General features: G+C 40.6%; 4 protein-coding genes and 1 pseudogene across 37 annotated transcripts; 3 read left to right on the forward strand and 2 right to left on the reverse strand.

Annotated features, from left to right (window-relative positions):
- Positions 1-266462: 266462 nt before the first annotated feature.
- Positions 266463-395280, reverse strand: CEP170 (centrosomal protein 170). 12 transcript variants are annotated; one of them, XM_054508084.2, is made up of 21 exons: positions 395014-395280; positions 359289-359434; positions 344770-344859; positions 337917-337998; positions 327487-327542; positions 327228-327390; positions 326235-326369; positions 319654-320130; positions 315175-315338; positions 314695-314988; positions 303709-303858; positions 301074-301197; positions 295560-297392; positions 288005-288239; positions 283009-283186; positions 280834-281004; positions 277243-277331; positions 271297-271390; positions 270506-270557; positions 268660-268785; positions 266463-268177 (listed from the first exon to the last, which is right to left on the reverse strand). In XM_054508084.2, exons 2-21 carry the CDS (start codon positions 359391-359393, stop codon positions 268167-268169), a joined length of 4629 nt encoding a protein of 1542 aa, XP_054364059.1. In that variant the 5' UTR covers positions 359394-359434; positions 395014-395280; the 3' UTR covers positions 266463-268166. The 12 variants fall into 12 exon arrangements, 11 of the variants coding, with proteins under 11 accessions (XP_054364059.1, XP_064450476.1, XP_054364058.1 ...); XM_064594406.1 differs by having other exon boundaries at positions 266463-268785; positions 288005-288131; XM_054508083.2 differs by having other exon boundaries at positions 266463-268785; positions 283090-283186.
- Positions 395281-396058: 778 nt separating this feature from the next.
- On the forward strand, positions 396059-628869 carry SDCCAG8 (SHH signaling and ciliogenesis regulator SDCCAG8). 18 transcript variants are annotated; one of them, XR_010412363.1, is made up of 20 exons: positions 396065-396201; positions 408899-409051; positions 409769-409854; positions 413365-413478; positions 429005-429130; positions 437063-437203; positions 443497-443561; positions 446809-446997; positions 455672-455810; positions 466608-466760; positions 474670-474804; positions 477662-477778; positions 512442-512584; positions 544665-544792; positions 546872-546980; positions 556321-556452; positions 619485-619611; positions 621431-622203; positions 627405-627761; positions 628527-628869. XR_010412363.1 is itself a non-coding variant. In XM_045877577.3 (18 exons), exons 1-18 carry the CDS (start codon positions 396135-396137, stop codon positions 628554-628556), a joined length of 2154 nt encoding a protein of 717 aa, XP_045733533.1. In that variant the 5' UTR covers positions 396065-396134; the 3' UTR covers positions 628557-628869. The 18 variants fall into 18 exon arrangements, 6 of the variants coding, with proteins under 6 accessions (XP_045733533.1, XP_064450480.1, XP_064450481.1 ...); XR_010412366.1 differs by lacking the exon at positions 621431-622203 and adding an exon at positions 625445-625559; XR_010412369.1 differs by lacking the exon at positions 628527-628869 and having other exon boundaries at positions 396059-396201; positions 409801-409854; positions 621431-625559; positions 627405-627429.
- Positions 628870-633033: 4164 nt separating this feature from the next.
- Positions 633034-942046, reverse strand: AKT3 (AKT serine/threonine kinase 3). 4 transcript variants are annotated; one of them, XM_045877574.3, is made up of 14 exons: positions 941531-941822; positions 930937-931094; positions 807175-807300; positions 779609-779720; positions 764112-764256; positions 756366-756497; positions 729220-729285; positions 727829-727897; positions 699910-700032; positions 691663-691791; positions 680273-680487; positions 674144-674231; positions 639280-639382; positions 633034-634115 (listed from the first exon to the last, which is right to left on the reverse strand). In XM_045877574.3, the coding sequence occupies exons 2-14, from the start codon at positions 930980-930982 to the stop codon at positions 634030-634032; spliced, it is 1440 nt and encodes a 479-aa protein (XP_045733530.1). In that variant the 5' UTR covers positions 930983-931094; positions 941531-941822; the 3' UTR covers positions 633034-634029. The 4 variants fall into 4 exon arrangements, with proteins under 4 accessions (XP_045733530.1, XP_064450484.1, XP_064450486.1 ...); XM_064594414.1 differs by lacking the exons at positions 930937-931094; positions 941531-941822 and adding exons at positions 879198-879259; positions 885262-885302; XM_064594416.1 differs by lacking the exon at positions 807175-807300 and having other exon boundaries at positions 941531-942046.
- Positions 641609-667099, forward strand: LOC123845589 (zinc finger CCCH domain-containing protein 15-like; annotated as a pseudogene).
- A 179041-nt stretch (positions 942047-1121087) lies between the features above and the next one.
- Positions 1121088-1129982, forward strand: ZBTB18 (zinc finger and BTB domain containing 18). 3 transcript variants are annotated; one of them, XM_064594418.1, is made up of 3 exons: positions 1121811-1123741; positions 1126168-1126855; positions 1126968-1127105. In XM_064594418.1, the coding sequence occupies exons 1-3, from the start codon at positions 1123729-1123731 to the stop codon at positions 1126975-1126977; spliced, it is 711 nt and encodes a 236-aa protein (XP_064450488.1). In that variant the 5' UTR covers positions 1121811-1123728; the 3' UTR covers positions 1126978-1127105. The 3 variants fall into 3 exon arrangements, with proteins under 3 accessions (XP_045733534.1, XP_064450488.1, XP_064450487.1); XM_045877578.3 differs by lacking the exon at positions 1121811-1123741 and adding an exon at positions 1121088-1121245 and having other exon boundaries at positions 1126168-1129982; XM_064594417.1 differs by having other exon boundaries at positions 1121823-1123741; positions 1126168-1129982.
- Positions 1129983-1153433: the final 23451 nt, after the last annotated feature.

Here is a 1153433-nt window from a genome sequence, read left to right on the forward strand (position 1 = left end):
TGGGATGCTGGGCAGTTCAGTAGCAAGATGAAAGATTGCCCATGCGAGTGCTTCTATTTTGAGACTTGAGGAAGAGGCTTAGAGACGTACAGTGAGGACAAAATGTGTGAAATAGTAGAGTGGGGGAGGGATGCTAGAATTTTCTAAGAGCATTGAATATCCATCTGAAATTTATCATAACTTAAAATTAGACCAGCCAGCTTAGTTTTGTGGTTTTCTTCTGAAATATTTAGCTGGTTCAGGTACAGGCACAGGACAGGAAGATGGTTAGACAAAGCCAGAAGTAGCAGTCGGAGAGCTGGATGCTTGATTTAAAAATAACTCACCCAGAGGTCCATTAAAAATACAAATTCTTGGGCCCTTCAGTCTGTATCTGTAGAATCTGATTCTGTAGATCTCAGACGTGATCTGATGATCTGCAGTTTTCATAAGTGAACAGGTGGTTCTGATATAGTCTTCCCAAAGAAAAACATTTGGGGGGTATCTGGGTGGCTCAGTCGGTTGAGCCTCTGACTCTTGATTTCAGCTCAGGTCATGATCTCAGGGTGGTGAGATCAAGCCCCACGTTGGGCTCTGTTCTTAATAATGCAGAGTCTGCTTATTCCTCTCCCCCTCACCTCCACCCCTCTCTCTCTCAAATAAATAAATAAAATCTTAAAAAATAAAAACATTTGGGAACCATTGGGAGGAAGTGAATATGAGGGTGCCCATAGAAGAACATGAGCACTTAGGGCTCAGGTTGTGAAAAATGCATTCCAAGAACAGGGGGGCTGGAAGACACTGACAAACTTGTTGGCCAGCTCATTTATTTCACAGCAAACTCCCATTAGCCAGTTTTTCTGGAAATAAGATCTTTGATTATTGAGGCATACAAATTTCTCCAGGGCTAGAGGGAGAATACTGAGAACAATACCTAGAAAAGCTAAGAAAGGTGACCAAATTTCTATAGATGAGGAAATATTAAATCATTCACCCAGACACCCTGACAGAGAGGACAATCACCACTGTGAAATTACTTCAAATATTAAACAGGAGCCCAAATGTCCCAGGTGGGCCCTGGAATTTTGTCCAGCCTGAGATTTTGCTGAGAGTTAAAGACAAATGCTTTCCTCTTCAGAAAGCAATTTCTTCCCTCCGTATTCAGATGTCATGAAATCGTAACCAGGCCAGTAGCTCTTCTGCCTTACACTGGGCTTATTGTTGGCAGTGAATGCCATTGAGAAAACAGAAGATAAGCAGCTTTTCACTCTCTGCCAGTTGAAATTGGGAACTATTTTTTTTTCTGACTCTAAGTATGCACTTAAAAAGAACTGCCAGGTTTATCAGAAGGGCCAGGTCAATTTGAGAAAATTGTTTGGTGCCGAGTGCTGACTTACTAGTTTCTAAAAGAGGAAAGCAGCGTGCCAGCAAGATTGGAAAGAAATAAACAGGTGTTGTCACCACAGAAACGCATTAACCCTGGAGTTATCAATATTGGCCACTTTGGGCTATTATGAATGAGTGTACAAAATTCTAGAGAGGTCAGATCATAGACAAGACACACTAAAGAGTGAATGCGTCATTTAGAGATGGGTCTACACCTAAATTTTCGGTAACTGTACTTAGTACACAAATTTCTCCAATGATGATAATAAGGGCAGATTATAACAAGGGAGGTGGTAGAAGCTGCTGAAGAACTCGGACTTTCAGAGTTCAATTCAGACTCTGTCACCTATTAGTTTTCCAGCTTTGGTCAAATTATCTAACCACTGTATGCCTCATTCTCCTTGTCTAAAGAAGGTTGATAGTAACAGTTTCTAGTTCACAGGATTTTTTAAAAATGAAATGATGTGAGAAAAGTAAAGAAGGGCAGACAAATATTTCATCTAAGGCTCTTGAAGAAAAACATTCAGGGACACTTGGGTGGAGTAGTAGGTTACCATCCAACTCTTGATTTCCGTTCAGGTCATGATCTCAGGGTTGTGAGACTGAGCCCTGCATCAGGTTCACGTTCAGTGCAGAGTCTGCTTGAGATTCTTTCTCTCCCTCTCCCTCTCTCCCAGATACATAAATAAATCTTAAAAAAAAAAAAAGAAAGAAAAGAAAAACGTCTGGGCTGAGATGGGAAGGTAAACAATGTGCAATAAAGGAAAGAGAAGGATTTTTTGATAAGGTGAAGTGAGAACAAAATATCCTTCAGATGTTTTGATCCAGCAAATGTCCACATCGTTAGCTGTATCTTAAAGACTCAGTTCTCACAAGACAGGTGCTCATCTTACCCTCTAATTCAATTCAGGACGGGTGTTGTTGAGCTACTGTTTAAGCTATTGCATCAGAAATTGCAGAGAACACCCCAACAAAGAGGGGTATGTGGGTATGAACAGAAGAATGCAACAGAATGTAGTGGTCAAGAGTATGTGCAGTAAGTTCTAGATCATACTAGAACCAGACAACTGCTCCTCTCTAAGTCTCTGTTTCTTCATCTACAAATTGGGATAATAATACTTAGCTCTGTATAATTGATTAAATAAGATGATAAACATAAATGCACTTGCTACAGTGGTGGTTATAATTGTTAATAATAATCAATGCCCACTCTCTGCCCACCGGTTAGGGTGAGTGTACTTGGAGGATTAATGATACAGCTGGCTACATCATTAAGTCATTCAACAAACATTATTGTGCCAGGAGCCGATGATGTGGTGGTAAATAAAAAAGACTAGGGAGGAAGATAAATAGGAAAATGTGACAAGCACTATGATAGGAGCTGGAATGGGGTGCTTTGGGAATATTTGGGAGGAGTCCCTAACTAGATATCAGGTAAGTCTAAATAAGGATCAAATTAAAGCTGGGAGGCAGGAGAGAGGGAGAGAAGACACCCACTGGAGTCTGAAAGACTACAATTAAAGCTTTAAAACAAGAAAAAGCTTTTACATAACCATAAGAAGTTAATGGACAGTCAATAATCCCTACTAATGAAACATTTTAATAGATTGGCCATATGATGGTATTATCTACTGATTAAAAAAAAATCTATTTCCAAACATGAGATAACACCACAATTAACAGTGTGAGACCAAAGGAGTTCCTATTAAAATGAGGAAGGAAGCAAAGAAGTTTACCATCATCTTCCTCTAGAAGGTTCTGTCTGGGCTCACCAGGCAGGAACAGAAAAGAGAAAATGGTCAACTGGTTATTTGTGGAGATGATAATGTTATGCATTTGGGAAATCCAGAAGGAGCATAGAACAATTACTGAATCTGATAAGATCAATAAAGACAGGCCTGTTACCCCACACATAGAAATTTACTTTCTCCATGATGACCAGTTTATATACTTGCCCTCCTCCTCAGACTTGTCTGAGAGCACAGGGACAACTTCATGTTCTCAACAAACCCAGCAGGCCACCCTCTGTGGCCCATACTCTGTCTCTGCTCTCGTCCCAAGGACCAGACACCTGGCCCTGCCCAGGTCAAGTCCCCTACGTGTGCCACACATGCACCTCCATCTGCCCAGGACTCTGCTCTTACAAACTTCCCTCTCTTCCCCTGCACCCTCGGTGCCTTCTTGCCCACTGTGTCGATCCCACTAGATGTGAACTACTTGCATATCATCCATCTTTAAAGAAAAAGCTCTCTGTGGACCCCATGGTCCCCCCGAGCTACCACTCCATTTGTCTGCACCCTTTCAGAGGAAAACCCCTAGAAATCATTGTCTATGCTTGTGCTCCTCATCTCCCATTGTCTCCACAACCCACTCCAATTCTCTGACCTTTCACAACCCCCTTTTGTCCCACCTCTCCCCAGACTGAAACAGCATTCCTGAGTCACCCCAATCTCCATCTGAACAAAGTCCCTGGTCAGTCAGGCTCCTAGGGGCAACTCACTGCACTCTATCCATGTAGGCATGGCCGATGACTCCCTCCTCATTGAACACTGTCTTCTCCAACCTCCAGGACCTCATTCTCCCTGTTTTCTTTCCAGCTCATGGCTGCCCCTTCACCTTCTCCTTTGCTGGGTATTTTCTTCCTGGGTTCTCTGTCCCCTTTCCTCTCTCGATGACTCATTCAGACCCATGCATTGGAGTCCCAAAGGGGCCAAGACTGGGATGAGACAAGTGAGCTTGCCTTTCAAGCCTCAAGCTTAAATGTAAGGGCATCAAAAACTCATCACTAGTATATCATATTTTATTGCAAAATTTATAAAAACAAAATTAATGCCCCCAAATGCATCATGAATGAAATATCAACATTTTATAGAAAGATCAGTATTATTCATTTTTCCTTTTGCCTCGGGCCCCAGTATGGCTCAGCACAGTGCTGTGCTCTGACCTCAGCTCTGAGCTACGGAATTGCATAGCAACGGTCTTAGACCATCCAGGCTGCTAGAACAATGACTGTAGACCAGGAGGCTTATGAACAATAGAAATTTATTCTCACAGCTCTGGAGGCTGGGAATCCAAGGTCAAAGTGCCAGCGTGGTCCTATTCCTTAGGGAGTCCTCCTCCTGGTTCATAACCCACACTGTCACCACTCCTCCCCCACCCCCATACACATAACTTCTAGTCTTCTAGTCATTTCCTATCTCAGAAAAGGGCACCATCATTCATGCTCAGGCAAGCAACTTCACCCAGAATTTCTCTTGATTGCCCCTCTCCTTCACATCCCACATCAATCTATCAGTAAGTTATGTCAACAGCAATTCCAAAATTTATTTTGAATCGACTGCTCACAGATCCATTCAACACCAGCCACTGTCATTTCCATGCTCAGCCTTCTCTGATGTCATCCTAACTGAATCCCCACTCCCACTCCCACCCCTCATGCAGAAGCCAGAATGAAGTGCTCAGAGGGTCATCCCACATGTGGAGCACAGATGGCTTCTCACCGTAATGAGACATAAAACCCAACCCTGGCTGTGTCTTCCACCACTCTCCCCCTGATCACCACAGTCCAGCAAAACTGGTCTTTCTTCTGTGCCTTGACCAGGAAGGAGCACTGAGCAGACTTACTGTCCCATGGCAGGTGTACCCGCTGTTCCCTCCTACCTGGAATGCTCATCCCCACATGTCCCCACAGCTCACTCCCCACTCATCAATATCTCTGCCTGGAATGTCACATCCCAGGAGAGGCCTCTCTTTCTCCTTCTTTTAAAATAGCACCCTCTTCTCTCTCCATCACTTTGTTCACTCATTTTCTTTCACAGCACTTGTCACTTTCTGATATATTATATATTTACTTGTATTTTTGGTAATTTTCTATATCCCCTATTAACTGTCTGAGGGTAGAGACATTGCTGTTTTCACTGCTGTTGCTCCAGGGCATCAAATAGTGACTGTCACATACATGAATACCAAAAATGAAATTAAAATGACATTTTTATGAAAGCTGTTTGTAACAATATAAAATTGGAAACAAGTTAAACAAAAGCTGGTTCAATCTCAGGCTTTGTCTAAGTGGGATAAATATCAAAGAATATAAACTGGTATATATCTACGTACTATTTAAGTATTTTTAAAGACTTGAAATAGATTAAAAACCAGTGTCAACTGTGGCTATCCATGAAGAAGAGAATTGAAGGCCACCATTTTCTCTTCATTTCCATGGGGTTTTTTTCCCATTTTTCTTTATTACTTTTAGATTTTCTTTAGTAAATAATTAATCACTTTAAGGCTTCAGAATAGAAAAAATATTTCTGATAATAAATAATGTTAGTAAGGCTTTGAGAGCAGTCACTTATGCATCCCTGAGTAGAAGTAGCTAGGTAATTATGAAACAGATATATAATTTATAGTCCCTCATGGTATGTGGTTTTAATCAATCAAAACAGGAGAGCAAATTAGGCTAGTGACTGAAAAGAGTGACAGTGTAAGAACATGCACAAACTCTGCTCAATGTCAACATTTTCAGACTCTCAGAGAAAAAAGGGGCAGGGACTAACCTGGAGCAATGGCTCAGTATCAGGAGCATTAGGTGTCTCCCAAGCAATCCCCATATCGAGTTGCCAGACAATATACAGACTGAGCAGATCAATTTAAATTTAAAATAAATAACAAGTAATTCTTTATTAGATACGTGTCCCAAATATGTCATGGAATGTACTTTAAAAGTCTTCTGTGGTTTATCTGAAATTCAAATTTAATGGGCATTCTGTATTTTTATTTGCTAATTCTGGCAACTCTATCACCAAGCTGATTTTGGAAGGAAAAGTATGTGCCATCAGAAGAGTAGTGGCAGAGGGAGAACATAACTCCAGAATCCAGGACTTCCCCTTTCCCCAAATCCTTCATATTGGGGTCAGGGAGAGATATAGCAAAGATTTATTTATCAAAAAAAAATTGAGGACCTGCTCTGACTCTGAGTACAGCATGTGTGGAGAACACGAAGAATATGAAGAACATGGCCCTGCCCTTAAGGAGCTAATATTCTAAGCAAGAAACAAAGGCTCTGGAGTTCAACTGTGAACTCAGATTTGAACTGCACCCTTTCCTGTCCATGGGATCATAGGTAAATTATGTAACTGCTCTGTACTCAGTTCCCTCATATGTGAATGAATAATAATAAGTAGAACATAGCTCATTTGTGTAATAAAACCATGATTCACATCAAGCATTTGGAATAGTACTCAATAAGTGTTTACCATTATTTTGTGATAAATAAAATGTTGTGAGAAATGCTAAATTAGAAATGATAGGTTTCTGAGACAAACATCTGTGGGGGAGGGAGGTGTTACATATAACATAAATCCACAGACATTTTTAAATGAAAGGAGTTTTAAAAAAAATCACTATCAATTCAAATGAGAGCAAAAAAGACTAAATAGAAAAAGCTGAATTAATAGAGAACAAAAAATAAGATGATAAACATAAGGCTATCAAAATGACATCATCAAAATAATTGTAAATGGATGACAAAACCCAGAAATATCATATTTAAAAGTGTGAACCCTAAAACATAATAATATACAACAGTTCAAAATAAAATGGCAGGAAAATACATATCAGAACAAAGGATACAAAGGCATGAGCTGAAATCTTTCACAAGGATGCAATTATCAAAATCCATTATGTGGGAAAGTCTACTGGACAAACAAGGTAATTTTCAATAAGTTAACTGCATAAAAAGAAGATATAGGTTGGGAGCAGACATGTATAGATTAAAAGAGATTTGAGAAGCATATTAACCTATTGCAATGTGAAGATCTTATCTGGATTTAAGTTCAAAATAAGCATTTAATAAATGAGACAATCAGGAATATTTGAGCAATGACTGGATATTTGATGACATTAAGGAAATAAAGTTAAATTTTTAAGTGTAGTAATGATAATGTTATTATGTCTTTAAAAGTGTCCATATTTTTAAAGAATTTACATTGAATATTTACAAAAGATATGACAAGATGCCTGAGATTTACTTCAAAATAATCTGGGGGCAGGGAGGCAGGGAAGGAATGGTTGGGGTTTCAGATGAAACAATACTGTTAATGACTGAAGAGCAGTTGAGGCTGGCTAATGGAGAGCTAGGATATATATTCGAACTGATACATGTAATATACATTAAAAGTAAAAGAAAGGAATACTAAGCCAAAGAAGAGAAGTAGCTATATTAATATCAAATAAGATAAATTTTAAGGCAAAAGCCATTAGTATAGATAGAAGTTCATCTGCCAGAAGGATTAATTCCTCAGGAAAATATAACTATCCTGTAATAGTATATAATTAATAATATGGTTCCAAAACATATAAAACAAAAATTGACAAAATAAGAGAAACTGACAAATCCACCATCAAAGTGGATAATTTTAACATGGCTCCAGTTATTTGATAGGTTAAGGAAAGAAAAACATCGATAAATAAATGAAAATAATTACTGGCTTAATAAATATATATAGGTTCCTGCCTCAAAGACATGAATAATACACACTCTTCAAGTGTACATGTAACATTCATGAACATTAGCTAGAGACCAAGCTATAAAAGGAGTCTCAAGGCATTTTTAAACTGGCATAATAGAAACTAATTTGCAAAGAAATAGAAAAACTGAATAGTCCTATAATGCAAAAATACTCCTATCGAGAATTTAAAATCTTCCCATAATGAAAATACTAGGTTTACAATGATTTTATGGGAGAATTCTATCAAATAGTTGGTAAAGAAAGTATTATAATATTTCAAAAACTCTATCTGATGATAGAAAAAAGAGTAAGCCCCAACTCATTTTATGAGACTAGCAAAACTTTCACCTAAACACACATGCGCACGCGTGCGTGAACGTGCGCACACACACACTATGTACACACAAAGCACACAGCTCTGCACATGTCCAAGGAATGCTAAGGAGTAGTCCTCTCTGACCACAGGGAGTCTAATTCCTTTACCCTAGTGTGACATAGAAATATTCCATTTTCTCTAAGTGCTGGGATGACAGCTATAAAAATCAAAATGAATCAATCTCACAAACACAGTGTTGAATGGAAAAAGTGAGTTGCTGAAGAGGAGAAACAGTTCAATGTCATTTACATGAAGTTCAAAATCCGGCAAAAGTAAATGATGCCATTTGGTATAATTACATGCATAGTAACATACAAAGAAATTAAAGTGAGAATAAACATAAAATTCAAGAGACGGGTACCTGTGGAAAGGCAGAGAAAGGGGCACATTTATGCAGAAGAAGGAGGAGCCTTCCACAGTAGTGATAAGGTTCTATATCAAGTTGGGTGATTGAAATAGAATTTTTTGATTGATTATCATGATTTACAATCAGAATATTCTATTCGATGCTTTTAACTTTCTAGATGTGATTTATATATAGCGCAGTATATAAATCTCAAATCCAAAGTGTACAGACTGGTAAATTGTCACGTGTGTTCATATCCACGTCACATTTCCTTTGTCTCAGATAACAGATGTCATAACACAAATGAAAAGAAAATGGATTCTGAAGTTTATCTGTGATTTGGGCTTTTTTTTTTTTAAACTATGTTCATTAACAGTAAACCATTGCCACTTTCATATTTGCCACCCAGGCATCCCTCACATGCACTCTTAATCAAATAACTGGTTTTTAAAAATTACCTACCCATTTAAAATATGCTGAATTTAACATTGGCTTATTTTTTAATATTGTAATCGGTGTGTTTCCTGAAAAGTTTACTAAACTTTGCCTCAAATCCTCCATCCATATTAAAGTCAGATTACATAATTACCACAATTTTACTAGCTTGCTAGAAAAACAGGCCATAACTTAAGCAATGTGGCTGCCAGCCAGACTTGAAGGAAGGCCTGGAATGCTCTCTGCAAAGTTCGTGACAGCTCCTAGAGGCCACACGATGTACAGACTCAGGAGGAAGAATGACTGTGTGATTCATTTTTCCAGTGAAATCGTCCTATGTGCCAATTGATTCTGCATACATGAGCCATCCAACCTTGGAAATTTTTATCATGGAGGATATTTTTGTGTAAATGCAGAAGAATGAAGCATGTCTCCTCTACCTTGCTACCATGGGATGAGGGCAGACCTCCTGGAGCTTTAAGATCTTGTGCTGTTCGTCCCTTTAGAGAATTTTTATATATAGTGCCTTGCCACCGAACAGTTTCAAATGCATACAGTGTAATGTGCAAATACCTTGAGTTCAAGCTCACGCTTCTTGTATCCTCCATATCATGCAGAAAACAGCTGTTTCTATCATGTGTGCTCAATGAATATTTTGTTAATCTGCCAGAAGGCAGCAGTTGTAAAAGGTGCGTGCTGGGGTGCCTGGGTGGCTCAGTCTGCCTTTGGCTCGGGTCATGATCTCAGGGTCCTGGGATCAAGCCCCGCATTGGGCTTCCTGCTCCCTGCCGCTCTCCCTGCTCATGCTCAATCTCTCTCTCTTTGTCAAATAAATAAATAAAATCTTAAAAAAAAAAAAAGGTGCATGCTGAGGAATAAAACTCTGATTCCACTTTGTCTCAAGGGAAAAGGACAGGACAAAAGTGTTAGGGGGAAGGAAAGAGTGGATGAGCTCTGTCAGAAACAGGCACTGTATCAGACCGTCTTATAGTCCCCACAATTAATTCACACAAATTCAATATGGAGTGGGAATTACCCCATTTGCTGTCATCATTCTGATGCTTGTTCTTGCTTTTGATGAGGACACAGACGTTCAGGGAGGTTAAGTTAATTATCCGCAGTCACATAGCCACTAAACTGACAGAATTTAAATCATGGGTTTCTGGCTCCAAACCTCATGGCTTTGTTTTGTTTTGTTTTTCCCATTGAAATGTTGACTATTTGTTGTCTAACTACATCCAAGATCCTGCACCAGACAATTAAAATCAAATTCTGTTCTATGGTTTTACCTAGTTAGGTTAAGGGCGGAAGATGGTATAATGCTATTGCTGGGCTTTAGGATTTCTATTTTATAATAAGACCCTCCACAACCATGAATAAGGACTCAACCAGGGCTCAAAGACTTGATCCCAAGGCCTGATCTGTCTGGGAGGACACCTAGCTTTTGGATGGGGTTCAGGTCCTGGACAATGGATTTTTGCTTCTGGATGGGTTTCAACTCCTGGATGATGGATTTTGCAAAGATAATGAGAACAGCTATTAAGACAGAGGACTCATTTTATCTGCCTCTTTGCCAGGGTTGAAGATGATTGTTGATCATTAAAACATGCGTCAAAGCAGGGGAAAGACATTGACCCAGGATCACAAAATCTTATCCATTACAGTTGATCTGCTTAGGAATACATCTGGCTTACATGAACTCTTCAGAAATGTCAGAAAGTCCTTGGTAGCAGGGGGTGGTCTAATAAATTTGCTCAAAGACTAAGCTACATGTGATTAGATCCAAAGAGCAGAGCCAGCCTGAGGCAGGTCAAATAGTCTCCTTACTTAGAAAGACAGGATTCTAGGAGCCCTACCCTGCCCTTCCTACACCGTGTATGAAATTACAGCATTAGAGGCTCATTTGTTTGTATTGGAGTCTATCTTTTCTATTAGGTCTATTTTAAAATATGATTATCTTTGGAGAGACTGAACAGTAAGTTCCTTATAACATAATAAGGATGAGTTTGTCAAGACCTTTTCCCTGATTGAAGGGACAGTCCTCAATCCTCAATTGTCTAGTGGAGAAAGTAACTGGAGAAGCAGTGCCTACCAGTAGAATAACTGATTTCCCTGACTTTCCAATTTCATTTAGGGCAGGACCAAATAATAGGTCCTGGGTGGTTGTTTTTGTTGCCAGTGAAGGGAATAGCCCTCCCTGATGTCATGCACAATAGCTGTGGAGTATGGACGCCTCCTGGGGTAGGGTGGGAAGACATGCTTCTAGTCAAGAAGGCCTTTCAGCAGGGTCCCCATCCCCCCGGGAGCTAGATCTCATGGACCTCAAAGGTATCTCTGCTGCCAAGTGGCAGATTTATATCCAGGTCCCATTAGTGAAGATAAAGATGGCCACACTAGGCTCCTTTCTCCCAGCCCCTCATGACTGCTGCTCTTCTCCAGAGGGTGATATAGTCTATTACATCATTAGGAAAATCTAAAGATTGTAAAGGTCATCCCAAATTAAATTAACCTTGGATACATTTTATCAAAATTGCATTTTTTCAATAGCAGAATCACATAATTTTAGAGCAGAAAAGAACCTCTGGGATGACTTGGTCCAACTGTTCCTCACTTTGCAAATAAGATAACCAGCAATGTATTTTAGACCTGTAATGGGTTCCTGATTTTTCAACAAACACACACAAGTTTTGTCATCCCATTTTAAATCTCTTACAGAGAAAAAAGACAGGAAAGGTAAAAGTTCTGCATATTCTAAGAAAAACTTAATTAGAAAAAGTCATTGTGCCTCTCACCAGCATTTTATTTTATTTATTTATTTTTAAAGATTTTATTTATTTATTTGAGAGAGAGAATGAGAGAGAGCACATGAGAGGGGGGAGGGTCAGAGGGAGAAGCAGACTCCCCGCCGAGCAGGGAGCCCGATGCAGGACTCGATCCAGGGACTCCAGGATCATGACCTGAGCTGAAGGCAGTCGCTTAACCAACTGAGCCACCCAGGCGCCCCAGCATTTTATTTTTTATAGAGAAAATCTGAATAAAAAGGACTACAATGCTAAGTACTTGCTGTTATCTTTAGGCATTTTAGAGGGACACTGACATGTGGACCAAATGCATCTCGGTCTTTGCATGCATTCTTTGATTTGGTCTCTTGAATCAAGCTTATTCAAAGTAGGGGATAGCATGACTTGATTTTGCTTAAGAAACCAAGGGCCTCATTGATAACAGTGTAGCCATCAATGCTGCAGTCTGAGTCATGATAGAATAGGTTATATATGATAAGAAATAACTTCAAAATCCCAGTGATTTAACACAATAAAGATCTATTTCTTACTCACAAAAGTAATATGCAGAATGCCCAGGCTGCTGTTGTGGCTACACCACCTTAGACACACCACCTCCAAGATTTCAGTAGTGGAGGAATAAAACACAGAAGGTGACACATAGCTCTAAACTATGGGGGCCCAAAACCTGTGTCACTCTCACACCTTAATCATGAGATAGAATGAGTCATTCAGGACAGACTCAGGTGCGAGAAGATTTGGAAATGAGGGGAAAATGTGGATATATGGTGAGCTTTACTATATCTGCCACTAACCTCTTAACCACAGACCTGGAAGCCCAGAGATTATGATTCACCCCATTGACTATTCCTAATTCTGTATTCATGAGCCCCACTAACCAACAAAACATGTAGTTATTTTGTGATTCATCTTGTGATTTGTTGCTTATAAACCCAATTATAAAGTAAATCATCACACCATAACCTATGTTTAAACTATGGGGGAAAGATACAGGAAAGAATAATAGTTAGAAGTCTAGAAAACATGTATGACACAGCAAGAGATAAGTATAGATAAATGTTATATTCCTATTTCTGCAGCTGTTCACAAGGCTGTAGTTGGTTTAATGATTTTCCTTCTCTAAGTTCCCATTGCCCTCGGCCAGCACCAAAGAGAACTAGGGTTCTACACCTGGTAGGGAGACCCAACATTTCATTCCTAGAATTTCTGAGACTCTTGATAGTCCTGTCTGTATGTTGTCATAGACTTAATTTAACTTTTCCTCTGGACATGACAACACCAAGAATTGCTTCAGAGGATCCCTCCTTCTCCTGACATGTTCTCCCTGTTGCCATTATATAGGGACAACCCTATTTTCCCTTGATAACTGAGATGAATCAATGCAATCAATATGATTACCCTCTCTGTTCCATATTCACAGTATGGCCTAAGGAGCTCTGAAAAGATAGGCAGCAGTTTGCAACACTGAACTTAATGGAGTATTTGTGATAACCCATAGTGATAGTATTTATCCATTATAAACTAACATCTAAGCCAGCAGGACTCCAGGTTGCAGAGGAAAAGGGTATCAATTTTTCAGGAATACTATGAGGTGCCTTATAATTTTCACCCTTTGGTTGGATAACCCTTCTATTCTGACTATAGAAGAAATCAGACAATATACTGACCACTGAAACTGAGCATACTACAACCTGCAGGATGGTTCCCTACCCTTAAAAAGAGTCTCTTGTCCATCATTGTTTACTGATGCTCCAATAATATTTTCACTAAGAACAGTTGTTTCTAAGAAACAGGTGCATGGTAAGATTCACAAAAACTGTGCATTAGCTCACTACATTACTTATTTATCTGCAAAATTAGTTCCATAAATTAGGGGATTTATGAGTTCTGCTTGAGGTGTAGAGAACTGGAAAGAATGCTGCTTCTATACTAACAACAAAAACAAAACAAAAAGCCTGACAAAGTATAATTTCATGACTTTTCTTAAATCCATCAGGCACCTGAGATTGCAAGGCAATTGACTAGGCTGAACTATAGAGACAGGTGCCCCCACAGAGATGGATGAAACAAAGAGAATTGTCTGAAACCATGAAAACCATGAGACAATGGAGTAGTGCTAAAAGGAAAAAGAAAACTATCAACCCAGAATTCTATATGTAGAATACAGAAATATAGAAAATATCTTTCAAAAAAATAAAGGAGAAATAAGGATTTTTTTCCCCCAGGCTAATAATGGAGAAAATCCACTGCTGTCAGACCTACACTACAAAAGCTCTTTAAAAGATGTTCTTTTTTTTAAAAGACTTTTTATTTATTTATTTATTTATTTGACACAGAGAGAGAGATAGTGAGAGAGAGAGCTCAAGCAGGGGTAACGGCAGGCAGGCAGAGGAAGAGGGAGAAGCAGACTCCCCACTCAGCAGGGAGCCCAATGCGGGGCTTGATCCCAGGATGCTGGGATCATGACCTGAGCCAAAGGCAGCCGCTTAACTGACTGAGCCACCCAGGAGTCCCTAAAAGAAGCTCTTTTAGGTAGATGATACCAGATAGAAATCTATTTTATGCAAAGAAATAAAGAGTGTCAGAAATGAAATAAAGATAAAATTTATTTTTCATACTTTTAATTGCTCCAAAAGATAACTGACTATCTAAAGCAATAATAGTAACAATAGATTGCATTTTTACAAATATAGTACTACTACTACTACTACTAAAGGTAGTTTTAGATTAAAGATGTAGATTGCAAACACTAAAAATATTTTAAAGGGAAATATAAACAAATTTAAAGAGCAAGTAAACACGTATTTTAAAGAGCAAGTATAAATACTCGCTCTTATTTTAAATGTAATCATAAAGAACGCTTAATTAACTGAAGAAAAGGCAGAAAAGGATAAAGCATAAGAGAAGAGCTGGAACAAATATAAAAAATCTAGTTAGATGGTAGATTTTAATTCAGCCATATAAATAATTACATTAAATGTAAACAGTCTAAACACAGCAGATTTAAAAACACCAATTAAAAGATTGTTGAATTGGATTTAAAAAAGGGTGCCTCAACTGATGGCTGTCTACAAGAAACTCACTAGAAATACCTGCATCAATAGGTTAAAAGGAAAAGGAGAGAAAAATATACTATAAAAATCATAATCAAATAAAATTGGAGTAGCTATATGAATATTTTATAATATATTTATATTAATAAAAAGTAAACTTCAGAGCAAGAACTATTACCAGGGATAAAGAACTTCATTACATAATAATAAAGAGGTCAATCCTCTAAGAACATGCATCAATCCTCAATGGATATACACCTAACAAGAGAACATCAAAATACATAGAGCGAATTGATAGGACTGAAAGTGGAAATAGACAAATTCACAGTTATACTTGGAGAGTTCATACTCCTCTCTCAGTAACTGACAGAATAAACAGACACAAAATCAGGAAGGATAAAGAAGACTTGAATAGTATTATCAACTAGCTTGATCTAATTGACATTTATAGAACCATCTACCCAAGAAGAGCAGAATACATATTTTAAACCTTAGCAAAATTAAAGGTATTGAAATTATTCAAAGTATGATCTCAGACCAAAACAGAATTAAACTAGAAATTAATAGCAGAAAGATATCTGGAAAATACCCTAAATATTTGCAGTGGAAAAGAGAACATTGCTACAGACCCCATACACATTTAAAAGAAAATGCTACTAACAAATCTATGCTCATATATTCAACAATTTAAATGATACAGATCAATTCCTTGAAGGACAAAAACTATTGAAATTCACTCAGAAAGAAGTAAATAACCTTAAGAGTTCTAAAACTATTTTTTTTAATTCTACAAACATTTAAGGGAAAAAAAATACCCATTCTAAATAATCTCTTCCAGAAATTAATCACAGGAATACCCCAACTCATTTTATGAGGTTAGCATTACCCTAATACTAAAACCAGACAAAGATATTTTGTCTTTGATGACTACAGAACAATATTTCTAATAAACATAGATATAAAAATTCCCAACAAAATTTTAGGAAATCAAATTCAGTAACGTATAAAAAAATAACACATCACAACTGATTGGGTTTACCCCAGAAACACAAGATTGATTTTACACTTAAAATTAATCAATGTAATCCACTATATTAACAGATGAAAGGAAAAACATAGGGCAATTGCAAAAGAAACAGAAACATTTGACAAAATTCAACTTCCATTAATAATAAAAACTATCCACAATCCAGAAATAGAAAGGCATGCTTTTAACCTGATAAAAGACATTAAAAAAAAAAAAAAAAAAACCTACAGCTAACATCATTCTTAATGGTAAAAGACCGAATGCTTTCACTGCTAGATCAGGAACAAGGCAAAAATATCCTTTCTCGGCACTCTTATTCATCATCATAGTGGAAATGCAGTAAGGCAAGACAAATAAAAAAAAAACCACACACACAGATTGGAAAGGAAGAAAGAAAAATGTCGAATTCATAGACAAATTGGCTATGTAGAACATCCTACGTCATGTACAAAATGATCCCAGAGTCAGTACTGAGCTCAATAAGTGAATTCAGCAATGTCACAGCATGCAAGAACAACACAAAAAGTCAACAGTATACCTATTTACCAGAAATGAATGATAAGAATCTGAAAAAAAAATTAGTACCATTTTCAATAGCACCAAAAAGAAGGAAAAGGAGGAGTTGAGGAGGAGGAGAGAGGGAGGAGGAGGAAGAGAGGAAGAAGAAAAGAGGAGGAGGAGAACCACCACCACCACCCATACCACCACTACCTCCAACTTAGGAAACAATGAAGACACATAAATAAATGGGCACATATATTATGTAAATAATTGGAAGACTCACTTTCTCACCACATTGGTCTACAGATATTATGCAAATTCAATCAAAATCCCAGAAGGATTTATCATAGACATCAACAAGCTGATTCTAAAATTTGTGTGGAAGGGCAAAGGACCTATAATCCCTAGGAATTTTGTATTTAATATACGTAACCAAATTCCAAAAGCATCTCATTATCCTACAAGAATAGGAATGAGACTGAACTTCTAAAAAAGATGGAAGCAATTTACATCTCAGAACAGCAGTTCTCAAAATGTGGTACATGCCCACCTGGTGATCCCCACCATCCTTCAGGAGGTCCCTGGAGTTGAAACTATTTTCATAGTAATACTAAAACATTATTTGCTTTTTGCACTGTGCTGAGATTTGCATGCTGGTGTCTCTGCAGGAATCTAGGAGGGGCACCAGACTCTACTAGTAATCATTGTGTTATGCTTCACTACAGTGCACTCATAGAAAGAGGAAGGTCAGTTTCCCTTAAGAAGATCCACAAAGAAGCAATAAGAACTGTTAATCGCATGAACTCATGAAAACATGTCTTTTTAGTACCCTTTGTAGCAAAATGGGAAGTACACATTAGGGACTTCTGCAAAACATCAAAGTGCCTCACATCAAAGCACTAGTGCAAATGCTCAGGTTGTGAGCTGATCTACCCACTCTTTACACTGAACACTATGTTTACTTGAATGAAAAACTGACAGCAACTGGGAAACTGTGGTTGTTCAGACTTGGGTATTTGACAGATATTTCTTGAAAATAAAGTAAGCCTGGGACTTCTAAGAAAACAACTGATGGTATTTATTACCAATGATCAAATTCAAGTTCTCAAGCTAAAGCCCTGTCATTGGTCATTCTCTATTTTGCCATGGATACAGATCTCTATGTTGAAGAGCTAAAAGGGAACATCAAGAAGATAGTATCTTTACCTCCGAAAAAGAAAAATCCAATATATAATTGTTGTTGTTGTTGTTAGATCTTGAAGACCTTGGAAAAGTCACTTGAAGGAATTTAATGCTAAGTGTCTTAAAGATCTTGAAGGTCACTTCCAGGGCCTGAGCATGCCCTAGAGAAGGTTTTAAGCAGAAAAAGACCAAGGTAAGTTATTCTCTCTCAAGTCTGGCAATAAAACCATCAGCAAATGACGAATGTAGGTATTTTGGTTGGCTTCCCACTTAATTTCAATTCTTTTTTACTGCCTTTTCTTGGCTGAGACAATGATTTTGTGCATGCAGACCACAGAGGTTTGCTGATAATGAAAAGTATCAACTGGCAGCTCCAGCATATTTCCTGACAGAGGCGTTTCCTTGGCCGTGGCCTCATGAGTAAGAGAGAATTGCGGAGAACCCTGGTTCTGGGTACCATCCAAAATCACAAAGTGGCAGCAAGCATCACAGCCCTCCAACTGTGCAAGGAAATGGTACAGGTGTTATTTCTTAGATCTTCTATTAGTTCAACCTCAGTGGTATTTTGGCAGGGCAGGATTGGCTAGGATGGAAGACATTCTGGCTTGTCAAAAGTAATTACAGTTGATCTCTGAAAATGCAGGGCTTAGGGGTGCCGACCCCACATAATCGAAAATTGCATCCACATTCGACTCCTCAAAACTTAACTACTAATAGCCTACCGTTGACCAGAAGCCTTACCAATAACATAAACAGTGGATTAACACATATTTTCTTTTCTATGTATTAAATACTGCAATCTCACAATATATTAAGCTAGAAAAATGAAAGTGTTATTAGGAAAATCATATGGTAGGGAAAATACATTTACAGTACTATACTATAAAAACTGCATATAGGCAATGTGCCCAACCGCCCAGGTCTACCTCTTGCTTCACCAATGTTTAGCTGGAACAGACCCATTGATGCCCCTTCTTCCAGCCTCCAACCACACTCCAATCCCTTTTGGAGTCAAGACCTCTGAACCACCATCCAGCCACCCTCTCTGCCTTTCAGAACCAGCCCACACACTTTTTTGAGCTTGCTCCTTTTTGCGCATCAACCATGAGCTCCCAGATTCGTCAGAATTATTCCACCGAGGTGGAGGCTGCCATCAACCACCTCGCAAACCTGTATCTGCCCACCTCCTGCACGTACCTCTCTCTGGGCTTCTATTTCCAACAGCGCCATGTGGCCCTTCTTCCCTGATTTGAATGAGAAGCAGGAGCGCGCCCTGTGTCTCCTGAAGATCCAAACCAGTGGGAGCCCTCGCCCTCTTCTCCCATGTGCAGAAGCCTCCCAAGATGCCTGGGTAAAACCCTGGAGGCCTGGAGGCCTGGAGAAGAACCCAACCAGGCCCTTTTGAATCTGCATGCCTGGGATTCAGCCCAAGAAGATGCCCATCTCTGGAACTTCCCGGAAAGCCACTTCCGGGATGAGCAGGTGAAACTCAAAAAAAAAACAAGGTCGACCCTGTGACACACTTGTGCAGGCTGGCCGGCTCCCACCTGTCCAGGCTGGGCTGCACAAGTCTCTTCCAAAGGCTCACCCCCAAGCCCGACTGGGAATCTTGGGATCCCAGCAAGCCCCTGGTGCCTAGGCCTCTCCCTACAGCCAGGAGGCACCTTTTTAACCACCCTGGAGCCTGCTCCTAAGTCTTGGACCAAATGGAAACAGTAAAGCATTTTGCAGGAAAAAAAAGTCTGTGTATAAGTGGACCCAGGAAGTTCAAGAGTCAACTGTATAATTAAAGGCTATACAAATCTTAGCTCAATTTTCTTTTTAATGTGAAGAAGGATGTGTGAATGTACACACTTGGGGAAACAGAAGAAATGAGCAATTCGGAACAGCTCTGTTTCTTCTTTCAAAGTCAAAGCTTTACAATCCATCCTTTGAATGACCACAACTTTTATTCCTAACATTTGTGATTTATTTCACATTTTCTCTCTCACCTGTGGAAACCTTTCACCAATTTGCTAAATTCCTAATCCTCCTCCAGGATCAGCTCCAGTCTCCTTCCCAGGAAGCCTTCCATGACCCCCCCAGAGCAAGTTACATCCCCTTCTTCAGCCCTCCCAGGATCCTGTACTTTGCCTTTGGAGCAAATAGAATATTTCTCATGAAGCAATTAATTCTGTAAATGTGTCACTTAATGTCTGACTCTCTGATGGAATGTGATCACAGGAAGGCAAGGACACTCTTATTTACTACTGAATCCAAATATCTTACACAAAACAGACACTTCATAAATATTTAGTAGAATCTTGAATGTGAATCCAACCTCTCAGTGAAATTAAGTACTGTACATAAAACATTTAGCCCACAGACTGGAATATAGTGAATCCTTACTAAATGTTTACTTATTGCATCTTTGAGCCTTGGGAAGGTAGGGCATATATCACATAAAATTCTCAATTTTCAAGTAAGGAAATATACTCAGAGGGCATGTGACTTGCCCAAGATATATCACTCATAACAACTGAGGCAAAATGGAGATTGATCCCTGCTCTATGTTCTTTCCAATGAACTAAGCTCTAAAGAAAGTACACCTGGGATGCGGGAGGAGCCCATGCTTCTGCAACATCTACTAAATGGAGAAAATCCATCCCAAGTGTCTTCAGTATCTGGTCCAAAAACGATGTATCAATGCAACCTCATTTCTTCATCATTATAACAGAGGCTGCTATTTCTCCCCCAACATCCATTCTCCCTCTCTTCAAGATAGGTCTACAATTTTTATTCAGACATCAATGCACTCCTATAGGAAATATAGATCTCAGTCCCCTTGCACCAAGGTGAAGGTATTTCAATAAGTGAAAGTGATGTGTGTGATTTCCAGGAAGGCTACTTAAAGGGAGCTTCTTACTGAGGAAGTCTGCCCTTTTGTCCCAAGGTGCAAGAGTGGTGACCAGTGCCCCCACAACCCCTTTGAACAATGAGGTGACCTTGAGGTTGGAGGTGATGTGCTGAAGGTGATGACTGTTGACGAGTCATCCCTGACTCTGGAGCCACAATACCAGGCTGAACTGGAACTACCTATAGCAGGATTTCTTTTGCAGGTGAAACAAATACACTTCTAGCTCATTTAAACTGCTGTTATTATTTTTTATGCAGTCAAATGTAATCTTAACTGATATGATCATTTCCAAAGCTCGGAGGAAAAGTGGAAGTTGTGCTTATTGTTATATTTGGATCCTCCAAGCAAGAACCTGAGAAAATGTATGTTTTATGAAATGTATTTCTCTCAGCTTTACTGATGTATAAATGACAAGTGGTAAGATATTTAGATGTACATCATGATGATTTGAGATATATATATGCATATATATATATATATCTCAATATATATGTGTGTGTGTATATATACATTGCAAAAGGATCCCCCATGTAGTTAACTATTACACACACCACCTTATATGTGTTTGTCTTTCTCTTTCTTTCTTTCTTTCTTTCTTTCTTTCTTTCTTTCTTTCTTTCTTTCTTTCTTTCTTCTTTCTTTCTTTTCTTCTTTCTTTCTTTCTTTCTTTCTTTCTTTCTTTCTTTCTTTCTTTCTTTCTTTCTTTCTTTGGTGAGAACATTTAAATTCTACTCTCTTAGCAAATTTCAATTATACAATATAGTGTTATCAACTATAGTCGCCATATTATACATTAGATCCTCAGACTTCATTCTTCTTATAGCTCAAAGTTTGTACCCTTTTGCCAACCTCACTGTGTTTACTCAACCCCCAACCCTGGGCAACCACTTTGCTATTCTTTGTTTCTATGAGTTTGGTGTATATATCTTTTTAGATTCCACATGTAAGGGATACCATGCATGATTTGTCTTTCTCTGTCTGGTTTGTTTCAGTTAGCATAATGCCCTTAAAATGCATGCATGTTGTCACACATGGAAGGATTTTCTTCTTTCTCATGGCTGAAAAATACTCAATTGTGTCTGCACTTGTATGTGTGTGTGTGTGTGTGTAAAACATCTTCTTTAACCATACATACACTGATGGACACTAAGCTTGCTTCCATATCTTGCTTGTGAATAATGGTGCAGTGAACATGGGAAAGCAGATAGCTCTTCAATATCCTGTTTTCATTTCTTTGGGATATATATCGAGAAATGAGATTGCTGGATCATATGGTAGCTCTATTTTTAATGTTCTGAGAAACTTCCCTACTGTTTTCCAAAGTGGCTGCACCAATTTACATGCCCACCAACAGTGCATAAGGGCACCCTTTGCTCTACATCCTTGCTAATACTTGATGACAACATTTGATGACAGCCATTCTAACATATGTGAGGTGATATCTCACTGTGGTTTTGATTTTCATTTCCTTGATGATTAGTGATGCTGAACACGTTTTCATATACTTGTTGGCCATCTGTATGTCTTCTTTGGAGAAATGGCTATTCATCTGAGTCAGATTGTTTGGGTTTGGTTTTTTGTCCTGTTTTGTTTTGTTTTGCTATTGAGTTCTATGAGTTCTTTATATAATTTGGATATTAATCCTTTATCAGATCTATGATTTATAAATATTTCATCCCACTTGAAAGGTTGCCTTTTCATTTTGTTAGTAGTTTTATTTGTTGTGCAGAAGTATTTTAGTTTGATGCAGCCCTACTTGTTCATTTTGGCTTTTGTTGCTTTTGCTTTTAGTATCAAATCCAAAGAATCACCACCAAGATGGATGTCAAGGAGCTTACCACCTATGTTTCCTTCTAAGAGCTTTATAGTTCCAGGCTCTAGATTCAAGTTGTTACTCCATTTTGAGTTAGTTTTTGTGTGTGGTATATGAGATATGAGAGTGGTCCAGTTTCATTCTCTTGAATATGTAGCTTCTGGTTTTCTCATTTTATATTCTTGACTCCTTTGTCACAAATTGACCCTATTGGCATGGATTTACTTCTGGGCTCTCTGTTTTGTTCCATTGGTCTATGTGTCTCTTTTAATGCAAATACCACTGATTACCATAGCTTTGTAATATAGTTTGAAATCAGGAAGTGTGATGCCTCCAGCTTTGTTCTTTCTCAAGATTGCTTTGGCCATTCAGGGTCTTTTTGGGCTCCATACAAATATTAGAATTACCTTTTCTATTTCTGCCAAAAACGTCATTGGAATTTTGATAGGGATTAATTGTTTGAGTCTTCTCTCTTTTTGTTTTGGTAAGTCTAGCTACAATTTTGTCTATTTTACTTATCATTTCAAAGACCCACTCTTTGTTTCATTGATCTTTTCTATTGTCTCTTTAGTCTCTATTTCATTTATTTCTGCTCTGAGCTTTGTTATTTCATTTCTTTGGTAACTTTGGCCTTAGTTTGTCCTTGTTTTTCTGGTTCCTTGCAGTGTAAATTTAGGTTGTCTATTTGATATCTTTCATTTTTCTTACTGTAGGTGCTTGCACTATAAACTGATCCTTTTCTCCACTTGATCTAGCCTGCTGTTAAACCCCTGTATTGAATTTTTCAGTGCAGTTATTGTATTTTTCAGCTCTGTGGTTTCTGTTTGGTACTTTCTCATATATTCTCTTTGTTGAAATTTCCACTTTGTTCATGCTTTGTTCTTCTCACCTTGGTGAGCATCTTTACGATCATTATTTTGAACTCTTTATCAGATATATCACTTATCTCTGTTTCATTGAGATCTGTTTCTGAAGCTCTATCTTGTTCTTTTTTTTTTTAAAGATTTATTTAGAGAGAGAGAGAGCACAAGCATGAGTGGCAGAGGGAGTAGGAGAGAGAATGTCAGGCAGACTCTGCACCGAGCACAGAGCCCAATGTGGGGCTCAATCCCACAACCCTGAGATCATGACCTGAGCCGAAACCAAGAGTTAGATGCCCAACCAAATGTGCCACCCAAGTGCCCCTCTATCTTGTTCTTTTGTTTGAAACTTATTCTTCTGCTTTCATCTTCCTTGCCTCTCTGTGTTGATTTCTGTGCACTAGATAAAATAACCACCTCTCCCAGTATTAACTGAGTGGTAGTCTCATGTAGGGGATGAGCCTTACTCACCAACCTGGCCCAAGCTTTTGGTTGACTCTTAAACCTTTGTGATTGTCTAAGATGCCTTGTTTGTTATTAGTGGTTCCCAATTGTTAAGGGTATGCCAAGACCTGTCAGTGTCCCAAAGGGGAGGATCACAGTCAGAACCAAGATGCAGGATGACTAAAAGCCAGACCCTCAGGAAGAAGCTCGGAGAGTTTCGGGCCTTCCAGGGAGAAACTGGAGATGGGCATTTTTGCCTGCTTCCTCCATACTGGACCCAGGTGTATAGCCACAGGGAGGGTGTTCCTGTGCCTGCTTATAACTGATTCTGAGTTTGCTAAAGTCCTGTGGAATTTGTGAATGTAAGTGTCATTTGCTATCAGAGCCAGGTGATCCAGGGACCCATCCCTTAGTGGTAGCTACTGTGCATACAAGCTCCTTCTGGAGAGATACTGGCAATTTGCAGTGGGCTAGAGGAATAAGGCTGAGGTGGTGTCTGCTGGCTTTCCCTTCATCTGGGGAAGATTACAGTCAACCCCTAGATGTGTGCTAAATCAGAAGTTTGACTCAGGTAGTACCTTTCAAAGTTTGCTAATTGGTACCTTTCAAGAAAAGACTGGGAGATTGGTGGTTTTTGCCTGCTCCCTCTATGTTGAGTCCTGGAGCATAGACATAGCAAGATCTCATGAGCCAGTTAAAAACTGGTTTTATTTGTTTGTTTGTTATAGTTTTGTGGGTCTTGTGAATGCAAGCTCTGTTGGCTTTCAGAGCTAGGTGTTTTGGGAGCCCATCCCTTAGGTGGGAGTCTTAAAGTTAGGATGCTAGATGTGCAGTCTAAATCTTTGCTCCTAAGGAAGAAGTTGTTAGCGGGAGTACCCGCATGATTGTATGGCACTCTGCATGGGATGGGGTTTATGACAAAGGTGTGTCTCAATCTTTCCTACCTTTTTCTATGTGGATATTTTCTCATTTGTCTTATTTGTAGAAGTCAATGTGTAGTTTCTGAATTTCTTTCACAGGAAATTGCTCTGTGTATAGCTGTAGATACAGTGTGTCCATGGGAGCAGGGGAGTTAAAGAGCCTCTAATGTCACCATCTTGGACTGGAACCATGAGATGTATTTAAATCAATATCTTGATATTTTGAATTGCAAATATTTCAACATGTCAGCATCACTAAGTCTGTGTGAAGTAGGCTATTCCGGAACTCATTAGAGTAAGATTTATGAGATAATCTGGGGTCATATTTGTCTGTTTCAAGCTTTTAATCAGCTGCGTTTTTAGAAAAGATTCTTCAGCAGAACAGTAAGAATTTTGAAGCAGTTTCCTCATTTGTAAAAGTTATGAATATAGAATTTGAAAACAAATTAGAAATCATTTAGTTTATCTTTATTTTACAGATTAAAAAAACTGAGGAATAATTATTAAAAAGGACTTCCTACTACTTTCTCCCTGCTTTACTTTGCCCTCCTCCCAACCCACAAATTCACATAGAAGGAAAAGCTGCTAATTTAACTGATCAAGAATCCAAGTCATTGATATTGATACCAGCCCTTCACTAGTGGCTGGTATCACTGGCATTAATGGCCACTGTGGACTCTGACCCAGTGGGGCAGGTCAAGAGGCCATATCTTCCATTCTCTTCTTTGAACTTCTTTTTCCAGTGAAGCTTTGTGTTAATAAACTTGGAACCTGCTCTTAACTTTTGGGTGGTATGGTCTGCATGCATGCCTATTGGTTGTGTGATGACTGTCTCTTCCATGGGAGCCTGAACGTAGTAGGATCCCAAAATTCAGGCTTAGGGCAATCAGATAGTGCCCACATAGGCCACAGTTTAAACTTTATCCTCTCACCCAGCTTTTACCAGTCAGCGTCAGAAGTTTTGGACACTGGTTTAGCACCTTGACTCTCATTTGGCTGCTATTCCTGAGCTGTAATACCTAAGGCAGAGAGTTACAGCGGGGGTGGATCTGATGGTGCAGGGAGAGGGTCGTGGAGTAACAATTACTAGCTGGCCAAGGTCTGGGCCTTTCAGGGTCTCTAATCTCAATATCATGAATATTTTCAACACTCTAGTGTCAACTCCAGATTTATGGTCAACTCATCTGATTGCATGATATTGATCATTTGAACAGGTCAGTCTAAACCAATATGACTGAAATAGAGTCATCTTTTTTTTTTTAAAGATTTTATTTATTTATTTGAGAGAGAGAATGAGATAGAGAGAGAACATGAGAGGGGGGAGGGTCAGAAGGAGAAGCAGACTCCCCGCTGAGCAGGGAGCCTGATGCGGGACTCGATCCCAGGACTCCAGGATCAAGACCTGAGCCAAAGGCAGTCACCCAACCAACTGAGCCACCCAGGTGCCCTAGAGTCATCTTTTTAAACATTGCATATTTTCTTCTTCCTACTCTACCCCTTTCACCAATAATGCAGAGATGAGTTAGAAAACTTAGCCAGACTCAGTGACTTCCTTCAAAATTCACTTCTTTTCTTCCTCATCTCACACACATTAGGGTTTCCTTCTCCTTCTCTTTGTTCTCCTTATTCATGCTCTAAGCCTTCCAAAGCACTCCAGCTAAAGTCCTCAGAGCAAAAATCTCATTGCTGGGCCTCAACACTCATGAAGCTTCAGAACCGACTACCTATGGTCCCCACCTCGCCATCTTCCTGGTCCCTCCTCAAATCAAGCACTTGAGCCCTGACTGCCATGTTGCTGCCATCCCCATCACAATGACTCAGAACACAGTTAAGCTGTTACAGAGACAGGCAGGGATCAAATGGTCATCCAGGGCACCATTCCTCTTAGCCTTCACATGCAGGAGGTATTTCTAAATGATCTACATCAGGGTTCAGCAAACTTTCATTTATAAAGAACCAGACAGTAAATATTTCAGGCTCTGCATGCCATTCGGTCTCTCACATACTCCACTCTAGCATTTTAGCAAGAGAGCAGCTGTAGACAATATGTAAATGGTTGAACATGGCTGTGTTCCAATAAAAGCTTTGTTTATGGACACTGAAATTTGACTTTCATATAATTTACATAAATGTCACAAAATGTTCTTTTTTTGTTTGTTTGGGTTTCTTCTTCATTTAAAACCATTAAAAAATATCAAAGCCTTTCTTACCTTGCTGCTATACATAAACAGGGCCGGATGCGGCCCATGGGCCATAGTTTGCCAACCTGATATACATGACATCCTGTAGTAGTCTCTTTGAATGCATTTTTCCTTTTTGCTTATAAGCATACTTTTAGAAAGTCACCGATATTGTTGCTATCTTTACTCATAACTGTATTATCAAATCATTAAATACCCTTATAATCCAGTTCAAATCAATTCTAAGAGACAATGGAGTATAAATAAAATAATATATAGATTGATTTTGTAAAAAAAAAAAAAAGACTTACTAAATGTAAAGTTTCCATCATATAAATTTTGTGCACAAATATTTATCTTGAGGATTTCCATCAACAGAACTGAGGCATACATTGGTCATAACACACTACAGACTTGCTCCCTACTAATGCTAATCCAGGTGTTATTCTTTTAGTTTCCTTTTAAAATGCTATTTGATTTTTGACATGTCAAAATCTTTATGGGCTTCAATAAATATCTCCTTCTTCACCTTCTTCCTAGTAATAAAGAAATGCTAAAGCAATGTTCAGAGCTCTTTGAAAAAAAAATGCCCTTGAAAACAGATTATATTGTAGACCATTGGCATTAGCTGGGAATATTTCTCAAGTCCTTCAAATATCCCAAGTACATAAATACCACTAGAGCATATATTTTCCCATAAAATTTAATAATAAATAGCTTAAAAATCTGCTTTCAATCCTTTATAAATAATAAATATAAGACCAAAGTCATTTATAAGACAATTTACTCCTTTCGTGAGAATTACTGTGAACATAAAAAAGGAGAAAAAAAATCAAAAGTGAATGCTGACTTTCTGGATGGGTCCACTTGCCAGATAAGTGACTCAACTCTACAGACCAGCCTAGCAGAAAACATCACTCAAGTTAATGTTCTAACAAAATTATGAGTTAGGTCATTTCATGAAACTTTGAGGACCATGGTGAAATTGCTGATGTTAAATCTGTGAATGCTAAGGTTCTGCTCTATTTGAGTAACCAGAAAGAAGCAGTTTCTGTAATTGGTTAAGTTATAGACCTGTAGATATGTTGTCAAATCCATGTAAAGTGATTGTCAGAGTCATACAAATATGAAATGGGCTGCCTAGGGGAGCATGTGAACTCCTCCTCAAGGCACTGACCACCAGATGGAAGGATGAAGGGAGGGAACCAGAGGGATTGGGTTAAGCCAAGAGCTTCTCAAATATTCTTAGGACAGCAAAAGCCTTCACCTAAAACCTTCTCAGTGAAATCCTGGGGACAGACCAGGATTTATAAAACAACAGACTAGGTGGCCTATAAAAGCCCTTCCAAATCTAAGATTTTATGACTGATATTATTTGACTGTAAATAGAAGAATTATGATAAAAGAATTCAAATAGCCCTGGAGAGGCTTGGGCTGCTCCTAATTTTCCCACTTATTTCCAGACTTTGATGTAGGATATAGACATTAAAAATGGTCAAAGCATGGCTGGTCCTTGGCAAAACTATGAAATAGGCTAAGTCTGTAAAGCTCAAAAGTCAGCTCCTGGGGATATTGTCCTTTATTTCTAAGAAAAATGTGACTTAAAGCCAGCATCCCTCCCAGTATCTATAAGATTTGGGGAGGTGGAAGACTAAGTGGGTGATGTTGGTCACATATACCTCTATATACCACAGGACATCAAGGAAAAGAGTAAACATCACCAAGAATTTTACATCTTCTGGGGAAAGGGATAGTGCATTTTCAGTTGAATGCAGAATAGTTATATCATGTTAAGAGGAAGTATGACCTTGTTATTGTCTTTATTTAGAGATTAAGTATGGTGTAAGGAGATACATGTGGGTGCCAAGTTGACAAGGGGCAGACTGGTGATGGTTAATTTTATGACAGCTTGGCTAGGCCATGGTACTCAATGGTTGGCCAGACCCTAATCTAGATGTCTCTATGAAGGTAGGTTTAAAATGAGATTAACATTTAAATCAGACTTTGAGTAAAACAGATTATCCTCCATAGTGTGGGTGGGTCTCATTCAACCAACTGAAGGTCTTAAAGGGAAAAAATTCTGAGGTCCCCTGAAGAAAAGGGAATTCTGCCTCCAGATGGCCCTTGGACGTGAGCTACAATATTCACTCTTCCCTGAGTCTCCAGCCTGCCAACATGCCCTACAGATTTCAGACTTACCAGCCCTCACAGCCATGGGAGTCAATTCCTTAAAACAAATCTCTTCATACATGTCCACATCATATTGGTTCTGTTTCTCTGGAAGACCCTGGCTGATATACCACCCTCCCAGCTCTCTCAACCTGCTTCATGCCAGCCCCACAGAATGCCTCCTGCACGTGCGGTCTCTTCTGAACCACATGGACATACCAAACACCACCATAGACTACTGCCCCCATCACTTCCTGTCTTCAATTCAAATCTCTGTGTGTGTGTGCAGTTCGCTGTACAGAAGTCTTGAGTTAATGGGCTGGGGTGGGGGTGAGCAAAATGGCACAACCCAGCAAATACATAAATAATAAAAACAAACAACAAAAACTTAATATTAGACTTGCCTTTCATCAAAGTCCCTCAGCCAATAGTGACTGGGGACTATGATTTGGTTGCCCCTGTTGTATTATTTGGCTACTCTTTTTACCCCAATATTCACATCTCAATAAATTTCAAAAAGTAGAAAGCACACAGGCCAGATTCTCCAACTGCTGTACAATAACACTAAAATTCAATAATAAAAAAGCTCAAGGGAAAAAAACCTGTCCACTTGCAAGTTTTAAAATGCTGCCTAAATAAATAAGGAATAAAAGTACAAATTACGGACTATTTAGAAAAATCCAATGAAAAGCAGCCAAAGAAGTATTCATAGAAATAATTATGACCATAAAATGATTTTTTTCAAAAAATGAATTTTTTAGGAAATGTGATAAAAATGAATAAATTTGTATTCAACTAAAGAAGCTGTAAAATGAACAACAAAATAATGAGTGAGAAAGTATGAGGGGGATCAGTGAAGATAATAGAAGAGATAAATGAACTCATTTAATTTAAAAAAATGATAAAAACAAGAGCAGGGTCTTTTTTAAGTCCAATAAATTAAAAAGCTTGTGACAGATCTGTTTAGAAAGAAAGGGAAGAAACCAGTAAGTGGGATTAAGAATAGTTTAAATACCTGAACATTTAAGTATGATAAAATATTAGATACAAATTTATAACAATATATATTTTGACAATCTACATGAAATGAACAATTTTCTATGAAAGTATAATTAGTCAGAACTCAAGAGGCAAGAAAACCTAAAAATACCATTATTAATGGAATAAATTGTAAATTAACCAATGATAATCATATACCAGATCCAGAAAAATTCTAGCAATCTAGAAAAAAAAAGTTTTTCTATTAATTAAACTTTTTCAAAATATACCCCCAAAAAGGATAGGAAACTTCAAAATACAATGGACTCAACCCCAGAGATGCAAATACATATACACAATATAGATTATTTTTTAAAATGGGAATTTAGGGGCACCTGGTTGGTTCAGTCAGTTAAGCATCTGCCTTCACCTCAGGTCATGATCTCAGGGTCCTGGGATCGATCTCCGCATAGGGCTTCCTGCTCGGCAGGGAGTCTGCTTTTCCTTCTCCCTTTGCCCCTTGCTCATGCTCTATCTTTCTCTCTCACTCGCTCACTCTTTCTCACTATCTCAAATAAATAAATAAAATCTTTTTTAAAAAATAAAATAAAATTGGGAACCCACTCTAGCATGTATTATGGTAATTAGTATTTTTCCTGCCTAACACATCTCTTTCTCACCATGAACCACTCATCTTTTGATAACGGTGCCACTTTCTCTGAGGAGTTATTCTGTCCCCATTCCAAAGGATCACACACTCACTATTCCTGCTCAACAATGGAGTGGACATGTGCCTTAAGCCTGGGCAATCAGATTCTCTCTGCTTAAAATCTGTTTCTTGAAAAGAGTCACAAAGTAACAAAAGCAGTCAGGGTCAATTATACAATGGTGCCATAGTAGCTAAATGGTCCACTGATTTCTGCTACTCTGCTCCTTGGAGCAGCCCCGATTCCTGTCTTTCTTGAGCTGTAATCATTCAGCTTTTACTTTGCTTCTGCAAAATACCTCCACTATATTTCCAATGCACTTTTTCTTGTTATTCAAGCATGATTTTTCATTGTTTGCCACCAGAGAAAATTCAACCAGACAGTTAGAATATCTAGAAATACTGTTTAATTACATAAAACTATCAATAGGAGCACCCCCAAAAGCACTTACTAAAATAACAATGCTTATCCAAAAACACAAAAACACTCATTCAAAGGGATACATTCACCCCTATGTTTATAGCAGCATTATTTACAATAGTCAAACTATGGAAGCAACCCAAGTGTCCATCAACAGATGAATGGATAAAGATGTAGTAATATATATATGATGGAATATTATTCAGACATAAAAAAGAATGAAATCTTCCCATTTGCAACAACATAGATGAACTAGAGAGTATAATGCTAAAGCAAAGTAAGTTAGTCAGAGAAAGACAAACACCATATGATTTCACTCATATGTGGAATTTAAGAAGCAAGACAAATGAACAAAAGAAAAGAGAGAGAGAGACAAACCAAGAAACAGACTTTTTTTTTACTAAAGTATAATGTACTATTTGTTTCAGGGGTACAGGTCTGTAATTCATCAGTCTTACATAATTCACAGCACTCACCATAGCACATACCCTCCCCAGCCACCCCATTCCCTCCCACCACCACCCCACCATTCCAGCAACCCTCAGTTTGTTTCCTGAGATTAACAGTCTCTTATGGTTTGTCTTCCTGTCTGGTTTCGTCTTGTTTTCATTTTTCCCTCCTTTCCCCTATGATCCTCTGCCTTGTTTCTCAAATTCCACATATCAGTGAGATCATATAATAATTGTTTTTCTCTAATTGACTTATTTCACATAGCATAATACCCTCTAGTTCCATCCATGTCATTGCAAATGGCAAGATTTCATTTTTTTGATGGCTGCATAATATTCCATCTTCTTTATCCATTCATCTGTTGATGGACATCTAGGCTTTTTCCATAGTTTGGCTACTGTGGATATTGCTGCTATAAACATTGGGGAGCACATGCCCTTTCAGATACTACATTTGTATCTTTGGGTTAAATACCCAGTAGTCATAGGGTAGGTCTATTTTCAGCTTTTTGAGGAACCTCATATTGTTTTCCAGAGTGGTTGCACCAGCTTGCATTCCCACCAACAGTGTAGGAGGGTTTCCCTTTCTCCGCATTCTTGCCAACATCTGTCATTTCCTGACTTGTTAATTTTGGTCATTTTGACTGGTGTGAGGTGATATCTCACTGAGGTTTTGATTTGTATTTCCCTGATGCTGAGGATGTTGAACATTTTTCATATGTCTGTTGGCCATTTGGATGTCTTCTTTGGAGAAATGTCTGTTCACATCTTCTGCCCATTTCTCGATTGGATTATTTCTTCTTCAGGTGTTGAGTTTGATAAGTTCTTTATGGATTTTGGATACTAGCCCTTTATCTGATATGTCATTTGCAAATATCTTCTCCCATTCTGTCGGCTGTCTTTTGGTTTTGTTAACTGTTTCCTTTGCTGTGCAAAAGCTTTTTATCTTGATGAAGTCCCAATAGTTCATTTTTGCCCTTGCTTCCCTTGCCTTTCACAATGTTTTCTAGGAAGAAGTTGTGGCTGAGGTCGAAGAGGTTGCTGCCTGTGTTCTTCTCAAGGATATTGATGAATTCCTGTCTCACATTGAGGTCTTTCATCCATTTTGAGTCTATTTTTGTGTGTGGTATAAGGAAATAGTGCAGTTTCACTCTTCTACATGTGCTGTCCAAATTTCCCAACACCATTTGTTGAAGACTGTCTTTTTTCCACTGGACATTCTTTCTTGCTTTGTCGAAGATTAGTTGACCATAGAGTTGAGGGTCCATTTCTGGGCTCTCTATTCTGTTCCTTGATCTATGTGTCTGTTTTTGTGCCAGTACCATACTGTCTTGATGATTACAGCTTTGTAATAGAGCTTGAAGTCTGGAATTGTGATGTCACCAGCTTTGCTTTTCTTTTTTAATGTTCCTCTGGCTATTCAAGGTCTTTTCTGGTTCTATACAAATTCTAGGATTATTTGTTCCATTTCTTTGAAAACAATTGATGGTATTTTGATAGGGATTGCATTAAATGTGTAGATTGCTCTAGGTAGCATAGACATTTTCACAATATTTGTTCTTCCAATCCATGAGCATGGGATGTTTCTCCATTTCTTTGTGTCTTCCTCAATTTCTTTCATGCATATTTTATACTTTTCTGAGCACAGATTCTTTGCTTCTTTGGTTAGATTTATTCCTAGGTATCTTATGGCTTTGGGTGTACTTGTAAATGGGATCGACTCCTTAATTTCTCTTTCTTCTCTCTTGTTGTCAGTGTACAGAAATGCAACTGATTTCTGTGCATTGATTTTATATCCTGCCACTTTACTGAATTCCTGTATGAGTTCTAGCCGTTTTGGGGTGGAGTCTTTGGGGTTTTCCACATAAAGTATCACATCATCTGCAAAGAGTGACAGTTTGACTTCTTTGTCAATTCGGATGCCTTTTATTTCCTTTTGTTGTCTGATTGCTGAGGCTAGGACTTCTAATACTATGTTGAATAGCAGTGGTGATAGTGGACATCCCTGCCGTGTTCCTGACCTTAGGGGGAAGCTCTCAGTTTTTCCCCATTGAGAATGATATTCGCTGTGGGTTTTTCATAGATGGCTTTTAGGATATTGAGGTATGTACCTTCTATCCCTACACTGTGAAGAGTTTTAATCAAGAAAGGATGCTGTACATTGTCAAATGCTTTTTCTGCATCTATTGAGAGGATCATATGGTTCTTGTTCTTTCTTTTATTAACGTATTGTATCACATTGATTGATTTGCAGATGTTGAACCAAACTTGCAGCCCAAGAATAAATCCCACTTGGTCGTGGTGAATAATCCTTTTAACGTACTGTTGGATCCTATTGGCTAGTATTTTCATGAGAATTTTTGCATCCATGTTCATCAAGGATATTGGTCTGAAATTCTCCTTTTTGATGGGGTCTTTGTCTGGTTTGGCGATCAAGGTAATGCTGGCCTCATAAAATGAGTTTGGACGTTTTCCTTCCATTTCTATTTTTTGGAACAGTTTCAGAAGAATAGGTATTAATTCTTCTCTAAATGTTTGGTAGAACTCCCCTGGGAAGTCTTCTGGCCCTGGGCTTTTGTTTATTGGGAGATTTTTGATGACCGCTTCAATTTCCTTACTGATTATGGGTCTGTTCAGGTTTTCTATTTCATCCTGGTTCAGTTTTGGTAGTTGATACATCTCTAGGAATGCATCCATTTCTTCCAGATTATCTAATTTGCTGGCATAGAGTTGCTCATAATATGTTCTTATAATTGTTTGTATTTCTTTGGTGTTGGTTGTGATCTCTCCTCTTTCATTCATGATTTTATTTATTTGGGTCCTTTCTCTTTTCTTTTTGATAAGCCTGGCCAGGGGTTTATCAATCTTATTAATTCTTTCAAAGAATAAGCTCCTAGTTTCATTGATCTGTTCTATACTGTTCTTTTGGTTTCTATTCCATTGATTTCTGCTCTGATCTTTATTATATCTCTTCTCCTGCTGGGTTTAGGCTTTATTTGCTGTTCTTTCTCCAGCTCCTTTAGGTGTAGGGTTAGGTTGTGTATTTGAGACCTTTCTTGTTTCTTGAGAAAGGTTTGGATTGCTATATACTTTCCTCTTAGGACTGCCTTTGCTGTATCCCAAAGATTTTGAACAGTTGTGTTTTCATTTTCATTTGTTTCCATGAATTTTTTTAATTCTTCTTTAATTTCCTGGTTGACCAATTCATTCTTTAGTAGGATGCTCTTCAGCCTCCATATATTTGAGTTTTTTCCAACTTTCCTCTTGTGATTGAGTTCTAGTTTCAAAGCATTGTGGTCTGAAAATATGCAGGGAATGATCCCAACCTTTTGGTACCAGTTGAGACCTGATTTGTGACCTAGGATGTGATCTATTCTGGAGAATGTTCCATGGGGACTAGAGAAAAATGTCTATTCTGTTGCTTTGGGATGGAATGTTCTGAATATATCTGTGATGTCCATTTGGTCCAGCGTGTCATTTAAAGTCTTTATTTCCTTGTTGATCTTTTGCTTAGATGGTCTGTCCGTTTCAGTGAGGGGGGTGTTAAAGTCCCCCACTATTATTGTATTGTTGTGGATGTGTTTCTTTGCTTTAGTTATTAATTGGCTTATATAATTGGCTGCTCCCATGTTAGGGCCATAGATATCTACAATTGTTAGATCTTGTTGGATAGACCCTTTAAGTATGATATAGTGTCCTTCCTCATCTCTTATTATAGTCTTTGGTTTAAAATCTACTTTGTCTGATATAAGGATTCCCACCCCAGCTTTCTTCTGGTGACCATTAGCATGGTAAATGGTTTTCCACCCCTTCACTTTCAATCTGGGGGTGTCTTTGGTCTAAAATGAGTCTCTTGCAGACAGCATATCGATGGGTCTTGTTTTTCTATCCAATCTGATACCCTGTGTCTTTTGATTGGGGCATTTAGGCCATTACATTCAGGGTAATTATTGAAAGATATGAATTTAGTGCCATTGTATTGCCTGAAAGGTGACTGTTACTGTATTATTGTCTGTGTTCCTTTCTGGTCTATGTTACTTTTAGGCTCTCTCTTTGCTTAGAGGACCCCTTTCAATATTTCTTGTAGGGCTGGTTTTGTGTTTGCAAATTCCTTTAGTTTTTGTTTGTCCTAGAAGCTTTTCATCTCTCCTTCTATTTTCAATGACAGCCTAGCTGGATAAAGTATTCTTGGCTGCATATTTTTCTCACTTAGTGCTCTGAATATATCATGCCAGTCCTTTCTGGCCTGCCAAGTCTCTGTGGATAGGTCTGTTGCCAATCTAATGTTTCTACCATTGTAGGTTACAGATCTCTTCTCCCGAGCTGCTTTCAGGATTTTCTCTTTGTCTCTGAGACTTCTAAGTTTTACTATTAGATGTTGGGGTGTTGACCTATTTTTATTGATTTTGAGGGGGGTTCTCTGTGCCTCCTGGATTTTGATGCCTGTTTCCTTCACCAAATTAAGGAAGTTTTCTGCTATAATTTGCTCCAATATACCTTCTGCCCCCCTCTCTCTTTCTTCTTCTGGGATCCCAATTATTCTAATATTGTTTCATCTTATGGTATCACTTATCTCTTGAATTCTGCCCTCGTGATCCAGTAGTTGTTTATCTCTCTTTTTCTCAGCTTCTTTATTTTCCATCATTTGGTCTTCTATATATCACTAATTCTCTCTCTGCCTAATTTATCCTAGCAGTTAGAGCCTCCATTTTTGATTGCACCTCATTAATAGCCTTTTTGATTTCGACTCAGTAGATTGTAATTCTTTTATTTCTCCAGAAAGGGTTTCTCTAATATCTTCCATGCTTTTTCAAGCCCAGATAGTATCTTTAAAATCATGATTCTGAACTCTAGTTCCGACATCTTACTAATGTCCATATTGATTAGGTCCCTGGCAGTCGGTACTGCCTCTTGTTCCTTTTTTAGAGGTGATTTTTTCCATCTTGTCATTTTGTCCAGAGGAGAATAGATGAATGAGATAACAAAATGCTAACAGGGTAACAATGACCCCAGAAAAATATACACTAAACAAATCAGAAGAAACCTGAAACTGGGGGAAAAGAAAGGGAAAGAAAGAAAAAAGAAAAAGATAAAGATTTAAAAAAAACAGAATATGATCAAATATGATCAGGCTGGTGCATAGATCAGTGCCACACACTAGATTTTGGATGTATTTTGGTTAGAAGAAAGTACCTCCCCAAATTTTAAAGACAGAAACACTTATATATGTACAAAAATAAGGGTAAATATGATGAAGGGATAGAATATGACTGTAAAGATGAAAATTATAAAATATTTTATAAAAGGAATTGATAAGATAAGAAGCTGGTTGAAAAAAGAAAGAGGATTTAAAGAAAAATAGGGGAGAGAATGTGATCAGGCAGGAGACTAGAACAAAGCCATACACTAGAGATTTAGGGTATATTTTGGTCTGTTAGAAGAAACTGCTTCCCAAAATTTTAATGAGAGAACTATATATATATATACACACACCAAAAATAAGGTTAACTACTATGAAGGGATAGAATAGGACTCTAAAAATGAAAAATAAAAAAGATTTTTTAAAAAAGAGATTGATAAGACGTTGGTTGAAAAAGGGGAAAAGAAAAATAAAAAAAAAAGAAAATTAAAAAAATTAACTTTGAAAGACTAAAGAATCATGGGGAAAATGCCACGAACTCTCTGTGCTGTATTCCCCTAGTGCTGGAGTTCTGTCGTTCTCATTGATCAGTAAACTTGGTCTTGGCTGGCTGTTCCGCTGATCTTCTGGAGGAGGGGCCTGTTGCTGAGGTTTCCAAATGTCTTTGCCGGAGGCGGAATTGCCCCACCCTTGCCATCAGGCTAAGTCATCTGCTCGGGTTTGCTCTTGGGAGCTTTTGTTCCCTGCAAGCTTTCCGTACAGCTTTGGAGGCGGAGAGTAAAAATGGCGGCTTCCCAATCTCCACCCTGGAGGAGCCGAGAACTCGGGGCCTGCTCCTCAGTGAGCCCCCAGAGAAAAGCAGTCAGTCACTACTGTCTCCCAGGTCTCTGGCCACACTCCATACTCACCTGGCCTGTGACCGAGTGTTTCTATCTCTGGCGCACGACTCTGTGTGGAGTCTCCAAACCCAGCAGATCCCTGCGGTGCGCTCCCATGCCACTCCTCCCGGGGGAGGAAGGGGAGTCTCCCCGGATCTGCCGCTTGTTGGGTCCCTGCTGGAGGAGCAGGGGCCCGACTGTGCTGTGGATCACGGTTTATGGCAACCACGAGCTGAGAGCCCGCGCCTGGGCTCTGCCTCTGCAGCCAGCTTCCCTGCTCCGTTACCTGGGAGCTTGGCCACACTCAGGCACCCCCGGTCTTTCTGTGACCCCGAGGGTCCTGAGACCACACTGTCCCGGAGGGTTCCACCCTCGCTTAGCCACCAGAGTGACGTCCCTTGGCAGAGCAGACTTTTAAAAGTTCCGATTTTGTGCTCCGTGGCTCTATCACTTGCCAGAAGCGGCTGACGGAGTCCCCCTCTCCCGCCGTCTATCCTCCCGAATATCGCCTCGGATTCACTTCTCCGCACGTCCTACCTTCCAGAAAGTGCCCACTTTTCTGTTCAGAGAGTTGCTGCTATTCTTTTCTTCGATCTCCTGTTGAGTTTGTAGGTGTTCAGAATGGTTTGATCCCCACCTAGCTGAATTCCTGGAACCAGACAAAATTTAGTTCTCCTATTCCTCCACCATCTTGCTCCTCCTCTCTAGAGCCTCCATTTTTTATTGCACCTCATTAATAGCCTTTTTGATTTTGACTTGGTTACATTTTAATTCTTTTATTCTCCAGAAAGGGATTCTCTAGTATCTTCTGTGCTTTTTCAAGCCCAGCTAGTATCTTTATAATCATCATTCTGAACTCTAGTTCTGACATCTTGCTAATGTCCATATTGATTAGGTCCCTGGCAGTCAGTAATGTCTGTTGAAGAAACAGACTCTTAACTATAGAGAACACACTGCTGGTTATGGGGCAGGGGCAGGGTGTGTGTGTTGATGAATGAAATAGGTGATTGAGATTAAAAAGTGAGTACATTTACTATGATGAAAAAAATGTAATTTAATTTTTAAAAAAATAAGTTAAAATTTAACCCAAGTTCCCATTGATAGATGAATTGATCAAGAAGATATGGTCTCTCTCTCTCTCTCTGAGGGATATATATATAAAATCCTTGATCTGTCTTCTCCATCACCATATGTATATACACCATATCAAGAATATATGGTGTCTCCCTCTCTATATATATATACATACACACACATATACACACATATATATACATACACACACAATGGAATATTAATCAGCCATAAAAATGAATGAAACCTTGCCATTTGCAATAACGTGAACAACATGGATGGATCTAGAGAGTATAATGCTAAGTGAAATAAGTCAGTCAGAAAAAGACAAATACTACATGATTTCACTCATATGTGGAATTTAAGAAACAAAATAAATGATCAAAGAAAAAAATAGACCAAAAAAATAGACTCTTAACTCTAAAGAACACACTGCTGGTAACCAGAGGGGAGGTGGGTGGGGACTGGGGGAAACAGGTGAAGGATTAAGAGTCCACCTACCATGATGAGCACAGAGTAACATATGGAACTGCTGAATCATTATATTGCACACCTGAAACTAATATAACACTGTATGTTAATTATACTGGAATTTAAAAAAAATAAAATGCAATGCTTATTCTTAATTTAAAAAATTCCTAGTAAACGAAAAATAGAAGGGAATTTTCTCAACTTAAGCATACCTGCCAGAAAACATCGTTATGTGATGGCAAAATATTAGCGTAACACCATGAAAGTCAGGATAAGGCAAGTCGTCTATCAATCCTATTATTCCACATTGTCCTAGGGCCCCTGCTTAGTGCACTAAGAAAAATACAGACAAAATTATTTGCCATTATTATGATGACTTTGTAAATAGGGCAATATTTGAAAATCATTTAGTACATGATATTTACCCTAATTGATGAGGGGCAGGTAGGGATAGAGATTATAATTTCATCTTACAGAATGAAAGAATCCAGTAATATTTGGCTTCTAACATGAGAGTAGGATTAGTGTTCTCTTGGGCAGAAAGGATACCATGTCGTCCTATGGTTGCAAAGCATGACCAAAAAAAAGGAGCGGAGGGCAAATTTCAAAGAAATGTTTTGGGCAGAAAAGATACCATGGACAAGGAAAGAGAGATATGAAAGGCAGATGAGGTGAAACTGAGGGCAGAGGGATTCATTTGTGTCCTGCTCCCCATCTAGGTCTTAGGGAGTCTACCTCATAAGTTGTCCCTGTACCACGAAGGGACTCAAACACACCAAAGGGAGAGATCCATGCAGAGGGAGCCTTGAAGGGCAGCTTTCACAAGCCAACCTCAGTATCCAGCTCTGTGGAGATCCTGGGGGCTTGTGCCCTGAGAGCAGAGACTGGGCGGGACCCTCAAGCCAGGGGGCAGGGAGAGGAAGAGGCAGAGACTCAGGGCTGGAGCTCTGCAGCGGGAAGTACATATAATAGAGTGGGGGCCCCAGGGAGGAGGGCTGGGGAGGATATAATCACTGCATCCAGGAGCATCAATAAAGTAAAACAGAGTGAACTGCAAATCCCAGCCACAAATTACAGTACTGAGCCCAGCAGAGCAGACAGAGAGGTGATGGAGAAGACAGATCAAGGATTTTACATGCAGTGGAATCCTCCCTCCCAGCACCACCCTGAAGACAGAGACCCTTTCCTCCTATATCCAGACCCCATCTTGGGGAAATTAAGGGCAGAGGGGCAGATTGCCAAACAACTGTGCTTTTGCTGTTTTTCCTGGAGAGACTGAGAATACAGAGTGCACTTAAATTACTAGATTGGACTAAATTAGAACCTTTAATTAAACGCTCTTGTTGATAATGAGCAAGTAGGAAGACCAAGTCAACTACGGGCAAAAGAAAGAAACTACATTTTCTCTTAAACGTAAGTTGTAGGATGATGTAACTCCACGCCAGTCTGCCAAGAAACTGTAAGATAATCAACTGCAAAATTATTAGGACAAAGAAGAAAGTCAAGTAAGGTGGTCAGATATAGGATCTACATATAAAAATCAAAAGGCGTGCTACATACTAATAATAACCAGTTACAGCATAATTTTTAAAAAGATCTCATTCATAATACAACAAAAACTCTCCTTAGGAGATGAACTAGAGTAGCATAAAGAAACTATAAAATTTTACTTTAAAGCATGAAATAAATAAATGAAGAGACAGAGCATGATCTTATATATGAAGAGTCAATTTTTAATGTCAAACAAATTTCCACAGGGATCTTTTTGTTGAAATTGACAAAATCTAGGTTGCTGAGCTAAAGAGAATTCAGTATAATCACATAAATTCAATATCTAGTGAGATCTCTGGTAAACAGTATATACTAAATAAACAGATACAGCAGCTGTGTTACTAATACTGCTACTCTTGTAGCTACCACTCTTAGTTGGTCAATTTTGTTACAATCTTGCGATAGAGAAGAACTTACTAAGAGTGAGGCCAAAAGTAGAACCCATAAAAGTCTAGATTTGTAGATTTAATTATAAAAAATTAAAACTTTCTCTGCAACAGAGAGCACCATAAACTAGATTAATATTCAAGCAGAAAATCATCCATAACATATGTGAAACATAAAGTTTGCTATCTTTAATATAGATTTTTAAAGTCTTGCAAATCAATAGGAAAAAAGAAAAAAAAAGAGAAATTAGTTAACTGGACATTCACAATAAAACAATGAAAAAAGCCAAAAAAAAAAAAAAGAAAGAAAGAAAGTTTAGCCTCACAAGGATTCTGAATACAAATAAAAATGATAATCATTTTTCACATCAGTTTGGCAAACATTATAAAAATGTTGAATTGGGGATCTATCAATTTGCTTTATTTTATTAGTTTCAGAGGTAGAATTTTGTGATTCATCAGTTGCATACAACACCCTGTGCTCATTACATCATGTGCCCACCTTAATGCCCATCACCCTGTTACCCCATCCCCCCCACCAACCTCCCCTCCAGGAATCCTGTTTGTTTCCTAGAGTGTAGCATCTCTTACAGTTTATCTCCCTCTCAATTTTCATCTTATTTTATTTTTCCTTCCCTTCCCCATGTTCATCTGTTTTGTTTCTTAAATTCCATATATAAGTGAAATCATATGGTATTTGACTTTCTCGGACTGACTTATTTCGATTAGCATTATACCCTCTAGTTCCATCCACATTGTTGCAAATGGCAAGATTTCATTCTTTTTGAGGGCTGAGTAATATTCCATTGTCTATATATACCACATCTTCTTTATCCATTCATCTGTCAATGGACATCTGGGATCTTTCCATATTTGGGCTGTTGTGGACATTGCTGCTATAAACATTGGGATATAGGTGTCCCTTTGGATCACTTGGCAAGGATGCGGAGAAAGGGGAACCCTCTCACACTGTTGGTGGGAATGCAAACTGGTGCAGCCACTCTGCACCAAATAGTATGGAGGTTCTTCAAAAAGTTAAAAATAGAGCTACCCTTTGACCCAGCAATTGCACTAGTCGGTATTTATCCAAAGGATACAACACAGTGATTCAATTTGCTTTTAGTAGAATATATTGGTGTACTTTGCAGTTCACTTCCATGTATAGGTAGGTTTTCTTGCTAGACCTTATTTGATGTAGTTGGTTCCCAGGATACTCCTAAAGCACTCAGGACAACTCACGCACATCTTGCTGAGAATCACTGGATACCTGGTCACTGAGTGTCATCAATTTAGAGCACGTAAGGGCAGTTATCAAAAAGAGAACTGAAAGTCCCTGAAATTTCACTGCTCGTATATGAAAGTAATTTTATGTGATTTTTCCAAATTTGATGATAACTCTAAAAAATTAGCAAGACATTGCCAACAGTGAGTTGCAAAGTTGAAAGAAAATTTTCTAAACTTCAAATTTTTTTACTTAGACATCCAAGAGGAAAGACTGGCCTATCTATTCTCTGGTAAAAAACCAATACTATAAAATTGTCCTATAAAGAGGTGATCATAGACAATGCAGATTTAAAATATGGGAAAGTATCATAGGTAATTCAGTCATTCATTGATCATGTTTATTGAATACTTGAAGCATCTCTGAATCCTAGAACAGGAAAATGTGGAGTGGGGTGTTCAAGAAATGTTGCTTTGGACAAGGACTTCTAGTCTTCTTTTCCCTAGCCTTACTCATTTTCCCACTCACATCTGAGTGCTAACATTTGGATCACCACAACTAGTATATGGTTCCATGAAAAAGGAGCCAAGAACTTAGATTTCTTGTGTTGGATTTAAATCATAGGAGTAAAGGGGAGCCCCAGACCTCCTCCACCTAGGAGCCCACCCAGGATGCAGAGCCAAATTCCTAACGAGGTGGACAATGTATGTTTCCTTGGACTGTCACCTTGACGTTGGTCCCTTAGAATTCAGGAATCTGATCATACCAATCCTCCATGCATCCCAACATAGTTAGTAGTCTTAAAGGCAATTCCTCGAGGATAAGAAATAGAAATTCAGATCCTAGTTTCTGTTTAGCCAAGTTACTTTGGTAGCCATAACAGTTTGTCGATGGGGATATGGGAAATCAAAGAGAGCCCACCTCCACATATCAGAGTGAAAATGTTATCTGCTGCCCAGCTGCCAGTGGGTGAGGGGCGTTCAGGACTTTAACAGAACAGGATGAGAAGCTTGCCACATGCAATTTGTCTTTGCCAATTGTCTTTACCGCTTCGCCCCGCAGTTGAGGGAATTGTACCTCGCCTCTTCAAACCCCTGTAGCTCAATGAGTCACATATATACCACAAAGGCAGTGAATCCATTTCATTCCTAGATTAATTGCCAGATAAAATACAGGTTATTCTGTTAAATTTGAATTGCAAATAAAGACAAATAATTTTTTTGTATAAGTATGTCCCTGTATAATTTGTTATTTGGTTTTTACCATTTTTATGTGCATTCGTTTGTATATATATCTATAGTTTGCTTTTTATTTTTAATTTCCAAAACAAGAGCCAGAATAATGTGACGACTGAGCAGAACCATCCTATGACAGGTGCAGAGCCAACCCCAGCCACCCATAATCCCTACCTGGTATGTTGGGGAGCTGGTGATTCGCCCAGGCGCCTGGCTGAATTCACAGGCTGTGGGCATCAGGTCCGGTGGAAAGCAGCAGGTTTGGTGTTCCTCTCATCTAGAAGATTCAATTAGCTTTCTACCTGTCCCAGGAAGGTCTTTCACTTGAATTTCCAATTTCCTGAGTGAATAACCACTCTCATGCTTTATAACAAGAGGAAAAGCCAAATTCCTTCTCTTGGGCTATAATTTATATTCTGCAACCAGCAATTCAATATTCAATCTTCTGGGTGTTTTTTTTTTATTTTCTTTGTGAACAGTGATGCTAAAAATAAGAAAGGCAAGTAAGGTGGAGAAAACAAATCCAACGTCACCCTGCCTAAGCCTGCAGATCAGGCGGCTCTCATTGAGGACTGCGGGTCACAGACACTGGGCATCGGCACCCAAAACCACCTGCTTCATTTAGAGACACCTCTTGAAGGATTTCTCCTGGTTATTTCTGAACACCCTCACCTCTCAGAAACAGCATACTTTAAATGCAAGGGGTGTTGCTTGCCTTTTGAAGAGTTAAAGGAAGAGATTTTTTATAATGAAAAGAGATGAAGAAGAGATTTTTATAATGAAAATCATTATAGCAAATGGTACCCTGAGCTATACAGGAAGAGAAATATGAGGAACTTTGACTCATACATAGCTGGGGAGACCAGGAAACCTTCTGAGGGACCCCCGACTAGATCCTTCTCTCTGTGTAAAGCCTCCTTATAGTTATTCTCTGGACTGCTACAAGCCAATGACAAAATTTTCACAGGTCCGATTAAAAAAAAATGAGGCAAATGAAAAGACTTTAATGCGTTCTTCATAGAGTTAAATATTTCAGTTTGAAGGAAAATCCTTTATTCTAAATTGTGTTGTTTCTGTTTTTTACTAATAAGATGTTCTGTCTCATATGAAATGATGGTAATAATAAATAATGAGTACTTTTGTCCTTTGCTGTTCTTGTTTGGCAAATAAAATAAAATGTTGAGTGGATCCATTAGTTATAGCCACAACAATTCTGTGTAACACATACCCAGAGCTCAATGGCATATAAGAATAAGCACTCATTTCTTGGTCATGCTTATGGGTTGGGGACGCAGCTCCATTCCCTGGGCCTCTCACTCTGGGCCACTGGGCTAGCTGCGACATGTTCTTCCCATGACAATGGCAGAGAAGTCAGAGCACAAACCCAAACATTCCTTTGACTAAAGTGAATCACATAGCGGAGCCCAAAGTCAAGAGTGAGGCACTTTCCACCCTCTGTGGGGTCAAGGTCCTAAAGGTAGAACCACACTACAGGGGAGGGGGAAATGTGACCAATAATTCAGTCTACCACATGGTGGCAATTACATCAGCTCCCATTTTGTCCTGATATTTGAAAACTTTAGGAATACAAAAGATTGAGAACCACAGCTTCAAAGGGCACCTTTGACCAGGGGGAGAAAAAAAAAACAAAAACACCTAACACATAATGAAGAGTAGTTCAGAGAAACCAGAAGTGGGAGTTCTGTGATTAGAAGCAGGACCGTGGGTCCCCGCTAGGCCTTGACTGTCCCAGCTGCCACTGCTCTTTCCCATTTTATGAACTATGATCCTAGATCTAATAATCTAGAGCAATTTACAATGACTGTACCATGCCTGGCACGTTTGTGAGGATCTTTGATAGGGCACTTAGGTGTTTTGTTTTGTAATGACTATCGGAAAGAAATGTACTAATCAGAATTCTGTGTGAGATCATAAGTAATTGATTAATTCACCTCGGCCAGTTTTCCCTGTGCACATGCAATAGATCCATTTTCCATCCTAGGAACTTAATAACATCAAAGCACTATTAATTCATCATCCAAATCCTCCCTTCATGAAAGATTATACTCTAACTTTTGAGCCTATTCAGGCTCAGCTTCGCCAATGAAATGTTCAGTGCCTTTTTTTTTTTTTTTAACTTTTTCTTGTTTTAATTTAAAAAATATTCTGGAAATCCATCACTATGACCTCAGGTCAGAAAGTTTAATAAGCAAACATTGAAAATTCTAAGAAACGGTTAGAGCATTTGGAAAATTATCTGCACTCTTCCACAACCTTCCTAGAAAAATTAGGGTCTCTGGGGGAGTCAGCCAAGGCGAATGCCCTGAACTGCGTACCAGCACGCATCTCTGATGCGGAGTTACAGTGAGCACGTCGGACGTCTCTGTTTCTCTGGTTACGTAGCTACAAACTGGGGCTGGGGTAGGATTGAAATGTGTTTTTGTGTTACAAAGCTGTTTGGAAGAAAAATGAGACAAATCTGGAAATCGCGTTACAGTGCAAGGCAGGAGCTGGCTAGAACCTTGGCACAAGGTCAAGGAGAAGAGCCTTGCTCTTAGCTGGGACCTAAATCTGGAGCTTCTGCTCTCTCAGAAGGAAGCACAGAACACATGGCCACCTGGTTCTAGCTAGAATGCCAGGTGCAATCATTCATGCAGGAGACAAAGTCCTCTGTCTTCTGACCAGCTGCATCTGCTGGAGAGTTCTGCAAAGCGGTGTGTGTCTTGTAGCTTCTTGCTGCACAGCTGGGCTCTCAATTTTAGAGTCCATGAGCTTTGAGCAAAGCTCACAGACATAATCCCATTCCCCACCTCTACCCAGGCTCCATTCAGGGAGGTGTTTGCTCGGTTTGCATTGGGGGAGAGCTCTTCCATGGGGCAGGAAGGAGATGGGGGTAGGGAAGGTGTCGGGAAGGGAGTGGGGACCCACCTCTGGGACATGAGCTGTTTTGTTCTGTTTGTCATCATAGACGGGTGAGTTGCATTCCTCTAAATTTGGTGGCATTTCCCATAAGTGCCAGCTAGCTCGGGGGCCAGGTGGGAAGGCTAGTGAAGCCTCATCTTTGAGGGAAGCAGAAATGGCTTTTCCCCAAGATGGCAGGGACTGAAAGTCTCTAGCCCCACAAAAAGATGTAGAAAAGAAGAAATGTGTGCCCCCAAACTTCAGAAGTGAGGAAATAAATAGATAAATGGTGACTTAGAAGTCACAAGAAAGCTGAATTCTAGCTGGAAGAGCAGCAAGGCAGGAAGCCACAGATTTACTCCCCTGACTCTCCGGAGTCCCTGCGGACATCTGGAGTGTGGGGATTATGGGGCTACAACAAGGGGACTGAGCCCAGGTTTCTAAAAATCTAGAACCACATACATTCCCCCCAACTCTGGTTAGCCAGCCCAGTGCCCCTACCTGAACCCAGAAAGAAGACTTGGACGTTTATTCTCTGATAGTGTAAACTGAGAGTCTCTGGGCTTACGGACATGCAGGCATGGTGTAAGTCGGGGGGGTGCCTCCAAAACCAGAGGGCTTGTGTAAAAAATTTGCATATTCTAGTCTAAAAACCTCTCTCAATACTACCCCTTGCCCCCGGGACTTCCCTCACCCTTTCTAAAAGCCAACAGCTCAGTGATCTCCTCTAGGCAGGATATGAGAAGACCCTTCTTGGGGGAGTCTGAACCCTGAGGTGAAGAGACCGTGAGACACCAACCACAAGACCACCCCACAAGGCGCCTATGAGCAGGCGGTCCTCCCGCACATGCAGAGCTTCTAGTCATCTCGTTCGTGTGACCATCTTAAAGCAGATGGGCAAACGGTAGGAACTCACCAGATATTTGAGTAAGGAGGGCACGTGATGTGATGAGCACTGAGTGTTATACGCAACTGATGAATCAGTGAACACTACATCTGAAATGAATGATGTCCTATATTTTGGCTAATTGAATTTAAATCATCAAAAATAGGAATTTCTGTTCAACGAAGAATGCTAAGGACAGCTGACAGGCCAGGAGAAGTCATCTTCAATATCTAAAACCAATAATGGATTTATATCTAGAATATAAAAGGAACTCCATCAATGGAGAGGTGGTGGGCAGCACCCTGCCTGTCATCTCTCCTGCTCAAGGACAAGTCTGCAGCAACCTGCCCCTCTGAACCACCAAGGGCCCCCCCAACTGGAATATTCCCAGCAGCACACAGCCCTTTATTATTATTATTCAACTCTGAAAACACCCCCTCTTTACTCTACTTAACCCAGTTTCTCTGCCCCTCTTCACAAAAGCACTCCTCAAAATAATTGTCTGGAATCCCTACTTCCAATTCCTCTCATTCTGTTTGAATGTTTTTTATCGTGTAATATCTGACTGATACAACAAAATATATGTAAGTTATGAAACATTAATGAAATCAACAGCAGTGAACATTCTCATCCATTTAAAAACGTGCAACATTACCAGTTTCATGGCATTAACCTGTGATTCCTTCCCGATGCCAACACTCTGCCCTTTCTTCCCCAAATGGAGAAGCCAACGCCTTAAATTTTGTGGTTCTCATTCTCTTCTATTTTACAAACTTTTATCACGCACATCTGTTTTCCTGGACAATACATATTAAAATCTGAGGAAGTGCGTGCTTCGTTTTTCCCTCCACACTTTGAAACATTCCAAATCTAACAGGTTCAAACAGAAATTCCTAACCTGTCCCCTGTACTGTCTTCAGGCTCCCAATCTCTAGTGTCACCCTGCTAGGTGCTCAGATGGTCATTTTTGTCATTAATGACACTTCTTTCTCTTTTCTTTTTAAGATTTTTAAAATTTATTCATTTGAGACAGAGAGATACAGAGAGAGAGAGAGAGCATGGGGGTGGGGGTTGCAGAGGGAGAGAGAGAAGCAGGCTCTCCACTGAGCAGGGAGCCAGATGTGGGACTCGATCCCAGGACCCTGGGGTCATGACCTGAGCCGAAGGCAGAGGCTTAACCACCTGAGCCACCCAGGTGCCCCTACACATCTTTCTCTTGAACCGCATATCCAATCTATCAGTAAGTCCCATTGGTTCTACCTTCAGAATCTCCTCTGAATCCAACAGCTGCTTATTTTTGCTCCTTTGTCCCAGGCTCAAGCAATTCCATTCTGCATCTTGATGACTGCAAGAGCCTCATCTCTGGCTCCTTGCTTTCACCCTTTCCCCCACCCCCGCCCCGTCTGTTCTCCACATAGCACCCAGAGCGATTATTTAAAATCCACGTTAGATTACATTACCCTTCAGCTTAATGCTCTGCAGTGGCTTCTATCTCTGGCAGAGTGAGAACCCACAAGGCACTACATGCTCTGGATAGCCCCATCTCGTGTGCCATATTAGAGACTTCTCTCCTGGGCCCGCTCCCCTCCAACCATCTGCTTCCAAGAATGAGCCAGAATCCTCCTGCCCCAGGGCCTTTGCTCATGCTATTTCAGGTCCTCTACCTGAAAGGCTCTTGCCATTGAGTATCCAGTCTTCCCAGCTGATTGGGTCTCCACCCTCTCCTTCACTCCTTAAATGTCACCTTATCAGCAAGACCTTCCCCTGCAATCTATTTAAAATAGCCTCTGGATCCACATCAGCCCACCTTCCTTTATTGCTTTATATTTCTCCATAATACTTATTACATCCCCACATGCTAGATCTTTTGCTTGCTTGTTTATTATCTGGCATCCTTCGCTACAACGTAAGCTCCTTGAAGGCGAGAGTTTCTGTCTGTCTTGTTCACTGCTCTCTTCCCAGCAGTGCCCAGAACATACTACGTGTCAACAAATATTTATTGAATGAATGGCTGACTGGCTGAAGACGTGAATGAATGAATATAAATAATCTTCTCATTTCCCTCACTTTCTACCAACCACCAAAATCCCACTTCCAGCTCTACAAACTACCACCACCTTTTATCCACCCCAACTGAACTCCAGGCCAAATCAAAATGGCAGTTAGCCCCTAGCCCAGTGACCTCTCTGATGATAACAAGCGGTTCTCTCCCTGCCTCCTCCCAGAGCCATGGGAAACACGCCCCACAATTTTTACCTCCTCCATTTACATCCTTTCAGGCGGTGGTATAGCGCCACAGATTTAAATTGTCTTCTTCCACAACAGAAGGTAAGTCAAATGCTATTTCTCCGGAAGTCATTACCCGTTTGTCTTCCATCAGGGATATAAGCCCATTGTCAGTTTTAAGGATATTAAAGCATAAGCCTAGATGACTCTGAGGGAGACATCCCATTTTTCAGTTCTAAGAGTCTGTGTGGCATCTTTTTGTTTACCATGACACTCAGAAAAATAAAAAGGATTCTTATTTACTCTACATCCTTCCTCTTTCTTGGAAAATTTTACATCAGATCAGAAAAACCTCAGTTACATGAAGTTTACAAAATTAGTTTCCTCATGAATAAATGGATTTATTATTTAGGATGCTGGGAAGCACATTTTATTATTTCATATCCTTGGAACAAAGTATTTAAAATGTGGGATGAAATATTTTCAAGCTGCTTCACTAAAGTCAGGCAGACCAAAAAGAACATTTGCACATTAACATAAAACATTCATCAGGAGGTCTGCTGACAATGCAGAGGGAAATGGTTGCATTTTTTATTGCTAATCATTCCCATTAAATGTGTGGTTTGTGACCATTTTTACTGTACTGTATTCTGGAACGTACCTCAGATAATGGAGATTCTATCCACAGATCTTCCAAATGATCCACTACAAAGAACTAAAATCTTCCAGAAGTGTTCTTAATGATTAAAAAGATATGAATGACCCAACAGCCTAAAAATTGATCAGTTTCATTACATTTTGCTCAAAAATTAAAGCTCAATATTTCTATAACCCACAAGCTTGTAACAAATACAGCAAGTGAGGAAAACTGTTCTCAATTTTGAATTATCTTGCTCAATTCAAATTTCCTGCTTTATCTCTGAGCTCCCCTCACTACCTCCTCCCTCTGGGTCTCTTTATGATGCACTGTTTCAAGGTCAAACTCCAAAGCCGAGTCATCTGCCTTAGCACGTGGCTCATCCCATTCTCAATAAATGTTGGACCCAAGGCCATGCATGATATATTTTTCTAAGTTTACTTTAGAGAAAAATTTCAGCCATTTCATGTATCACTGGCTTTAGAACCCAGTATTACGAAGGGGGGAGGAAAAAGCTTAGAATAATGGAAACTTCAAGCAGGAAGAAACTTTAGATTTTCCTGTTAACCCCTTCCTTTTAGTGGTAAACTCAGGGGGGGGCGGGGTTGTCCTGGTGTCCATCAGCCAGTTCACAGCAGTGCTGCTAGAGCTGAGGTCCCCTCGGCCAGCCAGTGTTTATCACCAGGGTTTGAAGTGCTGGTCTGCGTGACTCACCTGTCCTCCTTACCCCTGCAATCCCAGCCTTCAGCCCTGCCTGGCAGTGGCTTTATTTTCTGGCCTCTCTCCTCTACATCCCTGTTGTCACTGCCTTGATCCAGCCTCTCATGGTGTCCTGCTGGGACCGCAGCAGTCTCCTTCTGTCCACCTGTCCTGCCACGGGACTCACGTGACACCAGTTCATACTCTCTGAGTTGCAGCATTACCCTGTCCAGAGTAACCACGCAGGTCATAGGGTGTCCTCTTTCCAACTTCACTGGCATCCTGTTGTCTCTGATATCAAATGCAAGTTTTCCACACACGGGTGCGAAGTTCTGCGCAATGGTCCGGAGACCCTGCTCCCCCATTCTTGGTGCGAGGGAACATTCCATCTCACTTCCCTTTGCCCAAAATGACTGTTGACATCCCAAAATGACTGAATCCTGCGTGCTTGATTATTGGGAGCCCTGGACATCCTTCGGCAGCAATTCAAATGTGACTTCCTCTCAGTGAAAGTGCAGAGCCCACCTAGGTCTGTGGGTTTCCGGTCCTCCGAAGAGCAGAGCCACGCCGTCTATCTTGAAGATTCTAGACGGGCCCCTCCTTCTCTCATCCTGCTTCTGCCCCCCTCCAACACTCAGACCTATTGATTTCTAGGTTCTCACAGCTGCCTTTTCTTTCTGACAGGTTCTCCACAGACTAATGAATCCTGTTATGACCTGTCCCTTGTTTTCCACCTAAGACCCCAGCCACCTGTACCTTGCCACTAGTGACTTCTCACCCCAGGATTATGTCCCCAAAGGCAGTTCACAGCAGGGTGACCCAGCCTCCTTGGGGCACCAGACAACAGGAAGATTCGTGTAGAAATTCTCACACTGCCATGACGGAAGGAGCTTACCTCCTTGAATACCTCTTTAGACTGTGAATACTGTCATGTGAGGAACTGTGTCTTTTTTATCTCTCATCATCAACCCCTGCCATTCAGTAACTGTACGAATGAGTGTGGGCGGTACCAGCAGCAGCTGAGCCCAAAGCATTGAGCAGAAAGTTGGATGGGGAGTCGTTACACTCATAGATCCCTTTCAGCCTGAAGAATGAAGGATTTGTGGAACATTAGAGATTACATTCAAGTGTTTATTTCTTTTATTTTATTATAATGCAATGTAATAGCTTCAAGAATAGACCACTGAGTTTTCTGGTTGGTCTGTCAGGATCAGAGAGATTAGGCTGTGATGACAATCGGGGATCTCCGTGGCTTAAAGCAGCAGGATTTACCTGCATTTCCAATGTGGGGATAAAAGAGCTCTGATCATCAATCAGCCCAGTGGAGGCTTCATCTCAGGAAATGTTTTCCCCATGGCTGGAAAGTCTTGGGTCGATAACTAAAAGCCCCTCACTTCCATCCAAACCTGTTCCCTTGAGCTGGTTACATACATGGCTGTGCCTGACCTCAAAGAGACATGGAGGGACAATCCTAACCTGCAGCTGGGAGGACAGGGCACAGGTGGTGACATCATCCACATTCCACTCCTCTGGGCACATACTCAGGTCCTCTTTGTCCCTCACGCAAACACACGCACCTGCCATGGTCCTGTCCCAGCCCTGTAAATCAGGTGTATGTGGTGTGTTGGAGGAAAGGGGGAGGAAAAGTATCTTTTTAGATCATAGGTTTTCAATTCAGGAGGAATTACACTGGACCTGATGTAGAGACAAAGGTTTAGGATGCATCTGTGTTAGTTTCCTGGGGCTACCGTAACAGAATACCACACAGTGAGTGGCTCAGAACAACTGAAATGGACTATCTCCCAGTTGGATACTAGATGTCTGAAATCCAGGTGGCAGCAAACTCATGCTCCCTCTGAAACCCATCAGAGGAGGGACTCCTTCCTTGTCTCTCTCTAGCTTCTGGTGGTTTGCTGGTATTCCAGAACATTCTTTGGCTGGCAGCACCTAAACACTTTAACCTCCATTTTTGTCGTCATGAGACGTTCTCCTCTCTCATCTCTCCTTTTGTTACAAGGACACCAGTCACACTGGATTAGAGCCCCCCCCCCCCATCCAGTACGACCTCACCTTAAATTGATTACATCTGCAAAGACCCCACTTCCAAACAAGTTCACATTTACAGGCACCAGTGGTGAGGACTTCAACTTGTCTTTTTAGGGTGACAATTCAATCATAAAACCACCCACCCCACCCCAGAAACCTCTCATTTAAATACTGTTGCCCCTCACGTGGAGGTCATGAACTTCGAGCTCATTGCCATGACTAGATAGGACTTTTGTACTGACTTTCTTGAGAAGGGCATTTCTGTGCTCTGCATGGGTGAAGGAGAATGAACCAAATAGTTGGCATCCCAAACGGTAGACTATGGCAGACATTAGAGCTCCTGACCAATATTTCCAGTTGTCAGGGAGGATTATACCTCCCTGCTCCCATGAAACCGGGTGTGACCATGTAACTTGCTTTAAGCCAATGAAATAAATGTGAGCGGAAGTGATAGGTATTATTTTTAGATACTAAACTTTAAGAGGCAAAGCACAATTTTCCACCTTTCTTCTACATTCCAGGTTGTCAGTAACGTTCCACTGGGTGAAAATTTTGGAATAAAGGCAACATGAAAACCCTACCACACTGAACGGTACTTGACATGTAACTTCGGTAAGACATAGAGACACAGAGGTGAATGTGTGCATATCCTAGGACACAGCAATTTCACTTATATCAGAAAAATTCAAAAAGAAAAAAGAGAGAAAGAAAAATTCTTGCACATATTTATCAGGAAAACAGGTACAAGTGTTTTTAGGACAATTACTTGCAGCAAAAAAATGGGAATCAGTCCAAATGTTCATCAATTGTAGATTGAAATAAATAACTTCTACTACCTCTGTAAACTGAATAATATATAGCAATGAAAATGAATGATTTTCAGAAATCAACAGGGATAAAATTTTTAAAAATAATTTTAAGCAGCCAAAGAAGAATGCATAGGTATGATTCCAATTCTGTAATACAGTCAGAATTAATCAGTATATTATGTAAGGATATAAAAAATATGAAGGGCATGGGTTATAAAAATAATTCTATGGTTATTTTTTTCTATAAAAAGAAGAACATTTTTCTTGTATAAATAATGATTCTCTCACTTGTAACTCTACATCTCTTAGCTTTTTTTTTAAGTGAGCGAGAGAGAGAACACACATGGGTGTGAGTGGTAGGGAGGGGCAGAGAGGGACAGAGGGAGATGAGAAAGAGAATCTTAGCAGGCTCCATGCTCAGTGAAGAGCCTGACATTTGCAAGGCTCTATCTCATGGCCCTGAGATCATGACCTGAGCCTCAATCAAGAGTCAGATGCTATACGGACTGAGCCACTCTGGTGCTTCTCTCTTGGCTTTATTAAAGAAGGGCTGGCCCTTCATTTTTAAAATTTTGTCCCTTTCTCTTTGTGGTATTAAAGAGGAAAAAATTGGAAATCACATATATATAAAGGTTTCTTTTTGGGAAGGGGAATGTTCTTCCCATGCTAAAGAAACAGCAACTCTATCATTATGTTTCCATTTTTCCCATTTACTTTTGCTATTTTAATGGTTTTCTTTAAAAATTTTTTTACCATACTTTCCTTAATAAAACAAAAAATATCTTATGCCTTCAGAACAATGACTTTAAAACCTTTTAATTGTCATACCCTCCCTGCTCTCTTTAAGAAGTATTTTGGTTTGGGTAAACTCAATACACATTCCTTTTTTTTTGAAAATGTCCTTATTTCACCCCCAAAGAGATTCTTCTGGGCACACAATTCTAGGTTGATAGCTCTCTTAGCGTGGACAAGATGGGAATCTGATCACCTCAGGACCCCATGTTGCTGCACACGACTCTGAGGTCATCCACTCGCTCTTGTGTTTAGGTCATATCTGTCCTTTCTCCCCATCTGCTGCTATGCTCTTCTCTTTGTCTTTGCTCTTTCACTAGAAATTATGGTTTCTTTTATTTGTTCTTCTGAGAAAACATTGTTCTGGAAAGTGGTCAGCAATTACCCCCTCAGACATGGTCTCCATTATCCCCACCATTTCCTCATCTGGGATATTAACTAGCCCTTTCTTAGATACTCCCCCTCTGTCTTCTGTAGCTCTTGCCCCTATTTTATATTTTTTATTTCTTTTTCACTCCCTTCTGCTTTCTGGGCCAGTTCTTCAGAGCTACCTTCTGTTCCACAATTTCTTTCAGCTGTATCTAATCTAATAATTGAAATTTTTATTTCAATAACTATATTTTCATTTTGTTATTTTTTCCAGTCTGCCTGGTCATTTTGTAAAGGCATTTGTTTTTTATTTTTATAATCCTATCTTTTATTTCTTGAAACATTTTATCCATAATTATTTTGTATTCTCCATTTGTTAGTTCTAGTATCCCCCCAAATCTTTGGGATCTAAATGTTTTGTGTTCTGCTTACTCTGTTCCTTTGTGTATTTGTCGATGAATGATTGCAAGCTAACAGTTGATTGCTCTTTACCCACAGGCATCTTGGAAGTCTTTTCTCCAGAAGGATATTTGTTTTTTTCTGCACAGGCTCCAGGGGGACACCACTGACCTATGACCATTTCAAGACCCTGTGGGGTCCCAGGATTATGTGGGACTCTGGCCAAGCTCTCCCATTTTGCTACTGGCCCAAAGATTAGGGCTACTACTGAACCAATCACAGGGCTAATACTGAAATTTGCCCTTTTCAAAAACTCCATCATTTATGTTGTACACCTGAAACTAATGGAACATTGCATGTCAACTACACTTCAATAAAAAACAAAACAAACAAAAACTCCATCATTTGAGTTTCTTTACTGTTTATTTCCCTCTTTTCTGGCTAATTTTTTGGTGGGAGAAATAGAGAATTTCAGAGATTTCTTTAATTTTTCATAAGCCCAGCAATGCATTAAAAATTATGTTTTGGGGCACCTGGGTGGTGCAGTTGGTTAAGTGTCAGAATCTTGGTTGTGAGATGAAGCCCTCTGTCAGGTTCCATGCTCAGCAGGGAGTCTGCTTAAGACTCTCTCTTTCTCTGCCCCCTCCCTCCCCTCTCTCAAATACATAAATCTTTTAAAAAGTTATCATGTTTTGGGGCACCTGGAGGCCTCAGTTAAGCATCTGCTTTCGGCTCAGGTCATGATCCTGGGGTCCTGGGATCAAGCCCCATATCAGGCTCCTTGCTCAGCGGGGAGTCTGCTTCTCCCTCTCCCTCTGCCTCTCCTTTTGCTCATACTTGCTCTCTCTCTCAAATAAATAAATAAAATCTTTTAAAAAAATTTATCGTATATTTGTGTTTTGTTGATTTTTAGTTCAGCAGCTCTCCACAGCATAGTTGACTCCACCATATGGGTCTCTAAATGTGTTCAACTCCACTTACTTTTCATCTTAGAAAAAAAAAAGACAGGCCAGGTTTTGTTGTTGTTGTATAATTTGCAAGTATGAGAAGAGCTCATAAACTTCTTGGATGTTACACCTAAGTCGGCTGAGTCCAGCAGAGTTGGATTTTTTTACCTATTTAATACCTGTCCCTTGACCTCAGGGTTATCGGTCTGCTGCACATTTTTCTTAGGGATACAACATTGACAGCAACCTGAGATCCATTAATATCAGATAAACATAATAATGTGGTTTAAAATAGTAGCTATTTTTAACATCATGACTACCTATTTTTCTGTCACAACCTATGGATATTCAAGCCTAAATAATAAAATCGTATCAAACTTTTCTTGCCTGGGATGCCTGGGTGGCTCAGTTGGTTAAGCGTCTGTCTTTGGCTCCGGTCACGATCCCAGGGTCCTGGGATCAAGTCCCTGCATCAGGCTCCCTGCTCAGTGGGGAGCCTGCTTCTCCCTCTGCCTGCTGCTCTCCCTCCTTGTGCTCTCTCTGTCTCTCTGACAAATAAATAAATAAAATCTTTAAGAAATTTTTTTCTTGTCTGCCCTTCCTGCTGTAATTCTTTTTTCCAATATCATCTTGACAAATCTAAGTTGTCACTAGAAAGCAAGATCTTTAAATATTCAAATAACAAAGAAACTGAAATCTATAGATCAGATGATGGTTTATGCAGAAAACCCAAAAATCAACAAAGAAATCAATAGTTAATGACAGAATTTAGTAAGGGGCCGAGATAGAAGATGAATATAAAAAATGTATTGCATTTCTATATCACATTAATAATCAGTTAGAAAATGTAATTTTTAGGGTACTAATTATAATAGCAACATAAAGGTAATTTGGAATAAACCTTACCAAATATGGGTAAGACATTATTGAAAAAATTTTAAACTTTGTTACATTATTAGTTTATTCTTTACACACACATTTTAAAAATTCTTTAATTAAATATCTTGTAATACAAAAAAATTCTAAACTATGTTTTGAAGTTATTATAAAACTACCATGACTAAAAATTTTTCTATGTAAACTCACCAAAACATACAGGTGAGAAAATCTTACTTGGAAATAAGCCTATTCATTTAAAAATGTGTTTGTGTAAATTGTGTCTGTGTGTACATAGAAAAGCCTGGAATTTTTAAGCAAAAAAAAAATTGTAACTGTTATTTTTCTGAGTATCCATTTATTTAACAAAACATGTCATTCACTATGTGGCAGACACTATTTGATAAATACTTTTTAAATACTAACTCCTATAATCTTCCTAACAACCCTCTGAAAGATGCAGCATGATCCTCACTTTACAGATGATGTCAATGAGGCACAGGTGGATGAAGTGATTTGCATAAGGTCACACAGTCAGTGATGGTAGAATCCAGATTTGAACCCAGGCAGTTTGATACCAGTCTGGGCATTTAGTGATACACTAGGCTAAGAGTTTCTGTGCTCATTTTAATTTTTTCTTTATATTTTTTTAACTGTATGAGCACATTTTACAATTAAAACCAAATATTAACTCAGTCCATTTTGGAAAGCAAAGTAACATATCTTTAGTTTTGATGTGGGATATGAAATTCACGTAAATATAACATAAGGGGAAAAATAGTCTTTGAGAAGTGACATACACTTGCTCTGCTTCATATAATTTACACTTTAGGATTCGGTTCTGAGTATTTAAATGCCTCAAATAATGCTGCCTCCTCAGGGGAGAAACATATGCTGATGCTAGCTCTTAATTCCCCCCCCCCCGCCCTTTTTTTTTGTAATGCCTCCCTGGTTCTTCCTGAGGAAACAGCTGGAACAAGGACCCTGTTTTAACTTCTTACTCTGCGTGATATCTTTTCTTCCATACTCATGTGGGCAGCTTTGCAGCAGCACTGTCAGATTTCTTTCCAAGGTACGAGTAAATTGACTACGACACCAAAACCTTTGCTCTGTTCAATTCTTCTAAGGTTCTCTTAATGCCAAGAAGGGGCATTGGTAATTTCAGGTCCCAACCGAACAGCTCCACAGAGGAGTCTGACAGCCTCAAGAGTCTGACCTTCAGCCAATGCTTGTGAGAGACCGAGTTGCCTCCTGTTGTCCGTTTTAGCTCCCTGCATGGATTTACTATGTTGTTGTTGTTGTTGTTTTAAGATTTTATTTATTTATTTGACAGAGAGAGAGACAGTGAGAGAGGGAACACAAGCAGGGGGGAGTGGGGGAGGGAGAAGCAGGCTTCCTGCCGAGCAGGGAGCCCAATGCGGACTCAATCCCAGAACCCTGGGATCATGACCTGAGCCGAAGGCAGACGCTCAACGACTGAGCCACCCAGGTGCCCCAGATTTACTAGGTTTTAATGAGTATCTACCCCGCACCAAAGACTGTGTCAGACACCAAGAGCACGGCAGCGAACGGCCATGGTCCCTGTCCCCAACACAAGGAGATTCCATCCTCCAATTCTGCTATCCTAAGTTCAAGTGCCTGAAGGCATGCAGATGGCATGAGAAGGGCACTGGGGGAGGAGGAGAGGCTGGGGAGAGAAAGTCAGCAGGTGGTTGTCATTGTTCATCTCCAGCAAACTCTTTCTTTTAGAGGGTGATATTCGTGTTTGCATAGCTCTACTTTTTGAAAGGAAGCCAAATACTCATATTTTATAAGAAATATCCCCATTCTTAAATGATGGCAAGCTAGTCAAAGCTAATTTTTTAACAATGTTTTATAACTCAGTAAAATACATCTTAGATGTAGCTGGGCCCTGTATGTAGGTCATGAATCTGTAACCTTTGTTCTACTTGGTTTTGTGGGGTTTGACCAAAGAACTTTCTATGTCTCCCTATGTTCAAATGTGAGTGACCTCTCCAAAATTAGTTGGGTTAAACACCCAGGATTCTGGGCTACAAGGTAGAGATTCTGGAGGTGACAGCTTCATGCTGCTACTTCTTCCTCATATCAAAGCGCAAAGTACACACACATGCACACACACACACGCATGCCTGCACGCACATGGAATCCCTCACCTGTGGATAAGATCCTGTGTGATCCAGCCATCCCACTGGCCTTGACTTCTGACACTTTCCCTATTCATGTTTTGCCTTGCAGCCAAAGAAGTCATGCCCCTTCTCCACTCAGAGCCTTTGCAGAAAACAATTTTCTGTCTGGACTCTTTCCTTTCCCTTGACCCTGGTAATTCATCCCCATCACTCAGACCTCAGCTTAAATGTCCATTCTCTTGCTCCCCAGCTCCCTCAGCAGGACAGCAGGGAGTCTCTGGGTCAGGGGACAGTAGCAGCTTGGGGCTCTATCTTACTAATGGCCAGCAGACGCTGGATGAGGTTTCACGGGGTATGCAAAGCAGGCAGTCTCTAAATGGCTAAACATCTACTCCTTTGGGTTATTTTTAAACAACTGGATGTGTAAAAATTTGAGTTTGGCACCAGCAAGCTTTTGAACGAACAGGTCTTCACCTGCCATGAAGAGATAATCACCTAGGGACCAATACACAGAAGCATCACTGGCTCATTTCTTTCATGCATGGCCTCTGCCCATGGATGGGCCTAGTAATGCTAGTTGTGGCTAAAGAGTTTGAACGCCTTTCTTTGTATGTGATACATGAAGAGTTCAGATCCTGAAAATCTCTCTGTGGAGTCATTTGCCCAAAGGCGGTTACATGGGTATGGTCCCAAAACACCATGAGACTCCAAAGCCAAAGGCCACTCAGGAATTCAGCCACGTGACCACTTCACAAAACAGTTTCACCTCATCTAGTCCCAACTCATCATTTTACAGATCTTCCAGACAGATATTTAGAGAAGATTTTACTAAAAGCAGAAAGTTGCTGCAGAGACAAGGGGCACACTTCTGGCTGTTACAGATGGTTGTTCCAAGTAGACCAGGGAGGAGACAGGTGTTCTCTTACATCTGAAAATGAAACAAACTAGAAAAGTTCTAGCCCTAAGACTAGAGAGTGAAAGTGAAGAGAATCCTAGGACACTTGAGCCTTCGGCTGCCTGAAAACCAAAATTAACCTGAACAGTTGAGTTTTCAGACTAATAAGGAAAATAATTTCGGTAGAGATACGTGATAGATCAATCAATAGATGATGGATGGATAGACAGATAGACATACACTCATACATACCAAGGATTTCTATTTTCCTTTTGCTTTGGCCCACTTTTCATTTACCGTCTCCTCCAGCTCAGGCTATAGAGTGGGGAGCTGGCACAACAGAAATGTATTTCTCACAGTTCTGGAGGCTGAGACATCTGAGATCAGGGTGCCAGCATGGCTGGCTTCTGGGAGAGCTCTCTTCCTGTCTGCAGACGACTGCCTTCCCACTGTGTCCTCACATGGTGGAGAGAGAGATCATTTCTCTCCTGTTGCTTCCTATAAAAGCACTTATCTCATCATGAGGACTCCATCCTCGTGACCTGATGACCTCCAAAGGCCCTACCTCCAAATACCATCACATTGAGGATTAGGGCTTCCAGATGTGAGTTTTAGCAGAATACAAATATTCAGTTTATAGCATTTACCAAATCTTAGCTTCAGGCACACACCTGGGGCAATCTCTGAAAGAACAGCATGGACTCACCAGGAGGCAGTGACTAGAACTCAGGGCCCATAGGAGGAGTAGCTAATACCCACAGGTTTCAAACATGCTCGGGGAAGGTGGCCATCTCTCCCGGACCATTTATCATCTCTGACTACTGGCTTTTCCTCTGAATCTGCAGTTCTCAAAATGTAATGTACACCAGTATCATGCAGGGAGCTTGTTAGATTTGTCACTCCCAAGGCTCATGGACTCTGAGGAAGGAGGTTTGAGAAACCAGCTTGAGGACCACTGTCAAATCATAACTTGGTCAACCTTTGTCCTTCATGGTTGACACGATCAGACTCAGGAGCTGCTGTGGGGTCATCTCTAAAGGAAAAGCCTATTGGATGAGAAACCAAGGTAGGTCACAACCTTAAGTGCAGCTGTGAGAGTAAAATGTTGCACCAAATGTAAAAGCTTGTGTGATAGCAGGTGCAAATATCTGGTCTTTTACTCTATGTCAGCAGAGTGCCACTGGCTGAGCTCCACTCAGTAATAATGTGGGCTGCCAGGGGATGCTCATGAATCACTGATGATCTCGAAGAGTCTAAACTATCTCTTCCATGATGTGATCATAAAGGTTAGAAGGGTAAATTTACTTGTTTCCTCTTAAAACTTCCTTTCAAATTCTTCAAAATGAAGAGTTGGGGGTGCCTGGGTCGTACAGTCAGTTAAGCATCTAACTCGGTTTTGGCTCAGGTTGAGATCTCAGGGTCCTGAGATTGAGCCCCGCATCAGGCTCCATGCTCAGCTTGGAGTCTGCTTGAGAGTCTCTCTCCCTCTCCTTCTCGTTCATGCTCTCTCTCTCTGTCTCTCAAATAAATAAATCTTTAAAAAATGAAGAGTGAAGAATAATCTAGTAAAAGATAAGTCGAAGGCCATGGCCACACTTTGCCCATATAGCTTTCACGTTATGCAAATATTGATCATTTCCTATCCTGTTACACCCTCTATGAGGGGATATGGAATAAGATCATTTTGATGGCAATAAAAAATAATAATACATTATTAATTGTCACATGATGTATTTCAGTCTTCAAACTAAGTCATGCACCCACTCACTTCATTTCCTAGAGACTACTATATAAACAATGAGGAAGAAGCTACTTTTTACGCAGGCCAGGCATGGATCAATTCATAGCAATATTTCTGGACTCTTTTTGTATTCCTCTGCCCTGAGCTAGGTCTTTAGGCACCTATACTCAAAATGCTGAACCTTTCATTTTAAACCTATAAATCTGACATTCCTCTACTTCATCAAAAGAAGTGAGGAGACACAAACATGAAAAATGGTAATACCAAATGCTTTTTTTTTTTGCCTAATTTATTACAACTTTTCATTCAAACTGGGAGGAAAAATTAAATGGTGGCAGGGCACAAGAGAAACTAGGCGGACACAGAGTAAATGTGTTAAGGAACACATCAGGTATGGGAAAAACAAGCCTGTATTTGGAGTTGGTTAGCAAAACACTATGAGGAAGAATAAGCTTATAAAACACTTCTCTAATCACCTAATGTTCGTTTTTCAGTTTCACTACAAGTTTTCATTCACTGTCTCTCTTCTAAGATGCAATCACCAACTAATGTGATAAGAATTTGGCACAAATGACAGCCCATAGAGTACATTTCCATTTCCTCTTTATCAAACAAGTGCTAGCTCCTGTGGGCAGTAAGTCATCAACTACAACATATCATTAGCTTTATCATCTTAGTGAATCAGTTCTGGCTGATAGCTGAAAATTGGTTAAATGGGATGTTCTTTGACACACAGCCCTGGAAGTGATGAGAAGACAATGGGTCTCTTTTTAGGCAAAAGAATAATTAGCAATAAGGAGTTGGCCAAGTCCAATTATTGAATGATTTGCCAATGCAGTGAGTGACACATTAGGACAGAGAGAGTCTAGTTCAAGATTGATCTGAATCAAAATGAATAAGCAAACCCAAACAAAAGGACACCCACTAGCTGTCTCTTCTTCCTTTTTAGTCCAACCTCAAGGCATTTGTTAATCAAAAAACTGACATTCTTGAGAGAGCAGTCATGAAACATTTCTTCTGTTTAAAGAGATGGGTCTTTAGGCAACACCTCAGGACTTGAGAGAGCTTGCAGATTTTGTAGATTTATTACTAATCCCCAAAATAGTGTATCAATAAAGTCTACCCCATAAATACTGGATCAAGAGGCATTCTAACTAATCTGGAACAGTTAAAGAATTTTAGGTGTGGGTTAACTGGTAAATAAGCTGATTTCCCTATACATATCCCAGTTAGCGGTATTCGTTCCACCAAGACCATGAGAGCTAACCTGCAATATAAGACCACAGACACCAGATCACAAGCCAAATGAGCATCCAACTTTGTGGGCATGTACATATGGCAGCTCTATTTTCTACAGGAGAGAGAAGTTGGCAAAAGAAACCACTTTGAAGATAAAACTTGACAGAATGTATGTCAACTATTTGGGGTTTTTAAATTTTTTTAAATTTGAGTATAGTTGACACACAATGTTACATTAGTTTCAGATACACAACATAGTGATTCAACAAGTCTGCATGTTATGTTGTGCTCACCACAAAGTGTAGCTGCCATCTGTCACCATACGCTATCACAATATCATTGACTACATTCCCAATGCTGTGCCTTCTCTTCCCATGACTGATTCATTCCATAACTGGAAGACTGTACCTCCCACTCCCTTTCATCCATTTTGCCCATCTTCCCACCCCCACCCCTCTGGCAACCAATAGTTCGTTCTCCGTATTTATAGGTCTGATTCTTATGCCAACTATTTGAACTTCCTAGAAGAAAACACTGTAGTGCCTTTTCCTCTAAGTTTGGTCCATTGTTAGAAGCACCTGGGGGTGGGCGCCTGGGTGGCTCAGTTGGTTAAGCGACTGCCTTCGGCTCAGGTCATGATCCTGGAGTCCCGGGATCGAGTCCCACACCGGGCTCCCTGCTCAGCAGGGAGTCTGCTTCTCCCTCTGACCCTCCTCTGTCTCATGCTCTCTCTCATTCTCTCTCTCGCAAATAAAAAAAAAAGAAGAAGCACCTGGGGAGCCTCTTAAAAATAAATTCCCTAGGGGCACCTGGGTGGCTCAGTCGGTTAAGCCCTGACTCTTGATTTCAGCTCAGGTCATGATCTCAGGGTCATGAGATCGAGCCCTGCATTGGGCTCTGTGCTGGGTGTGGAGCCTGCTTAAGATTCGCTCTCTCCCTCTGCCCCTCCCCTGACCCCCCGCCACATGCTATTTCAATAAATAAATAAATAAGTCCCCCAGCCCACTGCTTCTCAAACTTCAATATGCATAATAATTCCCAGGGTTTGGGTTGAAGCCTCAGATCCTGCACTTCTGACAACCTCCCACCTGACAATGATGATGCTGGTCCATGGTTTGGGATTCACTATTGTGAGCACAGTTTTTAAATACAGTCATTTTCTTGTGAACATTGCTTTATAAATGATGAAGCATCACTACACTGAAGTATTATGATTAACAGGGATTGTGTTATTAAGATAACAACGTCACAGTCCATTTTAGATTGAATATGGGCCTCAAAATGTTTCCTTTTATTTCATAATTGCTTAGTACTTCTAAGTCCAATCTATTAGTTAATTCTGTCACGATTGCTGGGACCTGTTCCTTTCGCTCAACATCAGCTTGGTAAGATTCATTCGTGTCGTGCGAAGCTACAGTTCCTTAGGGGGGGATTGTATTTCAATATAAAAACATGAACTCAGGTCTCCAAATATTACACTCTACTTAAAAATAAACCCTAGATTGATTTTTAAAAACTAAATGTGGGAAAACAACTATCAGTAGAAAACACAGCAGAATGTACTTTTTTACTCCAGAGTAGGGAAGGGTTTCTTAAACAAGAAGAACCACAAATCACAAAGATAAATACTTGATTGAACTGATCATATAACAATTTAAATTGTCAATTATAATTTAAAAAATAGGGGCACCTCACTGGCTCAGTTGGTGGAGTGTGTGATTCTTGATCTCCGGGTTGTGAGTTCAAGCCCCACATTGAGCATGGAGCCTACTTTAAAAAAAAAAAATGTGTTTAAAAAAAAAGTAGACAATAGATACAGCATATACAGTAAAAGATTAATATCTGGAATTCATAAAGCACTCACAAAATTCATAAGAAAATGACAAATGATAAAAGAGAAAAATGGTTTAAGAATAGGCAATTCACACAGAAAAAACCTAAATGGCTAATAAACAGCCAAAGGTGTCCAAGCACACTTGAGTAATCAAGGAACATAAACTGATACATTAAGCTACCATTTCAGAGTCATCAGATGGCAAAAGTTGAAAGTCTGATGACACAAAGTGTTGGTGAGAACACTATTAATGGTGTGGCTCTAAATTATTAATACCATTTTGGAGAACAACTGGTAATTTCTAGTAAAGCTATGTTCCCTCTGTCTTGCATCTAGATAAGAAGACATGGAAATGATTGTTCATTGAAGTACTGTTTGTATAAAGAATAATGACCACTGTAGTGACTAATACAGAGTTTGTTTACTTGCCTGGAAAGAGAAGACATGCAATTCAAGTAATTCACCGAGTAGTTCTATAGTAGGGAGAGAAGTGGGGAGGGGGCCCATGGAAACCATGCTAATTATAGATTGGAGGTTGCGCTCTGGATAGAGTTAAATATTTTATATACTCTATAGCCATGCACAGTTGATTAAAACATGTCAACAGTAAACACTGGAAAAGAAAAATATGACCCAATGTCTGAAACCAAGAAGCTGAACTTACCACTTAGAGAGGGGAAGTTATGTTGGTCAGGTATCCAGTCGTTAAGCAAAGCAAACCTCTCTCATCTGGTGCATAGGGTTGTGGAGGAAGCTTACTTTGGGCAGTGGTGATTACAGATGCAGAAGTAGGTTGGAGTTAGTCTCAGAAGCATGGACTGTGTTGCCTACAGAGCATGTTTTGGGTTAGTTATAGAGGTGGGAGTGGCTTGACATCAGTCTTAGAAGCTTATCAACAGGAGTGAGTCTGATGCTGATTGGCTGCCTTTTCAAAGCAGGAGGCTCCCACTGACTGATTAGCTTTCAGAGGTGTTTTCGCTGAAGTGAGTTGCCTTTGATTTAACAGAGGGATTTAAAAAGACAATTCTGATGTTTACTTGTTATCGTGGCTATAGGTAGGCCTATCACTGATGAAATAAATACATTTAAAACTGGTTCTGATATTCACTTATTACTTCTAAGAATAAGGGTACTTTTGTTTTTCTTATTAACAGGAAAGAGACTTTAATTAGGTCACTGAGGGTCTGATATACCAAGGTTGCTCCAAACATCTAGTTGCCAATCAGTTTCAGTTAGAACCAGTTATAGTGAAACACAATACTTGGTTTGATTAGCTCTTAAGCAAGCACTGCTGCAAGTGTCAAGTTCTTGGTTTACATTTGCATTAGGAAAAAACTGGAGATCAAATATATACCATCAATAGAAGAACAGATAAGTTACAGTATATCCATATTGTAAAATACTCTACAATTGTTAAAATGAACTAGATGCACATATATCACAGAATCAACATCTAAAACAGAATGTTTGGTACAGGGAAAAACTGCAGAATATTACATGTAGTAAACTACATGTACAATTTTAAAAATAATCGTATATGTTGTGTAGGTGTGTATGTTAAAATTTAAAAATACATGGACTGCATGAACACTAAATTCATAATTATACCTAACTCTGGGAAGCGTGAGGAATATATGGAATTGGGAAGGAAACGCAAAGAACTTTGAAGCAAATGTTGATATTTGTTTATTTGGGGTAATTCATTTTGTATGTTTCTGTATATTGCATATGTTTTTAAAATAAAATAAAACAAAACATGAGGTTAGCGTAATCATTCTACTTCTTTTCTTGAACAACTGCACAAACAATAATCTAAAGAAAAGTTTTCTAAAACAGCAGTTTGTTCTGCTTGTATCATAAACATAACACTGGGGTTAAATTTGCACCACCGATCTAAAACCACAGATACAGGAAGATCTACATAAAAGGATAACCTCCTTTTCTAGTACTACATTCTAGCTTAAATTCTGACTAGTGCCATTCTCCTCAGTTTCTGTGAATTTTAATTTAAGGGAGAGAATCAATCTTCTTGGCAAGTTTCTCTAAGAATAGAAGTTGCTAGAGGGAAAACATAAGGGGTAGAAATAAGCCCTCTCTCTTTTTGTTGAAATTTTTATTGAAATAATTAGACTATAGAATAGATTGTCATGCAGTTATACAAAATAATACATAGAGATCCCATAGACATTTTTACTGGTTTCCCGCACTGGTAATATTTTGCAAAACTGTAAGGTAACATCACAACTATGATACTGACATTGACAATCCACTGACCTTATTCAGATTTCCCTAGTTTTACTTGTGCTCATGAATCTGTGTGTGTGTGTGTGTGTGTGTATTAGGTACTATCCACTTTTATCATGTGTGTAGATTCATGTGTCCATCACCATAGTCAAGATACTGAACAGTTCCCACCCCACAAGCATCCCTCGTGTTGACACTTTGTAAGCAAACCCAACTCCCTCTGAGCACTCCTCCCATACCTAACTCCTGGAAACCGCTAATCTGTTCTCCATTTCTAATGTTGTCACTTTTTAAATGTTATGTAAATGGAATCATATAGTATGTAACCTTGCAGAATTGGCTTTTTTTCAGTCAGCATAACTGTAGATTCATTCAAGTTGGTGGCGCACGTCAGCAGTGTGTTCCTGTCTGTCGCTAAGTTATTCCATGGCTCTACCACAGCTTGTCTAACCATTTTTCCCATTGAAGGATCTCCAGGCTATTTCTGGTTTGGGCTTATTATACATAAAGCTGCTATGAGCATTTGTGTAAAGGTTTTTGTGTGAACAGAAATGTTTATTTCTCTGGGATAGAGGCCCACGTGTTCTATCATTGAGTCATAGGGCAATTGCACCTTTAATTGAACAAGAAGCTGCCAAACTGTTTTCCAGAGTGGTGATATCATTTGGTAGTCCCACCAGAAATGGAAGAGTTCATTTCTCTGCATCCTTGTCAGGTTTGGTGTTGTCACTATTCTTACGTTAGCTATTCTGATAGGTGTAGCTAAACATGGTTTATTGTGGTTTTAATTTGCATTTCCTCTATAGCTAATGATGTTAAACTTTTCCTGTGCTAATTTTGTTTAAGTAAGCTCTACACCCAACGTGGGCTCAAACTCATGATCCCAAGATCAAGAGTCCCATGCTGTACTGACTAAGCCAACCAGGAGCTCCTTCATATGCTATTTTCTATCTGGATATCCTCTTTGGTCAGTTTATATTTTTTGCCCATTTTCTAACTGGATTCTTTGGTTTTCTAATTTTGAGTTTTGATGGTTCTTTATGTATTTATATACTAGTCCTTTAATGAATATATGGTTCGGACCACTGCAGTAAAGAGAATATTGCAATAAAGCAAGTCAAATGGGGGAGCCTGGGTGGCTCAGTCGGTTAAGTGTTGGACTCTAGATTTCAGCTCAGGTCATAATCTCAGGGCTGTGAGATAGAGCCCCACGCCAAGCTCTGCAGTCTGCTTGGGATTCTCTCTCCTCTAACTCTGCCCCCCACCCCCACTCACACACACTCTATCAAATAAATAAATAAATAAAAATCTTAAAAAAAGAAAAAAGCAAGTCAAATGGGTTTTTTTTGGTTTCCAGTTCAAATAAAAGTTATGTTTATACTATACTGTATTCTATTAAGTGTGCAATAGCATTATGTCTAAAACAATATACATACCTTAATTTAAAAGACTGTTGCTGAGGCACCTGGGTGTCTCAGTCGGTTAAGTGTCCAACTCTTGGTTTCAGCTCAGGTCATGATCTCAAGGTTGTGGGATGGAGCCCTGCATCAGGCTCTGCACTCAGCATGGAGTCTGCTCAATATTCTCTTTCCCTCTTGCCTGCCCCTCCCCCCTGCACACACACACACATGCACACACACACTTTCTCAAATAAATAAATCTTTAAAAAAAAAATACTTTATTGCCAAAAATGCTAACCATCATCTGAGCTTTCAATGGCTCATAATCACTGATCACAGATCATCATCAGAAATATAATAATAATGAAAAAGTTTGAAATGTGAGAATTGCCAAAATGTGACAAAGACCCACAAAATGGGCAAATGCTGTTGGACAAATGGCACAGACAGACTTGCTCCAGATAGGTTGGCCACAAACCTTCAATTTATAAAAAAAATCATATCTGTGAAATGCAATAAGGTGGAGAGCAATAAAATGAGGTGTACTTGTATTGTCCCCTAGTCTGCAGCTTATCCTTGCATCTTCCTCACGTGGGCTTTAACAGATAACAAGTTTTAGTTTTAATGAGGCCAATTTTGTCTATTTTTTCCTTTTAGGAAGGCTGTTTTTGGCTATAACTCGATCAAAGGAGCAAAAAGTCCAACAGTTGTTTTTCATTATTTACACAAAATTACCAAATGATGACTGGCATTTTTCACTTTTCCTGTAGTTTTGACATCTTGTAAACACTGCATGGGGGAAATGGGAAACCTAATAGCAGCATCCTCGCCTTCGATTTTCATTACACAGGGTTTCCAGTGGTCATTTATTCCTTCCAGAGGCATGTCCTGATCAGTCCCTCTCCCTGGTGCGAGGCTGTTGGTTGGGACTGTGGAGGGGAGGGTTCAACTCTGGTGACCAGTGGCTTGCAGGGCAGGGGAGAAGACAGACAGGGTGCCCACGTGATTAGAATACAGTGGGCTGTCTGACAGGAGTGAGGATAAATGCTGAGACATCTCCAAGAAGGATGTGCCCAGCTCTGCAGTGGGGAGCAGGAGAAGTTTTCCAAGAGAGTGACCTTTCAGCTAAGACTTGAAAGACAGCATGAATATATATGCAAGGCCGAGAAAAAAAAACAACAAAAATCATGAAAAATAGATGGTATGGTTGTTAGAAGGACTGAAAGATGGTGAGCCAATGGCATTTTAGAGGATGTGGGTGGGAAGGGATATCCACAGAGGTAGACTGGGACAGATGTTTCTGGGTCTCTTCCTGCCTCTCTGTCTCTGTCTCTCCCTCATTAATTAATAAAAAGCTACAGTCTCACTTTTTAAAAGTTACCTTTTTTATCCTAGTTATATCAAAGAACTTGTTTGGGTTAAGAAAGAAACACACAGAGGAGGAAGGCTAATTCTAGGCTGTAATTGTATTTGCCAGGAGCGCCATATTGGAAGGTGGGACACCAGAGCTGTACTCCCAGCCTCACGACAAACCTGAGGAAAATACCATGAGCTCACAGCTTCAGAACAGACAAGTAGTTGTTGCTTTTTACAGCTGGGGTTAAAATGCCTCTAAGGTATGAGCCTTCACTCATCATTAACAAGGGAATGAATGAGTGGAAGCTTCTGGTTGCTCAGTTACCAAAAATAAATATAAAGCCGATATCAACAATATGATAATTAAATGACTATTGATTTTACCCTGAAGTGGATATACTGAACATCCCAAAGTAGTATTTCATTAATTTTTTTAAAGATTTATTTATTTATTTTAGAGATAGATGGGGGGGGCGGGCAGGGGGAGAGCCAGAGGGAGAGAGAATCCATAAGCAGACTCCCTGCTGAGCGCAGAGCCGGATGCAGGGCTCTATCCCAGGACTCTGAGATCATGACCTGAGCCAAAATCAAGAGCTGGTGCTTAACCGACTGAGCCACCCAGATGTCCCTATTTCATTTATTTTTTAATCTAATGAACACATGTGATTTGGGATGTGTAGCTCAGCCCATGAAACAGTGGACCCCAAGCTTTTGTTGGTGATCACTCCAGGGTACATCTCCTCTGATGACTGGTTTTTTTCAATTGTCACTAAATAATACAAAAGTTTGTTTACCTTGAACCTATTATATTGGTGCCCTTTTTGAGCGGATTAGTTGATTCTATATGAAGCAAACGAAGTTGCTTCCAACTCTACAGAAGTGATGTAGAAATGTGCTTTGAGGCTTTCTGGAAGGTTTTGTCACTCACAGATCTGTCCCCAGACCTTCCTTTTATCCAATACAACTGCTACCTTCAATGTGCCCCAGCATGAGAACACTGGATTCCAGGGCAATGTGCTTCCAAAGGCCCCCTAAATCAGTATACAAATGATTTAAGCCAGAAAGTGTGAGCATATTAAAATACACTGGTGCTCATTAAATCTGAAGAAATTAATCTCATATGCATTGAGAGGGTTGAGACATTGTAGGAAAATTGGAACCCTAAAAGGGAGGCTAAAGAACCTCAAAACATATTTTCTTGCTTCAGATTGCATCTATGACCAAGTCTCAGGGTCAATTCAACTTACAAATATTTATTAAGCAATAACACCTTCCAGATTTAGGTAACTACTACACTTTACAGGTAGTTCAGACAAAGGCTCTGCCCTCCACAGAGATGTGGATTCAAACCTCCAACCTGTCACTGAATTTTATACGCAAATAGCTTTACCTCTTGGTATACTTTCCTTATCAGTACAATAAGAACAGTAGTAGGACCTGCCGCATGGGGCTTTGATGAAGATTAAATATGATATTTTAAATAAAGTTTCTGACACAAAAGAGGGAATCAATATGTGCTTAGACACCAAATAGAAGATTCTAGGAAGACGCCCAGAGAAAGTGATGCCCGGGTTGAGCCTTGGGCTCTGCCACAGATCAGGCTCATGCATGGCACAGAGGATGGAGTCAGACACAGGGACTAGCATAAGCGAAGCCTCAGAAGAGAGGGAACCATGGAGAAAATGCAGGAAGGAAACAGGGAGGGGAAACTGCCCAGGGTGGAGACGCGGAGGGACAAGTGTTGGGAGATGATGCAACATGAGTAGCTCATCTCTGGTGGGACCGAGGGGACCAAGACATTTGAACTTGGTCCTTAAGGCTTTGTGGGGAGTCCCCCAAGGATTTTAAGTAAGGGAGGAAAATAAGCTTTCTTTTAGAATTATTACCTAGGCAGCAGTATATGGAATGAATGAGAAAGAGGTGTTAATTAGGGGACTGATGGAGTGCTCCAGGGGACAATCCTGTCCCCAGCAAAGGCACTGAATCAATAACACAGGGACCCACTGAACATGGTTAGTGAGGCAGGTGAAGGCATTTAGGAAGAATCTGGAATGTTGGTTTGGGTAATTGAGGGGGTGGTAGTATGATCAACTAAAACTAGAAACACAAGACAAGCTTGGGGGTGGGAAGGTGAAAAACAGGTCAAATTCAGCTCTCTGCCCCAACCCTGGTCTGGACAAGGGCACTTGGTGTCTGACATCTCAATACCTCAAGGTTTCAGATTTATAGATATCCATGTTCCTGTCCCAAGAACACCTTGCTTTATCCATCAAAATCTGGCAGCAGATTAACACAGGGTGAATGATCTATAGCAAACAGAATCTGAGCTATGAACTAGAAGCAAAAGCAGGGAATAATTTGCTAAGTTGAGAAAAGCATTCAGATGATCTAAGATGCTATTCAGTGCAGCACTGTTGAGAAAAATGTCTCATTGTTGACTCATCTCTCTTCTTGTTTTTGAGACACAATACTGTGCCCATTGTATATATATATGCCTATCACAGGTCAATATATTCAAGCAGAAATTTTAGAGAAAGCAACAATTGTACACATTTCATCCTGACTTCTAAAGTGGTTTTGATCTACTTCCCTGTACATGAACATACCAGGGTCCATCATTTCCCACCATAAAGCTACATATATTTTTTCACTCAATTTCAGATGACCTCTCCCAAGTGATCGTGAGAATTAGAATTAACTCAACTCAACTCAGCAAGTGATTAAAAGTCTGCTACGTGACAACAATGTGCCAGATATTCCTGAGACAGAGAAAAAGAAGAACACTGCAGATCACCAGTGTCCCCCTTTCTGAACCATGATGTAAAGACTAGAAGTCCCAATGCTGAGGAAAACAATTCCCACCAGTGCACCCTGAGTGTGCACTGACCCTAGTCACATGTGCTGCTGTCTGACCCAGAAAATTCCATTTCTCCGGGTAAAGGGAAGGCAACTCTGTGCCTGAAAAGCTTGGATTCTGAGACTAAATGTGACCCGTTTATAGACACCCCCATAAACCTTGTCTGTGGCCTTGTATGGAGTTGAGCCTGAGAGGCCCTTAGACGTTGTGAACCCATATTCGTATCCCATCTACAATGTTTAGTGAATCATGGTATATGTCCCATGAACCGTGATTTTAGATGCTTGATTTGCAGGACAATAACTCAAGAAAACTAATCGCTGGAAGACGATAATAAAATCAGTTTTGAACTTGGCACACATGGGCAGGTAACTGTGGGACACCAGGTGGAGACATCCATTAAGCAGCAGGGAAGTCTGTGTCAAGGGCAAGGTCTTAACTAGAAGTACTTATTGGGGAATTACCAACTTAGTTGAAGACACGGACATGGATGAGAAGTGGAATCCTGGGGGGGGGTCACCCACATTCTGAGGGTTGAGGAAATAAGAGGAGTCCCATGGATGAGGGAGCAGAAGGCAAGCTGAGGGCCAAGCACAAGCTGACACCCCACAAACTCCACCCCCACCCCAGGTGGCATGTATGTGACATTCCTCAGGTACTCTTGGCTGCCCTAGAACAAAGGAAACGGAAAAACATAAAGTATTGATAAAGATCATAGTCATGCAGGACATGTATCAGTTTGCAACTGTCTTAATGATTGACAAGAAAAAAGCAATCTCCAGAAACCCATAGACTCAATTCCTGGAGCTCTAACATCACCCTCTCCTCATAGGATAGAAAATCTTAATCAGTCACTCCTCACAATCTCAGTGCAGCTCTTTCTGCCCACGGGTCCTGCCCCCCGTGCTTTAATAAAAACACCCTTTTTGCACCAAAGACATCTCAAGAATTCTTTTTTGGCCATTGGCTCCAGACCCCACCGCTCCAAACCACATCACCATGAAAAAGAGTAGAAAGTAGGAAGCAGTAATTCAAATGTGGGAAAATCATGAGAAATTCTATTCTGGAAATATGGTGGAGTAGATCATCCGAAATGCTTTCTTCTTCAAGACACTTGGATAGGTTGTATAATACATAACAAAAATATTTTTCCTTTTTTTTTTTTTTTTTTTTTGAGAGAGAGAGAGCACAAGCAGGGTTTGGGGGGAGGGACAAAGGAAGAGAGAATCTTAAGCAGACTCGCCGCTGAGCATCGAGCCTCCCAAGAGGCTCAAACTCATGATCCTGAGATCATGACCTGAGCCAAAACCAAGAGTTGGATGCTTAACCGACTGTGCCACCCAGGCATCCCCCAAAATATTTCTAATGAGTAGCTGATTTTCTAATAAATTAAGAAAACTCCAAATATGTAAATAAATAGGACAATGAAACCCAGAGAGATGAAATATTTTGTTGATATTTTGTTGATCTCAGGGGCAAGAAGCTTGGATAGCAGCTGCCTCATGGAGACTGGGTGAAAGGCTTTGGGCCTCTACAAGGCATAGAATTGAAACTGAGACTCTTGCATGAAGCATTAATATTTTATATTCTTTCTGCATGTTTGAAATTTTCCACATAAAAACAGTTTTAAAAAAATGGTCACTGAGAGTGATCCTTAATGTGAGTTATGGACTTGGAGTGATAATGTGTCCTATGTACAGCTCTGGTGGGGGTGTTGATAGTGGAGGAGGGGGTAGGAGGGAAGGGGTAAATGGGAATTCTGTACTTTCTGCCCCATTTTTCTGTGAACCTAAAACCACTCTAAAAAATAAGGTCTGTTAACAGAAGAGACATGGGGTCTGGGTTTCCTGGCAAAAGGAGATTTAAGATCTCTCTGGAGGACAAATACAGGCAGTACAGAATTCCCACAGTTACATGTTCACAATCTCATAGTTACAGATATGAAAAGACAAGCCTGCATGAGAATCGCCAGACGCAACAACGAGTGAGATCAGAGCCTCAGAACTTCAAAAAATACAATGACTTACTGTAGTATAGGAAATAGATAAGCTTCATATTATTAAAAAGTAAAATAAGAAATCAGAGCCTAAGAAAGAAACTATTTGCTTTTTAAGGGGAAAAGTATACTTTAAAAGGAATGAAACTTCCAGAAATAAAACCTCAGCAACATAAAACTCAGCAACATAAAACATAAAAACTCCCAATAACTTAAAAAGCAGATTAGACACAGCCAAAGAAAGATAATTTTTATACCTGAGGAAAGATCTGTAGAAATCATCCAGAAAATGGCACAGGGAAAGAAAGATACAGAAAATGTGAAAAGGGAGAATACTGATAAAAATTCTTATATGTTGTTGAAGGGAGCAGACCTTGGTACAACCAATTTGAAATACAATTTGGCAAAATCTAGTTAAATTGAAGATGCACACATTCTACTATCTAAAGTTTTCCTCTTAAAATACACCTGTGGGGGCCAGGGCACACCGCTCTGATCTAAGGGGTGACCTGCCCCTTACAACTTGGGCACCAATTTCCTCTCAGGAAATTGCTCTTACCACACCCAACAATGAATAGATGCCCTGCTGGGGAAAGCCTATATCCAGCCCAATTTGGGACAGCTTGAAAGACCACATCAGCTGCAGAGCTGAGACTTCTTTTGTAAATACATCCCAGTTTAATTTTTTTCTCTACCCAGTCCCGTTTCATTCAATTCCTTGTAGGTGTTGTTCCAAAGAGCACTGCACGTCAGCATCCTGTACAAGTAAATGTCAGAGTCGTCTTCCTAAAGAACCAATTCTCGACAATGCCATAGACTAAAACCCATCCAAACTGCACCAAGATTCATGTACATGTTCTTTGCAGCAACAGGAATAGGGGCACCTGGGTGGCGCAGTCCGTTGAGTTTCAGCTTAGGTCCTAATCTCGGGGTTGTAGGATTGAGCCCCACATCTGGCTCCATGCTCAGCGCATAGTCTGCTTGGGTTTCTCTCTCCCTCTCCCTCTGCCCCTCCCCCCATACTCACTCTCTCTCTCAAATAAATAACTCTTAAAAAAAAAAGAACCATGAGAACAACCAAAAAGGTCATCCACAAGAAAAACAGACAAATGAACTTGATATATTTATGCAATGTTACAGCGTAAAATGTCATAGAACACCTGCTAGGTGTTAACTTGTAGGTATGCATCAGTGAACAAAACAAAAATCCCTGCTTTAATAGAACTTAGTTTTAGTTGAGGAGAGGAAAAACTATAGATAGATGGTAGATAGATATATAGATAGACAGAATGTTAAAAGGTTCTAAGTGCTTGTGAGGAAAAAAAAAGGTAGAGCTGGGGTTTTATTTTTATTTTTTAAAGTTTATTTATTGATTTATTTATTATTGTTTTAATTGTTTTTATTTTTTAAGGGGGTGGTAGGGGCAAATGGGAGGGAGAGAGAATCTCAAGCAGACTTCCCACTGAGCACAGAGGCCAGTGCATGGCTCCGTCTCACAACCCTGAGATCATGACCTCATCCAAAATAAAGAGTTGGATGGTTAACAGCCTGAGCCACCCAGGTGCCCCTACTTATTTATTTTTTAACTAATCTCTACATGCAAGGAGAGGAGCAGCTTGAACTCATGACCCAGAGATCAAGAGTCACATGCTCTTTGAACTGAGCCAGCCAGGTGCTCCATTTTTAAAATTTCGGAGGGGGCAGTTATATTTTTTAAAAGTGTGATCAGAGTAGGCCTCACTAAGAAGGTGTCATTTGAGCAAAACTTGACAAAAGTAAGACATTGGTTATAAGGCTATCCAGGGGAAGAGCATTCCAGGCAGAGGGATTATCACATGCAAAGGTCCTGAGGAAGGACCCTTGCTGGTATGATAGAGGAACAGTAAGGAAGCCAGAGTGGCTGGAGAGGAGTAAGGGGGAGGCCTGGAAGACAGGGGAGGATTAGATCATGTGAGGATTTCTTTGACTCTTAGTGAGCTGGAAGCAGTGCAAGGGCTTTGAGCAGATGAGAGGGATGATGCATTTTAGGTTTTGAGAAGGATGGTGCTGCCATTGGGCTGAAAATGGACTGCAGGGGACAGTGGGAATTGGGCGTAATAATCCGGAAGCTATTACAACCATCTAGGCAGCAGACGGTGGTGGCTTGGACAAGGCCAGCAGCAGTGAAAATGCTGAGAAGTGGCTGGCTTCTGTACATACGCTGAAGGGAACCATGGGATTCACTGGTTGCCTGGTGTGAGACGTGAGGAAAGAGTTCAGGAATGACACCGAGGTGGTCATCCTGATCAACGAGAAGTATGGGCTGCCATGAACCGAAGTGGCAACAGTTGTGGGAGGCACAGGCTTACAAGAAAAAAAAATCAGAAGTTTGACTTTGAACACAGTAAATTTGAGATACCTATTGAGGCAGGATCATTGAGCCCAATGGTCAAGAAAGAAGTCTTGACCACTTTGGTGCAAAATGGTGATGGGGACAGGACCCATGGGCAGAAAGAGCTGCATCATAAGCATAAGTGTGAGAAGTGACTGATTATATAGGGTTTTTTATCCTATGGAAGGGGAAGGTAATGTTAGGAGTCCAGGAAATTGGGTCTATAGGTTTCTGGAGCTCTGACTATTCTCAAGATTGTGCTTTTCTTGTAAATCATTAAGACAGTTACAAACTTATGGTGACTCATGTCCTTCATGAGTGTGATCTTTAGCAGTTGACCATTTGCTTTTTCCTTCCTCTGTTCTTGGGCAGTCATGAGCACCTGAGAAATGTCATATATATCCTACTCCCACTGTGGGGGGTGTGGGGGGTAGTATATGGAGCATCAGTCTGCCTTTTGCCCTCAGCTTGCCTTTTGCCATCCCTCACCTGTTACACATCCCAGGAGATGTGTCTAACATGCGAGTGGATATATGAGTCTGGAGTTCAGGGAGGAGTCTGGGAGAGCGATACAAAGAAATCATCAGTATGTGGATGGCATTTAATGTCATGAGACTGGATGAGCTCATGCAGGTAATCAGTTTAGATAGAGAACAGCAAGCAAGTACAAGGGCTGAACCTAGACGCAAATATATATATTTGTAACTGTCTTTCCATAATTACACTCTCATTGCCGAGAATATTGAGGGCCTTTTAAGTAGGTCCTCAATAAATATTTAGCTATGAATAAATGGAATGAACGAATGAATATATATTGGGTGTCTGCATAAATCTATATTTGAAGGAAATGCTTTAATTTCTTTCTTTTAGAGTTTAAAAACCACTGGACTTAAGAATTATATGTCAAGGGAAACAATTTTTCTTAGGCATCTATTAGAACTAATTAGAACTGAAAATATGTTGAAAAGAAAAGTAATGACCATGAGACTAGAGAACCAGATCAAAATAAGGAATGAGTAACATTGCCAAATATCACGGAGTTCAAAAGGACTGAAAAATGTTCCTGTGATTAGATAACTGAAAGGTCATTGATAATGTCAGCAAGAAATGTTTCCAATTAAATAAATGGGAACCCCTGGGAGTAACTAAAATTGGGAGAATGGTGTCTGTGAGGGCAAAGAGAAAGATCAGTTGATGGCTAGATTTGGAAGATAAGATCACAGTCTCAGTGCTGGTGGGAATGAATTAGGAGAGAGGAAGAGGCTAATCCCAGGGGAGAGGGAGTCATTGATACAATTACCAGTTGTGGATGAGGGAGGGCTAGAGCCCATGGAAATTTGCTTTAGCTCAGAAAAGGAAAGAATAACTTACGTGGGCAGGTTCTTTAACGAGCTGTGGGGGAACTTACAGCATATTTTCTCTATGAAGAAGGAGGTATGTGACCCAAGTCAGAAGGAGGGAGTAGAAGAGATTTGAAAAGAGTGGTGAATATTTTGAACAGATTGCCTAAGGAATTGTCTAGAAACTCCCCTGAGGGTTGCAAGGCATTGCCAAGGGCATACCTGTGATCAGAGACAATGACATCACAATGGTAGCAATTTGCATAATTTTTGATGTTCCTCAGAAATCCTTATCAACGTGGACAGAGGAGCAGTGACGACAGGTGGTTGGATTGGTCCTCAGGATTGGAGCTTGAACAGAGGGTAGTGGAAGCTCAAAGGGTTAACAAAGTGCTTCAGCTGACAAACTCCTGGTCTAGGAAAAGGTGAAGACTTACAAGTGTTTACTACCTGGGAGAAAAAATGAGGCATTGAGGAACTAAAATTTGTATGAGACTGAAGAGCAGATAGGATGGGAAATGAGATTGGGAGAATCGGAAATGTGAGAGATTATCTTCTTAAATGTGATATTGCAAAGCAGATCTTCGACAATGGAGAAGTTCTGTGCAATGACAGAATGTGGGAGTCCTCAGGAGGGCTGGTGTGGATTCAAGGTGGAGGGTAAGGATGTCAAAGAGGTCACGTATCTGCAAGCATATTTGATGAGGCATTTAGTTCCAACACCCACATCCACATGGGGAGTGGCAGGACATTTTTGCTGGGGAGGACAATGGTCTCAGAAGAATGAGTCAGGGATCAGGAATCTTCAAGCTCTTTGGGAACGCCTACACAGAAAGAGAAGCTTGTATCATCGAATGGAGTTGGGAACGTGAGACTAGCAGATTAATTGGCCTCAAAGATCAGAATGGAATCCAATGTCAAGTTGTTCAGTACTGGCATGTGCTGAGGTCCGTGTTTCTGTCAGACGCTTCCCGATATCTTCCCAAGGAAGTTTGCCAAAAGATCTCTTGTGGCCTTGGCAAAAGTCCAACAGCTGGTAGGGACACATAAGGGAAAGGAAGTCAGAGCACTTGCTGTATGCCAAACATTGCACAGAGCGCTTTTTATAGACAATCTCATTTAATCCAGGCTTTCTGTAAGATAACTGATTCTTATCCCCAAGAAACCAAAAAGGTAGCTGAAGTTAATAGACTTCAAACAATTCACAAAGATCACACAGCTATTAAGTGATGGGACTGAACTTTGAACCAAAGTCTTTATACTCCAAAGCCTAATACTTTTTCCATTGTACACTTAAGAGTCATGTGATTTAGGGGCACCTGGGGTGGTTAACTCTTGGTTTCAGCTCAGGTCGTGATCTCAGGGCTGTGGGATCAAGCCCTGCGTCTTCCTGTGCCTCTTCCCACCCCCATGAGTGTGCATGCTCTCTCTCTCTCAAATAAATATATAAAATCTTTAAAAAAAAAAAAGTGCAAGTGGCACTAAGAAATGGAGGGAGGGAAAGGAGGTCTCAACCCATATTTTTTGAGTCATAAATTAAGTTTTGGTTTTGAAATCTACATCTTTTCAGTTACACAAGCCAATAAATTCCTTTTTGCCTAAGCCAGTTTTGATAAGCGTTCTTAACTGATTCCGTACCAAAATATAAAATATAAACATTTGCAAGCAAACCAAGATCTTAAGAAAATATGTGAAGAGCAAACTTCGCTTTGAGGACAGACCCACTTTGCTATTAATAACTCTTGGTTTCCCACCCCTCTATTCTGAGAATATCTAAGATTCTATAGACGGCACTCTTCTTTCTTTCAGGAATAAGGAAATCCAAAACCTAGCAGCCCCCTTGTCTTCCTCTTCATCCAGGCCCTCCTCCCCAGACACTCTTGAAGTTCTCCGAGTCAAACATAACGTGATTTCACAAGGAGTTTCTCCTTGGCCCTTTGCTGACTTCTGGCACCAGACTCATAGCTATCTTAAAATATGAATTTATCACACAGACTTGGAGAGGGCCTATTTAGAATAGGATGAAGCAATAATAAAGCTAATATGTGGGATGGAGTGGGGGGCAAAAGTTAGCTTCATCTGGTGCAACGTGTCCTTAATTGGACTTCGTTAGTCTTACATTTAAAAGGGAGAGGGGGAGCAGGAAAAGGGAATCTCTCCAGAAGAAAAATGTTCTTAATCTTGGATGATATCTCTCTTTTCAGTAGATAAAGTGTTTAGATAATCTAAATATATTATCACTTTTGAAAATGTCTATATAGAAATATACAAAATTTGGATTTTCTGGGGGAAAAGATCACAAAGCCGGGTCAGTATTTGTTAATGATTCTTATATCACTTGTCAGGCGATCCAAACCTGTGAGTTGTGCCCTGGTTGTTCAGTTCACAGGTTAAGAGAGAGCCTGTCTCCTAAACGTGCTTGTGTTACAGTGGAGTCATTACCCTAAATTGCACAGAACCTCTAGCAATGTAAGAACTATGAAAACAATTTACATTGGGTCAGCAGTGGCTTGGCAGATGGGAGGCAGAGATCATTTAATTTCAAGGAAGTAAAACTTGAGTTAACACTTGAAGGGGGAGACGCAGTAGGACAAAAAAGGCAGACGAGCCATCTGTCACCTTAAGGGGTCCATCCAGTGGGTCTTGGAGCTGGAGGCAGAACTAGGGCTCGGTACCCTGCCTTTGGAATGTCTCTCATACTTGGTGCTCCTGTCGCTTCCTGTCCCCACCGCTCTAGAGCATCATTGTCTAAGGCTGTGGCGAGCACCCTGAACTCCGCCTGGGCATCCTGGCCTTGGAATCCATTCCAGGTTCCAGCCTGCTCACAGGCAGCTCCCAGCAGCATCACAAAGGGTACAAATTGTCAAGAGCGCTGAGGCTCTGACACTGAGTGATATAAATATTTATGCAGCTAATAAGGGGAGAGATGTACTGATTTGGATAACGAGGTGCCAGGAGGGAATGTGAGGACCAGCGTTCAAAAATGGGTCCCTCAAAGCCAGAGATGCGCTCAGGCACCCGACAGGTCAACGACAGCCTGCAGGACGCGGCCGCTGGGTCCAGAGAGCCTGCTGTTGATTTCGCCCCGCGTCGTCTCCAGCGGGCGATGGCTGGATATCGGTGAGTGTCCTCACTGAGTCAGGTCAACCGTTACCCCCACTCACAGCTCTAAAACTGACCCTCTGCTGCAAGTCATGCTGGACACATTTCATTGGGGCTCTGTCCTTGGGGGTGAGCTCTGGCTCTTCCTTTCTTACTGGCTCAGATCTGGAGTGAGAAGGCTGGTTCTGGTTCCAGCCACTCCTCTCCTCTAAAAGCTGATAAAAGAGCTGCACCCGGGCCACCTGGGTGGCTCAGTCGGTTAAGTGTCTGCCTACAGCTCAGGCCGTGATACCAGGGTCCTGGGATCAAGGCCTGCATCGGGCTCCCTGCTCAGCGAGGAGCCTGCTTCTCCCTCTCCCTCTGCCACTCCCAATGCTTGTGCTCGCTCTCTCAAATAAATAAATAAATAAAATCTTAAAAAAAAAAAAAAAGAGCTGCATCTGGTTTCATCTCTCCTTCAGCACCAACATTGTGTGTCTTACTCAAAAGAATATCCACAGATCTACAGAAGAAGAGCACATTTCTCTTTTATTACCTTTTTTTTCACTAACTTAAATATTTATACATATTTATAAATACACATTATAAATAGACTTAAGTCCAGTAAAACATTATTCAAACTCTGGCTGTATGCCCTTCCATGTTCTTGCCCAAAATACATGCTATATGTTTTGAATTCTAATGGAAATTTGGTTAAATTCACAATTAAAGTATTTTTTTTTAAGATTTTATTTATTTATTTGAGAGAGAGAGCATGAGCAGGTGGGAGAGGGAGAAGCAGACTCCCCGCTGAGCAGGGAGCCCAACATGGGCCTTGATCCCAAGCCCTAGGATCATGACCTGAACCGAAGGCAGATGCCTAGCCAACTGAGCCAGGCAGGCATCCCCAAAATTAAAGTGTTTTTTAAGCATCCTGATATTTCTTTGTTTTAAGGCTGATTGCATGTTTATTGAGATGCTCATAACCCCAAGAAGTTTAGGGAAAATACATCAAATTGCTTCTTTTATTTAAATATTTCTTGAACACTTACTATATTCATAAAATGCATTCAAACCATCCTAAAAGCATTTTGAATTCAAGGATTTTATCCTCTTTTTACAGAGAGGATGCCTGTACACAGAGTAGTTGAGATAGGCTGGCTCAGCTCCTATGCCAATTTCTTGACCAAAATCTTTGGGAAAAACAAAACAAAACAAAACAAAAAGATGGAGTTCCAGACTTTGTTTATAAAAAATAGTCCTAGCGTCATAGGTAAAGTCTCAGCCTTTAAAAATACCAAGATATCTCTTTAAATTTTCTCTTTAAAAATGCCAAGATATCACTTTTGCTTTCTGTGTTCAGGTACAACTAATATAAGTAACATTCAGAAAAGCACAAGATATGGGGTGCCTGGGTGGCTCAGTCGTTAAGCGTCTGCCTTAGGCTCAGGTCATGATCACAGGGTCCTGGGATCGAGCCCCGCATCGGGCTCCCTGCTCCGCGGGAAGCCTGCTTCTCCCTCTCCCACTCCCCCTGCTTGTGTTCCCTCTCTCGCTGTGTCTCTCTCTGTCAAATAAATAAAATCTTTTTAAAAAAAAGAAAAAGAAAAGAAAAGCACAAGATGGATACAGATAGATAGAGATGGGAATATAAATTAGTTTTAGATATCAATACATATGCACAGAAAAAGGAGAGAAAGAATATACAGCAAAATACCCATCTCTGCATTTTCACCAGGGTATCTCTGGGATGTTATGATCAATTTTTGTGTTCTATCTTTGCTTTTTCTGGCTTTCCATATTTTCAGTGACTACTTTTACAATCAACTTTTTAAACGTGCTTCCTCTTTTCCTTCCCTTCCCTTTCCGTCCTGACCAACCCAGTCCTCGAGTTGTTCATGAAGGCAGTGCAGGCTAGGCTGACAGGGGGGATGGGCAGAGGAGAGCATCACTTGGGGGCATGCCTGGTGTGGGGTGCTGGAGCCCAAGCCAGGAGACGAGGTTGTCCATGATGTGGGTGGAATGATATGAGGAATCGAGTCCTAGCAAGGACAGAAGGGTACCTCTGTAGAGGGCAGCCTCATACTGGGCATCAGAGCCTGAGTGGGGCGAGGGGGTGTCCACACAGCGAAGCCAGACCTGTGCGGGTCAGGAGACCAAGCAGCATCAGGGGCATTCTCAGAGAGCGTCAGCCTGGTGGGCAGTGTTGGAGTCCAGGCAGAGTGGGAAGGGCATTCATGCATGGGTGCAGCCTGGCACCATAGATGAAGACCAAGGAGGTGAGGAGGGTGTCTGTGTGTGTGAGAACGAGGGCTTAGGAGTTGGCAGCACAGACTTGGGTGTCTAAAACCAAGTGGGATGAAGAGGGTTCGACGGAAGTTGTTCTATTGGTCCCTAAACCATATAATGTCTTGACAATGCTAACACCTCAGCATCTAGATTTTATCTCCCCCCAAAAGAGGGAAAGGACTTCTGGGTTAACATCAGTATGACACTGATGCCACTAAAAAAGGAAATCTGCCACAGAAGTCATATTATGTCAGACAATTCTTTTAAGTTGTTTTGAAAAAAAGGCTGCTTTTCATCCGGTTTTATTGGTCACAGGATCTCGCTCATCCCCCTGGGCTTGGAGCACAGACTTCTCAGCCGTGTCTGCAGGAGGAGGGCTGTGAGCTCAGTCGTATTACTCCTGGCATTCACACTCAGGCAGAACAAAGGCAATTTTGACGCCTGATTTGCCCCCACGGCGCTCTGCTGTGGGAGTCGGCAAATATAAAATTCAGCAGACACAAGACAAGTGCCCTTGATTCTTGCGTCCACCACAGTACTAGTAATTGGGCAAATACTCTTCCCCACCAGGAGCCAACGCCACAGAATCATTTTCAACACAGGGCTCCAGTTTCCCATTACCAATCAATAGAAGTTGCTACAAGAGATGAAATTTATTTGCTAACCTTGGTATAAAAATAATTGAAGTTCTTGCTTAACATGAGATGTGTCACATATTTAGGAAAATAAGGTGCAGCAAGATACCAAAATTCACTTGAGATCTGCAGGGAAGAGCAACATGGGGAATAACCAGCATGAAAACATTTAAAAACCCCAGAATTTTGGTGTATGGCTCTCCCCAAAGTAAGCGTTAACCCTACCCAGCCCAGTGAAATTTTTAAATGACAACATAGCTTACACTGGAATACAGTGATCAGGGGAATCAGAACCATCTGAAAGTTTCACATCAGGTCAAGGGCAAAGCCCACACAATTTCCCAGGAGTACATTGGCCTTGTCTAAGACCAATGATCTGATAGCCACACAATCCCTAAGGAGCAGGTTCCTTCTAGCACAACCATTTGTTTCAAAGTCCTAGGGAGGGACGTCTGGGTGGCTCAGTCCATTGGGCATCTGCCTTCTGCTCAGGTCATGATCTCAGGGTCCTGGGATTGAGCCCCACATGGCACTCCCTGCTCAGCAAGGAGTTTGCTTCTCCCTCTCCCTCTGCCTCTCCCCCTTGCTGATGCTCACTCTCACTATCTCTCTCTCTCTCAAATAAATAAAATTAAACAAAGTCCTAGGGAGGCACAGCTGTATGCAAGGGGTTCGGAGAAAGAAAACATGTAAATTACACGATGATTCTCTATGTGAAATGCAAGAGTGTGCATGTAAATAACATGAAAGGTTTGAGTACTGATGGTAACTGCTAACATTTATGGAGATTTTCCAATGGTCTGGGCACTCTGTGAAGTACTTTCTGAGCATTATTTCATTTAATATACAAACAACCCTTTGAGGTTGGTAGCTTTTATGTTGGAAATCTGGGTCCTTAACCTTCTTAAAATTGCCCCTCCACCACCTGCAAAATGCAGTGAAGATAAGGGATACTTCAGAGAAACAAATGCAGAGGACATTCAGCATATTAAAACGCCACTGTTCGTAAAACTGGGTATTTCTCTGGCATGCTTTTGTCATTGAAAATTAAATATTAATTCATGTGAGCCTCTCAGTTGGCAAAAGAAAATGATAAACAGTGTCTTCAAGGAGGAAAATATTCTCATGGGGGAAGTGGGAACCGTTTGTAGCAAACCCGACCATCATCTGAAAGGTAGGGAGATGAAGTGAGCTTCTGGATTCACAGCAACGTTCTGTTGCTTCTGCGTCAGCTGGAGACAGCACGGTGTAAGCAGAACTTCCCAGAGCCAGCACTCATCCTTCCGCTGGCTTCTCAGTAGTCCTGGGAAACAGACCGGGTAGTATGGGGATAAAACTGCAAGTTGAGCAGAACAAAGGAACAAATAGCACAACAAGCCCAACTCAAGTTATAAAGGATGCAAACCCCAGGCATGCTCAGTCATGCTGTGTGACCCAAGATTCCAGTAGAAGTGGGGCTTGAGCCAGATTATGTCCCGGGACAGACTGAAAGGAGGATGGGAGTGGAATAGGCAAGTATCAGGAGAGGAGGGAGCAAGGCCATGGAGGAGGGAACTGGGCCACTGGGGGAAGACGTGGGTGGTCCAAGAAAAGGCACTCTAGAGGGAACCTTGAGAGGTAACACTGCAGAATGACAAGGAGGAGATGGAAGACAGAAGGGATGCAGTTGCCCTGGCTTTGATGCAGCCACAGATTAAAGAGAAGCTGGGCAGACTGGAGGTGGCAGAGCCCCTTTGTGGCAGCACAGCTTTAAGAATCCCAAGGTATGGGGCACCTGGGCGGCTCAGCTGCTTAAGTGACCAGCTCCTGAATTGGGCTCAGATCATGATCTAGGGGGTGGGATCAAGCCCCACATCTGGCTCTGCGCTCAGTGGGGTGTCTGATTCCTCCTTCTCCCTCTGCCCCTCCCTGCCCCCTGTCTCTCCAATAAATACATAAATCTTAAAAAAAAAAAAAAAAAAGAATTCCAGGACACTATAAATTCTACACTTCTTTCAAGAAGTGTTGGAAGTACTTCGCAAATATTAACTTATCTAATCCCCACAATAATTCAACGTCATTAACTAGGAAGTATCATCCATACCATTTAACACAAGGAAATCGAAACACGGGGTTGAACGAACTTGATGTTGGAGGCGGTAGAGCTCAGAGCCCATCTGGGCACAGGGAGCCAGAACGCGGCCCTCTTCACCAGCTCCCTGGTCACCGCTCTGCTGTGTTACACATCACAAACAGACAGGACGGAATCATTTTGTCCCAGGGGGTTACATTTCCATGTATTACATCGCAGGAAGTTTTTTGTTATTATTTAAAGCCATCCATCAAAATCAAAGAGAATCTGTTATGGGCTGAATGGTGTCTCCCCACGCCCAAATTCTTTTTTTTTTTTTTTTAAGATTTTATTTGTTTGAGAGAGAGAGAGAGCAGCAGAAGGAGAAGCAGACTCCCCGCTGAGCCGGGAGCCCAATGCAGGACTCCATCCCAGGGATCAGGACCTGAGCCAAAGGCAAGATGCTTAACCAACTGAGCCACCCAGGCGACTCCCCCCCGCCCCAATTACTAGGTTTAAATTTTAACCCCAGTATCTCAGAATGTAACTGTATGTTGACATAAGGTCTTTAAAAACCTAATCCCTGGAACTTGAAAATGTTACCATATTTGGAGAAAGGTCTTTGCCGATGTAATTAAGTTAAGGATCCTGAGATGATGAGATCGTCCTGGATTATCCTGGTGGGCCCTATGTTCCATTACAAGTTACACCATCATAAGACAGAAACAGAGAGAGAGAACACAGACACACAGAAGGAGGTAGAGACTGGAGGAATGTGGCCACAAGCCAAGGAATGCCAACAGCCACCAGAAAATTGAAGAGATGAGGAATAGATTCTCCCCAAGAACTTCCAGAGAAGGTGAGAACCTGTCCCTTGATTTCAGCTTCAAGCCTCCAGAGCTGTGAGTGAATAAATTTCTATTGTTTTAAGCCACACAGTTTGTGGCAATTTGTTATAATAGCTACAGGAAATTATGAAAGTAAGAAATAAATTGTTTTTGCTTGCAAATGACATGATTTTATATGGAAAAGTCTAAAAGAATCTAGAGTAAAACCTACTAGAATGAGTAAGTGAACTTAGCAAAGTTGCTGGAAGCAAAGTTAATAGATAGAAATCATTTGGATTTTTAGGGGCGCCTGGGTGGCTCACTTGGTTGAGCGTCTGACTCCTGATTTCAGCTCAGGTCATGATCTCAGGGTTGTGAGATAGAGCCCTGCATCAGGCTCTGTGCTTGGCAGGGAGTCTGCTTGGGATTCTCATTCTCCCTCTCCTTCTGCCCCTCCCCCCACTCTCTTTCTTTCTCTCTCTCTAAAATAAATAAGTCTCTTAAAAAAAGAAATCATTTGGGTTTTTATATATTTTATACACTAGCAAAAAGTAATTAGAAAAATTGAATTTTAAAACAATACTATTTATAATAGAATAGAAATTTATTAAAGTTCCAGAAATAAATCTAAGAAAATATGTGCAAGACCTCTACACTGAAAACTAAAAATTATGGCTAAGAGAAATTGAAGAAATCTAAAGAGATATACCATCTCTTTATCAATTGGAAGGCTCACTATGTTAAGATACTAATCTCCTCACAACTGAGCTATACATTCAATGAAGTTTCAATCAAACTTCCAACAGTTTTATTTTTCATTTAAATTGACAAGCTGATTATAAAATCCACATGGAAATGCAAAAAAAAAAAAAAAAAAGAAAGAAAGAAAAAAGAAAAGAAAAAGAAATCCAGAAAAGCTAAGACCATATAGAAAGGGATGATCAAATTTGGAAGATTTAAACTGCCAGACTTTAGAACTGACTATAGAGCTTTAGTAAATAAAGCAATAGAATATCGGTTCAAGATATAAAAATAGAATAATGGAACAGAATAAGAAAGACCAACAATAGATCCATACTTATAAGGTAATTTGATTTACAACAAAGGCTCCACTTCAATTCAGTGAGAAAGGATAGTCAATAAAAAAATCAATGATGCTGGAGCAATTGGATATCTACCTGGAAAAATAATTTCTGACTCCATCTCACCCTGTACAAAAGAAAATTAAATTGGGAAGGATCATAGACATAAATGTGAAAGCTAAATTAATAAACCTTCTAGAAGAAAACAAAGGAGCATATTTTCATGACCTTGGGGTTAAGCAAAGGTTTCTTAAGACACAAAAGACTGGGCGCCTGGGTGGCTCAGTCGTTAAGCGTCTGCCTTCGGCTCAGGTCATGATCCCAGGGTCCTGGGATTGAGTCCCACATCAGGCTCCTTGCTCAACAAGGAGCCTGCTTCTCCTTCTGCCTGCCTCTGTCTCTCTCTCTCTGATAAATAAATAAAATCTTAAAAAAATATAGATATATATTTAAAAAAAAAAAAAGATTATCTTGGTTAACATTCCAAGGTCCAGGGTATCTCAGCTAATGTATTTTCATGTCAGTGGCATGTAATCTTTTCCATTGTTTAATTTATACTTTTTCTCATTATTATTTTGATGCATTGTATCCACAAAGTGACAAAAAGGGATGGCTGGCTCCAAAATGATGCATTGATGCATGAAAGTAGTGATGAAAATAGAACTTAAACATAACAACTCAGAATAACACAATAAACATGAAGAGGAATAAGAATTCCAGCACCATGCACTCTCTGAGACAGGTGAGGATTTTGCAGCAGCTGATAAGGAAACAGGTGAACAGGAAGCATAATAATGAAAACACAAAGACTGGCTTTTATTGAATATTTGCTTCTAGGGCTTCTACTGTGCTCTGTTATGATACTTTGTCAAATGTTGGTAGGGAGCCACTGAGGAATGTTTCACCATTTGCAAAGACAGTACCCTAACTTGTAAGCCCATTAAATTGTCCAGGAACAACTGCAAAAGAATGCTTTTTAGTACAAAATTAATGATTTTAGTCACACAAAAAAGGAAGAAACCAAAACCACAAAGTCATCATTCAAAATTGCATTCTTTATAGCAAAACTGGGGCAAGCTACAGGATTGCCAAAAATCTTATAAAACAGGAGGAAGGTTTATGAAATGATGTTCCAAGAGAATGCAGAACGTGCTGTTGACACAGATCCTTCCTGAGATGGAACTCTGAGCAAAGTACTGGCATTCAATATGGAGGAATAGCCACCGCCATGTATGTGTGTGTGAAAACAGTTTGCGTTGGGGATGAATAATGCCACTGTTGTACAAAGCCTAAGTCAGCACTTGGAAAGTGTATAGTATATATAACAGAGGGACTTTTATCTGTTTAGCATTGAAAATCAATGCCATTAAAAGCAGGAACAATCATTTATTGGTCCGATTTTTGGTTTTTTGAAGATTTTATTTATTGGAGAGAGAGAGAGACATGTCCATGTGTGAGCCAGGGAAGGGGAAGAGGGAATCCCAAGCAGACTCCGTGCTGAGCATGGAGCCCAATGTGGGGCTCAATCTCACGATCCTTATATCATAACCTGAACCTGAAATCAAGAGTCAGACGCTTAATGAACTGAGCCACCCATGCACCCCTTGGTCTGATTTTTATATTGAAAATATGTGTGTTGGCATCTTTCCTAACAGAACACTAGTCCTTACCTTCCTGAATAGAAGTTGTCTCTAAATCCTAATCTGTAAACTTACTGCTTTATTAACATACAGTGGTTGGTGGTCAGTAATGTGCCTCTTGATTCAGTGTTGAAGAAAATAGTGAAAACCATTGAAACAGTTTTTTCCTTAGTGTACATCTTCACACATGCTGCACAAAGAAATGAGCAATAAGGACAAGACCTTGCTGAGGACAAAATGCCCATGTCCATTTCTGAAATGAGGGGAGAAATAAGAAAACATTTTTTCATGACACGGCAATTGTGGTAAAGATCGTTTCTGCCATCTCAAATGCCTCAGCTGAAGAAATTAACTGAACAATGTATGTGGGGTCATAAATAACATGCACATATTACATAGGGTTTTTAATCAGGATTTATAAGAAGTCTAACTAATGAACTGAGTAAGTCAGTTGCTAAAAATTTAACTCTTTCCAAATATTTTGATATTTTATGTCACTCATTAGAGGACAAAATTAATCATGGACCATGAAAAAGATGTAAAATCACATCTAATATCTGAACAAAATATCATTTTAATTTCCAGAACAGCATGCAATCAGTGAGTTAATTAGTAATCTATTTTCTCCTATCTCCCTAATTATACTTTTGAATTTTCTAGTGTTTCATTGTGACCAGTTCTCAGCACTGACAGCCACCAAATATTTGCAACCTCTCTAGAGGACTTATAATTGTGAATTTGGCATTTCTAATGTAGTAGAAATAAAAGGTATGAATAAGAAATGGGAATCTGATCTATGGCTCAAGTTACTTGCCCTCAAGCTCAATAGAATTATTTTGGTGAAAGTTGAAGATATCATCTCACTCACTACTGTGATCATAGTTATCATTATTTTAAGTCATATAATTTACATATTTTTTTAAAGTATATGTTTACCTAAATTGGTGGTCTGTGTTTGTTTTAAATTGGTATATGGACACCAAATACTTGAGAGGGTAACTCTGAAATTATGGCACAAGGACCAGCTCTGGCCAAGAATAAAAGCCAAAACTATGAGTTCCTTCCCTCCTATGTGAGTTCAGCTCTGTAAATCTTTAGGATAGTGCCTGGTACATAGTAGGTGCTAAGAAGAAAATCTGTGTCTGCTTCCTCTCATCCCTGGCACCAACTATTTATCTGATTTCATTAGAAGTGAAATAGAGAACACTTTATTCCTTATTCTAAGGAGATACTTTGCATGGAACCAGAAGTACACAGATCTATCAAAGTCAGGAAACATGTCACCTCAATAAGGAGATTAGAGACTCTGTAGTTGATGAAATATCCAATTTTCATTTCCTTTCCAGTTACACAGAGACTGTCTCCCAGTCCTGATGAAGTTACACGGAGCCCAGTACTGAGATGTGAGCAGAAGGGTTGTGTATCAAAGGCCCTGCCTACGTCCATCTCTCATCTTTTTTTGTTTTCTTGTGTTTTCTCTTCTCCTGGTTATAAAGGTTGTTTTCGAGGTTTCAGTGTATCCGTCAGCCTGGGTCCCTTAGTCACAAACAAGAAATTATCTTTTGCTCTGTTAAGAAACTGATATTTCTACAACAACATGGAGGGTATTATGCCAAGTAAAGTAAGTCAGACAGAGAAAGACAAAGGTGACAGGCGCCAACCCCACACAATCAAAAATCCACCATATAACTTTGACTCTCCAGAAACTTAACTACTAATAGCCTACTGTTGACTGGAAGCCTTACCACATATATTGTATACTGTATGTTCTATGCATTATATAATGCATTCTTACAATTAGGTAAATTAGAGAAAAGAAAATGTTATTAAAAAAATCATGGGGCACCTGGGTGGCTCCATCATTTAAGTGTGGGACTCTTGATTTCGGCTCCAGTCATGATCTCAGGGTCTTGGATAGAGCCCCTTGTCGGGCTCTGCACTCTGCAAGGAGTCTGCTTGTCCCCCCCTCCCTCTGCCCCTCCCCCTGCTCACACTCTAAATAAATAAATAAATAAATAAATAAATAAATAAATAAATAAATAAATAAAATCTTCAAAAAAATATCCGCATATAGGTGGACCTGTGCCATTCAAACTGGTGTCGTTCAAGGGTCATCGGTATTGTATGATCTCATTTGTATGTGGAGTCTTAAAAAAATGAACTCAGATACAGAGAACAGATGGGTAGTTGTCAGAGGTGGGGGGTTGGCAAATAGGTGAGGTACAGACTCCCAGTGATAAGATAAGTAAGTCCTGGGGGGTAATGTAGGCATGGTGACACTATTTCACAGTATTTGAAATATTCAACTTTCAAATATTTGAAAGTTGTGAAGAGTGTAGATCTTCAAAGTCCTCATTACAAGAAAAAAATGTGTGGTGGTAAGACATTAACTAAATTTACTGCGGTAATCATTTTCCAGTATATATATATACATGCACCAATCATTATGTTGTACACCCAAAAATAATACAGTGTTATATATCAATTACATCTCAATCTTTTTACAAAAGAAAATAAATAAATAAATAAATAAATAAATAAATAAATAAATAAATAAAGGTTTTTTTTTTTTTTTTAAAGAAACCAAAATTTGGAGTTTATTTTGTTACTAAGAACACAATCTTGCCTACTCTTTTTTAAGATTTTATTTATTTATTTATTTGAGAGAGAGAGCAGGAAGCCAGGGAGGGGGTGTGGAGAGGAAGACAGAAGCAGAAAGAGAATCTCAAGCAGACTGAGCACTGAGCATGGAGCCTGACACAGGGCTCAATCCCAGGACTCTGAGATCATGACCTGAGCTAAAATCAAGAGTTGGACATTTAACTTACTGAGCCACCCAGGCACCCCAATCTTGCCTATTTTGACTTATATATGACTGGTTGCTATCACTTAGGGAGATTTATAAGCATACTGGACAAAAATAAAACAAAAAACAAAATTTCTAATAACAATCCTCAACCTCCTCTTGACCCCAACATTAAAATCAGACCTTAGGTCTCTGATATACATAAACTTAGAGACAAATTTTGATTCTTCTGGAAAAAAATATTGATTTATACTAACTTATGACTTTATAAATCTACAGGTCTAACAAAAGCCTGTCTTTCCCAAATCATTTCTGTTTTAATCTGCTATGAAGTCAGTCTTTTCTCCTGCTTATGCTTGAAATTCTATTTTAGTTTCCTCATCTATAATAAAGAGATAGAAATATTTTTTGAATACTACTGAAGCATCCTGACAGAGAGAAAAGAGTTTGATTCCTGACATCAGACAGACTGCCTTTAATACCCATTCCTAAGTTCACTCATGTTAATTCAACCACTATTCCCTTTCAGAATATGCCAGGTTCAAGGTTATATACTGGATAGGAGGACACGAGGCAAAAAGACATGGTCCCTGCTGCTCTCTAGATGTTCACAGACTGGTATCTGACACTTTTTACCTCCTATCCTCTTACCCTACTCCTGTGTCCTTTTGAAGACCCCTCCCTATTTGTGTCTCGGGTCTCAGCCCAGACTTATTTCTGAAAGAACCTTTACGTGATCTCATAAGACAGAACAGATGGCCATCCTATGTGCTTCCTCAGAAGAGCAGTGGGAAGTCCCACTAATTTAGCCATGAAGTCTGGCCACTTGCCCTACTTCCATTACCAGCGCTCTGGTCCACAACTGTCATCTCTGACCTGGCCTTCTACAGTAGTCTCCTACCTCTTCTCCTCAAGTCTACTTACTACCCTACAGCCAGAGAGATCTTTCCAAAAATCAAATCTGATCAAATTCTTGTTGTTCAGTAGACCACAATATACACTCACCCATACAACCTATTACTGTGTTCCCACTGCTCTTAGGATAGAGATCCAAAGCCTTCACATTGCCCTTCTGGGTCTGCACCAGCCTCTCTGACTTTTCTTTCCTCAACAAGCCTTGGTCCCTCATGCAAGGGGCTCCCCCACCTTCTAGCCCTCTACCTGGTTAATCCACACCTTTCAATCATCACTTTCTGGAGGAAGGCTTCCCCGAGAGGATCAGCTCCCCTGATAAGAGTTTTTATAGCCCATTCACCTCTCCTTAGCATGTATCACCATTATGATTTTACCTTTATAAAAAGTTATATAATATTTTTGATTAATGGTTTTCCTCCCCCACCCCACACCCCTTCCAGGTTAAGCTAGATGAGGGCAAGAACTATGTCTTTGTCTATGTTTATGTCAGAACAAGAAAAAATGAAAGGAGGCCCGTCAGGAGGTTATTACCATCCTGCAAATGAGAAGTCATGACATGTTGGGGGCTGGCAGTCAGGAGAGGGGTGTGGATTTATAGATACTTAGGAGTCAAAAATGACAGCACTTGGTAATGGCTTGGCTGCGAATGAGCAAGGGAGGGAGCATCAAGGATGATTCTTAGGACTCGGAGCAATTCAGTGGATGAGGTGTCGATCGTTAAGGCAGAAAAGCTTGGAAGAGGTCCAGGGTGGAAATATTTGTTTTTTAGGAAGAGAGCCTAGAGGAGGTTGCTTGAGTCTGTTTGTGCTGGAGGACTCTGAGAGCTGGGCTTAACATTGTGCCAGCCATGGTTTTTGAGCCCCAGTATGAGGAAGCTACAGATTCTCTGTGAGGTAACTACCTATTGGTTTTAAACTCCTGATGACTTGCAAAACTGCTAAGGGTCTTAGAAAACAATGCAAATAAGTCTCCAGCTTATTATAAGGCAGCAGCTATTGCCTTAACTACATTTGCATGGAAATTGGCAATTAGAAACCTATTAATCTTGCATCAACTTATTTGAACTGCTTGCTATCAGGGTCTGTTTTGCCAACTCATTCCCCAATTTAAGACTAGGTATACTAGATAATTAAGAAGTCCCTGACCCTCCCATTCCCTTGACTTTTTGGCAATAATAATAATAATCATCATAATAATAACAACAATAAATCTACTTCTGAAAAGAATAAGCTAAGATGACCTTATTTATAGTAGGAACCCACTGTGAGCCAGCTGTTTTTTTTCTAAGTCTTGATTGCTTTTCACTTGATTTTCTCATCGGTCTTCTCACTTCTGCATTTTAGAGACCAAAAAGAAGCCCCAGTATATGAGGTCTTATTGGTACAAGGAAGAATTTATGAGACATGTGTCCTGTACCCCTACAAGAATTTGGAAATAAGGTTTCCAGCTTAAAGTGAAGCTCATGAACTATCACCCCCGGTGAATGAGATTATCTAGAGGTGAAAATAGTCCCAGAGATGAGCTGTCAGTATGCAACTGACAAGGTCTGGGAACACTGAAACCTCCAATCTCAGTGGCTTGGAAGCTTAGAGCTGGAATGTGGACTTCCATAGCTTTCTATGACTGCCATTACCAAGGACCACCAACTGGGTTGTTTAACAGCAGAAACTTACCATCTCACTGTTCTGGAGGCTAGAAGTCTGAGATCAGATCAGTTTTGGCAGGAGATCTGTTCCAGGCTTCTCTGGTGGTTTGCCGGAGATATCTGATATCCCTTGGCTTGCAGATGCCTCTTCTTCACATAATGTTCTCTCTGTGTGCATGTCTGTCCCTGGGTCCAAATGTCCTCTTTTATAAGGACACAGTCATACTGAACTGAGAGGATCATCTTACCTCCAATCTGCCAAGACCCTATTTCTAAGTCAGGTCACATTCAGGGGCACCAGGAGTTAGGACTTTTGTGGTAGTACAATTCAATCCATCATAGAGATTACAGTTTAATAAACCAAAACATAACTGGTTGTATCCTCAGTGGCCTGTCTGGAGAAGAGCTCTGTAAACACAATAAGATTCAGCCTAGAGCATCTGTGAAAGACCGGCCAGAGACGAAAAATGTCAGAATGTCAGGGAGGAACGGTGGGTCAGTGGACAACACAGAGGATTTTCTAACATTGTAAGTAGTAGAACCATTTTTTTCCCTAATGAAATTTTAAACAAAACCCCAATGAATAAAGCAAATATAAATAGAGCTCTTCTAGTGGCACCTTGGGTGGAGGATCAGAGTTCCATCCAGTGAACCTTCCCCTCACCCATCAAGAGTGGGACCCATCTTGTCCCTAAGAGGTATTCCATGAAAATGGTACCAAATTAAATAGTAGTGGATATACTTAAGTCAACAACTGCCTCTAGAGAAAAAGAGTCATTATATAATGATGAGAGAGCCAATTCAACAGGAAGATATAAAAATTATAAATGTATACACACCCAACATCAAAATACCTAAATATATAAAGCAAATATTGGCAGGTCTGAAGGGAGAAATTCACAGCAATATAATAAGAGTATGAAACTTTAATACTCCACTTTCAATAATGAAAAGAACATCCAGACAGGAAATCAATAAGGAAAGAGCGATCTTGAACAACACTACAGACCAAATGAACCAAATAGACATATTTAGAACTTTCCATGCAACAGTGGCAGAATACACATTCTTCTCAAGCACACACAGAATATTCTCCAAGATATGTCACATGTTAGGTCACAAGATAAGTCTTCAATTTTTAATAAGATAGATATTATTACAGGCATCTTTTCAGACCACAATGGAATGAAACTAGAAATCAATACTGAAAAATAGGAAAATTCACAAATACATGGAAGCCAAAAACACAATCTTGAATAACCATTGACTCAAACAAGGAATCCAAAGACAATTTTCAAAATATTTTGAGACAAAAAAAATTAAAATACAGTGTAAGAAGAGTCCCCTTTCTCCACATCCTCGCCAACATTTGTTGTTCCCTGTCTTGTTAATTTTAGCCATTCTAACTGGTGTAAGGTGGTATCTCAATGTGGTTTTGATTTGAATTTCCCTGACAGCTAATGATGATGAACATTTTTTCATGTGTCTGTTAGCCATTTGTATGTCTTTGGAGAAGTATCTGTTCATGTCTTCTGCCCATTTCTTGACTGGATTATTTGTTTTTTGGGTGTTGAGTTTGAGAAGTTCTTTATAGATCTTGGATACCAGCCCTTTATCTGTAATGTCATTTGCAAATATTTTCACCCATTCTATAGGTTGACTTTTAGTTTTGTTGACTGTTTCCTTTGCTGTGCAGAAGCTTTTTATCTTGATGAAGTCCCAATAGTTCATTTTTTCTTTTGTTTCCCTTGCCTTTAGAGACCGTTAGTGGTAATGCAAGCTGGTACAGCAACTCTGGATAATAGTATGGAGGTTCCTCAGGTTGTGAAAAATAGAGCTACCCTATGACCCAGTGATTACACTACTGGGTATTTACCCCAAAGATACAAATGCAGTGATCTGAAGGGGCACTTGCACCCCAATGTTCATAGCAGCAATGTCCACAATAGCCAAACTGTGGAAGGGGCCAAGATGTCCTTCAACAGATGAATGAATAAAGAAGATGTGGTTCATATAAACAAAGGAATATAACTCAGCCATCAGAAAGGATGAATATTTACCATTTGCATTGACATGGTTGGAACTGGAAGGTATTATGCTCAGTGAAATAAGTCAGTCAGAGAAACACAATTATCATATGGTTTCACTCATACGTGGAACATAAGGAATAGTGCAGAGGATAATAGGGGTGGGGTGGTGGGAAACTGAATGAGAAGAAATCAGAGAGGGAGACAAACCATATGAGACTTTTGACTCTGGGAAACAAACAGGGTTGTGGAAAGGGAGGTGGGTGGGGGGATGGGGTAACTGGATGATGGGCATTAAAGAAGGCACGTGATATGATGAGCACTGGGTGCTTTACTAAACTAAAGAATCATTGAACATTATATCAAAAACCAATGGTGTACTATACCTTAGCTAATTGAATTTAAATTAAAAAAGAACAAAATTCAAATGCAACATACCAAAACTCACGAGATACAGCAAAAGCAGTATTAGGAAGTTTCTAAATAAATGCTTACACTGAAAAAAAAGGGGGGGTGCCTGGGTGGCTCAAGGAGTTAAGCAACCGACTCTTAGTTTCAGCTCAGGTCATGATCTCAGGGTCATGGGATGAAGCCACATGTCGGGCTCCGCACTCAGCGTGGAGTTTGCTTGAGAGTTTCTCTCTGCCTCTGCCCCTCTCCCCACTTGTGCTCTATCTCTCTCTAAAGTAAATAAATAAAATCTTAAAAAAAAAAGATTTCAAATAAACAAACTAACTTTACACCTCAAGGAACTAGAAAAAGAAGAAATAAAGCCTGCAGTTAGCAGAAGGAAAGAAATAATAAATAGTAGAGCAGAAATAAATCAGAAAATAAAAACCGAAACCCATAGCCAGACTAATAAAAAAAGGAGAGAAGACTCAAATAAATAAAATCAGAAATGAAAGGGAAATATTACAAGAAATGCCTCGGAAATAAAAAGAATAATAAGGAACTTTTATGAACAATTATACACCAACAAATTGGATAACCTAGAAGACATGGATGAATTCCTAGAAGCATACAATGTAACCAAAATGAAATCAAGGAGGATTAGAAAGTCTGAACAGACCAATAAAAAATAAAGAGATTGAAGTAGTAATTAAAAACCTCCCAAGGGGAAAAAAAAAAACACAAAAAAACAAAAAACCTCCCAAGAAATAAAAGCCCCAGACCAGATGTCTTTACAGGGGAATTTTAACAAATATTCAAAGAAGAATTGATGCCAATCCTTATTAAACTCTTCTGGAAACAGAAGAAAAGGGAATGCTTCAGAATTCATTATACAAGGCCAGTATAACCCTGATAACAAAGCTAGAGACACTGCAAGAAAAGAAAGCTATAGACCAGTATCTCTGATGAACCTAGATGCAAAAATCCTCAATAAAATACTAGCAAACTGAATTCAACAACACATTAAAAAGATTATTCACCATGACCAAATGGGATTCATCCCTGGGATACAATATTGATTCAATTTACCCCAATCAATCAATGTGATATAGCATACTAACAAAATGAAAAATAAAAATCACATGGTCATCTCAATAAATGCAGAAAAAGTATTTGACAAATTTCAGTATTCATTTATGATAAAAATTCTCAACAAAACCAATATAAAGGAACTTACCATAATCAGGGCCATTTATGAAAATCCCACAACTAACATCATAATTTTGGGGGGAAAACAGAGCTTTTCCTCTAAAGTCCAGTACAAGGCAAGGGATGCCCACTCTTGCCACCTGTATTCAATGTAGTATTGGAAGTCCTAACCAGAGGAATTAGATAAGAGAAAGAGACAAATGAAAGGCATCAAAATCAGAAAGAAAGAAGTAGAATTATTTCTGTTTGCAGATGACATGATCCTATATGTAGAAAGCCCTAAAAAGACTCCATGAAAAAAAAACTGTTAGAACTAATAAATGAATTCAGTTAAGTTGCAGGTTATGAAATCAACATACAAAAACCAGCAGTATTTCTTTACACCAACAAGGAACTCCCCAAAAAGGAAATCAATAAAACAGTCCCACTTACAATAATATCACAAAGAATGAAATACCTGGGGATAAATTTAACCAAGGAGGTAAAAGTTCTGTATGCTGAAAACTATAAAACATTGAGGAAAGAAATTGAAGATGACACAGCTATTCTTCAACAGGGTGCCAAGAACACACAACAGGAAAGGACAGTCTCCTCAATGATGATGTTGGGAAAGCTGGATAACCACATACAAAAAAATTAAATTGGACTCTTACACAATACACAAAATCAGCTCCAAATGGGTTAAAGACTTAAACAGAAGACCAGAGACCATAAAACTCCTAGAATACATTATAGGGAGAATTATACACATTATACAAATTATACATAAAAATTATGCATATATGAAAAGGTGCTCAACATCACTAATTGTCAAGGACAGGCAAATCAAACCACAATGCAGGGGGTGTGGTTTAGTGGATTCAGCATTGGGGTTTTGGTTTCAGCTCAGGTCGTGATCTCTGGATCCTAGGTTCAAGCCCCATGTCAGGCTCCATGCTCAGTGGGGACTCTGCTTGAAATTCTCTCCCTCTGCCTCTCCCCCACTTGCACTCTCTCTCTCTCTCTCTCTCATAAATAAATCTTTAAAAAACAAATCAAAACCACAATGCAATGTCATGTCACACCTGTTAGAATGGCTACTATCAAGAGGGTGAGAGCAAGATAAGTGCTGGCAAGGATGCAGAGAAAAAGGAACAATGGAATATTATTCAGCCTTTAAAAAGAAGAAGGAAAGAAAAGGGCTCCTGGCTGGCTCAGTTGGTGGAGCACGTGACTCTTGATTTGGAGGTTGTGATTTCTTTTTTCTTTTTTTTTTTTTTTAACATCCCAGTCTCCCTTGCTACTTTTTATTTCAGTGTGATTTTTTTTTTTAATTTTTTATTCTTATGTTAATCCCCATACATTACATCATTAGTTTTAGATGAAGTATTCCATGATTCATTGTTTGTGCATAACACCCAGTGCTCCATGCAGAATGTGCCCTCCTCAATACCCACCACCAGGCTAACCCATCCTCCCACCCCCCTCCCCTCTAGAACCCTCAGTTTGTTTTTCAGAGTCCATCGTCTCTCATGGTTCGTCTACCCCTCCGATTTCCCCCGCTTCATTCTTCCCCTCCCGCTACCTTCTTCTTCTTCTTCTTTTTTCTTAACATATATTGCATTATTTGTTTCAGAGGTACAGATCTGAGATTCAACAGTCTTGCACAATTCACAGCGCTTACCAGAGCACATACCCTCCCCAGTGTCTATCACCCAGTCACCCCATCCCTCCCACCCCACCCCCCACTCCAGCAACCCTCAGTTTGTTTCCTGCAATTAAGAATTCCTCATATCAGTGAGATCATATGATACATGTCTTTCTCAGTTTGACTTATTTCACTCAACATAATACCCTCAAGTTCCATCCACATCGTTGCTAATAGCAAGATTTCATTCCTTTTGATGGCTGCATAATATTCCTTTGTATATATATACCTCTTCTTCTTTATCCATTCATCTGTCGATGGACATCTTGGCTCTTTCCACAATTTGGCTATTGTGGACATTGCTGCTATAAACATCGGGGTGCACGTACCCCTTCGGATCCCTACTTTTGTATCTTTGGGGTAAATACCCAGTAGTGCAATTGCTGGATCATATGGTAGCTCTATTTTCAACTTTTTGAAGAACCTCCATAAGTTTTCCAGAGTGGCTGCACCAGCTTGCATTCCCACCAACAGTGTAGGAGGGTTCCCCTTTCTCTGCATCCCCGCCAACATCTGTCGTTTCCTGACTTGTTAATTTTAGCCATTCTGACTGGTGTGAGGTGGTATCTCATTGAGGTTTTGATTTGGATTTCCCTGATGCTGAGTGATATTGAGCACTTTTTCATGTGTCTGTTGGCCATTTGGATGTCTTCTTTGGAAAAATGTCTGTTCATGTCTTCTGCCCATTTCTTGATTGGATTCTTTGTTCTTTGGGTGTTGAGTTTGATGAGTTCTTTATAGATTTGGGATACTAGCCCTTTATCTGATATGTCATTTGCAAATATCTTCTCCCATTCTGTCGGTTGTCTTTTGGTTTTGTTGACTGTTTCCTTTGCTTTGCAAAAGCTTTTTATCTTGATGAAGTCCCAATAGTTCATTTTTGCCCTTGCTTCCCTTGCCTTTGGCGATGTTTCTAGGAAGAAGTTGCTTCAGCTGAGGTCGAAGAGGTTGCTGCCTGTGTTCTCCTTTAGGATTTTGATGGACTCCTGTCTCACATTGAGGTCTTTCAACCATTTTGAGTCTATTTTTGTGTGTGGTGTAAGGAAATGGTCCAGTTTCATTCTTCTGCATGTGGCTATCCAATTTTCCCAACACCATTTGTTGAAGAGACTGTCTTTGTTCCATTGGACATTCTTTCCTGTTTTGTCGAAGATTAGTTGACCATAGAGTTGAGGGTCCATTTCTGGGCTCTCTATTCTGTTCCATTGACCTATGTGTCTGTTTTTGTGCCAGTACCATGCTGTCTTGATGATGACAGCTTTGTAATAGAGCTGGAAGTCCGGAATTGTGATGCCGCCGGCTTTGCTTTTCTTTTTCAACATTCCTCTGGCTATGCGGGATCTTTTCTGGTTCCATACAAATTTTAGGATTATTTGTTCCATTTCTTTGAAAAAAGTGGATGGTATTTTGATGGGGATTGCATTGAATGTGTAGATTGCTCTAGGTAGCATTGACATCTTCACAATATTTGTTCTTCCAATCCATGAGCATGGAACGTTTTTCCATTTCTTTGTGTCTTCCTCAATTTCTTTCATGAGTATTTTATAGTTTTCTGAGTAAAGATCCTTTGTCTCTTTGGTTAGATTTATTCCTAGGTATCTTATGGCTTTGGGTGCAATTGCAAATGGGATCGACTCCTTAATTTCTCTTTCTTCTGTCTTGTTGTTGGTGTATAGGAATGCCACTGACTTCTGTGCATTGATTTTATATCCTGCCACTTGACTGAATTCCTGTATGAGTTCTAGCAGTTTTGGGGTGGAGTCTTTTGGGTTTTCCACATAAAGTATCATATCATCCGCAAACAGTGAGAGTTTGACTTCTTCTTTGCCAATTTGGATGCCTTTGATTTCTTTTTGTTGTCTGATTGCTGTGGCTAGGACTTCCAATACTATGTTGGATAACAGTGGTGATAGTGGACATCCCTTCCACGTTCCTGACCTTAGGGGGAAAGCTCTAAGTTTTTCCCCATTGAAAATGATATTCACTATAGGTTTTTCATAGATGGCTTTTATGATATTGAGGTATGTACCCTCGATCCCTATACTCTGAAGAGTTTTGATCAAGAAAGGATGCTGTACTTTGTCAAAAGCTTTTTCTGCATCTATTGAGAGGATCATATGATTCTTGTTCTTTCTTTTGTTAATGTATTGTATCACATTGATTGATTTGCGGATGTTGAACCAACCTTGCAGCCCAGGGATAAATCCCACTTGGTCATGGTGAATAATCCTTTTAATGTATTGTTGGATCCTATTAGCTAGTATTTTGGTGAGAATTTTTGCATCCATGTTCATCAGGGATATTGGTCTGTAATTCTCCTTTTTGATGGGGTCTTTGTCTGGTTTTGGGATCAAGGTAATGGTGGCCTCATAAAATGAGTTTGGAAGTTTTCCTTCCATTTCTATTTTTTGGAACAGTTTCAGAAGAATAGGTATTCATTCTTCTTGAAATGTTTGGTAGAATTCCCCTGGGAAGCCATCTGGCCCTGGGCTTTTGTTTTTTGGGAGATTTTTGATGACTGCTTCAATTTCCTTAGTGGTTATAGGTCTGTTCAGGTTTTCTATTTCATCCTGGTTCAGTTTTGGTAGTTGATACATCTCTAGGAATGCCTCCATTTCTTCCAGGTTCTAATTTGCTGGCATAGAGTTGCTCATAATATGTTCTTATAATTGTTTGTATTTCTTTGGTGTTGGTTGTGATCTCTCCTCTTTCATTCATGATTTTGTTGATTTGGGTCATTTCTCTTCTCTTTGATAAGTCTGGCCAGGGGTTTATCAATCTTGTTAATTCTTTCAAAGAACCAGCTCCTAGTTTCGTTGATCTGTTCTACGGTTCTTTTAGTTTCTATTTCATTGATTTCTGCTCAGATCTTTATTATATCTCTTCTCCTGCTGGGTTTAGGCTTTATTTGCTGTTCTTTCTCCAGCTCCTTTAGGTGTAGGGTTAGGTTGTGTACTTGAGACCTTTCTTGTTTCTTGAGAAAGGCTTGTATTACTATATACTTTCCTCTCAGGACTGCCTTTGCTGCATCCCAAAGATTTTGAATAGTTGTGTTTTCATTTTCATTGGTTTCCATGTATTTTTTTAATTCTTCTTTAATTTCCTGGTTGACCCATTCATTCTTCAGTAGGATGCTCTTTAGCCTCCATGTATTTGAGTTCTTTCCGACTTTCCTCTTGTGATTGAGTTCTAGTTTCAAAGCATTGTGGTCTGAAAATAGGCAGGGAATGATCCCAATCTTTTGGTACTGGTGGAGACCTGATTTATGACCTAGGATGTGATCTATTCTGGAGAATGTTCCATGGGCACTAGAGAAGAATGTGTATTCCGTTGCTTTGGGGTGGAATATTCTGAATATGTCTGTGAAGTCCATTTGGTCCAGTGTGTCATTTAAAGTCTTTATTTCCTTGTTGATCTTTTGCTTAGACGATCTGTCCATTTCAGTGAGGGGGGTGTTAAAACCCCCCACTATTATTGTATTGTTGTCGATGTGTTTCTTTGCTTTTGTTATTAATTGCCTTATATAATTGGCTGCTCCCATGTTAGGGGCATAGATATTTACAATTATTAGATCTTCTTGTTGGATAGATCCTTTACGTAGGATATAATGTCCTTCCTCATCTCTTATTACAGTCTTTGGTTGAAAATCTAATTTGTCTGATATAAGGATTGCCACCCCAGCTTTCTTTTGGTGTCCATTAGCATGGTAAATGTTTTTCCACCCCCTCACTTTCAATCTGGGGGTGTCTTTGGTTCTAAAATGAGTCTCTTGCAGACAGCATATCGATGGGTCTTGTTTTTTAATCCAGTCTGATAGCCTGTGTCTTTTGACTGGGGCATTTAGCCCATTTACATTCAGGGTAACAATTGAAAGATAGGAATTTAGTGCCATTGTATTGCCTGTAAGGTGACTGTTACTGTATATTGTCTGTGTTCCTTTCTGGTCTATGTTGCTTTTAGGTTCTCTCTTTGCTTAGAGGACCCCTTTCAAGATTTCCTGTAGGGCTGGTTTTGTGTTTGCAAATTCCTTTAGTTTTTGTTTGTCCTGGAAGCTTTTTATCTCTCCTTCAATTTTCAATGACAGCCTAGCTGGATAAAGTATTCTTGGCTGCATATTTTTCTCATTTAGTGCTCTGAATATATCCTGCCAGTCCTTTCTGGCCTGCCAGGTCTCTGTGGATAGGTCTGTTGCCAATCTAATGTTTCTACCCTTGTAGGTTACATATCTCTTCTCCCGAGCTGCTTTCAGGATTTTCTCTTTGTCTATGAGACTCTTAAGTTTTACTATTAGATGTCGGGGTGTTGACCTATTTTTATTGATTTTGAGAGGGGTTCTCTGTGCTTCCTGGATTTTCATGCCTGTTTCCTTCCCCAAATTAGGTAAGTTCTCTGCTATAATTTGCTCCATTATACCTTCTGCCCCTCTCTCTCTTTCTTCTTCTTCTGGGGTCCCAATTATTCTAATGTTGTTTCATCTTATGGTATCTGGAGGTTGTGATTTCAAGTCCCATATTGGTGTAGAGATTACTTAAAAATAAAGCCTTTAAAAAACAAAAGAAAAGAAGGAAATCCTGCCATTTGTGACAACATGGATGAACCTAGAGGACATAATATCAAGTGAAATAAGCCAGACACAGAAAGAAAAATAAGGCATGATGTCATTTATATGTAGAATCTAAAAAACTCAAATCTACAGAAGCAGAGAGTAGAAGAATGGGGCTACCAAGGGCAGGGGAGGTGCTGGTTGAAGGGTATGAAGCTTCAGTTACGTATGATAAGTAAGTTCAGGGGATCTAAAGCACCACATGGTGACTCTAGTTAATCTTGTACTGTGGACTTGAAATCTGCTAAGAGAGTAGATCTTAAGTTCTCTCTCTCTCTCTCTCTCTCTCTCACACACACACACACAAGTGGTAACCATGTGAGATGTTGGATATGTTAATTAGCTTGACTGTGGTGATCTAATCCATTCACAATATGTATGTATGACAAAACATCACATTGTACACCTGACACATATGATTTTTATTTTTAAATTGTTTTTAATTAAAATTATGAATAAAAAAGCATTTTGTCCCTTTTTTTTTGTTTAATGTGATCTTTTTTTTATTATGTTATGTTAATCACCATACATTACATCATTAGTTTTTGATGTAGTGTTCCATGACTCATTGTTTGCGTATAACATCCAGTGCTCCATTCAGTACGTGCCCTCTTTAATACCCATCACCAGGCTAACTCATTCCCCCACCCCCTCCCCTCTAGAACCCTCAGTTTGTTTCTCAGAGTCCATAGTCTCTCATGGTTCGTCTCCCCCTCCGATTTCCCCCCCTTCATTTTTCCCTTCCTGTTATCTTCTTCTTTTTTTTTTTAAACATATAATGTATTATTTGTTTCAGAAGTACAGGTCTGTGATTCAACAGTCTTACACAGTTCACAGTGCTCACCATAGCACATATCCTCCCCAATGTCTGTCACCCAGCCACCCATCCCTCCCACCCCCGACCACTCCAGCATTTTGTCTCTTTGACAGGTGTATGAACAGTGGCTTCAGAGACAGAAAGTTCTCATAGGATATGCCACTGGTCCAGCCAACTCCCCTTTCTCTGAGTGTATTTTTACCAAGAAATCTTGGTAGATTTCTTCTGATTATATGTTCATCCCTGTCAGTTCCCTGCAGGGAGAGATTATCCTGATAAGATGATTCAAGTGTCAATTCACAAATTATATTTCTAGTTATAAGGTACTATATTGACCTGGTTTATACATCAATTTCACATGAGTTTGTCTGTGGTGGAGAAAATGCCCCACAGCATTTCACCTCATGGTGCCTGGCCACATAGGGAATCAGGCCCTGCAAACAGAGAAACAGACTGAAGCCTTCATAAGAAGAATCCTTGACATGCCCTCTCTTCATTGCTCCCCACCAGCTTACTCCCGTTGTATGATTGAGGCCACCCAATATCTGCTCCTGAATGCTTTTGTTTGAAACCCTCACTATTGTTCTAAATCAGGTTTCTCAACCTCAGTACTACTGACATTTTAAATCAGATAATTCTTTGGGGAGAGACTATCTATGCATTGTAGGGTGTCTAGCAACATCCTTGGCTTCTCCACCCTAGGTACCAATAGCGCCTCCTAAACTGTGACAACCAAAAATGTCTCCAGACGTTGAAAACCACTATTCTAGGCAAGGACTCTAGAACCAAAGAAATTCTTGTACACTATCCAAGGGAGGTGGTAAGCTAGAAGGAGAATTGACTGCTTCTGCCACAGATTGCTGCATAGGTGGACATTTCTCCCACATAGCTTTAATCCTATGAGAAGTTTCATCACATTTACTAAAGGGTAAATAATCCCTGAGAAGTGTTGTAACATTTATGAGAGCTAATCTTTACTGGAATAAGAAAGACTATTCTGGGGTTGCAGGGTTTTTTTGTTGTTGTTCTTGTTTGTGTTCTTTTTTTTTTTTTTTTTTGGAGGTTTAATTTATATAGAACATTATATTAATACCTCAGGTGTACAACATGATTTGATATTTGTATACATTGCAAATTGTTCACCACAAAAAGTCTAGTTACCATCTGTCATTAAACACAGTTATTTAACAGCTGCAGAAATTTTTTTTCTTCTTTTTCTTGCAATGACAACTTTTAAGATTTACTCTCTCTGCAACTTTCAAAAAGGTAGTACAGTATTATTAACTATAGTCACCATGTTGTACATTATCTCCCCTTGACTTTTTTTATAACTAGGAGTTTGTACCTTTTGATCCGTTTGAGCCATTTTACCCTCACCTCTACCCCCATCCCTCTAGCAACCACCAATATGTTCTCTATATCTATGAGTTTGATTTTTTTGTTTTGTTTGTTTCATTTTTTAGATTCCACATATAAGTGAGATCATATGGCATTTGTCTTTCTCTGTCTGTCTTATTTCACTTTGTATAATGCCCTCAAGTTCTATCCACGTTGTCACAAATGGCAAGATTCCATTTCTCTTTGCTGAATACTAGTCTCCTGTATGTATGTCTATACATATACCACATCTTTATCCATCCATCAGTGGACACTTAGGTTGTTTCCATATCTTGGCTACTGTGTATAATGCCGCACTGAACATCAGGGTGAAGATATCTTTCTGAATTTGTGTTTTTGTTTTCTTCAGATAAATACCCAGAAGTGAAATTGCTAGATCATATGATAGTAATATTTTCAATCTTTTGAGGAACCTCCACACTGTTTTCCATAGTAGCTGCCCCAACTTACATTCCCTCCAGCAGTTCCCAAGAGTTCCCTTTTCTCCACAGCCTCCCCAACATTTGTTATATCTTGTCTTTTTGATAATAGCCATTCTAACAGGTGTGAGGTGATGTCTTGTTGTAGTTTTTTAAAATTCCAGTTTAGTTAATATACAATGTTACATTAGTTTCAGGTGTACAATATAGTGATACAACACTTCCATACATCACCAAGTGCTCATCATGACAGTTGAATTCCTTAATCCCCCTCACCTATTTCCCCCATCTCCCCACCCACCTCCCCTCTAGTAACCAGCAGTTTGTTCTCTAGAGTTCAGAGTCTGTTTCTTGGTTTGCCTCTCTCTCTTTCTTTCCCTTTGCTCATTTGTTTTATTTCTTAAATTCCACATATGAGTGAAATTACATGGTATTTGTCTTTCCCTGACTGACTTACTTCACTTAGCATTATACTCTCTAGCTCCATCCATGTCATTGCAAATGGCAAGATTTCATTTTTTATGGCTGAATAATATCCCATAATATAATATATATAATATTTTGTATATTCCATATATATATAATTTCATATATATAATATATATATCTCACTTCTTCTTTATTTATTCATCTATTGATGAACACTTGGGCTGCTTCCATAGTTTGGCTATTGTTAATAAAGCTGCTATAAACATAAGGGTGCATATATCCCTTTGAATTAGTGATTTTGTATTTTTTGGGTAAATACCCAATAATGTGATTACTGGCTTGTAGGGTAGTTCTATTTTTAACTCTTTGAGGAACCTCCACTCAGTTTTCCAGAGTGGCTATATCAGCTTGCATTCCCACCAACAGTGCATGAGGATTCCTTTTTCTTTTCTTTTTTTTTTTTTTTTAAGGATTTTATTTATTTATTTGACAGAGACAGCAAGAGCAGGAACACAAGCAGGGGGAGTGGAAGAGGGAGAAGCAGGCTTCCCGCTGAGCAGGGAGCCTGATGTGGGACTCGATCCCAGGACTCTGGGATCATGACCTGAGCCGAAGGCAGCCGCTTAACGACTGAGCCACCAGGCGCCCGAGGATTCCTTTTTCTTAGCATCCTCACCAACACCTGTTGTTTCTTGTGTTTTTTATTTTAGCCATGGTGACAGGTATAAAGTGATATCTCATTGTGGTTTGGATTTGCATTTCCTTGATGATGAGTGTTGTTGAGCATCTTTTCATGTGTCTGTTGGCCATCTGGATATCTTCTTTGGAGAAATATCTGTTCAGGGACACCTGGGTGGCTTAGTTGGTTAAGTGTCCAACTCGATTTTGGCTCAGGTCATGATCTCAGGGTTGTGAGATTGAGCCCCTGTGTCAGGCTCCACACTGGGCATGGAGTCTTCTTAAGATTCTCTCTCTCCCTCTCCCTCTCCCCCTACCCCTTGCCCTCCCTCCTTCTCGCTCTCCCTCTTAAAAAAAAGTCTGTTCATGTCTTCTACTCATTTTTCAATCAGATTTTTTGAGTTTTTTGCTATTGAGTTGTATACATACTTTATATATTTTAGATAGTAAACCCTTATCTGACATATGACTTGCAAACATTTTTTCCCATTCACTAGGTTGTCTTCTCATTTGGGGTTTTTTGTTTGTTTGCTGTGCAGAAACATTTTTTGATATAGTCCCACTTGTTTATTTTTTATTTTCTGGGCTTTGCTTTTGGAGTCAGATCCAAAAAATCATTGCCAAACAAATGTCAAGGTGTCTACCGCTTGTGTTTTCTGCTAGGATTTTCATGGTTTCAGGTTGTACATTCAAGACTTTGATCCCTTTTTAGTAAATGTTTGTGTACGGTGTGAGATAGCAGTCTAGTCTCATTCTTTTGCATGTGGCTATCCAGTTTTCCTGATACCATTTATTTACTGTCTTTTCCCCATTGTATATTCTTGCCCCTTTGTCATAGATTAATTGACTATATGGGTGTAGGTTTACTTCTAACCCCATGTCATTTCTACATAAAATGGAAGAGAAAAAGGTGTTACAAATGAGAAGCTGTTACTCAGGCCATGACTGTAAACACCAACACATCTCCACAGATGAGATTTGCCCCACCATTATTATTGCTGCTATTCCTTGGTACTTGGAGGGAAGCATTTTTAATAGCTTTATTAATGCTAAGTTTTCTTCCCTAATCCAACTGGCCTTACTGTTTATTAAAAGTATTCAAGAGTATTTATTGTGATCCTAGTATGGTGTAAAGGAAACTCATTACCTTTTTGCAATAAAAATCTTGGGGAAAATTAGTTTTCCCCTGCAGTTCTAATAAGATAGGAAAAAAAATAGCTGGTTTCTGCAATAAAGTTTGCTCAGGAAGCTGGCAATAAAAACAGGACTTCAGATACTGGCTATCATAGGGACTGTGCTCCAGAGATCCTGCACATGCACTGTCTTGTCATAAACTCCCTACTCGGAGCTGGAAAGAACTGGGGCTCTTCCCCTGAAATGTATCTCCAGAGCACACATCCAAGAAACAATAAGGTAATAATCCCAGAAGCTGATGTGGTGACCCAGTGCTCGTTTTTCCCTCCATGTTGGTGGCCCTGGGCTGCTCAGTGCTCACAGAGCAGGATTTGACTCCATAGGCTTGGTGCCAGTCCACAAAGCTGAGCCCCAATGCCATCCTTGAGGCTATCCACTGTGAGTCTACAGGAGAAGGACCCACCTTAACTTTCAGGATGGAGAAGCAAAGGCAGGGCCAATGTCTGGGAACCAAAACAGTTGTGAAATTTATCTTTTGTTGCCCTACTGCAGATCAGAAGGAAGGGTGAGAGATTGAAGGACAAATTTATTCAGGCAACCAGGGCTTTTGAGCACATCACGACTGGTGAACGGTGTACGCATACTCTTAATTTTTCTGGCTCAGCACTTTTCCAGGAGCAGAAAGAGCCCAAATGCTCAAAAGCAATTACTCTCTTTAACTTCATATCCAAGCTTAATAACAAACTTTATGGACTCTGTATCTTTCATAAAATAACTAATGTTTAATTTAGTCAAATTTTAAAAAATAAAACATAAAACTCAAGGTTTGGTATTATCTAATGAAAACCCTTGACAAGGGGCACCTGGGTGGCTCAGTCCGTTAAGCGTCTGCCTTCAGCTCAGGTCATGATCCTGGGGTCCTGGGATCGAGTCCCACATTGGGCTCCTCGCTCAGCGGGGAGCCTGCTTCTCCCTCTGCCTGCCGCTCCCCCCTGCTTGTGCTCTCTCTCTCTCTCTCGCTCACTGTCAAATAAATAAATAAAATCTTAAAAAAAGAAAACCTTTAAAGAAAAATTATGTTGGCCCAAGATCTTTTGATAATGCAGCAATGAAGCAGTCATGACTCTTTCTCTACAGGCTAAGGGATAAGGTTAGAGAGTTCTTCCTCAGAGAATTTAAGTACACAGAAGCTCTGCATGAGCAGCAGAGAGAAGCCCAATCACAACTGTGAGATATGAGCTCTGTTGTACATAAAGCTATATTGTACATACCCAACACCAACACACTGATTAATTTAAACCAAACGGAAAATATCCTGTAGATTGTTTCATTCCTTGCTGACAAAGGAATTAGTTAACCGAATTTTTCATATTAGCTAGTGGCACATAAAATGTGCTATGCTTGGCTCCTCAGTGGATTTGCTAATGATCATGATGTCACCTAGTTTACCTTCTTTTATGCCCTTTAGAATCTTCCTCAATGATAAAGACTTTTCTGACATTCAGCACCTGACCGATGGTTTTCCAGTTCTAAATTCAGGACACAACCCATCTTGCTTTGAATCCCACTGTGCATCCAAATGCAATCCAAATGCAAATCCAGTTCAGTGTAAATCCAATTCAGCACCCCTGTTCTACTAAAAATTTAACTCATGCAGATGCTCAGAGTATTTTGGCTAATTAAATGTTCTGATTCACTCTGGATTAAGCAGAGAATTCCTTTTGTTTCAATCTGCGCTGTTAAAAACATTGCTAAACTGTGTTAGTTCACATTCTTGCTTAAATACCAAGACTTGTAAGAGCTCTGCACTGGAAAGAATCCTTCTTTTCCATATAGAGAAAGTTCCAATTCAGGTTTCACAAAGGGTCATTCCTTTTCTGAAGTCCTATGTTTGAGTAGGAGTGCTGTCCGGTGATGAAATTTTGAAAGCTGTCACCCAAGACTATATCCAGTTTTATTTTTTATTTTATTTTTTAAGATTTTATTTATTTGCGAGAGAGAGAATGAGAGACAGAGAGCATGAGAGGGAGGAGGGTCAGAGGGAGAAGCAGACTCCCTGCCAAACAGGGAGCCCGATGCGGGACTCGATCCCGGGACTCCAGGATCATGACCTGAGCCGAAGGCAGTCGCTTAACCAACTGAGCCACCCAGGCGCCCTATATCCAGTTTTAAATATAAACCTAAAGTTTATTCATTCAATCTCCCCACCCCTATGCTAGAATTACACTCTGTCACCTTTTTGTTCTTGTCTTTTCTGGATGCATTTTTGCAGTGAACTTGCCTGAAACGAGGATAGATCAAATGAGAAAATTTTGGCCTCTTGAGTTTTTGCTTTTGCATCCTGTCCATAAACCCAGGCTTAGATTGATCAGGCATGTGTAAATGAGGGAGTGGATTTTGCTGAAGTTCATGTGGAGACAGATTATCCCATTTTAATTAGTCTGGCAGGTAGGAGAGTTAATTTCTTGTCCCAGCTATTTCTTACTTTTGAGATCAAAACAAGTTATTTAATCTTGATCTGTAAGTTTCCTGATTTATAAAAAGGAAAAGGTTTATGATTATTTCAAGGTCCTTTCTTGCTCTACTCTTTTATAGGTCCATGAATTTCTTCAGCAGTGATCAGTAGAATGATTGCTGATTAAGACAATTTTCCAGGAATGATTTCCATCATTTCAAACCAGCGTCTTATCTGACATACAGAACACATTGTGATTTTTATTCTTCTCTTCTAATCTTACATCAGCCAGTGGCATCTTGTCAACAAACTTTTTTGGGGAGCCATTCCACAAATCCAAGTGATCAGAGATAATTTTTCTATAAAGTAAAAGTTGGATCATTCCATCATTCATGTATGAAACATCCTATAAATTTGTCAAAAGCATAATTGCATTTGAAAGGAGCCTATTTGGCAGATTCCACTGAGTGCTGAACTGAGAATCTGAAATCATTTATACCCCTATCTGCCATCAGAATTTGGAAGAATCCATAGACAAATGGAAGTTCCATTTTTAAGCTCCTGATAAGCAAAGATTATTAGAAATTGCCCTGGAGCAAAGATATGAAGTTGTTATAATTTAGTTCATCCCACAAGTCTAGAAAAATCATAAATCAGAAGAAAATAAGAAATAACATTATTGTACATTCTGTGCCCATAATGATTCACTTCCATTATCATTTCATTGCTTGGAAGCATAATTTTTAGGTACTTTCATCTCCTATATTCTTGGATCTAAATCTAAGTTGATGATCATAAAGACACCAAGAGAATATCTATATTATACAGAGCAAAATGACTAAATGTTAGAAAGCCCACATCTTTGTGATCACCATGATTGTCTGATTAGTATCTTGGGTTTTTTTGGTTTCAATCCCACAACTTAAAAATGCTTTGGGGTGTGGTTATGTTCACAATGGCACACAACAATTTGTTGGCCAGAATTCAACATCATACTTTTCTGAAGGTTATTAACATTTTTTTCAAAGAAGATTCCTGAAAATAAAATCTCACTCCAATCCTCAGTCACACACACACATGCACACACACATGCACACACACACTTAATCACTCTTGTATCCACCCTTCAACATCTGAGTAAAGACAACTTTTACCTCAATGAAAATACTACTGGACCATGATTTCAAGTCACTCTACCAAGAAGAAAAAACAAGGACGAGAAAAGCATGAAATGTCTTTCAGATGACTTTCATTTATATTCAGCTTTCTTCTTTATAACACTATACGTCCTCTCATTGTGTTTTGCAATTCCCTTAATATATTTTGGAAAGAAGAAGCTCAAATCTCCTTTTTCCATTAATAGATATTTCTTCATTAGATATCTGTCTGTTTCTTTCTTCACCCTCAAACATGATCTTTTATATAAAAGTGGGTCACAGAAAATTGTTAATGTCAAGCCATTCAAGATCTATTAATCCACCTTCCGGGGCTTAAGAAGCAATAGCTGACATTACCAGGAAGCAATTTCAGGTGAGCTCCACTAGCACTCCTAGTATTCTTCCCTAAGGAAATGTCTTGAGCAGAAGAAAATGGGTAATTTTAAATATTGCACTTGGTTTCAATGGCTTAAAAACCCTAAAGCTTTAGGCTCCGAAGATTAAACAGAAATCAAACTGTATTATATTACATGTTATCTGATTAACAATTTTGCAAACTACTTTTAAGAAATTCTTCAGTCCCAGGGCCATGTGAGGAAACACAATGAGCCCTGAGCTTGGGGTCAGAAAATCTAGGTATGATACTCGATCTGCCACCAACAAGCTGTGGCAGATTGCACACTCTCTACTGGCTGCACTTTTTTCTCTGAAAACTGTGGATTTAAACTAGAAGACCTTTGAGGTCCCATATGACTCTGTGACATTTCTACAACTCTCCCCAGTTTGTGTAGCCCATACACATTTGTTGATTCTGAGCTTGTGCCAGTTTCTCGGAGGGGGTAGACTTGGGACTGGGTGAGGCTGAGAGAGAGCCAGAGATGGACTCTGGAGGCAGAGTCACAGCAAGACCCCGTAATACAGCCCTCGTGAAACATTAATCCAGAAGGACTGGTCAGGGGAACAGAGATAATGTGACCAGGAGGAGGGCCAGTAACAGGGAATCTTAATCCAGAGTGAACACTTGCAGAATGCAGTGGAATGTGGCACTCAAGATATTTCTGGTGGCACCTGGGTGGCTCGGTTGGTGGAGCACCCAACTCTTGATTTCAGCTCAGGTCATGAGCCCACATCGGGCTCTGTGCTCAGTGGGGCATCTGCTTGAGATTCTCTCTTTCCCTCTCCCTCTGCCCTTCCCCCCTGCTCATGTACTCTCTCTCTCTCTCTAAAATAATTGATGAATAAATCTTTTTTTTAAAAAAAGGGATTTCTGAAGACACTAGAATGTAAAGTCACAGGAAATTTTTATAGAAAGCTATAAAGAGGGTCAGGTCCAGAAAGAAAGGCAGCAAGGAGAGGTAAAATCATGGAGGGAGGACAGATTGCCCCCAAACTTATGAGAACACCTTGAAGATGAGTTAGAAAAAAATTTAACAGCCTTGAGCTCTTTTGAAGGAGATGAATAATATCAGAAGTCTTGCTTTTAGCCATCAGTTGGTTTAGTGCCCAAACCATATTACCTTCCAATGAAAAGTTCAAGAGAAACATTTGCTTTGGGTTACTAATGCTAGATCTTCACCTTCCACACGTGTCCCCAGAGGACATAACCAGACTGGTGACATAGAATTTAGAGATTAACAGAACAACTAAATTAGTAAAATGGCATTTTCTTATCACTAATTTACCCCTCAACATCTAAGATCTCAGCAGCTGAGTCCAAACTTCCCCAGGGCTAGACCCTTGCTCTTCTCTCCCAGATTGCCCCCTTAGACACTGACACCACACTCATTGGCTCTCATTACCAGTGCTGTTTCATCTGAATTCACGCCTAGAAAATGTTCCCTGAGGACAGAAATCTTTCTATCTGATCTAACGAGTCCCTATGTCTTCTAGAATTGGGGACATCATAGGTTCCTTAATACATATTTGTTGAATAAATTAATGAAAGGATCAATTAATCAATTCAGCTCATTTTATAGATCAACCAACTCAATTTGAAAATATTCCTTTTTTTAAATCTATAATAAATAACCACCCAAATCTCTCCAAAAGCAGGTATTGTCCTGAAGTTGCTTTGCCTAGATTAAGTACAAGTCTGGGACAAGGGCCATTTGCTTATTAAAAGCTCTTTGGAGGGACCCCTGGGGGGCTCAGTCAGTTAAGTGTCCAACTTTTGGTTTCAGCTCAGGTCATGATCTCAGAGTCATGGCACTGAGCCCCATGTCGGGCTCTGCCCTCAGCATGGAGTCTCCTTGAGATTCTCTCTCCCTCTGCCCCTCCCACTCATGCTCTCTCCCTCTTTCTTAAATAAATAAATAAATAAATAAATAAATAAATAAATAAATAAATAGAATCTTTAAAAAAAAAAAAAAAGCTCTTTGGGGCTAGAAACACACATCCAGTTTGGGCGCCTTTCAGTATGAACCAGATGCTTTCTTTGCTAGACAATAATTTCTTTTTTTTTCCTGCCCTTCATAAGCATTCTGCTTCTCAAATCACTTTCTGTCCACAGCCCTTTATATCTTAGAATGCAGATTTATAAAGGTGGAAAAGATAACGAAACAGAGGTCTAGAAAGATTAGGTTTCAGCAGGTCTGCCTGGATTTTAACTGCTCAGATAGAAATAGACACTTCGGGTTAAGCTCTGCTTGGAAATTTCAGCTCATTAGTGTCTCTTAAAGCCAAAGAGACCCTAAAGGAAGTGATATAAAACAGGGCTGGTAAAATGGGTTATAGAGGAAACAAGCCCTTTGTTTTCTCTGAACAATGTCCCTTGGAGATAGAATTGGGTATTTTCTAATGTAATTTAGAAAGGTTCTAATAAAAATGTTTTTAAATTATTTTATGGTTTGGTAATGCACAGTCTCAAATTCTCAGCCATCCTGGAAAACCCAACAACCTAATCCCCAGGGGTTGCAGACAGTGAGCACTCCACCTAATTCCATTGGTTCCTCCTCTTCCTTTCACAAGCCACACCAAGGGGAGAATTGCAGAAGGGAAGAAACATAGCCCTCATTACACAGAAATTATGTAGACTCATCCAGTAAGTGAGTTCGAAGCAGAATTCCCAGCACTTAGTGCAGTGCTCACAGGGGTAGAGGAGCCAAGGTATGTTCCGGGCATGTGGGGGGAGGAACAGGTGTAGAAGGCAGGGAAACCAGCAATGCCAAGGACGATGCAGTAGTCATTCCTCAATTTTCCCCAACAGGACCTGTTCTGTTGGATATAGCATCTTCCCTGACCCTCACTGAGGAATCCAAAGTTATCAAGGTCCCATGTGAGAGTGGAGGTCTGTAGAGAGCAGATGATGAGTGGGGTCCTGGCTCTGGGCCATCCACAGTGGTCATTTCCCCAGTTCCCAAATGCACAGCAAAGTGAAGGATGGACACATTTTGCATACAGCAGAATCCTCACATTAGCTCCTTGACCTGTGAAGTTAGAGCCATCATTAGGAAAAGCCAAGAAGAAGCCCTTGAAACTGGTCCTCCCGCTCTCCCGCCAAGATTGTAAGTAAAAAGCAACACTATCTCTTGGTAGAATGGCAGAGATTAGTGCCACTCTCAAAGACTTCAAGCTTGCAGTAGTGGGGAACCTTATCATACCTCCCCCCAATTAATTCTACAGTATGGTCACTGAAGTAAAGAGATGGGTCATAGTGGTTGATGGTAGACTACTGCAAACCACATCAAGAAGTGACCTAATTGTACTTGCTAGGCAATTTTATCCTTTCTAGAGCAGATCAACACAGCATCTTATACAGAATGTGGATATGGATCTGATCATTTCATTCTTGTCAATAACCCATCAGGGAAGAGGGCCGGAAGCAGTTCACATTCAATGGGGATGGACAACAACATAAATTCAATTTTGTCCCAGGGCTGTTAACACTCTTGTTCTCTTTATAATATTCTCTAAAGAGAACTTTATTGTTTAGACATTCCACAGAGTAGAACACTGGCCCACGATGTTGATGACATCGTGTTAATTGGACTGACAGGCAGGAAGTGGCAGGTCCCCTGGATGTCCTGATGAGACACATGCAGTCCAGAGAGTGGTAGAAAAACCCTACAAAGATTCAGAGACCTACCACATTGGTGAAGTTTTGGGAGTCCAGTGGTCTAGGACACACCAGGATCTCTCTCTTCCAAGTTAAAGAATAAGTATCACATCTTGCAGCTTCTGCCACTAAGAAACACAACTCTGAGTAGACCTCTTCAGATTACAAGGTAGCATGCACCAAACTTAAGAATACTGCTCAACTCATTGATCAGTAGATTCAGAAATCTAACAGTTTTGAATGGAGCCTGCAGATCTCATGGTGCTAGTGTTATTTGTAGTAGGTAGACACTGAATTAGATATCTGGCAAGTTTCAACAGGAGAGTTTCAGTGCAAGCTCCTAAGATTCTGGAGTAAGACCATTTGAAAGCATCTCCTGGTAGAGTACTGGGTCCTCCTAGAGACTGAGCTCCAACCAGAGACCAAGTGACCACGTGACTAGAGCTTCCCATCATGAGCTGGGTGCTATCAGACCAACCCAGTCATAAAGTCATCTGAGGACAGCAACAATCCATTGTACAGTGGAAGAGGTACATCGTGGAGGGCACAACTAAGCCACATGAGCCGGTGGCCAGGCTCCAGCATTACCTACCCTGTTGCATCAAGACCTCCCTCTCCACTCACATCTATGGCCTATTACTGCAATTCTCTACAACCAGTTGTGAGAGGTGGAAAAATCCTGGGGCTGGTTTACAGAAGGATCTTGATACACTGGCATGAGCTGAAACAAAGATCGCTGCTGGACTATGGTTTCATTCAAGCGTGAGCCTGAAACACAGCAATGAGAACAAGCCCTCCCAGTGGACTGGGCTTCAGGAGAGGCATCTCGTCATCCATTTTGTTGAGAGAAAGAAGGGATACGCACACATTCCTGCCTTTAGGAGAAGTGCTTAGCTGGTTTGTCATAGGGTTGTAGTGAGCAAAACAGCAACATTAGAGACAAAGGGGTCTGGAGAAGAGGCACATGGAAGAAGCACGTGGGAGTGGGCACAAAGTGAGCTCTACATTGATGCTCACTAGACAGTATCCACTGCAGGAGGGCCACTAAACAACCAGGTGGACAAAAGGACTCATCCAGTAAATGTTAGCAAGCTTGTCTTTGGCAATCCCAGTGCTTGCAAAATGGGCCAGTGCAGAGTACAGCCACAGTGTGACAGATAGAAGCCATGCATGGGCCCCAAACCAAAAGCTCCCTCTCATCAAAGCCTATCTAGCCACTGCCACTGTTGCATATCCAACCTGTGGCGGCACAAGTCAACATTAATAGGGTACTACAATGTCCAATTACCAGAATGGGATCTCATGTAATATTGCCCTGGGCCAAGAGATGTTCTTGTCAGCAAAGGGCATGCAAATGATCATTGCCTATGGTATTCAGTGGTCCTACACTATACTGTATTGCACCATACAGAAGCTGCTGGCCTGGAAGATGATGAAACAGTTATTTGAAGGTGCAGCTGGGGCACGAGCCTGGAGATGACATCCTGTGATGTTGATGCACTGTCCAGAATGCAGGACATACCCTGATCCAGTGGTCCTTACATGGTTCAGTGTTCTATGTATATAGAATACGAGAGTCTACCAAGGGGTGGAAATAGAAGTGGCTCCACTCACCATCACTGCTAATGTCCCACTGGAGACTAACAGGTTCTGAAGGTCTAGGGTACCTTCTTCCCAGAAAAGGAACACCTCTACCTGGTGACACTATAAGGTTCCTCTATACCTAAAGTCATGTCTGCTGTCTGGTGATTTTAGGTTATGTTGGTAAACCAGCAGGCCAAGAAATTTTATCAGCAGGGGTAATCAACCAGTGGTAGAGTTGTTGCTATGTAATGGGGGCAAAGAGGAATATATTTAAAACACAGGTATTCACTAGGAAATCTCTTGGTGTTTTCATGCCCAGTTTTAACTGTGAAGAGATAATTAAAGCAACCATGACTTGACAAGGGTATGATAACCAAGGACTCTGATCCTTCAGGAATGAAAATCTGGACCATGTAACCAGGCAAGCTGTCTTGACCGGCACAAGTGTTAGCCATGGTGAGGGGAATCTGGAATGTGTGGTAGATCATAGCACCGTGAGCAAACCACCAGGAGATGAACTGCAATAGCCCATCCCCAACTGTGTCTTTATGCACTCCCTCCCCTCCTGCTCTGTTTCCATGACTCACACCTTCAGCGGTCTTCGGAGGACTGCCCACATCACTCTGCTCACACTTGTAGAGAACTGGGAACTTTCTCCCCCAGCCCTACACCTTGTGGTTTACAGGATGGTTACTCGGGGCTACAGGTGAACTCTGGAACGAACAGGGAGACCCTGGGACAGGAGCTTCCGTCCACACATCAAAACCACCAGAACTAACGACCCCCTTCACACTGGTTATCCACCCAAATATGTCAACAGTCCAAGGAAGGGAAGTGCAAGTTATATCCTTTGAAAATTATATGTCTAAAAAACAGAAACTTTCACCACAGAAAAGTTATATATCAATATGACTCAAATTTCTGCCAAAAGGGATAATTAGCCCCAAAATATGCCTTCTTCAGAGACCTTTTCAGAGACAATTAAATAAATGCAAAGTATACACAGACAGATCTTTTGCTCAACTGCTTCAAAAAAACAGAGGGCAGGACATGGATACCCTTTGTGTCAGATGGACCTGGCACTCTTTGTCACAGTGGCCAACTCTGGCAGAGGCTGTATGTTCTGAAATTTCCTTCTGTGTGCTCTCTGTAAATGTGGGTCTCATTCTGTGGAAGGCCCAGCAGTTATCTACAACTTGGTCACATCAAAACCTTTCCATTTCCTTATCTCTAAATTAAACCACTATGGCTATTTTCTATTTTGGAGGTAGGAAGAGAAAAGATGGCTGATCTTTATTTATTTAAAGATATATATACTGTATGCTTCCAGAAGGACCTGGGGCCAGCTCATGGTTTTGACATGTAGCTCAAAGGCACAATAGGACACTGAAACATAGAGCAAAAAGGAGCCCATGGAAAGGGAAAGAACTCAGGCTAGTAGATGTCACAGCTGAACACACTTCTACTCTTGGAAAATTGTTATGGACCTCACCTTGCTAGCCCCTGAAGGCAAAAAGAGAAACAGTGTCATGGTTACCTGGCTTTGGTTTCATAAATTTATCTTCAGAAATGCAATTACTCTTGAAACAACAGAATGGAAAGAACCTCTGGAAACAAGTTACCAGGATAGAGAGGGCCCAAGATTTTTAGAATCATTTCTTCAGAACTAAGGAGGGGAAGACAGTGGTGGTAGCTACCCTCTGTTTATTGACCTGGAGGAGAATGGTCACCCAGGGACAGAGGAAGAAAAACCCAGCACTCCCGAATGTGTGGCCACTGGGACATGGGGAAGACACTGCCCCCAGGCATCAAAAGAGCCACAAGACTATGGCCCAGCTCCCCAAAGACCAAGAAAGGAAAAGAGAGACTGGCAGAGCTATGATAGAGAAGAAACACCAAAACACAATCTTAGCCTTCCTATGTTTTTTAAACTCCGCTAACAACATTTCTGCAACCAAGTATGTCTTTGAAACTCCCTTCACTCATTGATTTATCACCAAAAGCAATAAGTGCTTCTTGGAAGAGCTGTCACAATCTCTTCCCCTTCTGTGGGAGCAGACCCTTCTCAGCTCTGGGACTCCCAACAGCTCCTTCTGTATTCCCTAATGAAGCTGACACAGGCTGGTCGATCACATGAGAAGCTTGGAATGGAACGTTGTAATGGTGGAAGCTGATAGCAGTACTCTGCTGGGAAGGAGACCTCTGAACTCTTGCTCCTAGATACTTTAGAGCTCCCATGGGATTGCTCCTTGATCCAGATGAATCATCTTTTTCTTGGATTCTGTGTGCTCTACCACTTTCTTTCAAATTTTCCTCTCCCTTTTTTTCCCTTTAGTGGCCCAGAATTGATTTCTATTTCTTAACATATAACACAAATGAATCCTTGCATGAGTCTTGCAAATGACACTAAGAGATGTATGAGAGAAATAGCCAATGGTTATTATGAGTAAGAAATACAATCATACATGATAAAATTAGAAAGGACAGAACAAAAATGGTGGGCAGGTAGATATATGGAATGAGCCAGTGTCATGGCTCCAAATGGAAGGAAACAGGTGCTGTCACTGGTTGATTTATCTAGAAGCAAATGCTGAGAAAGTTTGGGTGCAAGATGTTTATAAGGGATGAACACCTATGAATGAAGGGACAGGAACCTGGACTGTGCAGAGAGTGAAGTCAAATTATGATGCCCATCCAGAAAATCCTCTCGGCCAGGAGCCCTGGAGCACCAATGCTGAGGCAGACCCTGAAGCAGGTGGACAACTGGAGGCTGCCTTCTGGTCACCCCACAGTTGGGTGACAAGTCCTCCCTAGAAGTGAGACATAGGCAGTGCATCTCTGTGTCTATGAGAGTCCATCCTTGGTGCCATTTGGATTCACTTCTCCATATACATTCAGGGAGCATCTCTTCCAAGTGTCCAGTGGGCCTCTCTTCCTCAGGAAAAAATTGGAAGAGGGCAGCTAGTTAGGGGGAAGAATCGCTCCCCCTCTACTGTAGTTGACCTCAGGGCTGCAACAGACACTCCTCCTCTCCCTCCTCCACTATCCATTCTTGATTATCGTCATCATTCGCTCGCATTCCTGCTGGTCTCATCGGCTTACTTGGGCCATGAACCAGACTGTCACCTCTGAAACATGTCCTTCTCAGGCTGAGGTTGCCGTCTCTGTCCATTTGCAATTACAGTTGTGAAAGACAATCCCAAGAAGCGCCCAAGGGGGTCCTCTTGGATCCCTGAATATCCCTCCCTACCCCACAGCACAACAGCAGCCCTGCCTCCTCCGGAAGCTCAGGGCCAATGACCCATGCTGAGACAAGGACACCTCTTCTTGTCTGTCCTCGACACGAGTTGCCTAAACTGCCCAGACTGCAGCCATACCTCAGAATTCACTGGGAACCTTGCTGTGGGCCTTGGCAATAGTAATCCCCTCTGGGGACCAGTGTCTCCCATCCTTAGAATCCAGAGTTGCAGAGACGGAGAGCAGAGTCATTCTGTGGCTTTCTGGGAGTCATGTAGATGTCATTCCAAATAGCGGCCGAAACCCCGGTACTGAGCAGAAAAGCAGCAGCCCCAGGCCTGGAGCCCCTGTTAGGAACCAGGCACTGTCCCCGAATTATCCCATTGGATGCTCAAGACACCTGCTGTCACGGGTCCCCTCATTATCTCCATGCTGCTCGTGAGGGCAGTGAGGCTTACAAACGGGAAATTACTTGCTCAGGGTTGCACAGCTAAGACAGGGGGAGCTGAAACACCTTTGCTCTTGTGATTTTGTGGCATCATCTAAAATAATTAAGATGTAGCTACAAAGCCAAAAATAAATGAGCAAATGCATGTTGATGTAAGAATAACTTTATAGTGCTTAGTACATGCTTGCTGCTTGATAAGTGAAGAACAAGTTTGGCTTTATCCTTTCCATTATCAGTTAATTATTCTTCCTACTTTCATGTCTCAGAATGGCCCTGCATCTCTTCTTGTTATCATTATTCAATTAGAACTATGCCCCAGTTTCTATCCTGCAGAAAATCCTGGAGTGGTGTCTGTTGAGTGTAAGTGTAAGAGAATGATAAGACAGTCTCTTATTCTAAAAATACAGTGAAGCTGGAGAAATAGGCTGTACATTAATTTTTTTCCTAAAGAAGCTCAAAATGGTATCTCTCTCAGCTTATTAATTCTAGAAGCATCCCTGTGAAGATGGCTGCCGAAGGAGGATTCTTATGTTTCAGAATGAAGGGCAGGTAGTAAGTGGATGAAAAAAGGAAAACTCAAAACTCCAGAAAGAGCCATCTTATTAGAAACTAAGTGTCTGTGGGTGAAGGAGCTAAAATCAGATCTAATTCAAAGCCATAGTCAGAAGACAATTTCTCTCTTTGGGGAGCAGGTAGGAAAGGGCACGGGTAAAGTATTTTTAGAGATAACTTGTTTTTAATCTAGGAAGGAGAATTTGTGGATAATGAGTATACATTACATTATTATTCCTATGTTCCTGTATTTTTTTTTCAAACTTTTTAATACAAAAAACTTTTTAGAGAAATCTGAAAAGAAAGAGAGAAAGGTAAAGAAGACAAGATTTATTTTTCCACACACAGATATCTCTTCTTCCTAAAGGAAAAATACCTTTTCCTTTAGGAAGGGTACAACACATTTCTTCTACTCTTGGAAAATTGTTACGGACCTCACCTTTCTAGCCACTGAAGGCAAAAAGAGAAACAATGTCATGGTTACCTGGCTTTGGTTTCATAAATTTATCTTCAGAAATGCAATTACTCTTGAAACAACAGAATGGAAAGAGCCTCTGGAAACAAGTTACCAGGATAGAGAGGGCCCAAGATTTTTAGAATCATTTCTTCAGAGCTAAGGAGATAAGGAAAAAATACCTTTCAGAATCAATTCATGAAAATAACCACCTCAACTTTTTTTCATCTCCTACCTTCCACTTCCAAATTTAAAAACGAACATGAAAGGGGCGCCTGGGTGGCTCAGTCAGTAGGCGTCTGCTTTCAGCTCAGGTCATGGGGATCGAGCCCCGCATCAGGCTCCCTGCTCAGCGGGGAGTCAGCTTCTCCCTCTGCAGCTTCCTCCCGCTCCTGCTCTCTGTCTCTCAAATAAACAAATAAAATCTTTAAAAAATAATTGTTTCAAGTTTAATTTCTAATATGGTAAGAATCAGTAGCTATAATCCATATAAATAAAAACTCTTCAAGATCCACAATTCTTTCTGAAGGTGTAAGGAGACCCTGACACGAGAAAAATTTCCTTAGCCCTAAAAATCCAGAAACTCCAAGTTTTTTCTGCTGAGACCGGCTCCCCCTCTAGGCGGGCATGACCGCCTCTGGCCCTTTAATACAACTTTTCCTCAAGCAATCAATCATGCGGGTCACACTTACTCAGTTTCTCCTCTGCAGCCACGGAGCAGCCAGCCTGCCTCCGTTTGGACCCATTTCAACTCCTCAGGGTGAGTCAGGTGGAAGTTCACGGTCCCTCAGACTGCTTGGGACACACAGCAGGCTCAGGGCTTGAAAGGAGAGAGCACCTGCAACCTTCCCCACAGGTGAGTGGCGGTGCCTCAGTCCAACAGCGCTCTCTGCAGAGGTGAGGGGTTTCAGAATCCTGCAAATTCTGAACCCTAAAATCTCCCTCTTTTGAACCCCTGTAGTATGTTGCTTATATTCCTCTTGAGGTTTTGAAAGGTGCTTACGATTGTTGACAGTTTTGTACACACCTGGACCAACTAGAATGTAAGCTACTTGACTGTCTCATTTATTCATCCTTTAATCCTCAGCACCTACAAGAGTAACTCTGATCACGTGTCGGTGGAATTCACCGAGGCTAACTCGAAGCTCCTGAGAGATTGTCAGAAGAGAGGGTCGCTCTTAGATGGAATTTGTGCCCATCTTTCTAGCCCCTGTTCTTCTAGATCCCTTCCATACTATTGGTAAGAAAACCCACATCAGGGACTGCCTGGGATGGAAGCCCAATCTTTGTGGCCTGCATGAGGCTCTTGAGCGAAGCTGTATGGAGTTGGGACCATCCTGAGCCTGTTCCCGGGCAGGGACCGCAAGCTCAAGGCACATTATTGACTGCAGCCATGCATGCCCTCCTTCAAGGCACCCCAGAAACAGTGACACCTTTTTCTCCCACTTCGCCTGCAGATGTGGGCAGTTCACGGAATCATGAACATCAGGGCAAAGAGGAACTTCAGACACGTTCTGGTCCAGCCACTCATGGGCAAATGAGTAATGCACGTTGCTCGGGTCCGCTGGGCTGACCAACAGTGGGGCTCTCACCAGGTCCCACCCTATCAGCTCCACTGATGCTAAGTGTATGTGGTTGTACCACAGTCGCTTAGCACAACAGAAACAGGGATCAGTGTGACTAGGAAGAGACACTTCAAAGGAAGATTTGTGGAGGGAGGGACAGAAACAGGAAGAAAGGAGGGAAGTAAGGAAGAAAAGCACGACGCAAAACACTAAAACGATGAATACTGCTTTAAAAGAAACAAAACAAAGCCAAACAAACCCCACCCCAGCACTTCCCCTTTGTTCTTCTGCTCAAATGCTGTGGATTTCATTCTCTATTTCTGCACCGCAAATTACCACAAGCAGCAGCTTAGAACAATTCTCATTGATTCTCTCTCTATTCCGTAGGTTGGGAGTCCCAGCAGGGCTCAGCCAGCCTCTCAGCTCAGGTGTCAGGGCCATAACCTTGTGTCTATCTATCATTTGGATTGTGTTCTTAATTGGAACTAGGGGTCCTTTTCCAGGCTCACTCAGACAGTTGGGAGAATTCAGTTCACCGTGTTGTGGAACCTAGCCGTTTGTCTCTTCAAGGTCTGCAAGAAAATGTCTGTTCTGTTTTCACTTTCTCTGGCTTCAGGAAATTCCCAGTCCCACCCTGTTTAAGGATTCACCTGATTAGGTCAGGCCCACCCAGAATAATATTTTGAAATTAATCCAGTCAACTGGCCAGTAACCCAATCATGTGAATCATATGCCATCATATTCACTAGATCCACTACACTCAAGGGGAGAGGACTATACAGTCTGTACACACCAGGAGGCAGGAGTTTGAGGGACCCCAGGAAAATTCTGCCTACCACAGTCCACCCTCTGGCCCAATTATTTTTCTTTCTACCAAGTACAAAATACATTCACCTGCTCCCAGGGTTCCCAAGACTCTCATCCCACTATAGCATCCGTTCAAAGCCTAACAAGTTTTTCCACTTACTGATTTTCAAAAAATGAAAGTGACATTTCTAACCACCTGTAAGTTAAACAAAAGTAGATTTGTTACTTTTTTAAAAAAAGATTTTATTTATTTATTCCAGAAAGAGAGAGAGAGAGCAGGGGGAGGAGCAAAGAGAAAGGGACAAGCAGACTCCACACTGAGCACATAGCCCAATTCGGGGCTCCATCTCAGGATCCTGAGATCATGACCTGAGTCGAATGCTTAATTGTGCCACCCATGTGCCCTGATTCATTACTTTTAATAAGAAGGTATTTGTTTCACAGGAATACTACACCTGTCTTCAAAGATTCCTTCTGGTTTACACACCAGAAGTGCTTTATTAATTCTTCCCAGTCATTAGAGACTTGGGTTCCCCAGAATCCCAGAACAACAGGGACTTCAAAGGCTGCTCTCTGAGGGACACACACATCCAGTCTCTGGCCACACGACACCACCAGCTGCTTTAGTAATCTGTGGAACTAAAAGGATGTCGCTGCCCCTTATTCACTGTCAAAAACAAGTTCCTCCAAATCCTATGATGCAGGGAGGTGAGTTGGCCAATGGACCACACCTGAGGCAGCAGGGAAAGCCTGGACAAGCGGCTGCCATTTGCAACCAGTGTTTAGATTCAAAGCACGCACGGGAGGGAATGCGGAGTCAGTGATAAAACACCTCCTGGTCTCTATCTTTTCCGGACACCTTTCCCTTATATCTGTCTAGGCTTCACCAGCACTCTTTTCTTTTTTAACATCTTCAATAGCATACCTGACATATAACATTATATTAGTTCCAGGTGTGTAACAGAATGTTTCAGGATTTGTACACGTTGCCAAACGATCGTCACAATAAATCTAGTTATCACCTGCCACCATACACAGTTACAAAATTCTTTTCTTTAATGAGAATTTTTAAGATTTCCTCTCTTAGCAACTTTCAAATATGCCACAGAGTATAATTACCTCTAATCACCAGGCCATACATTACATCCCCATGACTTACTTATTTTATGATTGGAAGTTTGTACCTTTTGACTCCCTTCACCCATTTGCCCCCCATCCCCCACCTCTGGCAACCACCATTCTGTTCCTCTGTGTTCTCGGTATGTTCTGTTCTCTATGAGCACGGCGTTTTTTCATTTGCTTGTTTTCTTTAGCCACATATAAGGGAAATCATGTGATATGTCTTTCTCTGACTTATTTCACTTAGCATAATACCCTCTAGGTCCATCCATGCTGTTGCAAATGGCAAGATTCCATTATTTTAATGGTTGCATAAAGTTCCATTATCTATCTGTCTATCACCTCACATTTTCTTTATCTAGTTACCCATGATGGGCACTTCAGTTGTTCCATTATCTTGACGATCATCAATTTACATTCCCACCAACAGTGCGCAAGAGTTCCTTTTCTCCACATCTTTGCCAACACTTGTTATTTCTTGTCTTTTTCTTTTTCTTTTTTTTTTTTTTAGATTTTATTTATTTATTTGAGAGAGAGAGAGCATGAGTGGGGGGAAGGGTAGAGGGAGAGAAAGAGAATCTCAAGCAGTCTCCCCGCTGAGCACAGAGCTGGATGCATGGCTCTATCCCAGGACCCCGAGATCATAATGTGAGCAGAAGTCAGACACTTAACCGACTGAGCCACCCAGGTGCCCCTCTTGTCTTTTTGATAATAGCCATTCTAATATCTTCATGACCATTACCCTGAACTCTTTGTTAGGTAAATTACTTAAGTCTGTCTCATTAAAGGTTTTTCTCTGAGGTTTTATCTTGTTTGTTTGTTTGTTTGGAACATACTCCTCTTTTTATTCATTTTGCTTGCCTCTGTGTGTATGTTTCTACGTACTAACTGAAAGAGCTACCTCTCCCAATCTTGACAGAGTGGCCTCACACAGATGAACCTTATTGTTCAACCTTGCCCTAGCTCTTGGTTGTCTCTAGAACTTCTGTGATTATCTAAGTGACCTGATTTCTTTTTATTAGCTTCAGTTTTTGAGGATTTGCCAAAACACACCGGTGTTCCCAAGGGAGGGATCTCAGCCAGCACCTAGATTCAGGCTGATTGGAAGCCAGACCCGCAGGCAGCTTTTAATTTTTTTAATTATTTTATTTATTTATTTATTTGAGAGAGAGAGCATGAGCAGGGGAAGAGGCAGAGTGAGAGGGAGAAGCAGACTCCCCACTGAGCAGGGAGCCCAACATGGAATTTGATCCCAGGACCCCAGGATCATGACCTGAGCCGAAGACAGATGCTTAACCGACTGAGCCACCCAGGCGCCCCTCAGGCAGCAGCTTTTAAAGTATGCGAATATATACAGTGGGCTGAGATTGTAAAGCCTGCTGGCCCCCAGACCAGGAGATATGGAGGTGTCCCCTGTGCAACTGTTGCAAAGATCCGGACTCAAGACGTGTAGAATCTCTGTTCTGAGAGGTACTGGTGAGCTATAGTGAGGCAGAGGGATGGCACAAAGAGGCATCCCCTAGCTTACATTCCCTGAGAGCACCGCTGTAGCTCCTAAATGTGGGGCAAACCTGAAGCCTGCCCCTTAGCCTGAAGGTCCAGGACAAGAAGGTAGGACTTCTTCCCAGAAAGGCTGGGAATATGTTTCAGTCTGCTTTCTGTGCAATGTCCTGGGGATGGGAGCCTGCCAAAAACTGTCTCTCCAACTAACCATCACAGTTTCACTGGACCCAGGAACATGAGCCTCCCTACCCCCCTGGTCACCAGAGCCAGAGGTTCAACAGGTGTCCTCTGGGCTGCTGTTGTAAAAACCGGGGCACCAGACATGAAGAAAAACTCCCCGCCATCGCATACAAGCACTGTGGGGCATGGCAGAGAAAGAGAACAAGGACAGCACCCCCAGGCCTTCAAGAGAGAGAATCTCCAGATGCTGAGTCCTTCCCAACTGTGTGTCACGCAGCTGGAATGGGGTTTTGGGTGAGACTGTGTCTCAGCCTCTTGGCATCTGGATGTGGGCCTCTTCTCGTTTGAGGTGAAGCAGCTGTTCAGCTAGTTTTCAGGTCTTTTTCAGACGGGATTGTTCCATATGTAGACTGGGTGTGTCCATGGAGGGCGTGAATCAGGATCTCCTTATGCCACATCTCCCAGTGCTCCTTCCCAGTGCTTCCTTCTTAAATATTATAGCACCCAGGGAGTTATGCTAGTCTCTACCTAATTTCTTTTCAACCAGTAACATTCTGATATTTTGGTTGTTTAAATATTCATGGCTGCTATTATATATTTATTCTTTAAGATGAATGTTACAACCATTTTTTTAAGAGTGGCAAAAAAGACACCATTAGAGTTGACATCAGGATTGAATGAGATTATCAAGATTTATTAGATTCATTTGTGAAAACTAGGCACCATGAAAACGTTGAGTCTTTCTCTTCAAATAAAGATATGTCTATTTATTCAAATCTTTGTTTATATTCCTGGGAGGAGTTTGTTTTCTTCATATAGATCTCTTTTCTTATTTAAGTTTATTAACAGATATTTTTTTATTTAGTTATTATTTCAAATGGAGTCATTTCTTAAATTTCTAACTAGTTATTGTTGCTGGAAACCAGAAACACTGACTTTTTTGTATCCATTTTTAGCCAATTACATTATTGACCTCTCTTATAGTTGGTAAAAGTCTAGTGGGCTCCCTTAGTTCTGCCTCGCATATAATCATACCATCTGCCAAATAACAATGTTAAAATTCTTGTTTCTTTCTTCTAATTATACTAGCCAGTACTTCCAAAATCAGTGAAAGAGTAGCTAAATGAAAGTCAGGTGGTGATTGGTCTTGTCTCATTAATAATCTGAGATGCACAGTTTTAACTGAGTTGAGAAAATACTTTCTTACTTTATTTTGAAATCATAAGTAAATAATGAAACTTATCAAATATTATTTGCCATTGGGATAATACATTTTTTCCTTCCATTGAACTATTAATAGAGTGATATACAGTGATTCATTTCTTTTTTTTTAAGATTTATTTATTTATTTTAATGAGAAAGAGAGGGGCAGAGAAAGAGGGAGAGAGAATCTCAAGCAAACTCTGTGCTAAGCGCAGAGTATGACTCAGGGCTCAATCTCATGACCCCAAGATCATGACCTGAGCCAAAACCAAGAGTCAGACACTTAACCAACCGTGCCACCCAGGTGCCCCATGATTCATTTCTAAATATTGAACCGTTCTTGCATTCCTGGAATGAATTCCATGTGTCACACTGTATTAATCTTTTAATGTACCACTAGATTCTACTGACCAACATTTTGTTTAGAGGTTTTACATCAATATCCAAAAGTATGATTCATTTATAGCTATCTGCACTATCCTTTGTTTTTGGTAGTAGGTTTCTATGCTGGAATTATACAAATAATAGGGAGAATTTTTTTCCCTATAAACTCTGGAAAGGACTGAATCACTGCAATGATCTGTTCTTTTAAAGTTTGAAGGAATTTAGGGGTAACTGGGTGGCTCAGTGGGTTAAGCATCTGACTCTTGATTTTGGCTCAGGTCATGATCTCAGGGTCGTGGGACTGAGCCCATGTCAGGATCTGTACTCAGCACGGAGTCTGCTTGTCCCTCTCCCTACCCATCCCTTGCTCTCTCTCTCTCCCTCTGACTCTCTCTCTAAAATAAATAAACAAAATCTTTTTAAAAAATAAAGTAAGTTTGAAGGAATTTACTTATGAAGTTATAGAAGCCTCGTGCTTTCTGGAATGGTAGATCTTTTTTTTTTGTTTAAAGATTTTATTTATTTGAGAGAGAGAGAGCAAGGTGGGGGGGCAGAGGGAGAGAGACAAGCAGACTCCATGCTGAGCACAGAGCCCGACTCAGGGCTCGATCCCAGGATGCTGCGATCATGACCTGAGCTAAAACCAAGAGTAGGATGCTCAACTGACTGAGCCACGCAGGTGCCCCCATGGCATGGTAGATCTTGACAATTTCAAAATGTTTTTCACAATATCTGGTTTATTTGTGTGCAGTAAAGAATGTACTCAGCAGGCATAAGTTATCTAAACCCTGCACATTCCAAAGGTCTTCAGGACTAACGCTTGACCAGCTCCTGGGACATAACCTCTCAGCCCTTTGGATATCCTGCCGAAAAAGAATGTGTCTGGACATCTGAGCTCTCAGGCCATGCTACAGAGTTTATGTTAGCAATGCGATTTAAGGTGAATGCCTATTTTGTCCTGCACCATGCTGTGTCAGTTTGACCTCCGAAGGGTCTGAAAACTAAGTATGAAGGTCAGTCCCAGGGGCACTCCAGGCCGGCATGACTGAGTCTCGATGAAAACTCTCGACACCAAGGTTCAGGTGAACATCCCTAGTTGGCAACACTCTGCCTGCCTGTGCCATCCCACACAGCTGTTGTCCACAGGAGTCCCTGGGAGAGGACAAGCTGACAAGTGGTTTCTCTTAGACTCCATCCCATTCACCTTCTTCCTGTGCTGATTTTAATCTGTGTCTTTTCATTGCAATAAACAGTGTTTCTGAGTTCTGTGAGTTCTTTCAGCAAAATCATCAATCTGAAGCTGGTCTTAGAGACACCTGACACATTTGGTTTTGAATTTCTTCTTGAGCCAATTTTGCTTATTTCTAATTTCCTCAAAAATCTTCCTTCTCATTCAGTTACAAACTTAAGAGCAGAACATTTCTTATAATTATTGTAATTTCTTTTGTGATGACTACAATATTTCTTCCCTTAATCCTACTTGTGTATATTTGTGGTTTTTTCTCTATTTTTAAGATTAAGGTTGGTAGTGTTTTAACTACTTTTACGGTTGCTTTATATTGTTCTTGAGATTGCTTCTTAAATCTGGGCTGGTTTATTTTATAATTCATTAATTTCTGCATTTATCTACATTATTTTCTTACTTCTACTCTACTAATGTTTATTAGTCTTTTTCTTAATTGGTGAATTCAATGCTTAATAAACTGACTTCTACTCCTTTTTTTCAAACAAGTGTTCAAGGCTCTGCATCTATAGGTTTTGATATTCAGCATTCCCATTCTCATTATTTTCTAGTTCTCTGGGAATTGCAACTTTTATGTCTTCTTTGATCCAAGAGTTATTTAGGAAAGGGTGTTCAAATTTGTGACAGGAGTTGTGAACTCTACTTTCACTGTTTCTTTCTAATTCTAATTAATTCAGTTCAGGGTGTATAGCCTGTACATTTTTACTCTGAAGAACTTATTAACTTATTTTATGTCGTATATGGTAAGTGTTTGTAAACATTTCATCAGTGTAGAAAAGAATTTGTATTTTCTGTTTGCAACACATGAGGTTTGACATATGGCTTTAAAGTCGGCATCGAGACTCATACCACTCATATGTCATACTTCCCTTTATGTGATCCACCAAGTCCAGCATGGGGGGGGAGGGGCGGAGTGGGGTGTTAAGAACAACCACAACTATTGTGCTGCTACCAGTTTTCACTTCTATTTCCAAAGACATTTGCTTTTTGTATTTCAAAACCTTATTTGTCTTTTAGATTTGTGTTATTTTAATAGCCTCATTGAGGACTGAACCCTCATTGTCAATGACCCTCCAACTATTTAATATCCTCATATTTTTCTGGCAAACTTTTGTTCACTGTTTCCTTCCAAAGTTTCTGAGTCACTTCATTTTAGCTATGTCTCTTTTAGACAACAGATTGCTGAATGACTGTTTTTAAATCCATTCTCAGAGCCTTTTCCTTTCAACAGCTAAATTCTGCCAATCTAAATAAATAAATAAGATTTATTTATTCATTTGAGAGAGAGAGATGGAGCACGCGAGTGGGAGGAGGGGCAGAGGGAGAGAAAGAGAATCTCAAGTAGATATCCCGCTGAGCACAGAGCCCTTCGTGGAGCTCAACCCCACGACCCTGAGATCATGACCTGAGGTGAAATCAAGAGTTGGAACCTTAACTGACTGAGCCACCCAGGTGCCCCCTGAGTACCTCAACTTTTAACACAGGAGTAAAAGCAATGGAATAATTAACACAGAATCCAGGAGAATAATTAACACAGAATCCAGGAGAATAATTGTTTTGGGGGGCTAGGCAGTTGGATGGGATAGAGTAGAACACACAGGTAGAGGCAAATGATGGCTACTTGTTTAAGATTCTGTGTTGGGTGGTGGGCTCCCGGCACTCATTGTACTCTTACACTTTATAGCTTACATATATAGTATATTTATAGTTCTGCACATACCAAGTGTTATTTAAAACCTAAAAGTAGGGGTGCCTGGATGGCTCAGTTGGTTAGGTGTCTGCCTTGGGCTCAGGTCATGGTCCCAGAGTCAGGCTCCCTGCTCAGCGGGGAGCATGCTTCTCCTTCTGCCTCTGCCCTTCCCTCCTGCTCATGCTCTGTCTCTGTCTCTGTCTCTCAGATAAAGAAATAAAATCTTAAAAAAAAAAAACTAAGTCTAATTATCAAAAAAATTCATAAGTATTGACCTCCTCCACTCTCTTGTTTTTTCTGTCAGCCCTACCCTGCCCCCAATTCTCAGCATACCATTTTCTATTGTCATCCTCTTGACTTCATATCCTGTTTGTTTTAGGTGAACTACTACTTTGAAACTATGTAACTTGTGGCACCCATACCGTGATTTCAACATTACTAAAAGATACTTAGAAATCATATAAACCAATTCCAAAGGATAAAATACAAAAATGAGACAATTTTATGTTAGTGTTGTGGGATTATGTAAGACCATTTTTCCCTGAAATTGTTCTTTGCTACCTTGTCATTTGACTTAAAATGTCAGAAAGAAACCATAAGTGTAAGTATAGGCTTCTTACAAAAGCAGTGATGAAAATATCATACTACCATTTTTTTTTTTTACATTTTGTATATTGTATTATACTCGGAGATGTTTTAAATTTTCAGAAGAAAATAGTCAACAGGTTCTTTAGATGAATGGCTCTAGCAGATTACAAAAGCCTAAAGTTGTTGGCAAACTTGCACCTACAAAGGTACTTTGATGCTAATTAGCTACTTAAATATGCAAAAACAGGTGAAGTGAGAGAAAGGTACAGAAGAGAAAGTCAGACCTGTACAAATAGTAACAACATACAGGAATGCAGATATTGCAGAGCTGCAGGGTTAAAATATCTCCTAATAGAACAAAGGGAAGAAACACTTTGAAGTCTTTGTTCTTGTAAGTATGGAAAACCCATAAATTTGAAAGAGCCTATCTAGCAAAACATTGCATTTTTATTTTTATTTTTATTTTTTTTTAAGATTTATTTATTTATTTTGAGAGAGCGAGAATGGGAGAGAGAGAGAGTACATGAGTGGGGGAGGGTCAGAGGGAGAAGCAGGCTCCCCGCTGAGCAGGGAGCCTGATGCGGGACTCGATCCCGGGACTCCAGGATCATGACCTGAGCCGAAGGCAGTCGCTTAACCAACTGAGCCACCCAGGCGCCCAAAACATTGCATTTTTAAAAACTAGTTTACGTTTTACCAATCAATTTCAAATTAGCATACAAGTGTTCCTACCCAGAGTGGAAATAATTCCAGTCGAAAGCAAAAACACTTGACATTTTAGTTGGCCAGAGGAGCCCGTCATGGGTAAACATGTAGGTTCCTTTGGGATATTTGAGGTTATGAAAAACAGCCCCAGACCCTCCAGTCCAAGGCTGGAAACAGAGATGACAGCAGACTTTGCAAATCACACTTCTATCAGCAACAGCAAATGTTACACAGACTCAGACCACTGGGAGAGCTGAGTGCAGGTGGCTGGCATTATTTTTACCTGAACCCACTGTTCAAATACCGGTGGCTCTCTGAGGGTTGCCAAAATAACCTAAAGCCTCCTTATAGAGAAAGCTTAGGTCATTTTGTCAATGTGTTCAATGTAAGAAACCTAAAACTGTCTGCTGGGCTTCTTCACCTTCCTTGAGACTCAGTCACATTCTTTTTCTTCCCAAAATAACTCTGTTCCAGAACAGGGCAGAAGAGAGCAGGACATCAGGACTTCAGTTGGGCTCTTTCTCACATCTTTCTTCCCCTCCCAAAGGGCAGGAATGCAACAAAGCTCTGAAGTTTCTAATGCAGCTTTTGACTATGCTACTGCATACCTCAGTTCTTCCATGCCTCGGTTCTTCCATGCCTCGGTTGTGGAAACGCTGCCCCATTTCTGACATCCCTCACACCTCTGTGCACCCCCTTGGTTCCCAGCTGTCTGTCTCCATGGCATCTGCACAGCACTGACTCTCGGAGTACCTATCAGACACAAGGCAGGTGCTGGGAACAGACAGGGGGTTGTAAGGTGCATAATATACAAAATTAAATCACCTCAACATAAAGTAGATAACAAGGAGGGGATTGAAGACAGTGCTTTTGGGCTCAGAGAAGGAGGAAGAGATTGTTTTGTGGGAATCTAGCAAAGCTCCATGTAGCAAGCTGTATTCTAGAATGGGAAGGACTGGAAGGACTCAGAGAAATAGGACACTAATGGATGTTTTCCAAGGAGAGGATTTAAAAGCATAGAGATGCTCAGGAGATGACTAGGAAGGAATGTGTAGCCCAACTTAGCTAACATGTAGTGAGCTCAATGGCAAAAACTGAGGAGGGTTGTAGCATAGAGTTTGTAGCGGCCTATATTTTCTGTATCTTCCAAGGAACACATGTAGGCAGTTGGTCCCATGGAAATCCAAAACTACTTTTCCCCTTTATCTAAACAGTGCCACTTCTTTAGGGTCCAATTTTGGTTGTCCTCTCCAAAAAAAACAATTATAGAAATGACTAGTCAGCTTGTAGGGGTACTGCATGCCTCTCTCTCTCAAAGGACTTGACTTAATCTGACTTAGCACTCTTTCCTCTGGTTTTTCTCCAGCTCTGATGGCTTACATCTACCTCTTTAATGCAATAGCCAGGGCTGTCCTCCAGAATGATTATATTATGAACTGCCATCAAAACCGAAATCGGAAGACAGCCCAGTCATAAGGAAGAGCAATGGCGCAAGTTGACCTGTAGAAACATTCAACAAACACAAAACAGAATGTCATTCAATGTGATGGAAAGTTGTGTCCTGGAAGATCCACCAGTTTGGCATAGAAGTCAAGCTTCCCTCAGTAAAGGGAAAAATAACTTCTACTCTGGGGTCTACATTTGATGGCAGAGGGCTGGGAAGGGGATATGAATGGATAACAATAAAAGTAGATGCTTGAGCCATGACAGGAAGGAAGGGATAATTTAATGAGAAGCACGTGAATGGACACAAGTGTACAAGCATCTGATTGGCTGAGAGAAAAATATGATTTGTGTTTATTGTCCTATAAACAGTTGGTTAAGCATCTGACTCTTGATTTTGGCTAGGGTCAGGATCTCAGGGTCATGAGATCAAACCCTACATCAGGCTCTGTGCTCAGCGAGGAGTCTGCTTGAGATTCTCTCTGCCTCTCCCTCTACCTCTCCCCTTCTCATGGGCTCATGCTCTCTTTTTCTCTCAAAAAAAAGAAATCAAAAAATAAATTTTTTACATCACAAAAAGTCTCGAAAGAATCTACTTGTAGAACATTAATTCCATTTCTTTCTCTTGAAAGACACAGAAACTAGCCAGACTCTTCCCATGTATTCATCTATTGGAAAAAGTATTAATAATAGGGCAACTTTTTTTTTTAAATTTTCTCTAAAGAACGATACAAAGGGGCGCCTGGGTGGCTCAGTTGGTTAAGCGACTGCCTTCGGCTCAGGTCATGATCCTGGAGTCCCGGGATCGAGTCCCGCATCGGGCTCCCTGCTCGGCAGGGAGTCTGCTTCTCCCTCTGACCCTCTTCCCTCTCATGCTCTCTGTCTCTCATTCTCTCTCTCTCAAATAAATAAATAAAATCTTTAAAAAAAAAAAAAAAAAAAAAAAAAAAAAAAAAGAACGATACAAGGGATGCTGACAGCTTTCTAAAAACGCTTTCCTACAGTAAGAATGGTGGTGACTCATTCATTTATCCATTCCACAAGGATGTATAGAGCCTACATTTTGCTAGGCATTAAATATGTAAAATTAAATAAAAAACATCTCTTCTCAACTGTAGAGTGGGAAAGTGCTTCCACAGTCAGAAGGCTGTGTGAGCCAGAGAGCTCAGCAGTGTGAGGAAAACATGTATAAGATGCTCTGGGAGCATGAAAAATATTTCATCTGTGCTGGAGAGAAAATGGTGTGCTGAGGTTTCCAGATGTGGTACATCCTAGGCCAAGGGTTAAATGGTGAGTGGAAATGATCCAAGCAAAGAGCAAAAGAAAGTACTTTCTGGGCAAATGCTTACAAAAGATGCCCACAACACCATCATGAAACTGCCAGTGGTTGAGTGAGAAAATGGGGCAAAGACAGAGGGAACTGGTGGACTGGAGGCCCCTGCACCAACAGGCCTTACACATGACCACCAGGAGTCCAGACTTGGCTAAAGGCAACAAGGAACCAACAAACAACTTCAAAAAGGTGAACCTCACATTCATAATTGCCTCTCATCCATCAAATTTGTGAAACATGGAGACAATGATCAGGGAAAGGCAAAAGCATATTTGGAAAAACATGGTAGGAAGCAAATTATAATCCTAACAAGAGCTGAACCAAAGTCTTGGTAGTGAAGATAGAGAGGAGAATACATTTGAGAACTGGGGGAGCACAGCTGGAGGACTTGGTCTGAATATGGAGAGTAGAGGAAAGGGTTTGGGATTGGGGAAATTGGGATGGTGGTGTGACTTGTCACACACAAGGGTCCTCCATACAATTACTGGTGGACTTCTCAGCAGAAGTTTTTCAGGCCAAGGGCAGTGGGGATGATCAACTTAAAGTGCCAAAAGAAGAGAACTGTCCAGCAAGAACTCCATATCTGCAAAACTGTCAAAATGAAGACAGAATTAAAACATTCCCAGTCAAACAAAAGTCAAGGGAGTCTGTTATCACGAAACCCGCCCTACAAGAAAGTCCTTCAGGTTGGGGTGAATGGCAAATTATTATTTAATGGGTACAGTTTCTACTTCAGATGATGAACAAGTTCTGGAAATGGACAACAGTGATGGTTGCACAACACTGTGACTATATTTAACACCACTGACTTGTACACCTAGAGACAGCTACAACAGCAAATTTTAATGTATGTGTATTTTACCACAATAAAACAAAGAAAAGGAAAAAAACACAGAATGGTGCTTATTTATTAAAAGATTTATTTATTTAGGGGCACCTGGGTGGCTCAGTCGTTAAGCCTCTGCCTTCAGCTCAGGTCATGATCCCAGGGTCCTGGGATCGAGCCCCGCATTGGGCTCCCTGCTCCGTGGGAAGCCTGCTTCTCCCTCTCACACTCCCCCTGCTTGTGTTCCCTCTCTCGCTGTCTCTCTCTCTCTGTCAAATAAATAAATAAAATCTTTTAAAAAAAGATTTTATTTATTTATCTTAGAGGGGGAGGGACAAAGAGAGAGGGAGAGAATCTCCATGCAGACTCCCCACTGAGCAAGGAGCCCATCATGGGGCTCAATCCCAGGACCCCAAAATCATGACCTGAGCTGACATCAAGAGTCAGATGCTTAACCAACTGAGCAACCCAGGTGCCCCGAAATTGGGACTTATTACCTTCACTTAAACCATGACTGGCATACAAGTCAACCAGTGGACTTTCTTAATTCAATCAAATTAGCCATCATTCTTTTTTTTTTAAATCTATAAATGGGCTGAATCATCAGCTAAGTCAAAATACCCCACCCAGTATTTCTGTGTGCACAAAGTCTGCAGGTGGCAATAAGGTGCCACCAATATCAAGGAACAAAAGTCTTCCAATAACATTACTCTCAAGAATCCATGGCGCTGTAAGATTTACATCTCCAAATCAGCCACATCTTACTTTTAATCACTTTCTACAGCACTACTGACAAATTGCAGCCCACTGTGAGAGCTACAAATGTCAGTTCTTTGTCACTTGGCTTTAGGAGTCTCCCCTAGGGCTGTTCCCTCCTGTTCGCCTCACTGTCAATACTTTAGAGGTAATCTGAGGTCATGGGTATCTTTAGTTCTTTAGGGCCTCGTGCTCCCTCAGTGGATATAGCTTGCTTTATGAAGGGATGGTTATCAACTATCACACGGCACCAAGAAGGCAGCTAAGGATTCAAGCAAGTGAAATGTGTTTCCCAGGGGAAGGAGCATGAACCCCACTGGAGGGCCCACTGGGAAAGACATTGGTGAGGAAGTACCTGAGATATCAAATACCTAACCAGGACTCAAATGCTGGTTCTACGACCTACTGCTGTGAACATGAGAATATGTTCAACTTTAGGGACAAAAATAACCCTAGAGGTCACACTCGGTTCAAACTCAGCTTCACTGCAGATGTCCCCTCCCAGCATTCCCAACAGGAATGAACCCGTTCTCAAACATTGGGTGCCTACTGGAACCACACACTGGTCCAGGGGCTGAGGATTCAATGATGATCAAAAGAAAGTCCCTGCTCGCATGGAGCTTATATTCTAGGGGGGACAATGGAAACTAGCAAATAAATACATACCACGTCAGGTAGTGATGAGCACAGGGAGGTAAAGAAGGATAAATTGACAGAGGATGATAGGAACTGGTAAGCAGAGCAGACAGAGGAAAATGCACTGAGCCACACAGACACATTGGAACGGTTACTGAGGAGTCTAGCTAAAGCAGGTACACTTCTAAATTCTCTACACAGATTAACTCTTTTAATCCTCATCAAAATCATATTCTGTGGGATGCTGTGGTTAGCGTCATTTTGCAGATGGGGAAGCTGCAAGCACATAAGAGCTAAATGACTTGCCTAGCAAGTGGCAGGGGTGAGACTTGAACCCAGGCACGCTGGCCTGAGACAGTGTGTTTACCCCTCACACCACACCAACCACAGGATGGAGCGTCTCAGCTGGAGGGAAAGTCTGGGGCCCTGCAGTGAGGAGAGGGCTTACCATGTCTCAGGAGCAGCCACAAAGTGAGACAGGAAAGAGTTATCCAGGAGGCAGCAGGGTCCAATCCTGTAGGATCTTGAGGACCATCGTTGGACTTGGGAGTACTAACAGCAAGTCCAACACCACTGAAGATCTTCAGCAGAAAAGAACATGATCTGTCCAAGGTTCTTAAAAGTTCCCTCTGGTTGTTGGGTGGAGAGTAATCCTTAAGGTGAGTGTATTAGTTTTGCATTGCTGCTATAACAAAGTACCAAAAATTTAGTGGCTTAAGACAACACAAATTTGTTATCTTACAATTCTGTAGGTTAAAAGTTTGACACTGGTCTCACTAGGCTAAAATCAGAGTGTGGGCAGTGCTGCATTCCTTTATGGAAAGCTCTAGGGGGCAATCAATTTTCTTGCCTCTTCTGGCTTCTAGAGGCCACCCAAATTTCTGAGTTCCTGGTGCCCTTCTTCCATCTTCAGAGACAACAATAGTGGTTGTAGTCCCCACATCTCATCATTCCTGCCCTTCTGCATCCCTCTTTCACTTTTTTTTTTTTTTAAGAGAGAGAGTGTGCATACATATGTGAGCACGTAGGAAGGGGCAGAGGGAGACAGAGAATCTCCAAGTGGCTTGATCTCACGACCCTGGGATCATGACCTGAGCCAAAATCAAGAGTCAGATGCTCAACTGACTGAACCACCCAGGTGCCCTCCTTCCTCGACTTTTAAGGACCCATGTGATTACATTGGATCCATCCAAAAAGTCCAGGATGATCTTCTCATCTCAAGGTCCTCAACTTAATCACATCTGCAAGATCCATTTTGCCATGTAGGGTAACATAGCCACAACTTTCAGAGATTGCAAGCTATTGCAATAGTGCAAGTAACTAATGTCTGAACAATTATCTTGGACATTTATCCTTAAACAAAGCACATTCTGCATTTTACATATACTATTTCACTGAAATCTTTTAACAATAGTCCAAATAGATATCATCATCATCCTTGCTTTACAGCTGAAGAAATTAAGAGTTGTGCCTTGTCCAGAAATGCACAGCATTGGAGAACGCTAGACTTCACACACAGGCCTGCTTGATGCTACAGCCCTGCGCCTTTCCTACCACATTATTCCACTGCAGTGACAGAAGCAAGGACAAAATAACACTATAAACAATCATTTTAAAAGGTCTTTGAAACCTGTTACGGGATGGGAAGTAGGAGAGCATACATGGTGAGAAGCAGGAGAGCCAACAGTCTTCACCAAGCAGTCATTTTCTGAGCAAGGATTTGAAGGGCAATATAAGGATCCACACAAGGAAATCAACCTGGTTCCCAGCACAGTACACTTCCAGACGATTCTTCTGCTGCCATGTTGAAAACATTACTTACAGGTATCGTTATTGGTGTTAACACTCTAATGGTAATAGACCACAGAGCCGTGTCCTCCCTCGTGCTCTCTTAGGAGGACTACCTGTGCAGTCTCTGGTCACAGCCAGAGAGGGAACTAAGTGCTCCCAGGGCCAGCACCCAGCTAGCACCCTGGGCAGCCTCTTTCTTGGGTGGGAAGCTCAGGGTGGGTGGGAATGTGGAAATTCACCACCTTCTCCCCAGGGTAACCTCAATGTTGGGAGCCAGTTCCTTCTTCCAAGCTTGACTCAAACCCAAGTATAAACAAACCTTCCAGAAGACGTCTGCTCTCAACTCTAAGAATACCGAACTAACTAACAGAAAGCTGGGAGCCACGCAGCTCAGTTGTGTGTCTTCAGAGAAGCTGAAGCTCACGCTCATTGGGAATACAACGGACTGGTCTGGTGGTGTCTTGTTGGCTGGCCTGGAAGAGCGAAAGGACAGGTGATCGCTTCATGGAAGGCTGTGCTGGAGAGGACAGAGCCCTGTCACCTTAGGAGGGCAGGAGCCAGCAGCCCGGGGCATCAATTCACACAATTCAGTTTCGGGAGATTCCTTCCTTGAGGGAGAGCTGCAGAAAGGTGTTTTAACTCTTCATTGTTACTACTTTCCCAGTTTCCATGGAGATCAAGATAAAGCTGTGGCAGTCACAGATTTTCCTTGTGAAAGGCAGAGTGATGTCATGGCGCCTGAGGAGACCCTCAGGCCTCGGTCCCCCTCCTCAGTGCACTGCCCATCCCGCCCCTCCCGGGGAACCCGGTGCCGGAAGCTGCATCTAGAAAGTTCTGTCCTTCCTTCCACGGCCCCTCTCACCTTGCAAGTGAATGTTGCTCTAAGTAAAGCAAAATTAAAATTACATTAACTGGATCAATTTTACTGCTCCCCTTTATGTTGTTCGTTTTTCGAACGCCCCTCTGAAATGCAAACATAAAGAACACCAGGAAGAAAGGAAATGATAGGGTTCCCTCGGTACTCGGGGTTTCTTAAATGCCGTTTCCTTTCTGTGCTGGAAGCAAATTGTGGTTCGAGTGGGAAGCACGGCCTTTGGGGCTCTTGGTGCCCTGTTCACTCAGCCTTGGGCCTCACACTCACGAACCCCCGTGCACCTGCGACACGGGACCCCCTCGGCTCTGCAGATCAGCGCACGGCAGGGAGCGCGGGGCACAGAACCGCAGGCCACCAATCGTGCATTTCCGCTCCGCCCGTGCGCATGCTCCCTGGCCCAGCAGCCTTCACTCACGAAACACACGTTCACGGATGAAATTACTCCGCCTTTCGAAATGAGGGCAGCAGAGCATTAAACCCCGCGTGTAGAGCCCTTTAGCGCCCAGGGGTGCGCGGGAGGGCGCCAGCCCGTGAAAGTGGCCCTGAGTTGGCGATCTGGGCTCTCCCTCCGATGCTTCACGTGGGCGAGGCAAGTTCCCATGGAAGCTTCTGTCTCCTCCTCCATAAATTGAGCGCAGAGTATAGCTTCTAGGCGGCTGCTTCCGGCCTTAGGACCAACCCCGGCCCGGAACGCTGGTTTAGAGGGCCCGGCGCAGAGGATTTGAGGCTGCCACTGCCCCGAAATAGCCTTGAGCAGCTTTACCAGCTAGACGCGGAAGCACCTCGTAATATCTGGGCCTCCCTCCCCCTCCATAGATGACCCTCCCCGCCATCCACCTCCCACCGCAGCTCGGCGGGACAGACTTGCCTGCCTTAAGGCCCCTGTGGGACGTGTGTTGAAAATGGGATCCCGGGCCCCCCCACCCCCCCCACCCCCGGAACAGGACGCGGCTCTGAGTAGGCAAAGGCTCAGTGACAGAGATGAGGCTAGCCTGTCAGCGGGACAGTAAGGGGACTGCCTGCCTAAGGAGGAGGTCCAAGTGACCTCACTGTGGGTCACAAAGAAAACAACAAACCACACCGTTCCCCACACAAGCCTGAAGCAGCGTCAGAGTCTGAAGTTTCTTCCAGATGAGCCTGCTACACGATCTAATTGCTGGATTTCTTTCCCCCCTGGTTGATCTGTAATGTAGGCGAAAGCTGCTCTGGCTTAAACGGACTAGTGGATGCGGGCAAAACCTTACCTTCTTCGGTGGAGCAGAGTCAATAAAGTGGGTCCTTTGGTTTCTTCGTCTAAAGACAAAGGCTGATGGACCGAGTGTTTCACTTGGAAACCAGTTGGAGAGACCTCATGTAGACACAGCTTAAGACTGTTCTTTGCTCATGTCCCTTCGAAGTCGACTGGTAATGCCTCTAGAGGACTGACTGAAACCCCTTTCCAAGAAATCAATACCAAAAAATGAAAGAACGGGGACAGAGTAGAATGCACCCCCGCCCCCATCCCCGCACAGCTCCGGATCAAGGACAGATGGACGTGATACCTGCCCAGAGCCTTCCCCAGGATCGGCAGCACCCCACCTTCCCCAGATAATGACTCTTTCTAAACTCATGTAGCAGAAACCCGGTCAGAATACTTCATACCAATTTGGCAATACTGTGTTTGTTCCTTAAACTGAAAAAGAGCTCTGCCCAAGTGTGTTATATGAGTTAAGGAAGGGGTAGGTAAGTTATAGAAATTTTGTAGGTAGGGGGAAAAAACCAAACCCCCAGGGAGTCTTCTTTGTAAGCATTTTGATGACAAAACTCTTAGAGGAGACTGAAGGTAAAGCTCATCCATGAAAACTTATTTATGCTATTACTAGCACAAATTTACCTTTTGCATGGAATGGTAACTCCCCGTTGCACCCCTGCACTTTCTCTTGGAGAAGAGAAAATCAGTAGTTAGCTGTCACAGTTACAGCCATAATTTTGCTCATTCACACTACCAGGTTTGACCTTCATTCACCTAGTTACTGACTTAGAGCAGAAATTTATTGGAAGCAGAAATTCACAATAAAAAGAGAAACTTGTTTTTATAGCCCAATTTTATCATATTCCCCAAAGAATGAAAGTTATTATCTCAGTAAATTTCTGCACTTTGCTTTCAGTATTAAATATTAAATAAATATTATAAATTTACAAATACTGACTTTGGCAGAAACCTCCACAGCCTCATACTGAGCATATATTCAAATCTGCTAATTTTGCTATGAATTTGTTCTTTTGGAGAGTTATGTTACATAACCGCATTTTCTCTGTTTCTGGGTTTATAGTAGCAGCTTATGTCCTTAAAATAATTCAGGTTTAAGATACTGTGCCAACAGCTGTTGGATTACTTCACCCCAAATCTTACCCCAGTTTCCTATTCTTGCATTGCTTTCTAAGTGATAAAGAGGGCCCATTCTTCCAACAAGTAAGTATTGAGCACTTACTATGTGGCAGGTGCAATTTTAAACATTGTAGGATACACAGGGATGAACAAAACAGATTAAAGTCTGTTACATTCTAGTGAGGAAGGGTGAAATAAACAAGTAAATGGAGCTGTTAATTTCAGATAGTCATAAACGTTTTGAAGAAAATAATACAGGGTGATCCCAGCTTTGATTCTCAAATGTGTTATGTGATGATATGCATAAAACTGGGTACCATCCCAGGAGAAGAGCTCCTATGGGCAAAGGAAACAGCCCGTACCAGAGCCCTGAGGCAGAAAAGCCATTGGCAAGTTTGGGAAACAAAGACTCATGAGCTGGGGGATGGTGAGTAAGAGAAAGAATGGAAGAGAAAGAGGGGAAAAGTAGCCAGAGGCCAGCTCACCCAGGAGCCTGTAAATCACTGCAAGGACTTTAGATTGAAGGGTTGCAATGGGGAGCCGCTGGAGGGTTTTCAGCAAGAGAGTGACATGATCTGACTCACACTTTCAAAGGTCATTCTTGCTGCTGTGTGAAGACTAGGCTGTAGAAGGACAAAAGGGAACTGGGAGACCAACTAGTGAAAAAGAATACTCCAGTCAGAGTATGATAATTTTAATCCCAGTCTCCTCTACAAAATTTGCCCAAGACTACTAGGGGTATGTTTTACAACCTATAAAATGGAGATACAACAATAAACTTATGTATCTGCAAGAGGTATTGTTAGAACCAAATGAGGTCTTGTGAGAGGATTTTGAAAAGTACAAGCATTTCATGCATCTAAGGATTAAACCACCCATTTCCAGTCTCCATAAACTCCCTGAAACACCACATTGGATGCTACTTTTTATAGTATAAAGTATTGTGCTAGAAATGCATAATCATGGAATGCGGTCTTCATTTGCATTGCTTGAAAAATATGTCTTTATCAGGAAGGTTAGTGTGTTTGGCTCGCCACACAGAAACTGGATGACACCAAAACACTATTCTCTACCATAAGATATGGGAAACATACACACACACACACATACATCATACATTCACCCACTATATATGCAGAAATTTCTTAGAGATCCATAAAAGTAAGCATTTCAATTAAGAACTCAGATGACTGGTGTCCTAATATCCAAAATTCAAGTGTGTAAAGAAACAATCCAGCAATCAGAAAAAAATCCACAATGACTTGTCTTAATTCTGTCCTTAAGCCAAGCTCAAGGCTCACTCATCCACAAATTTATGTATGCCACCAACACTTCCTTTGGTGCCGTTTCCTGCACTGTCTTCTCTCTTTTAACTTGCAAATAACACTGCTTTGTGTGACATGATGGCCATTTTCCCCATTTTACAGATGACAACACACTAAGGCTTTGAAGAGACAGACGACTTGCCAAAAGTACCCTTCTAGTTATTATACCACTAGTTCATGGTAGCGTGAGATTCAATCTCAGGTACTCACAACACCCAGCTCCTGTGTTTGATCCTCTGTGTGGTCTAGACCATTACACCTGCAGCTTCTAACTGCTGCTGGTCCAGGGAAGGAGCCAGTGGAAAGAAACTCAAAAATCAATTGCAACAGGAAAGAATGTCCAATGGAAAAAAGACAGTCTCTTCAACAAATGGTGTTGGGAAAATTGGACAGCCACGTGCAGAAGAATGAAACTGGACCATTTCCTTACACCACACATAAAAATAAACTCAAAATGGATGAAAGACCTCAATGTGAGACAGGAATCCATCAAAATCCTAGAGGAGAACACGGGCAGCAACCTCTTCGACCTTAGCCACAGCAACTTCTTCCTGGAAACATCGCCAAAGGCAAGGGAAGCAAGGGCAAAAATGAACTCTTGGGACTTCATCAAGATAAAAAGCTTTTGCACAGCAAAGGAAACAGTCAACAAAACCAAAAGACAACCGACAGAATGGGAGAAGATATTTGCAAATGACATATCAGATAAAGGGCTAGTATCCAAAATCTATAAAGAACTCATCAAACTCAACACCCAAAGAACAAAGAATCCAATCAAGAAATGGGCAGAAGACATGAACAGACATTTTTCCAAAGAAGACATCCAAATGGCCAACAGACACATGAAAAAGTGCTCAACATCGCTCGGCATCAGGGAAATCCAAATCAAAACCTCAATGAGATACCACCTCACACCAGTCAGAATGGCTAAAATTAACAAGTCAGGAAACGACAGATGTTGGCGAGGATGCGGAGAAAGGGGAACCCTCCTACACTGTTGGTGGGAATGCAAGCTGGTACAGCCACTCTGGAAAACAGTATGGAGATTCCTCAAAAAGTTGAAAATAGAGCTACTGTACAACCCAGCAATTGCACTACTGGGTATTTACCCTAAAGATACAAATGTGCACCCCAATGTTTATAGCAGCAATGTCCACAATAGCCAAATTGTGGAAAGAGCCAAGATGTCCATCAACAGACAAATGGATAAAGAAGAAGTGGTATATATATACAATGGAATATTATGCAGCCGTCAAAAAAAAAATCTTGCCATTTGCAACGATGTGGCTGAAACTAGAGGGTATTATGTGAGCGAAATAAGTGAATCAGAGAAAGACATGTATCATATGATCTCACTGATATGAGGAATTCTTAATCTCAGGAAACAAACTGAGGGTTGCTGGAGTGGTGGGGGGTGGGAGGGATGAGGTGGCTGGGTAATAGACACTGGGGAGGGTATGGGCTATCGTGAGTGCTGTGAATTGTGTAAGACTGTTGAATCACAGATCTGTACCTCTGAAACAAATAATACATTATGTGTTAAAAAAAAAAGTAGGAAGGGAAAATGAAGGGGGGAAATCGGAGGGGGAGACGAACCATGAGAGATAATGGAGTCTGAGAAACAAACTGAAGGTTCTAGAGGGGAGAGGGGTGGGGGGATGAGTTAGCCTGGTGATGGGTATTAAAGAGGGTATGTATTGAATGGAGCACGGGGTGTTATATGCAAACAATGAATCATGGAACACTACATCAAAAGCTAATGATGTAATGTATGGTGATTAACATAATAAAATTAAATTTAAAAAAAAATCAACTGCAACAAAGGAAGACTGCAGACCAGAGGAAAGCTAAGAGAAAAGAGATACTCTCCGAAAAACTTTGGCGTCTGTTTCTCTTGCAAGGTGCAGAGGTAACTGTAAGAATCTGAAAATGAGTCCAACGTACTTGATTATGAAGGAAATGTAATTTGCTTCATATTTCCTGCTTTCTCCTTTCTGAGTGAGTGGACACCGAGGGAGCAAACCAATCCATATGCTTCTGGTTGAGATTGTGGGTGGATATTGACACAGCCTCGGAGGACAGAGGACACTCTGCCAACACAACCCGCACCTCCCAGCCCGGCCACTGCTCACACGGGCACTGCTTCCTCTTCTTCGAACACCCGGGGTGAGAAGCCCCCAGGCACAGAGCCAAATCAGGAAGTACCGTTCAACTGACACATCCCTGCTGTCTTTGCAGTCCCCTGCGCATTGCTCCCTGGAGCCCAGTGGGACAGCAGGAGAGGACTGGAAATTCATTCAAATGAAACTTCAGGGACGCATTAATGCTTAAAACATGAGACCTTGGCAAAGCTCCTTTCTTAATGTGTTCTGCTATCTCAGGAATCAGAATCTCAAGGAAATGTCCTGCTTGGCAGGTGAAAAGGAGAGAGATTGCTCTGCAAGGCTGAACGCTGAGAAGAGCCTGGAAGGGTGTGTTAAGCAGCTGCTCTGGACAGTATGGTGGCTCCTCCTTTCTCCGTGGGGGATGCGCTCCAAGACCCCCACTGGATGCTGGAAGCCGGGGATAAGGGAGGGACTGCCGTACTCCATAACCCCACCTGCTGGAGATACCCGTCTGGGGAGGCAGCACCAGGACCACCCAACTCCTAGCACCTGCCTCCATCTGCCTGCAGAGTTCCCTCCCTGGTCCTGTGGGGAAACCCAGAAATGCAGCTCCCTTCCCTTTGCTTCTCTGTCCTCGCCTCGCTTTCTGGCATTCTCTCTCTCCACCGCCCCCCCCCCCCCACAAAACCAGAGATACCAGATGTGTTTCAAGACCCTCAGTCTGTCTGTCTCCAAATCTGAGACAACTAACTGAAAATCTCCAAAGAAGGGGACAAACAGCCATCCTCACTTGGTTTCTTACCCCAGATCACACACGGATTCCTCCCTCCCGTGAACCCTGGCGGACATCGGTCATCACTCTGGGCCTGCCAGTGGGTGATTTTGGTCTTTTAGGAGGCTAGGTCAAAGCTCTCTTCCAAAATTCGCTGCTCTAAGTTCTCGTTTCTGACCCACCCTTTCACACTAGCACTTAAAAAAGGCAATAAAAAGTAAAAATAACTCCAAAGACCCGAGAGATTGATAGCTTGGCTATTTTGTGGCAAACGCGTTGGCCGGGACTAGATTTCCGTGTCTCCTGTCTGGGGTGTTTAGAAAGGCACATCTTTCAGTGAGATAATTTGGTGTCTGGATAATGGATTTGATGCCTGGTATCCCTCCCCACCCTCTCGCATTCTTCTATTCAAGCATAAAACAGGGTCACATCCAACACATCCACCGAAGAGTTCTTCGTTCAAGGTGTTTTTAAGTTGCTTCTAGTCACTTCCATTGGCATATAAGAGCTCATTTTGGCTGTAGATGCTTTCCCCTCTCCTCTCAATTCAAACACATCATTTTTCAAGATGAAGTTTTAACCAGAATGATACACCCCTAGTTTGTTGGACCCTGTTCCTTCAAGGCCTCCTACTGCCTACACCTTCCACCCTGCCTGGCTGACCCTTCCTCTCATTAACCCGTTGGTCCGAGAAGCATCTCCTGGGCACCCCCTGTGTGGTAGACACTGGATAGTCCCTGGGTCATGAAGATGAATCCTCTTCCTTGCTGAAAGCAAAAGCACCCAAATATCAAAGATTTGTCAGAAGCAATAGAATGTGTGCAAGCCACTGCTAACTCCGTAGCTAAAATCACACAGGCACAGGCAGAAGTAAGTTGAAGTTAAATGTAATAAATATGATGCTTTGGGTGGTTCAGAATCACAAGGGCATCTTTCGTAGCTAACTAATTATCATTTAGAAGACCACACATAGAAACCTGATAGTTTACAAAATTGTTGTCTGCATCATGGGAGGTAGCGTGGGGAGAAATGCTTTATAAACCATCAAGAATCCTTTACAGAAAAGGGAACAGGTAAATTAGTAACAACCCCTTTAGTCTGTTTGGGGTTTGGAGGATGTGAATGGGCAGGTTGCTGTTTCTAGCAGTTGCTTACTTCAAACATCTCAGAGGGAAATGGTTCGCTAATGAAGTGATGGGCGCAGAGGAGCATGTTTGTGGCGGAGAGTCACTGACTTCGGTGTTCACCTGTTAATGCGGAGGTGCAGGTAGGGAAGCTAAGCCAGGAAGCTGGACAGACCGACTGCAGCTTGAAAAAGATTAGGGCCAGTTGTAGATTGGGGCAATATCTGTGTGCAGCTTGGATAGACTGCTGCTTGTAACCCACAGTCTGCCCCCCAAATGTCTTCGAAGGCTGCTCATGGTAGTTAGGAAAGGTGCTTCGAGTTTCCATCTCATGTGCTGTGGGAAACCCGGGGAGCGCACTGCTTCAGTAGATTCCCAAGGCAGGGGATGTATATGCCATATAGGCATATGCCATCTTGACTACAACTTTTCCTTTCATTGAATTTTCTAAGATCCTCACAATTGGTTCGTTTTGACTCCCCAAAGCACCCCTAACATGATGTTCCACACTTCTGTGTGTGGCAGTAGGGAGGAAAATAAAGCCTAGCCCAGAACTAGCTTCACCTTGAAAGATGGACGTCCTACCCTCCCCCATCACAGAGCATTTCTCCCTGAGTGCTTGCTCTCAAGTGCTTGGCTGGTTCCTGGCTGGCTGCACCTGCACCTGCACCCCGCTACCCCCGCAACCCCACTGGCCACACCTCCGCCCCATCCCTACCCCCACCCCCACCCCGTTGGCCACACCCCACCCCACTCCCACCCCGCAGGGTTCTTCCAATCCTGCTGGCTCTTCACTCCTCCTTTCTAGATTGCCATCAAATCGAAAAATTACTCTCCCTTTACTGTGCAGGTGAATTCAGTTCATGTAGCCCAACAGGCTGTGTCAAGGGGTCTTCGCTTGTCCAGCCACACAAGGCCTCTCAGGTTCCACCGAGGTGTGTCCTTAACCTCTGGGAAAACCCACCCCTGAGACAAGCAGTCGCTCCTTCTGTAGATGACAAAAGCGGTAGTACACAGCAGGTATTTCTGGAAAGACATGTTGTCTTCCTACTAGCAGAGAAGCCTGGAATTGTTTAAGGATTATATTATTGCCAGCATTTTTAGAGCCCATTGCACAGGCTAAGAATCGTGATGTGTCTTATATGCGCTGCACTGATTGAACCTCACAACAATCCCATTCTACAGAGGAGGAGACTGACGCTCAGAGAGATTAGGCATCCCGACCAAGGTGACACAGCCCTTGACGAGACTCAGAATGAGCTACGTCATTCTCCGGGGGCTATACCCTCACGCTGTACTCAGTGGTATGCTGGTAACTGTTAACAACCCGCTCCATGGAAGAAAAATCCCTCCTTTGTTCAGTTTGCCAATTTCCGTGGTGAAAATGCTCCCACTAAAGCCTATTTCAGGCTACCAACATGACATCACAGAACACAGATTGGGGAAGGAATGAACAGTAAATACCGTGATATCCTAATTCCACCAATGGACCAATAACCCCAAGAGCATACAGAATAGCAAAATGTAGTAAAATAATTAGAAAGTAATACATTTTACGTATTTATTACCTGTTTTTTGATGTTACTTAATTGTAAGCTTAAGTAACTTTTAAAAAATGTTTATTTGAGAGAGATTGAGCATGAGCTGGGGGGAGGGGCAGAGGGAGAGGGGGAGGGGCAGAGGGAGAGGGAAAGGGAGACTCCCCGCTGAGCAGGGAGCTGGCCCGTGGTCTGGATCCCAGGACCCTGAGATCATGACCTGAGCCAAAGGCAGCTGCTTAACCATCTGAGCCACCCAGGTGCCCCTGAGCTTAAGTAACTTTAAGTTTTAATAATAGCTGTGGTGAATGATCAGCTTGCAAAATTCCTGAAAATTTACCAGTTAGGTCTAGCAAGCCAATATGAGCGGCCTCTAGAGCACACAACTACATCTTCAGTGTACCCTAAATATAATCCAGACTTGGAGGAACTAGAGAAGCAAATAACATCAGGATGGAAGGAAAATCAGAAATGTGTTCTATAATGAAAGTAGAAAATTTCAGAAAGCTAGACTAGAATTGGGGAGGGCAAACATTTGCTGTTAAATAATACGACAACGCTTGGAGTTCGGACACATTTGCTGGAGTTTCAGAATTGGGTTCAGTAGACAAAATGATTGGGGGAACCATGTGGTTGCTTGTTTATTGATCACAGCGAAGTTACAAACAAATTAGGAGCCTGTTGACTTCTCATAAAGGAAAGAAAACAGAAAAGATAATAAATGTCATCACTGTGGATTTAGGAAATGTTTGGCTTGGTTTGGGGAAATAAAATATCTAATCAACTCCAAATCTCTATTAGCTGATCATCAATTTTGAAACATTTTCATATGGGAACATTCATACAAGGATTTTATAACAGCTAAAGACAGTAATTCTCCAAAACTTCACATGCATTCCCTTAGGTGTGGAGATTAGGAACAGTGCCATATATGCAACTCCCACTGTCCTAGCTGGGGACAGAAACAGACCTCAGGCTCATGCGGACAGGCTCACACAGGAGCCCAGGACCAGCCTCGGCTTTAACTTTGGGACAGGTAACTTGACATTGTCCTGCCTCAGTTTACATGCCCCCAAGATATTGATAATCCCATCTGCTCTATCTGGCTACTCCTTTGTACGTAGTGATTATAATGGTAATAGAAGCCAAAGTTCTTGGAATCCAGCTCCCCTTGGGAAAGATGGATTGGGTGCACAACTTTCTGCCAGGCACTGGGACCACAGTAATGGGCAAGCCAGACAAGGTCCCAGCCCATGAGGAACATTCAGTCCACTGGTAAAGGCTGCCTAGAGAAGGAAAATCTACATGCAGTGTTAGGCATTCCTGTTGTCATTTCTTGTTTGAGAACATACATTGGCAAAGTTGAGATGTTTAAAAAGAATCCACGAACCCCCAGAACTTGCAGAATGTTCTACATAGCCTCCTGAAATCCATTCAATGTTACACCACCAGGCTGGATGGGCTGTCTTGGTGTAATTAAAAGAAAGGGACAGGGTTTCACTGAGCTAATGATTTTTGTAATAAGAAGGCACACCATCAGTACGAGCTCCAAAACCAAGGTAAGTTCTATCTCTTTCTTGACAATGGTTTTCTTTGTCATTTTAAGAAAGTCCTTTCATTGCAAATAGAAAGCATTTAGAAGATAAGTATGTGGTGAAAAACAAGTCAAGATAAAAAGCCTTTTCCCTACTCTCTTACAAAGCCAGTGTTGGTGACAAGGTTAGTTTTAAGCTGGAATCAAGGTATTTAACCTTGAAAGCCTGGTTTTTCATTTGCATCACAATAAGTTCTGGCTGTTGTGCACTCTGTCCAAATATCTAAAAATCTATTATTACTTGGCTTAATGGCCTGTGTAACCTAATTTAAAATGGAAGGGTGAACTTCAGGTTCTCTCTCGTCAGTTTGCTGTGAAGTCGGTATTAGCATATTATTGTGCTCATCACATGAAGATGGTTCCTTCAGTGGGAAGAACCTGCCCCATCATGGTGTTTGGTTCAAAGGTAGGTGGTTCCACCTGCCCAGAGGGGCACAGGGGTGGGGGTGGAGGTGGGTAAGGTGACATAGTAGACAGTACATGGAGAGATTGTAGGCTTTAAAAGGCATAGAAATTTACATTTTATTTTATTTGAGAGCAAGAGAGCATGAGTGGGAGGGGCAGAGGGAGCGAGAATCTTAAGCAGGCTCCACGCTCAGTGCGGAGACCAATGGGGGGCTCCATGCGGGGCTCGATCTCATGACTCTGACATCACGACCTGAGCTGAAATCAAGAGTTGGACACTTAACCGACTGACTACACAGGTGCCCAGAAATTTACATTTCAATCTAAGTTCTACGTCTCACCGATGACAATGTGCCCTTGAGCATGTAACGTGACCTATCTGAATTTAGGTTGCCTCCTCTGTACAATGGGAACAGTGACTCAGTAAACAGCTCCGGGGAGAGCTGCCTTCCCTGCATACACAGTGCTATGAGTCCCTGAGAGCCACATCTGTAGCAAGCCATATTTCCACCTGTGCCTCAACTGACTCATCCCAAGGTGACACCTGGCTCCATAGAAAGCAACTCCGTTCTCTTTTCTGGAAGTTTATGTTTACATAAAGACACAGACACATGGAGTCTCTGGTGCCAACAAAAACACCACCAATAATAATAATAAAAAACAATAAAGCAAACACAGAGAGGGTTTACTGGGTGCCAGACACCATTCTAAGCTCTATTACTGTTTGCATCTTCAGAACCAATCCATGTAGATGTACTATTACCACTGTCATCTCCATTTAACAGATAAGGAAACAGACCCAGCGATGGGTCTGTGGGTAGAAGATGCAAGAAGTGCTGCTTCTCAGACCCCTGGGGATGCCCAGCTCAGACCTCTTCCAAGTCTTCATGGTCCAACAGTTTGGAATCCATGGGGAATAGTCCATGCACCTTCCTCTTTTTACTATAATTGCCCATTAAGTGGTTGGTTGCAAATAAAAAAACTAAAATCTTGATGAATGCAATATTTACCATCAGGATTGCTAGAAATAACATAACTAGAGCAGCTAACAAGGAGCCTAGCACAGTTATGAGAGAGATTCTAGAAGAATTTATCACTGAAGGATCTCAACTCACCAAGGCCCTCTGGCCCTCAGGAGATAGCTGCCACACTACTACTACTAACGGTTGCTGAAAGATGGTTTCTGCGACTGGCACCGTGCTGTGGGCTTTGCTTGCATTATCGCCATTTGAATTTGGGGAGTTGCCTGTGAGGCAAGTACCTTACTTCTCTTTGGCCCATGGAAGAATGAGGTTCTGGTCCCTTTCATTCCCCGCCCCGCCCCCCCCCCCCCCCCGCCCTTCCTCCACTGGATGGAAAGAAGGTTTGACTTAGTATAAAGAGCCAGAGAGTTTGTGCTTGTTAATGTCTCTGAGGATCTGACCAACATCAGCAAGATAAAAGTTGGCTTGTTTTACAGATACTATGATTTACAGCATGTGAAAGCCCTAAGGCCGCCCATATCTAGAGTAATCTGAGCCAAAAACATGCTCTCGGAGACTGGAGGCTCCCACCAGAGGGAGCTGGGACCTTGAAGTGGATAAGAGTAGAGTGAACAGGAGAGGAGAGGAGAGGCAGAACTGGGGAGAGAAGAGGCTCCCAGCACTGCCCACAGCCAGCCCTGAGACTTGATGGGGAAAGAAGGGCCATCATCTGGGTGCTAGAGTACCCACCATCAAAGCCAAGATGGTTCTAGCTGGTGAAGAACGGCAGAACCCACAAGACGCTGGGGGCAGGGCTGAGTTTCCATATACATGAGGGTACTGCAGCTAAGATAGGTGAAGTAGTTTGCTTGAAGTCACAGAGCCAGAGTAGCAGAGGCAGACGTGCAACCAGCTGGCTGATTCTGGAGTCTGTGCCCTTAACCCACCCCGGCAAAAGGCTATTGTTCTAGGTTTTACACCTTGGAGCTTTTCTTAGCTTATGCTCACATAGATCCCCCAAACTTCTTCCACATCTTCTTCAGCCTTCAAAGCCAAACTCAGATGCCACCTCCTTCCATGCCAAGCCTTTTCCAGTCCCTCGGGCCTCAGCATCCCCTCTTCTTAACCCCCCAGGGCACTTGACCTCTAACCATACGATATGGATTCTGCTTGGCATGGAGCTGGGTGGGCATGTCCAGTCTCCCCTGCTAACTGAGGTTCTCAAGTGCAGAGGTATTTTATACATCTTGGGCTTTCCCCTACCCAACCCCAATGCCCAAGGACACTGCCTTGCAGCTAGTGTGCAAGAAATACATATTATAAATAAGTCCTGGGGATCTAATGTACGGCATGGTGACTGTAGGTGAAAATACCATAGTGTGCACTTGAAATTTGCTAAACGTCGATGCTAAGTGTGCTCACCACAAAAAAAAACAGGCGGTGATAACTGTGTGGGTGATGGACGTGTGAATTAACTTGACTGTGGTGGTCATTTCACAACGTAGATGCAGATCAGATCATCATGCTGTATGCCTGAAATGCACACAATTTTTATTTGTTAATTATACCTCAATAAAGCTGGGGAAGAAAGAAATGCACATTGAAGGAGGCAGGCATTCAGAGGCTTCAAACAACATGCACATCACAGCCTCAGAGAAAATGTCAGAAGCGAGTCTCTGCTCCACCTCCATCAGTCAGGCTGGAAGGGCAGCGTGAGTCCCCCGAATCAACCAGTTGCAGGAAACTTCTTCCAAAGACAGGGATACGGCATCTTATGAATAAGTCATCTGCTGACTCACTACATAGGAATAGTTAATTTGTTATCTCATTTAAATGCACCAAAGAGAAACCTGGGGGCACCTGGGTGGCTCAGTCAGTTAAGCATCTGCCTTTGGCTCAGGTTATGATCTCAAGATCCTGGGATCAAGCCCCACATCATTGACCCTTGACGTTGGGCTCCCCTGCTCAGTGGGGAGTCTGCTTCTCCCCCTCCCTCTGCCCCCCCTCATACGTACTCTCTCTCTCTCAAATAAATAAATAATATTAAAAAAAAATAAAAGGAAAGAAAATAAACCTGAAGAAAGACAGGATCTGTGTTCCCCTAGTGGAATCGACGGGATTTATCACATTACTCTGGTAATTTCCCCTGGTACCAATTTGGTCCAGGAATCGCTTTCCCAGCCCAATTGGCCTCCAGCTCCCCAGCTTCAGGAAACGTCCCTGGGCTCCAGGTTCTTCAGATGGATTGCATGATTTCACTCTCCTTGTCACACCTACCTTCCGTCTGGTAGAGACGCAGGCTGACTGCAGATGCACCTGTCCTGTCCTTCCACATGCCTGCAGATTTCAGGACGCAAGCTGTCCTCCTCACTCACACGGGTGTTCCTCGATGGCTAACCCACAGGTTCCCAAAACCCAGCTCTCCATTTCCTATCTCTTTTGAGCTCTGTCAAAAAAAAAAATCACCCCAAACCCCAAATGGAGCTGGACCTCCATTTCTGTGAAAGAGCATTTTTTTATAGCCCATGTCCAGAAACACCCAGCAACCAACCCCCAAAGCCAGGATTGGCTGCTCACCACAGTCCTGGGTAATCACTCTAAAATACAAGTATAACAAGCATAACACGTACCTACCTCGCGTCTAGTCCTCTGGGAAGGAGAAAGAAGGCAAACCAGATGCAATGATGGTGGGCGGTTAAGCCAGCCACAGGCCGCGGGGGCTGCAGCATTCAGACAAGAAAGGGAAGCGAGTGAAGCTGGGAGTCAGGGACGTGTGAACAGCAGGCTGGACTTGAGCTAGAACTAGAATAACGGAGAGGCTGCACAGCTGGGGGAAGAGCATTCTAGAAGAGAGGGAAGCATGAAGACGGGAGCAAGCCCGGTGAGCGCATGAGGCTGTGAGGAACAGCTCCGAGAGCTGAGACGGACGGAATGTCACCCCTGCCTGGGAAAAGGTTCTAGAAAAGGAGCAAGAACTCAGAGGGGCTTGACAAGTGTGCTTGGTGATTTAAAGGTGCCAGACAGGCTTTTCCAAGATTCCTTGCCTCTCTGCCTAAGGGGGCCAGCTCCTTTTTACATTTTTAGATGTATTTTTCACTTAAATACGTGACACCTCACTAAAGCATCAATAAACACCTGTCAAGTGTTGGCTGTGCCAGGCGCCCTGCCTGGGACTGGAGAGTTGTGGATGAAAGTCCTGGTCATGTGGAGCGGACACCATGGGGTGGTTATCCGCGTGGAAGAATGACCGGTGGCTTTTCTTTTCTTACTTGTAATTAAAATGTTTTTTCCAATTTCCTGCAAAGAGAAAAGATTACATTATGATTAAAATAGCAATAATGTATCTAAAATATCTGATGTGATAGGTGATACAATGGGGGTAAGAAACAACGTTTGGGGGAAAAGGGATGAAATTTCCTTCGTGCCAAAAAAATTAAAATAAATGAATAAAAGCTGAAGAGCCTGAGCCAAGTACTTTGGGAGCAAGATTATGCTCAGATGTGTTCTTGCAGAGACACTGCCGGGAAAGGTTGTGAAGTTAGCCGGGAGAAAATGACTAGGGCAGGTATTCTAGATGTACAAGCCCTCCCGGGTTGAGACAGAGCCCAGGGTCCGCTGTCTGAGATGAGCCAGGCTCTGGGCCGCCAAGCTCTGAGAAGGCAGCCGTGGAAGCCAGCGATCCAGTCCCACCTTCTCTTAGTAGCTCTGTGAGCGGCTCCTGCCTTCCGCCCTCTGCCAGCACCTGCGAGGGGTAGAGAGCCTCTTAATCTTAACTCACACCGCCAGTGTCCCCAGGGATGCTGTGACTTGCAGCCACTTCCCCAGAGGACAGCTCATCCCCCCATGTCCGTTCCACTCCCTTCTCACTTGCTCTTCTAGAAGCAGCAGAAGAGGCTGTTGGGGGTTTAGAGCTGGGCTTTTAGAACTGGACTGCTTTCCGGCTCCTCCACCTGCTGCTTCTGTGGCCTTGAGCTACTTATTAATCACTCTAAGCCTCTGGAGCTCATTTTTACCATCTGTAAAATGGGTATGTGGGTGGATGGCAAGACAGATGACAGAGATATTCCAAACTTATTCCTTTTTTTTTTTTTTTTAGATTTTATTTATTTATTTCAGAGAGAGAGGAGAGAGAGAGCACACAAGCATAAGCAGGGGGAGGAGGTGGGGCAGAGGGAGAGGCAGACTTGCCGCTGAGCAGAGAGCCTGACATGGGGCTTGATCCCAGGACCTTGAGATCATGACCTGAGCCGAAGGCAGATGCTTAATGACTGAGCCACCCAAGCATTCCTCCAGACTTATTCCTAACCAGTCTCCATGCTTCCCCCACTACCCCCAATGTCATTTTCTATTTAATCACAGTTACACTTGCACATACTTAAAAACAACAACAGACAAATCTGTAAGTCTTCTTACCAAAAAATGGCATTCCCCAAGCATCTCTTTACCTTCCATTTCCTCCTCTCTGGAAGAAGCCACCTGCAACTCTTTGAATCTGTGGTATTTACTTGCATATCTCTAAACAGATTGGTGAGCTTTAGGCATTCACTTGATCTTCCAAGGCAGAGAATAAGGTTGTGGCTCTTGTATGTTCCCCTGCCCTCGTCCATGAACGCTTAGTCACGCTGTCTTCCCAACCTGCTAATTCTGTGATTAATAATTAGGATTTCCATTATGATGACTCGGTAAAGGAGTAACTTTCAACATGGCTCAGTCACAGCTCTTACAAGGGAATTTGAAATGTGGGGCAGCGTTTAGTTTATCAAGTGTTGGGGGGCAAGGGGCTGGCTCAGTGGCAGGGAGTGGGTGAGGGCCAGGGATGCTATAAGTCCTGTGACATGAGCACTTTGCTGCACAACAGTGTCCAGATGTCAGCAAGTCCCTCCTGAGAAGCGGTATGTTCTAAGATGCCCAGCGGTTGAACTGTGGACAGTACTGAACACTATATGTACTATGTTTTTTACCCTGTATGTACATAACATAATTTATAAATGAGGCACAGTAAGAGATTGACAACAAGCAATAATAAAATAGAACAATTATCACAATATACAGTAATAAAAGTTATGTGACTGTGGTCTCTCTCTCTCTCAAATGTCTTACTGTGTTGAACTCACCCTTCTTGTGACGATGCAAGATGATCAAATACCTATGTAATGAGATGAAGAGGTGAAAGACTCAGGTGCTAGCACATAGCCTTGGGCTACTATTGTCCTTCTGATGAGGTGTCAGCAGAAGGATCATCACTTCCAGACTGTGGTTGACCCCTGGTCACAGGAACCAGGAAAAGTGAAACCACAGATAAGGGGGGCTACTGTATAGAATCAAACTCTTTTCTGGCTTACCACTTACAAAATCCTTTATTACCTGAGCTCTGATAAATCTTTGGCCTCATCTTCTACTCCCTTAGCTCTTATCCACTAGGTCCCAGTCATGTTGGCCTTCTGGTTATACATCATGCTTGCTTCCACCTCAGGGCCTTTGCACTTACTATTCTCTCTGTTGGGAAGACTGTTCTCCCAGGTCTTCTGTCACTTCCTGAGAAAGACCTTCCCTGACCACCAATCTAGAAGAGCCATCCAGCCACTTACCATCACACCACCTTGTTTGAATTCTTCCATGGGGATCACAGCCTTGATCATTTTGCTATCTTTCTTGTGCACTTGATTGTTTGCTTTGTGTTTTATCTGTCTTACTCAACAAGAATGTAAGATCTGTGAGATCTTACAATCGGGGCCTTATTTTCTTGTTTACCACTTTATCTTGACACCTAAAACAAGGTTGTATTAGTCGGGGTTCTCCAGAGAAACGGAACCAATAGGAAGTGTTTATTATAAGGAATCAGCTCACACCATTACAGAGGCTGAGAAGTCCTGACCCAGGAGAGACAATGGTATAGTTCTAGTCCAAACCCAAAGACCCAAAAAGCAGGAGAGCTGATGGTGTAAATTCTATTCCACACCTGAGTCCAAAAGTAAGAGAAGACCAACGTCCCAACTTGAAGACAATCAGGCAAAAAGAATTCTCTCTGCCTTTTATTCTATTCAGGACTTCAGGGGACAAGACCACATTGGGGAGGGCAATCTGCTTTACTCAGTCTACCTATGCAAATGTTAATCTCATCCAGAAGCACCCTTACAGACACTCTCAGAAACAAAGTTCAACCCACCCACGGCCTGGTCAAGCCGACACATAAAATTAACCATCACAATGCCTGACATTGTCCAAGAAGTATTTGTTAAAGGAACAGATAAATCAATTCTCTGATCTTAACAGGGTCAGACCCTGTTCAGATGTACTTGAAAGTAAGTGGAGACTGTCCCTTTGTGCTCCCCCAACCCTACCCACTGACAGGATGCTTCTACCCGGTGGGGAAGCCACTGCTTACAAAATTCGTTCCAGGCCTCTGCTTGGAATCAGTCTGAGGCTGCTCTTCTTCTGGGCTCCTAGTCTCTGCTTTGGCACTCCACCATGGTAAGCTCTTGAGAACCTGCCCTAGAGCCTGACGTCGAGCCTGCAGTTTCAATTCAGTGATTCCCCTGCCCATACCCATGCCCCTGCCCACAGCACTAGAGAGGAACACACAGTAAGAGAGTTTGGTACCTCTGAGTTTCAGATGGAGCCTTCTGCAGGGATGGAAGGAAAGTTTTGGAGCATGGCAGATTTAAAATGGCTGAAAATACTCTGGACCAGAGTGTGACCTTGGACCGCACACCCCCACTGCCCTTCCCAAAACTACCACCAAATGGTCTCCCCTCCATAATCGACGGGTAAGAGTACTTCAAGAGAAGCCTCTGACTGACAGGGCAACTCTCCACCATCATGCCTTCCAACCAATGTGCCACACATCGGTTCCCTTCTTCCGGCTGTTTATGGAACTCTGACTCCTCAGGCTGCCTGACCACTGAACAAAGTGGTGCCGTTTAGTTACAGTGCTACTGGGGAAGAAATAAAACATCCCCTCCAGTTGCAAGATCAAAACTCCTCTGTTTGCAGGATACATTCCATCACTAAGGCTGTGGTAGATTATGCTTCTAGTATTTAACTTAGCTCACTTTTACTGGGCTGGGGAGGATGGAAGATCCTGGAGTAGGGCAAGAACTTCTTGCATGTGACTAATATATCTAAGAGACAGGTATCTACATAATTAGTGACTTCAGTAATCCTCCAGGGCCTGAAATCTGAGCCTTTCAGGTAGCCCTTTGTTTTTTTTTGTTTTGTTTTGTTTTGTTTTGTTTTGTTTTATTCAAATTCAATTAGTCAACTTACAGTACCTCATTAGGTTCAGATGTAGTGTTCAATAAATCATCAGTTGCTTGTAACACCCAGTGTAACCCTTTGTGACGAAGCTAGTGTTCTAGCACTACTTTACATGCTATGGAAATGTTCTTCCTAATGACCCAGGCTTTCCCGCATGGCTGTTTTCTGCAGAGGACACCAGTCCTTTAAGTCTAGAGAAAAAGGTCTCAAGGAAGCATCTCCTTTGGGCTTTTTACCTTTACTAGACCTTCATCCCCACCCCAGCACTGCATTTACTCCAGTGGTTTATGGTGGGTTGTCTATTTCTTTGCCTCCCCCACTAGACCTCGGGAGAGGACACAGGCTATGCTTATTCATTGTAATATCCCAAATCAATGTTTGTGATTTCATTAGTAATCAATTGTGACGGTGAATCCAGGCAATAACCTTAATAAAACTGCAGATAATAAAATTTTGGGCAGTCTATAAATAAAATAATATACCAACTTAACTATTTTTTTTCATTCTTTTCAATAATAAGTGGCTATTAAGCAGCCTTAGCGGTCATGTACTAGGCACAGAATGGAAAATTGAAATAGCATCTGTAGAAACAGTACATTTTGTTAAAATTTGCTTAAGAACAGGAAGGAAGTGCTGGTGGTTGTAGGAATGGAAATGTTCTGGGGGCGGGGGGGGTGGTGGTGTTATGATGATGGTGAGGTTTTGGTCAGTGGTTTCAGCCTCCCCAGTGGCAACTCCACACACATTTGAACCAAAATAAACAGCCACACATTTGGAAGCCACCAATCATTTCATTAATCCTCCTCCCTCCCCCATCTCCCAAGGCACACATTAACTGGAAGGGATACCCCTCGCCTGCCCAACGCCAGTGACACCAGTCACTTCGCAATTACTCTGTTGCTGACATTGCATCGATGCAGAAGGGATCCGAGTGCAACCTCTCCCAGACAACCCTAATTCACAGCATCCCGAGTTCAGTGGCCAGAAGTCAAAGTGCCTTTTCTTTTTAAAATTTAAGAACCCTCTTCTTTCTGACTCTGCACATTTCACAGGAAAATTGCAGGTAGCCATTCAAAAAGAATGACCCGGCAGCTTATTTCCTAGGCCATCTACTTGTTCAGACCGGAAGACTCCACGCCCTTCATTCATTAGCTGCATATCTGATTAAGCTCCCCATTGAAGTCGGTCTTGCTGTTTGTTACTGCTCTTCATTATCCACACACATAAAGGGTAGAAATCATGGATACTTTTGCAAAACCCTGGCACCTGTTTCAAATCACACCTCCCAGCACTGTTTCACCTGAGTATGACTAAGGGAGATTTGCTCGTCTTTCCCTCTCCCTTAACCTGTGTCTAACTAGTGGTTATTTATTGAAAAATAACCAAAAGGCAGGCTGGTAGAAGAAAATGAAGGAAGAAAGAGCTCAAATGAAAGAAGCTGGTTCCTTGCCCCTCTAAAGAGTTACTCCCTCTATGCGTGTAAATACCAATGGTCTTTTGACTCATTCGCTGACTGCACCTTACCTGGCATCTCCTGTCAGAGAACTCGCGCTTTAAACAGTGATACCCACAGATCTGTGCAAGATTCCTGTTGTTGCCCCTTCTCAGAGAAAGATGCCAAGATGGACAGATTTCAGCCTAAGTCGAGAGATAGCAGCTCAGAAAATCATCTTCTATAGAGTGCACCTTCTAAAGTCAGCCAAGGCTGTGCGGGCATGGATTTCAACTCTGAAATGTTCTTATGCTTTGCAGGAGAACACGCAGGGGAGCCTGGGAGAAGTCAGCCTCCTCTATTTCTGTGAAATTAGAGCACAGACCTCAAACTCCCGGGCAGAGCCATCAGAATGCCAGGGAACTCCCAGCAGGAGTTCATTTGCAGAGAAAGATACACTTCCCTTGGCTGAGGGGTGAGGTTCTCTTTGCAGAACTTGCAATTTAAAGGCTAAGGTGGTGCTGGATACACAGAGGACAATCACCCAGGGAGTGCTATTGACTAGCAAATAACTTGGAAAAGCGGTCCAAATGCTCCTGGAATTGATTTCTTAACCCCTGTCTTCAGATTGGCATTTGAAATGTCCCCCTTGGGACCTCTGTTTTAAAGGATTGGATCATTGTGGATTCTTTTAGATCCTTAAGATGAGAATGTGGATGTCTTGCTTTTCAAATACTGTTGCTGGCTATCCACTGGGCGCTCCTGTGAATGCCACACTGTGCTGACCCTGGGTCACTAGGGAGCTCAACTTATCAGTTAGGGGTTGTCACACTTTTGTCCAAGTCTACGGTGCCCATTGGAAATGTCTTCAAATGCATCATGTTGTTTTATTTATCTCAACGTTGGTGAATAAGAGGCTCCTCCTCAAAATTTATTTCTATTGTCTGAATGTTGAGCAGGAAGCCTAATCCAACCCTCAAAGATTGATTTTTTTAAAGATTTTATTTATTTATTTGAGAGAGAGGGAACATAAGCGGGGTGAGGGGCAGAGGGAGAAGCAGACTCCCCGCTAAGCAGGGAGCCCGATGTGGGCTTGATCCCAGGACGCTGGGATCATGACCTGAGCTGAAGGCAGACGCTCAACCAACTGAGCCAACCAGGCACCCCAAAGACTGATTTTTTTTTTAATTTAGGAGAAAACTTCTGTGATTTCCAAAGGTTTTGCTGATTAATTTTAGAACCTGGGTATGTACTTCATATATTTATTTCTTTATATAATAGGCTATAATCAAATATCAAAACTCTCAACTCATTAACTCATTTTCTTTTTTTGATAACAGCTTTATAGAGATACAATTCACTTACCATATAATTCACCCATTAGAAGGGTACAGTGAAATGATGTTTAGTGTATTCACAGAGCTGTGCAAACATGACCACAATCAACTTTAGAATATTTTTATCACAGGCAACGACTATCCACTTTCCGTGTCTTATAGATTTACCTGTTCTAGACATTTCATATAAATAGAATCATCATTTGTGGTTCTTGTGACTGACATCTTTCACTTAGCGTAATGTTTCACGTTGTAGCATCAGTAATTGTGAAACTTTCTTGGCCAAATAATATTCCATTGTATGAACATACCACATTTTGTCTATTCATTTGTCAACTGATGGACATTCAGGTTGTTCTCACTTTTGGTTATTTCAGCTACTGTCGATAATGATGCTATGAACATCCATGTATGTGTTTTTATGTAGATATATGTCTCCTTCCTCATGGGTATATACCTAGAACTAGAATTGCAGGGTCATATGGTAGCTCTAGGTTTAACTCTTTGAGGACTGGTCATAATGTTTTCCAAAGTGTCTGCAGCATTTCACCTTCCTACCAGCAGGGTATGAGAGTTCAACTTCTCCACATCCTCACCAACACTTTTTACCTGACTTTTTTATTATAACCACCCTTGTTAGTATGAAGTGCTATCTCATTGTGACTTTGATTTGTATCTCCAGGATAACAAATGGTATCAAGCATCTTTTCATGTGCTATTGGATATTTGTATGTCTTCTTTGGAGAAATGTCTATACAAATTCTTTGCCCATCTTTTAATTGGGATATTTGTTCTCTTATTCTTAAGTTATGAGTTTTTTTTTACATATTCTAGATATATATTACATATGTAGATATTTAGATATTTTATTTATAGATACTTAGACATTTAGATTATGATTTACAAAATCTTTTTCCCATTTTATAGATTTTCTTTTCAGTTTCTTGATAGCATTCTTCAGAGCACCAAAGTTTTTAATTTTGATGAAGTTCAATTTGTCTATTTTTTCCTTGGTTGCTTGTGCTTTTGATCTATCTAAGAAATTCTGCCAAATCCAAGATTGTGAAGATTTACCTCTGTTTTTTTCTAAGAGTTTCAGAGGATTAGCTCTTATATTTAGGTTGACTCATTTTGAATTATTGTTATATGTGGTGTGAGGCAGGGGTTCAACTTCAGTTTTTGGCATGTGGATATCCAATTGTCCCAGCACTGAAGACTATTCTTTCCTCATTTAATGGTCTTGACATTCTTGTTGACAACTGATTGACCATAGATGCATGGGTTCATTTCTGGATACTCAGTTCTATTTCATCGATCCATATGCCCTTATTTATGCCACATACCCTTGGTTACCATTAGTTTGGAGTACGCTTTGAAATTAAAAAGTGTGAATTCCCCTACTTTGTTCTTTTCAAGACTATTTTGGCTATTCTGGGTCTCTTGCAACTCCATATGAAGGCTAGAATCAGCTTGTCTGTTTCTACCAAGAAACCAGCTGGGATACTGATAAGGATTGCATTGAATCTGTAGATCAATTTGCCATCTTAATAATATTCCAATCAATGAAAATGGACTATCTTTCAATTTATGATCATCTTTCATTTCTTTCAACGTTTTGCAGTTTCCAGAACATAAGCTTTGCACTTTTTTGTTTAATTTATTCCTAAGTGTTTTATTCTATTGTAAATATAATTGTTTTCATTTTATTTCAGTTTCAGATTGTTCATTGCAAATATATAAGAATACAATTGATACTTACATGTTGATCTTATATTCTGAAATATTGCTGAACTCATTTGTTAGTTCTAATAAGTTTTTAGTGGATTCCTTCAAATTTTCTACATACAAGGTCAGATTGTTTGTGAATAGAGATAGTTTTACTTCTTTTCCAATCGGAATGCCTTTTTTTTTCATTTTCTTGCCAAATTGTCATGTCCAGAGCCTCCAGTACAATATTAAATAGAAATGGTGAGAACAAATACCCTTGACATTTTTTCGTAGGGGAAACTCATCCAGTCTTTCATCATTAAATATGATGTAGGTTTTTATAGATGCCTTTTATTAGGTTGAGGAAGTTCCTTTTATTCCTTGTTTGTTGAGAGATTTTACCATGAAAGAGTAATGCTTTCTCTATCGAGATGATCATGTGCATTTTGTTTTTTATTTTATTGATATAGTATATTACATTAATTAATTTCAAATTTTAAACCAACCTTATATTCCCAAGACAAATATCACTTCTTCATGGTATATCATCCTTGTATGTGTTGCTGGATTTGGTTCACTAGTATTTTGTTGAAGATTCTTGCATCTATATTCATAAGAGATATTGGTCTATAGTTTTCTTTGGATGTCTGTGGTTTGGCATCAAGATGATACCAGCCTCACCAAATGAGTTGGGAAATGTACCCCCCATTCAATTTAATGGAAGAGTTTGTAAGGACTTGGTTTTTAATTCTTCTGGAAATGTTGGATAGTGTTCAATTCATTTTTTTACTCACAAATATTTGTTTGGGGACTACTAGGTTCAAGGCACTGTCCTAGGTATTGCTGATACAATGATAAATAAATTCCTTTCAATTTTTTGTTTAGCTAACTAAAACGTGAATATTTGGTTTAGTTGTGCCCTTCTTCATATTAACAAGATTTTTTTTAATGTTTTTTGAAGATTTTATTTATTTATTTGAGAGAGAGAGCACAAATGGGGGAGCTGCAGAGGGAAAGAGAGAAGCAGGCTCCCCCCTGAGCAGGGAGCCCAATGCAGGGCTCGATCCCAGGACCCTGGGATCATGACCTGAGCCAAAGGCAGACACTTAACAGACTGAGCCACCCAGGCACCCCTCATATTAACAAGATTTAACAACAAAAAAGTATGAAGTAAGGACATAATTAAATTTTGTATTCCAATTCCTGTGGCCTCCATTTACTCTCTCTCTCTCTCTCTCTCACACACACACACACACACACACACACACACTCCTTTTCTTCTTGCCTCTCTTTCTTTCTCTCTTCCTTTCCCTCTCTTTCTTTTTTTTTTTTTTAAAGATTTTATTTATTTATTTGAGACAGAGAGAATGAGAGAGAGAGAGCACATGAGAGGGGGGAGGGTCAGAGGGAGAAGCAGACTCCCTGCAGAGCAGGGAGCCCGATGCGGGACTCGATCCAGGGACTCCAGGATCATGACCTGAGCCGAAAGCAGTCGCTTAACCAACTGAGCCACCCAGGCGCCCCACCCCTCTCTTTCTTATTACTATGCTCTGCCCTGATCCCTACCCTACCTCTCTGTTGACACCTACCCTCTCAGTCTAATATAGGATTCTAACAAATATGAGTACATTACCTAAAATAATTTCTGCTACTCTGAAAATCAGCAAATGTGTCATCTTAGACTTCTCAGTCTTTGAGAAGTGTGCTCTGTGGCATAGGGAAGGTAGACTTGGGTGTGTGGGGAGTGTCAACGGCTTTCTTTATCACTCTATTCACAGCATTTTGACAATTTCTACTATAAATATGACTTGTTCTCACCTTGCCTATAAAGATTTCCCCCAGGGCTTGCAGGAACTTATTTGTATTCAAAGCCAGTTGGCTGGGTCCCTGCTAAGATTCTGGGGATGGCCAAGGCTACCCGAAATCACTGAGGGAGGGACATTTCAGACTGCATCCCCCATGAAAGAACATTATTTGTCCCCATCCAAGAAAGAGAAGGTAGTTCAACAGCCCCAAGGAGACACATGACCTCCTACAACAGATTGATTTATTTAATGCTCTAAGTCAATACTCTTCCGGATAATATCATCAGTGGCCAACAATAGTACTGGTAAGTGAATCTTTAGTAGTTGACCCCAGAGTGGGAAGCAAATCTCTACAGAGTTGACCATTCACTGCTCTAGTGATCACAGCCATGGAGCCAGTAATGTATTCCTTTTCTGCCATCTACAAACATGTTGATCACTTACTATGTGCCAGGGACTGCGCTTAGTAATTATGAAGCTAACTAAGAAGAGACTCTGTGCTCCAAGTGTCCAGACTTAGTAAGGAACTCCAGCCCAGTGGAAAGCACAGGACAGAGTTCTCCTCATGCCAGCAGAGATCTAGACAAGACCTTATGATGGCCTGAAGTAATGAGATGCATTTAAAGCTTCAATACAATGTAGCCAGCATAAAGATATAAACAGAAATATGTCCAGGAAGCAGTTACATGCCCTAGAGTCCCATAATAATGTAAATAAATATCTGTGAGTGTCTCTATGTTCCAGGCACTGTGCCGAGTGTTGGAACACAACGTTGAATAAGACAATCCTGTTCCTTAGAATGGACCAAATGTAATTCAGTAACTCAAAAAAGACAACAACTCTGTCAAAAGTGATGAATTTCTAAAAAAACCAAAGAAAACTATAACCCAAAGCATTTACTGTTACAAAACATGCTAAACCCCATGCCAGGTACAACTTACTAATTAACAACGTTCTATAAAGACTAATGGTCTCTGTCATTCCCCAACCAAGTATCACATTACTCCCTTAATTGATCTGTTTCTTTTTAAACCCAAAGCATGACTGGAAAGACATCTTCCCCAGATCCCTGTAGCACAAGCCATTCAATATCTTATAATGCAGAAGATAATGTAAAAAAAAAGCCCCTCATGGCCAAAATATGTGGTAAACACAGTTGAGGTGTGTTTTTTGGGGGGGCGGGGGGTTAACTTAGACCACTTGTCCCAACTAGTCACCTTATGCCCAGTCCAGAAATTGTACAAAAGCACAGAGTGTTTGGAAAGAGCAAGAGAAACAGGTAAGTGATGAGGTCCCAATTTTTGGGGGGTGTCTGTGCTGGGGGTACAGAATGATTCAGCCCTGGATCCTGCCCCGAGGAGGTTCCAATCTGGGATGAGCATGAAGGTATAGCCATGAATATTATTTTGGGTAGAAAGCAAGTCCTGCTTAAACTCTGTTAGGGCAAGGAACTAATAAAGGAAGATAAACGTTGTAGTCAAAACCATAAAATTGATTTTCGCATGGTTGTAAGTGTACTCTTATTAGTTGAGAATTCCAGCTCATATGTGAGAAGGCTACACACACACACACAGAAGATATTAAAACACACACAATTAGCTATGCAGGGATATATATACACTATTTCATAGGGTGGCTGGAAGATTGCCCCATTTGAGCCCAAGCCAGGCACAAGCTTGACAGGAGGGGGGGGGTCAGAGAAGTCTCCTGGACCAGAAACCACAACCTCTCACAAGGAATAACTAAAATTAGAGGAATTAACCCAACGGGAGAAAAAAAAATCTGCAATGCTAGTGATCATTTCAAATGTATAAACCCCCATGGCTCATCACCAGCCTTGACCAGTCCCACACACTCCCCTCCCCCAGCCACATGGGCCAGGAACCAGAAGTTCCTGGATGTGACCAGCTTCCTCCCCAAGGGCTGCTCCCTTTGATGGAATTTCTTTTCCCTTCTCTCCCTCTGGCTAATGGCTTCTCAGTTTAAATGTCACCTTTTCTAAATTCCTTTCTCAGAGTCTTCATTTTAAACAGAATGGCCTTTCTTGCAAGAAGGAATATAGATTTGCTTCCTGACATTTATCACAGTCTTTGGTTACATATTTATAAAAATATGTCATATATGTATTTGTATATCATCTATCCTCACTTCCAGATTACCTAAGTGAGGGCAGGAAGGATATCTGTTCACCACTATGTACCACCACCCAAAGATGAGTGAGAACCAAATAATAAGTGAATATAAAAGAGATTAAGTCACTTTTAGGGGTCAGGGCACCTGGGTGGCTCAGTCCATTAAGTGTCTGCTTTTGGCTTAGGCCGTGATCCTGGGGTCTTAGGATCCAGCCCTGTGTCGGGGTCCCCACTCAGTGGGGAGTGTGTTTCTCCCTCTCCTTCTGCCCCTCCCCTCTGTTCATGCTCGTGTGCTCGCTCTCTCTCTCTTTCACAGAAATAAATAAAATCTTTTTTTTTTTTTTTTAAGATTTTATTTATTTATTTGAGACAGAGAGAATGAGAGAGAGAGAGCACATGAGAGGGGGGAGGGTCAGAGGCAGAAGCAGACTCCCTGCCAAGCAGGGAGCCCAATGCGGGACTTGATCCCGGGACTCCAGGATCATGACCTGAGCCGAAGGCAGTCGCTTAACCAACTAAGCCACCCAGGTGCCCAAAATCTTTTTTTAAAAAAGCGATTTTTTATAGGTCAGAACGAAGACCAATAGAAAGGAGATGGTCCAAGACTATAAATAAAGGCTTTTTATTTCTTTCTCATAGTTATAACCTATATTGTACTCATAAGTTAATTAAAATGTTTATGCCCTAAATTATATGGCCTAGTCATTATGCTAGTAAGGAAATTGCCATGTCAATCAGCAATGAGCTGTCAGTCACCAGAAGTGTCTGGGTGAAAACACAGTTGGCTGTGCATCTCCTATGTGCCAGGCACTTTGCTAAATGTTGAGGACACAGAATAAAGAAGATTCCTGATTTCAAGGAGTGCCTAGTTGAAGAGAGCTCTCAGAGAAGGCCTTTAGACCAGAAAGGCCATAATAATTCAGATGGGAATTGGTTGATCAGTTCCTGGTTGTCACCTAGCAGACTCCAGGGGGACGGGCCAAAAGAGAGGGCAGCCAAGAGTGGGCTGTGGGAAACTTGAAACAGCATCTGTCCCACGTCCCCAGGCTGGTGACAGCCTCTGTTACCCAGGTGGGAGTCAACAGATGACCTCTGCATTGAATCAAAGACGTGCATCTAGACCTTGGAGTCCTGCCGGGTAGAGATGCCCTCAGAGGAGGCAGTTCTGCTGGGAGGCCTGGAGGCCAGAGAGAGTCAGATGCCCCTGGTTGGGGAAGGTGAGGAATGTGCATTAGTTTGCTAGGGCTGCTGTAACAAAGTATTGCACACTGGGTGGCTTAAATGACAGAAATTTATTTTCTCATGATTCTGGAGGTTAAAATTCCAAGATCAAGGTGTTGGCTGGTTGGTCTCTCCCAAAGCCTTGGCTTGTGGATGGCCACCTTCTCTCTGTGTCCTCAACTGGCCTTCTCTTTGAGTGTGTCTTAATATCCTCTTCTTATTATGTCACCAGTGAGATTGAGTTAAGACCCAGCCTAATGACCTCATGTTACCTCTTTAAAGACCCTATTCCCCCCTACAGTTATGTGCTGAGAGACTGGGTATTAGGACTTCAGCATATGAATTGGGGGCAGGGAGGATGGGGGGAGAAACACCATTCAGCTCATAACACAGAGAATGTAGAATATTGGATCCAAACCTCACTTATTTCCCAATTTTCACTTTAAAGTCAATGTCCGTCCCTTATCCTTAGTCCTATCCATACCAAAATGGTGCCACTGCCCAGAACAAGCACAGAAATCAGAAGCAGTGCTGAGCCCACACCCACATCATTAAGAAGGTAGAACATAGTGGCCCCGTACTTCCCAACACCTAGCTCATCAACAGAATATATTAGATTTTTTTTAATCCAGATAATTAGGACCCATCCTAAACCAATGAATTAGGAATATCTACAAGTTGGGTTTTTTTTTTTTTTAAGATTTTATTTATTTATTTGAGAGAGAGAGCAGGGGGAGGAGTAGAGGGAAAAGGAGAAGCAGACTCCCCTCTGAACACAGAGCCCGATGCGGGGCTCGATCCCAGGACCCTGAGATCATGACCTGAGCCGAAATCAAGAGTCAGATGCTTAACCAACCAAGCCACCCAGATGCCCCAGGAATGTCTCTAAGTTTTAAGGAATCTATTCTTTTAAATCTCCCTAGCTGTTTCTAGTGATTAGTTAAGTCTGACAACCACTGCTTTTGACCTTCTGACAAAACTATGGCCTGTTTTCATAGAAAAAGGGTGTCATGTCCTTCCCATCTTAGGCCTCATTTTTGTCTTTACTCTCAAGGAAACCCTACAGATAGGTATAAATCATATAATGATGTGGATTGAACTTTATCATTAAGCTTACAAATTAGCTTTAGGCTAAAGCTCAAAGAATTTACATGCATTCATCCAATCATTTCTTATAGTCATGTTATATTTATATCTATATTACATATATATACACATATATATATATATTTCAATTTATTGATAAATAAATTGTTGTGGAGTGCTGACTACATGCCGGGCTTGGAGCTAGATGCTGGGGGTGGAGTGGTGAACATATCATGGTCCTTGCTTTCCATCCTGCCCCCTGTATATTTCTGTGAATAGAGTCTCACAGGCTGAGAGAAGGCACTGGAACTTTTTAGCTTCTGGGTGCTACCTTATGATGAAGCTGGTTTTAGAATCCTTAAGGCAAAGAATGTATTTGTTGCCAGGGTAGGTGGGGACTTCTACTCAATGTTACAGCCCAGCTCGAAAGCCAGCCACAAATCATGCTCAGGTTGATAGCACCCTTAAGAAATAAATTCTATCCCAGTCTTATTGGCTGGATGGTATTGTCAAAAGGACATTAATTCTATCCTCCCTTTAATCACATACCGGGACCAAATACAAGCCAACTGGAACAATAAAGCTAGCTCTGCAGCAGGACATACCAAATTGTCTAAATGACAGCTTTTCTGGGGTTTTTCCAATGCTCACTGGCATCTATGAATCCATTTCCAAGTCAGGTCTCAGGGGAGCCACCAGGCCAGACCTGCTGGCCACAGATCGGAAACAGTGGTGTGGCATCTCACCAAGCTCTGTTCCCCTGCTGACTGCTGCCTCTGGTGTCCACACTGCGACTCTCCTGCTCCTTCCCTAGTGATGGGAAGTTAAGGTTAAGTACACTCCTGCCAACAACCAAGGACTCTAAGATACTCCAGATCTTTAGAGACACCAAGCAAGGGGGCGCCTGAGTTGTACAGTAGGTTAAATATCCAACTCTTGATTTCAGCTCAGGTCATGATCTCAGGGTTGTGGGATCAAACCTGCATCAGGCTCAGCGAGGAGTCTGCTAGAGATCCTCTCTCTCTCTCTCCCCTCCCCCTGCTTGCATATGTGCTCTCCCTAAGTAAATAAATAAAATCTTTAAAAAAATAATAATGAAGACACCCAGCAAGTACTGAAAGAATGATGAAAGCAAAGTAGCCTCATCTGGGATATTGCTTTGTAGACAAGCCTTCATGAGGCAGATTGCCTCATGGTTTGAGAATTTTTATCCCAGTCTCACTAGTGCCCACAAATGAGGAAATTTTTCAGCACTAAACAAACAGGACCCCCTCTTATCTGGGCCCCATGTTTATCACACAGCTCTCCCCTTGCCTTGTGAAGTAGATGCTATTTCTCTAGGACTGTATTCCAACCTGCCTCTGCTTTGGAACTTGCTAAGAGTCTACTCTCTCCCCCTCCACTCTTTGAAACATTGGCTCTCTCTCTCACTCTCTCTCTTTCTCTCTCTTATGTAGATATCCCTTCCATTATATGACAGATTAAAAAACAAAACAAAACAAACAAAAACAAAACTAAACAAACCTATTTAACTTAAAGCCAATGACTCTAGAGGAAGCTAACTAAGCTCTGTCCTTGCCTTGGCCAAGAACTCTTTATTTTGGGACCCTCAATGGGCCAGAGAAAAATGGATTTCCAGTAGAGCCTGGAAGAATATGAGTATGACTGTATCATCAACGATACAATCCCACTGTTTTATCAATGACAGGTTCAGTCTCTCTGACTCTAACTTGATGCAAATACTTTCATACTCTCATTCAGCTAGTCGAATGCATGCTAGTCCCTCACACCTAGGGAGAGCAATGTGTCCTTGAGAGAAGCTGGGACATTCACTCTCTACTTATCCCCGTGAGCTCTGACAATGGTAACCATCAGATGTAAACCCGTTTAAAGTCCCACTTACACTCTGCAGATCCTGACCCTCAACAGTGAATTATAAGAATAAAGAGCTGTCCTTTTAAGAGCACAATTACTAGTTAAATGTATTTATTTCTAATCTCAATGCTTCTCTCGTTATCAGTGTTTGAGCTGAGAATAATGAAGTCAAAGAGGTAAAAATACATGTAGATGAGATTATATAATACCATTCTAACAAAGTAATAAACCAGTGTAATAAACTCCCTGGCATTTAATATTCAGAAGGACAATTAGCAATCTCCAGGATTTAAACCTCAGACATTTCCTTTGGCGACGATGAGCACGTCTGTGGACTTGGGTACCTATTTGCATTTCACTGTGATGTGGGAGGGTTTGCTTATAAATTGAGAACATGAACTATATCCATGTGGGCCAGTTGCAGGATACAATGGGAAAACAAACCTACTTACATTTGCTTTTTTAAGTGGAATGGAAGCTTTCAGTAGAGTGGCTGATTCATTCTGGGTTTTGTTTTGTGCTTCTTTGTTTTAATCACAAAGAAAAGAGAAGGGGGAAGAAAGGGAGAGAAGTAAAGCCCACTGCTCTTGGACAGATCACAGAACCCTCAGGACCATCTTTTTCTTGGACATGTCCATTTTTATACAACTAAGCACCCAAACTGGGTTTGGGCTTTACTAGGAAATGTGTCCAACAACCTGCTCACTAACCAGAAAGCATAGACTGAACGAGTCAGAACCTGACCCATATATTTCACTTATTTTCTTATTTTTTTAAAGAATTTATTTTTTTGTTTGAGAGAGAGAGCGAGAGAGCACAAGCAGGGGGAGGGGCAGAGGGAGAGAGAGAAGCAGACTCCCTGAAGAGCAGGGAGCCCACGGTGGGGATCGATCCCAGGACTCCGGGATCATGACCTGAGCCAAAGGCAGATGCTTAACCAACTGAGCCACCCAGGCGCCCCTGACCCATATATTTTAAAGGTATCTTTCAAAGAATCTCATGGCGATTCAGCTCAGAGGACAATGGTCCAATTCAACTGTCTACTATCTTCTTCCATAAACCATGTCTCAGCAGTGGTAGGCGGGGTAGCATCACTGGTGTTAAAGGAGCCCCACGGGGACTTCCTCTCTGGCTTAGGATGTAAAAAGTCATGAGAGAATGTCACTCCCACCCCAACAAGCCACAGTCTACAAAAGAATAACGTTTCTCAGCCTCTCGGGGAGCAGACATTGTAAAGAAACCTAACGAATCCCGCTGTCCCAAGGAGAGAGGGCCATACAACTCGGTCACTCCCACTGGCGGGCCAACAGTGGACACAACCATCAAAGAACAAGGGAAAAAAAAAACATCGGTAGGTTTAGTCAACATTTCCAAACTTCCCATCAAGCTAATACCTTTTAAAAAGCCTATTGCTTATGTGACAGTTGTGCATTGATAATAATACTAGCTAGTGTTTAGCATGTGATGTCTCAAACTTTGCATAATGTGCACCTTTCAGGTCTTGAGTCAACCTACCGCAGTAGGTAAAACAGTTTTATAGCTAAGGAAGGCAAAGCTTGGCAAAGGGAAATGATTTCCTCCGTGGAATCCGGGTCTACTAGTCCACAAAGCCTTTAGTCTTTGGATCATATCATTCTTTCCTGCAGCGTGTAAGATGAGAGTAAAAATCAAGGGCTGTTTATATTGCTACAATTTTCTGAATATCTGGGGCAGATTTTCTTTTTTTTTTTTAAGAGAGAGGGTGTACGAGGTGAGGAGTGGGGAGGGGCAGAGACAGAGGGAGAAGCAGACTCCACGCTAAGCTGGGAGCCTGATACTGGGCTCAGTCCCAGGACCCTGAGATCCTGACCTGAGCCAAAATCAAGAGTCGGATACTCAACCAACTAAGCCACCCAGATGCCCTCCTCCCATTTTTTTTTTTTAGAGAGGATTTTCTTTTTTTTTTTTTTTAAGATTTTTTAATTTATTTATTTGAGAGAGAATGAGATAGAGAGCATGAGAGGGGGGAGGGTCAGAGGAAGAAGCAGACTCCCTGCTGAGCAGGGAGCCTGATGCAGGACTTGATCTCTGGACTCCAAGATCATGACCTGAGCCGAAGGCAGTTACTTAACCAACTGAGCCACCCAGGTGCCCCAAGAGGATTTTCTTTTAAATCCTAAGAAATTACTGTGTCTATTCCAGGGGAATGTAAAACACAACTCTTTTAAACATATGCCTGTGTTAATTGTCCAAAATCATCTTAACTGGTTATTTGAATTCTTGAAGAGGTTGTGCAGGGAATTAGAGACACAGGAAGACCACATATGCCTTGAGAGGAACACCAGGATGCCTAAGCCCCTGGTGACAACATCACTTTTGATTGCTTTTCCTGAGATGATATATTTCTAAAATCATGATGAAAGTTATTATTACAGGTAGTAGAATTCAAAATGTGAATATGTGTTTCACATAGGCCTTTGCCAGGACTGTTACAAACATTTAAGACAAGAATAATCTATATTAGCAATGATATAACATGCCACTGATCAACTTTTATATTTCAAATGTAACCCAATTTCTATGTCAATAAATTAGTTCAGGATGGTATTGTCTGCCCTCCTCACCTGGACAGTGAAGACTGCTCAAAAGGAGAAAACATATTTCCTAATGTAGGTACAAAAGTAAGCATTTTGTGCCTTTTAAAAAAGATCATGCTTGGGGCACCTGGGTGGCTCAGTCAGTTGGGCATCTGCCTTCGGCTCGGGTTGTGAACCTGGGGTCCTGGGATCAAGCCCCACATTAGGCTCCCTGCTCATCGGGGAGTCTGCTTCTCCCTCTCCCTCTGTCCCCACTCATGTGCTCTCTCTTGCTCACTTTCTCTCTCAAATAAAAATCTTTAAAAAAAAGTGATCATGCTTGTTTGGCAGGTACATGTTTCCATTGCTTTCATAACTGCTTCCCATTCTTTATCAGGGCACAGGCCTCAAGGCACCTTGCTGAGCTACCCGGCTGCTGACCAGCCAGCAGGATGATGTCCATGGGAATGATGATGATGATGGATCATTGCGAAACCTTTACCCAGTGCTTCATATCAGATCCTCTGATTTAATTGTCATAAGAAGATAGTATTGTTATTGCGGTTCAGAGCAGCGTCCGTATGCCACCGAGCCTTGAAGCCTCTGGTGAACACCATGATGAAGACAGTCTCTGGAACTTGTTAAGGGAGATCTTTGGCATCCTAGCTTGAGATTGTGGGATCCTAGCAAGTCCCACCCATGGAAATCAAGGGTGTGGAAAAGCGAAATGCATTGTTGTGGGGATGCTGGTTCCCCTGGCTCAGCCACTGAGTCAGTGCATTGATGAGCAGGTGCTTATTGCAGGATGCAGCTCCTAGGTCAGGTCTTTAGCATCTGCTCAGAAAAAATCATTTAGGGGCACATGGGTGGCTCATTTGGTGAAGCGTCTGCCTTGGGCTCAGGCCATGATCCCAGGGTCCTGGAATCGAGCCCCCATCAGGCTCTGCACAGCAGAGAGCCTGCTTCTCCCTCTCCTCTGCTGTTCCTCCTGCTTGTTCTCTTTCTTTCTCTCTCTCTGTTAAATAAATTAAAAAAAAAAAGAATCATTTTACAACTGGTCTGTAAGTTAGAAATTCCTTGGAGACATTTTCTGAAGCAAGCTCATTCCATCAAAACAACAACCGGTCACTCAGGTCTCCAATGTTAGACAAAAAAATTTTTTAAGATTTATTTATTCAATTTAGAGAGAGAGAGAGTGCGATAGCACAAGTGAGGGGAGGGGCAGAGGGCTAGAACCTTTGAGCAGACTCCCCAGAGGAGTATGGAAACCGAAGTGGGGCTCTATCCCATGACCCATGAGATCATGATCTGAGCTGAAAGCAAGAGCCGGATGCTTAACCAACTGAGCCACCCAGGCGCCCCTGGAAAAGAGTTTTTAAGAACATGATCGTGTCCTTTTTTTAAAGGACATTTAAAAAAATGCTTGAAGTGCTGTCGGTTCATGAAGCCCCTATTATAAGCTGCTCCAGTCTGGATCATTTTGAAGCAAACCTCAGATACCAAGTCATTCATCTGTAAATTTTTCAGCATGTGATAAAGGAGTCAAGAAAAAAAACAACAACCCAGAACTGAATCTCATTATTACACTTAAAAATTAATAATAGCTCATTAATATCAAGTATTCAATCAGCGTGCAAATTGCTCTGATTGTCTCCTAATTATTCTTATAGTTTGTCTGAATACTATGTTCTTCTTTATCTTCTTTATGGTTACAACGGTTCATCATTTTCCAAAGTATCTTCCCTGAGATGTTAACTGATGTTATGCAATTTAAAAATAAATCTCATAGGTCAATAAATCTAGCAAACACTGAATTAAACAAAGTGAAACAGATTTCTTTACTGTGGGGCTTTCCTAAACCTTCAATATGTTGGTGTGCATTGAAAGCCTCTAAAAAAGGGATCTGGAGTGCAGTTTTACCAAATCTGTGGGAACATGGGTTTCTTTCTCTGATATAAGCCCAAACCTTAGGAAATACAACTGGAGGCAAGTCACTTACTTTTTTAGTCCGTTTTCTTTCCCCTGTGTAACATGTAATGGATTGGTTTTGTCTGGAAGTCTTAATGATGATCAATATGGTCTCTCCAAAGCCTGCATTCTGTTACTAACTGAAATCCAGGACCGTAGTTACTAATAAAGGTAACGTGTGGGCAGACCAATGACCACCACGTGGCTGTAAACAGAATTTTAATATATGTGCAACCCATACAGGGTCTAAATACATGGCTACAGAGATGCAGAATATTGAAACCAGCACTGCCCTTGGAGCTCAGAGCATGAGGTCAGACTTTCTGAGCAAACGAAGCTGTCATCTATCAGGGAAACAGTCCCAGTGTTTCAACATCCGTGGTGACAACACTTCCCCAAAGCCAATAAGACCCAGTGTATTAAAAAGGAATTTTGTACCACAAGGGGTTGGAGATAAGCCACCTGAGAAATATAGATTCAATTTCGAAATAAAGGAATATCCAGGACATCTTATCAGTTTATAGGAATAACAGGGCGGAACAGAAATCTCCAAAAGATTTGCGATGTGCTATCTTTGAATGAGGAATGGCCACATGCAATTATCTAGTTCAAGCACTTACTTTTTCATTTCTCCTGAGGTACGTGCTAGCACTCACTCATAATCCTAAAAACAATACTGTAGGGAAAAAGTGATCCAACTTGTGTTTTGAAATGAAGAAAGATGCATTCTTTTCCATCGCCTGACAGTGGATGTTAGGGAAAGAATGGAAGGCTGACAAAGATATTAGCTTAGGATTACTCTTATTTGGTCCAGGTGACCCTGATGTTTTTGTAAAATCCCCCAGAAAATCAACCTCCACCAGGGCTAGTTATGAAAATGCCCCCTATATAACGGAATGGTGTGTATCTGCCAAGAACCTTTCCAAAAATCTCTAGCTTTTAGGACAAATAGAGTTCAGTACCCCAGGGGTTATATTTTATTTCAAGATCTTACTTTGCTGACTTGCTTCACCTTGGGCAGAAGCAGCAATCAACATGAGTGATGCTAATTGGGACGCTGGTTGATTTCTGTTTTCTTTTGCATTAACTGGGAGCAAAATTAGAAAAGTTTGTTTTTGCTGGGAGGCATTGGGAACAGGACTCCAATTACCACCCACTCATCTTCCAAGCTACGGCTATCAAGAGTGAAGGATGTCAGTGTCTCCTTTCATTCCAGTAACACTTGGAATTGCTAGTCTGTGCACGTTTCTCTTTTGGCTCCTGGTAAATGACTAGACATCTGTATTGAGGCATGATGGGCACTGGGCTTGTTACAGGTTGGGCAGGTTCAAAGTGGACCCCAGACCTCCAGGGTTTGCAGTCTAATTGAGAGATAAAGCTAAAAATTCATGGCATTTGTAATCTCCTTTCTTTCCTACTTTTTGTTATGAAAAATGTCAGCAGTCTCAAAAGCTGAAAGATAGTGTATACCAAGCACTCGTATTCATCACCTCTATTAAAAATCTAACATCTGCTGTTACTTGCTTTATCACTGTGTGTGTGTGCGTGTGTGTGTGAGAGAGAGAGAGAGAGAGAGGGAGATTGTTGAACAACTTGAAAGTAAGCTGCAGATATCATGACACTAGAAGCCTTTAAATAGTTCAGCTACCTTTCTTAGAAGAACATTCTCCTCCCATTTAACCACAATATTAATATCATATCTAAGATATTTTATAATAATTCCATAATACCATCTAAATTCCAGTGTATATTCAAATATCCCAACTTGTCCCAAAATATGTTTTTTCTGGAGCTGTTTTGTTTTGTTCTCACCAGGATCCAGTTGAAATTGACATGTTAGACTTGGAGGTTACATTTTTTTTTTTGAACTTCTAACCACCACCCCTTTTTTCTTCAGAACATTGACTTACTGACTTTTATTTATTTTTTTAATTATGTTATGTTAATCACCATACATTACATCATTAGTTTTTGATGTAGTGTTCCATGATTCATTGTTTGCATATAACACCCAGTGCTCCATGCAGAATGTGCCCTCTTTTTTTTTTTTAAAGATTTTATTTATTTATTTGACAGAGACACAGTGAAAGAGGGAACACAAGCAGAGGGAGTGGGAGAGGGAGAAGCAGGCTCCCCGCAGAGCAGGGAGCCCGATGCGGGGCTCGATCCCAGGACCCTGGGACCATGACCTGAGCCGAAGGCAGACGCTTAACGACTGAGCCACTCAGGTGCCCCAGAATGTGCCCTCTTTAATACCCATCACCAGGCTAACCCATCCTCCCACCCCCCTCCCCTCTAGAACCCTCAGTTTGTTTTTCAGAGTCCATTGTCTCTCATGGTTTGTCTCCCCCTCTGATGTCCCCCCCTTCGTTCTTCCCCGGGGGGTGGGAGGGATGGGGTGGCTGGGTGATAGACATTGGGTAGGTGAGTGCTGTGAAGTGTGCAAGACTGTTGCATCACAGATCTGTACCTCTGAAGCAAATAATACATTATATGTTAAAAAAAAGAAGAAGAAGAAGAAGACTTATTGACTTTTTTAAGAGGTCAGGCCAGTTATAGGTTATCTCACTTTCTGATTATCTGATTTTTCTGATTGCTTCCTCATGGTGTCCATTAACATTTTTCTCTGTCAATGTTTCCCGTAAACTGAAAGGTAGGCCTAAAGTCTTGATTAAACATGTTTGACAAGAAAACTTCACACTTTCATACATTGCTAGTGGGAATAGAGGATAGTACAGCCACTTTGGAAAACAGTCTGGCAGTTCCTCAAAATAGTAAACATATTGGGAATGAGGCAAGATGTTCCCTCTTACCACTCCTTTTCAACACCAGACTAGAAGTACTAGACATTGCAATAAGACAAGAAAAGGAAATAAAAAAGACTCAGATTGAAAAGAAATAAATAAAACTGTCTTTGTTTGCAGATGACATGAACATCTATGTAGAAAATGCAAAAGAATTGACAAAAACTGCTGGAACTAATCAGTAAGGTTGTGGGACACAAAGTTAATATACAGAAATCAATCTTTTTCCTACATACCATCAGTGAACAAGTGGAATTTGAAAATAAAAACACAATACCATTTACATTAGTACCCTCCCAAAATGAAATACTCAGGTATAAATTTAACAAAATATGTATAAGACCTATATGAGGAAAACTACAAAACTGATAAATGCAATCAGAGAAAAACTAAATAAAGAAAGAAATATTTTGCATTCATGGATAGGAAGATTCAATATTGTCAAGATGTCAATTCTTCCTAACTTGATCTATAGATTCAGTGCAATCCCAATTAAAATATCAGCAAGTTATTTTGTGGATATCAACAAACTGATCCTAGAATTTATATGGAGAGGCAAAAGACCCAGAATAGCCACCATAATATTGAGAAAGAAGAACAGATTTGGAGGACTGATGCTACTCGACTCAAGACCCACTATAAAGCTACAATAACCAAGGCAGTGTGGTATTGGTGGAAGAATAGACAAATAGATTAATGGAGCAGAAGAGAGGTCTCAGAAATAGACCTGTATAAATCCATCACAATGGAGAAAAGATCATTTTTTCAACAAGACGTCCTAGAACAACTGGACATCTCACCAAAAAAAAAAAAAAAAAAAAAGATTCTAGACACAGACTCTTCACAAAAATTAACTCAAAGTGGATCGCAGACCTGAATGTAAAATGCAAAACTATAAAACTCCTAGAAGATAACATAAGAGAACACATAGATGACCTTGGGTCTGGTGATAACACTAAAGGCATAAAATCCATGAAAGAAATAATTGATAAACTAAATTTCATTAAAATTTAAGACTTTTTCTCTACAAAAAAACAATTCAAAAGAATGAGAAGACAAGCCACAGACTGGGAGAAAATATTTGCAAAAGACACATTGGATAAAAGACTGTTATCCAAAATATATAAAGAACTCCTATGACTCAACAATAAGAAAAAAACAACCCAATTTAAAAATGGGCCAAAATCTTTAACAGACACCTCACCAAAGAAGAGATACAGAGGACAAATAAGCATACAAAAAGATGCTCCGTATCATATATCACCAGGGAAATGCTAATTAAAACACTGAGACACTACTGCACGCCTACTAGAATGACCACAATCCAGAACACTGACAACACCAAATGCTGGTGAGGATGTGGAAGAACGGGGACTCTCATTCATTGGTGCTGGAAATACAAAGTTGTATAGCTACTCTGGGAGACGGCATGGTGGTTTTTTACAAAGATAAACATATTCTTAATATATAATTGAGCAATTATGCTTTTTGGTAACTACGCAAAGGAATTGAAAACTTACGTCCACACAAAAACCTGCAAACAGATATTTGTGGGCAATTTATTCATAATTGCCAAAACTTGGACACAACCAAGATGTCCTTCAGTAAGTGAATGGATAACTGTGGTACATCCAGACAATGGAATATTATTCAGCACAAAAAGAAATGAGCTATGAAGTCATGAAAAGATGTAGAGAAACTTTAACACACATTACTAAGTGAAAGAAGCCAATCTGAAAGGGGCATATGCTATAGGACATTCTGGAAAAGGCAAAACCATGAAGATAGTAAAAAGATCAGTGGTTTAAGGGGTTGGAGTGGGAGGGAAGGATGAATAGGATGAACACAGAGGATTTTTAGGGCAGTGAAAATACTCTGTATGAGAGGTGCCTGGGTGGCTCAGTTGGTTAAGCATCCAACTCTTGATTTCATCTCAAGTCATGATCTCAGGGTCCTGAGACCAAGGCCTGCATCGGACCTCCGCACTCAGCAGGGAGTCTGCTTGAGATTCTCTCTCCCTCTGCCCCTCCCCCACCACACTTGTGCATTCGTGCACAGCACCTCCCATAAATAAATAAAAACCTTTAAAAACCACTAAATTGTACACCTTTTAAGTTGGTGAATTGTACAGGGTGTGACTTGTACCTCCATAAAACTGTCAGAGATGGTGTCATGCATTTTGTATCGCGTCACATCAAGAGACCCATAATTTCAGGTTGTCCCTCCACGAATGATGTTCATTTTGACCTCCCGGTTAGATTGGTGACCCCAGATGTCTTCAGAGTACAGGTATGGTTTCCCTTTGCAAATAGTGAGCAAACCGTGGCATGATGGATTAAGAACACACAAACACCCGCTCCTGGACACCTTCTCTCCTCATGTTCGAGTGTATACTGATGAGCCCTGCCTGCATCAACCATTTCACTGAGGACTACAGAATAACCAGCACCACTTTTGCAGATTCAAAATCTCGGATGCCTTGACGGAGTTTCCGGGGTCACTAGGTACGTCAGTGGCACAAAGGAGACTCATACCCCAGCCTTCTTGTTCTAGCCCCCTGCTCATGCCATTGTCTTATCTACAGCTGTCATTCACCTGCATGGAAAGACAGCTTCTGCCACAGTGCAGGCCAGAAAAGTGTTGCAAGGATCCAGGAGCAAAGTTACTGCCTTACCACCAGGAAGGAATTTAGGAGGGCTTCCTGAAAGAGGCCGAACTTGCTGTCGGTTGTAAAGGAGTGAATTAGGAGTACACAGGAGGATTCCAGGCTGGGGCACAGCACAAGCAAGACCACCCCCACCCAGGAACAGCATAAGCACTGAGAGGAAAGCATTGTTGGTGAGCAGAATTACCACTGGTACCAGGCTGGTGCCAACAGGCATGAGCTCTAGAGCCAGATTGCTGGGATTTGAACACCAGCTCCGCTACTTACGACCCATGCAAACTTGAGCAAGCTACATAACCTCTCTGTGTACCTCACTGGGGTTTTGTAAAAATTAAATTAATTTGGGAAGAGTTCCTGGCAGCAGAGTCCTCAAAAACAGAGGCTATCATCGCATCTCACAAAATTTTGGATAGCAATTTGCAAAGAGTAGGATTCGCAGAGGCAAACAACAGCCAAATGCCTTTCCCTCTGAAAATACGGCATTACCCCTGCTCCACGGGCATCCACTGGAGGTGGATGCTCCCGCAAGAGGCAAGAGGCAGAGTAGACTCTGGAGAGAGAAGTCAGCATCGGAACCAGGTAATCTGAGTTGTCATCTCACATCTGCCACCAACCACCACATGATCCAGAGTGAGTCCCTCTCTTCTCTAAGTCTCAGTTTCTACAACGGCAAATGAAGAAGTTGGACTAGTTCATGTCCCAGTGCACTTTCCACCTCTGACTGCATGATTCTGGGAGTCTCGAGTGGGGGCCATGGCCAGTCCATTCTGCACAGGGCTGTGAGGGTGTAAAGGGCCGGATGGAGAGCTGCCTCTTGGGGTGGTCAGGCATTGTTCCTCTGAATCCAGAGCTGGCACACATCAGAGCACCCAGGGTTACCCAAGGTCACCTCCATTTACTCATTTCTCAGAGGTGTAAAGGGAGCCATGCAAGTTCATTGATCTCACAGGTGAATATGTAATTATTTAGCACTTAATATTATTATGAGCCATTTATGGCTCACTGTCATGATGTCACAAAGTTTATGGTAATTTTCTTTGATTTGGTTTCTACTTCTTACTCTGTCTGCAACTTCTCAGCAAGAACGTTTGGCCAGAAAACAGAATTTGTGGGGAAGGACTGTCAATCTTTGGCTGCGTGAAGGTCTCTTTGATGTTCATCAGTACATAATATGAAGCATATCTAAATATGTATATTTATGATTGAGAAATACCAGGTAGAAACAATAAATTCGGTGTGTACTCAACTAGACATTCCATATATAAAATGTTCCTTCTTTGTGCTCTCCAAGACATGGTAGGCACTCAATCAACAAAGACCACTGAGATATTATAGCATATCATGGGAAAAGTGACTAGAAAACATGTCTCCAAGCTGATTCATTGACATTGATTGCTAAAGCTTATGAGCAATATGCCGTTTAAATATTCATCATTTCCGTTACTCCTGGATCTTCAGTGCCTTGACCAGTGCCTGGTACAAAGAAGGTAATATACCAATATCAGGGGCTGTAGTAGTTCTAAAATACACCCACAAATTCTCTGATGCCCTTCCTTGCAAGAGGTGGGATTTAATTCCTCTCCCTTTGAGTGCAGGCTGGATTTAGTGACTCACTTCTAATGAAAAGAACAAAGCAGACAGGATGATGTATGGTTTCGGGGACTAGATCATAAAAGGCACTGTGGCCTCCTCACTCATTCATTCTCTCTGAACTTGCTTGCTCTGGATGGAGTGAACTGACATGTCATGAGCAGCCCTGTGGTAAGGCCCACCTACTGAAGATCTGAATAATGAAAAAGCAAGGCCTCCAGCCAACAGCCATAACAGTGAACCATCTGGAATGGAGTTCTCCAGTCCCCGCAACCCCATGAGAGACCCCGAGCCAGAATCAGCTAGCTACGCTGTCCCCAGATTCCTGACCTTCAGAAACTTTGTGAGATAATAAATGACATATCGTAAGCCACCAAGTTCTGGAATACTTTTTTTCAGTTAGCAATAAGTAACTAATACAGATGCACAAACAAATAAATAGAAAGTGTGTTGCCTATGTAGGTACTAGAGGAATGTCAATAACTAGATATCCTTCTTTTTTCTTATAAGTTCTCTAATTTATTCCTTACTTGATTGTGTCCTTACTAGATTTATTCCTTATGTGATTGAAGCCCATGGATTATTCTGTGGCAGAACTGTCAAAAGTGATGATAAAACTATAATGAAATATGCTGTGATCTGACTGAGGTCAAGTTAAAGAGGTGGAAAGCCTGGCTAACTGAAGGAAAAGCCCAGAAAGATCCCACTGACAAGAAGCAAAATACTCTTCCTTCTTTGTCTTTTCCATGCTCATACAAGAGCTGCCAGGCCTCTTTCCCTTCCCTTTGTAGGGAGTAATGTTGCTTCCTGCTCCTTCCTTTTTGCTTAGAGGGGGAAAAAAAAAAGCAAGCTGTAGATTTTTCACGGCAGCAACCAGCTCTAGAGTAAGCCATGTTATCTATGAGAAACAGGAATGTTTCAATCAGGACTAAGATGATTTCTTTAGGGATAAGGGCCCAAATACATCTCAAATGGAATTTTCCAGGAGGAGAGCATGTTTTGAGTCCAGATCCCGTTGGCTAATCGTCTAGTAGACTCAGAAGCCAGGATTACTGCCGCCTCTCTTTTGGACTGGCTTAGCTAGTTTGGTTGGTCTCAACATGGTGTAAATAAATCCCAGCTTTGGGTTTACTAAGTGCAGTAAGTCAAGGTGACACTCACTGCTTCAACAACAACAAATTCACCCTGAAAGTGTAAGGATTCAAACAGAAGAGAAGTTTATTTCTCACAGCCACAAAGTCTGACAGACATGTTCTTGGTCAGCAGGAGGCTCTCTCTTCTAAGCCAGTCCTTTTTTTCCATCTTGTGGCTCCATCTTCTGCAGGATATGGCTCCCAGTTCACCGTCTTTGTCTGCATCCAGCCCATAGATGCAGAGAGCACACAAAGAATCACACGCTAGGTAACCTGTGGGCTCCGTGAAGAGGCAGCCCTCGTTGCTTCTGCTCACATTTTATTGGTTGCAACGCTGTCGTGTGGCCTCCTGACCACAAGGGGAGCTGTTATGCCCAGGAAGAAGGGGAGACTGAGTTCTGAACAACTAGTGGTGTCTGTCACATTAATAGAACCACTTATCTCCTTTTGGCTGCAGGTCACCTCCTCGCCTGGCATCTCCTTTCCCCGTGCTTCTAGAGAGTGCCACACACCTGTCCCCACTGTATTAACTCTTGCCCAGTTTATTGATCCATCCCTCCACTTCTCCATTAGCATCTGGGGAGCAGACAGCGTCTTTCTGTGTGTGTATCCACAGTATGTGGCAAAGAGTAGGGGCTCATGTTGAGCAACAAATGGGTAAACTGAAGGATGACTAATATTTACTCATAGTAGACCAGGGACGAGAGAATGGGTGGTCGTGTGTGGTGAGCACTCTTTGACAGAACGTGAACAGGGAATATAGGAGAGAGCTCAGTCACACCATGTCAGAAAGGGCAGTGTTTCTGGCTCTGTAACCTATCTGTGGAGTATTTACAAGTGCCAAGAAAGTCAAGAATTCAAGCACTTATTAAAGTCTGATCATGGCTAATGTGAAATCTCCCATTAAATTCACGTTTTAAAAGGATCCAGTATTGGGATGCCTGGGTGGCTCAGTCGGGTAAGTGTCTCCCTTCAGTTCAGGTCATGATCCCAGGGCTCTGTTTGGGGAGCCTGCTTATTCCCCCAGCTTGTGCTTGTATGCTCTCTCTCTCTCTCTCTCTCTTTCTTTGTCAAATAAATAAATAAAATCTTTAAAAATATATATATATTACAGGGAGACTGGCTTTGAACAACAGGAAAAGGACACTGGAGTCCATGTCAGGAGCTCCAAAGTTCTCATGTTGATTCTGCCCTTGACTGGTGGTATTTCCTTGGATAAAGCATTTGATCTTTCTGTGCCTTCGATTCAGTTGGTAGAGCATGTGACTCTTGATCTAGGGGTTGTGAGTTTGAGCCCCACGTTGGGTGTAGAGATTAGTTAAAAATAAAAAAGAATCTTAAAAAAAAAAAAAAAACAGTGAGAGGTAGTTACTAATATTATCCCTGCTTTACAGATGAAGAAAAAGATGCTTACAGGAACAAAATCACTACCTGAAAGTCATCCTGCTACCCAGTGGTGGTGTCAGGATTTGGGCCAGCTGTGCTCTCTTGCTCCTTGAACTGAATTAGAAATCTCGCTTGAGTCAGAAATCTGTGTGGATGGCTTTGTGGGGATGCTTCCTTCTTAAAGATTTTATACAGTAAGAATTCGAGTGCCTGACCTGGGAAGGAGAAAAGGGGAAACCCCTCACCAAACTCACCCCTCATGTTTTTTAGGACCTTATCATAACATTTCAGTTACCCAGAAGGGCTATGATGGGTCTAGGAAAGCTTTCTGAGCTGGGAGAAGTTGACCAAAGTAAACTGCAAGGGCCTTGGAAAGTCCTCTGCTTAGCGACAGTGTGTGGAGCAACCAAAGCTCCGTGTAACTGATGGGAAACAAGACTTGAAATGGCTCTATTTTGGTGGTTTACTTCTTCACTTTTTTGCTTCTTTTTTAATGAATGAAATTGCCTTTTGAGGCTGCCATTACCTCCAAAGGTCCCAGGCACAGATCAGCAACCACTCCAGAGGGGGGCATTGGCACCCTTCCTTGTGCAGAGCCCCAGTGCCGGGAGACTGCCTGCGCTCATCTTGACCATGCACATGGGGACAAGGGCCCCACCCCCTCAGCAGCCCATTCCCTCCCCCAAAGAGCAGGAAGAGCAATAGGCCCTGCCTTGCTAGGGTTGCCAGGAGGAGGGCATGAGGAAAAACATGCCAGGTGCCAACAATGTGCCTGGCACATAATGGATACTTAACACAACCATTCCCTTCAGGTTCAAGGTAGCAATGGGTATCTTATTTTTTCACCATTTGGGACCAAGGATTTGGGAAAAAGAGTCATTTCAAAGTCATAAAGTAAAAGCGTGGCAGAAGTGGATGGGCTAGACCTCACTCAGCAGCCAAGACCATTCCAGAGTCACCTGAGCTGGGTTTCCTAGGTGCCACCAGCCTGGCCAGTCCATCCCTGACCCGCCCTGATGCCTCCGAGGCCCTTCCAAACAGCCTCTACCTCGGGAAACAGTTTACGATTCAGCAGAGAGCATGCTGTGTTTTTTTTTGAGATATGTCCAAAAGGATTAGCATCACTGTTGAAACTGTTTTCATCACCTTATGGAACTTAAGAAAGCCTAGGGCTGGGCGCCTGGGTAGCTCAGTTGGTTAAGCGACTGCCTTCGGCTCAGGTCATGATCCCGGGGTCCTGGGATCGAGTCCGCATCGGGCTCCCTGCTCTGCAGGGAGCCTGCTTCTCCCTCTCCCACTCCCCCTGCTTGTGTTCCCTCTCTCGCTGTGTCTCTCTCTGTCAAATAAATAAATAAAATCTTTAATAAAAAAAAAAAAGAAAGCCTAGGGCTGTATTAATAAATTCAGTGTTGATAGGCACATATCTATAAAGTAATGCCAGTCATCATCCCTATATATTAATGGAAGCTGGATTCCAGGGACAGAGAACATTCCCAGAGGGAGTTGGCCCACTTCACTATTTTTATGTAGGTTCAGAAGTTATTTATTTCTCAGGTATGATAAGAAATGATGCTTTATGCCATCAACCATAATGCAGATATACACAGTCATCCCATTTCCCAAAGAAATACAAGCAAGTAAACCTGTAGGCAACAAATGGAAATATGTTCCCTCTTCTCTCGCAGCCTTCTTTCGTGGAGCAGAATTAGTGATTTTCCCAAGAGGAGGCTCTGCTGTCTCGGACCACATCCTCAGTCCCCAAGGGATCAAGTCCCCCAGATATTTCAAAGTCACAGGCTTTGAATTCATTAAGATTCAATAAGAGGACTCAGTAAAGGTTGTGCTGACATGACATCAAATGTGAAGACTCCGTGCAGATGACTATTTTGCATGATGGAAGCCAGACGTCTTAATGGCTGAGTTAATGACTTCAATGTCCATCTGTGTGCGTACTTTTGGTGCTGTTGGCCACTTACATTCCAGCCGAAGCACTCCTCATTTCTGAGCAACACTGTTGGAGCAAGCGAGGGTCCCCCGGGGTTGCCTGCATGTTTTGTACCTTAATTGAAGGGACACAGCAGCAATGACCTGACATTTATGAAAACTTCCTTGGGTTCTGGCCTCCCTGGAATTCTTTCAGTTTGTTTTATAAAATCCATTTGATCCTATTGATTAAAAACAAAGTCACATGATGGATTCAAGACAACAGACTCATTCCCAAGCAGGTGGTGTCGATCAGACCTGGGAGCAAACACGGAACGTCAATCCCTTGCTCATCTCATTGTCCACCCAAAAGTAAAAGCAAGCAGGCACAAACCCTGATGGCCACATCGCGCATGGTGCTCACACAAGGATGCAAAGGTTCGCCTATGCTCCCTACATGTGCTCTTTCCCCTGGATGTCTGAGTCTGATATGCATCCTCTGCTGATGCCCTTGCAGTGATTGAATCAATAATTTGATGTGCTGCTTTCTGTAAGATGCCAAGACACTCCTTGAAACACTATTTTTAAAAATCTTATTTCTGTACACTGGTTGTGGCCCCTTTGTTCACAACCAATATTGGTTCTCTGGCCAGAGGACCAAAGACAGCCCCGTAGGATACTGAGGATGTTCTTACATATTTCAGCAGCTTTAGACCTGAACCCAAGACCTGGGTGCTTTGAAAGGCCACTGCTGGTGGTCCCTTGGGCACCATGTGAGACCAGCCCTTCTGTGGGATCAAGGGGGGCTAGCCAGAACCATGGGCCTCTAGCCCTGTCCCTCCTCTCTCATCACCCATACTTCTTTCTCTGCTGAATTGGGCCTTCAAATGGGGCTGGGTGCTCCCACCCAGAGAAAACTGGGGAACTCCCAGAATCAAGAGCTGAAAGTCCCATTCTCCCACTGTTGCTCCTGCCATCTTTCCAGAAGTCCCTGGGCAAGGTCTGTGGGGCCTTGAGAGAGTCCCATCCAGCCCCAATCACCTCCCCACGTCCTTCATTCTGGAGCAAGGGTAGAACGCCAGTCAACCGTTGGTGATAGTCCCTTTAGATCTTAAAGTTTAGGGGAAGCATCCATATTTTGTCCTCTTCCTGTCATTCTGACACATGGGTTACTTGAAATAATCCCATTTCAAGCATCCACAGATGTTCCCCCTTGGACACATGGAAAGCAAATTCCAGAGTCCACAGCTGCTGAATGGAAGGAGATTCAGGGCCAACTGTGGGGTCTATAGGTGCAGCTCCCACTCCTGGTATGAGCTTTGCCCAGGCCCCTACAAGGGAGACTAGGCAGGACAACCTCAGCCCCAGCTCCTGGTTGTTCAAATGTATCCACCTGATCACCAATCAGGGCTTGGCATCTAATTAGGGTTTCAGAGCTTTCTGGGAGGTCCAGTCTCATTACATTTGCCCTGTTGGGAATATCCATCCTCATCCCGTGGCTATGTTCTCAGTGGAAATGTGTCTCAGCGCAAATAGAGGTGAAAGAAGGTAAGCAGCTCATCTCCCCTCACACGGTGAATGGCAGACAATAGGACTGCTGCCGAATCGCCTCCTGAACCCAAAGTAGCACTGGCTGCCCTGGGTCTGTTCCAGCTCTGGCGTGTGGCCCAGAGCACAAAGGCAGCCCCTGACCAAGACTCCTTCTTTGCTTGCCCCCTTTTCATTACATCTAACCAGCAGGGTGGGGAATGGACTCTCAACCTGGCTTCTCCCCAGGAGAACAAAGTGCAATCTCTTATCTTGCAATCAACTCAGGCCCACCAGCCATTCCCTTTGAGTGCAGCTTGGTGGGGGGTGAATTAACCTGAGCTTTTAAGAGTTTGAGTGAAATCACTTCTGATAGAAAGGAAAGGTTTTTAATAAAAGAGGTTTCTTCACCCTTCGTTGTATCTGAATTCAGCTGTTCATCAACCACTCTGGATCTCAAAAGAAATGTGTTGTGCTTCTGGGCTTGGATATGGGTAATAATGAAAGGTAGTCGGTGAAGGGTCCAGACAGCATGCACAAAAGGGATAAATGGATATTTGCTCCCTAGGATCACTTAGCGCTCATGTCCTCTACTTCTGGGAAAAGCCCACAACTTTCATCTGGGAATGTAACCACAAACACCTCGGTTATCACAACCACACTCTGGTCAATCAGAATTACTCATCTTTCTGAGCTCTGTGACAGGCTCAGGGATGCACAGGTAACCCCATCAAAGCCAGAGAGGGTCTATAAGACTTTGATGGGAATTCTGGACTTGAATTTTCTACCAGACATGAATCTGAGAAGGTATAATAAGATTGAGAGTCCTTGCAGCCATTCCGTTACCACAGGGTCCATCCTTTTGAAGAGTGGAGCCAACCTGAAAAGTGCAGACAAGTGAAGAGGCAGAGGAAGATGGCCTCCTGATAATAGAGTGTGTGCCTGGATCAAGCCATGCCTGAAAGCAGTATTTTCCTGAACTTTTACAATAAACTGTCTCTTTGCTTAAATCATTTTGGATTGCGTTTTGTTCACCTCTAAGTAAAAGTATACTAACAATACAAGGGAGGACATGGTAAGTATTTAAGACCTAGAAATGAGCAGTGTCCAACAACTGAGTGTAAGCCAGCTAGGGAATCAAAGAGGCAGGCAGCATCTGAGAGGCCTATGCTCAGTATCCAAGCTCCATATTGGTGGTGGTCAAAACTTAAGGTGCAGAAGAACCCATGGAGAACGTAATGACAGCATGGATTCCTAGCCAACCCCTGGCCAATGCTCAGCTTTCCAGTCTGGAGGTGGGGCAGTGGCAAAAGCCACACAGGAGAGAAGTCTAGGCCAGCACTTAGCACAGGACCACAGGGAGGCACACACAGCCCCAGCAGCTCAGCTGGTGATTTGTGCACATGGTGAGGAGCCTGCGGGTCACGAGCAATGATTCCAGAGCTGGAACATCACACATTAGTTCAGAGACGCAGAAAACATGGTCTAGTCAGAAGTGCGGTAGGAAGGGGTGCCTGGGTGGCTCAGTCCTCACTAAGCGTCGGCCTTTGGCTCAGGTCATGATCTCGGGGTCCTGGGATCAAGCCCCGCATCAGGCTCCCTGCTCGGTGGGAAGTGCTGCTTCTCCCTCTGCCTCTGCCTCTGCCCCTCCCCACTGCTTGTTCTCTCTCTCTCTCTCAAATAAATAAGTAAATAAATAAAATCTTTTTAAATAAATAAACGAAAAATATGTTTACAATTAATATAGATTCAACATAAGAAAAACTATTTTCAAAAATTTCATCACCTATAGTTAACTACCGTCACTATTTTGGTGCAAGTCCATCTAGGTGTCTTTAAAAATAAGTGCAGGGGTGTCTAGATGGCTCAGTCAATTAAGTGTCTGACTCTTGATTTTGGCTCAGGTCATGATCTCAGGGTTGTGAGATGGAGCCCCAGGTCAGGCTCTGCACTGGGCATGGAGCCTGCTTAAGATTCTAAAGATTTCCTCTCTCCCTCTCCCTCTGACTCTCCCCCGCACTCATGTACTCTGTCTCTCTCTAAAAAATAAATACATAAACAAAATAAAATAAAAATAAGTGTAAACATATTATACATACCATTTTTATAAACTGCCTTTTATACTATTTACTGTAAGTCTCTTTCCATGTCAAATATTTAAATGCAAAAGAAGGTTAATGTTTAAATGTCTCATTTATCATGAAACAATCCCTTAGTGTTACAAATTTAGATTGTTTCCATTTTGTACTATGATAATCTTAGTACATGTTCTTAAATTCTTTTTTTTAAGATTTTATTTATTTATTTGAGAGAGAATGAGAGTGAGAGAGAGAGCATGAGTGGGTGATGGGCAGAGAGAGAAGCAGGCTCCCCGCTGAGCAGGGAGCCCGATGTGGGACTGGATACCAGGACTCCAGGATCATGACCTGAACCAAAGGCAGGCCCTTAACCGACCGAGCCCCCCAGGTGCCCCTCTTAATTAAATCCTTATGAGAAATCCCTAGAAAAGTTATCTTGGGGTCAAACAGCCTGGCTATTTTTTATGCACCTCATATACATTGGGAAATTGCCTTTCAGAAAGATTACGACAATTTACTTGGTCCCAGCAGCAGCAGACCTGCAAAGTACACAGTACCTAATATTGAACCGTATAAATGTGAATTTCTACCTTCTTTTTCACTCAGAATATTTCTCCCACTCCCTTGTCAGTGTCTCTTCACACGGATAAGACAGTTGGCAAATGCCAACAGTTCACAGTTTGCAAAGCACTTTTACACACTTTTAATCCCTTAACAACCGTGAAAGGATTTACCACTATTATCCCCCTCAGCACTCAAGGCGTAGAGTGATTTCTCTAAGGTCCCATAGCCAAGAGGAGAAAAACCAAGGTCACGTACATTCCAAGTCCAGAGTTTTCTTCCACAAAGGTGGCTCTCCATCCAGGCTATCCAGGAGAATTTACCATCCCCAGGGGTTCTGATTTAATTCACCTGGTGTGAACGTCTGATTGGTGAAACCCCTTCTGAGAATCCAATGAAAATGACGGATCTTCTTCCCAGAAAAAAGGACACGCATGCACGCACAAAAATTGTATATATAATTTCAGGAAGGAATCAAAAAGACCAGCACCCATAAATAGACCCAGGATCCAATGACCCAAAGATAAGATTTAGTTAGCACATTATTGATTAACACTATGGTAGGCAGAATTCTAAGATGACGCCAATGACCTTCACCCTTATATAACCTCCTCCCTTTTGAGTGTGGGTAGACTTGTGCATCAATCCCACGATTATGTTATGGCCACAGAGAGATCATCTTGGGTGGGTCTGACCTAATCGTGAGTCCTTTAAATCCGGGCCTACAAGTCAGAGATGCAAAGCAGGAGAGAAATCCCATGCAAGAGAAATTCTCCTGCTGGCCTTGAAGGCAGGTCAGACCCTGTGGCAAGAACCTCAGAGTAAGTGGCCTTTAGAGCTCCAAGTCACCACTGATGGACTGCCAGTAAGAACACAGGCACCTCAGTCCTACAACCACAGATGACTTCTACTACCACCACTACAGGAAATGAGCTCAGAAGTCAGCCTGAATCCCCAGGTTAGAACGTAGCCCCAGTTAACCCCTGATTCTAGCCCTGTGAGATCCTGAGCAGAGCATCAAGCCACACCGGGCCCAAGCTTCTGACCTACAGAAACCGTGAGATAATAAGTAGATGTTGTTTATGCCACTACCTTTGTGGTAATTTGTTGCACAGCGATAGAAAACTCATTCACCCTAACACATCTGAGCACCTGCTAGCTTATTAAGATCCCTCTTGTAAGGGATAAAATAAATCTTTTTAATATTTCTGTCCTTTCATCTATGAGCATCTACCTATGAACACACACATACACACACACAGATGCACACTAGCCTAAAAAAGGAGGCTGCTATGCGGGGTGCCATAACAAGGCTCAAACTCTGATTTAGGAAGCCAAGAAGAGGGGCCCCACTGGAGACCACTGACCAGCAGCCAGATGACTGTGAACTGGGCTTGCGGGGGTGGGGACAGGGACCTGGGCAGCTGTGGGACAGGAGTGCTCTGGGATGGAGACCACATACACCATCTCCCCAGAGACAAAGGCCTGGCACAGGGACACCTCAGAGCATTTTCAGGAAACAGCAATTAGACTCAAACTTTGGAAGCCCCAGGTAGGTGGTGGGTAAGTGGAAATAATACTAGAAAGATTGAACTGGGGAGAAGTTTGGACCTTTGAGCGAGAGGTCTGAACATCACCTTGTTCAGTGGGAAGTCATGGAAGGTTCACTGATGGAGTGGTTTTTGCAGAGGTGGGATTTAGGAAGACTGCAGTGATGTGTGGGGTAGGAGAGGCCATTCCAGAATCAAGGCACATGGGAGATCAACACATGAATGGCCTTCTTGTTGGTTTGTCCTTGTGGTTTTCTTTGCCTGAGGAAGTGGGGACGTGCAGAGTAAGACAGCTATGTGGAGGTCTTCTCTTTCCCCACCTAACTCCCCACTGTCACATCCATGTTCGCTCATCCATAGTGGAGTCCCTAGAAGAAACCTGTCTGTCCCTAAGCCACTCCTCAGCGGGGCCGGTGCCTCCTCCCTCCGGCTGGTGGAGTCATGCCCTAGTCCAGCACTCTGGAATCACTGCGTTTCAGCATGAGGGGTCTCAGTGAAGAGCGCCACACTGTCCCACCCCCGCCAGCCCGAGACATATCCCACTCCCCCCACACAACCCATGTGACACCCCGTTTTCCCTTTCCTCTCAGTCCATCTTGGCTAAATGAGAAGAGCACTTTCTCAAGGCTCAGCAGATGATTTAATCTTCACAACTGCTCAAGGAGAGCTGGGCTCAGCTGAAGCCCAGGTGGAAACTTTGTAAAGCGTTACTGTTGCTTGGCCCATTGCATCTGTCTCGTGCCAGACCATCGAAAACAATAATAGCACATCAGAGTCGACAGGTAAAGGGAAGTTTCTGCCCATCAGCACCGAGGACTTCTAACTAACAGGGGTGGGTTCCAAAGCTGTAGGAACCAATGTAACTGGACTTAGGGTTGGGAGTTGGCTCTTTGAAATGGAAATTGGATGCAAAAGCTCTAATTTGTTCACTCTAAGGGCTAGCTTTGGCCAGCTGCCCACTTACAAAGCCAGAGTCAAATTTGTACTGATCCCCCTTCTGCTCTAAGGATGGAGTAGACTCGTCAGTACTCCTACACACCATCAATGCCCCTTCCAGTCGGGTGCCCTGGGGGATTTTGCCCATCCTCTGTGCCTCAGTTTCCTTCTCTGTGAAATGGGAATGAGAGCATGGTTCAGAACATGGCTGCCTCATGCTATGCCACAAAGGCAGGTAGTCTCTCCCCCGACAACACCATGCTGTTGTCTGTAGAGAAAGAGGCGAGCGCGTACTGTATGCCTGCGACCCTTCGTGTTTTTGTCTGTGTTCGTGGATTTGGGAGACCAGCTCACTCTTTGGACACCGTGGTTCTCTAAATTTGACTGACCACTGGAATCATGCGGAGAGACTTAAAATTCTCTCAGGACAGTGGTTCTCCAAATTTGTCTGAGCATTGGAATCATGCGGAGAGACTTAAAATTACTGATGCCTGGCCCCCTGAGATTCTCAGTTCCCTGGTCTGGGATGCAGCCTGGTCATCCAGGTCTTTTAGACCTCTCCGGATGATTCCGACGAGCAGGCAAGCTTGAGGATCCACAGAGTCAGGGTTAGCAGTGCTGCTCTGGGCTGTGAGCCCGGTGGTAACTGGCCTCACTGAATCCGTGACCGTGGTCTCATCAGCACCGGCTGGACCCCGCCGCACACAAGGAGGAGGAGCTGGGTCAGGTGATGTCCCTGGGGAACCTGAGGCAATGGGGAAACAGTACGCCCACCTGGAGGCTGTCTGCGCACAGCCTTCCACCTAAAGGCACCAGGCCTTGGGTTAACGGTCCCTGGCCTCTCCTCCTTCACACTCAAAATCAGGGGGGAGGGGAGCCTGGGTGGCTCAGATGGTTAAGCGTCTGCCTTCGGCTCAGGGCATGATCCCAGGGTCCTGGGATCGAGTCCCGGATCGGGCTTCCCGCTCCTTGGGAGCCTGCTTCTCCCTCTGTTTCTCTCTGTCTCTCATGAATAAATAAATAAAATCTTTAAAAAAAAAAATCAGGGGGGATTCCTCCCACCGATTAAAATACAGAGTTGCTATTTAGAGGCCCCATTAAAGTAACAATAAACCAAAAAAATTTTAAGAAGTCCTCAACAAGTTTAAAAAGAAAAAAGCAGTGCTTTCCAGGCACGGCATGCGGTGTCCCAAAAGATTCTGGAAACCTATCTTTTCTGAGACGTTATCGTCTCCTTGTTGTTTTTGATGATGCATTGCAACTGGAAGTTCTATAAACAGGTGCAGCAGCTCTGCGGAGTGGGCTAATTATTCAGGTTTGACGCCTATTTTAATCACTGTCATGCTCTCTCCGCTGAGATCCTGACTTAATAGAAATGCTTTCTTAGCATGAATTTTAACTCAGCTACTGATCATGCAAGGGTCGCTCCTGACCCCTCAGAGTGCGCGAAACTTCCGAGAATCTGCGATCGCTGCTCCCAGGCTGCGTGTGTATGTGTGTGTGTTGGGCGGGGGGGGGGGAGGAGTGTTCCTAGCAGGTGAACGCGACTCTGACCCCCAGGGGCTGCCAGCCGCTTCCCTTCACAGGCGCACACACTGCTTTCCAAAGGAGCGGTTAAGCTTTTGGCTGCCGGCATCACCGAGGCTTCCAGCAGCTTTGTCTGCCACTGTGTCCCCTTCTCCCCAACAAAGGCCCCCAGACAAAGGGACTGCAGGTGTTTCTATGAAGTGCTCGAGATTCTCCAGGCCAGAGTACAGCAGCGCGCGAGGGTGGGGATGTAGCGGGAGGAAAATGCACAGCTGATGGGCATAAAACAAGAAAACAAGGAAATATGCTGTCACAGGAGATTTTATTATTATTTATTATTACTACTACTACTACTACTACTACTATTACTCTCTGTGTTGTAAACTCCCTGAGAGCGAGGACTTTGTTTCCTGCTGTCTTCCAAGAGCCTAGCACCATGCCTGGCACAAGGTAGGTCCTCATTAATGTTTGCGATAGGGAGGGAGGGAAAGAGAGAGGGAGGGAAGGTGAAAGGGAGGGGTGAGCACATGGACTGTGGAATTAGATAAATTTAGGTTTAAGTCCTTTCTGTAACAATTCTAACTGTGCAAAAATACAGATGTGTTATTCACTTTCTTCAAGTCCCTTTCTCATATTACTAATTACCAGGGCCAGTGTGAAGACCTGCAATATTATATGTATAGCTGCTAGCGCTATTAGGCCATCAAAACATAGGAGCTCCTAACTGTAGAGCAAACTGCTGGTTACCAGAGGGGAGGTGGGTGGGGGAATGGGTGAAAGAGGTGGTGGGGATTAAGGAGTGCACTTGTCATGGGGCACCTGGGTGACTCAGGCCGCTGGGCGTCCAACTCTTGATTTTGGCTCAGGTCATGATCTCAGGGTGGTGAGACTGAGCGTTGCATGGAGCCTGCTTAAGATTCTCTCTCTCCCTCTCCCTCTGCCCCTCCCTCAGGTGCATGAGTGTGTATGTGTGTGTGTGTGCGCACATGCGCGCGCACGCGTGTGTGGAAGAGCACGTGAGCTCTCTTTCTCTTTCAAAAAAAAAGGAGTGCACTTGTCATGATGAGCACCAGGTGTTGTAAGGAAGTGCTGAATCACTACATTGCACACCTGAAATATTACACTGTATGTTAACTAGAATTTAAATAAAAACTTTTTTAAAAGTGGGAGCTAATTACAGACTTAGATTACATGTAATAATATTACTACTAATAAGTAAAGTTCTGAACACTAATAAAGATATGAGTATTGGCAACTAATCAGAGCTTCCCAGATAAGGGACGTTCCCAGTTTGTCTCTGCTCATTGGGTGAAGGTTCTCTCTTTATCCAGCAATACATTTGTCTGTTTTCCCAGTTTAATGAAAAGCTTAATCTCTCCCCCTTACTACTATCCTTCCTGCTTTGTCTCCCCTACTGTGGGCCCCATCCTTCCTCATCACATGGGTATCCCAGCAATGGAGCTCACCCCACTCCTGATCTGACCCCAGTCCAGGATACTCAGATCTGGGAAAAACCCTCAAGTCAGCCATGATGAAGAATAGCCTGGTTCTGCCCTTGTTACCTCTGACCAGGTGGCTGGATCTGACAAGTCTCAAAAGATTTTCCCCAGCCTATATTGTTGAGGTGTCAAAGCTTACATTATTATATAAGCACATAGAGAATGTGTATCAAAAATTTATTTACTTCATAAACTAGAGAAGCAGAAAATATAAAGCTATTTTCATGTAGAATATGAAGGCCAAAGACTTAGACTGACTTTATATATCCATATATAAAATCTTCTTTATCCATTCATCAGTTGATGGACACTTAGGGTTTCCATAATTTGGCTATTATAGATAATGCTGCTATAAACACCAGGGTGCATGTATTCCTTTAAATTAATATTTTTGTATTTTTTGGGTAAATACCTAGAAGTTCAATTGCTGGATTGTAGGGCAGTTCTATTTTTAACTTTTTGAGGAAACTCCACAGTTTTCCAGAGTGGCTGCACCAGTTTGCATTCCCACCAACAGTGCAAGAGGATTCCCCTTTCCCCACATTATCACCAACACCTGCTGTTTCTGGTGTCATTGATTTTAGCCATTCTGACAGGTATGAGGTGATATCTCATTGTAGTTTTGATTTGCATTTCCCTGATAAGTGATGTTGAGCATCTTTTCATGTGTCTGTTGGCCATCTATATCTTCTTTGGGAAAATGTCTATTCATGTCTTCTGCCCATTTCTTAATTGAATTACTCATTTTTTAGGTGTTGAGTTTTATAAGTTCTTCATATATTCTGGGTACTAACCCTTTATCTGATGTGTCATTTGCAAATATCTTCTCCTATTTTGTAGGTTGCCTTTTAGTTTTGTTGATTGTTTCTTTCTCTGTGCAGAAGTTTTTTATTTTGATGTAATCCCAATAGTTTATTTTTGCTTTGGTTTCCCTTGCCTCAGGAGACATATCTAGAAAGAAGTTGCTATGGCTGATGTGTTCTCTTCTTGGATTTTTATGGTTTCAAGTCTTACATTTAGGTCTTTAATCCATTTGGAATTTATTTTTGTGTATGGTGTAAGAAAGTGTCCAGTTTTATTCTTTTGCATGTTGCCGTCCAGTTTTTCCAGCACCATTTGAAGAGACTATGATATGCCTTCCTTCTTTGTCAAAGATTAATTGACCATATAATTGTGGGTTCATTTCTGGGTTTCCTATTCTGTTCCATTAATCTATGTGTCTATTTTTGTGCAAGTACCATACTGTTCTAATTACTGGAACTTTGTTGTATAATTGAAGTCCAGAATTGTGATACCTCTAGCTTTGCTTTTCTTCCTCAAGATTGCTTTTGCCATTCAGGGTCTTTTGTGGTTCCATATAAATGTTAGAATTGTTTGTCTAGCTCTGTGAAAAATGCTGTTGGTATTTTGATAGGGATTGTGTTAAATGTGTAGATTGCTTTGGGTAGTATAGACATTTTATAGATATCTGTTCTTCCAATCCATGAGCATGGATTGTCTTTCCATTTCTTTGTGTCTTCTTCAATTTTTTTCATCAGTGTTTTATAGTTTTCAGGGTACAGGTCTTTCACCTCTTTGGTTAGGTTTATTCCTAGGTATCTTACCATTTTTCGTGCAATAGTAAATGGGATTGATTCTTTAATTTCTCTTTCTGCTGCTTCATTATTGGTGTATAGAAATGCAACAGATTTCTGTACATCGATTTTGCATCCTGTGACTTTACTGAATTTGCTTGTCAGTTCTAGCAGTTTTGGGGTAGAGTCTTTCAGGTTTTCTATATAGAGTATCATGTCATCTGCAAATAGTGATGCCAATTTGGATGCCTTTTATTTCTTTGTGTTGTCTGATTGCTGTGGCTAGGACTTCCAGTACTGTGTTGAATAAAAGTGGTGAGAGTGGACATCCCTGTCTTGTTCCTAACAATAGAGGAAAAGCTCTCAGTTTTTCCCCATTGAGGATGATATTGGCTGTGGGACTTTTGTTTATGGCCTTTATTATATTGAGACATGTTCCCTCTAAACCTACTTTGTTCAGGGTTTTTATCATGAATGGATGCTATACTTTGTCAAATGCTTTTTTCTGGATTTGACAAAGTTCTGCAATAAAAGAAAAGTTCTTGCCCTTTCTTTTATTAATGTGATGTATCATGTTGATTGACTTATGAATATTAAACTGGCCTTGCAACCCAGGAATAAATCCCACTTGATTGTGGTGAATGATTTTTTTTTTTAATATGTTGTTGGACTTGGTTTGCTAGTATTTTGTTGAAGATTTTTGCATCTATGTTCAGCAGAAATACTAAAGTTCTTTTTTTGTGGTGTCTTTATCTGGTTTTGGTATCAAGGTAATGCTGGCCATATAGAATGAATTTGGAAGTTTTCCTTCCTTTTCTATTTTTTGTAATAGTTTGAGAAGAAGAGGCATTAACTCTTCTTTAAATTTTGGTAGAATTCACCTTGGAAGCCACCTGGTCCTGGACTTTTGTTTGTTGGGAGATTTTTTTGTTTGTTGGGAGATTTTTGATTGCTGATTCCACTTCTTTGCTGGTTATTGGTCTGTTCAAGTTTTATTTCTTCCTATTTCAGTTTTGGTAATTTACGTGTTTCTAGGAATTTATCCATTTCCTCTATGTTGTCCAATTTGTTGGCATATAGTTTTTCATAATAGTCTCTTATGATTGTTGGTATTTCTGTGGTGTTAGTTGTTATTTCTCTCATTTGTGATTTTATTTATTTGGGTGTCTTCTCTTCTTGATAAGTCTGGCTAGAGGTTTATCAATCTTATTCTTTTTTTTTTTTTTTTTTAAAGAACCAGCTCCTGCTTTCATGAATCTGTTCTATTGGGTTTTTTTGTTGTTTTTTTATTTTCTATATCATTTATTTCTGCTCTAATCTTTACTAGTCCCTTCCTTTTGCTGCTTTAGTTTGTATATGTTGTTCTTTTTCTATCTCTTTTAGGTGTACAGTTAGGTTGTCTGAGATTTTTCTTGCTTGTCTGTATCGCTATATTCTTCCCTCTTAGGACTGCTTTTGCTGCATCCCAAAAGTTTTGCACTGTTGTGTTTTCATTTGCATTTGTTTCCATGTACTTTTTAATTTCTTCTTTTATATTCTGGTTGACCCATTCATTCTTTAGTAGGATGCTGTTTAGGCTCCATGTATTTGTGGTCTTTCCAGATTTTTTTCTTGTGGTTGACTTCTAATTTCATAGTGCTGTGGTCAGAAGAGGTGCATGGTATGATTTCAATCTTCTTGTATTTGTTGAGGCCTGTTCTGTGGCCTACTATGTGATCTATTTGGAGAATGTTCTGTGTGCACGTGGAAAGAATTGTGCATTCTGCTGTGTTAGGATGGAATGTTCTGAATGCGTTAAGTCCTTCTGGTCCAGTATCATTCAAAGCCATTGTTTCCTTGTTGATTTTCTGTTTAAATGCTCTGTCCATTGATGTAAGTGGGATGTTAAAGTCCCCCATTATTATTGTATTACTATCAATTACTTCCTTTATGTTTGTTTTTAATTATTTTATGTATTTGGGTGCTTCCATGGTGGGTGCATACATATTTACAATTGTTATGTCTTCTTGTTGGATTGTCCCCTTTATTATTATATGGTGTCCTTCTTTGTCTCTTGTTACAATCTTTGTTTTAAAGTCTAGTTTGTCTGATGTAAGTATGGCTATTCTGACTTTCTTTTGACATCTATTTGCATGATAAATATTTCTCCAGCCTCTGACTTTCAATTTGCAAGTGTCTTTAGGTATAAAATGGGTCTCTGGTAGGCAGCATATAAATGGGTCTTAATTTTTTTCTTTTTTCTTTTTTTTTTAATCCATTCTGTCACCCTGTGTCTTTTGATTGGAGCTTTTAGTGCATTTACATTCAAAGTAATTATTGATAGATATGTATTTATTGCCTTTTTATTATTTGTTTTGTGGTTGTTTCTGGAGATTTTCCCTGATCCTTTCTTGTCTTTCTCTCTTTCATGTTTCGTTGATTTTCTTTAATGATATATTTAGATTTCTTTCTCTTTATTCTGTGCAGGTTTATTAGTGGTTTTTGACATATGGTTACCATTAGGCTTGTATATAACCTCTTCTGCATATAGCAGTCTATATTAAGTTGATGGTCATTTAAGTTTCAACCCATTTTTTCCCCTTTCCTCCCCATGTTTTAGGTATATGTTATTTTATTTCATATCCTTTTTTTGTGAGTTATTTGACTTATTTTTTACAGAAATACTCATTTCTACTGCTTTTATATGGTCACTTTTGGTCTCTCTTTTCAATTCCAAGAGTCTCCTTTAATATTTCTTGCAGGGCTGCTACAGTGGTCATGAACTCCTTTAGGTTTTGTTTGTCTAGAAAACACTTTATCTCTCCTTCTCTTCTGAATGACAGCCTTGCTGGATAGAATATTCTTGGCTGCAGATTTTCCCATTCAGCACTTTGACTATATCATGCCACTCCCTTCTGGCTTGCCAGGTTTCTGTTGAAAAATCTCCTGCCAGTCTAGGGGTTTGCCCTTGTATATTACATTCTTTTATCTTGCCTTTTTTTTTTTTTTTTTGACTGCTGGAGAAAAGTTTTAAAATGTGAAAACTTTATACCACCTTTGTTACATTATACTTCTATTTAAAATCTGTAATCAAATTTCATCAAAGATCACCAGCCGTATTATGTGCCATGATTAGCTTTCTATAAAAGACTTTGCTTTCTATGAACAAATCAGTGTCAATGAAATAAAAAATAAAACTGTATACTAGACAAAGAACTTTATTAACCTTGTTTCAAACTTTATTCCCAGGCTTCTTCAGCTTAATTAGCTGCAAAGAATGAATTGTATCTAAGTAAAAACTGAAAAGAGTTGCAGTGTCCAAGAGGCATACATTTAAAAATGTTAAAGATCTAGATTTTATCAGATCCATGAACAAAAATTTTAAAAGCAATCATAATATAAAATAGCAGCTCCCATTAACTTCTTCAAGTTTTATCTTCTTCAGAAGTTGACTCAATTCAGTTTGCTTCATTCTTGGAAGCTTCATCAAAATTCTCCACAAGATCTGAAACTTCATCATCATCATCCTTTCTAGTAGCAAAGGGGTGCTTTTCCAACCACAGATATGTAGGCAGAGCTTCAGCCAGTCTTCTAGAATGAGTCAGACTATTTGTGCCAAGTTGGTTTAAGATACTGGGTAACATTTCTGTCAGCTGCTTTGTCTCAGCATGGCCTGGAATGGTGAAAGTATTTGCTGCCAGGGATGCCTGAACTTTAAGGTTGTTAAAGTAGATCATAGTTCCTTGGTTTGTGAACATATTTACTTCTTCAATACCAGAGATATTGTTTACCCCTAACTTCTTTAAGGAGAACTGAAGTTTTATTTTTATCAACTGCTATAGCTGTTCTATGAGTCACCTTCTTCTTTTGGCAAGCAGTTCCTTTCCCACCAATGTGCACTTGTGCTTGCAGCTTGGTGAGTTTCTCCTGGTTCATAATGGTTTCTTTAATCTTGTAAGAGCAGAAATGGGACTGCACAGGGGACTGGGGTTGGCACTCAGGGCCTCAGGTAGACCAGCTGAGATTGTCTTGCTGCTTTTAAGATTTTTTTCTTTATCACTATATTTTGCTAATTTAAGTACAGTACATTTTGATGTTGGTCTGCTTTTGTTGATTTTGATGGGAGTTCTCTGTGTCTCCTGGGTCTGGATATCTGTTTCCTTCTCCAGATTAGGGAAGTTCTAAGTTATTATTTCTTCAGAGAGATTTTCTGGCCCCTTTCTCTCTTCTTCTTCTTCTGGGACTCCTATAATATGAATGTTATTATATTTGATGGAGTCTCTAAGTTCCCTAAATTTATTCTTGCTTTGCATAATTCTTTCTCTCTTTTATTCAGCTTTATTGCTTCCCATTACTTTGTCTTCTAGGTCGTTAATTCATTCCTCTGCTTCTTCCAGCCTGCTGTTCATTGCATCAAGGATGTTTCTAATCTCGTTTTTCTGCACTCTTCATCTTTCATTGATTCTTTTCTAGCTCTTTATCTTTGTGGTAAATGTCTCACTGATGTCTTCCATTCTATTCTCAAGTACAGTGAGTGTCCTTATAATCATTGCTTTAAATTCTCCATCAGGCATGTTACTTATATCTATTGCACTTAGATCTTTGGCCATGGCCTTATCTTGTTCTTTCATTTGGGATAAATTCCTGTCTTCTCATTTTGTTTAAGTCTCTATCTTCTCCTCTGTGTTAGGAAAGCCAGTTATGTCTCCTGCTCCTAAAAGTAATGGCCTTATGAAGAAGACATCTTGTAGTTCCCAGGGCCTCATGTTTCAGGGAGTATCTCCAATGTGTTCTGCATACACTCTGCTGTTGTGTTCTGACTGCTCTGTCCTTTAGGTGAGCCATCTGCCAAGACTCTGCTTGCCTGCTTGCCTGCAGTTTCATCTCTGGCCTGAATGTGGTGAGTTTTAACTAGGCGTGCTCTGATCTGCTTGTGAGATGAGATCTGTCACCATTTCCACTGGAACTGAGGCCCTGCAAAACTCTTTGGTTGGGAGACATGGTGTTGGCAGGGGTTTGTGTGGTTTTCTGGAGGGCCAGCCACATTGGGACTGAGGCAAGCATGACTGAGAAGGGCAGTTCCACCAGAATGCAGGGGGTGGGCTTGGTATAAGCAAGTTAGGCAGCCAGTGTGGGCACTGGGCTGCTTCCTGAGGTGGCTCTGTATTTATGCTGAGGAACAGGGGACAGAAATGGTTCTGGCCAGTTCCTTTGTTCCCAAAGAGATGTTTCACGAATGCTGCCTCTCAGGGACATGCTCTGAGAAGAGCAAATAATCTCCCCACTGTGTGCACCAGACACTCCTCAAATTGCTGTTTCCATGCCATCTGACCCCTGGGTTGTTTGCCTGCCGTCTTTCCCAGAGTATAGCTCAGTGCCCTTGGGGCTCTATCTCAGCCAAGCCCTCTGACCTTTAAAATTCCAGGCTTTAGGCTCACCTGGGTGGCTCAGTCAGTTAAGCATCTGCCTTTGGCTTAGGTCATGATCCTGGGGTCCTGGGATCAAGCCCCACATTGGGGTTCCTGCTCAGTAGGGAACCTACTTCTCCCTCTCCCTCTGCCCTCCCCCCCTTCTTGTGCTTGCTCTCTTTCTCACATTCTCTGTCTCTCTCTCTCTCTGAAATAAAGCTCTTTATTTAAATAAAAGCTCTTTATCCAAATAAAAATCTTTAATTAAAAAAAAAAATTCCAGGCTTTAAGTCCCATTCTCTCATTGCAAGAGCTCACAAAATTCAGCCTCTCTTATTTTCCAAGCCAGTGACTATGGGGAAACATTCTCATGCATTCTCCTGTGTGCTCCTCTCTCTCTCTCACCCTTCTCCACAACCATGGCTCCCTCCCCTCTGCAGCAGTCAGAATCTCTTTCTCCCCTAATCCATGTCTCCACACTTCCTGCTTTTTCAGTGCGTCTTCTTCTCTCCCTTTCATTGTGGAGTTTGTTCTGTCAGCCTTCAGGTCAGTCTCTGGGTATTTAGAATGATTTGTTAGTTATCTAGTTGCATTCATGGGACAAGCAAGCCTAGGGTCCTCCTACTCTGCTGCCCTTCATCTTCCTCCATCCTTTTCTTTCTGCAGATTGATTTCTCTGTTCAGTCATCCATTTCTGTGCCTGTCAAAGTTCCTCCAAAATGGCAGTCTGATCACTGAAGTCAGCAGAACCTTGCAGCTCAATTCCCACCATCTCCCAATCCCCAGTTGTCAGTCAAGGGCATCTGCCCCAGGTGTCCATCCCTGGTCCCAACAGCTGTGCCCAGGCACACATTCTCTGGTGTTGGTAGGACAGTTTCTCTGAGAAGAGTGTGAAGAAGGGGAAAAACACTACAATTGAAAGAGAATCGTGAACTCCAATGTCCAAGGGCAGGAAAAGATAGATGTCCCAGCTCAAGAGGAAAGAGAGAATTTGCTCTTCCTTCATTTTTTTGTTCTACTGAGGCCCCTCAATGGTGCCCACCCACATTGGTTAGGGTGGATCTCTTTACTCAGCCTACTTAATCAAATGCTAATATTTTCCAGAAATATTACAGACACACCCAGAAATAATGTGTGACCAGCTATCTGAGCAACCCTTAGTCCAGTTGAGTTGACACATAAAACTATAACAAGACCTAAGACTTGGGGTCTGACAAACCTGAGCTCACATCCAAGTTCTGCCTTTTATTACCTGTGTGAAAAAAAAGTCTCTTGATTACTTTGAGTCTCCCCTTTCCTTATTCATAAGAAGTGTCTTTGTTGTGGTGTTATCATGAAGATTCAAAGAAATTAAATGACATAATACACCTAAAGGACTTAGCAAGAGTCCAGTGGGTAATAAGCAGTCAATAAATGGTAGCAAGCACTATAACCAGCCTCCATGAGGAAAGCAAATGTTCATTCTCAAGAAAAATTTTGCAGAAAGGTCCATTTTCAGTCTACTTTCTTTCCAAATTCCAGGATCATAATCTGAGAGAAGGTGGATATAATGGACAAGAACAAAAAGAAGAGTGAGCATGACATACCACAGATGTGCTAACAATAAAGTCTCTGGGTCTGTGTTTGCCCATATCAAAAGTTTAGCCTTGGACCAGTTATTCTCTCTACACTCACTCTACACTCATCACTCTGCACATGCCATTTGCAGCATTCATGAGATGCACTGTGTTTATTATGATGCACCTTTGTTGTCCTGATAGTCTGAGAGCCCCTGGAGGACAGGGACAGTGTCTCATTCATCTTAACTCCCCAGCTCCTAGATTGGTATCTGATAATACTTATTACTGGGTAATAAGTAACTGTTGAATAAATGGATGAAGAAAGATAGGAAAGGTATGAAGGAGATATAGTTCAGACTGGAAGCAATCTCAGCCACTCTGCTTGGGCCCCAAGTCATCACTCTGGGGTCAGGCCCAGCATTGTGTACACTCAATCTCCTAGAGAGTGCTAGGCTTCCCCTGGGCTCTGCAGACCAGACACAATGGAAGGCTGGGCAGCTTCTCTGGACCCTCCAGGAGCCGGCTCCAGGCAAGGCAGGATTGAGTTCTGAGTGAGCAGGCCCAGGATTGCTGGCTCAGCTGTCAGAGCCTCCATACTTCCAGGAATGGTCAGCTTCTGACCCCAAAATATTCTTTAATTTTCAGACATGAGTTGCTAGAGCTACTGTTCCAAAGAGATTTAAGTGCCCCTGAGGGGCAGTGCAGGTTGGGATCAGATTCCTCCCCCCAAGTCCCCCTGCCTCTTCAGGCCCAGCAGCTCCTACATTGGGCATTACAAACTCTGGTCATCCACCTATGATTTCATTGGGAAAAGAGTGCTGATATTTTCACTGTGTTTGGAACTGCTGCAGTAGAAGAATGTCACCTCATGCTCTCTTCGGGAGACAGAAGGACAGAGCTTCAGGGATGCTCAGAGGGATGGCAGAGCCACTAACAGCACTCTCTGCCCCTCTGTCCTCACAGCCCTCTGAGGCAGACATAAATAGCCCCCCATTTTCAGGAGAGAAAGCCAAGGCTAAAATTTCACACACAAGGGTGCTTCGGAGAGATTGCTGTCCAGGGAGTCAGCACTTGAACCCGGGTCTGAAACAAACAGAATGAAAGCAAGAGGCAAGAGGAACAGAAATTCTCGTCCAAAAAATAACATTTGTTTCTTCAGCCAGCATTTATTGAAAATCCACTTTGTGCCTACCCACATAATCTTTGAATTCACTTCGTTTCTCCGTGAATGACTGGGAAGCCATTCTCATAAAGGAAGACCTCAAATGAAAACAGGAGCTGATCTTCGACTAACTGTGCATGTCTTTTCTGAGCCAAATGGATTTGCAAATAAGAACATTAGAGAGACTTCAGCTCACGGAGAGTGACAGGCATTCAAACCTCGCCTGCTGGCTGATGACCCCTACGCAATTTCAACCATGGTTTCTAATATTTCACTTAAAATCAGTGTGGCTTAGGTATGAAATTGGTTCTCCCTTAAAGCAACCCCAACGCCTAAACAGTAACTGTGACCATAACCATGACAGAGAGGCTCTTGAATTTAAAATATATTGACTGTTCACAGCACACTTTCCAAATTCATCTCAGGGTTTCTCAGCAATGGAAGTGCACCTCGTCGTATATTCCCTTCAGTGCTGACCCCCCAGACAGGACTCTGAGCCGCCCCGCTGGCTCTGGGTGGATCCTTCAAAATGGCCGTTTTCCCTTCAGCCCCGCCACTTGACCTAAAGTCTGCGAGCAGTGAGATTATCTTCTTGGATGGGACTGGATGGTTTAATATAAGAAGACGCCAGATATTTCTCCTGAGGCAGAACTTAGTCCTTTTCTTTTCTCAGCAGTATTTCTCAAAATGCTTTCCATGCAACATGAGTTCTATCGAGCGCTCCACTGAAAGAAGAGTGTGCTGTGCGAGTAAGTAAGAAACCCGCATTTGAGATGGTCAGCAAACCCTGAAGGGGGAGCTCTCCCACACGGACCACAGGCCGGAAGAAGGCAGACAGAGCTATTTGCACAAGGGAGGGCGCTTTTCCATAGGACTTTACTCTCTGCATTTAAGAGAAGGAAAAAAGGTCCTTTCTGGCCCCAGCAACAATGCACCAGCCACGGCTTGCAGGCAGTGAGGGACCACCACAACCTCAGAGTCTCCTTCTCAGATAAACTCCGGTCCAGAACAACCCTCCCCAGGCTCTGCCTAACACAAAAGCTGGCCTTCCCTTTGTCTCTTTGGACCTGCCTGTGGTTCATCACAGCTTGCTTGGCCCAAAGTGCCATTCCTCTGCTATTCCTGAATACGCTTTTTTTTTTTTTAACTTAAAAAAATTGCTCTTTGCTCTGTTGAGAGTTGATGGTGATCTAATGAATTTGACAAGCTGGGAAATGCCCCTCTTGGATGTTTGCTGCAGCCACTGGGTTTCTTCTACCAAATACACAGAAGTGTATTGGCCTACTTTTGAGTGATATCTATTACCATCCCTCCCATGAGTGTTCTATGGGATGCACTTTGGAAATCCCACTGTTTAAGAAAATGCTGGAGCATGGGGCACCTGGGTAGCACAGTTGGCTGAACATCTGACTCTTGGTTTTAGCTCAGGTCATGATCTCAGGGTGGTGAGATTGAGCCCATGTTTGGGGCTCTGTGCTCAGCCCTGAGTCTGCTATAGATTCTCTTCCTCTCCCTCTCATGCTCATGCTCTCTCTCTCTCTCTCTCTCAAATAAATAAATAAATAAATCTTTTTTAAAAAAAGAAAAGAAAATGCTGGAGCATGAAAATTATTTACAATAAACCCACTCACAAAATCCCACCAAATATCTGAAACCATACCAAAAAGCTCCTGGAAAAAGGTCGAGTTGCCCGCTTCAGAAATAAGGTGATTCTTTTTGAAGTAATGACTACTGTTTAGAGCACCTGCTCTCTCACTGAATCCAAAGAACTACCTCACAAAAAAAAAAAAGTATAGTTCTTTTCAATAAACTGATAAGAAAAAAGGCTCAGAGAAGTTAAGTAACTCACAGGACTGGGAAGAGACAGAACCAGACTTCTTTAGGTAATCTCAAAACACAAGCTCTTAAGCACTCTATTGTTGTTGAACTTTTCCTGTTGGAGCAGACCCTCCCTGACACCAGAGAATGTCTCCTCCTCAGACAGCCGGTCAGGCTTTCACCCCAGAAGAGCTGGTGGGACGTACACATCAGACTGCCGCCCTCATGGGTGCCCAGGCCAAATGGAGCTTACAGGAACTACAGTCTCCCTCCCTCGGCCAAGACCCACGCTCAGCAGCTTCCCAGCGAGAAGCCAACAATGAAAGCTTCAAGCCGGTCCCCACTGTATGTATGATGGAGATCAACTCTGCGAACCCAAGGAATCGGGTCTCCAGCTAGGACTGGGGCCTCAAGACCCCACAACCCAGCCTGGCTCGGGGCCCTGCTTAGAGTGGCTGAGTTCTTTTATGGGCACCGTATTTACGCTAAAGTTCCTTTTCCCCAGTCCTCCTGGCCCTGGCCAAGCCAAGCCCAGCACACTTCATCAGGCACCAGATGTTTAATGAGCCCCTAGTAGGTGTCAGTCAGTACAGTAGGTGCTGGAGCTCCCAGGGCAGATGACAACAGAGATCACCTCCCTCATGGAGCTTCTTTTCAAGGAGGGGGATGGTTCCTATGATGTCAGGTAGCAATAAGGACTTTGAGGAAAAAGAAAGCAGGGTGTGAGGGTGGGGGTTGCTGTCGGAAGCTCAGGGCAGGACTTCACGAGAAGCCACGCGCTTGGGCCAAGACCTGAACAGGGCGAGGGAAGGTCTGGGAGGAGGCCTTCGCCTGCGCTGCCTGCCTGGGGGGGTGGGGGGTGTTGACTGGGTGCAGCCCTGTAGGGGCTGGCACAGCCTGGAGCCCAGTCTGGGGAGGGGGCCAGCCTGGAGGGCCGAGGGGAGGACCCGACTGTGACTGCTTCCTAATCTGCGCTCATTCGTTTGGGAGCGAGGCTGGGAACGTGGCAGGAATTCAGTGGCTGAGGCTGAGCTCCACTTGGCCCTTTGCAACTTCCTACGGGGTTGCCAACACCCAGTCTCAGGTGGGTTGGTCTGGGAACGACCTTGCCTACCTGGAGTCCCGGCTGCATGGATCCCAGCTTGGCAACCTTGAGCAAGTTACTTACCCTCTCTGTACCCCAGTCCCTCATGAGCAAGATAAAAGGGAAGAGTAATAGCATCGACTTATGGGGTTTTGAGGATGAAGTAAGCTATTATATGTGAAATATTTAGAAGCAGGACCTGCTACATAAGAAGTTCTTAACACATAGTAGCTTTTATTAATATCCTTTGTGTCTGCATTAGAGTGGGGGGTGTGTGTGTGTGTGTGTGTGTGTCAGAGAGAGTGTGAGTCAGAGGGAAGGGGCTAGGTGAACAATCTCTAAAGTCCCTTCTGGCACTAAAAAAGAAATATGTACGCATATATAAAATATATAATAATATAATCAATATTATATAAAATATTATGTAATTATTATGTAACATTACTATACATAGTATTACATACTATTAATATTACATTAAATATTATATATTATCTGATACTTCATGTTGCTAGCTGTCCCAGAGGCTATCAATAGGACCTGTTAGCAGGTCTTACTCCCATTTCCCTCTCCAATCTCACAGGAGAGAAACTGAGGCAAAGTATGGACTTATACTCAGGAAATTGATAACCAGGTTGCTAATTGCACTGATCGTTGGGACAGCAGCATCAGGACAAATTTGAAGTCACTTGATGTACAGAAGAGTGATTTCCCACAGTTAAAATGAAGCTCTCTTTATTTGCTTCTGCTAATTAAAAAATCAGAGCTAAAGATACTTAAACACTACAGTTAAAATGGCAAGGCTCTCTATCGGCTTAATGAATTCCCTCATGAAATCAACTCGAAAATGTTACCCCTTGTACATAAATCACCAAACGCAATCTTCCTTGTTTGCTTATGAGCTTTACGGTTAATTTTTAAGATCAGCGTTTACATTTGTTTTCCTCTAGGTTATTACAATAACCTTCTGCCAGAAGAAATAAAATTCTGGCTTTCTGACTTTTGCGGGTACTTCTTTTAACCAGAAAGAAAAATACTGTTTATTTTAAATTGACAATTATTGGGGTGCTTGGGTGGCTCAGTTGGTTAAGTGTCTGCCTTGGGCCCAGGTCACGATCCCTGGGTCCTGGGATCGAGCCCCACATCAGGCTCCCTACCTGTCAGGAAGCTTCTCCCTCTCCCTCTGCCCCTCCGCCTGTTTATTCTCTCCCACTCTCTCTCTCTCAAATAAATAAATAAAATCTTTAAAAATAAATAAAAATACATAAAATTGACAATTATTGGTGGTTTCAATTTTATCATAAGTTCACCTCCACCTCTTTAGAAGCAGGCCTCTGTATAAAGCTCATCATCATTCTTTGGCAGAATGCCTCCCCCACAAACCGCACTTACATAAGCACTGAACTCATCACCTGTCCCTCCCAGCATCCTCCCCTGCCAGGAGCCTCCACCCCCACGGTGATGTCACCCTCCACCCGGCTTCCTCGTCCAATCAGCAAGCCCCACGAATTTCCCACTTTTAATACCTCTCAAATCTTCAAATCTGCTTGCTTTCTTCCGACACCTGCCCCGATCCTCAGCCCACATCAATTCTTAAATAGATGGTGACAGCTTCGCCATGACCTTCCTGCCTCCAGCCTTCATACCTGCAGATCCATTCTCCGTGTGGATGAGTTTGCAACCGTGATGTTCCACAATGAAAATCTGACCATGTTACTCTCTTGCCTAGACCTTTGTATGGCTGCTTTTAGCATTAAGTTTAAAGGATGGATTGCAGGTCAGGTACACAAGGCCTTGTGTACCTGACCTGAAATCCACGCCACTCCCACAACCATATTGTACTAACCGTGTAAGGCATTGTGCGGCTCAATTATTTGTTGCTGTGTAATCATCCCCAAACTAACCACACAATTTACTTTTTGCCTGGGCTCCTTCATTTGCCTGTGTTCAGTGGAAAGGTCTACTGGGCTGGTGGGTCTAAGGGGACCTCACTCACGTGACTGGCAGTCGACTGGGAGCCTTCCTGCTCTTCCATTGACCTCACATTCTCTGGTAGGTTAGACTCTCTTACTTATAGTGGTCACAGGGCAGCATTTGAAGACAGTGAGTAAATTCAGAAGATCCACAGCCTCTTACAGCCTAGCCTTGAAAGTCACATAACATTGCTTACTCTATATTTTATTGGCAAAACAAGTTCCAAGGCCTGCCCGGATTCCGTTAAATAGGCTCTTGCTCTTGATGGGAAAAGTGACAAAGTCACATGTGCATGCCCATGCAAAGGGACGTGCAGACCAGGTTAGGAATATGGGACTGCATCTGGCAATCTGTGGCATGGGCATAAACTAAATGCTTTCCGAAGGTGATGGGGAGAGACCAAAGGGACATGACCAGTCTGTTGACCCTGATGATAACCGGGAAGCTGAGGAGTGGGCTAGCCTGAGGCAGAGAGAGGGTCTGACACTAGAGAAGACGGACCTAAATGCTCCTCTTACAAGAAGGCACCATGGTTTTCTTTTATAGTCACCATTCTCCATGTGCTGTGAGCCACGGCAGCCACCAGGAGGGGTAGAAAGGATGTAACCAGGATACATTTCTACTCTCTGAACCTGTTAATTGCATGGAACACTTTTGTGTTGAAAATTTCTAGGGCTGAAGAAGTAAAACACCTATCAGAGTAAATACCAGTTGCATTGCCCAGAGTGTCCAGCCTGGATTTCTATCTATCAGAAACAACAGGGGCACCTGGGTGGCTCAGTAGCTTAAGCGTCCAACTCTTGATTTTGGCTCAGGTAATGATCTCAGGGTTGTGAGATTGAGCCTGCATCCGGCTCTGCGCTCAGCACAGAGTCGCTTAAGATTCTCTCTCCCTCTCCCTCTTTCCCTCCCCCAACTATTGCACGTGCGCTCTCTTTCTCTCTCTCTAAAAGGAAAGAAAGAAAGGAAGGAGGGAGGGAGGGAAGGAAGGAAGGAAGGAAGGAAGGAAGGAAGGAAGGAAGGAAGGAAGGAAGGAAGGAAGGAAGGAAGGTAGGCAGCACCATAACATGGGGCAGTTTCTGAACAGCATCTTATATTTACTGACGCACACCCTCCACAGAAAGTGCAGGCAAATCTAAGGGAAAAAGTAAATGTCTCCCATAATCCCACAGCCCAGAGCTAACCACTGTAAAGAGGTTCCCTCCTTCCCGAGTCCCAGTGTGAAACGTCAGCATCCCAGGTTTTGCCAAGGCTGCAGGTTTCTCAGCCTCTGGCATCTGCTCTAAGTCAGGGTCAGAGTCAACTTGGGAGCCAAGGCCAAGAGTCAGGACGCCCAAGCCACACTGGACATGAGAGATCAATCCCATCCAAGGACATTCAAGGACAAGTCAAGCAAATGAATTCAGGGGAGACATGAACACCAGTCACCAGTGCTGCCATGGGGCTCAGCGTGACTGGGAAGAGCAGTGGGACACCATCCAAATTGCCGGAGGGCCTCCTCCTCCCCAGAACCTGAGAACTTCCTGCTGCTCAAAAGCTAGGGGGAGACACAGCTCAAATTAGCCACACCTCCTGGCTGGACTGTGGGCCCCCACAGCCTTGGGCATGATGACAGGCAGCTTCACAAATAAGCCGACATCAAACCAGAAAGTTTAATAAATGCTGGAAGATTTCTAAGCCCCAGAAAAATGTAAACTGTCAATGAGGGGAAAGAACCCTGACAATGATCTTATCTTTTGTACGAATCCTTTGCTGCCTGGAAGCTGAGATTTCCTGGGGAATGATATGGTCACAGGATGGATGAAGGGCAAAGGGAAGCAGCCTCTGAAGGCAGCCCTCGGCACACCCTGAGACAGAGAGGACACGAAGCAGGTGTCTGTGTGTGCCGGCAGGTGGGCGCTGGGCTTCAAAATGTTTCCATTTTGCCCTCGTTAGGTAACAATGAAGGTGTGATTTCCCTCATCACTTAGAGTACGAGAAATCTACAAAAGTAATTTCTCCATACCCTTTGCAGGAGAGTTGGAAAAACACAGGAGGTACAACTGCAGTGAGTTATAAAAAACGGCTTTTCGGTTTGAGCCATAAATTAGTTTGGGCAGACATTCCGAAGGGCGAATAGGGACTCTGTACTTTAGAGCTGAAGCCAACACGTCTGTTGCCACTGGGCTGAGAAGAACGCACCAAAGCCTCTGGTAGTCACCAAAATGGGCTCTGAGCCTACTTTTCAGAAGATTAGCACTAAACTTCTTCAGGAGTAAATGAGCTTGTTTGATTTGTTACTTCTCTTATTAAAATGTTTAACATTACATGAACAGTTATAGGTTTCTTCAGGCTAAGTGGGTGAAATGAGTTTGGGGTTTTTTTTGCAGTCTCCCTAAAGAGAAAGTAGTTTGGAAGACTAATTCCTAATGAAAACCAAGTTGCCAACATGAATGAAATTGCATGAGCTGTGTGTGTGTGCGTGTGTGTGTGTGTGTGTGTGCCCGCATGTGTGGTTTCAGGACCAGGAGGTAAGACAATGGGAAATGAAGAATAAGGATGTTCAGTCCAAGGGCTTCCATGTAACAGATGATAAGCCATAAGAAATACTAGTGCCATCTTGAGCCCCAACTATATTTCAGCCCAAGGTTATACTTTTTTTTTTTAAGATTGATTTATCTATTTGAGGGAGGGTGGGGGAGGGGCAGAGGGAGAGGGAGAGAGAGTTTCATGTAGACTCAACTTTGAGCACAGAGCCCGATATGGGGCTCGATCTCACGAACCCAAGATCACGACCTGAGCCAAAAACAAGTCAGACGCTTAACCAACTGCGCCACCTAGGCAGCGCCCAACGGTTTTACTTTCATAATCACACCCTGTGCTTTTTTTTGTCACTTTTTAGGTACTTCCTAGACAGCCTGAGAACCCACAAGAGCTATGTGCATGTCCCAGTTTTCAGTAATAATGCTACCAGCAAATTCTGTTTTCTGAAGGAATATTGGCTATGTTTATGTGATATTGAACTATTTATTACACTTTAACATAGCAACATAGCCAAAATCAGATCAATTCTGGTGTAGTAATGGCTATCAACTTGTTTTCACTGTTTTACAATTTATTTAATACATAGTTAAATTGAATTGGATTGATACCACAATTGTTTTTGTCTCAATTATCTTAAAATGTCATTTAAATTTTTCCATTGCTCTATGTTATTAAAATTTGAACCTCATTTCTCAATAATTCATTTTATTGAGGAGATTTGGTGCATTGGTAAGAATGTGTAACAGATAAGCCTATCAATGCTGAGAGAAGGCACATTAGTCAGGGTCCTAGGTTGAAAGTCTCAAAATCTATTCTGAGTGGTCTGGTTAGATGTAAAAATAAGGGATTGAGGGGCGCCTGGCTGGCTTAGTCAGTAAAGCTAGCGACTCTTGATCTCAGAGTCATGAGTTCAAGCCCCACGTTGGGCGTAGAGATTACTGAAATAAAGAAATCTTTAAAAAATAAATAAAAATGAAAATAAAGGGTTTATTTGAAAGTGTGGGTGGAGAGACTCACAGAAGTGACGGAGAACAAGGCTTGAAGAACAGGTCAGGACAAAGGGATGCCCCGACAGGGCTGGGCAGCGGAAAATACAGGTCGCCACGAGAACATTTGAGTCTACTTGCCTCTGTGTAGTGAGACATCCCTCTCTCATTCACTGTTCAAAATCCCACTGAGGATGTCCAGGCAGCCAAAACCACATCACCTGCCCTCACCCACACCAACAAAACTGCCCACAGTGCAGAATTCCCGATGAAAGGAGATTGCTGTGCTGACACAAAATGTGTGGATGCCTCAGGGCCAGAGGCCGAAATGCTTTACAGTGACAGAAGGAGAAATCCTCAAAATGAAGTTCATCATTTGCACTAGAACTGAGGCAAGAAGTTAGCCAGCTAACCCTCAGAATTCCCGGTCTCCTGCCATCCCACCCTAATGCAAGAGAAGCATCTCCTGAGCTGCTTCTTCAACCAGGGGTTTCCCGCAGAACCCTGAGCTGCCAGATGGCTCCATGGAGAGACCACACTTGCGTTTCTCCTTCTGCTATTGCTGCTGACTCATTCTAGCTTTTAAAATACCTCATTATCCAAGAACCTCCTTTCTAGAAAGGTCATACAAGTAATCTCAGGAAGCTACCTGTATTCCTCCAGCCACCTCAGGAGACCGACTGCAAGAGAGAAAAGCAGCCTCAGAACTACGACCTGGTAGGTTAGGTTGCTGAGGTAAAGGTCTTTGTAAATGTGATTTTCTGTCGGTATTCACTTCTTCTCTAGTGGCATTTAGTAAATATCATTGACTGAAATTGACTAAACATAGCCATTTAACTTCATAAAGAAAGACTCTCCTTAAAACTAAGGAGTGCCCTTTTCCTGGCATTTAATATGTGAGAAAAATGACTTAAAAATAAAGCAGAGCTGCCTTAATTACTATTAGCATAGGAGGGATGCATTGATGGGCCTTCCTAGTAGTGGTTTTCTCTTTTTTTTTTTAAGTCAAATATAAATGAACTTCAGCGTATTCATATGTGTGTGATACATAAGAACGAAGTCTATTGTACTATATTCAGGAAAAATGCTCCCAAGACCCAAACAAAAGAGTGTCACTGTGACAGCCTTGGGAGCCTCAGGATTGCTTTAATAGCCCATTGTGGGCACAGTGTCATGTAGTCCTGGGGAGTATTCTGTGCAAAATCTGGAAAATAATAACAAATATTCAACACTGATGTTCTCAGTTGAGAATAGCAATTAACAAATTCCGAAATTCCTTGCTGGCTTGCTTTTCTTTAGTCAAATATAAACATTTGTTAAAAGATACTTTTCTTTAACATTTTTCCCCCAAGAAATAAACGGGTGTTTGAAATCTACATTGCTGTTTGAACCTCATACAATTTCATCAGGCCAGGCACCCAGATTCAGTTACAGAGTTTCACATGAGGGTGAGTGTTGGTTAATAAGTCAATGTGAACTTGGAGGGAGACGGGGGTTGTTGGTGGAGTGTCCCAGGGCTCTCCATCTGATCACATATGGTCCATGCTTTTATTGGAAAGTGAAGAGTGGTGTCAAAGTGCCCCCAAAAGGGGGCCAGCCGGCAGATCACCATCACATGAATTCTAGAGAATTCATAAAGTTTTAAGTTCTGACTCTCAGCCTTGTAGAGGCAAAAGCTGATTTATCCACATCTAAGAAAGCATGAATATTTCTGGAAGTGAAATTATCACACTAAGAACATAGAGAATATTGTATAGAACTAAGATGCCAAGTTATCAAATTATACTGAGATTTTTGCAGTACATGGGCTGAAATGTTAGCATTGTCAAGCCTAGTACATTATTTCCCTGTAGATGGAATTATATGAAATGCTGAATTATAATCAGAATAGTGTTTGGTGAGCAAAGAATCACAACAAGGGAAGTTAACTGGATAAATTTTTAGAAATGTGCCTCAGCCAAAACAGCTCAAGGCAGTACCTCTCACAATAGGGACAATCTTGCCCAGGGGGGATAGTGATGTTGAAGATACTAGGAATGGCCCCTGGACTTTGGACAGTTTCTGGGCTTGAACAGTCTATTGGCCTTCTTATAAATCTTATGCAAGACCAGAAATCAATTTGTCATCCTAAGGGGACTCTCCATATCTATTCTCTAATTCTGTGATTCACAGAGTTCAAGATTCAGTGTTCAAGAAGTAGGGAAACCAAGATGGTTCCTGGAGCAGGGAGCTGTCCCTGGTTCTGAACAACTATTAGCAACTCTGAGATCCCACGGAATCTTAACTAAATTTCTCCCTGGAATTTAAAACCTATGCTGTTAACAACACCCAGCCGGATTCAAGGGAGGGGGGTGGACAAAAATTCTATAACAGGGTAAAATCCAAATGTTATGCACAAAAACTGTATGCATGATTTTTTATGCATAAAAGTTTCATGAAGATGAAACTTTTGGAAATGCAAAGAGATATAGAAAGAAAAATAATAAGTGAGGCTTTTGCTTACCCTCTAATTTCATGATAGAGAAAGAAGGCAGCAAAGATAATATACAGAGGCCCTAATACACATACGTAATACTATAGAGCAAAGCCTATAATCAGAAAACAGAAACACTGAATTTTTACATATACATTATATATTTATAAAATTGAACACATTAGACATTTCCCCCACCAGAAAAAAAAAAAAATCTGAGCAAAGTAGAGAAGGTAGAAATGCTTCAGATGACATTATTTGATCATAATGCAATAAAGCTAGAAATTACAACACGGAGATTTAAAAGCTCTCTCAAAAAGCTCTTATGTCAAAAAGAAATCAAAATAACATTTGCAGAATATCTAGAAAATGGTGACAGTAAAATACTACCTATGAAAAATAGCTAGAGTAGAATGAAAATAAATATATTCAGTGTTGAATTAAAAAAGTAGTAAAAGATAACTACTCCTAGGGAAGCAGAAATAATGCATTAATAAACATGAAGCAGAAATCAATACATAAAGAACAAAAACATAGAACTAATTAATAAATTAAAATACTATATCTTGTCAGGAGGGAGGAAAATTTTGAATTAGGGGAGGGAAGGGATGATTGGGGCAGAGGAGAAAGAAGACATATAGCTCAATGAACGAAGAGAGTTGGAGAAGCAAAGCCAGAAGTCAAAAAATATATATGTATTCAAATTGCCATCTTTTCAAATGACTGCAGGTCCTTGTAAAATTATTTTGCTCACCATGGAAGTTTGAGGGGCAGTTCTCTTTTCTACCCCCCTTCCCTCACACACATACAACACACACTCACACACACTCAGACTCACATTCACACACACACACATACACACACAGAGGCAGAGAGAGAGAGGGAGAATTCATACCCCTCTCATTCTATATTTACATCTCAACTGGTATTCTTATTTCCTTTATTTCTTTGTAGGATAGTTCACATTTCTCTGCTGTATACAAAGCTACAAATTGCCAGATATGACAGCTTTTCAGACATTTTTGCTAAAGTCACACCAGAATTTTCAGGCATTATGCCTATCTTATAGATGAAGAAATTGAAGTTCATATTTAAGTAATTTTTCCGAAGTCACATAGTAATCCAAACCTAACTCTATCTATGCCAAAGTCAGTTTTTCGTGATGATACTATACTGCCTCTCCATGGATAGAGATAGAGATCACATATCACATACTAATAAAATTTGTACACAGAAAATTGTTGGGAAGGAAGGCTAAGATGATTAATAAAATCAATATCCAAATGATCTCAGCGATCTGAAATGACTGCCTGACACTAACATGAAGAGCTCCCTGGGGGCTAGGTTCAAAGTACTATATTTGGGGAGTTAAAAAAAAATAGTTTTACACATATAGGATCTGGAAGATCTGGTCTGGTGCAGTTCATTTGAAAAATTCCTTAGCATTTTAGTGCCTGTATGCTTCTTACACCAGTCCATGTCCCAGAAGGAAATAGTGGTACTGTCAAAGAGTTTAACTAAGAAGAGTTTAATGGAGGAAGTGTCATGCAGCTAACTAGTAATGGTGAATCACCCAGGGACTGGCACCATGGCTTTGCAACAGGAGCTGAGTCCATAGGTAGAAGGACACACCCCCTTTTTTTTTTTTTAATGGTTCAGTACCTTTATGCTCTTACCTTTAGGACTCATGCTGGGGTCTCCCATTGTCCAAACCCAACCAGAAGCTAAAGAGCAAGGCAACCCAAGGGAGAGATACATTCCTTAGAGATTAGTCTCTTAATCTTTCAGGGAGGACAAAGCTGGGGAACCAATCTGGCAGGGAAGCAAACAGAAAATAATCAGCACATTCATGCTCATCCAACAGAGTGACGCAGATGCTAAAAAAACAAAGCTAGTCCAGTCTCAGGTCTATTAATATATATTCTAGGTCTTGAGCATCAAAAATCTCAGCCCTACACAGACCAGTACATACCTGGAGATCATGCTCAACCTGAGTGCCTCAGAGAGAAGGAAATGTACACAAGAGGTGCATCCCAAGAAAGCCAACTGGGAGATCAACCCTTTCAAAACCTAGGGCATTTACTCTACTGTAGAAAGACTCCAGAATGACAAGCCAATGTTAGACACATGCAAGAGAGTTATCGGGGGGCAGAAATTAGCTCAACATAAGCAATACATTCCTTACTTTTAGACCTATCCATCAGTGACTTGGGTTGCACCTGAAAGAATAACCCTCCTCACCCATCACTTATGGAACTCAATCATAGGCTAGGCTGCCACCTGTTGTTGGGGCTGCTACAGAAGATATTTCTGTGTTTGGCAGAACATTTCCTCACACCTCTGACTCACACTCAGCAACCTGATGCTGGTACTGAGCCCACTACCTAGTCCTACTTAAACAAATGATTGCCCTTCCCACAAAGGACCATGTAGGCAAAACCTGAGATCCTGAATTTGTTCAGACGTCTTCCCTGCTACTGACAGAGACATTAAAATCTTAATCCCTCCATAAGCAATCTGAATTGTGTCACTTCTGAAAGAGGCTAATGGGTGATGACCAAATATTCTGAAGCCCAGAATGCTTCTACGTCCTATCCAAACAAGAAAACATTCATCAAAAAAGAGCAGTTCCGCATTTAATTTTAGGCCTCATCTTACACTTCCTTTCTTGGCCATAATGAAGCCAGAATGGCTCTTTCTTTCTTTTTCTTTTTTTTTTTTTTAAGATTTATTTATTTATTTATTTGTAAGAGAGAGAGCGCAGTGCAAGCAGGTGGGAGCTGCTGAGGCAGAGGGAGAAGCAGGCTCCCTGCTGAGCAAAGAGCCCGATGTGGGGCTCGATCCCAAGACCCTGGGACCATGACCTGAGCCGAAGGCAGACGCTTCACCGACGGAGCCACACAGGCGCCCCCAGAATAGCTCTTTCTAACAGACAGAATAAAAGTCTGTTGAAAGTATGGGGTCTCCAGACAGAGGAGCAAAAGCCTGATTCTGGAAGGCCTTCAAGAAAAAATGTTATCATAATAAATAACTGTGCATAATGTATTCAGTGAGAAAAGATTGTGAAACAGTATATATATATATGTGTGTGTGTATATATATTGTATATGTATATTAATATACACACACACACTCTCTGTGCATATATGGTCTATAGACTTCTGAGTATACATATACCCAAAGAAATTATACTTATCTCTAAGTAGTGGAATTAGAATTGCCTTCTGTTTTCTTCTTTTTGCTTACTATATGCTCTATAATAAGTGTGGATTTTTAACCAGGAAAAAGCATTTATGTTGTGTTATTTTTTTCCTTTCAGAGTGAGAAGGGCTACAAAACTATGTGGCTAGGTAGACTTCTTACACTTGACTATTTTGGAAGGTTGATGTAGCCGTATTTCTGCCATCGTTTGGCTTCTGACTTAGAGGGGACATAAAAATCGGCTTTGAACCCTGGCTTGGGTATGCCATTTCACTGTGAAAGCAGTTTCATGGATCATGAACCAAAGAAGTGACTTCAGCCATACAGAGCCTGAAACCCAGAAAGCACACGTTATCCAAACAGATGATGGAAAAGAAAGAGCGGGTCACAAAAAGCAGTGGCCTTTAAAAAACACCCAATTAATTACCTTTTGAGATTAAACTGAACTCCACTCTGCTCCCCAAACTCCCTTATGTAATTGTAACTTAAAAGGACGTGTTTTATGAAGCCCAAAGGTCCTCCAGTGACGTACCAAGGGCAGGGGGGAGGGTATGGTCAGCTCCCATGGAAGTAAGAGGGCAGTGTCTGTGGAGAATTTAAAAACAGTAATAAAACTGAGTAAAACTGTGTCTGCATTTTAAAAATCACTATGCATCAGCAGTGCCACCCTGTCCTTGGCACATAGCTGAGGACTTTGTAAGTGTCCCAATGAAGGATTCATGGATGGGACAGGGAATTTTCTTCTCCTGCCTTGAAGAAAATAACCTTTTAGGATCTTTGGTATGTATCTCCCTTCCCCTCTTTCTTCCTTTCTTAAGTCTTTTTCTTCCTTTTTGTTTATTTTTTTGGCGGGGGGAGGGTGGCCCAGAGAGGATGGGGGAAGAGCAGATAGGAATTCCTTTAAATAGAAATAATGTCAGTGAGTCACCTGTGTCCCAAAACCCTGGCAAGGAACAGATGTCAAGATTGGATGATTTCTGTTGATTTGCTATTCTCATTAGATAAACATCCCGGTTTTTTTTTTAAGATTTTATTTATTTAATTGAGAGAGAGAGGGAGAGAGCTTCTGCCAGAGAGAGAACGAGCAGTGGCGGTGGTGGGGGAAGTTGGCAGGGCAAAGGGAGAGGGAGAAGCAGACTCCCTGCTGAGCAGGGAGCCTCACGTGGGGCTCCATCCCAGGACCCTGAGATCACGACCTGAGGGTGTCAAAGGCAGATGCTCAACCAACTGAGACCCCAGGTGCCCCTAGAACAACATTCCATCTTAACTGGATTGTAGGGTTGTATTGTCTTTTCTCCATTTAGTGGCAACCTTTGCCCTCAAATTCCCTTAGTTCTTTAAAGAACTAATTTTTTTTCTTCTTTTATTCACTCCTACAATTATATGGAGCTTTTCTGCAAGTGTTAGGGCTTGTTCACACAAGGACAAACACTTTTTAGATGAATTTTCTTATATGCTGTATATTACTTTCCAGGTGTGTTATAATGTTTTTATGCCATGTGCTGTTAGAATTACTACCTTGGTCTGTGCAATACCAAGTACTTTCTGTAGGACATCTCCGATTGTGTATGGTTAATATGCCTACAAAGTTCACGGGGATTGAAACACCTTAAAAAAATATGCTCTCTCCATTTTTAGTCATATGGTATTTTTAGTTTTGAAATTCCTTTCAGGTAAGGTCGAATCCCAAGTACTGAGGAAACACCCAAAAGAGCAATTCTATTCTTATAATCTTATTGTTCTCGTTCAACTGGATTTATCTCATTTGAACCACAACACAATTGAGACAGAAAGGAATAACTTTGATTTATAGACTTGTATCAACTCCAGAATTCTGACAGTATACAAATAGCACTGGGAAAGACCAAAGCATTGAAAAATGCTAGAACATGAGGTCCATTTTTACCTGGTTTTAACTTATTTTAAAAATCACCTTTTATAGCATCATTTCTCCCAGCATTCCTTGTAGATAATAAATGAGGGTCTCCCCAGGATCAAATGTATAATCAGGTAATCAAGGAAAGTGCCCTAGAGAGGTACAGTCACATTGGCTCCAAGGCCTCTTTCAACTGAGCTGACCTTTGAAAACCAGTAGTAGAGTGAGACCATATGTTTTCAACAAAGTTATTTAGTACAGTTTTGTTTTTGTGAATTTTTATCGGAGTAGTGAATGATAATGTAAATAGCCAAAGCCTCAAAGTTATCACAGAAACCAAGAGAGTTTCAAAAATAGTCTCCCCCTTTTTTTTGTAGTTTTTAATTTTATTATGTTAGTCACCATACAATACATCATTAGTTTTTGATGTAGTGATCCACGATCCATTGTTTTCGTATAACACCCAGTGCTCCATGCAGTACATGCCCTCCTTAATACCCATCACCGGGCTAACAAATCCCCCCTTCCCCCTCCCCTCTAGAACCCTGTTTGTTTCTCAGGTCCATAGTCTCTCATGGTTCATCTCTCCCTCCAGTTCTGCCCCCCCCCCATTTTTCCCTTCCTTCTCCTAATGTCCTCCATGTTATTCCTTATGTTCCACAAATAAGTGAAACCATATGATAATTGACTTTCTCTGCTTGACTTATTTCGCTTAGCAGAATCTCCTCCAGTCCCATCCATGTTGATGTAAAAGTTGGGTATTCATCTTTTCTGATGGCTGAGTAATATTCCATTGTATATATGGACCACATCTTCTTTATCCATTCGACTGTTGAAGGGCATGTCGGCTCTTTCCACAGTTTGGCTATGGCAGACATTGCTGCTATGAACATTGGGGTGCATATGGCCCTTCTTTTCACTACACCTGTGTCTTTGGGGTAAATACCCAGTAGTGCAATTGCTGGGTCATAGGGTAGCTCTATTTTTAAATTTTTGAGGAACCTCCACACTGTTTTCCAAAGTGGCTGTACCAACTTGCATTCCCACCAACAGTGTAAGAGGGTTCCCCTTTCTCCACAACCTCTCCAACATTTGTTGTTTCTTTCCCTGTCCATTTTGGCCATTCTAACTGGTATAAGGTGGTATCTCAGTGTGGTTTTGATTTGGATTTCCCTGATGGCTAATGATGATGAACATTTTTTCATGTGTCTGTTAGCCATTTGTATGTCTTCTTTGGAAAAGTGTCTGTTCATCTCTTCTGCCCACTTTTTAACTTGATTATTTGTTTTTTGGGTGTTGAGTTTGAGAAGTTCTTTATAGATTTTGGATACCAGCCCTTTATCTGTAGTGTCATTTGCAAGCTGTTTCAAAAAATAGAAACAGAAGGAAAACTTCCAAACTCATTCTATGAGGCCAGCATTACCTTAATCCCCAAACCAGGCAAAGACCCCATCAAAAAGGAGAATTTCAGACCGATATCCCTGATGAATATGGATTCCAAAATCCTCAACAAAATCCTAGCTAATAGGATCCAACAATACATTAAAAGGATCATCCACCACGACCAAGTGGGATTTATCCCTGGGATGCAAGGGTGGTTCAACATTCGCAAATCAATCAATGTGATAGAACACATTAATAAGAGGAGGGAGAAGAACCATATGGTCCTCTCAATTGATGCAGAAAAAGCATTTGACAAAATACAACATCCTTTCCTGATTAAAACTCTCCAGAGTATAGGGATAGAGAGAATATTCCTCAAGCTCATAAAATCCATCTATGAAAAACCCACAGCGAATATCATCCTCAATGGGGAAAAGCTGAGAGCCTTTCCCTTAAGATCAGGAACACGTCAAGGGTGCCCACTCTCACCACTGTTGTTCAACATAGTACTAGAAGTCCTAGCAAGAGCAATCAGACAACAAAAAGAAATAAAAGGTATTCAAACTGGCAAAACAGTCTCCCTTTTAACACCACTCTATTCCTTGACAGACACATGTACATGTACCCTCTAATCATAAAATAATATTATCATAAAACTAATAAATACCACTTATCAGTCACATATTACATGCCAGGCATTGTACTGAGCACATTTTATATGCTGTCACATTGAATTCCCACAATAATTCTGGGAAGTAAGCATTATTGAGCGATGTAATGGATGAGGAAAATGAGCTATTTTTATCCATGGGAACATATTTCAATGACAGTTCTCTTATTCACTTTCTACACTTAATAATGCCTCCTTATAAAGGAGATATTATTCTTTCATTATCAATAAAAGGACAACCACGCAGACATTTCAAGTGACTTTCCCAAATGTTACAAAGCAGATCAATTACATAGCCTTACCTCTTACCCAGTACTACAAGTACTCACAGGAGTACTATTTATCTGTAAAATATATAACTATTAAAACAAAAACAAGCTTTGGATATAGTGCCTTAAAGTTGTGATTGATATACATATCTCCTATTTGCATGAATGTTACTGAGAAATCATGTTCCACAATACACCGAGAAATCCTTGTGTGAATTTTTCTGTTCTAAGCCACAGTGGCAAAGGCTGCCATTTGCTCCCAATATCCACTCTCTCCATGTTTCTTACTAACAGAACCCTGATCTTAGCTGGGTACAGTGACACCTGGAATAAAAAGCTAATTTTCTAGGATCCCTTGCAGTTAGACAAGGCCATTTGAGTAAGTTCTGCCTAATGGTATATAAGTATTGTAAGGGACTCCTATGAAGTTTCCTTTCGGGATCTGGCTCACCCAGGGGGTCATTGTTAGTGGCAGTAACAGATTATGATCCACTGAATAAAGTATGGGTTTGTGACACTATACTAATATAAATAATAACTGAAAATATTGAAATTTTGAGGGGGAATGAGATATTAACATAGCTTTAAAATAGCTGCCCACAAATTACATATTAATTACAAAAGGGAGAAGCACAGCTTAATAGGTGAGAAATCTGGAAGAACTACTTCATTCCAAACTGCTCTAATCATCCCAAAGACAGAAAGTCAAAATCATGAGCCAACCAACAGGCTACAATAAGAAAATAAAGCATCACTTCTGTGATATCCCTGCCAAAGGTGCATAAAGTGAGTCTAATGATGAGGAAATATTAGGCAAACCCAAACTGAGGGACATTCTACAAAACAATGCCTGTAATCGAAGTATCAAAGTCATGAAATCCAAGAAAAAACTGAATGGACAGAAAGTTGCCCTAGACTAAAGAAGACTAAAGAGACATGGAAATTAAATGCATAATTCCTCCTCTTTCTTTATGGAGGACATTGTTGGGACTGTTGATAAAACTTCAATGGAATCTGAAGATTAGATGGTAGGTAGTAAGCTAAAGCTCTTTCCCTGGTTTTGATGGTTGCACTATGGTTTTGCAGAATGTCCTTTTTTGTGGGTAATGCATACCAAACTCTTCAAGGGTTATAGGACATCATGTCAGCAGTTACACCGAATGGTTCCAAAAAAAGTTCTTTGTATTGTTATTGCAACTTTCTGTAAATTTGTGACTGTTTCTCAAAAAAGGAAATTTTCCAAAATAAATGAAAGATATCAAGCCACAGATTCAAAAAAGTGCTATAGCGCTCAAGCATGACGAGGACATAAAAAACTGTACTCAGGTACATTCTAATAAAACCTGACCTCATGGTTCCATTCTAGCTCCCAGCAGCAGGTCCCACCCCCATTAACAGGAACTTCTAAAAGTCTTTTCACCTTGGAGGTATAAATCCATTGAGACATTTCACTCTAATGAGAGGAAAAGATCCTTCCCCTTTCCTTCCCAAGCTTTCCTCCTTTGCTGCTTCCAGGTGAACAGGACATCTATATTATTCAGGGTACTTCCAAGTCCACAGCCCAGAGGCCCAGACAACTCAATCACAAAAATGCACGGTAGATGTCCAAAGGCTGGAGAGTTCAGTCTGCCATATTTCTACCTTTAGAACTTCCAGTGATATAGAGGTGCACCAAATCCAACTCCATTCCTCATCAAGGGCTTTTTCCTTCACCTTGAGTTAAAGAAAATATCAGACCTTTACAACCCTATATTGCTATATTTCGGCATGTTGTTGCACCCAGGAGCAAATTCTTAGGTAAGACAAAGACAGAGCCCTCAAAGGCAAGTCATAATTTTTCAGATATATGTAGAGGAATCGTTTATCTCCATTTGCCCAGGACAGTCCTCATTTACACCTGTTGTCCCAGCACCAGCTTTCACTCTCAAGGTAGCCACAGTTTGGATTACAAATTACATGGTCACTAGGGACAGTATAGATTAAAACAAAACTTGGAGGGAAAATTCTGTATTTGGTAGATACTTAATATTTGAAGTTCTTTGTTTAGGTGGTTGACTAGTTGTTATTATCTTGATTTCCCAGGATCAGAAACCCATTCTATGTTTGGGAAACCCACCATTGTGTGGGTCTTAGAGCAAGACAGGGCATAGGCAGGCACTTGTTCTCATGCTCTAAGCTTGGTACGTTACAGTGTCTTTGCTAGAACTTGGAATCAGAAGCAAATGACAAGGCAGCATTATTAGACCTTACTCTGGTGGTAAGAGGGACAACCTCCAGGGACTACTGTCCAGAGCAATAGGGGCAGTTGGCAGTGGCCAGGCCCTCTGATGGCCATGGCTTCTAAAGCAGGTTATTCTTGTATTATGACTTGTCTGTCAAAGTACCTGTCAACTACCTGAATTTCCTTGGTTCTTAGATATTCATTTTTCAACCTTGATTCTCCAACTTTTCCATTAATTCCATGGGCTAGTTCTTGAGCTAGCTAGCTTTTTCTAATTCATTTTCTCCTGCTGCTCACAAGACTTGGCTTCTACTATGTGTAACCAAGAAAGTGAATATACTCAGCTTACAATGCTAAACAGAATTCATACGTTTTTTTTAAGGAAGTCTGCCTCAAAGGTGAATCAAATTCCCCTGTTCTGGTTCAGAACACTGGTGGAAACTTTTAAATGGTAGTCACCTGGATTTTTTCTTTTTTTCTTTTTTTTAGAGAGGGAGTTGGGGGCAGAGGGAGAGGGAGAGAGAGAATCTTAGGAAGGCTCCATGCACAGCGCAGTCTGATGCAGGGCTTGATCTAATGACCCTGAGATCATGACCTGAGCCAAATTCAAGAGTCAGATGCTTAACCAACCAAGCAGTCACCTGGATTTTAAAAAATATCTCATTCTCAATGAAGCACCTGATTTCACAAACAGCATTCTGAGAACTGCTAGTGGTTGTAATGTATCAGCCACAGAGGGGTGTCTGTATCAAGATAGAATCAACTTGCTTTGCTTTGTCATTTGATTTCATAAATTTCATGTTGTATGCTTGAGTCTTTCCTAAAACATCCATAGAAAAAAGGAACAAATATTTCCCTTTAAGGGAATAAAAATTACAACTCTCCTCCCCAGCCTACATACATTAACACACACATGCACACACAAGCACATGCACAGACATTTTTTTTAGAAGATATTTTGACTTAAGTACAGTTAGTTCATTTGCTTAGGCAGATTTTAGTATTTCTTTGAGCTGAAGTTATTTTCCTAGGCAACTCTACACTGTCTCCATGGAACATAGAAGTGTCAAAAGGGCAAAGGGCTTTGCTTCAAATCAAAAGTTGACACCACTCTACCAAGAAATTCTGAGTCCAGCAAAAATAGGGCAGGCATTCTTTCTGAGCTGACATTGCTTCCCTGCCAAAGACTTACCCTGATAACTCCTTCTGAATGAATGTTCTGAGACTGGCCGGCATAACCCAGTTGGTTAATCAAATTCATCTCACACTTTGCACCTGTTCTGGGCCTACTGAAGGCACTCTAAGCATTTCTCACTTGCCAATTACTGAGAAAATCTAAGTTCACTTGGAAATAGGGAACCCAGACATGTTTAGATGTTGATGACATCCCGGGAATTCTGAAGACCGTGCCCTTTCTCCACATTTTATTTAGGTTTATTTCCCTGCCCCTGTCCTCAGGGCATCCCCCATTGGCAGCCCATTAGGCCCTACTTGCAGGGCTCAGTCTCAACGCCTGTCAGGCAACCCAGTGGGGTTGCACTGTCTCCTGCCCATCCCACTGACAGCTAATCTACAAGGTAGTTTCTTATTGAATCTGGATTCCAGAATACATATGGGACATTTTCCTTCCTCCCTTTCACTCTTCTATCTCCTCCTGTCTAATCGAAATAGATCAAACTGAGAAGGGGCAAGACAAAGGAATGCAATCCATACCCTTCAGGCTTCACTAGGTGTCAAATTTCTTATGGCTGTATTATCGTTTATAATAATATTACATTTATTTAACAACTAGTCCATGCCAAGCACTCTACAAAGTTATTTGTGGGTGTTATGAGATGTAATTCAATCCTCATAACCACTCTATAAAATAGATATCATTTCATAAATATCATTGTTATCATCCCCATTTCACAAACGGGGAAACTGATGCAGAAAGAAGTTAAATCATTTTTACATTTTCATAAAAGATGGTTAAGTCCCTGAAATTCTTGTCCTAACCATCCCCAGGCTCCTTTGCAGGACTACCATAGCATGTGATGAACACTATAAGTGGGTTTGTACAAAGTGCCATGGAGCATCAAGGACCCTGAGATACACAGAAAAGTGCCCCCCGCGTGTCCATGTCCTAATCCCCAGAACCTGTGAATATGTTAGGTTACATGGTGAAAGAAAATTAAGATCCCAGATGGAATTAAGTTTGCTAGTCAGCTGACCTTCAAGTGGGGAGATGATCCTGTGTTATCTGAGCAGGTCTGATCTAAGTACACTGGTCCTCTAACAAGGGAGAAAGGAAGAAGTTCAGAGTCAGAGAAAGATTTTGAGTTGCTCCCTGACTGGCTTTGCAGATGGAGCAGGGGAACCACGAGGCAAGGGGTATAGGCAGCCTCTAGAAGCTGACAGAGTCAAGAAACAGGTCCCGCCAGAGGGGATCCAGCCTGCTAACAACTTGCTTTTAGCTCAGTGAGACTTACTTTGACTTGTGACCTCCAGCACCATAAGATAATACATTTGTATTGTTTTAAGCTGCTAAGTTTGTGAAAATTTATTATGGTCGTGATAGAAAACCAATATAGATGCCCTGTCCTGGATGGTCAGGAGCAGATAGGAGATGGTGTCAGAGCAAAGTTGGTAAAATGTGTAGCAGCTCTCTGGGCAAGAAAGAAGTGTGGAGAAAAGGATTCTCAGCAGAGAGAAGGACAAACACCAAGGCTCAGAGCATGACACAACATGTGGGCAGAGGACAGTGGGTGTCCTAGTGAGACTGGCATAGGGCATGAGCTCAGAACAGCAGAGGGGACTCCAGATGGACCTGATACACCAAATAAAGAGCAAAGATATTATCTTGCAGAAAAGGATAACTGTTACAGGATTTCTAATAAAGACAAATTTTTATTTCATTTCAGAAAGAACATTATTTAACAACAACACTCATCAGATATTTGATGAATATGGAGAATGAGCTAGAGGCGGGGTGGCCTGGAGACTAGGAGAAAAACTCCTTATCTAAGCAAGAGATGATAAAGGCCAGAGACAGCAGGTTGGAGGACAACAGATTTGAAAGATACTTAGAAGGTACAATTTATAAGATCTGGTGACTTGTTTGATGTCAACAAGCTTCATAGCTTCTGAGATTAAGAGGATGCTGCTGTTCGCCAAGACCAAAAAAAAAAAAAAAAAAGGACAGCTACATTGGAAAGACGGAAGCCATTTTGTTTTCAAACAATAATGACAATTACAATTTATTAAGTGCCAGTTCTGTATGTATATCACCTCTTGTAATACTCATACTAACACTGTTCTTATATTTTCATTTGTCAGATGGAGAAAATGAGGCTCAGACTGGTTAGAAAGAACTTTTCCATGGTCACAGAGCTAACTGTCTGAACCATGACTCTGCTCTGGTATAAGAACAAAGATTTTCTTACAATAAACCAAAATTTTCTCCATCCATTCCACCACTCTGCCATGTGGTGTGGGACATGCTAATGAGCAAAGCAGCTTTACGATGATGTCCAATAATCAATTCAAAATTCAAGTCTAAAAGTGAGACCTGGACTAGGCATTTAAAGAAATTGGCTCCCATCTGCACACAGGCTGAGCATGGCTGAAATCACTTAGATTAAGAAGAAACTAGAACTCGGGCAGGAAACTGGAAGGACACATTGTTGAAGGGATGGGCTGAGGAAGGTAAGAGTGCAAGAGACCAAGGTGTGCCAGAGATCCAGGACAAAACACAAGACGCAATAATGTCACAGAGCCAAATGGAAGTGTCAGCTAGAGCAAGCCCTCACGAGTATGTGCTGGTCAAATAGAATTAAATACAAAATCTTTCCCAATCCAGAAATCCTCTTCTCAAAGGTAGTAGAGAAATAAAATGGGTTTTTGTTGAGTAAGCGCTAAGCCAGAATGTGAGGCACCTTACAGGAAGTCGGCTCAGAGATTGCCAAGACAGACAGAAATCTCACCCTTGTACACAGACAGGCAGATACAACCTGTTACATCATGTGCTTAAGATAAGCAATAACTAGTCCTCAAGTAAGAGGACCTGACAGCACCATTTTGTCAGACATAGTTCATCCTAGCTTTACCCAGTAGTTGAGGTGACCATCTGTGTTAGCTGATTGGCTTTATACAAAGGAAAATATCCTTTTCGTATCTTTATAGCAGGAGGTATTTTGCAGTTTGAAGCAAGGCGCCCACACAATTTAGGCTCTTCACCTCCCACAGAAACTGGGAGACAGGGATGCTCTCTCCTTTAATGTTTATATTCCAAAGAGATGGCTCCTGTGTCCTTGAAAAGACATTCTTGGGGAACAGAGCTGATAAAAGGCCTATGAAGTCTTCAGAAGGATTTATAAACATGTCTCAGAGTGGAGAAAAATTTTACAATAAGTTTTCTAAAGTTTTCTCTCTCTAAGAAGAGAAAAGTCTCTTCTCTTAATTCCAACAGGAAGAATTAAACCTTTTATTTTTAATTCGTGTTTGTCCTTACATGTGAATGGGTCACGTCCAAGTATTCAAGGATGATATCGTCTGACATGGATGGAACTAGAGGGTATTATGCTAAGCGAAATAAGTCAATCGGAGAAAGACATTATGGGCCCAGCACACTTCCGCTGTGTGACTGCTCGGAGAAAGACATTATCATATGATTTCACTCCTATGTGGAATTTAAGAAACAAAACAGAGGATCATAAGAGAAGGGAGGGAAAAATAAAATAAGACAAAATCAGAAGGGAGACAAACCATAAGAGACTCTTTTTTTTTTTTTTAAGATTTTATTTATTTATTTGACAGAGAGAGAGAGAGACAGCTAGAGAGGGAACACAAGCAGGGGGAGTGGGAGAGGGAGAAGCAGGCTTCCCGCCGGGCAGGGAGCCCGATGTGGGGCTCGATCCCAGGACCCTGGGATCATGACCTGAGCCGAAGGCAGACGCTGAACGACTGAGCCACCCAGGCGCCCCACCATAAGAGACTCTTAACTCTAGGAAACAAACTGAGGGTTTCTGGAGGGGAGATTGGTGGGGGGATGGGGCAATTCGGTGATGGGCATCACGGAGGGCACATGATGTGATGAGCACTGGGTGTTATATGCAACTGATGAATCACTGACCTCTACCTCTGAAACTAATAGTACACTATACATTAATTAATTGAATTTAAATAAAATAAGGATATCGTCTGAAATAGGGTTATTTTTGTTTTGTTTTGTTTTTAAAGATTTGGCAATTAGAAGTTTCAAGATCATTAGGGGTTGAGAAGTGAGGATGGAGAGGTAACGAGGACAGAGAATGGCAGCACTTTGCAAGAAGTTAAGTCAGGAAGAAAAATAAAGAAATCGAGCTTCTGCTAGATGGTCAGGTTGGCGACAGAGACCTAACCAGGTTTATTTGTTAAGGGCAAGCAGGCAAGTAGAAAGGACCAGTTTCTGGAACCAGGAGAGAGAGGGTATGAATGATGGTGCAGAGTTTTGGAGGAAGTGAGAAGAGGGATGGTCAAAAGTCAGGTAGAGGAACTCACCTTGGCGAGGAGGAGAGACAGAAGATAGTTCTTCCAAGTCCAGAGTGTGGGAATTAAGGAAGGGAGGAAGGGTGGGAACAGGCAGGTTTGAAGGAAAGAGTGAAGGAAGTTGTGTGTGTTGACATTTAACCTTCTCTACAGTCTCTAGGAAAAGAGAGAAAAAAGATCCATAGTTAAACAAATTTAAGGGAGGGTAGTGTGGTACCTTCAGCTTAAGAGCCAGAGATGAGAATGGGAGTCCCAGACTGACATCACTGGGTTGTTGTCACAGGCTCATCAGAGACCGAAATGGGATGATGCTTATGATGTGCCCAGCACAGCACCTAGCAAAGACTAGGTAGTCGGTACATGCTAACTATTAACATCAGCCAAGGTCAGTGCTGATGTCAAGTGCTGGAGCCCAGACTGGAATCTGCACTCATCGTCTTGTCCCCTGCACCACTGGGGTGACCTGGAATCCTTGTTAATTTCTCTGGGTCTCAGTTTATTACAGAATGAGAGGACTGGCTTTATTGATCTATATCTCCTAATCCTTCTGAGTCTATAGCATGGGGGTAGGAATCCACCACAGAATCAGCATCTGGGAACACTGCAAGAAAGCACATGGTGAGGCTCATAGTCCTGAGGACAGAGTAAGGCACCAGGAAGAAGGAGACCCTGGAACTTGGTACCCATTATCTCATTCGGTCCCCTTAAGCAATATACTCATCTAAGATGAGACTCCGAAATGATGAGACTATCCCAGAGTCATAGCTAGTGTGAGAGGGCCAGGATTCAAACACAGATATGAACCCAGAATTCATGATATTTTCACCACTTCAGGCCCACAAAGCTTCTTATGTAGTGTCTCTCTGAGGGCAAAAAATCAGTTACCCACAAGGTCAATCTAGTGCCAGTAGGTGACACTAAAAGGTTGGGAAACACCTGTAATAGGGTAGTGCTTATAACATATTATGCTGTTAGAAAAAAATTATTGAGAAGGACTTTGAGATTTCATGAGTATCCTTCGTCCATCCATCTGGGTTATCTTCAACTTTCATGGTGTTTGACCAAGTTATATTACAACTTTGTGGAAATGGAAATTGGCTGTAGAAACCTAATAGTAATCAAATAACTCCTGCTATAGAAATGCAAATTCTGTCCCAAAGAGGTTCAGTTGGCTTCCCTCCCCATTGTGGAGGAAGCCAGTTCCCTTTGCTTTTAATTTACTTGATGCAAATACATTTCTACATTCTTAATGGCTTATAATTGTGTCTGCTCTTTGGATTCCTCCTTTGAATCATTTGTAACAACTTCTTGGCTCCCTCATTAATTAATGAGTTAAGTAAAATCTTTGATGTGTGTTCATTTTATATTTGTATGAAAGTCGTGATTTATCCTCTTTTAAACATGTATTTTTACCCGTGGCTGTCCCTAGTTGCAAATTGCTCCACAGTAAGAGCTACATCCAGCCTACCCAGGTCATTGTTCCTTTCCAGCATCATGGAAAGTAGCCATGAAGATTTATGCTGTGTGTCTGAAGCTTGTGTCCCTGGGAAGAAGATGGAAGAAAGTAAGTCTGGCCCTTTTCCCTTGGGGAAGGAAAAGGGAGGTGGATTGAGCCTAATGTGGTGATGGGGCTGAGGAAGAACTGAAGTAGGTATGAAAGCGCCCAAGAAAACCAGTCAGTTTCCCTGGTTGCAGGATAGAGGGAGACACAAGCCCTTCCTGGAAATCCCACGTTCAGCTTCACATAGGTGCTAAGGAATGATACTGGGAAGGGGAGAGTAGCTCTATCTGTGCATGTTGAGGAGAGGATCTGGAAGTTCCCTTGGGAAGGGATAGAGCAGTGCTGTGGGGTTGCCACATAAAATACAGGATGCCTAGTTAATTAAGCTTAAATTTCAGAAAAACAATGAACAATTTAAAAAATATTTTTAGTTCCATCCTTATACTAAACATTATTTGTTGTTTATGTGAAATTCATATTGAACTGGGTGTCCCATATTTTTATTTGCTGAGTCTCACAACCTCAGCTGAGAGATCACACTCAATCTTCAGAAAGCCAGAGAATACAACAGAGCAGCTCCTCAAGGCAGAGAACAGCAAGAGCCCAGTGGCTTTCCAGAGCCTCCAGACCCAGAGGCTCCTTCCACTCAACCATCATGGATGTCCCAGAAACATACACCCAGACACCCAACTGGGTAGGGACAATTGGGAGCAGATGTCTGAAAGCCAGTGTGATCCAAACAGGATCATCTAAAAGCGATGAGGTTTTATTACATTCAATCTCTAGGTTTAAAGTTGTTTCCAACCTTGCAGATAAGAACTTGTAGGGGAATTCCCCTCTATGTTTATAGGTTCTTTGGCTGGTCAATTAATCAAATTGACATAAGACAGATTAACAGGAGAAAATCAAATTTAGTTATGTATGTATGGGACCCCATAAAAAATAGGAGACCAAACAACAAGTTGGTCATTTGAGGCTTATATGCCATCCTGAGCTAAGAATGGGATAAGGGTCTGGGCTTCAAAAAGGAGGGGATAATTTACAGGACAATAAAAAGCAGCTGTTCAGTAATTAGATATTTGTCCTGCCATACAAATAGTTCTTTCAGATAAAAAGTTATCTCTGGTAATAGCTCTCTTTCTAGGGCAGGCCCCTGTTAACAAAAAAAACCTCAATGAATAAATTTGAAGATCTAATCATCTTTATTAAGTAATTTAAGAATCAGGCAGCATCCTACTTAGCAAGCAGAGAGATGCTCTGAGGAGTTGTACAAAACGAAAGGTTTTTATAGGGGGGAGGGTGGGACAAGGAAGTTATTAGCAAAAGGAAAGATTGTTTCAGGCAAGGTCACTTTCCTTTAGGGGAAAGAGCATGGGCTCTTACCATGCAGAGGACCTAATCTTCCTTTGGAAGGGCCATGGGAAGGGCCCATGCAACCGATTACCTCATTGCTGCCGACCAGAAAATTCCTGACTGACCAGTGAAGACCAGATTTCTGGGGGAGGTTGAAACTGCAAGTAAGCCTCATTTTGGTGATGTGGCCTAGCATAAGGGACTCCATTTTTGCATGGGGTTTTCTTTTTGATGCTAGGTAACTAAATTTTTTTAGGTAGTTAAGGAAGAGGAGAAAGTTTTCTTGAGTCTCCTGGGTCTTGATTGCCTTCAGCTCAAAATAATTCACATGCCAAAGTGATATATTTAGGGGTCATATATTTTACTTCCTCTCAGACTCCTAGAAAAGATTAATTACATTAGTTATAAACAAATAAAGAAATAGGGAGGAAAAATAATTTTCCTTGAGAAAATTATTGGCTGAGACACTCCAACCCTGCCCCCCCAAATGAAAGACAGGTTAACAGGAGAAAAACAAGCAGAAGCTTAATAACATGTATACCTCCTGTATACATGGGAGAGACCCAGGAAAATTGTGTAACTCCCTGAAATGGCCCAAGCCACCACCTGAAATACTATGTCCAGCTAAAGACAAAAGATGTTGGGGGTGGGGAGGGTTGTGGAGCCAGTTGTGGGAAGTTTCCAGGCAAAGCACAGTAAGTGAGGTTGTGGCTGTTATGTGGATTTAAGTCTCTGCTTTCTTCATTGATAAGAGTTCTAGAGATTTAGACTCATCCTTCTCTTTCTGGTGTAAAGACATCTTTGCAAATGGAGATTTCCCTTCTAAATGTAAATGTCCCTTATGAGAAAGTGTAACTTTTACTCTGTTTTCAGAGTTTCGCTTGTGTCTGCAGTTTCTTAAAAATAACCAGCTTAAAATAATCCCTATGCCTATGAACCATGTTTTGGGGTGACCAATTCCACTCCCCTTTCAGAAGCTATGTTTTCCATGCACATACATCTAAACAGTGTGGGTGTTAAAGTTTGATTCCACTATGCTGACTGAACACATGTTGGGCATAGGAATATGGACAATTCCTAACAACAAAGGCCAAGAAGAGCACCTAGTCCCCTACTGAGAGTAGTGCTCAAAATTCCGTTACACCCCAAGATGAGGGGCAAATGCCTCATGTGCATCCCTACTTGTATCTGTTAGGATACCCAGAAAACATTGGCTTCCTATCATGAAATGGTGAGGATTTGGTCCCTGGTTTTGTATATCTTTTGCTTTTGCATATGGCACATTCAGAGGACCACAGAAAGCTTGTACAAATGACTAATTGAGCAATTAAGTCAAATCCAGCAACTGAAATTTCCCTTAAATGAAAACACCTGAGATCCTCTCTCCAGGAAAGAATTATACTTAGTACTTCACAAAGCTTTTATGAAGATTAGTAAATTGCTGTTTTCAAAGGTGTTTGAGAACTCTGGATAATAGTGTCTGCATTGCATGTTTTAGAAATTTATGAAGATTTGCATTAATAAGGTATTTATTTTGTCCCTAAAAAAACCAAACTAGAGCAGCCCTTTCCTATGGCAGCTACCTGCCACACAGGGCTTTTGAGCACTTAAAATATGACCAGTGTGACTGAGGAACTGAATTTTAAATTGTATTTCTTTTTAATTAATTTAAATTTAAATAGCCACATGTGGCTAACCACGTCTTACAGGAAGCAACATTAGAACAATGACAAAACAGGAAAATTTAAGATTTAAAGTAAACTCCTAATGGGAATGACAATTATAATGGCATTATTGTTATAAAAATTTTTAACATCTACATCAGAGCTTCCCAAATTAGTTTTGCATTAACATTTTTTTTCCCATAGGGAATAAAATGTTCGATTAAACAAAGTGGAACAGAACTTGTCAGATCTTTAATGTTAACAAGCATTGTGCATACCCAGGTATAGGACATTGTATTCAGGCTTCTTCAATGTTTCTCCCAAACTTATTTACTTCCAGAACCACTTTTGCCCACAAAGTACCTATTCACATCTGAAACTGGTGTTTGAGAAATCGCCTGGAACATGGTTTGAGAAATCCTGGTGTGGAGACAAGGGACACAACAAAATTAAGACCTTGAATGTACACATACTGCATGTGAAACAAGCCTATCTCCAGACACAACATTAGGACCTGCTGCTGTTCATTATTTTGGGTTGATGCCCTTTTTCTATCACTATGCATACCTCATTCCTGAGTCTCAACTGCCCCACCTGACATTCTTTCACGACTGCAGCTACAAAAACAGTTTACATTTTTAAACAGTTGTTTTTTAACTTTTTTAAAGCATAGAAACACACTCTAAAAATGAATTCTTACAGAAGATGCTACAATCTCTACATACAACAGATAAAAATAGTGTCTCATTACTATAAATGTGTTTTAGAACACATCTTTACATTAATTTGTCAATAGTAAATAAAATAATAATATAATATAAATAGTAATAAATAAATAAAATAATAAATAAATTTAAATAATAAAAATAAAATAAATAAATTTCTTGTTGGGGGCTATGGACATTAATAGGCATCATACATCATTCTCAGCATGTAACTGATTTTTGTGTTTTGTTTTTGTTCTAAACAAATATATTTTAAAAGAATGACTTACACATATAAATAATTGTATGTGGAACAGAGCTTTTTCTGTATTTTGTTTTATTCTTTTAGTAGCTGACTTGCAATTACAGGATACTCCTAAGCAGACTTAGCAGGAAAAACTTCCTCTCAAAATGCATTTACATAAACTGAGATTTCCACTTCCAGTCAAGATGCAGTAAAAAGGACCAGATTTATTCTTCCTACACACCTAAAAACACAGATAAAATACAAGAAACGAAGGTTTTCAGTCACTGGATGTCAGGCAGCACAAGACAAGGAAGGATACAATTTGAATCCTACAGGTGCCCCAGCTTACTGGCCCAAGAGAGTCTCTAGGCTGCAGCTGAGAAAGGGGGATCCCAGGTGGGTCCTAGCAGCCTCCCAGACACAAGGAGACAGACCCGGGAGTCCAGGAAGGCCAAGGTAGGTGAAGTTCACAGAGCAGAGTACCAAGAAAGAGAGAGCTGAACAGAGAAAGAGTAGAAGAAATCTGGGGAGGGTGCCCTTGATTCTTTAGGGGAGTACTGACCAGCACATATGTAGGAGATGCTACCCTATGAGCTCACGGAAGGCTGGAAATGGAGGCATATCAATTTACCGCACTTTGCTTTATTGTGTTTTTTACAAATTGAGTGTTTGTGGCACCCCCGTGAATCAGTGCTATTTTTCCAACAGCATGTGCTCACTTTGTGTCTCTTGTGTCACATTCTGGTAATTCTCACAGTATTTCAAACTTTTTCATTAATATTTTATTTGTTATGGTGATCTGTGATCAATGATTATGACTTATTGAAAGCTCAAGTGATGGTTGGCATTTTTTAGCAATAAAGTCTTCTAAAATTAAAGTATGTACATTGCTTTTATAAACATAATGCTATTGCCACTTAATTGACCATAGTATAGTGTAAACATAACTTTTATATGTTCACTTGACTTGCTTTATTGTGGTTTTCACCTTATTGCAGTGGTCTGGAACTGAACCTGCAATATCTCCAAGGTATGTCTATAGTTTGTGTTTCCCCCAGCCAGAGTAGAAAAACCTCTTAACTCATAGGACATTGGGTAGATCAATAAAAGGACTTTTTCCTAAATAAAAGAGCAAAATTGGTCCTAACCTAAAGACTGTTTTTGATTCCACCTAACAAAACTGATTCCACCTAACAAAAGCAAGCCTCAAAAGAATCAATTTTTTTTCAAGTAACTAACTATACCCCAGGGCCAAGATCAAGAATACTTATAGGGATACAAGAATACCCAGCAGTATCCAGTCAAACGTTACCAGGCCTGCAAAGAAGCAGGCAAGTATGAGCCGTGATGAGGAGAAAAATTAATCAATAGAACAGACCCCAAATTAACAATGATGATAGAATTTATAAGCAAAGGGCATAAAGTTGTTATTAAAACTATGCTGCATATGTTCCAGGCAGTAGAGGAAAGATGGAGTATGTTAAGTAGTCATGAAAAAAATAAAAAGAGGGCACCTGGGTGGCTCAGTTGGTTAAGTGACTGCCTTCGGCTCAGGTCATGATCCCGGGGTCCTGGGATCGAGTCCCGCATCAGGCTCCCTGCTCTGCGGGGAGCCTGCTTCTCCCTCTCCCATTCCCCCTGCTTGTGTTCCCTCTCTCGCTGTGTCTCTCTCTTTCAAATAAATAAATAAAATCTTAAAAAAAATAAATAAATAAAAATAAAAAGATATATTTTTTAAAAGACCCATATTATATTTCTTTTTTTATTTTTTTATTTTTTATTTTTTTTATTCTTATGTTAATCCCCATACATTACATCATTAGTTTTAGATGAAGTGTTCCATGATTCACTGTTTGTGCATAATACCCAGTGCTCCATGCAGAATGTGCCCTCTTCAATACCTACCACCAGGCTAACCCATCCTCCCACCCCCCTCCCCTCTAGAACCCTGTTTATTTTTCAGAGTATATTTCTTTTTTTAAAAGATTTATGTACTTATTTTTCAGAGAGAGAGAGTACAAGCAGGGATAGCAGCAGGCAAAGGGAGAAGCAGGATCCCTGCTGAGCAAAGAGCTCAATTCAGGACTTGATCCCAAGATCCTGACCTGATCATGACCTGAGCCAAAGCAGACGCTTAACCAACTGAGCTACCCGGGTGTCCCAAAAAGACCCAGATTATATTTCTAAAGATGAAAACTATAAAATCTGAGATGAAAAATAGAAGGATTAATGGCTGATTAGATGTTGCAGAAGAAAAGATTAGTCAACCCAAAAACCGAAATAGAAACTAGCTAAAATGAAACAAAAAAAGACCAAAGAAATGTACATAGCATTAGGACAATTTTAATCAGCCTAATGTCCATGTAATTAGAATACCAGAATAAGAAATGAGAGAGCTGGAATAACAGAATTGCCATTTGAAGAAATAATAACCAAAATTTAGCAAGTTTGGTGGAAACCATAAGCCCACAGATCTAAGATCAAAACCTCCAAATACTAGAAACATGAAGAAGACTACACTAAAGCCCATCAAAATCAAATTTCTTAAATCCAGTTTTTATTTATTTCTATTTTTTTAAAGATTTTATTTACTTATTTGAGAGAGAGCATGAGCAGGGTGGGGGCAGAGGGAGAGGGACAAGCAGACTCCCCACTGAGCAGGGAGCCAATGCGGGTTCCATCCCGGGATCCTGAGATAATAACCTAAGCCAAAGTCAGACACTTAATTGACTGAGCCACTGAGGCACCCCTTAAGTCCAGTTTTAAACAGAAAAATCTTAAAAGTAGCCCGAGAAACAGGAAGTGGAAGAAGATCCAGCCCAAACTTGGGAAAATGCAGTCAGCATCACAACACCTGCCACCTGCTCCTTGCCCTTATCCAGACTTTAATATGCTCCAAAATATGACCCTTTGCCTTTCCTCTTCAATACTTTTCTTCTCTTCAACTGCTGCTTTGGTTGGGAGACATTTGACCAAAGTCACTGTATCAGTCAAGGTCAATCAGAGAAGAAGAACCACTAGATTTTATAGAAGATATCATTCCTTCAGGCAGGCAGCTGGGAAGGGAAGACAAACATGAAGTGGGGGAGAGCAAGAACAAGGAAAAACCCAATCTCATGAGCTCAAACCCACAGAAATGGTTGGGAGTCTTTGTCAGTTCTTTTTGCATAGGATCCTGATGATGTGGATGTCCTTCAGGAGCCAACACCCTTCAACACTGAGCTAAACACACCCCCAGGCATGGAAGAAGCTGAAGGAGAATCCTGGGGATGGTGGAGCAATTTTAGGCCTGACCCCTGCCTCATGCTAACAAGGTGAACCAGAAGACAGTCAAGAAGGTGTGTGAGCTACAAAGTGGCTGCCACTTCACGTGCTCCCGAAAAATATCTCCTATAAGAATCTGTCTAGTGGTCCATCTTAATCAGAACCCAATAGGAAAGAGATTTCTAGGAAATGTAATCCAACTACATTGACACATTAAAAACCACCACAGCAACTAAAATAGCATTTGTGCAATAGCAGAGAATTTAAATGATCCATGCTCTTTCTGGTCCTAGTTAAAACTGATCATCAAAAATGCGTCTATGGATGGTCAATCCTATCTTAGTATCTAATGAATTGTTCTATAGTCACCTTTCTTTGTATTTAGAAATCCTGCCAGAACACTGTGATGAATTCACCAGGTACAAGTGGCTCAAGCTGCTTTTTCAGTGGAGAGACCGCACAATGTATAAAAAGATTTACAAGAATACAAACCTGCTAGGTAATGCTAAAGGAAGACTCCGTCTTCAGAAACTCCCCCTCAGTACTTGAGGTCACAGGAAAGAGGCGAGCGTATCTGCTCTCAGAAAGGAAGGTGTTGGCAAACTAGAGAAAAAGCCAGAATGGAATTCAGTAGTTAATGAACTTAAACCTTGGCTGCCTCTAAAGGATGATTTTCCAAGCACGAGCTCTTGAGGTTAATTTCGTGTGATGCTGAGAAGAGCTCAATGGTAACAAAATAAGAGGCAACAAAATCTTTCCTGAGGGGGCCCAGAGATCATTTTCCCTGGTGAAGGGAAAATCTGGAAACAGCTTATTTAGAACCTCAGAGTGTTTCCATGGTACTAAAAACTGTTGGGAATGGCAGCCAGAGTTCTGCACAGACACAGAGGGAAAAGGGCTTCATTTGTGAGAGACAGACAAACTCCAAATAGTCTCCAGTGAATACCAATGGAGAGCGATCCTTAGTGGTCTGAGAGGAACAATACAGAATCTGGTAAAGGAAAACCTGAGGGAAATAGGCCCACAGTGGAGAGCAGCTGGCAACAGAGGGGGGGTTGGGGAATTCTCTTTAGAAACAGGACTTCTGGAAACCCATATACACACCATCATCGCCACCAACATAACCACCACCACTACCACCACCATCACCACCATCACCACCATCACCACCACCACAATCTCTGTCACCACCACCACCACAATCACCATCACCACCACCATCACCACCATCACCTCTACCATCACCACCACAATCACCATCACCACCACCATCACCACCATCACCTCTACCATCACCCACAATCACCATCACCATCACCAACACCACCATTACTTCCATTCAAGGGAGAAAGGACACTATAACAACAAGGGCTTCCAAGTTCTAAGTATTGACAATACTGAGCACTTCTCTTTCTACTTTGATTCCCCTCAGTAAAAAGATTAGAAAACCATAAAGATGGAACAAAAACCTATATTAGTTCATTCAAAGTTCTTTGAGTTTACAAGAGATCCAAGGACCTTTAGGGGTTTTTTGAGCTAATGGAGCTAAAGTGGAATTCTACCTTCCAAATCCTGAACTCCAAATATTTCTGCACTTTCAATTTCTTCTCTCTGGGAAGTTTAAGTTTTCTGCCCCCAACTTCTTGTTCTCTGTAATAATGACAGACTTACCATTTTCATCCTTGCAACACTCCTGTGGAGTAATCAGGGAGTGAGATTTTCAGAATTATCAAGCTGATAAAAGCAGCCATGGAGAGGTGCTGAGGATCCCTGCATGATGGAGTAGCCCCAGGTCATCAACCAGCATCAGTCAAGAAGCACAGGCAGCCTGCCTCTTAAACACCATTATGGATTGGAAACCCGCACTTTAAGATGTGCAATGAGTTCTGTCTGTTGACATAATTGCCTTTGCCCAGAAAGCACTAATGGTTTCTCGGGATGAGAAAACTATAGTAAAATGTGAGATGCCTGTTTATGGATAATTGAAGATTAATTGAGACTTTCATCAAGTGTCAAATCACAGACAGGTCATTTGCAGGCATAACTACATCAATGTTTGGATTTCACATCAATTCTCCAGAAGAAAGGTGTGAGTATGGACAGCCATTGTTTTTCACTGCTCGGGCAAATCCCAGAGTGCTACAAAATATGTGAACTAAGAGTATTCTTTTTCTGTCCTCTGCACTTAAAACTATGATTGGTTCTTGACATTCTTACACTTAGCTTGTTAGAGAATGTCAACTGTTATGAATTACCTAACAGTCTTCATCAAGCCAACAGAGGTTGTAATTAGTCTTGCATCAGGTTTCCTAATGTATCTGTAATGTCAGTAATTCACTGCCATATTGAAACTGTCTTGCTTCCCCATTTCCCCAATTCTGCACTCCAGCAAATATAAAAATGTGCTTTGTTCATATTCACTAACTGGTAGGTTCAATTATTGGCCCCAATTGTCCATCCTTCCCTGGACCTATACTTTCTGCCATGTAAATATGCAGTTCTTTTCACTGAAGATATAAAATTTCCCCAATTCATAACTTTGGGTTTGCTCATGTAATTTCCTTTGCCTAATTGAATGGGGGCAAAGTAATAGTCTGCTAATTCTATGCATAGATTTTAAGAGGTTACATGTGTTTTCCTTTTCCCTGTTGGGCTTCTACCATTGCCATGAGCAGAAGATGCCCCAGGTCACCTGCTAGTCCAAGGACGATGAGAGACATGTGGAGCAGAGCTGAACCCCACCTGCAGCTGATAGCCAAACTCAGCTGAGCCAAGAGTAGATTAGCCCCCCAACCCTAAGCTGGCCCATGGATTCCAAGCAAGATATTTGTTTAAAATCATTGAATTTGGGGATGGTTTGTTAAGCAACAAAAGCTAACTGATCAATCACTTATTGAGCCTCTACAGTATTCCAGAGATGGGTTAAGAACAGGGCAATCAGAGATATGCAAAATATAAGTCCTTGCCCTCAAGGAAAGTCTAGTCACTTTGCATCAAGATACTGCTCTGACTGGGAGGAGGTTACAGAGCCCCAGGCTCTCCGACTCCAGCTTCAAGTCCTGCCTTATTTTATGCACCCAGAAGTATTAACGTAAACAGTAACAGCAACACTGCCAATAGAGAAATCTAGTAAAAGAGTTGAGGGAATTCTTATTAAAGTGTGGGCTTTAGTTCAAACTTTAGCAGCCACTTTTCAAAGAATGTTCATAGATAGATTAGATAGAAACAATCAGATAGATTTTTTTTTTATTTACAAAAAATGTTCACTAAAAGATCTCTTTAAAGCTATGGGTCTCAAAAAGCTACATAAGATTTATGATTAGGGGTGGCTCAGTTGGTTAATTGTCAGACTCTTTGTTTTGGTTCAGGTCATGATCTCAGGGTTGTGAGATTGAGCCCTGCTCAGGCTCTGCATTGAGCATGGAGCCTGCTTGGGATTCTCTGTTTCCTCTGCACCCCCAGCCCCACCAAAAAAGACTCATGATTAGAAGTGAGTCATTTTATTTTCTTTGTGAATTCAGAATCCTCAGGGACTCCAATTCAGTAGGTCTGGGATGGGGCAGCTGAGTCTGAATTTTTCATGCCCCCCCCACTGCCTTTTGCCCCTCCAATTATGATGCTGTAAGTCTACAGACCATTATGTGAAAATTTCTGCTTAAAATGACAAGCTTCTTGGGACATTCAAAACATACTTTGACATGAATTCACATGGACCCTGTGTCAGGTTTCTTATTGGCAGAGCTCCGGCCAGTTCCTAAACTTCTGGAAACCTTCTTGCTCCATTCTTCCCATCATCTCACCTTATTTCCTGATCCCTACCTCTTGATTTGGTCAGCCTGGGTTCTGGATATTGCTCTGCACTTAGGAGGTGTGCAACTAACATTTTATGAATGAGCCATATGCTTGTCGCTTGCCTGGACCCAGGCTCCTGTCAGCTGTTCCTTGCCCAGCTGACTCCTAGAGATATATCACTGGTCTGATGATGTGAGTTGTCCTGTCCCTTATCTTGGTTCTGAATCCTACCCATGCCTTCATGAAGGACCCCAACAATTTGTCTTCTTAGACACCAATGCTTGGGGCTGACAATCTCTGAGATTTATGGGTTTTTTGGGGGGAGGGAGTTGTTTGTTTTTTTTAAGATTTTATTAATCTATTTATTTAGAGAGAGTATGCAAGTGGGGAAGGGCAGAGGGAGAGGAAGAGAGAATCTTAGGCACTTACCACGGTAAGTGCATGGAGCCTGATGCAGGGCTCAATCTCACGACCCTGAGATCATGACCTGACCCTGAGATCATGACCCAAGCTGAAATCAAGAGTCTGACACTTAACCAACTGAGCCACCCAGGCGCCCCTGAGCTTTATGTTTATTGAGACCTAGTGCAGTTGGGAGATCAGACCCTAGACAAGACCTTTTATTATCATTAAGACTGGCCTGAACTCCCACAACTTCAGCACATCTTAGGAAGAAAGATGGAGGAAGCAGAAAACAGGTTTATGTCTATAAATAATGGCCTCCTGGGAACAAGCCAAGGCAAAACAGAATCAAATGCCATTCCAGAAATGTCAACAGTCCCAGGGAAGCAGGCATGTTTACAATGCAGATCTAAGTCATTTAGAATCGCTGAAGTACAGTCCAGAATACGGACCTGCTGGCTGTTTAATAGGTATCAATAAATAATCCCAGCACACAGCAAAATTACAACTCTGCACTTCCATCTGGAACTTGATGTTCATGGGCTGATTAGAAACCAGCCACCTGGTGTCATTATATTTTTCCCTTGCCTATTTTAAAAGAATTTCACAATATCCCAGAGCATAAAAGAAATGACAAAACTCACAAGAGAGAATGAGGTTCCAATTTGGTCTGCATGTTTAAGAGTTGCTCTCAGACACAGAACAAGAATTTCATTTGGTTTAGTTTGGTTTGGTAAATGGAATTCTTTATTTAATAGCCCTGCAACCCTGGGATTCTGCCTGGTAAGATGCTACTTACATTAATTATGAAATTCAATGCAATTTGAGAGCAAATATAAGAAGCTTATGGAGTGACATCTTTCACCCAGTAAATACGTGGCCAGAGAATTGCATGTAAATTCCATTGTGGCCGATCAAATGACAGTTTGAGTTCAATCAGGAATGCTACCATTTAGGGGAATCCTATGGCAAATTTTCTTGTAAAACCAAAGATTCTTTTAAAGTATTAAATGATAATTATCCTTTGTATTTTTTTTTGATAAATACGAATTTCACATGAGTGCACAGAACACTTTTCCATACCTCTCTGTAGGCACATGTTGCTTTCTATCTGCTCTGGCCCTTGTATTAGCTTTCTTATACCCTGGCTAGTCTATTCACTCTCTGATCATGGGCCTTCCTGATATTTGAGTTTTGTGAGCACCTATCTCATGCACTAAGCAAAGCAGGTGCCTGTATTTGTCACCTGAGTGAATATCTGGAGAGTACAATTTATGTTGTTTATTACAGCAGCCAGCACAAATTCCTTTCTTTGCTACCAAGAGGCAACAACACTGAAAACATAATCAACCTTGAAAAGGTTTTACTTGGATCCAAAGATGGTATTATCAAAATGACATTGCCCTGAATTTTAGAGGCTAGTTAACGTTTTCTGTCGTAAAATCTCCCTGTGTCATTGTCAGAGAAGGAATCTGTCATTATGCAGAAAAAGGGTTTAAACATTGGGTGTTCTTTGCCTTATTAGGTCCTCAAAGTCATTTACCATTTCATTAGCTATAAGCACAAATAAACTGTAACTATTTCCTGCAATCTGGTAAGCCTGCTTTTCCTCACAAACCTTTATTGTCCTATCACCTGATAGCATATCACTGCAAGAGGTGAAATGAAATGGGGTCATTTATGTCAAGGAGTTTTAAAACGGAGCTGGGAGGCCATTAAGGAGATGGGCCTTATGCACATCCTCACGGGCAAAGCCATGAACTTTTGACCTGAGCCAACCACGAATATTCCAAAGACTCAGCCCGAACACCTGCAATTTGCTATAATAAGGCTTTGCTTAGTGACAGCCTTAACAACCAATGATCCTCAGCCAAGATTACTGTTCCACCACCAACACCAATTGAAATCTTCCGTAAACAACATATGCAAGCATCCCCTTTTGTTTTTGAAAACTCCTGGCTTTTGTTCCCTGGGGTGGGAGGGAGCACAAGTTGGGCTCCTGCCCAAATCTGTGTTCCCCAGATTGCAGTTCTGAGACCCAGATAAATGCTTTTGTTTTTTATTTAACTCAGCCTCTTTTCTTCGTTAACGTCACTAATTGTGGCAACTCTTTTATGGAATCAGAATTGTTTTTAACTTCTTGAAGTTAGGGACTATCTTAGGGTTTCTGTTTTTTAGGAATTTTGTTTTTTATTACATGGACAATCATGGTTCTGTGTGAAAAATAGCCACTCAAGGAATATACATCTATGGGTTTTGTTGAAAATAGACTCTGAAGAAAACACACCATGGATAAGATTTTTTTTTTTTTTTTTTTAGGGCGCCTGGGTGGCTCAGTTGGTTAAGCGACTGCCTTCGGCTCGGGTCATGATCCTGGAGTCCCGGGATCAAGTCCCATATCGGACTCCGTGCTCAGCGGGGGGTCTGCTTCTCCCTCTGACCCTCCCCCCTCTCATGTGCTCTCTCTTTCTCATTCTCTCTCTCTCAAATAAATAAATAAAATCTTTAAAAAAAAAAAAAGATTTTTTTTTTTTAAATTTTTTTTAATTTAATTGTTGCAAACCATCTGGATGACTTTTCAGCACCACAGAGAGCAGACACATGTTCTAGTTCTTGGTCATGTAACACTCCTCTAAAGTATTTTTGCATAGTAAGGAAGCTATATTAGGGAGCACTGTTGGCATTGTTGGAAAGCTAATGTTGGAGCAAACATGTCTGTGGTGATAGTAGTGAGGCAGTTAGTGCTGGAAGACAATTCTCCTTGGGTCTCTCACATTTCCACATGTGTTGAGAGCAGAGGCCTTTCTTCTGGAGTACATGTGGGGCAAACAGCCTTAGGAAAGAAATACTGACTCCTCAAAAAAAGGGCAGGTTTTCTCACAGCCTTGGAAGATAGAGATGAGCAACATTAATTGTTAAGACAATAAAATGTTTTTATTAGTTGGCATTTGTCACAAACATTGAAAGCCATGACAGAGGTCCCCAAGAGCCATCAGGCATACTCCTGGGGGGTCTCAAGGTTTTCACATTTCCATAGGTAGGAGAGCAGGTAAGGAAGACGGGCACATGTGACACAGTTGATGGTCTGGTGACGTGGAATTCTCACTCATCTTTGAGTCCTCAAAACTGTGTCAGTGTCGATCCTCAGCAGACCTTCAGTAAATGTTCTATTCCTTCTCTCCCTCTTTCAAAACACTGTTTTCCTTCATAATGTCTTTCATTTCATCAAACTCATTTCATTCTCTTTCCCCTTCAATTTCTCTTCTCTTTTCCTCTTCAATTTCTTTAACAAAAAACATAGTCTTTCATTCTCAATTATTTTTAGGATTTAAAATAATTTTGAAAGAGGTAACACTTAACCTAAATTTACTGTAAGAAATGGAAGATTGATGGGGCACCTGGGTGGCTCAGTCAGTTGGGCATTCAACCCTTGATCTCAGCTTGGGTCTTGACCTTAGGGACAACAAAAGTTCCTAACTTTATATCCATTCCAGAGTTTGTTTTAAAATTTAACTGCACATTAAATAATTCTCAGAATCAGTAGTTATCAGGGAAATGCAAGTTAAAACCACATGAACTCTTCTAAAAAAAAACAAAGCCCCACAATGATATATGTCTACCCAGCTACTAGAATGTCTCAGGCTAGAAGACTGACAAAACCAAGTGTTGCTGAGGATGTGGACCAATTGAAACTCTCACACATTGCTGGTGGGAATGAAAAATGGTACAGCCACTTTAGGAAGCAGTATGATAATACTTTGTGAAATTAAACATACACTTTCCATGTGATCCACCAATCCAACTCTTAGGTATCTCCCAAGAGAAATGAAATATGTCCACATAAATATTTGAACATGTAGGTCCATATCGACATTATTCAAAATCAAAACAGTCAAAAACTATAAGTAAAACCAAAGATGCCTGCTTTCACTACTTCTATTCAACATAGTATTAGAGATTCTAGCCAGAGAAATTAGGCAAGAAAAAGAAATGAGTCATTCAAATTGGAAAAGAAGAAATAAACTTATCTCTGATCACAGATGATATGATATGTAGGAAAACCTAAAGATTACACACACACACGCACACACACACAAATCTATTATAGCTAATAAATGAATTCAGTAAAGTTGCAGGATACAGAATTAACACACAATAATTGGTTGCATCTCTATACACTGACAATGAACAACCCCCCAAAATTAAGAAAACAATCCCATTTACAACAATACCTAAAAGAATAAAATAGGAATAAATACAATAAGGGAGGCAAAAGATTTGTGTACCAGAACTATAAAACATTGCTGAAAGACATTAAAGAAGACATAAATAAGCAGAAAAACGTTCCATGTTCATGGATTGGAAGACTTAATATTATTAAGGTCACAAGACTACCCAAAATGATCTACATAGTTTTCATAGAATTCCATGCAACCCCTATCAATATCTCAATAGTGCTTTTTTTTTTTTTTTTTTTTTCAGAAATAGTAAAAGCTATCCTAAAATTCATATGGAACTTCAAGGGACCCTGAAGTGCTAAGACATTCTTGACAAAGCACCAAGTTAGAGGACTCACTTCCTGGTTTCAAAACTTACTGTAAAACTACTGTAATTAAAACAGTGTGGTACTTATATAAGGACACATATAAACCAATGGAATACAGTCAAGCAATAAACCCAAATATATGGTCAACTGGTTTTTGAAAAGATGCCAAGACTATTCAGTGGGGGAAGGACAGTCTTTTTAACAATGGTGCTAGGAAAATTGGATATCCATGTGCAAAAGAATGAAGTTGGACTCTTTATATCAGATAAAAAATTAACTCAGAATGGATTAAAGATTAAATATAAGACCCAAGGGGCACCTGGGTGGCTCAGTCGTTAAGTGTCTGCCTTCAGCTCAGGTCATGATCCCTGGGTCCTGGGATTGAGCCCCTCATCAGACTCCCTGCTCTGTGGGAAGCCTGCTTCTCCCTCTCCCACTCCCCCTGCTTGTGTTTCCTCTCTCACTGTGTCTCTGTCAAATAAATAAATTAAAAAATCTTTAAAATAAATAAATAAATGTAAGACCCGAAACTGTAAAACTCCTAGAAGAAAACATAAATCTTCATAACATTAGATTTGTCATGATTCTTGGATATGACACCTAAGCACAGGTGACCAAAGAAAAAATAGATAAATTGGACCTTATCAAAATTAAAAATTTGGGGGGCGCCTGGGTGGCTCAGTCGTTAAGCATCTGCCTTCGGCTCAGGTCATGATCTCAGGGTCCTGGGATCGAGCCCCGCATCAGGCTCCCTGCTCAGTGGGAAACCTGCTTCTCCCTCTCCCACCCCCCCTGCTTGTGTTCCCTATCTCACTGTGTCTCTATCGGTCAAATAAATAAATAAAATCTTTAAAAAAAAAATTAAAAACTTTTGTGCATCAAAGGACACTATCAAGGAAGTGGAAAGACACTCCAAAGAATGGGAAAAAATATTTGCAAATCCCATATTATAAGGGCTTAATATCCAGAAAGAACTCTTACAAGAAAAAGATAAATAATCCACCTTAAAAATGGGCAAAAGACTTGAATAGACATTTGTCCAAAGAAGACAGGCAAATGGCCAATAAGCACATGAAAAGATGCTCAACATCACTAGCCTTTAGGGAAATGCAAATCAAACCACAAGCACAAGCTTCACACCCACTAGAATGCTAATATAAAAAATTAAAAAGTAAAAAAAAATAAAAATTGTTGGTGAAGATGTGGAGAAATTGGAGCCCTTAGGAGTGTTGGTGGGAATGTAAAATGGTGCAGTCCCTGTGGGAACCAGTTTGGCAGTTCCTCAGGAAGTTAAATATAGAATTACCACATGATCCAGCAATTCCATTTCAACTTCTATACCGAATAGAATTGAAAGCAGGGGGTCAAAGAGATCCTCATATACCAGCCAAGAAGTGGAAATAATCCAATGTCAATCAATAAATAAATGGGTAAATAAAATATGATGGATACAATCAATGGAATAGTATTCAGCCTTAAAAAATGAGAATCTGAGGCATGATACCACATGGGTGAACACTGAATACATTATGGCAACATGAAATAAATCAGTCACAAAAGGCCAAATACTGTATAATTCCACTTATTTGAGATACAGAGAGTAGTAACATTCATACAAATAGGCTCAGGGGAGGGAAGAATGGATAATTAGCATCTTTTGGGTAAAACTTTCTTTGGCGGGATGATGGGAAACGTTCTAGAAATGGATGGTGGTGATGGTGGCACCACATTGTGAATCTACTTATCACTACGTAATTGTAGACTTAAAAAGAGTTAAAATGGTAGATTTTATGTTATGTATATTTTAACACAATAAGATAATTAAGCAAAAACTATCTACAACCCAAATATTTATCAGCTTGTGAACAGATAAATTGTGGCTACCTGTTCTTTGGAAAACTATTCAGCAATGATAGTACAAAATATTACTTACTCAAAAAACAGGATACTAAAAGAAAGAAGTGAAACACAAAAAACTCAAACAGTGGGATTCCATTCATATGAACTTCTAGAAAAGGCAAAAGTATAGAGACAGAAGGAAGATCAGTGGTGGTGGCCCTTGGCTGGGGCTGGGAAAGAGGATTGATGGTGTAGTCAAGGCAAACTTGATAGAGGGATGGAACTTTTCTATATCTTGACTGTGGTAGAGGTCTGTCACTGCATACATATATCAAAAATCACCAAACTAAACATTTAAAATTAGTGGATTTTTAATGCAAATATACCTCGGTAAAGCTAATTTAAAGGTATGATCCTAAAAAAATAGTGTTAGTGATGACAGAAGTTCAATGGTCAAAGATAGATCACTTGTGTCATAATGATTTTAGAAACCTATGTCCAATTCTTCCATGATCCAGCTTCTAGAACAAGGGTTAATCAATAACATGGGTTATTGACCAATGGATGGCTGACTCTTTAGCCCTTTTTCCAATTATTCTAGAGGTGTGGGATACACCAGTGAGCAAGAAAAACATAGGTATCAGTTAGTATAGACAAACTATTCCAAAATCTCAGTGGCTTCCACCACAAAGGTTCATTGATGACTCACACTACCTGGATATTGCTGGTTAGCTCACATGTCATCGATCAGAACAAGTCATACAGCAATGTTGGATGTCAATGGAGTGGAGGAGGTCTAATCCTCTGGCAGGGAGTGTCAGAGAATATATCTGAATAATAATAGAGTTTCTCTATTACCTACTATAAGATTATATAATAATAATAAGGCAGAAGGAAGAAAAGAAAAAAAAAATAGAACAGAGTTAAGGAGGTCAGATGCAACAGTATGGAGCAGAACGTAGTATCAAAGAGCTCCCAGGACAGCCCTTGGTGGGAAGCAAGATGGTGGTGGAGGAGAGGGAGTTGGCCACACAGAATCTGGGAAATAGCACTCCTAGGAGAGAGAACATCTAGAGTAAAGGCCCTGAAGTCAGAACGTGCCTGGAATTCCAGAACAGTAAGGAAGCCAGCGTGGCTGGAGTGGAACAGGAGAGCATAGTTGGAGTGGAGGAGATCAAGGCAATGGGGTGGGAGCAAAGGGACAGAACTTTGTAGTCACTGCAAGAACTTTAGCCTTTATTCTGGGTGAAACAAAGAGACAGTGCAGGGTTTTAAGCAGAGAAAGAGTTGATCTGACTTATGACCTATGTCCTATCTTAAAAAGATCGCTGTGGTTATCTGGGGACAAAGGCAAGAAGCAGGGAGACCAACTGCAAGAATTGCAAGAATCCATGCAGGTGATGAGCGTGACTCAGACCAGCAGGACAGCTGTGGAGTGGGTGAGAAGTGGTCAGATTCTGGATATTTTTCAAGGTAAAGTCAGGAGGGTTTTGTGGGTGTGAGAGAAAGAGGAGGGTGAGAATGCCTCCAAGGATTTTGCTTGTTTGTTTTTTCACCTGGGCAGCTGGAGGAATGGAGTCCCCATAATTGAGGTGGGGAAGGCTCTAGGTTTAGCAGGTTCCGTGTAAAACGAGAGATCAGGTGTTTAACTTAAAACATGTCAAATCTGAAAAGTCTGTGGGCAGAGAGGCAAATTTCCACTTCACCCTGGGTGACACAGGTGTCACTTTTCCATTGTCTGGTGTCTTGGAAACCCCACCGGAGACAGAGCCAAGAGAAGCAGACAGCAATGCTGGCCATACCACTCGGAAGATCTTTGACCTTCGGAAGGTCACTCACACACTTACCTCTCCTCATCTATGCACTTTGGCAATAAAACATGCCCACGGGGATATTATGAGCATTCAAGGACCTGTGAGTATGGCCATAAACTCAAACATGGAATTGAAAATGGCCTCAGTGTCGCTGCAGCTGCTGATTCACTGGGGTTGTCTCATCAAAGGGGTTGGCTGGCTGCTTTGGGATGAAACACAGCACATAAAGTAAACCAGAGTCTCAAGATCCCAGGTATCTAAAACCACAGTTTGGAGACACTAAAGTCACTGAATCTTTTTCTTCCTTTCATAGGCTGATTTATCATTCCAGGCTAGTCCATTCTGGGATAAATCCTTGAAAAATTCCTTGAGCAACGTAAGCTCTTTTGGTGCGTCATAAAATCAGAAATTATATAAAGCTCCATGACCGTGCCTGGAAGCTGCCCCACACCAGCTGGCTGTTGAGGCTGGGTCCCGGACCCTCAGAACCAGGCAACACCGAGGCTCAGCTGCCGCTGAGCTCCCTGCTCCATGTCTGGAGAGCAGCGGAGCACAGATGGGGGCCAGCCCCGGTGTGGTCTGGAGGAACGGGAAGACACTTTGAGATGGATGGGCCTGGAAGTGAGGAACAGCTTTCCACTTAGCCACGTGACCTGGGCAAGCTAAGGCTCAGCTTCTGCCCCTGTAAAATGACAGCGATGACCTCACCTGACCGAGGTTGAGAAGGAAGGATGTCAAGAGACAGGCTGCACAAGCGCCTGCCACATGGGGGGCATTCCGCAGTTTAGTCCCGCCCCCCAGCTCGGGCACATGGTCGGTCTACCCAGTGCTGTCTCTGTCTTTGGGATCATGGGAGTACACCGTGGGGACAGCATCCAGTCACCTTCCAGGTGTCAGCTCAACATATCCTAAAGCATTATCTTTATCTCGAAAACCCATTATGACTTGCTCATCCATGGATAATCTGAATTCTTTTTTTTTCTTTTTTAACTATTAAACAGGTTATAGCTCCATTCCATATATCCCCTAGTGCAATGAGGCCCTTACATTTCCTGTTTGAGCATGAAATAATTCCCCCAGTTTTCGTGTTTGAAAACTACCTCACTCAAGCCTCCAAGAGTTTCTCTTCATCCTGCTAATCTGGAGTTTGGTGAACTTGCTCAGGCTCCCCGCACTTTGGAAGACGCACTTTGGGAAATGTTCTTCTGTGGTCTTTTCCGGGAGCCAACAGCTATAACAAGCAGACAGGTGCACACATGCCTAGGGACTGACATTTCAGGTAGGTTATCTCAGCTATTTGTAAGACAGGCTTAATTATAAATTAAGCCTTAATTATTCATTAGGATCTTGGGTCTAGGAGAAAAAAAAATCTTCAGATATTTTGTTTTTTTCTCCAAACCCAACAAGAGTGAATCTTTGCTACTCAGAGAACCCAAAGATGAATACTGAGATAAATAATGCAGTTTAAGCAATACATTGCTCTGAGGGAGCCCTGTGACATTATTATCCTTATAACACACCCTTATAAAATAAAATGTGAAGGAGAAAAATAGTTTCTTTTTTGCTTATTACTTTAAGAATGAGAAAACCCTAATGGCCTTTAGTGAACAGCATCTTCTCCAAATGCACTATCAGCGGACTTCTGAGGGATTCTGGAATGGATTCACTGCTTTCTCTGAAAACCAGGGCATGACCTATTTCATACAATCTTGTTTTGATTCAAATGCATAGGAATGAAAAAGTAATTTCCAATGTGCAAAGCCAGCAACCTTGATGTACAATTTTGCTCCCTGAGTGTTAAGATGGAAACAGCACATGGATTTGCCCAGTATTGTCTCTTGTGTGGTTGGAAAAGTGTAGGTAAGTGGGTTTGTAGTTCTCCCAGCCCAGGAGATTACCATTTTTTGCAGTGACCACCTGCATGGGACAATCGTCTTTGTCCTTCTCTTGCTCCAGCCACTGCTGTGGCAACCACAGCGTTGAATGGATGTTACGTGGCGACACCTGCCATCTGCCAACAGCCCAGCATGGAGCACCTGCAGGAGCAGGCCAGCACTCCCACAGGCCTCCCCTGCATGCACGAGGGATGCTTGCACAGCGGGAGGTGGGAGCTGGTGAGCAAAGGCTCCTCCCACCCTTCAAGTGCTCGGTCTATTCTGAAGCATGGTCTACACAGTTCATTAGGTGGCCTTGGTGGGATCAAGCCTAGGTGGCCTGGAAGAGATGACCCGAGAAGTCATCACTGACCTCCCTGTTTCACTCTCCCCAATTCCTCACTCCTGTTTTCTAGGAATACTTTCCCAAAGGAGAAAATTCTGGAAGCCAACTAAGACAATGAGCTAGACACATATATTAAGGAGCTCGTGATGGATTATCAAGGGCTCTTGGAGGGGTGCAACCCCCCCCCCCAGCCCCGGATCTCGCTGAGACCACAACTAAGTCACCGACCAAAGAACCAGTGTATTAAAAAAAAAAAAAAGCCACAATTCTCTGAAAAAAGAAATTCTGAAATCTTCTTTAGTAATTCCATTAGGGATTCATATCTTCATTGCATATAAGTTTTCCTAAATAGGAGGTGGAGTAACAGAGGCCTGGATGTTGGATGTCAGCTCAGTGTCTATAATTTCATAAGCCAGTAAATGAGTTCAGTGGCCTCTGTTCTTTTCAGCAATGCTGGTTCAGGTTCTGAAGAGAAGTTCACTGCCAGTTCAGGTCTCTTTACGTTTCGTCTCCTTCAAATGTGTGACAAGTCGATCTGAGGAATGACTCTCCTTGTTAGACATGCTGGAAATTCAGCATCGGTTTTACTCTTTTAACTGATCGACGTTCTGTGAGCACATGTCAAATAAAGGAGGGAAAGGAGATATATCTCAAAACATTGTTTTTTGAATTGACACATCTCGGGCATGCAAACAAGCACAGAAAGTAACAAGTTTCTAGGGCATACCATCAAAATAAGACAGTTGTTAATACTTTATCTTATTTGCCTTAAACCCACCATTTCAGTAAACAAAAATGCTATTTTTAAATAAAAAAACGTGACAGCCCAACTAAAGACTCACCCGATGTTCATCTCCTTCTCTTCATCCTCAGGGATAACTCCATTCAGGTATTGGTCTGAGTCATTCCTATCTATGCTTTTGTCCTTCTGCATGCATATGCACCCAGAAATAATCGGGTAGTCCCCCGCATTCTAGCTCTTGCTGTTGTTGGGAAGTCTAGTTGTAGTTCCTGGTGAAAAAAGTCTCTTCTCTCTTTGATTACTTTTAAGATTTTATCTTTGACTTTGGTGTTTTACAATTTCACTACAAGGTAACCAGGTATTTAAGAAAAATGTATCAGGCTTGGGGCGCCTGGGTGGCTCAGTTGGTTAAGCGACTGCCTTCGGCTCAGGTCATGATCCTGGAGTCCCGGGATCGAGTCCCGCATCGGGCTCCCTGCTCAGCAGGGAGTCTGCTTCTCCCTCTGACCCTCCTCCCTCTCATGCTCTCTGTCTCTCATTCTCTCTCTCTCAAATAAATAAATAAAATCTTTAAAAAAAAAAAAAAAAAGAAAAATGTATCAGGCTTGACACTGACTGCAATTTATAAATCTAAGGATCCGTATCATTTCTGGAAAAAAGATCATCTATTCTCTCCTTGGACAATGCCTTTCTCATGCCTGGTCACCCTCTCTTTGAGGTGGCTCTTGTGAAAATCTCCATTCTGACTGCCTAGCATGCACACTTGCAACGCTCATGTCCTTTCCTTGCACCCAAGCCCCTGGTCACCAAGTACCAGTGACCAGCAATCTCTCCGCAAGACACAGAATCAGCTCTGTATTTCAGCTTCCTTTTTAATCCCCGGCCCTGGAAAATTTTGAGTTAAGTTATGCTACTAAAACCATGTTTGTTATACTTTATCCAGTCTTTTAGGTGTTATGAGGGAGAGAGATTTTACGTCTGGTTGATATTGATTAGAAGGACAGGACAACACATCTTAAAATACATCTTCTTGCAGATTCCTCTCTCTCTCATGATAGATTGATGACTCTACCAGGGTCTTAATAGAATGTAATAGCTCAAAGGTCAGAAGTTAAGGTTAGGAGTACCTTGCTGATCCACTGCCTTATAGCTTATGAATATAAAATGCTGGCATTTCAAGTCAAGGCATCTATCACTCACCTCCTGAAGAGTTTCAAAAAGGACCTTCCTTACTGCCTGCAATGAACTTAAGATAGTGCTTTGAGGTGATCATGAGGTTTGATTCCAGAAATTGCTAAGTGATTGGGTAGGGGTAGGTTGGGAGGAGGAGGAGGAGGGGGACAAAGGGGCCTCTGACAGGCAGAAGCTTCTGTCTAGCTCACAATCCTTCTCCCCCACCCAAGCTGCTTTGTGAGTCCCAGGGCTTTGTATCAGGGCTGATGCCAGGTTAGGAAACCAGCTTCAGAAAGTTCCAGGTCAGCAAGTTTTCTGACATCCTCATTGTACTCCAGTGCTAATCACAGTGCCTAGGATAAGTAGATGTTCAATCAGTACTTCCTGAATGAATAAGTCATCTAAGACATTTCCAGAGGGCTGAAGCGCTCTGGCTGGAGAGGCAAGGGGAAGGGGAAAACAAGGGCAAGTTCCAGACAGGTTTACATTTGGCAATCTTTAAAGCTACTGTCTCCTCCATTCTGAACTTCCCTCCCACACACAGTTCCCAGTGTCAGGTGACATCAGAAATGGTCATGGCTGGGGCGGCTGGGTGGCTTACTCGGTTGAGTATCCAACTCTTGATTTCGGCTCAGGTCATGATCTCAGGGTGGTGAGATTGAGCCCTGGGTTGGGCTCCATGCTAGGTGTGGAGTCCACTTGAGATTCTCTCTCTCCCTCTGCTTCTGCCACCAAGAATATATATATATATGGTTGGTGAAAACTAAGAGCACAAGCGGGAGGCAGGGAGGCAGGGAGACAGGGAGGGAGGCAGGGAGGCCAAGCCCCCATTGCACATGCCCGCCTCCTCGCTACCACCTGAGCTCTGGGCTCCCTGAGAGTGAGGCTGTGCATGGAAGGGGCTACCGTTAGTAACTTGCCAGGTATGTGGCAGGTGGAGTGACCCTGGTGCAAACCCCACCTGTGCTGCTACTATATACATAAATATAAAAGAAATGGTCATGGCATGGATAAGGGGGGTTTGAGTTGAGGATATATTTTGTTTGGGTTTAGGATATAATTATGTGGTTCCTAGTCTCTTCTCAGTGTAGTTAACCTGTTGTTGCCACCGGTTCCCGTGTAGGAATGGCCTCCAGAAACTCTCCTACCAGCCATTGGTGCCAACTCCACCTGCGGGTGCTAAGGCTCTCTTGCTTCCCGGTGGAGATCAAGTCACGGGAATTTTCCACGCTGCCCACAGTCTGCTTGCCAGATACACTGTGCCACAGTTGTCCCCAGTTATGTTGCCCGTCTCCCGGCTGGCACTGCCGTGACGCTAGAGCGCCTGCTCCCCCTTCCCCCCCCTCACGTTGTGGGGGTCCTCATTGTCTGCTAGAGAAGACATTCTTCTCTCTTTAAATTCCAGCTAAGGCATTCTGTCAAAGCCTGAGAATCTGCTTTCATTTCTCTGAAAGCCATATAAATTCCCCCAAGGGCTGTGGTCGTAAAAATCTCAAAACCAGAGAGAATTAATTACATGTGAGTTTTGCTTTCTATCCTGCCACAGTCCTCCTCAGAGGTTACGAGCAATTGGTTGTCCAAAGGGAGAAATACGAGGGAAAACAAATTCTCCAAATACAGCCCTGGCCAAGCAGGGCCCGCCATATAGAAGGGGTTCGGGAGGTGCTAGGCCCTTTCTCCTGGAAGTGGGGTCATCATCACTAGGACGTCCTGGTTCAGCCCAAACCACTGACAGTCTTCACATGGGCAAAAGGGAAACGAGCAGACTATTATGGTGGAGACACAGAGCCGGAGGATTTCTGGGAGAAGCAGCTTAAGGAAGAATGACAATGAATGGAAGAGTGAGTGGCGAGTAGTTTGCTAAAGGGCACGAGAAGAGAGGCAGAATTACTATAAAGGTAACAAGGTATGTTTCTGCCACAAATCTGGGGAAGAGAGCAAGGAGTACACTATCTGAAGGTCAGAGAAGAAAAACTAATGTAACAGGAAGATACCTCAGAGAACAGCTAGCTCTTTACAGATCAGGAAACAGGCTGGGGTTGAAAAAACTTCCCCGAAGCCAACAATAGGTTAGGTTTAGTTGCAGGATTTCTAACACACCGAATGGCTTTCTGCTGCCTCTATACTCCACTGTCTCTTCATGACCGAGAATAAAGAGGATAGAAGTCAGTTAGACCCCGGTTCAGAGCTTGACTCCCAGAGCCTCTTACTTGACTCAAGCCTCTACTCCTTCCTAAAATGGGACTCATAATTCTTGTCTATTATAATTCTGAGTTGTTGTGAAATTTACATGAGGTGCTAAAGAGCCCAGCCCAGTGTCAGCACACAGCAGTTGCTCATTTTAGATTGATATTCAAATTCTTTGGTAGGAACACAGTCTCGACTCTCAAATTGGCTTCCAGTTCTCCCAGTACAACACATTTTGATACAAAAATCTTCACAAGATCTTATTTTCTGTTTAAGAAAGAACATATGGTGAAGATTTTATTTAACTCATCAGCTAATGGTTCCCCCATCACAATAAGATGTGAAAACCAATACAAAGCAAACTGCAGAGGACAGACATATATATAAGCCCAGGTAGAATGCTAACAGGTACAAAGCTGGTCACTTTCGGGCACAGTAATGAGCTGCCATCCCCACCTGATGCACTCCCCGCCTTCTTCTACTACTTACTTTTCTTATTCTTTTTTTTTTTTGGAAACAGCCTTATTGTGGTCAAATTCACATACCTCTTTTATATAGATATACAGATGTTATAACCATAATGCACAATTAACAATTTTTAGTGTATTTACAGTTGTGCAACAATTACCACAATTTTAAACATTTTCATCACCCCAAAAGCAACCCCATAGTCCTGAACTATAAACCCCTAATCTTCCCATCCCCTACCCCCCCCCCCCCGCCCCAGCCATTGCCAACCCTTAGTCTACTTTCTGTATGTATTTATCCATTCTGGACCTTTCATATAGATATCATACAAGTGGCCTTTTGTGATTGGCTACTTTCATTTCTCAGAATGTTTCCAAGATTCATCTACATTGTAGCATGCATCAGTACTTCCTTTTCTTTAATGGCCAAATAATATTCCATTGCATGGCCCATTTTTATCTTACACTGACTGTGCTATTTCTCTTAAGATGTAAAATATGTAAAACTCATGAGGTCTAATGGGCTAGAATGTTCTGTTCCTTTCCAGAACGGATCCCTGATACTAAGGTCAGTTTCCCCATTCAAGCCACAGGCTCCCAACAATGTTGGATTCTGGTTGCTTTCCTGAAATTTATTTTATCTGCTTCCAAACAGGTGAGCACAACTGGTGAGAAGGATTTTCCACTCACTCAGCCTCTGGCCAAGTCACCACTATGGCAGCCACGGTGAATGCTTCGTGCACACCAGCTCTAGAAAAACATAAGTTCCAGGCCTACCAGCCAAATGTTATGGTCTGATGTGGTAGCCGGAGGGGTCTGGTCTGGGAGTATGTGCTTAGAAACGTGAAGAGAAAAGAAGGCAGTCTTCACCTCCGCTAACCCTCCGGGCCACGCTGGGCGAGCTGTGCGAGTGAAGTCCGGCTGACCCCTTCCCTCCCTTTCCCCACGCCCGCCAGCACCGGGTGCTCTACAGGGGTGTTGTTCCTCCTTCGGATGAGAAGAATCCTAGCAGACCACTTCCTTCCTGAGAAATGAGGGGTTCCCAGCAAATTTGCATTTCTAGGGAGGAGCCTACAGAAAGGATCTTTTCGGAGCCAGCTGTGTAAACTCACTGGGGAGAAACGGCAGAACGTCACTTCTCCACCTGACATCATCTGTGGACTTAATTTTTAGTTTCTCTTTTTTGTGACTCTATTCTAGCACAGAAGGTCTGTGAGGGCGATAGTTGATCGCTGTTCACTGGTGGTAACCCGGTGCCCATGGGCATCAGGCACTCGGTACGTGTTTGTTGAATAGAAGTAGGATCTGGACTATAATGGAGGACAAGGGGTTTGGAGAACATGGTGAAAGGAAGGTTTTATAGAACAAAGCATCAGAGACAAGTCTTTCTGGAGAAAAAGAGGAAGGGGAGCCATTTCACAGCCACAGAGCCCTTGGACTGGACTCCAGTTGGCACGCGGAGAATGACCACGATGCTCTCGTTCTGTAGATCAGAATGCGGAGAGGCACATTTTAGCTAATGAGGGATGTGTCTGGATCCCAGGCTTCCAAGCCTAATTTCCTTTCAAAAGTTAGGATCCTGACAGAGATATGGCAAGCAACGCCAAGATGAGGGAAGCCAAATGGCACAGATGTTTGAAAGTGCAGGGTCTGTTCAGGAAATAAGATTATCTTAGTGACCTAGAAGGAAGAAACGTGTGTACATGTAGCAGGGAGGGAGGAGGGAAATGCAAGCGCATGGCACAGCCCTGTTCTGTGGCCCGGTCAAGCGAGGAAGCTTCACAAAGAGGTCAGTGGGCCTCTGAAGAAGGGAGGGGAGGTGGGTGAGCAGGAAGGAAGGACAAAGAGAGGCAAGTGCACAGAGCCGCCAAGAATTGCTCCAGACTGTCGGGAACCTGTGGGAGAGGCTGTACCAGGTATCACAGACATGTAAGCAAAGGACCAGATCTGGAAAGCCTACGAGGGTCAAGCTGAGAAACAGAATGTTGAACAGTATTCAAGATCCTCGGGTATGGACGGTACAGTGCAAGAAAATGAATCCGAATGGATAGTTCTCAAATTTAGGATGTCCAAGATACTTTAAATTTCTTTGTTCCCCAAATATATCATGATCATAAAGCCTTCTGATGATTCCAGGACAGCAAGAAATAAAGGCCTTGTGTGTGCACATTACAATTAGAGTATTAAGCTAAGAGAATGAGATTTATAAAAATTTGCTACGAAATCTTTTCTTCTTTAGTCAAAATACTATGAAGTCTCACAATTATCACATGTAAGTTAGAACTGAAGGATTCCTTGTTTTGCTAAGCCTTGGACAATGGTGTATAGTTATTTGGTAAACTGATGAAGCATTAGCAAACCAGATGGTAGAATAAAATGTACAATCAATGTATAAAGTTCCAGAAACACTTTATTTAAAAATGGAGTTGTAAATGCATAACAAAATAACATAAGTAATAAATGTAACAAAAATAAATAAGGAGGATAATGTATTCATACAAAATAAAAATAACATAGTAAAAGGCCAAATGTTTATAATTGAACAAAACCGTGTAAACACTTAAAGGATAATGTAAGTTGAGTAGATGCTAATATTTTCCTAAACAACTCCTTACCTACTTCCATGGGGTATCAGTACCCACACATTAAATAAAAGAGGGAGCAGTGGTGATTATTTTGTTTGACTTTCTCTTCAAATGGATTGACCCTGTTTTAATGTTTCACTTATTCCTTCAAAGCATTTGTATCATTCCATTCATGTTCTTTAAAACCTTTTTTTTTCAGTCTTCCTTTATTAGACAGAATGGAGAAGTTAGCTTTACAAGGAGAATAGTTCATTTGCCATTTTTTTTAATTTAAAGAAAAATATGAGATTCATTATACAGCAGACTTTTGTTTTTACATCTCTACAAAAAGGGTTCTTTTGCATCTTTATTAACTGGCCCAACAGTACAGGAGTTTTTAAATCTTGTAAAGTTTTGAAGCATAGAGTTAGTTTGTCTCTTGAAACCAATGTAGTACAGGATTATTGCTGAAATACTAAAGACCATTCATAAAAGTTGCAAAGCCGCAGTTTTAACCTTTATAGGCTGATGGGGTCAAGGGAGAAATCCAAGTCTACTAAGTAATATTTAAAGGAATTAAGATTCACCCAAATTATAGTGTTCTGGAAACACAAAGATAATGACTTTCTTTTAAAACTTATCCAAATGTGAAGTTACTGGAAAGAGAAAGAACAAGTTTACAGAAGGTATTTTTCCACAGGCTTCCTGTTTAGTAGCATGGCCTGAGCCTTCATCGTTGCCGTCTTGCAGGGTACTTATAAATGTTTAAGATGGACAGGATTTACTACTGGGTCCTACAGGGAAACACACAGAAGCAATTCATTGCTTGGGAGTGAAACTATCAGCTAATCTTATGACTACTGGTTCTCCAAGTCTCCTAATGAAGAAAATTTTAACTCCATGATCATTTCAAGGGAATTTTTTTTTCAACTGTCACACATAAACTCGGTAACACAGGACCAATATATGTGTTTTCAGTTTAAAAAATATACTCCACCTAAGTAGTCTAGTTTAATATTTCTAGTTATCATTTGCCCTAAAATGAGACAAAATCTTACTTCCGTTAAAAAAAATTGAAAAAAAGTGCCAAATTGAGCTTGAAAGTGGAGTAAAACATGGAGGGGTTAAAACAAATACAGTATTATCAATCTCCTATGTACAAAAAAGATGGTTAGTCCTTATTGATATACAGCTATGTCCACCTACCACTCCCGGCAAATCTTAGTGCAAACATAATAGTTCATCTCCATAAACCCCAAGACAATTTACGTAGCAACAAAGTTATATAAATCACATATATGCTGGAAAATTTCAGAACACAAGAACGACTGTTTTGAAAGGTCAGTTGGACTGTGGAGAGTAACATGTCATTGTATCCAATGGTAATGAATACTAATATAAATCCTATTATTAAGAAGCAAATATAAGTGTTTAACAAATCTGTACAGATGAAGAGGAAGTCCATTTCGGGGAGCAGCTTGGCACAGAAGACATGGGGGTCAGAAATGTTGGGTATTTAATTTGCTTGTAGGTCACAGCATGGCTTAAAGAAAAAAAACAAAGATCTATGAAGGGAAAGGATGCACTTATAGAATTCAATTTGAAAATCATAAAACCACAAAAAGCAAAACTGCCACAATCTGCTTTTTCCTACATGGGCATACTCGTGGTTTTCTAATGGCCTGAAATGATTAACAGGATACCACATCATAGGTAAAAAAATAAATAAATAAAATTAAGAAGACAGAGAGAACAAGATTGTAGCTGACCAAGCTGTCTTGTTTTGTATAAGTCAACACTATGCTGCTTCCAATATTCCTAGTCATTCCACGGGTACTCATTTTTAACGATAGAGAGAAAGTCATTCATGTACTGTAACGTCTTCCTCTTCCCCATCAGGGTTGAACCTATTGAAATGGATACTGAAATCAGCCTCAGACTCGGCATTCTCAAATTCAGCTGACACTGCGAGAGCGGCAGGATGGGGAGCCCTAGCTTCTGGCTGGCCAAGTGTCGGTGTCTGACCCGGGCTGCTGTGGTTATTCACGGGACTGGACTTCTGTTTTGGTGGAGATGGCAAGATAGAGCTGGGGAATCCCATGTTGTTCAGAGCCTCCAGAGTTCCATCCGGGTCAATCATAGCATTGATTGCTGAAGGAAAAAAAAAAGGAATACGGGGGACAAAGATAATTGTAGATGCAGTTAAATTTGGATGTGAACACTGCTTATGACTCGGATAATGTTTCAACTAAGGATGCTTGTATGAGCTTAAATTTGGCCAATCCTTTTGATACCGTATTTAAAACCCATTTTTAATAATTCGGGGGCTGACCTCTACTGTAGACGATACGGACCTGAATGCTTTCTCTGGTGCCATGAACAGGCTCACATATGGGCCCTTTTGGAGTCTGTTGGAAGACTGAGATTTGAGAGAAAGATCTTTCTGAAATTTGCTTTCATCACTGTGACAGGATAGGGAAAACGCTGGGTGTGATTTTAATAAGCATTCCTAGCTGTATTACCACGCAGATAACTGGGGGTTCATTGCTAAGATGGGGTTCCAAGGAACTGGAAGGCTGGGGAGGCCGGGAGAACATCATCCCACTCTGAATGCTACCACAGCATGCTGTCATTCATCCTGGTAAGAGTGTGGGGCCATCAGTGTGTGCCCCTGAGCCACGGGGACGCCCTCAGAACCCAATGGCAGCTCCAGCAGGCCATACAGACCTTGCTACTCCATGGGAGGGACCAGTGAAAGAGCAGCTTTCCATCCAAAAGATCCTTGAGTGATTTTCAACTTGGCACTGGGGAGAGTGGGAGTTGGCAGAAGGAAGTACCTTTGATATAACAATTACTCAAGAGGTCCTTTTCAAAGTATACTCCCCTTCCATCAGCTAACACTCTTCCCCATGGGGGTAAAACATAACCCTTCGGGGTGTGGAGACTGACCAGACGTTAAGATCATTTAGCGAGGACCAACATATTCTGCCTATGGTAATTCAAGAAACAAAGACTGAGTAGAATCAGCAGTTGACTCTGGAAGCTACTTGTTGTGCAGACTTCTAGTTCAAGACACACATGGGCATTCATGCCGGAGTAAGATCTGGTGCACACGGGGAAATAATGGCCGGTCAAACTTCAGGAGGCACAGTCTCTTTTTCTTCTCTCCCTCCTTTTCTGGTCCCTTTGGCCAATATGCGCTCTTTTCTTGTGGTTCACCCAAACAACTGTTATTTGTATCAGAATACAAGTTCATTTGGGTTACATCACAAATGTCAAATCAAATAAATAATGCCAACTGTCAATAGCATTCTGAGCTGCACGCATATTTTAATATTATTTTACATATTTTTCATATATTAGTATTTATGTACATATAAAATAGATAATATATATCATACTGTGAACTAGTCTACAACAGCTAGCCTATATGCCCAAGATTTAACTTTACCTTTTTATTTATGTTGGGTTTTATTTTATTTCTTTTTTTAAAGATTTATTTTGAGAGAGAGAGAGAGCATGTGCATGTGCACGCACACAAGCATATGAGTGGGGGGGAGGCGTAGAGGGACAGGATCCCAAGCACACTCCACACTGAGCTGGAGCCCCATGTGGGGCTCAACTCCATGACCTGAGCCGAAATCAAGTGTCAGACACTTAACCCACTGAGCCACCGGGGCGTGCTCCTATTTATATTGGGTTTTAAAGCTTCCTTTTTAGGAGTAATGTGGATATGTAGAACTATATTTTTACCCGTATGTTATTATATTTAACCAAATCACATTATAATAGAATATTTTAAGAAATACCACTTAGAATGTACTTGTCTGAAATCGTTAGCTCTTCCTACTTAATTCAGTAATATATGTACCTTGTAGCTGCTTTTCAACTCTTTTCAACTCCTGTAATATAGAAGAAATCTCCTGTAGGGAAAGCAATGACAAAAATTAGCTTACTGTAAGTAAAGCATTTTTATTGGATAAGCAACGAATCTCACACTCCTCTTAATTGCAACATTTAACAGTATCTACACGGCACTATATCTGTAACAACAAGATAGGAAATAATTATGATATCCAAAAAATGAGATTCAAATTTTAAAATCTTTAATATTTAACTACAATTATTTTTTCAACAAGATAATAAAAGATGAAAAGTTCATGATACTACTCTATAAGCAAAGATTTTGAAAAACTTGCAACGATCAACCTTGCAATAACTTTGTAACAGTGCATAAGGATTTTCTTTGAAAAATGTATCAACTGCGACTTAGTTTTAGGATGACTCCCTGAACCACAAAAACCTGTACAGATTCTTGAGGAGGAGACTAGCAATCTCCTGAGGAAAAGGAAATGATTCATGTCCACTTCTATTTGAGTTCGGCTCTTATTTCAAATTGCCTATTTATAATGTATAATCATTACAAGAACAAGAATGTATTAGTGAGAAACATAAAGAAAGTTCCTCCTTCATACCATTTATAACTTTGAAACAATCAACATTTTAAACCCCTGTGAGAGATAGTGGAAGGCATAAAACTTGAAAAATCTGTGTATTTCATCTTTTTAAAAATGTAAATTAACACTTTAAAAATAAAAATATCATTTCTTTAAGATAAACCTATCTCTTAAATGTTTTAAAATTCAAGAAAAATTACCATACCATGCTTGAGGTTTTCACGATAGGGACCTCACTCTCAGCTCTTAACTTGCTTTCTATTTCATCCCAGTTCCGATCCTTGTCTTTAAATAATATTCTAAAAATCAAAAAAAACAAGCATTTTACTTTCCATGTTTTAAAAACCCATCATATGTTTAACAATAGTATAAAAGCAATGTATCTTTTCAAAGCTCCACAAGGATAAGTAAACCACTAAATATTACATAAACTATAAATAAAATACTGAACCAATATTACCAATAAACTTATTTATGTGAGGAATCTATATTAAAAAGTGAGTAGTTATGAATACACACGTAAATCCTTTCATAGTTATCTTATTTGTTATTGAAAACCAAATATAAATAAATATAGATGATATAACCCCCAAATTTTATCTAATATTTGTAATCAACCATAAGATGACCACTTATTAAAACACAATTTTGTTCAGATGGAACTTATGCAGTATAAATGTAAGATGAAAACAGACTGAATTAGATATGAAAAATTATTGATTGATTAAAGTGTGAACATTATTTTAAAGGCTGAAAATTAGGAGTACTTACTGCTTTTGTCTTTAAAAATCTTAATTTATGTTAGCATAGTTGTATACAACAACCAATTAGGAGTTTAACACTATCCTCTTGATAAAAACAACTGCCAATAAAGATAATTATCCTGATGTTAGAAACTAAACTCAAATATCTTAAATTTATAAAAAAAGTATCACAGAGTTTTGATTTGTCTTTCAGAAGTAGTATCCTTCTCTCCCAATACTTTGGAATCTCTGAGACATTACTCAGCAGTTTAGAGTGATGGAAATAGTAGACACCTTTCTGGTTTCTTTTAAAATTTCTTTATTGAGCCTGGAAATCTAATTTAACTGTCTTATATAAACATCAACACTGTACAAATAAGTAAATTATTACTACTGGAAGCTGATCAGTGTTTAAGTAGTACACTAATTTAAATTATTTGTATTTCTTCTAAGATCAATAATGCCAAGTTCAACTTACTTTTGAAAAACATGAAATTCATCAACATCAAATGAAGTCTGGAACATCTACAATTATACATCGCCATGCTTAAAAGGGCAATAATGGTTCTGGAAAACTGATAGAAGAATATTCTTCTGTTATATTTTCTAAACCCAAAGACTAATAAACCTCCTTGCCAGCCATCTAAGAGCTGATATCGTAATGACCAAGACATTAAGACAGGTAAGCAAATTATGTGATTTGTAAAAGAGTCACTTGCAGCATTAGGATTAGTGGGAAGAAAACAAAGACTGTTTCAGGGACCAACTGAGAACTACAATGGACTCGTATAATATAGCAAGTCTGCGCTTAGCCACACTGTGCTAAATAGAAGTCCAGTGAATTTTGCCAGAATATGGTTGCTGGGTAAAATGCTTGGGCTTCTCAAACTGTTTTTTTGTTTTTTTTTAAGATTTTATTTATTTATTTAACAGAGAGAGACACAGCGAGAGAGGGAACACAAGCAGGGGGAGTGGGAGAAGGAGAAGCAGGCTTCCCGCTAAGCAGGGAGCCCGACGCGGGGCTTGATCCCAGGACCCTGGGATCATGACCTGAGCCGAAGGCAGATGCTTAACCGACTGAGCCACCCAGGCACCCCAAGGGCTTCTCAAACCGTTAAAGGATACATGTATCACCTTTGCTGGAAATGGCTCAGAATGGTCACCTGAGGTTCCTGACTCACACACACAAAAAGCCCCCCAGAGCTCTAAGCCACTGAAGGGATAAAAAACTTACTTTAAGACAATGCGTAAATATTGTGGTAGGGATTTAAGAAGCCAAACTTGGCATTTTGACTTTAGGAAGCATACTCAAATACACTATTTAAATACTAAGGAAGCAGAAAACTAGATCAAGACATGACTTTAGACCAGGCCATAATGGTTAGAACTTAACTGTCTTTGTTTAAAGATCATTATAGTCTTTCAGAAAAAAAAAATTCACAGCTTTTGAATGATCTTCATATATTACATTATGGATTCAAAATAGTAGTCAGACTAATGTCAGCATGGAAAATACAGTAAATACCAAGGATAATTTCATTCAGTAATTTTTAACTATTAAGCTAAAAACCCTTTTTGCTAAAGCAGTTGGTTTTAGAATAAAAAGTCTCTGGTTCATATTCTAAGCCCTTCACTATCTATTCTCTGGCACATCCTCAATACCTGCAAATCAGGGTTACGAACTGGTAGTTTGCAAACAGGACCGTGCTCACAGCTTGAGGGTGTCACTTTCACACGGAATAGCATGAGAATGCTGTAAAACAGTTCTTGTATAAATATTTTCAATTGTGTCCATAGAAAGTATTGGGGCAATTTAAACAGGCGTATATTTAGGCCCAGGTAGGCATCTGAGTTTCTAACTCCTGGCATAAAACTTAAGCACCAGTCATTTCCCAAACTACCCTGGTATTCCACACAAAAGGCCCAGGCTCTCTCCCTTAGATTTGGTTATTAAAAACTATACCAATCTTTGAATACTACCTTCCATAAAGCCTCCCCTCATTGTCCTAGATGAAAGCGACCCTTCTTCTGCCTTTACCTCTAACTGGGCACCAATCTATCACATGCCACCTTGTACAACAATTAACAGTAGATATGCTTTGCCTTGCTGGCCAAATTGTAAACTTCGTAAGAGTAGGAATGATGTTAGATCCTCCTGATTATCTTCCATAGAGCCTGCCATAGTGCTTTACACATAGTAAAAGTCAATGCTTACACTGAAGGCAACCAAATAACACCAAATTAACTTTACTGAGGCATTTTTACTTATTTTGTTTGTTTTCTTTTTTTACCTTTCTAAATTCTGTTAAATTTCTGAGACAGTTAAATTAATCCATCAACCAATGAATGAATGTGTTCTTTGGTCTCAATTTTAATTAAATGTCAAAGCTACATGAAGTATTTTTCTTTGGAGAAAACTAGGGATGAGTTCAGAGTGGACTGAGGAACAGTCAACGGGAAGAAAGAATGGTACCAGTCAGGTGCACTATGAAAATCTACTGAATGAATAAAAGAGTGGATGGGGACCCAGTTAGTGTGGAAAGAGGGCTTGTATTTCAGCAGGTAGGATGAAATGACAAGGGATTCCCCATTTATAGACGAGGAGAATTCAAAGTTTTCCAGTTGGCAGGTCACATCACCACATGAAGAGACTTATATGGCATTTCTATGGATATGGCATATCAAGAGGACCCACATTTAACATTTTAGCCTGTCACAGCTTTTAGCCTTACGATTCAATAACATGATGTTCAATGTGTTTTTACCATGACTGGGTACTCATCAAACACTGATGAAATGTATTATTTCATCATATAAGCAATATGAAATTATATTTGTGTGGAATATTATAATTCACAAACCATATTCAGACATGGTTTCATTACATCTTAAAATTTTAATGATAGGAATTAGAAATTAAGTCATAGCATCAATGAATTTCTGAAGTATTTTTACATAGATTTTACACCTTGAGCCTTCTTTTATACCTTGAGCCCTTATCTTGATAGCTCTTAAAAATGTACCAGTTTAGGGCGTCTGGGTGGCTCAGATGGTTAAGCGTCTGCCTTCAGCTCAGGTCATGATCCCAGGGTCCTGGGATCGAGTCCCACATCAGGCTCCCGGCTCAGCGGGGAGCCTGCTTCTCCCTCTGACCCTCTCCCCTCTCATGCTGTTTCTCTCTCGCTCGCTCTCTAAAAAATAAATAAAATCTTTAAAAAAAAAAAAAAATGTACCAGTTTATCTCTTCACTTTATTGCCTTCTATGTCTTATCTTTTTTCTATGTCTTATCTTATTTTTTACTTTTTAGATTTTTTTGACAACAATAATACAGAACGTGGTTAAAAATATAAATCTTTCAGAAAAAGCATACATATTATATAGAATAACTACTATATGCATATGTGTACGTATATACATATAATTCTTGCCTCTAGGTTCATTTCTTAAAGGTTTATACAAATGACCTCATAATATATTTACTCTTATACACCTTGATCTCTTCACATAAGGATATCTTTACCTTTTCAAGAGTATCAGTGAAGTGTATCAACAGCCCCTCCAAATACAGCTGAAATCTGAAGCATATTACCTTAACAGTTAAAAAGTGATTGCATGTTTGTCTTTTCTTAAGGAGTACCTTATACATATAATTAATTTAAACAGTTATTTTAATGACTACCATTATGTTGACATCCACTGTTTTTTCAATTTACCCTTATCAATTTTCACACATCCCTATGAGTTTTAAGTAAACTTAACTTCCTACAAAATAATTTAATATTCACTCATTAACCAATAGTTACATAGTATATTCTAGGTACTTTATCATTAAAGACCACTGCTCTCATGGAATTTATATTTTAGCTCATGTATTTGAGTATATCCACCTGGATGAAGTTAGCAGTTTCTGCTATCTCCATGTGATTTGTCTTCATTTCATTATTTTGCTTTAATTATCTGATTTTATTATTCACAACTTCTATTCCAACCAAGCCCAATCACCCCTCTTTCCTTTTTATTATTAAAATCACTAGTTACACAGGATAAAAAGCATAATAACAATGCAATTTCATTGGATCCTTTCTAAATTAATGTGTACATTTTAAGGTTCACATTTGGTTTTAAGGAAATTAAATGAGTTGCATGCTATTTATGAATTCTATAATTTCTGACTAGGCTTATACGTGAGCCCACTGTTTTTATCTTCATCATATGCAGTGATTAAGCAATTGGCACTCTAATATCATCTTAGGTGAGGTCTACCTATGTGTTCCCCAGCAACTATGTCACTTCCGAGTCTGCTGATCCCATCATCTTCTCCCACGGTCACCAAGCTCCCCTTTGCCATGACAACCCATCCTCCTAGGAGCTGCCAATATAGCAGGCAGCCAGACAGATCAAGTCCACCCAGTGAAATCTGTAGGGTCTAATCACATGCTTACTTACTAATGCCAAGAGTCAGGCATGCCTCAAGTTTGGCTCAAGTACGCAATATAGTTGAAGGTGATGAAATTGTTATTTTGAATTTAATTCCACTAACATTATATTCTAAAACTAGAACATACTGGAAGGATTATTAACCAAAGGAATAAATAAATGAAATAAACACTGATTAAAAGCACCTTATATAGGAATGAAGTCTCCAAATTTAATCAGATGGAACGATTTTTGACTGTGTATTATTTGTCCAGCACAGTTCTGAGGCCCTCATGACTGAGCGCACAAGGTAGGCAAGTATGCAGGTATTCCGAGTCGTACAGGATCATGCACACTGTCCTCTTTACTGATGAAGAAGAGGAAACTAGCCTCAAGTTTCAGGCCTTATAAAAGAAGCCCCAAAGGGGGCGCCTGGGTGGCTCAGATGGTTAAGTGTCTGCCTTCGGCTCAGGTCATGATCTCAGGGTCCTGGGATCGAGTCCCGCATCGGGTTCCCTGCTCAGTGCAGAGCCTGCTTCTCCCTCTCCCTCTGCCACTCCCTCTGCTTGTGCTCTTCTGTCTATCTCTCTGTCAAATAAATAAATAAAATCTTCAAAAAGAAAAAAAAAAAGAAAAAAGAAAAAAGAAGCCCCAAAGGTCTGTTAATTTAAAATACTTACTGTTACTTTGTGGAGGAGTAAACTGTATCTGGTTATTAATAAAATTAAGTAATTGTAGCTGTTAACTCTCCACATTATAAAGGGCTGACAATATTGAGTCTTTTGTTTCCCTTTTTGCCCCCTTCACGTGGCCTAGCTTCTGGCAATTACTTAAACCTAAAAAAGAGACGGAATGTGACGGTGGCAGCAGTAAGTTCGGTGCCACTGCCTTCACTCGTTCCTACCGGCTGTGGGTGGTCGCAGGTCAGCACGAAGTGGAACAGGTGTCTACTAACCATGTAAGCCTGTAGGTTTGAGTAACAGAACAGTACCTGATCTTTCCGGCTGTTTTATCTATAGACTGTCTTATCTTCTTGGAAAACTGAAAGACGGACGATAGCAGCAGATTATCTCCCATGACCTGAAACATTCAAAAAAACTAAATTAAAATATTATCACTGTATTGTATAACCACCAAGAACACTACTCACAGCTCACTATGTTTAGGGGCATTTAGTATTTATGCTAATTTTAATAAAAAAATCAACGAGGAATGTCATTAGAGTTATGTATAACTAAACTGAGAAAGAGAAATATCAATAAAGGGGTTCCTTTTTTTTAAAGTAACGTGTCCAGTTTCCATACTATTTTGGTCATATCACTTTTAAAAAACAACCCATATTATCCTATGTTCAATTACTATCATGATCCCATCTCTCATGCCTCCAATTCAAATGATCAAAACAAGGAAAATACGAATAATTTTGAACACTAAGGTTTTTATCTAATCTTTCACCAAATAATATGAACATAGAGATCAAGAAGATTACAATCCTTACTTTTTGGGGCAGAGTCTAGTGGGAGAGATACTTTTTAAAAATTTACTCAAAAAATGAATTTTTATGATGGACGTTCGTACCACCCTAGTTGAAATTTATGGGCAAAACTAGGGTTGGCAAACTTCTGTAAAGGGCCAGACAGTGAAGATTTTAGGCTATCTGGTGTCACAACTACTAAACTCATTCTTGTGAAAGCAGCTATGGATAACATGCAAACAAGTGGGCTTGGCTGTGCTGAGATAAAGCTTTATTTACAAAACAAGTGGCAGGCTGGATTTGGTCTGCAGAAGCTAGAAAAGGGACTGAACCTGGGGCTAGATGTGGGCTCCCAAATCACCTCCTTGTATTTCAGAACTGTATCTAGACTCTGCAAGACCATCCAGAAAATAAGATACGGCCTTGGAGGTTAAGAAGCTTTCAAGACCAGTGCAGGAGTTAAAAGTATATAGGAAAAAGAACATAAATAAGTGCTAAATTTAGTGATTCAGTGCCACACAAATTCTAATGAAAGGGTGTTCAGTGAACGGTGGCATAAGTAAGGAAGGCACCATGGAAAACGAGAACCTAAGAATGACAAGGGTTTGAAGTTAGTGTGGGATAGAAAGTTACTTAGGATGTGATCAGCAACATACAGGCAATGAAAGGCTAAATAAACATAATGGTATTTTGTGGGCCTTGAGGAAACAAGCCAAAGCAAGAGGGGAAGACATCAATTACTTTGGCCAGGACAGAGTGTGTTTTAAAACCATCCAGGATATTGCAGTGGCAACTATGGAACTGGCTACATGCTCTCCCTTTGGACATCTTTTTCTATTCAGTACTACTGCAAATTATACACATTCTTAGACATACTAACTTTTAGCTCCTGTTCCTTAAGTCCAGGAATTCACAGGATGCCAACCTATGATCACACCCTTCCTGTCCTCTGCTACTTTCTATATTCCCCTTCTACCCATGCCCGAAGGCTTTACCTGTAACCACTGCTGCATGGCATTCCTCAATTAGCTCTTCCCACGGTGCTACTTGAAATAACCATTCTTTGGTGAATAAACTCCTCTATATCCCTGAATTTTTCCCACACTCATTTCATCTAATTTCCATTATCATAAACCTTTTCAATAAGCCTCTCTATACCTGACTTGTCATGGCCACATTTATTTTTACGAGAGTTTAACAATTTTTATCTGCACTGGATCACAGGTACACAATTAATCATAATTCTTAATTCGTGATATAAATCACTAGTCCAATTTGGACCACATTTTCTTTCTCTTTAATGATAAATTATAAATTATAAACTTATGATAAATCTAACAGCCAAAACAAAAGCTAGAATAGCAGCAATAACCATGGAACAGAATAGATGGCCAAAAATACGCATTCCCGGGCGCCTGGGTGGCTCAGTTGGTTAAGCGACTGCCTTCGGCTCAGGTCATGATCCTGGAGTCCCGGGATCGAGTCCCACATCGGGCTCCCTGCTCGGCGGGGAGTCTGCTTCTCCCTCTGACCCTCCCCACTCTCATGCTCTCTCTATCTCATTCTCTCTCTCAAATAAATGAATAAAATCTTTAAAAAAAAAAAAATACGCATTCCCTATCCCACAGAAAGAGGATACTTGCCTTTGACCTCCACTATGTGACTTGGTTTCACCAGTGGGATATTAGCAGACATGACATGAAGATGAAATGTGCCTGCATGGTGGGGCTTGCTCTCTTGTGCTTCTGATATAGCCATGACAAGAAGCAGCCTTGGCAGCCAACTTGTCCAAGCAATATGAGAGACACATGGGCAGACCTGGACTCGACCTACAACTTTTAATTGTCCAGCTGGGCTGGACCAGTTAACTCACAGGTGTGTAATAAATACAAGCCTACCACTCTATGCCACTGAGATTTTTGTGGTTTGTTATGCAGAAATAGCTGACTGATGTAATCTACCACTAGTCATATGGTTTCCTCCATCCTATCTCCCTGCCACCCTCCACCCAGGTTAAACAGTATTCTGAATCCCATTCATCATTCCCTTGCCTTCCTTTTCATATCATTTTATTACATCTATTTCTGTCCTAAGTATATATTTTCATTTTTAAAAATGTATGACAAAGAATCACATTATATATACTCTTTCGAGAATTACTTTTTTCATTTAATGTTATATGGCTAAAATTCATCCATATTGTGGCATATTGCTGTAGTTCATTTGTTTTGATTACTCTGTAATTATTCAATTTGTAAACATACCAGTTTATATGTTCACTTTTCTGCTGATAAAAACTGTTAGATTGTTTCCAAGTTTTTGTTATTGTCCACAGTGGTGCTGTAATATTCTTTTGCATGACTACTTCTGTCAAATAGGAATGGGTGTCTCTTGAGTATGTACTAGCAGTAAAACCATGAGGTATGATCATGGGATATGTTTATGTTCAACTTTAAGAAATAATGTCAACCGTTTTTCCAAAGTGACTGCAGCAAATTTGACCTCCACTGCCACACATGAGAGTCTATGTATCTACGTTCTCAAACACTTAATATTTTAAAAGACTTTTAATTTGTTCTCATTTGAACAAGAATCACACTGTAGTCTTGAAATGTATTTCTCTGAATACTCAGGAAGTTGAACACCTCTGTATTTTGAAGATCGTAGGTAATTTCTCTTCAGTGAAATGCTGTTCATGTCTTTTGGAGATTTTTCTATTGCCTTTTTAAGTTGATTGGTAGGACTTCTTTATGTATTCTGTATACTAATCCTTTGTTGACTGTATGTTTCACAAAAGTCCTTTAATACACTCTAATTTATCAATCTTTTAAAGTCAAAGCTTTTTGTGTCTTTTAAGAAATCACCCGACTATAATGTGAAAGACCTGTATTTTTTACTAAGTTTTAAAGTTCTGCTTTTGCGCCCTTTAGAAACTTAATTCATTTGCAATTAATTATTTGTGATATGATGTGATGTCAGGATGAAATTTCATTCTACTCATAAGGACAAGTGCTTTTTTCCCCCAGCCCCATTTATCCAACAGTTACTCCTTTTCCCACAACAGGACATGCCTCCTCTGACATTTGTTAAAGTTTATGGTTTACTTACTTCATCCCTGCTCCAGGTTCTCCGCCTTGTAATTGTTAAATGATCAGGGGGCTCTGTTGGCTGAGGTCTTGGATCACCAGACCGACAGTTGTTTCCTTCTGGTGTTTTAGAATGAACTAATGGAGGGATCTTTCGGAAGTTGAGGCTTTCATCAAAAACACGATCAACCAACTAATAGGACAAAAGCAGATCCTTATGAGAATAATTTGGAAAAGTACCGATACTGGTATTATAATTTTCTTTTTTAGACAGAAGTTATTCCATTGTCAGGTAGTAACAGAAGCATGATATCTTCAATAAACCAATTACTCTTTCTTTTTATAAGTACTTTAAAGGTACCTGTTTAATAAAATAGATGTTCATCTACATAGATTTTATTTTTTAAAATCCAAAATACAGAACTATGCTAAATTCAATTCTTCAATGGATAAGATTTTCCCCAAATGAAAAACAGATGGTAAGAAGAAAAAGCTGAGCTATGTAGATGGACAAGTTTATTTTACTCACATTGCCTTGCCAATGTAAAATAATGTTTCTTTTCCTTTTAGTTTCCTATCGTTTTTTTTCCTTTTTTTCCTCCCCAAATCCAGGTGCCAAATTTCTTCACAGATACGTAAATTGTAAATTCCAATTAAGTTTACAAAAGGAAAAAAAATTTAAATCCACAAAATAAGTATTTTGGTCTCAGGTAAGCTTTGAACAATGCTACGGAAATTACATATTCTAGTAAAAATGACATACTGCCATCTACAGTGCAAATTATACAAATACAATACAAAGTAACTCAGGTTTACTGAAGAAGGAATAAACTTTAGTACAATATTCAGAGATAAAACAAAAAGGAAAAAATGAAAGTCCATTCAATGAAATGTCTGAATAATTTTACTGGGTCTGAGTGAATGTATAATCATGTTAGGTAAAATTTAGTTAGATAGCTGAGAAAATAATATCTTATCATTTTAAATGTACCAGAAGAATTGTGTATGTCTTGCCACCGAGAAGATCCTTTTGTTTTTCACCAATGAGGATGATTTTATATACATTTACAATTGATCAATGTGGTAACAAAACTCTACACAGATTCATGAAAGCTCATTTACCAAATCAGACAACACATGAAGGTGAAAAAAAAATGACCATTAAAGAACTAGATTATAAAAGGAATGTAACAAAAAGCAAAGGAAGAAAATATTAACATAGTTTATCAGAATCAAATTTGTCAAAAAGGCTAGCCATTTTGGGCTACTATTGAGGATGTTATTTCATAAAATTAAGGAAGCTCATTAGAGGCTGGCATTCTTTTTTTCTGTAAAAGGCTAGATAATAAATATTTTAGGCTTTGCAGCCATATACTGTCTAACTACTCATTTCTGATACTGTAGCACAAAACAGCCAGATGATAATTAAACACAAGAATGTGGCTTTGTCCTAACAAAACTTTTAATTCATTCTCTCAAATACCAATCTTTTGCTTGCACCAGATCAAGAGAGCCAACATGGCAGAGTACCATTCATTTTATATTATCCATCAAAGGCACCTTCTGGAGCAAGGTTATGCAAATACTGGCCCCGGGAGCTGGAGAGCAGGAGGCCCTGGTTTGGGAAGGGCCGTAGTCCACATATGCTACCTTCCATTCCAGAATTTACAAGAATGTTTCAAAACTGAATATACATGTATTTTTGTCTGTGTATATAAATACATATATTTCAACTTTCTAAGTATCCTTGAGTATATATGTGTATTTTTCAACAGAATTACTTAAAGTATTGAAAACTGTATAATCTTCTCTGCATTTGCTAGTAGAGATATCTACTGGCTAACTGGGCATAAAGATACCTTTTTAATTGAAGTATTTTCATAGCCAAACTTTATAGAAACATTATATCATTTATCAAGTTTTAGTTTGCTTTTTGGATGCCATTTATATTCACACTTTAAAGTGAAACCATACACCAATAATTGGCTGACAAAGTGCTTGTTTTAAATAATTTTACAGCTTCATGTTAATAGTAGACCAAATGTTAGCCTTTGCTGGTTTTGTTACAAAAACAAAAAAAATTTTTTTAAACGAAAGTTGGAAAATGGCAGAGCTTCATGCAAACAGGAAGGGTGGATGTAACTAAAATAAACTAAGCAAAAAGCTAAAAGCAAAAGAAATAAAGAAAAGAAAGAACCTTATGCATTTCTCCATGAAGATCTCCTACCTCTTCTCTAGTGTCTATGGCAGAGCCAGGGGTGGTGGCGGCAGTGCTTACTGTGGTACTCGGGGCAGTGCCTGAGGAAGTCACTGAATCTATCTCTCCTGCTACATCGTTGATTTCCAGAGCAATGAGAGCAAGATCTTGGCTGATCCTGGTAATAATTGTAGAAAAGAGGTTTAATTCCTTTTAAATAACAGCTCCAGAAACAATGATTTGTTACAGAATCAGTTATGTGAGTTGTGTATGCAATTAAAGATTTGTACCAAAAACTTAAGATTTTTTGGAAATCCTTTTAACTATTTGGATACTAAAAGTCTTAAACTTTAATTCTAAAAGTTAATAAAACTAAATTTCACATAAACTGTCACTTTGAAAAATATGTTAAACACCTAGAGGTAGTGATATGTCTTTTAAAATTCACCCGTTAGTGTTAATGATCAGCTTTAATAGAAGGCAAGGGTAAACAGAACCCAAGGAGTCGCTGACCCTGGATAAGAAAGAAATTACAACTTCATTTTCACTAACCTTCAAATGAAGCTTAGCATTTCTTTCAATTATAAATACAAGTAACAAACAATAGTGGTATTTTTTGTGGTATCTCCACCAACAGAAATCACATTATAGTTGCTATAGGTATCTCAAAACAATCAGTCATTACTAGTACTTCAAAATTAAACCCACGGCAGTCATGAAACCCACAGCAATAATGTTCCAGTCAGTATGTTAACAAAGAACCATATATTACTCTGTCACTTTAAAAATATTTTGATTTTTACTACAAACAAATGCAGTCATATTGAAACACAACTACGTATTTTATGTTGACGCATTTAGGAGCACTATCCTGAGAGGAGCTCCATAAGCTTCCCCAGATGGCCGAAAAGGTCAGTAACTCCAACTCAGGCCGTCACACTACGCACAGCACGTCACAGTAACATTGGGTCATCTGAGAGTCACAAAGTTCTTGTGAGGTAGGACTTCTCTAACTGAATGTGAATCAGGACACATTCTCAGAGAAAGTGAGGGGCTTGATCATGACAACACAACTTACAAATAGCTAAGGCAGGGCCAAGATCCCAGGTGCAGAGCTCATTTCCAAAGAGCCATTTATTTGTGCTATCAGCCACATGGACTGAAGAACTAAATAAATATTATCAGTGATAAGCAAAAGAAAAAATTGAATTTTTTTCCTTTACTGTTATTTTGTTTTTAAGAGGGAGAAACTTAATAATCTACCACTGATATTCCTGCTTTTCTCAAAAAAGATCTCAATGAGATATGAAGGTTTTCCAAGTTATGCATCTACTGAACTCAATTTGGCTACTTCCACAGGGAAGATTTTGGAATGGCAGAACATTCTTTTTTTTTTTTTTTTTTTAAAGATTTTATTTATTTATTTGACAGAGAGAGACATAGTGAGAGCAGGAACACAAGCAGGGGGAGTGGGAGAGGGAGAAGCAGGCTTCCCGCGAAGCAGGGAGCCCGATGTGGGACTTGATCCCAGGACCCTGGGACCATGACCTGAGCCGAAGGCAGACGCTTAACAACTGAGCCACCCAGGCGCCCGGAATGGCAGAACATTCTTAAAACAACACGTGAAAGCTTCTGCAACTTTAAAATCGAAAGCAGGTACAAAGTAACATTTTTTTAACTTGAGCAAAATGTAAGCTTGAAAGACTTTCAAGGAATGCAGTCGTTGCATAACAATTTAACTACAGATTTAAAAAGAAGCTAAGTGGAAGCTTATGGCCTAATAGACACAATCTGTGGTCAATTCCTTTATTTACCAATAAAAAAGGTAGGAAGAACACCAATAAATATGTTCTGATCTCTTATAAGCTTAGAATTAATATAAGGAGCACATTATATATGATTATGTAACATATATAATAATAGAATCAAAAACACCACATGGTAATGAGCACCCCTAGAAAGAAGCTTTATACTCATCAACTCACTTCATTCTCACAGCCACCATGTAGGAGAGGTATTCATCATCTTGTTTTACATCTTGTTTTACAGATGAGGAAAATAAGGCTTAGGAGAGGTTATATGAGCGTTTCTTGGTTAAAGTCACCAATAAGTGGCGTTAACTAGATCTTTTTATTATGTCATGCTACATCTCACATTATCATTCCACATGTAATTTTTAAAAACTTGTTAACTGTTGATATAATTCTTCTGGAAAGAGTTTAAAGTGTTCTCTTACATACTATACTCAACTCTTGCATTTCTGAAATAAATGAACCAGGATGAAAAACAGAATAACCAAACTTTTTTAAAAGAGACAAAAAATAGATAAGCATGAGTTTATCCAAAAATCCACTTTTGGTTTCAAGTTTTTTTATGCAGACACTTGTACAATGAAGCTTCTGATATTTGTAGACCGCGTGTGAGCTAATTAGAAAAAAACAAGTTAAATAAACAGACAATAGCAATCTCAACAGGTTATGCAGTAAAAACTATACTAACATGAATAACTAATGTATATACGATGTAAACTGTTCAGTAGTAAGCACCCCAAAGCCTTCTTTTAATATGCAAGTTTATCTTGTACATGCCAGTTGTTTCTTTATGTGACAATTTCTATCTTAAAGTTGACTCAATAATACAGACCATTAAATTGGTTTAAATCCAAACTGCTTAAAAGTCTCAGCACCTATTAAAAACCAGCATTAGGAATTCTTTTTTTTTTTTTTTAAGATTTTTTTTTTTTATTTTTTTTAATTCATGAGAGACAGAGTGAGAGAGAAAGGCAGAGGGAGAAGCAGGCTCCCTGCAGAGCAGGGAGCCCGATGCGGGACTCGATCCCAGGACCCTGAGATAATGACCTGAGCCGAAGGCAGATGCCCAACCATCTGAGCCACCCAGGCGCCCAGCATTAGGAATTCTAAAGAGCAAAATTATGAAGAAAACCAAAGTAATGAGTATCTTCAAGTAGAAATGACAGATTTATATAATTCAATAAAGAGTATGGACCTCTTCATATAGCTCTTAAATCTAAGCTTACTAATTCCATAATGATGCTTCTAGGTTACGCTCACTGGAATATTTCCTAATCTTGTATCTGTATACTTTTTTTTTTCTTTTAACTCCAAGCTTATAATCCTTGTTCTTATTCTCAGTCTCCACCTCCATCAAATCTGCTAGAGGAGGAAATTCTAAAATGATACGAACATTTTATTTGGAGCTTTGCAATCCATCTGTTTTCCTTGCTTTCAGATATATGGCTGAAAAATACACCTTAAAAAATTAAAATCCCAGGGGCGCCTGGGTGGCTCAGTCGTTAAGCGTCTGCCTTCAGCCCAGGTCATGATCCCAGGGTCCTGGGATCGAGCCCCGCATTGGGCTCCCTGCTCCGCGGGAAGCCTGCTTCTCCCTCTCCCGCTCCCCCCGCTTGTGTTCCCTCTCTCTGTCAAATAAATAAAATCTTTAAAAAAAAAAAAAAAATTAAAATCCCAAAGGCAAGTTGTATAAACATAGAGCTACTAACAAACTAGAGGGAAAAGGCATAAAGCCATTAGAAGTTAAATGGCCTGGCTGTTTAGCAGTCCTGCTACAGATAACGAGATACAGAGACAGTGGTGATAGAATGCATGTGGTAACAAGATGGAAGCAAGTGAAAAGGTCACCTCGAGTTCCTGGGCACTGTCCCCTCTGCAGTATCTCTTTTCTGCGTGGGGGCAGGGAAGTGGGTCCAGGTGTTCTGGTCTGGGGCCCAGGGCTTCAAGGGGGTGGGCCCTCCAAGGGGAAGCAGACACACCCTCTATCTCCCCCAGATACCTCCTGAGCAGGTGTGGTGAGATCTCTCCTCCACAGGAAGGGGAAAGGATGGGAGGAGAACAAGGCCTGCTGTTGCCAGCTGTGCCCACAAGAATAACAAATGGGTTGAAATTCACCACAGCCATCCTGTGGGCTCATAATAATTCATGATCCTGAAGGACAGACAGGCCTGTCCCCTAACTGGCTTGCAATGCCTCAATAATTAGTCTCACAGAAAGCTATTTGTATGGCAAAATAAAATGTTTAAGCAGCACAATGAGATTAAAAGGGCATGTTGTCAAAGAATTATAAGCAATTATAAGTAAATGGTCATTAAAGACCAAAAAACATAAACATTACATTAAAGAAATGAGCCAGGAAAGAACATAATTCAAAGAAGTCAACAAAGGGAAAAAAAAAAGATAAATACCATTAAATTATGGTAAGAGTTTTTTTTTTTTTTTTTTTAAAGCACCTATGGGCTATTATATATTATGTTCTTTAATAATGTTGCCAAATGCAAAACTTGAAGATCAGGGTCTTAAACTGAAGGCAGAAATAACTATAGCATGTAAACAGTGAAAATGTTTAGGTAACTTATGGTATAAAACACCGCAGTAAAATTTAATATCTTACAAACTTAAACATATTTTAGCTACAGGAGCACAGCCATGACAAGGTACTAATTAAAAATCACATCTGTAGCATGAATTTTTATTATACAACCTAAAGGTTACACTAATTTATTTTATACTCAAAATAATTAATAAAGGGTTAAATTAAATTGTGCCTAATGAACTCATAAAAGTGTGAGTAAAAATCCACCTCCTCTAATTCTCCCCAGAGAACATGAGCAATGTATTACCTCTTTGGAAGATAAAAGGAAAGTAATCAAAAATTCAGCTGCACAATTCTTAATTATGTAAGAATTAAGGTAGCTGACACTACCTTTCAAAAATGGTATCTAGAAACAACTGCAACCAAAATAAATTAGTTCTACAATATGTTAGTAGCATTGGCATTAAAAACATGAACTGAGAGAAATTGGATGGCGAGCAATACTTTGGAGGAAAACTAAGTTCACAGCTACCTGCAGATTTCATTTCTTGGACTATTTGTACAAATCACACAAAAGCTAAAATTTGTTATCAAGTTGAAACACTGACAAAAAATTTCAACTCTTAAAGATGATCCATTAAAAACCAACCTGGCTATCTCTTCTCGATGAGCAGTCCAATCTCGGATGTAGTCTTCCTGTTCTTTGATCCGGTGCTTGAACGAAGAACTAGTAGGCATTGCTGACCCAGAGCTCTGCAACCGAGTAGTTTTCAGGGCTGGAGAAGTACGTAGACGAGTATGTTTAGGGGAATTACGGTTTGATCCAAATTCATCTTCTGAGGTGGAAGCATAATCAGTAGGAAAGCGCCTCCATCTTGAATTTACTAAATTAGTTTAATTATTAAAAAAAGAATTATTATGTTACCTTTTAAAGGAGAAAAAAATCATGATTTCAAAAACACCATGAGACACACACAGCACAATTTTCAATAACTGACATACACATACCTCACAAAAATCATAAGTCTACTACTTCTTAAAGATAGAAACAATACATTTTGGTGAATTAAAAACAATGAGTAATCAAAAACAACTGAAAGACCATGTTTTCCGTAGTATGGTGAATAAAACATTCAGATGACAAATTCACTAATGATAAACAACTAAGCAAGCTCTATTCATAAATGTTTAACTTGGGTACTTTTTAGTTGCAAATATTTCTCATTTGAGTGAAGATATGGATTTTTTTAAATGACAGTAACAGCAACAACAACAAAAATAAAAATAAGGGAAAAGATTTCCTCATGCCACATAGACTTTCAACATGGAGATGGTAAAAACCTCTTTTCCCAACATACAAATGTGCATAATTCCTGCTGTGGAAATTATGCTTTTATGGCAGAAAAAAAAAACATTACCTCTGTCATTCAACATCCTGTTATGCTATGATTGGAAAAAATCTTTTTACATGGTAAAAACACAACAAAGCATCTTCAGTACAACTCTCTGCCACTTTGACACTGAAAGCATATGGTGAACACAGACAATGACGTAAGACCTACAAGGAGCAAAGCTCTATAGAGCTATTCTCACAACCACTGACGTTGAAGGCACAGGAGGTACTGTCAATAGTCACATTAAAGAAAGTGGCAATCACTTTCTTATTTAAGGTTAGTAAAGACACTTAAGAGATGGCGTTGCTGACACATCTGAAAAATCAGAAGACAAATTAATTTCACTACTACTGTTAACGGGAGAACCAAACATACAAATAATTTGTGAGGCACAGGACAGAGGTCAAAAACAGGGCAATAATGGCTGATTACTTCACAAGGGCAGGAGCCATGCCTGTTTAATCTACTCCAGCACACCTAGCACTTGGCAGAGTGTCTGGCTAGCAAATGTTTAATAACTACTTCTGAATAAATGAATGAATTCCTAGATACTGACCATTTGCTTTTCTCAGATTAGGAAAAACCTACTGAAAAGCATGAGATGTTTTTGGTGGCTAAAGTGACAAAAACTTTGTCTAGAGTTGAGCTAGAAGTTCCAACTGCTATTAATATTAGAAGAGTTTTCTTTTTCTTTCCCTCTTTCCCTCTCTCTCTCCCCTTCTTTTAAAACAGGAACTGACCCTAGGCTGCATAGGTTGGTAGAGTCTAAAATTCTTTCATCCTACTTCACTGGAATTTTATGCTTCTCCTATCTTTTCCTCCCCAAATCACATTTTTGCCTCTGGGACTCTGGTAAGGCTCAGGTGGCTGTCAGATAAACTGATGATCACTGCCACCAGAATTGTTTTAAGAAGCAGAGAAATCTATAATTGGGAACACGCCCTATATCAGAGCCTACCCATTTGTCCTGATTCACACTCTCATTTGAAGCTCGTGGAGCTTGGAACAAGATTTATGGGTGTAAGAAGACAGAAGAAACTTCATGGCTTTCTGGAAAAGTGTATGCAAACACATATACAGAACTGCAGGTAATTACTCATAGTGTCTTTTGAAGGCAGTAGTCAATATATTTTCTGGTTTTACCATTATAAGATAATTCATTAATATAAAAATACTTTTACCACAGTGGAAAATTACTATTTTAGACATCTAAAAAACCCTACAAGTTGAACTGACCCTAATACTTGAAAACAATTTCAGAAAAAGTTTAGGAATAAAAGCAGAAAGGCTTTAGGAAAAAAAATTAGAAATATTGCAATGTTCATACTTCTTAATGAAGGCATTTCATTAAACATTAAATGTTTATTCATTTTGCTACCTTAGAATATTATTCATAGAAAACAAGTTCACAAATAAGAAAGATGATTCATTAGATTAAATTTCCTGATTTTTTGATTTGGAAACTATGGAAACCATACTTACAACAACTGAAAAGTTGTTTGGGGTGAAAACAAAACCAATAGTAAAGAGTTGTAATAAACTGCAGGAGATGTGAAAACAGGTATGACGGAGCTAAGGTCGTTCACTTGGGCGTAACTCAGAAAGCATGGCATCGATGGCTGCTTTATTTCATGGGGGCACAACACATGAAAGCAGGAGGAGAAACTGAGAAGCCAGTGCTAGGTGTTAGGTGACAATATGTAAGCAGAGTCACATTAGAATCAACTTTTAATAGTTTGAATCTCAAGATCATAAAATAATTATATTTTGGAGGGAAAAAAAGAGAAAAACTCCTTTTTCAAATGACGTTCATAAAGTTCCCATTTATTTTTACAGGTCTATCTAGAGGCCAGTAAGATTGGTGAAGCTTAATAATATCTTTAGAAAGAAAAGCAACCATAAGAATAAAGCATAACTTAAAAACTGAAAGGTAACATTTTTAGGTTTGTTCTCTTAAAATTGAGGGCAAAATGAGAGATAAAGTAAGTAGGGTATAGCTGAGAGATGAAATTCTCAAGGGTTGTCCTTACCAATGGCACCCCAATCACCCACAGGGTGTGCTAGGAAGCAGAGCTTCCATTCCGTCTGGACGCCACCTGGCCTGTAGAACAGCCAAGATGAGAGTGGACACCAGCAGAATGATCACTACCCGTGGGAGAGAGAGCAGGGCCTGTGATTTCCCAAACACCTTCTTTCAGCACCTTTTGCTTTCTTAATCTTTGCTTCTGAACTATAGCAGCAAAGTTTATCTGAAGAAAAAATATCCCTACAATCTGCTAGTTACTGCAGAGAAAACTTCAAGTCAGAATGTTTTCAACTTTCCCTATTGCCTACTTATTTCATAGAGTTTTAGAGTATTAAGACCTTAGACATTAGCGTAAGTTCTTCAATTTATGGAGAAAAAAAGAGGCCTGGAAAGGTCTTGCCTTACTTAAATCAAAGTTTAAGCCAGGTCTACCGACTCCCAGAGTTCAAAGCTCTTTCGCTGTTATTCCGAGGACTTCATGATTGCATGTTAGAAAATCCTTATTTAAAAAATTTATTTTTACAATTCCAGTTAGGCTAACTCTTCTTTGAAAAGACATCCTCAATTTCTCATGGAATGATGGTTTTTGTGATTTCTAACCATGAAGAGAAATTTTACTTCTTCCTCTTGAATTTTATTCTGTTCAGATAAAACCCTGCATAGAATTAAATTTAATTTTATAGCATTAGGCTTATTTGATATATTATTGGTACTATTAAGACATTTCAGATAAATCATTAAATTGAAAATTTATGTCAAAGGTATTTGAAATCCCAATCCCTAGGGAGGTTTTCTTGGTTGGTGAGGTGCTAGACAGCACATATGGTAAAATCAAAGTTCTAAGATCAGCTTAATTAATTTTATAGCTAACCTGAAAATTATTTTAGTTACATTAATTATAAAACTTATTTTGTTATAAAATTATGCAACACTCCTTCTTATGGGAGTAATAAACTACTCTATTCACTATGAAGACATACTGTCAAGAATTGAAAAAGGAAGAGTTACTAGGATTATTTATTTGTGAATGCTCTGATTTCTTTTACTGCTAACCAAAACTTTGTTGGCCTTAAAACACATCCACATCTATAGATGCAACAAACACATTTTAGGAAACAAACACTACATTTCACACTTTATATCAGAATATTTTGGTGGGAAACAAAACCACAAACGTATTTTACATGTGTATCTATAAGCAGGTAGCAGTAAGATCATTTGGGGAAAAAGATCCCTGACGATATTCCGTATTGATCTTTGACCTGGAGGAAGAAATAACTGAAGCCATGCATGCCCAATACCTAATTCCTACCATCTATAAAATTTGACATTTAGAATAAAAAGGAGAAAGCAAACAGCCTAAACAAATTCTGAGGATGTTAACATGTTTTTTTTTTCTTAAATGTGCACCTAAAATATAATGAAAACCAATTGCTTTATTTTGATAATTCAGAACACTTAGTTTTAAGTGTATCTTATCAAAGTAAATCTGGATATTTTAACATAACTTGATATTGAAGGATCACTGAAGGAAGGCGGGGAGGGGGGAGTGGGGACTAAACTTTCCTAAAAGCAAATTAGATCAGAATGAAAGAAGCATAAAAGAACTTTTACTCTTAATGCTTCTAAGTCAGAGATTCCATTCTTCTATTTTTATCATACACATTTCTTTGAAAAACTTTTTTTAGACATGGCCTAAATTATGAAATTTGAAACATTACAGAATTATTTTCACATATGCCAATCTGGACGTATCACAGGCTCTAGGTTCAGAGATCTCTAAGTCCTTTAAAGTTTACCGTTTGTACAGCAACCCTAACCAGTATGGTTTTATATTCTTTTAAATTATATATATATTTTTAAGATTTTATTTATTTATTTTGAGAGAGAGGGAGCACAAGTGGGGAAAGGCGCAGAGGTAGAAGGAGAAACAGACTACCCGCTGAGAAGGAAGTCTGACACGGGGCTCCATCCTGGAAGCCTGGGATCATGACCTGAGCTGAAAGCAGATGCTCAACTAAGCCACCCAGGCGCCCTTTAAATCATAATTCAGAAGCTAAAGCTAAGAACTTTTATTTTCTTTTTCCATTCAAGGTATTATAATTATCTTAAGTAGAAATATCACAGCATCAAAGACACCCCAATTAGCAACTAGATCAAAAAAGTGTCTGTTTTTCTTATTGTTTTTTTATTACCTACCCATATAACTATTTTAGTACATTACCACTGACTATGAGATCCTAGCCATTATCCTTCTAGATGGGATAGAATACTATACACGGGTATCTTGAGAGAATCTGAACATACGGGTCCATGAATTTAGTAAAACATCAGAATTACATAGATTATAGTGGACAATATACCAAATATATTATATGTTGGCCTTGTTTATACTCCTGAGAGAATCCAATAAATTCCAGCCAACCTCTGGAAGCCTACAAGCAAGTAAATACAGACTGTTTCCGAGAGCCAGACCGGATGTGGCAGAAGCAGCAAGAGGCTGGGAATGAAAAGGCCTTGGGGCTTCTCATCCTGTCCCTGCCATGGCTACGTGACCAGGGCGGGTCACTGCATCTCTCGGCCCGAGTTACATAAACAGAATGACCCTCCCAGCTTTTCAGTTCTATGGTTCTAATTATTTATTTATTTATTTAAATTTTTTTATTATGTTAATCCCCATAATCATTAGTTTTAGATGTAGTGTTCCATGATTCATTGTTTGTGCATAATACCCAGTGCTTCATGCAGAATGTGCCCTCCTCAATACCCATCACCAGGCTAACCCATCCTCCCACCCCCCTCCCCTCTAGAACCCTCAGTTTGTTTTTCAGAGTCCATCGTCTCTCAAATAATGCAATATATGTTAAGAAAAAAAGAAAAAAGAAGAATATGGTTCTAATTATTTAATATGCCGCTGTTAAGTATGAAGAAGGCCCACATCATGTACCTCAATTTACCCTAGGGAATTTCAATAAGCAATTCAAGGTACTTTTTGGATATAGAAAACTGCACGTTTATCAAGTTCTGTATTCAAAGCAGAAAACACAATTTATCTTTAAAGATATAATGTAGCATTATAGCGGTTTCTTGGACTTGCTTAAGTAGTCCTATTTGGCTTGCATCTCACAGAAGCCCTTCGTGTTCAACACTGAGGAATAAGACCAGCTCAGCTCACTCATGTGTTCTGGGCCAGACAACCGGTACAGAAGGAACAGTCCCATGCTACTTAGTGATATACGGCTTGCATTACAGCTTACGGTGAGACAGGAGAAAACTGTAACATTTCTATGTGCTGAAGTGGAGATGAGGTGATGGAACAAGCGACGTGGCAGAAGAAACCCTATCACGGTACACACCAGAGAATGTAGCACAAAGGAAATGTGAACTGAAGAGGTAGAGCCGTAAGAAGGACAGAAAACCAACACTGGGTAAACATCAAACAAGAGAGAGCAGTGAGTTCTAAAACGCTTGCGGTAACTGCATGAACCGGCACCGAAAGCTTCGATTGCAGAAGCGGGGAGGGTGGGGGCACGAGGGAAAATGCCAGCTCTTCTTCTGGAGTCAGGATTCTAGGTCACCCATCTCCCGCCTACATGCACTCCCACCATGGATCTGCCCGTCATGACCACAGCCCCTGACCTGGAGAGAGGGAGATGTGAGTGCGGCAGAGGTGGGGGGACTGGCAGTGAGGACGAGAGAAGGGGAATACAGAGTGAAAACAGAACACGAGGAGCACCGTTAGGCTTGAGGCCCGTGGCTACACTGTGGGAGACATCGAACTCAGAACACCAGATTGCATACCACCCGTCCCTCACTCTTCCCTCAAGCCTTCGCACACGCTCGGATGCTTGTGCTGGTAAGAGAGGCTAAGTCTCTGAGCAGCTGGTTTCCCCCCACTGGCCTCCGCAGCCCCACCCAGGTGTGAGGCTGATTATGAAGTAAGGGTCGATGCTCACAGGTACACACAGGAATGTGGGTGAGGACTCTGGTCACACATGTACTCTCCCCGGCTACAGCTCTGAGTATGAAGTACACCAGCACAGAGTATTCCAGGAGCCATTAGATTCTGGCGGGGAGGAAGTAACCTTTGGAAGTACACTCAATGACAGCTAATGACTACAGTTAAGGGACAGAAGAGTGCTTTATGAGACAGTACTCATAACCAGTTAAATTTCTGTAGCCCGGTTAGACCCATATGTGCTTAGGGATTATCTCACGAATCCACTTCTTCCGCTGAAATATATTAAGAATTAGTTTTCACCTGCCCCAACTATAAACAGATTGAACTTTAAAAAGCATATGAGACATTTCTACATAAATGGGAAAGCAAGGGTAAAACAGCAATTATTTCACTTAGCTCTCAAGGAATAATAAAGGGTATCCTGCTCTTCAGATTAAGGGCCTTGAATTATGTGAGGATATTTAAAATTCAAACACATGCTTTCAGCAGTACAATGTTAATTCCTATTATTTAATCCAGATATTATTCATCTAATTTGACACATGAATCCAGACACTAACATTCCGAAATAGGTTCTAATTTCGAAATCACTACTTTGCCCCAGAGCATTCACTGGAAGTGTGTGTAACTTCTGAATTTTCCATTTACTAATGAGCTAACTAAAATAATTTTTATAGGAGAAAATACCCTCTTATATATAGCATAACCTTTATGCTGAATATTTTTAGAAGTCACACTAGACATCTAATTTTTTTTAAAAAGGAGTCCCAAAACATGAAAGAAATATTATGCTAATATTGTAAAAAGTCTGGACCCAATTTACCTGAAGGAGAGCCATGTGCTGAGCTCATACTTTTGACCTTGGAGTCTGACAGTCGAGAGATACTGTTAGCTCTAATTCTAGGAGAAAATTTATCTGAAGGTACTAATCTGGCTCCACTTCGAATGATAGCTTCTGCAGTCCGCGAAGAGGCACTACTTCTAGAGATTGTTGCCTCAGAGTCACTGCGAGCTGACAAGGAGCCAAGCCTTGTTCGACGAGGCTGAGCCAGTAAATCAATCCTAGAGATGTTACGCCTTCCTGTGGGCGGCTTTGACGTGGAACTGGTTGTGGACACTTCAGAAGCAACGGATGCTTTGTCAGCGTCAGCCAGTTCGCTGTCGGACACTTCACCAAGTCGTGCTCTGCGCAAGAGGGAAGTCCTAGTAGGCCGTGGCCTGGGAAGAGTCGTTGATTTACTGGAAGATCCAGGTGCTACGGGAGAAGTCTTAGATTTAGTTACTTTACTTCCTTCCAGTTTGGAATGTGCATGCTCATCAGTTGAGGTAAGTGGAGTCCTGGCATGAGATTTACAAGAGTAAGTTTCCTGATCTGATGACATAATGTCAGAGATGGCAGAATGAGGTACACTGGAGGTCTGGTCATCGTCTGTTAAATCCACTGAAGGTTGTCTTATTCTTCCACTGGACTGTATGAATTTGCGACCATCCGCTCTTGAGCCTACATCTGAGGAACGACTTTTTGTCTTCTTCTCAATTTTCTCCCTAGCACCTGAAGATGATGATTTTGTAACATCTTTAGAAGGAGAACTTGTGGAACACCTATCTTTATAGAGACTCGTGAAACTCTTTCGCTTTTGGGTTGACTTTCTTTCAGTCTCTCCCGTGACCAGACTGATTGTACTCGCTGTGTCCACATCAGATTCTGGGGAGATAGAGTTGTCTCTATTATAACTGGGAGTATCTGGGCCTTCATCAGTTTTATTATCTTCACGCAGCTTGGCTTCTAGAAAAGCCATTACTGCTTCTGTGTCCTTTAGAATAAGGGTGGTGTCCATACTAGAATCAGTATCCACAGAGTCACTTCTTTCTCGTATTCTGCTGGCAGCTGTCAAAGCCAGAGAAGGCGGTGTAGACGAAGTCTGCTTATTTATATGGGGAATAAGTTCTATGGGTATGTTGGGGCTAGGTTTTTCTATGGTGAAGCTTCCTTGCCGAACCAAGGACTTGGAGGATTCCTTCTTATCGCCGCCCTTTGAAGTCTGACCTTTGAGAACGTCCTCAGCTTTTCTTCGCTTGCCCTCGTTTTGTGTCACCCTTTCTCCTTTGCTCGTAGAGTGGCCTGGAATTTTTTCTTGAGGCTGTGACTCTTGTTTGAAAGATTCCTCCCGGCACCTATCTATCTGACCTGAAACATTCTTGGAAGCTAACAACTTGGTAGGTGTCCACTGTGCCTGCTCCTTTTGTTCTTGTTTCTGAATTTTAGCTAATGTCTGCTTTACCAAAGAAGCTTCCTTATCAGTTTCACTTTTGTCCTTTCCAGAAGAGCTGCCCAAGTGAAGCAGGGTCTTATTATCTCCACCAGGTTTTGCGGCCTCGCCGTTCACTGCCCTGCTCATCTTATTCAAGGCTCTGTCGGCATCTTGTTTATCCTTCTGGTATGCCTGTGCAGGTGCTTCTTTCTCCTGAAGTTCTGTGTCTTGTTTTTCTCCGATCTCTGACCTCTGTATTATACCCTTGGCTCTGGAGCTCTCAAGAGACTTTTCTTCATTTGGAAGCTGGGGAAGGGTGCGTCGCCTTCTCTCTCCCTGACTAGCCAAGGAAGTTGCTGACCCAGTACTTCTCACTGAAATGCCAGACTCACTGATATCTGCATCTATAAAATAAAACCACAAAGAAGACCTGTATGAGAGCAAAAAAGTACAAATAAAAAGAATATCGTATTATATTAGATTTCACAATGTAAGTTAAGGAATGGCTTAGTATATAAGAAAACTTTGAATAAACATACCAGTATTGTGACATAATAGTTTCAAAAGCAAGTAGAATGCCACAATGTACAAATAGGTACATTATTAATAGGGGCAGTCAAGAAAGGCAGTTTTAGGAGATGAAAATTGGGGTCATCTGTTCTTAACCCTCCATCTGTTGCTTTTTCTTTCAATGTATTTTATGGCAGGAAAGGTCACCGCGTTCATTCTTGCTTCTCTAAGGTCCATGAAATTTTGCTCAAGAAAATGTTTTGTAGAACTGCACAGAGAATGCCTAATAAACACTTTCAATTACATAGTAGAAAAGACTATTTCTAGGGGCGCCTAGGTTGCTCAGTGGGTTAAGCGTCTGACTTTTGATCTCAGCTCAGGTCTTGATCTCAGGGTCATGAGTTCAAGCTCCATGTTGAACTTAAAAAAAAAAAAAAGAAGAATACATCTAGTTTTTAATGAGCATTGTTACCTATCTGAAAGAATGACAAGTTTGGATTTCCTAAATAAAACAAAAAATGCAAAACTTTAGAAGGCTTTCCAAAAAAAATTTAACACTGATTACAAGAATTTAAAAAAAATTTTTAAAGATTTTATTTATTTGTTAGAGAGAGAGAGAGACAAAAAGAGAGCATCAGCAGGGAGAGGGGCAGAGGGACAAGCAGACTCCCCGCTGAGCGCAGAGTCCAGGGTGGGGCTCCATCCCAGGACCCTGAGATCATGACCTGAATCAAAATCAAGAGTCAGACGTTTAACCGACTGAGCCACCCAGGTACTCCAAGAAATTTAAAAAATTTTAAGTGTGAAACAAGAGAACAGGACTTATCATACTTTTACAAACCAAGGGATTTTTAAATTATGGTCTTTCGGTATACTAACGCCTCATATAGAAACACATGATCACTTTCTCTTTTCACAATTAAGTAGAAGACAATGAGAAAATACATACTTTGATGTTTCTATGTGAGAGAATTTGAGAATACCTGAGTATTTTCCTGACTGCTATACATGGAATGCATTTCTGAGAAAAGGGACACATCCATTTAGGGAAACAGAAGTTAACATATAAAGCATTCTCATCTTTGGTGATAAGTGGAGCAAGATACCAAGACATAGTTTCTGTGGGTCTTTTCTCCCTTTATAATTCTGAAAGTTGAACATTTAAATTTCACAGCAATACAGGGCGCCTGGGTGGCTCAGTCGTTAAGCGTCTGCCTTCGGCTCAGGTCATGATCCCAGGGTCCTGGGATCGAGTCCCACATCGGGCTCCCTGCTTGGCAGGAAGCCTGCTTCTCCCTCTCCCACTCCCCCTGCTTGTGTTCCTGCTCTCGCTATCTCGCTCTCTGTCAAATAAATAAATAAAATCTTTAAAAAATAAATAAATAAATTTCACAGCAATATAAAGTTTATGATGCAGGAAAAGAGCTACTAAACTTCCTGATTCAACTTTAGCGATTGGTCTTGACATTATTGTATTGTATCTCATCTCTGTAGTGCTATCAGAAGCACCTAAAATGTACTCGCTATTTTATCTTTTTGTATTTTTCTAGCATTTCTCACACTGTCCTGCTCCTAACATGCATGCAATGAATGCATGTTTAACAAGAATATTTTAGGATTTAAGTTGATTCATAATTTAGAAGATGACGAAACATGTTGAAACGAGGTAACGAAGGGTCGTGGTTTGTTATATTTTGTAACAAGGTAGAATTTTGCTTTCTACAGCTAAACTGACTAATATCATAATGGATTCTTGGTAAGTTTACCTAGCCTCTTTGACCCCTCTATTTGGGTTCTTTGTTTTCCAACTGGTAACCAGTTTATGTTAAATCAATCTGCCAATCACTCGGTCTTTTCCAAAGATTTTTGGTAATACTATCGATTACTTCTAATTTCTATAGTAAATCAGTGATATAGCTTTTCTAGTATGTTGCTATGTACCTTGGTCAAATGCTTGCTGAGTAATGTTTACAAAATTCCTAAACCATATTTTTGGGGTGCCATAAGCCAGAGACAAAATAAATTTCCATTTCCATTTTCAACAATAACAAAATTTAGAATACAGATAAAAATCCACATGCAAATTCTCCTTGAGGGTTTTATTTCAAATTAAGAATGTAATTAATTGAACATAACCAAAATCATTAGAGACATAAAATTTCATTTTTGTTTTTTTAAAGAAACTTTTTTAGTTCACAGAAATATTAGAAGGCAATAAAAATCACATTACACAGACTTGCAAAAGGTATTAAGTAAATTAAGTGTGTAATAGTTCTTTTTTATTGAATTGTATTGAATGCTTTTTACTTAAATGCACAAAGTAGCATTAAAATATTTGTTATATTAATGATATTAATGAATGTTATAATTTGGAACTATTGTTAGTCTTACTTTAAAATTTTCATTTTTATATATATGTCATATACATAAATTTGTATGTATGTTATGTGTTTCCCCTACAAATTATCTCCTATCTTCAGTTAGGTTATATATATATATATTTTTTTTATAAAGATTTTATTTATTTTTTAGAGAGCGAGCGAGAGAGAAACAGCATGAGAGGGGAGAGGGTCAGAGGGAGAAGCCGGCTCCCCGCTGAGCGGGGAGCCCGATGTGGAACTCGATCCCAGGACCCTGGGATCATGACCTGAGCCGAAGGCAGACGCTTAACCATCTGAGCCACCCAGGCGCCCCAGTTAGGTTATATTTTAATGGTATCTGCATTATTAGTGCAAATAAAATCATATATATCTAGTATAAGCATGAGAATATGTGATTATGTTTATTTAGGTTTAATTTACTTCACTATATAGATTTAGTTTGTTTTTAAAAAAAACTGTGGAAAGAGCCAAGATGCCCTTCAACAGATGAATGGATAAAGAAGATGTGGTCCATATATACAATGGAATATTACTCAGCCATCAGAAAGAATGAATACCCAACTTTTACATCAACATGGATGGGACTGGAGATTATGCTAAGTGAAATAAGTCAAGCAGAGGAAGTCAATTATCATATGGTTTCACTTATTTGTGGAACATAAGGAATAGCATGGAGGACATTAGGAGAAGGAAGGGAAAAATGAAGGGGGTGGAAATCGGAGGGAGAGATGAACCATGAGAGACTATGGACTCTGAGAAACAAACAGGGTTTTGGGGGGGGGGGGGAATGGTTAGCCCAGTGATGGGTATTAAGGAGGGCACATACTGCATGGAGCACTGGGTGTTATATGGAAACAATGGATCGTGGATCACCACATCAAAAACTAATGATGGGGGCGCCTGGGTGGCTCAGTCGTTAAGCGTCTGCCTTCGGCTCGGGTCATGATCCCGGGGTCCTGGGATCGAGTCCCGCATCGGGCTCCCCGCCCTGCGGGAGGCCTGCTTCTCCCTCTCCCACTCCCGCTGCTTGTGTTCCTGCTCTCGCTATCTCTGTCTCTGTCAAATAAATAAAAAAAATCTTTAAAAAAAAAAAACAACTAATGATGTATTGTATGGTGACTAACATAACATAATAAAATTAAAAAAAAAAAAAACTTATGTACGATTCACAAAAAAGAAAGAGAGAGAAAATACCATTCTCTAAAGGAACAGGTACAGACAATTCCATTATCCTTTCTTCTTGATCATGTCTTGTATGATTTGCAGCCAAACTAGCCCACTGTGAAACCCAGCGTTTGTTTCCAGATGATGTGCCTTCCTAAAGCAGAAAAAGAAGGGAGTGAAATCAGTCTACTTAGTCAGAGAGTTCTATGTAGTCACGTTATCCTGTCATCCGAAGCCACATTTAAACCTCACATTGCCATATTATCATTAATTAAATTTCCTCATATATAGAATGAAGATTCTCTAGGTACCCCTTTTAACTACATCTTATTATTACTGTAAACGCAGTATAATTTTCTCTACTTATTAAATACTAATGATGGCACTAAAATAAACACTTAGAGCTTAAATTAACTGTGGCTGAACAAACGTGGGTCTATTACCGCAGCCTTACAGCTAACCAGTGGAGCTGGCTCTACTTCATTCTCTGGAACAGGAGTCTAAAGCTTCTCTAGCCCTCTAGGTGCTTCTAGGAATCAGACTGGTTCCAGAGTCCCAAGGAGTATTAAATCTGCCACATCATGTCTTTAGGGATTTCAAAAACTAACCCACAGCCAAAGACTTTATAACACTTTACTGTTTCCAGAAGAAGCCAGAGATCACTCAACCTTTAAAAACTTTTCTATAAATAGTCTGAATCTAGACCTGTGCATGTCTAGATCTGGCCTTAATTAAGGCGAGTGCTCTTTGCATCGTTAGAGTCAAGTGTGAAATGGGATTTAATTCATGATATGGTTCCACAGACTTATGGACATATACTGGTAATTTTTAACACCAGGGCAATTTGGCATTTAATATGGAAGATCTAGGGAATATAGAAAAAAATTATGTTCCCTCATGAAAAATTTAAGTCAAGGCTTAATTTTGAGACTGGAATGAAAACTAAAGATTGGAAGGCTATTTAACCAAAATTGTATTATGAAAACAATACCTTAAGTATCAGATTTATTGTACTAAGGATGATAGGCTAAAAACTGATGAAGTATTTCATACAGACTACATATATGATTTCAAGAATAGGTTAAAATAGTAAGTATACATAGTGACATACATACAATGAAGCCTAAGGATTCCTCCAAAGCCTGCTAAATTCTTGAATTCCCTTTCAAGATTCTGTGCTAACTGCCCACAGTTCTCAGCATGAAGGAAGCACCAGAGCCACTCAGACCCTCACTGATAGTAGAACTCTTCTGTGAAGAGTTTCTCATGGCTTGTTTAGGTGATTCCCATATTGGGGCTATATATAAAGTCCACTTGGCATGGGTTGATGGGATAAAGAAGGAAAGAAGGAGCCTTACAAAGTTCATGTTCATCAGAATTGTTGCTAGAGCAATTAGAATACCAAAACACTGCCTCAGATAAGTATCACTTGCTTTCAATAAGGGCATTAAGCATCTTATAAAACAGAAACTAGAATTAAAATTCTCTAAGATTAAGGAAGAAAAAAGAACACTAAAAAACATACTTGCTTTCAGGAAAAAGCAGACCATTAAGGGACAATTTTAACATAAATTAAAAAAACAGGTGGATTTACCTGTCTATTGAAAGATTTTATTTACAGCTCATACAAATATAACATTTTATTTGTTATTGCTTTATTTATATTTTAAGTCTTTGTTTTATTTGCCATTTGTATATTTTAAATTACCTCATTTCCTGAGAGGTAGTACAGCATAATGAGTAAGAGAATGAGTTAAGAAAACAAGGCCTCTTACGGTTCAAATTCTGGCTCCATAAGGTTACTAGGCTTTGTGACTGTGTCAACTTAATTTCTCTATATTTGAGTTTCCTTATTCGTAAAATGGCACAAGAAAGGTCCTATTGGATGTTAGCTCTTATTGTCTGAATAAATTATAATGAATTAATACTTCTCAGTTATACACATCTTTCACATTTCTCTTTGACATAACAATGTGGAATGACATTCTAATATCATTTCCAATATGGGAATAACTATTTGTTGAGGGCATAAATATCAGGCTGTTCCTCTGCTGAGTGCTTCAGACTTCACTACTCCCTGTAAATAGACTTTATCAACAATCCCGTTTGTAGATGAGAAAATTGCAGCTAAAAGGGGAAGTGTCCAACACAAAGGTGCTCTATTAAACATGGCCACTCTGGGATTCGCACTCAGGTCTTCCCGGCTCTACTGTACCAGACTGACTCCCTAACTTTGTTGGCCAAGCCATCCGTGATTAACTTCATATTAATCCGAATCACATCCGGCGCTGCACCATACCCGCACTTATTGAGGTATGTAAGTTCTACCTGTCTGGCATGATATTCAGACCTGTCCATGCTAAATACATGCCCTCCTAGGAAGTTTAAGCAGTGAGCATGTAGCCCATCAACTGCTTTCTGAAATTAACATTTTCCCTTCACTGATGAACATAGTAACAATTTAAAAGAACATAACAAAAACTGAAACAGAATTACTGCAAAATTGCTTTAGGCTTTTATTAGAAGCAAATTAATTTGTGAGAATTTAGTTTTTAGAAGAACTCTCAAGGGGATACATCAATTACTTAAAATAATGTAATTACAAAAATGATAAAAATTTACATTTTGTGTGTGTAAAAGTTACATATGAGGAAGGGATGTGTACCTCTGAGTTGTGAAATCCAGGTGTACTCAGTGGCTTTCTTTCTTCCATTACTACCGCAGCAGAGCTGAGAGCCCAATCTTTTATCAGATCTTTATGCTTTTCATTGATAATAGGCCTATTATAATCCTGATTGTCATCTACTCCAAATACCTAGGAGGAGAAATTATTTTATAAATGAAAAGTCTGAGCACCAGATTACTAGGAATAATATCAGTAACTTCAGAGGCAAGTAGAAATACTCTGAATTAATTTCGATGGGTAATTCACTAGTGAGGGAAACATGTTTAAGGACCGGGTAACATCCAACTGCTTAGAGTTGGAAAGAAAAACGGGGCTGTGGCAGCTTACTTCATAGTAAATGAGACTATCCTTTTTAATATTTAGCCAAGTACTGTTTGATAATAAAATAAATATCCAGGACATTACATCTGATTTGTTAAAAGATGTTAATAATGTTAACTATTATAATAATGCAGAGTTAGGAAAGAATACTACTTCAGCTTGTTTCCAGCTTGTCTCTTTGCTCTATTATTTTTGAGAATCCTGCTGCAAGACTATAAGCATACAGCTGATTTCACTGGTTCCTTCCCTAACAAATGTGTAACATTTACATACATGAATTTAAATTATACTTGGAATTTTCTAAGGTCCCAAAGATCAGATTTTGTTGTATGATCTCTGTATGGAGTACAGCATGATCTTCAAATTTTATTTGCCTAAAAATTCATCGAAAGGCCTTTGAAAGGCAGATCCTGGGTCTCCCCCAACAGATCACCATTTTCAATAAGCAGGTCAACTATGGTCAACACTTGTGGAATATTTAAACACAGAGACCAATAATCATGTGCACGATCAAGGGCAGGATCTGAGTCTGATTTCCTGGCACATAACAGGCTGGAGAATGGGGTTACCTAACAGACTGGAAAAAGGTTATAACTACGTAAACTTTAACATTCCATTTTACTAATAAGTTTCTTTGTTCCCGATGCTTATTATTTATAGATTTTATTTGTGGCTCTAATTACTACAATAAAGAAAAATAGTATGTTTGAATTAGTGCTTTGTAGAAAGGATCTTTAGAACATAATCAAAGGGCCTTCTTTGCGATACAAAGGGAAAAATACCTTAAGGTAAACTATTTTCTAGAAAGCTTTTTAACGATCATACAGTATACCTGATAAATTCTGAAGCCCACATTTAATAAAGGAGACATCAGATTTTCAAATTCTTCACTTTTAAAACTTGGAAATTTTACCACTAGGTGGCCTTATTACTTAATATTTAATTCAAATATAACTACAGTTTTCAAGAATTGTGATTTAATATCTGTTGAACCACTCAATATTTGAATTATCTCTGCTTTAAAAGTAAATTGTATATTGCTAATTTAAATCAAATATGGATTTTAATAACACATGGAAGCACAGTTAACAGAAGGGAAAAAACAGCCCTGTTTCATTTTGTTAAACATAGAATTGGTAAGTTTAACAACAACAGTAAAAAAAATGCTGTGTATACCGTACCATGGGTTCTGCCTCCAGTCCCATTTGTAAAGAGCGCAAATCAGAGCTACTCGAGTTACTTGTGACTGTCTTAAAATAGAAACAAATTATTTCTAACTCAAGTCACTGACCTCCAAATTTACTGGAATTTATTTCCTTATTTTTATAATCACGGAGGGAAAATCTAACTCCAGTTTGCAAGTAAAATAAAAGCACGCACATGTGAGTACTTGCATGTGCTATTTGGCATGTTAATTTATAAACGATCTCAGGTGATTTTCTGATTTGGTGATACTTACTTCTACTTCATACTCAAAATGGACTTCCAAAACTTGTTTTCCTCAAACATGTAAGCACTACCAGTTTCAAGTAAAACATAATAAATCTCTCCAAATCACTGACACTACTTTGAAATAACAAAATACATGCAAAGAAGCGATGCCTCCGGGGAAGAGAAGCTGAAACTGCACAGGAAGAATACTCAGGGGGCGCCTGGGTGGCTCAGTCATTAAGCATCTGCCTTCAGCTCAGGTCATGATCCCAGGGTCCTGGGATCGAGCCCCGCATCAGGCTCCCTGCTCAGCGGGAGGCCTGCTTCTCCCTCTCCCACTCCCCCTGCTTGTGTTCCCTCTCTCGCTGTGTCTCTCTCTGCCAAATAAATAAATAAAATCTTAAAAAAAAAAAAAAGAATACTCAGGGGACTTTTACAGATTCCTTGTAAAGCACCTGAGACAGCTACGTATATACCTGTCAGAGTAGTTAAATCATCACCTGTTTCCCAAACAAGTGACAGGGCTTGAAGCACAACTGTGGGGGGAAAGAAGTCTCCAAAGTTCCTATCTATATTTTTTTGAGTGCTTTGAAAAATTAATGACAGCAATGACTACCCAGCTTGAAATCCCTATCCTTTTTGTGTCTTGCTACAAAAACATCCACTTGTGAGAACTTTCATGTGAAAACAAAGAGGACGTAAACATCTTATACTGTGTCCGTGTGCTTTAAAGCTATTAGAGTTTTCACATTTCAAAAAGCACATATAATCTGACATATGATCCAATAGCTGGACAAGACTTGAGGCCTAAGTTTGCTAGATCTTCCCATATTTTCATTGTAGGTTTTTGTCCCTAGGTGATTTCATCCACATCCGAGGCGTCCCTTCAATTTCCAACCACAGGCAGCTGCTCACTTGTCATCTCTCCTCATAGACAGCTCAAAGATATTTCAAATGCAATGTATGTTAACCCGGGCTTATGCTTCTCTTCCCTTTCCTGGGCTCAGTGACAGCCCCCAACTTGATATAGTACAAAATCAGGTTCTCTCATTCACCTAGGGACTTTTTTTAGGGTAAAAGTCTAGACTGAGGAAGGGAGAGAGATCAGATACCTGTCTAATTATTATGCTTCCTCTCTAACAGATGCCACCCCCATCCCAAGTTTGTCAGTCAGTTTCTAATTCTTCCAGGTGGGAGCAAAAGAAAGGAGGAGGGGATGGGAATAGAACATTTCCTTTTGAACTTGCACTATCTGAGCTCCTTGCGCCTGGCAAATGCTTAAAGATAACTCATTCATCTTAGGGGTGGAGTGGAGAATGTTCATGCCTCTAGGTCCCTTGATTGAGGCAGATGCATCTCTATTTTGGGGAGTGACCTGTGACTCCCTCCTGTGGCCTCCAGGTTTAGGGTAAGAAGACAGCACTGCTCTCACCATCCTACTCCAAGAATTACGGAACATGTCCTCTCTCTTTTCCTCTGGATGTGTGCATATGCTATTTGGCATCTCACTTTGGGATTTCACATCTGTATCTCAGCAGCTACTCTAAACAATTTTAACAACCTGTTCCTGAGGTACGGTACTTACTATTTTTGCAGGCTACTGGGCTAGCCACCATAGGTGCCTCAAAAATATGTGTAACTTAGTCCTTGTTCTCGGAGGGCTGAGTTCTAATACAGGAGGCTTATAAAGAAAAGAGAATGTCACCTGAACCATGCAGGGGCACTCTGTAGTTAAAACAACATTTCTTTAAGACCCAGACTATATTTTTAGATTTTAGTTTTAAATTTAAAGAAATGAAACATTCTCCAGATGACAAAGGTCTAGTACGTGCAGTACAAACCAAGCCTGTGAAAAGTATGACTTGGTTTTTTCACCAGTATATTATCATCATTGTCACTATTATTTATTAATTCAACAGTAATTTATCTTTCCACAGAAATGAGAAACATAATGGTAGGTTAAACATAAAGCTTTTGTGGGCTTATTTTAAATTAGCAACTGAAGAACAGTATTGCATTCGTGTATCAATCATATCGAAGTGTCCAAGTAAATGTGCACTCAGGTTTCAACCTCAGATGACTGGAACAACTCTTTCCTCAATGAGCAAGGACCGCCTTGGTAGAGAGAGCAGGGTCTCCACCAGTTCAAGGCAACAGCAAAGGTTCCCATGGCCTGTGAAAACCACTCGACGCATACTTTAAGAACTACAGAGTCCTAGCTTCTAACATCAGGGAACAAAATCAGGAAGACTTAATAGAGGAGAATTTCTTTAAACATAATTTTCCATAAAAATCTAATTTTTTAGAAGAAAAATCCCTTAAAAGTCAGTGGAATAAGTGGTTCTAAGAATTTAACACTGTGATTTTTATAACATTTGTAATCAACTTTTAAAATTTAAAATTCAGATAAAACTATTAGAAAAAAGAGTGGGGTTAAGAGAGACATTTTATAATTTATCATGGTAGGTACATATGTACATGCATGTTCACAGCAACATTAGTCACAAGAGCCAAAAGGTGGAAAGAGCCCAAATGTCCATCAACAGATGAACGGATAAATAAAATGTGGTTTATCCACACAATGGTGTCCTAGTCATAAAATGGAATGAAGTACTGACACATTCTACATCATGGATGAACCCTGAAAACAGGCTACATGAAAGCAGCTGGTCACAAGAAGCCACACAGTATATGATTCCATTTATGTGAAAAGCCCAGAAGCAGCAAATCCACAGGCACGGAAAGTAGATTAGTGGTTGCCAGGGGCTGGAAGAAATGGAGCAGGTAGGGTATCTCTTTTCGGGGTGAAGAAAATGCCGTGGAATTAGACAGCGCTGATGGTCGCACAATGTGAATGTACTAAAAGCCAATACACTTTAAATGGCTAAAATGGTGAATGTCCTGTGAATGACATTACCCCAATTTTTTAAAAAAAAGGCACCCCATCTAGTTTGATCTTCTCCCTTTTTACTTCTGCCTGTGTAAAAACATGCTCAGATCTCTGCCCTCTCCCTGAACCTACCCTGTGGTCCTTGATTCTTCCCACTCCTTAGGAGTATTACACCCATGCCTCTTCGCTTTCCAGCACTGCTTAGCATTCTTTTTCTATTAGCTCCTCCTTTCCTATCTTTGAATTATGCTCAGGTCTAATCTCATGCATCTACAGTTAAAATGTCCAATTTCTTGCCTCTTTCCTTGACATGCATTCCTTCCTTTCATGCCTAAAATCTGGCTGCTCATCAATGACCATCTTATCTTTTCCTTGATAAGCAGATTTTTAAGCGCTAAGCTGTTAGTAGGTATTGCTAGAAACTCAAAGGTACATCCAGTCTTCTACTAGTTGAGGCAATTCCCCTGAAACTTATACATGTATTTCTTCTGATACAATCTCTACTCTTTTGCAGCCTTCATACTGACAAAGTGAAGCTTATAACACATACAAGGTTTTAAACTATGCATTTTATCAAGTTATGTTAGGTAAGATACAAACTAGTTTCAGCAAATAAAAAATATAGGAAAACTTGTTTGTGGAGGCCTGGCTGAATCTGACCAATCTATAAATTCATTAAATTAGCTAATCTATAGCTAACCACACACAGATACTGACAAAAATGAAAGAGCATGTCACAAAGTCTTCTTTCTCATTATTCATTAAAAAGAGACTGTCTACTACATGCCAGGCACTGTCCTAAGCACAAGAAATTCAGAAGTGATCAAGACAAGGTCATTCTAGAAAGAACCGGCAGAATGTAAACTAGCTAGAGGCAAGTTCTATAAGGAAAATAAGACATGGTAATGTGACAGGGAGAAAGAAGAGGTGAAGAGCAGGGCTACTTGAGACAGGAAGCGGGGAGAGAAAGCCTCTGACCGTGAACTAGGAGAAGGAAGGAGCAAGGCATGCGAAAACACAAGGAAGAGCTTATGCGCTGAGGGCACGGTAGTTGGCAAGTCCTATAAGCAGGAAAATAAATAAGATTTCATATAATAACACAGGAAAGAAAGGGGGGGAGCCTAGTAAATGTTATTAAGCTTCTGACTGAAGAAAGGTGAGGGTTTGGATGTGAAGCTTTGAGGACGAGCACAGCAGGAGAGGTTTCCTGTACCTGAGACGTGCTAAGAAGAGGAGCTGAGAAGGGGAGAGGAGCAGGAATCAGAGTGACCAAAAGTCAATCCTCCTGATAAAGACTTTTGTCTAAAAAATTGCTTACTGAAGAGAGGGCAAGAAAGATTAGTAGAAGAGGAAGAAAAATGAAGCCCTCAGAATTCGCCGGCTAAGAACTGCTATTTGCTTTGGCCCATTAACTCCGATTGTTTCTGGACTGGCAAGAAGTTGAAGAGAATGTAAAGTCCAAATGAAAATGCTGCCCGTTATCAAAGTCCCCTCTCACTGCTCGAGGCTCTCCGTTGATCTCCTACTCTGTAGTTCCCACACAAATCTGATTCTGTGGCCGAGTGGACCCGGAACATGCTGCCGTTCTGTGTTCTGTCTGGCACTACCACCTAGATTTTGACTCTGATTTATCAGGGTTCCCCTGGCTCCAACTTGGATCTAATCTAAACTCCTGCTGTGAACTTCCAAACTGCTTACAGCTGGGTCCAATTCTCAGCACTGACTCTCTTCTGTGTTTCCAGTCTCATTAGAGCTTTCCTGGTTCTGGATTCCTCCCCTACCATCTGTTGCCTGTAGAACAGCCCGGGTAGATACAAGGCCCGTGAGAGAAGAGAATATGCTCACAAGAGGCATTTGGGGGGGTACATATGTTGCCATGGACATGTGGACAGGAATCGAAACTCAGGGCAGGAAAAGTATCTATCTGGCAGAACTGGGCTATGGAATGACATTTATGGAAAATACTTTTTTCAAGACAGAGCCTCAAGCCCTCTACAATGACCAATTTTTTTTTTTTTTTGTTACATTAATATTTAGCTTTCTGTTCTCACTACAAGTTTTTCTCCCTTAGCTTGGAAGGCTAGGAAATAGCCCTGATTCATGTCCTCCTCTTCCCTCAGCGGTATCTGTTTTGGTGGAGGAGTGGGAAGAATAAGCCGGCACTATGATGGGTTCTCTAGATACCACAGGGAGGCCAAAGGAGGGAGGGCTGGGGAGGCTATTACTACTATGGAAGACAGTTACCTTCAATCCAAGCAGTCAACAGCACTTTCTTATTATAGCACATCTCCATGTAAGCTTAGACATAAAACTCAAGAGGTCTTTATAAATAACAAGCATTTGTGTTAATATCATATAAGAAGTGAATTTGGGGACAATGCATAAAATAAGGCTACCTACTGACAAACACACAGCATAAAAACATGAGCCAAAATGCTGTGATCCCGTAACTTGGGGTCTGCGGAGGGGACATTTCAGTACCCTTTATCTACAACCAGCACAGAAAAACAAAGATATGGTATTTCAGTTTGACGATTTTTTTAGAGAGATCCTGTTTTATACAACTTTTCCCGCGTTAAGAAGCAAATACCTGTTCTAATTATCGTCTTTAAGCCCAGGAGTACAATGTTATTTTGGGGGAAAAACTGAAAAGGCATCCAGTGCTATATCATGTGATACTGTGGCTTACTCACTTCCTTTTGATTCTGTTTTGATTCCAACATGCTATTTTCTCTTGGTTTTCTCTGTCTCCTCTGTGTGATTCTTTTTAGCCTCCTTTGCCCACCCTTTGTCCACCATTGTTCATGTTGCTAAGAACTTCACTCTTTGTCTCCTCTCCCTCTACACATTCTTTCTAAGTAATCACATCTATTATTTTGCATTGAGCTACTCTCTAATATTTCCCAAATGAGGATGTTAGCCCAGATCTCTTACCCAAAACGCAGGTATTTCTATACCTTTCTATCCAGCTGACTACTGGACACATCAGTAGCTCTTTAATTGCCTTCTCTGCTTCTGGCCTTTCCAATTTTCAATCCATTCTTCACACTTCTGACAGTGATTAGATGTCACTGCCCTTTTTAAAAGTTGTCAGGGATTCCCACCAGCATTAAAAACTCTAGAGTCCTTCCTATGATACACAAGGGCCTTCAATATCTAGTCAGATCTCATCTCTCTAAAATAACTGCGGTCCTCTGAACAAGCCCTCCATACTCCCATGCTCCGTATCTGGAACAGGTTGCTCCGTATTTCTGGAAAACCCTACTTTACCACCCCTGTTATAGGATTGATTCCACCTGCTTAAGAATGAGCTCAGCTGACAATTAAATTCAGTATTTATTGAGGACATATAAAATACCAGGCCCTAGGTTCCCACAGTTATGGAATTTACATTCGTGTGTGTGCACACGTGCGCATGTTTTGGGGGAGTAGGGCAGTGAATAAACAGGAAACTATCTTCTCTTGAGAACTACTGACCCTTTCTCCGATAGCTTATATCTATCAAAGCACTCTCGTCATACTATTTGTAATACATATGTTTTTACTTGTGTATTTCCATTCCTCTACAGACTCATGGCCTGAAGGGAAGAATTTCAATTTGAATCTCTCTCTTCTATCACAAAGGGTGGCATACAGTTGATGTTGAATAAAGGTTGCTAAGTGAATAAATCAAATAAGCCAGCTCTCAAATGATGGTGTAAAAAAGGAAAGAGACCACACACAAGTTTTCAGGGCCAAACAACAATTAAATTTAGATGGAAAGGAGCCAAAGGCTCCAACTTCTGTCCACACACCTAACTCAACCAAGCAATTTGAAAGGACACTAGTATTGCTCCTACCCTCCCAGAGTGCTTCTTATGCCTTGATTCTGGCTAGTCTTAAGTCTTTGTTTTCTCTGTGCCCACAGTTACCTCATCTCCTTCAGACATTGGACTCCTGCTTCCCTGCTTTTTTTTTTCCCAGAGCCTGATTTTTGCCTGAATTTGGCTTCTGGCTTTAACCACAACTAGTAGAGTCTCAGCTCTTTTTCTCTGTATTCACAAGATAATGCAGTGACTCTTCCCTATAGTTATGGGCAGCTTTGTTTTCTGGTTTATACAAAGTAGGAATAACTCTGAATTATCCATTCACACACTGCCATTACTCCCCTAAGCGAATCCTGCTTTAAGATCTTAGTTTTCTCTATCCAGGGTGGTACTGTATAATTTGCCATTGAAAAAAAGCTGCTTATGATAATTATAGACAGCAGGCAGGACCCAGGTTTTATGGTCCCCCTCTCTATCCAGCTGTTTCCTAAGAGTCTTGTGTGTACCAGTGACTTCTTTCTTGGCTTTCTGCTGTTCTGGATGGGCCTCTCCCTTGCACTGTCACTTCCCCTTGGGCTTCAGATCTGACTCAGGCTGAAAGAACTTTCCAGGATTTATCAGTACCTTGTGCAGAGATCCACATGTGGAGACTCCTAGTAAGGGTCATAACACCGCTAACATTTTTAGAAGTCTTATTATAAAACAGGCATTGTGAAATGCATTTTATTTTTTATAAGACCTTGTGAACTTTCTTCCATTTTAGAGAAAAAAGAAAGAGAGGTTTAAAGATGTTAGTTTACTCAAGGGCAAGGGCACCCATCTAGTGCATGCAAAGTTTATACTTAATCCCAGATCTGTCTGCCTGCAAGTGTTGATGTTCTTCAATCCCATAACAGAATCCCTCAGTGTAAAATAACCTCATGGACAAAACACCAATCACTATGAATACAATATCCATAAATCAAGCAAAGGCATAATAGAATAAAATTAATATTAATCTGAATTTTAAAACTTCTTACTATTCTCCTTTTCAAAACCTATTCTTTTATTTTGTATTTTACAGTATTTTTGATAGCAATATTCTTGTTCTCAGTAACCAGAGGGAAAATTTGGAACTTTAAAATAACCTGAAGGAAATATTATCAATTCCCAATGATGAAAATAATTCAAAATCACCAAGAGTCATTTTCTGTGCTAATACTGTGTCCTTAGACTTCTTTTAATATAATCAGGAAACTCACTTTATTCATCTGTTTCTTACTTGCTTTATTTTTCTTATTAACAACTGTCATAACATTGCTCACACAGCATCTATTTCGTAGGGTAACAGGTCTCCGGAAGTTTGAAGTTGTATGCTCCAACAGTAAAGAATTTTGAGCATGTGCTCCTCAAATAAATGCATGTTTTGAAATTGTATACATATACCAATATAATAATAGACTGCATACACTGTAGAACATACCCCAAAATGGAAATAAAAGTTAAAAAATTAAAAGTAAACATAAATCCTAATAATTTTCCCAGATCCCAAAGGTTTATTTTGTTTATCTCCTGAAAGCCCTGCCTGTAAGCTTATCATCTAAACTAGGGCACCTCAAATGTTAAGATGCATACGAATCACCTGGAGATCTTGCTTTTAAAGCAGATTCTGATTCAGTGTATTTAGATCAGGGCTGAGATTTTTTGGTATTTCTAATAAGCTCCTAAATTGATGCTAACGCTGTTCACACTCTGAGTAACAAGAACTTAAACAAGAGGTTATTATTTAGCCAAACTTAAGCTGCTGTTTTCCAGGAGGTAAAATAAACAGCTGATTCTAAAGTCAATTTTCCATTACTATGGGCAAAATTGATAAAAACTGCTTTTAAAACCATACAACAATCATCATAGACATTAACCAATAACATCAGAGAACAAATCTAAAATCATCATGGCTGGGCATACACTTAAAGTGGCTGAATTCGAGTATCATAATGAAACTGATTCTGTTTTCATATACTTCTTTTCTATCTCCAAAGGCAGCAGTGAACAGAAAGAAAAGAACATAAGGACAAAGAACAAAATTGACTAAAACATATACACTTTCATCTGTTTGTGACATGAAATTAGTAAGCAGGAAACCCGTGGTTAACTACTATCAGCTGACATTTATGTTTATGTTAGAGGCATGGCAGCCTGGCTTTGTTTTATAGTTTTTTATAAATGCAGAGTGAGGACAGTCACAAAAGTACATGGTTTTAAAATCCTATCTTAAACGTATACAACTTTAAAAGGTCCAAAGAGCTTAAATGTTATCGGACTTTACATACATAAGAAACTCAGGCAAAAGTTCAGAATATAAGCAGAATAAAATCGGAAGGCACTTTGGTGTTGTTTATCTTGCAGTCCCCTCACAAAATCCTAACGTTCCAGTACCACTAACTGCATGAGAACACTTCATGCTGACTCTCCAATAATTTCCAACAGTCAAATACACCAAAAGAAAACTTCCACCATCCCCAAATTTCAGTTATTTACCTTGTCAATCATTTTTCTTGCTTCCACTTCCTCACTGTTGGGATTCTCTAACTCAATGGTATAAGTACCCTTGTCACTTTGGTCATCATCATTATCCTTTTCAGAAGTGGCAGAAGTAGGTTGATTTTTTAACATTTTATCCATCTCCTGGCTTGGTCTGTGCCCAAGACTCCCTGAACTTCTTAACAATGCAGTCTGTAGGAAGGGAATGGACACTGATGGCTCCTCGGATTTCTGTTTTAACAATTTCCCACGTGGAACACCATGCCCCCCTCTGTGATGCGCAGAGCTAGTCTGTAAAGACAAAGAAACCACTTTGGCATCTGCTGTTGTAGATTTTGTTTTTTCAAGTTTTGTATGTAGTGTTGAATAAGTAGTTTCCTGACACAAGATTCTCGCACTCTGAGTAAAAGAATCTGACCTTCTTTTTCTGGGATTGTCTTCATCAAAGAATGCAATCATAAAAGCAGTTTGACTTACAACGGCTTGGTCTTGAAGCTTTTCAGTAGCCTGGGCCTTCTGGAGCTTTTTCTGTTCGGAATGGTGGCGCCTTAAGTGTTCCTCAAGAGCCGCACGTTTGCTGCAGCGTCTGTGAGCCCCAGCATTTTCTGAGTCGCTTTGTGTACCATCGTCATGTTTATTTCCTGGACACAAAAAAGAAACCACATAATAGAGAAGGAAAAAAATCCCATGTAGAAAATTAGACGCATATACAAAAGTGCTATTTGTTTTTTGCCCCCCTCCCCCTTTTCAAGCTAAGTCATATGTTCTTTTCAGTAACAGGCTCTGCAAACTTCCCTCAATTGCAATGCTCACATTCAAATTTTATCAACCAACAATGAGGGCCTTTATAAACAATTGAATGGGATTGCTTTTCTTTCTCCAAATTTTAACTTTATAATGATTCCTCAATGCCTTAACAGATAAGCAATGTTGTATCATCTGTGATAGTGTGTACTTATAACAGTAATAAACATTAATCCTGCCTCCAAACCGTATACTTTAAGCAATCAAAAATTTGCTTCAGCACGAGGGAAAGAGAAAAAAGGGTGATCCCAGAGACACTTACCACAACACAGTAAAGGAGAATACAAATGCCATAAAAATGTGATGAATTTTAACTTTCAACAATGTTCAATACTTCTAAAAGTATAGCACATTTTCAATAAACAGTATGCAAAATGTTAATAGGAAGATACAAATCTGTAGGTTCCACCAATTAACCATACACTTTTTTACAAGTGTCTTTCTAGCTGTGGGAAGTTTTGCAGACTTAACAATTGTGCCCTAACTCTGGTGGCTTCAAAAGTTACATAAAGCATGCTGAAGGCCTATCACAAAAAAGCACAGTCTATGAAATCCTGTATAAATGTAACCACCTTCTGGGCAAATGACAGAGTGCTAAATATAACCAGCTAAAAGTCTGTCTTCTCTATGAAGCATGCAGAGTCAAGCTGGAATACATCTGAATTTTGAAATATCAGATTGCTAACAGAGGTTTTCTGTTACCCTTAGTTCTACTAGGGATTCGATGCGAAACTTTATGGAAATTATTTTTCAATGATGTAGAATTCTCAGTATTTAAATACATTAGAAGAAATAATCAAATGATAATTATATTATTACAGCATACATTTACTGAAAAGTGAAGAATTACTCTACACATGTTTTAGACTGAATCACAAATGAGGGCTTCAATGCTGGCTTCTGCAGAAGTGTAAATGAGTCTAGTCAACTACGTGCAGTCAGTCCCTGGCTCCCAGGACTGAGATTAAGCTTTTCCTGGGCTAGAGATCTGAGTCTAAATACCTGCTGAATAACATAGTAACAAACAAGACAATAATCAGAGCTGAAGACCTGTTGGCTAGGAGGGGCAAAGGGCATACGTCCAAAGGAAAAACTTGAGTTTTAATACTCATGGACTTGTTTCTAATGAATTTCAGGTTTACCAATTGGGGTCAATGATTTACCACAGGAGGACTGGTTGTCAAAATGTGGTACATAAAAGATGTGAGAAGACTCAGAAGGAGAAAGAGCACACATGAAAAACGTAATGTTCTGAAGAAATAATAGGCTAGGGAAACAAAGGGAGAGAATGAAACCAACATGAAGGGGTTTTGGGAAGCACTCTCAGCAGAGTAAAACTGATGAATGTTATAAACATCAGATATGACAACAGATCTGAAAATCTTTCTTCAAATTAGCAACTATTCAAAATGCAATCTGAAAAGAAAAAACAAAACAAAACAAAACAGGTGTTCATTTTAATGGAATCCCTAGCCTCAGGTAATTAAGCTAGGAACCAGGGATAGCGGATGGAAAGCAAAATCAAACTAAACCACTAATTCAAATACAAAACATGCTATTTTACATTAAAATTAAAACATGCTATTTTACAACCTATTTCATTGTTGCACTGGATAAACTGAAAAGGAATCCAGTTTGTAAGAGCCAGAAATAACTAAACTCTAATATTTCCTGTATAGTAAGACCAAATAACCCATATTGCACATATATACAACGTGAAAACACCATCTTTACAGAATTCAGTTCTTCTATCAACATGTAAAATTTGGCACTAAAGTGGTGTCAGATCCTTTCAGTATCTTTTAAGTTATAGTTTAAAAACTCCTCTTTATGGGTTAGCCATTTTCTTTTCTGGAAAATTATTATTCCTGCTTGTATTTCTCTTACACCAGGCGAGATATCTGATCAGAACTGCAATTTCTCTTTGCACTCAACAACAAACAAATCACTAGGAAACTCTCCTAAGTTTCTGTCTTGTCTATCATTAACCGTGCCTAAACATGCTCAAGTCTGTTAGGTATTTTCTAGGGTAGGTTAGCTGTACCAGGTCAGAAGCTGTGGTCAAAGAAGCTGCAACTCTCCTAAAGGGTAAAAGTGTATGGGCTTTGTGAACATTATTTTCTTCACTGTCCCAAAGCGCGTGCACTTTACTCTTGTAGGAGCAAAGTTTTTTGCTTTTATTTTACTTACGTTCAAGTTTTTGAGACTGATTCAAATAACTGCTGAAAGTCTAATTAATGTAAAATTATTACTATTTGCCATAAATACCTTTATTTAAAATCTCTGTATACACTTTCAACATCCTACATTGTGGAAAATCTTTATCTAATGATGGCATATCTCACTTTGGGGAAAAGTCAAATGTCATTTATAAATATGTCTGGAGAAAGAAAATGGATCCTGAACGAAAAATGAATTATATTCATAAAGACATTTTCTTAGATGGTTTGTAGAATGGTCTGAAGGCAAATCCAAAAGAAGGGTTCTGAGCAACAGCAATATCCTAGGATATACATCTACCTATAAATCAATTTTGAGGGACCATAGTAATTTGATTGTATAGTTTCTGGTAAAGCTTAAAAATATCTAATCATTAATGCATACGTAGATACAGTGTGAATATGGGCATTAATGCCTCTGTTTGGAGTCAGTCTTACAATGGGCCTTTTTCAAGAAGAGAATGTCTGAAACTGATGGCTTAAAAATAATAGCTAATACAGAAAATATTTATGGATGACTAAAAAAACAGCTATAATAAAGGGGTAAAGGTGCTTTAAAATGGTAGCTTTTTAAAGAATCTTTTAGCTCATTTTTGACATTTATTAAGAGTAGTTAAAGACCATGCCATTTCTAAATTTTCAAGGTTTATGCTACCTTTTTATTATACTAAGATATCAGTACTATTTATAAATTCATAAAAATGGTCAGTTTCCAAATGGGTAGCTTTTATTTCTGAGCTTTAACCTATACATACATACATAGTTCTCAGTTATGTATTTAGTATTATCTGGTAGAAGAAAAGATAACAATCACATGTGAAAAGTATATATGCCAGGTAACCGCTTAAGATTATAATTAGATATAGTAATAGGTCCCAACAAAGAATTAGGTAATCACACGACCTTACTATCTTGAAATGTCTTAGAAGCAAATCAGAACAGGTATTTCTTCATTACTTGACGAAACAAAATCCCAGGGCATAAAGTACTGGTTAGGCCAGCGTTAGTCTTATCATTGATAGTGAAGTCATTCATTATGTACTCAAATTACTGAGTACTTGCCACATAATAAAGTCCCCAGGTGAAGTGTTAGGGATACAATGACCTCAGTGAGCATTTTTTTTAAAAAAGCTCATTAACGCCTTGTATAGAAACAGAATGGCCAGATTAGCATGTAATCATTTCTCTTAAAGATAGCTTATTAAATAAAATTAAGATAGGGTAATTAAAATATATTTAATTAGCAAAACAATGGAAAAAATTATTCAGTTGATACCTTGGTACATAGGTATAGATATTTGACTAATTTTGGCCAAGTGTTATACTAACAGAGCAAATATTGACTATTTCACAAACATTCAATTGTGGTTTCATAAATTTTAATATCAAAAACATTTTAAATTCAATTGATCCTCAGTATCTCTAGACCAAAAGTTTTTGTTTCATGAGTAACTGCTGAGAAAAGCTGGAAGCACACTATCAACAATGTCATTGTATTACTAATGTAGAACTTTTGGCCCATTATCAAATGGCTTAAAATTTCTTTCAAAATCTAGACACTGACATTTTATTGGAAGCATCACAGTAGAGAAGAACAGAATTGAATATAGGTTTTCCTTAAGTCAAGAAAACGATGAGAATTGTCTTCTAGGGAATTCCACTGGTGGAAAAAGAAAGATTTTTAAAGGCATGAATATAAATTCACAAAACCAATCTGGTTTTGGCAGGAAAATGAAGGCAGACTATTTTTAATGAGTAAGGTGGACATGGGTAGTATGGCTTGCCTTTGAGCTTCAAAATCAAATACAGAGCTTTCAAAAAGCTGAAGTTTCCTACCATACAATTACTTATCTAGGAGTACTTTGGTTAACTGTGAAGACTGAATTTTCTTTATCACAAAACAGGAAGTTCTGAAATGATCAATTCACTTTACCTTTCAACCTTTTCAAGTAAACTGGAACATCACTTTTAATACTTTTGGAATCCTCTTCTGTTCTTTCCCATACCATTTGAGGAGGGTTGTTCTGTGCTAGCCAGTCAGCTACTTTATTTTCTGGTGCCATCATTCCTGTCTGAATCCCCGGCAGGTCTTGAGTTCCAGGAGAAGACTTCTTGGACTTGTGGCGCTGATCAGAAGTAAATTTTGTCACATGGTCTCTAATAGTTACCTTCCCTGGAGTACTGTCATCAAATTCAATGGTAAATGAAGCATGCCCTGCACCTGTTGTATGGGAACTTGGTGTGTCTTTTGTTGGGATTTCATGAATAGTGCTCTCTGTTATTTGTGATGGCTGCTGAAATTCTTTTGTAGGGATTTCAAAGTAACTTGGTTCCCTACAGAAAGGAAAAAGTACTTCTTCATTTGCAGCTGCAGACTGTTCCTCAACTTGCTTGGCATCTATGCTGCACCCTAATGAAAAAAATAAGAGAAAATTCAAAATATTTGGGAGCTTCTAGCACTTAAAGGAGAATAATTATGGCCATTTGTATTGTGCCATGAGAATCAGAAGGCAGATCACAGCCTGGATGAAAACCTGGCAAATATCACAGAGAAGAAATAATTCTGATTATAAGCACAGCATTCAGTAGCAGAAGATGCAGGATAAGTAGCAGCAACGACAAAGAACAAAGCAGTTTTAAGAGATGGACCCTGCATGGTTAGATACATGTTTTTTCCAACTTCGATCTAGAAATCATCAAGGTGTAAAAGAACTGAAACCAAATGCAGATGGAGATGCACATTAGACATATACATCTAGGGACATAGAAAAAATGTGAATTTCCTTATCAAGTCAGGAGGATGAAATATCTATGAACACAAAGTAGAGCTCTGAAGGAGAACAGGTGCTTAAATGAAGAAATAAACATGAAGTCAATACGCAAGTGATGTTCTAGAAGTAATGATTCCACTTACCATTCTTCACCATGACATTTAGAGACATTACTTTTAGAATTATAAAAATAACATTTACTGATGTGCGCTCACTGCAAGAAGATGGATACAAAAAGAATAAAAGAACGACTAAAGATAAAACACGTGGTTTGCTTGCAGCATCGCAATCCGAGCAGCAGTGTGAAAGAAATAAGGTAAAAATAGAAATTTCAGTTGCCAGCCAAAAATTCCAGAAGAAAATTCATGTGTATGTCTATACAGCAGAATATGTACAAGTGTCAAAAATTCTTGGGAGGAAAGCTGAATTATAAATCTCAGATCAAAACAACCAGAGTTGGCAGAAGAAGTGAGCAACTCTGGAACACTATCACTATTGTTCTGCTATCTCAGAAATGAAGATAAAGGTATAAAAATATATGCATTTGTACACAGCATATGTAAGTGAAATTGGCAAATAAAATATATAAATGAAAATGATTATTGAAATGTCTTCTTGTAAGTACGTGTTATTAGACAGTGCAAACGCAAAAAATTACTAGATAAATAAATAAGATTAAACTGCCCTGTTTTTCAGGAAGCAAAAGAACCATGTCCATTATTAAGATGGTAAAGAGTTGAAATGAAAAATATTTCCTTAAAGCTCATAGAAGCATTCCATTTTTAAACAGATTGACAGGAAAACCATACTCAGATAATTTATTAGGAGGAAAGGCAGTACAGGGAGACTACATTGTTTCCAATCATTCCCTAACTGAGTGAAGTAGTATTTGGTCTCTTGAGCTATCTTTTCAAATATTAAATCTTGATGGGATTCTTCAGGTGCTATAACTGATTTCTTGGCAGTAATCTCTGAACATAAAACTGTTTGCTTTTAGGTTATAAGAATAGGACAACATTGCTGTAATCAAATGTATAGAAAACATCAAGCTCCAGTTCCAAAAAAACAAAAAAAACCCCCAAAATCCCACTACACAGAAGGTAAACAGAGTAACAAAAACAATTTTCAATGTAAAAATTATCCTTTTCAAAATACAATTTTTCTTATGAAAATGTGAAATGTGTATCAGCAAACACTCTACATCACTAAAGCAAAAATTTTACATGCTTTTTGGAAGAAGAGATTATACAATAAGACTAAGGAACCTAAAGTCATGTTTTAAAATTTCTTTATGTAAGAGTTAATTCATCTTAATAATAAAATGTCCACTTGCACTGTTTCCTCTGAAGGCCTGTCATTTAAAATTTCCATGAGAGTAAATTGCATTAGTAACTCCCCATGTATTAGTAAACTCATTAATAAATGTTATTTTTATTTTTCATATGCTGACTTGTTTACTATTACAGTGTACTGTACTTGGTCAATTCCTTATAGTACAATTGGCTTACAAACCTGGCCTATCTGTGTATGTACCCATCAGATACATAATTCACTGAGTCATTTATTCGGCTTTGCGCATCCTTATGGTAACAGGATAATGCTGGCTGGGGACAAGGGGTGGTATAGGCTCTTTTTACCACCACTTGGATACCCAAATAAAATGATGTGGCTGAACTACAAAGCAAAAACCACAAAAAGCTGCTCCAAGGATATAGCATTTATCATCTACTTGTCATTCATAATTTAAAGGAATGTTTTCCTAATTTTCCTTCCTTGTGAAGGAAAAGTTCACAGTTAATACTGATATACTTTCAACATTTTTTTCACATTATCACACATAAAAACAGATCAACAACTGCACATCACTGTTTTTAAGGTTATCATCCATTAGTCCTACTTCAAAGTCACCTTTACTCCAAGGACTAGAAACCCAAGACTTACACAATTTTCCCAGAAATCAGTTATCTAACAATGTCAGGTAGCACAATAGAGGGGAAAGGAAGCATATTAGGACCTGATGACTGTTAACTAGGCAGGAAAGTAGCGAAGAGATCTGCTATCAGATAAATCCTGTCTCCGTCAATCTTTAATTCTCATTTTCTTCATCAGAAATAATGGTATCTATCCATGAGATCACTGTGATGATCCAGTGAGGTTAAGTATTAAGTGAGATAATCTGAGATACCCAGAAGAAAGCCCAGGACAAAAAAAGGCACACAAATAAATGTATCTCTCTTTTTCCCAATTCTCTAGCATAGCTAAGAATCAGGGAAATGAAAACTAAACCAAAAATCTAACTCTAAAAAACCTAAGACAGATTCAACAGTGCCTATATGCCCATATTCATGATCTTCACTAACCAGGAAGTCACTCATTGAGAACCTCTTTATGATTTGCTTAGATATATGTAGCAAATCTGAAGTGAGGATTAAGGTAAGACACACTGCACTGAGAAGTAAGAAACAGATGGCAGAGGTAAGACAAAACACAAGAGCTCAGAACATGGCTCAGAACCACAGCAGTCCAGAACCATTCGGTACGTAGGGCCAGCAGTCCTACATCCTTCCACGTCCCCCAAGGACCTCACTGTAGTGTCACACAGTTCAGTAACTGATATTCATCATGACGACTTAAGAGTCATCAACCAAAAACTTAAATTATAGTCAGCCTTCTCCACTTAAGAAGGCAGTGATATGGGTAATTCATTTAATAGAAATTTAGAAATGGTTAAACTTTTAAAAGAAATTGTCAGTTGTAAAAGTAAAATTCAGTCATCTGAAGGAATTCATTTCTCTGGAGATGATAAAAACAGATCACATGTGGGCCTACTTTACTTGGGAAGTGTAGGCCCACTAGAAAAATCATGGAGGGGGGGTCTTCTAATTTAATACAGAAAAATAAAATAGCTCTCAAAACACTGACAGAAGAGATTCTGGAAATTTGTGAATTTAACATCCATTTATCTTCAAACTCTGTTTATACTAAATTAATATACTAAATATCCTAAAATTTGTATATAATAATATTTTGTTATAATCTCAACTGCTAGTTATTTAAAACTATTTAACAACTGATTATGCTAGAATTGATTATGTTTATCTAAATCAGAACAGCAACTGGTGATAATATCCTCAAGTTCTTAGGGTACTTTATGATTATGTAACCTTTTGGGAAACTTGTAATACACATAATCCAAAAAACTGTTCCCTTGATTCTTCTGTACTAAATTAAGTGAAATATTCAATTAAATCAAGATGACAAAGGTTATAATGATGAAAACACATTTGTTCAGCTTAGAACATATATCCAACCTTGCATATTCACGTATCTCAAATAACAAAGACTAGGAAACATCTTTTGCTAAAAAGGAGTCACAACTGGAAAGTTTCCAAATTTAGTGTGATTAGATTGAAATCAATGTAAAAGAGCTAGAAATCTATTACTCACAGTTGCAACACTTAAAAGACCTTTAAATATAACCTAAGTAAATGTTCGCACCCTGTCAGCAGGTCGAAGAGCACACCCATAGCTCAAATGAGGACAAATTTTCCTTCTTAATAGGACTAAAAATATTCATACAATTTCAGGAGAATTTGGTTGCTCTGGCATACATATTTGCTTCTAGGGTTTTTTAGGCTATGTGCTTAAGTCTGTAGGAGATTCTGGATACATGTGGACCCACTGAGAGGGACGTAAATCAGTAGATAGCACATACTCTATTACCCTTTCTGAAATGTTGACCTCTCACAATAATTATTAAGATTTTACATTCTAAAAATTGGTAACCAAGAAGCAAATCACTTTTTGTGTTTACAAAACAGCATGCTTAGAGCACAAATTGATTACTTATATGTCATAATTTAAAACATTTAATAAAAACAATTTTGAAATGATCAAATTAAATAAGATTCAGTATACATCTTCAAACTGATTCTATAATCTCTGTTAGTATCGTAAGTTATTTCAGGTCAGTAAATTGTTCCCTTCACCCTATATTTTAAGAAACTACAAATAATAAATGTGAAACAAGAACCTCCTCACACTAATAATAGAAAGCCGATGAGACCCTCACAAGGCCCTTAATTGGCTGAATCTGGCTGGGTTCATTTAGGCCACTTAACACAAGACATAAATCACTTAATTCCTTCTTACTCAAAAATAATCCCAAGATTATGAGACAGCTTTTGACATGTGGCAAAAATGACACTGAATAAGACAGGCCACACAAGCTGATAATCATTTAAGAATTCAGTTTCATCACAGAGATGACGATGAGGACAGATGCCCTCATATGCAGCCACTGTGGACAGAGAGCTGAGAAAGGGGGAGAAACGGGCTCCCCGATGACACTGCAGAGAGGCAGGGACCAGCCCTGAAGAGCTACACTTATTTAAGCCAGTAAATTCCCCTCCCGCTTATCTCAGGTCCCATCTGTGTTATTTGCATCTGACCTTATGCTAAATGATACTAAGTATCAATACTCAGGTATTTCTAAGCTTGGACATGAAGAAAACCATGCTGGTGGACAGAAACAAGGAAGCAGTGATGGGAATTTATTTGCAAAGTTGACAACTTCAGTTTGAGGCACTTGTAAAATCGAGTCCATACAGCCAGATTTCTTCTTATTAGACTTGTATCCTGCAAAATCAGCATATTTAAAGAACAGTGCTCTTATTCTCCAGCTAAGAAAAATGTCTTATTTATCTTGTACAACTAGGGTCAAGGGTAGGCAACTGAGAAGGGTGCTGATGGAATCTTTTTTTTCTTTTTAAGATTTTTATTTATTTATCTGACAGAGACAGCAAGAGAGGGAACACAAGCAAGGGGAGTGGGAGAAGGAGAAGCAGGTTTCCCGTTGAGCAGGGAGCCCGACGCGGGGCTTGATCCCAGGACCCTGGGATCATGACCTGAACCGAAGGCAGACGCTTAACGACTGAGCCAACCAGGTGCCCCGATGGAATCTATCTTTGACTCAGAGTCAGACTTGGTTTTCTATACTGCTGGGTTTCCTGGTACCTATATCTAATCCCTCCAGCTCTGGATCCTTATCTGCCATTAACGTGGAAACTGGCCATTTGACCCTTTGGTGTTGATGTATTTGCCAAGTCCTTATGAGACAAATGATACCTCTGTTTCCTGGAAATCTTGATTTTCTGGCTTATGGAACACTTAGCTCATTATGAAATCCCTCTAGCAACAAAAGAGTATGTTTCCTTGACTATGAATGTGGCCCAGAACTACTTTTTTCATTCTGGCTTCTTAACTTGGCTAATCTTATTGCTACCACATCCCAACAAATAAAGCACACTGAGGTTTTAAAGAAATTTTAATTTCATATATCACATTTCTGAACATAACATAAACTGTTCATTTAAAAACATGATTATATGCCTGTGAATCTAATGAAATACACAAAATTAGTTTGTGACTACTATTTTGGTCTAACTGAAACATTTTAATAATTATTTTAAAATACTTTAAATGCCTGATTATATTATTAATCTATTTTTCAAGATTTAATCTCATTAGTTGGAACAATATTTTAAATAAAAATGATTTTGGAATGAATATGTGAGAATCATGCAAAATAAACTTACAATGACAAGATCATTAAGACATTCACAACATTTTTTATTAAAAAGTAATAGATATATATCTCTTTTCAGGGCTGCCACATTTTTGCTTAGATTATATATTCTTCCCAAAATATCCATTGAATGTCATAGTCTGAGCTTTTCCTTACCTGTTGTCCCAGTTTCATGACTTTTTTCTTCAGGTTTGCCATTTGACTTGAAAGCCCTTTTCTCCTCCACTTCACCATCCCCCCACCATGATGGCTGCCCATATAAGGGAGTGCCACGGGGCATGGCAGAAATATCTGGAAAGAGGCAAAAAAAAAAAAAATATGTCTAAAGCAGATGAAACAGAAAAAATATATACTTTTGCAGAATGCTAGAATTGCCTGGTTAAATTATTATATGAAAAAAAAAAAACAGTCTAGGTAGTTGAAAAGTACTCTAAGTTGAAAAACTTGTTATTTGTGTAAGACCTTACTCAATGTTGGACATGACTAAATAAATGAAATTTTGCTCTGGCTAATATCTAAGTAATGCAAACTGCGTTAGCCTAATAGCTTTTTGTTAAGGTGTAATCAGTTTTTTGGTATACAGAAATGGCTCAAGTAAGTCTAAATAAAAAAGACAAAACTAAAGTAAATTTTGATATAAGTGACCATTAAAAATATTTTTAAAGCTTAAGGGCACTGCAGAGTAACCAAATTTAAACTAGCTGTTAACATGACTAGATTTTTTATTTGAGCAAATTTGGTAATGCCTACTAATTTAAAAAACTGTTTTTTGCATGAATGGGATTATTTATGTAGAGCAGTTCCTGGAACATGATAAATATAATAATGATGATGATGATGTAACCTCATTGGATATCCTTTTAATTCATTTCAGTTATTATAATTCAAAAAAAGGACACAAACATGAAATAACAAAAATATTATAAACTATATTTACTTCCCTCAAATATCTAAACACACCTACATATAACTGCCATATATAATTATGTTATATAATGCTTTCTAATGAAAGGATTGGCTGCATTAAATCCCACTCTAAAATTGTCATTATTATAAATTGATATAGACATGGCCAAGTTTTGTAGAACAAAGCCTGTATTTTCTTCATAATCAAGTATAAATATGGTATCTTCAAAGAGATTAACTTACCCATGGCTTTTTCCTCAGATTTTAGTGCTTCTGTGGCTTTGTGCTGCACCTCTGTCGAAGTATCTGCCACCTTTGAATCTAGGCTTTTGGCACATGCAGATTTTGATAATTCTGATTCTGAAGATTTCTGGGACAACTGAAGCTGAATGGTAAACTTCTCGTGCTATAAAACATTTAAAAATGAAAACAAAACATCTAGGAGTAAAAATCAACCCTAGCAAATGACAGGTTTACGAAAGAAAGAAGTAAAAATTTTTACCTTTAGTGCTTCTTCAGGGACCCTCATTTCTCCTCGTACTACAGTGAAAAGATTTGTATGTAAACAGAGCTAAGGAAGAATATAATTTCAAAATTCTGATAATCAAGCTTAAAATGATCAAAGATAATTTCAAAATTGTCCTATTTTCAACAGGTAATTATAATAGAAGCATTATATTCCCCTTAAGAATTTATGTTACAATATGCTCACAACTATGAAGACTTTAATTTTTAAATACTAGAGAAAAATCTAAAATCTAGCAAGTAATTCTAAACTTAACCAATAATGGCCTTCAAGAAGCAATTAACTGGGTAATTAGAGCATTAACAGACATTTTCAGCTCTCACGAACAGTATGACTGCAAAGAAAAAGCACCTGGATTAATTATATTGATAATCACAACAATGTGAAAGGAAGTATCTCATCATTGATTACCCAACAGTAAAGCCTGAAAAAATTGGATTACTCAGACTTCATAAGCATTGATAAAAATGAAGTTCATTTTGAAAAATGCAGAAGAAATGCTATAATTAGGGTCCTTACAGCATCCACAATCGCCCCTTTCCTCAGGCGTTGCAATCAAGGTCATATTACATTATCAAACAACTGCTTCCATACAGATTAGAACCAAGCGCTGGATATAATGAATGCTTTCATTATTACACCAGAAAGAACAATGCCTCCGTATATTAAAGAACATCTTACACTACACAGCAGAGGTCACATTTCCCACCATTACTTAACCCTGTACTGAAAGGACTTTTATAACCATGTACTAAGTTCTATTATCCTTTATCAATTCATAGCACCCTATGACTTCAAGGGTAGAAAGCTGTAATTATCACAACCACTTGGGGTAAAAATAGTTTCCATGGCTAAGGAGCAGTAAACTTGAAAACGAGTATTTAACTTACATTTCTACTCATTAAAACAATAAAAACTCAGAATTTTTTGGAGTTTTAAAGAGCTCTGGGGGATATCCTATTTAATTCCATGAACTGGTCCTCCTATTCTATATATAGGGAACTTGAGGACTGGAGAGGCAAAACCTAAGACAACAATCTAGTCAGCTAAATCCCAGTCCAGGGTTCCTGTAGCTGTGAAATATTAGAATTTTCCTTTTCTTGTTTTGTACACATGCTGATATGTATTTCCTGATATAGGTGAAAATACATATTTTGTAATAATTTCCTACTTAATGAAAAATAGGTCTAGTAACTTTGTTTTACCCCCAGGGAACTCATTAATAGTTGAAGAAGATTCATAGCATTCCTACATTTCCAATGGAAAACAGTGTCTCAAAAAAATTGAAAGCCATTTCCATTTTTCCAGTGGGAAACACAAATAACTGTAGCCTGCTGTGAGGGTTTTCCTGGGGCTTCAAATTTATTCCTGAGAGTGTTCCAGGCTATTCCCTAAGGCTAGTCTGGGGTACTGTCTTTAGACTTAAGACTCCTTTAAGATCAGGGAAAACTTCAGAGAGGCCCCACTTCTTGGAGTTGAACACATTACCTTCCAAAATGGTTTGTGTGTGTGGAACCAAAGATCTCAAGGATCCTCTCGTTTGGGTCATGAATTTACTTGAGAACCTTGGTATCACTCTGAGATTTTGAGAATGCCCTATCCTAGCATTTACCTCCAAAGCTACCATCTTCCTAATGGTACAGACCCCAGGTTAACTGTTTTTAAGTTGCTAATTTTATTTTATTTCATTCATTTATTTATTTATTTAAAGATTTTATTTATTTACTTGACAGAGAGAGACACAGCGAGAGCAGGAACACAAGCAGGGGGAGTGAGAGAGGGAGAAGCAGGTCTCCCGCAGAGCAGGGAGCCCGATGCGGGATCGATCCCAGCACCCTGGGATCATGACCTGAGCCGCAGGCAGACGCTTAACAACTGAGCCACCAAGGCGCCCTTAAGTTGCTAATTTTAAAAAATGACAATCTAAGATACAATTACTCATGTTGTCAGTAAGTTAAAAATATACAATATAGTATAAACTACAGTCATGTTGATTCTATCTGAATAGAAAAGTTACAGTTTAAATTCTTGCTCATTAAAAATCGTATTTGTGGGGTGCCTGGGTGGCTCAGTTGGTTGCATCCAACTCTTGACTTCAGCTCAGGTCATGATCTCAGGGTCATGGGATTGAGCCCTGCTTTGGGCTCTATGCTGATCATAGAGCCTGCTTAGGATTCTCTGTCTCCCTCTGCCCCTTCCCCTGCTTGCATGGTCTCTCTCTTGAAATAAATAAAATCTTAAAAAAATTCACATTTGTACATTATTTCCCTATTTCTTTACATAAGGCTGTGTGATTGTTATTCTAAATCATCCCCATGCTCAACTTATTCAAGAGATGTTTATCTAAAAGTGGGGTCAAAGAAACTCATCTACATACTAGTAATGCTAAGACCCTCTCCTTCATCTAAATGATAATAAAAGCTAACTAAAAGGAGAGCAAAATTTTAAAGTTTTAGTTACTCCTAGGGCCTTAAAAACACCAGATGTCAGGTATCACTGTGAACACATCTTTCAAAAATCATTTTAAAAATTAAGTCACTAAGTTGTTTCATTGGGGAGATACCAAGCACTTACAGAAGAAATCCAATATTACATATGAACTTTTGCTGCTTGGGACAAGATTTCCAGTGTTTTAAGGTTTCAAGAAGTGCTGTAGTCTCAAACAACTGAATGGCCATTAATACAATATTCTCTGAAAAACTATATACTAAAAAGAATGTGACTCTCTCTCATGGTGCTGAAGACATTGGATATCACAATATATGAGACTACTTGAATACTATTATTTTATACAGTGGAAGAATGGAAAAAAGCATTCTTTTTCTAAATTTGGGTATTTTATCTGTGTGATTTAAAATATATATTAACGGGGCGCCTGGGTGGCTCAGTTGGTTAAGCGACTGCCTTCGGCTCAGGTCATGATCCTGGAGTCCCTGGATGGAGTCCCGCATCGGGCTCCCTGCTCAGCAAGGAACCTGCTTCTCCCGCTGACCCTCCCCCGTCTCATGTGCTCTCTCTCTCGTTCTCTCTGTCTCAAATAAATATAAATAAATAAATAAATAAATAAATAAATAAATAAATAAATAAATAAAATAAATGCTTTGGGGCGCCTGGGTGGCTCAGTCCTTAAGCGTCTGCCTTCGGCTCAGGTCATGCAGGGTCCTGGGATCGAGCCCCGCATTGGGCTCCCTGCTCTGTGGGAAGCCTGCTTCTCCCTCTCCCACTCCCCCTGCTTGTGTTCCCTCTCTCGCTGTGTCTCTCTCTGTCAAATAAATAAATAAAATCTATAAAATATATATTAAGACTACCCTTAAAAATTCTCCTTAAAGTTGGCCAAAAACTTATCTTTTTGGATCTTCTCCTTAGAAATATGGGAAATTTTACTATATTCAATACTGAAATACACAATTAAGCTAAAATAGATTGCACACTGTATTAACAAGGCAGGTCCTAGGAGATGCCAAAGTTTTAAAAAAAAGTTCATGACAGAAAACCTTCCAAAGGGAAAATTTTATTTCTCTAAGCAATTTTGTACTAGCTTATGTTTGTCTACACCTTCAGAAAGATGTATCATTTTATTCTGGTAGATGTATATCCTGGCTAACTTTTAAAAAACCTTGTTTTATAAGAACACAGTTTTTAAACAACTGCTTTTAACTTTACTTCTATGACATTACTCCTTATTTAATTGCTCATCTCCATTTCTTATATTTGGTTCTTTCAAAAAGCTTTGAGAAATGTCCACCATTTTTGAAATCTAGAAAGTGTGTTCATGTTTTGTTGTGGATATCAATCACATTAATCAGGAAGAATCTTAACTCCTCTAAATGACGAATGCTTGATTTTTAGTTATGTTTATCCCCCTCTTGATCATTTTAGCAGCCATGATCTGGACCCAAGCACAGAACGCCACATGTAATGTCCCAAGTACAGATAAATCATAATCTTGAAAGTTATGACAATGATTTTTGCCTTGCTTCTAATATGATTAATCCAATCATTTTGTGGGCCATTTTTATAGGAATAGACAACTTCTTTGGGAAAAAGAACCTCATTAAAAAAATCAAGGTACTAGATTCTTATACTGACTCATATGACTGGGATGGTAAGGATTTTGAGATTTATGTATTTAAGTAATGTTTAATCATTGTCCACTCAACATGGAAACCACACCATATTCTGATTTTCCTCTTAGTTCGCCAGCAATTCGATCTTAATCTTTTTTCAACTCGTTCCTTATCTCTCCCGCCTCTTCATAGTGGAATGTACCAGGTTTCAGTCCTTGGACCTCTCTCTTATCAATCTGTATTCACTCCTATGAGTGATATCATTTAGTCTTAAGGAATTAAATATTATTTAGACAATGGAAATTCCCCAATTTTTGTCTCTAGCCTATACCTCCTCCCCTGGATTCCATCTGTATATCCAGAATGGCCAAAATCAACTTCTCAGACTCCTGCTTCTGGCCAAGACGGAAAAAAGGAACCAGAGTTACTCTCCCATCTGAAGCAACCAAAAAATGGACAAAATATATAAAACAATGGTTTTCAAGACAATCAACATCAGAGAACAAAAGACAGTGACTCCTGAGTAAAGAGAAACAAACTGAGGTGAGTCTAATCCCTGTCCCCAGACCACTGTCCTAACAGAGCTTCCAGGTCATCGGGCAAGGAGGGCTCTCTGAGCTGTGAAGGCAACCTGTGAAGGTCTGGGGAGACCAAGATGACTAGAGTTCATGGGACTGAGTACTGAAGAGAAGAAAGCTGCACAGAAGAGAGAATTCCACATGTTCTGAGGATCTTGCTCAAGCATTCAGCTGAGTACTGATTAAGAATGCATGTGAGAAAACGCCTACCTAGGTCTGGGGCAAGAACCATCTAAAAGTACTACAGGTAACGGTGCCCAGTGCTCACATATGGCCAGGCTGGAAAACATCATGAATCATGAGTCACTGAATAAAGCAGAGGTCACACATTTCTTCTGTAAAGTGCCAGACAGTAAATATTTTAGGCTTTGGGACCATATGATCTCTGTTACAACTACTCAACTCTGCTGTGGTAGTCCAAAAGCAGCCACAGAAATATGTAAGTGGGTGGGTACGGCTGTGTTCCAATAAAACGTTATTTACAAACATGGGCTGAAGGCCAGATTTGCCACTGAGATTGCTGACCCCTATAGTATACAGAAAGGTCTTGCCTCCATAGTGGGGAATATTAGTCTCAGACTAAACTTAGAAGCCTAACAAATCTTAAAAGCAAGACCCAAAGTGATAAAACGGTTTCCAAGGAACCTGTGTCCCAGAACAAAGCTCAAAAATATGTAGAGGAATACAAAAATATGCATGCAATACTCAACAAACTCAAAATGTCCACCATCCAATCAAAAATTACTCTACATGCAAATTAAATGAATTAAAACTGATGCAGAACTGAACCAGATGTCAACAAAGGTGTTAAAAGTTATAACCATATTCTATATGTTCAAAAAGTTAAGTAGTAGCTTGGGAGATATCAAATTCAAAATCCAAATTGAACTTCAAGAGATAAAAGCTATACTGCATGGATTAGTGGTAGATTAGACACTGCCCAAAAGAAGATCAGTAAACTTAAAGACACAGCAATAATAACAATCCAAACTGGAACACAGAACCAATGATTAAAAAATAATAAATAAATAAATAGAGTACCAGTAAGCTGAGAGACAATGTCAAGTAACCTAACAATATTTAATTGAAGTCCTTGAAGGAAGTGAGGAAGGCAAAATAATATCTGGAAAAATAATGGCTGAAACATTTTCTAAATTTGATTGAAACTATAAACCCACAGATCCAAGAAGCTTAACAAACCCCAACCAGGGGAAACATGAAAAAAATTACACCAAGGCAGAGCATAATCAAATTGCTCAAAACCAGGGATAAAGGGAAATAATCCAAGTGAGACTACAGTAGAGCAACAGCTTTTATGCACTGAAAGAAAAGAAATGCCACCTACAATAAACACCCAGCAGTAATAACTTTCAATAACTAAGGTGAAATACTTTTCCAGACACATGAAAATGGGAAGAATTCATCACCAGCAAAACCATACTACAAGAAATATATATATATTTTTAAAGATTTTATTTATTTATTTGAGAGAATGAGATAGAGAGAGAGAGCATGAGAGGGGGGAGGGTCAGAGGGAGAAGCAGACTCCCTGCTGAGCAAGGAGCCCGATGCGGGACTCGATCCTGGGACTCCAGGATCATGACCTGAGCCGAAGGCAGTCGCTTAACCAACTGAGCCACCCAGGCGCCCCATACTACAAGAAATATTAAAGGAAACCCTGAGCAGAAAGAAAATGATACCAGATGAAAAGATGGACCTATAAAGAGGAATGAAGAGCATGAGAAATGATACCTACATTGGTTTAAGATAAAAGAATATGATGTGCATAAACATAGGAGATATTTTTCTTACTTAAATCTCTAAAAGATAATTGGACCTTTTACTCACAACAATGTAGTATGCAGTTTGTAACATAACTAAAAATAAAAAGTTGACAATCAGCACAAAGGTCAGGACAGAAGAAATGGGAAGTATACTACTATAAGGTTCTTATACTATATGTGAATAACATATAATGTATAACATCACTTGAAGATACAACTTAAAATTGAAGGTGTAATTATAAATCTTAAAGCAACCACTACAATAAAAAAAAAAGTTATAGTTAATAAGCCAACAAGAGAGATAAATGGAGTCATATAAAATGTTCAAATAACCCAAAAGAAATTATGGGAAAAAGAAGACAAAAAACTGATGGCACAAAGAGAACACAAATATCAAGATGACAGATTTAATTAAATCTAACTACATCAGGTGGCTCAGTTGGTTAAGTGTCCGACTGTTAGTTTTGGCTCAGGTGATGATCTCAATAGTCGTGAGATCAAGCCCTGCATCAGGCTCCATGCTCAGTGGGGAGTCTGCTTGAGATTCTTTCCTCCTCCCTCACCCTCCTGCTCTGCTTCTCCCCCACTCACACACACTCTCTCTCTCAAATAAATAAATAAAATCTTAAAAATGTAAAATAATAAACCTAACTACATCAATAATCACACTAAACGTGAATGATCTAAATTCACGGATGAAGGCAGAAATGATCAGATTGAAGAAAAAAAGTAATGCCAACTATATGATGCCTACTTCAAATGTAAAGACACAAACAGCTTAAAAGTAAAAGAATGTAAAAGATGTTCCATGCTAACACTAATCTAAATAAATAAATAAAGCTGGAAAAATCGTAGCAATGTCAAAACAAACCATATTTTGGAGCAAAGAACATTATCTTGAATAAAGCAGGTCATTTTATAATAACAAATGATGCCAATTCATCAAGAAGATATTTTAATCCTAAATGTTTATATACCTAATAACCAGGTTTAAAATTACATGAAGCAAAAACTTCTGCAAGGAGAAATAGACAAATCCACAATTATTGCCTGAGATTTTAACATCTCTCTCTCAATAACTGATAGGAAAAGTAGACAATCAATCAGGAAAATATTGAAGATGGGAACCAAGTTGGCATAATGGACATTAATAGAACACTCCACCCCAAAACAACAGAATGCACATTCTTTTCAACAATATATGGAACACTTATCAAGATAGATAGACCAGGTACATTCCAGGCCACAGGACAAGTCTCAATAAATTTGAAAGGATATGAGACATACAAAATATGTCCTCTGGGCTCTATGGAATTAAATGACAAGTCAATTACAGAAAGTCTCTGGAAAACCTCCAAATTATTTTAACAAACTTACAGATAACCTACATTCAAAAATCAAGAGAAATTAGAAAGTATTTTGAATGTTAAAGCAGTACTTAGGAGAAAATTTATAGAACTAAAAGACTATATAAAAACAGAAGGTCTCAAATGAATAACCTCAGCTTTTATCTAGAAAAAAGAAACTAATAAGAGCAGAAATCAAAGAGAAAACAATAACAGATGAAATTCAGTTCTTTTTATTGCTATGACATTTTAATAAATAGGATAGTTTTCCACTCCAAGGTATAGCAGTTTGTAGACTGGCTAACTATTAAGCTTAATTTTAATATGAATAAAGCACAATAATTAGACTTCAGTCTGGTATGGCCAAATATAAAACAAGTAAATAGAACATAAAATTTGTTTTAAGAATTTCATCCTATATAATAAAATTTCTGCCACTGTAACAGCCCAATGTTCATTTATGTATGTATAGTGCTCAAAAATCATAAGCAATATGAGATGCTATTTTAAAATAATTAACTGAGCCTACCCTGAGGATTTGGAATAGCAGCTCTGGTTCAACACTGATTTAAAACCCTAAAACAGTCCTTTGGAACAAAACATTTGTCCCAGCAATTTCAGAAAGATATATATATATATAATATATAAAGGAAATACTAGCTCCCTATTAAGAAATCACTAAACAAACTGTAAAAGCAGGAGTTATTTCTCAGTAGTTTCTTCTTGATTTAAAATTCAAAGTAAATAGGGCGCCTGGGTGGCTCAGTTGGTTAAGCGACTGCCTTCGGCTCAGGTCATGATCCTGGAGTCCCTGGATCGAGTCCCGCATCGGGCTCCCTGCTCGGCGGGGAGTCTGCTTCTCCCTCTGACCCTCCCCCCTCTCATGTGCTCTCCGTCTCTCTCATTCTCTCTGTCTCAAATAAATAAATAAAATCTTTAAAAAAAAAAAAAAAAAAAAAAAAAAAAAAATTCAAAGTAAATAGAGTTTTATTGAAACTCAGATTTCCTACTATTTTCTCATGTTTTGAAACAGCTAAAGTCAAATGGATTAAGGACATACTTAAATTCAAAATATATTTGTATTTATTGTTTGATGAAACTTCTTATGCAGGTGGAAAATGGCTCATGAATCAAGGCTTTAATTTTAATTCTTTTTTTTTAAAGATTTTATTTATTTATTTGACAGAGAGACAGAGAGAGAACAAGTAGGCAGAGAGACAGCCAGAGGGAGAAGTAGGCCCCCCGCTGAGCAGGGAGCCCGACGCGGAGCTCGATCCCAGGACCCCGGGATCATGACCAGAGCCGAAGGCAGCCGCCCAACCAACTGAGCCACCCAGGCACCCCGTGGGCTTTAATGTTAATTCTTAATCATTTTATGTGATCTGTATTTTTTAAAGGATATAAAACCTACAACTTACAAGTATTAATATTTAATGGCTTCACTTTTCACATGTTTCTTTGTTCCACAAGTATAAGGTTTATATATGTGCTACAAAAATAGTTTTCAAAAATTTTAAGTTAAATCCAAAGAAAACCTAGTTACGCTTTAATAACAATTTTAAAGTGTTAGTACATTCATTTCAGCCAAGCATCAACTCCAGATAGCTGAGACTACATTTTCTATGCTAGAGCGATAAAGTCCATCTGAGTTGCCAATACGTTTAACACATTCTTCAATACTGAAGTCCAGATAAATGTAGTAACTGAGAAAATGAAAACACAAGAAAAACATTCAGTATAATGTGGAATATCTGTATTTTAATTGAAGAAAAGTCCTTTACTACAAAGCTTTTTGCCTTGTATGAACAGAAATGTCTTCTTCTTCAAACTTGTCCCTTCTCTTCACTAGTGGTCCTTTACCCTACCCTAAGAAGGACAAAGTTATTGTGCCTGTTCAGTTCTTAGAATCCTATTTTTATTTACTTTTTTTAAAAACATTTTTAAGTAATCTCTACACCCAACCTGGTGCTCGAACTCAACTCCAAAATCAAGAATCGCATGCTCTAACCAACTAAGCCAGCCATATGCCCCCAGAATCCTATTTTTAAGCAAAAGAATCTTAAATACACACTAACTGCTTAATTAACTTAACCAGGGAGCACAGGTCTCAGAAGATACAGGATACTGGAAAATCTGAATTAAACAGGCAATAGAGACAGAATTCATAAAATAGAGTAAAAGTATGAATGGGAAAAAAGGTAGGGATAAATTCTTACACTCCTCCCAGGAGGTTGATCTGTGCCATGATCATCCAAACAACAACAAAAAAATCCCTGGGCTGGGCTAATATTAAACACTCCCCTGTCCACTCCTTGTTACATTCTCCCATACCCAAATTATATACATAATACCACTACAGGGAAACCTCTACTGAAATTATATATGGGGCGGGGGGAAACTGAGTCCATCAGCTTTTCTAGGATTACTTTTAGGAACAGGCATACTGACAAAAAAAAAAAAAAAAATATATATATATATATATATAAAATTTTTAAACATGTATTTTAGTTTGGGAGGGCAAAGAGACTTCTAGTATGCCTCCACTGCAAATTCTTACATCTCAAGAAATGTTAATTTACACCAGAAAAGATTTTTGAATCAATCTGATAAATGTACAAAATCATATAAGGATATCATATCCAAATCTCAGCTTATCTTCAAGTTTCAAGGTGATATAAGTCTGTTCTGGAATCCTTACATCATTCACAAAAGTCTACAAAGAGAGAAAAAGATGTTAGGTTATATATGGAGTATTAATTGTTACATTTCAGACAAACACTCAAACCTTATACTTAAAAATACATTAGATAAAATGGTTAACACGGGTTGTGTATCATAAAACGTGCCATGCATCTTATAGACTGATAAATGATTTCCTACCAAGCCCTGGACTGATATCATAACACACAAAGAACCAGGCTGCATGCAGCACCTCTAAGTCCACCGCGCACTGCCAAGACAAAGTTAGGCACCTAAATATGATGCTAAGAAAAGCTCCTAATTACAAAGCTGGCAAATTGTAAAGGGAAATACTTAACTCTTAATATATCATCAGGGTTCACTGGACTCAATTTTAGCTTTTTTGGACAATTCTAACTATTTGTGAGGTTGGATATTTCATTACTTTCATTATTACAGTTCTTCCAAAAAACAAAAAGAAAATTTACTTTAAAAAAAAATGGAATAAAACTCATATTTTCTATTTTACAATTGCCGGATGAGTCCTTTAGACATTTTTAGGACTCTAAGATATATTACGGGATTTTACTGACCTTATTTTTCCTGTTTCTTGAAACACTCTGCTATTTCATCAACCCATCACCATTTTATCACTACTCATCAGTGATTTCTAACTGTGCCGAAAATGACCAAAATAGTAAGAAAACAGAAGAATGGAATTGCCTAGAACACTGCTATCTAACAGAAATATATTACAAGCCCCAAATGCAAGCTACACATATACCCTTAAGTTTTCTACTAGGCACATTAAAAAGGTAAATAGAAAAGGTGAAATTAATTTTAATACTACATTTTAACCCAACCCATATATCCAAAATAGTAACATTTCAACAAATAATCAATATAAAAAGCAGCAAAATATTTCATCTTCTTTTTTCTTTTCTGACGGTCACTTTCAAGTGCTTTCGTGGGAAGCACAGGACTAGAAGGATGATGCAGTAAACCATCACTGCTGCTGCGACCTTCACTTTCTACACCATCTCTCCAAGAAGACATTGCCCACAACCCTGCACCATCTCTCCAAGAAGACGTGACATACATCTGGAGACACTATCTTTGTCCTTCTCTTTTACAAGCTATTTAAGAGCACCACTGAGGATTCAGAATTTCTCGCTTACCATCCACAAAAGCAAAGTGAAGAAAAGACACAGGAAGATATTTCACAATTATAAGATGAACACAAAGAGGCGGCAGAGCTCTAGGCTACAGTAACAGCGATAAAACTGATAATAATGTAGCAAAATATCAGACCACGAGTCTTCAGATAAAGATAATCCTAGATGAATTTTCTCTAATACAAAAAGTGGTAAGAGAAGGCTGTTTTCAAGGACAAAAAGGAAATAGGGTATTTTTCATCCTTTCAGTAAGAAGAATCATGCATATTTCTCAGTAAGAAACTGAACAATTCTGTATTTTAAATTTTCACAGCATTCTTTGGTTTTTTGATGTTTATTTTCCAACACTTATTTGATTTAGTTTCTAAGTGGACAAATGCCCAAGGCAGGTATCTATACAAAGCTAACTAGAAAGAAAGATGATGTATAAAGAAATAAAATTACTAATCTTCCATTAATAAATCTAAAACTAAGATGTTTTGAAATTATGGAAGATAGCTATCTTAATAAAATTTTAAGCTGTCAAAGTCTTAAAAATAAAATAATGCATTCTGATAATACAGTGCAAGAAGAACTAGAAATAATAAGCTAGTGTAGCTAGAAATGTACTTGAAATCTGAAACCAACACTTATAAAATGGATATATATCCCAGGTATCCCTGGACAACTGATGAACAATACCCATTTTGTATATTATGTACCTTTCAAAACCAGGAAAATATGAAATAAAAATTTGAGTTTGTCAGAATTAATTTATTAAAATTGCAATTGTTTTTCATTGTCCTTTTATCCTTACTTCTGCAAATTATTTGTAAAAAGACTTACAGATTCGACTAGACACAGATGGTAAATGGTGATGGATTATTTTTCCTGGCACATTAGAAGTTAAAGACTTGGAATTTGCTAGATTCACAGAACACTGTTATATTAATTGCCCAGAATGAAGATATTATATAAATATCCACGTTTTCCTCTGATTAGCTGAAACTTTAAAAGTTATTTTTTCCTTTTGAATTCCATTTTTTAAATCTTCTATTTTATTGGATTTGAGACAGCCATGATACCCTATTTGGGAAAGCTTCCTCCATGGTGAGGAATTTTACAAGGCTCCTGAATGACATATCATAAAATATATAAGGAAATTATGTTATTGTGGTCATATACTCTAATTCCTATGCATAACTGGCACTGTGTAATATGTCATGGAGTATCAGTTTTAAGTCTACAGAAAAAAGTCAGAAGTTATGATCATAATTCCAAGTAAAGTATAAGGAGACAGTGGGATACTGCTAAAACAGGATCACACCTTAGTATGATTTATGAGTAATCCTAAAACACAAGCTTTCAACATCCCTCACAGAAAGGCTGAAATGTTAATACAAAGAAAATTCAAAGGCTTCAGGCATTTGTAAACTAATTTCATATTCATTTCCAAAATGAACATTTTAGAGTGTTTTAAAAGTTACACCTTGAGTTTACCTAAATCTTCTAAGTATAGTTACAAAACAGAAGAGCTGAGGAAAATGATGGAAAAGCAAAGAGAAGAATAAAAGGAAACATTAATTCACTGATGTTTGGTATGCAGAAGACAAGCAATTATGTCCACTGTGTTGAGGACTGCCACCATAGCTCTAAGCCAATTTTACTTAAAAATAACCAAAAATACTATTTTTACTCAAAAGGCCTAAGATGACCAATCAGATCCATGTAAAGCTTAAGACTGCTCAAATCTCTTAATTAAGCACCTACTGTGTGTTTGATATATATATTAGGGAGGTACTTGTAAAAATCAAGAAACATAATTTTAACATGCTGGCATTTATGGCAGAAATATTCCCTGAGGTCTAAAAAGGCTTAGGAAATATGAGCCAGACAGAAAGTTTCAGCACACAAAAATGCAAGTGAAAATATCTGAAGAGAAAAAGTCTCCTGAAGGGCTAAGATTATATAAGGAAGAGAGAAAATTTCAAAGAGCAACAGGCAAAAAAAAAATTCATTTAAATAAATCAATTATGAAACATTTTAATAAGTTAAACATGGGGAAAGCAGGTTTTGTTTCTTATGTCAACATCATTTGATCACACCTCTGCCTTGCAGGTAGAATAGGTAAGGACAACGAGGCACGGAGAATGAAGTAACAAACAAGATCTCAGAGTTCAGAAGTAGAATACCTGGGATTCAAATTCAAGTGTCTCTCAACTGCAAATCCCATGTTCTCTCCATCTCAACGAAGCCTGGGTGCCCAAGCCAGGCTAGCTATTCAAACTCCCTCTTCCAAACTACTAACTTACAGAAGCAAAACAAACTAGATAAACATCTCTTTAATTTACATACAACTAAATTGCATAATTATACTGTATAAAACACCATATAACCACTCTGTATTATATTAATGCTCTGGGAAATCTGAACAGAGTGGCCAGGGGCGCAACCCCCTCAATCACATTGCCAGTGACAAAAGTCACCTCTTTTTTATAGCTTCTCCACTCTATGCCACCCTGGTCTGATGCTGACAGAAACGCCAGTGTGAAAAGGGGATACAGCAGAAGCTGGAACACAGTGAGCTGAGGGACAGCCTAGTGACAGAAGCCAGACACGGAATGGGATGGGAGTGGTACGGCACAGGCCACAGTGGTTCTCGGAGGGGCAAGTGCTCCAGTGGAGGAAGGAGGCAGGAAGAAGTGAAGGCAAACAAGGGTTTTCATAGAAAGAGAAGCTTCAAGGGGCTTGCAGGGAAATGGGCCACGATAACATCAACTACAAAACCCATTCCAGCTTCCTCAGGCAGAGCAATCTCATTCCTGGTAGCAGTAACATCAAGTATAGATCTAGGTCCCTTGGGAGTGTATTTTAGGGTAGGATGAAAGGGAGCAGAAGTGGTCAGAGCTAGAGTTATTTATAAGTTGGGTTTAGCTGGTAAGTGCTTTTAAAAATATATAGCAGTGGATTCACTGAAAGGTATGTAGGCCACAGGGTGCTAAACTTGTTTTAACTGCTCTTCTTACCATAACACCACAGCCACCATAACTACCACTTACTGAAGGCTAACGAGGTGCTATTCTAATCATTTACAATTACGAACTCATTATAGCTTCACAACAACCTGAGAGGAGTAGTTTTGCTGTGAACATTTAAAAATATTGAGGAACAGAAAAATTAAATGCCTGTCTACAGTTACATCACTGGTAAGAATTCAATCTGGGCTCATAATCACCACATTGTGTCCCCTTACTTCTAAAATTACTACTTTTAACCTGATGCTCAAATTTCTAGAATTATATGAATTTTAAGAGTAAACAGGCTGTGAGTAATCATCTACTCCAGGATAAAGCGCCTGACGGTGGGAGTTCACAGTTTTGTTCTGGCATATGTCCCAGGCTGTCATGTGGGTAACAGCACAGCTAGCTGTCATTCGTGTGGTGCTCTCCAGTTCCATGCCGGGTACATGCGTACATGTACTGTCACATGCCATTCCCAGAACAACCCTACAGAGCAGGGACTATCATTTCATTATTCTGAAGCTAAAAGCAAGGTAACTGAATTTTTCAGAGAGTCTTCATACTCACAAACTCATTACATTTTCCCACAGCTCTGGGAACTAAAAGGCAGATGTACCAGGAAACTAAATTGCAGAGAGAGTACGTGATTTTCCCTGGATTTACCACTGGTAAATTACGACTGAAATTCAAATCCAGGTCCTGATTTCGAATTCAAAATGCAAATGCTGCTCTCCAGGATTATTATCTTTCACAGAACTATTGTGTATAATCAAATTAAGAGAAAGGTCAACCCAAGGAAACTTTTAAGTTAGTATTTCACCTGATCTTTTTTATAACACCAAATAATTTTTATATTTGATCACAGTCTTTTAAAAGAATAAAACACTGTGATGTAATTCTTACTTATTATTTTCCAAGATAATAACGTAAAGACACCTACGAACTGCATTGTGGTGGAGATGAAAATTTCTAGGCTTAAAACCAGAATGTAACATTTTAGTTAAAATAGTCCACATATGAAAGTAGATTAAAATTTTTCTCTATAAATTCCTACATATAGAAAATAAAATTAAATTCCATTCAAAAAAGATTTACTATGTTCATGCACCATGCAGAGCTCTAAGCAAAGGCTCATGAACCGTTCTGGAGCTCATGATCCAGCACAGTGACAGGTAAGTAAAAGTAGATATAATACAAGGCTGATAAAACATCCCAAAATGAGAGTAAAACCAAGGTTTACAGGTGTGGAGAAGCAAGAAAGTAATTCTTCAAATAGGAGCTGGGACTCAAAAGAGTGTACTTACCTGTCTCATGTTAAAACGGTTTCTACCCAGTCCGCCTCCCTTTCTGCTTTAAATTCGCTCAACAGGTTAATAACATCAGCAAGTTAATATTCCTAAATGCCTCTCCTTTGTTCCTTCCTTTCAGGAAGAAGTGGAATCTGGGTTTAAGTACAACTTGTGTAAATGACCAGGCAGAAGAGAGAACTACTAGGCTGAAGAAAATCTAACAAATTATTTTGAAAAGGAGACAAATAGCAGGAGAACTATAATTTTGGTGGTATGGCAAGGGAAAGTGTAATGGAGCAGGAATCTGGAAAAGTGGGTGATGCCAAATTTGAGCCATTTCAGTTCAAATCTGAAGACTTAATTCTGTGTGCCATGAGAAACAGACAAAGGTTTGAAAAAAAAACTAACAGAAAAACAAAGTATCTCAAAATTAAATATCAGTCTTTCAGTAGCAGACCAATTCAGAACGAGAAAAAAATGTTTCACAGTAATTGCCAAATTTCTGCATGTTTTTCCATATAATGTTTAATGTATATTTTGAAAAGCAATAGCACTTAGAAGCAGTTGGGATACATTTAGTTTCTGTTAAATTCACTTTAACAATTTCAACAGCACAGCTATGGAAAAATGTTGCATTTGCTTATGTTAGCAGGGCCATAAGAAAATTGAGATGAAATAAATTATTCAGTACTTTAGCATTCTCTTATTCTGTGGCTCCTTATATTCTGATAATGTGGAAAGATCAAATGAAGAATTAGGAAAAATCTCACTGTAGTAACACAAACTTATCTTCGAAGTAGGAATACAAAAAAGCAATAATGATTCCTGGTGTTTAAATCACATGCCATATTTTTAAGGTAAACGGATGTGTTTCACGTCTTTTTTACTCTAGTATAGAAAGTTCTCCACCATATGGCACCAAACCATGTTTTCATCTTTTTTTTCTAAGTTACCCTATACTTCTCTGTCTCCCAAGAGTGCTTTTTTTCATACCAGCTGCCATGCCTTTCCACTATTTTCCCACAATGCACCTTTCAAGCTATTCAGTGAGGTCAACTTTCATCTCATCTCCTTAAAGAAGTCTTTTTCAACCATTATGGATAATAACAACCAACAACCTTCTGAATTTCTGTATTTACTGCCTATACAGTTTCTTGAGAACATGGGTTAGTTTTCATATTCTTCCGTATGGTCCCCAAAGTGCTATGTACCTAGGTAAGCCTTTAAGAGTAAGATGCAAACTAAAGAAAAGGAAGAGAACACAAACAGGAAATGTCACCTGATTTGTCCTCTTACAATATTAAAAAAAATAAGTAAAACAAAAAATAAAATCTTAACTTACCCCATTTAGGCTGCCCAAATCTTTCACCAAATGTTCATCCGTAGAGGCGTCATAATTGATTACAGCATGTTGCTTATCCACACTACGAGACTGAAAGGAATTTTTCTAAGTTAGGAAATACAAGAAAATACTAGGATAAATAACAAACACGAAGATTTTTGGCTAGATACTTTATATTAATAGGACAGTAGATAAATACAGAGAAATATCAAAGTGAAAGTGGATTAAATGGGATTTAAACTGTGTTACTATGCAACACAAATTTGGCATCACTCCCCAAAGAAGAAAGCAGCCAAAATTTTTTTTCTTTTTTTTTTATTCTTATGTTAATCCCCATACATTACATCATTAATTTTAGATGAAGTGTTCCATGATTCATTGTTTGTGCATAACACCCAGTGCTCCATGCAGAATGTGCCCTCCTCAATACCCACCACCAGGCTAACCCATCCTCCCACCCCCCTCCCCTCTAGAACCCTGTTTGTTTTCCAGAGTCCATCGTCTCTCATGGTTCGTCTACCCCTCCGATTTCCCCCGCTTCATTCTTCCCCTCCCGCTACCTTCTTCTTCTTCTTTTTTTTTTCTTAACATATATTGCATTATTTGTTTCAGAGGTACAGATCTGAGATTCAACAGTCTTGCACAATTCACAGCACTTACCAGAGCACATACCCTCCCCAGTGTCTATCACCCAGTCACCCCATCCCTCCCACCCCACCCCCCACTCCAGCAACCCTGTTTGTTTCCTACAATTAAGAATTCCTCATATCAGTGAGATCATATGATACATGTCTTTCTCTGTTTGACTTATTTCATTCAACATAATCGTTCCATCCACGTCATTGCAAATAGCAAGATCTCATTCCTTTTGATGGCTGCATAATATTCCATTGTATATATATACCACTCTTCTTTATCCATTCATCTGTCGATGGACATCTTGGCTCTTTCCACAGTTTGGCTATTGTGGACATTGAAAAGCAGCCAAAATTTGAAGACATTCTTTTCTACTAAATTCACACATTCTACTTTTGAAAGAATTTAAATCAGGTGACTTTGTTGAATGCACCAAATGACAATTATTTTTATAATTCGAAACTGTTACATGGAAGTCATGTGAATTATAATCTCGTAATGTTTTATGTATCCTATTGTAAAAAAAAAAAAAACTATCCTATAGGATTTTCTTTATTGAAAATTACAGTGTCAATTATATAAAGAGTCCAAAGATTTAGAGAAAAGGAACACGATGTGATACATTCTTGAACAAAATTATCCTCACTTAAAACATGGGTTTTTAGGGGTGCCTGGGTGGCTCAAGCATCTGCCATTGGCTCAGGTCATGATCCCAGGGTCCTGGGATCGAGCCCCGCATCGGGCTCCCTGCTCAGCAGGGAAGCCTGCTTCTCCTTCTCCCACTCCCCCTCCTTGTGTTCCCTCTCTTGCTGTATCGCTCTCTGCCAAATAAATAAAATCTTTAAAAACAAACAAACAAAACATGGGTTTTAAAACTAGAATTCATGGGGGAGCTCTAAGAGGGAAAGAGAAAGTCAAAAAAAGGGATTAAGATAGCAAAGTGATTATTGAAAATAATTTTTCAGTCTTTCTTAAAGTACACAGCACGCACACACATATGCATACTGCTCCGGAGCTTAGAGAGTTGTCTGTAGGTAGAAGCACCTCAGAGATGAACTATATAAAAGCCTGTGGAAACTTTTATTGAAAAAAAATATCCGTATAGTGACAAGAAGAAGCAGTCTGAGAACCACACTGAATCTGAACTCAGTAACACTAAGGGCTACTTCGGGAACCTGGGTAAATGAAAAGCAAAGAAAGTATCCCAAGTGGGAAGAGAGATGACTTTCAGTTTCCAATCCAACATGTAAAAAGCTTGCAAGTTATCAGTCCCATCCTTACAACAAGAAAAAAGACGCGCAAAAACTAATGATGTAATGTATGGGGAGTAACATAAGAATAAAATTAAAAAAAAAAAAAAAAAAAGACGCGCAAATGGAAAATTAAAACTAGTCTTTGTTTTATCAAAGAATTGAGGTCATAAGGTCAATTGACACCCTGAAAACTGGAGAGAGAGGTGAATACAGAGAATCACAGCTTCCTGAAAACAGAAACCATGGCTGCAGCCAGCAAGGCAGGAAAACTCAAGGGTGAGGTGAGTAACTGAAACACGAATGCCAACTAGCTTGCAAGATAAAAGCTCGGGTGCACAGCCTTGGGGGACACCACTCTTTGATGAGTTTTGAGTTTTACCTCCAGAAGCCCCACAAGGATGTCAGGGTGAAGACTGGAGAAAGTCTTGTGTCCCCTTAGCCTGAGGGTGAAAAGTAACCATTCTGAAATAGACTGAGAGCATTCTGCTGTCACCAATGGCCTATCCTCAAGGAAGACTCTTTTACCAGCGCTCTACCAATGTGGGTTTTATCAGAGCCTAGCTGACATGCAAGAATGGAAATACCGAACTCCAGAGTCCTCTAGCCTTCCTGTCTCATCTAAAGAGGGGGACAAAAAAGAACTGAGATGCACTTGTGAAGGTCATGACCCCACAGAAAGACTGAGAACTAATCAAAGCATTATAGAATGCCTCCTCTCCCTCCCAATCTTACCTCACACCCACAGGGGAGATTACAATGGGCAAAACTGCTAAATTCAGATTATTTAATAAAGGGTCTCTAAGGAAACTCAAAAACCACTGGAGAGATGAAAACAAGGACACTAGAGGAAACGTTAACCTCTGATACTTTCAGCTACAGCCATCAGTGAACATGGCCTGACTCCTAACCCCACTGACAAAACGAGGTCAGCAACTAGTAAACAACATTACAGATGTAAATCTTAGTTGAAATTATTCTTTCCAAATAAATATCACTGAAATGAAAAGTTCCTTCCTCAGTTAGCTTCAATTCCAATATACTGAAAAAGTTTTGGTCTTTCTAACATTAGGAAGAAACAGTATGTGACTTCAAATAATCTTCCAACAAAACCTACACATTCATCATACATATGCTTTTGTTCTTCTTCAAAGTTTTAAAAGTTGCTTTTTGGTTTGGTTTTCTCTGAAACCTCAATTTCCCTAGGACAGACTTAAGAGCACCTTTCTGTGTTGTAGGATTACTGCCACTTCTCTACGGCTCACCTGAGAAACCAATTACAATGGTAACCACTACAAAACATCTGCATTCAATCTAAAAGTTACTTAAACTTCATGCTGTCGTGTTTTAAATTATTGCTCTGTTTAAACTAATGAAGTACGAAATTCACTTATTCTGGTGACAAAAAACACATGTAGCTCCATTAGGAAAATAATTCCTCCTTATTGTGGATTTATCAAGTTGAATTAGTCTATGGGATAAAAATCTCTGCATGCTGTGAGACAAGTGAGACTGCAGGTGTATGTAGGCTCTTAATAAACTTGAAAGAATCATCATAAATAATCTGTGACAAAGGAAACAGAGAAAGAGCTCAAGTCCTTAGAACGGAGAACTGAAATCCAAGGGGAAAAATCTAAGTGAGAGCTGAGAGAAGAAAAATCACACAGGAAAGAAAGTTACTGTTAGCTTTGGAAAATAAGCCAAGCGGCTGCTTCCGGAACCAGGGAACCGCAGCTTTTGAGGGAATGGTCAACACGCATCAGAGATGGAGAAAAAAATGGTTTAAGGAGGAAACAATTAGGAGGCCACCTAACTAAATTAACAACTTGCTAGAACCCGGAAAATCCTGAACCTGATATACACCTTGCCCTCAAATTGTGTATGGCGGTAGCTAAGTACAAGAACGCCTCCCATGGAATGTACAGCAAACCTAAGACAGCAGAAGACGACAGAGTCCACTGAGTTGAGACGCCATTCCAACTCTGGGGACTGGGGAGTGAAGGAGTGAAGATGTTACGTGGGGTCAGAAAAAGCATCTTGTTTGTTGAAGATTTATTTATTTGAGAGAGAGAGTGCGTGTACATGCGTGAGCAGGGCGAAGGACAGAAAGAATCTTCAATCAGACTCCAGGGTGAGCATGGAGCCCAAAGTGCGGCTTGATCTCAGGGTTAACTAATTAAGCTACCCGGGCGCCCCTGTTTGTTGTGAAATAAAGAGGGAAATAACTTTTTGAGAAGATCAGGCTTATGAACTCAGGGCAAGAGCTATCATCAGTTTAAAACTCACAGAACAAGTCATTCCCATTTGAGTAACTCTAACAGCCAATGAAAGAAAGCAAGTAAAAATTCCTGTGTTTGGTTATCTGCTGTTTTCAAGGTAGCAGGATGTTTTAGCACCCATCAAAGAAATTCAGCAGAAAACCAAGATTATAGAGCATACTACATCTAGAGAGTGGTCAAGAAAAACTGAAGGAATAAGGAAGATTCGCTACTTACATCTAACCATATAAGCATTGATTAATCCATTTTCATTTCCAAATAATCAAATTCACATTTTCTCTAGATTAAACTAGCCAGGAGAAGGTGTATTACAACTTAATTTTCACAGTCCATTTGGACATTTCAATGCAAATCTAATAATCTGACAAAGACTGCTAACTTCATCAAGTTTCTGGTTCTAACGGGAAAACCTTAGCTGATCAGGTGTAAACTATGAAGATTGTCATTTTTTACCAGTTCTCTTATTCTTGTCACTTTAAACATCCAGTAAGAATGCAAAACTCCTAAAGTCCTTCCTCATCACAAGAAAAAAAAATTTTCTGCGGCTTTGTATGGGAACAGATATTAACTACACTTATTATGGTGATAACTTCTCAATATATACAAATAGTCAATCATTGTTGTCCACTTGAAATTAATATAATGTTGTAAGTCAATTATATCTCAATTAAAAAAAAATGTAAGATTCTCTAGTCACTGTCTTCTTACAGAAAATACCCAGAAGAGTGTGCCTCCTTCCTCGTGATTTTTACTTTCTAGAAAGACTCTTCCTAAGGCTTTGCATTGCATTCTCGAGAATCCATCTTACTCGAAACTCCTCTTCATTCTCAAGCTCTCACAGATGGTTACCTCCTACTTCCTTCCTTTAACTGAAATCTGGCTTTCACCCTGAGAACACTATTTCCACTGCATTCCTTTAAAGTGGATGCCATCCTCTTAAATCTGACATTCTTTTGAGTTCAGAGATACAGAATGAATTCATACGGTTTATTATTATGGCTTTTGGACCATTACTTTCCCCCTTCAACGAAAAGCCCTTTACTTTTTTGAAGTTCTTGTTATCCACCTATACATAAATACAAGTATAAATAAATATATATACACACTATATATTTCTTTACACACACACCCCTCCTAGATTGCTGCAATCATCTGTGGTCATTTTAACTTTTTTTTTTTTTTTGAGTAAACTCTACCTCCAACATGGGCCTTGAACTCATGCCCCAAAATCAGTCACATGCTCTCCCAACTGAACCAGCCAGGCGGCCCTCATTCTAATTTTCTGACTGAAGTTTTGGAGTTATGGTTCACAGTCTTCCTTTCCATTCAAATTCCTACTTCACCATGATTGATTTTAAACATCTGTGTAGAGAGGCGCCTGGGTGGCTCAGTTGGTTGAGGCTCTGACTGTTGGTTTCAGCTCTGGTCATGATATCAGGGTCCTGAGATCGAGCCCTGCACTGGGGGGGGGGGGGGGGGTCTGTGCTCAGCAGGCAGTCTGCTTGAAGATTCTCTCCCTCTACCACTCCCTCTGCTCACAGATTCTCTCTTTCAAATAAATAAATAAAATCTTAAAAAAAAAAAAATCTATGTAGACAACCCATATAAAAATCTAGCCATCCCAACTTCCATAACCAAACTCCATACTCTATCTTGGCATACTGCTCCCACTGCTAGATCTTATGTTAAACAGATTATACACCTGGAATCTAAACTGTAGTATTTTTCTCTATGACTACATTCTCCTATTCTTCCAGTTCTCTCACTTATTTATAATAATTTGCTAGTATGCAACCTCAGTGCCCTGACTGCAACAGGTCATCTCATACTCTGACCCCTTCCTTTTCTCCCAAACAACCATTCCCTATTGTCCTGACTTTCTTTCCTTCTCTATAATCCAGCTTCCCCTGGCTTCCCCATCCATGTTCACGACTCCCAAACCTCTACCTTCTGCTCAGACTACTTTGCTCAGCTTTACATATTTATTTCCTGCTTTCTACTAAATATCTCAATCTAGACGTCCCTTCAGAACCTCAAACTCACTACCTTATTCCTGAAAAGTACACCTCCTGAAACTATTTTATTCATTTCTACGCCAAAAACGCTAGGTCCGAGGCTCTTTTTCTCTCCATCCCTCATTATATAACTAGAAAGCATATCCTAACTCTTCAATCTCTCTCATACTCTTCCTTTCTTCATTTCAAAGGGTTCTTTTTCTTTAGAACATTACCTCACTTTCTAGACAATTATCACCTGCTTATACCAATTCTGAGCTCCAACTTCTGAGCAGCAATATAGATTAACAGTTTAAAGTGCAAGTGCTGGAGTCCAAAAGAACTAGTCGAGACATCTGGCAACTGTGTGGCCTTGGTAAAATGACTAATCTTTGTTTAATCATCTATAAAAAAGACAGACCGTACATATCTCAGAGGTTGGTTTGTGAGGATTAAATGACATTAGGCATGGGAAGCATTTAAAAAGGCAATATTCCCCTGTGTAAAAACTCCTCAGTGTACTTACTGGCTAAGGTATAACATATAGTCTTTCATCTAGCACACAAGGCCCTCTAAGATCTGGTCTCTTCTAACTTTCAAGTCTTTATCTCTCAAAATGTTTGCCTTCATGTCCTATATATAAATCACAAGGGATTATTTTAATTACCTAAATACACACTGAATGCCATGCACTCAATCACACTCGAAACCTTCCAGAAACCATTTATTCATCTTTTAAGATTATTCAGCTCAAGCCATCTCCTCCATGAAGTCTTCCCAGATTTCTTATCTCTACATTTCCTTGCAGGTAGGACTGATCAATCTGTCTGTTGTGCACCCCACATCAGACGTATCACTGTTCTGTGCCATAGTATCTAGACTGGTTAACATGTGTATCTCCTTTTACTAGACAATAAGCCCTCACGGACAGGGAGACCCTACGTATATGCATTGATCCCTCGGTAGCCAGCATGGGGCCTAGTGCATTGTAGATGCTTAGCAAAGGTTTGTTGGAAAGAAAATACATGTTATTTAGCCCATCTCATTTCATGAAGGATGAAGATAGAAAAATTTTCTTAGAGAATAAAATATCAAAAGTACTGAACTTACAAAGTTCAGACCAAATTTTAAGAGAACTACAAACTGAGTGGCTTAAAACAATAGAACCAAAACAAAACAAAAAAATTTTGTTTTCTGACCTCAGAAAAGATAATTATAAAACCAGAAAATTCTGGAAAATAAGAGTATTAAAATGAAGCAATAATACTGCTATATTTAAGAAATACTTCCTTTTCTCCCCCCCCCCCCCAAACCATGAGACTATGGACTCTGAGAAACAAACTGAGGGTTCTAGAGGGGAGGGGGGTGGGGGATGGGTTAGCCTGGTGATGGGTATTAAAGAGGGCACGTACTGAATGGAGCACTGGGTGTTATATGCAAACAATGAGTCATGGAACACTACATCAAAAACTAATGATGTAATGTATGGTGATTAACATAACATAATAAAAAAAATAAAAAAAGAAAGACTTCCTTTTCTACAAAACAAAACAAAAAAAACCACAAAAAAACAAAGAAACAACGAAAAGCCTGATATCAAGTAAGTCAAAACATAAAAAAACAATTCTAGGCCAGGCACAATGAAAAGCTAATTTTAACGAAAAGCTAACACATGAATGGTACAAATGACTACCTGCTATGTGTCACATATGCTTTGGGTATGAAATGGCTACTTTTTAACATTATTATTACTTAGTATATTACTTCTTTTTCCTACTAAAACACAGACATACATGGACACATAGGCTAAAAAAACCTGAAGAGAAAAAGAAAGATTGCCACTGTGTGTCATCACTGTTTTAAAATCTTTTTTAAAGACCCTGTGGCTGACTCTTTAAAAGCTCAATTGCATTTTTACAATCAGAGTAATACACAGTGACTTATTCTTTGCTATGGGTCCCCAAAAGACAGATGAAAATAAGTTACCTATGATCTTTAAAACATATTCCATTATCCTCCTGGGGACTGTTCTTACACCATGTGAAAGTTAAAATATTAAAATATTAAATCAAATATAATTTTGTTATAATTTCTATTATGCATCAGGGGGAAAAAACATGTTTCAGTTAGTATGATGGTGTTTCTCAAAACAGAGCAAAATTCAATTATTTGGTGCAATTAAAATTTTTATGAAGATAAAATTAGAATTTAGATAGTGAACTTCTCAAAATGCAACTCCATTTGTATTTAGAAGTATCCCATATATTGCAACAGAAGTTTGAACATGTTTACTTGCAGAAGTAAGTTAGTAAACCAGTTTTAGGTTACATACATGCAGTAGTGGCTTAGTGGTAGAAGAGAAAGGTCATTTGATTTTGAGCCAATATTACCAAGACTCTACTACCAGCTTCCATGACTTAATGGTCACGTGATACTGGCCCTGTGACTAAGTCTTTCTGAATCTTAATTTACCATCTGTAAAATAGGGATGACTGTATCTTTCAGGAAACTGTTGAGAGGAACAACTAAAATGACATAAGTGAACACTGAGAAATAGAAAGTACTATTTAAATACAAGGTACTTTTAATAGTAATATTAATGTGTGTTACTCCAGACAAAATGTAATTTCCACCTAATAATTATACTTCGTAGCTTTCATCTATGGCTAAGATTCATTTTGCATAGTATGTCTTATGAAACATAGCACAGTCATCTTTCTACAGCAAGACAAACAGGCATAGCAAGTCTAAATACTTTGCTGGAAGCTTCCAGGCTAAGTGCGAGAACTAATTTCAGAATCCTTTATTTAATCATCTACTCTTTAATATCCAGGCACATTTTCTTCTTGATGATCACATTCTTTAGACTACCTTTTTTGGAAGGGGATGAAATAACTTTTTAAAAAAATTTTAATTGTAATCAAACAGGTCATATAACCTTATGGATCATTTATTTCCCTTTTGCTTTGGGTTTAAGCCATATTATCACCAAAGACCAGCAAATCTATTTGTGGTTGAAATCTTTACAGGTAAGAAACTACTTAAAATTATTCAGAGGCAGAGATTCTAAAACCTAACAACTGGTTTCCTGTACATTAAAAAATGGAGGGTTTTAAGTCATAAATGCAGACTTAGATCAACCAAATTTTTAAAGATCTTTTATTTACTCATTAAAAAGCAATCAGGTATTAGCTATTTGAACTTCTAACAATTTTAATGATCACACTCACTGGCCTAACCAATGCAGAACCACTGAAGCTCTGTAAAGCCTTTAAAAGGAAAACACAATATCAAGTCTAGAGCACTAATCTTTCAAAACAAATATATTTTGCATTTATAAACACAAAATTCTTCACTCTTCAAACACTAATCCATACCTAAACTTTGTTCATTTTTCAGAAATGATATAAAAAAGAATAAGTTTTAAATATCCATTTATTTTACTATACTTGGAAAGATTAAACATTAAACCACTTAAAAACTAAATACAATTTGCAAATATTTATTCTTACTTCCATATACAAGATGTCCTTCAGTGCTACGAAGAGTACTACTAATTTGTAGCACTGATTCAGACTACCAGATGACCAGCATGCCAATCTATTCATGGACCTCTTTCAGAGAATCCAGTGTGTCTAGGACAGGGCTAAGAACAACGTGCTGCTATCAGATAAAGGGCAGAAGTATCTTTAACGGTGGAGACTGAGGAACAGGTCAAAACTGTTTTTTTCCCTTGCCTGATCATGGAGTTCCCTTATCTCCTTTACATTCTAGTTAAAAAATAAAGCATAAATAAAAACAGTCATAAATGGGATAGATACCCATATCATAAACATTTATGAAATTTAAGTAAAAAGGTTATTTTAACTTTTTGACTTTTTACAGCACTGTAATATTGGTTTCTGCTCATTAAAATAATACTAATTTTTGCTTTAAGTTTGTTATAAAGGCAGTATGAATCAACAGAACCAATTCAAAGATATTTTAAAATTCTACTGCCATTGGGGCGCCTGGGTGGCTCAGTCATTAAGCGTCTGCCTTCGGCTCAGATCATGATCCCGAGGTCCTGGGATTGAGCCCCCCATCGGGCTCACTGCTCAGCGGGAAGCCTGCTTCTCCCTCTCCCACTCCCCCCTGCTTGTGTTCTCTCTCTCGCTGTGTCTCTCTCTGTCAAATAAATAGATAAAATCTTAAAAAAAATAAAATAAAATTCTATTGTCATTGATTTCCTTTTTGTTTCATTGTGGTGATATATATATCATATATATAGCATATTTTCCATTTTAAATATTTTTAAGTGTACAGTTCAGTGGCATTAAAATCACAATGTTGTACACCACCATCTATTTCCAAAATTTTTTTATCACCCCAAACAGAAACTTTGTAACTCTTAAGCAATAACTCCCCAAACCTCTTTTCCAGCCACTGGAAACTGCTAACCCTCTTTTATGCCTATGAATTTGCCTATTCTAGTTATTTTCAAAAGAAATGAAATCATTTTGTCTTTTGTGTCTGGTTTATTTCACTTAGCATAATGTTTTCAAATTTCATTTATGTTGCAGCATGTATGAGAACTTCATTCCTTTTTGTAACTGAATAATAATCCATTATATGCATATACATTGCATTTTGTTTATCCATTCATTTGTGACTGGACACTGGGGTTGTTTTCACCTTTTGGCTATTGTGAATAACGAATGCTATAATCAACACTGACACCCAAGTATCTGTTTGAGACCCTGTACACAATTACTGTGGGTATATATCTAAAAGTGGAACTGCTGGTCATATCATATGGTAACTCTACGTTTAGCTTTTTGAGGACCCACTAAAAACTATTTTCTACAGCAGTGACACCATTTTACAGTTCCACCAGCAACATAAAAGAATTTGAATTTCTCCACATCTTCACTGACCTTTATTTTCCGTTTTAAAAAAAATTACAGCCATCTTAGTAGATGTGAAGTGCTATCTCACTGTGGTTTTGATTGACATTTCTTAGTGACGAACAATGTTGAGCATCTTCTTTTCATGTTTATTGAGCATTTTTAGATCTTCTTTGGAGAAATGTGTAGTCAAGTCTCTATCCCATTTTTTAAGTGGGCTGCTTGTCTTTTTGTTGTTGAGTTGTAGGAATTCTTCATATACTCTGGATAGTAAACCGTTATAAGATATATATAATTTTACAAATATTTTCTCCCACTCTTCACTCTGTTGGTAGTGTCCTTAGATACACAAGTTTTTAATTTTAATGAAGTCTCATTTATCTACTTTTTCTTTTGTGGTTGGTGCTATTGGTGTCGTATCTAAGAACCCATTGCCAAATCCAAGGTTATGATGACTTATCCCTATGTTTTCTTCTAAGAGTTTTATGGCGTTAGCTCTTAAATTTAGGTCATTGATCCATTTTGGTTAATTTTTATGTTTGATGTGTGGCAGGGGTCCAACTTCATTCTTTTGTAGTGGAAATCCAGTTGTCCTAAGCCTCATCTGCCAAAGAGATTATTCCTTCCTCCACTGAATGAATATAACACCCTTCTAAAAACTCAGCCTGCCATTGTAATAGTTTCCTGGGGTACCATAGGAAAGGTGGCTTAAAACAACACAAGTTTATTTTCTCATAGTCTGGACTCTAAAAATCCAAAATCAAGGTGCTGGTAGGGCCATATTTCCTCCAACACCTCTTGGAGAAGATCTCTTCTTTCCTTGCCTCTTCCAGCTTCTGGTGGACTCAGGTGTTCCTTGGTTTCTGGCAGCCTAACTGTAATCTCTGCTTCTGCCTTCACGTTGTCCCTCTGTGTCTGTCTTTTCCTTTCCTTATGAGGACATCGACTCATACTGGATTAGAGTCCATCCTAATGACTTTACCTTAACTTGATTACATCCTCAAAGACTTTATTTCCATCTAAGGTCACATTCACAGGTATGGAAGATTAGGACTTCAATATATGTTTTTGCGGGGGACTCAATTCAAACCACAGATACATAGGGGTTTATTTCTGGACTCTCTATTCTATTCCACTTGTCTATAAGTCTACCTTTAAATAAGCCAGCGTCACTAGTTTGTATTAAGTTTTGAAATCTTTTTCAAGATTGTTTTACCATTTTTTTTTTTTTTTATTTTGCCAGACTGTGCCAAACTTTTACTTTGCCAAACTTAGCCAAACTCTTCAGAAACAAAACATCTTTTACTATCAGCCTTCATTACGGGTCACATTTTCCTGCTTCTTTACGAGATGGGTACTTTTTTATTGTATACCAATATTTTATTTATATTGTAAATTTTGCCTTTTGGGGGTGTTGGATATTTCTGCATTCTTATAAATGTTCTTGGACTTTGTTATGGGACATAGTTAAGTTACTTGAAGAGTATGACCCTTTTGGGTACTGCTTTTCAGATTCAGATGAGGGTAGAACTCAGTCTATGGTAAATTATTTCCCACTACTGAGGGGGTAGAGACCAATGCCTTGTGAATCATGAGGTTTTCCAGTCTGGCTGTTAAGACAGGCACCATTCCTGACCATGTTACTGCCCAGCACTGTCAACTCTAATTCTTTGGAGTGTTTTCTCCACATATATGTGCTGATCACACCCAACGGCATACTGGAGGATTAGCTCTGCAAAGTTCCTTCTCTGTGTACCTCTTTCCTCTCTGATACTGTGTCCTGTGAACTGGAACCCACTTTGGTCTCCCTGGACTCACAGCTTTCACCCACCACCTCACAAACTGTCAGACAACTTCCACCTGTCACACATAGTCCAGGAACAGATACCATATCAGTCATGTCTCTTACTATTCCTTATCTCCATGTAAGAAGAGACCTATCCTGCAAGCTCCTCAACAACCATTCCCACATTTCTTGGCTGGTTGATACAAATGCCACATAGAAAGCACCTCTTCCACTCTCTGATAATGAGCTCCTACTATCTGTGCCTAGGATAGGGTCCAGTTCCAAGAGGCCTTTATCCAAACCAAATCATTACTGCCTTTTTCTCAGTTGCCACTCTCAACACTCCCATCTCACTAAGAACTGCAGAAAATCTCTGTACTATTCTATTTCTCGCATTGAATTTGTTGAATTAAAGTGTCACTGTATATGTAACTTATTCGTATACTATACTTACTACATTCATATACTACACTCACATAGCTGAGGGTGGCTTTACTTTCACTGCCCCAGAACTATAAAATAAGTTCCCTAATTTTAAAGTAAACATGTGTAACAAACAGATGCAAATTTGATTTTTCTAGGGATAATGCAGGGTTTCTCAATCTCAGTACTATAGATATTTGGGGCCAGATACTTCTTTGCTGTGTGTACAGGGTGGGGGGAGAAAGGTGCTGTACACTGTAGGATGCTTAGCAGCACACTTGGCTTCTTGGCCTCTACCTACTAAATGTCAGTAGTGACCACCTCCAACCTCCCACCACTGTAACAGTCAGCTATTGCCAAATGTCCTTTGGGCAGGGGGAGACAGGATCGTTCCAGTTAAGAACCACTGGGCTAACAGAATAAACAGTTCTACTCTTAAGTATTTGTTTACCATTTTTAACACAAAAAAGGGGGAAGAGTAAGGGGATAAGATTTTTTCTAAACTGTGAGGTATCTGTTAAAATAACTAAATTCTCAAAAATCTGGAGATCCATTTTTCTGCTAATTACCTTACTCAAACACATCTTAAAAGTATGCTTTAAAAGTAACTCCTTTAGGGGCGCCTGGGTGGCTCAGTTGGTTAAGCGACTGCCTTCGGCTCAGGTCATGATCCTGGAGTCCCGGGATCGAGTCCCGCATCGGGCTCCCTGCTCGGCAGGGGGTCTGCTTCTCCCTCTGACCCTCCCCCCTCTCATGTGCTCTCTCTCTCTCTCTCTCTCATTCTCTCTCTCAAATAAAGAAGTAAAATCTTTGGGAAAAAAAAAAAAAGTAACTCCTTTATACATAATGCAGTAAATACCATCAATCTTTAATTATGCTCAAACTCCTGAAAGGTATCATACTGAACATCTCGAAAAGAAGCAGAGAAACTAATTTTGGTATCGCTGAAGCATCCACGATTAAAATTCAGTTTTACTTCATGCTATGCTAATTTTATGAATTATTTACAAGTCTTATTTTTAAAGTATATAATGTGAAACTTCTTACTTAAAATAAATTTCTCTACTCTGAGCTCTCATTTTTCAAAATTTATTTCCCAAGACTTAGAACATATTTTTAGATGATTCAAGAGGGAGAAAATTAATTAAACTGGTAGCTAGAGTTAAAACAGGGAGAGCCAGAAAGTTGAACTCCAAAGGAGCAGAAGAATATTTTCTACCAGTTCAGGTTTTGAGTAGATACATCCAGAAGTTCGATGCGATTACCTGCAACATGAGCTCACAGTCATCTCTTCCAACAAAAATCATTTCTCGTGGTAGCCTGTGGCGAGTGCCTCCACTGCTCACCAAAAACCAGGATGTTAAGCTCATTTTCTGCTTAGCTTCTAAGTCTTTGGCAAAGCTACGTCATCCTGCAGAGATATTGAAGAAAAACATACATTCAGATATTTTTAGCTTTAGTGTCTATTCACCAAACCCTTCAAAAAGTAGGCCTAAGAATAGAACTGCACTCATCATCTACTCCTAGCTAAGTAAACAGACAATCCAGAGGTCCTCTGACACGACAGACTTACCAAATTCTCATTTGTAAAGTACACAGACTTCATTAAGAGTTCAATTAAAAAGGAAGACATTAAGCAATTAAGTAGTCAACTAATTCACATTTATCACACTTCTGAAGGGCTTTGAGCATAGCTTATAAAGGTCTATAATTCTCAAGTAAATGATCACATTATTATAATGTTAACCTGAGTAAATACTAGCAATATTATACAAATACATGACTTATAAATGATTTGAGGAAGACTAAGTTCAAATGAATATATTTGTTATCTGATTAAGAACAATAAAAACCAAAGAAATTGCTTCTTTGTCAACCAAGTGCAGACTACTGAAAGACTTTCAAAAACCTGCAATTTCAATTTCTCTGTCCTCACAGGTACTTCACTTTCTTTGTACATTTCTCTAGAGCAGCGATTCTTAGGCTTTTTGTTCTTAGGACCCATTTCACTCTCTTATTTATTCATTTTTTAAATTTATTTACTTGACAGAGAGAGAGAGCTCAAGCAGAGGGAGCAGCAGAGGGAGAGGGAGGAGCAGACTCCTCAACGAGCAGGGAGCCTGACTCGGAACTCGATCCCAGGACCCCGGGATCATGACCTGAGCTGAAGGCAGATGCTTAACCAACTGAGCCACCCAGGTGCCCCCCATTACACTCTTAAAAAAAGAACCCTGGGGCGCCTGGGTGGCTCAGTCGTTGAGCGTCTGCCTTCGGCTCAGGTCATGATCCCAGGGTCCTGGGATCGAGTCCCACATCGGGCTCCCTGCTCAGCGGGAAGCCTGCTTCTCCCTCTCCCACTCCCCCTGCTTATGTTCCTGCTCTCACTATGTCTCTCTCTGTCAAATAAATAAATAAAATCTTTAAAAAAAAAAAAAAAAAGGAAAAAGAAAAAAGAACCCTGAAGAGCATTTTGTTTACATGGGCTATCTATATTAACATTTACCATAAAAAAGAAATGAAAACTGAGAAACTAGGATTTATTAATTCATTTAAAATAAACTAACATTTTATTGAAAAATATACTTCCCAAACAAAAATAATTAGTGCAAAGAATAGCACTATTTTACATTTTTAAAAATCTCTTTAATGTCTAGCTTAATTGAAGATTTCTGTATTTGCTCGGCATTCAATTTGTTGCCGTATATTGTTGAACGTGAAATATCTAAAGAAAGTCTGCCTTCATTCAAATAGAAAAGGGAAATTTATTTTAATAGTTTTTTCAAACAACTGTAGATAGTTTCTTTGATACTACATCAAAACTTTGAAAGCTTCTTGAAATTTATTTACAATAAGAAATCTGAAACTTTTTATACTATGTTACATGAAAATCTATCTTCAACTTTGAAGGGATCTTGTAACATTATAAATTGGTCATTTGGAAAATATTGGTTCCCTGAGTAACACAGATCTTCCAAATGATGACATATTCATTATATTATGTAAAAACATCACAGTCGTTAATTTCATCACCCATCTCTTCAGAAAAGTCTTTAAGTATGAGGTAGTTGTGAGGATCATGGTGGCAGAATCAAGTTTTCTAAAATTAGCTCAAACTTTATTGGCAAAAGAATACCACCAATTCTTTTCTTTGAGGTGACAGGCTTACATTGTTTGGCAAACACTTAAGTCTACAAAACCATAAATTTGTCTGTCAGTCACTGTGTCAAGTAACAAGGCGCTCTACGAAACAAGTGAGTGCTTCTCCTTGAGACAACCATGGCACTTTGGTATACAACATAAATGCTTTATGTGTCCTTCCAATTACTTGTACAGAATATTAAAAAGATGGGACTCCCACTTTTACCACTTTATCAAGGACATTGTTAAATGAAACGGCTTTTTTTTCTTAACTGCAAGTGCATGGCAATTACTACTAGTATAGTTCAGCCTGGATCTATGCTTAGGGACCAGCAGCTTTACCCACCACTCTTTTTATACTATCAATTCAAATCACAATACAATAAAAAACGCAAATAATGTTTTGATGTTATTATGAAAACAGTTTTGACCCCCTGACCTTTGAAGTGGTTTTGGGAACTTCCAGAGCCCCATGGATTGAGCTTTGAGAACCACTGTGCTAGACAAGCTATGTCATTTAGAACATAAACCTTAGACTGACAGGTGAAGAATCTAACTCCTGGTTCTAACACTTTTTATTCTACATGACCTGGGGCAAGTTATTCATCTCCTGCCCCTTAGTTTATTTTTCTCTAAAATGGGGATAATGATAATATCTACTCAACAGTTTTTTCTTAGGAATCAAAAAACTACTACTTGTAAAAAAAAAAAAAAAACAAACAAACAAAAAAAAAACTACTACTTGTAAATATTTTTTTTCCATGAAATGGCACATTCTGTTACAATTTAATTAGAAGCAAACTATACTAAGTGAACTGAAACATTCTGCAGTAAGAACTATATCCATACATTAAAGCAAAATCCTATAAAATGTAAAATTTTATGTTAAGGTAAAAATCCTATATATTATAAACTTATCAACACATACAAGAAACAATGGGTTTCACCAAAACAGGCAAATAGTCTTCTATAAAGCCAAAACAATCAAGTCTTACTCAACTCTCAGCTTATCAATTGATATGGTCAATTTATGTGGATTTTTCAATCTTTATCCACCTAACTCCATGTTGGAGATGTTAGTCTTTCATGTGTTTATTCTCTGTCAGATTGGCTTTTAGCATTTCATGTGTACATCCTGGCCAAGTCAACAGAGAATCAAAAAAATTATATCCAAGAAAAACCCTCCAATCTAAATATAGCATATAAGTTGCATACTGCATTTGAAAACAAACAAAAGGACAATTTTAAAACATGATATTAATATGTAAGCCAATAGTTATGTATTTATTTAAAGGAACTAAAAAAAACAAAACAAAACTACAGTAAGACATGTTAAAAGGAAATGAAATTAGCCTAAACACAGTAAACTAAAACAGTAGAGTCAAACATGGGCAACGGGAACAATATAACATTTTCAAAATCAAAGAATTTTTATGTAAGCATTATTCATATGCTACAAAAACACTTCTAAGTATTTAGACAATATCAAACAGAATTATATTAATATGTAACCATAATTCTATAATATAAACAGGACAGTAATTACAGTTGACCCTTGAACAACATGAGTTTGAACTGCATGGATCTGCTTATATGTGGATTTTTTGATAAATACAGTATTGTAATTATATTTTCTCTTCCTTATAATTTTCTTAGTAACATTTTTCTTTTCTCTAGCTTAACTGTAAGAATAATACATATAATACATGTAACATAAAAATATGTTAACAGTTTATGTTATTGGAAAAGCTTCTGGTCAACAGTAGACTATTAGGAGTTACATTTTGGGGGAGTACAAAGTTATACAATGGATTTTCAACCGTGCAGGGGCTGGCACTCCTAACCTCTGCATTGTTCAGGGGTCAGCTGCATGTAATTACATAAAATAATATGAAAATAGTGGCTTTTCATATATTTTGTTTTGACTTACAATGACACTTAAAAGATAACTAAAAGAGTACATACTTTCTGAAAAACAAAAATAAAAACCGTAATCCTCAAGATGAGGGGTACTCATTTATTTATCGGAGGGGTGCAATGTCCTTGATTCCTCTTCTAGCTTCTCAACAATGGATGGGAATGAGATCTAACAAAAGAGCTGCTGCATTTCGATTTTTACATAGGGCTCTCTCCTTATCTAAGACAGCTTTCTTACTAGTCCTTCAATTCCAATGATCTCTTTCTACTCCCTGAGTAATACTGACAACTCACACATGATAAAACTGAAACCTGGTTGACAGCTTCCTCAATGACCAAGACACGTTTCAGCTCAGGTTCCTCTAACGGGAGGGGGAAAAGAAGCCTTTGGGTTCGACAGTTGGACAGAACATGCCCAAGGTCTTGACCAGATGTGACAGCAGTTACATTTCCTTGTAGAGTTTCTGGATGAGCCAGGAAAACATGTGTTTTGGAGTAGACTTTCTGATTTAAAACCTTAGTCCCTCATGCTTTCTAAGTGACTCAAAAAACAAAAACAACAAAAATAATGACAAAAATAACAACAAATTTTTCTGGATTTCAGATATCTTATCTGTACAAAGAAAAAGAAAAAAAAAAAAAAAAAACCAACCCAAAGGGAGAATATCTAAGACAAAATGAGACACAGATATGGTATCTTATAATACCTGGCATATGGGATTATGTTCATTTCCTTTTCTCCCTCTCCTCCTAATCTTTTCTGCCAAATAATATCCTAAAGTCATAACTTGAGACTGCAACAGTACCAACCAAACAATCAACATTATTGAGTATCTTCTATGTCAATGTTGTAGAAGTATTCACTTAAAGGAATACCTTAGGACAAAAATTATGACAATATAATGTAGCTTATGGCTTACTCATAAAATTAAAAATACTATATAGTCTTTATTTCATACATATTTCAATTCTAGAAAAGTAAATTTAATGGATCAATGATTAAAATTCCCACAACACTTTCTCAAAGCATGACCAGATTTCATTGGGATCTAAAGTCTGAATAGTATACAGGATCACTGAGGTTTTTTTGAAGACTAGAGCCCAAGGCCTTCTTACATACTCAAATTCTACCACAAATTATAACCTTTGCCCTGTGACTCTGCAATTCTTCCAATTAGAGGTGGGGTATAATCTCCCACTCCATAACTCTGGGCTCTGCCTCATGACTTGTTTTGGCCAATAGGATGATGTTAGTAGATGTGATGCAAGTAGAATCTAAAACATGCTTGGGCAATTGGCTTTCCCTCCTGTACCTCTGCCATCACCAAAAAAAGAACATGCCCTGGCCAGCCTATTTGTTCAAGATGAATGAGAGACATGTGGAACACACATGAAGCTAACATACAATTTGAAGTTGGGTGGTCAGTATATCATTTAACCCCCAGGTGAACAACAAATATATGAGCAAAAAATAAAAACGATTGTTGTTCGAAGCCATTGAGAGATGTGGGCTGATTTGCTCCTCTACTGACTATAATGCACATTGAGTATAATTTACTAAAACACAGTATCTTTTCATAAGTACATTCACAGTCCAATACACTCACTTGAGTATCTTTAGAATTAATATACAAATGAAATTTTTGTTTTCACTGTCTCTTTTCCCAATTTACTCTTTTCTTGATGGTAACAGTATTTGTATAATTAAACATAAGGCTGCTATATATTACAGAACTAAAGTTACAGGTAAAGCTCTCAGCTTATTGTAACAAAGAACCAACAACTGGAAAACCCAGCAATGGAAGAAAATGCAAGCCCCCTTTTTTGGGGAGATGGGGGAGGTCAACATCTTTAGTTTACTTTTTTCCTCTCTGGAACAGTTCAGTCTACCACAGGAGACTCCTCCCATATTCCCCAATAATGCACATAAACACACTGCTGATATTGTAGGAGCTAAACCAAGAAGTGGTTTAGGGGGTTTCACTGTTGTATTTGCAGTTTCTACATATTAATCTCCTTGGTTAAGCAGAGCACTTCAACCCTGGTAAGCAATTCAATTCCTAAGCTAGTTAGGAATATCACAGAAAATGGAGGAACAGGATGCTCCAGGAATCCATCCCTCCACCTAAATGACTACTGAACTCCTAAGAACTATCTGAAGTAACTATTTTGGGGCTCTGGTGTCTAGCCGAAGAGGCTGCTAAACTTCAGTACTTTGCATGGTAGCAGGTACCATCGCCATTCCCCATTCCAGAAGCTCCAAGAACTAGCCCATAGATAGCCTCTTGAATTTCTGGTGAGGCTCACTGGAGCCAGGATACATAATAAACACCTACATATAAAGAGCAAGCAACAGGAAAACTCACTTGCAGGGGAAAAAAATGGACGGAAACCATCCCTGAGGAAGCCCAGACATTTTAATTATTAGTGAAAGATGTTAAATCAACTGTGTTACATGACAAATAACTAATGGGAATCAGCAAAATGATCTATGAGAAAGCCAAGAGCATAACAGGGAGACAGAAGTTATATAAAATGAAAAAGTCACTACAGAAATTCAACAGCAGATTTCACCAGGAAGAAGAAATGATCAACAAATCTGAAGATAAGACAATTGTATCCAGTGTGACAGAAAGAAAGAAAAAAAAATGCATAACATAAACAGAGCCTGAGGGATCTGTAGGATATCATCAAATGTAGTAACACATACATTAAAGGAGTCCCAGAAGGAGAAGAGACAGAGAAAGGGGAAGAAATAATGGCAAAAAAACTTCCCAAATCTGAGGAAAGATATAGATATACACACCCAAGAATTTCAACAAACTCCAAGCAGAATAAATTCATACATATTCACACTCTGCCATATTATACTCAAAACTGAAAAGAAAAAGACAATTTTGAAAACATAAAGAGAAGACATGGACAAGGGGACTAATAAGATTAACAGCTGATTTCTCCTCATAAACCATGGAAGCAATAAAGCAGCAGGATGGCATATTTATAAAGTCTGGGGGGTAAAAACTGTCAACCAAGAATTCTGTATCTGATAAAACTATCTTTTAAGAATGAATCACAATTGGGGCACCTGGGTGGCTCAGTTGGTTAAGCGACGGCCTTCGGCTCAGGTCATGATCCCAGAGTCCTGGGATCCAGCCCCGCATCAGGCTCCCTGCTGGACAGGGGGCCTGCTTCTCCCTCTCCCTCTGCCACTCCCACTGCTTGTGCTTTCCTGCTCTCTCTCTGTCAAATAAATAAAATCTTTAAAAAAAAAAAAAAAAAGAATGAATCACAATTAAGACACTTCCAGTTAAACAAAAGCTGATGGTAGTTCATTACCAGCAGACTGGCCTACAAGAAATGCAAAAGAGAGACTTTCAGGCTGAAATGAAAAGACACTAGACAGTAACTAGAAACCATGAGAAAAATTAAAGATAACACAGGTAAAGTAACTATATAGGTAAATATAAATCTAGGATGATTGCACTTTTTTAAAAAAAAGGATTTTATTTATTTGAGAGAGAGAAAGAGGGCACAAGCAAGGCGGAGCAGCAGAGGGAAAGGAAGAAACAGGCTCCCTGCTCATGTGGGGCTTGATTTCAGGATCGCGGGATCATGACTTGAGTCAAAGGCAGACACCTAACCAACTGAGCCACCCAGTTGCCCCAGGATGATTGTACTTTCAATACGATTTGTAACTTTTCTCTTTTTCCAATATGATTTAATAGGCAAATACATAAAACAATTATAAAGCTATGTCAATAGGAATACAATATATAAAAATGTAATCGGTGACAAATATAAAAAGGGAGGGATGGAGATGTAGATTCCTGTATATTCTTGCATTGTATCTTGAATTGTATATTCTTGAGATTAAGTTGGTATTATTGAAATTAAGTTATTATATTTTTAAGATGTTATTTGTAATCCTCAAGGTAACCACCAAGAAAATAACTAAATAAACATGCAGAAAAGGAAAGAAGTGAATCAAAATGGCACATTAGCCAAAAATCAACTAAATATAAAAAACATTCAGTAGTGGAGAAATTGAGGAACAACAAAAAACCATATAGAATGCAAAATATAAACAGGTAAGTGACAAATTAATCCTTCGGAAATCACATTAAATGTAAAGTATTAAACTCTCCTATAAAAAGGCAGAAAAAGATCACATAAAATAACAGGATCTGTTGGGGTGCCTGGGCGGCATAGTCAGTTGGTGTCTGACTTTTGGTTTCGGTTCAGGTCATGATCTCAGGGTCATGAAGCTGAGCTCCCAGCTGGGCTCTGCACTCAGCGGGGAGTCTGCCTGAGATTCTCTCTCTTCCCTCTGCAACTCCCCCTCCCCGGCCCCGGCTTACACACTCTCTCTCTAAAATAAATAAATGAATCTTTTTTTTTTAATTTTATTTTATTACATTATGTTAATCACCATACATTACATCATTAATTTTTTTTTTTAAGATTTTATTTATTTATTTGACAGAGAGAGACACAGCGAGAGAGGGAACACAAGCAGGGGGGTGGGAGAGGCAGAAGCAGGCTTCCCATGGAGCAGGGAGCCTGATGCGGGGCTCGATCCCAGGACCCTGGGATCATAACTTGAGCCGAAGGCAGACGCTTAACGACTGAGCCACCCAGGCGCCCCACATCATTAATTTTTGATGTAGTGTTCCATGATTCATTGTTTGCATATAACACCCAGTGCTCCATTCAATACGTACCCTCCTCTTTAATACCCATCACCAGGCTAACCCCTCCTCCCACCCCCCTGCCAGAACCCTTAGTTTGTTTCTCAGAGTCCATAGTCTCTCATGGTTTGTCTTCCCCTCTGATGTCCCCCCCTTCATTTTTCCCTTCCTACTATCTTTTCTTTTTTTAACATATAATGTATTATTTGTTTCAGAGGTACAGAATCTTAAAAGAAAAAAAACTAGGATCTGTCTATATACTGTCTACAAGAGGTTCTGTAGATATAAGGACACAAAGAAGTTAAAAGGTTTAAAAAGACATTCCATGCAAATAGTAACCCCTCAAAAGTGGAAGTGGCTATATTAGTGTCAGAAAAAAATAGACTTTAAATCAAAGAAAGATTACAAGAGACAAAAGAGGACATTATATATTGATAAAAGCTTCAATATAGCAAGACATAAAAAATGTAAACATATGTAGCTAACAACAGAGCCCCAAAAGATATGAAGCAAAAATGAACAGAATTTTAAAAAATAGACAGGCCACCTGGGTGGCTCAGATGGTTAAGCGACTGCCTTCGGCTCAGGTCATGATCCTAGGGTCCTGGGATCGAGTCCCGCATCGGGCTCCCTGCTAGGTAGGGAGCCTGCTTCTCCCTCTGCCTCTGTTTCTCTCTCTCTCTGACTCTCATGAATAAATAAATAAAATATTAAAAAAAAATAGTTAAAAAATAATAGTAAGAAACCTTAATACCCAACTTTCAACAATGAAACAGAAACAACTAAACAGAAGATCAATAAATAAGGACTTGACAACACTATAACCAATATACCTAACAGACATACATAAAATGCTCAATTTAACTACAGTAGAATCACATTCTTTTCAAACGCACAAAGCACATTCTCTAGGATAGCCCATTATGTTACACATGAAATAAAACTTAATAAATTTTAAAAGAGCAAAAAGTGCAAAACAGCTTTTCCAATCACAATGGAAGGAAATTAGAAATCAATAACAATGAAAACAGGAATATTCTCAATAGGTGGAATTTAAACAACACATTCTACACAACCAATGGGTAAAAGAAGCAATCGTAAGAGAATGAAAAAATCCATTGAGAGATGTGAAGACAAGAACACAACATACCAAAACTTACAGGATAGAGCAAAAGCAGTGCTAAGAGGAAAATTTATAGCTGTGAATGTATATATTAAAAAAGAAATATCTCAAGCTAATCCCCTGTTATTGTTAATAACCTGCTATTCTTAATACCTTAAGGAATGAGAAAAGAGTAAACTAGACACAAAAGCTGAAAAAAGAAAATAATAAAGAATAAAGATAAAATAAGACCATAAAAAACAAGAAAAAAATCAATACACACAAGCTGAAAAAAGAAAACAGTAAAGAATGAAGATAAAATAAGACCATAAAAAAACAAGAAAAAAATCAATAAAAAACAAAAGTTGTTTCTTTGAAAGAGCACCAAATGAAAAATCGTTAGCTAGACTGACTAAACAGAAGACTCAAATCACTAAAATAAAAAAGGTGACATTACTGATTTTAGAGAAATGAAAAAGGATTTTAAGAGAGTATTATAAACTAGTGTAAGCTAAAAAACTGCATAACCTAAAAGAAATCGAAAAATTCTTAGAAACACACAACCAAAACAAATTAAATCATGAAGACACAGAAAAACAGAATAGACTTATAGTAAGGAGACTGAATCTAATCAAAACATTCCAACAAAGAACAGTCAAGGACCAGATGTCTTCACTGTTGAATTGTATCTAACATTTAAAAAGGAATTAACCCCAATCTTTGTCAAAGTCTTCCAAAAACTTGAAAAGGAAGAAAGATATCCTAATTCATTCTATGAAATCAGCATTACCTGATACCACAGACATAAAAACTACCAAAAAATCACAGACTTAAATTATCTTATATTGATGCAACAATCTTTAACAAAATACTAGCAAATTCCATTCAGTAGCATATTAAAAGGAATATATACAACAGCCATGTGGAACTTATTCCTGGAATAAAAGGATTGTTCAACATAGGAAAATCAATGTGATAGGCCATATTAATGAATGAAGAAAAAAATGAATGAAGAATGAAGAAAAAGAAGAATGAAGAAAAAAACACATGTTCATCTCAGCTGGTGCACAAAAAAGCATTTGACAAAATTCAAAACCCTTTTCTGATTTAAAAAAAAAAAAAGCACCTAATAAACTAGGAATAAAAGGGAACATGATAAAGGTCAAATATGAAAGTCCCATGGCTAATATCAGACTCAACAATGAGAGACGGAACTGGGAAACCTGCACCCCTAAAATCAGGAACAAGACAAGAATGTCTGCTTCCATCATTTCTATTCTATGTGGTACTGGAAATCCTAGCCATAGTAATAAGAGAAATTAAAGGTATCAAAATTGGAATGAAAGAAGTAAAATCATCTTTCATTGGAATGAAAGAAGTAAAATCACCTTTCTCCAAAGATGACATGATCTTATATGTAAAAAACTTATACAAAAAAAAAAAAAAAAAAAAAAAAAGACCCCGATAACTATTTACAGCAAGAAAGGAATCAGAAAAATTGCAGGATATAAAATCCAGTCAAAAATCACTTGCACTTCTACTTATTATCAATGAACAATCTGAAAAGGAAATTTTTTTACAATCCATTTATAACAGCAGCAATAACAAAAACTTAGGATTAAATATAACTGAGATGGCTCAGGACTCATACACTGAAAAATATAAAACACTGCTGAAAGAAATTTTAGAAGACCTACATAAATGAAAAGACACTGCGTTGTCAAGAACTTGAAGATGTAACATTGTTAAGATGACAAGACTAGGGGTGCGTGGGTGGCTCAATCGTTAAGCGCCTGCCTTCAGCTCAGGTCATGATCTCAGGGTCCTGGGATCGAGCCCCGTATCAGGCTCCCTGCTCAGTGGGAAGCCTGCTTCTCCCTCTTCCTCTCCCCATTTGTGTTCCTGCTCTCACTGTCTCTCTGTCAAATAAAATCTTAAAAAAAAATGACAAGACTACCCAATGCAAACTACAGATCTGATGCAATCCTTATCAAAATCTCAAGAGCACTACTTGAAGAAAGTGAGAAATCCATCCTAAAATTCATATGGAATCTCAAGGGACCCTGAAGAGCCAAAACAACCATGAAAAAGCAAAGCAAAGTTGAAATGCTCACAATGTTTCCTGATTTCAAAACTTCCTACAAAGCTACAGTAATTAGAACATTGCCAAAAAGACAGATACATACACCAATGGAACACAACAGAGAGCCCAGGAATAAACCATCACATATATGGACTACTGATTTTCAACAAGGCTGACAATACCACTTATTGGGGGAAAGTCTGTCTTTTTAACAAATAGTCCTGGGAAAACTGGATATTCACATGCAAAACAATGAAGTTGGCCTCTTAGCTGACCACATGCAAAAGTTAACTCAAAATGGATCAAAGACCTAAACATAAGAGCTAAAACTTTATAAAATTCTAACAAGAAAAAGGGGGGCGGTTTGCATGACCCTTTTATTTGGTAATGGTTTCTTACAGATGACACCAAAGCACAGGGAACAAAAGAAAAAACAGATAAATCGAACTTTGTAAAAATGTACAACTTTTGTGCATCAATGGACACTATCAAAACAGTGAAAGGAATGGAAGAAAATATTTGAGAATCGTTTTTCTGAAAAGGGATTAATATCCAGAGTATTAATCATTAGAAAAATACAAATCAAACCACAATGACACATACCATTTCACACCCATTAGGATGTATGTGATCTATTTTCAAAAAATGAAAACAAGTGTTGATGAGGATGTGGAGAAACTGGAACACTTGTGCATTGCTGGCGGGGATGTAACAAAGTGCAGCTGCTGCAAGTTTCTCAAAAAGCCAAACAGAGAGGCGCGTGGGTGGCTCAGTGAGTTAAGCGTCTGACTCTTGATTTCGGCTCAGGTCATGGTATCAGGGTCGTGGGATGGAGCCCTCATCTGTCTCCCCACTCAACGTGGAGTCTGCTTGTTCCTCTCCCTCTGCCCCTCCCCCCTCCCTGCTTAGCAGGGAGTTGGCTTTTCCCTCTCTCTCTCTGCCTCTCTCCCCACTCATGCTCTCTTACTTTCTGAAAGAAATAAATAAAATCTTAAAAAAAAAAAGAATTACAAATCCAAAAGCCTATTAATGAAAAATATACAATATTCCCTGCCTCATTTAAAATGATTAACAAGAAAACTAAAACGCAACTCAAAACTCTTCCATTTCCCATACCAGCAATCCTCAGACTTTTCTAACACTGTAACAACTTAATTTTAAAAGCCTACAGCCTTAGAAATGCAGACCAGACTTGATACAAAATTATATTAGTCTCTATCTTCTGTGCTTAATTTTAGCACTTAAGAAATCTCAGAGCATGACAATGTACAAAACAGATGCCTTTCTGTAAATCTATTCCCATGGCAGAGTAAACCAATCTTTTTTTCCGTAGCCCAACAATACTTTTTCAAACATCTCTCATACTGTAATTTAAACTGTAATTTATAGCATTAATGATGCTGCACTATTATGTGTCTAGTTGGTGACCTCTTTGAAAGCAAGAAAAACCTATCCTCTTCCATCCCCAGTTCTTTCAGTAAATTTATTGAGAAACCTACCAAATCTAAACACTCTGGGCAGACAGGGTGTACAAAGACAAAACAAAAAAATCTTCCCACAAGGAACTTAGTCCTTGGGCAATGCTGGTCAGTAGATGCCACAACAGAGATAAGCCTAAAGTGATACCTGAACAAACAGGAGGTTGTCATTACGCCAGCCTGGGACGGTGACACTGGGGGTAGTATCCTTACAAGTCAGTGCAGAGCTGAACTACAGAGATGTTTATCTCTGTATCCCCAGAGCCTAATGCAGTGTTTCACCTTTAGTGAGTGTCTGACAAGCTATTTTTAGTGAATGAATGAGTAGTTCTGGAGCTGTGGCAAATCCTGAAGTGGATAATCTGGAAATCTCCAGGGACAGAAGGTGAGAAATGTATCATTTCACCTTTGATACAATTAAAGCCCTTAAATTCTGGTTTCTACCCCTGCCTTCAGTTGTCTCCCCCATATTCTTCATCTCCTTGTCACACAGTTTTCAACAGCTACCTGACGAATGTTTAAAGCTCTGACCTTTGAAGGTCAGAGGGAAGTAAACACTGACCCAGAATCACAGTCCAGTTTCTATGTTCCCGATAGCTATAACAGGCTTTAAAAATGGCCTTTCCTGGGCGCCTGGGTGGCTCAGTCGTTAAGCGCCTGCCTTCGGCTCAGGTCATGATCCCAGGGTCCTGAGATCGAATCCCACATCGGACTCCCTGCTCGGCGGGAAGCCTGCTTCTCCCTCTCCCACTCCCCCTGCTTGTGTTCCTGCTCTCGCTATCTCTCTCTGTCAAATAAATAAATAAAATCTTTAAAAAAAAAAAATGGCCTTTCCTGTTAGATCTTAGCTCCTTTCATAACTGAATGTACTAAAAGTTAATATTTAAGGTTTAAACTAAAAAACAAAACAAAAACTGCAGATGTTCAGCAGAGCACACAGCTTCAACTACATTTGTAAATTTCAACCTTACATATATTTTACTGGTTTTGTTTATTTATATTAAAAAAAAAAAAAACATTGCTTCCAGGGCACCTGGGTGGCTCAGTCGTTAAGAATCTGCCTTCGGCTCAGGTCATGATCCCGGGGTCCTGGGATCGAGCCCCACAATGGGCTCCCCGCTCCGAGGGAAGCCTGCTTCTCCCTCTCTCACTCCTCCTGCTTGTGTTCCCTCTCTCAGTGTCTCTCTGTCAAATAAATAATCTTTAAAAAAAAAAATAAAAAAACACTGCTTCCAGTCACTTATAATTAAAAGGACTAATGGCAAGAATCTAAGTGATATTAATTACTAGAATGCTATGAGATAGACAATAGTGTACTCGATATGTAGTAACACTACAACAAAACTATGAAATAACGGATAACATAACCAACAGCAAAGACCAGTTTACCTCACATTATTAGGTTTGAGGAAGAAAAACTGTTCTATAAATGATCGTCAGTGTGTGCAATTACTTGAGCTCAAACACGTGTTAAGGGCAGTATATCCTTATGCTTCTGGCAATCAGCTGGCTGATTCATCACCAGATGGCTTTACAGAGAATGAACCTCCTCCTATCCCACAAGTCCTGCTATGCACAGTAAGAAATAACTGGTGTACCAATCTACACAGCTAAAAATGCTCTCCTCTAATGTATGCAATTCTTATTTTAATAAAATATTATCTATTGATGAATCCAAGTGACAACATGTCTTCTGGGACCAGGAGGCATGAAAGGGTGAAAATGATCTTCATGGGCTTGGCCCAATACCTATCTACCGCTGTTTCCTGAATGAATCAATAACAGTAGTAGGAAAAAGAAAATGTGATTTTCATAACAAACTAAATGAAAACTTAAAGGGAAAAAGTGATAAATTTCACTTCCTGAAATTGTTGTTTAAACCAGCAGTAAAACTACCCAAAGTATACAAAAATACTGATTCGAAGGGATACATGCACTTCAATGTTTATAGCAGCATTATCAACAACAGCCAAATTATGGAAGCAGCCCAAGTGTCCATTGACTGATGAATAGATAAAGGAGATGTGGTGAGTACACACATTCATACATACACACACATATATACATATCTACATATATACACATATTATACACACACACACAAAATGGAATATTAACTCAGCCATCAAAAAAATGAAGTAAGTCAGAGAAAGACAAACACCATATGATTTCACTCATAAGGGGAATTTAAGAAACAAAACAGATGAACGTGGGGTGGGGGAGAGGCAAACCAGGAAACAGATTCTTTTTTTAAAAAGATTTTATTGTTATGTAAAACACCATACATTACATCATTAGTTTTTGATGTAGTGTTCCATGATTCATTGTTCGTGTATAACACCCAGTGCTCCATGCAAAACGTACTCTCTTCAATACCCATCACCAAGCTAACCCAGCCTCCCACCCCCTCCACTCTAGAACCCTCAGTTTGTTTTTCAGAGTCCATTGTCTCTCATGGTTCGTCTCCCCCTCCGATTTCCCCCCCTTCATTCTTCCCCTCCTGCTTTTTTTTTTTTTTTAACATATATTGTATTATTTGTTTCAGAGGTACAGATCTGTGATTCAATAGTCTTGCACAATTCACAGCGCTCATCATAGCACATACCCTCCCCAATGTCTATCACCCAGCCTCCCACCCCCCACCACTCCAGTAACCCTCAGTTTCTTTTCTGAGATTAAGAATTCCTCATATCGGTGAGGTCATATGATACATGTCTTTCTCTGATTGACTTATTTCACTCAGCATAACACCCTCCAGTTCCATCCACGTCGTTGCAAATGGCAAGATCTCATTCCTTTTGATGGCTGCATAATATTCCATTGTGTATATATACCACTTCTTCTTTATCCATTCATCTGTCGATGGACATCTTGGCTCTTTCCACAGTTTGGCTATTGTGGACACTGCTGCTATAAACATTGGGGTGCACGTACCCCTTCGTATCCCTACATTTGTGTCTTTGGGGTAAATACCCAATAGTGCAATTGCTGGATCATACGGTGGCTCTATTTTCAACTTTTTGAGGAACCTCCATACTGTTTTCCAGAGTGGCTGCACCAGCTTGCATTCCCACCAACAGTGTAGGAGGGTTCCCCTTTCTCCACATCCCCACCAACATCTGTCGTTTCCTGACTTGTTCATTTTTGCCATTCAGACTGGTGTGAGGTGGTATCTCATTGAGGTTTTGATTTGGATTTCCCTGATGCTGAGCGATGTTGAGCACTTTTTCACGTGTCTGTTGGCCATTTGGATGTCTTCTTTGGAAAAATGTCTTCTGCCTATTTCTTGATTGGATCATTTGTTCTTTGGGTGTTGTGTTTAAGAAGTTCTTTATAGATTTTGGATACTAGCCCTTTATCTGACATGTCATTTGCAAATATCTTCTTCCATTCTGTCGGTTGTCTTTTGGTTTTGTTGACTATTTCTTTTGCTATGCAAAAGCTTTTTATCTTGATGAAGTCCCAATCCTTCATTTTTGCCCTTGCTTCCCTTGCCTTTGGCGATGTTTCTAGGAAGAAGTTGCTGCAGCTGAGGTCGAAGAGGTTGCTGCCTGTGTTCTCCTTTAGGATTTTGATAGACTCCTGTCTCACATTTAGGTCTTTCAACCATTTTGAGTCGATTTTTGTGTGTGGTGTAAGGAAATGGTCCAGTTTCATTCTTCTGCATGTGGCTATCCAATTTTCTCAACACCATTTGTTGAAGAGACTGTCTTTTTTTCCATTGGACATTCTTTCCTGCTTTGTCGAAGATTAGTTGACCATAGAGTTGAGGGTCCATTTCTGGGCTCTCTATTCTGTTCCATTGATCTATATGTCTGTTTTTGTGCCAGTACCGTACTGTCTTGATGATGACAGCTTTGTAATAGAGCTTGAAGTCCGGAATTCTGATGCCACCAGCTTTGCTTTTCTTTTTCAACATTCCTCTGGCTATTCGGGGTCTTTTCTGGTTCCATACAAATTTTAGGATTATTTGTTCCATTTCTTTGAAAAAAGTGGATGGTATTTTGATGGGGATTGCATTGAATGTGTAGATTGCTCTAGGTAGCATTGACATCTTCACAATATTTGTTCTTCCAATCCATGAGCATGGAACGTTTTTCCATTTCTTTGTGTCTTCCTCAATTTCTTTCATGAGTATTTTACAGTTTCTGAGTACAGATCCTTTGCCTCTTTGGTTAGATTTATTCCTAGGTATCTTACGGTTTGGGGTACAATTGTAAATGGGATCGACTTCTTAATTTCTCTTTCTTCTGTCTTGTTGTTGGTGTATAGGAATGCCACTGATTTCTGTGCATTGATTTTATATCCTGCCACTTTACTGAATTCCTGTATGAGTTCTAGCAGTTTTGGCGTGGAGTCTTTTGGGTTTTCCACATAAAGTATCATATCATCTGCAAAGAGTGACAGTTTGACTTCTTCTTTGCCGATTTGGATGCCTTTTATTTCTTTTTGTTGTCTGACTGCTGTGGCTAGGACTTCTAATACTATGTTGAATAGCAGTGGTGATAGTGGACATCCCTGCTGCATTCCTGACCTTAGGAGAAAAGCTCTCAGTTTTTCCCCATTGAGAATGATATTCGCTGTGGGTTTTTCATAGATGGCTTTTATGATATTGAGGTATGTATCCTCTATCCCTATACTCTGAAGAGTTTTGATCAAGAAAGAATGCTGTACTTTGTCAAATGCTTTTTCTGCATCTATTGAGAGGATATGATTCTTGGTCTTTCTTTTGTTAATGTACTGTATCACGTTGATTGATTTGCTGATGTTGAACCAACCTTGCAGCCCAGGGGTAAATCCCATTTGGTCGTGGTGAATAATCCTTTTAATGTACTGTTGTATCCTATTAGCTAGTATTTTGGTGAGAATTTTTGCACAGGAAACAGATTCTTAACTATGGAAAGCAAACTGACAGTTACTGGAGGGAGGTGCGTGGGGGGATGGGTTAGATGGGTGATGGGCATTAAGGAAGGCACTTGTGATGAGCACTCAGTGTTGTATATAAGTGATGAATCCCTAAATTCTACACCTGAAACTAATTATTACACTGTATGTTCACTAACTGGAATTTAAAAGCTTGGAAAGAAAAAAAACAACAGTACAGCTTATTCATTAAAGTGAACTAAACTGCTGCATCACCTGCCATACAGGCTTTCAGAACTTGTACCATGCCTTTGAAAAAAAAATTTAATTTTTTTTTTAAAGATTTTATTTATTTATTTGACAGAGAGAGAGAGAGCGAGCAAGAGAGTGCAGGCAGGGGGAGCTGCAGAGGGAGAAGGAGAAGCAGACTCCCTGCTGAGCAAGGAGCCTGATGTGAGGCTCGATCCCAGGACCCTGGGATCATGACCTGAGCTGAAGGCAGAGGCTTAACAGACTGAGCCACCCAGGTGCCCCCCCCCAAAAAAATTTTTAATTAAGATTTTATTTGTTTAAAGGAGTTTAAGGCTCACAGCACAATTCAGGGAGAAGGTACAGAGATTTCCCAATACCCCATCCCTTACACAGGCACAGCCTCCCTCAGTGTCAACATCCCTGACCATAGATAGTGATGTATTTTTTACAACTGAGGAACTTACACTGACACATCATTATCATCCCAACTCCACAGTTTACGTTATGGCTCACTCTTGGTGTTGTACCTTCTATGGATCTAGATAAATGTAAAATGACATGTATCCATCACTAAGGTATCACAGAGTTATTTTCACTGCCCTAAAAATCCTGTGCTTTGCATATTCATTGCTCCACTGCAACCCCTGAACTTTTTATTGTCACCAGTTTTGCCTTTCCCAGATTGTCATATAATTAGAATCATATAGTTCATATGTAGCCTTTTCAAATTGGCTTCTTTCCCTTACTAATATACATCCTGGGTTCCTCCATGTCTTTTCTTGACTTCATAGCTTTTTCTTTTTAGTGCCAAATTCCATTGTCTGGATCTACCACAGTTCATGTATCCATCCACTTGCTGAAAGGCATCTTGATTGCTTCCAAGTTTCCGCAATTAGAAATCAAGCTGCTATTAATACCGTATTTTTTTATTCCATCATACCAAGGACCCAAAAGATAACTGAAGAAATTTTTTAGAAATGTCTAAATTCAAAATTCTTATTTCACATTTTCCCCCTACTAAAATCCCTGTGGAAAATATTCTTAATATTAAAGCCTCTGCCTTTTGAAAAAAAAAAAAATTAGGGTTGCATTTCAGCTAAAGACTCGGGATCAAATAAGGTATAGATATGATTGATCATGTTATAATAGCAAATAGACATAATTATCTGTAATCTTCTCTTTATAATAGGTAGCATTTACTGACCATGTACCATATATCATTCTAAGAACTTCTTTCATATACTTATGCTCACAAAATTGATTTTAACTACAAAAATTATGTAAGTTCTAGAAAATGGACATAAACATTATGCACCAATTATACATGAGGGCCCCATTTTATAGAGCACTTTAAGATGAATTACTCTATTTTTTTTTTATTCACAAGTATTTAAGTACTAAGCACTATAGGTAAGAGGGAGAGAGTGATGATCAAGATAGAAAAAGTTCCTTATCCCATAGAAGCAAAAATAGACAAAGAGCTAAGTAAATGAATTAAGACAACTTTAATGACAATGAGAAGGCAGGAACATGAAAAGACAAAGAGAACAGCATAATGTAACAGTTTTAGGGTGTTGGTGTTTAGGCTGCTGGGTGTTCTGGGGAAACCTCTCTGAGAAAGTGACATACGTTTAAAACATATTCAAAAATTCATCTCTGCTGTATAATTAACTTGACCTGGGACAGATAATGAAAAATATACTCTTGGGAAAAAATTAAAGCCCCATGTGAAATGTACAGTTAATCCAAAACAATAAATCCACAGCTCTGCTTTTTTTGGATACTTACCAAGATGCTTGTTCCATGCTCATGTGAACAAACTCGGTACTGGGAAAATTTTTGTTTTCATATATTCCTGATTATTTTGAAATGAGTTCTTTAAATTTTACCTTTATTATCTGCCATATACATTGTTAATTAAATGTTTTTTAAAAACAATTAAAGCAAATATTGAGAAAAAAAGTATTGAGACAAAATGTAATTTACAACTTTCACCTAAAATGGCATTATTAAAGTGTGAAAATTTTTTTCACAAAAAATAAATGAAGACGACATTCCAATATCAATGGCCATATATTCTATATCTGAGTTCATTACATATTTTCAAAAGAAGACTTAGCTTGGATAGGAAAAGCCAGTGATTTAATAAGACATTTCTTCATAAAAATCATTTTATAAAGTGCTTAAAGAAAATGCTTGAGAAAACAAGTTATATATTTCCATAAATTATCTAGGCATTAAAAATTCCTGCCAAGTTTTCTTTGCCAATTTATGAAAAATGTACAGTCTGACTTGCTTTCTTTTGTAGAACTGCACAACTTTGTTAAAACACATCTGTTGTTTTACAAGAAATCAATTAAGACTTAGATTCAGGGGTGCCTGGGTGGCTAGGTCAGTTAAGCCTTTGGCTCAGGTCATGATCTCAGGGTCCTGGGATTGAGTCCTGGGTCAGGCTCTCTGCTCATTGGAGAGTCTGCTTCTCCCTCTCCCTCTACCTGACTCCCTCTCTCTCAATGTCAAATAAATAAAATCTTAAAAAAAAAAAAAAAGACTTAGATTAGTACCTCCTTTGTCTCAGTAACTGTGCTAAATGCTTACACTCTGTCTTCATTTAACTCCCAAAACAAGCACATGAGAATCATTTTTTCCTTCAAGAAAGCTGAAGTTAAATGACTTACCCAAGGTCACAAATCTAGTAGTAGTAAACAGGAGCCATCTGGTTTCAAACCCGGGCTTTCACGTAATAAGTTCTGGGCTGCTCCCTCAACCACAGTCTCCCTCATACTTTTCTCAAGCATACCTTAAAATGATGCTGGTGATGCCAATTCCTACAAACTCAGATTTGGCTTAAGAATTTGGATATGACTGAAAAGAAATATACTCTTACCTGGTAACATATTCTCTGACACTATCTTTCTGAGCCATAAACACTTAAGGTTCATGCAAGACTCAGTCTATCTTTAATCTATCTCTTATCCTTCTGCTTGACCACCAACAGGCTCCAAGACTGCCTCCCCGAGAAGTCCGTAGACAAGTAAGAATCAATCAGTTTATGCTAAAGTCAGGTCAAAAATCAGCTGACTCATCTGGAGGAATGAGGCAAATTTTGTAAATAGGGTACAGCATGAATCAGAAACCTAGAATCTGAAAGAAAAGTAAACTATCTCTAGGCTCACTGAACAACAACGATCTGAAAAATCTTGTCAGGTCATGTATCACTAGGAGCAGGAAAAGGTGCACAAAGCTGTCTCAAAGGACTGAAAAGAGACTCTACAGGAGGGGCTGACAGTGGGAAGAAGGCAGTATGAGCTAAGGGTCTGTAAGACCATGAAAGCCAAATGTTTTTGATTCACCTTTCCTGGTTCAACAATTTCTTAGCTGACAACAATTTCTCTTCTTTCTGGCATCTGTCTATAATGCATTTCAGCATATCACTGCCTAATGTGCCCCTTAAAAACGGTTCCTACTCATGATTACTACCTTCCTCCTTGAACTAGCCATACATCAACTGTTTGGGAGGTGGGTATAAATTAATTGAACCACAGTATCAGCACAACACATGAAAACCAAAATCAAACTTCAAACTGCAGAATAACTGAAGAATCTTAGAGCATGTTTAAAGCAAGGGTATATTTAAATCACATATGTGCTTATTTATTGCCTAACAACTTAATATCCTAAATTATTCAATATTCTTTTCACCTTCATGAAAAATTATAATGCCTATAAATAACTTTAACAATACTATGCAGTAAAACTGTGATTATGGACAGGTTTTAGATCTACGCTGTCCAACAAATTAGCCACTAGCCACATGTGAACTAATGAATGCTTAAAACACGAACAGCAAATGCATATGAGAAAACTTTTTATTTAATTTTAATTAATTTAAATTTAAATATTCGCATATTGCTAGTGGCCACTCTAGTTTGCTCAGCTCTACACAAAGAGGAATCACTTGATTATTTACATTAATTTAGAATGGCTTTATATACTTTCAACCTATAGAATATAAACACAGAATTGGCTGCTAAAAAATAATTTACGTTGGAAAGAAAAATTTTGATCTGATCACAACAGCATAAAGAGCTTTATGTTTTCATTTATAAAGCTATATAGCATTCATATAAATTAGTAAGTTACATAAGCAAGAAAGCCTATCTTGCGGCTGAAAATTTGCAACCATCATTTCAACTGTTACTATAGGTCTATTCTTTTATATATTATAATTAATTAGACTACAGATGCTTAAGGTGATTAGGTTCATTATTACCAGGGTATATGCCATTAGGTACGTAATAATTTGCTGGAAATATTTTATAGTGTGAATATTTCTGAGAAAGCAATTCTTTTAAGGGGCGGAATCTCCAGACACAGCTAAAGAGGAATGCCTACTGACATTTATTTCATTTGGAGAAGAGCTTCTCCAAGTTTGAGGAAAAACGCAGCTACAATAAGATTAAAAGCTTATTGGTATTTTTAAGAACAATTATTAGTAGGAGATAATACTCTGAGTCAAATATCATTGACTTGACCTGGGACAGATAAAGTGTTAATTTTTCTAAAATATATTTAGGCCTATATATATTATAGCCTCCTGTCCCAGTACCATTTATTGCATAACTCTTTTTTTGACCTTTTTTTGACGATATGTCAAAAAAAAAAAAAGGGTTCACCTTCCAAATGCCTTGTCTCTCTTCACTCGTACCTTCTTCCCCTTTTTTTTCCATCTCTGTGTACCACTGCATACCACAAATGTCCTCCCAGTCCTTTGACTCTCTCTTTTTTGTGACTAAAAGGGCCATAAGCACAAAACTGAAGAGTATTCTGAATTTTTTACATACGCAATAGTGCTTTAAAATTTGGGAGTGAACTTAGAAATAATATAGTTTAAGCCTTTTATTTTTACAAGTGAGCAAAATGAAACAGTGGAAGACTTGTTCAATGTTATACAGCTATAGCGCCAAAACTAAAATGGAGATCTAAACTCCTTGTGCAAAGTACTCTTTTATTTACATCTCGTTGACAAAGCGTGCACGCACGCGCGTGTGTGTATTTATCCTAAAATCAGGAAACACCCTCAAAAGTCATGTGAGACAGAACACAAGCCATCTGGTTTTTCTGGAGCAGATAGTGATGACACTATTTATTAAATAAAATGATATATGTGTTTTAGTTTGTAAAACAAATTTAGGCCTATACAAAGGACTGTCTCAAAAGAAAATAATTTGGTTCCTGCCTTCCTGTGACCCCCAGTTTTTCCTTGCAGTTTTCCAACTTTTGACAGAAAAATGATTTCCTATAACTGTACTAAACAGATAAAATCATGTCACACTACTAAAGACCAATCTATGGGGTATGGTGCCTTTCCTCTTGTTTTCCCTATCTTGGTGAATAGGCATTACCAGCCACCCAGGTACTCTCTTTCCCAATCTCCCTTTACTTAGATAAGTCACTGATGTTTATCATGAAAATTGTATTTTCCAGTTCCTCAAAAAGACCCCTTCAGTTTGGACTGACTGGTGTGACAACATGGGAGAGCAGGGATAAGGGGAATGGACTGTAATTGTGAAGACTAAGGAACAAGAAATCAAAAAAAGATACTAGAGCAAAGGAAATACATAATGTGCTGACTGAGAATGCCAAGACTGGAGGGAAAAGTACAAACTGGGCCCAAGAAAAAGAGAGAAAAGAACGAATAAGTCAGACAACAGAAATCCTAGTGATGAAAACAGACACCTAAGAGCAGATCAAAGAAATGGTTGTCAAGACAGCATTCTTTGATGAAATATTCATCTTATTATATACCTCATTTTACATCTTTGGGGGGCAGAGGGATATTACTTTGCAATTAGCCTAAAATCCATTAGCAAAAAGGTGCAAGATTCTATTAACGAATTAGGTTCTGAATGTTATTCACAATAATTACTAGACATTCTTCTGCTGGATACCAAAGAACCCCATCATCCCCGTGTCCCCACCCTCCCCAAACAAATCTCTAAATTTTAATTCTTTTACTCTTCATTTAATCGCATTCTATTTGTTCCCACCTCTCCACTTTAGAAATTTAAAATTGTTGATTCTGTACAGTAGATCCCTCACATTCTGGAATTTGTTACTCACCACTTAGAATCACAGGTTTAAACCATGCTGTTTCACATCAAGCAAAAGCTCTTATTTTTATTGAATAGCACAACACCGAATTCTTAACATAGTGGAAGCAGAAGGTAGTGAGATGTAGAACTGACAGTAATTACTTCATTCCTGAATTTGTTACTGAAGGAAGTAGTAGGATCACTAAATTAGAGAAACAGTGTATGCTTCCTTCAACAGCTCTTCAGATTAAACACAAACAAAAAACTCTTTTACCATTCCTCTTTAAAAGTACACACACACCGTGCCCCTCAAGAGGGATAGCTCAGTGTCAGTGTTAATTTTGTCAGCTAGCTATTTACAGAAAAATTGAGTTCAGTAACACTACTGGGATAGAAAACAATATATTTCATATTTCAACTGCTGTTTGCCAGTAGTTGTTAGAAAATAATTCAGTAGCATATTCAGAAAACTTAAAAGTGAAACAATTTCAAATGATTTAAGAGCCCTTTTCTTAAAAACACACATTCACGTCTGCAGTTTACTTTGAAATTCATCAAAATGTAAGATGCACTGATGAACAGACAATGGATATATGGCCAGATGTGTGATAAAAACGAATATAATGTTGGGGCACCTCGGTGGCTCAGTTGGTTAAGCATCTGCCTTTGGTTCAGGTCATGATCTTGGGATTCTGGGATCAAGTCCCGCATCCGGCTCCCTGCTCAGCAGGGAATCTGCTTCTTCCTCTCCCTTTGCCCCTCCCCCTGCTTATGCTCTCTCTCAAATAAATAAAATCTTTAAAAAACAAAAACCCAAATATAATGTTAATAGTACAATCAAATGGTGGGTATGTGAGTACTCACTATGAAATTCTTTCAATTTCTCTGTATATTTGAGATAAACCACATACACACAAACCTTTGTATTAAAACAACCCATCTCATAAATTAACCCGAGTGAAAGAGAGAATAAAATAGTTTAAAAAGTCAAACCTCTGAGAATACTCTTTATATAAAATCTAAGGAATGTCCACAAAGCTGAAGTGAGAAAAAACTTTAAAGCCTTAGGAGTGTTTTCTACTAAACTAGAAAAAATAAAAATAAACTTATCCAGCAAACTAGTAGAGATGAAGGATTAAAGATTTTAAAAGTAGCTAATGACTTAAAAACACAAAAATAAAAATGATAAATCAGAAGTTCATTCTTTAAAAAAAAAAAAGTACTAAAATCCCTGGCAGATTTTTTTCTTCATCCATCATAAACACTTGGCTTTGTAATAAAAAGATATAGCCACAGACATGATTTTTTAAATTTATTAAAATAACTACAACTATATGCTTCTAAATTTGAAAATCTCAAGTGAATAAACTTCTAGGAAAATGAGAATGACATAATTGACTAAAAAAACAGGAAGTTGAATAGGTCTGAAAACATTACCAAAACTAAGACCCCAAATATACAATGGACTATTATTTTTATTTATTTATGTATTTGTCATAGAGAGAGAGGGAGAGCACAAGCAGGGGGAACAAGCAGAGGGAGAGGAAGAAGCAGACTCCCCACTGAGCAGGTAGCCTGATGTGGGACTCGATCCCAGGAGCCTGGGATCATGACCCGAGCCGAAGGCAGACGCCCAACTGACTGAGCCACCCAGGTGCCCCCCAAAATTGGACTCTTAACTACAAACAGGTGGTTATCAGAGGGGAGATTGGTGGGGGATGGGTGAAATAGGTGAAGGGGATTAAGAGTACACTAATTGTAATGAGCACCGAGCAATATATAGAATTGTTGAATCACTATATTGTACACCTGAAATATAATACTAGATGTTAACTAGACTAGAATTAAAAGAAACAAATAAAAATAAGGCCCCCCAACCTACCCCAGAATCTCCTTGTCATGTTTCAGATCATAAAAAAAATTAATAAACTGGGCTTCATCTCAATCAAGACCCCAAAAGGACTTTTTCAAATGAGCCTGACAAAATAGTTCTAAAACACATCTGGAAAAAATAAGCATATGAGAAAAACTAAGCAAATTCTGTTAAAACCAGTGTAGTGTAGGAAGAACAGTCTGTCCATTTACAAATGGATATTATAAACCTATGTTATAAAACGTGGTAATAATACAGCAGTGCAGGGGCGCCTAGGTGGCTTAGTCGTTAAGCGTCTGCCTTCGGCTCAGGTCATGATTCCAGGGTCCTGAGATCGAGCCCCCATCGGGCTCCCTGCTCTGCGGGGAGCCTGCTTCTCCCTATCCCACTCCCCCTGCTTGTGTTCCCTCTCTAGCTGTGTCTCTCTCTGTCAAATAAATAAATAAAAAACCTTTAAAAAAATAATATAGCAGTGCAGAAATAGGTAGATGGAATAAAAGATCCAGAAATAAACCTACGCATATTAACAGGACATTTCAAATTGTATAGGATAATGAAGAGTTATGCAATAAATGGTACTGGGACAGAAGGCTATAATATATATAGGCCTAAACATATTTTAGAAAAATTAACACATTTGCACATATTCACATCATAAATTCTATGAGAATAAATATAGGTATGTATCTAATAAAACTTTGTGCAGTGGTATAACTTCATAAAGGAAAAAGAAAAGAAATATTGGACTATACACAAGTTAAAAATCTTTGTTGGGTAAAAACGAATTTAAAAAGGAAAATGACAATCTGGGAAAAAATTTTACAACGTACGTGACAAAGGAATTGTTACAAGTATATACAATAATGAACATTCCTTCAGAAAAGGGTATACACAAGCAATTCAGATTAGAAATACAATGGCCAATAAACTTTTTTTTTTTGCCAACAAACATATTTTTAAAAAACTCTTCAGATATATTACTGATAAGAGAAATCTAAATAAGGTTTTCAGTTTATCATATTGGCAAAATTTTTAAAAAGATATGTAATATCCAGCATTGGTGTAGGGTTGAAGCAACAATCTCATATACCAGTGATGGAAGTGTATACTGGAAAAGACCAGGGCAGAGGGGTGGATTTCATCAGAAAATTAGAAAAGGCTTTAGAATTCTAAATAGCAGGGAGCCTACTTCTCCCACTCCCTCTGACCCTCCACCCCCTTGTGTTCTCTCTCACTTGCTCTGCTCTCTCTCTCAAATAAATTAAAAAAAAAAATCTTTAAAATACTGGCAAAGAAAAATATTAATTTGCACAGAAATTCACAGTTGTTTGCAATTTTAAAAATACCCTTAATTTCCATAAATTGTAAGTAAATTACAAGTTTGATAACATGGACTCCTATACCCTCAAGAAAAATTAGTCAGAAAGTTTAATTTCATGATAAAATGTTACCAGATTAAACCCAAATAGAAAAGAATATATAACAGTGGCATCACTGGCTGGGGGATTGCGAGAAAGTGTTCTTCCTGATGTAATGGTATCTTCTAAGTATTCTGCAACAGACAAGTATTAGTTTTATAATATGAAAAAAAAAGCATGAAAAAATAAGGTGGCCTTCAATTTGCAGTGCATTGATTACCCATGAGAAGTGTTTTTTGAGCAACTCAGCAAATAATATATGGGGTCCTCAAGATAGATATTTTGAAATTATAGTCCCACTGCCTCAAAAAAGTCTTTACTGCTTAAGAATTATTGCTCAAAGTGCTCTATTTGCAATGTTCCTTTTTTCACCAAAATAAATATTTTATATTTTACCTCTGTATCAAGTATGCCCTTGTCCTTTGTTTCCTCAAATCAGTTTCTAGCTGGCTGCCTTGAGTACAAGACCCTTAACAAACCCTATGCTTTGAATTTGTACTTTACTATTCCACATAAGATGTGACAAACCCTTATCTGGTAAGACACCTTCCAGGAAAAAAAAGCCAGTTAAAAAGGGAAGATTTTCCTGGTTGGCCTGGAAAAAAGTAAGCTGGCCTGCTTAGAAAAATTTTTCTGACTTCATTCTCATTTAGACACTGCTTGGAATTAAAGGATGAGTTTAGGATTGGAGAAAGTTATTATCGCAAAGCCTCTTTCCCACATCATGTCTTTTTTTCCACTCCCAAGAACGCTAAAATAATGTGCAAAACTGCCTTATGGGGATGAAATGCAGGAGAAGCAGAAAACTATTCCTACAGTGTCATACTGAAAAAATACTTCTATTCATCACCCCAAACAAAACATTTTTTCACACATAACCCTAGCGAGGGGCACCACATCTGGGGCGATGGGAGATCCGTACCTGCAATCATACCTTTCACTTGTCTTTTACATCATTTGCTTTTCAAAAAAACCCTCTGAGGTAAACGGACTATCACTAGATTTACTTTATAGATGAAGAAACTGAACTTCTGAAATGAAGTGACACATTTAAGATCACACAAGTCGCAAATGAATCAATCCCTGACAGCAAATTTTCCTAACTGAGGAGCACTGTCTCTCCTGTTCAGCCCTGGGGCACCAGCAGCAACCACAGCCGTCCACCCAAGAAACAGCAGGCGCCGGTTTACAAATCAAACTTTGTTCAGGGCTTTAGATTTAGCAGTTTCTGTGAACATCCCCATCAAGAAAGAGACGTCTAACAAAAGGTTCTCATCCAGTTTATAAGGAGTGTTCAGGTGATTAAAGGTGGTATAGTTTGACTCAACATCCCTTATCTCTAAAAATTACTTGGCTTCTGGGACAGCATACCCTTACTACTTCTTTTCAATCCTTCTGGATAGCTCTTCTCTCTTGCTAAGCCTTTCACTGTTGAACAGTATCAGGTCTCAACTGTTGAACCTCTTCTCAACCTAATTAACCAACTCTCAAACTAAGTGATGTCTTCCAGTCCTATGGCTTTAAATACGTTCTACTGGTGATGCTTAAGATTTAAGAATCTTCAGGCCTGAACCTCTCTGAATTGCAGACTTGTATATTCCACTGCCTACTTGATAGCTCCACTCAGATGTTTGACAGACATTTCAAACTTCACATATCCAAAACTCTTGATTTTTTAAAACCAGACCTTGTAACTTTATCTCCACCATTATCACTCTAGTCGAAACCATTAACTTAATATAGATCACTCTTAGCTCATCTCCCTGTTCCCCTTTTCCTGTCCAGTCTGTTCTCCACAAAACAGTCAGAACTATATTTTAAAAATATAATACAATTCTTTTGTCATTCCCCTCAAAACCCTCCAATGAACTCCCAAAACACTTGAAATTAAAAACCCTCCAATTTCTATCCAACCTCATTTCCTTCTATTCTTTCTTCTTGCTCTCTCATCTCCAGCCAGTACTCTCCTTATTCTCCGAATTCACGCATCCCATTCCTGTCTCAGGACCACGGCACAGTCCAACCACACACCTACATGGCTTACCTCCTCACCTAATATAAGTCTCTGCTAAACATCATCTCCTCACAGAGCAGTATTCCCTAACTGCTCCTAAAACGGTAACTCCCAAGGTGCAGCATATTGTCTTAAGAGGTTATTTTTTGTGTAAAAGAGGGGCGGTGGGTATATATATTTGCTTAACTTGAAAAAAAATTCACTGGAATGATACAGAATAAATAATAAAACGTTACTTATTGGATTAGGGAAAGTGCTAACTTGGCAAACAAGGTGAGGGGTAGGAGGATTTTTCACAATAGTTGTTTTTAAAATAGTTTGATTTTTTTGAACCATTTGAATATTCTGAGGGACTACTTAAATGAAAAATAGCAGTCCTCCATCACAGTCTATCCCCTTACTCCACATTTTCTTCATAGCACCTATGCTTACTTGACTCACTATTTGTGTAATTATCCGTATCACCCAACAGACTGTAAGCTTTAACCAACTCCTTCAGTACTGGAGAATATAATGGTTTTCTCCTTAATTAAAAACAAAAAACATTCAAATGGTTTTCATTATCTTTGTGTCGCCTCTTTTCTCAAGGATATTTTATTTATGTTACATTTACTCTATTTATAAATCTGCATGGCTGTGTCCTCGGCTATATCCAGTACATGGCCAGGATGAAGACATAAGAGGGCTGGCTTGTTAAATTTATAAATGTCTAAAAGCCAGGAAGGGAAGCTAATCCCTTGGATGACAGAATCATGATTCAAGAAGATCTCAATAAGTTTTAACTATAGCTATATTCAAGGAGATGGTATCTGAAAGGGTTAAAGCTTAACACTGTTTCAAAAAATCATCGATGGATACATACAGAATGGGAAAAATCTTAAAAAAAACACTGGCTTATGTTGACTACATCAGTGGTTTCCAAATTTTCAAAAAACAAAATGAAAAACAACATAAGCTTGCCAACTTTTTATTGTTCATTTAAGAATCAAACCAATACAAAAAAACCCAAGGCAAATATTAAAAGAAACTTACCACAGACTAAAACTATCATTTCATAAAGAGAGGTCATTTTAACATTAGAAAGGTAGAAATACAGAAACTCAAATCCCTTGAATTGCATGACAATAACTTGAAAAGTCATATAACATTTTTCTCTCATTTTTCTTTGCTTAGAACTAGCAAAGATATCACTGTTATTAAAGAGTTAACAAAATTTTAGACCGTAAACACAAGTGTATAGCTTGAATTAAGGAAATGGTAATTTCACTACACTACATTCAGGCCATAATTACAGAATTAAATATAAAAACAAGACTGTTGAATCTCAGATTTGTACCTCTGAAACAAATAATGCAATATATGTTAAGAAAAAAAAAAAGAAGAAGAAGGTGGTAGCGGGAGGGGAAGAATGAAGCGGGGGAAATCGGAGGGGTAGACGAACCATGAGAGAAGATGGACTCTGAAAAACAAACTGAGGGTTCTAGAGGGGAGGGCGATGCGAGGATGGGTTAGCCTGGTGGTGGGTATTGAGGAGGGCACATTCTGCATGGAGCACTGGGTATTATGCACAAACAATGAATCAGGGAACACTTCATCTAAAACTAATGATGTAATGTATGGGGATTAACATAAGAATAAAAATAAATAAATAAATAAATAAATAAATAGATAGATAGATAGATAGATCAGAACAAAAAGAACAGTATTGACAAAACTCAATCTAGCTGACAAGAGATGAGAGGTAAAGGAAACAGTATCAGTATCATATGAAGTTGTAAGGGTTACAATATTTAATTTAGAAAAGAGAAAACTGAGCAAAGAAATACCTTACTGTATCTTACTCTTATAACAGAACTACAACCAATGGGGAGAAGTTATATAGTAAAGCAGATACCAGCCCCATTTAATTAAAATCTTCCTATTATACTTTCCAAAAGCTAAATGAGACATCCTATGCCTCTTTGTTCATGAAAGTGTTGTTCTTGGAGAAGATGGACTCAGTAAGATCTCAGGGATATGAGTAGTAGAAGGCACACTATACCAGATGACTCTAAAGTCTCCTGTAATTCTAAAATTTTGTGAATCAGAAAAGGGTAAAGGGTACAGTTTGCTTTCTTAATTTACCAAAAAGGATGAATGGAAAGAATCTGGGCCTTTGTCAAAAAGACAAAGGTTCAGTTATAGGCTCTACCACTTAGAGCCATGACACAGAGGCAAAATTATTCACTAACTCTAGGCTTCAAATATTCTCAAATTTAAGTGTGTAAATTTATACCTTATATACAAGACTGTTGCATGAATTACACACAAACACACACACACATACACTGCCTGATACATAGTAGGTTTCAATACGTGGTAGATATTAGTTATTTAGTCAATAAATATCATGTCCTAAAGGGTAATATGTTCTATATTACTTACTGCTTATTAATATACTCAAATAATGACTTATTCTCTGCTATGTCTCATAGTTTCTCAAACCTAAGCAATGCATACTTGAGATTCTTCCCACTTCCATGTTTTGTATAATCCCTATCTGTAAGTAATTTTTGTAGGGTTTTCTTTAACCTTGCTTTTGTTCATTTCCTTTCTACCTTTGTTTGACATAAAAGAGGGCTTTACCTTCAGTATATATTGACCAGGTCATTCATTTTGGCCAAAAAAAAGGTATAATATAGATATACTGTTGCATAATCATTCAATTAAACTAGACATACAGTCTAGTTTAACTAAACTATATGTCTAGTTTAATCAACTCTACTACCAGACAGATGTCTTATTCTTTTGTATTGCCCACACCAGCTAACTCATTGCTGAGCACTTCCCTCAAAAAATATTTAAGTAAATAAATTAAATCCCATTTCACCAAGTGTAGTTGATTATTGGAAATCTTGGGTATTAACAAAAATTAATGAAATAAAGATGGTCTGAGGTTTCTCCCCATAAGAAGAAGTTCATTTCTTACTGAAATACAGCAACACTCAACGTTCTCCTATTATATAACCACCAAGGATTTTTCAGATGGTATCTAATTGCTCTTTTGTTATACTTCCGTTATAATTTGCAACTGTACAGATTAGTTGGCAATTTAGTACATTGCTGTTTGTTAGATATTTATTAGACTAGGACACTGCTCAAAATCAATCATTACAAATTAAAATACTAAAAATTATTTTAAGGGAGTATAATTTTGTTGAATAAAAAACATTAACAAGTTTAAACACAGGCAGTATTCAGTACTAGATGAGTGGTATCTGATTACTATCAGATGCAACAATAAAACTAGTTATTTCTTCAGTGATAAAAAAAACCTGATACTAGGAATAAGTAAAACAAATCACTAAGCATAGAATTTTTAAAAACACTGATATTTGCATTAATGGGCATAATGTATGATAATTTTACAGTCTAAATTTCATTATTCTAATGCTAAGATAGAAAACATGAAGATGGTTATTTCCAAAGTAATTGAGAAAAATGAAATTTACCAATAAAATACATTTAAAGTTTGATTTAATATAATTCCACATGCTGAATTTAACTAGATTATCTCTAAGTAAGCTAAAATTTAAAAGGGCAAGTTAATAAATTCTTTTAAAAAGTCTATTAAAATGCATTGTAGAATTAAAGGGTAAGATTATAAAGAAAAAATAGCACTTTGTCAAAAGCAACTCAATGAAAAAACATACATTTAATTTTGATAAAAATTTCGATATTTTTCTCAAGGTGAGTTAAGTTGAAAATAATATAATTCATTAATTGAAGAAAAATGAACTTCACATTGAATTAAGAAAGGGATAATTTCACTACACTACATTCAGGCCATAATTACAGAATTAAATATAAAATGGAGACATTCTTCTCCACATTCTTGTTACATGGCAATTTTATTTTTAACCAAGCTTATAGCTTATAGCTCATCATACCATAAAATACTACTGAATATCAGGAAATAATATTAAAATATGGTTACTAATAAGTAGTAGGGAAAAACTTCCAAGAGGTTTTTTTGTTGTTGTTGTTGTTTATGAAAAGCCCATGTTAGAGCATCTTTCCTTATATTGTAAGGTAATTTATAAAACTAAAGCTCCACTTCAGTAGAATTATTTTTGCATCACAAGGAAAAGGACTAGATTAATAAAACAAGGGTGTCAATGAACTTGATTGTTAAAGACAACTCAAGGAGCATGTAGAGAAGCTTTCCATAAATTTTCACAGGGCAGGGGGACTAAGGGACAACACCAAAAGAGCCCACTGCAGGAACAGATCTTGGTTTTATTTGGCTCTGCCTTTCATTAGCAGTGACACTTGGACAGACAATTCAGTTAACTTTCCAAGTTTCAGTATCTTCCTCTTATGTCAAGTCCACTTAGATTCTTGAGTTTTAAAACACCAAAATCCTACGATATCTACAAAGTGAGGAAGGACGAAAAACAGCCTTGGGTTTTACTTTTTTAAAAATAATGGTAGAAAGGGGCACGGGTTAGCTCAGTCAGTTAAGCGTCTGCCTTCAGGTCATGGTCCCAGGGTCCTGGGATCCAGCCCCACGTCGGGCTCCCTGCTGGGCGGGAAGCCTGCTTCTCCCTCTCCCACTCCCCCTGCTTGTGTTCCCTCTTGCTGTCTCTCTCTCTCAAATAAATAAATAAATCTTAAAAAAAAAAAATTATTTGTACCTTGCAATGTAGTATTTCCAGAACTGAATTACTAAATTTTTGAAGCCTATACAGCTAGGGTTGTATCAGCGAAGATCTAGATACAGTATTCACAATGTAACTCTCTCCTCTCCCATTATCCCTCCACCTGCTCCTCCCCATCCTGCTTCATTCTTTCTTCCGCTTGTTTTAACGCCAGCAAACGGTTGTAAGCACTGAAAGCTTAAGATGAAATCATTTTAAAAGATGCATTTTGAATCAACGATCATCTGCCCCACCACATTTCTCCCAAATGAGTTAATTTTCATTAAGAGAATGGAAGTATGAATAAACAAAATCAGAAACAGAAATGTACTGGGCCTGTTTTTTGTTTTGACTGCTCAAAAAACAAAACTGAAAGATGTGGCCTCATCTATTCCCTTAGGAACGCGAACGCGTTACCCACCCAATGAAAAAACAATTCTGCTGGTTCATTTCCCTGCTACACAACAGCCTCGCCGTCGGGCTCTTTCTAAGTCCAGTCTTCATCGCCATCTAGTAATTTCCTATCGATGATCACCTTGGCAATGCTTGGACAGACACCGTCCCTGTCTTCAGGGGCTTACATTCTTCAAATAAATCCCCCAAGCCCTACTAAACACGACCCCCCCCCCAAAAAAACCCCAGAAATTCCATAACTTAGGACACGAATCCCACGTCTTCCCGCCCTGTGTCAGGCATAAAACGAAGGGAAGCATACCAAAACCCCGCATTTGAATCTTAGGACAATGAAGCCGACAGGAAGCCGCTGTCTCCTCCCCGGGGTTTACTACGGAGCCAGAGCCAGCGCGGGTGCAGTCGCCTGGCAGGGTGCGTGACACCACGTCTTCCACGCCCTCCAACCGCGTCCAGAGGGCGCCTGACCTCACCTCCTCCAAACCGCCCCACATCCCCAACCAACCTAACAAAAAGGCCCCGCACTGTTAGCTGCTCGGATCGGGGAAAAATCCCTTCCCCAGCGGCAACGCAGCCATTCCCTCCAGTGCTCCGCCCGCACCCCTAGCAAGCTGCTACGGCGCAGGGGGGAGGGCTGCACAAAGCCGAGAGAGGGCTGAAATGATTCAAGACCTTCTCGGGAAGAGGCGGCGGCCACCGGCCCGGAGGGACAGCGGGTGGAGCTGGGGGCAGGGTGGGGGAGGGGAGGGGCGGCCCCGACGAGCCCCGGGTCGGGTGCCGGCGGCGGGGGGAGTGGGGGGGGGGAGGAGGTGGCGGCGCCGCGCGGAGCAGCGGGGAAGCGCCCCCTTCGCCGCCCGGCCCAGCACCCCGGCCGCCCCCGGCCGCGCCCCGAGCCCCCGCTGCAAACCCAGGAGGATGTGGGGAAGTAGCGGCGGCGGCAGGGACAGCGCCTACCCGAGCAGCTGAGCGCATCACTTACCCCTCACCGCTGAGAGAGGGACCGGACGGGGGAGGCGGGGCGCGTCGCGTCCCGTGAGTCTCTCGCACGCCGTCCTACCCCCACCCAGTCGTCCTCGTCGGCGCTGTCGTCGTCGCTGCCGCTACGGTCGAGCTCCCGGCCCCGAGCTCCGCTAGGCAATAACGTTATTCCACACACGCCCCGCACATAGCGGTAACGGCAAAAAGCGGCCGCCCAGTGCGCAGGCGCCTGAGAAAAAGGCGAGGAACCCGGCCCTATCCCCTCCGCCGGCCCAGTCCCAACGATCTCTTACTGCGCAGGCGCCAAACGCAGACAATGAAAAGGGGCTGTGCGGAGGGTCTCACCCAAAGCCTTCGCCAGCTGCCTATTGCGCAGGCGTGCTCCAAAGACTAGCTTGAACAATGAGGAGGACTCTGGCGTTAGCCGGGACCGCAACTAAAAAGGACTACAGTTCCCAGAGGGCAGTGCGCCAACTCCAAGCGGAGGTCTGGTTGCTGGGCATGCTAGGATTTGTAGTGTCGGATGCCTTCAAAACCTTGGCTGTTTGGGAGATTTAAAGCTTCTTTTTCTTGAGAATTTATTTGGGCATTTTGGCAAGTGTCGCGGCTGAAGGGTGGAGAACTTGTTATTTGTGTCCTTGAGAAGACTCAAGGACCAACCGCAAACTACCAAACTTAGGAGAGTCAAGGCCTTCAGTGAGCTCTTTTTGTCGGTTGGATGGTCCAAACAGCAGGATGGGATAAAGGCAGGACTGAGCCAGCCTGAGCTACAGAAAAAGGGCGGAGCCTCCAAACAGTCTCTTGGCAACCGGATCTGGCCGCCAAACCGCCAAAGCTTGTGGCGCGATGTCCTCTGGGAATTGTAGTATAGTTGGAAGGGCCTTTTAGGAATCTCGTGACTGCAGGCCCGCAGCCTGCGGACTACAACTCCCGACGTGCAGCATGAGGGCCACTGGGTGGGAAGGGCCCCGCGCGAGCTCCGTCCGGGGTTCCACGCTCCCCAATGACTGCAGCGGCTGGAAGCAGGCGGGTGCTTCTCCGGCGCCAAGGCCTCCTGTTCTCCGAAGGGCGACACTGGACACTTTCCCACGTGACTCCCATCTCTGGGCCCCGGCTCTGTGCATGGCGAAGTCCCCGGAGAACTCTACCCTGGAGGAGATTCTGGGGCAGTATCAACGGAGTCTCCGGGGTGAGTTGCACCGAAGCTGTGCGCCCTAGCCCCTGGATACCAGGGCCTAGTGGGCAGGAGCTGACCAGGGGCGTTTCCTTGGTTCGGCCCCAGCCAGGACACAGAGGAAGAAGATGGATGGTGCTGTGATCTTTGAGCAAGATGAAATAGTTTGTGTTTGTATTTACGGTTAAGCAGAGTTGTTTCCCTTGATTCCCGTGGTTACCTGAACCAACTCCCTGAGCTTGACTTAGGCATCTTTCTGACCCACGGCCAGCAGAAACTCTTGGGTGGCTCTAGTCCTCTCTTGCCCACTTCCCATAATTTGCTCTTTAATCCAGTAGATTCCTGATTCACGCTTTTTACACATTCAGATAGTGGTGTGATGGGCTGAAGATTTATCGGACCAGGAAAAAGAAAATACTAATTATTTAATCACAAAAGCTTCCATTTAGTGGCCTAGGCTATTTACATACATCAAATCATTTAAAATTATAGCAACGTTATGAATATCCCTCTTTTACACATGGAGAAATCAAGGTGCAAAGAGGTTGAGTCCACACAGCTGGTTAGTGGCAGAACCAGGTATTAAATTTAGTTAGGACTGACTGCCTTAAAAGCCTATTTTTTTCTTCACGAATCATGTCACAGTTATTATTACTGAAACCTCATTTGGTTAATTCAGATTTTTTTAGTGTGGTTCCCTATCAGTGAGACTTTAGAGAAGTGATGTTTGTACTTATAGATAGTTCTGTCATCTTGGACATCATACATACTATCTTGGAAATCTCAGTACTGTTATTTTAAAGAGGAAGTTGTGGTATTGTCTACAGGGTTATTGTGAGGAGCAAATGAAATAATCCACATAAAGCAGTGATTTTCAGCCTTTTTTTTTTTTTTTTTTTTTTTACTGTTACCCATTGGTAAATACATTTTATATGGGACATAGAAAAGTTTCGTTGGAGAATATTCTACTAAATAATACACTCTATTCTTTTGCATTTTCTTAACCCTCTAGATCATAACCAACAGTTTTATTTTTTTTTAAGGATTTTGTTTATTTATTTGAGAGAGAGAGAGAGCGTGCGAGCATGAGCAGGGGTAGGGGCAGAGGGAGAGGGAGAAGCAGACTCTCCGCTGAGCAAGGAGCCCGACGCAGAACTCGATCCCAGTACCCAGGGATCATGACCTGAGCCACCCAGGCACCCATGACCAACAGTTTTAAAAAATCATTTAAAGTGTTTAGAACAGGGGTGCCTGGGTGGCTCAGTCAGTTAAGCGTCTGTCTTTGGCTCAGGTCATGATCCTGGGGTCCTGGGATCGAGCCCCACATGGGGCTCTCTGCTCAGTGGGGAGCCTGCTTCTTTCTCTCCCTCTGCCTGCCACTCCCCCTGCTTGTGCTTTCTCTCTCTCTAATAAATAAATAAAATCTTTTAAAAATAAATGTTTAGAACAATGAGTCATTTAAAAATGTCGCCTACTATGTGTAAGGCGTGCTAGGTGCTGGGGATACAATAAAGTAGACAGAGTCCCTGTGACCATGGAGCCTCTGGATTAGTGGGGGAGAAAGAAAATAAACAAAATAATTACAGATTACTATGATAGAGAATAAGGGTAAAGATCAGTGCTTGGCACATAAGCACTCTGTAAATGTTAGCTGTTATTTATAATTGGTACTTGCAGCAAAGTGAAGATTTTTCGAGGAGATTAGAAAGTTTATCTTCTAGTGACTCTAGATTTTGAAAGCGTTATTATGTATTGTTTCCATCTGTCAACAGTGTTATAAACTGTCAACATTCTCAGTACTCAAACTGCAAGAGTAAAGTAATTGGTCTTGATGAATATTTTCATCAGCCTACTGATGTTTCAAGAGCTGTTAGATACAGAAATAACCACTTCTGACTTTTCATTTGAAAGCAAGACGTGCGCTGTGCACAATGATAATGAGTGATTTTTGGAGGCTGGTAAAAATTTGTTTTCCGTTACAAGTTTCTGCAAATACTTCGCCTCCTTTTACCTTATTTTGAAACTTATGTAAGCAGTGGGAGCTTAATATTGGGCTTTTTAATGCAATAAGGTGGTTAATTTCAAACAAGTGCTGCTTTTCAGTAATTTATATAGAGAGTGGAGAGTTTTTATTCACAGATATATTTTAAAATAAATTTTAAGTTTAGTGTGACAACCATATAAGATAGTAAAAACATAATCAAAAGCAAACATGAAGCAGAGAAAAAAGTTAACTTTTTTTTTTTTTTTTAAGTGATGGCTTTAACAATGAATCAGGAAATGGAACCTGTCATTTTGTGGGTTTTCAGGACCTATTTTATTATTTATTTAGTAGCATCTTAACTTTTATGTTTACTTAGTTTATATAACAGCTTATGGAAGGAAACAGCTAATCCTGAGTTAAAGCACAATCAGAAGGTCTTTGCTTCACACATATACATTAGCCCTTTTGAATAGGGTAATTCCCTTTGAAGTCAAAATTTGTGTTTCTGAATAAACAAAGTATGGTGGCATTATTTTACATGTGGAACTTCATTATTTTAAGTGCTTGTGCCTAATGTCTTGAGAATTGTGTTACTATACAATCAGATAAAATGTAATTTGAAATTCTTTTGTTTTATCTTGTTTTGGTTTTGTTGCTTTGTTTGGTTTTGTCTATCTGCCATTACTTCCCCAAAATATTTTGCCTAGTTCATGTTTCAACAAAGGCTAATAAGTATTCTTGGTCTTTCCTCACATGTTACTCCTCTGGTTCCTAAATAACTGTACGTGTAATTATTATTAATATCCCTTCATTTATATTCAGCCAGGAAGTAGCCACATAAAAATGCAAAATGCTTTCACAGTTTTCTATGCTAATTCCTCATTTTTATAGCTTTTCCTCATTACTTTAAATGTAATTTTAAGTACTGTTATAGTATATTAAGAATTTCAAGGGTTTTTTTTCTTAGATTTTATTTTATTTATTTGTAAGAGAGAGAGAGAGTGAGTGCACAAGCAGGGGGAGCGCCAGGGAGCAAGGATCCTGATGTGGGACTTAATCCCAGGATCCCAGGATCAGGGCCTGAGCTGAAGGCAGACACTTAACCAACAGAGCCATCCAGGTGTCCCAAGAATTTGAAGTTCTGATTTGAAAGGCAGAGTCAAAGCTGCTTTCTTTTATTTTTATTTTTTAAAGATTTATTTATTTGAGAGGTTGAGGAGGAGCAGAGGGAGAGGGGCAGAGAGAATCTCAAGCATACTCTGTGCTGAGTGCAGAGGCCAACAAGGGGCTCGATCTCACTACCCTGAGATCATGACCTGAGCTGAAACCAAGAGGTGGAGGCTTAACCAACTGCACCACCCAGGCGCCCGTGCTTTCTTTCTTTTAAAACCTGAGTGGAATTCTTGTCTCTCCTTGACTCGTGATCCTAGAGCAGCCATGGAAAGAGGGAGCTCATTGGCATACTTTGCACTCCCCTCTTATCCTTTCCTTCCTTACACTTTCCAGATGTATTCACTCTTTATCCCCTCTAAGGGTATCTCTTGTTTTGAATTGTTTGTGCCCTCATTGTAAGAAATTAGAGAGATTTCGTGACTCTCCTTCAGAGTAAGCAGTCTGACAGAAAAATGAGAAGGCTTCATTGCCCCACAGATCTATAATATTATTGCTTCACAGTAGATGATCTGAAAGATTCCAGTGTGGGGAAAACAGGTACCCTGGGAATCACGGAGTTGAATCTAGAAGTGGAAGTGACTTGGGAGGTCTCCTGGCAGGATGGCTAGGTGTTCATTGTCTTTATAGTGAATGTAGGCAGCTAGCAGTCAAGACCCACAGAATGGTTGAGAACTCTATTGGGAACTGGGGAGAGTAGCACATACCCCTCCTCTCATTTAAATCCAACACATCATTGTACAAAGGCCACGAGGTATAAAATGAACTAGTATGCAGCCAAGAAAGGGTCAGAAAAACCAATGTAACAGGGAATCCAGGCTGTTTTAAGTTCTGTGCCCTGAATGTAGGAATATGATAATATAAAGGAGAGAACTTGTTGGAAAAGTAGTGTCCCATTCTTAACAGAATCATGTCTAGTTTATTGCTGCAGGTGTTAGCTATAGGTTCAGTTGTATCAACAACACTGTGTATGTGACTCGTCTATTCACCTAGGTCCTAACCACCTTTGGAGGGGGGGGCATAAAGAAATATGGAACAAACATAGACTGTGACAAGAATACATCATTATTTTCCATATGCATTTTGTATGTAGTTCCTCTTTTTCTTTCAACATTTTGGTATTCTGGGCTCTAGATCGAATTTGCGTTAAGAGTATGGTGGAGTCAGAGTGGAGAATGTGGAACTAGGAGCCAGGCCACTAAAATTTGACTGTAGCTTTACTGATAACCATCCGTGTCACCTTAGGCAAGTCAGTAAACTGTTCTTAGATTCTTGTTCCCTTGTCTGTAAAAGGAAAAGTTTGGAGGAGGTGACAGAATTACTGCCTTTAGGACCCAAGCAGGTGACAAAATCTGTGATGGAGTCTATGGAAGACACTAGGGAATGGTAAGGCCTATGGCCAAACTGGGCAGTTTATGCTTTCTTTAAAAACATTCCAATTTTGGGGCACCTGGGTGGCTCAGTCGTTAAGCGTCTGCCTTCAGTTCAGGTCATGATCCCAGGGTCCTGGGATCGAGCCCCACATCGGGCTCCTTGCTCAGCGGGAAGCCTGCTTCTCCCTCTCCCACTTCCCCTGCTTGTGTTCCCTCTCTCGCTGTCTCTCTCTCTGTCAAAAAACAAATAAAATCTTTAAAAAAAAAAAATTCCAATTTCTGGGGTACCTGGGTGGCTCAGTCAGTTAAGTGTCCAACTGTTGGTTTCGGCTCAGGTCATGATCTCAGGGGTATGAGATTGAGCCCTGTGTTGGGCTCCACGCTCAGCTCAGAGTCTGCTTGAGATCCTCTCTCTCCCTCTCCCTGTGCCCCCTCCACTCACACACATTTTCTCTCTCTCTCAAATAAACAAATAAAATCTTTAAAAAAATAAAATAAAAACATTCCAATTTCTTTCTTTTTCTTCTCCCTTCCTCACACACTTGGTTAGCAAAATACACCTGAGAACCTGGTTCCCCCTCCAGGCATTTCTCTCAGACTCCTGCATCTGTAATATCCTTTCCACCAGCGCTGATTGGACCGTGTGAATGATAAAAGTTATGTTTCTATCTTATAAAAATGAGAGAAAGGAGTGGAACTAGGTCCATAGAAAGTGAGAGCTTAGGGCGCCTGGGTGGCTCAGATGGTTAAGCGTCTGCCTTCGGCTCAGGTCATGATCTCAGGGTCCTGGGATCGAGTCCCGCATTGGGCTCCCTGCTCCTTGGGAGCCTGCTTCTCCCTCTGCCTCTCTCTCTCTCTCTCTCTCTCTGTCTCTCATGAATAAAAAAAAAAAAAAAAAAGAAAGAGCTTAAATATGGGGAAAAAATGTATACTTTGAGGGGTGATTGTTTCTTTGTAAATTGACCTAGTTTGAGAAAACCAAAGATAATATTGATATATTTTACTTATATATGATTGACACACCTACCCAAATCCTACAAAGTGTTTTGGTTTTGTTTTTTGTTTTTTCCCTTCCAGGGAAGGGCTCACATCCGTAGAAGGCCTGCGTTAATCTTACTTGCCAATACTTTAGTCACTGAGCTAGCCAGCAGTGATATCATCTGGACTTTCCATAAGCTTAAGAAAACGTGTGCAATTTAAGTAAAGTTCTTTTTCTCAGTTTTACTTATCAAACTTGTATTTCTTCTTTTTGTTTTTGCTTTTCTTGAGTGTTTTCTTAATGTTTTTATATTCTTTGCCATGTACACTGTATGTGCATAAACACATGCATGCGTGTGCACACACATACTCCACAGCTAGTGTTTGCTTATTGGTTTGTTTTACTATCAGCCTTACTGTGACCAAGACAGGCAACAATGTATTAAAGCCCCTGGAAGCATTCATTATGAAATGAGAAAATTATTTTGGTATTTCAGTGCAGACTGCAACAACTCTCTCTTCTCAGAATTAAAGAAATGGAATGGTTTGGCTATTAATAAATAAGGATTGGGAATGCAAATGAAACTAGTAAACAGCTGAGTTTATTTTTTTGTTAATAAAATTTAGATTACATATATTCATTTTTTTTGTTTTATCTGCTGTAATGGCTTTTCTTAGTAGTTTTAACTGTTACGACCATTTTTTAACCAGAATAACAAAAGCTAGTAGATTCCCATTTTTCCTTCCCCACTACTGATGAGGTAAAATAGGCAAAGGACCGGACTTAGCAGCCACAAAAGAAAAGCCAGTAAAAACTGATTTTGTAAGTAAATAGTCATCCTTGGAATAATTTAGAACCAAAACAGTGGTTCAGTGTTATGAAATTGTAAGGGCATTTTCACATGTTCTTGGGCAGAAAAGGGGATTAAGTTAATTCCAAGCTATTGAGATACTGAGAATAATTATATTTTCTCTTGGGATGTTTATAAATGTATGCTCTGATCACTTCCCCAGTATGTGCTGAGGTTTTCCACCTTTTCACTTAGTGATACTCCTCTCAGGGTCAAAAGGTACAGAAAGTAGCTTGTAATGGGCTCGTGCACTTGGCCAAAGCAATCTTGATGGGCGGGGTGGACGGGCAGGGGGTGTTCTTCATCAAGACCCACTAGAATATTTATAGGGATGATCACCTAAGGTGGCTCTGAAAGATGGGCTTTGAAGGGTAACTATTGCTTCATGTGTTAGGCCTTGAAACAGTATGAAGCTAAATATGAAGTTCAAGTTCTTGATTACAGCAGGTATAACACTTTCTCCTAACACCTGGATCAGAAGTGCCCCCTCATGGCAGTGATGGTCGTGGCTTGTGCGCTGTGGCTGACCAGCTCCCTGTCCTGCCCATTTTTCATTAAGAGGTGGCTGTAGTTACAGTGTAGTAATGCGGGAAACTCTCCTCAATTCTGAACATGGTCGATAATGCTGCTGTAAACATCGGGGAGCATGTACCCCTTCAAATCTGTATTTTTGTATCCTCTGGGTTAATACCGAGTAGTGCAATTGACATAATTAAAGGTAGAGAACAAACTGAGGGTTGATGGAGGGAGGTGGGTTGCGGATGGACTAGATAGGTGATGAGTATTAAGGAGGGCACTTTGTCATGATGAGCACTGGATGTTGTATGTAAGTGATGAATCACTGAATTGTACTCCTGAAACCAGTATTGCACTGTATGTTACCTAACTAGAAATTAAATAAAAGTTTGGGAAAAAAAACATCCAAACCTGAACACTAGCTATCCTGTTTTATTTATCTAAATCACTGGTTCTCAACCAGGGTTGATTTTTCCACCCAGGGGACATTTGGTAATGTACAGAGACATTTTCGGTTGTCACAACTGGTTGGGGGGGGGGGTTGGTTTCTACTGGCATCTAGTGGGTAGAGGCGAGGGAAGCTGCTATATACGCACAACACAGCTCCTTACAATAAAGAACTATTGGGTGCAAATGTCAAGAGTGCTAGGTTGGGAAACCACGATCTAGAAGTAGCAAGGCCTTGCTCATAACCTTTGTTCTACAAGAATCATACTTGAGAGTAATTACAGTTAAGGATACTGATTGTCCTGGCTGGTGATTTTACCCATGTTCTGCCAGTCTGGCTAGGATTACTTCTTTATCAGTGGAAAGTGACGGGTGCATAAATCCTTCCAGTTGGTGCCCAAAACATACCCAGTGTATCCTTCGTAATGTATATAGCCCATCTCCTTGATTTGCCAGCATCCACACATCCTCAATGACCTTCCGGCCACTGCTTTCTTAAGACATTGACATTCTTGTTCAGATTATCTTTCACTCCCGGCGCCAACCTCTTTAGCACATTTTTCGGCTATTAGAGTCTTTTCTTTTATGATAGAATTTTTTTAGATTTTTTCATTTCTGCACATTACTTTTAATCCCCTTCGCTGTTGTAATTGTCATTTCCAAGGCTGGCTTCGTCTGACTTCAGATTAGACTGTTTTTATCTTGGTTGTCCTAGCTGTCAGTCCCCTAGTAAACAGTGACAGCAATCTTCTGAACTAGCTGAGGCCCAGTCAAGTGTGGACAGACACATATATCTCTTATCTTGCTGCGGTGTCATTTTCCTGCTTGTCTGCCCTGGTCTCGGCTTGTTTTAAGAACTGCGGTGCCTCTCTCATCTCAGCCTAGGGAGGTATTGCATGGTTTCTCAGAGACAGCTGGGCGCTGCCTGGGGAGTGTTTCCCCCACCCAGACACCAGGGTAATTCTTGTTCACATCTCCCGTGCAGATGGAGAATGGAGACATGAATAATTCACGGTCTGTATATAAGTGATGATACTACCTGGACTGGGACATATTTGTCTTTTGTTCAAAAACCCTTGGTGAAGAGAGGCCTGATGGTGACCTGGGAGAGAGAATGGGGAAGGGGGAGAACTGGACTACAAAAATGATTAAGACAGACTGAAATGGGCCAACAGTCAGCAGCTTGCTCACTTTTGGTGCTCATTGTACTGATTGATGTTCGGATAGTGGACCTCCAGAAATATTATTTACTTACCTTTATGTTCCTGTGATGCTTTGGGACTCAGAGGTCCTATTTGGGTTTGTAATGATAATTAAGTTTATTTTCAGGCCGTGGTTGGTGCTGGGGAGAAGAAATCAGGATGCATTGTGAACTACTCTTACTGTGCTCTCTGGAGAGAAGGGGAAATGAGTATTCTTTCCGTCTCTTGGCTATGGACGGATAAAGTTTGCCCACTCGCAATAGGATAGGAAATGATAACTAGAAACCTCCTGTCTAATCCGGTTTGTAGCAGATAATGGCATGTGGGGTGTAGTGTTCTCTGTAAGGACTGTAAGGCCTTCAGTTGCAGTGGTTCCAGCTGAAGAGCAATAGGGTTTCATCTGTTTTGAACCATCTAAGCATTATTATTCCTCAGGATTAACTGTTTGTCTGTTACAGTGTATAATTATGTTGCTATGTATACACTTGAAGAGCATTTAGAGTGTTTTGAAATATACTATTGAAATGACTTAAAAATATCACTTACCTCCTTAGTTTTAGTTTTAGGACACAGTTCTTGCAAATTCCCTGTCTTCCTCTCTGATCCTAGTTAACTGAAGTTAACTTTTCCTCGGGATAGTTGTTGGTTTCAGTATCTCACTATTTCACGTAACTGTTTTCATAGTGTAATTTTAACACGTAGTCTTTGAATGTCATAAATGCTAAAAGAGTAAAGAAGAATATTGAAAAAGGGGTTAAATGGGCTCATGAAACTCTACCATCATTGTAATCTGATAAAAGAACTCTACATATAGAGATCTTCAACTGTGAATTTTTTTCCAGATTTCCTTTCTTTTTCCTAATACAGCTTATTAGCTTTTAGTCAAATGGGGTTTTAAATAAATAATTATCCTTTATCTTAGAAGTAAAATCATTTCATAGCTCCAGAGCATACTTTTAATGTTAGTCAAGCCCTCTATTTCCTTTTTAATGGATGTAGTAAAGATAAGTGCTTTATTCATAGATTTACGGGTGTAAATCTAAAGCTCTGTGAACTAAATTTCTTATCATGTAACACTTTGATTTTCCTTTTCCATTAACAAATCTCTTTAGAAAATACTAAATTGTTGGAAAACTACTGCTACTTCTTATTTTGCTAAAACCAGGAATGTGTCTTATCTGGGTTTTTCTTAAACTCATGATGAGTAAAAACAAAACAAAAAAACACCAAACCACCCCAAAAAACAAAACTCATGATGACTAAGAGGAGGCCACGCTTGGTTAGTATTCAGCTCCAAATGCCTGTCAGATAAACGTCTGTGTGGAAATAGGATTGGTGTGTAGGAAGAAATGTAGCGATAAATTCAGTGAGTCTCTTGTGTAGTTAGTAATAAAATTTCACTGTTGAACCCTGACCTGAAAGACCGGTTTTCTTTAGTTTAATCAGGAAATGAAAGGAGTTGCTCTAAGTGAACAACCTATGTCAGATACTTTGTAGCATAGAGTAGTATATTTTTTTCTACTGAGTTACAGTTACTTTTTCTGTTCTAAACTTTGAAATTAATGAGCTTGGAGAAAATAAAATCTGTTTCTCAAGGTCCTGTAGAATATATGTTTGTAAATATATTTTCATCCATGACTGGTAATGAAAAGATCGTTGTTTTGTAGCTTTCTTAGGGTTCCCATATAGGTAGCAAAGATGAGGAGCTTTTCTCCTGAGGACACAAGAAGAAATAGACCTAAGTTGTCGAAGAAGAGCAAGAAGAGCAAGAATGTCATTGGCCATCATTGTTTTGAATTGTTCTTCTTAGGGAAAGTACCATTTCCTCCCCTTGAAGATCTTAAGTATTGTTTCAATGGAGTCCATTTTGAAATAGATAATAGGGCACCTGGGTGGCTCAGTCGCTTAGGTGTCTGCCTTCGGCTTAGGTAATGACCTCAGGGTCCTGGGATCTAGCCCTGTGTCAGACTCCCTGGTCAGTGGGGAGTCTGCTTCTCCCTCTACCCCTGTCCCCCCCCCCCCCTCCACTCATGCATGTGCACATTCTCTGTCTCTCAAATATATAAATAAAATCTTTAAAAGGAAAAGAAATAGGGGCACCTGGGTGGCTCAGTTGGTTAAGCATCTGCCTTCAGCTCAGGTCATGATACCAGGGTCCTGGGATCTAGCCCTGCATGGGGCTCGCTGCCCAGCAGGGAGTCTGCTTCTCCCTCTGCCCCTCCCCCTGCTCAAGCACTCTGTCTCTCTCTCCCTGTCTCTCAAATAAATATATAAAATCTTTAAAAAAATAAGAAATTTAAAAAATTTAAAAAATAAATAGATAATAGATGTAGATGAATTTGCATGGGAATTCATCTTTTTCTAACATACATTTCCATCTTAGATATATGTAGGTGCTTGGTAAATTAATGAGTGAATTAAAAAATAACTTTCAAATACAGATGTCAAAATTTGAACAGCATGACTGAAATCTGGGTCCCCGCTCTAACGTGCAAGGAACAGTTTTTGTTATAGTTAATGTTTTCTAAATTGGAACCAGTGAATTTAATCCTAAGAGATGAGCAGAAACAACAAGTTTAAATGGAAAAAAATAAATGGACCTCGATTAATGAAATTACCGATTGATTGCCGGGCTCTCCGGTTGTTAGACATGTTAAAATATCCATAAAGTAGGATAGAATTCTCAGTAATGCCATCACCAGTGTCATTAGTATAGTTCTGTTTTTAATGTAAGACTTGGATCCTTTGCTGAAAACGTTTTTGGGTATTTCACTGGATAATTATTCCAGTTCTCTGTTGCTGCATAACAAACCACTGTAAAGCCTGGTGGCTGACAGCAACAGCTAGAGGCATTTGGGTTGACTGGACGCAGCAGGACAGTTCTTCCTGTCTCTTTCATGCCTTTGCAGTGAGATGGCCTCAGGCCATCTGGACGCTCCCCTGGGCTGTCAGCGGTGCTGGGCTTCTCTCCTTCCCCATGTGCTCTCAGGGCCTCTCCTCGCCACATGGCCCTGCCACAATCTCTCCAGCAGGGTAGGCAGGCTTCCTACTTAGTGGCTTAGGGATCATAAAGACAAGCATTCCAGGAGGGAGGAAGCGGAAGCTACCAGACATTTAAAATATGAAGCCTGGGGGCACCTGGGTGGCTCAGTCAGTTAAGCTCCCTACTCTTGGTTTCCTCAGGTCATGATCTTGGGGTCATGGAATTGAGCCCCGAGTGGGCTCCACACTCAGCGGGAAGTCTGCTTGTCCCTCTCCCTCCCCTGCTGCCCCTCCCCCTTCACGTGTGCACGGTGGGCATTTATGAGCACATGTGTCCTCGTGCACATGCTTGCTCTCTCTCTCAAATAAATAAATAAATGTAAAGAAAAAAAAAATGAAACCTGGTCTGGCATGGTGTAACTTCTCCTGCATTCTCTTTGCAAGTTACCCAACTTAGTTTCAACTTGGGAGGGGACAAGGGTAGGGGCCGGGGGGGTTGTGGGGGGCACTATTTGGAGAGATGAACTACTATAGTATAATATACCGTAAGATACTTCATTTTAGGCTGTACTGTTGAGTAAGTGCTAGTGAGTTTAAGCTTCAATTCTAGGGGTGGTGAGGTCCACTAACCAAGAATCTCTACAAGTGTGTAGTCAGTCAGCAGGACATAGGAAGGACTACACTGCAGAGGCAGGTACTAAAAGCACTTCATTCAGCCCTTCCAGTCTTGATCAAAACTAGGCCAGGCGGTCAGCTGTCTCTCAGTCGAGGAGGGACATTTGGCTCACAGGGGCAAGTAGGCTTCCCTGGGCGGGAACTTGGTGTGGTGGAGTCTCTCTTGCTAGTTCTGCCCACCACCCCAGTATCTCAAGGAGGGTAAAGGGAGCCCTTTCTGGGGTGGGGTTAGTGTTTGGAGGGTGGGTTGGGGAGGAGCTCTCCTATTCTAGCCTCCTTGGCAGAAGCTGTAGATGATGACTATCCCCCACTGACGTGTCAGGGAACTTAGAGATCATCAGGTCTCACCTCTGACCCACGAACTTCATCTCTCTTCCTCAGCACTGTCCTCAGCAAGCTAGAAACAAATCTCTGCTTTTTTCCATAAAGTATAAGACACATTTGGTTCTCCTTTAGGCACTGCCCTTTGGAGTAAGTGTCCACATAGCCATTCAGACTTCACAGGTCCTGATTTTCATCACATTGTTGTTGCAGAACGTGCGAATAGAAGCATTCACCAACTGCAGTGTGCACTGAGAGACGGTGATGTCAGTGTTGGAGAAGGTGCCCTGGATGCCACGTGTGGTAATGGTGTGGAAAATGAGGACCCTGGGATGGCTTGGCATGAACTTCAACACAGCCATGCCGGTGAGTGTGAATGGATGTCAGTCCTAGTCTGAATGACACACTGTGACTATTTTAAGCTCCTCCGTAGAGTAAGGACTCCAGGCTGTCCGCTGCTCTGCAGGTGGGATTTTCTTCCTGAAACACAAATCAGCTGGTACAACTTCCTTGCTGAATATTTTTCCTTTGACTTCGTGGTGCCTATAGGCTGAAGTCCAAAATCCTTTGTATGTCATAGCAATATTTCTTCTTCTTTCTTCTTAAGATGGCTCCAAGCTACCTCTCCAGCCTCATATTTCTATCCTCCTCCCCACTATCCAGCCACATTCTAGTCATAGCAACCTACTCGCCCGGCTTCTATGCTTATGCCATCCCTTCTAACTGGGATTTTTCTCATCCTTTTTTGCTTGGTAATCTTCTGTTCATCCTTCCCAGTGTTAACTCCTCTGTAATGTAAAAACAGGCATGATTAGGTGCTTCCTCTTCTTATAGCACTGTGGATAGCTGTAGATCTACATGGGAACTTATTACATAGTTTTATATCTGTCAGTGTATCTCTCTTGGCCTTTAAGTGGTAGAGCTTTTCTCATGTTTGCCTTTGGATCCCCAGTCCATTGCACAGTTGTTGATACATAAAACATGTTTACACTATGTTTGTTAGATGGATAGAAGCATGAATGGGTGATGATAAGCCATGGATCCATGGGAAGGCTAATGAAACCCATTGTGTTTGCTCTGCAGTCAATCAACTCAAAGCTTTGTTGCGCCAACAGGCAACTAAGGAAAGTGAGGTGTCTCCATCAAGAAGACGAAATGTGTCCCCTCTGGTGTGTATCAACATTTGCAACCTAACAAGACCATTGTCTTTCTAACTATGTTTTTTTTTTTTAAGATTTTATTTAGAGAGAAAAGGCATGAATGGGGGGAGGGGGAAAGGGAGAAGGAGAGAATCTCAAGCAGACTCCACGCTCAGTGCAGAGTCTGACACGGGGCTTGATCTCACAACCCTGAGGTCATGGTCTGAGCCGAAATCAAGAGTCAGACGCTTAACCGACTGAGCCACCCAGGTACCCCTCTAAGTATGTTTTAACTCTACAGTGTCGTTTCAGTAGTATATGTTCTCGACAAATTCTGAGCAGGACATTCTAATAGCATAAAGCATTAAAAGAAATGATCTCCCTTCTGATTATTTTGGCTGAAGAAGAGAGACTTCCATAGCAAAGGGAATCCTGAGTTTTAAATTTATCATTCACTTGAAAAATGCAGGTGAGGAAACAGTTTGCAGAATTTACTTTGCAACTGTTAGCAAATATAAAAGAAAAGGAATACTCTATGGAAAAGAGTAGCTGTTTCTTTTTTACGGGGTCATATCGATATCCTATCATTTTTAGAATTTACTTAATTATAATTATTTCTAGCTGTCCTCTGTAATATTTATTTTGAACGTCAAAGCCAAAGTATATAATCTTGTTCTCCATTTTAAAATACATGGTTACAAAAATGCACAATGTGAGAAGCTATATTTTTTTCTGAAGTTGTTTTTTATTGCCATTGCTTTGACAGACTGAATTATTCCCAACTGAAGCGATGTGGTATGCTAAAGCCTGAGATAGATAGGAGGGGGGATAGGTATGAGGGAAGGATTTGGCCAGGTTTAAATGATCAAAATAATGGTCTAGGCCTTAGGTCTATCTGGGCCTATTACTTACTTTCTAGAAGAATATTATGCCTCACAGTGTTTCTGTAATAATAAGATAAGAGTATATACTTAAAATTCTTTAGAAACAACGCAATCTGACACAAATCTAATGTGTCATAGTAGCAGTAACTACCTTGCATTTTCAATGTGTGCAACACTTAGATGCCAAGGCTCCATTGAAGAAACTGTGGAGACATGTCACTTTACTCACAGCTGAAATGTCATAACCATACCCCCATATTAACACTTCATTCCAGCCTGACACATACTTTCATGCTTGATTCCCACTTCAGAGACATATACTGCATACCCATGTTCAATATTTATGTGGCTATCAATTATAATTTTAATACCTGGCTTCTAGAACGCTCTTTGGCACACAGTGGGTAGAGTACTTTCAAGACTAGTAGATGAAGTTGCTGTATCTGTCGAATGCTCAGGCATGCTCATTAGCATTTTAAAGATACAACCAAGCAGTGATACTACAGAGCTGGTTGAATCTGGGTAGCAGGGGGAGGCTTACCAAGAGCATCATCAGTTCAGCATATGCAGTATATACTTTACAAGTCCCCTACAGGTCTGTTTATATGGAGCTATGTGGAGGGATGCAACTTAGACTCTGAATGTGTATAGCCCACACGGAATGATTACAAGCCATAATGATAATAAGCAGTGTTTGATGGTTTAGAAACACTTTAAATGCACTTTCTTCTTTTTTTTAAAGATTTTATTTATTTATTTGAGAGAGAGAGAGTGACCATGTGAGCAGGAGGAAGAGTAGATGGGGACGGAGAGGGAAGAGGGAAAGAATCTGAAGCAGGCTCTGCATTAAGCATAGAGCTGACTTGGGGCTCGATCTCAAAACCCCGAGATCATGACCTGAGCTGAAACCAAGAGTCAGACGCCCACTGACTGAGCCACACATATGACATACCCGAAACACGTGGCTCTGTTGACAGTGAAACTGAGACACTGTTGAGATGGAGAACATAGCCACGTATTATTACTTATGTTTTTGAAATGTGGCTATCCAGACTATAATAAACCCTTCAAAATATATACAGGTGATTTCATTTTCCACTCAGTATTAGCTTATGGTTTTTGTTTTTTTTGTTTTGTTTTTTTACATAGACTGTCCTGTATGTACCCACAGTAATATTTAATTCTTATTTGCCTATGTTCTGGACCCATTTCTATTAATATAAAATTATTATAATTAATTGCTTTCTATTCACTGTAGAAAATCCATTGTGTTAAAGTTACTTTGGTTTTTAAATTTCTTAAATATGCCAAAAAACAAAACTCTACTTAATTATTCTGCCACGAGGGCGCCTGGGTGGCTCAGTTGGTTGGGCAACTGCCTTCGGCTCAGGTCATGATCCTGGAGTCCTGGGATTGAGTCCCACATCGGGCTCCCTGCTCAGCGGGGGGTCTGCTTCTCCCTCTGCCCTCTTCCCTCTCGTGTTCTCTGTCTCTCATTCTCTCTCTCTCAAATAAATAAATAAAATCTTTAAAAAAAATGAAAAATAAAAAAATAAAAAAATAAATTATTCTGTCACGAGAGCTGGTCCTTTGTTGTTAGGAATTTCTAGCAGACCGAGAAACAATGATCAGGTGTCTCATCTCGAGCTTTCTCTGGGTTCATTTCACTGGTTGACACTCATTCTTCCTCCCTGATTTCCTCTTTTCCTTAAAAAATATCATGGAATGATAAATGATTCTAGAAACCACGTTATAATCATTTGAGGAGAAAGTAAGGTGTACATTAAAGTCAATGCAGGAATGCTGCAGAGGTACAGAGAATTAACACTTTTTCTGAGGTCTATTCACTGGACTCCTGGTGCAAGATAGCTGCCAGTTTCCTGAGGGTCCTGCTTTAGCACCCTAGGCTTGGTGGCTCTGTGCTCCATACCAGCATAGTCTCAAATTGCCTAGGGTCAAAAATCAAAAACCACACTTTGCTAACATACTCCTTTGTGGATAGAATTTTTTTTTTTTTTAAGATTTTATTTATTTATTCATGAGAGAGAGAGAGAGGCAGAGGGAGAAGCAGGCTCCCAAGGAGCAGGGAGCCCGATGCGGGACTCGATCCCAGGACCCTGAGATCATGACCTGAGCCGAAGGCAGACGCTTAACCATCTGAGCCACCCAGGCGCCCTGTGGATAGAATTTTACCTCGTGGACACACCTGGCAGCTAACCCTTGTCTAAAGAAACCCTTCAGTAGGCAGCTGTTCTGCAATTTTAGCTAGCAGTGCTCCCACATGGTGGTTTCTTGAAGAGAGTTGTCCATTTATCTCCCCATTGCTGACTGGGGTGTCACATTTCCAGATGGCTCTGATAGGCAGTTCATCCCAAGCCAGTGAGACTACCCCAGCATTTTTCCATTAGCCACAAACTTTTTATAATCACTTTCACTTTCCATCTTTAAAAAAAAGATATTCATATCCCTGAATCTTCTCTGTCTGTGGAATTTATAGGATAGAGAAATAAATACTATTGGCCACAATGTGATCTACCCTATGTTTATATGACATCAGTACTAAATTGAGTATGGAGGTGGTTTATGGTGGTATTACCTGATTCTTTGCTAAATCCAAACATGCTTAATTTGTTTTTGTTTTTGTTTTTTGCCTTAGAGGTCATCAGAGTATGAGGAAGCCAGTATCCCTACTGTATACAATCTCGTTCCTATCATCAATGACCAGTCTCAATACATTCATCATTTAGAGGCAGAAGTCAAGTTCTGCAAGGTAAATTTCTCATTAAAAATTTAACCATAACTAAATTAAAGTTTCTATTAATGATACCTTATATGAAAACTTGCTATTATTAGTCTTCATGTGTATTGTGAAACATTGACAATTGTCATGTTTACATCTTTGAAAAGACTGATATGTTACAGGGGCTTCCCATGCTGGGGAATGATACTCCTGACCTTGCCATTTCTGATTGCTTCATTTCCCAGTGGACCATAACTGTGTCTAATCTAATATTTTGATAATATGCTCTCTTGTTTCAGAGTTTTTGCTTTCCACCCCATGTTCTTTAGCCCAGCTGATGGGGAATGCTTTGGAATGGTAATACCAGTCACTCTCCCACACTTGTCAACCTAGTGAAGCTCTCCTACAGCAACCAGCAATTCTAAACTGCTGACAAAATCCACTCCATTGTCAGCAAAGGTTCTTACCTTAGGTTTGAATGAGAATGGCCCATGGGGGTACTGATAACAATGATCAAGAAACCAAATGTGTCCTCTGCAGCTTGTAACACCAGAGGCTCATAATGTTTACTTACTCAACTGAGGCAGTTTAGTAAGGTCCTTAATGCCATTGGAGCCTTTATGCCTCTCCCAACTACGTGCTTTGGTTTTCCTTCCTTTTTTTATTCAGTATCAATATATCATATTTTTTACATTTTGGTTCCTCTTCAAAGGTGCAAGACTTCAGAAACCTTTAGACATTTCATGGTTCTGACGTTTCCAAGAAGTTCCCGATCTTAGCATGTCTTTGTTCTTGGAGGATACAATCGTTATTGCACAAGTTTTCTTGGATTACCAAAAAGGCTGAAATAATATCCTAGGATTGATTCCCTTAACAAGCTCCTGTTAATCTCTAAGATGCTATGGAAAAAACTTAAAAGACCTTGTAGGGGAGTTTTACCTCTACCCTCTTAGGGCTTTTGGCTGTGACTTATACTTAACATAAAACAGGGGCGCCTGGGTGGCTCAGTCGTTAAGCGTCTGCCTTTGGCACAGGTCATGATCCCACGGTCCTGGGATCGAGCCCTGCATCGGGCTCCCTGTTCCACAGGGAGCCTGCTTCTCCCTCTCCCTTTCCTGCTGCTCTGCCTACTTGTGCTATCTCTCTGTCAAATAAATAAATAAAATCTTAAAAAAAAAATTAACATAAAACAGATTAACAGGATGAAAATATACACATTTATTTGGTTATTTTATTACTGAAGTATAACTGATAATATATTAATTTTAGGTGTACAACATATTGATTGAACAATTCTATATATTACTCAGTGCTCACCACAATAAGTGTAGTTACCATCTGTCAGAATACATGTTATTACAATATTATTGACTATATTACCTGTCTGTACTTTTCATCTCTGTGATTTATTTATTTTATAACTGAAAGTTTGTACCTCTTAGTCCCCTTTATCTATTTCACCCATCTCCCTACCCACCTCCCCTCTGACAACCACCAGTTCTCTATATTTGAGTCTTTGTTCTTTTATTTTGTTAGATTCCACATACAAGTGAAATCATACAGTATTTGTCTCCCTCTGTCTGATTTATTTCACTTAGCATGGTACCGTTTAAGTCCACCCCATGTTGTCACAAATGCAAGATCTCATTCTTTTTTATGGGTGAGTAATATTCTATTCCATATATATTTGTTTATATGTATACGTACACACACACACATCTTCTTTATTCATTCATGTATCGGTGCATATTTGGCTGCTTCCATATCTGTAAATCTGTAAATACTGCTGCAGTAAATGGAGAGGTGCATAGATCTTTTTGGATTTGTGTCAGTTTGGAGGGTAAATACCAGTAGTGAAATTACTGGATCATATGGTATTTCTGTTTTTAAATTTTTTGAGGAACCTCCATACTGTTCTCCACAGTGGCTGCACCAATTTATATTCCCACCAACAGTGCATGAGGATTGCCTTTTTACCCCATCCTCATCAACACTTGTTAATTCTTGTCTTTTTGATACTAGCCATTCTAACTGGTGTGAGGTGATACCTCATTGTAGTTTTCATTTTTTTCCCCCTGATGATTACTGTTGTTGAGCATCATTTCATGTGTCTGTTGGCCATGTGTTTGTCTTCTTTGGAAAAATGTCTGTTCAGGTCCTCTGCCTATTTTTTTTAAATTTTATTATGTTAATCACCATACATTACATCATTAGTTTTTGATGCAGTGATCCATGATTCACTGTTTGCGTATAACACCCAGTGCTCCATTCAATACGTGCCCTCTTTAATACCCATCACCAGGCTAACCCATCTCCCCACGCCCCTCCCCTCTAGAACCCTCAGTTAGTTTCTCAGAGTCCATAGTCTCTCATGGTTCGTCTCCCCCTCTGATTTCCCCCCGCTTCATTTTTCCCTTCCTACTATCTCTTTTTTTTTTAACATATAATGTATTATTTGTTTCAGAGGTACAGATCTGTGATTCATCAGTCTTACACAATTCACAGCACTCACCATAGCACATACACTCCCCAATGTCTATCACCCAGCCACCCCATCCCTCCCACCCCCCACCACTCCAGCAACCCTCAGTTTGTTTCCTGAGATTAAGAATTCCTCATATCAGTGAGATCATATGATACATGTCTTTCTCTGATTGACTTATTTCACTTAGTATAATACCCTCTACTTCCATCCATGTCATTGCAAATGACAAGATTTCTTTTTTTTTTTTGATGGCTGCATAATATTCCATTGTATATATACACCACATCTTCTTTACCCATTCATCCATTGATGGACATCTTGGCTCTTTCCACAGTTTGGCTATTGTGGACATTGCTGCTATAAACATCAGGATGCACGTACCCTTTTGGATCCCTACATTTGTATCTTTGGGGTAAATACCCAGTAGTGCAATTGCTGGATCGTATGGTAGCTCTATTTTCAACTTTTTGAGGAACCTCCATACTGTTTTCCAGAGTGGCTGCACCAGCTTGCATTCCCACCAACAGTGTAGAAGGGTTCCCCTTTCTCCGCATCCTCGCCAACATCTGTCATTTCCTGACTTATTAATTTTAGCCATTCTGACTGGTGTGAGCTGGTATCTTATTGAGGTTTGGATTTGGATTTCCGTGATGCCGAGTGACGTTGAGCACTTGTTCATGTGTCTCTTGGCCATTTGGATGTCTCTTTGCAGAAATGTCTGTTCATGTCTTCTGCCCATTTCTTGATTGGATTATTTGTTCTTTGGGTGTTGAGTTTGATAAGTTCTTTCCTCTGCCTATTTTTAAATCAGATTATTTACTTTTTTTGGTGTTGAGTAGTACAAGTTTTTTATATACTTTGGATATTAACCCCTTATCAGATATATCATTTACAAATCTCTTCTCCCATCCATGAGGTTGCCTTTTTTTTTGTTGGTGATTTCCTTTGCTGTGCAAAAACTTTTTATTTTGGTTTCCCTTGCCTGAGGAGACATATCCATAAACATGTTGCTGATCCAAGAGATTACTGCCTATGTTTTTTCTTCTTTTTTTTTTTAAAGATTTTATTTATTTATTTGACAGAGACAGAGATAGCGAGAGCAGGAACACAAGCAGCGGGAGGGGGAGAGGGAGAAGCAGGCTTCCCCCCGAGGAGGGAGCCCGATGTGGGACTTGATCCCAGGACCCTGGGATCATGACCTGAGCCGAAGGCAGACGCTTAACGACTGAGCCACCCAGGCGCCCTGCCTATATTTTTTCTTTTAGAAGTTTTATGGTCTCACATTTAGCTGTTTAATCCATTTTGAGTATATTTTTGTGTATGGTGTGAGAAAGTGGTCCAGTTTCATTCTTTTACATGTTGCTGTCCAGTTTTCCCAACAACATTTTTTATTGAAAAGACTGTCTTTTCCCTGTTGGATATTCTTGCCTCCTTTGTCATAGATTAACTGACCGTTATAGGTGTGTTTATTCTGGGCTTTCTATTCTGTTCCACTGATCTGTGTCTGTTTTTGTGCCAGTACCATACTTGATTACTATAGCTGTATAGTACATCTTAAAATCTGGGATTGTGATACCCCTAGCTTTGTTCTTCTTTAATATTACTTTGACTATTTAGGGTCTTTTGTGGTTCCATACAAATACTAGGATTATTTATTCTAGTTCTGTGGAAAATGCTATTAGTATTTTGATAGAGATTGCATTGAATCTGTAGATTGCCTTGGGTAGTATGGACATTTTAACAATATTTATTCTTCCAATCCATAAGCATGGTATATCTTACCATTTGTTTGTATCTTTTCATTTTCTTTCATCAGTGTTCTATAGTTTTCAGACTATAGGTCTTTCACCTCCTTGTTTAGGTTTATTCCTAGGTATTTTATTACTTTTGGTGCATTGTAAATGGGATTGTTTTAATACAAGTTTTATGTGACATGGGAACTCTCATAAGGAAATGATGACTCAGAGAAATGGCAAAACCAAAATGCTTTTATACTATGTTGAGCAAAGAGAGGCAATGTGGAAACATAACTAAAATATATGGGGAGGCTAAAGGAAGATGAGTTATTTTAATGAGGTCTGTTTGCACAGAAATCTCTCAGCCTCACTCCCTATCTCTGGTGATAAGAATGTTTTCTTTCGGGCGCCTGGGTGGCTCAGTTGGTTAAGCGACTGCCTTTGGCTCAGGTCATGATCCTGGAGTCCCGGGATTGAGTCCCGCATCGGGCTCCCTGCTTGGCAGGGAGTCTGCTTCTCCCTCTGACCCTCCTCCCTCTCATGCTCTCTGTCTCTCATTCTCTCTCTCTCTCAAATAAATAAATAAAATCTTTAAAAAAAAAAAAAAAAGAATGTTTTCTTTCTTCCTCATATGGGGAGGACATCTTTCACATGGGAATTTTATCTCCTGCTTCCAGGAAGAAAGGGAAGGTCACTCTTTTTGTATCTGCTGTTTTTTAAGTGCTTTTAGCTCAAAATAATTCTTATTCCAAAGTGGCATATTTTGGGGTGGCAGATTCTACCACAATATAAATTGTAATAAACTTAACTATTTAGTTGTGGATGGCTGGGTGGCTCAATCAGTTAAGTGTCTGCCTCGGCTCAGGTCATGATCCCAGGGTCCTGGGATCAAGTCCCACATCGAGCTCCCTGCTTAGCAGGGAGCCTGCTTCTCCCTCTTCCTGTTGCTCCCCTGCCTGTGCTCTCTCTCTCACTCTGACAAATGAATAAATAAAATCTTTTAAAAAAATAAAATAAACTTACCATCTAGTTGAGAAGAGAGTACTAATGCCTATGAGCACCACAGTAACACTATAGAGAATATGATGTAGTCTGCGTTCTGTAGTATTAACTAAAATTATAATAAGAGTAGAAGGGTACTAAAAGCTGGAGTTTTGGAGGATGTTTTTCTGGGAGAGGAAAATCTTAAAGGAGCAGGATTGTTTAGATCAGCAGAAGGAGGATGAAAGAGTTCCATAGAGAAAACAGCAACACTGAAAGGACATATTCAGGATGAATGTTTTATTTATGGGGGCCACAAGGCATCTATTCTAAATTCCTGCAGTAGAGGATGTCTGTTAGAAATTGTTAAGGGCACCTGGGTGGCTCAGCCGGTTAAGTGTCTGCCTTCGGCTCAGGTCATGACCTCAGGGTCCTGGGATCAAGCCCTGCATCGGGCTCCTTGCTCAGCTGGAAGCCTGCTTCTCCCTTTCACTCTGCCTGCCACTCTGCCTACTTGTGCTCTCTCTCTCTCTGTCAAATAAATAAATAAAATCTTAAAAAAATTATTAAAAAGGATGCTGAACTAGGAAAATGGAAGATTATAAAAGCCTTGAAAGGTAGACATAGTATATATTTTATACATTTTAACAAGGGAATAATAGGGCGCCTGGGTGGCTCAGTCGTTAAGTGTCTGCCTTCAGCTCAGGTCATGATCCCAGGGTCCTGGGATCGAACCCCACATCGGGCTCCCTGCTCTGCTGGGAGTCCGCTTCTCCCTCTCTCACTCCCCCTGCTTCTGTTCCCTCTCTCGCTGTGTCTCTCTCTGTCAAATAAATAAATAAAATCTTAAAAAAATAAAAACAAAAAACCCCCCAAAAAACAAGAGAATAATAGAATAAAAGTAACATTTAAGGGCTTAGAAAGAGCTTATTAGTTTTTTAAAAAATTTATTTAATTTTAAAAACTTTTTAATTTTTTATATCCTTTTTACATTTATTTTTTATTTTTAAGAGTTTTTGTTTATTTTCTTATTAAATTTTTATTTATTTATTTATTAAGATTTTATTTATTTGAGAGAGAGAGAGAAAGAGAGCGAGTGAGGGGAGGGGCAGAGGGAAAAGCAGACTCCTCCCTGAGCAGGGAGCCTGATGCGGCGACCCAGGTTCCTGGGATCCCAGGACCCTGAGATTGTGACCTGAGCCAAAGGCAGACACTTATCCTACTGAGCCGCCCAGGCACCCCCAATTTTATTTTATTTTATTTTTTTTATTTTAAGTAAACTTGTCACATGTGGGTTCAAACTCACAACCTGGAGATCAAGAGTCACATGCTCTACCAACTGACCCAGCCAGGTGCCCCTAAGTTTTTATTTAAATTCCAGTTCGTTAACATACAGTGTGTTAGTTTCAGGAATACAATATAGTGATTCAACGCTTCCATACAACACACAGTGCTCATCATAACGGGTGCACTCCTTAATCCCCATTACCTATTTCACCCATCCTTCCACCAACCTCCTGTCTGGTAACCATCAGTTTGTTCTCTATAGTTAAGAGTCTATTTCTTGGTTTGCCTCTCTCTCTCTCTTTTTTTTCCCTTTGCTCATTTGTTTTGTTTCTTAAATTCCACATATGAGTGAACTCATATGGTATTTGTCTTTCTCTGCCTGACTTATTTCCCTTAGCATAATACTGTGTAGTTCTATCCATGTCTTTGCAAATGACAAGATTTCTTTCTCCTTTATGGCTGAGTAATATTCCATTGTATATATATACCACTTCTTCTTTACCCGTTCGTCCTTTGATGGACACTTGGGCTCTTTCCATAATTTGGCTATTGTAGATAATGTTGCTATAAACATTGGAGTACATGTGTCCCTTTGAATTAGTATTTTTGGGGGTGCCTGGTTGGCTGTCATTAAGCATCTGCCTTTGGCTCAGGTCGTGATCCCTGGGTCCTGGGATCGAACCCCACATCGGGCTCTCTGCTCAGCGGGAAATCTGCTTCTCCCTCTCCCATTCCCCCTGCTTGTGTTCCCTCTCTTGCTGTCTCTCTCTCTGTCAAATAAATAAATAAAATCTTAAAAAAAAACCAAACCACCAGCCACTCTCAGTTCACACACATGGCCCTGCTGCTCCAGGTTTCAGTCCGGATTGGGGGCTGCCCTAAAGTCCTTTCCCCACCGCTACCAGTCTGCGAGTCCGTGCCCTGTCCCCAGTGCGGGAGGCTTTCACGCTCCGGCATTGCAGGATCCCCATGGCTCCCTCCCCCTTCCGTTTATCTTCCGATATCTGCCCGCAGAATCACTTCATACCTTGAAACCAACTGCCTGCGATATTCTGTTTGTAGAGATCCAGATATATATTCTTACATCTCAGGCTGATTTCGTGGGTGTTCAGAGTGGTCTGGTAGATACCCAGCTCAATTCTGGGACTGGTTGGAAATAGGGTCCCCTACTCCTCCGCCATCTTTTCCTCCCCCTCCAGCTTTGCTTTTCTTTTTCAAGAATGCTTTGGCTATTTGGGGGTCCTCTTTGGTTCCATACAAATTATAGAATTGTTTGTTCTAGCTCTGTGAAAAATGCTGTTGGTATTTTGATAGGGATTGCATTAAATATGTAGATTGCTTTGGATAGTATGGACATTTTGACAATATTCTTCTAATCCATGGGCATGGAATGTCTTTCCATTTCTTTGTGTCATCTTCAATTTCTTTCATCAGTGTTTTATAGTTTTTAGAGTACAGGTCTTTCAGCTCTTTGGTTAGGTTTAGTCCTAGGTATCTTGTTGTTTTTGGTGTAATTGTAAATGGGATAGATTCCTTAATTTCTCTTTCTGCTGCTTCATTACTGGAGTATAGAAATGCAACAGATTTCTGTACGTTGATTTTGTATTCTGTGACCTTACTGAATTCATGTGTAAGTTCTAGCAGTTTTTTGGTGGTTTTTCAGGTTTTCCATATAGAGTATCATGTCATCTGCAAATAGTGAAAGTTTTACTTCTTCCTTGCCAATTGGGATGTTCTTTATTTCTTTTTGTTGTCTGATTGTTGTGGCTAGGACTTCCAGTATTATGTTGCATAAAAGTGGCAAAAGTGGACATCCCTGCCTTGTTCTTGACCATAGAGGAAAAGCTCTCAGTTTTTCCCCATTGAGGATATTAGCTGTGGGCTTTTGACCTATGGCCTTTATTATGTTGAGTCATGTTCCCTCTAAACCTACTTTGTTGAGGGTTTTTGTCATGAATGGATGTTGTACTTTGTCAAATGCTTTTTCTGCATCTATTGAAATGATCATACAGTTCTTATTCTCTCTTGTATTAATGTGGTGTATCATGTTGACTGATTTGCAAATATTGAACTACCCTTGCAACCCAGGAATAAATCCCACTTAATTGTGGTGAATGATTTTTTTTAACGTATTGTTGGATTTAGTTTGCAAGTATGTTATTGAGAATTTTTGCATCTATGTTTATCAAGGATATTGGCCTATAGTTCTCTTTTCTAATGGTGTCATACATTCTATAGCTTTTGAAAAATGTATAATGATGTGTATCCATCATTACAGTAGCAAAGAGAATAGTTCCACTGCAGTAAAGATCATCTGTGCTCCATTTACTCATCTCTCCTTTCTTAGCCTCCAAATCCCGGCAACTGCTGATCTCTTTACTGTCTGCACAGTTTTGCTTTTTCAGAATGTCATGTAGTTGGAATCATATAGTTTGTAGCCTTTTCAGACTGGCTTCACTGACTTAGGAATAGGCATTTAAGTTTCCTCCATGTCTTTTCATGGCTCAGTAGCCTTTTTTTAATCACTGGGTAATATTCTATTGTATGGGTATAACATAGTTTGTTTATCCATTCATCCTTTGAAGGACATCTTGCTTGCTTCCTGCTTCCAAGTTTTGGCAACTATGAACAACACTGCTATAAATATTCATGTGCAGGTTTTTGTGGATATAAATTTTTAACTCATTTGAGTAAATACCAAGAAACTCAATTGCTGGATCACTCGATAAAGAGTATTTTTAGTTTTGTAAGAAGCTGTCAAAGTGTCTTCCTAAATGGCTGTACCATTTTGCTTTTTCACCAGCAATGAATGAGAGTTCTTGATGCTCCACATCCTTGCCAGCATTTGGTGTCATTGGTGTTTTGGATTTTAATGTACTTGAGGTGTGTTTTAATTTAAATTCCCTGATGACATATAATATTGGATATGATTTTCCTGTACTTATTTTCCACTTATATACTTTCTTTTTTAAAATTGAATTGTTTGTTTTCTTATTATTGAGTTCTAAGAGTTCCTTATATATTTTGGAAACCAGTCATTTATCAGCTATGTCTTTTGCAATTCTTTTCTCCTAGTCTGTGGCTAGTCTTTGATTCTCTTAACAGTGTCTTTCATAGAGCAGAAGGTTTTAATTTCAATAAAGTCTAACTTATCAATTTTTTCTTTCATAGATTTTGCTTTTGGTATTCTATCTAAAGATCATTGCCAAACCCAAGGTCATCAGTATTTTCCCCATTCTTCTATAATTTTGTGTTTTACATTTAGATCTATGCTCCATTTTTAGTTCATTTTTATGTAAGGTGTAAGATCTCTGTCTAGATTGTTTTTTCTTTTCTTTTCTTTTCTTTTCTTTTTTCTGCATGTGGATATCCAGTTGTTTCAGCACCATTTGTTGAAAAGAATGTTTCAATTGAATTGCCTTTGCTTCTTTATAAAGATCAGATGACTATATTTGTTTGAATCTACTTCTGGGATCATTTTTCTGTTCCATTGATCTATTGGTCTATTCTTTTGCAAATACCATACTGTCTTGATTATTGGAACTTTACAGTAAATCTTGAAGTTGGGTAGTGTCAATCTTCTGATATTGTTCTTCTCATTATGATGTTAAGTATTTGGGTCTTTTGCCCCTTTATATGAATTAAAATCAGTTAGTAAATATCCACAAAATAACAAAACCAGATGTCTTTTTAAAAAGTATTTCTTCCTTTCCAGCATATATGGTTTTTATTTCTTTTTCCTATCTTGTTGCATTAGCTAGGATTTTTTGTATGGTGTTGAATAGGAGTGATGAGAAGGGACATCCTTGCCTTGTTCTTGTTCTTAATGGGAAACTATCTATAGTCTCACCATTGAGTATGACATTAGCTATATGTTATTTATAGAGGCTGTTTATGAATTTGAGGATGTTTTCCTCTATTTCTTGTCTGCTGAGAATTTTTATCTTGAATGGCTACTGGAATTTGTCACTTGCTTTTTCTGTCTATTGATATGATCATAAATTACTTTTCTAGTTTGTTGATGTGATGGATTACATTAATGCCTTTTCAAATACTGAACCACCCTTGTATACCTAGAATAAATTCCATTTGGTCCTGTTGTATAGTTCTTTTTATACATCATTGCGTTTGATTTGCTGATATTTCGATGGGGATTTTTGTATTTATCTTCATGAGATATATTATAGGTCTCTAGTTTTCCATTTCTGTAGTGTCTTCACCTGGTTTGGGTATTAGGGTGATGCTGGTCTCAAGAATGAGTTAGGAAGTATTCCCTCAGATATTTTATGGAAGACATTGTAAAAAATTGGTATAATTTGTTACTTAAATTTTTGGTGTAATTCACAAGTGGACTAATGGCAGGCTTGGTGCTTTCTGTTTTAAAGGTTATTAATAATTGATTCAATTGCTTTTATAGATGTAGGCCTTGTTCAGACTATTTCTCCTTCTGTGAGTTTTGATAGATTGTGTCTTTCAAGGAATTGGTCCATTTTATCTAAATTACAAAATTTATGGGCATAGAGTTGTTCATGGTATTCCATTGTTATCCTTTTAATGTTCATGGGATCTGTAATGATGACTCCACTTTGATTTCTGATGTTAGTAATTTGTGTCTTCTCCCTTTTTTTCTTAGTTAGCCAGGCTAGAGTCTAGAGTCTTACAGTTTTATTGATCATTTCAAGGACCCAGCTTTTGGTTTTGTTGCTTTTCTCTATTGCTTTTCTATTTTTAATTTCTTTGATCTTTGCTCTAATTTTTATTGTATCTTCTGCTTACTTTGGATTTAACTTACTCCCCATTTTTTTTTTAAGTTTCCTAAGACAGAAGCTTAGATTATTGATTTGGAATCTTTCTTCTTTTCTGATGTTTTTCACTGATTTTGTTGTATCTCACAAATATTGGTAAGTTGTATTTTCATTTTTATTTAGTTCAAAATATTTTAAAATTTTTCTTGAGACTTTGTCCTTGACCTGTATGTTATTTAGAACTATTTTTTAATCACCAAGTATATTGGGAGTGTTCCAGCCATCTTTCTGTTATTGATCTCTAGTTTAATTCTACTGTGGTCTGAGAACATACTTTTTATGATTTCTATTCTTTTTGATTTGTTAAGGTGTGTTTTTAGGCCCAGGATGTGGTACGTTTTGGTGAATGTTCTGTTTTAGCTTAAGAAGAATGTGTATTCTCTTGTTGGATAAAATATTCTATAAATGCCATTTAGTTCCATTCGATGGCTGATGCTGTTCAGTTCAACTATGTACCTACCAATGTTTTGCCATTCTGCAAGATCTGTTGGATCTGTCAATTACTGACAGAGGGGTTTTGAAATCTCCAGCTGAAATAGTGGATTCATCTGTTTCTTTGTACAGTTCTATCAGTTTTTGTATCATGTATTTTGATCTTCTGTCATTAGGCACATACACATTAAGGATCATTATGTGCCAGGAGAATTGACCCCTTTATCATTATGTAATGCTTCTTTTTATCCCTTATATTTTTGTTTGGTATGAAGTCTGCTTTGTCTGAAATTAATATAGCTACACCAGCTTTCTTTTTATTTATGTTAGCATGGTATGTCTCTCTATCCATTTACCTTTCATTTATCTGTGTCTTTATATTTAAAGTGGGCTTCTTATAGACAACATATACTTGTGTCATGTTTGTCATTCATTTTTATAGTCTCTTTCTTTTTATTGGGGTATTCAGACCATGGACACTTAAAGTTATTATTGATATGCTTGGATATCAATATAGTTGGATAATACCTACCATGTTTGTTACTGTTTTCTATTCATTGCCCTCATTCGTTCATTCGTTCTTTTTCTTTCTTTCTTTCTTTCTTTCTTTCTTTCTTTCTTTCTTTCTTTCTTTCTTTCTTTCTTTCTTTCTCCCCTCTCTCTCTCTCTCTTCAGTCTTCTACTCTTTTTCTGGCTTTAAGTGATCCTGTTATTTGATTGCAGTTTTTCTCCTCTCTTAGCATAGCAGTTGAACTTTTTTTTTTTACTTTTGTAAGTGATTGTCCTTGAGTTTGCAATTACACTGATCAGTAATCTAAGTCTGCATTCAAATAGCTCTATACCACCACATGGGTAGGGCAAGTCCCTTATGAGAGAGTGTTTCCAATCCCTCCCTCCTGTCCTCTATAACATTGCTGTCATTCATTTCAATTATTCATAAGCTATACTCACTATATATAGCGCTGCTACCGTGATGTTGAACAAACTGTTATATGTTAGATCAGTTAAGATTAAAAAAAAAAAGTATTTTGTTTTATCACCATATATTCCTTTTCTAATGCTCTTTCTTTTTTGTGTACTTCTGAGCTTATAACCTGTATCATTTTCCTCCTTTCTGAAGAACATTTAACATTTCTTGCAAGGCAGGTCTACTGGAGACAAACTTGCTCAATTTTTTTTTTTATCTGAGAAAGTCTTTATTTTCCCCTTACCTTTGAAAGTTAATTTGCCTGAATACAGAATTCTAGGTTGGTGAGTTTTTTTCTTTTGAATACTTTAAATATTTCATTCCATTGTCTTCTTGCTTGCAGGGTTTCTGAAGAAAACCCTGATTTCTGACTTTCTTAAAGATTTTCTGTTTGTCTTTGATTTTCTGCAGTTTGAATATGATATGCCTAGGTATAGATTTTTTTTTTAAACATTTATTTGACAGAGAGAGACACAGCGAGAGAGGGAACACAAGCAGGGGGGGTGGGAGAGGGAGAAGCAGGCTTCCTGTGGAGCAGGGAGCCTGATGTAGGGCTAGATTTTTTTGTTTATTTTATACTGCTTGGTGTTCTCTGAGCTTCCTGGATCTGTGGTTTGGTGGTTATCATTTTGGAAAATTCTTGGTCATTATTGTTTCAAATATTTCTTCTTGTCACCTTAGAAATCATAAAACGTATGTTCTCAGACCACAGTAGAATTAAACTAGAGATCACTTTCTCTTTGTCACCTTTTATAATTGTCCCACATTTCTTGGATATTCTGTTCTTTTTCATTCTTTTTTCTCCTTGCATTTTAGTTTGGGAAATTTCTATTGGCAGTTCTTCAAGTTCCCCGATTCTTTTCTTGGTTGTGTCCAATCTATTAATGAGCCCATCAAAGTCATTCATCATTTCTATTATGGTGTTTTTGATTTCCAGCACTTTGAATCTTTCTTAGAGTTTCCATCTCTGCTTATATTTCCTGTCTGTCCTTTCATGTGGTCCACTTTTTCCATTAGATGCTTTAACATATTAATCATAATTATTTTAAACTCCCAATCTGATAATTCCAACATTGCTGCCATATTAAAGTCTGGTTCTGTGCTTTCTTCATCTCTTTAAACTGTGCTTTAAGTCTTTTAGTGTGCTTTCTAATTTTTTGTTGAGTGCTGGCCACAAGGTAGTGAGTAAAAGGAACTGTTTAGAGTGAGACATTATGTTTATTGTGGTAGGAGTTAGGCTGTGTTTACTGTTTGGTGTTACTACAGTTGTCAGAGGCTAAAATTTCCACTAGTGTCCTGCTTTATGTTTCCCCTGTTGTCTTTGGGCTTCCCTTGAAAATTCTTCTTAACTATAGTCTGAGATATGCAGTTATTTTAGTGTATTCCCTTGTTATTTTATAGGCGCCCTTTTGATGTGGTGGTGGGTGTGAGAGCAGGGGAAGCATTTTATAGTCCTATGATTAGGTCTCAGTCTTTTAGGGAGTCTATGCCCATTAGCTTTTACCTTCACAAGCGCTTCTCAGTCACCCTGTCGCCGTAAGTGAGGTGGGAAGCCTAGAGGGAGCTGGGGTTGGATATTTCCCTTTTTGAGGGCAGGGCAGTTAGGTTGTGAAAAACCCCAGCTATTTAGGCTCTGGTAAAATACTTTGTCTTGAGGCAGGCCTTTTTAAGAACAGAAATGCTTTGGGCATATTTCAAAGTGGCTACTTTTCCTCTTGTACTAGAGGAAGCTGGAAGGGATTTTTCTCTAGTCTTTGCTCTAAGAACCTGGTAGTGTCCTAGAGATAAAACTCACAAAATATAGGAATCCCTTTAAGATGGTTCTTCTGGAGTTTTTAACCCTCAAACTTATCTGCCATGAACTGCCAATTACACTTTACCTTTTCCTTCCCAGGACTGGTTCCCCTGGAAGTTTCTGCTCAGGTAGGTTGTGATTCTCAGGAACACCTGTCTGTCCAATTTAAGGGATGACAGTTTTCCCTGTGACCTCAATTCTCTTTTGGATTTAAGAAGAGTGGTTGATTTTTTGGTGTGTCCAGCTTTTCTCTTGTTGTGAATGTTGTCTTCCAAGCTCATTATATTCCAGACCAAAAATTGGAAGCCTGCAACATTTTTTTTAGTTAAAGCTTTCAATTATAGACTTGGGTTTTGGCTTTTTTCTGAATGAAATAATTGAAATGGAACTTGCATATATTGCTTAATAGTTTTTTATTACACTGGTAATGAAGTATTGTGCCATCAATGTATTGATATTTTTTACCTTTTTTCAGAGAGTGAGACACCACCCAATAGCTATTCTAATTGTTACTTATTGTATTCCCTTATCTTATGCCTGCAAGAACAGACAAGCACTCTTTGAGAACTCTCCACCAAACTATCTCACTCATAATTTCCCTCCATCTGGCTACCAGTCAGTGGATAACTATTCTAACTTTCCATGCCTATCTCAGAGTCCTCTGTTATCCCTTTAATCCTCTGTTAGGTTCAACAGGTTGTCGGCATTTGAGTAGGAGTAATAATATATCTCACCTTATTGTTTAAAAGTCTACCTTATTCTTAAAAATTTTTTAGATAACCCCTTTAATTAAAGTCTTTCTGGAAGCCTACAAAAAACTGTCAGAAACCACACATTTCTGTGATATGGCCATTAGCAGGCTCTTTACTATATCCCCCATGCTTCTTTTTGTTTGTTAGCTAATGTTTGAGTTGCTTCATTTGTCTAAGTAAAATTACAATATTTCAGAAAATGAATAGAGAGCATGTTTTCCATGCTTTGTATCATGTTGGGTCATCTAGTAATCAGTGATTAACACTGCTTAAAAATGCTTAATATAGTTGGTATTTTTGTTTCTGCTTTTTACAGGAGGAACTCTCTGGAATGAAAAATAGGGTACAAGTAGTTGTGCTTGAAAATGAAAGGCTCCAGCAAGAGCTGAAATCTCAGAGACAGGAGGAAGCAATGAGGGAACAAACACTTCTGGATGCATCTGTGAGCATTTTTCAAACCATAAATTATATTTTAGTTTGAATGTTCCTTCCTACCCTCTCCCCCAGCCTTCTGAACTGCTGAAATTCTTGACTTGAAGTTTGGCAAATGTACTGTGCTATTACTCACTTGGGGCCTCAAAAATTAAGATTCACCATGGTGGAATGAATCCTCAAATGCAATGATGTAGCGATGCCAAATATCTGTGCTGATTTCCTCTCTGAGCATACATACCATTTATGTTTTTTCCATATGGAAAGAGCAGGTCCGAAGCAGGAAGCAGATCAAATAGGAAACACTTGGTAAATCCAGAAACTTTCTAACCATAGCTTAGATTTCTGTTGTCTTCCTCTAAATTGCCCTTGCACTCTGAATCCTAATAAGTCTAATCGGCAGCATGGGGAAGCATAGAGAGCACTGGCCTGAGGGTACCAGGATCAGCATGTTAGTTTCCCGTCGTCCCTAACAAGTGGGGTGTTTCACGAGTAATGTTAACAATAGTAACAATAGTAATGTTGCAAACGTGGCTTAACCTCACATGTCCTCTGCTTATTGGCAATTTGAGAAGATTCACCCATATTAGCTGTTCTTACTCTTTAATGTAACAGTCACTTGGGATACTTGTTGATAGTGCAGATTCCTGAGCTCCCTTCCCTGAGAGTCTGATGCAGTGGGTTTGGGTTAAGTCCTTGAGTTAAAAATATGAATTTTTAACAAGTTGCCTAAGTGCTTCTAGTATCAATGCACCACATTTTGAAGAACAGTGGATTCGATGATGTCTTTAATTGTACAACACAAAATTCTTGTGATGATATTTAAGTAGTGTTTAAACTTAATGTCTCCTTATGACTTGTCAGAGATACTGTTGCCTTAAAAATGTTATTTACTCTTTTGCTATAGGACACAGTTAATCACAGCTTGTCCTGCTTTTTGAAACAAATTCAGATTTCCATGGGGAAGTGTTAATATTTGCCTGTTGCAGCTTTACTTTACAATGGATTTTGGTGATTTTGACTTAGTTGTCATTGGTAAATCCATTCTGTTAAGAAAAAATATGAGTGCCTTAATGTTTTACCTAGGTGTCCTCTAATTTTTTATTTTGAAGTGTTTTTTTTGTTGACCTGACCTGATATCTCATTTGTAATCCTTGAGTTCTGTGTTAGAATTTCCTACTTAGAAGTAGCTGATTGTGTTAAATCTGAATGGCAAAGTGGGCTGATCAGTATTTCTGTTTATTTTTCTGAAGTATGTTTCAGTTTGTGTCCAGCTGTTTTCCCTTCACCAGAAGAGTTTTTTGAATATTTATATTATATTATTTATTATCAATGTTAGTACAAGTTAAAAATCCCATCTTAGTTGCTTATTATTTTAATGTCAATTTGAAGATGATAGAGCCATATAAAAAGTACTTCGAAGTAGCTCGTTTTAAAAATATATTCTTTTGCTTTTCTTCCAAATATGTAGTCACTTAGCAAACAGTGACTCAATTATTCATAGACTTCGGTATTTGTACAATGACAAAGAAGTGGAAGAAGGGGAAGTGAAGTGAGAAAGGAAATTAGGCAGACAAGTGAACCAGAGGGCAAGAGAAGTGAGTAATACAGAAGGGGAAGGAAACAATGTACCAACACACATGCTTTGCTATAGGAACAAAGGAAACTTGCTGAAGAAAATTACAGCCATAGTTATGGAAAAAACAAGTTGTAGAGTGTTTCTTTTAAAAAAAAACACATGAACTAAAATATAATGCAAACAACAAAATGATTGTTGCACGTGTCAGGAGACCTTGATATCTATTTTAATGTCAGTCTTCTGTGTTATTTTGTTTAGAATTGCTAACCCTGCCACATTACTGAATTGCTGTATGAGATCTAGTAATATGGGGGTGGAGTCTTTTGGGTTTTCCACATAAAGTATCATGTCGTCTGCGAAAAGAGAGAGTTTGACTTCTTCTTTGCCAATTTGAATACCTTTTATTTCTTTTTGTTGTCTGATTGCTGTTGCTAGGACTTCTAGTACTATGTTGAACAATAGTGGTGAGAGTGGGCATCCTTGACGTGTTCCTGATCTTAAGGGAAAGGCTCTCAGCTTTTCCCCATTGAGGATGATATTCGCTGTGGGTTTTTCATAGATGGATTTTATGAACTTGAGGAATGTTCCCTCTATCCCTATACTCTGAAGAGTTTTATTCAGGAAAGGATGCTGTATTTTGTCAAATGCTTTTTCTGCATCCATTGAGAGGACCATATGGTTCTTCTCTCTCCTCTTATTAATGTGTTCTATCACATTGATTGATTTGCAAATGTTGAACCACCCTTGCATCCCAGGGATAAATCCCACTTGGTCATGGTAGATGATCCTTTTAATGTATTGTTGGATCCTATTAGCTAGGATTTTGTTGAGGATTTTGGAATCCATATTCATCAGGGATATCAGTCTGAAATTCTCCTTTTTGATGGGGTCTTTGCCTGGTTTGGGGATTAAGGTAATGCTGGCCTCATAGAATGAGTCTGGAAGCTTTCCTTCTGTTTCTATTTTTTGAAACAGCTTCAGGATACAAAATCAATGCACAGAAATCAGTTGCTTTCTTATACACTAACAATGCAATTGTAGAAAGAGAAATTAGAGAAATTATTCCATTTAAAATAGCACCAAAAACCATAAAATACCTAGGAATAAACCTAACCAAAGGGGTAAAGGATCTATACTCTAGGAACTATAGAACACTCATGAAAGAAATTGAAGAAGACACAAAAAGATGGAAAAACATTCCATGCTCATGGATCGGAAGAATAAACATTGTTAAAATGTCTGTGCTACCCAGAACAATCTATACCTTCAATGCCATCCTGATGAAAATTCCAATGACATTTTTCAAAGTGCTGGAACAAGCAATCCTAAAATTTGTATGAAATCAGAAAAGACCCCGAATCACCAAGGAAATGTTGAAAAAGAAAAACAAAGCTGGGGGCATCACGTTGCCCGATTTCAAGCTATATTACAAAGCAGTAATCACCAAGACAGCATGGTACTGGCACAAAAACAGACATATAGACCAATGGAACAGAATAGAGAGCCTAGATATGGACCCTCAACTCTATGGTCAAATAATCTTCGACAAAGCAGGAAAAAATATGCAATGGAAAAAAGTCTCTTCAATAAATGGTGCTGGGAAAATTGGACAGCCACATGCAGAAGAATGAAACTTGACCATTCTCTGACATCACACACAAAGATAAACTCAAAATGGATGAAAGACCTCAATGTGAGACAGGAATCCATCAAAATCCTAGAGGAGAACATAGGCAATAACCTCTTTGACATCGGCCACAGCAACTTCTTTCAAGATACATCTCTTTGGAGATAGCTAGTGAAACAAAAGCAAAAATGAACTTTTGGGACTTCATCAAGATAAAAAGCTTCTGCACAGCAAAGGAAACAGTCAACAAAACAAGGAGGCAACCCACAGAATGGGAGAAGATATTTGCAAATGACAGTACAGATAAAGGGCTGGTATCCAAGATCTAAAAAGAACTTCTCAAACTCAACACCCAAAAAACAAATAATCAAGTCAAAAAATGGGCAGAAGACATGAACAGACACTTCTCTGAAGAAGACATACAAATGGCTAACAGACACATGAAAATATGTTCATCATCATTAGCCATCAGGGAAATTCAAATCAAAACCACACTGAGATACCACCTTACACCAGTTAGAATGGCAAAAATTGACAGGGCAAGAAACAACAAATGTTGGAGAGGTTGTGGAGAAAGGGGAACCCTCTTACACTGTTGGTGGGAATGCAAGTTGGTATAGTCACTTTGGAAAACAGTGTGGCGGTGCCTTGAAAAATTAAAAATAGAGCTACCCTATGACCCAGCAATTGCACTACTGGGTATTTACCCCAAAGACACAGATGTAGTGAAAAGAAGGGCCATATGCACCCCAATGTTCATAGCAGCAATGTCTGCAATAGCCAAACTGTGGAAAGAGCCGAGATGCCCTTCAACAGATGAATGGATAAAGAAGATGTGGTCCATATATACAATGGAATATTACTCAGCCATCAGGAAGAATGAATACCCAACTTTTACATCAACATGGATGGGACTAGAGGAGATTATGCTAAGTGAAACAAGTCAAGCAGAGGAAGTCAATTATCATATGGTTTCACTTATTTGTGGAACATAAGGAAGAGCATGGAGGACATTAGGAGAAGGAAGGGAAAAATGAAGGGGGGGGAGGAAATCGGAGGGAGAAATGAACCATGAGAGACTATGGACTCTGAGAAACAAACAGGGTTTTAGAGGGGAGGGGGGCAGGGGGGATTGGTTAGCCCAGTGATGGATATCAAGGAGGGCACGTACTGCATGGAGCACTGGGTGTTATACGAAAACAATGAATCATGGAACACTACATTAAAAACTAATGATGTATTGTATGGTGACTAACATAACATAATAAAATTAAAAAAGAATTACTAACCCTACTGCTTTCTGCTTGTGTAGGTGAATTGAGGCATTTCAGCAATGTATGCTCAGTGCTGTGTTCAGTTTTAATGTAAATGAAACTTTTTAGAATATCTTAAATATAAACACATCAAGAGACATTATCTTTCTTTTTTTTTCTGAACTCTTTTTACTGAGTCTGTTACCATGCTGACGGTAGATCTTGCCAAAGCTATTGGCGGATTTGAGTATAGATTTTCAGTATTTCTTAATGCCTTCTTTTGAAAAATAATTAAAATAATTATACAGTAATGACTAATACTTACTGATGACTACATGTTACGATGTGGCAGGCAGTATATCAAGCACTTTATTTACATTCAATTATTTTAGGTTTATAGTAGCAAAGGAAGGCGAGTGTTATGCCTGTTTTCAGATGAGTAAATTAAGGTACAGGGCAGTTAAGTAAACAAAGCAACACTACTACTGTCACAAAGCTAGAAAATGGCAAAGCTAGGACTCAAACATGGGACTGTCTGACTCCCCAGATCCATCTGCCTAGCCTTGAGTTAAACTTTCTGCATAAGTTAGGAATAGCTTGTCAGTATTTAACCAAACTACCTTTGTTTGCCATGGGGTAGACGATTCTCCCCACAAGAGAGGAACATCCTCTTTATTGTTCTTGAGTTTTAGCCTTGGACTTGGATGGTAGCCTACATGATGTTTAGTGCTTTAACTACTTTATGACCCAGTGGTTGAAGAAACAAGCAGGTTATTTTTTAAAAATTACAACCATTTCCATCTTCATTTTTCATCATTTTTTAAGTGAAATTTCTCTTCATGGAGAGCTTCTCTCCAGAGTTCAAAAAATTATAATAATATCAAAATATATGCTATTTATTAGAAATTTTGGGGGCAACTGGGTGGCGCAGTCAGCTGAGCGAAACTCTTGGTTTCGACTCAGGTCATAATCTCAGGGTTGTGAGATCCAGCTCTGAGTAGGGCTCTGTGTTCTGCATGGAGTCTGCATGGGACTCACTCTGCCCCTCCCTGCCCTCAGATAAATAAATACATCTTAAAAAAAAAAAAGAAAAAAGAAATTTTGGCATGTGTTCTCATTCAAAGATCTCAGAGATTTTTTTAAAAGCAGAACATTTCTGAGTCATATCTTTCATGTCTACTTTCATCCCCTCACTACTACCCCTCCCCTCAATTAAGTAATCAAAGGTTTTCGGTGATCTCCAGGGATGTAAATGTAATTATATTTTTTTAATTTTGGTCAAATACCATTCAAATTCTTAAATGTTATCTGTGAAACACAAAGTGTCAATTAGACTAGCACTTCTTTCCAAAGAATGACAATATTTTATTTCATAAATCAGCAATGTATAGTGTATGTACTTTTTCCAATTTCTCTGTAGGAAGTTAGTGCTGCCGTTCTTCACAATTCTCTAAGGCAACTTTGAATGCACTAAGATCTTGATTTGTCCTTACTAGAAAATCAAGTCCAAGCTTGTTATACCATATTTTCCAGATCCTTATTTGACTCTCTAGCTTGACATTTTGATATCTGTTGTTTTGTGCCTCAATCTCTAGTAATTCTGAATTGCATGAGTCCCCTGTAGGCACCAGACTTTTTCACACATCTGTGACTTTCCCCATAATGTTTTCTTCTTGGCATGCTCTTCTCATCTAGCTTGCTCTTTCTCATCCAAGATATAACACCAATGTCAACACTTCCCCAAAAAACCTTCCTTGAATCTCTTGTTCTCAGTGCCCCTCCTTTGTTTTCCCATAGCTCCCCATGCACACCTCTGGCCTAGCACTTACCTTATTAAATTGAAATTATCTGCTTAGGGGTTTGTCTTGAGGATGGGATTGGTCTTGTTCATTTTTATCCCCCAAGCTCTTAGCACAGTGCCTGAACATAGGAGCTAACATACACAAATGTTTGCATTAAACTGAACTTCCAGAAGAATATGGAATAGGCCCTCAGAATACTACTTGGGGTGAATGAGCAGTTTAGTTCATTCTAGCATGATATGGCACTGCAGTGTAGTTCCGTGTTTGGGACATGTCCTCTCCTGTGAGTACTACCATATCTTTTGGCCCTTAGCAAGAGTTCAGTAATTATTTGTTGAATTAAATTAATATTTCAGTCCTTGTACACACAAATTACCCAGATCTTTGGGCTGCATATTTCACTGAATGTTGAGAGGGTATCAGAGGTGCAAACACAATGGGTATACACCAGATGTGGTCTACAGGCATGTTTTGTTTGTTTGATGAACAATAAACCAGTATTTAACAGTGTTTCAGATGAAAAGCCAGATATCTGGCTTATCTTTTAAAAAAATCAGAAGATTTTTTTTTGTAATATGAGTTTGCATTCACACATGGCAGCAATTGCCTGGAACTGAGTAATGGCTGCAACTTTCAGACCGTTTGTCATGGTCCCTACCACTCCTTTCTGAGTCCCTGACGTGCAGGCTATATGTCAGTTCTGTTTATCTCCATGCACTGTTTTTCTTGTTTTTTTTTTTTTTTTTCTTGCTTAGAAATTTTATTGGTCCTGGGGAAAGGAAGGAAGACAGCCCCCGCTTCCCACGGGGGGACCATGCACTGTTTTTCTTATTGAAGATAAATATTTTTCTGGAAAGACAGGAGAGCATAGTGGTTTGGGGCATGGCCTGGGGAACTAGATTGCCAGGGTTCAGATCCTAGCTCTGCTGCTTATTAGCTACTTCCTACCTCTGTGACTCTTACAAGTTACTCAGTGTGACTCAGTTTCCTCTTCTTTTTTTAAGATTTATTTATTTATTTTAGAGAGAGTGAGCAAACACGGTGTGGTGGGGCAGAGGGAGAGGGAGAGAGAATCTCAAACAGACTCCCCGCTGAATGCAGAGCCCAGGGGCTTGATCTCGTGACCCTGAGATCATAACCTGAATCAAAATCAAGAGTCAGACACTTAACTGACTGAGCCACGCAGGCACCCCAATTTCCTCTTCTATGAAATGGAGATAACGATGAAACTTATCTCATAGGGTTGTTATAGTGATTAAATGAGTTAATATATGTGAAGCACATAAACAGTGTCTGGCACATAGTAAATACCATCTGTATTAACATTATTATTAGTCATGCCTTTATGAAAGGTAGAAAATGAAACCAAGAGAGGGCTGTGTGTTTTAAGAATATATGTCTCCAGAGAAGTAAGAGAGAAGTTCATTTGTTGAAACACTGGCAGCCAGCCCTCTTTGCTCATTTACATTATTACCTGTGCCTGTAGGACTCTGACTTTGTAACACTTGTGGAATATGACCCTAATAGCATGAAAGTGTAAAATCATTCTTGATGTGTAGTTTAGAAGCATCTGCTCTCGTCTTCCTTTCATCACAGATGAGAATCAGTGTTCCATTTGTAAAGCATGTATGTTGATTTAAAGTTAGATGCCAGTTATAATTACTCGTACGTTTTATTTTAGGGAAACCTGCAGAATTCTTGGATTACAACAGGTGAAGACTCTGGGGTGGATGAAGCTGCCAAGTGGCGATTCTCCCAGGACAATGCAGATACTGTCAAAGGTCCATCGGCTGGTGAGGCTGAGAAATGGAAGCTAGAACTGGTGAGAATTTGGCTGCTTTTCTCTTATGCATCTACTTTTTTTGTACTTTTTCTATTGTGATAGATATACGTACTATTAAATTTAGTGTTTTTGCCATTTTAAAATTTACATTTAACCATCGTTAAGTGTACAACTCATTTGCATTAAATACAATCACAGTGCACAACACTATCCATTTCCAGAATTTTTATCATCCATAGCCATGAAATAATAACTTCCATTCCCCTCTCTCCCAACCCCTGACAACCTCTTCTACTTTCCGTCTCTATAAATTTGCCTGGTCTAGGTACCTGACACACATGGAAACAAACAATATTTGTCCTTTTGTGTCTGGCATGTTTCATCTAGCATAATGTTTTCAAGGTACATCTGTGGTGTAGTACATATCAAAATATCATGCCTTTTTAAGGGTGAGTAATATTCCATTTACATATATACGACAGTCTGTTTATCCATTCATTTGCTCATGAACTTTTAGTTTGTTACCACCCTTTGGCTCTTGTGAATAAAGCTACCATGAACATCAATGCACAAGTATCTGTTTTCATCCCTACTTTCACTTCCCTTGGGCATATAACCAGAAAGAGAATGGTTGGATCATATGGTAATTCATTCTTTTCTTTTTCTGCTCCTCAGACTCAGTTATTTTAACTATCCTATCTTCAAGCTTGCTGATCCTTTGTTCTGCTGCTCACATCTGCTCTTCTATGCCTTTAGGAATTTTTCATTTCAGTTGTTGTACTTTTCAGCTCCAGATTTGTGTTTAGTTCCTTTTATAATTTATTTTCTTTATTTAAGTTTTTATTTTAATTCCAGTTAACATAGAGTTATATTAGTTTCATGTGTACAGTTATTTTCCTTATTTCTTTTAGTTCTTTGGCCATGTTTTCTCTTAGCCCTTTGAGCATATTTAAGACCATTGTTTTAAACTGTTTGTCTAGTAGGCCTGGTGTCTATAGATTTTTTAAAAAGATTTTTACTTATTTATTTGACAGAGAGACAGCGAGAGAGGGAACACAAACAGGGGAAGTGGGAGAGGGAGAAGCAGGCTTCCCACTAAGCAGGGAGCCCAACATGGGGCTCGATCCCAGGTCCCTGGGACCATGACCTGAGCTGAAGGCAGACGCTGAACAGTTGAGCCACCCAGGCACCCCATGTGTCTATAGATTTTTTAAGGGTGGTTTCTGTATTTATTCTGTACCTCTAAGTGGGCCATATTTTTCTGGTTCTTTGTAGGTTTTGTGATTTTTTTTTTTTTTTTTGGTTGAAAAGTAGACATTGAAATGAACTATTATACTGTGGTAACTCTGGAAATCCAATAGCCCAGTTCCCCATGGGTTTTCTCTCTTTTATTGTTGAAGGCTATATTGTCCTTTCGTTTTGAGACTTTTCCAAATTATTTTTGTAGATTATTCCTTATTGTGTGTGATTACTGAAGTCTGTTTCATTAGCTCATGTTCAGCTAATTTTGACAGAATTTCCTTGAATGCCAGGAGCTAAAATAAGTAAACAAACAACCACCAAAAAAACACCTGCACAAAAAAACAAAAAAGAATAGCCACGTCTGCCAGTTTTTGCTGATTGGCTCTGTGCTGGGGCATTCCTTCACCCTGTAGCTGGGCTTGCTCTGAGCCTAGAGATCAGCTTAAGGTCCTCTCAGGACTGAGTATGTGTCTTCCCTGGGCATGCTTGTGGCTTTCTGAATTCCCTTATATACACAGCTGGTCTTGAATGTCCTCACTTCCTAGAGTTGAAAATCAATTTATTTTCCGCTCAAATGATACTTTCCAATCTTTTGATCTCTGTAACAGGCCTTTCTTCTTCCTCTAGTCTGAAGTTTTCTTTGCAATAAATTTGACATGGCAGAATTGATCAACATTGATGGAAATGTAAAAATGACACTGTAGATGGAGCTTGCCATGGGAAAATAGGATGCATTATAATTCAGTCTCATTATCATCTCTAGGTGTTATAGTTTTTTTCTGTTTTCTGTCAGTCTTTCAAGTATTACTGCAGACACACAGACCACTCACTCCTTAGTTACTTCATAAACTTATTACCCACCTCCGTTTCTTTTTGCATTCCTAGCTGTGGTTTATGCAGACCTCCTGACCTAAAATATTTCCTTATCTTCTACCTACCAAAATGTTTCCAGCCTGCAAGGCTTCATTCAGACGCCCCCTCCCATTCCACCTTCCTGGATTACATGTTTCCACTTCTCCTTTACCCACATTAGAATTAATTTCTCTCTTGTGTCTCCTCTCAGTGTTGTGTTTATAACTGTTAGAGATTCGTTTGTATCCAGTTTGTGTCAAAGGTCAGTCCCTGCATCTGTGTGCCCTGTGTCCCAAATCTTTCTTTGTTTCCAAGGGTTTCACTCTTGGACTTACCTCCTCTTGCTCTTACGTCTTTCCTCCCTCTTGACTGGGTTATTCTCACCAGAATATGAGCTTTACTATCTCCCATTTTTTTTTTTTTTAAGAGAGAGAAAAAGAGAGTGCTCGAGTGGGGAATGGGGAGGGGCAGAGAAAGAGGGAGAGAGAATCTTAAGCAGGCTCCATGCTCAGCATGGAGCCCAACATGGGGTTCAATCTCACAATCCTGAGATTATGACCTATAGTTCCCATCTTAAAGCAAACAAGTACAAAATATATTCTTTTAACCATACATTCCCTTTAAACTATCACCCAACTGTATTGCTCCCCTTTATACCAAAACCTTCCCAAACAGTTGTCCACATTCATGATTGCATTTCTCACCTCCCCTTGTCTCTTATACTTAAGTTGAGCTTAGACCTTATATTCACCTAAACTTGTTCTTTTCAGGGTCATTAATGACCTCCACATATCAGTCCTCATCCTCCTGAACCTTGTGGCAGCATTCTATAATATGTTGGTTAGTTGCTCATGCTATCCTCCTTTACTTGTCTAATGACCCAATTTAACATAAATTCAGAAGAGTATGCAAAACAAAAATGTGCAGCTTAATGATTTATCTTCAAATGATTTATCTTCAAATGTGATTGTCACCTGTAAGATGTGTAGCACTGCCCTGTCCCAGAAGCCCTCTTTGTGCCCCCTCCCAATCCCTGCCTCTCATTCCCTTAGAGCTAATCACTTAACTTTCATGAAAATTGCCTAAGCAGGATCTCTAGCCTCTAGTTGATACATGCCTATTTTTTTAAACATTGTATAAATGGGGCCACACAGTATGTATTTTTTTTGTGTGTCTGGCTTATTTCATTCAACCTTACATTTGTTAGATTCATACACATTGTTGCATGTGGCAGAAGTTTGTTCGTTTTCACTGGTGGGTCTACTGTATAAATATACTACAATTCACTTATCTATTCTACTATTGATGGATTTTTGTATTGTTTCCTGTTTGGGGCTATTGTGAATATTGCTGCTATGGACATTCTTTAATATGTCTTTGGTGTGCATGACACACATTTATGTTGGGTGTGTACCTTGGAGTGGAATTGTTGATCTTGAGGTATGTGTATGTTCACATTGAATGGTTAAGGAGAGCATTTTGGGTGGATTTTATCAGTTTACACTCCTACAGCACCATAGGAGTGATACTATTGCTCCATATTCCTGCCAACACATTACATTGTCAGTTTTTCTGGTGGGCTTGTAGTGCTATCTCATTGTGATTTTCATTTGCATTTCTCTGATGATTCAGTTGTGAGATTGAATATCTTTTCATGTATTTATCGGTGTCCTCCTTTGTGAGGTACATGTTCAAACATCCTACTCATTATTTTGAGTTATTTGACATGTTTTTTTTTTTTTAATTCTTTATGTATTCTGGGTATAAACCCTTACAATATGTCTATTGTAAATATATTTTCCCATTCTGGAGCTTGCCTTATAATTATCCTGATAGTTTTCATTCTCTCTCTTTCTTCTTTCTTCATGACTAAAATTTCTTAATTTTAATGTAATCTCAGTTTTCCCCCTTTATTGTTTAGTGCTTTCTGTATCCTTTATCAAAAATGTTTCCCTGCCCCGGGTCATAAAAATATTCTCTTACATTATCTTCCAGAAACTTTATAGTCTTGCTTTTAACATTTAAATCTACAATCTACCAGTCTTTATTTTGTGTATGATGTGTTGTGTAGGGGGTCATAATTTGTTCTTTTCCCGTATGGTTATTTATCTATATCCCAGTACCATTTGTCAAAAAGACAGTCCTTTGTCTGGTATCTTTGTTATAAATCAACATATATATATATGTCTGGGCTCTGTGTTTTATTTCTTTGGTCTTTGTGCTACTATCATCCTCTCTTGATTGTTACAGCTCTATACCTGGTAGACTACATACCACATCTTCCAACATTGTATTTTATCTTCAAGAGTGTCTTATTTCTGGAGGCACCTGGGTGGTGCAGTTGGTTGAACATCTGACTCTTGGTTTCAGCTCAGGTTGTGATCTCAGGGTTGTGAGATTGAGCCCCATGTTGGGCTCTGCACTCAGCCTAGAGTCTGCTTGAGATTTTCTCTCGCTCTCCTTCTGCCTCTCCCACTCATGCTCGCTCTCTCTCTAAAATAAATAAATAAATCTTAAAAAAAAAAAAGTGTCTTATGTCTGGCCTTTTGTATTTCCAAATACGTTTTAGAATAAATTGTTGGGCACCTGGGTGGCTCAGTGGTTAAGTGACTGCCTTCAGCTCAGGTCATGATCCTGGAGTCCTGGGATTGAGTCCCACATCGGGCTCCCTGCTTGGCAGGGAGTCTGCTTCTCCCTCTGACCCTCTTCACTCTCTCTCTCTCAAATAAGTAAATAAAATCTTTTTTTTTTTTAAAAAAGAATTAATTTGTCAAGTTCCAGAAAGCCATTATGAGGCTTTGATTGAGATTGTCTTTTGATGGAGATTGATTGCTAGAAGTCACTTGGGGGAGAAGATATCGTTATTTATTTATTTTTAAAGATTTTTATTTATTTATTTATTTATTTATTTATTTATTTATTTATTTATTTATTTATTTATCTATCTATCTATCTATCTATCAGAGACAGAGAGAGAGAGAGCACAAGCAGAGGGAGCGGCAGGCAGAGGGAGAAACAGGCTCCCCGCTGAGCAAGGAGCCCGATGTGGGACTTGATCCCAGGACCCTGGGATCATGACCTGAGCCAAAGGCAGGCAGACACTTAACCGATGAGCCACCCAGGCATCCTGAAGATAGCTTTATGATATTATATCATCTAATCCTTTATGTTTTAAAGATTTTATTTGTTTATTTGAGAGAGAGAGAGAGCACAAGCAGGGGTGGGTAGGGGCATATCTCTTTCCTATGTAGATGCAATGCACTTCATTGGTCTTCTCTTTTCCACACTTCAGAGTGACTTAAGATTCAAATCTGATCAAGTTTTCAATGTCCACCCAATGCCTCTACTACATGGAGATTACAAGAGTTGCCTGGGTAAAGGTCTTGTATATTTTTTCTTCTCATGGCCTATTCTCACCTGTTCACCCATCTCTATCCATTCTTCCATCTAGCATTGTATTTGTAAGTGGATACAGTTCCACTCACTGGTCAAACGTGCAACATGTTTTCTCCAGCCTCTGTGCCTTTTGTTCTGTTGGAAGTTAATCCTTTAAGTATTAGCGCTTCCTCCAGGAAGCCTTCTTTATTTCTCTTAAGCTGAATTACAAGTTCCTGCCTGATTTCAGTTTACCTTCTATATACCTCCCTGGAGTGAAATATATAATTGAAATTGTCCCTGTGTTTTTCTATTCCTTCTGAGAATATAAGCTCCTGGAGGTTAAAGGCATCTTCATCTTAGATACCCAATAAATATTTGTTGAATGAAAGAATAGTGGGATGCCAGCATTGTAGCTAGTACATCCATTTGGTCTGTTATTTATTGTGATTTATAACTTTCCTTTTATCATTGATCCAGCACTCATTTATTGTATGTGAATACACAGCAATCACAGTGGGGGGTTCCAGTAAGATTTGATCCTTGCCCTCATGAACCTTATAGGTGAAAATTGGTTCTTCTCAGAGTCATGCTTTTAAAAGTAAGATCTAATGTAGGCATTTTTGAACAAAATTGGCAGGGGGGCAGTAATAACCATTTTATGACTCAGTCCACAAAGAGTGGGTATACACTCAATAAAAGTACAAAATTTGGGTGAACTAGGGAAAGTGTTTCTTGAGAGGACGCATTATATTTCTTCTTGGGTAAAAGGACAAAAATTGAGTTTAATATTAATAATTAAAACTTGCTGATAAAGCACAGGGCATGGAGAAAATGTACACTTTTTGTTTTCTCTTCTAAAGGAGAGGCTAAAACTTACTTATGAAGAAAAGGGTGAGATCCTGGAATCTCAATTGAAGTTTTTGAGGTAAAGTATCATTGTCCATTTAAAAATTATAGCAAAAGCATAATGATCTTAAAATGTATTTGAATGTTTGCTGACACGCCAATTTTACTCAACTTAAGAATTACTTGATGACATTTTATGTTCAATATAAGAAATATCCTCAGGTTATTAAAGGAGCAGGGGCATAAAATTGTGAAGTCCCATTTCAAAGAACTATGAGCTAAATTATAAATTTTATCCCTTCATTAGTTATGAAATATTCATGTTTTATCATAGAAATTAAGAATCACTAGCTGCTCTGATAGAAATTATGCTTTTAAAATAAAATACTGAAAATAAACATTCTAGTTTTCAAATTATAAGCATTTTTTTTCTCTATAGGTATTTTTATCTAAAATTATAACAATAATAGTTTGAGTATTTTTCTATATATGATGAATATGAGTATACTGTCTCCCCTTCTCCATGGGGGATATGTTCCAGGACCCTCAGTGGATGCCTGAAACTGTGGATAGTATTGAACCTTATATATATTGTTTTTTCATGTATGTACATACCTATGGTAAAGTTTAATTTAGTAAGAGATTAGGCACAGTAAGAGATTAAGAGTGGTAACTAAAAATAGAATAGTTATAACAAAATACTGTAATAAGAGTTATGGGAATGTGGTCTCTCAAAATATCTTATTGTCCTGGCTGATCCTCCTGTTTGAGATGATGGGAGATCTAAAATCCCCAGGGGGTGAGATGAAGTAGGGGGGAATGATATTCACATTGTGACGTATTGTTAGGCTACCACTGACCTTCCGATGATCTGTCAGAAGGAGGATCATCTACTGCTGGACCTTGGTTGACCCTGCATAACTCAAATCATGGAAAGTGAAACTGTGGATTGGGGGGGATTTCTGTATACACAATAAGTTTTCATGTACTTTTTGACATGTTTTTTTAGAAGTCCCAATAAAATCTATATATTACAAATTAACCAATTAGTGATTTATTATATACTATGGGCAGAAAAAGATACCAGGAATTGAATTTTTTGGGGTGTTGAAGCTTATTTTAAATAATGGCAGTGAAATATTTTTCAATCAAACAAACTTTGAAATACTTTTTATAATTTTATTAAGTCTAATTTGCAATAAAATTTAAAATCTTCAGGCCACATATTGTTTGGAGACATAAGCAGAATAATAATACCCAGACCCAGAGCTCGTGGCTTTCGTGCTCATTTTTTAATACGCTCTTACTCACTTTATACCTTAGCCTGATTAGTTTTAGGATTTCTGTAGAGACTTTTATTTTTTCATGAAGAAACCTAACGTTTAAAAAGTGGCCTAATTTTTGCTTTCTTGCTTTTTTTTATCTAAGTCTTTATTTTGATTTCTGTTGTGTTTTGATTCTTCAGTTTTTGTTTTTGTTTTTTAGAGAGAGAGAGCACGAGCGAGCACGAGTGGGGGAGGGGCAGAGGAAGAGAGAGGATCTTAAGTAGACTCCACGCTGAGTGTGGAGCTGGACGTGGGGCTCAATCCCACAACCCTGGGATCATGACCTGAGCCAAAGTCAAGAGTCAATTGCTTAACTGGCTGAACCACCCAGACACCCTGATTCTTCATTTTTTAAACTAATGGCAATGTGATTATTTTGTATTATTCATAAGTCAAATGTGCCATCTTTAATTACATTAAAATACCACTTTGCAATGAACTAGGCTTTGTTCCCTGCACCTTCTACATCTTTCTTTTCCCTTTAGTATACCTTAAGATTATTTAAAGAGGCATTTTCTTTAAGAAAGAGATAAAACCACCATTCTCAGAAGCTCTGGCTTTCTGGTATCTATTTCTTTTTTATTTTTTTGCCATTTCGAGTAATCAAATCTACCTAACTGTTTGGAATTTGAAACTGACAGAAATAGTAATGGAGACCCTTTGATTTTGGAATGTGCTTCCGAAGTTCTTTTTACGAAGCCTTTGAAAGTCAGACTTTTTCTATATGATATTTAAAAAGAAAACTTATTACATTGGAGATATTATCTCAGGCATAGGGCAAAAACAGCTCCTTTTTTTTTTTTTTCACTTCAGACTATCATTAGCTTAGCTTTTTTAACCCTTAGATTGCCTGCAGATCTTTCTCACCTCCTCAAGGCTGCCTGAAAGCCCCCACATCCCAGAGTGGAGGTAGTGTGTGATAGCCAGGCATCTTATTATTGACCTCTCTTCTGTGATAGCAAGTTAGGATAGCTGTAGCTCTCTGAGTATAATAGAAATTGACAGCAGAGTTGACTGAGCTGGAGATAAAGTGCCTGCTTTCAGTAGTCCAGGTATTTAAGGGCTATTTTCTCTTTTGAAAGCTAGGAAGTTTTTATATATAAAATATACAGTAGGAAAGGAAGTGTGCAAGGAAGCTCAGTTGTCCCAGTTGGCTTTACCAAAGCTTTACTGGGAAGGGGTGGGGGCGAGAATACAACCCATACACTGGTCATTTTATCCTTAAAAAGTCAGCATGGAGAACCTCATCCAGGGACTATCTCACATAGTAAAACAAACAAAGTAAATACACACACACACACACACACACACACACACACTTCCTCAGCCCTTTCTTTTAGCAGACTGCCTATTTCCCGCTAATAGCTGCTGCTTATGAATCTTTATGAATGGTAAATTCTATATAACTTCTTTCTAAAAGAAGAGAGTAGCCCACTTTCTTTTGAAATAGGTCTTTATAGAACTTTGTGATTCAATGATTTTTTAGTTTTTTTTCTTCCTAAAGAAGAATGGGCAACAATAAATGACTCACAGATGAAATCCATGAGCTTCTAAGGTACTCTACACATTTTAAGGGTTAACACTTGGAATAGGGTATTTCCCTCAATTCAAGGATGTTGTGTTACGTTGCCTCGCCTTTTTATTAGGAGAAATGACTTAGGATTTGTATTTGGAGTTTTATTTTTGATCGGTGGACGATATAACATAATGGAGATGGATCCTTTGAAAAGAGAGCTGGTATCAAGAGGCAGACTAATCTGTGTTAAAATCTTACAAGAACTTGGGCTAATTATTTAATACATTCAAGTCTCATTTTACTCAGTGTCAATTAGGGTAATCACACTTACGTTTCAGGGCTGTGGGAGGAATTAATCAGGTATTGTATACAGAGCACCTCATAAGTTAAGCACTCGTAAGTAGTAGTAGCAGTTATCTGTGGGATGATACAGGTGACGTAGTGTACATGGTCATTTGCTAGAACTTTCTTTCCCTTCTTTTCAGGAAAGACCTAGCTGAATATCAGAAAAATTGTGAAGATCTTAAGGAGCGACTGAAGCATAAAGAGTCTCTTCTCGCTGCTAATATGTCTAACTGTGTTGGTGGCCTTTGTCTGAAATGTGCTCAGCACGAAGCTGTTCTCTCCCAAACCCATAATAATGTTCACATGCAGACCATTGAAAGACTGACTAAGTAAGTAGCTTCTCCACACGGAGGCTCCATAACATGGAAAACTGTGTCTTTAAAGGAGCATTGTGTTCTTTCATCCCCGTGCTGTCTCATGTGGGATTGATGCTGAGCTTCAAATAAAATGGATTTTATTTTATTTCACCGGAGCTTTCTTGAAGATGGAACAGGTGGGTTCTGCCAGCTGTGTGTGACCAGGTCACTGGGACAGGTAATTTTACTTCTCTCGGCCTCAGTCTCATCTTGAAGGAGAGAATCGAAGTAGATAATCATTACAATTCTGTTCATGTCTACGAGTCTATAATTGCAAATCCGGCACTATTTGTAACAAAAATGAGTTTGAGAGGAATTCTCTTTTTAAATATTTTTTATTTATTTATTTGAGAGAGAGGACAAGGAGCATGAGTTGGGGGGTGTTGGGAGGAGCGGCAGAGGCAGAGGGAGAAGCAGGCCTCCCGCTGAGCAAGGAGCCCGATGTGGGGCTCGATCCCAGGACCCCAAAATCATGGCCTGAGCCGAAGGCAGACGCTTAACCAATTGAACCACCCAGGCGTCCCTGAGATGAATTCTCTTGATTTTGCCAAGTCTTGGATTTCCAAGCTGAAGTTTAGGTAGAGTGAATTTTTATCACATCTTCATCACGTGCCTGCTGTGAGGAATATTGGGAGTGCATCAGAAGAACGACCCTTAGATCCACTATCAATTTTTGAAGATGAACTAAGGACAATTTCCAAATGAGCTTTCATGCAGTCGAAGTTTTCATCTAGGCTGAAATACTACAGTTCTCTATATACATCCTTTTTGTCCTATCTTCACTGTTCCAGGGAAGCCTTTTCCTGTGAAAAAGTTATCCTGTGGGATTTGAGAATTGTTATTTAATACACCATCCAATGGTGATTTATAGTGTGTGTTCTTCCGTGCCCCCTACTCTTCTGTATGCTGAAGATCACCCCTCTCTGTTTGGACTTATTTAAATAGCCCAGACATCACCGCCTCCAAGAAGTATTCTCTCACCAACCTCACCCCATCTTGCCCTCAACCGACTTAGGCGCCTTTCTTCTATGATTTTATAGTAGATTGTGTATACTTGGAGGTGATACCTGTGATGTGTTTATTTCTGTGTCCCTGGCTTCCGGCAGAGGACCTGGCCTGCGGTAGACACTCTGAAGGTTTGCTGTTCATAGGACAAGGCATTTTGGCAGTCAGAGTTCCTCCAGTTGGAACTGGTGTAGAGAATGGAAAGATTTAGTCCTTAAAGTCAGACTAATTTTACCCCAGTGTTTTGACCTTTGCACAAATTACTTTACCTCTCTGAGTCTGGACTTATCTTGTTTGAGGGAATAATACCTACATGTTGGGATTTTACTGGAGCACTTAGCCTTGTGGCTAGAGCACAAACTGCCTCGACTCATATTCTGGCTCTCCTAGTAACTGCCCATGTAACCTCGCGAAAGTTACTTAACCTCTCATGCCTCAATTTCCCAATTTTTAAAACAGAGATAAAAGTACCTTAATAGCGTTATTTTGAAGGTTCTTTGAAAGAATACCTATATGGTGCTTAAAACAGTTCCTGCCAAATAATAAATGCTCTATAAATATTAAAACTCCTCTGTACCTCTCCTACTCCAAAAGCAATCAAAATGTCTGGTAGCCATGGTTTCCATACATAACTAACCTATTGGTTGTTATATAGAAACTGAATTTCTCCAGTATGGACTGACTGGTAGTTTTTATGATCTGAGCTGATGGTCCTGCTTTTTGTTAAATACTATATTAATTAAATATATTATTAAATTATTCTTATATATTTCACATAGCTATAAAATTTATTAAATATATATTAACTATATTTCCAGATCCAACTACCATGTGGCAAACATTTATTATATACCAAGGACTCTGCCAGGCAGTTTAAAAACATAATCTTTTTTAATCTTAGTAAAGCATGTATGAGGTGAATATTACACCCATTTTGCAGCTAGAGATACTGATACTCAGAGGAATTAAAAATTTGCCTGTTTACATTTGAAAAAAAAAAGAATAGAACTATACTTCACAAAAACAAATTCAAGATGGTTTAAAGACCCAGATACAATTCAGCCTATAAAAGCATTAAAAGAAAATATAGAAAATTATCTTTATGGCTTTTGGCTAGGTCAAGTCCTGAACATGGTATGGAAAATGAATGCCATAAAGGAAAAAAATATATACATTTAACTTCATTAAAAACAAACTTCTTATGATATCATGATACAAATTGAAATTAAAAGACTGGGGAAAATATTTGCATGTTACATAACAAAAAATTGGTGCACTATCTCAAGAACATCCTTTGAAACAGACATGAAAGACAAACTGCCCAGTTGCAATGTGGATAAAGAATAAGAACTGGTGAGCAATCAAATAGGAAGATGTCAATGTATGAGAAGGTATTCACTCTGTTATTATTGAGGGAAATACAGATTTTTCAAAAAACCCTTCAAGTTGGTGAAAATTAAGGAGATTGATAGTGACAAGAATTGGGGAGGCCATGAGTGAGTGAATATTTTCACACACTGCTGGTGGGAACTGTAAGTCGATATTACTTTGTAGGGTAATTTAGCATTATCCATTCATAGCTGAACTGTGTATTACATGTTTCAAAATCTACCCCAGAGAACCTGTGTATGTGCACAATGGGGCCGTTCTAGGGAATGCTTTTGCAACATTACTTATAATTGGTGTTGTGATAGTGTGATAGGATAAGAAATACATATTTTGGTCTTTATCTCTAGTTCCTGGCACAGAGCTCCTAAAACCCCTGTAATGTCCTAAATGATAAGAACAATAGGAACATCCTTTGTTATATTTGGTTTCTGTCCCCTGCTCCTGAAATAGCTCTGAAACTTCAAGGTGAAAGGAACATCTTTTGTTATTCTTTCAAGCTCCTTTCAGCCACACCTGAGTTTATGTTAATGAGATGACTTTTGGAAACCCACTAAGGATGGGGGAGGCTAGTCACCAAGGGAGCCATCCATGTGATTAGAGGATTGGAACTTTCAGCCCCTATTCCCCAATCTCTGGGAAGTAGGCAGGGACTGGAGATTGAGTTCAATCACCAGTGGCTAATGATTTTATCAATCATGCCTAAAGAACCTCCCTAAAAACCCTAAACAATGGAATTTGGAGGGCTTCTGGCTTGGTGAACATATCAAGGTGCTGGAAGGGTGGCACGCCCAGAGAGGGCATGAAAGCTCCACTCTGCTTCCTACACACTTTGCTCTGTGCATCTCTTCCACTTAGCCCTTTGTGACTTGTACCTTTATAGTAAATGGGAAATAGTAAGTAAAGCACTTTCCTGAGTTCTGTGAGCTGTCATAGCAAATTGTCAAGGCTGAGGAAGGGGTCATGAGAACCCCTGACTTATGGCCAGTTGCTCAGAAGTACAGGTGACCATCTGGGACTTGCAGTTGGCACCTAAGGTGGGGGACAGTCTTATGGGACTGAGCACTAACCTGTGGGGTCTGTGCTGACTCCAGGAAATTAATGTCCCAATTGAGTTAGTATCAACTGAGAATTAGAAAATTGCTTGGTGTGGAAAATGCACACATAAGGTGTCAGAAGTGTTGTGAGTACAGAAACTGGAGGAAAAGAAGTGTTTCTTTTAGGTGTGAACAACCTAAATATCCTTCAAAGGTTTAGATAAATTATGTTATGCACAGTAAAAGAAAAAAAGAGTGAGGTAGATCTATATGTACTAATGTGGGACTAAGCTCCACAATATGTTGTTGAGGGAAAAAAATAAAGATGAAAAAAACACATCTGAAATGAAACCCATTTGTATTTTTATTTTTTAAAAAAAGCCCATGCACAGCCATACTATGTATTTTCTCCAGGTTCATACATAGGCACAGAAAAAGGTTTGAAAGAATAAGCACCCAATATTTAACAGGGATTACCCCTGGAGAGGGGGAGGAAGGCACCGAAATCGAAAGTAGGTGTCAAGTGGGTCTTTACCCATGTTGGTAATTACATTTACAAGGAAAATATAATGAAAAATTCATTTAAAAAGGGCAAAAAGCATATTCAAAGTCACACAGATGAAGAGAAACAGAGTTTAACTAAGTGATCTAGCATAGCCAAACCAACAAATAAAAGACAGGGTTTTTTTTCCCCCTATTGCCTTTCATATTATCCTTATAGGTCATGAGGAAAATATTTTAAGAGGAAGCTACAAAGTTTACATTGATTTCAAGGCTGGCAGTCATTTAGAAATTAGATTCTTCCTTGGTTATGTATTCCTTTGTGACTATTCTACATTTTAGCTCTTAGCCTTTTAAAATAAATGTCAGCCTTCTCTGTTCAATTTTCTGCTTTGTCAGCATATCATGAGCTCATGTTCTGCTTTCCTAACAGAGTACAGTGGAAGGCTCCTGCTTTTATTGTCAATGAAACCTTTGTCTATAGGATTCCTTTGGCCTCAGCTGGTGTTCAGCTTCTTTCAACTTATTAATGCAGAAGGCTGAATATTGAGTGTTATGCTGCCTTTGAAGAGTGGCCAGCACTTTTTAGGTCTGGATTTCTAGTTTTCTGCATAATTAGTAGCCTGGACCCTCAGTAAGCTGTATCGTAGAATTTCCTGCAGGACTCTAAGATGGAATTTTAAAAAATTATATCCCAAATATGATGAATCAAAAGAATCTCCTGGCCTCTACTTGAAATGTGGCATTGTGACATGAGCTGTAAGTTCCTTTGTTGAACTTCTAGCACAGACTGTATTGGCTATATGACAGGAGTGCCTCGAGCTCTTGAAAGGGACAGGACTGGGCATGACCTCGAGATCAAACCACCAGTATGTTTGTGGTGTTGTGTTAGGACCATAAGGACTTTTTGGAGAGTATACCTAACAACTGTTGATGACATTGGATACATTTTAAAAGTTGCTTTGAAGTCCTCCTAGTGTTTCTGAACTTCTGCCTTTCACTCAGGCCTCATTATGCCTTGAGGTAAGTAAGAGCGATGACAGTGACCTCTCTTTCTTGAGTAATGACCAAAACACCTTCAAATGATAATCAAGATGGAACTGCTTTGTAATTCGATTCTTTTCTATAGCTCCTAGTGTCTTGGAGAAGTTTCAGAATGCTGTTTAGAAAGGAGAAGTGATTACTACTATACTATCCTGGGACTTTAGTCCAGCTTGTGAATTTTGAGTGGGTCTTGGCAATGTGGTGTATAGTTGGCTTTGAAAGACTATGCAGGAACTTCCCAGAAATGAGGAACAAGGAAATGTTGTAGTCAGCCCTCTAGACTTGCTTTTAAAAGACAGGAATAACACTAATGATGCTTAATGATGCTTGAAACTGGTACTCACTGTGGAATAGCTGAGAAATTTCAGGCATTTCTTAGACACCTTGTCTTTCAAGATGAAGCTCATGCTCATATATCAGACCAACTCTCCCTTTTCCTTATTTTAAACATCTGACCCAGATTATTCAGGGACTTTCTCGGCCCTTGTCGCTCTGATTGTTGCACTAAATTCCTGAAATACTCCACGCTCATTAGCTGGTTCATCCCAGAACTCGCACCCACTCCTTGCCTCGACTTGTGCATTGGCTGCTCTTTCAGGGTCTTTTGATCGTGGAATGTGGCAGTGTTGATGCCGTGTTGCTTGCTCTGCTTCGAAAAACTCCTTGATGACACTTAGATGGTGTTCCTGAAGCACTCGCAGACCTTTGGCCATTGCAGATGGTAATTTGGCGAACTGCCACCTCACACCCACAATGGTAGGTCATATGTATTTGTACAGCTTCCCACTGGGAGAGGTGCACTGGGGTCTGGCTCTGGGCTGGGCCTGGGGATTGGGAGCTCTGGAGCAGGCCTGCAGCGGCCCAGGTAGTTCTCCAGGGTGGCCGAGATTGACTGCTCCTGAAGGCCAGATAATGTGGAGTAGGTTGGGGCTGGGGCTAAAAAAGGAGCTAAATCAAGAAGGTGACCTAGGAATGGGACTGGAAGCAAGGCCTCGTGTTGAAGGCAGGGCTAACATGCCCAGAGTTGCGTCTGTTTCAAGTGCTTGCTATTTGGATATGGGCTGACCGAGTTGAAACAAAGCAAAACAAAAAATGTAGGGACTGAGTGGATAATCCTAAATTATCAAGATGGCTTCCTGCACCTGTAAGTGTGTGTGCAATTTAAGCATCTCTCTGGAGCTTCCCAGCTGGTCTGAGGACCGCCTTAAAGCATGGGTACATTTCTCTTCCAGAAAATTGGAGTGTGTCAGTCCAGTGGCCATACAGATGTTTAGTATCATCATTTCATGGGCTCGCTGTTGAATGATGAGGTTAACAAGACATCAGTATTTGGGGGTGTTTATCTTTGATGATTGTCTGTCATCTGAACCTGATGAGCTGATAGTCTGAAAAGTTTTTGAACCAGAACACCTAAACTCTTTAGTCTCCAATTCTAAATAGCCTAGTGACTTTTTAAATCTAGATCCTAAGGTATTAGAACTGGGAGGAGTTTTACTTTACCTCTTTTGATGCCCTCCTATAGCAAAGTCACTACTTGTTCGATTGGTCTTTTGTCCTTATTCCACTGAGTATCTGCTAATGTGGCAAACGCTTCTCAGCAAGAGGACATACTGAAAAGAGATTAAATATATTAAGCGTTAAGTCTCCTGTAAGAAACAGATTTGTTCGATTTTGATCCTGTTGTGATCTGTCAGCATACTATCAACACTGAGCTTTTCTGTTAATTCTTTTAGTTGGAACCTTGGCTTCAGTGATGCATGGCATCCCAAAGAGGTCAGAGCATCACTGAATGCTTTCTCAGTCTGACTTACAACTCTAAGAAAGGTGATGGTCTGATGCCCATTTTGACTTGTTGTCCTTAAAGAGCGAATTATTTTCTAGAGTCGTACATTCTAGTTGGACTGCATATTCTCAATGAAGCTAGTACTCTTTTATGTTAGAGCTTTTTTGAAATGCAGATAAGTATAAATTCACTTTGCCTTCAAGTAATCTGTGTTTGACATAACGAGAGTGATTTAACCTTGCTTTGATTCTTCTACTCTTTCACATAATCATTGTGTTTGATTATATTTGATCAAAATAATTAACTCTTTTCATTTCCTTTAGAACAAAAGAAAGAGTAAATTATTTTTCTCAATTCAAAACACACCAGCAAATTCTAAAATGAAGATCACTGTGCTCTCATGAATTTTATGATAGTTGAAGCCATTCTTTTTTTTTTTAAACAAAACGGGCTTTTATGAAACTACTAATAATTATAACTTTGTTCAGTATTACATATTTCTTAAAATATGAGTGCTTTCCAAATACCACAAATAGTTTAAATTATTTTATCTTTAAGAGATTTTTTTAGGGGTGCCTGGGTGGCTCAGTCGTTAAGTGTCTGCCTTCGGCTCAGGCCATGATCCCGGGGTCCTGGGATCGAGCCCCGCGTCGGGCTCCCTGCTCAGTGGGGAGCCAGCTTCTCCCTCTCCCTCTGCTGCTCCCCCCTGCTTGTGCTCTCTCTCTCTGTCAAATAAATAAATAAAATCTAAAAAGAAATTTTTTTTAAATCATGTCACTGGTTAATTCTGAAAGCAACTCAAGCTCAGATTATAACCTTTGAAATTATTTCTCCTTCAGGTTGCTAAACTTAAAAAAAAAAAAAAATCAGAGTTGGCTCTTTCCTGGTAGTTTAGGACTTGGCAAAAAAAAAAAAGGAAACTGCAAGCAGTTACTTGAACTGAATTTGAGACCACAGTTTAGAACTTGAGCTCTTAACAAAGCATGGGAAAGCAGAGACAGACGTCCGACTTACTTCTTCTTTTTGCTTTGTGTGTGTGTAGAAAGTTTCCCACTTCATTTTCTCTTTGCTCTAGTGATCGTTTTTATCTAATGGATAAATTCCAAATACTCTAAAATCTTCTGCGGGATTTATTTAACTCATGAGATTGGATCTTTGCTAGTTTACATGCCAAAGTGTTTTGGCATCTGGTTGCATCTATCCCTAAGAAATAGTTAGCTTAGAGGACTTCTGAGAATTGCTGACAAGGGTGTGGGGCCAGGCAGCGATCAAACCAGTGGGATGAGATTTTATTAAATCCTGAGTGTTCTCTGCATGACCAGGGCAGTTGAGTGATTCAGCAGTCCTCCCCATTGAAAGAAGAAATGTGTTCATAAGTAGGTGAAAGAATTTAATTGAAAGAGAAGGGTGGAAAAGGGGGCTGTGGAGGAAGACAAACAGGCAAGGACCTATTTGTTCAGACAAACGAGAGGGGTGTCAGTGTAGATAAGACCTTAGTAGCCCCTGAACATGTTAACTTCCACTTTGAGGTAGAGTTCCCGCCTTCTCTGTCTTACTCCTTTTTTCTCCCAGCCCCCACCCTTCTAATTTTTAAACGAACTTCCTCTTTTCTAGGCTTTACTCTGCAGCCCACAGTGGGGCCGTCCTCCACACAACAGGTTATTGTCCCACGCAGACGGAGCCCTGCCATGAATGTCCAGCTTTCCTGGCTGCTCTGCCTGGCCCTCGCCAAGGGAGGGCAGAGGGTCTCTCTCCTGGCGTGCTCTACCATGTGCCGAGCCAGCCCCCCCGGCTCGTCTTCCACCGTGTGCGAATGCCTTTCTCTTCCTCACTTATGAATACAGGATCGTTTGACCATGTCTTGTTTTGAATGTTCTTTCTGTGCTGACAGGGAAAGGGATGACTTAATGTCTGCGCTGGTCTCCGTCAGGAGCAGCTTGACAGATGGGCAGCAAAGAGAAGCCAGTGCTTATGAGCAGGTGAAACAGGCTCTGCAGATGACCGAGGAGGCCAACTTCGAGAAAACCAAGGCAAGTCTCGGAAGACCAAAATAAAGGCGCGCCGTAACTGCCCTGTTTTCTTTTCCAAAGTATTTCTGTGGTTATTCTTCCATGACTAAACTCTTTTCTTCCGAACATGCAAAGTGAATGCCAAGCTGTTAATGGTGACTTTGTGAAATGAAACAGATTTCCTGGTAGAATTCTTCTTCCTCTGTAAATCTTCCTATTATATCACTAGTCAGAGAATGTAGTACCACGTGGGAAAGTGCGTGGAGAGATTTGCACACTTCATCTCCTCATTTGCTGATAATTTTGAACGCTGTGAAAACCTTAACACCATTCGTATGAGTTCCTGTATGACAACTGACAAATGTTTCTCCCCTGTGCCTGGGAAATGTTGAGAACATCCAGACCTGCCACAGATAATAAATAATATATGTGTATTGAATAGCATATTTGGCTATAAATGGGTATGGATCCATGGATGCTAAGTCACACACATTGAATGATAGTGAGAGTAATCATTAGCACTTCATGATCAGGCCGTGTTGCAGGCACTTTGAATCCTAGGAGGTTCTTGTTGATTCATTGCTATGTTTGGGGGCCACACCTCAGCATCAGTATTTTATTAAGGTATGGGGCTCTTCACCCCTATAGTCAGCTCCTTAGTCACTTCCTTGTCCCTTGGTCTCTACCCAGTTCATCCCTGGCTCTTCCCAAACCACTGACCATCATTGCTTCCGTGACTAATGCCCTGATGCCTCTGAAACTTATGTTCATTCTGACCAATTTTGTCTTCCTCAAACACTCCTGGTTGTTCATTGGTACTGAACTCTTGTCCCTTGATGATACCATGACCCTCAAGCCCTCCAGTGAAGGCCCTTTGCCACTCATATCTCATCTGGCTGTGATGGAAGAATGAGCATGCACTCCACTCCTTACTGCCAGTTCCAGGCCTTTCTTCTATCCTTTCCGTTAGTGACCAATCCTCTTTGAAATCATCGTGGTCTCTCTTCTCCCTAATTTTAATCAATATAAACTCTCAATTACTATTTGTCACAGTGTCACTGTTTAACACTGTTTTTCAAAGAAACTCATCCATGTTATCACTTGGGTTTATAAAATAGTTGTTGGCTATTTGACTCTTTTTAAGAGCATTAACATCTGACCCTTTTCCCCCTCATCTTTGTCTGCTCAGGCTGCTAGAACAAAAATACCATAGCCTGACTGGCTTCAACAGCAAACATTTATTTCTCACAGTTCTGAGGGCTGGGGAGTCCAAGATGAAGGCACCAGCAGAGCTGGTGTCTGGTGAGGGCATGCTTCCTGGTTCACAGATGGCCGTCTTCTTGCTGTGTGGCCTCACATGGCCGAGGGGGGAGGGAGCTCTCTGGGACCTCTTTTATAAGGGCACTAATCCTATTCATGAGGGCTCCATCCTAAGGACCTAATCACCTCCCAAAGGCCAAACATCCTAATACCATCACATTGGGGTTTAGGTTTCAACACATGAATTTTGAAGGGGCACAAACATTCAGTCCACAGAACCCTCCGCCTACCTCCTTTGATCATCCTGAAAGCTTTCTACGTCCATGTTGTTAATACACGCAACACCATGGTCCCAACACACTTGGGCTTGCTTACCTCTAATATGTCCCCTCTTCTACAGTAACTGTCACCTGAACCAACATGTCCGTGGTGTCTCAAACTCTGCATTTGCTACCTCTGACCAGCGTTTCTCTCTGCCTCCCTATCACCATTAAACCTCCTCAGTGTCCTCATTCCTGCCTCTGCTTCTTCAGTCTCCTCTCCTGTCTTGTTTTATCTATTGTGTCCAGGCTGGTCTTCTTCCTCTCCCGTTCCGTTCCGTTCCATTCCATTCCATTTCCTTCCTTCCTTCCTGCCTTTATTTATAAAGATTTACTTATTTGAGAGAGAGCGAGCATGCGTGCAAGCTGGGGGGAGGGGCAGAAGGAGAGGGAGAGAGAGAGAGAGAATCTCAAGCAGACTCCCTGCTGAGCACAGAGCCCAACGCAGGGCTCGATCCCATGATCCCGAGATCACGACCCAAGCCGAAATCAAGAGTCAGATGCTTAACTGACCGCACCACCCAGGCGTCCCCCCTTCCATTTAAATAGGAACTTCACATCCCCAACTGAACTCATGACATTTACTCCCCAACGCTGCTGCGTTCTCTCTGGGACCGCACCTCTGTCCACCACCGTGCCCTGACCCGAAAGCTGGTTGCCATTAGTTTCTGAACTCTTCTTGAATTCTTTCCTCACTGTCACCTTTCTAGTTCAGGACACCATTATCTCTGGGTTTATGAATTACAACATCCTCTTCCTTCGCTGCGTTCTCTACACTACCCTGCAGCCAGAAGGGACCTTTCTTCGAGGCAGATTTGATCCTGTGATTCTTCGATTTCCAATCTGTCTGGGATTGCCCACTGCCTCAGGACAGTCTCTAAGCCTTTGGCATACTTCTGAGATCTGGCATGGGCTTCCTTATTACTGTCCTCCAACAGACTCGGCCTCTGTCAGCTTGGAAAGGCAGTCAACTTTAGGGGTTGGGTGAGGTCTTTGTTAGAGTTAGCAGGCCTCGATTCAACTCTCAGCTGCACCATTTCCCCAGCTGGGTGACCTAGGACAGCTTACTTAATTCCCCCGGCCACAGTTTTTCCTCATCGGTAAAATGGAAATAATATCTGACTTAGAGGATTGTTAGTGAGGACTGCATTTTATTTTATTTATATTTTTAAAGATTTTATTTATCTGAGAGAGAGAGAGAGAAAGCGAGTGAGCAGAGCCAGGTGGTGGTGGGGCAGTGGCAGAGGGAGAAGCAGGCTTCCCGCTGAGCAGGGAGCCTGATGTGGGGCTCCATCCCAGGACCCTGGGATCATAACCTGAGCTGCAGGCAGATGCTTCACTGACTGAGCCACCCAGGCGCCCCAAGGACTCCATTTTAAAATGTGTATCCGTTATGTTGTAGAAACTCTGGCACAAAGTATTTCCTCAAGAGCTAGCACCTCTGATGGTGACAGCCACTTCTGCCCCGTTTTTGTGCTTCTGTTACAGCCCCTGGGTGTTTGTACCTGCCATGCAAATTCTTCACTCCCCACCTAGATGTTTTCTCCATCTCTTAGGTCTGCTGCTGTCTCTAGAAAATCTCTGGTCTCCCATGCCTAGACTTGATGTACCTCTTATGTGTCTTCACAGAAAGGCTTCTCAGCCTTGGCACTATTGACATTTTGGACTACATAGTTCTTTGTTTTAGACCTTGTACAGCCTGCACATCATAGGATTTTTACCAGCATCCCTGGTCTCTATTCCCTAGATGCCGGTAGCATACCTCCTCTTCCCCAAGTTCTGGCAACCAGAGATGTCTCCATATATTGTCAGGGGTTCCCACGGGTGTGTGTGCATGTGTGTGTACATGTGCATGTGCGTGCATGTGTGTACATGCGTGTGTGGGGGCATATGTGCGTGTGTGTGTGTGTGTGCGTGCATGCTGAATTGCCCCCAGGTAAGAACTACTCCCCATTATGTACAGCACTCATCAGTGTATTAGTCTTCCTTATTTGTCTTTATCTTTCATTAAACTTTTATTTATTTATTTATTTAGAGTGTGCGTGCACATGTGTGCAGGGGCGGGGGGAGAGGGAGGGGCAGAGGGAGAGAGAGAGAACCCCAAGCAGGCTCCACACTCAGCGGGGAGCCCAACATGGGACTCGATCTCATGACCCTGAGATCATGACCTGAGCCAAAATCAAGACTTAGACGCTTAACTGACTGAACCACCTAGGTGCCCCTTTCATTAGACTTTAAAATCTCTGATAGGAAGGAACTTACCCATCTTGATTACTAGTAAATCTTTAGCATCTTGCATAGTGCTTGGCATGTAATAGGTTCTCAGAAAATATCCTCTAACTAAGGGAATTGTAATCTGTTTTCAGTAACACTCTAGAATTCTTTTATTCTTATCTTTCCAGTTTACCCCCATGGCCAGTGCCCAGCAGAGGCTCAATCACACATTTTTTTTTTTCCTATTGCTACTTTCAGCCTTTCAAGTGATGCTGAAGAAAGTCACAGAATGAATTCCACGGGAGACTGATACTGGTCATCCTCAGTGGTTAGAAGTACTGTTTAGCAGTTCTTTTCTTTGCAGTTGGCCACCTTCTGTACCATAGGAAGGAATTCCACTTTCTGTACGTCCCCAGCTCTGCTGTTAACTCCTCACTCAGTAGCTGACCTGAGTTACTGATGTCACAGCCAACTGACAAGAGCCTCTTCAACATCTTCTCATCTCCCAGACGTGTCCTCTACTCATTTTTCCTTGCTTCTCTGGCCCTCTTACTTCCCAAGATGAAATCTTCTCTAAGTTACTGAAGTCTCCTAGCCTTTTGTCATCACATCTTCTTGTATCTTTGGTCCCTCCCTCCCCTCTGTTTCCCTCTTCATCCATCTCCAGCTGTTATTCTTGCTTAAACAAACAACAGGCAGCCTTCACGTGATCAGCTTCCACTTCATCCACGAACTTCTTGCCGCCATTTCACCGGCAGACCTTTCAAAATGAGTGTCCACCGTTGCAGCCTTCCGTTCCCTTCTGAGCACACTGCAGGCGGGCTTGCAATAAATGGCAGTCTGACTTCATGCTGCTGAATTGCTCACTTAATTAATGGTCACCAGTCACTTCCGATTACTAAGCCCGGTGATGTCATCTCCGTCTTCATTCGACTCCTGACTCTGCTGTCTTGGAAGCCATTGGCTGTCCTTTCATAACATGTCATCTTTCCCCCTTGATTTATCTGACATTTACTCCCATGGGTTCTTTTTGTATTGCTCTTATCTACTCTTCTCCATCTCTTTTCACTTGTTTTCCACAAGCCTTAGACATAATTAGTAGTTCATAGCCTTCCACCTGCGTTGTCCTCATTTCCAGGAATTTGTCTCTCCTGTCATGTCCAGAACATTCCCTGCATTTGAACACCCCCGCCTTGTGCCTTTAGCTCTAACAGCATTCTTGAGCACCAGACCTACATTTCTTGCTGCTACTAGACCTCTGATTATGTATGACATTCTGTTAGCATCTAAAAATCTACCAAGTTACTGCTCCTCTCCATTTTCCTGTCCACCACTCCTTCTCCTTCTCCCATTGTCTGTGTTCTCTTTCTCAGATGATGGCATCCTCATCTTAGCAGCAACCCTGGCTGGCAGCCTTTAAAATATCTTGGCCCCTCCCCGTCCCACACTCTCAACATCCAATCAGTTGCCAAGCTATCCCTCTGTCTTTGGGGCTTTGGGGTCCCTTCTTAAACTCTGCCCACCCTTTCCATCCTGGTTAGGCCTACATAGATGATCACAATACACTTCCGTTGGTCTTGCTCAGGCCTCTTCCAGTTCCAGCATATCTTGCCTGTTGCTGCCAAAGTCCCCCTCAGTTGTAACTCTCCCTGTTCGAGTAGCTCCCCTCTTGCAGTAAAATGAAAGCATGACCTTCCAGATCTTTCACAATACGGCCCCACCCTAACTTTTCTAGCCTTATTTGTCACTACACTCTTTCCTACAACCTGTGCTGTTTCCTGAATATGACTTACAAGGTCAGGAATGTGACCTTCCTGAATGTGACCATGAATTTGCTGACACTGTACTTTACAGCAATGTATTGATCTATCTATTCAACCTTGGGGCTCAACCCAGGCCGCAGTCTTCCCAAAAGTTTGCCCCAGCCCTTTCTTGCTTGAATTAATCTCTTCCTCCTCCATAGTCTGACTGAGCTGGTATCATTTTGGTAGCTGTTTGCATAGCTCTCACCACCAAAATACCTTATTTTTTTTTAAGATTTTTTAAAAATTTATTTATTTGAAGGGGGGGCGGTTAGAGAGAGAGAGAGAGAAAGCACAAGAAGGAGAAGAGAGAGAGGGAGAAGCAGACCACTGAGAAGGGAGCCTGATGCAGGGCTCTATTCCAGGACCCTGGGATCATGACCTGAGCTGAAGGCAGACGCTTAACTGTGCCACCCAGGTGCCCCACCACCAAAAGACCTTAAAAGGCAGGTAATTAGTGTAATTAGTGCTTTTAAAAATTTAACAGTTAAGAACAAAAGAAGCTATTGTGTATTGCGAATCTAAAGCATTTTTCCTTGAATTAGTAATAATGCAAGAACTGATTTCTGTGCAGTTTACAAAATACAGTGCACATCTACTAGCCTTTATCTCAAGTATGTTAAAACATAATAGGAATTTTGCTTTCTGAGAGTAAAAAAGTAAAATGGCATCCATATTTTAATTTTGAAACCAACTACTTGATCTTTGAGCTCATGAAATGGGTACTTTGTTCTTATAGTTCCTTGACATTTGTTGCCATCTAGTGTTCACATTAGCACATTGCATGCTAAGTAAATGCACACGAGGAATTATTTTATATTCTATACTTACATTGACGATGGCAGTGAAAACATCCGAGGATTTTATAAGATAATAAATCTATAACACGAGAAAGCTATAATGCCATTTAGCTGTGGAACTACCCTGGCTCAGATCTCTACTCTGCCACTTTTTAGGTCTGTGATCCTGGGCAAGTTACTTAATGTCTCAGAGCTGCTCAGTTTCTTCACTCAGCTGAGTGATAAGAACTATTAAAATTTAGCGAGAGTGTTAAATAAATTAATCCATGTAAGCCACTTAGCAAAGTATCTGGCACATGGTGAGTGATCAATAAATGGTTTTGATTTACTCTGAAAATTGTAAGCCATTACAACCAGGGATCATTTTAAAAGAGGAAAAACATATCCTCAGAATAAATGAGGGTGGAAAAGCAGAAGTTTTGCAGTGATGCCTTGGTAAAGCTACAACATGAAATGGTTAACCAGGCCTCAGACCTGCTTGCTTCTATCTTAAGGGACATTGTTGGCTTTAGCATGAAGTTATCATGACTGTATCTATAATGAGATAACCCTCCAAGGGAAGATTTAAAAAACAAAAAACAAAAACCCAGGAGGTTGAATAAATGTCCCCAAAACTTTTATTTTCCTTTCTAAATTATTCTTTTTCTTAGACTATAGAAGAATCAGAAAGGTGAAAATTAGAAACCTAAAGTAAAAAGATCAAGACATTTGGTCCTTTGACTGCAAGCACAGGCAGAGAATATAATGCTTTTTATTTTTTCTTTTTGAGAGAGAGAGAGAGATTGAGCAAGTAGGGTGTGGGGCAGGAAGGAGCAGAAGGAGAGGCAGAGAATCTTAGGCAAGCTTCATGCTCAATGGGGAGCCTTTCATGGGGTTCGAACTCACGACACTGAGATCACGACCTGAGCCAAATTCAAGAGCCAGATGCTTAACCAACTGAGCCACCCATGTGCCCCATCGCTGCTTGATATGTACATTATCTGCCACAAAACAAACAAATTATAAACATCTTGAAAATGGGAGATAGGAACAGACTGACTGATAGGTTTCTAGCAAGCAAGAGTTTATAAATTAAAAACAAATGGTTGTCATTATTTATAAGTTACCTGCTTAAAACATATTGACAGCATTTTAGTTTTGTGGGCTATAGTTCATAAAAATGAAAACATTTTCATAAGTTTTTATGTGAATTTTAAATTTAATTTTTTAAGTGTGAATTTTGTTATTTCTCATAAGATCTTTAATTCTTGAATTGTGAATTCTTTGATCACAAGGATTTCTAGAAACCTAGCCCTAGCACTCGGGAAGGACTTTCATATGTCCTAAAATAGGTTTCCTATTTTAAAAAATTCAGTTGACTAGATATAAATTTGTTTCAGAAAATGTTTTGGCCCCATTAAGACAGTAATCCATACTTGTTGGTTTAATAAAACTAGGGCTGGGAATATCAAGTCCAATAAATTATGTTTTGAATAATGTGTTAATGTGGCCAGCATAGAATAACCACAATTAAAGAAATTTCCCAGAAGAGAAAAGGTCCCTTGAGGATAGAGTCAACTGGGTGGGGGAATAGTCTAATTCCCTCAACTTCTCAAGAGCAACAACCACTTCCACCAAAAAGGGGCTGTGCTCAGGGAAAGAAAGAAGCTACCCCCTTGGGAACCACTGGGAGAAATGGCAGATGCAGGCCCCAGAAAAACTTGGGCCTCTCTGAAGATCTATCAGTTAGCTGTAACTGACCATTTACTGACCTCGCTTGTGAGAATTCAATTATGCCTTTATGGAATGGTTAGATGAGCAGAATCAGGTAGTACTGGATCAACTGGGATTCTGGAAACTGGGAGAGGGAGCCCTGGAATAAAAAGGTAAAGCTTTGGGGCACCTGGGTGGCTCAGGGGTTAAGCATCTGCCTTCTGCTCATGTTGTGATCCCAGGGTCCTGGGATCAAGCCCCCAGTCCTCCTTGGGCTCCCTGCTCAGCAGGGACTCTGCTTCTCTCTCTCCCTCTGCCACTCCGCCTGCTCGTGCTCTCTCTCTCTCTCTCTCAAATAAATAAATTCTTTTTTCTTTTTAAGGTAAAGCTTTAATGGAAAGAGTGTATAAGTATTTGTCTATTTCCCCTTGGCCTTCTAGTGCATGAGGTCCACAGTAAGAAAGCTATCTTTAAAAAGATTAAATCGCTTCTCTAAATCCAAGTGTTACTGATCCTTCATAATTTTCTTCATTGGGATCAGGCATATATATTAAAATCAAGACAAATAAAAGTCCTTACTTTTACTCATACTTCCTCATCATTACCTCTCCATGATGGCCAGTCCTAATAGGGAGAAGGCTTCAGCAATGGTTTTAAGTGATTTACAAGTTCTTGCCTTGTACTTTGTACTTTTCGTTTATATCATCTTACGCTGGCATTAGGCCCCTTCCCTGTCAGGATCATTTACTGTTCCTTGTTTCCAAACTGACTGAATTCTTGGAATTGATTCTTTGGTTGTTCTTCATGTCAGCCTGCTCTTTGATCTTCAGCAGTCCCTTCCACTGTTCTGTGCTTAATAATGTTGACTCCTGAGTTTTTGTTCAATGAAAAAGCTACTGATTGGAAATATTGGTTTATAGTCAATAATCATTTTATTCTTTCATGCCACGGGTATTAGATCTTTGAAAGTTATGAAGATTTTTATTAGACTCATATAAAATATTTTTCATGGGGTGCCTGGGTGGCTCTGTCGGTTAAGCATCTGCCTTCGGCTCAGGTCATGATCCCAGGGTCCTGGGATTGAGCCCCACATCAGGCTCCCTGCTCGGCAGAGAGCCTGCTTCTCCCTTTCCCTCTGCCTGCCGCTCTACTTGTGCTCTCTCTCTTCCTCTGTCATATAAATTAATAATGTCTTAAAAAAAAAAAAAGATTCTCTCTCTCCCTCTGCCCCTCCCCACCCCCTACTCATGCTCTCTCTCAAAAAATATATAATAATAACAAAATAAAATGTTTAAAATATTTTTTACAACAGCAACTGTGTTATGAAGCACAAAAATCTCAAATTCATAATGTTTCACGCTCCGAGGGCTTAAATTATAGAAAAACTATGCTTTTTCACTTCTTTTAAAATCTAATAGAAGATTTTATTTTACAGACATTCTCAACTAGAATTGGACTTGGTACCAAGTCCCTAGGAGAATCATTTCTCAGTCACTGGATGTGCTTGTCAGTTAATCTGAGACAGTTGAGTTTTACCCTCATATTTTATGCCTAGGAGTGCAGAAACTTTCCAGAAGAATTTGAAAGAAATTAGGGTTTAATGGTTTCCGAATGAAGATAAGCAAATTCACATACCCTAGATTATTTGTCTGTATTTATTATAGCTTTCACCAGAGGGAAGCAAAGCTATGCATAGAACTTGCAATGCTTACTGAGACCACTTCCCTCACCATTAACAGCAAGTGTGACTATCAAATGTATAACTTGATACATACTTACACAGTTTGTAGGTCATATGAGACCTGGGTTTCTTGGGTTGATAATTCAGAGGAACATGGTGGCTTTGAATGAGGTGAAGATTGGATATTGGATAAGAGCCACTGGGAGAAGACTAAGACAGCATAGAATGACTCAGACTTTGTGTGTCAAGCACCTTACCTTTACTGGGGTTTTTTAAAATTGGAATTTTGAAATTAGTTTATTATTGGGTATTTGGCATAAAGGTACTGTGGATGTAGTTAAAAGGAAGTTAGAAAGTTTTTACTTCTAGAAATTCAGAGTGGGAAATTGAGACTAAAGAACAATTATGGACTTATAAATTACCAGCAGTGAGAGATGGCACTTCTCATTTCGTGAAACTAGGGAGTAAATGTTGTTTTGAGTCTTTTTTTATCTAAACTTTTTATTATTACATAATTTTTACTTTTGTTATGTTTGGAAGGAGAGTGAGCTAAATCTTATCTTAGTTATATTTAAGGGAACTTGATTATTTGATAATGTTAAAAATAGATGCTTGTATATAGGTACATTTCATTTTAAATTTTGAAGCATTTCACTAATTTTTAACCATAAGCAAATGAAAAGTTAGTTAAATTGGATACTTATATATTTCATTTAGAATAGACATGCTATATAATTGAAAAATATTAGAACACTTGATTTCTCTGATGCCGTTTTTCAAAATTTGGATTCATCTGTGGCCTTCATCGGGTTCCATTTACCTGAGTTTTCTTAGTTGCTTAGTTAATATAGTCTTAATTGTGAAAATTGAAATGTGTGAATAAATGTACCATTTGAATTGTATTTTAGTTCTATAAGTGGTATTGACAAATATAAAATTATTCTAATGGGCTTTACAGTGACTTGTGATGATTCTAAAGAAAATTAAAGCTTAATTGTCTCATTTTCGCAAATTCTGAGGCCCCATTTCACTCCATCTTACTCTGGCAGGCTTTAATCCAGTGTGAGCAGTTGAAGAATCAACTGGAGAGACAGACAGAGCGACTTGAAAAAGAACTCGCATCTCAGCAAGAGAAAAGGGCCCTTGAGAAACAGACGATGAGAAAGGAAATAACAAAAGAAAGGGAAGACGTGGGATCAAAGGTACTTTCGGATTCACTTTGTTACCCGCTGCGGCAGAAATGTTTGTGGTGATGTGACTGATGATGCTGTAGGCTGCCATTCTTGAATGAACACTCAATTTAAAAACCTTGTAAGTAGTCAATTGCTTATAATTTAGAGTTCATAAAAATTTTCCATTTTTCCATGTATTTCTCAAGGAAAGTTATATTCTTGGACCTCTCTGAGTAAAATAATCAATTGATTCCATGATAGGAAACTGTAAAATTATACTTTGATCCCACCATTCTGTTTGATTCCTTCTCTCATGTTTGTTAGAGAAAAGCAGGTGCTCTGCAGATACCCAGATTTTATTTCAACGTGGGCTAAATCCAGGAGAGATGACTCCCCCACCATATTCCCTCTCTCTCAAATTAGACCTGTAGAAGATGAAACACGTGTAAGAAACCAAGTAACCGAGAAAAAATAATTATATACACTGTACAAAGTAGGTTCTGACAAATTGCATGATGAATAATGAACATAACCAGATGAACACATGGAAGGAAGAGATGAAAGGCAAAAGGAACAGCTAACATGAAATGGGCAGTGTTTGGAAAACAGTGATAAACTGGAATACAGAATTGAAACCTAGCTTTGAAGTTGCTGCAATGGGGGCGCCTGTGCCTCAGTCAGTTAAATGTCCGACTCTTGGTTTCCATCAGGTCACGATCTCAGGGTCGTGAGATGGAGCTCCAAGTTGGGCTCCGTGCTCAGTGTGGAGTCTGCTTGGGATTCTCTCTCCCTTTCCCTCCCCCTTCCCCCAGTTCACACGCTATCTCACTCTCTCTCTAAAATAAATAAATAAATCTTTAAAGTTGCTACAATAGAGTAAAAACTGAGCAAGATAGGGTCCATAAAGTAACCAAAGCAGCTGTTACATGTTTTGTTTTGTTTTTAAAGTGACTCGCAGCTTATACCCTGAATGCTTTATTATAATATTCCAGTGTGTGATAATTACATCACTCAGCACGTATCTACTGAGTATCTGCTATGTGCAAGGCAATGTGTAATCCTGAGGATATATAAAGAGAAGAATCACAAGTTCTGTCCAGGGGATTTTAAGGCTTATGGGTGTCTGAGGCATTTACTGTAAACTCCCTTGTCTTAGGCTTTAGAAAAATGGCGCCTGTCAGAACCTCACTCTATGTCAATCAAACCGTCTACCTTCTCTGGCCTTGATGGGCGATCTGAGCCTTGCAGACAGCACCCCTGTGCATCATGACCCTAGTGTCCCTGGTGCTCCTGCTGCTTCAGCAGTCCCACCGTGCATTCCTCTCCCCTGTTCATTCCACATTCAACAGAAAGTAACTGGAGGGCCTGGGAATGTGCGGTCCTGCTTCCAGAGGAGGGAGGAGGAAGACATTGGACACAGACTTCCCTGAGTGAGTTTGTAGTTACCACTGTGATAAAGGCAAGGAAATACAGTATAGGGTACCATGGGAGTATGTAACAGGCACGTCTGAGTGAGTCCAGGTGGTCATGAAAGACTGTCCTATGAAAGAGATTTTGAAAACGAGACTCAACAGGGTTGACTAGGAGCAGTCAGGTGAAGAGTTGAGGGGAAGAGATTCAAATGGGAAACGACACCCCCCAGACACTGAAGCTAAAGAGCATCATACTTTTTAGGAATTTAAAGAAGGCCCAGGTGACTGGAGCATAGGAAGTGGGGACAGTAGCAGGAGATGAGTTTGGAATAGTATGTAGAGACCAAAGCATGAATGGCCTTAAAATGCATGTGAAAGATTTTAAATTTTATCCAGAAACTAATGGAAAACCATCGAACGATTTTAAATTGGGCAGCATCATGATGCCATTTATATTTGAGAAGTACCATCTGTCAAGAGATTGGAAGGAAAATCAGAATAAATGCCTGGAGATCAGGTGGGAGGTAATTATCCTAGTCCAGGTGGCAATGATGGTATCTTGGGCCCATTTTCAAGGACTATTTTAAATCACTTTTATTCTGCTCAGATTCTCTACTATACCATCGTTCCCCTCATTATCAGCAGAGAGCCTTACTTACCTAACAAAGAAAACTCAAAACTTCAACTATTTATCTTCCCCCTTACCTGTGACTTCAAGTAAAATTTCACCAGCATGCCAACCGTGTCAGAACAGGAGAAGCCTCACGCTAATTCATTCCCCTTGCTCTGGGTTCCATTCTCTTCCTCCACCTCTGGGAGGTCATTTCTTTTCTTTCTTTCTTTTTTTTTTAATTTAAAGATTTTATTTATTTATTTGAGAGGGGGGTGGGGCTGAGGGGGAGGGAGAGGGACAAGCAGACTCTGAGCTGAGTGTGGAGCCCGTTGTGGGGCTAGATCCCAAGACCCTGAGATCATGACCTGAGCCGAAAGCAAGAGTCGGGTGCTCAACCGACTGAGCCAGCCAGGCGCCCCTCAGGGATGTCATTTCCATTCTCCTCCCCCGCTGAATCCTCTTCCTTATAAGGAGAATCTGCACAAGTTTCTGTCATCCATTGAAAGAAACAATCTTCCAACCAGTGGTTCTCAATCTTGGCTCCATAGAGGCTCCAAAAATCTTCCTGCCCAATCTGCATCCCAAACCGAGATGTGTAAATAGCTGTGGGTAGGATTCAGGTGTCAGTATTTTTAAAGTTGTCCAGGTGATTCCAATGTGCAGCCAAGGTTGGAAGCCACCTCAGTAATTCCATGGCCCTCCTTGCTTTTCCCCGTAATGGGCACATTTCTTGAAAGGTTTGTCTGTACTTGTTGTCTTCATTCTCTCACCTCTCATTATGTTCACCGGAGCCCTCCTTGTGCTATTTTTTAGGTAATATTTTTTAGTTCTTACTCCCTTTAAAAGATTCTTTTTCCTTGATTCCTTTGGATCTATATTCTTGATTTGACAGAATGATGATGTGTGCCTTTCAGTTTGCTCTGAGTTTAAAGTGCCTTTGAGACAAGGAAACACATCCAGAAAACAGCTTGATGGAAAGTTCTAGAGTTTAGCAGAGAGCTTTAGATTTCGGGGTCTTTGGCATTACTGCGGCTCTCAGTTTCATGTATATGGAATCGATTCCTAAATCCTCAGCTCTCTAGTGAGCTCCCAAACCAGCTTCACTTCCCATCTTCCCTCTCCCAGGGAACCCCCAAATCTTGCTGGCATTCTTGTGTCCTTTCTCTCACTCACCCTACTCATCATTATGTCACCAAATTCTAGAGATTCAGGTGCCTAGGAATTTTCCATTGCCCTGTCTGTCCACCCCACTGCTATCCATACCTCACCCCTGGATGATTTCTAGCCCCAAGCCCTCTCCTTGCTTCCGGTCTCACCTCCTTCTCATCTAAGCCACAGGCAGGATGATCTTTCTCAAATGAATACGTCAATATGTCAGTCTCTTGCTTTAAAATGCTTTCATGTCTCCTTACAACCCCTTGGATAAAATTTAGGATCCTTTAGCATCACATGAAAATTCTACATTTCTCTTCCTCTCTTTGGCTCTCCAGTCTCATCTCCCTCCACTTTTCTTCCTGGTATTGACACCATACTGACCTACTGCACTAACTCCAACACAGACATGCCAATCTGCCATACTGTGTTTTCATTTTAGGATTTTGCACATGCCTTGCCCCTTGCCTAGAGGAATCCTCTGCCCCATGCCCTCTCTAAGTGATCCTTCAGAGTTCTTCTGGTTACCACCTACTCCCAGAGATGAATTGAGAGCCTCTCCTGTGGGCTCCTGTAACTCAATTAACTGAAAATTCTTACTGAATTGTTTGTGTCCCCCAATTTACTATGAGTCCCTTGAATGTGTGGTTGGTTAACATCATCATTGCTTGGCACATCCCACTCCCATAAAATGTTCTTCACCTATATTTGTTGAATGAATGAATGAATGAATGTAGTACAAGGGGAAGGTATGACGAAGATGTTTATTCAGAGGATCAGAACGGTCTGTGTCTGCAAGAGATCATGGAAGATTTTGTGAGGAAGGTGGCATTTTAACTGAGTTTCAAAGTGTAGGTAGGATTCAGAAATGCAGAGCATGGGGGGAGGAATGCTGGCTATAACCAAGGAGAGTGAGGTGTGGAGTGGGGGTAACTTTGTGAATTGCGTGTTGTGTGTGTGACAGAGAATGGGACCCATAGCAAAGACCAGCTATGTTTTGCCCACAGTAATCCTTGGCTGGCATTGAATCTCAAGGTCCTGCCCTAAATAAAGTGACTGAATGAAGAGCTGAGAGTGATCCTAGCACTCGGGCAGGTGCTTTCACCAGGAAATGGTAGCAAGTGGCTTTGGAGTCAAAAGATTTAGAGTTGAATCCAGGTTGAACTTTCTGTGACCTTGAATAATTCGTTTAACCTCTCCCATGTCAGAGGAGTAAGAAATGGAGTTGATCTACTTAAGAAATTGGTAGGATTAAATCAGAATGTTTCAAAAGGGCCTAATATACCTGGCCTAGAGTGGACATTTAGTAACTCTGAAACTCGAGGCTATTATCATTCTTACTCCAGAGAAAGAGAAGCTGCCTGATGGGATAGATTTCTCTGTATGAGTAAAGCAGACAGATTTGAATATAAAGCCCGGCTTTACTTTTTATTCATTAGCTTCAATGAACTTAGGCACATGCCTTAATTTTCTGAATCTCATTTTTTTCAACTGAAAATTAATTGAGTGTAATTCGTCCTTCAAGGGGGGATGAAAAGTGAGAATATGTATCACACTGCCTGGCAGATGAAGTTAGTCTAAGAGGGAGACTGAGCAATTCCTCCTAACGTTGTGAGAGCTCTGTAGTTAGGAATTAAAGCAAGCACCACCCGCCCCCCCCGCCCCCGGGCCTTTCCGAGCAGTCAGGAAAGCTTGTGAGACTTTTAGACTTTCTTCCTCTCTTTTTATTATTTTTCTTCTTTCCTTTCTCCTGACTTGTTCTCATTAAATTTCGTGTGTGTGGGAAGCTCTAAGAGAGCAGATGTCTTCTACCTAGACAGATTTTGAATCATCCCCCCATGAATAGTACTTGCTGTGAGTTTGTTTGTTGTCTTTGGTTATGGTCCTTGGCTGCTCTGAGCCCCTGGGTTTGTTAGTTCAATCAGTCATTTATCATATTTAGTGAGCAACCCCTATGTGGTCTACTCTTTTTTTTCAGTTGGTTCCCTTGATAATAGTCCATGGCTAGAATCCTTCATTCTTGCACCTGTTCTATGGCGAGTACCACTTTATACCATGTTGAGGCCACTAGGGACTGCTTTAGCTGAGAGATTTCCATCAAGCTCTCCCAGACCGGGTGTCCTTGTCTCTTGCTTGCCCCTGTCAAAGTTTAGAGGACTTAGCTGATGTCGGCGCCCTGGACATCCAGCAGTGTTGCTGCTGTCTGTGTGACTTCTGTCTCCGCAACAGATGTGGATGGAGAAGCTCCTGCAGTGTAATGCTGACTTCCAGATGGTGGGCGTGGGGAAAAAGAAGGTGTGACAACAGGAGTGGAGGCCTCAGGAAGTGGGTGACAGGAGGGAGCAGACAGGTAGTGGGCAGAGGAAAGAAGTGATGGGTGGCAGAGGGAGGGAATCAGATGGAAGGAGTGTGATTCGGTACATGCTTATAATAGAAACTGAGTTGGAATTTACAATTAGCAAGTGAATGTCTGTCTGCATATTTACTTCAGAAACCACCGATGTTAATATGTTTACCATAAGATATAGCTTCACATAAGTATGAGTAGCTGGTAATTGAAGTTTCCTGCTGTTGTATCCGGAAAAGCTATAATTACCTTCATAATATGGATACTCATGAACTTGAATTTTTTAAATTAAGTATATAAATCTCATTATTGGTTGCATTTAATTTCTTTTGACTTTCAATTTGGGGTTCAGATTGCAATATGCATTAGGATAGTTTGTAGCCTGGTATTAGTAAAAGTAATTTTATGTGCAAATTAAAATTTTTAGTCAGTCTTTTGATGATAAGAAGGACATGTAAACAACCATAAGTCAAATGTACAATTCTCTACAATCCCCAGCAAAGTTAATTAATACATCTACCATTTAATTAGAAAATCGCTACCAGGGCTCATTATTTTCATATGTGTCAACTTGAGCTAGTTACATAATTCGAAGGCAATCTTGATTTTTATCACAAACTTTGCCTTATTGATTTTAGTTGTAAAACTGAATTCACACCCATGTCCATGTACAACAGTAAATTTAAAATACTCTTTCAGTTTTGTTACAAGCTCTTGTGTAACAGATTAAACACTGATAGGTATCTCTCTATGTTTCCCTCTCTAGGAAGGTAGCATTTCTTTTTCACTTTAAAGCTGCCAATACAAATAAAAAATTAAGAGTCTAGGAAGTTTTTACTTCCTGGAGCAGAGTAAAATGTAATTGCAAATAAAAAACTGTAAAGGTTAAACGTGAGATCTAGAAAGCATTTCTCGCCCTGGGAAGAAAAAGTAAGAAGCTGACATTCATAGAGTGGATGGTTCCTCCGAAAAGCCGTTCATCACAGTGACCTGTTCATCCCAGTGATCTGTTCTTTCATCAAACATTCGGTGCCTCTTGAAGAACATGCCCTCGAGGAGCTTGTAGTCTACGGGAGCAAACAGACAACGAGACAGTGGGATAAGTGCCAGGCTGGAAGTGTGCAGACGTTCAGGCTGCAGTGTGATGGAGACATATAGAGGTGGTTGGGGCAGCTCGTGCCAGAGAGAGAGTCAAGATAGTAAGCCACCAGTACTGTGGGGGCAGCAATCCGTGCCAGTGGGTGCTCGCTGCCAACAGTAGGCATGGCTGTCCCAGGGCGCAGTGGCTGAATAGCAACCCTGGGTGTGGGAAGGGGTTCCTATTTTGTGCTGGGAGCCAGAGGTCCTAGAAACCTTCCTGAGGAGAGGGGATGATGGCTGAGAGGAGGAATGAGGGTAGCTAGAGAATGAGAGCTCTCCAGCTCTCCCATCCTGTCCTTTTATCCTTCCATGTGGGAGAAGGGTTTAAGACTTCCCAGATTTTTTTTTAAAGATTTAATCATTTTTTGAAAGATTTATTTATTTATTTGAGAGAGAGCACATTGGGGGAGGGGCAGATGGAGAGGGAGAGGAGAGAATCTCAAGCAGACTCCCTGCTGAGCGGGGAACCCAACATGGGGCTCGATCTCAGGACCCTGAGATCATCACCAGAACCAAAATCAAGAGTCTGATGCCTAACTGACTAAGTCATCCAGGTTCCCCACACTTCTCTGATTTCTTGACATCACCTTTGAAATTTATTCCTGTCAGTCCCTTCCACAGCTTATATGATTATCACCTTAAGGTTTCAACCCAAACTTTGATTTTTATCATCTTGTATGTGTTTCCCAAAATGAGGGTAGAGACCAGAGAATGAATCAGAAGGAAGTACATATTTAAGTCATGGGGGATGGGTGAGTTGAGGAAGCAGAAAAACGGACATACCCAATTCACAGAGAAATGACTTAAGAGCAAACCCAGTAGCCATGCAGAGACTCCCATTAATTCAAGATTTTTTTTTTTTACATAGTATTATATTAGTCTCAGGTGTACAATAGAATGATTCAGCAGTTCTATACATTGCTCAGTGCTCATCAAGATAAGTGTACTCTGAATCCCCTTCATCTATTTCACCCATCCCCCCCATTCACCTCCCTTCTGGGAACCACCTGTTTGTTCTCTGTATTTAAGAGTCTGTGTCTTTTTGTTTCTTTGTCTCTTTTTTTTCCCTTTGTTTCTTAAATTCCAGAAATGAGTGAAATCATATGGTATTTTGTCTTTCTCTGATTTCTTTCACTTAGCATTACACTCTCTAGGTCCATCCATGTTGTTTCACGTGGCAAATTCTCATTCTTTTTTATGGCTGAGTAATCAATGTTCTTAATATTTATTTGGTCAAATGGCATTATCGTTTAGGACTTTTATTTCCTCTTATAGATGTTGTCCCTGTCTCAAAATATTGCCCAACTGGAGGCCCAGGTTGAAAAGGTTACAAGAGAGAAAATTTCAGCTATTAATCAACTCGAAGAAGTTCAAAACCAGCTTACTTCCAAGGAAATGGATGTCACAAAGGTACAATGTGAGATTTTAGTTTAAAATTTTTTCCTAATGTACAAAGCCCAGAAAGCAGTTTGGAATGGAGAAGTTTTGTTATTTAAGATAGTAAAGATCCACATAATGGTCATTAAGCCAGCATTTACTTATTATTGGCAGGCCCTCTGATAGGTGCTGCAAATACAAAAGATGAATTAGACACAAATAATGTCCTGGAAGAACTGAAGGTTAAGTGGCTGGGACAGACTTATCAATAAGCAAGTTTCATTACTTTAATCATTGAATATTTGGTAAAACTTATATTTCTAAATTAGATGGGAGAAATGTTTGCCAGAGATAGCATGGCTTTGGTCTCCACAATGATAGTAAAAGATTTATTTACCACATGAAGAGTGTGCTTAACATAAAAAATTCTCCACCTCCCATTCCTTTTCAGACCTGGTCTCTAAAATCGAGGCTCCAATACTAAGTGTCTTATTTTATTGGTCCCTAAATTTATACTTTAAAATATCACAGTGTCAAATAAATAAATAAAATCTTAAAAAAAAAATATCACAGTGTCTGTGCTATGGGCATTACAAACTTGTAAACCAAAACTAAATTGTTCATAGTCTTCGCTGGTCACTATAACATACGTATTTATGAAACACTAAAGTCCATGTGGATTTCAGCAATAAGTTGCTTTAAAACTAAGCAACTAATTATAGGCATGCATGATGTAATAAATTAAATTGATTGATTTTTTTTAACAATTGACACAGATGATTTTCTTTGAAATGCATACCTTTTCATACTGCATTTTATTTATCAATATATTTCCCTAAATGTTGACACATTTGTAATACCATTGTTACTTATAATTTAGTAATTAAAATTACCTTTAGTATATGGAAGAAACAAAGCCCCTATTTTTTTCTTGTTTTTCCCTTCAATTTCTGTAATTCTCCATTTGCTTTCTAAAATTCAAGCTAGCTAACATTAAAGTTTTAAAATACCATATTTGCCAATATCACCGATGTGTTTGTGTGGATCGTAGGGGTAGAAGTAAGGGAATGGATATAGAGGGCTGGCAGTGGTTAATCCAGATTTATGGGGGAAAGCTGGTGGTGAGAGTGTCCAGTCCATTGTAGGAAGAGAACTTCCTGTTGGAATGTGTGCAGTAAAGATGCCTCCTCTGCCTTTAGAACCGTCCAGAAAGACTGAAGCATCAGAAGCAGGCCTTGTGCTGGCTCCAACCCTGAGACATTGTTCCACTTCAATTTACTTCGCCAGTTTATTTTAGATAAACTTAGCAGATGCTAAAGTGAGAGTAGTACGGCAAGGGAACTTTAAAAGTAAAATTAAGGGATGAAATAATTCTAAATAAAACAATGCTTAGACATATAATAATAAACAATAATTTTGTATTGGTATTGGGTTTGAAACACCATGGCTGGGTAATTATAATTTTTTGGTATTATCAATTTGGGTTTTTTTCATTTCATTCATGTATATAAATCAAATAGGTTGGAATAAGAATAAGAAAGCAAGCAAATTTGGGCCCCTCTAATTTTTTTCTAACATTCTTAATTTTAAACTTTATTTAGCTTTAGAATTAATAACTTTTTGTAAATTACTAGTTTTTTTTTTAATGAGAGGGGTCAGCTCTGACACATTCAAGGCATTTGAATTTCAAATCAAATTTTTTGTAATTTTATTCTTTTTCTAGCATTTTGAGGGCCACTGGGAAGAAACTTACTGACTTTCCTCTGTCTTGTCACTATAACCTTTAGACCCAGATTTGTTTATTTTTCAAAGTATTTTTTATTTGAACATGGGAAATAGATACAGGTTTTTTGAGATTCTAATAACTCAATAATGATGAAAACTAATTTCTGAAGTTCTAATCATCAGTTTTGGAGAAATACCAAAATTGAAAAGTTTCAAGCAACTATAACCTTTAGATGATACATGATTTTTAGAAAGTTGTATTTGTATATCAGAGACTGAATTAGCAGACTTGTGTGTTAACTAATCTCTCTGCAGATTCTCAGTTATCTCAAAAGCTCATAATTTCTTTGTTTAGATTTATCTGCTGATTGCATTTTCCAAATTTATTTACCTGTCTGTAGAGGCCCTGGATTGAAAAAGAAAATTCTATAAAGGATGATACACAACACTCTTAAGATGCTATGTGTACTCATTATTTAATGATATGTTAAAATCATTTCACTTAAATGTATATTTTCCTTTTATGTTGAATGCTACAGTTATAAATGGTTCCAGTCTGTGCCTTTTACCAGACAATGTTTATCGACTTAAATACATCGCACTGTGCTTAAGATTGACATTATCTACAAAGATTACAGTAAATACTGGGTTCTACTGTACACCTAAATACTAAATCGTCTCTTAGCAGAGAGAAAAATTCCTTTATAAATTTCCTTAAATAAAAGCCTAACTGATCAAATCTTTAAAGGAAAACTTTACTATATAGAATAAAACTTTACTGTTTAAATCACAACAATTTGAATGAATATTCACATAGCTTAATATTTTAATTAATGATTTTATCTGCATAAAATAGAGATGATAGTGCATTTTGGATGATGTGCAATTGAAACTGTTATTTTGCACAAAAAAATTTGGGCACATTACTTAAATTTATTAGTTATACATTTCTTTATCATAATTTGAAATTGTTAGACTCAGTAATACCTGATATTGCCTTTACATCTTAACAGAATACATTGAATATTCTAACAGAAAATGCCGTTCTTAGCAAAGTTCTATTGTATTTTATTTATATGACCTCTAGGGGGCACCAAAAGATCTAATTGCAGGCATTGCCGGGTCGATTCCCGCAGCTATTGATCTAGTTTTTACAATCTAACAGGTGTGCGGGGAAATGCGCTATCAGTTGAATAAAACCAAAATGGAGAAGGATGAGGCAGAGAAGGAACACAGAGAGTACAGAACCAAAACTAAAAGGGATCTTGAAATTAAAGATGAGGTAAGAGATGACAAGTGTAATTACAACGATTAAAGACATAATTAAAGATGTAAGTTATTTATTTCTATTATATTGCTTCTAACTAATGGAACAATCCAGTTTATACTATTAAAAGAATTTCATTTATAGTTGCCTAAAATTATCACCTTTCACATGAAATGGTGAGAATACAACCGCCTGCATATAAAATCCCAATCTGACAGGTCATAAATATACATTTGGATATGTGTATCTATTACTTACAAAAGTAAAAAAAAAAAAATGTTCTAATGCACAGTTTGAACCTAAAATATACGTACATAAAGTTCTTGAAAGATGCCAACTTGAATCCAATTTTAAGTGAAAAAGTTTAAAATTTGTAAGATGAGATGAGTTGATATGTAAATATGTCAATCAAATTGATTGTTGGCAGAGCAAAACCAGTTTTAACTAAGATAACCATGAATACGTTTGCTCAAAAAGCCTTAAATACAGGGAGATTAGAAATGTTAGGGGAAAATGCTGCTTACTTCCATTTCAGTTGAACAGATGTTTTATGTTATATCTTTGTTGAGATCATGTAGATACTCCAATTTTAATTGATGACATGGATAAAGTTTTGAGAGAGGCAGTTCTAATAGACTCACTTTGGGTTTTCTATATTTGTGTTACAGTACAAAACATCAAAGGCTTTCATTCTTTATATTCAATGAAAGTAGATTGATAAATCTGTTCAATTAAAATGAGTTCTCAGTGTCAGCATTTTAAAAAAATCACCACAATTTAAAAGTAGGTAAACTTAAAATTAGTTTTTTTCAAATATATTTCTAGTTCATAGCTTTTTATCATACTTTCTAGCATCTTTTCCCTTTCAACCCAGTCAACTTTCTATGCAGATGATGTAAATAGATGATAGGGGAGTATTAAAAATGAAAGCGATAATGAAATTTAGTACTTGAAAAAGTTTTCCAAGTCATGGCTGAAATTCCTGGCACTAAATTAACATCTGAACAACCAGAATCAGATTCTGCTTTTGTACCACTATATTCAGAGTGTTATGAGTTTTAATTTTCCGAATTTTCATTATTAACGTGTACAGATAATGAAACTATTTTACTGCATCCAGTTGGGGGCGTGCCTGATAGTAGAATTGAAAATCTTCCATCAGCAACCCAAGATCTAGCACTACCAAGCCAAAAAGAACTTTCCTTTCCTTTCCTGATATATAATGACTTTTTTTTTTAAGGGTATCATCTTGGTATGCTTGCTAGCATTGTTAAATACTTTTGTATTATTCTATAGCACCTGCCCAACATAACAACTTGGACTAATTAGAAAAAAAATAAGAAGAGTGTCTGAGTTATTTAAAATTATAGGATAATGTTCTAGGGAGACAAAACACTGTCGGAATAATAAGATTACCATATCACTTGTAAATGAATAACGTGTAGAAGTATTTGTAATATTTGTCTTTTCAGAGCTCTAGCTCATTGCAATTAACCAGCAATGATGTGGAGGCCAAAGTGGCAGGATTTAAAAAGGAGCCAGTTTCATTTGTGAACATTTCCTGCTTACTAGTCAAACATTAGCAGTTTTCATAATGATTTCTAGTGTTGTTTTTAGATAAAGATGTGCCTTCTTAGGAGGTCGGAGGGTTAGGAATAAAACCTTGGAATGGTTACAAGGTATTTGTGATGGGATGTGCTTTTTATCATTTTCTCTTGGACAGAATGTGAGGAAATCTTATAGGTACTCTTTGTAACTATTTTGTATTGAGCAGACAGTTTCAGAAAGGAAAGTGGTGGTGTCTCATTCCGTGGATCTGGAGGAGCAAAGCAGCAATTGTTCTTTGGTCTTTCAGCCATGACCTGACCTTCTGTCTGGAAGACCAAAGAGCTACTTTGCTTGGCCACCATCTGCACTCAAGAGAGAAATTTACATTCAACTTTTAAAAGCTGGGCATGTTGAGCATTTATCAGAAATACTTATAATGACAGAAAGTGTATGTAACTTTTAAAGTGTCCCACATCATGCAATTCAGCATAACAAGATGGCCATCTCCCGGTTTACAGACAAAGCGTTCCTTGTAATATAGTCATTTTGTTCATATTTTTGTTAATCTGGCCTCTTGATACATTTTTAAAGTAGGTGGGAAACTGTGAGATTGGAATGTGGTCAGAACAAGAGCTTTTTTGATGTATATAAAACAGGGCAAATGGTTGACCACCAAAATCATTTTCTTTGTGACCCGAGCCTTGACTCTGGCATAATTAGAAGGAAGGGTTAGGGGAGGAACAATAGCGATCTCTTCCTCCCACTTTCTCCTTTTCTTTTTTATATTGTGTCAGGAGCCCATGGGCGGATTATCCTTCCCATCAACTCCTTTGTATCTCTTCAGCATAGAGCACTCCTGCCAGCCTAAGGAAGAAAAAAAGACATTTGGTATGGAGGAGAATGAAAAATCTGTGCCCTAGTTTTTATTTGAAATTTTTTTGTAGGCAACAGGTACACACACACACACACACACACAGAGTCCATTATGGGAATTGAAAAACATATAAAAAGAACGCTATAATGAATTCCCACACATGCATCACCTAGGTTTATCATTTTGCCAGTCCTGTTCTATCTGACATTTTTTCTCTCCTCCTTCATCTTCTTTGTCACTGTTTCTTCATCTTCTCTTCCACATCCTCTTTGTCTGTCTCCCTCTTCTGTTGCTCCTTTTGCTGAAGTAGATCTCAGACACAATGTTATTTCACCAGTGAATCCCTCAGCCTGCATCTATGAGGATTGTTTTTTGTACTCACTATGTCATCATCACACCTGACAATACTAACAGATTAATATCTTGTAGGGCCCAGCCCATACCCACACTTCTCTGTTTCACGGTCGGTTTATTCAAACCAGACACACAGTGTGTTTTTGTATGTCTGAATGTTACGGCTTTATCTTCTTTAATAGGGAATAAAGGGATATCTTAGCAAAATTTTGACTTTCTTTATCTGTTGTTCTTATTAAATGTCATACATATGTTTTGACTGTGCTTTATATAAGGTGTCTCATCATCATTCTAAAGAAATATGAATTCATCCTACAGCAACTATGTGAGGGAAGTGACCCCCATGAAGCAACCCCAATCATCATATCCCTTTAGAGTCTGAAACCTACAATTTGTAATTAATTTCAGAGCCTTACATTTAAGGTCGGGGAATGCTGCAGGAAGCCCCGTTATTACCCTGGCATCAAGGTTAGCTTACAAAGGATGCATAAGTGGAATTTTCCTTGCTACCTTCCATTCTAGTAGATGAATCTCAGAAGGGTTGATCGGGGCATAGTGTAAAAGGAAAATGCAGGGGCCTGTGTCCAAAATGCAGGAAAAAAGTGATGCAGAGGTATCACAATATAAAATATTGTCCTTTCTCTTATAATCTCTCTTCCCCCCCTTCTCCCCCTCCCCCTTCTCTCTCTCTCCCTCTTGTGCAGTTGCAGTGTCCTGTATTTGACATTTCACCTTGGCCTCTGTCCCTTGCAGGCATACTCATGGGGGGATGCAGGCATAGTGGTACCTGGATCAGGACGAGCAGAGATTCCACATTGGGCCTACTGAGTGTGCAGCAGTGATAGCAGTTGGAGGCAGAGATGGTCCCCTCCGTGTCCCGGGATGTCAGGGGTGACACACTCCACCTAATCTTCCCCAGACTCACATCCCGGCTCCTGCCAGAGGCAGAGGGCCACAGCAGAACACAGCCCCGACCCCACCCTCCCACTGCCATGACCTGGTTCCACCCAAGGCAGAGGGCAGCCAGATCCCCAAGTGTGGGCCAGAGAGGAAGATTCAGGGGACAGGTGTCTGAGTCCCACCTCGGGGCTGCTGGGAGGAGTAAAGAGAAGACCACAGATATGAGCGGGGGTTCCACCATCCCACCAGACTTCTCTGATGAAACGCCAGTGCCAGTGTATAATCAGTCATTACAAACTTCAAGATGTTGAGCACAGAGCATTAAACAGCGAAGCTCAGCACCCTCCTAAACACAGGGCCCTGTCGGACTGCCCCGGCCACATGCCCATGATGCTGCCAAGGCCGCGGGGGAAGGCAGGGGGAGGTTTGGTGTACAGCTGCAAGGAGATACACACCCACTTAAGCCTGCAGACGTGCACGAGTGTCTAACACGCCCATGTACCCGCACCGTAAGAGAGGGCTGACCACGGCCCCTCGTGGGCCAGTCTGACCCACTGCCTCTTCCTACAGATGGAGTCGTGTTAGAACCCAGCCGCCTCTGTTCATTCGCGGATTGTCAGTGGCTGCTTTCCGCGGCACAGGCAGAGTCGAGTTGTGGCAGAGACCCCGTCCCCGTAGCCCACAAAGACTACAAGATTTACTCGCTGAGCCTTTGTACAAGAAGTTTGCCACCCCCTGCTCTGGGTATAGAGATAGGAGTGGATGGCTTAAGTTTCTCGTGCCTTACTAAAAAGTGGAGCTCTTTGAGTTTGAAGACTCATCAATCTTAGGTGATAACTTAATGGTTTTGGAGTATTTTGCAGTATGGCACATGGCCTCGCCCCTGGTCTCTTAGTCATCACTCATTGCCAAGTGAGTGTGGAACTGGTTAGAATGTCATTATCTTAGTAGTGGCCTGTGGCTTAATAATGGCTTAGATGAAAGGGGCGCCTGGGGAGCTCAGTCGGCTAAGCATCTGCCTTCAGCTCAGGTCATGATCCCAGGGTCCTGGGATCGAGCCCCGCGTCGGGCTCCCTGCTCGGCGGGGTCTGCTCTTCCCCCCTGCTCATGCTCCCTCGCTCTGTCTCTCTCTCAAATAAATAAATAAATAAATAAATAAATAAATAAATAAATAAATAAATCTTTAAAAAAATAATGGCTTAGATGAGAGTATAAATATAAATATAAAATTTATTTTGCAGTAGTTTCTTTTAGGTTGGTAAAAATTTTTTCATGAGACAAGAAGACTTTTTTTTTTTAAACCAGCATTGCATGTGTTATAACTTTGGAGTTGTGGCTACAATTGAGCAGGAAGCATTGAGGTTCAAAATTCCTTGATCAAAACAAATATTTTAGGATAGGGCACGTATAAAAAAAAGAAGTAGATCAGATGATTTTGGCTAGAAAAATTAGGGCAAGAAAGAATTGGAGCTCCTGTCTACAGCAGTGGGAGTCAACACTTTGGTACCGACATTACACGTGGACTGTATCAACACAGGAATTATTTCTGAAGTTCAACTGAATTAATGAGATTGTTGGAAGAAGTGCATCTATTTTGTGTGGGTTTGTGTAAAGATGAGAGGAAGCTTTGCAAGTCCTAAAGGGAGGGCCTACTTAAGGCCAGAGAAACTAAAGCAATAAGGAGAAGTTGAAGAGTTGTAACTTTTAAACACCTGCTCTTGATCCTCAGTACAGAAGGAATAAGAACAAAGCAGTTTAATCACAGCCACTGGAAATCACAATAGCCTGAAAGAAGAACTTTCTGACAGTGAGAAGATTGAAGGAGATTGCAGCAACAGGCCATGGAACTTTCTTCCCTGAAATTGCTAGTTTCTTCTAGTGGCAGGATGCCAAAGGCCCAGCTCACGGATTTCCAAGGTCCACCGTCTCCTCCTGGACTGTGGAAGCATCCTCAGACTATTTCACTCTGTTAAAGTGACTAGGAATGGCATTCATCTTTTCTACTTGTAATTTAGCATCTACACATTAAAGCAAAATTCTCCTCAGCTCTGTTCTCTGCTTTGTGTTTGTAATTCCATGTACCCCCGTCAGAAAGCTTTGGGGGAATATGTTGAGATAATGGGTAGCTTCTGGAGAGCCAGACTTGAGAGACTTTTCAACTACCACCTGCAGTCTCACTTCTGCCTCTAAAAACTGGCTGGGAGAGGGGCCACTTGGGCATGCCGTTAGCACGTGTAATCACTTGGTCCTGGTGATGACAGAGTTGCTCTCCACTGTTCTTCACACCCTCTTCCACTGCTGGAGGCTTCGTACATCCTGCTCCCTGCTCCTCGCTCGGAGAGCAGCCATGCGTGCGCGAGGGCCAGCCTACCCAGACCGGTGGAGGAGGCGCCGTGGGGGGGTAGCTGGAAGACCCAGGTCCTGCCCTGAGGGAGTTTATGTTCTAGCTGAGGAGACAGGGTCCACATTTGAACATGCCTACAAAATACTTACAAAGCAGCATATCGACAAGTGCAAATTAATGTAGTGTGAAGTTCATGCTGGCTCCAACCCATGAGAGTCGGAATCTGGTTCCATGTGTGTGATGCAATAAAGCTTTTTTTTTTTTTTTTAATAGCATCTTCCCTAAGTACGCCCTAAAGCATTGTTCAGATAAATTTGTGTTCTTATCACAGCCTAACCAAGAATTCTGAGCAAATTCTTCAGCCTGGTGTGTGTCTAATAAATCAGCCTCTTTTGTTATTGCACTGCACGATGCTGAATGGGACAAATGGGATTATGTAAATAAAAATATCTTGGTTTAATAAAAGATTATTGAACTTCTCATATTTCTCAAACACCAGGCAAAGTTAATTTCTTCATTTTAAACCATAATCATGTCAATAAAGTCACAAAATTAGCAGTGAAAAAGTAAGTTTCTTTCTTTCTTTCTTTCTTTTTTTCTTTCTTTCTTTCTTTCTTTTTTTCTTTCTTTCTTTCTTTCTTTCTTTCTTTCTTTCTTTCTTTCTTTCTTTCTTTCTTTCTTTCTTTCTTTCTTTCTTTCTTTTTCTTTCTTTCTCTTTCTTTCTTTCGGAGCAGTTTCAAATCGACCCAGTGAATAATACCAAGTTGGACATTGTTGGGGCATTTAGCATTTGGTAACTTAATTAATGATTTGGGCAGAGGTTTTAGGTAGCAGTTCATGTATCATCATTCATGAAAGCACAGTAGAAATTCAAATTCTCAAAAAAGAGTCATTCAATTCTCAAATAAAGATGGTAATGCTGTTCACCATAATGATGTATTTTTAAAAAATCAAATGTGTAAGCAGAAACAATATATCTGAAGATATAAATTTAGGGCAAGTTAGAGAGAAGGGCACAAATAGGACATAAAGCAAGCCCACTTAGAAAGCATATGCCTTGTGGGGTAAACAGAAAGAAATGTTTGTCTTTGGATAGGAATATAAAACTGTAAACTGAACTCAAGCAATTTTTGCTATATTCAGTTTCACTGGATCCATGTTTTGGTCCTTAAAAAAACTTTTTGCATACTTCCTTTGACTTTTTTTTTTTTAAGATTTTATTTATTTGACAGAGAGAGACACAGCGAGAGAGGGAACACAAGCAGGGGGAGTGGGAGAGGGAGAAGAAGGCTTCCCGCGGAGCAGGGAGCCCAATGAGGGGCTCGATCCCAGGACCCTGGGATCATGACCTGAGCCGAAGGCAGACGCTTCACTACTGAGCCACCCAGGCGCCCTTCCTTTGACTTTAAACGTTGGACTCACAGACCTACCTGCCACTCTTCCAGAGCATCTTTTTGGGTACCAACTTTGGGATTGTGGTAGCTACCAGGTGCCTACGGCTCCTTGTGTGTCCACATGTGCCAGCAAGCTGGAAAGCACTAGACAGAGGACAGCTCCATGTGCTTTTTTTTTTTTTTACAGTCCAGAAATATTAGTACTGATATCCAGTATAAATATTACTAATTACTACAGATGTATACATTTTAAAATAATATTTATTATATGAACATAAGCACATGCACAGAAGCCAATAATTCCATCACCCAATAGAGCAAATTGTTTTCATTTTTCTGTTTTACCTTCTACTTTTTGTCCATATGCATATATGATATTTGCAAGTAGTAAACATAGCCTAGGTATAATTTTGGTTTTTGCTTATTTCACAAAAAAATCTCCAGCATTTTTATGTGTTGCTGCCTATTCTTCATAGTGATCACTTTAATAGGGCCACTCACATGTACTTTTAAAGGAAAGAATAATAAGTCAGATTTGGAATAGAACAGACACTGTTACAAATTCAGAATTTTTTGCCCTAAGATCCACTTGTTGCTTTAATTCAACAATCATATATTGCATGCACCATGTTGACCTAGAATGGGCTTCTGTTTTCTGTTCTTAAAGAAGGGAAGGTGTAAGACGGGTAAGCAAATAAATAAATGTCCCAGAGGTCTCAGTAACAATAATTAGCAAACTCTACAAGGGTATAGGGGTTTACAAGAGGGACAGCTGGCTTCCTTGAAGAATGGGTAGGGTATTGCCCAGCATGGATGAGAGGAAGGCATTCTGGTTAGGAGGTCCAATGTGGCAGCTTGAGCAAAGGAATGGGGATGGCGCAGGGGTGGGGGTGGGGTTGGGATATGGGAAAAGAGGATGCATTTAAGGAACACACGTGTCTTTTGATTCCATAGCGCACTAGTATAACTGACCTCAGTATCTCCAGAGCCACGGCTCTGTTATTAAAGCTTGCCCATAGAAAATGGGCTTCTTTCTATTAGGTTCACAATCCCAGTATGATTGCCTATTATAGAACATACTGCACACCCTGCAGTCAGGCACCAAAATCATTCTGTATTTGGGGAATGTTTGCATAAGTTTTTCATTTCCCTTGTAGTATTTTCTATGTAATGGAATAATTTTAAGGTGTTCACATTTCAGATGATAACAATAAAATATCACTTTGTAAATAACATTAGAATCAAGTAGGATTAGTGTTTGGAAATAAAGAATTCACAGTTACCTTAATGATTTGTAGATTTCTACATGACTAATGATGGAGGGTAAAATACAGGGTACAGGGTCTTACTTTACCTATGGACTGTGAGTCCAAAGACTCGACTTCCTGATTTGGCTTTTTGGCTAACTTCTTGAGCAAACGTCTCAGAGCCTTACCTTCTTTCTCAGGGAAGTGAAAAGCTTGAAGAAGTGATAGCTAAGATTTTCTTTAGCTTGAAATTCCTATGTTTCCAGAAACATAGGAAATACTTCTCTGCCCCTCTTATGAATTAAGTATTAATAAAATCTGTATAAATTGCATGGAGTCTCAAGTGTCATTTCAAATTTTCCAGTTATTCACCTGATTTGATAAAGACGACATTTTACTGTCATCAATTTTAGATCATATTCTTTTCATTATGATTAATAATAGAACAATAAAATGTCTAGCCTTTTAAACAGTTGAATTTAATTACAAGATAGACTCTAATTTGCAATAAGGATTAAAGCCCTACTCTGAATTAAGAATGAATTTCTATTGAGGCGCCTGGGTGGCTCAGTCATTAAGCGTCTGCGTTCCGCTCAGGTCATGATCCCAGGGTCCTGGGATTGAGCCCCGCATCGGGCTCCTTGCTCGGCGGGAAGCCTGCTTCTCCCTCTCCCACACCACACCCCTGCTTATGTTCCCTCTCTTTACTGTGTCTCTGTCAAATAAATAAAATCTTAAAAAAAAAAAATGAAGTTCTATTGGAAATATTTCAGGCAACAGCAAACTGTCTTAAGGAAGTATTTTAGAGGAATACCAACTTTCCCCAAAACCGTGGAATTAAATATCCCCAGCCAGAGTTTCCGTGTGAACCCATGAACCGCAGGATAACAAGGGTGTTCTCCTGTTAGAGACCCATGGTTTTAATAGTTAATCCTTCCCCTTAACACTTCCACTTGGTGCTCTCAAAAGTGCAGTGATGGAATGAAATCCTGTGGTGAGAATAAGATCATGTTCAGTTTCTGTATTTTGATTTTTTTTAGTCATCAGAATGAAAACAATATTTTAAAAATTCTCTTAGAGGTTTCACATATCCCTGGAATATTTCCCTGGCCCTCATTGGAGTCGGTGTGAAAGACTGCCCTAGACAGAGATTCTAGATATAGCTGACTGTTAATAAATTGCAAGGTGTCTAGATTTTCCTATTGTTCTCGTTAACGGGTTGTCAAAGTAATTTAACCCTTTTTGGTGTTGACATCTGTTTTTAAGTGGATTAGCTGCAGTAACATTCCGTTTTTAGGGAAAAGACAAGAAAGCAGCAGGGTCCTTACTTCTGGCCTGCCTTCTGCCCTCCCAGTGAGGAATGGAAAATTGTTCTTTGTACCAAATCTCTCTACTTACAACTGAAGTTCTGATATTCAGTCTGTCTCCGTCTTTCTCTTCATGGTAATAACTCATGCAACCAATAGCATTAGCCTGGCTTTGGAAATCATAAGTCAAGCTGTGGTTGAAAGTTCCCATTGAAGTGCAAGGGAGTGCTCCTGTCTCCTTAGAATGGCGGCTAAGGAAAAAGGAGAGGTAAAAATTTCTACAGGTATGTTAGGAAGATGGACTAGAAAGAACTGTTCCACTTGAAAGATTGTCCCATTATTGCAATAAGGATTAAAGCCTTTTCTTTTGGACCTCTCTTTCATTTGCTCAGAATTTCATGCACAGAAACCTGAATTCCCTCAGGAGTACCTGGGTGGCTTGGTTGGTTGAGCATCTGACACTTGATTTTGGCTCAAGTCATGATCTCATGGGTCATGGGATCGAGCCCCGTGTTGGGCTCTGCACTCAGTGGGGAGTCTGCTTGGGATTCTCTCTCTCTCTGTCCCTCCTCCCCACTTGTGCTCTCTCTAAAATAAATTTTTAAAATTTTTAAAAAAGAGCAATCTGAATTCACTCATACTGAGAGATAATTGTCAGATCCTAATTTGAGTTAGAAACCTTAGGGTATCGTGTTCAAGTTGTCTCTACACTTAAGATTATTATAGAATCATAGGGCTGGGTCATCGTTTCTTTCCTAACTCACTGAAGGTCCACTATGTGTACAGTGATTGAAGCCATAGAAGGGTTTCTATAACAAGAACCAGATATGTTTTCATCTGAAGGGGGAGTTAAGACAATGGCTCAGATATCTATTTATGCCTATATTTTAAAATATAGGATATTTATCTTTGTGTGTATCTTACTAATATGTAATACAAGAAGTATGACTAGCTGATGATTTTTCTTGAGCAGAGCCTGAAGTCTTAAGTCTCTAAATGCTGAATTCAGGATACCTTAGACTTACTTCATCAGCCAAAAGAGAAAGGAGGACCCTAGAGCTTTCTGAGTCATATAAACAAGAAGATAAAAGAGGAGTGGAGGGCAAGGGGGGGGGGGAAGTGGAGGAGAAAATGAGAAAGACTGTAGAAAGCATTCTAAAGACATTTACACAGAGAACAACTGGGCTTTTACCTCTACATAGTCTGCTTTCCATTAGACTCTAACTCAGAGAAGGCAAACGTGACCACAGATCCATCATTGTGTCCCATCAGTATTTTTAAGAGGGATCCATGATAATAAGATTTTTTTAAACTGTAATTGCTTTTATAACCTCCTTCTCCCCACATCCCCACCCCAAACCATTACTGGTCGTTGAGAGTAATTTGATATAACTTAGCATTTTTCAGAAGATGTTTTCTAATCACATAGCAATGCAATTCATGGAGGTGATTGTTTTCTTCAGTCTCTCTCCTTTCATTGGCCATGTATGAAAAATCAAAGGGAGGGCCTCAGGTCATAAGGAGCAATGGTCTGGTGGGCACTGAGAACCAGAAAGTTTGTAATGACTTGGTCTGTCCCCTTCATGTTGTAGATGGTTAGACAGCAGGTGAGGAGAGAATGATTGCCTCATTTTTAGACCTTAAATTGCTTAATTAATAGTTATTGGTAAACTATTATATGTCACTTACACATAGGTACTGGGGTTGCAATGAGATATGTTTACAATAAAATATGTGTGTTGCTCATACAACTCTTACAGTCTGGCGAGGAGGTAAAATGTGAAAAGAGGGCTCAGTGCAAGGGGTGGCTTACTGTGGTGGGACAGAATTGGATCCTACTCAACAGCCAATTTTCCGCAAGCATAATAAGAAAATTCAATAGGGGAAAGAATAGTTTTTCAACGAATGGTGCTGGGCCCTGGATACCCACGCATGAAAGAAGGAACTTGGACCACTACCTGGCACCATACACAAAAATTAACTCAAAGTGAAGACTTAAATTTAAGAGCTAAACCTCTAAAACACTTGGAAGACAGCAGAGCCATAAATCACTGTGAGCTTGGTCTAGACAGTGGTTTCTTAGATGTGACACGAAAAGCACAAGCAACAGAAGGAAAAAATAGATAAATTGGGCATCATCAAAATTGAAAACTTTTGTGCTTCAAAGGACACCATCAAGAAAATGGAAAGACAACCCCCACAATGAGAGAACATGTTTACAAATAATGTAGCTGATAAGAGATTTGTAACTGGGACTTATAAAGCATGCTTACAATATAATAAAAAAGGCAACCCAATTTAAAAACAGGTGAAGAATTTTTTCTTTAAAGATTTTATTTATTTGAGACAGAGAGAGCTCACAAGTGGGAGGGAGAGGCAGAGGGAGAGGGAAAAGCACACTGAGCAGGGAGCCTGATGTGGGGCTCAATCTCAGGACCCCAAGATCATGACCAAAGCCAAAGGCAGACACTTTAACTGACTGAGCCACCCAGATGCCCCCAGGAAAAGAATCTTAATAGATATTTCTCCGAAGAAGATACACAGATGGCAGAAAAAGCATGTGAAAAGTTGCTCAAAATGGATGAAAGACCTAAATGTGAGACAGGAATCCATCAAAATCCTTGAGGAGAACCCAGGCAGCAACCTCTTCAACCTCAGCCACAGCAACTTCTTCCTAGACACATTGCCAAAGGCAAGGGAAGCAAGGGCAAAAATAAACTATTGGGACTTCACCAAGATAAAAAGCTTTTGCACAGCAAAGGAAACAGTCAACAAAACCAAATGACAACCGACAGAATGGGAGAAGATATTTGCAAATGACATATCAGATCAAGGGCTAGTATCCAAAATCTATAAAGAACTTATCAAACTCAACACCCAGAGAATAAATAATCCAACCAAGAAATGGGCAGAAGACATGAACAGACATTTTTCCAAAGAAGACATCCAAATGGCCAAAAGACACATGAAAAAGTGCTCAACATCGTTTGGCATCAAGGAAATCCAAATCAAAACCCCAATGAGATACCACCTCACACCAGTCAGAATGGCTAAAATTAACAAGTCAGGAAACAACAGATGTTGGCGAGGATTCAGAGAAAGGGGAACCCTCCTACACTGTTGGTGGGAATGCAAGCTGGTACAGCCACTCTGGAAAACAGTATGGACGTTCCTCAAAAAGTTGCAAATAGAGCTACCCTGTGACCCAGCAATTGCACTACTGGGTATTTACCCCAAAGATACAAATGTAGTGATCCGAAGGGGTACGTGCACCCTGATGTTTATAGCAGCAATGTCCACAATAGCCAAACTATGGGAAGAGCCAAGATGTCCATCAACAGATGAATGGATAAAGAAGAAGTGGTATATATATATACAATGGAATATTATGCAGCCATCAAAAAAACCCAAAATCTTGCCATTTGCAACAATGTGGATGGAAGTAGAGGGTATTATGCTAAGCAAAATAAGTCAATCAGAGAAAGACAAGTATGATATCATCTCACTGATAGGAGGAATTTGAGAAATAAGACAGGATCATAGGGGAAGGGAGGAAAAAAATGAAAGAAGATGAAACCAGAGAGGGAGACAATCTGTAAAAGACTCTTAATCTCAGGAAACAAACTGAGGGTTGCTGGAGTGGTGGGGGGTGGGAGGGGTGGGGTGGCTGGGTGATGGACATTGGGGAGGGTATGTGCTATGGTGAGCACTGTGAATTGTGAAGACTGATGAATCACAGACCTGTAACTCTGAAACAAATAATACATTATATGTTAAAAAAGAAGAAGAAGAAGGAGAAGAAAGAAGAAGGAGGAGGAGGAGGAGGAGGAGGAGGAGAGGAGAGGAAAAGGAGAAGGAGAAGGAGAAGGAGAAGGAGAAGAAGAAAGTAGGAAGGGAAATTGGAGGGGGAGACAAACCAGGAGAGACTATGGACTCTGAGAAACTAACTGAGGGTTCTAGAGGGGAGGGGGTGGGAGGATGGGTTAGCCTGGTGATGGGTATCAAGGAGGGCACATATTGCATGGAGCCCTGGGTATTATACAGAAACACTGAATCATGGAATACTACATCAAAAACTAATGATGTATGGTGACTAACATAATAAAATAAAATTTTTTAAAAAGTTGCTCATCATCATTAGCTATCAGAGAAATGCAAATTCAAATCAAAATGATATACTACTTCACACCTACTAGACTGGCTAAAATCAAGAAGACAGAGAATAACAAGTGTTAGCAAGGATGTGGAAAAATTGGAGGCTAATGCTTTGCTAGTAGGAAAGTAGTGCAGCCGCTTTGGAAAAAAGTCTGACAATTTCTCCAAAGGTTCAACGTAGAGTTACAGTATAACCCAGTAATTCCACTACTATGTATCTATCCAAGAGAAGTGAAACATATCCCCACAAAACTATGTTCATGAATGTTCATAGCAGCATTAGTCATAATAGCCCCAACCTGGCAACAACTTAAATGGACATCAACTAATAAATTGATGAATAAAATGTGATTATAACTCAATCTTTATATGTTGACAATGAAAACAAAAGACATACTGGTACATTCCATAAAATGTTTGAACCATGAGAAGAGTATGCTGAGTGAAAGAAGCCTGTTATGAAAGACAACAATTGTATGATTCCATTTGTAGGAAGTGTCCAGAATAGGCAAATCTATAGAGACAGAAAGATTAGTGGTTGCTTTGGGCTGAGGAGGTTGGGGGGCACGTGGTGGGGGGTACCGTTAATGGTCATGGGGTTTCTTTGCTGTTCTAAAATTAATCAATGTCATGGTTGCACAACTCTGTGAATAAACTAAAACACATTCAGTTGTATACTTAAATGAGAGAATTGTATGTGAGTTATGTCAGTAAAGCTGTTGCTTAAAAAAAATCCTTTCATAAAAGTCATATTTCAGCCTAGTCTGGAGCGAAGCAGAGAGTTAGGAAGGGAAGGCCATTCAGGCAAAAGGGACAGAATATGCAGAGGCATTCTTCCATATATACGTGGAGGACAAAAGGAGGCTCAAGAGATGAGGATGGAAGACTGAGCCCCAGAAAACTGAAATCACTTGCCAGAAATAGTGGTAAACCACTTGAAGTCAGAGTCTATATCTTATTCATCCTTGTGTCCCCAGCACCCAGCACAGAGAAGGCTTACCACAAGTTTTATCTGTCAGGTGAATGAATGAGTAAATGAACGCCTAGGTGAGCTGAAGAATGTACTTTCAATAATAAGTAATAATGCCTCAACTAGATGACACATCCTCTAACTCCTAGTTCGTCTTTGTTGTGCTATGGCAGGCAAAAAGTTTTAGTCAAAATCAAGATGAAAGTAACTTCTTTTGGGGCGCCTGGGTGGCTCAGTCGGTTAAGTGTCTGACTCTTGATTTCAGCTCAGGTGATGATCTCTAGGTCGTGAGATCAAGCCCCGTGTCAGGCTCTGCACTGGGCATGGAGCCTGCTTCAGTTTCTCTCTCTCCCTCTGCCTCTGTTCCTCCCCCTGCTCACACTCCCTCTCTCAAAAAAAAAAAAAAGAGAAAAGAAACTTATAATGTTTCTTTTTTTAGCAGTTAATTAATTAAAAATGTTTGATCAGTCTTTTTGTATTTTCCCACTCTAATAAGTGTGAAATGGTATCCCATTGTGGTTTTAATTTGCATTTCCCTAATGATAAATGATATTAAACCTCTTTCTGGGTGCTTTCACGCCATCCATATACTTTTATCAGTTATATGCACGCCCAGACTATAGTTGAAGATCCTGTCATCTTCACTGGTGTTATTGCAAGGGTGTCCGAACTGATTTCCCTTCCCCCTGCGTCTCCCCATTTTAGTCCCTTTGCAGCCAGAGGGACCGTTAAAGCCTGTGTCAGCTCTTGTCACTCTTCTGATTACAACTGTCTGGTGGTTCCCTCTCTCAGTCCTGGGAAAAGGCAAAGTCCTTCCAGTAATGTACAAGGTGAAGGCGCTACACAGTTTGACCCTCCTGTCCCTCTCTGTCTTCATCTCCTACTTTTCGTCCACATCACTCTGCTCTAGCTACACTAGTCCTTGATGCTCCACAAACACATCAGATACACTCCCACCTCAGGGCCTTGGTGCTTGCTGTTCCCTTTGCCTGAATACTGTTCCCCGTGATAGCCGTGTGGGTCACCAGCCTTCAAGTTGTTGCTCTAATATCTTCAGGGCTTCAGTGTCTCACAGGCAGTTAGGGTCCCAGTAACTGGAGGGATGGGTGGGTAGAGAGGTTGCCAAGAGGTTAGACCTGAAGTCAGATTCTCACTTCACTACTACTACATGGTGAACTTGGGCAAATTACTTCAGATGTCTAAGCCTCAGTTTTCTTATCTGTAAAATGAGGATAGATAAAATTACCACTTTTTAAAAAAATTTTTTAAAGGGGCACCTGGGTGGCTCAGTGGGTTAAGTGTCTGCCTTCGGCTCAGGTCGTGATCCCAGGGTCCTGGGATCGAGCCCTGAGTGGGGCTCCCTGCTCAGCAGAGAGCCTGCTTCTCCCTCCCCCTCTGCCTGCCGCTTTGCCTACTTGGGTTCTCTTATCTCTCTGTTAAAAAAAAATTTTTTTTTAAAGATTTACTTATTTATTTTAGAGAGAGAGCACACATGAGCAGGAGGGGGGCAGGAAGAGGGGGAGTGAGAGAGAACCTCAGGCAGACTCCCTGCTGAGTGTGGAGCCCAACACGAGGCTCGATTCCATGACCCCAAGAGCATGACCTGAGTTGAAATCAAGAGTCAGTCACTCAACTGACTGAGCCACCCAGGTTCCCCTAAAATGACCACTTTACAGGGTTTTGTAAAATTTGAGATAATCTATGTTAACCCCATGGTATAGTATGTGACATATAATAAGTTGTCTATTAATGTTAATAACTGTTATTTTTACTAACGTCTTGATTGCTCTTCACGTTCTCCACCCTCACCTCTTTCTCCTGACTCTGTTCTATTTTATCTAGTTGCTTTCCAGAGTCATAATAACTGAATATGATGTTTTATGGTGTGACCGGGCCAGTCATCTGAGCTTACAGTAATCTAGCTTCAGAGCTAGATTATTTTGCATTATCATTTTGCGTTACGTGTTTATCAACTGTGTCTCACTGTGAACTCTTACTGAGCTTCAGTTCAGTTAAAACCCCAAATGACATAGGTCTGCTGCCCTACATTGGACCGTAAATATAGGTATTTGCCATTTGTCTCTCTGCAAGTTGATTAGTTTGTTTGGACCTATTGTGTCAGCTGGTCTGAACCTCTTTGGATTCTGTTTTGACATCTCACCATAATAAGTTAGTCCTCTCTAGTCTGTGTCACAGGCACATTTGATCAGCACATCATCGGTTTCCTTAGTAAAGTCAGTGGTTTAAACAGTTTGGCACGCATAGCAGGGCAGAACCCAGTGGCCTGTAGCTGGAGACCACCCCCAGCTGGATATTTTCATTCTGTCTTCCATATGTTTGCTTAAACTCATGGTTTGTTTTCTTGTTTGGGAACCAGACCGCTTCCTTCTTCAAGTCGAAGAGCATTGACTTCTGTAATTGTACCTTCTATGTAAGGTAGTGCGCGTGGGCCTAACTGAGCCATATGACAGATTCAATTGATGGCAAATACTCAGGAAATTAGGCGTAGATCGCCAAGAAACCAAAGCGCCTTTGTAAATGGGGATCAGATTTATAGCTGGCAGGATTCAAACCTGTGTTGGAAAACTCCCAATGGAAGGGGGGTGGCCTGCGTGAAATTCCAGTTTCTTTATCTAAATAATCCGAATAGACTAAACTGGAAATTTGAGGAATTTGACTCTGTAAAACCAGTTTTTCGGATTTCTTCTGTTCAGTCTACTGACCTACTGTCCTTTTAAAAGCACGTTTGTATATGTATGTCAAATCATTATGCTGTACAGTTGACCCTGAAACAGCATGGGTTTGAACTCCTAGGGCCCACTTATGCATGGATTTTTTCTCGATAAATACAGTACAGTCCTATAAATGTATTTTATCTTCCTTATGATTTTCTTAATAACATTTTTTTCTCTAGCTTACTTTATTGTAAGAACAGTATGTAATACATAGAACATACAAAATATGTGCTAATCAACTGTTTATATTATTGGTAAGACTTCTGGTCAGCAGTAGGCTTTTAATAGTGAAGTTTTGGGGGAATCAAAAGTTTTATGTGGATTTTCAACTTTGTCAGGGGCTGGCACGCCTAACTCCCACATTGTTCAAGGTCAACAGTAATATCATGTCATATGTCAATTTTATCTCAATAAAAATGTTCCATCCTAATCATTACCCTATATTTATCTGTTCAATGCCTACTTCATTTTTCTTAATAAAAATGAGTGAGGGCAAGAATTATGTTACTTTTCTAATTGTCACAGCATCTAAATTCAGTGCTTTATAGGTAAGTGTCTTCTAAATTATGAAAAGCTATATATATACATAGAGCTGTGGTGATTGAATAGATGGTCAATAAATTGAATAGATGAGTTTACTCCTTTGTATGTGGATGTTGTTAATGAAAAGAATCATACTCAAAATATTTATTAATTAAAGCATCTTCTTTACATTGGAAGCTTCTTGCCAAATTAGTGGAAAATATAGGTTATTTCTGAGTTAAAGTGAAGTACAATATATTCTTAAGTTCCCCAAATAGAATTTTACAGAAATATTTCTATAACTCACAGCTAAAGTGAATTTTCTAAAAACTCCCCATAAGGTGAGATCACGTACGCCATGTCTCAGTACAGAAGGATTTTTTTTTTTCAATCAGTTATGTCTCTAAAAATAGACCCAGTTTTGTTGTTAAAATTTGCTGTTTCCTCTTCACATAAGAATGTCTCATTAATTTCGGTGAAAACCGTCCAACAAGATAAGGTTAAATTGGCCAGTTTTCCAGTGGAGGAGAATCCATTTTGTGTCCCGAGCAGAGTAGCAGCTAAGAGGTGAGTCAAAGACAGACATGCTGTTTCAGTGGTCAGAGTATTTTGAATTCAAGCATTAAGTGTTCAGGGAAGAGGTTTGGATGCTCTAGGTGTGTTTTCAGTAAAACTCTACCTGTCTTACTTTCTTTAGAGTTTTATAGCCAGAGCATTGATGTGGATGTTCTCTGTCATCAGGTACACCAAGGAGTAACAGAAAGTGGGGAGGTGGTAAAAGGGGGTGACCTCTTGGAGGTCCAGTATATTTGGATGGGGCAGAAGAGGCGCTGTATTCCCTCATCTGTACTGTTAAGTGGTCTAGACTCCTTAGGTGGGGGTTTCCTCTTCTCAGTCATTTCAAACTGATGTCGTGAAAAATTAAAATATGATTTCCTATAAAATGAAATCATTCAGTTTCAAGTGAAAGGCTAGGAGATCTTGAAGAGGTCTAAGTGTTTGAGCTTTTCTTGGTTCGAGAGAAAAGAAATATGTTCTTTTGCCCCAGCACCTATACTAAACAGTAATATTGATAAAAATAAAATCTAATAAAATGTAGTTTTTAATTAAGAACTGATAGATATGGTCTTATGACACTAGCTTTACAAAGGGGGATCTGAGTCTTAAATTTGTTCTGATTGTCAGAGATTGACAGAATATAACTAATAGGAGAATACACAGAGCACAAAGAATATCTTCTTGTTGAATAACGGTTGTCAGAAAAGAAACAGATGATGTGTTTTCTTTATTGCATTTAAAAAATTAATTATTGCCAATAGAAGCTTGTTGATGCTTGTTAACTGAGTTAGCATTGTGATTTGGCATAATTCCACATTTGAGTGGAAATGGGGTTCCGTGAAGAGTCCAAAGCCTGGGTTCTAGTCCAGCTGAGTGAACTTCAGTGGGTTGTTTGATTTGATCCCACTGGACCCCAGTGTTCCCATTTGTAAAGCGACAGGATAGCTGGGCATCTTCTATCTCTCACTGTACCTTTTTTTTAAGGCCTGTATTTTTATTAAACTCTTGATGTGGACAGGGGAGTTAACACCCAAATGTTTTAGGATCCGCCCAAATGTTTTAGGGTCCTTTTGGTAGGAGCACATTTTAGAAATATAATCAGTGCAATATTTAAGGAAGAGGAATTTTATTTGATAAATTAGAGAATGCACACCGAGGTCCTGAAAGTTAGGTGCAAAATAACCCTGAAGGTTTCTTGTGTTTTCCCTTTAGGAATCAGAGTATTTTTTAACTGATGCTTTTCTGACAACTCCTAAAAAAGTAACATTGAGTATAAGAGTTTTAATTTGTGCTTGCTGAACAATAGTAAAAATGTGTGCCTTATCTAAGAGACATAATATAAGTTTTGCCACAATTGCCTGCTTTTCTACTAAGAATAAATGGGCTGGTTTATTTTCACACAATTTTTAATAGCTGACACAATAACTGAAAAACCATGCTTACTATTGGAATAGCAGCAGATTTATTAACTCGTTTTCTTTGGAAATTATAATTTGGTAGTTGTCTGTACTTTTACGTCTACTCAAAAAAATTTTTGGCTTTGGAAAAGCATACTTGAATATTGGTATTCCTGCAATTATGGTTGAAAAAAATTACATTTGAAGCATAAATAGAAAATATAGAAAATTGTTGGAATTCTGTGTTGCTTTATGCCAATAGAAGCCAATAGAATGGAAGCCTTTATGCTGCAATTCGTGAAAGGTAATAGTGTCAACTATGAAAAAATGTTCAGAAATTAACTATTTAACTTAGGATGATAAATTATATCCTTGATGTCTTTTAAGTATTTTTAATCTCATAATGGGAACCTGAAGGCGTTGTAAATACATTTAATTATAAAAAGATGTTTTCTAAACCATAAATACATAATAAACTTCACACATTTAAATTTAGTTATAATTTTTCCTATAGCAAAATCAGACAAAACTTTTAGAATAGCAATATTTCCAGTTCATTTCAATTTATTTATCTTTATAGGTAGTGAAATCATCTTATCTTACTTGAATATGCCTTTCATTCTCTTATTCATTAAAATTGTTTTAGGGTGGTTTTATATTTAGCCTTATTTTTTATTAGTGTTTAGTTCCGTTTCTACTCATGGGGGAATGCTGCAGTAGCAACATTAGTAGTGGGCAATATGACCAAAGTTATTTTAATCTTATATTTCAGTGTATTTTCAACTGAATTATTTTATCAGAAAATGTTAATAGCATTAGTATTCAGAGATACAGGGAACAAGATGTCCCAAAATATAGAAATGTAATGTGAAAATTATAGTTAGAGTTCATTTAACATGAATCCTGGAGCCTTAATGTTAATACATAAGAGATTTTCTGCTGTAAATTTTTACAAGAACTAAACAAGAGTATAGCAGTAATTTCTGTTATTTACTATAGCACAGATGCTTGTAAATTTGAGGAGGTAATGATATGAAAAACTAGATGTATCATTGGGTTTGTTTTTTTATCAAAATGATAGGAAATTAGTTTATATTTTAAGTTATAAAGGACAAGAAAGTGAAATTAAGAGTGGACAGATTGGAGATGTATATGTGTATGTGATCATCTGGCCATCTGGATTATATACATGCATATATAAAATATGTAATATACATACTATACAATGTCCAGCACATAGTAGGCACTCAAAAATACTTATTGTGTTGAATGGAGGGCTTGGGAAGAAATTATTTACAAGAATTAACTAACAGTTTATTTTCCTAAATTGGAATTATTTTATTTTTGCTTTGGGTGATTTTCTCAATTGGTGTTAAAGTAGTTTTCAAACGGTGATAAAAGTCAACAATTGTAATGAACATTTGAGTTTAGAGTAGCTATTTATAGATGTTTTCTTGAGTAATTCTTTTATCTCCCAGCATTTGTACTTGTTGGATAGTTCCTCTTTCATAAGAAAGAAAAACATACGAAAAAATTTTAAGACCAATCTTTTTATATGAGGATGTCCCATCAGAACAGGGATCTTCCTGTTTTTATTACAGCTCATTTTGGGAGAAACAACTCCAGGTTTATTTTTCTTTTGGATGTATTGACTGTAGCAAGGAAAATACTTTTAAAGTGCCTTAAAGAGGGATGCCTGGCTGGCTCAGTCGGTTAAGTATCTGCCTTCGGCTCAGATCATGATCCCAGGGTGCTGGGATTGAGCCCCGCATCAGGCTCCCTGCTCGGTGGGGAGTCTGCTTCTCCCTCTGCCCTGCTACTCCCCCTGCTCATGCTCTCTCTCTCTCTCTCTGACAAATAAATAAAGTCTTTAAAAAAAAAAATAAAGTCTTTAAAAAAAGTAATAAAGTGCCTTAAAGAGAATTGGCTTACAGTTAGTCTAACATTTTTTAATATGAATCACATAGAGAGTTACTATGAAAAAGAATTACATTAATTTGTTAGGAAGTACAGGCCAAAGACTCCTTTGTGTTGGTGACTCACACCTCGGAAACTGGGGTTGTCTTCACCTGCGATCCTCTCCTGCCTCTTGGCCAATTTTGTTTACTAATTTCCCCTGTTATTTTATTAAATTAGCATTTGAAATTAATTTGAATATATTACATATATTTAAAACATGCGTATTCATATGATAGATTACAATGTATAATACACATATTTTAAATATATGTGTGTATAAATATATGTAAATGTATGTAAATAATACACACATGTAATACATACATGTTATTCCTCATTTGATTGAGATACAATTAACATTTAACATTATATTAGTTTTAGGTGTACAATATGATGATTTGATATATGTATATATTGTGAAATGATGAGCACAGGTAGTTTAGTTAACATCCATCACTTCACATAGTTACGCATTTTCTTGTAATGAGCACTCCTAAGATCTATTCTCTTAGTAACCTTCAAAGATGTAGTACAGTAATGTTAACTTTAGTCATCATAATGTACACTGCATCCCCAGTATCTTATAACTGGAAGCTTGTACCTTTTCAACCCCTTCAACAATTCGGCCTACCCCCACCTCTGGCAACCACCCATCTGTTCTCTGTATCTATGAGTTCAGTTTTTTTTCTTTTTTTAAGATTCTACATATAAAGTGACATCATATGGTGTTTGTCTCTCTGGCTTGTTTTACTTAGCATAATGCCTTCAAAGTCTATCCATTTTGTCACATATGTCAGGATTTCCATCTTTTTTTATGGCTAAGTATTTAAAATCACTTTTTCTTGATCCATTCATTCATCCACAGACTCGCAGGTTGTGTTCTTGTCTTAACTACTGTGAATAAAGCTGTGATGAACATGGGGGTGCAGATATCTTTTCGAGATAGTGATTTTGTTTCCTTCAGATAAATATCCAGAGGTGGAATTGCTGGATCACCTGCTTGTTCTACTTTTACTTTTTTGAGGACTTTCCATACTGTTTTCCATAGTGGTTGTACCAATTTACATTCCCATGAAGTTAATTTTATATATTCACATTTTAAATGTAAAGTGGTTTCTCCTTTTATTAAATTGGGAAGTTAAGTACATTGCTGACATAAATTTCCTCCTAGAAAATAAGAAGCCAACCTGTTACCTTTTAAAGCCTTTCTTTTTTTTAAAAGTTATAACAGGGAATGGTTACAAGATACTAAAGGATTTCCTTTTTTATGTACAAAGGAATATAGACGTGCACCAGTCTTTTTAGTTATAGTCTCTCCACAAACAACATTACAAGACCTGTCATATTTAAATGTCCCAATATAGCATGTTATGGTATGTGCAGTAGAATAGATGCTATAGGATTACCATCTTTGTAAAGCAAGGGACTGCCAAAGATCTGAAGTGTTTGAGTTTATTAAAATAACTCCATTAATATAGCTCTCATGATACAGCTATGAACAAAACAGAAATATTCTCTTGGATGATAATTCAATTAGGTGGATTTGTAAGAGATCAAGCAACCATTCCTAGGAGGTTTTTACTTATAGATACATTTAAATCTAGTAGTTCTCCAGTGATTCACTCAACTCACCATTGAGGGGAGAGGGGAGCCACAGGGGGCAGGGTTAGGAAGCTGTTTTCAAATCTTTGTTTGACGTTATAGCAGACCCTTGAGTATTTGTAGGGACAAATCCCAAAGTCTTCACCAGTGACAGCAAAAGCAATTAATTCCTCTGATTAAAAATAGTAAAATATAAATGACCCCTTCAACTTCCAGAATGTTTGTAAATATAGAACTAAAATTATTTGTGAAGCTATTTTAATAAATTCTACTACTAAAATAAACTCAGTATATTTCATTACAGTGAAGTGACATTTCAGGAGAGATGGTTATGTCTAAATTCAGTTTGAAAGGGAAATACTATATGGTCAAAAAGACTTTTGAAAATCTCATAAATTGCTCATAATTTGCATAGTCTACATAGATTTGTATGTATTAATTTTGTATGTATTTAGAACATTATATTCCTACCACATTGGAGACATTCATACTCTTTCTCAGAAATTCTAATTCATATTATTTTACTTCCATTGTTGGGACGGATTGCCTTTTATTCAGACAGGGACCAGGTATGAACAAGTTGGCTTGTATTTGGGGGCCCATCTGTATGAAAAATACATCTCTTTCTTTGATGAAATTGCACTTACTGTGGGAGGATGCTCATACTGTAAGAGGTACACGTGTGCTGTGACTGACCAAAAGCTCAGTATATTCATGTCTCAATCTTCATATTCATCCCAAGACATTCACTTACTTAGTTAAATGGTGGACAGAGTTATGTACACTTCTTACATTTCTCTCTTGCTGTTACGCATTGCAACTCTATTATGTATTCCTGTTGCAGTTAACATTAACTCTGAACCATCTGATTCTGTGATCATGATGAATGAAGACAAGGATGAAATCTACCACACAGCAGGGTTGATGTAGATCGTATACACCAAGGGCCCTTGGCATCAAATTATAGAGTAGAAGAAACAGGGGACCTTCAAAGTAGAAAATGAAGGATTCAGCCCCTGGCAGGAGGCAGGTGTGTCTCAGAAGTGGTAGGTTTTTTTCTTAATATCACAATTGATGGCTGTCTTTTTTTAGTGCAGCTCTTGATACATTTTCTGGTATTGAACCAAATGCAAAATTTATTCTCAGATAATTTTCAAACTTCACATCACTGATACATCTATCAGTAACTGGTATGGTCAACAATGAGCAGATTTATATATTTGACTACTTCATTAATTTAAGAATCTAACATTAATGTTAACATTGTGTTCTTTACCTCTTTTTGACTCACAGTGTGGGGTCTTCTTTATCTATTACATCTGTGATCTACAGCTAGCTCACCCAGTCATTCTCACCCATGTTCTTGCATCTTAACAACTCTTTTGCAGTGGATCATTAGAAAAAAATTATCACCTCTTTTTTTTTAATGGCGTTCCAACAATTGCATCTTATTTCAGATTTCACCTCACCCAGGGTCATCTTAATGCCCTTTTACCTAACATCAGCAGACATGAAAGGTCAAGATCTCTCTCTCCATGGTGTTTTACAATGTGAATGTGTAAGCATATGAGTATTTGAACAATGTTAATATTTTACCCTTTTATTTATTTTTTTAAAAAGATTTTATTCATTTTTAGAGAGAGAGTGAGCAAGCAGGGGGAGAGGCAGAGGCAGAGGGAGCAGGTTCCACGTGGAGCATGGAGCCCAACATGGGGCATGATCTCACGAACCTGAGATCATGACCGGAGCTGAAATCAAGAGTTGGATGCTTAACTGACTGAGCCACCCATGCACCCCAATATTTTACCCTTTTAGTACAATGAAAGAGCATGAGAGAATTTGGGGCAAAACAAGGCACCTCAGTATTTTAAAGAAAAAAATTAGACTTTAGGAATGGCTTCGTATTTTTTTTTGTCCGTGATAAGTAGAAATTTGCAATCATGAGATTACAAAGCAATTCCTTTCTCTACTTCTAGCAAGCATAAAGCATTTATTAAAGCAGTTCAAAAGAGTAGAGCTATCACCCGGCCTCTTTTTGGTAAACTGACTCCAGAGCTGAAATGATTCTTGTTTTTGCCTTTGAATCTCCTAGCATCACAGAACAGTGGTCTAAGCTTGGCTTCACCAAAAAGTTTGCTGTACTGTCACAGTGTAACAGAATCAGTTTTATTTTAAGTGTCTTAAATTTTTCTTTTCTTTGGATACATGCTTTTAGAAAGGCACTTCTTTTCTGCCATAGCCCCTTCTCATCTGTTTTGAACACTTGTTTGGCCTGAGAGTTACTTTAGCTCTGAGGAAATATCTCTGAATATAAATGATCAGTTGATACCACTTCCCTTAACATTCAGAAAAGGAAAAAAGAAAAACAACTTTGTTAAAATTCCTTAAAGAACATTTGCTTAGAATAAGGATCGATTTAGTAGTCACATTAGAAACAATTAGAAAACTGAAAAGTTTTGTGGTGCCTGGGTGGCTCAGTCAGTTAGGTGACTGCGTTCAGCTCAGGTCATGATCTCAGGGATCGAGCCCCACGTTGGACTCCCTGCTCAATGGGGAGTCTGCCTCTCCCTATCCCTCTGCCCCTCCCCCCACTCGTTCCCTCTCTCTCTCTCAAATAAATGAATAAAATCTTAAAAAAAAAAAAGAAAGAAAAAACAGAAAAGTTTCATGAAAATGTTACATATTATATCGGGAAGGCTAAAAGGTCAGTGTCATATTGGTTCTTATGCTGGTGTGGAGTCACTATGTTGTAAGTGATAGGAACTGTGATCTGAGACCAAGCAAACCTCACTCCCCTTCTTGAGATCAGCTTGCTTAAGTCTCAGGGAGAAATGCATCTTCGAAGTGAACTTTGGCCAAGGCTTTGCCAATCACCATCGTCGTGTTTGCTGGTGTGATGTTTGATCTAGCCCATCTGAGTTATGTCTTCTTCCAGTGTCTTTCCTATTCATCCCAAATTGTAGGCCAAGTAGTTTCAGAAAGCACATTGCATCATTTCCTCTTTGCCTTCTGTTAACATCTGACAGGTTTGCATAGGGAGACCAGATGTGATATAGTGGAGAGACTGGAGAACTTGAAATCAGATTAACCCAGTTTTGAATTCCAGCTCTGCCACTATATAATCTTGTGTAAGTTACTAAACGTTTGAGAGCTTCAGCTTTCTCATCTGTAAAACAGGAATTGGATGCTGATTTTGACAAGGTTGTCACAAACACAAAATGAGATTAAAAATACAAAATTTAAAAATACAAAATGCTAACTAAGATAACACCTGGCACATGGTAAGCACTCAAAAATGATGACTGCTATCATGGTTACTATTAGGCCCACAATAAAAACATAGTAAATCAAAATCGTATGCCCTCAACAATGATAACCATGAACAGAACTTCTAGAATGGTAGCAGCAAACTTCCACATCTACTACCCTAAAAAAGACAACCATTTTTGTCCATTTCTAAAATGACTTTTTTACCTCCTATAATATCGTTTTATTCACACAGGCTGCTTTTCTAAGAGTCCAGTTTGGAGAGTGAGTCTTAGAAATGTATGTTGCTATATTCTAGAGCAGCGCTATCTAATAGAATTTTCTGTGTTGATGAAAATATTTTATACCTGCACTGTCCAGTATGGCAGACTCAATCCATATTGAGCACTTACGCAAATGAGGAACTAAACTTTTTATTTTAATTAACTTAAATTTAAATAGCCACAGGTAGCTAGTGTAGCTCCAGACAAAATCTTATTAGTGATTTGGTAAAATCATCCTTAACATCTGTAAGTTAATAGACATGTCAGCTGGTAGATACTAAATTTCCAGTAAGTCCATTCTTTTTACCCTTACAGAACTTGACAGAAACTATTCCTTCTCTCCCAAGTTATACATTATTGTGTTTCATTTGTCAGTATCAAATTTTTATTTTCTAAATATAGTCTATGAATTCATCCATTGGTTTCTGAGTGATAAATTCATACTGTCAAATTTTGTCAGCTTCAGGGTGCCTGGGTGGCTCAGTCGTTAAGCGTCTGCCTTCAGCTCAGGTCATGATCCCAGGGTCCTGAGATCGAGCCCCGCATCGGGCTCCCTGCTCTGCGGGAAGCCTGCTTCTCCCTCTCCCATTCCCCCTGCTTGTGTTCCCTCTCTCACTGTGTCTCTCTCTGTCAAATAAATAAAATCTTAAAAAAAAATTTTTTTTGTCAGCTTCAAAACCACAAGTTCTTCTCACTTTGCAAGAACTTTGAGTTCTGGTCTTCTTACTGTTCTGTTTTGTTGTTTTTTTCTCTTTTCTCCCCATTCTCTTCCTCACAGATACAACTAAGTTATCCTATATTAAAAATTATTAAATGATTTTTAAGTCACATAATATTTAGTAGCAGGGATAAATCATGACCATTGGATTAAAATCATTTATGTAGGGCGCCTGGGTGGCTCAGTCGTTAAGCGTCTGCCTTCGGCTCAGGTCATGATCCCAGGGTTCTGGGATCGAGTCCCACATCGGGCTCCTTGCTCAGCAGGAAGCCTGCTTCTCCCTCTCCCACTCCCCCTGCTTGTGTTCCTGCTCTCCTATCTCTCTCTCTGTCAAATAAATAAATTAATTAATTAAAAAAAAATAAAAAAAATAAAATCATTTATGTATGCTACTTTATTTTTCCAGGTAAAGTTATCCTCTAGGATTAAGATGGCATATAATTTTCCAGATGGGTTTTATGTTCATTTCTTTGGAAATTTTTCTTAGGAAATCAAGAGAAATGTGTATAGAGCTCCTCTTAATGAAACTCTATTTGATTCTACTTAATTTATGTAAAAAGTGTTTCTTATTTATCAGAAATACACAATGCTTTTCAAATTGCAAGACTGTGAAAACAATATTATAGGTTGCAACCAAAAGTTTTTTTAAAGAAATGTATAGAATAAGAAGCAATAGGACATATCTGAGCACTTCACACAAAGTAAGAACTAATACTGTTTTATGAAATGCTAGTTACATTTAAATGTGTGCGTGTGAGAGCGTGCATGTTTCTGAATTGTGATGTAAAATGGATTTCTTACCATGGTCTGGTTTGAAAAGAAAAGAAAATGAAAAAGATTGAAAGCCAATGTTTAACTTATGGTATGGTGTGGAGGCAGTAATATCAGAAGATCTGGGCCAAAGCTTAGATTTACTTCTTTGGACAATCATTCAATGTCTTGGACCCTCAGTTTCTTTTTTGTATAAACAGGGATACCTGCCCTGTGTGCTTCATGCAGTTGTTTTAAAGGTCAAATGAAATTCTAAGGAAATAGACAGTTGTCACACACCATATTCCCTTAGAGTGGTTTGTCAATCATTTTCTACTGAAAACACTCATGGCTTATGATAGCAATCACTTATGCTCATTTTATGAATCTTCAGGTCAACTGAGATTTGGCTGAACTAGGCTTCATTTGACTAGGGGGCTCTGCTTTGGGTTATGGGTGGTAGGTTGTCTGGGCTGTGGTTTGGGTTGGGTTCTGCTCCACAGGTATTTATTCTTCATCCAAGAAAAAGGGGTAGCAGCTGTCAAGGGCATGCTTTTCTAGCGGAGAATCACCAGAATACAAAAGCAAAGCCAAACCACGTAAACATATTTATGACTTCTGCTGCTTACATTATAGCCACAAAAATTCATTGGCCAAGTGAAATCACATGGCCAAGTCCAAAGTCATTAGGAAGAGACAGTGTATCCCATTCCTAATGGAAGGGAGATAGAAGTGAAAATTTTCTGAACAATAATGTAAACTATCCCATTACCCAAACACCATTTTTTGTTCACTACTTCATTCAGAATGTGAAATGACAGCCAAGTATCAACATGTATTTGAAGAAAGCCTCTAACATAAGGGATTGTCTAAAAATAGACAAACAGAAAAAAAGGAAATTGGGGCAATATATAATAGAGTAGAGGAGAACACTTAATATGCTATAATATTCTAATAAATAAGATATTATATCCATAAGATAAAAATAGCATGCTATGTAAAACAGTGAAAAGAAGAAATATCTCCTGGGAATGAAAATTGTGGCAGAAATCTTTTCTTAAATTCAGTAGAAGTTTTGGAAGATGAAGTCAAGAGAATCTCCCAGAAGTTAGAATCAAAAGATAACGAGATAGAAAATAGAAGAAAGTTAGATGAGAAATCCAATGGAGACAAAAACCAATGTCCAGGAGTTCCAAGAAGAGGAAATATTAAAATGTATGACATCAAAATATTTTAAAAAAATAATACAAGAAAAATTCCCCAAACTGAAGAAAACAAACCTCCAGATTGAAAAGGGCCCACTGAAAACCCAGCACAAAGCATGAAAAAAGGCCCATTCCAAGGTCTAACATTGTAAAATTTCAAAATGCCAGGGAAAAAAGAAATGATTATTAAAGCTTTCAGAAACAAAAAAAGCAAATCACAAGACCAAGTATTAGGAATCAGAATGACATAGGGCTTTTCAATTGTAATATTACAATCTTTAAGACAGTGGAGTAGCCCCTTAAAAATCCTGAGTAAAAATTAATTTCAACATAGATTTTTATACCTAGCCAAACTGTCGAGTGTATACATAGAAAAATGGCATTTTCAGGCATCCAGATACTTTTAAAAATGTATTATTCATATATTCTTTCTTATGAAAGTTACCCGGAGAACATACTTTAACTAAAAAAGGGAGTAAACTGAAAAACAGGATGACTTACCAGCCAGAAAACAGGAAGCTGTAATAGGATCAATGTCTAAGGCTTGACCCAAGACAGAAATCAATGTGTCCAGACATAGGCACCAAGAAGGATATATCTAGGGAGAAAATTTAAAAGGAACTGATCATTTGTCTGATGTGTTTTATTATTTGAAAAAAAAATTTTTTTGATGTGTATTTGATAGATCTGTTTGAACATTGGGGAAGAAATGTCAGTTACCTAAAAAAATAATCTGTTAAAAAGTAGGCAATTCCAGAAATAATAAAATCTTGTATAAAAAATTGGATCAAAATAATACTTGTTTCAGGAGTGAACAATAATTCTGTAATTATAATGTAAATGAACTACTGACTAATAATTTAACCAGAATTGTTAGATGGGAGGATGAGATAGGTTCTGTTGAGTGACCTAAATTGTTACTTTTTTACTATAGAAAGTCAGTAGCTAATGTCTAATATTGTAAAATCAAGAAATAGCATTATAAGTATGTCATATAAAATATGAAGATAAATATCAAAAGAGTGGATAGTGTGGGCCATTGAGGATAGGGCTTGGAGATGGGTGTGGGGTAGAGCATGGGCACTGCCCTTCTTTGTTATGAAATGTTGAGTACTATTTGACTTAAATTAGGTGAATTACCCTGATACAAAAAACTAATAAATAATAACAAAATTACATATGTCCATGATTAAGAAAAAAAAAAACTTCCTATGGTATAGAAGACTGTAAATGAACAGTAAAAAGTTTGTCTTTCTCCATATCCCATCCTTGCTATGATTCTCCTGAGAAAGCCACTTTTAACAGTTTCTCCTTTTAATGCTTACATTCATGACTTGAAGTATATCTTTTGGTAAAATGTAACGCTATCTGGACTTATGTTTGCCTGGTTAGCCAAAAGATGGCTGCATCAGACTGCATCGTAGACACTGCAGGTTAATAGAGTACTTAGGGAGTCATGTACCACGGGCCTCTGACTGTTGTTGGTCCTTCATCCCAGAACCACTATAAACAGCCAAGGAAGCAGTGCTGACCTAGTTGGGTGAGGCAAGGGGTTATCCTGCCAGTGGGAGCATGGCATTTCTGGCAAGAGATTCCTCTTCTAACTGTTGGAGTTGGTGCCATGGCAGATTTTCCTGACTCAGGGAGTAAGTGTTGAGCCCTAGTCCAGCTGGTTAGACTATTTGTTGATTTTGATGATTTGCACCAATAAGCTCTTTTTCTGGCACAGACAATCAGAAGCAGGCAGTAATTTTCCATCTTCCTAAGAAAAATGTTTTTTGCATTTTGCAACTATAATAAAGTTTTATTCAGTTTTCATCAAAATTCCCGGGGGAAAATTTATTGAATTAAGTCAAGAACTCTTCAGTCCTCAGTGTTAGCCGTATATCCTTCAGCAGGTCAATTTTTCTACTTACTGCTTTGCTGTTCTTGGAAGATCAATAGAGAAAACAATCAGCAATAATAGCACTAGCTGTGTTTTATTCAGCTCTTACTATATGCTGGACACTCTGATAAGTACTCAGCATCTCATTTAATCTTCCTGATAGCTTTGGGAGCTTGCTACAGCCACCTTCCTGTGTTAGACTGAAGAATCTAACAGTCGAGTGACTTGTCCAAGGTCACAGGGCTGGAAAGTGCCAGAGCTGTGTCTGAAACCCTGATTTGTGTTGACTCTGGGGCCCATGTGTGTTTTGTTTTGCTTTGTTTTTCAAGTTTTTATTTAAATTCCAGCTAGTTAACATATATGGTAAAATTGGTTTCAGGTGTAGAATTTAGTGATTCAGCACTTAGGTGTAACACCCAGTGCTCATCATCATAAGTGGGGCCCATGTTTTTCTTTCTGTGTTTGATTGGCTTTCAGTGCAACCTCTGACTTTTTGTTACATGAGAACAAGAAAGCAGCTGATTTATACTCAAAACCTAATTACCAATGGAAGCGTGCATGTCTTGTTATTGTCACATAGTGCTTATAAAAATTGTCACCTCTTTTCTCTTTAAAAAATTTGCAATTTTTATACATTTTCTATCATTTTTTTGTATCTTCTCAATTCAAAATTCTGGAGTTGTCTTTGATGTCTCCTTTTATGTCCTTGTATTCACCAACTTTATGTTCATTTGAAGTGTCTCTATTCTCACGTCTGGAATATTGCAACTCTCTTCATGGTCTCCCTTCCGCCAGTCTCTGCCACCTTAAACTGCTCATAAACAGGGCTCCGGTTGTTTTAAAGAAGAACTTCTCTCATATTGAATTGTTTAAACCATTAATATCTCTCCATTATCTATAAGCAAAATACAGCTTTATTCATCTGGAAGTCAAGACCTTTCACAATGCAGCCCCATCTGTCATTCGATGAGTTAATGTGCCCTTACCTCTTTCCACTTTTCTTGCCCATGCTAATATATCCCTAATCTGACCTATCGAAGCAGAGATTTTCTCTAATACTCACTTGTTTCTTATGTGTTTTGTGGTTTGATAGTTGTGTGTGTGTGTGTGTGTGTGTGTGTGTACGTCTCATTTACCTACCTGAATTGTTAACTCCTGAGCGTAGGGATGGAGGTTCTCTGAGCCCATCATAATACTCAGGGCGGTTTCTTGCATATAGCATTGTGTACAAAATTAATGAGTGAATTTTTGAAGTTTTAAAATCAAGATATATTTCCAATTCTATACATTTGCTTTTGTTAATTTCATGTTAGGCAAATAAAACTTAATAGACTTTGATGTTTTTCATATCTTGAATTGTATTAAATTATGGGATGAGAAATAAACTGGTATAACTTTATCAGTTTGAAATGTTTTACGGAAAGATCAGTTGCATTTAGTATTCTGATCTGAAAGATATAGAAAATCTACTCTGCATGAAAGTGATAGACTCGTTATTATATAGGTTTTTGAAGCTAAAAATATTTGAGAACTGTTGTAAGTTGTTTTATTAAATTGTGGATAATATACGATTTGATAGGCATAAGTAATATTTATAATGTAATAAAAGTAAAAAAAAAAACGAATCATTTAGTTTATCTTGCCTGATGTATTAAATGTAGTTAGAGAGTGCTCAGCATATTAATGACGTGAGGAAATTTGAAATGTTCTTAAATACTAAGTTTAAAACACTTTACTTAGACATGATTTTGTTTTCCAAAAGGAGATTGCGTTTTTGTGAATTAAAATTGCTTCTTGCTTTATGTTGAATCTGAAAATGTTTCTACCTTTTGCTTTCCCTTTTATTTGCTTTTCTGGTTTTAACAGTCTGAATATTTATCTCTTTTATTTTTTTAAAAAATTATAGATGTTCCATGATAAATATTTCTACTTTAGTGTATACATTATTTAAAACTGTGTTCCATATAAGGTATTTTTGCTTTGAAATATTTGAGTTGCAGTAAGAGAAGGATAATTTCATCCTGAGACCAAAGAATAAACTATCATAAATTTTCATATATTTTAGATGTTCATATTTATTAATCTTAGAGTGCTTTTGTTACCTTTTTTAGTGACATTTTAGTGCAATATTATTTTAGCTGAGAAATCTCATGTACTCTAAAGGCTTAAAGGTTCTCATGCCATATTTTTTCCTAAAATATCTTTTTCCCAAATAATGTTGAGCAGCAATAATGATGCCTTCTTTTATACCTCACATTTTTTAAAAGATATATTATTTTACCCTTTAATCTGGCTTTCAAAACATCCAAATGAAACCATAAATATACCTTTCAGAATATTCACATATTTGATGTAAATCACTACATGGATCTGATCTAATCTCACAAATGAAAATGCTATATTTTTAAAGTAGTGACATTTTTAAGTTCATATTCTTTAAAGGGACTGAGCCTTAAGAATGAGAGTGCCGATTATCCATTTTGACTCCTCTCATTTAATCATTTCATTTCTGAAATTAGACTTCATCTTACGATCCAAAAAAACCTCACTAGTGTGCATTTTTGGCTGTGTTCATTCCCTTTGTCATCAAATGGAAGCTAGCCTAAATTTTCTAATAATTTCTCATCACATTAAAATTCACGGCAAACATAAAAATGAGAGCATTTTGAACTCAAGTGCATATAGCTTATATGGATGCTTTTCCCCCTCTCCCCTCCACCTAAGGAAATAGAGAAATTGAAATTAGAAGTGAGGGAAAGCAAGCAGCACTTGGAACAGGAACAGCAGAAGGCAGCCCGGGCCAGAGAGGAGTGCCTGAAACTGACAGAGCTGCTGAGCGAATCCGAGCACCAACTGCACCTCACCAGGTACTCCCTAATCCCATTACGCGCCAGAGCCCCAGTGCCATCCCACTGATTTTTGCCACCGGCTTCCAAACAGTTGTTAGAGTTAGTCTTAGTCACTCAATTCACACACAGCTTTCAGGCATATTAAGAAAAGTGGAGATGTGGTAAGCAAAACACCCAGACATGTGAATGATAAGTGTGGCAGGGAATTACTGATAGATTACAAAACCTTTCATCTACAATGCTCAAATATTTAGGTGGTTCTCTACCAATAGGAGCAACATGACATATTTCTCCTACCACCACCACTACCTCTCCTGTTAATTCTGTGTCTAATAAAAATGTTGAACTGAAAGATCTGAGGGATATATTTAGGAAAAGAATCAGATACTGTCAGTAGTGAATGAGACAAAGTAAAAGGCATCCTCAGATGCAAACTGAGACAGAACAGAGAGAAAATAAGGAACCTGAGTCCTAAGGAGGTATAGAATTGAGTGATGAAATTGATTGACACTGTTCACATTCAAACCGTTATTATAACCATGCTCTTGTGGTTTCGAATTACACGGTTTCTGTCACAAGATAATGCGATGTGATTATCAGTGTCCTACAACTTTAGGGAACATGTAGCTCAGCTCTAGGTGACAAGGAGACATTTTAGGTAGCAAGCACTGTATAATTTGCTGTGTGGAAAAGACACACATACATACACACACACACACACACACGCATGCATATACACAAATGCACATACACAGAGAAAATTCAAATAGAGGTTGCAGATATTTCATGTTACCATATAAGTGGTTTTTCTCACTTTGGGTTTTAGTACATTTTCATGTTTCAGATCAAGCGTTTGGGTTTGTTCAGTTCTTAAGAGTTTTTTGGTTTTTATGGAGAACTTTCTCTAAATACACATGTAAGTTTATGAGCCTTGGTTTGGTTCATAAATTAGAAAAATGCTGATCTTCTAATCATAGTAATATGTTGAATTTAAACTATGAAAGGGGACTGATCCCTTTTACATTAAATATGACAATGTAATTCTGAGCACGGTATGATAACAGATGGAGAAAAGCACCACTTGAACAGCCTGCATTTGGAGAAAAAAATATTCTAGAGGTTGGTGAACCTCCCAAAGTTTTGGGTTAGTGTTAAGATGCCTCTAGTTCTGTTAAAATCAAACTTTGTTGAAAACATTTTGTTATGATAATATTCCAAATGGTTTGCCAACTTCCCTTTTTAAACCGTGAAAGAGAAAATGAGAAGAAAGAAAAAGGGAAAAAGCCAGAAAGAAAAGAAATCCTTTATACACATGTGATATCTGGAAAAATCCCAAGAGATAAAACACTTTTATGAGAAAAAATTGCTTAATACTGTAGAATAATAATGGTTCTTTTAATGCTCATTCAAGGTATTGTCTTGTAGAACCAAGAACATAATGTTAACACAGTTCCAATGGATTATTTAATCTCAGAAGTTTCGAAATTTAGCTTTATCATGATAGTTAATAGTTTTTCTTCTGTCAGGCTTCTGTTGGGAAACAATCATTTGTGTGCTAAGCACTACTAAACCACAAAAATAGGACAGCTTTCAAAGTCTCAGTGTGTCTGAGCTTCGGTAAATAAATATTAATTCTGGTTTTGTCCCCTTTGCCATTCTGTCTTATTCAGAGAGTTAATTTCTGAAGTCAGGGTCCTACAGGGAGTTTTCCTGTGCAGTATCAATTTGTACTGTCTGACAAGACCAGTTTCTTGCAAATAGAGCGTATTTGAGGTACAGCAACTGCTGAAAATGGACCAGTGGTAACTAATTCCTTTGTTCTTGAGAAAAACGGGTTTGCTTGGTTCCATAGAAAGCTTTTTCTGTTGAGCTTTATTTACAGCGAGTCTACAAAAATTGAAAACTAGTTTTAGGGAAAATAAAAATTACCCATTTTCTAAGTGCAGTACTCTTTTGTAAGCATTTTACATTTAGTCTCTGTTCCTGTTCTATAAAATCCACATTCATAAATTTAAAGATGACAATTAAAAATGCAGAGAACCGTGTGTAGCTCTCTTTTGCACTGAAAATGTGTCTTGGTTGTTGGGCTAAATATTTCTGATATACTTCTTTGTTTTTTTTTAGAGTTTGCTTTTCCTCGACAGTCTTTATTGATTCAGTATACTCAAGTGTGTGGCTGAGAAACATTATGTCTTTCTTTCCCTGTGTAGACCAGCCGAAATAAATAAATCCCACACAGGTAGCTTAGTGTTAACGTAAATATTTCGAATGACATAGTCTGCACAAAGTTTAAAATTGAATATGAAAACCATGTTATAAGTAATGATGAAGTAAGGATGCGGATCTCCCAGGGCAAAGAAAATTTAAAAACTGGAGTATTGATTGTAGATCAGTCTGAAAGAAAAATAAGCTATCGTTTGTCTGTTATTTCCCTTTATTGTCTAATTAGACTTAAAAATGGAAAATGGAGGGGCGCCTGGGTGGCTCAGTCGTTAAGCGTCTGCCTTCGGCTCAGGTCATGATCCCAGGGTCCTGGGATCGAGTCCCACATCGGGCTCCCTGCTCGGCGGGAAGCCTGCTTCTCCCTCTCCCACTCCCCCTGCTTGTGCTCCTGCTCTCGCTGTCTCTCTCTGTCAAATAAATAAATAAAATCTTTTAAAAAAAAATGGAAAATGGAAAATTAGACTTAAAAAATGGAAAAATGCCTGGCTGGCTCAGTTGGTGGAGCATGTGATTCTTGATCTTGGAGTTGTGAGTTTGAGCCCCATGTGTGGGCATAGAGATAACTTTAAAAAAATGGAAAATAGAAATACAACATTTACTGAAAGGCCCAACTGGTAAGAATAACATTCACCCACTCAACAAATATTTATTGAGCACCTACTATCTTTCAAGTACATTGCTTGGTCTTGGGTAGGGAGAAAACCATCAGATTCAGTTCTTCCCCGTAGGGCTGTGCTCCTGAGCCAGCTCCATGTGTGCAGTTATAATCAAGTGTGAGAGTACTGCAGTGATAGAAATAAAGTTACCACAGGAGCACAGAGGAAGGAGAATTGGCGTACTGTGCATTGGAAACAAAGATGATGGGGAAAGCTTTCTGGAGGAGGAGATGTTTGGTAGCTATTTGGATTAATGAGCTCTTAAATAGCAATTCTCAGTGTGGAAGAAGGTGGAGTGGGTACCCTGGGTGGATGGAGCAATATCTACAGAGACACAAAGATGGGACGGAACATAAACTCTACAATCAGGTTAGGTGTTTGGCAGGGGATAAGCCTGGAAAAGGCAAACAGGGATCAGAGGAAGGGCCTTGTGGTCCATATTCTGGAGTTTTGGCCATTCTGAGAGTCATGGTTTACTCTTGATATATTTTAAGCAAGGCTGTCAACATGATCACATCTTTGGGTCGGTATTCTGACTCAACAGCATGGAGAGTAAACTTGGAGAGCTGATGTAGGAAACAGGAAGACCAGTTAGGGCAGAGTCAGCAACTACAGCCAATAAATATGGCCTGTTGTCTCTTTTTATCCATGAGCTAAAAATGGCTTTTATATTTTTTAAATAGCTGGGGAAAACAAACAAACAAACAAAAAAACGTTTTGTGACACATAAAAATTATATACCTATAAATAAAGTTTTATTGGACACAGACATGATTATCCTTTATGCATTATGTATTGGGGCTATCATGGCAGAATTGAGTATGGTCCTCAAAGCCTTCAAGTATTTATCGCCTGGCCCTTAACAGAAACAATTTACCAACCCCTCAGTTAGGACGCTGTGTAATTCAAGTAAGAAGTCAAGAGAGCTTGAACTTTAAGGGGTTCAAATATGTATTTAAAGAAGGTAAATGAAGGGTAATTGAAGACAGATTGCCTGAGGAAAAGATGATTGACAGGGCCCCTGATTAGAATATAAGCCCCAGTCCAGGGGGTGGTAATGAAGTCCTGGACTATGGCTTTGCCTGTAAAATGGAAGGGAAATTTTAAGAGGCATTTAGGATAGCAAAAGAGAGAGGCCAGAATTAAAGGTGACACCAATGTTTCTAGCCTACGTTAACTGGATGAGCCATTAATTCCAGTAGGAGACTTAAAAGGAGTAAGAGAGGGAAATAATATACCGTGTTTTGGGGCTTGGGTGGAGATGTGCAGTGTAGGTCCAGTTTGAGGAAAAAGGTCAAGACCTGAGGCTCTTCATTGGATGCTTTTACATAAAGCTACTAGTTGTAGCCAAGGAAATGGGTGAAAGCATGAGAGGGCCATGCTCTTAGAGTAGGGGGGTGGAGAACCACCAGCCAGGGAGACCAAAGGAGTCGTCAGTGCCTAAGAAAAGAATATGGAATGATGTAACAAAGCTTTTCTTAGGGGAGTCCCCAGGCTTCCGGGTGTTGAGGAAGCCGAGTTCTAGCATCTTCTCCTGGGCATTCGCCATCTTTGCAATTTTGACACATTACTTAATTCTTTGAACCTGCTTGCTTACCTATAAATGAGGCTACAACCTGATTTCTAAGTTTCCTTCTAGCTCTGATCATCAATGATCCTAATGGTGATTGAAGACATCCCATGATGAAGTGCCCATTTCCTGATATTAGGCATCTAATTTGCTGGGAGTATTCTTTGTTTAAGATGTTTTCTTAGGGTGCCTCTGGGTGGCTCAGTTGGTTGAGCATCTGACTCTTGATTTTGGCTCAGGTCATGATGTCAGGGTCCTGAGATTGTGCTCTGTGCCGGGCCTTGCGCTCAGCAGGGCGTCTGCTTGAGATTCTCTCTCCTCCCTCTACCCCTCCCCCACCCTCCTCTCTCTAAAATATATAAATAAATTTTTTAAAAAAATGTTTTCTTAGTTTGAACTTCAGAGAGATTTTGTGGAGGTGTCCTTCAGACCTACCATTTGCATTCACCCTAAGGCTCTGCTGACCATTCACAAGGGTCATGGACCCTTCCAGCCTTTTTCACCAGGTATTGCCAATTGAATATTCCTAAGCACTGCCTTGACTCTCTCACCTGCTCCTGAAACCTTCCCTGGCATTGCACTATTACAAAAAGTCCAGTCCACTCGCAGGTAACCTTTCGGGACGGGGTCCCAGCCTTCTAGTTTTATCATCATTCTCACCAGCTCACATCACAAGCCAAATTGCACTTTGGGGCTTTTCTCTCCTTTGTTATTCTCTACATCTAGAATACCCCTTTGACCTTCTCTAGCCATATTATAATCTTACCTCCTTTTCCAGGTCTCTCTGAACTTCTGATTTTTGTCCACCGTAGCCCTCCCGGATGGCCCCGCCGCCCCAGGGGAGCATGTCTCCCTCTGAATCCTCCTTCCCACTCGGAGCTGAAGGCTCTACATCCTGAGTGAATTCCTCAAAACAGGGACAGTGAAAATATGAGAAAAAGGAGTTAGTACTCTGAAGGGTTTTTGTACTTGCTTTTCTTCCCTTCTGGAATGTGTTATTCTTCAAATGAGGGATGAGAGGTCTTATTAATGTTCTATTTCTCAGAGCATCTGGCTCAGCCCTTTGCAAAAGAATTGGAGCTCAATAAGTCATTACAGGGATGGCCAATGTATTGCAAGTTTATGATTGTTCTTTCAAAGCGCAGTATTTTTTTTGAAAGATTTTATTTATTTATTTGAGAGAGAGAGAGAGAGAGAGAGCATGAGCAGGGGACAGGGAGAGGGAGAAGCAGGCTCCCCTCTGAGCAGAGAGCCCAACTCGGGACTCGATCCCAGAACCCTGGGATCATGATCTGAGCCGAAGGCAGACACTTAACCAACTGAGCCACCCAGGTGCCCTCAAAGCCAAATATTAATAAATATATATATATGTATATATACACACACACATATATATACACATTTTTTTTTTTCAAATATATCAGGGTAAAAAGTGTAAGATGGAGATAAGACAGAAATAGCTTTTTTCATTTTTAACTTTGCACATACATATTTAAGTATAAGAGAATCAAATGATAGTCATTCTAACAATTCAAGTAGGGTTGGTAAAATATACCATGCTCTCACTTAAATATGCTCCCTTAAAAACCAAACACACACACACACAGAGTTCCAAATTAGAATTCTCTATAATTAAAAGGTGGCCCCTCTGATAGAAACATACAGTCCGGTAGGGCAGGAAAGAAGATACACAAAGAGCTGGTAAGATAAAAGAAAAGATCCAGAAGAGAGATTCCAGATAAAGTATTACAGGGACAGAGAGACAGTAGCCTCTTACTGATCTCAGAGGCATGTGGAAGCAGGAAAACAGGAGGGAAGGTCTTTCTCCGTAGGGGAGACACAGCATTGGCAGGGTGCACCTGTAGACATGCGAGTGCATTAAACACACACAACCTGTCTTTGAAATAGCTAGGAGCATCAGTCTCTGAGATGAAGAATATATCCATCTTAAGATCTGCCTGGTACCATGCCGCATGCAGTAGCTCTTTAAAAAATAAGGACAGAGGTTGTGGCTAAGGGCCATGGCCATCACTTACCCAACCCCTTCTGTGTTCCAGGACCTGAGCCTGGTGCTTTTCATTTAGTGCCCCCCACCCCTGCCCAGAGCTCTGGAAGGTGCAGACTGTTATCTTCCCCTGTTTTACAGCTGCGGGAACCAAGGTACAGAGAAGTAAAAAGATCCATCTAAGGTCACACAGCTGTCCTGTTATAGAAGGAGGTTTTCAATCCCGGCGGTTTGTCCACCGCGCCTCTGCCATCATCCATCATGCTGGAACTCCGTGTAAATTCCTAGGAAAATGATTAATGCAATTGTTCCTGAAAATACACCTGGAGGAACCAGTACCATAAATTTATAATGAAAATAAGTGTCAGCTGCCCCCTCCTTCACTGATAGAAGTCATGTCAGTGTGTTTTCATCCTGGCTTGGGTTTTTCTTAAGAAACAGTGTTTTGGGATCAGTTGCCTTAGTCACTTAACATATTATCATACAACTGTCATTCTCCTTTGCCTTCTTTGCTTCATTTTTACCCAAGAGGAAAGAGAGGCCTTTCCAAGAAAGTGGAAATTCCTTCGTATACTTGTTTTTGACAGGTCCAGACATTTTTAAAGAGCTACCGGATTTTAATCCCTCTCACGAGACTACCGCTTACATCCATGTGGGTAGGTTACTTTATGATGCAACCTATTAAAACAACACATTTCGGAGTGTTTATATGATTGTCGTTGACTGTTTATTGAGGCAAACACTCTTCTCCATACCTACTCTGTCTATGTTGGAGCCTGTTCTTTTGACTCCTGCATCTTTTTCTCAGGTCTGATCTGGAGGGGAATTACTGCAGGAAGCCTTCTGCTTACTTTTGAGAGGATTTAGAACTGGAGTGGCTCTCAGTGCAAAACAGAAGGGAGACCGACCTGCCATTAAGCCTGCAGGCTTCAGCTTTACTTCAGCAGCGCTGCCTTTCAAATGTGTATTTTCTCTCTTCCATAAGCGATGTTTTCAGTGATAGGTACTTCAAAGAATTTCTCAGAGCGGGAATCTCAGTGAGCCCCATAAAAGTGGGTACTCTGTTCTTCCCTGCTCTTACGATCCAAACGGGAAGGTCTGCCCTCTGACCTGGAGAGATAATAACTTGAATGGCAGTATTTGTATCTTTTTGAAAGTGAGAAAGGGTGTGCCAGAGGGGTCACCAGCTTATCCTGTTAGGATCGGTGATTTACTTGGGGAGAAGTGATGAAGACTTTCTTTGCAGAGCATTGCAGAGCATTTAGCTTCTGCGTAGTTAACGACTGCAAATGCTTTCTTGAATGGAGTTGTTTGACCTCTCCTGTTACCAGGAGGAGTAACAGAAACCCAGAAAGGGGGAACTGATTAGCCCCATAACCAGACCACATAAAATCCAAATGCAGATGGCCTCAGGCTCTCTTGGAGCGGGGGACTCGGGGCCGCCTCAGTATGCTGCCCATTTCTGTCCATCCCAGGGCTTGACTTCTGTCTCAATGTTGGCTCATTCCTTCAGGTTCTCCCACACCATGCAGTCACCTCCTTCAGTCCAAACTGAAGGTAAAGGAGATGCCCTTGATTTCAGACTGTAAGTGTGACTTCCTGGCTCCCCCCATTTCTGATCACACAGCCACCCCTTGGATACACATGCTGGAAACCTCAGAGGCAGCACTGGAGTGAGGGAAGGGAGGTGCACCGAGCAAGAGGAAGTGCTCTCATTAGGGGAAAGGGGGTCAGGGACCCTGGGGAAATCAAACAACAGGTGTCCCCTTCTATTGTCTTTTTAAAAATATATAATCCCTGATTTTTCCTTTGAGGAATGAAGTGCAAAGAGGGGAAAGAAGAGTACATCTCTGTTCACGTCGGTTTGTGAGTGGTAGTCTCCATTGTCAACATGTTATAAGGCCAAGGAGGCAGGGTTAGTTCTTCACAGGGTCGCTTTGTGGTTTTATTTAGAGAATTCTCAGAATGCAAAAAGAAAGGTGTATAAAGGATGCATAAATGAGCCCCTGGCACTAGCCAAGCACTGTGTCTGATTCCCAGCAGCAGTGTGACGGGAAATGTGGCCTGGGATGGGCTGTAAATGATGAGTCCACCATAAATACAAAAACTGGGTATTTGGAAGCTTTTATTTTAAATTGCACAATATCCAACCAAGTGCATGATCAGTGGGCTTGCTCTTTCTTTCTCTTTCTCTTTTTCTTTCTTTCTTCTTTCTTTCTTTTCTTGTATCTTTTAAAATTAAAAAATTTTTCTAGTAATTCATTTTTATTGCATTTTACAAACTCATGCTTTGCAAAGAAAATTTTAAGAAAATAAACTTGTACACAAGGAGGTTGAACGCCCTGCCTTCTCAGTCCTTACAGCAAGCCTAGGGAAGCTGAGGCATGAAATCAGGCAGCCAGGAAGGAGGGAGGGTGCCAAGCAGAAGAGGCAGGCTTTGAACCCGGTCCATCAGACTCCAGAGCCTGTGCTCCGAAGCTCCTGTTCACAAATAAATGCAAAAACGTATTTCAAAGCTAAGTAGAATTACCCTTTGGATTGCAGAATCTCAGTTCAGAGGCCAGGAAGCAGGTCTCTGGTGTCAGGCTATGTCTAGCAGATTCTCCATGAACATTGCATAACTTTGCCTCTTCTCTTTATTCTTAGGGGCAAATTAAGGACCTGCCCTCATTTTTAGGTGACAACTGGCTTAGGTCAAAAAACCAAACTTCCAATCTCTCTTCATTTGGAAAGGGGACTCTAGCCTTGACACGTAATCTTGCTATTCCTTGGTGAACTTTATTTTTTTTTTCCCCTCCTGAGTTTTATTGAAGAATTTTTAGCCTCAAGTTTCCATTTAAAAGTTAAGCTTATTTTTTTTTCTTGTACTCCTTTCATGAATAAATTAAGCAGAGAACGTGTCAAAAATACTTTTAAATGGATATATGTGCAACCGACATCTTCAAGTCTTGAAATAGATGGCCTTGGTACTGTTTTAAATTGCGTCCTCTTTTCCTTCCCCCACCCGGTCCCCGAGAGAACAGGCTGTTGGAGAGCCAGGAAGGCAAAGTCGTTTCATTTTGCTCTGGTGGACACTGGGTTGCCTGAGCGCCCTTGGCTCCACCTGTTTGGTGGGCTAGGAACCCTGGTCTCCGTGCGGCCTGAGGCGGGAGAGGTTAGAGTCGCAGGCTGCCAGAGAATGTGTCTCTGCGGGTGGGTTCTGCCTAACTTTCCCTGGCTCGCTCCTCTCAGTTCTGTGAAGCCCAAATGTGTGTGCAATGAAAATCGACACCAGGGATGTCTCCTCTCCCCTGCCACACAGGCCCACAGCCTGGAGCATGGCCGTGGTGGCAGCCAACTCATTTTCTGAAGAAGCCCAGAGGAAACCGAGAAAGGATTGCCCACAGCACTTGCCCGACTCAACAACAATGAACATCAAGTTCAATATAAATAGAAGGAGAAAAAAAGCAAAAACCTAGAACTGTTGTTTTAGTGGCCCTAAGTAAGAATATTTTTCTAAAAGAAAGCTCTGATCGCCAGTATTAATTTAAGGTAAATTAAAAAAAAAAAAACTTGATGTTTAATTTCTTCTTAAACACTTCTTCTTAATTGGAAGTGTTGGCTAGACCGATTATTGGGCATGAATCACTTGTTATTTAATGTTTCCCTGATACCCACAAGTAGATTATACAGTGACTCATTGGTGTTAAATGTTGGAATCAAAGCTTATTTTTAGATTCCCGAGAAAGGAGGAGGTTTGGAGAATATCCAGTTTCCTCAGTGCCCTCCTCGGGGCCATGTCTCATGGGGCACCAGGACCCAATGCAAGTAAACACATTTTTATTAAGCTACTGCTCTATTAGATTGGCTTAGCAGACAGTACAGTTCCCTGAATTCAAGAATTCAGATTGGGCACCAAATGGATCAGGGAACATTTGGAAACAGCCTGTGATGCTGATGTCCAGCTGAGGGGAAAGACTGCTCCACCTTGGCTCTGTGTGACCTCTACGCAGCAGGCACTGGTCACCTGAGGGAGGGCTGAGCATCTCCTGCCCTGGCCAAGGTGGGGGAGGGGCGAGAACCAGGAGGAGTATGAAGGGATCCCTTTATCCAAAGAATCCCCTCCCCCGTGTTGAGAGCGTAATTATTCTAAATGTATCTATACCAACAAAAGAAGCATATAAAATAGCGTAAGAAGTCACTATTGGAATATATGCCAGGGGTGGAAGTGAGGGGGTGTTCGAGATGAGGCATTAAAAGTGGGTTTCAGCAGGTTCAAGGTTTGCTGGTTTTCCAGTAGCTGATTTGAAGTGTGGCCAGGCTGGGCATAGCTTGATTTTGACACCAGTCCTGGTTCTGTTTCTGAGGACTTTCTGTCACCTTGGGAAAAGTCTCCTACCGCACTTTACTTCCTATAGATCTTAACTGTAATTTTGTGAGGATGTATGTGAGTATGAAAATCACTGCAATTCATTCAGGGTTCTTTGAATCTGAGGTGTTACTCATCTGTTCAGGGATGATGCTACTAATATGAATTTGTGTAAACTAAATTCACTAGCAATCACAGTGCTTTGCTCAAGCTAGAAAACTTTAGGGCAATTGAGGCAAGATCAAGTTACTTTTTGGCAAGGCCGCGGTGGTTACAAATCAGGGACATGAAGAGAGGATATCGTTAAATATATGACTTCCCATTTTCTAACTCTCACACGGCCCTCTTTATCTTTGGAGGAAAACCACCTTGCCCCTCCTGATATTAGCCATTTGTCACATGAGAAATAATGGAAGCAGCTCTGCGACCTGCAGAATAAGGGGCTCACAAGCTCTGCCTTGTTGCATGGATAGCAGTTCCGGATTCTTCCCCTTTTTCTGAAATCAGGCGTCTACTCAGGATCAGGCACTATTGAATGAGTCAACAATGTTCGGGTGGAGGAAAGATGATAATTGTATTAAGGAATTAGATAAAATTCATCCATGGTGAAAACAGAGCCCGTGTCAGAACTGTGAGGGGAGCCCAAATTCAGATCCTGCGCTCGGGTTGATTTGCACAAAGGCTTATCTGTTAAAGAGTAGAAGAAAGGATGACAGCATGAGACAACTCATGGAACTAATAAACTTTTGAGATGCTGTTTCATATGTTTGCTTTTCATTAAATTCAGGAATGGTTGCGACTATGTTGTTGTGATTCAGTCAACATTTATTCCTATCTGTTTTTCATATACAAAGGCGTAGGGATGCCAGAAAATAAACTGTTAACGGAGAATTAACTTCTTTGGCATGCTTTCATACTTGTCTTCCAAATTAAAGAAAATGAAATGGGCAGAAACAGAGTGTAGATTACCTCCTTTTTGTCAAAAATGGTGGGAATTTGAAAATTAATAATAAAAAAGGGAACAGATGCAGTAACATGCCAGAGGGAGATTAATGTGGAGAGTAAAATCTGTGAGCAACAAAACTGAAGCAAACCGAATCAGTGGGAGGTGGTTGTACAATCAAAATCAGGATAAAAGAGAAATTACAAACAACCCTGCACTTGTCAAAGTAGTAGTAATGAAATTCTAAGTCTGCCAGCAGTGAGAACCTGTGTTAGCACTTTGGGGTAAGGCTGGTAGCTGGGTGCCAGGTAGGAGGGCAGTGTGAGGTTGCTGGGCGGGAGCCATCTCGTGTTGAACAGATGGCACCGAAAGCTGGCAGGGGAGGGGCTCCTTAGCAGAACTAATCAGACAGGAACAGATAGGGCAGCTGGGGAGACTGACCACAGACAGGGAGTCTGCGGGGTAGCTGAGTGCCATGATGTTTGCAGTGGTATGCCCATTGGTCTGAGATAAGACCTTGCAATGTCTTTCCCATCTACAGAAGAACGGAAACTTTTGTTCCAAAAGGAAAATTGAGTTGAATTGTAGCACAGTTGGGGGTGGGGGTGGGCATCGGGGTAGAGACTGAGGAAGGAAGAATGGTCCATCTCGAAATGTGTGGAGTGAATTTTCAGTCCTGGCTTCCGTGGAACTTTGATTTTTGCTGTTGAGGTGGGGGTGGGGGGTTCCTGCCGTTCCTAATGTGTACCGTGCGGCACATGGAATGATCACTTTATATATTTTATGCATCAGAGAGCTTCTGGTATCAAGGCTGGAGTTAAAATTAGAAGAGGCTTTTTGATATGATTTCTACCACATATGTCTTTGACAAATGAAAACCCAAACCCACAGACGATCCACGCATTTACGCTCAATAATTTCTCAGAACCTAATTGGAGCCATATTGATCCAGAGCCGCTTGACCTTCTTTTCTCTCCCGTGAACTGCGATGGATCATCAAAAAGCTAAGCATAATCCAGAGCCCCAAACCTTAAGACAAAAAAAAGATTAAGTCATTCTGAAAGAAATGAAAGAGAAAATGATTTGTTAAATTTAATAACTCATGAGGGAATCATGTATTTTAAATATAGAGTTGGGGCATTCGTGCTAAAACTATTACTTTAACAAAGAAATCCAGATCTCCTACATCTGTTTTTGAACTAGTATATTTCTCTCTCTCTCTCTCTCTTTTTTTTTTTTGCAGAAGCTTTGTAGCTTGGCTCAATTTATTCATTTTGGAGGGGGAGGGGAAACATTACCAGGATTTGAAATAGGTGGTATAACATAGCCATATGCTATTTATGCAGCAGTTTCTGCAATATATCTAATTTGGTGCTGTCAAAAAATTAGACTTATTTGATATAGCAGCACATTAGTAAATGATTGTGGCAGATTTAAAGTTGCCATTTAGTCTCTCCTTACTCTTAACAGAATCTCGCAAATTTGTCTTCTCCCCCTTGCTCAACTCTGCAGAGGTCTCAGTTATTTGTCCTGCAGGCCTGCAAATATTTTCACATCTGAAAGAAAGTCTTGCCTTAAGGTAATCGAGGAAGGGGGTGGAAGAAGGAGTACCCTCTGTGGCTAAAAGGCTACATGGATCGATAGGCAGAAAAATCCATACACCAGAGAAAAGTCATTGTATTCTCATCCTTTTCAGTTCTTAGAAAAGCAACACTGTTAGTCTCATTCAGAAGGTAGACAAATTAAGGGAGGTCAGTTCTCTATTAAGGAGCTGAAGTATTTTTACCTTCCAGCCTACATCCATATGCTGCTTCGGGAAAACTGGTATGAACGAATGTAAGTGACATCAGCTCCTCGTCCTCACCTAGCAGGGCCCTTAGAAACGGCTTCACTGTTCTCCAGTAAACCTGGCGACATTGCTTCAATGCCACTTTATTTTTGCTGCGAAATTTGTCTTTCAGGTGCTGGTATCAAAGTACCTAAAACTTTTTCCTAGTCTTTCTGTTTCAAAGATAAAACAAGTGTCTTACACCTAAGGCAGATAACTGTTAACAGGATTCTCTGAATTCCTTAAATCGGTCCCTTTGAAAGAGCCATCGTGATGCTATTTCCCCTTTTCTTTTTCTTGCGTACTTGAGAGAAAAAGTGGATGTGTGTGCACACTCATGCATCCGTGTGTGAGTGTAAGTGCTGTTCAACTGTGTGGCTTTTCATTTGTTTATGTTCTTGTCAAATACATTTTCTAAAACAAGCCTACTAGTGGGTTTCTGAAACGAAACGCAATTTGCCAAGAATGCAGCATTCCTTCACGGTGATTTAAGCAGCCCCTGTGAAACTAGCATTTTGCTAATACTTCTTTCTTTTATATAGCAAATCAAACCACGGATGTGATCAGATTACCAGTACCCTTTCCATGCTATTCAGAAGCAGGCATCCAGGTAACCAAACTACCATCAGGCACAGAATACATTAAAGGGAAAAAAAATACCCGGAAAAATATTAAACAAACTTGCTGGGTAAATTAGATACTAGCTCTGAAAGGTTCTCCACATAAAAAGAAATTATTTGGAAATCATGTTTTGGGAAGTTGGGAGAGGAAGCACCTCTTAGAATTCATATTTGGTGTTCAAAAGCCACACCTTCAATTACATTGTATATATTACATAAGAATGATTTATAGGACATAGGGAATTTTGGAGATGAGGAATAGAATTGAAATTTGAGCTTAAAAAGAATGTCTCTGCACTTGGATTTGAAGCTGTCTTTGTCGGTTTTGTTTTTGCTTTTATATTTAGCATCATAATTTTCTTTAATACATCTGAAGAATTGTTCTGAAAAAGTCCTTTTTTGGGTAAATTATAAATATTTAATCAATCAAACCCTTAAGATTCAAATTTTAGATCGCATGTTTTTAGGCTGCTTTTATTAATAAAACCTGCCTGTAACTTTATGTCCATGAAAAAAGCTTTAATTATTGCCTTTTCTACAAAGGAGTTAGAAAATTTTTCCTGGCTTGACTAATTGTGCTTAATAAAACCATATGCAATAGGACGAAATCTTGGGGTAATTCTTCCAAATCTAAAAGCAGCATTATGAATGAAGTAGCACTTCGGTTTACATTTGGCTTCACATTTATTTGTAACAGTGCTTTGGTTAAAAATCCGTGTCATCTCTTTTCTCCTAAAAAAGTGATCTCCCTTTTTCTTATAAGAAAACTGAATCGAGTCATTGGTTTGCCTTTTTCCTAGAGAATACAGTTGTCTGAAATGCTGGGAAATAATTCAGCATTTCATGTCCGATTTATGAAGGGAGGGTAAATACTTGATAGCAGTGGATGACACAGAATAAATTTACTTGAGAGTATAATTTTCACCTAATTTTTATGAGTTAATTTTTTTCACAGAACTGGCCTATTGGTACCATTTCTATTTCTTTAGCTAGATGATGGTGTGCTTGTTGGGCAACATATATTTGAATATTATTGAAGCAGAACTGTTTATTTTTTAAATGATGAAATTTAAAATATACTCAATTTGTGTATTATGGGTTCAGTCTTTCAAAGCAGTAATGGAGCTGTGTGTTAATATATAGCTTATAATTGAAATGGTACATATTTGTACATTTTAAGCATTTCAGTGTAAAATTTCTTAATTGGAATACTCTTTCCCTTGGCTAATTCATTAGTGAAAATATTTATTCCTCAAGTTAATGCTGTACAGTACGAAGCAATTTTTACATAGTGTAAACTTGTTTATGATATTTTGATTTCACTTTAAAACTTTTATTTTGCTTCTTATACATATAGTTCATACTTGATATAATAAGAAGTGCAGACACACATGAAGGAAATACATATCAGCTGTCTGGCTTTTACAAATGATCATTAAAATACCATGTCTTACTACTTTGACTCCAAATTATTGTCTTCCCGAACCCAAAAGTAATTTTCACAAGTACATTACACAACAGAACTTCATCTTCTGCTGGGTAGCAGGAGAGGATTTAAATCCATGCCGACAGTTCATTTGACAATGACCTTGAGGGGCTTTGCTTCTTGAAGAAGAAAGCAGAAGCTTGCGGTAAACAAAGTTCACTTCTGACAGATGGATTGAATGACAGAAAGGTTGCGAGTGCCAGAATAGCCCTGGCAGAGGAGGAAATGTTCAGTGGAATCCAACAGGAGAGGAGGTGTGAACAGGTGCAGGGTTGCTGACGGAAGGGGAACCAGATGGAAGGAGCCAGAGCCAGTTTATTTAAAGGAAAAGGCAGAAAACATTGAAAGGCTGTGCGATCAGTGGCTAAAAGTGTTCATAGAGGAAGGTAAAAATTCACAAAGCAAAACTGCACAGTGGGGTAGCTAACACTTAGCATAATGGTAGTAATTTGTGAGTTTAGTTTGGAAGTTGCAATTGAAATACATTCATCTTGGCTCTTGACACCATCAAGTATAGATATTTGAAAGTTGTTTATTTTTTTAAGTTTCTAAGCTTTTTTTATCCATCCATTAATTTAATTTTTTTCCAGCCAGAAGCTCCGTTGTGATAATACTAAAATTGTGTCGTCAGCTAGGAAAAGAAAAAAAAAATTTAAAGTGAAGGTTAACATTCCATTCAAATTTATCTTGTGATGCCTCAGTTTTGTTCACATATGGGAGGCAAATGCATGCACTGTTGGGTGACATCTGTAATATCTAAGAAATTTGCAGTGTTGGAATAGATGCTGTTGGTTGCTTTTGTTGTTGTGAGTCTCTGTTCATTTCGTGATGTCCAGTTTGATTGTTCCAGGAAGATTAATGCTCTCTAAAATATATACTTGCCTGCCTGATCTTCAGGTTAATTTCTGTTGCTGAGGGTGTCCTGATTTTCTCTGACTTTCCATGACCTGCCTTCAGGCGGACACCTGCAAACTCAAGAGGCATTTACAATAGGAACAGTATACAGTGGGGCAAGGAAGGGAGGACTTTCTTGTTTTCTTAGACCTACTAAAATTAAACTTTCTGCAAACCAAAGACATCCTTGCTAATCATCTGCCTGGTCACATCACCCATGCCATTTATGTGGGCCCTCGTTTACCACTGCTGTCCTTGAAATTTTCTGACGTTACATTACTGATAAAGAGCTGCCAATTGAGGAGGAGCTGCTATGAAGCAATCCCCAAGAGAAATAATGAAAAGGCACAATTATTTTGAGATGTTAAAGACCTAGTAATTTATCCACAAGAGTTTCTGCACACTGTTCACAAAGATTAAATACCCAGGGTGTACCCAGTGAGCACTGCATTCACGTTACCCATCTCAGAGCAGCCTGGATCAGATAGCTTACATTGGATTAGGGCGGGTGTTCGGAACATACTGATTTTAGAGATCATGTCTATGATCCATGGCTTCCTTTTGTCAGTGAAAAGAGAGAACTGCAATTTGATTAGCAGTTATAGAAGACGTTTATTCACGCCTGTGTTGTTTATGGAGAGCTGTGTGCTCTTGGTCATTTCTTTTTAAGAAATGTACACAACTGTATATTTGGAGAAAACAAGTAAATGATTTCTTCTAACAAAAGGAAATTGATCATCTGTATTTACAACCAGCTTCAAAATGTGCCTCTTTCCCCCACTTGTTAGGACACTTTCATTTAATAGATATTCTTATTAACCTAAAATTTTACATAAAGTTGATTGAGCATACTTGCTTTAATTGTAATGTACTGAGTTTGCCATCTCTTCCATCATGGTTCCTGAATACCTTTATAAAATCCCTTTTATAGCAATATAGAGCCTTTTTATAATAATATAGAAAACTAGTGTGGTGCTGCTGTGTAAAATAATACCACAAAATTCACCTGAATTGTGGGATACAAACTGAAAGGTTGGAAAAAGCAACTAACAATTAGTCATCATTTGCTACATCACAAATTAAACTGCAGGCTCTTTATAGGTGGAACTCATAGCTTTCCAGAAACATGTAAACTTAGCTGTACTCAGCATCATGTCTTATGTCATAGGGGTTTTGTAATTTTTTTTTTGAATGAAGGGATAACGGGTTGATTGCTATTGAATAGGCATTCATTCAACATTAGCTATACCAGGCGCTGTATAAAATGGATGTAATAACTTACCTATGTGTGTGTGCATAAAATCTGGAAAACAGCATTTGTATTTATAAATATTCCTTAGCTCAGATCATTGGGAGTGAACGAATTAGTGAATCAAGCCTAGTCCAACCCTCATTATCGTATGTGAGGACTGTGGTGAGGAACGCTAAGTGACTTGCCCAAGGTCAGCAGTTCTGCAGTGGAAGCTAAGAGTACAATCTCCATCTCCTCACTCTTAGTCTAGCACTGTTCCTGTTATTCCACATTATACACCCCTGGTATTCAGTGATAACATGACTTGTCGGAAGAAACCTGTTAAAATCTTTCTGTAGGAGTCTTGCACAACCTGTTGCTGAAAGGAAAAACAATTTTCTTTTTGGACTTTTCCATGCAGTTACTGGTTCTTGAAACAAACAAAAGAGCTGTAACTTACAAACAATGACCACTTCTTGGAACACTCCTCCTGGGGGTAATGGTCAAGATTGCTCCCAGGACACATTGTCTACTCCGTGATGAGCACGTTACTCATATTAACTCACTTAGTCTCCATGTGACCCTTTCAGGTAGATTCTTCCATGAGTCCATTTTACAGATATGAAAACTGAGGTGTGTGGAGATTGCTACCTTGACCAAGGTCACAGCACTAGCAATGAGGTGGAGTTGGGATTCAAGCCTCAGCAATTAGGCTCCAGAATAGGTTTATTTATTACACTTAGTATGTTGCCTCTGATGGTGGGTGTCATGAGAAAATCGATTCTGTGATCAGTTCCTTTTGGAAAGTTGAATTAAGTAGGGTTCTTGCCAGTCGGGCTTCTCAGAGCCTTGGAAGTGCTAACTAGTGCGCATTGTGACTCTCTTGGAAAGGGATTTAGTTTTCAGCATTTTCCAAATTTATACGACTTATGGAATCTCTTCTACCAAATCTCCACATCTCTCCCAGGAATCAGGTTTTTAGGAATACACTTTGGGAAAAATTAATCTAAATTCATTTGTGGTAGGATAATTGCAAATTGTCATGTGGGAAGTTTTTGTTTTCTTATCGGCACCTCTGGAACTTCTCTCCCCAGCCCTTCCATTCATGCTGAGAGCAGGTGTGTGAGTACCTTTCAATTTAGGTTGAGTCTGTCCTCTAAAGCATGGGGGAACATCTCTGACCATTCCTTGAATGGTCAGCTGGGCTAGAGTTAATGTTAAAATGGGTTCTTCCAGCTCTACCGTTCTAACTTGGACTTTATATGGTAATAGTTCTTGAAAAACAACTTGGCAGATAACTGGACGCCAGTCAGTTGATCACATTTAGGTACCTCTCTCAAAGCTTGACTCTCAAAATAAGATTTCATAGAGTAAAATACCATGGATGCTTTGGAATATAAATCCTTTCAGAAAACCTTCTGCCAGGAGTTACTGGCACAGAGTCAAAGTCTGGGCCCCTAAATCAGACTCTGCAATAGACCTTACTCCCCTTCAGCTCTTGCTCTCCCAGTATTCCTCCCTTCTAAGTATATCCCTTCCAGTATCCTGAAGAAATGGAGCAACTCATGGAGAGTAAGCTCTGGAAGTCGAGAAGTTGAGCACTCCTAATGTGTTGATTTTTCTGTAAATACACTTGGAGGTGCCTATAATTTATCATTATTTCCAGCAGCTCCTATTGGTAAGATTTTCTGTAAATAATGATGTGGCAGTGATAATGACGGCTGGAAGAGTGACTCTCGCGAGTGCTTGCCGTGTGCGGTCCTGGCTCCCCACCCGCCCCTCCCCTTGCTGGGTTTTAAATTCTGTTTCTTCCAACAAACAAACTCCAGCAATTTTTGTAGAGGGTTGAAACCGTTCACTGGTTTATCTGAATTCCACAAAGTACAGATTATGTTTTGCAGTAAGTGAGAATTACAACGGCAACAGATTAGCTCACCAGGCGGTGGGATAGTTCATTAAACTGGCTGACACACTGATTCACTAATACGACTACGTGGTCCTCTTGATCAGCTTTGAAAGTGCTAGTTTTTTACTAGAAACAAGTAATGAGTGATACAAGGTTGATTACTGGAGATTCAAAAGTCTGTGGGGGAAAAGAAAATAAATCTGTGGGGGAAAATATCTTAGGGAATCTGTTATTGCCATTTAATAATTACAGAGAGACTATTAAGATTTTCCAACTATACACACATTTACTTATTAGGCGTCTTAATGCATGTTCATAACTGGATATTTTTCTATAATTTGCCAGCTTGGCTGTTTGGAATAATTTTTAATATGCTTTATAATTTAATTTTAATTATGCATATATATTTTGGGAGGTGCTTCAAACCAGATCTGATTTTTTTAAAAAAAAGATTTTATTGCTTACATTTGTGTAATATGGTAACTGCTTCAGCATTAGCTATTCTTCGTTTTCTATCAGAATTCTCCTTTATTTCTCCTTTCAAGCAATGGTGACTGGATGACTTAAATGAGAAATTTGTCAAGGTAAAAAAAAAAAAAATGTTATTTTAATAGCTTTTGCTTTTTATAAAAATTTATGAGATTTGATATCTTCATGAGGCATTTAAAGTTAGCAGGTTTTGGCAACATGGTTATTTTGATTTGTGGCCCATCGGGATTAAAAATGATTCTTTGCTCTGGGGAAATAGACAAAGGAATTATGCTTAAACCCACACTGTCCAGTGGAAATACAAGGAGAGCCACAACATGCAAGCTGCATATTTAATGAAAAATTTCCAAATAGCCATATTTTAAAAGGTGAAAAGAAACAGGTGAAATTAATTCTAATAGTTTTGTTAACCCAAATATAGAAAATGGTATCATTTCAACATGTAATCAAGATAAATTAATGAGATTTTTTTTTTTTTTTGCTTTTTTTTCCCTAATTCTCCCCAGCCCAGTGCATTATTATTTACACCTACAGTGTCTCTCACTTCAGCCTAGCCACGCATCAGGTAGTGGCAACCATGTGTGGCCAGTGGCTGTTGTATAAACCGTGGCAGCCCTAGGCTCTTGGGTTCACTTTCCCCGGCTTCTCCTCAACGCCCAGTCTAGATGCAGTTGGTTTCTCCTGAGCATAAACCCTGAATTCTATTTCTATAAGAACTGGAATCATTCTATAAAAACAAGAAAATCATGTCAGCTTTTTCTGTAATTTTGGAGCCAGTAGCCAGGCCTGTCTTTGATTAGTCCTTTTCTCAAGAACTGCCACTTTGAGCAGGAGGGGGAGGAGGAGGGAGGAAGCTGCCATTTACTGGTCATTCTTTGAAGAGCAGCCGAACTCCTCGCTGTCCCAGCCGCCCCTGAGAGTAAGTTCTCCCTATCTTACGGTCCCGGCTTTGCCTTTACACCTTACAGCTGTTGCAAATAAATTCGACAATGAAATAATGCCAGGCCATTAGCTGAATTTAGATGTTTGTCAAATGGTGGTCTGGGCCGGATGTTGCTGGTTGCTTTAAATAGATTGTCTCACGTATCCAGATAACATCGTTTCACTAAATGAGAAAATGACCTTAGACAGCTCCCATCCAACGGCACATGGCAAGGGCCTCTTGGGGCCAGGGCCCAAGTCAGTCTGTGTGTGTCCAAAGCTCCAACTCCCACCCACGGTAGAATACCACTCCTCCCATGTGGCTTTTATCAGGAAATTGAGGACATTTTTTATTCTTTCTTTGGGCTTGTGAGTCTTTGAGATAATTGTATGGATCGTTACACTTTGAATAGTCATCTTCTAGGAAATAATAATGAGAATAATAGTGGTACCGACTAATATTTTTGAACACAGGATATGCCCATGCTGTACTAAGTATATTTTACATACAATGTCCTGGTATTCTGAAGGAGAGACACATCATTAGCCCCATTTCACATTTGAGAAAACAGAGTCATAGGGTAAGTGAGTTGCTTAGGGTGCACAGCTAGTAAGGGAACAAAGCCAGCGGACACCAAGGTCTGAGCTCTTAACCTCTGGCTCGTGTGTGCAAATGCATGACCCAGCTGTGCTGGCAGGGGGGCTTACGTGCAGAGGCCTCAAGGCCAAGAGCACAATGTTGCTTTTAGAGGCCCTTTAGGATTTTAGTTGCTTATATTCCTTTCCCCAGGGCATGAATTCCCCTGTTTTGGGTACACTCAGAACAGGCTACCCTGTAGAAATGAGTTTGAATATAGATTTAGAATAAAGGGAGAAGCAGGTCTTTGAGAACAGAAAGAACAGCCGTGCAGCCATAGGAATGGGGAGTAGGAAACCCAACACACATTTATGTTACTGTGGAAAAGGAACCTTTCAGAAGGTAGGTAAGAATTGTTGTAAGCACATGTTCTGAGCCAAATAGAAATCAGGTTAAACAAATCATAAAATGACTGCAAGGGAAAATGTTTTCATGAGGAAAATGACCCCAGGCCCGTGGCAAGAGCAGGCTTCTCTAATTTGGAAGAGTGAGGATAACACTGGGATGGGAATCCGAACACTTGGGCCCTGGTCAGTTTTCTCTTCTGTAAAATGTAATTGTGCTTTTCAGCTCCAATATCCTGTGCAAAATTATGGAAAGTTTACAGAGATCTCAATCAAGTTTTAAAAATGAACGAACTATATTTTTGTTATCAAGCCAAGGTTAGTCAGTAGAACACAATCCTAATTTGTAGGTACAAACATACTGAGTGTTTGACCAAAAACACACCACTTCAGCAACAGTGAAAACTCTCCTGTCTTTATTACAGCATTTCCCCACTTGCTCAGACTCAGACTTCTGGTAAATTCAGCCATTTGACCCATAGCTATAAACTAAGATATAAATTTAAAAGTACTTTTAAGAAACAAAACAAAAAGCATGGCAGCAACTCATACCCAAAACAACCAATGCAAAAAATTAGAAGAAGCAGATCATACTTCCATTTGCTTTCTGGATCTTTAGAACAGCATCTGAGACTCCATGCAGCAGCTCTTATGAAGCACCTTCTGTTTCCAGTCACTCACTGGTGGTGGGCACCTGGAGGTACAAGGGTGAGCAGTGAGCCCCAAGAGCTTCCTAGAAGGCAACAGTAGCAGCAAGAGGGCCTTCCTCATTTGACATTATGACCTTGACTATCAAGTGGAGTCGATTATATTCGGTATAGTTTGCTCAAGGAAGCAGAACCATAATTAATATATATTTTAGACATATTTCTACTGCAAATGGTCAGATTTCTTGGGGCCCGATGCCTGGAAAAGTTCTCTCATGTGGAACTTCTCATCTCCCAACATCCCAGGTAATTGAAGCATGACTCTATAGCACTTGAGAAATAAGATGTGATAAAGTGTATTTGATAATTGTAATTCTTGCTATTACAGCCTGTTTCTTAATAAATTTAGTAGCCACAAAGCAACCAACACATTCCCCATTTAATAATGGATCTGAGAAATAATTTCAAGAACAATTTAATAATAAAATAGAAATGTATTTCAATCAGTGGTATCACAACTTGACAATGATGCATATCCATTGACAGGTTACAGAAATGCCATTATAACATGTATGTTGATCCTACTGATGTCTGATCTGAAGTTACTCATCAGAAGGATGAATTTTGGGGACTATGTAGATAAACTGACATTTTTCAGAGAGGAAAGGCAGGAATGGACTAAAGTGATCAGTTTATATAGAAGGGTCAGAGATGGAAAATATGGATATTTTGACAATAGGAAGATACAAAGGCAAAATCATGATCTAGTTTATTTCGTGCTGTAGCATATTTGTTCTTATTCCTTGGTCTGGTGAACTGGGCCCATGGTGTCACAAAATAGAATAGACTTACAGTTACTTATGCATCAGAGACCTCTGAGCTCTCGAAATGTTTTAAGGGTGAAAATTGCTGAAATGTGCATTTGGAGGTTGTTCAGTGTCAGTATCTACCTATGGTAGCTACCACATCTAGGAAATAATTTCAGAAATTGCTCTTGCTATTGCTGTAGTAATAAGTGCTCTCCCTGCTTCTAATGTTGTCCCTTCCCCATCTGTTCCCCACACTGCAGCCAGAGTGATCTTTCTGAAGCATGAGTGTGATCACAACACTCCCCTGCTTAAAACCCTACGTTGGCTCCCTATTTCCCTCAGGATGAAGTCCTTAAAAATAGCTTCGTATTCTGGCTCCTGCCTACATCTTCAGTCTCTTCTTTCTCCCATCTCCCTCTACCAGCAGCTCGCTTCTACCCTGCAACATGTATATGCCACCCTTCGGTCGTGCCAAGGCTGTTTGAAATGTTCCAAAGGCACCTGGGTTATCTCTCCTCCCTGAATCTTTGCACGCACTGTCCACTTCACTTGTCACAAGACTCTTCTCATTCTTTGGATGGCTAATTACAACTCTTTTTCAGCCTCTAATTTTTTAAGCTTCCTAAAATCCTCCCTGACTGTACCTCGCCACTCTCCAACTCCTGTCCCATCTTCCCATAGGATAGCAGGACGTTAGCCCTATTTTCATATTTTTTCCCCATTCTGTTTCAGTTGTTCTTTCTTGTCTGTTTTCTTCACCAGGAATTCTGAAGGCATGGTCATGGTCTGTGTCTTGAACTCTGATGCATCCCCACACTTTCATGCTTGGCACAAAGTAGGTGTTTAAGTATTTGTTGAATGGATGAGCAGTAGGAGTCTGACGAAGCCACTCATGTGAGGCAATGCCATGGAATGGAAGTACACTGGACTTGAAGTGAGAAGACAGGCGTCGGTTCTAGATTTGCCACTTATGACTAGCTGTGCACCGTGGAGCAAATCTCTTAATTCTCTGGGCTTGAGGTGTCTCTCGTGTCAAGCAGGGCTAACTGTTCCATCTCCCTGCCTTCCAGAATTGTTAGGAAGAGTAGAGAGGTCAATGTATTTGGGTGTTCTTTGCAAAACAGAAAGCACAGATGTGGGGAGGACACTGAGTTGGTGAGAGTGCATGGTTTTGTCTGAAGTAAATGTGAGTTGCTTACACGATGTAGCAGAAGCGGGCGGTATCTCGTCAAGCACGGCCTCCTTTGCTTGATGGTTAGAGCTTTCAAGTTATTTTGGAGATACTGTAAGAGAATACTTTGGGAGAGCAAGTTATTTTTAGGGCTGTTTTTGTTAATTATTTCCTTTCTTTTGTGTTTATTCCTTTGAAAGACGTTGATCTCTTTTCTGTTTCTGCTTCCTTTCCTAGAAGTGACTCATGTTCTAATCTGATAACTCATCTTTCAACGTTGTACTTAAAATTCTGACACACTTTGCAGTGAAGAAAATAGAAATAATTTACTCTAGGAAATATGTATGATGCCATTAGGGTTTTTTTGCATACTTGAGGAAGTAGGGGTTACTGAAAGCTACTCCTCTTGTATTTTTTTATCCCGGTTTGTTCTATCCTAGTATTTCTATGTTTGCTCAACTATGAGAACGTAGCCCCTGTTAGCAGTAAACAAGTACAGGATTTTGTGTTCTTGTCAAACATGGAAGATATCATGTTGCCTAGTAATTTTACTATTGTTTTTACTTTGTTATTGTTGTCCATAACAATATAAAACTAAATTGTTGGCCAAAATATCTGATCCTGTTCTCTTCCAATCAGTAGACAGGAGGATCCTTAAACCTGTGTGGAGACTTAGTACTTTCCATCTCTTAACAGTCATTCATTCATTCATTAGTTCATCAAATATTTGTTGGCCACACAACTATGTCCCAGGCACCATTCCAGGCTCTTGGGATAAATTAGTGAGCAAAACCAAGGTCTCTAGTTTTTAGGTACTTACATTCCAGATAAGATGTGCTTGTCTTATCTTCTCTAGGATTCTGTGACCAGCTTGAGGCCAGAGACATAGTTGTGTGGCTTTCAATGTTTTTGTAAAAGTCAATGTATTTCTTTAAGAAAGATACAACTAATTGATAATGTCACTGTAGGAAGAAGTGATCCAATAACATATGGGACAAATGGAAAAGGAGAAGGAGAACTATCTTGGAATTCAGCTGTCAAGATGGATAATATAGGCTTTAAAAGACACACACTTAGGGATAACTGAATTATTTCAATGATGTTGTTATGCTTTTAACCTTTCCTCATTTCTCTTCATCCCTGATAAACGAAGAGATTGAAGCATAGGGATTCATGCTGTTGGACTTTAGAGTCAGGTGGGCCTGGATTTCCTGGCTATGCCCCTTAATAACTAGGAGATTTTGAACAAGTAATATGACCTTTCTAGGCCTCAGTTTCCTCAATTATAAAGTAAGGATAGTAAGAGACTCTACCTCAGAGGGTTGGTATGAGAATTAAATAAAAGGATAAATGTGAAGAGCTTAACTTATGGTAAACATTAATAAATAATATCTTATTAAAATTATTAATCCTTCAAGGTAGGATTTTTTCTGCCCTATTTGAAGAACCCCAAGATTAAAAGAATTAAGTTACTTGTCCATGGCCACACAAGTAATAAGAAAGTGAATGCCATACTTGGACACTGTAGCTGTGTGAGTTTTCTAGCATATTCTATTGCCTCTCAAGATGTAATTTTCCCAGAACACAAAGGAAATCAATTGAAAATGGTGTATGCATTTGTGTAAAAAAGAATAAATAAGTAAAAATAAAAATTTAAAGAACCACAAAGCAAATAAAACTGTAAGCAAATATTTAATTTTAGTTCACAGAAGATACGCCTTCTGTAGTAGATCAGCAATTTTGAAAGTACTTTCTGTGTATACTGTGTAAGTTTGAACAAATGAGTAAATATGTTGAAGATAATGGGAGCCAAGTTTCTCATGTTGAGGAGAGGAAAGTTATAGTGATGGAAAGAGGGGAGACTAGGTTCTATCTATGTTGTTGGATCAGAATTGGAAAGATCAGTCTGAATGTACATGTATTATTAATATAAACATACATGGGAAAATACTTATAATTATATATTTATACATTTATATGTATATTCCTATCCTGGTTCTGTCTACTAAGGTGACCTAGAAGCAGACTTCTCAGTAGCAATGTGCACCACCTGATGATCTTGGTTTCTAAATACTATTCTCCATTAAAAGGCAGAAGAGTTCCTTGGAGAAATGCTGACTGCAAGACTGGTACAAGGATAGTACCAGATGAGCCTGGAACATCTTGGTGGGGATAGAAAGCCAGAAAGTTCATAGGAATAATAGAGAGATATAATATAGGAAACAACTTGAAGGGGTTCACACTGGCCAAATCTAGGAACAAAAAAAATAAATAATGGCCATAATCGATTATAGCCCACTGAGTAAAATAAGAATCTATGACTCCATGCTGATATCAGTGAATTAATAATGGGAGAGAAAGGAAAGCCCTTTCTTACAGCACATTAACCAAGTGATCAAAGATAATATCGCCAATGTTGGAAACATAGACATCATGTGTCTTAACTCACAATGACACCCACACCTCCCTGCTTTTTTTCTCTATAATTCCATCAGGAATGGCTCTCGACTAGTAAGCATGTTATAAAGGGTCTCATAACTTTGTCATACCAATATTCTACTGTCACAAAGCTCTCTGTATTGTACTTTAGAAGGGAAACACCATTTAACCAAAAGGATTGTATGTTTAATACCACAGCTTCAGCCCTCGATGAACAGGTGACTAGAAACATGGCAGACAGGATTGGTGCCTCAAATCACCACCACTGCAGACCCCGTGCTCGGGTTAGACTTGAAGCTTTCATCATTTCCATCTCAGACTCATCGATGAACTTTAGGACCGTCAGAAACTTTTACTCCTTCAATGTTGCTATAAAATTTAGAATGTCCTTAAAAAAATCTAATAAATCATTTTTCCTCTGTGACATGAATATTTTTAAAATAGCAGGATTTAAAATAATAAATGATATAGAAAAGTTGAGGATCAAAAACATAAGGTGAATTCTTCAGTCCCTTTCTTTAATGGGATGGTAAATATCATTGCAGACATTTTTAGAGAATATAACCAACCAGAACTGTAATTCGAAAAAAGGGGTGACAACACCTCTATGTGTACTTGGTCCATGTTTGAGGACTATCCAGTATATCCAGTACTTCCTTTAACTCTTAATTATCATCAAGAAAACATGGACATGTCCACATTTGGCCACCGGTGATTGTGAATAACTGGGAGAAGAAGGTAGATGTTCCTATTCTAGTGCAGTTTCTCCCTTTTAAAATCAGCTCTATGGAGGTAAATTTAAATATAATAAAAATCACCAATTTTAGATGTGCAATGAAAAATATTTTGACAAATATATACAGAGGTGGAACCATTATAATCCTGATAGAGAACACTTCTTGTCAACCCCAAATGTCCCTCATGCCCCTTTGTTCCCTCACACACACCCCCTGTTCTTAGGTCCTGGTGGCACTCACATGTCACTCTAGTGTTTACTTTTCTAGAACGTCATGTAAATGAAATCATACAATATGTTTGTGGCGTCTGGTTTCTTTAACTAAGCATACTGCTGTTGAGGCTCATCCGTGTGTTTTACTTACAGTAGCTTGTTCCTTTTTATTCTTACTATTCCTAGTATCCCTGTAAGGCAATACCGTAGTTTCTTTATCCATTTAGCAGTTAATGGACATTTAGATTGTTTCCAGTTTTTTTTTTTCTTTAAGATTTTATTTATTTATTTGACAGAGAGAGGGAGAGCACAAGCAGGGGGAGGGTGAGGGAGAGGAAGAAGCAGACTCCCCGCTGAGCAGGGAGCCTGACGTGGGGCTCAATCCCAGGACCCTGGGATCATGACCTGAGCCGAAGACAGACACTTAACCAACTGAGCCACCCAGGCGCCCCTTGACTGTTTCCAGTTTTTAACAATTATGACTAAATCTTTCAGCCTCATTTTAATCACAACCAAGAAATTCTGCTTTACTGCCATTGCTTTTATTCCACTTTATAAAATATGGCTAACTAAAAGTTTGATTAAATGAAATCATCAGTGTTCTGAGTGAGAACTGAAAGAAACCCAGTTGGGGAAGACTAGCTCAGCCACCCTTTGTGACACTCTCACACCCAGCTAGGACGGACCTCTCATTTTTCTTTGCTTTGGTAGTTTTCCCAAATTTGGTAGATTTCTTATGGTGTATTCCACCTTCTACTTCCTATTGTAGCCATTTTGAAGTCCCTGTTGGGAGCAAAGACTATGCCACATTTATCTCTATTTGACTCAGTGCCTAGCAGAGTGTCTTTTACATAATAGAGTTATGATAAATATTATATGAATTGATTTGGATTCTTCTCTAATCCCTCCCCTTGGACACATAAGTGGTTTTTATTAATTCTTTCAATCCATGATTGCATTACCTCTGGAGTGCCATGAAATAGGTTTCCCTAAATCAGAATATTTCAAGTCCCACCTCTGCCTTCACATCACTTACAATGTAACCTTCAAGCCTATTTCTTTATTCGGCTATAATGTGAGAGGATTTGATTAAACAGATTTGAGATTCCCTTTCAGTTCTAACATTCTAAGATTTTATAAAAAGCCTACTAAGTCAGAAAGAACCTGCAAAGGGAAAAGGCAACACGGGAGGAAAGGGGGCTGGAGGGAGGAAATAGGAAAGTAAAGATATGCTGTGTTTTTTATGCAATGAAAAAAAATGTTAACTAGACTTGTGGTGATCATTTCGTACTACATACAGATACTGAACCATTATGTTGTACACCTGAAACTAATATGTTATATGTCAATTATACCTCGATTAAAAATTATAAAATAACACGTAGTTTCTTAAAGTAAAAATTGGAGAAGGATTCAAGAAACAAAACTTGGTGTTTAAGTCAACATTTGTTGGTAGAGCACTGATTTTTTTTTTTAGATTCTATTTATTTGAGAGAGAGAGCTTGTGCACAAGTGGGAGGGAGGAGCAGAAGGAGAGGGAGAAGCAGGCTCCCTCGTGAGCAGGGACCCCAGTGAGGGGCTTGATCCCAGGACCCCGGGATCATGACCTGAGCCGAAAACAGACGCTTAACTGACTGAGCCCCCAGGTGTCTCAGTAGTGCATTCTTTTAAATTGTCACCCCGAGGTGTCTCAGTAGTGCATTCTTTTAAATTGTCTTATTTTTTAAGGAGAACTACAATAACAGTAGTTATTTTTTCTATAGTAAATTTAGAATATCCGTTATTAGGCAGCTTCTCGTGCTAAAAATTGATGTTGAGCCTGGCAACCCCTTTATGTAGGAGAACCATAGCCCGGGTTGGCAAAGGGTAGCCCCAGTCATGGCTGTTGTCCTGGTATGATTATCAGTAGCACTCCTTTTCACTCTCAAATGGATATTGGTTTTGAGCAGTGTGTTGTAAGGCTACCCAGTTATTAGTGATCTCAGAGCCTCACATCTCCGTGCCTGTAACCAGGGACCTGACATCGGGGTGGTTCCTCAGTGGAAGAGTCCACAGTCTCTTTTTAGGCTGATTCCTTCAGCAGCACGGTTTCTAGCTAGTGAAGCCCCTGGAGCTTCTCTCTTCCAGGCACTCTTCCTTTTGAAATGTCTGAAAAGTTTTTGCCTCCTCAAACTAGCTTTGAGCAGATTCTCCAGCCTCACTAAAGACTGCATCCTCCCTTCCCCCATGGCGAGGGTCTAAGAACATCTATTCATTAAGCATTCACTGCCTCCTTCTTATGTGCCAATCCTGAGCTGGGCTCCGGATTTAGAGAGACAAAGATGACAAGAAGCAGTAAGTCAAGTGTGATAAATGCCATCTTAGTAGGACGTATCCATTTACAACCTATATTAAGGTCACCGAGGAAAAAATACTTAATTTAGGAGAGAATGGAAGGAGAGGGGAGAATTTTGAGCAGACCTTAAAGGAGTAGTATACACTGAGCAGAGGGAGAGGGGTGGGGGTGAGTGTGGGGGGCTGTGGAACAGGATGCAGGGTGGGGGCCATCCCAGGAAAACAAAGAGACATATGCAGGGATCCATGGGCAGAAGATGCACGGTGTGACTGGGGAGGCAAAAAGTGGCCTAGTGTATCTATTTGTTGCAATATACCAGTTTGGAACTTAGTGTGAGGGAAGACCTTGGAGCAGGTCCAAGGGGGTGTTGTTATTAGAAGCACCAGAAGGGACCTTATTTCACATTTAGCGTGGACTCCTGATGATTCCATTTGAGTGAGGTATGGGTATAGTTTCCTCCTGAAATTTTACACTACAACATTACCACATGCATTGACCAATTTCAATACAGACTTTCCTTATGTTGCTTTATAATTAGAAGCCAATGAATCGAAGCTCCACAGCGGTATGTAGACTACTAGGGATAGCTTTATGGAATTGTTTATTTTTGGTTTGGCAAAGGCAAGGCAGTAAATATCTCAATTAGTAAACTAAAACAGCACGGATGAGAAATGCCCACAAGGAGATCAGGAGTTAGACATAACTCAGTTAATTAGAGGAAACCCTCATTCCACTTACCCGTATTCAGAGTATGCGGAACCAACCTGACGTGTGTGTGCGGTATTCAGTATCGCCTCAGCTTCCAATTGTTTAGGCAGTTTCTTTCTTTAGGAGCCACTGTGATGGGATATTGACCCAGTGGGATGACCCATCTCGCTGGGTCAATATCCCATCACCACAGGGTGGGACGTTGTCTTGGACGATGGAATATTCTCATTGTGCAACTTCTCTCAGCATGACGCAAAAGAGGTCTTATTCTGATGTGCTGGGGGAAGTTTTTCATTTTCATATTCATATTTATATTCCCATCATGTGGCCTAATGTGCGGAAATGTTTAACGAAAACATGCAGAATCATTTCCTTGCTTCTAGATTGGATCTCCTACATTCTATCTGAGATTCCATTTTAAGTTGGGGAGGAAAAGCCGAGGTGGTCTACAAAGCTGAGTTTCAAGAATTTAAGTTTTGGTGTATTGAATCATGCCATTTGTAGGACCGCAAGATTTGTAGGAAATATTGACCATTCAAAAGATAAAACAGGAAATGGTGGCCCAGAACGTTGACAATCTTACCGGAAAGGAGGTTTGTGTTTTCAGGTTATAAAATATTAATATTCGGCTGTCACAATTTTTTGATTTTTAAAGTTGTATACTTTAGTCCGTTTCGATATATGGCATGTATTAAACACAGCATGAAAGGCCCCTTGGCTCTTCCCCCCAAGGGGGCTGGGGTGGCGGGGGGGAGAGGGTGGGGGAGGAGAGGGGGGCCGGGAAGGTGGAGGGGTAGGGGAGGAGGGGGTCTGACAGATTGCTGTCCACTTCTGCTTCACAATTTACTAGGTATCAGCTCTCTGTGGTCTGTAGGGGAAATGGTGGGGCTTGGTGCATCTGTAGATTACATTTCTGTCTGTCTCCTCTCTGCTTTGTAGACTGGAAAAAGATAGCATTCAGCAGAGCTTTAGCAACGAAGCAAAGGCCCAAGCCCTTCAGGCCCAGCAAAGAGAACAGGAGCTGACACAGAAGATACAGCAAATGGAGGCCCAGCATGACAAAACTGGTAGGTGGTAGGGAAAGATTAGAGCCTGGGCCCTGGCTCACAAGCCAGGCCCACGCCTTACTGTGAAATGACATCAGGAACACCTGTAACCTTTGGCTGGCCGAAGGGAGCAGATGCTAACTACACCGGAGATTCCGAATTACATATTAGTTAGCGTTTAAAAGAGAAAATGGAAAGTATTGCCCACTGTCTGTTGATTTCAGAGTACTGCTCTCACATCTGTTGCACCATCTGGATTATGAGTTTATTTACCTGTGTTCAAGAAACGTAAAGCTGAGAGAGACCACAACAAAGTAGAAAAACAAAGGGCTTGTTTTTGGCTGGGTTTTCAGGCACACATGTTATATAAAAAAATAGCATCAGAAGCTCTGCGGGAAATGCTCTGAGCTTACAGTTAGAGTCTCCTGAATAGCACTGAACAGTTCCCACAGTACACACATTATAGCTACTCTAAAAGCCTAATGAGTTTGCTTCAGCATCCAAACTGGAGAAAAGCTTTAGCCATTAATCGGTTCTTAATTCACTGTCGCAGCTGGATGTAATTCAGTGGCTCTAAATTGATATGTTCCTTTATTTAATCTTTGCAGCTTCGAACATTTTTAGCATTTGTATGATTTCGCCACATCCCCCAGCCCAATCTAGAGTGATGTTTAATCCTTTGCATTCTTCAAGTTCTCAAACTGCTGTGAAAATTCCCTAATACAAGGCACTGGCCACAGCTGTCAGCGTGGCTAAAAACTGCCACCTCTCATCACATCGGTGCTGTTTTGCAGACAGAGTTGGCCAGTAACTCTTTACCTTTAATTTGAAAGTAAAATGCACTTTTGTTCAAAGCAGGCAGTTTGATGCTGAACTCAGCCGGAGCATTCTGCAGCTCCTTTCACTTGTGAGTTGTGTGTTCACAGACAGTGTTAGTCAAAACAAGACCATGTCAGTCATTATAATTCCACACCACATACGCTGAGCTGATTGGACTATTAAAACAAAAGTTTAATTGATCCTGTCTCTTCCAGAAAAGTGTTGCTTAATTTTTGGTGCCTTGATTTATTTTGCTTTGTATGCTATGTGCTTTTTGCCAGTCAGTGGCTAAAATCGGGAAGAAATAGAGGGACTTATTAAGCCTGACACTTAAAGATAATTTTCACATGATCTTGTGTACACTCTATTTGATGACAGGGTAAAAAATGATTGTTCATCCTATAGGTGAAAAATGGAAATGTAAAATTCATTAAATCATCTATTTGCTTATGAAGAGGCAAATGTCATATTGACCCACATGATACCCTCCGGCATTTTTCCAGACCCAGTAGATGTTTTTCCACTAAAAATAAAAGGAGGAAATTCCAGGAAAAATTAGTGTTTGCCCCTCCTGCTTGCAGGATCCTAGTGATCAAGGAGTCTTGTGCAGAATCTCTGAGTGCTACGTGAGGGGATTTAATGGCTAAGACCTTCTTAAGAACACTTCCTTTTATTTTGCACAAAAATACCACACTCCCTTCAATTCCTTTGACCAGATCTTTAGTGAAACTCATACTGTTGACAATGAAATCCAGATTCTAGGGAAAATTATGTACTTTACCTTCATAATGAAAGAAGTGTACACAAGGGGCAGGGATAGTGAGATCTGTGGGCAAATACGAAACATAAAGCATGAATTAAGAAGTATAGAAGAAAGTTCCTCCGTTATTTTAGTTGTGAATTATCTAGTTGTGATCATTCTTGACACTGTTTATAGTGAAATTGTCAAAATAAAAATGTAATATCTTGCATATTACAAAGATATAAGCATCCATGGCTCCCCTTGAGATAATCTGACAGTTTATCAACACATTAAACCATTACCCCAAGCGTGTATGATCAAAACTGTTTCTGGGGTGTAATTATTAGAAAAATTAATGCCTCCCAAGATTTAGTATCTTGCCAGGTGAGTGGTCCTTTGACTTTGGACACTGAAATTGACCTGGTGGCTTATAGGAAATGGGAGTGGTTTTAACACTTTTACCGGTCTACATATGGAAGCCCTGCAGAGTTACAACTATAAACATCTTATATTGGTGGGGGGTTTATTGTTATTTCTAGAAAATGAACAGTATTCATTGCTGACCTCCCAGAATACATTTTTGACAAAGTTAAAGGAAGAGTGCTGTGCATTAGCCAAGAAACTGGAGCAAATCTCTAAAAAAAGCAGGTAGGTAATATTATATGATACTTTCAGAGCACTGTTTGTGTGAATACTGTCATTTTTTCTTAAAAAACGGTGTTTCCACTATTTGAGGCTAATGTCAAAATTAGATATGTGTTGACCTATATCCTGTAAAAATATTTCCTCTGTATGGACAATTTCTTAATACGTACAGTTTCTAAATTGTCCATACAAACCCCTTGGTGTTTTTTTTCATGATTATGTATACGTACTATTATTTGACCTTCTTAACGTTCAGAACCGACAGTTATGAAACTTCAGAACACAAAGGTCAAGATGGCAAGTATTTTAATAAAGGATTCAGATAAATCAAGCAGTTTTAAAGTCTTCCATCGATAGAGTTAACATTTTAATCTGTTATCACAGTTCTCCACGAACACCCAGAAACTATCTTTAAGTCAAATGATAATAGATGAAATGTGTATCTATAAAAATGACAGTAGGTGATACTTGAAAATAAATAAACCCAAACCATCCTTTTGTTCTCCTAAAATTAATTTATTAGAACAGTTATCATTCATTTTGTAGGTTCACTGCTCTTTTATAAAATACATTGATTGGGATCTTCGTGAATTATTTTCTGCACATTTTCAAATCAGATTATTTCCATGAATGAATGATTTATACTCTAAATGATAAGAAGCCTGAGTTCTCATCTCAGCTCTGAGAGTAACTGTCTAATCTCAGACAAATTTACTTGACTTGCTTGAACTGTGCTTTCCTCTTATAAATGAATGGTATTGGACAGAATCACTTTGAATTAAATCATAAAAGGCATCGTTCACATAAACTAACTAGATATCAGATGCCCCATTAAAATACAACCCGATGGAAAAATACCCTGTAGATCTCGTCTGTATTTTTCTGAAGTTCACTTAGATTTACACAGAGCAAGCAGTGGGGCTCAGCAAACTTCTGACTTAGGTATCTCGTTCAGAAAGAATTTCCTAGAGAATCAGAGCATATCTGATCACCCTGAGCTCTATCTTGTGTTCCTGCATCAATGAGGTGGCTTAGCTATTGGAACCCCTATCTCTGAATCCTTTGGGGAATCAGGGCTGATGAATCCAGTTCTTTCTGCTCACAGGAAGACAGAGGCTCCTATAAAGCTCTCAGAATGTGCTTTGACATGTGCACCTTCTTAGCAAATACTAATTAAAGATCTAGTTTGAGTAGAGAAAGCTCAGGGTGCCAAAATACCAGATATTTCCAAGAAGTTTGACAAGGAAACCCAAATGATTTTGTTGCAGGAGAGACCCTCATAATATATCAACAGTAGCTACTGCTAACTAGAAGTATTTGATTTGCCTCACATAAACCCAGAACTAAGTAATTTGTTAGAAACAAACAAAAAAACTGGATCATATAATCTAAGAAAAAATTACATTGATCTGGGACTTAAAAGATTAAGATTGCTTCGTGATTGATTAATTATCTTGCTGAGGAGACATAATTCTGGAAATTGCGGCATATAAAAGAGAAGGAGGTGCTATATGCTTGGTATATATTATTTAATTCTTACAACTTGAGACAGGAATTATTATCTTCTTTTACATGTGGGGAAACCAATACTCAAGAGTGTTTAAATAGCTGGGAAGTGGGAGAGCTAGAGTTCTACTGTACATATTTCTAGTTCCAAGGCCTATGATCTTTCTTGTACATCTACTACCAAAGAAAATCAGGCCAAAGCAGCTATGATGAGAAAGTTTGGGAAAGAAAAAAATATTCTTTAAATTCCCATGGAGAAGTAGACATGCTTGTCATGTGAGGGTAAGCCTGGGAGCCTGGGTCAACCTGTGCCCTGTGTCCTGGGCCCTCTTTCTTCTGCTCTGGATCTATCCATGTACCCTGTACTGATCTAGGGAAACTGAGCCTCAGCCCCTCTCCACCTCCCCTTGCTTCGGGTTCCTCCAGTTTCTGACTACTGCTTTGTCGACTGAGCGTGCCCCTGTCTGATACATACCTGGCATGCAGTACATACTTACTAACTAAATGAATGAAACAAGTATGGTTTTATACCTCGTATCCTGACCTGACTCTGGTCCCAACGTGTTCCCATGTTGATGACAGGCAGGGTGCAGTGAAAACCACTTTGGAATTCAGAAAGAACTAGGTTCGAATCTCGCTGTGCCACTTGGGTACATTGCCTAATCCCTCCAAACCTCAGCTTCTCCATCTATAAAATATGTATATTTTTGAAATGTATTTTATTTATTTATTTATTTACTTATTTAGAGAGAAAACGTGAAGGGGAGGCAGGAGGGGCCGAGAGAGAGGGAGAATCTCAAGCAGACTCCACACTCAGCACAGAGCCCTACCCTGAGTTCATGAGCTGAGCTGAAATAAGAGTCCAGTGCTTAACCGACTGTACCACCCAGGGGCCCCTCAAACATTTCTAAAACCATGTTGCAGGATTGTTGTGGGGATGAGAAACACCGAGAGATATACAATGCACATATATACATACACACGTATGTAAAGGGCCTCGCATGGTGCTTGACACACGGAAGTAGAACCATAGCTGATGGCGTTGTTTTCAGGGTCTTGACCGGGGCAATTTGGATTGACTTCTATCTAGGTATTATTGTCTTTTCCAGGGAGGGTCTGAGTGCTATTCTGACAGACATAAAGTCTATACCACAAGAAGAACCTTTGTAAAGGCAAACAAAGCAGGATCGGGAAACTATGGGGCTGGTTGTGTTTCGAGTCCTGCTCTGAGATGGCCTGTTCCGTAAATCTGAAGAATTAAAATAGTCATCTACTGTAACTTTGCAAGTTTATCCAAAACCAAGGCCTGGCAATCGTAAACACTCAAAAAATTGTTACGTATTATGGTTAAAACTTTTAAGAGCCCCCAAAGTTTACAAAATATTCATTTTGTGTGTCTCACAAGAACGTGGTAGATACGATAAACTGTGATTTTAACGTTGGTTGGTTGTTGACTCTTAATTTCTTGTCCACGGAGTCTCTTTTCCCTCTGGCTCCCTCTATGACGATGATGACATTTTCAAAATTCGTACAAAATGTATCATTTGATTTTGACATTAACTGTTTGCTTTGAATTCACCTATATAACTTGAAGGCCTCCGAGTATTTCTTTTTAAATAAAGATTATAAATTTATGAAGCCCTATAGAAGCCTTCGGGAGCTCTGCACACCCTGTACTAAACTTTGGGGATAAATGATTTTTCCTGTGCTTTGAGGTGAGGAAAATCTTGGAGTTTTTTGAGCTTTCTAAAGTGTTGTCGTTGTGGAAGTTCAGTCTCCACAATAATGAAACCACATGGTAATTTTGAGGCAGCTTGTCCTCAGAGTGCTACAGGTAAAATTTTTCTTAAAAGTGGGTATTATATTTATTTTGTATTGCTCAACAATCGAGAACAATGTTTGTGGTTCCCCTTTTCTTACTCAGGACATTTTCTCGAAGAGTTCCACATTATTTATAATCCCATACTAACCAAATGGCTTCACACCATTTATAATAAGCTTTATTTTTTACTCAGAGATCTAGCCATTTGACCAGAGCCCATGCCGTCCCTAGGAGCGCTGACAGTCCGGGCTCACCGTGCAGGAGGCCCCGACTCGTTACCCCAGCCTCAGGCTAGGCTGCCCTGCGCAAGTGTTTAGAAATGGTTCCTCCGAGTGTGCCTATTGCATGTGTTTTCTCCCCAAGTAACGTGCGTGGTATTACGGCAGCTCCTTGAGCTCCTGTTGTCTGCAAGCCCTCCCCAGTGATCAGCGCGATACTTTCTGCACGGCGCATTCCACACTGCTTGGGTGGTGTCTGTAACTCCAGGGTTTGTGAATGGCACATCCCATTTTCAGACGAAAAATGAACTGCCAATTCTGTGCATTTGATATAGCTGGTTTCTGACCACGAGACGGGAGAATTAATTCCATTTTGCTTTTAATTGGCACCAGGCAAGCAAGCCGGCTGATTGTAGTTGAGGCTCTCATAAACTTTAGCTTCCCTTTCGTCTTTATTCCCCGGGACCCTGGGAGCTTATTACAAGTCCTAGGGTTGTTTTTGAGGGTGGTAAGTGGAGCTCTTGAAATATCTTTGGTGCAACTGTGATTTCTCTTTATCTAAGTGAGGGAAGTGTTCCCTCTCCGCAGGTGCTTGGATGAATCAGCAGTAAAATGTTTGCAGGGCTCGGACTGTGGCCTGGAAAGAGCTTAGAAGTGTTGGGCACCGGGAGGAGGGAGCCTCTACCAGCTGCAGGGGGGCGATCAAGCCCGGGTTGGGTTGCAGCCCCTCGGCACTCGCATGTTGGAGAGACAGGCTAGCAGCGAGCACAGAGCCCCGGTCTACGTGGTGGTTTTGGTTTTGCGTCTCTTCTTTCTTTCCCCATCACTGTCACTTTCTGGGTTGCTAGGCTTGTGGATTGATGTCTAACACTGCCCATTGTGTATTTGTGATTTGCGTTTTGTAATTAAGAGGAACAATGGGAGTCCATTGGGTCTCGTTATATATAATGGTTGGTTTAATTTGTTTCACTTCTATCTTGTTAATTGTAAATTGATCATTAAGATTTGAATTCTAATCTGTCACCAGGGTTGTGGGTATTGAGGCTAGAGCAATGATCCTGGTTTTAATCACTGATGATGAGAAACAAATTTTATAATTTTGGTACATATTGCAGTTCATATATTTTAACACTGTATTTTATGGTGTTATAAATATTGTTAAATGACTTTTAGTGTAGTTTTACTGTGTGGACTATAATGTATAAATTATATTACTGTTTTGGCAACAGTCAGTATCCAACTGTGTGAGTTTAATTGAAGTAAAGAACACACACCCGTGAAAAAAAACTATTTTTTTCCCCCGCATGTTTAGACGATGTTAGGTTGGGATGCTACAAAAATTATATTCTACAAGGAGAGACTCATACTGGCCTCTGCTAATTGTCACCAAAAGTCAAGTGAGAATCTAAAAGAATAAAAAATTAAGGCGTCAGGTTTTCCCTTAAAAAAGCAATTATCATTGTAATCCTAATTGTAGTAGTAAAATATTATACTTCATGCAAATGCCATTATACAATATAACTGGTAAATAAAAATGCAGGGGAAAGTTCATGCTTCTGTGAAGCCAGAAATTACCTAAATTTTCTATAAAAATGGATTAGAGTCAATTATTCTTTTATATGACACTGGGATAATCGTGCCACAAAAGTAATGTGGAACCAACACAGAGACTTGTGCTCAAGTGTACTCTCTAAACTTTGCAAACCACTAGTTCTTTCAGTATATTGTGGGCCCTGGACAGACAAATGATGATGTCCACGGACATTTGCCAAATTTTTATCAAACACTGCAAGTTGGAAGGCAAATTACCATTATAAACAAAGGGAAATAAAAATCCCAAAATACGCAAAACAGAAATAAATATCATAGCAATAAAATACCTGATAGTAATGTACACTTTACAAAATAACATTTATCTTTTTGTGGTCGTGTAAGACATCCCCAATATAGGGCATTTGGCTATAACTACAAAGAAAAATTAAGAAAAAAATTTCCTATGACATTACCATCCTGCAAAGTATTGTTCATCTGCGATGCATCTCCTGGCAGTGAGTTTGCGTGTGGATGTAAGTGTGTATGTGCACACACATTCGCCTGCTGGGTGAGTGGCACTGTATATACAGTCTGTATCCTGCTTTCACTTACTGCTGCTGGTGAACATTTGTCTACATCACTACTCTGGAAACCATTTTAATTGAATCATTCATATGCATAATAATTTATTAGACATTTAAGATGTTTCCAGTTTTTCACTGTTATGAATAATACAATAATAATTTTGTCCATTATTCTGAATTTTTGATGATTCCCTTAGTCGAGATGCCTAATAAAAGGGGATTGCGGGTCCAAAGACTCTGACCCGTCTTTTTTCTGTTTGAATAATAATGAACCTTTTTAAGGCTATTGATGTGGATGACTTTGCTCAAGTACTACGCTAGATTCTCAGTATACATGTACCCACATCAGTATGTGACACAAAGAGTTGAAATTTACAAAAGAAAAAGTGAGAGGCAGTATGGCATAGTGGGTGGGACAACCCCTTTAGAGTTGGGCAGGCCAGTGTTTGCATCTGGGCTGGGCTAATCACCCTTTGGGTGACCTCAGGCAAGTCATTAAACCTCCTTTACCTCACAGAGAAAAGGAAATAAACACTTACCTTGAAGATTTAATTTCGATCATTAATATAAAGGATGGATTCTGCTATCTGGCAGAAAGTAGGCATGCGGCACTAAATATTCAACCAGAATCTGGTTGTGTTGTGCATTTTTTTGAATAATAGTAGAAATTGAATATTTTATAAATGTCAATTGACCATTTCTATTTCTTCCTCTGTGAATATTTTTCATATTCCTCGTATGTTTTAGTTTAGATTTTGATGGAGAGTGGGATAGCACTTTATTAAATGATGTTTCTCCTCTTCATTTGTCTCATTTTTCCTGTGTGTTCCCAGTTCTTTTTTTAATTTTGAAAATTTTGTTCCCAGTGCCTTTTGTTTTTCATGAATTTTTTTCAAAATCAAAGTGACTTTCAAAAATTTTTTTCCAGGTTTATTGAGAAATTATTGATATGCATCACCATCTAAGTTTAAGAAGTACAGCATGATGGTGTGATTTACATGTATTATGACATGATGACCACAGTAGATTCAACTTCAGTGACTTTATTTTTTTGTCTTAAATATGTGTCTATTGTAAAACTTCAAAAAATATGGAAAAGGAAAATCTATTTTAAAAAATTCCTAATTCTGACACCTAGAGATAATCCATATTAATATGTAATATACACATCAAAGTATTTTTAAGGGAGGAGGGGAAAGTATTTTTTAATTATAAAATGGTATCACTCTATATATGCTGCTTTTTAAATGTTTTCCTTTCTTACCAATATATCATATTTTTAGGTCAATAAATAATGCCACCAATAGATAGCCCTCACTGTCAGAATAGCCTTTTTATATTCCTTTGTATAAGTAATGTAACCAGTCTTCTGTTGACACATTTCTCGATTCGGTTTCCAGATATTGGGTTGCAGAGCAAGGTTGCTTCTAGAAAGAATGCTGCTGTGAACATTACAACTTTTGTGTGTAAAGGTTTCATATTCTTGTATTATAAAAATCTATGTTTCCTTTGTGATTGTTCTTTTAAAAAAGTGACTTTTTTTCTGGGGAAGTACCTGAGAACAGATAAATATTCTTCTGCGTGTTTTCCTAATCTGGTTTAAGGGTAATTGTTATCTTTTGGGAATTTATTTTAGTGCATAGTGCATGTTGTGATAGGAGATACTAATCTTGGAAGACCACTCAATTAACAATTTCTTATAACTGCCTTAAATTCTTGTATATTGTATGTGATTTTGAAAGGAGAAACATAAATCATTACTAACTGATTTAGACTATTTCAAATATAGGTAAATTCTTATTAGGAGAAGCAAATGTAGACTGAGTGCTTGATCTGAGCTTAAAAATGAGATAATCCCTGCCCTCATGTATAATCTAGTAAAAAAGATGAGGCATCGAGCCACAGTTCAGAGGAATAAATTATAAGCTAATATATGGAGAAAAGCTGGGGTAGTTTCAGAAAATATGCCGACATATTGAGAACTGCAAAGTATTAATCAGGGCAAGCTTCCTTTGAGGTGACACTGGAACCAAGATGAAAACAAAATGAGGAGTGAGGGGAACGGAAAGTGAGAAATTGCTTCATACAGTGACGCCATCACTTGGGATGAGTTCCTTGGGATGAGTTCTCTGAGCAAATCCACATCTCTCCTTGACCAGGAAGAAAACTTTCACCTAATGGAGGAATCCTTTCTTTGGAGGGACATAATTCTGCATCAAGTGTCTTACTTAACCTTCAAGAAACAAACCAGTCGTTAACTGCTCACATTTTCATATGCAAGAGCCTTAAACTTTCGGTACCTGTGAGGAGCATAAGGAGGTGGTGGCCACAGGATCCATGCTGAATGAAAAGCGAGGACAGGGATATGGTTTTTCTCGGAGAGGTCTCTTTCTGATCTTTGGATTTCGAGACTTGAGGTGATCCTCCACGATACTAAAGAGGTAGCATATTTCCCAAGGGACACGAATCATCATCACCAAAGTAACTACCAGTGATCTCACATGAGATGTGTGAAGGCAGAAAGAAGATTGGGTAAATAGTACCTGAGGTGGCAAAGTGGGAGAAGATGAATCTTATGTGTCTCCAGAGGGGACCCCCGCATGGGAAGCAAGCTCGTCTGCTCTCGGGATGCCAGAAAAACTTGGAAGGCAGAAGTGAAGCATAGGACCAAAACCAAAAATGTCAGTTCTACCCCCTACCCCACGGAGCCAGTGACTGTCCCTCCTCCACCCAGCGGATTAGGGACTTCCTCTCTGAAGACATTGAACCAGCAGGCTCTGGTTAAAATAAGGGCACTGAGCATAGCAGCGAAATTAATAGGAAGAAGTCTGCATTCTGAAAGGTGAGATCCCCACCTCTCTACTTCCCACCAGCTCCTAAACTTAGCACTGCTAGTTAGGGTCAGACCCAACAAGCAAGGAGCTGAAGAATTCTTCTCTTGAGAAGCAGAATGGCCACAGAAGGAAGAATGATAGACACAGGTATTAGAAATCTCCCACTGGAAAAGATGGCTTGACGTTCCGTCACTCTACACCAAAGCCCTCACCGGGGGACAATAAATGTACACCAGTGCACATGTGATCATGATAAGCTACTGAGCCAGCAAGGACCAATATGTAGGTAGTCACATGACATAAATATGGCTATTGCTTTAACTACACGCTGGAATACTAGTAATTACATTGATAAGCTGGAGATGAGGTGGGAGGGTGGGTAGAGGAACGCCATTTTTCATTATTATGCCTTTTGGAACTATATGATTTTAATCATGTGCCATTACATTAGCTATGTTAATTAAAAGAAACAACGCTCTGTCGTAGAGATTAGGCCTGGGGTTGCTCCTTTAACAGCATGGTGGCTGGCCTGCAATAGGCACTCAGTAAATATTGGGTATAAATAGGAATCATTATCATTTTTGTGTCGGTCCTGGAAGAAGCCATCTCTTTCAGAGTAAGTCACTCTTCCTTTCCCTGTCTGCCACTTGAGTCCCTGCAATGCATGTATTCCTCCACTAGACATTTTGCAATTTCTGAAATATTCCGTTTTACATAAAATAACTTTTGTTTACACTGTTATTTTTAAGTATGGTGTTTAAGACAATGCTAAGGTTATACGGTAAAAACGTGCTCCGGTAATAAGAACCTTTAACATCTGTCATTTCTGTGTTTTCGCCTCTCTAGGTCTGAAATAGCTCAGCTCAGTCAAGAGAAAAGGTATATGTATGACAAACTGGAAAAGTCAGAGAGGAGAAATGAGGAATTGGAGGAGCAGTGTGTCCAACACGGGAGACTACATGAGATAATGAAGCAGAGGTAATACAGCTTCAGTAATCAACTGACATGCCATATATTGAAAGTGCTTGGTTCAAAATCGGAGTGGGAATTGGTGTGGAATAAATAGAATTCATGGCCACCATGGCACACGAGGGATGTGCTCAAAATCTAATACTCTTGAGTATTTATGCTTTCTCCGCTTAGGTTGTCCTTATATTACACAGAGGGGAGAGTATATCTCCTTTTTACTATTCTGTAGACACAGAGTTAGATTTAATAGCATTGTAGGAAAACCATCTACCTTGAAGGTGTAAGTTGGTGATATAATATGGAGGACTGTCATAGAAATTAGGTTTCGAGTGGTTTTTGTAAGATAAAACATATAAGAGGCTAAGAAGGTTAAATATCTTTTTAAAATATATTTATTTATTTACGTGAGAGAGAGAGAGAGAGAGAGCACGTGCACTAGAGTGGGGGGAGGGAGAGAGAATCTCCAAGCAGACTCCCCACTGAGCACAGAGCCCTACGCTGGGCTGGATCCCACAACCCATGAGATTATGACCTGAACCAAAACCAAGAGTCAGATGCTTAACCAACTGAGCCACCCAGGTGCCCGAAGGTTAAATATCTTCATCAGATATGCACTGATGGTGTTGCTGGAGACAGAATTTAACTCCAAACTTTTTGGTTCTTCCTAGTGGTGTCACTGGGAGCAAGTTATGTGACCTCCCTGAGCATCAGTTTCTTTATCTATATATTGGGACTAATAATGGCCACTTTGCAGTTTGATATAAAGATCAAATATACGTCAAGCACTTGGCTCCTACTAGCCACCTACTAAATGGCACCAATGATATTTGCTCCCTTTTTCTAGACGAAGAAACGCAAGCTCAGAGAGACTAATGGATTTGCTCAGAGGGACAGGTTGAGGAGGTGGTAGAGTTCCAACTTGAATCTTGATCTTTTGACTCCAAATTCCTTTCCTTTTTAAGTTCACTTCTTTTGTAACAAACCCAGCCCCTTCTCATTTCCTATAAATGTGTCACTTAAAATTTCTGTATAATGATGGATTCCCAGGGAAAAAGAACCGTCAGTATTTACAACATACAATGAATGGATTGCTGTAGGTTTGGACTCCACGTGATGATCACGTGTACAACACCGCAGGGAGCTTGAAGGGGTTCTCTTGGCTCCCAGCCCCCCATTCCTATCCAGCTCCCCAGACACCCCACACCTTCTCTGTTTCAAAAGCAATTGTTGACACAACTGAGAGGAAAACGAAATGCTTATAGACTCCTTTTATTTTGTTTTTTAAATCTAAAGTCAACATAGAGTCCTTGGGGAGGGCATAAATACTTTATATTTTAATCACTTGCTCTATTGAAGGGAAGAAGGCCATCGGAAAATGGCACTGCTTTTCAGCCGCCAAAATATTAAAATATGGGTGTATTGGGGAGGTAATTAATCATTCATTTATTTACTCATTAAAATATTTACTTAGGGGGCGCCTGGGTGGCTTAGTCAGTTAAGCGTCTGCCTTCGGCTCAGGTCATGATCCTAGGGTCCTGGGATCGAGCCCCTCATGGGCTCCCTGCTCCGCGGGAAGCCTGCTTGTCCCTCTGCCACTCCCCCTGCTTGTGCTCCCTCTCTCACTGTGTCTCTCTCTGTCAAATAAATAAATAAAATCTTTAAAAAAAATTAAAAAATAAAATAAAATATTTACTTAGACTCAGACACTGTTCTAGGCCAGACTAAAATATCTTAGGTTTTGTGGGCCACATGTGGTTTCTGTCACAAGGTCTTCTTTGTTTTGTTTTTGTATTTCACAGTCTTTTAAGAAAACAAAACCATTCATGGCTTAGAGGGCCAACAAAACAAGCCAGAGAATTTGGCCTGGTTTGGGCTGCAATTTGTCCCATACTGGGCAACCAAGTCATTTTGCTAATATTTTTTTTTTCTTAAATTTGTATTAGAGTCCACAAAATGCACTCAGCCATGTTATCTTACCTTGAAACAAACGGGAAAGTAGCTGTTACTATCGTCCATTTCCAGATGAATAACTGAGGGTCTCAGAAAGCTACAGTTGCCCACTGAAGGCCAGGCAGCAAATTAATCATTCATTCATTCAGCAGGTATTTATTGATTACTGTGTTCTCCAGCACATGCTGAGAATAAAATAGCAAAGTAAACATAGTCCCCAGTGTCATGAAATTTACAGTCTTATAGGGAAGGTGGATATAGATGAAATAATGTTGTAAATATCTAATTAATTACAGTAACAATTGGTTCTATAAAGAGACATATACTTTGTGGTCAAAGCGCCTTTAATAAGGGGACTTACCTGCTCAGGAAAAGTTTCAATGAGAAAAATGATACTCAAAGTGAATCCGCAAGCGTCAGGATAGGGACGGCTAGCTTCCTAGAGCGGGAGGTGGCCGACTGTGCCCCAGCCCACAGCCCGCGGTACAAGGCTCAGGAAGGCAGTGGGGCTCGTTTGTCCACATACCGCTCGGGGCTCGTCCTGCGTGCCGGAGCTCAGCGCTGGAGTCAGACACTCTGACCCACTGGCCCGTGGAGCCTGAAATACTTAATGTCTGGCCTTCTCCTAAAAAAGTTCACCAGCTTCTGTTCTGGAGAAAAGAAGACTGTAAAACTGAAGAAAGAACTTTTGAGGAAGGAAAGAAACTTGTGTGTTTAACATAAAGAATAAGGGAAAGAATGACACATGATGAGGTTGGAGAGGTAGATGAGGGCCAGACCTTTAAGTTTTTCTTACAGACCTTTTACTCAAGAATTTTTATTTTTTTAAAGAATGAGATGATCAAATAGCCATTTTAAAATAGCATTCCAGGGGTGCCTGGGTGGCACAGTGTCTGACTCTTGGTTTTGGCTCGGGTTGTGATCTCACGGTCGTGGGATTGAGCCCCGTGTTGGGCTCCACATTCAGCACAGGGTCTGCTAGAGATTCTTTCTCCTTCTCCCTCTGCCCCTCCCACTCATGCTCTCTCTCTCAAATAAATAAATAAGTCTTTAAAAAAAATAGCATTCCAGTTCCAGAGTAGACCATGTGTTAGAGCAGAGCCACAGGGTTTGCACGAGACCCATTGGGAGCTCCTGGAGTAGTCAGTCGGGTGATGATGATGCTTGAACCCGAAGTGATGATGATGATGATGATGATAGAGAGAAGTAAACAGATTGGGGAAATATGTAGGAGGCGAAATCAATAGGACTTAGTAATTGATTGACTCTGTTGGGTAGGGGGGCATGTCAAGGATAATACCCATATTTCTGACTTGAGCAGTGGGGACATAGTGCCACCACTTAGAGAGCTAGAGGATGCACAAAGAAGCAGGTTTGTGGGTGAGATGGCTTGGGTTTGGGATAAGACCAAGTATTCAATTTGGCCCTGTTGAATTTAATGTGCCAATGCTTTGTACAAATGGAAATGTCAAATAAGCAGGGGGACATAGGGCCTCCGCCTAGGAGACAGGTCTGGGCTGGAGATAGAAATCTATCTATAGAGCCTGTAGAGGATAGTTGAAACCTTGTGAGTAAATGAGGTAAATAACCAGAGGAAAAGTACAATAAGAAGGAAAAACGGCTTCAACATTTAAAGAACATTAACATTTTTTAAAGGATGTATTTATTTATTTGAGAGAGAGAGTGTGTTTATGAGCAGCAAAGGGAAAGGGAGAGAGAGTCTGAAGCAGACTCCCCACTGAGTGAGGAGCCTGACACAGGGCTCAATCTCATGACCCTGAGATCACAACCTGAGCCAAAACCAAGATTCGGATGCCTAACTGACTGTACCACCCAGGTGCCCCAAGAACACCAACCTTTTTAAAGGAAAGGTAGAGGTTGGCAAAAGACACTAAGACAAGGAACCCAGGAAACAAGCGGAAACCAGAAGAGTATGCTGTTGTGCGTGCTTCAGCAAAGAGGAGGGGGCCAACCAGATGCTGCTGAGTGATTAAGTGACCGAAAGTATCCACTGAACTTAGTGACAGAGACAGAACTGGTTGCGTTAACAAAAATATTGTTAGTAGAAGAGTACGACAACCATGTTAGGGCATACTGAAAAGTTAGCGTGAGTAGAAAAATTGACATAGCACATTTAAAGTACTTTTTCATGAGATTCGGCAGCCAAGGAAAGCAGAAAGCATTTAGCAAGCAGGAGAGACAGACCAAGCAACCGGTCGGGGGGGAATGTATTAGGAGGGGTAGACGTGAATGTATTAAATTCTGACTGTCCAGATCATTAAACTGTGGAGTCAGGAAAGGTCCATTTTCCAGCTGGTGATTTGGAATCTCTGGCGTCCACAAAGGCAGTCCAGGGGATTCCTGTTCAAGATAGCAATGGCATGTTTTCTGGTAATGTTTTAAGACAGGTATGGATTCATATATTTTGTCATCGAAAATAGAACCATGTGAGAAGTCTGCAGTGTTTGCAGAGGGAACAAGCCTTAGCGCCCTCATGTGCTGTCATGGGGTCAAGTATTGGGTCACCAGCCCCCAGGAATCCACATCACTTTGTCAGTTATGCAGTCTTACATAGTTTTGTTTTCTTTTTGTGGCAATGTATGGCTTAAATTACACACATAAAAACCATTGATGAAGACATGCAGCTGCTAATTGATATGTAATGAGTGAATAATGAGTTTAAAATTGGCAATTCTTCTATAAACTACCTCAGAATGATTTTTACCAAATCTATGAAATTGTATTTTTCTAATAGAAAGTTTATTCCTTGAAAACCAGTGTTATGAATAAGAAATAGGAGCACCTGGCTGGCTCAGTCGATAGAGCATGTGACTCTTGATCTTGGGGTCATGAGTTCAAGCCCCACGTTGGGCCTAGAGCTTATTTAGGAAAAATAAAAGGGAAATAAAGTATTGATTTTTATCTAATTTAGGCATTCCATTTTGGGGGGAATTAAGACTATTCACTGTTTTCAGAGAAGTCCCTGAAAATAGAAGCTGGAAATCTTAACCTTTATTTCATCATTTAAAAACAAAATAAGACAAAATATTGGCAGAGAGAATACAACAATATTTAAAAAGAATTACACACTACAACCAAGTACAATTTATTCCAGGTATGTAAGACTGGTTCAACATTTAAAAATCAATTAATTAATGTAACCCATCACATCAATAGGCTAAGCAAGAAAAATCACACGATCATATCAATAGATGCAGAAAAAGCATTTGACAAAATCCAACACCTATTCATGGTAAAAACTCTTAGTAAACCAGAAGTAAAGGAGAAATTCATCAGCTTGATACAGAACATCTACAAAAACCTAGTGCTAGTATCATACTTGATGGTGAGAAGTTCAAAGCTTTCCCAAAAAGATCAGATATAAGGCAAGGATATTCCCTCTCACCACTCCTTTTCAACATCATACTGGAAGTTCTAGCTAATGCAATAAGACAAAAAAGGAAATAAAGGGTCTAAAGATTGGGAAGGATGATATGAAATTGTCTTTGTTCGTAGATGACATGATCGTCTATGTAGAAAAAACTGCTGGAACCAATAAGCAGTTACAGCAAGGTTGCAGGATACAAGGTTAATATATGAAAATTAATCACTTTCCTACATACTAGCAATGAACAACTGGAATTTGAAATTAAAAACATACCACCATTTACATTAGCACCCCAGAAATTAAATGCTTAAGTATAACTCTAACAAAATATGTACAAGATTTATATGAGGAAAACTACAAAACTCTGATGAATGAAGCCAAAGAATTAATAAATGGAGAGATATTCCTTGTTCATAGATAAGAAGACTGAATATTATCAAGATGTCAGTTCTTCCCAACTTGCCCTATAGATTTAATGTAATCCCAACTAAAATCCCAGTAAGTTATTTTGTGGATAGTGATGAACTGCTTCTGAAGTTTATATGGAGAGGCAAAAGACCCAGAATAGCCAACACAGTTTCAATATAATGAAGGAGGAGAACAAAGTTGGAGGATTGGTCCTACCTGATTTCCAACTTACTATGAAGCTGTAGTAATCCAGACAGTGTAGTATTTGAGTAAGAATCGACAAAGGGATCAGTGGGATGGAACAGAGAACACAGAAATAAGCCCAAATTAATATAGTCAAATGATCTTTGATGAAAGAGCAAAGGCAATACAATGGAGCAAAGGTAGTCTTTTCAGCAAGTGGTTCTGGAATAACTGGACATCTACATGCAAAAAAAAAAAAAAAAAAAAAACTAGGCACAGATCTTATAGTTGACACAAAAATTAACTCAAAATGGACCACAAACCAAAATATAAAATATGAAACTTTCAAACTCCTAGAAGATAACCTAGATGACCTTGAGAATGGTGATGACTTTTTAGACACAACACAAAAGGCAAGATCCAGGAAGGAAGTAATTGATAAGATAGACTTTATCGAAGTGTAAAATTTCTGCTTTGAGAAAGGCAATGTCGGGGCAACTGGGTGGCTCAGTCATTAAGCCTCTGCCTTCAGCTCAGGTCATGATCCCAGGGTCCTGGGATCGAGCTCTGCATCGGGTTCCCTGCTCGGCGGGAAGCCTGCTTCTCCCTCTCCCACTCCCCCTGCTTGTGTTCCCTCTCTTGCTGTCTCTCTCTGTCAAATAAATAAAATCTTAAAAAAAAAAAAAAAAAAGGCAATGTCAAGAGAATGAGAAGAAAGCCACAGACTGGAAGATAATATTACATAGATGATAAAGGACTATTGTCCAAAATACTCAAAGAACTCTTAATGCTCAACAATAAGAAAAGAAACAACCCAATTAAAAAATGGGTCAAAGGGGCGCCTGGGTGTCTCATTCATTAAGAGTCTGCCTTTGGCTCAGGTCATGATCCCAGAGTCCTGGGATCGAGCCCTGCATCTGGCTCCCTGCTCAGCGGGAAGTCTACTTCTCCCTCTCCCACTCCCCCTGCTTGTGTTCCCTCTCTCACTGTGTCTCTCTGTCAAATAAATAAAATCTTTAAAAAAAAAATGGGTCAAAGACCTTAACAGACACCTGTTAAGAAGAGATACAGATGACAAATGAGCATATGAAAAATGCCCCACATCATATGTCATCAGGGAAATGCAAACTAAAACTACAAAGAGATACCACTACACACCTGTTAGAGTGGTCAAAATCCAGAACACTGACACCATCAAGTGCCAGCAAGGATGTGGAGCAACAGGAACTCTCATTCACTGCTGGTGGGAATGCAAAATGGTACAGTCACTTTGGAAGCCAGTTTGGCAGTTTCTTAGAAAACTAAATGTGTGATCCAGCAATCATGCTCCTTGATATTTACCCAAAGGAGTTGAAAACTTATATCCACCCAAGAACCTGTATAGAGATATCTATAGTGACTTTATCCATAATTGCCAAAACTTGGAAACAACCAGATACCCTTCAGAATGGATAAACTGTGATACCACCAGACAGTGGAATAGTATCTAGCGTTCAAGAGAAATGAGCTATCAGGCCTTGAAAAGACACGGAGGAACCTAAAATGTTTATTACGAAGTGAAAGAAGCCAGTCTGAAAAGGCTACAAACTATATTCCAAGTATATGACATTTTGGAAAAGACAAAACAATGGAGGCAGTAAAAAGGTCAGTGGTTGCCAAGGGTACAGGGGGAGGAGAACAGAGGATTTCTAGGGCAGTGAAAATACTCTATATGATACCATAATAGTGTCTACGAGTCATTATACATTTGTCTAAACCCATAAAATGAAAAACACCAAGAATGAAACCTAACGTAACTATGGACTTGGGGTGATTGTGATGTGTCCCTATAGGTTCATCACTTGTAACAGATGTACCACTCTAGAGGAGGATGCTGATGATGGGGGGTGGTCTGTGCATGTGTGAGGACAGGAGGTATATGAGAAGTTTCTGTGCCTTCCCCTCAGTTTTGCTGGGAGTCTTAAATTGCTCTAAAAAAAGATCAATTAAAGAAATGAAGCAATAAGTTGAATTTTACATTTGAAAAAACCCAATTCCAAAAAATATCATGAAGCTATTTTTATGTTTTTTATTCTTACGCATCAATTTAATTTCAAATCTACATTACAGAGCACATTTTGTTCCTAAACCATATTATGTTATTGGCCAATTGTGCCTTTTTTCCTATATAATTAATTCATTAAGGATTTAATTTATGTAAGTGAAATTGCTGGCATTATTGGTTACATAGGAAAATTACTTCTATTTAGCTTTTTATTTTGAAATAATTTGACTTATAGACAGGTTACAAAAATAATTGAGAGTTCCCATATGCCCTTCACCCAGCCACGCTTCTGTGAGCGAGCATCTTACATAACCACGATACAGTGATCTGACTTAGGAAATTAGCATCGATGCAATACTAGGAACTCATCTCTAGACCTCACTAGGATTTCACTAGTTTTCCCCTAATATTCTAGTTCTGGTTCAAGATTCTATGTTGCATTTAGTTCTCATTTCTCTTTAGTTGTCTTTAGACACTTAAGAATTTCTCTCGGGGAGAAACCTGACCTGTGACAGTTCCTCACTTTTGATGAGAACTGCTCTGTTGTTTGTAGAGTGGCTCAGTGTCGGTTTGTCTGAGGCATCCTCACTGTTAGGCTGAGGTTGGGCGTTTGGGGCCAGAATCCCACAGTGTTGTGTCCCTCTCTTGCACCGTGTTGACACACTGTGTCCTGTCCCTGGTGGTGTTGATTTTGATCACTTGGTCAAGGTGGTGTCTGCTGGATCTCTGCTCAAATGAAGTTATTAAGTGCCTCATGGGGAGATAGTTGGAGACCATGCAAATACCCTGTTTCTCATCATATGTTTTTTAAAACATTTATTAATTGGGGCGCCTGGGTGGCTTCCTGCTCGGCGGGAAGCCTGCTTCTCTCTCTGCCCCTCCCCCTGCTTGTACTCTCTCTCTCTCTCAAGTAAATAATTTTTTTAAAAAAATTTATTTATTTCAGAGGGGTTGGAGAGGGAGAGAATCTCAAGCAGACTCGGTGCTGAGCTCAGAGCCTGGCGTGGGTCTCAATCTCACAATCCTGAGATCACAACCTGAGCCAAAGCCATAATTCAGATGCCTAACCGACTGAGCCACCCAGGTACCCCCCTCATCATATATATATTTTTTAATTTATTTATTTGACAGAGAGAGCACAAGTAGGTAGAGTGGCAGGCAGAGGGAAAGGGAGAAGCAGGCTCTCCGCCGAGCAGGGAGCCCAATGCGGGGCTCGATCCCAGGACCCTGGGATCACGACCCGAGCCGAAGGCAGCCACTAACCGACTGAGCCACCCAGGCGCCCCTCATCATATTTTTTAATAGACTTTATCTTTTAGAATAGTTTTAGGTTCAGGAAAATTGCTTTAAAAATAAACTTTATATTAAAAAATTTAAAGATATGCCTCAAATAAAATTTGTTACTTTAAAAATCCCTCTTAATCATATCGTGTAAAAACTATGAAATAATTTAACTGATCCCTAAGGGGATTCATAAAGGTATGTATTTCTGTGAAAGGCTTTGAGAATCAGATGAATTTGGAGATGCTGAGGTAGACAGAGCAGGGGAGAGACCAAGCTTGAGCCAGGAGGAATCCTGGACTAGAAGAGGGTCACCTCCTGCAGCTCAGCAGTGCCTTGAGAGGAGGACATGAGCTGATAAATGCAGCTTTTTGAATAGAGCGCTGGTAAAGTGAGCTGAGGCCAGAATTGGTTTGTTCTCTGTTTATCGGGCATCCATTTGGTGCCAGTCACAGTACTAGCCCAGGGGGTACAAAGATGAAAAGGATCTACCCCTCTGCCTCTCTCCCCTGGTTGCAGGCGCCCTCTCTGTTTGGGCTGATGGGGCTCCCGAGCAGCTGTGACGTCACCCACCATCTCCTGGTAGGTCCCTCCTGCCACTCTTGTACCTCCAGAAACCCCACAGGCAAGAAGGAGGGGTGCCCTGGGGGACTCGCCTCCATTGGCAGCCTGGGCAAGAGATGGTTGCCCTGGAGGGTGTGTTTCATCTCTTGTTCTCTCTGATTTGTGTAAACCAGAAGTCTGTTGATGTTAGATTTGGGTGCATAGTCATAAAACTTTCCCTGTCCCTGAGGAAATGTTTTGAGTGGATCTTTCCTCATTTAGAAGAGTATTCAAAGTATAAACCAAAGTGCTCTGGGTCGTGATTTACAGAGTATCAGTAAATCAGTAATTTACTGAGAATGCTAACGCAGCATTCCACTGGCTTCCACCCCTCACCAGTCTCCCCTGATCCTGCGTGAGCTCCAGCGGTTTGACTTCCCATGATTTGGGGGGCGAAGGACATTTATTATTTAGTTATTACTGCATCATCAGTGTCATGCTGAGGTCATCTGGGTTTTTAATGCTGCTATTCTTGCTTTTAATTATAAAATGTTCTTAATTTAGCTTCATGGTAATTAATTTCATTTTTCCTACGTTGTTTTGTTAACCTCTGAGGAGTGCAATATTGCATACTTGTTTCAGGATTGTATCAGTTTCTCAATAACTATGTTGCAAGTCCTATGTGAATTGTAATTCACGAGTGAATCATTTGCATCTCTTTTGCTAAACCAAATGTGTATATGATCCCCACCTCCCATCTCCCCTGGCCCTACTTTAGAGAGGCACTCCTTTGGTGATGTGCTGCTTGTGAATTTGGTGTTTTGTTGTGGTTGTTGTTGTTGAGAGAGAGAGTGTGGACACGTACCCATGTGTGGGAAGGTCCAAGGGAGGGACAAGGGGAGAGGGAGAGAGAGAATCTTAAGCAGGCTCCACACCTGCCCAGTACAGAGCTGAACGTGGGGCTCCATCTCACAACCTTGAGATCATGACCTGATCTGAAATCCAGAGTCTGAGGCTCAACCAACTGAGCCACCCAGGTGCCCTGGGAATCTGTATTTTTGGGTAACTGACAACATACTAATAAAAGTAAATTAACATAATTGCTATGTTATTTTAGATTTATGTGCCATTATTTTGTAATATAAAATTATAGAAGATGATAAGTAATCCATATGTTGCTAGGAACCAAGCTCATTGCAACTTGTTTATTTTGAAATGCATCTTGGTTATCTCTAGCTTTCATGTTACTGGACCGTGGAAGTGTGGGGATTAGGTAGGCTGCCTCCCCTAAGGGCTCTAAGGACAAACCATCTGAGAGTATTGTGTAGAGGAAAGGAGGAAGCTACGAAAACCAGGAACAGCTTAGAAAGTTTGACCCTTTCCCCCCAAATTATACCAAAATTAAAAGCCAATTGGGGTTAACAATCAATCTCTTTAAAATCCAATTATTCCATGTATTATTGACAAGTCCCTAAGAGGACTAGAAGCTAGGTTCAAGTATATTTTAATGGGAAGACCTGAAATCAGGTTTCTTTCCTCCCAACAAGAGAGGAGGTTCTAACTGCGGGAATTAGAATTTTGATCTGGAGTGGATAATAAGCTATGAAAGCAGCCTGTCCAGACACTATAGTTGGAACAAGGCAAACACTACCATAACTGATCTCTGAGAGTAGATTAAATGGAAAGATACCCAATGAAAGAGAGTGAGGAAAATGCCAAAGACATTTTAATATATAATTCACACTTCTTTCTAAAATAGTCCCGATGTCCAAGAAAAGGAATAAGACTCCCTTTCACTTATTCATCAAATATTTATTGAGTGTTGATTACGTAGCATGTGCTGGACAAGCAGACAGACATCCCTGCCCTATGCTTTAAGCTGCCTTCTGGTTCTAGTTCTCTGCTAGTAAGACCTAGAACTTTAGTAAAGAGACCACGTATAGTTGTTAGGAGCATGCACCCTAGAACCAGGCTCTCTGGGTGTTCCTAGTTTACCACTTCTTAGCCATGTGGTCATAAGCAAATTCCTTAAATCTTACATTTCTCTATCTGAAAAATGCAACCTTAGAGCGATGTGATAATTGCCTAAAATAATCCATGAAAACTCTTTAAAACAGTGCCTGGCACAGACTTAGTGCTCAACAAAAGTTTCACACTATTATTCACTCAATATCCTTCATTCAATGTATTTATCAGCCCATTAACACATGCCAGGCTCTGTTCCAGATTCTGAGGGTGCAACGGGAACTTCAGAGGCTCACATTCTAGAAGCTGGTTTATTTACATCATGGGTTAAATGGGATCTCGTGAGCTAGTCTGTGAAACAAAACACCGTGTTTACATAAGGTTATTTCTGTGGGAACACCCCTTCTGAATTTTCCACAGCTCATTTATGGAACAACATTTTGGACCGTACTTGGGAAAGGCCTAAGGTAATTTAAGTGTCTGCGAGTATGTGAATATGTGTGTGTTTATGTGTATATGTCCTCTGTTCAGTGGTGAAAGTTTTTAATACAAGCCCCAAATCAGATTTCAAGAGGGATACATTTACCTACTTGGTTAAAAACGTCATATTTTCAGCATAGTTGGGAGTGAGGAGCACAAAGACAAACAAACAAAAGCTAACAGATTTTAACTTCTATTCCTGGGAGGGAAGTTGTTATAAAAAAAAAAAAAAAATTTTTAAAAGAAAAAACTCTAAGAACATAAAGTAGTAGGAAATGGCTAATGCTTTTTTGGAGACAAATAGTTTAGCAAACCAACTATTACCAGCCAGTCTTAATATCCTTATAATGTTTATTATTTTTTATTTTTCCACAGTTAAGTCTGGATAATAAAAAATATTCAATTAAAAATAAATACTAAACATATGTTCAAATTGTACCAAGAACCCCTAGAGGTGATGAGCACTGAACACTCCTTGGACAGAGCTTTTGCTAAAAAGGGCAGGCAAATTTCTGTTCTTACATTAGAGGACAGAAAGTATATTTCCATGCTTAAAATCCCTAAACATTTCTTCCATAAATCCAACGTAAACCACTGTGAGTGAGTTAACTCTTTAAAGCCAAATTTCTCTCTCTGGTTTTATTGTTTAGGTAGATTAAGAACTTCTGATTAACATTTCATTATCTTAACCCTTATGATTTAAAATTTAATTTAGTGCTTTTAAGTTAAATAGGATTTTTCATTTCTGCAGTCATGTTTGTTGCTCTGCCATAAACTACAATTTTAAAACATTGCGTGTTAAATGTGAAAACCTATACTAGATTGCCTGGCTTGAGCTCTGTATGGTATCTTCTAGCTTATTAATATATCCTCATATTTATTAACATTTATTACGCATTGAGCATACAAAAGTAAAAAGCCATGATCTCTACCCTTAAGGAGCTTCCAGACCGACAAGGGAAGCACATGGTGATCACAGTCGATAATCTTCTCTGGTGCGATTCACCGAGGATGCTCTGGGAGCACATCAGACTGACACCTTATCCAGGTTTAGAGGGACAGGGTACCATTCCTTAGAGAAATAACTCCTGACTGAATCCTGGCAAGAAGTAGAAGTGATCTTCACAGAGAGAAAGAAGTACATGCTTAAAGGTCCCAGGGGTCAAGGAGAACATGGTCTCTTCAAGAACGACACCATGGCTTTAAAATGGGAGATTGATGAGTAGATGAGGAGGCCGTAAGCAGGGTCAGATCTTCCCGTTCACTTCCTGTCTCTCCTTCTGGGCCCCCACTTACACGTTGGTCTGACCATCTGAGGTTGTCCCTCAGCTCTTCGGTGCACTGTTCCAGGCACTCCCCCACAACTCCTTTCTCTCTTCTTTGTAGTTCACTTTGGATCCTTTCTATTGGCCGGTCTTCAAATTTAATGATTTCCCCCCCTCTGTTGAGTTCATTCTGCCAATGGGCCCATCAAATGTATTCTGTGTGCTTGTTTGTTTGTTTGTTTGACTGTCATCATGGCTTATGATGGGGATGGGGATGGGACCCCCTGCTGCTTCCTCAGGGTCAGATGCAGTTGCATGCTGGAGCTGATTTATTACATTTTTAGAAACGTATGGGGCATTCAACATCATGTTGGTAGTTTTAAATTGACCATGACAGAAGTATTCACATCAGAGAAATTGGCAGACCTCATGAAACAGGACCTCTTTGCCACAAGAGAGCTGCATTTCAAACATTTGCCATCACACCACTGATGGATTTTACTCAGTAAAAATGTATCTATTCCTCGGGCCACGCACACAAAGTTTCCACCCATCTTCCAGGGGAAGGTAGCTTTTGCTTTTCACCTTCCCCCAGGACATTTATCTGGTTATCTTGCAACCTCAGCTCTGATTGGCTCAAGAAAAAGTATGGTTTTGTTGATCATCTAACTTCTTTCTCCTTGTTAAGGTAAGAGTTATGTTCATTTGTGGCTCCCTACATCCTAAGAGGAAGTAGAACCCTCAGCAATTAGGGCTGGAAGAGTCTTTCTCTTGAATCATGTAAAACATAAGTCTGGAGTTTATTCTGAGCACTGTGAGAGGGGGGTCTTTGAAGGCTTTCCAGCAGGGAGACACAGTTCTGTGATGTTAACCTTTTAAACATGGTGATGTCTACCTCCTACTTGCTCAGCCAGAGCGGCCCCCTGATCGCTTTCTGCTCGGCATTTCCCATCTTTCATGTGGTAGCTTGTTTCTAGGTCCTGAGCTCATTGATTCCTTTCACTAGTCATTTCTTTGCATTATCAGACTTATTTCCATTTCTATAACTTATTCCTCTGGTGTGTATCTTTCTCTGTCCGTTTTTAAATATGTTAATTACCCAAGTGGGTGATATCCGTGAAGATTTGGCCAATCCCTTCATTTCCATTGTTTTAGAACCTGAGCAAGAATTAAGGGAGAAAGTTTGTTTGGCTTCAGTCCCAGGGCAGTGAAAGTGAGGGAAAGGAAGGTGAGGCACGGAAGAATGGAGCACAGTATAGGACAGTGTGTTATCCTACTGCTGACTGGTTCATGATAAGCCACAGAGACACAACCACAGAGATGTTTCTGGATAAGCCTGTTACAAAGAAACTGCCTCCACATGGCCCACTGGAGGGAGAAAAAGAGAAGGGATTTTATCTGCCCAGGTTCCAGAATTTTCCCCATGGGAGAGAATTCACCTGACTCTTAGACTTAATTAACCAGTCCTTTCAGCAGCCGCTTCAGAAGCTGAATCCTGAATTCTAGGGTTGGGCGTGGCATTTGACTCCAAGTGGCAGGAAGAGCCCATCACTTGAGGTGTGGGCAGTGTGACTCGGGTGGCAGACTGATTTCTATCTTTCACTTTCTCCATTAATTTGTAAGCTTATTGCCAAAAGGCGTCATGTTTTCTGTGGAAACAACAAATTATAATAAGGAAAGAACACTAACTAAGGAGCAAAAGCTCACAGTTGATGTCACCTGCCAACATAGGATTTTGGACAAGCCAAATAAACTCTTTCAGGCTCAACTTCCTTATCCATGGAATGGGGATTAAAGACCATGCAGAATAGTTATGAGGATCAAATCAGATCTTAGGTATAAAAATTGGCGGGGGTGAGGGGAAATGCACTATATAAATATAGTATAGCATTATTCTTCAATTGATCATCTTACCGTCATGGCGTCATGGAATCACAGTGTTTGTTAGGGAGCTGGGCCTTGGTGATCTCTGACGCAAGACTGCAGTTTTATAATTAAAGAATCTGCAGCAGAGAGGCCATATGGAATGTGACTATTAGATCAATACTATTAAGATAGTATTCTTGTCTTCTGTTTTTTAGAGGGGCAAACAGGCTCTAAGAGATTATGTGACTTACCATGGTCACCATTTGCACTCAGCTGGTACATGGCGGCAGGGCCAGTCTGGGAATGCAGGGCCATCTGATGCCAGAGCCCACACCTTCACTGGGTACACCGCAGTGTCTCCCCAAGTGGCCCCAGCCAGCCGGCATCCGAGCTGGGCCTGGACTCCAGGACCCCCCGAGTCCCGAGCTCCAAAGCTCGCCGGCACATTTTCCCATTCCAAACCCGGGAGTGATAGTGTGGCATCTAAGAGTCAAATCCTCTGCTAGGGGCACTTTGGGCTAATGTGCCTGAGAGACCTCCCACCCACCCCCCACCTGTTACAGCCAGACTAAATGAGCTTTGAAAAGATTTTTTAATTACCAATACAGCATATGGTGCTTAGTGGTTAAGAACATGCAGTTTCTGGAGCCTTCTGCCCGGGTTCTAATCCCAGCCCCAATGCTGAACAGGCTGTCACTCCTCTCCCGGGCAAGTCACTCCTCTCTCAGTGACTCAGCCTCCTCATCCACAACAGGAGGGAAGAAAGGTTCCCACCTCCTCGGGTTGTTGGGAGACCGAAAGGAGCTTCGAGTCCGCTGCTGCGATATATGTTTCCATTAAATAAAATAACTCATTCCTGGGTCTTATTTTGCAATTCAAATGAAATAGTGTATCATCATTCAATGAAAAATAAATCAAAGGAAAAGAAAAACACAAAATAGCAGGTCTCCCTTTGAAACTAAATAGGATCTGCTGGTAGGATGGCCAGACCTCATTTCTTTTTGGGAAATACTCCTCTTTAGGCTGCTTCTGTGGGGTTTTGTTCAGGGGCAGACCTTTTTTGCTGACTTGGGAAGGGCAGTTCAGTTTGGGGGTTGGAGAGCCCGCCAGGCAGTCCTAGGAAAGTGGGGGCTCTCAGCCTGGCAGGTGGGACTCATGCAGCCAAGCCTTGTGCATGGCCCTTCGGGCATGACGCTTCTGTGCTCCAGATGTGGCACAAAAGACTGAAATCTAGAGTCAGTCAAACATATGAATGGACCCCTTTGTGGAATTCCATGTTGTTTTCAGCATTTCTTTGGTAATTTTGAGCACAATAACTTCTGAGGTGATTCCACCAGGAACAAGGCCTGTTTAGTTGAACTTGTACATTGGGGGAATGGAGGGGAAGCAGTTTGATGCATTGTTCTCGCCACGGATAACATGCGGACTGCTGGCCATGGCAGTTTAACAGATTAAAGAGAAGGGTTTGGGGATGATATCCTGATGATACACCGTGATATTTTCTGGTCTTTCATTTTCTAGAAACTAATTCGTTTAAAAAAGTGCTGCTGTCCTTGAAATATTTGTGTGTTTGTGTGAACATGAACAAAGCTATTTTCTCCTCATCATCCATGAAAACCATGCAAGAGTTTAAAGAGGAGGTACTTTAAAGATTTATTTATTTATTTACTTGAGAGCGAGAGCACGAGCTGGGGGGAGGGGGAGTGGGAGAGGGAGAAGCAGGCTTCTTGCTGAGCAGGGAGCCTGATGTGGGACTCCATCCCAGTACCCCGGGATCACAACCTGAGCCAGAGGCAGGTGCTTCACTGACTGAGCCCCCCAGGTGCCCCAAAAGAGCAGGTATTTCAAAGGCATTTTGTAGAAATATAGAGAAGCAGCCTTAAAGTGACTTTGGAGTCACTCTTTCCCACTAAATGCAAATTTGAATGTTTAGATGCCAGACAAAGGAGAAAGCAGACATCCGTCTAGCTGATGCATTGCTGACTCCAGCAGCTGAGTGAGGCTCAGCCAGGCCTCTGCAAGTGCGGGACTCAGAGAAGATGCCAAACCCAAGGCTGCTTTTCAGCCAGCCGGGACTACTTACCTGCCACTTCCCCTCCTTTGCCTGGTTCTCCCCTCATCTTTACATTATTTCCCCTCTCTCCTGTGATGGTTCTCTTGCTTTGCTTTGGCTCTTTATTTCTAGATGCCCACTTGTGGCCAGATTTCATACTCCTACAGTGAAATGATGTGCCTTGGGTGTGGCATTTTATTAAAATTCATCCTGTTGGCGTGTACTATCCAAAATCTGAGGCTTAGTAATTATGAATCATGGAATTTTTTTTAAAGCAGGCTCCCTGCCCACCGTGGAGCCCAAGGTGGGGCTTGAACTCACAGCCCTGAGATCAAGACCCAAGCTGAGATCAAGAGTCAGGCACTTAACTGATGGAGCCACCCAGGCGCCCCTGAAACATGGAATTTTAGTCAAATATCTAGTTGCCCAGAAACTCTATGTTCATAAAAAAAAAGAAAAGTTACAGGACATGTAAACAGTGAACTATCTTAATGAGGTTGCTTTTTACAAGCCAGATCAGCTTTTAAGGAGAAGTCAGTCAGAACTGTAGTTGGCCATAATTTATTGCTCTTTCTGGACTCAGTTATGAAAAGAAAGGCCTTATATTCTGCTTAATTCTTGAGCATCATAGACATTCATTCAGGAAAGTTTAATGACTAGGAGAAGAAATTTGTATTCACTGGCCCAAATCATAATCTCTGCTCTGCACATAACATCTATATGTATGTCTAGATTAATACTGCTAGTTTTCCGTTGCAAAAAGAGGCTCTTTCAAGAGTGAAATGATTAAAACGTTGTATTTTCAGTGCCCAAAATATCTCAGATAGCAGTTAAAGTAAATTCCTGATGGTTTATAGCTGGGGTATAAATTTGGCTGTGTAGTTCATGCTACTCTGACCAGAGGTGATTTTTACACCTTCATCAAGCGTGCTTCTAGGGGCTGAGGCTTTGAGAAAAAGATCGTAGGAGACTGGCAGTTTCGGGCAGATGTGGATCTATACCTCGGGCACCACTGGTTGTAATTTAACTGGAGCAAAATTGCAACCACCTGGGTAGCCAAACGGCTGAGGTCTGCTCTTGCCCATGATCGTTAAGTGTGGAGGAGACTTGCCTGACTTCATAGACGCTGGATTTATAAAAAAAAAAAAAAAAAAAAGGGAGTTGTGTCAGGCAGGAACTATGGTGGCATGCTATGCTTCTGGGACCCGGCTGCAGCCAGCTTCCCGGGGTGACTACACTCAGACACTCAAGTGTGTCTCAGTGTCTGGGAGACACGGGGCTACTGGGTTTTATGTCAGTTCCACCTTCAGGGAAAAGCCCTGCTTTTCACAGATAACCTAATCTGTAGAAAGAAGGAACGGTAAAGAAAAAAAAAAGTATAGCCACAAAAGTCCTTTTTACTAATAGGTGGAGCTTACCATTTTTTCAGAGTGAGAAACCAAATTATAGGCTCACTGTCACAGACTCTTTCAACATTGAAAGTTAATGGCTGATTTCTTGTGCGTGGAGAAAAGCTCCTAAACTCTTCCGGACCACTTTAGGATCAATTCTGGAACCCACCGTCTTTCCTGGTTTATCTAACTGTTCGGCTCCCTACCTCCACAGTTAAAGCTATTAGAGTTTTTGCGGATTTGCCTGGCACATCTCCAGCAAAATAGTCCATTAAAATTCAGACCCTTTCCCAATAATTGAGACAATCAATTTACATTAAACAAGGCACAATTATACTTTCATGTACAATTTAAATTCTATAGAAAATAATGAGTGTGCAATAAAGAGGGACACTTATTTTGATGCAAAGGGATGTTTTTCTAGTCTGCATAAACAAATCTTCATATTTTCAAAATAGTCCCCTCATTATCTTTGGTGTAGGAGAACCCTATTGTGTGTTATTTTGACGTAGGGACAAGTGTGTGTCCGTGGCTGCCTGTTTAATCAGCAATGTGACTCTCTCTCAATGGCATTTAAATTGAGAGGGCTGAGATAGCCTAAGGTAAGTCCTTGCTGTTTGACATGAACTCATGCTTATAAAAAGGGCAAACAAAGAGGATGCAAGTTGAGTGGGTGTGTTACCTTTGTGCCTGCCTTCGTGAAATAGGCACTGGGCATCCATCTCTGCTGCTGCGCAATAGACCAAGGATCATGTGCTCGAGCCCCAGAAAATCATTCAGAGGGATTGGGGAAGGATGCACGGGGACCGGGTCCGGGGATGCAGTTGCGGGGGCCCTGAGCCTTTGTGCTGAGGGGTTCGTGGGAGAGCCGCAAACCGCAGGGAGTGAGCTCACCAGGCAGCCGGGCTCGGGGAGTGCGCCCAGCCCACTGCAGCTCTCCTGTGTGCAAGCTGAGTAAGACGGCTATGGTCGGTCAGGAAGTCTAAAGCACTGGAGAAACAGTATTAGGAAGCGTATAGCACAAATAATGACAAGATGGAAAACAAATCCTGTCAGAGCCCGAGAATATATTTGGCTTCCGCGTGCTGTGTCTGTCTGTTTCTATAAACGGTCCAGAATAGAAACCGGATGTTTAAAATCTCTCTCCCTTTCACATGCTCGCCTCCCCCTCCTGTCTTCCTTCCTCTTCAGTATTAGTAGACTTACTATTTTTATTAGTTTGTATTTATATTCCCATTTTTCAATATTTGCCATTTGTGTGGATAACACATTAATTTTTAATGAAGTATTTTCAGACTCTTGGAATAGCTGAATCATAAAAGAAAACTTGAAATTGATATAGACTCTAAGGCAGCATTTAAACTGAATATTACAATTACTTTTCCTGCTCACAGGTGGCAAATAGTCATTTTGAAAGATGGTGGGTGTGCCACTTAAATCTCTCCTATCTTTGTATAGCAGTCTAGTTTTTGTGTCTAGTTTTGTGTCCAATTTTTGTGGCACCAAGAGTGACTCAGGTACCATTCTAATGAAAATGAAAGAAATATCAAAACAATATTAGTGCTCTCTAATAATTTCATCTTATCTGCAAGCACGGATTTTTGACAAGCCTTGTTGGTGTTTAAGAAAATCAGTCGTGACTTAACTTGAACCTTGATCGTAATTTCTCACTGTAGCTCTGTTGCAGAACTCTGATTTTAATGAAGGCAGCATTTGTGTCTTTGAGTAGTTAATCTTCTCTAGTCAGGAATTGTTTGTAGTTTTGTACTTTTAAAATTACAATTAATCCTGGAAAATATATGAACAATTTTATATCACATGCTATTCCCAGAACTAAAGCTTTACAGTCCACTTTAGAATTGTAAGTTAGTAAGTATAGCTTCGTCCAAAAGTTTATTATAAGAAGCATGGACATTGGAGATGTGGCATCTTAGAGACTTTTTTTCCCATTCGCAAGTCATAAGGAAACAAATGATCAATTTTATGTGGGTAACTTAAATCGTATTTGAATTATTATATAAATATGCACACACATGCATGCACACATATGGTATGCTTATATATCTAGGCTTGTGTTTTTGTATTAGAAGAATATATATCACTTCACATTTTATTCTCTGTGGTAAAAATTCTAAATAATAATATGGGGCGCTTGGGTGGCTCAGTCGTTAAGCGGCTGCCTTCGGCTCAGGTCATGATCCCAGGGTCCTGGGATCGAGTCCTGCATCGGGCTCCTTGCTCAGCGGGAAGCCTGCTTTTCCCTCTCCCACTCCCACTGCTTGTGTTCCTGCTCTCGCTGTGTCTCTCTCTGTCAAATAAATAAATAAAATCTTAAAAAAAAATTCTAAATAATATTACCTTTCTCAAGTACATTCTCAAGGACATTCACAGCAAATTTATATATTTTTCCAAATATTTGCATTTTATATTCTAAATAAAGATGACTGAATGTTTTTGGGAACACTGTTTGTCTTCTATGAGCTGAACTGCACAGAATGGCATTTTATTTTTTTTTTAAAGATTTTATTTATTTATTTGACAGAGAGACACAGCGAGAGAGGGAACACAAGAAGGAGGAGTGGGAGAGGGAGAAGCAGGCCTCCCGCAGAGCAGGGAGCCTGATGCGGGACTCGATCCCAGGACCCTGGGATCATGACCTGAGCTAAAGGCAGTCGCTTAACCGACTGAGCCACCCAGGCGCCCCAGAATGGCATTTTAAAGAAGCAGAGACACCTGAGAGATCAGTGGGACCCACTTGTCTTAGCGTCTCCCCATCACCCTCCAGCCCTCCCCCCCAGCAGATGCTTTCTAGGTAAGGAAATAGGCCCGAAGATGTAAGGCTCAGGGAGTGACTAGAATCTGTGATTTCTAACTGCTTCTCTTGTGTTCTCTACTGAATTCACTTGACAATTTATCTGTTTCCAGAAGGAGGGAGGTGGGCTAGAACTGATAATCCAAGGCAAAATAGTATGTGAAGGTAAACAGATGTTTAGCAAAGCTGGCTGATCCAGAAAGCTTGAGACCAGAAGTTGGATGGTTAATTGAAAGGTCAGGAAATCATAACAAGTGATCCAGATGTTGGGCTGAGACATTTTCTTTGTGTACGGATCACCCGATTTGGAGTGCTACATCATTTTTTCTGGGTGCACCACTCCAAAGTTGCATCTTTTTTTTTTAAAGATTTTATTTATTTATTTGAGACAGAGAGAATGAGAGAGAGAGAGCACATGAGAGGGGGGAGGGTCAGAGGGAGAAGCAGGCTCCCTGCCGAGCAGGGAGCCCGATGCGGGACTCGATCCCGGGACTCCAGGATCATGACCTGAGCCGAAGGCAGTCACTTAACCAACTGAGCCACCCAGGCGCCCCAAAGTTGCATCTTTTGACACATCCAATTTTGGTTTCTGTAAACCAGCCGAGGACATAAGACATGTGGGTAGCAGCCTCGCTGCAGAATGTGCTGTTTCAGTGACCTCTCCCGCCAAGTCTCATGATTATCTCACGCACACTTAATTTGACAGACTTTAAAAAAACAAAACAAAACAAAAAAACCCTCTGCTTTGTTGTTTCTTTCTAAATCATTCCGCTTAGTTTTCATTGAATCAGCAAACTGTTTTTTTAGCAATCATATTTCTGAGTTCACCGAAGGTTAAGTCACTCTTGTGCAAGCAGTAGAACCAGGTTTGGGAATACTGGTCAGCGACCGAAAGTACTGAGTGTGCCCTGTTCTTCTTTCAGTACCTTCAGTGGAGATCAAAGGAAGGTGTTGGTTCATTAGATGATCAGGCTAAGTGGCCATCACTTCAGAGAGCTTCCGCTCTACTTTGGAGTCAGACAAATGAAAACGTGCAAAATATGAACTCATTTTAGAAGACGACTCTGCAGTGCACTCAGCATGCACAATTTCCCTCTGCACCGGAGAGGGGGCAGCCAACCTGCAGGCAGAGGAAAGGGAGCTTTCTCTGTTCCCTTTTTGCTCTCTCTTCCCCTGGGTTGAGAAGAGCAACCTCACACCACCCAGAAGCTGGGCCAGTGGAACATTCTTATACCAAGCGAACTTTAAAGCAGTGGCCACTTCAGCCCAGAGATTCACCGCTCGCGCACAGATTTGCAAGTGACCTGCTACTCAGTTGGGGATGGCGGGGCCTGCAGCCCTGCTTTCTTTAGGGAGCTGATCTCTTGCTTGCATGAAGTCCTAGAAGGGGTGCTTTCTTAGGAGGTCAGGCTGCTGAAAATGCAGATGGTTTCCAAATGGGTCGAGATGGATTCTTGGATTGAGAACCTCTGCCTGCTTTTCAAAGGGTACTATGCAATGCATTAAGTCCCATTCCTAGAATGATAATGAATGAAGAAATCAAAAAGTAATGAACAACTAACCTCTGTCTCAGTCGCAGGAATGTAATCTTTCCACTTCTCTTTGTATCTTTTTTTTTTTTTTTGTCCAAGCATCCATCCATTTTCCTTTCTTAATTAGGTCATAGTATTTGCCAAGATGATGATTAGAACACACAACTGCTTCACACACACACACAAAATAAGGCAGTATAGCTGCCTCTTTACCCCCTTGCTACATCCGTTGTGGCCCAAAGGGGCAGGGCAGCATTTTTCCGTATGTATTTCATGAACAATCAGTTCCACAAAATGATCTTTGAAAAAACCAATACAGGATTTACTTTGGGACATAATGCATAAACTCGACCCTGTCTTTGGAGGGTCAAAACATACATTAGTATATGAAAAGCCTTGATACAGCTTAGCAAAGATTGATCCTTTGTAAAGTTTAAGTGGGCTCTCCTTAAAATAATAATATAAAGAAGAACATCGGTAAAAATTGAAAACTTTACAGCTAAGGGTGTAAGGGCATGGCACGAAGGGTTCCAAGCCACCCCGTGGAGCTGGGTTTGGAGACAGATCAGATCACCCGTCTAGGTGTGGAAGTGACCCTGTGGCACGTCCCAGAGGACCGCGTGGTTTCTCGTGGCTCTGTAATCATCTTTCATCCCTTCACCGTGCTGGTCCAGCCCTGGTCTTTATTGTCACTGTAGTTTGTACCCTACAGCGTTGTGTGATGGCCAGGTCCATGCTCTCTAACTCACAGGCAGGACGAGCTGCTCACGGCCGGGGCACACACAGGCCCTGCCCAACGGCGGGTCTGTTAGCTGCCCATGAGCTCTGAGCTGTGTTTACTCCAGGCACCCGAGACTGTGTCGTGGAATGGATTTTGGGAGAAACAGGTCCGCCTTGACAGGAGGGCTGGGGTGTCTCCGTTATGGCTTTTTGCTCAATTCACAGGCTCTCCAAAGGGATTTTTGGTTTATGTTCTTCCTCTTTTTGGGGATCTAGAATCATTGCTGACTATATACAGAAAGAAGATGTGTGTTCATGTCATTATTAATTTGTTAATTTGGTGTTTATACATACGCTCTTGAGGTAATTCCCGAGTGCCGACTGTGGTAGCAAGGACCTGTGGTGGGCTTCGGAATGAACCCCGGGCTTGAGGAACACACAGGCTGGATGCTCTTGCCTATGTTGCCTGAAGTCTGGACAGCCCTTTCCTTCTCAGCCTCGAGACCTCTTGTTTCTCAGGAGTCAGGTCAGCTGTCTTCTCTTCAGGGAATCCTTCCTCAACCCACGGTCTGCATTTCTCAAAGCTTTGTTCAAGCCACACTTTGATGAAGGGCCCAGGACATCCTAATTATTTATTTGAACATCCGACTTGTTAGACGCTGAGTTCCTTGAGAACAGGACCCATGTCCCGGTCATTTTTGTCTCGAGCATGTAGCCCAGTGCCGGGCACTTAGGCGACACTCACTTCATGAATTTGCAATGGTTTGTATCTTCAAGCTCGCCTTTTTCAATTTGCTAAAGCTGTAGAAGGGGAAAAAAATAATGACCCAAAAGCAGAGTTTGATGTGTATGTGCAACTTTTAAAAGAATATTTTATAACCTCTTATCTGTATCTTCACATTTGGAAAAAATCTCCAATATATGTGTATCTAATTACCATCATTGTAATGCAAATCTTAATTTTTATTGTGTAATGATGTGTATCCAGTGAGCACATGATAATTATTAGTCACAACCATTAATGCTTTGATTTCACTGAAACTAGAACAGCTCCCTCACTCTATTCAGGCCATTTGACTACTCATTGTGTTATTAGTTGGTCCTTAAGGTTTGTAGGTCATGGTTAACGGAGCTGCTTGTTCGTGTTGTTAGCAGTTACGTAAATGCCTTCGACTTTACAAATTTTATGGCAGTCATTTGGAATGAGTTATGTATTTTCCAAGCTTTCAGTTTCCCCAGTGGCCTGATATATTAAAGATTGATTGTTAACTTGCAAATCTGGTGAGAGGTTTTTTTTTTTTTTTAAATCAGCCAAATTCAACATTTTACATAATGTTCATGATTTCTGTATCACAGGCCAAGGAGATGATATAGAATTGAGGAAGGGAACATTTTTCTTATTTTCCATGGCCAGGCAGAACAGCCCTTGGAGGATGATCCTTGGAAAGAGAGCATCATTTCTTGCTCCAACCAAATATACTTAACTTCTGTTATGTCTCCCACTTTAAAATAATCATTTCTGTGACCTGTGTCTGGAAGTGCTCCGGTTTTTCCACATGGCTCTTAAAACATAGGGCCGTTAGCGTTGCATTCGTATTTCTTCTTTTGAATGATGCCACCCTGTTCAGCTGCAGGGTTATCTCCTGCGGGGCCTGGCTGGATCAGAGAGTCCTGGACTCTTGCTCCTCTTTTAGGCTCTGTCTCCTTTCTGTCACCGTGGTAATGTTCACGTTCTGGATCTGGGTGGAGCACAGGGCTGTTCTTCATTTTTTGCCAGAACAGGAAGGCCTGAACGAGTGTGAGTGAGCAGCCCAGGCAGGGTCTCCCTACCTCCCCCCTCCCCCACCTCGGGAGTCCACACTCCCATCTTGGTTCTAGATCTCCCCCTTTTGAGCGTGGAGAGCAAATGACCCCAAGGAAAGGCTGCAAAATGTGTGTGGGCCTGCTCTCTAGAAATCTCACATGAGAACTGCTTTCAGGGTAGGATTTGCAGGGTTAGATAGGGCGGGGCTAAGCAAAAATCTGAGCTCTCACTGGGACCATCCCTGCCTAATCCTCTGTACTTAGTCACTCCCTCTTGTTGCCAGTGCTTCTGTTTTCCAGCACTTGGAGCACTGCATTCATGGCATTTTATGTCCTTTCCTGTTGTTATATTGTGAACCACGTGTTCCCAATCTCCGAGGTCCCAGTGTATAAAACTCTGTTGAATTAATGAATAATTCTCTAGGAACTGAAGTTGTTTTCATTTAGAAGCTGTTAGCTAATGGTTAGTATTACTATATACTGATTCCATATGTGCCCCCATTTCTTTCCACCAGTCTGTTAGGATTTGAACTCACCTGGCTTTATTAGCAGTTTTTCGATCCTTTAAGCTATAATATAGTTTGGTCCATCCAAAGTAACAATAGCAACAACAACAAAAACCAGACAGAGGAAAGTGAATACCTGTTACATGATAGGAACCACAGGCCATGGAGAAATTAAACACTCACTGACCTCTGTTGTCTGGAGAACGAGATATAAAGCCCTAACCCTAGCCCCACAGGCCCCATGTGGTAAAGACTTTGGTAGAGATGTGCCTGTATCCACAGAGGGTTACTGAGGAGAGGCACAAACCAAGCCTGGGAGATGTTGGAGGGCTTTCTGGAGGAAGGAACACCAAAACTTAACTTTATTTATTTATTTTAAAATAAATTTATTTATTAGAGAGAGAGCAGAGTGGCGGGGCAGAGGGAGAGAGAGAGAAAGTCCTCAGCAGACTCCACAATGAGCGCAGAGCCCCATGTGGGACTTGATCTTATGACCCTGAGATCACGACCTGAGCCGAAACCAAGAGTTGGACACTCAGCAGACTGTACCACTTAGGCGCCCCCAAAACTTAACTTTAGTGGCAAGGCTCATGCCAGGCAGAGAGGAAACCTGGAGAGAGAAGTGATGTCACATGGGAAAGGAACAACAGGGCAGTGTTGGAAGATGGGAAGCAGGAATACACTGGAGATCCGTGCCAGGGACCTTCCTGTCTCTGTGTCCTGTAGGTATTGGGGAACCAATGAAGAGTATGAAACAGGGCCCAGTAGCAGATTTGCATTTCCAATAGCTGGTGGCACCCTGAAGGGTGGATTTCAGGGGGCCAGGCAGGGAGACCAAACAGGAAATGATTGGGACCTGCAATAGAGATGAAGGGCAGGGAATGGATTGGAGGAATATTTAGGAGGTAAAGTTGGCTAGCGTTGATGGGATATCAGAAGTGAAGAGAAGAAAGGAATCAAGTAATTTTCCTCCTAGCTATTACTGTTAGTACCTATTTCTTTGGTCTAAATACCAGTGACTTTTTAAATTAGAGAGAGAGAGTGCACACTCAGGTGTGTGTGAGTGTGGGAGGGGCAGAGGGAGAGAGAGAGAATCCTAAGCAGGTTCCACACATAGCGCGGAGCCTGACCCGGGGCTCCATCTCAGGACCCTGAGATCATGACCTGAGCTGAAATCAAGAGTCAGATGCTTAACCAACTGAGCCACCCAGGTGCCCCTCCAGTGACATTTTTATATCTCTGGGAATGAACCTGCAGGATGCCTTATGACTGAAGCCAATGACTTAAAATGACAATTGTTGGTCATATTTCTGTTTGGCTTTAATTTTCCCTAAAGCAAGTCTAATTTTTATTTTCAGATTTACATAGATTCTATGACTGTTCAAACTAGATTTGTAGTTTTTACAAGAAGGACTTTAAATCCCAAGAAATGGGTGTCAGAAGAGAGATTAGAGCTGATTTACTGATTCCCAGCATTACCAGTGTACAGCCTTCCTCCCTCTCCCTGCAGTTCACCCACCATACACCTGCCTCTGTCCTTGGTGCTGGTGAAGGCGTCCTCCTTTACAGATACTACAGTAGAGTGTAGTAAGTAGAGATACCTCTCTTTGGCCAGTCCTACTAACTGTGACTCGAAGCGGTAGTCTTATTCCTAAGAGAAGAGCATTGAAAATAATCAAATCAAAATATTAAATCAAATAGTCAAAATGTCTAACATTAGAAGACTAGTTACATAAACAGCTTACGTAAATTGCCCACAATGGAATTCTAAAATGCCAATAACGTCGCTTGTTCGTAGAAAAGCGTTTATTAACATGACAGATGTTCAAAATATCTCCATATCTCTAAAGGGAAATAGGATAAAAGTAGTATATCTTATATGATTCCATTTTTGCCAAAAAAATAGATACAGATATATACCCAAAATATCTTCTTCACACTCTAGCTTTTATATCCCACACATGTGGACTCAGTTTTTGCTCTGTGCCAACTCGTATATGGAACTCGGCAGCTCTCTGAGTTCTCCAGAAGACTTCCTATGCACAAAGCACTGCGGATCAGCATGGACGCTGCCTTAGAGGATATGATAAGAAAGAAGATAATGAGCATTTACACCGCATGTCCCTTAGAAGCAATGTAACAATCTCCGTTGATACATGGTTCTCTCTTTCAAAGTCCCTTCTAGGCTGTATTTCCACTCAGGAACCTTTGTCTTCTCTCCAGCTTCCCCTTTCCTTGTCACTTTCAGAGTCTTTGTCATGTTCTGCAGACACTAATTCCTTACCCTCTATTATGGAGAATAATCCAAGTCTGCTCCAGCTCTTGCCTCAAATGCACGTACATTCAAACTAGCCTGGATCCCGAGTAAAAGGGAAAGTTAACATTACAGCCTTGTACACACACACACAGAGCAAAAGGAAGTTTAGTAAAACAGTACTTACCTTTACTGTAGACTGCAATCCGTATTTTTTGTTTTATGACCTGCTAGTGGCTCAAGACCCAGAGTTTGGGAAACTGCCCCAGGAGGCCAGCTAGTGAGCCCAGAACTTTAGCGGTCCCTCTGGGACCTTCTCAGATTATCAAGTTATTTCTTCCATACACCTAGTGGAGAGACTGTTCTCCACCCTGTTACACACCTGTGTAGGAGATGGAGGAATGTCATAGTTCACATTCGCTGTTTCTAAGCAGTGGAGTTATTGGTGTGTTTTCTTCACATTTTCCAAGAATTTCTCTAAGTTTTCTGCACTGAGCACGTGTTACTTTTGTAAAAGGAAATGTAAACAGTAAAAAAAAATTTTGAAGAAAAGGCTCTGCTCAGGTTCTTCCCTCTTCTCAGAAACCTTTCCTGACCAAGCCCTTCCGTCTGTCTGTCCATTTTGCCCTTTTGATTTCTTGTCCCAGTGCTTATAATTTGCCTTATAATGATCTGTTTTCATCATATTTTCCTCCTGGTTCTCAGGCCCTTCCCCTCCCCTGGTTTCATCACCATCATAGACCTCTTCTCCCTTCCCTCTGCAGTGAGATTTTTTTTTTAAGATTTTATTTATTTGAGAGAGCAAGCATGAGCGTGTGGGGAGGGGCAGAGGGAGAGGGAGAAGCAGACTCTCCACTGAGCAGGGAACCCGCTGTGGGGCTCCATCCCAGGACCCCGGGACCATGACCTGAGCCAAAGGCAGACGCCCAACCGACTGAGCCCCCAGGAACCCCTGCAATGACATTCTTAACCTGAAATCCATAGATGGGCTTCCAAAAATCTTCCAAAAATGGATGCAAAATTTAATGTTGATTCATTTCTTTTCTGGGAAGCAGATCCAGTTAGTTTTTGAGTACCTACATTATGGCAGGCAAAGTTCTAGGTCCAATCCTTGGTCAGACTCTCAAAATGTTGAAGAATTCCTGAACCACCATTCTCCATACTTACCCTGTTTCCTTTTCTTGCCCAGAATGTAGGGGCCATGAGGTGAGGACTTGTCTGTCTTGCTCACGACCAGTGTCCTACTGCCTAGAACAGTGCCTGAAACATAGTGGGGCACTCCAAAAGTCAGACATGTCCAATGATGAAGCATTATGAGGTAGAAAAGACATTTATTTTACTATCCCCATTTTTCAGAGTTGAATAAATGTCCTGATGTTACTTGAGGAAGAAGGAAGGAATCACAGTCATCATGAGACACTGGGAAGTCAGACTGGCCTGTCTGCTCAGTCATGTTGCCTAATTGGCTGTGGAGCGGCATTCGATCTGCGCCCGTGTGGGGGTCTATCTCCTTGTCCCTCAGGCTGGACCCTGTGGTTGCCTCAGCCCTTTCTGTCTCTAAATTCTACTTGTGTTGGCAGACTCAGGACCCCAGGCCAAGTCTGCAGGATTAGCTTAGCATGAACACCCGGGCCTCCTGACTCCTAACCCTTGGGTTACAGAATGTACAGCACTCTTTCCCTTTGGCTTCATGTCATATGGTTCATTTTGGTTTTGAAGGTAGTTTGTTCCATAAAAACCAGACAGGGTGTTGTTTAAACAGTGGGCTGATGTCTCAAGGTAACATATCGACCCACCAAGATCTACAAGAGCGTGCATCACAAACCCGCCTCTGTGCCCCGATACGGTGTGAACATCTGATACAGCGTAGATGTTCTGAACCTAAGAAACTCCTCTGAAGAACGATCAGATTATCTCATTTTGCCATCAATTGTATTTTAAGATGTTAAGTGGGTAGAAAAACTGCTGTTTCCAGGGAAGCAGATTCTCCCAACTACTGCAAAATATTTTAAAAATCAGGTCATTCTGTCTCTAATCCCAGTTGTATTCCGTTCCTTTTCTTCAGACTTTTTTTGTGACTAGGACTGTGTGTTTAAAGTTCAGCTTTGTGTGTGGTATTCCTGTGATAATTTCAGTACATAAAATAAGATGTTTACAAAAGCCAACCTGAGACCGATACTATACAGCAGTTTAGCAGCAAATTTCTACTCTGGGTATTTAACAATAATTGGGATCTTTCTATTGGCTTTACATACACTCAGATTAGTAGTAAAATCTAAGCACCAGCCCATTTGGCAAACTCCTGCACTTCAGGCTCACAAATTTGCTTCTGATTGTGCTTTTCATTCGCACCTAGCTCAGATTTTTGCTTGGTGCTTTTTTAAATCCTCTCATTTACATACTGTGGTAAATTTAAAATGAGAACAGATGAATGCTGCTAAACTTTCCTATTTCACTGATGAATATGGTATTTTGCTTCAACTATCTAGCTGTTATATATTCAAATGACCTTTAAAACATGAAATAGATCCTTCTTTTCATATACGCTGTGCAAGATGGATTATTAGTATTGTCTTCCCTTTGAGACGATGAGTCTGAGATGCCGAGGCTGAGCAGAGCACCAGAGAACTGATGGTCACGCAGCGAAAATTCTGTTTCCTACTGACGGGCTTCCACTGTCATCGGGGCAGAGAGACCTCCTTCATGTGGGGTCGTCTTGGGGCCACGCAGGTGATGCATCTGTTCTGAGTGCATTTCTCCCTGCCCTGCAGTCCAGGGCACTATGGTCTATGGCACGGGGCCCCTTTGGGGTGTTAGGATGCATAGTTGAAGTATGAATAAGAAAAGAGGTAGCGTTTTGGGGGGTGGCTAATACAGATTTGGCTCTAGCTAAGCTTAATATGTTCTTACGTCATTTATTACTATTGATAGTCATGAGCTTGTTCTCCAGAGGAACAGTGTGAGGCTTGGGGAGGTGTCAAGGAAAAACCAGAACCCGACAGGAGTTAAGGCGGTAAGAACAATTGTGTTCAGGAAGTCTTGCAAATAGGAGGAGAGAGACCTCAGTCTAGAACTGGCCTCGATGTCAAATATAGCAAGGAAAAGTGGGAGTTTGCAGGCAAGGAGCAGGATGGAGTGGGGGCGGGGAAATCAGTGGATGGAAAATGACAAAAGGCCTTCTGGCTAAACCAACCCAACAGGATTCTTCCTGAAGGCAGGCAGGGTGAGCACATACCACCTGGGGAATGGTGAAAAGAAGAGGAATTTATCAGATACCAAGGTTGATCAGATTTCAAGGGCCAGGGGATTCTCTCTCAACTGACAAGATTCTGGGCAATGCAGGCCTGACCAGGGCGGACACCGAAGCCCAAGATCAAAGCCGAGTTGCAAAGAGGGTTCAGAGAAACCCTACTAGGTTTGGTCGAGAGTCTTTGTTGGACGTTACATTATGAAATCACTGAGATTTCTAAAATCATGCTCCATCTGGAACCTGGTCTCCTGGGTATGTAGGCCTGTGGCCCCACTGGATGGCAGGCACAGCTGGAGGGTAGAGCTTTCCATTGGTTCCTGCATGTTGCATAGTGAGCGACAAAGCACTTTGCAGCCGATGGGGCCATTTACATGGTCAGGATTTCAATAAACCCACCAGGTGTGCCATTCGTAGTGCAGGTGTCTGGTGGTCAGAAAACTTCCTGGGGAAGGTAGAATAGAATAACTTTGTAACGGCGTTCATTTGAGTTTCAATAACCAAAATCAATATTAATTTTAAAGTGATATATACTGCTTATAATAAAAATGCCGTGATGCATAAGACAAGAAAAATCTAGGGCACAATTTTAAAGAAAAGTACAACAATTTTAAAAGAAGGGAATCTTTCTATTTCGGAATGAAGGAATAAAAAGTTCTAAAAGTTATAACGGGGACGCCTGGGTGGCTCAGTCGGTTCAGCGTCTGCCTTCAGCTCGGGTCATGATCCCGGAGTTCCAGGATCAAGCCCCGCATTGGGCTCCCTGCTTCTCCCTCTCCCTCTGCTCCTCCCCCCACTCATGCGCTCTCGCTCTCTCTCTCATTCTCTCTCGCTCACTCTCTCTCAAATAAATAAATAAAATCTTAAAAAAAAAATCCATAATGAAAAAATTCCTAGGCAATTTGAGGTCTTTTTCTCTCCTAACATGGAATAGTGGGCCAACTGCTAAACATTTAATTGCTTTACTTCAATCTACCTTGATCACACTCAATTGTGCTAAGAAACTGGAGGCTCTGAAATTTAATAAATGACCCTAAATAAAATGTCTTACTCCAAATTCAGCTTGATAGAAAGCCAAGCTGGTGTCACTTTATCTCGCTTTAGGCGAACCTGATATGTTAAATCCAAATTTCCAAAATGGATTAGTTAAGTGGTCATTCTTCACTTAGCAACACAATCGTAGTAAATTTCCCTCGTAATGCTTGTGAAGCACGATTCTGTATATTAGAACCCCCTGTGCCACATTTCAAGGGCAGAGTACATTTGAAAATATTGCCCAACAAACAGCAATTTCATATCTCTCCCAGGATTTGGTTGCGCACTATCCTGGGCCCTAAGGAAACAAAAAATGGGTCAGAATGGTCTCTGTACCCAAGGCAGGTATATTCAGGGAGCGAGGACCGAGGACCGGTAGAGTCCAGTGATTACTCTCCCTGAGGTGGGGGAGGCAGAGGGAGCTTGGAGCACTGACCCCCTTCTTTGGTCTTCATCCAACTTTTGTGTGTCCTCCAACTCCTTATCCCTGGCATGCACCAGGAGCATACAGAGTTTGTCTTGATGGAAAGTCCTGCTCCTCTGCTTCCTCTCCTTATGTTGATTCACTGAAAGGCAAAGCCTGACATAATTAGGTCTGAGAAGAGTGATCAGGTTCTGTTTTCATCCTTGATCCTGCCCTGGCCGGTGGGGAGATTCCCTTACAGTTCTGTAGCTGGTCTGGGTCATGCAGGTGATCCGAGTTCACTGGGCCGTTTCGGTTATTGAAAGCTGAAAGATGTGGGTGCATTTCAGGGCTAGAGTTAGATGACAAATTTGGGCAGAGAGTGACAAAATAAATAGTATTTTTTAAAAAAATGGATGTCTCGGTGATAATGAAGCCAGTGTGGGAAAATCTGCTTCGGGAAATGATTTCTTAGAAGACATTAGAGTGAGCTGTTAGCTGTATCTGTGATTCTTTTCATGCAAACACGTAAGGAAAACCAGTCTTTTCGCCTTTATTTTTACTCTAATATACCTAGGTCAAAGTGGGTCATTCCCAGCATTAAAAGAGGGGGGTGGGGCCAGGGAAAGTAGTTTACTTTTTGTTTTTGGTGAGAGGGAGGTTCTTTCTTTCTTTTCTTTTTATTTTGAGGGGCAGTCTTCCATCTTTATCCCCTCTTTCTCATTGTGCTTTTCCTGGACCTTTTATTATGTTTTTATTTAATTTCCTATTGTGGAATTAGGCTGGGGGTGGGGGGCAGAGTTCAGCCTGAAGGTCTTTTGGTGTAGATGCTATATTTTTAATAAATGTGAAAAACGCTCATTGCGCTGTCTTCTAAAGAACGTTTGTTTTTTAAGGGTCTTTGTGCATTCATCTGAGGAAAAAAAAGCAACCAAATCTGCTCTATTCAAATTCCAAATTCTAGGGGAGCAGATTGTCACAGAATATACAGAGATGAACTTCCAAAAATGAAAACGGATGGAGGAATCATAGGTATTCATCTCACATGCTAAAAACATTAGTGCTTGGGAGTAATAAATGGGTGTCCTGCTTTATCACAATTAATTTATCGATTATTTCCTTATTTTTATTTATGGAAAGAATCCTACAAATATTCAAGTTCAGCCTGTGTCCCCTGTGTTGATCCTGGAGACACAAAGGAAGTTTCATTCTCCGTGTCCAATCAACAGTGAAAATGAGCACAAAACTAGAGATAAGTCACGTAAAGGTCCTCATTGTTTCATAGTTGGTTTTGCATCCAAGGCACGGTTCTTTCTTTTTAAATCTAATATAGCAGCCGTGCAGAAGATAGAGAGAGAATCTACCCTTCAAGTAAAATCGCCTTGGCTTTGCCTGGTCTCCATATTTATAATGGCGTCCCCCCATTGACGGGCATCATGTGTTGAGAAATGGTGTTTTAAATGCAGTGTATTTATTTCTGAACTTTCTGCTGGTGGCAGTCTTTGTACAAACATGACATTTGTAATGCTGGTGGTTGATGTCAAAGTACAGTGTTTAAGTTTACTGTTGCATTAGTTTTAGAAAGTTTTGTACTTAACATATTGATCAAAGTCACTCAAAATTGATTCTTAAAAGAGAGATCATTTCTGTGTTTGTGTAATTGCAGCCTCATGCATGCTTTATGAATTTCGCTTGGCCCTCTCCATCCCCTCGGTTAAGTGGTTATCAGAGGTGGTTATCATCACTTACAACATGAGGAAAGCAAGAGACAGAGGCTCTGTTGACTTGACTGAGCCCGCATTGCCGCTGGACTGGCGTGTGTTTTCTTCTCTTTTTGGCTACAATACCCAACGGATCTCTCTCTGTCAGAAATAACAGCATCAAGTATCCTGGTAGGGATGGAGATCTCTCTGTAGGAAGCTTCAGGATCCATCCCGAAATGAGGTCTCAAGAGGTACAAGACACAGCTTGATTTGATTTTGACTTTTGTGTGGGTCTGACCAAGTCACTAATTTTAGGAGCATACTTCTCATGAAGAAGTCTGGCTATTTAAGATGAAGATCTTAAGATCTTTGCTATAAGAGAAATTCATCCACACCTTCAGCCTCACAGGCCCAGAACCCTGTCTCTATTCTCATTTTGTGCCTTAAGGTTCTTGGTTCCAGACTTGCTGACCTCCAGTTTCCATGGTTTGACAGCCATTACACATTGTGCTAAACCTCTCCCTACCATGTACGAATTTTCTGGCACACCTTATGATAATGATGATTATTACAGACTACATAATTATACAACATAATAACTATGTAATAATTTATCATTATAATCATCATTATTATAGCAGTAGCTAACCTTAGATAGTACTTTCTATGTACCGGCCATTGTTCTTGTTAACACGTCTAATTCTTGTATCAGTCCTGTGAAGCAAGTACTACTCAAGAAACTGAGGCACAGGGGGGTCACGCAGGCACTACATGATGGAGGCGGAACCCACACCCACGCAGCGTTGCTCCCACGTCTATGAAGAAGGGATGCTGATGTGAAGAACCTTAGGAATATGTTAGCTCCCATGATAGTAATTTTTATATATTTATTTGCTTATTTTTTTGGAGATTTATTTATTTATTTGAGAGAGAGAGAGTGTGTGGGGCAGGGGGAGGGGCAGAGGGAGAGAGAAAATCCTAAGCAGACTCGCCCCTGAGCAGGGGGCTCGATCTCACAACCCTGAGTGTATGACCTGAGCACAAATGAAGAGTCAGACGCATTCTCTGTGTTCTCTGAACTGCTGTCCTGCCCCTAAACCACAACTGTGGTCCCACAAGGAGCATCTGGTCAGTTTCTGAATTGAGTCCCAACATGCGTGACGTCAGCATTGTGTACATATCTTACACCTGAGTACCCCGTGTCTCCGTGTGAAAATCTTACATACTGATCGATGGGATAAAATGTGGTAGAGAGCCTAAAATAGTCACACTCTCAGATATGTTTCTGTGACCTTAAATTCAAGGCAGGTTGATGAATAGTGAGAAGGAAAAGAAAAGTAGCAATAATTCGAAATAAGGGAATGGCAGGAAGGGCAATTCAGTGAAATCCTTTTTCCCCCTAATAAAAAAAGTCATTGCTAAGTATTGACGGTTCACTGTGACGTCACATTTGGTGCCCAACAACAGGTCTGCCTGACTACAGAGCCTGCGCATTCTCTACAGCTTTCTGCCTCTAACAGAGATGATGGTCCTAGTGGACCCAGTGGCCATCAGGGGCTTGTCAAGATGCAGTCAGGTAGGGTCCCGAGAAGTGTTGCCAGGAACAAAAGTCCCTGGAAATGTGGAGGGGCCTTGCAGAAAGGCTACTGGGGGACAAAGGGTGTACGTGAAAGAAAAAAAAGTACACGCGCTCACACAAGCACGAAGAGAAGGTGATGATGATACATGCAGGAAGGCAGTGAGTTTCTCATCTGTTCAGCAAGTTACTGCTTCCCACGTCTTACTGCTCGGGGTGGTGGGGTAAGCCTTGTGCCACCACGTGTCACTGCCACACTGGGCTTTATTGCCTGTTTGTCACAGTATGCTTGCTCCTCTTCTAGGCTCTGTCTCCTTTCTGTCACGGTGGTAATGTTCACATTCTGGATCTGGGTGGAGCACGGGGCTGTTCTTCATCAGCGTGGCACAAATTAGACTTATAAAAAAATCTATTTCACAGAGCAATGTATCAGGTGTTAATAATGTGCATATATCATATATAAGCGTATATATATATATATATTTGGTCACCCAATATAGAGGACTCTACTTAAGGCACAATAAAGAGGCACAATTTTTTTCTTTTTCACAAGATGCATGGTTTCTTATTTTAAACCAAGTTTGTGCCCTGAGCACCCCTTTGTTTCGGAGGGTCTCGAGCACGGTTGTCAGCGTTCCCTGAGGCTGCAGGTGAGGATGGAACCAGTGTCAGCCCGAATGGTCCATCTGGGCATGCTTAACTGGCAAAGTGACTCATCACCACCTCAACACCATGAAGCCCAGCAATGTCCTCTCCTCTGAAAGTTGACACAGCTCAGTCTTGGGGAACATCTAATTGGACATTTTAACCCAGACAAAGATGTTTCGGAGGATTAGCAGCCCAAACTTCCATTTCCAGGAGCTGGAGGAATTGTAGGTCCCGGGGCGGGGCGGGGCGGGGGGGGGGAGCAAAATGCCAAGGGCGCACATCGGGCGTTAAGAGTCTGGTGACAAGGCTGGGGGTGAGCGCAGGACTTTCTGTCAGTGATGTCACGGTCACGCAGAGAAGCTCCCAATGCCCAGTCTCGCCTGGGGGGTCCTTTCTCCTGTGTCCTATTTGTGTGCACTGCGCCAGCCCACTTGGCAGGCTCGCTGCATCTCTCAGGGTGTTGAAGTCAGCGGCCCTTGGCCTGTGCCTTCCAGCTCACCTGAGGGGAGCCAGGATTCCCAGTGAGGCACTGCCTGTTGTATCTTATTGCTTTATTATTATACCTATTTAATGCCACTTAGAACACTGTCAGCTGTTGGGAAAGAGTAATTATCACTAGTCAAATGAAAAACACTTTTTTGGCTGTCTTACGGATACACATTTTACTGGTACCTTGATACATCATGAAGCCTGATAGCAAAACTTTTGCTTGTCTCTTCTTCGAGCCACAGCTGCTTCCCTGCTAAATTCATCCCATCTGTCTTCCCTTCCGTGAAGCTGTAGGCAGTAGAACATAAGTACAGAAGCAGTTCAGTGCTATTTTGGATAAACATAGCTGAAATTTGAATCTTTGCCATTTGCGATGCACACATTTTGTTTTACTGCTGTAAAGAGAGCTGTCAAAATACAACTACATGGATAATTTACTAAAATACAGTCAAATATAAGGTTGATCAAAGAGAAAGTAGAGTGGGTCAGCCTGACTGTTCCCGTGTGTGCTCTGAAAGGTGTCCCTGGCCTCGCCATCCCGTGCGTGCAGGTTGGGGGAGGCGGCGGCTCTGCTCTCTTTGTTTTAATCCCGCAGGGGGGCTCCGGGAGCTAGAGTTCCTTCTAAGTGTCTGTGGCTTGACTAGCAGAGTCCTTGAGAAGCTTTAGAAGTCCATTTTCTTAGTCTCCAAAAAATGTGCTTCGATGGGAAACATTTTCTCTCTCTTGGCACATCCAGTCAGATGGGAACTACATTACCATTCTGCTGTGTTTTGAAACTGATTGCATCGAAACCTTTGTTACCAGTGAGACAGTCCATTTTATTTCCATCCTACTCTATTTCAGGGTTATTGGTGCATATAAACGGACCGTTGTGCCTTTTTTTTGGTCATCAGTAGTACACGATGCTGTGGCGTCGATGGATCTTTCTTGAATGAATTCATCTTAAGTCAAAGACCGCTCACCTGCACCTGGGCCCTCCACTGGCACACCTGTTTGCTGCCTTCCTTACCCATGTGCAAGGGTCTTTCTAGAGGCGCTGTAACCTCGGTGAGGGGAGGGGCCGGTAGAGACTGTGGCCAGCGCTCAAGAACTGCGATCGGAATGCTGTTTGCACAAAGTGAGTCATGTCATCGAGATGCCGTGACTAAGTGATCCCTCAGTCTCAATCAGAGTAGCTTAGATTTAACTTGCCTCCTTGCCACCAGCGAAGTTTTGCTTCTAGCACTTTCCCAGAAGCATCTTTGCAAAATTCCTGCAAATCCGGATCCTGTTAACAACTACACGACCTCCTTGGAGTGAAATCCTATCGGTCTTGTTCTCCCCCATTTCTCAGTACCCACAAGAGAGGACGTTGTAGGTGTCGGGTAAATGTTTGCCGAGCAAATGAATGTTGTGGTCTTTTCTTCATGTTGTGCTAAAGTCCCTGCCTCTTGGTCAGCTAGAAAACACAAGCATCTATAGCGCGTATGGTATTTAAACAGCTTTAGCGAAATCGTAGTACTGCTGGGTCTCCAGCTGCTGCCAATGAAATTGTTTTCCTAGAAAGTTCCCCAAGGCCTTCTCTGCACCAAGGCATTGCCCTTTCTTTCATCTGGTTTTCTTTTAGGGGAAAAAAAAAAAAAAGCCCACGTTCTTCAGAAGACAAAAGCAGCATGACTTCGACAAATGCAACTAACTCTCTACTTCAGCTGAAGGTGGAAATGGCAGCTTTTGCCAGTGGTTCTTTAAAAGAGATATAAAGAGGGTGAGCAAATCTTTAAATTCACACTGCGGTGCCATCTGATTTCAGGCCAGTAGGTGCTTTCTAAGTGCAATCTGTGATGGCCGGCATTACAATTCCTTCTTTGATTCAACACGTACCCACGGCGGGCTCTGCTCTGGACACTGTGGGTGCCAGTAAGAACCAGTTGCCGCTCACAGGGGCCTGACCTTTTAGTGCTGGACACAGTTCTCATGCACGGCCGTAAGAGCCATAATGTGGAACGCAGAAGAAGGAGCAGGTAGGGGGAGATCAGATCAGGCTTTGCAAGAGGAGTGATTTTTGACCCTTAAGGAGAGCAGTGTGTATGCAGAGAGTTAAAAAAACAAAAACAAAAACAAAACAAAACAAAAAACGCACTTTTTCTAATAAGATTCTATGGATTCCCCACTTTGGAAGACCGTTTTAGACTGAAGACCCAAGATGAGAAGCAGCACATGACTTCCGTCTGACCTCCCTTATATTCCCAATGTCCAGGCATGGTTCTAGGCCTCGCTGGACCTCCGGGTGGCCCAGTCCGCTAGCCTAGAGTGTCCCCGTGGCCGTCTAGCCAAGGCCATCCTACTCACACACTCCTTATAATGACTGTAGGGCACAACCCAATCACAGTGTGGGTCTCTGAGCAGATTTTTAACTTGGGAGGGAGAAAATAATATACATAACAAGAAATATTCTCTGTGGTAACATTACTCATTTAACTCAGCAGATAATGAGTTTTGTGAGTTTTTCAGTAATTCACTGACACCTTCTCCCCATCTTTATGATAATTCTACAGCCTGTGCTTTTGACTCCATTTGCATGGGAGGTGCTCTCTGCCACCCTTGATGGGGAAGATAACGAGACCATCCTGCCACATGGGCTCATGCCCACACAGGATATTTAAAAAGCCGTATCTCCTGGAAATACCTGTCCGTGCAATCGGTGTGAACTCTCAGTGTTCCTATGAGAGCCAGCAGGTGTAGGTGACTATTGTCTAGAGAGAAGGCTAGAAATAACCCTTTGTTCAGAACCTTGTAAAGAAAGTCGGGTTGCCATGGTCAGAGTCCCTTGACCCGACGTTGCTGACAAGGTTGGACAAAATGGTATTCATAGAGGGGAACAAAAGTGGCTAGCAAGAGTTAACATGACCCTGATGGACACCTGACCTTCAGAGTAATATTTATTTTTGGAGATTTCCATTTAAAGCACGTGGTGGTATCAGTGGTACTTAAACTATTTTTTATTCCTGGATATTGCACACTTTGGCTTTTCGGTCATACCAGCTTGCACACTTATTCCCCTTCTCTGGGTTGGGCTAGTTGCTATGTGGTGAACCTGCCTCTTTGTTTTCCTGATAGGTCACAACTTAGTGATTCCGTCTTGTCTTCAAGTACATGACCACAAGCACTGAGTGGATTCACCTCGCTACCAGTTGATTTGAATGTGACAAAGACCAGTGCATAGTTGTCTGAGACTATACCTAATAGTTCACTGTGCAAGTAAGCCTGCTACCCCTTAGCTAACCGGATGCCAGGGAATTACTAAAAAAATCTAATTAATACACGTTATTAAACATATTTACACACACTGAACTATTTCAAACCAGTAATGCTGGAATAAAGACAAAATAATACTGTGTATTTACATAACACCATAACACCTCTCATTCGAGAAATCTCAAGCCTTCGCTAACTTACTAAGCTGAACAACACCCCACGAGGTGTGTCGGAAGTAAGGTAGAACAAAACAAGAAGCTGAAGAAAGGAGAGAAGCAAGTGTGCTTGCAGAGGGTGGTAAAGACTATTGGGGAGTCCCTTGGCATTTGAGTTCAAGTCCCCCCCAGGTATGAGAGCATGGACCGATTGTGGATTTTGCCTCTTCATCTGGCCACGTGGCCCATTGCATAACTTTCCCTAGACCCAACTAAATATAATTTTCTTTTTTTTCCCCCTTAGCCAGAATTTTTTTTACCAGAGTGGGCCAATCTACTTTCCAGAAATGCCCCGAGGTGGTCAGACACGGCTAAGTCAGCGGGAAGGGTGTTGGTGAGCCCCGGTCTCCCCTGGCAGGGTCAGAGTTGATGGGAAGGTCAGGGTTGATGCCACGTCCAGCACCTCCCATAACAGGACTGGCCCAGCACAGTGAGCACAGAGAACGTCCCAGGACTTCCGTGGAGCACCTGGGGCAGCCCTGGAGCTCGGTGCGGTCGAGTGCCAGAACCCGTGTGAACACGAGAATATAAACAGGCCAATGGGAATGAATAGTGAACTACACACTTAGATTTTTAAATAGCATACATTAGCATCTTGGAATGAATTTTGAATCTGATATTCTATTGGATTTCCAGAAAGTTTGGTGCTGGGATTTAGTACTCATTTGGTTATGCTCCACACTGAATTTATTCACCTGCTCCTTTGAGGAGAAAGAGGAACTTTCTCTCTGTAAGTCTTTCTCACAGCAATGCCGTGATTGTGGCTTAACCTTTAGGATTTGGGGATAATTTAGGTGTCACGGATACCCACGATAGGATAGCTTTCAGACACTATAATTTACGTGTCTCTGAAATGTAATAAATAGAGCTTTGTCTGGGTTTGGGAAATAATGTTTTCTTCCCAAACAGCTGTTCATTTGTATTAACAATTTCCTCTCCCTGGCAAGACAGTGTGTCTGTTTTATATCTAATCTTGTCTCCCATCACATTAGCTGCGTTCACCCCCTTTTTGCGGTAGTGGTTTTCGTATCTCTGAGCACCGTGGGCAGATGACAGAGCTGACCTCAGGGGCTTCGAGAAGAGACGCTACCACTCGGCGTTTCCCGAGCTTATCCCAGGTCAGGCCGGCCCTGCCTGCTTCGTGGGGCTGCTGATCTCACTGCCTTCTCATTCCATCTGAGACCAAGTGCAGGGTGAGCGAATCTATTGCCCCCTTCTTCAACTGGCAAAGCAGGGGGTCCTTGGTTTTTCACTTGGGGGCCCCTAGGGAGCCCCCAGAGAGGCAGTTTCTGAGGCTGCTATAAGGTAGTCACAGCCAACTGTGGGCTCTGGCCATGAGGGCTACCCAAATACATCAGGTACTGGCCCTCTCCTCAAAGAGCTCACAACCCATCCAGGCCTACCCAAGACTTTTGCACGTGGGGAAAGGGAAGCAGAGGATCACGGGCGTGAGAATAGGAGTATCAGATAAAATCTCCCAACAATCTTACGAGATGGACAGGTGGGACGAGTATGGTAACAATTACACTTTACTTTGAAGACATTTGGGCACAGAGAGGCTAAGGAGCACCCAATTCCCATGGCTGGTAGGCTGAGAAGCATACCCTTTGCTGCTCAATGTCTCTGAGGGTCATCGGAGGGAAGGGTAGTTAAGTGTGCCTTCTGAACCCAGATGGCTGGGCTTCACATACCAGCTCCGCCCACTTCTGGGCTGTGTGTTTGGGGCAAGCTACTTAACGGGGGTGGCCTCAACGTCTCCATCTATAAACTTATGGCAATGGCGTTCGGTATCTCGTGGGGTTCTTAAGAGGATTGCGTGAATTAATACCCAGAAATGTTCAGAACAGTGCCTGGCACATAGTAAGTACTCAACCAACATCAGCTGTGTGAATTGCTTAAGTGCTCAGCATAGAGAACAACGTAATCAGAGCTCATATGTGCCCCACGAGGTGGGTGTGTGTTAAATAGGTCCTCCGCACACCTTCAGCTAAGTTAGAATAAAATGGTGTTTTTGTTCTCGTGCTATAATATAATCCAGGACTCCTCCAGCCATTGAAATTAATGAAGGACAAACAATTCACAGCGTCTGCCTCTGGGGAACGTGGTCTCGCTCTCAGGGGTGACGGTTAATATGCCGGGCTCCACCCCTGACAGATCAGGGTGCTGCCTCACGAAGGATGCATTCCAGAATACTCTTGAGAGACTTCCATCCTTCACGTTTGAAGCCCGTGGGGCACTTTGTGTTTCTACAACACTCAGTTCCAAGTATCACATCTCCCTTCACAATGTCTCATGCTCAGACCCTCCTGGAAGAGGCTATTGACTGCTGACCGAACACATGACCAGAGATCGCTGCATTTGGAAGCATTACAGTGATAGCAAAGTGGGCGGGTGGGTGGCTAAAATCCTATTCCATCTTGAACTGGGTTGAAGTCCACCATGAACCAGTGCCTTTGGAAATCAGTCCAGGTCCAGTCAGATGAGGGAGAGAGCAGAGGCTGGGGGTTACAGCCCCTGGGGTCCCTCTGCCCCAGAAGCCGGAGGAGAGACTCGGGAAGACCTCGGGGCTTTGTTTGGGGAACGCTGTCTGCTTAGGCACATATGTGCGCCACAGCTCCCATGGCCCCACGTCAGCATCTGATCAGCAGCCTCCAAATGTTCTAGCATCCCTAGCAGAGGATTTGGATTTGGAAGCCTTCTACTGATAGTTAATTGGTATTGAAAGACTATTCTCTTGATAAGAAATGTCTGACAATCTCGGTGATGTTACGCTAGATCCCAAGCATATAATGAGAGCGCTGTCGGTGTGTGTTTCTGTGTGCAGTGCATTCAAATGCACGTGTCGCGTCCTGCTGTAATTTCTCACTGTGCTGTCGGGAGCACCCAGCATTCAGGCTCTGTGGGAGTGCGCATAAACACACGGGAGGCTGGACACACTGTGGACCCTGTAGAATTTCCCAGCAGACGTGGACATTTGGTGGAGACAAGGAGTTTTATGCTAGGAAACTTCCTTGTCTAACGTCCAGTAGCTTTAGTTAAGTTGCATGCAAGGACAGCGTGGTAGAGACAAAGGAGTGCCAGATTTTAAACAGAGAGATCTGGCTTTTAGTCCTGCCTTTTAGCTATTTGACAGCTATTGTTAGGATCATGGGTTCAGAAGACAGACCTGGGATTGCCTTCTAGCTCTGCACTTACTGTGTGAGTTAGGCAAGATATTGGTGGCATCTCCGATAAAATGAGGATCACAATAGTAGCAATAATACCTTCTTTAAAAGGTTGCTATTAATGATTTAAAAATAGCTGGAAAGGCACTTAGCACAGTAACTGCACAGAGGAAAGGCTTAATTAATAATAATAGCTCATATTGTTGATTGCTTTAGTTATTATTATTTTTTAAAGTTTTTATTTATTTGAGAGAGAGAGAGAGAGAGCACAAGCAGGGGGAGGGGCAGAGGGAGAGGGAGAAGCAGGTTTCCCACTGAGCAGGGAGCCCAACACAGGGCTTGATCCCAGGACCCTGGGGTCACGACCTGAGCCGAAGGCAGACACTTAACTGACTGAGCCACCCAGGCACCCCAATGTTATTTTATTATTGAATCTTCATTCATTTGATAGAAGAAACACTTCCTACATTCAGGGCTGTTTTCAGAGTTAGGTAAGCACATGTATGTGGAAGCACCTTGCATATGCTCAAGGCAGATGCCTAACGACTGAGCCACCCAGGCGCCCCATTGCGTATGCTCTAAAGCACTTTATTGAAAATATTAATAATAATGATCGTATTTTCATTTATTGAGAATCTACAAAGTGCCAGGCACTTTACACACTGTCTCTAATTCTCCAAACAGTCCTGGGAGGTAGTAGAATATTGGAAATGAAAGAAGCTTAGAAGAATTTGCCTGGGATCCTGCTCAGATTTCAACCTAGATTTTTTTTTTAGTTCTGAGTCATCACTCTACATAGCCGCATCTCAATGGTAACAACAGAATTGTCAATAATAATTTATTGTTCCTGTTGATAATAGAATCGTGCTCCCAGCATCTAGTCTGAGCCATGGTTCCATCATCAAGTGGTATAACATACGCTGCGTGTTATTTTATATTAAAATGTATGATTTTGATGAAAGGCATTTACTACACACTCACGGACTTGCATCTGTGTCCACCCATGAAGCCCAGGGCTAGGAAGGGAGTTCCAGAAAGCAGGAACGTGTCCCAGAGACCTAGGCAGCGGCTGTGTGGTCGGGAAGACTCACACCGTCCCCAAGGGGGATGATCTGAAGGGCACACTTTTTGGATGGCTGCATTCTGGAATTTTCATCATAACATTCAATGCTTTTATAGTCGCTCCTCATGTTTTTACATTTCACTTACATGAATTTTCATTCATGGTATAGATTACAAGTAAATGGAATTTACAACTTGGTGCCCCCGACTGCGTACGAGTTTGAACTAGCTTGTTGCTCGCCAGCCGACAATGGTCTGTCCGGTGGCCACCCCAGAGCCGGGGCAGACCCCCAGGAGGGTGTGGGCATCCAGGCAGCAGTGTCCCTGCACACCTGGAGCCTACTGGACTTGGGGAGACCAGCACTCCTACCTACACAGACTTGCTGAAGTTCTGCTGCTTTTTTAATCCTCCCTAAGCCTCAGCCTCCACATCTATGAAATCCGAAGACTAATATGCATCCCTTAGAGTTTCCAAGCAGGTAAAGGGATATCTCATTTAACGCGCTCAGCACTTCAACTGCGGAGCTTCCTTTGCCACCCTTCTTTGACTTATGAAAAAAAAAGAAGGTCAACTATGCAACAGTGGGATATTTGGTTTGCTTTTTTACCAGCTCTCATTTCCACGGACTTGGAAAACCGCGCGTGGTCAACCAACACACGGTTCAAACACATTTACAAGAAGGTCGGAAACTTAGCTTTTCCCCTGTGGCCGAGTGGTGCCCCTGGTCGGGCTGTCCCATCTGCAGAGGGCTCTCTGCCCGGGTGCGGAGGGAAGGTCCCAGCTGTCCCCATGTCACCGAGGCTGTAGTGACTGCCCCTCACCCCCACTCTTCAGCGTCCTGGCCCTGATTACTCACATGCGTCCACCAGGTTTAACTTTTTAGTTTGGAAGAAACCCATCATTTTCACCTGTGTCTTTCTGATTCCTGGCCTGATAAAATATTTTAGAATATTCTCCCAACCCTCCCCCTCCTCCCCCAACTGCTCTAAGTTACAAATGGCCAGATTTCAGTCATCAGGAGAGTAGAATGTATTATTTTTTTGCAGCCTGTCTTTCTGGGGGCCGGATTCCAAGGAGGCAGCCCGTGCGCTCACAGGCCAGGAGAGCCAGGATTTCAACAGTGTCAACAATCTTTGCTCATCACACCGAAAAGCAGTGTATCGGTGCCGGCTCATTAGCATACAGCCGCGGCGTGCTTGCTAACAAAGCAGGCTCTGGGTATCTGCTAGTTTCGCAGCTTGTCTGTCTTCCTTGACCGAAAAGGTGAGGAGAAATAGCTTCAGGCAAGGGTGTTGTCCCTCTCCGGGGGGCAAGAGAGCATCACAAGGATTCCCAGAGGGAGAGCTTTGAAGTGGTTTGCAAGTCATCATGCTTTGGAAGAAGGGAGACCAGCCATCCTTTGTTTTTCTAATCTTGTTTTAAGATCAGGACTAGCAAACAGATCGCCATGTTGTTAAGTGAAAAACCGAGCGAGTCCTGAATAATTCCCGATCATCCCTTTAATAGTTTTGTTTCGTTAGGCAGCTTCCAAAGAAATAACTCTCTGTGGGCAGAGGTATACAGGCATGCCCTCCTCTCGGTCTGTCTCTCTACCCCTCTTTTGTTAGGGGGATGGAGGGGAAGAAGAAACGTACAAGCAGATGTGCTGCTAGATCTACAGGCTTCTGCCAACCATATGGCATCTTAAAGAAAGATGGTTGGAGCGTCTGGATTAGCAAAGAGTCGGGATGGGAAGCCATGTGTCGTGTTGGTACAAGCAGTTGCTTGAGCTCTCTCTAAATGGCTTCAGGAGATTGTGTAATGGAACAAATGGTCCTGCGAGCCCAGGAACAGCCTTGCCGCTGCTGGAGAGGCAATCGGCCCTCGGGCGGGTACTGCTTCCCTTTTTCCTCCCCCAGTGTTCTGTAGTCTTCTTTTAGGGTTCTTTGAACTCCCAGAACTGACTCAGAACTTTGCAACTTCGAACAATGCCCCCGGCTCTCCCCGCCTGGATGTCTGCCTGAACTCTCGTCTCTCTCCAACCTGGGAATTAATGAGGCTCCTGCTCCCTCTGCGGGGGCCCCCGGCGCAGCGCCCCCAGCCTCCAGCACCTCCTGACAGAGGCCTTTCCCCCAGGAAGTGGCTGGGCTAGGAGGACATGTGTCCTCCCCACCAGAATTTCCAGAAACCCCAAGAGATGGAAACTCTTTCATTCCTTAGTGGGGTCAGCTCAGAGTTTTACGTGGTCCCAGGGGCTGAGCACCTAAGAGATTGTCCCTTCGCTATTTTGGATCTCGCATGTGACATTTTAAAAAGATTGTACGAATTCCACAGCAGTGGATTCTTTGGACTTTTCGGTGACACATGCCATTTACTGAGCACTTTCACTGACCTCAGGACTCTACTCCCCGATACAAAGTGTAAATGTAAGTTTAAGAGTTGACACACTGTGATTCTGGCAGGATTTTATCTGTGGTCAAGTTCTCTGTCCCTTCTTGTTTTGAGAGATGGAAGCAGAAGGAGCCCAGAGACCTCCCAGAGAGAGCACATCTTTGGAGTTGTTCTCTTGGCCAAGCCCTTTGAATATTTCAGCTGCCTTCTAGGGCCAACAGATCTTATTTTGTTGTCATTTCAGAGACTCTGCATATACAATGCAGCATGTCTAGCTGCTGGAAGTTGGGTCTGCCCCTCAGTGGGATGGATGACCGACTCCGGGGCGCCATGGGGTATCATACATTGTGGTTCCCAGAAGGTGCAATGAGTAGCTGATTCAGTAAAAGAACTGGTTGATTTTTCTGGCCAGATGATCAAACCAGTTTGATGACCTAGCCGGACGGGTCGGTGGGAGTCCCTGGTCGGTGCTTGGGTTGCACCGCACACCTGGGGAGCAGAGAGCACTGGACCGGAACACCTCCTCCGTGGTTTGAGCTGCCACCTTCCTGATGAGAGGTGGGGAGCCCAACTGGACAGGCCCCAGAGAATGGGAGCAAGTAAGAGGTTACAGAAGTGTAAGCTCTGGTCAACTGTGGGAAAGAGGAAGCTACCTTGTTTACTGCAACTTCTATCAAAGGTACTTTGAGCAGTGAAAATACAGTGTAGTTTATTTTGCTGTGTAATGATGCAAAGCCTTCCTCCCCCCCCCGCAAAAAAAAAAAGGCAACCTAGAGCATGTGGGACTGGGCTCCAGTGGGAGAAAAGGGCACAGCATCTAGAAATCTGAACCTGTCTTCACATTGTCATCGTTTTTGTGTACTTGCAGCTGAGGCAGATGATTTTTCCTGTCTGACACGGGGTCATCTGAGAATCACTTGGAGATCGTTACCGATTTCTTTCATAAATAACTATTTTCTGCAAGGATACCCATGTCACCCAGAAATTTCGGATAAAGTGCTATTTCATTTCTGTGAATTCTTTGTATTAAAAAAATCATTCCTATCTCATGTATACAGGTTAAAAAACACATTCCTTTGTGTGCCCCCCCCACCCCGCCCCCAGCTCATTTCATGCTGAACACCTTAAGTGTTAGGCTGTTCTTACTTTGTCTTCTCAATGTAGGATCTGGGGCGAGGAAGGAGCGGCGCAGAGGGGCAAGTGTAATTCTAATTGTTATCTACCAATTGGAGGAAATTACCACTTTAATCCCTTTCACCATCCAAGTGTACATGGGCCCAAATTTGTCAGCATTAGAATTTCTTGAAACAATGCAATTAAACTGCAACATATTTCCTAACATTCTTAATTAAGACAGTAACTGAAAAATGTAGATTAACAGAAGTTACTGTTTTTATCAACACATTTTCTTTCCCGCCACCGTCACACCCCCTCCCCCATCCCGTTTTGCTTTAAATGTCTGATGTCAGTTTCGTCCACATGTACATTATGCACATGGCACCGAAGAAACAAAGTAAAAAATTCTCTTTTAATTCTGAGCTGCATGCCCAGCGCCACATGCACTGTCTGTTACATGTCGCTTCTTATGAGGTTCATGCTGGGAGTTTCTTTTTAAAGGCAAAGTGTTTCTGAAGGAAAGAGTTCAGGTTGCGCAGATTGTGTTAGAAAAACCCCACTCTCTCCGAGTGGAATTAATATACTGATTATTCTGTGCAGGCTCAAACTGGCAGCGTGTGCAAAAGTTCAAGAGTATCTGGGAATTGAAATATGGACGAGAATCCGAGAGAATGAGTGCAGACAAAGCAATGGGAAGTACTATTTAGAAGTGAAACTGAGGGTAACTTTGTAAGGATGCAGAGGGAATTTAAGTAAGAACAACTGTGTCAGAGCAGCACTCGCTTAAATTATCTCTACGGAATCAGAAAGTCCTGTTTCTCAGGGCACATTTTAGGACAGATCTTAAAACACAGTTGGGTTATTGGACAATAACCGGAGGGCGGATAAAGCAGTGTCATTCCCAGTACCTTTTAACTTTCATTTCCTTGAGTTCTTCAGATGTGTGTGGCACTTTCAATTAAGTGACAGGAGCAGCTTAATCACTAACAGAAATTAAAGCGGGCTGTAGTATTTCTTTGGCCTATTGGCCAAGATGTTTTTCCTGTTCAAATCTGAGTCCTCCACGATCACCAAAAAACGATTAGTGTTTGGTTCATGAATAAGGACTTAAAAGGTAAGAAAAGCAAAGACAGTCACGCAGCACCTTTCCCGTCCCAAGGAAACCAAACTTTGTTCACACTGCTACTCAGGGGAAAGAAATGGGGACGTGAGCTTGCAGTTAATGAGGCTTCCGCCCATCTCCTTTCTCGACCGCCACGTCGGCTTAATCCTCTCCTTCCGCCAAAGCGCAGAGCCCCGCGCGCCCCGCGGAGCCGCCCGGGCCCCGCAGCAGGTGCGGGCGCCGCCCCGGCCCCCTCCCGCCGGCCGCAGCCCGGAGGTCGGGGGCGGGCGGGGAGCCGGCGGCCGCGCGGGCCCCGGAGAGCCGGGCGCCCCCCCCCCACGCCCCCTGCAGGAGGGGCGGCCTTCGGCCCTGGGCGCACTCGGAGGCGGCCCGAGAGCAGGTGCAGGTGCAGGTGCGCGGCGTGCGCGCTCGGAAGTGGCCAGCGCGCGGTGGGAGGCGGGCTGCGAGCTCCTGGGCGCTCCCGACTCGGTCCAGGGGATTTCGCTACAACTCTCAGATGAAGCCTCTCTTTGGCAGCCTCTAGGATTTGGAGGGCGGGTGGGTATATACATATGACAACTACTACCTTCTGTTTGGCAGTTGCTCTTTTCTAAAGCAGGAAATTATCCCTGGGGATGATTTAGTTGCAGGGTCCTCCCATTGCCCTGAGAGTCAGGGGTCTGGAGGATGTCCGTATTCCACACCTACACCTCTTAAAATGCCGGTTTGCAGCCCGTGGGGAGAGGCACTGGCAGCGTAAGGCTGTCCCCAACCTCTCACCACCGTCCCCCAACACAGGCCCCGCTGCCTGTCCTCTAGCCCCTTACTTCCTGCCGCAATTGGTGGTTCCCATTGCTACCCGATCACCACCACCAGGGAACTGGCCTATAGAGATTGATTGCTGTATGGACGATTTAGCATACCTGGGGGTTCTTCTTCTTAAAGCCTGGGCACTGCTGCCCACAAGGGATTCCTAGTCTAGCCAGCAGGAGCTCACTAGGGGGCCATGACAGAGGTGGCTGTGGGGTCAGGGCCTGAGCCCCCAGGAAGTCTCCTCCTTCCCTTTCTTTTCTGTTCCTCTCATTCAGGAAATCTTAATTTAGGAAGGCTACTTATTTTGCTGGTTAGGAACACCCACCCAACTGCCATACAGAGAAAACCCCTGACCCTCTTTGCGACCATCCCGTGGGGATGCTCCCAGGACCCTGATTTGAACCCTGTCTCCCCTGCTATCTCAAGGACTGCACACCTTGGACACATAGCTGGCTTCTGCTTGGAGCACCTAAGAGTTGATTGATGACAGGGAGGCGGTGGTAGCCTTCCTTATTCCAGAGCAATCTTAAATTTGTTCTCCCTGCCCCCTTCCTCAGGGCCACAGCGGTTTCCTGAGCAACTTGGGGCATTTTCTCTACTGGTCCTCTTTTTAAAAAAATAGAGGAAGGAGTGTTGGAAGCCTAGACTGGTTCTCTTGCCACTTTTAAAATTCATCATTTCATAGCCCAAACATTAAACCGTGGATGGAATTGGTTCTTTCTCCCCCACCATAGCATGCAACCGGGCAGGACTGGACTCTTCCTTCTGCTGCCCAAGCCCACTGGAAAGCAGACGAGCTCTCCAGCAGGCCTCTGCACTCTGCTCCGCCGGCCCTTTGAGCTGGAAGACTTCTGCCACCACATTATCCCAACACTCATCACTGTGTGGAGGACCCCCTTTTACTAAATGATTTATTACTCTTAGCAGAATTCCTTTGGCTGCAGATTTTATTTCTGAGTCACTCTGTTCAGCTCAATTGGTCGCCTTCAGTTACCGTGGCAACCAGCAGATGGGGTTCTTTGACAAGGGTCAGCGGGGAGGCTGCCTGGGTATAGACTCTAGACGGAAGAGGAGCTAAATAAAAAGCTTTCAGCATTGACAGTTCCATAGTGGATGGCCAGGAGTACTTATCAAATTACTTGCATTAAAACGTAATTAAGATGTGTGCCAATCAACGTACCCTAGTGATTGGATCTGGTTACTTAGCGGCCGTGGGCTCGCTCTTACTCGATCACACCTCTGTGACCAATTCGCCCATCTCAAGGATGGTCAAACGTGAAGGAAACAGAGACAAGCTCAGGACAGTGTGAACCTGCTAAGTCCAGGACCACTCCCAGAGGACTGAGCGTCTGGGAGCACCAGGGGGACCTCACTGGAAAGGAATCCCCATGCAAACACCACACTGCTGGGGAAACTCCAGAGGGTTGGGGGCACCTGGGTGGCCCAGTCTGTTAAGCGTCTGACTCTTGGTTTCTGCTCAGGTCATGATCTCGCAATCGTGGGATCGAGGACTGCACTGGGCTCCGTGCTCAGTGCAGCATCTGCTTGAGCTTCTCATTCCCTCCCCCTCTGCTCCTCCCCCTCCTCAAATAAATAAAATCTTTTAAAAAAAAAACTCAAGAGGGCAACTGGGCAGGAGCCTCATGCGTTCCGATAGTTCCACGCCTGTTTTTAAGACACTTTGATTGCATTACAAATCGTATTCATCAAAATAAAACTGATCTTTTAATTGTGCCAGATAGAGGGTACTAAATAGACATGGTATCTAAGTGCAAAGGATCTTTTCGGTGAAAGAGAAAAAGGCACATTTTGGGATCAGTTGACAAAATTAGAAATCAATAGGTTAGATAAGGGTATTATATCCCTGTTGTGGTTACTGCAGTTGATAATATACTATGGTCTATGGGAGTATCTTTATCATTAGGACGTACACTGAGGTCTAAGTTCATGGGATTTGCTGTCAGATGGCTCTGAAAGCAATAAAAAATATACGTGTGTGTGTGTGTGTGTGTAGGGGGGAGAGAGCAGAATAATAAATGAGTTTAAATGATAACAGTAGGTGAATTTGGATAAAGGGTATGTGGGATTCTTTGTATTATTCTTGCAACTTTTCATAAGCATGATATTATTTCCAAATAAACAGTTTTTAAAAAGAGGATGCCTAATATTTAGGTTTAGGTAAGGAATGATATGAGAGGCAGTCTGGCTTTTTCTGCTAGGGCTTCTAAATGGCCATGAGCCAGATGCAGCCTGGATTTTACTCCGCAAACATTGGGATTTTCAACCGTTTTCAGTCTTCTGTCCCATTTCATTTTGCCTAGTGGAGCTGGGCTCTCCCTCACTGCTTCTGCTTTAAAAAGAGCTGGCAAAAGGTGACTGAGGCTTAAAGCAAGGAATCCCCTGTGTTCTTTAGAGGCTAAGATTCTTGATGCATCAGCTCTGGCCCCTGCTGTTTCATGGTGCAGGATCCCTTCTTCCTGCCAGGCCCTCCAAGGGGATCACAGGCTCGGCCCGTGTCACATAGCACTTGCTCTTTGGGGTGACAAGGCAGTGATGCAGCAGATGTTCTCGGTGTTCTGTGGGGAAGCTGAGGCTCATTTCCAGGGGAAGCTCTGTTTTCAGCAGTTGTTGGTCTGTGAGAGAGACAGGGTGACGGTGTCCAAGGCTTCAGGGACACGGTGAGCCGGCCGGCAGCAAGCTTCCCACGTGGGTCTCCGGAGCTCTGGGCTTCCCGTTTGTGCATCCTTCATGCCCACACCAGTCTGGACTAGTCAGTGTGGTGTCTAGGCTGAAGAGTCCACAAACTGGTTGGTGACAAGATAAAAACAGAAACAGTGTTTAGAAATTATTATTATTTTTTTAAGATTTTGAGAGAGAGCGTGAGCACAAGCAAGGCAGAGGGGCAGAGGGAGAGGGAGAAGCAGGCTTCCCGCTGAGCTGGGAGCCCGACACGGGGCTCAATGCCAGGACCCTGGGATCATGACCTGAGCCGAAGGCAGACGCTTAACGACTGAGCCCCGCCAGGCGCCGCTGTGTTTAGGAATTCTTATAGCCATCAGTGCAGCAGTGTCTCATGGTCCCGAAACTCTATATCGGCAATAGCGTGGAAGTGTAAAAAGGAACAAAAAGCAAAGCCCAAACTGGCTCCCTCCCCCGAGCCAGGTGGCAGCGTGCTGGCCGAGGGGCTCCCCCATCCCCAGGCCTCAGAGAATGGGTTACCTTTCTCAAGGTCCTTACCTAAAATCTGTATTTTTTGTAGTATGGAATAGAAGTCAGGTCTTTTTCGAAAGGATTTAGAAATGCTCCCAAGAGCACTGGGTTTGGAGTCAAGAGACATGGGTTTTGGTCCCAGATTTACTACACACAGGCTGTGTGACCGTGGGTTCACCGTCAGGGGCTGGACTGAATGACCCTAAGTGCCTCTCAGCTCTCACATGGCCTGATCCTTCTGAAGAGAAGAGCAGGGGCTTTCCCCCACTCGCTGCCCCTACACAGACCCTGGTTCCACTTCCACAAGGAGCCAAAGCTGACTGCAAATTTGAGGGCGTGAAAAACTAAAGGGGCGCCACAGGAGCATAAATTCCCTTGGCTGGCAATGTAAACTCTCCCCAGAATTGCAGGACCTTTAGAATGAACGACTCTGTTACAATCACTGTAGAACAGGGTGGATTTGAGCAAAGGAAGTTTGAATGGCAAAGCAGCCATCGAAACTGCCTTCATGTTCTAAGTGAGGGTGACCAGCAGCTAAAATATGTTCCAGACTCCTCGCCACTTGGCTTCTTCTCGCTGACTCTGTGCAGTCACGTTAATGAGACAGAATTATGGAACTTGTGGCAAGCGATTTTCAAGTATTGGAACCAAGTGTACAGCTTTGCATGAAGATGGCTTATTCACCACAGCTCATTACCTAGAGCACTGAGGAGGGTGATTGGGTTTTCAAGCTTGAACTTGGGCAATGGGTGTTGTTAGGACCAGAGCTGCCTGCAGGGTTTGAAGATGCGGACACAGCGAGGCTGTGTAGAGTCCCGGTGCTGTGGGATCATGATTCTGTCATCCCCGAGCCCAGCGGCTGGCAAACTTTCTCTCTAAAGGGTCAAGTCGTCAACATTCCATGGAATTTTCGCGTCGCAAAACGTTATTTTTCCTGGGATTTTTTAAATTAGTCATTTAAAAATGTAAAAACCACCCTTAACTGGCAGACTATACAAAAACAGGCAGCAGATGGGCCCTGGGGTGTGATGTTTGCTGACCCCTGTTCTAGCTTATTCTCTCATTTCACGTGGGAGGAAACTCAACGTGATCACGTGCTTTGCTTAACTTCTCCTGACTGACATCCAAGCTTGGGAGTAGACTACGACAGTTTCCATTTGGACAGTTGGCTGTTCGAGGATCAAAGTTGGAGCCATGGAAAAAACAATTATTCTCCAAGAGAACTCATTTTGCATGCGGGAGTAATACTGGGAATTACTGCCTGCCAGTAGTTCCCACACCCGAGAAGGTATGAGCATCACCCAGGGGTCCTATGAAAACGTATACTGCTGGGCCCCACCCCAGAGCTGCTGATTCAGGAGGTCTGGAGGTATTCTCTTCTCAGTTCTAGAAATGGAGAGTGTGAGGTTGACGGAGATCTAGCCTCCTGCCCGAGGAGAATAGGTAGTTCGTGGTGGGAGTTTGAAGTCATGTCTCCACGTCCAAGTGCAGCAGTCACTCGTCTGTTGGAGGATTCTTTTAAGTTAGTGGTGAATTTCAGTAGCATATTTCAAGTCATTTAATGTATGTTATGCTCTTTCAAAATTATCACATATGAAAGCATACTGATACTATAGATGAAATCACAGGTCTTCTCTTTTGTATAAACAGTATCCATTGGTAAGTAGTTTGTTCATTCTGATGCGTTTATCCAGCACCTCACTAAGTGCTGCAGATGGAGAGCTGAACGAGACCCCGTTCCTGTCCTTGGGGAACCCGAGTGAGTTCAGTGGGAGTGGCAGACAAGCCACGATGATAGTAAGTGGATGGGAGCACAGTGGGATGGCTGGGATGGTGGGCTGCAGAAAGATCGGGAGAGTTGAGGGGCCAGTCTTCAGAGCCAGGAGTCTGAGCCCTGTGGATTGGAAGGGTGAGGGAGGAGGTGACTGGAGGTGGTCCCACCCATGAGAGACAGACACAGAGTGAGGAGCATGTCATTCGTGCCATGGTCATCTTGGAGTTGTCTGAGCTTAGACAGATGACTAACTTCTGTGTCTGGCTTTTCTCAAGCAAGAAACGATACCTACCTTTTGGTATTGTTAGGAGGGTTAAATGAGTTAGCAAATGTAAAATGCTTACTACTCACTGGGAATAGTAGAGAAGTGAGTGCATCTTTTATGGTCAGATATTTGCACCCTTTAAATCCATATGTTGGTTGAAAACCGTTCTTCATTTCCAGGAGGAGGCCCCCTGTCCCAGTGAAATCGTGGGTCGGAGCGTTTGAGAACACTTATCTAACAAGGGGAGGGCAAATCTTTACTATAGCCGGAATGACCAAAGGAAGGGGCGCCGGTCTGAAAACATTTTAGGAGGAAGGATATTTGACCACCACCCCAACCCAAACCAAAACAACACAAAAACAGGAAGAAAGAGAAAAAAAGAAAGACTCCACAGTAGTTGGTAGGAAGCTGCTGGGTGAAATTAGTAAGGGAAACGAAAACCTCTCATCTAAAAAACCTGTATTTATGGGGATACTGGCCACCTCTGGAGGAAGAAGGGGGTGGGCCTGGGGATGACCACGGGGGCGGTGGCCCCTGGGTGCTGTTACCAGTCTCACGAGTGTTCATTTGATTAGTATACCCATAAGTTATTTACACACTGCATATATTTTGTATGTATCACATACAACATAAAAAATTTAAATATATGTACTCACTTGCTTTCACAGTATTCACAGCAAATGAGTGTCTGAAGCATAGGACCAGAGCCGGCAGCTCACAGGGCTTCTGTTTTGCATAAGATATTTTACCCAGCCCACTCAGCTCTACAAAGTTGTTTTCTATTGCACCACTTGCTCCATTTTATCCTGAAGTCTTGCATATTTAAAAAAAAAAAAAAAAAACGCTGGTTGTGATCATGCCGGCGGGGTGTGGCGGGGAGGATCGCTGTTGGATCAATAGAGCGGTGTCCAGGCCCAGCGCACGGAGCAGCCCCCTCACATCTGATCTGTGGGCTTCAGAAACCCAGGCCCACTTGTTCCCATGGTAACCGCGCCCCCCCCCCCGTGCCCCCCACCCCCCGGAGCCTTTGCCTCAGCCAGCCCGTGCTGACCGCTCTGCTCTGCCCCAGCCTAGCTGCAGCTGCTCTCCGCTCCCCACCCTCCCGCCAGGCCCCCCACTCCTGCCCGGTGGTGGCGGTTACACAACCGCAGGTCCTTAAGGAAATGGGCCCTGCCCCTGCAGTCAGGGTGGCGAGCCCAGCCCAGGGTAGACAGTGGCCCGCAGGGGCCCTTCCTCACAGACTGTCTGAGCCCTTGGTGCCCTCAAGGGCAAGGGCGCACCAGCTGCCTCCTGGGGAGGGCTGGCCTCCTGCCCCAGGCCGGCCTGGCCGCGGCTCTGCTGGGTGCCGCGAGTGCACAGGGCAGATGCCAAGTACGTCCCAGGAGCATCTGGGAGGGACGGAATAGCTGCCCAGTCCAGAGATGAGCTGCGTGCAGGCCTTGGGTAAGAAGGTCCAAATTAAGGATTGAGCTCTGGAATCAGATGCTTCCCCTGATCTCCCCTGCCGTGTGTGTTTCGCAGGCTGTTGGGGGCTCCTTCTCGCAGGAGGGCCTGCTGCCCAGACAGACTCCAAAGCAGGCCCCGGGAGGGCGGCCCCAGTCTCTCCTCTAATTCCTCCGTGCCATGGGGAAGAAATGGCTCAAAACAAGGGACCCAAAGAGAACAAGAAATTGCAAGCTCTCAGATTGACACTTACACTCAGAGCTGAACCTTGAAAATAGGAGGGGTCCCGCTCCAGGTGGAGGGACCCCCCAGTGCCAAGAACATACGTGGGAGAGCAGAGGGGCATCTGGGTGGCTGGAGAGCAGGAGTCCTTGCAGGGCCAAGACGGGGTGAGATTGTCCAAAGGGTCAGTCAGGGTGCCCGTGTCCATGTGAGAAGGCTCTCCCTCGGCTCGGCCTTCATGCCCCTGCCCCTGGCCAGTGCTCCCGCCCTTCCTAGCAGCTCCCTGGCCACCACCCCGTTACCTTGCTTCTTTTCTCGACAAATACCCGTGCCCTCCGAACTGGGGCAGAACGGGAAGGCTGCAGAGCAGGGGTTTCCCCTTGCTCGCCCAGCTGGCCTGCCCCCTTGCCTCGGGGCTGGGGTGGGTGGTGAGGGCCCCAGTCTCTGCTGCAGGTGGCCCCCCCCCCCGCCTGGGGGAGCCTGGCACCCTTTGCCTCGAGGAGTTCCCCTCCCTCCTCCACACCGGTTCAAGCCCCTTCCATCCTCAGCACCCCTCCACTCCCTTGCCCTCAGCCAAGCCCCTCTCCCCCTTTCCAGAACGGTCTCCCCTCTTCCGTCCCTATAAGCGGGCTTCCACCACACCTCCCTACTGACAGCGCGGGCAGCCGGGGCCAGCCGGTCCATGGTTTGTTCCAGCACCAAGTGGCATCTCACGCAAAGGCCCCCTCTTCCTCCTGGAAAGCGTCTCCTCGCTTAAGCTCCAGGTCCTTCTCTCCTGGCTGTCCTCCTTCCTCTCGGTCAGTCATCTGTCTCTGTGGCTTGCTGGCTCCCGGCCCCCTGCTAGCCTGTAAATGTGGCTGATCCCCGAGGCCCTGCCCTGGCCCACTGCAGCAGATGTGCAAAGCTGGTAGCCTCCAGGGGGCTTGGATGCCTATATAGAGATTTTTAAATATTTTATTTATTTATTTATTTGAGAGAGAGAGAGCACCCAAGCAGGGGGAGGAGCAAAGGAAGAGGGACGGGCAGGCTCCCCGCTGAGCATGGAGCCCAACTCGGGGCTCGATCCCAGGACCCCAACATCACAACATGAGCAGAAACCAAGAGTTTGGACGCTCAACTGACTGAGCCACCCAGGCGCCCCAAGGACACCTGTATTTTGAACAAACCTGAAAACCTCTGCCAGGCTTTCCTGGGTGAATCTTGCCCCGTGTTCATGGCCGCACCTCTCAGCAGGTGTAGCCCACATAGCTGGACATCCAGACAGACCTGTCCCAGGCCCCAGGCTGTGTACCTGCTCGGTGGGTGCGCGGCTCACAGGTACCTCCCCCTGACTCCAGAACTAATACCCCAGGCCTGTCCCTCCTCCCATCCTCTCTTTCCCGGTGCAGGGACCACCACCGCCTGGAGGACCAGGTCCACGTCTGTTGGTTTGGCTGCAAGCTTGCTGGGGCCAGCATCACTGACGCTGTAAGCAGCCTGCGGACTCTGGTCCAGCTCTCGGTTCTCGGACAGCATGGCCTTTGCAGCACCCCTTCTCCTGTGGGGAGCCCCTCCTACCCACCCCCCCCAAAGACAATACCCATTTTTCTTTCGCATCCTGACTTACTGGCTGAGTGGCCTGAACCAGCTCTTATCCTGTCTGTGCCTGGGTTTCCTCATCCTTAAAGTGAGGATAAGACTAGTTCCTGCCTCGTGGGGTGGTCGTGAGCACTTAGCGCGGTGCCTGGCATGTGGTCAGCACTCTGGAGATGGTGTTTCCTGGGTAGGCGCCAGCGCCCTGGACCCCACGCTTGCCCCGTGCCCACTGGTTTCCCTGCTTTCATTCAGTCTAGTTCAAGTGCCGAAACTTTCCCTTTTCCAGCTGGTCTCTCCTTAATTGGCTGGGAGCCCCACCCCCCCAAATTCCACCCCCCCACCCCCCCTCCCCGCCACCTCCAGGGACCAGTTGTAATTCCTGATGTATTCCCAGTATCTACCCTATAGTACTTGACCCATGAGAGGTGCTTACCAAGGAAGGGTTGACCGGTTGATTTGTTGAATTAACTCAATGAACGAACCATTCCTTAACAGTAGTTAAGAACACCACCGAGCTCGAGCGCTTCCTGTATGGCTTTGTGCAAGTTCACTGAACCTCTCAGCGTCAGTTTCTCATCTGTAAAATGGGATGTTAGCACCTACCTTTTAATTTGATAATCCGTGCGGGGGGACTACGCTCAGGGCTCAGTAAACGTTAGCCGCGCTCCGTGGTGGGAACTGCATCTGGGGCTGGCTGAGCGCGAGCACTTAGAAGGACAAATATGAGAGCCATAAGCAGCATGGAAAATAAAAGATGACTTTTGTGTTACAGGACACCCCAAGATATCTCTTCTAACCGATGGTAGTGAAACCTCCAAGAACAGAGTAGAAGCAGGGTTGTGCGGTGTTTGGGGCCGGCTGTTCCAAGAAATAACTTGTTAATTAAAAAAAAAAAAAAAGTCTTCCCAATATTCCTAAAACACCTCAAGAGGGCTGCTATTGAAATTTATTTCCTTAACCGAGTCCCTTTTATCTAAAATCTGGGTTTCCTTCTTTGTTTCTGTCTTTTAACAAATGTGGGTTTGGGTTTGTTGTTGTTTTTTACCTTTTCTGAGCTTGTGACTGACTTTGTCGCAGCACGTGAGTGACATAATAGAGGCTGACCTTGAACAAGGAGGGAGCATGTCTTTTAAACGGGGAAGAGTCCCCCAAGATGGACTGTCCCGGGGTGTGCAAGTTGGCTCGCACTGTGAAGCTGGGGGGGGCTTCTGCCTCAGGGAAGGAAGGCTCTCCCGAGGTCCTTACTCCTCACTTCATCGGTGGTACTTCTGCAGGACGGCACCTGGCTTGAATCAGCCACTCTGGGTGGGGCCTGGGTGCTCTCAGGTAATCGCTGCCGGCATCTGAAGCCTACGGTTTGCAAAACACTGCCAGCAGAGCCTGGCCTAGGTCCTGGGGGCTCCAAGGGAGGAGGGTCTAGGCAGGAACTGGCCCCCTTTCTGGCTCTAAGCCAGTGTGGCTGGCCCAGGGCCGGCATTTTGTGCTGTGAGGAGAGCAGGGTTTGGCTCAGCCCATAGCTCTGGATCAGGCAGCCACCTCTTTCCAGGAGCCCAGAAACACACACTGAAGCCATCAGTCCATAGGACTGTTATCCCATTTGATCAAAGCACAGGGCAAGGGACCACATGGAGAAAGGCCACTCCTGGCGCCTTGTTGCCGTTAAGCCTTAATGGTGTCATCCATTTATCCCGTGTTTCTGTTGCATTTGTTTCCAGACAGCATGAAACCAGTGGGCTACTACCTGGCTAGTGCTTAGCCTGGGGCTGTCTCCACACCCAGGACTTGATTGGGGGAGGGGGGAAGCCACCCAAGGGTTTAGACAGCTCAGCTGCTAATGATGATGCTTGTCGTCTGATTCAAATATCCAAGCAGCAGGTTGTCTGCTTCTCAAGGAAAAAGGCTCTTCTCCTCACCTCTGCATCTTCTACGGGCCCACTCCAGTGCTGGGCAGCAGAGCAGATGCTCAGATGAGCAGTGGCTGCCTGCATCTGTCCGTGTGTCAGCCCCGGCAGAGTGCCCCTGCCCCGCGCCACCCCAGCCTGCTGGCGGGGCTTCTGGGCCGCCCTGGGATGTCCTCGCCCCTCCAGGAGACGGTGCAGGAAAACTCCCGTTTGGTCTGACGCCCGGGGGTGGTTTTGAGGCTGCTCTCAGAAAACCTTGTCCCCATGTGACAGTGTGATGGGTGGCCGTGGGGACAGAGGGGGCTTCCCACAGCTGCAGTGCCCTGGCTTCCCCAGGATCGGAGGCAGGGTCACAGGGGCCAGGGGGCATTACTACCGTGTATGCAATGTCGAAGCAGGAAACCGCTCACACTTGGTTGGAACATCGTGGTGTTCGGTTCTGCCCCAGCCTGATCCGGGACACTGGGAGGCCAGTCAGGGCCGAAGCAGCTGACCCTGGCCCTGAACAGCCACACACACAGGAGGGAAGAACTAAGTCCTGCCCTGGCTTCTTCCTTGCGCTTTTTCCAGAACCCAACGGAGGCTTGAGGCTAGGGGGCGGGGCTTGGGCCTGTGGGCGGGGCCAGACGGCGGCCTCCCGCGCAGGGGGCAGGGCGGGCTGTGTGAGCATGCGTCCTGCTGCCTGGGCGCCCGCCGCTGGCTCTCGGTTTCCGGCTCCTCTCACTTGCTGCAGTAGGAAGTAGCAAAAGGCCGGGGTGTGCTTGAAAAAGGGGAGCCCGTAGTGCGGGAGGAGGAGGACGAGACCGGGGTGGGGACGCGAGTGTGCCTTCGGGGACGGCTTGAACAAAGATGCCCACAAAAATCCTTCCGAGGTTGAGAAGGGCGGGCAGGGCCCGCGGTCAGTGCAGTCTCGGAAATGGACAGGCTTGCAGGTGGCAGGAGAATCTGGGAGAGCATGAACAATACTAGAGTGTCATTAGGTTTCCCAGAACGTAGTTTTACCCGTCTGCAGGTGCCGCCTCCCTGTTGGGTTAGGAAAGGAGTCCGCCCACCCCCAGTTCCAGGTCTCTGCCCTCGTCAATGCTTGGTTGTGCTGGGAGCGCGCGAGAAGCTTGGCCGGCCACGGGAAGGTTTAACCGGAGGGCAGCCTGACGCCAGTGTCTGCACATCACCTCATGGCCTTTGACTCAGTGAGTGTTGGACATGTAGCCTGGAGTTTGAAAAGCATCTTGAGCCTTTAAAATCCTTTCCCTGTGAAAATACAAGTTAATTTCACCATTGGTGCTTTTGGCCGGCCAGGAAGGGTGCAGGACACAGCCAACTTCTTTCCAGAACAGTTCTGGGTAGTTGTGCAACTCTAAATTTAATCCAAAGCCTACATTTCCAGGGGTGAGTGTGCTGTAGGAAGCCGTCTGTGGACAAATGAGGATAATAGTTTGAGTGAATTAGCAAGTCTGGAGAGGAGGACCCATCAGCAGAATGACAAATTTAGGATCTTTAAAGACATCTGGTCAGCGATGCCGGAGCTCATGATTGACTGAGTGATTAATAATGGAAAACCCTTAGTTCAGTGTTTCTGCTGTCCCTCACCCACTTCCCCAGCCAGGGCGGGCCGTCTGCTCCAGCCTGCCAGAGATGTTTCCAGCTGAACAATGGAGGCATTTAGGCCCCTCATCCTCGACCTCTGTGAGTTTAAGGTTTCAGTTTTGCTTCTCCTTATCCAACTTCTCTGTGTGTTTCCTCACTGACAACTCCTGGAGAAGGCTCCTGATTCCCTTTCACATTTGATACAATTCCATTCAGCTTAATCAGTGCTGCATTCCAAGAGCCTACTGGTGGCCAGCACCTCGCCCCTCAGGGTCACCTGGATTTACAGCTCCGGGTTCACCAACCAGGGCTTCCCTCGGACATGCACAGCAGCAGGACGCATTGAAGGGCTGAAGTTGGCCATTGCCCCCCTTGCTCGCTGCAGCTGGTTGCCCCCGCGTCTCGGGACCCATCCCTAACTCTGTGGTGGATCTCTCTGCAGGCTAAAGCAGCTGGACAAGCACAGCCAGGCCACGGCCCAGCAGCTGGTGCAGCTTCTCAAAAAGCAGAACCAGCTTCTGCTAGAGAGACAGAGCCTGTCAGAAGAGGTGGAATGTCTGAGATCCCAGGTACTGTGCAAACCCAGCGCAGGGGTGGGGGGCCGGGGTAGTCCTCTGGGCCGGCTTACCCACCAGAGAACACAGCAGCGTCTGTGTGGGGGGCTCTTTCTCGTTCCTTGTTTCAGAGCTGTGTCAGAACAGGTGAAATCCCCAGTGATCCCACTGGGCAGCTCGTAAGCTGGCAGGGGGATCCTGAAGATTATGCTGGGCACAGTGGGGGCACGGATGTGAGGGCCATGGGCCTGCCCTCTTGAGGGAGCTAAGGTTCATGCACAGCAGCCCTCGTTTCAGCAGGCCACCCTGAGGGGCGCAGCCTGTGGAAGGACATGGAGGGCTACGGTGGTGAGCAGCATTCTTGCGGGAAGTAGACTCTGAACCGCCCCTGGGGGATGTGTACAGTTTGAATTGGTTGAGGAAAGAGGGGCTGCCAATTGGGGGAGCCACGGTGAGTGGACTGCAGGAGTCTTGTCCGAAGTCAGCTGCCGGGTAATTGAGCCCAGCAGCGCTACCGGTAGAGCGCACACTGACTCTTGCTACCCTTGCACGAGCCTGAAAGATCGCTTCTTGTCTCCACTTTGCAGATAGGGAAACCGAGGCACCAACAGCCTGCACAGCTAGCAAGTAGGGACACTATACATGGCCCCTAAGGCTGACGCCACAGCCCCAGCCTTCTGTTGAGGGTAGACCTGGGGCCACCAGAAGGGACAATGGAGGGAGGAGAATATCCAGGTGAGTCTGCAGGGTGGCGTGAGACCTTTTTCCCCTGAGTGGCTTCTCTTCCTGTCAGAGGAGCTGTACTTTTTGCCCCATCAAGCAATGTGTTAGGATAATGAGGCAGTCCAGGGGCTGGCCACGGTCTCCTCCTTGTCTTAGGACCTTGTATTAGGATGGCCCCCAGGTGCCCACACAGTGAGTGCTTGGAATGATTAATGGGAAAAATGCCTCTGGAAATGAGAAGAGGGGGAAACTGTCATTCTTCTTTCAAAATGTGCTGAATGGGTACCGGGGAGCCGCTCTCCTCTGAGGGAATTTTCCCACTCACCGCACTGAAGCCCTCGCCAGGAACTACTCATTTTTCCACGTAGAGTAAGAGAACACCCCCCGTGCCAGGCGCTGAACTACGGCCTGGGGTTGGGGGCCCACCAGTACACCGTGGCCCTGGTGCCACTGACCCTCTCACACCACCATGGTCGTCCGGGAGGCCTGCAGACAGGTAACTGCGAGGATCACGGATTCAGGGCCTCTGTTCACACATGCAAGGAATAGGCATTTTTAATAAGCTGGTTGGGTAATTCTGAGGGACTCGGAGCCCTGGAGGCTCCGAAGGGCTCGGACTCGACCTGGGCCACAGCCCAACTGTCTGCGCGGGTCCTGCAGGAGGCAGGGCGAGCGAGCTGTGTGTGAAGACAGCCAAGGGTTGGGGCCACCGGCTCCCCTGGCGGGTGACTAGGCTCCTGTCACCGCAGTAGAGGGACAGGGGCTCCTAGCATGAGTGAATCCTTTGGCTCTAGGAGCCAAGAACCACTTCAGAATAAGACTTGTGGGGCGTCTTCTGTACAAGCTCCGAGCACATGGCAGTTTCCTGTTGATTCTGGACCAGAGCATTGTCATGTAGGGTTTCCCTTTTAACTCCCCATCTGCCTACCTTGCAGCCATTCAGATCTTAACATGGACCATCGATGCTTAGAAACCTCTTCCAGGGCTTTAAAAAACTTGATAATTGCCAAATGGATTGCAAAATTTTCATAAAATGCATTAAAAAAAAAAACAACCAAAACCTCAAAAAATCCTCAGAAAAATGAGCAGGTCTTTCTTCTCTTGCCTGAAGCCACAGAGATGCTTTGACCATCCTGAGTTATCTGATACCAGCCCATCTGGCTCATCTCTAAAGGGATCTTTCAGATTCAAACAGTACATTTGGAGTTATTTTAATATGAACAGGACAAAAGACATTTCATAGAGGGACTGTTGGCTTTCAGTAGCAAATACTGGTGTTCAAAGAAGAGGCAGGGATCCAGTTTTGCAAGCTTGCTGCGGAATATCTAAACCGAAGGCCTGCTCTTTCTACCCAAGTGTGGCATTAGACCTACTTGGCCGTGGAATAAACTGGAATTGTGAGTTTAGCTTCCAACCGTTGAGGTGAACAAGGCCGCTGTGTGCTCCCAGCAGGGATGTTGGAGGACACAGCCTGCTGCGAGCTCCCGAGTGACTGACCCCGCTCCCTGTTTTCCTGGAGAGACACTGGTTCATCTCTCGTTTAGGGATGAAGCGTTTAACTAAAGGCTTCCGTTTTCTCGGCCGGGATGGATTAAGCATAAGGACTTAACTGCTTGTGTCAGACTCTCAAACTCTGTCCACCCGACACCCAGCAGGGAGTGGAGAGCTCCTGGCCGGGGCTGCTGCTCCGAAGCTGAGTCCCAGGCCTCTGGTTTGCTCCCAGGCCCCGAGCCCTGGGCCCTGGAGCAGATGACGGGCCTTGGGTCGGCCTGCCGCCTCTTACGGGAAACTGACATCTGTTCAGAAGGCTTTCTTATTCTCAGTCGTTTCTGCTTACATCCTGAAACCCGCACAACAGTCTGGCAGAGCGAGCCGGTCGTAGTGGTAAGTAGGCCATGGTGACGATTTTAACCATGACAATTCCCGTCTTTCCCTGCAACACTGCTGGTGTGCAGGCCGCGGGCCGCCAGTGGGCCTGGCTCAGGGCTTCGGGGCCGCCTTTCTTCGTGTGACTAAAAGTGGTGGCTTTGTTACTCTCCTGCCTCATGCTGCGGGTGGGGGACTTCTAGAAAATGGCTTTTAAAATGTCCTCAAATGGCTATGCTGGTCATCCTGAAGACCCCCACCCAGCCTGCCTGCAGACATGGCCCCACGGCCCCTCCCTGGGCACAGGCCCTGTCGCCTCTTCTTGGTGGGCACAGAGACTCTGGCTGGGTCTCAGGGGAGTGGTGGTGGGGCCTGGTGGCTGGGAGCAGGGAGTCAGGGGTCTGGGACCCAGCGCCTGGGGCTCTAACATCTGGCCAAGGAGGGTGGCACCAGCTGCTGAGATCAGTCTCTTCTTGGGGAGAATGGCAGCTGAGAGATGGGAAAGAACAGAAGTTGTCCATTTAGAGGATGGTTTTATACCCCCGAGGGTTTGTGGGGGAACTACTCATTGGGCAATGACTCGGGGTTCAGATTTGCATCTTTTGATAGCCACTTTCTCCCCCGGGCCCTGGGGCTCTGTCCTCAGTGCTCAGTCTGGGGAGGGGCGCCCTTCCAGTCCCTGCAGACGAAGCATCTCTACAGTCGGGAAGCTTTCCTGAGACTGACTTATCAGTGATTAATCAGTTGGCCCTGTGACTTTTGCGTATTCTTGGCAGTGAACTGACTTTCTAATTTGATTCAAACTTGTGCTTGGATCCAGCAGCCACATGTGATTATAAGGAAAATCATGGACATTGTCTCATCACACGGAAGGATGTGGCAAGAGAGCTGAAAGGAGCAAAGAACCGGGCACAGGGGAGGAGGGGAGGCAGGGCCCATTTATGACCTGAAGCCAGGGGCAGGGCACCTTCAGAAATGGCCGCTTGAGGGAGGGTCACCAGGCGGGGGTCCTGCTGAGGAGTGGGGGGGGGTGCCTGCCGCTCGCCCCGGATGGGACCTGGAGATGTACGCAGGTTTGTGAGGGTCCTTCCTGAGCGTTGGGGGCCTCGCCGGCCTCACATGGGTGCTTCCCCAAAGTTAGCTACCTGCAGGACAGATGGTGCTTGAATAGAACAGCAAATACACTGAATAAAATAAATTAGAAAGCCTCCTCCTGAACCAAGAGTTTTTGGAAAGAATTCTAAATAGATGAAAACAAACAATTTGATTTCAACCAAATTGTTGTTTTTTTGTTTTTATCCTGATTTTCACCCGAATTGTCAGTCTCAAAAATAAACACTGATACATTCCCAGAAAATATTTTTCAAATAAAAACTGACTCTGTTAAAGTTTGCCCTGATTCTTTCAAAACTGTGTACAAGACACTGTCAACCAAAGTGACTTGCATATTTTTTTAAATACACTTGAACATATGCAGCAAAAATGTCATTAACTCCCTGCTGCCTGAGTGTTTTTCAAGAGTGACACGAGACCCCTGGTGCTGTGTTTCCAACATAAGGGTCTCGCGACCCTCAGAGAAACTTCCCCGAGCAACTCGAATAGCACAGTTTAACTTTTGTGGGTTGTTTTTTTTTTTTTGTCCCCACGGAAGGCCCTGTGTGTAATTAATATTGAAAAGCACATACGGCTTCATTGAAGCCAAACTTGCTCTTCCATTTAACAGTTCAGTTTGTCCAAGAGTGAATAATTTCAGAATGAGACTCATGGAAGAAAAATAAATCGAATTTTCTGTTGCTTCAGACACACTTGCTCCAGTTATTGCTTCCTGAGTCAGACGTTACATTTTGCAATATAAATTCACAATCAAGATTTTAAAGGGAGCTAAATATTTTAATCCAATTAGACAAGTGAACAAAACACTGAATATTGCATGGAGTGTGGAGAAGTGGTTCTTGCCTTTAAAAGACTGTGATTCCGTCACATTACAACCCCAAATGTCAGTGTTGTCTTTATTCTTAACGCTTTCAAACATGAGGCAGCCAGAGGCTCCTCTCTGTGCTGTTGGTGACACTGTCTGTCCTTTGGGAATTCTTAAAAATCTATTTACCATGGAAACATGGTCCCTATAAAACACAGACACCTGCCCATGTGCAGAGGAAGTTTGCGGGACTCGCGGGATTCCCGGAAGCTGGAAGATGACATCGTGGGATTGCACGAGGTGTGGGACCCTGGTGTCGGCAGAGCTCCGAGGAGGAGCGGGGCGCAGGAGCTGCCAGATCCGGGGGCGCCTGGGCACTTTGACCCTGGCCGTCCGTGGTCCTCCCCCCCCCCCCCCCCGCCCCCGCCCCCCTCGCCCGCCGGGCCGCAGGTCCAAGTCCAGCTCCAGCTGCTGTTTTCCAGAAAGCCAAGGAAGCATCGCCCCGCCTTCGTTCTGCAACGAAGGCTTTCCCGCCTCTGCTTTTCCTTTCTCTGGTTTCTCCTGATGCTCCCCGCTTTGGGAGCCCAAACACAGGGAGCCAGGCCTGTGGTCCCCATGGTCTAGGGACCCTGGGGCTTTGACCTCTGTCTGCACAGACCAGTGGTCGTCAGAGGCCCGAGGGGAGAAGGACCGCCGGGTGTGCTGGTGACCTCATTGTGAACTCTGGGCCCGTTTTGCACCTGCCCACAGCCGGATGGATTCCTGGGAAGGTCAGTGAGTGTGCAGGCCACTTAGCAGGGCGCAAGGCGGGACTCTGCTGACCCGGAGGCAGCCCGCCGTGTGCCCTGCGCCTTCTGCCATGTCGCGGGCCCCCCTGAAGGCCATGTTCCACGAAGTTCTGCAGAGGACTGGTGAGGGCACCTTCCTCCGAGCGAACCGGTGACCACCTGGAGGAGTCCACGTGGCCTGTGTGCGCTGGCCGGCCTTCCCCATGACTCCTGCTCAGCTCCACAAAGATCACACTTGGTGGCTTATGTGCTCTCACTGAGCGGGTCAGAAGAGCACAAGAGAGCCTGGACTTCGAGGTCACACCACCGGGGGCTCAGATCTCAGCTCTGTACCACTTCGGGGAAGTGGTTTAGCTTTCCTATCACTCAGGTCCTGGTCAAAACCAAAACCGAAACCAAAAAACAAACAAAAACCCTTAAAAAGAGAACCGGCTTCCCTTTAGGAGGGAGCCCCCACACAACCCCGACTCCGGTGAAGGTGACCGTGAAGCCGGCCAGGTTGGCAGGTGTGAAGGGGCCACTGGATAAATCATTCAGTGTCCTTTCTGTACAGGTAGGAGAAAGAAGGCCCAGAGATGAAGTGAACAGAACTGGGAAGTGACTGGCAGGGAACTGAACTCAAGAAGGTGGTCAGTCCCTGGGCTGCGGGCTGCTGGCTGCTTGGACAGGTGAGCGTCCATCTGCCTCTCTCCTGGGGCAGGGCCTGCAGCCGGCTCTGGCCCCCCCAGGCAGTAGCTACTTATGGCTTCCCTGGAGCTCTGTTCACTGGGGACAAGCTTGAGAATGCCCCAGTTGGAGGTGGGGGCGGGATGCTTTTCTCTGGTTAAAAATAGATGCTTTCTTGCCAGAGGCACAAGGAACAGGGCCATTTTTTGACCTGGCCGCACAGAGACGGAAAACGTGCAAATGAGCGAGACGGGTGGGGGTGTGCATTTGGGGGGGAACTAGTGAGAGGCTGGGTGGAGGTGCGCCGGTGGAAGCACTGGTCAGGCTGGGGCTGAGCATGCGCGGTCTGTGAGCAGGGGCGAGGCAGGCCGGGCATTCCCCGGGGTGGGGGGTGGGGAGCCTGGGGGCTTGGGAACAAAGAGGCAGAAAAGGCTCTGCTGGACCCCACAGCGTGGTTGCCTGGGGAACAATTCAGGTCACCCAGAGAGACTCATTTTTTAAACTCTGAATTTCAAGTTAAACTTCAGAAATAAACACAAAAGTCAGGGTTTGTGGAGAGAAGGCTCTATTAGGTTTTTAAAACGAGAACAAAGAAAATGGGGTCGCAGCAGCAGGCGTGCAGACGGGGGACACGTCTGTCATCTGTGGACAGTATTTCAGAAGAGCAGCTGCCAGGGTGCCCCGTCGGCCCTCCCCTTGCTGGGAGGGCAGCCCCAGACCACGGCAGATGTGGCCACACCACCCAAGCAGGCCGCAGCAAGGGCCATGGTGACAGGCTGAAGGCAGAGGATGGGGAGGCGGCCGAGGGCTCCAGTCCCAGTTCAGACCAGCTAATGTCCCACTGGCACGCACGTCCTCACCCCCCCTTCACAGCCAGACCATGATCACTGTGGTGTGGACGGTGGACCCAACTTTCTGGAAATAGCCCTAAGAAGTGATGGCAGAGGAGTGAGATTTGGGCAGTAGCTAAAGGTTCTCTGTCTCTGGACATGCCGCGGGATGGGGGGAGCACTGAGGAATGTTCTCTACTAAAGCTCCAGCAAATGGAGGGCAACACTGGGTGCTGCATTTATAGACCAAACAGTGACATGGGCACGGGGTGAATTACTCAGATGTCTACAGGATGGGGCGGGCAGCCGTAGGCACTGGGGATCCCGGACCAGTGAACGGTAATATTGGGGCTGTAATCCTAAAGTCAGGACAGGCTTTGCATCAAAACCAAATAAAATATCCCTCTGACCCTTCTCCCTCTCATGCTCTCTGTCTCTCATTGTCTCTCTCACAAATAAATAAAATCTTAAAAAAAAAAAAAAACAACAACAACAAATAAAATATCAAACCAGCGGAGAGACAGTGACAGGGAATTTGCTCCAGGGAGAGAGATTCGGCCTGGCTCCTGTTTGCTCACATTGGGGACCTCACATCTGCGCTGCTCCCAAGGGGTCCCACAGGGGCGGGGGATCGAGGGTTCCGGGGAGCCATCTGAGGGCCGCCAGGGAACGGGTCAGGTGATGATCAGTTACTAGATGGGCCCGGAGCCCACAGGCACTATGAACTCATTAATAAGGAGAGATGCCAGTTTCCTCGAGTTTGGTTTAAAAGAATTCCTGTGATATTTTCTTTCTACTACAGGTCTTTACCATTACTCTGTGCACACGTCATTGGGGTGTGTGTCTTCTACCCGAAGTTCAGTTACATTTTTCTTTTTCGATACGCCTGTCATGGTTCATGCTTATCCTTGTGCTCACAGACACGCATCCCACTCGCTTACTCAGTGTACAGCCCCCACCTGCGTTCCAAGCGTGGCGGCTGCACACGTGACATTCTAATGACCCTTCTACTTACAGACTTGCGCACTAAAGAGGCACGATCAGCGTCACACACACTGAGAAGCCTGAGATGGAAATAATCCCTTTTTGCATCTTTCAAAAGAGGCAACAGACTGATTTTCCTATTTCTCTTGCGTGAATTCTGATCTTTTGCTCACTATCCTGTCTTGGAAATCCTCAAGTAATCGTGGCTGAAACGGGGTTCTCACAGGAGCCCCCCTCCCTCCGCCGATTCTAGCTCAGGAAATCTGCATTGGGGAGGGCAAAGGCCCACATGTCTTTCTGGAAGGTGGTTGCCAGCCAGCCAGCCAGACCAGACCACCTGCTCCTCGAGGTCAAGGATTGTGTCTTATTCATCTTCCCACGTGGTACCGGGTAGGTACACAGGAGGTGCCCTGTTTTGTGCAATGAAACTGTCTGCAGTGGTTTCTGGCACCACTTCTGGCCGTGGGTTAAACTAATCTGAGCATCCGGGTGGGCCAGGGCCGTCAACGGTGTACTCACTCCACTAACCTGTGACTCCCTCAACCCAGTTTTCACGAGCTGGTTTTGAAACCTTTATTCCTGTTTAAAGCCAAGAGGCCAGATACACCAAATCCCTCTTCCAGCATGTGGGAGGTGGTTTCCATGTGAAAAAAATGCCTTTATATATGTTATAATAATGTGTCTGCCACTAAAAACTTGGGAGGTTTTAGCTCGTTTTGATTTCACTAGGAATGTCTCAGGGACACTTGGCCTGCATCCTGTTTTTGTTCTAGCTTCCTTCCCCAGCTGTAATGTCTGAGCGGTTTTCAGTAAACAGACCCTGGTGCGGATCGGGGTCTCCTTCCCCAGACAGGGAGGTGGTAGCTCTCCAGCCACACCCTGTCATCGGCCTGCCCTTCCTCAAGAGACAGACACGCCTCTGGGGTACAGATGGTTTTCAGAGTTCAAGCCTTAAAACAAAGTCATTCACCTCACGTTCCGTGGTCAAGTAGCGCAAGCTTTTCATGCGTCTGGTTACATACCGTCTCTGCATTTTTAGCAAAAGAGTTGATTTTCCTCCGTAAACGTAGAAGGGGCACCTCAGCCAGCGAGAAGACAAATCACAGGGAAGAACAAGATCTATTTAAACTTACTTTTTATTATCATTTTTTCCAGTTACCCAGCATGCGACAATCTGATTGCTGACCTGGACGAAACAGAGTGAAATAAATGGTTTACAAAGAGATATTTACATTCATCTGATTTGTTCGTGAGCTGCCACAGCACACCACGACCTTCCGGAACAGTGGCCGGCGCCCGGGATGGCAGCGGGCCGCTCGCTCGGCGCCCCGTCCGCCGCTCGGCGGCACTGTGTGTGGGCGGCCTGCGGCTCAGCTCTGACACCAGATGAGGAGCCCTCCTGCTATGTTTCCAGAAATGGCTTGAAGTGATGATGTTTTTAGATCTGCTCATTTGTATGCTGTTACACATGACTTTCAATAAATGAACTTTTTAAAGACCTGAATTGTAATGTTTCCTTTTTACCTTGTAGTGATGAACGAAACACACCAAAAAGGCACATATTTTAACTAGGCCAGAGGGTATTAAGGACCAGACTTTCTTCCTGCCATTCACGTTTCCTTCCCTCTGCGTGAGCTAGAGAGCATCCTTTAACTTCTGATGCTTTTAATCAACATCCCGTAAGACTCCATTACTTATCATCCTGCTACTCTGGGCACAGTCGGGAGACACCAGGAAGCACTGTTTATCCTGTCCACTCTGTTCACAAGGAAAACAGACAAGAAAGCATCTTTGGCTTCGTGGTGTCGGGTTTCTTCTCGAATGTGCAGTGTTTGAGAGGAGCCTACGAATGTACTTTGTGGAATTGCAAAGTTGACTTCGAGGTTTATCAGATATCTGTACACAGATCGTTATTTTACTTTAAGAGAATATTTCTACTACACACAGTTAAGCCCTCAGATGCTTGAAAGTAATAAAAACTGGGCACTGAAAATGTTGTATTGTCTTTGAGGAGGACAATGAAGCGCTAAAGGCAAAGGCAAGGCTGCGGGCGGGAGGAGGCCCTGACCTCAGGCCCTCCTCCTGGCTAGTGTTCCCGAACCCTTGCTCTCACCGGGCCCCCGTGGCCTCTCCGGATGGACGGGGATTAGGCTTTGGAGGAGGTGGGATGATACACACACAAAGACCTTTCGAAAGTCTCTCGAGCATGGAAAAGGTTCAAGCCTGAAAGAGTAGAACTTCTACTATTTGGATTCAGTTTTTTATTTAATCCAATGTGCTAGACATCAAGGTTGTCACCTAAGATATGTTAACTGTCCCTAATTCTGTTTGAGGACTACAGTAAATAAATTACACAATATTCTACAAATAGCACCCTTAAAGAATTGTAGAGGTCACTTTATTTTAGCCTCCTGGATCTGTCCATCCCAGTGGTTTCGAGAGAAGAGCACACGGAAGAACGCCCTCAGATCTGGCTGTGTGACACACACGTGCCTGACTAACTCTGGTCCCAAAGCCATTCCTCTACTCAGCTTAGTCAGGAGCAAAGCCAAGTTTGTACAACTGTAGGTTTATGAGGTAAAATCAGAAAAAGGCCCCATCCAAAATAAGTCTAGATAAATCAGACTGGAGTACAACCACCCTACCCATCTCTCACCCACGACTAAGTTTGTTAATTTGCCAATGTACATCCTAAGAAAGGAAGTATGCAGAGCAACACGTGTTAAGGTTATCAGGAAGACATTACTGAGGAGCGACACTCCTGAAGAGCTCTGGGCCCAAACCATCGGGTGTGAAGCTTGTTAGGTCCCTAATGCATCTCCAGGGAGCCCCCTTCTTCCATCCCTGACTTCACGGGAGATGCGCCTGAGACCCATCGCTGAGGGGCCGGCACCTCCCCTTCAGAAGCGGCCCCTCGTCCAAGTTTGCACAACTGCACTATCGCCATTTTACTGAACTAATAACAGAGCAGTCCTGCGTGTGTCTGGGGCTACAAGAGATGGACAATAGTTATTCTTCTCTCACATTTTATACAGGGTAGGTTAATACCAGCTGGAGCTATTAAAAATCTTTTTTTTTTTCCAGAAAAGAATTGATTTTCTGAGACTACAGAACCACATCCAACAACAATAAACAGAGAAGTAGCAGATTGACATAGTGCTTTATTTAAGCCGTCTGTACGAAGGAAAATAATGTGCATCCCTATCATATACGTGTAAAAATACTAAGGATGTACAGTGTACAAAAACAGTTTCTTGTAGTTATTTCACATCCTTGTGGGTCATATACTTAAGGAAATGAACAGTTTTAGTATGACCGACAGTAATAGTAATACAGTTTTTCTTGGGTTCATAGTTGCGTCTGCTTAAAATCCTTAACCAGATGACTAGATCTTGCGTGGATCTAATGAAAGAACTAGCAAGGTCAAGAAATGTCACAAACTATAAAGCTACAGGGAGGTAATTCAATTACCAATTTAGAGGTTTTCTTTTTATTTAAATAAATACTTTACATTTCATGCTTGCCTGTAATGCACTACCAGGAGCAAGATAAGGAAATTCTACTGTAGACAGTACGAACAGTAGCAGCAAAGTGTGTACGTTGAGGTGTAATACAGAGACCCTGCAGTTAGTAAGGAAGGCCCTTACTTTTGTCCTCTAGGAGAAGCAAGGGGCCCCTGCAAGAACAGTCAGCTTTAAGAAGCCGGAAATCAGGTAAGGGAAATGGAAAACAATACTGGAATAATGCTATGTCATTAGTGTAGAAAGCAAAGCTGTGAGCAACCCGCCAAAAAATCCAAGCAGAAATGGCCAATTTCCTCCCAGATGGCTGCATTAAGACAAGAGGGCAGACTTCACGGAAGTTAGTGCGGGATGGAGTCCGCAGCGTCTGACCCGTGTTCTGATGGAGTGATGCTGCATTCCGGGCCTTGCCTTGTGCCAGCAGCCCCCACCCCAGCCACGGCAGCCCCCACCCCCGCCACGGGCAGCCCCAAGGGCAGATGCGGACACCTCCCTCTACACACGCACACACGCACGCACCCTTGTTTTCCTGTCATTCCTCCGCACCAGCTGATGGACACCTGGGAGTGAGAGCGAGGGGCGCTGGACGTGAAAACCAAGGAAAGGCCCCGCGGGCCCCTGGTGCATCTCGAGGCCCAGAGCGAGCGAGCTCTGCACGCGCGTGGGCTGGGGACCGAGCCAGCTGTGAGGAGTGGCCAGCCCGGGGCACTGTCAGCGAGGTCATTCATCCTCAGGAAGTGTCCTTGGCCAAGGTTATAGGAAATCACCTTAAGGTTGCCGGGGGGAAGCTATCCAAGTCCTTAGTGTACGGGGTCACCCTCCTCGAGACAGAGGGCTGCTCCGCACAAACATCAGCCAGCCTCAGCCGCCTTCTCTGCCTCTACCTGTTCCTCTTGGATAAAACGGATGTGAGACAACTTACAGGACATACCATCTAGTCTACTTTCTGGTCAAAGTGAAACATTCAACAGAATTCCAAGGAGGGAGAAAAAGTGAAGCGACATGTGTAAGTAAGAATGAACTACCATGTCCTGTAACTTCCTACTCAATGCTAAGGATGAACTTCACTCAGGTAGGAACATGAAAAATTAGGATAAAACCTATGTCTGAATATGTCTTAGCTGCCTTAGTAAAATGCCCTTTGACCCCCGTCAGTCCCAGTGGCCCGCCCACCGCCAGCAGTGGTGTCTCATCTACAGATCCACACTTCCAGCGCCACGAGGCTAAGACATCTGCGTATGAATATGATTCATCCTACATAGAAAGTCACTTGCTCTTCCACACAATGCATCTGAGTCGTCATACCGCGTCATGCCGCAGTGTTCCACGGGGAGCTGTCAGAACGTGTGACTACAGACATCTCCACGATCGCTCCACGGGGCCGGCTGGCCTCCCGCGGCCGCGGCGAGCGCCCCCAGCCCCTGGACTTCATAGGCTGCTTTGGAAAATGTCAGCTCCTAGCACCAAAGGGTTTAATCTGAAGATCATCATTAATGAAGGAGAAAGATGAGGTTTGCATACATGTCCCCTTTCAGTGAGAAATGTTGGAATTTGGGGACATGAATATATACAGAAAAAGAAAAGTTGGAGGTGTTCTTTTTGTGTGTGTTGTTTTGTTTTCTCCCTGATGGCTTAATTCAGTGATAAATGTACCATGATCAGAATAAACACACCAGGTTCTTACCCCTTACTGCCTACTTTGTGAATACTCGAGATGTGTGCATTTTGCCAAGTACGGTGCCTTTGTCACGGTCACGCCGGTCGCAGTTCCTTTCATGGCGAGACGTTGCCGGGCCGTCAGAGCGTTTCCTTTCTCAAACGGTCAACAGCAACATCCTTCTGTCTCAACCCCTTGGCATGGAGAGCTGGGGATTTTCTCCCTTTGAGCACCAAGGGGTTCAGTGCCAGCATCTCTTCTCCCAAAGCCCAATTCTAACCAATGTGTACAATTTCAGAGCCTCATGAAATTTTGTTACAAAGGAGAAAAAGTGCACGATTCTCATTGCCGTGTACATTCCTTGCACATGGGTCAAAATAAACTGCAGTGAGTCTAGTTCATGTAAGTTGGAGCTGCATTTGCTAACATGACACATAATTTTCTTCACTAAGAAATAAATACTACTGCAATATAAACAAAATCATAAAAGGACATTCAAAGTTTTAACATCCGAGAAAAAGCTAATTCACGTAGAACTGAAAGTCAAAACTTAAAACAAATAAGGCAAACACCTGTTTACCTTGGTGTACAAATTTTGGTGAAAAGCAGGATCATTATACCTGTCTACATTCTTCAGCCATCAGAGGTGATAAATATCAAGAAGGGAAAAAGGTTTCCAAGCACAGTTGGGGAAAAAAAAAAAAAAAAAGCTCTCTGGTGCAAATCGTGTCATCGAGCCTGTAAGTGACCTTGCCTCTGCTGTGCATATGCCTCCTTCCTTGGAAGAGCAGTGTCCGTCTTGCCAACGACCGCCCATGAAATCTGGACGTCCGGGTGGCACAGCGGGCTTCCTCTGCAGTGTCCATCAGGGACTGCGTGTGCATCTAGCGCTCTATCTCAACAGTCGTTCGGTCCTTCTCTCAGATGCTTCCCTACGGATTCCGGCCAGGTCTGAGTGCGCGATCCCCACCGTACGCACTGATCTCTTACGCCTTCCTACAATTCTGCATATGCACATCACCACCCTGCCACAATTGCTTGTTCTGAATTATAAACTAAATCTTCTTAGTCTAATTAGTTTTCGATGTATCTTCTAGAAAGTTAAAAAATGTACCTAGAATCAGTGTATCTCATTTAGCCTTCACTGTTAGGGAAAAACAAAAACTAAAAGATCGAAAGATGACAATTGGTGCACAAGTGAACAATGGTGGGCTCATGACTTCCAAAGATTGTAAAATTACCTCTTAAAGTTGCTAGAATAGTAAGACAGTAGCAGCAGCGGCATGAGACCGTAGACGGAGATACAATTTCATGCAAAAACAAACAAGTGTGTTTGCGTCCATGTGTGTTCTCGTGGGGGTGAGAGTGGGCTGGGTGTCTGGAGGCGCTCCTGCTTTGTAAGAGCTACAACTGGTGTGATGTCCGGGAATCATCTTGAGGAGGAAATCTGGGATGACAGTGAAGGGGCAGGACGGGGGCCTTACTCGCGGCCGCTGGCGGAGTAGGAGAACTGAGGGAAGTGCGGCCGCCGCTCGTTGTCCACGCAGTCCATGCCGTCCTCGTCATCTGCAGGCACAAAGCGGCCACTTAACGTCACGGTTACTGTTTGCAACGGTATCTCTGGTCTACGCGGTTCTAACAGCTAGCACAGGGAAGGTCAGCCACGGCAACAAGCTCCGAGACACTTGTGGCCATCCACAAAACACACAATAACGACACTCACTCCCCAAACGATCTCCCTCTCACACGCACGATCTATGAAGAAAGAACACCCTCACGTCGACTCCCTCGAGCTGTGAACATCTCAAGACCCAACATGCTGTGAAAAAGTACTACTGAACAAAACCAGATTTTTTAAAATAAGAAGGTGCGAACGATCTTCAGTAACCTCCAATTCCACGAAACTACGCCCGTCCACACTGCAGCAGGCAGTCAGGCCTAAGGCACCAGAAGTGTCTGTCTGGTACCAACGGCTTCAAATGCATGTATTTTTTCTTCTTGGTGCTTTAGGTGTGACTGCGAAATAAAGCTTCATAGGAGTCCTTGATTTGACATTGTTTACATCATTTACTCTCCATCTCATATCTGCCTTCGGTCACCATTCCTGGTTTCCCTAAGATGCCCCTTTAAACCAGAGTGAAGAGAGGAAGACAAAGGAAGAGGGAGAGATATCAGCATCTAACGCTAGCCCCTCTGGAAACCAGCAGCAAGCAGAGACATGAAGGCATGGAAGCAAGGCGCTTTCACTTGGGCTGCCCCCTTTCACCTTCTCTGCCTTCTTGTATTCGAAAGATCTCGAATGATCCCCCAAGCCCTTCTCCTAACTGTCCCAGTGATTAAAGTCCCGCATGGCCAGGAAGCTCTTCCTTCTATGTGGTCACACGTTCAGTCACCCTGGCCACACCATCCCCTGTGCACCTGCTCCAGGCTCTGGGTCAAGTCCAGCCGCCCTTGGGGCTCCTGTCTATGCAGGAGGTGCCCACAAAGCCTCTCCTGCTCTCCCCAAGTGCACGGGGTCAGATGCTGTCCCACAGAGGCGGCTTTCCAACACCCAACCTTCTTTTCTTCAAGCAAAATAATTCCACTTCCTCCAATACCCACAGGGAGTACAGTGCCAATTCTTTACATTTTCCAGCCTCCCCAGGAGCACCAAGAGAAAACACATAGGCCTCTGTATGGCGGGCACTGACCCTGTCACGCAGCAAGGATGACGCTCTGTGCTCCTCCATGACACACATTCCTCCGGTGAGCAAACTCACTGTGCTTCCGTTGGGTATACTATTCTGAATACAAAAGATTCTAGAAATGGGAGCAAGCGGTTAGCCAAAATTTGTGACCTCGGATGTACCAGAAAAAAAAATCACTGGATGAGGTGGCAATCAATCCATGAAGAGGATTTGGGGCTCCCTGCTCTGTGTAGACCATGGACCTCCAAGGGCTTCTGTCCTTCTACAGGGAGGCCTTTCGACTACATCAGCCTTTCTAGAGAGGACTGACTTGGGGAGATCTCTGCCTCCTTATCAAATACTGGTTAGACAGCAAGCAAACCACATGCATCGTTCAAATAAAATACCTTCCACAGTATTTCTGGCTGCAGGAAAGGCGCTGGGAATGATGGCCTATTTGTATAAAAACTAGAGAAAAGGCAGCTGCAAGCTTAGTGTTCAGATTCGGACACATGCCAATCACATGTCAAGGAAACAGCGTTCCCCACTAACAGCTTTATTTGGCTGAGTGTTTCTGCACAGTGAACGTGCAGAGAGCCCATGTGGGAGGCTGCAGGTCAGTTGAGAATTAAGAGAGTCTTCATTCTGCCACTTCAGATAAAGAAATCTCAACCTCACAGATGGGCAAACAAGAACCCCACACCTTGAGATTCTTTAAAGCCCATTACACCACTCCCTCACCGCGGATCCCTCCTGCTCAGCCACAGTGAGGGGCCAGTATCTGATCCTGCCCCAGGGACAGAGGAAGGAGAAGCCCTGGGCCCACAGGTGGGGGGCTGGGGAGAGAGGGGACAGCGGCCTGCCCGAGCCAGAGTCCATCACACCAACCATCTGTAACCCTGTTCCTGCTCTGAACGGAGCGTTGTAGAGACAGTTGCTGATGACACACCATGAACCATGCTGCAAACACGAGACACACCTGGAACAAGAAAGCAGGGCTCGACTCCCTATCCCACATCAGAATCCGTGGCCCAAGGAGCCTCACTTCCTTATAGCGTTCAACAAATGTAATTACATGGCATTAAAAGCTACTCGATCTCAAAGAAATCCTCTCTTCCTACAAGAGGAAGGCAGAGAACCATTAACGGATAGAATGCAAGACGACACATTCCAAAATCTGTTCAGTTAATTAACACCAATGAGAACAATCTGGCATGTGACCACAGCTGTTTGTCGGCAAGGAACACTTTGCCTGTCGAACTGCTGATTTGTTCTAAAAAGTAACTCCATTCTGTGTCCTAAAAGCCAGGTGGTGAGTGGGAAGGAGGCCGTCGCTAACTGAGGGTACCGCAGAGGGCTTCCATGAACAAAAGCTCCGTGCTTTAGCTGCTGCAGGGCCGCTCACCAGCAACACCCCTCAAAGCTGCAAGACGATTATGTTACATGTAATCACAGTCCAAGGTTTCACTGAATCTCCTTCGATCCACCTCTTAAGGGGATCTAGAATGTTTCCAGGGACCATCCCTTTAAAGACCCGGCCCTGTGCTCCCCAGCCCTCCCTCCAGCGGGGGCCTCGGGCCTCAGCTCAGCCTGCTGAGCGCCGTCATCTGCTCCCTCTGCCGAGGCCCCAGCAGACGCAGGATGCTGCTGCTGGACTCGGGTTTCTGGGTTCGGATGTCCGCACAGCCACACGTTCCCAGGCCTCCATGGTAGGTGGATTCTGGAACCCACATTGGAAAGGACTACAATGTGTGAGCTTCCTGCTGATCCCTGTCTCAATCTAGAAATAGACTCCTTATCCTTTCAAGACCCCAAGTCACTGGGCATGGACAGCATTCCCTGCATCTAAAATGACATAGATTCTTTCAAAAAGGGGGTTGCTGTAAGTGAGGAAACATTTTGTATTACTGATCGAGAAGCAGAGACACCAGGTTCAGATGATATTCTAGAAACCACGCTGGGTGATTTAAAACGTCTTTGAACATTTCCGTCTCATTTTATAAAGTTCTAGAAATGAAGCCACAGGGTGCCTGTTAATGACATATTCTCAGGGTGACAAGTGCCCAGTGAGTCTAGAGTTAGGGGTAAGGCAGGCAAGGTGAATCTTGAAGAGATCTGAACCTCATCAGCCAGGGTTTTTTTTTTCTTTTTCTTTTTTTAAAAGATTTAATTTATTTATTTGACAGAGACACAGCAAGAGAGGGAACACAAGCAGGGCGAGCGGGAGAGGGAGAAGCAGGCTTCCCGCTGGGGCTTTGTTTTTGTTTATGTTTCTGGGTTTTTTTAAATATTTATTTGTCAGAGAGAAAGAGAGCGCGCACAAGCAGAGGGAGCTGCAAGCAGAGGGAGAAGCAGACTCCCTGCTGAGCAGGGAGCCTGACGTGGGGCTTGATCCCAGGACCTGGGGATCACGACCCAAGCCGAAGGCAAATGCCCAACTGAATGAGCCACCCAGGCGCCCCTGGGCTTTGAAATCAAGTCCATGGTGAAGAAGGACCCTGGCCAGGGCAGCGCCTACTACAGAGCTTTAGATTTCACTGATTCACAGTCATGGACATGAGAGCTGCTCAGCTGTGTCCTTCTGGGCTCCCACTCCCCAGCTGCCTCTTTAGGTGGGTCCCTCCACCCCAGATTGGCACCCACTCTCCTCTGCAGGGTGTTTGTTGTACTGGACCCAGCCTCACGCTTCAGGTGGTGCGTCCCAGAACAAAGAACACGACAGACTTAAACAGGATCAAAGCTAGGGCTCTTCAAAGCTGTCCAACTCCAGGTGCTTTTCCCACCAGGACAGCTTCTCAGGCACCACAGGGGAATACCAGGGCTCGGGGCCACTACCCGGCCTGGCATCCCCTTTCCTGGAGGGCGAAGTGACCTGCACCTTTCCGGGGAGGGAGTGGCAGAGCCAAGCGTGACACAGTCACCCCACCAGGCTCTCCTTATCCTCCTCAGCCCTTTCTTTGAGACTCAGCCTCATGGGTCTCTCCCATCTGAAGCAAGCTCTGTGCTCACAGCTTTGAATTCGCAGACCCTGCCTATTTCTGTGACGTCCATGACCACGTATTTAGTTGTCTTATAGAGTCCACAAATGCCAAAGCTCTATTTACAAAAGAGAATGGTCTCCAAGAGGCTGAGGCTGAGACAGAGATAGGTTGGGACCTCGCCCTCTCTGTGCTCACTGTGGGTGTCATGCAGGGAGGGAGGCCGAAGCACAAAGTCCTGGGCACGGATGGCCAACAGCACCATCTGTAAAGAGCTGGGCCTCCTTCCGGCTAGGAAACGACCAGGCACTCGCCATAACGTGTTTATGCCTTCACTTCATACATATTTACTGAATGCCGACACCGGGCCAGATACCCAGCCCGGAGCTGGGGCTAGCTGTGAATAGGAAACCAAGCCCTTTTTCTCAGGGTTACTGGATTCTAGTTGGACAGGCAGTAAACAGAGAAACGAACAAATTAACCAGAAGAGTATCAGCAAGTTGCCAATGCACAGAATCAAGGGGTGGGGGATGCGGTGCCCAATGGGCTGCGCTGTTCCTTGGATTGGGAGGTGAAAGCAAACTCTCTGGGGAAGTGACATTTAAGCTGAGATCTGAGGGAGTAGGAGCTGTTGATGGAAATGTCAGGGAAAAGAGCATGGAAGGCAGAGACAACTGTTAGCACCCAAGTCCCGAGGAATGGTGAGGTATGGCATGTTCAGGTGAGACTGAACATGGGGACATGAGTGAGCCATAAAGGGTAAGGCAAACATGGGAAGGGTCACTTTCAGAGTCCTTCCAGCTGATGGCGAAAGAAAGTATTAGAACAGTAAAGAAGGGCAAAGTTGTTTACAAGTTAGTCTATGATTCTCAGGCTACAATTTTTCTTTATGTAATTTTTCCTACTCCCCAAAACTCTTCTCTCAGCTACCTGTCTTTGAAACTTCCACATGGAACTCCATATTCTTAAGCAGGATGAAATAAGTCACCGCGGAATCTGATCTTAAAAATAAATATCCAATCAAGAGAGTGGCTATTGTCTTCCATTATATTAGAATGTTATCAAGTGCCTGTCAGATGTACTTACATTTTTCAGGTGGAGTTATTGTAATAGTCTGAGCTGTGAATTCTTCATCAAAATATCTGGTATCTGTCTCAGATGTAACTTGAGGCTTAAAAGGAGGTACAAGCTGCAAGAAGAAAGAAGAAGGGTACTGTTAACAGATTTCGGTTTAGAGAAATTCATTTCTAGGATAAAATTAGAGAGCAAATAATTAATGGAACAGTGCCAGAGACCAGATCGCTGAGTCACTGTATACAGGAGATGTGGCGTTTGGCTTCCCAGTCAACAGTCTGAGCACAGAACAGGAGGTACTTGGTTGTTCCGTATAAAATTTGACAGATTATGTGAAACAGAACAAATGAGAACCAGAGAATAGGGTGGAAAGAGGATACTGAAAAGTCCTAATTTCCCCACCAATCACAAACATACACACAAACCATATGGATGCAAACCCTGGCACCAAAATGCAAGCTCTCCCCCGAGCAGCAAAAGCATGACTCGTCCCCTAGTCTCTTCCTGGCGCCTGGTTCAACAGCTTATTAGTAATACTGAACACAACTTAATGATACAGTTTTACCCCCCAGGTCACATAGTGCTGCCCCTGTCCTTGGCAAAGAACTATACCCGCTTACTTGAGATAAGCATGAACGCCTGCCCCCCGCTCCGGGACAGGGGCCTGGGGAGCCCCTGAAGTTACATGCCATTTTGTCCCTTGGTTGCATCCGATCCCCAAAAGGGACAGGGACCCAAAAGAGAGTAGAGGGACTGCTCTCGGACAGAGCTGGACGCCTCTGCCTCAGAGCTGCGGAAGGCACGGTGCGGGCCAAGTCTGGGGCTGCTGAAAGCCTCTGGGACCTCCACTGGGCAAGGACGAGCCGGAGCTGAGGTGGGACTCCTGCTCCTCAGGGCTCTGGCCTCACAGGAGAACACGGGGAGCCCCGTCCCAGAGCCTGGAGTCAAGTATCCGCTCTCATGAGTTTGCTGCACAACAGGAGATGCTGCTTTTAGGACAAAATTCCCGAGTGGACAGAAATACGGAGAAGCGGGGGACAGAAATCAGTATGTTTTATAAAAAGTTTACAGAAACCAACAGAAACACACAACTGGCTTTAGCTCAATGCATTTTCCCACTCTTGTCGCCAAATTTATGTTAAATAATAAGGCAAAAATCTTTACTCCCTAGGCAGACTATGTTTTCAAAAACCAGAGGGTGAGCAGAATGAAAAGCACCACACATCTCCGTTTATGCCACGTGTAACAGAGCATTTTTTAAAATTTTATTTATTTGACAGAGCGCGCACAAGCAGGGGGAGGGGCAGAGGCAGAGGGAGAAGCAGGCTCCCCGCGGAGCAGGGCGATCGTGCGGAAACTCGATCCCGGGACCCAGGGATCATGACCTGAGCTGAAGGCAGACGCTTCACTGCTGGAGCCAACCAGGCGCCCCACTAACAGAGCATTTTTAATCCCTTTGCCTCATCATTCTTTCTCTCTGTCCCAGGACACAGCCAATCTAAAGCCTGTTACGAGCAGGCACTTTCTGGGGGACGAACCTAGATCCGGTTCCACTTCTGACCCGCCGCGGCGTCGACAGAACAGTATGGCTCTCCCCCCACCCCCGACCTCCCCGGGGCCAAGCTCCTCAGCTGTGTGGGCCCTGCTCTGGGACGCCGCCGGGCCGTGCAAACATTCACTCCACCGCCGGAGATCTCCCCTCCTCCACTCGGACACAAGGGCCCGCTTTTCCCGGGCGCCACACTCACGCCCCCAGAACAGCAAAGCTGAGCGGACCGCACAACTTGCCGTTTTCCTCGTTGGGAACCAAGAGGTCACGGCCTCCACCTGCAGGAGACCGGAGGCTGCGGCTCTGGTTGGGGTCACGTGCTACAAATGCCCCCAAATAGTTCTTCCTCATCCTTCCAATCAAAACTTCACAAGACACGCTTTTCGGCAGAAGGGGGCTTCCGGGCATGTGGAGTAGGCTGTGCTTTCCGCGGCCCGCCCTTCCCAGCGGCTGCCTTCTGAGGCAAAAACGACAATCGACTTCACGTTCCGGGGAGAGCAGCGGTGAGAGAGCGCGGGGTCCCTTGAAACTCAACAGAAACTGGAACGATCTTAAAACAGCTTCCAAACGTGACGGGGGCTTGAGCCGGCCTCGGTTCAGAAGCCTTCTGACCTCCTCGCACCGACGGCCGCCCTCCCCGCCGCCTCCTCTCCTCACGCGGCTTCCCTGTCCTTCGCAGGCCTTTCAACAGCCCACTCAACGCCCTTACGCACGCGCGCATGCGCACAAAATGTACGTGCGTTCATCTCCTGCCGCCATTACACCTTCTCCTAACAAAACATAAGCTTGGTGATGGCGAGGACGTCTAAGGACAGTTTTATTGAGGTATGCGTGACCTACAGTTAACCGTACATGTTACGCTTTGACGGGTCTTGCCATACGTACAAAACCATGAAACCGTCACCCCAATCAAGATGTGCCGGTGTCTGTTTCCTCATGAGCCTGTTGTGAGCCGTCCTCCCCCGTGCTTTCTGCCACCATGGCCTTGTTTGTAATTTTCCGGACTTTTATGTAAATGGAACCGCATAGCATGTATCTTTTGTCTGATTTTTGGCACTTAGCACGATTATTTCGACGTCCATCCCTGTCACTTCAAGTGTCACCAGCTCCCGCCCCCCGTATGCTGGGTGACACTCCACACAGGTGTGCCCGCATCCATCGCTCCATGACCTGTCATCGGACATGGCGTTCCTTCTAGTTTGGGGCTTTTGCAAATAAAGCTGCGAGGACTCCTGGGTGTCCAAGTCTTTGTATAGAGATGAGCGTTCATTTATTTTGGACAAATACCGAAGAGTGGAATGGCTGGGTCACATGCTAGACATCAAGAAGCTGCCAGACTGTTTCCCAAGGCAGTCGCTTCATTTTATGTGATTATCCACCATGTACGAAAGGTCCAGTTGCTCCCCGTTCTTGCCAGCACTGGTTTGGTGGGTTTTTTCAACAGCAGACATTCCAGCGTGTGGTGGTGGTTCACTACGGGCTTAATTGAATTTCCCTAATGAACAATCATCTTTTTCGTGAATTTACTTCTTTGGTGAAGGGTCTGTTCAAATATTTGCACCGCCCCTTTTTGGTCAATAAGTTTCAAGAGTTCTTTACATAATCTGCATGCAGGTCTTTTAATCAGATTTGTGATTTGTAACTTTTTCCCGTTTGTGACTTTTCCTTTAATTCTCTTAACAGCGCCTTCTGAAGAACACACATTCTTAATTACGCTATCGTCTGGTTTATCAGTTTTTCTTTATGGGTCATGCACTGCCCTCATCTACTGAATCTCTGCATAACCTAACACCACAAAGGTTTTCTCCTGTGTCTTCTTCTAGAAGGCTCTACACTTAGGATCATGTTTTGAGTTAATTTTGTATATGCTGCAAATTAAAAAAAATATATGGATGTCTAATTGTTTCATCACAGTTTGTTGAACTTAACTATCTTTGCACTTCTGTTTTAAGTCACTTAACCATATTATGTGTGGGTCTAGATTTCTAGGTTCTCTGTGGGCAAATAAAAAATGTTATCTGTCCAGGGACGCCTGGGTGACTCAGTCGGTTAAGTGTCCCACTCGATTTTGGCTCAGGTCATGATCTCAGGGGTCGTGAGATTGAGCCCTGAATCGGGCTCCACACTCAGCAGGGAGTCTGCTTAAGATTCTCTCACTCTGCCTTTGCCCCTCCCCCCATGGACACATGCACTCTCTCTCAAATAAATAAATCTTAAAAAAAAAAATGTTATCTGTCTATAACAACTGTACTGATTACTGTAACTTAGCAAGTCTTGAAGTTGGGTAGTATAGGCTCTCCAACTTTGTTTTCTGTCAAAGCTGTTTTGGCTACCCTATGTCCGTCCCTTGGCATTCCATATGAATTCTATAATCAACCTAACAATTTCTACAAAATAGCCTGCTAAGCTAATCTTGATTAGGATTGTGTTGAATTTATGTATCCATTTTGAGAGAACTATCATCTTAAAAATATTGAGCCTTCTAAATCATGAACACATTAGACCTCTCCATTGCTTTAGGCTATCTTTAATTTCTCTACAGTATTTTTTAGTTTACAGTATGAACAGCTTTCACATCTTTTGTCAAAAGTATTCCTAAGCACTTCATATTTCTGTTGCTATCATAAGTGATATTCTTATTAGTCTCCATTTTGGATTGCCTGTTGCTACTGTATACATTTAGTTATTTTTGTATTGTGCAATCTTTTATATATTTACTTTGTATCAAGTAACTAATGGGTTAAACTTTCATAGCTTTTTTGTAGATTCCAGCTGATTTTCTATATAGATAATCATGTTGTCCATGAATAAGACATTTACTTCTTTCTTTCCAATCTGAATGCATTTAATTTCTTTTTCTTGCCTTACTGCACTGGCCAGAATCTCCAGTACAATGCTAACAGGGCAAACATCTTCACCTTGTAAAATCACTCAGACTTCCCCCGGTAGGATATTAGTGATAAGTTTTTCCTAGATGTCCTTTATCAGGGTGGGGAAGTTTCTCATTCATAGTTTACTGGGGAGTATTTTTGTTTGTTTGCTTTTTGTTTAAATCAGATGGACGTTGGATTTTCTTGAATGCTTTTTTTTTTTTTTTCATCCAATGAGATAACCATGTATATTTCTTTCTTAGTTATTATTAATATGGTAAATTATAATGACTTTAAAAAATTTTTTTTATTATGTTATGTTAATCACCATACATCATTAGTTTTTGATGTAGTGTTCCATGATTCATTGCGTATAATACCCAGTACTCCATGCAGAATGTGCCCTCCTTAATACGCATCACCAGGCTAACCCATCCCCCCCAGAACCCTCAGTTTGTTTTTCAGAGTCCATAGTCTCACATGGTTTGTCTCCCCCTCTGATTTCCCCCTCTTCATTCTTCCCCTCCTGCTATCTTCTTCCTTTTTTTTTTTTTTAACATATAATGTATTATTTGTTTCAGAGGTACAGGTCTGTGATTCAACAGTCTTACACAATTCACAGCCCTCACCATAGCACATACCCTCCCCAATGTCTATCACCCAGGCACCCCATCCCTCCCACCTCCCACCACTCCAGCAACCCTCATAATGACTGACTTTTAAATATTAAACCAACTTTGTATTTCTAGAATAAACCCCACTTGATAATGATGTGTTATTCTTGTATTTATTGTTGGATTTGATTTGCTAAAATTATGTAAAGTATTTTTACACATATGTTAATTAAGGAAATTGGTCTATAGTTTTCTTTTCTTATATTATCTTTGCCTGCTTTTGGTATCAGGTTAAGCTAGCCTCACAGAATGAACTGGGAAATATTGCCTTTTTCTTCAGTTCTCTGGAGGGATCTTTGTAGAACTAATACTATTACTCACTTAAAAGTTTGGGAATTCACTGGTGAAGCCATATGGGTTGGGAGTCTTTTTTGTGAGAAGCATTTTAACTACAAATAAAATTTCTTTAACACATACCAAGTTATTCATGATATCTGTTTCTTCATGGTAATTTGCATCTTTCAAAGGATTTGTCCATTTCAGCAAAACTGTTGATTTTATGGACATAAAGATTTTCATGCTATTTCCTAGTATCCATTTCATACTCATAAAATCTGTAGTGATGTCACCCCTCTCATTTGTGGTATTAATAGCTGTCTTCTTGCTTTTCTGTTCACTTTGGTTAGAAATTTACCAATTTTGTTTATCTTCTCAACCACCTTTCATCAATTTTCTCTATAATTTTTTCATTTTTATTTCACTGACTGCTGCCCCAATCTTTATTAATTCCTTTCTTCTGCTTACATTGTTGGGTTTAATTTGTTCTTCTTTTTCTAGTTTCTCAAGATGGAAGATAAGGTCACCAATCTCAGACCTTTCTTCTTTCTGAATATTGCCCTCTGGTACTACTCTCTTGAGGTATTACATTAGTTGTAGCCCACAGCAAAACATGTTTTTCATTTTTAGTCAGTTCAAAATACTTTATACTTTCCCTTTTGGTTTCTTCTTCCACCCATGGATTATTTAAAATTGCACTTAGTTTCCAAGTAATTGAGGATTTTCCATATATTTTTGTTTTGATTTCTAATTTTATTCCTTTTTCATTCAAAGAGACCATGATTTAAGTTATCTGAATCCTTTAAAATCTACAGAGTTGTTTTGCTCAAAATATGGTATATCATGGCAAACGTTCTGTGTGATCTTGAGAAGAAGGAATGTTCTTCTGTTGTTGGGTGGTGGTCTATAAATGTCAATTACATTAAACTGGCTGATGGTATTGCTAGTGTCTTCTCTAACTTTAATGACTTTCTCTCTGCTTCTATCAATTATTTAGAGATAGTATTGACATGTCAAATTATAATGTGCATTTGTCTATTTTTTCTTATGGTCCTATTAGTTTTTGTTTTATGTACTTTAAGATTTGTTATTAGATGTAAAAATAATTAAGATTTTTATGTGTTATGGTTGAGATGAAATAAGTCTACCACTTGCTAGTTGTTTCATACTTGTCTCACCTGAGACCTTGTTTTGCACCAATGCTACAGCCCGGATTCCTGAACTGGTGCTTGCCACTTAGTGGCAAAATAAATGAATCATTATTCAATCTTGGAGCTCAAGTGAGATGTCAGAGAGCATGTAGCCTGCCCTTTTAGAAATGAGGAGACTGAAGCTAAACTTGGTAAAATGACTTGCTGAAGATGATACAAGTAGCAACTAGAGCAGCAAACCCTCCTGTCTCTGGATCCCAAGCTTTCTCTACTGTGGCGCCTGCAAAGACACGGAGTGAAATGCTTTTGCTTTTGACTGCTTCTCTGGACGTTAGTCAAAGTCAAGCCAAGTGTGCTGGGGGCATATTTCCTCCCCTCAGCTCACACACAGAGGCAGAAGACGACGCAGTAAAGTATGAACATCCACAAAGGGAAGCGAGAACCTAATTTCTGTACATGGGGAAAGGTGTGAGAGAGAACGTGCAAAGAACCACCACAGACCCCAACAGAGGCACCACCACACACATTCTGGGTACGCCCAGCTGCGGGTTTCCTCTGACTCCCAGAGCATATATTCACTTTGAACAACTGAACACATTTCAAATATTTCATTCTTATAGGCTGCATTGTGCCCCCTCCCCGCCAAAACCGTATGTTGGGAGTCCTAACCCCCAGGGACTGCATGGGGAGAGAGGGCCTTTTAAGAGGTGGTTACATTAAAACGAGGTGTTAGAGTAGGCCTTAGTCCAACCTGACAGGTGTCCTTGTAAGAAGAGGAAATGCGGACACACAAAGGGACTCCAGAGGCACGCACATAGAGGAAAGACCACGTGAGGAGGAACAGGTAAAGCATCTATCTACAAGCTAAGGAAAGAGGCTTCAGAAGAAACCAACCCCGCCAGTATCGTGATCTGGAACGTCCAGCTCCCAGAACCGTGGGAAAACAAATTCCTGTTAAGTCACCCAGGCTGTGGTACTCGGTTATGGCAGCCCCAGCAGACTAACACATTAATTTTCTATTTTGCCCCTAAACCAGTATCATCTTAATTTTCCCTCCCCTGCTCTGGACAAAGCTCTCAAAACACTCCTGTGTCAACTGACACACTGCAGACTCTCACCGAGGAATGCAGAGGTGGTGGCAGAGGCAGAAACACTCAACTGTAAATCTCAGCTACCTTCAGATGTTAACTCAATGGATGGCATTAACTGCAAACCTGACATATTTTCCCAACAGATGCATTAAACCCCGAATGTATCTCTTTGAAAGCTCATTGGTTTTCAGGAAATGCCGCTCTGGATGATGTAAACAGGAAGACCACAGTGCTGGGCTGAGGGCTGTGCTTCCAGTTTACCAACAAGGCATTATCAGAGCTGCGTGTCCTTGCAGTCTCAAGACCACAGCATGGCAGCAAGACAGCAGCCCCCCAAATCCATCCACACTGACCCTCTCCCAGATTTTACATGGTATCAATCACTCTGTCATTTGCTATCTTTCTAAAGCACTGTGTTTCTTTCCAGTGTAAGTGAAAGAATAGAGAGAAAACATCCCCCTGAACTTGTTAGAGTAAGTCGTAGTCCTGGTATGGCTGGAGGGACAGTAGGGGAGTACAGACGCCAAGGTTGCTGAGGGTCAGTCTCCCCTGACCTTCCTCAGCAACAAATCAATTGCTACCTCCCAGTCTCTATGTTCTTTCTTCTGTTTTCAGTGTTGGCGCTCTAGAAATAGACAGCAGGGCTTGAAACTTGCAGGGAAAGCTCATACAGACGGGTTTCTATGGAACTGCAGCCGTCACCCTATTTGAATATTATGTTTATGTCCACCACTCTGATATATATCAAAAAGCCCGGGAACACAGACACTGGCAATAAAAATTGCCAATACTACTGAAGGCTCAGATTTGCCACAGACAATAATCTAATGCTGTAATTCTACCTCTTTAAAACATCAAGAGAGTAACTAAGCTTACATAGGGATTCTGGTTTAATTAATCTCTGTTCTCCTGAAAAACTCTTTTTGTTTTTTGTGTGTTTTTTGAGGGAGACAGCATGCAAGTGGGAGGTGGGGTTACGGAGAGAGAGGGAGAGAGAACCTCAAGCAGGCTCATGCCCAGCATGGAGCCTGACATGCGGGGCTCAATCTCATGACCCCGAGACCATGACCTGAGCTGAAATCAAGAGTCAGATGCTCAAATGACTGATCCACCCAGGCACCCCTCCTGAAAAACTGGTTTTATGCTTTGTGTGTTTGTATATGTATATGTACACACACATAAACACACACACATGCACACACACACACAGGAAAAGTGGGAATATGGAAAGAGGATTTATTTCTAACAAAACTAAATCTATAGCAAACATTGCTTAATTATATTATCTGCTAAGCTTTATAATACCAATTAACATTTTTTTGACAGATTACCAGAAACTCCAATACCTATCCTTCATTTTCACAAAACCACACAATAGTAATTCATGTCCACAATGTTGATTTGATTCTATTAAAAAAAATGCACCAAGGTTCCCAAGGTATATATCACACTAATATACAAATATTATATCCTAAATTGAGCCCAGCAAAGTGAATATTTTAGCTATAACAAAAATTAAATGTTTAATTAATACATCTGTTTTCCCTGCTGGAATTTAGAAGGGCTTTTTAACACACAGTATGCATGGTCTGCACTGCTTTGAAAGTAACCCCCAGAAATCTGAACTTATACTTTCTTTTACTTGATCAATGTCCTCATTTAAAAAGAGCTTCACAAACATTCCGCTGGCTGTGAGTCTGTGGACAGGTGGTGCTGCTCACAAACATCCATGGGCACATTACATCATTGGAGGACCTCAGGCATCCTTGGAGAAGAGTTGCTTATGGAGGTAAAACAACTCTTGTTAGTGAAACAGAGCCCTCTCTGGAAGGCGAGGGACAGTAGTAAAAAGACTTTGCTGCTATACAGGTGAGGATGGGCAAGCCGAGTCCATTACAGACCTCAAGAACTTGCTGGAACAGTCCACTCTTCATCCCCCGCCAGCTGACTACACAGGCAAGGCCTCCCACCAGGAGCATGACAGCCACTAATCACTGTCTCTGATTAGAAATGTTCATGAACATGGGCAAAAGTTAAATGAGTATGTAAACTGGGGAGAAATGGTGTAAGATGAAGAAAACTTGGGACCTATTTCAATAGACAAAAACCAAACCAACCAAACAAAAACCATATAAAATGTGGGTAGGCTCCCAGGCAGTCACATTAAAGTCTATTAAACCTATAATACAGAAAAAGATGGATATTAATAATAAAGCTCCCAACCAAGATTTAGTAATATTTTTACAAAGAAATCCATATCATATTTCTGTGAAGATGACCAAGATCCTATCCCCATGCCCACCTTCCCACCAAGACAGACACTCTCTCATTATCACACCAGACCAACCCCTACAGAGGACCTAGTGATCCAAGAGCCTCTGGGTTTGGGGATTTTGTGGGAAGGGAAGAAGGAAAAGTAGAGGACTTAAGAAGCAGGGCAGGAGAATGCAAAGGTTCAATTTGACGGCAGAGAAGCAGAGAGTTTCTGTGAGAGGTGAGGGAGCTACTGGCAGAATCTGGGTTTGTGGGGAGCCCCTGTGCCCCAGCACTGTGTTAGTTCACGGATCTGCAGAGACTAACCAGAATCAGGTGAAGAATCCCAAAGGCAGGAGCTCAGTTGTGCAGGCCCCCAAAGGAGGGAGAGGAGGAACAAGAGGTTCTAAATGCACAAGTATTTTTCCTAATTTGACTATGCATCCAAGGACCCCTGCAGGTGCACACGGGCCAGCCAGACACAGAATCATAAGATGGGAAGCTAGAACAAGCAGCATTACCTTTAGCCGGGCACCTCGAAGTTCAACAGGGCTTAAGTGATCCAATGTACTCAAGTTCTTACAAAGAACAAAGAAGTGGGTGTTTGAGTACCTCTTCTTTTCAATGCATTTTCAACTGAATTATAAAATATTTGCATTGAAAAGAATCTTGTAGATCTAATCCAATCTCCTCATTTTAAAATGAAAAAACTGAGGCCCCAAATTTTCTTTTCTTTTTTTTTTTTTTAAAGAGAGCGAGCCATATCAAGTAACAGACTCTTTTTTTTTTTTTTTTTAAGATTTTATTCATTTGACAGAGAGAAAGACAGCCAGAGAGGGAACACAAGCAGGGGGAGCAGGAGAGGGAGAAGCAGGCCTCCCGCCGAGCAGGGAGCCCGATGCGGGGCTCGATCCCAGGACCCCAGGATCATGACCTGAGCCGAAGGCAGACGCTTAACGACTGAGCCACCCAGGTGCCCCCCAAATTTTCATACTACTTGAAGTTATCCAAAAGCATAATATAAATAAAATTCCAATTACTTTTTTAAAACAGATTTTTATTTATTTGAGTGAAAGAGAGACAGCACGGGGAGGGGGTGCGGGGGTGGGTAGAGGAAGAGGCAGGCTCCCCGCTGAGCAGGGAGTTGGATGTGGGGCTCATGTGGGGCTCCATCCCAGGACCTTGGGATCATGACCTGAGCCGAAGGCAGACACTTAACCAACTGAGCCACCCAGGCACCCCTAATTCCAATTACTTTTAATTCAACCTGGAGGTCACACAGAAATGCAAATAGTTTGCTTATTTGTGTCTCCTCCACTAAACTGTGAGCAACTTGAGGACAGGGATCTTCCCTTTAGATGCTCAGTGCATTCCTAACCCTTGGTACAAAGTAGATGAGCAGTAAATGGTGAATAAACACTGTAAAGTATTCATATGAGGTCCTTTGGTCTTGCAGTGTTTGAGGCCTACTCAAGACAAAAGGTGATGCAAATTGCACATTTACTAGGAGAGTTGAGTTTGTCAGTAAGAGCTGGGACAAGCAGGGGAGGGAAGAGCCTAGAGTTATCTCCTGGAGGTGCATGGAACTAACCACACATTCACTGCTAATTCACAACACTGAAATAAGCTCTTTCACCTACACAGACTCTTCAGAATGCTGCACAAATGTGAATTTGTGGGATACTTCTTTGCATGAATAAAAAATGTTCCTGTGTCACCAGAAGCAAGGCTGTATTTGACATGCTATGATGCATAATTAAAAATAAATACTAAGCTTTGCTTCTGTTAATGGCCAAGCAGCTCCTGTTGGATCAACCCTCCTGTAGATAATTATAAACTCTGGAGAAAATCCGAAGGTTCTGGGAAGGAACTAGAAACAGGTATGTACCAGAGGGGAGTTGGGACACTATGAAGAAGGAAACAGTACTGGATGAATTCCCCATGTTTGTGGCTCTTAGCTCCAGTCTATACCATGTGGGGTTAAAACTTGGATGAGAAATCTATAGTCTTACATTCTTATAGTCTTACCTTCGGATAAGCACAGCAGCTTAAAGTAGGGAGAGCAGAAGAGGGGGGGGGGCCCACATTCTGAATATAGTCTGCCCAAATCTCTGGCCGACTCCTGAACCACGCATGCACAGGGCAGACTCCAAGCTACCTAGGGAAGTCTAAATAAACTGACCTAAAATTTTAACTGATGCTCACTGGGGAGGCACAGAGGTTGCTGTTTGAGTTCAGCCATGATAAACTGCCTACAAATACCCAAAAAAAAAAAAAAAAAAAAAAAAATCAATATTCTTTGTTGTAATCTAATAGAATTCAGAGGCCCTACTGTGTATCAGTCACAATGCCCAGGACATATTCCAGAATGACTCAACATAAAAAGAAACAGGAGAAGATGGACCACACACCACAAAGAGACGGTCAGGGAGACTGATGTGAACAAGCCTGGACTTTGGGATTAGCAGACAAGAATTTTAAAGCAGACTTTATAACTACGCTCAATGATGTGAAGTAAAATATGTTCCTAATGATCAAAGAAATGGAGAAATAGAAACTTTTAAAAACAGAGAACATAAAATCTAAAATTTTAAGAAAAACACAACATTTTAAATAAGAAATTCACCGTATGGGGCGCCTGGGTGGCTCAGTTGGTTAAGCGACTGCCTTCGGCTCAGGTCATGATCCTAGAGTCCCGGGATCGAGTCCCGCATCGGGCTCCCTGCTCGGCGGGGAGTCTGCTACTCCCTCTGACCCTCCCCCCTCTCATGTGCTCTCTCTGTCTCTCTCTCTCAAATAAATAAATAAAATCTTTAAAAAAAAAAAAAAAAGAAATTCACCGTATGGACTTACAGCAGTTTAAAGATTACAGCAGAGTCAGTTAACTGGAAGATTTGTCAATAGAAATTATTGAACTGAAGAGCACAGGCAAAAAATTAGAAAAAATGAACAGAAATTCAAAGACCTATGGGACAGTGTCAAAAGGTTGAAGGTATATGGAATTGGAATTACAAAGACAGTAAGACAAAAAATATATTTCCAGAAATAATGGTTAGAATCCTTCTAAAGTTAGTAAGAGATTCAAAAAGCTCAGAGAACTCCAAGTAGGATAAATACAAAGAAAATCTCACCTACACACAGTATAGACTGAAAACCAAAGTCTATCAGTCCGGGTTCAAGCAGAAAAGCAGAAACACTGTGTGTGTGTTTGTGTGTGTGTGTGAGAGAGAGAGAGAGAGAGAGAGAGAGAGAGGGAGAGAGACTGAGGGAGAAAAAGAGGGAGAGAGGAAGAGGAGGGCAGAAAAGAAGGAAGGAGGGAGGGAGAGGGAAGGGATTAGGTGATCTGAACTCACTCAGCTGAGGGAGATGGCTGTCCGTGCAGTGTGTGTAAGGCTGTCACCCACGGGTAAGGATATGGGGAGCTTGGCGTCCACAGGGCAGGAGGTGGGAGGGGAGAATGCGTGTCAGGCAGGGAGAAGAGCAATGTGAAACCCAGAAGCATGAACAGGAGCCCACGGGACAGACGGAAGCCCATGTCATTTCCTACTGCCCCTGACCTCGATGGAGTGGCTCTGCTGCCCAAGCTGGGGGCCCGTATCATGGAGCCGAATACACTCGCCAGCCGGCAGCGGGGACAGCTACTCAGGCTGGCAGGGGGGCCAGCAGCACACAGGCCTGACCACTGCCTCCGACCCATGAGGTAGCTTGCGAGAATCTCACAGAAGAATTCTGGAAAATGTAGCTTAGCCTAGTCAGAGTGATTTATTCTAAAGCCATCACACAGACGAAAATATCCTGGAAGCAGCCGGTGAAACAGGACACATAATTTACAAGGGAACACATGACTGAGTAAGCACTCACTGAACTATCAGCTTACAATTTTACATTCAGTGAAAATCTCCTTCAAGAATGAAGGCAAAATAAAGACACCATCAGATAAAAGAAAACAAGTTCCTTGCCAGCCGACGTGCACTACACAAAATGAGGGAAGTTCCTGGGGCTGAAGGGGAATGTACCAGAAAGGAACTGAGTCTCCAAGGAGTGAAGAGATGGGAGTGCTCGCTCTGCTTCAGACAGCGGCAACAGTGACCTGGTGACCTTACGAACACCCACCCCCGTGTACACTTGATAGGGCAAACCAGAGCTCAGCAAAACAATGTTTTTTATTTTTAAAGATTTATTTATTTGACAGAGAGCACAAGCAGATGGAGCGGCAGGCAAAAGGAGTAGCAGGCTCCCCACTGAGCAGGGAGCCCGATGCGAGACTCGATCCCAGGACCCTGGGATCATGAGCTGAGCTGAAGGCAGATGTTTCACTGACTGAGCCACCCAAGGGCCCCAAAACAATTCTTTTTTAATTATAAAAAAAAGAATGAAGAGTATTTGAAAGGGTGAACATGGAAAAAAATAATAAATACCAGAAGTTCTAACTTAGCATCTGGACAGAGGTGAAGGCTGATATTCAAATAGGAACACAGAAATTTAAGGAAGGAACCAAATTAAGACAGCAAGGTGTGAAAGATCCCCATGGGTCCTATCCCCTGAGGCATCATTTCATTCAGGCCTCTCTCTGCTCCTCCCACTACGTACTAAAATAAAATTACTCATTTAAACATTTGCCATTTCACTGAAGCAAATATCAAACCAGTGGCCAAAGTAAACAATGAAATACCTAAATTACTCTCTAAAAGCAAGTTTTCTCTTCTTTTCTGAAGGAAACCTCTGGAAAGTAAGTACGAATGTGATAAGTAGAAGGTAGATCAAAATGAGGTAAAATCTTAAGATCAAAATGAGCCAAAGATTCCAAATCAATCTTCCCTAAAAGCCTCTTTCTTGGTCTTCACTGTTTTGTAATATTATTTTTTCCTTACAAAGAATAAAGCTTCAGCAGTCCGCATAAACTTCTGGAATCTTCTGCCTCAGCTGGGCCCCTAAACACTGGCTGGCACTCCTGCCCTGTCCCCAGTGAGAGGACTCTCACTCTAAGAAGGCAGGACTCCTGCGATAAAGCTGGGGCCTTCAGGCAGGAACTACCCCAACTTTCTGGACCAAATATTTACAAAAACATTTGCTTCAGTGGGCATTCCCATTTCTTTCCCATCAATGACACTACGACGGTGCCCCACCTCGTCCTCTTCTAAAGACTAATCCCTTTGGCTAGCCTTCACAGATCTTGCTTTTTCCTTATGTCTTACTTTTCCCTGTATTTATCATCATCTCACATCTTACAATCTCTATATCATACATCTTACTATCTGTATATAAACTTACTTTTGGGCTATGTATCTCCACTTCCAGAGCCCTGATTGGATTTTTCCCCAGGTACACGAGCAACATGAAAGCAAACACACATCTAATCCATTCCGTGGGCTGTTTCCCATTTTGCTCTTACTCCCTCCTTCCATTTTCTCGAGGAACCTACGCTTGGTGCTTCCATTTCTTTCCCCTCCCACTTCACTTACAAAATTTAAAAATAACTATTTTGAGCATAAAGAGTGGAAAATAATATAAATGACAACCAGATCTACCTAACAGATGTTAACATTTTGTCATATGTACTTTGAAACTTTTTTTTTTAAGATATAAAACATGGAGATGCAGCTAATACCTATTGCTTTCCCCTCACTAATATTCACCCATTCTTAATCCCCCAAATTACAATTGAATATGATTCAAGCAAATATTGTAGTGCTGTGCTCTGTATCATTTGCATGCAAGTGCTTATACTTTTTGCCCATAGATAGGCCATCACAGACATAATTTTCTTTAGTTCATTTTCAGTTTTTGTAATAACGGTATCATTCCCTAAGTATCTTATGTAACTTGATTTTTTATGTTCATGTATTTTTGAGATTTACCAATAAATACTTATAAATAAATTTACCAATTGATATTTACAAATCCATATTCATTTTTTATTCAGTATAGTATAGTCCACTGTAAGAATAAGACAAAATGTAATTACTACATATTCCATCATCAAAGATCTGTTAAGTTTTTTTTTTCCTTTAAAAATCACACACCACTTACTTCTTTTTCTTATCTTATTTTTATTACCTTATCTTACTAGCACCTGGGTGGCTCAGTTGGTTAAGTGTCTGACTTGGTTTCGGCTCAGGGTTGTGGGATTGAGCCCCGCGTCAGGACACCTGCTCAGCTGGGAATCTGCTAGAGATTCTCCCTCTCCTTCTGCCCCTTCTCTCTCTCTCTCTCTCTCTCAAATAAAGTGAATAAAATCTTTGAAAAACAATTTCAAAAAACCGCCACAAACATGATATTGATAGATATCATTTTCCTTACATTTAAAGAAAATATTTGTAATATCCAACCATTAAGTATAATGTTTGTAGAAAAAATTTTGATAAAAACTTATTTAAAGAAGGTTCATTTTACTTCGAGGTTACTAAATGTGTTTTAAATATATCTTTAAAAATCACGAATGGGGGGCGCCTGGGTGGCTCAGTCATTAAGCGTCTGCCTCCGGCTTAGGTCATGATCCCAGGGTCCTGGGTTCAAGCCCTGCATTGGGCTCCCTGCTCAGTGGGAAGCCTGCTTCTCCCTCTCCCACTCCCCCTGCTTGTGTTCCCTCTCTCACTATCTCTCTCTGTCAAATAAATAATTAAAATCTTAAAAAAAAAAATCACGAACGGTTTCTACTTTCATTTTCATGAAAAGATTTTCATTTTTCTTCCTCTTTTTTTTATTCTCTATAAAGATTGAGATGGTCATGTAGATTTCTTCCTTAATCTCTAATGTGATGAATGACATTAAATTTTTCTAATCTAATCATATTTCTAGAACAAATCTAACATGGATATGAGAATATAAATAGTTATGCATTGTTAGAAATAACTGCTCAATATTTTACTTAGAATATTTAAATCTCTGTTCACAAATGGCCTATAATTTTTTTCTTATAAGAGTCTTATCAAGGTTACCAAAGGTTATAAAATAAGTTTGAGAAGTATATAACCCTCTTTCTTTCTTAGGAGAAGCTTGTATAAAATCTTTCTAATGACAGGGATTATCTTCTCTTTGGATGTTTGATGGAGATTACCTGAAAAACTCATCTAGACTTGTACTGGTGTTTTTGTATTGGGGTGAAAACACTGGAACTGGAGAGGTGACAGATTTTATACTAATTTAACAATAAAATGTTTTCACATTTTTCTTGAGTCAGCTGATAATTTATAGTTTGCTTAAAATTATCCATTACCTCTCTTTTTTAATAAACAGTATAAAAATTATTCATGGTAGTTGCATTACATTTTTATTTCTATATTCTGTATCTCATTTTAATTCCTAATATTTTTCTTGATTAATTTTGAGATTTGTCTACTTCACTAGTCTCTTTCTTATATAACTGCATTTTCTTGATCCTTTCAAACGTTTGCTTTCTATTTCATTCATTTGTACTTTTACATTTACTTGGTGCTTCTACTCTCTCTCACCGTAATTATTCTGTTGTTGAATTTCCTCCCCTAATTTGATTTGGAAGCTTGGCTAATTTTGGATCTTTCTATTTTGTTTGCCCACCCCCACCCCCGTACAAGTATTTAGGAACTGCCTTGATTGCATCTCACAAATTTCACTGCCATTCAACTCCAATATTTTCCGATTTCCAATGCAGCTACTTTGTAATCCGTGATTTATATTCAAGTTTATCTTAAAGATGTCAAACATTTGTGGTTTAGAGAAGTCTTTCTTTGTTGATTACTCCTAGTTTTATTGCAATTTTATTGATCACAGAAAATGGTCTGAGTTATATGGCTCCTTTGTTTTCTATTGAGGTTTGACTTGATGCCTTAGAAGACATGCATGTTCTAAGCTACAGACCAATATCCCCATGAGCACCGGTGCAAAAATCCTTAACAGAATATAAGCAAGATGAATCTGGGAGCATATTACACAGGTTGCACACATGACCGTGTTCATAAGGATTGCACGGACTCTCTAACACCGTGATAGGGACTGTCGTCTTAATAGTAAGTCATCAAGCCACAAACACAGGGTGTCTCTCCCTTTACTCATGTCTTCTTTCATCTATTTCAGCAATGTTGTACACTTGGCAGCATGTAACTTGCACCCCTGTGATTCTACTTATTCCTAAGTATTTTATTCTTTTTGATGCTACTGTAAATGGAATTGTTTTCTTCATTTGCTTTCCAGATTGTTCATAGCTTAATATATACAAATATAAAGTATTTTTTGTGTTGATTTCATATCCTGCAACTGTGCTGAATAGGTTTATTAGCTTTAGAGGTTATGTGTGTACTCCTTGGGGTTTTCTACATCTGTGAAGAGAGGTAGTTTTACTACTTCCTTCCAATTTGATTGCTTTTTATGTTCTGTTCTAATTGCTCTGACTACAACTTCCAGTATTAATGTTGAACAGAAGTGTCACAAGTAGACGTCCTTGTTCTCTTTCTCATCTCAGGTGAAAAGTTTTCAGTCCTCCAACACCAAGTGTGATGTCAGCTGTGGGTTTATCTATGGCCTTTATCATGTTGAGCAAGTTTCCTTCTATTCCTAGTTTTCTGAGTTTTTTTGTTTGTTTTTATAAATCAGCAAAGGGTGTGGAATTTTGTCAAATGCTTTTTCTGCATCAATTGAGATGATCATGTGGGTTCCTTTTCTTTATCAATGTGGGGTATTTCATTGATTAATTTTAGTCTGTTGAACTGTCTGCATTTCTGGGATAAAACTCACTTGATCATGGTATACAATCCTTTTAATATGCTACTAATTGGTCTGCTAAGAGCTTATTGAGGAATTTTGTATCTATGTTAGTTACAGATGTTGGTCTGTAGTCTTCTTTTCTTGTAATGTCTTACTGTGTGGCTTTGGAATTGGGGTAATGCTGGCCTCATAGAAAGAGTTAAAAAGTATTTACTCCCTTGATTTCTTGCAAGAGTTTGGGAAGAAGTGGTGGTATTTCTTCTCTAAATATTTGACAGAATTCTCCAGTGAAGCCATCTGGGACTTTTTTGATTACTGATTTAATTGCCTAATTTATTAGTTACAGCTTTACTCAGATTTCCAATTTCTTCTTGAGCCATTTTGGTAGTTCGTACGTTTTTAGGAATTTTTCCATTTCATATAGGTTATCCACTTTTACATGTACATCTGTTCAGAGTATTCTTTTATAATCCTTTTTTATTTCTATAAAGTCACTAGTAATGTCCCTATTTCATTTGTGATTTTAGTATTTGATATTTTCCTTAGTGACTCTTACTGAAAGTTTGTTAATTTTGTAGATATTTGCAAACAATCAACTTTTTTTTATTCTCTCTATTGTTTTTCTATTCTTTTTCATTCATCTCTAATCTTTATGCCAAAAATTGGCTAACCTAGATGAAATGATGAGGAGGTAAATTCATTAAGAAGATATAACAATCTTAAATTTGGGAGAACCTACAAGCAGAACTTTAAAATAAAGCAAAGGTGACAGAACTAAAAGAGAAATAGTCAAAGCCACAATTACCATTGAGGATTTTCTTCTTTCTTTCTTAGTAACTGATAAAAAGTGAGCCCTTAAACATTCAGTAAGGATGTAGTAGACTTAACACTATTCATTCACCTGATTTAATTGACATTTACAGAACACTGTATATAACAAGAGAATACATATTCTTTGTAAATGCACATGAAACATTCATCAATATAACCCATATTTCATAAAACAAATCTCAAAAAATTTAGAAGATTAAAATATAAAAAGTATGTTCTTAAGAACAACAGAATTAAACTAGAGATTAAAACAGAAAGATAGCTGAAAAATCTCCAAATATTATGAAACAATATACTTCAATAACCCATGTGGTCAAAGAAGAAATCATAAGGGAAATTAGAAAGCATTTTGAAATAAATAGTAAGTCACAATATGACATGACAAAACTTATAGGCTGTGCTCAGAGCTAGAGTTGCTTAGAAGTAAATATATAGCACTACAAGGCCATGTTAGAAAAGAACAAAAGATTCAAATCTAAGTTTTCAACTTAATAAACCAGAAAAAGAAGAACTAATTTAAAAAGCAAGCTAAAAGAAATGGAAAAAAAATCAAGACAATAAATGATCAACTGAATGTCAACTAATTCAAGTTAGATAAAATTTTTAAATTCCTAAAAACATATACAAGCTACCAAATTTCATTCAAAAGAAAGATAACTAGAAGTGTCCTATATCCATTAGAGATAGAATTTCTTTAGTCTGGGTTCAGATGGATTTACAGGACATTCTATCAAATATTTAAAGGAGAAACATACCAATTCTATGCAAAAACTTTCATAAAAGAGAAGGAAATACCACTCATTTTTGGTGTCTAGCTAACCTAGATGAAATGATGAGGAGGTAAATTCATTAAGAAGATATAACAATCTTAAATTTGGGAGAACCTACAAGCAGAACTTTAAAATAAAGCAAAGGTGATAGTACTAAAAGAGAAATAGTCAAAGCCACAATTACCATTGAGGATTTTCTTCTTTCTTTCTTAGTAACTGATAAAAAGTGAGCTAAAAGTGATTCTAAAACCAGATGGCTAATATGTTAAAGTATAGCCTACTATTTCTTATTATATGCAAAATTCCTGACAAAATACTAACAAAAGAAATTAAGCAGTAAATAAAAAATATATACCACGAATGGGGTTAATTTGAGGTATGCAGCATAGACATAATCTTAAAAAATCAATGTGATTTACCATATTAACAAACTAAAACAGAAATACCATGACTGTGTCAGTGAATGCAGAAATTCTGACAAAATCCAGCATCTGTTCATAATAAAAATGTTCAGAAAACAGGAATAATGGAAAATTTTGTCAATCTAAGAGATGGTGTGCATAAAAAAACCTACAGTTTACTATCATAGTAACTGGGGGATATGTGAATGCTATAATAATTAAATGTCTGTTCTCACCATTTCTATATGACATTGTTCTGGCAATCCTAATCAAGTGCAATAATGTAAGAAAAATAAATAAAAGGCATACAAATTGAAATATCTCCTAAAAAAATGGTATTAGCATTAGCAAGTAAGTTTAGCCTAATAAACACATAAAATCTCTACTAAAAATCTATTTACCTCCATTTCTTCAGTTTCTTTTACCCAGTACATAATGTCTGACTTTCAACAGAAAATTACAAGGCATACTAAAAGATAAAAAACATAGTTTCACAATAAAGAGCAAGTACCAGACCCAGCCTCAGATATGGCAGAGATTATCAGACCAGAAATTTAATTCATCTATGAAAATATAGTAAGGGGTTTTTAATGGAAAAACTGCACTACATGCAAAAACATATGGGTAGTATAAGTAAAGAAATGAATTCTTTAAGAAAGAATAAAAAGGAAATGCTAGAAATGAAAAAACACCATCACAGAAATTAAGAATGCCTTTGATGAGTTCATTAATAATCAGGGCATGGCCAAGGAAAGAATCAGTAAGCTTGAAGAAATGTTAATAGGAACTGCCAGAACTGAGATGGAAAGAGAAATAAGAATTATGAAACAATGATAAAAGGTATATGTAATAGGAATATAAGAAAGAAGATAGAGAAAGCAGAAGGAATATCTGAAGCAATAATGACCGAGCCATTTTCCAAAATTAGTGCTAGCCACCAAAACAGTATCTCCTAATTTCAGAGAATATGACTCAACATAGGGTCCAAAATCTATACCTAGCCATATCATATTCAAATTGCAGAAAATCAAAGACAAGGATAAAATTTTAAGAAGCCACACACACACATACACACACACATCAAAAACCTTATCTATACAAGTTCAAAGACAAGAATTACATTGGATTTCTCTTTGGTAATCATGCAAGTAAGAAAAAAAAATGGAATTAAAAAAATGGAATACTTATGTTGAAAGACAAACCAATGACCTAGAATTCTGTATCCAGCCATATTATCTTTCAAAAATAAGGAATAATAAAGACTTTCCTAGACAAACAAAAATTGAGGCAATCTGTCACCAGTAAGCCCACCTTGCAAAAAGTGTAAAAAAAAAAAAAGTTCAGGGGTGCCTGGTGGCTCAGTTAGTTAAGCACCTGACTTCAGCTCAGGTCATGATCTCAGGGTCCTGGGATAGAGCCATGCATCCACTCCGTGTTCAGCAGGGAGTCAGCCTGTCCCTCTCCCACTGCCCCTCCCCCTGCTCATGCTCTCCCGGTCTCTCTCTCAAATAAATACAATCTTTAAAAAAAAAGTTCATCAGAAAATGATAGAAACTTAGTTCTAAAAGAAAGAAAGGAGGAACGCTAGAAAAGGAACCAACAAAGGTAAAATAAAATCTTTTCTCATCCCTTAACTGATCTAAGATGAAAGTTTGTTCAAAATAATAATGCAACAATATGTACAATAATTATAGCTTCTGGATGAGTGATACTAGTGAGCAATGTTACTTGGGACAGGAAGGAGGAATTAGGAATACTGCTTTAAAGTACTTGTACCATCTGTGAAATGGTGGAGTACTATTTGAAAAAGGATTTGAATTAGTTGTAAATATATACTGCAAACTTAAAGGAAAGCACCAAGACAGTTTAAAAAGAAGTATAAATGAGATGCTAAGAGAGGAGGAAAAAATGCAGCCTTAGAAAATGCTTAGTTAAAACCAGGGATGTCAGAAAAAGAGTGGAACGCACAAAAAGATACAAAGAACAGGACAATGAATAGAAAGCAGTAACAGATATGGCAGATATTACTCCCAACTATGGCAATAATCACTTTAAATTTCAATGGCCTAAAAACACCAACAAAAAGACAATGACTACCAGAGTGTGTAAAAAAACAAGAACCAACCACGAATTATTTAGCAGAAATCTACTTTAAATGTAAAGACACCGAGAGATTAAAAGTAAGGGGATGGAGGGGCGCCTGGGTGGCTCAGTTGGTTAAGCGACTGCCTTCGGCTCAGGTCATGATCCTGGAGTCCCTGGATCGAGTCCCGCATCGGGCTCCCTGCTTGGCAGGGAGCCTGCTTCTCCCTCTGACCCTCCCCCCTCTCATGTGTTCTCTCTCTCATTCTCTCTGTCTCAAATAAATAAATAAAATCTTTAAAAAAATAAAAATAAAAATAAAAGTAAGGGGATGGAGGAAGACATACCATGCTAACACTTAGCAAAAGAAAGCTGGAGTAGTTATACTAATTTCAAACAGAGCAGATTTCAGAGTAAGGAAAATTATCACAGATAAAGAGGGACATTGCATAATGATAAGGTGGCAAAATCTCCAGTAAGATATAAGAATCATTAATGTGTATGCATCCTAACAACAGGGTATCAAAATACAATAGACAAAAACTGATAGAGCTGCAAGAAGAAGCAGATTAACTTCCTATTCCACTTGGAGACTCAACATCCCTCTATCAGTAACTGATACATCTGGTATCAGAAAATTAGTAAGGACATCATTGAACTGAAAAGCACCATCAGTCAATTGGATCCAATTGACATTTACAGACTACTTCATCCCAAAACAGCAGAATACACATTCTTCTCAAGCTCACAGGCCATTCACCAAAGCAGACCACATTCTATGCCTTAAAACACACCTTAACAAATTTAAAAGAACAGATATTCAAGGGAATGCTCTCAAACCACAGTGGAGCTAAACTGGAAATCAGTAAGAGAAAGACAGCTCAACCCCCCCCAAATACTTAGTTTAAATAATAATACATCTAAATAACACAAGTCAAAAAGGAAGTCTCAGGAAAAAATTTTAAATATTTTGGACTAAATGAAAATGAAAATACAACTTATCCAAGATTTGTGGGATGCAGTGAAAACAGAACTTAAAGGAAAATTTATTGCACTGAATACATTCATTAGAAAGGAAAGATCTGAAGTTATAATCTAAGCTTCCAGCTTAGAAAACTAGAAATAGAAGAGCAAATAAAATCTGTGATAAGGGAAAGAAATAAAAATCAGAGCAGAAATCAATAAAACTGAAAACAAAATTGATGAAGAAAATCAACAAAACCACAAGCTGCCTCTTGCCAGTAAACCTCTGCCACACTGAGCAAGAAATTGTATTTCTAAGAAGTCCCCTGGCATTTCTGATAGCGTTTTGTGCTTGTGGATGCTATTTGGTGCATGTTGTTCATTATGCCAAAAATGACCTTTCACATTTCATATTTATGTACTGAAATCAACTTAGCCCAAAATTATTGTTGTTATTGTTGTCTGTTTACTTTTTATAACATTTGACTGCTAAATCTCTGTTCATCCTCTTATTTTTTCCACTTTTCTGTATAATTTTGTTTCAGGTGAGATTCTTATAAGGAACATCTAGTTGTATTCTGTTCTTAACCCAATTTGAGGGATTTTAAAACCCCGGCCATTTGCATTCCATGCCATAACTAACATCTGGACAGCTGTCTTCTTTTATATCCTCAGTACAATGCCTCATGATCAATGGAAGACAGTAATTTTAATGTGAAACCGTAAGAGTGTTTGGTAGATATTTGGAGCTCATCTTTCTTTGATCCAAAATTTAAAAATGGGCCATCTTTTGAGCAGGGAAGGAGCATATCAATGTGAAACTCCTAGAGGCATATTGTAGCCAACGATCTGTCTTCTCTGTTAGTGTCCATGTTATACTTGACCTTGCTTCACTGACGAACATCACAGCGATCACTAACATCTGCATAATTGCCACAGTCACCAAACTCATCAAGATGAATTTTTCAGGCAGAAAATAGAGTCAGATTCAGTCAGAAAAGTGTCCCTGTAACTTTTGCATGATTCTTCACAAGGGACTCTGATACACCTTATAAAAATGTGTCCTCAAACCAACTTCCATTCCTGACTGTGGGTATTTTCCAACACTCAGGCCTGGCTCTCAGTGTCCTCATACCCCCCTCTGTCCCAGATATATATTTTTTTTGACAGAGAGAGAGAGAGCACAAACAGGCAGAGCGGTAGGCAGAGGGAGAGGGAGAAGCAGACTCCCTGCTGAGCAGGGAGCCCGACACGGGGCTCTATCCCAGGACCCTGGGATCATGACCTGAGCCAAAGGCAGACACTTAACCGACTGAGCCACCCAGGCACCCTGTCCTGACTCTCTTTTTCTTTCTCATTGATTTTCTCATCCTTCCCCTGCTCACAGAGGAAATCCACTCCCACAACCCTCACTTAACCGAGTTCCCAGATAGCCATAACCATTTCTGTTCTCACTTCTAGTGCTAGTCCTGTATTTCTACGGCATGGATAACTGCATTTGGAATTAAATATTACCATCACCACACAGTCTCTCCATGAGGTTCTCTTCCGAGCTCTCCTGCCTAAAAGTTTATACTAACAAAAGCTGAAAGGGTCCAATCGTGTTATGTCAGTTCCCTACTTGAGGAGCTATCGTTCTGGTAAGGAGGTACATCAAGCAAACAGGAACTAACCTTGCAGGAAACTACACCAAATCAACAGGCGCCCTGTTCCATTTTTTGCATCCAGTTTCAATCCACCCTGAACTGTGGGTCCTTCCCAGTCAGCAGATCTTCATTAATTTATCCCTATTTGATTTATTCTCACATTGGCCTCCGCTTCTGAAATGTCATATTCTCATCATTTCCTTATCTTATGTTTCCTTCAAACCCATTCTTTTTCCGTGAATCTTTCCAAGCCCAGGAGTCATGTCTGAGAAGTGGAGCTAAGTAAACAAGCCTTAGTATAAAGGCTGAAGAGAAGCAACAAACCAAAAAACCAGATACCAGAAGCAAGGATCTACATAAAGGAATGGAGAATGCTAAAAGTGTAAATACATAATTTTAGTCACATTAAAATATAACTGCCAAGAGCAAAATATAGTTCTCACGTGCTAGGACGTTGATACCATGTGAAAGTAAAATGACAGCATAAAGAATGGAAGAGGAAACAAATGGGCTGTGAATGTGGCATGGATCTAATATTAATTAAAGGCAATCTGTGAGAAGTTAAACATATATATGGCAAACTCTAGAAACAACCTCAAAACAATAAAAAAAAAGATGTATAGCTAATAAAACAAGAGACAAGATAAAACAGAATATAAAATATTCAATAAATCCCAAAGCAGGTAGACGAAGTTAAAGAAAGTAACAGATAAGGGGCGCCTGGGTGGCTCAGATGGTTAAGCGTCTGCCTTCGGCTCAGGTCATGATCCCAGGGTTCTGGGATCGAGTCCCGCATCGGGCTCCCTGCTAGGCGGGGAGCCTGCTTCTGCCTCTGCGTCTCTCTCTCTCTCTGACTTTCATGAATAAATAAATAAAACATTTAAAAAAAGAAAGTAACAGATAAAAAAAATTGAGCCAAAACAAATCCCAAGGTAGTAGATTTAAGCCCAACTATATCAATACTTGCATGAAATGAAAATGGGCTTCGGAGTCCATTTAAAAATCATGTATTATCTAATGAATAAGAAAAAAGGAGGCACAGTACGGTGGCTAGGGCAGCCCATGTCTTCCTCCTCCTGCTCGTGGCGTGGAGCCAGATCCCCTGACAGTGTCCAGCTGGGCTTAAGTCTGCCTGGTGCCACCTGTCTCTACAACACCCTCCAAGAAACCAGAGTCAGGGTGTGGGCAGCAAAAAGATGGAGCAGAAAAAGAAAGAGAAAATTATTGAACATAAATTATTTTTTTGAGACAAAGTGTGCAAGCAGTGGGGGAGGGGCAGAGAGAGGGATCAAGAATCTCAAGCAGACTCCATGCTCAGCGTGGAGCCCAATGTGGGGCTCAATCTCATGACCCTGAGATCATGACCTGAGTTGAAATCAAGAGTCCGACACTTAACCAAATGAGCCACCCAGGTGCCCCTAAAATTTTTGATCTAAAGAATAATAAAGGGGCAAAACAACATAAGTTTATCAAAGCTGTCAGTCATCAAGTTCAATTTAGTCAACAAAATCCATGTCATGTAGCATAAAGTGAAGCTGAAAAGAAATTGAAAAAAGATGACAAGAAGAAAGAATTGCAAGAACTAAATGACCTATTCAAACCTGTACTTGTTGCTCAAAAAGTAAGTAAAGGCACAGACCTGAATCCATGGTATGTGTGCTCTTCAAGAAAGGGCAGTGAACTAGGGGAGGTAATTGTAAGTTGTCTCATGACTTGACTCTGGAGAGAAAATGTGATGCAAGAGGTAAAGAACTTGAAAAAGATACTGTGGATAATTGAGATGAGAGAAAACTGGAAACATTGAACAAAAAGCATGGCGAGGTCGAAAAGAGAAAAAAAAACCCTCAAACAGTGTGCAAAGATTTTCTTAAAGCTTTTGAAAACAACAAATATGGCTGGCTTTGGGTATGCCCTGGAGGGGATGATACTTGTATGCATCATTGTGCATTTCCTCCCGGATTTGTGTTGAAGAAAGATATAAAGAAGGAAGAGAAAGAAAACGAAATTTCATAAGATCTAATTGCAAGACAACGTTCTGCCCTAGGTTCAAATGATACCAAAATCACCCTAGAATCTTTGTGTGCAGGAGAGGAAAGGAAAAGACAAGAAAACACTGAATGAACTTGAGCAAGATAAGGAAGGAAGGAAAGCAGACTTCAAAGCAGGGAAAGCACTGGTGATCAGTGGTCATGAGGTGCTGGAATTTCGTCCTATTCTGGTTGATGAGCATGAGGAAGCAGACGGTACCTGTGACACCCAGGGAACAGGTGAAAAGGGGATGATTCAGTGCACACAAAGGAAGTAGATTTAAGCCCGTACATCCCAAGAGATGTGGATGAGAGAAGTGGTACTGTAGCCAGTCCTGAAAGCTTCAGCACACATATATCAGAAAACAATGAAGTGAAGCTTCCAGAGGTAGGGGGGTGAAGTGGTGAAGGAAGTGATCTGGAAACAGCACAATGAAGGGAAGGGACAGGAAAATGGAGCCAGGGGTGCTGTTCCCATTGATGAAAATCTCTGTACTGTTGAAGATTCAGATAAACTAGAAGAGTTAAACACAGTGGAGTCAGAAGAACGACACGAAACATGTCAATGAAAACAGTAAGCCAGTTCAGCAGGAGTTGAAATTGACTACATTTTTCCCACAAGAATTCTTCAACAGCATGTTTCTTCCCCATGCTTGTTCCAAAAGACTTAACCTCCCTCCAAAAAGGAGCACTTTCCCTAAGTCTTGTCTCCTGACTTTGTCTACATCTCATGGTAAGTTCAGAGTAGTTGATGGTAAATTGAAAATACAACGGTCATCACATAAAATGACTGTTTGTTGTAACTGTCCACTCACATAGGAAGTACAACTGCTTTTCCAGTTTTTGATTTTGATTGGGCATGTGTGATTACGAGGACAATATAAATTTAAAACACCCTTAATTTATGCTGTTTTTAAGGAGTGATTTCACTTCCTTAGAATTTTTATGTTTAACACATGTCTAAAATATGAACACTATACTTCATAAAGGAAACTGCATATGCCATTCAGTATTGTTTACCTTTGGGCAATGAGATGGACGTTTAAAATGGAACTTCTCTAATCTGACAAGATCAGCTGGAATGCTCTGTTTTAAACTTTTCCCTCTTCTTTTTTTGCCATGAAGTTGTAAATAAAGACTGTTATACACATGAAAATACACACACACACACACACACGAATCAACTACATAATGCCTAAAAGAAAACCCACTTAAATGTAATGACATAGGTTAAAAGTAACACAATGGAAATGATAAATACAATTAAAAAAAAAAAAGCTGGAGGACTTATATTAATACCAGACAAAGCAGATTTTAAAATAAAGATTTACTGCTATGGGTAGAGAGGAACACTTCATGATGATAAATGGTAAATTCACCAAGAAGCTATCACAAACCTAAATGTGTATACAACTAACAATGAAGCTTCAAAATACATGAAAAAGACAAAAAAAGAGAAACAAATCCACAATTACGGCTCTAGATTTCAACAGTCTTTTCCTACTTGACAAAACAAGTAGGCAGAAAATGAGTAAGAATACAGGAAAGATAAGCACCAACAACCATCTTCATGAATGGCTACTGATAGAACACTCTGTGCAATAAAAGCAGAATATACACTCTTTTCAAGTGTACATAGAACATACACCAAAAGAAACCATTTTCTGGGCCATAAAACAAGTCTCAATAAATTTAAAAGGATTAATATCATATAAAGTATATTTTCCAAACACAAGAGAGTTTAGTTGGGAATCAGTAACAGAAAAATCTGAAAATCCATATATTTGGAAATCAAGCAACACATTTCTAAATAATCTCTGAGTTAAGAAGGAATCACAAGAGGAATTTAAACTATTTTGAAATGAAAACACAACAAATCAAAACTTGCAAAACAAAGCTAACAGTCCTTCTATGGAAACTCATAGCATTCACTAAGCGCTATGCTATAAAAAGAGAACGATCCCTCAACAATAATCTTAGCTTCCCTCCAAAGAAAATAGGGAAAGAAGAGCAAAGTAAATTCAAAATAAGCAGAATAAAGAAATAACAAGGTGCAGAATTAATTAACCAATGAATAATGAGCAGAAATACAATATAGAAAATCAATGAAACCAAAGCTGGTTCTTTGAAAAAATTCAATAGCATTAATGGGCCTCTCACTGGATTGATCAAGAAAAAGAAGAGAGAACAAACAAATTACCAATATCAGGATTAAAAAAGAGATCACCATTACATACGTTACCACACTGTTAAGACAATAAGGGAATATTACAAATATCTTTAAGCCAATAAATTAGAAAGCTTAGAAGACAAAAGATCCCAGAACATTCAAGAAGCAACAGAGAAGCAGAACAGCCCCACAACCATGAAAGAAAATGAGCTCAGAGCTAAAAACCTCCCAACAAATACAAAACCCCAGGCCCAAGTAGCTTCACTGGTAAATTCTAGCAAAGATTTTAGGAACAGATAATACAAATTCTACATGAACAATCCCATACAATTGAAGAAGAGGAAATACTTGTCTCTTCATTTTAAAAAATCAAACATATTTCTGAAATGAAAATCATACAAAAACATTTTAGGAAAAGAAGATGACACCCCAGTACCACTCGTGATTTAAGGATGCAAAAATCTTTAAAAAATCCATTGTATCAAATCTAGCAATACATAATAAGGACATCAGGAATAGGTGGGTTTTCCCCCAGGAATGTAAGGTTCATTGAACATTAGAAAGCCAGTCAATGTAATTCACCATCTTAATAGAATATAAAGGAGAAAAACCACAGGGTCATTACAACAAACGCAGAAAAACTTTTAATGAAATTCAACACCTCTTCGGGATAAAAACTATCAGCACACTAGGAACAGACAGGAACTTCCTCAACCTAATAAAGGAGGTATAGAAAGCTTACACTAACATCACAGTTTTATAACTTGTTATCCTGAAATAATTTTAGGCTTAGAGAAGACTTACAAAAATAGTACAAAAAATTCCCCTATCCCGTTTACACACCTACCCCTAAGGCTAATATCTTATATAGCCAAAGCACAATGCTCAAAACTAAGAAATTAACGCTGGTATAAAACTGTTACCTACAACCTTATCTGGACTTCACCACCTTCCCACTATGCCCTCTGCTGTCCCAGGACCCCGTCTGGGACCCTGTGCTGCCTTCGGTCAGCGTGACCTCTGTCCCCTCCAGCCTGCCCAATTCCACGGTCAAGCCTTGCCTTTCGTGAAGTTGACACTGTTGGGGCTACCTGGCCAGTTATTTCGAGGAATGCCCCCTCCATTTGGGTGCTTCAGGTTTTCTCATGATTATGTTGAGATTATGCATTCTGAGAAAGAATACCACAAAAGTGATCTAGCCTTCCCACAGCCTCATATCAGGGCCACATATCAGCTGGCTTAAGACAGGGTCTGCCAGGCTTTTCTACTGAAAAGTTACTCTTTAAAACTTTGTAAATAATAAATGTTTGAGGAGAGATACATTGAGACTATGCAAATATTCTCTTTCTTAAACTTCTGCCCGCCGATTTTAACATTCATTGGTAGATCCTACATGCAGTAAGTTCCCCTCTGGGGGTCTGATGGCGATTTTCTAGTTCCCTCATTCCTTCTACATTTATTTTATTTTGTTTTATTTATTTTGTTTCATTTTATTCTGACATTCATGGGATTCTTTATTTAAATATTTATATATTATTAATTTTATTGTCTTCTTAAAGTTTTAATGCTACTTATGACTATGTAATATATCCACTTAGTTGAAAATTCAAAAGTTGCAAAAGCACACGTAATGAAAAGTTGAACACACACCACGGGTCTCATTAACTTAGTTCCCTCTCCTAAGGCAACCAATGTTACCAGTATCTTGATATGTTTCCAGCAATATAATGCATAAGAAGTATATACACACATATTTTTTCTTTTATGAAACTTCATTCTACATTTATTAATTGTAATTCATCTATAAGGAAGACATGTCCCTTCTCAACATTTTATTTATTTGTTCAATCATTTATTTTTGTAGTGTGGACTTACAGATATTTATTTTGTTATTGAGATTGTTCTAGCTTTCACCACTGGGACTTATTTAAGGTTGGCTCCTGCATCCTATTAATGTACCTCTATCTATCTATCTATCTATCTATCTATCTATCTATCTTTTTTACTTTTTGGCACCACAAAATTCCTTGGGCTTATCTTTTATTTTCCCCATCTCAGCTCTGAAATCAACTACTTTTCCAAGTAACTTTGGTTCTTTTTATTGAAGAATGATATTTAAAAACTAAGATCTCAGTACTATCTGTGATAATTAACATCATGTTTAATGATAAAAGATGTTTTCTCTATAAGATCAAGAACAAAACCAGGATGTTCATGCCTCCATTTCTATTCAACATTATAATGAGGTCCCAGCCAATATACTGAGCCAAAAAACAAAAAGAAAAAGAAAAAAAGAAATACATACCAATTAAAAATGAAGTAAAACTTCTTATTTACATAAGACATAATCACCTATGCAAAGAATATGGGCTAATCTACAAAAAAAAAGCTACTGAGTTTTGCAAGTTTGCAGGACATAAGGTAAATATACAATATCAACTGTATTTCTATATATTGGTAGCAAACAAACTGAAAATAAAATTTTAAATACCATTTATATTAGAAGACATGAATACTTAAGGACAAAATTAACAAAACAAGGATAAGACTTGAACATGGAAAATTACGAAACATTACAGAGAGACATTAAAGAAGACCTAAATAAATGGAGAGGTATATGATGTTCATGGATCTGAAGCTTCGATCCTGTTCAAAGGTCTATTCTGTCCCAAATTTATCCATAGATTCAACGCAATATTACACAAAATCCCAGATTTTTGTAGAAAATGACAAACTGAGTGTAAAGTCTATACAGAAATTTATCTAGATAAATTCCTCTTATAAAACATCCTCCAGAGAATCTTAAAGCTTGAAGGCATTTCAGAGGTCATAATTTTGTGTGAGTAAAATGGCTTGTCCATTTCCCCACAGGAAGGAAGAAGCAAATTTAGGACATGGATTTCCACACTTCAATCTTGTGCTCTTCATGGATATTCACAATTAAGATTAATTCACTTTTCTTACTTAACCTAGGAAGAGATCCAGATTTCCCTTAAAGATACTAGCGTCTCTATATGAATTTATCTCTAGTTTTGCCACAATATATACAAAAGTGGCCAATAATTATGTAATAATAGATCTACAAAATAGTAAAGCTCCCCAAGAGTATTACAGCATCCCCATAACTAATTCCCTGTTCCTTAGTGATACAAACCCAGACAGACCCAATCGCGCGTTCACAGCCTTTCAGAGACAGACTCAGAATGTGCAGGCGCCGCGATCCCGCTGCTCTCGTATCCCTCAAGCACGCAAGACGCCTGGAAACATCAACGCCTCGTCTGACATCCACCCGAGTAAACCTGCAGCAGCCTTCAGTCCCGATGATTTCTGTTTGTGGACGCTTTGTAATTTTTGTGGTTGTGCTTCTTTATGGAAGACACTTAAGACCTTTGCTCAGAGTAAGTGGCATCTATTTTTACCAATTATAACAATTTAAACTCCTGCCTCCATAATACATCACCTAAAGCTATGTTTTGGCAGCTCCTTCTTCCTGCTGGCTGGCCCCCTCCAATCCCATTCACCTCAAGGGAGCTGGTGGGTGTCTTGCTATCACCTCGGCTCTGGGCATGTCTAGCCCTGCAGAGCAGAGACAGGATGTGTGTCTCTCAGCGCTTTCCCCAGTTGACGCCAAACTCCCACTTAACACAGAGAGCCTAACCCTGATGAGGAAATCTTTGTGGCGTATCTTAGTCTCCTGACAGGACAGAAGAAAGCCCATGTTTTGCCTCTTCTTTAAGTTAGCAGTGACACAACAGTGCCTCACAATTGTCTCTTCAAGAAATGTTTTCTCTCCTTCCTTCTTTCTCTCTACCCCCCACCCTTTTTTTTTACTGAGTTCTCCTTGGTGAGGGTACAACAAAGGGATATATGTTTGTGGCTTACAGCTTTGTACACCAAAGAAAACCTCTGACCGGGGCGCCTGGGTGGCTCAGTTGGTTAAGCGACTGCCTTCGGCTAGGGTCATGATCCTGGAGTCCTGGGATCGAGTCCCGCATCGGGCTACCTGCTCAGCAGGGAGTCTGCTTCTCCCTCTCCCGCTCCCCCCTCTTATGCTCTTTCTCTCTCTCACTCTCTCTCTCAAATAAATAAATAAAATCTTTAAAAAAAAAAAAAAGAAAAGAAAACCTCTGACCATGTATTATTTCTGGGAGACATGAGAAGACTTTGATCCTTCTCTTTGACAAGGGTCTTCTGTAGTGAACTGATTTGATAAAAACAGTACATAGCCACCATTAGGGTCTAAATAGGGATACAACCCATAAAGAACATTATCAGTGTTATAAAGTGGATGTCTACTTGTCTACATGGAGTTAATAAATATTTAAGAACGGTCATGTGCTTCTCAGAAGGGTCAGGAAGGATCCAATATCTACCCCAGTGCTTTGTACATGGTGGGAGTCTAAAGTTCGAGTAGAGGTGTTTAATACCACACAACTATTCCACAACAAATGCTTAGAAAATCACCACACTCCCTATTCCCGTAACATAAGGCAAAAATTCAGTACTTGTCTTCTTCCTCGTAAGTCATATGGTATCATTCTATCTTTACCTTAGGGATTAATAGAAAAGAATATTTGGCACAAAATAGACATTTCCTAAGTGTTGCTGATTATATATCTTTCAGGGGAAAACTGGAATAAATTGAAACAGAAGGATTAAGTACACAAAAGAACTAGATAAAGATTCTAAGCAAATATGGAAATACATAAAAATTTGATAGTAAAATTTTTATAAAAATTTTACACAAGCGTTTGAAAATCAAAAAATCAAAATCAGTGTCTGTACTAACAATGCCTGAAATAGTACAAATAAAATAGACAAAGATTAAAAAGAAGGACTAGACACAATGATTTCCTGTCCTAAGCAAAAATTACAGTATTAAAAACAAGTAATAAGCAGATTACAATAAAAATAAAGTTATAAAATTAGTAGCATCCATTTTGTGGGCATTAAAATTCAGTTTCAAATTATAGAGAAGCCCGAAATAAGAAAAATATTCATTCCTTTGTTAAATATTGAAAACTAAAGTGCTTTTAATTCCTTTTCAAATAAGATCTGTATGAATAAATTTGTAGAGTTCACTTTAAAATTAAAGACATAAAGACAAGGAAAAACATTCTGATTTTGTTTTGCTAGTTTTCTTAAAGAATAACGTAACATTGGGTCTTTATTTTTTCTCTTAATATTAAGGAAACAATGAGAAGCAAACCAACATTACTGTGATAAAAGAAAAATCAATTACCATACTGAATAACATTTCAAGATGCATTTGGGGAGTCAGAATCAATAAATTTTTGGGCTGAGAAGTTCAATATTATATTCAATTATATGTAGAATAAAAATGAAAACTACATCATTGAATTTTATTCACTTAAAACTTTTTTTTGGCCGTAAATTCATTTTAGCCAAAATATATAAAGATTGTTCCATGAAAATAACCTACCTTTTTATCATAAACATCTTGCCAGTTGACTCCAGAGAAGAAACTGTGCCTCATAATTTCTTTTGCATCATCTGGGCCCCCGCCAAGGCTAAGAGACAGAAACAAGAGTGAGAGAGCATTAAGACATTTACATAAGCCCAAAAGGAAACAAAAAAAGTGTTCACGAAATGTAATTCTCCGTGGTTTACATAGTTCTTGAGATCAAGAGCTGTACCAATAAAAAGCTTTTGCTGTCAGATCTGATTTCCCTAACGTGCTATTAATAAGAAGTCGGTTGAGCACCCAACTCTTGATTTTGGCTCAGGTCACGTCATGATCTCAGGGTCAAGGGATCGAGCCCCATGTTGGGAGTCCGCTTGAGATTCTCTCTCCCTCTCCCTCTGCCTTGTCCCTGCACTTCCCTCGCACTCTCTCTCTCAAATAAATAAATCTTTAAAAAAAAGAAGAAGAAGAAGAAGAAGTAGCCTCAGGACAACGTCGTACCTGCAAAGAGTGCAGGCTTTGGGGACAAAACCGAAATAGGCAATGAGCGCTGGAACTTAAAAGATATGTGACAAGAACAAGCTCTTAGTCCCAGTGTCCCCACTGTAGAGGGGGACAATGATACCAGCCTGGTGGATCACCACGAGTGTTAGAAATAACAGAGGTAAGCACTTAGCACAACAAATGGGAGCAACTGCCATAGTCAATTCTATAAACCAAATTTATTGTGGTTAAGACTCAGGTCAAACTATCCTTGTTACCATAAATTCTGAAATGACTAAATAATTAGTAAGAAAAGCAACTTGTACAGTATTGCTAATAGATAGAAACTCAGTGGCTATTTTCATACCTGAAGTTAATTTCCACAGAAATGACGTTGCTAATCTACGAAATATCACTGTAACCTAATTTATTATGCAAGCTCTAATACATGTTACCAATTTAAAGATGCCCCCCCATCTTTGCAGGTACTCTTACTTAACAGAGAGCCGGCACAGTATGAAATTCAGGTATTTTCCAGCTTTCTCAGTCTCATATAGTGCATATTAGTCACTACGAAGAAGGAATGAGAAAAGCAAAAAAAAAACAAAAACAAAAACAAAAAACCAGATGGAAGCAAGAGGGGAGTGAAAGGGAAGAAAAAAAGAAAGAATGGGGAAAGAGCAGGGAAAAGAAAGGAAAGGCAATCTGTTTAAATCTGGATTGACAGAGCAAGCTTTCTCTGGTCTTGTTCACGGCCAGGAACGGTGTACTTAACAGCCAGCTCTCAGGGGGAAATGATGCATGTGTAATACTACATATGCAGATTATATGTACACGTTTGTTATGAATTTTACAGACATAAAGGATGCGAGGCACAAAATTTATAAAAAATAATAAAATACAGAACGCCCTTTACTCTAAAATAGCCAAGTGATGCTCACAGAAAACATTTGTTAATTTTTGCTGAACTCGAAAGCCACACTAATTGGGTTAGGAGTAGCTCCAACGTGAATACTGGCTGATGTTTTTGTTTATGGTGAAGACTAATTTGAAAGTGATACAACAAAGACACACATCAGACCTTCGCTTGCTTGTCAGTTATATGAGTGATTTCCTTGATGAATGGTGGAAGAATATTTCCTCATTTTTGTGTGCTATTCACAATGTCATGGATAAAGACAGAACAAACATTAAAATGTAATCTGTATAGGGTGCCTGGGTGGCTCAGTCGGTTAAGTGTCTGACTCTTGATTTCGGCTCAGGTCATGATCTCAGGGTGTGAGATCGAGCGAGCCCTGTGTCTGGCTCCATGCCCAGTGTGGAGCCTGCTTAAGATTCTCTCTCTGCCCCTCCTTGTTGCTCTCTCTCTCCAAAAAAATAAAATAAAAGTAAAATGTAATCTGTGTTATTAACATTTTCTCTATTAGTTTCTTAAATCTAAACAATCAACAAAACAATAAAGCAAGCCCTGACTTACAAAGTTTGCCAATTTTGGTGATGTAAATACTCCCCCCCCATGGCCAATTTCAAGTTAGGAACCTGATGTCACTCAACACAGAAGTGGGAAGACGTGCACAGAAGCAAACCGTTCTTTAGTATTTCTATATAGACACAACAGATAAAAGCAACCTCAAAAGCACCAAGAAGAGTAAAACGTAACAAAATTATTAAGGAGTGATGAATTATGAGTATTTATTACCTGTGTTTTTAATGTACTTGATTTGATCTGTAAGTTCATATAATTTGATTTGTAACTATGACCGTATTAAACAACCAGCTCACAAAATCCTTGAAATGTAACACTGGCTCTTATGAGTCGGTACATGCCAACTCCCACACACCACTGGGTAGGAAGAAACAAACAGGTCATAATAAACAAATGATAATACAATCTAATGGTGCTGGTTATTATTAGGTATAAGGAACACACGACTGGGGAAGAATCCAGGATTCCCTGATACATGGTCAGAATGGAGCCGATATCGGAGTATCTGTGGTGATGATCCGTGGTTCCCACAGTCTAGGTCTCCTGTCCCAGACTGTACGGAATGAACCACCGGGCTGACAGGGAACTTCTAGACTAGACCAGATGGTACTAGCGGTGTTCGTAGGCAGGGCTTTCTGACTGGCGGGTCTGTATTTAGCGAATGCCAAAACTCCACCCCCTGGCCATGCTCTTTCTTCGTCTACTCCAAGTGGTGTATGTCCCTCCCTGGCTGGGCTGCAAAGTCTTTTGAGGGCAGAGATCAGGACTGGATGATCCAAAAAGCATTCTGAGCTCATACTTAGGGAGTCAGAAAAAGCAGTGTTTCTGAAGAGAATTTAACATCTCGAAGTATGCATCAAAGTAGTCTGCATGAGGAAACTCAGAAGCTTGCTGTACTTTCTTATACTTACGCTATTGTTTTTATTTTGAATGACACAGGAGATGGTGGGGGAGGTGGGAATTGGGAGTAGAGAACCATCATCATTTTGTAAATAGAAGGTTTTAATCCAGCTTCAGTTATTCATTTTATGTCACCCCTCTGTTCTCTAGCAATAGCTTGGCTTTGGACATTGCCAGCATTTAATCTATATTTGTCAAATATATAAAAAACTAAAGTATCAGCCATGAGTACTATGTGAAGTCTAAGAATATAATCTTAGACTGCCATTTTAGAAGCTGGGAGAGATTCTTTAACACGCACTTTCTCCAAGTGTGAAACTGTCAAAAATTTCAATGTCAATGACTCCCTAATATACGATTTAAGACTTCAAAATAATATCAAAATATGATTTGCACTAGGATATTTATGTCTAAGAATAGTAAACTCCGATATCAGAATGCCAAATTAAATCCTCAGCTACATGGATTCTTCATTAGTAGGAACATCATGGAATGTGTATTTTCCTGGTGCTACTGAATGCAGCATGAGGTCATGCTTTTCTTAGAAACTGTGCATAGGAGGATAGAGGAGATACTAATAGAATGAGCATAAAGTGATGGAGAATAAGAAATAAAGGCAAAATGGTAGTTGACCCTTTCGTAGAATGGACAGAAATTCAGTAAAGAGTATCAGAAAAATTCATCAGTATTTACAATTGTTGAATAGGAAGAATAATGAGGTCTATCGTTATGTTATCTTATGTTTCCAAAGACTTTTCAGGGTCCTTGAGTGGCTCTTTCTCTTTCTTTCTACCTCTTAAATTCTGTTTCTCAGGATTCTGTCCTAGGCCTTCTTCCCTTTGTACTAGACTCTCCCCACTATTCTCATGGCTCCAGTAGCCTCTGAGATGGCGATGGGGCCCCAAAGCATATATTCAGCCACTGTGTGTCTACTAAGCACTGATATGATTTTCAGCTGCTGGCTTCACATTCTGTGACTCCCTGTTCTAATGCATCCATGATGAATCTGCCAGAGCTACCTTTCATAACACAAATCCGATTACACCATCTTTTACTTTTCATAATACAGTGGCTTTTCATACTCTTCTGAATAAAGGATAAATATTTTCTAAGAAGCATAAGGTCTTTGCAATCTACCATTTCAGCTTTATCTCCCAACATTACCCAACTCATACTCTACACACTCTAGTCGCTGAACTTCTCAAATGCCATGTTCATTTGCAATTCTAGATTCCTTTCCATGTCAATTTCTCTGCATGAACCCCCACCCCCCCGTGGACTCCAACCTTTCCAGCCCCCTAGACAGAGCTAATAATTTCAACAGGCACTTGTAGGTAGACCTGAGCAACTGTGAAGACACGTTCTGTGTCCCGCATTACTCTACGAACATCGACAGCAGAGCTTCTTTGTCTCGCTCATCCTCGCATTCCTGATATTTTAATGCAACAGTGGAGGGGCTTGACATATCCACCTTAAATGAAAACAGCAAATCATTGAAAATACCCTATCTTCCCTTTAGATAATACCAACCTCTGGATGGACAAACCTTCAGGAGTTGTCCTACACATCAGCCCACTAACATTCTAGAAATTTACCTCACATTTACTCAACAATTATTAAGTATCTACTATGTGCTATGCCCCCGCCCCGGCCCCGGGGGGGTGGGGTGGGGATAGGAAAATGAATGAGACACAGACACAAGAACCACAAATACCAGTTTGTTCTACCAGCTGCTTACAGAGGGGACCATAAGGGAAAGGGCTGTCAGATTTACCTGGAGGAGTCATGAAAGGATGGGCTAAAAATTCACTGCCCTTGAAATCCAAGCCAAATATTAGATCCCAAAATCAAGTAGATAAAATGGAAATCCTAGCTCTGTTTAAAGATCACCTATCACCAAGTGCTGCCTGTTACATTAATTATGAAATAATCACACTAAAAATGGAACACATTTCACAACCTGAACCAACTGAGAAGTGGGTGCACTGCAAATCAGATACAGGAGAAATACCAATAGGCACCAAGAAAGTTGATTACTCTTATTCCACAGGAATTTTCTGTAGGATAAATCACTTAACCCTTTCCGGGCCTGTTTTGTCCTTATTCAAATATAAATGAGAATAATATCTACCTATCAACTCTACAAGGCCATAGAAACAGCAAAGGGGACAACAGATATGCAAATGTCCTGAAAAAGAACACTTGAAATCACTCTACAAATACAAGGTAAGCTCCCCATTACCAGGATCATAAAACACATTTCTGAAAGGTTCTTCAAGAAGCAAAAGGATGGTGTCTCTTTTATTATGTTTGCTTATTTCTGCTGAAAGTAAAATCATGCTTCTTATAAATTTAGAAGCTACAAGTGTGTGATGGAAACCATTTCTAAGGTAAACAAAACCCATATTTTAGGATTCATTTATTCCTTCCTGCATTAATTCAGTCTGTCAACAAATACATAATGAGCAGCAACCCAAAACAGAACTTTGCAAAAACACATTAGGGAAGATTTGACAATAAAATCTTGAAATCTATCCTCAAGATACTTAGTATCTAAGTGATTTTTAGAGCAATGCTGGCTGTCCTATATGTCTACAGGAAAAAACGAGAGATTCAGGGACGTTTTTACGTTAATAGTCATCTCATACGTGGCTTACAAATTGTATGTGTAGATGAATATAGAAACATGAACAAAGAATACTACAGTTCACTGATTAAGTAAGCAAAGGGCTGTAGGATTCTTCAGGTCACAGTTGTAGCTACAAAAGAAATACAAAATGTGTAAACGTATTTTGCCATTAATCCTCTCAGCCACACAAGGAAAAGCGTATCTTCAAATGGCAAACAAAAAAAAGTAGTTGGATGTGTTAACACAGGTTGGGATGAGAGGACAGTACAGAGCCCAGTCTATCTTTTTTATTATGTAAATTAGCATAAATATAAAGACCCAGAGACTGAAAGGAAAAAAAAAAGGGATACTTCTATCCCCACAATAGCAAGTACCAGGGCAATTAAGAAACTGTTCACTCACAATATGGATATGAAAACCCTCAAAATCCTTATTTGGCAAAATCTGCATAAGGTTTCCAAGTCAGGAAAGAGTTGAAGAAATTTTTACAATGTTCTGTATTATGCAGTTAAAAATAAGTCAGTATTTCAGTGGGAAGATGTCTACACCAAATACACTGCTCCTTGGAGTTAGTTATATTTGGATTAATCTCCATATCACAATCTACCCACACTCGTCCATAGCCCATCGAGTGTTATTTGTGGCTTACCGTTTATTTGGATCCTTTATCAAGAGCCCTGAAAGCAGTGATTTTGCATCTGAAGAGAGTGTTCGAGGAAATTTAATGTCTTCCATTAGTATTAGTTCAAAAAGTTTCTCATGATCCTGGTTGTAGAAAGGTAGCCTCCCACACATCATCTCATACATGACGACCCCCAGGCCCCACCAATCCACGGCTCGGCCATAGTCATTGTCTTCTAACACCTAAGAGGGAAACCAGTGAAAAGATTCGTTATTACACATCAACTTTTAGAGCAGTCTTTACCAGATGTACAATTCTTACATCAAAGTGAATCCTAACTTGCAAAGCCTAGGTAGGCTACTCTCACATCTTGACATTTAAACTAGAAAGCATCCCACAAAAGATATGAATCACACCAGATATGTGAAATGTTCAATCCATGTCCCAAAGTGGCCAGTATACCATAAAGGGCCACGTGGCACATTCCAAGTGAGTGATGACTAAGGCTCAAGCAAAAATGGTTTGTGTATCTGCACATTTTCTCATAGGCCTACTTAATTTTTCACTCTGGTTTTACTAATGTGGACTTCAAGTAACTTGGAGGGAAGTCGTGCTGACTGAGCATAAGGAACCATGGAGAAGAACTAAGGAACTTGAGTCAAACTGTGAGGACAGCAATCATGTACGCAGAGTCATATAGACAGGTTCAGGGCACAGCGAGCATGACAATCAAGCTGGAAACTTCTGGAGGGCTCATGCATGTTTAAACTCTTTAAGGAAATAGTCAACAAAGTGAATATAAAGATTTACTGTTTGGGGTGTGTCCAAAGCTTTAGTACCTCACAATAAAATTTCTGTTAAACACAAACACCAAAAATCACAGTGCAGTATCTCTCTGGTATATGCCCTTAAATTTATTTCCCAAAATACATTCTGTGCAAAATAAATTTTGAAAGAAAGGATAGGACAGTATCAGTTAGGCTATGTTAGAGCCACCTACTCAAATCAGGGCATAATAATTCAGCATTTGTCTCAGGAAAATGTTGATTTGTACCTTCTTATTAGGTATGTTCCTCATCCAATGCAATTTTCTTCACTTATTTGGATCTTCCAATATTTTTTTAAAGATTTTATTTATTTATTTGAGAGACAGAGAGACAAAGAGAGCACAAGGAGGGGTTGGGGCAGAAGGAGAAGGAGAGAGAATCTCAAAAGCAGACTCCTAGCTGCGTGTGGAGCCCGACACAGGACTCGATCCCAGGACCCTGAGATCACAACCTGAGGCGAAGGCAGACGCTTAACTAACTGAGCCACCCAGGTGCCCCAGGATCTTTCAGTATTTTATTTTAAATTACTATATCTGAATAATCTTAAAGCCTACTTTATCTGATTCTCTTAGCTTTGGGACAAATAGAGAAAGAAAACCAATTAAAAAAATCTTATAACTGATTACATAAGAATTTGATACAGAAAAAAGTGGTGCACATGTTCCAAACTTTCTTAGTTTGAGTTAAGTAAATAAGTTGTTGAAGATTACTCCTATGTGACTTTTATTTAAAATTTACCAATAATTTCATAGAATTGACATGGTATGTTTGACAGTTAGACCATGATTACCTATCAATGCTATGAAAGGCACTTGGTAGAGAGGGTATTTATATGCATGGAGAATGTAATTTTGAGAAAAAACTATGTTACTTAAAGATTACTTCAGCAGTTTTTTTCAAATGTTATGAGAAGATTTTTACTTCGGTTGTATCCAGTCTCAAGATGACATAGGAACTGCATTAGCAAGATATGAACACAAGTCCAGTTCCTATGTTTTTCCAAAAAATCTTTTGTAGAGTAACAAACTAAGCAAAATATTTTGGGGAAGAACAAATTCTAGTTTTTGTCTTTGGCTAAAAATATTTCAGATTTCTACTTGTTCGAAATGAGTAATGTAAGAACACAGAGAAAACAAGAAATAACCTAAAGAAGCAGAAAGAATTCAGCTGTGTACTTATTACTTCAGTGAAAGAAAACGCTGTATGTATGATTTTTAAATACCAGTGACTTTTGATTGTTCAAGAATCTATCTCCTGTCCAATTAGTAGAATGGACTGTTTGTGGGCCTGATCTAATAGATCCAGGATTTCACCTAATGACAAACAATTTTAAAATCTAAGTAACCTTTTACTCAATTCCTACAACACCAACAAAACAGTGGCACGCGCAAAAAAGAGCCAAATGTGGTTTTTAACCTCTTTTTTCATAAAACCATAAAAAGCATAAAAGCTGGATTAACTGCTTCCCGAACCCACGTTTCACCAGCCGGGTTCTCATCCCCAGCTGGTAAAACTGGCAATCCTTTATTTTTGTTTAAATACCTGGTTTGCAGCCAGAAGGGAAAGTGAGTACATAAAAAAAGGGTTTTATTTTTGAAAAGAAATAAGCAACTGAAAAATAAAACTGCATTGTAAAAATATCTGTTTGATAAAATAAATTTTTTATTTCGCTTTGTAAAATGAACACTGATTCTCAAAATAAGTGGTTTTGCTTCTGAACATACGCACTTTAATGAATATATAGATACATCACACTGCAATTAGAACTGTTTGCTGTATTATTTGAACTGAACGAATCTGATTTGATATATTGTATCTTATCGACACCTGAAGTCCAGCAACGCCGGGGAGAAAAAAACCCTAAAAACCCAGCCAGCCCTCTTAATCTAAGAGTCTTTGTTCTCAATTAAAAAGAAAGATTTCTGTTCAACTCCCACCTCCAAACAGCTGGAAGATGAAATATACAAGAAATAAAAAGAAAAGCGATACAGAATATAAAACATGTTGCCACTGTTCAGACAATATCCCTTCTCTCTCCCTAAATCTAAATTATCTCAAAACACAATACTTCCAAAGGCTCTAGAAATTCCAGAGTGAAATTAAAATCCACAGCCTCTTTTATATTATTTTCTAAAGACAATTTTCCTCCCTTACTCAAAGCACATATTTTCCCCCAAATTACAGTAACATACAAAATTTACATTCCTTAACCTAAGAGTTGCAATTCCTTCTGACTACTTCTGGTGACTTTTTTTTTTTCCCCTAGAAAAAGGCTAATTTACTTGCTGGTTATCAGGAGGGCTCAAAAGGTGCGATTATCGGTAACGCAGAGGCACAGCATGGCAAAGTGCATTTCAACTCCATTACCACTCGCCTTATCATATAATTTGGATATAAATGCAGATCAAATCTGCTCCTAGAGAAATAATCCACTGAAAGACTTCTGAAGGATTAAAGAAAGTGTCTCTTTTCCACAGAATCACTGTTACTAATGTTTACAACTGAACTCAAGGTTTCAATACGAATGCAGACACTTGGTATTTCCTTTGCACCCTATTGTCTCTGTCACCACAGATGTAGCTTTAGTTTGTAACTACATTTAATGCAAAAGAGAGACATAAAGGACAAGAGGTGATCTGGAACACCAGAAGTAATGTAAATATTCAACAATGATAAGAGGTCACAGTAACTCAATATCCAAACAGAACACAAACGCTGGGAAACAAGGCTTAGTTTCCATTTTTCAACCAGGAGCCAGAGAGTGCTTCACTTTCTGATATAATAAAACCGGTTTCAAGGAGGTCACAGCAGGTATCCATTACCATTAAATATTCTGGTAACATTTGGTTAATATTTGGTAATAGTTGATGTAGATGCTTCTGTTTATAAAAGAGCCAGGGGAGTTAAATAAAAATCAGCATAAGTAGCTCTTGAATGGTTACTAATTTCAAGGATGATAATAATAAACTATGAATTTTAAAATGATATCATCAGTTAAAGTTCCCAATGTAAATATTTATTTGGCGAATGGGTACTTCCAAAAACCATATTCACTCCAGTGTTCTCTTACCAACTGGGATTTACTGGAAGGTTGAAGGAACACCTCTCTCGGCTTGGCCGCCAGGCCACACAATGCACCCAAGGCAAGCAATTATAAGGAGGGGATGTATGCCCCGGAGTGGCTTGCTGCTCAATCAATAATCCAGACAGAACAGATGGGGGAAAAAATTAAACATCCAAACAAACTGTCTGCACACCTATGTTGTGAAAGTAAACTGCGAACTTGGATGAACCAATTTACCATTAATTCAAAAAAGAATTTTTTTTTTTCCTGGTAACCTTGTATTTCAGGTAACGGATATGTGTGTGTTTTCTATGTAAACATACGTTTCTATACTTTATCATTTATGGAAATCCTTTACATATTCTCCACATCCTAGGAATCTGCTTAAAAAAAAAAAAAAAGACCTGTTAAGTCTTCCAATCCAGATTCTAAAATGTAGTGCAGCTTTAGAAGTCTGTATTTCATGGGAATTACGAATTCCACTGTTTCTTGGTATTTTCTTCACGGATATTTATTTTATACCCGGTTCTCAAGCACTCTGTTAATTCTTAAGAGACTGAGGGTAAAGGCCATTTGCTGTGAAGGAGCAGGGCTGTAGGCTTTACGGATGCTTCCTTGCGTGTCCACGCAAGGACGGCTCACAGCGTCCTCTCGAAAGCAGTCCCTGGCTGCAGCAGGCAGCTCTCCTGAGCAAGAGGAGCACTACACGGGTGCAACGCACTTACGCACATCTGCCCAGGCAGTTCCCTACTTCCCTCCGATCCCAGAGCAACAGCCATCGAGGGGTTTCAGGAAACTGGGCCTTTCTCACCCAAAAGATGACAGCCATTGCAAAATACTACAGGTCATCAGTAGCGCGCGCCCAGCGGGCACTGAGTTTTGTCTCAGTTGTCATGCTTCAGAGAATTTCAAATTAAATTCTGGGCTTAACCTAGAATCATTCCAAAGCACAGAATGCAACTATTCCTGCTGCTAAAGCCGAAAGAGCACACAACACCGAAAAGAACTTTAGGTGAGAACTAGGGGCTGCAGGAACTCACAGGCCTCTAAGGAAGTAGGAGCCGCAACTTAGCGACACCCAGAGACAGTGAAGGTTGAACTAGAAATATTATTTTCGTTCATATTTAAGTAATATCCAATTTGGGGAGAAAGTGGGATGATGTTTACCATTACCCAGAAACAGTATAAATAGCATGCCAACTCATGACAGTTACAGGCCCTTAAGTCTCCTTATACATGAGCGGACAACCTCTACCCAAACTAATCACTGTGCTCCTTCACTTAATTTCCCCCTTAATATTGATGGATCCTCCTTTTTGGAGCCATTCAGGAGGATAAAGGTTTTCAAAAAGGCCTTAAGAGGATGAGTGTTACATGAATTATTAACAAATAAAATATGAGGGATGCACACAGTTTTAGAAGGGCTACTAAAACTTTTTATTTTTACAAAATGCTTAGGCATTTGAAGACTTAGTTTCACAATCTGTTAGAAGCGGTAGAATTTTGTCCGAGGGCTAAGCGAACTGTAACTGTGTGCTCCTATTTTTACCTGCAGAGTAAATGTGCAAACACATGCTAACCTTGGACTCACTCATTTGTCTTAAGCTCTAACGACAATATCGACAGAGCCCAGGAAATGATGCCTTTTATAAAATCTCTTCTTTGTTGCCTTGAAGATAAATACATACAATTCCATGTCATACATTTAAATCGAGTTGGGTTCTAAACGCCCCCCCCACCCCATCTGCACTACTCGTTGTCAGCAACTACATTTACCCTGAATCTGTGGATGCTCCCAGCTCATTCTGAAGAAGTAACTGCGTATCTCTGGCTTTAAATTTACATGAAATTTAACGTCCATTTGTGCTACTCCCTCTACGGCACCACAAGAACTTCGAGAAAATCTTTTTCTCAAAGTCGTCGGCAAAATATCTGGTCTCTTTCAGATATTTTCAAATTATATGTTATATGAAAGATAATAAAGGTAGCAGGCTTCAGAAGACAAGCGAATAAAATGACAGCAAGTGAATGTTTTCTAAGAATGAGGCTCTGAAAGCGAAGAACACATCAAACAATGCAACTTTAGCCACTGGAAAAAAACCTTTTACACTTACATGAAATCAAATTATGTATATATATTTTTTCTGAATAGCAACCACAACTCAGTACTATGCATTTTCCAACAGCCAAGCCATTTTTCTGCAATCTTTTTGTTAGTTCTAACTTGATTATCAAATAATTTTTATTTTTACACTATTACAGAAGTGCATTTCTCTAGGTTTCCAAAACCACCTTATTCAACCTTCCCCATCTGTCACCATCTGCTTCTTTTTAGCATGTACTTTTTGTGTGATCACATAAGCATGTGAAAAATAACTAACATTCAGATGATTATCTGCTGGTACATTTGAGGACTGGGCATAATAAAAGTGAACTGCCAAAACGTACTTAACACTTTTAATTTTGTTGGGTCTTGCATGTAAGCTACATTTGATTTTCAAACTGTTTTACAGTTGGAAAGTTGATCAGGTACTGCTAACTCAAGAGCAAAGCTGAGGCTAAATAATTAGCACTGCATAAAATGGTTTGGATTCAATGAGAGCCAAATCAAATAATAAAATTTAACAGTAAGATTTTATATGTGATTTCCAATTTCTTTTTGAATTTCTACGTGGAAAATATAGTATCAATTTAAAAAACAAAATTCTCTCGAAATATCTTATCGTCCATAATGTATGGCAGGTAAGGTTTCTTTCTAATATAAGAGCAAAAACACATTCATTTAAAACCAGATACAAATGCATTTTTAGAGATGTAGGATACTAAATGCGTACTTTATATGCCTGCTAGCACTGTGTCTCTCCAACCTCTTAAAAAAAAGACATGATTTTTTTTCCTTTACCAATAAATACCTCTTAATTCTTTACCAAAAGAGGTAAGAGAACAAATACTTGTAAATACTCTTTTTCCAAGAAATGGCATTTTTATACTGTAAGAGTCATCTTTCCCGGTGTTCTATGCTACAAGAAGAAACTTAAGCTTACTTAAAATTTGTCTTTAACACCAGCTATGAGTCTGACATGTCGGACAGTTAACAATCGGTTTTGACCTGATCCCTAAGTCTTTTTTGAAGTATCTTTTCATAGCCTTCGTGGATCTTTAAGGAGAAGAGCATTCTGCCAGGTGAAGGCAAAGTAAAAGGCAGAGGGTGACACTGCTAGATGAGACACAGGAGGCCTGAGCTCTCTCCACAGTGTGTAAACAAGTCTTGTGTAGGAAGAGACAACGCTGACAATGAGCCACTCACAAGAGAAGCAGTGATCGGGAATGTATTGCAGGTCTGATAAGCAACTATGACTTACATACCATGGAGAAAAGTCTGGCATTGATGATGGAATGTACTAGAAATTTCAAGGTTCAAGGAAAGTGAGAGACACCATCTCAAGGGCTCTTGCCCACCCCTCTGACTCTGATCATGTTCATCTGATCACATTATTGCCTTGTTCTCAATTCCAAAGTGACTTTCCTTTATCCAGAGATCAAAGCTAAACTCCTTTGCATTTCAGTCCCCATCTCTGTATCCAGCCCCCTGTCTTCCTGCTCCCTGTTCACTGCCACTGGGCCCTCCCGGCAGGCTGACACACCCTTCTCCTCCCACGACCCTGGGCACAACTCCAGGAAAGCAATTATTTTCTTGCACAGTAATGATTGTTTTCTGTCTCTTATCACCCTGGTAAACAGCAAGCTACTTGAGGACAAAAACCATTTCTTACTATCTTTTATTCCCAGCCAATGACACAACGCATGACCCCTAATAAATACTCTGTAAGTATCTCCTGAGCAAACGAGAGTGTTCTTCAGTGAAATGGTCCACATCGGAGACCGGAGAAAGGGACTTAAAATTCTTGTTCTTAAAAGTAAGAGTAAACACATTCAAAGTTACCCCTATTTAACAAAAATTCCATGATTGACACAAATACTTAAAATGGAAGAATTTAAATTGCATGAGAAGTTAGCTGTTTCAGGAATTGTCATCCCCAAATGGTAACGACAGTGATAGAAAAAAGAGGGATTGAGACCGTAATTATGGATCAACACATATCAGCTATGGGTACAGAAAATGCTGTTAAAGACCAGACGTCTGCAATATTAAAAAAAAAAAAAAAAAAAGGTACACAGAAATGTTTCTTACTTCTTTTTAAAAAGAAATCGATAATTTCTTGGGAATTGTAAAGTTTCACTTTAGAAACAACTGGACCCTTCTTGCATGAAACTCTTGGTTTTGTTCTTCAGCTGATGATATAAACATGTAAAACAGTATCTTTGTCTCTTAGATCATCTGCTTCTGAATGAAATGAGATGTGTTTATCTTCTTCAGAAATAATTTCCCTAATTGTGACACAACTAATTTTGTTATTCTCAATACAGGATGGCATCATCTGTGGCCAAGGATCACAGGGGTTACTTGAATTCCAGAGAAACAAAGGATTTGTTTTTCATGACATTCACAAATACAACCTATTCTAGAAAATATGATCTCATATTTGAATAAATAAGGAAGTGTTCCGAAAATTTTACTTAATTCGCCACAAAAATGGGAGGATCTTAACCAACTGAGCCACCCAGGTGCCCCAAATGGGAGGATCTTAAACTCCAGATTTTATAACAGAGAAAATAATATTGTTGGCAGCCTTCAAGAAAATATTTGGAAATGTACTGTATTTCAAATTATTAGCACTTATTTATAATAATGCAACATTCTTGAAATGTAAATTTACTCTCTAATTGAAAAAAAAACCCATTATAATAACAAACTGGTATGAGTTACTACATGTATATAGGGAATGCTAGGGTTCTCGATGTATTCCTACTTCTTAATTTAATTACCTTTTCCTTTTGAGCATTTATAAAGCATTCACCTTAAAAATGACAATTATTGACATCTATAAGTGGTCTTGAAATTGTGGTTTGGGGGCCATAATACATGTAGTTAAAAAAGGAAGAGTGGCCTGTATAAGATGGACCTAGTTAGACTCCTGATCCTCTCTCCGACAAATCCCTGTGGTGTACAGACTCCATTAAAAAAGAAGTTCTGATCCTCAGTCCCCTCACCTTTAAAAAAACTATCAGGGATGCTATCGCAAAAGGTCATTCCAAACATGCAGCACACATACACAGCAGATGTTCAATAAGCTAATATCCGTCCATCAAAGATCAGCGCCTCCCTATTTGGCTTCAGCCACACCAACCTTCCCAGAGTCTGAGGGAGGAACTGGGCTCGTTCCTGCCTCAGGGTTTTACGCTAACTGCTCTCCGTGTCTGCAAAGCTCATCCCCTCCACTTCCGCAATAGCTGCCTCCTTCTTAGCATTCAGCTGTCTGGTCAACCACCACTTTCCCGCGCATCCTGCCCACAGAAGACCGTATCTTCCAAAGACAGCTGCAACAGTATCTCCTGTCTCCCATGGTCTTCTACGACGGGGAAGGGGGAGTCAACGTCACTACAACACCTTTTCAACTGGTGTTGGCTTGGAATGCCTAACCAGGAAGCCTATGACAGAGACGATGTGTGGTTCTTGGAACCAGGCCATAGAAGGAGACACATGCACGAGTGTTCACAGCAGCATTACAGCCCCAAACTGGAAGCAAACCAAATGTCCGTCGACTGCTGAATGGATAAACAAAATGTGGCATATCCATACAATGGAATATTATTTGGCCATTAAAAGGAATGAAGTACCAAGAAAATGCTAAAAACATGGATGAATCTTGAAAACCTACAACATGAAAGAAGCCAGACACAATCGGCCCCCTATTATAGGACTCCATTGATAGGAAATGTCCAGAAGAGGCACACCTGTAGAGACAGAAAGTGGATTGTGGCTGCCTGGGGGGAGAGGAGCTAATGGGTATGGGTTGTGTTGTCAGAGTAATGAAAATACTCCGGAATTAGATGGTGCTGACAGTCGCACAACTCTGTGAACATAATAAAAACCACTGCTGAATGGTATGGTAGGTGGCCTGAACTCCAGTAAAGTTATTACAAATATACTATGAAAAGGACTTTGCAAAAAACTAATAAAACATTTCTTAATGGTCTACTAGGTGAACAACAACAATAACAACAAAACCTAACAAAACAAAACAAAACAAGGGGAAACAGCCTGTGACTCGTTCCTCAGGACATTCACTTGTGGAACCCAAGGCTGAAGAGGTCTGGACCACCTGGCGAGGCTGAGGCTCTCGGTCAAGGCTCCAGGTGATGGCCTGTCAGGGTAGCGGCGGACAGGAGCACCGACTGTCAGATGAGTGAGGATGCTTCCGCTCGCCAGCCTCCAGCCACAGTCACCCTGCTGCTGTGAAGTCCTTCTGGTTGAGGCCCCACATGCTGTGGGGCAGAGATAAGTCATCCCTGTTGTCCCCTGACTATTCTTGACTCTGAACCAGAGAGCACATAAAATGCTTGTTTTTCACCATTAGGATTTGGAGTGCTTTGTTACAAGGCCATAGTAATTTGAACTCTATCTAAAATAGCCACCACACCACACCCTTCCCTTTATCCAGCTTTATTTTTCTCCCTGGGCCTCCTAGTCATTAGATGACATTAGGGTATTTACTTATTTTTATTGTTTCGCTCCAGAGAGCGGGGTCTTTTGTGTCTTGCTCCTGTAACCACATCACCCAGACAAATACCCAATACATAGGAGATATGTAATATATATTTGTTGAATAAACAAATTCACAAATTATTATGGAACCTTCAGCATGGGGAGGTCACTGGTTGGGACTTGCTTTGGCATGAATTCCAAGATGTAGCTAGTGTCCTTTCATTAACTTTCCCTATAAAATACTTTCCAATAATGAAATATGGAAATCCACAACACTGCGAATGTCAATTATCATTGTTTCTTTGTTTTGAAGGAAAATCCAAGATAGCTTATAAAACTGCAAACATTCCTGCTGATGCTATTCAATTACCTGATTTTAATAAATGAATCAAAATGGGCATAATCAAGAAATAAAATGTATGTGGCCAAAACATAAAAACTGACTTACTCTACTGAAGTTAGCACCTTTGTGCTCATAAAATATAATTGCTACATATTTTTGCTCTATAATCCCATGCTAAACAAGTGAGAGCAAAATAGATGTGATTCGTGTTGGTGGAATTTAAGAAACAAAACAAACGAGCAAAGGGAAAAAAAGAGAGAGAGACAAACCAAGAAACAAACTCTTAACTCTAGAGAACACACTGGTGGTCACCAGAGGGGAGGTGGGTGGGGGGATGGGCGAAATAGGTGACAGGGATTAGTAAGAGTCCACTTATCATGATGAGCACTGAGTAATGTACGGAAATGTTGAATCACTATATTATATACCTGAAATCGACATAACACTGCATGTTAACTATACTGGAATTAAAAATAAGACATAGTAGATACCGCAATGTTTTTTAATGCTAAATGGTTTACTTTGCAAAACATATGGCCATATTAGATTTTTCCTCCGAATGAAAGCATAGCCTACCTCTGGTGCCAGATATTCTGGTGTGCCACAGAATGTCTTCATGGTGGCTGCATCTGTGATCCCTTCTTTGCAAAGTCCAAAATCTGTAATTTTTATGTGGCCATCTTTATCCAGCATTAAATTCTCCAACTGTGTAGTAAGAAAAATGACATAATTTGTTTTATAGTTTTCAAAAATAGGAAAATACTGTTTTGAAAAATTACTGAATGCTGAGTAAGGTATTTTGGAAAGAGGACATAGCTGTAGTTAATAGAACTTGCAGCACTTACAAACCCTATAGCTTCCTAACTCATGTGTGAAAAGAAGTATGTTTTATCAAATACTTCACGATGATAAAATTATTGATTTTTAAACCAATGGGAGTAAGAGCCATTATTGTGTAAGCTCTGAGAACTAAAACCTAAATAACTTTTCAAAGCAAACAGCAATCCTTTTTTTTTTCTTAATAAATTGTGATCTAAACAATCCCAAAGAGACGAGCATCTTCTTCTAGATATATACAGATGGTTTTCAACAATTGCTCTTGGGAATCTATTGCTATTATAAAATATTCACTTACAGAAATGTTTTTTGGTGGTTGTTGTAAATCAAACCTAAATCTTATTTTGTAAGGTAAGGCGATATCCTCTTTTGAAGATCTTTGTAATAAAGAAATACCAACCCTTTTAAACATAAAAAGAAAAAGAATATCAAAGTCAAACATTCAACAGTTAATGAAAATATATAGCACAAATATTATAAAACTGGAATCTCTTTGAACCCGTTAATTCAAAAACACCAAAGAGAATTTTAAAGATTTAACCAAGTATCAAGATCATTTGCCTCAAGTGAAAATGATAAAATGTAAGAGGGAAAGGAGTTTGTGCAATATCAATGCAATTAAAAATAGCAACAATAACTGATCTTTTCCTCCCAATGTGAACCCAACCTTATGATTATCATCACACAAAGATACATATGAGGTCTAGCTTGTGATCCTATAGCCTTATATAGACAAGGCTCCTAAGCTTGCTCAGTCATCTAGATGTAACCTGAAGGTACATACAAGAAACACATACACAAGAAACAAATGTGAAAAATGTACTAGCAGGAAAAATGACAATTAGCTTATTTAAGGAGTGAAGACTTATTCTCCTTCATGTGATGACATATGACAGTGCTTACCTGAACTTTGAAGTCAGTATCAATTTCAAAACAGAACTCCATATAAGAATATAAACAGATATCAATCATAGAAAATGTGATAGTATACTTTGTCACAGTATCCAAGTCTTATACACGAGAAACCAAATACAGTTAAGGAAGTAATGCTCACTGAAGGAAAGATGAGAACAGACCTAAGTCTCTGGGTACAGTACTGGCTGAACTAAATGCTCAGTACATGTCTCATGAACTGTAGAGACTTCAGTGAAGTGAGTTTTTCACTGGTCTACAGGAAGGTGAACAAACCCTAAATATATTTTGAACCTTTCAAAAATAGAAGTTCTTTTATTTTATCTAAATTCAGATATCATGCATCTTCCTTATGCTCCTCTACTAACTGGAACTTAAAAATCAAGCCTAATTTACACAGATGGCAACAGGGCCTGAATACTGAAACCAGTCAGAAACATCAAGAAAGACTCTGTCTACTTCCCTTTCTTCTGATCACCACTCCCTGCTTTGTTCTTTCTTTTCTTTATGCTTTTGGTTTTCTATCCTTTTTCCTTCACTTTCAAAAACACCCTCCTCTTCTCTCTCTACTGAGAAGTATATACCGGGAGAGTCTACTATTTTGTTGAATGAAAATATAAATGCCCTGCTTTCTTCATTTTAAAAAATATGCATATTGTTTTAATATATGAATATATCATATAAAAAACAAAACCAAATTAAATTCTTAACATGCTGAAAGGTCTTTTAAAAATATTTAGTAAATCTCTTTTATTAACATAATACATAAAAATTCTTATAAAAACTTCAAATAATACATAATAGTACTGAAGAGAATGTGAATGTGCCGTCTATAGTCCATTCCATTCCCGCTCCTGTCTGTGTCAGGAGTATGTTATGTCACTCCTCTCTATACGCTTTATATGCATTGGAAAGTATTCACGGAAACATGATAGCATGCACCATTTCTCTACATTTTGACAAGGCTATCTGGAAGTGAATGGAGACAGAAGTTCTTAAAAAAACACTGTTTTTTAATACCAAAAAGTGTGTATATTTTTTAAAATCCCGATTTGCACCTGTTCTCTAGCCTCCTATCTCAGCTCTAAGATGCCAGGGGTTGAGGGATGAGGAAGGAACCAAGACGCAGGATAGAGTTGGAAAAAGGAACAGGGTGAACATGACCAAGAGTCTCAGTCTGCCCAGAACTGAGGGGGTTTCCCAGGACACAAGACTTACAAGTTCTGTAACTGGGGAAGCCTGGGGCAAACCAAGACAGTTGATCTTCCTACTTATTTTATAAATATGGAGTCAAGTCAGAGAACACATATGTCAACTCAAGCTTTGCCCTTACTCACTGTGTGACTTTGGGCATGTTGTTGATTTCTGTGTCTCTCAACTTCGTCTATGAAACAGAGGTAAATAACAGTAGCATCCAACGTGATTGCTTTGAGAATTAGAGATACTGAATGCGGAACTTTACACACCGCACACATTCAATAAATGTACTGATCATTTATTAAACGTGGAGAACTTAATGGCTAAATTATAAGTTATCACAATGGTGTGTGCTCTTCGAGACAACACAGGAAAGTTCAGGAACGGAACTTTCTGAGAACTAAAACCTAAATAACTTTTCAAAGCAAACAGCAATCCTTTTCTTTTTTCTTAATAAATTGTGATCTAAACAATCCCAAAGAGATGAGCATCTTTGAGCAGCTCAGTGACTTTATTAAAAATACTGTCAACATGCAATAATTTCTATTGACTAAAATAACAAAACACAAATACTTCATAATTTTTGAGCCAGTTTTTTCATGGTGTCCACCTTCTCCCATCATTTATTTTTGCTCTCTGGACATCCTGAAATGTCATTTTACTGAGCACGACTGACAAAAACAACTTACTCATCAAAAAGAATCAATAATAGAGATGTATCACTTTACAGAAGTGATCCCCAAACCTACTCTTGTATAAGGATAAATCGGGGGTAACTAAATATCCAGTCTTGTTTAAAAATAAGTAATAATTCAACACAGATGCAAAACAAACTTTCTGTAAAATGTTAAGAACCATCAGCATTGTGATTAACGAATGTGGAAGATGCACAGAATCACATGGAAGTCTTTTCAAGGCAGATCAATGGCTTAGATCGGATCAAAATCACCTGGAAATCACTTCCTCTGTGCATTTAACACTAAAGGAGATTTAGTCACACATTCTGTGTCAAGGAGAAATTAAAACATTTACAAACGATCTCTCCTTGGTTCTCTTTCCTCAATTTCATGGCTGTCCTTCTTGCTTGGGTTGGCTGCAAAGTGCACAACGCACAGTGTCACTGACTGCTCAGGTACTCTCCATTTATAAATTTCAAATTCATCTGTTTTTACCTCCAAACAATCTTAGTTTCCAAGACTGAGAGCAGGCATTATGTTTATGCTCCATGGATGCATCCACTGGCAAAAGCCATGACGAAGTCAAATAGGAGGTTTGAGAGAAAAGATTATATATTAAAAATTCAAGTGATGCTTACTCTCTGTCCAGTTAGAGGGGGTTGCTTTCTAACAGTTCATTCTTTGAGAAGAGAGAAAATATTAGACCTATACCTCACAGAGTTCCCATAAAAAAGGGCAACATTTTCCCCCAGCAGAAGCGGACAGCCGTTACCTGATAGGTCTTGATTCAGTGTATATACAAAAAAATATAGTAGATTTTGACATCTTTTTGCCCTCTGTGCTTTGTGGACAAGAAATCAGAGCAAGAAAGTACTATGCTCCTTCTTGTTCATGCTGGTGCCCCCAACCCCCATAGAATTAAACTCTAAAAATCCTTGCTGTCTTTAATACAGTGCTTCTCAGCACTTCACAGTACAATAAAAAATGAAATGTGTAGGGCGTAAGCAGGATCAGCAGATGGGCTGCTTGAAGCCAGAACTGACTGGCCCAGAGGCTCCATGGCTCGGGCTCACCTGTAACCCATTTGTGGTGCACAGGCTGGGAAGCTTTGCTCTGATGTACGCCAGGCTGGCTAGGCTGGCTAAGTTTTGTATACTCTCTAATATTCTAATATAGACACACATTCTAGTGTCTCGCTACCATATGTATCTCTTAGGTATCATTTCATTTAAATGGCTGACACCGTGATTCAACAAAGGAACGAAAACAGCAGTTCCTAAGGGCTCAGAGGGCAGTCGGAGCAGGTATGAACAATCCCCTTCACTCACTCTTAACACCCCATTTTGGCTCAGTTACAACAAACCCAATGTTCGGTACCCAGACTGCCTCCGGCCCGAAAATGAAATCAGGAATCTGTCCTCTGCATGTTGCATTCTCAGGTTTAGGCCTACCAAAGTGCCAACATGTCATACAAGTTAACCTGCAGGACCTTAATGACCCTGAAGTTAAGAGTGTGGAAATACTGAAGGAAAACACGTCTCCACTTTCAACTTGCCTGAGCTAGAAAAGGATTCATAATGTACAATGGCGGAGACCCCACTAAGGTGGCCAGGCTGCTTAAGAATTAGACTACACATAAGGAATGCAGCCCAATAGTACAATATAATTTTAGAGGGTGAAGGGGTTCTTAATAGCAGTGGCTTAAAATTTTTATAGAAGAGGGAATCCAGGGTGATTGGTTAGAAGTGGTAGCTGGGGGATGAGTCTTGAGACTTGGTAGGTAAAGCAACAAGAACCCTGCTCTCGGTTAGACTGCAAGCTTATCTGGGGCGAGCGTTAGGGAGCTGATGAAGACTGAAAAGATTCTCAGCCCATCCTTTTGTGCTGGCACGAAGACCTGGAAATTACCTAAATCTATTTGTTGGTTTCTCATGTTAATAATGTAAATGGTTACATTAACCATTAAACTCTCTAGGCAGAAAACAAGATTAGATGAATCACCAATAGAATGTAGTAGCGATTTATGTATGATTTTCTGCCCCTTGCCCTGTTATAAACTCTCGGAGAAGTTAATTCTTCAAGAATTCCAGTATCCTTATATGCACTTTTGCATATGTCCCTATTCAGCCTAATCTGTACTTGGATGGCATGGCCTTTGAAAAGAAAGCTTTCACTTGCAAAGTAAGAACTAAGCAGAAAGGAAGATTTTAACATATTTTGCATTACTGCCGAAATCTTAAAAGAGATTTCTTCAAATTTTGATGCTATCATGAAGATATACCAGTTTTTCCTAATTAATCACAAGGAATCTGGGTCCTTACTAAAACAGAATTTCGTATTATGACATCTATTGATAAACTAAGCAAACTTACTTTTAGAAGTGTAACAAAGTGTAATAATTTATCTGCTGCTATGAACACCAACTTATTAGGAACTATGAATTGATAAAATATCTTAAATTAACTTGCACATGAAGTAAGGCTTTCCCTCCAATGGTAAATGGGGCGTCAGCAAATAGGTACAGATTTCCTTGAGAGGCACAGCTATGACAGGCATCTCAAATGGATTTGCGTTTGAATAAACATAAGATCATTAGCAAGGAGATGATCAAGACAAATCTGAGCCTGATCAATTAAAGTGGGTACCTAAATCAGTTTTTGATGATGCTGTTTTTAATGTATCTGGTGTAAATATATTTAAAACATCCATTCTCTTATCTTTGGCAGCTTTATCCAAATTTTAGATTTACAAAGATCTCCCAGAGCTACTCCAATGCATTCCCTCCCCCACGCAGATCTCATTTCAACTCTAGAAAGGCAGAAGGGTGTAAGGAGCAGGACACGGGGCCTGGAGCTAGGATTCATGGTTTCCATAATCTTGACCATGTCACCAACTTAGTCCTGGACTTCAAGTAAGTCACCTGCTAGGCTTCTAGGTTTCCATGACCTCACCTGTCAAGTACAGACCAACTTGAAATATCGACGATCCCACCTATACAGGATTGCATTCTATTATGCAAAATCCTGTGTGCTACGGATACAAATAACACTTGTATGAATTTGAATGCCTGGCTTTTAACATTACATGTATTCTTCTTGGTGTATATTCGTGTGGCTTCTGTCCTGTGTTACATATTTACTTAGGCCTTAAGTTAAAAAAAATAAACTTAAGAGAGCAGAGACTACCTAATTGTCTAGTAAAGTCAGTGGTCTATGCATATGGTAACTACATGGACTGGTATTTATACATACTGCTGTTTAAGAATTTTGGTCATCAGAAAGGACAGGGCAATGAAACTCCTACTAAATGCACTTTGATATACCAACATGTTGATTCATTTAAGAAGAAATGATTAACAAAGACTACTGACTGACCAAGACCATCCCCATTATATCATTCCTTAATCAGGGCTGGCAATCAAATGGGCATTCCTTCCCTTGTTTCTTTAGGTTAATAGTTCCTACTTTCAGCCTAAGCATTTTGAATATGTTACTGAGTACCTCCAAATTATTCTCATTTCCTTAAATCGAAGAAACCCCTTTTTAAAACTACAAGTAGGACCCATAAAATGTAACACTTCATGCTTGGGGAGAGCAACCTCTGAGAAGAGCTAACTATTTCTAAGTAAGTTTGAAAATGCCATGTAACTTACTAAGTTTCATCATTCCATATAACTATTTTCTTTAAAAAACATCTAGATTCAAGACATGTAAACATCATCGGATTATTTGGCCACACAGACATCAACTACAGAGGCTTAATTCTATTACATTCCTGGTTATAAAGACTTCAAGCTAAATATAATCATACTGTTGATCTGGATTCATCTCCGGTGCACTGTGGCATTTGGATGGCTGCTCATGCCTGATCTAGGTGGTTCAGAGTTGCATAGTTCATTTTTCCTAAATGTAGTATTTATAGCTTCTTTTAATCGTTAATGCATAACATGCTATACAAACATACATACTATAAATTTCATTGTCAGCGTAGAGAATAATACTTTGCGAGGGGGTTATGCCTTAAGGTCATTCACAGCATAAAGGTACATGATAAGAACACCCTAGAGAGAACCTAGACAAGTGCTTAGACAGATAACTTAGGAACCACAGGCATTTAAAAGGAGTGAGGTGGGAGTGAGGAGATAAGTGTGATTTCTTTTAGAGTATGTAGATGTGTTTCGTACAGATGGGATTTCATAAAAGACTTCTATTTCTCCAAATCAAATCATACTTTAAATGAACTGATAGTTAATAAATTCAGCAACTCTGTATCAAATCTTAGTAAGTCAAGATTGCTATATGATTTACTTTTTACAAAAGTAAGATAGTCACATCTAGAATGTGTTCAAAACGTGCCATGGTACACATTTCCATATCGTGGTCAATCTTTCAACAGTGTCATGAGCACTGCCACTGCCTTTCATGAGCTACTCCAGGGCTCAGCAAACTATGGCCCATGAGCGAAACTGAGCCTACTGCCCGTTTTTGTAAACAAAGTTTTATCAGAACACAGCCAGCCACGCTCAAGCCCTACTGCCCTGCAGGAGTGGGACGGAGCAGGTGCAGAAGCGACAATGGGCAGCAAAGCCCACTGAAAGTATGTCAGTCCCTGAGCTGTTCCAAGCATCTCATCAGGAAGGAACTCAGAGAAGTCAAGTCACTATTGCCCATAAAACAATATGGTGCTTTTTGAAATGGAAACTAAATGAATTAATAAAAGGCTATATTAAAATGCTCCAGGTATTTAAACCCATCACAAAGTGAAGACAAAAATCAAATTAAATATTTCCCCCCAATAAATATCTTACATATGATAAAAGTTTCTCCATTATACATCATAGCGTTGATGGTAGGATGTAATAATGAAACCTACTTTAGAATGTCCCTGGCAAAGTCACTTGGCTCTTAATTGAATGTTTACCATTACTCAAAAATTTCCAGAAAAATAAAACTATTATTGGTAGGTCAGAGCAGTCAAGCAGAAATTATGGCACACGTCAAAAACTCAGACATAAAGGAACTATGTACATATCAGTGAATGGAATTCCTGTCAAATGCGATGAACTACATTCTTAAACAGAGTGCTTCTTTTTTTCCCAACTAAATCTGCTTTTCTCCAAACTGTGTAACTTTGTAATTACTTTGTGTTTGTCCCTATAGTCTCTGCAAGAACAAATTTTGATTACTTTTTTTTTTTTTACCTTGAGATCACGGTACACAATCTTTCCGGAATGTAGATAGTCCAAAGCAGAGACAATTTCTGCACCATAGAAACGTGTGCGGTCCTCGGAGAACACCCGCTCTCTCGACAAATGGAAAAACAGCTGCAGGGTAAACAGCAGGGACAGGATTGTAATAATTACTGATTTAGTGGGGGAAATTAACACAAACATGAAACACCTCCCATCACCATATTGTGATGATAGATGGTGCGCTCTCAGTGGGCACTGAGCACTTTTACACAGCTGCTGCTTATCTTCTCCAGGTTTCCAAGGGGAGACTGCGAGCTGTTAAATCAGCGTTTTAATCAATATACCAATCTTGTTGAAGGCATTCTGCTTGCTACCCATTTAACCTTCACTTACCAGAAGAAAAAAGTAAGCATCATCAGATTGCATTTCCCCCTTGCTATACTGTTGCTTCACTCTTTCAAGAATGAGGCATTGAGACATGATTAAAATAAATGTACACAACAGAGATGTAATATTTCTACTTAATTATTTGATTTACATTTGATTTCAAAGAAAGGACTGCTGATTTGCTAAAACTGATGGATGTGAGCTTGTTATATTCTACAACCGTCCATGCTTCCTCAGATCCCTAGAAATGTTTTCAAAGTTTCAATGTTTTCTACAATGACAAATCATAAGGCTTCAAGTTTTCACTTTAGTAATGGCCAAAAGGGACTGAGAAGCTCCTGTTATTTCCTCTTATAGTAATAACCACAACACAAACCTCCCCTCATATAATCATTTAAACCACATGCTCTTTCACTTCTATTCATCACCTATAGGACAGACCACTCCACAGTCAACAGGCATTTCCTGGGAGCTCACTGTGTCCACACACCCAACTCTCCATTTAGGCCAGCTCCTCATTTATGGAACTGCCTATCTCATCTCAGTTCAACAACGCATATGGGGAAGGAGCAGGTTCCAGGCACTATGATTTGACTTCCAATGTACTATCTCACTCTATTAAGAAATCCGCCAAGAACAATGGAAGACTGTTGACAGTGCTGATACACTGCTAGGTATCACAGTAGGTACCCAATACACGTCTGTGGTTAAAGAAATGAACCAATCAATCAGTGTATCCTTGACTACAAGACCACAAATTAACTACACCTTCACATGGATTATGGACTCTTAGCGCTCCGACAAGTGTGTAAGAATGACGGTTAACCAAGATTTGTTCTTCACACACCAAATCATAATTTAGGCAACATAAAATAGATTTCTACTGACAGATTTCTTCCCTGTTTTCCACCTACACTTAAGAGTCTATCATTATTTTAAGATCTATTTTATGCATAACCCATTGTCACAATAAAGAGCAGGAGGGAATATGACTTAACAATTGCCAAAAAAGACTGGCTTAACATTAGTTATAGTAAAACTAAAATACTTGGCAGATAGTCTCTAAACTCTAATGCTCTCTACTTTCTTGTCATATTTTATCAAATCTAAGATGTTCTTGATTGGAACTCCATCATCATTTTAAGTTAATGGTAAGAAACAAAAAAAGTTGTCAATTAAAGCTATAATAAACCATCAAATATCAAAGGCATTCTGACTGCAGAAACGTTAAATATGTCTTACAAATGATCCAATATAGTATGCCAAAAATCAAACCAATGCATACAATTACTCAGGGGTATTTCTTAAAATTCACTCATTTTATACAGGCAGATATAATACTCTTAATGCATTACCATTCAAATGAGGATGAGAAGTAGAAAGAAGCATAGATCATCAGTAAAACCATTCTGAAAAATTTCTGGGTCAGAATAATTTCTGCCATGCTTTATTCAAAATATCACTAACTTGGATGAAGGAACCCCTGTGATCTCTAAGTACATTTATGACAATCTTCTAATGGGGTGAAAATATAAACAATATTTCTAAATTTTATAAAAATAATGTCAAGCCTACTACTTACTCATCTACTCTATAAAAGACATAGATAGAGCCTCCCTAAATCAATATAATACATGCAGGCTTCTAGATCTTTATTTAGACCATATTCTTCAATTTGTCTCCCAGCCAATTTCTATAAAAATATCAGCTAAAAAAATGATACTTAAGGAGAAGAATGCTATTTCTCAATCTGCTGTCCTCTGATGTCTACCCTTGTTACCTTATAGAACTGATTCTTGCTAAGATAACCAAGAATCTCTTAATTGCCAAATCCAATGATCTATTTATAGTCTGCACTTCTTCCTGGTCTGCACCTGAGGACATTGGCTCTTGGCCTCCTCCTTGAACATGTTCCTTGGCTTTGGTGATTCAGCTCTCTCCTGATTTTCTCCCTAACTCTGGATATTCCTTCTCAGTTTCTACCTTGGCTTTGAACCAACTTCCCATTTAGTGAGCATTAATTATTTTAAAGTCACTGTATTGGGCACTAGGAAGAGAAAAAGATGGCATACAGATTAATCATATAAAAAAATAAAAGACTAAAACACAAGGGAAAAGGGGGAAGGACATAGACTAGTAAAATGAGAGGAATACAAATGAATACAGTTCATGAAAATATGCCAGCTTATAATAATCAATGAAGGCAAGATAAAAACATAAATGAGACAATTTTGCATATCCAGAAATAGCATTTCAGTGAAAGTGTTGGGAGATCAGTATCTTTATACACTGGTAGCGGGGATGTAAGCAGATAGCAGAAACTCTTCACAGGGCAAATGGCAATAGATACTAAAAGTACCATAGTTCTTCTTCTAGAAATTTCCTTTTTAAAAAAGGAAATGCAGAAGTCTTCTATGAAAGGATATTCTCTGTAGCAGTATATATGAAAAAAATGCAAACACAGCCTTCATACTATGTTGAAAAATAAAGTTAGATTTTCATCTAATAGTTTATCAAAATAAATTTCTGATGTAACTCATAGCTAAATATAAAATATTCAACTAATTGAAAACCTAGAAAATAAGGATAAAAAGTTCATGGGACCCGGCTTACCCTCTTGCCCTACACAACTGGGCAAAAACACATAAAACAGAAAAATGGTAACTGGGAAAAGTATATAACAGAATTCTCTTAAGATATTGGACAATAGGCACTGCAGGACCAAGATCTTTGTGAAGAGAGAAACAAATGAGTGAGCCCTAAAGCCACCAGACTTCTGTCCAAGGGCACTTTGTGGAACACATTACCGGCAGAAAAGGATTGATCCCAAGCATAACTCAGAGGTCTCACTGTTGGAGAGTGAAAAGCAGATTTTGAGTAGGATGAGGTAGATGGCATTTGCAGGACAGAACGAACACCAGTGAGGAAGAAGCTACACAAAATCTGCACAGTCGAGTCTGCTGCGGGGTACAAGAAATGCGTGCGTAAGGTTAAACTCTGTGAGAACAAGCAGAGAAGGAATGGAGGTCTGTATGCCAAATAATTCCCGGCACTCGCTCAGAGTTGAGAGACATTCAATTTCTAACCAGTAAGAACAGTGTCATTACCGAATAACCAGTAGACATTTCAAAACAGTCAAAGTTAAACCCACAAAAGTTAACAAATACGGAGAGGACAACAAAATCCAGGCATTCATGTAAAATTCCGATGATCTGGTATCCATCAACAATTACTAGACATAAGGAGATGCAGGAAATATGACGTATAACCAAGAGAAAAATCAGTCTTTAGAAAGACCTTAAGAACAGCAGGGATGATGAAGTTAACAGACTGACTTAAAAACAGCATATGAACAGAAAGAAGAGATAAAGGAAAATAGAAGTAGAAATAAATGGGACGTCTAGAGATAAAAAATAATAAATGCATAGATCTGCATATCTCAATGAACCTCAACATGATGAAAACTCAAACATGCATGAACAATCGGAACATAAGAAGTCAGAGCACATTCAAATCGCAGAAAAACTAGTGACAGAAAATCTTTTAAAAATTCTGAGGGGGGCAAAAAACATTACCTACAGAGGAACAATAATAGGAGAATAATCCTAGACTTCTCAGAGGCGGTAAGAGCAAAAAGGCAATGCGACAATACATCCAAATGGCTAAATGGAAAACAAAAAGGTATCTTAAAATTCTGCATCCAGTGGGAATATCCATCAAATAGGAAGCACATGTATATGAGAAAAATGTTGAGGCCAAGAAAAGAGACACTAGGAGAGGTCAGGTAAAACGATCACAGGCTCGCACACAGAGCCCAAAGTCTTGGCACCCTCACCCGGCAGGACGGAAAAGCTTCCTAAGAGACGTGGCACACAGGACAGCCTGTGAGGTTACTGCCACCGTAGTGCAAATACGTTAGTGTCAGAGCAAAGGTCAGCATGGCCAGTCTCAGTGTAAAAGCAAGCCTGGGAAAGATCACTGTTCATGAGTAAGAACAACTTCATCCAATAAAAAAATTATCTGGCACAAAAAGAACCAGGAAAATAAAACCCATTACTAGGAGAAAAATGAATAGACATAGACTCAGAAAGTGACACAGATGACAGAATAGAATACTGTGAGATAAAACAGATACTAAGATATAGTCTAAAAGTTCAAAAGGTAGAGAGAGGAGCATAATAAGGAAATAAATGGGAGATATAAAAAAAAGTCCCAAATTAAACTCCAAGAGATAAAGTCTGATGTCCTAGATGAAAAATGAAAAACTGGATTGAATTATCACCATGTTAGACATTGTAGAGAAAAAATGATAAAAACAGACTTCAAGACACAGGAAACAAATCTAAAATTAAAGATAGGAAAACAATAATGAAAATGATGAACAGAGCATTAATAAGTCATGGGACAGTATCCCGCAGGCTAAGAGATGCATAAATGCACTTTCAGGATAGGACATGAGAAATGAAAGAATGGAAAAAAAATACTTAAATAATGTCCAAAAAGTTTTCAAATTTGATGAAAAGTATAAGCCTACAGATTCACAAAGGCTTTAAAAAAACCAACTGAAAGAAATGTAGAGAAAATCCTACAAGGCACACCATAATTAAATAGCTGACAGTTAAGTGCTAAAAGGAAAGTGTAACAGGACGGGGGGGGGGGGCGGGATGGTGGTGGTAAAGAGACTCAGTAAGCACAAGGAACAAAGAATGAGAGCAGACGTCTTGTCAGAAACGTGTAAACTGGGAGAAAGAGGAGAGGCATCTTTATAGTAATTAAATATAGAACTGGCAAACTACAATTTTATACACAGCTGAAATAGCTTTCCAAAAATGACAGCAAAATAAAGCCTTTTGGGGACATGCAAAAGGTTAGGGAAATCATCAGAAACACTGCACTATAAATGTTCGAGGTAATGCTTCAGAATGGTACCAGATGAAAAACTGTGTCTACACAAGGTAAAGAAGAGACTGCAGATCATAACTTTGTGGGTAAATATATGTTGACTTGTCTTATATTTTTAATCTCTTCAAAAGATAGTGCTGGTTTAAAACAAAAATAACAATGCACTGTGGCATTCATAGTATATGTAAAGGTAAAATGTATTAACAATAGCACAAAAACTTGAAGGGGGAAAATGAAGGTGTGCTGGTGGAAGGGTCTTACAATATGTAAAATGGCATAGCCTAACTTGAATATAAAATGGGGTAAGTTAGGGGCGTCTGGGTGGCTCCATCGGTTGAGTGTCTGATTCCTGTTTTTGGCTCAGGTCATGATCTCAGGGTCATGAGATTGAACCGTGTCCAGCTCCACTCTCAGCGGGAAGTCTGCTTGAGATTCTCTCTCTCCCTCTCCCCCTTCCCACACTCAGGCCACTCTCTCTCTCTCTCTAAATAAATAAATAAATAAATCTTTAAAATCTTTTTAAAAATGTATTAAATATGAATTGTATTTAAGTTAAATATGAGTTTGTATTTAAAAACCAACTCAAAAAATCCACCTCCCCAATTTGGTAGAGAATTCTACCAAACTCCTGAAAAAGAAGTAATAACAATTTCATGCAAATACTTGCAGAAAACAGAAAACAGAAATACCTCTCAAACATCACCTGAGGCCAGCATTACCTTAATACAAAACCAGACAAGGACATCACATGAAACAGTATCAATAGCCCTCATAATCATAGATGTAAAAAGACTTTAACAAAACTTGACCAAATCATATCCGACAAAAGATGATAATACTATATCATGACTAATGATGGTTAATCCCAAGAATGAAAGACTGGATTAACATTTGAAACCAATGTAACTTGCCATATTAACAGACTAAAAAAGGCAAGACCATATGATCATCTCAAACGATGCAGAAGCAGCTTTTAAGACAACTCAATGGCCACTGATAACTAAAATCTCCTAACAAACTTGGAACAAGAGAGAACTTCCTCAACCTGATAAAAGGCATTGAAAAATGTATAGCCAACATCACATCTAATATGACAGACTGAATCTCTTTCCTCCCTGCGAGTGGGAACAAGGATGTTCACTCCTTTCATTCGGCATGTGCAGGAGTTCCTAGCCAAGTGAAATATGGCACAGATAGACAAATATATAAACGTCATACAGATTGGAATAAGAGTTAACTGCCTTTATTCACAGATAGCAAGCCTGTCTACATAGAAATTCCAAAGAAATTTACAAAAAGAAATTATAAAACTAGTGAGATTCAGAAGGCCATGGGATACAATGGCAGTACACAAAAAATCAATTGTTTTATATGCTAGCAACAAACAACTTGTAATGAAAAACACAACAGAAATATGTAAGAAAAACTGAAAAAACATATGCAAGACCTATATACTGAAAACTATAAAAAGTTTCAATAAAACTAGAGAAGACATAAGTAAACAGACTGAGTGCATGGGTCAGAACACTAATATTATTGACATGTCCGTTCTCCCCAAACTAATCTATAGACTCAAAGCAATCCCATCACAGTCCCAGCAGGCTTTTCTGTAAAGACTAAGAAACTGATACTAAACTTACATGGAAATGCATAGGATCTAGAAGGGTCACAACAATTCCGAGAAACAACAGTGTACTTCCTGATTATAAGATATACTTTAAAGCTATAATAATCAAGTCAGTATGGTATCGGTGTAAGGAAAGACACATCAATTGATGGAATGTAACAGGGAGTCCAGAAACAAATATATGGCATCAATTTTTGACAAAAGTGTCAAAGTCATTCAGAATATAGCCTTTCCAACAAAAGATGCTGGAGTAACTGGATATTCATATGGAAAAAAGATGAACCTCAATCCTTACCTTACTGTATACATAAAAATCAAATTAAAATAGGCCACAGAACTAAATGTTGTAGGTACAACTATAAAAGTTCCTAGAAGAAAATATTTGTGACTTAGGGTAGACAAGTAGTAGACCAAAAAAATAAAAGCCAGAAACGACAACAATTGATAAATTGGGCCTTTAAAATTAAAAGCTACTATTGTCAAAATATATATATTTGGTGTCATTTGATAATTCCAATATTGATGTTATGAGAATTCTGGTTATTCCACATTCTCACCAACACTTGGTGGGGTCAGTCTTTTTAATTTAGTTATTCTAGTCAGCATATAGAAGTGTAATATTGCTGTTTAAGTTCCATTTGTCTGATGATTAATGATACTAAATATCTTTTCACACACTTCTTGGCTGTTCAAATACATTTTTTGTGACCTCTCCCAATATTTTGCCTATTTATTAATTGGGTTGTTTTCTTCTTGTATTATAAGACTTATAAGTAGTTTGCAAAATATATCACAAATAATTTCTCCCCTACTGTATCTTGTCTTTTCATCATCTCCCTGATATATTTTGACAATAGTAGCTTTTGAAAATAAACTGCTATATTTTGAAAAAGTTATGCTCTTTTTTTTAACTGAAGAACTGACATACACCATCCTACTAGTTTCAGGAGTACATCATAGTGATAGTGACTTGATATTTTTATATATAATGAAATGATCCTCATTATATATTACTTTTACAACAGTAAAAGTAATATATATATATGTGTGTATATATATATATATATCACATCTTCTTTATCCATTTATCTAACAGTAGACATGTAGGTTGCTTTCAAATATCCTAAATATTATAAACAATGCTGCATTGAACAGAGAGATGTATATATCTTGAGTGTTTTCAATTTTTTTTATTATGTTATGTTAATCACCATATATTACATCATTAGTTTTTGATGTACTGTTCCATGATTCACTGTTTGCATATAACACCCAGTGCTCCATTCAGTACGAGCCCTCTTCAATACCCATCATGAGGCTAACCCATCCCCCAACCCCCGCCCCTCTAGAAACCTATTTGTTTTTCAGAGTCCATAGTCTCTCATGGTTCGTCTCCCCCTCTGATGCCCCCCCTTCATTTTTCCCTTCCTCCTATCTTTTTTTTTTAACATATAATTTATTATTTCTTTCAGAGGTAGAGGTCTGTGATTCAACAGTCTTAGACAATTCACAGCGCTCACCATAGCACATACACTCCCCAATGTCTATCACCAAGCCACCCCATCCCTCCCACCCCCCACCACACCAGCAACCCTCAGTTTGTTTCCTGAGATTAAGAATTCCTCATATCAGTGAGGTCATATGATACATGTCTTTCTCTGATTGACTTATTTTGCTCAGCATAATACCCTCCAGTTCCATCCACGTCATTGCAAATGGCAAGATTTCATTCCTTTTGATGGCTGCATAATATTCCATTGTATATACATATACACACACATATATATATAATACACACATCATCTTTATCCATTCATTGGTCATAGACATCTTGGCTCTTTCCATAGTTTGGCTACTGTGGACATTGCTGCTATGAACACCAGAGTGCATGTACCCCTTCGGATCACTACATTTGTATCTTTGGGGTAAATACCCAGTAGTGCAATTGCTGGGTCATAGGGTAGCTCTATTTTCAACTTTTTGAGGAACCTCCATATTGATTTCCAGAGCGGCTGCACCAGCTTGCATTCCCACCAACAGTGTAGGAGGGTTCCCCTTTCTCCACATCCCCACCAACATCTGTCATTTCTTGACTTGCTAATTTTAGCCATTTTGACTGGGGTGAGGTGGTATCTCATTGAGATTTTGATTTAGAATTCCCTGATGCTGAGCAATGTTGAGCACTTTGTCATGTATCTGTTGGCCACTTGGATGTCTTCTTTGGAAAAATGTCTGTTCATGTCTTCTGCCCATTTCTTGATTGGATTATTTGTTCTTTGGGTGTTCAGTTTGATACGTTCTTTATAGATTTTGGATACTAGCCCTTTATCGGATATGTCATTTGCAAATATCTTCTCCCATTCTGTCGGTTGTCTTTTGGTTTTGTTGACTGTTTCTTTTGCTGTGCAAAAGGTTTTCATCTTGATGAAGTCCCAATAGTTCATTTTTGTCCTTGCTTCCATTCCCTTTGGCAATGTTTCTAGGAAGAAGCTGCGGCTGAGGTCGAAGAGGTTGCTGCCTGTGTTCTCCTTTAGGATTTTGATGGATTCCTGTCTGACATTTAGGTCTTTCAACCATTTTGAGTCTATTTTTGCATGTGGTGTAAGGGAATGGTCCAATTTCATTCTTCTGCATGTGGCTATCCAATTTTCCCAACACCATTTGTTGAAGAGGCTGTCTTTTTTCCTTGGACGTTCTTTCTTGCTTTGTCTAAGATTAGTTGACCATAGAGTTGAGGATCCATTTCTGGGCTCTCTATTCTGTTCCATTGATCTATATGTCTGTTTTTGTGCCAGTACCATACTGTCTTGATGATTACAACTTTGTAATACAGCTTGAAGTCTGGAATTCTGATGTCACCAGCTTTGTTTTTCTTTCTCAACATTCCTCTGGCTATTCGGGGTCTTTTCTGGTTCCACACAAATTTTAGGATTATTTGTTCCATTTCTTTGAAAAAAGTAGATGGAATTTTGATGGGGAATGCATTGAATGTGTAGATTGCTCTAGGTAGCATTGACATCTTCACAGTATTTGTTCCTCCAATCCATGAGCATGGAACGTTTTTCCATTTCTTTGTGTCTTCCTCAATTTCTTTCATGAGTATTTTCTAGTTTTCTGAGTACAGATCCTTTGCCACTTTGGTTAGATTTATTCCTAGGTATCTTATGGTTTTGGGTGCAATTGTAAATGGGATCGACTCCTTAATTTCTTTCTTCTGTCTTGTTGGTGGTGGATAGGAATGCCATGGATTTCTGTGAATTGATTTTATATCCTGCCACTTTACTGAATTCCTGTATGAGTTCTAGCAGTTTTGGGGTGGAGTCTTTTGGGTTTTCCACATAAAGTATCATATCATCTGCAAAGAGTGAGAGTTTCACTTCTTCTTTGCCAATTTGGATGCCTTTTCTTTCTTTTTGTGATTGCTGTGACTTCCAATACTATGTTGAATAGTAGTGGTGATAGTGGACATCCCTGCCGCGTTCCTGACCTTAGGGGGAAAGCTCTCAGTTTTCCCCCATTGAGCATGATATTTGCTGTGGATTTTCCATAGATGGCTTTTATGATATTGAGATATGTACCCTCTATCTATACTCTGAAGAGTTTTGATCAAGAAAGGATGCTGTACTTTGTCAAATGCTTTTTCTGCATCTATTGAGAGGATCATATGGTTCTTGTTCTTTCTTTTATTAATGTATTGTATCACACTGATTGATTTGCAGATGTTGAACCAACCTTGCAGCCCAGGGATAAATCCCACTTGGTTGTGGTGAATTATCCTTTTAATGTACTGTTGGATCCAATTGGCTAGTATGTTGGTGAGAATTTTTGCATTCATGTTCATCAAGGATATTGGTCTGTAATTCTCTTTTTTGATGGGGTCTTTGTCTGGTTTGGGGATCAGGGTAATGCTGGCCTCATAAAACGAGTTTGGAAGTTTTCCTTCCATTTCTATTTTTTGGAGGTTTCAGAAGAATAGTTATTAATTCTTCTTTAAATGTTTGATAGAATTCCCCTGGGAAGCCAGGTTGCTGGCTCTTGTTTGTTAGGAGATTTTTGATTAATGCTTCAATATCCTTAGTGGTTATAGGTCTGCTCAGGTTTTCTATTTCTTCCTGGTTCAGTTTTGGTAGTTGATACATCTCTAGGAATGCATCCATTTCTTCCAGATTATCTAATTTGCTGGCATAGAGTTGCTCATAATATGTTCTTAGAATTGTTTGTATTTCTTCGATGTTGGTCGTGATCTCTCCTCTTTCATTCATGATTTTGTTGATTTGGGTCATTTCTCTTTTCTTTTTGATAAGTCTGGCCAGGGGTTTATCAATTTTGTTAATTCTCTCAAAGAACCAGCTCCTAGTTTCGTTGATCTGTTCTACTGTTCTTTTGGTTTCTATTTCATTGATTTTTGCTTGGATCTTTATTATTTCTCTTCTCCTGCTGGGTTTAGGCTTTATTTGTTGTTTTTTCTCCAGCTCCTTTAGGTGTAAGGGTTAGGTTGTGTATTTGAGACCTTTCTTGTTTCTTGAGAAAGCCTTGTATTGCTATATACTTTCCTCTTAGGACTGCCTTTGCTGTATCCCAAAGATTTTGAACAGTTGTGTTTTCATTTTCATTGGTTTCCATGAATTTTTTAAATTCTTCTTTAATGTCCTGGTTGACCCATTCATTCTGTAGTAGGATGCTCTTTAGCCTCCATGTATTTGAATTCTTTCCGACTTTCCTCTTGTGATTGAGTTCTAGTTTCAAAGCACTGTGGTCTGAAAATAAGCAGGGAATAATCCCAATCTTTTGGAACCAGTGGAGACCTGATTTGTGACCTAGGATGTGATCTATTCTGGAGAATGTTCCATGGGCACTAGAGAAGAATGTGTATTCTGTTGCTTTGGGATGGAATGTTCTGAATATATCTGTGAAGTCCATTTAGTCCAGTGTGTCATTTAAAGTCTTTGTTTCCTTATTGATCTTTTGCTTAGATGATCTGTCCATGTCAGTGGGGGGGGGTGTTAAAGTCCCCCACTATTATTGTATTGTTGTCAATGTGTTTCTTTGCTTTTGTTATTAACTGGCTTATATAATTGGCTGCTCCCATGTTAGGGGCATAGATATTTACAATTGTTAGATCTTGTTGGATAGACCCTTTAAGTAGGATATAGTGTCCTTCCTCATGTCTTATTATAGTTTTTGGTTTAAAATCTAATTTGTCTGATATAAGGATTGCCACCCCCAGCTTTCTTGGTGTCCATTAGCATGGTAAATGGTTTTCCACCCCCTCACTTTCAATCTGGAGGTGTCTTTAGGTCTAAAATGAGTCTCTTGCAGACAGCATATGGATGGGTCTTGTTTTTTTTATACAATCTGATACCCTGTGTCTTTTGATTGGGGCATTTAGGCCATTTACATTCAGGGTAACTATTGAAAGATATGATTTTAGTGCCATTGTATTGCCTGTAAGGTGACTGTTACTGTATATTGTCTGTGTTCCTTTCTGGTCTATGTTACTTTTAGGCTCTCTCTTTGCTTAGAGGACCCCTTTCAATATTTCTTGTAGGGCTGGTTTTGTGTTTGCAAATTCCTTTAGTTTTATTTATCCTGGAAGCTTTTTATCTCTCCTTCTATTTTCAATGACAGCCTAGCTGGATACAGTATGCTTGGAGGCATGTTTTTCTCCTTTAGTGCTCTGAATATATCATGCCAGTCCTTTCTGGCCTGCCAGGTCTCTGTGGATAGGTCTGTTGCCAATCTAATGTTTCTACCATTGTAGGTTACAGATCTCTTGTCCTGAGCTGCTTTCAGGATTTTCTCTTTGTCTCTGAGACTCGTAAGTTTTACTATTAGATGTCAGGGTGTTGACCTATCTTTATTGATTTTTGAGGGGGGGTTCTCTGTGCCTCCTGGATTTTGATGCCTGTTTCCTTCCTCAAATTAGGGAAGTTCTCTGCTATAATTTCCTCCAATATACCTTCTGCCCCTCTCTCTCTTTCTTCTTCTTCAGGGATCCCAATTATTCTAATATTGTTTTGTCTTATGGTATCACTTATCTCACGAATTCCGCCCTCATGATCCAGTAGTTGTGTATCTCTCTTTTTCTCAGCGTCTTTATTTTCCATCATTTGGTCTTCTATATCACTAATTCTCTCTTCCGCCTCGTTTATCCTAGCAGTTAGAGCCTCTACTTTTGATTGCACCTTAAGTTTTTTTGATTTTGACTTGGTTAGATTTTAGTTCTTTTATTTCTCCAGAAAAGGTTCCTCTAATATCTTCCATGCTTTTTGGAAGCCCAGCTAGTATCTTTAAAATCGTCATTCTGAACTCTAGTTCCAACATCTTACTAATGTCTGTATTGATTAGGTCCCTGGCAGTCAGTACTGCCTCTTGTTCTTTTTTTTGCAGTGATTTTTTCTGTCTTGTCATTTTGTCCAGAGGAGAACAGATAAATGAGAGAACAAAATGCTAACAGGGTAACAACAATCCCAGAAAAATATACACTAAACAAATCAGAAGAGACCTGAAACCAGGGGAAAAGAAAGGGAAAGAAAGAAAAAAGGAAAAAAAAAAAAGATAAAAAATAAAAAAAGAATATGATCAAATATGATCAGGCTGGTGCATAGATCAGTGCCACACACTAGATTTTGGGCATATTTTGGTCTGTAGAAGAAAGTGCCTCCCAAAATTCTAAAAAAAGAAAAACATGTACAAAAATAAAGGTAAATATGATGAAGGGATGGAATATGACTGTACAGATGAAATTATAAAAAATTTTATAAAAAGAATTGATAAGAAGTTGGTTGAAAAAAGAAAGAAGAGGAATTAAAAAAAAGGAGAGAATGTAATCAGGCAGGAGACTAGAACAAAGCCATACACTAGAGATTTATGATATACTATGGTCTGTTAGAAGAAACTGTATCCCAAAATTTTAAAGAGAGAACAACTTATAATATATATATAAATATATATATATATTTATATATATATATACCATAAATAAAGTTAACTACTATGAAGAGATAGAATATGACTCTAAAGATGAAAAATAAAAGAGATTTTTTAAAAAAGGGATTGATAAGATGTTGGTTGTAAAAGGGAAAAAGAAAAATTCAAAAAAAGAGAAAAATTTAAAAAAGAAAATTAAAAAAATTAACTTTGAAAGACTAAAGAATCATGGGGGGAAAAGCCACGAATTCTATGTGCAGTATTCCCCTAGCACTGAAGTTCTGCCGTTCTCATTGATCGGTAAACTTGGTCTTGGCTGGATGCTCCTGCTGATCTTTTGGGGGAGGGGCCTGTTGCCGAGGTTCCCAGATGTCTTTGCCCGAGACACAATTGCCCCGCCCTTGCTGGGGGCCAGGCTGAGTAATCTGCTCAGGTTTGCTCTCGGGAGGTTTTGTTCCCTGCAAGCTTTCCACACAGCTTTTGAGGATGAGAGTGAAAATGGTGGCCTCCAATCTCCACCCCGGAGTACCTGAGAACTCAGGGCCCACTCCTCAATGAGCTCCCAGAGAAAAGCAGTCAATCACTCCCGTCTCCCTGTCTCCAACTGCACTCCATGTTCACCCGGCCTGTGACCGAGCATTTCTATTTCTGGCACCCGACCCCGTGTTGAGTCTCCAAACCCATCCGATCCCTGCGGTGCGCTCCTGCGCCGCTCCTCCTGGGAGGAAGGGGAGTCTCCCTGGATCTGCTGCTTGTTGGGTCCCTGCTGGAAGAGCAGTGGCCCAACTGTGCTGCAGATCATGGTTTATGGCAACCCCGAGCTGAGAGCCCGCTCCTCAGCTCCGTCTCTGCAGCCAGCTTCCCTGCTCTGATACCTGGGAGCTCTGCCACACTCAGGCACCCCCGGTCTTTCTGTGACCCTGAGGGCCCCGAGACCGCACTGTCCCAGCGAGGGTTCCACCCCCTGCTTAGCCACTGGAGCGACATTCCTCAGCGGAGCAAACTTCTAAAAGTTCCGATTTTGTGTTCCGCTCTCTATCACTTGCCGGTAGCAGCTGATGGAGGCTCCCTCCCCCGCTGTCTATCTTCCCGAATATTGCCTTGGATTCACTTCTCCACACGTCCTACCTTCCAGAAAGTGGTCGCTTTTCTGTTCACAGAGTCGTTGCTATTTTCTTCAATCTGTTGTTGAGTTCATAGGTGTTCAGAATGGTTTGATCCCTATATAGCTGAATTTCTGGGACCAGACGAAATTTAGGTCTCCTACTCCTCCACCATCTTGCTTCTCCTAGTTTTTTCATTTTCTTTGAGTAAATATCCAGAAGTGGAATTTGCTGGATCATATGAGAGTTCTATTTTTAATTTTTTGAGAAACTTCCATGCTGTTCTCCATGGTGGCTGCACCAGTTTGAATTCCCACCAACAGTGCACAAGGGTTCCCTTCTCTTGACATCATCATCAACACTTGTGATTTTTTGTTTTTGTTAACAGCCAATCCAATGGGTGTGAGGTGATACCCCATCATCATTGTGAGTTGCATTTTCTGATGATGAGTGATGTTGAACATCTTTTCATGTGTCTGATGGCTATTTGTATGTCTTCTTTGGAAAAATGTTTATTCAAGTCCTTTGCCCATCTTTAACAGAGTTTTTTAATACTAAATTGCATAGGTTTTTGATATATTTTGGATATTAACCCCTGATCAGATGTATTATTTACAAGTATCTTCTTCCATTCAATAGGTTGCTTTTTCATTTTGTTGATGGTTTCCTTCACTGTGCAAGTTTAGTCTTTAATGCAACAAACTTTTCAAAAAACAAAAAAATCTGGACATAAAAAATTTCCTAAGAATTATCACTGCAATCTAAGATTTTAATCTCAATTTTTTTCCTGCAAATACCACTTTTAAAACTTTCAGTCATTCCTTTGTAACAGTAAAAAAAAAAAAAAGATTAACCAGAGAGTAACAAAATATGCTCATTTTCAATGATGACATTCGTTATCATAATATCCACTGAGCTTGAAACCTGAATATCCTGAAGACAACTAATTACTTAAGCAACAAGACATGTCAGTCTGCACTATGTGCAGATCAACTCATCCCTTGGATTTGCAAAAACACTTAATATTAAAAGAATGGCTCTGGCTCACCCACAGAGAAATGAATCAATGGCAGTGTCTTAGTCTGTGTAGGCTGCTATAACAAAACACCCAAGATTGGGGGTGGCTTATAAACAATAGAACTTTACTTCGTATAGTTCTGGGAAGTCCAAGATCAAGGCACTGGCAGACTGGGTGTCAGGTGAGAACTTCCTCCTCAGTTCACCAATGGCTGTCTTTTTGCTGTATCCCCATGTGGTGGAAGGATGAGTAAACTCTTTGGGGTCTCTTTTATAAGGGGACTCATCCCTCCCACAAGGGCTCCACCCTCATGACTAATCACCTCCCAAAGACCTCCCTTCCTAGTACCATCACACTGGGGATTAGGTTTCAACACACGAGTTTTGTGGTGAGGGGAGCACAAATACTCAATCCATAGCAAATATTATACTACACAATTGGAATAGTATTAAATACATTATGAAATAAATACCCAAATACTTAATTTTATAGGATCAAATGGAAGCATTCTTACATTTAACAGGCAATTCTTCATATAATTACCTCTCAGATAATGTCTATCGTTTTCACAAGCTAAGTTCATAGTTTGCATATATTTCACACAGAAAAATTAATGCAATCTATGTTGGCATTTAGTTTTTAAGGTTCTTCCAAAAACAATTATGATACAGACATAAGTATAAAAATGCCATATTTTAATAATATAGTTCAATATATTATTTTTTTTAAGATTTTATTTATTCATTTGTCAGAGAAAGAGAGACAGAAAGCATGAGGAGGGGGAGGGGCAGTGGGAAGCAGACTCCCTGCTAAACAGGGAGCCTGATGCAGGACTCGATTCCCAGGACCCCAAGATCATGACCTGAGCCGAAGGCAGATGCTTAACTGACTGAGCCACCCAGGCATTCCCAATATATATTTCTTGAAATACAAATTAAACCTTTAGGATACCACAGAAGAACTGACAAGGATCTAAGGTCAGAGTTGCTAGACACTGAAACTGTGTTAGCTACAAATTATCAGCTAAATGCCTCAAGCCCTATTCGTCTACTTCCTGGCCTCTTCCTACAAGTCTGAAAATGCAAAAAGAATTCTAGACCACCAGTTTGAATGAGTAGCCTGTAAACTGGCAATTTTTTAAAAAGTGATGCAAAAACAAAACAAAACAAAACAAAAAAAGTGATGCAATACAAGCTAAGAAAATTTTCTGGCATTAGAAGTGGCCTACTGAAAATACTTAATAATATGAAAAGACAAAAAATAGCTTCCTTTAAAAAATCATTTTAAATTCCCAATCCATTATTATAATCAAAATAATTTATATTAAAATATTTTATTAAAACTATATTATCAAGATTAAAGAAGAGACTGCTCAGGTCTACCACATTAAATATTAACTGATTCTTCATTTGGAAAATAAAGTATACTTTTAAAAAGGTAAAAGTTCTCAAGGTAATTGCTTTAAAATAGTTACATTTATTAGGATATACGTGAAATACCTGGGTTATTTGTGAAATATAGCCAATATCAATATAATAAAAATAATAAATATTACCATTTGGGGGCATTAAGAGCGGTACATTCTAACTACAATCATAAAAGCTACATGTTATCTCCATGTTACAGATGATTAAATATAATAAATGATTAAATATAAGTGATTATTCCCATTACTATCACAATAGGCCTATTTTTTAAAAAGATTTATTGGGAGAGAGAGCGAGTGCGGGGGGTGGTTGGAGTAGGGGTTGGAAGGGCAGAGGAAGCGAATCCTAAACAGACTCCCCTCTGCGTGCAGAGCCCCACATGGGGCTCCACTCCACGACCCTGAGATCATGACCTGAGCTTAAACTGAAAGTCGGACACTTAACTGACTGAGCCACCCAGGCGCCCCACAATAGGCACTATTTTTGAGTACTGCTACTTGTTGGGCATTGTACCCCAAGTGATTTACATGAATTATCCTCAAAACACCCTTATAAAATAGATGGAATTATCATCTGCATCATAGAAATGAGCAAACTAAGGCTTAGAGATGTTATAAAATTTGCCTAGCATCACATAGTTATTAAGTGGTAAAGATTCAAACTTAGGTTGTCTATCTCTAAGACATATCATCTATTTATTACACTAAAACTACAGTTTCTATTAATTTGAGACAATAAATGTATAAATTATTCCATTAAGAAGCAGCTTTTTAAGTCTCCTTCATAATAGCATAATATGAACTGCATAAGAGAAAGGACTTATTAGAGAACACAGCTTCTCAAAGTGTAGAACAAGAATATGAACGCAACACATCTTTGTTGAAAGATCAGTGCACCTAGAGCTGGGAGCTTCATACAGTCTCATTTTCAAGAAGCTGCTCTCACCACAGCCTCTGTGCATGCAGCTCCTTCCCCAGAACCCGCTTCCCCATACTTTTTGCTACCAAGTCTCAATCTAAATGCTACTTCCTCAAACAGGTAACTCAATTTAGAGTAAGTACGTTCTCCATTATTCTCTCTCATACCATAGCATTCTGTTAATTGTTATTATAATATTTATTGGGTTTATTTTCTAATATGACTGTTTTATTCACCCCAGTGCACCCTAAGACCAGAACACAATAAGCACTCAATAAACATTTCCAAATGATAAACCTTATTTGGAAAATATACATCTTAAAATAGTCCATTGGCCAAAAAAGATAGGACATGAGAAATTAGTAAACTTGGGAAAAGAATAGATATAAAAAAATGTGAAAACATATATAATATTAAAAATATGCTATAAATATTCATATGTAAATACAACATAAAATTGGTTTCTACAGGTTAGTTTATATATTAAATACTTATATTAGAAAAAAAAAGGTTTAAATAAATGTTTTAAGTTTCCACATTATGAAACAGGGTAAGAAAAGCAAATTAAACCCAAAGTAGCCAGAAGGAAGGAAATAATAAAGATAAGAGCAAAAATCACTGAAATAGACAACCCCAAAATAATAGAAGAAAATCAGTAGAACCTAAAGCTGAAAATATCCATAAAAATTATTAACCTTTAGGAAGAATGATCAGAAATAAAAAGAGAGAAGACACAAATTGCAATATTAAAAGAGAGACGTTAACCACTGCTCCCTACAGACACTAATGCAATAACAAGAGAACGTTATTAACAATATTAAGCAAATACACTTAAAAATTTAGATGAAATGAACAAATTCTTAGAAACACACAAACTACCAAAATTTACTAAAAAAAAATGCATGAAAAAAAATATATATGTTTTTATTAACAATGAATTGAAAAACTATATATAAATATATATAGTTTTTCAATTCATTGTTAAAAACCTTCCTACAAAGAAAACTCTTGGTCCAAAAGTTTCACTGATGAAATCTACCAGAAAACAGAATAGGAAGCAATGCTTCCCAACTCATTTCAAAAGGTCAACATTATCTTGAATCCAAACTCAAGAGACATTACTTGAGGTTGGGAAGAGGAGGGACCTAAAGAATATTACGAAGGAACAAATATTTAAAATTCTTAACAAAATTTTAGCAAACTGGATCCAACAACACATCAAGAGGATACTATCTCATAACCAAGTTGGGTTTATCTAAGAAAGGCAAAATTGGTTTAACATTAAAAAATCAAATAACAAAATTCAAGGTATTAGCAGAATAAAGAAGAAACAAAAATGCATGAGATTAGAAAGAAGTAAAACTGTGTCTATTCTCACATGAAATGATCATCTACACAGAGAATCTCAACATACTTACAAAAAATTTTTTTAGCAAGAATGTAAGATTCAAGGGTAATAAGTATCAATTGCATTTCTATATATTATCAACCAACAATTCAAATTTGGAAGACCAAGCACTTACAATAACATCAAAACCAAAATAGTTCAGGATAAATTTAACAAAAAATGTTCAAGACCTGTACACTAAAAACTATATAATATTGTTGAAAAATTTAAAGAAAATCTAAATAATCAGAAAGCTATACCATGTTCATGGATCAGAATGCAATATTGTTAATATGTCAACTCTCTAAATTGATCAACAGATTTAATATAAGCCCAGTTAAAGTGCAGGAGACCTTTATGTAGAAATCAACAAGCTTATTCTATAATTTATATGGAAATGTTAAGGAAATAAAGTTGTCAAAGCAATATTTTTAAAAGAAAAGCAAAAGTAGAAGACCCAAACTGCCCAATTTTAACACTTACAGTGTGGCAGGCATAAGAATGAATGGATAGAGATTAATGCAACAAAAGAGAGGGTCCAGATATCAACCCCATGTAAATGGTCAATTCATTTTTGACAAAGGTGTCAGGGTAATTTAATGGGAAACAGATTATATTCTCAAAAAATATGCTGGAACAATTAGATATCCAAATGCAAAAAAAAAAAAAAGAGAATGCTGACTGTTATATATCACCATATACAAAAAATAATTTGCAATGGATCATAGACCTAAATGTAAGTGCTAAAACTATTCACCCCTTTAGAAGAAAACATGGGAGAAAAAATCTTAAACTTGGGTGAGGAAAAGATGTTTTAAATTAAATACCAAATGCAAAAACCACACACACACAAAACCTGATGAAATGTACTTCATCTACTTTAAAATAGTTGTCCTTCAAAAGACACTTTTAAGAAAGCCTATCAAAAGAAGATATCCAAATGGCAAATCAACACAGGAAGATGCTCAATATCATTAGTTGTTCAGGAAGTTCAAATTAAAACTACAAAATACCATTACACACTCACCAAAATGGGTAAAATTTAAAGATTAACCATGCCAAGTGTGGTGATGATGTTAAATAACATCCTAGAAATGTAAAATTCTATTTGGCAGTTTCTTATGAAGTTGAATATACCAAATGACACAGAAATTACATTCCTAGATATCTAGCCAAGATAACTGAAAATGTATGTCCATACAAAGTTTTGTGCTGGAATATTCACAAGTTTTTTTCATAATAGCCCAAAATGCAAAGAACCCAAATGCCTATCTACTAGTGATTGTGTAAGCCTATTATGATGCTACCATGTAATGGGAGTAAATCCATAAAAAGAAACAAGCTACTGATATATGCAACAGTTCTGAAGAGTTTTTAAAGTAATAAGCAAAGTGAAAGATGCAGAACACAAATGACTAGATACTGTGTTTGGAGATTATACTTGGAGCGATTATACTTTTTAATATTTAGGTATCGTGTTGCGATGCCTTGTGTTTTTTCTTCAAGGTCTCCAATTGTACATATATTGTGTCTTTGGTTTTCCACTCTTTCCATATGCTCACTCTGAGTAATCCAACCTTTGTGTGAGAAGTTTAATTACCCTAAAAATGTGGTGCTGTGCCATAACCACAGAGAGGAGAAGAATCGTGGAAATAGGCAAAGCCTGGCCAGCTCCTACGGTTCCAGTCACCTCATCTGAGATTCTAGGTATGAAAGTAAGCCTCTTAGATATTGAGGCTAGTCAAGGCTTTGAATTATTACCTTAGATGCAGTGATATATTGGCTTAATGATTTATCTTAGAAAACTAGCCTTGAAATATTATAAAAGTATACTAAAATACAGTATATACTAAAGTATATATTAAAATCTTCCCAAATTTATTTTGCCTTCAACTTTATGTGCTAAAGTGAATATTATAATGCATCTTTCTTGGCTTGGGAATTTTTGAAAAAGCTTTGGATGAAAGCAATAGAATTCTGATATAACCTACATAATATATTAATAACTACAACAATTAGCAAAGAAATTAACTTGTCAGACTCCTGAACAATAAAGATATTTATATACATATAAATCTAGTAAAATTTTCAAAATCATCACTATGAATATAAAATGATACTTTTAATTTAAAAATCACCCAAATCACACCTCCATAAATTAGTAAGTAGAACGAGAAAGCTGACTCTCTGGACTTCTGCCTCATGTGAATTTAAAATGAGATGATTCTGGTTCACTGAAGACAAAAATGCCAGCCAAATAATGAAAATCTGAAATAAGTATGAGAGGATCTCAAGACTGGCATGAAACTCAAAGTCATATGCAAAAAATAAAGTGAATTTTATCAAGGTAATTAATATAGTGTACAATGAGCTAAGTACAGACAAGAATAGTGAATAAGTGAGTGTTAGTTCACCCATATCCACATAAATAGAGGAATGTGAAGAATTTATCAGATGAATAAACATTTCTACACAGTGACTTCCCTTTATCCTCTAATGGGTATCTTAACTTCCGATTTCAGCTTGAAGAGAGGTTTACAGAGGTCCAGAAAGAAATAGAAATAGAAATACGGCTGAATCCTAAGTAGAGGCATACAAGTTTTATTTTTTTATTATTATATTTTAAGAATTTTATTTTTAAGTCATCTCTACCCCCCAATGTGGGGCTCGAACTCACAACCCTAAGATCAAGAGTCGAACACTCCATTAACTGAGCCAGCCAGGCATCCCCTAAGTAGAGGCATTCTAAACAGACTAGCACCATCTTAGTCAGTTTTCACTTTTTCTTTTTGTTCTCAGAATATTTTTCTCCTTCTTATGTAAATTCAGTAATACCTAAGCTACAAAAAGAGGGTTGATTTGGATATGTTAGCAGCAGTGTCACTTGTTACATTACTAGAGTGCTTTTATAATTTGTTCTCCAGATGCTGAATGACTGTTTATCCAAGGCTGCCCTGAATTCACTTTCACAACTTTGAGCTCCAAACCCACCCCTGTACATTCCATTCTATTGCCAAGGTTCATGCTTTGCATCAACCCAAGAAAAAGGAAGAATCCATGCACCTGCTTAGGAACTAGTCTTTGTCAAATCCAATGCACATTTTTCAACTGTTATCTTGCAGGATTTACTGTTCTCTGTTCTACTTAATACACCGTATTTAGCTTCGTAGGCTTCTCTTGCCTGGCTCCTTCTCCCCAGGATGCTCCTTAGGCTTCTCTCATCACCAACACGTCTACTGTTGGTGTCTCCAGGTGCCATTCTTGGTCACTAATGTTCTAACTTTACATACTTCTCTCACCCTCGACCTTTCTTCCCTTCTTTGGTTTTAGCCCTGCTGATGAAGCCTATTTGTATCTCTGACCTAATTCTACTTCCCTGTAAGCCTCACTAGGTACCTCAAATATAAGATTATCACACCAGAACTTATTCCTCATCCTGTGTTTCCTGACTTTTTGAACAGCCTATCCATGCAGTTCCCCCCAAGCAGCAAACAGGAAACTGACTTTTTTTCTTTCCATTTAGTCATTAAATCCTGGAACTACTAGGGGCACCTGGGTGGCTCAGTTGGTTAAGCGGTCTGACTCTTGGTTTCAGCTCAGGTCATGATCTCATGGGTTGTGGGATCAAGCCCCAGGTCAGGCTCCGCACTCAGCACAGAGTCTGCTTGGGATTCTCTCTGTCCCTCTTCCTGTGCCCCTCCCCCTGCACCTGCTCTCTGTTTTTTCTCTCTAAAATAAATAAATAAATCTTTAAAAGTCAATCAATCAATCCTGGAAATTCTGGTACCTAAACATGATTAGAATTTTATTCCTTCTAATATTACCTCAATTAATGACCCTATCAGTTTATGACTAAATTAGTAAAAACCTAAATGCAGTATCCTCTCAAGTAGTTTCCCTGTTTCCAGTTCTGTCTTCAATCCAAGCTTGCTATTGCTACAACATATTCTTTCTGAAACATTTTCTTACAGAAATCCTTCCATGATGCTCCATTGTCTTCAGGATAAAATCTAAATTGGTTGGGAGAGAAAATCTGTCCTAATATGATGCTGACTACTTCCTCAGACTCTTTTGGCTTTTCTCTGCAGGACTTTATGCATCACCCCATACACTGTGTTATATCTGGACAGGTGGGGGAGAACTGGCATATTCCTGTATATTCTACATATTTTATTTCCTCTGTATAGGAATGTTCTCCTTCTCATTCTCAGTGATCGAAGTTATAGTTAAACTAAAGTCTTAGCTTAGCAACCACTTGAGAAAGTGTTTCATTTCCTACCCTGACATTCTCCCCCCTTCTCTTCTCTCTTCTTTCTGGATTGATTCAAGTGCCCATTCTCTGTATCCCACATCTACCAGTGTTTTATAGCAATAATGACACTATAAAGTACATGCATATTCTCTTCTCCATAACCCCAACTACATAGTCATCTTTTAAAAGAAAGTACCATGTTTTCCTTATTTCTGTATCTGCTGAGGTCCAGTCGATAGTAGTTGCTCATTAAATATTTAATAGGCAAGTGGACTATAATGGGATAGGTTCTAAAGTTCAAACATAAATTATGAAGTATAACCAAAATCATTCTTGCAAATTCCTAAGGAAGGTACCACACTGCAGATCCAACATACTGTCTCAATATAGTTAAGCCCAGCAGTTCTTCCTCCAACACTGAAATACTGCAGTTTCTTAAATGAACATCTGTAGTTACAAGGCACTTAATGACAATGATTTATGAAAACTATGTATTTTTACACACCAGAGCTTATATCCCATGAAATTCTATGGATGCCAAGTAGAAACTGACATGGCATAAAAGAACAGCAAATTTATTTCTCATCTTACGGTGACTCTGTGAACACACTTATCAAGAAAAATGGCAGAATCACCATATCCTTCCTTCCTTCCTATCTATCTATCTCTATGCTGTCTCTTTCTGACCCCATTTCTTGAATTCATGTAGTTAACCGCAATTATGATGTGATCCCTATTGTACTGATATGCCTATAAGCAGCCACTGTTGATTTCTTACACCAATATCCTCTCACAATCCACTTCCATCAAGATATATTTAGTGCTTTAAGCAATACAGGCAAACACAGGGATAGTAATAAGCATGGCTGCGAGCATGCTAAATTCCTGTGCTATCTATTAGGCTGAAATAAGTTCATATATTCACAAAAATGTGAAGGTCAGAAAAAGAATGTCTCAACTGCTGTATTTATACTTCATGATAAAACATTCCAGAACACAGGCTAAAAGGATGCTATTGCTAATTAAAAATCAAGACAAGTATGAATTAAGTAAAAATTGGGCTACTTATAATTACTTCAATAGGCTCACTAAAGAAGCTCATCTTGAGGCACAGGTTGGATATAAAGAGATTTGAGGATGCTGCCCTTTGGGTGAGCACTGTTTACCAGAGTTACCTTTCTTTCTTTTAAAAAGATTTTTTATTTATTTGAGAGAGAAAGTGAGTGGGGGAGGAGCAGAGGGAGAAGGACAAGGAGACTCTGCAATGAATGCAGAGCCCAACATAGGGCTCAAACCCACAACGCTAAGATCATGACCTGAGCCAAAATCAAGAGTTGGAAGCTTAACTGACTCAGCCACCCAGGTGCCCCCAGAGCTTCCTTTTCAACAGGCTGGTCTCTTAGATGCCACCCAGAGGTTCCTAGTAGGGTAACACCCCCCGTGCATCTGTGAGTGCTGGTACGGACTGCCTGGGTGAGTTTATAGCTTCCCTTACTTTACCTCTATTTCAACCTATTACCAAACATAAGTACCATGTTTAATATTTTTTCTACAGCAATGGAGTTTTCTACATTTCTAGGAAGCATCCCTGGGCAGAATAAATGTCATGGTGAACCTAAAGCAAAACCAAAATTAAGTAAGTCACGATAAAGATATATTGAACATAGATTTCCTTTGCAGAAATGATAAATTTAAGAATAGAAATAATCACATCAAGTTCCAAGAACTAGGTAACTATTTATATTTACAAAGTACATTCAAAAGTGCATCTAAAATGTATTTAAAAATATGTGATAACTTTAAAGAGAGAAAAATTGGGAAATTATATATACAAAACTTTCATTTTTACTAAAATTGCATAAATATAATCAAAATTTACTTTTATATATATATATACACAGAAATGCTGTAATTACTATCCACGCACATGAAAATTATATACCACATACAGAATCAGTTCACCTGCCGCAATCTATGAAATTATTTAGTCTTTATCTATAACACATTCTCGAAACAGAAATTCTGAAAAAAGAGAGAAATAATGTAGGAGTTTCGGTGCTAAAGAAAACCATCTGGCTAGTCTGAAAATCTGTTTTTGTGTGTAAAATTGTTTCAGCAATCATCAGTTAATTAATCTCAGAAGTACTCTGGGTTTAGAACGACAGTGGGGGTGCAGCCCCCCGCCCCAGAGGCTCCAAAGCTTCCCTCACCACACCACACAGAACCCTCTTCCCTCCCGCGAAGTCCCGTGGTTCTTCATCTGTAGTTCCGAAACAAGCGATAATTATCACTTTACACCTAGCATGGGTATTGTACCTTATCTTCCCCACTTGACTGTAAACTCTTTGAGGGTAAGATCTATGTTTGGTTCAGATTTTATGTCCCACAATACCTATATCAGGGTGCCTTGCACAAAGCCTCAAAAAATACATATTTTATAACTACACTAAAAGATACTCCCTTCTTGAAAAAAGATTTTCAAGTTTTGTCCCCAAAATAAACTATATAGTACATTACTTTCTATTTTTCTTCCTACTTCTCAGCAGTTTCCAGTTTAAAACACCCTGTTGATCCGTGCTCCTGGAGAGAGTTTATTCAGCCATTCACTTAACTTATTTATTCAAACCACCCAAATTGATAGTCTTACCCTCGACACATTCTTTGTAAATTCACTCTATTAGTTCTCCCTGATTCCAAACCAAAGCCACTTTTGATCCCTCTCTCCTTCTACCCATACCCGATTCAGTGGTCATTAAGGTGGACTGGTCCTGTGCAATTCCACAAAGTTCATCATCTTTGTATTTTCTCAGACAACCTCTGACTGCAATGCCTGGGCTATTCTCATCCAACTACTCAGGTTCTTTTTGCCCTGTGCTCACCCCGGTGATTCTGTTCACATGATCCCCTCTGCCTGAAGAATCTTCTCAAGTCAGTCCCCTGCTGAAATCTCAGTAAGCACTGAAGGACTACCCTTAATGCCAAATCACCCAGAAAGCATTTTCTATTTTTTTAACCTTTTTTTCATAAAGAATTTTCTAATAAGAATTTGTGAACACTTAGGTCCTTCACTATACATTCTAATTTATAATACACTTACAAGGTAAATTACAAATGCCCTCATAGAAAGATGATGTCTTAGCACATTCTGGTAAACCCACACTGCCTTGGCATTTAAAATGTGATTACCAAATGAATGGATGAATGTTTGCAATTCCTACAAGTGAGATAATTCTATAGGAGAAGATATTCTATAGAGGATATTTAATCCATTTATTTTGAAAAACAAAACTACTTTAAGGTCTGTGAGATACAATCCTCTATTTAATAATTAAATTTATTTCAGAAAGCCCACAGTGTAAAATATTTCCAGTTAACTATTCTAGTAAATTAAAATTTTCCCTCACATTGATTTTGATCCAAAACAGGGAAGACAAAGGACAGGGGAACAAAGGAATAGGTGAGATGTACCACTATGCTGATTACATTTCTCTTCAAAACTACAAGATCCTTTCAAAATCTCTCACATATAGTCAAGGTTACTCTAACTACTATGTAAAAGAAGAGGGAACTCAGCACGATGTGCCTACAGAGTACGGCTCAAGTAAGTTTAAAATGGGCTAAATAATCTTTTACCAGTTTCACAAACATTTGAAAAGAACTTTGCAAAGCACCATAAATCCTGTATTTCCGGCTTTCAAAATCACATGATTTCCAAAAGCATATTTGTGCTAAGATATTTTACATTTAAAAAATATAGGGAGAAAAAGAATATGATTATGCTTTCCAATATGTAAAAGCAGTCATAAAAAAAACAAGCGACCATTACATTTCATTAGAAATGACTCATCTCCCATCTACCCAAATCCTTGCCAGGAAGTAGACAACTGTTACATTATAACTTATATTTTCAGTAATTATGAGAAAGGATGACAGGACTACCATGCATATTCAAGTGCTGGATTAACTTCTTGACTCACCTCTCCCCCATTTACATATTCCATCACAAAACACAAACGGTCTTTTGTCTGGAAGGAATATTTCAAGGACTTGAAATGAAAAAGAAAAAATGTTACATTATAATCCAGTATTCTTATAACGATACCAAAATAGAATACTTAGAAACAGTAAGCTTGAGGGATGAAATGAATCATTCTTGTCCTAAAGAGTCTACTTACTCCTTAAGAGTGTTGAAGAGTTTTGAAGAACATAAAACAAATTTTGTTTAGATCAGCATTGGCTACTGTTAGTGGAAAGGTTAAAATTAAAATTTTAAGTAAAAATATACTTAGTAATTGTGATGGGCACCTCTCAATCTATCATGCTGTCTATTTGTAACTGTATTAGTTAGTCCCCAAAGTTCCCATCTGCACGACCTTCAACTGAGGAAGTCTCAGGAATACAGCTAGAGCAGTTATGTTCGGGCTTCTAATATAGTTCCAGCACTGCTTTTTGCACACTGGGTGGGTGCATAACATGACTGAATTCAACAGAGTTGGTTCATATAATTGTATAAGTTACAACGGTATCAGAACTTTAGAGCTATCTTATTACACTGGACAATATACACACAGTAACGTAACAAAGTAAGTCTAGGTATCTGATTATTACCTCTGAAAACATTCCTACTTTACATAATCCTAAATCTTTGAAAGGTTCCCCCTTTGGAAAGTCTACCGGTTATTTGTTTTTCCTCTTTCTTTTCTACCTGTTATTTTTAATCTTAATATGCTTAGAACCAGGAACAAATTGTCTCTATTATAAGCAATCTAAGTACAAGACTATAGAAAAAATCAGTTTCTTTCAAAACAAGTAATATGCATGCAAGTCAAGAAAACATATCATGACTCAGCTTACCTTTAATTTAATGTATTCAGTATTCCTGGGTTTCTTAAAGTACTCTATACCTATGGGAGGTCTCAATTTCTATAAAAAATGTTCAGTAAAGATTTTCTGCCTTTCATATCTGGAGACAATGCTGCTTGATCATTTAAATATTTATCAGAAGCCAGTGAACAAAGGAAACACAAACCCCTCACATTTAATACTAAGAATTTCTTGTAAGTCTACCATTTTCTCAGTGGTCTCCGTATATTTGCTCTATGGTTTTTTGTTTCTGAAGGCAGTGAAATTCGTGAAGGAAAAAAAATCTCAAAAAAGGAATGGTTGTATAAGGGGAGGGAAGACAAATGCATGCATATTGTAAACTTAGGCCCTACGTTGCAATAAGGTCAAAGGAATAAGACTTAGTCTTTCCACAAAGAAAATGGCATACCTAAATAAATGTTACTTTTCATGGCTTAGTTGTTTCAATAAAACTCCCTTAAATTTAAAATGTTATGATTATCACATCTGCCCTTGAGTCACTTACTGTTAAAAAGGGGTGTCTGGTGTTCTTTAATACTCTGCTCTCAGTCAGAGTATGCGCCACTTCATCCTACAAAAGAAAAAGGGAAACCTTTAATATATGTACTAAGCAGTGGTAAAATCAAATTTTCATTCTTTCTCTAAGACCAGAAGAGGTTCTGTCTCCAGAGACAGAAAAAGATGTGAAGAGACGAGGACATGTTTCCTTTATTGTTATGCTTTTCCTCCACATCCCCTCCAAAAAAAGATCAAATTAATGATTTAAATCAGATGGCTGTAAGGTATAATAAACTCATACACACTCAGTCATACTTAATCAGATTATATTGATAATGATATAAAAATCACCAAAAAGTTATCAGGGACACAGACGATTAAATAGTTTACCCTTCCCCTTGAAGGCAATGCCTTAGCGGCTAATATTTAGGCATGGAGTACTTAATATTTCAATGTTTGTAGTATATTTTATTCAGGAGGATATAAAGGATATATTTCAGTCAAGATCATAGAATTTGTAAGTCTCCTACTTAAGAGAAAAATCAGTTCCTGAATATAGGAACATAAAATATACAGATAAGATTTAATTGTCAACTATACATTTTAGAAATAGAAACACAGAATATAAAAATTGTATCTTTCTGCTTGTGGCTTTTTAACGTGCTTCTTAAAAAAAAAAAGAAAAGTCACAACCTACTTTAGGTGACAACTTAAAAAATCTGGGTGTATTTCAAACCAAAAGTAAGTGTATTTCCCCAATCTTGTACATAAATCTCATCTTGACATCAAAAATGAACTAGGAGAGATTTTCTTCAACATATGGAGAACTGGAAAAATGTTTCATATTTCAAAAATACACCATCTTCAAGAAGAAAGGAAAGGAAGACATTGCTGAAACTAACACAGCATCTCCGGTCTTTGCCTCTAGCAAGATCCTAAACAAAGCTCTTGCTGGATTAATGTCTCCACACTGTCAGCAAATCACACTTAGATTGTAAGCAAGATGTGGAGAGCAAAACACTGGGTCACTGCATTATATTTATCATCTGACCTCAGTCAGACCTAGAAGATAAATGAGAAACAGATTGATCAAAGATGCTAAGGCCTGGAAACCATTCCAAGAGGGCAGGGCCAGCCACGTCTGAACAAGGCAAGTGTAATTAACAACACAGTGTTTAAAACTGGGAGTGAAACAAAGCATGGGTATGAAACCACTCCTGAATTATCTGTTTAATAAGAGTCAGGCTTAAGTGCTCAAATAGTTCGAAAGCCTCTGTCACATCATACTATAGTTTCTAAACGAATTAGAATAATAGCATCTTAATGCAAACTAAATCACAAGCAGAAATGATAGCATGACTTACTGATTTCTGCACCCGCAGGGCCTAGCATAATGATTAGCACACAGCAGAGACTTAATAAATGTTTGCTGAACTGAACTGTTGATCATAGGAATAAATTCCAGATGTCAGGGGTGTGGGGCTTCATTTATTCACTCAACCCTTCCATAAATATGCACCAAATCTATTCTGGCCTTGCTCTACACACTGCAGACATGGCCCCGAACAACAAAGACAAGGATCCCTGCCCTCAGGGAACTTTCCATCTCCCTACACAGATGGCGACCAATGTTAATGAGGGAAAAAGGCAGAGACCTACTGCAGTTTAGCAGCATTCATGTGATGCACATGAAAAACATCAGGAAGCATTGTACAGGTGGCTACTCTGTGACAAACACAACCAAATCCAGTCATTAAAAACCAAAACCCTTGGGCGCTTGGGTGGCTCAGTTGGTTAAGCGACTGCCTTCGGCTCAGGTCATGATCCTGGAGTCCCGGGATCGAGTCCTGCATCGGGCTCCCTGCTCGGCAGGGAGTCTGCTTCTCCCTCTGACCCTCCTCCCTCTCATGCTCTCTGTCTCTCATTCTCTCTGTCTCAAATAAATAAATAAAATCTTAAAAACAAAACAAAACAAAACCCATGGGGCATCTGGGTGGCTCAGTCGGTTAAGCAGCTGCCTTCAGCTCAGGTCATGATCCCAGGGTCCTGGGATCGAGCCCCGCATCAGGCTCCCTGCTCAGCAGAGAGCCTGCTTCTCCCTTTCCCTCTGCCTGCCGCTCTGCCTACTTGTGCTATCTCTCTGTCAAATAAATAAATTTTAAAAAATCTTTAAAAACCAAAACCCTTGATGTGCCCTCAACTAAATGCTAATGACAGTGCAGGTATAAAGTGGTTTAAAAAAAAAGACATAATCCCTCTGCTCACGGAGTCACAGGCCAGTGGAGAAGACATAACAGATGAGTAAATATCCAACTTAATAAACAATTACTAATGCTGATGAGTGACATGAAGAAAAAAATGGGGATATCTACTATCCTAAATGAGGTAATGAAGAAAAACTAACATTACTAGAAGAGTGTAAGGTGGGTAATGTGATGATGGGGGAGGCAGGGGGTGACACAGTCTGATTTCTATTTTTAAAGGTTTAGTCAGGCTCCTCTGAGTAGAAGGACAGCAAAAATAGCAAAGATGAAGCAGGGGGGCAACAAGGAAACCGACAGAGAAATGAGGATGGCTCAGACCACTGTGGTAGCAGTGGGAGCAGGAAAAAAGGGGGCCATTTTGGAATCTTTTTGAGATATAAAATTCAGTCATAATCCAAAAGTAACCTGCCTCAGCATGAGGGTATCTCAAAAGAAACATCTCTTTACAGGCAGTCAGAAGGAGATTCACAGAAGAGATACCATTTTTGCAGGTTATGCTTGAGGACGCTAAGGGGCTGGAGGCAGCCAGCCAGCTGTGAAACCCATTTGAAACCAGAAAAGATATTCTAGGGCTTCAGAAAATATTTCCAGAGGGTAGTTCATGCTGCTTTTATTTATTTTTTTATTTTAAAAGATTTATTTACTTATTTATTTGAGTCAGAGAGAGAGTGTGAGCAGTAGGAGGGGCGGAAGGAGGGGGAGACAAGCAGACTCCCCACTGAGCGCGGAGCCCAACGCGGGGCTTGATCCCACAACCCTGAGATCACGATCTAAGCCGAAAGCAAGAGTCCAATGGTCAACCGACTAAGCCACCCAGGTGCCCCCATTCTACTTTTTAAAACAGGCCCACCACATACGATAGTTATTTTCCTAAATCACTTTGTAAGTTTCAGGAGTGAAGATTAGTTTTTTTTCTAAGTTCTGCAATCTGCCTAACCACAGGGAAGAAGCCAAGGCAAGATGTATGGAAACAAATGCTAAAACAGTATTTCTTTATCATAAGAATGTGAGTGGAATTAATACTGTGTATGTATCTTTCAAATATTAAAATGTATTTTCTACCATATTTTGCATATGATCAGATTAGAATTCTTCCCCCTTAATGCAGATTTAATGGTACTGTACTTCACATACTAATTAGTTTCTGCTATGAAGATAAGGTATGCACAAGCTAAAAAGTAAACACAGATGCCAATAATTTTTAATTACAGTTAAAAGCAACATGTCAAAACAAAAAGTTAAAAATAACAGTGATAAAACTCAGCGGCTAAAACAATGTGATGCCTTTTAGAAAATCCACTCGTTGATCAGGACTTTAAATGAAGAGGGCTAAAAATGCTTGGGTGTGGAATAGAAGTATAACAATTTCACGAAAAAGCTTCTGAAATTCAGTTTCATGTATATTCATCCACGGCAAAATACTAACTAATGAATTTTTAAATCTAGTTTCTCTCATAGGAATGGGATTTTATTTCTTGAGGACATGAGGCAAAGAAGAGTCCTCCTCACATTTATTTTCCCCATCGTCTCCAATTTTTCACTCCCTTCCACTATATGTGGTCTAAAATTCTGCTTTCATTTGTCACCACCCCCTTCCCGTAGTGTTGAGTGGTCGTTGGGTATTTCGTAGGGGGTGAGGAGTAGGATATGGCAAGAAAGTAGAGGAAGAGATCTCTAACCCACTGTCAGGGACAACAAGGGTTTCATGTCCTTTAAGGCCTAGAGCAACTCAAAAAGGTAGGCTTTATTATTCCCATTTTGCAACAAGAAACTGAGGCTCCCAGAAGTTAACCTGCTCAAGCTGCAGGTGAAACAGTACCGAACCCGCGTTAGGGTCACTTCCACTCCACACCACTGCCTCTCATTCAAACGCTCAGCTTCTCCCTAACTGGGCACTTTCCACTCTGTTCATGGTATTTTCTTGGTCTTGAATGCAAGACCCTACTGACCATCTCTATCAGAAGTCCGTTGAAATCACGACAGAGCACACTGGAAGGACTTCCTTCCTCCAACAGAACAATAACAAAGACCCAGAGGAGGAGAGGGAGCGGGCGGGAGAGAGCGGGAACAGGGCAGAGAGGTCTGTGACGTGGCTCCCTTACTCTCAATTAAACCACAAGCACTCCCAGTGATGCTTACATTCTTCTGTCTTGATCCCACAGGTTAGCAATCTATACATTTTTCCCCCCATAGGAAAGACATCGCACTTCTCATGCTCTAAATCTGGGCTCCTAACTTCCCCTCTTTTAAAAACATGGGCCTGCCCCGTTCCCCCCCCACCCCCCTCTCCCACTCCCCCTCTTCCCCACTCTCCGTGGTGCCGCCAGCCTGTCTTAGGGCTGGCCCCTGACTGCTATTTCTCTTCTCTTTCTTTACCATTTTTTCACCTTGATGCAGAAAAAGAAAGCATAGTTGCTCTCTACGATCTATGAACACTGCGTCACCTTTCTCAAGCGCTGTCATTTGATACTTTGTTCTTGATCCTCCCGTTCCAAATATTGCTTGACTTTGAGCATGATGCAATCACTTTGGAACCTAGTCTTTCTTAAATTGTAGAGTATACTGTTTGTTCATCCTACCCTTCACTGCACTGCCTTCTTTCCTTCTGCCCCTTCTAATTCCCAACATTGGAATAAATCGGTCTCTACTTTCTCACCTTTCTATCCCACATCTGAAGGGGAAAGAAATCACGTAAACATACTGACTAGAATGATTACAGTTCCCTCTCCAATCTCAGCTGAATCTTCCTGAGGATTCTTTCACCCCTCTCCTAAGGTCACTCTTCCAGTCTTCATTACGGTTGTCTTAGAACATTCCCAGGCCTCCTACCATGCCTAGTGGGTGTGCTACCTTACACCTGTCAAGCTACTGAGCTGGGACTGGGGCCCAGGTCTGTCTCTTTCAAGTTCAGGAGCTTTTCATTAAGTTTCTCTCTTTTTATCTCAATTTTGCTCCCTCACCCTTTCAAAATGTGATCTACATCATTCACAGAAGTCATGAATAACATCTGACATGTTTGATGACATTCTCTTCCTGAAGACTTCCCTTGGTTTCTAGAACATCAGGAATTTCTTACTCCCCTCCTCATCAGTAGTTCCATTTTCTCAATTTTCTGCTGGTTTCTTATCTCTGAACCCTTATCCTAGGAGTGCCCCCAGGACTCAGTCCTCAGACCTCTTGTCTTCACTATGGCTCCAAATGGTCTCTATGGTGATGGATTTCCAAGCAGGTCCCTCAGCCCCAGAAACACCTACTTGACATGGATGTCTAGTAGGGGACTTAAACCTGGATGTGAAACAGAAACATCATATTTGGCATGTCCAAAACCTAGTTTCTAGGGGCGCCTAGGGTGGCTCAGTCGTTAAGCGTCTGCCTTTGGCTCAGGTCATGATCCCGGGGTCCTGGGATGGAGCCCCATGTTGGGCTCCCTGCTCAGTGGGGAGCCTGCTTCTCCCTCTGCCCCTCTCCTGCTCATGTTTTCAATCTCCCTCTCTCTCTCTTCCTCTCAAAATAAATAAATAAATCTTAAAAAAAAAAACCCATAGTTTCTAATCTGCCATCAAAAAGCTTGTTTCTCCCCCCAAAAAAACAAAAAAAAAACCAAAAAACCACACACACACACAAAATCAAACCAAAGCAAAGCAAATGAACGAAAATCCCCATTGGCAGAGAATGGCAACACCATCCCTGCCACTGCTCAAGCCAAAGACCAGGCAGTGATCCTCAACCCTTTTCTTTCTCTCACGCCCTATGTTCAATCTGTCAGAAATCCTGTTGGCTCAGCAAAAACATACAACCAGGATCTGACTGTGTCTTTCCACTTCCATTGCTACTACTCTGATGTAAGTCACGATCATCAATTATCTGGATTATTGCCATTAACTCCTAAGAAGCTCCCTGCTTCCTACCCATGCCCACTTCTCAACACTGCAGCCAATGAGATGCTCTTAAAATGAAAACCAGTGATGTTATTACACTGCTTAAAAATTTCCAATGGCTTCCCACTTCATCTAGAGTAAAAACTAATATTCTTATGAGACCTACAAGTACCTGCACGATCCTAAGCTCTTCTTCCTCCATGCAAGCCATGCTAGACTCCTAGCTAGTCTAAGAGTGTGCTATGTTTGCTGCTTGCTCAGGGTCTTTCAACTGTGATGCCCTCTGTCTGCAACATCCTCCCCTCCAAAATACCTCAAGAGCTTGCTTCCTCATCCCCTTCAAATGTTTACTGAAATTTCACCTTCACAGTGAGGCCTTCTGTGATCACTCTACTTAAAATTGCAAAACCCACAATCGTCATTCCTGCCACTCTTCCTTAATTCCCTACCCTATTTTATTTTTCTCCATTAGTATGTATTAGCTTCTTACATACAATGTGATTTACTCATTTATTATGTGTATTGTTTATTGTCTGTGTCCTGACTAGAGTGTAATTTCCGATGGGAGGTGGGGTTTGGTCAGGTTTATTCATTCACATAGTCCCAGTGCCTAGAGCATGCACCTTAAGTAATTAGGTATTCAATTTATATTTATTGAAAGAACAAGTGAATGAATCAATAAATAGTGATTCTTTAGCATATGTTGCTGAAGAATGACAAGCTTTCATAAATTGCAAGAAGCAAAACAGAACACAAACGAATGAACTCAGACCTCCAAGAGCACAATGAGCAGACGAAGGTACAGCAGATCAAAGCAAACCCACTCTCTATCGGTCTCCCACAGCAAACCACAGTCATTAGCACAATCTTTAATACAGAAGTTCAAGAGAATCTGGAAGAATGAACCAGAGAAATTGGCAGATGATGTTAAGAAGTTCTGGTTCAGGTCCACCAGCAATAACTGAAGATCCAAGGAGATAGAGATGTCAGTGGTCAAGCCAAAGCACCGGTTGGTATTTCAATGGGTACGTGTGCAGGAAAAGGGCTGACGGAACAGGCAACTCTGTGCATTCACAAGAAGAGCCAATCTTCAGGACTGGCCCTTGGCCAGCTCCCAGGAAATAAACTCGGATCCCTTGGAATATTCTGGTGATAAGGAGTTTTTGTATGCCAGAGATCTGGGGCCCCATGGTACCAGTTTGACTGGATAGTTTATAAAAACAGCTGTAAGCATGGTGAGTGTTATACAGCTGAGTCTGCTCAGGACAGATAGAATCTGAGCAGCTAAGGGGAGTCAAGCTGTGCTACTGGGCTACGTGACTGACCTACACAAAGATCCTGGATGTCAAGGCTTAGGTGAGCTTCCTTGGTTGACAACACTTTGTACGTGCCGTCCCACACTGGTGCTGGGAGGATGAAGCATGCCCATGTGAGACCACTGGGACAGAGCACCTGGGAGCTGATATCTGGTTTCTCCTGGACTCTGCCCCATGTGCCTTTCCCTTTGCTGATTTTAATCTATACTTTTCAGCTATAATGAACCATAACTGTAAGTATATCAGCTTTTCTGCATCCTGTGGTTCTAACGAAATACTGGGCCTGAGACTGCTCTTTGAGACCACTGACACAGTTAGCGTCCGCAGGGCGATTTACCAGGGGTGACACCAGCAAGACAGAGGGCTAGAAGTCCCAGTGCTAAGCTCCCCCACAAAAACAAAAAAACAATGAACAACTACAAACTGACAAACACAGCTTTGGAAAAGCTCTGGACTACCAAGAAATCAGCAGAAAGCAAGAAAGCAGCAGAAACCCTACAGAGTTAAAGACAAACAAACAAACGTGGATAGCTGATGGGAAGGCGTAGGAAGCATCTTGCAACACCCCATCCCAGAGTCCAGAGAACCAGGCACCAAGAGGGATCTGCTCGGTAGGATTTTATCCCATGAGGAAAATGCGAACAAAAGAAGCCCAGCAAAGCCTCATCACGGCCATGTGTGTTTGCAGCCTTGCCTAGCAAGGCTGCCCACTGTCTTCACGAACATTGAACTGAGCCAACAGAGCTGCCCGAAGTCCCCACCTCCTCCCTGGGACTGGAATGCCGTTGCAGTGAGACCTACCCCTGGGGGCCCCAGGTGCTGCAGTGCCCACTCTCTGGATGCCACAAAACTTTGCCATCCACAGGGTGGAGCTGCAATTGCTCTATGCCCCCCCACCCCCCTCACCCTACCCCCCCGCCCAGCCCAAGTCCTAAGTCAGGGCTCTGACCTGCCAGATAAGGGTGGCACTGCTGGGACTCTAACTTGTTTTAACCAGGGCTATGCTGCTGCTGGGCACCACCACCCCGCCCTGCCCCCAGCACCCAGCTTTGATTTGCCATCAGCAGGGCTGTGCTGATAATGCTCTGGGTCCCAAGCTGTAGGTCTGACCAGTCATACTGGGGCTGAACCTCCCCTGATCCTAAGTTGGGGCTCTGACCTGCAATCATCAGAGCCACACAGCTGTTGCTCTGCACCCTGCCCCTGGGGTCCCAAGCTGGGGCTCGAGTGGCACTGGGACTGCTCTGCATGCTGCCACTGGGTCCTAAGGCACCACCGCACCGTCATCCTGCCACTGCTGCATCCCTCTACCCCGGGTCCTGAGTCACTGTGGAGGTGCCCAGAGACCCAGACAGGTTTCACAGGAAACCTGCACATCCTCGCATCTCAGACACCAGCACCACCCCCCACAAATACACTTATGCTCCGGGACCCAAGCACCATGACAGCTCTCTCTGTATGCACCAGATGCCAAGACACCAGCTCTAACATCTTCAAAGGTACACAGTAACTTTCCAGTAACTGACACCAAAGAAATGGACTTGAGAGTTATCTGACCAAGAAATCAAAATAAAGAAGTTCAGCAAGATTCAAGGAAATACAGAGAAATAATTCAATGAACTCAGAAGGACAATACATGAACAAAACTGGAAGTTCAACAAAGATATAGAAATCAAACAAAAGAACAACACAGAAATTTTAGAGCTGAAGAATACAAGGAACAAAATGAAAAAATGCAATAGAGAGTTTCAAATCAGGCTCAATCAAGCAGAAGAAAGAATGTACAAACTTGAAGACAGACCTCTTGACATTATCCAGTTAGAGGAGAAAAAAAGACATGAGAATGAAAAAGAGTGAAGAAAGCCTATGTGAATTATGGGATATTGCCAAGTGAAACAATATTCACATGTGGGAGTCCCAGCAGGAGAAGAGAGAGAGGAAAGGACAGAAAAATTAAAGAAATAACAGTTGAAAATGTCCCAAATCTGGGGACAGATATGGCCATTCAGGTACACAAAGCTCAAAGATATCCAAGGAGATTCTACCTAAAGAGAACTTTATAGACATACTTTATAAACAAGCTCTCAAAAATCAAAGACAAAGAGAATTTTGAAAGCAGCAAGAAGAAAATATATCCACCAAATACAAGGGAGCCCCAATAAGGTGAATTTCTCAGCAGAAACTTTGCAAGCCAGGAGAGAGTAGGATGATAATATTCAAAGTGATGAAAGAAAAAAACAAAACAAAACTGCCAACCAGGAATATTTTGCCCAGCAAAGTGGTCCTTCAAAAATGAAGGAGCAATAGACTTCCCTGGAAAAACAAAAGTTGAGGGAATTTATCACAACAAGAACTGCCTTACATGAAATGATAAGTGACGTTCTTCAAGCTGAAATGAAAGGATGTTAATTAATAACATGAAAACATATAAAAAGTATAGAATTCACTGGAAAAAGTAAATATATAGTCAAATTCAAAACACTCTAATGCTGCAAAAATAGGGTGTAAATCACTTTGACCTCCAGCATACGGGTTTAAAGACAAATGTGTTAAAAATAACTATAGCTAGAATATTTTGCTACAACATAACACACAAGTAAATTTGGACATCAATAACATACAAGGTTGGGGGAGCAAGTAAATATGTAGAATTTTTTCAATCAATTGAAGTTGTTATCAGCTTGAAACAGACTTATTATAGTAAGATGTATTATGGACATCACAGTAATCACAAAGTAAAAGATTATAATAGATTCACAGATAAAAAGAGAAAAGAATCAAAGTATACCATTACAAAAAATCATCAATCCACAAAAAAGCAAGAAAAGCAGAGAAAACAAAGGAACTACAAAACAATTAGAAAGAATAAACAAAATGGTGATGGCAAGTCCTTATTAATAATTACTTTAAATGCAAATGGCTTAAATTCTCCAATTAAAAGACACAGAGTGGCTAAGTAAATAAAAAAGCAAGATCCAACTATATGGTGCCTGAAAGAGACTCACTTAAGCTTTAAGGGCACTCATGGGCTGAAAGTGAAGGGACAAAAAAAAAAAAATGTTCCAGGTAAAAAAAAGCAGGGGTACCTATACTTACCTCAGACGAAATAGACTTTAAGTCAAAAGCTGTACTGAGAAACAAAGAAGGTCATTATATAATGATATGAGGGTCTGCTCACCAAGAGGCTATAACAATAGTAAATATATATAATTATTAACAAATCTGAAGACTGAAACAGACAGCAATACAACAGTAGTAGGGAACTCAAATATCCCGTTTTCAACAATGGATAGATCATCCTGATAGAAAGTCAATAAGGAAATAATGGACTTGAACTACACATTAGCCAAATGGAGCTAACAAAAAGATACAGATCATTCCATCCAACAGCATGATACTACACATTTTTCTCAAGAACACATGGGACATTCTCCCAGATAAATCATATATTAGGTCACAACTCTTAATAAACTTAAGAAGATTTATCCATATCAAGTATCTTTTCCAACCAATATAGTATGAAATGAAAAATGAATTACAGGAGGAAAGGTGGAAAATTCATAAATATATGGAAATCAAATAAAATACTGCAGAATAGATAAGCAATGGGTCAAAGAAGAAATCATAAGACAAATTTTAAAAATCTTGAGACAAATAAAATGGAAACACAACATATCGAAACTTATGGAACACAGCAAAAGCAGTCCTAAGAGAGAAGTTTACAGTTATAGGAAGGAAGTTTCTTACATTAAGAATAAAGATCTCAAATAAACAACCTAAATTTACACTTAAGGAACTAAAAAAAGAACAGTCTAAGTTAGTAGGAGGAAGGAAATAATTAAGATTAGAAAAGAAATAAGTGAAATAAGAGACTAGAAAGACAATGGGAAAAAAAAAAACCAATGAAACTAAGAACTGGTTCTTTGAAAAGATAAAATTGACAAACTTTTAGTGACACTAAGATAAAAAATGATGATTCAAATTAATAAAATTATAAATGAAAGAGGAGATATTACAACTGATACCACAAAAATACAAGAATCCTAAGAGACCACTGTAAAGAATTATCACCAAAATTTTAGATAACTCAGAAGAAATGGATAAATCCCAGAAATATACAATTTCTCAAGACTGAATCATGAAGTAACAGAAAATCTGAACACAGCAATAATGAGCAAGAGTTTAAATTAGTAATCAAAAATCTCCCTACAAATAAAAACTCAAAAGCAGATGGCTTCATTGGCGAATTCTATCAAACATTTAAAGAATACCAATCTTTCTCAAACTCTTCCAAAACTGAAGAGGAAGGAACAAGCTCAAACTTGCTAGCATTTCCCATACCCAAGCCAGACAAAAACCTTTCAAGGAAAGAAAATTACAGGCCAACATCTCTGATGAATATAGATGTAAAAACCCTCAACAAAATACCAACAAACCTAACGCAAGAGCACATTAAAAGGATCAAACACCATGATCAAGTGGGATTTATCCCTGAGATGCAAAGATGATTCAACACAATACAGTAAAGTGTGATGTGCCACATTACTAGATTAAAGGATTAAAAGCATATGATCATTTCCACAGATGCCGAAACACATTTGACAAAAATACTCTTTCATGATAAAAATCCTCAATAAACTAGGTATAGAAGGAATGTACCTGAACATAGCAAAGGCCATGTATGACAAGCCCACAGCTAGTATCACACACAGTGGTGAAAAGTTAAAAGCCTTTCCTCTAACATCAGGAACAAGACAGATGCCCACTGTCAGCGCTTCTATTCAACATAGTACTGGAGTTACTAGCCACAACAATTAGGAAGAGAAAGAGGGAGAGGGAGAGGAAGAGAGAGAGAGAGAAAAGGCATACAATTGGGAAAAGAAAAAGCAAAATTATCTTTTGCAGATGACATGACCATATATATATATAGAAAATCCTAAACACTCCACCAAAAGACTGTTAGAATCAATACATGAATTCAGTAAAGTTACAGGACACCAAACCAACACACAAAAATCAGTTGCATTTCTATACACTGACAATAAAAATACCTGAAAGAGAAGTGAAGAAAGCAATGCTATTTACAATGCATCAAAAAGAATAAAATACTCTGGAATAGATTTAACCAAGGAGATGAAAGACTTATGCACTAAACACTACTGGAACTGATGAAAGAAAGAACACACAGACAAATGGAAATATGCCCCATGTTCTTGGATAGGAAACATTAATATTGTGAAAATGTCAGTGATATATACAGATTCAGTGCAATCCCTATCAAAATCCCAATGGCCTTTTTCATGTAAATAGAAATAACTACCCCAAAATTTGTATGTAACCAAAAAAGACCCCAAACCCCAAAAGCCAAAGTAAGCTGTGACAAGGCAGAGTTACGTTGACCATCAACATATTCCTCTGCACCCCCTGAGACACAAAATGCCAGTAAGAACCATCCAGTCTGCCGACAGAGAGAGCACATGCCTAGGGGGCAGACTCCCCAGGGGGAAGTCCCTCCCTGCTGCATACACTTGGCAAGCACACTACAGTGGACCACCACCAGTATTCCCCAAGGCTATTCATAGGAACTGACAGGGACAGAAACTTACTCGGGACTGGGATTTGCATACTCGGTGGCAGGCAAAAATTCAAAACACTATAAAAAAGACTGGAACAGAAGACACCGTACCAATTTGGACCCCCAAGTTACGTGTCATAAGAGCAAGAAACGTACTTTACGGTCCATAGCCACCAACAACGGGCAAAGAGGTATCACATCAAAGGGACAGGGTATGTCAGTCTGATAAAGAACTGGAATGGGCAACTGTAACATCTGTTATCTAAAATGGGAGGAGATAAAGACACGAAGAACCCTTCATGGAGTCCGTGCCTTCACAAGTGTGCTCCCACTGAACATGAGGAAGGCTGAAGGGGGAGTCCCCCGAGTCCTCCCCTTTTCTGGAGGACATGGGAACAGTGGGTAGGAGAGGATGGTGTTATGACTCTAAAACTCGTCCCCACATCACCACAACTTTCTTTCTTCCTACCTGATGTGGTGACCCAGGGGCCAGGGCTACCATTCTGGGTGTGAGAAGCAGGGCTCATCTCTCAGCAAGAAACTGTAATTATACTTTTAACTGTTAAGCCAGAATTCCTAAGGGCTTGATGGGTGGACTGTGTCTTCACCCCCTCCAGGAAAAGCGGGGTTCACAGTGAATGCAGCTGTGTTGCCTAAGGTCAAGAGAGCTCACCGGTTCTGTAACTGGAACTCGCCCTATGAGTGGGGCTGGACTGAGGGACAGGTATATGGTAGACTTACTGACTCAAACTGGGAAAGTTCGTATCTCTGGGTACTTGTCTATGTTCGTTTCATGCGACTGCTGTGACAAATTATCACAAACGTGGTGGGTTGAAAGCACCAAAATGTATTCTCCCACAGTGCTGGAGACCAGAAGTCCAAAATCAACATTGGAAGCTAAGCTGTGGAAAGATGTGGAAATACTGTTTTGGGGTTCGATATTCAACCCACTACAGTTCACTAACTGTAACCGAATGTTACTTTTGTCTCACAGGCAAAACGCATTCACACATCCCAACATCTCCAAAAGTCTTGACTGACACTATCAACTTTCAGGCTAAAATCTCATTTAAACAACGTCAGCTCAAAAGTCTCAAATCTCATCATCTAAATCGTGAAGTCATGTATGGGCAAGATGGCAAGTGTGGTCCATCCTGGGGCAAAATTCATCTATATCTGTGGCTCTCTTAAACCAGAAAATGAGATAATCTGCTTCCAAAATAGAATGGTTATGACAGGCATAGGCCAGACATTCCCATTCTAAAAAGGAGAAATGAGGAAGAATATAGGGACCACCCATCCAAACAAGTTCAGCAGAGGAGATTCCTTTAGATCCCAAGGTTTGAGAAATCCTCTGTATTTGCATTTCTACTCTCCAGGTCCCTGGTGGCCCCTGCATCCTCTGCTTCTGTGGCTGTCTGTGGCTCTGGGCCTCAGAACCACACTTCCTGCGTAACAGTAGCGTGTTTTCAGCTGGAAATGTCCATCAACTGTACCACTTCTTTCACTCTGCCTGGGCTTAGAGCAATTTCAGTCTATACCATCACTGTAATTAAGTCTTGTGTGCTTTGTCTATTAATGAATTCTGAAAATCAAACACCAGTGTAGTGTTTGCAGTATTATAAAAGTAAGCAAATATCATTTACAGCAGAATCAAATAGTATGGTTAATGAGTAAAAACGGAAAGGTTACTTATCAATAATCCTGAGCCCCTCCAGGGACAATGCTTCGTGTGTCTGGGCCAACTCTCTGATACTTTCTGATTCTCCATCCATTGCTCACGATGATTCCATATTTCACGCTGCTTCACATTTGGACTATGTCTTGCTTGAGCAAATATTTGTTTTTTCTTGAAGGTCCTACATCCTTTGTCCTCCTCCTCCTTTATTCTACCATTAGGATCGACCTTAGTCAAATAATCTACTGTGGACAGACTGGCTATTTCTACATATGTCATCTTGAGAGTTCTCATCACTCACACTGAGTGTTAACTCTACCGCTTCATGGACTCCATCTCTGACTATTAGATTTCCTTCTAAATTTTGCTAAAATAAGTACGACACAATTTTATTTTCATTCCTTTATTGGGAGGTAGTCTGTTCCTTGCTTTCTGAAAGCTTTTAAGACAATCTTTTCAGCCTTAAGATTCAAAACCTTCTTGAAGATGTAAAAGGGTGTCTAGGGTCCATTTTCTTTTCTTTTTTATTTTTTTCCAGATTTTATTTTTAAGTAATCTCTACACTCAATGTGGGGCTCGAACTCACAACCCTGAGATCAAGAGTCACACACTCCACTGACTGAGCCAACCAGGGGCCCCAGTTTTCTTTTCTTTGGCTCAGTGTTCAGGAGACACTTTCAATCTGAAGACTTCTTCAGCTATGATATATTTTATTTTCTTTGATTAGTTCTGATCTCTTCCCTTTTCCCTTAAATTCTTAAACATCTGAGTACCCTTGATTAAGCCTTCATGTCCTAACTATTCTTCCAGTATCTTCCAATGCTGTATTTTTGGCTCTTTATTCTCAGATATTCCCCAAAATTTGCTTACAATCCTTGTATTAAATGTTTTATTTTAGCAATCACACATTAAATTTATAATTACTCTTTCTTGTGCTCTATTTCTTTTTCGCATATTTTTGTTTTGTAATACAACATTTTTTTCCTACTTCTCTACAAATACTAATTAGAGATTGTGAATGTATCTTCAGTTCTCTGTTTTGTCTCTGTTTTCACTAGGATCAACTATTCTTTTGTTCTTCTTCGTTCGCTTTTATTCTGTCTTTAGATTTTTCTCATCTGTGTGGTGATCCTCAGTACTCAGTACTGTTTATATTCTTGAATGACTAACGAGGTAGATTAATAGAAAATGGGTTCTCTTGTTGAATGGGAAAGCTGAAAATAGATTCTACTATGTGCATTAGGAAACAGGCTGGCACACTTTAAGAGTCTGAGGTAGAGAACGGAAAAGCAATTTGACCACTCCATTCTGACCCCAGAAAGGTCCAAGAAAAGAGGGTGCCGGCTGTCACAACTGGGAACCTAGCCTACCTAGGTCAGATGACTCAGTAACATTGTAAGAAGGGCAGTTCTATTTTTATCCTGATGACATAAACACTATAACCAGTCACTCTGTATGGCTGAGAATATGAGCAGGATTAGACTGGCTCAGCTGATCTAATCAAAGTGAGTTTAAAATGCTATACAGCATACCTCATTTTTTTGCTTCACTTTATTGCACTTTGTAGATAATGCATTTTTTACAAATTGAAGGTGGCAACCCCCTACATCAAGCAAGTCTATCACCGCCATTTTTCCAACAGCATTTGCTGCTTACTTTGTGTCTGTGTCACATTTTGGCAATTCTTACAATATTTCAAACTTTTTCATTACTATTAGATTTTTTTTATGGTGATCTCTGATCAGTGATCTTTGATGTTATTATTGTAATTATTTTGCAGTGCCATGAACCACACCCATATAAGAAAGCAAACTTAATCAATGAATGTTGTGTTTGTTCTGAATGCTCTCCTCACTGGCTAGTCTCCAGTCTCCCTCCCTCTGGGCCTCTCTATCCCTTGAGACACACAATATTGAAATTAATATCCTCTAAGTGTTCAAGAGAAGATGTGTAATCTCTCCCTTTAAATCAAAAGCTAGATGTGATTAAGCTGAGTGAGGAAGGCATGTCGAAGCTGAGAGGCTGGAAGCTAGGCCTCTTGCACCAAGCAATGAGCCACGCTGTGAAAGCAAAGGGAAAGTTTTTGAAGGAAATGACAAGTGTTACTCCAGTGAACACATGAATGATAAGAAAGCAAAACAGCCTTACTGCTCATATAGAGAACATTTCGGTGGTCTGGATAGAAGATCAAACAGCCATGACATTCCCTTAAGCCAAAGCCTAGCCCAGAGCAAGGCCCTGACTGTCCTCAACTGTGGGAAGGCTCAGAGAGGTGAGGGAGCTGCAGAAGAAAAGTCTGAAGCTGGCAGGGGCTGGTTCACGAGGTTTCAGGAAAGAAGTCGTCCCTATAACATAAAAGCTCTGACGGAGATGGGCAATGGGATTAGTGTTGTTTTCATGCCCGCTAACAACATCCCTTCTGCAGCCCATGGATCAAGGGTTAATTTTGACTTTCAAGTCCTATTAATTAATTATTTATTTATTATTTTTATTTATTTGACAGAGACACAGTGAGAGAGGGAACACAAGCAGGGGGAGGGGGAGAGGGAGAAGCAGGCTTCCCGCGGAGCAGGGAGCCCGATGCGGGGCTTGATCCCAGAACCCTGGGATCATGACCTGAGCCGAAGGCAGACGCTTAATGACTGAGCCACCCAGGCACCCCTCAAGACCTATTTAGAAGTACATTTCAGGGGGTGGTCAGGAAGAAGGCAAAACAGGAGGATCCTGAGCTCACCTGATCCACAGACATACCTAGACAACAGCTACATTTGTGCAACCAACTGAAAACAACGTGCAGACCACTAGGGCAGATTTTCCATAGTTAACTGTAGAGAGAAAGCCACATGGAAAAGGGTAAGAGGGGTAGAGATACAGTTGGGAACCAAACTCCTGGCAGTACTCACGGCAAACAGGAGGGACAGCACAAGCACGGAGAAATGAGAGGATTAGACACAGGGTACCTGCACCTGGAAGACGAATTCCAAGAGCATCTGGCTTTGAAAACCAATGGGGCTTAACTTTAGCAGCTTTAGTCAGTGGAGCTTTAGTCAGTGGAACTGAACTCTAGGTACGTTAAAAATCAGTGGGTTTACGCACCCTTCAAGAGCCAGCCTCATAAATAACTCTGTGGAGACAAAGCACAGAAGCAGCAGTTTGAAAAGCAGCTGGGGGAGACGGCAGAGGTTAGTTACTAACCTCAGAACACGTGCTAGAGGGGCAGGGATCTTCAGGATGCTTCTCCAAGAACAAAAGTGCTGTGGGCACCATTTCTCTTCCCCTCCCCCAGCCCAGAGAGCTGGACACTTGGGGAAGCCAGCACGAGCACTCTCCACCTACCTGGCTAACCATGGTGTCCTGCCCTGGTGTTCCCTTGAAGACCAGTCCCATTCGACCCTCCAAAGTGACTCCTACCCTGCCATACCCCACAAGCAGCCCCAACAGGGACCAGTGCCACTCCAAAGTGACTCTCGTCGTAGAGAGAGGTGGGGAGATAACCCACACACTAGCATGTTCACAGTTTGAGCAGCAGAGCCTCTTAGCTGGCTGCGCAGAGAGAAAGGCCCCGCTGTTTGGTGCGCCTGCAACTGTGGCAGAGAGACTAAGTGCAGACAGCTGGCTGAACTGCTGGCCCCTCCCACCAAGGAGATCCCATTGGCCTCTGGCAGGCACCTCAACCGCACAGAAACCAAATGCTGCCCAGTGCTCCCACAGCAGGCAAAGCAGGTCACTGCAGCCAACGGGACTGAAGGCAAACACGGCTCAGCCACAGTAGTAGGGCATGCACAGCCCACATAGGAGACACCCCTGGAGCACCTTGTTCTAGTGACCAGGGGCATCGTGCTACAGGGCACCCCAGGACCTCTTCTACATGAGGCCACTATTTTCAAAACCAGGAGATGTAGCTGACCTCCCTAATACACAGAAACAAACAGAGAAAGTTAGACAAAATAAGGAGACAGAGGAGTATGTTCCAAATGAAAGAACAAGACAAAAATCACAACAAAAGGGATAAATAAAATGGATATATGCAATACTCCTAATAAAGAATTCAAAGTGCTAGTCATAAAGATATTCACTGGACTTGAGGAAAGAGTGGAGGACCTCTGTGAGAACCTCAGCAAAGACAGAAAACATAAGAACCAGTCAGAGATTAAAAATTCAATAACGGAAATAAACTAGAGTGAATCAATAGCAGATTAGAAAATGCAGAGTAGATCAGTAATCTGGAAGATGGTAATGGAAAGCAACCAGCCAAGCAGCAAGGAGAAAAAATAATGAAAAATGAGAACAGGCTAAGGGAACTCAGCAACTCCATCAAGCATAATAATATTTACATTATAGGGATCCCAGAAAGAGAAGAGGGAGAAAAGGGGGCAGAAAACATATTTGAAGAAATAAGAGCTGAAAAGTTCCCTAATCTGGGGAAGGAAACAGACATACAGATCTCCAAAGCACAGACAGCCTCTAACAAAATCAACCCAAAGAGGTCCACACCAGGACACATAGTAATTAAAGTGTCAAAAGTAATGACAAAGAGAGAATTTTAAAAGCAGCAAGAGACAAGAAAAACAGTTATATACAAGGGAAACCCCATTAGGCTATAAGCTGATTTTTCAGCAGAAACTTTGTAGGCCAGAAGAAAGTGGCATGATATCTTCCAAGTGTTCAAAAGTAAAAATCTGCAACCAAGAATACTCTACCCAGCAAGGTTATCATTCAGAATAGAATGAGAAATAAAAGAGTTTCCCAGACAAAAGTTAAAGGAGTTCATTACCACTAAGCAAGTATTACAAGGAATGTTAAAAGGAATTGAGTGGAAAGGCCATAATCAGGAGTAAGAAAATTATGAAAGGAAAAAAATTTCACAGTTACAAGCAAACATATCATAAAAGCCAGAATGGAAGTTAAAACACAAAAGTAGTAAAATCAATTATATCCAAAAAAAATTATACCAGTCAAGAGATACACAAAATAAAAAGATGTAAAATATAACATCATATAAATAAAACACATAAGAGGGATAAAAATTTAGGGCTTTTAAAATGTGTTTGAACTTAAGTAATAATCAACACAATACAGACTGCTATAAACACGTTATACACAAACCTAATAGTAACCACAAATTAAAAACCTCTAACAGATACAGAAAACATAAAGAGCAAGGAATCCAAGCATAACACTAAAGAAAGCCATCAAACCATAAGGAACAAGATCAAGAGAAAAAGAAAGGAACAGAGAAGAACTACAAAAACAACCAGAAAATAAATTTTAAAAAATTCTAATATATATATACACCAATCAATAATTACTTTAAATGTGAATGGATTAAATGCCCCCAAGCAAAAGACATAGGGTAACTGAATGGATAAAGAGCAAGACCCATCTATATGCTGCCAATAAGAAACATACTTCAGACCTAAAGACACGTACAGACTGAAAGTGAAGGACTAGAAAAACATATACTATGCAAATGGAAGTGAAAAAAATAAGTCAGGTTAGGAATACTTATATCAGACAAACTAGACTTAAAAACAAAGACCTTAGTTGGGCGCCTGGGTGGCTCAGTTGGTTAAGAGACTGCCTTCAGCTCAGTCATGATCCTGGAGTCCCGGGATCGAGTCCCGCATGGGGCTTCCTGCTCGGCAGGGAGCCTGCTTCTCCCTCTGACCCTCCCCCCTCTCATGTGCTCTCTCTGTCTCATTCTCTCTGTCTCAAATAAATAAATAAAATCTTTAAAAAAAAAACAAAAAAAACAAAAAAAAACAAAGACCTTAGCAAGAGACAAAAAAGGGCATTGCACAATGATAAAGGGATTAATCCAACAAGAGGATATCATAATTGTAAATTACAGAAATTATAAGTGTAAATTACATAAAGCAATTATTAACAGATATAAAGGCAGAAATTGACAGTAATACAATAGGAGGGGACTTTAACACCCCACTTACATCAATGGAGAGATCATGCAGACAGAAAATCAACCAGAAAACAGTGGCTTTCAATGACACATTAGACCAGATGGACCTAATGGACATATATAAAACATTTCAGCCAAAGCAACAGAATACACATTCTATTCATGTGCTCATGGAACATTCCCCAGGATAGGTCACATGTCAGGCCACAAAACAAGTCTCAATAAACATAAGAAGACAAATCATATCATGCATCTTTTCTGACCATAGTGATATAAAACTAGAAATCAACCATAAAAAAGAAATCTGGAAACAACACAAACAGGTGAAGGCTAAACAACATGCTACTAAATAATGAATGGGCAAGCCAAGAAATCAAAGTGCAAATTAAAAAATACATGGAGACAAATTAAAACATATGGTCCAGAATTTAGGAACATAGCAAAAGAAAGTCTAAGAGGGAATTTTATAGCAATACAGGCCTACCACAAGAAACAAGAAAAATCTTGGGCCATCTGGGTGACTCAGTCGGTTAAATGCCTGCTCAGGTCATGATCCCAGGGTCCCCCACATTGGGCTCCCTGCTCGGCAGGGAGTCTGCTTCTCCCTCTTGTTCTGCCCCCTTCTCCCCCCACCACCCCTCCCCATCCCCACCCTGGCTCATCCACATCCACGGTGTTCTCAAGCTCTCAAATAAATAAAAAAAATCTTAAAAAAAAAAAAAGAGGAACAAGAAAAATCTCTAATTAACAACCTAACTTTATACCTAAAAGAGCTAGAGAAAAAGAAAAACAAATCCCAAAGCTAGTAGAAGGAATGAAGTAATATTACAGCAGAAATAAATGAAATAGAGACTAAAAAAACAAAAGCTCGATTAGGCCAGGAGCTGGTTCTCTGAAAACATCAATAAAAATGATAAACCTTTATCTAGGCTCATCAAGAAAAAGATAGGCTTTGAATAAATAAAATCAGAAACAAAGGAGGAGAAATACAATCAACATCACAGAAATACAAAGGATTATAAAATAATTTTATAAAAAATTAGATGCCAACAAATTGGACAATCTAAAAGAAATGGATAAATTCCTAGAAACATAATCTTCCAACTGAACCAGGAAGAAACAGAGAATCTGAACTGATCAATTACTAGAAATGAAATTAAATCAGTAATTAAAAACTCCCAACAAACAAAAGTCCAAGACTTTTGGCTGGACTTCACACATGACTTCACAGGTGACTCCTACCAAACATTTAAAGAAGAATTAATACCTATTATTCCAAGCTATTCCAGAAAATAGAAGAGGAAGGAAAACTTCTAAATTAATTCTACAAGGCCAGCATTACCCTGATACCAAAAGCAGATAAAGACACCAAAAAAAAAAAAATTACAGACCAATATCTCCGATGAACATGGATGCAAAAATCCTTAACAAAGTATCAGCAAACCAAATTCAACAATACATTAAAAAAATCATTCGCCACAACCAAGTAAGATTTATTCCAGGGATGCAAGGGTGGTTCGATATTCACAAATCAATCAATATGATACATCACATTTACAAGAAATAGGATAAAAACTATATGATCATATCAATAGATGCAGAAAAAGCATTCCACAAAATACAACATCCATTCATGATAGAAACTCTCAACAAAGTAGGTTTAGAGGGAACATACCTCAACATAATAAAGGCTATATATGAAAAACCCACAGCTAATATCATAATGGTAAAAAACTGACAGCCTTTCTCCTAAGATCAGAAACAAGACGAGGGTGTCTTACCCTCACCACTTTTAATCAACATAGTACTGGAAGTCCGGGCCATAGTAATAAAACAAGAAAAAGAAATAAAAGGCATCCAAATTGGTAAGAAAGAAGTAAAACTGTCACTATTTGCAGTGACATGGTACTATATATAGAAAACCCTAAACACTCCACCCAAAAAAACACCAGAACAGATAAATTAATTCAGTGAAGTTGCAAGATACAAAATTAACATACAGAAATCTCTTGGATTTCTACACACCAATAAAAAAGAAGAAAAAGAAATTAAGAAAACAATCCCATTTACATTTGCACCAAAAAGAATAAAGATGTAATTTATAACATCAATAACTTAAAAGGGTTGAGTAGAGTAGCATAGCGGCAGAGAGCAGTTTTTGTATCTTACTGAAGTTAAGGTGGTTTAAATTCAAATTAGAGTGTTATAATTTTAGGATGTTAAATGTAATCCCCATGGTAACCACACAGAAAATAGCTATAGAATATATAGAGAAGGAAATGAGAAGGGAATTAAAATGTTTCACTAAAAAAAAAAAAAACAACTAAACATAAGACAGTAATGCAGACAATGAGGGACAAAGAAAGTATAAAGCATATTGAAAAAAAGAGCAAAGGGACAGAACTCTCTCTTTATAAGTATTTATTTTAATGTAAATGGATTAATCCCTCCAATCAGAAGATAAGAGATGGCAGAATGGATTTAACAACAACAAAATGATCAAAATATGCACTGTCTTCAAAAGACTTACTTTAGAGCCAAAGACACAAATATGTTGAAACTGAAAGGATGGAATAATCATACAAACAGAACCAAAAGACAGCAGGGGTGGCTATTTCATTATCAGACAAAAAAATGTATTTTTTAAGTTATGAAAGACAAAAATATGACATTATGTATTTAATAAAAGGCTCAATCCAGCAACAAATAACAATTATAAACATTTATGTACCTAATAACAAACCATCAAAATGTATGAAGCAAAAATAAGACAGAATTAAAATGAGAAATAGATAGTTCTACACTAACAGTTGGAGACTTCAATACTCTACTCACAATAATAAGACAGAACAGCCAGACAGAAGTAAGGAAACAGAGGACTTAACACAATAAACCAACTAGATCTAACAGACACACACACAACACTTTACCCAACAACAGATTACACATTCTTTTCAAGTGCACGTGGAAAATTCTCCAGGATACACCATATGTTAGGCTACAAATTAAGTCTCAATAGATTTAAAAAGATAGATATTATATCAAGTATCTTCTCTACCAGCAATGGGATGAAGTTTGAAATCAGAAACAGAAAGAAAACTGGAAAATTGGGGCACCTGGGTGGCCCAGTCAGTTAAGCGGCTGCCTTCAGCTCAGGTCATGATCCCAGGGTCCTGGGATCGAGCCCCGCATCAAGCTCTCTGTTCAGCGGGGAGCCTGCTTCTCCCTCTCCCTCTGCCTGCTGCTTCCCTTGCTTGTGCTCCCTCTCACTCTCTGTCAAATAAATAAATAAAATCTTTAAAAAAAAAGAAAACTGGAAAATTTACAAATTTATAGTAATTAAAATAGTCTTAATCAATGGATCAAAGGCAAAATCACAAGGGAAATTAAATTAGAAAATACTGAGAGAAGAATGAAAAGAAAAATCTAATATGCCAAAATTTATGGGATACATCAAAAGCAGTGCTAAGTGGGAAATTATAGCCTTAGATGCTTACATTTAAAAAGAAAGATCTTGGGGCACCTAGGTGGCTCAGTTGGTTAAGCAACTGACTCTTGATTTCATCTCAGGTCATGATCTCAGGGTCCTGGGATCAAGCTCCCTGTTGGGCTCACACTGAGCATGGAGCCTGCTTAAGAAAGATTCTCTCCCTCTCCCTCTGCCCCTCCACCCCAACTCACAATGCTCTCTCTCTCACAAAAAAAAGAAAGGAGGAGGAGGAGGAGGGGGAGAGGGGGAGGGGGAGAGGGGGAGGAGGAGGAGAAGGAGAGGAGGAGGGGGGGAGGGGGAGGAGGAGGAGGAGAATAAGAAGACGACAGATCTCAAATCCACAACCTAACTTTACAACTTCAGGAAGTAAGAAAAGAATAAGCTAAAGCTAAAGCTGGAAGGAAGGAAATAATAATGATTAGAGCAGAGATAAAATAGAAAATAGAAAAACAGAGAAAAATCAATGAAAGTAAAATTTGGTTCTTTGAAAAGATAAAATTATCGAACCTTTAGTTAGACCGAATAGAATAAATGCATAAAGAATGAGGGAAATAGAAAATACCATTAGTACACCATGGGATAACTGTTGTAGACAAGATCCACTGATGGAAATGAAAATGAGTGGGCAAAAGTTTAAGAAGAAAAAAAAAAAATACCTGCAAGTGTCAGAGTATTGCCCCTAAAATAGTCAGTAATTACAATGGGAAAAATGGTAACTCTACAGTGGAAAAACCTGGTGGACAATGCTTTAAGCAACCGATCAGTGTTAACGTCAACAGTATTAAGGCACGTGGACACCATTTAGTCCCCGATATGAGGCTCTGTGATGGGCACATCAGGATTCAAACCCCAGGTCTTGTTAGACTCTTAAACATTATACTGTTCATCATTTTAATATGAGCAGACATATTTTCTTTCAAGAAACAGATAAATAGACTTGTTGGTGAAAATCAAGGGTAGTAAACCAAGCTGGATATGCTATCACTTGTAAAATATACCCAGTTCTGTAGAGTTACTCATTAAAGTATAATTAATTAGTAAGGGAAGACAGGCTCCAAGTGAGCTAATGTATAACAGAAAAAACAGAATAGAAATGGTATTTACTGATGCTTGACACATGGTAGATGGCAAAAGTAATAATAATAATAGCAAATACTTACAGTGATAATATATTTTTCATTTAATACTATTTTAATTCAATTTTATTTATGGCAAATGCTATTACACTTATTCATTCATTTAATCCTGACAATTCTATGAGATAGGCACTGTATTATTTCCCATTTTGCAAATGAGGAAATAAAGGCGTAAAAGGTTGAGTGATTTGTTTGGGATCATTTAGTAAGTGGCACTAAACTACCTCCCAGAAAATATCAGTTTAATTAGTAGTGTCAGGTACTATGCTAAATACTTTACATATCCTAATCCTCAATATTTCTGTCCAGAAATACCTTTTCTTAAAAAAATTTTAATTTAAATTTGATTTAGTTAAAATACACTAAACAGTCTCAGAGGTACAATTCAGTGATTCATCAGTTGCATACAACATCCAGGGCTCATTATTTCAAGTGATTGTTTTTCATTTTAACAAGTGAAATTTTGCAGATGAAAAATGCAAGGCTCTGTTGGGCTGCTCGACATGTTGCAGGACATTGAGCATGCGTGGCCTCCACCTGGTGACAGTCAGCAGTTTCTCTTCACTGTGAATAAGCAAATATGCTCCCCCAAAACATTGCGAATATCTCTAAGGGAGCAGTACTCCCCCCAAAACTGGTTGTTAAAGGTCATTAGATGATAAGATGCAAAGCTGGGATGTGAATCCAGACCTGTGTGACTCCAAGGTCAGTGTTATTTCCAATACCAGACACAGACTTGTGTAAGAATTGAAATAAAAGCAAATGCACAAAGACAGGGGGAGGACAGCTTCACAAAGTGTGTGGAGCAATACACTCCAGATGAGGAAACTATACAGTTGACCCCTGAACATGTGTTTGAACGGTACGGGTCCACTTACACATGGATTTTTTTTCAATAAATTCAGTACAGGCCTATAAATGTATTTTCTGTTCCTTATGATTTTCTTAATTATATTTTCTTTTCTCTAACTTACTTCATTGTAAAAATACAGTATATAATAAGACATATGACATACAAAATATGTGTTAATTGACTGTTCATGATATCGCGAAGGCTTCCAGTCAATAGTAGACTGTTAGTTAAATTCGGGGGGAGTCAAAAGTTACATGTGGACTTTCGATTGAGCAGGGAGTTACCCTTAACCCCCATGTTGTTCAAGGGTCAATGTGGTTTGAAAGTTAAAGTAGTCCATAAAGTATACCAATAATATCATGTATCATTTGTTGAAATAAACGAAACATAAAGCGTGGACCAATTTGTAAAGTTATCGAATCTGTCTATTGAGGGAATTAGGATTCTGTTCAGAACTCTGAGTGAGAACTGGCATCATTAACATGTTATCTGTGTATGTCTAAGCTGAACAAAGTTATGGAGGTGGGGGTTAAGAGTTCCTGAAAGAATTTCAAAGACTACTATTTCTTTTAGTTTCATCATTCTTGTATTTTCAAATCTATTAAGGATGTTTTCCCATTCATCGTTATATAAGCTATATAATTTATGGGTGCAAATCATCTATGTTATTTGAATTACTTTTTTATTTAATAATAAAAAATTCAGAATGTTGGGGGGAAATATCAAAAGGCAATACTAGTATAATTAGTGCTACAGGTCACAAAAACAGTCAAAACATTCCTCCAAATACATAAACACAGAATAAATATTTTTATCTCCTCAAGGGAACAAAATAGCTTCGGTATACAACGTTCAGATAATACTATAAACTTTTGAAATTTTTAGCATTATAAATATTGATATGCAGATCCTGCTGCAACAGTAGCCTACAATCAACATTTTGGTTATTTAATGGAATTTCTACCCTTCAGCCATATGTATGCATGAACACACATGAGTGCATACCATAAGCAAAAATTTAGTAATCAACTCTAGTAATCAATTACCTTTGCAATAATAACTTCTTTCTTCAGAATCTTCATAGCATAGTATTTCCCACTTGCCTTCTCTCGAACCAAAATAACTTTCCCAAAAGTGCCTTTACCTAGTAGTTTCAAATAGTCAAAATCATTCATTGTCTGAAAAATACAAATTTAAAAAATAGAGTATGAAGTATTTGATGCAATTTATTTATAAAAGATATAGGTATATGTTTGCAGTATCTACTCAAAAGCAAATTTTACCAATTTCTAAGCACACTTAAATGACTAAGAATCAGACTGGCAATGGCTGCCTCTCTCGCAATCATGGATACGAGAAATAATTTAAGCAATTCTCAGATACTGGAGACAATAACTCTGAACCTCAAATTCCTCTATTAGTCAAACTATCAGTCAAGTGTAGGGGCACAAGGAAAACAATCATTTTCATTCACCTTTCAAGGACTCAGGTTTTTTTTGGTTTTTTGTTTGTTTTACTGAAGTACAGTTAACAATGTTATATTAGTTTCAGGTGTACAGAATGATTCAACAGTTCCATACATTTCTCAGTGCTCATCAAGATAAGCGTACTCTTAATCACCTTTATCTATTTCACCCATCCATCCCACCTGCCTTCTCTCTGGCAACCACCAATTCGTTCTCTGTATTTAAGAGTCTGGTTTCTTTGGTCTCCTTTTTTCTTTGTTCATTTGTTCTGTTTCTTAAATTCCACATATGAGTGAAATCATACGGTATTTCTCTTTCTATGACTGTATTTCATTTAGTATTATGCTCTCTAGCTCCATCCATGTCGTCACAAATGGCAACGGTTTATTCTTTTTTATGGCTGAGTAACATTCCATTGTGTATATATACCACCTCTTCCTTACCCATTCCTCTATCAGTGAACACTTGGGTTGCTCTCATAGCCTAGTTATTATAAATAATGCTGCAATAAACATAGGGGTGTGCATATGTATTTTCAAATTATTGTTTTGTTTTCTTTAGGTTAAGTACCTATTAGTGGAATTACTGGATCAAATGGTAATTCTATTTTTAATTTTTTGAGGAACTTCCACATTGTTTTCCAAGGACTCAAGTTTTTCAGGGCTTAGTAGTGCCACTATCCCCAAACAATGTGGTCATCAAAAATGTCCCCCACAAACATTTCCAAATACATCTAAGAGAGCAGTACCTTTCAGGGAAGCTATTTGAGAATGTACTCTAACAAAATTAGGATGAAATCCTAGGAAGTGAAATATCAGTGTGTAAGAAATGTTGAAAATAGCCCTGGAGCCCAGTAAGATGAAATCTAAAAAGAAGCAGTACAACATGTGAGAAAGCAATTGGTGCAGTTCAGAATAGAAAGTCAGGGACGTCTAAGAATGCCTCTAATTTTTCTGCCTGTTTTCAGTTTCATTTCCCAATCCTAAGTCAGGTGATTTCCAGGATTTCGCCAAGCAGACCTGCTACTTGTTCTCTACAGCCCCCTTTATGCATGCTTTTCCTGCTCTAAGAATGTTCTTCCATAAATTTCCATAATTTTGGTATTTGTTGTCCACTAATGCCTTTCCCCCACTCAGCTTTTCATTTGTGTGGACTTGTCTCTTTTTTAATGCCTTTACTACCATTTTAATGGGTTTTTAAACAGAAGGAGAGATAACTGGGTATGCCCAGTTTATCATCTTAAATTTAAATTCAGTTCCGAGGGCTTTATGAATAACAAGTTAAGCATCTGGATTTTATCCTACAGATGATCAGAAGTTAGTAGAGACTTTTCTGCTATTTTATAACTGTATTTTTTCCTGTTTACCACACATCCAAAGTAAATGTCAAGAATGTTTAAAATCAATGATCTCAGCTTCCACATTAAGAAATTGAACAAGAGCAAATTAAACTCAAGAGAAAGAGAAGAAAGGAGATAAAGGTCAGAGCAGAAATCAATTTAAAAATCTTAAAAATAAAAAAAAAAGCAGAGGATATGATACTGGTTATGGACCAGGATAGCTGGTTCTTTGAGAAGATCAATAAAATTGATAAACCTCTAGCCAGCTTGCTCAGAAAAATAAAGAAAGACGCAAATGACCAATGTCAGGAATGAAAGAGCTGACATTACTACAGACTCTACAGACACTTTAAAAGGATCACATGGGATATTATAAACAGCTTTATGCCCATAAAATCAACAATATACATGAAATAAATAAATTCCCTGAAAGCCTCACATTATCAAAGCTTACTCAAACAGAAACAGGTAACTTGAATAGTCCTATGTCTACTAGAAAATTGAATTTGTGGTTAAAAAAACCTCTCAACAAAGAAAACTCTAGAGCCAGATGGTTTCACTGTTGAATTCTTTAAACATTTAAGGAAGAAATGATACCAATTCTATATAAACTCCTACAGAAAATTGAGAAAAAGAGAAAAAGAATACTTCGCAATTCATCCTATGAGGCCATTATTACCCTGATTAAAAAAAACAGACAAAAATATTACAAGAAAACTACAGACCAATATTCTACATATTTTGTAAAAATTCTAAAAAATTTAGAAACAGATGCCTATATTCACTTTCAACATTATCTGCTGCCTATAATTTTGAAAAATTTTCCAAATGTCAAGTTATAATATCTTAACCATTCAATAATATCTCCAGTTCAAAAGACAAGGAGCAAACAGTATCAGGGAAAATGAAAAAGTACATTTATTAATGCAACTAAAAATAAAAAATGTGGCACTAAATATGCAGAATAGAGTTAACAAGGTTACTGTCATTTGAATAGCTGGTAGTATTAAAAAATTCTGTTTTCACTAATATTTTTTTAAAAAACCAAGGAATACTGTATAACCCCAAAGCTACCTGTGCTAGGCAGTCTCCAATGATGGCTGCCACTAGTCCCTTGACTCCCTGTATGCACATGCCATTCTTCCCATGAAGAGGTGGACTGAACTTTCCCTCTCCCTGGGCTAGCCTTGTGTCCTGCTTTGAACACAGAATATGATCGAAGTGATACTATGCCAGTTCCAGATCCAGCCTTTAAATCTAGCAGTTTATACTTTCACCCTCTTGGAAATGTCATAATTGAAAGCCAGCCTTCATGCCGTAAGGAAAGATACCATGTACAAAGGGCCTTGATGATGAGACACCATATGCCAAGAGATCACATAGAGGAGAACCAAGAATCCAGAAATGTGAGAAAGGCTTTCTTGGATCTTCCAGATCAGCCTGTATGCTAACTGAATGCAACTGCTTGAGAGATCCATGTGAGACCAGTGGAAGTGCCTACACAAACCACAAAATCATGAAAACTAATATACTGTTACTCTTTTAAGACATTAAACCTGGGTAGTTTATTCCATGGCAATAATGAACTGAGAGACATTATTCTTATAACTAGGCTACGATGTTATTTTTTGCTCAAAGCTTCATTTGAACAGTACCCTCCCTCAATTTGTATCTAAATGCACTGAAAAATGATCCTTGCTGTGTCCTATTATTAAATATTATAGAAATGGAAACTGAATTCTTAGAGATAAAAATAAGAAAGGAATTTATAAATTGCTTTATGACATTTTCAGATGAAAAGCAATATGTAATTATAAAATATTGCTATATTCCTTAAGGACTGCAATTCTTAGAGAAAAGGAGGTTTAAAAAAATATAATAGCCTTATCATTAAATTTCACAACTTCTATCAGTTTGACTGCCAACCTTAAAAGGGAATTTGCATGGAAATTAATATTAGTAAAAGCATCCTATGTGAAAAAATCAGAAACAGATTTCATATCTATTTTGACAAAACTTCAGAAAATTTAAAAAGTATCTTTGATACCAAATGTTCATGTTCAGCATGGTACACACAGTAATTATCTAGTCTTTACAAATGAAATGTAACCCATTACAAAATGCTTCCCTCTTTTAGATGGTATTAAGGGGAAAAATACAGTAAGATTTTAATGAAAGATGAGAGTATGGATCCTCTGCAGAAAAATTAATCCTCTAAAACCCAATCCCCCAAATTTATTAAGTAAATATTTTACATAGTTATATTCTTTCCTTCGCATAATCTCCAGCATGTCAACGCGGCTGTTTTAGGTTAAGAGATGCATGGGCATACATAACAAATGACACTAGAGTATAAGAAGAAGGCTAATTATATAGTCCAAAATTTAGGTTAAAGAATATGAATATATAATTGAAGGTGAATAAATTAGGCAGAACTTTGACTCCCATTTGGCTGTTGATCCTCTTATGCTGTGCTCCTTCACATACCTGACCCTATAGAGAATGGCCGCTTGGCAGACCAAGATTAGGCACTTCTGAGTCCTCTGATCAAATTCCTTTGAAAGATCATCTTTTAGTTGAAACACAGAACAGCACATAAATCTGGTTATGAGGCTTCTGCCTCTTTTCCACCACCCGGTGTCGTTCCTTAAGAGATTTTTCACCCTGTGCAGCAGAAACTGGGTAATACTCTACCACTAAGAGAAGTAACCATGTGTCTGCTTGAGGCAAGAGAAAACAGCTAAGACAATTCTCAGCAGAGCTAACACAAGTTAGAGGAGCCATTCCCCTCATCCTATTGCTCATTTTTCAAAAAGTGAACAAAGAGGAAAATGTACACTGTAAATTATGAGAAAGGCATTCTTATTTCAGAATATCTGTGTTTACAGTTTGATATTAAAAATAATCTGACTTCTGGGCGCCTGGGTGGCTCCGTTAGTTGAGTGACTGCCTTTGGCTCAGGTCATGATCCTGGAGTCCCGGAATCAAGTCCCGCATTGGGCTCCCTGCTCAGCGGGAATCTGCTTCTCCCCCTGACCTCCCCCCCCATGCTCTCTCTCTATCTCATTCTCTCTCTCAAATAAATAAATAAAATCTTTGAAAAAAAATAATCTGACTTCAGCAATTCTTTCTATGATACCTGATACACATAAAGGATGTAGTACTAGGGAACTAGGGAAGTGATAGCACTATTTTATCCTTTTTAACCAAGTTGTTAGGGCCATCACGAAAGAGTGGTACTGAGGTTCTACCTTTTTCTATACTCTTTGTCATTTTAAAAGGGTCTTATACTCACTTAAAATGAAATGAAATAGGGGTGCCTGGATGGCCCAACTAGTTGAGTGTATGACTCTGGATTCCAGCTCAGGTCATGATCTCAGGGTCGTAAGATCGAGCCCCTAGTTGGGCTCCATGCTCAGTGAGGAGTCTACTTGAGATTCTCCCTCTCCCTCTGCCCCTGCCCCTGCTCACCCGCTCCCTCTCAATAAATAAATAAATAAATAAATAAATAAATAAATAAATAAATAAATAAAATCTTTTAGAAATCTTTTTAAAAAATGAAATGAAATAAAGAAGAAAAATGGAAATCAGGTATAGGTCAAATAAGACAATGAATCCTCCTCTTTTCAAAATACTTCTGACCATATCATTTTTTAATTTTTGAGACCCAGTTTCAGTGAGAGATTTCTTAGAGAATCTACTTTAAAAACCTCACTTTCTATCACTGTTCTGTAAATTAAAATTTTACTGATTTTCCCAAGAGTACACCAATATAAAATGAAATTAACTGAAACACAAAGTACAACATCTTGACAAAAATATTTTGAGAAACCAAGTACAATCATAAGAGAGAATATCTGTATAATTTTGTTCTCTAATATGACTTGGTCATGTAATGAGTATAATAATTATAGTGATTATAAAGGCTCATGTTATATCAATCAATAATAAGAAATAAGTTGCCCACTGAAGTAATACAGTGTATAATTAAAAGTCCTTACGTGTTTGAACAAGATTATTTAATTTCTCTGAATGTCAGATGAATCACTTGCAAAATGGGGTAATAATGGTACCTACATCTCATATGGTTTTTGTGAGGATTAAATGAGATAATACATATAACAGTATTGCTCAGAGCACAGCACAAAATAAACTTACAATAAATGTTTACAAGTGATAATTAGTGAAGGTGATGGATTCTAAGATAATCCACACTGGTAACTGTGAAGAGAAGAAATTGCACTGTGCTTTTATAATGATTAATAACAAGCCTTAACAGGAAAAAAAAAATCCTCCATACTTTTGCATTTTTACATCTTTGAAAATGTTTCTCTCTCTTCATTCAAAATTTTTTCTGGTAAATAATTTCCATATTCATTTCCAAATTCTCTCATCCATAAGTAAGAGTATTTCTAGTTAGGATATTATAAACTCCCCACTTTCAACCTGTAACTGCCTCAACAGCAGCTTCTTACTCTGTTATTAAGTAGAGTTCTAGGAATTTCAATTAAAAAGAGTATAGCTGGCATAGCCTGTTACTGAATGGGGTAGTGTCGAATTGAAAGGACAAGGTTCATTGGGACCTGATTTTAAATTTATGAGCATAGTCACATTTGACATTCATTGTGTACATGTGCTCATAGACATCCAAAAGAAGCTTCCTTATCTCTGAGTAGGTGAGTAAAGCTAGACTATTTCTTTGTTTTAGCTTTTTGCAATGACTGAAGAACAAGGGGGTGTTAAGTTGACTTAAAAGAGGGATTCATTTCAACTAACAAATAGAGGATAAGTCTTTAATGAAGACACAAAGAGTTCTCAGACATTTGACCAAGATCAAACAAAGAATATTATTATAATTAGAAGAGATTTCAGATGAGGAGAGAGTAATTAACAAACTCTAGGTTGTGATGGTATAACTTTATCAAGTTCATGTGTTTAGCACTTGGAAAAAGGAGGATTTGAACTCAAGCAGTCTAACTCCATAGAGTTCTTAATCATTATGCTAAGACCAAATTACATGGGTAATTACATTAAAAACTAGTGTTTTCCTACATGAAGATTAAATTTATAATTCATTATAACAAATACATTCTAACATAATAAATGGCATGTTCATTTACTTTGAACACTTAGATCTTTAATCTTAAAATACCATTTTCATACAAGGAAGTTGTTTTTTAATTTTCTTTTTTTTTAAGAAGATTTATTTACTTATTTGAGAGAACAAGCAGGGGGAGAGGGAGTGAGAGAATCTAAAGCAGACTCCCTGCTGAGCACAGAGCCCAATGAGGGGCTCGATCCCAGGACCCTGAGATCATGACCTGAGCCAAAATCAAGAGTCGGACACTTAAGTGACTAAGCCACCCAGGCACCCAGCTTTTTAATTTTCTATAGCAATGAAAACATAATTTGTAATTCCATCAATATGTAAATTGGCATTTATTAATCTGGAGCACTCAGGGAAGGAAAACACTTTTCCCTCACTGGCTCAGGAGCAAGCCATTAAAATAAAAAGCTATTATTTCCCAGACTATTCACTTTCCTGCTGATATTAGTGAGGCTGGGGCATCAGGTAGGAAGCACACCAGAACCATTTCTGCTTCTGCTTTGAGCATACAAAATACCAAATGGAAAATGACCAAATCATTAGGGAAAACATTATTCCCAAGTTCTAAAATTGTATTAAAAACAATAAGAAAAAAATGCAAATTATAAATCAGCACAATGGCACTTCAGTTAACAAGTACCCCCGAAGCCCTATCGGCTGTCAGTGTTAAGGCCGAACCATGAAAATGAGGTGACGTTTAAATTACTTGGTCTTAAACAGTGACAGGTATTTCAGATTTACCAGGATAAACACCATCCACACCTATATATTTGAATAACGTAAGATCATCAGCCAACACTTCTTGCAAATGGCAATTTTTAGCATATTTCTTCCACACACATACACTGTGCTGAGTAGGGAATAAATTACTATTCTCTACCTTTCTTTTATGATGGGTTGTGGAAGCATCCATCTCCTCCTCCCCTATATTATCAATTTGTGAAGTTGGACTACAATTCATTCTCTCCTCTTCTTGTCTCTGAAGTCTGTCTGCTACAGCCTGAATAGCTTCTGTCCACTCTTCCCTATAAAAACAAGTACAGTTTCCCATTAATAAAGATGGTAAATGATTCAATTATTTCCCTTTCATAAAATATGACATCAACACAACTAAAGTCTATTCCAGGATAATATACACACACATATGTAAATATAACCTCCCACTCTTACTCAAAGGTGAAACTAATCCTAAAAGCATTTAACATTACAGATCTTACAATTGTAGGAGCATTTATTTAAGAGTAGAAGAAAAAAGAAGGAAAGGATTATATGAAAATTCAGTTAAAACCCTTTAAAAGTACAGTTAAATTTTATTACCTATCCACATCTTACGTATAAAGTAAATTGACCCCCCAAAGCTTGCTGCCCCTTGAAATACTTTTTTGTCTAGCCATTGTTAAATTCATCATTGACATAGTCAAGATCTTTACTGTGGTCCAACAGAAGTTCCAAGAAAAGGTTTTCAAAGCCAAGGCCTTTCACTGTTCCCAAATCACAGATCAGTTAAAAAAAAAAATGTAATAGTAAGTCTCAGGAGCACTGGGTGAAATTTGTATTATCAGATCAAGAATCATTCATTTCCATATAAATTTTTGAATCAGCGTGTGTTAAAATCTGTTAGAATTTTGAGTGGAATTGTATTAAATCTATGGATCAATTTGGGGTAGATTACTATCTGAAAAACTTAAATTTTCCACTCCATAAAGATAGTATAGCCTTCATTTATTATGTCTTTAATCTCCCAGCGCAATCTTTTGTGACTTTCTGTGAAAATGTCTTGCATATTTTAAATTTATTCAGAAGTATTTTATTTTTTAAAAATTATTTTTTTTTCATTGAAGTATAGTTGACATACAGTATTACATTAATTTCAGATGTACAACATAGTTATTCAACACTTAGATGCACTATGAAATGCTCACCACATAAATGTAATTACCTTCTGTCATCTACAAAGTTATTACAATATTATTGACTATATGTGCTATGCTGTATTTTACATCCCTGTGACTGACTTACTTTCTGTTAAGTCTTCTTTGGAAAAATGTCTATTCAAGCCCTCAGCTCATTTTTTAACCAGATTATTTGGGAGTTTTTGGTTTGAGTTATAAAAGTTCTTTGTATATCTTGGGTATTAACTCTTTATCAGATATGTCATTTGCAAATATCTTCTCTCATTCAGTAGGTTGCCTTTTTGTTTTGTTGATTATTTCCTTTGTAAAGGCATTTTAGTTTGATGCAGTTTCAATTGCTTATTTTTGCTTTTGTTGCCCTTGCCTTAGAAGACAGATCCAAAAAATGCTGCTGAAACCATTGTCCAAAGGTTACCACTTATGTATTCTTTTAGGGGTTTTATCATTTCAGGTCTTATATTTTGGTATTTATTCCAGTTTGAGTTTATTTTTGTATATGATGTAAAAAAAAAAAAAGTGGTCCAGTTTCATTCTTTTGCATTGGCTGTTCAGTTTTCCCAACACAATTTACTGAAAAACTGTCTTTCCCTATTGTATATTCTAGCATACTCTGTTATAGATGAAATGACAAAATAAGTGTGGGTTTATTTCTGGGCTGTCCACTGTGTTCCCACTGATCTGTGTGTCTACTGTTTTTGTGCCAGCACCACACTGTTTTGATTCCCATAGCTTTGTACTGTATCTTGAAATCTGGGATTGTGATACTACCAGCTTTGTTCTTCTTTCTCAAGGTTGCTTTTGCTACTCAGGGTCTTCAGTGGTTCCATATAAATTTTAGTTCTATGAAAAAATTATTGATATTTTGATAGGGTTTGCAATGAATCTGTAGATTGCTTCAGGCAGTATGAACATTTTAACCATATTAATTCTTCTAACCTGTGAACATGGTATGTCTTTCCAATTATTTGTATCACCTTCCACTTCTTTCCTCAGTGTCTTACAGTTTTCAGAGTGCAGGTTTCCACCTCCTAGGTTAAATTTATTCTTTTTGAACCAATTGCAAATGGGACTGTTTTCTTAATTTCTCTTTCTGATAGTTCCTTGTAAGTGCATTGAAATGCAACAAATTTCTACATGTAACTTTTTTATCCTGCAACTTTACTGAATTCATTTATTAGTTCTAATAGTTTTCTTGGTCAAGTTTTAGGTTTTTTTTTTTTTAATTTTTATTTATTTGACAGTAGAGACACAGTGAGAGAGGGAACACAAGCAGGGGGAGAGGGAGAGGGAGAAGCAGGCTTCCCGCTGAGCAGGGAGCCTGAAGCGGGGCTTGATCCCAGGACCCTGAGATTGTAACCTGAGCTGGAGGCAGATGCTCAATAACTGAGCCACCCAGGTGCCCCAAGTTTTAGGCTTTTCTATATTTAGTATCAGTCACCTACAAAAAGTGACAGTTTTACTTCCTCCTTGCCAGTTTGGATGCCTTTTATTTCTTTTTCTTGTCTGACTGCTGGGGCTAACACCTCCAGTATTGTGTTGATTAAAAGGGGTGAGAGTGGACATCCTTGTCTTGCTCCTGATCTTAGAGGAAAAGCTTGGAAATTTTCACCATTAAGTATGTTAGCTGTGGGTTTATGGACTTTATTATATTGAGGTACATTCTCTATACCTCTATAGCCATTTTCTTGAAAGTGAATGGATGTTGTATTTTGTCAAATGCTTTTTCTGCACCTATGGAGATGATCATATGATTTTCATCCTGCATTTTGTTAATGTGCTGTATCACACTCACTGACTGTTTTGTGGATATGAAACCATCCTTGCACCCATGGAATAAATCCTATTTGATCATGGGGAATGATCCTTTTAATGTACTTTGAATCTGGTTTGTTAATGTTTTGTGCCAATTTTGCATCTGTGTTCATCAGATACTGGCCTATAATTTTCTTTTTATAGTACATTTGTCTGGTTTTGGAATCACAGTAATGCTGGCCTCACAGAATGAATTTAGAAGCAATCCTTGCTCTTTAATTTTCTAGAATAGTTTGAGAAGAATTGTTATTAAGTCTTCTTTAAATGTTTGGTAGAATTTACCTTTGAAGCCATCTGGTCATGGACTTTTTTACTTACTGGGAGTTATTTGATTACTGATTCGATTCTATTACTGATGTCTGTTTAGATTTTCTATTTCCTCCTCTTTCAGTCTTGGAAGATTCTAGTTTCTAGGAATTTATCCATTTCTTCTAGGTTGCCTAATTTGTTGGCATATAATTTTTCATAGTAGTCATCCCCTTTGTATTTCTGTCAGCTATAATTTTTGGTGTCAGCTATAATTTTTGTTTCATTTCTGATTTTGAGTCCTGTCATTTTTTTGTTCTTTAAGAGTCTGGCTAAAGGTTTATCAAATTTGTTTTGCTTTTCAACAAACTAGTTCTTAGTTTCACTGATCTTTTGTATTATTCTTTTAAGTCTCCGTTTTATTTATTTCCACTCTGGTGTGATTACTTCCTTCCCTCTACTAACCTTGGGCTGTGTTTGTTCTTCTTTTTCTAGATCCTTAGGAGTAAGGTTAGATTGTTTGAGATTTTCCTTGTTTTAGTTGTTTTTTGGTAGGCCTGTATCATTGGAAATTTGCCTCTCATAACTGCCTTTGCTGGGTAGCGAAGATTTTGAACTGTTGTATTTCCATTTTCATTTGTCTGCATCTATTTTTTTTTTAATTTTCTCTCTGTTTTCTTCATTGGCCCATTGGTTGTTTAGTAGCATATTGTTAAAACACCATGTTTGTGGGGGTTTTTTCGGTTTTTTCTTGTAACTGATTTCTAGCTTCATATTGTTGTGGCTGGGAAAGATGGTTGATATGATTTCAATCTTTTCAAACTTATTAAACTTATCTTCTTAAACTTGTTTTGTGGCTTACTATGTAATCTGTCCTGGAGAATGTTCCATGAGTACTTGAAAATAATGTGTATTCTGTTGTTTTTAGATGGAATGTTTTGTATGTATCTGTAAGGTCTGTCTGGTCTAATGTGTCATTCAAGCCACTGTTTCCTTCTTTATTAATATTTTTTCTGGATAATTTCTCCATTGATGTAAATGAGGTGCCAAAATCCCCTCCTATTATGTTAATTTCTCCTTTTATGTCTGTTAATTTGCTTTATATATTTAGGTGCTCCTAGGTTGGGTGCATAAAAATTTATAACCATTATATGCTCTCGTTGGCTTGATCCCTTCATCATTATATTATGCCCATCTAGGTAGGTCTCTTGTTACAGTCTTTGCTTGAAAGTCTATTTTGTCTGATATGAGTACTGTTACTCCAGCTTTTTTTTTTTTTTCCACTTCCATTTGCACAGTATATGTTTTTCCAGCCCTTCACTTTCAGTCTGTATGTGTCTTAAGGTCTGAAGTAAGTCTCTTGTAGACAGCATATAGTTGGGTCTTATTTTGTTTTTTTCCTCATTCAGTCACCCTTTATCTTTTGATTGGAACTTTAAGTCTGTTTACATTAAAAGTAATTATTGATAGGGATATACTTATTGCCATTTGTTGGCATATGACAACTGGCATGTAACCGTTTTCTGGTTGTTTTGTAGTTTTTCTTGGTTCCTTTCTTCTTTTCTTACTCTCCTCCCTTATGATTTTATGATTTTCTTGAGTGCTAAGCTTGGATTCTTTTCTCTTTAGGTTTTGTATCTATTAAAGATTTTCGGTTTGTGGTTCATATAAGGTTCACATATAACACCCTATGTATATAGCAGTCTATTAAAGTTAATGTTCAATTAACTTTAACACATTCTGAAAGCACCATATTTTTATTACTGCTCTCCACATTTTATGTATTTGACTTCACATTTTACATCTTTATTTTGTATATTCACTAATTAATTATTGTAGATATAATTGATTTTATTACTTTAATCTCTTAATCTTCATACTAGTTTTATAAGTGTTTGATCTACTACCTTTACCATATGTTTGCTTTTACCAGTGAAATTTTTCTTTAATAATTTTCTTAGTTCTCATTATGGCCTTTCTTTTCTTCTTAAAAGAGTCCCTTTAACATTTCTTATAAGGCTGGTTGAGTTGTGATGAACTTTACTTTTATTTGTCTGGGAAACTCTTTTCTCTTTCCCTCTACTGTGAATGACAACCTTGCTGGGTAGAGTATTCTTGGTTGTAGTTTTCTTCCTTTCATCACTTAGTTTATATCATGCTACTCCCTACTCCCTACTTGCCCTTTGGAGGGGCATCTGCCAGCACAGGTCCACAGAACAGGTGTCTGCAGTGCTAGCAAGGTAGAAGGAGAGTGTCAGAACTGGTGCCTGCCAGCACTGGGCCAACTATGCTGAAAGAGGTCAAGAAAAATGGCACCTGCCAACTCTTCCATTATCGGAGAAAGTTCCTACAGATTCTTGATCCTCCAACACAACCCTACAATGGGTCAATAAATCTCTTTCACATATAGCCCAGAAGCTTTCAAACTACTGCCTCTGTACTGGGTCTCAAAGTGAGTGATACTGTGCAGAGACCCTTTAAGATAAGCCTGGTCAGTTATATATAGCTCTCCACCTTTCCTGGAGTTAAGACCCACCAATTTTCAAAGCTCTTGAATTAAGCCCCACTGATTTTCAAAGCCGGAGGCTATGGAGGCTTGCCTTCCCAGTGCAAATCCCCAGGGCTGGAGTGCCCAATAGAGGTCCTCAGAGAAGACGTCTGCACCTGTGATAGCCCTCCTGCTTGTGGGTCAATGTGTCTAGGGTTTGGTTCCCAAGTTTGTCTCTATACCTCTTACGCTTCTTAATGTGGTTTTTAAAATATGGAAGAGCTGTTCAGTAGTCTTCAGGCTTTTCTCAAAGTGAGTTATACTATATATAGTTGCAGCAATGGTGTGTCCATGAGAGGAAGTGATCTCAGGATCTTCCTACTCTACCATCTCCCTTGAACAAAATCAGTTGATTGTTTTCTTAGGATGTTTCTTTCTTTGGCAACATTCTTCACTTTTTAGAGATCCTTTGCTGAGTTACCTATTCCCAACTATTTTTTATGCTATTGTGGAGGCTTTTTAAATTTTTTTTAAGTTTTCTAATTTTTCTTGGTAGTACTTACAAATAAAGTTGGTTTTGTATGTCGACCTTGTACCTTGAAGCCTTATTAACTTGACATATCAGTTCTTTTTTTTTTGTAGTTTTTAATTTTATTATGTTATGTTAGTCACCATACAATACATCATTAGTTTTTGATGTAGTGATCCATGATCCATTGTTTTCGTATAACACCCAGTGCTCCATGCAGTACATGCCCTCCTTAATACCCATCACCGGGCTAACCAATCCCCACCCCCTTCCCCTCTAAAACCCTGTTTGTTTCTCAGGTCCATAGTCTCTCATGGTTCATCTCTGCCTCCAATTCCCCCCGCCCATTTTTCCCTTCCTTCTCCTAATGTCCTCCATGTTATTCCTTATGTTCCACAAATAAGTGAAACCATATGATAATTGACTTTCTCTGGTTGACTTATTTCACTTAGCATAATCTCCTCCAGTCCTATCCATGTTGATGTAAAAGTTGGGTATTCATCTTTTCTGATGGTTGAGTCATATTCCATTGTATATATGGACCACATCTTCTTTATCCATTCATCTGTTGAAGGGCATCTCGGCTCTTTCCACAGTTTGGCTATTGCGGACATTGCTGCTCTGAACATTGGGGTGCATATGGCCCTTCTTTTCACTACATCCGTGTCTTTGGGGTAAATACCCAGTAGTGCAATTGCTGGGTCATAGGGTAGCTCTATTTTTAAATTTTTGAGGAACCTCCACACTGTTTTCCAAAGTGGCTGTACCAACTTGCATTCCCACCACCACTGTAAGAGGGTTCCCCTTTCTCCACAACCTCTCCAACATTTGTTGTTTCTTTCCCTGTCCATTTTTGCCATCCTAACTGGTGTAAGATGGTATCTCAGTGTGGTTTTGATTTGGATTTCCCTGATGGCTAATGATGATGAACATGTGTCTGTTAGCCATTTGTATGTCTTCTTCAGAGAAGTGTCTGTTCAACTCTTCTGCCCACTTTTTGACTTGATTATTTGTTTTTTGGGTGTTGAGTTTGAGAAGTTCTTTATAGATTTTGGATACTAGCCCTTTATCTGTAGTGTCATTTGCAAATATCTTCTCCCATTCTGTGGGTTGCCTCTTTGTTTTGGTGACTGTTTCCTTTGCTGTGCAGAAGCTTTTTATCTTGATGAAGTCCCAAAAGTTCATTTTTGGTTTTGTTTCACTAGCTTTTGGAGATGTATCTTGAAAGAAGTTGCTGTGGCCTATGTCAAAGAGGTTACTGCCTATGTTCTCCTCTAGGATTTTGATGGATTCCTGTCTCACATTGAGGTCTTTCATCCACTTTGAGTTTATCTTTGTGAATGGTGTTAGAGAATGGTCGAGTTTCATTCTTCTGCATGTGGCTGTCCAATTTTCCCAGCACCATTTATTGAAGAGACTGTCTTTTTTCCATTGCATGTTTTTTCCTGCTTTTGACATATCAGTTCTAATACCTTTTATTTTTCTGGATTTTCTACACATGCAAACATGTCTACAAATAAGAGCAATTTTGCTTCTTCTTTTCCAATCTATTTGCCTTTTACTTATTTTTCTTGCCTTATAATGCCCTACAGCAGACCATTAGTACAATGTTAAATAATAGTGGTGAGAGAAGATATTCTTACTCTGTTCTAGATCTTAGAGAGAAAGCACTGAAGCTTTTACCTTTAATTATCACATAAGCTGTAGGGTTTTTATAGATAGAAGTTGAGTAAGTTCCCTTCTATTCCTTGTCAGCTGAGTGTTTTAGTTAGAAAGGGTTTTGAATTTTGGCAGATGCTTTTTCTGCATCTGTTGAGATGACCATGTAGTTTTTCTACTTTATCCTCTGAATATAGTGAATTTAGTTTAATGATTTCAGATGATAATGCAACTGAACTCTTGGATATACTCCATTTGGTCATGATGTATTTTTCTTTTTTTAGTTTTTAAAAATTTTTTATTGTTATGTTAATCACCATACATTACATCATTAGTTTTTGATGTAGTGTTCCATGATTCATTGTTTGTGTATAACAGCCAGTGCTCCATGCAGAACATGCTCTCTTTAATACCTATCACCAGGCTAAACCATCCTCCCACCACCCTCCCCTCTAGAACCCTCAGTTTGTTTTTCAGAGTCCATCATCTCTCATGGTTTGTCTCCGCCTCTGATTCCCCCCTTCATTCTTCCCCTCCTATCTTTTTTTTTTTTTAACATATATTGTATTATTTGTTTCAGAGTTACAGATCTGTGATTCAACAGTCTTGCACAATTCACAGCACTCACCATAGCACATACACTCCCCAATGTCTATCACCCAGCCACCCCATCCCTCCCACCCCCCACCACTCCAGCAACCCTCAGTTTGTTTCCTGAGATTAAGAATTCCTCATATCAGTGAGGTCATATGATACATGTCTTTCTCTGATTGACTTATTTTGCTCATCATAACACCCTCTAGTTCCAACCACGTCCTTGCAAATGGCAAGATCTCATTCCTTTTGATGGCTGCATAATATTCCATTGTATATATATACCACATCTTTACCCCAAAGATACAAATGTAGGGATCCGAAGGGGTACGTGCACCCCGATGTTTATAGCAGCAATGTCCGCAAAAGCCAAACTGTGGAAAGAGCCAAGATGTCCATTGACAGATGAATGGATAATGATGTATTATTCTTTTTCCACATTTTTGAATTTGTCAAAATTGTGTTAAGAAATTTTGCACTGATGGTCACAAGTATATTAGACTATAGTTCTATCTTCTTATGATAGTTTTGCCTGGTTTTTGAAACAGGAGTGCCTTTATAAAGTAAGTTGGAAAGTGTTCTCTTCTCCATTATTTTCTGAAATAAGACTGTGTAGGACTGGTAATATTTCTTTAAATATTTGACAGAACTCATCAGTGAGGCCATCTGGACTTGGGAGTTCTCTTTGAGGAAAGGTTTTTAAATTATTAACTCAATTCTGTTCATTGACATCGGCTGTTCAAGTTTTCTAATGTTTTCTTGGGTTGATATATTTGTAATTTGTGTCTTCCCTGTCTTTTTTTTCTTTAACAATCTTCTAAGACGTTTTCCATTCTTTTAGTTTTTTTCAAAGAATTAGCTTTGGTTTATTGATTACTATTTTTGTTTTCTATTTCACTGATTTTTAGCTCGAATGTTCCCACTTGATGTTTGCTTTGGGTTTACTTTATTTTTCTAGTTTCTTAAAAAGAAAGCTTAGGTTATTGACTTAACTTTCTTCTTTCCAAGTATAGGCACTTATTGTTATAAATTTCCATCTAAGCATTCACAAATTTTTATATGCTTTATTTTCATTATCCTTCAATAAAAATGATTTTCTAATGGCTCCTGCAAATTTTGTTTTTGACCCAATGATTTTTAAGAGGTATGCTGTTTAATTTCCAAATAGTTGGGAGTTTTTCAGGTTCTTATTCTTATTGATTTCTAAGCAATTCTACTGAAGCCAGAAACCATATTTTACATAATTCAATCATGCTAAATATATTAAGAATTGCTTATGATCCAGAATATGAGCTATCTTGGTGAATGTACCATGTGCATTTGAAAACAATGTGTTTTCTCTCACTTTTGGGTGTAGTATTCCATAAATATCAACTACAGCAAGGTGGTTGACAGTATTATCCTATGACTTTGCTGATTTTTTTGTCTAGCTGCTCTATCACTTGCTGGAAAGAATTTAAAAATCTACAAATATAGTTGTGGGATTGTCTATTTTACTCTGTTTAATTCTGTTATGCATGCATACATATTCATGATTGTTACAGCATCCATATCAAATAACACTATTATTATAAAGTGTCCTGGAACTCTCTAGAATATTATTTTATTTTGAAATCTGATATAGCAAATCTCTTCCTGTGGTTACTATTTGCATGATATATTTTTACTAATCCATTTATTTTCAAGTTAGCTATGTCTTTATACTTAAAGTGCATTTCTTATAGACAGCACATAAGTGGGCCTCGTATTTTTAATTCTGAAACTCTCTGCCTTAACTGCAGTGTTTAACCCATTAATATTTAATGCAATTATTTATATGGTTGCACATAAGTCTACTATTTTACTTTCTTTTATTTCTCTCCTCTTCTTTCTTTTTTCCTGCCTGTTTTTGTTTCACTATTTTAAATTTTCAGAATTCCATTTCATTTTTACTGTTGGCTTCTCAGCGTTTTTTTTTTTTTTTTTTTTTTTGCATATTTTTATATATAGCATTAACTTCGCACAGTCAACCTACATAATGTACTCTGGATTAATTTTTTATGATTCTATTTCTCCTTTTATCAGCATTGTAGTCATCATGTGCTTGCTTTCCTTTTAGCAATTATCCTTGAAGTCATAACATTCATCCTCAATTTAGCAAAGTCTTATATGTCCATACTTTGAAGTCTTCTAAGAAAATGCAGTGATGTCATAAGACATTAACTCCCATTTTTCCCTCAACCTCAATTTATATATTATTACTTTAGATTTTTAATTCTTCACATAATTAAACCACAAAATGTTATTTTTATTCATAAGATCAATATTCCTTTGGTTTTATCAACTTATTTACCATTTTGTTTTTCATTCCTTCCTACATCTCTTCTCCCTGTCTGAAGAATGCTGTTACTATCTCCTTTTCTGCAAGTCTGCTGGTGAGAAATTCTATCAATTCTGAACTGAAGTTATTGAAATATTTGACTGAAATATTTTCATCTTACTTTCACTCTTGGAAAGTATTTTTGCTCATTAGCATGTATTTTCTTTCAGCACTTTGAGAATATCATTCCATTATCTCTAATTATCATTCCATCCCATATATTCCATGTCAATTATTTCTATTGATATCATCTTTTGGTCTAATTGATGCTCCTTTAAAGGCAACCTATCTTTTTTCTCTATCTGCTTTGAGGATTGTCCCATTGTCTTTGTTTTCAAAAGTCTAATGAGACTAAGTGGATTTTCTTTGTATTTTTCCTGCATGGGATTTACAGGACTTCTTGAATATGTGGTTTGGTATCTTTAACGATTTTAGAAATTTTTCAGCCATTATCACTACAAATACTTTCTGACCCATTCTTTCACTCTTCCATTTTGAGACTCTAATTATGTATATGTAAGACCTTCTTACTACATTCTTTTCATCTTACATTGCCTTCTTATTTATTTTTACTTTCTATCCTTATCTCCATGTTTCATTCTGCATATTCTGTTATAACCTATGTTTAAATTCCTAATTTTCCCCAATGTTAGGCCTAATTTACTGTTAAAACCATCCACCAGCTCTCATGATTTTAAGTATCTTGTTTTTCAATTTTAGAATTTCCATTTTATTCTTTTTCATAATTTCTAGCTCTGATGAATTGCCTAGACTTAACTGTATTTTCCTTGATTATACTCACACAGAGTTCTTTTACATTCTGTCTGATAACTCCATTATCTAGAGAGCCTATGAATCTGATTCAGTTGTCTGTTTTGTCTCTGTGGTTTCTGAATCTTTGAATCTTTGTGTACTTGTTTATTTTTTAATCCATATCAAACAATGTACATTAAAATGTAAATAGTTTGAGATTATTTATATTTGCTTTTAACAGGTTCCAGGGAGACTAGCAAAAGTGGATCACATTAACCAAATTTAAGACCTGAAATAATTTAAAGCTAGACTTCAATCCTTAAAAGGTAAGTCTAAATCTGAGTTTATCTTTTCTTCTAGTGCCAACCTAAAATGTATTGATGTACCATGACCTCTCTTTGGTAGGCCCTGGATTCCAGAACATGATTCCTAGGTCTGACAGTTACTCCAAATGTCAACATCTCAGACACTTCTAGAATTGGCAGGCACCCCTGGTAAAATAGTGAGCTCTTCTCTCTGGGTTTCACCCTTCCAAAAAGTTTTGGTCCCATAATTCTTCACAGCCAAATTGCCTCGTGTATGTCTTTTTTTGTTTTTGTGTTTTTGTTTTTGTTTTTTTAAACACTTTGTCCATCTTTTTGGAGAGTTCTTAGGTGGATTATTGATCTAAATTACCTCATTCACCACAATTAAAATACATATGTATGCTCTGCAAAAAAGTATTGGGCCCAAATATCTCACTAATCAAAGAATTCATGCAATCTTCTAATTCCTAAGTAATGTTGGAAAATGTACTCAACTTGGAAAACAGAATGGAGACCCCCAGGAAGCAAGTAAATTTTTCTATTTAAAGTATATATACTCCTTATATGAAAATGAATCAATTTTCTTAAGCTGATCATTTATTTAAAAATAAACATTAAGATGTCTAATATAAAATGTCTAAAATATATTTAGTATGCTACTAAAGCTCAATAAGCCATACTGTAATATGAACTTACAGTAATAATAAGGGAAACCCTGATATTGTAAATACGTATAACGAAGTGTTATAGGTAAAATGATAACAAGTTTGCACTGAGAACAGTGGTGTTCTAAGAAAAACAATGCTAAGTTTGGAGTGGGGACCAAAGGAGAGGAATGAGTTATAAATGAGGAAGTACAAGATGAACTGGTACAGGAAGAAACAAGCAAGGGAAGCTATTTCTGGCATGGGGGCAAAAGAGCCAGAAAGAGCCACAAGCGATGTGAGAGTCACTACAGAATTAGGACTTGGGAAACTATAAGTAGTTCACCGTAGTTGTAACATAAGGGGGTATAAGCATGCACATGAATATGGGTATGTGAGTGCAGCAGGGTGTCATCGTGGTGACAATGAAAATGATTAGCTCTAAGAAAGGAAAATAATCTGGGTCTATAAAGTGGATGTTCCAGTATAACAAAATAAACTAGACATGAAAAATCATATTTCATAGGTGACAGTGAATAATTTGAAATGCATTCATTAAAACCAGAGAAAAAAGTGTGTACGCTATCATGAAAATCATTACATATTATTTAAAAACAAAAAAATAATAGACCATCCTACCTGAAAGGAAGAGACAAAGTTACTATTATCTGCAGACGCTATGCCTGCAAAAGCTAAGAACATTTTGGAAAAAAAAAACAAAAAAACAGCAGTAACTGAAGTTTTGCTTTACTGCATGTTTGCTTTTACCTGAAATTTCTTCCTTTCTTAATTTTCTTACTTCTAGTTAAGACCTTTTCTCTCCCTTAGAAGTTAAGAGCTTTATAAGTCTTCTCTAATTAAAACCATGTGGTCTCAGTGCTAGAATGATGGAGAAGTCAAAGGGAAAAAAAAAGAAAAAAAAAACCTAAAAATACAAATATTTATGTATATGTGCCATCCATAATCAGAGAGGACAGAATGGATTATTCAATGAAAAGAAAAGAAGAATGGAGCTGATACAATGGTCTCATCCTTTGGAAAAAGTAGATTCCAAACTTCTATCATCCAATAAAACAAATAGAAGATTTTTTTTTAGTGAAAGTAGAGATATATATTACATTTACAAAAAGAACGGATTTTAGACTGGCAGACAGAACACAGAAAATACACAGCTTTTCCAATTCTCACTACATTTTTCTAAGTCTTCATTAACATTAAAGTCATATAAAATCTCCAAGCAGCAGATTCTTAGATGAATGTAGAAAAACACACCCCATGGTAAATATAAAGATGCTGTTTTTTCATTTTTACTAAAACTGCTTTCTCCTAGTTATAAATGCAAATAAAAACTGATTGTTCAGGGGTGCCTGGGGGCTCAGTCATTAAACGTCTGCCTTCAGCTCAGGTCAGGATCCCAGGGTCCTGGGATGGAGCCCCACATTGGGCTCCCTGCACCGCGGGAAGCCTGCTTCTCCCTCTCCCACTCCCCCTACTTGTGTTCCCCCTCTCGCTGTCTCTGTCAAATAAATGAATAAAATTAAAAAAAAAAAACTGTTCAGAAAAGTGGTGTGATATATAAGAGCAGGAACTATTTTAAAGTCTTAAGATATGGCGTAAATCCAGCTTTGCAAACATAAATGGCAAAATTAATCATGCTTCAATGTAAATCCACTAAGAATAATATTTCAAAGACTATACAGTGACATGGGAAAAGTTCCATTCATTCAGCCAGTCAACAAATACTACGCTGGAGCCTGGACTATGCTGTAAAGATAGAATATTGAGCAAGGAACCTACGATCCTTGCTAGTCAAGAATCTCACGGTCTAGCGAGAAAGGCAAACAAAGATTACAGTGCTGATATACTTGATATAAAAGGTGCAGGGAGATATGCAGTCTACAGCAGCGGCACCTACCTCGTCTACAAGAGTCAGAGAAGGTTTTGTGGGAAATGTGGTATTGGAAGCTCAGATCTGACAGATGAATAGGAATTAGCCCAGTCATGGTTATGGGTGGAATTATATGCAAACTGAGGACTTAGCAGACAGAAATGCCCAGGAAGACAGGAGTGGACAGGGAGAAAAAGACATACGGAATTGTATATATGTTCAAGACCTAAATACATCTGCAGAGAATAAGACTGGGAGTGTATAAAAGAAAATAAGATCTGTCCTTAACTCTGGTTATAAAATTAGGAGTGTTTTCTAGTTCTTTTCTACTTTTCTTTCCTTTCTAAAGTAATCACACATTACCATTTACTGTTTACTGATCAAAAAGCATTATTAAAATAATACTTTACTATTTACTAGGTCTTATGGGAGGTTATTTTTGTTTTAAATCTTAGACAAGTCTCCTCTAAGACCTGCTTCATTCATTTGGAACATAGGCTAGTAACATTTAACTTCACAAAGTTGCTGATGTGGATCAACCATGATAACATCTGTGCAGGAAAATGGTTTTGTGGTTGTGGTTGTTGGACTTAACTCAGTTACCACCAGATCAGAGGGTACTAAAACAGAACCGGGGGTGGGGGGGGTTGGGGCAGGGGTTGTAGGAATGCATAGATCAGGAGGATGACAAAATGGCCCAATGAAATTGCCACTCCCCTCTAGAGCAATGAGGACAGTCGATGGCAATCAATCCTGGTACTGTTTTTCTCATGGAGCTTAGCCCCAATCTCAGAATCCTTCCCAGCCTAATACTCCAGGCAGCCCCCTGCATAAAGGCAATGCTACTTGAAACCTTTTGCTATTACTAACCTTAAGATTCCAAATATGAACACAATCAATTCAACCATTTTTAAAGGTAGTTTAGTTATAAAAATGTCCCAATTTATATTTCAATTTTTAAATGTCCTGGTTTTTGTTAAGAAGACTATCTTACAGCAGTTCTAGAGGTTTTGATTTAATATGTTCCAAGCCTCTCTTATTGATCTATTATACCAGAAACAATTATTAAGGGACTATAGGATTTTACAAATACGTTCACGTATATTTACAAATGGTGAAGTCAGATACACATATATCTTTATACCGATTGTTGCTTTTTCACGAAATAGGAAAAACAAATTTCTTACCTTTCCTCTGGAGTATCTACATGAAATGTTCTCTCTATAACAGTGGTCCACTGGAGACATCTGATAATAAATGTGTTTGGCTTTGGTCGTTCTGTTTTCATTAACTGGCATTCTAGAAATAACATAAAATGTCTCTTTGAATATACTTATATTTAAGCCACAAAGTAAATAGTCAAGAACGATAGAGCTCTGTTCTAGGTGAAACCACTATAACCTCACAGCTTTCCGTGGACCGCCACTCAGGGTGTTCACAACCTGACCTCAGTCTTCTTTTCCAATCCAACACCCATTCTGACCACATGGTCTATTAACCAACCAAACTGGATGACTTAAGTTTCCCCAAATACATCTTGCTCTGCCCTAGCTTTTGCCCCAGCTGCTGGGGCACCTTTGCCCTAGCTGCTTACTGTCTGGAATGGTGTCCACTGATTTCACCCCTACCTGCATGTAATCACCTACACTCAAAACCACACCTATTCTTTAAGGCCCAGATCCAATCCTACTCTTCCCATGAAGCCTTTCCTATCAACCTGGTCCTAAACCAAACATTCCTCTCTCCATATTCACATTACTTATTATTGTACCCCTCATTTTCACTATCTTATATTATTATGTATCATTTAAGAAGGTATCCTTATCCCTTACTTAGATTATATAGGGTATAGGCCTCTTGACCGTATATACCACCTAAACTCCTAGTAATCACAGCCCGTAGAACCAGCTGGTCAAGAGGGATAAATTATGTCAGGGAACATCTCAGAAGACTTCAAAGAAAAGCAGCATCCTGTAGTGGCTGAGAGTGTGGACTCTAACACCAGTATTCCTGGATTCAACTTCTTTTCCTACCATGTAACCTTGGACAAGTTAATTAATCTCTCCAGTCTTCAAGTATTAAAGGGGAAACAAGCACCTCCATCATAAAATTGGTGTGGGAATTAATAATAAATCAGTACAAGACTCAGCATAGCGTATGATACATAATTAGTTTTCAATAGATGTTAGCTATTATCAGGTGTATACCTGAGCTGGTCTTTAAGGATACATGGTATTGGACAACAAGACAAAGTAGGGTAGGGTTGTTTACTGACACTGCTCTTTGGAAGAAACAATTTCCTTGCAGCTGACAAAGTCAACTGTGTTTTCTCAGTGTCTGCCTGTTCTGTCCTATTCCATCATTAGCAACTATCAACTACCATCTCTAAGTCTCTATAGGACCTAGGCATTAGCCACATTGGACTAGTTCATGGACTCCTTGCACCAAAAAAGATCATTCACCTAGGATCTCTGCTTAGTTTTCTTCTCTTTTCTAACAAGGTTCATGGTTTCAGCCATCATCATCTCTTGGTTGACCAATATAAAAATCTGAACTTCCTTCCATCTTGGATCTGTATTTTGTGATACCCATGATTAACTATACAGTGGATGTATCTACCTGGTTGAATTACTGGTTCCTAAAACCTACTATCTTTCCTCCTGATTCTGTTCCTTCTCCTGGCTTTCCTAACTTTCCTGTCATCCAGACTGAAAACTTGGGGTGCTCTTGTTTGATATTGGTAATATATGCCATTACCTGGCTTTTACCAGAGATGCAGTTCTACTTCAGACTCTCACTGCCGAATGCCTCAACCTCCCCAGGTGCCATAAAGCTCTTCCTATGCAGAAACATGGAAGGGCTAGATCCATTACTTAAAGCTAGAAAGTGTATCCTAAAAGACGTCGGAACTCGGGATTTGTCATGATGAGCACAGGGGGAGGTATAGAAGTGTTGAATCAGGGCGCCTGGGTGGCTCAGTCGTTAAGCGTCTGCCTTCGGCTCAGGTCATGATCCCAGGGTCCTGGGATCAAGCCCCACATCGGGCTCCCTGCTCGGCAGGAAGCCTGCTTCTCCCTCTCCCACTCCCCCTGCTTGTGTTCCTGCTCTCGCTATCTCTCTCTCTGTCAAATAAATAAATAAAAATCTTTAAAAAAAAAAAAAAAGAAGTGTTGAATCACTATACTGTGGCTCCTGAAACGAATATTACACTGTATATTAGCTAACTGGAATTTAAATAAAAACTTTAAAAAAAAAAAAAAGACACCTGAACTCGTCCAAAAGCAAATGGATCTCTCCTACCCTTGGTCTCCTGCCCACCTCGGCTTCCACTTCCTCCATCTCAGCCGGCAGTACCTCCATCCTCTCAAGTGCTCAGGTCAAAAGCCCTGGGCTCACCCTAAGTCCTCCTCTCTCGTCTCCTACCTCATTCTGGAAATCCTGTTGGCTCCGCTTTCAAAAGATATCCAGTATCACTTCTCACCTCTTCCACTATTATCGGAACAAATCACCATTATCTCTAACGTGAGTACTTTGAAAACTCTAGAACAGCTCTCCCTGACCCTCACTACAGTCTGTTCTCAACACATGCAGCAGAAACCTTCTTAACATGATCAACTGCAGAAAAAAAATATATATACATCCTGCAGTGTTTCCAATTCACTAAGAATAGAAAACAAAGGCCTTTCAATGATCAACAGGGCCTCTATGTGATCTGGGGCTCCCATCCACTCCACTTAAGTTCCTGACCTCCTCACCTAGTTAGTATTCTCTCTCAGGCCCCTCTGCAGCCCACCTACTTGCCTGCGTTTCCTCGAATATGTACTGCACCTCCTCTCCCAGCACTCTGTCCCCTCACACAGCCCACAGATAACGCCTCACCACCTTCAAGTCTCAGATCAGACCTCACCTTTTCATGGATGCCTACCTTGACCGTGCTACTAAACTCTGTGATCTGCACCCCTCATCCAGACTCCCCCACCCCTCTTACCTGCTCTACTTTTTATTTCATACCATGTTATCTTCAAACACATGAAATGACTAACTTAGTATCTTTTTTGCTTCCTGTCTCCTCAACAAGAATGTAAGCTCCACTGATATATTCTTAGCACTAAGAACTGTGCCCATCTGTGCCTAAACAGTGTCTGGTTTTTTTTAAAGATTTTACTTATTTATTTGACAGAGAGAGAGAGAGAGTACAAGCAGGGGGAGCGGCAGAGGGAGAGGGAGAAGCAGGCTTCCCGCTGAGCAGGGAGCCCGATGCGGGACTCGATCCCAGGACCCTGGGATCATGACCTGGGCCGAAGGCAGACACTTCACTGACCAAGCCAACCAGGCACCCCAACGGTGTCTGTTTTTCCTGATAGCAGACACTTAATGAATGAATATTGTCCAAATGGATAATTCTGATAGTACTAATCCAACAAGAAGGTAATTTTGATGACATAAGAAAGAGGAGTAAACTTCTGGAGCAACTTCCTTATGCAGTCAAGAAAGGATGGGATCTGCTGGACAAGTAGAGGGCTGGCTCTAGTCAGGAGTACAGGCAGTTTAGTGACAGAACAAGACATGGAGACAAAAGGGCCCAAATGCAGTCAAGGGTATACATGGCAAGCAGGAGCTGATAGAAATGATTTTGTTGCTCCTATTGTTTTCAGTGAATTAGGGTGTAAAGCCATCTTTAAGAATCAGGTTGGAAGAAGATGCACCAGTGCTTTGCGAAGAAAGTCTCCAATAGCCTTCTAGGAGAATGAAAGAGCAGACAGACTAGGGAAATATAACATGACAGCTGGGTAGCATCAGGAACCCACTGGAATGGAATGATCAAGAATTCAAGCTAGTGCCAAGGATCATGGTTGTGTATTTTCCCCAGATACATTCAGCTACATGGGTGCAGGTGGGGCACAGAGAACTGGATTTCAGCAAAGCTGTAATTTAACCAAGTAAGTTTGGCAAAGCAAGAAAATGAAGAGAGGATGCAAGACATCTTGGTTGAATCAACTGATGAATTTAAACTGGGTAAGGAGGAAAACGAGAACCTGGTGGTGTGTAAGATAATGAAAAGGTGGTAGATTTGACAGGTCATAAAATCTATTGTTTCACAGTGAGATATCGTACAGCAATGTTACACACCTTTTGAGACCTGAATGTTAAAAAATACCAAATACAGAATGCCAATTTATATTCTTGTTTGAAATCTGAAAGTTTTAAAATACCAACACTATAAGTAGGCATGGTTTACATCTATCTCTATAAAGCACAGACCCAATCCGATTCTCTTTGAAGACCACTGTTCTTCCAGTATAGTTCCTTCTTCACAAAACTCCTATTAAGTTTCTGGCCAGGGTTTAATCCAGGTTAACGTGATGTCCTAGTAGAAATTAGGAATTATGGGCCCCACACTCCCCCACAGCGTGTGTGACGTGACAGCACGTGAGGGGACACCATCAATACTTCATGAGAAGTGACTGAGTGGCATTTAATGTAAAAAACGGAGGACAGACACTTCAAAGATGAGCAGGTTTCAATCAGGTCCTTCTGAAGCCTAGTTGAACAAAAATGTTGCTATGAACAAGCAGTAAAATAGAAATAAGCCTATATATTTTTTGATATACTCTATAAATGAATCCTATTTCTAAATAACACTAAATTGAGACGGTAAAAGAGACGAGCAGCTACCAAAACTGACTCAACATATTTAAGTGGTATTTGGGTCAGTACCAAGAGAAGAGGACACTCCACCACCAAGTCCCAGGGTTTACTGCTGTACAGAAAACAGAAACAAATGTAGTTAAAGAGCTGAATCTGAATTCAGAACACTTGACACTTTAAATCACCATGTTTGAACAAGTGGGTCAGGAAACAGAAAAACTTTGGGTTCTTTTATGCTAGCCATAATACAAAATCATGAACACATCCTACAGCTCCCCCTAAAATGAAGAAAAATATGGAAGTTTTCAGAACATGGTTCATGTTTGAACTCTCACTCTTACAGGAGACTCTTACTTTTTTTTTTCCAATATTACATTTTTTTAAAAAATTTAAATTCAATTAGCCAACATATATTAGTTTCAGATGTAGTGTTCAATAATTCATGAGTTGCATATAACATCCAGTGCTCATCACATCACGTGCCCTCCTTAATGCCCATCGCCCAGTTACCCCATCCTCCCCCACCTCCCCTCCAGCAACCCTCAGTTTGTTTCCTAGAGTCGAGAGTCTCTCATGGTTTGTCTCCCTCTCTGACGACTTCCCATTCAGTTTTCCCTCCCTTCCCCTATGATCTTCTGTGCTGTTTCTTATTTTCCACATATGAGTGAAACCATATGATAATTGTCTTTCTCTGACCTACTTCGCTCAGCATTAATACCCTCCAGTTCCATCCACTCTTCTTCTTAAAGGGAATGGTAGCTAATAAACAAATTAGCCAATATTTCTTCAGAAGAATATTTTCCTTTTAATTATGTAAAGGTTCTCAATTCAAGCTGGGCCACGTTAAAATTTTAAAACTCAAAGCAGAAGCTTCCAATAACAATTCTGAAAAGCTATTACTCGAATAATTAGCTAGAATTTCTGGAACGATTTAACACACAAGAAAAAAACATGTGTTCTTATATAAAATGCCAGGTAGCTAACTTTTATTATATCACAGCCCATAATACTTTCCAACAAAGTATTTGTTACACTGGTACTTGAGTTAGTTATACTAAACTCACCTGAGCAAGTTAAACTACAAGCTAAATTTCAAGTGTTCTGCTTAATTTTACACATTCTGAACCACAGACGACCAAGTTTATTTGAAGCTGTAATTACTCTGTAAACTGGAGGCCAATTAGAGGGACGGTAACACGCCAGATCAAAAAAATACATGCCGAAAAGAATTTTTATATCACCTGTTGAGAATTTATTAAAAATATTAGATTTTATTTCAACCTCTAGAACCTTAAATGCTAATTTCTTTCTTTTAAAAATAAGTTCTACTAATATTCAACGTGAAAAACAAAGGCATAAGAGACTCTATTTATAATTAAATCACCTAATGAAATAACGCTGTCAGTTATAATGATTATACCGAGAGTGTATTTTTGAGCCCCCAGATATAATACTATTGTGGATATTCTTTAAAGGGGCCAGAAAGCATTTCTTCCTTTTGTTTAAAGTTTTTACTCTCTGGGAGTACAAAAGCATAGGGTGTAATTAAGACTCAACACATCAGTCCTAAAGAGATTCATTCAGTCCAGAGAGAGCGAGGAGTGTGGCAGGTGCACTGGTAAAGAGCGGGTCCCCTGGAGAATATCTGTTCTGTGATCACTATGTGCCGGGCCCCACAGGCACTGATGGGTCCTCAGTGTCCCCCGTTTCATCCAGAGGACAAGCCTACAAGGTGTTCTTGTCCTCCGTTCCATAAATGAATGAACTGAGACTAGCCAAACAACTTGCCCCAAAACACACAGTTTGCTAGAAACTGTATAGGGATCTACCCTCAGGTCTACCTGAATCCAAATTCCATGCTCTTCTGGAGAGAATAAACTGCTAGGAAAGTGTCTTAAAGGCTCAGTAGCCATCTGTCCAAGGGATGGGACAGTCCGCTCCATCTTCTACACCTCCCCATACCTTCCCTACAAAGAAATCCAGGACGTTTTTCACCTGAGAGGGCCCCAATGTGTTTGCCCCTGGCTCTGAACACAGCCTAAGGATGGACAGGTATAAGGATTATCCCCTAGCAGGATCCGGACCCGGGTACTTCCTGTTTCTCCAAGTAGGCATGTAGAGGGAAGGTGACTGAGAATGAAGAGCAGAAGGGAAAGAAGTAGGTAGTAAGAAGGCAACAAAACCTCCGGGTGCTCTTGCTGCTGGGTCTCACACCCCGCAATACCAATAAAGCTAGTAAGATTTTTCAATTATTGATGATGGAAAAGTAATCGCCAAACTTGCACTGATCCAGCTCCATGTTTCTAGCGGTTTCTGTATGAAATATCTCCCTATTAACCCAGAGTCAACATAGCCTTCTCCATCTAAGGAGATAGGACAGAAATCCAAGACGTTCTTACATTGTATTTCATAACACAACAAGTTCTATAAATGAGGGGAGTAAGATTGGCTTACTAACACTATACTGCACTCTAGAAGATGTTTTTCACTTTATGATACACACTTCAAATTCTAACATTTTAATTACCATAAACTTTATTACTCTGGTTTTAACATGGAATACTATTTGTGGACTGAAATCATGACTTATTAAAGTGAACCTCTCCTGATACATTTTTCTTTAATGAATATGATCACCACAGATACCACCATTTACCGGAAGCAGACTTTCAGAGCCAACATATTTCCCATCAGCGTTTCTCCATCTTGTCTTGTCCACCAAATCCTGCCTCTAATTAAACAAACAAAGGGAACACCTCCAGGGTCCTCTGGAATAACTGCTTTCTGCCCACCCTCTGCATACTTGAAATTTCAAGTAAAAATATACTATGGTCACTGTGGGACAATAATTAAGATACAAAACGACATAAGGCATTTACTAACAAGAGTTACAAGAGGCATGCAAAGATCCAGGGGACTCAAAACATATGACCAGGCAAGTTGCTTTCTGGTTTTGTTTTCTGCAGTATAATAGCCATGGACTCTTTTTTCTTTTTTTTTAATTGTGGTAAACAACAACAAAGCACAAAACATAAAATTTACTTTAACCCTTTTCAAATGTACAATTCTATGGCATTATGTACATTCACAATGTTCTGTGGCCAAGCTGGTTTTTGAACTCATTGCTTTATTTATTCTCATTGTACAAATCATCTATGCTTACTGTAAAAAAAGTCATAAACAGGGATAGCTAAAACTAAAAGAAAATTAACCATCATCCTACCACACAGGCATAAACCTTGTTAATGTTCTAATGTATATTCTTTCCGATCTTTTCTAAGCATTTTTTTTAAAGTAACAATGAGACCAGGGGCGCCTGGGTGGCTCAGTCAGTTAAGCATCTGACTCTTGGTTTCAGCTCAGGTCATGATTTCAAGGTCCTAGGATCAAGCCCTGCATCAGGCTCTGTGCACAGTGGGGAGTCTGCTTGAGATTCTCTCTCCCTCTGTACCTCCCACTCATGCTGTCTCTGTCTTTCTCTTTCCAAAATAAATAAATCAATCTTAAAAAAAAAAAGAGAGAGAGAGACCATAACATATGGGACATATTAGGTAAGTGCTCTGCTCATTTCATATGTTGTGAATTTTTCATTTCAGTAAATGAAGGTCTTTAACATCCTATTGAACAGTGGCACAGAGCCCTACTATATTCAGATATCACAGTAGGTAGTTTGTTATAATAACCCACAAAACAAATAGAAGTGGATTATCAGATGTAAACAGGATGACATCTAACCATTTTAACATAGTTGGCTATTGGGTACAGTGTTAAAATCTGAAAAATAATCGTAAGCACCAGTTTTGTTTTAACTAAACAAGAAAAACTAATTTAGATTTGGAATATGATGAAAGTGGGATTTAATAGCAGAATTTTAAAAGAATTTGACAAAATGTATATTAGATTCCAACTTCTCTAAGGACAAAGTCCATGATCTTTGATTACCTAGTCCTGTGCCGAACACAACCGGTCTTAAATGAATAAACATAACGAGAGAATATAGGACAAATTTAGTCATGTAACTAGTGAAATGACACTTCATTGAAGCAATCAGCAGAGCGTTCCAAAAGAGGGGAGTTTCCACAGGTCACACAGCCTTGTCTCTTTATGAAGTGAATGTAACCGAAGTGGGGGTGTTGGTAGAGGACACAGAACTCTTCCAGACCAGTAGAGGCTTAAGAGACATGCCCATCAAATACACCATGTGGTCCTTAATGTGTTCTGCTTTAAACAAGCCAGCTGTTGAAGATATTTTAGGTGACAACTGGGGAAACCTGAATACAAATTTTTTTATTAGATAATATTAAAGATTTCTAAGTTTTATTAGGTGGATAGTGGTACTGTAATTATGTGGGGGAAATTCCTTATTGTTTACAGAGATCTGTACTCAAGGATTCAGGGATAAATGTCATAATATCCTAATTTACATTAAATATTTTAATAAAATGATAATGTAAGTCTGGTAAAATGATAACTGTTAAGTCTAGGTAATGGACATAGGAGAGTCCAAGCAGCTATTTTATTGATCTGTATGTCTGACATTTCCCATCATAAAAAGTCAAAAATAGAAACCCCCTCCAGGATAATATTAGATTCTTTCCTCAAAGTATGTACCAAAATAAACTACCAAAGGCTTAAATGGCTGACAGTGGAAAAGGAAATTATTTTTTAAAATATAAAATAGACAGGAGAATGTCGAAAGCGAAACCACTTCTAGTTAATTAAATGTATTTAATGCAATTGAAACTTCAGAATATTTCACTGGGCATTTAAAAGTTTATAGGAATCACTGCTAGAATAATCAGCTTCTTTAGTATTGGACTCTCATTTATAACCTAAATGCCTTGCACTTCTATCTGTATCAATGGGACAATCTCTAGTCATACACCCTCATCAGCACTTACCAGCGCACACCAAGGTGAGTGAACCATAAACATACACACAGACCAACAGGCGTGCTTTCCCCCCCCTAACTGCCCCTGCTAATCAAAGCCGTGGGTCTTTGCACTTCCTGTTCCTTCCAGCTGGACCACTCTTCCCACTACAGTCGTGGCCTTTGTCTGTCACCTCTCCCTAACCATCAGCAAGGCTGTGGTTAGGGTCTCTCCTAAAATCCCCTCATCAGATATCTTCTCCTTATTCTTGTTTTCATTTCTTTGCTCCACCTGATGTTCTTGGCCCCCTTCCTTCAGGTCTCCCCAACCCCCGTGGCCCCAGGATATCGACTTGCCCAGCTTTGTGTCCATCTCTCTGACCACTTCCGAGTATTCTTTCTTAGGATCTCTTCTCCCAACTGAGCAGCTCCCTTAGGCTCAGGGCTTTGTGTTAAACTTTTCTTTCCTGATAATTTTGTCCTTAATAAATTCAGACATTCATTAAGTAAATATTTATTGTGTGCCCACAGCATGCCAGGCAACAAGCTAGGCCCTGGGGGTAGAGGGGTGAACAAAACGAAGTCCCTATTTTTCACACTTGGATTTTATGGAGCGGAGGAGTGGTCAAGCAATAACCAAGCAAAACAACTAATTTATAAGAGAGCAGGTGCTTATGAGGATTACAAAGAGAAACGAAGCAGGGCAACAAGTTAAAATGACAGGGAGGTGGTACTACTTTAGAAGGAAGTGTTAGAAAGGGCTTCCTTTAGTAAAAGGAGGCACCAGGCAGCCATCTGTGGGAAGAGTGGTCCAGCTGGAAGGAACAGGAAGTGCAAAGACCCACGGCTGGAAGGAGCCCACAGATGTGTCTGAGAAACAGCAAGGAGTCCAGGGTGGCTGGAAGAAAAGTTAAGTTTAGGACACGGTAGGAAATGAGGTTAGGAAGATCTTTAATGACCTGGTAAGGGCTGCGGATGTAATGCTGGGGAGGCTCTCATGGGGCTTTGCCTCAAATGTCGCCCAATGTCTGATGATTCTCAAACCTGAACCGTCCATGTGGCAAAGCTGACATCTCTCTCCTGAGGCCCTACTATTACCTGATTCTCAACATACCTAAATGGGTTTCATTTCTTATTTCCGTTTTTTATCCTTCAAACTGAAAATTACCACATTGACAGTGTTTCTACTCAGTTTATTTCTGTATCATTTTCCTAATCACCCAAGAAACACATCGTCAGTCATCCTTGACTCTCTTCCAACCCATAGCTAAGCCAGCAACATTCATCTTAACAATTCTTTCATAAATGTCTCTTTCCCCCAGTGACAGCCAACCAGACACTAATTACCAAAATCTGGATCCCTGAAATGGCCTCCCAGACGGTCTCCCTTTGCCCACCCTCCTCCCCATCCAGTGTGTCCCACCTATGACTGGCCTGATTAGTCTTACTCAAATTCTTATTCCACAGGTCATTCTCCTTCTCAAAAATCTACTAGTCTCTGCAAGAGAAAGCTCAACCCCATTAGTCTGACTTTTAAAGCTACTCATAAGCAAGCCGGAATCTTTTTAAAACTTTATTCCTTGCCATAAAAACAATGAGTACCCCACCAAAAAAACTACTAGAGTTGATAAATGAATTCAATAAAGTCACAGAATATAAACTATGTGGAAATCTGTTGCATTTCTGCACACTAATAATGAAGTAGCAGGGGCACCTGCACCTAGGGGCGCAGTCGGTTAAGTGTCCAATTCTTAGTTTTGTCTCAGGGTCTCAGGTCATCACCTCAGGGTCATGAGATTGAGCCCCATGTTGGGCTCCACGCTGTCTGGAGTCTGCTTCAGATTCTCTCTCCCTCTCCCTCTGCCCCTCCCACTCATGCTCCCTCTCTCTCTAAAATAAATAAATAAATAAATCTTTTTAAAAAAATGAAGTAGCAGAGAGAGAAATCAACAAAAAATCCCCTTTACAACTGCAGCAAAAAGAGTGAAATATCTAGGAATAAACTTAACTAACAAAGGAGGTGAAAGACCTGTACTCCAAAAACTACAAAACATTGAAGAAATTGGAGACAACACAAATAAATGAAAAAAGATTCCATGATCATGGGCTGGAAAAACAAATATTGTTAAAATGTCCATACTACCCCAAGCACTCTACAGATTTAACACAATCCCTATCAAAATATCAAAAGCAGTTTTCACAGAACTAGAACAAATAATCCTAAAATTTATATGGACCCACAAAAGACCCCAAGTAGCCAAAGCAATCTTGAGAAAGAACAAAGCTGTAGTCATGCAAACAGTATAATACCAGCAAAAAAACAGACACATAAATCAATGGAACAGAGACCCCAGAAATAAACCCACACTTATTTTGTCATTTTAACTATAACAAAGGATGCTAGAATATTCAATGGGGGAAAAGACAGCCTCTTCAACAATGGTGTTGGGAAAACTGGACAGCTACATGCAAAAGGATGAAACTGGACCACTTTCTTACACCATACACAAAAATAAGATGGATTAAAGACCTAAATGTGAGACCTGAAACCATAAAAATCCTAGAAAAGAACACAGGCAGGAATTTCCCTGACATCAGCAGTAGAAACATTTTTCTAGATAGGTCTCCTGAGGCAAGGGAAACAAAAGTCAAATTAACTTATTGGGACTACACCAAAATTAAAAGCTTCTGCACAGGAAAGCAAATCATCCACAAAACAAAAAGGCAACCTACTGAATGGGAGAAAATATTTCAACACAAGCAAACAAATAACCTGATTTAAAAAATGGGCAGAAGAGGTGAATAAACATTTTTTCAAAGAAGACATCCAAATGGCCAACAGAGACATAAAAAGATGCTCAACATCACTCACCATCAGGGGAATGCAAACCAAAACCACAATGAGATATCACCTCACACCTGTCAGAATGACTAGAATCAAAAAGACAAGAAATAACAAATGTTGCTGAAGTTGTGAAGGAAAGTGAACCTTTATACACTATTGGTGGGAAGAGAAACTGGTACAGCCATTATGGGCAACTGTATGATGGTTCCTAAAAAAATTAAAAATTGAACTACCATATGAACCAGCAATCCCATTCCTGGTTATATAGCCAAAAAATTTAAATCTGTTCATTACAGCATGATTTACAGCAGCCAACTTATGGAAACAACCCAACTTCCCTATGATGGGTGAATGGATAATGAAAATGTGATATATTTAAAAAAAAAAATCCGCAATTTCATGGATGAACATAGGTGACATGTGAGGGCATTACACTAAGTGAAATAAACGAGAGAGAGAGAGAGACACACACACACACAAATCCTGTACGGCATCACGTGTGGAGTCTAAAAACAACAGTGAGTACTCTCTCCTGATTCTATCTATCTATCTTCACTGTCCCTTAAACATTCCCTGATTCTTCTTTTTTTTTTTTTTCAGGGTACAACGCAGTGATTCAACAACTCTGTACATTACGCTGGGCTCCCCAAAGGTGTAGCTTCCATCCATCACTGTACAACGCTATTACAATACCACTGACTATATATGCCCTGTGCTGTACCCTGTAGTCTGTGACTTACTCATTCTATAGCTAGAAGCCTGTACGTCCCACTCCCCTTCTCCCATTTTGTCCATTCCCCCCACTGGCCCCCTCTGGCAACCATCAGTTTGTGCTCTGTATTTATGGGTCTGCTTCTGCTTTTGTTTGATTTTTAAAAATCTCCCTGAGTATTCTTAACTTCAGGATTTAATTCACACTGCTTCCCTCACTTGAAACATTTTTCTTCCCTTCTACCTAGATTCTGCTCCCTGAAAATCTCTAATGATCCCAGTCCTTACTCTCTACTCCTGAAGATCTAGTGCACTTAACATTTATATTCCACATGCTGGTACCCGATCACACACTGTTATGTATAGACTGCTTTATGTGCATCTCCTCAACTATATTGTAAAAGCTTCAGGGGAGGGGGTACTTCTAATTGTTCTGTTTTATTCATCACAGCCAGAATTCAAACAAACAAAGCTTCAGAAAACATTTCTGATGCAACAGAGTTTATCACAACTAATCCTCTTTTTCTTGTAAAGGAATCTCAATATTTTCAAGTTCACATGCCTTTAGAAACACAATTTACTTTATGATCCCTCCCCAGACCCAATCTTACTTATTTCTCCAAAATCTAATTGTACAGTTTACTTTACCTGTATGTATAAACAAATCCTGATAACTTCATTTGAAGAAAAGTATTTAAAGCCTACTCAAATCCTTGATTGTACAGCTACAGCTCTAACACTTAAGAGAGAGCTTTCTTTCCCTAGAGAAAGGATTAGATTTAGATTACAGAATAGTTAAAAAGGATTTTTCCCTTGGAAAACAATTAAAAGGTAGGCCTATCTATTCAGAGTAAATCACAGGACTCTCCAAAAAACAACTCAGTGAATTTTGGAAGATTATAAACCAACAATCTTATTAATTTCATTAAAAACACATATAGAGGTCATCAAAGAGTCGTTATTACATCTGACCTATCTGGAAAACTCTCTAACTTCTTGTAACTTTAAGGAGAAGACCGATATCTCTCCGTTTCCATTCGGGAATTCTGACTCCAAATAAGTTATCCCGACTTTAAAAGGTTTCAATCGCTACCATAAAAATCTTGGCCTCTGGGTCTTACTGTAGCACAAAAACACTCCATTTCAAACTCAGGTATAAGTGGTGGGTGCATCGCACTGCAAATGAAGAGCATACTTCAGAATAATCAGTTCATTCATCTCCAGCAGAATTAAAAAAAAAAAATCTCATCGTCAATCTCTTCCCACTTTAGGTCAGTAGGGAAACTTTGCTTTCCACTACACATTTCTCCAAAATTTATTCTTTTTAAAGGATTAAGTACTAAGTCATTATTTTGGCCTATTATCAGCTGCTTCACTACAACAGTAAGATTTTACATGCATTATTTTCTCACTTAATCTTCCCAATAATGTTTCAGAGTATTTTTGTCATTTCCATTCCACAAATAAGAAAATAGAGTCCGTCTGGTTTTTAAGTCGCTTGTTCAAAACCATCAAGTCATGAAGACTGTAAAACGGAGTCTCTATGAACCATGAGAGACGATGGACTCTGAAAAACAAACTGAGGGTTCTAGAGGGGAGGGGGGTGGGAGGATGGGTTAGCCTGGTGATGGGTATTGAGGAGGGCACGTTCTGCATGGAGCACTGGGTGTTATGCACAGACAATGAATCATGGAACACTTCATCTAAAACTAATGATGTAATGTATGGGGATTAACATAAGAATAAAAAAAATAATTAAAAAAAAAAAAAACAGAGTCTCTAGTCCACACTTTCTAGCTCTAAATCCTTGGCTCTTCGGAGTATGTCACACAGTTTTAGGACTGTTAGCTACTTACAAGAGAGGAAGTTAAGTTTTATTTCTTTATAACAAGCTTTGGACACTACACTTACTTGTTTTCTGCAATTAAATTTACAGAAACATGGTGACATACAGAGAGTACCAAAATCGTTTTCCCTCAAAGAAAACTGACCAAACTTCTTGATTAGTGTTTGTGCCCTCAAAATACCTGCCATCGATTGTGAGAAAATTACAGGGAAAAGCACCAATCAACTCTGATCACATGATCTATGACAGGGGAAGCTCTAGGTGGTAGATCAACAGTCAAGGAATAACACTGTTTCAGAATTTCTTTATAGAAATTACATTTGAAAGATGTCTCTCTGTCAGTATTAAATTATTGGTACCAGGCTGAGAGCACATTTGGAATATTTATTGGCCAAAATGTTAAAAACTGAACAGGAATTAACATGTAACACATGCCTGGAGTCTGATATCGGAATATGTCCGGGCTTGTCAATCTTAAGCCAACCCTGCATATTTCTTAAAATAATCTATCTATAAGAATCAAGAGCCAGTGTTGGGAAAACAACAAAAATGTAAGTTCCTACAGGCACAGAAACTGCAAAGAATCTGTGAAGTCCGTCAATAATACCATTTAACAAAATGCCTAATGTCCACAGGACGATGGTGAAGCCCAAAGGACACCAGGCGCATGAAATGACGCTATAAAGAGAGCACTGCATGTTAATTTTCAATTACTTTATAAGAATATCCTATAGAGACAGAAACTTTAAACTTCATCAGTGAGCTTTTGGAAGCAATAACTGTTGCTGGTTGGATGATTCAATTATCATAAACTATTCTGGCATGTTTCAAAAGCATTGCCATTTTAAAACATAAAAAATGTCTAAAAATGCAACCATAGTAATAGATTCTGAGAGCATGGGTTGGGGGGTGAGGGAGAAAGACAATGACAAATTGGTCCAAAAGGACACTGAGACTTCATAGTTGGAAGACTATTGTGCTGACAATTAGTAACAGGAAGCAGAGCACAAAACAAGTGAATGAAAAAAGCTGAACCAGCAATGAAAGACCTTATTATAGGGCAGAAACATTATTGTAATAAAGGGGCAATGTCCTCTCCTCCATGAAACTCTCACACAGCCACCCTAGCCTCTTTTCTCTCTCCCTGCATTTCATTTTTCCATTAGCATCTGCTCGATTGTGTATTATTTCCAACCCAAAAGAACGCCTCCATAGCGGTCCTAAATTCCAAGGCTTCAGGTCCTTCCCCACACCCTAGCCCTGGGCCTCATTTAACGCTGCTCAAATAAATAAATAAATGCGTTAAAAAAAATTAACATAAAGATGGGGCAGAAAAAAACAGAAAGGCAGTGATTTAGCATATAACTGCCGAGAGATCAAAAAACACATGTCCTTCAAGTCTAATTTGTTGTAAGGGCAATGATCATGAGTCATACTAAATGTCCAGATGATTCTGCCTCTAAAAATTAGTGTTTCTCCTATGACCTCTCTGGCATGATGAGAGCAAGGCTGAAATGTTCACACTAGTGAATCCTCTTCCTGGAGCTTCAGTTTCCTTAAGGAGAAGGAGCCAAAAGCTCTGAAACACAGTCACAAGATCTGATCCCCCGATATTGACATAGAAACTCGTCTAGAGGCATGGAAAGCCCACACCTCCCAAACTGCTGGAAACCCTCGTACCTCATGACCCTGAGGCGGCCTGAGATGCCTTAGGTGAGCAGTGGGGTGGGAAAAATCACTGGCCTCGAAACCTCAAAGCCGTGGGGTTTCCAGCTCTACGCTTCATAGGTGCACGACCAGCGGCAAACCCCAAGAGCTGAATTTCCCCAGCCATCAAGACACATTATGGAGCCTGAAAACCTGTTAGCAGGATTAACAGCACTAGGTAAAGGGCAGAGCACACAGGTGCTCAACAAGTGGTAATTACAATTACTGTGACTTCTCAGTAGACTGAATGTCTCAAGGAATCTCTGTGTGTTGCTGAGAGGCAAATCGCTGAATGTTACAAGAAAGGACTGAGAGATCCTTCATCGTACTTCCCTCACACCACACAAGACGTAGCTCTGGAGTCCTGGGGTAGTTGTGGGACCTGCCAATGTTACATAATAAACTCCGATCAAATGATCGGCCACCTAGCTATTGCCTGCATGCCTGTCCCCTTGCTACAGCATAAATAAGAATTGCTGTGACTTAAAATACACCTCTAGAGACCACTGAGAGCCTGCTCTTAACCGAGTGTGTATAATACTAGGCATAGCACAGACCTTCTGGAGGGGCTGACTAGACATTACCTGAAGAGAGCTGTCATCTCTGAGCCCCACATATGATTCAATGCACTCCAGCCAGGTGTCGGACGGACCAGAGTCCAAATCACAGCTCTGTTCTGTATCTGCTCTGAGGCTCTGGGAAAGTTTCTTAATCTCTCTAGGTCTTGGTTTCATTATCTCGTTTGTTTGTTTGTTTGTTTGTTTTTTAGGTGATTTTATTTCATGTTGTTCTTGTCACGACAAAATGTGATCACATAAATAAAGCACCTTGTACAGAGCAGGCTCTTAAAAAATGTCAATTCTCTTCCCTTGCTTCCTTAAATCCCTCTTAATTTCTTTGTATTAATTATAAAATGGCATAAAGCACCAAATATGATGAGCATATAATCAGTTTTTACTCTACAATTTAAAAAACTAATTACACATAAACAGCTCCTTTCTAGAAACTAAAAAAAAAAACTTAAAATATCAAATACATAAATCAGGTGGGTATCCACATTCAACTTAACCAAAAATGATCTATAAACGTCATCAGGTCATAAATGAGTAGAGTCAGAACGGGAGTCAGAACGGTGTGCACAAGGAATTATTTTTACCCTTCAGAGATGGAAGGGTGTCATGGAGGAAAACGCTGGGATCAGTAATAAGATATAACAGTGCAGGGATCCTTAGCATCACAGGCTGGCTCATGTTGTGAGGTGGTACACGCTCAGTAAATTTTTACCTGAAAGACTGAGCTATATGGACCCATTAATAATTAACTCCATGTAATAGAGCACACAAGTGTGTGGATAAACCCACACAGCTGCTTCTTACACGCAGGCGGAGAGCCTCCCCCCCGCACCCATCATCCCCTCCCCTCCACGCCACCTTACCTCTCCTTTATAAAGAAGTCAGGGTTTTGTGTTTTTTTTAATAAACAGATAAAGAGATAATGTACCCTTTTCCAAGTGAAAAGCTATCATTTAAAACCTTTCTAGCTGAAGAAAAACACTGCCTTCAGGATGGGATTTTAAAATGGAGTATTTCTTTGCATCAGTAAAATTCTCTGATACTCTAGTAGGAAAGACAATGAACAGCAATGTTACTTCAAGAGCGGCACACACGAGGCCAGGTAAGCTAACGGGGGGCCAGTGCCTGACTCTGGCCCTGAGAAAACAGTGTCTGGTACGATCACAGCATTCTGCTACAGATTTCAAGTGCCGTATCTATTCCCATCATTTATCCTTCTTCCTCCCTTGATATTTTTCACTCTATACAGGGATAAAAAAATAACATACCATCTGGAGCTTTCATTCATATCTGAGGATTTCATACTCATTTAAATCAACAATAAGAGATTCAGCCGAAGTTTCTCAGAAATAACATTTCAAATTAATGCTATTCCTGTTACCTGGAATGTACTTCATCTTTTGAAATCTTACTATTTCTCTAAACAATCTCAATTTCCAAGAAGGTCTTCTAGATGATCCTCTTTCTCAAGCTCTTCTCAATATGTTAATTGTAAAACTTACTTCAGGACTGAATCCAGACCTGAGGGTTATGAAATGAACACAGGCTTTGAGGTTAGCACTCTGTGAGACACGGGCTAAAATCCTGGCCCTGCCATTTGCCAGATAAGCAACCTCAACCAAGTCACAGAACCTCCTTCAGTCTCAAAAGTAGAGAACGTGATACTCACCTCAGAGCGCTGTGAGGATTAAATGGGAGAACATGTGTGAAAGGGCCTGGCACATAGCAGCATTCAAAGGAAGCTTGGTTTCCTTCCTTATTTTGTTCTTTTTTCCCTCAGTACCTGGTACAATGTTGAGAACACAACAGACCCTCGATAAAAACTTTCTAAATATCCATTAGAACTTAGGTTTCCTAAAAATAGGTTTAAATATTCATTGTGATAACTCCCATGTTTCCAAGTTGTTTTCCTTTAAATCATATGCGCACAAGGTAGGAAATTTCAAAAACAGAATTCAGTGTGTGAGGCTGTTAGTTGGGGCGTCTAGAAAACAGAGTCCAGGAAGGGGTCCGAGGCAAAATGTTTAAGACTAATCCAGTGAAAATAATTACATGTAGGGTGTTCTTTTATGTAAGTATCTTTGGAGAAATGGTAGTTAATTGTTGAACTTATGACAAGTTGAGAGAGAATGGGAGGGAGGGAGGGGAAGAAAAAGGGGAGGAGGAGGAGGGTGAAGGGGGGAGGAGGGAGGAAGGCTGGCTCTGCCAGGGTCCCTGTTTTCTCCTCACATCATTTAATGTAAGCTACTGAAGCTGATCAGTCCTTGCCTCCTTCCCCTAAGAACAAGCCCCACTGCATCCTCCATCTTACAAAAAAGTCATCATCTAATGGAAGACCCAAATTAATTTAAAAATTTCCCCCAATGGCTGGTAACCAAGGGATCCTCTTAGGACAGCCAGAAAGATATTGGAGGATTTTATTACTTTTATTAAAAAGCAAAAACAACTTCTGACTAAAATAAGGGGTAACAACAGTCACAGGGACCATCCCCTTGTGGAAGCTTTGACTTCCCAAGGCTTGAAGGTTTGAAGAATTTGGTCTGCACCCAGTGCCTTGGAGGCCAGGGCAACAGAGCTGCCCCGACAGCTTCAGTGATCCTTCCTTCCTTGGCCAGAGGTGGCCACGGGCATGGCTTGGGGGTCTAGCTCATGTGGTTTAGTCACAAGAGCTAGCCCTTACAGATCAAAGTCCTTGGTATTATGTGAAATTGGGATTTTGCCCCTAGCCAAGCAATAGTGACTGTCCTCAACTGCAAGAAAGTGCTACAAACAGTTTCTACCTCAAACTTGTAATGATCTTTAAAGAAAACCCAACCAAGTAGTTGCCTTCCCAGGACAATGTAATTTAGCTGGAGAGAGAAGAATGGCTGCCATTTAACTCACCAGAACAAAATTACTGAGCATCTCCCATCCCTACATGAATAGTTTTATTTGCATAGCATTTCACAATTTACAAAGTGCGTTCACATACAGCATCTCACTTATTTTTTTAATTTATTTTTTTTACGGCATCTCATTTATTTCTCACAATAATCCCGAGAAGTAGGCATTATTAACCTTCATGTTTAAAGATGACAAAAATGAAGATCAGAGAAGTTATGTGATTTGCCCAGGGTCACACACCAGTAAAGGAGCAGAATCAAGACTCAAACTCAGGTCTTTTGGCTCCAAGTTGGATGACCTTCTGGTATATAGATCTCGTAACAAATGCTGTAGGAAATGTTTTAAATGAGTATACACAGTCATTGCACTCTAGAAATTTATCACACCCCTGGGATCTACATAAGCCCCCTCCCCGCCCCCACCACTAATTTATATTCCGACAAATGAGGCTTCAAAGGTAAAGACCCAACTATAGATTAGCTTCCCGTCAGTCAGGAAAGAGGGCGAGAGAGAGCTCAAGGAAGCTGCTAAGGAAGCTATGGGCTCTAACAGATATCTGACCAGGCCACAGACAATATGCTAATGAAGGAAGTACTACAACAGTGAAATTAGCTAATAGGAACCTCACATGGAACATGCATAAATGTATGTTTATAAAGGACATGGAACGGGTGAAATCTTTCAGAGATGTAGAGGGTTGCTCTCACACCTAGGAGCTGGATTTAAAACTCTGGACTCCACAGCCTGGTCCATGAAAGCAGGATTCTACTTTTTCTTTTCGCACACTTGCTGTATAATACAGAAAAAAGGAGGCAAGAAGAGAAGTTCTGTGGAAATTTTTTGTCTTGTGGTATTACGGTGTGATCTGAATGAAAGGAAGAAAATATGTGACTAATTATGGTATTATTACTCTTTGTAATGGTCTAAAAACGATCTCCCTTTAAAGTGATTTTTAAAAAGGTTTTCTCCATTCCCCATTCTAAACTTGGTTTATCGGTTAAAATGTGCAAATAAATGAATACGGTACCACCCATAAAAATGACAGATAGGAGGAAAATCTGACTGAAGTTATATTAATTCACTGTAGGATCAATTTTTTTTTTAAAGATTTTATTTATTTATTTGAGAGAGAGAGAATGAGAGAGAGAGAACACATGAGAGGGGGGAGGGTCAGAGGATGAAGCAGACTCCCCGCCGAGCAGGGAGCCCGATGCGGGACTCGATCCCGGAACTCCGGGATCATGACCTGAGCCGAAGGCAGTCGCTTAACCAACTGAGCCACCCAGGCGCCCCTGTAGGATCAATTTTTAAGTAAGGCATCCATTCCATACAATGAGATGCTGCTATTACCAGACATAACTTTCTGTTTCCCTAAAAATCTGATCACATTTAGGAGGGGAAAAAAGCACCAAATCTTCAAACAGTCAAGTACATAAAATTGTTTAAAAATCACTGAAAACAAAACCGAGGTTAAGAACTTCATATGTAACTCAACCAAACAGAATGTAGCAATATATGTCAAAAAGAAAACGTATGGAACATTACAGAATAAGAGAAGAAAAAAGGAATACTGCAAACATATAGAGTATAAACACAGTTATGATTTGGGCAAGTGTTTAATTGTAGGTACATAATACATCAAAAAATAGGGGCGCCTGGGTGGCTCAGTCAGTTAAGACTCCAACTCTTGATTTAGGCTCAGGTCATGAGGTCAGGGTCATGGGATTGAGCCCCGAGTCGGACCCCATGCCCAGTGAGAAGTCTGCTTAAGATTCTTTCTCTCCCTTTCCCTCTGCTCATGCATGCTCTCTCTCTCTCTCTGGATAAAATCTTAAAACACACACACACATATTAAAAAATAACAATTCATCTTCCTTTTGTGAAAAAGGGAGAAATTTGGGATTTTTCTGAGTAAGGAGAGGATACTTGCAAAAGAACTTTTCTTGGGAAGATGAATCTATCCTATGCATTGTTTTCAAATAGTCCAGAGAGAATATGTGAAGGCAAGAGATCAATTAGGAGACTATCAAAATAGTCCAAGCAGGAACTGATGAAGAACTGAACTAGGATGGTAGCAGTGAGACTGCACAGTAAGGAAAACAAGACAATACCTTGCTGACTGACAGACTCACGGAGGGAAAAGCATGGTTTGCTTGTGGATGCACCCCTTCTATTATGACCAGGTAGGTTCCTTTTTTTATCAAATACTAATTGGGACACCCAAATGCTTAAAAGCCTCCAATGGTTTCCAACTGGTTTCCATTAAAAACATCAGACTGGTATTCAAGACCTTTTATGAGCTGATTACAATGTATCTAATCTTGTTTTTTCTCCAACATAAGTTCTCTATCTACTTAGGATATGGCCTCTTCTATTCACAAAATAAGCTACTCATTAATTCCAGACTTCATACCCTTGCTTATGTTGTTAACCTCACTGTGAATGTCCCCCTTCTTCCAAAAACTTAAATATCACCCATCATTCAGAGCTCCTGTTAAAATTCTCCCCTAGTCACCCTAGCTTACTTTTACCTATTCTCTCAACTTACACAGCCATTTGTTTTCTATAAAATTCATTCTGGCAACCAATCTCATCTCTCCTCCCATTGCTGTGTGTTCTTTGTGTATGTCTTCCAGAGTCAATGACAAAGTCCTACATTCGAAAACTGTATCTTATACTCCTTTTAGTGTCTAGTATGGTTCCAATGGTCAATAAACCCTTTAAAAGTAAGCTATTCTGATCTCTTGTAATCCTTCTATATTTACATGGTATACAGTTAGCCTAAATTTATAGGGTTGTTATTCTAGGTTGTATTATACGTTATGTAAGACTATGAACCAAGCCACAAGCAATTTCTCTGTCCCCATGAGCAGCCACAGTGGAGGCATTAGTAGAAACCAAGTGATTTTTCTACATATTTAAAGTGTCTGTGTCTAATATTTATTCAGAGGTAAAAATAGTTTTTTGGTAGGTTTAAGCCCCCAAATTTCCTTACTTTCTTACAAAGAGAAGAAGAAAAATAGGTTAGTGCGTAAACATTTCACTTCACTTTTAAAACTGGCCTAAGAAATGTAGACTGACCTATTTTTTGAAAAAGGGACTGCAGAAAGGTTTCAGAGAGGAAACAGATACCGTCAGAGTGGGCCAAAATTTGCAACATGGAATAAGGAAGAGTCTAGGAAGTGCTGCTAGGGACCCAGGCTGGACCTCTCCTTTCCCCCCACTTGAGAGTAAAAAGAAGTAGATCAAAAGTAGGATAAGCCCCAAGACATATGGACAGATGTTCAAATTCTTTGCTGAGGAACTGTTTTACTTTGGAGTTGGGTCGGTCACTGTCGGAATGTTGGAGACTGTGACGCTTGAGTAGACCAGCCTTGTGTCAGTGCTGGTGTGTATGGACCCTGTGTTACCTTTCAGTCATGATGTAATGTTTGCCGTGCAAAGATCATCTCAGTCTATAATGAGCAACTGACCAAATCATAATTCTGATCAGAGACGCACTTTGCTTGAAAACAATTACTATTTTACTTACATGGCCACAGTACTATCTTTAGAAGGTACCTTCACGTACAGTTCGTATTTGATACACCCAAAGGATGAAAATCAAAGATTTTTATCTACATTTCAGGGGGCCTGGAGAGTTTACATTCTGCATGCCAAAGGCCATCTAGCAATTTAAAGTATTGGAACTCTGACCCCAAATCAGATCTTTAATCTAGGGAAAACGGCACCGAATGGGGGCGGGGGAGGGAAATAAAATGTAAATGACAAGAGAGAAATTTGAATTCTAACCTTGATTCTTGGCTACCACTACCTAGTATAGCAATCTTAAACAGATCACTGAATTTCTAAAGGCCTCCTTTTTCTCATCTAAAACAGGAAAATCTGGACTAGATGTTTTCAGACATTAATTCAAAAATGGTTATTAAGCCCTAATATGCAGGCACTAGGAGATGTAAGATAAAGAACACTAGGCTCTTTACCCCAAAATAACTCGCAGATTGGTAGATGAGACATAAAACATGAACAAATAACCCCAAAACAATGTGATAACAACAAAAGAGAACAGCTTTGTGAGGGGCAGGGAGGACTGATTTAGCAAAGACTTAGACTGGGGATTTAAATCTGAATTAATTCTTAAAGGATGCAAAAAAGCCATCCAGACAAATAGAGGACAGAAGGGCGGTCCGGTCAGAGAGAACAGCATAAACAAAGTCTCAGAGCAGAAGAGCCGTGGAGTTTGCCAAAGTGTGACCGGCCGGCAGAAGACACAGGAGGCAGGAGTTGAAAGCAGAGGTCAGACTGAGGAGGTCCCCGCAGGACACACTGAGGAGGCTGGGCTTCCTCCAAAAGGCGGTGAGGAACCAGGGCAAATGGCACAGTCAGAACTTAACTGTACAAAGGTCACTGTGACAGTCACGAGAAGTAAGGGTGGATGTGGCAGAACCTAGAGGCAGGGCGTCTAGTTAAGAATCTCTAGCAGAGATGGTGAGTGCTTGCTCTAGGGTGATTACAGGCAAGAACGGACAGAAGTTCAGAAAATAAGAACTCAGTAGAAACTCAGTAAAAACAAACTCAGTAGAAACAAATGCACTGGGAATGGGGAGACGATGTGGAGGAGGGGGCAAGGCATGGAATGAATGGGTGCAGGCTTCTGCTCAAGACAGAACTGACATACCCAAATACAGGGGGGAGAACCAACAAGATTATCCTGAATTCCACTTAGGACAGGTTGGGTCCCAGAAATACCCGGGGAGAGACGTCCAGGAGCCGGCTGAGTACAGTACCTTAGTGCTCAGGAGAGAGGCCTGCCCTGAAGATACGTCTTATGGGAATAAGCTGCCCATGGGTGGGAACTGAAGCCTTCCAAGTGAATGTGACACCCCCCCAGGGAGAGGGTATAAAATGAGAAGCGTCCTTGGCCAGAACCCACTGAGATATCACAGTCCACACAACAGGCAAAGGAAGAACAGCAGGAGAGAGAGACATCCCAGAACATTCATGCCAAGAGAGAAGCTGGGACCAACAGTATAAAACGCAGCCCGAGGTGTCGACCCAGGAAAAAAACAACGGAAAAATGTCTGCTTGTCTGAGCAAGTAAAGTGGTCCCTGGAGAACTTACGGAGATTGGTTTCAGTCAAGTGACTGAGAGAGAAAGCGAGACGGCAGTGGATTAAGAGAAACACGGAGCATACACCATGTTTGGGGGAACTTTAGATCAGAAAGGAAGGAAGGTGAAAGTTAGTGAAGATTGGAAAGAGGGATTCCAAGTCCCTACCGGTTCTCCTACTTCCCTTTTTCATATGGATAAAAAGCCTATTTTGGTCAAATTCCAGTAAAACCCACATATATTAAATTTGAAGTCACATTTTTTAATTATCAGGAAAAACAGGGGACTCATGTAGGTCTCAGTGGAATATACATATATAACGTTTCCCAACATACCTTAGAAATACATGGTAAAATCGTCTCTTTTTTCACTTACTCAAGGGGGCCAGGGCCAGAGGGGAACTGTTGGCCAAGTAACCCTTCCTTGCTCCAACTCTTCTTTCTCTTAATGTCTCATAAAAACATTCTTTGTCCCCCTCAGCCTGGAATATCCTTCTCCCCTACTTTACTTAACTCCTATTCACTCTGCAACGGTCTGCTCAAACTGCCCCTCACAGAACCACAGCACGTAGGAGACAAATGGGCCTTGAAGTTTGTTGCATCCGAGTGTTCCCACGATGCTGAGAGCTTCAGAGCATGACCCATCCATGGTCATACTCATGCCTTGTGGCAAAGCTGAACTTGGAACGACTTCTTCAACCAGCGTCCATTTCACTACGCCTCTCATTTCTGCACGGCAGCTTAAGATCGTGGTAAGTCAAGTTTTAAGAACCATCAGTCTTAAACAGTTTATTTGGTCTCAGACCCATGTTAACACACTTCTGAAAATGAAGGAGCGGTCTACAACTTTACTTGTTTGAGTCAATTACCTACAACTACTTGATTATACGAGTAAAGATTACAGATGTCGACTAATATTTATTTCGCGGATAGGCTGTCAGTCACTAAATAGGATCTCTCCCCCAGAATGTAGCATTGATTCCAGCCTCTGCCAGTGGAAGTGTTGGAGCAGATGTGGGCAGACTGTGACATACAGTATGTCTTTAAAACTTGCTGGGGTGTGAAATTTCATAAGGTCAAAAAATGCTGCATTTTGATCAGCAGATACAGGAGTTCTGTACTTTTGTAAATTATTTCAGACAAACCAATACCATTTGCTAGTAAAATAGAGAAACTAAGAACTGTACTGGCTTTATGTAGGAGATAACGTGTGCTGCTAGTGTTTTAAAAGCCAATTTCTATCACTTTGAAGCAAATGCTAGTCCAAAAGTCTCTAGAATGAAAATGTGCTCTTAAGTCAATGCAATATACAAGATATTATTTCAATTGACAACAGGGTTTTAAAAATCATTTACTACTAAAAGAAAGCCATAAATATCTAATGAGCATTCTGGTGGGGGGAAAAATGGTTTCCTTAACGAATACGTACATATTAACAGTGTTCTCACTTCTTAAAAAATGAAATCCCTATATAAAAATCCATTTATAGAAACAGAGAGGTGTCTGGGTTTGTTTGTTTGTTTTACAAGTTAGTATTCTTGCCACTCAACTGATTTCACAAACCCTTTGGTTTACTGCTTTATCTTATTCTTTAAAAAAATTAAAAGATAGTATCCATAAAAAAGGCTGGGGCTCTATCCAATTTTAAAATGACTTTTCTAACATTCAAGGACTTTTGTTATCTTGCATTTTTTTTCTGCTCCTATTTGATATTATTCATTTTAATTTTTTTGCTTCAATCTTTACCTCCTATCTGTTTCAGATGTAGCTAACAGAAAACAACATATAACCAAAATCAAAATTAAGAATGGTGTCTGGCTAAAGATTTTATCTCAATGGTACAGACTTTAGCTCTTATGCAAGTTTATTTTAACCTAACATTACTTTTTCAAATGCTTTATTTCTAAATTAACACCGGACAACCCTTTCGTTGATTAATTAATACAGCCAGCCCGAAGAGCCTGGTCATAACACAGTGAGGATAACTGTTACCAGAATCACCAGAAGCAGCATCTTTCAGTTTATTCTGGGCTATGGTCAAGAAAATATATAATTCCTAAATAAATTTTCATTACAAACATTTTTCTTAGATACTTGTAAGGAAGAAAAATTTAACTTCAAACATAAAATCTCCCCAGAAAACAACTTCTGAAGTAATCACTTGTTTCTCATCCTATGATCAATGAAAAGAGCTAAGATCATGACAGGAAACCGATTAGAAATGTACCAGGTCCTGCAACATTCTTAACAACCAAGTTCACTTAGCAATGGAGGTCAAAGGTCCCTGTATACATTTTTATAAAGAAAAAACTTGAGGTACATATTTGGGGAATTGTATTTATCAAATTTAGGTTCTATATTCAACTATATTGTATTATATAAGACCATATATCATCAATAATCCCTATGCTAAGGAATTGAAATTGTATCAAAGCTGAAAACTTCCCTGCACTTAAATACAAGCCTAAACTTTTTCATAGGCTTCTCCTATATTGTAAGATAGCTGACACATGAGGTCATGCAAATAAATAAAGGTGAATCAAAAATTATAATGGACTTACTTGCCACTGAAAAGTTGTTGAGGGGATAAGGTAAATCCACATCTTGAGGTTTCTCTTTATATCCTATGAATGAGCCATCTGTCTTCAAAAGGAAATATCTTGGCCTCCAGTTTTTTATATATTCTCCTACATGAGGAAAGCATGCATGTTAATGCTGGGGAAAAAAATGAACAGCAGCTTTTATGTGAAAAATAAATTATGGTACGATATATGTCCCACAACACTGGCCTCTAAAAATTTAGTTAGGCAATTTTCTTTTAACTTAGCTTACAAAAGAAAATACATAAGCCTGCAATTAAGATTCAATAAAAACTCAAACATGTTTTGTTTTTAATGATTTCACACTTTGATAATTCATTTGCACCATTATTTCTTCAGAGAATCATTCATCTGAGTACACATTTTGTTCAGTTTTTCATTTTATCAGATGGTTGTTAGAGCATATTTCAACCATTTTAAAAAGCCTTGGTAAATCATCCACATACGGTATCAAGGAATTTCGATGAAAAACACTTATCATAAGGAGGAACATGAAATAGATGTTTATCTTCCATGTACTACTGACTAATTGCATCATTTTTTAGGAAGAAAGGGGGAAAAGTCTTTTCATTATTAAATCTCTATCATAACTTGTTTAAACAACATTTTATTGTTCTGAATAGTGAAATTATCTTCTGTAAAATGCTGTAAATAAGTCAAGAAAATGAAAGAACATGGGTTAACAGAGCTTAAAAACCATACACACTCACACAAAGAGTAGTAACTGTAAGAACACATGGTACTAGGCCAAGCACATAATAGTCAATAAATGCATATGTATCAAATTTTGATATAAACTATCACCTAGCTATCAAAATATACATTTTTAGCAACCAGATCACAAGCTGCTTACCTAAGAAGCGACTTGACTGAATTTTAAGAAACAGAGGTGCTCCATGACACCATAAGAGATGGAAGGCTATCTGGTCTCAAAATTGTCAGTTCTCTACTGGATATTTCTACCCGGTTCTTCGATCTCAAATGCTGAATCAGAGTCCTGCAAGAAACTGAACCCAGTTCCACTTTCCCTACAAGTCAGCTTCTTCCCTGGACCCCAGTTGCCCAACTCAGGCTAACATGGGGCTGGTTCCCTCTCCTTCAGCTAGGCCAGCGCTGCCTTCAGATATGTCTCATTTAGCCCAACCCAAAGGGGGCCCTCACGCCTTGCCTTCCTGTTGCTGAGCTGTGCCTGCCCCCCTGCCTTGCTCTCCCCCCTTCCATCCTCATGCATCTATCCCTTCCAGATTAATCCTCCGTCTGTACCACTTTGATCTACATCATTTTCTGCTCAAAAATATTGACTCTGTTTAGTACAAATCTCTTAGCATAAAATGTAAGCAACTCCATAGTCTCACCCCAACATACATTTCAGATATGGGGTGTGCCTCTGGATCAGCAGTTCTCAAGCTCTTTACCTCACTCCTCTTTACACCCTTAACCATCACTGACAACTCCAACAATCTATTTAGGTAGATTATGTCTATGTTTACTATATTAGGAACTGAAAAGAAAATTTAAATGCCTTTATTACTTCCTTTAAAAATAACAATAAACTTATTACGTGTAATATAACTAACATTTTTGTGAAAATCATTATATTTTCTAAAACAAAAAAATCAGCACAAGAGCAGAACTTCTTTCCATTTAAAAAAAAAAAAAACAAAACCCTTTGATGTCTGGCTTCACAGAAGATAGCCAGGTTCTCATATCTGCTTCTGTATTCACTCTACTGTGGTATGTTGTTTTGGTTTAAGATAAAGGAAAGAGATTGGTTCAACAGGTATGCAGCTGCAAAGGGCAGGAGTATTGGGACAGTTATGGCTCTCTTTCCTTGAGGTTTTCTGAAAGGTTAACTGCAGTGTGGAATCTGAAACCACGTCAAGAAACCTACTGTTATGTGAAAATCCACTGGTCTCTATTACACATTGAATGAATCTTTTACACATTATGCATGATTTTGCAACATCAAACATGGATCCTTTAGAAAACACTGCTTCACTGAGTTATACTGATCTTCCAAGTGTTGACACATTTGGTTAGGCAAGTATCATCAGAAAAGTAAGCACTGGGAAGCCATCAAGCTCACAATGGCAGATATGTTCTAATTTTTGCTTCGAAACTTGATTTTCCCCTTTGGTCCTAATTACTGTCAGTTCTTTTTCCTTGCAGTGATGTACTTCAACTGCCCACCCTGGTGCTTACCACCTGGTAGATGTTAAATAATAATCTACCAAATGAACGAATACGTGAAGGAGATGCATACAAATATCATCCCAGCACATAAAAAGCACTTAAAGGGAAAGAAAAAGAAAACTTGATCCCCCTCCTCACTTCGCTTTAGTGAAAATATATGGCCCTAAGGTTAATAAACACATGCCAAATATACAAAACCAGAATGTTAAATTCACACTTCCCATTACAAAGATGAAGCAAGTTCCTTTCTTGATTGTACTTACTTTATTTTTCCATTTTTACTTATGGACTCCTACATAAAATTTAAAATCATTAGATATTAAATATCTAATTAGTAATATCACATTTAGATTTCAAAAGCTCCTGCAAAACAGTAACAGATTCATATTGGTATCAGATGCTCTAAGTCTATCAAGCTAAAAAATAAGCAACAGTTTAATAAGTATACAAAAGATAAAACAAATTCATCTAAAAAATTTAAAAGAAGAAAAATGGGATAGCACTATTTCTCATTTTATGAAAGTACTGAAAACACATATTCAAGAAATATGAAATTAAGAGAAATAAACATCAAATTTTCATTTCTAAGAATAATTTCCCGTCAGCTACTAATGCTGTCATGGGCTCAGCTGAAAGACACAGAACACCAGCACATAAATCTTCTCTTTTTTGTTAAACAAATCTTGGGAAATTTAGAATATTTTATGTGGTCTACAGCAAGGCTTCTGGCTGCCAAAAAGTTATTTTAAAAAAAAAATCTATTGGGGCGCCTAGGTGGCTCAGCCGTTGAGCGTCTGCCTTCGACTCAGGTCATGGTCCCGGGGTCCTGGGATCGAGCCCCGCATCGGGCTCCCTGCTTCGCGGGAAGCCTGCTTCTCCCTCCCCCACCCCCCCTGCTTCTGTTCCCTCTCTCGCTGTCAAATAAATAAATAAAATCTTTAAAAAATAAATAAATAAATAAATATAAATAAAAATCTATTATGTATCCCTGACATATAATACATTACACCAAGACAGTGCAGGAGTCATTCGCAGTCAGGAATAAAATTGAAAAGTCAAAATTTACATTGCTGATAAAATAAAAAGTATTATTTCTCATAAATTTTGAATAATAATTTTGAGTTGATTCAGTTAAATCAGTCAAAAATTGTACTGTCACAGAAAGCTAACAGTGGATCTCCAACTTTAAGACTCTTGATTTTTGACCGTTGTTTATAATATGAATGGACTTCCTAAGAAGATGTTCAGGACAGAGTACATTTACTTATTTATTTGCTCTGGGTCCTAGAGACACAGTAGTGGATCAAAAACATAAGAAACACAAGGACTCGAACTCTTGGACTTTCTATTCCAGTACTACACCAGGTTTCAGGCAACCCCTAAAATTCAGAGAAGGCTTCTGAAAACTTCCTGAAAGCAGATCCTTTTTTATAGGTTCCCAGGAATGTTCTCAAGTTCATATAATAGCATGATGTGTTGGCCTAATTAAATATTTATTTTCTAATTCCAAAAGTAGAACTAAGAAGGGATTCTTTTTCTGCCAAAGAACTGGGCCTTACCGAGGACACAAATTCACAAGGTAGGGAATAAAGCAAAAAAGCAAGCTTTACCGCCCCCTACTAGGCCCAGAAGAGAAGAAGAAGAAGACTCCTAGCTCCAGAGAGTATAAAAAGTCATAGCTTTCCACGATACTATGACAGGCCACCAGGCACCCTGATGGCAAAGCAGAATTGTTCCTGCCGCGTTGGGGACCTTGTCCAGCTGGTCATGAAAAGGGACCTGCACACTCTCCTCACTGACTCGGTAGTTGAGGCAGTGAGAGTCTGGATGAGGAACATGTTCTCAAGCCGTTCTAAAAATATGGCCAAAAAGTCCTTGCTTTTATGGGGCGAAGTGCCCAGAACAAAGGTGCCCTCTCTGCCACCCAGCCTTTTAAGAGAGACTGCTAAAAGTCAATCACATCTTGTATTTTAAACATAGCATTTACACCTAAATTTACACATGCTGTATTAAAACCAAGCTGTACCATACTTTGATATTTATAGCCCATAGGTTTCAACTAATTTAAGAGACAGCTTGGTTGTAACGGGGCGAAAGTCTTGTTTAAAAAAGCAGCAGCCATTTACGGGGTACCGATTCAACACTTCTACGTGCTATCACAATAAACCTTCAGCAAGCGTCACAGCCACACCTGGACGGGATTTCCAGCACAATCTCTTCCCGACTTTCTATCTCCCTTCATGAAGGGTGCTTTCAATTCTTTCTCACACTCCTTGGCTGGAGGCTTTATGCTTTTTGAAGTACATGTGTTTCGATATTGGAAACAGCATATTTCCCAACAGGGATCCTGATATTTTGGCTTCTGTAGTGAGCTGAATGATGACCCCTCAAAAGATATGTACCCACCCTAATGCCCGGGACCTGGGAATATTACCTAAGATGGCAAAAGGGGTGATCAAGTGAAGGATTTTGAGAAGAGGGTCTTATCCTGGATGAGCTGGGTGAGCCCCAAATCCAATCACAGACATCCCCGAACGTGTGAGGCAGAGGGGGCTTGGACACTCTGGGAGGAGAAGGCCCCGTGACCCAGCGCCGCATCCCCAGCCTACAAATACCTGGAGACACCAGGAGCTGGAAAGGCAAGGAACAGATTCTCCTCCGAAGCCTCTGGAGGGAGTCCGACCCTGCCTGACACCCGGATCTCTAACTTCTGGTGTCCAGAACGGTGAGAGAATTTGTTACTGTCTTTTGTTTTGAACCACCCAATTTGTTGTAATTTGTTACGGCGGCACTAGAAAACTTACTGCGGTTTCTTAGCACTCTAACCAAAGGCTTGTTTATAGAACCAAAACAAAACCAAACCCTACTGGTCAGTTAAGTTCTCGGCATCAGTGGTAACAGAGACACGTAGTTAACACCTTACGAACGCAAAGGAAAAGATCCACCTACTCTCATCAACAGGAGAGAATCCTGTTTGTCAAATGTGGGGTTGGAAAGGCTATTTACTAGAGGTCACAGTTTCACGTGGTTATAACCGACTGACTTCAGAATCTGGACTTTTGCTAACTTTCTTACTTTACTTAATAATGTATTTCCTGTAAGCTCTTAAAACAAATAAAAAACCTCAGTGTTTTTGAGTGAATGTTGGCCACAGAGGACATTCTTGATTTCTCCAGCTGAGTACAATTAATATTTTGGCTCTCGGGCTTAATCTTTCAATAACAACCTCAGATGGGAGATGGTATGAGCTTAAATTCATACTCATTTTGCACCTAAATATTTTGATAGAGTATTCAAGTGGATCCTCGTTATTAGTGATATGCATTCAACTCAGGGTTATCCAACAAAGTTGACAGTGCTCCTTTCCTACTGTTCACCTAATTTCAAATTACACTTGTATTTGACAATCCTCACATACTACAGATTATTCCATTAATACTTCACTGAGAATCAGGTTTCTAGCTCCTGCTTTGGCACTTTTTGATGACTTCAACTTTGAAAAAGTGCAAATGTATACCTTAGGACTAAAAGCAGACTGAGGAAAACCGTTCAAATGGTCTTACATCTAGAATAACCAGGAAATACCTAGATTTCTTTAGACATACCAGTGGGAAAAAAGACCCCTAGAAATGCTTCAGCTGGTATCCCCATAAGTGAATTATGTTGATAAATATTTGATTCATGCATTCATGCATTTGTACAGCAAGGCTATGTTCCAGAACCTGGTCCCAACTCTAACTTCGCAAGAAGTAGACAATTAGATGTGCAGTCAAGTACGTACAGGCTGAGAACAGTGCAGAAAGACTCCTTCGTCTACTGGCGGCCTCATCTCCACTGGCATGGGCTATGCTCAAAACACAATTAGGTGCATGAACTAAGGTGTCATTAAAATAGATAGAGATAGAATCCAATTGAAAAGAAGTCTGTACAAGTGTAGTACTGTTTTTCACAAATCCTACACACATGATCATTTAGAATTTAATTAGAAGAAACGCTTAAGCATCATTTTTAAGATAAGCTTCTTCCCTAGGATAAAATACAAAGAAAATTAATGACGCTGGTTACCAACAACTATACTGCAAGGAAACTGAAATTCTGATTTCTCTAAGAGATTCAGGGGACACAGCTTTTGAAAGTACCAACAGCCACTCACACGTGCTCGTGCTGTCACATAGGCTTCCCAAGCTAATCACTCCCGGAGCAAGAGGGCGAGCGCATGTCGGGAAGGAGGCACCACCGTCTCATCATAAAGCCGAAACCACTATAAGCTCAGCTTTCCTGAGAATATATATTCTCTGTATTTTATATCCATGTTTAATCACAATCCACATTTTTAAAACATTACTGTTTGTCTTTGTCATCTCAGAGGGGGAAAATGAATAATATCCACACTCACTGTGTCTGTTAATAACAAATAACCTTACACCTTCATTCTTTACAGAGGGGGAGAGCCAACAGTATTTATACAAACAAGCAACGGGCCATCTTACCACCGCGTAAGGCATGCAGGTCACATTTTCAGAACAAAAGAACCCTACTTAAGACAAACGCTATGCTGTGTAATAAAAGTCACAACAAATAATCGTGGTCAATACAGGATCAAGAAACTTCTCCAATGGGGCCTCAGTTCTTTCCCCGCTCTGCCTCTTCCTTCAAGTGCTCTGGGAAGGACAACATTATGCTTCGGAGCGAGCGTTATGCTGCAGCTTCCCAGCATGGGTGGGTCTGAATCCTGGCTCTTCCACTTCTCAGCCATGGGAACTTTAAGCTCTCTACTCCTAGCCTCCTGATCTGAAACCCAAGAAGCGTAATTGTAGCAAACTGAAGGACAGGACATGAAAGCACTCACCTGAGCGCAGCGTGAGTTAGATTTTGTTATTATTAAATAGTGGAACCACTGTCATTTATGGCCATATCATTTACAACTCATCTTCAAGCTTGCATTAAATATTCCACTAATCAGTAGTACGCTCATGCATGAATATGGTCATAAATGAGGTAACAGGCAACCGTCAGTAATAAATTTACTCTATCACCCCCCAAACCAAAGTCTCTTTAGCTAGTGTCAGGTATATAAAACTTGAATCCTCTCCAAAGAAATGAAAAGGCTATCCCACATCAAAATTAATTAATTAATTAAATAATACTTCTTTTTCAAGACAGGGGTAAGAATATCAGAGTAACTAGTCTTCCAAAAAAAAAAAAAGAGCTAAAAGATCTCTCTGAATCATTTTTATTAAATGATATACACAGGGTACAGGACCATGAAAATCAAATAATTTAAAATTTCCCAAGAAGAGCTTTTCAACCCAAAAATGGCAGCTTTCAGTCAAAATAGATTTATATGACTTTAAGAAAGCTTTAGTCTTAAGTAAAAGTCTTCATGGGACAAATTTTACCTAAGACAAAAAGAGGTTTAATGTTGATAGCAGTATAAAATCGATTAATTTCATCGTTCACAATATAGTTACGTATTTAGTTGCTTGTTGACAGATGCCAACCAAATTTACACATGAACCACCTAAGAGAAAATATAGCAGAATCTTTTTTCCACTAGTCGATCTTCATAAATAAATATTAGCACCACAAATACTGAATATATAATTCACAATAATGTGCTATGTCTTAAATATCTTAAAAATCATACAGCCAAATATAGTTACTGCGGAAATGCATGGTGATAAACATAACAAAACATTTGCAATCTTTGAAATTGTCTGTTCCATTTTTATATAGTGCATTGCAAGTGTTCTATTCCAAATAGATCTAAGTAAAAGCCCCATGAATGTGTCTCAGGGAATAAAAGAAGTAGAATTTCTCACTGAAATTATCATCGTCCTCTCTTACAAGTGTCTTGAAGATAATCCTAAGGATTTTTTTTTTGTATTATCTACATTGCAATGAGCTAGCATAGTAACAATTTTTCAACTCAAAGGGACAATCTGAAACGTAACTTTTTTAAAAAATGAAAGTACTTTTGCATATTCTACCAGCTTACTAGATCTGTTGATTAGGTGTTTCAGCTCCTACAAACGCAGAGGTTTGGGTTGTCATTCCCCTTTTATTAGTCCTTTCAAGCAAGCATAGTCTTCCCTTGCAGGTCACACTCTGCGGTGTCATCTGTGCAATCTCCTTGACCGTCATCGACCAGCTCTGGCTGTGTCTCCATCCTCTCTGAAAATTGGGTGGGGTCTACCACACATGCCCAAAACACTACACACTTCCGCCCCGCTCCCTCATCTTCAGGTACTGTTCATAGCTCAAAGCGTCACAGCTCAGAGAACAAGGTTCTTGAAACACTTTTATTTAGAACCGGGGAAAATGGGCTTCTGATAGATTCATTCATTCAAAAATACATCGTTTGAGTGTCAAAATGCGCACGTGCACACGGAGAACACAGGCGTGGCGGATCCAGGCACAGGACCTGCCCTCGTGGTGCTCTAAGCCTAGCGGGCAGCTGTGAGAACTGCAGAAAAGTGGATGCTTTGGGCAATTAAAATGCAAAACGAGAAGTTTTTCGTGATCTAGGAAGTCATACCAAGGGGTGGCAGCATCTCCCACGTGTGGCATTTCCCAGGGCACCCCATGTGCCTTGTGGAATGGCGCTCCCTAACATCTGTGGTCTGATGCATTCCTGCGGGGAAAGGGCGTGGCAGGAATATCAGCACAGGATCCCTCAACGTTTCGTGGAAGAACTGGTTTGCTGCTGCGTTGGTTCCAAGATCAGGCCCTGCACCCATTCCTCTTGGAAGCCTCATGACAATACAAGCGGAGGCCTGGTAATCGTTTACGATGCTTCTTTCACCTAGCGTAACGTGTAACACACCTGAGCCTTTCAAGTTTCAAGATCCTGCCTGAGCATTCTTTTTCTCTCATGGTTTTCTGCACAGTATTGATTAATGAGGTCATATTGCAAAACACTCAAATGTTTATGATGATTTCACCCTGCTTGTCTGGCTGTCACATAAGGTCACTGAGAGATTTGTCTGCTCTTGTACTGGTCAATGTTACCATTGCAACTGACCAGATGGAAGGTGTTTACAATTTTGGTGATTTTGCGTTGTGCTTCCAAGATGCCTTAAAAGCTTTCCAGATGTACCCACATTCCTCTGCCTTCCCACATATGCTCCTCCATGATTATTTTGAAAAGCATATTATAGTCAAGAGATTGTGCTTCCACTGCATAATGCATGAACTTGTCATTTTTATATTAGGTATAGTTTTCATATCTCCTTCCTAAAGAAGGCTGGGGCCCATGTTTTGCTTTGAAGCTGAAGCAGTGACGAGAAAAGGACCCACTTGCTAAATACCACAGATGTTCCAGAGTGACCTTCTCTAAGGTCAGAACGGTGGCCTGCCGGTACTTCACCTACTTTATCATTTTCCTCTCTTTTCCAGAACACTGCACAATGATCACCTATCTTTTAGCATTCCGGTATTTGTTTCCAGGTATTCTGTAAATTAGTTAATCAAATCCCGGTTTCCTTTGTTTTTTGAAAACACTACACTTCAAAACTGTGATACTTAACTAATTATCCTTTTAAACTTAAGAACATCTTAAAAGAATTACACTGTTCAGTTTTACTTTGAGAGAAAAGCAAGGTGAATGGAAAGACAGAGAAGAAAGAGAGAGAGAGAGAACAAAAAGCATCCACACAAACTAGCCAACAGAAAAACAGCATCTTGGCAATTTAATGAAGAATAAACCGTGAGATTAGTTTACATAGCAGTAGATATGTTGTGGAGAATTACTCAATCTGCACTCAGCTTCCTGCTGGGTTAAATGTGAGCTAAATTATTATTTTTGCTTACATTTACGCCCTTGTAGATTGTGAAAGCAGAGCCTTCTCTTTAATCTGCTTTCTGCATGATAGCAAGAAGTCTCCAACTCCACATAGGGCATTAAACACCCGGTCATTCCCGTACTATTTTAACAAAGTAGCTAGGGCCACAGAACTTTAAACAATTTCGAAGAAACGGACAAATTTTAAAAGAAGACATTTTACAACTTCTTTATTAGAAATATTTTCCATTTCGCCACACCATATTCCCTAAATGTTTAAATTAATGTAATCTCCTACATTATATATTCACTGCAGTAAATAGCCTTAGTGAATATCAAATACGGAGGCAGGGAGTCCATAACACCAGCCTACTCACTATGCACCTCTAGCACCTACCACAGAGCCGGCTGGTATTTATCCATTAATTGAATAAATAAACCTACCACTACGTAAGCCACACTCATGTCAGCAAAGCTCTCTCAAACAGAAATCTCACTCTAACACAACGCTGCATAGCTCAACCCATGTTTGTGTTAGAACACATCCGATGGATAGTATTTACAACCATCAATGTCTCCGTAGGGCAGGTGGTGGGAGTTGGCAGCAGCGCCTGATCATCGGGAGAAGGGCGGCGCCATCTGAAAAAACCCTCAGGTGATTCAACCCTCCCACCCCTATATTCAAATCACTGCCTTGTAGAATAAAACCCAACAAAGCAGAAGGTTTTATCTCAGACCTACTGAGTGTCCCCTGTAATAAATTTCCAGGAGCACAAGACCCGAAAATGACACCACATCAAACCACAAACTCTATCCCTCTGAGGCCGAATCCCTGGCCTTCCCAACCCCATCCTTCTCCCCCTTCGTTTTTTCCGAGGCCGTATACTGACCGAGACTTGTCTCACAGCAGGTAAGGGGTGAACAGAAGAAGTGCTAAAAGGCAGGATGAAGGGGACACTCAAGTGCACAGAGCCATGCACGTTGCTCAGGTGTCACCCCCATGACTTCCCCACAGCGACACAGAGAGACAGGTGCCAGAGTAGCCTCACTCTGCACAGCCATGCTGAGGCAAGCCAAGGACAGAGTTGAGGTCTGAATAAAGATCTGCTGAAGTAAACAAAATCCTGCCCTGCCACACTGCTCAAGCCCTCAAAAGGAGGAAGTATATTACCACCAGTGGTGAGAAGCACATACTCTGAAGTTCAAACGCCAACTCTACCACCAACTAGCTGTGTGCCTTTGGGCATACTGCTTCCTATCTCTGTGCCTCAGCTGCTTCTTTTGGAAAATGGGGACAACAATTAAGAAGAACTGAATTAATATTTATGAGGGGGGAACCTGGGCGGCTCAAGGGGTTAAGCGTCTGCCTTCGGCTCAGGTCATGATCCCAGGGTCCTGGGATCGAGCCCCGCATTGGGCTCCCTGCTAAGCAGGGAGCCCGCTTCTCCCTCTCCCTCTGCTCCTGCCCTCTGCTCATGCTCTGTCTCTCTTTCAAATAAATAAAATCTTTAAAAAATATATTTCTGAAGTACACAGAACAACGTCTGGCTAATACTGAGCATTACACAGCATTTGTTAAATGAATAAAGTACGGCTAACCAAAAAAGATGTAGCAAGTGCTTAATACACAAGCATATTAAACTACACAAAAGTGGAGTATTTAAAATAAAGTGTAATTTGTTCATCTCATTTGGCCCGACTATCACTGTTTCACATTAGCTGAGCAGATTAGATGCTGGTTTTTTGTGGAAAAAGTTTCAATTTTTGTTATTCACTTTGCTTATATCCTATTTTCATCCCCCATTATTACCAATAACAATGAGTTACATATCATTTATACTCAACCAATTAAACTCTTTTGTTAAAAACAGATAATGCTGTCACAGAAACAGTCTTTCTTGATTCAATATCAAGTAAATCTATGGGGAAAAAAATCAAGCACCCCACTGGATCTACTACTGAACATCTCCATGTTTCTTTCAAATTATCTCATAAAAGGTTAGCACATACAAAAAGCAAACACAAGAGTATACAACTCCCTACTTTTATACCAGGCCTTTCTTACTCTTCCTTTTTTATTGTGCAAGTTAATTATTTAACCTCAACCACTCTGAATTTGGGTATGTGTTAAACCATACATTAATGTTAGGCTTTCATAAATACTTAGAAATGATACCATATTTCAACTGGTAGTACATTTTATATTTACATGTAACAACTACATATCCAGTGAAGTAAATTAATCTTGATTTGTACTGTAAAGCTGTGATTATGCTTAGGTTTATAAAACTGAAGGGAAAATAAGGTTTTCATTTCAATGAATTGGGCTAGATATTCAAAAGTGTGGTTCAAATAATTTTGAGTAAGAGCGTATCTGTTATCCAAGAGACAAAAAGCTAAAAGACACCCAAGTGAAATCATCTTAACTTTCCTAGGTAATTTTCTTATCCCCTTTGTAAACTGATCTAATGTAGCAGTCTGTGGTCCGTCGTCTGCCTTCATGTTCTCAGAAAAAGGCTGAATGGGCTTGATGTGGTCAGCACACGCAAGTGCAGGGACGGCAAACATATTCAAAAGAACAGAACAAATCAAACACCATTCAGTTATTCAAAGAAGTCCACTCCGCCTCCGCAAAGCAAGCTTATCGATCAGATAAAGAGCAGAAAAGCTGCTTCTCAATGTTAAAAATGAATTTACTTACCTTGGCCCTCTGAGGGCAGTATTACCTAACACATAGGAAATTTCAGAAAACAATCCACCTACCCTTCCCATAAAAACCATCTTTTAAGAAAACCTGAAATGGGCATATTTCTCATCATACGTATTTCTTTCCTCATCATTACCTGTACCTCTACAAGCTTAAGAGTGTTTGTTTCCCAGAGTTTCCAGTAAGTTTGAAAGGAAAGATTTTCTTGAAATCAAGGCATCATGAAGGAAAATGGTTTGAGGTATCAGTCATGAAAGTCATTCAAAATCCAATGAAATGCAGTTACATAAATGATTCTGCACTGTATAAATTCTCTTAAGTTCTATTAAGTTTCTGTCATAATGGTGTCTGTAATTTGTTATTTAAAAACTGCAGGACACCAGAACATTCAAATCTTTGAGTAAAGATAAAGTAATTCAAAGAGATTAATATTCAGCACCAAACTACCCCTCATTTATTAATAAAATATAAGACAAATGACAAATGGGTAGGGTAGGGTCAAAGCACTGACCTAATTTTCATACTGCTTCTAAAACTGTAAAAATCTTCACAGAGCATGAGGATGATCAATTTCCTTTCCTGGACCTAATGCAATGTGCAGTGGGTGTTTTATTCCTTTTCCTCAGAAAGCACCTATTGCACGCAAAGTAGGAAAAAAGTCTTCCGGCATTTGCTTGTCAAAGAATGTTTTCAGGATGTACAAAACACTCGATACACAATGCTGAATAACCAGCCCTGTATACTACAGAGACATGGCAAACTTTTAACTGAAGAATATAGAAAGCACTAATCTTCACGTCAGAGTCTTACGTGTAAGTTACTCAGTGACCATCCAACCGCACGCCACCATCGCCCCCCAATTAACCCAGCCCAAACCAAAGAGCGGTCTTACAGTGAGTGAGCTCCTGAAGGGAAATAAAAATTATTATAAGCAGGTAAATAACAAACTTTACTTTCACATATGGTTCCCACTGAGTGGAAATACACCCTCATATAGAATTTGTATTTATGTTTAAGAAAAGCCCTTGCTTCCCCAAGTTAAGGGATGATGATTCTCCCTTCGGGAACTATACCAGTACCTGGCGTGACTTTGACTAAACAGGGTTCTTAAAATGTGTGCTACGGGCACTAAACAGTAGTGTTCTTTTTAAATTATACTATACTATGGAAAATTTAAGGTCAAAGAAAAAAATTCTTACATTCCAAAACCTATTTAACTAAAACAAAAAGTACCCAGAGTTAGCTTAAGAGTCAATGGAACATAATGTAAAAGCAGAGAAGGGAAAGAAGGTCATTGCATAAAACTCTTTTCTGTAATAAATATATATACTTAAGTTTAAATATCTCCTCAGAGAGATGCCAGGAAACAACAGCTGCTGTTCTCTGTGCTTTCACTTAAAAGTATAAAATTATGAACTTTGATGCTGTGTTCCAGTCTCAAGCAAATAAGTGACTTGCCCAGCCAAAAACTACACGAACTTCACGGTTTCTGCCTTTCTGCCTTTGTATCTTAATCATCTTCTGTTCTAAAAAGTGCTACCAAGTTTACCAACATCTTTAATCAGATTTTCTTAAACTAAAACACATTAAAAATTTTAAGCCAAAATATTTAGCAAGATGCCTTAAAGAATATGTCAGACAGAGAAATACTCTTCTGTTTTCAACATACTGGCCAATATTTTTAAAAATTACTATTCATGCAGGATTTTTCTGAGGCACAATTCAAATGCATCTATATACCATTAACGCTAGAAGTTCCTCAAGGCTTTTTGGATTATCCTGAAAATACACCAAGCACCAGTTTCACTCCTATGTCTTCACAGTGCGAGAGTCTCCTCCTCATCTGTGGTGCTACATTTCATGGGCTCTGGGGTATTTCCACTTCTTTGGTATTGGAAGTTGTTTTGGGGAGGCCATTATTAAAAAGAAAATTAAATGATGACACTTAACTATCTGTACATGAACACTGGCATTTATCACCATGTGCTGTTAGATATTAAAATCTCCTTCTGAGAAGCCAGCATCGTGTTCTACAGCATTCAGATTGACGGTTTTTTGGTTTTTGTTTTGTTTTTTTTTTTTTAAGTGTAACTAATTTATTCTTCAAAACCAAAACAGAAGTCCTTAGTCACTATACCCAGTCCTATTAACCACTTCAGCAGCCAGATGGGGCAGCTCTCCCGGGTGCAGCCTTCCTTGACTCTTCACCCAAAATCAGGGAGGAGAGGAAAAACCTTGAGGAACCACCTGCACACTCGTGGGCACTAACCAGCCTACGCCGACAGGAGGGACTCTGTCGCCAGCCACAGCCGCCCCCTCTCCCCTCCAGGAAACACTGTGCCACCCCCGCACTCAGCACTGTATGAGCCTCATCAGTGTCTTCGTCTGCAAAATCAAGAGCCAGGATAATCACATCATATTTTAAAACTCCACGAGGAGATAAAACATTATTTTTAGGACTGTTTGTTCACTACAATCATTAAACTTAGTCAGTGTGATAGGTCTGAAAATCTAGTTTTTATTTTTAAAATATTTGTATTTATAACCCAAATACAGCTTAAGTGTTGGCCATAGCAGAGAAAAATGTAGTTCTAAGATAATGAGATTAATACTGAATTAAAGGAATAAATACAGTTTTCAGCAATCTCAGGCTGAATTTTTTAGGTAGAAAATGATTTTATAAGATACAATATGAAATCATGCCTGAGTAACCACTCGTATCACACCCCAAAAATAGCTACATTCAACAGTTTTCTTGTATTCTCTTTCAACAATCAACTTCCCTTCAGATTTGTGAAACAATCATAAATCACTAAACAGACATAAGGTTCTAAGAAAGCACCTTACATCTCTTCCACGACCTCGAGAACAGTGCGTGCTCTCCATTCAACACTCCCAGCATTGGGAGACGCCCCACTCACAACAGTTACAGACCTGCAGACCTACAGACACACCACACCTCCCCAAACCCAAACACTCTTCTAACAGCTACCACGGCACAGGGTCCAGACGTTCTAAATTCATCAGCATCTCATTTAGTCCTCACAAGGTCTCTGCCTTAGCAGTTCTCATGGCCTTCTTGTAGCACAGGAAGAAATTGACCCTTAAGTAGGTAAAGGACTTCTGTAAAGTCACTCATCTAAGGGATGTGGTCCGTGTTAAGTTCAAAGATGCTCTGCCTTTAATATTTTAATCCCCTTAGCAAGTATACTTGCCTGCACTAGTCAGATTCTGTAAACGGCTCTGAAAAAAGGAGAAGTAATATGACATGACGAATAAAGGCCAGAACTGCAAGTTTGCTCTTATACAAGCTTGCTTTTGTTCAGCCACTCACTGGCACCCCGACTGTCACACCATACTCACTCGGTTTAATAATGCCCCTACCTGGAAAACGGCATGCTGCTTGCTCCCAGACTTAGCAGGGATATCAGTCCTGACCGTGAAACTACAAATATTTGTACATAATTCCACATACAAAAATAGGGGCATAAACGTGGCCTCTAAATAAAAGAGAAAACTAAATACAACAGCAGGACAAAGGCAAGGTCCAGTGTGGCTGATGAAGTCTCTAAGCCTTTGCAGCAGACACAGATTAGGGTCACTTGAAGAGAAATTGACAGTGAGCTCGAAAGTTTTTCTAAATAGACCTGACCTCTGTTTCTTTAGGAAGAGTGGAAAATAACAGATAATCTTCCTTCAGTCCTTTCAGAAAGACATTACTCTGGTCACAAAGCTCTGTCAGTTACGTTTGCCTTTCAGCCACACGTTAGGCATTTCTGCTTCATAATTACGCAACAAAACCCTAAATGTTTTAGGAAAACAGGAGTTAACCAAAAATTAAAATAAAAACTCTTTAATTACACCACACACATTTTTTTTTTCGGTAATATAAATCCAAATAGGGGAAAAAGGGGGGGAAAGACAAGTCAAGGCTTCTCTTTTTGTTTTCCAGCAATTTCACTCACATCGTGCTTGATTTTAAGATTTGACAAATATTTTTAAAAATAAATATGTAAAATAAAATTTTACAAAAATTTGGTGTCCTAAAACAGAAACATCTTTGAGAAACTGGACCTCACATCACTGTTTCTTCTTGATTAGTTAAGGTCAAAGTGATCAAACAGGTATTTAATAAACGTTCCCTCTGAGTGTTATCATAGCCTTTAAAAAAATTACAGAGATACCACATCTCTAATACCTAATGACAAGAAGGGTTCAGAAGGAAACCTATAGCCAAACCCATACTCCGCGATGACAATGCATGCCTGTCATTTACAGAATCAAAGACGACCGAGAGAAAAAAGAGTATTAACCGAGAAGGCCTGGTTCCCATACAACTTTGCTTCACAACTAGTCACATCTGAGTTCAAAGTAGGACGGAATTACTTGGTAACATAAATTCGGGACTCTCTATCTCACCCCTAGTGGTCGGCTAGAAAACAAATCAATTCAGTCTCAAGTAATAGTTGACAATACTGACTAGTGTTAAACTGTTCGTGTGCACATGAAAAGCGTGGCCATTTACCTGCCTGACTTCCGAGCCCAAATCTCCTGTTCTCAGTTAACAATTCACAGCCCATATGAACGGACTAGATGAGCTGCCGTCTCTATGGGCAAAGGAGAAAGTTTGCGTTGCCATTTAGAGGAGAAGCTGCTTTCTGCAACTATACGTGAATAAGAGAAGGAAGAGGAAAGATTAAGCCCCTAAACTAATTAACGAAATCAGGGGGAGGGGGGGCGGGCAGGAAAACAATGATAATTAGTATGTACCCTTGGTTAACCAAATCCACACATACATTCATTCTGTATATGCACAAACATCAGCAGCATCATAAACCGTCTCAAGTTCTAGCCATTATTCAGTTCGACATCTGCACATGTTTATGCGTCTCTCCAAACAACCTCTTGAACACCCTGCTGGAGCTGTCATTTTTTTTCTTCTCCCTATCTGGCAGATGGCAAGTCAACAATCGGCATCAACAGCAGCCGAGTATCTCCCCCTCCGTCCTACCCCCCTAAACAGACACAATAATAACTTCTTTGTGCTTCCCTACAATGCAGCTGCTTAAACCATTTCGCTACAAGGCTGCTTTGCCTTAATAAAAAAAAAAAAAAAAAAAAAAAAAAGCCCACCCTTCTGTCAAGTCTAAAAAGCAGCATAATGTGAAGCAAGCTAAAGCCACAGCACAGCTGCAAACGGGCAGACACACTGTCAGCCCCTCCCCTGACAAAGCCCTGTGAATCGAGGGGGTTCATCTGAGGCTCACACAGTAATTAGTATAAAAAAGTCCGACAGCCTCTATTATGCTGCGGGAAACTGGACAGAACTGGGTTGCTGTTCTGCGTCAGGAGTTCTGCTGCAGAGCAGATAAATCATGTTGGGTTTTTTCCTCTCTTTTTAAAGACAGTAATAAGGAGGATGAGAGAAGCTAATTTGAAAACTTGGACACAGTAATTGTACCATATGGTGAGCATTCATCCTTTCTGAAATGCACGCTAACAGTCACTTACATGCACACTGCTTTGTTTTACAGTTGTTATTCTCCCTACCATATTCATAAAATGGATGTGAATATCTGATACTCAAGAGAAGTTGGTGTAATTAGCAACAGAACTGCCTGAGTTTAATTTATTGGCCTCACACTGCAATCTAGTAAATGCAAAACAAAATTAAACAATGTGTCCACTTGGTAAAGTGTTTTTTCTGTAACTCAATAAAAAAGCACGAGGAGGACAACGACAGGTTCATTGGTGTGTTGCTAAGTTAAGGTACAGTATATTTTGAAAATTCCAAAACAATAAGCTATGGCTGTTGGAAAGATTTCTACAGACCCATTTCAAAGATAGCAGATCACTAGGAGAATGACCTTTCATTAAGACCATCTGGTTCAATTCTGTATTTCACTGAAGCAGATGTAACTCTTCTCCACACATATCAGTAAGTGTAGACGTAAAAGAATTCCCTTGTATGTGTTCTAAAATTTTTTTCAAGGAAATCTGTCAGTTATTAAATACTCAGTACTATGTGCCAAGCACCATGCTAGGCACAGGGAGGAGGATATAATGTCAAAAAGTCCTGGGCGCCTGGGGGACTCAGTTGGTGAAGCATCTGCCTTCAGCTCAGGTCATGATCCCAGGGTCCTGGGCTGAGTCCTTCATCAGGCTCCCTGCTCAGCGGGGAGCCTGCTTCTCCCTCTGCCCCTTCCCCTCACTCGTGCATGTTCTCTCTCTCGCAAAAATAAATAAAAATACTTAAAAAAAAAAAGTCCTCACGTTTCTAAAATAAAATCAGAACATAAACTGACTTAATATTTCTGTCCACTGCAAAATTCTATAAAAATCCACCTACTATCTGAAAAAAAGTCCTCAATAACATCAGGGCATTGCTTATCAAGGTCCAATATATATCGAAGAGACATTTTTCTGACAAAATATTTTGTAAAAAATAATTGTAAGATGTTTTTCTCTAATCAGAAGTAAATTCATTCCAATGCCAGCTGTGTGCCTCTTAAGATCAAAATATAAAGTGTTTATCTACCTTCAATAAACTATAAAACACCGAAATACTCGACTAGAATGCGTCTGATCACTGAAACTTCAAGGGGCATGAAATCATAGGTCTGAATTTCTACAAATGACATGTATCCACGAGTATTGCCGATTGCTCTTTTGGGGATACTGAAAAAGTAAAATATTTTAATGAATTATTAGTTCAGCACAGGACCTAAGAGTCCCCGCTCAAGCTAGAAGTAATTTGTGACTTTAAAAATACATGTGTCAATGTAATAATATTCCAGTACCATCCTAGAAGACTGTGATCCCACTCAAGAAGGTAGGTACAATTACATAGAGAAGGAGCGGCCCCATTCAACAAGTTCCCCCAATTTCCTAAGATCTCTATCTTGGCTTAGAAGATATAAACTTTATCATCCATTACTGGTATAGTGGCTTCTCTTTATGCTACTAATATCAGGCCAGAGGACCAGTTTACCTTAAGATAAAAATATCTTATTTTTGTATTCAGCTTTACAGTTTATTAAATATTAAACTGGATCTTAAAAACTCATTCTGATAGATCAGAATTTGGTTTGACATATACAGTGATGCTTCGTTTGTGTATTATCTGGCCAGTAATACATGTCTGAGTCTGTACACTTACAAAGCAGGGGAATCCTATTATGTGAACAAGGTCATCACACTGGTGTTAAGAAAAAAAAAAAGGGGGGGGGGACTCAATCTACAGAACGGAAAGAATGTATCTTTTTCTAAAACTGTGCAGGATTACATATAGTAGAGTAACGATCCTGGTTAACTGAATGAGCAAAAGAAATAAGAAAAGAAAATCATTTGGAAAATAGGATCAAAGACATGGCCATCAAATGACTGGCCTCTTCATCACATGCCAGTAAAAAGCCTCTGTTTCTCTTGTGGAGAAACAGGAACTTGGTTCCATTTGGGAAAATCAAGTCGAGGAAGTTGTTTGTAAGCTGAGAGCTCCATTCAGTTACAATACTTGGGATGTTGGATGTGAATATAAGATCTGAAAACCTAAGGGAACGATGAGCTTGACTTCCACATCTGATCATTAGTGCTTCCTAGCAAAATCCATCAACAGTTTCTAAACTACCTGAAACCATCTCTCATTATCTCAATAACAGTGCAAAAAATCCAATTGTCCATAGGGACAAATTAAGACTATTTTAAAAGTCCTTTCTAATAAGAAGCATTTGTCAAGAGTACAGATAGTAGTTCGGAGAGAATGCTTTCTTTGTGTAATCACAATTCTGGACCACCCTTTCCCTAAGTGGGGGATGGTGAGGGAGAAAAGGAAACTCAGGCAGAATAAGCAGTTAAGAAAATATGCATAAAATAGACTTGCACAACCAAAGGTACCAGTATGTCAGGTAAGCATTATCATTTTGATTTACCCACCATGTATCTCCTTGAGAGCTCACATCGGACACAGAAGTACAAAAGTTGAGGTCCTCTTGTTAAATGTGAAATACTAAAGTCCTAACAGGTTTAATAGGCACCAAACACAATTTATAATGGATGGCGTACTCTTAAATACTTGCGAACAGCTGGTCAAAGGCTGTGACACAGAAAACAGTGCAGTGGTCTACGGACGCCCTCACAATGATGGCGAACCTGATCCAAGACTTCAAGATTCGAGACTAACCTACGCACATGGACTTCCTCCGTAGAAATAAAACCAACGCCATCGGTTTACAACACACTTCTCATTTCTACAACAAAAGGAAAGCAAGTAATAATCATCCCGATCACAGAATTTAAGAGGGCCTAGAAGTTAAAAACAAATGCTTACTGAATATATTATTATGACGATGTAGAAATGGAAGAAGAATAGTATTTCCAGAATAGTTAGTATTCAGTAGCAGGCTTCAGCCAAAGATGTGCCTTTGATATTTCGTCTTTACCCTTAGTGTTCTTTCAGGGCTCTTCCAGATGCCAGGGGAAAAACCCCACTGAAGCTAATGCAAGCAGAGTGCTATTTATTAGAAGAGTACAAACACCTCATCCAGAGGAAAGAGCTGTGCAGGTAGAACTCAGGCAGATTACATCTGGAAAATCACCAGCATCGCTTCCTTTGTCTTGTTCAGGGACTGCGTGAGGTCTGGTCTGGGTCTCTGGTCTTTCTCCCTCTCTCCTCTTCCTCCCCTTCCCCCCAAAGTGTCTGCTGCATTTGCGGCATTCTCTCTACCTGCTAGCTCCTCAGCTTGCTCACAGGGGTCCGTTCCCCCAGAACTCAGACTGCAGGCTGCCCCTCACGACCACTCGAACCCCAACACGAGCTCAGGCTTCACCTCTCCATCTCTTAGCTGCTTCAGTCTTGGGGCTCTCTGATCCCTTGAGGAAGCTCCTGGGCCAGATGCCCACTTACCAACCTGACTGGGACAGGGGTGTCTACCCCCAGAACAAGAAGGGGTGAGGGTAAACTTCCCTCCGAAAGGGCTGTGGACAGAGCAACAAATCACTGGCATCTCCAACACACTTAGCCATGCCAAGTGTGTGTGTACACGTGTGTATGCATGTGTGTATGTTTCAAGAAACAGATTTCTAGTTTAGTGGATTAGTTTTAACGACTGGAAAAAATATTCATAATTAAAGGCCTTGTAGAATAAGTCCCTGGATATGTTAAAAAACAAAACAAAACTTACTCAAAACGGCTTTGTGTTTTGTGTGACCACCAAACAGAACTATTAAGGTATGCGAGCAGAAGTCACTTGAATCTGTCATTCACTGTTGGCACATGAAACAGGAAGGTCTTTATCCCAGTGAATAGTTTTATGCACTATATTCAAGAATAACACGAACTGTGGGGCAGAAGCATACAGTAGTCGCCCCTCATCTGCAGGGGATACGTTCCAAGACCCCCAGCTGGGGCCTGAAACTGCAGACAGTACCAAACTCCGTATGTACTATAATTTTCCTAATATCCCTAATACATCTAGTATACCTACATACCTGTGATAAAGTTTATTTTATAAATGAGGCACAGTAAGAGATTGACAACAAGAAGTAATAACCCGGCGCAGCGGATAAGGGGGAGGTGGGCACTTCCGTGTAACCGTGAGACAAGGTGAGCATGTGTCCACAGTCTGTTAGTCAGTTATGATAGGAACTGTACACTAAGGATCTAAATGTCTTCCTAAGAAGAGTCTTGTCCAGTAGTTTTTTAAACTGTGGGTCAAGAGCTTTAATTTTCAAAGACTAGGCCGTATCAAAAATCCTAGAAGCACTGGCCGACCATCTGACAAACAAGCAAGGCTCCAAAGGTTGTCAGAGATTTAAAGCTCAGTTTATCATAGGAAACATTTTACTAATATAAATGGTAGTCAACTCCTACATTGAGCCCTTAGTTGAAAAAGCACTACCCAGTAGTAATCATGAGACTTAATATTTTTACAACACATCACTTTGTTTTCACTCTCATTTCACCTGATCCTCCCCTCAACTTGGGAGACAGACAGGTCAGGTATTAATATTCCCATTAGTATTCTCTGCTCCAGTAGATGGCACACAAAGAATGGGGAGATGTTTTTTGTTCAAGAGTTTCAAAACTTTATGTACCTGACAGAGAGACAAGAATGAGATATTGAGCTTCCTATCATTGGATGGCCAGGTATCAAAGATCTAGAAGAAATCTGTGTGTAAGCTTGTGCCAAATTGCCCTGTAGGTCACTGGTAACACTCAGATTCTAGGATATTGTGATTCTACAGATTAGGAAACCGAGATTTAGAGCTGGCAAGGGACATGTGCATGGACTAGTTCTTCTGACTTCAAGTCCAGTCCAGTTCTGTCTAACCTAGACATCATAGAGCATACATTCTATGTTACACCTGTAAGAAATCCTGGAAACCCAAATCCCTTTTAATAGCACTTCTATTCTTAAGACACATTATAATGAGTCTAGGACATTGAATATACAACATATCTATGGTCTTCTACATGCACAGGAGAAGTGTAGGGTAAAAGAAGAGAGCCGTATTTTTTTTTTTTAAAGACTTATTTTAGAGAGACAGAGAGTGCAGGGGGAGGGGGACAGGGAGAGAGAATCCCGGGCAGACTTCACACTGGGTGTAGAGCCCCACACGGGGCTCAATTCCAGGACCCTGAGATCATGGCATGAGCCGAAGCCAAGAGTCGGAGACTTAACTGATTGCACCACGCAGGTGCTCTGAGAGCCATATTCTTTTTATGACGCATGCTATGCATGGGGAGACAGACAGGCAGCCACTGTTTCCAGTGCAATGATGCCCAAGGCCCAGGTCAGATAGTCTCCTAGCACTTAGCACATCTGCAGCCGAAGCAGCTGTGAACAGTGGTTAAAAACCCCCACATCTTATAGCCACTGCCACCATTGGCAAGACCATAGACGTGGGTATCCCTAAGTCAAGGACTGCACATATTCTCTTTGCTATCATTTCCACAAGATCTGAAAATTGGAAATATCAGGTCAGCCATGTAGTATATTTCTAACTAACACATATTAACTCTTCATTTTTAAAGCTTTTTTAAAAAGCTGTCTAAGCCACAAATATTTTACCCATTTGCTTTTTCTATTGGCTCATAAAATCCAGTTGTGAGGCACAAAAGGTTAAAAGCCAGCAACTGAAAATATAAAGAGCAAATGTTAGTAAAATGAATTGCTGAAAGTTTTCCTTTTTAAGTATTCTAACCAATATTTTAAAGTCTGAAACACAAGGTAAATTTCACCTACATTTAAGCACTGTAAAAATATGATACACTGTATTTAACATATGCAAAAACATGGCCATAAAATTCAATTATTTTCATGTACCTAAGAAAATGACTCACTCAGGAAATAATTCAAGTAATGAATCTAAATCACAGCACACAGACAGGTAGGTTTGCAACTCCTCTGGTCATTTAAACATGTCATTTTCTGAATATCATGTTTTGTCAAGATATTCATTAACTAAACCTACAATAAGTAACACCAACAAAAAAGCATAGAGCATAAGGCAATTTTTTTTTATAACCAATTGTGGGGGTTTTTTTGTTTTTTTTTAGATTTTATTTTATTATGTTGTTAGTTACCATACATCATTAGTTTTTGATGTGTTCCATGATTCATTGTTTTCATATAACACCCAGTGCTCCATGCAGTACATGCCCTCCTTAATACCATCACCAGGCTAACCCATCCCCCCACCCCCTCCCCTCTAGAACCCTCAGTTTGTTTCTCAGAGTCCATAGTCTCTCATGGTTCATCTCTCCCCCTTCATTTTTCCCTTCCTTCTCCTAATGTCCTCCATTCTATTCCTTATGTTCCACAAATAAGTGAAACCATATAATTGACTTTCTCTGCTTGACTTATTTCACTTAGCATAATCTCCTCCAGTCCCACCCACGCTGATGCAAAAGTTGGGTATTCATCCTTTCTGATGGCTGAGTAATATTCCATTGTATATATGGACCACATCTTCTTTATCCATTCGTCTGCTGAAGGGCATCTCGGCTCTTTCCACAGTTTGGCTATTGCAGACATTGCTGCTATTAACATTGGGGTACAACCAATTGTGTTTTAAAATCCCTCCAAGGGGCGCCTGGATGGCTCAGTCAGTTAAGGGTCAGATTCTGATTTTGGCTCAGGTCATGATCTCACAGCTGTGATATTGAGCCCTGCAGCCAGCTTCGCACTGAGCGTAGAACCTGCTTGAGATTCTCTCTCTCCCTCTGCCCCTCCCCCTGCTCACGCAGGCATGCTCTCACTCTCTCTCAAAATAAATAAATAAATCTTTTAAAGAAATCCCCTCCAACTCTCAGAGTTGATTTTCTTATTTCACAATGTCCCCTACTCCTCCAACTCTCAAGGATGTCCTCCTAATACTACAATTCCGGGCTCTCAATAGTTCCTGCCAACTCCCTAACACAGAATCCCAAATTTTCCTCAATGTCTTCACCCCCTTCCCCTTGCTGAGTTCCACACTGACTCCTCCCTCCAACTGGAGTCACACTCAACTTCTCACTCCTCAGTTCCACTTTCTGTTCTTGACTCCCACCTCCAATGACTAACAGATGAGAATTAAATTTTAAATAAATGAAATTATTCACTCTAACCAGTGCTGAGTGTATCAGTGAGCTATTGAAAGAGATAAACCACGAGATCTTAGCGGCAAACAGAACCAAAATGTATTTGGGGCTCATGTCAAGTCAAACAAATGCTCCTTACCCTTGGGTGGCTCTTTTCCAGGCAGTGATTCAGGGACCCAGACTCCTTCCTTCTAGAGGCTCAACCACCTCCTTGGCTTCATGATTGCCATTAGAGAGGGCCCAACACAGGAGATCTTTATGAGGCACGGCTGGAAGTGGCATATCTTAATGCTGCTCATATTTCTGGGGCAAAAGTGGGCTTATGGCTACACCTAACATCAAGTCAGCTGGGAAATACAGTCTGTGTCCTGGGGTGGGTGTGAAGGGGTGAGGACGTGCAAATGGATTTAGTGAATAAGTAGCCAATCTCTGCTATACTGAACATCTACTGTATATTCTAATTAATTCTTACTTAACTACCTTGGATTACGAGGGACACATGAGAAACGAAAGCAACTGTTCAACTAAAAATGATTAACGTGCTAAATTTTATATATATTCACCAGAAGGAAGGAAGAGAGAAAGGAAGGAAGGGGGAAGGAGAGAAGGAAGGCAGGAATGAAGGCAGGCAGTATCTACCACTAAGGAACTTAAAACTCTTTTTTGGTAAGACACACACACACACACACACACCAGTCAAAAAATCATATTTCATTAATAAAAAGTACTAAATCAAAGATGAGCAAGTGTCAGATATCACTAAAAGATAATAAGTGAAATCTTCATGTGCTTGACTATATTATAGAGAGTTCTAAGGTTTTCATCTTAAATAGGGTCTCAACCTGACATGGCCTACTTGTGCTGGCCTAAAAGATGTGAGGAGAAAAAAACAGACTTGGAAATATCACAATATTGCCTGAAAACAGGAGTTTAACCAGTTAAAAAGATACTCTCCTCAAATACAAGTATCTTTTAAAATTATACACTAGTAATAGTCATTGAGTGTTAATGCAATTTGGGACAAATCAAAATACAGTCACTACTTGTCTTTTTTTCTTTTTTAACATCTTCCTAGCTCACAGTATATCTCTCAGAAAAAATAAGCATACAAACCATTCTTTCAAAGTATGTGCTGTAACGCATTCCATTGGCAAACAGGGCTACCAAGGATAAATAAGTAATACTTTCACAATTCTTATATCTTCTCACTGTTTTCTTACATCATGGAGAGAAAAAGAAATTAATAACCCTATAAAATTTATTATTTCACTGTAATCCAATCCTATCCTATCCTACCTTCTTAAAGAAGGTATCCATATAAAATACGCATAGAATCAAAGGCTGGGTCAGTGCTATTGGATAACGCTTGCTTTCTGTGGTTCCTGAACAAGAAACATCAGAGGTGAGATTACCCTACAAATAACTTTTTTTTTAAAGATAGAACAAACACAGGCATTATGATATGCTTCCGTTTTTATACCAGATTTGAATCTCTTCATATTAGATAATAAAAATCTCTAAAAGAGCCAAGCATAAAATATTCCAAATAATTTCCAAACACATTTTGAAAATGAATGTATTTTTTATTATGTTATGGAAATGAATACATTTTAATTTTACAGTCACTGAAATTTACACAGCTTAAAAGGTCACAGCAGGTGTTATGTTATTCTCATGAACAAAATGTTTAACATTAAGAACAATGCATATATTTTGACACATTTGCTGAATTCATGTGGCTAGTGTGCTTACACTTGAACTTATCATAAGAGAAACACACTATAATACAAAACTTTAGAAAAAGATAGATAAATTGAAGTAGAAAAGAACTTAAATTTACTTTATAATTCCATCAAAGTAGTTCCATCTAATTTTTTTATATTTCTAAAATATATTCTATGCATGCTTTTGAGTTCATGCATATGAATAAAATGCTACAGAGCAAACCATATATTACCAAAATTTGTTTTACAAAGGCAATCCCCAATCACAAGACATCTTTTCCAGTGACCAAAGCCTTTAAATAAAGTCAGAGGACCCTCACGTCACACATTCTTTCATTTGAACGAGATGAGCAGATTTCAAACTGGAGCAGGCTGGATGAGAATTCCCTGTCCAATCCCCACCGGAAAAGGAAAAATCCTTCCTAAATGCAGAAAACTGAAGCAAAGATCCGTGTTTTCAAGAAAATATCAATTAACTCAGAAAAAGAAATTTCATGACAAATCCCACCTCAAATATGTAACATAAAAGCAAATCACTATAGATACTTTGTCTAAGAAGTAATTAATTAATCCTTCTCCAGAAATGGATGAAAGAAATCTGGTACTCTCTTTTAAAATTATCAAAGCTACTTTTCATTTAACATTTACCATTCTTACTTAAAATATTCACAGTGAAATCGTTGATGTGTATCTGTTGTCCTTTTTTTTAAATACATCAGTTTACAAGTGGTGATAAGGTCTGAAAGACAATTTATAAAAATGACTAGATGTTGTTATAGTCAAAATAAACAAATCATAAATATCTGACCCAGCTCTTACCAGGTCCTTTAATTAAGATTATTGCAAAGCAGCTAAAAACTGAATCCTGATATAAGGAAAATAAAGTTGGCTGGCATAGAAGAGTATTTTGAAGTGCTTTCTGAATACCTCAGTCTCACACTCAAATCAGAAGCATCTGTCCGCCAACTGTCAAGATAATGTCTACCCTAGGAGTTTTCCTGAATTCATCACTATTCATAGATGCCTGTCACTATTCAAAAAAGGGTGGGGGGTGGTTAAAAAAAAAAAAAAGCCATACTTTCAAAGCTATTTTCTTTTTCTATATGTCACAGTCAAGGTATAAATGCAGAATTTATCACTTTGAACCTAGCTGACTTTGACTCAACTAACCCTCCACCTTGTTATCTGAGAATGCAAGTTAAATGTTCTCAGAATTCTCGACAAGTCACTGGGTCATGTTAATACTTCCCACTTTACATAGTTACTGAATTCAAGGATCTGAGCCCTACACTCAAAGCGTACACCTCACCATTACTTTCACAACCAGATAACAAGACAAAAGCACAGTCCAGCTACCAGCCCCTAAGGAAAATGGTGCAACAACACATGGCACAATAAAGTATTTTCACTGGCTGCTTCTTCGATGATACTACAAAATTCAAGTTAAATGCAGCTGTCTCTCTCAAGAACCTTCATTTAAAATTGATTCCTACAAAATGAACACCCTTTTTTTCCAAGTCAGATACAACGAATCATACACATAAATAGTCCTCAAATTACAAAGAAATGTTTTTCCGGGCCATTGTCCCAGTGCTGTGTGAGACGGGAGGTCCTGAAATGAAAAAGTCTACATACACCCAAGAAACAGCGGAGATAATTCAAGGCAGGCAAAATCTAGGAAAATTTAGGGGAAAAAAACAGTAGAAATCAGAGAACAGTTAAGACTACTCCTCACTGAGTGCTCGGTTGTCCTATTTTCCACTTTACATGGTAACAGAATCAGTTGGCTATATCTCTATCTTTAGTTATATATAAACCCACATACATCAGTGAACTACTATATGAACAAATAAGTAATCAAGATCAAAAACTGAGAATCAATAAAGAAGTTAGTTTCCTTCCAAAGACATAATTTTTTAAGCACAAAAATGGGAAAAAATTTTACATTATAAAACTTACTGTATCCCAAACTTAGTCATATTTTGACATAATTATGTATTAAGAAACATCTTAAACTAAGCTACATTTTCTTACTGTTTTCCATCATAATTTAAGCGAATAAGGCCTACATTTTAGTGTAAATATGATTTACCAGAGTACTTAATGCACATGTAGCCATCTTGCAGGATACCAAACCTAGAAATCTTAATTCCAGTTTCTGAAAAACTGCATTTTTTTATAAGCATCCCACAGGATTCGAAAGCAGGTGGAGGGGCACCTAGATGGCTCAGTCTATTGTGCATCTGACTCTTGGTTTCTGCTCAGGTCATAATCTCAAGGTTGTGAGATTGAGCCCCACCTCATGCTCTGCACTCAGTGGGGAGACTGCTTGAGATTCCCTCTCTCCTTCTCCCCTTGCCCCTCCCCCCTCATATATATAAATCTTTAAAAAATAAATAAAAAGACAGCACGTGGATTATAGCTCACCCTTTAAGAATATTAACTTAAGTGCTAAATTTCTAATGGGAGATGATAGATATTTAAATTTTAAATTAAAATCCATCCTTCATTCATCAAATCACTGGTCGACGAAAACTCACAAGGTGATGGAGGGAGAAAAATAACTAAAAGGCAACTAACTATCCGAAACTGCCCTTGTATATGGACAGGGAAAGCAGGTACACAAGGAACGAAACCACGATCATTACAATTACATAAGAAAAGTCCTGACAAGGGGCTGGCGGAGTTCCAAGAAGGAGAATTCACTTTCACTGGGGCACAGGGGAAACTGGGCAAAGTGCTGACAGTGGAGCTAACCCCGAAGGACTACTGGGTGGGATCTCACCACCTGACCAGAGTGAGGAAACTACAGGAGCCCCCCTGTCTCCGGGGGTATGTGCTAACATTGAACCTCGGGAGGTACCAAACCCTCTACATACGATGTTTTTCCCCTACACACACACCTGTGATAAAGTTTAATTTACATACGAAGCACAGTTAAGAGATTAAAACAATAATAATGAAACAGAACAACTGTACCAATAGGTGTAGTAAAAGTTCTACAAATGGGGTCTCTTCCTCACTCTCCAACTCTCTTACTTCTCCCTGTGATGATGTGAGATGTGATGTGAGATGACAAAACGCCTACGGGATCAGAGGAAGTGAGCCGAATGACATCTGATGCAGCGGGAGGCTACTGCTGACCTTCCCACAGAAGTTCAGGAGAAGGACCATCGGCTTCACAACTGCGGGAAACCGAAACCGTGAAAAGCAAACCAATGATAAGGGGGCACTGCTGTACCCTGGGCGGGGAAGGTGCTATCTGCGAAGGGGCAGGGAAAAGAAATTACATGTGCTCTCCTGGCTGGACAAAGCACAGCAATCTCAGCTGTTCTTCTGTCTCTACTTCAAAGATGAGAATAAAACAATCCAGCAAGAACAATGCTTGCTGCACACAGCGACTAGTGAGGGCTGGGAGCAGGGATGTGAAGCACAGAAATTAGGGCCTCAGCGGCAACTGAGTCAAAGAACAGAACACGTGTCTTTCCTTCTAAAGGCTACTTTGCCTCTTTCAATATACAGCTCAAATATATGTAATTCTTCCAAAACATCAGTGCCAAGAAAAATCAGTGAGAATGGTAATGTCTTATGAGATTTGAGTATATTAATGAAGAGGATACATATGCGACATATATGTGGCTATAAGATGTCACACTGGTTCAAAATGAGTAAGCAACCCATTTTGAGAAGGGTGCCAGTACCCTTCTCACAGGAGTAGCTAAAAGTACACATGGAAATGTGATTATGAGCATTCCACTTATTTACTAAGCACTTAGTGGAAGACCAGAAGGCTACTGCCTTTTTTAAAAGGTTATACTGCTCATAAAGGCCTAACATAGGGCAGATTTGGAGTTTAACACCTCTACCATTAATGTATCATTATGCTGGTGGGTGCTAATGGTCCTTTCAAGTCTGTTCTGATGACTGTTACTGAGCGCTATAATGGATCTTAAGTTTGATCCCTCTAGAGTTCCGACCATGAGATAACCTTCTCCCCAATGTGAAGACCAAATCCACTTAATCTTATGAAAGGTAAATAATAAAAGAACAAGACTGATTGGATATGTGTTCGAGGACACTTAAGTGAATCCAAGCGATAACATTAGAAAAATTCCCTGGATAAAGTCAGTTTTTTTTTTTTTCATCTACCAAAAAAAGCATGGTCAGTACCATTTGACCTACCTACCAGATGTAAAACTGTTTTAACATATAAGGTGAACTCAACTAAAGGAGAGAAAAACCTAAAGACACAGTAAATATTTAATATTGTCTTTGAGCAATATCTAAGCTTGGCTTTTAGGATAACGTGTAACAGTAATTTCTTAAAATAACAGACAACAATTTTCATGAAAAACTTCAGTTACTCAACTTATCAACCAATATTCTCTCAACACAAGAGAAAGTTCTTCATCTAGGGACAAGTGCTCAGTCCCATGGCCATATGAGTTGTCAAAACAACATAAAAAAAAAAAATGGACCAAGGGTGTAAGATGTGAAATTCTAAATGGACCAAAATACACAAATTCAAAGTCAAATGTGTCTTCTTTTATGGTTTGCACAGCCCTTAAAAACCAAAGCATCGTCATGAAAAAGCAGGTGATTTGGTAGAGCTGGGGACAGAGTGCAAAAAGGAATTCATTTTACCCAAACACCTGGCATCCTTCAACAAATCTATCCATACAAAATCAAAATAAGGCGGATCAGCTTCTGCCAATCCCATGCTCTCTAAGCAGGTGCACAGGTGACCCAGCCACGGCTCCCTGCCTGAGCCGAGCGAAGAGATGTCAGCCCTGCAGGAAAACCTGCCTCCCGCCACGGGCCCCACTCAGTCCTTCAAGAGATTCCTTCCACACCACACCCCCAGGTTAGGATAGAAAATGAGCAATTCACACAAGTGTAAGTATTTCTGGTGAATGTGAACACATTAACATTTAAAAGGAGCCCAACCTACATAATACGCACTGAAGCTGAATACACACTACCGGTCACACTCAGGACAAGGCAGTCAACCTGACATCTGTTATGGAAGGAAAAACTAAGGGCAGACAACAGACAACGTTTCATCCTGGGCTACAATATCAAGGTTTATTATTTTAAGGATTCGCCCTTATTTGTAATTTATAGGTTGAAACATGCAAAGCTGAAAACTCTAGTCTTCTTGACACAATACGTGAGGGGTTAGGACTCATGACACCAAATTTCACATCCTTTTGGTCTACAGAAAAGGAACCTCTACCCTCACATTTCAAAGAATTTCTAGTTTTTAAAAAAAAAAAGGTAGACCCAAGAAAATGAAGCATCATAAATATTCTATTAACATCAACTCTCAAATGAAATATTTAGATCTGAACCTGACTTGAGTTAAAATAATACTAATAAAAATAAGAGCATCGTCATGCTGATTTGATGGTTACCTGTAAGGGAATGTTGACATTTTATAAGAATCGACCTGTGTGGCACTTGCGATATCTCTGTAAACTAAGTGAAATATCACCAGTACAAAAGCTTAAAGCAAAATGTTGTAATCCTATGACATTAGTGGCCTAACAGAAACCACATCCAACTTAGATACTGAAGACTGGAACTATCGACTCCCCAGACAACTTACTATCTACATGAACAGGACGTGCCTGACTGTTGCAGGACAGCTTGGCCCAGGCACAGGGTCGGGCTGTTCATAGCCACTTCCTGAAACACCCATCAACTATTCCATGGAAAGTATCAAGGGTCTGGTCTCTGAGTTTTTTTCAATCCTTTATTGTTGTATAATGGTCTTTATATAATACACACACACACACACACACACACACGTACACACCCCTATATGAGCCTACCTTAAACAAAACTTTGGTCCTCATTACACACCAACCTTGCCTTCTTCCTTCCAAGACACACCAAAGCTCTGTCCAGGTGGTGCTCTCCCTCAATGCAGTAAGCAATAAACTCAGTTTTGTCTTATCAATGCATTGTGAGGCAGATACTTGGAAAGCCAGCATTTGATACTATGCCAATTACATATTTTAATTATTTCAGATAAAAAAATGTAAAGAGTTTTTGAGAACTTTTAGCTTGCTAATGCAGCCCAGGAGCCATTGTGAATTTGGATTATAAAACTTTTTTTACCTAAAACTTGACAAGAATGGTGAGGACTAGACAGGTAATCACAATGTTCTTTTAGAAACTGTTCTGGTCATATGTTGTCAGTTCTTCAAGGTGCCAAAGGGTAACCAATTGAAAGAAAACTCAAATCGTAAAGCTTCCTAAGATTAATGAGTTTAAAGCACATATCCTTAAAATTACAAACCCATTTACAGTCCACAGACTTTAAGGCAGGAGTCAAATGCCAGACTTTCCGGGAGAAGAAGGGAGTTCTTGGGGAGAAAAGCACCTAAGGAGTCTAGCTTTCTTTAGAGAAAGAGCCGTAGGTGGAGGCAGGAGGCCTTCTGATATCTAGGCCTCAGGCAGAGTTTCAAAAGCCAATGAAAAGGGAAATGGCCAATGAGTTAGAAGAAACAAAGATGAGGGGAGCCTGGGTGGCTCAGTCGTTAGGCGTCTGCCTTCAGCTCAGGTCCTGATCCCGGGGTCCTGGGATCGAGCCCCGCATCGGGCTCCCTGCTCTGCGGGAAGCCTGCTTCTCCCTCTCCCACTCCCCCTGCTTGTGTTCCCTCTCTCGTGCTCTCTCTCTCTCTCTCTGTCAAATAAATAAATAAAATCTTTAAAAAAAAAAAAAAAGAAGAAGAAACAAAGATGAGAAAGTGTTTCAAGAAGGACCAGTTGCTAACTGTGCTGAATGATATCAAGAAGCAGAAGAGACGAAAAAATGTCCACTGGATTTGGAAAGATCAACATCATTCCGTGATTCTGACAAGGGCCTTTTCAGGAAAGTAGTAAGAAACGTACGTAGCCTGGAGTCGTCTAGAAGTAGTAGAATGGTAACCTCAAGGTGAGAGAGTCCAGGTTGGTGGTACAAAGTATTCAAGAAATCGTATTAAAAGGGGAAGCAGGAAAACAGGAGGGAGCTGGGATGGGTAGCAGGTGTCGAGGGAGGGCTTTTCTTTTTCAGATGGAAGGTACAGAATCGTGTGGACGAGAGATGGGGGTCCTGTGATACATGAGAGGGGTGAGAGAATTGAGAAGTCTCAGAGAAGATGAAGAGGGACAGAATGAGGAAAAAGAGCGAGGAAAAAGAACAGCAAATGCGCTGAGCTTAAACCTCAGAATATGGCAGGAATACACACCAGTATGACCTTTCCAGATCAAGCGCTTTATACATTATAGTGAGCCATGAAAATAACTGTATCTTTGAACCAGTAATTTCACTTGTAAAATTCTATTTAAAAAAAAAAAAATCCAGGAATGGATGATCTTAACTATGTAATGATGAAGGAGAACTATTACATTATGGTATAAAATGCTTATGGAAAGCCCTTAACAACATGGGAAAATGTTTATAGTGATAAAAGAAAAAAGGATATAAAATTCCAAATGTTGGATTTCAAATACATACAAATATGTGCATAGACAAAAGATGAAAGAAACACAAAATATGGATAACTTAACTCTGGGGATAGTAAAGATTATAAAAGATTTTAATTTTCTTCTTTATAGATATTTTTAAAATTTTTCCCCCAATGAATGGGTCATTTTATTTATTTTTATTTTATTTTTTAAAAGATTTTATTTATTTATTGGGGGGGGAGAGAAAGAGAGCACAAGCAGGGGGAGTGGGAGAGGAGAAGCAGACTCCCCGCTGAGCAGGGAGCCCAATGCGAGGCTTGATCCCAGGACCCTGGATCATGACCTGAGCTGAAGGCAGAACCTTAACCTACTGGGCCACCCAGGCGCCCCTGAATGGGTCATTTTAAATACCAGAATGAATCATTTTGTTTTCACCTTGTCTATATTTTCAGTGCCTCCCTCTCTACTTGGTGCTTCATAACATCATTGCATACTTATGTTCAAAACCATCCTGGGGTTGTATTTATGTAACATCACAACTTGTACGTCACTGTCTGGGCCTTAAAAGCAATCCAGCACAAGCCGGGTGACAGCAGAGGAACGCATGGCCCGCTGCAGCTGCACACAGGCCTGGAGGGGCTGTTGGCGTTCCCCGAAGCCCACACCTTCAAGCTCAACGGCGTGACAGTCTCAGCAACGGTAAGGGCCACAGGGAACAGTCTCCAAGGATGGAGAGACCATTTGCTCTGATACAGCAGCAAGAACTGAAGGGGCAAGAGAAGGGCGAAGGGGCAAGACCCACGTGACCCTTCTTGAATGACCCATCTTAGGAGGGCAGTGGTGACATCTGTGAGCCAAAGTTTCATCCATGCACGCGGCCAAGGAAGCAGGCAGCCACAGACTTGGAGACTCGCAGCCATAGATACTCACAAGTCGGGAGAGAGAAATTATTATTTACCCCCCAACACACTTCAGGCAAAGAGTGTTCTGTGAGGAAAAAGAGAAAAAAGAAGGCACCAGAAGTAGAACGCTGAAAGATAATTTTTACACAGCCAGTATCTCAGCTCATGGAATGATCACATTTGTAAACCCAGAGCTCCTTCCTCTTTTCAGAGTAATGTCTTTCAAGTCTATAATTTTAGCCCCTCTGTTTACTATCTGTGCAACCCCGGACCATCTACTTCACGTTTTACTTTGTATTTCAGGATCCTTCTATTTCATTTCAAGAGTGTAATACTCAACCTGTGGAGTGATTAAGAGGATGAAATGAAATAAAATGTGGAAAACATTTAGTGAAAAGCTTGATACATAATTATAGTTTTCAGATTTTTAGTTTTCTTCTCCAATTTCATTTACCACCTTCACAATTTTTGCCATCTCGATATGCCAACTGCATTATCTATTTAATATGCTTCACTATGTACATGCACATGTATTTTTCCTAAATAGATTTAGCTTCCCCTTAACACTACTACCTACTAGGAGGCTGACTATGGAAACAGACAATGGCCAGATTGTTTATGACAACAGAACTCTGCCCCCCAACCTCTGCAACCAGCCTGGGGAGACAATAGCCCAAGCTCTGCAGCAATCTGCTTGGAACAGTCAGGACTTGGCCAATTCCCAAATCTCTGCCCCTGCGTCCAGCTGCAACCAACCAGAAAAAGCTAAATATGCTCCCCCAACCAAGCACGTAAGATGCCCACCTCCCCACACCAACAACCGCCCATCAGGGCACACCTGCAGCCTTCCCTGTTCTTACTATGAAACTTTCCTATTTCCTACTCTTCCACCTGCCTTTGAGTCCCAGGTAAACTAAAGTGGCTGACTTCCTATGCTATGCAAATTCTGAGTAAATGGTCTCTGTTTGTTCTCATCGGGGGGTAGACTGTTGATTTCCACACCAGAAAAGGACAGGTCTGATAAACTAGTCTATTCTAATATATAAAAATAAATATTTAACAAGATGTAAAACTCCCCCTACACACCACCTAAAATAATCTTCAACTGTCATACTTTGGGAAATGCTGCACTTGGATTATATAGACAGGACTGCCAACCACCTGTAGGAGTCTCACATAGGTCAACGAACTACAAGCTCCCGGGGACATAAAGTTAACAAGCTTCCTTTCTGCTCTATATAAAAAGCATCTTCTTGATTAATACTTCTAAATCAGAATCTCTGGAGTCTGATGGTGCTACCAGAATACTCTGTGCTGGGAGGGAAGCCTCCGTTAGACCTCTAGAAGGCTAGGTTAGTGAGTGAGCACCTGTCCACTCTTCACAGGGATCAGGCAGGGTAGCCCGCGTGCAGTCAAGTGTGGCAGGGAGCAGGAAAAGGAAACGATTACCACAGACTAACAACTTCCACGGAAGGCCATCTGCAAGGCCGGAGACCCCTGTCTGCACCCATAGTTCAATATGCAAAGTTTGAGGTCTAAGTATTCCTACAACAATGGGATGCTAAGCTAGAACATTAGAAAATGAGAGAACATCTTCTGTTTCTCTGCTTACAGGGAAGATCTGTTCATCTTAAACTTGTCTTTTTTCTAATTGGTCTAAAATGCTCCAGTGTGGATTGAGCTTGGCTGTCCAATGAGCTTAAATATTTCTTAATCTCTTGGTTTACATAATATGCCAAGTATGTTTTTAAGTAACGACCCCAAACTCTAGTTGGTCTAGAAATTTGCGACACTACTCCTCGGGGGTGACTCTAAAGAACTGTTGTATAACTGACACTGGTTCGTTTGAAAAGAACAAGACGAGCCTGTGTACTGAGAAATAAAAACTCAAGTTCAGAAAAATCAAAAATACCAATGAATGAACAAGTACCCTCAAAGCTAGATGGTAACACAACTATTGTTATGTGCTCTTGCCAATCAGCATTGTTCTGGTTTGACAAAGAATCCAGTGCACCAGACTGTAGCTAATTATGTATATTCAAGTGATTAGCAAGCACTTGTTGCCTCTTTCACACCACCCTCCAAACAGCAGTCTTTGAGAGGAGAATAGACTGCAAATGTATTGAGAGAACACTGTTAATCCTTTGGGGAGAACGTAAATGTAAACAGGACGACTCTACATCAAGGTGCTTTGACAACAACAATCATCTGCATAAACACATGCTCAACAACAAACAGGTGTTCTATTTCACAACTCGCACCCATTTGATGCTTTCAAGTAAGCATTATGCACAAACTGTTAGAAGTACTTTGAAACCAGCTGCAATTACTATAATTAGCTGCTTTCCTACACTTTGTTTCCTTTTACCTGTTCAGTCCTGAGCTATGCCAGCTCACACACCCTAAGTAAAGTGACCAACATTTCAGGGCTTTCACTCTGAAGGTATAAAAAGGGAAGAGACGAGGGTCAACTTCAACTAATTTAACCGGAATCTTCTGTAGAACACCCCAACCAAAAATACTAAAGCAAAACGCAAACTTTTGTTTTAAACCTGCGTTAATGAGACAAGAGATCGTTCTTTTTCAAAAGCTGTTCATATTTTTGACTCAGAAGAGACCCAAACTACTGTAGTATTGAAAAGCGGAAGGGAGTAAGGGCAAGTATTCTAAAGTCCATCAATTAAAGAATAAATAATATGCAAAGCCATTTATTCAAATGGAATAGTACACAGCAGTTAAAAGTCATGACCTAGGACAGCCACAGTGATAACTATGTAGTATGAATAGAGCATGCAAACACAATACTGAGTGAGAAGAAGGAAATTTCGGAATGCCAAGATGTAAAGGCTAATCATCACAAAAAGTATGGAGTAACCAAATCATTATCTACATACAGAACTATAAACATCCTTCTAAAATCAGGATATCTGGGCACCTGGGTGACTCAGTCGTTTAAGCATCTGCCTTTGGCTCAGGTCATGATCCCAGGGTCCTGGAATGGAGTCCTAAGTCGGGCTCCCTGCTCAGTGAGGAGTCTGCTTCTCCCTCTACCTCTGCCCTGCTTGTGTGCTTTCTCTCTCTCTCAAATAAATAAAATCTTTAAAAAATATATCAGGATTCCCAAACATGAATACAAAATACATAGAAGTCACACATGGCAGGGCTTCTCAATAGGAAAAATTGGGGAGGGCTGATGCTCCTAAACTTCAAACCAGTAACAGATATGCTGTCAAGTCAATATGGGTAGAGACCGTGTCAGCCCTGCATTGTCAGTGTGTCTCCTGTGCCTACCCAGCATTTCCAGCAAATGGTAAGTACTGACCAATAAAGAACTTGTGAATGAACCAATGTGAGTGAGTAAATGAGTGCATAACTGAAGCTTACAAATAAACTGAAGTGCTAGAGTATTGACTGTTTAAAAAAACGTGAGCCACAAAAAGGAAAAAATATAAAAAGGAAAAGTAGGTCATAGTATTACATTATTTTAAAATATTTGTTAAGGTGAAACTTAACAGCAAGTTACTCATACTGAAAATAATTAGTAATATTATTCTACAGCCAGAAAAAGTATTTTGTTCTATTTCTCCTCATAACAATTTCCACCATTTTTCTTCCTTATTAGAGATTACTGTGCCAGATCCAGCAACAGACGTCGGCATCTGAGTGGTTAAGTCTTATCCTCATTGTCATCATCATCATCATTGTATCAGGAAATGAAGAAAATAACGGTGTCTGAGATGGTGCCATGGAAAAATAAGTAGAATAACAGAATGAATCTGTGGTTGAAAATAAGTAATTCAAATATTTTTTTTTAAGATTTATTTATTTATTTTAGAAAGAGAGAAAGAGAGAGCATGGGGGGAGGGGCAGAGGGAGAGAGAGAATCTCAAGCAGACTCTGTGCTGAGTGAGGAGCCTGATGCAGGGCTCGATCTCAATCTCACGACCCTGAGACTATGACCTGAGCCAAAATCAGACACCCCAGTGATTCAAACATTAGTAAAAAGTGAATTACTTCCTTTTGCTAATGCTAAACACAAAATATGTCCTATGTAAACATTAAGTGCAGGGATAGGTAATTTAGAGGGGGATACATTTAATTTGGGTTATATTTAGTCTAAACTGACACATATTTGTTTATTTTAAAATATGCAAATGTGTAAACATACAAAAATGCAGGTACCAGACAGAAGGCTTGATGAGGGTGAAAAGCGTGTGCTGTGTACTCAGATACCTGGGTTCAAATCCTGACTCTCCAACCTATTATTGGTGTAACCCAGATAAAGTTAATCCCTCTGAAGAGATTTCTTTCACCATATAATTGGATAATAATACAATAATGCCCACCACAAAAAGGTTTGTCATAGGCTTACATTCTATCATCTATAGAAAGCAAGCAGCATAGTGCCCAGCACATACTGTACTGAGTGATCAATATGCATTAGAAATGACAATCACCAATCATCATCAGCTGTAATGGTCAACATCCAAGTTCCTAAGAACTGAGGTCAAGGAAAATGCAAAAGGCCTGGAATGTCTGCACTTGGTGTCCAATGCAAATGAAAAGCACCAGCAAAGAAAAGTACTAGAGGAGGCTGAAGAAAGCACAGTCCCGGAAGAAAACGGAATGCAAGAACGAGGAAGTGGGGGGCATGGCTCTCCAGGTCAAAGTGTGAGAGTCAGGAAAACACTGGCCGAGAGCAGTGGAGGTCTTCAAAGGCAAAGCAAAACAAGCATGATGAATAAAGAAATTAGGACCCTTGGAAAGTGCTCAGAGCTAAGAGAAAGAAGTGGAAGCCTGACGCCAAACTGAGACCGTCGAGGCATATGCCAGCTAAGAACAAAACAAAACAGAGAGAGGTACAAAGACTGCTCAAAATTCACCTCCTGTAGAAAACCTCAAAGTCCACCCGATTCCATTCAGACCGGCACTTGCCACCTTCTGCTACTTTTTTCCCACCTTCCCAAAGAACAGGGCCCAGGGGACCGGCACCTCACGGCCACGTGCAGACATCTGCAGATGACATGATCAATGGCACCTTTCAAGGGCATTTGTAAGGTATGATGTGAACACAGAGCAGTTGTCTCTCCAGTACCATCTCTCACCTGTCCCTTCCTCACAGACTCTCCCCAGCCCTACAGATCGCCTTTCCCTTCCAGAAAGGTCTGGATTCCATCCTGTCACACGCTGGCGCGGCCCTTCCTCTAACCTGTTTCGCTTCAAAAGTCACTCTTCTTCTTCCTTCAGTCTGGGCTCTTCCTCCTTCACAGACTCCAGGAGGCCTTTCTTAACTCTGTTGTGCACAAGCTCGAGGCGCTTGGACAAGTCACTTTCTTCCTCTGTGCCTCCACATACCCACCTGCAAGATGAGGCTACTAACAGAGCTCACCTCACAAGACTGTTGAGAACATTCAAGGACACCGGTCCCACGAGGTGCGGGACACAGTGCTTGGCAAGTAGTTACTGCCAAAAAAACCATAGCTCTCTTCATTATCCCCTGACCCCAACTCTATATGGAGAGCCCTCCCGGCTCATCATCGTGCCTCTTTCCCTCCCACAGCATTCCCCAAGTGTGGACTCCACTGTATCTGCTAAGGAAGATGAAAGTCGACAGAGAAAAATAGAACAGAACAGGAGAAAGAAAGGCAGGAGAAAAAAGTGGGCACTCAAAACAGGGATGAAGGGAGCGAGAGAGACACAGGGAAAGGGTACATTTCCTTAATGAGACCGTATACAATAAAGTTGAACTCCTGTTTTCAGGGCTTCCACACTTTTCTCTTGAGCCCACAGAGGACGACTGTGTCCACTGGGGCAACTTACTGGGTGTCAGTCATGAGAGTAAGATTTTGCTATGAATCAAAAGAAATGAAATCAAGGGTGAAAATGATTCCTCGTCCAAATCTGGGAATCAAAGTCACACACAAACACGGATCTAGGCTAAAGTAGGACACACTTGTAAATTACAAGAAGATTCCAAAACACTGAAGTACTTTGGTCCCTTCATACAAATTAGCTGTTCATTTGAAAATAACATAGAGTAGCCTTAGGACCAGAGATGAAGATAAACACGCCCAAATTGCATCAACTACATCTGCAGCCCAGAGAAGTTAAACAGCAGAAAGCAACAAAGAATAGACTCTTCACCAAAAAAGAAATGTTTGTTTTTGCAGGTTAGCTCCACCATTTTTTTCACATTTGCATCCTACTAGTTCTACTTGGTCTCCCCATTATGCAACAGTTCTTTACAATACAGCCAGCTACCCTGACAACTGGGTTCCTTTGCCAGAGTGGCTTTGTCTAAATCCTAAAGCTGCGCTTGGCTTTGCACTGAGCCCAGTGGCTGCCTGTGATCTGAATGCCAATGAAGAGTCAGACCCTGTTGTCTAACAAGCCAGAGACTAAAAGGTCTCTTTGAGGTCAACAAACTGTCTCGACTACTTTCATAAGCTTAAGAGACTGGAAAATGAAGCTAGAAATGCATCCTATTTCTTAGGAGGACAATAGGAAAAAGTATTAAGCGTCTAACATCCATCAGATACTTTTTAGAGCTTCAACTTCAAATTAGAGGGGGCCTAGTAAACCTTCACATGTAAATAAAGTGCTTCTTCTTCTAATGGGAATAAACTTAATCTTAAAGAAAAGGTGTAAATAAATTTCAGTTATCATATCAAATTGGAGGGCGTTTAGAGAATTTATATACTCAAAATTATATTAAAAAAAAAAAAAACACCTGTGTCCCAGTCCCCACTTGTCACTGATCGAGGGAGATGAATGACAAACATAAAGACGGTAAACCAGTCTTCAGCTACAATCTAAGAAATGCAAAATTACATAACTCTAAAGAACCAACTCCTAGCTAGGACCTATTTAACGGCAAATATTAAAAACGCTTTTAAAAAAATCAACAGTAGAACCAGAAAGATAGTTTCAACTACATCGTTTTAGTTCAACTGTCAATGAAAAATAACACACGTTGTTGTCTGCTTAACTTGCCATTCAGCTACTAGTCTACGTTGCCTTATATTTTAGTACTTGGAGGCTCCCTTTTTTTTCCTTACAACTAATCTTATTTAATCGGTGCCAAATTCTGTTTTACTTCCTGGATAGCTCTCAGATTTCTGCCTCTTACCCTGCTGCCACAACCCTGACTCAGATCAGGACGGCTCACCTGCATTCCTGCAAGAGCCTCCTAACTGACCCCTGGCCAGAGCCACCCAACAGATACATGACACAACCCACACGCGTAACTTCACGTTTTCTCAGAGCCACCTTTAAAAATGTAGAAACAAACAGGTGACATTATTTTAAATAATATATCTTTACTTAACCAAATATATCCAAGATAGTATCATTTCAATAAATAATCAATAAAAAGAATTGAGATATTTCACATTGTTTTTTTCCAAAGCATGAATTCAATCAAAATCCAGCACGTATTTCACACCTATGGTACGTCTCAATTTAGATGTTATGTTTTCAACAATGTAAGTGAAATGTAATCCTACCAAAACAATAAAGCGAAAGAGAAAAGATTTTATACTGCTTCTGTTTCTAATTAAAGTTAAATAAAATTTCAAATCCAGTTCCTCAGCCACACCGGCCACATTTCAAGTGCTGAACAGCCACCTGCGGCTCACAGTTCCCAGGCTGGACAGTCAGCTATGGGTCTTCAATCTCTGGCTCTTCCAACCCAGGCTCAGCAAGTTCAAATATGCAAACCATTCCCATCATCTACAGCATAAAGCCCTTTGTCCACATCTCAGTGATCTTCTGACAAAACTCAACCTGGACGGCCTGCGTAGGACATGGGATTTCCCCTTGTCTTTCCAGCCTCCTCTGTTCCCACGTTCCCGCACCCCACAGCAGGCAACACTGGTCTGGCAGAGAACACGCCGAGCGTCCCCCTCTGGCCTGTGCCCTTAGTTCTCCTGGACACTCTTCGTCTTTCCCACCCCTGTCAACTGGCCACCTCCAGCTTATCCTTTAGGGTGCAACTGAGGGATCACCATCTCTTCTCTGATCCCTTCCTATATGACACAAGCTCTTGGGAGGCAGGAATCATGTCACTCTTGTTCACTGCTGTACGCCTGGCACTTATAGGCACCCAATAAACACAGCTAATCAACAGGGAGATCAGAGCTACCTTAAGCATTCAACACATGTGGCAGGACGATAAGCGTCCTCCTGCGAGTTCATTGACATGGTTTTACTCTCACTAACCAGAAGAATCTAACTAACCAGGAGAATCTATGCCAAAATGAACTCTGAAACACCAAGACTCTCCAAGTTGGAATCTTCAGTACAAACTAACGCTTTGTGCCTAACAGATTCTTGTGTATCTACTGGAAGGGCAGTGAAGGTCAGAGGAAAACTTTCCCCCCCACTTCTGACGGGGGGCGGTTGTTCATGAGCATAATCCCAGGTTTCTTTCCCTCCCTTTACTCACTCTATTCTGGTGAGATGGAGTCATTTTTCTGGTGGAGAGATGTGGGGGAAAAAACCTTGGCATGCAGAATTCACTCCAGTCCTTTTTCTTCCTTTTGAAGCTAGTCTGCTGCACAAAATGCAAGTTTGTCTTTGTTCCTACATGTGAGGGACCAGCAAACTAACTACACAAGGCCTGCGGCCTGTTTCTCTCAATAAAGTTTTATTGGAACACAGCCCCACCCTTACTTTACAGATGGTCTAGGGCTGCTTTCTTGCACTACAGTCACAGAGTTGAGGAGCTACAGCAGTGAAGGAAACCATAGGGCCTACAAACGTAGTTTAGTATCTGGCCCTTTGCAGAAACAGACTCATGCTCTATGGCACCGTCTTACTTGTATTGTCTGAAATGCACTTGGAAAAGTCTGCTTAATTCTGCAATTAAATCAGCAGGTCCTTTGGCTCTCACACTAAGGCCTCCAATTTAATCTTTATCAGTGATCTGCTTTGGCCTCCATCTTTACTCTTTATTTCAAGTATCGGATACAAGGCCGGATAATTAGTAATTCTTTATACTGTGGCCCCTAGAAACCCCAGCACTTCATCTTTGTAAATTTTCTAAGCATAGTTTTTAAGTTCCAGGGTACAAAAGTGCTAGGGGAGGGGTCTTAGTCAAGTACCTGTTTAAGCTAAGAAGGACTTGGAAATGTGTCTTCTGGAGGAAATGTTGCCTCCACATCTGGGAAGCGTATCCCATTAATGTTAACTTCATCATGCACATAACTGTGTATTGTTCTATTTTCAGTGAAGAGTACTGGCACTTTGAACTCCAGCCCAGCCCTTGGAAGACTGAGAGTTGCAGGCTACACACCTGGCTCCCACCCTCACAGCTGCCGCCGGACCCGGAGCTCCACGGAGACTGTTCTGGGCACCGGGTGACACTGAGCCCGCTGAGGAAAATAATGAAACACGGGCCAAGGAGAACCTAAGAAGCGAGAGGCAAAATGTCATCATGTGCATTTTCTGTGCAAACTTGCTGGGAGGCGCACAGGAAGAAGCACCCAGAAGCGCCCAGAGAGGTGCAACACCATTTCTGCCAAAGAGAAGGGACAACGTAAAGACATGCCGAAGGCTGCCAAGGCCCATCACAAAAGATAAATGAAGACTTCTCCGTCCCAAAGGGGAAACCAAACGAGTTGAAGGATCTCAACGCACCCAGGAGGCCTCCTTCGTGCTGAGTATGGCCCCAAGTCCAAGGAGAGCACCCTTCCTACGCAGCGGGGAGGCTGCAAAGAAACGGGGAGAGATGCGGAATGACTGTGCGGGGGACTAGCAAGCAGCCTCACGAAGAGACGGTTGCCAAGCTGAAGGGGAAATACGAGGCAGATGTTGCTGCGTGCCAAGCTGAAGAAAGGCTCGATGAGGCAAAAACGGGAGTCACCACCAGGGCTGAAGAAGCAAAAAAAAAAGGAAGGTGAGGAGGGAGACGAAGAAGAGGACGATGAATAAGCTGGTTCTAGCACAGCTTCTGCCCTCGTCTGTAAAGCATCTAAACCCCCTGCAGCCAACTCTCTCCTTTTAAAGAAAAAACTTGCAAGGCAAGACCATGCAAGATTTGTTTTTAAACTGCACAGCGTCTTGTTCGGCAAAGTTCACACACTACCTACTGTGCCTTTAGACAGGCCTGGCCTGGTGGCATTTCCGACACCGCGGCCACGCCTGCTTCAGTTGGCAGCAGGCTCCAGCTCGTTGTTTCTGGGGACCAGGGTTTTTTCGTCTTCAGCTGCCTCTGATGCACTTTGTACGAAGTAACTGTCATTCTGGTAACTGAATACCCCTCTGTAAACTGCACGCACAGGCACGCACACAAATTGCCACTGTTCTGTTGACATTCCGAATGCTTCTAAGTAAATACAGTTTTTTGCATTAAAAACAAAAAGACTTATAGTGTTAAGTCTTCATGTCATGCCCTTTGTTTTAGGAAAACATGTGCAGTACCTGTACTTTTTCTGCAACAAAACAGTCTTTGGACATTATTGATTTTTGTTTCCTTGAATGTTTCTCTTACTCTTGAAACAAATCAGTATTTCACAAAAAGTGACTTCAGATCACCTATTTCCAGGAACACCAGTCAAAAACTATTCTAATAATTTATTAAAGAGCATTTATCTTTTTATCCCCCATACTGATGTTGTTTAACTAAAACCCTTCAGTCAGAGACAATTCTATCACACATACTGGTGAAAATTTATATGCAAGAATATTAATCTTGACAATAACTATAAGGAGGTTAAACAGAGGGAATGAAGGTTTTCCTTTTACAAATTTCTAGAACACAGTCCTTCACAAAATACTTAAATAAGCCAATCAGAGTGTTGCATATTTTTATCATGTGCTTTTTATTCATTTCAATTTTGTCCTATCATCCCCCTGGTGCTACGCCTCTCACATTTCCAACATTTCCTACTAATGTTGCTTAAGTCGTTTAATACAAGAAGGTTAATTGACACATGATGATATATAACATACTTCGGACCTTAGTACTAACTCAGGTTTATATTTGGTTGCTGGGAATTCTATCTAAAACAAAACCAAGAGTAAGAAATAAACAAATGAGAGCTTTCCAAAGAAATTGCTTTTGTGCCAAAAAAATTAAAATAATAGCTGAAGATGAAAGGACCTTCTTTTTAAAAAAAAAAATAAAGTATTTTTCATCTCAATTAGGCCCTGAGTTCTTTATATTCACAATATTCAGTAAATACTTAGGGGCTACAATCCTTTTTTTCATAATCCTCCTATATATTCTGTGACATGTGTCTCCTAAGACAGTTGTCACCTTCCTAAGTTTAAATTAAAAAATTTAAAAGAAAAACGAACCAGTTAAAATCACACAAAAATGATGGGATTCCATGTAAATGATAAATACGTCTCTTGGGGAATCCGAAACACACATTTGTTTTTATGTGTTCTTCTCTTTTGGTAGTATAGCAAAACAAACTTCCTGGTCTTCCTTACTTTCTCATCAGAAACCTACCTCCCCTTATAGACATAACCTCTGAACTCTAGTCTTTAAGCAAGACAGCACTCTGCTCATGAAAACACTGGACATAAAAGTATTTCGGGGGTTTCAGAGTATCTTTTTCAAAAAGTGTGTAGACCATCCATTGAAACAAAACTGTATTAGGTTAGCGAACACAGACAAGTACTGGTCGGCTCTGTGCACGAACCAGGGAGTGCACAGCCTCCAAGGTCACCATAACAAGAGAGAAGATCAGGGAAGTACATTGCCTCAGTCCAAAGTGACACATAATATTTTTGCTCACAGTCCACTGGCCAGAAATTAGTCACCTGGATCCAACATAACTGCATGGAAAGCTGGAAAATGTAGGAACACAGGGAAAAGTTAGTCTCTACCTCTGAAATACAGCTTTTAAAATACTGCTCAAGGAAATCTCAAAGTCCATGTTAAAAGGTAAGGGTATAATTGACCTTCAATAAAACTAAAGTTAGATCAACTTTAAGTTACATCCTCTACAATGTCTGGTGTTTTTATCCTGGTGGGGGAAAAACCATATGCTAGTTCTTTAAACTACTTCATTTTGATAGTTTTCATTTTTAAATTATATCAATAGTCTTAAGAATATTTAAAAGATAAGCATTTAAAATTAATTTTACAGTTTGAAATATAGAAAGCAGTTTCATTAAGTTAGAAAAGATTTTTCAAAGAATCTCACAATTTACCAAATACGTGTTAGAGCAAATGATCACACCAAATGTTTTAGATAATATCTTATTTACAATGTCCCTTCCCTAAGATAAGGAAGTTTACTTTAAATGCAGTGTCATAAAATTATTTTAGGACTGCAAATGAACAGCAAGCACATTTTTACAAAGTGCTCAATTTCAGCAGTCATCAGGGAAATAAAAATTGAAACCACAATGACTAAAATAAGAAAGACAATCTCAAGTGCTGACGAAGAAACAGAACCAATGGAACTCCCGTAAACTGCTAATGGGAATATAAAGAACCAACATTTCAATGTCAACTATACTTCAATTGGGAAAAAAAAAAAAAAAAACATTTCAGGGAAGCGTTTAGCAGTATCTACAAAATAAGCTGAACATATGCATATTCTGTGATGCTGGAGTCCTACTTGTAGGTATATACCCAACAAAAATATGCACATAACACACCAAAAGACATATGGCCAAAAAGTACAAACAACCCAGGGGTGCGTGGGTGGCCCAATCTGCTGGGCATCTGCTTTCGCCTCAGGTCATGATCCTGGGGTCCTGGAATCGAGCCCCACGTCAGGCTCCCTGCTCTGCGGGGGGCCTGCTTCTCCCTCTCCCACTCCCCCTGCTTGTGCTCGCTCTCTCTCTCTTGCTGTCAAACAAATAAATAAAATCTTAAAAAAAAAAAGTAGCAACAACTCAAATATCCAACAGAACAGATAAATAAATTGTGGCATAGCCACACAATGGAAACATGTAACAACAGTCAGGGATGCACTATTGTTACATGCGACAACTTGGATGAATCTCATGAATATGGCACTGGGAAAAAAAAAAAAGCCAATGGATTCCATATTCAAGAGCAGGCAGAACTAATCTGTGATGCAAAAGCCACTCTATTAGCTTGGTGGAGGACAGGGACTTGGAGAGGTAGGAGGGAAAGGGTTAGAAGGTAGTGGTAATGTTCTGCCTCTTCATATGGTGTTAGTTACCTGGTGTGTTCACTTGGTGAAAATTCACACAAGGGTATTCTTATGACTTTTTACTTTTCTGTATGTATCTCATACTTTTAAAAAAAGTTTACCTTAAAAATTATTACTGGTAACAGAAACAGAATCTCTTCATTTTGTTGCACTTTGCAACATCTATTATTTCCAATATTCTTTACTACGGCCAATGGTAATTCTTGAAAGGGCTCTTCTAGTCACCACGTAGGAATCACATTTGTGATAATTATTACTCATTAAAGTCCTTACTCATTAAAAGTATTTTTTATTACATGCTTTTTGAGAGAGAGAATGCGCGTGTGCACGCAAATGGGGGGGAGGGGAAGTGAGGGTAGAGGGAGAGAAGGAGAATCTTAAGCAGGTTCCACACATAGCAGGGAGCCCAATGTGGGGCTTGACCTCAAGACCCTGAGATCATGACTTGAGCCAAAATCAAGAGTCAGACACTTAACTGACTGAGCCGCCTAGGCGCCCCTAAAAATATTTTTTATTAACTTTTCAAAAAGATGTTTTCTTGTGCAAGTAATGCAAGAGATTTTTAAATTTTTTGTAATGAACTTGTTGAAGACCTCAGTTCTAAAATAAAAGTATGGGGTATATGTATATAAGAAAATAAAATAAGACACCAAAGACATGGCTAAAACATGTAGGGATTTTAGAGATAATTTAGGTCAATTCTCTTATTTTACAAAAACAGGTAAAGTGACTTACCCAAGGTCACAAATATAAGTGGTAATAGGTGATATTAGTACTCAGCTCTCCAGAATGAGAGTTTATTATTCTTACCTCTACTCCTGCCCATTTAATCGCTGGTACTAGGAACAAAAATTTTACTACACAAAGGGTTTTCCTATAGGATGTCTTTGAAGTTAGATTTAGTGAATTCAATACATATAATAACTATCTAAACTGAGCATCTGCAGAAGTATTCTTCATGAAAACAGCTTTTAAGACACAGTGCTTCACGAAATAAGTCAATCAGAGAAAGACATGTATCATATGACCTCACTGATATGAGGAATTCTTAATCTCAGGAAACAAACTGAGAGTTGCTAGAGTGGTGGGTGGTGGGAGGGATGGAGTGGCTGGGTGATAGATATTGGGGAGGGTATGTACTATGGTGAGCGCTGTGAATTGTGTAAGACTGCTGAATCACAGATCTGTACCTCTGAAAACAAGTAATACATTATATGTTAATAAAAAAAAAGAAGAAGAAGATAGCAGGAGGGGAAGAATGAAGGGGGGGAAATCGGAGGGGGAGATGAACCATGAGAGACAATGGACTCTGAAAAACAAACTGAGGGTTCTAGAGGGGAGGGGGGTGGGAGGATGGGTTAGCCTGGTGATGGGTATTAAGGAGGGCACGTTCTGCATGGAGCACTGGGTGTTATACACAAACAATGAATCATGGATCACTGCATCAAAAACTAATGATGTAATGTATGGTGATTAACATAACAATAAAAAATTTTTTTAAAAAAGAGTGCTTCACACTTACATGAAGATCATTTCACAATATATACAACTATCAAATTAGTATGATGTGCACTGGAAACTAATGTTATAGGTCAATTAAATATCTCAATAAAAATGTGTTAGGTAGACCCTCAAAAAAAATTGAGCAAAATCTGCATTGATTCTAGAACATAACTTTAAAACAAGTTATCAACACACTGAAGAAACACAAATTCCCAACGTGGAACAAAAGAAAAGATCTTCCAGATTCACTGGATGATTTTTTGCTCTGCTTTGTTTCTATTTCCAGTTAGCCCTAGTTGGACACTTTTTTCACTAAATTCAAAACACAGGTAGTACTTCTAGTCAAACATGTTTCTCTGTGTATTTTGTAATAGTTTATCATCTATCCCTAACTTGGCCTGTGAGTCCCGTGTCTTCTCAGATCTTCTCAGTGAGGGCTGTGTTACATATTTTCATAATATGGAAATCATATCCTATTTAATTATTCAGTTAAAATATATTCCATCTTTACATTCCAATAGAGTAAACCTGGTTTGTCTTGAGTAATATTTTTTCCTCTAAATAATACCAATATAAGCCTATATTTGATAAAGCTAGTTAAAACAAAACAAAAAAACTTTAGAGACTTTTTTGCTAACCAGTATGTCACTGAGTTAGTAAGTCATTAATTGCCACTTGCTTGGGTTATTTGTACCCCATTGTTTTAGAGAACCTAGGGAGAGATGAAGACACTTCAAAGTTTGATAACTAGGCCATAATCAGAAATGCAGATTGAACATCTGATCCCAGGTCTGTCTCAAATTAACACTCTATAGAGAACAAGAGTCGTCCCATTACCTCTGAATATTTACTGCTGTTGGTACTTTAATTTATCAAAGAAATGAGTTTATTAAAGACAGTGAGGCATCAGAAAAGACACAAAGATAGAGATACAGAGACAGGGATAGAGGAGAGAAGAGAGCGAAGTAGCGAGAACTTCCCCTTGAAAATCTCCAGTAAAAACTATTAATACACTTACAGAAAAGAATCAGGAAGAACAGAGAATAAAGATGGCATAAGAGATTTTCGCCCTGTGTTTTACCTCTGGAGAAGGCTTATTGTCTTGAAGAACATGAACATGAGGGTGAGGCGGTGGGGGGGGGAGGGGGGAGGGGGAGGCCAGGAGAGGAAAGAAACAACTGCAAGCTGCCATGCTGAGCTTATAAACAATCACCAAAAGGGGCTTTGGGAGCTCACCAGCTGCAAAGGTTTTGTATTAGGCTGTGGCTCCACTGGGAGGATGGGCACCCCTAAATAATGATGTCAAAAGAGTTTTTACATGCCCAGGAAGCTATTCCAAGCAAACAAAAATCTACAGTTGTCCCTAATGGAGGTTAAGACCTTGGGGGATTAGAGATAGAGAGTATAGATGGCTATTATCTAAATAAACGTATTGTTCCTAGCGCAACAAAAGAATATATTCCTAAAAAAGAATATGTAATATTTTCACTGTGAAGCTCCAAACAAAACAACAACAACAAAATGAAACGAACACTCACTCTTTCCATATACCAACAAAAACGTCAGAAGTTTCATTTTGAAAGTTACATGGCAAAGTGAATTTAAGAATAAAAAAGTAATTACAGAATAACTTCCCAGGGCATTTCATTCATAGAGTACTTTTGCATCCCACTTCAATGCTTTTGCATCACAGAGGCAGTAATTCATAATGACTGGCTCAACATAATTTTGAGGAAGCAGAATTCTGATGGTGCTGCTGCGAAGTTCTCACTGGCCTCTTCTCTTGCTAGCGTTCCACCCATTATACCTCAGTAAATGCAACATTTTTGTGGTCATTTGACCAAAAGAATATTTTTTTTTTTTGCAAGAGACATGAAAAGATTAAAGGGAGGCATCCTCAATTCATAGACCAAAATATCACCTAACAACATCTGGTCCTAAGAAACAATGAAAAAGTACGGTTTTTTTTCCCAGCCGTATTTACAATTCTCAAAGCAAGTTGCAATGGCATCTTCTGCCTATTTCTAGTTATTACAGATAATGTATTTGTTTTCTTCTTTGTAGTTTACTAAGTTTGTGCCACTTGATGCAAAGAGCTTTCCTGATTAGTACTTGCTGATTATATGATGTTAGCTAACAGGTACCTTTCCAAATGAAAGGGTCAATATTACGTAGGAAGTACTATGGAAAATCACCTTAAAATATAAACTGTGTCTGCAGACACAATAAAGACACAATAAAGTTCAAAAAGGGATAAATTTAAAACAGTTCACTTAACGATTTAAGGTCATAAGGAATCACAACCTAACTAAGGGTCACCAGTGAAATGGGGTATGTCAAAAGCACAGGGATAAATGGTCAGACAAATCACAAGAAAAAAAATGTGATACCACATTTTTTCTACTATAACGATCTTCAAATTTTTTATACTGAGACCCAACAGTTCTAGCAGAATCTCTTCTCAGTTAAATGAAGAAAAAATTAACATAAACCCTAACCCTACCCCTAACGCACACAGATTAAAAAAAGAGAGAGAACATACACAGATCTTATAAAATATATAATGTGCCAGAGTACTATTTATCTGTGTTTTTAAGGAAGTCAACATGGTTGTTAGTTTTGTCTGTTTTCACAGGCTTGTTTAACAATTATATTGCACAGCTGTCCAAAATAGTTCAGAGGTTTTAAAAGAACCAAGCTGGAAAACCTTGTGGGCAGGCAGGAAATCAGACAAGCTCCCTAAACATAGCTCCTTTATCTGAGCATGGAGATAAAGAAGCAAAACTATACTTGGTGATCCTATCTGGTTGAGATAGAAAACAAGAATGGGATTAAAAAAAAAAAAAAAAAAATTTTTTAAAGAGCTGGATAGATATACCATGTTCTTCCTTATAGTTGAGAACAGAAAGGTCACATAAAGTAAAACTTTACACTTATAGCTATGGTGTAGAGAGGCACAATCATGACAACTTAGAAATAAACGGCTCCTTTGGTGCTTATAAAAAATTCATTGGTCCCTATAAAAAGCCAAACCAATATACGAATAACTAAACCGATGATGAATAACTAAAACAGTATTAGAAGGAAAGAAAACAATTTCACAAACTTTGATATAAGAATTTCAGAAAATGTTAAAGTTCACTGGAGGAATACTTCTTATTTAGTGTGATTAGTAAAAATAAGGGTGCCTGGGTGGCTAAGGTGGTCAAGTGTCTGCCTTCGGCTCAGGTCCCTGTCCTCCCTGCTCATGCTTCTCTCACTATCTCTTCTATAACAAATAAATAAAATCTTTTTTTTTTAAGTTTAGTAAAAATAAGTCAATGATGCAAAGCAGTATTAATCACAAACTTTTCAGGGTTTGCTTTTGTTCAAAGGAGGTATTCTCTCAAGATGTAGTTTTACAGATAAGACAACCAGATAATAAAGAATCAATCTGCAAAAACTCCTTAAGATTGCCTGTTTATATACATCCAGATTTCAAAGCGTTGAATTTTGAAGAGTAGTGTGTCCAGGCTAGCCTCGCCATATGAGTCAGTGACATCTAGTGGCAACTCCGTTGAACAGTACATGTTTGGTACTCTGGTCTCCTGTAACTACAAATGAATGGGATCCAGCACATGTTAGGCACTCAAACACTACGGCCTAAATCAGCTACTCTACCATTAATACTTTAGCTAATATCCCAATTTCACCATTCCTACTGAACCTCCTCCTTCCTTTCCCACCATTTCCAGGCCTTCATTCTCCCTGTTTTCCCAGTCTACAAGTTCCCCTCCACACCTGCTCGCTTGTCTCATTCTCTATGGACTCTTTGGTCAGTCTATATTTTTCTCACCTACTTTTTCTTTCACTGTACACATTTTTTAAAGATTATATTTATTTATTTGAGAGAGAGAGAACACGAGCCGGGCAGGGAGGAGCTGAGGGAGAGGGAGAAGCAGGCTCCCCACTGAGCAGGTAGCTCGACCCGGGGCTCGATCCCAGGACCCCGGGATTCTCAGATGCTTAACTGACTGAGCCACCCAGGGGCGCTCACTGTACACATTTTATCGATCTCCACCCTATTCCTTTTGTAAAATCCATTTTCTGTGGAATTTTCTGAGTCTGGCAATATTAAATCATGAAACTAAGCCAAATGCATCAACCATAATTCATCTGGGAACTCTGGGAAATTACTTAATTCATCTCCAGTTGACTTGACCATCTATCAAGTCAAACTGATAGATGATTATTTACCAAAAGCAATCATGTCACATCTTCTTTGCCCTTATTCAAACCCCTCTCCCCAAACTCCATCTCTCTCATCCTCTAATAAGCTCACTTCCTAGAAAACATGGAAACCACTGAATGTAAGTAACCTCAACTTCGCAACTCTGCATTCAAAGCAGACACTTTATTTAGAACACCCTCATTTTCTCTCCCTCAAAGGAAGACATATACAGGCTCCTTGTCAAGTGCTAGCCCTTAGTCTTTTGTCCCATTTTTATTGTTATCTGTAAGATTTGGTTACATCAATGATTATATCTCTCTTGAATCTTCAAAATTCCCCTCTGTATTTGCCTCCTTCCCTACAACCTATGAACATGCCCACCCCATCCAAACATCATCTTTCTTTGACCTGTTGCAATCTATTTTCTTTCTCTTCATCAAAAAATAAGCCAAAAGAATAATCTCCGGTGACTTTCTTCATTTCTTTGGTATCTGTTCACAACCCAACCAAAACTCCACTGGCTCCAGGGAAAGGTGAGAGAACCTACCTACAGAAGTCCAGCTGGCTAATCACAACCAGCTGCTGAGCCAGGGCTAATGCTGTGTGCAGAGTCCTAATCAGTGCTGGTTAGCAGGCGTCGGTTTTATTATTTAACATAACTCAAGGTTTCTTTACTTTTGGTATAAAATCAAAAATCACTGAATCAGAGAACATTTTTAACTAAGAAAGAAATCTACTCAATACTGGAAAGTACAAAAAAAAAAAAAAGTGATACTTATCCAAAACGGAGCATATAAGCACCTGAAAGGTACATCTAGTAAAGTGACATGGCATAGCATCTCAAGTAGCCCTGAAATGTTGACTTAATTATAGTAACCACGAGCAGTGCTTTCTGAACAGCTCTGATTCTGAAATGAACATTCTTTGTATTTGATGATACTAATTCAGCCTTTTTTGTGGTCGATGCTATAAATGTTACGGAAATTATGTACTGCCCATGTTCATTACCTAAATTTCACATAATAATAGGTTTGTTAAATTAATTTTTCCCTAAAATAGATAAAACAATTATTCTTTATTAAGGATTAATCACTTGCCAAAATTAATTGTCTAAAACAACCTCATTTCAATTACACACTAGCCTCAGATCTGGTGTTTTCAACTTTTTATTTCTTCAAACTTAACTACACTTTAAATTTTTAAATAACAGAAACCCATTGCAGGTAGTCTCTGGGTTTATAAGTGGTCTGCACCCTTTTAGTTCATTGGTAGCTTCTGAGTACTTGGAGTGTTTTGTTCCAGAGAATAATGTTATAAATAGTGGATGCTATAAATTTGAGGATGTCATCCAAGGTCTATTTAACTCAGTTAAATAGTACTAATCAGTACCAGCTAACCCAACCTTAAATCTAGGCCCTTGGAATGGAAGGGTGGGGAAAAGGAAGTTAAGTTTTTATCACTCCTTCCAGGCACAGAATTTGCCGTAATCAAGTATTTGAAATGGGCAAGTGTACCTTTGGCATAATTCCTACATCCTTCCCTGATACAAACTTTTCTCCCACACCCTGCTGTTATTTCTACCAGTTTCAAGGTCTTCTGCCCTCTTCCGTCATGCCATACATACCATCTTGATCTACCTTCATTTCCCCAAATGCCCCAGATTTCAAAATGTACTTCCTTCCCTCTACCAACCTCTGATCTCACCAGGCAACAATGCAACCTGATTCAAAGGAATGGGTAAAAAAGACAAGTCTAAACCTTTTAAAAGATAATTTTACAAAACAGTAAATAACAAAAAGGGGAAAGAGTACCGTTATGGTATGGAAAACTAGCAGTCACTACTTTAATCAAGTGATCAAAGCTAACATCTCTAGTAATGGGATAAATCGAAATTGACCACCACCCCAGAGGATACAACAAGGACACAGCATCTCTTCTGTGATAGCACCAAAAATGTACAACCTGAATCTAACAGTGAAGAAAAACATGAGACAACCCCAAATTGAGGGATGTTCTACAAAATAACTGGTATGTAATCTCCAAAAGCATCAAGACTATAAAAGTAAAGACTGTGGAGCCATTCCAGGCTAAATGAGGCTAAAGACAACCTAAGAATGCAACGCAAGATCTCAGATTAGAATTTTTCAATAAAAAAACATTATTGAAAGAACTGGCAAAATCTGAAGAGGACCTGATGATTAGATAGTAGTGACTGATGTATCAATGTCAATTTCTTGACTTAATAGTTATACTCTCCTCATATAGGAGGATGTCCTCCTTTTGTAAGAAACATCCACCAAAGTATCCGGGAGTAATGGAGCATCTTAGACTCAAATGGATCAGGAAAGAAAAGCTTCTGAGTTACTCTTACAACTTCTCTGTAAGTTTGAAATTATTTCAAAATATAAATTAAAAATAAATAAAATGTAAAGGTTTTTACACTTGTGTTCCCTATTTGCATTTTGATGTAGCTTTATCTAACAATGAAAGCTCTCAACTAATTGGTTCTAGAAATACATTTCATTCTTTCCTTCATTCTTCACTCAACAAAAACTGAGTCCCTTACTTTATGACAGGCATGGGGAGCACAACAGGAAAAAATGGAAAAAAATCACTGCTTTCATGGAGTTCATATTTGATGGGAGAGAAACAAGTAGAGGGTAGAGTATGTTAAATACTGGTAAATGCCAAGGAGAAAAACACCAAACGGGGAGACGACTGAAGTTTTAGATGAGGTAGCCAAGGACGACATCATTGAGAAGTAACTTTTAAGAAAAACTGAAGAGATGTGAAGAAGCTAGGTGCAGGTATCTGGGGGTGGTGGAGAGGGAAGGTGGGGGAGAGATTTCTTGACAGAGAACAGCAAGGTTTTGAGATGGGAACATGCCTGGCATGCTCCTGGAATAGTCAGGGCATGAAGAACAAGGGGGGAACCAGGAGGAAAAAGTCAGAGGGGTAATGAGGAGCCCATGTCATCTACAGCCTTGTAGATCGCACCAAGGACTCTGGCTTTTACTCTGAGTGAGGTGGGAAGCTACAGGATGTTTCTGAGCAAAGAGTCCAGGTCATCTGACTCAAGTTTTAATGAGATCATGGAGACTATTGCTGGAAAACAGAATAAAGGGGGACAAGGACAGTTTGGATGAGGGTTAACAATCAAATCTAACTTCTCCACAATAGCCAGCCCCATCGTATAAAATACAATAAAGCGGGATGAAAGATTACCAAGTGAACTTGCGTTTGGTCAGCATGCAGGTGAGCGGAACACTGCCAGCACCCGAGGAGCCGTCCACACGTCCCTTCTTGCTCGCATCCTCTTATCCTTCCCCTGGAGTATAAACATTCTTCCGACTTTTATGGTGTTAACTTACCTGGTTTTTACTGTTGTGTTAGCACCTAGCTATGTCTCCCTAAACAATCCAGAATGTTTCCTGCGTCTGAAGTTCAAATGCATCATCTGTACCTTACTTCTTTCACTCATTCTAGGCTTGTGTGATCCATCCGCGTTTAGTGTAGCTTTGTCCAGAATGCCACTGTGTGAACCACAACTTACTTGTCTATTCTCCTGTGCAGGGACATTTCTTCCCAGTTTCGTGTCATTGCAAGCGATGCTACTCTGAACACTCCTACACGGGTCTCCTGGTGAAAATACTCACACACCTCTCTAAGTAGAGTTCAGGTACTGAGTCAGAAGGTATATGTATCCTCAACTTCAATAGATCATGCCAAACTGTCCTGGGTGTTCTATTCATTTTTTGCCAACATCTCCAACCTGTGATATTATCAAGGCTTCTCATTTTTGCCAAAATGGTGTGAGTGTAGAGACTGTCTCATGGTGATTTTTATTTGCAATTCTCTGATTGCTAATGAGGTTACACATTTTTTTACATTTGTCATTCTTTCATCTCTTCTTGTATCTTAGATCCTTCATCTGAGACTGTGACATAGAGTGCGTTCACATTCTGCAAACCACCACCCCCAACCCTCTCCAGAGCTCCTTTCATCTTGCAAAACTGAAACTCTGTGCCCATTAAATAGTAACTCCCCATCTCTCCCTCCCCCAGTTCCTAGCAACCACTACTCTACTTCCTATCTTTATGAATTTGACTACTCTAAGTACTTCATAGAAGTGGGATGGGATCATCCAGTATTTGTCCTCTGAGGCCAATTCTGTGCTATACTCCTTGCCTAACCACCCAAACTTCAGGTACTAAACAACTCGATTCGGGTCACTGATAAGACCACCATCACAGCAGGTGCACCTCACCAAATGGAACCAGCCTTGCCCTTGCCAAAGTACTCAATCAGAACAGAAGGATAGCCGGCCAAGGCCAGACTCTACTCCCATTCAGGTAAGCCCGTTCACTTTACCCGGGCTCCAAGGACTCACTGAATCCCAAATATTAAGTTTAAAGCTGAGGAGTTGACAGAACATCTTCCCTGGCTCCTGAAAATTCAACCAAGGAACAACAGTTTAGAAAGATTTCTCAAATCCCCGGGATCATCTGACAAGTCAGCTATGGCATCAATACGCACCAGTGAAGGGGCTGTCCCGGTTACCTAGCTGTCTGGGCCCAAATTAGACAATGACCATCACCCCAGGACTGTAGTAAGAGGTCTAATGATCTTGCTCTGCTTTGTCCTCAGCCACTTAAACATATGAAGTGATACACTAAGGCAAAGCACAAAGTACTCTGCCTGATAAGGATTTAATGTTAGCTAGAAAGAAACACCAGTTAACCTTAAGACATAATTTTTTCAAAGACAATTATATGAATGTATTTCAAGGAATATAATATATAAGCATTTTAAGAAATGTATGAAATATTTATTTTATTGTTAAAGCCAAAATGTCCAGAATTTTGGGTCTTTCGTCCAGGAATCTTTGTTGACTGAACTCCCGATATTCAAATCCATTATCTCATAAGAGATTACGATGTGGGGCGCCTGGGTGGCTCAGTCGTTAAGCATCTGCCTTCGGCTCAGGTCATGATCCCAGGGTCCTGGGATCAAGCCCCACATCAGGCTCTCTGCTCAGCGGGAGGCTGCTTCTCCCTCACCCACTCCCCCTGCTTGTGTTCTCTATCTAGCTGTCTCTCTCTGTGTCAAATAAATAAATAAAATCTTTAAAAAAAAAAAAAAGAGATTACGATGTGGGGTGCCTGGATGGCTCAGTCGGCTCAGGTCATGATCACAGGGTTGTGAGATCAAGCCCTGCATCAGACTCCGCACTGGGCGTGGAACCTGCTGAAGAGTCTCTCTCCCTCTGCTACTTCCTCCCCGCACTCCCAGCGCTTGCCCACACGCATACTCTCTCTCTCTCTCAAGTAAATAAAGAAATCTTTAAAAAACAAAAAAAGAAATTACGATGCTAGGCCAATTTCATAAAGTCAAAATTACAGTTTTTTGTCAGCATACCCAGTAATTGTAAATGAATAAAGCATCTCTAGTTCCCCCAAAATTTCTGAAAAAGAAGTTTAATATCTTCACAGTAACTCTTGAGTCTCTGAGAAGTTCTGGCATGTATTTAGTGACTCAACAATGTGAAATGGATAGATTTAAAATATGTTTATTTAAATTAATTTTTCATTCCTAGAGGCAAAAAAATAACCATTTATTCTCAGGCTAGATTGGTGATCATCTGTTCTCAAAATTTTTCATGTCAACAGAAAATACTAAAATAAAATCATAAACAATGAATTTACCATATATTTTTTAATTGCCAAATTTGAGACTCCTATGTAATGATTTGCTCAACCTAACACATCATTTTCCAGAAACAAGGTTTTTAGGGAAAGAAAGATTGTGTCAAAATGATCTTTTTTATATGACTTATGTAAAATCAATGATCCATCCTCTACAGATGGCTATGAAAGCATCCAAAAAAATGTTTCTATGTGACAGAGTGCATCATGCTCCACAAAATGGACTGTTTTCCATACTATTAATAAGACTATTAACAGATTTTCTCTCAAACACTTCTTTTCAAGACTAACAAGTCTTGAAGGGACTTAGGACTTGTCATTTCAGAAAAAAAGTAAGATATGTGAATGGTTAGCACTGACCTGAGCTCACCTGAGAGGCAAATTATGCACAGCAAGGTAAGGACTATTGACACTGCATTTAAAATGTAAATCCCCTAATCTTCCAATATCATTCACTCACTGTTCCAGAAACATTGCTAGAACTAAACCCAGTTTTCCAGACTGGGGCCAAGTATTTTATAGTGAATTTTAATGTTGGCTTATAGATCTGGTATCTGTCATTTACCTTCTTTAGGACTTAAAGACAGACTTAACTGAACAAAAAAATATTTTAACAACTTATGAAAGCAAAAAAAAAAAAATGCTATTTCTAAGTGTAATTACTCAACTATGAAATCAAATCAAATATCAGATTTTCCTACTGAATGAAAAATCATTATCCTTCTATTCTTCATTAAATACTGCCTACTAGCCACATAGAATTATATGGATTATTACTTGCATAAAGAAAAATGATCCAATTTGAAGTTCATTACTGCTGATAATTAATAAAACCAATCACTTAATTTATAAATCATCATTTATTCTACTAAAACTCCTATAAGTTTTAAATAGTAAATAATCAGCCTAGGGCGCCTGGGTGGCTCAGTTGGTTAAGCAACTGCCTTCGGCTTGGGTCATGATCCTGGAGTCCCTGGATCGAGTCCCGCATCGGGCTTCCTGCTCGGCGGGGAGTCTGCTTCTCCCTCTGACCCTCCCCTCTCTCATGTGCGCTCTCTCTCATTCTCTCTCTCTCAAATAAATAAATAAAATCTTTAAAAAAAAATAAAATAAAATAATCAGCCTATCCACTAGCATTTTGTTTCTGGAGATTTTAATCATTGTAACAATCGTACCAATTAAAGTCTTTAAAGTTTATATGCCCAGAATAAATCCCTGGTCATTTTTCATATTGGTAAGCTGTATTTCAGGGAATTTTGCTATCTTCAAAACTGAGTGTTCATAAATTTTATGAATTTTATTAAATGAATGAAAGCTAGTGCTTTCCAGTGAATTACGTGAAAGTTCACCTTCATTATCTAGCTTAAGGCTTGAAGTCAGAGCCCACCTGGGACAAAATATTCTAGCAGTCCCCTCAGGGACATTTGTCTTTGTTCCCATTGGCTAAAAGCATGCCAATTAACAAGAAAAATTTTACAACAGATTTAGAACAAGAAAGAATTCATAGAACAGATGTCCATACCAAAATTCTTCATAGGATACTCAAATTTAAATGAAGACAATTATGGTGATATCAAAAAAGTTTAGTAAATCAATTTGGAAGGTTTCTAGACAAGCTAGACCCACTAACTGCATGCAGATTTATAAAGTAAGTATATCCAAAACTACAGTAATACTTCAGAATAGCATCTGGAGTAGAGGCCGAAGGAGTGTTAAAGGTATCTCCCTAATAATTCTAGAATTTATGTATCCTCTCTCCTTGAGGGTTTAAAATCAATTCCCTTTCAGTTTATGTCCTTTTAGATGTAAATACGGCTCTTGCATTAATGTAAGAAGATCTGGAAAGCTCAGCCTTTCACTACCTTTTCCACTCCATCTAGGTCCTCAGCACACCGTTAAGAGGGGGAGACTTCCCTTGAACACCCTCCCCTCCCTGAGTCACTGTCAGCCTGAGCTCTCCTTTCAATGTGGACTGCTCTGAAGGACAGTTATAAAACTGTAGACTTACACACCCGATTACAAGCCTGTAAATTGTGGTAAAAACCCAACTTTTAAAAAATGAAAACTACGGCATGACCAAAAATTGCCTCTATTTGCAAAATTCCTAACTCGAGATTTCCTCTAACAATATGTTAGATACTATTTTAATAACAGAATGGTTAATTCCTTTTTTAATCTGTTGTCATAAATAAGCAATATTCAGAAAGTAAAAGTGGAAGGAAGGAAGGAAATTAGTCAAAATGCAAATAGTGAATCCTTCTGAGAGAAAAGTACAGCTAAATGTTGAAAATAAGTGCCAGTATGCGCTACACGGCAGCAAAGGTAACCACCTAACACTCCTTCTTGGCCCTCATTCAAGGGCAATTGCAGTTTAAATAATGTATATACTGAGACTATACTTCCCCAAACATGGGGTCTACCTAGTCAGAGAAGCACGCATGTGCACGTTGAGGGAAAAAATGAATGGCTACAGTTTTAAGAAACCCTTTCACTAAAATTTATGCCAACTTAGAATAGAATTACATGTTCATATTAACATTTAAATATAAATCATTAAATCCTGAGCAATGACCTCTAGAAAAGAAGACTGGTTTAAAAATACACTGTAACAAAGAATGGTAATGAAAGAAAAACACCAAAAAAGTCTATATTTAACTGGCTGCCCTGTCACTAGAAAGGTGCCCCATTACTACCATATGTTACTCAAATATGTTATCACACCTACAATTCATCATATGTCTCCCAAGAAATTAATTAGTTCTAACTTTTTCAACTTTGACAAAAACGTCTGCATCAGTCAGATCACTAGCTATTGCAAACATTTCAAAATTCAAAGCTTTCTTCAGCTTGTATTTAACCTTTTAATTACTATTAATGATTTACCAACATTTAGAACAGCATTCATTAGACAGATGTCTAATTCTAGAATTTTAAATAATGTAAAGTCATTTACACACACATTTACTTTTGGTGCACATTTACTAAGTTAATTTTTCAAAACAAAATTAATCGAAGGTCCAAAACCATTTACCATGATTTCACAGCTGCATTTAGGTTAAAGAACGCTTAAAATTTTCATTTTCTCTAAATATCTAAAAAGTCATAAGAAGTTGAGATCAGAGAACTTAGAGTAATAAATATATTCTATAATTATAAAATTTATATAAATTACAAGAAGGATACTTAAAGAGGACATGTTCATTTAAAAGAGATTTAACAAGCTACCATCAGTAAAAAGGAAACAAAAGTGACTAAGCAGAGAATTTTCATAAATAATTTCTTTACCAAACTTTTTTTAAATTTAAGATTTTTTTATTCATTCATTTGAGAAAGAGAGAGAGCAGAGCGTGCGAGAGAACATGAGTGGAGGGGAGGGGCAGAGGGATGAGCAGACTCCCCGCTGAGCAGGGAACTGGATGTGGGGCCCCATCCCAGGACCTGAGTCCAAGGCAGATGCTTAACCAACTGAGCCACTCAGGCGCCCCTTTACCAAACTTTGTAAAAGAGGGGAAAGAAAAGAGTCCTGTTTGATTTGAAATCACCAGCTGAGGCGATCCTCAACCATGCAAACCAGGTTCCATCCCCACTATTTTATTTAAACTACTCTGTGAAGGCTACCAATCACTTCCTAAGCATTCATTCAACAAACATCTGTTAAGCAATGAACGAAACAGACAAAATCCTGCTCTCACAGAGCTTACATTCTAATGGGAATGAAAGGGAAAACAAATGGAGTAAATGAGTGGTAGAAGTAAGTCTAAGTGAATAAGCAGGACTTTAGTGGTGCTAAGTACTAATGTCTCCTGATTCCCTGTTAACCAAACAAAAATCCACCAAACCACAAACAACAAAAGCTCACAGTGGCTTCAGTAAAGCCCTCAGAACACTAGTGGCTTCTCCTTCAGTTATCTAAACTAACAAAACAAGGGATGATCTAAAAATAATCTCCATCTAGGAAGGAATTAGATTTCCATTCCGAAGTTACTGATTGGGTTGAAGGAAGTGTTCGGGTCAGAATGAGGGCAGCCGCTGGAACCTGCTGGAACAGCCAAGCTGCGGGCAGCTTTCACTCCTCTCTCTGCACAGACCCAGGCTCCTGCCTCCTGCAGAGGAAAATGGGACCTGCGGACTACGTCATTGTGGAGCTGGAGAAAAACCTCAGAACTAGCAGAGGTCCTCTAGGGAGCTTTCCTTGACCTCCTCAAGGAGGCGTAAGCACTTCTACCTCTTCACGCCTAGATTCCATAAAAAACAGGAATGATGTTCTTATTTATGTTTGTATTCTCAGAACCTCTCTGAAGTCTGGCCCAGGAGTTTAACTGGATTTTCATTGATAAAAGCACTGTTTTAGAAAGATTATTCTGTAATACACTGTATGTTAACTAAATTGAACTTAAATAAAATATTAAAAAAGATTATTCTGATACAATAAAAGAAAAATTCGAAGTCTGAGGTTTATAACTGCTGTGAAATCATTTGTATTAGGTATAAGTGCACTGCTCTCTCCTGGGGCGCAAGGGAGAGTACCCATTCGTATTCGAATATCTATTAGGGTCTTACTATGTGGAAGGTTATATTAGAGGACATGAAAATGTAAATGACTGACATGGCTCTGTACCATCACAGAGGGTTTTTCCAGGGGGGGAAACCCATAATAAAAAAAAAATAAATAATAATTTTAGGCAGAAAGTTCTACGATGGAAATTTACAGGGTTGATTTACGTTGACATTCTATTGCTTTCATTAGACACTCAAAGGCTTCAGACTACTCTACATAGGACATATTGTAAGGGAAAGACAGGACCTTAGGGAGGTATTGCAGGAATACAGGTAAAGGGATTGGAAGTTCAATTCAAATCAATTATCTTTTAAGAAATATCACAATGCCTCATGTGCCATGAGGTGAGCATGAATAAAATCCCATCTTAGTCCCGAAGAAATTGAGGTTTTTTTTGTTTTTTTTTTTTAAAGATTTATTTATTTGACAGAGAGAGGGAGAGAGGGAACACAAGCAGGGGGAGTGGAAGAGGGAGAAGCAGGCTTCCTGCTGAGCAGGGAGCCCGATGCGGGGCTCAATCCCAGGACCCTGGGATCATGACATGAACTGAAGGCAGAGCTTAATGACTGAGCCACTCAGGTGCCCCAGGAGCTTGAGTTCTAATGACAGAAAGACGTGTACATAGATCATCCTGACAAGACAACGCAAGAGGTCTATGGAGTCACAGAGAAGAGCAGTGAGCTGACCTAAAAGGAGTTAGGAAGTTTCCTAAATGGAAGAAAAAAAAAAGCCTACAACAGTAAGAATAAAATGCAAATAACTTACATATTTTGAAGAAAGAATTACTAAGACAAGATAATAGCATGTGCAGAGGAGACTAAAGGAAGAGGAAGATAGAAACATTTCCAGCCTAGCGAGCTGAAGAAACTTGGTGATCTGTCAGTAAAGGAAAGCTGAAGGGGAATCAGAGTTAACAAAAAAGAAGTCGGGCTCAGTCTTGAAGATCCGAATTCATGAAGACACGGGGATATCCGCGGAAACTTTCAACTAGGGGCGCCTGAGTGGCTAGGCTGGTTAAGCAGCTGACTCTTGGTTTCGGCTCAGGTCATGATCCCTGGGTCCTGAAATCGAGCCCCACATGGGGCTCCCTGCTCGGTGCGGAACCTGCTTCTCCCTCTGCCTCTGCTCTTCTCCACACTCGCGTGCTCTCTCTCTCTCAAATAAATAAGTAAAATCTTTTAAAAAAATAAATATTCAACTAGAACATGAAAAAGAGTTTCTTTCATTCACTAGTAACAAATACTAGGGATTCGCTAACACACAGCTAACCTATCACACAGGTGAGAGAGCAGAACTAAGAGTTTGCAGAGAGGTCAGAAGAGGCTGGAGAACAGAGTAAGGATGGGGTATAGTAACATTCGGTGGGTATCAAAAGAAAATGTGTCCGTGAAAGAGCGTTCTGACACAGGGATGAACCAAGAAGGTCAGATGCCAAGGAAGCCAAGAGAGATGGGTGTCCAATAAGGAATGGGTAGTAAACAGTATTACATGATACAGACTCTTAGAAGGCCAAACAGTAAAGGCCACTGAATATGGTAAACAGAGGTAATGACTAGCTGTAGAGAAGAGTTTTATCATGCGTAAGTCCTAGTTAGTCACAATGAGGAGCATAAAGACTAATATATGAACCATATTCTTGTAACATAAATTTGTTATCTTATAAACATACCTAATACTTATTAGAAGAACTGAATATGTAACCAAATTTTTAAAATTATGTAAGAGTAACAGTAACAATTTCTGGTAATAGATAACTTTTATTTATTTTTTTTTTAAAGATTTTATTTATTTATTTGAGAGAGAGAATGAGAGAGAGAGAGCATGAGAGGGGGGAGGGTCAGAGGGAGAAGCAGGCTCCCTGCCGAGCAGGGAGCCCGATGCGGGACTCGATCCCAGGACTCCAGGATCATGACCTGAGCCGAAGGCAGTCGCTTAACCAACTGAGCCACCCAGGCGCCCTAGATAACTTTTAAAATAATTTGTTTTCCTAAGAAAAAAATTTCCAAGTTAAAAAATACTCAAATATGTTTTTTTAAAAAAATTCTTGTCATTTAGAGATAAATGGAGCATAGGTATGACACAATGTGACATCTGAGATTTGCTTCCATATAATCCAAGAGGTAAAAGAGTAAGTGGATATACAGTTGGCCATGAGTTGAAAATTTCTGAAGCTGGTATATTATTACATGGGTGTTGATTATGCTGTTCTCTCTACTTTTGTACATGTTTGAAATTTCCTAATAAAACATCTTATTACCTAAGAGAAAACAAAAATAAATATCTGTATTTATCCTAACTCTACAGTAAATCATGCTTACAAGGATCTGAAATTAACCTCAAACTGTCAAAAGGAATGAAAACAGTAGAATTTCTACAAACTGAACTTACAAAACATAAATACAAAAAAAAAAAAAAACAGCATAAACGAATTCTAGAAGCTAGCTTTGGTTTCATGACAATTTTAAATTATAAAATGCCATGGACTAAAATCTTACAATCAAATCATGAAATATAAATGCTAGGTTTTTCCCAAGAAAGTGACATACATATATGTATCTCATCATAACATAAGGTAATTAAATTACTTAAGGCAAAGGTCTCTGGCAGTCTTGCACAGGACAGAGGGAGGAGCTTAGATCTGTTACAGCTGACACCGGCTGGAAGCTGTTAATTCTCATATATTCTTCCTCATTTCCGTTACCAGATGTCTTTTCACCTAAATAATTCCAATTCATTCTGCAGGTCCCCATGTTACTCATTTCAGGAGTCTGACCCCAACTCCACACACTAGGAGAAAATGTCATTCCCTATCTTCCCACAGAACCCTATCTTCATCACATAAACTGTTCACTGTAGCACCATGAAGGGCTATGTCTTCTTAAAAATCTTATGGAGATAAAAATCACATATCACAGAAATCACCATTTTCAAGTGTACAATCTGTGGGTTTCAGGTTATTCACAAGGCTGTGTACCCATCACCACTGTCTTAATTCCAGAACTTCTCATCACGCCAGAAAGAAATGCTGAGCCCATCAGCAGTCCCTCCCCAGCCCCTCCTCCTCTTGGCCCCTGGCAACCACTACCCTGCTCTCTACCTATGGATTTGCCTATTCCACACATTTCATATAAATGGAATCATACAATACGTGACCGTTGTGTCTGACTTCTTCCACTTAGCATAATGTTTTCAAGGTACATCCATTTTGGAGCATGTATCAGTATTTCATTCCTTTTCTGGAGGAGTGATATTCCATTTTCTAAATTACACCATATTTTGTTTTTCCATACAACAGTTATTGGACATTTGGGTGATTTTCACTTTGGGGCTATTATGAATAATGCTACTATGAACATTCATATGCAAGTTTTATGGAAACACAGGATTTCAATTCTCTTGGGTCTATTTCTCTAGGTGTGGAACTGCTGGGTCATATGGTAACTCTGTGTTTAAGTTTTTTAGGAACTGCCGAACTGCCTTCCAAAGCAGCTTCACTGTGTTACAATTCCAGCAGCCTATGTGAGGGCCCCCCTGTCTCTGTGACCTCACCAACGCTTCCTATGATCTCTTTGATTACAGCCATCTTAGAGGGTATGAAGTGATTATCTCATGTCATTGTGATTTCCATTTCTCTGATGGCTAATGTTGAGCATTTTTCATGTATTATTGGTCCTTTGTGTATCTTCTCTGGAGAAATGTCAATTCGGATTCTTCACCATTTTTTATTTCTCTTTTATTGTCGTCTTTTATAGTTGAGTTATAAAAATTCTGTGATATGTTCTGGGTACTACACCTTTATTAGATATCTGTTACAGATATTTTCTCCCATTCTGTGGGTCATCTTTTCACTTTCTTTATAGTGTCCTCTGACCCAGAAAAGTTTTTAATTTTGATGAAGTCCAATTTATCAGCTTTTCATTTCAAAAGCTTGTGCTTTTGATGTCAAATCTAAAAAACTATTACCCAATCGAAGGTCACAAAGATTTACCCATTTTCTCCTAACAGATTTACAGTTTTAGTTCTCACGTTTAAGCCCCCTTTGAGTTACTTTTTATACATAATGTGAGGTAGGGGTTCAAATTCATTCTGTTGCATGTGGAAATCCAGTTGTCCCAGTACCATTTGTTGAAGACTATTCTTCCCCACTGACTAATCTTGCCACCCTTGTCAAACATCAACTGACCACAGATGTATGGGTTTTTCTGGACTCTCAATTTTCTTCCATCACCTATAGGTCTATATACTCCACGTCTTTTATTCCCTGCATGAAATGTGGGAAGCACTCAACAAAGGTTTTATAGTTAAAGAAATAATGAAAGGATGAAAGTTTTGAGCCAACCAATACCTCAGAGAGCATTATCCTATCCCATCATTTAAAAAGCAAAAAAACCGAGACCTAAAAGAAGTCAATTGATGAACTCAAAGGAAAGAACAAGAGACTGAGATAGGTCCAGAATTCACCTCTCCTAACTTCTGGTGCAGGGCTCTTTCCATAATGTCATATGGCTTCTCAAGTAAATCAAGTTGCTTTCACATCTGGCAATGTGCATGTGAAAACCGCATGTACATGAGAGACCAGCATGTATGAGAAGACTTAATCAAAGGGGAACCTTCCTAAGTGTAACTCACCAAACAGCCTTACAACCAAACTGGGCCAGAAAATAATATACCACTGAATATAATGTTTCCCTCCAGCCAACTGTCCTCTTACTGTATTTTCAGCTCAAGAACACAGCTAGTCTGTCCTGAGACAGACACTTTCAGTCCTGAAATTATTCTAAATGGAAGAAAACCATCTGTGCCACAGTAAAGATGATAAAGCGATCAGGTGCCTAGTTCCATTACCCTCCTCTCTTCATTTCCCACCAACATTGTGACCCTTCACACACTACTAAGTGTTGTGAACAAGGCAGAAATCGACAATCAACATTTATTGTAAAGATTTATTTTTATTTATTTTATCAACCATCAACATTAATCTAACTTTGCTTGACCGACCAGAAATTTATCTGCCTGCTTCCAAAAACCAGAGAAATTTAAGAGCAGAGAGCAGAAACATAAAGGGAAACAAATGAACAGCTAGCGAGAAGACCAGTTTTCTAAAAGATATATGGGGAGGAAAAGAAGATACATGACCACGTAAAACTTAGGGGAAAAGGGAAGAGGCGAAGCATTCGAGCTTAATGGCTGCAGCTACATGTCCATGTGAGGGAACCGCTGTCGGTACAGATGCTCCACACATAGTACACCTAAGACAGCTTCTTATAGTCGAGGACATAGTCCAACTTCAGTGAAATGACACCCTCTTCCCCGAACCTCTCCATGAGCCCCCCAAGCACAGCTAGCTGCTCCTTCCAGAGTGTACCCTCCCCTCCTGCACACCTGCATTACTCTACAAGGAGAGTGTACAAGCATCAGGGCTGGCCAATCTGCTAAAAAACAAACCAACCTGAGTATGATTAGAACAACGCTGCAGTTGTTGGCCATCTCTGCTAATAAGGCCTTTCTCGGTTCCTAGCCAAAAGCCCAATGGGAGGTCCCAGTAAGAGACTTAAGGGACCAACAAGCAGCAGGTCTATGTGGTGATGGACAAGGGAGCTGGGGAATGGTCTCTAGAGAACCAGGTAAAGGAATTCTTGAGGGCAAGATATTGTATGTTCATCACAAAGAGGTCTGGGTAAAACGGAAGAATACAGTGACTGGGAAAGGCTGGTCTGGAGGTGAAGGTAAAAGCTTTGGAGTCTGGAAGTCCTGATTTTAAGATGTGCCTCCACTGTAACCTCTTTAGAAAGGTCACTTGGTCTCTGTGTCTTTTTCAAGTCCTCTTTTGTGAAATGTGAATGAGAATGTGGATCTCACTGTAAGGATCAAATGGTAGATGTCGTGTTGATCGAGGGCCCAGTCCAGATCCCCACACACTAGCAGGTAACGGGCCTCTTGCTGTGTTCATTCTTTCCCACCCAGCAACAGGCTGGGTTCTGGGGGCAGAGTCAAAAAACCCTCTTCCCTAAAAATATTTCCTGCAACAGATGTCAGTGTTTGAGGTTTTACCATAAGGAAATTCTGTTTGGATTTTCAAGAGCCCCAATTAAATGTAAAATAATCTGCCATTAAGTGTGTCTGTTCATCTCTCAGAAATAACCTGTCAAGGCCCAAAAGTACTGGGGTCTCCCCTGATCGTGATAAAACAGGGCAAGGCCTATGGAGGGTGACCCCAAATGAGGAGGTTGAAGGAATAAGAAAAAAAAAGCAGTAAAAGAGTCCCAGAGACAAAGTTTTTCTAGTATTTATCCTATTATGCTCAGTCTCATCTAACTGTACCACTACATCCATTGTTAGAAAACTCATAAATTCACCAGTAAACCAAGACAACCAATTTAAGGTTATTTTTACATTACAAAATAGAAACCCCTGCCATAGATCCAGACCCACAGATTTTCCCCCTTTCTTTAATGGGCTCCACTTTCACAGGCTCCGTTCCTTTTTTGATGTCAATTTACTGCCCTCTTCCCTTTGTTTGTATCACTGCTGCAATATTATGTTGTATAAAATCATAACTCTGAGTTTATATAAGTAATAAAGTTAGGGGCGCCTGGGTGGCTCAGTCGTTAAGTGTCTGCCTTGGGCTCAGGTCATGATCCTGGGGTCCTGGGATCGAGCCCCGCATCGGGCTCCTTCCTCGGCAGGAAGCCTGCTTCTCCCTCTCCCGCTCCCCCTGCTTGTGTTCCCTCTCGCTGTGTCTCTCTCTGTCAAATAAATAAATAAAATCTTAAAAAAAAAAAAGTAATAATAAAGTTAATCTTGGGCACACATCATTTTTCTTCTGAATGAAAATGTGTCACTTGATAATTATTTTATGTTAATATTCATTACATATCACATCGATCTAAGTTTTCTTTACTTTCTCTCAAGTTTGACTTCTGTGGCTCCAGAAGCATATTTGTCTGCCAATTACAACTAAAATGGTATCTATTATTAAGAGTTGTGATTTTTATTATTAAAACAAAAAAGAAGGGTGCCTGGGTGGCTCAGTTGGTTAAGCGACTGCCTTTGGCTCAGGTCATGATCCTGGAGTCCCAGGATCGAGTCCTGCATCAGGCTCCCTGCTCAGCAGGGAGTCTGCTTCTCCCTCTGACCCTCCCCCTTCTCATGTGCTCTCTCTCTCTCTCTCTCTCTCTCAAATAAATAAATAAAATCTTTAAAACAAAAACAAAAAAAACAAAAAAGAAAAGTCCCAAACTGCATTTTAATGATGTGCTTTTGACCACTATCGCCAAAGAAACGCTGAGCCCTGGGATCAACTGTCTGCCGTTTCCCCAAACTGTCAACTGTGTGCTGAGTCACTGTGTGAATTTGACAAAATCTTAGTACAGATGGCATGATAACTATGCCACCCAAATTATTAATACAATTGACGTAAGACAAAAACCATCACAGTCTCTCTAGTTTTATATCTGTTATTAAGGAGAAACCACTACCACTCTTCCCCAAGTTCCAACCCAAATTCTCAGTCACTCACCCGCCCTCCATCTTACGAATCCTGTGCTTCCTCTCCGCCTGTGGGCTCCACCAAAGGGGACTCTATAAAGTAAATGTGGAGACAATTATTGCCAAAAGTGAAAGAATTAGAGAGTCTTAATAGTTCTAGAAAGGCTCATAAATTAAGTCCTCGATTCATTTAGAGAGGAGAAAGTCAAAACCCAAACACTAGTGAGTAGGAACAGATGATACTCCAATTTTAAAATATCAGAACAAGTCTAATGTTTGAAATACAACTTTTCAAAATCCAGCAAAACAGAACTAGTAGTATTTGTGGAGAAAGATCTCCAAGGCACTTCTGTTTTCCTGGACTAACAGAAAAACTCAACCTATCAATGAAACCAGAGAAAAGAAAAGAAAGATTTGAATAAAAACAAATTAAGAAGTACATTTTAAAGGTCACAGACATGTACAGAATATTAAAGTTCTCTTTTCTTCTACTGTGAGCATAGTTGGGCTCCATCTCTAAGCCGGACAATAGCATCTACCTTCTCCTCCCCTGTGGATAGAGCACAGTGGCATCTCCCGCCCTTCTCCCTTCTTAATTAATATATTATTACACATTATTAATATTAATATTATTACACATTAATATTATATTAATATTATCACACATTCCCCATCAATGAAGAGCAAAATCACCAGATCATTTCGAATTTTCCTCCATTACCCCATATGTAAAATTTATACCAAGTCAAAATAATGATAATAGGAGGTTAAATAAACACAACACTTGTTATGTTAGAGGCTCAGTGCTAAATGCTTTCCATAAATTACTTAATTGGCACAACCACTGTATAAGACAGTGTTACGGATGGAAAGTTTATGTCCCCCTCACCACCACCACCAAAGTCATATATGGAAGCCCTAACTCCCCACCTGACGGTGTTTGGAGATGGGCCCTTTGGTAGGTAATTATATTTAGATGAGGTAGTAAGGGGAGACCCGCATGATAGGATCAGCATCCTTATAAAGGAATATACCAGAGAGCTTGTTCTGTCTTTCTCCACCACGTGACGATACAACAAGGAGGTGCTGCCCACGAGCCAAGAAGACAGTCCTCACCAGAACCCAATCATGCTGGCACCCCGTGTTCAGATTCCCCACTCTTTAGAACTGTGAGAAAAAGCTCTCTGCTTTTTAAGCTGCTCGGTCTCTGGTATTTTGTAATGGCAGCCCAAGCTCACGAATTCCCCATTTTACAGATGAGACAATTATGGCTTAGACAGGCTTAAATAACTTCTCTACAGTGGACTCTAATTACAGCAGCAGAGCCAGGATTTAAACCTGGTTTTTAACCAACACCACTCCACTGATGTCTCTAATACCCTCTACTGAGGGTCTAATATGTATCACCAACTGTGCTTAGTGTAAGAGATCAAAATAAGGTCCCCTTAAGGAACTCACGCGTCTAATCATACATTATAGATAAACATACAGATTGCCAAGGTTTCCTTGAGGTTTGATACTGAAGAAATATTTACTGCAATAAACAGAAAAACCATCAAACAATGATACATCGTGGTAAGTGTTACATGAGTGGGTCACATAAAGCAACACAGGTCTGCAGGAGAAAGCAGTTAACTCTGGGGGTGATTAAGACGATGACTGTGAGATACAGAGAGTATGAAAAAGGTTCTAAAAGAAATAAATGAAACACAGTCAGAACAGGGCATGATTAATTACTTTTGGAGGGAATTTACCAGGGATTAGGAGCAGAAGTAACACATAAGCTGTCTCTTCAAAGATGAATAGACTCTCATTACTGGAATAACATGATTCCAGATTGAATAGACTGTATGGAAAAAGCACAGAGTTTGAAAATGTGACTGGCTACTCTTTCTGATCCTGTATTCAACACTGTAGCTTACGGTATAAAATATCTTCACAGGTACCCCATTGTCGCATCTCCTCGTTTTTCAAACCACCCTACACAAAGCATAAAAGTCATCATCCTAAAACACAGATCGGATTGACATCCCGTTCAGAAACATTCCATAGTCCTACTCTGCCCACAAGATGCTATTTAAATTCCTGAGACTAGAATGTTCGACCTCTCACAATCTGTGCCTGTTTTTCCTTTCCTTCCCCATTCACCTTGAGTCATGATTCCTCTCTGCTGAAGCTCCACCAGACTATGTACTGCTCCCCCACAGGGCCTGTGGAAATGTCTCCATCTGGACTCGGGCCCAGCTTCCAGACCCATGCCAAAGACCTCCCGTGGAAGCATAACTTTGCCTACGATCTCATTTACGAGACCGGCCTCACGTTAGTTACATCCCTGCGTGTCTGTCTCCAGGAAAGACTGTAGTAGCTGCTTGAAGGATGGCCCAGACCCTACAGGCAAAGATCTTAAAAAAAAAACAAAACACGGCAGATCTTTGAGCGTCTGCATCAGGGTACTAGAAAGAGGCCGATCGTTACAATGCAGTGTGATAAGAGCGATAATAGACAAATACAGGGCGCATGTGAGAGAATCACCTAACTCAGCCTGCAGAGAAGATGACAAACAGATTCTTAAAAGGTGAATATGAAGAAGACATAGGTAAAACAGGCACAGATATGAAATAGCGCCATGTGTGAGAAGGACCGGAAGAAATTCAATGTTGCTAGAATGTGAAACACGGAGCCAGAAATGGCAAAGTAAAAACCTAAAGAGATGAAGGGCTTTATATAGTGTGTTAACGAACATTATGCTGTGGGTCAGCAGCTCAGAATTACCAAGTCCAAGTTTGTGCTGTGTCAACACTAACTTTAAGCTATACCAGAAACATTTTAGAGTAATTAGGTAGTATCTTCACATGTCACAAATCAAACAGATTTATTTTAATATTTATTTATTTGAGACAGACAGAGAGAAAGAGCACAAGCAAGGGGGAGGAGCAGAGGGAGAGGGAGAACCCACAAGCAGACTCCCCACAGAGCAGGGAGCCCGACACGGGGCTCAATCCCAGGAAGGCAGATGCTTAACGCACTGAGCCACCCAGGCACCCCTATCACAAATCAAACAGATTAAAAGAGTCTGTCACACCCCTGTCTGTCATCTGCCCAGTTCATACCCTGCTTTCTGGGGTAAAGCATTAGTTTCTTATTTTTCCTTCCAGACTTCCTTTACACCAATTTAAGCAACTACAACTACATAATCTTATTTCCTCCCCTTTACACAGAAAGTAATACATAATATGTTCTGCACTTGGCTCTTTTCCTCTTTAATTGCAGTAATTTTTCCATAATTTTCCATATAAATACTATTCTTCCTACTCCTTTTCAAATGTATAATATCCATTGCATTGCTGTATCAAAATTTACTCAACCAATCCACTATTAATAGACATTTTTCCCACTCTGCTGCACTAAGTTATTTTGGTTCACACATATAAAGAATCTAGCCTCATGCAGATATGGGGAGAAAAAACTAATAAACTTTTTGGGTTAGTGTGGATAATCTCCAGATCTTTTACTATTAACATACAGTATTTGTATGAATAATCCTGTACATACGTCATTATGAAATATGCAAACGTACCTGTAGGACACATTCCCAGAAGTAGGAATATACATTCGTAATTTTGATATATATTATCAAATTGTCCCAGAGGGATGGAACCAGTGCAGACTAAGCAATGACAGTACCTCGTTCCCCACAGAAAGGACAGAATCTTAGGAAACTCGACCCTTTAAAAACTTAATCTAGGAAGAACAATCCAGAAGAAGAATGAGAAAAGCAGGCAAAGAAGTTAACAAAAGAGGAACTATGGGTTTCTAGAAGTCAAGCAAGAAAAGATGATTGTTCATTAGTGTCAAATATATAGCAAAGAGATCTACTAAAATAATAATTAACTAAAATATAAAATTTAAATAACTAAAACAGCCTGGTACTCATGAAAAAACAGAATGGATCAACATAGCATAAAAAATACAGTAATGAAGAATAAAGGTAATTAAAAATAAAAGAATTAAGAATAAAAGAAAGATAATACTGTTATCCACTAGAAGAAACCAGAACTCTGTGGAGAAATGGCTGATTCTAAAGCTGGAAAAGGGAAAGGACAGGATAAGCCTGGAGTATCTTACTGTGTCAGAATGTCAGAAAGTCTTCACAAATCGATGGGAACATGTCAAAAGAATATAGGAGCTTACTTAAAGGGGCTTCCATGGGATAAATCTAGGGTAATTTGAGCATTTAAAAATAATGAGGGGTGCCTGGGTGGCTCAGTCGGTTAAGCATCTGACTCTTGATGTCAGTTCAGGTCATGATCTCAGAGTTGTGAGATCAAGCCCCACATCGGGCTCCACACTGGGCATGGAGCCTGCTTGGGATTCTCTCCCTCTCCCTCTGCCCCTTCTCCACTTCTAACAAAAAAAATTAATTAATTAATTAATAATGAGAATACCACCTCACACCTGTCAGAATGGCTAAAATCAAAACCACAAAATACAACAAGGATTAATGAGGATGTGGAGAAAAAGGAACCCTAGTGACAGCTGGTGGCAATATAAATTGGTGCAGCCACTGTGGAAAACAGTATGGAAGTTCCTTAGAAAATAAAAAATAGAACTAGTATATCAATCCAGTAATTCCACTACTGGGTACTTATCCAAAGAACACAAAAATACTAATTCAAGAAGATATATGCACCCTTATGTTTATTGCACTATTATTTACCGTAGCCAAGATATGGAAGCAACCCAAGTGTCCACTGATATATGAAGAGATCAAGAAGATGCGATGTGTATATAAAACAGAATATTATTCAGCCACAAAAAAAGAATGAAATCTTGCCATTTGCAACAACATAGATGGATCTAGAGAGTATCATGCTAAGTGAAACAAGTCAGAGAAAAAGCAAATACCATATGATTTCACTCATACCTAGAATTCAAGAAATAAAGAAAAAAATGAGACAAAAAAACAGATTCTTAAACATAAAGAACAAACTGGTGGTTGCCAGAGAGGAGGCGGGAAGATGGGTGAAATAGGTACACTTACCACAATGAGGCACTGAGTAATGTACAGAATTGCTGAATCAGTATATTGTACACCTGACACTAATATAGTATGATAATTATAACGGAATTTTAAAAATAAATATTTTAGGAATTCTTAATCTCAGGAAACAACCTGAGGGTTGCTGGAGTGGTGGGGGGTGGGAGGGATGGGATGGCTGGGTGATAGACATTGGGGAGGGTATGTGCTATGGTGAGCACTGTGAATTGTGTAAGACTGTTGAATCACAGACCTGTACCTCTGAAACAAATAATACATTATATGTTTAAAAAAAAAAAAAAAAGAAGAAGATAGCAGTAGGGGAAAAATGAAGGGGGTGGGAAATCGGAGGGGGAGACAAACCATGATAGACGATGGACTCTGAAAAACAAACTGAGGGTTCTAGAGGGGAGGGGGGTGGGGGGATGGGTTAGCCTGGTGATGGGTATTGAGGAGGGCACGTTCTGCATGGAGCACTGGGTGTTATACGCAATGAATCATGGAACACTACATCAAAGACTAATAATGTAATGTATGGTTATTAACATAACATAATAATAAAAATAAATAAATAAGTAAATAAATATTTTAGGGATGTCTAGGTGGCTCAGTCAGTTAAGTGTCTGCCTTTGGCTCAGGTCATGATCCCAGGGTCCTGGGGGAGAGTCTCGCGTCAGGCTCCCTGCTCAGCGGGGAGTCTGCTTCTCCCTCTGCCTGCCACTCCCCCTGCTTGCGTTCTCTCTCTCTCTCTGACAAATAAATAAAAGTAATTATTTTAAAGAAAAATAAATTTTTAAAAAGTTAATAGTGATAGTAAAAAATTATTAGCCATTGAATAAAACAGAATTCACGAGGGAAAATGAAATTTCTTCTTTCAGTAAAAAAGTCAATTAAAACGAGAAAGGAACAAGAGAATTAGAAAAACCACCATGAATCCTTAATAACTGATTCAAACAAGAACCATAAATAGATGTTAAAACTGGTGGGTCAAAGTCTGAGGAGTAACTAGACATTACACAGTCATAAAGCATCACACCACAAGATTCTTATTACTTACAAAATACCACTGCAACCGGTGACCATAGTTACCATCACCAGGATTGGGACAAATCAACATCATGCGCCTCCTGATTAAAGTAAACTGAAGAGACAGAACAACTGATACTTCTGTTGTATGATGAAACATCATGATGTCACATACTGAGACTTGCAAGATGACCTAAGGTGTTTTTTGAGGGGGAGGAATAAAAGTTATTATTGGCAATATCAACATTATAGTATTCCACTGATATTAATTTCTTGATTTTGATAACTACACATTATGTGACATAAAGTCCTCGTTTTAGGAAACACAGACTGAAGTGTATAAGGGCACAAAGTGCATTATATCTCAAATTCACTCTCAAAGGGTTCAGAAAGAAATCTATATATTTGAACCTGAATATATTTAACCATCTAAACATATTTTTTAAAAATCTCTATAAATATATTTAAAGTATCATATATAAAGAGGGACAAAGAAGGGGACAGAGAGAAAAGGAGGGGAGAGAAAGAAAAGAGAAAACAAAATGTAGAAAAATGCTACCACTTGAGGAATGGGTATATGCACTTCTTTGTACATCCTCCTCTGTCAAATGCCTGTTCATGTTCTTTGCCCATTTTTCTATCGGGTCATTTATCTTTTTCGTAATAATTTATGGAAGCACACTGTATAGTAAGAATGTTAGGGGCGCCTGGGTGGCGCAGTCAGTTAAGCGTCCAACTCTTGATCTCAGCTCAGTCTTGATCTCAGGATTAATGAGGATGTGGAGAAAAAGGAACCCTAGTGACAGCTGGTGGCAATATAAATTGGTGCAGCCACTGTGGAAAACAGTATGGAAGTTCCTTAGAAAATAAAAAATAGAACTAGTATATCAATCCAGTAATTCCACTACTGGGTACTTACCCAAAGAACACAAAAATACTAATTCAAGAAGACATATGCACCCTTATGTTTACTGCAGAGCCCCACATTGGGCCTACTTTAAAAAAAAAAAAAAGGAAACAAAGAAAGAAAAGAAAAATATTAATCCTCATTTTTTCCCAACACATCATGCCCTTTGTTATAGAGCAAATTTAATTTTTGCAAAATCAAATCTTTAAGACTTTCTAATGAGTATTCCTAATCACAATAACGGTGATGTTTGGGTGATGGGGTTATGGGTGTTCTTCTTTTCTTATGTTTCTTTTATCTGTATTTCACAAATCTTTATGAAGCACTATTACTTTTTTAATGGAAAAAAAAAAAAGTTGTATCTTAAAATGAGAAAAATCCAATCAGGACTTTACATGGAACCTAGAAAACTGATCCTAAAACTCAAATAGATTTATCTAACAAGTTCTCTCTTAATGGCCCTTGGGAGACAAGAAGAGCTAAGCCAACCACAAAGAACAAAGGGAGTTTGGGATTTGGTTTAGAGAGATCAGTACTTGTTGTAAAGTGGTACTGGCAGAGGAAGAGAAAAAGAAGCTAAAGGAAAAGTACAGAGAGTCCAGAAACAAACCCACATATAAACAGAACAATGATGACGGATTATTCAATAAATGGGATTAGGACAAATTATACCTGTAGAAGAACACTGAGGCTAGATCCCCTTCCAACACCACATGCAACACAATATAAAATCCTCAAAGTGGAGTAGAGGAGACCTAAATGTGAAAGAACTTTTATTTATTTTATTAAGAAAATGGAAGGCACTCTGGTAGCTAGCCTCCAGGTCAGCCTGCAGTGATCCGCACACCCTGCTATGGCAGTCCCCATGCCATCTCCTCCCCAGAGCAGGGCTGTGATTTCAAACATATGTGATCCTAAGACACCGAGTTTCTACCTCACTCTGCTGCCTCCCTCACTCACTCAGGGGAAGCCAGCCTCCACCTTATGAGGTCACTCATGTGGCTATGGTAAAGGACCTAAGAAGTGAGGCCTCCTACAATAGCCTGCACCCACGACCAGCCGTGGGAGTGGACTATCTTTAAAAGCAGGTCCTCTAGCTCTAGTCAAACCTTCCAATGACAGCAGCCTAAGTGACATCTCACCTGCAAACTGACGACAGAGGCGAGAACCACCCGCCACACTGCTCCCAGGGACCGAGGGTAGGTAATAAATGTTTATTGTTTGTTTTAAACTAAGTAGGTTTGAGTAGTAATCTGCCAGCAGTAATAGATCATTAATAAACAGACTTCCGTTATTACCTCAACATAGGCAAAGAGGTTCTTCACGATGATACCAGAAGCCAAAACTATAAAGCAAAGATTGATACATGTACCTGCATCAAAATGAAAAAGTTTGGCACAACAACAAAAATTAGTACAAAGGCAGAAAATAGCAGGAGGGGAAAAATTAAGGGGGGGAAATCGGAGGGGGAGACGAACCATGAGAGACTATGGACTCTGAGAAACAAACTGAGGGTTCTAGAGGAGGGGGGTGGGAGGATGGGTTGGCTGGTGACGGGAATTACAGAGGGCACTTATTGAACAGAGCACTGGGTGTTTTACGCAAACAATGAATCATGGAACACTACATCAAAAACTAATGATGTAGGGCGCCTGGGTGGCTCAGTCGTTAAGCGTCTGCCTTCGGCTCAGGTCATGATCCCAGGGTCCTGGGATCGAGTCCCACATCGGGCTCCCTGCTCGGCGGGAAGCCTGCTTCTCCCTCTCCCACTCCCCCTGCTTGTGTTCCTGCTCTCGCTATCTCTCTCTCTGTCAAATAAATAAATAAAATCTTTAAAAAAAAAAAACTAATGATGTAATGTATGGTGATTAACATAACATAATAAAATTAAATTAAAAAAGAAAAAAATTAGTACAAATGCAACTAAGAGGACAAGCCACAAACCGAAAGAAGGTATTTGTGATTTGGATAAATTATTACTATCGATACCTGAAGAATTCCTACTAATCAACAGGAAAAGGACAAATCATCCAGTACAAAAAATTTTGAGTGGGGACAAAGGGCAGAAAAAGCAATTCACAAAAGAAATTAAACAGCAATAAACACATGAAAAAATTCAAAGCCCCGCCGGTAACTGGAGAAAGGCAAATTTTAAACACGCAATACCATTGTCACACGCCAGAATGACAAACGTTATGTTTGAGAAAACAAAGCGATGGCAAGGAGAGGACACCTCTCCGGAACCGCTGGTGGAGTCACCTGGTGACAACCACTTTAGGAAACAAAATACACAATCTAGTAAAGGTGAAGGATGAGCATCCCCGATGACTTGGTGATTTCTACTTGCAATAATATATCCTAGAAAATAATTTCACATATACATTACAGAAACACTTATCGCACCATGGTTTATGATAGGGAAAAAAATTAGCAACCACTTAAAAGCCCTTCAACGGAACAGTTCAGTAAAGTGTGATTTATTCATGCAAAACCACACAGCAATGCAAATGAAGAAATTAGAGCTCGGAGTATCAATATAAATACATCTTAAAAACATAATGTTTAAAAAAAGGTGAGGATAATGTGCAATATGGTATCATTTGTATAAAGCTTGAAAACATACTAGTTCTATTGTTAAACATTTATATTGTTTATATAGGTATTTACACATAAGAAAAAACTTAAAATACAAATGGGTGAGATGAGAATGCTAAGCACTGACTCAGCGTACCTCTGGGTTACGTAGGGTAGGAGGAGAGGCGGCAATGAGAGGGAGGGATGCACAAATCGTATCTGTCCAATAACACAAAAAAAACAATTAACAACATAAGAAACGGAACCAGTGAATACACAGTAAAATGAACAAGTGCAAGCTTCTTCGTAACTCTTCTTTCAACAAATACCCACTGAGTGCCTAACAGTAAGGTCCAGGCACTGTTCGAGACTCTAGCAACACAGGAGTGAACACAGCTCTCATACACTCGCTGAGCTTCTGTCCAGGAAGGTAAAGGCAGCCCATAAAAACAACAACAACAGAAGGGCCGATGTTGGCAAACGCTATGAAAATCAAGCAGGTGATGTGCCAGAGATGAGGAAGAAGAAAAGGATACTGCAGACCGGGTGGTCAAAGACTCCCTGAGAAGACACCTGTCCCAAGAAGAAAACGAAAAGCTCTTTGAAAAGCCAAGGCAAGAGTGTGACGGGCAGGGGCGGCCGGTGTGCGGCAGGCACACCGCTAATCCACCTGAGGAACAACTCAATGAGTCTGCCTGGACTGTAGTAGGTGAGGACGCGAGGACAGGACAGGAGGTGGAAGGAAGAAGATGGGAGGAAACCCAGGGGTAAACCCAGGTTTCGACGGAGCTGGAAGCTTATGCAATTGGGGGAAGGGCTCACTCAAGAAGAGGAATACACAATTATGAAAAAAAATCAGGTCCTAATTGAATTATTTCTTTGGAATGAGAAAGGAAACTCAGGCAAATTATAAATCTTGAAGAGCTGTCAACCACATCAAAACATCCTAACTGATAACATGAATATTTTTAATAATTAACTCCCTGGCACACTTCTATATTAATTTTAGAGACAACAATTTAGTCTTTCATCTGAAATAAAGGGCAAATCTTTGTTTTTTATTACTGAATGTTTGGAAAGGTTTCTTTCGGCTTCCCAACTATTGGGGATGCCACGTAAATATGTCAAATTATTGAATTGGTGAAAACCTCTTTTATGTTTCTTTCACATAGGAGCTATAAGATTAGAAGAATAGTCAATAAATTTGCAAATGGTCCATCTTGGCTTCTCCTCCATTGCCCACAATTCTTCCAGTGTGGGCTGAGTGCCACAGGACAAGTTCATACGCCCACTCAGCCTCAGGCCCTGCCATTGTGGGCAGATGCCAGCCGGGAGGCATTCTTACACTGGGTCAGCTTGCAAGCACTAAACTATCCATGAAAGTGACTGTAAATAACATCAGTGTGTCCCACGCCCTTCTCCTTGGGGTTCCCAAACTGCTGGTGTCCACCTCAGCATAGCCTGAAAGGATGGGGAGTGTGACAGGAAGAAAGTCACAGTGGAAAACTATAGTGGCCTCTACCGATTTGGGTCCAGCCTAGGAAACAGCTTGCACAAGCAAGAGACTGTAAACTTTAGTTAGCTCTGTGGTAAACCCACCTCTGTCCACGTCATTCTGAGCCTTAAAGACTATCAAAAAGCAGTTTCAGTTTTTTCTTCTACATGAGACAAGAAACCAGGGGAGGGTTCTGATCAAGGGATCTGAATTCCATTTTAACCAGAACACACCAAGAAAGGCACTGACCTAAGGCAAGCCTCTAACCCTCCTCAGAAAGAGGTATTCAGTACAAAATAGACCAAAAGTATGCTTTCACATCCTGAAAATTTTTGTTATCTCTTTCTCCCATTTCTGGATTTAAAATCCCAGGAACTGGGGCACCCTGGTGGCTCAGTCAGTTAAGTGTCTGCCTTCGCCACAGATCATGATCCCAGAGTCCTGGGATCAAGCCCCGCATTGGGCTCTTTGCTCAGCGGAGAGTCTGCTTCTCCCTCTCCCTCTACACACCGCCCCCCCAACTTTTGCATGTGCGCTCTCTCTCTCAAATAAATAAAATCTTTAAAAAATAAAAATAAAATCCTAGGAACTACACATCCAGTCACCCCATCACTTCCCCCACTATGACCTGTACTTGGAGTAATTTCTCAGTTTACAAGTTTATCATTACAGAGTGTAAGAGCTATGTTAATGTGATAAAGAATGGCAACCTTCAAAAGCAGGATATTCATTTACTGGGGGTCCTTCCACAGCTTTTTAGGAATAGAGGCACTGCTCCCAGCTGTGTGGCCCCATCTTGAGAGCCCAATGCTGGCCTTTCCATTGGTTCAGGGAGACCTACAATAGTGCTAATAAATCCCTTTATACTTGTATTAGCAAAATTTAACCAGTAACTTAGTTTTTAGAAACAATTAAGAATTCTGAATTGAAGAGGTAAGTATGCAAGAAGCAAATAATAGTAAACCAGTCAATTATGAACCCTGAAGTTGCAGAAAGCATCTGGGATGGAGAGGGCAAAATGATTAGAAGCTGCTGGACCGGAAATGGTGCAGGGTGATACATTCCTCTTCCGGTGCTACTCACCCCAGACCTCCTGTTCTACCTTCCATCCATCCGAGCTTTGGGGAAAGGGGTCAGAGAGGAGCACAGAGCTTCTCACCACACAAGCATTCATGCTACTGAAATACTACGAAGAAATAGGAAATCAGGGAAGGCCCCAAAAGGGATGGTGGCTGAGGGGGGAGTCTATGTAAGAACTGGGTGAGAACATAGTTTAATGTAACACACAGAAGAGCCTAACACAGATGGAATAGTTAATTTAGGTGTGGGAGACTGAGCAGAACCACTGCAGGAAGAGAGAATCTGGGAAATATCGGTCCTAGAGTGGCTGATGTGGACGAATCCCAGCTAGCACCTTACCCATAAGTAAAATCTAAATAATGAAGACAATGACAAGATGGATTTATATGTTTCAAATCCAACATACACCACAGAAACTTTAACTTACGGTAACATTTAAGTGAGAAGCTGAAGCACTTGAAAAACCTCTGACCTAGAAAAAATCTGCTAAAGTTAATGGATTCTCCAAAATCTAGAGTTTCAGATTAAGTGTTGCATACCCAGAGAGTTTTTTTAAAAATCAACTAGATCTACAAGGCTTGTTAAGAAAAACTAGTCTCCGGCCCCCTTCACCAACATTTTCTTTCCCCACAAGTTTTCTCTAGTTAGCTGTTTTGGAATTTCCCTCCATCTCTAAATAATGCAGCATGTTTGTATCACTGTTTCATGAATGGCCAGGGTAGGGGATTCTCCAGTGACTGCCTGATGATGATGTTTAAGATTCAGCTCTGTTTCCTAGTCTTACCACCCTCCTCACTTCCCACCCCCACGGTCTCAATACTTTGGTTATTAGATCAATAATGGAGGCTTTTATCATTATGACTACACAGGGTATTCAGAACTGAGCCAAGTAGCAAACACTAATTACCTTTCTTTTCCTGCATAACATTTTGTCTTACTTGGAATTAATAATTGCCTGGCTCCTCATTTACTTAGTTTTCTGTATACTTATCCCTATGTATTTATCTACTATGTAGTTATCCCTAATTAACCTCAGACTCTCCAGTCTGACAAATCCCTTTTGAATATATTCATTCACATCAGGTTTCTATCAATTTCATCTCCTTGAAGAAGTTTCTCTCTGCCTTCCAACTTGCTCCAGTCTGGACGGGTCAACCTGGGCTGGCTGCACAGCCACCACCCTGGGTCTGAACTCCTCTCTCCACTCACCTGGGTTCTCTTCCTTGACACACTCCCTCCTTCTGGTGGAGTACATTCCGCAGCTTCCTGAGGGTTTGGGGGAGGGATTTGTCTCTCTGAAAATATCTTTATTTTACTCTCAATCTTATGTCAGACTACTTAGACTAGTTTGGATATCATTTGTCTTCAAATTTTAAAGGTACTGCTGCTCCATTATCTTCCTACTTCTATTTTTTTTTTTTTAAGATTTTATTTATTTGAGAGAGAGAGAGAGAGAAAAAAAAAAAAGAGCACAAGCAGGGGGAGGAGCAGAAGGAGAGGGAGAGGCAGACTCCCCAATGAGCAGGGAGCCCAACACGGGGCTCCATCCCAGGACCCGACCCCGAGGATCATGACTTGAGCTGAAGGCAGATGCTTAACCGATTGAGCCACCCAGGTGCCCCCAAACCAGGATTTTAACTCTAGCTGCATCACTTAACCAGTTCTGTGATTTTGGACAAGTTACTTCTCTTTTCATCTGTGAGATTTAAGTAATAATGCAGATAAAGTACTTGGCATGTATTAATTACTCAATACATTTGACCCGTTCTTGCCATCCTCAGCGATCTACCTTGGACCCTTGCTGCATAGGTGCTTATTAAATAAATGTTCAATGACTTCAAGCAGCGCTAGTTTTAGGAGTTACCTGTGTCATCACTCCTGTTCTTTCATTAGTAGCATTTTGGTGAGATCTATCAAGAGCTCTGTCTACACCAGAACTTAGAAATTATGCCACACAGGCACACCTTGTTTTATTACACTTTACAGGTGCTGCGTTTTTTTTACAAATTGGAAGGCTTGTGGCAGCTTTGCATAGAGCACTTGTGTTGGTGCCATTTTTCCAGTAATATTAGCTCACTTTGTGAGTCTGTGTCACATTTTGGTAATTTTTGCAATATTTCAAACTTCATTATTATATTTGTTGTGGTGATCTGTGAGCAGTGATTACGACTTGCTTGAGAACTCATGTGATGGTTAGCATTTTTTTGTTTGTTTGTTTGTTTAGCAATAAGGTATTTTTAAATAGGACCCCCGCATTGGGCTCCCTGCTCAGCGGGCAGTCTGCTTCTCCCTCTCCCTGCTCATGCTTTCTCTCTTGTTCTCTCTCTCTCAAATTAAAAAAAAAATTTTTTAAATCCTGGTCTGTCTGACTTCACAAGACAGGCGTGCTGACAAATTGCCTCATATTAACAAAAACCTCTTCTTCCCAGGCACATGCTTCCCAGAAGTCTCCCTCACAGTCAAGTGTGGCCGCCTGACTGGGTTCTAGCTAATGAACTATGAGAAAGGAGGAGTGCTACTTCCAGGCTTGGCCCACCAAAAACCTCCCCAGGGAGGATCTTTCAGTGTTTTTTCCATCTCTGGCTTCGTGCAGATGAGCACATGTGGAACCATTTGCTGATGACAGAGGAGTCACAAGACAGAAGGAGCAAGAATCAGGAACAGCGGACTTGTTTTGGATTTGGCCGAGCAAGACACAAAATTCAAATGCTATTAATCCACGGAGATTTGAGGTTTATCTGTTTCAGCAGTTAAACTCAACGCCATGATCCCTCAAGGAACTTAAACCTTTAGAGGAAATACTCTGGGTATATTAGTATCTATCACAGTATATACACACAGCACCAAGAATAGGACAAACTTAGATTTACAGAGAAAAGTATGTACAGATAAACAACAGCACTTACAGCTGGAGAGATCGTGGAAGTATCAGCTTGTTTTGCTGATAAGATTTACGTAATTATATATGTGGCCCCCCCAAAAAGGCATTCCAAGAAGAAAACGTGGCACACGCCACCAGGTGAAAACTGGAAAGGTAAGAACTTCACAGCCAATGGTGAGCAGTAGTATCAGGGGAAAGAAAGAGGGCCAGGGCGTGGGGAAAGAACGAGGGCCAGGGGTGGGGAAAGAACAGCAGCCGGGCGCCACACAAGAGCACCCAGTGATGACATGTGGGCCACTTTCCGACCAACAGTGAGCTACTGGGGACGCAGAGCAGAAACCCAGTGTAAGTCCGACTGCACCATCAACAGTGGTTCAGGACTGAAAGAGCAAGGAGGGCCTGAGACCCATCCGTTACTGAAGGACATTACAGTGGTCCAGATTCCATCATTTGACAAATTATTTACTGATTACTTACTTCGTGAGCACCACGGCCGTGGGGATGGGGGAAAAAACAGATGAATGCTAAGGAAAAGCCAGGCAGTATTTGGTTGGAGGCAGTGGGGCCATGTTGAGTAAGACAAAGGGAAGAGTCAATAATGACTGTGGTCTCATGTCTAACTGCCTAGAAAAGGGGGCAAAACAGCATAATCAAACAGAAAAGGTGAGAGATGTCATTTTTTTGGAAGAAATGGTTAGTCTGCTTCAAGACAGGCTGAATTTAAGGAAACAGGCGCCATTTTTCATGTTAATTACTAATCCCCACTTCCAACTTACGTATTCAATCAAAAGACCCTAGCCCCTCAACCGACCTAATTAAAAAGCATAAACAGGCCCCTGCAGCATATGCGAGCCCTGTAAGGCAGCATTCAGAGGCAGGGGCCTCAGGGTGAATAAGACTTCAGTCCGGTGTTTCCCAAAGAGTGTGCCATGACTCATCAGTCATCCTCTTCCTACACAAATCACAGCCACCAGCTCCCCGCTCCGGGCCCCCCACCCCCGCCCCTTCCCCTCAGATCGCACTGCAGAAGGCGTGAGAAAAAGAAACTGCGTCTAGGAATTTGGGGCAATCTTACCAAGCATAAGCACTTTTTAGAGTTCCGCATTGTACACTTACCCTATACTAAAGAAACCTTTTATTTTCTTTAGTCCAGGGGCATTTCCAAAACTTAGTGACACAAATCTATTTTTGAGGACTACCCACCTACTAATGACATACGCTTTGGGAAATGGGACACCGATGATAAGCTACTGGAAGGCAGAGAGAACCTCTTATTAATCTTTGCATACTGATGGCCCCTAACATGGTATGAAACACACAGGACACAATGTATGCTGAAAAAAACAAACACTTTACAGGGTTCCTAAAACAGTAAAAGCCACGTATTTTGGTCATTTCCTAAATACCACGGCTCATTCTCAGTGTCATACAAGTTCCTTAGGTGCTCGGTAAAAGCTCTGCATCAGTTCACTGCACTGAGTGTATCTGTGATCCCAGCACCACTGCAGACAGCATACTTGCCTTTGCTTTCCAAATGAAGCCCAGCCTCAAAATCAATCACACCTGACTCACACTAGATTAATTACTCAAAACTGAGCCTTCAGGAACCGGGCTCTGTAAAAACTGGCAAGTCACATGTCACAGGAAGTGACCCCACGCCATGGCCACCGCGGTCTGAGCAGGGGATGAACAGCACAGGCTGTAAGTTAACGAGCAGAAAGCAAGGGAAAGGGACCTGAATGGCAAACCAACCTTTTTCCCTTCACCCCACCTAGACAATTCAGGTAAGGGAGGGTCACTTAGTCCAGTCCCCTGCCCTCCCCAGGGCAGAGAGGAAGAAAAACATGGTGAGGCTGGGTGGGGGCAAGAACAATCTGTACCCCTCCAGGCTTTAATCAGTAGCTCTGGGCCAAATGAATCAACATGTTTATCTGCTAATACAGCTGAGCTCATTTGAACGTGTTATGCACTTGAAAGGAAACAAACTTTTTTCAAATGGAACCAGTAAAATTCAAAAAGTGTTTGTTTTCTGTTTCAGCAACTTCAGTTAAGGTCTTTGTTTGCGAGGACCAAAAATTATATGAAATAAATCTTTCATTGTGTCAGAATGTTTATTCCAAACTGAAGAAGAGTTAAGGAAACTCGGGCTCGAATGCATTTGATCTAAGGGTCAAGGACGGTCTGACTTCGCGTTCTGCCAGCAGTTTTTCCAAAAGTTGCTTCCTGTACTCGGGAATGTTCCCTGTTCTCGCATCGCACAAACAATAATAAGAGTCATTTTATACAACCACCTTCATTATTCTTTCTTTCCTTTTATATTCACTGTTTGGTAACAGCAAAGGCTACAGTCATTAATTCTAATCAGTACTTTGAGCTCTTAATTACCATTATATTTCTACTCGCTTAATATTTGTCGGGCAACAATTTTATTAGTTTATTCAAAAAATATGTCCTGAATGTCAATTACATGGCAAAACGTTATAGATGGAGGTCAGCAAAAGAGATGTGGTCGCTGCCCTCCAAGAGCTTTCAATCCAGCTGGGAAGAAAGCTATTATGAAAGCAGACATGTATATAATCCAAACAATGAATAGGGGAAAAAAACCCACGTAAACATACAACATGATCTAGACCAGGGGTCAGAGAAGGATTCCTTTGGTAGTGACAAGAGCGCTGAGATGAGCATAACCAACATTAAAAATAATTTCAAACACACACACACACACACCCCAAATCACCCTAGGAATAAGAATGTCCATAACTCTTCAGAACAAAAAGGTTTGTAAGAACAATGGTAAAATCCACAGGACTCTGGCGATAGCTTCATGCGAGCAGCACCAAACAGCACTTATCTCTGTAGGAAAAAAAGCAATGGCCACTTCTGGTGTATTTCCACTCAAACCTAGGTTTCACAGCTAGAACTATTTTCCAATGAAAAAGCCAAACATCAGCTATTAGTTTAGTAACGTTCAATCACCTCAAGTCCTCCAAACACATAAACTGAGTTTATAATAATAAATGTATCCCAAGCCTCAACACCCCATAAAACCCAGGTCGCAAAAAGGAGACTTTTTCAACGGGTCTCAGGATCACGTTAGAGCAGAAGCAAACTTTCAGAAATCACCTTGCAGTAGAACACTTTCACTTTGGAAATCACAAAGGAGACCAAAAGTGGAGAAGTGACACATTCAATGACCTCACTCATCTAGTTAGTAGTAGAAAAGGAGGCTAATCAGACCCTGAATCTCCCGAGCCCCATTCCCATGCTCTTTCTTACAAGAGCAAATCTATCAAATGACAAGGAACACAGGTGTTGCAAATAAATAAGGCAAAATTTTAAAACACAGGAATCCCATTTCAAAAATGTTGCATACCTTCAGTTGATCTTCACTTCCCTTAAGTCCTAGAAAAATAATGTTCCCTCTTATCACATTCCACAGAGAAGCAAAATGAAGGAAACAACATTTATTGACCCTACAGCAATCCAGGAGCCAGGCTGAGTGCTTTATCTACTTTAATGCCACTTTATCATCACAGCTACCCTCTGAGTTAGGTATTATTCATCTCATTCTACTGAGACTCAGAAACATTAAATAATTTACCAAAGGTTACACATACACAGCAGAAAAATGGCACAGACAGGGTTTGGATTCAAGTCTGTGTGACTCCAAATCCAGAGTCACTTTACCACAAAAAAGTATTTCTTCGTAGGAAGATTTTAACACGAAGCAGTAAGGTCTCCCAGAGAACCCACCAGTGCCCGTTTAATTGCTGATGGAAAGTTTTTTCAAGTTTAGTCTGGGAATCCAATAATCATTTTTTACAGTATTCTAAAAGGAAGTACCAACTTTTAAACAACTACTTTACAAACAAAAGGTAGAACACATTCGTAGGTTAAATACTGTTTCTATTTTCTTTTTGGCTTCGTTTTCAAGCCCACCGTCACTGGCACCCAGAAAAGCATTTCAGCTATGCACTTCTGAGAAACGCTGGCTCACAAGCAATACCAAGAAGGATGCAATAATGCGTGATCACTTCAGAGAACCATTTAAGAAAACAGGAGCTACATTTAATAATTCTGGTTTCTCCACCGGTGGATAGCTCATTCACAGCTTCAAGTGGGGAAGGGCATCCACTCTCAAAACCTAAGAACCAGTAGTCCAAATAGAGCAAAGCACGTAAGAATTAAAGGAAGACCGATTCTGGATTGCTCAACAACCACCCACATCCTCAGACTCTGTTTCCACTTTCTGGGCTCCACTAAGTCAGTTACCACTCATGGGCAGGTTCTCAGCTCCCCATACTTAACTGGTACCTTCTGTCTGCTGTCATCTCCCCTCCAGTTCTCTTTACCCTCCTGGAAATATTATTGCTTTTATTTTCGCCATCACTTTAGAGGGAAGAGAAGAATGTATTTTCTCCGATACTACTACTTGAGGGTTGGATTTTTTTTAGGGTTTCTCTTGATCCCTACAGTGTCTGTTTTCTCCCCATACTCCCAAGTACCATTCCATCCTCCACCTCTTTCTTTGTTTGCTTCTTCTGACCTCTCTTTTTTCATGGAGGCTTCCCCCAAATGTTCAATGGTTTTTGAATGTTAAGTCATATTTAAGAATGAGGCTCTGAAAAAAACGAAAAGGTCTGTGGGGGGAAATGGGGCCCATCAACTGGTAGAATTCATTTAAGGCTGCTCTGGTAGTGAGCCTATCTGTATCTGAAGACATTTCAGTCTTTTCCAGGGGATGAGCAGGATAGGCTTCACTGTGGAGTTCTGGGAGAAGAGCAGAGAAAACGAACGGGCTAAGAGTTCCACAATTCAGGTGTAGATTTCCCTTAATCTTCCTGTTTTGAGTCAATCAGCCACCCACTGCCCTGGTTCAGAATACAGGCACTTCTTCAATTTCTATTTTATAATTTTAATTTTGTAAAGGATAAATCTTGGGGGGGGCACCTGGGTGGCTCAGTCAGCTAAGCATCTGACTCTTGGTTTCAGCTCAGGTCAGGCATGATCTCATGGGTCATGAGACTGAACCCCTCGTGGGCTCTGCACTCATTGGAGAGTCTGCTTGAAGATTCTCTCCCTCTGCCCCCAGCCTCGCACACATGCACGGGTTCTCTCTCGCAAATAAATAAATAAATCTTTTTTTAAAAGGGGGGGGGTAAATCTTGACCTCCCAAAGCCAGGAGTTGCTGGTGGACAGTCACCTATCTACACAGAGTATACAGAGAGAGAACTCAAGGATTCCACCTGTAAGTGCACACATTTTCTGACCAATCCCTGTTTTCGGCTCCCCTTCTGACTCCTGCCTTCCTTAGTGTCTGGTGCCTCCCAAAGCCGAGCCTCTTGGGAGCTTCAGGACAGAGTACTGGACTTGCTGCAAGTATTATGCACTTACAGACCGTTCCTCTCTGCGGAATCTGATGCCACCTATCCATCTGCTGCCTTATTTCAAAAAAAGTTTAGCAATTTCCATCTCCTGTTGTAATCTCATTCAGAGGGGAACAGAGATTTTTTAAAGGGCTACAGATTTTCTGTTTTGCAAGATGAAAAAAGTTCTGTGGCTGGATGGCTGTACAACACTGCAAACGGACCTAATACCTCCAAACTCTATGCTTTTAAAAGTGGTTAAAATGGTATATTTTCTGATGTATATGTTATTATGTTTATGTTACCACGATTAAAAAGAACTTTTTTTTAAAGCAAGGTTGATAAAAGTTACCTCTTCAAAAACTCCTTCCAAGATCACCCTATGCAAAGTTATCTTGCTCCCTGGACAGGGTAACTCTAGTATATCTGACAGTTCACTTTCTTTGTAGCACTTACCATTATATGAAATTATCCTATTTATTTAATTGCTTATTTATCTCTGTCCTCCAATTAGAGAGTAGGCACCTGGGCCATCTTCTAACCTCACTTATGTATTATGGTAATAAGAATATGGTAGGAAAGCAGTCAATAAACATTTGGTAGATAAATGAATTAACTGGGTCCCACCTAGACCTAATGAATGAGGTCCTAGAATTCTCAAACACTGATTTATAAAAACAGAAAATTTGCTATTTATGACCCAATTAGCACCCCTTCCAGCTAGTCAAAACAATTTGACACATTTGACCCTTAAAACAGATATTCTCTTCTCAGCCAAGACCCATTTGCTTTTGACTGGAGGGACTGAGCAACAGGGAAGGTGGGATAAAAGAGGAGTTTGTCATTATTTCCAAATAGGAATTCCTGACAACATGGCAATATCGTTCCTTTAATGTAATTCTTTTAAAAGGTTAGCACATATGCCTTACCAGAAGAGCTTCCACATCATAAAGATGTTTAACGACGTATTTTATCATGTAATTCAAATGTTGAGTTAGAAAAAAAAAAAACAAAACCTGTTTTCCATTTACGTTCTTGAGAGTATGTAACTTCCTACAGGATTCTGTTCTATTATCTTCCCTCTCCTGTATTTAAATCTCACCTGCCATTTCTATAGCTCTCTCCTATACAGCAAATATATGTACAGCTCATTATAAAAAATATTCACTTGATCGTACTACGCACTCAACCTACAATCTTATCTATTCCCCCTTTACCACATCAAGCTCTTGGAAAAGTGCTTTCTCATTTCCCGTTGATTCCTCACCCCTCGACTCGTGGTACCTAACATGGCTGCCAACCCCTTCACCACGAGCTCCTCTGAAACTCACCATGGATTTCCCCCATCTGTTCAAGTTCCCCTCCTCCTTCCGCATGACTTAGATTCTGGTCATCGTTAAAGGACAGCAGACAGGTCTGGGTGTGAACCTGGCTCCAACACTTACCACCCTTTGCTGAGCTGACTCAGGGGCTGATCTGACGCCCTAAGGCACGAGTTACTTGAAGGGAGGCACTACTTACTCATCTTGCTATGCCTGAGTCCACATACTCCAGCACAGAGCAGACATGCAGTAAAGGTTTGAGGGAGGCTGAGAGGAAAGACCTAGGCATGGAGGAGGGAAGGAGGGAGCAGAAGATATAGGAAACAGGTTTATCATCTTTTTATCCCTAAGTACAAAGTGGAAAAGTTAACCATAAAAGAGCCTCAATTAATGTTTGCTGAATCTAAACTGAATGCGTATATACCACCTATTTAATGGTTTGGTTTGGTTCAGTTTCGCTGAACATTCGCATTTAGAATTCTGAAAATTACACATTTATATTAAAGGTTTGGTTATAAAAATCACACTGTTAACTACTGTTGTAGACTTATTAAGCAAATTCAGTTTTAGAAATTACCAGTCAAGGAAGTAATAACACACTTCAGCATTCTTCAGCTTCCAGGTGATATGGGGGAGGAGCACAGTTAAGCTGGAGTCCACCTGAAATGAGGGGGAAGTCAAAGGCCAAGACTGAAGTCTGGCGGTTGGGTAGTAAAAAAACTCCATACATTTCCTAAAATTAACTTTTGGATCTCTGAAGAACCTGTCATAAATAAGTTGGGATAAGTTTAAAAGGGCTTTTCCAAAAGTCGATTTCTGTTACTAAAGGAAAAAGAAGATATCCCCAAACTTAAAAACAAAATACACATAAATTGCTTTAGAATAAACGCTCTTTTGTTATGTTTCAAGGGAAAACTAGTACTTCTGGACACTAATTAAAAGTGAAAAGGAAAACATCTCTTCGCAGTTAAGAGAGGATGAGGGCAATTCCTGGGGGAAAAAAGAAAATCAAATTCACCAAATTCTACTTTATGTAACCTAAAGTGCATCCCTCATGGCTCCTGCTCTCCACCTTGTTTCCAAGTTTGTATTCCCTTTCCTGGCTGTTCAAGGTCACCATTCCCCTGGGCTCCACCCCAGCGGGCCCTGGGGCGCACTCACTGAGCATGCGCGGCTGCACCTGCAGGCTGGGCGGTTAGGGGCACCCCCTTCGGGACTAGATGCGCCTGCCTGAGCTTGGCGACCGACCCCACTACCTACTAGGTGTGTAATCAGAAGACTTAACCTCTCTGGGCCTCAGTTTACTCCCATGCTAAAAAAAAAGAAAAGGACAAAACAGTACCAACCTCACAGGGGTGTTGTGAGAAGCGAGTTAGTTACTAGATACCTCACGCTGAGGATGCTGCCCGGCACATACGTGATCCCAAAGTAGTGGCTCCAGGACGGACCGCCTCATTTATCATCCAAACCGGGGCACTTCAGAGATTTAAAGAGGAGACTATCAATCACCACACCAGAGCAACAGGCATCAACCAGAACTGTCCTTGGCAAAGCAGGACAGAGTCACCCAATACAATACCGTGATAGGCAACAGCTTCTGTCCTACAAATATCATAGTTAACCTAATATTGTTCACTTAGTTAAACAAACCTACTTTAGACTATTATTTCTGAAGGTGGGTTCAGTGCGGAGGAAAGGACAGAACAGGTCAAAAAAAGTTTCAGAAACACCAAATTAAATAAAGTGAAACAAGTTTACCATCTAGTTTCTAATCCAAAAGTCATTGGTATACTAGTGTGCCTCATTTGATTTTATAGCTTCAATTAATTTTATTTTGCAACTACAAAGTTCTTATGAAATGAAATTTAAATGAACAACTGGCTTTTTACTAATATAAAGTAGGTTACCTATCTGTGGTCACTGTTCTTTTCCTTAGTACCTAGCCCTTAATGAGTACTACATATTCGCTAAATGAATGAATGAATGAATGAATGAATGAATGAATACTAAAAAAGTTCCTCATGAAAAATGATTTCAGGAACTAAATCTAGATCAGAAAGAAAGTAAATTCTAGTTGGGCATTTTAGTTGAGCTTCTTTGGTTTTTTCTGATACGTGGTTGCAGTAGAGCCCATGGGTAAGAATGGCATTGGGTGTCGCACTGGATTTGCCCTTGACTAAATGTGGCTTGGTGATTCAAGAGGAAAAATATTCCTAAAAGATAAAAATAACCAATAGTAGTAGCCAATGTATATGGAAAATACTATGCTCAAGGGCTTACACATACATTATTTCCTTTGATCTTCACAATAATCTTTAAGTGATACCTGGGGCTTGGTCGTGGGAATCTTAGCAGATCCCACGTCCACAACTTATTTCCAAATATCTGACCGAAATTTTTTCTGTAATTTTGTACACCTCTTTTTTGCTGGTACAATTTTATGGGATAAATTCCAACACAATCCACCACTAAGCCACTGGTAAGGTAGCTAACCAATAAGTGCTCAAATCCAGTTATGAAATGGTCCATATGAACGCTCTACCCCAGGTGGTCTCAAAGGGCAGCATGTCGTAGGCATAATGCAGCTGTGACAAAGGTCAACTATGTAACTGTACCTTTATAATTATACCCTCATGACTTACAATAATCTTCCCAGCTGGAATTTATCAGAAAAGATGGAATAAATAAATATTCACAGAACACAAATAATTCTACATATCAAATTTTGGAACTGGAAGGAGCTTTACAGACACTAATCAAAGTAAAATGTTATTGAAGAAAAATCAAACGCATGTCTGCACTTCTATCCCTAAACTAGAGAGCAGGTATTTATTACTAATTATTGCCATTCTTCACACAAGGAGACAGGGTTTAGCAATTTGTCCAACTTTGCACAGCTGGTGAGCAGAGGACTTGAAATTCAAACCTAAATGTGTCTAACACCAAAACTAAGATCATCAATTTTATTTACAGTATACGAAGATTCTTTCTACTCTACATTTTTCCATAACCCAAATTAGTCTATCAAAAATAGGAGAATTTTATGGGGCGCCTGGGTGGCTCAGTCGTTAAGCGTCTGCCTTCGGCTCAGGTCATGATCCCAGGGTCCTGGGATCGAGTCCCACATCGGGCCCTCTGCTTGGCAGGAAGCCTGCTTCTCCCTCTCCCACTCCCCCTGCTTGTGTTCCTGCTCTCGCTACCTCTCTCTCTGTCAAATAAATAAATAAAATCTTAAAAAAAAAAATAGGAGAATTTTAGGGCAAGACAAGATCTCTAACCCACCTCTGTCTTACAGACCCAGGGATGTCAAGTAGTTTGATTTGGTGGGTGCACACAGTTGGTCACTGAAAGAGCTGACGTAAAAACTCAGGACCTCGGCTAGAGTCACACTGAGCTCTTTTCAGCATCACAAAAGATCAATGCTTATCAGTAAGAATTATACTGATAGCTATCACTTGTCAAGCGCCTACTAGAAGCCTCGCACTGTACAGGGTATTCTACACCATTGTCTTGAACACCCCCCCAACTATCTCTCTAAAGAAGCCCCGAACTGCTGACTCCAAAGCCAACTACGCTCCATGTTTCCATCATAACTGGTTTCATAATCCCAACGAGAAACCCAGGTTGTGTGCATGTTGTGACGGTTGTTTTGTTTCTGTGTGTTTGTGTTTGCTGCTACTAAAACCGACCCACGTACAGCTGCTCCATTTTTGTGAAGACATAAAAATATTGTGATACGTGGCACGGAAAACACTTTTACTTATAAAAAAGGAAAGGCTTCTACAGTATCTTTATGAAATCATAAACTAAAGAAGCTATTAAGGCTCGTTTATATAAGCAATCAAAGGCTGATTCTCTCCTCAGGAATTTGATTTCAACACAAGGCTTTCATTAGACAACCTGGTTTGTTATAGAACAAATACATACACACACGTACATACATGTGTACGTAAGAAAGGAAGGAAACGGGCCACAATTTTAGAGCCCCCACTCGTCCCACAATCACAGTGCCCTCCTTCGACCCAGGCTCTCATCTACCGGCGTATGCCAAACTCCTAGGTCGGGTGATAATCGGGGATGGCAACGTGACATAAACAGAATCTACTCTGTTATCTACCACATGGCTGGTGGGTAAAAGTCAATCTTCCTTTCGGATAGTGGGCCATGCTGCTGCTACCCTGGGGCTGCCAAAGAACAGAAGTCTGCTTGAAAATGAGACCATCAGAGATGAAAACAGAATAGAATGGAACGGAATAGAGAATGTTTGACATCATCACCAGGATTCCTGGATTCAGGCATACCTGAAATCAGTCTGTCTTGGATTCCCCCTTTACATAATCTATTAAATCCATCCGCTCTTTTCATTTTTCTTCCATTGCTCAAGCTTGTGTTGGGTTCTTGTTGCTTAAAATGTTTAAAGTCTTAACAAATTATCCTCAGAGAGAAAAGTCCTCAGTTCAAAAAAAAAAAAATGCTGCAAAATTTTAAATATTTGAAAATTTGATCAATTAATTTTTTCTACCTAAGACACACTTTTAAATGTATATACTAACAAAACTTTTAAAATTAAATCCAGTAATGCTTTTTGTTCCTAAATAAGGTGATTTTAAATCTTTATGTATTAATAATAATCACATTTTAAGGGCGCCTGGGTGGCTCAATTGGTTAAGCGACTGCCTTCAGCTCAGGTCATGATCCTGGAGTCCCAGGATCGAGTCCCGCATCGGGCTCCCTACTCAGCAGGGAGTCTGCTTCTCCCTCTGACCCTCCCCCCTCTCGTGCTCTCTCTTCCATTCTCTCTCTCAAATAAATAAATAAAATCTTTAAAAAATAATAATAATAATAATAATCACATTTTAAGATAATATTAGAGGATTTGGTGTTCGGTGTTTTTTTTTGGTATGAATATTTCTCTAAGGGTAGAAAATACCATGTGACTACAGTCTTGCCCATTAGCCTTCCGCCATGCTACTCTCCACCTTCAGAGAACACTGGGCAGGTAGGGACTTCCTCCGTGCATGCTCCTGGGGTACGTGAACAGAGAAGGAAGTGCTAAACCAAGGCGATTTTGCATTCTCCAAATTCACAGAGCACATACTGGCCATCACCTGTAAGTTCCTTCTTTTCCTCTTCTCTTCCTTAATAATCCTTCTTTCTCTCTGCTCTTCCCGCATACTCCCTTCCTCCCCTCTGGACTGAGGTTTGCCTCTCCTCCTTTCCAAGTTCTCATCTCTTCCCACCCTCTATAGGACCTCCAGGCCCACTCCCATGTTGCCCTCCTGCCGTCGTGTGCCTACAAGGTGTTCTCTTTGAAAAAAACTTCCCTTGACCAAGCGGTCTCATTTTATTTATTCCTTCTCTATTTTCACTGCCAACTTTTACAAACAAATGGCTTCGATCTGATGTTTCAGTGTCAATAGGCCCTTACTCCCCAGAAATCTGGCTACCACACCACCCTCCCCCAAAATCACTGAAACTGAATTCAGAGCATCCTTTCAATGTTGAATCGAATGGCCTTCTTCAGTTTTCATTCCCTCTGTATACTCTGTTGTTTGTGGCATTAACTAGCCTCTTGTAAAATCTCTTGTCCGGTGGTTCTGACCTTATTATTTTAGTGCTCTTTCTAATAAATAACTCCCTCTGTGCTTGCCGGAGAGTCTCTTTTTCCTCCCACTCCCCACTTGTTACCAGAGTGTTTCTTGTGTTCCTTCTTCAGTCCACTGCTCATCTTTCCATACACTTTTTCTGAAAAATTGTACCTACCATTAAAATCTCAACTGTTGTGTTCTCCCTTCGGAGAAAAAATTTTACAGACGCACACGTGGACACACTCCTGTCACACCCTCTCAAATCAGGACCACTCCCGAACTGGCTGCAAACGGCATCACTAGCCTCTTGAAAACCACGGCACGCACAGTCACGCCCCTGGGCATGTGGGCCCACCTTCCATTGCCTAGGATAGTCTTCCGTTCTCAGTCTAAACACTTCCTCTCAGACTCAGATGCCACTTCCCCCAGGAAGCCGTTCCAGTCACACGCCCACACTCATCTCCGAAGCAACGTCAAGTCCTTGTTCTCTCCTCCACACAGCCACGGCACTCACCAGATAACTGCATTAGAGCATTTTTATGATCGCAGGTAGTATACGTTCCTGTGTTTTTCCTCTCATTCAGTAATTGTTTCAGGGGCAAGGGACACGTTTTATTCTTTTTTCTGGTTGCTGGAACACGATAGGCACATGATATTAATTGGAAAGCATGCTTAAAAGGCCCAGGTTCAGAATGTCAGTGACACCTTCATAGACCAACACTGCTTTGCACACATCAGAGTTCAAAGCGACCGCTCTCTGAACACTGAAAGCATTTACTGACTACACCAGTAACTTGGCATTTATGATTTTCTGCTCTATTATTCTATTTTTATATGCACATGTGTCTTATCTTCTCAACTGGATAAGTACTTAGGAGCTACGATTTTTAACGTTAAGCATATTATACTATCTGGTGTGATTCCTTGCACCCTACCAGGCATTCAAGAAGTATTACATGACTGTTCGAGGAGCCTCACTGTTAGCAATTCTAGGAACCATCTGACCGATCTGTTAACTTATTGTTTTAAATTAAACCAAGGCTTCTCCAAATCCATCATTAAGGAAAATAAACATACATGGAACTCAGACAATAAATATCTTTAAATCCTAGCCCAATTAATATACTTATTTTTAAAAGAAAAAGCAACAGTGGGTTCTTTCCTGGCAAGTATCAATCTATTACGCATGAGCATTAAAAAGCAATTTCTCTACAGTTTGTAATGTAAAAATTGATCCAGGCAAGTATCATCAATGGAAGTTTAAACCAAAGTGAAGGGTTGTCGGGAACTATGACCCCACAGATTTATAAATGGGGAAAATATGTCTTTATAGTGAAGAGACCCAGAAGTCACCTTCTTGATCAAGTACACATCATCTATGCAGTTTTCTCACCAAAAAAGGTTCAATGTGACTCTAATAGTGAGGAAAAATTAGACAAATCCAGAATGTGGGACATTCTACAAGACAACTTGAGGCATAAGAATCAGCCCCAAAATTAGAACCCACTTCTCAGAAAGAATTATGTCAGAATTTTTATTATTCCAGAATAAAATGGGCCAGAGAAACAACCAAATAAACAGTATGGACCCTGGATTTTTAAAAATTTGTAAGTTTTTTTGGACTACCATATTAGATGGGATTACTGAATGTATTAATTTTCTTAGCTGGGTTGATGATATTGTGGTTGTGACTACCTCATTCCTGGGGAGTCGGGCTAAAAGGACTTACAGACAGAGCAAAACCTGCAACTTCCTTCCAATAGTTCAACCAAAAAAAAAAGGTAGAAGGAAAACTGTGATCATGTGAGGAGTTAGGTATGTTAACCAGCTTGATATGGTGGCCGTTTCACAGTGTGTAAGCATATCAAAATGTCACACTGCACACCTTAAACATATACAATTTTTGTCAAGTGTACCTCAATAAAAGGCTGGGAAAAAATAAATGCGGCAAAACATTAAGGCTGTTTACATGCTCACTAAAATGATATACTTTTAGCTTTTCTATATATTTAAAATTTCCAAAATAAAAAGTTAGGAGTGAAGGTAATCCCCTTTTCTTTCCAATCACTTTACAGATAAATGGAGGTAAGAGCTGAGTATAGAGCCCTACTGTATCTAACATTTATTCATTTTAATGGGGCGCCTGGGTGGCTCAATCAGTTGAGGAACCAACCCTTGAACTTGGCTCAGGTGATGCTCTCAGGGTTGTGAGATCAAGCCCTGTGTGGGGCTCCATGCTCAGCGCAGAGTCTGCTTAAGATTTCTCTCTCCCTCTCCCTGTGCCCCTCCTCCTGCTTGCATGTGTGCTCTCTCTCTCTCCAATAAATAAAACCTTTAAAATAAAAAAAATAACTGTTAAGTTAACCTCTGAGACGATATGCTATGTAGACATAATTTTACTTACCAACAAAAAACTAAATAATTACATGTCAAAGAAGCAGAAAAATGTTTTCCTCATTTCACACATAAAACTCTGTAGTTCTTAGTAATAGTCATTGGTCAGATAATTCCTTTCTCCAATATTTAATAAAAAATCACATTTGAGAATATTCCTGAGTTTGCACACTTTGCCAGTGAGTCCAGCAGCTCCTGGCCCCTGCATGGGAGGTCTTCCTCACCCCTGCGTTAGTGCCCCCCACCCCAGCGCCTGCCACCCATGCACAGCGGCCTTCCCAGCCTTGCAATTTCAACCTAAGCGTCACTGCATTTGTCTTCTATCACCGCATGGCAGATTGCCACAAGACTTAGTACCCGGACAATCTTTATTATCTCACGGTTTCTGGGAGTCAGGAGCTCAGGACCAACCGTGCAGGAGGCAAGGAGAAACCACCACAGCACTACTGCTCCAAAAGGGGTAAGGAATATACAGGAATACTGGGGCGCCTGGGTGGCTCAGTCGGAGAAGCGGCTGCCTTCGGCTCGGGTCATGATCCCGGGGTCCCGGGATCGAGCCCCGTGTCAGGGTCCCTGCTCAATGAAAAGTCTGCTTCTCCCTCTGCCCCTCCCCCTGCTTGTGCTCTCTGTCTCTCATTCTCTCTCTCGCAAATAAATAAAATCTTAAATTAAAAAAAAAAAAAAGCGGGGGGTAGATAAGGAAGGTGGACGGCCATCAGTGGCTCACAGCAACTCTGAACTCCAGTGGGGCCCAGGCCGTTCCTAATGAGGGTCTGGCTTCAGGAGCTCGGTTCTGCTTTCGGAGTCATTCTTTCCTTCCCAAGAGGGGAGCCCAGGTGTGAAGCCGTGTGGTTTTCTCAGTGTGCTTCCTGCCCGCAGAGGCTCAGGGATCCAAATACTGCCTCCCCGTGCACAGTCCCTGGCCCTTTCAGTCCGAGCCAACAGTGTTTCTGCCAATTCAACTGTCCTTAAAAGAGAGAGGGAGGTGGAAAAGGAAACACTCCGTGGGTCATGTTTTACTCCATTAGGAGACAAAAGGCCACACGCATAACTCTCCTCAAGATAAGCCCCTCCGCAGGGACCACGGAGGCCAGCTCTCTCCATGTTCTCGGAACCCCTACTGCTGGACTGCACAGTTCTCTGAGGGAACACCTGGGATCTTTCTGAGGTCCCAAAGATTTTCAAGTCACACCTCAGCTTCACTGGGAGACCACGTTTTCCTGAAAGTGTCCCATATTTGATCTTCCCCAGAATCTACTACTTAATTTTAGCAATACTGGTCATATGAAGAGGCCAGGAATTTTCAAACTCAACAGCTCCTTGCTCCTTTTTGTTAACAGTACTTCCCTTAGGTTATGTCTCTCCTTCTACATTTTAGCAACCGAACTGCTAAGCTTTCTGCCACTACAGAACAAGGATTTCCTTCCTCAAATTTCCACTAATATTTTTCTCACTGTTCTTTAAGCTCTCACCCACAGCCTTCCCAAAGGCCATCAAACTTACACCAATTCTATTCAAAGCTCTTCAGGCTTTCACTAAATGCCTCCAAAACTTTCCAGCTTGTATCCACCACTGAGTTCCAAAAACAATCCTCCATTTTAAATTTTTGTTTTGGCAAAACAAAACCACTGGTACAAAATCTATATTATCAATGGCTCTGTAACAAACTACCCTAAAAGTCAGCACCTTAAATACAATGAACTCTTACTGCAGTTTCAATGGAGCAAGACTGGCTTAGCCTGAAACAGGATCTCTCCGGAGACTACAGGCATTATGGTGACCATGGCTGGGGTCATCAAAAGGCTCTACTTGAACTGGGTTTTCTTCTAAGACAGCTTATTTAAGTGGCTGACCAGTTCATAATACCTTGTGGCTTGTAATTCCATATTCTTTTTTTAAAAAGATTTTATTTATGAGAGAGAGCACCAGGTGGGGGGCGGGGGAAGCAGAGGGAGAGGGACAAGCAGACTCCCCGCTGAGTGCACAGCCCGATATGGGACTCAATCTCACGACCAAGATCATGACCTGAGGTGAAACCAAGAGTTGGACACTTAACTGACTGCGCCTTCCAGGTGCCCCCTCCATATTCTTGGAATTCAGCGGCCACTCCATCTTTATATGGCTCTGGAAATGCTTTTCCCAGTTATACACCAGGTTGAATTCTAAACTAGCCTAGCAACAGCTTCTCTTACATTTTTTAAATCACAAAATTTGAGCAATTCATAATTTCATTACAGTTTTATGGTTAACCTGCTGAAATCATTTTTACAACCACATGTATGTAAAAGCTCAGTAGGGACTAGCAAAAGCTCAAGACTGTCTCAATGCAAAGGGGCAGTCTGGTCAAGTTCCACTAGATCCCTAAACCAAAGACTCAGGCTCCTCATGTCAATAACTCAGCATGGTAGACACCACCCCAGTGTTTCTGACACTACCTCTAGTCCTGCTACCACACCTATCCATGATTTATGTTATGACTAAAAATTTTTAATAGACTGCACAAAATTAGAGTTAAAAGAGGCAAAGCAAAGGGAGATAGCTAAAATACAGAATACATTAACATAAAACTAGAAAAACATACAGCCCAAGCAAAACCAGCAGGGCAGAACTAGGATCCACACTGTGGAAAAGTAAATTTGTATCCAAAAGAACAGAAACTTGAATCACTGAAACAGTTTGAAGACAAACTATGAAAATTCACTGGGAATCAAAGAAAAGAGGAAAAGAGATAAAACATAAGGGGAAAAAGTGATAAATATGGAGAATAAATATCCAATCAAAAATACTAAGGCACTGGGTGGCTCAGTCGTTAAGCGTCTGCCTTCAGCTCAGGTCGTGATCCCAGGGTGCTGGGATCAAGCCTCGTATCGGGCTCCCTGCTCTGCGGGAAGCCTGCTTCTCCCTCTTCTACTCCCCCTGCTTGTGTTCCCTCTCTCACTGTGTCTCTCTCTGTCAAATAAATCAATAAAAATCTTTAAAAAAAAAAATACTAAGGCACCATGCTTCTATTGCAGATTAAAAAGGGCCACAAATCCTTTGCCATTCTTTCCATCAAGAAATGGACTCGGGGCGCCTGGGTGGCTCAGACGGTTAAGCGTCTGCCTTCGGCTCAGGTCATGATCCCAGGGTCCTGGGATCGAGTCCCGCATCGGGCTCCCTGCTCCTTGGGAGTCTGCTTCTCCCTCTGCCTCTCTCCATCTCTGTCTCTTACGAATAAATAAATAAAATCTTTAAAAAAAAAAAAAAAAGAAAGAAATGGACTCTCTTTCTCCTCCCCTTGAATCCAGGCTGTCTGACCAACAAACTAGGGTTCGAACAAATGCTGAACCAGCTCTGGAACTGGCCTTGGGAAGGGCTGGTGTCTTCCAGACTTAGAGGGAGGCAGTCACATGCTCTCAAACAGCACAGGTTGTTCTGCGGAGGAAGGGTGGCTTGGAGAATGAAGGCACTCCCAGCCAGCACTGATCCCAGGACCCAAATCTGGGGGCAAGGCTTTCTTGGATCTCCCAGTTCAGCCTTCCAATGCCACCACAGGAGTAACCCCGAGTGAGACCACCAGAACTTCCAAGTCAAACCATAAAATCATGAAAACTAATAAACCATTGTTGGCTTAAGCCACGAAGTGTTGGGTGGTCTGTTCTGCAACAGTAGATAACTGATGTCACTAAACAGATCTAAAACAACACAATACTGCCAAAATCTACAGACAGAGCTATGGTCTGCCGTATACTTGTATCCCAAGTCCTTGCTGGAAAATAATGTATCTTAAACTGTTTGAAAACCCAGCTTGTTTCAAAAATCTGGTTGAAAGTAATAGCTCTTCTATTCTTTAAATTACTTTCTGTTATTTACTTACTTGGAAAAAATATTCTAAATTCTATCCTAGGATTAAGTCGGCCATGTAAGATCAATAAATTTTAATATTACATCCTCAAATTTTACATCTACTTTAAAATGCTTTAAGAAAATTCCACTGAAGTGTAGTCTCATTCTCTAATTCATTCAACAGTTTTTGTGGGCTTACTAGGCAGTAGGCATTAGAGGGGCAAAGATGAATACGGAATTAAGGGCAGGTAAAAATTTAACACTCCCCTAGCTTTTCCAGAAAGTCAATCCCTGCCTCGTCTGTGTTCACAAAGCATTCTGAGCAAATTTCTGTTTTGTGATCATATTAGTAATAAAGGCTAACGCTTATGGAACACTTACTATGTGCCTGGCCTAATTTTAAGCCTTTCACAGGATTTCACTCACTCAGTCCTCACGACAACCACCTCAAGGTAAGTAAGAACTATCATTATCCCCACTTCACAGATGGGGAAATGGACTCAGGCAGAGTCTCTTCCCCCACTTAAGACTCTAGACTCCATGAGAGCAGGTGACCTGTTTCTTCATCTTCACATCCTCCCCAGTCTCCGGCATGTATTTCTCTATAATTAAATAAAGAAATTAGTTTATCTGATCATTGAAATGAATACAATCATTTCCTTCTCTTTTCTTTTCTTTTTTTTTTAATCATTTCCTTTACAAGGACAATTTTTCACTCCTCAAAAGCAAAGGTAATAATACCTTTTTGGACTAAGGAAAAATGGGCTAGGACTAAATAAATATCTCTGGTTTACTGTTAAGACAAACATAAAATCTGTCAGTTCATTGATAAACACAACTATTAAGTACTAAACTTCTATAAACAAGTCTTAATTGGATAGTAACATATTTTACTCAGTGCCATTTTAATCCAGAAACCCATAAATATCACAATGGCAACTGTACATATCCGTATTTTTAAAAGTTTTTTTTTTTTAAGAAGTCTATGACAAAGAAATAGGAAAATAAGGGGTAATACCCATTAAAATACATGCATGAAAAAACCCAAGTAAATATATGACTGAATACTTTGAACAATGTAATCCGGGTATTTTTGGCTGACCCAGTATTATTTGGGTTGGCAAGGATGGAATCATCCTGTGAAAAAACCTGTGACTAACATTTTCATTCCATACTCTGGCTTAAAAATGAAAATCTTTACATAATTTATCTGATAACTTAAAAACTCACAATCCTTCAAATACTGGATAGAAACTAAAATTTGGATTCTATAAGAAAAATAAAGTCAAGTTAGGGAGCATTTTACAGACACACCCCCTAGTACTCCTACAACTAGACAAAATGGTGACGTCTTAAAATAATCTCCACAGGGGCGAATCTTAGGGAATACCCGTGTGCCAAATTTTAAATCTAACTTCTGGAAAGGCTGTTGTCTCTCCTGGAAATGTGATGTATATATCAGAACTTTTTTGGAGGACACTGCTGCTTGGCTACCACAGTGTCAACTCCCAGGCCCCTCTGCCCCGCCACCTCCCGCTACAGAGACAGAGACTCGCTTTCTCACAGCTACGGGGACACATAACCCAGTTCCGAGGAACACAACATGAAAGGAAGTCTGATAGTGAGCTCTGAGAAAGCTGCTAGTTTCTCAATAAAAAGGACAGTGCTCCCGACACTGGCCATCTCCCATCCATCTGCCTTGAACAGAAATGTAACGCTCATTAGTACAGCCATCTTGAAACCGTAAAGCAACAAGCGTCGCACGAAAAGCCAACAAGCTGAACGTGAAGCAGCAGAGAGAGCTTGAATCTCTTATGATTTTATCTTTATTTGCTAAACAGCTAGCAGTTGCTCACCTTTACCCTTCTTAAGTGAAAAAAATAAACCAGTCTTTGTTTTGTTACTGTTGGCTGGGTTTTCTGTTATTTTTAGCAGAATGCCTGCCTTACTAATACATTTACAAACATTTAGAGAATATGGTGTACAATTCCTTTAATTAAAAAAAAGTTATAGTACTTGTATAAATAAAAAACAGTCCTACTCATGCCAAATAAGTGTGACAAATTAAATCCAGGAGGTCCTAGATATTTTTCCTTTAATAACAGTTCTTCTAACTATAAAAGTAATATATTCACTTTAGAAATTACACAAAATACAGAAAAATATAATGACGGAAAAAAAACTCACTACCCAGAAATAATCACTTTTCATATTTGGTATATTTCCTTCCAGACAATTTTTAAACATACATCAACATACAAAACTGTACTTTTTTATTTTCATAAACTGGCATCATGCTGGATAGGACTTATTCACTGATAAATGCACCAGTAACAATAATTCAAGAGTATATGAAAGAATAGAAATCTTAAAAACAAAAGTATCTCTTCCACCATTCCCTGCCCTGCGCACGTGCATGCTCTCACACACACAACACACGTAGCCTCCCTCTCTTTTCCACTTCTCAAAGATAGCCACTTTTAATGTTTTTGGTATTACGCCTCTGTCTCTTGATTTATCACCTGTAACCACATCAACCAACTTCCCACTCTGAGTGAAAACCTGGGTTCCCCTTCACCCTTCTTCCCAATTCTTTTTTTTTTTTAATATTTTATTTATTTATTTGAAAGAGAGACAGCAAGAGCGAGAGACGCAACACAAGCGGGGCAGTGGGAGAGGGAAAAGCAGACTCCCAGCTGAGCAGGGAACCCAATGCGGGGCTCGATCCCAGGACCCTGAGACCACGACCTGAGCCGAAGGCAGACGCTTAATGACTGAGCCACCCAGGCGCCCCCCTCTTCCCAATTCTTACTACTTTTATTTTCATTTTTAGTTTTTCTACTGCTTAATATTATAAAGTCAAAAAAAAAAAAAAGTACACTGAAGCTCTACTTCTTGGCCAATGAATTTTGGATAGAATATATTTGCTTCCAACTACGCAAGATAAGGAAATTAGTGTTCTTGTAGGCAAACAGTTTTAGTAAAATTTAACCACAGGATTAAAATGTGACTATCATTTGACCTTACCCAACCCAGAGTGAGGAAGAAAAAAGTACATATACTTGTTGCTTGAAGCACTAGTTCATTTAACATAGGAAAAAATGTTGGGAAAGACAAAAGTGTAACGAAGAACAGATACAGAGAACAACTGAAAGAATTTTAAGTTCTCAATGAATTGGAAAAAATAGTTACAGACCAACATGAATTTCAAAATTACAAAAGACAAAGCCAGAGGAAGAGAGCACAGCATTCAGGCCTGGACAACAGGAAAGGAATACTGATTAACTCCTCTTTTACACTTACCTTCTCAAAAGAGAACCATCATAATGCCAACATTGATGGCCAGAGGTGCTGAGAAAGTAAGAGACTTATGGCTGAGCTCCAGTTAGCATCAATAATCTCTGAGAAATGCAAAGCATCAGAAGGGATTAAAAAAAAAAAAAAAACTGAAAAGGGCAAGTATCCTTATTGTTTTTACAGAGGAAAATAATGGAAGAGCCTAAACATTAAATATTAGTAAAGCTGATGGGAAATTTAGCAATACCCTATAACAGATTACTAAATAATAGCTACTATTTGCTAACCTTTTGGTATGTCCCATGCACTGTGCTAAGGGCTAATCAAGAGTCTTACAACCACTTGTTATCATCACCATTTTCCGGATGAGAAATTTAAGGCATATTAATTAAGTATTTTGCCCACAGTCACTAATAAATGGCAAAGCCAAGATCTGAAGTTAAAGTTCATCCTCTTAACCAGTGGACTAAACTGACAGTACATGAGTACTTAAAAGTGAAAAAAGTAGATGGATGAGAAGAATAGATTATCTAAAAGAAACTTATATCAAGTTAGACACTTTTTTCAAAATGTCTGAGTAACCATGTTGCAATGGCATAGACAAATCTCTAAGATACACTGTTAAGTGCTTATGACGTCATTTACGCAAAATGAGATAAAACACAAGATCCAAATGTGTATACAGAATAAAGTGTGAAAGTCTTGTTTCTTTAATTATCCCTCTTCCTGTCCCCCACCTAATCTCCTGGATTCCAATCTCTTGACAAGAGACAAGTATTACCTATTGTTTGGTATGTATCCTTCTGGTTCTTACCTATTTTAAGAAAAATGTTGGCTTTAAGGTAGCACATCCCACTTGACAGTGGTTATTTCTGAGAAGGAAATTGGGAGTGGAGGAATCATATCACACACTGCTTATTTATATACTGCTTGGATCTTTTACAAAAGGAATTAATGTATTATGTAGATAATACAAATGGTTTTAATCACAATGATGCTCAAAGAAAACAGGGCAAAAGTTTCTAAGTGTGACCTCGATGGCCTCCTTGGAAGGGAAAAGTCTGATATATTAAATTACAGAACAATTACAAAATTTTTACATGACAAAAACATAAAGTTAAAAGATATTCAAGCCAGGAAAATATTTGTAACAAAAAAATGATTAATAAAATAATGGTATCCTGAATATACAAAAAGCTCTTACAAATAAATAACATATAAAATGTGTAAAAACTGACTAAAGACCGCATATATAAAAATTGACTAAGGACAGAAACAAGCAATTCATTTAAAGAAAAAATGGCTAAAAGCACTAACAACAAAGTTAAACCTCAGTAACAAATAAATGTAAAATAAAGCAGCAATATGATGGCAAGAACTAAAAAGAATAAAACCCAGTGATAATTATGGCACGAGAAAGCAGAAACTTTTACATACCAGTGATAGGAACGTAAACTTGCGGACTACAAACTGGCATATGTAAATGATCTGCATAAACAACACATAATAAAAGTTCCTTTGAAAGTTAAAATTGAGAAAAGGACTGAAGCCTTGGATTGCAGTGATGGCCCTCCTATGATACATACTGTGGGAGCGAACAGTCCTGCTGTGCTCTTCTCTGCAATGACCACACCTACAGGATTATGTTCACTTCTGGGCACTGCATTTTTAAGAGAAACACTGATAAACAGATATTTCCACAGTAGGACACCAAAATTATGTGTGAGGGCTAGAAACCATGTCATACAATGAACAAATCAAAGAAAAGAGAACATTTTGCTTTAAAAAAAAAGATTTTAGGGAAGATATCACAGCAATCCTGAAATATCTGAAGGCCTATCCTATGGAAAACAGAACTTGTTTTATATTGCTCAGGAGGGCAAAAGAAAGCCCACTAGTACTCGGAGCTGTTAAATAATGAAACAGTTATGCCTTACCTAGTGAGATTTTAATTATCCACAATATCAGAGATAAATGATCCATCAGAAACACAGTAGAAAAGATTCTTCTACGCTGTCTTGAACTCAGAAGTACTTTGCAGTTCTAAGAGTAAAATGTGGATAAATATTCCAGAACTATGACCACTACTCTATTCTCACTCTAGTGTCCAGAGTGCACCTACCTGCTTTGAATACCTTATATATTAATCCTTCCTGGGACAAACAGAATCCTGTGCAGCCACCTTGGCCAGGAAGAACCATTTGGTCATTTCTACCAATTCCTACCATTAGTTCCATTTTCCCTCACACAAAAGCTTGACAGATAAACATGATCTAGAATCCCAGCATTGCCCTTACCAAAACCCTATCCTAGATACAGGCTGCTTTCATAATTGTGATCTATTTTGTGTTCCCTGCCTTGCCTCTGCTGTCCCAATTCTAGTTCCTTGCCCTGAAATCCGTGACATGCTGCTATTTGACCTTCTAAAACTGTTTTCTTCCTCATTCACTCAAAGACTAAGAGCCTACTATGTTCAAATTACCGGTAGACCCTAGATGCAAAATACAGTTGTTATTAGACACAGTTCCTGCCCTCGGGAAGCTGACTACGGACAAAGAGAAATAATGGAACTACATAAGAGCCCACATAATGCCACAAGAAAGCAAAGTGATATAATACTACAGACTAATCATTCCAACTTTGAAAGACTGTGTGATCTGAGAAAAAACAGAGATTATATTAGAATTTATATCTGAAGGACACAGAAGATTTTCATTGACAAAGACACAGGAAAAAAAAAATACCAAGTAAAAAAACAGGCATAACAACAACATACATAAAAGAAAACATGGTGGTAGGTACACAGTTAATCACATCAGTAAGATAAGTGATTGATTACAGAATGTGAACATATAATTAAAGAAACGTTTCTCTACGTCAAAGGAAATAAAAATAGTTTCTCCAAGGGAGGTAACGCAATAAGCTCCAGAGGAACAGCTTCCCTGCATTCCCCACTGGACACAGAGTGGTAAGTGATACCACTCAGGTAGCGTAAGGATTCCACCAGATGGAAGATACTCCCCTTTTTCTATTCTCACAGGGTTTTAAACTCTCCTCCTGTCCAACAGTTCTACGCCCCTCCCTCACCAGGTACTAATAAGAGACTTTTAAAAAAGAATTAAAAAAAAAAAAGAACTCCAATACCTGCCTGAGTGTCAGAAAGAAACAAAAGAAACAAAAAATAATGGCCAACTAGCTTAAGTGTTATAAAATTGTCAATAAAGAAATCTCAGCTACTGGTCCAGGCTAAGCCCCTAACTCAAAAACTTACCTGTTTTCTAATCTGGAAGATAAATGGGTATAAAATGAGATTACTTCTAAAGTCTCTTCTAGCTTATAATTCTATAAATTCACTCAAAAAAAAAAGGTTCAGCTATGTTTCCAGGTGATAGGAACTCAACTGGTTGAAACCATCAGTTTCCTCAAATATAAATGGAGATGAAATTTCGACTTCACATAACTTGTTATGAGCAATTCCATGACAAAATTAAGTGAATTATAAAACTTAAACAAGTTTTTATATCCATACATTAAAGCATATACATATCAGAGTATAAGTCGGGTGACTTCTACTAGACTAATCCATCTTCCCACACATAAAATTATAAACTCTGTACAAAATATAAATAACAACTAGTTGAAGGCAGTGGAAAGCATCAAAAGCAAGCAAAAACTGGAGGGAAGTTGGCACCTGAAACAAGGAACTGCATTGGGTGAGATCTGCATTTATATGGCTTTCTGCTTGAGGGGCTCCCCCATTCCTTGCAATTAAGGTGGATACAATTCAGACAGAAAACTATAGTCTTGCTGGCTTAAGGAGTCAGATGCTGGAGTCAGAGATGCCAAAATGGCTGGAAAGTAAGAGAGATATCCCACAAATAAGGGAGACACATGGGGCAGCCCAAAAACCTACCTGTAAACTCAACCCAAATTCTGGCTAAACCTTCAGCTGTGCATGCATAGAAAAGACTCCAGTGAGCCTGAAAGCAAAAATCAAAAAGTGGAGAGAAGAGCTGAGATTTCAGCTTGCTCTTCACAATAGGTAAAATAAAGTGTTGAGTCTGAATAGAAGGACAGTACCAATTATCACAAAAAGTCTCTGGAGAAAACAACAGATCACAAATCTGTAAGTATATCATCACAATGAACTGAATGCAGCTGAAAATTACTAGACGTATGAAGAAATGAGAAAGTAGGCAAAGAAAGAAAGCAGTCAACAGAAACGAACTCAGAAAATCCTAATGCTGGAGTCAGCAGACAAGGACGTTAAAGCAACTATTATAAAAATATCCAAGGAGTTAACAGAAAATACAGTCATAGTAAATGAAGAAAGATGGCAGAGGAGTCAGTGAACTTAATAGCTTAACAGATTGTTCTACCTCTAGAGCTGAGAGAAAGAATATTGAAAAAAATTAACACAGCCTAATTGACCTATGAGACATTGTCAAGTAGTCTTCACAGGTATAACCAGAGTCCCAGAAGCAGAGGAGAGAACAGGGTAGAAAAGGTTCTTTAGAAATAATGGCCAACACAACTTCCCAAGTTTGGTGAAAAACGTAAATTTATATATCAAAAAACAAACAAAAAAATCCAGTAAATCCAAAATGTGATACATAAAAGAAAACAACATGTAGGCACGTCACATTCAAACCGCTGAAAGCAAAGCTAGAAAAATCTTGAAAGCAGTCAAGGAAAATGACATGTTATATATAGGTAACAACACAAACAGCTGACTTCTCATCAAAAACAAGGGAAAGCAGAAGAAAATGAAATGACATCTTTAAAGTGATGAAGGAAACAAATTAAATCAGAATTCTATATACAATTAAAAAATCCTTCAAAAATGAAGGTGAAAACATTTTAAGACAGACAAAAATATGAGTGTACTATTCACCAACATATCTGCTCTTAAAGAAAGCTCTTCAGACTGAAGGAAAACATTATCAGATAGAAACTCAAGTCGATAGGAAGAAATAAACAGAAACACTGCAGGTAAGTATACGTAATAGACTGCATTTGTCCTGCTCTTCTTTAAAAGACACAAAAAAGACATAAAAAAACAAAAATTAAAATATTGTATCTTAGTTTATAACATATTCATATCTAATATATATTAGAACAAGGCACTGAGGAGGAGTAAATATAACTATAGTATTTCAAGGATGTTATATTTTACATGAAGTAGTAAAATATTAACCCCATAAAGAATGTGATAAATTAGAGATGCATATTATAATCTCAATCTCAACCTCAACCTCAGCACAAGTGACATTTTGGAGTAGAAAATTTTTTGTTTGGGAAGAACTGTCCTGTACATGGTAGAATATTTAGCAGCGTCCCTGGCCTCCACCCACTAGATGCCAATAGCACACCCACTCCAAGTCATGACAACCAAAAATGTCTCCAGACATTGTCAAGTGTTCCCTGGGGAGAAAAATAATCCTGGATGAAAACCACTGCCCTCCAACAACCATTAAATAAAGAATGCAAGATTACAGAGCAGTTCAGTTTTTTCTATTATGGCCCATCTAACAAGACTAGACTTTTTTTTTTCTAACCACTCTAGCTTCCCATATGAAATTTTAACACCACAGATATATGTATATGTTTACATGTTTATATAATGTGTCCCATTGGAAAGGCACAAACAACTGTAATATCTACATTTTCTGCACAGAGGCATTAGATGAAATACTAAAAAAATTTCAATTAACCCAAGGGAAGGCCAAAAAATATATATATATGTATATATATATATATATACATATATATATACATACACACACATATTATATAGCCTATATATACAAATACACAAGCAGAAATTTTTTTAAATAGGACAAATAGAAAATAAATAACAAAACGGTAGACCTAAATTCAATCAAATCAACATCAATCATAGATTTGTTTTATATTTTAATAAGAGGTATCACTAACAAGCCAATAGCAGAGATGAAATGAGAAAGTAAAAAAATTCTAAACCCAAAATTTGCAGGAATATGGGAAGAAGGAAACTCAACCATATTAATAATTACTAATAAATATGAATGTTCTAAATATAAATGGTCTAAATTAAAGGGTAAAGACTGTCAAATGAGATTAAGAAAAAAAAAAAAACAGAACCAGACCCAAAAATATGCTGTGTACAAGAGAGGCATTTTAAACATAAAACACAGATAAGCTAAATGTAAAATAACAAATAATAATAATAAGTAAATAAATAAATGTAAAATAACATTTTAAGAAGATATAAGATGTAAACATTAATCAGAAAAAGTCTGGAGTGGTTATAATATTAATAACAGACACACTGAATTTCAAAACAAAGAGTATTACACCAAAAAAAAAAAAAGATGGACATTTCATAAGCATAAAAGATATAATACATTAAGAAGATATAATCATTATAAATGTGAATGCATCTAGTAACAGAACTTCAAAATATATAAAGCAAAATAGACAGAAAAAAGAAACAGGTAAATTCACAATCATAGTTGGAGATTTTACCTCTCTCTCAGTAATTGATAGAACTAAAGAAAAAAAAATCAGTAAAGTTAGAGAAGATATGACTCACTATAACCCATGCTGACCAGACATTTATAAAAAACTACACCCACAACAGCAGAAAAATCAATAGAGACCATATGGTGGACCATAAAAAAAATTTTTTTTAAATAACAAAAAATTCCAGATGACTGAAATTTTACATAGTATCTTCTGTAATTACAATCAAATAGAAAGCTGAAATCAAAACACTAAGATATCTAAAAACTCCTATATCTTTTCAAAGTAAGCAACATTCTTCTAAATAACCCATGGTTCAAAGAGGAAATCACAAAGCAAGTTAGGAAACATTTTACACTAAATAATAATGAAAACACATTTCATCAAAACTTGTGGGGCATACTTAGGCAGTGAAGTAAGATAAATCCACAGATTTAAGCACTTATATTTAAAAAAAAAAAAGTTTAAAATCAGTAATATATTTTACCTTAAGCCAGAAAAAAAGACAAGCAAAATAAAACAGTAATGAGCAAATGCAGTGAAATTTAAAAAAAGGACAAAGAAAACAAAGCAAAAATTTGGCTCCTTGAAAAGATTAGTGAAATGTATAAACTCCTAGTAAAACTGATCAAAGAGGAATAAAAAAGAGGGAGAGAGAATTCAATAAAGGGATTATCATTACAGATCCTGTGAACACTTAAAGAATAAGGAAATATTAAGAGCAACTTTATGCCAAATATATCAACAGCTTAGATGAAATGGACAAATTCCTAAAAAAAAAAAATCACAATTTGCCCAAACTGACACAAGATGAAACAAAAAATCTGAATAGTCCTATATCTAGCTATTAATGAAACTGGATTTATTATCAGAAATCTCACCAAAAATGCTCCAACCCAAATGGTTTCACTGATGCATTTTACCAAACATGTCAAATTAGAGATAAACCCCATCTTATGTAAATTCCTTCAAAAATCAAGGAGAAGGGAATATTTCCCAACATATATATTTTAGGAGTCCTGCATAGCCATTATACGAAAACCTGAAATGAAAATGACAGACCAATGGAAATGCAAAAAAAAGATCCTTAACAAAATATTAGTATATCAAAACTGGTAAATTAAATATAATACATCATGACCAAATGGGATTTATTCTAGCCATGAAACTAATACACCATATTAAGAGAATAATGGGAAAAATCAAATAGCCTGAAATTTCAGTAGGTATGGGAAACTTTTTGAAAAAAGTGAACACCCACTCATGATAAAAACACTCAGCAAACTAGAAGGGAACTTTCTCAACCTGACTAAAGGCAGCAATAGAAAACCCACAACTAACACAATAGTGATTATTACATAATATTATGATGATAATGGTAAAATAAATGCTTTCCCAATAACATGAGAAATAAGGCAGAAAGTCTACCCTCAGCACTTTTACTCAAAATTGCACCTGAATTCCTAACCAGCGAAACAAGACCAGAAAAGTTAATTAAAGGCATTAGAATTGCAAAGGAAGAAGCAGAACTGTGGCTCTTTGCAGATGACTTGACCATCTATGCAGAAAATTAGTAAAAAATTCATGTTAATAAAAGTAACTAACATGAATAAGTGAATTTAACAAGGCTGCAGGATACAAGGTCAATACACAAAACTCACTGCTCATTGGGAAGGGGAGTATGTGTGAGTGTGAGCGTGCATAACAGCAGCTCCAGTTTTGTTTTTTTTTTTATGTATTTATTTTGAGAGAGAGAGTACGCGAGAACATGCAAGCAGGGGAGGGGCAGAGCAAAAAGGTAAGAGAGAATCTCAAGCAGACTCCCTGCTGCGCACAGAGCCCAACTGGGAGCTCAGTCTCATGATCCTGAGATCATGACCTGAAGGGAAACCAAGAGTCTGAGACTTACCCAAATGCGCCACAAGGCGCCTCTAGCAGCTCTCAATTCTATAACTCTAGAATGCATATGAAAGCTTATCATTTGATGGTTCTCTCCATTTGGTTTACTTGGTTAAAATTTCCAAAATAAATGTATTCAAATTATGAGAAAAATAAATTTCACATTTTTTAAGGGTTGGGGGCAGAGGGAAAGGGAGAGAGAGAATCTTAAGCAGTCTCCACACCCAGCATGGAGGCCACCTGGGACTTGATCTCACAACCCTGAGATCATGACCTGAGCCGAAATCAAGAGTCAGATGCTTAACCGACTGAATCACCCAGGCACCCCAAATTTCACATTATTGTAAATACATTAAATCTCAGAGTTCCAATGCCATTAGAAAATAAATTTAATTTTTTCAGGTTTATGCTCCATTTGTAACATCAATAGTAGAAATGAGCTTCTCTAATCTATCATGTGATTTATTCAGTCACTATCACAGCTCTTCACTTTCTATGGAAAATGCTTGCTGTGGAGTAGTAAACAGAAAATCATACTGTCATTTTCTATTTCCATAATTGCTTGATAATTTATTTCAAAACTCACTTTGTGAATAAAACATGAACAAAAGCTACACAAGTATGTACAGAGTAAAGGAGAAGGTCCTTGGACTTGGATGAGCACCCAACAAATTGTGTATTTTGCTTTCCATACAGCTTAAAACTGACTAGGTCACAACAATCACACATTAAAATATAGCCCAGCTTACAATCTTCACATTACTAAAATATTCTGCATAGTGGCATTAAGATATTTTGAAAGAAAACTCATAGACTCGTGAAGTTTTAGCTTGGAATTACCAAACACTAACATTCCGGTTCCTCTAAACAAATCATTTCAAAGAATATAAAACAGATATCATTCCAAGGTCACAGTTTATGGATATCCTTGAACTGGAAACTATTAAGTACAAGGCAAACTAAGGGAACAAGTTCTTTGAAAGCACAAACTGGTTACATACACAGAACACAACATGAAAGTTCAATTTGTTAGATACTGAGGCAACAAAAAGTATAAGGAATCTGCAGCATTTTCATCAATTCAAATGTTTCTACTGATAAAACCTTACCTCTTAGATTTGTTACCAATTTCAAAACAGTAAGATTTGGAGTTGACTAACAATGCATTACAATTTTAACTTGTTTTTTGGGGTTTTTTTAAGATTTTATTTATTTATTTGACAGAGAGAGTGAGAGAGGGAACACAAGCAGGGACAGAGGGAGAGGGAGAAGCTGGCTTCCCGCTGAGCAGGGAGCCTGATACGGGGCTCGATCCCAGGACCCTGGGATCATGACCCGAGCCGAAGGCAGACGCTTAATGACTGAGCCACCCAGGCACCCCACTTGTTATCAAAACACTGGCTCTCCACATTTATAAGAGACTGCTTACCTTTTTAAGAAACAGTACTATTACGCAAACAGAATTTTATAAATTACAATCAGCCCTGGTTAATAGTATTTCAGTCTACTTAATTCTATAATTCAGACCTTTTTTTTTTTTCCCAAAGATTTTATTTATTTATTTGACAGAGAGACACAGCGAGAGAGGGAACACAAGCAGGGGGAGAGGGAGAAGTAGGCTTCCCACGGAGCAGGGAGCCCGATGTGGGGCTCAAGCCCAGGACCCCGGTATCATGACCCAAGCCGAAGGCAGACGCCCAACGACTAAGCCACCCAGGCGCCCCTAATTTAGACCTTTTAAGCTGGCTAAACTTCCCACTTTATTAACGGGGTAAGTTTCTTCATAGCAAATATCACCACTAGCTGTAATGGGATAAAAAACCAAAAGAGAGCAAAACTTTTGACATCAACTTTAGAGATCTGCAGTCACCGACAGTATACCCAGGGCTGGTCTGTGAAAGAGATCATCTAACAAGCATCTAATATGTATGCAGATATGTCCTATGCTGATGTACAACCAAACTGTGAGGTTCTGTCCCAGGACCATCAAAGAGGAAAATGCAGGTGGCACTTGATTCCTTGTGTGCTACATGATGTTTTCTTTACTGTCATCTCTAACACCAACAATCTTATGTTAATGTGTTATCTCAATTAATACTTACATTTTGTAATTGCTCCAGAAAAGTACACACACAAAAAGAGGTTTCAGTATTGATATATATCACTAATCACCAAAGTTAGGAAAGCATTTGTCCCACACAGTACCATTAATTATTTTAAGTCTGTTTTTTTTTTTCCTTTTCCAGGATGATATTTACTGAAGAACAACTTATTTACATTGAAAGTACAAATAAAATGAGATTCAATCTGGACAGGAGCTAACAAGAACTGATTTATAAATACAAGTTTGAGGAAAAGGACTGATATTCAAAGTAAGGGCTAATATAACTTTTCTACTAATACTTTTATTAATAGTTTAAAAATACTCTATACATATTAGCTCGTACTGCTTACCACGGCACTGTGAGGTAAAGAAAGCAGATGTTATCACATTTATTTTCAAACAAGGACACCCAAGCTCAGGCGATGAAAATCTATCTGCCCAGGGTAAATAGGCAGCAAACAATAATGCTCTTTTAGAAGAAATTCTTTGAACCAAAATATGGCCAAACAACAAGAGACTACCTAATGAAATTTGCTTGACTAAAACACAAAGTTATTTTTAAAATCATACTGAAAATCTCTAAAGGAATAAATTAAGAATGGTGGAGAGAAAAAATGCCCAGTTTGGTTTCCCCTAATATTTCAACTAATGCTTTCAAGAGTCCAGTTAAAACTGCCATCACAAATCCTCAGTCAGTGAATCTAACTTGTCTTCAGCATAGGTAAAATACACAAATTGTAACAAATAGATAGGAGACACGACCTGCAACCTCAGTCTTTCATTCACAAGTATAAACACATCCACAAAACCACCAGATACCTGAGGAATACTAACACCACCAAAAAAGAACCAAAATAAACAAACTGAAAAAGTTACTCAGAGGGGAGAAAAAAACTTAAAAATAAAGTCTAGTTAGTGTCCTAAGATAAAAGATTGTATTGTATCTGTAAAATAAGAGCCGGTGGCTATGAACTACAAAGAATTCCCAGAAGTATAAAGTAATAGCTGAAACAGATAACTGTAAAGGGCTCAAAGAAAAAGTCAAGGAAATCTTCCTTGAACAAGGCAAGTAAACAGACATGGAAGTGAAAGAAAAATCATAACACCAGAACACTGATATAGATGCTCTAGGGGTCAAAGCCGTAAAAGAATACAGAGAACACAGAAGGGAAGAAATAATGAAAGAAATACAGAAGATTCCCTAGAACTGAAGACATATGCCTGTGTATCCGAAGGGTCACAAATGTTTTACAGGATGAGTTAAAAAGAACTACATCTCAACCTCCTTAAATTTCATTACGTCAAGGATAAAGAGGCATGGACACAACAAGCTTCCAGAGAACAAAAACAGGTCCTGAAAGAAATTACTCCTATTAGCATTAAGCCTCTTATCAGTGAAACTGGTTACCAAAAGGTAATGGAATGCAACCTTCAAAATTCCAAAGGAAAACTGCTGCACAACTGAATTCTATACCCAGCTAAGGCATGTACTGGGTGTGAAAGTGAAAAGCACATTTTTTAATACTCTGTTGACAGCAACCCCCCACATATTCTTTCTGAAAAAAGTACTCCAGGAAATTAAAAAAAAAAAAAAATTACTTCTAGAACATTGTAAAATAAATCCAAAACAAATAGGGGAAAGACACAAGATCTAAGAAAGCAGAGAACGTGTCCAAGAATGCAATTAAATAACATGCTATTAGCTGAGCATCATACCCAGAAAAAAGTCGGTTCACAATAGAATGTCAACAAATACTATGATTAAAAAGCTGCATAACCAAGCGGTATGATAAAGAAGGCAGACACTCTTTAACCAACAGAGGGGCAACATGGCAACTGGAAAATCCAGGAAAACCTGGTACAGTCCAGGCTAGAAGCCAAACTAAAGTGCATCCTGATCTTGAACACCAGCATATGTTCTCCATGGCTCCACTGTGCCCATCATACTACTTTCTTAGCAGCAGGGAGTATTTACTTACCACAATATTGATTACTGCTTCTCCAAATCAACAAGTGAAACTGTGACAAACCTTGACAACATTAAATAAATGTTACAGTTGACACAACCTGGGAGGGGACCATGAGGTATTCAGGGGAAAGACTGTGAGGGGTACTAATTTTTCTCAACTCATAAAGTGGCAAGTTTAGAGATAATGCCTAAGTACTTTCTAGAATTAAGAGTGCAAGTGTTGCAAGTGTAACCATGAAGCCCTCTCCCCTCCTTCAGGGAAGGAAGGAAGAGAATAGATATTACAAGTTAAATTCTTCATTTTTCACAATGGTGATAGACATATATTCGATTATTTAAGATTACTCAAATATAAAGTTTAGCATATTATACATAAAATTTAGATAATAATCACCAAAAAATTAAAAATAGAAAAGGTCTAAAATGGCTATATGCGAGAAACCAGTTTGAAGAAGTAGAGGGTAGAAAAGACTTTTATTTAACATTTTATACCTTTTTGTACTGTTAACCAATGCAGGAAAAACACAGAGAAACTTTTGTCCATTTTTTCTTGTTTCTTTATCCCATGCATTATATACCAACCTTCTCTTATGGTATTTCAGACAAGACACAATTAATTAAACAAACTCAAGAACCACCCTAAATCTCTGGCAAAATTCGGTGACAGCAACAGTTTACACTGGTTTTAAAACTCTCAAAACATATCCACATCCATTATCTTACTTAATCCTCGCAATGGTCTTATGAGAGCAGATTTTAGAGCTTAATAAAGTATTACTCCAAAAGGTTTAAGTGATTTGCCATCCCAAAGAAAATAAGAAAGGTAGAATAAATGTAATAGGCAAGTTAAAAAATAAAGAAAAAATGCCTTCATACAGCAATGAAATCTGAAAAAGCCCTCTAACCTTATAACAGACCATACAATAAATGAAACAACAGTACAATAGTTGGCTGAAACAGTTTTTATCATGAAACACACACTTACCATATGACCAGCAATCTCATTCCTAGGTTATCGCCCCAGAAAAAATGAAAACACATCACACCAAGATACGCACTCCCTTGCTCATAGCAGTTTTATTCATAATAGCCAGAAACTAGAAACTACAAATATCCATCAGCTGGTGAACAGATAAATTGTATCATGGCCAAACTACGGAATACACCTCAACAGTAAAGAAACAACCTAATGATATGCACAACAACATGGATGAATCCTTAAAGTATTACGCTATGTGAAAGTAACCAAACGCAAAGAGCCGTCTGACTCTACTTATAAGACATATTAGAAAAGGAAGATTCCAGTGGTATCACATCAGTGGTTGTCAGCACTGAGGAAAGAGAACTGACTGCATCGGAGAATGAGGGCACTTTTGGGGTGACAGACATGTTTGATGTCATAACTGCAGTGCTTATTACACTACTGTATGAACGTAGCAAAATTCATCAAAGTGTACACTTAAAATCGGTGAATTTTATTGTTCTGAAAATTATAACTCAATAAGGCTGATTTTTTAAAACTCAGTCATACATAATCCCATTTATCTTCTGACAACAGCTTTTCAAGCACAGGAATTAACTACAGACCCACAAGGAACAGTGAAATTACTATTTAAAAGGCAACTTTTAATCAGAAAATAGATACAGTACACAGGAACTTAAAAGTCCTGACAATGAAACAGTCCTCATTCTACTCAATTTGGCCACGTGGATAAACACTAGTTGCCTGGCAACTAGTCTACACTCCAGATTTCTTAATAAACATATTAACCACATTAGCAGGTGATCTCATAGAGGATAAACTAAGCTTTACATTGAAGAGTTCTTCCTTTAGTATTAAAAAAAAAATAATAATGCATTTGAATTATTTATCTAAAGTAGTAGGAGTGAACAAGTGAACAAGAAATACTAAAGCTAGATCATGAAAAATAAAAATATGAAATGAAACATACACACACACATACACACACAGACAACACAAAAACCCTTTCTTCATGTGGTCTTTTACCTTCAGACTCTCCTTAACTAACTTACAGGACTGCTGAAGCTATGAGATTGTGGGTGAACTCTTTCCCTTTAAGCCTTAACCCCTCCCCTGCTACCACCCAAAATGGCTTAATATAAATTTACATGTCTTTAAATGCAGACAAGTTATAAACTTTTCTAGATATCAAATATCCGAAAGACATCTCTCTGAATTGTAGACTCTGTGGACACGGAAAAATACAACACGAACTTTCTGTAACATGCAAGCACACAACATACCAGGAGGCCAAGTCCTCGTAACAGTGATGATAAACTATCAAAATCAAGAATTACGAAGAATCCCTAAATAACAAGCAAATTCCTAACACGTAAGTTAGATATCATTTCTCTCTCACGGGACATGGTCTGTCCGTTGACTCTGTAACAGCTTTGGAACAAATATCAACTTCCAGGACATCGCTGACCACGAGCACACTTACCACGCATGCGACTTTCGGCTTTGGTGAGTACTTACCCCTCTTCTGAACCCAGCCTTCTTTCACCACGGTAACATCGCTCATGATGGCTCCCCTCTGAGCCCCCAACGTGGAGAAATGCTACTTTGTGGTATCAGCTTTGGGGTTTGGATTCTCTGCTGCTGCTGCCCTTCCCACTCTCTAGTGATGACTCAGCCTGGAAGGAAGTATTGAAGAAAGAATTTCTTTTTTTTCCATTCTTGCAACTCACACAGCAATAACAAACAACTAATTCTTTGTAAATGTCTTCAACTGGCCTGACCTCACATAAAGCTCTAACTCCTCAAACTGGGGAACTTATTTATTCAACAGTTCTATAATGAACAGGATTCCCTGGTCTTGTGACAGATTTCAAATGATAGTGAAACTTTTAACCTAAGAGGCTATAACAAAAAAAGTCTTAAGAAAACCCCTGTCACACCTATACAAATAATACAGAAAATCTGTTTGGTGCTGTGTCAGAGGTGAAAAGGAAGAAAATGAAAGTTAGGTGAACTAAAAGTAAACTTTCGTGTATGTCTAGTTCCAAAATCTCTGTGGATTTAGGAATATTTATGGCAAAGCAATTGTGAATGTTTTTAATAGCTGTATTTTATGGAAAACACAATGTGCTAAGAAACCAGCACTTATGTATGCTTACTCTGCCCTATTCCAAGAAATATTTTAGACAATCAATGAATTAGATGACAATGAATTTTTGTTAAAATAAATAAAATAGTATAAATAATACAAAGTCAATGATTTTTTAAAATACACGAAGTGAAAAAGAAATATGAAAGTGGAAAAAAATATGGGATATCTAAGATGTGCCAAGAACAAGTGCTTACATCTATTCTCAGGTAATCCTCACAGTAAACCCAGGAGGGTACCATTAACTTCATCTCACAGATGAGTAAACTGAGGCTCACAGAGATTAAGGAGCGTGCCTGATTTCAACACAACTACTGAATGATGGAGCCCACATCTGAACCAGGCCATCTGACTCCAGAGTCTGCAGTCCTAACTCCAAAACTATATACTGCCTTAAGATGGAAAGAAGCCAGAGTAAAAGTCTACATATTCGCAAAAGATGGGCCACAAATTTAGCAGGAAAGCCTTCAGGAAGCAGTACAAATAAGGAAACGCAATTGGTTTCAATATTTACAGTATCCATAAGTATTTTTTAAAAGAAAAAAAGAAGTTGCTTCAGAAGGAATACAATTTTTCCTGGAATAAAAATCTGAAATTTATCCCATGGGTCTTTGTAAGATACCTTGTAGTGTAATAAACAAAGTCCTCAAAAATATCCTTATATATACACTAATGAGTTTTGCAGGGCTATTTCTCACTGTCCTTCTCAACCTAAAAAGGAAAATGCCAAGATAAAACAGAGTTAAAAATATTTCCACAGAAAGGGACTAAAACATGTAGTCCAGGGTGCACTGGCATTATATGGTCCAAAAACACAGGCATAAATTTTAGATAACCAGAAAAATGGACGGATGGACTATGTAACTATACTATTTTCTCAAACTGGGTTTTGATAAATAGTGCATAGCAGCAAGTTCAAGGTTAGACTCCCTAGCTATTATTGGAACTGAATTATGGCTCATTTTCCAATGCAAATTAAGTACAAAGCCTAATCATTTAGCAGTGAGGAATCAAGACTAACATTCTCTTAAGAAAGCCTGACAAAGTTTGTGTGACTGATCAGAAAACCATCCCTACACGGGCCCTCAGCACCTACAGGTAAGGCCAAGACTATCCTCAGAAGCAATGGGGTCTGCTACTGCAGAGAGTCTAAAGGGATACTAGAATCTGGATGTATTTTCCCAAAATATGTTTGAAAGAATACCAAGAGAAATTCCGGGGGTGGGGGGGGGATGAAAAAAGAAAAAAAAATTCTTTGGTCAAATAAGTTTGGAAAAATTCTACAAACCATGTCTTTCCCTTAAAACATCACTATTAACCTATTAAAGATACAAAATATGTATAACCTTTTTTTATCTCAGCAAATCCTCAACTTACTGAACCCACAGGGCTCTTTTTTTTCTTCTTTAGTAATATGTACTGATATCCAGGCCTTTGTGAAATGGCCACATAACTCAAAGCAAGACTCATTTCACCACTAAAAATGGGCAAAAAAACAAAAACAAAAAACCTTCAGTAGAGAATCCAAACATTATTTTAATTTGATTTACAGAACTTCCTGAAAACTGGCTCCATAATACAGAACTAGGTAACTAAAAGGGTTAGATCCTTATGCTACGTAATTATAAGGACATTAAATATTGGGAGCCCTAGTGCAAACCAATGACTTTAGAAGAGCTGCAAGTAGTCCTTCTCTTTGGTGGCACCCATAGGAAGGGGCCTCATCTCATTCAAGTCCTTCTTGGTTTTTGACTATAAAGTTATATGATTTGGATTTAAAAAAAGTCCTATCTTAATACTCTTGAGATTGGAAATGGAACAGATCAGGGGTCAACATTTATTAATAACCAAAAAATAATACAAATCCAATAAACATATATAAAATATATTCCTTTCTATTAAAATAATCTGCATTACAACACATCTATATAGAACACTAAAAAAAAAGTATTTTCAAAATTCATTCCACTTTTTTAAGCCAACATTTCACTGTTGGGATCTCAAGGCAGGAAAGGACCTTCATTTTACAGTTGAGGAAACAGAGTCTAGATGGATGAAGCCACTTGCCCAGGTCACATAGCTGCTTTCTGAGGGAACCAAGACCAGAGAACCAGGCACATCTTTATTTCCACTAGCACCACCCCTTCAGTACAAAACAACAACATACTGAGATATCCACATCAACCCAAATCAATGAATTTTGTTTTAAAATGAAACTGTTTCGGGGCACCTAGGTGACGCAGTCTCTTGAGTGTCTGACTCTTGGTTTCCACTCAGGTCCTGATCTCAGAGTCTTGAGATCAGCCCCGTGCTCAGCACAGAGTCTACTTGAGATTCTCTCTCTCCCTCTCCCACTGCCCCTCCCCACTCTCAAATAAATTTTTTAAAAAATAAATAAAATGAAACTTTCAAAAAACTAAGTTTTTAGATAAAAATATTTATCAGTGCTCATATATTTAAAGTGCTGAAATGTATGTTAAATCAACAGGACAAATTTTATAATCGTCATCGGGACCAGTAAGCCCACTCATTATAGAAATGGCTTTATCCATTTGCATCTTAAACTGTTACCAAATTCTACCCATAATCATAATATTGAGCTTTAAAGTTGCTCCTGGGACTCTCAGCTAAAATGATACATTCTTTGAAAATAGCTTAAAAGACATTCAAAGTATACTACTCCAGACTTATGACCAATAGGCTAGAAATAAATGCTGTCTTGTGTGCATGAACACAATGCTAGTGAGTCTTAAGCAATCCACCATATTCTTTAATTTCCCTACAGTGGCAACCCTCTTGTACCAAGTCATCTACGCTCTCCCACTCAGTGTTCCACGTTGCTAAAAACACTAATCTGCAAAATGATGAGCTGGTCATGAACTTCACCTCCTCCTACTGTCCCAATTTCTCCAGAAATATGTTCTATCCAATAAGCTCAGACAAAATTTGGTTTTTCTTTTAAGCCTATTGCATTAAATATTTCATTGCTGAATAATCTAATTTTGTCTATTCTTTAAAAAATGTCATACAAAATTCTTGGCAGATTCAATTTAGAATTTACACAAAGCAGTTACACTAAAGGTACTTTCATTCAAAACTATTTGAGAATTTGATGATAACAGCATTTGAATATCACTTCACAATTTACAAAACATTTTCACATCGTGTACCTCATTCAATAGCATTACTATTTAGTAAAGCAATTTGACAGTGGCACGTAAGATATGCCCAACAAATACAGAATAAATGAAAGAGCGGATGAATGAAAGAGCAAAGATGTAGCTTTACATAACTAATAAAGAACACGCTAGACAAACTGATATTGTAAGTCAACGGAGAGCAGTATTAAGTCATCTTAGAGGCAAACCTAAACTCAAATGTTATGAAAGCACCTACATAGAAGTAATTTAAATTACAATAACTGTTCCTCCTTATTCATTAAAGTACATTTACTATAGACCACCACTAATTGCAAAGACTGGCACACATTAAAATTATCCTCCTTTTCTCCACGTTTTTTGACACTTTTTGTTGAGAGGAGGTCAAGTTTCAACTCCCAAACAATTAAGCATCAACACTGCCCAAAATTATCTTTGTGGAAGGAAGGCAGAGAAAGAATGGCATTATTTTCCTAACAATTTTTAAAAGATATTTGTTTACTTAAGGCACGAAACCATTCAGTTTTAAGCAATAATCAGTTTTTCAAAGGTCTTTCTAAAATATCATTTCAAGAAACATGTAACATATATATATGTAGTCAGTAAACAGGTATTGATTGCCTATTCTGTGACAAGGACCACACTGAGTATACAGGGAGGCAAGCAAAACAAAGTTTTTAAAAATCTTTTCCATGCAATAATTTATTATCAAAGTGCTTTCACATATTTGTGAATTTGACTCCAGAAACAAATCTGTACAGTAGCTACAGCATCTACAATTCTGAACCTAGGCAAACTGTGACCAACCAAAAATGCCATTATTCCCTCGCCGTTACCATAACCAGATAGTGACAAGTAGCAAGTGTGACCTCCTGCAATTCAAGTCTTCTATCAGTTTGGTATGCTTTCTACCAAATAACCCAATAGGAACTCTCAGAAGTACGTATAACATTTGTGAATCGCTGCGAACATTTTTTCCTGTATGGAGTTATTTTTCAAAAGTCCAGTAAACACAATGTTTTCAAATAAAAATCAAATATAACCACGGTATCACAAAGGAAATGACACCAACAGAAGACCAGAAGGTTAACAAAGTTAAAAGGCATGCCAGCAATTTTCTTTTTTACAAATTAGAACAAGATTCACAGGTTAGTAATTTCCTACATGTTAATTTCTAAGTTTAAAGCTACAATACTGTCTGTAATACAACTTCCTCTAAACTATATCCTTGGCTGTAATTAATACTATGTAAAATATACTTGCCCTGAACCACAATTTTTTATATTCTTTAGCTATGCTTGGCCAAACTGAATTAATGAAGGACAACTAAAGTGCAAAGACAAGAGAATATTGCTACTTTGAAATACAAATGATTTTCAAGGGTAGCCATAATACATTGATTTCAAGAAATAGGTGAAACTAACATACGTCATAATAAATGCATAAGGTCATATAAAACTCTATTTAAAGGATTTGAGGGAAAGGAAAAATACTGAAATGAAAGGGAAATTCAAGGCAAGTTGCCCTGCACTTCAAATAACTCTCAGTCAGTCTGTCCCTCTTAAGAGTTGTTATCCTGTTCATAAACCTGTCATATGGGGAAAGTGAGCCACACAAACTATGTATTTTGAATACCTTTCCTTTCTTCAGAGTACAGTAACTTTGTGGATTTTCTTAAAACTAATAGATATCTTCACTGTTTCACCCTACAGGAAAATACTTGAATAGGCAAGATGTCCAACTTTCACAAAAAATTTCAGTTCTTTCAACTTTGCAAACTTCGAAATATACATACAAAAATGGAGAGCATTTGCCCTTCTTCTCTACCTCAGTTTAGGGCATCTGAATGCCATTTCAACCAACATATCCATGAGTAACCAAAAAAAAAAAAAAAAAAAAAAAAACTTGCACTGGGTGCTGTATTTAATATTCTAACTTGAAACAACTAGGAAAATGCCTATTGGATTCCTCTGGTTCACCTAAACCACTGAACAAGCTATAGACAAATGATGCCCTACCTTTCTCATGTTTAGTGCGGTTTGTCTCTACGTGAAGGCATCTGTAATATAACAGGAACAGGTTGAGGGTTGCCACAAAGAATTTCAGTTGCACAGCTGGCCAAATTTTTCCAACACACATGTAAAATCCTTCTAAAATCTGCCTTGGGGACCTCCCTGACAATAAAATGAAAAAAAAAAAAAATCCGCACATATACACAAAATACAATTGATATATGGTCCATTAAATGTCAAGATCAGCTTGATGGATTTTACCCTGGATTAAACTGAGAGTTAACCCACAGGTATGGAATCCTTTAACAAAGCTCATCACCATGGTGCATCAGAAAGAGCACGGGGCGGGGGGGGGGGGGGGCACGGTGCCTGGGTGGTTCAGTCGGTTGTCTGCCTTCCCCTCAGATCATGATCCCAGGGACCAGCCCCGCGGGCTCCCTGCTCAGAGGGGAGTCTGCTTCTCCCTCTGCCTCTCCCATCCCCTGCCCCCCACCTACTGCTTGTGCTCTCTCTCTCACTCATTCTCTCTCTCAAATAAATTCTTTAAAAAAAAAAAAAAAAAAGAAAAAGAAAGAGCACCGGGCAGGCCCAAAAACTGGGGTCCCTATTCCCAACTCTGCCCCATCCGGAGTGACACTACATAAGATCCTTTAATTAATTCTCTGTGTTTCACTTTCCTTAGCCATAAAAATAAAACTGTAGCATTAGACCAACTTAAATAGCTTCATAGCTCTTCCAGAGGTGATATTTATAATTCTTCAAGTTCAAATCTACCGAGTATCTACTTCGCTTATAGATGGTCTCTCCAGTGACACCATCATGATTATACACAGTTCCTGTCCTCAAAAGTTTAATACATAGTTGGGAAGATGAAACATTCAAACATCAATCCCACTTAGACAAAATTTGAACTGAACTCCAATACTGGCAAATACCATCTTCCTGCCCTTCCCATCCCCTAGACTCCCAAACAGAGTCAGAGGCTTTCTTAATATGAAAGAAAAGTTCTCACTTGAAAGTCTTCTAGAGATTTCTTCTGGGAAATCATTTTACTTTTCCCTCTGAATATTAGCAAAATATACCCATTTCACATTTCACAAAATCTGAAATCTCTGCAGTTGGTGATAAATAGAGTACTGAAAAGAGAACTAAAAAGCAAATCTACAGGTCAAGAGACATATATTATCTATTAACTACTATTTGAAGGCTACCTGGCAAAGGAAACCTGTTTACATCTAAATGCCAAAAGACTATGGCACTACAATAACATATGTGAACAACTGAGGCATTGAACTTGGCCTCTGAAACAACTGAAATGAAAAAGAATGTTATGGATCTGTTGATATACTTTTTTACTCTATTAACGTGATTTCTATGGAAATTATTGTACTAAATTACTGAAACTGAGTATGTCACTGGGCAGTCTAATGAGAGGTACAAACAACTCAGGAGAAACGCTAAGGAAAAAAGTGTTTCAGAACGAGGACAGTCAAACAGAAATGGATTTTTATAATGCCGCGTTAATAAGTGTTTTCTCTTGTGAAAACCACTTTCAAAAGTAGCAGGGGCTGTTGTGAAGATTAAACCAATTGACACACGTTAAGCACCTAGAACAGCGCCTGGCACGTGGCAAGTGCTCACCAGGCACTGGCTGACATTGACCCTAAACCTGACCTAGCACTGTCATACATGAAAGACCATGATACAATTTTCAGTTAACATCAGATGATTCAGGGCTATCCTTCCAGTGAACTCTTCTACGAAGAGTGCGTGCTGTAGAAAACAAGGATTCAGGATACCGATGCACGCTCCTGAACCTGGAGTTAAAAACAGAGCAGCTCAAATGATTTAATTACTCTAACACATATCTACAAAAATTCATTATGTGCATTAAAATGTATGTTAAGAAAAACAAAAATGCCAGTCAAATTTTAAGACTGATTTGGTCAAAACAAATGAAATGGTTTATTTTTCTGTCTTGCATCTTATGGTATTCAAATATAAATTATTGTAAATTAAGTATTTTTTAATGCTTAAAACTTAATCACATTATAAAGACAAGATCCTATCAAATCATGCTAAAAATCCAATTAACATGAGTTAACAATAGTTGCCTTATCTTCTCAAGGGTGAATTCCTGAACTAAAAAAGTTTAACAACGAAGTGTAGTTATCTTTTCACAAAAATATGCAAAGTTCAAGCAAACTCTAAACTTCCACAGAAATCAATTTATAAAAGAGGTTCCTCTTTTTAAAGAAAACCAAATAGTTGGAAATTTCCATCAAATTTTTAAGAAATAAAATCTCTTATATGTTTAAATCAAAAACCAGAGTTTAAAAAAATCTTAAATCCCTACTTTGCACAAGGTTCTATTATGCTAAGTACATTTGTCCTAGGATGTTTAACCAAAACATGTTTAGATTTGCAATGATTCTGAAAACAAATTCTCTTTCTAATGGTAGTAATCTTCTGAATGAAAAGTAAATAAAGTTTTTAACCAAACTAGCTCCTGGCACATAGTTCACACTCAAATATTTGTTGGAAGGATGAATGAAATCTTATTTAAAATATTTTACAGCTATAAAATTACATAAACCAAAAAGTCTAAAGCTGAACCCTTAAGTACCTTCACATATACAACTGAAACTAAGAGTCAGTGTCAAACTAAAAATGAATTTTCAGTTGGAAAACTCACTAAAGTAGTCCTTACAGGAAGACTAAGTGTAGGGGACAAAATGGATATAAATAATAGTTTCCTAGGTTTTTTTGTAGAATTACTTTAGATATTTTTTAAATGCTGTGGGAAAACCTACTACCACAAACACCTACCACAAACATAACAACTGAAAACTATAGCTCTCCAGTCATCTAAATTCCAATGGTTTCTCATTCATGTGATATATGCACTCCCTCACTTTAAAATTAGAAGCTCAAGCCAATCAAAGATATCGGGGTCAACCCTACTGAGACAAACAAAAAGCAGATCTTCAAATACAGTCTCCTTGGTAAACTTTCAAAGTCAAGATTATGTGTTGGCAAAAGAAAAACAAAATAACTACAGTCCTGATATATATCTTCCGAAGTATTGCACATTCACCTCAGAAAGCTAATAATTTACTAAGAATTAGATTTCTTAATAAAAAATACATTCCTGTCTCAGACAACCACTTCCTGAATGTATGTGTTGGTTTTAGACGACCATCTCCTGGAATACTCGCTTTCATTTGTACGTATTTTGCAATATTTAAGTTCTGAAAACAAATTTTCCTAAACCATGTTTATTGGACTCTTCTGGCTTTGGCTTTTTCAACTATTTCCTAACAATGTATAACCTAATTTAATGAGTCTCCACCAAAACCAAAACCTGGGGGGTTGTGTAGTAATTTATAGCCTCCTAAAAGATATAAAATGACCATGCCTTACCAAATATGGAACATACACCTAACCTGATGATTTGAAGAAGTTGGCAAGGTATTAAACTGCAAAAAGTCCATCATTTCACATGTTTTAGCTACAGGATGAACTAAAGTGTGAACATTTTCTTAATAGTACTACTTAATACAGATACATAGGTTTCGCTGTGAATTTTTATTTGAAAATGTAATCCATTACAAACTACTGGGCTCTCGACCAATTACCACACTGGTGAAATGAGTTGGTTTTATTTTCACAAGGTTCTCTTGATGCAAGAAATGGGAGCATCCTACCCTTGGCTTATGGGTAAGCCTTCAGAAGATAAACAGTCAATATCGGTATTGAAGACCCGGCCCCAAAGAGACTCAATCCAGCCTAAGGGAAGATCCCCGGGTAATCCCAAACAAGGAGTGACCCCCGCCTGGGAGTCAGGGTGAACAGGGAGACCAGCCAGACTTCAACTTTGGGCTCTGAGGGCCCAGCCAGCATCATGGCTGATGCAGACCGATGCGCAGGAGGAGGAGGTGGACGAGGAAGAGGCTGGTTTGTTTACTTGCAGCCCGAGCCGCCGCCGCCGCCAGCAGCGACAGCATCACTGGATCCGCCAAACCCAGCATCTTCCGCACATTTCTATTCTTAGCACACAACTCCCAAGCGGATTAAAACCCCACTACTATTAAAAACACAGACGAGCACGTTACCCACCTCCCACACACACACACACACACACACACACACGCACCCACCCACCCACCCACCCCCCGGGCCGCCTTTTCCTGCGCGCCGGCAGCCGGGAAGGGTGGGGAGGAAGGAGACCCCGGGGGACGCCGGTGCATCCTCGCCCGCACCCCACCCCGCGCGCGCAGACAGCCCCCGCGCCGGAGAGCGCGGCAGACGGTCCCCTCCCCCCAACCCAAACACGCCGGCACGGGCGCTCCCCGCGTTATATAAGCCCGCCGCCGCCCCCGCCCGGCCGGCGCCCCCTCCCCACGCCGCGCGGCCCGGGCCGGCGGGGAGCGGGAGCTGCGCAGGGACCGAAGGCGCCAGGGCCGGGGCAGCGCAGACGCGGCCGGTACCGCTAGGCCGGGAACACCCTCCCCGGCCCCCCGCGCGCCGCCGCCCCCCAGCTTCCCCCGGAAAGTGAAGGGGTGCCGGTGTCAGCGGCGCCGGGCATCCCCCGGCCTCCCCACCCACACCCACACCCGAGCCTCCGGTGACCCGGCCCCCGCCCACGCCCCCGGCGCGGTGACAACCCAGACGCCCCCGCCTCTCCCCGCCGCCGCCTCCCCCCCCCCCGACCGAGGGAGGCCCGGGGCCGGGGGCCCGGAGGGAGCGGAGGCCAGGCGGGGAGGGGGCGAGCGGGGGGCGGTGGCTGTTACCTGCAAAGGCGGCGGCGGCGGCGGCGGCGGCGGCCCCGCAGCTGCTCGGGCGGCGGCGGAGGATGGAGCCGGGGGGGCGGGGGGAGGAGAGGGGGCGACTCGGGGGTCCCCCCTCCCTCCTCCTCCCCTCCTGTCCTCCCCCCACCCCGCAATGCCTCTGGCCCCCCTGGAGCCCGGTGCGGCCGGCGGGAGGGCAGACGAAGGCTGCAGGGGAGGGAGGAGGGAGCCGGCCGGGCCGGGCCGCGGAGCTGGAGCGGGAGGAGGCGGCGGCGGCGGCGGCGGCGGCGGGAGGGGAGGGCGGAGGGAGGGCGGCGGCGGGGGGAGGAGGAGGCGGAGACTCTACATGGGAATCGGATATCGGCTACAAATTCAATTCATCACCAGAAAACACCGCTCGGGCGGGGGCCGGGTCACGCCGGCGAGGCGGCGGCGGCCGGAGGCTCCGGGCCCCGGGGGGCGCCCGGCGCGGGTCGGGGGTCTGCGGCCTCCTCTGGGGGGCCGCGCCTCGCCGGGGGGGGGGCCCGCCGCCGCCTCCCCGCCCCCTCCTTCCTCCCTCCCCGGCCGCCGCCGCCGATCGCTTCTCGCCGCCGCCGCCGCGGGGCTTGTTGTTGACTTTGAGGAAAACTCCTGACGTCAGGGGCTGGCTCTCGGCGACTGGCGGGAGCGGCTTCCCCGCGTCCCCGGCCCTGCCCGCCGCCTCTGCTCCCCTCCCTGCCGCGCCCTCGTCCGCAGGCTTCCCCGCGCCCCCCAAACCCGCGGCGCCCCGCGCCCCCTCTCCTCTCGCGAGAACATCCCCCCAGCCCGCCGGAGCCGACAGCGGGGGCAGGCGCTCCTGGGCGGGAAGTTCTGGTTCTCCCCGCGCCCTCGTGGTTCACGGCGGCCGCCGAGGCCCGCCGCCCCCCGCCGCCGCCGCCCCGCGGAAGTGGGCGGTGCCCCGGGGGGAGCTGAGCCCGAGGGCCGGGAGCCGGCCGCGAGGGCACCCCACCCTCCGCGCCCCAGGGCTCGGTCCCGAGCGCGAAGCCCTCCCCGACAGTCCCCGGAGACCTGGCCGCGCGGCCCGAGCACACCTCTCGGAAGAGCCCCCCCAGCGCACTGGTCGCTGTCGCGACCGCACGGGGCAGACGGATTGCCCGAGCATCGGAATTCACTCTTCAGATGACACCCTTTTTAGGGATACTAGTTTTCCTTGACTTTGGGGAAGCCATGATGTATTGCGTTCACTACCAAGATAACCATTGCTTTCTTTTGAAGTTCATGGCTCCTGAGAATATTTGCAATGGAGACACTACTTGTGCAAAATGGCCACACTCTCCTCTACATCACAGTCCCTAAAGTTATAAAAGTTTATTTTTTTCTGACACCATGATTTGTCGCTTCTGGAGCACTTTGAAAAAACCCGTATTGTTTCACCACGTGGCTCTAGCCTTGTTGAGGTACCTGTTATTTCACCCAGTGCAAGATTCTTGATAATGATCCTGGCTTCTTTCTGTAGAATTCCTCCTGACATGCACTTCCTTCTCTGCTTTTCCATGTCCTGACAACACTGTGACGGTAGTCATTCTCTTATACTGTGTGTGGACAACAGTATGACACCTAAGAAGAAGAAAAAAGGGGTGAAAGGGCTATATCGATTTCCCCCCATTTGTAAGGGATGATTCTAGAACAAAATTTGCCTTTTTGAGATACACAAGCCACCCCGGAGGAAAAGTCCTCAATTGCTGCTTTTCTCCTTTCCCCATAGTTCCCAACACATCAAGAACTGATTAATAAACATAGACTGCATCCTTATACAGTTTATCAGTGCATAAAATGTACACAATTTATTCCCATAATTATCAGACCTCTAACAGTCCCTATTGGCAAAATGACTCGCTTACAGATTCCTTGCTGTAAAACACAATAATGGGTCACATTTTTATTCTATAGGAACCCAACCCACTTCTTATTTTTAAGAAAGTAGTCCCTATGACACCAGGGCTAAGAAGAGTGTCTCCAAAGCTCTTGTAAATATTTGAGAGTTGTGGCATTCTGAATTACTTATATAAATTATAAATTTATATTTTAATTTTCATTTGTTTCCGAATTTAACATCAACATATTTGTGAGAACCAAATTTGTCCTGTAAGCCATAATGCCCTGGAATATTTCTCCAAGTCTCACCATATTGTATTATATCTTTGCTGGACTAAACCATAAAATCAAGTATTGTGCAAACTACAGTGGATTATATACTCTGGGCTTCATGTATTTGAAAAATTATAAACTTTTATTTCTACTCTACTTTGCTCTTCTATAGTTTTTTTCATAAATTGCTATAATAAAATCATGTCAGCTTTTACTATAGAATTATTATTTATTATAGAACTATTATTTATTTAAATAGCATTGTTCTTTCCCTTAGACTGTGCCATCTTGAATTTGGCAGAATCTGACCTTTATGGTATGATGGTACTCCATACAGAGCATATGCTAGATTTCTCCTCCTCTTCCTTGTCAACATATCACAGTCATAAAGGGAGCAGAGCACATTTATCCATGAGAATGTCCCTCCCTAAATTTCAGGGAGAAAGCCCTCATTCTTCCTTAAGCCGGATATTCTTGGCTAACATCTCTCAGTTGTAGTAATTTATGCATCTTAAGAAAAGTCTTCACTCTTCTTGACTACCAATGACTAAATCAGATACTGAGAGCTATTTCTTAGTACTTCTCCCACTTGAAGGGAGTTACTTAAACTGGAAGGTACATTTAAAATTTCAGGACCATGCTACTTCTCTGCCTTAATAAAAGGGTATCTTGTCCCGAGGGTCTAGGATAGGACATGGCACAAAGTACACACAGAGTGTTGAATGAATGAATGAATGAATGAATGAATGAATGAAAAATAAATCTGTACCCTGTGCACAGTTTATACAATACTTTCCTCTTGGGATGGCTTATTGGCAAGATCATGGATGCACTTGGGAGACTTGCAGACCTGAGTTCAAATCCTCTCTCAGCAGAACTTATGTCAGACAAGTTGCTTAACTTTTCTAAGCCTTAATTTCCTCCTTTGTGAACTGACAGTTACAACTACTTCAACAGCTTATTATGAGAATTAAATGTGATGAAATCTTAGACAGTATCTAAAACGTAGTGGGTGCACAGCGAGCTAAAATTCCTTTATCCTAAACATGAATAGTCATTATTGTAACACTAGCTGCTACAATAAATAAACACAAAAATCCTGATACACAACAGCAGAGGTCTATTTTTCATCCATGTAAAGTCCTGAATGCAGGCAAGTCTCCTCTAAACATTTATTCTTACAAATGCTTAGGGTCCGGGAAACCTGGGTGGCTCAGTCGGTTGGGCATCTGCCTTGGGCTCAGGTCATGATCCTGGGGTCCTGGGATCAATTCTGCTTCTCCCTCCACCTGCCGCTCCTCTACTTGGGCTCTCTCTCTCTCTCTCTGACAAATAAATAAATAAAATCTTTAAAAACAAACAAATGCTTAAGGTCCATGTTTCTTCCATGTCAGAGCTCTGACATATTCAACGCATAATCATGACATCAAGCAGGCAGAAGGGGGGAAAGCATGGACGGTTTTCAACACCTCACTTCCACTCACATTCCGTTGGTCAGAACTCTCCTCTGGAGCCACCTAAGTACAAGGCAGGCCATGAAATGGAATTAGTCTAGGCCAGAAAAGAAAAAAAAGAAATAGTTTTGATAAGCAGCCAGCCAGTTTCTGCCACAGTTGGTTTCTGAAATAACCATGTGAAAGCCACGGCTGTAATTAATGACTATTCTGATGATTAATAGAGCAATTTTCAAAAGAGCATAGTTTAAACCTAGGTGTAGGTAGCAATAGTTATTAGTACAGATTGTCTTTTTCACAGATGTCCTTCTTCAGGTGTAGGTCAAATATCTGTGTTAGTAGCACGTGAGAATAGCTGAGAACAGCTATGCCACCAATCTGATGCCACGAAACTGGGATGCTTAAAGCCCTCTGGAGACCTCCCTCTTATTTCATTGTCGGATTTTCTCTCCCTCATTCATATTGTCCTTCTAAATCTGACAGCAAGGGAAGCAATCTCTGGATGTTACATGTAGTCTTTCAGGACACGGGAGTCACAGAAATTACTGACCACGGGTAAACAACTGCTCAGAACTAGAATTCATGATCTAATTCCAAAGCCACCAGCATGCATAATTATTATCCCTGGCTGTGTGGGAGAATCAAGGTAAGCAGTAAGATTAATACATATATATTGTATTCCCAGAACCCCATTTGAGGATAGAATTTTTAACCTCCTGAGGTGGCGTGCACGTCTAGCTGTTTCAGAATCTGCTCTGTGGGGACTGAACTTTTCAACAGGACAGCTCGCAGTGAAGCCACGACAGTGAATTTCCAACCCTCACCTAGATAATTACCCCAACCCTTCCTCAGTGGTCTCGGGTAAGTACAGTTCTGTTCCAGGAAGTGTCCCCATTCACTTAAAAAACAATGTCTTCTGCTAATGAAAATACCTTCAGAATCAACTGGAATGTTCAAATCTACACCTGACTCCTGCGCCCCTGCCCCCGCCCACACGACGAAGGCTTTCAATTGTTGAGTTTGTAATATGTCATTAAATAATCCTGGTTTGCTGTTTTATAGTAAGAGGAAATTCAGTCTGAGAAGTTTTCTCTTGGCCTTCAGTTACGAGATGGAACTATGGCCACTTTAAGTTGCAAACACCGTCTCAATTCAGAAATTAGATTTTAATCAAAACACTAAATTTGATTTAGAATTCAAGCCTTCTTTAGGCTGGAAGCTTGTAGTGGGAAAGCAGGCAAGCTCAGCTTCTCGGTTTCTCCATCTTGTCTTCCTCTTCCAGCCCACAAGTCAGTCCCTGGGTCAAGGATGGAACAGTCCTCCTCCAGCGGGTTCGGTTGTAGGTCAGTTTTGCATCTTTCTGCCGGATACGCAGAACCAAGCAATGGGCTTTGCAGGCCACAGCGCAACATGACCATGCTGGGCCCCTTGTTGGAAAAGAATTACGAATTTCAAGACGGCGACCGGCGAACATTGAAGCAAGTGCCGCTCCCCGTGCGCAGGTGTGCTCAGCTCGCGCGCCATGATGCTGCCGGCGTGTGTTGCAGGCCACATCTCCAGCGGTTCTTTGGAGTCATTTCTGGGCTCCTCTAACTGCAGCCCCTATGACAACGGTGCCACCCCTCGCTCGTGATCCTTGTGACCGCTCAGCTTGTTTCCTCAGCACTGTTGGAGTCTCCCTGCTGGAGTCCCCCACCCTCGGGCAGAAGGTCTCCTAGGAGGGACTCAAGATGGCCCCAGGCCAGCTCGCTCTCTCCGCAGAGACTTTATCTGGGCCAAGGGAGATACTTATGCATCCTTCGCTCTGCAGGCCACTCTTTCTGTCTTGGTTCTGCCACAGAGGCACTTGGGGCAGCCTGCTTCCCAGTTTCCACAGAATCCCTGCATTGGAGGGAATGCACTGCAAACTCTGCAGTGAGCCCATGTAAGCCATGGAATCCCACAGCAGCCCCTGGCATGAGCTGAACAAGCACCCCCACCCCCCCTCCCCAGTGGAGACGGTGACCTCGACTTTCCCCAGTGTAATCCCTTCAAATCTCTCTGTCGAATTTTCTCCACTATTTTATATTCCTAAAGCGAATGAGCGTGTTTCAGTCATAGAATAGACTTTGAGCTAGTTCCTTCGTAATAGTTACCTGATGTGAAATTCCCTGCTTTTTGTATCTTGGGATCTGAGTTAAAACTTCAGTTTTAAAATCTTATTAAAAGGCGTATTCTTTCTGTGGTATAAGTATTTTGTTGTTTCTTATTTAAGTATGTGCTCACATGTATAAAAAAAATTATCAGCTATTACCAAAAAATATATACTAAGTTTAACACGGGTTCAAGGCACAAAGTTAATTGAAATAGTATCTTCTTTACATTTGTTTATATTTCTTTTGTTTGTTTATATTTCTGTTTGACAAAATATGTGACAAACAACACATTAGCTTTTTCATATATTGTTACCTACATTGATGATATTAAATAATTAGACTCTTGCCTTGGTTAATTTCTCAAAATTTAGCTTAAAGAATTTTAAGTTGAACGCTATGAAAGTTTCTCTCCAAAGAGCCTACAATATATAAATATGCCACAAAATCAAAATATGCAAGGACAGTTTGTACTGAGAGTTGGTCACTTGAATGAAGGTGACACTGAGTCATGAAAACCTCTGAATATGGACATGAAGCTAAAATAGATTTTTTTTAAATAGCATAAGCCTGCCTTGAGTTTTCTTTAATGTCTGTGATTGCCAAAGAGGAGTTGTCTTCCTTTGTTTTATATCAAAGTATAAACAATCTAGAAAATGATGGACTTTGCAATCAAGTATCCAAAATATATAAAGAACCGATGCAACTCAACACCCAGAAAACAAATAATCCAATTAAAAAAATGGACAGAAGACATGAGCAGATATTTCTCCAAAGAAGACATACAGATGGCTAACAGACTCATGAAAAGACAGTCAACATCACTAACTGTCAGGGAAACGCCAACCAAAACTACAATGAGATACCACCTCACACCTGTCGTAATGGCTAAAATCAACAACACAAGAAACAACAGGTGTTAGTGAGGATGTGGAGAAAAGAGAACCCTTGTGCACTCTTGGTGGGAATGCAAACTGGTGGAGACACTGTGGAAAATAGCATGGAGGTTCCTCAGAAAGTTAAAAATAGAACTACCCTACAATCCAGTAATCACACTACTGGGTATTTACCAAAAAAATACAAAAACACTAATTCAAAGGGATACATGCACCCCTATGTATATAGCAGCAGTATTTACAAAAGCCAAAAATGGAAACAGCCCAAGTGTCCAATGACTAATGAATAGATAAAGAAGATGTGGTGGATGGAATATAATGGAATATTACTCAGCCACTAAGAAGAATGAAATCTTGCCATTTGCAATGACATGGATGGAGCTAGAGAGTATAATGCTAAGCTAAATCAGTCAGTCAGAGAAAGACAAATACCATATGATTTTACTCGTACATGGAATTTAAGAAACAAAACAAATGAGCAAAGGGGAAAAAAGAAACAGACTCTTAACTATAGAGAACAAACTGATGGGAGGTGGGAAGGGGAATGGGTGAGATAGGTGATGGGGATTAGGAGTCCACTTAACCATGACCAGCAGTGAGTAATGTAGGGAAGTGTTGAATCACTATATTGCACACCTGAAACTAATATAAACTGTATGCTAACTAGACTGGAATTAAAATTATAAACTTAATTTTAAAAAAAGAAGATGATAGACTTTGGAATGGATTTTGGTGTCTAGTGTAAACTTCTTAACTTCATCTTGCTCCATTGAAAGTGTTACTGTGCGGGCGCCTGGGTGGCTCAATCGGTTGAGCTACCGACTCCTGGTTTTGGCTCATGTTGTAGTCTTGGGGTCCTCAGATTGAGCCCCACGTTGGGCTCCACAGTGGGCGCAGTCTGCTTGGGATTCTCTGCCTCTCCCTCTGCTCCTCTCCCCCACTCTCAAAAGCTCTCTCTCTCAAATAAACAAATAAATAAAATCTTAAAAAAGAAGAAAGTGCTACCATGAGCCTTGAGTATACAAAGACAGAGAATAACAATTTATAAACATGTCATGCTTGCCTATAGCAGGTCTCCTTCCACCTCTCATCTTCTGAAAAGTTTCTTCCTTGTAGATGTCTTTTCCAAATACCTGAGAAAGTCCTTGAGCTGCATGACATCTAGACGTCTTATTTATGAGCCAAACCTTCTTTAGACGATTCATAAGAAAAAACGTATAAAGAGTGAGGATAAAGACAAAGTCCCCACTTTTGTTACTCTTCATGCCCTTCCTCCTTCAAGTGAAAGATGGGTTACCATAACCTCTTTTTCTTACATCTCCAGAGTTTCAAAAAGCTTATTTGCATAAGTGCTTGTCCAGTTGTCTTCCCTGACAAAATGTTTTACACCTCAGGTCAGGACTGTTCACATTTAAACATTCCCTTCAACTTAGTTCCGTAAAAACCTGATAACTCTAAAAAGACGAAGATCTAGAGTCAGCTATGAGTACAACCCAGTGCCTACTTTCAAGAGGTTCCATCTATTGGGAGACCAATCATAAATAAGCAATGATACACAAAATATGTGTGACAATAGAAATATGTGTAAAGGGATAAAAGAGCACACATGGGAGCATTAACAATTAATGAGAGGGATTAAGTCTGGCAACCTAAAGAGAAGCTAATGACATCTTAGCTGAGCTTTAAAATGAGGTCAAAAGTTGATGGGACAGGAGGAGACATCCCAGGCAGTGAAAGGAACACGAAGAAAAGCAAGAAAGAATAACATCAGGGACTCCAGGAAAAAAAGAGGGGTGCAGACAAGGTTTTAGGGACATGAAGAAATCTGAGCTGGTCCTGAAGAATAATCATGAGAGGAAATAAGAGTGTACATTTTGGCAAGAGCAGTGGAGAAGGAGAAGAAGGAAGAATCTCCAGAGCAACTTTTGATGCAGAGTCAGGAGGATGGAGAGACCAGATGGTGGACAGAATGATGCCTAGAATTCTGTCCTCCTACCACTGGGAGGAGGGATGGTGTGTGCACACATGGTGTGTGTGTGTGTGTGTGTGTGTGAGAGAGAGAGAGAGAGAGAGAGAGCGCATGCATACACTGTGGTTGTTATTGCCTAGTTTGGGGAGGAGGGTTATCAAGAGGCAGGGTTATGAGGGAGAAAAGAGGGAATGAGCCATTTTGGACATGTTAAAATTGACATACACCTGTAAGACATTCAGGTAGATACAGTAATAAACACAGTCACCAATGTGATTGAGTTCTTACTCTGTGCCAAGCACTGTGCTAAGCACTCTACGGGAATTAACTGACTTAGCATTTTTGGCATTGGCGGATATAAAACTATGAAGATTAAAAGACATGGTCTGAAATTATAGGTCTGCACCAGAGTGTGGGGTGAGTGGCACCAGGCAGCCATGTGATGTTAAGAACTGAGCCTTCAGAAGTACTCACACTTGAGGACAGAAGGAGATGGAGAAAAAAATAGCCAAATGAGTAAGTAGAGAAACAGGAGAAGTTATGAAAGCCAAGGTAGGACAGAGTTTCAAAAAGGAGGCTGTATTCTCCAGTGGAAATCCTGTAGGGAAGGCAGGTAAAGGAGAAAATCTGTTAAGTCCCTTCTGACTTTTAAAACTGGGAAGTCACTGGTTGGCTTGGTGGAAGTGATCTCATGGCGAAATGGGGTTGGAAGCTTTACCCAACAGAGTTCAAGAGGACCCGGCTGCTTGAGGAGGAGGGGGTAGTGCAGTGGTGGGAGTAGGAACGAATATTTATTAAGACCTAGTATGGGGTCAGGTTGGTGCTGGCACTTTGCTTAAGGGTGACAGGATGAGATTTTGAAGTATTGACTGTTGCTTTCTTGTTTCCGATTCCCCTAACTCTTCCTCACCCTTGAGAGAGCCATAAGCTTGTTGCCTCAGGAGAGAGATGGCAGAGTGATTGATAAAGAAATGCGTCTTCTCCTGGCTTTTTAGTTTCATAAGTCTAACCTGGGGAGAAGAGAAACGACCTAGAACTTTGGTTTGGGAGAATTTTGAGGCCAAGAACAGGGCTTCACACACCCTTATGCCCTTCACACCCTAAGGCATCACACCACCACAGTCCTCCGGCCAGAACAGTCCTCCGGCCAGCTGGAGGAAGAGAATACAGGGGTGGAGGGGTGAGTTTCTGGGAAGGGCTGACCCCGTACCCTGGCCTGTGGGGCCAGCCTGAGTGGGAAAAATGAGTAAATAACCTGACAGCCTTCACAATTCCAAGATGAGGTCAGTTGTGTTTCTTTCCTTGTGAGAACCTGGGTGGAGGAAGAAAGAACCAGAGGTTGAGCTGTCCCTGTGGCTCGTGTAGGCATTCGGAGAGCTTCCTGGGGCCCAGAATGACAAGAGCAGCAACTGGATTCCTGTGTGACTAAGATTTCCGAGGCTGCGTGGCGCTCTAGGCAGACATCTGAGAGCCCCACGCTCAACTGTTATGCGGGCTCAGCAGTACAGTTCTAGCACACCAGCAAATGACAGTGAAGGGACCGAGGGACAGCTCAGCAGTAACTCTGAAGGACCAACGACCAAGGGGCAATTGAGGTGACCAATGTCTCAGAGGATGCCAGTGTGCACAGACAACCAAGACCAACAGCCCTTTCTCTCCATGAATTGGTACCACGGAAGCCATTCTCCCCATCCGCCTTCCCTCCAGAACTTCATCACGACCCCAGGCTTTCTGGAAGCTTCTAACCACCCAGCAAAATAGAGACTCAAAAAAAGAAAGAAAGTTGAGTTCTAGAAATAAAGTTACATTTCCCAAACACTTGAATTGGGGAAATTAAATTCATGCCTACCATACGTATCCTGATACCTCCTCCTCATTACAACGTCACTAAATAGGAAATGCCCTTCCCACATTACAGGGGATGAACTAGGTTCAGAGAAATTAAGGAGTTTTCTAGGCTAGCAAGAGACAAAGCCAGGACTCACCCCAAGGTCTCTCTTACCCCACAGCCAATGTTCTTTCCACCAGACCACTTTGCTCTTTCAAAAAGTTTGGCAGGGGGCACCTGGGTGGCTCAGTCGTTAAGCATCTGCCTTCGGCTCAGGTCATGATCCTGGAGTCCTGGGATCGAGCCCCACGTCGGGCTCTCTGCTCGGCGGGAAGCCTGCTTCTCCCTCTCCCACTCCCCCTGCTGTGTTCCCTCTCTAGCTGTGTCTCTGTCAAATAAATAAATAAATAAATAAATAAATAAACAAACAAATAAATAAATAAATAAATAAAAAGTTTGGCAGAGAAGGAGTGGTAGTCAAAAGGGGACTCGGGGTGTTGGAACTTTCTTTTAAAGAATGAGAGAAATTAGACAATATAAATAGGGAAAGGAAAAGAGCCAGTGGAGGGAAAAAGATTGGAAATGAAGGAAAAAGGAAGATCATGTCTTAAGAAATGATTCTATAGGATATGAGCAGAGAAGAAAGATAAAGGGCTAAACCTTGAATGGAAGGTGGGTGCTTCCCAAAGATAGGAGAGAACATGGAGAGGCTTTGCTTGGATAGAGTTTTGTAGACGGAGGGAGAAATTTGGCAATGCTTATAGGATGCATGTAGGATGAAGGCTGGACCATAACTGCTTGCATTCGGTGTCTTAAATGTCAGGTGCTATGTGTCATGTATTTGATTGAGTTCCTTCAATACTGCAGTAACATCATGCCCAGATATGCAGTCCCCTCCTTGCAGGACCCAAGCAGACATTTCTCCAGCTAAGAATGTTGGTCACTGGCCCTTCTTAATGGTGTCCCCTGAGGAACTGCCCACAACTGAGAGAGCCACTTGACCCCAGATGACATCCCTTTCCCAGTGACTCTTCAGTCCCAGGGCCTGAGGTCCAGTCCCGTGCCTTGCATCAGGGCAGCATACCACCCCACCCCCACTGCTCCCCCAGGGCCATAGCACTCTGCCCGGGGATCAGCTGAGGTCTTTGCTGCGACCTGCTGACTTCCCCCTCTGCCCGATCCTGCTTCCTTCGTTCCCCCACAGGCTTCTATCTGGACAGTGCTCCCCCAAAACTTCCTGCCGGCCAATCTCTGTGCAGTCTGTGTCACTGGGAACCGAACCTGGGGGGAAACACCAGCATGACTTGGGGAAATCAAGGTTTTATGAATTAACAGCTCTGTGGAAAGCAACCATGCAGATGGAAGTGACGCTCCTAACTTCTCTCATCCCTTCCTCCCTTGTCCCCAGAGATTTATCTGATAGGGGAATCTGGGAAGAAGTAACCAGGCCCTTAGCCCATTCTGGGGTGCCTCTGGGAGATAAGTCAGCTCCCCCTGCCCATGCCAAAAGAGACCTGCTCCGCAGGCATGGCCTGTGGTTTTCCGGTTCTGGGACGAGGTGTTAGTGATCTCACCTGCCTGCAGGCCTAGATTCACATTCTCCAACCCAACCTGTACTGATTTGAAGGGGCTGTTTTCTGGTCCAGTGCCCATCTTTTGTATTGTGTTTCTCCGTTGGGATCCAAACTCACAAAGAGGAGGGGAGCTCAGCTGTTTTACTCTCTGAAAACAGTCACTCCCGCGGCACTTTTGGAAGGGGGACAAAAGAAAACACTACTTAGTGTTCGGGTGGCTTTTGGGGGCAAGAGATGGCCAGAGTGACAAGGAATGTGAAAAATAAACATGATGGGGAATAGAAGATAAAGAAAAATATAATGGTTGCAACATTTGGAAAATGTCCCTGATCTCTTGTCCTCCAGGCAAAGCAGTTCCCGCCTAAGAGGAGTGAGCCACAAACAGGAGGTACCCAGGCTCCCAGACGCTAGATTTAAATCATTGTTCTTTGATTCTCCAAATTTTGGGCTTAATTCAAAAGATTCATAAAGAACCAAGAGTGTTTGGCTCTGTTACAGCGAAGAACTGCATCAGCTTTTTGCTGAAATCAGTTTTACCATTAACTTAATTACATTTTATTACCGAAAGGTAAGTATGCTAAATGGATCCACATATCAAAATATCTATTTTGATTTGCAGAAGTGATGGTAAGGGTGACACTATTTTTATTAATGCCTATTTTTAAATTACTTTAATTTGACCTCATTTTATCCCAAGTTACCCTCCAAAATAATTTATTAGGCTGAGTCCCAAGTTAAGGATGACCCTGAAACGTCATCCATAGCCAGAAATTAGGTAAGATTTCGTTTGTTTCGAGAATAAAAATGGTTAAGGAACATTTACATTTTAGACCAGTTGGGTGTTTCAGGTGTCATATTTTGCAGATTCCACATTTAATGTAATTCTACTTCTGATGTCCATTTCTGTCATCCCATAAATGAACCAGAAGGAACCAGGTTACAAGAGCTAGAAAGCATGTATTTTGCTCTTTTCATCTGTTTGGGTCAATGTTAGGATTTCTAAGGTACCATTAAGTATTGATGAAATGAATCCATAAATCATTTGTTACTTGCCAGTTGTATTGCTTATCAATAATGGTATAATCAGGGGCACCTGGGTGGCTCAGTTTGTTGAGCACCCAACTCTCGGTTTCAGCTCAGGTCATGATCTCACAGGTCGTGAGATCGAGCCCCGCCTGAGGCTCTGCACTCAGTGGGGAGTCTGCTTGAGGATTCTCTCCCTCTGCACCTCCCCCCACTCGCTCGCTAAATAAATAAATCAATCCTAAAAAAAATAATGGTATTATCAGTTTCCTCGAAGGCATTCAGATTTCCTATAAGAATGAAAGTGATGCTAGTGTAATTTTCCACCACTTATTGTAAGATTACAAGGTGCAGGAAATGAGGAGGGGAGGGCCTTCAACTTCCCATCTTACTGTAATATTCCTAGCCCTCTAGGAGAGGAGGGAAGTATGAGCTACCGGAATGACTCTGCTCTCAGAGATGATGACTGGTTTGTTCTGAGCTATCGACACTCATACCTGGGCCTCTTGTGATCAATGACACACAATTTGGAGACGGCTGACTGGGGTTAATGGTGCAATCTGTGGCTTTGGAACAGAGTTCTTCTCTATGTGAAACTAATTGGCCCATATGGGGATTAAACTGGTAACAGTGTCCTCATTTGTCAACCCTTCTATTCAGTGTTTGAATCTTGTTGCTCTTGAGCATTGCCCTCAGTCCAGCCAGTGCACTTTCAAATCATAATATCCTAACTTGAGAATGAGGAAGAGGTAATTTTTTAAATATACAAGCAATTTATCAACCCAAACCAGTGTAAGAAAATCATTAAAAACAAAATAATAATTATCCAGTTGCCGATTATTCTTCAGTGAATATCCCCGAGCTGTGGGAAACAGAACAGGAGGCAAGTCTGCTTCCCATTAGGAAGCTTATTCCATTGCAAATTCCAGGATTACTTTCAAAATTGTCAAGACATGCCTTCAGAGCCCCCTCCTGCCTGCCCAGTGACTGCTGAGAGTTACCACCCCAACAATCTCGGCTCCCCCAAACCATCGGGTTTCAAAAGGACCTGACCTTCTTTCCTCACTTTATTTTTCTTTGTCTCGATGCTCATCAGAAGGCTTTCTTTACTCCTGACCCCAGAGTATTTTTTAAATACATTTACCAATTACACAATTAATATCCTGACTTTGAAAAAACAAAACCCCACACTCCTTGCCACAAGAAGTCCATCCTTCAATAGACACTTGAATTCAGACTTCAATTCAACTGAGGACATACTTCAACAATACCGCATATTTAAATTCAAAGCTTCTTTCTAAAATTTTCTCTCATTTTCTTCTTGATTAACCTGATGACTTACCCCAATTCAACTGATTTTTAACTGATGCACATAAAAACAAGCCCCAGGTTGTCAATTAAGTGTGCTATGGTTGAGCCTACAGCATAGTAGAAATGAAAAAGTCAAACTTGTAAAAACACTGGGTACCAGGGGTGGGGGGATAAGACTGATGTTGTTGAAGGCTTTGAACTTGCAATGAGTTGTAAATAAGCCAGAGATTCTTTTTTTTTAAGATTTATTTATTTATTTTAGAGGGAGGGAGAGAGAGAGAGCCCTCGTGCACAAGTTGGGGGAAGGGCAGAGGGAGAAGAAGAGAATATCTCAAGCCGACTCCCCGCTGAGGGGAGCCCGATAGGGTGTGGGGGGGAAGGGAGCTGGGGCTGGATCTCATGACTTGAGCCCAAATCAGGAGTCTGGCGCTTAACCCACTGAGCCACCCAGGTGCCCCAAGCCATAGAGTTCTAATGCACAGTATAATGAATGTAGACAACAGTATTATACTATAATCATGTAATATGATAAATATTGCTACAACAGCAATCTTATCACAGCATGTAAGTGTATCCAAGTACACACTGTACACCTTAAATCTACACAATGCTGTATGTCAAATTTATTCAATTAAAAAAATAAAAGGGGAAAGAAACTAGAAATTGGGACAGGGTGGGGGGGGAGAAAGCCCAAAGGGGACAGATAATGAGAAGGGAGGGTATCAAGGTGACCACATGTATATGCAATGGGAAAGCATTTTCTTTACTCTCAGAGGCTATTTTTTCCTGCCAAAAAGATTTTTTAAATAAGTGAACTTTATGCAGTTACAGAAACAGCCAGCATTTCCCACAAGTAGTGATAAAGACCCACACTCGGGGTGACTGGGTGGCTCAGTTGGTTAAGCATTTGCCTTCAGCTCGGATAATGAGCCTGGAGTCCTGGGATTGAGCCCCACTTCAGGCTTCCTGCGCAGTAGGGAGCCTGCTTCTCCCTCTCCCTCTGCCTGCCGCTCCCCTTGCTAGCCGCTCTCTCTGTCAAATAAATAAAATGTTACAAAAAAAAAAAAGACCCCCACACAAGAAAGTGAAAGAATGGTGTGGACCAATAGGCGTGTGTGACATGGAAGAAACTTGACAAGGCAGAAAGTTATGCGGACTGACTGAAAAAAGGTCTCATCTTAGTCCTACTGGCAGAGTTTTCACAACTCCTTAGTGAATAGAAATTGGAATTTAACCTCAAAACTCTAATGTTCGTAATTTGTAGGAATATTTATATCTGCTTAAGCCAACATTTGATTCTTTTGTCTTCATAAGTTCTTTATTAAAAGGACTACTTTCGAGAAATATGTGTAGGATATACACTACCTTATTATAGTAATCAAAATTCTAATTCCAAGATGACTCAAAATCAGCTTGACTGCTTTCCTGAGAAAAGAATGCTTTATTTAGTTAGAGTATGCCCTATATTATATTTGCATGAGGGAGAGAGAGAGGGAGAGAGACATTGAACCAATATGTGTGAAATAAAGAATGCACATAGACTCTAAGTCCTCTATTGATTTATCTTCCATTTTTAATTGTGAAATATAATATTGATGCAGGAAGCTCATAAAATATGTATATAGGTCGGCCAATAATGTTAAAGTAAACACCTTATAACTACCATCCAGGTCCAAACACCAGAACATAAGCAGCACCCTTGAATCCAGTATGCTCTCCCCCAACCATAGCCTCCTTCCTTCAAGAGTAACCACTGCCCTGTCTTCCGGTATAATAATTTCCTTGGTTTTCATTATAGCATTTCCTCCAATTTGTCAGAGCATAAGTTCTAAGTTTGTTTTTGTTTGACTTTCTCCTTTGTTCTCAATATTACGGATTTAAGATTCATCCATATTGTTGTAACTGCGGTTTTTTCCCCATTTTTTGTGCTATATAATATTCCACTGTGTAAATATATCATGATTTTTAAAGGAGTTTCTCTCTTTCATCTAAACTCTCAAATTTAATGACAAAGTTTAAAAAATAACGTCCTTTATTTTGTTCTTAATATCTGAAGAATCTGTAATGTCCTCTTTTTCATTCTTGATACTGGTTATGTATGTGCTCTTCCCACTTCTCTCCCTTCCCTCCTTCCCCTCCCCCTCTCTTTTTCCCTTTCCCTCTCCTCCCTTCCCGCTTCCCCTCCCTCTCTCTTTCTCCCTCCCTGTCTATCTCTCTCTCCTGCTTGATTCTCACTAGGGGTTTGTCAATTTCAACAATGTTTTAAAAAATACAACTTTTGTGGTTACTTATACTTGTTTTGTAAATCATTAGTTGCTGCTATCTACTTTCTATCTTTTAACTTTCTTTGGCTTTCTTTGGCTGTTCTTTTTCTAACTCTTGAGATGGATGATGAGCTCATTCATTTTCAGTCTTTCCCCTTTTTCAGTATGTGTATGTAAGGCTATACATTCTTCTCTAATACTTCTTTAGCAATGTCTCATATGCTTGAGATGTCACATTTTTATTATCTTAGTGCAAAATAATTTTTGTGTTCTGATTTTTATCTTAGAATTATGCAGTAGTTCTTAATTCCCCCAAAGACTACTTTGTACAGCTTCAATCCTTTCAAATTTATCGAGACTTGTTTTGTGTCCCAGCTTTTGCTCAATTTTTGTAAATATTCCACACGTGCACTTGAAAAAAAAAATGTATTCTGCAGTTGTTAGGTGTTGTGCGCCATATATCTTTATATGCCCAAATGTAAGTCCTTAAAAATCATATTGTTAAAATCTTTTATATCTTCACTGATTCCTTTGTCTCCATAGTCTCAATCCTGAGAGAGGTATATTAAAATCTCTCATTATGGTGTGGATTCATCTCCTTTTTTTTAAGTTTTGTCAATTTTTCATTTATATGTTTTAAGGAAACATACAAGTTTAGAACTCTTATATCTTCTTGGTGAATTATACCTTTTTATCATTGTGAGGAGATCCTTTGATCTCTAACTGTGCGTTTGACCATTTTATACACAATGAGAGAGAGAAAGAGGGCTATAGTGCTGTATACATACACATTCGAATGTGTACATACATATGTGTACGTGTGTGTATTTTTACATACATACCCATACATACATATAGTACATATATGTGTGTGTATAAAGCTATATCAGCCTTCTTTTGGTTAGTATTTACAGGATTTTTTTTCATCCTTTTACCTTAAATCTTTCTTTAAACCTTTCTGTATACTTACGCTTTGCAAGGATTTAAGAAAACAGAATCTGACATTTTTCTCCTTAGACCAGAGCATTTAGTTCATTTACCTTTCGTGTAACCATCAACAAAATTCGATTTTAAAGAAATCTGTTATCCTATTTGATGGTTTCTATTTGGTCTGCTACTTTCCGTAGCTTAATAAGAGGCTCGCTCAGCAGCTCCCAGCTCAATGCAAGGGCATAAGGCACTAAGGCTCCCTTATAATAAAGCCGGTCTCTTGCCCAGGAGGGTCCCACTCTTACAGAGCCGAACTGGTGCCCCTGCCTCCCTCCAAGTCCCTCATAAAGACATAGGATCGCATAGGACAGGGTCCTTCTACTGGACCTCTGTTCCCCAAGTTTGCCTCTGTCTGGGATAATGAGCAGTGGAGGCCCTGGTGGTATTTTCAGCTGCTTTGTGCCTTCAAGTTTCCCTAATAAACCTAAACTTACATTTATGTCCTGTCATGCCCATGGTACATGTGTGTATGCCCCTTTGCCCAATACCTTTCTTGCCCTCATTTTCACCGATTTCTTTCTATCTATATATATTTTTGGTTCTGTATTGATTTGGCAATTACTTTTTGTCTATTATTTTAGTAATTACAATTTGGAAAATCAATATACCCATGTCTAAAGTTAACCAATACCTTTATCCTCTTCCTGAAGTGATGGGGGGGGCACAAAAAAGACAATTAAACAATGCTCGAACTTTATTCCCTCCGTACATATCAAATTAATATATTTTTGCAGTTGTGCGTTTTCATCAAATATCTTAAAAAAAAAAAAAAATCCCTATCAGGGACCAGGGCTCCTGGGTGGCTCAGTCGGCTAAGCGTCTGCCTTCGGCTCAGGTCATGATCTCAGGGTCCTGGGATGGAGCCCTGGGTCAGGCTCCCTGCTCAGCGGGGAGTCAGCTTCTCCCTCTCCCTCTGCCCCCCGCCCTGCTCGTGCCCTCTCTCTCTCTCTCTCCCTCTCTCAAATAAATAAAATCTTAAAAATAAATTTAAAAAATGAAAATCCCTATGATGCATTATTATTAATGCTTATACCACCGGTGATTATTTTCTTTCCAAGTATTTACCATTTCTTTTCTTTCCATTCTTTTTTGCATCTTGAATTGCTTCTTCCTTCCAGAACCACATCCTTTAGCATAGTGCTTCTTAAACTCTTGTTGGCAAAGGACGTGTTTTTTTTTTCTTTTAGTTGTCACAGACTAATTTTTTTTTAAGTACAAAAACATGAATTACTGGAAAAATTAAATGAAAAAGTGAAAGGTACAGGGGCACCTGGGTGGCTCAATCAGTTGAGCATCTGACTCTTGATTTCAGCTCACGTCGTGATCTCAGGGTTGTGAGATCGAGCCCCGTGTCAGGCTCCAGGCTCAGAGTGGAGTCTGCTTGGGATTCTTTCCCTTTTCTTCTTCCTCCCACTCTGTTCCTTCCCCTGTCCACATGCTCACTCTCTCTCTTTCTAAAAGTAAACAAATAAATAAACTCTTAAAAAAAAGATACAAAATATAAGCCCCACATTTTTATTATTAGATTCAACAGACATAAAGTACTTTGTCAAATTGCTGAACGTTTTCTGAATGCACATTCCTAGTTCCTGGACTCCTCCCACAGGCTGGCATTAGTCCATGGACCTCCCTCTGGGTAGTACTGCTTTAACATTCTCCTGAGTACCTACCTGCCAGCAAAGTGCTCTCAATGTTTATGCATCTGAAAATGTCTTTTTAAACCCCATTTTAAAAAATGAACTTTTGGGGCGCCTGGGTGGCTCAGTTGTTAAGTGTCTGCCTTCGGCTCAGGTCATGATCCCAGGGTCCTGGGATCGAGCCCCGCATCAGGCTCCTCGCTCCACGGGAAGCCTGCTTCTCCCTCTCACACTCCCCTTGCTTGTGCTCCCTCTCTCGCTGTCTCTCTCTCTGTCAAATAAATAAATAAAAATCTTTAAAAAAAAAAATGAACTTTTTACTGTAGTACAATATACACATACATAAATCTGCACGTATCATTACTATATTGCTCAATAAATTACCACAAAGCAGATCTACCCAGGGAATTGCCAACTAGGCCAAGACATACAACATTACCACACTCTTGGAGCATTCTCCTACCCCTCCCAGTCATCACCCCTACCTCTCTCCCCAAACGTAACCACTATCCTAACTCCTAATATCATACATTAATTTTGCCTGGTTTTAGATTTATATAAGTGGAATCATATTATATGTATTTTTATTAATCTGGCTTATTTCTTGTTAATATTTTATTTGTGAGATACACATGTTGTCGCCCATAAAATATTTTGTACATTGTCATTGCTGTATAGTATTCCATTGTAGGAATATGTCACCTTGCGAAATAAAATCCATTCCACCATCAATGGACATTGAGACTGTTTTCAGTTTACTGCTGTTAGCGAGAATGCTTCCTGAACATTCTTGCACGTCCCTCGGTACACGTATGTTTGCATTTCATTTAGGTAGATACCTAGGGACGGAGATGTTGAATCGTAAGATATATGTATGCTAGGCTTTGCCGTCAAAGAAATTCCTCATGTGGAAACTCACCTTTACCAGAAACTAGCACTTCCGTTACTGCATGTATATTTGGTAGCAAGAGAGTATTTCTCTTTTTCTAGGTTGGTTAATAATTCTTGCTTAGAAATATATTCAGAACTTCAATATAAATTTTATTAAATTCCAAATTTGTTTTGAGTACAGTAACTGCAGCACATATGTGTATGCATATTTATGAGCCTAACAATTTACAGATAAATTGTTATATTCGTCTTACGTCTTACTAATGAATGTTATTTTGCATTATTTTGCCATTTGATAAGTAACTCCTTTTCCAGTGACCTACCTTCATTGGTATAGTATGGAGAAGATCCTGGAGCTAAAATTATTATATAACATTTTATGCTTCTTTAGTTAGATCATGGAGGTGAGAACCTTGGCTGCCATGTTATACTTGTTAATAGTATGTGAGATAAAAGGGTAAAAGGCTGTAATCCTGTGAGCACAAAATGAAGAAAATCACTAAGAAATTCCTAAAGCCAGAAACTTGGATTGGGAAGAGATTAATGTGAGGAACTATTGCAAATTTTGTAAATATAAAGAAGTCAAGGGAAGCATGCTGATACCAAGTACAATTTTAAGACTGTTTCTGTCAAACAAAAGGAAAAAAGAAAATAAGTATAGCTTGAGGTCATTTGCTCATTAATTTCTTCAGAGCATTAAGAAAGAAGAGGCTTAGGATTATTAATTTGTTTTCAAGAAAAGACTGTGAATAAATATATAATAGAGCAGAGCTGATAAAGGATTAAAGACTTGGGACTTTGGTTTGAGTCCCAGCTTTACTATGTGCCAGCTATGGGGAATTAGGCAAATACATAAGGAGACTTCAGTTTTGTCATCTGTAAAATGGAGATACTGTTGGTACTTAGATCGACAGTCCTTTCTAGTGAACACGAGAGACTTGTAAACTATCAAGCAGAATTCTGGGTCACAGGTGCAGTGCCTTAGTCTCCTGTGGGTATTTTTCTAAAAGTTTTAGTTATCGGTCACATTTTTAAAAATTGGATTTTAGACTTTTTTCCCCTTAAATCAACTTTTTTTTAAAAAAAGATTTTTATTTATTTATTTGACAGAGAGAGAGATAGAGCAGGAACACAAGCAGGGGGAGTGGGAGAGGGAGAAGCAGGCTTCCTGCCGAGCAGGGAGCCCGATGCGGGGCTCGATCTCAGGACCCTGGGATCATGACCTGAGCCGAAGGCAAAAGCTTAACGACTGAGCCACCCAGGCGCCCTCCCCTTAAATCAACTTTATCAGACATTACTTACATAAAATACAAGCGCCTATTTTAAGTGTAGAATTCTAAATTCATGCAAATGTATAGATCTCTGGAACCACCACCACGGTCAAAATAAAGAACATTTCCATCGCTGTTCAGGTTCCCCTTGTGCCTCTTAGCATCAGCCTCCCCAGCGCACTTCCACAGTCCCAGATAACCACGCAGCAGCTTTTAGTAATTGCTGCTTTGTTTTGCCCTTCCTAGAATTTCATACAAAATGAACCACACGATCTGTACTCTCCTGTATCTGGCTACTTTCCCTCACCGTTGACTGTGTTCCAGCTGCCTATGCTGTATCTGCCTGTTGCTCATTCTCTAACACGGCTGGGGACTCACCCCTTCTACGGACATAGCGCGAATTGCCGATTCATCCACTGTTGTTTTTAATGTTAATGAGATTCAGCTTCTCAATATTTCCTTTATGCTTTTTTGTACTGTACCTAAGAAATCTTTGCATGAAGATTTGCTCCTATGTTTTCTTCTGAACATTTTGTAATTTTGCCTATTGCAATTAGGCCCATGAGCCGTTTTAGGCTTTTTTTGGTATATAGTGTGAGGCAAGGATTGAGGTTCATTTTTTTCCCTCATGAGAAAAGTATTCATGTGGGTCCATTTCTGAATTCTTTGTTCTCTTCCACTGATTTATATGTGTGTGCTTATACTAAGACCACACACTATGATTATAATGGTTTAATAGTAAGTTTCAAAATCAGGTAGTTTAAAGTCCTCCAACGTTGCTTCTTTTTTAAACAATTGCTTTGTCTGTTCTAGGTTATTACACTTCCCATAAAAATTTAAGTGTCAGCTTGTCAATTCTTGCCAAAAAAAAAAAATCATTTTGGGGTCTTAATAGGAATTGCACAGAATCTCTAGATCAATGTGTGGAGAATTAACATCTTAAAATTATTTAATTTTCCAATTCATGAACATGGCATATCTCAACACTTTTTTAGGTATTTAAAAGTTTTTCTTGGGGCAGTCAGTTAAGCATCTGACTCTTGGTTTTGGCCCAGGTCATGATCTCAAAGTCCTGAGATGGAGCCCTGGTCGGGCTCCGTGATTGGCGTGGAGTCTGCTTAAGATTCTCCCTCTTCCTCTGCCCCTCCCCCCGTGCTTGCTCTCTCTCAGATAAATAAATCTTTAAAAAGAATTTTTTTTCCTAATGTTTTTTAGTTTCAATGTACAGACCTTACACACATTTGTTAATTTTATCCTTAAATATTTTATGGTCTTTGAAGCTATTGTAAATGGTATTTTTTCATAAAGTTGATTTTCTGATCATTTGTTGCTAGCATATAGAAATACAACTGATGTTTGTATTTTGACCTTGTATTACAAGATTTTGCCAAATTAGCTTATTGACTTCTAGTAACTTTTTTGTAAATTCGATATGTATATGATCATCTTCAAATAAAGATAGTTTTTTTTTTTCTTTCAAATCTGTTTACTTTTTATTTCTTTCCTTTGCTTTATTATACTGGTTAGGACTTCCAATATAACACTGAATAGAAGTGGGGCAAGTGTGGGGAAGCATTCAGGAAAATGTTATAAGTTATAGATTTTTAATTACTGCCCTTTATAAGATTGACAGAATTTCCTTTTATTCTTTGTTTGCTAAGAATTTTTGTCATAAGCTTATATTAACTTTGTTAAAAGCTTTTTCTGCATCTATTAGAACACTTATTTGTTTTTTCTCCTTTGTTCTGTTAATATGGTGAATTATATTAGTTGATTTTTTAAGTAGGCTCCACACCCAGTGTGGAGCTTGAACTCACACTGCTGGAACTCACAGCCCTGAGATCAATACCTGAGCTGAAATCAACAGTCAGACACTTAACCAATTGAGCCACCCAGGCACCCTGCTCTGTAAGTATTCTTGTAACGTCTTATCTTGTTTTGGTCTCAGGGTTATGTGTTCCACCTAAAATGAATTAGGACGTATTTTCTTTACCTCTATTTGCTGAAAGAGCTTGTGTAGAATTAGCATTCTTTCTACCTTGCTTGATTGAATTCAACAGTAAAGCTATATGACCTGGAGTGTTCTGTGTGAGAGGTATTTTTTAAAAATTCAATTTATGTAATGGGTATGGAAATATTCATGTTTTCAGTTTCATCTTGTGTCGGTTTTGGCATTTCATGTCTTTTAATGAATTTTTCCATTTCATGTAAGTTGTTGATTAGTTGGCATAATAGTTTACTCTATAGCTTTATCGTGATAGCCCTTCTTTCATTCCTGATACTGGTAATTTGAGTCTTACTTATTTTTTTTTATCAGTCAAGCTAGAGGTTTATTAATATAACTAACCTTTTCATAGAACTAGCTTTTGATTTCATTAATTTTCTCTATTGCATATCTGTTTCTATATGTTCGCCTCCATATGTTTCTATTTTATTGATGTCTGATCTTAACCTAATGATTTCCTTCCTTATAATTGCTTTGGGTTTAATTTATTTTAGTTTAAGCTTAAGATGTAGCTTAAGTCATTGACTTGGGCTGTCCTTATTTCTAAAATAAACATTGAAATTTCTCTGTAATTACTGTGTTGGTGGCATCATACACATTTTGGTGTATTATGTCTGCATTATCAATCAGGATATTTTATAATTTGTTATATTTTCTTTTTTGACTACAATTTCTTCAGATGTGTGTTGTTTCATTTCCATATGTTTCGGTAGTTTCCGATATCTTGTATTTGATTTGTGATTTAAATTCATTGTGAGTAGAGATCATACTCTATGATTTCAATTCTTTTAAATGTCTTGACAATTGTTTTATGATTCGGTATACAATCTATCTTGTCGAATGTTCCATATTTACTTGAAAAGAATGTAATTTTGCTGTTGTTGGATATAGCGTTTTGTAAATGTCAACTAGGTCATGTTTGTTGCTAAGGTTTAAGTCTTCTAAATCCTTAAAGATTTTCTGTCTACTTGTTTTATTGACATGTTCTCAAGCTCAGGGATTTTTTTCTCAGTCACGTCTAGTCTACTGATAAGCCCACCAAAAGCATTATTCATTTTTATTACAGTGATTTTTTTTATCTCCAGTGTTCCTTTTTGGTTCTTAGAATTTCCAACTTGCTGTTTACATTACCCCACTGTTCTTGCATACTATATACTTTATCCATTTGAGCCCTCAACATATTATTTGTCATTGTTTAAAATTCCTGGTCTGATAATTTCAAGATCCCTGCCATCTCTTCCAAGGGTTTCACAGTTCTACATTTTATATTTAAGCCTATGATTCATTTTGAGTTAATTTTTGTATAAGGTATGAGGTTTAACTTCAGGCTCCTTTTATTTTTCTTCTGCATTTGGATATCTAATTGCTCCGGTGATTTGTTGAAAGACTGTCCTTCATTCTTTGAATTGTCTTTTCACCCTTATCAAAAATCAGTTATCTGTACTTGTGAGGGGTTATTTTTGGCTTCTTTATTCTCTTCCATTAATCTGTGTGTCTGTATCTCCATACAGTCTTCTTGAAATTGGGTATAGTCATTCCTCCCTGCTTATTCTTCTGTTTCAAAATTATTTTTAGTTATTCTAGTTCCTTTGTTTTTCCATGAAAATTTTGAAAAAATCTTGTCTATAGCTTTAAAAAAATCTCACATCTTGATAAGAATTGCATTAAATTTATGTATCAGTTTGGAGGGGCACCTGGGTGGCTCAGCTAGTTAAGCATCTGACTCTTGATTTCAGCTCAGGTCTTGATCTCAGGGTTGTGAATTCAAGCCTACTTAAAAAACAAACAAATAAACAAAAAACCTTTATGTATCAATTTGGAGAGAAGTGATCTCTTTACCAGATGTTAAGTCTTCCAGTCCATGAGTACAGTCTGTATCTCTTATTTATTTAGATCTTCTATTTCTTTCATCAGTTTGTTGTGCTTTTTGTTTGTTTCTTTGTTTTTTTTTTTGTTTGTTTGTTTTAGTTCTTGGCATAGAAGTCTTGTACATGTTTTGTTAGGCTTGCAACATTCATATTTTTGGAGAGCTTGTAAATGGTATTATATTTTTAATTTCAGTGCTACATGTTCATTGCTAATACCTAGAAATATAATTGATTTTTGTATGTTGATCTTGTATCCTGCAACCTTGCTGAACTCACTTAAGAGTTCTATAAGTTATTTTAAAATTGAGATATAATTGACACATAACATTATATTATTTTTAGGTGTACCACATAATGATTCAATATTTATATATATTATAAAATGACCACACACAATAAATCTAGTAAACATCCATCACCACACACAATTACCATTTTTTTCACAATTACACAGTTATTTTTTTTCTTGTGGGTGAGAAATGTTAAGATTTACTCTTTTAGCAACTTTCAAATAAACAATATAGTATTAGCTATAGTCACCATGCTGTGCATTACATCCCTATGACTTCTTTATTTTATAACTGGAAGTTTGTGCTTTTTGATCACCTTCACCTATTTTGCTCACCCTCCAATCTGTTCTCTGTATCTGTGAGTTTGTTTGTTTAGATTCCACATGTAAGTGAGATCTTATGGCATTTATCTTTCTCTGCCTTATTTCACATAGCGTAATGCATTCAAGTTCCATGTTGTTACAAATAGCATGATTTCCTTCTTTTTAAGGCTCAATAATATTCCACCAATATATACATGCCACATTTTCTTTATCCATTCATCCATCAACAGACACCTAGGTTGCTCCTGTGTCCTGGCTACCGTAAATAATACTGCAATGAACATGGGGTGTAGATACCTTTTTGAGATAGTGATTTCATTTCCCTTGGATAAATGCCCAGAAGTTGAGTTGCTGGATCATAGGGTAGTTCTATTTTTAATTTTTTGACGAACCTCCATACTGTTTTCCATAGTGGCTACACTACACTAATTTACATTCCCACAACAGTGAACAAGAGAGTTCCCTTTGCTCCACATCTTCACCAACACTTGTAATTTCCTGTTTTCTTGATAATAGCCAGTGTTTTGTAAGTTTTATTTATTTTTTTGTTGATTCCTTGGGAATTTCTACATAGACTACTATCTCATTTGCAAAGAGGGACAGTTTTTCTTTCTTTCCAATCAGTATGCCTTTTATTTGCTTTCTTGCCTTATTATGCCTCCTAGAACTTCCAGTGCTATTTATGTTGAATAGCAATAGCAAAGTGGACATCTTTACTTTATTTCTGATCTCAGGGGGAAAAGATTCAGGCTTTCACCATTAAGTATGATGTTAGCTGTGAGTTTCTTGTGGGTACCAAGTTGAGAAATTTCCCTCTATTCTTAACTATCTGGGAGTTTTTATCATGAATGGCTGTTGAATTTTGTTAAGTGCTTTTTCTTCATCGATTTATATAATGTCATGTTTTTTCTTCTTTAATCTTAACATAGATTACATTTAATGATTTAAAATATTGAACCAGTTTTAAATATCTGGAATAAACCTTCCTTGGTCGTGGTATATAATTCTTTCTATATCTTGCTGAATTCTATTTGATAGGTTTTTTGTTGTTGTTGTTAAGTATTTTTACATCTGTTTATGTGAGAGATACTGGTTTGTAGTTCTCTCTCTCTCTCTTTTTTTCGTACCATTCTTGTCTGGTTTTGGTATCAGTGTTATGCTGACTTTATAGAAGATCTGACAAGGGTTCACTTCTTTCCAGTTTTCTGGAAGAGATTATATAAAATAGGGGTTAATAGGTGTTAAACATTTGGTAGACTTCACCAGTGAAATAATTTGCAGATTTCTTTTATCAAAGTTTTAAAATTACAAATTAAATTTCCTTAATAGTTATAGGGCTATTCAAAATATCTATCTTACATTGGGTGAGTAATGATAGTATGTACTTTTCAAAGAATCAATCCATTCCATCTTAAGTTGTCAAAGTTATGTGTGTAGACTTATTATCCTTTTGATATCTGCAGGGTCTCTAGTTATATTCAATATTTCACTCCTGATATTGGTAAATTGTATCTTCTCTCCTTTTTTCTTAGTCAGTCTTGCTAGAAGTTTTTGACTTTATTGATTTTTAAAAAATGGCCTTTTATTTCCTTGATTTTCTCTACTGTTTTTCTGCCCTGAGTATCATTGATATCTGCTGCTATATTTATAATCTCCTTCCTTCTGCCTGTTTTGGGTCTATTTTGCTGTTCTTTTCCTAGTTACTTAAGATGGAAACCTAGATTATTGATTTGAGACTTCCTCCCTTGTCTAAGATAAGCATTTTGTGTTATAAATTTTCCTCTCAACACTGTTCTAGCTGCATCCATCCCAAATTTTGATATGTTATATTTTCATTTTCATTCAGTCATGTATCTTTTAAAAATTCCCTTGAGAGTTCCTCTTTGGCCCACAGATTATTTAGAAGTGTGTTGTTTAGCTTCCAGGTATTTGGCAATTTTCCTGTTATTTTTCTGTTAGTGATTTCTACTTTGATTCCACTGTAGTCGAGGAACATATAGTGTATGATTTCAATTCTTTAAAAAATTTCAGGCTTGTTTTATAACCCAGGATAGGGCCTGTTTTTGAATTTGTTTTTTGGGTGCTTGGTAAGAATGTATTTTACTATTGTTGAGTGGAATGTTCTATAGATGGCCAACAGACACATGAAAAGATGCTCAACATCATTCATTATCAGGAAATGCAAATAAAAACTATAGTGTGATATCACCTCACACCTGTCAGAATGGCTAAAATTAAAAACACAAGAAACAACAGGTGTTGGCGAGGATGCAGAGAAAGGGGAACCCTTGTGCATGGTTGGTGGGAATGCAAACTGGTGCAGCCACTGTGGAAAACGGTATGGAAGTTTCTCAAAATTTAAAAATAGAACTACCCTATGATCCAGCAATCACACTACTGGGTATTTTCCCAAAGAATACAAAAACATGAATTCAAAGGGATACATGCACACTGATGTTTATAGCAGCATGATCTACAATAGCCAAATTATGGAAAGAGCCCAAATGTCCATTGACTGATGAATGTATAAAGACGTTGTTGTGTGTATATATATATATATATATATATATATATACACACACACACAATGGAATATTACTCAGCCATAAAGAGAATGAAATCTTGCCATTTGCAATGACATGGATGGAGCTAGAGAGTATAAGCAAAATAATTCAGTCAGAGAAGAACAAATATGTGATGTCACTCATATGTGGAATTTAAGAAACAACAAATGAGCAAAGGAAAAAGAGAGAGAGAGAAACCAAGAAACAGACTCTTAACTATAGAGAATAAACTGATAGTTACCAGAGGGGAAGTGGATGGGGAGATTGGTGAAACAGCTGATGGAGATTAAGGAGGGCACATGTCGTGATGGGCACTGGTGTTGTATGGAAGTGTTGAATCATTATATTGTACACCCGAAACTAATATTACACCATATGTTCACTAACTGGAACTTATGTAAAAACTTAAAAATAAATACATAAAATATATGTGTTTGTAAAAAAAAAAAAAGTGAACTAGATCCTATTGGTTGATGGTGTTGTTGAGTTATTTTATATTCCTGCTGATTTTCTGTCTAGTTATTTCATCAGTTTTTAAAAGAAGTGTGTTAATGTCTCCAACTACAATTGTGGATTTGTTTATACATTATTTAAGTTTTATGAAATATATATTTTGCTGTTCTGTTTCAGGTTGCTACATCTTCTTGAATTGACTCTTTTGTCATTATATAATGTCCCTCTCTATTCCTGGTAATTTTCTTTGCTCTGAAGTCTACTTTAATAGACTTCATAAGTAATTTTTTCTCAAGTCCACTTTACTTGATATTAATGTAGCCATTCTTGCCTTCTTTTAATTAATGTTTGCATGGTATATCTTTTCCCATCATTTTACTTTCTACCTACCTACATTATTATATTTGAGGTGTTTTACTTATAGACAACATTTAGTTTTTTATGCTTTTTCATCCACTTGGCCAATCTCTGTCTTTAATTGGTATGTTTAGACAATTTACATTTAAGGTAATTATTGATATTTTAGGGCTTAGGCCTACAATTTAATTTTTTGGTCCATGTTCTCTTGTCTTGCTTTCCCATTTTCTACTTCCTGCATTCATGTGGTTACTTGAACATTTTAGAATTCCATTTTGATTTATCTATGGTATTTTTGAGTGTATCTCTTTGTATAGCTTTGTTCATGTATTACATTATATATACATATAATTATATATAGTATAAATATATTGTATACATATGCATATACATTATATATATAATTAATCACAGCCTATTGGTCTTGACATTTTACTAGTTTGAATGAAATGTAGAAATCTTACCTCCCTTTACATCCCTTACACAATAACTGTGTTAAATATTTCCTCCACATACACTGAGAACCAAATCAGGTAGCATTATCATTTTTCAACCATGAAACACCATTTAGAAAACTCAAAAGGGAGAAGGAAAACCTATTGAACTTACCATATTTTTACTCTTCCTATTGGTCTCCCTTTCCAATGTTTCAAGATTCTTGTATCATTTATTTTCTATTTAAAGAACTTACCTCAACCATTTTCTTAGGGCAGGACTTTAGGTGACAATTCTTTTATTTACCCTATTCTGAAAATGCCTTGACTTTACCTTCATTCCTGAAGGATATTTTTGCTGACTATAGGATTTGGGGTTGACAGTTCTTTTCTTTTAGTGCTCGAAAAATGTGCCACTTTCTTATAGCCTCCATGGTTTCTGAAGAAAAATCTGTCCTTTGAAATGTTTTTCTCGCATGTATAAGGTGATGTTTCTCTTTTGCTGCTGTTTTTCTTTCCTTTTAGTTTTCAGAAGCTTGACTATGATGTGTCTTGGCAATGATTTTTTGGGTTTCTTTTGCTTGGGACCTGCTCAGCTTATTGAATCTGTAGGTTTATGTTTATGCCAAATTTTGGAAGTTTTCCATACAGTGTTATTGCTTTGAATATTTTTCAGCTTCATTTTCTTTCTTTCTTTCTTTTTTTAAGATTTTATTTATTTATTTGAGAGAGCAAGAGTGAGAGAACATGAGCAGAGGGAGGGACAGAAGGAGAGGGAGAAGCTCAGCAAGGAACCCAACACAGGACTTGATCCCAGTACCCCAGGACCATGATCAGAGCCAAAGGCAGATGCTTAACCTACTGAGCCACCCAGGCACCAGCCTCATTTTTTTTTTTTTTAAGATTTTATTTATTTGACAGAGAGAGACAGCGAGAGCAGGAACACAAGCAGGGGGAGTGGGAAAGGGAGAAGCAGGCCTCCCACCGAGCAGGGAACCCGATGTGGGACTCGATCCCGGGACCCCAGGATCATGACCTGAGCCGAAGGCAGACGCTTAACGACTGAGCCACCCAGGCGCCCCCAGCCTCATTTTCTTTCTCTTCTTCAGAATGCCAATGACATGACTACTAAGTCTTTTGTTATAATCTCACAGATCTCTGAGGCTGTTTTCTTTTCTTTTTTTTTTTTATTTTCAGTATATTTTCTTTTTATTGTTCTGATTGATCCATTATATTTTTCTACATTCAAGTTCACTAAGTCTTTCCTCTGTCCTTTCTGTTTTATTGTTGAGCGCCTCACTTGAGTCTTTTAATTATTGTATTTTTTAGTTTGGAAATCTCCATTTGTTTCTTCTTTATATTTTTTATTTCTTTACTGAGATTTTCCAGTTCTTCACTGAAACTATTTTATTTTATTTATGGGGCAGCGCTCCTCATTGCTGTTGAGTAGGGGTGGGGGTCCTGGCACCACACTGACCTCCACTGATACAGCAGGGTTAGGTGGGGCAATGGTGTCCACTTATTGTTGCCCACATGGCCTGCACTGACACCAATGTGTCTTAGTCTACTCAGGTGGCCATAATAAAATACCATAGACTGGGTGACTTAAGTAACAGGTATTTCTTTTCTCACAGTTCTGGAGCTTAGAAGTTCAAGTTCAAGGTTCCAGCAGGGTTTGATTTCCGGTGAGAGCTCTCTTCCTGGTTGCAGATGGCTGGCTACCTTCTTGCTGGGTCCTCACACGGGAGAGTGAGAGGGGTTGAGAGAGAAAGAGAGAGAAAGAGAGCAGTCTCTGGGTCCCTTCCTGTAAAGACACTAATTTTATCATATCAGGACCCCACCCTTATGACCTCATTTAACCTTAATTACCTCCTTATAAACCCTACCTCTAAATACAATCACATCTGGGGTTTAGGGCTTCAGTGCCATAATTTGAGGGGGATGCAATCCAGTCCATAGTATGATGGATGGTCGTGGAACTCCTGAATCTTGTAGGCCTCCTTTGACCCAAACCCAGAGGGCAAAAAGAGGACTGGCTCATTTCTACCATGTGGTACAGCATCACAAATAGTTACTCTTGTGATTACCTTAGGTTACATAAAGCTCTGCCTTATCAGAATGGCATGAGGGTCTCTTGCTGGAAGAGGTGGGTTGTCATGTGAGGGGGCCCGTGAAGGGACACATGGCCTCTAGGAGTCAGGAGCAACCCTGCTGACATGACAGTCCACAGAGAATGGGGACCTCAGTCCTATAGCTGCCAGTACCTCACGAGCTTGCGGCAGCACCCCGAGCTCCAGAAAGGAAGTGGTCCAGCTGACACCCTGACTGCAGCCTTGTGAGACCCAGGAAGGCTCGGCTAAGCTGAGCTCAGACCCTTAACCTGCAGAAACTGTGAGGTAAAGAATGTATGTCCATGGCATCTCAAGCTGTTGAATTTGTGGCAGTTTGTTACAGCACAGGAGATACCTAGTACAGCACTCCAATTTCTGAGTCTTTGCTTTATATGTGTGATCTCTTCTCCCCAAACCCTACACACTGCATCGATGACATAAACAAGTGGGAGGTGTAAACATTTGGGGGCATGCTTAATGACTTGTCTGTGGCAAACACTGATAAAAACCTAGATATATTTGTTGTCATATGAAGTAAGTGGGCTTAGCGGAGAATAGTCTCTTCTGCCAAAAGTTGGAGGAAACAACAAAGGGTAATAAAATTTAATATCAGAGGAGCTAGTAACAGATGGACTGTAGGCTTTACAAAAATGAATGTTGGAATCTCTAAGGTGAATGAATCCTTTATGACTAAAAATGGAAGACAGGTTTTATAAGTATACAGTGAAAAGAATAAGCAAAGTTGAACTATCATGAAAAAGATTGAAAATAAAAAGTTAATAGGAAGAAATCTATTATTAGCATCAAAAAGTACATCCGTGCCAAGAAGTTAATCAAAGAATAAAACAAAACAACTTTAATAAGGAAGATACCAGGAGCAAAATGTCCCATGTTAAGGAACATGAAAGTCAAGACAAAATTGCTATAGAGCCAAAGATGATGATGCTGGCGGGGTGCTCAAATACCACCAAAGACACAAGTTCTCAGTCCTGAAGCACAAACGTGTCAGTCATTTCTTGCCCATTTCAAAATTCCAAAGGAAGTTGGGTCCAAGATACAGCATGAGTCTCATGCTAGCCAAACATCATCTGATTTTCTCCTCAATTAAATCTTCTTGGTGAGCTACAAATGTTTCCTTTGTTGCTAACCGCTCCAGGTGGGCCTTGTTAGCTCCCGGTTTATTGCCAGATTGTCAAGCCCACTGCTCAAGTGAGTGCTGTCATTTCCTCCTCTTCCCACAGTTGCTACCTCCACCCTCTGAAATCACAACTGCTTACCACTCCCACTCTCCCCTTATACTTGCATCTCCTCGTGTGCTTCCACATGGCCCTAGACGGTGGAAACAGAGCTCTCTGATCCGTCTGACGTCACCTCTCTCCTACATACGCCTCCAATGAAGCTCACCTCTCCCGGGAAGGCAGCTCTGAAATGATCCTCATGACAAATTCAAGTAGCACAGAATCTACTCATGGAAATAATCTACCTTTGATCCGAAGAAGGTCCATACTTCCCTTCCCCTCCCCAAACACAACCCCCGCCTTTCCGTACATCCCTGAGTCTTGACTGCTGAGCAAATATGAATTACCAGCTCAAGAGGCAGAGACGGAGCCCATGAGAGTATGTTATACGTAGTGTCTCTCCTGTTAGAGAAGAGCAGACCTCATTCTTAGCGGATTGGTAAAAAACGTTTGTGGGAGCTTAGCCTCCGGTTCTGAAAAGAATATAATCTCATTGCTCGATTTAATTATTAATTCAAGAAATGCTTCTTGCCCATTAGGTGCTGGGCAGTGCTCCGTGCGGTGTGCACTTCAGGGGAAAGGCAGACTTTTAGTGTGTGCAGGTAGTCAGGACTAAACATAAAGGGGAAATGCAGATTGTGCAAGGGTTGTGCAGGAAATGCGGAGAGTTTGGTGAGAGAGGGAGTGAGTGAGGTCAGTGACACCATTTTTGCTCTGTTCCTTTTCTGGGTCTCTGCTCTTTGTCTCTTTCTGTTCTTCACGTGCTCCATTCCTGTTTCGCTTTCCTGCCCCTACCCTGTCTTTTTTACTCGGAAGCCAATATCCTATGCTGCTTCTACCTCAAAGGAGCCGAGTTTGCGCTGTGTGGGCTCTGGAGTCAGAGTATGTCTGGCCTGGAATCCTGGCTTCTCCGCCTGCTAACTGTGCAACCTGTTGCAAATTTCTTCTCAGTTTCCTCGTGTATAAGGTGGTGGTAACTATGGTTCCTGGATTCTAAGGTAGTTGAGAAAATTAATTAAAATACAACATGCAAACTAATTAATACGGTGCCTGGCATACAGCACAAGTCAGTAGATGTTAGCTGTTTCTGTTTCTTCATCCTGCCTGCATTTAAGATAAGCTGCCTTCACAGGGACGTGCGTGCCGAGGGGGTGCTGACTTATGGATTGATGGCCCCCAAAGATCCAAGCATCCCCTAAGCACAGTTACCTTGGAAAAGTTGAATTGAAAAGATTATTATTTTCAGTCACATGTATTTTTAAACGAGTCTAGTTCTTTATTGCAGTCACTTCGCACACATATCAAGGAACAGGGCAGACAGTGAGATCACACTTGAGCCAAATTTAAAGAAATAGGAATACCTAGCGACTGTCACACCTCCCTAGTGAGTCTCTTGGCGATCACTCTCTACCCCAGCCCCAATTTTCCTTGAGAATGCAACAGTAACCCAGAGAAGGAAGGAGGTCAAACTCACCCTGCATCTGATGGAGTAAGGGCGCTTCTAGGAGGCTCTGAGATTTGAAGCCTGCTTGGCATTAAACGTTCTCTGGGCTACAATATTCAGCTGCCCTGATTAAAAGGTGACTCTGCGATTCTCTCTGACTCCATTCTGCTCCCTCCTCACGTTTGTGTTAAATATACTGGGACTTCTCCGTAGCTCCTGAACGTTGGTGTCAAGGTCCATGACACTTGTTCTCTGCTCTCATTGTCTGCTTCATTTAGTTACGAAAGGGAGTCCCGGAGCATGGTTAGCATCTTTCCCTTTGGAACTCAACTTCTCAAGAAAAGATCGCGGCCACACCACTGATCTCCATATGTTAGTCACAAGAATCTTTTTTTTTTTTTAATTTAAAGGACATTCATCATTGGACCAATTGCTTCACTCTCTCTTTTTAAAAAAGATTTATTTATTTATTTGAGAGAGAGCACGAGTGAGCAGGGGGAGAGGGAGTGGGAGAGAGAGAGAGAATCTCAGGCAGACTCTTCACTGAGCTCAGAGCCCGACGTGGGGCTTGATCTCATGACCCTGAGATCATGACCTGAGCTGAAACCAAGTCAGCCAATTAAGTGATGTGCTATCCAGGGGCCCCCCAACTGCTTCTCTTAACCTTGACTCTGACCTGTGAAATGACAGCCTTAGAATTTCCAATCTGCGCACTATTTACTCAGTGGTCCTTGTCCTTATAATTTTGGAAAGCATACCCTGATGCTCCTATATTACATCCGTTTACACGGTTTCCCCTACACTGGGTGTGCCTCCTCGAACACAGAGACTGTGCCCTTTTTTTTGGTACCACGCACCCAGAACAGTGCCAGGCACAGAGTCGGTGCTTGAGAATGTTCGATGACTGCTCAATGCTTACGTATGTTCATACACTTACTGCAGTCTACAATAAGACTATTTCTTTTCCACACAGCAAGACCTGCTAGACGAGTTTAATGACATGTAAAATTTGACAAGGTGTAAAAAAATAGACACATCAATGACTTCAGCACTGTTTTTAGAGTTTAGTAGGTGGTATTTAGCTCAGCTGTGCAGAACTGTTTTCCTGCCCTAAGGTGTGTTAAATATTGAGACGGTTCCCGGTATGGCGACAGGATGCGGTGGCTGGGCTGTGCTTGCGGGCACACTGGAATATTCGGTACGATTTGCACATCTGTATCAGGTGCCAGGCTCCACCCCGTGTTTGACTTGGGATTAGATCGCACAGGCACAAACACACAATCACACGCCGAAGGCTTGAAACACTACTCACAAAATTTCGGCACAAAGCTAATAAGCCTTAATAAATATTTAAAAAATAAAGTACAGTCCATCTGGGAGCAGCATACATTTTATTTTCAGTCATTAGGGTGAGCCACTCACTGACTCATAGTTCTAACTTCCTTGACTAATTTGAAAAATTAGTCATTCTATGTGGTGATGTGAACATTGCAACTAAAGGTCTATTATATTTTTGATTTGCATAATTAGTGAAGACTATGTATAAATACTAGTATTTTCCTCAAAATTAGAAATTATATAATGACAAAAGAAAACTCAAACCGACTATTAGTGCCACGTGTACAAATTGGCTTTCAAAGATCTCATAGGCAGAGCTTTAGTTGCAAGGAATACAAGGAGCAGCAGCAACTTTTTGACCAAGCATGTTTTTCTTCTTAAAGATTTTATTTATTTATTTGACAGAGAGAGACACAGCGAGAGAGGGAACACCAGCAGGGGGAGGGGGAGAGGGAGAAGCAGGCTTCCCGCCGAGCAGGGAGCCCGATGTGGGGCTCGATCCCAGGACCCTGGGACCATGACCTGAGCCGAAGGCAGACGCTCAACGACTGAGCCACCCAGGCGCCCCCAAAGAGTTTTTCCTAAACTTTCTATCATGGAGGTCCCAGAATTCTCTTCTTGAAAAATGTACTATTGTGGTTCAATGCTATCGCCTCTCAGAAGCACACATGCTATCCGGAATGTCACCGTGGAAGGGAACAGTGGGAGAAATGACAGGGGGCGAGTCTCGCTGTGTAACTGGGGACCAAGAGATTGGATTTCCTGCAGAAAAAGGAACAGATGGAAATCATAGGCTCAGCGTGGCCTTGTGTCTGAAGATTTGGCTCAACATCTAAGAGGTTGCCTGATGTCTGCTCGGTTCTCTCCATCGGGCCTGACAGAATCACGCCTTTTTTTTTTTTTTTTTTTACTCTTTGCATGTGCAGTCGTGGTATTGTGGTATCTGCAGCGAAGGGCTTATTGGCAAATCTCTTGATGACTCGCTGGGTTTGCAGTGCGCTGCACTGTAATTTTCCTCTGGGGGACTTGAAGGTCGTGGAACTGAACGGAGCTAATTCTTTAATGCGAACTTCCTTCCTCTGTGAGGAGAGAAAACGTATTGCGGAGCTACGGCATGAGTTACAGTAGCTGAAAAGTCAATTGCCGAACGGCAACCTGCTCCAGATCAGATTGTAGGATAGAGAGGAATGCTTGAGAACATACGAGTCATGATGTGCTCTTAGTGATTTCGCGAGAACATCAGGGACGAGGTGCTTGGTGTTACTGCTTGCATCTGGGTGGAATTAGAGCTTTCGGTGTTTCCTCAAGAAGGCTTATTAATAGCAGAGGACTGAAGTGGTAAGTGTCTGCCACGGGTAGCATTTGAGGAAATGAGCCATGCCAGCCAAGGTTTATCAGGACTTGCTGTTTGCTCTTCCTCTTGCCCTGGGGAAATAGATGTATTGATCAGATTTTTAGAGAAAAACACCATAGTGAACAGTGGGTTCACTATGCTGAGATATGATAGCCCAGGAACCAGGCTGCCAGAAAGACTCAAAGGTTGGCTACCCTGCGCTGCGAAGGAAAGGCTGTGACACAGAGGGAAGGGACAAGATGTCAGCATTGATTTCTGGTCTGACTTCTCTTAGCCTCTTAAGGTGACATTGCTGACTTTGAATATAGCATACCCAGAATCATTATATTCCAAACTTAAGGAGTCGCGGATGAAAATAGTCTTAAAGATTAAGCACTTTCTCCTTCCTTCTCCCGCCACTAAATCTTCAGCTCTGTCAAACAGACCAGAATTTTTTTTTTTAAGATTTTATTTATTTGACAGAAAAAGGGAGCACAAGCAGGGGGTGGGGCAGAGGGAGAAGCAGGCTCCCCGCTGAGCAAGGAGCCCGATGCGGGGACTCAATCCCAGGACCCTGGGATCATGACCTGAGCTGAAAGCAGATGTTTAACGGACTGAGCCACTGAGATGCCCCTAAAACAGACCAGAAATTAAAAACACTTTGTGTAGCTATGAAATTGAAAAAATGAAATATACATGACCAAAGCTGTCAAACTAAAACTTAATGACAAGATAAATGGGCACAACGTAAGCCACATTACATTTGTGCTGTGACATTTCCTGTTGTTTTTTTCCCTTGACTGAACCATTATGTAGGGAACACACTTAAGTGGGAGTAAATTTTTAAAAAGGAATTTTTTGCTCTTATAACTGAAAGGGTCAGGGAGTTAGCTTCAGACAGAGCTGTATCTAGCTATTCAAATGATGTCGTCAGAGTTCTTTTTCTCCATCTTTCAGCCCTGCCTTACTCTACATTGGCTTCATCCTCAGGATGGTTCCTAGATGATTCCTTTCCCCGCCCCCCACTTTATTTAAGCTTTGTAACCTCCAAAGAAAGCAAGTTTCTCTTCCTAGTTTCAGCCAAAGTCATGGAATGGACTCTCAGGCTTGGGTGCGGGGCCCATCCCTGAACCAATTACTGTAGCCATAGTGATGGGATGCACTCAGAGTGGTCTGGTCTCTGTTGTCCATCCTCCCCAGAAGCTAACTGGACTGAAAGTGGGTGAGGTGCTCATTCCCAAAGGAAACCCGTGTCCTGTCATTGGAAGAGGGAAGGGTAGGTGCTGAGCAGGCAAAGCAGCAGGTTTATGCTTCAACTGGTAAATATGCCAAATTTATATTTTAGGCACGTGAGACTTTTTTTTTCTAAACAAGTCTATCAGTCCTTTCCACCTAAGCACGAGCAGCCCCTTCAGGGAGCTATATGCTTGTTCAAATCATGTCGCCTTTCACTCAACATGGTTTTGTTTTTGTCTCAAAACTCTGTTTCTGAACTGCCTCCTGAGTCAGTTCACAAACTGTAAAATAAAATTTGTCTCATTAGTTTATAATTACAAAACATTTTTACATGAAGTAGCTAACCATATTAAATAGATTCGGCTTCTTTCCCACAGTTTGAGAATGAATATGCAAAAAAAATTCCAAAAATGAAATTTAAAAAATGATCGGAGCACAAGAATATCGGATTTAGACTGAAACCTCCCGGTATCTACTTTGAAAGGGACAAAACTCACTGGGATAGTTAAATCATTTTTGACTGGGTCCTTGCCTTAAAGAAAGCTTGGCCTCACTGTGGTTCTAACCATAAATGCAAATGGAGGTAGAAAGTTTCTGAGCTTATTTCTAAAACTGAGTCTCTTGATGAGCATTTGGAAGACGGAATGGTTAAATACTAAGGACCAACTCGTCTACGAGCACAAGCATCGAAAAAGTGCTGTGTTCCCCCATCCTCAATAATGCCAAGATTGGAGAAGGGTGCTCCTGAGCAGATGGTTGGACAGACTAAAGCATTAGTTTGCTGAGCCTCTGTGCTTGCTAATTAATTCTTCAGTTTACTAGGATTTAAAAATGATTGTTCAAAACAAGACATCCCTTAAAATAAATGCTGGGTGAAAGTCTCAACACGGTATTGATTACTAAGGTGGTTATTTCAAACAGCTGAGGGGTTGTCATTCAATAACAGAATTGCCTTACCTGCCCTGTTGATTTAATTAAGTTGTTTTCAATTTGTAGAAAGATTATCTACAGTTTTAATTTTCGTGTTCTCCCGGATAGTGTTTTCCAATTTTCTTGTTAAAATGGTAAATGGGATTCTATGGCAGACTTCATTTTATAATTCAGATATATAATATAGTTGGCGTTTATTACTAGGAAAGCAGAATGTGCAGGACTGTGGCTTGCATACCCTGGATATTGAGAATTAGAAGTTGTAAATTCTAGTTTTGACACAGCTGCTTACTATATTATCCCATGTCATACAACTTCTGGGTATTCCTTCTTCCCTGGGAAATATGAAGGCCGAACACTGACCTATCTCATGCAGAGCAGTGAGCATGAACTAAGTATCTATTATGAAGGATATTGAGAGCATGTAGTATTCTCACTCTATAAAAGATTATGGGGAAAAAAGCCTAAGCCCTAAGATTTTTATTGTATGGAACTCTTCAAATTTACCAAAAGAGTTTTGAGCTGATTATTTTTTTAAAGATTTTATTTATTTATTTTAGAGAGAGCGGGCACGCGGGTGTGCACAAGATGGGGGAGCGGCGGAGGGAGAGGGACAAGCAGACTCCCTGCTGAGCACGGAGCCTGATCCCAAGACCCTGAGATCATGAGCTGAGCTGAAGTCAGATGCTTAACCGACTGAGCCACCCAGGCGCCCCTTGGGCTGATGCTTTTTATATTAGAATTCTGATATTGACAGTGCATATATGCAAATGCAAACCACGCAACTATTTATTTAGAGCAGTAAAGGAAACCTCAAGAGCAATTTTGTAGTGAGACAGGCTTTCCAAGTGTATATTATTCCCTCAGAATAACAAGCACATTTTGAAAGATGTAATAACTTGGACGGGTTGCTAGGCTATTGTCGTTTGAAAAAGGAGCACTATAATCCAAAGACCTGAAATCTAAATTAATTCAAGTCACACTCGTTTTTTAAATCAGACACTTTTGATTAAAAATAGGTTAGTGGATATAAATGAAGCAAGACATAAAGTCTTCTTTTCTTAGTCCATTTGCCTATTATCATGAGCATCTCTTTTTGGGAGGGACCTTTAGAGGACATCTGTAAAAGCAAATTCTTGTGTTCTCTAAATCTGGTGAAGTGGGAAGGAAAATGTGATGATAATATCAAAGGTCTAATTGGGACTAGAGAGGAGGATATTATATTTATTAAATATGAAAGTTAATATAATTTTTGTAGGCTCAATAAAACATGTAAGTTATGAAAATTATCAGAAAGTTGGGTTATCAATAAGCAACTAGCAAACTAAGTGCTCTTACCATGATCTAAAACACTAAATTAGCTTCTCAACTATTAAACATTTTAAAGTGATCACTATATACTAGGTAAGAGGAAAAATTATTTAAGATTATGAAAGATTGGGGCGCCTGGGTGGCTCAGTTGGTTAAGCAACTGCCTTCGGCTCAGGTCATGATCCTGGAGTCCCTGGATCGAGTCCCGCATCGGGCTCCCTGCTCGGCAGGGAGCCTGCTTCTGCCTCTGACCCTCCCCCCTCTCATGTGTTCTCTCTCTCTCATTCTCTCTGTCTCAAATAAATAAATAAAAAATCTTTAAAAAAAAGATTATGAAAGATTAAGATACCTAGGAATAAACCTAACTAAAGAGGTGAAAGACCTGTTCTCTGAAAACTATAAAACATTGATGAAAGAGACTGAAGATGACACAAAGAAATGGAAAGAAATTCTATGCTCATGGATTGGAAGAACAAATATTGTTAAACTTTCTATACTACACAAAGCAATCTACACTATAGTATCCAATGCAATCCCTATCAAAATAGCATTTTTTCACAGAACTAGAACAAACTGGACCACTGTCTTACATCATACACAGAAATAAATTCAAAATGGATGAAAGACCTAAATGTGAGACCTGAAACCATAAAAATCTTGGAGGAGAACACAGGGAGTAACCTCTTTGACATCAACTGTAGCAACTTCTTTCTACATATGTCCAGAGGCAAGGGAAACAAAAGCAAAAATGAACTATTGGGACTTCATCAAAATAAAAACTTCTGCACAGTGAAGGAAACCAAGGAAACTAAAAGGCAACCTACGGAATGGGAAAAAGTATTTGCAAATGACATATCTGATAAAGGGTATCCAAAATGACATATCTGATAAAATGATAAAACAAAAAATGACATATCTGATAAAGGATATCCAAAATATATAAAGAACTGATAAAAAAAACAACACCTGATATAACTCAACACTCTAAAATCAAATAATCCAATTAAAAAATGGGTAAAAAGCATGAACAGACATTTCTCCAGAGAAGACATACAGATGGCCAACAGACACATGAAAAGATGCTCAACATCACTCATCATCAGGGAAATACAAATCAAAATTACAATGAAATATCACCCCATGCCTTCAGGATGGCTAAAATCAAAAACACAAGAAACAACAGGTTGCTGGTGAGGATGTGGAGAAAAAGGAACCCTCGTGCACTGTTGGTGGGATTGTAAACTGGTGCAGCCCCTGTGGAGAAAAGTATGGAGGTTCTTCAGAACTTTAAAAATAGAACTGGCCTATGATCCAATAATTGCACTACTGGGTATTTACCCCCCAAATATGAAAACACTAATTCAAAGGGATACATGCATCCTTATATTTACTGCAGCATTATATATAATAGCCAAGATATGGAGGCAGCTGAAGTGGCCAAAGATTGATGAATGGATAAAGAAGATGTGACTTATATATACAATCAAATATTATCCAGCCATAAAAAAGAATGAAATCTTGGCATTTGCAACGACATGGATGGAGATAGAGAGCATAATGTTAAGAGAAATAAGTCAGTCAGAGAAGGACAAATACCATGTGATTTCCCCTTATATGTGGAATTTAAGAAACAACAAATGAGCAAAGGAAAAAAAAAAGAGAGAGAGAAACCAAGAAACAGATTCTTAACGATGGAGAACACACTTCTGGTTGCCAGAAGGGAGGTGGGTGGGGGGATGAGTGAAACAGGTGTTGGGGATTAAGGAGTACACTTGTCGTGATGAGCACTGGGTGATGTATGGAAGTGTTGAATCAGTATATTGTACACCTGAAACTTATATAACACTGCATGCTAAACTATAATGGAATTAAAATTTAAGAAATCACAATAAACTTTAAAATAAAAGACTGAGACTTTTATTGTATAGAATTCTTAAAATTTATTAAAGGGGTTCTGGTGGACCTCTTTTTATTTTGAAATTTTGTTATTGCAACTGACTGCTTGATGCTGTTTGCCCAAGTCACAAGCTTAGAGCTTCTTTGTTTGATTATCTGTTGAACTGAATGTTTGCAAGTTCCTTAAACTCATTATGTCCAAAACAGAATTCTTCACCTTCTCCTCAAACATGTTCTTTGCCCAGGGATCCTATTTCTATAAATAACATCCCATCCATCTGGTAGCCCATGTCTGAAGCCTAGAAATTATTCTGGATTCCCACCTCTCCTTCAACCCCTCCAGTGTCAAGCAGAGCTCAATCAGAGAAAAGAGCCACCAGAAGATATTTGTACACTACACGTTTTGGTTTTTTTTTAAGATTTTACTTATTCATTTGAGAAAGAGAACTAGCACCAGCGAGCACGAGCCAGGGGGAGGGGCAGCGGAAGAGGGAGAATCAGACTCCCCCTGAGCATAGAGCCTGATGCTGGGCTCAATCCCAGGACCCTGGGATCATGACCTGAGGGAGAAAATGTGGGACCCAACTAGTAGGCTCAGACTTGAGATTTTTCCTCCTGTTGGGAAGAAGAAGCCTTAAAGAACTGTGGGGGTGGGAGAGCTCCACATTTGTATTTTGGGGAATCATTTGCAGCCGTCTTGCAGGTGGATTGGAAAGGTGAACAGTATTAGGCTCTTTCACGTTTTCAGGGATAGAGACTTGCTTGGTTCATGGGGCGCTATTGAAAGGATTCTAGGGAAAGTGGGGAAGACATGTAGCCATGTCATCCACTGCACAGCCCGGCCTCGGGAAGACCAGGATGACGTTGTTACTGGCTCTACACAGCTCAGGTGCCTGTCCTGTCTTGCGGCCCATTCCGCTTTAGGCAATCCCTGCTTCTTCCCCGAACAGAGGTGCACCTGTTCTCTGCAGCTTCTCTGCTTGCCTCGGCTCCCCAAGAGGGAGGATTTGGTTGGCAACCAGTTTTAATCCAGTGTGGAGCATCCTCCCCCACCCCCTCCCCTTTGAGCAGGTCTCTGATGCTGGACCTCCTCCCAGGCCTGGGATTGGCTGCCTTTCAGTGGGAGTCTTTCATCAGCTGTGGTTGGTGGTTGTGGGGCTGGTGATAGTATAACACATAATCTAATTGACTTAAGAAACCCCTGGGTAGGGGACTGGGAGCTAAGGCTTCTCGGGAAGGCGGGGGAGTAGAAAGAGCCCTCCCTGGGCCTGGGCACTGCCGGGGCTTGGCCAGAGGCAGCACCTCAACTGAGAGGCTTCTGCACCAGTGAGCCATGGTGAGGGCTGGAGCAAGGGCGGGAACAATGTGGTGAAAGAAAACACAGAGTAAGGACGTAAAATTGGCAGAGCTTGGTGACTTGGTTGATTGGTTTTGGGACATGAGACAGAATGACTCCTATCTAGAAATGGGCTGGTTCTATCTGGTAATATTTAGTGTGTTAGGAAGCATAGGGAAAGAAGCTGATTTATCATGGGGGAGGGGAGTTTGGCTTTGGCTGTGTTTGCTCTTTAGACGTCCCTAGGCCCCCCAGACTGATAGGCCCAATAAGCAGCCGATTAATGAAGGTGTCTGGAGGAGATTCTGGGTTGGCCATGTAGTCAGCGCATTTGGGAGAAAGTTCGAGAGAGGGGATGGATCACATAAGGAGAATGTGCAAATGAAGGAAAAGCAGGCTGGGGGTGGGGGGGGGGTGGGGGGGTGGCGGGCAGCCAAGGCAGACAATCCAGTGGAGGGTGAGGTGACATAAAATGTGATGTGACCCAAGCACTAGTATTTTAAGCACTTGTAACTTATCAGTGAGTCTCAACTGTCTTTGATAATTATTGTATTTTGCCTCCGATTTCTCCCTACTGTTTCTTACAAGATTTGGATGTATGTCTGAAAACTAACTATGTTGGATGTTCGCATCACTTTCATCCTCTCTTTAGACTATAAAAGATGTTGGTGCCAATTCATTGAACGGATGTAGAATAGGAGATTAAATTGGGGTAATTTTTAGCTTCATTTCCCCTATATTTACCCCGACTTGCAATATAACCAAGTCCCCAAATTGTCTACCTTTGGTTAGTGCCCTTTGGGAAGCTGTACTCAATGTATTAGGTCCAAGCTTATCACGTTCATGCCAAAGAATGGAAGTTAATATCCTTCTTATCTGTGGTTAATATCAGCCAAAATACTCTAATATTATTTAGCAATGTCTTCTGTCTCTATTTCCAATATGCTTCTTGACAATTTTCTTGATGTTTTTAGCTGCATACTGACCTACCCAGAATGCTCCCTTTCAAACTGCGTGTTATGACAGTGGGCTCTGAAATCACTTTAGACAGTCATGTCAGGCTTTTAAAGAATTAAATGAGTAGGACAGAAAATACTGCAGTGTATCACATACAGAAAGGGTAAATCTGATTTGTGAAAATTGTGTTTCAGTAGGAGCATTGGTTGCACGTTTGCATGTTTGTGCACAAGGTATGTGTGTGTACTTTATAGGTACTGAATTGAAATATAAAGTTTATTTCTTACTGGGGATTATAGTAAAAAAATTGGGGGTGCCTGGGTGACTCAGTCAGTTAAGCGTCTGCCTTCAGCTCAGGTCATGAACTCAGGGTCCTGGGATCGAGCCCATTGGGCTCCCTGCTCAGCGGGGAGCCTGCTTCTCCCTCTGCCCCTCCCCCTGCCTGGGTGCACCCCTGCTCTCCCTCTCTCAAATAAATAAATAAAATCTTTCAAAAAATAAAAGAGATTTTTTGATTTTGAGAAATACCATCCTGACCACTTCGGGGTTGATGCATGCTAACTCAGATTCCATCAAACTGTGAACTCCTTTTTCATGTCGGGAATCCCAGAAATTAGTACAAGTGCTTCGCATGGAGTGGACATTAAGCAAATAGTTGTAGAATAAATGAGCGAGTGAATGAATGTGTGAGCATTAGTGTAGTATGGGTTAATTTCCCCTGAACTCATTATTCTACATTTGCTGATGTTCAGGATAGGCTATGATACAGGTTGAAAATAAGGACAAGAAATCAACTGAGTCCCTTCAGGAGCTTTAAAAAAGGAAACCTGATTTCGACAGAAACAACTATTATGCATTGCAGGCACTCCTCTGGGCAGAGGATGCCTGAGACACTAAATGGAAGTGCTATGTATAGCACATTTATAAAGTTTTGAAATATTATCACATGGCCACAATCTTGTTCATTCCATTTATAGGGAAGACATCACTTGTTTTAAAAAATTCTTTGTTCTGGTAAGAACCAACTCATCCTGATTCTTGAGCTTCCATATAAAATGGTCCACTGTAGTGAGTATCTGGTTATGGCTAGGAAAAACAAAGACAGATATTTTAATATATTTTTGTCTCCTTTGTGATGAACAAAATCAAGGAGGTCTGGCTTTCTCCGGTGCTCCAGGTCATGAGACTTGATCCAGTGACACCTTCCCAATGGGAGCTGTTCTCGCTGGGATGAGCTACGTATAGTCAGGTTCTCAGATGGAGCTTGAAGGCAGAGAAACTCACAGCTAATAGAAACAGAAAACAGCAGGTGAATCCCACACTGTTGGCAAAGAGCAACTGGAATCAGTGGTGCGAGATCCTGAGAAACTGAACCTTGCACCTCCTTCCACCTGGGCAAAATGCTGAACGTCCTCTTTGGCAATATCTGAACAGCTCGTGCAATTTTGTCAATAGAGAAAAATCTGCAATCAATTTTTTTCCTAGTTTATTTTTCTCTTCCTATTTTTCTGTTAGCTGTTTAAGTGAATTCATTGTATGATAGGGATGACCAGAGTTCCTTGATGAAAATATGAAAAACACTTTTCATCGAAACTCTGAATGATGGCAGGGGCTCTCAAAATCTGAAATTATTCATAGCCTTACAGATAGCTGCTCACACACGCTGCCTAAAAGGTATTCTTTTGTGCTGCAAAAATAATAAATCATTTTGTTTTAACCCATTTTTGTGATCATAGTATCTCAGAGTTGGAAGGAGTCGTAGACAAATACTGGCCACATGTTGGCCCAGCAACTGGTGCCGGCATCAGAGGAAGCCTTTCTGGTTTGCACAAAAAGGAGAATCTAAGGACAATGTAGTGATTTTTTTCCCCAATAAACAAAATGATCATATTTGCAGGACTGTTCTTTATTTTGTGATTTTGTAGCTACCCACTTTCTTCATGTGAAGATAACCCTTTAAAAAATGTCACGATCATGATAGTTAATTTTTAAAAAGATTTTATTTACTTATTTGTCAGAGAGAGAGAGAGCACGCACAAACAGGGGGAACAGGAGGCAGAGGGAGCATCAGGCTTCCCGCTGAGCAGGAAGCCTGGTGCAGGGTTCGATTCCAGGACCCCGGGATCATGATCTGAGCCGAAGGCAGATGCTTAACCGACTGAGCCATCCAGGCGTCCTGATAGTTAATTTTTTTTAACTTGGGAGGAAAGGCTGGTGACCCTACACTGGGGAGGTCCAAACCTCCACCCAGTAATTGAATTCCCTCCTCAGTTCTTCTGTGGTAACTTCAGTTAGCCTTTGCTAAATCACTGCCAGAAACAGGGGAAGGTACTGTCTCCCAGGGAACATGCATCTGAAGAGGATGTCCCTCAGAATGTTCTCTAAAACCTCATAGAACTCTCTTCATTGAGTGTGCACCTCTCTGGAAATCCCCCTCATGGTCCCATGCTATACTTGATGCCTGGGAGGAGATAACTAATCAGAAAATGTGTATAGAGCTGTTTCATTTTTTGGTGAGATACTTTAAGATATATTCTAGTTTATTTTAATGAGGCCCTCTACAGTATGTGCATTGTAAAGAATATTCTTAAGATGAAAAGAGCCTTGCTAAACCAAATTACTTCCAGCCCCTACTAATGATTTCTTAGCTTTAATTCATCCAATGGAATGAGACCCCAGAAGGAGAAAATTGAAGCATATTTTGAATTGATTATAATAGTGTTAACTTGCACTTGGGGAAAATGGGTTGACAAATTTAGAGTGGCCGTCCTCTGAACCATGATCCTTCATCCTGACAGTTTGTGCATCTTATAGTCACTGTGTCACATTATTATCACAATTTCTAACTGTATTTTCCATTTTGCAAAGCTGGTTCACATCCTAGTTGGACTTAAACCTTATGATGATCCCGTGATAGTCAGGGGAGGGCTTCTACCTTTCTTTTAGAGGAGGTAAACCAGAGCTCAAAAACAGTAAGTTGCTTGCATAAGCCCAAGTAACAGGGCCAGGGCTTAATCCTGGGTATCCTGACTCCAGATCCATAGGTCTCCAACCAAACCAGGAAAACTTCCATCCGGGTATAAGGATTAATACTTCTCCTCTTACCTTCGAGTTTGCTGACATCTGATGTTAAATCCACTAAGAGAACATCAAAGAATACATGATCAATGGTGAATCTCTGGTAAACAGACTTTTAGATCAATTTGTTCTATCTAAATGGAGTCAAACAAGCAATAAGATCAGCCTTCTACTGTTCTGTGTACACATGAGTGCTCGGTAAATATTGTTGACAGACCGCTGTGACAAAGTGAGCACACAAAACATAAACGATACCTCGAGAGTCATGATACTTCTCACTGGGTGCAAACCCAAAGGCATTTCAGCAACAAAATCTGGAGAGATATATATTTGGTGCAAAGATTATTCTCCCAAGTCAGCTTATGATTTTGAGTGACCAACCCCCAAATAAGCTTTTCTCTCATATTTTTTCTTTCACAAGACAGACCAGTTCAGAATAGTAATAGCAATTAGTATTCTGTAAGCAGCAAACCCATCTTCAGCTGCAATGGCAGGGTCCAAAGAGCCTAAGCCAGAATCCATATGACAGGAGCTCAGTTCTTTTTATTTATTTATTCTAAACACATGTGGTCTCTGTAACTCATGGCTGGGGATTGTGATTATAAGGGCAGGATGACAATTTTTGCAAAGGAAAATGGTTATTTGCTTAGCTCAAGTTGAAGGCTGCCAAACAGCCTACTATGAAATACAGAATTAGCTTATACTTTTACCTGCTGGTTCCAGCAAGTCAGCTACACTCTACAGTTTCTCAAGGGCAAGGGAGAATTCGTGCTGGCATCATATCAAGAAGCTAACTCCAAACAGACAAGAGAAACAAAAGCAAGACCAGGACCAATAGATAAAAGAGCCCTTGTTAGTGGACTAAAGTGGTTGCTACAAATAGGACAGCGGAAGGAGGGTTGGGAGGGGGAAGAGTAAAGCAAGGTCAAAGAAGGATGATATCAATAGAATATCTCCAAATAGCACAGAATGCAGCAAGAAGTAGCAGCAGATGTCAGTCCAGCCCAATGTCAACCCCCGTGGAGCTATGTAGAAAGACTTGGAAAGAAACAGCATCACTGCAGTTGGTATTAGGAGTAAAGAGAGAGCAGATGATACCTTTTTCCCCATGAATTGAAAGCCACGACTTGCCACTGGCCACAGCCTCCTCTCCTTTCGGACTGGTCCCATTCAAGCTTTTAGGTTTTTTTTTTTTTTTTTTTTCTATTTCAGATCTTTACTCCCCTCCTTTCCTTTTGATTTCCTTTCTTCTTCCAGGCTCTTGCTGCCAATTCTAACTCTGATCCTCACCCCACTGGCTGTTTCTTGCCTATGCCACCAGGTACTCTGGTTCCAGATGCTTACTCTGGCTTCAGCAACGTTTCAGGAGTGATGATGCATAACCAGGAGAATGGATTTACTGCAGCACTCAGAAAATTCCCATCGTGATTTTAGACATTACTGGCATGGATTGACTTTCATAACTGTGGAGGAAAGCCAAAAATGTATAAAGGAAGTCTGTTTTCAGAGTTCATATTCCTTAATTTTAGTGAATGGATGTGGGTGTTTTGAAAACTTAGTTTCTTAAGAACTGCCTAAATTTCATAATTATTTCATTTTCATCCGCTCACAGATGGCTTTGCCCTGGGTGTAAAAATTGAAGAGCCAATATAAAATGATGCTACCTTTACTCTGGCAGTTAAATTTTAAATTTCAAACATTGGTTTTCAGAACCTTGGAGAGCATCAAACTCAGCCCTCCATTTCCCTCACTGGAGCCAGCTCAAGTGTAGGCTGATTTCTTCCGTAAAAATGTGAAATGAGAAATAATGGGATAAGTTGACAGTGGAACTAGATTTTGTAAAAGAAATGCCTTCCACAATAACCTATTTTTATAGTTTAAGTTGCTGTTGTATAGTGTTGCATAGCTCTTAACAGGTGGATTTGGAGTCAGTAAGACTTGGATTCAAAGCCAGGGTCTGCCAATTCCTAGTTATGTAACCTTCAGCAATCTCCCCAGGCTTTAGCTCTTCTCTTCCATAAAATAGAGCTACAAATAGTAGCTACTTCGCAGGGTTGTTCTGATGTTTATGTGAGCTAATCCATGTAAAATCTTTAGCACATAACAAGCACTCATTGCTGTCTGCATGCTTTCAAATGGGTTGTTTCTGACCTAGTTGACAACAGTGACCAGTACTGAGGATTTGGGGCTCCTTGGAGGGGGCATTCTCTTTCAGGGGAAGGACAGTAAGGAAGTAAGAAAGCAACCGACCTGCAGCCTTGTCAGTTTCAGCTTTCCATTCTAGAATAGAGGCTCCAGTTCCATGCATTCACTACTCAGAACTTTCAGTTGAGTAGGGTTTACCTGTTTGCCCATTTCAATAATGTTATCAGCTATGGATACTATTTTCTTGCCTCTCTTTGTGCGCCTCCCAGAGACAATTCGATCATGCATCCATTTGTTCATTTCATATACCTTTATTGAACATCTAGGTCATGTCGGTACTGTGCTAAATGCTTGAGATATGGTGATGAGCAAAAGGAAATGATCTTTTCTGTCTTCGGGGGGAAATTTCTTACAATGGGAATCTTGATACAAGTTAGAGCTCACCTCTCACTGTTGAAGTTAAAGGGGCCAGACTCCTTCTTTCTCAGTCTTCTTTGTAGCTGGGGCCCACGCACAGTCTAGACCTACACTCGGTTGGTTAAACTCACCTGCCCTAGACCTCTGATCAGGATCTGGTGATCCAAAAATGCAGGTAGAGTGAAAGATTCTTTCTGGTGGCAGTCGTGGTTGCCACAACACCCAGTTTCTGGGGCTCCAGGAATGATGGTGCTGGCATCAATGTCCGGTGCCTAGTGCTGGCACTCTTGGGGTTGTGACTCGTTACTGTGACAGGTGTCTAACAAGACTGACCACACAGTGGAATCAGCCAGACTAGTGCAGTGGCATGATTTGGGCTGTGGTTCTGCCTTCGTAACCTCTCTTTGCTCCTGGCCATTTTTCTACGGATGTTAACATAGCCTTCCTGGAAATTCTATGAACAGTCAATGATCCTTTTAATAATTTCTTCCTTCTTGCTAAAACCAGCTGGTCCGTTTCCATCTTTGCAGCAAAGAATCTTGACTGCCTCAACAGAGACTCAAATCCCAGATCCATACTTGAAAGCTGGGTGACCTTGTGCAAGTGACGTATTCTTTCTAAACCCCAAGCTGCTTCTTTATAAAATGGAAACTACAGCAGGTAAAAGAATATACATAAAGTGCTTATTATATCATATCTAGGACATAGTAGATGTATAATATATGTTACCTCATATATAATATATGAACATATTTGATAATAAATGAGGACATGAGAAAGGTGGCAAAACTTGTGAGTGAAGCTCTTGGCTGTAACATACGCTCCTCAAACATGAAAGAAATGGACCAAATTTATTTTAAATTATTTTGAGAATAATTTCAATGAGTCATTGGGACTATGTCTCAATGGCTATGAGAATATGATTGAACTGAAGGAGGCAGGCAAGCTTTAAGTCAGTCAACTTCAATTTCTTTCAGCATCAGAGCATTAAATAAGATTTCCAGATGCCTACATTTTTAAAAACACTCAAATAGAGAATATATCAGCATGACTGAATTTTAAATTTTACCTTGATAGTTAAGCAACACATAGATACAGAGAGAAAATCCTTAGGTATAGGGGCCCTCAGATACACCATCTGAGATACACCATCAGAGAAGTTATTACAAGCCTTTGCAACTAGCGGGTATAGTCCTAAACACTCAAAATTCGTATTTACCTCCCTTGCTTGTGAATGCCTCCATTTATGACCCTCGAACCTTTCCTCAAAGAATGCAGTGCCCAACTTTGGATCCTTACTGTTCCAGTGGCTGCTGCAGTCGTCTTTCTCATCATACTTGTGCCTTTATTATTAAGAACTTGTGTCATGTCCAATAGCTAATGGGACCAATGTGCTTTTTAAAGCTCAAGGTCAAAATCAGCTTGGACCAATAAATTTTAGTTTTTTGGAATATTTCTTCATGGGAACCATGACACAGAGATAGAAATAGAGATAGAATTAGTATGATAATCTTCCACTTGAAACCAGATCCTTCAATACTCTTTTTAAAAAATTCAAAATTTCAGTGCAAATTTATTGCTTTATGGTTTGACATGGCTAGTGTTTGTTCTATATTATTGAAGGCTATAATGTGTATGGCAGCCATAAATTGTGCATAAGTATTCATTATCTAAGTAGTTCTGATAAACCATTTTGTGGTTTTATAAAGGCCTTGACTTTAGACAAAATAACTGAAGTAAGTGTTCATCACCCTGAAACACCCAGAAAGACTGCATTCTTCGTGGGTGCCCACTAGTCTTTGTTCCTTTATCCTCCTTCCCATAACCAGCCACCAAACCAAAAGAACTTAACTAGAGAAAGCCCTAATATATATAAGCAAACTCAGAGCGTGAAGATTTACACAGCTACAGGAACGGGTGGCTTAGACTGAAAGTCCTAGCTTATTGTCATGTGAAGGTATTTCTAATAGGAAAGATAATTTATATTTTAGGACGAGGAGATGGAATGTGGAGCAGTATTAACAAACCAACATTAAGGAATGGAATGGCAAGTGATTTAAAAAAAAAGAAAGTTAAGGATAGATTTACATAAATTATGAAGCGTTGCTAAGAAATAAATTCTTGGGGAAAAGAGTTTTCAACTTAATTAAGAAGCTGGTTTTGTGGGCTTTGGTCAATAAGAAACTCCCTTCTAAAGTCAACATCTGGTTTGGATTCTTTTTTTAAAAATGCTACTCTCATGAAAACAAACAAGCAAACAAAACAGAGGCTGCAGGTCAAAATTGTGTACGAATAATTGTGGTGGGGCTTAGAGATTTTACCTTTGAGCACCAGCAAATTATTTGGTACTTAACTGAGCAGAATGTCATAGTGATTCACATTTTAGCATAGTTAGGGGTTAGATTGTAATTTAATTTCTTATCTCTATGTGAAGTTTTAATTTTTATTAAAATTACTAATGGAAAATCACCTACGATGAAGGACTTACGTCTGTATACTAACTTCAGCAGTTGAGTCTCATTATCTTGAAATTCTAAAAAAAAAAAAAGAGGCAAGTTTTCAAAGGATGAGGCAATTGGTTTGAAATATCACTTTTCCTGTTTAATTAATGTTGTCATGTCATTTAAAAATCTCATAGCTGTGGGGCGCCTGGGTGGCTCAGTCTGTTAAGCGTCTGCCTTCAGCTCAGGTCATGATCCCAGGGTCCTGGGATCGAGCCCCACATCGGGCTCCCCGCTCAGTGGGAAGCCTGCTTCTCCCTCTCCCACTCCCCCTGCTTGTGTTCCCTCTCTCGCTGTCTCTCTGTCAGATAACTAAATAAAATCTTAAAAAAGAAAAATCTCATGGCTGTATAAGAATGCAGCTACACTTTCATTTCCCACCTCCAATACATGTTTAGATTCCTATTTTCCTTTTGTGCTATCTCTTGATCTTTTTCTATTCTTTTTATTTTGAAATTTCTTTTATTTAAGAGCTGTCTCTTTTACTCCTGAACTCATTTTTTCCTTTATTCCCATTATTTGACATTTTTTGGAAGTGTGGTTTGAAAATACCCTCTTCCTTTAGACAAATTACTTTCCTTAAACATAAAAACTTCTTCAAGGTGGTGATCTGTCAAAATGGTACGCAGGAAGTAAAAGCACCAAGGCTGTTATTTATCAATGGGAACTGCGTGTCGACTGGTGTAGAAAGATTTGAAAATTATCCCTAAAGAACAGTGGGAGTCTACGCAGAATACCGATATGAGTCCATGTCAGCATGATTACTGGGGAAAGGATTCATTCAAATACAATGCTGGCAAAAAAGAAAAAAATTTTTAGAGCATAAAGAAATACTTGGTAAATTTTTGTTTGCAACAGCCAGTTACCGTGTAGTGTGTGAATTTAAAAAATCTTATTATGTTTGACATTAAATATCAAAACTGAGACAAAACAGGAGCTCTGTCAGTTTCCTTGCAGCTCTAAGTGCTCGCTTTTCAAAGAGGACTTGCTATCATGGCAAATAGAAATGATGCTATAGGGACGGTCTGCTTTGTGTTGAGTACTCTTGGTCTGTTTTGCCACTTGGCTCTCACAACCCATAAGTAGATATTATCATCCTTGTGTATAGCTAAGGACACTGAGGCCCAGAGACCTTGAAGAATTGCCAACATGCAAACTGGGGAAGGAAATGAACAGGGACTTGAATGCAAGACCATCTCCCTCCAAAATTTATACTCTTTCTGGCCTGCATTTATTTGAATAAATTGACCCTGCATTTATCTTAGTTTGCCTAAAGGTATTCTTATCTGTATGCTGTCTTCTCTTCTGGGGTTTAAATTGAATTCCAGCTTTATGTTTGTCTCATCAGGGGAACTAATTTGTCAGACTGCCCTTAGGTCATCCCCACCATGGTGTCATGGGGAGAAAGTGAACACTCAGTGGGGAAAAGTGATTGAGCACTCCCCATGCAGTGGGGCTGGGCTGAAGGATGAACGGGCACTATTTTAATTAATCTGCAAAATAGCAACACACTAATTAGTTGCTTAAGCATTTATTCATGCAATTTATTTTTATTGATCTGCTATGTGGTTCATATCCAGGCTCTGAGGACACAGCAGTGAGCAGGACTGACAAGATCACTGCCCTCATGGAGTTCACGTTCTAGAGGAGAGACAGGAAACAAGCAAGATACACAAAAGCACATTTACAGTCGTGAAATATACTGTCAATAATGTTTCAACTGAGGCCTGAAGGATAAGGAACTGAAAACCATGTAAGGATCTGGAGATGAAAACGGAGGCAATCGTGAGTACAAACAGAATGCACACCTGAAGTGTTCGGAGACAGACAGAAGTTCTATGAGATTGAGTGTAGTGATGAGGAGAACAGGATGCAGGGATGAATGAACAGGCAGGTGTAATTTATAGAGCTTGATAATGGGAACTGAGAGTAAGAGGGGAATGAAGAAGGACTCCTAGGGTTTAGTGTAAACAGATGAGTGGATGGAAAAGCCATCTATGGAGTTGTGGGTGACTAAGAGGAGCAACAAGTTTGGGAAGGAAAATCAAGAGCTCTGTTTTGGACATATTAACTTTGAGATATTTATTATATCAACTAGAGATGACAGGAGGCAGTTGGCTCTGAGTCTGCAGCATGGGAGAGGGGTTTGATAGTAACTATAGTTTAAAAAAGACAAGTCTATTATGTAGTAATATGTGTGTTTATCTGTAAATGTATTACAAGATCTAGTGGTGGGTCTAATAACTGTAATTTTGAGTCATGATGAAGCAGAAATGCTATTTGGAGATGTCTGCAAAACTATAGTGTAATATCAAAACATCTCTGATTTTGGGGCGCCTGGGTGGCTCAGGTGGTTAAATATCTGCCTTTGGCTCAAGTCATGATCCCAGGGTCCTGGGATCAAGCCCTGCATCAGGCTCCTTGTTCTGCGGGGAGTCTGCTTCTCCCTCTCCCTCTGCCCCTCCCCCTGCTTGTGCTCTCTCTCTCTCTCTCTCTGTTAAATAAATAAATAAAATCTTTAAAAAAATCTGTGATTTCTGTTGCTGATAAAGATAAAAAGTCTTGCTAATACAACTGTGGCTTGTTCCATTAATGAAAATAGAGATGGAATGTTTTTTCCCGTCTAAGGTCACAAGACTGAATTTTCTCCATGGACTCCTTGTGGGTCTTCTGGACACTTCTTCCATTAAAACCAAGGAGTTGGCAAAGATGAGTACTGATGAAATCTGGTTTGTGGATTTGGTGGCTTCTATTTTCTGAGGAAGGCAAGGTGATCAGCTGAGAGTGGGGAGGTAGGAAAGGAGTAAAAAGTTATAGGGAATAAAATACTCAGCTCTGATGGAGGAGGCAAACTTTTAGGGAAGAGCAGGAGGCTGACTGGGCTGTATAGTGCTGCCATTATTAAGCACGTGGGCTCAGAAGGCAGTCTTCTGTAGTTTGAATCCAACCTCTGACACTTTCCTACTGTGTGACGTTGAGGTGTGACCTTACCTCATCTCTGTGTGCCTCATTTCCTCATCTCCAAAATCAGGATATTAATCGTACCTACTACACAGTGTTGGAGTCAGAATTAGAACAGTTAATACAAATAAAAAGGTTAAATTATGCCTGAGATAAATTAGGTGCTCAACAAATGCTCATCTTTATTTTTAATACTAGGGTTATAGCAGCGGTTATGGAAATGAATGCATGGATTCAGAAAAAAGTTGTGAGGTAGACTTGCCAAATCTTGGAGATTAATCTGAGAAGAGTGATGGACAGAGAGGTGTCAAGACAGACTTGTGTGTTTGAGTAACCTGGTAGATGGCAGTGCCATTTTCTGTCAAGGAGAAGAGTGGAAGAGCAGGTCTGTGGTAGAGGATGGGGAAGAAGAAGAAAAAAATAATCATTTTGCCCAGTGAGTGGCCATATGGATAGACCATGGACTCTGGACCCAGAATGATAAAGCTACTAAACCTGGGGTTTGCTTGACCCCTATGTTCATAGTCACGGCTTAGATGTTGGTTTTAATGGATTGGTTGGAAGCATACTCTTTTTGTCGTTTCTATTTCTAGTCCATCTTTGTTCACCTTAGATATGAGAAGCTGACCACTGATTTCTAAAGACCAACAGTTCTCCAATGCCAAGTGTTGTTCACCAACAATCCCTCATCGAATTGTCCCTTCTTTTCATAATCCTTTATGTTTCTCTCTTATCATCCCCTTATGCGTTAATTTATCCACTTCTAAAGATAATTAAAGGCAATTCTCCATATAAATAATGAGGACTAAATAGGAGCAGAAAGCATGTCTGTTTAATTCACTGCTCTTTTCCCTATGTCTAGCAAGTAGTTTTGTATATATAAGAGGCATCCATAAATAGGGTTCCAAAAAAAAAAAAAAAGATTAAGAAGTAAAAATCAGGTAGAATGGGAAGAAACTATATACTAAGATTCTAAGGCAAGAGTCCAGGATTATTTTTACACTTAAAAAAAAAATTGGCATCCTTTTTCAAGTGAAATACCACCTGGCAACTCAATGTATTTTATATATTAAGGGATCTTAAGTATGTAAAACAGAATATTAATTTAGAACATGTGCTTTTTCAACTCTCAAATATTAAGAAGTAATTTTATTCAAACTTTTTAGACGAATTTTTAACATTGGTGTGTACTAGTCAGGGTTCTCCAGAGAACAGAACCAATAAGATATGTATAGATATTTATATAATGTATATATTTATATTATATATATATGTTTATATATGTATATATAAAAGGAGATTTTATTATGAGGAATTGGCTCACGATTATGGGGGCTGAGAAGTCCCACCATCTGCTGTGTGCAAGCTGGAGACCTGGGAAAGCCAGTGGTGAAATCCAGTCTGAGTCTGAAGGCTTGAAAACTGGGTTCCAGTGGTGTAAATCTCAGCCTGAGGGTAGACGATGAGATGGCTTGGCTCAAGCAGGGCAAGGCAGAAAAATGGGGCAAATCCTTTCCTATGCCTTTTATTCTCCTTGGGCCCTCAGGGGCTTGAATGGTGCCCACTCCCCTTGGGGAGGACAGTCTACTTTTTGAGTCTACCGATTCAAATGCTAATCTCACCCAGAACCACTCCTATAGACACACCCAGAATTCATGTTTAATCTGGGTATCCCACAGCCAGTCAAGTTAACCCATAAAATTAACTATCTCACAGTGTCATCATTAAAAAAGCTGCCTTGGGAGTTACTGACAACATTTTTTTGGGGGGGGGAGAATATTATCTTTTCATGTAATTTATTTGGGAGATAGCAGCTTTCGAATCCATGTATGATGCAGTCACTGAATTTTATCTCAAGACACAAATATCATTTACACAAGACCAGAGAGTTGTCTTAAAACCTTTTGTTCTGTAGATGTATGTAATGGGTTGAATTGTGTCCTCCAAGAAGACATGTTGAGGTCCTAACTGCTGGGGCCTCAGAATGTGAACTTATTTGAAAATAGGATCCTCAAAGGTAGATGTATTTAGTTAGGATGAGGTCATACTGGAAGACGATGGGCCTCTAATCTGATACCCAGCAAGAAGAGCAGAGAGGCAGACAGGGAAAGATGGCCATGTGATGATTCAGGCAGAGATCAGAAAGAGGCACCCACAAGCCAAGGAATGCCAAGGATTGCCAGCAAGCACCAGGTGCTAGGAAAGACAAGGAAGGATTTTCCCCTACAGGTTTCAGGAGGAGCCTGTGCCTTGCCGACACCTTAATTTTAGATTTCCAGTTTCCAGAATTGTGAGACAGGAAATTTCTGTTGTTTTAAGCTCCTCCATTTCTCTTGTTTGCTAGGACGACAGTCCTAGCAAACAAAGACAGTATATATTTGTGATCTTTACTACATAATGACTTATTTTAGTGCTTTTTAAAAAATGATCTTTATGTAATAAGTCCTGGAGACCTAATACACATTACAGTGATTATAGAAAATAAAACTGTATTATAAACACTACACTTGCTAAGTGACTAGATCTTAATTGTTCTCCAAACTGGAAAAAATGATAATTATGTGACCCTGTAGAGATAATAGCCAACACTACAATAGCAATCATATTGCAAAATATAAACGCATCAGATGCCATATATTGTACACCTTAAATTTACACATAATGTTGTAGGTCAAATATGTATGAGCCCCCCCCCCCCATCGTAAGGTCATAGGTCCAGAAATAGCCACTTCAATCTGTGATAAATTTCTTTGCCAAGCATTGGAAACAACATTCTCCAGTTAAATTCCCTGCTGAGAGCCTAAGACCTGTGTCTGTCCTCCATGTTGCTGATTGAAGGACATTCTTATGCTCCCATACCAGACACCAGTGTGACAAGAATCCCATTGGGTGTTCCTGCCCAGGTGGAGGGCTGTCCCAGCTTTGACTTGGAGGCTGCTCTCACTGTACCATTATGGGGAGAGACAGAGAAGTGTATTTTTCCCTTGAAAGTAAATGCCTTGTTTTTCTTTATTACTCATATAATTCTTTTTCAGTTGAAGATAAAGTAGAAGATACAGAAAAACATAAAGAAGAAAGTAAAACAATCATTGAACAGTAACATTTTGTATGCCCTTCCAGACATATTTCTATAGACTTTTTTTCTAAAAAAGGTACTGTGAGCATACGTACTCTTTTAAAATGTGCTTTTTTCCCCCTGTTATCCACATATGGTGAGTAGTTTCCTTTGCATGGATTGCTGTAACTTACTTAAGCAGTCCGCTATTGGTGGATGTCTAGATCTGTTTCCATTCTACTGGTGTTATTGACTCTTCTTCTAGCCAAAGGAAGTAGAACTGCTGGGCCAAAAATGTACACATTTTAAGGTTTTTGGTAAGTGTTTCCCAATCATCTCTTAAAGGTTTGCTCCAACTGGCACTCCCACCAGTGGTATATAAGATGGCAAACTCTACCTCGTTCCATTTTGTTTTTATTGTTTAGACAAAGTAAAATTTGGTATCTCTTTGCTGTTTCCTTTCATTGCTTTAATCACTAATGACGGTGAAACTCCCCCCCCCCCCCAAACTCCCCACTCCCTTTCCCCTACACAAATTCAGCCGTTTTCTGATTCATACGTTCCAAACCTCAACAAATCTGCCTGGACTTTCTGGGTTTTGTTCACCACCTTGTTGTTTTCTGAATTATCAACATATTCCCAGGAACAGAGCATAGAATTTCAAGCATTTTCCAGAATACCAAGGAGATCACTTGTCACCAGTTAGGAAACCCCTGCAGACCACCCTCGTTTCAGCCATCCTACTGGAAATGTCTAGGGCACACCATTCTTGGTTTTACAGCTTGGTTTTTAAACTCCCTTCTCTGAGGCAGAGACTCTGCTTTAACCCCTGTAATGGGGAAAAGAGCTGGTGGAGGGTGGCTGTTCATTGAACCCAAGCCCTTCCAGAAGAAGCAAGGGAACTTTCTGTGGGCCAGGCTTTGCTCCTGACACACTGTGAACCACCGCCCACCTCTTCCCTGGGTCTTCTCCATTTGCCTGGCGTGTGACCTCCAAAGTGTCAGTTGAGACGGAAACATAGATGTTTTTCTTTCAGAGCGACTCCCAGGTTAGGTTATGGAAAAGTTCTGTGTTAGTGACAGGTGCAGCTTAATGGGGAAGAAGGTGCACTCTGGAGGCCCGGTTCCACGTGCGGCGCCCCAGGGCGTATTTGTGCCTGGTTTCCTCCCCTGTAAAGCGCACCTACCTCACAGGGTTGTGCTGCCCATGAGATCACTCCCTCCCTGCGAGGCTCTCAGGACAGAGCCTGGAGCATTCAAAGTGCCGCCTGAACCAAGAGAACGGAAAAGGAGAGGGGAACAGAGGAAGGAGGGTTTAAAAAGTGGGGTGAACCCCAGGCAGGATAGAAGAACTGGTTTGAGGCAGAAGGCCAGCCTGCGGTCTTGCTTTTCCCTTTCCGCAGAAGCCGGGACGCAGGGATACGGGAGTCGCCGCCAGTCCGGTGTCCCCGCAGCGGGGCGGCGCCCACACGTGGAGGCACAGCAGAGAGCGGCCGGGCGGGGTCGAGGGGCCGGGGCCCGGGGGCTGCGGGCTGCGCGCTGGGGTCCGGGGGCCGAGGCGGGGAGTGGGTCCGGGGAGTGGGGGCTGGGGCCGGGGGCCTGGGCTGGGAGCGGGGCTGGGGCTGGGGCCGGGACCAGGAGTTGGGGGCTGGGGGCCAGGGGTAGGGGCCCGGGTGTCCGCGGGGGGGAGCGGGCCTGGGGCCAGGGCCGGGGGGCCGGGGTTCGGGGAGCCGGTGGGGGCGGGGAGCGGGAGCGGGGCCGGGGGGCCGGGGGGCCAGGGCGGGGAGCGGGCGCCCGGGCCCCACGCGGGGAGCCAGCCAGCGCTTTGTGCGACGCTGCTGAATGGAGCTGGTCTGTGTGCGCGCGGGCTTGCACGGATTAGTCGTGCTTTCCCATGAACTACAAAAGAACGCCCGAATCTGGGACATTTGTCATCAAGGGGCAGGCTGCTCAGGATGCAAGGTAACCGGAGCTTTTCCCGGACCGCTTCAGTCTTTTGGGACGTGGGGTCACTCTAATCCTTCCTGTTTATATTGTGAACGCGTATGCATCGAGGCTTAAGCCCCGCAACGGTAAATAAGAATCGCGAGGCAGGCATTCCTAAACAGCTACGTCCTCTGGCTGCTTTCTGCATTTTGTTTGGAAGGGGCACTGTTCCCTCCCATTTAGTCAGTCTGGTCACAGACAGCAGTGCGGCTGAGGCGCGACCAAGTCGATTTAGCTCTTGGATAGTTTAACAGTCTTGTTTACACACTTATTTCTGTTTTATTTCTTTTCTTTGTGCCACCACTCTGCCTTCCTGTTACTGTGAGGGTTTCAGAAGATGGTAGTAGGTAACTGTCCAAGCACATCTCATTTAACAGCTGATTCTCAGAAAATCACAACTGTATGATTTGTGGAAGCCAGGGGATAAATCTCAACGGTAGGACCCTCTACAAGCTACAGTTCTCGCCCAAATGACACATGTTTCTCTTTTATTCAAATGTGATCTATTTCAGTACCTGGAATCCCAAGTCTGCAGTTTCGTGCAATTACACATCAGTGTTTGGTGAAGTTTAAATCTTGCCACCTCACTCTTGGTCAGGAGGTGGGGAAACGGTCCTGGTAGTGGAGCCTGAAGTCAGGGCTTCCAGAAGAAGGGATCTGCTGCTGAAGCTGAGAGCCCACCTGAAAGGGGGAGTGCTGAGGGTCTCAGCAGACACCCCTGAGTGCCCAAGGACCAGACCACATCTTAAGCTCTCCATCTTCAAAGATAATGAGACGTTTTTCCTGATTCTTTCTTTTATTGATTCATTCCACAAAGATGTACAGAATTACAATATTCCAAGCCTTGGGCTAAGACCACGAAGAGTAATATGGTGGAGATCCTGCTTTATTTATAATGTAACATTATATAATAATAGGATATATTTCTATGTATGTATTGCTTGGGAGAAGAGTGGAGAATTGAGAGGATTAGCAAGGCTTCCAAGAGAAAGAGGTACTTGGGGAGGGTGTTAGCCATGGTTCCCCATTTTGGCCATTCTTTGGAATGACTTAGGGAGGTGACCAAAAGTCATATTTCCTGGCTTCATCCCCCACCTACTGAGTTGGGATTTGTGAGGCAGGGTAGGGAACCTGAATTCAACAGGTGGATGAGCTGACTGTGTGGCAGGCAGCTGAGCCCTTGGTCCCATTGAAAACAGAGGGACAGTGGGGTGCAGGGACACAGATTGGGGCTAATAGAGCAGAGGTGACAAAGTCCCGACGTGGTCGATGCTGAGTAGCTACCCCATTTGTTCCAAAAGCATTTGTTGGTATTTCTGCAACAACTATGTAGGAAGACTTTACCTCTAGAATTTATTTGTTCCTTTAGCTTGACATTTTTATTACACTAGTAGAAATCAGTGGGGGAAAACACATATTATATAGTACTTGATTTAGGGCTCCTCTCTCTCCAACCACACACACACACACACATACACACACACACACACTCACTGCTGGAATGCATCTAGTTAATATAATGAGAGAGACCTATTTTTCTGGAAATTGTGAAATATCTGAGGGCAAGTCTTAGGTAAAAAGTAAATTCTTTAAAAAAAAAAAAAAAAAACTAGGCTAGGATGCCTGGGTGGCTCAGTCAGTTGGGCTCTGCCTTCAGCTCATGGCTCAGGTCATGATCCCAGGGCCCTGGCATCAAGCCTTGCATCACATCGGTCTCCCTGCTCAGTGGGGGGTCTGCTTCTCCCTCTCCCTCTGCCTCCCCTCCCTGCTTGTGTTCTCTCTCTCTCAAATAAATAAATCAATCTTAAAAAAAAAAAAACTAGACTAACACATGAATGTTTACTTTATAAGTAAAGGTCTTTATTTTGCAGATATGTTAAAAATACATGTAGCCATAAAGGCTTTTTTTATAATCATCGGTGACAGAAAAAGCCTTCAAGGTGCTTGTGGGGAAAAGTTACTGTACAGGGCTGAATGGTAAGCAACTGACCCTTTCTATTTTATTTTATTTTATTTTTTTAATTTAATTTTATTTTTTGAGAGAGAGAGTGTGCCAGTGAGGGGTGAGGGGCAGAAGGAGAGAATCTCAAGCAGACTCTGAACTAAGGGTGGAGCCCGACGTGGGGCTTGATCTCAGGACTCATGAGATCACAACCTGAGCCGAAACCAAGAGTCCAACACTCAACCAACTGTGCCATCCAGGTGTCCTGAATTTTCAGAGATCAAAAATACCATCTTTTCATTTTCAGCATTAAAATTTCTAGATTTTTTCCATGTGAGTGATACAGAAAATGATCCAATCACCCTATTATTTCCTGTGATAGATCATCTCCTTTCAAGAAGCCAAGAGACATGCTTCTGCGTGTTCTTCCACAGGGTGTCTGGGAAGCTTAGTGGCCATTTGCTATCTGTGATGAGCAAGCAGGGATATATCTGTGCTTTTTCCATCTTTTATGCCAGAGTCTGTTGCTTTTGTTTTATTCTGCATGTGGCTATTTCGACTGAGCAGTTGTCTATTGAGAGTATATTAAGTGCTCAGTGCTCTGTGAGGCGACAAGAAAATGCAACATTAGACTAGATTCCTGCCAGCAAGGAATTACACAACTTACCTGAAAAAGTGATGTGGACGTCGGAAACAAGCAGTGGAAGACTGAATAATAAAGTGCACGGGACCTGGTCAGTGGGACAAAAAGGAATGGTATAAAAAAGCATAACATGAGGAATGACGGTTGGGGCCGGACACCAGTGAAGCTGCCATTTGCTCAGCTGGAGAGCCCAAGAAGAGGGTACGAAGTCTGGGTGGGACGTGTTGCCTTCGGATACTTGGCTTCAAGAAGGCCTGAAGGAAGGCGGCAAGGGACGCTTGCTCAAAACAGCTGGCCCAGAATTACAGTTACCGAAAAGAGTGCGAATATCACAAAACTTGATAAAATAAAAATATTATCATCAATAGAAATTTGGGAGTAGGGATGGGAGGAGGTTAATTGCCTCACCTATCGAACCTTACTATCTAAAATGCAACCTGTATGGAAAAGGTAAAGATACTCTTACTTCTTAAACATCAGATTTGCTTCTTTTTAAAATACTTAGATATTTTAGGAAAATAATATATCTTATGGCCAAGAAATACATGTCTAAAAATTCCATGATACTTTTCAGTTTCACTTCAAGGTATTTTTCCTGCTGATTAAAATCAAGCCACATTTGGGGTGCCTGGGTGGCTCAGTCGTTAAGCATCTGCCTTCGGCTCAGGTCATAATCCCCGGGTCCTGGGATTGAGCCCTGCATCGGGCTCCCTGCTCAGGGAGGAGTCTGCTTCTCCCTCTGCCTCTCTCTCCAGCTTGTGTTCCCTCTCTCAAATAAATAATTAAAATCTTAAAAAAAAAAAAAAAGAAAGAAAGAAAAGAAAATTCTTTAAAAAAAAATAAAATCAAGCCACATTAAAGTGAATACTTTTAATTAATAAGAATACACAGCACGCTATCCTTATTAAATTATTTCTTTCTAAAGTTCTCTTTTCCCGGATCTGTCTCATGTGCAGAGTAACGTCTGCAATAATGCTCATCAGTGTTAACATTAGTTAGTTCTCGGCAGTGGGATTTGGGTGATTTGTTGCCTTTTTTTCCCCCTTTGTACTTTCCTGTATTGCTCATTAAAAAAATGAGTGTGTATCATTTTGATAAAATCAATGAGGTCATTATTTTTAAAAAATGAGTATCTGCCCAAAGGAGAGAGAAACTTCAGGAGAATGGCTATTCAAAAAGAGTCAAAGGAAACTAACTTTCCTAATGGCCAGTTTGCTGGTAAAAACTCCAAGCTCCTGTCTTTCCACCCCATTGTTATATATCATTATGCTAGATATTTATTTTCCAAGCATGGGGGAATAGACTTGATGGGGCTCTCGCAATGTCTGAGCCTGGAGATATTTTGAGTGGTCTAACAACCACAATTATTCGTTTACTCATTCTTCATTATTCTTGTACTCCGGGAGGAGGTCCCAGTCACTCCTGGGGTGAATCTCGATTGGTCCAAACCATTCCTAGTGGTTTCATTTCCCATTGCCAGTGATTGGTGAAACATGAGCATCTGATACAATTCAGGCCAATTAGATGTGAAAGGAAGATTCTTGGGTAGGAATTTTCTGTGAAAAGGTTGGGAATGTCCTCATTTTCCTACCTCTTTGTGCTATTGCAGAAGGATAAAGTGCTTGGAGCTACAGTCCCCATCTTAAGACTCCGAGAGAGGACAAAGGCCACAACACCGGAAATAAGAGAACGGAAAGACAGCTTCTTCTTCTTCTTTTTTTTTTTTTAAGATTTTATTTATTTATTTGACAGAGAGAGACACAGCAAGAGAGGGAACACAAACAGGGGAGTGGGAGAGGGAGAAGCAGGCTTCCCACTGAGCAGGGAGCCCGATGTGGGGCTCGATCCCAGGACCCTGGGATCATAGCTTGAGCTGAAGGCAGATGCTTAATGACTGAGCCACCCAGGTGCCCCATGAAAGACAGCTTCTTGATGACATAGATTTGGTTGCTAATTAACCCTAGAACTGTTCCACTTATAGTCTTGTTATGTGAGATAATAAATGCTCTATACTTTAAGGTACATTTAGTTTGGTTCTCTGTTCTTGTAACTGAAAGCATCCTAGCAGGTACATATAACCGTGGGAAGCACTGTGACATGCGCCTTAGTCTGGCAATAGGAGCAGAAAGAGTCTCATTGTTTTTTTCTTCAGTAAAAGCGCAGGCAGAATTAGAGAAAGGTTCTATGTTGCAAATGCCTGGGTACCAGTTCAGGCCACGCCCACATGCATGGAAGGCAGCCATTTCTTGAAATCTTACTCTGTGCTAAGTGCTTTATCGTCATAATCTGCAAAACAACTGTAAACCTACTTTACAGAGTAAAAAAAGTCTTGAAGCACAGGAGCAAGTTTCTGTCAAGATTTGAGTCCTGGTCAAAGCTCTCTTTCAATAACTGGCATTAACTCCCAATCGTCAGATTGTTAATATTTGGGGGGAGGTGTGTTCACAAGTAATTACTGATAACCAAGCACCAAAATTAAAAAGAAATATACAGGGGCAGATTCAAAGCTATCCCGACATAAAGCACTGTCATGATTCTGCATTCTAGTGTGGTCACTTTCTGTTGTGGGAGGGAAGATGGTGGCACTCTCGTCAGCCCCCAGGGAGTTGTGCCCATCCTATAGCCTACCTTATCTCTGTCATATCCCCTGGGATTCTAGCAATCCATTCCTGTGCTGGGGTATGTCTGTTACTCCAAAGGATCCTTGTAGGTAGGGTCTTTTTTTTTTTTTTTTAGGATTTTATTTATTTATTTGAAAGGGAGAGGGGGGTGCAAGCTGGGAGAGGAGCAGGGAGGGAGGAAGAGGGAGGGGAAAGAATCTCAAGCAGAGGGGCACCTGGGTGGCTCAGTCGTTAAGTGTCTGCCTTCGGCTCAGGTCATGATCCCAGGGTCCTGGGATCGAGCCCCGCATCGGGCTCCCTGCTCAGCTGGGAGTCTGCTTTTCCCTCTCCCTCTCCCCCTGCTTGTGTTCCCTCTTTCGCTGTGTCTCTCTCTGTCAAATAAATAAATAAAAATTAAAAAAAAAAAAAAAAAGAATCTCAAGCAGACTCCGCACTGGGCGAGAGCCCAATGTGAAGCTCCATCTCATGACCCTGAGATCATGGCCTGAGGCAAAACCAAGAGTCGGATGCTTGCCTGACTGAGCCCCCCCCGCTTCTTAAGACCATCCCAGGCCAGGCCTTTCTCTACTGTTGGTAGAGGTGTAGTTTTGCCCCCAGTGCAGCTCTTCTTCTCAGCTCTGTCAGCTCCAGAGAGCCTCTTATGTTGAGACTGTTTACTTGAGAAAAGACAGACGCCAGCTCTCGTTTCCCCTAAATCCAGAGGGCCAGTGTCACGCTGGTGGGGTGGGTTTCTTGAAGTCTCCTCTTGCTCAGGCTTAAAGTGAGGAGGAGGCCCTCTCTGCCCCTCCCACGAACCACAGAGATCACCAATGACAACCAGTTAGAAAATACAGCCTTTGGCCCCTCTGTACCCCCCTTTATGCCTCCAGGTAGGTGATGCGCTAATGTGGCGGAACCAGAGCCACGGCCTCCCAGTTCTTCCTGCCAAGGTTGGCAGATGCCCAGAGGCAAGGGTAGGTTGTCTCAGTCATAGGACTACTGCCATTTTGGACCAGATGATGCTTTGCTGTGAGGCCTATCCTGTATCATGGACTTCTCAGCAGTGTCCTGGCCTCTACTCATTACAGGTTGGTAGCATCACCCAAGCTGTGACCACCAAACATGTCTCCAGACATTGCTGAGAGTCTTCTGAGTCTTGCGCTGCTGTCAGCCCTCGGCCGGTCGGGGAGCCCTCACTTTGTCATTCTGCTGCGCATGGCTTCTGTTGTAAGAAGGCGAGCCTAGAGCCTCACCGGCAGCAGACCCCAAGAAGACAACCAAGAAACCACATCAGTAGGAAGCTAAATCCTCTAGTTGTAATCCCGTGTCTCTCCTTTCTTTTGCCTCTCTAGAAAAGCCACATTTTTGTGTTGTAACCTGGCCCACATGGTAACACAGGCATCGGGAGGGAATTGGAAGGGGCGACACGGGGGTCAGGAAGAGCGCGAGTGCAGCTCCCCGCCCCCACCCTGCTCCAGCAAGGCCAGCTTGGATCTCGGGGAGGCGGGTCATCGGAGAGCCGCCCTCTGGGCTCCAAGATCCGGCTGCTCTTCCTGCAGGGAGACTCTCCCTTTGCTGCCAACCCACCCAGGCAGATCAGATCAGATTTCCTTCTTTCTTTTTCTTTTTCCTTTTATTAGGAGACCAACAGTTTTCTGATAGTGTCCTATTAGGATTGGACAAGCATTAAGAGCCCCAGAGTGTGGCAGTGGTACTGATTGAGTGTCCCCCATCCTTAGGTTGGGGGGGCTTGATCTGGAAACCCCATGTGGAGCAGGGGCCTCCCCGGGGGAGGGGCAGGAAGTGGCTGCCAGGGACTGGACACTTCTTTCAAAGAAGATTGCTTTTCCAACCAAGTGCATCTAATAGATAAGGTCAATGATCGAGGAACACTCGTGGCCACGTGGGCTACAGTGGGGAGCCCCCACTCTGCCCTGTCTGTTGCCATGGAGGGAACCTATCTTGCTCTGATCCCAGAGACCAAAGCCACAGCTTCAACAAGCACACAGGCCTGCATTTTGTTTTTTTTTTTTCTTAGTGAAATAGAAGATGAAGAAGGGTAAGGTTGCTCCAACGTGGAAGGCAAGAGGAAAGAAGGCTCGGCCCACCTAAGAGCCACTTGCTGCGAGAAGAAAAGTTATATGGCCCATAGCAGCATGGAAAACAGCATGAAAATGCCTGGGAAGCCAGAAAGGAAAAAGATTCTGAATATCATATCCTATCTGGTGGGCAGCTGTTTTACATGGGCCGGTCTTGAGAAGGCCCCAGGAAACTGACAGTAGAGTGTTTGGAGAATGGGGAGGCGGCTGGGACTTGGCCTCTTGCGGGCGGACTATGGTCCTCGCCTTTCCCAGCCGCCATTCATCCACATCTTCCCCCCTGACTAGTATCAGGTGGAGATTCCTCCCAGGAGGGAACCATGCCTGGTTGAAGCCTGTTTTCGTTGTCGCTAGGGATTGGCCTACCGAAAGGCAAGAGATCCAGGTCTGCCAATGAGACCCAAGGGGAAATCTACACAGGCTGCCCTTCCTGAATAAAGAGAGAGCCCAGCCAGGCTAAAACTTGTGTCTCTGCCCTTTCTTCCTTGCTGCGATGCCAGGGCGCAAATCCGATACCTAGAGCTTTGTTGGCCAACTTTGGACCGCGAGCTGACAGATACTAAATGAAAAGCCTACACACAAAGGATGGAGGAACACAAGAATGGAGAGTTGGGGCCCTTTGAGCTGCCGAACTCCTGGATTGCCACCCAATCCCCCCAGATTCTCCTGGGGACGACAATAAACAATATTTACAGCTTAAGCCATGGCCAACTGTTTTTTCCTCTTGGTCTCATTCATGCAAAAGGATACACCAATAACTCTTTATGTTTCCTATTTCTTTAAATGAACTATTGAAGCAAGTTCTTAGGAAATGACTGACATTTTTTTTAAACTTTTTTTCCCCCCTTAAATCCCGAGAGCTAAGCAAAAGGTTATGGAAAAATGGAATTCTTTTACAAAAATAACACACTGCATACATATTTGCTTGATATTGTGAGAACCACTCAGGCTTAAAGAAACATTTTATAATGTCTGGTTTTGTTGATCTTGGACATGGTTATTTTACTCTCTGTCAAATGATGGATTCCCACTGAGAAGCAGGCCCTTACTTTCCACCCCCCCTTTTTTGTTCTGAGGATGCTAACAATCCCTTGTATGACCAACACAGAAAAGAATGCAGGAGACAAATGGGGGAATGCATTCAATCCACATAAGGATTTAATGAGTCAATCTAGATTACAAACCCCTCACTGGCAAGGTTGTATTTTAGCAGTGACTTGCTCTCACCTTCTCTATCGTTTCCTTTCTCTCTGCCAACAGCGGTAGTCACAGAGTTTAGAGTGACTCGCTGTTTGTCGGGAGAAATTTAGTGGCCGGAGGTTTTGAGCTGTGCCTTTGTTCCAGCTAGATGTTTCCATGTAGTTTAGATTAATAAAACATGAAGGAATTTCCGGTATAATGCATGAGCTCTGCTTTGCTCTTTGATTGCATATTAATTATGTGCATACATCTTCCTTCTAAGAAAATAAGATCACACATCTCTAAGCTTTAACTTGTTATCCAGGTTCCAGTTGATTCTTCCTGTTTGTTTTGTGTGTGTGTGTGTGTGTGTGTGTGTTTTAGGAGAAAATATGTAACAAAAAAAGAGACAAACGCTTTGGTTTTGGTTGTTGCTAATAACAGAAAAGTCTTAGAGCAGCTCCATCTCTCATCCGTCATCATGGGCAAGAGCCGTGCTAGCAACGCCTGGGACTCAAGGTCACACTGCCTGGCTTTGTGGGGACAGATGGCCATTGCTCATCATGTTAGCAAGAAGTTTGATGCTGACTTCTGGACATCAGCTCCTCACTGTGTATATTAAGTGATAATTTAGCTTCAGGTGGCATCAGGCCTTGTGCTGTCTGATCTCCTGCCACCTTAACAGAAAATATTTGGACAGCAGCAGTACCTTACTGTTCTGTATTCCATGATGAGACAAAAGCAGGTTCATAATGCGACTAATAATGATCATAATTAACACTATTGCCTCTGATCATTTGGAGTTTGCTTCGCCAACTAGGTGTTCTGAATTTAGGATCCCATGGGGTAATTTTGTAAGTTAGAGATGGGGGTTGGGGTGGGGAAAAGACACCCACCCCCCAAACCCTTGTGAAAATAATACAGCAGAAGCAGGTGAGGGAGGGGAGAGTGGGGCAGGTTTGGGGGAGGCATCAAGAGCTGCAGCGTTATTTGGTGTCAGAATATTAACTTCCTTGCTGGTTGTGGCTTTATTGACAAATGCTCTGCTTCTGAAGTAGCTTAAAGTTCTCTGGAGCAGCTCTATCATGAATTCTCATCGAATTCCTATAAGTCACTGTCTCCAGAGGTAAATGGAAAAGCCAGACACATAACACAGGCAACTCTTCCTTAGGGGCTACTATTACTGGTCTTGGTTAGAGAGTTGTAGAATTTATTCATTTATTGTCCTTACCATGTTCCACAGCAGGAACATGGTAGTAGTATCTAGAATATATTTTGTCTAATAATAGAGAAAGTATAAAGAGAGAATCAGGGCTAAGGAAAATATGGATAGGATTGGAAGACCATAATCCAGTATGGCATGGAGATCCACAGGTCATAAAATCTTATATGGCCACCAAGACTTACTGACAAATTTGGGTCTGAGTTTCCCAGTTACCGGAGCAAAAACGGAAATACAATACATCACAAAATAGTCTTGATTTTGGAATTCATGTTTTCGTGGAAAAAAGCCTGCCACTTTAATAGGCAACAGGCAACAACCTTATCTAATAATGGGTACGATCTTTATGTGCTGGTTCTAGGGAAACATTTGCTCTCAGCTGTGTTGCAGAGGATCTACTCCATTTGCCTGCCAGGTGTTGTGAGCTGAAAAGTGCCCCCCTAAAATCCATGCATTGAGGTCCTAACCCCCAGTACCTCGGAATGTGACTATAACTGGGGATAGGGTCTTTAAAGAGGTAATTAAGTTAAAATGAGGTCATAGGGTGGGCCCAAAGCCAGTATCACTGTTGTCCTTATAAGAAGAAGAGGTGAGGTCACAGATAGGTAGAGAGGGATGACCACGGGAAGACACAGGGAGAAGATGCCATCTAACACGCCGAAGAGAGAGGCCTGGAACAGGCCCTTCTTTCACGGCTTTTAGAAGGAACCAGCCCTGCTTGATCTTAGACGTCTAGCTTCCAGAACTAGGAGAAGGTAAAATTCTGTTGTTTATAGCGGCTCAGTCTCTGGTCCGTCATTACGCCAGTTCTAGCAAACTGATACTCCAGCCACATGCAGAATCTCGCAGGTTCCTTCTCCCTCTCCTGAAGGATCACCACTGAGCTTTCCTGACTGATTTTCCCAGACACTCCCCCACACCGCATTGAAGAAGCAGGGGGTGGGCCTGAGAACCATGCCCGCCCTCCAGTGGGGTCACGACCTAGCAGCCAGGAAGGAGGCAGTTGGTGGTTTCCCAAGCTCAGCCCCCACGCTTAAAAAAGAAACGGGACTCGATTCCCGCCAGGCTGGGATATTAACCATAGAGCCAATATGATGTCTAGTCATTTGTTTCTAAGTTACAAGGAAATACCTGGGGGAAGCAACCTAAATTCAGGAGTACATTCAGCAAACGGAACAAAGAATTCTGTTAAAGGGGAAGGAGGCCTACTTGCAACAGGGGCTTTTTCAATGTCTGTATCACAAATAGCGCAGGCAGAAATGGAAGTTTCTCTGAAGGCTAATGATTGTACATGGATGCCCTTATCGGGAGATCTTTTTTAGGGTCCCACTCCAGGGAAGAACCAGGACAATATGAAATTATTTTATATTTGGTAACTGCCTTCTACTTTGCAAACTGCGTGCAGATCCATTATCGCATTTGATTTTCACAGCATTCCTGAAAAGTCAACAATTATCGCCCTCATTCCTGAGAAACTGGGACTCAGAAATTAAGTGGCTCATCTAAACAGTGGAGCTAGAATTTACCTAAAACCAGGTAAGTTCCCAAAGGCCTGCCACCTAGCCTGGTTTTACCAGATGGAAAAGGAGCAGTACCAAGGGGAGCTCCTCCCAGCTCCGCCCTGCGTTCGATGGCAAGTTGGTTTAATACCTCTGTGTTTTGGTGTCCTCATCTGCAAAATGGGTATAATAACTTCGTCTACCTTGGACTCCTAGAATTGCCCTGAGAATAAATGATACATAGCGTTTGAGCAGTTTAGAACATTCCCTGGCTTATTGATGGTGTTCCTGACGGTTTATCATTTTCACCACTGCCTGCATTTCTCCACCCTCCTCTGAACCTCTTTCTCCTTCTCTGTTACAGTACAAGCCCCCCCCTTTTCTTTAATAAAGATGTTTACTTATTCATTTATTAGAGAGAGAGAGACAGCAGGGGGAGAGAGAAAGAATCTCAAGCAGACTCTGTGCTGAGTGCAGCACGCGATGTGGGGCTCGATCTCACGACCCTGAGATCATGACCTGAGACAAACCAAGAGTCCCCCTCCTTCAGCGGACCGAGCTACCCAGGCGCCCCACAGTACAGGCCTTCTTAGTCTACGTTTTGCCATGCAGCATCCTATAGCACAGCACAGCCAGCAGTCATCTCAGGGTAGAAAATTCAATCCCGGCTCCCCATCCCACTCCTATCCCTGGAATTTTGGTCCAATTCTTGGCCCGCTGCGCCATAAGTAAGTCTGAAAAAGCAGCTAACCCGAACCCTTTCCCCTGGGACCTCTTAGCACGGATTCAGTTTTGTTGTTGTTCTGTTTTGTTTAAGCGCAGCCACTTTCCCTTTCAAGGAGCCCAAAGTGTTTTCCCGGGAAGGGTCAGGGTGGCAGGGGCCAGGCCCCCTCTCACGGCAGAAGCCCCGCAGCCCCCAGGGCCAGGGAGTGTGGGAGAGCTGCCGGGGCGGGGTGGGGTCGGGGCCGGGCTCGGGGTTGCTAGCTGGGATCGGTGCCCCTGGGCCAACGGCCTCCTCGTGAGCTCCAGAGAGGGGCTCGGGAGCCAGGCAGGTCTCGGAGCAGCGTCGCTACACCTGGAAAGGAGGGGAATGACACCTGACTCCAGAGCACCAAGAAGAGATTAGTGCCCGGGCGGTGAATGCGGCGTGGGGTGGGGCTCGGGGTGGAGGGGGGGGCGCCGAGAATGCGCGGCTGCAGCCTCGGCTCATTCCTCTCGTTCCTTCGAAGACTCCCGAGGTGCGCGCAGCGCGGGGGCGCGGCCGGGTCCGAGGCCCCTGCCGCCGCCACACCGGCTCCGCAGCCCCCGCAGCGCGCCCGCGGGTCCCGGCGAGGCCAGCGACGGGCTCGGGTCCCGTTTCCTTTTGAATTCTCAGGGCGCGGGCTGCATAGCAGCCGGGCTCAGCCGCCGCGCCTCTAAGGGGAGGCCGTATCTGGAAAAGGTGGAGGAAGACGTGCCAACGAGAAAGCTCCACGCAGATGTCCGAGTGTTCTGAAAACACAGGTTCGGATGTGACAGGACAGTGGCTTCCCGCTCCGGCAGACCTGTGGATGACGCACTCATCTTTGCAGGAAAGCAATATTTGGGGCTGGGCCCTGTCTGTACCTTGCCACTCTACAGATAAGGGGAGCGAGGGTGAGAACATAGTTCTAAGCACGACTAGGACCACAGTGGGGTCTCTGGCCTTCTGTGCCACCTACGGAAACCCTGAATGGATGTGGGCTGCTGGGGGCCACAGGAGCTCAGGTCACATGTGGCCTGTGTGAGTGTCGCCTTTGGTTATCCAGAATGCTGGAATTAGCTATTGTACCGGGGTGGGTGGGAGAGAGAGGAGGTGTGCGTGCGTGTGTATGTGTGTGTGCGCGTGTGCAAGGAATGAGGTGTTAATTTAACAATTTCAATGTCTGCGAGTGGTAGGAGGAGAGAGATGAATTGGTAATTTGGTAACTTCCAACCATTGCTGCGTTCCAGCGGGTCTTCTGAATTTCAAATTCCCTTTAGCGGGAGAGGGTAGCGCAGGGCACCATAGACTGTGGGCAATAGGGAGTCGGCTGGGCGGTGGGGCGTGGCTCCAAGGCGTGGCCGGGAGGGGCCTACGTGCCGGGGCAGCCTCTGGCTGGGCACGTGACCTCCTCCTTCAGCTGCGGGATGTTCACAACCCCTCCCACCTGGCACTCCTCACCCCAGACATCTCGGTTCCAAGCGTGCAGATAAGGAGTAAAGCACTCTTACTGAAAGGTGGTGGTGGTGGTGCGTGGGGGAGGGGGGAGAGGCAAATTCTGTGATTTGACTTCTAACAAATCAGGTGAACGAGAAGGTGTCCGATTGCTTACTGTGGCTGCACGTGACTTACAAAAGTACCGTGGGAAGGTAAATCAGTTAAGTTGGTTGTTTCTATTTAATTCTTTCAATTCAGACATGTATGGATTGCCTAGAATGTGTCAGGCAATTTCTCCTTGTAGTCCCTTCATGGAAGGCTTCTTGGAGGAGTTAAACTTGGCTCTGTGCTTTGAGATTAGAGGGGCAAAACTCCAAGCGGCAGGTCATGTATATGTTTCTATCCTGACTGTAATCTGTAGCTTTATTTATTGAATGTCTTTTTAGGGTTACACCTGTTTAAGAATGAGTTGAGAACATCTCAGTCTTCCGCGCTGCTGGAGAAAGGGGTATTTTGCTTTTTGCTGAGATCAGTATGTAAAAAAATTCAGCCCTCCAGGGGGAAGACTCATGGTCTTAACCACACACTGCCTCCGGCAGTACTGCGAAAAAACAGGGAGCACAAAAATGTTGCAGAGCAGGAGGAGAGAGTGGTGATGCGTTTTCTCACACGCTCCTTCTATTTTGTCAGGAGTTTCTCTTAACACTTATTTTACATTTGACAATAACATTATCATCACCTTACCATCACCTTACAGTAACTTCTATAGGTTGCTTCCCTCTTTCTAGAAATTTTTGTTGCGATTTAAATTTTGTTTTGCTCGAGTACCTCCTCGAGTGAGCTTTTCAGAAAGAACAAAATGGGATCCATTTAGAATCCTTGCATAACAAAAAATAATTTTAGTTTGCTCTTACATATGAATAATTTGTTGTCAGGTATGGAAATCTTGGATCAGACAACTTTTTTCTCTGGAAAGTCTGAAAACATCACTCATTGTCTTCTGATTTTAGGGTGACTACGAGATGGTGCCAGAATGATTTTATTTGCTTTAAAAGTAATTAAAGCAAAGGGAGTTGCTTCAGTTTTGCAGAGAGTTGTAAGATTTTCCTTAGAAAGGAAAAATTGTCCCAAACCTGGTCTGGATAGAATTCTTTGCATGATGTATTTCTCAACTTCCTTCTGGGAAGAAATTAATATTCCTGATAAAATGCTTAAGTAATTTAAAAATAAACTTTAATGAGCTTAAAGAGAGCCTGCCTCTGGGATTAGCTTCCCACTCAGTGGACTGTCAGTCAAGAATCTAATGATCTTTAACCAGAGTTTCCTACGAAAGTGTCCGCCAAGAGAGACATTTTTATGTTGGTTTGTTTCTGGACTCTTCTTTTGAAGAAAGTGCTCATAACTCAATTTTCTGAACTTTTTTTTTTTTTAATCTTCATTTGGAGTTCAGAAATCCCTCAAGGTCATGTCTAAGTGTGAAGTATGACATTGTTCTTGAAGAATCACAAGAAAGGAAGTCATACGAAAGCCATGAACTTGTTCCAGGATTTTTAACCTGCCAGTGATGCACAGTCATTTCGCTTATGGAGGAGAGGGCTTTGGGAAGACCATTCTGGTGGTGGTGTGCAGAGACAAGAACACAGACCTGCTCCTACCCGGAAAAATACCCTGCTGGCTGCTTGTCAAAACTCAGTGGGCTTGAAGAGCCAGTAGTTAGAGCTGATCGGAACAGTGCCTTCACCCCACCCCACCTCACCCCACCCCATGGTTCCAAACTTTAACCCTGCTCCAGACCAGCCAAATCAAAATTTCTTAGGGGGGTGGGTAACCTCAAGGCTCAGGACTGTTATTTTTAATCTTCCTTGGTGATCGAGCCTAAGTTACAACTAGGGTTGAGAACCACTAGTATATTCTCCCGCTGCCCTGGATCCCTATCCATTATTCTTCTTAGGCATGGTCCCAACAACTCCTACTTTTGTTCAATTTCCCTGATACCTTGATGCCATAAAGCATCTTCATTGGCTTTAGATGTATTTTTACCCACCTTAGTCATCAATGCAACAACTATTTGTAGAACTTCCTTTTGTGCCAGGACGATGGGAATCCTAGAAAGTGTAAATAAGCAGCCTCCTTCCTTCCTGACTTGGGTCCCAAAGGCACTGCTCCAAGCTCTCACTGCGGCCATCACCTGGAACAGAGAAGATCTTTTTCTCCTGCATCCTCAAGCATCATACTCTCCTGCTCTCACCCCCAGATCGTCTGCCACCCAGACACTTGTATTCTAAATCCCGTCACTGTATCCCTGTCTTATTGGAGGCAGCAAGCCTCCCCCAACCAGCCCTTTATTGGGGCAAAACTACTCTGAGCTGAGATAGTCTTCAGTCCTTGCCGTCCACTGGAGACTCACTAGAGACAAAATGTCCACAGAAAGTAGAAGGAAACAAAATGCGGCTGAGGTGAACTCTCAGGGTCTCTTGCCTCAAACGACACCCCTTCTTTCTCCCATCATTTGAGTGCTTTCCGCTATTCTTTGCTCATGAATAAGGCATTGGGTCCCTTTTTTCCTTATCTTTTTGGTGTTGTCAGAGCTAAGAGGGACTGGGAAGAGTGTCTGTTTGGCTGAGTGTAAAAGGGAACATACGATTTTGTGGTCAATTTATTTTCACCTCATTCATTCTCAGGGGTACATGGTTTTCACCTCATTGATTTTCTGTGTTCATTGACTTGAAGCCTGCTGTGTATGGGAGTTTGCCTCACATCTTCTCAAACCTTCTTTTTTTTATTGCCTTGGCAACTCTGTGCCTTAAGCTTGCTTGAACTAGTTTGAACTAATCTCAGTGGTTTACCTACTTAATATGACACTTGTCTTTTGAGCAGAAGTATTATACTATTTAATCTTTGCACCACAAATGTTACAGTTTGAAGGGTTCTTACAAATCATCCTAGTCCAGCGCCTTCATTAAATACAATGACACTGGAGACCGGGGAGGTGGAAGGATTTGCCTAAGTTCACCCAGCTAGAAATGCAGCAGAGCCACCTCCTTAGGAAGGAAGGAAGGAAAAGGAAAGATTGAAAGGAGAGAGAAATAAAGAACTTTGCCTCAAATCTACCAGTGAAAGTACTTCTGGTTGTAAGTCACAGAACATTTTATTGGCTTAGGAAAATAAGGGCCTCTTTTGGCTCTCAGATCAAGAAGTCTTGAGGTAAGGTGGGCTCCAGGTGTAGCCCAGATGAGGAGACACAGAGGGAGAGGGAGCGAGGGGGGCAGGGAGAGAGAAAGCATGGATCAGAAGTCTTTCCCTTCAGGCCGGTTGGCCCACTTAGGTCACACACCCCTAAACAGATGCCAGAGGAAAGCCATGAACTTATCTGCATTCCTGAGCCAATCTCTGGCAAGGAGAATGAGCTCATGATGATTCACTCAGACCCATCAGCATCTACCTCTGGAGATGAGGATGGGGTCAATTTGTCATGTGTCGCTTGGGTTTCGTTGGGGAGAGTTTGATCGGGGAGAAGGGGAGGGGTTGGGTAGGCACCAGAAGAATCTCCTACACCAGAAACCATTAAGTAGTTAACTTGTATATGAATAGCATGTGGCATAGAGCCCACATTCAGTAGACAGTAAATGACCAGCTCTTAGTGCTGTTCTTATTACTATGTATTCAAGCCTGGTGACCTGGGGGATGAACTATACATTTTGAACATTACCTATGTTGGTAAGGGAGGTGATAAAGTCAGGAGAGGACTGGCCATGATTCCTCCTGCCCATGGAAAACTCTGTCCTGTGATTCAAATGGCCGGGGAAAAAAAAGAAAATTGGTTTTCCTTCATGCTTTAGGAGGCTACCCCATCTGATTTATAGGGGGTGTGCCTGAACATACATAGCGGGTGTGACTTCTTTAGCACGGGAGACCATGGGGAAACATCAGTCTGAGTAAGGATCTTACCGCCTCAAAAGGATTTGAGCACTGAACAGGAAGAAGATTGGGGCTACACCTGAACATTTTCTCTAGAATTAACTATAATCCTCTCTTGCCAAAATGCGATCCTTTTCAGGTGGGGTGGGTAGAGTGTGTCACCCATCAGACTCATAATGAGGCTCCCAACCAGCCATGTGCTTGCCCTATTCCTGGCGCGGGCTCTTTCCTTCTTTCTGAAGTCTTTATTTATTGCCATCCATGAATGCGAGTCTCGGGGCAGAACTCCCTCCCCACTCAGAGGCATTGTTTCGACTTTTGGCCATTCCTAGAACTTTTTACTATTCTGAACACTACTCATCTCAATTTATTGTCCTGGCCTTTCACGGCTGCTCCCTTGGGTGTGTTTGATGAAGAGTGCTTTGAGGTTTGTGAAAGGCATTTTTTGAGACACTTGCAGTTAGATAACATCCCTGGGTCTCAGAGATCCCTTTTTAAGCATCACCACCATCGACATTAATCATCCTGTTTTTGATGCAGAGACAGAAAATGTGGAACTGTTTCTGTAGGGCGGGGAGCAAGGGGGCTGTTTCTAGGAGCTGTTTCTTCCAGTGTGGAGAGGCAGCTTCAGCCTGAGCTGTGGGGGTGGTGTGGAAAAGCTTTTGGCTCCTGAATTACAATAAGGATCTGAATCAAGGAAGCCCACAAAGATTCTGCCCATAAAACTGTTGCACTCTTACTTTCTGTTTTGAAAGTGAGGCCCTAAGTATTAATGTTTTCCCACTGAATGCAATTATGCACGAAGAGTGCAGAGGGGAGACTCAGGAATGATTCCCCGTCTCTCTGTCCTTCTGTCCTAAATAACGTCCCTGAGTTCTCAGAATCTTGGGGAGTGTGTGCTGGTGTGTTCTGGGTCTGGGGGAGGGGGTTTCATGAGGCTGGGCTCTGTCCTTCTCTCAGGCTGGTTGGCAGAGACTTGTTGCCTCTGAAACTGCTGTCTTCAGTTCCTCTCACAGAATGTTCTGACGCCCCCACTGGTCGGTTCAGTCTGGCCCCTAGTCCCAGAGCAATCCCGAGGATAGAAAGATGCCCACAGTCCCCGCCCTATCTACCAACCAGCAGCTCTGAGAAGTAAACCAAGTGCCCCACAGACTCCAGATACTACTGCTGTTAAGTCTGCACGCACGCCAGTGTCCTTGGCTGTCAACCAGCCCCAGGGGTGAGAGCTCATCTCTTGTATGCCCCTAGAGTATGGCATCCCACCACACCCTGTGCTGCCCCACCCATCCTCCCCCTGCCTTGTTCTAGCACTTCCACCTCTGACAGCCTCTACTGAGCAGAGTCCTGCTCTGAGCCCCAGCCTGCTGGACGGACTTCTTTATACCATATGTGGCTTTTGCTAGCCCTCCTCCCTGGAACTGACCCTTGCTCTATGCCTCCCCACCCTGGGTCAGTAGTCTCAGTGTCCACCTAGCTTCTGATTCCCGAGGGCATGACTACTACATGGGTTTGTCACCCCATTGAGCAAACTCAATGATACCCATCTGTGTCAGGCTCGTGGGGCTCGTCCCTATGACACTGTATCTTAGAGTGATGGTTAGAACAGGAGGGCTATGATGCCTGGACAGGACTGAGATGTTTCCAGGGGTCCAGGCACCCATATGTCCACCAGAGGCTGAATGTACACTGGATATGGAATATCTTAGGTAAGTAGATGCATTCTCTTTTGAAAATGTGTGTCAATGCTTCTGTCTCTGAGTAGATACCAATCCACTTAAAAGTATTGAATTCATAGCACCTTTTTGTCATCAAATAGCTTCTCAATCAGTGGAAACCAAAAATACAACACAATACAACCTTGAGGTCCCAAAAGGCTCTTTTGCAGTCCCTCTCTGAACCCACCTGCTCTCACCGATACACCAGCTCCCTTGGGTGGCAGTATTCTGATGGCTGTGCAGAATTCCCGAGAAACACTTTGTTCTGCACCAAATGAGAACTTTGCTGGTGGTTTTCCCTAACAGCTACTACAGGTGGGGGCATCAGGGTGGCCGCCTTCTGAGCCACCTCCACACCTGTCTCCAGGCACATCGGCTGTAGAACTATGTCAGCTCCCACACCACTACACGTGCCGCACTGGCCCCTGGGGTGAATGTTTTGGGGAACGCGTTTCTGAGCCTCATTTGGACTCCCAACTCTCTAAGGATGTCCATATCCTTAAAGGCTAATGGAAGACTCGAGTCCCAGAAATTCCCAGTACATTGGAAGACCCAACTTTGTTCCCATTAATCACAGAGGCAAGCTCTAGCTTCTAAGATCTTCTAAGCCAGCGTCCGTATAAACATCCCATTCTGTAGGAATTAACAGAAGGAAAAGGCATCCAGAATCGATAAGTTCCAAGTTAATGTTTTGCCGAGACTAACTCTGACATGACCTGACCATAAATTCCTGATGGAAGAAGCTGCACATGCTCCCCACTCCCAGCTACATTCCCGATACACCGAGGCGTAGCTCAGAGGTACTGGATTCGGAAGTTAGGTCTCTGAGCTCTGGGGCTGAGTGAAGCCTGACCCTGAACCCAGCATACCCTTCTACTGGCTCTCTGAACGTCAGAGCTTATCGAGTGGCTCAAAGGTGTAACAGAGGAGTGGGTGGGCAGAGGGCACAAGAAGCCCCCCCCCCCTTGGTCCCCAGGAGCTGTCCATGGTGTTGAAGCGGACCATTGCCCTGTCTCTGCTCTGGGGGAGAGCTATGTAAGTAATGCCTTTGCCTCCAGAAACTCCAGTGTCCCAAGTGGAAGGGCACCCTGGCTGGAACTTGGTAAGACCAGTCAGTTCCTCCCGTGTGGTGTCCATTGCCCTAGGCCCACCCTTTCTGAGTCAGTCAGCGAGCACAGGAGAGCCAGCCTGTTGGGGAAATCATGGGCAGAGAGAGGACGGAAGCCCTGGAGAAGCCACGCTATTACCAGTAACACCTCGAAGGAAAACTCCTGAACTCTGAAAGAGACAAGGTTAATGACAAAGTTCCCTCATTCTCGCCCATTTAGGAAGAGCTCTCCCAGGGGCCTGGGACACCATTCTATGCCTCCCTTGTCAGGACTGTGAGAAGAGCCAAGGTAAGTAAGGTGATTTGGCCTTTTGTCATTGCAATGACAGTGTTAACTCAGACCATGCCTTGTGCTGTAGCGATAATGGCCTTGACCTTCATGGAGCTTATGTTTTGAAGAAAGGCACAAGGAAAAAAAAGTTAAAAATATATATATTTATATATTATGATAAGGAAACAAAATGAGCAAAGAAAGAATGACAGTGGACTTCCTTTATTTTTTTTAAAGATTTGTTTATTTATTTTGGAGAATGAGAGAGAACTCACGAGCGGGGGGAGGGGCGGAGGGGGAGGGAGACAAGCAGACCCCTCACTGAGCACAGAGCCCGATGTGTGGCCCAATCCCAGGATCCTGAGATCATGACCTGAGCTGAAATCAAGAGTCAGACACTTAACCGACTGAGCCCCCCAGGTGCCCCGAGAATGACCATGAACTTCCTTTAGATAGGCAGGGAAGATCTCTTAAAAAGCGGTATTTGTTACTGGGTTATGAAGGGTGAGGAGGAGTCAGCGACTCATGAATTAGGGTGAGAGTGGCTTGGTCTGAGGGAAAGGTGAGTTTGAACGTCCTGGGACAGGAAAGAGCTCGATCTTTCTATATGATGAGGTCATAAAAGCTGCTTCCCTGCCATCACTTCAAGGCAGGGAGAAATGTCCGAGTGAAGATGAAGTAACTGAATAACTGAAGTTAACTAGTAATCCAGAATTTAATTCAAGTTATCTCAAAGGGAGGTAAAAAAAAAAAAATGCTCAGAATGCTCAGAATCTGCCTATCAGACTGACCTTGAATTCTGCTGTCTAGTTGTACATTAAGACTTCAGTAGCGCTGTGATTTTTCCTACCAAATAGAATTTATTTTGTACCATGACATGTGCCTTTAAAAGCAGGAGAGAACTGTATTCTCAGTGGGAGGAAAATGACTAGAAAGAGAAATCTTAGTGAAAACAAAGAAGCAAGCCAAGGCAGAGACAAAGCTCTTATCTGCACAACCCCAGATTCTGGTCAAGAAACGCTCAGATCAGAGACAAGTGGTAATCTGTGATAAACAGATGGGGAAACATTAAGGGCCGTTGTTGGTAGAGGGGCCCAGGAAGGGCCTAAGGGATGGGATTTGGGGAATGGTGTTTTCTAGGCCAGGTCAGGCTGCCTACGGTGGAGTTAGTCCGAGGACAGTGGTGTGGAGGGCTTATATGGGAGACCAGGGACAGATCCTGGTGCGCCTGCCAAAGTTCATAGAGGGAAGCCCATGCACCCATGTGTATTTGTGCACACACGTGAAGAACATTTCACAAGGACAAATGCGAGAGTGCCAAGGACCCTCCCCGAGCCTCAGAAGCATCCTCGGCAAGAGAAGGGCCTGCATCTCATGCTTCATTCACTTCGTGACACCTCTGACTGCGTCCAAGACCCCCTCGTACAAGTTATGACTTAACTTTACTCAACATAGGAAAGAGGCACCAAACTTGGATCATGTGTTGGGTCCTTGCTGTAGTGGAGGGACAGTGGGGAGAAAGAACCAGGCAGGTCAGGGCTGGTCGATGGAGAGGCCACCAAGGCAAACCTGGAATAAGGTTGCGGCCACCACATGAGAAAGGATGAAGATAGAACAAAGCCAGACAAGCGGTGGGTCTTCTGTTTCCTCTGCTGAATGGCCACAGGGATGCTTTCTTGACTCAGGGCCTTTGCTCATTTTCCCCCAAGAGAGGGGATTGTCCTCACTGTTGGTAGCTAGCCTGTTACAGGTAAACCTTTGGCAACACAGAGTGCCGTGTGCTTTAAATCCCTTCACGCTGGAGCCAGCCCCATCTGCTGAGAAGAGCAGGAGTAGAAACAGCCTGAAGTCGCTTTGGAGAGTGGAGACATGCTGGATTCCAGGTTCCTCGCCGTCTTCATCTTGAACTTCCTGCCCACCTTTCCAGGCCCCCAGCACCTTCACCGGCCCTTAGTGGTCAGACACCCCTCCCAACATGGATTCTGCCCCTTTGTTGATTGGAAGCTGCCGACAAACCTATACTTTTCCTAAATAGATTCCCTACCTCCCAGCTCTGTTCTTCCTGCTGTCCCTATGGAAACACATGCACCCACATCACACCTCACTCCCCGAATAGCTTGTGAGATAAACTCAGTGGGATGAATTTATACTCAGATTGTAAAGGCAGGCCTTAGGTACCGTCCTTTCTAGAAATATTTTTTCATTGAACAAAAACTCTGGGCACTGACCATGCATTAGACACTGAGTTAGAGCCTGGGGGGGGGGGGGGGGCGGGGTCCATCACCCAGGGGGAAAAGCAGACACGCAGTGTGGCCAGTGCCTTTGCAGAGCACAAAGGGCTTTTGGAAAGAGGATCTGGGAGAAAGCAAGGGGTGACTGTCAAAAGTCGAGAATCTCAACTGCTGGTTGCAGCCGGCAAAGGAAACACTACAGGACAGAGGAATCTTAGCATGTCCCTCATGGGACAGCCCAAGAAGAGTCTACTGTCTACCTGACCAATCGAGGTGATTACCAGTGCTTGGGAGGTGTGGCTCACAAGTCCTGAGTGTTTTCTGCCCTGGGACCAGGTGATCTCTAAAGTGTCTGCTGGCTCTTGGTTGGGTAGAACCTAAGCTGAAACTGTTTCCCACGAGCCCAGATGAATGGCAGAAAAACTGACTGCTAATTCTTGAGTTCTGCCTTGGTGGAGAGCAGTGTCCAGGGAGGATGACTTTGAGAAAGCCGAAGATAGAGTGACTTAATATTGTCTAAGGTTAGCTTTCTGACAATCCTGTTGCCCTCTGTATCTGCAATGATTTGTAGGTATTAGCTGGACTGCTAGCATCTACCTGCCATTTTAGAGCAGCTATAAATCCATTTGTGCAAGATTCCAGTAACCTGGGGCTGATCCTTACCCTTTTAGCTCCATGAGAGAGTGATGAGTATCCAAGTGACTGTCCAGGCAGGGTGTGGTCCCAAGAAGCACAAGGCTGCAAACTGCTTTGAAAACATTTGGCTGCGATGACCTGAATTGAAAGGTGATAGAGCAATTTGGTTTCGCTGAAAGAGACGACTGTATAAAAGCATAACACGTACGGTAAGTCTTTCCCAAGCGGTGGGGAGCGCTGCCCTCGCTGATTTAGACTACAAGCCTGGGCTGTGCATCCACGCCCGGCGTTAGGTCATTTGCAGTGCTGACTGCATTTCTCACACTTGACACGGGGGTGATTACTGAATTGCAAGTGTGTGTCTACCCTCCGTCTTCTGATTCTGTGTGCCATGTGTCTGCAATGGGAGTTTTAAATGTTGGAAATGGCCGGTAGTCTCTAGAGGTGCTAAAAACATATATCTCGTCTTTGGGGTCCCAAAGAATTCTTTTCATTTCTGCTTTCCTGTCTGCACAGTGATGCACCCAGCTGCCCCCAGACGCTGCCTCTGTCTCTGTAAGTGTCCATCAGTCTTATTAGTGTGTTTGACTCCCATGTTAATAGTTCAAAATCAAATCAAATCATGCTAATAACATTTTCAGATTTTTGTATCTTTTAATTTTTAGGATAGATTTTAATTTTTATATATTTTTAGAAGATTTTATTTATTTATTTATTTATTTATTTATTTATTTATTTATTTATTGAGAGAGAACACGTGTGTGCATTAGCAGGGGTGGGGGAGGGGCAGAGGAAGAGAGAGAAGCATCTCCAGCAGACTCCCTGTTGAGCGTGGAGCCTGATGTGGGGCTTGATCTCATGACCCTGAGATCCCGACCCGAACCAAAATCAAGAGTCGGATGCTCAACCAACTGAGCCACCCAATGCCCCTAGGATATATTTTTAATGAAAATCTATTTCATATAACTTTAAAACTTTGTAGCATCTTGACTTCATTAAAAACTATTTCTGTCCCTCCTTTTATTACAAAGAACAAACAAAGGCCAAAACCTGCAGGGGTTTTTTGTTTTTTGTTTTTTTCTGTTATGGGTAGAATTGTGTCCTCCCAAAATATGTGTTCAAGCTCTCATCCCTGCTACCTGTGAATGTGACCTTATTGTGAAAGTGGGTCTTTGCAAATGTCTTCAAGTTCATACTAGGTCGGGCTGGGCTCTAATCCAGTGATGGTGTCCTTATAAGAGAGAGACATTTGGACATAGACACAGACACGCAAGGAGATCCTGCCCTAGAGCCTTAAGAGTGGGCATGGCACTCTTGGACTTCAAGCTTCCAAAACTGTGAGAGAATGTTTCTGTTGTCTTTTTCCCCCCCATTTCTGTTGTCTTAGGCCACATTTTGGGGTCGTTTATTGCAGCAGCCCTGGGAAACTAACAAGCTTCCTTTCCCTAAACTTGGATTATCAGATGTTGGGTCTCTAAAAGTGTTTGCCCTGTGAAGGGTTTATGAACACCCGTGCTTATGTCTGAGATCATACAAATGACTTTTCCTCTCATGGGATGCACAGAATTCCAGAGGAACGTCAGCCCCCAAAGCCAAGGCCCTGGTCCACTGGGCCATTGGTGCAATAGCCTTGGGGGTGGGTCAGAAAGGCTCGCACTGCCGTCTGCTACCAGAGGTGCGAACTCGGTCTCCCCAGGTTGTGTTGCTGTGCTGGTAATAACTCGGGGATCCCATTACCAGAGATCTGATCATCTTGGGGTACCCATCTAGGATGTGAGTTCAACCAGGTGATGTCAACAAAAGTAGCCTGGTGTATCTTCCTCAAATGTGTCTCCTTGGTTTGGCCATTGGTTTGACGAGTTCTATCAAGGAGACAGTGACATCTGATATAATTTTACCGTTTGATAATTTGTGGTTTGCTAGTTCCAACAAGCAGGAAGTTAGGATAAGCTATCACAACAGAGCTGGTGGTGCCTGGTCTCACAGATGAACTCATGAACCATGGTTTTGTCCACGTTCTAGATTACAAACACACTTTATTGTATTGTATTGTATTGTTTTTGTTCTGTTTTGTTTTCTTTGCAAAATTAGCCATTATTAAAACAGAGGAACATTCTGGCCATAACATGGCAGATGGATAATCTTATAGCAAGAGATAAGAAAAGAAACTCCTTTGTACAGTTTTATCTTTTTGTTTGAAAGATTCCTAAGCATGGTACATTTATTGAGGTCTCAGTCTTGTACCCAGACTCTATTTTTGGTTTGTTTTTCACCTGTGATGAATTACTGGCTTGGACACTCTAGGCCGGGATAGTAGGAAACCTCTAGAATTCAGAACGTAATTCAATCACCCATAACAGAAAGATGCAGGATTTCTCCTAGCACGGGGAATGGGGCAGCTAAACAATTCCTAAATATGCTAAATAAATATAGTATAACCCAGCTAAAGAGTCAACATGTCCATAGAAAGGATCCAATCAAAAGGAAATAGGCTTTGAAGAAGCAGAATTTGCGTGGAGAGGAACACGGATGATTTCGGAGCAGAGATCTCTGTCCTCCATGCTCTTCTGAGCTTGATTCATGCTTAAACTCAGTTAAAGAAACATCTCCTCTGGACAGTTTAATGGCACTTGAGAATCAATACGTCCAAAACTAGCATAGGTCCCAGCACACAGTAGGTGCTAAAGAAAAGTATTTTGTAAAGATAAATGAGTAAATGGCTCATCTGCCCCACACCAAACCTAGTATCCCATAAGTTCTCTTCCTAGCTAATGGCACCGCTTAGATTACGTGGTCGAGCTAGAAACCTGTCAGGCGACTCTCTCCTCTGACTCGCCCTGCGTCACTGGTCCCCGTCTCCAGCGTACCTACCGTGTCCACTTGCGCTCCCTGAAGCGCACACACGTCCTCTGTTCTGCCTCTAGCGTGAAGGCTCTGTGGTTTCTACCCACGTGGCCTGGCCCCCGACCCCGACCGCCAGCAGCTTGAATCCCTCGCTCCGGCGAGACTCCCACGGCCTTCTGCGTCGCTGTGTGTCTCCATCCATATTCTCTCCCTGTGGTCGGCTGATCACCTCCCCGCCCGAAGCCCCTCCTCACGCCTCTCTGCGTCCTCACCGCGCAGCCTCCGCGGAGGTACAGTGCGGATGAGAACTTGGCGCCCGGAGGCACGGATGCCGCGCTGCGGGGCCCAGGCGAGTGCCGTGCACGCACGAAGTGCAGGCTCTGCGGGCTCTGGCTGGGGCAGCAGACACCCCCCGCCCCAGGCCGACAAGAAGCGCTGGGTTCAGGAATGGCCCAGAGCAGCCACCAGAGCAGTTGGCTGGAAGTAGAGGTACCAAGGTGAGAAGTGTCTGGCCTTTAAGCCTTGGGCACATCCTTTTTCGGAAGCAGATGAGTGTCCGTGTGAAATACACTGGCGTCGGACTGTGACAGTCAGGCGTGTTCGGCCCTGTGCCGTGCTCTGTAGTGCAGACGCGTCAGCAGCGTGGCGGGCGCCGTCGGGTGCCTGGAGCCACAAGCCTTTCTCGGGGAGGCAGCCCTTCCTTCTTCCCTCGCTGCTCATGCGCCTTGCGAGGGTGGAGGGACAGCACCTGATGGAGTGAAGGTCACCCCCCTCCCGCTCCCCGCTGAGGGCCACAGTCCTTCCTCCCCACTGGGGGAGAACTGCTGGCACCCCACAAAGACTGCTAGCTCGATCTGGAGACCCTCTCCCCGAGAGAGGAAACCGTGGTCCCGCCTGGAGTCTGTCCCCGGCCTGGTCTCCGTGGTCACGCGCTATAATCCGAATCAGCATAACTAAGGAAGCCCCTCGGTGAAATAGGGTACCGTGATAGAGCTTGTGCTCACGCTCGAGTGTGTTCCTGTTCTATTGTCTACCACTGAAACGCTCTGCAATAAATAGGGCACGTGGTCATTAAGGACATCACTGGCACCCAGCAGGTTTCAAAGCAGGCAAGGGTTGCTCTAGCATCGTGAGCCTCTCCACCCCGCTTTCTGTGCAAGCCTTCTCCAGCCCTCCAGGGACCATGGGCACTTGCAACAGCTGTAAGCATGGGGCTCCCGGCAAGTCAGCAGGGGTCCAACTCTATTTCTAAAATGTGGCCCTACCACATTTTACTTTGATCTTAGACAATCTCCAGGGTAAGATAAGGCTGTGTCAGCCTAACAAATTTATTGACATGAGTAACTGCCTTCGAGCCTGTATGTGAGCCTTGGCAGAAGTTAGGTCAGTCTTCTGAAGACCGGGCATCTTTTTCCAGTGCTACAGTTTGTCCACAGATGGTCTGTGGTGGAATCTTTTTTTTTTTTTTTAAGATTTATTTATTTATTTATTTGAGAGAGAGAGAGAGAGCTCGAGCAAGCAAGGGAAGGAGCAGAGGGAGAGGGAGACGCAGACTCCACACTGAGTGCGGCAGAGCCTGATGCGGGGCTCCATCCCAGGACCCTGAGATCATGACCTGAGCCGAAATCAAGAGTCGGGCCCTTAATTGACTGAGCCACCCAGGGGCCCCGAAATCATTTTTATTCTATAGAATGGTGGGTACCTAATGCTGGCCCATGGAAAAGGGCCATTTTGTGACTAAGTTATTGATGCTCCTTAGGGAGTAAAACCAAAACTGGGGAGAGAATCTCTCCATTAAGTTCAGTGTACTCACTTAGTCTCGATTATATCTTTGCTATATATCCAGGAGTTTGAAAATGCCCTTTCTACCTGAATCAAAGCATGAGTCAACAGACAAATCCAGAATGTAGAACATTCTACAAGACAGCTTGCCTAGATGGTTCAAAAGTCAATGTCATGAAAAACAAATGATTTTTTAAAAACACATGGGGGTACTATTTTAGATCAAAAGATACTGAAGAGATAGAACAACCAAACACAGTGTATGGTACTGGATTAAATCTCAAATGGGAAAAAAAATCTATAAGGGAGATTTTTGAAACAACTGACAAAATTTAAATATGAACTGTTTATTAGGTGACCTTGAATTCATGTTACCTTTCATGGAATAACAGTACTGTGTTTGTTTTGGAGAATTTTTTTTTCTTAGGGATGCAGGACAAAGTGCGTAGGCGTGAAGTGGCACGATGTCATACCTTTCAAATGGTTCCATAGAAAGGAAAGTTAGAGATAAAGCAAATGTGGACAAATGTCTAGAATTTAGGGGATGGGTATTCGTTGTGATGTTATTTCAGCTTCTCAATGAGATTGAAAAATTACAAAATAAAAAGGAAGAAAAGATTCAGTACTCTTGATAAAATATTTTATTGGCACTAGGCATCTGGACAGTATTCTCTTGCATGATGTGAGCTACTTTACGATGAAAACGTTTTGGAAACAAACAGCTCCACAGTCCCCTTTCTTTTATAAAATGGTAGCTACAGATACTAGTTGCTTTGTATTAACATCCACAATAAAAACTTGGCAACTCCACATCGGTTTTTTCTTCTTGATGTTCCTGGGCCGTGGAGTCTAGATGTCTAGAGAGTGCCGTGCCAGATCTAGGCTTGTGCTGTTCCGTTCTACAACATTCTTCACGTTGTGGCACACACAGAAAGTGGTAATGTGTATGGCCAATGGGGCAAGGCTGCTAATGTCTGAAGGTGACTAGCCCAGAAGCCCTGGCTGCTCCTGGGATGAAGGGATCACCATCTTGGCACACCCATGAGCCATCTGGGCCACACAAGTGTGTCATTGTCAGAGATTGGGAAACTCCGCTTCCATGCATAACCGTGATGTGAACTGCTTTAAACACAGTTTGAAATGTTTGCTTGAAAAACTCCATCTAGTATATGTCCAACTCACCGTGGATTCAGACTTCAGATACAATGGAGGCATTTAGGTATCATCACGTGTCTGCAGTCGGACTGAACACCAGCGCGGTGTCCTGTCTCCCTGACACGTTTCCGTCTGCATCATCACTCATCCCAATGTTTGTTATGATGGATCTTGAGTTGTAACAAGGTTAACTATGAGGCAAACTCCTACAGGAGCATATGGAGCAAACTTGGAAGCTAATGTTCCATCTCTGGCTTTTGTGATTCAGTCTAACTTGAATGTATTGAGATGAGGCAAGAAATGACTCTGAAGACAGAAGCCAAGAAAGAACAAGTTAACCCAGGTTGAGCCAAACCTTTTTCACAAAGTACCGTTTAGTGTTTAAAGCTCAGCATTCTGAAGTTCTAAATAATTAATTTAAATGTATTTAAATTCTTTGTTAGGAGGCTAATTTAATGAAGAGGAAAGCGTACTGATTGGGCTTACAAAGTGGTTTCTTAACTCTCCCGGTGCATCCGGATAGCCTGGTGAGCCTCTTAGAAACATATGCTCCTGGTCTTTATTCCTGACAGATTCTGATTTAATCGGTCCAGCATCTCTCACCCTGGTGGTTCTAATGTGCCATCCAGAACTGAAGCCTAGAATCAGAGGCTGAGAGTAAAAACCGGAAGTCTAAAGTGCTTTACAAATAGGAGAGATTCATGTCATTATGTAGCTACTATAATTTCCGTCCTGCCTTTGCCTCCTAATTTCCCAACATGGTTGACTGATTCCATTTGGAATGGAGTTTTTCTTCTGGAATCCCTGTGGTCTGATTGTTTCTATTGCTCGGCGAGGACCTGCATAGCTGTGGTTAGCCCCAAAGAGGTAACTGGAAGGTACCTGCATGAGAGTGTGAGTGTGCTTCCAGCTGAGAGTGCTTTCTTTCTGGAGCCAAACACCGCTGCTGCTCTGGCCTTTATTGGTCTAGATTGATCGTGCCTTCACTTCCTTCCATTAAGGTGGGCACCTTAGCATTCTATGCCCTGACTCGCTGTCTTCATTGTGTGCCAGGTAGGGTAATGAAAACAGTTGGGTCGTTGCTTAATTTCAGACCGCTATTCTAACTTCCTTTTTCGTAGTTTAAATTTGATGGTCCAGCTACAAACATGGCAATAAGATGATTTATAGCTGTGGATAAGAGTATGACTTTAAATTGATGCTGTGATTTGCCAGATATAGTTCGTACGGTCCAAGGAAAGTAAAAATCCCACAGGTTCAAGTGCCCTAATGATGATGACGGTGAGAGCCAACCCACAGTATTTACTGTCTGTCAGACCCTGTTCTCAATGCTTGCTGCCCATTGACGCACAACTCTACCCATGCTGTACTGTTATTATCGTCTTTATTTTACAGAAGAAGAAGAACCTGAGGATAGGTTGGTTCTATACTTGAGTTTGCCACCAATAAGCTGTGTGAGCTTGGATATGTCACTTAACCTCCGAGGACCTGCTTTCTGATTGGACTTGTGGGTCTCTGCTAATGATCTTTGTTCTCCTTGTTTCTAACCAAGGCAACCCACTTCTGTCTGCTTCTCTTATCGATCTGGTGCAGTGATTTATTATTTTCTACCCTTGCCCTACTTTGTTTTCTATTCACCTCTTTTCCTACTTCCTCAGATTCTTCTACATTTTGACAGACTTCACTTCTAGATGCAAACAGCTCATCTACATACTTTGACCCTGGGGCTTGGGGACTATTTAGGAGCCGGGTATAAGGTTGAAACATTAAGGAGTCAAGCAATGTCAGTTCCCTGAACATCAGTCAGGGGAAGGTGAAAATGGCAGCAATAGTAATGGTAGAGGCATGGCCCCTTGGGGCATTATTGCCATCTTGTAGAGCATTTTCCTAAATACTGATCACATAACTGCTGGCATACTTGTGACTTAAAGAATCAGATTATACTAATGCCCCTAATAATGAGGCAACCGCATATTAGGATTTGTTGTCCTTCCAAAATTGAAAATGTGGACTGTGAGATTGAGGAAGTAGTAGAAAAATACTCAAGAAGCTGAAGAGGACTGAGGTACCCCGTTTACTCCGCATGGCTCGGAGATCAATGGACAGTATTGTTCTCCATGGTGACTTACTCATTCCGGAGAAACAACTTTCTAATGGGGAAGCTGAATGTCATGAGAGCAGATTTCAAAATCATTTGGATCTTTTGATCTGCCATATCATTGGAACCTTGAAACAGGTGGTTTTCTATCCCTTACCTGCAGATCTGAGTGTTCTTGTGGTCACCGTCTTAAAAACTTATATATATATATATATAAAAAAAAAAGGCCTGGTAGGTGATGGAAAGTATTCTCAGCTGTGTATGCCTACGTGGTACTTGTAACACTCTAGTCTGTATTTTACATAAGACCACGGAGTTTATGGATTCCTCCAAGTATTCAAATGACTCACATCAATGAAGGCGGTAAATATGTTGGGCCCAAACACCATCAGAAACATCTTTGTCAGCAGGGAGCAGAAGTTACATTAATTAAAATGTTCTGAGAAGGTACAGGGTGCACTCCCAGCGAGTCATCAAGCTATTTTAATCCTAGTTAAGGATGTTCCCTCTTGGCATCTTGGAACGTAGGGAATTAGAATTTAAAAAGTCTGTGGCAGCAGACTTTGGTGGGTCGCCAGACTCAGACTGGATCCCTCAAGCTCGGAACTGGGCATATTTTGTTAGAGAGCCACCATTTTAGGTAATCGATATTTATTCAGTCTCCTGTCCATGTTCAGAGATTATGGAAAGGTAAGGGGTGGAAAGAGCAGAAACAGCTAAATTTTGGGTAGCGGAGCGAAGGACTTGGGACAGTGAGAAATAATCACTGATGCTGGAAGGCAAAAGTGTGATTGAATGGAGGGTATTCTACCTGTATGGGAATACTGGCATGTCCTGAGGCCATAGCCCACGTGGGACTGGGGCCTCAGCGTACATACCCTTGTCTAGGAAGAAATGATGTCACCAGGATTTTTAGCCTAAAATCTAAACAAATTCATTTTTTTTATGGTAATCCGGTGATTCACTGTGGGAGCTTAGTGTTTTCTGTGTGGATTTTGAAACCTCATAAAGCTGTGAGACATTTCCTCACTGTACCTCATCGTGTGTATAGACTGAGTACAGATCTTTGGATGTGATCACAAGCCATTTTATTTGTTGTCAAGAACTCCATTATTAGTGCTTTGAAGCATAGCGAATAGATGCAACTTTCATCATTGGAAAGCACTGGTTAAATAATCCAAGCTGAATGAATAGGAGGTAGATGCTGTCCTCTGGACCTCACATTCCTGGTAGAGCATCAGTTTTAAAATGACAGACTCTGGGCTCATCCTCTCCACCTCCAAAAATGATTTAAGAGGGAAGAATCTGGTTTAACGCTTGGAGATTCAGTGTTAGTTAGTGCTCCTTAAAAAAACAACAAAAAAAGCTTTCCTAAATGAGAAAAGAAAAGAGAAAAACACTATTTTTTTTGCATTGTAGTGGTGTTGAATATTGAGGTTGTGAGGATGAAAATACTTTTCTTTTTTTCAATTTTAAAGATGAGAGTACATTCTTACCCAAAGAACGGTTTGTGTTGGCATGGGTAGAATTGACATTTGAGAGAGGAGAGAGAGTTAGTTTCTGGCTGGAGGGCAAGCTCCCAACCTTGCTTAGTTCTACTGGGAGGCGGTCAGGGCTATGCGCATGGCCCTACCACCCGTGTGAACCCTTGGTTAATACTCTGCAGAACAGAACCCAGAAAATGGGAGTGTATGGCACACACATCAATCCACGTGTGTAACTCTGTCAGTTAAAAGACCAATATACGGGCAGCTTAATAGAACATTACACCATAGTTTACTCTAATCGGCTCGACATATTGCTTGTCGAGCATTTCAAATTTGTTTATCAGAACAAAGTTATTCTTTTTTTAAAAAAAAGATTTTATTTATTTATTTGACAGAGACAGAGATAGCGAGAGCAGGAACACAAGCAGGGGGAGTGGGAGAGAGAGAAACAGCGTCCTGCCGGGCAGGGAGCCTGATGTGGGACTCGATCTCGGGACCCTGGGCCGAAGGCAGACGCTTAACGACTGAGCCACCCAGGCGCCCCAAAGTTATTCTTTTTTAACTACTTTGCCAATTTATTGTTGTATTCGGTGGCTTCTGCTATATTTTCTTCTATATAGTTTCACGTTGTCGGAAATGCCCGACCACAGTTCATGCTGGACTGGTTGTGGAGCGTGGGTTTCATACAATCAGGATGACGTTGACCAACTTCACACTGTTAGATAAAGTTGGGGCAGCCAAAAGATGGGTAGGGAGACGTCAAATTATTGTAAGGGGGATTTTTCTGCCTGGATCCAATCTAAATACATCTCAAAAAATTGTAAAATAGAATCTACCAGCTAAAACTAATGAGCACAAAGCTGCATTGATTTGGCCCAGGGTGGACAAATCGAACATCTGGCATATTTGGCACCACGGACACAGCTGGCATTGTTGGAAACGCTTCTGCAGAAGGTGCAGATGCAGAAAGGGGAGAATTGGTGCAAACGGTGCAGATGGAACAGTTGGAACAGATGACGGTGGGCAGAGCCGGAGATGTTGGCGCAGGTGTCGTAACCTCAACAGCTGGCCCAAGTTGTGACAATCCTGGGATTTCTGAGTACAAGGCACATGTTCATTTTGGCTTTGGCTGCAAAGAGATAGGAGCATTTTATAATTAGTAAATGTGCCATTTAAAAAAGAACTTTTTTTCCCCTTCCATCCTTAAGGACATCTACCTCCAACTGTGAAAGCTTGGAATATAGAGCATTTTTGCAAATTAGAATTTCCCCGAGAAAGCCATAATTGATCAATACAGATTTCATAGAAGTGGCAATTAGATATTTTTGTTCTGACATAGATGAAATTCATGAATGGAATTTCTTCATAGGAGTTTTGTGGGAAATAAAGGTCAGATTTTTGGAAATACAAGTATGCTTTGTATTTAAACCAAAGTTGGTCATCAAATTAGCTGCTGTGTGTTTCTGAAATGTAGGGACTATTCCCCAATTATATGAAATTTCCTGTAGAATCACGCTTGAAGACATGGTACAGAATTGGAAACCAGTCTACAGAACAGGTTGGGAAAACAGAAAAAAATGCTGGAATACATAATATGGAGAAATCATGAATTGCCACTTTCAAATACCAATGGGACTTGGCTCTAATTTCATTTAAAATGCTATAATTTGGACTTGAATTAAAAATACAATATAGTATAATCTTCTGGGCAATGACATTTAATACCAGATGAAAAGTTGAGAGAACAAAGCAACTTGTTTGTCAGTGGCTAGAAATATCACCGTTTTCTTCTTGTATTTTTGTTGTAACAAAAGCCTGTTCATATTATGGGAAAGCCAAAAAAGTCTTATCTAATTATAAAATAATAAAAACATAAGAAAGGATTAACTAATGGATCCTTAAATTTATATGCACATTCTCTTGCTCCATACATTCCTGATGAGTAAATGAACATAGGGTCTAAGAAATACCAATATTCAAAATTTTAAAAAATCACTAATTACCCTCTGTATTAATACAAATCTTCCATTAGAAAGAAACAAAGTAAGCTAGGTCTCAGTCCTTAAAGCCTCAAACTCGACACATACATGTTACCCAACTTCCTTCCCCCAAGGGAAATCATAGATGCGAAAGATGAGTTGGATGTTATATACTCCCTATCCTCAAGTAAACCCAAAATTCTTTAGGTTTTCTCCAGTTTATATTGAACTAAAACCAGCATAATAAATCGTCTTCTCATCATTATCAATGCAACACCGTGAATGTTTTATATGTGTTTCGAGACATTTGGGAAACTACTGCAGTAAGAGTGAATTATTTCAAACTGGATATCAAGTTCTTGACCATTAAAAACATACTGTCTTTGTGTCCAGATGACCCTTGCATATTGTTACCTATAGTTAATTAAAAAAAAAAAAACCCACAACTGTTGAAAGTCATTTAAGCATATTTGATTTCAATTTCTCCATTCTCTCTACTTGGTTATATATAACCTCATGTTGAACCCAACTAAACTATTCTTATTATTCAGAACTTTAATTCTATCACTTAACATTAGTTCATTTCTTGACTGAGATGACAAAAAATGTTTCTGCTTCAAACAGATAAAATACCTTAATTTGTTAACTGTACTTTGGTGATATAGAGCAACTAAGACAGGAGGAGGTAAGAGTGCTCACTGTTCCCTCTGGGTACAGAGATGATGACAGATGAATCACTAGCTGAACAGGCTGGAAATGTCCATCTTGTACCTCCTCACCTGGTTTGAAACACTGCGTCGTGGCTGAACCTCAGATGAACATGGCTTCAATCAATAAATGCCGTATGAAAAATGATCAATTCAGGAGCGTAACAAATAGGGGTATTTCCAGGATTTGGTGTCTTTGACGTCGGCAGGCATGTTTCTGAAGGAAGAAGATGAGGGTGAGTCATTCCTCTGAGCCTCTGCCTTCCTCAGGAATTAAATGAAAATTAAACATGAAAGATGCAGTCTGCTGCAGCAGTGTGATTCCTTTATCATTGTCCCAGCCACTATCTATTTCTAAGCACATTGAACTTTCTGAATTATTGGCGTCTCATCTTATGTAAATATCCTTTTCCTTCTCTTAGCTCTAAGACATCAGGATGTGCTTTCATTCATTCCACCCTTCAAACAGTTGCTCCACAATATGCCTCTCCACCGTCCCCAGGGCAGCTTCTCTTCTCTGCATATGGCAACCTGGGATGCAGTTTTTGCCTAGACTTATGTTAGAGAGGTGGTAAACAAAAATTAAGCTTATTCATTTAAGACAAAGCCACTTACAAACGTGAACAAAGATCCAAGGGAAATTTACATATTAATTTCAAGCACTGAGGAAATGTTATATTCAGACAGGATCTCCTTCCACCTTCCCTGCATTGTCCCGATGGTCCCTAAGTACACACCAGCCCCAGCTCCTCTTTGGGGTCATGAGCGTCCACTCCCGCATCGGGTGGGGCACCAAGCTCGTGTGTGTGAAGGCAGAGCTTTCCTGCCCCAGGCCCACAGCAGAAGGCTGTGCTCTGATTGTCCAGATGCATCAACATGCCGTGAAATGACCCATTCTCGTTAGTCTGTTGGAAGCGGGAAAGGAGGGAAGGAGAGACAGGTAAGAATCAGGTGGGGTGGGGCGCCTGGGTGGCTCAGTCGTTAAGTGTCTGCCTTCAGCTCGGGTCATGGTCCCAGGGTCCTGGGATCGATCCCCACATTGGGCTACCTTCCAGGCGGGAAGCCTGCTTCTCCCTCTCACTCCCCCTGCTTGTGTTCCGTCTCTCCCTGTGTCTCTCTCTGTCAAAAAAAAAAAAAAAAAAAATCAGGTGGAGTGTTTTTTTCTTATGGAAACCAGAGTAGTCCGTATGGACGTTAGTGGGCTATTGTTGGTGACTTGTCATGTAGAAACTACCAGATTTAAGCTATGGTCGATTCCCCAAGACTGTTATGCTGGTAACTGTCATTGTGTTATGTGAATAAACAACTAATTGAAGTGTAGGTATATTTACTCATGTTTTAAATATGTTTTAGTACAAGAAAATTGAAAACTTACAAAATAAGTAGATAGAATAGGATAACGAGCTCTCGGGTGTCCTAGACTTACCCATTATTACTATTTTGCCAATCTTGTTTCTTCTTCCTCCCTGGCATCTGCTCACACTTTCCCCCTCTCTTTCCTGGAGTATTTTCAAGCAAATTCAAATGTCATGTCACCCTAAAATACTTTGCTATTCACCCCTAAGAGACAAGGGCAACTTTTTAAACCCAGTGACCAAAACTAACAATATTTCTTTGATATCATCTTACCCAGTCCATCTTCAGAGTCCCCTGCTTATCTCAGAGGAGTGTTGGTACCGTTAGCTTGTTCAAAGTAGGTCCCAGAGTCCTGATTATGTCTCTTATGTTTATTTTAATCCCTCTCTTTTCATTTCATTGATAGTTGGATAAACCATTTATTTGTCCTTAGGATGTCCTACACTCTGGATTTGATTAGTTGCTTTCCTGTAAAGACATTTAACCTGGCTCTCTATCCCTGTGTTTCCTGTATGCCGGTATTTGGAGCTGTGGGCTTGATTAGATTCAGGGTCAAGCTTTAGGCAGGAACGTTTCATCATTGGTGCTGTGTCATTACTTCTTATTGCATCATGGAGCATACAGTATCCGGTTGTCCACTTTCAGTGACGCTAAGACTGGTCCGTGAGCTCAGGTACATATAGTCTTGATCTGCTTAAGACTATATTCATCAATTCTCAAGCTGCTTTTTGTATACGAATGTCTCAGTGTCTTTGTATCATCACCAGGAAGTCCTTCAATTGTTAACAAAAAATCTTTGATATTAGTTTTATTAGAGAACTGCCAATGGGCAACATCAAGTTTCCATACACATGCACATGCACACACCTGGAATTTTTCTGTAGCATGCATATACATTGTGGAAGTCTAAATCTAAATTATAACATGCTTTGTATGTCCAAATGCACAGGCCATTTGCAGGTTGATCAATGAATAATGGTAGATCAGATCACTGATCAGTTAGCAGTTGTAGTAATTAGAGTAAATATTTGTAGTCTGGTTAATTTCAGCCATATTTGCAACCAACTTGGGTCAACTGTTCATTGATATGTAACCAGTCTAGTGGTTTCAGGAATGCTGATGGCTAAATGAATATAACCTATTCTATTCATTATTTGGAAATTCATCATTGTGATTGTCAAATATTTGATAATTTCAATGTGGTATGATTTGTTTTTTATTGTAGATCATTGATAAAGAACAAATGGAAATATAGCAAAATGTGTAGAGACACATAATTCCAAAATATAAACATTCAGATTGAAAGCCTATGATAAACTGCATGCTAAATTTGATTGTTTTAAAAAGATCATTGCAGAATAAATACAATTAGAAATATATGCAATTACACATTTAATAGACATTTCAAATGTTCTAAGATTTTTAATTCTTATGTTTCTTGATCTGCTTGAAAACAGAAGTGTTAATGTCACTGGTTTAGGATTCATGAATATAAAATTCAGTGTTTTTCCAGTGGTGATTCATAGCAACTATAAACACTCTTGGTAGCAATGAAACATTTCAAGTCTTTCTGAAAACTTAATTATGAAAAATGCCTATTTCTGTGTGAAGTTTAAGGTTCATTTGATCACGGCTACTGCCCTGTGGGAGAGGGCATTTGAGCAGATGAGAGAGCTGAGCTGGGGGAGGTCACGTGTTGTAAGCCAGGCCATGCTAGCGATAAAGGACAAAGACTTTCATCAGGATCATGGCTAAATCCAGTTTGAACTTACTGCATTCTGTTCTAGAAAGAAAGTATTGAACGTACTGCTGCCCACGGAGCTTCAGTTATTTTGAAGTGTAGTGCTGAAGAAACTTCCAATTAGAATGTGCTCCGCCTGCTTCTGGGTTCCAGTGAGCTTTGGTCAAAAGCTTTCCACAATCTGTATTCTGTTTACCTGGCAGAAGACATTTGATTGCCTCCATAATTCTCTCCCAGGCATCTCTCAGCTAAAAACCTCTTCCTCCTCTTAATGCTCGCAGGGAAGCTGGACTTTTATGTGGTTTTTCCCTTCCTTTCCTTTCTTTTATGAAAACAGGAAAAAGTTAGAGAAAAATAAGGTACAGGCCTTTATAAAATATTAATAAGATCCTCGATTTCTCTAAGATTTTTTCCCCCTCAAATATGAAAAAGTTTTCCCTGGCAACCACCCCTTTAGTCTATGTTCTCTCTCCTTCCTGATAAATGTCCAATCCATGTTGGGAGGAATTTCTTCATTAAGCTCCACTAGTTTTCAATGTGACTTCTGCTATTGGCCCAATTTTTTAGAAGAATTGCCTTTCTTGTTTTCCAGCTCCCATACTTAAAAAACAAAAGAAAAAAAATTGAATTAGAAATCATCCTAATTAAATATATGCTTAAATAGAGATACATATTGCTTTTATTAGGATGTTTTTCTAATCTTCTAATAAGACTATCACCACTAAAATTTCTTTTACAATTTTATTTATTTATTAGAGAGCACGCACACACAGGGGAGGGGCAGAGGGAGAGAGAGAATCCCAAGCAGACTCTGCACTGAGTGTGAAACCCATGCAGGGCTCACTTGACCCTGGTATCATGACCTGCGTGGAAATCAAGTCAGTGGCTTAGCCTATTGAGGGACCCAGGTAACCCTATGACCATTAAAATTGAGAAATAATGTTTTCTCTCTGATTAGGACCCCATCTTTTGGTCTTTTCACTGGATATGGAAAAAGCATACTGTGCTTTTGAGACAATTGCTTAAGTGAATTTAGGGAAAGATCAAGAACTTGAAATTCCTGAGCCCAAAGGGGAAAACAGTGATGGGACATGTCTTCAAAGCTCTATGGTTTGTAGCCATTGTCAAAAAAGATCTCGCCAGTCATTGTATTCACTTTAAAAAACAAAGTGAAATATATTTAAATTATAACCAAAAAATAGAAAGACATAAGGATAACCTTAAGAGCAATTGTTTTAATATCAGAGCAGGATTCTAAGACACTCTTGGAATCTTTAAGAACAACAAGAACAAAAGCAGTCATTGATCTTTGATTACTGAGAGGCTGGATGCCGAACCAGAGGCTCCCTGGAGGACCAGCGTTTTCACCTACCTGAACCCAGGATTCTCTTTGCCTTGCAGAGGCCCCCTTTTCAGTAGGGCTGAGATCTTTTTTTTTTTTTTTTTTTTTTTTTTTTTTATCATCTGACTCTAAACTTGGGCCATTTCTTCTTTCCTCTTCCTCTTCAACCCCCATCTTTACAATGACAGACTGCATTCGGTAATTGCTGTCTTTTGTAATTGTTCTATCTCCAAATTGGCTGATTAGGGGAGAGACCCAGCTGTCCATCAAAATGGTGTAAAGTGGCTGAAGCAGCCATCCCCTGAGCTGGAGAAAGTTAATTGCACTTTCTGAGGCTGTCCCAGTAGGAGAGGTGCCGAGAAGAGCCCTGGGAATCCCTGTTAGTGCTATTTTTTTCTGAGCGTGTCCAATTGTAACCTGGAAAAAATGTAGTAAACAGCATGTTAATTAGATTTACAGATGAAATTAAATCAAGAAGAGTTGGAAACACACCAGTGAATAAAGAAAAACGGTACATGGGGTTTCTGAGGTTAAAAATATGGAAAGGATCAAACAGAATGAGAATTAAGGTAGACAGGAGTAACCCCAACGCTTGGGAGGGAAAAAAAAAAACAAGCTATAAAAATAAGCAGCAAGAGGGAAACATCCAGAAAGCAGTAATGCCAGAGAGACTGAGGGAGAGTGGACAACAAATTAGATGTGTTTGCAATATGCCATGGAAGCTAATGTGATTTGGGGCACTGTATGTGTAGAGACATCACATCATGAGGGAGAGGTGAGTAATTTAGTGCATTTGGCAGAAACACACCTGGAATATTGTGTTTAGGTCTGTGTGTCTTGGGAACACACAGATATAGAAGAGCTAGAGGGAAATCAGCATAAAGCAACAAAAGTGATTAAAAGGTGATGGGCTGATTTTTAGAATAACGGACTGTGTGATTTGGCTTAAAAGAGTCATAAGAATGGAGCACTGAAGTTTCAGGGTGTTTTCCTGATCTTTTACCCATGAGTCAGGAATTAAAGCGTAATTGGCATAAAAGTATACACCCTAGTTTAACAGGGCTGAAACTGACAAGAAGGAAAACAGGAAAACTTCTTGTGAATAAAAACTATGAGATTATCTCTTTAGGGGAGTCAGAGGAGGGCTAGGCTGGAAAAATATGAGTTTACATTGTTATCATACTTTTCATTCCAAAGCCATTCGATTTACCCTGGCCTTGACCCTTCAACACTGAAGAATTCAGTGGAACTGCTCATCTTTCAGGACCGGAGAAACCTCCCCGGATGCCCATTCCTCAGCAAAGTTCCGCCCAGAGGTGACCACTTAAAAATTTCCCCACCCAAGTGCTTGTGGCATATGGCTTATCTTTCCCTTCCTTTCAGATGCTCCTGATATCTGTAAAGGAAGTGACCAAAAAGCAAAAATTGATCGCCACGTTATCTCTGTGTGTGGCTGGAGGCTGTCATTTAATCTGAGGGTTGGCTTCTGATGGCAAAGGAAAGATGAATCTAATTTTAAGAAAATCTCAAAATGATAGCTGGAGGAACAGCATTTTGTACCAGCTAATGAGGCTAATTTGTTCTTAAAATACAAGTTGCTGTGTTTCCTAAATTAAAATTCCCTTCTGATGTAAATACAGAAGATATAAATACAGAGAAGAGATGTATGCTGTATTTTTTTTTTTTTTTTTTTTTGCGATTTGGAGCCCATGCTAAAAGGATCTATCAGAAAAGTGATTTTAGTCTCTAAGTTCGGGGAGACCTTTACTTCCTGGCTTCAAATACATGGAGAGATGATATTAGCATGAGTTTTACAAGAAAGAGAAGGTGGGATGATTTCTTCTCAGCTAAAGATTGTAAAATGCATTGTCCTAGAGATTATTTCCTAAATCGATGTGATTCTCAATTTCCTTATCTGGATAATGAACATGGGGGAGTGTACTGCTTTCAAAGTAATTAAATAGTCCACTGACAAATGCTTTATTAACATTTAGATATTTAATTAAACCTGCCAGAGAGAAAGTTCTTATTCCTAAATCAAGAGGTTTCTCTGCTTTCTATTCACTGTGGTGGGGAAAGTAATTCTCGGTGGTCTTGCTATAGGAGGTTGTCTTATTCTTTTCATTTTGAATGATACAAAGAACAGACCAGAGTCTTGGGATAAATTCAAGCAAACAATAAAATGAAAGACCTTAAAAATAAATGGCATTAATTTTCCAAAGACTGTTTGATCAGCTATTTAAAATAATAGTTCAGACCATATTCTAGAAGAAATAGATACTCTCTTAATGGGGCAATAGCATTTAATGCACAAACGAACACATTATACAGGGCAAGTTTCTAAAGTGTCTTTTCATATCTAGTTTATCTAAAGGTTGTATTCTACCCTTTCACTCTAGATTTTGCTTCTGAACACTGAACTCTGATTTTTTTTGCATGTAAAAGAGAAATGAGTTGCCCCAGCCTTATCTCATTTTAAGTTCAGATCTAGGAACTGGAAAAAGTTATGTTATTTATATGAATTAATTGATGAATTATATCTGGGATTTTGGATGCATCTCCAACAGATAAACTTTGCCCTTTCTGACACCTGTAATTCACTTTAAAGCAATTAAAACTGTTATTCAAAGGAGGCTAAACTGCTCCTCACTGACCCATCTATGTCTTCATAAGAGACCATATGAGAGCTACCTCAGCTTTAAAAACCTGAACGCTCAGACTAAAGCTTCCTTTTTTTCCTTTCCATCCGGATTTGGCAAAGTTTCTCTAAAACTTGCTCCTCCTTCTGTGTTTTCTTCTTTACTGTAGTCCTGTTGGAAAATGTGGTATAGCAAATGGTTAGTAAAGTTGGAGGAAGAGTATGCCAGATCAAAGGGAGGAGAGATCTCTGTGTGGAGCCTGGATGCCTTGATGCAAGTCGCTAACACGCTAGACATGTTTTCGCCATCCAATGCGAACTTCCTCCCGTGGTCGCAAGCCCCAGCCTGACGCTGCTGCTGACTGCATCTCCAGCCTTGTGCTGAGCCTCTCCCCTAGCTTCGGCCACACAGGCATGCTTTCTCTGGCTTTTCTGCCTCTGGGCCTTTGTACTTGCGGTTCTTTCTGGCAGAAGGCTCTTCCCCTGACTCTACGTGTCTGGCTTTCTCCTCTTTTGGGTCTCAACCGAAACGTCACTGCTTTCGAAAGGGCTCCCTGGTGCTGCTACCTTTTCTGTAACTTACTCTCGATCATATCACTCTGTTGTCTCTGCCCACCCGCTCCCTCCTCCTCTGCCTCTTCCTCCTTTTCCTCCCTATACCTAACTCAAATTGTCCCGCCTTCTTGCCTGTGTATTGACTGTTTCCTTCCCTAAAATGCATGTTCCAGAGACCCGAGGACTCGTCTGCTTGTTCTTTGCATTTTCTTCAGTGCTGACAATATTGGAGCCATAAAGGAGAGCCAATATCTGTTAAGTGTTGAACAAGGTTTTATAGAAATATTGCATTACACATTTTTTTACATTTTTTATGCATTTTTTTTTTTACTTGTAGAAATGGAGGAGGAAAGAAACATTAAAAATAATTGTCTTAGAATACACTCAAGCATGTTTCTTAAGTACGGCTATATCAAGCTATCAGGGTATAATAAACGTTGCCAACTTCAGCAAACTCGGCTGAATATATACATGGATTCCAGGGTAGCACCATCAGAAAAACAAATCAGTAAGTCGGATTCTTGTAGATGCAAAGGAAATTGGAGAACTAATGAAAGGATGCAGGCGGCAAGGTCCTTGAGGTAGAGAGCCTTCATTTCCAGAATTCTTCTGGCTCCTCTAAAACAATTGTAGGACATAGAATGCATCCACAGCCTACAGAAGGGGCTGCAATGGAAGAGGATGTTGTCATGATAGACGCCAGGGAAAAGCCAACAGGATGTGAAGTAGGTTTCATTCTTGATCCAAGAGCATTACCGGTACAAGGCATCTAGCTCTGTCCCTTTGCCTTTCCCAAATCACAGAGGCCTGAAATGAGGAATAAATCCATGGGTACAAAGGAAGGCACCCAGGCCTGCTTCCAGGGTACGTGACCCAGAAAACAAAAATTGCATTTCCCAAGCACTTGTAAATCTAAGTCCTCGTAAAGACCCCTGGTCAGCCATGCCGTGGGTCTAGGGGATGCAAGGAGATCTCTGCCAGGGTCACTGCTGCAAGTGCAAAGGGAAAATCTGCCCACAAGGCGGCAGTCGCCAAAAACCCCTTCTAAGGGTCAGGGGCAGGTATCCTGTAAGTGCTCTGCATACTCAGTAAACCCTCCCACGACCCTGTGAAATACATACTGTTATCATTAATGTTTTTAGGGATGAAGAGACCGAGACACAGAAAAGGGAAGTGATTTGCCCAAGATCAGTTGGCTAGCAAGTGGCAGGGCCATACTTGAACCTGGAGAGGCTGGGTCCAGACCCTGCAGAGATTGAGAATGCTCGTGCTTTTAACTGTGCGATCTCAATGTTGAGCATATCCTCAGTATCTCAGTGTCTCTTATCTCTGGAAGCAGGCAAATCAGAGTCGGATATTAGGTGGTAATTTCAGGCCAACAGTGCCTTCCCCTGCCTGAGCAACATGGTAGAAAGAGTGTGTGGTGATCCAGCTGTCATCAGCCTCCTCCAAAGGGGTCGATGGGAGGAGGCCTGCTTCTTTCTGCAAGCATCATGCAGGGGGCGGAAAGGAAAGCATTTATGACTTCCTGAATGGGGTCCACCTGGTCTCTGTCTGCTTGCATTCCAAATGACGCTTGGTGGCCACACGTGTCCCACAGGTCCCACATGCCCTAGAAGAGGGAGCACAGCAGAGAGAAAGGGACCAACAGGGACCCTGGAGACAAACCGTCCTGGATTTAAATCTGGGTTCTGCTGTTTCATGAGCAGTGTAGCTGTTGGCAAATTATTTAACCCCTTTATGCCTCAGTTTTTTCTTCCACAAGATGAGGTTGGTCATGCTCACTTTCCAGAGCTCTTGTTGGCATAAGTAATGAAATAAGACCTGTGGAAATGTCTACACATGGAAGCCACTCAATAAATGTTAGCTTGGTCTCCTGAAGCCAGACCAAATCCTTACCTGGCGAAGGTTGAAATTATGTTCAAGGTCTTGCATGGTGTCACAGTCAGTTCCTCAGCGGGGGACATGGAACACACAAAATTGGGTTAGCAGTTTGCCTTTGTGTGATGTAAATGGAGACCACTGAGCACTCTGTCAAGTCTAAGTCACTGAAATCCACACCGGTTTTATTATTGAGGGTGTAGATCCAGGTTTGGTGATACAGGCATGTGATGAAGAGTGATGGAGAGCAGTGTTTACCCTGATGGCAACAAAAGAGTTAAGGCAATTAAACTAGATTTTACCCTCCAAAGTCCAACACTGTTTCTCCAAGTACAGTGAGTTCCAGAGATAGCACATCATGTACCAATAATGAAAATAACTCTGTGAACAGCACGGAAGTAAGTAAGTTGGGGCTACTTCCACCCACACAGAGATGAATTTTATGTGCAGAAGCCCAGTGGAATATAAATGAATTGCTGTATATGAGAAATAAAGAACAAAAAGATGAGACTCTGGGATATATCTCAAGAAGAAACCTGCATACGATTTCCCCAGTCTCCCCAAAGTGAGATCATGGATTTCGTTCTTGCGGGGCTGTAGCTGGTTGTAATAAAATGTCATGCACAGTGTGAGTAAAAGCTTGCATTTGGAGGCACTTGGTCTCAAGAGCCTCTGGTTCTCATCACCAACTCTCTAGATGCTCTTCTATGTGCTCTTATTCAGGGCATGCATCACTGGCAGCAGGTGTTTGTTCATTTTGATAAATGTCAGCTTCTTAACATTAACTTTAGAGAGGGAAGGGTGACAGACACCATCCTGCCTTTGCTGAACTGATGGCCCTTCCACAGTGTGTGTGGGAGGGCAGAAGCATATCCATGTTAGAGCCACATGGCTGGAGCTGGCCCTGCCTCCCCTCCCCTTGTAAATGTAAGGCAACTCAGCATCCGCAGACATGCTCCAGATGTCCTGCCATCATATGACTGATGGAGACTCTGGGGAGCCTCCAGCCTCCCATGATATACAAAGAGACAGGAAGCCCGAGGCTTCCAAGTGGTGCCCTAGGGGTTTCTGAAGTGCACTAATGCACTAATTGAATATCAGTGTTCTGCTGTCTGTCCTGGTGCTTCTGTCCCTGCCCATTCCTCTTTTCTTAGTTTGCTTTCTGAAGGCTCACTTCATCAAATATGCCACTCAGTCCATTGACGCCAAGGTGCTGTCCAAGGTACCAACCCTAGAGTTAGTTACTGCAAATTGCTGTTTACTACCAGAGGTTATGCTCCATTTCTGCCTCTGTGAAATCTCCTTCCTCTTTACATATATAAAGGGTAATTATGGACAAAGAACAAAGGGACTAAATAATATTAATTGAAAGTTTTGAGATAAAAGGCGATGAGGTGTAACTTTCCAAGTGGCTTTCTAATATTTAGAATTTTAAGGAAAGCATCAACTGAGGTGTGTCCAACTAAATCCTTCTTTATTGATCAATAATTATTGATTCATTATCTGCTGTGTCACAGCACTGTTATAAGTCTTGGAAAGGACTTAGAAAGGTTTAGACATTGCTCAAGCTTTCAGGAAGCTTACAATCAATCTAGTTAGGAAGATATAATAAATAATGTACACATCTGAAATAGCCCAAGCAATATGCAATTAAACAGTAAAATTTTTAAGGGAACAGTTACATAAATGCTTTATCTTAAGCTCTTTAGACTTATGCATGGCCCTGGTTAGCATAAACTCATATTTTTTCCTAAAATTTTTAAAGATTTATTTATTTGAGAGAGAGAGTGCACACAAGTGCATGTTGTGGGGGTGGGCAGAGGGTGAGGGAGAGAGAATCTTAAGCAGACTCTGCGCTGAACGTGGAGCCCAGTGTAGGGCTCAATCCTATGACCCTGATATCATGACCTGAGCTGAAATCAAGAGTTGGACACTTAACCAACTGTACCACCCAGGTGCCCCCCTAATTTATTATTGTAGTGAATGCACATTTGATATTTACCATAAAATTTACCATTTTTATGATGACAGTTCTGTGACACAGTGGTAAATTTTAAAGCATGAACTCAACTGGATGGAAAAATTGAAAAAAGTGGAATAGAGAAGTCTGATGCTCTCAAAGGAGGTGTGACTTGAGCTCATGCTTAAAGAAGACGGCCAGCACTGGGACAGATAGCAGGGGAGAATGAAGATGTGTCTGTGGCACACCAATGAGATTTACCTGAATGTCCACGTCTAGGTTGGAATTTATGCAAAGTATTTACTCACTTTTTCTGGCTGCTTAAATAATAAGCTCTACCATAATAATTCTGATAAATGTAGAGTTTTAGAAGCAAACATCTTCGTTTAAACAAACTAAGAACTTGAGGGTCATTTTGCAATCTGGTTACAGCTTTTGTTTGAATACATTCAATAAAAAAATTTCCCCAGAGGCTAAGTCTCAAAGAATAGCTCATTAAACATTGCTATTAACCAAAAATGGCTTCAATCTTCCTGTTCTTCTGTGTAATAAATGGCCTACTTCTATAAGGGTGACAGTTGCTATATCATCTGTTTGCAATTGGCATGGCTATTGCAAACTTATGATTTTTTTCAAAACTAAAATTTTCTATAGGGGTTGTCTTTCTAACAGCAAGGATGACTGGCTGAAGATGCTGTGACACTTCAAAGGATACACAGGTATCATTATACATAGGAAAATGCTAAGCAAAACTAACTAGAACAGAAATAAAAACAAACTCCATGAAACATAAGGAACGTCTGGTTGGAATTTATTATAAAGAGTCCCAGGGTAAAGCACAAAGAAGGAGTCATGCACCTGGGTCCAGCAGAGGTTCTGGAACCTTGATCACCTTGTCAAAGAAATACTAGTGAGCTTCAATGTCTTTCTCTGAGCCAGCTGCTAGAGCAACAACACCTTCCTCTGATGAGAGGGGGGAGGAACAAGATGGCAGAGGAGTAGAAGACCTAAATTTCATCTGGTCCCAGCAATTCAGCTAGATAGAGATCAAACCATTCTGAACACCTATGAACTCAACAGGAGATCAAAGAAAAGAATAGCAGCAACTCTCTGAACAGAAAAGTGACCACTTTCTGGAATGTCTCTTCTGATTTGTTTAGTGTATATTTTTCTGGGGTTGTTGTTACCCTGTTAGCATTTTGTTCTCTCATTCATCTATTCTCCTCTGGACAAAATGACAAGATGGAAAAAATCACCTCAAAAAAAAGAACAAGAGGCAGTACTGACTGCCAAGGACCTAATCTATACGGACATTAGTAAGATGTCAGAACTAGAGTTCAGAATGACGATTTTAAAGATACTAGCTGGGCTTGAAAAAAGCATGGGAGATATTAGAGAAACCTTTTCTGGAGAAATAAAAGAACTAAAACCTAACCAAGTCAAAATCAAAAAGGCTATTAATGAGGTGCAATAAAAAATGGAGGCTCTAACTGCTAGGACAAATGAGGCAGAAGAGAGAATTAGTGATATAGAAGACCAAATGATGGAAAATAAAGAAGCTGAGAAAAAGAGAGTTAAACAACTACTGGATCATGAGGGCAGAATTTGAGAGATAAGCGATACCATAAGATGAAACAACATTAGAATAATTGGGATCCCAGAAGAAGAAGAAAGAGAGAGAGGGGCAGAAGGTGTATTGGAGCAAATTATAGCAGAGAACTTCCCTAATTTGGGGAAGGAAACAGGCCTCAAAATCCAGGAGGCACAGAGAACCCCTCTCAAAACCAATAAAAATAGGTCAACACCCCAACATCTACTAGTAAAACTTACGAGTCTCAGAGACAAAGAGAAAATCCTGAAAGCAGCTCTGGACAAGAGAACTGTAACCTACAATGGTAGAAACATTAGACTGGCAACAGACCTATCCACAGAGACCTGGCAGGCCAGAAAGGACTGGCATGATATATTCAGAGCACTAAAGAAGAAAAATATGCAGCCAAGAATACTCTATCCAGCTAGGCTGTCATTGAAAATTGAAGGAGAGATAAAAAGCTTCCAGGACAAAAGAAACTAAAGGAATTTGCAAACACGAAACCAGCCCTACAAGAAATCTTGAAGGGGTCCTCTAAGCAAAGAGAGAGCCTAAAAGCAACATAGACCAGAAAGGAACACAGACAATATACAGTAACAGTCACCTTACAGGCAATACAATCGCACTAAATTCCTATCTTTCAATAGTTACCCTGAATGTAAATGGGCTAAATGCCCCAATCAAAAGACACGGGCTATCGGATTGGATAAAAAAACAAGACCCATCCATATGCTGTCTGCAAGAGACTCATTTTAGACCCAAAGACATCCCCAGATTGAAAGTGAAGGGGTGGAAAACCATTTACCATGCTAATGGACACCAAAAGAAAGCTGGGGTGGCAATCCTTATATCAGACAAATTAGATTTTAAATCAAAGACTATAATAAGAGATGAGGAAGGGCACTATCTCCTACTTAAAGGGTCTATCCAACAAGAAGATCTAACAATTGTAAATATCTATGCCCCTAACATGGGAACAGCCAATTATATAAGCCAATTAATAACAAAAGCAAAGAAACACATTGACAACAATACAATAATAGTGGGGGACTTTAACACTCCCCTCACTGACATGGACAGATCATCTAAGCAAAAGATCAACAAGGAAATAAAGACTTTAAATGACACACTGGACCAAATGGACTTCACAGATATATTCAGAACATTCCATCCCAAAGCAACAGAATACACATTCTTCTCTAGTGCCCATGGAACATTCTCCAGAATAGATCACATCCTAGGTCACAAATCAGGTCTCAACTGGTACCAAAAGATTGGGATCATTCCCTGCCTATTTTCAGACCACAATGCTTTGAAACTAGAACTCAATCACAAGAGGAAAGTTGGAAAGAACTCAAATACATGGAGGCTAAAGAGCATCCTACTACAGAATGAATGGGTCAACCAGGAAATTAAAGAAGAATTAAAAAAATTCATGGAAACTAATGAAAATGAAAACAAATCTTTGGGATACAGCAAAGGCCATCCTAAGAGGAAAGTATATAGCAATACAAGCCTTTCTCAAGAAACAAGAAAGGTCTCAAATACACAACCTAACCCTACACCTAAAGAAGCTGGAGAGAGAACAGCAAATAAAGCTTAAACCCAGCAGGAGAAGAGAAATAATAAAGATCCGAGCAGAAATCAAAGAAATAGAAACCAAAAGAACAATAGAACAGATCAATGAAACAAGGAGCTGGTTCTTTGAAAGAATTAACAAGATTGATAAACCCCTGGCCAGACTTATCAAAAAGAAAAGAGAAAGGACCCAAATCAACAAAATCATGAATGAAAGAGGAGAGATCACAACCAACACCAAAGAAATACAAACAATTCTAAGAACATATTATGAGCAACTCTATGCCAGCAAATTAGATAATCTGGAAGAAATGGATGCATTCCTAGAGATGTATCAACTACCAAAACTGAACCAGGAAGAAATAGAAAACCTGAACAGACATATAACCACTAAGGAAATTAAAGCAGTCATCAAAAATCTCCCAACAAACAAAAGCCCAGGGCCAGATGGCTTCCCAGGGGAATTCTACCAAACATTTCAAGAAGAATTAATACCTATTCTTCTGAAACTGTTCCAAAAAATAGAAATGGAAGGAAAACTTCCAAACTCGTTTTATGAGGCCAGCATTACCTTGATCGCCAAACCAGACAAAGACCCCATCAAAAAGGAGAATACAGACCAATATCCCTGATGAACATGGATGCAAAAATTCTCACCAAAATACTAGCCAATAGGATTCAACAGTACATTAAAAGGATTATTCACCACGACCAAGTGGGATTTATCCCTGGGCTGCAAGGTTGGTTCAACATCCACAAATCAATCAATGTGATACAATACATTAATAAAGGAAAGAACAGGAACCATATGATCCTCTAAATAGATGCAGAAAAAGCATTTGACAAAGTACAGCATCCTTTCTTGATCAAAACTCTTCAGAGTATAGGGATAGAGGGTACATACCTCAATATCATAAAAGCCATCTATGAAAAACCCACAGCAAATATCATTCTCAATGGGGAAAAACTGAGAGCTTTCCCCCTAACGTCAGGAACATGGCTGGGATGTCCACTACACCACTGCTATTCAACATAGTATTAGAAGTCCTAGCCACAGCAATCAGACAACAAAAAGAAATAAAAGGCATCCGAATCGGCAAAGAAGAAGTCAAACTCTCACTCTTTGCAGATGATATGATACTTTATAGGGAAAACCCCAAAGACTCCACCCCAAAACTACTAGAACTCATACAGGAATTCAGTAAAGTGGCAGGATATAAAATCAATGCACAGAAACCAGTGGCATTCCTATACACCAACAACAAGACAGAAGAAAGAGAAATTAAGGAGTCGAGCCCATTTACAATTGCACCCAAAACCATAAGATACCTAGGAATCAATCTAACCAAAGAGACAAAGTATCTGTACTCAGAAAACTATAAAATACTCATGAAAGAAATTGAGGAAGACACAAAGAAATGGAAAAACGTTCCATGCTCATGGATTAGAAGAACAAATATTGTGAAGATGTCAATGCTACCTAGAGCAATCTACACATTTAATGCAATCCCTATCAAAATAACATCAACTTTTTTCAAAGAAATGGAACAAATAATCCTAAAATTTGTATGGAACCAGAAAAGACCCCAAATAGCCAGAGGAATGTTGAAAAAGAAAAGCAAAGCCGGCGGCATCACAATTCCGGACTTCCAGCTCTATTACAAAGCTGTCATCATCAAGACAGGATGGTACTGGCACAAAAACAGACACATAGATCAATGGAACAGAATAGAGAGCCCAGAAATGGACCCTCAACTCCATGGTCAACTAATCTTTGACAAAGCAGGAAAGAATGTCCAATGGTAAAAAGACAGTCTCTTCAACAAATGGTGTTGGGAAAATTGGACAGCCACATGCAGAAGAATGAAACTGGACCATTTCCTTACACCACACACGAAAATAGACTCAAAAGGGTTGAAAGACCTAAATGTCAGACAGGAGTCCATCAAAATCCTAAAGGAGATCACAGGCAGCAACCTCTTTGACCTCAGCCGCAGCAACTTCTTCCTAGAAACATCACCAAAGGCAAGGGAAGCAGGGCAAAAATGAACGATTGGGACTTCATCGAGATAAAAAGCTTTTGCACAGCAAAAGAAACAGCAACAGAACCAAAAGACAACCGACAGAATGGGAGAAGATATTTGCAAATGACATATCAGATAAAGGGCTAGTATCCAAAATCTATAAAGAACTTATCAAACTTAACACCCAAAGAACAGATGATCTAATCAAGAAATGGGCAGAAGACATGAACAGACATTTTTCCATCCAAATGGCCAACAGACACATGAAAAAGTGCTCAAGATCACTCAGCATCAGGGAAATTCAAATCAAAACCTCAATGAGATACCACCTCACACCAGTCAGAATGGCTAAAATTAACAAGGCAGGAAACGACAGATGTTGGCAGGGATGTGGAGAAAGGGGAACCCTCCTACACTGTTAGTGGGAGTGAAAGCTGGTGCAGCCACTCTGGAAAAGAGTATGGAGGTTCCTCAGGAAGTTGAAAATAGAGCTACCCTATGACCCAGCAATTGCACTACTGGGTATTTACCCCAAAGATACAAATGTAGTGATCTGAATGGGTACATGCACCCCGATGTTTATAGCAGCAGTGTCCACAATAGCCAAACTATGGAAAGAGCCAAGATGTCCATCGACAGATGAATGGATAAAGAAGAAGTGGTATATATATACAATGGAATATTATGCAGCCATCAAAAGGAATGGGATCTTGCCATCTGCAATGATGTGGATGGAACAGGAGGGTATTATGCTGAGCGAAATAAGTCAATCAGAGAAAGACATGTATCATATGATCTCACTGATACAAGGAATTCTTAATCTCAGGAAACAAACTGAGGGTTGCTGGAGTGAGGGGTAGGGTGGGAGGGATGGGGTGGCTGGGTGATAGACATTGGGGAGGGTATGTGCTATGGTGAGTGCTGTGAATTGTGTAAGACTGTTGAATCACAGACCTGTACCTCTGAAACAAATAATACATTATATATTAAAAAAAAAAAAAAGAAGAAGATAGTAGGAAGGGAAAAATGAAGGAGGGGAAATCGGAGGGGGAGATGAACCATGAGAGACTATGGACTCAGAAACAAACTGAGGGTTCTAGAGGGGAGGTGGGTGGGGGGATGGCTTAGCCTGGTGATGGGTATTAAAGAGGGCACGTTCTGCATGGAGCCAATGATGAATCATGGAACACTACATCAAAAACTAATGATGTAATGTATGGTGATTAATATAACATAATAAAATTTAAAAAAATTAAATGTCTGATGAACTTATATAAGCTGGAGGTAATGCCCGTTCTTACTAATATTCATGGTTTTGTTAAGTATCAAAATGGATCATGGTATACTAAAAAGATGTAAGATGCTGTTACCAATACAGAAGCCATCCAGAGATATTGGCACAGGTGGACCCAATAAGCTCCATTTTAAGAGTTATTCCGGAGGCACATTTGGATCACAGAGGTGAAGATTGGACCCTTAGCTTTAATTCTGAGCAGGATTTAAAAACTTCCACCCGCATGACTTTGGACTTACTTTTGCGTCTACTAGAAAGCTTGATCATATGTATGTTTTCACCATGGCTCTGACTTGGGGCTTATTTTTGCATCTACTAGAAACCTTGCTTATATGTATATTTTCACCATGGTGCTCCCATTATCTTTCTCTGTGCAAGGCCCCTTAGGTGGCATTTGCATTGAGGGTGTGATTTTTGTTTTCAAAGAGGGAAATTTTAGAAGCGGGGGAAATTGGAGGGGTAGACGAACCATGAGAGACGATGGACTCTGAAAAACAAACAGGGTTCTAGAGGGGAGGGGGGTGGGGGGATGGGTTAGCCTGGTGGTGGGTATTGAGGAGGGCACATTCTGCCTGGAGCACTGGGTGTTATACGCAAACAATGAATCATGGAACACTTCATCTAAAACTAATGATGTAATGTATGGGGATTAACATAAGAATAAAATAAAAAAAAATAGGCAAAGAGGGAAATTTTACAAATTGTGCTTCACTTTTATTTCAGCTCTAGCTGTTTTCTCCTGGGAAAACAGCTTTTTGCTTGGCAAAAATGGATGTGAAGCATTGGCGAAAACGAAAGGCCGTTTTTATTGCAAAGAAAACTGCCTTTTGCTATTGCCAAAAAAAGCAAAACATATGAGACAAAACCACAAATATTTCCCTGTTTGCAAACCCTGTGAAAACGTGATTTTTCACCAGTGGTGAGAATATTTTCCCACACTACTCTTCCATTTCTAAAAATTATGGTTTTGATGGTAAAAGTCATAATTTATACCTATAACACCTCATTGCTATAATCAAATATCAGGCATATTGTTATTAAACATGTGGAATATATTTTCTGCTGGAGGTAATATTGGAGGAGATACAGCTCGTACCAAGTAAGACTATGTTTTCAACAAAGTAAAATGAAAAGTGTACTGCGACTGTGGGCTGTGGACACTGAGCCAGAAAGCTTGCAAAGGGAAAGGGTCTGGGGTTCAATTTGGATTTAATATAGAGAATAGCTGAATGAGTTAAGACTTTAGAGAACAGCAGTGCCAGAGCATAAAAGGGTGGTAATAATATCATGTGGTAGAAACAGCATTGAAATGGTATTTGGGAGAATTGTGTCCAGTCCTGAGTGAACAGTTAACTGGCTACACAACCTTTGGCAAATCAGTTCAACCTCCTGGGGTCTCAGATTCCACTTGTGAAATGCTAAGATTCAATTAAATGGCCATTCGGATTCCTTTCTGATCCAAAAATTTGCAATAATGAGATCGGAAGTGCATTTGCAAAATCTAGAAATTGTGCATATCAAAGGATCTCCTCTAATTGGCTCTCTGGATTCCAAGATAGCCCACTAAAGTCAGAGGGTTACTCAATGTCTTTAATAATTTATGTGAAGGTGTTCACATAACAAATTTAGTAGAGAATTTCTTTGTTTTCATGGTTGCCCTTAATATCAATGTGTTTTTCCTCCTGCCTACCCTAAGCCCTTCCTGCTGTAATTAAGCATTTCATTTGCCCCACTGAAGTAGTAAGCATTTAATCACCATATTCTATATTATTAAAATATTAATACAGATGTGATTCAATCAAAGCAAAAAATTTGTCCAGGAAAGTGGTGTATAAATAAATTTGTGATACATGAGATGCTATTTTGAAAAAGGCTTGGTTTTTAAAGCCAATGTATGGTGAACGTTTTATCAAGCAAGGAACCACTTTATCATATGAAGACATTTCCTCAAATGAATTTATTTCACACAGATTTATTTTCATAGATATTGTAGAGAACTCTCCAAAGGTTCCTTGCTGTTCTTGACCCTCATCCTTCAGATCTGGACCTTCTGTTTCTCAGTCTCCCTAAGAGCTGCCTGTAATTGAATGACAGCCATGAGTCAGGTGCTGGAGTAGGCATTCATTCTTCATCCACGTATCAGGTGTTTATTGATGGCTGACAGTGTAACCTTTAGGTACCTGAAATATGTTTTTTACTCATCCCTAGAGCAAGCCCTAGGAAGGAGTTATCATCTGGTGTAACCAGGGTGGTCTTCTTTATGGCTTGGGTTGCTGAGAAAGTACTGTAGGCAACCCTCAGAGTCTCCCTCTTCCCTCTGCTGGTCTATTTGTCTCCAAGGCTCTACCGTTCTCAGAAAGGTTTTTTTTTTTTTTTTTTTTTTTTAAGATTTTATTTATTTATTTAAGACAGAGAGAATGAGAGACAGAGAGCATGAGAGAGGGGAGGGTCAGAGGGAGAAGCAGACTCCCTGCCGAGCAGGGAGCCCGATGCGGGACTCGATCCCGGGACTCCAGGATCATGACCTGAGCCGAAGGCAGTCGCTTAACCAACTGAGCCACCCAGGCGCCCCTCAGAAAGGTTTTGACAGGATTTTTGTGGCTAGGATGAAGTGAGGGTTGGGGAATCTCTGTGTGCCTTCTCTGCAGAGGGACAATGCCTCCTGGCAGAGGCTGTATGGGAATCACATCCAGAGTGCAAAACTGGTGAAGCCCACAGATCCTGCAGTTTCCTCCACGTTGGTAAATGTTTAGAGGTGGGCTGCCCCTTCCTTGTTATAGTTGATGGAAGGTCTCTGGCCACCATGCCGGGGCTCTTTGAATTCCCCTCCACATTCTTATTTAATGGGGGCTCAGAGCTGAACTGGCCTGGCTCTTTGGGAGAAGCCGCTTCAGGCTGGCTCCGCATGGGCCAATAATGTGGACAGACAGATGTGATTCATGAGTGTCCCACGTGCCCGGCTCTTCTGGGCACCCGGGAGAGGGCTGGTCACAGGCAGGCTGTGACCTAGCTCTCATGGAGCCTGCACTCCAGCAGTGGGAAACAAACAAATAAACAATCAACAGAGAAGTAAATGAGAAAAATACCAGGCAGTGGGGTGATATGCCAGGGTGGTTTAAAGCAGATGATCCTCAGCCCCATTAAACACAAAGCTCTTCAAACAAGTTTCTAATGCCCCGTTTACTACCTTGATGTGAAAGTCATGGTTAATATAACATATCTGCAAGTGTTATTTTAAAAATATACAATATAGGGGCACCTGGGTGGCTCAGTCATTAAGTGTCTGCCTTCGGCTCAGGTCACGATCCCAGGGTCCTGGGATCGAGCCCTGCATCGGGCTCCTTGCTCCACGGGAAGTCTACTTCTCCCTCTCCCACTCCCCCTGCTTATGTTCCCTCTCTCGGTGTCTCTCTCTGTCAAATAAGTAAATAAAATCTTTAAAAAAAAATAAAAATATAAAAATATACAATATAATGCACTTTAAATACAAATGTAGTGCATTTATAAATATATTTTATGTAAATATATACAAAGAAAATAGAGAATATTTTAGTCTTTGATATATATGAAATAGATTTTTATTTATATATAACATATATATTTACTAAATATAAAAAGGAAATAAGAGGAAAGCAACTTGTCAAAAAATAATATGTATTGCTATATATATATATATATATATATATATATATATATATATATATATATATATATATATATATATGCCTGAACTCACCCACGCTTGATATTGCTATTTCTCTGGTGGTTACTTCCAGCTTTATTTAGATTTTTACTTATGTTTATTTTTCACTATCAATGCTTAAAGCTTATGCATATTTATGTTTTCCTCTTGAATGAGAAAAGCCCTTAGCATGTTTTCTGCTTTCTTCCTCCACCCTCTCCTCTTGGCACGTGGTTATTGTCTGGAGTTTTAAGTCTAAAATGTTATAGATATGTTTTGGCAGGGGAGAGGGGTAGATTATTGCTTGCTTTTTTTTTTTTTAACTGACTTTCCTAATATCTTTTTTGAGTTTATTTAAAATTTATTTTTAAAGAGTACAATTTGGTGGGTTTTAGTATAGTCACAAAGTTGTCCACCCATCACCACTGTCTAATTCCAGAACATTTTTATCACCCCCTCAAAAGAAACCATGTACCCATTAGCAGTCACTACTCACCTTCCCTGCTTAGCCCCTGGCCATCACTAATCTACTTTCTGTCTCTGGATTTCCTATTCTGGACATTTCGTATAAATAGAATCATATATGTGGCCTTTTAGACTAGCTTCTTTCAGCTAGTATAATGTCTTCAAGGTTCATTCATGTTCTATCATATATCAGTACTTTATTTCTTTTCATTTCCTAATATCCTGTGGCTCCTTTATGGATTAAATTCCCTTCTTAAAGTGTATCCCAAAGAAGTCTTGCAAAGAGGCATAAATCTGTGGCACAAATTTTCCTTAGACCCCAGATGCTTCATAATATCCTCATTTTGTCCTCACATTTTTTTTTATTTTTTTATTTTTTGAGAGAGAGAGAGCACACACTCAAGCTAGTGAGCAGGGGGAAGGGCAAAGGAAGGAGAGAAAGAATCCCAAGCAGGCTCCATGCCCAGCACAGAGCCCAACACGGGGCTAGATCCCATAACCCTGAGCTGAAATCAAGAGTCCAACACTCAAATGACTGAGCCACCCAGGCACCCAGTGTCCTCACATTTAAATAAAGGATTGGCTGAATAGAAATATTTAGGCTCAAAGTTCCTTATCTTTAATACTTGGAAGATATTTCTTTACTACTCTCAAGAATCCTGATTCCAGTCTGGTTCTTGTTCCTTTTAAGGTGATCTGCTTTTTCCCTCTGTAAGCTTTTAGAACGTTCTCTTAGCTTCAACATTCCTCAATTTCACTATGATGATAAAACACACAATTATGGTTTTTTCCCACCCTCTTTGATCTTGTTTAGCACTGGATGAGACCTTTCGATGTAAACATTCTTTCTCTAATTCTGGGAAATTATTTCTTCAAATTTTTTCCTCCTATTTATTTTTTTGCTCCTTGGCGACCCTACTATGCAGAGAGTGATGGTTTTACTTCTGCTTTCTGTGCCTCTTTGCTCTCATTCTTTCCTTTCCTCAATGGTCTTCCAGGTCATTAAATCTTTCTTCAGCCATATCAATTCTGATATTTAATCTACTCATGGAATCCTTTACTTGAAAAATTATATTTTTCTATATACAGTATTTCTAATAGCTTTACTTGCATAGCTACTTGTTTGTTTTTTTTTAAAGACTTTATTTATTTATTTGACTGAGAGAGAGAGGGAGAGCACAAGTAGGCAGAGAGGTAAGCAGAGGGTGAGGGAGAAACAGGCTCCCCGCAGAGCAGGGAGCCCAATGCAGGGCTCAACCCCAGGACGCTGGGATCATGACCTGAGCCAAAGGCAGACGCTTAACAACTGATCCACCCAGGCGCCCCACATAGCTACTTGTTGATTCTCCTTTATGTTAGGGGCTACTAATTATGTCCATATGAAAGTATTGTTCTTTCTTTCCTATTACTTTTGCTCCCTCTGGAATAGTTTTGTTATTTTCTCTATGACTTCATCTTATTTTTTTCCATTGGGACTCCAGCTGCGTTGACTACTGATGTTTGCCAAGGCAAGGGGAGAAAACCTTGCTTGTGCTTTCCAGGCTAATGTGGGTTTGGAAGGTGGGGCTGCTCCTCAAAGTATACAGACCCTCGTGTTGCTGACTTGCTCAACCGCTCCCTGTGTTTCCTCCTGTAGACATCACCTGTTCCCCAGGGAACCAGCCCCCCAATACTTCTGTCTGAGGACAGGTGGTTGCAGGTTAGCGGCAGGGAGAAGATGCTGGGGCTCCTGCCAGCCTGCCTGCCTCTCTGCCATATTTCCTATTCTGACAGGCATTGATACTGCCCTCACATGGCCTTTCCAACTCCACCTTCCCAAGGTGCTGGGCTGATGTTGCTGCATAGAATGATTTCCACAAGTAAATGCAATGGAGGGAGATCTAGAGGGAGGAAGGAATCCAGTGGCTCAGGCCCTCTCTGACTCCAGACCACACTGCTCCCATGCTAGTTGTTGAGCTCAGCTCTGGAGACTTCCAGCTTCGGCCTCTTGATCACTTCTGTGGTATCTCCACCACAGAAGTTAGATTCGGGGGAGGAAGTCAGCATCCTGTGCTACTTTGTTATTATTATTCAGTCTTAACGTATCATCATTTGTCTTTTCCAATATGAAAGAAGAGTTAATTTTACTTCATCCAAGGTTATTCCAGTGTTTGATTGGTAGGGCATTCAGAGTAAAATGTGCAAGCACTTGGATTTCAAGTGCACTTTAATAGCATATATATATGAAAAGAGATCTTTTCCAAACTCAATGGTTTGATTAATATTTCATCTCAGAAGCCCAGACATGAGCCCAACCAGTAACTCCACTTTTAGGCAGATAGGATTCAGTTGGTTGGGGCTTGGCTCTCAACTTCCAAATTCAGAAAATGGGAACATGCTCGTCAGAAAATGGGAACATGCTTGTGAGGACATCTGTCTGGAGAACTGCCAGCTCTGATTTCAAAAGGTAATCCAGTAATCACCTTTTGGAGAGGGTGGTTTTTGGTAGGGGGTGGTGCATTTGAATTTTTTCTTCACTCAAAAAATATTTATTGAGCACCCATACTGTGCCAGGCTCATATATATTCATAAGACATTCTTTTTTGTGTGAGTGATAACTGGAGTTTTAAAGTATAAACTGATCATGAGGCACCTGGGTGGCTCAGTCAGTTAAGTGTCTGACTCTTGGTTTTCAGCTCAGTCATGATCTCAGGGCCATGGGATCGAGTCCCATGTTAGGCTCTGTGCTCAGTGTGGAGTCTGCTGGAGGTCTCTCCCTCCCCCTCGTCCCTCTCCCCCCCAGGTCTCTCTCTTTCAAATAAATAAAATCTTTAAAAAAAAATAAAGTATAAACTGACCGTGTATTTCATGACAATGACCATATGGCCTGAAGAATGAGTCCTATTGTCTATTTGTTCTATTAAAATTCTGGCCTTTGCTAAAATTTGGGCTATGTTATCCATGAAACTTTGCTCAACAACACTTTGATGGCTCAAGAAATACTATATTGGCCTGCAGACAGAGCTGAAAGCAGAGAACCAGCAGAGGGACTCCAGGCAGAAATGGAGGCATCACAGTACATTATCTGGAGAGCTAGTGAAATTACCAAGTCTGGGATCTTTCCAAGAGATATTGAACTAGTGTCTGTGGGGTTGGTGGGGCCTCGGCTGTATATGGGTCTGTCCTGTGGTTCTAGGACAAACTGGATGGGAGTCACCCATGTGGGGAGAAGGACAGGAGGCCTGGGGAATGGACTACATCAGAGGGCATCAGGCCATAAAAGAGAGTGAAAATGTATTCAGAAGGCAGCTCGATTATTAAGTCCTGAGAAATAAGATTGTGTGTCAAGATAAATGCGTGAGATGATAGAATCACTGCCGGGATGGGTTGTGAAAAGGAAGCCAAGAGTTAGGTGTGAGATGAGAGAAGCAAATTGAGATCCAGAATACTGGACCACCGTAAAACCTAACTTTTCATTAGAGCCTTGTGTCTGTGGACATGGCATGAAGACCTTTGCAAGAGTCCGTTGGTGGATAGAGATTCTTCTTCAAAGTCCTAAAGGAAGGTAGCTACTCATTTATCTATTCATTCATTAATTTATTCATGTAATCAGCAACTAGATGTGGCATATTCATTCCTCAACAAATATGGAGGGTCTCCTACATAGCAGACACTGTGTGAGTGGTGAGACAGGAGAAGTAGTCAGAGATCAGACTGTCCAGGGCCACGTGAAGTTCTGTCTTTATCCTAAAAGTAAATGGAAGTCATTGAACAATTTTTTTTTAAGATTTTATTTATTTATTTGAGAGAGAGAGCATGCACTCGCGTGAAAGAGCAAGCACAGTGGGGGGGTGTAGAGAGGGGCAGAGGGAGAAGCAGGCTCCCCACTGAGCAAGGAGCCCAACACGGGGCTCAATCCAAGGACCCTGGGGGCATGACCTGAGCCAAAGGCAGACACTTAACCAGCTGAGCCACCCAGGCGCCCCTCATTGAACAATTCTAAGAGATGTAACACAATCAAATCACATGTGGTGAGGCCACTCTGCTGCAGCAAGGAGGGGAGATTGGAGGCCACGGGCATGGCTGCAGGGCAAGTCCAATGGGAGACTGTTGCGATTGGTGCTAGGTTGAATTTGGGCAGGGTCTGAGGGAGAGGGACATGCCAGAAGTCACTGCTGGATTTCTGGCTTGGTCGACAAGATGGAGATGGTGTTATTCACTGAGAGGAAATGCTGGAAGGAGGTAGGCTATGAATTCCAGTGGATAGAGTGATTCTTCTTCAAAGTCAGAGGACAGAGCTACTCTTGTTGCCCCTAAAGGGCCACTTGGGTTACCTGCAGAGAGCATTGACTCACTGAACTGGAGAAAAATGTTTACTAAACTCATTGGTGACCACTGGGGGAAGGCTATGAGGTGAAGTAACTGGGCAGGGATGTAAAAGTCCCGGGTCCCACCCCAGGGACCGAGGGGAGGGAAGAACCTGGATGGTTTGGTCTGGAAATTCTTCACTATGGTTATGAAGGTGCTGGCATCCACCCTTCTGGCTTTCCTAAGCCCGTCCACCACAACATTTATTGGAGTTGGCTACCAAGTCCTACCTGTCTGAGTGCCCTTTCCTTTAGTTTTCTCTGCCTCCTCTGGAGCTTACAAACAGAAACATGTCAAAAGGGCAGGCAGAAGATATCATTCAGTCAGACAATATTTATGGAGCTCCCTGGGGACAAAGCACTCTACTGGTTTTCCCAAGAGTTGGAAAAAAATGGTTCCCAAGAAAAAGTAGAAGCAAAATATCAGGGTTATTTGCAAGTTGTACCATCAGCTCTTAAGAAACCGGGGAGGGTGAGTTTGGTTTTCGGGAGGTTCCATGGACAGAAGCTGGGAGCTCAGTAGAGTCAGGTGACTGAGCCCCTGACGTTACTGGCTTACAAGGGGGGCCAGCAGGCAGCGTGGAGCTACTGGATTGAATTGAGGCTGAAGCCACAGACTTTGGCCCCTTCTCTTCCTCTCACGTTTCCCCTGGAAGATGACCCCTAAATGGTCTGCTGGTGTAAACCACAAAAGTCATAAGGCCATCATCCTGGAAAACATACCCTCTGTGTGTGATTTTAGAGAAAAAGGAATTACTTCCCTCTGTCTAGTGGGTGAGCTGATCACAGAAAACTACTAAAGTAGAAAATAATATTGATAGAATGTTCCAGTGTAAGCTCAGAAAGGAAGCACTTGCCCTCACTTTGAGACTCAGAAGTAAGAAAGATGTCAATCCACATATGGGGTCCAGTGCCTGAAGATTTTCTGAATGTCATAAAACCGTATGGGGAAAAACTGTGGGAACCTGAGGCCAGGGCTTTAAATACCATTTCCTGGCTACCTACTGTACACCTGAGTCAGGTTCTGCAGGAGTTCCCTAGACATTCCCACACCAAATCTTTCCAGCAATCCAATTCCATGGTTCTCATAGCCCCATTTTTAGAGAAAAGGAGACAAAGGTTCAGAGACATTGATCACACAGCCAGTATAGGGCAGAACCTGACCCAGAAGAGTTCTGTCGGACTCCACAGTCTAGGATATTGTGTTGTTACCTGTTCTTGGTTCCCTTCCCCACCTTGACTCTTTTTCCTTTTAACCCTTTTACTCAGCCCAGACCACCTCCTGATGTGGGAGGTTACCGCACTGACTCTCTCCCCAAGGTATCAGACATCTGGAGCAGTGGTTCTGCGGGGGTCTCGGGACCAGCAGCCTCAACGTCACCTGGAAGCTGTTAGTCATCCACAGTCTCAGCTACACCCCAGAACTACTGAGTATGAAACTCTGGGGGAGGGCAGCAGCCTGTGTTGTAACAAGCCCTCCAGGGATTCCGAGGGAACCAGTGACTCAGAGGGATTCCCTGGGGATCTTTGCTAGGGCATCCCCAAGAAGTATCCTGGAGTAAGACAAGGAAGCCAGCAAGAACTCTCCAGCACTCCATGGGTGGCCATTCATCTCCTGGGGTTCTGCATGGGGTCTCTGCTTCTGGAGTTTCTGCATGAACAGAGGAGGCCACACCTGGGGTCTTTGGCTGGCTACCTTGGAAAGCCTCTAGGGGTGTTCAATTCACAGGCCATCTGGGGGCTTTTACCCCTGCGGGCCTGGTGGCCGCTCACCACAGCAGGAGGCAGCCCAGGTGGGGCCCTCTTTGGCACATTCTCCGTGCTCCAGTCCCCTTTCTGTCAGGGAGGCTGGCACCGTGGAGGGGAGCAGGCTGCTCTGGAGAGAGCTTCTCCAGGCCGCTGCTGGGAGGGGATGAAGGTGCTGTGACCCCCACATCCGGGGAGGCTGTGCACTTGCTGAGAAACAGAGAGGGAGCCCAAGATGGTCAACCAGAGAAGAGACTTGGAGCAGACACCAGTGCAGAGAAGGGCAGATGCACGTGTGAAATGGGAGCCTAAGGGGCCGGGACCAGAGGGGGGCAAATACCAGGGAGGAGTATTCTGCTCCAGAAGCCATGCCACAGAATTATCTGGATAAAATGACAGATGTTAGAGCCCTTCCAAGTTCTTTAAAAGCTTCTTGGCTGGCTGATTCTGACAGAGCCGATCCATAGACCTTTATTTGGAAACCATTGCTGACTTTCGCCATATGAGGAGAGCCCACCCTGTATAATGGCCAGAAATAGGGTGGTCCGCTTGGGGTCTGTGGGCACTTCCATCATGCTTATAGCCTGAGCTTTGTTTTTATTAGTGAGTACATTGGCTTGGCTGTTTAGACAGAGATGAAAAACAGAGGTGTAAACCAAATAGAAGATGTCTTTCTCTTTTCTAGAAAAGTCTGGGCCGGCAGGGCATCCCAGGTGGTATGTTGGCTCTGCTCCACAGTGTTATCCCAGAGCCCCAGATGCCATCCTTCTTGCTGCCTGCCTTCCCTGGGGGTGCTTTTCCCATCCACATGATCAAAACGTGCTCACAGGCACCACATCAGTGTCCCAGCGCCCCGGGAAGAGAAGAAAAGGAGGCAGAGTGCATTCGTGAGCATGGGCTACTATCACAGAATACGGTAGGCTGAAGTCTGAGATCAGGGGGCCAGCAGGACCCAGTGCCACTGAGAATCCTCTTTTTGGCCATAGATAACCAGCTTCTGGCTGAGTCTTCACACGGCAGAGAGCTCGGGTTTCCTCCTCTGTTTATAAAAGCCTTAATTCCATCATGGGGTCTCCACCAATAAGATCTCATCTAAACCTAATTCCCTCCCAAAGGCCCCATCTCTAAAACCATCACGTGGGGTTAGGCCTTCCACATATGAATTTCAGGGGGACACAAACATTGAGTCCACAACCTGGGGCAAATGGCTCCCTTTTAACAATGTAACCCCAAAGGTGCAGATGTCAATTTCATTCCCAGCCCATTGGCCAGAATCTGTTCATGTGGCCTTATCTGTGGCCAGGAAGGTGGTGAAAGAAAATCTTTAACTGGGTAACGATTGCCCAGCTAAAATGTTGGGAGTTTGGTTGTTAGAAGGCAAAGGGGAGAATGGATACTAAGAGTTAATCAGATGTCTTTCTCAATGGCTTGGAGTCACTATACCTCTCTTCCCCAAGCTAATACTTTCTATCATTACATTCTGTCTCCTATCTTTCCCTTGTATGCCACCCTCCTTTGTTTATGGGCCATGGCCTTAGCTGCTATGGAGGTCCCTTGAAGGCTGTGACCAGGTCTGTATCTGCCACGTGGGATGCCATCTTTTAAGCTGCCTGGGATTTTCCTTTCTAAGGTGGGGGTGGAGGCAGGAGGGGGGATAGGGCTCAATAAATCACATGGCCTGGTGGTCCTGAACTCCCCCCTAGCAACTGCTCACACATTCATTTAAGACACTTCTTTCGATGCTTAAAATGGGGATTCCCAGTTTTGCTTGCTTATTAGATCTCATTGGATCAGTGCACATTAACCTGTACTTTCTACATCATACCCATCTATGTCACTACATAATAAAATCTACTATTTGCCCTACAGCACCTTACCCATCAGATATCCCTTACCCATCAAAAGTTCTCAAATTTAATGGGCAACACATTTTTTAAAAATGTATAGGTTGTGGGCTATGAAGCATGCAGTATTTATGTTTGAGTGTTAGGCATCTAATACAAAATGGGCTTGGCAATAAGTATTTTTTGAATGAACAGATGATTCATTGTGGGGATCTGGAGGTGAATTAAACTGTCCTAAAAGAGTTCATCGTTCAGTGGGGAAAATGAATGCAAATGAATGCATAACACCGCTCTGAGAGTCTTCTGGTCTCTGACTCCAACTTCTTGTCCCACCATGCCATCCCAGCATCCCAGTGTTGGAGGGGACGTTGTCCATCCAATGGATCAGTCCACTCCCCTCCCTGCAGACACTGTCAAATGTCCTCCCCTGGAAGGCAAAATCACCTGGTATTTCTCTGAAATTAGATAATCAGAAAGAAAACCTCTTGTATCCTATTATCTCAGCCCCCTTAAGGAATGCTTCCAATAAGTTACAACTTAATGTTCTATGTTCAGACTTTATAAAGTTGATCTAAAAAATTTTTTTTAGTGCTTGTTTTTATTCAAAACTCTATCCATGGTGTCCATAAGGACATACATGATGAATTTCTTCCAGGGTTTAATTAAAAAAATATTTTCTCTACAAAATGTACGTGTGTGTGTGTGTGTGTGCATGCATGCGCACATGCACGCACACATCTGTTTATATTTTTATATTTTGGTTGGGGATGGCGTCAGGGAATACAACTAAAAGCTTATAATCTAACATGTGTCCCTTTTTGCTTGAGTGTCTGTCACCTCTTGGTATTATGTGTGGTCCAGGTGAGACTTGCTCCCAGATGCTCTGCTGTGCCCAAATCTAGAAACCTGGAATCCCAACTTGGCAGGATATTGGTAGCTACTCCAATATCACAAAACCCAGGGGGACTGAGCGTGGGGATAGGGGTCAATACAGAGTGGGAAAGGCTATAAATGTCCACATGAGCACCAAAGGGGGGCCGAGGTGGCCGCCTTTCAAAGGTCAAGCCTGAGAAGATGTCGCAATGGGTCCACTCAGTGCTGTGTTTGCCAGAGCTCACCTGAACGCTTAGGAAACACCTGGTTTGCCTTCCTGGCTCCAGATCTTTGGTTTTGATAGTGCTCTTCCATTTGCCCCCTTGCTGTGGCCTTCAGGTGCCCTCCTGTTCTCCTTTCCAGCTGTGGCTCCAGCAGCCAACCCCACCGTTCACTTGACATCCTTCAAGTTTTTCCTACACTGTCCCCAACCTGGGTACCTACAGTTTCAAAGGTAGCCACCCAACACTTGTGCTGACTGTGTGGAATGTGTGAGATCTGGACACAACTTCGCTGGATCCACTGGATCCATTCAACGCTTCCCCACATCTACATGTAGAGAACACAGAAACAAGGCAGAGACTTGGAGATTCCAGGAGAACCTTACCGACCCCGCCCCTTTCTATCTGGGCTCAGTGTGGGCACATCCTGCCTTTGGAGGGCCATAATGGGAAGTGTTGTCTCCGTGGCCATGATCTTCTATTATTTTTAAATGGCTGTAGCCAAACAAAAGACAAATGAAAACTTTCTCCCCTTGACATTGAAAAAATTACTGGCATGTCATATGGTAATTCATTAAAGAATTCTCATTCATCAAAACAATTCATTTTTGTTTGAAGAGGCTGAATAAGCAGTTTCTTGCTGATTTTCACTGTCAGCCTCTCTGGCCACATGTGGCTCTGGTTCATTTGTAGTAATTTTATTCTTATATTAAGAGCTGTAGGGGCCCATGTGGAATATTTTAAATCAAACTGGGCTATCTTACTCAGATACCTCCATATATGCTTGTTTCTCCCTTTTATAGTCTTTCTTTTACAATTCTAATACCCGGGACTTGAATGAAATCAAGTTTTTGATTTTTTTTTTTTTTTTTTAAGATGGAGAGATTCACACTAAGATTCTTTCTCTTTTCAGCAATTGAAATACACCTGATTGATTTGAATCCACTGCTGAACTCAGCACAGGAAACTGGTCTCAGGGTAATTTGAAAAGATTTGTTATCATAGTGTTCCAAGTCCGGGGAAACTGTTGTTTTAGTGGCTCTCAGAGCCCTGAGCCCTAACTAAATTTTGTGCGTGTGTGCCTCACGAAATCCTTCATGATAAAGCACAGCGGGTTCATATGTTAGCCATGTTTATGCACCACAGAAAGATAGCTGCTGGATTCCGCCTAATCTTTTCTCAAAAATCTTTGAGTATTTCCCAATATTGAATGCGTATTATTCGTTCTATGGATTTTATCTTTGAAAACACACTGTTTCCCTTTCTTTAGCCTTTCAGCTGATTCTGGTTCCCTTCACCACTCTCCTTGACTTTCTCTTACCTCTTCTCCTGGCTTCTTCCCCTCCTGCAAATAACACGGTTGTAAGCTCAAAATGCTGATCGAGGTCACACAGGTATTTTAAATGAGTGAATAGGTTGGGAACAATAAAAGGTGGGTGGGGACTCTGGGACACCAGACTCTCTGGCTAAGGACAAGGTTGCCACCATTCAGCTCCAGCTGAGTCCCCAGGAGAGAATTCAGCACCAGATTTGCCAGATCGCACACTTTTCACGAGAAGCCAGAAGTGTAGGTTTTATGTGAAATGTTCCAATTTTAGAAATAGTCCATTTTTAAAAAATCTTTAAAACCACTCGTCCCCAAAGCCTGTAAATGTCCCACAGACCACTAGAAATTCTTTTTTTTTTTTCATGCTTTAACCACATTTGCTTCCATCGTTATCTGATTATGCCAGACTGATCTTTCCCCTCCCCCATGTCCTCGTACTTGGAGTTTTGCCATACCTCGGCAAATACCTTCTCCCTAATGGCCATTTCAGGCATTGCAACCAGCGCTCCTCCCAACAGTGAGTTACTTCTTCTTGGCCCCACATTTGCTGCCAGTCTAGACAGGGATTGGGGAATGTGATTGGTTAGGGAAGAGGTGGATGCTGGAAAAGAACAGAGCAGCTGAATTTTATTCTCCACCCGTCCACTTCCTTCGTATCCCTTGTCATCATCCCCTCAGCTGCTAGTAGTCCACACCTCCCCTGCCAGTCCACACCAGGCAAGGCTGGATACGGGTTCCTCCCCGTTCCACACCCACACACACTACATAGCCATACATACTGCTGCCATTTTATACTTTTCCCCTTCTCACCTGCTCTTGATATTTATTTACTTCATTTCATGAGGAGCGTCTGAGACTTGCAGGGCTTCGCAGGTCTAAGGAAGTGGTCTGTGCTCAATGATACCAACACCCCACTTAGTCCACAAATTTGGATAATTAGGAGTTCACTTTATTGTAATAATTATACCTTTGGATTTATATAGTACTTATATTTTTAAAAGCATTTTCACGGCTATTTCATTTTTATCTTTACAAACAAACCCTGTGGCTCTCCAAAGAAATTCTCAAGGCAAATATTGAAATAGAATATTAGCTGACATGTATTTTCAGTGAATTGTATCTCTTTTCCTGTGATCTCACTCTTTTTAGCAAAAGTAATTTATTACCAATGGAATCTATACATATGAGTGAATACTTACAGAGTAGTTGACTATAGTGTCCCAATTTTTGGTCTGGTGACCAAATGATCAATGTACATGTGAGCCACACAGCCAGTTAGTAGGAGATCAAGGATCAGTATTCATTTCCTGAGTAGGATGATTTGCTTATTTTTTCTAATTACAACAGGCCAAACAATACAGAAAGAAGGGCAAATGTGAGGTTGTTAGGCAATGTGCCTGTTTGTATGTACCTTGCTAGAATTTTTTTTTTTTTTTAAGATTTTATTTATTTATTTGACAGAGAGAGACAGCGAGAGCAGGAACACAAGCAGGGGGGGTGGGGGAGGGAAAAGCAGGCTTCCTGCTGAGCAGGGAGCCCGATGTGGGACTCGATCCCAGGACCCTGGGATCATGACCTGAGTCGAAGGCAGTCGCTTAACGCCTGAGCCACCCAGGCGCCCCCTTGCTAGAATTTTTAAAAGCACTACACAGCTAACTCATTGCTAAGTTATGCTCTAGCAAGATCTTTGGGGAAGACGTATCAAGTAGGATTTCTTGGTGACAAACAAAAAGAAAACAAAATGGAAAACCCAACTGATTACAGCTTTAAAAAACATATTCTCTCCCCCAATGGCCGCAGTTGGAATGATTGAGCAACAAAATAAATAAAGTAGTACTGGGTCATAACATGAAGTATAAAATAAATATCCATGAGTCCATCCTGATATAAATAAATGATTGAATAAATAAATAGTTCAATAAATGAGGTTGTAAAGATAAATCTGTGTGGAGGAGGGCGCCTGGGTGGCTCAGTCGGTTAAGCGACTGCCTTCGGCTCAGGTCATGATCCTGGAGTCCCGGGATCGAGTCCCGCATCGGGCTCCCCGCTCAGCGGGGAGTCTGCTTCTCCCTCTGACCCTCCTCCCTCTCGTGCTCTCTGTCTCTCATTCTCTCTCTCACAAATAAATAAATAAAATCTTTAAAAAAATAAATAAATAAAAATCTGTGTGGAGGAATTCTAAATTGATGTACCTGCTCCAGCCTCAAGAAGAGGGAGTGTAACTCCCCACTCCTTAAGTATAGGCTGCTTTATGATGTCCCTCCAAAGAGGACAGTGTGGAAAGGGGGAAAAAGTCCATCTACAGTGGAGACACTTGACAAACATTACATCAGGCAGGTGGTCAAGTTTAGTATGAACTGTCCATGATGCTTTACGAGCAAAATCAAAGCTAATGACCTTCCTATTTGGATTATGTAAAGTCTGCTTTCCCAGCTTGAAAACACCACTCTAGTCCCTATTAAACTCCACCCCCTTGTGTGTCCATTTCTCCAACTTGTGTGAGTCATTTTGAAAGTTAATCCTTAAAGATTCTACATTAAGTGGCAGGCATTTACTTTTCTCTTCTCTTTTCAGTGGCTGCTGGCTGGCTTGACCATTCATTGTAACTAGTCATAACTGACCAGAGAAAGCTGCTTGGCTCTGTTCTCTGCATCGAGCTAGTTTGGAGGCATTTACTGGCAGTGTTTCCTGATAAGCTCTGATAAACAAAAATATTTCCCCCCTGCTTTTTGTCAGAAAAATGTAGATGACATGTATGTGTAACAGATGCTCTGCTGGAATCCCTAAACATCTCTCCAATGCCTCAATCCTATTATACTACTGCATCCTGTCAATTTCAGCTTCTCCAAATGGTCCAAATTATTAAGTGAAGATGTTAGATTTTTCTGCTTGGCTTTTAGTAGGCTCTAGTAGGTCATGCAATAATCATTTGTAAATAATTACCACCAGCAAATGGGGTCTCACAGTCTTCAGATGTGAGGTGGGAGGAAATCCTTAAAAATAAAATAGGTAAAGTTTTTACATATCCAAGTGAAGACAAATGTTGACAGAAATCAGTTACCATCTCTCCTGAAACCAAGAAAAGGCAAGAAATCAGAGTAAGAATAGGAGTGATTTTGAAGATCAAGATCTAAAGGTGTACATTGTTCAAGAGACACAAACAAATAAACAAACAGAGGAAGACATTGAAAATCACCTATTTTCTAGCAAAGAGTGTAAGCTGAATGTAGTGAATGAATGTGAACCACTGGGGTAAAATTTCTGCTTCCCCTGCCCCCACCCTCTCTTACTTCTCTCCTGCATCTGTCAACGTAGACAATAGCAGAGAATAAAACCAATAACAAACAATTGTCTAATGATCATTTCTGAACCTTCTATGCCCCTCTCTCTTACCAAAATCCCCAAGAGGCAATGGTGTGGGCGTGAGTCTTGTGATAGCTGAGGGCCTGAATAGAACAAAAAAGGCAGAGGAACAGCAAATTTGCTCTCTTTGCTTGAACTGAGACATCCATCTCCTCCTGCCCCTGGACTGTGGTGCTCCTGATTCTCGGCTTTTGGATTCAGACTCATAACCATTGGCTCCTCTGATTCTCAGACCCTGAGACTCGGACTGAATTACACTGCCAGCTTTCTTGGTTCTCCGGTTGGCAGATTGTGGGACTTGTGAGCCTCCACAATTGTGTAAACCAATCCCTATAATAAATCTCACATATACATTTGTGTACATATACCCTATTGGTTTTATTTCTCTGGAGAACTCTGAGTGATACAGATTTTGGTACTGAGAGTGGTTTTAGAGAAACAGAATTTTAAGGATAAGCTTGTTTCTGAAATTGGCACTCTAGTCTGATTAAAGATGCTCTATCTCCAATAGTAAAGAGAGCACAGAACTGTTTATAAAAATATGCGAAATGTTTGCATTGGATACTCCTAATCGGCCACGTATAAGAAACAGGTGGCTAAGTAACTCTGTATATGATCCTTTGGAACATTTCTGGAAAATTAAGAAATGATTTCAGTTGGTTGCTTTTAATGTTGCTGGACAGAATAGTGAAAGAAGAGGATGAACTCAAGCATTGAGATTCCCAGCTCAAGGAGCAGCACAGCGATGACCCAAGGGCTTGTCTGTGTCCTGAAGGAGAGTCTTATGTCCTGTAGCAGCAGGGCTCAAGTTGCTGAAAGTCAAATGCAAGACCTCATCCCATAACCACTGCATTTCCAATGCAAGATGAACTCTCAGCCTTGCAGCGTTCCTACGGCTAAAGTGAGGGCATTGGCTGGGAAAAAATGGGATCCTATAAGTTGGCATGGGGATGTGTGGGAGGACTCTGGAGAAGCTGGGGACACTGAGCCCCTAAATCCTGATGAGTCTCCTTCCCAGTGAAAGAGGTCTCCCCAACCAGAGAGGAAGTGGCTTTCCCACAATAAGCTCCTTGATCAGAAGCAATGCTTTGTGCGTGATTGGAAGTAATGGGAAAAAATGTGAAGATATTTGTGTGCCATGTGAATGCTTACCAAAGTGTGACCTCAGCAGAGGAGGATTTTCATAATCAAGTAGACGATTTGACCCATTCTGTGGATACTGCTCAACCTCTTTCCCTAGCCACACCTATCATTGCCCAATAAGATCATGAACAAAGTGGCCACCATGGTAGCAGGGATGGAGGCTATGTATGGGCTCAGCACAATGGACTACCACTCACCAAGGATGACCTGGCTTTGGCCACTGCCCAATATGTCTGCTCTCTCTCTCAAGTAAATAAAGAAATTAATTTTAAAAATAAAAGGCATTCAAATCAGACACCTCAAATAAACAAAATCAGACATGAAAGCAGAGAAATAACAACTGAAACTACAGAAATACAAAGAATTATAAGAGATTATGAAAAATTATATGCCAACAAATTGGACAACCTAGAAGAAAGGGATAAATTCCTAGAAACATATAAACTACCAAAACTGAAGCAGAAAGAAATGGAAAATTTGAACAGACCAATGACCAGCAATGAAACTGAATCGGTGATCAAAATCTCCCAATGAAAAAAGTCCAGGACCAAAAGGTTTCATAGGTGAATTCTACCAAACATTTAAAGAAGAGTCAATACCTATTCTTCTCAAACTATTAGAAAAAATAAAAAAGGTAGGAAAACTTCCAAATTCATTCTACAAGGCCAGCACTACCCTGATACCAAAATCAGATAAAGACACCACAAAAAAAGAGAACTACAGGCCAGTAGCTCTGATGAACATAGATGCAAAAATCCTCAACAAAATACTAGCAAACCAAATCCAACAATACATTAAAAAAATTATTCACCACGATCAAGTGGAATTTATTCCAGGGTTGCAAGGGTGGTTCAATATTCACAAATCAATCAATGTGATACATCACATCAATAAGAGAAAGGGTAAGAACCATATGATCATTTCAATAGATGCAGAAAAAGCATTTGACAAGGTTCAATATCCATTCATGTCAAAAACCCTCAGCAAAGTAGGTTTAGAGGGAACAGACCTCAACATAATAAAGGCCAAATATGAAAAATCCACAGCTAACATCACCTTCAATGGGGAAAAACTGAGAGTTTATCCCCTAAGGTCAGGAACAAGACAAGGATATCTTTTATTCAACATAGTACTGGAAGTCCTAGCCACAGCAATCAGACAACAAAAAGAATTAAAAGGGGGCACCTGGGTGGCTCAGTTGGTTAAGTGTCAACTCTTGGTTTTGGCTCAGGTCATGATCTCAGGGTCCAGGGATCAAGCCCCTGTGTCAGGCTCTGTGCTCAGAGGGCAGTCTGCTTGAGGATTCTTTCCCTCTCCCTCTGCCCCTCCCTCTGCTCTCTCTCTCTCTCAAGTAAATAAATAAATTAATTTTAAAAATAAAAGGCATTCAAATCAGTAAGGAAGAAGTCAAACTTCCACTATTAGTGGATGACATGACCCATCTGTCTCATCATGCTCCTTCTATTAGAATAGGGCATATGGGGCCCAGGTGATAAATGGAGACCCTGACCTGGACTGATTCACTGTGGGTCCACTGGGTCAGTGAACTCACCAAATGGTCATTTCCTCAGTCTCTGAATGTATGACTGGAATGGGCATACTTGGTCATTGACGGAACTTCACGTTCTCTTGGGTTTGTGAGTTTCTGAAGCAATACCTACTATAATAGAGAAATCCAAGCCGGGAGCCTCTGCAACTGGCTCCATCTCCCCATCGAAAATACTAAATGAAAACGATATTGTATCCTAGGGAGAATAGTAGACATTAGTGCTACCCAGAAAGACCTAAAGTATCTGGGGAGTAGTGGTTCTAATTATAGTCCCCATTTAAGCCATCAGTCTGGGTCCTGTGAAAACCCAACTGATTCTGGAAGCTGTAAACTATTGCGGACCCAACCAGGGAACAGTACCAATTCCTCCTGCCATTCTGGATTTGTCGTTGTCATCGTTGCTGTTAGTAACAAGCCGTGAAACACAAGGGTAATGGTATGTGCCCTTGATCTCGTCTGGATTCTCTTCCATTCCTATCAGAAGAGAGTTTTAGATGCAGTTACATTCACATGGAGTGGACAACAGTATATACGTACAGTCTTGCCCTCAACCTGTTAACTCTTATGCTCTCAGCAATAATTTAATCCAAAGGAACCATGGACTGTCTGGACATTTAAAGACCATCACATTGGCCTGCTAATCTGATGACACCAAGTTAATAGGTCCACACGAGCAGGACATGGCAAGTAACTGGAGACCTTGATGACATATGTGCTCCAGAAGCTAGGCAATAAACCCTATAAGGATTCGAGAGCTCATCATATCTGTGGACATTTAGTAAAGGACAAGATAGCAGACTCTCTGTTATTAGAGGTATCTGTGGTGAGAAAACATGCCATGTGGAGTTTATGGCAAGCCCAATAGGAGATTCACAATGTGGACCCCTAGGGTTCTGGACTTAGGCCATGCCATCTGCAGCAGAGAATTTATACCATTGAAAAAATAGCTCCTGGCATGCTAATGGGCCCTGGTTGAGATGGAGTGCCTAACCATGGGACATTGAGTGACCATGTGGCTAGAACTGCCCATGATAATCTGGGTTCTGTCTGACCCACCAAGTCATAAGGTCAGGCAGGCCTAGGAGCAATCCATCATAAGATAGAAGCGGTATTTCCAGTATGAGGCATGAACAGGGAAAGTGGACACAAGGAAACTCCATGACCAGGTGGCCCAGACATTCATGCCGCCCACCACTGTCACACCAGCTCCTCTCCCTCAGCTGACATCTATTAGGATCAATTGTACGCTCATGGAGTCCCTTATTGATCAACTGACAGAGGAAGAAAAAGACCAAGCTTAGCTTATGGAAGAGTTAGATTAGCTTTGGGTGCAAGCCAAAAGTAGGCCATGACTGTGTTGTAGCCCCTCCTAGGAGTGGCCTTGAAAGACAGAAGTAAGGGGAAATCCTCCGCCACTGAGGATCTTTGGACTATGCACTTGATCACTTACTTCTGAGGAAAAAGAAGTGGCCCATGCAAAGACTCATGAGCAAAGGCAAAGGCTAGGGCAGGGGACAAGAAGGAGGAATATCAGGGACAAGCACTCTGGGGAAGAGGCACATGGGTCACTTTGTGTCACCTGTTAAGTGCCCACCAAAGAGCAGCTACTACGGAAGAGGCACCTACCCACCCAAATGCAAAATGATTCACCAGTTGATGTCACTTTATCACTGGCCACCCAAGGGCTGGTAGCACTGGTGCATAAACCTCAGGACCCAGGCTACCTACGTGCTCACCAGGACGTGCTCCTGCTCACCAAAGCTGGTGAAGGCGGCGCCACCCTGGCGGGAGGGAGTAATCAAGCATCAGGAGGGTGGATAGGACCGCTGTCACACAGCAGGGCAGGGGAGAATTTGCTGGCCTCCAGGTGATCTCTGCTGACATCTGTTGGGGTTCCCCTGGCAAATTGTGATGATACGCAAGCGCAGCATGGGCAGCCTGAGAAGCCCAGGGTGGCCATGAGCCAAGGGATGAGGCTCGGGTTTACCCCACCAGGTAAGCCATCTGTGTCAGCAGAGATGCTGAGAGTGAGGGGAATAGAGAATGAGTGAAGAGGGCAGGGGGAGATGAGAAGCAGTTGCGGTCAAGGCCACCTACAACCGCAGGGGCCGTCATTCGTCCCACTACCCTTCCTCTTGAAGTTTCTCCAGGAAGAGACCAAGGAGACTCGTGGAGGCACGGTTCCCCGGTGGTGTGAAGTTATCATACAAAGTAAGCGGACCCGAGGGTGCAGGGCGGGCCTGTAGTGGGTGTGGTGCACCGCCAAGATCTCCCATTGGGACCCAGGTGCTCATTGCCCCAGCCTCCAGCAGCGCTGGCTGCAGACACAACCCCCCGCCCCCAGGGCCAAAGGGAGCTGCCCTCTGAGGCCAACGCCCTGCTCGAGGGGGCCCCTACCTCTAATGCTCCCTTGATGTGAGGCTAAAAAGGCGTGGAGCCTTTGCCTCAATCCCATCCAGCTCTGAAAGTGGACTCCAGCTCTGGAGCACCTGTGTGATTGGCTGAGGCCTCCTTGTGGTAACAGAACCAAGGGTGCCCAGTCCTGGTCCCCCTCTCTCCTTCATGGGCAGGTCCGCGGCACCCCCACCCCTCACCGCCCCTGCACTTTCCCCCCTACAATCTCCCCCCACCCCCATAAACTTCCTGCGAGCATAGCTCTGCCTCCCAATCTGTTTCCCGGAAACCTTAACCCAAGACAGTCGGAGACTGGATCTGTGATAGAGAACCAACAGAAACCGCATGCACTTGTTCAGTCGGAGCATGGACTCGCGCTTTCAAGGGTGTTTCAGCCTAAATTGGAGCATTCAGGTGAATGATGGGAAAATGATATTTGCAGTTCATCGTTTTACAAAATTCTTCGACTCCAGCGCAGACATCTCCATCCGGCGGTCCTCAAGCTCTGCTGCCCCTCACCAGCCCCATATGCACTGGAGGCATTTACTAGAACAAACAGCTCTGGTTCGGAGGTGCATTTATTTGTGCTGTACCAAAAAAAAAAAAGGCAGAAGGCAACACAAAAAACAAAAACCAAAAGCAGACACTGAGAAAGTGTGTTACCTTTCCAGCCAATTATGTAAACATCCATGACTAACTCATCTCTTTTTGGAGAAGTGATGAATGTTTATATTGAAACACTGATCACAAGAAGTGACTAGTAAAAAGCCTGAACCTAAAGGAAAAGCTCAAGTTCCATTTCATTCAAACTTACGTCCAATTCAATTTTCTGTGATTTTGATAGAAATGAAATGTTGGGGTGAACCAAGAAAAAGTACATTATCAGGTTTATGTCATGGGCTCAATGCGAACAGGTGCTTAAAATTCACTGCTAGCTAAACTAGACTCAGATTCAAAACTTCACTTTTGTTGGGTGATGCATATTTTAAACTTTTACTTTTTTTTGCTGACAAAACCGTGTTTTTTGTCCCCCTTATTTTTTTTTTTCCCAGCAGGAAGGCACAATCATTCTACAATACTGCCAAATATAACAAACATCTACAGATGGGCTGGTCTGCAGCTGGAGGCTTTAGCTTCGTAGTATTTATTTGAAATATCCAAGCCAGCAGAGCACGGCTAACACAGTGGGCACAATTCACAATGTTTTGGCTCTGGAGCAAATAGCAGTTGAACTTAGTTTTTCCAGCTAAAATGGAATTTATGCAGATGTGCTTTGCACTAAATTCATTAAACAATTACATCCTGGTGCAGTTTTCACATTTTTGTAAAGGATCTGCATAAGCACTAATTAGATCTAAAACAATGTTACTGAGCAAATTACAGTGCCGATTGTTTGCCTCATCTTTGCGTTCCGCATCTGCTTTGCAATGATGATGATAATTTAGGTGCAAGCAATACAAATGCTGGTTTTTGTTACATTTAATAGAAATATTTATTTAAAACATACTATAGATTAATTGATAATGTAACAGGCTTTAAAGAGCCTCCAAATGTTTTCTCATGGACATTGAGTGGTAGAAGATGGAATATATGGAAATACAGTAGCTGAAACTTCTCACGCTTGTGAACTGGCATTTCCTCCTCGAGCTTTGCTATTGAAAGGCAACTTTGCATTTCATTTGGCTGCAAGTACAAGCTGGGTTAGCTGAATTGCGGCGGTGCCTTTCAGAGTGTGGCATTGGACGCAGAGGCATAAAGACTCTCTCGTAAAGGGCTCCCAGCCGCCGCTCCCCACCCCACCCTACCCCAGCCCCTTCCTCTTCGGGCACTGGTTTAAAAGGGTAACTTGGTATTGGAACAGTCCTCGATTCTCTAGTATTTCAGACATTGGCGTCTGTTTTCTTTCTCCCATGTTTCTCGGCTTTCTACTTCACATATCATTAAATGTAAGAAGGCGTAGTAACATTTAAACATCACGTCAATCCTGGAGAAGGGAGGACATTCAGAGAGGGTTTCTATGGCAACTTTGGATGTACCAACTTCATGCAGGGTTTGCCGCAGCCCAGAGAGTTACCTCCATTCCTGCTCTGGTCCTAGACATTCTTTAACTCGCCTCCCCAGCCATGCAGTCGGGAATCCTGAGTGTGACCATTCTGCTCACACCGGGGATAACGGTTACAACAATTACCTAGCAGCATTTTTAGTCCTGGGAAAGGAGCCAGCTTGGTGAAGCAGTTTGGCTGCTAGTCTCCTAAAAAACGACTCCTGTTATTTGACTTTTCAAACGGTTACTTTTATTGTTCGGTGAAGGCAGCCATAAAAAAGAACAAACTCCTTGTCAGCCCCGACAAAGATTAAGAGGCAAAATGACACTCCACATTTAATCAAGGCAAAGTCCAAGTTTGGAAATATCTCCTCCCCAAGCAGGAATGCTAATCATTAATGCAAAGCACAGCAAGTATTCGTGGTGCTTTCAAAATTTAGCATCCTCCGGTTTCCTTCACTTTGCTGGATTGCCTCCCCAACCTTGATATGGGCCCTTCCAGTTCATTCTGCAGCTCCTGTGAGGCAAGAAGGATCATAACTAGAAGAATGATAATTCCTTCTACAGACCTAATTGGTAAGCCTCAAACTGCTGTGCTGGTGGAATGTGAAATTATATCCTCCTTGAAGGAAAACATAATTTAGCCGTGGAGCTTTGGGTTGCATTAAGGTAAAATGTCATTATGCCTATGTAAAAAGGCAAAGTAAAATTTGTATCAAAAATGTTATTTTGGGGGGCGCCTGGGTGACTCAGTTGGTTAAGCATCCAACTCTTGATTTCAGCTCAGGTCATGATCTCAGGGTCGTGAGATCGAGCTCCACATGGGGCCCAGCCCTCAGCCGGTGTCTGCTTGAGATGCTCTCTCTCTCCCTCTCCCCCTTGCTTGGGCATGCTCTCTCTCTCAAATAAATAATAAACAAATATTTTTTAAAATGTTATTTTTAAATTAGAAGAAGAGACTAATCAGTATTTCATAACTTGAACTCCAAATTCTTATTGTTTTACCTTGGGAAGATATTTGGTTCTGTATTTTATTCCTATTTTGTGTGTTATCTTAAGTGGGAAATGGTGAGGATTTAATTTCTACCAAATTAGAAGTAATGTGAGAGGTTTTTTTTTTTTAAAGATTTTATTTATTTGCGAGAGAGAGTGCACAAGCAGGGGGAGCGGCAGGCAGAGAAAGAGGGAGAAGCAGGCTCTCGCTCAGTAAGGAACCTGACCCTGGGATCATGACCTGAGCCGAAGGCAGCTGCTTAACCAACTGAGCCACCCAGGCACCCGAGAGGCTTCCCCCCCCCCCCAAATTCCAAAAGTTACCTTTGGACTGATAGCAAATGGAGAAAGCACCAGCCAAAACACTGAAATTTTAGAAAGTTGTGAACAACTGGGAAGGGTTATTATGATAGCATTCAAGATTATTACAGGGCTACTTGCTCCTGTAGCTGATAAAATATACCCTAGTCTGCATAACTGCTGAAGAGATAGTCAAATGAAACAACAGAGCTCTTGGTAAAACTGATTTAATTCAGGGGGGCCTGGGTGGCTCAGTCGGTTAAGCGGCTGCCTTCAGCTCAGGTCATGATCCCAGGGTCCTGGGATCGAGCCCCACGTCAGGCTCCCTGCTCGGTGGAGAGCCTGCTTCTTCCTCTCCCTCTCCCTGCTGTTCTGCCTACTTGTGCTCTCTCTCTCTCTGTCAAATAAATAAAATCCTTAAAAAAAAAAAATCTTTATAAATAAAAAAAAACTGATTTAATTCAACTGCTGTGCTTTTGGCCACAGGCGATTCCATTTATAGTTGGTTGGCATGGATGAGACTGTTTACTATTCCTAAGTGTCCCTAGAAGTCCCTGGGTAGTGGCTATCTCTGGCCCTATGGGGCCTGAGATCATTCTTGGTTCCATTTTATCCCTCTCCTTTTTTCCTGGCCTTCTTCCTTCTCCCACTCAACAAGAAGCTCCGGGTTCTTTCTCTGGGCGCAGCACCGTATTAGGCATTATAGGTACAGAGCTGAGTGAGCCTGAGGCTCTGTCTTCACGGAGTTCACAGTGTGGTGGGGAACAGTCATGCATCTTTATCCAACATGGCGCATGCTTGTCGTTCCTGATTATCTTAAGCTGTGTATTGAGGAAAGCCCAGAGGTTGGGTGTCACGTATCTATAGTTATTATCAAGTAACCTTAACTATCTGTGGAACTGAACTCCTGAATTGTCTTTGTCAGAATAGATTATCTAATATAATATTAGATATTACTTATCTGATACAATATTACATATATAAATGGACCCACTGATGCCCATCCAGGAAAAATATGATTTGCTGTAATCAGAGGATGGTAAAGGTTCCACAGACCCCCAGAATGTCTCTCCATACAGCCTTGTCTTTCTGTATGGCTGGCAATTTCCATGTCTAGAATTAAAATGTCCTCTTAAATGAATCTTCTCTAAGAAGCTTATCTCTTTAGCCAGTTTCACTTTATATTACCCAGATTAACTTCAAATCACCAGGACAGTGAAGTACTTCTGGTAGAAATTTGCATGTCTAGATTGTGTTCCTGCACTGGACAAGGGGCTAACTCTCCGCTTGTGGTCATGTCCTCTGTGTGCCCCAGACAGGACCACAAGAGCTCCTGGTTCCATAGGTGAGCGGAGACTTTTGCATTTGGACTTCTATATCAGAAAGGCTGACGCTATAGAAAAAGGAGCGTAGGCTAAACTTTAGGCTATCAACTGTTAAATGAGTTTTTGTTTAATCTGAAAGGAATTAATTTAATCAAACCTCTTCTCTTCATTGCTTTACAACAGGAAAGAGCAAATAGTGTGGTGGAGAGGGAATCAGGAGACCGTGGGTAGCTGGGACAATGCTGGGTGTCTGAGGGCTGGTGTCCTCACAAAGAATGGTGGGGCGGGGTGGTGGGGGGCGGTGCTTAAAGTGTGGAGGTGGGCCTGAGACACATGCATCACCTGGAATTTACTCTGCTCATTAGCTGATTAGCTGCAATTCCTCCTTTTTTTAAAAAAAAGATTTTATTTATTTATTTGAAAGAGAGAGAGAGAGCACGAGTAGGGGGAGGGACAGAGGGACAAGCAGACTCCCTGCTGAGCAAGGAGCCAGGCCCTTGAGGCTGGATCCAAGGACCCTGAGATCATAACCTGAGCCGAAGGCAAGCGCTTAACCGACTGAGCCAACCAACTGATTCCTCCTTTAAAACACTCAATGCAACACACATTAGGGGGAAGTCAGGTGCTGAGCTAGGTGGTCCTTTCTCTACACATCAGATTCTGACTGGTTTGACTATATTTTTAAGTACCTACTGTGTGCCATGCATGGGCTATGCTTTGAGGATATAAAGAGGCACTAGAGATATGGTCCGTCTCTGTTTTCAAACTCTGCTTAGTGGGGGCAAGAACATGTTTGTTATTCCTCCTTCTACTCTCAAAGCACAACACAGTAGCTGGTCTTTAGTGTTTTCTACTTACTGGTGGAGACAGACACCTAACCAGATAATTTCAATATAAAACAGTAGGTGGGGAAGCAATGAGTCCACCAGAGGGTCTCCTAAGCCACTGTCCTTGAGTCCTAAAGGATTGGCACTTGTTAACTGGGCCAAGAAGACTACAGAGGGCTTCCAGACAGAAGGAATGGCATGAGCAGGTCGTGGAAATCTAAAATGGCATGGTTTCTGGAAAAACCACAGGCTGCGTGGTGTCAATGAAGCCGAGGGTCCCAGGTGGATCTGAGCGAGAAAACTTGAGTGGTAACTACAGACCAGACTTGTGCCCTGTGGGCCACCCTGAGAACCTTGGCTTTTACTCTATGGGGGGCAATGAGAAGTCATTTCAAGGGTTTTAAGTACAAATCAATCTCCTCTACGATATTATCCCACTCTCTAGTAATAATAATAACTAATATGTATTTAATGCCAACTATTTGCTAAATGTACATCTAAGTGCTTTCCATGCTTTTCCTCATTTTACAGAAGAGAGAAACTCAACACAGAGAGATAAGTAACTTGCCCAAGGTCACACCTCTTAAGTGTAGAATTTGAACTTGAACGTAGGTCTCAGTCACTGTAGCCAGAGGTATGGAGAGTCTGCAGGATTTCACAGAGAAGTGTTATAACACCATGGTTTTTTACTCGAAACTGTTTTTCTTTAAAACTAGCACTAGATTTGCAAAATCATGATTCTCTGGAATGTACAACTCTTTTTTTTCCTCCCTCGTTCACATTTCTGCCTTTCTTAAAGAGCACAGGGAGAGCATTAATTGTGAATTTTTTTCTTCTAATATCTCTATAAGAGTTATAGATACAAGCATTAATTGGATCACCTAATATACTGAATTTGCTCTTTTTGTGAATCACTTGAGAATGGAAATACCATTTCCTCCTCTCTTATATCCCTCCAACCCAGTGGTTGCTTTCCTGGAGACTCGAGAGCAGCACTATCTAACGGAACTATGTGTGATGATGGAAATATTCTAGATCTATACCATCCAATACCATATGTATGGCCAGTGAGCACTCGAAATGTGTCCAGTGTGACTGAAGAACAGAAATTTAAATTTTATTTTAATTATTATTATTTTTAAATTATTATTTAAATTATTATTTTAAATTCAAATTTTATTTAATTTTAATTATTTTAAATTTAAATATCTACATGTGGTCAGGGGCTACTGTTTTGGACAATACAGACATAATACATATCCATCACAGAAAGCAGTATTGGATAGTCTTGTTCTGAAGCATTTTCCTTTGCTAACCAACAATTGGCACCTGTAATCCTAATATTACTAAAAATGAGAGACTCCACCATAACAGCCTATTAAGTTCTATCTTAGAGTTCTTATTGATGGTTTTCAGATTTTTTTCACCTTCTCGGTTAGATTTTGGATCTCGTCTGTGGCCTACTGAGGTAGTAAATTATCCTCTGAAAGCAAATCTCATGAGATCAGTGATTCTTCCACAAAATCAAGTTTTAAAGTTCTCACCCTGAAGAATCCACTAAAAAAAACCTGTTAGGACTAGTGAATGAGTTCAGCAGGGTTGCAGCATACAAGCTCAATGCACAAAAAGCAATTACATACATATACTTCTGTAATAAACAAAAATGTCCAAAGATGCAATTAAGAAAACAATTCGATTCATAATGGTGTTAAAAAGAATAAAATACTTAGGGATAAGTTTAACAGAAGTGAAAAACTCATACTCCGAAAGTTACAAAACATTATTGAAAGAAAATAAAGATCTAAATAAATGGAAAACATCTCATGTCCATGGATGGGAGGGCTTACTGTGGATGAAGATGACAGTACTCCTCAAGCTAATCTGCAGATTCAAAGCCATCCCTCTCCCAATCCCAGCTGGTGTCTTTGTAAAAATTGATAAGCTGATTCTAAAATTTTATATGGAATTCCAAGAGACCCACCGTAGTCAAAACAGTCCTGAAAAAGAAGAACAAAGTTAAAAGACTCATACCTCCTGATTTTAAAACTTACTACAAAGCAACAATAATCAGAGGCACAAAGATAGACATATGGATCAACAGAATAAAAGCAAGAATCCAGAGAGTCTGTGTATCTCTGGTCAGCTGATCTTAAACAAGGGTGTCAAGACCATTCAATGGGAAAAGAACAATCTTTTCAACAAACGGTGCTGGGACAAGTGGATAGCCAAATGCAAAAGAATGAAGTTGGACTTTTACTTCAAACCATATACAAAAATTAAATTGAACTGGATCAAAGACCTATATGTAAGAGCTAAACTATAAAATTCTTAAAGGAAGTCTTTATGACCTTGGAGTTGGCAAAGAATTCTTATTTATGACACCAAAAGCATGAACAACAAGAGAAAAAAAATAGGTAAGTTGGACTTCATCAAAATTAAAAACTGTTATGCTTCAAAGGACACCATCAAGAAATGAAAAGACAATCCACAGAATGGAAGAAGATATATGAAAATTATATATCTGATAGGGAATTTGTATCTAGAATATGTAAATAACTCAGGACTCAATAATAAAAAGGCAAATAACTCAATCTAAAAATGGTCAAAGGCTCTGAATAGACATTTCTCTAAGAAGATCCACAAATTGTTAATAAGCATAAGACAAGATGTTCAACATCATTAGTCAACAGAGAAATGCAAATCATCACCATGAAATACTGCTTCTGACCCCCTAGGCTGGCTAGAATTAAAAAGTCAGATAACAACAAGTGTTGGCAAGAATGTGGAAAAAACAGAACCCTCATATCTTGCTAGTGGGAATATAAAATGTTTCAGCTGCTTTGGAAAACAGTCTGGCAGTTCTCCAAGGGATTAAATATAGGGTTAACATATGATCCAGCAATTACACTCCTAGGTATATATCCAAGAGAAATGAAAAAATGTGTCTGCACAAAAATCTGTACACAAATGTTTATGGCAACATTATTTGTAATAGCCAAAATGTGGATGCAAATCAATGAACAAATGGATAAACAAAATACAGTGTATTCATAAATGGAATTTTATTTGGTCACAAAAAAATGAAGTATTGCTACATGAACCTTGAGAACGTTAGGCTTATGTGCAAGCAACCAGTCACAGAAGACCTTATAGTACATGATCTTATTCATTTGGAAATCCAGAATAGGAAAATAGAAACAGAAAGTAGAATAGTGAGTGGTTGCTTAAGGCTGGGCCAGAAAGAAGGGGTGGAGATCAGGGATAAGAGGTGATGACTAAAGTGTATAAAGGGTTTTTTTGTTGTTTTTTTCTTAAATTCAGATATAACTGACATAGAATGTCTTATTAGTTTCAGGTGGACATCACAGTGATTCGATAATTTTGTACATTGTGAAATGATCCCCACAATAAAGTCTAGTTATCATATGTCACCATACAAAGATTACAATGTTATTGACTATATATTTCCCATGCTGTACATCAGATCCCCATGATTTATTTATTTTATACCTGGAGGTTTGTACTTCTTAATCCCCTTCACCTATTTCAATCCCCCCCTCAACCCATCCCCCTCTGGTCACCAACAGTTTGGTTCTTGTATCTATGAGTCTATTTCTGTTTTGTGTTATTTGTTTGCTTTGTTTTTTATTTTTATTTCTTTATTTTTAGAGAGAGAGAGCACATGCGAGCAGGGATAGGGGAGGGGCAGAAGGAGAGGGAGAGAGAGAAGCTTAAGCAGGTTCCGCACCCAGCAGAGAGCCCAAGTAGGGCTCGATCTCACAACCGAGATCATGACCTGAACCAAAATCGAGAGTCAGACCCTTAACAAACTGAGCCACCCAGGCACCCCTGTTTTATTTTTTAGATTCCACATATAAGTGAAATCATCTGGTATTCATCTTTCTCTGACTGACTTATTTCACTTTGCATAATACCCTCTAGGTCCATCCATGTTGTCACAAATGGAAGATTTCATTCTTTTTTATGGCTGATTAATATTATACATAAATATATGTATATGAACACATATATATATCACATCTTCTTTTTCCATACATCTATTGATGGACACTTAGGTTGCTTCCATATCTTGGCTCTTGTAAATAATTCTGCAATGAACATAGGGGTGCATGTATCTCCTCAATTGGTGTTTTTGTTTTCCTCAGATACATACCCAGAAGTGGGATTGCTGGATCATCTGATAGTTCTGTTTTTAATTTTTTGAGGAAACTCCATGCTGTGTTCCACATTGGCTGCATCAATTTATATTCCCACCAAGTGCACAAGGGTCCCTTTTCTCCACATCCTCACTAACACTTGTTATTTTTTGTCTTATTGATAATAGCTGATCTGACAGGTGTGAGGTGATATCTCATTGTGGTTTTGATTTGTATGTCAGTGATATTGAGCGTCTTTTCTCATGTTTGTTGGCCATCTGCATGTCTTCTTTGGAAAAACTGTCTGTTCAAGTGCTCCGCCCATTTTTTAATCAGGTTGTTTGTTTTCTCAATATTAAGTTATATACATTCTTTATATATTTTGAATATTAACCACTTATCAATGTGTGATTTGTCTTCTCCCATTCAGTAGGTTGCCTTTTTGTTTTATTGAAGGTTTCCTTCGCTGTGCAAAAGTTTTTTAGTTTGATGTGATCCCATTTATTTATTTTAGCTTTTGTTGCCCTTGCCCAGAGAAGACCTGTCAAAAAAATATTGCTAAGACTGATACCAAAGAGTGTACTACTTATGTTTTCTTCTAGGAGTTTTATGGATTTAATTCTGACATTCAAGTCTTGAATCATCTTGAATTTATTTTTGTAAAAGGTGTAAGATAGTGGCCCAGTTTCATTCTTTTTCATCCAAGTGTCTAGTTTTCCCAGCACCATTTTTCTAGTTCCTTTAGGTGTAAAGCTAAAGTTAGATGATTTATTTGGGATTTTTCTTGTTTCTTGAGGTAGGCCTGTATTGCTATGAACTTTCCTCTTAGAAGTGCTTTGGCCAGGGGCACCTGGATGGCACAGTCAGTTAAATGTCCGACTCTTCGTTTCGACTCAGGTCGTGATCTCGGGGATGTGGGATGGGGCCCTGCGTCAGGCTCCATGCTGAGCACAGAGACTGCTTGAGACTCTCTCCCTCTCCCTCTGCCACGCCCCCATGCACAGCCTCTCTAGGATAAATAAAATAAATCTTAAAAAAAAGAAACGCTTTGGTTGCTTCCCATAGATTTTGGAAAATTGTGTTTCTATTTTCATTTGTCTTGAGTTTTTTTTTATTTCTTCTTTGATTTCTTTATTGACATATTGGTTATTTACTGGCATCTTGTTTAGTCTACACATACTTGTGTTTTTTCCAATTTTCTTCTTGTAATTGATTTCTATTTTCATACCATTGTGGTCAGAAAAGATGCTTAATATGATTGCAATCTTCTTGAATTTATTGAGACTTGTTTTGTGGTCTAACATGTGATCTGTCCTGGAGAATGTTCCATGTGCACTTGAAAAGAATGTGCATTTGGCAGTTTTTGGCTGGAATGTTCTGTATGTATCTGTTAAATCCATCTGGTCTAATATGTCATTCAAAACCATTGTTTCCTTTTTGATTTTCTGTATGGATGATCTGTCTATTGATGTAAGTGGGATATTTAAATCCCCTACTATTGTTGTATTATTGCCCATTTCTCCCCTTATATCTGTTAATATTTGCTTTATTTATTTAGGTGCACTTTTGTTGGGTATTCAAATACTCACAGATGTTATATCTCTTCTTGGATTGACCCCTTTATCATTGTGCAATGTCTTTTGTCTTTTGTTAAGTCTTTTTTTTTTTTTAAAGATTTTATTTATTTATTTGACAGAGAGAGACACAGTGAGAGCAGGATCACAAGCAGGGGGAGAGGGAGAGGGAGAAACAGGCTTCCCGTGGTGCAGGGAGCCCGATGCGGGGCTCGATCCCAGGACCCTGGGATCATGACCTGAGCCGAAGGCAGACGATTAATGACTGAGCCACCCAGGCGCCCCGTTAAGTCTTTGTTTTAAAGTCTATTTTGTCTGATATGAATATTCCTACTCCAGTTTTCATTTCCATTTTCATGGAAATCTTTTTCCATACCTCCACTTTCAGTCTGTGTGCATCTTTTTTTTTTTAAAAGAGTATTTATTTATTTATTTGAGAAAGAGAGAGAGAGCCCATGCACAAGCAGGGGGAGGGGCAGAGAGAGAGGGAGAAGCAGACTCTCTGCTGAGCAGTGAGCCCAATGCAGGACTCCATTCCTGAGATCATGACCTGAGCCAAAGGCAGTCGCTTAACCGACTGAGCCACCCAGGCGTCCCTGTGTGTCTTTAGGTCAGAAATGAATCTCCTATAGGCAGCATATAAATGGGTCTTGTTTTTTGAAAATCCATTCAGCTGACTTAAAACTTTTTATTGGAGCATTTAGTCCATTTACATTTGAAGTAATTACTGATAGGTATATACTTATTATTATTTTGTTAAATGTGTTCTGGTTGTCTTATGGTTCTTTGTTTCTTTCTTCTTCTCTTGGGCTTTTCCCTTGTGGTTTGATGGTTTTCTTTGGTGTTATGTTTGGGTTCCTCTCTATTTTTGTGTACCTATTGTAAGTGTTTGGTTTGTGGTTACCATTACATTCATATATACTGACTTATATGTACATAGCAATCTATTTTAAGCTGATAGTAACAAGTTTGAATGCATTCTAAAAGCACTACATTATTACTCTACCCCACCCCCACATTTTGTTTTCAATGTCATATTTTACATCTTTTTATTTTATATATCCCTTAACTACTTATCATTGATAAAGTTAATTTTATTATGTTTGTCTTTTAACCTTCATACTAGCTGTCTAAGTGACAGATCCACCGCCTTTAGTATACATTTACCTTTACTGGTGAGATCTTTTTCTTTCACATATTTTCTTATTTCTAGTTGTGACTTTTTTTCCACTTAAAGAAGACACTTTAACATTTCTTGTAAGACCAGTTTAGTGGTGATGAACTCCTTTAGTTTTTGCTTGTCTGGGGAACTCTTTATTTCTCCTTCAATTCTGAATGATAACCTTGTCAAGTAGAGTATTCTTGGTTGTAAGCTTTTCCCTCTTGGCAATGTAAATATATCTTTGCCACTCCCTCCTGGCGGGCAAAGTTTCTACTGAAGTCAGCTGATAGTTTTATGGGGTTTCTCTTGTTTGTGACTATTTGAGATTCTATTTGTGACTATGTAAGTTTCTCTCTTTATCTTTAATTTTTGCCATTTTAATTATAATATGTCTAAATATAATATGTCTCTTTGGGTTAATCTTGTTTGTGACTCTGGATTCCTGGACCTGGATGTCTGTTTCCTTACCCAGATTAGGGGAATTTTCAGCCAGTATTTCTTCAAATAAAGTTTTCTGCCCCTTTCTCTTTCCCTTCTCCTCTGGGACCCCTAAAATGCAAATGTTAGTACACTTGATGTCCCAGAGGTCCCTTAAACCATTCTCACTTTTTACATTCTTTTTCCTTTTTGATGTTCTATTTGGGTGATTTTTCCTCTTCTGTCTTCCAGAATGCTGATCCATTCTTTTGTATCATCTAATCTTCTGTTGATTCCCTCCAGTGTATTTTTTATGTCAGTATTGTATTCTTTAGCTCTAACTGGCTCTTTCTTATGTTTTATAACTCTCTGTTGAAGTTCTTACTGTGTTTTTCCATTCTTCTCCTAAATTTAGTGAATGTCTGTATAATTGTTATTTTGAACTTTGTCAGGTAAATTACTTATATCCATTTCATTAGAGTTTTTTTTCTGGGTTTTATCTTGTTCTTTCATTTGGAGTATATTCCTCTGTCTCCTCTCCTCCTCCTCCTTCTTTTTTTTCTTCAGCTTTCTGTACTTATTTCTATGAGTTAGATGGAACATCTACTCTCTGGGTCTTGAAGGAGTGCCCTTGTGTAGAAGCACCCCCTGTGCAGACTGCATGTGCCTGGCAGCTTTGGCAGGCCATCTGAAGCTAGAGCAGGTGTGAGCTAGAAGGTCCTTGGGCATGTTGTGCTGGGGCTGCATTGGCAAGATGACTGGGGCTGGAGCAAGCACAAGCCAGGGGCTCCCAAGGCCACCTTGGCAATTTGGATGTAGCTGACATGAGCATGGTCTAGGGAGTCTAGTGGTGTGCTGTGCTGGGTCTGCCCTGGTGGGATGGTTAGAGCTGGTGCAAGCATGGGCCAAGCAGTCTCAGGGCATGCCACACTGGGACCACATTGGTACATTGGCTGGAACTGGGGCAGGTGTGAGTGATGGGATCCTGGGGCAGGGAATGCCTCACTGAGGCCACCTTAGGGAGATGGCTGGAGGTGGTATGAGCAGGAGTCTGGAGCATGGTGGGGCTAAGGCTGCCTTAGCAGGCTGGCAAGAGTTTCTGGACCCTGCTCCTACCTTGTGCTATCAAAATGGAGGGGAAACGTAAAAAATGGCACTCATGGGCGCTTCCAACCCTGGAGAGAGTCCCAGCAGTTCCCAACCTATTTGAACGACATTCTAGGGTTCATAAATAGATTTCCTTCACTTATACTCTGGTGGCCTTTTAACTGCTGTTTTTTCATTATGTCTGGTGAGGGGTTGCTGAGTCTGTGTGTGATCCCGTCAATGACATCTGTCCTTATTGCAGATTGCCATGTTGGGGGTGGGCTTTCCTTAGTTAGCATGTCTCCCTGTCTTCTACCCTTCTCTATGTGGTTTTGCTGTCATTTGTTGTGCAGAAGCTGTTCAATCATTTCTTCTTTAGTAGAGATTGCTCTAGATGTGGGTGTACATTGAGTGTTTCCATGGAAGGAGGTGAGTTCAGGATATTCCTATGCTGCCATCTTGCACCGCCTCCCCCAGAGTTTCTTCTTGAGGTGATAAAAATGTTCTAAAATAGACTGTGATGATGGTTCCCTAAATCTGTAAACATACTAAAAGCCTTTGAGTTGTATACTTTAAATGGATGAATTTTATGGTAGGTGAATTATACCTCAATAAAGCTGTGTTTTTTTTTAAAAAAAGAAGCTTTAAAGTACTTTGAAGAGTCATATTTAAAAGACCCATGATTCAAGAAATTTTTTGAAGATTTTATTTATTTATCCAAGTGTGTGTATGTGTGTGCGCGTGCACGCACACACACATGCAGGCATGCGCGTAAGTGGGGGGTGGGGCAAAGGGGGAGGGAGAAGGAAAAGTAGACTCTGAGCTGAGCTCCATGTGGGGCTCAATCTCATGACCCTGAGGTCATGACCTGAGCCCAAACTAAGAGTCAGTCCTTCAACCAACTGAGCTACCCAGGCACCCCAATTTTTTAATTTCCCTTCAGATGGGTCAATTTGACTTGGAAGATGTTTTTCTTCTCAAGATCCATCAAAAGATAGGGGCATAAGTAGGAGTCAGATTACCTGAATTTATGAGCTTTGTAAGCTTTGTAACATTGGACAAGATACTTAACTTCTCTCTAAGCATCTTTTTCTCACTTGTCAGATGGGAACAATACAGTAAGTATCCACTTTGCGGTGGTGTTGTGAGGTCTAGAGAGTGGTTGTGTAGCACTCAGCTAATCCTTTCTTCCAGTAGCTGCTCAGTGCACATCGGTCATTATTATTAATAAATAACTGACGTTAGCATTAATTATAGTAGCAAAGAGAATAACTTGGCAAAACAGTCTGCAGATTTCAACAAAATAGTTAAATCAGTGAAAAAATAAAATTATAATAGTTTTTATTTGATTTTATCATGGAGACAAAAAAAAATGATTCCTCGAATTCATTATAATGGCTACTACCCAAAACAAACAAACAAATAACTCCAGAAAATAAGTGACATTGAGGATGTGGAAACATTGGGACTCTTGCGCACTATTGGTGGGAATGTAGAATGGTGTGGCAGCTGTGAAAAACACTATGGCAGTTCCTCAAAAAATTAAAATAGAACCTATGATTCAGCAGTTTCACTTCTGAGTATATACCACCAAGAACTGAAAACAAGGACTCAAACAGCTATTTGTCCACACCCATGTTAACAAAAGCTTTAGATGGAAGCAATCCACGTGTCCCCTGACAAATGAAAAAATAAACAAAATGTTGTATACGTGTACAATTGGATCTTATACAGTCTTGAAAAGAACGCGGATTCTGACACCTGCTATAGCATGGATGAAGTCTGGGAGCATGAAGCTAGGTGAAAGAAGCCAGTCATAAAAAGATAAATACTGCATGACTCTGCTTATATGAGGGAACTAGAGTAGTGATCTTCATAGAGACAGAAAGTGGACTGGTGGCTGCCAGGGGCTGGGGTTGGGGGTGGGGTATGGGGATTTTAATGGGGACAGAGTTTTAGTTTTGCAAGATAAGAAGAATTCTGAAATTCGGTTGCACAACAATATGAATATACTCAACACTACCAAATTGCACCCTTGAAAGTAGCTAAGATGATAAATTTTATGTTATGTGTATTTTACCAAGATAATAGTAAGAATAAAAGCGATGGTTACCTGTGTTATCAACTCTGTATCTGAGAGGTGATGTGGGCTCATGGCTAAGAGCAGGCTCTGGGCTCCCAGAGACCTGGGTCTGGATCTGGATCCTAGCTCTGCTGTGTATTACTGGGGTGACAAGTTCCTCCATTTCTCTAGTATAAAAACTCTGAGGTTAGGAAAGTTCTCTTTATCCAAGTGTGAAATGGTAGCTAGAGAAGACTGTGCCTATGAAACGTGTTTGTTATTTTTTTTCTATTAATGCTAATTCAAAAATAATTATATTAGGCGTACATATAAGCCCAGTGACCATACAGGTAGGATTGCCAGATAAGGTAAGGGACACCCAGTTAAATTTGAATTTAACGAAATCAGTGAAAATTTTAAAATAATTTTTCAGTATAAGTATGTCTTAAATGTCGCATTATATCCCACGCCATATTTAGAATATACTTATCTACTAAATAGCTCTTTATGTTTTTTATCCGAAATTAAAATTTTTCTAAGTGTCCCATATTGTATTTGCAAAACTGAACAACCCTACATACGACATTATTGTTTTTATCACTCAGGTAAGTGACAAGTGTTAGCTGGATGGGGGAGGGGATACTTTGCCAATTCATTCTTTTTTTTTTGTTGTTAAGATTTTATTTATTTATTTGACAGAGAGAGACCCAGCTAGAGAGGGAACACAAGCAGGGGGAGTGGGAAAGGGAGAAGCAGGCTTCCTGCGGAGCAGGGAGCCCGATGCGGGGCTCAATCCCAGGACCCTGAGATCATGACCTGAGCTGAAGGCAGATGCTTAATGACTGAGCCACCCAGGCACCCCTTGCCAATTCATTCTTGTCCTAATTCCCAAGTCTGGCTATTAGCAAAGAGGCACCAGGGACAGAGGACTAAGATGAGAACTGGGTCTTCTCTACTAATCCTCTGTTTTGTCTCCTAATTACAGTTGCTTCGAAATAAACACAAACAGGAATGGGTTAACGGCTCTCCTGTTTCATTTTCTCCACAGCATCTTATTCCAGTAAACATCTGCAAAATACCCTTTCCTCTGCGTTATGCCCCCATTCTCCTCAAAAGCAGAGCTCCGTCTGCAAAGGAGGTGGGGGTCCTGAATCGTTATAGAGAAGCCATGCTTTGACAAAAATTAATCCTGGTTAACACAGTGAACTAACAAAACTTTCATTCGGGAATTCTCCTCCCATCCTTGAGTGTCTATGATCTTATGAGGTCTACTGTGAATTAAATACTGTTGGCCCTACTTGCACTCACCAGACAGTCTCCTGCTAGGGACAGGGCTGTGTCATTAAAATGGAATCCACTGAGAGAGTCACATTCACCGAATAGAAGCACTAAAGCCATGACCAGTACGTTCTGGGCCTGATCTCAGGATATCCACGGACTATATGCTTATGGATTTGTTCAGTTAGCTGGGTGGGACCTTTCTGCTTCTCCATGAAAGTTTGTATTTACCCAAGCTGTGTTGGATTTCTACTGACGGTGGAGCATGCAGGCATTAGAACTGGGAGCAGGAGACACAGATCTCAGTTTGTCACCCTTGTCCTGGGACTTGAGTGTGCCTTAGAGACTGAATGGGTATGTCCCCTCGAAATTCATATGTTGAAACCTAATCCCCAGTGTAACGGTAGAAGAGAGTGGGGCCTTTCCAAGGTCATGAGTCCTGAGGGTGGGGCCCTTATGAGTGGGATTGGTGCCCTTGTGAAAGAGACCCCAGAGAGCTCCTTTGCCCCTTCTCCTACATGACACAGAAGAAGTCTATGAACCAGAAAGCAGCCCTCACCAGACATCAACTCTGCTGGTGCCATGATCTTGCCCTTCCCAGCCTCCAGGACTGTGGGAAATAAGTGTTTGTTGTTTAAGCCCCCCAGGCTATCACATTTTTGTTATGGAAGCTCAAAGTGGCTAAGAGAGAGTGTCACTGAGCCTCACAGAGCTTTGGATGGCGCTGTTGTACAATGGGACCTAACGCATGTCCTCGAAAGCCGAGGGGAAGGACCCACTAAAGAGTTCTGAGGGCGAATGTCAAGACTCGGCGTGTGTGGAAAGGGCACTTTTGGTGAAAGCCTCTCTCCATTCTCTGCACTCCAGCCCCCCTCAAGGTTGAGGGGGTCAGGTTGGGTGTCCAATCTTCTTGCGCTCCACCCCCAACTCTCTGCCCACTGGCCCCGCTCCTTGACTTCCTGAGCCATCACCAAGCCATCTTCATGCTGGCAACTTCCTGACCGCAGCCTTCTTGGTGAGGCTCCGTGGGGGACCATTGTGGATGCTTGAAGTGTGGAGAAGCTGCCCCGCCCCTTTGAGGAACACAACACCCCTGGAGTTTTCATTAATATTTGGTTTATTAAAATTACACATTTAAAAGCCCAGGTTCCTAAAGCCTTCATGTTTGTGTTACAATGCTAGTTATTCTCTTTATAAATTTAGGACATTTTATAGAAAATACGAGGAAACACCTTTGATTAGTTTTTGATGGACTCAACTTGAAAGGACTCAATACCCCTTGAGCCATTGGTGTCATTTACATTAATTATTTGTTTCTCTTAAACCGCAGGGATAAATTTAACACACTTCATTTTCTTCCTAAGCAACCTCAAATGCCTGATCCGGCAAGCTGATGACTCTGGCACACAGGACCTTCCAATGGATGATCTTAAAGTTTTGTAAATCTAGTAAATTGGAAATCGTAAATATTGCGACTCTTCAAGTTCTCTCAGACATTCGAACTGTGTTTACAAACTTAGGAGAATTATCTTGTAACACCTGACTTCTGATTGTTAAGTCTTGAAATTGCACTTTTAAGCTTGGACTCAGGCAAGCACGGTAACTGGCAGGACGTGGGTCCAGGAGGTCCGGGACCAAAGGTGCCCGGGGTTAGTAGAGATGATGGCTTCAGAGGAGCTGGAGGAAAGGTTCAAGCACTAGGGAGTGTGTAGGGAAAGAGAAGAGAAAAAGTGCAACAGAGCCCAGGACTTCGGTGGCCTGGTAGAAGCTGATGATGGACCCAGAGAAGGATTCAGGAGACTAAATCAGCATCTGAGGCTCTGGGTTCTGTGCTCTTAACTTTCGGAGCTGAAAGGAGACCCTTCAGGAGTTGTGGGCTCACCCTGCGCCCTGCGAATGTGATAAATCTTTAACTTTTTGAGCTAAGTCTCCCTACCTGTCAGATCGTAAAGGCAATAATAATTTCTGATGTAAGTGGAGAAACAAAAAAGAAAATGGCTAATGAATGCCCAATTTCTAAGTCAATAGGCTCTTTTAAAACAGAAATTGACCAAGGAGAAATAGGCTGTGATCCAGGAGCAGAACGAGGGAAGGTTTTCCTACAGACAAGAGGAATGGAGAGTCCCCTGGGGCTACTGGGGGCGGTGAGGAGGGGGCTGGGAAGAGACGTGGGCCTACAGGGAGCACCAGGGTCACAGGGCGGTCACAGCTGCTTGCAGCCACAAAGCACTTGAAATGTGGCGAGTCCCGATGGAGATGTGCTTGTAAGTGTAAAATGCACGCTGTGTGGAAGACTTATGGAAGAAAGGATGTCAAAGATTTCATTAACACTTTAAAGATATGGATTACATCACTTTCTATACTCTAGATCTTGAATCTATAATCTAGGAATTCTAGTATTCTCAATAATAATACTGGGTTAAATAAAATTTATTAAAATCAACAAAATACTATTTATTTATTTATTATTAATTTATTTATTTATTGAAAAGAGAGAGCATGTGTGAGCAGGGGGGAAAGGGGAGAAGCCGAGGGAGAGGGAGAGAATCTTAAGCAGGCTCCCCGCTCAGTGCAGAGCCTGATGCAGGACTCGATCTCACAGCCTGAGATCATGACCTGAGCCGAAATCAAGAGTTGGACGCTTGACCGACTGAGCCCCCCAGGTGCGCCCAACAAACTACTTTTTAAATGTGGCCATTAGAAAACATTCAGTTGTGTATGTGGATTATTCTCCTGTTTGGACCGTGCTGGGTTAAAGTCCTTAGCTGGATGAAGAGGATCAGCTCAGTATGTCCCTACAGTTGGGTGGAATTTTTTTTTTTTTTTTTTTAATGCACTGTGGTGTTGAATCTTTAGTTGAACTTGTTTGAATTGCTGCAATCCCCCTTGCCTCCCTCCAGGTCTTTATAGAAGTCTGCTACGTACTTAATTTTCTCTATGTGAGTGTGTTTTCTGTGAGTAGAAATCGCGTTGTTCGGGTGGGTCACTGGAACCGGGCAGACACAGCTCTAGGGGAAGAGATTATCACGAGAAAGACCAGCCTGCTCCACCAGAAATACTTAGATGCCGTGGGGAGGGGTTTTGACTTCTATAGGGTGTGGCTTTGGGGCTCTGACTCTCAATCATGCAGGTCTCAACAGGTAGCAGTGCCCCTAGGGTCATTGGGGTTACGTCGTTTTGTAGGGATTGTGAGTTTATAGGTAGAAAGCTTTGAGGTCCAGCCCTTAAACCTGATCAGCGATGACAGGGTGCACATCCCCATGAGGACCAGGAGGAATGGACTGCCCACTGCTTTACCTACCTGGCTGCTTTCTGGAATGTTCCAGGTAAGCGAGGTGGATGAGGTTGGAGGAAAACCTAGTGACCAGGTGCAAACACAAACGTGGGTGGGGTGGTGGCAGACCCTTTCTGTTAGACCTCCTTGTGGCCCTGTCTAGCCAGGGTTCTCACACTCCCCCTGGGATGGCTCTCTGACTCCTGAGGGCTAACTCACAGCCCCGGCTCCCTCAGGGGGGAATATTCCTGCTGCTGAGCCTCTTGGGTTTATCACCCATGCCTTCTGGGTCCTGGTCCCCATCCAGCCACCCCTTGTGAATCTTCGCAGCAGGCCTCCTGGCACCAGTTCCTAGGAGAAAAGACTTTCTAGAACCACTCAGGAATTTTGTCAAAGACTCTCCCTCTCCCTGGGGGCTCTGCTGTTGTCCCCGCCTTCTGGCCTTAAGGAGGCAGAGAAAGAATCCATGGAGCTCACATCTCAACACGAGCCAGCACAGAGTAGTCAGTGACCTCCCCGTTTCCAACCAGAAAGCATGACACAGAAGAAAATCGGGGTCCCTAATCCCCAATCTGAAATCCTTTGGGCCAGATGGGATTTTGAATTCAGGCTTTTTCAGCTTTTAGGAAGGTAACACGGTACATAAAGCATATCACATCCTGGCAGGTTCTGGGAGAGCACCCACAAACAGAGGCATTATTGTTTTTGTAGCGAAACATGAGAAGATTCACACTAAAAGAAATAAATAAAAAGCCCAAATCGCCTCATCTCTGCTCGGGACAAGTTTTGATGCCACGTGAGTTTGCTCTTCACTTACCAAAGACAAACAAACAAACAAACAAGCTTTTGGTTTTCTGAGCTTTCTGGATGCTGTAGCCCCAACGCGCGAGTACGGAGTGGGACGCTCAGTGGACTCCTGTGTGGGCTTCACCAGCACCCTCAGCGCCCCAGGAGACCCAGCTAGCCCTTGAAAACTTGGTGCAACTTTGGCCTAGTTGAGGGAATAATTCCCCAGTTGTGATTACCCAAAGTCTGAGAGTTCCCTGAATTTGAGTTCCCCAAATAGCCAGTTTCTGTTCCTTTTGGGGGTCTGTAATGAGGGGTGGCATGGGAAATTTTTCTTTTCTACATTCAAGTCTGGAGTATTTTGGAGACTCAAAGATGGATTTTTTTTTTTTTTTTTTGCCATTTTTCTACTTCACATCTAGTTTATAAGTTCATTTTGAATCAATAAGCATTTTAATTGCATGTACTGTGTCAGGTACTGCTGTAAGGTAGGGACTATTAGAATCTTCATTTTACAGGTAGGTTGAGGCCCAGGAGGATCAAAGAACATGGTCAAGGTCACACAGCTAGCAAAATGGCAGAGGAAGAATTAAAACCCACAAGTCCAACTTCAAAGTCTATGCTCTTAACCACTATACCACACCCCTTGTGAAACATTGGGTTTATGGGAGGTTAAAACATAGTACACACAAGAAGAAAGGCACCTAATTTTTTTAACGAGAAATAAATGTGATTTACTTCTTCCAGCGAGTTAAACCATGCCCTGAAAGCATTAACTTTACATCTGTGGTCACTTACTCTAGCCCAAAGTAAGATTCAACATGGTTTTATTTTGGAAGGCTTGGCAGTTAAATATGGAGCTTGTTGCCCCAACAATTATATATTTTAATAGAAGAATTTAAAATTAAGTAATGTTTGTAAGTGTAAACTGAATTTCTAGAGCCTAGGAATAATTTACATTATAAAGAACTTCCTTACTCTCTTCTGTGCATGAATAGGCTTAAAATATGATGATGACTATTATTGTTCACAATACTACAGTTATGACTTTGAACATGCAAATTGCTTTAAAAATCACAAATTAATTATTAATGAGAATATTGCTCTTGACGGTTTATATTGTTCATAAGGAATATGATTGTTCTATAGAAATGTGTTTCCTACGTTGTCATAATTTGGGGTGAATAAACAAAGCTAGCATCTGGCCACATCATTAGGCATTTCAGGTCTCCCCTTTCTGTCTTGGTTATTCCTTCCCTGAATGGATTCAGGATACAGGGATCAAAAATATCCCGCCAATGTTTTGGAAGATGAGGATCAAATACGCTTTGATTAGAAATCTATACCCAACAAATCCATCTGTTTCTATACATTTGTACTTACTTTACCTTCATTTCTTCGTAAGAGATTTCACTTGGCAAAATCCCCATATTGCTTCCACTAGACTGAGAAGAAAAGGGATATGGATACACTGAGGTGGGAATACCTGGAGGTCTCTGGGTTCCCCAAGAAGCCAGACATGAGGGAGGCGGCAGCTATCATAGCCTAGCATCCTGGGAAGAGTCGGTGTGGCTGGGGTTGATTGGGAGGAAAAAGCACAGGGGAGAAGTTGATTTTTTCCATTGGGAGATTTATTGGCATTGGGTGAGTCTATTATTAATCCATGAAGTTCCTTCCATTTCTACCAAGGCAGTGATTCCTCGTCTCCTCTAAAAGTCCTAGGCAAAACAAATATTTATTAATGGTATTGGCAGGATAAGTCATGTTGTAGAGCAGTAATGTCTCAGGGACTTCACACCACAAAGGTCTAGTTCTCACTCAAGAAGTCCACTGTGGGCTGGGTGGCCTCCTGGGCGTCTGTCTGCCATGCTGTAACTCGACAATCAAGGCTGATCTTGCAGCTCTGTCCTGTGGCCATGAACCCTCCTTGACTGCCAAGGTAAGGGAAGACACAGCTGGAGGGTTGGGCTTTGCCTCTTCTGAGTTTCAACCTATAAGATTCACTGGTTCACAGCCCGCCGGACAGAACTAGTCCCATGGCTCTACCCAAGGGAGTGTGGCCAGCAGCCCAGTTTCTGTTGCACTGATTGAAATGAGAATCGTTATCCAAAACTGAGTATCAATGACAAGTACAGATAGACATCTCAGCCCCTTTCTCTTAAGGAAAACTCAGGGGACTGTATTTGTTGTGCAGAGTATTTGCTGACATGATGATGATGATGATGATGGGATGATGATGATGACGATGGTATGAATGAAGGCACCCAGAAGGCAGGGACGGTGTGGTGCGTCCTGGCATCCCTCACCCCGGGCCATATACATGCCTCTTGAAAAGGCTTCAACAAAGCCTGATAGGGGAAATAAATGAAGGAATGAGGCATCCTGTATTCATAACTTCATGAGGCATTTCTTATTGCTATTCTTTCCCAGTTATATCACATCCAAAAGGCATTCTACAAGGCAGAAATAGCTTCCTACTTGCCATCATTCATCTTGATGAGAACTGGAAGCCAGGGTCTTACGGCTCTGGTAGCAGTTAGGAAACAATAGGAAGAAGGTAAATTGCATTTTAGTTGTAGACTATTGTTTGCCCCTTACCTAAATCTCTTTCCAAAGAAGCATATTAGCCTTCAGATACATTTGCATGTGAGACCCCTCGGCCAAGTCTTTATCCAAACCAATCCATAAGCCGTTCTTCCACTACGAAGTGCTCCGACCACCATCAGGATTGATGCTCATGGTTGTTTTTCTCATAACAGTAATGGGTCCGTATTAACCACACGTTGTCTCTCATCTCGTTTCCTCTGCAGTCGATGGCAGTCCCCTTGTGAGGAGGTTTGGCCCTGCAGCCACCACCCAGATAATGGCCTGTCTTGACATTTTGGCTTTGCCCTTCTTAGAACCCACTCATGAATGAGCAAATGGCCCTTGGCTGGACTCCTAAAAATAACTTGTTTTGCCTGCTGCCTTGACATCTGACTGCAAAGTTGGTGATATGTATTATTAAATAAATGGGAATTAAAAAAAATGTGCTGTGGTTTCTGCCCTGCTGATCTTATGCTGTGGTTTGAAACAATGTCAGGATTTCTGCAGACTCTTTGGCGTTTGCGTATAAATTTGGGTACGCCCGAGTACTCGGTTCTCTTACTTCTCGGACTGAAATCTTTTCTGCAGGCTTCGGTTTTCTCTTCTAGGCCCAGTGTCAGGCAACAGAACTGTGTACGTGCACGGTCATATTTTCATCTGTGTGCAGGCTGCCCCCTTGGGGTTTGAATATTAGCATTTGCTGATTTTTCCTGCCATATACATTTAAGTGCAGAGAGTTTCATTTAGATACAGAAAGGCCCGGAGGTTTGAGGGGGCGTGAGTTTTCAAAAACGAGCTTAGTATGTTCAAAAAGGTAATGGGCAGTTTTATATGGACTATTTATAAACTATCAAAGGGGGAAAAAAAGCACACTCCATTCTGGTTATGAGGATAAGGCACACTGGACGAGAAGACTGTGTTCATTCAAGTTTAACCGCTCGCTAGCAAAAGGTTTGGAATGGGTGGAGATCGGTTTCAAAGAGACAGCAGGCCAACTGAAAATCACCATACAATATTAATCCCAAGTAGTCCTATTTTTCTTTCTCTCTGCAATTTATTAAAGCGCTGGCAATAATCAGAGAATACTGAAAAACGAGGAAGGGAATGATCCCATTTTTTAGTTATTTGATTGTCTCATAATTGCAATCCAATATTTTGACTTTGGCCTCTTGTTCGCACGTGTCTTTGGTTGTAGACCAGATTGTTCTTAACTGGTTATAATCTACTTTCTGGATTTTCTAATTGAAGAAAACACATTAATCATATGTCCTCGTGCTCTAGCCTCTTATTTACTAAGAGATGCATTAATTCTTTAAATGGTATGAAATGAGTGTCCAGACTGTCGGTTATGATTTTCTAATTGCTAACAGTCCATCTGCAATTATTCAATCTTTCTTTTTTCTAGTGTTCGTATATTCACAGGAACGCAGTCCAAATGGTTAGGAGTTATAGATACGCCACAGGTGTTTGACACAACGGCGGATTATAAAGATGCCTAGACTGTACTCTGCCTCCTAGAGGTGGGGACAGAGACTGCAGGGATCAAGCAATCATTTTTGTGTGAGGACATGATCCTGTCCTTTTCTATCCAGCCGGTAACCAACAGCTGTGACAACTGCCTTCGAAGCCCCAGTTAATGCTGTGTTTCATACACCTGCAAAGGTGAGGTGTTTCTCAGTCCCTGACAAGTAATAGATTCAACAGGGAGGCTTTTAAGATACACATCCCCAGATTCCATGCCCCAACCCTCCCCTTGGAGATTTGGCTTCAGTAAGGCTGAAGTGGGATTCCGGCAACAGTAGTTTGTGAAAAGTCCCCAGGGGATTCAAATGAGCACTTAAAGTTCTTGAAGTCGTGACCAACGCCTGTGGTCAGACCCCCAAGCCTGAATATGTGGAGAAAGATTCGAGGGAACCAAGGGATTAACCCAGTTCTGGCTCCACCCCAAAAGGCACTGGAACCCTGGAGAATTCCTGATGGTTTTCCCAAACCTCAGAGCCATGGTCAGAGAGCTAAAAAATCTCCCCTTCTCTAAGCCACAAAGCTCTGGCAGGTGCTTGGTGATTTCTTTGTAGCAGATAAGAGTGGAATAGTCACTGCATACAGATTGGGAACCTTATTCATTACATTGTCATTAGAGATGCTGGGGTCCCATTTGTCCAGGTCTATTTTCCTGCTGGGATTGCAGGACCTGGCCCCCTTGGGCATCCTCTGGTTTCTCACTGAAGGTGAAGACCATTTCAACTCTCGTCTCCCTATTCACCTTCCTCTTCTCCCACTCTTCTCAGGTCCTGGTCACTCACATTCCTTCGTTCAAAAACTATTTGAGTGCCCACTGTGTGCTAGACTTGTTAGACGTGTAACAAGTGATCCTAACATGTGGCCCAAGTAACCCTAAACCCAATCATCCTAAATTGGGGCTTCCTTAAGACCTACAGGAGCCAACTGGCCATCTTCCATTCTCAACTTCAAATTCGTCCTGGTTTTACAATTTCCTCTTTTATTCTATGTGAACATCAATACTTCAGGTTTCTTTTGTTAATACAGTAATTTTTAAATTCACCCTTACATTTCAACTGAACAATCCAAAACATTAAAACTTGCTTTGAATTTCACGTGAGAAATAGACAAATACTCTAAAATTTACCTTCTGCCTTATCAGATGCCTCAAAATCTCTGGAAGACAGCTAAACTTCAATACCAAACCACGAAAGGAAATAATAGTTAATAGTAACAACATCTTCTAGACAGTTCTGAAAATGGAGGTTGCAAACTTTTTATACAAATGAAGGAAGGATTCTCAAGATAGAAGGTGATGGACAAGAATGTGTCCTATTTGCAGGCTACAAACTAGTAATTCAGTTGAAATGGAATCTCGGACTTGAGTTATCTTGACTCTGTTATTCTTTATCTCAATCATGTTTTGTCAAATGGATTGTCTTTGATAGTTGCCTAAAATTCAAGGGAAATGCTGGTTCAATAAAACCATCATGATTGATTTTCTAAGGAAAAATAGAGTTTTATCTATCTATCCATCCATCCACCCACTCACCTATTTATCTACATCTATCTTCTATCTCTGTCATCTCTTGCTTTCTCTTACCCCTACCCCATTTGTTTTGGGAGGGTCTAAAACTTAAAAATATCCTAAATGATCTTATATCTCACAAGTATTGACACATAATCACAAAGCCTATAAAATATACAACAGAAGTGTAAGAAAAAAATGGAAAATCTCTACTGCCTTGACGACCCATTGTTACCTTCTATGGTACATTCCAAGACCACCGCTTAAACACATTTTAAACTGTTTTTCTCAGCAGTATAAGTCTTATGGAAACTTTTCTTAACATCATCCACAGATGTTAAAGAATTACCCCTCATCTGGAAAAAGCACAAGGACAAGGAGAAAGAACAATAGTAGGAATGAAAAGAAAAGTAGTTGGCCAAAAAAAGAAGAAAATCCTACCATTTACCACAACATGGATGGACCTCAAGGACATTATGCTAAATAAATAAAGTCAGACAGAGAAAGACAAACAGTGTATGATTTCATTTTCATGTGAAGCTGAAAAACAAAACAAACCCCCAACCAACCAAGGAACAAACAAACAAGCTCACAGCTACAGAGAATAGAATGGTGGTTGCCAGAGGTGAGGGGTGGGGGGCAGGAGAAATGGATGAAGGGAGTCAAAAGGTAAAAAGAAAAAACAAAAATGAAAACATCATGTTGCATACCTTAAATATATACAATTTTTATTTGTCAAGTAGACCTCGATAAACTGGAAAAAAGAAACTAAAAAAAAAGTCTTCATGTTGGAGGAATATTCTCTTACCTATCAAAAAAACCTAGCTATAAAATTATTTTGGAATTCATTAAAAAGCATTGATAATAAATGTAAAGCACATCGAACTAAGTCTATTACAGGAAAAGTTTGTGCGTAGTGCTTACAAAAGTAAAGTAAAAAAAAAAAAAAACAGTTGGACTTGGTCCTTTTTAACCATAGCCAGTCTATAATGTTTTGCTACAAACACTATATAAAATAATTTAAGGGTGTTCAGTATCTCAATATATAGACACAAAACATTATGGAAAAGAAGAAGGGGAGTTGGCCAGAGCTTGTGACTAAAGTCACGCTGTTTAGGGAACTCATCTTCCACGATCAGAAACGTTCAGAATCTTAGATGTTTCCCTAGAAAATGACTTAAAAAGACTATTTTGCCACACAATGTGCTGTCTCCTTGAGCATGTAGCGCTTCTTTAATTTGGCCATTGGAACAGGAGGTAGAAACACGGATATCGGAAACTATACCTTCTGTTTATTTCTTAGGGAAGGGAGAACTAGTGCTCGTATTCCTTCTCTTCTTCCTGGAACACAGCGAAACTACATTTCCCAGGCTCTCTCTCAATTGTTTTGGGGTCATGTGGCTGAATTCTGCCTGACAGAACGTGGGCAGAAGTGTCAAAAGCCACTCGAGGCCTGGACCATGAAAAATCTCCCATGGATGATCCTACACACTCTCCCTATTCTGTTGAGGTGTGGGCGGCCATGGGTGGAAAATGGCCAAGGTCTCTGATGGCTGAGATAGACTTGGTCTCTGAATAACTGCATGGAACAGAGGCTCTTGCCTTCTTCCTCCATCCCAAGCAGTCCATATCAGAATCTTACGTCAGAAATACACCTTTCATTAAGCCACTGGGGGAGGGGGTGGTTGTTCTAACAGCTAGCATTAATTACTTCCCTGACCTAATATTTTTTACATATACTAATTATGTATATTAGAATCTAATATTTAAATCTAGCCTTTGTCATGTTGGCATATTTACATGATATTGTACTTCATTTAAAGGTGCAAACTTTGGTGGCAACATAAACCCTACTGTCCACTGTGCTTTCGGGAGAGCAGGATTTAGGATTTGGTTCAGCCGTACGTGAAGAAACTCTAAATGACCAGGCATTAAACAAGATAGACAGGATTCTCTTGTATAGAAACAAAGTCGAGAAGCAGTCGAGAAGCAGGCTGGGCTGGTAGGGTTACTTTAGGAAGTCATTAAATTCAGAAGCTTCTTCTAAGTCACCTCTCCAGCCTCCCTACTGTGTGGCTCTCATTCTCGTGGTCCATGATGTCAGCCCAAGCTCTGGCCATCACATCCATATTCCAGACAGCAGAAAAGGACAAAGAAGAAAGGGATCACAGGGCATTTTAACAATTTTTTTAAGGGAGGCTTCCTATAAACTGCCACAGAACACTTCCACTTACCGTTCATTGTCCAAAACTTATCATCTAGGTATACCTAGCTGCAAAGGAAGCCGGGAAATGTAGTTTTTATTTTGAGCAGCGATGTACCTCATAAAAATGGAGAGTTTTATTACTGACAAAGAAAGGGGTAGACTTCCAGGAGCCTCGCCCACATTTGATAAGAACTAACTTCTTACTGTGAGGGAAACTTTGACTTGTACAAAATGCAATTTCAGACATACATCTGTGTACATACGTATAAATTTTTGCTTATATTAAAAATATGTAATGCATCTAGCTTCCCATTTCCGTTCTAGTCTCAGCCCATTCGAATTCCTTTGGAGTCAGTGAATTAACTATTCTCAGGGTTTGGGGCATAAGTAGAACTGCGTCAGACAGCAAGTGAGGGGTAAAGATACTTTCGGTGTTATTTATCAAGATGCACAGAAATAAGTAGTTACAGGCACATCTGAGTATAAACAACAGGCCCTACAATTGTTTCAATGTAAGTAGGGGTAGCATCGTGATTGTGGTATTGATTTATGGATGTTTAGTCTCTATTCTGAGTCTGCTTATGTGCCGGTGTGTTTGAGTGAATGGTAAGAACTCTCTGTACTCCATTTCTATAAGGCACACTACCATGTGGAGTCATGGAGAAACTGGTAGAACAAATAAATGCTTTCAATTAGATATGTGGGAGACACCTTTCTTTATCCCGTTCCCTGTGGTGTACCATATTTTCCAGGCATATAACACAGATACCGGATTACCCTCTACTTCCTATGACATCAGTAACACCCTCCTCCCATGTAATATGGTATATTTGGTTTTAAAATTGTACATATCCTTCTCCATCATTCTTTATCCACCCTTGTACATTCTAACATTGTATTTGCCCATGTGGCCCCCATGAAACAGATGAAACATTTCATACCAGAGATTTTGGGTTTTGAGTGCCTTTGGGCATCAAGTGTTGGCAAAGTCCAAGAAACAAGGGCTTAATTAGCTACCTGCCAGGGACCTCTTTCCAAAGGACTATGGTCTCCAAGGGCCACTCTTCAATTCCCCACCAATTCTGCCCTTGTCATCCCTGTCTTTGCAGAGGTGGTGACTAAGGTCCTGACACGTTACAGAAACTTGGGTCCAGCTACACAGCTAGTGGCAGCCTGAGGCCCCACGCAAACTGCCTGCCACCAAAACCCACGCCTACCACCGCCGGGTGCCACCCGATGCCTCCACAATGACCCGTCACTAGATCTGTGATCCCCTAGTGCTGGTGCATCTGCGGGGTGCGCTTGTGGAACCCTGCCTTATATGGAGCAATCCCTCTCTGGGAGAGCCTACAGTCTAATTGGAAAATAACACAGTAATATGAGATGACTTGAATACCAAATATCCTGTCCACCAGGAGACCCTGATCTCAAGGCTGACGTGGCCTCAGGACTGACTGTTCTGAATTGGTGTTAGACTCTGTGGCCGCTCACATCCTTTCGTGGGCGGTCTTGCTTTCCGATGACAAGAAGCACTCATTGGAGGCAAAGGTTTGGTGGAGATTTTTCATCAGGCCGCTCCGTCTTGCCGTGAATCTGCCACCAACCATTCTCACATGCTCACTTATTTACTCCGTCTCCTCCTCCCAAAGCATTTATGTTGCAATCACGTTCACATATTCTGGGCACTGCGAGTCGGTTCAGTTAACAAGGAAGAAGGAAACTGATAAAGATATTGTTAATGGATCTCTTTGTGCATAAAAAGAACTCGAATCTTCCCTCCCACATGCTGTCCTGAATTCCCCTTTTCCTCCTTCTCAAAGTTTTACTTTTTCTCAAATGTCTGTGTGTGCCATATGACAGTGATTTTCTCTGGTAATTGCTTTATTCTTCGCTAAGAACCTTTACAATGGTGAACTCCTACAGTACTTATGTGTAAATGAGGGCTGTTCCAAGGCAAAAATTGAACCTTGGAATATAAACCCGCACCATTTCTCCCTCCTCTTGATTGTGAGTAGAATTTCTGACTGGTGCACAACCCCCCAAAATCCCTCCCTTTAAAAAAAATCATTCTGTTTTGCATCTAGAGGTTCATGCCTTGGGGTTTTCAAGACAGGATCTCAGAGAGGACAGATCATAAATTCATTTGAAAATAGTCAGCTTACCAAGAAAGAGTATATTCCATTCTGTTGTATACAAAAGTTGGGTGGAATTCTATATAAATGCCATTTTAAAATTCAAGTGCTCTCAGGCTAACAACACTGGTGAGCGGGCTTGCCGAGGGCAGGGGTGGCTGTGTCCCCAGGCAGCAGGGGCCAACGTAAAGAAAAGCCGTGCACCTTATCTGAGGGGCCCCCAAAGAGAGGATCATGCTAGCATAGCTTTATTTTGCTCACTTGCAACAGCAACAACAAAATGATGCCGCAGACGAAAACTGCCATGTCCCACCCACGCCATCTGTCCTGCGCTGTGCACCCACAGCCCCCTCATTCTACAAATTAATCTTTCACACATTTTTTAACAAAAAAAGTGTTAATGTTATAAAAGAAAAAAAATAAGGAAAACAGAAAGGGCTGTGTAGAAAATAAATTAAATTTAAATTTGATGGCAGTTATGACTTTTTTTATTGACTATAAGAGCAAACAGTCACATCAAATTGGTACCACTGGCATATCATTAAAACTACAGGGCACCCTTAATGATCTCTGACAATGATCGCGTGTGTGTTTTTTTTTAAATATAGCATGCACATTTTGTCCAATTTGGGCTCTTTTTTCCTGTTGCTTTTGTCCTCTTTCTGAGTGGATATTATTCATGAACTGAGCCTTTATTATCTATTTGGCCATCTGCATAGCATTGGCCATAGTCCCCTGTATTGTAATTTTGAGTGAAAAGGACTATAGGAGATCGCAATACTAATACCACTACTCCTAATAATATGCTTTAAGAACCCAAAACTAAAAAAAAAAAAAGAAACCTAAAAATTATTTGTGATGGAGGTGAGGTTTGAAGGCACATAGCAAGGAGGTAGGGGAAACACTTTTGTATTTCCATTTGCTCATTTAGGATCATATCATAGGATCTGGATATTCACTCTGGCCAAACTAGGAACTACTTGCCTTGGTAACAGGCAGTTCAGAAAGTGATGCTCCTTCGTGGTAGAACGTCTTTGAAAGAAAAAAAAAAAATTTTTTTTTTTTTTTGCTTCCTTCCTCGCTTCTCTGGTTTCAGAAGTCTACACATCTGTTAGTGGAGTGGCAGCCCCAAACAGTAGCATGGCCCGAAGCTATTAAGATTCTAAAATTTGAATATTCATGTTTACAAGGCATTAGGTGCCTTGTTTTTAGTCCAGCGAAGGGAGATTTTAAATTAAAATATGAGGACATACTATTTCCAATTACAAAAATTCTATACTGGGAAAAAATGAATTGACTGAAAACTTGTATAGTTTTATTCCTAAAACTTTGCCTAATTTTATTTGGTTTTCATCCATTCTTCTGCCCCCCCCTTTTGATCTTTTCTTCCCTTTCTTTCTGAAAGTCTCTTAATCAGTATTAGTTTATCATTTTTTTTTCTTTCCACTTGCCAGATTTTCCCTGTGGCCACCCGAAGGCCATCAAAACCAGCCGACTCAAAGATGTATGTGGCCAAGCCTGGAAACATCTTCCTGAGAAGAGCAAACACACAAGGCTGGAATGATACATGACAGTAACATTTTTGTTTGAAATGAAAATGTATGATATTTTATTTGTTTTTTAATGTTCCTTGTTTTTTTTTCCCCCCTGGTAATTGTTTCCTATTAAACTTGAGGACTATGCAATGAAAATGATGCGCGCACGCACACACACACGCCCACACGCACACACACGCCCACACGCATGCTCACACACACGCGCGCACACGCACACACACGCACACACACACGCCCACACGCACGCACACGCGCGCAGCAGGTTTACTACCAAAGCAAGATGAAGTCTGTCAGTTATCTCGCGATTTGGAAAATGAATTATATACTTGCATTTACAAGTTGCTTAAAATAACTTAAAAAACTGTCTTCCCTCTCCAAATGAGTTCATGTATGTATATAGTAGCAACCTCCATGGCATAAAACTTCCAAATTTGGAAATCTGAATCACTTTAATATGCATATTGATTTACCTAAAAATAATGAAGAGTTTCTAAGACCAGGAGGGATAACCCAGTTTCAAAATTAACTACTTGCTCTTGGTTAGTAAAATTTAGGCCATATGTTTTTGTTTATTTTCATACCCATTTAACTAGTATGTTGACGGTCTATTGGTCATTTAAAAAATGATTGAGTTAATTTATTCTTTCATTTTTAAGACTACTTTAATTACAAATTATTACAATAGCCCAGACATCTGAAACACTTCTATCTCATTGAATGGTATGGAATTTTCATTAACATTATAAAAATATATGTTTACATATCAATATTATATGTTATATATTATCTGCAGAAAATAAAACTAGAATGTTCTTTTATACACCTGTCATATGGTTCCATTCCCATTAAATTGGTGTGATAGTCACTGATATTTTTAAACTCTATCCAGATGTACATTTGATAAAATGGTACAGACTTCTTTGTAACAAACTATATTTCCAGTCTGAATCTTAAAAAAAATAAAAAATAGAAATCTACCCCTAACACCACAAAACACACAGTCTTGAGCATTCCCATTTGAGAGCCAACGTTTTTACTCTTGCAACATAACAAGAATAAAGTGATTAAAAATCATGAATTTAAATACCATTGTTTAGATATATGCTACAAAATAAATACTTTTAATAATATTAAAATATACCATACTTAAATGGTTTGGGCCAATATCACATGCTTCGGCTCTGCTTTCGTATTACCCCTCCCAATGCCCCCCCCCCCACACACAAGTATTATTCTATGGAACATCATCTGAATGCTAAACATTAGCTCTTAACCAGGCCTGAGGAGTGTTCTAAGGAGGAATCCCGAGTCAGAACAAGGAACAGGGCTGGGAGTGCTCACTCCCGCTCACTTTGCAGGCATTATAGGGTTGTTTCGAGAATCAGGATTGGAGAAATTAAGTGTGCTTAGGTAAGGTTGCATATTCTAGGATATTTCTGTAGCTGTTTTAAGTGATACAGATTGCTAATCTCAGAAGCTGTGTGAGAAGAAAGGATCTCAATCAAATTTCAGACCAGATCCCTCCTTATGGCCGTGAGAGTTTGATTTTCATTTAAACAATAATAAATGTAGGCATAAGGGTTTGAGATAAATTATGGAAGCCCTTTAGCCATAACCAGTACATTCTGCCACCAAATGAGCTGCTGTTCTCACTTTGTTTTATGGGCTCTGCGTAGCCTGTGTTATTGTAGCTGCCAAATAAAACCCAGCAAACCATGCAAATGAAAATCTAATCTTTTATATTTCATAGTGACAGGATGCACCCATATATACAGTTTTATAGATTCCTCTGCACCAAATTTACTGCTATTAGGACCCTACTGTCTTAGTGGATCTCCAGGAGGGGGAAACATCTCTTGCTGGGAGGCTCCTTCATTTATATCCACCAATGGCATATGTCTTCAGTTGAGGCTACTCTTGAAAAGTCAGGAATGATTCCTTTCATTCTATCTAGCTTTCTGTGTGGTTCAGTTGAGATCATGGGCTTTGCCCTTAAGAATAAAGACTTGATAGGTTGTACTTTTTTTCAAGGCACAGCATATTTTAATTTGTTGAAAAACAATGGGGGTTTTGCTTATAGTTTCAGAGTGGCCTAAATATCGGAAGAACAATGACTTAATGAATCGATGACTAACTCGTTCTGCAACTCACCGATCGCAATCTTGGGCCTTGAACAAGCCACTTAGCCATTCATATAAACATTCTTCTCCCAGTCGCAAAAATAACAACAAATCTTCTGCCTAGAAGGTTTTGTGCAATAACTCATTTCTAAAATGCCTCAAAGATGAAATACTCTTTACATATGCTAGGGAATTGCTATGATTCTACCAGAAGTCAAGACTCTACCACATCCATCTGGGTTATTTCTCTACTGGGTCAGAGTACTCCCAAGAAAGTAAATGGACAGCCTTCTGGTAGTACTTCTTTTTCCTGAGTTTGAAGGGGGCAGTTGTACACATATAGATTGCTATTTCCTCCAGCCAGAAAAGCATAAAGGGGTAAGTTACTTCTTTCCATCTTTCCCTTCCTCCCTACCCTTTATCTCTCCCTCCCTCCCTCCCTCCCTCCCGGCTTATAGATTTTTCTTGAATGCTTATTCTGTGTCTAGCACCATTCTGGGTGCTAAGGGTACAGTTGTTAATGTCATAAAAAAGGTTCCCAAATGAGGGAGCTTATATCCTATCAAGGAAGATCATAAACAAAACATAGAGTCACTATCTTAGATTCTGAGAATTTTCTGGGTTCATTTGGTTCTAGCAGTTTAGTCTTCTATCTCCACAATGGTAATTCATGCATCTGGTCAGGATCCTAGGAGGGATGTTTTGTGTGGAGGCTGATGTGCCTAGTGCCTGGCCCTATGGGTGCTAGATGTTTCGTGACTGTTGAATGAATGAATTTCTAAAATGTGATTAGTTAGGTTGATAAATAGTTCAAATTCCTCAACGAAATGTCAATACATCCCCACATTTTCTCCATAAGGTCAACCTAAAACCATGTAATGAGTGTGCTATGAAGCTCTGACTCTATGTTAAGAAGGTTCCTATCAAGCAGGTCTTACCAGAAAACCAACCAAACTAACTACCTAGGCATGCACACATGCGTGCATGCACACATACCCGCCTAGGTGGTTGCCCCAACGGTGACAACTTAATGTCTAGGAAGGGTTAAATACCAAGTATATTCTCATTCTCTTTACCTCGGGCTAGCTATTTCTTAAAGCATTTTTAAGGACAAAGAGCAAGATATGAGTTGACAAAATATAGTGGCATAGGATCAGCAGAGCCAGGAGGGGATCTCGACCTCTCTGTGTAGTTACCTTGTTGCTGCTGCGGCCATCTCCACCAGCAACACATCCATAAACCAAGGCCTCTAACCATAGACCACTTCCCTCCAGGAGCTTTCCTCCCCTCCACCTCTCTTCAGTTATCTTTCTAGACTGTCACCGTCTTCTTTCTCACTGTTCTTTACAGCCCTACCAGCCTACCCTATGAAGCTCTTCTCCCCTGTGTTGCTCTTCTCTGTCACCTGTTTCTGTCTAAAATGCTCAACTGTGTACATGTCTTTGTTAGGAAGATTCTTGTTACTGTTCTTAGTGAGCCTGTGTTCCCGCACCTGTCCCATATTCCAAGTGCTAAGGCATGGCTTGGCAATGTGGACCGGTTGTCAGTTTCTTGTCTTTTGGGGTTTTTTGACTCACAATCCCCTCCCCCTTATATTTTTTTGCTATGACCTTGTTGAACAGCCTCAAATTTTGTAAAACAACTTCAGGGCAACGGGTTCTCAATTAAACGTGTGCCAATATGTTAAGGTACAGAGCCAGGGAGCAAAGAAAGCTTCAAGTCACATAGAAGAAATTTGAAATCTGTTTTCTCTGAGTTCACAGTCAAGAACCACTTTTCCTATTGTCTCCCATAAAGTCGTTACTGCAGCTTCAATTTAAAATGCTTATTTTTACTGAGTTTAATTTAGATACACATTTGCATTGTAAAATGAGTACTTTAAAAATAATCATTTTAGTCTTAAGCATAAATGCTAGTTCTTTGTGAGGGAAGTAACTTCCTGAGTTGCATGTTATCGCTAAGGGCGAAGTAAATTTCTGGAGTGAGATTTTACCTTCTGTCTGCTCTTATTACCAGGAATAGTTTGAATTTGGTATGTATCAAGACTTTTGCATTAAATGTATAGAATTTCTGTATAAGAAAAGATTTTAAGATGATTTTATATTATTACAATAGTTAGGATTGGTATGCATTTATTAGCCACTGAACGAAAAGTGAAATGCTGTCTTTGTCCACTGTGTTCACAATGACATTTATACATAATGAAGACCTGAAGGGAAGGATGAGCTTATCTCATGTATCTCTGGCACCTAGCACATGGTGGAAATTTTACAAGAACCATGAAATGCAGTTCCGTATTTCTCTAATGTATTGTAAGTTCTCAGTCAATAATTTGGGGATGCGTCATTTTCCTTTCTGCCCATTTAAGTCCAAGAAAGTACTGCACTGGAGGTTGGAATGAGCATAAAAGGAAGGAAAATCTTCTCCCTTTTCTTTTGGTTGGAAGCGCAACACTTGACACATAGTAGGTGCACAGCGTCGGTACCTACTGGAAACCTCTCTGATTCGCTTCAGTTTTTCTAGCTAAGTCCATTTGCACTGAATTTCTACAAGCCCCAATTTAAGCAACGGAATATAATTAAGAATATCAGCATTCACAGATTTAGAAGTTTTATTCTTTCATTTTGAACAAAACAAACTACCCCTACTGACTATATATTTTACCGAATTTTAGAACAAACAAAACTCAAAGATTTGCATTATTTAAAAATGGGGCATAAATATCATAGGTTCGTATCAAATCTTTCTGTTCTGGAGTCTATTCATCTGGAAAAGTTATAGGTTTCATCAGATTAGTTTTTAAAAATTAAGCCTGAAAGACTCCACAGATAAAATGAATGCATCTTTTACTTATCCAAATTAAGGCAGCCTCCACAATAACAGGACAATTCCAACATCTGGATGTTGGAGTTTCTGTGTGATTTTTCAAGGGTGGTAGACTTCTCTATACCAACTGATTTTGTTTAGGAAAAGAGTCGGGGCGGGGGGGCGGTGGAGAGAGAGACGGAGAGAACAGAGGTGTGGGTGGCCAGTCTTGGTGTTAACCAAGCCTAAACTATCAGCCTCCTTCACCCATTATGCTGTCTCTGGATTTATGATGGTCATGTCAACGCACTGATTTACAGCAAGCAACTGAAAACTGGCTCCACAGGAAAAACAGTTCTGGGAAGACTGTATCTTTTGCTTCTCTTCTCCCCTTAACCCTCAAACAGGTTTGAATTACTGGTGGAGGCTCTTTCTGCTTTCAGTGTAGGGGGTGTAGTGTATCCCCAGTGCCCTGTATAAATCTGCTAAGGATCTTTCCTCAAGAGTTTATGATAACATTATTTCTGTCTTCAGGGCTGAGAATCAGGATGAATTATCTCTTATTTACGGCTTATCATAGTTGAGGAATTTAATAGATTCAAGTATTACAGGATTTATAACCCAGGGAATGATTTGGTATATAACATGTTTTGCAGAATTATGAACATATATTTTTTTTAAAACTGTGCTTTGGGAAATATGCTCCCTGTTCATGTCATTATTGTACTGTGTGTTCCAGTTTGTTCATCTACTTTTTTTTTTTTTTTTTTACTATTGTCTCAGCTGTGTTTCTGTGTCTCCTTCTACCTTTAGGCCATTTCAACCTGCTCATTTCTAAAAGCCAGAGAGAATGAGAGAGAGAGAATCTAAACAAGTTAATAGAATTTCATGTGTGCTATGACACTGAAAGAGTCTGGGCTTAATAGAAGCTTTAACACATGTTTCATTTTAGTATATTTTTTCTCTCTAGATTCAAAATCAGGTTAACCTCTACCCACATTTTGTTACATTTTATAGTTATTATATGTAAAATATGGCACTTTGGAATATCTGGTCTTTTATTATTGCTTGCCTCCTGACTTTTTAAGACAAAAAGACCCCAGTTATACATGAAGTTTATAAAAAGTCAATATTCAAAAATTAATTGCATAGATAACTTTTTCGACATGACCTATTGCACAAAGTATAACAAAGGCACTGATTTATTTCAGAGATTTGACCTGTGGTTCACATTTAAAAGTCAGACATTCATTTTATGGAGTTGCCCATCAAATTAAATTTTATTTGGTCCGTCAACATTTTATAGTGTTAAATTGTTACTGTTTGAAATCCATGTGTCATTAAAACATAAAACTTGATCTCTGGCAAGAAATCTAACCATGAACAGTTAGACTGACTTGTGTCATTTATAATTTCAGGACTCCCAGAAAAGTGTGAATTGTTAAACTGTACAGGATTGGGATTTTTTTTTTCCAGAGGAAAGCAATGATACATTTTTCTAATAGTTTAGAGACTGTACTTTCTGCACTTTTTTTTCTCTCCCTGTGGGAGAGGGAAAAAAATTATTGGCTTTCAAACTCTGTCAAGTAGCTTTTTATCTTGGTAATTTGCTAAGCCTGTTGGATAGAGGTAAACAGACCCTACTTTGAGGAGCTTACCTGAGGAGCTTACCTTATCTGGGTCTGACTTATTACTTTCCATGGTTCCAATGGGCACTCAGTAAAAATAGTAATCATTCTGTGTCATGACACCTCTGACATCAGTCTTGTTTTATTTACAATTTGTATGCTGATGATTTTCAAAGATGATTAAAAGTATCATTTTTATAGTAAGTTTATGACACTTTCAAATAAAGTCAGGGAGTAAAAAAAATTTTTTTAATGTAAAAAAAGGGGCAGAGAAAATACCACCTCACCAGGAACCAGGGATAAGGCAGTTGTAACAACTGAACATTATTACATTTAGCTCTGACACTCATATCCTATTATATTGTTATTTAGTCTCTGTTGTTTCAGAATTTTGTATATTCGCACCTTTTCTTTCCCAGCTACATTTAAACCCCAGGAAGGAGAGAACTTGTCTCTTGCTTTTTTGTTGTCTTCCATATCCCATCAGAGTGCCTTTCTTGAACGCAATAAATACTCCAGAAATGTTTTTATTGATTCTGACAATAACGCATGAATATTCCATGCATTTTCATAAATTTATAAAATCTTTTACATAATTGAGGGATGACATACTTGCTTCCTTAAATATACATTTAATCTGTATTTTCTGGCTACACTACTTAGCTCTCAATATGAATTCTAGTAATGACTGCTAGATCTAGGAAACAATGCTCACAACTTCTGAGGCATCAACATGTCAGACTCCTGGGTCATCTCTGGGGCTGTTATTCTCCTTGTAGGTTCATTCTGTAAAACCTTTTTGTTACAGCTGTGATTTTGCTCTATATGCCACAGAGCTGAGTTTCCAAGCTTTTTGTGGAGAATCTGTTCTAATTTTCTCATGAATTTATTATTTAATATCCGGACACTATCAATTACTTTGTCTATTCATCCAGAGATCTGTTACTTTCCTTATTTTTAACTTTTCATAGGTGAGGAACAGCTTTGAGAATGCAAACATTTCTTTTTCTTTTTTCTTCCTAAACTTGTTGGCAAAGCATGCGCTCCTTTTCGCGTTTTTTTTTTTTTTTGTCTTTTTTTTTTTTTTTAATAGAATGTTGCATCCATCAAGAACATTTACAAATTTCCCTAACTGGAAACAGGTCAAACTGAAATTGGGCCTTCTACCAATAGACTAAAAGATCTAGAATTCACCAAAAGCATACATACAACAGTATGTTTCATGGGCTAAAAAACTAGTTATTACAGGATGGCCATGACCTCAGGGATCAATCGTGAGGGCATATGAAAAAGTCGAGGAAAGAAAGAGTAGAGAACATCAGCACTGTTTTAACAGGACAGCCCAACTGTACTTCAGTTCCAGGAATGTTATGTGCTCCTGTTTTTACTTCATTAGCAATTCAACATGCCTGATTTACCCACACAATACTTCCAACTTAGTTTATCCATTTGACCTGGAACAAAGTGAAAGCACATTTTGCCCAGTTGAAAGGTCTTCTGGCAAGTTGGTTAGCAACAGGCTTGTCAGTCCCGGTTCAGTTAGCAAAGAATAAACACATTTCATTTGACAATTACTGGTGTACTGACTTCCTCACTGTGCAATTTCTATTTCACATTCTTGAGCCATTTTTTTACTTGCTATTCAACTTTGTACTAGTAATCCCTGCCTCAACAAGATTTCCAATTTCTTGAGAATAGAAGTTTCTACATTTCTTCGTGGCCGTGATTAACCCAATTTAATTGCAAAGAGGAGGGATCGAATGGAAGTTCATTCGGACGGAGGGAACAGCGATAGTGCAGTCTTAACATCAACCCCCTCGGTAGTTGAACGTTGTGGCTTGATACGTACCAATTAAGGAATCCGGCTACGGCTTCCACAACTATCAATTTTACTGAGGTTATCTAACATTTGGTCACTTGGGAGTGTGTACTTGGAACAGTGCGAGTCCACAGGGGACGCGAGGGTGCTGCGAGAAACGCAGGCGCGCCGCCCGAAACCAGGCGACGTCGGGAGAGCGACGCCCAGAGCCGGCCTTTCCGAGCCGGCGCGGCCGCGGCGCCCCGACGTGCACCTGGGGGACGGGGGCGCGGCAGGACGGAGCCCGGGCGCTGCTCGGTCCTGCTCCCTGCGCTCGGGCGGGCGACGACTGCGCGGCGTTGCCCGCGGCCCGGGGAACAGAGGGGGCCGCCTCAGGCCGGTTCCAGTCCTCCGTGTCCCCGCGCGCCCTGCCTCCCGAGGATACCTGCGTAACTCGGCGCACACCAGCCCCACTACGTTTAAAAAGTGTGTTTCTGGTGGTCACGGTGCACACCGAAAAGCTCGCTCCGCAACCCCAGGGCGCGCGAGGCCTCGGAGCCCGGAGACAGGCCCCTCCCAGCGCAGCTGTCGCCGCCGCCTGCGGGCTCCTTTCACTTTCTCACGGCCAAGTCACCCAGAGGGGCGCCGCTGCCGCCACCGCCGCTGCGCCCGAGGACTCCGCCCCGCGCCGCCTCGCTACCGGCCCCCCGCCCGCCCGGGCCCCGCCCACCCCGGTAGTTTCTGTTCGCGATTGGCGCGCGCGAGCGGCAACTCCGGATCGCCTCTCCCATTGGTTGCGCCCTCCCGTCAGTCCGACGATTGCCCGCCACTCCCTCCGCCCTCTTGCAAAACCGCCCTCCCATTGGAGGAGACTGCGCGCTGGGGGCGGGCGGGGAGCGCCGGTCCAGCCGCTTACGGTCAATCGCAGAGGCCCAACGCCGGGAGGGAGAGAGGCAGGGGGAGGAGAGGGGCGGACCGAGGCTGGGCGCGGGGGGGGGGAACATCTGGCCGGCGCCGCCGCGTGCGTGCGTGGTGCGTCCTCCCGCCCCCTCCCCTCCCCCTCCCCCGCCCGCCCCCCCCCGTCCCCCACCCCCCCCCCCTCCCCGGCCGGCGGCTCCGCGCTCGCTCCCTCGCTCGCTCCCTCGCTGTGTCTGGCAGGCTGCGGCCGCCGCTGGGCTGCTGCCATGGGGAGCCGTTGAGAGTGGGGCCCTCTTCGCTCCGTCGCGCTCCTCCGGCTGCCAGCGGGGGTGGGTGGGAGGGAGGGAGGGGGCAGGGGGGAGCGGGCGACGGAGCCGGGATTGGGGGGCGGGGGGGCCGGGAGGGAGGGGGGCAAGAGGAGGAGGAAGCCCACCAAGTCCGGCGGCGGCGGCGGCGGCGGCGGCCGGGAGGAGGAGGAGGAGGCGGAGGACGCGGCAGCGGCGGCGGCGGGGACGCGGTGACTTAGGGCCGCTCCGTGTGAGTCCCGGCGCCGGCCCCGGCCCCTGACCCGGCGTCCCCTCCGCGCCCGGCCCCCCTGGCGGGCGGGGGGCGCCAGCTGTGCGGCCCCGGCCGGCGGGCCCGGACGGGCGGAGGGCGGGCCGGGCCGGGGGCGCCCCCGCGAGTGGAGTTAGTTTGTGTGCTTGGAGCGGTTGGGGCGGTGGGGGGCGGCGCAGCTGCGGGAGGCCGGGCGCGGGGACGGGGCCGCCGCAGCTGCGGGGTCGGGCGGGGTGCGGGCTCGCCGGCTCCGCGCCGCGCCCCCCCAACCCGCTCCCCCCCGCCCCCCCCCCCCGCGGCCGGTGCAGCTGCGGCGCGGGGCGGGCTCCCGGCCGGTGCAGCTGCGGCGGCGCCTCCCGGGTGCGGAGGGCGGCGGGCTGGGGGAGGGGGCTTGGGAGCCGCCGCAGCTGCAGCGGCGCCCGGGACGGCCGCGGCTCCGGGGACCGGTGCAGCTGCAGTGGCGCCCGGGCGGGGGGGAGGGGGCCGGCGGGGGGAGGGGCCCCTCCCGGGCTGGTGCAGTTGCCGGGAGGCCCCGGGGGCTCGCGCGCCGCGGCGTTGGGGAGGCGGTAGCAGCCACCCTCCTCCCGCGGGCTTCTTCTTACGACTTTTCTTTTGTTGTTGCTGTGACCCGAGTCTGTTTTCTCGTCTGCTGTTTGAGGTGTTTTCCTGCTGCACCGGCTCTCCGCCCTCCACCTCCTTCCCTGTGGTTTAACCTTCCTCTTTCCCCGTGTGTTTTATGCACGGTGAAATAGGTGGAGATTTGCATTTCTTCTCCCCCCCGCCCCACTCCGCACCCTCGCCCCCACCCCTTGGAAAAAATAAAAACCCAACCTCGCAAACCCTCTCTGGACCCCGCGGTAGCAAGACTGTGAAGGGGTTGATTTGTGAGGTGGGAGTCGCTGGCCCATTGCGGTGCTTGGGACTCATTAAACTGTCACTCACCCCCCACCCCACTGGGTAAATGGGGTGATTAATGTCAGATATATTGGAATGGGGCGAGGGCATTTGTGGAGAATAGGTTGTGTGGCTGAGAAGGAATGTAGCTCCGGAGAGTGCCTCCTAGAATAGACGTTCGTCATTATGTCATTCACCGCGAAGTTAGAGAAAGTTAGGTTTGTGACTTTGGCAAAGCGACGAGGACAGGACAGAGACGTTGGTTTTTGTTACTCTTTAACTCTGCCGCGGTTTCCTGATGAGGACGGAGTGGTGCTCACCAGGGCTGCGACACTCGCGCCTCAGGCCTTTTGTACGCCTCACCCTCCCCAGAGTCTGTGGAGATGTATTTGACATTCACAGATGTCGCAGCACCTTGCAGGGCACCGGTCAGCCCAGCCCAGGTTCCTGGACGATTTCATCAGCCATTAGGAAAGACCCACAAAGTCGAGCTAAAAAGTTCTCAAACTTGCTAGACATGCCCCCCCCCCCTTACTGAAAGCTGAAAGGTTTTCCTGTGATCGTGAAACATTACAGAGTGACCCAAAAAAAGATTGTTATGGGACACAGATCAAGGGGAAGACAGAGTTCTGCTTTTTCTGAGCGGAGAGTCCGATCAGATACGCAGGTGCAGCGTTCATTGTAAGTGGCTGTAGCAGGTTGTTTCAGTTTATTAATTCGTCTGGTTGAACTGAAGTACTTTCCAGGATTTCAGAAAGTGCAGTTTCACCTTGTTGATACTGAGAGTTGGAATTTGCATTAACTGGCAATGTGAGAAATTTTATTGAGAAGGTAGTAGGAAATGAGCAGTTAAAACGAGCGAAATCATAAGGTGAATCGGGCTGGAGTAATAGTTCTGCTTCCTCTTCCAGCATTTGGAGACACGTATGCCATTATCTCGGCAGGGAAAAAAAAAAGAAAGTACCATGAGAATATTGAAATGGGCCTGGAGATGTCAATTGGGTTGGTTTAAAAATATCCCTAAGCTGCCTTTGAAACTGAACGCTGGAGTTGAATAAAAGTGAATGTGGATTTCCTGAATAGCGCCGTGGCTTGAGTGTGCTGTCAGTGTGTAAGCCAGTCCACCAACTTGAGACAGAAGTGTTGCTATTCCATAAATACAGTAGAACTCCATATGCTGAGTTTTTCCATTTCTTTCTGTTAGAAAGTTTGGAAAAAAAGGGAGACTTTGAAGTATTTTGTTTATACTAACAGAAGAGAAAAGTTCTCCTAAGAAAGAGCTGGTGGCAGGAGTGTAGAGGAGTAGCATATGGCATTAAAGGGAGCACAGCTGGAGGTAGCATTTCCATCTGAACATGATGTCAGAGCAGCTGACAGCCTGCCATCCCTCAGCCTTTTATTCTAACACACAGACAGGGAGTTAGTGTGTGCGGATCTGTGCTGGAGAAGGTATCTTATTCCTCTCTAACATCATCTCCACTTTGCATCTGTCTCTCTTAGTCTGCTTTTTTTCCACCGATGTAACAGACCTGGAGCCAGCGAGACTCAGAGGAAAGGACTTAATCAGGTTTATGTGTCCTAAAGGTAGGAGTAGCAGGAGATTAGATTGAGCCTATTTCTGTTGTGGTGTTTTGTTTATTTAATTAAAAAAAATCACATTACTTTTCTAACCCAGTTTAGGAATAATATATGAAACTGAGTATGAAATGAACATCTTATTGGAGTTGAAAGTCTTGGGCTTGTTTAGTTTTAATTTTTATCCCTTTTGCTCAGGCAAGTAAATAACTTCAATACACAGAAATATTTCAAGTTTTGAAATGTTAAGAAAGGCTTTGAAATGTTGCTTTTTGAGATCACTTTGGATTAAAATGCTTCTTGTGGTTGTTCACTGCTATTTAGATTCCTTTTGCTTTTGGGGTGGAGGGGGGAGAGAAATAGTAAACTGTCTGGAATCCAGCATTCAAACTTATATGAGAAGATTATTCTGGTTAAGAAGCTAGATTGTTGTGTAATTAATTCCACTGTGAAACTTTATTCTTCAAAACATTCAGCAGCACTCCTGAAACATACAGCTGTAGTGCTTTTGAAACCGAAGGTTTTTTAAAATGGGGGAAAAAAAAAAAAACTTTTGTCCCCAGGAGAATAGTTTGACTGGTTTCCTCATTTCTCTTTCAAATATATATTTAAGAGAGCTTTTATTTCAGCATAACAATAATTATTTGCAGGAGTTTTTGTGTTAGCGACTAATTTAGAACTTGTAGATTTGAGCTGCCTGAATTGGCCAGACAGCTGTAATCGCACTCCTCTGTTCTTAATCTCTTTATCTGGGCAGCAGCTGCCATATGGCCACAGTCAGCTGGATCAGATGTTTATAAGCTTCCTTCTCCGTCCCTCTCTGTCCTCTCAGCCTCCTAATTTGATCACGGCTACCTTGTGAGCTGCCCTCCAATCTTTATTTTTAGCCCTCTCAAGGATTAGGATTGATGTTAGCTGTGGGGCACTTAAAGTGATTGTATTGTAAATCTTGGTTTATTCTAGCGGTGGCATCGTGCGGAAGGTATTTGGGGGGTAGGATGAAAGTTTTAGTCCATCTTGGGCAAAGTGGGGAAAAAGCAGGGAGGTAATTTGTGGAATATTAAGTTGCTATGTGTCCGTTCCCCAGTGCACTCTCTGAGCTGCTTGGTGTGGAACCTTGCTTCTGGTCACAGGAAAGGGGAAGTCGGGTTTTCTTGATTTTTTTTTTTTTTTTTAAGGAGTTGAATTTTGCAGTTGAATTTTGACCCTTTGTACATCTTCGCCTTTCCTCTCGGTCAGTCTCACCCTCCTTCACCAGAAAACAAGGGCAGCGATGCATATTTGAAAGAATAGAAGCTAGTGGGAAAACAAAATATATCAAGTTTTATTGAAACAAAGTATTTTCTGTTGCATGAGGTAAGGCAGAGTCAGAAAAAAAAATAGTTTCTCTTTTTCTAGTAAGGCTTTTGGGGGGGGGGGCGGATGTTGAACCTGTAAAGCTTTTGAATACGATACGCCTTCGTTTAAAAGTTTGAAATAATTTTGGTATGGAATTCATTTGCTTTTCAATGGATCAAAGTTTAGATGAGAATTTTCAGAGTTAAGTGAAGCCCTTCTGGTTCCTGATATTCTGGATGTACAGATTTTACAAAGAAATATTACTATTTTTTTTCTCAATTCATTTAAAAAATATTTGGATTTGTTCATAGTAAAGATGATCTTTTCCATCTGTTGGTGTAGTTCTTTCTGATCTCATACATGTGTGCCATACCTGCAAATCCTAAGGCATTAACATCTGTTTTTATACACAGGGCTTTTGTTGTTGTAACACTCTGACTTTAAAAGTGAGTTGTTTGCTAATTTCTGGGCTAATTATGCATTTCATTTTTTTCCCCCTCGATTCAGCCCGTGTGTGTGTGTGTGTGTGTGTGTGTGTGTGAAAATTGTGCTTTCTAAGTGCAGTCATGTATCAAAAGTAATAAAATAAAAAGGACGGTTGAACAAGTTTTCTGAATCTTCCAGAATGTATTTGGGACTTTCCTTTGTTCATTCTATGAGCTGTTCCCTTTGAAATTAAAGCTGTTTTGTAGGTTTTGTAGGACCTAACTTGATGAGTAGGTTCACTTCTTCTGAAAGAGAGCTAAATTCTTCTTCTCAGGAAGGGACCGCATGAAGTGAAGGCTTTTGAAACTTCACTGAAAGTTCCAGAAAGGTGGAGATGCATCAGGGACCGTTTGGCTGGGGGCAAGGAAGTTTGGAGAGTGCACTTTTTTTTTCTTGTCGCATTTAGGTTTTGTGCGAGTGATCTGGTAGTCCCTGGGTCATACGCCTGATTAAAATGCAGGGACGGGTACCTCGGCGACCCGAGCCGAATCACTGTCACTATCGTTTTGTGTGTGTGTGTGTGTGTGTGTGTGCGCGCGCGGGGACTGGAGGACTAGAGCGCTGGAAAAGTTGTTCCTGAGTGGGCTCTCACAAGGTGTCTCTCTCCACAGGTTATGAAGACAGTATGGAGTTTCCAGACCACAGTAGGCATCTGCTGCAGTGTCTGAGCGAGCAGAGGCATCAGGGCTTCCTTTGTGACTGCACTGTGCTGGTGGGAGATGCCCAGTTCCGCGCGCACCGAGCTGTACTGGCTTCGTGCAGCATGTATTTCCACCTCTTTTACAAGGACCAGCTGGACAAAAGAGACATTGTTCATCTGAACAGCGACATTGTTACAGCCCCAGCTTTCGCTCTCCTGCTTGAATTCATGTATGAAGGGAAACTCCAGTTCAAAGACTTGCCCATTGAGGACGTGCTAGCAGCTGCCAGTTATCTCCACATGTATGACATTGTCAAAGTCTGCAAAAAGAAGCTGAAAGAGAAAGCCACCACAGAGGCAGACAGCACCAAGAAGGAGGAAGACGCCTCGAGCTGCTCGGACAAAGTCGAGAGCCTCTCCGACGGCAGCAGCCGCATGGCAGGCGATCTGCCCAGTGACGAAGACGAGGGCGAAGACGAGAAACTGAACCTCCTGCCCAGCAAAAGGGACCTGGCGGCCGAGCCTGGGAACATGTGGATGCGCCTGCCCTCCGACTCCGCGGGCCTCCCCCCGGCTGGCGGGGAGGCCGAGCCACACGCCACAGCAGCTGGAAAAACAGTAGCCAGCCCCTGCAGCTCGACAGAGTCTTTGTCCCAGAGGTCTGTCACCTCCGTGAGGGATTCGGCAGATGTTGACTGTGTGCTGGACCTGTCTGTCAAGTCCAGCCTTTCGGGAGTTGAAAATCTGAACAGCTCTTATTTCTCTTCACAGGACGTGCTGAGAAGCAACCTGGTGCAGGTGAAGGTGGAGAAAGAGGCTTCCTGTGAGGAGAGCGATGTTGGCACTAATGACTATGACATGGAACATAGCGCTGTGAAAGAGAGTGTGAGCACTAACGCCAGGGTACAGTACGAGCCGGCGCACCTGGCTCCGCTGCGGGAGGACTCGGTGCTGCGGGAGCTCGAGCGCGAGGACAAAGCCAGCGACGACGAGATGATGACCCCGGACGCCGAGCGCGGCCCGGTGGAGGGCGGCATGGAGAGCAGCCTGCTGCCCTACGTGTCCAACATCCTGAGCCCGGCCGGCCAGATCTTCATGTGCCCGCTGTGCAACAAGGTCTTCCCCAGCCCGCACATCCTGCAGATCCACCTGAGCACGCACTTCCGCGAGCAGGACGGGCTGCGCAGCAAGCCGGCCGCCGACGTCAACGTGCCCACCTGCTCGCTGTGTGGCAAGACTTTCTCGTGCATGTACACGCTCAAGCGTCACGAGAGGACCCACTCGGGCGAGAAGCCCTACACGTGCACGCAGTGCGGCAAGAGCTTCCAGTACTCGCACAACCTGAGCCGCCATGCCGTGGTGCACACGCGCGAGAAGCCGCACGCCTGCAAGTGGTGCGAGCGCAGGTTCACGCAGTCGGGGGACCTGTACAGACACATCCGCAAGTTCCACTGTGAGTTGGTGAACTCCTTGTCTGTCAAAAGCGAAGCCCTGAGCTTGCCCACTGTCAGAGACTGGACCTTAGAAGATAGCTCGCAAGAACTCTGGAAATAATTTTATAGATATATATATATATAAATAATATATATATATACATAGATATACATAGATCTCTATCTAGTTGTGGTACGGTCTAAAAGCAGCCTTGTTTCCTGGAACTAAACCGTCGGGGTGTTAACTCGGTTTTGCACTTTAGAGTAGCATGAGACTCTCACTAATTTAGCATTCTGGTAAAAGAGACTTTGGAGCAAGTCGGAGACTAGAGAGGGCTTTTTCTTTCGAGGGGGTAGGGGAAGTAAGCCAATAAGAACCTTTGAAACAACTCGTCCTATCACAAGATGCTTTCACAGGGCTTAATTCTGTCGACACTGCATTGTCTTCTGAGCGCTCTCTCTCTCTCTCTCTCTCTCTCTCTCTCTCTCTCCCACTTTGTTTTGGTTTTGTGTTTCTGTTTTGTTTTTTGTTTTGTTTTTTTTTGTTTTTGTTTCTTTTCCTTTTTCAGAGTAGAAATTCCCTCCAGTTTTATTAGCCTCTTTATATGTCACAAAATTGCATGAATCTTTTCTGGCTGTTGGAAACCTGAATGCTTTTAGACCCAAATGGAAAATTTCTGAAATGCTGGATTATCTATTTTTAAACAAGCAGTTGACTTAAAACTTTCTGTGGCAACTTCTGGTTTTCTGACGGTTCCCAATGAGAGAAATTCTGAAAGTACACTGGGATCACTGGGACGCTGTCTTTGTGAAGGTTTGCTTGGGATGAAAAAGGATATTGCAGCTTCAGCAGTGTTGAACTGTGTGTTGAAAAATGTGAATTACTGTTCTTGTATACTGTAACTGATTACACGGGCTGGGGGGGGTGTCAAAGAACTTGACAGGTTGTGTTGATGCTCTTAGTTGAGTCTTGAAAAGTAAATATTAACGCTACAGAAATGCATGAGTTTCAATATATTTTTTGTCTTTGTTTGCATTGTATAACTTTAACGAGTGAGTTTAAAATTATTTAATTTCCTTAGAAAAAAAATAGCACCGTTTGGGGAAAAAACTGGTGTTATGAAGAACGTAAATGCACTGTTTTTATTTTTATTTTATATAATTTAAATTGACTCTCCCACTGTCTTTAAGTTGAAACTGTTAAGCTGAATAAAAACTTAAGCTGCAAATTGATAACTTCGCTACATAACAAGGAAAATATAAATGTTTACAAACGGCTTAAAGATTTGCATGTGCAGTGTGCATTTATAACAAACTTCTAATTGCACAAAACCCATGCCGGCTCAAAAGTTTAGGTGTACACATTTGCCCAGTTGAGCATTTTTAGAATAACTACTGCACAAATTGACAATAGGTCATTCTCTCTCTTCTTTCTTTCTTTCTTTCTTTTTATTGGGGGGGGGGCTCCCCTTCTCTTTTTCTTCCCTTCTCCCTTACCCTCCCCTCCCTCCCTCCCTCCCTCCCCTCCTTCATCCTTCCCCCACTCCCCCCACCCCCAACTCATGAAAAGATTCTATAGACTGAAAAAGCCCCGGGCTGAAAGGACTGGACTGCCTTGATTGACGTGGGGAAGGTGGGGAAGGGGGTTAGTAGACTATGTGTATGGGGCAGAGGAGGCTGCAGCCCAGTGTGGTTTTAATGACCAGCACGCAGGGCAAAAGCATTTTGCACAGTGTTTGTTTTCCTGTCTTGCACTTACAAATAAGGTCTATGGGAGTAGCATGGAAAACGTTTGCTGTTTTTCCCTTTTTTTTTTAATTGCTTTTGTTTAAAATTTGATCGCCTTAACTACTGTAAACATAGCCTATTTTTGTGCTTAAGATACTGAATGGAAAACTCCATTGTGTGTTGCTGGACTGTTTTGGAAATATTTGGTCAAATGTGTGTTAATTTGGCTGTAATGGCATTTAAAGCAAACAAACAAACAAAAAAAGCTGTGAAAATGGCCTTGGAGCATTATCTTTAGTTACTTGAAGAGTTTCTAGTTTTTTTAAATACAGTTTATGTTAAAATAATTTTTATTAATTTAGAGGAGACAATCAATGTCTGAGAAAACGGACTTTCTTTTGGATTTTCTTTTTGTGGTCATTGTGAGTGATTGCTTTTTCCTTTTATTAGTTTCACATTCTTCCTTTGTTCTAAAACTTAGACTGACATCTAGCTTTGACAATCATAGTATGTTTTATTTTCCTGAGGGGGGAATAACTTATAATGCTGTTTAGTTTTGTACTATTGGTGTGTTGGTGAATTTTTAAACTGTGTGCTAACTGCAATAAATTATATGAACTGAGAACCTTGTGCGCGTTATTTTAATTATGATTACGTACTGCATAGATCCTAAGTATGTATTATTGTATGTGGCATCTTTATTTTTAATATCAGTTCTGTCCAGAGCTTGTGAGATTATTAGGATGCCTCAACTCACTCAAATGGAAATGTGCAAACATTTTGGCTTTCAGTCCTTTGAGGTACTAATGCACATTTCTAAAATGTGACCCATTTTCTACAACCTAGATCAAGAATGTTAAGGTAATTCCCTAGCAATCCGTGAATCTACAGAATTTCCAAGTGGCAGCCTGGGTTCTTCCTAATAACGCTGTATGACTAGCTACTCCTCCATACACCCCAAGCCATTTTCATGGGTAATTTTATCCTAAGTTGATGGGTCAGATCTATTCTTCTGTGTTCTGGTGTAAGTGGAAGATTGAAGGAGACCGGATGTCTTAATTTGGAAGATTGTTTGGCTAATGACTGGAATTCTAGGCAATCAAATTAGCAGGCATTCGATTGTTCAAGATTGGCTATATGCATCCTTTTTGTTGCTGGGAGAGCTCAGAAGTTCTCAACTTTTAATTCTCAAAGTTTGACTTGTAATCACGACTCTGAACCCTAATTTTCACGATCGTCCGACTTCACGATGGTCTCCTTGTGTGTGTCAGGATGAGAAAACACTGCTGGTTGATGGAAGGAATTCACAGGAAGAACACACATATGCGCTGGACAGGACAGCCTGCAGGGTCCAGGGCGGGCACAGACTTGAGAGAGTGTCTGTAGATCCTCAGATCGGTATTTGCCCATAACTTCCAGCCTTAAAAGATACATACGAAGATACAGTTTTACATTATTACCGTCAAATAAAACACATTTATATTACATGGCCTAGGGGAATGTGAATATTAACTTCTATAGAAGAAGTGGGATGTAAGGTCCAGAGCTTGAAAATATAAGTTCCCGGGTGGCTTTGGATGGGAATCCAAAAAGATTTTTTTTCTTTAATCATAGAGCACAATCAATAATTTGCTATTTGGAATCCCTGCGTTTCCTTTTTTTTTTCTTTTCTTTTTGTTATTGTTGAAGCAGGATTTCTCTCTCATGCAACTCACACTTGGTTTTAACCAACCAAACATTGTTTCATGTGAAAGGGGAATGTACATATGAGCTCCACAAAATTATTTCTTCAGCAGTTACAAGCTTATTTTTAAAAAGGGAGGTAGGGCGGAGGTTGGGGAGTGTGGGTCTTGTGTTCCCAGTTCCTGTAGTAACTGGTCATAGTATCTCAAAACTTTCTGAAGATGTTGAGAGTTATAATTTAGTTTCACTGACTAGCATCTAGTTTAAAATGAGCATTATCCTAAACTTAGCTGGATATACTTATAAGGACAATATTTTGACATGTGATTTGGAAGAAATAACTTCTCAAAACACTCCTTGCAAAACCAGAACAGAATATTAAGTCCATAAATTGCCACGTTTGTTAAGAGAAGTGAAGGAAGCACTTGTTCATTTGCTACATTTCAAAAAAAAAAAAAGGAAATTAATTTGTCATGTAATCATGCTGGAAACCATTCAAATTGATTCCCCCTTTGACATCTGGCTGATGTCTAAGTGTATTTTAACTATGTGATTTCATTTACTTCTGAAACCATCTGTTTTTTTAGATAATCAGTTATGCCCTAGATCATTGTGGGCCCAGCACTATGTGCTAGTCATTCCCTGGGGCATAAGCAAGAAGTATATAAAATCCTTAAGGATCTTGGTTTTGGATTTCCTTTCCAGTTAACTATGCTATCAGATTAATAGGTGAATCAAGTAGAGATTTTTCTTTAACACACTTGTCATGATTACCTATAAATGAGTTATTGGAAGCCTAGAAAAAGGTGAGCACTGTATTAAAATTACACACTAGTGCACATTACAATGGCCGAAATACTAATTTTCCAAGTAAATCTCTTGCTTTGCACTCTTCATCAAAGAAAAACAGTTGAGTTTTTTACCCAAGAAGTAACGTTTCTTAAAAAACCTTGACTCTCACAAGTTTCATCAATGAAACACAAGTATACAAAAATTAGACTTTACAAGCCTCATTGTGTCAGGTAAGGATTAAAAAAAAAAAAAGTCCTAAGATCTCAACATTTCCTGTATTGCATTTTATTCCTGTAAAACTTCATATAATCAGGGAAACTTTTATATACCTCTGGTTAGGAAACTCAGATAATTTTAGATGTAATTTGTAGATACTGATCTAAGTTTTTGTTTAATTCTTTGGTACAATGTTTGAAATTGCTGATAAAGTACAGTGAATCGAGTAAGTGAATTTTGAAATCCAAGACAGGAGGGCTCAGTCGTTTTCATTACACTCATTTGCCATTAAAATGTTAGTGATGATACCATTTGAGAAATAAAGCAATAGTTTTATTATTGTATTTTTAAAGCAAATAGCTTTTAGGAGTTTCATTTTGGCTATGGTCCAAGTTTATTAAATTGACAAGATTTTGTCCCTTATGTTAACATTTTTCTACCTTTTGCCTGCAGAAACATGGCAAAATATCTTTGTATGTGATCCTTTGCTCTACAGTGTAGAACTACCTATCTGTTAGATGAGAAAAAAACATGTTTGCAGCCTCCCCACTCCTTAGATTTTCTTAATATCATGAAGAGTTAGCTAAAGCAGTCAGAGCTTATTGATGTCACTGGAGGTTTTTAGAAATAGTAATTTATTTTCAGAGACATTTTAGAAATTAGCCTTTTAGTATTTTTGCAAGCTGATCCTTTTAAAACTTACTACTAATTTTTGTAATTTCTGGGAAGCGAAGCTGAACTCAAGTTTAAAACATTGTAACGAGAAAGGGTGAGGTCAGAGAAATGAAACAGTAGCTCGAAAAGTTTCTCTTTTAAGCCCAGATGCCTTATTATACGAAATTGTTCAATTAATTACCTAGATAACTCAGGCTCCCAGAGTAGCTTTTTCCTAAAAATATTCAAGCACTTGAAAGAAATGGGATTTTTTTTTTGAAAGAGATGAATTTACCAGTTAACTTTTCTGATTCTATTGTAACATTTGCTAGTTTAGCGTTGATCGCAATCGCTAGGTTTATATGAGCCTGGCACTTCCCTTGGCTGCAGGGTACTTTACAAAACAATTTTTGAAGACTGAAATTTTTCTTGCCTTTTCAGGCACTTTCCCCCTCTTTCTGATCTTGAGTGGCTTTGCATTGGAGCTTGCAGTTTGCTATAGGAAGCATTCTCTCTAGTTCGTTTGGCAAGAGAAGAGTGAAAACCCAATTTGGCTTTAAAATGTAGCACATTAGTGAGTAACAGTTTCAGCGAGGATATTTAGAGTGGCTTTGAGAGGCCGTGTGACACCCATAGAGAGTCCATTCACGGAAATGACTTATTTACAATTTGTCATAATCTCTGTAATTAATCATTAAATCAAGTCATTTTTATTAAATGTCAGTCTGCATGCTTAATATTAGCTATATAGGAATTTTAAGAAGTCATATTGGCCTAAATATTGAAGTTTGTAAGAAGTATAGTTGTAGTTAATATGAAGTGGTGCATGGAAAATGTATTCGAAAATTAGTAAACACTTATAGGGTAGATTAAATCTGTCATTTCCAAACATAATGCATATAGAACAGTACTGAACTTGAAAGAATGACATACCCTTATTTATGTGTGCTATGCCAGGCCAGTGCTAACTTTGATATGTGATAGGGCTTAAAAGAATGCATCTTAACCATATGTCATTAAAATATATATATTACTTAAAACATTTGTAAATAAGGGCATGTTCACTTCATTTAAAGAATTGTCCTCAACGCAGTGTGTATTTTACCTTTGAGAGGATTAGTAAAGACACTAACATTTTTGTATGTCTAGTGCTCCGAAATGATCTTTGATCAAAGTAAAAACATGTAGGCTTTTCACGTGAGTCTCTTACATTTGTTTTTCAAAGCAGACGAAAATATACATGTATCTTTTCTGTGGACCATTTCTTTGGAAACGTACCACGTAGACAAGCTGGTTGCTAATATTGAGGTGACTATTTCATGTTTACTAGAGACACCACAATACTTCCTAAGGACGTCTATTTGGACAATTTTCAAAAAAGCACAATGGTATAATAATGGTTAATTAAAACATTTAAGGAAAGTATTTTTGCTTATGAACCATAGCCGTTAGTGCCATTTATTTGTCTATAGTGTAAAAAAAAAAAAAAATCCATTTCTTCTATCTTATAACCGTTTCTCGTTGTCACTTAAAGTCCTCATCGAATAGAAGAAATTTGAGCCCAGAACCATATCCCAAGAAGAGCAAATTTATAAAGGTTTTTCTATAACTAACTGCCTTTGAGAGAGAGAGAGCCTCTTGAGGATGGGCCAGGAGGGGAAAATGGTGCAGGTGTACATTAAAAGCCTAGACATCATTATACACAAGCCCTTGGTGTAGCATTTGTTTAAGACTTCAAAATCCCCAAGATTCTGCAACTGACTAAACCAAAAGAAACTGAAGCGGGGGGGCAGGTGGAATATCCCTTTAGGTTCTCATTTCTGTTGAGACTCAAACTAAAATTCATACTTCACACAGTCCACTCTGTTTCCCTCCATGTCCTTTTATCAACCATCAGAGGGTATGTTTGATGCAAGGGGTGATTTTGACACCAGTGCACCAATGAATTTTCCAACCAAGTTGCTTTTGTGTCTGAATTTCTACCATTTTGAAATAATGGGAACAATTTTGAAATGAAAATGACATTTGAGATTGGCCTTCCTTGATAGTCTGCACCAGCATACTATACATCTCCAGGCGGGTGGGGTAGCGGAACACGTGGACTAAGGAGCCCCCACTTCATATTTCCGGGGGCTTATCACAACAAAGAACATCAAGCAGGGTGAAATCCTTAGGTGAAGAGGAAACAAAATTAGAGGGTATGTTGGGGCACAGGGAAGTTTTGTTTTTCATACTAAGTGTGGAGTCTAGAAAATGTGGTAATTTCTCACATTCTATTTATATGTTATTTTACTTGAGGGATGCCTCAAAGCAGTACTAGAATCACTTATGTGCAAAAGGGAGAGGGAGGGAGGGTTTATCATAGTTTGCTCAACTTGCTTTGTAAAGGTGCTTATCTTGCAGTAAAAATAATACTTTAGTCAAAATATAGGCGGTCTGTAGGTTTGACCAGCATGGAAGTATTTTAATAATTGAAGTGTTTCTGTTTAAAAGTCAATCAAGTAATGCCCTCGAAGGCAATCAATCCTCATATTGTTATTCTTATTTAATAATACATATATAATTTTTTCCCTCTCCAAAAATAATGGAACTTTTAGGCATTATAAACCAAAACAATCCCAAGCTTACATCTGTATCCTGAATTTTAAAATTTGCATTCTGGACTGGCTGTTCTTGAAATAACGAATTAATTTTGTTATTCAAACTGCAAAAATCTAACGGCCAGAATTTGAAAATAATCTCATGGTCCAATTATTCTCCATTATTTGAAGACCTATATTGTGTGTCTGATCCTCTCCCCTTACAGATTGCCGTATCACACGTGCTTTCACCGAGACCAATCTCAAATCAGACAAAAAAACTTAGAGCTGGAAGGAAAAAAGTGATTTCCAGTTTATTTATCCTGGAAGTGGATGAGCAGGTGCAGGGCCAGGCATAAGGGATGGGAAGGAGCTCCCAGGACTTTGCAAACATTTCCTACGTTCCCCAAACCATTGGCTATCTATCATCTCAGACACAAGCTTTTCCTCTCTTTAGAAGCATGCGAAGGTTGAATCCCTTGCTCTGGGCACATCTTTGATTGAGTCTCAATCCGAAGTCAACATTCTGGTTATGCCCAAGGGATCAAATCTGCATTCTGTAATTATATATTTACCGTTGTTGCACTTACCATTGTCTGCTATATGTATTTACAAACCGAACCCAAGATTGGAATTCTACTATTTCCTTTCCTGACTCGGATCCTATCGACTGTTTTAAAAATACTGCAGCAGAATGCTGTCTCCTGCTGTCAGTGGAGGACATGTTTCGGGCCCTCTGCTTTAGGCTCCCCAAGAGCTGAAGCCCTGGCAGGACTCTACTGACTGACACGCTCTCCCTCTCTGCTCCCAGCCACAAAAAGGGTTGCTTGGGTTTCCAAAACATGTTGTTTGTTCAACCACAACGAGGCACCGCTCCTTGCAGGCTACTGACTGCAGGGCTGACAGAGCTGTTGCTGGCCGTGTGAGAGGGAGAGAAGAAACATGACGGCATGACCGGGTGGCAGCCAGACAGGAGCCTCCGAACTCATTTGCTGCCCAAGTGGGAGAATTGAATAGTTTTCCACTTAATCTGAAAATTGGCCTCGGTTCTTGGAATGTTTCTCACCTCCTTCTCTCAGCATCAGCTGCTGAAAAGAAGCCTGAAGAGAAAGTTGGGGAAGGTCTCCCAATGACACGGGAAGAACCATGCCCTGACACCTTCATTTCTCCGTCCATGCAAGACCCCAGGGGTAACACCCGCCTCACCCTCACCCTTGGAATAAGGCGAAAGCAGGTGCGCAGAGCATCACGCTCAGAAACAAGGCACCCGTATACCTGAGGTGCCCTCGCTATTATAATTATTATTATTTGTTGCGCCAAGATGAAGCTTCTCCTTCTCAGAAAGCCTTCTGACCAATGTGGATTTTTTTTTTTCAATGTGGTTTTTTATGATTTTAATTCACTGAGCGCTTACCATCTCAACTTTATTTTGGGTTTTAGCAGGCCCCGAGGAAAGCAATCGCCACGTGGAGTGCTAAAGTTAGGGCACCACGGTAAGGGAGATGATTGCACATTCCCAGGTGGGTTCGCAGGTGGACACACGTTTACGCACACGGACCTCATATAACTCACGTCCTGCCGTTGGTGCCTTTGCCAGACCTCTCAGAGCCTTTTCAACTCTCTGATTATCTCATCCAAAAACCTAAGTTGCAGACAGATATTTTTTCCCTTCGTGTCGGAGAGACCAAGACTGAAGCTTCGGGTCATGTTTACACTTGTGTCATAATATGAACCACAGCATGATTAATATATATCACGGTAACGAACAGCCCCTGCTCCCCAGGGAGGCGCACAGATGGAAAGTGATTTACCCAGAGACTTAGATGAGTTACTCCGATCGCACCAGGAGAAAAGGTGGCACAGGCCGGATCAGAGCTCCCAGAATCTCAGGCTCTGGCCTCACATCACCGACGTGCTCTGTTACGTGTTGTCAGAGGCACGTTGGGGTAAGATGACACTCTCTGGTCATATTGTATCATAGCGACGAGATCCCTTTAGAGGAAGGTGCACCTGATCAAAGTCCACAGCTCGATGGAACGCAAAGCTGCTCTGTTCCTTATAAGGAAACCCTGGGCTGCTGTTGCCTGGACACTTACGGTCCATCGTGTCCACGTAAATGGGCATCGTAAAGCCTTTTCAGAGTGTCCACTTTGCGCTTTGATGCAACGCCACTTCACAAAAGGAGTCGTGCCACACTCATCTCTTTCTAGTTTCCTCTCTCCCCTCACTGTAATGACACAAATCTTCCTTTTCGTTTTATAATTTTCATAGATATTTTAAAAGGCAATGACTTTAACAAGACATGTTTGGTGAAATAGTCCCTTGGGTTGATATATTTAAGAGTTTGGTTTCGAAAAAAAGTTGAAAAACAACAAGAACCAAAAACAAACAAGCCCCCTCCACCGCCCCCGCCACTCGGTGCCATAGACAAGAGTCCAAAGGACATTAGCTGCTTCATTGCACACATTGGAAAGGAGAGTTTGCTGTGAGCTCAGTCCTTCTAATAGACTGGCAATTCTGTAAAAGGTTTAGAGGATTTTGTTTAACCATTTCTGCATGTGTTTTTAATGAGCTCATGATGGTTTATAACAAAGGCCAGGTTGTGCGTTTTGCGGCATTTTCTGCCCTGCTCCCTCCCTGCTGACCCGAGGAATGGGCACCTGGGCTCCTCTCCTGGCTCACCTATGGGGGTCAAGGTGGTGGGGCCATCTCCGGGCCTGTCTTCGTGCCAGGGATGAATCATGCAGTAGGCAGAGCGGAAGGAGTCCCTTTGTTGACAGCTTTCCATCTGGACTTCGGATACGGCTGACCATTCACGTAGAGCGTTGGTTAGCTGGAAGGGGCTACAGGAGTCAGCTCCTCCATAAGGGATCAGGAGCGTGTGAAGCATCAGCAGAGAATGGTCCAGGATTTCATCTGCAAAGCTCAGAGAAGCATCTCGCTCCCCGAGTTTCAGAGACCTAGGTCTGTGAATGTGTATGACTGCAGCTTTGACATGCTGGCATTTAATATTCAATAGGATCGTTTACAGCCCTGTTCAGATAATCTGACTGGAGTACACCTGAATAAATACATCGAGCTCAGGTGGCTAGAAGTGAACCCCTTTCGAGTTTAATCATTAAAATAAACAGGGCTATTAAGATGAATTTCAGTTCGTCATGTATAAATGTAAGAGGCTCCATAAGGGATGGTGTTTTGTGATTCATATAGGAATATGATGGATGTATGATACGTTTTCCACAGCTATTTAAGAAAAAAAAAAAAGATTATCTTAGTCATGGGGTAAAGTTATGTGATGCATTGCACCCTCCCGCCTGTGTCTGGGCCAGTACAGATTTTTTTTTTTTTTTTTTTTTGTGAAAGATTACTTCTTGGCAAACTAGATATGCAAACGCCAAAATACAGTAAAACCACATTTAATTGGACCTACTTGCCAACTTCTTGAACACAGCTTGGATTATTCCACTGGAGGCTGCTTCTGTTAAAAGCTGGGGGAGGAGGAAGTGGCATATTGACAAGGCTTCAGATAATTTTTTTTTTCACTCGAAGTACAATTATGCAATGAGCCAAGTTTGGAAGTATTTTACTATGTTTAATAATTATTATTAAAGATATTGTAAAACATATGCATTTGTTAAGTGGAATGTAATGGGAGTAAAATCCTGTCATAAATTTTACTTGGGATTTATTTTCCTATTTTGTTTATTTGACAGCCTTCCAGATTGGTTCTAGCCAAAACCATGCACTCTAATACATACCGTACTTGATATCAAAGTGAGAATATGAGTAATTTATAGAACCCGAGTGAGAAGAGTTCTCTGCTCTTAGCCAGCTCCTATGGATCTGCCACCTCTGCTCAGGTAGCAACTAACACATTCAGCACACGCCGGGAGTGAGAGAACAGCGATCGAGAAGTCCTCCACCTGGAGAAATCTGCCACATCCTTCTCGACGGATGGCAAGCCCCCCAGTCCCCTCAGCCTGGCCACGTCTATTGTTCAAGTGTCTACCCTTCCAGGAGAAGGGTAACTCTTTCTTGAGGTGTGGGTGGGTCTAGGAGCATCAGACTCAGCTCTGGAGGGGTGTGTGAGGATTCACTGGCGATCCGTGATGCCGCTCAGGTGAGTCTTCACTTCAGGTGACACCGTCGGCCCTCACTCAGAAAGCTGAGAAGGCATGACATCAGTTTGCTTCACATCTTGAGCTAAAACAAATTTATATTGTTTTTACAGTCTCTTTTCCAAGGGAGAAAAAAAAATGCCCCCGAAACTGCACTTCTTGAAACTGAACAAAGGTGCCATCTCTAAAGATTAGCAAGCCGCTCCGGATTTACGCTGAACTCCACCTGCTCTGTGAAAACCCCATGGTTTTCTCACAATCCCACTCAAGCTGCTTAGCAATTGGGCCCTCTCTTCTGAGTGTGGGTATTCGTCAGTTTGACTTCTGTTTGCCCTGTCGTCCCGTCGTTTTCTTGTGCCATGCCACAGCCAGCGACCAGGGAAGGAAGACAGCGGGGAGAGGAGAAGGCAGAGCCTTGGGGCCCCTGCAGCCAGCGGGGCAGGCTCCCCCACCCCTGCCCCCCGGCGGGCAGGTGGGCAGCAACCCTAGGTGTGTTTTGAACGCGTGCCCGGGGACCGGGGAGCTGAAAGCAGCTCTGCGGCTGTGTGGGATGGACTGCAGCAGTGTGAGCCTTGTGTCTGCAGAGGGGACATGAGGACATCTGGACCGTGTCCCTGCGAGCAGGGCTCCTGCTGCAGGCCTTTGAAAATCCTGCCACAGCGGCCCCCCAGCGCCTTGGAACTTTCTCCCTGGAGAATTTAGAAGAGCCGATGTCCTTGATTTCCTGGACATCTGCAGCCTCCCCAAGTGCGGGGCCCCAGGGAGTGTCCTGCGCAGCCCCTCGTTCTAAGAGCCTAGAGCTAGGAGAGGGGGTCATGCCTGCGACTCTCCAGTCCTCGGCTACCTGGCTGTGCGCTCTTGACCGAGTGACTTCATTCTCTCTGGGCTTTCCTCACCCTCTTCATCTTTAAAACAAACTTCTTGGGCCTTGAGACTCTGAGGTTTTTTTCAGCTCTAAATTCTTGGGTATTTTTTTTTTTTTTTTACCTGTTCATAATGCTGATGGAACTTGGGCTGATTAACAAGAAAATATTTTCCAATTAGAGTAGAAATGGTGACTAACTCACCACTTTGGCTTCTATAGCTCGTTGCCACAAAAGACAGGCTCGCTCAGATGAGGGAGGGCCATGGGCAGGGCAGGTGAGCCTTTCCACCGGCCTCCGGATTCTTAATATCTAACTGTATTGACAAGTGGATGTCCTTCCGTGTCTCCCTTCGAGCCCAGCAGGTCTGGGTCCGTTTCTGTTTTCTGATAGGAGGCAGCTGAGAGGTCCTAAATAGATGTTAGGCAAGAGCCCGTCTAGGTCCATGCTTTGTTTACACTGCACCGCTTTTGGGAAAGTGAGGGGGACGCTACCACCCTCACTGCCATCGCTCATCATCTTAACTAGCAGTGCACATGTGCAAGGGCCACCTGGCCGAGCCGTCTTCCCCGTTAGTCCTGCAAAGCGGTTTTCTGCTTGTTTAGCTCCTCACAGAGCCTTGGTTGGACAGCTTCCCGCCACCTTCCCGCACAGGACAGGGCCTCGCATATGGAAAGGCTAATTCTGGTAGCTTCCATAGGAAGGGGCACACCAAAGCCCATTGCCGTGGGTGTGGTTCATGGAATTTGGAGTGTCCTGGGGGATTGCTGATAGGTCTATGGATCAAAGATCATTTAAGTTATCATTGAGAGAACACCCCACACTCACAGACAGACTCCGAAATTACAGAAAACCAAATTCTTAGCGACTGTCATAAAAATCCCATGTTTCACCATTCACAGCCAGACCACCGACCTAGTCGTTCCCCATGTTTCTAGCATGTATCTAATCCATCTCAGAATGGGGGAAAACCCTCCCAGAGTGTTGTGTGAGAAAAAACAATCCAAGAGAATGATTGCAGACTAATTTGTACACTCACTCAAATATTTTCCCTTTTATTTTTTTTCATTCCAAAGTCACAAAGTAAAATGGTTGCTGAATTAAAGATTAGCATGTAAGACCGAAATAGGACTACATTCTTATATTAGTTAAAATTCTTTTGGTTGCAAGGAATAGAAATCCATCTTAAGCTAGTTAAGCCAAAAAAGAATTTTATTATAAGGCTCCTTGGATTCAATGGAATCTGAAAGAGCGATACGGGAGGCCTTAGGAGCGGCCAGAATTAGGAGCACAGAGGCTGTCAGGGTCTGCTCTCCTCTCCCTGCCTCCCATTCCCGTTCTGCTGATTGGCATTTTCCATCCCTCAGTCCACATGGTGGGACGGGCTGCCAACTGTTTCGGCATTTCCATGTCTTCATCTTCAGACTCCTTTTGTCAGTTACAGTTCCCAAATCCTGGGGCACGATTCTGGTCGGCCTGTTTGGACCAGGGGTGCCCACCTCTCAACCAATAGGCTGTGCCAAGGGCAAGGCCCGTGGTCCCCGTGGTGGGACCCCACCCTCACCCCCGTGGGAGAGGGTCAGGGGCATGATTCCCAGGGGGTGGGGATGAGGCGGGCACTGAGCAGACAGAACAGTAGGGCCCCACTGCATTTCTCAACAAAATCAAAGGGAAACTATGAAAAAATACTATTTATCTGGAAGTGAGAATAATATATTGTCCTTTGTGGTCCAACAGCGGTTATTAATCTCTAATCCATGACCAAATAGTGAAGTGGAATAACGTAGGTTTTCTAAAGTATAAATTATTAATTAGTTTTCATTTAACTTAGTTCATCTGATCTCCCTCAAATTCCCTATTGTTGTATAATCATATATAATGTTCATGTACTTTTTTGTGGAATCCTTACCTGGTGAGCCCATGGAATTCAGTGGCCGACCTTACCTATCAACTATTTGATGGTGATCAGACAACGGAGCACAGTGAGTGGAGAAGACACTGGCTTTCTCCTCATTTAGGGCACAGGAAGGATGCTCTGTGCAATGGAGAGCTCTGCATTCACAGCAGGCAAGGCATGTGTGTTCTCCATCCGGGGACACGGGGACTGTGAGTCTAGGAGAGGACGGGACCGGGAAGGCCAATGCTGCTTAGTGTGAGTGAGGTCCTCCGAGCCAGGGTGTTGGCTATCAGCAGTACTAACCCTCCCAGGTGCCTCCAGGGTCCCAGTTGGGAAATTCGCCTGCCTGGTGGAAAGAGAGACTAGCACCCGTGCGCTGAGGTCAAGAGACATACTCTTGCCGTTCGGACGTATGGCTCACCACTCCTTAGCTACCTACTGCCCCTTTGCTAAAGACACAAAACACTCAGTGTGAAGGAGGCTCCTGGTTAGAGTTAGGTCTTCAAGGCCAAGGTGGAGAAGCATGAGGCTCCTGGACTCAGAGTGTCTCCAACTGTCTAGAAAACAAATACGAGTATTTTAGGTACCATGGATTTCACTGTTGCTTCAGCCCCCCCCAAATTATTGTGATCTGCATTTGGGGAACTTTGGGGGCTGACAAAGGATGTTACCTCTTTTTGAGCCTTTGACAGTCTTGGCCCCCTTCTGTGTGCCTCTTGAGAGGCAACTAGGAAGCCAGGATAGAAGAGTCTGTACTTCAAAGCAGGCAGCCCAGGGTTCAGATCGAGCCTTGGGTCGATGTTTCCTCTCTACGGCAGAGATCCCACAACCGCCCCTCAGAAAGGCCTTGAGGACCAGACCGGCCTTGAGGACCAGATGGCACCTCTCAGGCAACGGAAGCATTGCACCTGCCAGGGCCCTTCCAGTCACAGGACAGAAAATGGACTCAGACTGGCTGGAAAACACAAAGGAAATGATTGAGTCATGTGTTGGAGAGTCTGGGGGTGGCTGTGGCCACAGGGGTGACTGGGCACAAGAACTCAAATGACAGCATTAGGTTCTGTCATTCTCTCTTTCCCCTCCCCGTCCCCTCTCTTGGGTTCACTTCTTCTTTACAGCCAAAGATGGGCTTTCCTCACGTGATGGGGGACCTGGGCCTGGACAAAGATGTGCCAGCTGGCCTCGTCCCAGGAAGTGACCCCCGAGGGAAGGGGATGGCTTCCTCTGAACACCCGCATTTAAACTCCAAGGGAAGAATTCTAACCCGACCTAGATGGTGTGCTTGTCCCAGGCCATGGAATGGCTTCTTACGGCCACTGCGAGTAGAAGCCTTGAGTCAAGCTGCCCAGAGGAGGAAGTCGGGCTGTAGGAAGTTTGCAGGGCCCCGAACACAAGGATTCACCAGGGAGTCAAGGGCAGGAGGAGTTTCTGTTCATGCGTTCCTGCCTAGGAAAGACAAATTTGGTTTGGGTGTGCGATGGTAGGAAAAAGTGGTACGGCAGAAGGCCACTATTTGTTAAGTGACTGCTGTATACTTGGCCCTCGCGGTCCAGCAAGGCCCTGCCCTCATGGAACTTACGGGTCAGTGAAACAATTAAACAGAAAATTTTAGTAAAGCATCATAAGTGTCATGAAAAGAGTAAATAGCAAGGGGAGTCCAGGGAAGACTTTCTAGCAGAAGTGACAGGGGGTACGAGTTGGTTACACAATAAGGGGGTGCAGAGTGCTGGGGGCAGAGGGATCAGCATGGGCAAAGGCCCCAAAGAGAACCAAGTGGCTTTGACGGGGCTGGTAGTTCCTTCCCTGGCCAGTCTGAATGGTTGGAGCACTGCTGGGGAAAGGTGTGTTCATTTCCTGGGGCCGCCATAACCGATTACCACACACTCGGTGGCTCGAAACAACAGAAATGTGCTCTCTCTCACGGTTCTGGAGGCTGGAAGTCCGAAATTGAGTTGTGAGCAGGGCTGCCCTAGGAGAGAATCTTTCCCAGCCTCTTATGTCCCAGCCTCTGGCCACTCCTGGCCCTCCTGGGGCTGCACCCTCCCAACCCTGCCTCTACCTCCACGTGGCCTTCTCCTGCATGTTCCTGTCCTCGCCTCTCTTGGGTAATGCAGACAATCGCCTCATCTCAGGATCCTTAACTAAGTGCCACCTGCAAAGACCCTTTCTCCAAGTAAGGCCACATTCCCAAGGTCTGCATGCGAGGAAGTGGACATACTTTTGGGGGGCCACCATCCAGTACAGGACAGAGGGTGGAGTAACGACAGATGCTCTGGACTGAGCAGCAAGGCCAGGTCCTAAGGAATCAGGATCTCATCCTAGAGCAGGCCAGTGATGTTTCAGATTGCATTCTAGCAAGAACACTGTGGTGGTTTTGTGGAAGCAGGGCTGTGGTCTGTCAGGGGGCCATTGTTGTGGCTCAGGAGGGAGGGAGAGGGGCTGCCCTAAGGAAGCAGCTGAGCCAGGGATGGAAAGAAGGGGATCGTGGATCTTTATAGGAAAGCAGGTCAGCGGGACTTGGGGATGGGTGGGTGGCAGGTGGCAGGACGTGGGTGGAGGGATCTTCATGGCAAATGTGTATCATTATGCTATATATTCTGTGTGTTAATTTTTTCCCAGGGGACATCCTGGAAGAAGGAAAGAATGCTGGCTTTGGAATGAGCTAACCCTGGGTTCAAATCCCAGTGCTTTCACTTCGCAGCTTCTTGACCTTGATTGTTTCTCATTTTCTCTGGGCCTCCGTTTCCTCCTCAAGAAAATGAAGATACAATACTGACTTCCTAGGGCTCTAGGAAGAATGAAGAGACAGCTTGCAAAGGGTGCCTGGCCCAGAGCCCAGCACCACGTGGGTACCTCAAACCGGCTAGTTACCCCCCCTTCCTAGCTGGACCAGCCCCTTTTCCTGCCGGGGCTTCCCCCACTCCCCCCACCCCCGGGTTCAGCTGCTCCCACCTCCTACCTCGCTCTCATCTGCTTCCTGGCCAGCTGGCACCTCACCTGTAGACCTTCTCTCCTGGGACCTGCCTACAAGTTCCCCTCTCCCCTGTCCCCGGCCCTTCAACAAATGTTCTCTAGCTTGTTACTCTGAAGTAGCACAAACTGTGAAGTGGATAAGCTGTGAAATGGGTGGTCTTAGGCCCTGAAGCACTTGTTTCATTCAGTTCCTGCTGCAATTAGTCCGTTCAATCATTTCTTCCTGCATTCCCACAACCCCTCACTCAACACACGTGCAGAGCGGGCCGGGCCTGGCACGAACACGAAGTGCAATGTAACTCATTCCACCTCCTGCACTTTGTGGATTGCACTGGGCCACCGACCTTCTCTCTGCCCCTGGATTCTCCCGATAGGCTGCCTTCATGGCTTCCCTCTGGCTCTGAAATCTCTGCAGGTAAAGTGAGGAGTAGCTTGAGTTAGATGTCCCGGGAGGCAGAAGGTGTCCCCTTAGAGAGCCCATCCCCCCAACCTACCTCTCAGGCAGATTTCCAATCTCATCGGCCACGTTGTCCCCAGCCCATTTCCTGCCACCTCCCTCCCACTCCCACTCCATGGCTCTGTCTGTTTAGCTGAGAGGGCAGGGCCAGCCTCTTACTTACTGAGAGTCATGTTTTAGGAACGAGAGCACAAAAACCTGTGTGGTTTTCTGGGACTGGCCTTGCACAAAGTGGAGAGGGTCTACAACACTCTGCCCCACTGGGGGCTTGGCTTGCTGTTTGGGGCAATGGGGAGGCCTCTGCTTTCCCCCTTTATGCTGCCCAAAGCCTCATAGTGCTCAGGGTTATGTGTGTGCAAGTAAATGTGTCCTGATGGGATTTGCATAGGTCAGGAGCCCTCTCCATAAAAGGACGTTCTCAAAGACTTGCAGCAGAGGTTCTGAGACACTGATTCAACCCACCACCTCAGACAGGCTGTCATGAGGAAGGGGGAGATAGTGTGAACTCTTGGAAGGCAGAAACTTCAGGAAGAACAAACAGTCATTCCATGAATCGATGCATTCATTTATTCCATTAGCATCATTCAAGGCCCTGTGGGGCTTACCACAAAGAATCAGAAACCATCCCTGTCCTGCAGGACCTCAGAGAGTCTAAAGAGAAGGAGGTGAGTACACAAGTCCACGTGTCTTGCTTTAAGGCTATTGCAAAGAAAGCTGATGTCCAGCTGGAACCTCATGTTGAATGCACTCTGGGTCACTCGATTTATAAATTCCTGCTAATCTCTCCAACAATGTTTCAAGATAGGTATAAACACCCCTTTCACAGACGAGGAAACAGAAGGGCGGAGTGTAACTTCTCCAGGAACCAGGCTTTCCAACCCCGTTCTGCTGACCCCAACTATTAAATCTGCTTGTCAAAATTTAAATAAAAAAAAAAAAAAAACAGATGAAAGAGAATTTGACGTGTTAGAGAAATATTCTTCCTTTTGCAAAAGAATTTGGTTCTTTAATCCTTTAAATTTTGAGTGATTCTAGAACCTTCCCAATAGAATTTTCACTCACCTGACTTTCCTCCACAATTTCAGGAACACCTCCACAGGTAGCATGAGGCTTCACTGGTGGAGGTGTCTGTTGCTCTATCTAGAATAGTACCCAGCCATGGCGGCTTTGGTGATTCCAAAATTTGATATGAGAAGGCCCCAAAAAGGAATTTCAAGCCAGAATTTAGATTCTCTGAGCCAAATCTCTATCAAGCATGTGAATTGAGATCAGAGAGGTTAAGTGACTGGCTTAAGGCCACACAGCTGGATCATGGTGGGGGGATGAAACTCAGTTTTGCCCAGTGCTCCTCAGCAGGGTGAGGGAGGTGGCTCTGCCCTCAGGTTCTGTGGCCCACAGAAGTGCTAGGAAAGAGCACAGTCACCTCTACTTGATGGAGCGGCCCGCAGTGCAATCATTCCCAACAGTTTACATGCCCTGGGGTGCCCACAGCCAACTCGATGTACCCTTTGCCAGCAGCCAGACGTCCCTGGTGCCGTGTGGGCAAAACCCGGTGAGTAGCCTCGCTCCGTTCAGCCCCACTGCTGTGCATTAAGGGATCGATTTTCATTTAATTGAAGTTTGACGTATTCTGAGCTGAGGTGGCCTTGCTTTGGCTTTCTGAAGAAAGAATGCAGCCTTAGCCCAAGAGTTTGAGTTTCACGTAGCAGCCTCCAATACCTGAGGGAGACTGCCCTACTACTTTCTAGAGTCTTTCTGAAATGAACTTAAAGGTCTGTGCATTTGCCTTCTTCTTTGCTGTTCCTTTCTCAGCCAGGGCTCACATCTCAGACTGCAAGGAGGTGTGGCTGGGGGGAGCTGAGGCCCGTGGAAAACAGGCTGCCTCCCCTTCAGCACTTGGGTCATTAGCGGGGGCGTTCTCTTGGAGTAGAGGATGAAGCCAGGGAAGGCTCTGGAAATGCTTGCTCGGCTTTGCTATTGTCGCTGTTGTTTACCCAGGCTTCCGTTCGTGCACCACCCACGGGCAGGGTCCTGGAGGCCAGCAGACAGGATCCTGGGAGGGAAGCCACAGAGTGTGAAGGTTAGCGAGGAACATAAATCAGCCCACAGCCCTGCCAGGCTCATCAGCTGGCCTGCAGAGTCCTTCCCGCTCTCTGACTCTGGAAACTCCAGCTGCCCCTCAGGCCCTGCCTTCTCCCTGGCTCTGCACAACCACGGTGCGCACATGCTGTGTCTCTCCTGTGTCCATGCTCACCTGCTGCCTCCGCCGGGCCTGCTCCTGCCCGCGGCTGGTCAGACCCCACTCTGAATCACACACTTGACATTGAACATCCCTTTGGATTCTCACACCGGCCTCATGCAGTAGATGTTTTCCCATCGTGATGCATGAGGAAACAGCGTTCACAGGAGGTAAGGGACTCATCCAAGGTCACCCGTGGAGTGAAGTGCAGAGGCAGGCTCAGCTCCTGGTCCTTGACACCTGCTATAGGGCCGATGCTGGCGCTGGGGTAGGACGTGGTCTCTGACCTTCAGTCAGCAATGGGCCTGGGGGACAGGAGTGGTTTTCTTTTCTGATGTATACATTTCTGTTTTCTGAATCTTTTTCAACAAGCCCACGTCACTTGTGTCATTGAAAATGACATTAATGACCGCGGACTGCAGACAGGCGTTTACCGAGCACCAGACCTGTGTCATCTTGTTTATTGATCTTGGCTGAGGATCCCGTGACTGCCATCCTGGCTTTCTAGAGGAGGAAACCAAGTTGGAGAAACATGAAATAACCATCAGAGTCGAACAGTCAAGAACGGCAGAGCCAGGCTCAGGCCCGGGGAGGCCTGACGGAGCTTTCCAAGGGGAGATGAAGCTTTGTCTTAGGAATAAAAGGAGCAATCCGCTTCATGAGAAATGTCCAGAATAGGCAAATCCACAGAAATGGAAGCAGATGAGTGGTTGCCAGGGGCAGGGGTGGATGGGGACAGGGTTTCCTTCCAGGTGATGACACGTTCTAGAATAAGACAATGGTGAGGGCTGTACAACGCTGTGAATGTACTAACAGTCACTAATGGTAGCTTCTATATTTGCATTTTATCACAATTTTAAAAGTGAAAAAAAAATGCAAGAGACGGAAAAGCTGCTGCTGACCATTTCCAGGGTCAGTTACGTTCTGGAAACTCTTTTCAAGGAGGAATACAGTTTCTTCGAAAAATGATAAAAGAATACTAAGAAGAGGCCCATGGGGATGGGGAACCTGAAGACTTGAAACAGGAATCAGATGTCCGTTAGAATTATTTCCTTTGCCAAAGGCGTCCGATGCTCATCAAAATCCTGGGCATCATTGCCTTTGTCATACCCATTTCAGGGTTGGGAAAACTGAGATGTGGAGAGGTTCAGTGACCTGCTCCAGGTCATGATGCTGGTAAGTGGCCAAGCTGGGTTCTGATTCCAGGTGTTCTGACCTCCACGTCCACACCGGGAACTGCAACCATCACAGATCTGTGTGCAGTCTTATTACCTTATGAGTGCAACACGGTGTGATTTAACTCAGTGAAAACATTGCCGTCTTTACCCTTCCTGCTTTTGTCAGTAATAGTTTGGCCAACAAGGAGAAGTGCTTCAGAGGTAGGGGGCTTAGTGAAACTGCTGAACATGGGATCCCTGGCCAGGCTGTGCCGGGTGATGACAAACCATGTTCAAATTAACCTTGTGCCCTAAAGGTTGCATTTGGTGGTAGGTGGGGTAGAAGGCGTGAGGTCCTGGCCAGCTGCACCCGGGGGTGAGCCTCCGGGCCTCCCCCCACCCCGGGTCCCCCTGCCACTGGTGGGCATGATGGCTGCCGCTCAGCCCGCAGCTTGGGGGCCCACACTGCTGTGGCCACAGCCACTGCCCAGGAACGCTGAGCCGGGGGACAGTTGCACCGAGGTGGCATGAGAGAGCATTTGAAGTTTGAAAAACAAAATAAAAAGCCAAACCCACAATCTTCTGCTGCAGATATTCATTTAGTCCTGGTGGGGTGGGAGTTAGGCTGTCTCTCTGTGAAGACATCCCCATGCAAACCACGGTGGAGTCCATCCTTCAGGTTCCGTTTGGCTAAATAACAACAAAAACACCAGTAATACCCCAATGCCGGGCAAGGGTCTGCTCTCTGCATGAGGGTTTGGGGCAGAAGCCCCAAGTCTCAAATCCTGGACCCTTGGAGGACAGAGAGCAGGTCTCTGCCATCCTGCTGCCGTGCCCAGCACCGGGCTTGGTCGTCTCCTGCCCAGACCTTTGCAAGAGCCGGCTAACCGGGTTTCCTGCTCGGACTCATCCATCTTGAGCAAGCCACCAACCACCGCACCCCAGAGTGAACTTTCCAGAGCCAGGTGGGGTCAACTCCCTCCCTTGTTCCATATCTGGTAGTAGTCTCACATCCTTCACAGAATAACACACAGATTCGAGAGAGATTGGAGATGTTGAGTGGGCAGGTCTGGGCAATTATCTGAGGTTTCACAGGTGTCTGGCCTGGCCAGCATTGTGGACGATGGTCCACTTCCTGGGCGGAGGACAAGCCAGTGTCGGGACTGGGTAAGTGGATGGGGTTGTCGGACGATGGCTCAGCTTTGGACACAATGACATCCGTGCCTGGGACACACACAAGGAGAAACACTCACTGTGATGGAGAAAAAGCAGAGGGCCTACGACAGGACCTGCAGAACACCAGTGTTTAAGGATGGCCACGGAAGGGGGTCTGCATGGAGACACAGAGGGAGGCGGCCGGGCTGGAGGCAAAGCTGGGGAAATGGGTCCTCAAAGTCAGGATGCCAAGGCACACGAGGAGGGAAGAGCTCACCGCCACCTTGGGCAGGGGGAGTTTCCGTGGGGCTGGCGCTGGTAGGGGGAGAAGTCAGATTGCAGTTGTGGGTCGCGAAGGTGAGTCAATGCAGACAGTAAGCGAAGGATGACTTCTGTCAAGAACTTCAGCCAAGAATGTGGGAGAAAAAGAACGGACTGAGTCTGGAGAGGAAAAATCTTCAAAAAGAGGTTTTCTTTTTTTCCCTCGCTCCCTCCCTCCCTCCTTCCATCGGTCCCTCCCTCCATCGGGGACCCTGACCAGTCAGTCCCACGGGGAAGGTGCTGGTGGAGCAGTGGCAGGGAAAGACCCAGGAGGGACAGAATGATCACAGGGAAGGTGGAGCCAGGGAGGGGTCAGAGTCTGCGCAGGGGAGGTCCCACTTTCACCACTGCCAAGAGGGGGACAGGAGGGGACAGGTGCAGATTAGCCTGGGGTTTGGGGCCAGGCGTTGGGGAAGTCATCTCTCCATCCTTTCCAGCCTTGCCTCCAAGTGCTCCTGTACAAAAAGGACCGCACACACTCGTTCCCCTGCGTGCCTGGCTTTTCTCCACGTCACTGCATCTGCTTTCCCCGTGCCCTTCATGCTGTCTTTCAGCGCAGAGGGGAATCCGGATTTCATGGGGCCTGAAGTGTGCACAACTCAGGACGGCTTCGCTAACAAAAAGAATGCTCACATCCACGCCTCTGGCAAGTTTTACAAAAATACATGAACATGTGAACACATTTCTTAGCTCCTTGTAGGACCTTGAAAGGGACCCATGTAAGCTTGGGTCCTCAAAGGTCAAGCTTTCTAAATCTTCCTCGACTCAAATGTTAAAATCCTATGTGATCTTCAAACCTGAGCAGCAGGAACCACAAACCAACCAAAACAAAGAAACCCCCAAAGGAACAAAAAAACCTCCTCCACGAAGCCCTTTTGAATGGAAGGAAGGAGGTAGAGCCTCGGTGTCCTCATCTGTAAAATGGAATTGAGAGCATCTACCACCTTGCTGGAGGATTAAGTAAGGTGACATATGGGACAGAATCTGGATGGTTCCTTCCCCATAATTGGCACTTCCTAAACCTAAACCAAATAAAGTGCTTTCCTTTCTCACTCATCTCTCTGACCTGCATGTTAGTTATTTGCATGCTCACCTTCTTCTCCTTCCCAGTGGACCCCACACACCTTGCACGTATCTTGCTATTTTAAATCCTGGACCTGTGCGTCTTGCAGATGGTGGGGCGTTTGATGCATGGATCAAATGAATGGATGGATGGATGAACTGCGTACGAACCACTTCTTTAGGAAGGATATTAGGAGACTTGCTTAGAACCCCACATGAACAAGTTTTCCAGCAGAAGCTGCGGATTCTCTGTGCCCACACTGGGGATAGGGAAGAACAAGAAAGTGTCATGGAGCGTAGCCCTCATTTGGCAGAGGAAGCAGAATGTGGTGAAGTCAGGGCCTCGCTTCAACCAACTTTCAGGGTTTAGCTGGCAGAATTAGGAATCTTTAAAACAGGATGGTGAGCCATGCTGCTTGGACTAAACATGGCAAAGACCCCCCCCTCCCCGCCCCCCAAATGAGGCAGAAGCTGTCAGACGCAATTCACAAGTCTAATGAATATGTAGTATAATATGGGTGGATTTCTTACTTTATTCATCTTGAATACATTGCTGCTTCGGGAAATCTCATTTCCCAGAGCTACCTGTGCGGGGAGAAAGTGCTTTATGGTTTACTTTTCAAAGGACTTTTGCGAGGTTAAGTGAAAAAAATATATATAAAAGTATTTGAGAAACTAAATGTTACCCAAATATATATTTGCTATTAGTGTGCCTCCCTGGCCTGATCTCTCTTCCTCCCTTCTTGCCCCCACCTTGTCCTTCCCCTCTCTTCCCTCAGACTCTGTGTCCCATGAGTTTCTCGTCATTTCCCAAACACTTCCTGGGGCTCGTTGGTCCACATGGCCAGGGGAGACTGCCCACGCATGTGTCTGCCTATCGCCAGATCCCAAAGTCCTTGAGAAGAGTCCTGGCACACAGTAGGAGCTCCGCAAATGTTTGCTGGATGGATGATACTCTAAGATGACAGGAAAATAGCGCTTGTATAATTTCATCTGGATCATTCGGTTGTACAGCCTCTTAAGGAAGGCAAATTTAGTTCACAAGACACCGACCCCCTTCATTATTCCTAGGAAAGAAAGGCCATTCAACGTTCTGCAAATGTGGAAAAAAATATGTCATAATATGCCTATTCTGAAGTAACTTCTAAACCACCCTTAATATCACATTGAGGGAGTCAGCTCTCTATTGGGGAAAAAGCCCTAGTGAGATATCCAAGGATATGGGTTTAAATCCACATGATCTTGTCTAAAACCTTTGACTTCTTGGAGTCTCAGTTTCTTCTTGTGTAAAGTGAAGGTAATCATCCTGTCCCGCCTTCCTGGGGGGACTGTTTTTGAGGTCAATAGAATAATGCGCGTGTCTACGCAAGCCCTCTACCCATACGCTCCCTCCTCCCAGCACAATCTTTTTAGACAGGACCTTGGTAGACACAAAAGATGTTTACTGATAAACATTGGGAAGGGGTCAGCAATGAAAGGGAAATACTAGAAAACTGTGAAGCAACAGCTCTCCCTGGGGGCAGAGCAACTGGTGGTTTTACCAAGTGGATTGTTCTAAACCTGGCAAATGAGACCACTTGGTGGGAAGAACGAGGGCATAAAGCATAGGGGAGATAATCCCGGGGTCTCCACCCCTCCTTTCCTGCTCTCGCAACACAAGGAATCCATCGTTTCTGGTTCCCTCAGGACCCTATGCTATGCTGGTCACATCCGTATTCCGCACCTGCCTCAAAACTCGTCCTTCCCACTGAGATGCTCAGTATCTGCCATCTTAAAAAATCCTCCCTCGGGCGCCTGGGTGGCTCAGTTGGTTAAGCGACTGCCTTCGGCTCAGGTCATGATCCTGGGGTCCCGGGATCGAGTCCCGCATCGGGCTCCCTGCTCGGCAGGGAGTCTGCTTCTCCCTCTGA

The sequence above is a fragment of the Mirounga angustirostris genome, unplaced genomic scaffold (genome assembly GCF_029215605.1).
Source record: "Mirounga angustirostris isolate CCGP_5_RB_7025 unplaced genomic scaffold, mMirAng1.0.hap1 SCAF_6, whole genome shotgun sequence".
NCBI classification, from domain to species: domain Eukaryota; kingdom Metazoa; phylum Chordata; class Mammalia; order Carnivora; family Phocidae; genus Mirounga; species Mirounga angustirostris.

Coding starts and splice junctions, on each gene's coding strand:
- CEP170 (XM_054508081.2), bottom strand. CDS start 359,393: ATGAGCTTAACATCCTGGTTTTTGGTGAGCAGTGGAGGCACTCGCCAC. Junction 288,240..295,559: donor AGCACATGGCTCTCCTTCAG/GTAAATTGGGTC, acceptor AAACTAATTTAG/TAAATTCAAGATGGAGGCGC. Junction 283,187..288,004: donor CATCGAGAAGAGATAGCCAG/GTTGGTTTTTAA, acceptor AATTATTACCAG/GATCAGCCAAGATCTTGCTC.
- SDCCAG8 (XM_064594410.1), top strand. CDS start 396,135: ATGGCGAAGTCCCCGGAGAACTCTACCCTGGAGGAGATTCTGGGGCAG. Junction 396,202..408,898: donor GTATCAACGGAGTCTCCGGG/GTGAGTTGCACC, acceptor TTGTTGTTGCAG/AACGTGCGAATAGAAGCATT. Junction 477,779..512,441: donor ATCTTGAAATTAAAGATGAG/GTAAGAGATGAC, acceptor CCTCCACCTAAG/GAAATAGAGAAATTGAAATT.
- AKT3 (XM_064594414.1), bottom strand. CDS start 885,296: ATGGTAACTATGGTCACCGGTTGCAGTGGTATTTT. Junction 807,301..879,197: donor ATTCGTAAGATGGAGGGCGG/GTGAGTGACTGA, acceptor TTCCTCATGTAG/GAGAATATATAAAAAACTGG. Junction 634,116..639,279: donor AATAACTCCACCTGAAAAAT/GTAAGTACATCT, acceptor TTGTGCCTGCAG/ATGACGAGGACGGCATGGAC.